This window comes from Pantherophis guttatus, chromosome 1 (assembly GCF_059756535.1).
Source record: "Pantherophis guttatus breed Tessera chromosome 1, ASM5975653v1, whole genome shotgun sequence".
NCBI lineage: Eukaryota > Metazoa > Chordata > Lepidosauria > Squamata > Colubridae > Pantherophis > Pantherophis guttatus.
The window spans coordinates 179,706,199-180,820,424 of record NC_142063.1 but is presented as its reverse complement, the minus strand read 5'-3'; the positions used below and the strand labels follow the sequence as shown (position 1 = coordinate 180,820,424).

General features: G+C 42.7%; 7 protein-coding genes, 1 long non-coding RNA gene and 1 pseudogene across 49 annotated transcripts in view; 4 read left to right on the top strand and 5 right to left on the bottom strand.

Annotated features, from left to right (window-relative positions):
- Positions 1-7,352: 7,352 nt before the first annotated feature.
- On the top strand, positions 7,353-126,073 carry RBM44 (RNA binding motif protein 44). 3 transcript variants are annotated; one of them, XR_015732081.1, is made up of 7 exons: positions 7,353-7,410; positions 71,609-71,707; positions 79,446-79,531; positions 79,616-79,689; positions 98,883-99,354; positions 125,418-125,552; positions 125,631-125,714. XR_015732081.1 is itself a non-coding variant. In XM_087885692.1 (6 exons), the coding sequence occupies exons 1-6, from the start codon at positions 7,395-7,397 to the stop codon at positions 125,481-125,483; spliced, it is 813 nt and encodes a 270-aa protein (XP_087741818.1). In that variant the 5' UTR covers positions 7,353-7,394; the 3' UTR covers positions 125,484-126,073. The 3 variants fall into 3 exon arrangements, 1 of the variants encoding a protein (XP_087741818.1); XM_087885692.1 differs by having other exon boundaries at positions 125,418-126,073; XR_009620281.2 differs by lacking the exons at positions 7,353-7,410; positions 79,446-79,531; positions 79,616-79,689; positions 125,418-125,552; positions 125,631-125,714 and having other exon boundaries at positions 71,668-71,707; positions 98,883-98,963.
- A 17,485-nt stretch (positions 126,074-143,558) lies between these two features.
- On the top strand, positions 143,559-250,922 carry RAMP1 (receptor activity modifying protein 1). The gene is made up of 3 exons (XM_034426202.3): positions 143,559-144,066; positions 188,390-188,525; positions 249,308-250,922. The coding sequence occupies exons 1-3, from the start codon at positions 144,015-144,017 to the stop codon at positions 249,561-249,563; spliced, it is 444 nt and encodes a 147-aa protein (XP_034282093.1). The 5' UTR covers positions 143,559-144,014; the 3' UTR covers positions 249,564-250,922.
- Positions 149,937-157,336, bottom strand: LOC148116647 (uncharacterized). Its single transcript, XR_015732050.1, has 2 exons — positions 157,231-157,336; positions 149,937-153,808 (listed from the first exon to the last, which is right to left on the bottom strand). It is a non-coding gene; the product is annotated as an uncharacterized LOC148116647 (long non-coding RNA).
- A 113,418-nt stretch (positions 250,923-364,340) lies between the features above and the next one.
- HDAC4 (histone deacetylase 4) lies at positions 364,341-919,765 on the top strand. 35 transcript variants are annotated; one of them, XR_015732046.1, is made up of 29 exons: positions 364,593-364,769; positions 367,250-367,296; positions 442,921-443,155; positions 470,259-470,330; positions 536,904-537,136; positions 590,122-590,272; positions 592,315-592,435; positions 612,719-612,840; positions 624,898-625,029; positions 629,306-629,415; positions 673,408-673,524; positions 673,616-673,814; positions 674,789-675,012; positions 744,195-744,446; positions 748,484-748,670; positions 766,915-767,048; positions 771,229-771,349; positions 794,365-794,411; positions 801,054-801,161; positions 803,771-803,826; positions 804,478-804,565; positions 832,308-832,427; positions 836,299-836,372; positions 842,701-842,798; positions 849,199-849,317; positions 853,037-853,170; positions 861,607-861,691; positions 863,541-863,685; positions 870,594-871,033. XR_015732046.1 is itself a non-coding variant. In XM_087885420.1 (29 exons), exons 3-29 carry the CDS (start codon positions 443,134-443,136, stop codon positions 919,475-919,477), a joined length of 3,432 nt encoding a protein of 1,143 aa, XP_087741546.1. In that variant the 5' UTR covers positions 364,593-364,769; positions 367,250-367,296; positions 442,921-443,133; the 3' UTR covers positions 919,478-919,765. The 35 variants fall into 35 exon arrangements, 26 of the variants coding, with proteins under 26 accessions (XP_087741613.1, XP_087741525.1, XP_034282095.1 ...); XM_087885420.1 differs by lacking the exons at positions 836,299-836,372; positions 870,594-871,033 and adding exons at positions 689,751-689,903; positions 919,396-919,765; XM_087885427.1 differs by lacking the exons at positions 836,299-836,372; positions 870,594-871,033 and adding exons at positions 689,751-689,903; positions 919,396-919,765 and having other exon boundaries at positions 364,595-364,769; positions 592,315-592,429.
- LOC148116646 (uncharacterized) lies at positions 422,762-432,697 on the bottom strand. The gene is made up of 7 exons (XM_087894935.1): positions 432,159-432,697; positions 431,717-431,987; positions 430,361-430,493; positions 429,063-429,271; positions 427,883-428,003; positions 425,790-426,263; positions 422,762-422,767 (listed from the first exon to the last, which is right to left on the bottom strand). The coding sequence occupies exons 1-7, from the start codon at positions 432,679-432,681 to the stop codon at positions 422,762-422,764; spliced, it is 1,737 nt and encodes a 578-aa protein (XP_087751061.1). The 5' UTR covers positions 432,682-432,697.
- On the bottom strand, positions 505,335-531,586 carry LOC148116645 (uncharacterized; annotated as a pseudogene).
- LOC117670782 (uncharacterized) lies at positions 880,442-882,043 on the bottom strand. Its single transcript, XM_087885542.1, has one exon. The coding sequence runs from the start codon at positions 881,139-881,141 to the stop codon at positions 880,473-880,475; it is 669 nt and encodes a 222-aa protein (XP_087741668.1). The 5' UTR covers positions 881,142-882,043; the 3' UTR covers positions 880,442-880,472.
- Positions 919,766-925,510: 5,745 nt separating the features above from the next.
- Positions 925,511-965,370, bottom strand: UGT1A1 (UDP glucuronosyltransferase family 1 member A1). 3 transcript variants are annotated; one of them, XM_034426211.3, is made up of 5 exons: positions 962,995-965,370; positions 962,057-962,188; positions 958,159-958,246; positions 954,706-954,925; positions 925,511-929,594 (listed from the first exon to the last, which is right to left on the bottom strand). In XM_034426211.3, the coding sequence occupies exons 1-5, from the start codon at positions 963,901-963,903 to the stop codon at positions 929,297-929,299; spliced, it is 1,647 nt and encodes a 548-aa protein (XP_034282102.2). In that variant the 5' UTR covers positions 963,904-965,370; the 3' UTR covers positions 925,511-929,296. The 3 variants fall into 3 exon arrangements, with proteins under 3 accessions (XP_034282102.2, XP_034282103.2, XP_034282104.2); XM_034426212.3 differs by having other exon boundaries at positions 925,511-929,549; positions 962,995-965,359; XM_034426213.2 differs by lacking the exon at positions 925,511-929,594 and adding an exon at positions 942,674-943,430 and having other exon boundaries at positions 962,995-965,364.
- A 16,680-nt stretch (positions 965,371-982,050) lies between these two features.
- IFT54 (intraflagellar transport 54) overlaps positions 982,051-1,114,226 on the top strand; it is a 277,257-nt gene continuing 145,081 nt past the window's right edge. For 2 of the 4 annotated variants that reach the window (XM_060682392.2, XM_034426210.3), the window contains exons 1-3: positions 982,051-982,281; positions 1,049,229-1,049,294; positions 1,049,490-1,049,651. In XM_060682392.2, the coding sequence (XP_060538375.1) occupies positions 982,159-982,281; positions 1,049,229-1,049,294; positions 1,049,490-1,049,651 (351 nt within the window). In that variant the 5' untranslated portion in view covers positions 982,051-982,158. The remainder of the gene's footprint in view (positions 982,282-1,049,228; positions 1,049,295-1,049,489; positions 1,049,652-1,114,226) is intronic. The other 2 variants (XM_060682393.2, XM_087885372.1) reach the window with 2 other exon arrangements.

Genomic DNA, 1,114,226 nt, shown 5'->3' with positions numbered 1-1,114,226 from the left:
CTGTGTTACTAATACCAACGTTGCCCAGACTAGCGGGAAATACAGTAACAGAACATGCGAGGACACGCCCACAAGCCGGATCTCAAACCCGTCACGCTTGATGAATATTTTAATTCCAATAGAGCACGAGCTCCTTCTGCACCAATCCACGAGGGAGAAGGAATCGGCCAATAACATTTTGACTGAAGAGGAACGTCCTTTGTAAAATGAACAGGTGGGGCACGTGGGAGGTTTCAGCCGTTGGGCTGTTTTTGTTCGGAGTTAGAACGTTTCAGTTAAGATTATTTCTGCTGGGTCTTTCTTTTGCTCTTGGAGTATGCTAGCGCATGAGAGGACATTTATAGGAAGTTGTTATTGGAAGTTGAAGTTGTTATCGGAAGGTGAATAACGTGCAGAGAAAGAAAACACATCACGAATTTTAGTAAGCTCTTTCCGGAAGGTAACTGGTTAAATTGCTTCGCTTTGGTATATCATGGTTCGCCATGGCTGAAAAAAAACGTTAATTTGTCTGGTCTAGACTAAAGGGTTCACCTGTATTTTCAACCATTTGCTTAATTTAGAAAGGGCAAACCGTGCCCTGTATGTAATAATTAAAAGTGAGCCATGTTAAGGTTTAGGTCGGAGAAATGTTATCTTTTAGAAACTTTTGAGAGGACCTTAAATTGCTATGTAGGCCTTGATTATAGCGCAAAGGCAAATTGATACTAATAAAAATTGCCTGCTATTACAGTACTTTTGCCTTGGAAGATTTACAGTCTGTCTTTTGTTTCACTGGGGTAAAAGTTTAAATTGTTGGGTATAACTGATTTTACTACTTGAATAGTGTATATTGGAGTCATCTCAAAACAACTTTACTGATAAGTATCACAATATTTATTACCAAGAAATAATTTAAAGTAAGTAAAACATGTTTTAAAACCACTTAAGAGCAGCATGATCCTGAATAGTCTGAATCAGACTATTTTACGCTAACAGAAATATGCTGAAAGTTGCTGGAATACAGAAAAACGAATTGAATGGGCTCTTGGGCTCTTCTACACCAACCCTCTCCTCCAGCAAGCCTCTATATCATTCTGGACAAATGGCTGTCCAATCTTTTCTGGAAAGCTCCATTGATGGAGCACACACATCTTCTGGAGGCAAGCCGGTCCACTGATTAATTGTTCTCACAGGAAATTTCTCCTTATTCTTAAGAAAATGTAATCCCAATCCATAACATCATTGAATTACACATGTTATGTGGAAAATGTATAATATAGAATAAATCTAAATTCCCATGGGGAGTATGGTTTGATATTGAATATGAAATCTTTAAGTATTGACAGTTTAGTCTAGCAATTAAGGAATCAGTCTAGAAACCAGTAGACCAGGGGCCAGATGCCTCACATGCAGCAGGCCACGCCCACCCCAGCTCTGCAAAGGCAAAAAAGTCACGAAACGTCATGTGACAGCAATGTGATGCTGCGAGTTTGACATCCGTGCAGTAGACCATGAATTCCTTCTTTAGACATGAAAGCCAGCTGTGTAACTTTAGGTCAGCTCTCAAGGTTGTTGTAGAAATAGGAGAAAGTAGTATTAACTATGCTTGCTGCCTTGGTTATTTTTAAAAATTATAACTCTGGGATATATATAAATAAAGTATGATATGGTTGACTGTGTTCCTTTTAAAGTGTGTGTGTAAGAATACTGGAATTTGGTTGACCATGGCAAAGATCCAAAGTTGCATGCCTTAGCATTCAGCTTTCCTTAACTTGATCTCTGGATATAAAGTGAAATTTAATCCAAGATACTTGGAGGACATCAACTTGACTAAATTGTATTAGCAAATCTCTCCTCAAATTGAAGGAATTCCCTTCCCTCCATTTTAATTTATGCTGATGGTGCAAATTGGTCAAGGAGGGGGACGTTAAATTTCTTTAGTTAGGCACACTCAAGGCTTTGTGTGTGTACATAGCCTAAATTGATTTGCATACAGAAAGTAGGATGAAATTATGTCTATACACAATATTCTACTTAGTATAAATTTTAAGATTGAACATTTCTTTGCTTTCCAAGAAATATAGATTAGCATATTCTTGCCCTGTCATAGGTATATACCTAGCGTGACTGTGAAATGGGTGCCGTATAAATTTAATGAATGAAATAATTATATTTGAAATATGCAATGTATTTGTGTGCGATTAGCTTTAAATCAGTGTTGACTAATGGCAACTGCCTAGACAAGTCCCTGCAGTTTTCATGGCAAGTTTTTTGCTAACGGTTTGCCCTTGCCTGCTTCCTAGGGCTGAGAAAGAGTGACTGCTGCAAGGTTACCAATTGGCTTTAAAGCTAAGGCAGGACTAATTGCTGCTAGTCTTCCAGTTTCTAGTTTTTTGCCTTAACCTATACACCAAACTGGCTCTGTCTATGTCAGTGATGGCGAACCTTTTTGGCATTAAGCGCTGAAAAGGGAGCGCAGGCGTGCACGTCTGGGCTGCAACTCCAAAGAGAAGCTTCCCAGAGCGCATGTGCACCCCGGAAAATAAACTTCCAGTTTCAGCTACTGAACTTCCGGTTTCAGCCAGCTACTCTTCCAAGTCTCTGGCATGCATGTGCACGCAATGATCGCTGACCAGCACGCATTTTCATGCAGGAAAACAGAAGATCAGCTAGAAGATCTAGTTTCTGGCACTGCCACATGCAAAAAGGACAGCTGATTGTCGCACACACATGTGCGCCAGAAACCTGGAAGAGGAATGGGTGACACCGCACATGCCAGGCGACATGGCTCCACATGCCACTTTGAGCATGCATGCCATAAGTTCGCCACCATGGGTCTATGTGATGTCTATCATATAAACATACATAAATTTTCTTTTTTTTTAATACATGTCCATTTGTCCAATGTCTGGGAGATTTTTGTCTTTATGAGAGACTTTTTTTTGCTTAGTTTCCTATTGACCACACTGATATGAGCCATGGTGGTTCAGTGGTTAGAATGCAGTATTGCAGGCTGACTCTGCTCATGGCCAGGTGTTCAATCCTGATTGGCTCAAGGTTGACTCAGCCTTCCTTCCAAGATCGATAAAATGAGGACCCAGATTGCTGGGGGCAATATGTTGACTCTGTAAACTGCTTAGAGAGTGCTGTAAAGTACTATGAAGTGGCATATATCGTGTTTCCCTGAAAATAAGACCCGGTCTTATTTTCTTTTGGGCTCGAAAATAAGCACTAGGGTTTATTTTTGGGGATGTTTTTTTTTTACGTACAGGAGGCAGCGAGCGTGGGGGCTGACGGGAGTGGGAGTGCTGCTACCGCCAGCCCAGCCCTCTCTGTCCCACCATCTGCTTGCCTGCAGCTGCAACGGGCCAAGCTCTTGGCCCCTGCCTGCTGCTGCTGGGACACTGGAGCTTGAGTCTTGCTCAAGCTGCTGCTATGATGAAGTAGAAGACCGTGCAGGATGTCAGGATCGCTTGCTCCTCCCCCTGTGCCTCTGGCTGGTTGCTGGGCCTGCCACACATGCTGCTGCTGGCCTCATTGTGGCTCTTCGCCCGGCTGACCGCACTGCTCTCAGCCACCCTGCAGCTTTGGGGGCAAGAACTGCATGTTGGCCCTGTAGTGGGAGGGAAGGGGAGATCACCCCTCTTTTGCACCCCCAAACCCCATCTACCCTGGCCGCCAAACCCCTGGCCTGCAACCTTGTGTTGGAAAGGCGAGCAAGATGCGCAACTCAATGCTACTGGTATGACATGCAAAGCAACCCGCCCCAACCCTCTTGGCTCCAGGGTCGATCCCAGACTGGGGAGGCATGCGGGATCCCCAGCGTGGAGGCCTCCCAGTGCAATGCTGTTCCACAGCTCCGGAGCAAACCTCCTCCTTCCCTGCACAGGATTGCAAGGCTGGAGGCCTCTGCAGCTTCCATTGACCAACCCCCATCCAGTACCTGCTGCTGCTAGCCTCGCACTGCTTTTGGCTGGGCTGCTTCTGCTTGGCTGCCAGGGCCCCTTTGCCAGTGATCACCAGGGGAGCCACGCCGCCTCGCCTGTGATCGCCTTCGGGCTGTGCCCCTCCCCTTCATGGCTTCGGTGGGGAAGAACTCTGTTGGTTGCCCAGAGAACTCTGTTGGTTGCGGGATAGACAGAAGCCTTGGAGGCCCGCACCAGGCAGGAGCAGCCCAACTGAGAGCAGCATGCCCACCCCTTCACTAGGGCTTTTTTTGGGGTAGGGCTTATATTAGGTCCATGCTTAAAAATCACGCTAGGGCTTATTTTGGGGGGAAAGGTCTTATTTTCGGGAAAACATGGTAAGTCTAAGTGCTATTGCTATTTAACTCATTTTATTTATATTTACATTGGATATTTATATATCCACACTTTCATTTTTCTTTTCATCTTAATCCTTTTATTTCATCTTATAACTTTTAAAATGAAGTTTACTACTGGTCAATGTTCACAATAAAAATTTTCAATTTTATGAAAGATTTACTTACTTTAAACCACTTTCGTATTCTCAACAAAGACTGCTTATCTGAAATCTATAGTCCCATGACTGTAGATAACTAGCAGTAGCCTCTTCCTTCTTACCTGTTTTAGGAAAGCAGTTACTAAGGCAATGCTGATTCTGAAATGTATGACGACAGATTGATTTTTTTTAATTCCTTCAGTTGAGTTAAATCTTTATCTTTAGAGGATTTGTGACCTTTTGTTACAATTTTGCAAGTATAAATTTAGTTATATAGAATGTTATAAAATTAACCTTAGTTATATTTAGTTTGCTGTAGGTACATTCTGAAAAAAAAAGTTTCAAACTGATATATATATGTATATATATTAATATATACATATATATATTCTATATGTATTTGTATTTATTATGGCTGTTCACCGCCCTGAGTCCTTCGGGAGTAGGGCGGTATACAAATATGAAAAATAAATAAATAAGTAAATAAATAAATAAATAAATATGAAATTATAAAATAATTCTAAAACAAGAACTCGTTAAACATGCTTAAGGCTTCAGGAACTATATATTAAAATCCTAAATTATGCTTAGAAGCTTAGAAAGAAACACCTCTGATTAATTAGTCTTGCCCTATACCTGATCTCCTGGCTATTCTGATTGTTTCTGTATATGAGCTTAACTAACAAAATTGAGTAATTAACAAAATACTAATCAATTTAATAATAATTTATGTATCTTGCCTTTAAACAGGTGAAAAAGCAATAGTTAAATCCCATCATCTCTGAAGCAGTTTTAAGAAAAATACATTTAATAAAGTTGCCATTTGGGTAATTGTTTCAAATAACTACCCTAAGACTGGGATCATGGAATGTAGAAAATGCAGAGTGAAAAAAGATGCAGATATATCATCCATCTTGAATGTATCACAAGAAGAAACATGTTTCCAAAAATATGAGGTTGATAATACCTGTAGTGATCTTCAAATGGGAGCTGAGTATTCCATTTCAAGCCAGTCATATTACTTAGATGCCCCACTTTTAAATTTATCAAAAGAAAACCTAATTTCATCAGTCAAAGAAGAATTTATGTATGTCCATAAGCAGCAACACAGTATTTCAAGTGCAGTAGAAACTACAAATGAAATAAATATTAATACAGATTTCTCCTATTTTAAGAATGAGAGTGCATACAAATGCAATTATTTTGACGATGACTCTCAATTAGAATATCACAGTGCTGAAGAACAGGATTATGTTGATTGTGTCTGTTCATATAGGCAGAAAACAGATTCAGAAAGTTTTCAAAAAAAGGAAATGGTAAATGAAAATAATATTACAGATCAGCCACTGGACAAACCTGAAGATACATTTTCTACATCAAGTTGTGTTGTTAAGGACCATTACAATGGCAATGAAATATCAACATTCCCCCAGATGTTTCAAGATGTCAGTTGTACACAGAACCAGCATATAGCCTTAGGTGAAAAAAGAAATGAGAGTCTTAACATGTCTTATAGTGTTATTAAAGATTCATCTCATATTGAAGTTAATAAAAAAAACAATAATTCAAAATTATTTTTAGCTAGCAAAGCTGAGATAGAAGAAAAGATTAAAGTAAAATTTCTTAGTGATACCACACTGAAATCTATTACTGCTACTAGTAAAGAAATACTTAAAACAAATGGTTATCTAAATAAAACTGGAAATCCAAATATATTATGTCAGGAGAGACGGTTACTATCTTTTTCTCAGGTTTCTCATAATACAGAAGATTTGAATACATATGCCTACAAACCATCAGTTATAATTAATAATGATATAAAAACCTCTATCTACAGTTCCTGTGAACATCATGAAAATTGCATTGAGAATTTTTCTAGTACAGAACTGAAATGTACCACAAATACTGGTACATACCATGAATCTCGTAAAAACCTTCAAAGTGCAATTAGCCAAGCTATTGATGCAACTGCTGACTTTAGAGCTAATTTTACAACAAGTCGTGCCATTAATGTTAAAAGTCCAGTGGTATCTAAGGCACAAAACACTGTGATAACGATGAGTAAATGTAGACCCAGGGAATGGTTGGCACATGATTCAGAAATAATGCCTGTAATAGCTGACTATAGAAGTGTTGCCTGCAATACAGACTGGTCATGTATCCCTGGCAATGTGAAGATGATTGACTCACAAGTAACAATATGTGATATATTGGAAGATTGCATTACTAGTGATGCTACAAAACATGGATGGAAATCAAACTCTGAGGTAATTGAAAAATGCTGCGGATCTTTATTTAATTACCAAATTATTTCCTTGCACTTCTAGTAATTCTTGGTAAAACGTTGCATAAGCTGGTGTGATTGTATAAAGAAACTTTTGCTCTCAACAGTTTTGGAATAATGTTTTAATGCAAAATCCTCCCTTTCTCCCCCTCCCCCATTTTGATGGAGAAGCATTAGGGGTCTGATTGATTTTTAAGAGGAAGACCTTGCTCATATTCATTTTATAGATGTTAATTATATTTGTTTTAACTATAAGTAGTATAAATTATTATCTATTGTATAAGTAGTAATTATTATACATTAAAATACATTTCAACAGTCTTTCCTTTCTCCTCTTCATGTGGTATGCCTCCCAAATCGAAGTATGGTAAGGAATCTGTTTCTCTAGTAATTTTAATTCTGGCAAACAATATTAAATGCATATCCTGGTTTCATTTCGTAGATTTAAGTATCTTCCTCAGAACTTTCTGAAGAAATCCAGTGAAAACTTTCATGGCAACAATTGTAAGGCTATCTTAGAACATAATGGTCAAAAACTTAATATACGATTGATTGAAAATTAATAATGGTGGGAATACTTTAATGTTAGGACTTGCAGATACATAATTTTTTATATATTGATCTTTTCAGAATCCTTTGGAATGGAGTAATATCACTAGCAAAGATTTGAATGAAATTCCATACAGGTATGATCTAAAAAAGATGTTTTTCTTTAAAATAACAGATAGTCAATCTACAATCATAATTGAGACTACATTGGTCATAGCAGTTGTTATGCAAGAAATTATATGTCTGCTAAAGAACCATAATCCTGGCATTTTCAGTTGACGTTGTTGTTAAGTGAACTTGCAAGTTGTCATGCAGATGGAATAAAAGCTGTTTGCCAGAAAGACTCCTCATGTGGGACTGAATCCCTCTGAAAGGCAGCCCTTTTTCTCTCAAAGAGGGTTAAGAAGGCCATCCCCAAATCAAAGTAGGATTTTGCACGGAGTGTTTACAGTATAGGGCATTTGCAGCCAATCCCTAGAGAAAAGATTCCTCTAGTTTCTGGAGACTGGCTGCAAATCCTGCTTGAATTTTGGGATGGACCTTTTTCAATCAGTCGCCAAAAACTAGAGGGAGGTCTTTTGGCATCAGCTTGCATTCTTCAACATCATCTATTCCATTCATAGAAGACCTGTGAACTTATCCTCTTCAAAATTAACAAGATTACAGTTAGATCTGAATTAGTGAATAGTTATATTTGAAACCAAATCGAGTACACACAAGTAATTTCTTAAAAGCATTAAAATATTACTACATTCATTAAGGGATTTTATTTTATTTTATTTTATTTGGTCCTTTCAAATTAGTGTTGACTCTTGATGATTACCTGGACTAAACCTGCAGTTTTTTTGGTAAGGTTTTTTGGAAGTAGTTTGGCCTTACCAGCTTCTAGAGCTGAGGAGAATGACTGGCCCAGGGTCACCCAGCTGGCTTTGTATCCAAGCCCAAAACTAGAACTCACTGTTTTTCAAATTCTAGCCTGGTGCCTGAAACCACTACACCAAACTGGTTCCCATCATAGAAGGGATAGTTGACAGAAACAAAAGAAAACACTTTTTCTTAAAGTTTAAAAATAATTTAGTCCATATTTCTTGGTATTAATATTAATTAATATTTCTACTGAAAGGATGATTCAACTATCAAAAGAAATAATTTGTTTGCCAAACTGTTGTAAAGAAACACTACAGAGAGCCGTCAAAGCTGAAATGCAGCTTTTAAAACTTCGTTATCAGATGTTTTATCAGCACTGCTGGCAGACTTGTAGACTTTTTATGAAAGAAAAGGAAAATATAAGGTTTGTAAGAAATGATGTTTAAAATAAATAGGTTCTATATAGAAGACCCAAGATTCGGGTATAAAAATAATACTCATTGTATTATTCCAGAAAAGAGCTGCAGTATAGGTTTGCACCGTTAGTTTTGTAATTTTCTCAGGTTGTGGGTATGCTTGATATTTAAAAGTGTCCCATTGCCACAAAATAAACCTCTTCCTGACTTTCACTTCTTTGTTTTTTCCCCACATCAGCTATACAGATTTTTCCCATTTTTGTTTCCTTCTCCATGTCTCTGCAAGTTTTATATTTTCACCCTGCCACCTCTTATTGTTGGTGTTATTCCTATATATATATATATCTCTGGGTACTAGAAACAATGTGAGAAAATAAAAACGTTCAGAAACCAGAGTTTTCTATGAGGTTATTTCAGTCATCCCTCATTTTTTTCCTAGCATTCCATTCCGATGTGCTTTCCAGGAAGCTAAGGAAGTTATCTAACATGATACAGAAAAGATTGTATGATTCTTTTTTTTTTAAATAATCTTTATTTACATTTTTCATTAAAAAAAGGAAGACAACACACCATATAAATAACATACAGAACAACACAACAAAAAACAAGCATACCTATAAGTAGTACCTTAATACCCTAGTATTCGGTACAGTATATCTATATTATATTCCGGGAGAGACAGAACAACTTGTATACCTTTATAAATCAATTAGGTCTATCCGACCTCACTTTACTTTATAGTATAAGTTTCTCAATAGATACAATTTCTCATCTAGTTTGGGTTATAATTTCCTCTTCTCTAGCCAAATATATAATTTTCCCCAGGATAAACATGTTTGTGCTTGGTCTCTATCTTTTAGTTTTTTTAGTCAATTTATCTGCTTCCGCACATTCTAAAATCTTCTTTATAATTGCCTCCTCTGATGGGATATTTTGATTTTTCCAAAGTTGAGCGTATGTCAATCTCGCCGCTGTGATAATGTGTAATGCAAGATACCATGAGTCTTTTTTAATATTTTCTGGTTTGGAGCCGAGCAGGCATGTCTCTGGTCGCCATTCAATCCTTTGATTTAAAATCTCATTAAGCCATTTTTTTTTATTTTTCCCCAGAATTTTACTGCTTTTGGGCACATTCACCACTGATGGTAGTAGGTGCCACACTCAAACCCACACTTCCAGCATTCAGCAGACTGTCCAGTGAACATTTTAGCTAGTCTATCAGGAGGGAGATGCCACCTGTATAACATCTTGTAGATGTTTTCTTTGTATGCCGTAGAAACTACTAATTTCATATTCCCCCATCAGATCTCTTGCCATTTTTCTAAATGGATTGAATACCCAAAGTTTTTCCCCCAGGCAATCATTGTATCCTTAATTATCTCGTCACCTATCTATTCTCATCAACAATTTATAAGTTTTCGAAATCATGCCTTTTTCTTGGCCCATCAGGATTTTGTCTAATTCTTGCAAGTCAATGTTTATACCTTTCCTATCTCTGTCTTCTTTATATTTAGATTGAATCTGTAGATAGGTCCACCAATCCACTTACAGTCCTTAGAAGATTTACAGATTGTATGATTCTTGAAGGATACTCTCACGATCCCTTTCACTCTTCTGTTCCAAGATTAAATATAGCTATTTCTCAGCATCTCCTCATAGAAATACCACATTTTTCAGACTATAAGCGCACCGGACTATAAGACACACCTTAATTTTTGAGGAGGAAAAGAGGAAAAAAAGCTGTCTCTGCCTAGCAGCATCAGGATCAGCAGCATACTCACTTCCACTCGGATTTTTATAATGAGCAGCACAGATCTTTTTATCCGTTTAAAACAAACCCTATCACTCTATGCACATTTAACTGGAGTAGGTGGGGGATGATTTTCATGCGGGCAGAAGAGGGCACCGAAGGCTCCACTCTCGAGATGCCCCTGTCTTCCTATCTATAGCCGTAGGCGTTGAAAGTCTGGCTTTCTCACAGCAAGGCCCCATAGAGATGCAGAACTTCAGTCCTCCTGGATGCTTCTAACAGGGTGCCAGACTTCCCAGCAAGCCCCTTGCGCCTTTGCTACCTCTGTCAGAACTGATTCCGGATGCGGCCCGGGGAAGTGCGGAGGTCGGGACTCAGTTAGCAAAACAGGCGCTGCGCAGGGGGCGTTAAGGCAAGGCGCTGACACCCAAAAACACTGTTGCCACTATCTCAGCTGCCTCCCCGATTCCAAAAATGGGGCGTGTGGAGGCAAAAAAAGAGCATCAAGTTTTTGGGCGGTTTCAGGCAGCGGAGATTGCAGCAGCAGTGTTTTTGGGTGGCAGTGCTTGCCTTACGCCTCCTGCACAGCGCCCAGCAAGACACCAGTTCCTTGAAGATGCAAGCCCACTCAGCACACTGAAGCCTGCAGGTAGTCTGCACGGACCACCTTCTGATCTGTCCCCGTCCCCACACACACACACACAGCCAGCCGAGGGTTAAGGAAACACTTTGGAACGCACCCAGTTCTTATCTCCCTCTTGGCAGCGATAGACACACCGTCTGCCAAGGGACTTTATTTTCACAAACAGACAGATAAGATACGAACGTTCAAGAAAGTCCAAACAGAAATAATATTCCTCCCAGCAGTTCCGGACGAGGCTTTAGTGACTGTCCAAGGTTTTGCTTTGTTCGTCACAAGGATCCTTTGACCACTACCCTCTATTATATAGTCTCTGGGGTGTGGTCCAGTGACTCAGTGCTAATCCCTAGCACGCCTCCCAAGCTGCTGCAAACGTTTATCACGCCTTCGGAGGCGTGCGTCCAGGAATGATGTTTCATTATCACTTTGACTCGAATCAGCTGTCTCCTCTCCCTCGACCGGCACTTGAGACAATGCCAGAGGGGAGGGGCCTGGAGAGGGAGGCCTGGCTGACTCCTCTTCCTCATGCTCGGAGCTTTCTTCCTCCGATGGGACAGGCTCAGAGGGCGGGGCCACAACACTATCCCCCACCGCAGGGCCCTTCCCCCGGGTCTGACGGTCGGGATGGGGTCGGGACGGGAACTGTTCGTGGAAAGCCCGCACCAGGTCAGGGGCCTGAACGGCAGACGCGTCCACCCAGGTGAAATCCTCGGGCCCGTACCCCTTCCAGGCGATGAGGTATTGGAAGCGCCCCTTCAGCCAACGGGAGTCCCGGATACTGTCCACCTCGTACATCGAGGCGTCGTCCTCGTCGGCTGCGGCTGGGGGGACAGGCGTCGGCGGGCGGCGGAGATGGCTCGCGGGGGCCTCAGGGACCAAGAGGGACCGATGAAAAACAGGGTGGAGCCGCATGGAGCGGGGTAGAGTCAACCGGTAGGCCACCGGATTGATGACCGCCTCGATAGGGAAGGGACCGATAAAGCGTTGGGCCAGTTTCCTCACCGGCCGGTCCGTGGGGAGGTGTTTCGTGGACAACCACACCCGATCTCCTACTTCCAGCGGTGGCGTCGCCCGGCGGGCGCGATCGGCGAACCGTTTATAATCCTCTTTCGCCCGGATCAGCTGCCGCCGCACCAGTTGCTGCACCGCCTGCAGCTCCGAGAGGAAGTCCCGGGTCTCGGGAACAGGGGAGTCCATGATGGTCAACGGGAAAAGCCGTGGATGGTATCCGACGTTGGCATGGAACGGGGTCATCTGGGTGGAGGTGTGTTGGGAGTTATTAAAGGCGAACTCCGCCAGGGGAAGGTACTCAGCCCAGTTGTCCTGCTGCTGGTTGACAAAACAGCGGAGGTACTGCTCCAGTATGCCGATGACCTTCTCCGTGCCCCCGTCAGTCTCCGGATGGTGCGACGACGACAGGCACACCTGCACCTCCAGTGCGGCCATCAGGCTTTTCCAGAAGCGGGCCGTGAACTGGGCCCCGCGGTCCGAAACCACCCGGTCCGGCAGGCCGTGGAGGCGGAAGATATGTTGCAGGAACAGGCGAGCCGTGGTGCGGGCCGAGGGCAGGCCGCGGCACGGGATGAAATGTGCCATCTTCGTGAGCGCATCCACCACCACGAGGACGGTCGTGTACGTAGCGGACAGGGGCAGGTCTGTCAGGAAGTCCATGGAGATGGCTCCCCACGGTCTCTCCGGTGTCGGCAGCGGCTGGAGGAGTCCGGGAGGGGGACCGGACGCGGCTTTGGCCTGTCGGCACGTCACACAGGACGTCACGTAGGCGTGCACGTCGTGCCGTACCCGAGGCCACCAAAAAGTCCGCGTCACCAGGTTCAAAGTCTTAAAGAAGCCGAAGTGCCCCGCCGCGGGGTTGTCATGGCACTGGTTCATGACGAGGGCTCGGAGCGGACTCGTGGGCACGTACAGCCGACCCCGGTGTCTGAGCAAGCCCTCCTCCACGGTCCATGGGGACGCGGGACCGACGTCCGCTCTCCGCTGCTGCGACCAGTCAACCTGTCGCTGCGCTTCCAGCACCTGAGCCCGCAGGTCCACCGGTTCCTGGACCGCGGCCAAGGAGTCCGCTGGCAGCACCGTCCGGGGGGGAAGGGAGTCCTTGGGGCAAAAGTATTCCGGCTTACGGGATAGCGCGTCCGCCCTCTGGTTGAGGTTGCTCGGAATGTATGTGACGTGGAAGTTGAACCGGGCGAAAAACAACGACCACCGGATCTGCCGCTGGTTCAACTTCCTGGCCGTGGTGAGGTGCTCCAGGTTCCGATGGTCCGTCCGCACCTCCACCTGGTGTCGGGCCCCCTCGAGGTGATGTCGCCAAGCCTCGAACGCGGCCTTGATGGCCAGCAACTCCTTTTCCCAGATGGTGTAGTTGCGCTCGGAAGGGTTGAGTTTCCGGGAGTAGTATGCGCAGGGAAAAAGAGTGCCGCCATCCACCGGAGCCTGTAGCAGCACCGCCCCAATCGCCACGTTGGACGCGTCCGTCTCCACCACGAACGGACGGTGTGGATTGGGGTGCCTCAGGACTGGCTCCGTGAGGAAGGCCTGCTTGAGGACCTCGAAGGCCTGCTGCTGCGGGGGCCCCCACTGGAACGGGACCTTCTTCCGAAGGAGCTGGGTCAACGGCAAGGTCAGGGTGGCGAAGCCCGGAATGAAGGTCCGATAGTAGTTGGCGAATCCCAACAGACGCTGGACGTCCTTCACCCGACGCGGGGGTTCCCAACTGCACAAGGCCTCCACCTTGCGCGGGTCCATCGCGATGCCCTCGGGGGTGATGATGTGCCCGAGGAACTCTATGGAAGTCTGGAAGAAGTAGCATTTCTCCAACTTCGCATAGAGCTGGTGCTCCCGCAGGCGCTGCAGGACCTGGCGGACATGCTGGAGGTGACTTTCCGGGGTCCGGGAATAGATCAAAATGTCATCCAAGTAGATCACCACGAACCGATCCAGCATGTCCCGGAACACATCGTTCATCAAGTGCTGGAAGACCGCGGGGGCGTTGGTCAATCCGAACGGCATGACGGTATACTCGAAGTGTCCGTACCGAGTGCCGAACGCTGTCTTCCACTCGTCCCCCTCTCTCACGCGCACCAGGTTGTAGGCCCCTCGGAGATCGAGCTTAGTGAAGATCGAGGCCTCCCGCAACCTCTCCATAAGCTCCGGGATCAGCGGCAGGGGGTAGCGATTTCGCACTGTGATGGCGTTCAAGCGCCGGTAGTCGCAACACAGGCGCAAGTCCCCCGTCTTCTTTTTAACGAAGAGGACCGGGGCCGAGAGCGGGGAGGTCGAAGGCCGGATGAACCCACGGGCCAGGTTCTTTTCCAGAAAGTCCCGTAAGGCGGCCAGCTCGGGCTCCGACATGGAGTACAGGCGTCCCGAGGGCAGGGGTGCGTTGGGCATTAGGTCCACCGCACAGTCGTAGGGTCGGTGCGGGGGCAAGCGGTCCGCCTCCTTCTCGCTGAACACGTCGGCGAAGGGCGTCAGCTCCGGAGGCAAGGAGGCGTTTGGGGCAGAGACGTCCTGGCCGGCGCAGGTGTGGCGAAGGTGGTCGACACACTGCAGGCTCGGGAACGAGATGGCGTTTCTCGACCACGCCACCTGAGGGTCGTGCGCCCGAAGCCAGGCCATCCCCAGGACCAAGGGAAAGTGCAGATCCGCCGTTACGTAAAACTGGATCGCCTCCTCGTGGTTTCCAATGGCGAGGCGCAAGGGCTGGGTAGCGGTTTTGATGGGCCCCGCCACGAGTTCCCGCCCATCTATAGTTTCGACCCTCAACGGAGGGTCCACTGGAACCAAGGGGACTTTGTAATGGGCCACAAAGGCCTGGTCCATAAAGTTCGTGGTGGCCCCCGAGTCCACCAGCGCGTGCACCTGGAGCCCCTCCGACCGGTTAGCCAACAACACCCGGGTGTTCAAAATCAGGTGCCGAGGGGGCTCACAGTCCACAGCCGCCGACTCCGGCGGGGCATGGTCACGTGCCTGACCCAGAGTTTCCCCTAGGCCAGGCCTGGCCCGTTTCCCGGCTGATCACGCCGAGACTCCGGAACAGGCTTGAGCGGTCCACTCCGCTTCCGGGGACACGAGGCGGCAAAATGTCCCGCCTCGCCGCAATAGAGGCACAACCCCCCTTGACGTCTCCGCATCCGCTCCTGGGCCGTCAGTTGAGGTCTGGCTGCTCCGAGCTCCATGGGCTCCTCAGCCGTCGCCACAAAACGCTGTACGGTCCGGAGCGCTGTCGGTGCGAAACGCGGGGGTGCCGACGCTGTCGATGGTTCCGGAAGAGCCCGACGGGGCCGTCGCCGTTGCAGGCGGGCGTCGATGCGCAGGCATTGGGTCACCAGCGCGTCGAGAGTCGGTGGCGCCTCCACACGAACCAGCTCGTCCTGCATCTCATCGGAAAGGCCGTCCTGGAAGGCGTCCATCAGCGCCACCTCATTCCAAGCCGAATCCTGGCCTAGCAGTCGGAACTCTGCAATATAGTCCTGCAGGGGGCGCTTGCCTTGGCGGAGGTCCTTGATGCGCCTTGCTGCCGTCTGCACCCTGAGGGGATCCTCAAACATGGTGCGCAGGTGTTGTAAAAAGCCCTGAAAGTCCAGAAGCAAGGGGCTATCTTGCAACAACAGGGGCGTGGCCCATCGGGCGGCAGTGCCAGAGAGGGAGCTGATAACAAATGCCACCCGAGCCCGGTCATCCGGAAAATCCTCCGGCCTCATCGCCATAAACAGTTGGCATTGTCCCAAGAAGGCCGGAAACATCTCCTGCTGCCCAGAAAACCTATCTGGCACGTTCACTGGGCATCTCGGACGGGGAGGGGGAGGAGGTGGAGCTGCAGGAGCATTTCCCAAAGCAAGTTGGGCAGTTAGCTGTGCTACTTGCTGTTGCAGAAGCTGATTGGCCTGCAGTATCTGCTGTAACTGCTGCTGCAGCTGTTGGTCCATCGTGGGTTAACGATGGAGTATGGGGTGACGAACAAGATGATCTGTCCCCGTCCCCACACACACACACACAGCCAGCCGAGGGTTAAGGAAACACTTTGGAACGCACCCAGTTCTTATCTCCCTCTTGGCAGCGATAGACACACCGTCTGCCAAGGGACTTTATTTTCACAAACAGACAGATAAGATACGAACGTTCAAGAAAGTCCAAACAGAAATAATATTCCTCCCAGCAGTTCCGGACGAGGCTTTAGTGACTGTCCAAGGTTTTGCTTTGTTCGTCACAAGGATCCTTTGATCACTACCCTCTATTATATAGTCTCTGGGGTGTGGTCCAGTGACTCAGTGCTAATCCCTAGCATGCCTCCCAAGCTGCTGCAAACGTTTATCACGCCTTCGGAGGCGTGCGTCCAGGAATGATGTTTCATTATCACTTTGACTCGAATCAGCTGTCTCCTCTCCCTCGACTGGCACTTGAGACAATGCCAGAGGGGAGGGGCCTGGAGAGGGAGGCCTGGCTGACTCCTCTTCCTCATGCTCGGAGCTTTCTTCCTCCGATGGGACAGGCTCAGAGGGCGGGGCCACAACACCTTCACCCTATGCCGCGCAGCAGCATAAGGGGAGAAATCTCGGGAAGTTAAGGAGAAGTCTGCTGTTGTAGGGAGTGGGGAGCTCCAGTCCTTGCACAAGCTGTGAAGGCAGCTGTCAGAATTGCTGGAACCGCTTCCAGATTCGGAGAAGATGGCTAAAGGGGAAAAAGAAAACTCGGCACGTTGAGAAGACACACACTTGGGCAGGGCCAGCTGTCAAGAGGGAAAGCTGTGCAGAACGGCTCTTCGTTTAAGAGAGTCAAATACACAGCTTTTTCCATCCGATCGGCAGATTCTTCGGAGTCCCAGATTCCTTGGAGGGGAATAGGAAGAAAGGGGTGCCCTGTAGAGTACCTCTCAGTGGCAGTTGAGAGTGCGAATGGTAGGAAAGCCTCGGAGAAGTCAAACGGGGGAAGAATGGCGGCCCATGATGGTGGCCGTGAAGAAACAACAACAGGCAGCTGGACAACATTAAACATAGTTCTAAAGACTATGTCGATTATCCATCCCTGGTTCTTGGGGGGGAGAAATTGTCCCCCTCAGAACGGGTTTGCAATTTGGGTGTCCTCCTAGACTCACAGCTAAGATTAGAGCAACATTTAGCAGCTGTGGCTAGGGAGACCTTTGCACAGGTTTGCCTGGTGCACCAATTGCGACCCTACTTGGATCAGGAGGCTCTCCTCACAGTCACTCATGCCCTTGTCACCTCACGGTTAGATTATTGCAACGCGCTCTACATGGGGCTACCCTTGATGAGTGTTCAGAGACTACAGTTGGTCCAGAATGCAGTTGCGTGAGCTATCGTGGGTGCACCTAGATATACCCACATTATACCAATTCTCTGCGAACTGCACTGGCTCCCTATTGGTCTCCGGCCACAATTCAAGGTGTTGGTTGTTACTGTTAAAGCCCTACATGGCTCAGGGCCAGGGTATCTTCAAGACCGCCTTCTACCGCATAGCTCCCAGCGACCAGTAAGATCCTACAGAGTTGGTCTCCTCCAGGTCCCGTCAGCTAAACAATGCCGGCTGGCGGGCCTGGGGGGGGAGGGCCTTCTCTGTGGCTGCCCCAGCTCTCTGGAACCAGTTACCTCCTGAGGCCTTGGACTACCCCCACCCTATTGGCCTTCCGGAAAGCGGTGAGGACCTGGGTTTTCCAGCAGGCCTGGGGCCGTTGATCTCGCTGTTCAATCTTGTGAGATCCGGCCATGGATGGTGTACATGTGTTTTTTAATGTTTTTAAAATGCTTTTATAAAGTTTTCTTTAAAAAAAATTATGTCACTGTTAGTATTATTTCTGTTGTAAGCCGCCCAGAGTCCCTTGGGAGTTGGGCGGCATAGAAATATGATAATTAAATTAATTAAATTAAATTAAATTAAATTAAATTAAATTAAATTAAATTAAATTAAATTATAAATTAAATTAATTATTAAACTAAACTAAACTAAACTAAACTAAACTAAACAACTAAACTAAACTAAACTAAACTAAACTAAACTAAACTAAACTAAACATTAGCAGTGGACTAGCTGGACAACAGAGAGACGGATCTGGGCAAAAGTGATCTTGCCAGCCTCTGTGAGTGACCGGGGGTGAAGATCTTCTCAGGGGATTGCAAAGAGGGAAGAGTCAGAAGGAGGCCCAAGGAAGGACAAAATTTCCTCTGTAGTAAAGTGGCGAACAGCAAGTGGGGGCCAAAAAAAGAGACCATTTCAATGCAATAGATATCACTGGCAGCGTGAGGGAAAAGAGAAAGAGGAAACGTACCATTATTGCTGATTTAAGTAGACAATTTAGTTTGGGAGCGAAAGTGCTGACTAATCAGAAAATGCAGGCATTTTGAAGTAAGACTGACTGTTTTTTTTTTTAATTGAAAAAGTTTTTCAAATACAAATTTTCCCCCTTCCCCCCCCTCTCCCTAACCCCCCTCACCCCCCCTTCCCCTTTGACTTCTTCATAATAAACCCAAATTCATAACAGATTATATCATACTTTGCTATCCACTTACTCCATCTCCATATACTGACCCTTTCTTTCTAATAAAATTATCATACCCCCCTTATACTATGCTGTAATATGCATTTCAAAGTGACATTCTATTATAACAATATCTAGTAACTCCTGATTTAACATAATGATATTATTATATCTCCCAATTTAACAATTTCCGCTCGTGATCTACCCTTTTACTACCCCCCATACGATATAACATTTCAAAGCATACTTCCGCTCTAAAACTATTCAATAAATCCTAATTTAACACTTATTCAATTCAACTAATTTCCTTCCCCCTTCATTACATACATTCAGATCTAAACATAATATCCCTTTTCTTTAAACTAAACAATCCGTAACCTATCCTATCTCCACCCACTTTCCTACAAAATTGCCATAATTATTCTTAATATCTTTATTCTTCTGCCCACTCCCCTAGAAAAATATTCCCTCAATTTCCGGCGGCTCCGTAGGACGTTGAGGACGCTCCCTGGGTGAGCGCTAGCCCCGCGACTTTGTTAGCCGCTAGAACAGCAAAAAATCAGCTGTCTAGCGGCGAAGAACCTTCCCCCCTGGGAGAAGAGGGGGAAGTGAGCAGCCAGGTGCAGGGTAGAGCTCCATAAGAGCCCTAGAATTAATTCTGGGGCTCGAAAAGTGCGAGCTCCCCAAGAACCTGGGAAAAGCTCCAAAGCCTCTGCCAGAAGGCAGAGCAAAACGCCACGTCCGCCCCTGCTTTTAATTGATACAAAGAGAAAATTGAAGCAGGCAGAACAAAAACAGGAGACTACATAATTGCAACTACTTACACTTTAATTCCTTTGAACATCGTTTCTTTTCGAGCCTATAAGAGCGGAGCTGGAGTGGAAAGGGAGGGGAAGATGGCGCTGGCTCATTAAGACAAAGAGACGAAAGTGAAACTTAAGAAGAAAGTTGTTACAGGCTTGTTAACTCATTAATGCCTATCAGTTAACAACTCCGCTTAAAAATTTTTTGGATTTAATCTTATATCCTGGACTTTGGGAATTAAAATTTAAAGATCTTAAAGATTTTCTGATTTTTTCTCGCTGGCTATAAGAACTGTTCCTGAGACTGTGTAATTTTAAAATGGCTTCAAAGCAGACAAAATTGGTGTTGCCTAAAGCAGCGAGTGCGGGAAGTTCCCCAGCTCAAATTAGCAGGTTGCAAACCTTCTTGCCTCCGGCAGATACACAAGCTCAATTACAACCACAGTTACAACCACAAGCACAAATGTTAACACTTGAGATGTTTCAGGAAGCCATGAAAGAAATCAAAGAAGGTTTTAAAGAGGACATTGCATTTGCATTGAAAGGAGTCTCAGATCAAATGGAAGAAATGAAGGACATAATCAAGACAAGAAATCAACATATAAGGGAAGATATAGCCTTTGCACTCCAGGGACTGGCAAAACATGTTAGTTATGTAGAAGATAGAATTGATGAGGTTGCTCAAGCTAATGAGATTTTAGATGGTAAAGTTGAGGAATCACAAACTAAGATTGACAAAGCAGAAGCTGAAATGTTGTTGACACAATATAAGATGATGGAATTTGCCGTGAGAATAAGAGGCTTGAAAGAAAATCCGAAGGAAAATCTGAAAGAGATCTTTGAAGATGCTCTGGCACAATTTATAGGAGTGTCCAGAGGTGAACTCGAATGGCAAATGGATCGGATCTATCGTGTTAATTCATGGGTAGCTAGACAAAGGAAACTACCAAGAGATGTTGTGATTTATTTTGTCACTAGAAGGATTAGAAATGAGATTTTACAAGCTGCCTATAAAAACAAGTTGCAAGTGGCAGGACAAGAAGTTGCAGTATTTAAAGAAATACCACCCAAAATGCTGAAATCCAAGAAAGAGTATGCTTTTCTGGTAGATGAGCTGAGGAACCGACAGGTAATCTTATTTTATAAGTTGATACTTAAATTTTATAAGTTGATACATACAAAATTATTACATTGGGATTATAATTCATGTATACTGATGGGAGATTGGAACGGAGTGTTAGACCCTAGTATTGATAAGAAAAGAATAGTACAATCTACCAAATTGCGATCTAGACTGCCTAAGACTTTTTTTGATATGATGGAGGATATGGAATTAAGAGACATCTGGCGTGAAAGGAATTATAGAGAACAAGATTTTACATTTTTTTCAGATAGACATCAATCCTTTTCAAGAATTGATTTTATATTAATTACAAATGATTTTTTTTCCAGGGTAAAGAAGATAAAGATTTGTCCCAGAATTTTAACTGATCACAGCCCAGTTTGGATGGAACTGGAGTGTGGGGAAAGAGTTAGGAGATCTTGGCGGTTAAATGAAAACCTTTTCAGATATGAGAAAAATGTAATAGAATGTAAAAAACTAATGAAGGAATTTTTTGTTTTTAATATGAACAAGGGAACATCTATGGATATGGTATGGGATGCTAGTAAAGCATATATGAGAGGAGTTCTGATAAATATGAATAATGCTTATAGGCGTAAACAAGTGGAGAAAAGGAGGGAATTAGAAGAAGAGATTAAGAAAAAAGAAAGGGTGTTAATTGATAACCCAGGGGATAAGAAAATTAAAGAAGAGATCAGTTTATTACGTGGGCAATTTAATATGATGCTTTCAGACCAAGTGGCAACCAATCTACAATATGCTAAACATAATACTTTTTGTAATGCAAATAAACCAGGTAGATGGTTGGCATACATGCTGAGGAAAAAACAAAAATCTCGTACCATAGAGAAAATAGAGTATAAAGGTAAAGAGCTGTATCATCAAAATATGATTAAAAAGGCATTTTTAGAATTTTATGCAAGATTGTATACTGCAGACAAAATACAAGGTGCAGAGGTAGAGACATACCTGGATAGACAGAATATTCCAATAGTTACAGAGGAACAAAGAGAACGGTTAAACCAATTAATAACAGAGGAGGAGATCCTCTCAACAATTAAACAGTTAAAAACTGGTAAGGCTCCTGGTACGGATGGATTAACAGCTGTGTACTATAAATATTTACAATTGGAGATGGTTTTACCTCTTAAAGAATTATTCAATAGAATTCAGCTGGGTGAAGGGGTACCACCTTCATGGAAAACAGCTTTTATTTCGTTAATTCCAAAAGAAGATCAAGATTTGACACAACCCAAAAATTATAGACCTATATCCTTATTGAATACAGATTATAAAATATTTGCTAAGATATTGGCAAATAGGTTAATGCTAGTAATGCAGAAGACGATTCATGCTGACCAAACTGGTTTTATACAAGGTAGACAAATGAAAAATAATGTAAGACAAATTGTTGACATATTGGAACATTTGGAAAGGAATAACCAAATCCCTGCGGTGCTTATATTTCTGGATGCGGAAAAAGCTTTTGATCGATTAGATTGGCAATTTTTATTGAGAGTGGTCAATAGGATGCAATTTGGGAATTGCTTTATGCAGTCCATAAAAGCAATATATCAGGAACAGACAGCTCAGATAATTATTAATGGCAGTTTGACAGAAACTTTTAAAATTGAAAAAGGCACGAGGCAGGGATGTCCCTTATCGCCATTATTATTTATATTAACTTTGGAGTTGCTGTTAAATAAAATACGTAATGCAGATGGGATAAAGGGAATCAAAGTTAGAGATTATGAATATAAGATACGGGCATTTGCAGATGATTTGGTTATGACCTTAACTCATCCAGTGGAATCAACAAAGGTTTTGATTGATATAATAAAACAGTATGGTCAAGTATCTGGGTTTAAGATAAACATTGGAAAAACAAAGATGATAGTTAAAAATATGACAGCTAATCAAAAAGAGGAGTTACAAAGGGTAACAGGATGTGAAATAGTTAAAAAAGTCAAGTATTTAGGAGTTTATATTGCATCTTCTAATGGTAAATTGTATAAGTATAATTATGAATTGATATGGCATAAAATACAAGTTGAAATGGATAAATGGAAAAAACTACAATTGTCCTTGCTGGGTAGAATAGCAGTTATAAAAATGAATGTGTTGCCTAGGTTTTTGTTCCTCTTTCAAATGATACCAATACTAAAAAAGGATGCCAACCTGGAAGAGTGGCAGAAAGGTATTAATAAGTTCGTATGGCAAGGTAAGAAACCAAGGATAAAATTGAAAATAATGCAGGACATACGAGAAAGAGGAGGACTGAAAATGCCAAATTTAAAATTGTACTATGAAGCAGCTGTTTTATCAGCAATTAGTGATTGGATTAATTTAACAAATGGAAGGATATTGAATATTGAAGGGTATGATCTGGTCTATGGTTGGCATGCTTATTTAGTGTATGGAAAAAGGGTGGATAGAGCATTTAAGAGTCATATACTGAGAAATGCTTTATTGCGTGTCTGGAAGAAATATCAATATAAGTTAAATGAAAAAATACCTATATGGACAGCACCCAGGCACGCAATAGAGAATACGAGTATAGAATGTAGACAGGATGTAATTACGTATAAAGATATTCTCATTATGGAGGGAGGTATATTAAAATTAAAATCTGTGAATGTGTTGAAAGAGGAGAAAATAATTCAAACATGGTTTCAATATGTACAATTACAAGCCAGATGGAGAAAAGACCAGAAAACTGGTGTTATACAAAGTGATGAAAATTTAATTAAACAAATTAGAGATCAAAGCCCAATGCATATAAAAAGATTGTATAATATACTGATAGAGATGGACTCGGAAACAGAGCTAGTTAAGGACTGTATGATAAAATGGGCGCAGAATTTTGAACAGCCAATAATGATGGAAACGTGGGAGAAAATATGGGTAACAAATGTGAAATTTACCAAAGCGCAAAATTTAAGGGAGAACTTTTATAAAATGTTTTATAGATGGCATCTAGATCCAAAAAAGTTATCTCGTATGTATCCGAATGTACAACCAAAATGTTGGAGATGTAATTGTGAGGATGCTACTTATTTTCACATTTGGTGGACATGTAAAAAGGTTAAAGCGTTTTGGATTAAAATCTGGTGGATTTTACAAAATATTCTTAAAAAGAGGTTGAAATTTACACCACAGCTGTTTCTTTTGGGTATAGTTACGGATTGTACAGTTATAGAGACTAAATTGATTTTGAATTTAATAACTGCAGCAAGACTGTTGGTGGCACAATATTGGAAGAAGCAAGATTTACCTACAATCCAAGAGTGGACAATGAAAGTTATAAATCTAGCGGAAATGGCAAAAATCTCGGCGTACCTGAAGGATCATTCAAATGAAAGATATTTAAGAGATTGGAGAAGGTGGATAGATTATATTCAAAATAAATATCGGAATAAGAAATTGCAGATAGGTTATGAATGATTATATAGATATTTAGTGTGTCTTTAAGTAATAAAGCTAGGCGGGTAATTAGGGAATTGAAGAAACAAGAGATGTGAAATGTCATAATTGTTTAGATTAGGATTGATTATGATTGTTGAAGTTTATACCCTGTAATTTGTTCTGGGAAGGGGAGGGGGGAGGGGGGAGGTTGAGGTAGGGAAGGGGGGGGGTATATGTAAACTTTTTGTAAAACTTTTCAATAAAAAAAAAAAAAGAAAAATATTCCCTTATGTAAATAAAATCCTAAAAGAAAAAAAAAACTTTTTGCTTGTAATCCATATAACATCTTCTGTAATATCCTTCAACTGGATGATAAATTCCATCACCCATGTTAGGGTAACATCGCATCCTTATTCCAACAGTATTTTCAGAATCTTCAATTACCATCTGCCCCCATCAGTAACGAATATCTTCATATTGGAAGAAAGAAACAAAAAAAGCCCCCAACAACCACCCGAGTGACTTTATAATTATATTCCGTATAATGTTTATGGAGGTATCTTTTATCCAGATTATTAATTCCAACCATCGTAATAGGGTAACAACCAGATCTTCTGCGTGCCCCAATCCAGTAAATCTCTTGCCATATAACTCGACATACACGTAATATATTTATCCGGAAATCCAAAAATCAAACAAGATGTTTCCAACCATTCAATTTAAGGCCTTTTTCACACCCCAAAATAATTCAGCACTGCAGAGATCTGCCCTTTCCTCAGGATAAAATAAACCAATGCTTTGCCAATTATCTTTTCATATATTCAGTCCTCTCATAAGTAACTGGCATTACTGTTGTTTAGTTTAAAAGTTTTTATGTTTGTGAGACCTACTTCTTCTTTTCTTGACTTTTTGTGGGTTGGATCTCCATCCTAAATTCCTTTCTGTAGATTGTATATCAACTATTTGGTTTTGCTGGTGTATAACTTGATCCTGTTGGGTTTGCTTTTGTGGCTGAGATCTTTCTGGTTCTGTAAATTGTATATCAACTAATTGACTTCCATGCTGGTTTGTGGTTTGACAAATCATTGCAATAGGATCCGGAACCGCCTCTCTTATATTAAATAATCCAGCTGAGACCTCTGAAAGAGAATCCAAAAGCGGCTCATCTGTGGAGACCTCTTTAACTTGTTGTTTCTTCATTGTCTCCATCTCCTTCTGCTTTTCTTGAATTTCTGTCTCTTGTTGATTTTGCTTTTTAAGTACTTTATGATAAAATTCTTCCGCTTTTTCAACAGTATTTATCTGATATCTTATTCCTTGATATCTCAGTATTATACCCACTGGGACATCCCACCTGAATAGAATATTTTGTCTTCTTAACTCAGTCACCAAAAAACCAAATTTCTTTCTATCTCTTACCATCTTAGGCGGCAATTCCTTAAATATCCAGATTTTTCTCCCATTCAGTTGTAAAGTAGAATTAAAAGATTTTTGCACAATATCATTCCTTATCTCTTTATCTGTAAAGTAAATCACCACATCTCTAGGCAGTTGCCTTTGTTTTGCAATCCAGGAATTCACTCTATAAGCCTTATTAATTTTACTGAATACCTCCTCAGGATGAACCTTTAAGATCCCAGCCAAAACTTGAGCAGATGTTTTTCTTAAATCATCACTATAATTTTCCTGTAAGCCTCTAATTCTGATCGCAAATTCTGTGATTCTGTATTGCAGCATTACAACCTCTCTTTCAATTCCTTGCTTTATATCTTCTGCATTATAAGTCTCGTGGCCAGCTTCCTTTTTAGACTTTAGTTCTGAGCTATTATCTCGAATATTTATTAAGTCCTTTTCAATTCTTAGTATTTTATTGTCCAAATTATCAATTTTCTCCATTTTAGACTCTAACAATTTAATATTTGTATCCAGCTTTATAACAATTTCTGAAAAACCATTAGTCACTGTTACAATCTTTTGTTGCAAATTGTCATACTTTTGTTGTATCATTTCTTTAATTTCCTGCCTTAAATTTTCGAATTTCTGGTTCACAGTCTCATAACATTTTGCCATTTCCTCCTGAATAAATTCTTTTAAATTAAAACCATTCTGCAAAGTCTGTAGGCTCAGAGCTTGCTCAAGCAGTTGCGAGTGGGGGAGCACCCCCCCCTTCTTGTCTATCAGATTTCATTAGTAACGCCATCCTTCCAGCAGGCTGTTCTTTTTTACCCCCCAAACAAGATCAAGTACAAATCTCCAAGAAGAGAGGAACTTAAAATAACTTTTTCTTTCAAATTGTAGCTAACAGTATATATTCCACTACTTTGTATCTGTTATGGAAGGACTCTTAGTTTCAGCTTTCTTCTACTTCTCAAGCCTCAGTGGCCATTTTAAAGCTTTTTTTTTTTCTTCTTTCACTTTAAAATGCTTGTAAATTCATTAAGGATACTTGCGATTTAGGGTCCAAAATCCAAGTCTCATCTTTTTTAATAAGTCCATCTGTTAGTTTCGTTAGTTAATCCGGTTCCAGCGCCTAGCTCTGCAAAAAAAAGCAGATTGCACTCGATGCCCGGAGCGGCGGCAAGGGACAATAGGGAGCTCCAATCCGCCCGTCCCCAAGAGTTAAAAAAAGACTCTGGGGACTTCGCAGAGGGCTCTACCCACCCCCGCCCGCTCAGACTCACATTTCCATCAGGAAATGGAGTTTTTCGAGCCGCCTTTCAGATGTAAAGGCGGCTCTTTTACAGGCAACGGGGCGGCGGTCACAGAGGACCGTCTGGCGGCGCCAGAAGCCAGACAGGAAGTCAAGACTGACTGTTAACTAGGATAATAGGGAGCAAGAGACACCTACTGGCCGAGGAAAAAACTGGAGACAATTTAAGTAAGGAGAGGCAATTTAAAGAGGAACAACATATTTTGGAGGGCCTGCCAATAACTGACATAAATTGAGGAAACTTAAGGAGTAAATTTGGATGTGAAAATTTAATGAAATAATCGTAGCGGAACTTTTTCAAGAGGAAATCATCTCTCTAATTATTATTGTTCCTTCTATGCAATCTTTGGACTACTATTTTATTAACTCCACCACCTACTGCATTAATTATTGATATTATTAAGTGATTTAATTATAGATTTTTTTATTAATTAATTGTTGACTAAGGGGAAGGTTTGCAGACTGTAGTTGGGGTAGGAAAGATCAAGAAAGGAAGTTAAAGAATACATAAGAGACATTTAAAAACAAAATAGTGAAAGCTGCAAAGCATTGAGAATTAACTAGTTGAAAGAGTGATAGTTGAAGGGTGCTGGAGGAAACTAAGAGAAATATAAGGAAGTGGGGAAGTCAATTTAAAGTAGTATTAAAAATGACAAGTATCCCCAATTTGACAAGAATTGGTGCAGGAAGGAGGCAAGGAGCTTAAACTACAACAATGGATCTAAATCCAGCAGGGCAAAGATCTATTGAAGGAATGCTACAGAGAGATAGATCAAACTCATTTAAGGATCTACAACAGATGCTACAAACACTGCAGGAGGTTATGTTAAAGAACCATGAGGATTTGAAACGAGAGATAGGAGAAGTAAGGAATGACATGGGAGAAATGAAAGAAAAGATGAGATCAATGGATGATAAATTTGAATGCTTCCAGCAACAAATTCTAAAAAATGAACAAAAATTACAGGAGATGGAATGGGAAGGGAAGAAAAAAAAGCGAAGGAGATGGAAGAAAGATTAATTCAAGCCACTAGAGATCTCGAACAGACAATAATCCAATTGGAAATAGATAAGGCTGCCCATTTTCTACGATTTCAGAATGTGTGGGAAGAAAAGAATGAGGACCTTCTGGAGATGATGGTGGAGCTATTGGCAGGAGCATTAGGAATTGGGAAGGAAGAAACGATTAATGAAATGGATGAAATTTATGCACATGGACATAATCTACCTAGAGAAGTACATATTAGATTCGTTAAAAAATCGATCCGCCATGAGATTCTCCATAAAACCAGAAAAGATTCACTAGAGTTACAAGGAAGACAGCTTGTGGTGCTCAAACAAGTCCCAAGAAGGGTAAGAGACTTAAGACGACCCTACCAAACACTTACAGCAAAACTAACAAGGAAAACATAAAATTTTTGGTGGCTGACTCCGGAAGGGATTATGATATCTTGGGGAGAAAGAAGGTTGAGATTGGACATGGTGGACAAAGTAGAAGAGCTTTATAGACAAAATTTTGGCAGTGAGATTGAATTGGAGGAAAGAGAAAGAAGGGAAGAAGGAGAACTAGGAGGACAGTCACCAAATAGGGGGGACTCCCAAATCAAGAAAAAAGAGAATGGGAAAGGAGAGAATGTGGATAACAGAAAAGACAATGATGGTGGACGTAAGGAATATAAAGAAGTCAAGACAAACAAGGGCAACAAGAGCTAAGTATAAGTAGAGGTTTTCAAGAAGCGTTAGCAATTCTATCATTAAATGTTAATGGGTTAAATTCTCCAGAGAAAAGGAAAAACTTCTTTAGTAAATTGTATAAGACAAATGTGGATATAATAGTGCTGCAAGAGACGCACATAAAAAAGCAGCATCAGTAACTATTAAAATGCTCTTAAGTTCGGAAAGATGTTCATATCTTCATCGCAGCAGAAGAAAGGGGGAATTGTAATGTATGTAAAAGAGGGTATTTTGGCCAAACAGATGTATAAAGATGAAGAGGACAGAATATTGATAATAGAATTAACTGTGGAGGGGAAAAAACTGATGTTAGTTGGAATATAGGCGCCAAATGAGGGCCAAAAACTATTTTATAAGAAACTGTATAACATGATTAGAGACTTAGAATGCAATAATTTGTGTATAATTAGTGATTTCAATGCGATTGTAGATAGAGAACTAGACTATAGAAATGACAGATGAAAAAGAAAGGTGTTAGAAAGATATTACCTAATTCAATTTCCGAGATGGTGGAAGAATTTTTTTTTTTAATTTGATTTATATGCCGCCCTTCTCCGGAGACTCAGGGTGGCTTACAATGTGCTCAGCAATAGCCTTCATCCTTTTGTATATTTATACAAAGTCAGCTTATTGCCCCCACAACTGGGTCCTCAATTTACCTACCTTAGAAAGGATGGAAGGCTGAGTCAACCTTGAGCCTGGCGAGATTCGAACCTGCAGTAATTGCAGGCAGCTGGTCTTAATAACAGGGTGCTTTAGACTACTGTACTACCAAGGCTCCTTGGTAGTTGGAGGGAAAGAAATGGGGATAAGAAACAATATACTTATTAGTCAGGTAGACATCAATCTTGGTCTCAAATTGATATGGTTTGGGCATCGACAGACTTGAATCTGGGAATTGAGGAAGTTAATATTGACATAAATTCGTAGGCAGACCACAATCCCATTAAAATTAAATGGAAAGGCAAAAAAAGACTAGGTGGATCCTAAAAAAACAATCTTGAATCAAAATGAATTTAAATTAAAGATGGATGATCAAATGAGTTTGTCGAGCCTCGGTTGGGTCTTGCTATCACTGGGGAGGACGACGAGGAGGGGGCGAGCTGCTGGACTCTCCGGGGGTGTGTCATCAGCTGTTTGAGAAGTTTTTACCACTCGCACACAAAACGAAGCAAACACTTTCATCGGAGATCGGGGGGGCATGGAGTATGCAGATGATGATGCCTTGTGATGTAACAGAGGTGCGCTCCTCCTACAGGCCAGCTAGGGGAAGGAGGGATGATGTTGACTGCTTGATTGCCAATTGATTTATTGCGCTCCTCCTACAGGCCAGCTAGGGGAAGGAGGGGTGATGTTAACTGATTGCCAATTGATTTATTGCTGCGTATATAAAAGGCGCTACACTGCAATTGCGTGTAGCGCTAACTTTAACCCTTGTTTCCGGCTTGTGCCTTTCTCCTGCCTGTGTTTGCTGTGCTGAACCTAATTAAAGAAAAAATGCAACTGCTTTATTCCGTTCTGGTGGTGGCTTGTTTCCAGTGCAGTTGGGTGGACTGGCCGAGAGAAAGTTAGCGCTCCCCCACCCACCAATTTCAACTGCCTACGTTCCCTAGCTGCGGTCCGGCGAGAAAGGCTGTCAGTGATGGCAGAAGGGACGGCGCTAGGTGATTCGGAGTTGGAGGTCCCTCTAGAGGCTGATGAGGAGGAGATGGTTGTGGAAGAGGAGAAGCTACAAACCGCAAACCCCCACCAACCGGTGGTCAGACCCAAGCTGCGCCAGCTACGTGAGGAGGACTGTGTGGAGACAGCTGGTGCGCAGAGTCAAGGGCTAGACCTTTCGGGACAGGTTTCCGGTGGGGGCTGGTGGCCTAGTTCTACTCATACCGGGTCCCCCCCGGTTGGGTCTGTCATTTAGAGGTTGGCGGGAGAGACGTTGGACAGACGAAGAGGCGGACTGGGGCTATGATACTACAGGACCTGAACCCAGTGCTATGGATGCCATAAGAGACCGGTTTGGAGAAGGGAGTTTCTGGGACACCCCGTCTTGGCAACCCTGGGCCACTGGGGCGGAGCCATTACAAGGCAAGTCTTGGCAGGATGAGGGCCTTTCCAGGTCAGAGGTTCGGTTTCGCATTGCTAGCCCCAAATTCCGAAGGGAACAGGAAAAGGAAAGGGCCAAATCGAAGACCGGGACTACCACCTGCCTAAGAGGGAGGATAGCACCAGGGGTTCCGAACAACCATTGAACAGAAGAGAGGTAGGAGCTGGAAGGAGGGCACAACGTCCTGTGGGGGAACGGAGGCCCGTTGGAGACCTGAGGAGAGATTGGGAGAACAGACCGCCTGTACCACCCCCAGCATGGATCCCGGTTCCTGGGATGTGGGCACCACCTCCAATCTGGGGCCCTCCTGCACTGCAAGCCACCTTTGACGGGAGCCCAGACCGTGTGGCGTTGTTCTTAAGCCAGGTGGTTAGTCATCCAGACCAGTATGGTTGCTGGTATCCATCACAATGGGCCATAATGGTAGCCATTACGGCTGTGTTAACCGGCGATGCAGCAGATTGGGTGGTGGGATTACATCGCAACCATGCTAGAGAACTGGTGGACGTGGGTAGGTTCTTGGAAGCTCTCCGGTCTGCTTTTGAGGATGACTCCAGTGTACAAATCGCGGAAGGAGATCTTGTAGCCCTCAAACAGCGGGGTGTTCCTGCAAAAGACTATGTACGTGATTTCCGGAAAATTGCTAGTCGCTTAAGGGACTGGCCCAAACGGATGCTAGTCCAGCAATTTCGGATGGGGTTGGACTGTGAGTTACGTCAAGCCTGTGCATTCTGAGGCCTGGCTCCGCGCCTAGCTGTTTGGTTTAAAGCCGCTATTGAACTGGACATTACCCTCCGGGAGTTTAGGCCTCGGTCGGAAGTTAATGTGGGACAGAGATGGGTTCCCATGGAGAGGGCCTCAGAAAAGCCGCCAACCACGCGGGTTCAAGTACCTCTGCCCAACATCGTCCCACCTGAAAGGTCTCAGCGACTGGCGTTTCGTTGTTTTCGCTGCAATCAGGTAGGACACAGAGCGGCTGAATGCCCTAATCCTCCGTTACGAGTACAGGCCCAAAAGCCGGCTACGGGGGGAAGCGACCAGAGGCCAACCACGGCAGCCACAAGAACGTACACAAGCACTTCAAGGACCAAAGTCCGTAGTAGACCATCAGGCTCGTGATATTATACCAACCACTGTGGCGGGGAAATTCCTGGTGGTATCGGGCGACAGTGATGACGAGCCGGAGGACCCTATGGTGAGCAAAACTGGGTTCCCTTTTGTCATACCTGGGGTGCTGAGGAATCTCCGAAGCACAACGGGTTTTCAGTATGGTGCTTTAATAGACACTGGATGTACCCGTTGTCTGGTGCGGAGAAGTGTGGTGGATGCTCTGGGCTTACAGATAAAAAAGCTAAAAGTTCCTGTGAAGTTCGAACAGATGGACGGGTCGTTATTGGGGGGGGGCGCCTGCTAACCACATAACCGAACATTTGTTGTTGGTGATAGGTGAACATCAAGAGTCCATCCAGTTTATTGTGGTTGAAAAAATGATAGAACCAGTTATTCTGGGTCTCACATGGTTAGATAAATGGCAACCTCACATCTGGTGGGAGGGGGGTTATTGTAAGCTTAGAATCCCTTTGGGACCTGCTGTCCCATCCCCTGCTTCTTCAGTGGGACAGTCGAGTGAGGGACAGGATAATAGCTGTACCTCCACAGAGGTGTCGCTTACACCGGACTGTCCCACGGTTTACCAAGACATTTCAGCCGTATTCAGTGAAGAGGAATGTGAAGTACTACCCCCCCCCATTGGACTACGGATTGCGCTATCGAGTTGGTGCCTGGGGCTAAGTTACCGAAACCTTGAATGTATTCCATGACCCAACAAGAATTAACTGAGTTACGACAATATATCGAAAAAAATTTAGCTAGAGGTTTCATCATCCCTAGTAGATCTAGGATGGCCGCCCCAGTCTTCTTCAGGGAGAAGGACAGCGGGGTTCGGTTATGTGTTGACTTCCGAGGTTTGAACAGAGTATGTATAGAACATCTATACCCCCTTCCGCTTATGAAGGATTTGTTAGCTGCGCTATCTACAGGACGGGTATTTACAAAACTCGATTTAAGGGAAGCGTACTACCGAGTACGTATCAAACAGGGCGATGAATGGAAGACCACTTTCAACTGCCCTCTTGGTAGCTACCAATATCGAGTTATGCCGTTTGGACTTCAAGGCGCTCCAGCGGTGTTCATGCAGCTTATCAACGAAGTTTTGCATGAATATTTGTATAGAGGAGTTCTTGTTTATTTAGACGACATTCTAATATATACGCGCACCTTGGAAGAACACGTCGTGTTAGTCCGTCAGGTCTTAGAGAATTTGTTAGCTGCTAAACTGTTTATAAAACTCTCGAAATGTGAGTTCCATAAATCAAAAATAGATTACCTCGGGTATAGGATCTCAAGCGACGGGATAGAAATGGATCCACGTAAAGTCCAAGGTATAGTTGAGTGGCAAGCGCCGAAAACCAGGAAACAACTCCAAAGTTTCCTTGGTTTCGTGAATTTCTATCGCCAATTCGTCCCCGCATTTGCCGCTATAGCACTACCGTTAACAGACCTGTTACGCACTAAATCCACTGTGATAAAACCAAGACCAAACCAGTTATTGCAATGGACAGCTCAATGTCAAAGTGCGTTTGAACAGTTGAAATATCTTTTCACCAGAGAACCGGTACTTAAAACACCCTGATCTGTCTCGTGAATTCATCGTTCAAGCCGATGCTAGTGACGTTGCTGTGGGAGCGGTGTTGCTGCAAAAAGATGAACAGGATAGGATACGCCCTTGTGCTTATACCTCACGCAAATTAAACACCACAGAGCGAGGGTGGGCGATCTGGGAAAAGGAGGCCTTCGCTGTCCGTTGGGCTCTACTTACGTGGCGTCACATCCTGGAAGGGGCTACTATCCCGTTTGAAGTATGGACAGACCATAAAAATCTAGAGGCATTACAAACGCCTAGACGTCTGTCTCCAAAGCAACTACGCTGGGCACAATATTTCCAAAGATTCAATTTCAGACTCAAATATGTGCCAGCAGGAAAGAACTTCCTCGCCAATGCACTTTCTCGTATGCCACAATATAACAGTAAGTGCGAGGAAGTAGTGGAATCTCTTATACCACATATTGAGAGTGGGCATGCGGTTGCAGCAGTGTTACGGAAAGAAGCGTCCTTCTTTTTTTTTTATTGAAAAAGTTTTTCAAATACAAATTTTTCCCCCCTTTTCCCCCCCTCCTCCCTAACCCCCCTCACCCCCCCTTCCCCTTTGACTTCTTCATAATAAAACCCAAATTCATAACAGATTATATCATACTTTGCTATCCACTTACTCCATCTCCATATACTGACCCTTTCTTTCTAATAAAATTATCATACCCCCCTTATACTATGCTGTAATATGCATTTCAAAGTGACATTCTATTATAACAATATCTAGTAACTCCTGATTTAACATAATGATATTATTATATCTCCCAATTTAACAATTTCCGCTCGTGATCTACCCTTTTACTACCCCCCATACGATATAACATTTCAAAGCATACTTCCGCTCTAAAACTATTCAATAAATCCTAATTTAACACTTATTCAATTCAACTAATTTCCTTCCCCCTCTTCATTACATACATTCAGATCTAAACATAATATCCCTTTTCTTTAAACTAAACAATCCGTAACCTATCCTATCTCCACCCACTTTCCTACAAAATTACCATAATTATTCTTAATATCTTTATTCTTCTGCCCACTCCCCTAGAAAAATATTCCCTTATGTAAATAAAATCCTAAAAGAAAAAAAAAACTTTTTGCTTGTAATCCATATAACATCTTCTGTAATATCCTTCAACTGGATGATAAATTCCATCACCCATGTTAGGGTAACATCGCATCCTTATTCCAACAGTATTTTCAGAATCTTCAATTACCATCTGCCCCCATCAGTAACGAATATCTTCATATTGGAAGAAAGAAACGAAAAAAGCCCCCAACAACCACCCGAGTGACTTTATAATTATATTCCGTATAATGTTTATGGAGGTATCTTTTATCCAGATTATTAATTCCAACCATCGTAATAGGGTAACAACCAGATCTTCTGCGTGCCCCAATCCAGTAAATCTCTTGCCATATAACTCGACATACACGTAATATATTTATCCGGAAATCCAAAAATCAAACAAGATGTTTCCAACCATTCAATTTAAGGCCTTTTTCACACCCCAAAATAATTCAGCACTGCAGAGATCTGCCCTTTCCTCAGGATAAAATAAACCAATGCTTTGCCAATTATCTTTTCATATATTCAGTCCTCTCATAAGTAACTGGCATTACTGTTGTTTAGTTTAAAAGTTTTTATGTTTGTGAGACCTACTTCTTCTTTTCTTGACTTTTTGTGGGTTGGATCTCCATCCTAAATTCCTTTCTGTAGATTGTATATCAACTATTTGGTTTTGCTGGTGTATAACTTGATCCTGTTGGGTTTGCTTTTGTGGCTGAGATCTTTCTGGTTCTGTAAATTGTATATCAACTAATTGACTTCCATGCTGGTTTGTGGTTTGACAAATCATTGCAATAGGATCCGGAACCGCCTCTCTTATATTAAATAATCCAGCTGAGACCTCTGAAAGAGAATCCAAAAGCGGCTCATCTGTGGAGACCTCTTTAACTTGTTGTTTCTTCATTGTCTCCATCTCCTTCTGCTTTTCTTGAATTTCTGTCTCTTGTTGATTTTGCTTTTTAAGTACTTTATGATAAAATTCTTCCGCTTTTTCAACAGTATTTATCTGATATCTTATTCCTTGATATCTCAGTATTATACCCACTGGGACATCCCACCTGAATAGAATATTTTGTCTTCTTAACTCAGTCACCAAAAAACCAAATTTCTTTCTATCTCTTACCATCTTAGGCGGCAATTCCTTAAATATCCAGATTTTTCTCCCATTCAGTTGTAAAGTAGAATTAAAAGATTTTTGCACAATATCATTCCTTATCTCTTTATCTGTAAAGTAAATCACCACATCTCTAGGCAGTTGCCTTTGTTTTGCAATCCAGGAATTCACTCTATAAGCCTTATTAATTTTACTGAATACCTCCTCAGGATGAACCTTTAAGATCCCAGCCAAAACTTGAGCAGATGTTTTTCTTAAATCATCACTATAATTTTCCTGTAAGCCTCTAATTCTGATCGCAAATTCTGTGATTCTGTATTGCAGCATTACAACCTCTCTTTCAATTCCTTGCTTTATATCTTCTGCATTATAAGTCTCGTGACCAGCTTCCTTTTTAGACTTTAGTTCTGAACTATTATCTCGAATATTTATTAAGTCCTTTTCAATTCTTAGTATTTTATTGTCCAAATTATCAATTTTCTCCATTTTAGACTCTAACAATTTAATATTTGTATCCAACTTTATAACAATTTCTGAAAAACCATTAGTCACTGTTACAATCTTTTGTTGCAAATTGTCATACTTTTGTTGTATCATTTCTTTAATTTCCTGCCTTAAATTTTCAAATTTCTGGTTCACAGTCTCATAACATTTTGCCATTTCCTCCTGAATAAATTCTTTTAAATTAAAACCATTCTGCAAAGTCTGTAAGCTCAGAGCTTGCTCAAACAGTTGCGAGTGGGGGAGCACCCCCCCTTCTTGTCTATCAGATTTCATTAGTAACGCCATCCTTCCAGCAGGCTGTTCTTTTTTACCCCCCAAACAAGATCAAGTACAAATCTCCAAGAAGAGAGGAACTTAAAATAACTCTTTTTCTTTCAAATTGTAGCCAGCAGTATATATTCCGCTACTTTGTATCTGTTATGGAAGGACTCTTAGTTTCAGCTTTCTTCTACTTCTCAAGCCTCAGCAGCCATTTTAAAACTTTTTTTTTCCTCTTTCACTTTAAAATGCTTGTAAATTCATTAAGGATACTTGCGATTTAGGGTCCAAAATCCAAGTCTCATCTTTTTTAATAAGTCCATCTGTTAGTTTCGTTAGTTAATCCGGTTCCAGCGCCTAGCTCTGCAAAAAAAGCAGATTGCACTCGATGCCCGGAGCGGCAGCAAGGGACAATAGGGAGCTCCAACCCGCCCATCCCCAAGAGTTAAAAAAAGACTCTGGGGACTTCGCAGAGGGCTCTACCCACCCCCGCCCGCTCAGACTCACATTTCCATCAGGAAATGGAGTTTTTCGAGCCGCCTTTCAGATGTAAAGGCAGCTCTTTTACAGGCAACGGGGCGGCGGTCACAGAGGACCGTCTGGCGGCGCCGGAAGCCAGACAGGAAGTCCCAAGAAGCGTCCTTCTTAACGAATCTTCGGATAGCTATCAGCCAGGATACGTGGTTAAATCAAAACCAAATGTCAATAATCCTACGAGATGGATTAGGGTGGAATGGGGATTGTTTATACATTCCAGAACCGCTTCGAGCTACAGTTTTACGACGGTGCCATGATGCCAAACCAGCAGGTCACTATGGTTTCCTTAAAACACTTCACCTGATTAGACGTCAATTTTGGTGGCCACGAATGTATGGTGAAATTGAACGTTATGTAAAAACATGCCCAACATGCGTGGCAGCAAAACCATGGTCAGGGAAACCACTCGGTCGATTACAATCGGCTGATCCTAGTCGTCCGTGGGAGGAGGTGGCGATGGATTTTATAGTGGACCTTCCGCCCAGCAATGGACATATCGTTATTTGGACAGTAGTAGACCTATTTTCAAAGCAGGCGCATTTTATACCCTGTCGGAGTTTACCATCTGCCCGACGATTGACAGACATGTTTATACAACATATCTACCGCCTTCGCGGGGTCCCGAAGCGTATTATATCAGATCAGGGTGTCCAGTTCACCGCCCAGTTTTGGAGCCGACCCAAAACCGTTTTCTGTAGGGGATCACGTGTATCTATCAACAAAATTCTTGAAATTACGATTACCTAGTAGGAAACTAGGTCCCAAATACATAGGTCCTTTTTCTATAACACGTGTGATCAACCCTGTCACTGTCATGCTTAAGCTACCTTCACTTTTAGGAAAAATATATCCTGTTTTTCATAGCAGCCTCCTTAAACCTGTCAAGGAGGAAAGACCCATACATCAGCCTGTTTCCCCGGGACCGAGTCATTCAGATCAATATGAGATAGATAAAGTATTGGATTCACATCTACGTAGAGGCAGGTTACAGTACTTAGTACGGTGGAAGGGTTATCCACTAGCACAAGCATCTTGGGTGGCAGCTCCAGACATTCATGCCGACCAGTTGCTCCGTCGGTATCATCGTAAATATCCAAATAAACCAGGTCCCAGTGGGTAGAACGGTTGCTATACTAACATCTTTATTTTGTTTCCGGCAGGTGGACTCCTGGTAGAGAGGAGCCACCTGTCGAGCCTCGGTTGGGTCTCGCCATCACTGGGGAGGACGACGAGGAGGGGGCGAGCTGCTGGACTCTCCGGGGGCGTGTCATCAGCTGTTTGAGAAGTCTTTACCACTCGCACACAAAACGAAGCAAACACTTTCATCGGAGATCGGGGGGGCATGGAGTATGCAGATGATGCTGCCTTGTGATGTAACAGAGGCGCGCTCCTACAGGCCAGCTAGGGGAAGGAGGGATGATGTTGACTGTTTGATTGCCAATTGATTTATTGCGCTCCTCCTACAGGCCAGCTAGGAGAAGGAGGGGTGATGTTAACTGTTTGATTGCCAATTGATTTATTGCTGCATATATAAAAGGCGCTACACTGCGATTGCGTGTAGCGCTAACTTTAACCCTTGTTTCCGGCTTGTGCCTTTCTCCTGCCTGTGTTTGCTGTGCTGAACCTAATTAAAGAAATTGCAACTGCTTTATTCCGTTCTGGTGGTGGCTTGTTTCCAGTGCAGTTGGGTGGACTGGCCAAGATTGTTTTTTCAAAGTAATAAAAAAGATGATACGAACCATCAGAACTTGTGGGACATGGCAAAAACTTTTATGAGGGGTATCGCAATATCATACATGGCCAAAGACAACAAATAAAAAAGACAACGGCAAAAAAAATTAGAGGAAGATCTTAGCAAACTGGAAAAAGAGCTGCAGAAAGAACCCATAAAACGGGAATTGAAACAACAAATAAACACAAACATAAATATTGAAAAGGAAAATATGGCACAACAAATTAGAAGCATTAAACAATTTTTTTTTGAGAATGCAAATAAGACGGGAAGATGGCTGGCTTATAGACTAAGAAAATGGAAAGAAAAGAACCAGATTAGTAAATTACATAATGAAGGAGAGTTCATTTATCAAAATGAGGAAAAGAGGAAGGTAGCATATGAGTTTTAAAAAAACTTTTACAAGGATAAGGAGAAGATTGAAGAAGAAGAATTGCCCAGAGTCTCGGAGGAAGGTAAAAAATTATTAAATAATGAGATAACAGCATGGGAGATATCTGAGGCAATCAAAAAACAAAAAAGTAACAAAGCACCAGGCCCAGATGGTCTACCTTCAGAAATTTATAAAATTCACCAGGAAATAGTAAGCCCACTGTTATTAGATGTGTATAATGATGTACTTAATGAAGCTAAGATACCTGAATCGTGGAAAGAAGCAACAATCACATTGATTCCCAAAGAAAATTCCGATTTGACTTATATTAAAAATTATAGGCCAATATCCCTTCTAAATTCGGATTATAAAATCTTCATGACAATTATGGCAGACAGACTAAAGAAAATTTTAGAAAATTTCATTCATACTGATCAAAATGGTTTTCTTCCCGGATGGTATATAAGGAACAACAATATTAGGATTATTTTGGATATGATAGAATACTATGAAGTCCACAATGAAAAACAGATGGCATTGATGTTCATCGATGGACAAAAAGCATTCGATAACGTCACATGGTACTTCATACTAGAACAATTAAAATGTATGGATTTTGGGGGAAAATTTATAAAGATATTCAAAACAATCTACTCCAGACAAGAAGCCAGAGTGGTGATAAATGGGGAAACAACAAAGAACTTTTTAATCCAAAAAGGCACAAGGCAAGGTTGTCCGCTATCACCACTGTTTTTTATTTTATCACTAGAGGCTTTAATTAGAACAATTCGAGAAGACAAACAAATCAAAGGTTTAAAAGTAAGAAAAGAAAGTTTTAAGGTATTTGCAGACGACCTTGTATTTATTATTGAAGAGCCTGTACAAACTGGTCTTAGGCTGATGGAAGTGCTTGGAGGACTAAGGGGAAGTAGCAGGCCTGAAAATAAACAGGGATAAAACAAAAATGATAGTTAAAAACATGACTGAAGAGCAAAAAAAAATATTGGAGGGAAAGATAAGTATTCAGACTACGAATTCAATTGACAGCGAGATGCATTACACTTAAAGAAAATAACTATGACAAATTAATGGCGCAAATTAGGTCTGATTTGGAAAAATGGGGAAAATTACAGCTATCTCTAATGGGCAGGATAGCCACCATCAAAATGAATATTCTTCTGAAAATGTTTTTATTTCAATGCATACGAATTTGGCTCAAAAAAGACTTTTTTACAAATTTGGACAGACTCATTTCAAAATTCATATGGCAAGGGAAACAACCGAGAATCAGATTCAAATTATTACATGATGCTATAGAAAGAGGGGGATTTGGCTTACCAGACTGGACAAAGTATTATCAGGCAGCGGCGTTGGTTTGGCTAAGTGAGTGGATGCATCTTAAAAACACAAGACTATTGGCACTAGAAAGTCATGACCTACAGACAGGGTGGCACGCTATTCTATGGGAGGAAAAACATTTAGCCCATCAGTACTTCTGGAGGCATTGTATTAGGAGAGAACTATTGGATATTTGGAAAAAAATAAAAATAAATAATTATATGGAAATTCCTAATTGGGTGTCAACCTTAGAAATATACACACATCCAAATTTGACAAAATGAGGGGGAGCTGTCCCCTATAAAGAAATTTTGAATGAGAAAGGAGAATTAAAAGCGAAAAATACTTTAAAGGAAGAAGGTATCGAATTGGAATGGGGGGCCTATCTCCAAATTCAATCTAAATTTAGCAAAGATAAAAAGGAATGGGGCATAAAACAAGAATCATCAGAATTAGATAAAATTTTATTTAGCAGGGAAGGCAAGACCATAAGTAAACTATATCGATATTTATTAGAACAAGATATGATTGAGGAACAGGTGAAACAAACGATAATTTGGTGTAAATATTTTGGGCACAATATCGATTTGGACAATTGGCAAAGTTTATGGGGAAAAAAATTAAAAATCACACTAGCAACTTCCTACAAGGAAAATCTCTATAAGATGTTCTACAGGTGGCACCTCCCCCCCCACAAGATTAGCACGAATAAATAAGGGGAAATCCTCGATATGCTGGAAATGTGGAGAGACCGTTGGGAATTACTACCACATGTGGGAATGCCCAAAGGCCCAAAAATTTTGGAATTTGCTAAAGAACGAATAAATTTTGCTAACAGATATAGAGGTCAAACCGGAATTTTTCTTATTGGGAATTATAGAAAGAAAATATAAGAAAGATACAAATTATTTATTACTGCATATAGTCACAGCGGCACGAATAGCCTTCGCTCAAAAATGGAAAGAAAGATATTCCAACTGAAGAGGAAATATTGAAAATCTTTAACTGCGCAGAAATGGACATACTCACTTTGGAACTCAAGGATAAAAGCGAAACTAAGTACTACAAAATCTGGGAACAATTTTATGATTGGATAGATAACAAGGGTAGCCAAGACAAATGTATAGTGTTAGAACAAAAATATAGATGTTATTATAGATAAATGTGTGTTCAAGAGATAAATATACAGAAATAAGGGAAAAAGTATTAATACCATATCGTATTATGCTTAAATAATGAACAAAGCTTAAGAAGTATATGTTTATATGAGTACTAATATTATTGTAAAGTGACGGAAGATGTATGGAACCAGTGATGTCATATCTGTGTCCAATGTTTTTTTAATTTTGTATTATTAATAAAAAACTTTTTATAAAAAAATAGAGAAGACACGCACTCCTGTTGCTGGAAGAAGGGGAGAAGGACTGCTTCTCCTGCAGTTCCCCCCCCCCCAATCCCTGCGCCTTCCCTTGCACCTACACTTCTCCTTCCTCAGCCAAACGGTCTTCGTGCCCAGAGGAGCTCCATCTGCGAGCGAGCTTGGTTCCCCCTCCCCCTTTGCTCTCTTAAACTGAACTGCACTGTGCTTTTCTGACTTGTTGATAAATGATCCTGGGAGAAAGCAGCAGCCGGCCACTGCGGAGTCATCGCTGATCTGGTCAAAAGGCCAAGCGGCTGAATACACTGTTGGAAGCAGGACTTGATGTTACCCTAACATGGTTGATGGAATTAACAATCTAGTTGAAAGACATTACAGAAGATACTATATGGAATACAAACTTAAAGTCATTTGAGGGTTTTATGGAAATATCTTTTAGTGATATGGGCAGAAGAATAAAGATATTAAATATATTATGTATGGTAGACCTGAAGGAAAGTGGGTGATATAAAATTGATATGGTACAAGGGGATAGGTTAAGTTACTGATTGCTTAGTTTAGGAAAAGGGATGTTATGTTTAGATATTAATATAAGTATTCAGGTGGAGGAAATGGGTAGATTATGAGTAGAATAAATGCCAAATTAGGATCTATTATATAGTTTTTAGCCAAATGCTGTTAAATGTATAGTATACAGGGGATATAATAATAATGTTAGGAAGAAATGTATAGCACATAGGGGGTGGTGTATAAGGGTGGTAAAGTATTATATAATGTGATATTAATTTGGATTTCATCTTGGAGAAGCCATGGGGGGAGGGGGGAAGGGGGGGAATTTGTATTTGAAAAACTTTTTCAATTAAAAAAAAAAAAAGGCCAAGCGGCTGTGGGGAGCTGAGACATTTCTCATTCATGCTGCCCCCCAGCTGCTCATTGCAGTTCAGTTTAAGAGAGCAAGGGGGGGAAACCAACCTCGACTGGTGTCTTCATGGGCGCTGTGCAGGGGGCATAAGGCAAGGCGCTGCCACCCAAAAACGCTGCTGCGATCTCCGCTGCCTGGAACCACCCAAAAATGCGATGCTCTTATTTTGCCTCCACACACCCCGTTTTTGGAATCGGGGAGGCAGCGGAGATCGCAGCAACAGTGTTTTCGGGTGGCAGCGCCTTCCCTTGCAAGCCCATTTTGCCAACCAAGTCCCGATCTCCGCGGTTCCCCAGGCTGCATCCGGAATCAGGTTCCGACCGAGGTAGCAAAGGTGCAGGGGGCATGCCGGGAAGCCCAGCACCCTGTTTACAAGCGTCCAGGAGGACTGAAGTGCTGCATCTCTATGGGGCCTTGCTGTGAGAAAGCCAGGCTTTCAACGCCTATGGCTATAGGTAGGAAGACGGACATCTCAAGAGTGGAGCCTTCGGTGCCCTCTTCTGCCCCCATGAAAATCATCCCCCACTTCACCCAACCCACTCCAGTTAAATGTGCGTAGAGTTATAGGGCTTGTTTTAAACAGGTAAAAAGATCTCTGCTGCTCGTTATCCAAGTGGAAGTGAGGATCCCCGCTGCCTGGAACCGCCAGAAAATGCGATGCGCGGAGGCCAACAACCTCTGAAGGGTGGGGGCCAGCAGGTGGATAGGGCTATGTTCAGTGTATAAGATGCACCCACATTTTCACCCTCTTATACTCCGAAAAATACAATACTTTCCAGTTCTTTGAGTATTCAGTATGCAAAATGCTGCCAATGTAGACCTTGGCTGCATCAACAGAGAGATGGCATCAAGATGACAAGAAGTGATAGTAGTGTTGTATACTGCACTAGTGAGACCACATTTGGAATACTGTATCCAGTTGTCACCACAATACAAAAAAATACTGTGACTCTAGAAAGAGTGCAAAGAAGAGCAATAAACGTGACAAGGGTCTGGAGGCCAAACCATATGATGTATGGTTAAGACAACTAGGTATGTCTAGTCTTAACAAAGACAAGGATTATGGGTGACATACAAATGCCTTCTAGTAGTTGAGTGAGCAATCAGAGATGAGGGGGAGATTTATTTTCCAATGCACTTCTGCGAATAGGACAAGAAGAAATAGAGGTCCAGCCAGAAACTAAGACATTTCCTGACAATAAGAATAATTAATCAATGAAACAGTTTGCCTCCAGGAGTTAGAAGTTTTCAAGAAAAGACTAGACATCCATTTTTCAGAATGGTATAAGGTTTCCTGGCTTGGGCAGCAGGTTGAACTAGAAGACCTCCAAGGTTCCTTCCAGCCTTATGAGTCTGTTTCTATTTTTCTGCCTAAAGAAGACTTTTTAAAAGTCTGCTCAAAACCAGATGCATTTCTTTAGGTAGTCTGACCAAAGCAGTATAAAGTGTGTGCTCGCTCACAACCAGCGAACTAATGTGCTGAAGCTGACCAGGCTAAGGCTAGCAAGATGAATATCTGATAGGCAGAGGCAGATTTTTTTTTTCACATAAATTTTAAAATATATTTTATATACTTGAAAGAATGGATGCAACTTATGCCTGAAAGGAAAGGTTTCTAATAAAAATGTAATTTAAGGCAAGATTAGTTAGAAAATTGGTTGGAAAATATTTTGTCTACCTATGGAAATACTGCATTTATTTAATATTCTGTCTTAATTTTTAGTTCACCACTTGGAACCAGAAAGTCTTTGTCAGAAATGTTATTGTCACAAGATAATGAAGTATCTTTACTGCACTTAGTGAGTTGGGGCTTGGGTTTTTTGCATATTTATTTCATTACTTTGAGTTTGTCGTCTTATGAAGTGAAGTATTTTGAAAGTAAATTCTAAAATAAAATACTAAAACACATTACTAGTATCCGTATCTCAAAGCATATCTGTATTATGTAATATATATTGTTATATTTTGAACTTGAATATAATAAATTTGACTAATATATACTAATTCATTTTTTGTTTCTAAAGTAATATTCAAGGGATGAAACTTAATTAGTAAAAGCAATTCAAGTTTCTATTGTGATAATTCTGAGGAAAATTCTCAGAAAAATATGTAAGCCAAAAAACCACAGTATAATTGAAAACAAAATTCATCATAGACTTTTTAATAGATTACATCTCAAAAGAATGAAAACAGTGATTCTCATCAGTGCCTTTCCAAGACAGAGGAGAAAGAAAACAGTCTTGAAGAGAAAAGTAAGTTCAACTTCTTTCTTTAAATTGTACTTTGAGTTAAATCAATATTCAGTGCATGTCCTACAATGTAGATATAATATGTGCTCAAACATTAAGAGCCAGTTAAAACATAGGTTTCTGCCTTCTGGAGCAATTGTAATTTTAGAATGCTCTTTACATGTATCCCTATGTAAAGTGTTTTATAGTATTACAGTAATCTTAAGTAGTGGTAGAGTACATATTACTGTCACCAGGTCTTCTGTGCAGGTTAGGAAACAGCCAGGATACACCCCTCTGGCCACTGCCTACTGCTATTGCTAAAGCAGGAGTCATGAGTCATAAACCTGATTTTGAATAGGTAGTGTCTCTCCAGAATCATAGTGGTGCTGAAGGAAACTCTCATTGTACCAATCTGTGTTGCTTGAGTGCAGTTTGAGCCATTTATACCTTAACATCCTCCAGGCACCAATATATCAACAGCATTCCCTGCACAACAACCAAGGATAGCAATATATAGCTGTGTGTCATTAACATATAAATATGTTCTGATAGTTGCCCAGAATTGTTTCAATAGTGAAATGAGAGGCATATGAATTTAATAAATAAATAAGCAAAGCAAATGGAGGCGCGGCTGGCATCACGGCGATAAGATGCATCTACATGGGGTTTTTTTTTGGAGCTATGACAAATTGGATGAGTTCTCGGTGGCGCCATCTCTAGTCTAATGAGTTCTGTGACCAGTGTGGCTGGGGTTCCGCCTATTACCATCCCATCGACTTGTTCAAAACGGATGGGGCGCATTAGGGGTCTCATGCCTATACCTAGCTGTTGGACTATGGGGAGGCTGATCAGGGATCTGCTGCAGCCAATGTCTGTGATGGCCTCTACCTCCCCCTGGACCCCCGTTTCCAGCACTACAATCTGGGTTTTGATAGTGAAGGGGTGGATGGCTTCACTTACCATCAGGTCGTCATCACTGCTGCTCACTTCAGCGAAAATCTGGAGGGGTTTCTCTAGCTTGAATTTCCTTGTCCCCAGTTGAAAGGAGAGGAACCTCAACAGCTTGTTTGGCAATTTTTCCCTTGTCCGGTGGCTTCCTCAGTGTTCTTCCCCGGGGTGCAGAGGGGGTCTAGGACTGGGGCCTGGCATTTGGATGTCCTGTGCCTATGCTGACCGCATCGGTAGCACTTGATCTTTCTGGACTGTGAGGATTATGGCATGTCAGTTGGTTTGACTGGAGTTCAGAGGCCCAGAGGTCGTCTTGCTGGTTTTTCTGCAGTTGGCTTCCGATGGGGGTGGATTTCCAGGTCCATGGCCACTGCTGTGTTAGACCATGCTTATATACGCTCCAGAACCCCTGATACCGCAGGCTTGTCTGAGGACTGTTATGAGGAGGTTTTGCTATGTTGCTCATGCTGAGCTGGTCGAACCGCTACTGTAGACCCGCCAACGACTGGCCTCGTGTCGGCAGCAGGAAATCCCACTCTTGGGAATCACTGAGATTGGCCGGTCCTGGTGCTCTCCATTCAACGGCTTGGGTCTGCTCCGCTCTGCTCACTCCCATCTGCTGTTCCCCCAACATTGCCCCAGTCAGCATCTCTTGGGGTGACATGGCTCCCGCAGCCTCGCCCACAGAGAAGGATCTGGTTGAGCAGCTTGCCAGGGTGCCAGCTCTTTGGGCCAGGCACCCTGTCAGCATTCCGCTTCAGCAGCCTCCACTGCCTTTACCACAGCTTCGGAAGGGGAATAAGAGGGTCTCAACATGGACCATCAAACCAGTCCCAGTGGTGCCCTCTGTGGTTGCCGTGCTCTCCTCTATCTTCCATGAGTCTTCACACTGCCTGGTGTTGGGTCGGCGCTCGGAGCTCAGGACCCCAGACAGCACCCCGGAGATCGGGGAGCTGGTTGGAAGTTTTAATGGAAATTTGGGTTAATGTCAGGATTCCAAGTAACACCTCCAACAAAAGAAGACTCTGAGGCTAGAAGTTCCTCAAAGTTCCATTTTATTAGAGATGTCATTGGCGCATCTGGGAAAACCTAAGTCTGAAGCTTCCAGGTTTTCCCCACCTAAAAGAAAGTCCAAGTCCCTTCCTCTGCAGCCACATGTCCATCACATGTTCCAATCAATGCACCGTCTCAACTGGAGATGCCTCCCAGTCACGTAGAGAAAAGAATGTTGTTATGGCTAGATATCTCCCCACTCCATACAACCCCCCCTCCTAGTTTCCCACAGCACTAAATATGGCAGCCCTGAAGATCCAAAGAAAAAGATGACTTCCAGGGCTGACAGTTAAAATTAAGATTTTGTCTTTAAGAGTTTCACATTCAAAAACAACACAATAAATTATTGGAATATCCTAAAATTGGGAAACTATATTCCTCATTAGCACAACAAAAGAAAAGAGGCATCATTTTATATATTAAAGAAACAACAAAAGCAAGACATTTTTGCAGATGAAGAGGAGAGTATTGATGGTGGAGGTAACAATGAACTATAAATCAATACTTTTGGTAGGAATATATGCACCAAATTATAAACAAGAAAATTTTTATGAAAAATTGCATAAGAAAATTACTGCATTGAAATATGAAAATATCTGTGTGGTAGGAGATTTTAATGTGATTGTAGACGCAGAATTGGACTACAAAAGCAGTAAAATAAGTAAAGCTAGAAAAACGTTTCCAAAAACATTTTTTAAAATGGCGGAAGAAATAGGTATTCAAGATGAATGGAGAGAAATAAATCCTAAAATAAATCAATACTCATTTTATTCAAATAGGCATGTCCTGGTCAAGAATAGATATCCTATGGATGTCATCAGAATTAAAGTCAAATATGCAAGTAATAGAAATCGAAGCAAGCACTTGGGCAGATCATAATCCAATTGGAGTTAAGTGGAAAGGACAAAAGAGAAAATGGAGCTGGACATTGAATCAATCAATATTAAAAGACAAGGAATTTATACAAAGTATGGAAAAAGAAATGGACTTTTTTTTCAAAGAGAACAGAAAAAAAGAAACTTCATTACAAAATGTATGGGACACTGCTAAGGCATACATTTGGGGACTAGCTTAACATACACGGGGGGGGGGGGAGAAAAAACAAAAACCAAAAGATGTTAGCAGAAGAACACAAGAGATTGGAATTAGAACTACAGAAAGAACCAAACAAGAAGAGTCTAAAAAAATCAAATGGAACTAATAAAACATATAATAAATCTACTCAAGAAAAATTGGCACAAAAAATGAAAAATGGTAAACATAACTTTTTTGAAAATGCAAATAAATCAGGAATATAGTTGGCATATAAATTGAAAACTGAGAAACAGAAGAAATTGATACATAGGCTGGTAGATGAGAAAGGAACTTTATATTACCAAAATGAGGATAAAAAATAATAATTAAAGATTATTATGAAAAGTTGTATGAGCAAGAAAAAGTTTTAGAAGAGAAAATTAAAGAATATTTGGAAAAAGTGGAACTACCTAAAGTACCAGAAAAAGTAAAAGCTATGTTAAATGAATCAGTGATGGAATTATCAGAAGTGATTAAGAGACAAAAGAGCAATAAAACACAAGGACCAGATGGACTGCCAGCAGAATTTTACAAATGTTTACAAGATAACTCTACGCCAGTGTTGGTGAACCTTTTTGGCACTCCTGTTACTGAGTGCCGTAACGGGAGCACGCACGCGTGCTGAAGCTGGAAGAGCAGCTGACTGGTGCGCATGCGCACGCTGGGAAGGTGCTCTTCCAGTTTCCAGCACACGCATGTGCACGGACCACCTGGTCTTCCAGTTTCTGGGGTGCATGCACGTGCAAAGACCAGCTGGCCAGTGCACATGCATGCATTGGAAACCGGAAGAGCAGCCACCTGGTGCGCATGATCTTCTGTTTTCCACTGCACGCATGCGCACCGGCCAGCTGGTCTTCGCACCAGAAACAGAAGACCAGGCACGCACATGCGCACTGGGCAGCTGCTCTTCCGGTTTCTGGTGCCCCCACGCACGTGAAGACCAGCTAGCTGGCACACCAGAACCTGGAAGAGCAACAGGTGATGGCTTGCATCCCTGGAGAGATGGCTCTGTGTGCCACTTCCAGCACTCTATCACAGCTCTAGGCCCATCAATGTTGGAAGTATAGGATTCGATACTTACTTGGGTCAGGGACGGGTTTCAAAACCCGTTGCTACAGGTTCGCTCATGGGCACGCTCGTGCACGCAACACTTCTGCGCATGCACAGAACCATCCGGGTGGGTGGGTGGAGCCTCCTGCTGCTGCCGCCGCTACCAGTTCACCTGATCAGGGGCGAACCGGTAGCAACCCGCCACTGACTTGGGTGAATGAATGGATTGGCTTGAGGAATAAAAGACTATTGACCTTGGAGGGTTGTTCTTGATCTTGAACTAGGTTGACATGCTTTTTTTATGGTATGGAAAAAGCAAATACATAGCTATTTCCAAAGGCACTATATTAGGAATGCATTATTATTAGTATGGGAGAAAATTAAATAACAACACAATTTGAAAATACTGATGTGGCTTTCCACAATGGAGGTACTGATTTAGCCAAATGTTATTGATATAGAGAACGTTACCAGATATAAAGATATTTTAAATGAAAAGAGGGAATTTAAAACTAAATAGGAATTGAGATAACTTGGTAGTCATACGTGCAGATAAAATCTAGATACGAGAAGGATGTTAAAGTGTATGGTTTAAATAAAAAATTAACAGAAGTAGATCAGATATTAATATGGACAGATGAAAAATTAATAAAGAAAATATATAGCTATTTGTTAAGTATTAAGATAGAAGATGAACAAGTAAAAGAGTAAATGATAGCATGGACTAAAAGTTTTGGCTATTCGATTGAGTTAGATCAATGGCAGAAATTATGGGATAGAAATTATAAATTAACAATATCTACTGCATACAAAGAAAATCTTTATAAAATGTCTCAAGGTTAGCAAAGATGTTTAAGGATAAATCTGCAAAATGTTGGAAATGTCACCAAATACCTGGTTCATACGTGGTGGACATGTCAAAAAGCGAAAAAATATTGGACAAAAATACATACATGGCTTGAAAAAATGATAAAGCAACACATAGATTTGAAACCAGAGGCATTTTGTTGGGCACTTTACCAGACAAATATAACAAGGGGATTTTACATATATTGACTGCAGTAGTATTTGCACAACAATGGAAAAGTGAAGAGATCCCAATAGATGGATGTGATTAGAAAAATATTACAATGTGTAGAAATGGATAAGCTAACACTTACAATTAAGGAAAAGAAAGAAACTGAATATTTTTTGACTTGGGACTTACTTTATCAATGGCTAGCTGACAAAAACAGGAGCTAGAAACAGGGAAATATATGAAAGGATTCACTAATACAAGGAAGAAACATTAACTTGGTTAAACAAATAGTATTACTATTACTGTTATTAATATTAATATCATTGATATTAATATAATGAATATTGTTGTAAATACTGTGATTATTATTTCCTAAAATGATTTGTACCCGACAACACAGTTTAACTGAAATTGGAATTTTTGTACACTATAAAATAAAAGAACTTATTACAAAAAAAATAAATAAAGCAAATAAATATATTCTCACAAATTCACGTGTTCAGTCCTTCATTCAGTGCAGTAGCCACGAAGGGCAGATACCCAGTGAGAAAGGTGAACTACTTAATACCTTCTTTGCCTCTGTATAAATGCAAAGAGAAAAAATACTCTGACCTACCGAAAGCAGCACAGTGGAAAACAGAACAGGAATGTAGGTCAAAATAGACAGGAAAATGGTAAAAAAAAAAAACCTATCCACTCTACATGAGTTCAAATCACCAAGACCAGAAGGTTTACATCCCAGGATTCCGAAGAACTTGGCAGATGTGATCTCAGAAGCACTGAGCAAAATCTTTCACAGCTCCTGGTGCACAGCTAGATGACTGAAAAAGCTGATGTGGTTCCTGTGTACAAAAAAGGGGATCAAGGAGTCTACAGACCAATTAGCTTGACCTTAATACTTACAGAAATCCTGGAAAAGATGAGCAGGTTTGTGAACATCTAGAAATGAACAAAGAAATTAAAAGAAAGCAACACGGATTTGTTAAAACATACCATGCCAGATAAACCTTATTATACTATAGTATATCCATAGCACTCCTTTGATAGACTAATTTAGTCACTTTATCAAAGGAGGCAATAACAGAATAATGGAAGGGACTTTGGAGATCTTCTAGTTCAACCCCCTGCTCAAGCAGGAGACCCTATACTATTTCAGACAAACGGCTGTTCAATCTCTTCTTAAAAACCTCCAGTTTTAATATTGTCTCCCCAGCTTTGCATCATCTGCAAATATGATGAGCATTCTTTTAAACCCTTCATCTAGGTCAGTGATGGCTAACCTTTTTGCCATCGCATGCCAGGACGGGGGGGCGGGGGAGGGTTGCACGCGCACATGCCCACACACATGCGTGCGTAACCTCCTCCCCCCCTCCCGCTCCTGGCACATGATGGCCTGGTAGGCCCGTTTTTCTTTCTTACCTGGCTCCAGATCCTCTCTGTGTATCTAGGAAGGGCGAAAACAGCCTTTCCCACTCCCTTGGAGGCCCTACGGAGGCTGAAAGGGCCCATTTCCCCACTCCCGGTGGGACAGGAAGTGATGTTTTTTGCTGTCCCCAGCCTCCAGAACCTCTCTAGGAGTCTCTAGGAGCCTCTCTAGGAGTCTCTGGAGGCTGGGGACAGGAAAAAACATCACTTCCTGTCCCACCGGCAGTGGGGAAATGGGCCCTTTCAGCCTCCGTAGGGCCTCCAAGGGAGTGGGAAAGGCTGTTTTCTCCCTTCCTAGATACACAGAGTGGATCTGGAGCCAGGTAAGAAAGAAAAACGGACCTTCCCCACCCCCCCAGGCCCTCCAGAGGCAGGAAACAGCCTGTTTCCCTACTTCTGGTGGGCCCAGAAGGCCCGAAAATCAGCTGGCCGGTGCGCGCATTCGCCCCAGAGCTGAGCTGGCATGCCCACTAATATGGCTCCGCATGTCACCTGTGGCATGCGTGCCATAGGTTCGCCATCACAGATTTTTTTTTTTTAATTTGATTTATATGCCGCCCTTCTCCGGAGACTCAGGGCGGCTTACAATGCGTTAAGCAATAGCCTTCATTCTTTTGTATATTTTATACAAAGTCAGCTTATTGCCCCCACAAACTGGGTCCTCATTTCACCTACCTTAGAAAGGATGGAAGGCTGAGTCAACCTTGAGCCTTGGAGAGATTCGAACCAGCAGAAATTGCAGGCAGCTGTGTTAATGACAGGGTGCACTAAACCACTGTACTATCAAGGATCTAGGTTGTTTATGAAGATGTTCAAGAGCGCTGGGCCCAAGGAGATCCTTAAGGTACCCACCTGCACCCTTCCCTCCATATAGTTGTAGTTCGATTGAGGGCCACACTCTAATTGTGATTGTTCAGCTAATTGCAGAGCTATTAGTAATGATACTGTCTATCTGGCATTGTTTTATCTTACTACACTGTGGTCTACTTTATCAAATACCTTACCAAAATTTATATTCACAGCATTTCCTTGATCCTAATCTTTTTATCAAAGGACGCAATAAAGTTGGTTTTGCATGGTCTGTTCTTAACAAACCCACACTTGCTTCTGTTAATCACCTTGATCATTTGTAGATGCTCACAAATCTGCTGCTTGATTACATTTTACAGAATTTTCCCAGGTATCTATGTCAAGCTGGCTGGTCTGTAGTTTCCTGGATCCACCACCATCCCCCTCCTTTTTTTTAAGATTGGAAGCACATCAGCTCTTTTCCAGTCCTCTGGCAGTTTCCCTGTGCTATGGGAGGTCTCAGAGATTTCATTCAGTAGTTCTGAGATCACAACTACCATTTCTTCAGTATCTTGGGGTGTAAACCATCCAATCCTACATCCTACAACATCTTGAATCTCCAAAGTCCTATGCAAGGGTCCACTTTGTAGACTTTAGTTCAGCATTCAGTACCATCATACTGGACATTCTACTAACTAAACTAAATCAGCTAGCGGTACCTGAACACACTTGTAAGTCGATCACAAGCTTCCTAACAGACGGAAAGCAGCAGGTGAAGCTAGGCAAAATTACATCAGATACCTGCACAATTAGCACAGGAACCCCCCAGAGCTGTGTGCTCTCTCCACTTCTCTCTATATACCAAAGACTGCATCTCAAACAATCCATCCGTTAAACTACTGAAGTTTGCAGATGATACAACAGTGGTTGGTCTCATTCGAGACAATGATGAATCTGCATTCAGATGGGAGGTTGAACAACTAGCCTTGTGGTGCGACCAGAACAACGTTGAAGTGAACACACACAAAACCATAGAAATAGTGGTGGACTTTAGGAGAAACCCATACTACCCCCTCTTACAATACTAGACAACACAGTATCAACAGTAGAGACCTTCAAATTTCTAGGTTCTATCATATCGCAAGACCTAAAAGGGTCCCCCTCGTTGAAATGTGCCCACCTGGTTTTCGCGCATTTCATCAGCCAAGGTCATGGGAGGGGTGGCGGGGGTGGTGGTTGTCATTAAAGAAGGTCTTGGTCCGAGGGAGGCCACTGTTCCTTAGACGGCCGGATGTGATTCCCTCCTTGTGAAGTGGGGTCATGGGGTGCAGATGGGCTTGCTGGTTACGTACCTGGCTCCCTGCCATGTGGCGGCGGCCCTGCCCAAGCTGCTCAGCGTTATAGCCGCTGTGGTGGTTGATACCCCCAGGCTTATGGTCATGGGGGATTTTAACCTGCCATCCGTCAGTGAGGCATCTGAGGTGGCTCGGGAGTTCATGGCTTCCATGACAGCCATGGACCTGACCCAGTTAGTTCATGGCCCTACTCACACGGGAGGAAACACGCTGGACTTGGTTTTTGTCTCTGGTCAGTGGCTGAGTGATCTTGAGATAGGGGATATAGCGATCGAGCCCTTGTCATGGTCGGATCACTCCCTCCTTTGCTTTTTTTTTTAATTTATTTATATGCCGCCCTTCTCCGGAGACTGAGGGTGGTTTACAATGTGTTAAGCAATAGCCTTCATACTTTTGTATATTTATACAAAGTCAGTTTATTGCCCCCATAATCTGGGTCCTCATTTTACCTACCTTAGAAAGGATGGAAGGCTGAGTCAACCTTGAGCCTGGTGAGATTTGAACTTGCAGTAATTGCAAGCAGCAGATGTAAGTGGATGTTAATAACAGTGCTTTAGTCTGCTGAGCCACCAGAGCTCCTCCTCCTTTGACCTTCAAACCACCACACCCCGCCACAGGGAGGCAGAACCGATGAGGTGGTTCCGCCCCAGACGCCTGATGGATCCAGATAGGTTCCAGATGGAGCTTGGGCCATTCCCTGAGGCTGTGGCTCATGGCTCAACTGAAGACCTACTGGCCACCTGGGATAGGGCGGCCGCTGGAGCTTTGGACCAGGTCGTGCCTTTGCAGCCTCCGACCTGGCACCAGTCTCACCTGGCTCCTTGGTTCACCGCTGAGGGAGATGAAGCGCCGGAAAAGACACCTGGAGAGCAGTTGGAGGGCCAGCCGTTCTGAATCCGACCGAACACTGGTGTGGTCTCATATTAAGACCTACCTAGTGGTGATAAAAGCGGCAAAATGCAATTATTTTGCTGCTCTTATTGCGTCATCCGATAATCGCCCGGCCGCCCTGTTTAGGGTGACCCGCTCCCTGCTCCACCAGGGAGCGCGGGAGGACCCCTTGGAGGGTAGAGCCCAGGACTTTGTACAGTATCTGTATGACAAAATCGCTCAGATTCGGGAACACCTGGACTCTGACTGGGTAGATTCAGGAGCGATGATGGAGGCAGGTCTTGAGAATATTATCTGGGAAGGGTTTGATCCTGTGACTCCCGAAGATGTGGACAGGATACTGGGCAGACTGAGCGCGGCCACATGTTTATTGGACCTGTGTTCCTCCTGGTTGGTGCTGGCCTCCCGGGAGGTTACATGAGGCTGGCTCCAGGGGATTATTAATGTTTCCTTGAGTGAGGGTGTCTTCCCCGCCACCTTGAAGGAGGCGGTGGTGAAGCCTCTCCTCAAGAAGCCTTCCCTGGACCCGGCAATGTTGGCTAATTATCATCCAGTCTCCAACCTTCGCTTTGTTGCAAAGGTTGTTGAGAGTGTGGTAATGCAACAGCTTCCTCAGTACCTGGATGAATCGGCTTATCTAGATCCATTCCAGTCGGGCTTCAGGCCTGGATACAGCATGGAAATGGCATTGGTCGCATTGGTTGATACTCTTAAGAACTTAATGATCCAGAACGATAGAAAAGTAGATGGGATCTCTAGAAAGTGGTTTGATGATGATTGCCATAACTTGAGGTCAAATCTAAGAGCCACAGTTAAGAAAGTTAACCTATCTAGACAGGATGGTGATTATTCAAATATGGTTCAACTCAGGAGAGCATACAAATCCCTACTGAAAAACAAGAAAAGTAGCTATAACACCAGGATGTGGAAAGAGGTAGAAATGGCAGCGAAATCCCAATTCCCTACAATCTTTTGGCATAAGATAGCCGGTATATTAAAACAACGTTCCCCATTTATGGACAGTGATATATCAGCAGTAAAATGGGAGAAGCACTATCTTGCTTTATTTGATGGTAACAATACAACAAATGTCTTGCAATTGGATATCCTCCAGCAAGAATTAAGGAAATGTCCGGAATGGACACCAGTTACCCCTACCGAAGTTAAGCATATAATTCAATCCTTAAAGGCCGGGAAGGCCCCTGGAGAGGACTTGTTGCCTCCTGAACTCTTTAGGTCCAACATTGACTTTTGGGTACCGGTGCTGGTAGCACTGTTTACTTATATTGATAAAGTAGGGATAATCCCTGAAGGGTGGAGGTTAGCTATAGTTTTTCCAATTTTTAAGAAAGGTGACAGAGCTGCCCCATCCAACTACCGACCCATCAGTCTTCTTAATATAATTTCAAAAATGTATACAAAACATCTCCTAAATAAAATAGAGGACTGGTGCTTGGATAAGGAAATTCTGGCAAATGAGCAGGCAGGTTTTAGATCAGGTAGGTCTACCATAGACAATTGTTTTGTCCTTTCCCACTTAATTAATAAATACAAGACCCAGGGGGAAAAAGCTGTATACCGCCTTTATTGACCTTACTGCTGCTTTTTTTTTTTTATTGCAAAAGTTTTACAATTACATTTTCACCCCTTTTTCCCCCCCCACCCCCCCAAACTTCCCAACCTCCCTAACCCTCCCTAACCCTCCCCTCCCCCCAGACTTCCCTATAATATACTCATAACTCGTAAAAAAAACCACAAAAAAAACCCTTAATATGACACTTATGTGTAAACTTGAACCCCTCCCTCCCCTGTATAATTTTTCTTTTTACCTCATTACATTAAAATATTTCTAAAACATTATTTTCAAATAAAAGCTATTTGATACTTTCTAGTTTGATATTTGTTCTGAACATATTCTATCCATCTTTTCCATTCCCATTCATAAGTCTCTTGTGAGCAATCTTTTAAGTATGCTGAAATCTTCGCCATCTCTGCAAAACTGGCCATCTTCAAAGTCCATTCCTCAATAGTGGGCAAAGCTTCATTTTTCCAATATTTACCTATCAACAATCTTGCTGCTGTTATCATATACAATATCAGTTTTGTTTCACCCGATGTAAAACCCTTAACTATACCCAATAAAAACAATTGTGGAGAGAATTGAATTTTTTTCTTCAAAACATTCTGCATGACCCACCAAATTTTTATCCAAAAAGCCTTAACTTTCCTACAGGTCCACCAAACATGATAATACGTAGCATCCAAACATTCACATCTCCAACATTTTGGCTGAACATTAGGGTACATACATGACAACTTTTTGGGATCTAAATGCCATCTATAAAACATTTTATAGAAATTTTCCCTCAGGTTCTGCGACTGTGTAAATTTAACATTCTGAACCCAAATTTTTTCCCATGTTTCCAACATCACTGGTTCTTCAAAATTTTGTGCCCACTTAATCATACAATCTTTAACTAATTCGGTTTCTGAATCCCTTTCTAGCAAAACATTATAAAGCCTTTTGATATGCATTGGACCTTTCTCTTTTATATGTCTAACCAATTCTTCTTCGTGCAACATAATACCAGTTTTTTGGTCCTCTTTCCATCTCAATTGTAATTGATTATATTGTAACCATGTTAGATTAATCCCTTCGTCCAACAGTGTCTGCAATGTCTTCAGCTGCCATCTGCCCGCATCTGTAAAAAGAACCTCTTTGAATAAAAACCCCCCGAGTGACATTATATTTGTATTCCACAAAGTATGATCAAGATCCAGCCATAGCGGTATTTTATAATCCCATTTGAGTCGGTGCTTCTTCCAAACTCTCATCAAAGAGTCTCTAAGTATATGACTTTTAAATACTTTATCAACTTTGTCATCATAAAATAAGTAAGCATGCCATCCAAATTCAAGATCAAAACTTTCTACATTCAATATTCCAGCCTTTTTACTTCCAAACCAATCACTTGTTAAAGTTAAAGCTGCTGCATCATAATATAACTGTAGGTTTGGAAGTTTAAGACCTCCTCTTTCTGGAACATCTTGCATAATTTTCAATTTCACTCTCGGCTTTTTCTCGTTCCAGACAAACTTATTGAGTCCAGTTTGCCAGACTTTCAATTGTTTATCACTTTTAAGCACCGGAATCATTTGAAACAAAAAAAGAAATCTTGGCAAAATGTTCATCTTAACTGCTGCTATTCTTCCAAGTAGAGACAGCTGCAGTTTTTTCCAAGTCTCCATGTCTTTCTGCACCTCTCGCCACAACACCTCATAGTTATTTTGAAACAATTTCATGTTTGATTCTGCAACCTGAACTCCTAGATATTTTACCTTAGGTACAGTCTCAAAACCTGCCCTCCTTTCAAGCTCATGTTTACGATCTTGTGTCATGTTTTTAGCTATCATTTTAGTCTTTTTTGGATTCAGTCTAAAACCTGAAACTTTACCATAGTCTTGTATAATGTCCTTCATCAAGATTATTGATTCCATTGGTTGTGATAGGGTAACAACCAGATCATCTGCAAATGCCTTTATTCTGTAATCCTCTTGCCTAATCATTATACCTTTCAAGATATTAGAGTCCCGTATTGTATTTAGCAAGACTTCTAGTGTTAGAATAAATAAAAGTGGGGACAACGGACATCCCTGTCTTGTTCCTTTTTCAATTTTAAACTCTGTTGTCAAACTTCCATTAATAATGATCTATGCCTTTTGCTCTTGGTAAATTGCTGAAATCGCCTGTATAAATTGATCCCCAAAATCCATCTTTTTTAAAGTCTTTAGTAGAAAATTCCAATCCACTCTATCAAAGGCCTTCTCTGCATCCAAAAAGACCAGCACTGCAGGAATCTGTTTATTCTTCTCAAGATATTCCAATAAATCTATTACTTGCCTTACATTATCCTTCATGTGTCTGCCCTCGATAAATCCCGCTTGATCATCATGAATCACCTTTTGGATTACTGGCATCAACCTGTTGGCTAATACTTTCGCATAGATTTTATAATCTGTATTCAAAAGAGATATTGGTCTATAGTTCTCTGGTTTTTTAGGACCGACTTGTTCTTTTGGTATCAAAGATATATAAGCAGTTGTCCATGATGGGGGTATTTTACCCCCTTGTTGAATATTGCAAAATAAATCTCTGAGTTGTTCCACCATTTCAGCTTGCAAAGTTTTGTAATACACTGCAGTCAAACCATCCGTGCCAGGAGCTTTGGCTGTTTTTAACTGTTTAATTGCTACTATTATCTCCTCCTCTGTTATAGGATAATTCATTCTTTCCTTTTGTTGATCAGTAATTTTTGTAACTCTTTTATTGTTTAAATATTTTTCTATAAGTCCATTCTGCACCTCCTCTTTGGCATATAGTTTGGTATAATAGTCCACAAAAGCTTCTTTAATTAATTTTTGTTGAAAGATTTCTTTCCCTCCAATATCAATACTATCAATAGTCCGTATACTTTGTTTTTTCCTCAATGTGTAAGCCAACCATCTGCCCGGTTTATTAGCGTTACAAAATGTATTATGCTTCGCATATTGTAAGTTTGTTGCAACTTGTTCCGCCATAAGCATTTGAAATTGGTCTTTCAAAAGTTTTATAGCACTGCATATTCTTTCATCTGTTGGATTTTTAATAAGTAACTGTTCTTTATTCTTTATTTCTATTTCCAATTCAGATCTTTTCTTTTGTCGAAACAGTCTATGTTTAGAGTTCATGTAGATAAGTACCCCTCTCATATAAGCTTTACTTGCGTCCCACACAATTTCAATTGGGGTACCTTTATTCAAATTTATTTCAAAAAATTCTTTCAAATGCTTTTTAAGTTCTGTTGTATTTTTTTCGTATCTAAACAAGTTCTCATTTAATCTCCAAGAACGTCTCTCAACCTTATCCATCTCAATTTCTATCCATACTGGGCTATGGTCAGTCAAAGTTCTTGGAAAAATCTTTGTTCTTTTTGTCTTGACAAGTAAATCATCTGACAACAAAATGAAGTCAATCCTAGAGAAGGATCTGTGTCTGTCAGAAAAAAAAGTGTAGTCCAATTCTTTTGGATTATGTATTCTCCAAACATCTTTTAGTTCCATATCTTCTTTCATGTCAAAAAAGGTCTGTGGTAATCTGATCCTAGACTTTGCCAAACTCTTTTTATCTAATTTAGAATCAATTACTCCATTCCAGTCTCCCATAATTAAAATAGATCTGTAGTCCCATTGCAGTATTTTAGTATGTAACATCTTATAGAAATGGTCCTGTTGTTGATTGGGAGCATAAATTCCAATCAGAAAAATTTGGCCATTTGCTGTAAGCAATTCAATTGCTACAAACCTACCATCTTCATCTGCTTCTATAACTTTAGCTGTTAACTTTTTATTTACATAAATAACCACACCATTCTTTTTTTGCGAAGTTGAAGATATAAAATGTGTTCCTAGTTTGGAGTTTGTCAAATATTTTTGATCTTGAGTTGTGATATGCGTTTCTTGTAAACAAATTATATCATTATTAAATTGTTTCAAATATGTAAATAATTTCTTCCTTTTCTGTGCTGAATTCAACCCGTTAACATTCCAAGATAAACACTTAAACGTCATCTTCATCTTTCTGGAGCAAAGAGCAGAATAATCGAAGGTCATCCGAAAGCTTCGATTTCGCTCCCCCCATGGCTCCAGTCTCTTGTGCAGTACTCTTAACTGCCTTCTTGTCTTGTCTTTCCTGTTGTTGTTGTTGCTTTTGTTTAAGTAACTTAGATTGAGCTCGAGTTATACGTTGATCCTTAACTTCAATCATCCGAACCGGGTCCAAGATTGGAGAAGATTCCAGCAAAGGCTCATCCAGAAAACCTCCTTCTGCGCCTTGCATTTCCTCTAATTCCTGCTTAGACTGTTCTTGCAGTTCTCGTTGAGGTTGCTTCTCTTCACTCTCCTTAATCTCCAAAACTGTAGATGTACGTGGAGATGGTGTTCTTTCCTTAAGAATAGTAGTGTAAAAGTGCTCTGCCTTCTCCACGGTATTCAAGCGATATCTTTCTCCCTTGTATCTGAAAATTATACCAACTGGGGCGTCCCACCGAAATGGTATCTGTAAATTTTGCAATTCCTTAACGAGAAAGCCAAATTCTTTTCTAGTTTTCAGCATTTTAGGAGGTAATTCTTTATAAATTCCAATTCGTGAGCCCCCCACTTGCACAGAAGTGTAAAAGGATTTTTGCAGGATGTCATTTCTTATTTCTCTATCTGTAAAATATATGACCACATCTCTGGGCAATTGTCTTTGTCTGGCCACCCAAGAATTCACTCTGTAAATTTTATCTATTTTGTGAAAAACCACATCAGGATTAACTTGTAGAATCTTGGCCAGGGCCTCAGAACAAACCTGTCTCAAATCCTGTCTTTCCTCTTCTCGAATTCCTCGAAGCCGTATGGCAAACTCCATTGCCCTGAATTGTACCATCACAATCTCATTTTCAACTCTTTGCATTTTATTGTCAACATCAGCAATTTTATAATCATTGTCTTTCATCTTAACATTAACTTCTGATTTAAGTTCTTCAACTTTAGAATCAACTTTCACAATAAATTCTGCCAGGCCAGACGCCACTTCTGATATTTTTTTGGTCACCTTGTTTTGATTCTGTTTCACCATATCTTTAACTTCATTAATTTCCTGCATAAATTCCTGATGTGATTTTTGAAGTTTATCATCTATCTCCTGTTGAGATTTTTGAAATTTATCATCCAAAGTTTTAGAAATAAATTCTTTTAAATCTCCCACATCAAAATCTTTTTTCTGAGTCTGTATCTGTTGTACTGGGGGAGGCTGTGCTTTATGTGTGGGAGATCCACCTCCTGTTGCCTTCGCTTCCTGCTTCTTTGAGGCCATCCTGCCACGTAGGCTGGTTTTACTAAAAAGGGAAGTTCTTCTTCCTCTCCCACCTCCACAAAGACTTCTGAAAAAGTCCCCCAGATTTAATCAAATAAGAACCAAAGTAAAGCAAAGTCCAGTATTGAAAAAGGAGAAATTTCTCTGTTATTCTCTTGTTACAAGCGAAGCAACTTTGTAACAACTTGGTAACTTTGTAACAAAGCAAGATAACTTCACCAATCCACACTTGCTGGCTCGTTAACTCTAATGCTGAGCGCCATATTTTTTCAAGTCACTTTCACTCATTCGCATTTTTTCTTAAATTGAAAAGTCAACAAAGCGCTAATACTTGCGATTCCAAGTTTCAGGGTTCAAGTGTATATCCGCTGCTTGTTAAAGTTGGTTCCTTTCGCTTTAAATGTTTACTGCAGCCGGCTTGTTCTGCAGAAGCAGAATCGTCCCATGCCGCCCGGAGTCTAAGCAGGTTGAGAGGGAGCCGCACCTGTTTCCTCCCCAGAAACAATTCCCTGGGGGGTTACAGGGGCTCGACCTGTGCCCTGCTATCTCTCCTCCAACAATCCTCAGGATTTTGAAGTTTTCGAGCCGCTTCTCGATCGCGAAGCGGCTCTACAGGCGGCGGGGCTGGCGGTCCTTAAAAAGGCACCGTCGTCGCCGAAGGCTAGCAAACCGGAAGTCGACCTTACTGCTGCTTTTGATTCTATAGATAGGAACCACTTGTGGAGGAAACTACAAGTTATGGGGATTGACCCCAGACTTATTTTGTTGATCAGGATTCTCTATACTAATATGGCAATTAGAGTCAGATATGCAGCAAATGGGGCCTCAACAAACAGCATACCGACAACTAGAGGAGTGAGGCAGGGCTGCCTGCTGGGCCCTACTCTTTTTAACCTTTATATAAATGATATCCCAGCGCCGCTGGATGATCTTCTGACGCACAGCCCCCAAATAGGCTCTAGATTTATTAATGTATTAATGTATGCCGATGACTTAGTGTTGTTTTCTAGAACCCAAATAGGAATGAGGAGACTTCTTCACAAGCTCACACGTTACTGTACTGCAAACCACTTGACTATAAATGTAGCTAAATCAAAAGTTTTAGTCTTTGGCAATAAGAATAAAAAGCACAATTGGCAGATTAATGACATCAAAATTGAGCAAGTTACCCAATATACTTATCTCGGAATTGTTTTTTCCAGTGCAGGAGGTTGGACTCCGCAGCATCAATACCTTTCTCAAAAGGTCAGAGCAGGAGCAAGCCTTGTATCCAAATTAAGTAAACGAATCCAACCAACCTCCATTTTACCTCTTCGTAAAGTCTTTCAGGCTAAACTTGTTCCGATCATGCTCTATGGTGCTGAAATTTGGGGTCTTACAGAGGCCCCCATATTAGAGAGAACTCAAAATAATTTGTTAAGGAGGATGCTTGGGGTAAACAATTCCACTTCAGCTGCAGCCGTCAGAGCTGAATTGGGACATTTCTCACTGTACACCTACACAATCACTAGGGCGGTAGCCTACTGGCTAAAAATGACCCAGATGAATGCCAGCAGACTCCCTAAATTATGTCTAGAGGAACAGCAGATTTCAAATCTTCAAAGGTATTCCTGGCTAACCCGGCTGTCAGAAATATTGAACCGATATGGCGTAGGGTTCCCGTTGTGTGACACACTGAACCAAGTTAAACAATGGATTAAAGATATACATGGGCAAATGGACATGGCAACCCTTTCAACTAATCATTCCCTTAAACTGCTGACAGCAGTTAAAACAACTTTCAGTCTGGAAAAGTATTTACATTTAGAAATGCCATCAGTGGAGAGACATTTATTTGTTAAGTTTAGATTCGAACTTCTAGATACTAACGTTAGATTCGGCCGCTATCGGAAAATCCCGTATGACAAAAGAATATGCATATGTGGGGTAAACATCGTGGAGGACACGGCACATATAATATTCGAATGTAGTCTCTATCAAGAAGTAAGAAAACAATATCTGTCCCCAATTATAAATAAATTTCCCCACTGGAATATAAGCCAAAAATTAGCATTTCTGTTGAGGGCTGACTCTCCTCCCCTGGTAAGAGCGATCACTCGATACCTTAAAAGAATGACGGCAATACGAGCCAGTTATATCAAAAAACATTTTATCGATTGTAAGGAAGATGAGCTCAGTTAGAGAGGAGCTATCCTATTTGGGTTATCTAGTCTTGGCAACTTAGCTATTGAAATTTGATACTGTAAAATTTTAATGTCATCTATCATATATTTTTAGATTGCTATTTTTGTAACTGTTTTATCTTTTTCCCTTTTTCTTTTCTGTTTTGTTTGAAAAGGCCTTCGGGCTATTCAATAAACTATACTATACTGTTAGAACTTTTTTTACATTGGTTGATGATCTCTGGAGGGCCCGGGACAGGGGTTGCTCCTCTGTCCTGGTCCTATTAGACCTCTCAGCGGCTTTTGATACCATCGATCATGTTATCATGCTGCACCGGTTGGAAGAATTAGGGGTGGGGGGCACCGTGTTGCGGTGGTTCTCCTCCTTTCCGACCGGTCGCAGTCTGTGTTGACAGGGGGGCAGAGGTCGACCCCGAGGCCCCTTGTATGTGGGGTGCCACAGAGGTCGGTCCTCTCGCCCCTTCTGTTCAACATTTATGTGAAGCCGCTGGGTGAGATAGTCCGTGGTTTCGGGGTAAAGTACCATCAGTACACTGATGACACTCAGCTGTACATCTCCACCCCAGATCACCCCAATAATGCCCTTGAAGTGATGTCCCGGTGCCTGGAGGCTGTACGGATCTGGATGGGGAGAAACAGGCTCAGGCTCAACCCATCCAAGACTTCTTTGAGTGAGGGTGTCTTGCCGTCCACCTTGAAAGAGGCGGTGTTGAGGCCCCTCCTCAAGAAGCCCTCTCTGGGTCTTCCGGCGGCTCCGTAGGACGTTGAGGATGCTCCCTGGGGGAGCGCTAGCCCCGCGACTTTGTTAGCCTCTAGAACAGCAAAAAATCAGCTGTCTAGCGGCGAAGAACCTTCCCCCCCGGGAGAAGAGGGGGAAGTGAGCAGCCAGGTGCAGGGTAGAGCTCCATAAGAGCCCTAGAATTAATTCTGGGGCTCGAAAAGTGCGAGCTCCCAAAGAACCTGGGAAAAGCTCCAAAGCCGGGACGCCTCTGCCAGAAGGCAGAGCAAAACGCCACGTCCGCCCCTGCTTCTAATTGATACAAAGAGAAAATTGAAGCAGGCAGAACAAAAACAGGAGACTACATAATTGCAAGTACTTACATTTTAATTCCTTTGAACATCGTTTCTTTTCGAGCCTATAAGAGCGGAGCTGGAGTGGAAAGGGAGGGGAAGATGGCGCTGGCTCGTTAAGACAAAGAGACGAAAGTGAAACTTAAGAAGAAAGTTGTTACAGGCTTGTTAACTCATTAATGCCTATCAGTTAACAACTCCGCTTAAAATTTTTTGGATTTAATCTTATATCCTGGACTTTGGGAATTAAAATTTAAAGATCTTAAAGACTTTCTGATTTTTTCTCGCTGGCTATAAGAACTGTTTCTGAGACTGTGTAATTTTAAAATGGCTTCAAAGCAGACAAAATTGGTGTTGCCTAAAGCAGCGAGTGCGGGAAGTTCCCCAGCTCAAACTAGCAGGTTGCAAACTTTCTTGCCTCCGGCAGATACACAAGCTCAATTACAACCACAGTTACAACCACAAGCACAAATGTTAACACTTGAGATGTTTCAGGAAGCCATGAAAGAAATCAAAGAAGGTTTTAAAGAGGACATTGCATTTGCATTTAAAGGAGTTTCAGATCAAATGGAAGAAATGAAGGACATAATTAAGACAAGAAATCAACATATAAGGGAAGATATAGTCTTTGCACTCCAGGGACTGGCAAAACATGTTAGTCATGTAGAAGATAGAATTGATGAGGTTGCTCAAGCTAATGAGATTTTAGATGGTAAAGTTGAGGAATCACAAATTAAGATTGACAAAGCAGAAGCTGAAATGTTGTTGACACAATATAAGATGATGGAATTTGCCGTGAGAATAAGAGGCTTGAAAGAAAATCCGAAGGAAAATTTGAAAGAGATCTTTGAAGATGCTCTGGTACAATTTATAGGAGTGTCCAGAGGTGAACTCGAATGGCAAATGGATCGGATCTATCGTGTTAATTCATGGGTAGCTAGACAAAGGAAACTACCAAGAGATGTTGTGATTTATTTTGTCACTAGAAGGATTAGAAATGAGATTTTACAAGCTGCCTATAAAAATAAGTTGCAAGTGGCAGGACAAGAAGTTGCAGTATTTAAAGAAATACCACCCAAAATGCTGAAATCCAAGAAAGAGTATGCTTTTCTGGCAGATGAGCTGAGGAACCGACAGGTACAATACAGATGGGAAGTCCCAGTCGGATTATCAGTGGATTATGCAGGAGAGCGATATCGCCTTAATACAATTTACAAAGCAAGAGATTTTTATAGTAATATATTAAAGGCTGGACAACCACCAGTGCCAGGAGGCAAAAAAGCAAGAGAGGCGACAGAGGGAAGAAAAGAGGATCTGCAGAAGCAATCGGAAGGCGGAGCTATGAGTATGCAGGAGGAGGTACTGCAACTTTCAAGTGCTGTCCAAGCATGGGATATAGTTGAAAAACAAGAAGAAGGCAAAGATCAAAGACAAACCAGAGCAGCTACTAAACGTAAAGTTGAAGAGTTAAAAAGGTTACAAGAGCAGGCTTTATCACAAGAAGTGAATACTGGTGTAGAAGCTGTGGGAGGGGCGAGACCTAAAAGAAAATTCCAAGAGGATTATCAAGCGGTTCTCGCCAAGCTTCGAGATTCTGAGGATGGCTTCTAGGTTCTTAACCTGGAATGTTAACGGTTTAAACTCACCACAAAAAAGGAAGAAAATATTTCACCATTTGAGACAATTTAAAAATGAAATAATATGCCTGCAGGAAACACATATAAGGACAATTGATCAAAAATATTTAATAAATACAAAATTGGGAACACATTTTGCTGCATCAGCCCGGAAAAAAAGAAGGAATAGTGATTTACTTGAAAAGAGATTTGATGGCTAAATTAGCTGAGGCAGATCAACAAGGAAGATTTCTGGCAATTGAGATAATGATAGAAGGAAAGAAAACACTCTTATTGGGGATATATGCTCCCAATCAACAGCAAGAGAAATTTTATAAGTTGATACATACAAAATTATTACATTGGGATTATAATTCATGTGTATTGATGGGAGATTGGAACGGAGTGTTAGACCCTAGTATTGATAAGAAAAGAATAGTACAATCTACCAAATTGCGATCTAGACTGCCTAAGACTTTTTTTGATATGATGGAGGATATGGAATTAAGAGACATCTGGCGTGAAAGGAATTATAGAGAACAAGATTTTACATTTTTTTCAGATAGACATCAATCCTTTTCAAGAATTGATTTTATATTAATTACAAATGATTTTTTTTCCAGGGTAAAGAAGATAAAGATTTGTCCCAGAATTGTAACTGATCACAGCCCAGTTTGGATGGAACTGGAGTGTGGGGAAAGAGTTAGGAGATCTTGGCGGTTAAATGAAAACCTTTTCAGATACGAGAAAAATGTAATAGAATGTAAAAAACTAATGAAGGAATTTTTTGTTTTTAATATGAACAAGGGAACATCTATGGATATGGTATGGGATGCTAGTAAAGCATATATGAGAGGAGTTCTGATAAATATGAATAATGCTTATAGGCGTAAACAAGTGGAGAAAAGGAGGGAATTAGAAGAAGAGATTAAGAAAAAAGAATGGGTGTTAATTGATAACCCAGGGGATAAGAAAATTAAAGAAGAGATCAGTTTATTACGTGGGCAATTTAATATGATGCTTTCAGACCAAGTGGCAACCAATCTACAATATGCTAAACATAATACTTTTTGTAATGCAAATAAACCAGGTAGATGGTTGGCATACATGCTGAGGAAAAAACAAAAATCTCGTACCATAGAGAAAATAGAGTATAAAGGTAAAGAGCTGTATCATCAAAATATGATTAAAAAGGCATTTTTAGAATTTTATGCAAGATTGTATACTGCAGACAAAATACAAGGTGCAGAGGTAGAGACATACCTGGATAGACAGAATATTCCAATAGTTACAGAGGAACAAAGAGAACGGTTAAACCAATTAATAACAGAGGAGGAGATCCTCTCAACAATTAAACAGTTAAAAACTAGTAAGGCTCCTGGTACGGATGGATTAACAGCTGTGTACTATAAATATTTACAATTGGAGATGGTTTTACCTCTTAAAGAATTATTCAATAGAATTCAGCTGGGTGAAGGGGTACCACCTTCATGGAAAACAGCTTTTATTTCGTTAATTCCAAAAGAAGATCAAGATTTGACACAACCCAAAAATTATAGACCTATATCCTTATTGAATACAGATTATAAAATATTTGCTAAGATATTGGCAAATAGGTTAATGCTAGTAATGCAGAAGACGATTCATGCTGACCAAACTGGTTTTATACAAGGTAGACAAATGAAAAATAATGTAAGACAAATTGTTGACATATTGGAACATTTGGAAAGGAATAACCAAATCCCTGCGGTGCTTATATTTCTGGATGCGGAAAAAGCTTTTGATCGATTAGATTGGCAATTTTTATTGAGAGTGGTTAATAGGATGCAATTTGGGAATTGCTTTATGCAGTCCATAAAAGCAATATATCAGGAACAGACAGCTCAGATAATTATTAATGGCAGTTTGACAGAAACTTTTAAAATTGAAAAAGGCACGAGGCAGGGATGTCCCTTATCGCCATTATTATTTATATTAACTTTGGAGTTGCTGTTAAATAAAATACGTAATGCAGATGGGATAAAGGGAATCAAAGTTAGAGATTATGAATATAAGATACGGGCATTTGCAGATGATTTGGTTATGACCTTAACTCATCCAGTGGAATCAGCAAAGGTTTTGATTGATATAATAAAACAGTATGGTCAAGTATCTGGGTTTAAGATAAACATTGGAAAAACAAAGATGATAGTTAAAAATATGATAGCTAATCAAAAAGAGGAGTTACAAAGGGTAACGGGATGTGAAATAGTTAAAAAAGTCAAGTATTTAGGAGTTTATATTGCATCTTCTAATGGTAAATTGTATAAGTATAATTATGAATTGATATGGCATAAAATACAAGTTGAAATGGATAAATGGAAAAAACTACAATTGTCCTTGTTGGGTAGAATAGCAGTTATAAAAATGAATGTGTTGCCTAGGTTTTTGTTCCTCTTTCAAATGATACCAATACTAAAAAAGGATGCCAACCTGGAAGAGTGGCAGAAAGGTATTAATAAGTTCGTATGGCAAGGTAAGAAACCAAGGATAAAATTGAAAATAATGCAGGACATACGAGAAAGAGGAGGATTGAAAATGCCAAATTTAAAATTGTACTATGAAGCAGCTGTTCTATCAGCAATTAGTGATTGGATTAATTTAACAAATGGAAGGATATTGAATATTGAAGGGTATGATCTGGTTTATGGTTGGCATGCTTATTTAGTGTATGGAAAAAGGGTGGATAGAGCATTTAAGAGTCATATACTGAGAAATGCTTTATTGCGTGTCTGGAAGAAATATCAATATAAGTTAAATGAAAAAATACCTATATGGACAGCACCCAGGCACACAATAGAGAATACGAGTATAGAATGTAGACAGGATGTAATTACGTATAAAGATATTCTCATTATGGAGGGAGGTATATTAAAATTAAAATCTGTGAATGTGTTGAAAGAGGAGAAAATAATTCAAACATGGTTTCAATATGTACAGTTACAAGCCAGATGGAGAAAAGACCAGAAAACTGGTGTTATACAAAGTGATGAAAATTTAATTAAACAAATTAGAGATCAAAGCCCAATGCATATAAAAATATTGTATAATATATTGATAGAGATGGACTCGGAAACAGAGCTAGTTAAGGACTGTATGATAAAATGGGCGCAGAATTCTGAACAGCCAATAATGATGGAAACGTGGGAGAAAATATGGGTAACAAATGTGAAATTTACCAAAGCGCAAAATTTAAGGGAGAACTTCTATAAAATGTTTTATAGATGGCATCTAGATCCAAAAAAGTTATCTCGTATGTATCCGAATGTACAACCAAAATGTTGGAGATGTAATTGTGAGGATGCTACTTATTTTCACATTTGGTGGACATGTAAAAAGGTTAAAGCGTTTTGGATTAAAATCTGGTGGATTTTACAAAATATTCTTAAAAAGAGGTTGAAATTTACACCACAGCTGTTTCTTTTGGGTATAGCTACGGATTGTACAGTTATAGAGACCAAATTGATTTTGAATTTAATAACTGCAGCAAGACTGTTGGTGGCACAATATTGGAAGAAGCAAGATTTACCTACAATCCAAGAGTGGACAATGAAAGTTACAAATCTAGCGGAAATGGCAAAAATCTCGGCGTACCTGAAGGATCATTCAAATGAAAGATATTTAAGAGACTGGAGAAGATGGATAGATTATATTCAAAATAAATATCGGAATAAGAAATTGCAGATAGGTTATGAATGATTATATAGATATTTAGTGTGTCTTTAAGTAATAAAGCTAGGCGGGTAATTAGGGAATTGAAGAAACAAGAGATGTGGAATGTCATAATTGTTTAGACTAGGATTGATTATGATTGTTGAAGTTTATACCCTGTAATTTGTTCTGGGAAGGGGAGGGGGGAGGGGGGAGGTTGAGGTAGGGAAGGGGGGGGAAATATGTAAACTTTTTGTAAAACTTTTCAATAAAAAAAAAAAAAAAGAAGCCCTCTCTGGATCCAGCTGTTTTGGCTAACTATCGTCCGGTCTCCAATCTTCGCTTTGTGGTGAAGATTGTTGAGAGTGTGGTGGCGCGACAGCTTCCTCGGTACCTGGAGGAAGCTGTCTATCTAGATCCGCTCCAGTCCGGCTTCAGGCCTGGGCACAGCACGGAAACGGCATTGGTCGTGTTGGTGGATGATCTCTGGAGGGCTCGGGATAGGGGTTGTTCCTCTATCCTAGTCCTGTTAGATCTCTCAGCGGCTTTTGATACCATCGACCATGGTATCATGCGCCAGTTAGAGGGGTTGGGGTGGGGGGCACCATCCTACGGTGGTTCTCCTCCTATCTCTCTGACCAGTCGCAGTCGGTGTTGGCAGAGGGGCAGAGGTCGACCCCGAGGAGCCTTATATGTGGGGTGCCGCAGGGGTCGGTCCTCTCACCCCTTCTGTTCTACATTTATGTGAAGCTGCTGGGTGAGATCATCCGTGGTTTTGGGGTGGAGTTCCATCAGTACGCTGATGATACTCAGCTGTACATCTCCACCCCAGGCCATCCCAACGATGCCCTTGAAGTGATGTCCCGGTGCCTGGAGGCCGTGCGGGTCTGGATGGGGAGAAACAGGCTTCGACTCAACCCTTCCAAGACTGAGTGGCTGTGGCTTCCGGTGTCCCGATATGGCCAGATGGTGCCATTGCTGGCTATTGGGGGTGAGTTACTGGCCCCCTCGGAGAGGGCTCACAACTTGGGCGTCCTTCTGGATGCACGGCTGTCTTTAGAAGAGCATATGACGGCCGTGGCCAGGGAGGCTTTTTATCAGGTTCGCCTGATTCGCCAGTTGCATCCTTTTCTGAATTGGGACTCCTTACGCACAGTCACTCAGGCTCTCGTCACTTCCCGCCTGGACTACTGCAATGCTCTCTACATGGGGCTCCCCTTGAGGAGCACCCGGAGACTCCAACTGGTGCAGAATGCGGCCATGCGGGGGATTATGGGAGCGATGGGCCGCTCCCATGTGACACTCCTCCTGCGCGAGCTGCATTGGTTCCTGGTGGTCGTCCGGGTGCGCTTCAAGGTGTTGGTTACCACCTTTAAAGTGCTCCATGGCACAGGGCCTGGGTACTTACAGGACTGCCTTCTGCCACCGATAGCCTCCCACCGGCCAGTTCGCTCCCACAGAGAGGGACTCCTCAGGGTGCCGTCAGCCAGGCAATGTCGGCTGGCGACCCCCAGAGGGAGGGCCTTCTCTGTGGCAGCACCTGCCCTCTGGAACGACTTGCCCCCGGAGATATGTAGGATACCAGATCTCCGTGCTTTTCGCCGTGCCCTCAAAACTTTTCTATTTCACCAAGCTGGGGTGGTGTAACACCCCCCCCTTAGATATTTTAATTGTAACGGATTTTAGTTGGGATGTTTTAAATCTGGGCCAAAATTTGTTTAATTCTTTTAATAATTTTAAATTTTGTATTGGATGTTTTTTATTCTTGGCTGTTCACCGCTCTGAGTCCAGCAGGAGAAGGGCGGTATAAGAATTTAATAAAATAAATAATAAATAAATAAATAATGTTCTGTTCTATTTCAGGATACTTGAACTCATTCAGATAAGCTAGGTGTTCTCTTACCAATTCCTCACCTATTTAGTTAGGATCAACACCCAGAAAGAGGTTGCATGGGAGCAATAAAAATAACAGATTTCTTTGCAATCTATTCTGGTATGCTTTGCAATCTCTGAGAGTATACTCAATTGTTTATTTTTAATTATTATTGTAAGGTGAAGAAATCAGTGAAGAGTGGTTTGATGCTACAGAGAACCCAACAACACTTGAGTCATCAGTTTTGTGTGCCAACCCTCTAGAGAGGTCTCCAACAGGTCAGTACTGATTTTGCATTAGTTTGAATAATGCAGATAATGCTGCAACTTTGGATTGCTTTTTTCCTGGAAGTATAGTCTTTGGGCAGTCCTGTGTGTAGATCTGTCCCTGTAATAAGTATTTCTAAAGATTTTATTCTAGAGTTAATGCCTATGTCTTCCCTCAAGGGAAAAAGTGTATATTAATTTATACATTGAGAAATATTGTATTCTCCTATAAGAGGAACTAAAAAGGAAAGTAAAAGTAAGTACAAAATCTATCCATTCATTGTTTCTTTTTTATTTGTTAGCTTACTGCACCATTCTCGATTTATATTTCTTTAGGTGTAAAAACTGCCATCATACACTAAGCTTTGCATTTGCTATCCACCAGTCAGCCAGGGACATGGGAGGAGAGAGCTGAATGAGAGGGGGGGGGAAGTAACTACTCATTATGCCTTGCAGAAACACTGTCTCAAGGTCAAAACTATGGGAATGGAATGCAATGGCTAACCATCCAGCCCGCTGTTGAAGTAACAGTTACCAAAATAATCTATTCAAATATAATTGGACAATAAGGGACTATCAAGGGGCAGGATAGAGAACGTTAACTGAGAAAATTTGGCACACAAATCTTTAGTTCTGGCTTTGCTATGCTGTAATCCACGTGGCTTTTAGTAAAAGTATACCTTTCACTACAAATGTAATCGAGGATCTTTCTTTCTTAAGGGACCAGGTTGGGACAAGCCTGACATGAGGTTAATTTCTCATTTCATTATATAAATCATTTTTTTCATATAAATGTGCTCAAACAGCGTTCAAAACAAGAATAAGAAAATGTATAAAAGTTAACATTGTTTACTTCATTTGTAGTGTTAATTTTCCAAAATGTTCAGTTTTGTTGTGTTAATATTATTTTAAAACTTCGTTTCACAACTGATGGTATGGGTTACCAATACAAACTGACAATTAGTATTATTAATTTGTAAAATAAATAGTTTCATGTTATCTTTGTCAATTAACCTTTCTCATTTGTTCTTATGTTTGGATATAGCAATAGCACCTTAGACTTATGTACTGCTTTACAGTACTTTACAGCCTTCTCTAAACTGTTTACAGAGTCAGCATATTGCCCCCAAAATTTGGGTTCTCATTTTACCTACCTTGGAAGGATGGAAGGCTGAGTCAACCTTGAGCCTGGTGAGATTTGAACTGCCAAATTGCAGTCAGCCGGCAGTCAGCAAAAGTAGCCTGCAGTACTGCACTTTAACCACTGCGCCACCATGGCTCATCTATCATTATTGTTATAGGTATTTGCAATTTCAGAAGATTTGAAGAGTGGAATTGGGTCCTTAAACATTGAAAAATTGTATGTCCTAAATTCTGCCAAAGCCCTCCAAAATACAAAACACAATTTCTTTGGTCCTACCTAGAAGGATACAAACTATTCAAAAGAAACAGACCCTAACCCTAACAAAAGAGGAGGTGAAGTTGTATTATAGGTTTGGGACGGGTGAAATGCTACTGGTTCAAACCAGTTCGGGTGAACCGGTAATAATAAAAGCTACTGGTTCGGGAGAACTGGGAGTAAAAAAAAGCTACCGGTTCGTCTGAATCCTGCTTTCTAGCGAATCTAAATCGCGTGGCACATCTGTTCCCTCCCTCGCTGTTCTGCTTACCTTCAAAAAGCTTCTTTTTCCTCACGAAGCATGTTTTTGGTGCGCACTGCACATACGCTGCACGCACCATGTGTTTGGGTCGCCTTGAATTTTAAAAGCCTCTCTAGCAACTAAATGAATTGAGAGTTCAATTAATGATTAATTAAGGTTTAGTTATTGTTAAAAATATTTGAATATTGAGCACAAAAGCAGGAGGAATAGCCAAATGATTAAGTATGTATTATCTACTAGTGTTTGTTATTGGTTTTTTTAAAAAATTCTTAGGGCTAAAGGATTATATGTTATTTTGTGTTTAAAGGGAGGTTGATGAATAATCTGTAGAAGAGGAGTTAAGGGGACTAGGGAGTTTTAATGTCTTGCATTAACTTAGCATATTTTAGCGTATGTTTGGTAAAATCTATACCCTGTTTTTCTTCTGGGAAGTCGGGGGAGGGGGGAGGGAAGGGGGGGTTGCACAAATGTTTAAATAGATAAGTGATTTGTTTGATTTGTTTGAATTTTTAAAAACAATAAAAAAAATTTGTTCAAAAAAAAAAAAGCCTCTCTAGCTTTAAAGCTTTAAAGCTAATTAACTATTGGCAATGTGTTTTCTAAAGTATCCATCCACTCCTTAAGTGAGGGGATAGTGGGTTCTTCTGTGGGTAGTTCAGGCATGGTCTGAAATCCTGGCCTGTTATTACTCTAAACTGGGTAAAACCAGTACTTGAGTGTACAGAGTTATTAAATGCAACTTCAGCAAAAGGCAAAAGTTCAGTCCAGTAATCCTGTTGACAATTAATAAAACATCTTAAATATTGTTCTAGCACTGAGTTCATCCTCTCACAATTTCCATTAGTACACACGTGATGCGATGAGCTCAACCCCTGGGAGGTGCCAAGTAAGCTCAAAAATGCCCTCCAAAATTTGGAGGTGAATTGAACCCCTCTGTTGGAGATTATTCTTTGTGGAGCTCCATGAAACCGATAAATGTGTATTAGGAATAATTTGGCTAAACTTTTAGCAGTTGGGATCTTTTGGCAAGGTATAAAATGTGCCTATTTTGAAAACAGGTCTGTCACTGCCCAAATGACAGTATTCCCTGCACTTTCTGGCAGTTCTACAATAAAATCTCCAGGGCGCTGAAGGTTCGGCTACTTTCTGTAAGAGTCCTGGGGTTTTCCCCTGACATCTTTTTGCTGCTGCACAAATGGGGCAGCTAGCTACATAGCTTTCTATGTCCTTTTTTAGTGATGGCCATCAAAATTGTCTTTTAATTAGGTGTAAAGTTTTCACAAAATCTAATGTGGTGTCATAACACCTTGCCATTAAATGCACTCTTTGGCTGGCTGGAACATACAACTTCCCTCCCACCCAAGCTAAATCATCTTTCATCAGACAGCTGGATTTGTGGTTCAAAAACTATTTATTGGTGGCCAATGCTTGTTTAAATGTTTGGGTGGTGTCACTGTCCCTCAATGTTTCTTGTTTTGCCTGGGATATGGTGATTACTTTAGCGGCCAGTTGATTGTTTTGTACTATGGGTATGATTACGTCTGATTTTGCACTATCGTATTGCGGTTTTCTGGATAGTGCATCTGCCAGAAATTTTTTTCCCGGGGAGGTATTTGAGAGTAAAATCAAATCATTTAAAGTACTGAGCCCATCATACTTGTTTTGGGGAGAGTTTCCTTGGGGACTTTAGGGCTTCTAAATTTTTGTGATCAATCCAGACTTCAAAAGGGATTTTACTCTCTTCTAGGAAATGCCCCTAGGTTAAAAGTGCCCAACGAACTGCATAAGTCTCTTTCTCCCAAATAGTCCACCTTTGCTCAGTCTCATTCAACTTTTTGAATGTGTAAGCACATGGTTGTAATTGGTCTTGCTCATTTTTCTGAAGCAGGATCGCTCCTATTGCCACATCGCTGGCATCTGCTTGTATGATGAATGTGTCCGGGTGTTTTAGAATTGGTTCTGCCGAGAACAGCCGTTTAAGTTTTTCAAATGCCGCTTGGCATTCCATAGTCCAGTTCAAAGGCTGCTTTGGTTTAGAGTTGCCCTCCCCCTTTGTTTTTAAGAGCTTGGTAATGGGGAGGGCAATCTGAGCAAAAGCGGGGATAAACTGGCGGTAAAATTTTGGAAAACCCAGGAAGCTTTGTAACTGTTTACGTGTGCGGGGTGATTCCCAATCAAGTACAGCCTGCACTTTTTGAGGGTCCATTTCTATACCCTGGTGTGAAATACGGTACCCCAAATAGTCAATTTTTTTGTGGTGGAATTCACATTTAGAGAGTTTAGCATAAAGTTTGGCAGAACGGAATTTGTTTAAAACCACCCTGACTAGTTTTACATGTTCTGCTTTGGTCTCGATATATATTAAAATGTCGTCCAAGTAGACCAGAATTCCCTTATATTCCCTCATGTAGCACTTCATTTATTAATTGCATAAACACTGCAGGGGCCCCTTGTAACCCAAAGGGGAGCACTTTGAATTGGTAGCACCCAAGGGGGGGGGTATTAAATGCTGTTTTCCACTCGTCCCCCTCCTTAATTCTGACACGGTAGTAAGCCTCCCCTAAATCCAGCTTTGAAAAAATTCTCCCTTTAATGAGGTGTGCTAGCTTATCTTTCATAAGGGGGAGGGGGTACATGTTCTCCACACTGATTGTATTTAAATTTCTAAAATCCACACAGAGACGTTTTGAGCTAGCTTTCTTTTCTCTAAATAACACTGAGGCTGCAATTTTTGGTCGGGTTGGCTCAATGAAACCCCTTACTAGGTTTTTCTCAATAAAAGCTCTCAGTTCTTCCAATGTTGTGGCCCGTCAGTGGCCTGTGCAGCTAGTAGCTGATTCCGACAGCGAGGAGGCTGGTGTGGTGCTGCGCGAGCAGCCTGTGCAGCTGGCACTCGAGTCAGACAATGTGGAGGCTGGAGAAGATGTGGTGCCAGAGGCAGGGATTCAGCCAGGGTCTTCAGAACCTCTAGAAGCTCCTATAAGTGAAGAAGAAGAAGAGGAGGAGCCTCTTCTCGATGCACGGGTGCGCAGAGCTGCCAAAAGGCAGGAATGGCTCTTTAGGAGAAGGTCTCCTTGAGAGTAAGGCTTGGGGCTAATTGACCACTCCCTTAGCCTATTTAAGGAAGGACGATGACTGAGGCAATTTACAGGGAACAACTTCGTTCACGTTCCTTCGTCTTGATTTTAGTTCTCTTATCATCTTCCTGCAAATTGCTTCTGGGCTTTCTGCCAACCATAGTAAGATTATGATTATTTATTCTTTGGATTCTTGTAGGCTGTTAAGAAAGTTAATTAACAGCCTTTGTTTGAAAAAGACTGATTTAATTTAATAAACTAAGGTTTGTACAGACTTTGTGTGTGCTGCGTTCTTTGGGGTCCGTAGCTGGGGCAGAACTTCCAGCTCCCTCACGGATATGCTGTACATCTTGGATTTAGGGAATTTGGCGCTGTGTAAAATTTCTATTGCGCAGTGGGGGGGGAACTCGTCTGAGTTTTTTTCGCTAAAAACTTAAGCCAAATCTTTGTATTCTATGGGTATGTCCTCAGTTGGCATGGTGTGACCAGGCATGGCTATTTCTCGGTGCTCTGCCCCTCAGTGTCTTTATGTGGATTCTCGGCAAAAGTCACATGCATCTGAAATTGTATGATGCCTTGCTTCCAATTTTGGGGTTCCATTTTTTCAGCCATGCAAGGCCCAAGACTAATGGCCATTCCATGCCAGGTGCCACTATAAATGTATTTCCTCGTGGCTCCCGATGCCTATTTGTAGAGGCTCGGTGGCAAAAGACTCTGGCCCCCACTCTGCTATTGACCGATCTAGTTGGCAAAAAGCGATGGGGGTTTTCAGTTTTCTTAACATTAATCCTCAACTTCCCTACTAGGGTTGGGTTGATCAAGCAGCGGGTGCACCCTGAGTCCACTAACACAGAGATATTTGTCTCCCTGTCCTGGTTCGGGATAAATAGTCTTAAGGGGTGGGTAAGCGGTTTAATTGGTTTGCTTACCAGTGGTTCATCCTCTGGATTGCTTCCGAATGAGTGTGATTCCTCCTGCTGTGATGCCGGAGTTTCCTCTCCAAAGGGGAAGGAATGGAAACTACGATCTCCCTGCTCCTCAGGGCAGTCTCCTTCCCGCACTGACCAGGTTTCACAAGTTTCCCCCCACGGTGTGCGTTCTGGTTTCTGGGTGGGTGTTTGAGAACAACACTCTGCAGCTCGGTGTCCCTCCTTTCCACACTTGAAACAGGCTGAGGATTTCAGAGAAAATGCAGTTTGTGGTTTGAGGGGCTCTTGCTTCCATTGAGGTGGGGATTTCTTCCACACTCACCCCGCTCGGTACTGTTTTTTTGCCATATCAATCTCGGCTTCTTCTGCGGTGAGGTACCACTCATGTAGGTGATTCGGTGAGCTTCAGGCCACACAGGCATTGTATAGATCATCACTCAGCCCATCCTTGAAACAGCTTACCAAAATGTCCTCTGGCCAGTTCACTCAACACACGAGATCCAGGAATTCTTTAGTATACTCTGCCACTGGCCGTTGCCCCTGCTTCACCAACGTAATGTGGTCGCGTCCTTTGCGATCTGCGAGGGGGTCCTCGAAATGTCATCGCAGGCCCATCATGAAACGGTCGAAGTCCCGCAGTTCTGGTGCGTTGGCGTTATGCAGAGTCACCATGGGTTTGGAAATCATGCCCGTTCTCTTGCATGTAGGTGAGCACGTGTGCCGCAAAGAATCCTAATTGTTGTGGATCCCCATCAAACTTCACCCCAAGGGAGGGAGTTTTTCTTTCCAGTTGTGGGGCTCAGGGCTGGTTGGGAATGGGTGCCAGTGCGCATGCTGCTCAGGGGAGGGTTTGCTGGGTCCTCTGCTGCTGCTGCTGCACCATCTGCTTGATAGGCGGGCTCCAGAGGGGGGGTCCCCCCCCGGTATCATCTGCGCCTGCTGCCCTTTCAGTGCTCCTTGGCTGTTGTTCTGGCTCCCCTCGGATGTTGAGATTTTCCAAAGTTTCCATCACCAATTGGTTATATGCCTCTTCAACCGATCCTCTCAGCAGTGCTTCAGTTAGTTCCCCCTGATCAGAGAGGGCTTCTAGCTCCAGTTTCCACCCCGGTTTTCGATTACCGCGTCTGAGGGTGACTCCTCTGGTTCTCCCATCCCAGCTGTCTTTCTTCCCAATGCCAATTGACCAGTGGGGCTTTTCGGGATCCTCCAGGGTTACTTCGTCCTCTCCGATGGGATGCAAGAAGCAGGCATCGGGCTGGGTGATGGTTGATGTCTCCCCTCAACATTCGGCTTCTCCCTGATCCCTGTTTTATTTGGACGTGGTTTGCAGGATCCCCTCATTAGAGCGAAGATTGCTTCTCTGGGTTTATCATTTTTCAGTCGTTGCTTTCTGTAAGAACTGCCTCTCCCTCTAGCTTAAGAAAGTGAAAACTCTTGAAACGGAGTATTTCAAAAGGAACCTTTTATTAAGCAGAAGTGACAGCAATGGATTCAAAGCAACATCAGGCAAGACAAGTAGGATTAAAGCAGTAGAGACTCCTCCCATTAGCCAGAATACGGATTTTAGCCAATATACAAGTGTGAAGATGTTTTCTTTACCAGCTGCCCTGAGAACCGGATAAGCATTCCTTCCCATTGCTATCCTCCATTATTCTTTAAAGTGAAACAACCCATGTGGCCATCATAAACATTAATATAATAATAATATATAATATATTAAATATAATAAAATATAATAAATAAACAAACAAACAAACAAACAAACAAACAAACAAACATTCCCCAAAGGTAAGGAATTCTCGGGGTGCTTCGGCACCAGGATATAGGTTGTAAAATATCTGTTGACACAGGCAATGCTAATAAATCAAATCCAGCCCTCCCCCCTCCCAATTGAATGGCAGTATCACTTTTAGGGATCTGACAGTACCTCTCAAATCAGTAAGAACTATCAGGGGAAAAAATCCACAGGAATTTGTTTTTCTGAATACTTTTCCCTGCATTGAAAACACTGTTTATCTATGTGACATTCGTTTTCATTTAAGAGTAAATAAATATCTGAATTATATGCTTTGTATATTTTTAGAAACACAGACAATAGAAGGGAGGAAAAAAGACTTGAAAAACAATTATTTTGTCCATGTTGATGGTCTGAATCCTTCAGTATCAGAAGTAAGTTAAGATTACAATATAATGTTTGTTTCACTTGATGCTATTCTGAAAGTACCGGTACATTTATCTTCTTGATTATTTCAGGTTGACCTTTGGCTTCATTTCCAGAAGTATAATGTTTCTGAGATTTTGGTTTGTGAGTATTCTGAAAATTACAGGTATGTGTATTGTACTGTCACGTCTGTGGCTGCTGCTATTGGGATGTCTGAACCAAGCATTTAGGGATATACATTATATACATTATGAATTAACATCTTTTAGAAGTGAGTTAGTAATTTATTGAAATAGTAAGTTCTGCCATAGTCCTTATGTTACCGGTAGTACTATGTCTGTTGGTAGTTTATGGCAGTAACTATCCTTTAATCAATTCAGTAGAAATGTATATACTGTGTGCACAATTATTAGGAAAGTTGTATTTTGGATGATTAATTTTATTATTGAACAACTACAGTGTGCTTGGTCAATCCAAAATGTTTTTTTTTATAGTCTTTATTCAACCTTTTTTAGTTTTAAAAACACATTTCCATTTTTACAGCTTTCAATTATCGGTATCAATTTAAATTTCATAATTCCAATTTATGGCCTATTATTCTATACATTATGTACACCTTTAAATACATAATATATTTTACTATACTCTACATTTGTTCTTCTTTAACATCAATTTAGTAATATATATATATATATATATATATATATATATATATATATATATATATATATATATATATATATATTCCATTTACCCTTTAACATGTTTTATCGTATTCATAAATATATACAATTTTCTATTTAACATACTTTCTATATAGTCTTTATGCATTAATTTTACATCTAGTTTCTAGCCAGTGATATCACATATACCAACTTTCGTAATACTCTGTTTCCTTTCTATCTTTTAACTCCATAGTTAATTTATCCATTTCTGCACAATCGAGCACCTTTTTTATTATTATTGCGTTTGATGGCATGTTTTCCTGTATCCAATTCTGGGCAAATGTAATTCTTGCTACTGTTATAATATGAAGTATAATATACTGAATCTTTTTGCTTATATTTCCTTTTATAATACCCAATAAAAATAACTCTGGCTTCATCTCAATTTTTTGTTCTGTAATTTCTTCTAACCATTTTTTGATTTTCATCCAATAGTTCTGGGCTTTCGGGCAAGTCCACCACACGTGATAGAATGTCCCTTGCTCATGGTTCAACAATTTGGCAATCTATTGGGGTACATTTTGGCCAGCCTTGCCGGTGGTAAATGCCAACGATAAAACATTTTATAGATGTTTTTCTTATATGATGCAGACATCATTAATTTATAGTTTTTCTCCCGTATTTTTTCCCAATGTTCCAAATCAATATTATATCCGAAATTTTTGGCCCAGGTTATCATAGTCTCTTTTACTGTTTCCTGCTCCATTTTAAATTTTAAAAGACAATTGTAAGTTTTAGTTATCATTTTTTCCTCTGTCCCTAATAATATTTTGTCCAGTTCTTCTTGTTCTCTTAGGAAGCCATAGTTTTGTAAATCTTTTTTATACCTTGTTTGAATTTGTAAATATGGCCACCAATCTATTTCTAGTCCTTGGGATTTTAAGTCTTGATTAGATTTTAATATTCCTTGTCCATCCAATAGCTCATTATATGTCACCACCTTATTTCAATCTAAGACGTTGGGGTATATCATGGCTTCCATGGTTGATAACCACCTTGGGATTTTTGTATAATGATTTCTCTTTATTTTCCCCCAGACGTCTAGTAATGCATCTCTTACCTCATGTCTCTGAAAATACATATGGGATTTATTTTTCCCCTCCCAGATGAATGCATGCCAGCCAAGCTGTAGATTGTGGTCTTCTATTATTAGTATCCTCTTATTTTTAAGAGTTATCCACTCCTTAAGCTATGTTACAACTGCTGCTTGATGATAGAGTTCCCAATCTGGGAGTCCAAAACCTCTCTTACTTCTACTATCTTGTAAGAGTTTCATTCGCGCTTTCTTCCCTAATCAAATCAATTTTAAGATTGTTTTATTTAATTCTACAAAAAAAAATTCCCAGGTTTTATTGGTACTGTTTGAAATAAAAATAAGATTTTAGGTAAAATATTCATCTTTATTGTCGCAATTCTTCCAATTAATGATAACTGTAGTTTCGCCCAATTTTCCAAATCCTTTTGTATTTGTTGTAACAATTTTGTGTAATTGTCCTCTTTTATCAAAGAGCATTTCGCTGTCAACCAAATTCTAAGATATTTTACTTTCTTTACTATTTGAATTCCCAATTTCCCTTCCAATTTCTAGTTTTGATTATCTGTAAGATTTTTAGTTAATATCTTTGTTTTCTCTTTGTTTATTCTTAGTCCTGCTACTTTACCAAAATCCTCTATTTCCTGCATTAATCCAGTTCCTGTTTCTAACAGTTCTTCTATGAAAAAGACCATGTCATCTGCAAACACCTGTGTTTTATATTCTTTTTAAATTTTTAGTCCTTTTATTTCCTGTTTCTGTCTACTTGTGTTAGCAACACTTCTAACGATAAGATAAAAAGTAGGGGGGATAGTGGACATCCTTGTCTAACCCCTTTATATTAATTTTCTCTGTTAGGTCCCCATTTACTATTATTTTAGCAGTTTGATCAGAATATATCGCCTTAATCATCCCTACACATTTTTCTCCAGAGTTCATACTAATGAATAATGGGTAATGAGGATCTTCCAATTTAGATTGTCAAAAGCTTTTTGTGCATCCACAAAAATTAACACTATCTGTTTTTCAGGATGAGTGTCATAATATTCTAATATGTTCATGACCATTCTTGTGTTATTTCTTAATTGTCTTTTTGGGAGGAACCCATTTTGGTCAGGGTGGATAATTTCATTCAATATTTTTTAAAATCTTTCCACTATGATCATAGCAAATATTTTATAGTCGGCATTTAACAATGAAATTGGTCTATAATTTTTAATCTGTTTGGTATCAGTATCTTCTTTGGGTATTAGTGTTATAAATGCCTCAGTCCATGAATTTGGTAATTTAGATCGTTCTAAAACTTCATTATACAATTCTAGCATTATTCCCTCCAATGACTCCTGAAATTTTTTGTATATCTCTGCCGGAATCCCATCTGGTCCTGGTGTTTTATTATTTTTTTGTTTCTTGATCACCTCCTTCATCTTCATTAGAGTTATCTTACTGTTTAGCATTTTCCTAGTTTCCTCCGGTATTGTTGGTAGGTCCCTCATTTCTAAATATTGTTTAATGCTTTCTTCTGGAATATTCTCCTGACTATATAAATTATTAAAGAAATTTTGAATAATACTTTTTCCCCCCTCTGATTGGTAATGGAGATTCCCGTCCTCATCCTGTAATTGTTGTATTAATTTTTTCGTTCTTTCTTTCTTAAATTTATTTGACAACCATATCCCTGGTTTGTTTGCATATTCAAAAAAGTTTTGTTTTATTGTTTTAAGGTTGCGTATCATTTCTTCTTGTAATGCTAAATTAAGTTTATGTTTCACTAAAACTCTTTCTTCTTTGATTTTATTATTCTGTGGTTCTTTTTCCAATGCATATTCCAATTCTTTTAACTTTTTCCTGAAGCATCTTTTGTTGTTTTTTCTTTTCCTTATTTCTTCTTGCCATATAGGCTATTGTTAAACCTTGAATATGCACTTTTGTTGTGTCCCATAAATTTTGTAGTTTTGTTCTTTCCAGTTTTCTGTAAAGAAAAATCCAAGTTCTTTTTCCATCATTTGCATGAATGTTTTCTCTTTTAGTATCCTCTGATTTAACGTCCATCTCGCTTTTTTCCTTTGTCCCTTCCATTCTATTGTTAATGGATTGTGATCAGCCCATGTATTTGGTAGTATCTCTATGTCTTTAATATCACTAACCAATTCCGCATTTATCCATGCCATATCAATTCTCGACCAAGAGTTGTGTGGATTAGAGAAAAAAGTATATTGTTTCTTCCTTGGATTTAATTCTCTCCATATGTCTCGGAGGTTTAGCTCTTGTATCATTTCTGAGAATGTGTTTGGTAATTGTCTTCTTTTCTTCTTGCTTGTTTTTTTGCTCATATAGTCTCTCTTATTGTCCACTACCACGTTGAAATCACCTATTACGGATAAATTATCCCATTCTAATTCTATTATTTTCTGATATAGTTTGTGATAAAATTTCTTCTGGTTTCTGTTTGGTCCGTATATTACCGTTAAGAGCATTCGTTTTTGAGTTGTTGTTATTTCTATTACTAAAATTCTTTCATCTTCATCCGCATAAATTTGTTTCGGGTTTAACCATTCTTTTATGTATTCTGCTATTCCTCTTTTCTTTTTTGATGCCAGTGCCAGATGAAGTTTTCCTAATTTAGGGGATCCTAGAATACTGCCGTGTTTTTTCTTAATATGGACCTCCTGCAAACAAATATCCATATTTTGTCTTTGAAATTTTGACATTGTTTATTTTTGTTTAGCCGGAGAATTCATGCCATTGATGTTAAGTGATAATATCTGAATTCCTTCTTCCATCTTACTGTTTGTCAGTAGATTTTGGTCCTTTCTTTGATCTTGTCTCCCTTTGTGTTCTTGTCCTGGCTCCTTCCCTTTCATAACACTCTGTTTCCATCCTTTCTCTTATGTCTTGTTTGGTTATTTTCTCTTCTGATACCTGATCATCTTGACTTTTATTTTCTAATTCCTCTCTACTATCTTGTTCTTCTTCTCCAATTATATAGTGGTCGTAGAACTCTTGTGCCTTGTCCAAGGTATCTATTTGGAGTTTCTTGTCTTGCCACGTAATTAAAATACCCTCAGATATGAGCCATCTGAATACTACTTTGTATTTAACTAGTTGTGAAGATAGAAAGTGATAGTTCCTTCTTTGTTCCCTTACTCTTCTTGGTACTTGCTTCAAAGTTAGCATTTTTTTCCCCTTATAGATTAATGGTTCATCTCTTGTCTTATTGTAAACCTCATCTCTAATTGTTTTCCGTAAATCTTATATGGACTTCCGTAGGCAGTTTGTGGCGCTGTGCGTAATTGGTATGATTCCTGTATGCTTCATCTATATAGTTTTGAATTTCTTGCACACTTTTCTGCAATGGATCGGCTAGTAGTTCTGCCATCAGTTTTGGGAGATCTTCCTCTTTGCTTTCAACTATATTTTGAAATCTTAGGAAAAATGCTGATTTCTCCAATTCCAAGTATACTATTGCCTCCTCCAGATTTCTATTTACCACCATCAATTTAGCTTCTGTCTCCTCCAATTTCTTCTCCGTTTGTTCTGTTCTAGCTTCCACTGTCTTTATCTTCTGTTAATTTCATATATCGTCTCCTGCATTGTACCAATTTTGTCATCTAATTTGTGGATGTCTCCTTTCACGTCTCCCATTTCGTTCTTTATTCATGGTTTCTCGTGATTGTCTCTTGCGCTTTCATCATTGTTTCTTGAGTCATCAGCAATGTTGACTGCACACTTTGTAGATTCAATAAAGAACCTGATTTCTCACCGCCCAGCATGCTTTCCACTGAGTGCTGTCCCGATGGGGAGGCTGTCATCAAAGTTGTTTTTTTCCCTATTTTTGTGACCGTTATCATAGTCATCATTTTTAATGTTTTTAAAAATTGTTTTCCACAATACCATATTGTCAGGTATGCCTCCTTTCAGTACTCAAGAAAGAAAAACCCCGACTCAATTTTCATAAAGAAAGGTACTTTTACTGAGTATGAACTGAATGCAACCAAAGAAAAGCAAGGTCTGAGGAAATAGGCATGAAAATCACATATAGAAAGCATCCTAAAAACCTTCTCCCCAATGGTCCAGTCAGAATTATCCAATCCACATCCCCCCAAGGGGTCATGTGGGGTGCAGCTTCCGATGGCTCCATCCTCCTGGTATGCCATGACGGTTGACCTTGACTGATTATCAGCACGCCTCCCAGCTGCAGAGAAACGCTGAGGAAACCTTTCTCCAATTTACTCCACCAGCTCACTTTCCCCCCCTCCCAAATTTCCAGACAGCTCCCCCCTCCCCCCGTTACAATGGCAGCCGAGCAAGCAAGTAATATAAAGGCGGAGGCTGACATTCAGTCCGCCTGCAGAAGAGACGTTAATACTAGAAGAAGAACAGAATAAGGGAAAATAGAAAATTACATAAACAGGTAACATATGTACAGGTCCAGAACTAAGGTTTATCAGGATATTTGGAATAAAACAATTGCAGTTGCTTTGAAGCCCTAACATCTCACTCATTTACCCATTCAGACTGAGCTAAAGGGAAATGTTTCCAGGCCACCAAGTACTGCACCTTTCCATGATGTTTCCTCGAATCCAATATTTCTTTGACCTCAAAATGCTGTTCCCTTTCAATGAGTATGGGGACAGGAGGAGGTTCTTGGTCTGGACGCAAGGGGGACGTATGCTCAGGTTTCAGCAAACTAACATGAAACACCGGATGAATCCTCTGCAAGGTTTTAGGCAGCTCTAATTGCACCGTAACTGGGTTAACTATGCGTACAAAAGGGAAAGGACCCACGTATTTGGGCCCAAGTTTTTTCTACTTCTGGGTAGTTTGCAAGTACTTGGTGGAAAGGAAAACCCTATCTCCTACCTTATAATCCCTACCCTGAATTCTTTTCTTATCAGCTTGGGTTTTATAAGCTTGATGAGCCTCGTCCAGGACCTTACGTGTTACAGACCAGGTACCGCGTAGCTGTTCAATCCAGTCAGCCAAAGAAGGTATCTGTGGGTTTTCCTGAAGCAATTCTGGGATGGACACAAAGTCTTCGCCGGAGGCTACCTTAAATGGGGTAAAACCAGTACTGCTGTGTATAGAGTTATTATAGGCGACTTCCGCAAACGGCAACAAGTCCACCCAGTTATCTTGCTGATAATTTATGTGTCAGGGCATTTATTAATCCCATGTTTGGCTCTGGGACTAATTACCCTGGTTTAGATTAGAGGAGATGAATCGAGGCTTATTCCTTGTTGCAATATTCCGAAAAAGAAACGCGAGGAAGGTTTCTAATAAAACTCATTTATTTGTTATAAAGAAAATAAAACACCTCACTAACTAAGAAAAGTAATTGTTACATTTTTGAAGTAATTTGGGCCAGCTGCCTTTCAGCAACCGGCACCCGTGGCAAGAGAACAAAGGAAAGAGTGTGAAGGAATGTGGGTGGATACGGAAACACGTAGCTTACTGATAAAAAGTTGGCAAAGCTACGGAGAGTCTGACAGTCCAGAAATAATGAGCTCAGCTGGTAAATAAAATAACGCAGTGACATTATGTAACATCTAAGGTATTGTTCCAACACCGAGTTAGTTCTTTCACAAGCCCCATTGGTCTGAGGGTGGTGGGTGGAGCTTAACCCCAGGGCGGAGCCTAACAACCCCAGGAACTCCTTTCAAAAGTGGGAGGTGAACTGGACCCCTCTGTCCGAGATTATTCGCTCTGGATCCCCGTGTAATCTATACACATGTTGGACAAACAATTTAGCCAGAGTTTTAGCTGAAGGGATCTTGGAACATGGGACAAAATGCACTTGTTTAGAAAACAAATCAGTGACCACCCAAATGACTGTATTTCCTCCACTTTCGGGCAACTCAACAATAAAATCTATGGAGATCTTCCATGGGGCTCCCGTCTTGGCTACACTCAGAAGTAACCCAGGGGTTTTCCCAGGAGGCTTCTTTGCTGAAGCACATACGGGGCAGCTCACCACGTAGGCTTCTATGTCTTTCTTCAGCGCTGACCACCAGAATTGTCATTTAACTAAATGTAATGTCTTCACAAAACCAAAATGCCCAGCGATTTTAGCATAATGGGGGTATTGTAATACTGCCCCCCTCAGGCTGGCGGGGACATACAGTTTCGCTCCCACCCAGGTGAGACCCTCCCAAAGCGTACACTCATTGGAGTGGGCTAAAAAACACTCATCAGTTTTTAGTGCTTCTTTTAACTGCTTACTCAAGTCGCCGGACAAGGTTAGGTCCCCTTTTACCTGGGCTCGGGTAATCACTGGTGCCGCCAGCTGTTTCGAGGGGATAACCGGATGAATCACTTCCTCTTGAACACTATTGTATTGAGGCAGTCTCGAAAGGGCATCTATTATAAAGTTCTTCCCTCCAGGAAGGTAGCGCAGAGAGAAATTAAATCGGTTAAAGTGTTGGGCCCAGCAGACTTGCTTAGGTGACAATTTTCGTGGCGTTTTTAAGGCCTCTTAAGTTTTTGTGATCAGGTGTGGCCTCAAAGGGGTGTTTCACCCCTTCCAGGACGTTAACAGTGCCCAACGAACAGCAAAAGCCTCCTTCTCCCAGATGGTCCATCTCCTCTTTGTCTCAGATAATTTTTGAGAGGTATTAGGCACAGGGTTGCAAATTCCCCTCAGCATTGGCTTGAAGTAACACTGCCCTGATGGCCACATCGCTGGCGTCGGCCTGAACAACAAACAAGGCCTCCATGTCAGGATGTTTATGGACCGGTTCGGCGGCAAACAGTCATTTCAGTTTCTCAAAAGCCGCCTGACATTCCCAAAAGCTGGAGACATTCCGGCTTGAGAGGCCGGGAAGGTTTTGGCCTTGCCTCTCCTTTTGTTTTCAGGTTAGTAATTGGTAAGGCAATTTTTGTGAACGAGGGGATCAACTGTTGATAGAAGTTAGCAAAACCCAGGAAGTTTTGTAGTCGTTTGCGGGTACGTGGGGGAGCCCATTCCAACACTGCCCTGACCTTTTCTGGATCCATTTCTATCCTCATGCAAAATGCGGTACCCCAGATAGTCAATTTTAGTCTGGTGGAATTCGCATTTTGACAGCATAGCATACAACTCAGCAGCTCTAAGTTTTTTCAGGACGGCTCTCCCAGTTTTACGTGGTCGTCCATGGTCTCGGTGTAAATAAGGATGTCATCAAGGTAGACCAGAACCCCCTTGTAAAGGTGTTCATGCAGTACTTCATTGATCAGCTGCATGAACACTGCAGGTACTCCTTGCAGTCCAAAAGGGAGCACCCTAAACTGGAAACATCCCAGCGGGCAGTTGAAAGCAGTTTTCCATTCATCACCTTCCTTAATTCGAACTCTATAATACGCCTCCCGCAAATCCAGCTTAGTAAAAATCTTTCCTTTGGCCAGGTGGGCTAGCATGTCCTTCATGAGGGGCAGTGGGTAGATGTTTTCCACGCAAATAGCGTTCAAGTTCTTATAATCAACCACCAGGCGGTAAGGCCCATCCTTCTTCTCCCAGAATAGCACCGGGGCGGCTACACGCGGCCTAGCCGGTTGGATGAAGCCGCATTTTAGGTTTTTATCAATAAAGTCTCGTAGTTCCCCCAACTCCTGGTGGGTCATGGGGTAGATGTTTGGTTTAGGGAGCTTTACCCCAGGAAGGATTTCTATACTACAGTCTGTAGGCCAGTGAGGGGGCAGCACATCTGACGCCTTCTCACTAAACACCTCCCGGAGGTCCCGGGACTCTTGGGATCTTTTCTTCCCCCACAATGTGTTCCGTTGCAGTTGCCGCCCCCTCGCTCGCCACTTTGGCCACGCAATAGGGGTTCTCCCCTTTCTTCCCTTGCTGGTTAGAGCAGATGCGCAACACATCCGTCTTCCAATTTATGTGCGGGTTCCATTTTCGGAGCTAGGGCAGCCCAAGTACGAGGGGTCATTCCATGCCAGGGGCCACAATAAAGCTCAGAGTTTCTAGGTGATCCCCCATCCTCATCTCAATCGGTTCAATTACAAAATGGGCTAGCCCCCCCCCCAGCTCCCGACCTGTCTAGCTGACAGAATGCAATAGGCCTTTTCATCGTTTTTAGTCTTAGACCCATCTCTTCCACAATCTCAGGGCTGATGACACACCTGGTGCATCCCAAATCTAGAAGGGCTAACATCTTCCTGTGGGCCCTGGTGGATGGTACTTTTAGTTCTACTGGGATGGTCATAGATTCCCCATTCTGACTTACTAGGAGGTCCTCATCGGAATCGGTTTCAGTTTCGCTGTCATTGGCGAGGGTTGGAGTTCCCAACTCACCCTGTTTCAGGGGAGCGAACTCAACGACTTCTACCCCTTTTAGGGCAGTTTTGCGGGGTTTTGTGGGCGTTTTGTCGGCTCTCTTCCCTCCATTAAGGTCACCTTGGGTCCAGGCTTAGAGAAACACTCAGCCTCTCAGTGCCCCTCCTTTCCACATCTGAAGCACACGGTGGACTTCGGCTTGGAGCCTGCAGGTCCCACTGCGGCCTTTGGAGCCCCCTTGTGGGATGAGAAGGGTGGTTGGCTCCAGGTACGCCCACCGTGGAACCGATCTCTGGCCAAGTTGATCTTCACATCAGCAGACAGCACGTACCAACTTTGCAGATCCCTAGGGGCCCCTCAGGAGCAGCAATCCTTGTAGACATCCTCATTAAGGCCATCCTTATAGCTTTCCAGCAGGGCTACTTCTGACCACCCTCTCATGTAGGGCACCAGCTCGCGGAACTCCTGGGTGTACTCTGCCACCATTCTCCGCCCCTGATGTATGGACTTCATTCTGATTCTCGCCCTTCGCTCAGCTAACGGGTCCTCAAAGTGTGTTCTGAGGGCTGCCATGAACGGGTCATAATTTCTCATCAGAGGGGAATCTTCATTATGGAGTTCCATCATCCACTCAGCTGCCACCCCCTTCAGGGCCCTGGTAATGCACCTCACACGTGCTGCATCTGAGGAGAAAATGGAATCAGCAGCCCCCATATCCTCCTGGTTGCTGTCTTGGTTAGACATTCTTTGCTCAGCCCCCACAGTAGTTTTCCAGGATGGGTGTTAATTGGAGACCTTGCTTAATGTCAGGTATGCCTCCTTTCAGTACTCAAGAAAGAAAAACCCTGACTCCATTTTCAGAGATAAAGGTACTTTTACTGAGTATGAACTGAATGCAACCAAAGAAAAGCAAGGTCTGAGGCAATAGGCGCGAAAATCACATATAGAAAGCATCCTTAAAACCCTCCCCCCAATGGTCCAATTAGAATTATCCAATCCACATCCCCCCAAGGGGTCATGTGGAGTGCAGTTTCTGATGGCCATCCTCCTGGTATGCCAGGACGGTTGATCTTGACTGATTATCAGCATGCCTCCCAGCTGCAGAGAAACGCTGAGGAAACCTTTCTCCAATTTACTCCACCAGCTCACTTCCCCCCTCCCAAATATCCAGACAGTTCCCCCCTCCCCCGTTACAATTGCAGCCGAGCAAGCAAGTAATATAAAGGCGGAGGTTGACACATATAGTAGTTTAATTTGTTTCCATTCCTTTTATCTCCATCACTAATCTACCTTCTCATTCTAAATCTATTTATTCTAATTTATTGTAAAGGAATAAATAGCGATAATTTAAATATAGAGGTATTCTACAAACAAAGATATTTACTTTGAATCTTATAAATTATAGGATTTTAAATGACATAAAGAATCAAAACTTAGATATAACTGGAATTTATCTATAGTTCTATGACTGAGTTATTAGTCTCTAAACATTTAATTAATTAATAGTTTGTAACTAAATTCATATATTTCTACACAATCTGTTATGGATATTTATCAAATATATTTAGAATTTCCTTAAGTTGCTTCTCTATATTGCATATATAAAACTATAAATATATCAAGATCTTCATCTAATTCTATTTATACTATTGAATATACATAAATATAACAATACAATAGAGTAAAAATAGATCCAATAATATAACATTTGTATCAGTTAATATATGGATGGATATAAATATGTAGATATAAATATAAGCATAAATATCAAGTATATATAACCACTGTTCACTGATCTTCCTTCTAGGTTTACTGTTAATAAATATAGTCCGCTTTCAGTTTATGTCTTATTTGTAAGCAAGTTCTCTTCTAGAGTTCCTGGTGTGTACAGTCACCACTGAAAAAGTCCATCTTTGTTAATGCCAAATTTACTAACTGTCTCTTTAAATCCAAGATGTCTCCCTTCTATTTAGCCCAGTCACTGTTATTTCTCCAGCCAGCTTTCTCTTTCCAAACCTCGTATTTTATCTCAATCCTGGTCCAAGCTTGTTGTCTATTAAAACTCTTCAGAAGATGCCCCTTCAAAGCTTTTCCTTCACACCTTCCAAGCAATCTGTCTTTTTCGATATCGTTCACCGCCTTGTCTTCGCTCCCACCACTAAATTGCCGCTTTTCCACCTTCTCAGAGACTCACTCAGCAGCTGATGTAATACATTTACTGAAAGTCACTGAGAGTCTTCCCAGTTTCAGTCTCTTTTTCGTCCCTCCTCACCGATATTTCAGGCTGCTTTATCTCTTTTTTCTTCCTACTCCATTCGAACAGTATTTTGGCTTCTCAGCTAAAAAGACTGGTAGTCTGTTAGGATATGGTTTGAGCCTAATTATGTTGTCCAGGCAATATAAGTGTACTGTAACTTTAATCTGTAAATGTATTATGTTACTTTAAAGGTATTCATTGTAATGCTGAGTCATGCTGTAATTAGGTAATGACTGGTTGTGAGAGTATTTAAGCAAGGTATTATAACGTATTCAGTTTGATGATGAAGCTGCTATGATAAGCTACCATTGAGAGGAGTTGCTATCTGCTAATCATTGTTTGATGGATCTGCTACCATTGTGGTTTGTGAACCAGAGTGAGTTTGTTATTCTAACCAACTACTGTTTGTTTGGTAAGAAGATATCTGTAACTACTGGACTGATTTACTGGCAAAGACTTGGAATTTGTTTAAAGACTATGAGACTGTTTTTTCTACTATAAAGTAAACTTTTCATAAACCAGTTTGCATATCTCTTATTCATTGCTCTCAGCAACGTTTCCTTGTGCATTTACTCTGCTGGTTGGTAACACAACACCAATATCCTTAACATTGGTTATGGGCCCAGAGACAACCAGAACTAACTAGGATTGTTAAAAGCCAAACTCAGAGTTAATGTGAATAGAACAAACTGTGTTTGTGATATACAATCCAAGTGAAGATGGCACTAGAACAAGCAGCAAATTTTTCCATGATAACCCGGCTGGATGGAACAAACTATGTATTCTGGTCTGCAAAATGTAGTCTACTTTTGCGTAGAGAAGGACTGTGGGACATAGTTAATAATCCACCGGATGTAACAGCATGGAATCCTGCTGATGAGGAAGATGCGAAGAAAATAACCAGGTTTAACAGAGACAATGAACGAGCTCTTTGTATTATTGGACTAACACTTGGTGACCAGCAGCTTGTCCATAGTCGTGGCGAAGAGTCTGCTGCTAGGAGTTGGACCAAGTTGAAGAGACTATATGTTCATGACTCTGTGGGTGTTCATATTTATCTCACACGGAGATTATTTCAACAACATCTTCTTAAAAGTGGAGATATGATGGCTCATTTGGAATCCATGACCAGAATTTTCCAGGAGCTGCATGAAAAGGAACTTATTTTCTCAGAACTACAGCAAGTTTATATAATTCTTTCTTCATTGAACGAGAGTTATGACGACTATGTTTCTTCGTTAGAGGTTTTGTCCAGAGATGAACTGACATTGGCTGGTATAACCGGTAGGTTATTGGAAGAATCCAAAAGAAGACAAGAAAGGGATCAGTTAAGAGTGCAACAACCAAAAGAAGAAAAAATGTACTCAACTGCCTATTTTGTAAAACATTGTTTTGCTTGTGGGGCTAAAGGGCATATAGCTAAGTATTGTAACAATAAGAAAATGTCTGTTAGGAACAATACTGGACCCAAGAAGGGTTGTAATTTAGCTATATCTAGTTCAACTACTGATGTTAAGCAGGATTGTTGGGTTGTTGACAGTGGTGCTTGTCAATCTATTTCTAGAAATAGAAATTTTTTTGTTAAAATGGAGAAGAGTAACCAACATGTTAAACTAGCAAATGGCTGGAAGGTTAAGGTAGCTGGAGAGGGTGTTGCTCGTTGGTCATTTAGTAATGAACCATTGCCTATGTTATATATTCCTGGGTTAAAATTCAATTTATTATCTGTTAAATCATTATTGCAATTTGGGTTTACAGTAGCATTTAAAAATGATAAGTGTTTTATTGAGAAAGATGGCAAGGTTGTTACTGCAAGTTTAGAAAATGATTAATTTTTTTAAGGTATAACCCAGTATTGATGGCTAAATCTAAGTCTGTTTATAAGAATGTTAAAGCACATGATGAATGTGTTCATCTGTTACACCGGAGACTTGGGCATTTAAATTTCAGGATGTTAAAGAAAACAGTTCAGTTATCTGAAGGGATAAAACTACAAGCATGTAGTAAATATCTAAATTGCAATGCCTGTAGTCAGCAAAAGAGTAGGGTTACACTAGCAAGCCGTGTTAATGGTTTTAAAACCAAAAATCCATTAGAGGTAGTGTTCATAGCCAGCATAGGAGGTGCCTGCTATATTCTAAGCATAGTAGATCATTATTCAAGATATGGATTCTGTTATCTAATGAAAACAAAAAGTGAAACATTCCAGCATATTAACAACTGGCTACGTTTTGTGGAAAGGAAACAGAAATTTAAGATTAAATGCTTAGTGACTGATAATGGTACAGAATTTACCAACCAAAGATTGGAAAAGTTTTTGCAGGATGCAGGGATCCAGCATAAATGGTCGGCTCCGTACAGACCACAGCACAATTCGTATATTGAGAGACGAGGTCAAACATTACAAGCCATGACTAGAACAATGTTGGCAGATTCTGGTTTGCCTGAAAATTTATGGGGTAAGGCTGTTATGTGTGCTAACCATGTGTTAAACAACGTGGTTAATTCCTCTACAGGTGAAATACCATTCACCTTATGGCATGGGAGGAAACCAAATCTTAGTTACTTACACACATTTGGAACCCCAGCTTGGGTACATATTCCATCTAGTTTAAGGAGAAAGGATCAACAGAGAGCCAGAAAAATGTTTTTCGTTGACTATGAATCAAATCATAGGTCTTTTAGATTTTGGGCACAGGGAACTACTAGTGTTTATTGTAGTGCAAGTGCTAAATTTCTAGAGCACGATGGATGGGATAAACTAGAACGTGCAGGTTATAGACATGATAATAATACTGTTAGTATAAAGCATCATATTCCTGATGATATTCCTGAGGATTTAGATGATGTAAAATCCTCTATCAAGGAGGAAGAACAGGAAGTAGGTTTAGAGGAGGTAGTTTTAGGGGAGGAGTCAGATGAACCATCTGCTGTAAGTCCTGTATTACCTAGGAGATCTACTAGGGAAAGGCATCCACCTGATCGATATAAAGCAACCGTAGTTTGCCAAGTTAACATTGAACCTTCAAGTTATGAGGATATCAAGCTTTATCCTGAAAAGGAGCAGAATGCTTGGAAGGAGGCAATGAGTAAGGAAATTAATTCTTTAACCAAATTAGGTCTTTATGAAACTGTGAAATTGCCACCTGGTGAAAAATTAATAGGTTGTAGATGGGTTTACAAAATTAAGAAAAGCATAGATGGGACAGTAACCCATAAAGCTCGCCTTGTAGCTCAAGGTTTTTTTCAGACCGAAAAGGATTTTGATGAGGTTTTTGCTCCTAGTTTACGTGCGAGTACTTTAAGTACAATGCTAGTGTGGGCGGCTAAGTATAAATATAGTATTAACCATATAGATGTAGAGACAGCATACTTGCATGCTCCATTGAGACACACCATCTATATGAGGAAGCCTTTAGGAGTTGAAACACAAAACCACACTGATTGTTGGAAGTTAAATAAAAGCCTTTATGGTTTGAGACAATCAGGGTTTGAGTGGAACCAATGTATAGTTAAAGAGCTAAATAAGATCGGTTTTCATGAAGGTGTAGCGGATAAGGTTCTCTTTAAAAGAGAGAATAATGGGTTAGTATCACTTTTGTTATTGTTTACAGATGACATCGCCATAATAACTAAAACTGACGAGGAAGCCATAGATATTGTTAAACAGTTACAAACCAAATTTAAGATCAGAAATTTAGGAAATATTAGGCATTATTTGGGTTTAGATATCAATCAAACAGCTAGAGGTTATAAAATATCTCAATCTTGCAAAATAAGCCAAATGTTAAAACGTTATGGCATGGAGCTATGTAAGCCAGCTAAAACGCCTATGGCACAGGATTTTCAACAAGGTGAAATCCAAAGTCCTAAATTTAGTAAAGAGATCTACCAGTCTCTTATAGGTAGTCTATCTTATATAAGCAATTGGTCGAGACCTGATATTTCATTTGGAGTAAACCAATTAGCGAGGTATAATGCAGAGCCAACTGATAGGCATTGGCAGGCCACAAAGCGTATATTAAGATATCTGAAAATGATGATGCATTATGCATTGTATCTAGAACCTAACAATGATTTAGTATTGAGTCCATATGCTGATGCCAGTTTTGCTACTGATGTGACCACCAGAAAGTCCACATCGGGTATAGCTATCATGTTAGACAATTGTTTGATTGGCTGGAAATCAATTCTTCAAAAACATATGAGTCTTTCGACTATGGAGGCGGAATTCTCATGTTTGTTGCTAGTTTGTACTGATTTGATTTATTACAAACAATTAATGATGGATATTGATTTAAAGATGGATTATCCAATTGTAATACATGAGGACAACCAAGCTGCTATAAAAATAGCAACAAATTTAGCAGTTAAAACTAGATCTAAGTATACTGACATTAGGTATCTGAATGTTCATCAGTGTATTCAAAGCAACATGGTTAAGTTGGAATATTGTATGTCGGAAGACAATATTGCTGATAATTTTACCAAAGCGCAAGGTGCTATAAAACATAAAACGTGTTGTGAAAGCTATGGATTAAGAATCTAAATTGTATATATTGACCTGTCCAAAGGGGAGAATGTTAGGATATGGTTTGAGCCTAATTATGTTGTCCAGGCAATATAAGTGTACTGTAACTTTAATCTGTAAATGTATTATGTTACTTTAAAGGTATTCATTGTAATGCTGAGTCATGCTGTAATTAGGTAATGACTGGTTGTGCAAGTATTTAAGCAAGGTATTGTAACGTATTCAGTTTGATGATGAAGCTGCTATGATAAACTACCATTGAGAGGAGTTGCTATCTGCTAATCATCGTTTGATGGATCTGCTACCATTGTGGTTTGTGAACCAGAGTGAGTTTGTTATTCTAACCAACTACTGTTTGTTTGGTAAGAAGATATCTGTAACTACTGGACTGATTTACTGGCAAAGACTTGGAATTTGTTTAAAGACTATGAGACTGTTTTTTCTACTATAAAGTAAACTTTTCATAAACCAGTTTGCATATCTCTTATTCATTGCTCTCAGCAACGTTTCCTTGTGCATTTACTCTGCTGGTTGGTAACACAACACCAATATCCTTAACATAGTCTATAGCGGGATTTCAAAAGAATTAAGAATTCATGATAAGGATATTCTCATTTGCTTAAATGTTCATTGTTTTAAGTTTTTCAAAACTTTAGGTTTTGACATTAATATCTTGGAAAATCCTAGAAAAGAATCAAGCAGAGGATTTATGAGCACCTAGAAATTAACAAGGTGATTACTAGAAGCCAGCATGAGTTTGTTAAAAACAGATCATGCCAAACAAACTTTACCCTCTTCTTTGATAAAGTGATTAAATTATTGGATCAAGAAAATCCTGCGGCTATAGCATACTTAGACAGTGAGGCATTTGACAAAGCAGACCTCAGTCTACTTCTTAGTAACAGAACAATGTGATAGATAGTACCATCACCAGATAGATTTGCAGTTGTCTGATCAACCTCATTCAGCAAACAGCCCTCATTGGAATTACATCTATAAGGAGAGAAGCATGTAGTAGAGTACTTCATGGTTCTGTCTTGATCCCAGTGCTCTTCCACATCTTCATAAATGATTTAGATAAGGGGATAGAAAGGGAGCTCATCAAATTTGTAGACAACACCATGCTAGGGGGAATTGTTAACACTTTGGAAGAGAAGTTTAAAATTCAGAAGGATCTTGACTGACTAAAGGAATTGGCCTTATCCAGTAAGATGTAGTACAGGGGTGGGAAAAGTATGGTCCTGCACTTAGGGAGGAACAATCAAATGCACAGATATAGAATAGGCAGCATGTGGATCAACAGTTATAACTGAGAGGGATCTAGGTGTCCTGGTGGACTATTGTTTAAGTATGAGTCAGCGATGTGCTGCAGCTACCAAAAAGCCAATGTCATCCTAGGCTGCATTAACAGGGATAGCATCAAGCTGATGAGAAGTGATAGTACTGCTCTGTATTGCACTAGTGAGGCCAACTTGGAGTACTGCATACAGTTCTGGTCACTACAATACATAAAAGATGCTATGTAGTAAAGAGTGCAGAGAACAGCAAACAGCAACCAAGATGACAAGAGGTCTGGAGGCCAAACTATCATATTTTTCGGAGTATAAGATGCACTCCCCCCCCCCACCAAAAGAGGCTGAAAATTTGGGTGCATCTTATACTCTGAATGTAGCTTTTTCGAAGCTTTTTTTCAGCCCTAATGAGGCGCTAGTGAGTGAAGTGATTTTTCGGGCAATCTCTGACAATCAGCTGTGTAGAAGCTGTTTTTCAGCCCTAACAAGGCGATAGCGAGTGAAGCGATCTTACGTGTTTCACCTACTTTTCTCATTGCTTCTCTCTCCGACGATCAGCTATGCTTTAGAAGCTAGTTTTTATCCCCTACCATGCGTCTGTGAGTGTAGTGAGCTCATGCACGCTCAAAACCAGCAAACTAATGTGCTGAAGCTGACCAGACTAAGGATGCTAGCCAGATGAATACCTTGTAGGCAGATTTTGTTCCCCTAATTTCCTCCCCAAAAACTAAGGTGCATCTTACACTCCGATGCGTATTATACTCTGAAAAATACGGTATATGATGAACAGTTAAGGGAACTAGATACAGTACATCTTGCTAACAAAGAGAAGAATTAGGGGTGACACAATAGCTATCTTCTAGTACTTGAGGAGCAGTCACAGAAAAGAGAGGGTTGCTTATTCTCCAAAGCACCTGAGGGCAGGACAAGAAGTGATGGGTGAAATCTCATTAAAGAGACATCCAACCTGGAACTAAGGGGGATTAGAATTAGAATTAGGGCAGGGGTTTGGATTAGTATATCTCCAAGGTCCCTTGCAGCCCTATGATTCTAAGTTTATTTTTAAAGTTTTTCTTCTTCCAAGGAAGAAAGACTTAATCTTTACTTGGCAGCATCCATCTTTACTAGCCAAAAAAAAATTTCTAAAAGGCCAAATAAATGTAATGAATATAACTCAATGTATTAGTCATCTCCTATATTTAATTAATGAAATGTACATAAAGTTTTTTTTTAATTCTGCATATATTTTACATTTTAGGTATGCATCTCTTACTTTTAAAACAGCCTGTGATGCAAAGCTGGCTGTACAAGAAATGAATGGGAGAGAAATAAAAGGAAAAGCAATGAAAGTTCATCTTAAAAGGACAATTAAGGAAAAAGGAATCCAAGAGAATAAAAACTCCATGAAACAAAAGTGTGAAAATCAAGGGCCACTTTCTAAAATGAGAAACAAATATCAGAAAAACTCTGAACTGATTTTGAGAGTTCCTGCTCTAATCTCAGCTACATTCATACTGCCTCCAGATGATCCTTTCACTTTAAAAATGTCTGATGTCTCCAAAGATGATTTGAAGTCACCGTTGCCTGCTTTGCCATTGGCAAATGTTTTCAGACCTGCATCAGGTTCTTCAGAAGTGCTCCTTTGTGCTTCAGGCTCTTCCAAAGTGCCCAATTCTGACATATTTTCTAAATCTTCACCAAAAAACCCATCCTTTGAAGTAGATCAAGAGGTAACTTTTATGGGATTACATATCAGAACATAAAGGTATATCTGTCTATCTATTTGTAAGGTTTAATACAGATAAGCTTGCTTAACTGATAAGTGCTGGTCTTCCGAGGTCATCATTTCTCTTAATGCATTAAACAATGATTGGCTTCAACATTAATTTTTATTAACACTTAAGTCATCTATATATGACTTAAACTCTTGAGTCTGTCTGCTGGTAACCTTCAATTGGACAGAACGGTGCATTGTAGGGCAATAATTTTTGAACCAAGGTATCTCAAATGGGTTAATTTACAGAATGTGTCAAAATCCATTAATCCTATGGATTTTAAATTTGGTAAAGTTGTGGCTACTTCAGCAATGCCCTGTTCAGTCTTGCTCACGTGATCATCATTTTCAACATTCCCTGGCAGCTTTCCACAAGTCAGTGGGGAAGCCAGCCGGAAGTCTAAACTTGATTGGGACTGCTATTGCTCTCTGCCATTTTCTCACAAGCAAATAGAAACTAGATAACCGAGCAAAGTCAGTGAGGAAGTCAGCAAGAAGTTGCAAGTACAAGGTCAACAGGCAGGTAAGTAGTTGCTGCCAGGTGGGAGCGGAAACAAAGGTGAGAGGTGCAGCAAGGGTTAGGGAGGATGTGGGATTATGAGAGCCACAGGGAGGGGATATAAGAGTGCAGTGTGGATCAGGGAGGGTGTATAGGGTGTCAGGGTTCCGAGAAACACCCCCAACAAAATAAAGCTCTGAGGCCTGAGGTTCCTCAAAGTTCCAATTTATTAGAGATGTCATGTTGGCACATCTGGGAAAACCCAAATCTGAAACTTCCAGGTTTTCCCCACCCAGCGAAGAGTTCACAGCCCTGCCCCACACCCACAAGTTCATCACATTGTCCAATCAACTCTTCACACTCCACCGGATACAATCTTCAGTCAGTCTCCATTAGATGCAGGCAAAAGTCCTTGAGTACGGAATGTTGTTATGACTAACTTTCTCCCCCCTCCCAACTTCCCCAGCTAAAATATGTGGCAGTTTAGAAGCAAAAAGAAAATTGTCTTCCAAAACTGACAGGCTTCCTCCCCTCAGGAAGGGAACGCATCCTGGGACAAGACTGAAGTCAGGGTTTTACACAATTAGCACATTAACCACCTCTCCTCCCCCCCCAGGAAAACCCTTAGGCTTATCAGGGAATTTATCATGAAATTGCCTAACTAAGGTGACTGCCTGAACATCCCAACTCTTCACCCACGTGGCTTCAGACAAGGGGTACCCCTTCCAATGAACCAAATATTGCAAACGCCCCTCTGCAATCTAGAGTCCAAAATCATCTTCACCTCATAATGAGTCTCACCCTGCACCACAATCGGCTTTGGGGGAGCAGCAGGTTGAGTCTCAATTTAGATCCCACAGCAGGCTTTAACAGGCTGCAATGGAAAACAGGATGAATTTTTCCCAGTATGTGGGGGAGATTTAACTATACAGTCACTGGGTTAATCACTTTCACTATGGGGAAGGGACCTAAATATTTCGGTCCTAACTTCTTACTCTTCAACCTCAAACGTAAGTATTTGGTGGAAAGATACATGTGATCTCCCACCCAAAAGGGGGTTTGGAGAGATCGGTGTTTGTCTGCTTGCTTTTTGTATGCTTCAGCTGCTTCATTCAGGGCTTTTTTGGTATTCTCCCAGCCTTTCTTTAATGACTCCATCCATCCATTCATTCAGAGTCATGGAAGAAGGCTGTTCTCTTGGCAGTTCTGGCATAGGGACGAATTCCATGCCGCTTGTAATCTGAAAAGGCATCAGTCCCATACTACTATGCACCGCATTATTGTAAGCCTCTTCTGTGAAAGGAAGCAAGTCAGCCCAATTATCTTGCTGGTAATCCACATAACATCTGATGTACTGTTCCACCATGGCATTAGTATGTTCCACGGCTCCGTTCGTACTCAGATGGAAAGCCGAGCTAAGCCCCTGAGATGACCTAGTGGACCTCAGGAACTCCCTCCAGAACTTAGCGGTGAACTGAACTCCTCGATCAGAGATCACCCGTCGCAGAACTCCATGCAGCCGGTAGATCTGTTTGACAAACATCTTGGCTAATCTCTTAGCTGAGGGAAGTCCAGAACAAGGAATAAAATGGGCCTGTTTGGAGAACAGGTCTATCACAATCCATATTATAGTATTCCCGCCACTTTCCAGGAGCTCTACTATAAAGTCCACAGCTATTTCTTCCCATGGGCAGCTGGACTCTGCTACCTGTTGAAGCAAACTGGGAGGCTTCCCCAGTCTTGTCTTATTGCTGGCACATGTGGCATAACTTTTTACATAGTCCTCCACATCAGCTTTCATCTTTGGCCACCAAAACTGCAGTCTAATCAGATGAAAGATCTTTAGAAATCCAAAGTGACCAGCCAATTGAGAATCATGGCTACGTTGGAGCACCAGGAGTCTCATGCTGTTGGGGATGTAAATTTTTGAACCTTTCCAAGCTAGTCCATCACGGATCGTCAAAGTGTCTCAATTGTCAGCTAGCTGTGGATCAATAGATAGTGCTGCCTTCAAGTCAGCAGTTAGCTTCCCATTGATGGGATCAGTTCGCCTGCTGGCCTGACTCTGGGTAGTGACTTGTGCCGCACTCTGTGTGTCTGGGATGATGGCATGGATGACGTCCTCCCTCTGGCTGTTGTATTGGGGTTGCCTTGAGAGGGTGTCTGCAAGCAAGTTCTTCCCCCCTGGGATGTATTTCAGCTTGAAATCAAACGGTTTGAAATACTGTGCCCAGTGGACTGGTTTGGGGGGAAAGCCTTCATGGGGTCTTTAAGGCTTCGAGGTTTTTATGGTCTGACCATACCTCAAAGGGGATCTTGGCTCCCTCTAGGAAGTGCCGCCATGATAGAAGAGCCCAACGAATAGCAAAGGCTTCCTTCTCCCATACTGCCCATCTCCATTCGGTGTCTGTGAATTTTTTGGACACATATGCACAAGGAAGCAGCCGTCCTTGGGGGGGTCTTCCTGGAGGAGCACTGTTGCCACTGCAACGTTGGCGTCAGCCTGGACAATGAACTGCCTATCTGGGTCCGGGTGCTGAAGGATGGGCTCCTCTGCAAACAGCCGTTTCAAGCTTTCAAACACTTTTTGACAGCTTAGCGTCCAGGCTAACGGCTGCATTGGCCGTGGCTTTGAAGGAGAGGGTCCTGTCTTTAGCAGTTCGGTAAGCGGCAGTGCCGCTTCCGCGAAGGCTGGGATGAATTGCCGGTAGAAGTTAGCAAACACCAGGAAATTTTGCAGCTGTTTCCTGGTGTGAGGGGGCTGCCAGTCAAGTATGGCTCGCACTTTCCCGGGATCTATCTCTATGCCTTCATTCGACACTCAGTAGCCCTGGTAGTCCAGAGAAGTTTTGTGAAACTCACATTTGGATAACTTTGCATAAAGTTTTGCGGCTAACAGTTTCTTTAGTACTTGTCTCGCATGTTCTTCTAATGTCTCACTGAATATGAGAATGTTGTCCAAGTAGACTAGAAGCCCCTTGTATAAGTGTTCTTGCAGCACTTCATTAATCAATTCTATGAATACAGCAGGGGCTCCTTGGAGACCAAAGGGCATGACTTTGAAATGGGCAGTTGAAAACAGTCTTCCATTCATCCCCTTCCTTTATGCGTACTCTGTAGTAGGCTTCTCTCAAGTCAAGTTTAGTAAGCACTTTGCCTTTTGAAAGATAGTTCAGTAGGTCTTTCATCAGGGGAAAGGGGTAGGTGTTTTCCACACATACCGCATTTATTCCACGAAAATCCAGCACAGTCTCATCCCCCCATCTTTCTTTTCCTTAAACAGCACCAGGGCAGCTACTCTGGATTTTGCAGATTGGATGAACCCTCGGGCTAGATTAGTATTGATGTACTTCCTCAGCTCAGCCATCTCTTTTGGAGTCATTTTGTTTTTTGAAAAAAATTATTTTTTAAACAAAACATAAAACAAATCCATCATCCATTACAAATACAAACAGTGTGTCAGTCGGTTACAGATCTTTTGTGCATCATCTTCCTATTCAAAATTTACTAATTATCTAGTTTCTCATATTGTCAAACAAATCAACATCCTCATTTATCATTTATTTAATTATTGCATTGTTGCTTCAAAAAGTTTATTTTCAAATATTATATTTATAACATTCATGCTTCATATTTCATTTCCATGTTTTATTATCTAACCATTGATAAAATAAGTCCCATATCTTGTAATATTGTTTATCTTCTTGTTCTCTAATTTCAAATGTCAATTTACTCATTTCAGCACATTCCATGATTTTCTTAATAATTTCATCTTGCGTTGGTATTTTCTCATTTTTCCATTTTTTAGCAAATACAATTCTAGCAGCTGTTAAAACATTCACAATCAAATATCTCGATTCTCTATTGTATGTTTCTGGCACAATCCCTAATAAAAATATCTCTGGCTTAAAGTCTATGTGTTTTTTTTGTCATTTTTTCCAACCATGTGTGGATTTTAGTCCAATACCTTTTCGGTTCCACACATGTCCACCACATATGGTAATATGAGCCCGGTATCTGATGACATTTCCAACACTTCTCAGATTTGTTCTTGAACATTCTCGCTATTCTTGTTGGGGGTAGATGCCACCTGTAAAACATCTTATACAAATTCTCCTTATATGCTGTTGACATTGTCATTTTATAATTTTGCATCCACAATTTTTGCCATTTCTCTAAATCAATACCATAACCAAAAAATTTTCCCTCATGCAATCATTGTTTCCTTAACTTGTTCTTCCAATTTTACCTCTAACAAGTAACCATACAATTTTTTAATTATATAGTCATCCGAGCCTATTAAAATTTTATCTAAATTAGTCAAATTACTGTAAAAACTCTCTGTCTTAGAATCTTTATCATATCTAGAATGTATTTGTATATACAAAAACCAGTCCATTTTTATATCCTGTTCTAATTCTTGCTTCGATTTAAGTTCACCCTTTTCATTCAATAATTCACTATATCTAACAATTTGTTCCTTTCTAAATGTTATTGAATATGATAATGCTTCAATAGTAGATAACCAGACTGGAATTTTTAAATAATGTTGTCTTTTAATCTTCTCCCAATTTAATATTAAAGACTCTCAAATAACTTCAAATATCTTCTAAAATACCCCTGTGTTTTTGTGCCCTTGTACCATAAGAAAGCCTGCCAGCCCAACAACAAGTCATGTCCTTCTAAAGTCAACAACCGAGTATTTCTTAAGGTTATCCATTCTTTAATCCACATCAGATTTGTTGCTTGATAATATAATTCCCAATTGGGGCTTCCGGTTCTGGTCGCTGTTGTCGCCAGACGGTCTTTTATGACCGCCAGCCCCGCCGCCTGTAAAGAGCCGCCCTCACAGCTGAGAGGCAGCTCGAAAAAACTCCGCTTCTTTGAAGAAGCGTGAGGAGAGCTGGCGAGAGCAGGTAGAGCCCCTGTGAAGTCCCCAGAGTGTTTTTTTTTGCCTCTGGGGAGGAAGCAGGATGAGGCTCCCTATCCAACTCACCGAGGCTCCGGACGACGGGGGAACTCTGCTTATTGCAGAGCAAGACAGCACGACCAGCGTAATTAGTGAAAGTTAAAGGAAAATAAACAGCGTGAAATCCGGATTTGGAATCTAAAACTGCAAGTATATATATTACCCCTGTGATTGGATTTAAGATTGAAGAAAGAATGAAGGTTTAAAATGGCGTCCGGCTTTAGCCGCTTGAAAGGAAAAAAAAATAAAAAAGCTGAAAGCGAAAGTGGATTTGCCTGAATGCTTCAGTATGCTATAAAGTATCTAAAATAACAGCGCTGGTTAGAGGAGAAGGAAAAAGTTTTTTTTTTCCAAACTGTTTTTATGCTCTATCTCCCTTAGAGGCTTGATTAATTCTGAGAGGATTTTGTGCTGGTGAGAAGGGAGAAAAGATTTCCTCCTTAAAAAAGAGTCTGTCTGTGTGGCAGAATGGCTTTAATGCCAGAAAACAAAGCTGTATGGGGGGGGGTTTCCCCTACTTATAAGTTACAAGAGCAGTTTCTAAGCACTGATTTTAAAGACTTCAAGGAATTTATTATTGTGCTTATGGACCAGAAGTTTGAGAAATTTCAACAGGAAACTAAGAAACTGGTGCAAGAAAGGTATGATAAGATGAGGCGAGATTTTTTGACAGTTCTGACTGGCTTCTCAGAAATAATTCTTCAGATTGATAAAAGAATCGAAGAAACCAACTTAGAAGTAGAGTCTAAAATGAAGGAAGCTGATTATAAGATCTATAATGTGGATAATAAAATGCAAAGGATTGAAAATGAAGTTACAATGATGCAATTCAAATTTATGGAATTTGCTGTAAGACTGAGGGGGATAAAGGAAAATAACAGAGATTTGAGAAGGATCTGTGCTGATGCTTTGGCTGTGATGTTATAGGTCAGCTCTGAAGAGATTTTATCCAAAATTGATAAGATTCACAGAGTGAATTCTTGGGTAGCAAGACAAAGGCAATTGCCCAGAGATGTAGTGATATATTTTACAGATAAAAGAATAAGAAATGACATCTTGCAAAAGTCTTTTGTTTCTACCCTACAAGTGGATGGAAGGCAGATTGGGATTTACAAAGAGTTGCCGCCTAAGATGTTAAAAGACAGAAAAGATTTTGGATTTTTGGTGATTGAACTAAAGAAACAACAGATTCCATACAGATGTCCCAGTTGGCATAAGATTGACGTATCAAGGAGAAAGATTAAACACTGTTGAAAAAGCGGAAGAATTTTATCGCAATGTTTTTAAAATTGGCCCAACATCTCCACGTATATTGTCAGTGCCAGGAATACAGGAGGGAGGTAAAGAAAAGCAAATTGAACAAAAGACCAAAGTCCAGTAGAAGCAGATGGAGGTGGAGCCAATGGAAAAACAAGGAAATACAGGGGGCTCTTTGGATGACTCGCGCTTGGATTATCCTTTGAAGGTTCTAGCTGGACCACTTAAAAACATAAGAGAAGCGGCTGTGGATCTTGATCTAATGTCCTGCACAGTTAAAGATCAGCATACAACTCGAACAGCATATAAACAAATTCCAGAAAAGCAACGACAGCAGAGCTTCAAGCCACCACAAGGCAAGAAAAAAAGCAGGTTCCACAAAACTAGAAAGTTTTAGACCAATATTTTTTTTGAATATGGATTATAAAATTTTTGTAAATCTATTATCCAACATATCAATGCCAATTATCTAAGAACCGATTTACGTTTATGTAGGACTTATAGAAGGCAGATATATGAAAGATAATGTGAGGCAAATTATAGGCTTAGTGGACTATCTTGAGAAGAATAAACAGATCCCTGCAGTGCTGGTGTTTAAGCATGTGGAGAAGGCCTGTAATTGAGTGAATTGGAACTTTCTATCATAGATTTTAAGAAAGATGGATTATGTGTACATTGAAGGGAATAATTATGAGGCAAGAGGACTACGGAATAAGAGCATTTGCAGTTGATCTGGTTGTTACCCTAACACGACTGATGGAATTAATAATCTAGATGGAAGACTTTGCGAAGATATTATATGGAATATAAATATAAAGTCACTCGGGGGGGGGGTTATACATAAAAGTATTTTTTAATGATGTGGGCAGATGGACTATCTTGAGAAGAATAAACAGATCCCTGCAGTGCTGGTGTTTAAGCATGTGGAGAAGGCCTGTAATTGAGTGAATTGGAACTTTCTATTATAGATCTTAAGAAAGATGGATTATGTGTATGTTGAAGGGAATAATTATGAGGCAAGAGGACTACGGAATAAGGGCATTTGCAGTTGATCTGGTTGTTACCCTAACATGACTGATGGAATTAATAATCTAGATGGAAGACTTTGCGAAGATATTATATGGAATATAAATATAAAGTCACTCGGGGGGGGGTTATACATAAAAGTATTTTTTAATGATGTGGGCAGATGGCAACTAAAGACACTAAATACTTTGTTGGAAAAAGGATCTGATGTGATTGTTTAGATTTTATAAATAATTATATATTGCGGACCTGCGGGAAAGTGGGTGAAACAAAACTGATAGGGTATATGGTGATAGATTAGGTTATATTGCAAAAGGGATGTTATTGAAGATTGGACTCTGAAGCTGGCTAGTTTTGTAGAAATGGTGAAGTTATTAACATATATAAAAGACCGGACACAAGAGATTTATGTAAGGGAGTGGAGGATAGGGATAGATTATGTATAGAATAAATACTAAACTAAGAAGTATTAGATAATTTTTAGATAAATGTTGTCTAGAAATGTATAGTTTACAGGGGATAGTATACTAGAATGTCAGGAAGAAATGTATAATTGGATTTCATTCTGGGGAAGCCATGGGGGGAGGGTAGGGCAAGGGGGGGTTAGGGAGGGAAGGGGGGGGAAAGGGGGAAAAATTTGTATTTGTAAAAAATATATTTTTTTATTTATTGTAAAAAAATATATATAATTCCCAATCCAGCAATCCAAAACCTCCTCTTATTCTAGCATCTTGCAACAATTTTAATTTTATCCTCGCCTTTTTACCCTGCCAAATATACTTTAACACTATTTTATTTAATTCTTCAAAATAATCTTTTCCCAACCTAATTGGAATTGTCTGGAACAGATATAAAATTCTAGGCAATATATTCATCTTAATAATTGATATCCTTCCTATCAATGATAATTGCAAATTCTCCCATTTAGCCAAATCTGTCACTATCTGTTGTTTAAGCTTGTAATTATTTTCCTTGAGTGTACGACATCTTGCTGTCAAATATATCCCCAAATACTTGACCTTGTTCGTGACCTGCATCTTTAATACTTCCGCCAGTTCTTCTTTTTGTTTTTATAATATTTTTTTGTCAAAATCTTCGTTTTATTTTTATTTATTTTCAAACCTGCTACCTTTCCAAATTCTCCTATTTTGTTTATTTCAGTTTATTTATTGATTCAAATGGATCTTCCAGAATAAACACCAGGTCATCTGTGAATGCTTGCAATTTATATTCTTCATTTTGAATTTTCATTCCTTTTATTTCTTTTTCATCTCTAATATTTCTGTTTAATACTTCTAATGTTAGCACGAACAACAGTGGTGATAGTGGGCAGCCTTGTCTCATTCCTTTTTGTATTTTAATAGATTCTGTCAATTCTCCATTTATCATTACTTTTGCTGTTTGTTTATGATATATGGCTTCTATGGCTTGGATAAATTTCCTCCCAAAGCCCATCTGTTTCAGCTGTAATAACATAAATCGCCAATTCACATTGTCAAAGGCTTTCTGTGAATCTAAAAACATCAAAGCCATTTGCTTTTCAGGATGTGCCTCATAGTATTCCAAAATGTCCATAATTATCCTCAAATTGTCTCTGATCTGCCTTTTTGGCAGAAATCCATTTTGATCTGAATGTATAAAATTATTTAAATATCTTTTAAGTCTTTCTGCCAATATTGTAGCGAAGATTTTATAATCTGAATTTAGCAGGGATATAGGCCTATAATTCTTGACTTGTTGTGGGTCAGCATCCTCCTTTGGGATAAGTGTAATATATGCTTCCAACCATGATTTGGGTATTTTCATCTTTAACATTACTTCATTCATAACTTCTAACAATGGAAGACTCAATGATTCCTGTAAAGTCTTATAATATTCTGCAGGCAATCCATCTGGGCCTGGTGCCTTCCCAATCTTTTGTTTTTTAAGTGCTTCAGTCAATTCCATCATTGTTATATTTCCTTCTAGCATCATCTCAGTATCTTTTGAAATCTGCGGTAGATTCGCCTTATATAAATATTGTTTAACAGTTTTCTCCTCTATATTTTCTTTTTCATATAATGTTTTGTAGTAATCTTGTATAATATTTTTTTTCTCTTCATTCCCAAATCTAATTTGTCCTTGTTCATCTACTAATTGTGTTATTTTCCTTGATTCTCTCTCTTTTTTCAATTTATATGCTAGCCATCTACCTGGTTTATTAGCATCTTCAAAATAGTTCTGTTTAGCAGTTCTAATTTTTTGTGCTAGATCTTCTTTTTCTATTAATCCTATTTTATGTTTAGTTGTATCCATTTTCATTTTAATATCATTTTTTGTGGGAATTTCTGTAGTTCTTTTTCAAGTTCATCCTCTAATTTATTTATTTATTTATTTTATTCTTAATTTGATTTATATGCCGCCCTTCTCCGGAGACTCAGGGCGGCTTACAGTGTGTTAAGCAATAGCCTTCATACTTTTGTATATTTTATACAAAGTCAGCTTATTGCCCCCACAAACTGGTCCTCAATTTACCTACCTTAGAAAGGATGGAAGGCTGAGTCAACCGTGAGCCTGGCAAGATTCGAACTTACTTTAATTGCAGACAGCTGGTGTTAAATTACAGTGCTTTAGTCTGCAGAGCTATCCAGGCTCCTGTTTTGTAAACTTGCCTTTTCCTTGTATAGTCAATTATCAGGCCTCTGGCATAAACTTTCAAAGTATCCCACAGATTTTGCATTGATGTATCCTCTTTTCTATTTTCTTTGAAGAAAAAAGCCAATTCTTTCTCCATTTTCTGTACAAAATCCTTTTCTTTTAATACTGTAGTGTTTAAAGTCCATCTAGACCTTTTCCTTTGTCCTTTCCATCTCACTGTCATTGGATTATGGTCTGCCCAGGTATTAGCTTCTATATCAATTTCTTCTATATTAGAAGTCAATTCCATTGTCATCCATATCATATCTATTCTAGACCATGATAAATGTCTGTTAGAATAAAAAGTATATTGTCTATTTTTTATGTTTCTCCATACATCTTTTAAATTTATTTCCTCTATCATCTTAAAAAAAGATTTCAGCAAAATTCTTCTACTTTGTTTTGTTGCCTTCTGTGTGTTATAGTCCAGTTTCCCACTATGCCATTAAAATCTCCCATCATACAAATATTTTCATAGTCCAGTTCAATTAGTTTCATATGTAATTTTCTATAGAAATCTTCTTGATTGTCATTTGGAGCATATATTGCTATTAATAGTATTTTCCTGTTATTATCTATCATTTCCACCATCAAAATTCTTCCCTCTTCATCTGCATAATTTTTTCCCGCTGATATTGTATCTCTAATATATAAAACCACTCCTCTTTTCTTACATTGCAGCAATGAAGCAAATAATTTCCCTAATTTTGGCTGTTCCAAAAGTTGTTCATTTTGTTTTTTAATATGCATTTCTTGTAGACAAATTATATCCAACTTTAATTTCTCTAATTTATGAAATACCTTTCTTATTCTAGTTGCTATATTAAGTCCATTTATGTTCATTTTAATCAATTTTTTCTCTTCCATATTCATACTTTATATGAAGGGTTTGTTGCGTTAGTAGATCTCAGTTCACATTATTCTTTATATTCTACAAAGCCCCCTACTGCACCTTCTTCCTTTTCAATCATTGCTAGATCTTCCTCTTGTAATTGGAATTGGAGTGATAACTCTACTTCTTAACTCTACTTCCTTCTCTCTTTATCAATTGAATCTATTTTAAATCTTTGTAGCTGCCATGTAAACACCATACCTTCTGGTATCAGCCATCTATAGTTCACACCTTTCTGGAGCAATATTTTCATCAGGAATTGATATTCTCTTCTCATCTCTCTCACTCTTCTCGGTATTTGCTTCAGAACCATAATTTCCTTGCCCTTGTATTTCAGTGTTTTCTCTTTTGTAATCTGCATTATTTGCGTTTTAATTGATTTCTTAGTAAATCTTATATGAATTTCTCTTAGTAATTTATTTCTCATTGCATATCTTGTATATACTTGAAATATCTCATCTATGCCATCCATCATCTTTTCTTTAGTGATTTCTAATGCTTCTGCTAAAATTTCTATCATTTTTTCTGCCAAATTTTCTCCCTTTTCTTCTTCAATATTTTGAAATCTTAAATAAAATTCTGATTTTCCATCTCCCATCCTATTCCACTCTTTTTTTAAAATATACTTTATTGAATGTTTCCATTATAAAAGTAAATATATACAATCTCTATCTCCTTCAGAGGTACAGTGTTTATACAATTTGGTGAATCATATGTTAAATAAAGTTCATCCTTAGCTATGCAATATTCTATGCAATATAACTCAATTTCGAGTACAAAACAAGTCATATCCTAGAATCATGTTTTTATCTTGTTCTTCAACCAATTGTACCAATTTCCCCATACTTCATAATATTTAGATTTCTCCTCATTATTTATCTCACTCGTCAATTTTGCCATTTCTGCGCACTCTAAGATTTTGTTTATTAGTATTTCTTCTGAAGGTGTGGATTTATTTTTCCAGTATTTCGCAAAGGCTAGTCTAGCCGCGGTTGTAATCTGGATTATGAGTTGCGTTTTGTTGTTATTAAGGCCATCTCCGATTATACCCAGGAGGAAAATTTCTGGGGCTAAGACTATCTCCTGTCCCGTTATTTCACAAAGCCAGTATCTGATTTTTGACCAGAACTTTTTGGTCTCAGGACAGGTCCACCATAGATGATAGAAGGTGCCGACCATTTTTCCACATTTTCAACACGTGGCTGAGAGATTTGGAAACATTTTCGCTAACCTAGCCAGTGCTAGGTACCACCTGTGTAGCATTTTATAGTGGTTTTCTCTAAATGTAGCCAATTTCGTTATTTTGTAGTTCCTATTCCAGGCCATCTCCCAGTCGTTAAAATTTAATCTGTATCCCAGGTTTTTTCCCCAAATCTTTAGCTGATTTTTTGCTATAATCTCTGCCCTATCCTCATCTAATAAGAAGTTATTTATTTTTGTTAGCATTTTCTTGTCTGTTCCCCAAATAATTTTATCAAAATTTCCATATTTAGCTTCTATACCAAATTTGTCTCTATCTTTTTGGAATCTTGAGTTGATCTGCAGATAGTTCCACCAATCCAAGTTGAAACCCTGGTCCCTCAATAAATCCAAAGGTTTGAGCTTCCCTTCTTAATCAAGAATATCCTTATATGTGCCCAATTTATAATCGTCTCTCCTGTTTGGGGCCGCTAACGCTTCCATAATAGAAAGCCAGTTGGGTACCTTAGTATAAATCCTCTGTCTAATTTCCTCCCACGTGCGAATAAGAGTCTCCCTAATTTTGTGTTTATGAAAGTAGGATTTTTTCTTGTTCTTTGTATCCCACAGGTGAGCATGCCATCCTTCTAATAAGTCATGTCCCTCTAATGTCAAGATTCTCCTATTTTGTAACTTAATCCACTCCTTGATCCAAATTATTTTCGCCGCCTTTTGATATATTTCCCAATCGGGGAGCCCGAATCCTCCCAAATTTCTTTTCCCTTGGAGTATCTTAAAGGAGATCCTCGATTTCTTACCCTCCCATAGGAGATTTCTAATGTGTTTGTTCAGATCCAGAAAGAATTTTTTATCTAAGGTTATCGGGATATTTTGAAATAGGAACAGAATTTTAGGTAAGATGTTCATTTTAATCGCTGCTATTTTACCAATCAGAGACAATTTTAGCCTTTTCCATCTTTCAAGGTCTTGATATATTTTCTGCCGTAGGGGGATATAATTGTCTTCTTTTAATGAGGAGAATCTCGCAGTAATCCATATTCCCAAATATTTTATTTTCTTAACTGCCTGGAGGCCTAATAAGTCTTCCAATTCCTTCTTTTGTGGATCTGTCATGTTTTTCACTATTATTTTAGTTTTTTTCCTATTGAGTTTAAGGCCCGCCACTTCTCCATAATCCTGTATTTCCTGCATTTCCTGGTAGAAAACCATTTTGATCTTTGTGAATCCACCGATTTAAAATTTTTTTGAGCCTCTCCGCAATTATGTTCATAAACAGTTTGTAATCCGCATTCAGCAATGAGATGGGTCTATAATTTGATATCTGCTTCGGGTTGGCACCTTCTTTCAGTATGAGCGTCAAATACGCTTCCCTCCAGGTATCTGGTATTATTATATTCCACTCTTATCACGTTCAACCTCATCTAATTTGCTATCCATATCTCTATTGTTTTCTCTCTTTGTTCTTCTTTTTCTTCAATTTTTTAAAGCCTGTCCTTGTATTTCTTCATCATTTGTTGTATGTTCTCCATTTTTTCATCTGTTTTTCCTGTTCTTTGTTCAATCTTTTCTGCTCTCTGTTCAATGCTCACTATTTTTGATTGTATGTCTTGTATTCCTTGCAAAATCATCTGCATTGTCGCATCCTTTTCCTTCTCACGTTCCCTCTCTTTTTCTTTTCCTGTTGCAACATCGCCTGTATTGATCATTGTCCTCCTGATGGTGAAGAGGAGGGAGTCGATGCAGAAGAACTAATAGCTGCTGCCTTTTTACTCATGTCTATAGAATAGTTACAAACTATTCAAACAGTCAAAAAATCTTCAGGTTCTTCTATACCGTAATCCGTTTTTATACAAGACAGATATTATCCCAAATAACAATAAGCAGAAGGAAGATCCAAAGAAAACAAAATCTTCAGGCTCTTGTGTGCCCTAATCCAATTGAATAGAAAGATAAAAACCAAATTAGCCCTCTCCAATCAAAAAAAGAAAAGGTAAAATAAAAAAACAAAAAGTAATTTCTTCAGGCTCTTGTATGCCTTAATCCAATTAAATAAAAGGGTATTGAACACATTAATAATCTCCCATCAAAGAGGAAGAAAAATATATATCAAAAATTTAAAAATATTAAAGATCTTCTAAAAGCAAAACACAATCCAATTAAAAATAATTAAAAGAGAGAGAAGTGGAATAATAAAAAAAATAATACCCAGAAAAGGGAAATTAAAAAAAAGATTTTCTATCTAGAAGAAGAATCCACAACTGTGTAGTATCCAAAAGCTCTTTTATAAGTCTCACCAAGTTTTGCAGCTCTCTTTCCAGAGTCACTGCAATCTTCTTCTTTCAAGTCTCAGCCGCCTGTTAATAATGGTTTCCCAGAAGAGCACCTGAATAAACAATCCTGTAACCAGTCTTTGATGCTCTTCTAACTAACTTATCTATGAGCAGGCTCAAAGTCTTCGGAATGTAACACAGTTGCTACTTTCTTTTCAATAATAATAAAAAAGATACATTGTTTCAATCCACTAGATGGCAGTGTTTCTTGTTCCTTCCACTTCCCCTCTATGTCCAATAGACAATAAAACAAAAGTAAAAATGTAGAGAAAAGAAAAAATAGCAAGACTTAAAAATAATATAGAACTAAAAAGGCACAAGAAATTTAATAATTAAGCAGATAAAAAAGAAATCACCAATCCAATCCAGTCCAGTCAAATTTAAAAATAAAATCCTCCATAGGCATCCACAAATAAAAATAAATTGCAATGTAGGAAAAGCTAACTTAAACTCAGGCTCAATTCCGCCACTTAACTTCTTCTTTCTTCAATTTTAATTATCTTTTCACCCCAGGGTGTTCTTAATTAATCTACTTTAAAAGTCTCTCACCAAGCCGACACACTTTCACTCATTCTCTTCTGTTCCGGAGCTGTCCCAACTTCAGCAGCTTAATGGCTGCCTCTTCACCGCCTGAAAAGAGGGCTGCTCCTGGATCAACCAGGGACTTTGCTGTGTCCCTGGGATCGGCAGGATGTGCCCTCCTCTATCACTGTCTCTACGGGACAGTGAGGTCCAGTTTGGACCATCCAGCGGCGGAGATATCGACGACAGTCTCGGAGTACCGAAAACTTCCGTCATCTCATTGTGACATCAGCTCCGCCCCCTCTTTTGGGGTCATTGAGTACATCTTTTGTTTAGGGAGTTTGGCTCTGGGCTCGATCTCAATCGCACAGTCAGTGTGGCGATGGGGGGGGGGAAGAATGTTGCATTCCTCCTCACTGAATGCTTCAGCCAGGTCCCTGTATTCCTTGGGGACCTGGGGAGTCCCAGATAGGACTTCGATGGCCGTTGTGGCCGCCTCTTGTTGGTGGGACCCCTGAGGGCTTGTCTCAGTGAGTTCGGCTTCAGGAGGGATGGGCAGCAAGGGCCCCACCCCTATCATGACTTTTTTGTAGCCATCCTCCCATTTGATTGTAGGGGCCCATTTGTCTTGCCAGGCGAGTCCCAGGATGATTGACTCTGCCATTTTTGGGGCTACTACAAATCGAATGAGTTCTGCGTGGATCCCTAGTTCCAATCTGACAAGCTCAGTGACCTGTGTAGCAGGGGTGCCACCTATTAAGGTCCCGTCTACTTGCTGAAAGCGTATGGGGTAGCTTAAGAGGTGTGTCTATGCCTAGTTGCTCAACAATGGAGAAGCTAATTAAGCAATGGGTGCAGCCTGTGTCTATTATTGCTGCTACCTCTCCATGCACCCCTGTCTCTGGCACTGTCAGCTTGACGTTGACCGCAAATGGGTGGATGGTCCCACTTACCATCGGGTCATCTTCGCTGTTGCTACTGTTGGCCAGCCTGGGCAGCAGGTCTCTTTGGTCGAGGGGGAGGGGAAGCCTTGACTACCTGCCGGGCAATTCTGCTGGCATCCGGGTTCTTTCATGGGTCCCTTCTGCCTCGGGCTGACGTGGCGGGGCACAATTGTGGAACCAGCACAGGTGCCAGACACTCCGCAGCTTGATGACCCACTTGTCTGCAATGGTAGCATTTGATTACCCCATAGATTGAGCAGGAGGGGTTTCAGTAGGGTTTGTCGGAGGATGTCTAGACAAAGTTCTCCCTGGGGGCCTCTCAGCTGAGGGGTTGTGGCATGGGTGAACTTCTCTATCAAGAGCTGTTGACATGGTATACCAGTCTTGCAGTCACTCTGGCACCCCCTGGATTCCACAGGCGGTTCTGACTTCTTGGTCAATGGCTTCTTTAAAATAATGCAGAAGTATTCTGTCCGGCCAATGTCCAAGGTTCCCTGCGACCCGTCTAAAGTCCCATACAAAGTCCTTTATGGGTCGATTTCCTTGACTCATCACCTTTATCTCGGCTTCACTCTCGTTGATTCGGTCTCAGTCTTCGAATCTGGCCCAGAGCAGCTCAACAAAACCTTCCGCATCATTTAATTCACCAACCCCCTCATTATGCAGCTGACAGCATCTCCCTCATTCATCCCCTCTGCAAATACCAAGTCACGATCTGTTTCGTATTGCTTTCCATACTGATCTATATGAGCCCATACTCGGCTGAGGAAATAGGCCAGTTTGGTAGGTTTACGGTCAAACGTTGCTCTAAACTGTGGTGGCAGGGCCCTTGCTGGCGGAATCGCCAAAGCGACTGGTGGTGGGGTGAATGCCGGCGGCTGAATTGGAACCTGCGGCAGCAGCGCTGCTGGCTGCTGGATTTGACCCCATGGCAGTGCTGGGATCGTTGGGGCAAATTGGGCCCATGGTGATCCCATAAAAGGGGGAACAACAGGCGCTGGCATCCACTGGCACTGGACCCACCCCTGGCTGGGATAGAATCCCCAGCCTGGGGTGATAAATTCTGCAGGGGGTAGCATGAAGGCAGGTTGACGATACAGGACGACATCCAGGCGATCGTTCTTTCTGTCCCATCTCTGGAGTTGGATCATGCTGGCAACTTTTTCCAGAATCCATCTCCCTGGACCGAGCTCCTAGGCATTGCAGCTGCAGCTGCAGCTTCAAGGGCTCATATCACGCCTTCAGAAGGAGAATACCGGGCCTCGATAAACCTTCCCGTATGTGCTCCCATGGCTCCCTCTACAATCTTCTCTCTCCCTTCCATCTTCACTGAGTCTTTGCACCACCCAAGCTTTAGGTTGGTGCTGGGGCTCAGCACCCCATTCAGCCCCCTTTTGGGGTACTGCTTAGTTATTTAGGAGATTCGGGTTAATGTCAGGGTTCCAAGGAACACCCCCAACAAAATAAAGCTCTGAGGCCTGAGGTTCCTCAAAGTTCCAATTTATTAGAGATGTCATGTTGGCACATCTGGGAAAACCCAAATCTGAAGCTTCCAGGTTTTCCCCACCCAGCGAAGAGTTCACAGCCCTACCCCACACCCACAAGTTCATCACATTGTCCAATCAACTCTTCACACTCCACTGGATACAATCTTCAGTCAGTCTCCATCAGACGCAGGCAAAAGTCCTTGAGTACGGAATGTTGTTATGACTAACTTTCTCCCCCCTCCCAACTTCCCCAACTAAAATATGTGGCATGGGGGCATGATATGTCCTGGCAAGTGTTTTGTAGGTCAAAGAGGGTGTGTGCGGGTGTACAAGTGGTCAGTGCAAGCATAGAGGGATTAGAGAAGGAAACTTACTCAAGCAACTTGCAACCTTCCTTGCTGACTTCCCAATTGACTTTTTTTTTTTTTTTTTGCAATCTTCCTACAAGCAAAATCAGTGGAGAAGCCAGCAGGAAGTTGGAAATCGCTTCTATTCCAAGTGCTTTTTTGCTCACCCATGGTCATTCTGTGACACAACTGAAATGATGGCCCAATGGGTCTCGGTTATCTAGCTTCTATTAAAGTTGGTAACAGAGGTCCAGTGATAAAACAATATTGTTAATTTTAACTGCAGGCAAGGACCTACCCCAGCTGGTCCCTCAGGAAAGCAAAAACTCTTTTGACTCCTTTAGGTTGAATCAAAAGAACTTTTACTGAGAGAAAGTTATTGCAAACCTCCTGACCAGTACACCAGCAGCCAATGTGATCCCGCAAGGTTGTTTTGGGAACACTGAGGTGCTAGGCAGATAACAGTTCACTCTTGGGGCACAACGGCCTTGGAATCAGGCTGGAACCGGCTGGGAGGGAGTCTGCTCCAGCTCCGAAAACAATCTGCCTCCCTAATTCCCAAGCAGTTACAGCAAAAGCAAAAGCATTCAAAAAATGCCAGCAAACTGTCCCCACCGCCAACAGAATGACAAGTCACAATAGTAGAGCTGACATGCTGCCCCTCCCTGAACAGAGAAGCTAGTCCTATAGAACAAAACAAATGGAGAGAAGAATTTGGGTTTGTCAGGATACTGATTATGGAAGTGTTTTAAAAGTTTAGGGGCCCTAACATGGTAATGGTCAACCCATTCATTCTGAGGTGATGGGAATTTTTTCCAGGCCACTAAGTACTGAAGGGTCCCCCATGCTTACAGGAATCTAGGATTTCTTGGATTTCAAAATGCTGCTCCCCTTCTATCATTAATGGCTCTGGTTGGTGGAAGTTTAGGTCAAAGGGAAGAAGCAGATAATAACAGATTAACAGAAGGGATTTTATAGGTCATCTAGTCCAATCCCCCACTCAAGCAGGAGACCTTACACCATTTCTGACAAATGGCAGTCCAATCTTTTCTTGAAAGTCTCAAGTGATGAAGCTCCCACAACTTCCGAAGGCAAGCTGTTCCATCAGTTGATTGTTCTCACTGTCAGACAGTTCCTCCTCATTTCTAAGTTGAATCTCCCCTTGGTCAGTTTCCATCCATTATTCCTTTATAGAGTGGTATTAGTACCTCACTTGATCTTGATTGTATCCTTCCAGTAATGCAATTTAGGGTTGGGTTGGCTTTTTTAGCTGCCGCTGCACACTGCTGGCTCATATTTAGCTAATTGTCCACTAAGACTCCAAGATCCCTCTCACAGTCACTGCTATTAAGCCTGGTTTCCCCCAGTTTATATGTTTTTCTTGCCTAAGTGTAAGACTTTACTTTTCTCTACATTGAATTTCATTTTGTTAGATAGGGCCCATTGTTCAAGTCTGTCAAGATCCATCTGGACCTTGAGCCTATATTCTAGGGTGTTAGCTATTCCTTCCATCTTATTATCATCTGCAAATTTAGTGAGTTCCCCTTCTACTCCCTCATCTAGGTCGTTTATGAAGATATTGAAGAGTACTGGGCCTAAGACGGAACCTTGTGGCACCCCACTGCTTACTTCTCTCCATGTAGGCTTAGACCCATTAAGGACTACTTGTTGAATATGGTTTGTCAGCCAGTTGTGAATCCATCTGGTGGTGAAGCTATCTATCCCACTTTTCTCTAGCTTACAAAGAAGTAGGTTGTGGTCTACTTTGTCAAATGCCTTGCTGAAGTCTAAGTATATTATGTCCACAGTATTTCGCTGGTCTACTAATTTATTCACTGTTGAAGAATGAAATAAGATTGGTTTGGCATGATCTGTTTTTAACAAACCCGTGCTGACTGCTAGTTATTACTTTACTCGTTTCTAGGTGTTGGCAGATCTGTTTTTTTATTATCTTTTCCAGTATCTTCCCAGGTATTGATGTTAGACTGATTGGTCTGTAGTTTCCTGGGTCTGTTTATTTTCCTTTTTTGAAGATGGGAAGCGACTTCAAATTTCAATAAACTGCAGTGAAACACAGGATGAACCCGCCAAAGGGACTTGGGCGAGCTCTACAGTTACTGGGTTGATGATGCGTTTGATTGGGAAGGGCACCAGAAACTTGGGTCCTAGTTTCTTTGAAGGCTGTAGAGAGTGGAGAAATAAACTCAGTCACTAATCGTGAGTGGTTTGGGTTCCTCATACTTCTTGTCAGCCTGCTTATAAGCCTCATGTGTGTCCACCAGAGTCTTTCTTACCACCGCCCTCATATTTCACAGTTAGGCAATCTATTCTTTCAATGACAATATTGGAAGAACATTGAGGAGTTGTTCAAGAATTGGGTCCTGTAGCCTCTGTGCATAGCCTCTACTATGCACAGAATTATTATACGCTACTTTAGCAAAAGGCAACAAATCAGTCCAGTTATCTTGCTGATAATTGATATAACACCTGAGATACCGTTCCAATATAGAGTTTGTACATTCACACACACCCCATTAGTTTGGGGGTGGTGACTTGAACTAAGTCCCTGATCAATCCCAAACAGATTAAGAAAAGGCCTCCAAAACGTAAAGGTGAATTACACCCCTCTGTCTGAAATAATACATTGGGGTGGTTCGTGTAACCTGTACACATGGTGCAGAAATAGTTTGGCTAAACCTCGTGCTGAAGGAATCTTCTGATGGGACAAAATGCACTTGCTTGAAAATAAATCAGTTATCACCCATATAACTATTTCTTGAGCTTTCTGGAAGTTCCACAATAAAATCCATGAAGATTTCTCTCCAGGCTGCTGAAGGCTCTGCCACAGGTTGGAGGAGTCCTGGGGTTTTTCTTGCTGTCACTTGGCAGAAGCGCAGACAGGGCAACTTGCCACATAGCTTTCAATATGTTTTTTCAGAGACGGCTACCAAAACTGCCTTTTGATTAAATACAAAGTTTTACAAAACCAAAATGTCCAGCAGACTTGGAATCTTCCCCAAGACCATCAGCCTCTGGCTCTCTGGCACATATATCTTATCCCCCACCCAGGCTAATTCATCTTGGAGTGAGCAAATATTGCCATGATTTTGAAACCATTTGTCAGCTTTCAGAGTGGCTTTTAAGTATGGCTGTCACCTCGTCAATTTGTCATTTCTCTTTCGCTTGAGCTCAGTGGTAACTTGGCCAGCCAGTTGACTGGATGGGAGCAGAAGTTTTACTACTTCTCCCTTAGGGTAATTTTAAGAAATTCTTACCCCTCCCCCCCCCGGAGGTAGCACAACATGAAGTTAAAGCGGTTAAAATATTACCCCTGCATTGCAGCTGCTTACGAGATAGCCTCCATAGAGTTTTTAATGTCTCTAGGTTCTTGTGGTCAGTCCACACTTGAAATGGCACTTTGTTCCCTTCAAGGAAATGCCTCCAGGTTAGAAGTGCCCAGCGCACCATGTAAGCTTCCTTCTCCCATATTGCCCATCTTTGCTCAGTCCCTGATAGTTTTCTAGAAGTGTAAGTGCAAGGCTGCTAATTCAGATGCACAGATTGCTGAAAAAAATGATGTTAAAATCTGTAGGGAGTTCTGCAGCTGAACCCAAAACACGTCCTCATCAGTGTTCCTTATATTTCTGGGAATTTTAAGATCCTCAATTATTACTGTTGCTTGAAGACCTTTTTGTTTTTTTAGTAAACTTTCAAAGGAGATCACCACTCCACTCTAACATGCTGTAAAGATTGCCTCTCCTTCCAACTTAAGAAAGTAAAAATTCTTGAAACGTGGTTTTTCAAAAGAGACCTTTTATTAAGCAGAAGTGATAGCCACCCAGTTAAAGCAAGATCTGGATATCCTTAGGCAAGACACGTAGGATTAAAGCAGTAGAGACCCCTCCCTTTAAGTCAGAATGCAGATTTTAACCAATACACAAGTGTGAAGATGCTTTCTTTACTAGTTTCCCTGAGAACACGAACAACCATGCATTCACACCATTATCCTTTAAAGTGAAACAACCCACATGGCTATCATAAAAATTCCTCCATGTAAAGAGGATCTCAGGGCTCTTTGGCGCTAGGATATAGGTTGTAAAATATCTGTTGACACAGGCAATGCTAGTAAATCGAATCCAAGTCTCCCCCTTCTTCCAATTGAATGGCAGTATCACTTTTAGGGATCTGACACATGCTTTACTACAGAACTTCAGTGTCACTATTTTATTCTGTGCATTTTTTTCTTCTTGCTTCTTGAAGACTGCGGTGACAACATGAATAGCTTTTACATATTTGATAACTTCTTTAGCTCTTCTATAAATCCTTTGAAAGGTGTCCAGTTTCATGAAGTCACTAAGTTAAATTCATGAGTTGCACATCCTATTGCAGTAATCTTGGATACTTGTCCATTATGATTTCCCATGCAGCTTTCATAGTACTTACTTGTCAGTCAGCAAAGCAAATCCTTTAACCACTCTCAATTTTCTCTAAAACTGAACATATTTCACTGCTGATATTCTTGCAGTATGTCTGTTCTCCCTTCTGTTATAGAAGTTTCAATGCTTCTATAAAAGACTGAGGTTGAGGTGTTATCAGAAAGTTGATGATTCCTTCTCCAACTGCAAGTACTGCAAGACATAGTGCTTCATTGATTTTTCCTTGTACAGATTCCATCACAGGCTCATACTCTGACTCCAAAAGAGGCTTGCTCAAGGAATGTCTGCTTGGCAAATGGTATAATGATAGTAATAATTTAAAAGCTTCCTGCCAATATGCATTTTCAGTTATTGACAATGCTGATCCAGAAGCATATATTGCTCTTGCAAGAGAATGATCAATTTTCTCCTGATTTTCAGGTGTCGTTTTATCTATAAATGAAAGTATTGTGTATTTTTGTGAGGCAGTAGTTTGCAACACTTCCTTACTTGAAGATGCTGCTGGTTAAGAAACACTTTGAGATGATCCAGAAGCAGCAGAAAAAGTGTTTCTGGAATTAGAAGTAGTAGAAAGCTGTTTGCACTTTCATTGTGCTCCTTATCATTTAATTCCGTAAAATATTTTTTAAAGTCTTTAGGGCACTTCTGGCATGCAAGAATGTGTTTTGTCATCCTTGTAGCATTTGGAAAAGAATTCTCACAATATTTGCAACTTGCAGCTTTGCTCTCAGCAGAAATTGTACTGTGGAAATGTTTCCAAACTCTAGATGTTGGTCTCACCATTTTACTGAGAGGAGGAAAAGAAAAACCAAAACCAATTTACTGACCAGGCTATAGATAAACATTATGCTGTGATGATGGAGAACATTAATAGGAATCATTTAAGGCTTACAAAAGAGAAATTTGTCAGACAAATGTACCCTCTTACCTGTCAGTTAAGGCCTGAGAGGAAGACAGAAACTATAATCTACTGTATACCAACAGTTACTCAACTGTAGGAGGTCCCAGGTACACAAGCAAACTAAACTGGAGCCTTTTCCCTGCAGTGCCCCCTAGTGGCATAAATCCATATCTCCTGTTTGAGAACTGCATTGAGCAAGTACAGTGTTACGTGAATTGTATTCCAGGATTTGTTTGTCTTCAGCTGAGAGAACTTGCAATAATTTAAGATTTTACAAAAAAAAAATATCTCAGAAATCTTTCATTAAGGTCTTCATTTTACATAGTTTGAATATTATGTCATAAATATATTATTTATCATTGGAAAAGAACATATTCCACAGTCCTTCCCCCTCTCCCAAAAACAAAACTTTTTTCCCCAATTTTTCAGGGTTTTTTTTTCTAGGCCTTCCTATTTCTAGTCTTCACGCAAAGAAGAAACTGTAGCCAACCTACCAAAAACCTAAATGTAAAAGACAGACAAGAAATAAAAATTAAAATAAGAAAATGTTAGATAACACCTATCTGATCTTGATGAATATAAATCACCGGGATCTGATGGTTTACATCCCAGAGTTCTGAAAGAGTTGGCAGATGTTATCTCAGAACCATTGTACCATATCTTTCAAAAATTCTGGAACACCGCAGAATTACTTGAGGATTAGAATTAAAGTTGAAATGGTTCCAATCTTCATAAAAGGAAAAAAAAAACAGACCCAGGAAACTACAATCAGCCTAACATCAATACCTGGGAAAATACTGGAAAAGATAATCAAAAAGCAGATCTGCGAACATCTAGAAACCAAGTTATAACTAAAAGCCAGCATGGTTTTGTTAAAAACATAATGCCAAACTAACCTTATTTCATTCTTTGACAAAATGACTAAATTAGTAGATCAGCGAAATGCCGTGGACATAGTATATGTAGACTTCAGCAAGGCATTTGACGAAGTAGACTACAACCTACTTCTAAGTTAGAAAACTGTGGGATAGATAGCATCAGTGGTGGGTTGCTCCCGGTTTTGTCCGGTTCTTCCGAACTGGTAGTAAAAGCGGCGGGAGGCTCTGCCCACCTGCCCTGGACATCATAATGGACGATCTGTGCATGCGCAGAAGCATCTGCGCGCGCGCTCTCCCATTGCGAACCGGTAGTAAAGGTAAGTAGAACCCACCCCTGGATAGCATCACCACCAGATGGATTCGTAACTGTCTGACAAACCGTACTCAACAAGTAGTCCTTAATAGTACTACATCTGCATGGAAAGAAGTAAGCAGTGGGGTACCACAAGGTTCCATTTTAGGACCAGTATTCTTCAATATCTTTATAAATGACTTGGATGAGGGAATAGAAGGGGAACTCATCAAATTTGCAGATGACACTAAGCTGGCAGGAATAGCCAACACCCCAGAAGACCAGCTCAGGATCCAAACAGATCTTGACAAACTTGAACAATAAGCTCTATACAACAACATGAAATTTAATGTGGAGAAAAGCAAGGTTTTACACCTAGGCAGGAAAAACAAAAGGTACAAGTACAGATTAGGTGAACCCTGGTTCAAAAACTAACTATAAGAGGGAGTCCTAGTGGACAATCACTTAAATATGAGCCAGCAGTGTGTGGCAGCAGGCAGAAAAGGTAATACAATGCCTGATTGTATAAACAGGCATAGAAGCAAAACCATGTGAAGTATTAGTACAACTTTATAAAAACTTAGTAGGCCATACCTGGAATCTAGTTGTGGTCACCACATTAGAAAAAATATGTTGAGACTTTGGGAAAAAGTACAAAGAAGAGCAACTGATATGATTAAAGGCCTGGAAACTAAAACAAATGGTTGCAGGATTTGGGTTTGGCTAGTCTAGAAAAAAGAAGGACTGGGGTGACATGATAGCAGTATTCCAGTATTTCCAACGTTGTCAGAAAATGAAGAGGGTCAATTTATTTACCAAAGCACCTGTAGGCAGGACAAGAAACAATAGATGGAAACTAAAGCAACCTGGATATAATGAGAAACTTCTTAATATTGAGGACAATGAACCAGTGGAATGGCTTGCCTTCAGAAGTTGTAGGTGCTTCATCAATGGAGGTTTTTAAGAAGAGACTGGACAGTCACTTGTCTGAAATGGTATAAGGTCTCCTGCTTGAGAGGGTTGGACTAGAAGGTCCAAGGTCCTTTCCAACTCAGATTAGCTGATTCTACTGTAACAATTGTTATGGTTATGCTATTGAAGTAATTTCTAGATTGAATGGAATTTAATTGAAAGGGGACATTTTAGATAATTCAATTAACCTTTTAAAACTGCCATGTCTGTAAAGCACGCGAAAAACAATCAGTTTGGTTGTATTGAATACATAAGAGAAGGTCTTATTTCTGAAAACGTCAATTATGTTCTTTCTAATGCTACAGCATTGTTTAAATGTTAGTTTCCATAATGAGAGCATTAATATTGTAATCTTGAGTGAAACTACAGTTTTTGTTTATTTTGTATCTAGGATACAGCAGACAGCTTCTTGCCATTTGGCTCAGTACAGTTTACTCCAAATCCATCATCTACTTAATACATTAAACTTAAGGAGTTTTCGCAAAGTAGTAAAGAAACTTGAAGAGTTACATCCACAGATTACTAGGTAAGTGTGTTATTCAGAGGTGATATTTGTAAGAATATATTAAGCTGATCTTGGAAGTTCTCATTTATTTTATTTTAGAGAGAATATTTTGGCTGCTTTGGTAGAGATTAAAAAAAGCAAGAGTCGACTTAGCGGTTTGCCCTTAAGCACAATTGTTCAAATGACATCATCTCTCCTGAATAAAAAAATTGCATCTCAATCAGAAAAAAAGTAATCTGAGAAATAAACAAGTGAGTACCTTGAAAATGCATTGAAATGTATGTTTTAGAAATCTGAGTTGTAATGAATTTCTTCCTCTGCTGCATTTTACATTTATATCTTAATACTAAGCATTTTTGGAAATAAATGTCTAATTAATTCAAGTGTTTTTATTACTTAGCATCAGGGCATAAAACTATAGTTTTTCTATATGCTGCTGTTTTTTTGGAATTTTTAATTAAAAGCCAAAGATCTTGAAATTCAAAGATGTGAAATTCATACTAAGTAGCCACCATGCTATGGGAAAATGAGAAGAAAAGAAATAGGAAAAATCAAGCGACAAAACTATTTCAGGCAACAGTAGATATGAAAAGATGTGGGTGTCTTGGTGGATCAAAAACTGAACATGACCCAACTGGGTGGTACAGCTGTAGAAAAAAAACCAATCCTAGTCTGCATCAGGATCAAGAGAAGTCACCTAGACAATTACATCTAGTTCTGGAATATGTATTCTTTAATTAAAATAAATGGAGACAACTAATAAAATATTGTTATTAGTGTCTACTAGGATTAATAGGAAACTTTAATTAGTCACAACATTCCAGAGAGGCACTCAGCCAAGCATGGTCTTCCTAAGAGATGTTTCATTTTTAGTGCTGACAACTTTCTCCTTCGGATGATAGAGAAAGGTATCAGCAATTTATTTGCTATTACTGATAGTGAACATTAGTCACTTAAGTGACTTAAGAAACTGGGCAATGTATATCTTAAAAATAGCAGGGTAAGAGGAATATTGGGAAAAGTGACTATGTAATGTTGAAGTGCCTAATCAAGGAATCTAAAGCTAGATAAAAAGCTCAGAAAAGTTTTAATACAATAAAGGAATATAGTGTAAGAAATGGAAAGATAAAGTAGTTCACCAAGGAAGACTATAGGTCAGAGTTGGCGAAACTTTTTGTTGTTGTGTGCCAAAAGTATGTATGTGTGCGCGTGACAGCATGTGCGCGTGCTGGCACCCATAATGAAATGCGCGCCTGCTTCCGCGCACGACCCTCCCATGCTCCCCTGCGCATGTGCACATCCCTGTGCAAGCGCACATGCACAACCTCTTGCGCCCCGTTTTGGGCCTGGAAATCCTCCTGCACCAAACTTTGCCAGCACCGAGCCTCTGCCAGGGAGGGAGGGAGGGAAGCCTCAGCCTGCTGCTCCTGCTGCCACCAGGGAAGCAGCAGTGCGAGAATCGCTGGAGCGAGGGGGCACGCTTCCCTCCCTCCCCACCCAAGCGGGCTCCTTCTGTGGCCCCAAGCCTCTGCTGGGGAGGGAAGCCCTAGCCCGCTGCTCCTGCCGCTGCTGGGGAAGCAGCAGTGCGAGAATTGCCGGGGTGAGGGGGCATGTTTTCCTCCCTCCCTGCCCGAGCGGGCTTCTTGCGGAGCCATAAGCCTCTCCCGGGGAGGGAGGGAAGTCCCAGCCCGCATGTCCTTGCCACCCCCTCGTCCCTGGTGGTGGCGGTTCTCGCACTGCCACTTCCCTGGCAGTGGCATGATCAGCCGGCGGGGCAGAGAGGGCAGTGGGAGGGTTTCCTTTTGAAATAATGTGTCAAGCCTGAATTTGATTGGGGTGTGGGATTGTTTATATCCTTGGTTACTCTAACATGAATTCAGTTTGACACAGTTTGGAGCTGAAGGGGGGAGAGCTGAGGAGGATGGAGTCTTCAGCCAAAACAACATAGCTAGTCGATGAGTCGGGTACATTCCAACAGCTAGCTAGCCAGAGGAGGAGAGAAGTCACCAAGCAACCAGCTCTCATCCCGGTTGGACAATGTGACAGATTGTTTTGAAAAATTGAGAAACTCTTACTTATACTGAGGTGGAAAGTGTGGGTACTTTCAGTACTGGCTTTCTATCAGTTCATGCCAAGATGATGTATCTAAATAAATTTGTTCTTTGAGGAAATGAAATGCCTTGGAGTTCGATTTGTGATAGGTGCATTACTTGGAACCTGACATAATGCTTGTTTCAAGAGGTCTGCTTTCTTGAGGAGAGAGGAAAGGCAAGCCTCACAGTTACTCTTGACACTTGGCTGGATTCACATGAAGCAGAGAATTCTCTTGCATTGTAACCATGGAGTGAGATTGGATTTACTGGTCTATTTTTTTACTAGTATTTCACATGACAGAATGTTGTGCTCTGTAAGATCAGTGACCAACTAGGCTTTAGGTTAACTCCTAATTTGTTCTGGACAAGGTGTAATCTTTCTGTATTTGTGGTTCTACATTCACTGTTTAAATTTAGTAAAATGGATATAAAAATTATATTAGTGTTTTAGAAGTAAACTATGATATTTAAAATATTTCCCAATAAACGATTATTCAATTTCTTGCAGACATTTGTGAATTTCTGATACATCTTCACAGTTTATAGTCATTTTACTTTATCTCTAAAGAAGCCACATTTGCAGAATTGAAACTATCACTTGAAGAGTATTGAAAACCATGAGCTTTCTGCAGCATTTGAATTTAAATAAGAATAAAACCTAAAAAAAAATTTTTTTTCTTCCTAAAAAAAATTTAGGAAGACCATGAGTTGATAAAAATACTTCTGTTTTCACTGTTTATATTGTAGTTTATAAGAACTAGGAACTGTAAGAAATGACCTAATGTTTAATCCTTGCTTCAAACTCAAAATATTAACTCATTCTTTTTTATCATATGTTATTAACTAAATATTCATAAATACGAATGTTTGATTAAAATGTTTAATTGCAATTTAAATAGTTCTATTGTATATGGTTTATTAATTGAATTAAAACATTTCTTACTGAAGTGATGAATTCCACTTTTTAAAAAATGTATTCATATGAAATAAACTGGTTATTTTCAACAAGTATATGATTTTTTCCCTAACTCATTGGACAAAAGCAGTCAAAATGTAGCATATTTAAATGTATTTCATAGAAGAAGTATTCAGTGTATTTTAGATTTTCAGTTCACAAGTTTAAAAGTTCATTTTGATAAGATCATTTCCAGCTGCTGCTTTTAAGGTAGATCTGTAATAGGGCCTTGTTCAGTTGGGAACTCTGTCAATGAGGGAGCCAAAATAGCATGTATCACTGAGATCTGGCAGGGTCCAAAAGGTGGGTATGCATGGTCATTTCAGAGATAAGCCCAGCTGGTTTCCAGGTATGCATTGCTAGAGATCACAGGACGGGATGATGGTGTAGCAGTTGCCATCTAGGAATCCCTTATGGATTTCAGGTGTGCTGCTCTACAGATCACTGGATGTAAGACCTTTTTCATTAAATTGGGCTTTAGGGAGCAGTTTGGATTGTTGATGTTGAATTCATTTTTCGGTTGATAGTAGAGTTCCCCAGACTTATGGTCTTGGGGGATCTCAAGCTATCTACTTTAGGAATGGAGCTGAGGAGAGTTTATGGCCACAGATCTATCGCAGATCATCCAGAGCCCAACATAGGACAGTGATCATACTCCTAATTGGGTGGCATTATCAAGCATTGGGTATGTGAGCCAATATTGGGGAAACTGAGTATCTCAGCATGGCCAGATCATGCCCTGATTACTATGGAATTCTCTAGCACTGCTGTCCACTGTGGGTATGTTGGACCAATTTGATTGGTCCACCATCCATTGATGGACCCAAATGGGTTTCAGAGGCAACTGGGGTCTGTTCCTGATGGTCTGCTGCATAGTCCATCTGAAGTCCTGGTTGTTGCTTGGAATAGGGTGGCAGTGGAAGCTTTCTCAACCACATCCTCGATTTTTGCTCCAGGGGAGCCAACATACCTCCCTAGTTTGTATGTCTGGTCTGCAGATGGCTGGTTCTGTTCCTTTGAGAATAGAATCTCCTATCACCAACACTCATCTGTCACTTTCCTTTTTTAGAGCGTGCAATCTGGGGTGCTTTTCTGTTTATCCCAGGTGAGTTTGTTGAAGTGACTTTTTTAGGGATATTGGATGATGTCTCTTTTCTAAGTGTTTGCATGTTTTCTTTGAGGGGGAGGTTGTGGGTATTTTCACCTGGGGGAGAAATGGTTGCTCAGTTTTAATGGGGCTGCTTCTGATTGGGTTAGATTGAGCAGCCGGGGTTTGTTAGATGTGTGCTGCTTCTTTCTTTGATTATTGTGTTTCCTTTTATGTGTGACATACCTTCATTTGTCTTCCTCCAAGGGTTTATCAGCAGGGTCAAATCCTCTGGGAGTTATTTGTTCATTATTTGGTTCAATTTGGCCATAGCTTTCTTGCGTAGCTTGGAGTTTGGCTAAGGCTGCCTCTAGATCCCTTGGTTTTTCCTCTAGTAGTTCACATAACTTACATTTAATACATGTGTAATTTGGATGTTCTTTGGGCATAAGCACATACATGGAACATATATTGCATACCGCAATAGTATCAGTCACCTGTTCCATGAGTTTGTTTCTTTTTGCTGGTTCTTTTAAGGATATAAAGTTTTGTATCTTTTTTTTCTTTTTTCCTTTTTTCCTTTTTGTACTTGTTTTTATACCTTGTTATTTATTTTACTTGCTTACTATTATGTTATCTCTTTCTTCCCTATATTTTTTTAAAAAAATTGAGCTCCAGTTCCCTCCTATCTTAATTATTTAAGATTTGCCTTATTTGATTGATCTTTATTAATCCTATTCTTCCTTTATTTCTAATTTTCCACTCTTGTCCTTATTATTTGCCTATTTATTTATCTTTCATTTTCTGTCCTGTATTTATTTTTATTCTCTACCGGGCTCTTCCCTCCCTGCCTATTGAAACTTCAGGCTTAATTTGTTGCCTTCACTTCCCTCCTTTGCTGGTCCGGCCTTTTGTTGTTTTCTCTGCCAGCTCCCTTCTGTCCTTCAGTGCTCTGGTCTTTTCAGCCTCGTCCCCTGTTCTGGTCAGCTCTCTCGGCCGACCATGCAGCTTTCCAGTCAGCTCAGCTCTGCTGTTTGGTCTGCTCCACTCAGCCTTCCACTCAGCTCCACCATCACTTTCCCAGTTGCTCTCTGCGGTACTCTCAGGCTCTAGCTCACACACTGCCCTGTGCTGCTGCTGGCACTCTCTCCTCCCTGGTGCTCTGCTGCTGCTTTTTGCTCTGGAGCCATGTGGCTCCTGTTTGCTGTCTGTCATGCTGGGGATGCTACTTCCACCAGCAAACATGACTGCCTGGATGGTCCTCATTAAGTTTTGTCTCTCTTCCCTTCCCTTCCTCCCTGCTCTGTTCTCTCATTGATAATCCACAGCAAGTTCTCCTCTCCTCTTTTCTCCTCTTCCCTGCTTTGCTCTCTCACCAGCTCGCCTTTTTGTTCTTTGCCCTCTGTCGTCTGGCCTCTCCACCCCACAGCTGATTTTCCTTCCTGCTTCACAGCTGGTCCCACTTGCTCATTGGCTCACCTCTTTATTCTTGGTTGGCTTTGCTGCCTGCAGTCAGTTTGCCTCTCTGCTCACCTCATTCTGATAGGCCTCTGGTCTCTTGGGTTGGCCTTGGGTGCAGTTGGGCTTCTCTCAGGCCTCTCGGGTGCAGCTGGGCTGCTCTCTCTTTTAATTTTTCCAATCTTCCTCTCCTTTTCCTTTCCCCAGTCTTTTTTTCTTTTTCTATGACTTATCTTTCCATCTCCACCTCTCCTCCTACCATTTTATTTTATTTTAGTAGCAAGCAGGTATATACAAAAGTATGAAGGCTATTGCTTAATGCATTGTAAGCCGCCCTGAGTCTCCGGAGAAGGGCAGCATATAAATCAATCAAACAAACAAACAAACAAATAAATAAATTTTTCTGCCCTTGATTTTAGTCCAGTATCTAATCTCTTTCTGTGAAAGGTAGTTGAGAAGATGGCCATGCAGTAGCTTCTGAGAACCTTGGATGAAGTAGATTATCTAGATCCCTTTTAGTTGGATATGAGACAGAAACTTTCTCATCACACTTTTGGATGATCTCTGGCAAGGGCAGGATGAGGGTTGTGCATCCATCCTTGTCCTACTTGATCTACTGTGTCATCTCACCTCATTCCTTCCTAGGAAACTGCAACTTCACTGCAGACTGGCTTTGAATACCATCAGACCATGGCTTCCTTCTGGATTGCCTATAGGGATTGGGATTGAGTGGCACTGTATCGTGGGAGTTCATCTCCCAGGGTCAGTTTCAGTTGGTGATGATTGGGGAGGAGCTCCCTTACCCAGCCTCTACTATGTGAGGTGCCATGGAATTTGTTGCTCTCTATGTTTCTATTCAACATCTATGTGAGGCTCCTGGGTAAGATCACCATGGGGTACGATATTGTCTGCCTTCCTAGGTAGACCACAGGAAATGGACCAGATGAACTGTTTCTACATTACCTTATTATAAAAGTATATTAGCAGAAACTTTAAAGTCTGAAAGTTCAGATCTCCTTTTACAGCCTAATAAACTAGGGCAGATCCTTTTTAAGTTTCTTTCTCTGTCTGTTAAGCAGTTGTGGGATCTCCATCCCTCAACAATTTTATCTGATTATTCCCTAGACAACATCTCTTCTCATGTCTCAAAGTCATTCCCACATATCATTCCAATTATTCCTAATTATTCATTCCTAATTATACATTTCTGTCCAGGTTAATTAAGTGATGCTGTGGGCATCTTATCCCAGTGTCTGGAGTTTCTGAGCCAGGGGTGAAATGCTCCCGGCTCAGACCGGATCGCCCAATCCGGTAGCGATAGCAGCGGGTGGTTCGGAGAGCCGGTAGCAAAAATCCCTGCGCCCACCCCCCACCATGCCCAGCTGAGCCGCACGATCATCAGAGGCTTTTTTTTTTACTTTTAAAAGCATTTTTTTCTACAACTTCTTCTGCAGAAAAAATGCTTTGAAATCCTTCCTTTTTTTTCCTGTTTGCGTCTATATTTATTATTCAAATATATCAGAATGCCTTTCATATATGCTTTGCTTCCATCCCAAACCATTTCCATAGATGTACCCTTATGCATATTTATAATAAAAAATTCTTTCATAAATTTTTTACATTCTTTTACATTTTCCTCATATATAAACAGATTTTCATTTAACCTCCAAGACCTCTTAGATCCCCTTCCATACTCTAATTCCATACAGACTGGACTATGATCTGTTAAAACTCTTGGACAAATCTTCGTCTTCTTCACTCTGGAAAAGAAATCATTTGTAATTAATATAAAATCAATCCTTGAGAAAGATTGATGTCTATCAGAAAAAAAGGTAAAGTCTTTTTCTTTGGGGTTTCTCTCTCGCCAGATATCTCTCAGTTCCATATCCTCCATCATTTCAAAAACCGATTTTGGCAATCTGGCACGCGTTGAAATGTTCTGCAAGAGCCCCTTTTTATCTATTTTAGTGTCCAAAACTCCATTCCAATCACCCAATAAAATACATGATTTATAGTCCCATTTTAATAACTTGGAATGTAAAAGCTTATAAAATTTTTCCTGTTGTTGGTTCGGTGCGTAGACTCCAATTAAAAGTATTTTTTCTCCTTTTATTAAAAGTTCAATTGCTATAAATCTTCCTTGATCATCTGCTTTGATTAATTTGGCAATTAAATCTTTTTTTAGGTATATAACTATACCATTCTCCTTCTCAGGAGCAGATGCAACAAAATATATACCTAACCTTGCATTTATTAAGTATTTTTGATCTTTACTTCTAATATGAGTCTCTTGTAAACAAATTACATCATTTTAAAACTGTTTCAAATAATGAAATATTTTTCTCCTCTTTTGTGGTGAATTTAGGCCGTTAACATTCCAGGTCAAAAATCTAGTTGCCATTCTTGGCCCTCTGAAACACTTGGAGCATCTGCTGGAAATCTCCATGCATTTTACTTTTTGGCCTTGCTCCTCCCACTGCTTCTGTTTTTGTAGTATCTTGAATCATTTGAAGTTGCTGCACTCTTAATTCTTCTTGACCCTTAGCTGCCGCTCGAGTCTGTCTTTGATCCTTAGGTTCTTCTATCTCCAGAGCTTGAACAGTAGTCAAAAATTGTATTAATTCTTTTTGAATAATCAAATCACCCTTTTGGGCCTATGCCAACAATTCTTCTTTCTCCCCCTTTCTTGCCCCCTCTATTTCCGTCTTCCTTCTAGCTTCCTGGGGCTGAGGGCATCCAGCCTTTAATACATTGGTATAGAAATCTCTTGCCTTCCATACTGAATTGAGATGGTATCTTTCTCCTGAATAATTCACCACTAGACCAGTTGGAACTGGTCTAGTGGACCTGGACTTTGGGAGCCCGCCCCCGCTATCTTCGAGCGGTGGTGCGCTCCGACCCTCCAAGTTCTATCCGACCTCCTGGGGGTTTGAGGGATTGGGCCCCTGGGCTTAGGCTGGTTTATTTTAATGCTAGGTCTGTGGTCAATAAAGCTCCCCTCATTCGTGATTTGATTGAGGAGGAAACCGCAGACCTGGCATGCATTACGGAAACCTGGTTGGGCTCAGAGGGGGGTGTCCCACCAGGTTTCCGGGTGCTGCACCAGCCAAGAGCCCAGGGTAGGGGAACGGGGGTGGCGGTGGTTATTAGGGAGGTCCTTAGTCTGCGGGAGGTCACTGCTCCTAAGATTGATGGATGTGAGGCCCTCCTCATGAGGTGGGGCCAGTATGGTCAGTTGGGCTTGTTGATTGCATACCTGTCTCCCAGCTGCATATCAACAGCCCTGCCCGGGCTGCTTGATGCCCTCTCGGGGCTGGTGGTGGAGTTTCCCAGATTTATTGTTCTGGGGGACTTCAATCTGCCGTCCCTGGGTGTGGCATCGGGTGTGGCTCAGGAGTTAATGGCTTCCATGGCAGCTATGGACCTGACTCAGATTATCCAGGGCCCGACTCATGGGGGGGGCACACACCCGATCTGGTTTTTGTCTCGGAGCAGTGGCGAGATGAGTTCGGTGGGGGATCCCCTACTATTTATCCCCTGTCATGGACCGACCATTATCTCCTTCGGCTAGGCTTCCATTACGCCGCCCCTCCTCGCTGGGAGGCGGAACCGACCATCTGGTTCTGCCCCAGGCGCCTGATGGACCCTGAGAGGTTCCAGAAGGAGTTTGGGATGATCCCTCTCTCTCTCTCCCACCCCCCGGCCACAACCTTGGTGGAGGCCTGGGAAGAGGCTGCTACCGGGGCTCTGGACCAGGTCGTTCCTTTGCGGCCTCTGACTCGTCGCAGATCCCGGCCAGCTCCCTGGTTTACCGCGGAGCTCCGGGAGATGAAGCGGCGTAGACGAGGCCTAGAGAGCTGTTGGAGAGCAAGCCGTTCCGAATCCGACCGATTTCAATTAAGGTTGGCTACACGGGCCTACCTGGTGGAGTTGGTGGCGGCAAAGCACCGCTACTTCACCGATGTCATCGCGTCAGCAGAGAATTGCTCGGCTGCCCTGTTCAGGGTGTCCCGCTCCCTCTTAAATCAGAGGGTGAGGAAAGATCCTTTACAGGGACGAGCCGAGGAGTTTGGTCAGCACCTGTCGGACAAAATCGCTCGGATTCAGTACGGCTTGGACTCTGACTGGACACAGTCAGACGGGGGTGAGACAGCGGGTCCTGTGTTTTGGGAAGAGTTCGATTCTGTTACCCCAGAGGAAGTGGATAGGATCATGGGGAAGCTGAGTGCGACCACCTGTGTGTTGGACCCGTGTCCCTCCTGGCTGGTTTATTCGGCCCGGGAGGAGACACGAGGCTGGATCCAGGCGGTGATAGCGGCTTCTTTGAAGAAGGGAAACTTCCCGACCGCCTTGAAGGAGGTGGTGGTGAGGCCCCTCCTCAAGAAGCCGGCCTTGGACCCAGCTGTATTAAATCATTTTCATCCAGTCTCCAACCTTCGCTTTTTAGCGAAGGTTGTTGAGAATGTGGTTGCACGTCAGCTCCCGCTGGTCCTGGATGAAGCGGATTACCTCAACCCGTACCAATCGGGTTTCAGGCCCGGGTACAGCACGGAGACGGCATTGGTCGCACTGGTGGATGATCTCTGGAGGGCCCAGGATAAAGGTCATTCCTCTGTTCTGGTCCTTCTGGATCTTTCGGCGGCATTTGATACCGTCGACCACAGTATCTTGCTGTGTCGCCTCGAGGGGTTGGGAGTGGGAGGCACTGTTTTACGGTGGTTCTCCTCCTACCTCTCGGGTTGAACGCAAGCAGTGTTGGCGGGGGGGCAGAGATCAACCTTGAGGCCCCTCACCTGTGGGGTGCCTCAGGGGTCGGTTCTCTCGCCTCTCCTGTTCAACATCTATATGAAACCGCTAAGGGAGATCATCCGTGGTTTTGGGGTGAGGTATCATCAGTACGCTGATGATACTCAGCTTTATATTTCCACCCCGAACCAACCCAGTGATGCCCTCGATGTGATGGCCCGGTGCCTGGAAGCGGTACAGGTCTGGATGGGTAGAAACAAATTGCAACTCAACCCGGCCAAGACCGAGTGGCTGTGGGTACCGGCATCTCGGTTCAGGGGAGAGGTGCCATCGCTGACTATAGGGGGTGAAGTTTTGCCTCCTGTAGACAGGGTGCGCAACTTGGGCGTCCTTCTGGATTCACGGTTGAGCTTAGAAGACCAGATAACGACCATGACCAGGGGGGCATTCGCCCAGATATGTCTGGTGCGCCAGTTGTGTCCCTACTTGGACCGAGATGCCCTATGCACAGTTACACATGCGCTGGTCACCTCACGGATTGACTACTGCAATGCTCTCTACATGGGGCTGCCCTTGAGGACCACTCGGAGGCTTCAGCTGGTGCAGAATGCAGCCGCGTGGGTTGTGATGGGAGAATCCCGATACTCCCATGTTACACCCCTCCTGCGCGGTTTGCATTGGCTACCGGTTGCCCTCCGGGTGAGATTCAAGGTACTGGTGTTGACCTATAAAGCCCTACATGGCTTAGGACCAGGATATTTGGCGGATCACCTACAGCCAGCAACAACATCCCATCGCCCGGTTCGCGCCCATAGAGAGGGCCTACTCAGGGTGCCGTCGGCTAGACAGTGGCAGCTGGCGGCCCCCTGGGGTAGAGCCTTCTCGGTTGGGGCGCCCACCCTCTGGAATCAACTCCCCTTGGAGCTCCAACTAGGGCCTGACCTTCGCACCTTCCGCTGGGAATTAAAAACTTGGCTTTTCAAATCCCTTGACCTGGTCTGATGATGGGGTTTTAAGGGTTTTAATGGGTTAATTTTAAATTTTTTAGATTTTAGTCTTTATTTTTATTGTGGCTTGTGTTTTATTGTTGTGAGCTGCCCTGAGTCCATTGTGAGATAGGGCGGCATATAAGCCGAATAAAATAAATAAATAAATAAATAACTTCGCATCTATACTGTATCTGACGGTATCTCAGTTCTTCCACCAGAAAGGCATAATCCTTTCTGTCTCTCAACAGTTTGGGGGGAATTTCTTTCAGTGCCCCTGCACTTGAAGTTTATTTTTAAAAGTGACTTGTAGGATTTCATTGCGTAATCTCCTTGTTGTAAAATAAACTACAATGTCTCTTGGTAGATGTTTCTGTCTGGCCACCCATGAATTGACATGATAAATTTTGTCAATCTGCCATTCAAAATTTGCTTTTTGATCTTCCATTATCTGTGCAAATGCTTCTGAAAAGATCTCTCTCAAATTCTCTTGCTTATTTTCCTTGTGGCCTTTTATTCTCAGAGCAAATTCCATGTCTCTATATTGTATCATTATCACATCCGCCTCTGCTCTTTCCATCTTGTCCTGGACCTCCCCCATTTTATTTTCCAAGTTCTCATTAGACTGCTTAATTTCTTCCACTTTATCATCTATTGCTTCAATGTGTCCTGCCAATCCTTGTACTGCCATAATAATATATTCTCTAATTTCTTGGTTTCGTTTTTGAATAGTCTCTTTGATCTGAGCTATTTCTTCAGCAACTTCTCGAGTTTGCTCCTGAAACATTGAAGCAATTTTTTTTTCTGTAACAGAGGCTTCTGTTTTGAGGGCTTCCTGCAACATTTAAAATGTTAATATTGTTGGTTCCGTTGGAACAGAGAGAGATTGCAATCTGGACGTTTGAGCTGGCGAAGTCCCAGCACTTTTGGGGACAATAGCCTTAATTTGTTTTGAAGCCATTTTTAGTTTCCAATTTAAATTTAATCAGCTGCCAGAACAATAGATCCACCAAATCCAGAAATCAGTCTTTAAATAATATCAATCCTTTTTTAAAAAATCTCTGCTGTAATGTTTGATCTTCTCTTTTTTTTAAAAAAACACAAATCTCTAATTTTGAACAGGGGTTGCCAACACTAAAAGAAACTTTCCTTTTTAACTTTCACTTTCACGCCCCATTAAAGCTCAATCGCCATCTTGGTTTCACTTTCTCCCCTTAATAAGTCAGAAGGAAGTAATACACATTTGGAGTTAAAGTTCAGTACTTGCAGATCTGATCTCTCCTGAGTTTGCTCAGCCTGCTTCCGAATGATGTTTATTCCAAGCATTGTTTGGAGGGGTGGCGCGGTGTCTTCTTCTGCTTGAAGCAGAAACGTCCCGGATCCGGAGCTCTGTTGGGCTTCCAGGGAGCTCTCACCCTTCGAGCCCCAGAATTGTTCCTGGGGCTCCTTGGGGAGCTCTACCTATGCCCGTCTGCTCTCTTCCTCCCCTTTTCCCGGGGAGAAAGTTTTCAAGCCGCTAGATAGCTGATTTGCACTGTTCTAGCGGCTTTACGAGATCGCGGGGCTGATGCTCAAGAAAAGAGCGTCCTCGGCACCTGCGGTGCCACCGGAAGTTCGATTTAGAAGAGGAAATCAGAAAAAAAGAACAAGCTTTGATATTGAATCCAGCAGATAAGAAAATAAAAGAGGCAATTAATTTATTGCGAGGGCAATATAATATGTTAATGGCAGATCAGGTCGCAACTAATTTGCAATAAGCTAAACATAATACTTTTTGTAATGCTAATAAACCAGGGAGGTGGTTAGCATATTTGTTAAGGAAAAAACAAAAGTCACGGACCATAGAGAAAATAGAATATAAAGGTAAAGAGGTTTATCAGCAAAATATGATTAAAAAAGCATTTTTAGAATTTTATACGAGGTTGTATGCTGGTGATAAAATTCAAGGTACAGATATAGATAGATATCTACAGAAAGAGTATATTTCTACAATTACAAAAGAGCAAAGGGAGGGTTTAAATCAACCAATAACCACTGAGGAGATTATGTCTGCAATTAAGCAGTTGAAAGTGGGTAAAGCTCCTGGGACGGATGGCTTGACAGCTGCTTATTATAAACATTTGCAGTTAGAAATGGTGGGACCACTTAAAGAATTATTTACTAATATACAATCTGGAGGAGATGTACCCCCATCTTGGAGGACAGTTTATATTTCTCTGATTCCAAAGGAGGAGCAAGACCACACCCAGCCAAAAAATTATAGGCCCATATCACTCTTAAATACAGATTACAAGATTTTTGCTAAAATATTAGCAAATAGGTTAATGACAGTCATGCAACAAATGATTCATAATGATCAAACTGGTTTTATAAATGGTAGACAAATGAAGAGTAATGTAAGGCAAGTTGTTAATCTATTGGAGAATTTGGGGAAGAACAACCAAATCCCTGCGGTGCTGATATTTCTTGATGCAGAGAAAACATTTGATTGATTGAATTGGCAATTTTTATTGAAAATAATAGAAAAGATGCAGTTTGGGGAACATTTCACAAAATCTATTAAGGCAATATATCAGAAACAAACAGCGCAAATAATAATTAATGGTAATTTAACAGATACTTTTAATATAGAAAAAGGAACAAGACAAGGATGTCCTTTGTCTCCATTATTGTTTATTTTGATTTTGGAATTTTTGTTAAGTAAGATACGTGAGTCGGACAAAATAAGTGGAATTAAGATTAGGCAGTATGACTATAGATTACGAGCATTCACAGACGACTTGGTTGTTACTTTAACCCAACCATTACAGTCGGTTGTAGGTCTAATGGATATAATTAATCAATATGGACAAGTATCTGGATTTAAAATAAATGCAGGGAAAACTAAGATAATAACTAAAAATATGACTATAAATCAAAAAGAAGAATTAGAAATACTAACAGGATTTGAAATTGTAAAAAAAGTTAAGTATTTAGGGGTCTATATTATGATATCAAATGCGAAATTATTTAAGTATAATTATGATCCGTTGTGGCAAAAAATACAGAAAGAGATGGAAAACTGGAAAAAATTACAATTATCCTTGGTAGGAAGAATAGCAGCAGTAAAAATGAATGTTTTGCCTAAGTTTTTGTTTCTTTTTCAAGTGATACCAATACTTAAAAAAGATGAGAATTTGAAGATATGGCAGAAGGGTATTAATAATTTTGTTTGGGCAGGGAAGAGACCGAGAATAAAACAAAAAATAATGCAGGATACACATGAAAGAGGAGGTCTCAAAATGCCTAACTTAAGACTTTATTATGAGGCAGCTGTTCTATCAGCAATGAGTGATTGGATGAATTTAACAGAAGAAAGAATATTGAATATTGAGGGATATGATTTGGTTTACGGGTGGCATGCTTATTTATTATATGATAAGAAAGTGGACAAGACTTTTAAAAGTCATATATTAAGGAATGCTCTATTGCGTGTCTGGAAAAAGTACAAGTATAAACTAAACGAGAAGTTACCATTGTGGGCAATACCCAGACACTCGATAGAGAATATAAGTGTGGAGCAAAGGCAGGATGTGATTACATATAAAGAGCTTCTTAACAAGGAAAGAGGTATACTACAATTAAAATCTTTGAATCAACTAAGAGAAGAAAGGACAATTCGAACATGGTTTCAATATGTACAGTTGCAAGCTAAATGGAGAGAAGATCAGAAAATTGGTTTTCTCCAAAATGAGGAGACCTTGGTAAAACAGATTAGAGATCAAAGTCAAATGCATATAAAAAAGTTGTATAATGCGTTGCTAGAAATAAATTCAGAAACGGAGTTAGTTAAGGACTGTATGATAAAGTGGGCACAAAATATTGAAGAACCAATAATGATGGAAACATGGGAAAAAATATGGGTTAGAAATGTGAAGTTCACGCAAGCCCAAAATTTAAGAGAGAATTTTTATAAAATGTTTTATAGATGACATCTAGATCCTAAAAAGCTAGCCTGTATGTATCAAGTGTGCAACCTAAGTGTTGGAGATGTGAATGTGATGATGCCACATATTATCATATATGGTGGACATGTAAAAAAATTAAGGCATTTTGGATAAAAATATGGTGGATTATTCAAAATATTCTCAAAAAGAAGATAAAATTTACTCCACAGTTCTTTCTGTTAGGCATAATTACAGATTGTACTGTTATAGAGACTAAGTTGATTTTAAATTTAATAACAGCAGCCAGACTCTTGGTGGCACAGTACTGGAAGAAGGAAGACTTGCCTACTATTGAAGAATGGACACTAAAAGTAGTGAATTTAGCAGAGATGGCTAAAATTTCAGCGTATTTGAAGGACCATTCAAATGAAAGATATATATTGGAATGGAGAAGATGGATTGACTGTAGGAAGTTAGCACCCACCCCTTTCCTGGAAGAGTGAAATATTTTAGGAAATATGAAAAAGGCAGAATATTATATTTCCCTGGATGAGAAATATGAGAAGCATATTTTACAGACAAAGCAGCTCCCACCTTCCTGCCCCCCACCCTTTGTCAATGGGCCATTAAGGCCTGGGCCAGTCTACTCTACATAACAAAGATCTACCTCCTTCAGGCAGAGCCATAGTAGGAATTGCCAAAGATAGGATTAGCCCTCTACACCAGTGGTCCCCAACCCCCGGTCCGCGGACCGGTGCCGGGCCGTGGAGTACCTGGCACGGGGCCGCACAGCGGCCGGGGGACATGAACGCTGCAGCGCACGGCCCAGGAGCCTTTGCGCTGCAGCGTTCATGTCCCCCGGCCGCTTTTGCGCACTGGGCCGTGCGCAAAAGCTCCTGGGCCGTGCCGCCACCCCTGCGCGCGCTCAGCGGGCCGCGGCGATAAAAAGGTTGGGGACCACTGCTCTACACAATAGCAGCAGAAACTCACCACATGTGACCTGGGAAGCACATGTGACCATCAGCCAGCAATGCCCCCACTCCCTGGGAGTCTGACAACCAATCAGGATACTCTTTTGGGGCCCCAAGAAATGCAGAGCCAGGGAGAGCATAAAAACCCGAGGATTTTCTGTATCTGCCCCCTTTTCTGTTCAGGAACTCAAGCCATGTGATCCTGTCCACCATTAAACCATCTTTCCAAGCAGTCTCCATGTTTCCAGTGTCTGTTTTCCCCACTTGGAGTAGAACCTAGAAGGATGTTTCTTCCAACAGACTATATTCAAAACAAATATTGGACTAAAAAGTTTCAAATAGCTTATGAATGAAATCTATATTTCCTTTTTGAATATGTTTAGTTAGTTGAAAGGGGAGTTAAAGAGCAAGGGGGAGTTTGGAGACCACAGAAAGTTAGCTTATTTTAGCTTATGTTTGTTATGCTATACCCTGTTTTTGCTCTGGGAAGTCCGGGGGGGTGGGTGTCAGAGGGGGGATGGGGGGATGGGAGGGGGGAAAATTGTTTTAATGATTGTTAAAACTTTTTAAATAAAAAAAAAGGAAAAATGCTTTTAAAAGTAAAAAAAAAGCCTCTGATGATCGCGCGGCTCAGCTGGCATCTCAGAGGCTTTTCAAAGCATTTTTTTCTGCAAACTCTTCCGGGGAAGAGGTGGTTTAAAAAATGCTTTGAAAAGGCTCTGACCATCAGGCAACCCAGCTGGGATCATCAGAGAGACTTTTAAAGCATTGTTTTCTGCAACCTCTTCAGCAGAAGAGGTGGTAAAAAAAATGCTTTGAAAAGGCTCTGATGATCCCAGCTGTGTTCCTGATCGGCAGAGGCTTTTCAAAGCATTTTTTTGCATTTGCAGAAAAAATGCTTTGAAAAGTTAAAAAAAAAAAGTTGGCCACGACCACCCAGTCACATTAACCCCCCCCCACCAAGCCACGCCCACAGAACCGGTAGTAACAAATTTTACCTTTCACCCCTGTTCTGAGCATTTCAATGGGAATAACAAATTTCAGGTGAACCCAGGTCAGGTAATGGAGAAGATGGCAAGGAAGTGATGGGCAGCAGAGAGAAGGCAGAGCTGCTTAATTCTTTCCTTGCATCTGTCTTCATACAAAAAAAGAAAAGAAAAAAAGCCCAACCTAACAAAAGCATAGCTGTAAAACAGACTAGAAATTCAAATTAAAATAGGCGAGAAAATAGTAAGAGAACACCTATCCATTCTAGACTAGTTCAAATCACTAGGACCTGATCGATTACATCCCAGAGGCTGGAAAGCCATTTATTTAGAGATGCTCAAGTAGATATGCTTCTAGCATTAATCAGGACACTTAGAAATCTTGGATAGCGTATTTTCAAAGGTATACAATTTTGTCTGAATGGGTAGAATATATTTTTTTAACTGCACAATGTTGCGTGTTTTATTAAAGGGTTTTATTAAACCAAGAATAGTTTAAAAACCTTATTTGCCTTCAGAAAAATAAGAAACTGCTCTTTTCTCCATCGCGCGGGGGGGGGGGCGGAGTACTGTATCAGAGATAAAGACACAAAACTGTCAAGGTGGCTTTCCCGTTCCTCGCCGAGAAACGGCCCGTCATACTATCCCCGGTCATACAACACTGGCGGCTGGATAACATTAGAGTTTATTGTCTTTTGCTTTCGACTCTTGGCGACTCTCCGCACTCCCCTCTTTCAACTTTGATCTTTTGAATGAATAATAAAACACGGAAGTCGTGAGCCTTGGTTAATCCATCTTCAGGCAGTCTCAGAAGTAGAACCCACAGGACAAAAAAACTACGGTTCCTCCAGCACAACTCAGTTTATTTTAAATATTCCTGTTACGCATGTTGCTTACGCTTGCGACGGAGTCTGGTACAAGCTCCCCCTCGTAGCAACAGCACGGCACTGGAGGAAGAAGGAAAACAAACATTATTCCTTCGCTCTTCCTCTGCCCTCCCCGAAACGATCCAATCAGAGCTCCCTCCCTTTCCACGTGCCCTTCGTGACAGTTAGCGATCCTTCCTCGAAGAAGAGCGAAGGGACGGCTCGTGGGCTCGTTTGCTACAGTTCGTATCTTAGTGGAGACTTTTCATGAGGTTGAATTGATTGCATTTGGTCCTCCCCTTGACGTCTGCAGCGCCGTCTTTCTTTGGAATGATTTGTTCGTCAAAGATTCCTGTTGCTTAAAATAAAGTCCCTTGGCGTCGACAGTCTTCATTCCTCTACTGGAGCCATGGCTTTGGGAATGGTCCCCCTACTGAAACGTTGCTTGTTGCTTGGCCTTGGTGAGTGTTGCTTCGTGCCACTTTAGAATATGGCTATTTAGAGGCGAGAACAGAGAGGTGGGCAGGCCAAACACGACCGAGGTCATCCACACGTTGAGATGATTTAGGCTAAAATCTGAATGGGAAATTTAGTACGTCTGTGTTTCTGTGTACATATTTTGTGTGTGTTGACACCCAGGTATACATATGCTCTCTCTATGTGTCCATGTATTATTGTCAATCTGCCTTTTGATAATGATACTTATGATGGTAACTGGTGATGATGATTAATGGCAATACAAAACAATTTACCAAATTCCCACAAAATAACTTTTGCTTTGAATCAACAGACAAACCTAATTTTCTAACAATATCAATTTTCAGCTGCAGTGGAATTGTACAGTGCTTTCTGCATTTACAAATACAATTTGCACAAATTACTTTTGAGTTTGTATTCTGCTTCTGTTTTATCAACTTATGTTTTGCCAATCAGTGTATGAGATGCTTTGAGGTCAATAAGAACTCAATTCTACCTTCATTCTACAGATGTATTGCATTTCAAGTCTTGTCATCTTTGCTAACCATTTGGTAAACACCATGCAGGGCATTCACTGTCTTAGCCTTCAAGTTGATAGACTTAAAATCTGTCATATTCTAAATCAGGATAGGATGGAAATAGATATGATCCAGCTATAAGATTGAATTTCAAAGAAAGAAATGACAAAATCACGTGAGGTATTAATACCACTATAAATCCTTAGTAAGACCACAACTAGAATACTGCATCCAGGTTTGGTCACCACACTATAAAAAAGATGTTGAGACACTAGAGCAGGGGTGTCAAACTGACCACCCACAGGCCGGATGCAGGCCACACCCACTCCAGCCCTCCAGAGGCTGGAAACAGCCCGTTTGGCAACTTCCGGTGGGGCCTGTTTTTTTTTTGCTCTCCCCAGGCTCCAGAGCCTTTCTGGAGTTTAGCATTAGATCCCAGAATGGATTTTGGAGCCTAAAATGGATCCTACGTTGGCAGGAAAAGTAAGCAAGCATTCATAAAATCATAATCTTCTAATTAAGAAAATCAAAATTACCCAACTCAAGAAATAAAAACTCATGTAAAAAAGATAACATCATATGTGAAAAACTAAGTATACTTTATCATTAAATAGCTTATAGAATCAGTTTAGCAGCATTAACATGAAGTAATCATTTTCTGTATGACTTCATCAGACTCTCACATCATTGTGGAGACTTTTGGCCCACTTTTGTTTACAACATTCAATTCATTGAGGTTTGTGGGCGTTTATACACACTTCTCTTGAGGTCCCGTCACAGCACATCATTCAATCTGGATGATGTCTGGATTTTGACTTTGCAACTCCTTGATTCTTTTTTCAACCATTCTGTTTCAGATTTGCTAGTATCATTGTCCTGTTGCAATGCATGATCCAATGTTGTCTAAGCTTTAGCTGTCAGACAGATGGCCTCACATTTGTCTCTAGAATACTTTGATATACAGAGGAGTTCATGGTTGACTCAACGACCACAAGATGCCCAGGTCCTGTGGCTGCAAAACAAGCCCAAATCATCACCCCCTCCATCATTGTGCTTGATGGTTGATGTGAGATGTTTCTGCTGATATGTTGTGTTTGGTTTTTGCCAAACGTAGCACTGTGCATTATGGCTAAACATCTCCAGTTTGGTCTCATCTGTCCAAAGGACAGTATTCCAGAAGTCTTGATTTGTTCAGCTGCAACTTTGCAAACCTGACCCATACTGCCATGTTCTTTTTACAGAGAAAAGGCTTTTTCCTGGCAACCCTTCCAAACAAACCATACTTGTTTAGTTTTTTCTTTTTATATATATATAATTATTATTTTTTAAATATACATCCATATTGTGTGTGGACAGAGTTGGTTCTGGGTATCATTCATATTAATCCAATTCGCAGTAACAATATTAATAAACTCTATCACATTCATCAAATTTAAGTAATCCTCATTATATTGTTTAAACATACATAAACAAAAAATGCCTAATTCCTCATCTTTACCTCTACTTTCATCTATATGTTTCTTGTTCAATCTAAACACTTCTCTATTATGTATAGGCAAAGTTGTTTCTGTGTATCATTCATATTAATCCAATTCACACTAACAATGTTAGTAATCTCTATCACATTTATCAAATTTAAGTAATCCTTATAATATTTAAACCAGTGGTGAAATATAAAATTTGTTACTACCAGTTATGTGGGCGTGGCTTGGTGGTGGGGGTAATGTGACTGGGTGGGCATGGCCATTTTTTTTTTTTTTACTTTTAAAACCATTTTTTCTACAACCTCTTTAGCGAAGAGGTTGTAAAAAAATGTTTTCAAAAGGTTCTGACGATCCCAGCTGAGTTGCCTGATCGGCAGAGACTTTTTTTCTTTTAAATGCTTCTGCCAATCAAGCAACTCAGCTTGGATCGTCAGAGGCATTTAAAAGAAAAAAAATCTCTGCCGATCAAACAACTCCACTTGGATCGTCAGAGGCATTTAAAAGAAAAAAAGGTTTTTTTCTTTTAAAAGTCTTTGACGATCCCAGCTGAGCCGCGCGATCATCGGAGGCTTTTTTTTTTTTTTACTTTTAAAAGCATTTTTTCGGCTGAAGAGGTTGTAGAAAAAATGCTTTTAAAAGTAAAAAAAAAGCCTCTGATGATTGTGCGGCTCAGCTGGGCATGGGGGGGCAGGGATTTTTGCTACCGGTTCTCCGAACCACCCGCCTCCATCGCTACCGGATCGGGCGATCCGGTCCAAACCGGGAGCATTTCACCCCTGATTTAAACATACATTAAAAAATGCCTAAAGTGTAAATTTCTAATCTTTCTATTATTTTTATTCATTCTATAAAAATTTATATTCTAATATTTTCCCTATCTAATTTTATTTCTGCCTCTTTCAGCTTACAATCAGGCTACTTTAATATTTAAAGGACAATTCTTCGTATCCATCATCTCTTCTCCTCTTTAGTACTTCAACTCTTATCCATTTTTTAATTCGCCACCCACACTCCTCATCTTCATCTCTAGCTTCATCTATATCTTTCTTGTTTGATCTAAAACTTTCTCCCAGTACAACCTTACACTGCCAATTCTCCCAGATGTCTGCCCGTGTCCTAATCTCCTTATCAAAAAGGTATCTTCCTGTCTCTCCAGTTGTCTATTTGTCTGTTTTATTTTCTTCGGTCTTTCTCCCTTCATCAGCTGGTTTGTCAGACTTATTTTTTGCTTTAGTCCTTGATTTATTTGTTGATGTGACCAATCCATCTGTTCTCTTCGCTCCTTTTGCTTGCCATTTATCTTCCTCTTTGTCAAGCTGTTGCTTCATTTGCTAGTTTTTCTGATCCATATTTTTCCCTGTTCCTGTTCAGTTTGCTGGCTTGAGTAATCCATTTCATCTAGACTTTCTGTTGCTTTCACCAGTTCATGGGCAGTTTGATCTTTGTTCATTGTTCTTTGCAGAATGTTTTCCATTTTCTCACCTATATCATCAATTGAATCAGTGGTGAAATTCAAATTTTTTTACTACTGGTTCTGTGGGCGTGGCTTGGTGGGTGTGGCTTGATGGGCATGGCAGGGGAAGGATACTGCAAAATCTCCATTCCCTCCCCACTCCTGGGGGAAGGATATTGCAAAATCTCCACTCCCACCCTACTCTGGGACTGGCCAGAGGTGGTATTTGCCAGTTCTCTGAACTACTCAAAATTTCTACTACTGGTTCTCCAGAACCTGCTGGATTTCACCCCTGAATTGAATCCATAATATTTTGGAACAACGAAGTCATCTCATTAAAAAGTCCTCTCAGGACTTCTGGCGGTGACGTCACTGTGGAGTGGAGCAAGGGAATGGGGCTCTGTTCCCATTGCCTAAATTTTTCTGTTGGGAGGCCCTAAAAAGGGCACAGTTAATCCCAGTGGGATCAACAGGACAGAGGGGAAACTTGGAGGATGTCGGAGAGAAGAGCGATCTTCCAAATGGACAGGAGAACCCCTTTGAGACTGGCAGAAAAGAAATCAGCCATCTTGGCCGATTCAGAATTGTGACAGCTGCAGAGCAGGAAGAGAATATAGAAAGGCAACACAACGTAATTGATGAGAGAAGATATCTCTAAAGTGCAGTAAAAATTTATTGTCTAACAGTGTAGCTGTAGAATTGAGACTCTAAAGAATCAGGCAGGATTTCCGCCCCAAAGACAGTGGTGACTAAGAGATCGGAGCAGCTGAATTTATCTAATAACCAGTGACAGTGCAGGGAGGAGAAGACAGACAGATGGGAAAAAAGAAAAAGAAACTCCGGATTTATACTTAAATGGACATTGACTGTGATATATGATATGTTTTGCGATGGATTGGATACGTGACTATACTAAACTGGTGATTATAAAAACCCTACAACTTTATAAACTTTACGAACTTTAAAAATGGAAAAAAACCTGTAAACTACAAGGAGAACAAGAGTGCCATATAGGGATTAGAGGAACTATAGAACAAATTCAAACGGTTTCATTAAGAAATTTAAAGAAAGTTGGAAAATATAAAGATATAGAAGATAATAGGCATCAGGTGATTGAGACTGAATGAATTACCAATGAGGACGATTTGGTATTCATTCTAGAAGAACCACTAGAAACAGGACCCAAATTAGTTCAAAAAATAGAAGAATTCGGCAAAGTAGTAGGACTTAAAATTAATAAGAACAAAACAAAGATAATAACAAAAAATCTTATTAAAAAATAGGAAAGAGAATTGGAAGAAAGAATGGGCATGCAAGTGACCAAGAAGGTAAAATATCTGGGAATTTGGTTATCAGCAAAATGTTTATCATTTAAAGAAGACAACTATAGCAAAATAATATAACAAATAAAAAAGGATCTGGAAAACTGGAAAAAATTACAACTGTCACTTATCGGAAGGATAGCTTCCATTAAAATGAATATACTATCAAGAATACTGTTTCTATTTCAAGTAGTACCAATAAATATAGGGAATTTTTTTTTTGAAGACTTAAATAAATAAACAACAAAATACATTTGGCTGGGGAAAAAACCACGGATTAAATTAAAATTATTACAAAAAGTATTTGTTTAGTCTGTATTTATAAATAAAAAAACTTTTGAAAAATAAATAAATAAAATTATTACAGGAGAAGCAGAGAGAAAGGAGACTTCAGGTTCCCAGATTGGGAGATGTATTACCAGGCAACACCGCTTACATGGATTAAGGATTAGATAGACAAAAACAAAAGGATTTTGACATTAGAAGAACACAATTTACTAATTGGCTCGCATGCATTCATATGGGATGGGAAAAACAAATCACACAGTTATTTTCAGAGACATTATTACAAATATGGCAAAAAACCAAAAAGAATCACTACAACAAAACATCAAATTGGTTATCAACAATGGAAGCGTTAATCTACCCAAATGCATTAGATATAGACAAAATAATACAATATAAAGACCTGTTAAATGATCAGGGGAAACTAAAAACAAAACAAGAACTAAAATATCAGGGTATAGACACTGATTGGTGGCCATTTATGCAGATTCAAATCAGATACAAGAAAGACTCAGAACTATGCGGATTCTACAAAGAGCCACAAGAATTGGATAAGATTTTACAAGGCACAGAAGAAAAATTGATCATGAAAATATACAATTACTTATTGCAATATAGAATGGAGGAGGAGGTAGTCAAAGAAACTATGATAACCTGGCCAAAAATTTTGAATTAGAGAAATTCAAGAATTCAAGAATAGAATTAGAGAAATGGGAGAAATCCTGGGGGAAAAAATTACAAATTGACCATGTCAACAGCTTATAAGGAAAACCTGTATAAAATGTTTTACAGATGGCACCTTCCACCAGCAAGATTGACCAAAATGTCCCTGAACACAGCACCAGATTGCTGGAAATGCAGACAAACTCAGGGAACGTATTACCATATGTGGTGGAAGTATGCCATAGCAAAAAAATATTGGATTAGAATAAGAAAGTGGCTCGAGGAGATAATTAAACAGCAAATAGAACTGAAACCGGAATTATTCCTATTAGGCATACTTACAGGAAATTATGATAAAAAAACACAATACTTAATATTACATGTAATAACCACAGCCAGAATTGTGTATGCACAAAACTGGAAAAATAATATTATACCATCAGAGGAAAGTGTGATAAGAAAAGTGCTGGAATGGATAGACTGACAAAAGAAATAAAAGATAAAGAAGAAACGGAATACTATTTGGTATGGAATGTATGGTACAAATGGTTAGAGGATAGATGTAAAAGTTAAGAAAATATCAAAGAAGATTTAGGAGTCAGAAAATAGTAATAAATCTTATAAATATATACGACATAAAATGTATGTTTATAAATCAGTAAATTTAGTATGTATAAAGGACAATGGACCCATATGTACAAAAACAGAAACATAGCGGATGTATAACGATGTTGCAAAGAGGAAAATTGTTAAAAACTTTTTAAAACTGTTTAATAATTTTTTTTTAAAAAAAGTCCTCTTATTTCCACAGCTGTTCGTTCAACTCCAGCCATAATAGCAATAAAGGTGAAATAAACAATAAAGCCACAATCTAATTCAGAAAGAGTCCACGTTTCAAATCATTAGTAAATGGGGCTCTTCTCTCAAATTTCCATGCTGCCTTTTTTCCAGCAGGTATTTATTTCACTCAAAATCCATTTCTTTCAAACAAACTCAATTATTTAAATGAGCCAGTTCCAGCATTTACTCAATACTCTGATAGTCCAACGTATTTTCCAAGTTCTTTAAGTCTGCTCTGTGGTTTTAGTCTTTTATTCTAGCTTCCCAGAGTCTCTTTTATAAAATGTCTTATTTCCACCTTTGATAAGCATAAGGCAATATTGTTTAGTTTTTTTCTAATTGCACTGTCATGACCTTTAACATTTAACTGAGGCCTGTAGAGTCTGAAATGTAACTCCTGGATTTTTTGCAATTTCTCTGAGCATTGCACAGTCTGACGTTAGGGTGAATTTGCTAGGACGTCCACTCCTGGGACGACTGGCAACTGTCTTGAATGTTTTCTACTTGTGAATAATCTTCCTCACTGTAGAATGATGGACTTCAAATTGTTTGGAAATGGCCTTATAAGCCTTCCCAGATTGATGGGCAGCAACAATTGCTTCTCTAAGATTATCGCTGATATCTTTCCTCTTTGACATTGTGTTAACACACACCTCAGTGCTGGAGACAATTAAATTCCTAAAACGTTGGTTTTTCTAAAAGTAGTCACATTTGCTGAGGATCAATTGATCAAGGGCACCTTATTAGCAGAACCTAGCTGCTACTTAGCTTCTTCATACCTATGGAAGTATTAAGGGTATACTTAGCTTTTCATACATGGTGTCAACTTCAAACTGAACCTGGCAGAAGCCATTTTGTTGGTTCTCAGTTGCCACACAATGAAACATATTTACCGATTGCATGGAATCCCGAAGAGAATCATATCAGATCAAGGAGTTCAATTTACGGCCAAGTTCTGGAGGGAATTTATTAAGCTAATGAGTCTTCCCAGGGTTTAATTCAGTTTTGCATCCAAGTACAAATAGGGCAGAGGAACATGCAAATGCAATGGTAGAGCAGTACTTGAGGTGCTATGTCAATTACCAGCAAATTAACTGGCACAACCTACTGCCATTTGCTGAGGAGACGTACAGCAATGCTGTGCACAGCAGCACAGGGCTCACTCTATTTAAGGTAGCTACAGGGGTAGAATTTGTTCCCATGCCTGAATACCCACAGGAACCCACTTCATCAGTGAGTCTGACAGAATGGGTAGATTCACTGCAGTGTGTGTTGGGAAATGTGAAATGAGCATAAACTAAGGCCGCAGAAACACAAAAAGAGCAAGCAGACAAAAAATGAGCCCCCCAGAGACTGTTTTATATAGAAGAGAAAGTCTACCTCTCCCCCAAATACCTGAAACTGAAGTTACCTTGCAAAAAACTGGGACCTAAATTTATACGACTTTCCCCATCGTAAAAATCATCCACCCGGTCAAAGTAGTGCTGAAACTCCCATGTTTGCTAGGGAAAGTGCATCTGGTTTTTCACAGTTGCTTATTGAAGCCGGTAATAGGATCGGAGTTGAGTCTAGTAGCTCAGGTAGCCCCAGGTCCTATCATAGTGGAAAGGGAAAATCATTACGAAGTACAAAGCTACAATACCCAGTGCAGTGGAAGGCTTACCCTCTGTCAGAAGCTACATGAGTAAAGAGTAAGGACATAAAAGCAAATAAGTTAATCAAGAAGTTCCATGATTAAAAAAAAAAAAAGGAATAACCTGGTGATGGGAGGGGTGGCAAATGTCAATATATAAGAATTCATAAACCGGAATAGCCATAACAACAAGTCAGCCAATGGGAACTGTTTGGTGACTGAGAGCCATGTCAAGACAGCTTGGAGCCTGGGCATGGCTTAGTTTAACTGTTCTGTGTATATAAGCTTGCTTCTAGTTCTTGTCCTTGCTTTTACTTCTACTTCTACTTCTTGTCCTTGTACTTACTACCATGTTGCAAGAGCTGCATGGGTATTATATACATGTGTCATGTTATATATTATTGTATATAAAGAAGCTTCTTCTATAAATGAATCCTGCTGAATTATTTACTTGTGTGCTCGCTGGCTAGCTACAGACTCTAACAGCTAATAGGGACTTAATCTGTCTGTACTTGATGTTTTCCAGGTACTTCTAACTCACTAGGGGAGATCTGATTGTCAACTTCAAACCGAACCTGGCAAAAGCCATTTTGTTGGTTCTCAGTTGCCACACAGTATGGGAGGGGGGAAGGAGGTTGGAATGCACTTCCACAACACCCCTCTATCTTGTGAGAACCAAGGTCATATCAACAAGTGTCAGATGAGAATGGAGAGTAGTGCCTAGAGAGCCCACCAATGAACCTAATTGGACAATGTGACCTGTGACACTTGGAGAGGGGACTATTTACTATTATAACTATAATGAAACCACGGAAAATATTCAGACTTGGTTTTACATTTAATCATGCTGATATGATGTGCCCAATTAAGAAGTTCTTTGAGAGAGATCTGAATCTCGGAGTTCTGATTTGCTTGGGCTCATTAGTTAGGAACCTTGACATATGTCTTCTCCATTTTGGCTTTCTTTCTCTAAAATAAATGATGATGGGGTGTATCATGTGTTGTTGTTCATCTGAGTTTGTATTTACATACTTTTAAGAGCTCCTAAGTGTAAGGATCACCTCTCCTTCCAACTTAAGAAAGTACGAACTCTTGAAACGTAGTTGTTCAAAAAGATTCTTTTATTAAGCAGAAGTGAAAACCATCCAGCTAAAGCACAATCTGAATGCCCTTAGGCAAAGCAGTAGGATTAAAGTGGTAGAGACCCCTCCCTTTAAGTCAGAATGTAGATTTCAGCCAATACACAAGTGTGAAGATATTTTCTTTACTATTTCCTTTGAGAACCCGAACAAACATGCATTCCCACCACTACCCTTTAAAGTGAGACAACCCACATGGCTATCATAAAAATCCCTGCAGGTAAAGGGAATCTCAGGCTTCCTTGGCACCAGGATATAGGTTGTAAAATATCTGATGACACAGGCCATGCTAGTAAATCGAATCCAAGTCCCCCCTTCCTCCACTTGAATGGCAGTATCACTTTTAGGGATCTGACATGCTACCCTCCTTAGAAAACAAAAGGGTCCACCTGTAAAAAAACAAACAAACCCAAATATACACAAGATTTCATGATAGTAGATCAACAAGGTTTGTTAGGGTATTGGGAGTGAAATTTTCTCAGTAAGATTGGAGCCCTAATGGGGTGTTTAGCGACCCATTCATTGTGTGCTGATGGTAAATGTTTCCAAGCAACTAAGTATTGGACTTTCCCTCTGTGGATCCTAGAATCAAGGATTTCCTTGATTTCAAAGTGTTGTTCACCTTCAATCATGATGGGAACAGGTGGTGTAGATGCAGGTAGTCTGAGGGATGAGATTACTTCTTGTTTGAGTAAACTGATATGGAATACTGGGTGGATCTGCCTGAGTGTCTTTGGAAGAAGTAATTCAACTGCTACTGGATTGATGATTCTAGTGATAGGGAAAGGTCCAATGAACTTTGGCCCTAGTTTCTTTGTTGGTTGTAATGATTTCAAGAATTTTGTAGATAAATATACTCAGTCTCCAATATGAAAAGGTTTGGGTTCCATCCTTTTCTTGTCAGCTTGAATCTTAAAAGCTTCTCTAGCTTCCTGTAAGGCTAATCTAACCACTGCCCACGTGTTTTGCAAATTATCCATCCACTCTTTAAGTGAGGGGATGGTGGGTTGTTCTGTGGGTAGTTCAGGCATGGGGCTGAAATCCTGGCCTGTTGCTACTCTAAAAGGGGTAAAACCAGTGCTTGAATGTACAGCATTATTAAACGCAATTTCAGCAAAAGGCAAAAGTTCGGTCCAGTTATCCTGTTGAAAATTAATGAAACATCTTAAATATTGTTCTAGTACCGAGTTCAAAATTTCAGAATTACCATTAGTACAAGGATGAAAAGATGTGCTCAACCCCTGGCCAGTACCAAGTAAGCCCAAAAACGCCATCCAAAAGTTGGAGGTGAATTGAGCCCCTCTGTCGGAGATGATCCTTTGTGGAGCACCATGAAGTCGATAAATGTGTATTAGGAATAATTTAGCTAAACTTTAAGCAGTTGGGATCTTTTGGCAGGGTATAAAATGTGCCTGTTTTGAAAATAGGTCTGTCACAACCCAAATAACAGTATTTCCCTCACTGTTTGGCAATTCCACGGTGAAATCCATAGCGATCTCTCTCCAAGGTGCTGAAGGTTCAGCTACTTTCTGCAATAGACCTGGGGATTTCCCCGGCGTCTTTTTGCTGCTGCACAAATGGGGCAGCTAGCTACATAGCTTTCTATGTCCTTTTTTAGTGATGGCCACCAAAATTGTCTTTTAATCAGGTGTAAAGTTTTCACAAACCCAAAATGTCCAGCTAATTTGGAGTCATGGCACCGTACCATTAAGCATAGTCTTTGGCTTGCAGGGACATACAACTCCCCCCCCCCAAGCCAAGTCTTCTTTCAGCTGGATTTGTTGTTCAAAAACCATTCATCAGTGGCCAATGCTTGTTTAAAATTTTGGGTGATGTCATTGTCCGTCACTGTTTCTTGTTTTTCCTGGGATCTGGTGACTACTTTAGCAGCTAGTTGATAGTTTGTACTATAGGTTTGATTACGTCTGACTTTGCACTAATGTATTGCGGTTTTCTGGATAGCGCATCGCCAGAAAGTTTTCCCCCCCCCGGGAGGTATTTTACAGTAAAATCAAACCGTTTAAAGTACTGAGCCCATCGCACTTGTTTTGGGGAGAGTTTCCTTGGGGTCTTTAGGGCTTCTAGATTTTTATGATCAGTCCAGACTTCAAAAGGGGTCTTACTGCCTTCTAGGAAGTGCCGCCAGGTTAACAATGCCCAACGAACTGCATACGCCTTTCTCCCAAATAGCCCACCTTTGCTCAGTCTCATTCAGCTTTTTGGATGTGTAAGCGCAGGGTTGTAGTTGGTCTTGCTCATTCTTCTGAAGCAGGACCGCTCCTATTGCCACATCGCTGGCATCTGCTTGTATGACAAATGGTTTCTCCGTGTCCGGGTGTTGTAGAATTGGTTCTGCCGAGAACAGCAGTTTAAGTTTTTCAAATGCTGCCTGGCACTCCATAGTCCAGTTCAATGGTTGCTTTGGTTTAGGGTTGTCCTCCCCCTTCGTTTTTAAGAGCTTGGTGATGGGGAGGGCAATCTGAGCGAACGCAGGGATAAACTGGCGGTAAAAGTTGGCAAAACCCTGGAAGCTCTGTAACTGTTTACACGTGCGTGGAGGGTTTCAATCAAGTACAGCCTGCACTTTTAGAGGGTCTATCTCAACCCCCCAGTGTGAAATGTGGTATCCCAAATAGTCAATCTTCTCTTGATGGAATTCACATTTGGAAAGTTTGGCATAAAGTTTGGCAGCGCGGAGTTTGTTTAAAACTGCCCTGACTAGTTTTATATGTTCTGCTTTGGTCTCGGTATAGATTAAAATGTCGTCCAAATAGACCAGAACCCCCTTATATAAATGCTGATGCAGTACTTCATTTATTAACTGCATAAACACTGGAGGAGCTCCTTGCAACCCAAAGGGGAGCACCTTGAATTGGTAGCAGCCGAGGGGGGTGTTAAATGCCGTTTTCCACTCATCCCCTTCCTTAATTCTGACACGGTAGTAAGCCTCCCTTAAGTCCAGCTTTGAAAAATTTTTCCCTTTAGTGAGGTGTGCTAACATATCTTTCATAAGGGGGAGAGGATACATGTTCTGCACACTGATAGTATTCAGGTTTCAAAAGTCAACACATAGGCGTTTTGAGCCATCTTTTTTCTCTCTAAACACTGGAGCTGCAATTTTTGGTCAGGCTGGCTCAATGAAACCCCTTGCTAGGTTTTTCTCAATGAATGTTCTCAGCTCTTCCAACTCCCTTGGTGACATGCTGTACATCTTGGGTTTAGGGAGTTTCGCGCCGGGTAAGATTTCTATTGCACAGTCAGTGGCGCGGTGGGGGGGGAGCTCATCTGAAGCTTTTTCGCTAAAAACCTCAGCTAAATCCTTGTATTCTATGGGTATGCCCTCAGTTGGTGTGGCGTGACCAGGCATGGCTGTTTCTCAATTCTCTGCCCCCTCAAGTCCTTTATGTGGATACTCAGCAAAAGTCACCTTCCTCTGAAATTTTATGATGCCTTGTTTCCAATTGATTTGTGGGTTCCATCTTTTTAGCCACGCAAGGCCCAGAACCAACTGCCATTCCATGCCAGGTGCCACTATAAATGTAAGCCTTTCCTCGTGGCTTCCGATGCCTATATGTAGAGGCACGGTGGCCAGAGAAGCTGGCTCCCCTCCTGCTATTGACCCATCTAGTTGGCAGAAAGCAATGGGGGTTTTCAGCTTTTTTACGTTAATCCCTAACTTCCCTACTAAGGTTGGGCTGATCAAACAACGGGTGCACCCTGAATCCACTAGGGTGGGGATACTTATCTCCCTGTCCTGGTTTGGGATAAATAGTCTTAAGGGGAGGGTAAGCGGTTTAATTGGTTTGCTTACCAGTGGCTCATCATCTGGATCGCTTCCGAACGAGTGTGATTCCTCCTGTTCAGATGCCAGGGTTTCTTCCCCAAAGAGGGGAGGGGATGGGACTTCTACGGTCTCCCTGCTCCTCAGAGCAGTCTCCTTCCCACGCCGACCCGGTTTTTCAGGACCCTCCCCCGGTGGGTGGTTCCGGGTGGGTGTTTGCGAACGACACTCTGCAGCTCGGTGCCCTTCTTTTCCACACTTGAAACAGGCTGAAGATCTCGGGGAGAATGCGGTTTGTGGTTTGTGGGGCTCCTGCTTCCATTGGGGTGAGGATTTCTTCCATGCTCGCCCCACTCGATACTGGTTTCTGGCCATATCGATCTCAGCTCCTTTGGCGGTGACATACCATTCATGTAGGTCATTCGGTGCCCCTCAGGCCACGCAGGCATTGTATAGGTCATCACTCAGTCCGTCCTTGAAACAGCTCACCAAAATATCTTCCGGCCAGTGCACACGACACGCGAGGTCCCGGAATTCTTCAGTATACTCTGTACTGGCCGTCGCCCCTGCCTCACCACCTTAATGCAGTCGCGTGCTTTGCGATCTGCCAGTGGGTCCTCAAACCGACGTCGCAGGGCCATCATGAAACGGTCAAAATTCTGCAGTTCTGGTGCGTTGGCGTTATGTAGGGTCACCATCTATTTGGCTGCGGCACCCTCTAGGGCTAGGGTCACAACTTGCACTCTGGAGCCTTGGGTTTGGAAATCACGCCCATACTCTTGCATGTAGGTGAGCACATGTGCCACAAAGAATCCTAATTGTTGCGGATTCCCATCAAACTTCACCCCAAGGGGGGGAGTTTCTCTTTTCAGTTGAGGAGCCCGGGATTGGTTGGGAATGGGCACCAGTGTGCATGCTGCCTGGGGGGGAGGGTTTGCTGGGTCTTCTCCCGCTGCTGCTTGCACCATCTGCTCGATAGGCGGGCTCCAGGAGGGGGGTGCCTCTCCTGGCATCATCCACGACTGCTGCCCTTTCAGTGCTCTTTGGTTGTTGTCCTGGCTCCCTTCGGATGTTAAGATTTTCCGAAGTCTCCATCACCAATTGGGTTATATGCTTCTTCAGATAGTCCTCCCTCAGGGGTGCTTCGGTCAGTCCCCCCTGGTCTCGGCCAGTCCACCCAACTGCACTGGAAACAAGCCAACACCAGAACGGAATAAAGCAGTTGCAATCCTTTAATTAGGTTCAGCACAGCAAACACAGGCAGGAGAAAGGCACAAGCCGGAAACAAGGTTTAAAGTTAGCGCTACACGCAATGGAACTCACATTTCGAAAGCTTTATAAACAGTTTAGCCGCTAACAACTTCTCTAAAACCTGACGGACTAACACAACGTGTTCTTCCAAGGTGCGCGTATATATTAGAATGTCGTCTAAATAAACAAGAACTCCTCTATACAAATGTTCATGCAAAACTTCGTTGATAAGCTGCATGAACACCGCTGGAGCGCCTTGAAGTCCAAACGGCATAACTCTATATTGGTAGCTACCAAGAGGGCAGTTAAAAGTGGTCTTCCATTCATCGCCCTGTTTGATACGTACTCGGTAGTACGCTTCCCGTAAATCGAGTTTTGTAAATACCCGTCCTGTAGATAGCGCAGCTAACAAATCCTTCATAAGCGGAAGGGGGTATAGATGTTCTATACATACTCCATTCAAACGTCGGAAGTCAACACATAACCGAACCCCACCGTCCTTCTTCTTCCTGAAGAAGACTGGGGCAGCCATCCTAGATCTACTAGGGACGATGAAACCTCGAGCTAAATTTTTGTCGATATATTGTCGTAACTCGGATAATTCTTGTTGGGTCATGGAATACATCCGAGGTTTCGGTAACGTAGCCCCAGGCACCAACTCGATAGCGCAATCCGTAGTCCGATGGGGGGGTAGTACTTCGTATTCCTCTTCACTAAACACGGCTGAAAGGTCTTGGTAAACAATAGGAAAGTCCGGTGTAAGCAACACCTCTGTGGAGGCACAGCTATTGTCCTGTCCCTCATTCGACTGTCCCACTGAAGAAGCAGGGGACGGGACAGCAGGTCCCAAAGGGATTCTAAGCTTACGATAACCTCCCTCCCACCAGATGTGAGGTTGCCATTTATCTAACCATGTGAGACCCAGAATAACTGGCTCTATCATTTGGGGCTAGCGATGCGAAACCGAGCCTCTGGCCGGGAAAGGCCCTCATCCTGCCAAGACTTGCCTTGTAACGGTTCCGCCCCAGCGGCCCAGGGTTGCCAAGACGGGGCGTCCCGGAAACTCCCTTCTCCAAACCGATCTCTTATGGCATCCATAGCACTGGATTCAGGCCCTGTATTATCATAGCCCCAATCCGCCTCTTCCTCGTCTGTCCAACGTCTCTCCCGCCAACCTCTAAATGACGGACCCAATGGGGGGGTAGATGGCCATTGGGGCCCGGTATGAGTAGAACTAGGCCACCAGCCCCCACTGGAAATCTGTCCCGAAGGGTCTAGCCCTTGACTCTGCGCACCAGCCGTCTCCACACAGTCCTCCTCACGTGGCTGGCACAGCTTGAATCTGACTACCGGTTGATGAGGGGTTGCAGTTTGTAGCTTCTCCTCTTCCACAACCACCTCCTCCATGTCAGCCTCTAGAGGGACCTCCAACTCCGAATCACCCAGTGCCGTCCCTTCTGCCATCACCGACAGCCTTTCTCACCGGACTGCAGCTAGGGAACGTAGGCAGTTGAAATTGGTGAGTGGGGGAGCGCTAACTTTCTCTCGGCCAGTCCACCCAACTGCACTGGAAACAAGCCAACACCAGAACGGAATAAAGCAGTTGCAATCCTTTAATTAGGTTCAGCACAGCAAACACAGGCAGGAGAAAGGCACAAGCCGGAAACAAGGTTTAAAGTTAGCGCTACACGCAATCGCAGTGTAGCGCCTTTTATCTACACAGCAATAAATCAAGTGGCAATTAAACAGTTAACATCACCCCTCCTTCCCCTAGCTGGCCTGAAGGAGGAGCACAATAAATCAATTAACAATCAAACAGTCAACATCATCCCTCCTTCCTCAAGCTGGCCTGTAGGAGGAGCGCGCCTCTGTTACAGCACAAGGCAGCGTCATCTGCAAACACCATGCCCCCCCCATCTCCGATGAAAGAGTTTGCTTCGTTTTGTGTGCGGGTGGTAAAGACTTCTCAAACAGCTGATGACACGCCCCCGGAGAGTCCAACAGCTTGCCCCCTCCTCGTCGTCCTCCCTAGTGATGGCGAGACCCAACCGAGGCTCGACACCTGGTCAGTAAGAGCTTCTAGTTCCAGTTTCCACCCCGGTTTTCAGTTGCCACGGTTGAGGGTGACTCCTCTGGTTCTCTCATCTCAGCCATCTTTCTTCCCAATGCCAATCGACCAGCGGGGTTTTTCCAGATTCCCCAGGGTTACCTCATCCTCTCCGATGGGTTGCATGAGACAGGCATCCAACTGGTTGGCGGTTGCTGTCTCTCCCCAGCAATCGGTTTCTCCCAGCTCTCTGCTTTGTTCAGACATGGTTTGCAAGGTCCCCTCAGTAGAGCGAAGATTGCTTCTCTGGGTTGACCGTTTTGCAGATTGTGCTTTCTGTAAGGATCGCCTCTCCTTCCAACTTAAGAAAGTACGAACTCTAGAGCTTCCGGTTGGCACCGCCGGCGTCGTGGACGGTCTTCTTGGACTGCCAGCCCCGCGATTCCGTTGGAGCCGTTCTGACAGCGCTAATCAGCTGTCAGATGGCTTAAAAACCTCTCCTTCGGGAGAAGAAGGAGAGGAGAGCCAGTGGGCGAGGGTAGAGCTCCCTGGGAGCCCCTGGATTAATTCCAGGGGCTTGGAGGGTGAGAGCTCCCCATTCAGCCCACTGAAGCTCCGGATCCGTGGCGACTCCGTCTAAACGGAGCCAGACGCCGGCGACCAACTCTGCTTTCAAGAAGAAGATTAATTGATTTCAAAAAGCAGACAGAACGGAAGCAGGAGAACAAGCTTTTGCAAGTATGCTTAACTCCTGGGATACATTGTTTCTATTTGATTTTGCTGAGCTGGAGCTGGAAATGGCGTCTTCGTTGTGGGTGTGAAAGTGAAAGCAGGAAATGAAAGTGCTTGTTAATAGACTTGTGCTTAGAGACTGGATTTAAACTGTTGGATTTGAGAGCTGGATCTAGAAAAAACTATCTTGCTTGATAAACTACAAATAAATCTGAGAAAGCTGCTTGAGAGACTTTATGGCTGTGAAAAGAAAAATTCTTTTAAAATAATATGGCTTCCAAGGAAGGAGTTTCTGAAAATGGAGGCTCTTTAATGGCATTAGAAATGACACAGAGAACTGAAACACAGAGCCAGGAGGTTTTTTTTTTAGAGACCTTGCAGAATTTATAAAGGAAGCCATGAATAACCAAATTGAAATTATTAATAACTTTACAGCAATCATGGAACAAAAATTTACAGAATTGGTGGAGGATAAAAAAGCAACTGAGGATGTTTTTGAAGGAAAGCATAATGACAATGTAGGAGACATTTTGATCAAGACAGAGAAGCTGGAACTGGCTGATCCTCAAGAATCTTCAAACCCTCTTCCTGCCCTTTTGGAATTAACTGACAGAACTTTTCAAAAATATAATTTGGAGCAGAAAGAAGAAGGAACTGATCAGCTCTACAAGGTTTCAGATAAAGATGATTTGGCAGAGGCTTTCACACAATTAATTGAAATGCAGCAACTGGATTTATTTTTGCAAACTGATCGAGTTCATTCTTTGTTCTATGAACTGACTGTCTATACAAGCAAGAAGAGTTGATATGGGGGCTCTAAATCAGAGGAAATGGTTCCGAGAAAGGGACAAGTCTTAAAGATACATCAACCCCCACTTAAAATTCAAAACCTCCTCAAAATAAAAGAAGGAGGGAGGAAGAAAGATTGGAAAAAATACAGAAAGAAAGGAAGAAGGGAAGATTAATTTTTTCTGGTCTAACTATTGATGTATTAATGATTAACTACAGTGATTAACTAAATGAATTGAGAGTTCAATTAATTATTAATTAAGGTTTAGTTATTGTTAAAAATATTTGAATATTGAGCACAAAAGCAGGAGGAATAGCCAAATGATTAAGTATGTATTATCTACTAGTGTTTGTTATTGGTTTTTAAAAAATTCTTAGGGCTAAAGGATTATATGTTATTTTGTGTTTAAAGGGAGGTTGATGAATAATCTGTAGAAGGGGAGTTAAGGGGACTAGGGAGTTTTAATGTCTTGCATTAACTTAGCATATTTTAGCGTATGTTTGGTAAAATCTATACCTTGTTTTTCTTCTGGGAAGTCGGGGGAGGGGGGAGGGAAGGGGGGGTTGCACAAATGTTTAAATAGGTAAGTGATTTGTTTGATTTGTTTGAATTTTAAAAAACAATAAAAAAATTTGTTGTAAAGAAAGTACGAACTCTTGAAACGTAGTTGTTCAAAAGGATTCTTTTATTAAGCAGAAGTGAAAACCATCCAGCTAAAGCACAATCTGAATGCCTTTAGGCAAAGCAGTAGGATTAAAGTGGTAGAGACCCCTCCCTTTAAGTCAGAATGCAGATTTCAGCCAATACACAAGTGTGAAGATGTTTTCTTTACTATTTCCTTTGAGAACCCAAACAAACATGCATTCCCACCACTACCCTTTAAAGTGAGACAACCCACATGGCTATCATAAAAATTCCTGCAGGTAAAGGGAATCTCAGGCTTCCTTGGCACCAGGATATAGGTTGTAAAATATCTGATGACACAGGCCATGCTAGTAAATCGAATCCAAGTCCCCCCTTCCTCCACTTGAATGGCAGTATCACTTTTAGGGATCTGACATGCTACCCTCCTTAGAAAACAAAAGGGTCCACCTGTAAAAAAACAAACAAACCCAGATATACATAAGATTTCAAGATTCAAGTCCAACCCCCCCCGCCCAAGCAGAAAACTGTACACCATTTCTGAGAGATGGCAGTCCAAACTTTTCTTGAAAGCCTCCAGTGATGAAGCTTCCACAACTTCTGAAGGCAAGCTGTTCCACTGGTTGATTGTTCTCACTGTCAGAAAATTCTCCTTATTTCTAGGTTGTGTCTCTCCTTGGTCAGTTTTCATCCATTATTCCTTGTCTGCCCTTCAGGTGCTTTGGAAAACAACTTGACCACCCTCCTCTCTGTGGCAGCCCCTCAAATATTGGAAGATGGCTATCATGTCTCCCCTGGTCCTTCTGTTCACTAGACTAGCCATGCCCAGTTCATGTAACCGTTCTTCGTATGTTTTAGCCTCCAGTCCCCTAATCATCCTGGTTGGCTCTCCTCTGCACATTTTCTAGAGTCTCAACATCTTTTTTATAGTGTGGTGACCAAAACTGGCTGCAGTATTCTAGGTGTGGTCTTACTAAGGCTTTATAGAGTGATTTTGAGGCTAAGTGAATGATACTAAGGCTCTTAATTGGGATTTTAAATTTTATAGACTTGGGGGTTTTAAATTGGGAAGCCAATGATTTAATTCTTTTTAATTATCTTAACTTTTGTATTGTATGTTTTTTAATTTTGGCTGTTCACCGCCCTGAGTCCCTTCTGGGAGAAGGGCGGTATACAAAATAAATAAATAAATAAATAAATAATAAATAATAAATATTAGTACCTCCCTTGATATTGGTTGTATTCCTCTGTTAATGTAATTTTGAATTGCATTGGCTTTTTTAGCTCCTGCTGCACACTGCTGGCTAATATTTAATTGATTGCCCACTTAGACTCCAAGATCCCTCTCACAGTTACTGCTATTAAAGCCTGGTTTCACCCAGTCTATATGTGTACTTTTGGTTTTTCTTGCCTTAGTGTAAGACTTTACTTTTCTTTACATTGAATTTCACTTTGTTAGATAGGGCCCAGTGTCTGTCAAGATCCATCTGGATATTGAGTCTATCATCTAGGGTGTTAGCTATTCCTGCCATCTTAGTATCATCTGCAAATTTGATAAATTCCCTTTCTATTCCCTCATCTAAGTCATTTATGAAGATATTGAAGAGTACTGGGCCTAAGGCAGAATCTTGTGATACCCCATTGCTTACTTCCCTCCATGTAGACGTAGTGTCTGGTTCTAAACAGAAGAAAATAAAAGACAAACCTGGATGGCTGCTACCTTAGTTTAATCACTTCTTGGCACTCACTGACAATCACAGATGAAAATCTTGTTAGGGCTACTGCCCTGTACTTCCCACTACCATTTATCCATTAGTTATCACCATCCACCCAATCACGCACGCTGCTCCCTCCCATGCGACCCGGAAGTTGGCTTATGTTTCATTCTTGAATATTTACAACCAGCATCTAAACAGTTAATCCATTTGTTATTTCTGGCTGGCCATGATGATGTCAGCCCCCAGCTATTACCTCTCGTCAATCCTATCAATTTCTGGGAGGCTCAACAAAGCAGATGCTGGGCTGAAATGAGGTTTGTGCGTTCCTTCCCCCAAGAATGGCAGCTCCATGCTGACAGCGCGCTGAGCTGACATACGGCCCCTCTACCATGGAGACGGCTTCTGAAATGGAAATGCACATTAAGTAATACGTTGTGGATCCCCAGGTCCACCCGGCTTCCCTGGGTATTTCCTGTGAAACCTATCAATCAATCGGGGACCTTGTATATCGTGTTTAGGTACCCAGGAGGCCTCTGACAGAGGATATCCCTTCCATAAGAGAAGGTATTGGAGCTTACCCCTATGCCATCGGGTATCCAGCACCTTCTTTACTTCATACTGCTGTTCCCTATCCACCATCAGTGGTGGAGGTGGTTGCAACAGAGTCTCCCTGAGTGTAGATCCCGCGTCAATTCAGTGATGCGGTGGATGTGATGTGCCGGTGCCTGGAGGCTGTGAGGGTCTGGATGGGAGTCAACAGGCTCGGACTTAACCCAGACAAGACCGAATGGCTGTGGGTATTGCCTCCTAAAGACTATATTGACTGTCCATCCTTGGTTCTTGGGGGGGGGGAGAAATTGTCCCCCTCAGAACGGGCTTGCAATTTGGGTGTCCTCCTAGACTCACAGCTAAGATTAGAGCAACATCTGACAGCTGGGCTAGGGGGACCTTTGCACAGGTTTGCCTAGTGCACCAATTGCGACCCTACTTGGATCAAGAGGCTCTCCTCACTGTCACTTATGCCCTTGTCACCTCATGGTTAGATTATTGCAACGCGCTCTACATGGGGCTACCCTTGAAAAATGTTCGGAGACTACAGTTGGTCCAGAACGCAGCTGCGCGAGCTGTCATGGGTGCACCTAGGTACACCCACATTACACCAATTCTCCGTGAGCTGCACTGGCTCCCTATTGGTCTCCGGTCACAATTCAAGGTGTTGGTTATTACCTTTAAAGCCCTACATGGCTCAGGGCCAGGTTATCTTTGAGACCGCCTTCTACCGCATAACTCCCAGCGACCGGTAAGATCCCACAGAGTTGGTCTCCTCCGGGTCCCGTCAGCTAAACAATGCTGGCTGGCGGGCCCATGGGGGAGGGCCTTCTCTGTGGCTGCCTCAGCTCTCTGGAACCAGTTACCTCCTGAGGTCCGGACTATCCCCACCCTATTGGCCTTCCGAAAAGCAGTGAAAATCTGGCTTTTCTGGCAGGCCTGGGGCCGTTGATCTCACTCTTGCGATCCGGCGAGATCCCGCCATGAATGGTATGAATGAGTTTTAATGTTTTTAATGTTTTTAATTTTTAAATGTTTTTTATTAGGATTTTAAATGTATTGTGAGCCGCCCTGAGTCTTCGGAGAGGGGCGGCATATAAATTTTATTTATTTATTTATTTATTTTTCATATTTGTATACCGCCCTACTCCCGAAGGACTCAGGGCGGTGAACAGCCATAAATAAATACAAAGACATATAAAAGTTAAAAACTATTAAAAACAGATTAAATAATTTAGCCTTAAAGATTAAAACATCCAGATTTATCTAAAAGAGATCTAAAACCCGATTTAAAAGCCAATTTAAAAGCCAATTTAAAAGGGAGAGTTAGGCCAGACCAGCCTATTGGAATAGAAATGTTTTCAGGGCACGGCGGAAGATGCGTAAGTCTTGGATCCTTCGTAACTCCGGGGGGAGCCCGTTCCAGATGGCAGGTGCCCCCACAGAGAAGGCTCTCCCCCTGGGGGCCGCCAGTCGACATTGTTTGGCCAACGGCACCCCGAGGAGCCCCTCTCTATGGGAGCGAACTGGTCGGTGAGAGGCTATTGGTGGCAGGAGGCGGTCTCGTAAGTACCCTGGTCCTGAGCCATGGAGCGCTCTAAAGATAGTAACAAAAACCTTGAAGCGCACCCGGAAGACCACCGGGAGCCAGTGTAGCTCGCGCAGGAGGGGGGTCACATGAGAGCGCCACATTGCTCCCGTCACCACCCGCGCGGCCGCATTCTGGACCAGTTGGAGCCTCCGGGTGCTTCTCAAGGAGAGCCCCATGTAGAGAGCATTACAATAATCCAGGCGTGAGGTGACAAGGGCGTGAGTGACTGTGCGTAACGAGTCCCGATCCAGAAAGGGACGCAACTGGCGAATCAGGCGAACCTGATAAAAAGTCCTCCTGGCCACGGCCATCATATGCTCTTCTAAAGACAGCCGCGAGTCTAGGAGGACGCCCAAGTTGCGAACCCCATCTGTGGGGGCCAACGACTCGCCCCCAATAGTCAGAGATGGCGCCAACTGACTATATCGGGACGACGGAAACCACAGCCACTCGGTCTTGGATGGGTTGAGTCTGAGTTTGTTCCTCCCCATCCAGATCTGTACGGCCTCCAGGCACCGGGACATCACCTTGAGGGCATCATTGGGGTGGTCTGTGGTGGAGATGTATAGCTGGGTGTCATCAGCGTACTGATGGTACTTCACCCCAAAACCACGGATGATCTCACCCAGCGGCTTCACATAAATGTTGAATAGAAGGGGCGAGAGGACCGATCCTTGCGGCATCCCACATATAAGGGGCCTCGGGGTCGACCTCTGCCCCCCTGTCAACACAGACTGCGACCGGTCAGAGAGAAAGGAGGAGAACCACTGTAAAACAGTGCCCCCCACCCCCAACCCTTCCAACCGGTGCAGCATGATATCATGATCGATAGTATCAAAAGCCGCTGAGAGGTCTAATAGGACCAGGACAGAGGAGCAACCCCTGTCCCGAGCCCTCCAGAGATCATCAACCAATGCGACCAATGCTGTCTCTGTGCTGTACCCAGGCCTGAAGCCCGACTGGAACGGATCTAGATAATTCGATTCATCCAAGTACTGAGGCAGTTGTCGTGCAACCATACTCTCAACAACCTTCGCAACAAAGCGAAGGTTGGAGACAGGACGATAATTTGCTAACACAGCTGGGTCCAGGGAGGGCTTCTTGAGGAGGGGCCTCACCACCACCTCTTTCAAGACGGTGGGAAAGACACTCTCACTCAAAGAAGCATTTATAATCTCCTGGAGCCAGCCTCGCGTCACCTCCCGGGAGGCCAGTACCAACCAGGAGGGACACAGGTCCAATAAACATGTGGTCGCATTTAGTCTGTTCAGTATCCTGTCCACACTTTCGGGAGTCACAGGATCAAACTCTTACCAAATAATATTCTCAGGACCTGCCCTTGTCATCTCCCCTGGATCAATCCAGTCAGAGTCTAGCTGATTCCGAATCTGAGCGATTTTGTCATACAGATATTGTACAAAATCCTCAGCTCTACCCTCCAAGGGGTCTTCCCGCGTCCGTTGGTGGAGCAGGGAGCGGGTCACCCTAAACAGGGTGGCTGGGCGATTATCTGATGACGCAATAAGAGCAGAAAAGTAGTTACTCTTCTCTACTCTTATCGCCACTAGGTAATTCTTAATATGAGATCTTACCAGTGTCCGGTCGGATTCAGAACGACTAGCCCTCCAACTGCTCTCTAGGCGTCTTTTCCGGCGCTTCATCTCCCTCAGCTCCTCAGTATACCAAGGAGCCAGGTGAGACCGGCGCCGGGTCAGAGGCCGCAAAGGCACGACTCGGTCTAAAGCCTCAGCCGCCGCCCTATCCCAGGCGGCCACTAAGTCCTCAGCCGAGTCGTGTGCCAGAACCTCAGGAAATGGCCCAAGCTCCATCTGGAATCTCTCAGGATCCATCAGGCGCCTGGGGCGGAACCACCTGGTCGGTTCCGCCTCCCTGCGGCGGGGTGTGGCGGTTCGGAGGTCCAGGCGAAGGAGGGAGTGATCTGACCATGACAAGGGTTCAATCGCTATATCCCCTATCTCGAGATCACTCAACCACTGTCCAGAGACAAAAACCAGGTCCAGTGTGTGTCCCCCCATGTGAGTAGAGCCATAAATTAACTGAGTCAGGTCCATAGCCGTCATGGAAGCCATGAACTCCCGAGCCACTTCAGACGTCTCGCCAACTGATGACAGGTTAAAATCCCCCATGACCATAAGCCTGGGGGTGTCAACCGCCACCGCGGCTATAACATGAAGCAGCTCAGGCAGGGCTGCTGCCACGTGGCAGGGAGCCAGGTACGTGACTAGCAAGCCCAACTGCACCCTATGACCCCACTTCACAAGGAGGGACTCACATCCAGCTGTCTGAGGAACAGTGGCCTCCCTCGGTCCAAGACCTTCGTTAATAACAACCGCCACCCCTCCGCCCCTCCCCTGAGACCTTGGCTGATGGAAAGCACGGAAACCTGGTGGGCACATATCAACAAGGGGGGCTCCCCCTTCCTGGCCCAACCAGGTCTCCGTAATACCCGCCAGGTCCGCACCCCCTCCTGAATAAGATCACAAATGAGGGGGGGTTTATTTACCACGGACCTGGCGTTGCACAGCATCAGCCGAAGGCCTGGGGCCCGAGGTTCCGTACAACCTGGGGAATGAGAAGAGCTTTGAGGGCCGGAGCGTGCCACCGCTTGCAACCAGCGAGGACGCACTCCCGCAAGATGATGTGGCCGCCTGCTCCCGCCATATCTGCCCTTCCCACCTATGGTATCGATGTTATGGCCATCTGTATCGTAAGCTCTAATCATCTCCTTGACCCCCGAGTCCGCACCTCCCATGCCACGCCCTTCGGCTGGCCCAGATACCCTCCCCCGCGGGTCTTCCCCCGAACCCACGCAACCTACCCCCCTCCCAGAATCCCTTAAAATCTTATTAAGAAATTTCCCAAAAAACCCCATAACCCTCTTTTTGCTGTATGCCATCTCTCCGGACTCCAAAGTCCGTCATCGAGATAGGCCCTCGATAAAGAAGAGGGCCAGACCTGCGAGAGGGGGGCATCTCGCAGTTTGAGGAGTTCTCCCAATGAGTACATTTTGTAGATAGATAGTCCATAGCTGGTAGGCATGTCCTAGTTATCCAGGGTCCTGTGGAGAGAGTATCAATCAGAGGTACAAGTCATTTTAGTCTCACTGATCTCTCACATCAGCGGTAGAAAAAAGCCATTTTGAACTCAGATGTAAACATCGATCACCCTCTCACGGCAACCAGATATAAGGGAGAAAAACAGCAGCTATAGACCTGTTCTTTCAATGTTGTACCTAGGCACAGATGGAATAGCCAATCCTTGAGTTCAGAGACACGGATAGTCTGTAGGAAATATATAGTAGGCGAAAATCCAGGGAGACTCAGATGACATAAAAGTAGGGAAATTCTCATCCTGACATACAGGAAACAACAAACCTGGATAGCAAATGATCACAAAAAGCTGAATATCCGGCCACAAAAGGGGCAACAGGAGATAAAAATACAGGAGGGGGAGATGGAATAAGGCAGTCACTTTGTAGAAGCAAAGCCCCCCATGATAGACACAACAATCCTTTCTAATCTCCTTAGCCTTCTTCCGGTCTTTTATGCATAAAGGTTTAACCCCCCCCCCCCATAGAAAGAGAGGGGGGAGGCCTATGGGAGGCAATCCAGGGTTGGCCCGACAATGAAAGGGTCGGCATCCCTCTGTCTCCCAGGAGTTCAGTTGAAAATAGATAAGCAAGGTCCCTACTCTCCTGTTTGTGGCCTCTTTGGTCTCTAATTGCTCCGATTTCTGCCGCCTGTAACCGCCACCTGTAACTGCCATTTCGGGTGCCATTTTGGCCGCCGTCATCACCACCGCCATCACCATCGGCCTCCTCCGCGCCGACTCCGCCCACCGTCGGCCTCCGCAGGCAACCTCCGATCTCGCCAAGGGTCCAACGGAGTCTAGCCCAGGGTGCCAGACGGCCACAGCAGCCGCACACCACCATCCCTCCGGCAGCCTCCGTTGAATGCAGGGCCGGCTGTCACGGAGCTCTCGGCCCAACTCGCCGTCTCATATCCCGCCAGCACCGCCCGTCTCAGCATAAGCTGTTCCGGAGAGTGAAGCCACAAACCGCTCTCCCAGAAGGTCTTCTGGAGCCGAAAACGCTCCCATCGGATCGGCGAATCAGCCTTCTCATCACACCATGGGCCATAGGTGGGTAGTTGGCCCTAAGGACCCCTCAACCACCAGGACATTACCCCCGCAAAACCAGAGCTCCATCGGGAGTTGCCATCTTGGGCATGCGCGAGGGGATTTTTTTTTATTTAAAAAAAAATTAAATTGAATTAAATTGAAAATTGAAAAAATAGATAAGTGGGCTGGGCACAGCAGACTGCAGTGGAGCACTGGGTGCGTTTTTCCCAACAGCCTGGGCAATTGGAGTTGTACAGTTACGGTGTTAATCACCCACACCACTAGGAAGGGCCCAATATATTTGGGACCTAACTTCCTATTCAGGAGGCGTAGGTTCAGATACTTTGTAGACAGGAATACTTGCTGGCCTACATGAAAGGGTGGCAATGGCCATCTGGCTTTATTGGCCTGATGTTTGTAATTATCCGATTCCTTCTGTAAGGCTTTTTTGGTGATTTGCCACACTTGTTCTACTTGGGCTAACCACTCTTGTACATCGGTATCCACTGTGGTATTTGATGGACATTCAGATATGGGCATAAACTCTCTGCCTGTAGCTATTTTGAATGGGGTGAAACCTGTACTATTGTGTACTGTGTTGTTGTATGCAACCTCCACGAATGGAAGGAGTTCAGTCCAATTAGTCTGCTGGTGATTCACGTAACAATGCAGATATCTTTCTATCATCGCATTTGCCCATTCAGCTGCCCCACTGGTAGTGGGATGAAATGCTGACCTCAATCCTTGCTTGCTACCCACCCTTTCTAGAAATTTCCGCCAAAGCTTGGCAGTGAATTGTACGCCCCTGTCCAATATTATTCGCTGAGGAATGCCATGCAGCCTATATACATGTGTAATAAATAATTTCGCCAGTCTCCTAGCTGACGGTAGGCCGGGGAAGGTGATGAAATGTGTCTGCTTAGTGAAGAAGTCGATAACCATCCATATTACGGTGTTTCCCTGACTCTCCAGCAACTGGACTATGAAATCCATGCCATGTTGGCATGGCATGCCATGTTGCCAGGGTTGGGTTGGATTAGCCACTGGCTGTAACAGCCCCGGTAGTTTCCCAGGTCTGGCCTTCATAGTATTACACATGACGCAACTACGGACATATTCCTCGATATCCTTCCACATCTTCGGCCACCAGAACTGTCTATTCACTAAATGGAAGGTTTTTAGGAATCCGAAGTATCCAGCTCTCCGGACATCATGCACCGTTTTAATATGGTCAGGCGTACTCTTTAGGGACATATATCTTGGACCCTTTCCAAGCCAATCCCTCTCGTTTCGTTAGCTACGATTGGTTATCCTTAAACCATGTATCCGTGTGTAGTGCTTCCCGTATGGTTTGCGATACGTCCCCTCCGGCACAACTCAGCACAGATGTGGTGGTTGGCTGGAGTGCTCATACCAGGAGTATCGCTTGTACTACTGCTTCCTTGTTGCTCTCGTACTGTGGCTTCCTAGATAACGCATCTGCCAAAAAATTATTTCCACCTGGAATGTACTTCAAGGTGAAATTAAACCTACGGAAATACAAGGGCCACCAAACTTGTTTGGGGGATAGTCTTTGTGGGGACTGTAGAGCCTCTAGATTTTTATGGTCCGTCCAGACCTCGAAAGGGATACTACGCCCTTCCAACAGGTGCCTCCACATTAAGAGAGCCCACCGAACCATGAACGCCTCCTTTTCCCAAATGGGCCAATTGCATTTGGTGTCGTTCAACTTTCAAGATGTATATGCACACGGTTGGAGTGCCCCTTCCTCATTGGCCTGGAGGAGCACTGCCCCAACCGCCACATCGCTAGCATCCGCCTGGACCACAAAAGGTTTGGAAAGATTCGGATATTTTAGAACTGGCTCTCTTGCAAACAATGATTTTAAATGTTTGAAAGCCTCCTGACACTTGATCGTCCATATAAGCAGATAGTTTGGGCGTGGGGTTTTATTCAGATGTTTTGTCCATAGTAAATCAGTAAGTGGGAGGGCTACCTGTGCAAACGAAGGTATAAATTGGCGATAAAAATTAGTAATCCCCAGAAAAAACTGCAACTGTTTCCTGGTTTTCGGGGTTTGCCAATCTAAGACCGCTTTGACCTTATTGGGGTCCATCTCTACTCCTTGTGATGATATCCTAAATCCCAGATAGTCAAGGGTCGTCCGGTGAAAGTCACACTTGGAGAGCTTGACATATAAATGGGCGTTTAACAATTTCCTGAGCACTTGGCGAACTAACTTGGCGTGTTCTTCCATTGTCTAAGTATATATAAGGATGTCGTCCAAATAGACAAGCACGCCCTTATATAAGTGTTCATGCAGCACCTCGTTTATGAGCTGCATGAACACTGCCGGTGCCCCTTGAAGCCCAAACGGCATTACACAGAACTGGTAACTGCCCAGGGGACAGTTGAATGCTGTTTTCCATTCATTCCCTGCTTTAATCCTGACCCTATAATAAACCTCGCAGAGGTCTAATTTCGTGAAGTAATGACTCTCCGAAAGCCTGGCCATCATGTCTTTTATCAGGGGGAGAGGATATAAATGCTCCACACAAACTGCGTTGATATCCCTGAAGTTATACACAAGCGCAACCCACCATCCTTCTTTTCCCAGAATAGGACAGGGGCTGCTATCTGGGACCTAGCAGGCTGAATAAATCCCCTCTTTAGGTTGTTTTCGATGTAGGATTTCATTTCTGCCAACTCCTTTGGGGTCATAGAGTACATTTTAGGTTTTGGTAAAGATGACCTCGGGATAATCTCAATACTACAATCAGTGGGGCGATGAGGTGGTAGAACATCACACTCCTTTTCACTGAAAATGTCTTTTAAGTCAGTGTACTCCAAAGGGAAAGCCAACCCCTCTCCCCCCTTACACAAGGTCCTATGCTCCTCACTACCACCTGGGCCCCCGGTGTGTGGGTGGTTTTCATGTGGGGGTGGATCAGGACCTAGCCCTATCTGTAGATGCCAACAACCACCTCCCCACCATATGGTGGGGCCCCACTTATCCAATCAAGCCAAACTGAGGACTATCTCCTCGGTGATTCTGGGTACTACAATGAAGCATATTTCCTCCCTATGTTGACCTACAGTGGGGCAAAAAAGTATTTAGTCAGCCACCAATTGTGCAAGTTCTCCCACTTAAAAAGATGAGAGAGGCCTGTAATTGTCATCATAGGTAGACCTCAACTATGAGAGACAAAATGAGAAAACAGGAGCCTGGATAGCTCTGCAGACAAGGCACTGTAATTTAACACCAGCTGTCTGCAATTAAAGTAAGTTCGAATCTTGCCAGGCTCAAGGTTGACTCAGCCTTCCATCCTTTCTAAGGTAGGTAAATTGAGGACCCAGTTTGTGGGAGCAATAAGCTGACTTTGTATAAAATATACAAAAGTATGAAGGCTATTGCTTAACGCACTGTAAGCCGCCCTGAGTCTCCGGAGAAGGGCGGCATATAAATCAAATAAAAAAAAAAAAAACCCAAATCCAGACAATCACATTGTCTGATTTGGAAAGTATTTATTTGCAAATTATGGTGGAAAATAAGTATTTGGTCAATATCAAAAGTTCATCTCAATACTTTGTTATATATCCTTTGTTGGCAATGACAGAGGTCAAACGTTTTCTGTAAGTCTTCACAAGGTTGGCACACACTGTTGATGGTATGTTGGCCCATTCCTCCATGCAGATCTCCTCTAGAGCAGTAATGTTTTGGGGCTGTCGCTGGGCAACACGGACTTTCAACTCCCTCCAAAGGTTTTCTATGGGGTTGAGATCTGGAGACTGGCTAGGCCACTCCGGGACCTTGAAATGCTTCTTACGAAGCCACTCCTTCGTTGCCCGGGCGGTGTGTTTGGGATCATTGTCATGCTGAAAGACCCAGCCACGTTTCATCTTCAATGCCCTTGCTGAGGGAAGGAGGTTTGCACTCAAAATCTCATGATACATGGCCCCATTCATTCTTTCCTGTACACAAATCAGTCGTCCTGGTCCCTTTGCAGAGAAACAGCCCCAAAGCATGATGTTGCCACCCCCATGCTTCACAGTAGGTATGGTGTTCTTTGGATGCAACGCAGCATTCTCTCTCCTCCAAACACGACGAGTTGTGTTTCTACCAAACAGTTCTACTTTGGTTTCATCTGGCCATATGACATTCTCCCAATCCTCTTCTGGTTCATCCAAATGCTCTCTAGCAAACTTCAGACAGGCCCGGACATGTACTGGCTTAAGCAGGGGGACACGTCTGGCACTGCAGGATCTGAGTCCCTGGCGGCGTAGTGTGTTACTGATGGTAGCCTTTGTTACGTTGGTCCCAGCTCTCTGCAGGTCATTCACTAGGTCCCCCGTGTGGTTCTGGGATTTTTGCTCACCATTCTCGTGATCATTTTGACCCCACGGGGTGAGATCTCGCGTGGAGCCCCAGATCGAGGGAGATTATCAGCGGTCTTATGTCTTCTATTTTCTAATTATTGCTCCCACAGTTGATTTCTTCACACCAAGCTGCTTGCCTATTGCAGATTCAGTCTTCCCAGCCTGGTGCAGGTCTACAATTTTGTTTCTGGTGTCCTTCGACAGCTCTTTGGTCTTCACTATAGTGGAGTTTGGAGTGTGACTGTTTGAGGTTGTGGACAGGTGTCTTATATACTGATAACAAGTTCAAACAGGTGCCATTAATACAGATAATGAGTGGAGGACAGAGGAGCCTCTTAAAGAAGAAGTTACAAGTGAGAGCCAGAAATCTTGCTTGTTTGTAGGTGACCAAATACTTATTTTCCACCATAATTTGCAAATAAATTCTTTCCAAATCAGACAATGTGATTGTCTGGATTTGTTTTCTCATTTTGTCTCTCATAGTTGAGGTCTACCTATGATGACAATTACAGGCCTCTCTCATCTTTTTAAGTGGGAGAACTTGCACAATTGGTGGCTGACTAAATACTTTTTTGCCCCACTGTATTTCCATTATCATTTTGCTGGTGACATGCGTTGCTGGTTGATCCCCCAACAAAGACCCATTCATCTGTTCAAAATGGATGGGCTGACCTAATCGATGTAATCTGACTCCTAGATCAGCAGCCACCCCCATGCTTATTAGACACAATGTGCAACCTGAGTCAATGAGGGCTGCACACCTTCTACGTCACTCAGCCTCTAAGACGACAGGCACCACAAATGGTTTTATGGCCATACGCACCATTGGATCGATGTCACCCTCACTATCACTAGTCTCCAAGTCCTCGGTGGGAGGGGACCTCTCCTCCAACAGGGTTACTGGGATCTTCAGTACCTGTTGTGTTCCTCGGGACCGTTATGGTGTGGGTTGGATAGTTTTCAGTTCATACTCTGTAAAAGTCCCTTTCTCTATGAAAATGGAATTGGAGGTTTTCTTTCTTGAGTACTGAAAGGAGGCATACCTGACAGTGAGAGGAATCTTGGAGTCCTAGTGGACAATCACTTAAATATGAGCCAGCAGATTGCTGCAGCTACCAAAAAAGCTAACGCGGTCCTAGGCTGCATTAATAGAAAGATAGAATCAGGATCACGTGAAGTGTTAATACCACTTTCTTATGCCTTGGTATGATCACACTTGGAATACTGCATCCAGTTTTGGTTGCCGCAATGTAAAAAAAAGATGTTGAGACTCCAGAAAGCATGCAGAGAACAACAAAGTTGATTAGGTTACTGGAGGCTAAAACATATAAAGAATGCTTGCTGGAATTGGGTGTATCTAGTTTAATGAAAAGAAGGACTAGGGGTGACATAATAGCAGTATTCCAATATCTAAGGGGTTGCCATAAAGAAGAGAGAGTCAACCTATTCTTCAAAGCACGTGAAGGTAGGACAAGAAGCAATGGATGGAAACTGATCAAGGGGAGAAGCAACCTAGAACTAAGGAGAAATTTCCTGACAGAACTGACAAAATCAGTGGAACAACTTGCTTCCAGAAGTTGTGAATGCTGCAACACTGGAAGTTTTTAAGAAGAGATTGGAGAACCATTTGTCTGAAGTGGCATAGGGCAGGGGTGTCAAACTCAAGGCCCATGGGCCGCATCTGGCCCGCAATGTCAGATCTGGCCTGTGGGGCCATCCTGCAAAATGTAAGGGTCCAGCCTACGTCGCTTCAGCCTGGTCTACCCATTGTGAAGAGGAAACATGCCATCAGATGGGGGAGTGGCATCAAGATGGCCACACCCACCCAGCTGGCCGTGCCCACCCAGTTGGCCACGCCTGCTCGGCGCCCCAAGGTCAACCACAGCCCTGATGTGGCCCTCAATGAAATTGAGTTTGACACCCCTGGTGTAGGGGGTTCCTGCCTAAGCAGGTTGTTGGACTAAAAGACCTCCAAGGTCCCTTCCAATTCTGTTATTCATAGCCCTGTCTATATTTAGTGCCATGATTAAACTTACTGTTTCCATATGGGGTCCAATTTTCATCTCCATGGGTTCTGTTACAAATCTAGCAAGAGCCCCTCCCAACAAGGAGTTGTCTAACTGTATGAATGCCACTGGCACTTTTAGCCTATGGAGTTGCATTCCAAACCCCTGTGGGGCTTATAAAACAACAGGTACACCCAGAGTCTAGCAAGACCTCTGCTTTCCGACCCAAAGAGGCTACTCTTAGTTGCACCCTCACTGGCATCAGTTTCTAGTCACCACTCACCAGTGGATTGTCGTCATTGCTGCTTTCTGGCTTCTTGTTGATATCTCTTCCTCCTCGCTGGAAGGAAAGGAGAACTCTTTGACTTCTTGGGAAGTGGTCTTGGGTTGGGCAGTTGCTTTCTCTCATTTCAGTGGGGGATGCTGGGTTCAATGGGGGGTGCTGGGTCCCCAGTTGTGGACTTGAGCAATCAGCTATCAGATGACCTCTGCCGCATCAGACAGACCCTTAGGGGCTGGTTGGGATTGGATTTTCCCTTGCCTGTGTTTGCAGAGCCCTTCCTCTCGGGTGCTCTAGCTGCTCGCAGTCCTCTCTCTGTGGTCTCATGAATGATGGCAAAGTCAATCTGCACTTCACCAGCCAGGACGTACCATTCCCGCAGGAAAAATGGGCCAAGAGTTCCACAAACATTTCATCAAGGAATTCAAGCCTCCAGTCAATGGTCACGTTGTGAGCCTCCTTCTGGCCTTGCCACAGATCATGCCATTCCCTTGGGTGATGTCTGGTTCCGGATCCTCTGGTGATGGTTGTCCCTGATGCAGGCTCTTCTGTCTTCCAAGGCCAAGAGACCACTGAGGCCAATCCCTTGCATCCATCTCTTGGGGGACCAGGGCAGCAGTGTCTGCTTCCACACAGTTGTCTTAGGGCAGTGCTGTGTTCAGCCGCAATTCACTGAGTTCTCCAGGTCAGTAGAATCTCTGGCTCCTCTTCCAGGTTGGGGCTTTCACAGCTGCCTTCAAGCCATGCCTTGAATTCCTCCCTGCTTTCCAGCTCCATTTATTTTCTACCAGATCCAGCCATAGTTCTAACAGTTGCAAAATCCCCATGGCAGGTGGATTAAAAACTGCAATTCTGGCTGTCAGGCTGCCCACAACTTCTGAATAGAAACGATCCTTGCCTCCATTTGTTGAGAAAGGTATAGTTTTATTCAGTTGAATTACAGTATTGCATAGCAAGAACCAAGAACTGTGTGCCAAAATCCCTCAGTACTACTTCCCCCTCTCCCTTAACTTTTCCTCACTGCCCACCCACTGTAACCAATCAAATCCATGCAAGATGTTTTCATAATCCAAGCGCAGCTTGTTATGTGGCTCCCTTCTTCTAGATCAGGGGTGTCAAACTGAGGGCCACATCAGGATTGGGTTTGATCTTGGAGGGCCGGTTGGGGGTGGGGGTGGGCATAGTGGGGGTGGCCATGGTTGGTGTGACACAGAACCGCACCTCCACAGACATGGTTTTATAAATTTATAAAAATAGGGAGGCATACATTTCTATGATTTTGTTTTTTTAATACTTACTTGAACTACTTGATCACCTTATGAAAGAGAGACCAGATCAAGAAAATGACTCCATAGGAAAACTAGAGTTATAAATTATTGACATAACTAGTAGCAGAATCCTGCAAGCCTGAAAGGTAAAATATTTTACTTTTCCCTCCCTCTCCGCCATAGGCCTGGGGCTGTGCAAGAAGCCCGCTCGGGCGAGGAGACAGGGAAGCCCCGGCCTGCCTGTCCTTGCCGCTGCCACCCCCTCACCCCCAGCAGTGGCAGTTCTTGCACTGCTGCTTCCCCGCTGGCGGCAGGAGCAGCGGGCCAGGGCTTCCCTCCCTCCCCACCAGAGTCCTGGGGCCGCACAAGAAGGCCGCTTGGATGGGGAGACAGGGAAGCCCTGGCTTGCCCGGCCTTGCCACAACCACCCCCTTGCCCCTGGCAGTGGTGGTTCTCACATTGCCGCTTCCCTGGCGGTGGCAGGAGCAGCTGGCGTGGCAGAGAAGGCTGTGGTAGGCTGCTGTGGCAGGCCGTTCACACTGGCTAAGAGGCAGCAGCGGCTCCTCCTCCTGTCAGCCTCATACTCCAGGCAGCATCCAGCCAGCCATGCCTGGCTTCCCCCTGCAGCAGCCCACATGGATCCCGGGCAGCACAGCTTTGTGGCCTTTCCTGGTGGCAGTGACCAGGCAGGCGAGCACATGGGAGCGACTGGCAGCGGTGCTCCTGGCTGGCAAGGTCGTGGATGTCCCGGGGTTGCATGCAGGCGTCGACGGCATGGCCGGTGTGCATGCGTGCTAAGAGGAGCTGCCCAGTGGGCATGCATGCACTGGAAAGTGAACTTCTGGTTTCCGGCACATGCATATTCACTAGCCAGTTAGTCTTCTGGTTACTGGCATGCATGCTTGCGCAACGATCTGCTCACCGGCTGATCTTCCAGTTTTTGATACTGCTGCACGTGTGAAGGCCAGGTAATGTCGCATGTGCATGCACATCAGTAACCAGAAGACTAGCTGGCTATGCGCATGTGTGCATCAGAAGGTACTTAAGACTTGGTTCTGGTAGCTGGCCTATCTTTACAGCCATTTGCAACATTCCACAGTTACATTACTGTATTTTATGATTTTTTGCTGAAAAGCACCATTTACTTACAGTTTTCAGCAAAATCAGCCTTAAACACTTAAATATTCATTTAATTTGGCATTTGCTTAACTACCATCTCAAAAAAAAGGCAATAAATTGCCCTCTATCCTGAGGGTGACCCATTTTATGATTCATGATTTATGATTGTAATGGGTATCATGGTCATAAGTCAAGGACTATATGTGTCAGGCTCCAAGTAATACACCCATTACAAATTGAACTCTGAGGCATTGCTTTTCCTCAAAGAACAAATTTAGCCAGTACTGAAGTTCTTGGGCTTTTCACCCCAATATGAGTTTCAGTTTCTCAAGTTCCCAAAACAAACTGTCACATTGTCCAACCAAGATGGGAGCTGATCGCTTGGCAACTTCTCTCCTCCTCCGGTCAAACAGCTGTTGGAATGTGGTTGACTCGTCGGCTAGGAATTATGTTTATCCTCCTTCAGCTCAAACTGTGTCAAACTGAATTCGTGTCAGAATACACAATGATACAAACAATCCAACCCGCCAATCAAATTCAGGCTTGACAATATGTAGGCAGTCTAGTATTTAGAGTGGCTGGATGAAACATACAGAATAGACCAAAACAAAAGAGAAAGTAAAAACAAAAAACAAATGGAAAAAGCAAAGGTGGCATCAGCAACTAAGTTGAAATTCTGCTCCTTCAGAGCAGAATTCAATCAGCTATTATCTGCTATTGAAAACACACTGTTTCTAGGGACATAAGTGAGTAAACATTACAGTTGACAGGCAATTCACACCAAGTCAGATCCAGCTCTAGGTATCAGACATTTGGAGAATAAATCACAGAAATTATGTCTGTTTAGTGATAAATAACTAGCCAAGATTCAGCCACAGTCTTTAAAAAATGAACATTGAAAAATGAACAACAGGGCTAGCCCTATCTACTTAGATGTTTGCATAGAGTATTATGGTGGGAGTCAGTGTGGCAGACATTCTCAGAGGACAGCAAAAAGTTAGAGAAATCTCTTAGTTTTTCCCTACAATTTAGTGGCCATCTAGATTTTTGCAATCCAGATTTGATTGCATGACTGCTCTACTTCTGAGAGAATGCAATTTATCTTGATATTTTCACTGATGAGAAATTATTTTGACTTTGTTGCTAAAACATATGAACAATAAGTTTCTTGCTTTGTACATATTTATTCCTTTCTTTGATATGTACTAAACTATATGCAGCTAGTCCTCAACTTACAACCACAATTGAGCCCAAAGTTTATGTTGCTAAGTGAGACATTTGTTAAGTGAGTTTTGCCCCATTTTACAACTTTTCTTGCTACAGTTGTTAAGTGAATTATTGCAGTTATTAAGTTAGTAATCTGGTCGTTAAGTGAATCCGGCTTCTCCATTGACTTCGCTTGTCAAAAGGTCACCAAAACTGATCAAATGACCCTGGGACACTGTGATCATCCTAAATATGAAGCCGTTGCCAAGCATCTGAATTTTGATCAGATGATATGAGGATGTTGCAATGGTCATAAGTGTGAAAAATAGTCATAAATCACTTTTTTCAGTGCTACTGTAACTTTGAATGGTCACTAAATGAACCGTTGTAAGTCGAGGACTACCTGTATACTAAACCTGAATTTGGTAGGAATTCAGTTCTTTATTTAGATACTGCTATTATTTTGTAAAATACCTCCCTTCAAAATTTGATACTTTTTTATTCTATTGAATATGGAAGAAAGTTTCTTTTTGACTAAAAGAAACTTATAAAGAAGCTATGTATTATATGTGAGGTTCTTTTAGGATTATATACCAGTTCTGTAAAATCTTAGATTAAGACCAAATAATTGAAGACAGTAGGAATATCTATCAAAACCTGTACATGTTAATATACTTTACATAAATGACCTTTGTGATTATATTAAAAGCAACTGTGTTCTCTTCGCTGATGATGTTAAACTATTCAACACCACTGACAATGCAACTACCCTTCAAAAAGACCTTGACTATGTGTCAGATTGCTCTAACAAGTGGCAACTTCAAATCTCAACCAACAAATGCTCTGTCTTACACATTGGCAAAAAAAATCAAAACGTAAAATACAAATTAGATGGACATGACCTTGTAGATGACCCTCACTCTGTCAAGGACCTTGGAGTACTCATTTCTAAAGATCTAAGTGCCCGAGCCCACTGTAACAACATTGCCAAAAAGGCATTAAGAGTTGTTAACCTAATCTTGCGTAGCTTCTTCTCTGATAATGTTGTACTACTAACTAGAGCATACAAAACATTTGCTAGACCAATTCTTGAATACAGTTCATCTGTGTGGAATCCGCACTGCATATCGGACATAAATACAATCGAGAGAGTCCAGAGATATTTTACGAGAAGAGTCCTCCATCCCTCTAGCCGCAATAAAATACCTTATGCCACCAAACTCCAAATTTTGGGCTTAGACAACTTAGAACTACACCGACTTCAGTCTGACCTAAGCATAGTATATAAAATTATCTGCCACAGTGTCCTTCCTATCAATGACTACTTCAGCTTCAACCACAACAATACATGAGCAAATAATAGATACAAACTCAAGGTAAACCGTTCCAAACTCGATTGCAGAAAATATGACTTCAGTAACAGAATGGTCAATGCCTGGAATGCACTACCTGACTCTGTAGTTTCTTCCCCAAACCCCCAAAATGTTAACCTTAAACTGTCTACTGTTGACCTCACCCCATTCCTAAGAGGTCTATAAGGGGCGTGCATAAGTGCATTAGCGTGCCTACTAATATTCCTTTTTACTTACTATTTTCATGTATTCAAATTATGATTATAGTTTTACCTGTTATCTTATATATGCTTGACAAATAAACTTATGATTATGATTATGAAAAAAAATGTCTCCACATTTCCCCAATTATTTCCTTTGTCTCATCCAATTGCTTGCCTAAATCTCCTTTCCAAATCTATTTAAAGCCTAGCCAGCTCTAGTTCCACAAGGATTATTACAGATATTACAGTATTATGTCAATATATTTTGATTGTAGAAAAAAAAGGAAGCATTAATTTCTCAAAATTGGGCATTTTACAGGTAAAACTTACTCATCTAGCTTGATTGCTGGTGACTTCATCAATCTGTCCATGCTGTTTTCTTGGCAGCAGTATAAATGTGCCTTTTTATGGGAAAACCTCCTTTTTATGGGATGTTTTTCAATTTATCAGTGCAACCTACAGACTAGGTGTTTTCTGATTAACTTCCAGTCAGCTTATCTTAAAGTCAGCTAGGGCTACATACAAATTTAAAATAAAGTGATCTTCAGATATCAAATGTGGCTGTATAATGGCCCTGCAACCTGAATTAGTTTATCATAAAAAAGCAGATGCTGTCTCTAAAATTGTTATATTGCCTCTCTTCATAAAACACTGCTGTGAGTTTTCAGAGGCTTCCCAGGCAAAGACCCTGAAGAATTTGATCACAACAAATGGTAAAACATGGTAAATGCTCATTGCAATGTTAAAGGGCAAAGTCACTGTAATATTAAAATACAAATTTTAATTCAATTAAGAGATTTGCTATATGAAAAGATTAGTTGCTTTTAGGAAGTATCCCCTGATTTAAAGTACTTTTTTACACAAAGCCCAGCAAACAACAAAACCTCACACCTTCCATTGACATACTGGAAGACTGGAGAAGAGCAAACCCATTTCCAATACAGTATTCAAAATGGGAACAGGCAGAGCTAGGAAGCTGTACACCTATTGGTATCTGTACTTGAGTTTATTTCCTTATGTATATTTACATTTATACTTTATTGTATGCAATATTTATTGCATATTATATCTGTGAGCAATAATAAAAAAAATGCTATTGTTACCAAGAACCACCCTGTGTTTGTCAGGAACAAGTCATTTCAATTTAATTCATATATTTTTATGGCAGTTTAATAGAATAAGAAAATGTTGTGTAGTGTCCCTTACTTCAATAAAGTACTGGATATAACAAAATATTTCATGATACTTTGTAAACAAGTTGGATAAATATGGGCTAGAGAGCTAGTGAGCTAGTACTGTGTTGTGACCATACTGGTTAAACAAATGCATCTAAAAGGTGATTTTTAATGGTTTTGTATGTAATCCTTTCAACCCAGAAGTGCCTTAAAAGGGTGCCTCTGAATTGAACGGGAACCTGGGAGAAATTAATAAGTGGAATCCCAGAGATTCCATCTTCACCAGTTCTCTCTGTCTCATTTCTCTTTTTCCTCTCTTTCTCTCCCTCCATTTCCCTCTTTTCTCTCTCTCATCTCTCTATCTCTCTTCCCACCATCTCTTCCCCCCCCTCATGTGTGTGTGTGTGTGTGTTCCTCTTGAACTATTTCCAAAAACAGGCAAGAGTTGGGTTTTGTTTTGCTTTTTTGCTGATGTTCTTTCTTCTTCTTTGGGTGCTTTTTACCATATTATTTAAATCAGTCATTTCATGTTCCCAGATAAATGAAGCTCTGTCGCCCCCCTGCTGTGGCTCTTTGCCGGCTGGCTGGCCCTGCCCCTTGCCCTCCCCTCCCAGTCACTCCTTGCGTGGCCTGAGAAGGTAAGGGTGACGGCGGGCATGGAGACTTGCTCCATATTCCAGAGTGGAAAGGCCCCTGTACTTGCCTCTCATCTCGTGGACACTTCTTCCAGTGCTTCTTGGTGCTGCACACACCTTGGTCACTCAGGGAGCTGTGCGACTTTCTCTCCACCCCGGGACACTGGCCCAGCCGATGCTTTGCATCGTAATGGGCTCCAGGAGGAGGAGGGAACGCCGTCTCCCCCATTGTGAAGCACGCTAAATTTAACTGTGCTGCACAAGGTGCTGCAAGAGCAGCGAGCAGGCCATGGAGGCGGTGAGAGCAGCGGCGTCAGCCGCAGCCTGGCTGGGCCAGTGCTCTCAACTTGCAACTTGCTCTTGCTGCCTCCATGGCCAGTGAAAATGGAGCTCCATTTTCAGTGGCAGAGGGCTGCAGGAAGCCGTCATGGCTGAAAACAGCCTGGGACAGCCGCACACAACCCTCCCAAGCTCCATTTTAACTGGCACAGCCACCGTGGACCAGTCATTTGCTTCACTGTTTTGACAAGAATTCCTAAAACTTTTGGGGACTACTCAGAGGCTTAGCTCCTTGCATCACCCATAAATGAATGCGGTGTGCAAATGTGCAAGTTGGATCCTGGAACAGGTGCTACATAAATGATTAATGAGATAATTGAGCAGACCTCCTTTTGCGGAAGTTGCATACAACAATTCAGTGCACAGTGCAAAGCCTCTTCTTTTAAAGTGGCCATCTGGCAGGCCTTTGTATCTATTCCTGAATTGCCTCAGGCCATCCCGTTGACCACCTTTCTAAAGGAGTTCCAACCACAAAATACTGTCCGGTAGTAAGAAAAACTTTGGAGGAGGCAAGAGAAGCATACAAGAAACAAGCTGACAAAAAGCGCACAAAGCCAAAATACTTCAAAGTTGAGGACAAGGTCTATTTGTCTACCACATACTTGCAGTCCAGATAACCCTCTCAAGAAATTGGGGCTGAAATACTTTGGCTCTTTCTCATAAAAAGAATTATTACCCAGTTGACTGTCGAACTCTAACTTCTAAAGACACTTAGATCAGAGGTGGGATTCAACTGGTTCTGTCCGGTTCAGGTGAACCGGTAGTGGCGACTGTGGGAGGTTCCGCCCACCTGCCAGGACGTAATGCGTGAGACTTTTATAAGATACCCTACTGTTGACTATATCCCCCTGGTTTATGAGATATGTACAGCATATTAGTAGAGATAGGAAACTTACAAATAATTTTTATTTTGTTTTGTTTTATGAAATTTAGAGGCTGCCCAATTGCAGAATACTAAAATTAGAAAATAAACCACTTATACCATTTATTCCAGATTATATAATATTCCGTATCTTCCTTTTTTTTGAGCTCTTTTGTTAATTTGTCCATCTCAGCACATTCTAGGATTTTTTTTATCAATTTTTCTTCTGTTGGTATGTTTTCCCTTTTCCAATTTTGTGCGTATGATATGCGTGCAGCTGTTATAATATGTAAAATCAAATATTTTATTTCTTTGGTGTATTTTTCAGTAAATATTCCTAATAAGAATGTCTCTGGTTTTCCATCCATAGGTTGCTTTATTATTTTTTCTAACCATTTCTTAATCTTAGCCCAGAATTTTTTTGCAGCCGGACATGTCCACCAAAGATGGTAATATGTTCCGTAGCTCTTATTATATTTCCAACATACTGGAAATTTATTCAGAAACATCTTCGCAAGTCTAGCTGGAGTCTATGCCATCTATAAAACATCTTCAACTGGTTTTCCTTGTTTGCCACGGATATGATGAATTTATTTGCCACATTGTTTCCCATCTCTCCAAACCTATTGTATGATTAAAATTTTTTGCCCATTTGATCATTGTATTTTTAACTATTTCCTCTTCCATCTTAGTATCGCAGTAAAAATTTGTATATCCTACTAATTAATTTCTCCTCTGTCCCTTGTATAATTTTATCCAATTCATGTTGTTCGTTGTGTACTTCATATAATTTTGTATCTTCTTTATATTTCGACTGAATTTGCATGTATGTCCACCAATCAATTGCTTTATTTAGATCATGTTCCAATTCCTGTTTTGTTTTCAAATTTCCTTGTTCTTTTAGTATATCTCTATATCTTATTATCTTATCCCATTCAGTTAAATTTGGATGTTTTAATGCTTCTATAGGTGAGATCTAAATTGGTATTTTTGTGTAGTGCTGTTTTTTTATTTTTAACCAAATTAGTAGTAATGCATTCCTTAGTATATGTCTTCTAATATAGTTGTGTGTTTTATATTTTTCATCCCAAAGGAATGCATGCCATCCCGCTTGTAAATCATGTCCTTCAATTGCTAATGTTCTTTTATCCTTAACTCAATCCACTCTTTTAGCTAAATCACGCAAGAGGCTTGATAATATATTTCCCATTCTGGGAGTGCTACTCCTCCTTTATCTTTTGTATCTTGTAGAAATTTAAGTCTAATTCTCGGTCTTTTTCCCTGCCATATAAATTTGGTAATTATTTTATTTAAGGCTTCAAAATAAATTTCTCTAATTTTACTGGTATAACTTGGAATAGAAATAGCATTTTGGGCTAAATATTCATTTTAATCATGGCGATCCTCCCCATTAGTGAGATCTGTAAGTTTTTCCAATTTTCTAAATCTTTTTTGATTTGCTGTAGCAATTTATCATATTTATCGTAGAAATAATGGATAATAAAAATAGGGGTGAATTTGAAAATGGAAAGAACGAATATGATAATGTATAGAATGCATAAAATCAATATGATTGTTAAGAAGTATAATGTAATTAAAAGAGAAAGGGACAAAAAGAAAATGAAATAGTATAAAGGGAATCAGGGGAGAATGTAAATATTAGAAGATGACCATCACGAAATAACTGTAAAAAGAGAGAGTATATATATATATATTGTGTTTGGTGTTTGTCATATTGTGTTATAATAAAAATTAAGAAAAATTAAATAAAATAATATAATTAGAAAATAAGAATAAAGAAAAATCTATGCATCGAGACCAATTTACACTCTATAAAAGAAAATTCTACCCCAAGGCCTGAGAAAACAGCCTGGTTTTTAAAGATTTCCAGAAAATCAATGGGGTGGGAAAGAAACATATCTCTAGTACTAAAACTCAATAGCTACAAATCAGCATTTATTTCAATATAAACCAAAAGTTATCTAGATTTTAATCATGTGCATTACATGCAATCCTAACATTCTTTAGGAAGAAATCTCTGAAGTTGTTAATACTGATAAGGCATTATTGTTCTGTAGGGAGACACAAAACTTCTAAGGAATTAACGTACACGTCTGTAATTAACTATGTCAGATTGGGTATGTGTCAAGAGTGATTTGGTCTTTCACTTAGTTACTTCTTCACTCTCAGCTTGACAACAATCGGGAGGGGGGTGGTTGGAATGTCTGGGATGCGAATGAAATGCCAAGACTCCATGTGCAGTGAGACCCTGCTGCCACCCCCAAGGTCATGCTGCACACGTGTTTGAACGATCCGGGCCGTTCTCATAACAAAAGAAGCAGATGTAATTGAACAATGCAATGAACTGAGGGGGATGGCCAAAGGGAAAACAAGTTTAACTATATGGGCATTTGCACAGGAAACCCAGAGCTGGTTTCCCTTCTTCTGTGCCAATGTAGTGTATTCAATAAAGCTTTACTTTTGGGAAGCACAATGTCCCCTGAGTTCTCTTTTTGGATTTGCTAACTGGACAGCTGACAGCTGTTTCTAGCCTTTCCAAAAATGCCCTTTATAGGAATGTTCCTTGTACTAGATTTTTGAACAATTCTAAGATTTGTTTACTGATTTATTACATTCTTCAGCCTCAGACTAACTACTATATTTCCATACAGTGGAAAAATTGTGATGATGTTTTCAGCTGCCACGTTATAACTTACATTTATTAAAACTGTTTGATGGCTGAAGAGGTCTACCTGTAATGTTTCATTTCTCTGAAATGATTATTTACTCAAGAATAAACAACAATGTTTAGATGACAGAAAGAGATTTATTTGGGATTATTCTTCCACTGGTAATTTCTATACTGACATGAATCAAGCAATTTCATTCTAACTCTTTCTATTTTAGCCCATCATTTTATTATGGTCTCTGCATGCCATGAATCTTATGGAGAATTAATTGAGGATTTTTGTCTCAGCAAATTTAAATCTGACATGGAAACTCTCAGGAAGACGCTATGGTGTGATTGGGATAAGACTTTGGAGTAAGTATCAAATAATCAAAAGTATTTTTTTACTTATTTCTTCAAGGGAGGCCAGATGTAGTCAAGATAAGTAACTGGGGCCAGACAGGGCATAGAAGGATCTTCTTCACCTCACTGTGAAGAAACATTGCCAGCTGCTGACCTACTATTTTTTCCCCTGTCTACAACTCCACCTCGTTTTCCACCAATTTGCTCCATTGAGAAAGTGATCCTTCCCCAGATACCAGAATCCCAGGAAAGAATTATCGCAAAGGGGGGGGGGTGACTGGATGGGTGGGAGGGAAGGGAGAGGAGAAAAATGACCTAAGTCTTAAGGGGTACAAAATGGAAAATGAAAGAGAGTGGTATGAGAGTGTTGTGGGGGGGGGGGACGACTTATAGTGTTCTGCCCCAGCTATAGACCTCAAAGAACGCAGCACACCCAAAGTCTGTACAAAGCTTAGTTTACTAAAATAAAATCAGTTTTTTCTTCAAACAAAGGCTGTTAATTAACTTTCTTAAGAGCCTGCAAGAATCCAAAGAATAAATAATCTTACTCTTACTATGGTTGGCAGAAAGCCCAGAAGCAATTTGCAAAGAACTAAGATCAAGGCACGAAGGGATGTGAACTAAATTATTCTGCAAATTGCTTCAGTTAGCTTTCTTCCTTAAATAGGCTAAGGGAGTGGCCAATTAGCCCCAAGCCTTACTCTCGAGGAGACCTCCTCCTGAGGAGCCACTCCTGCCTTTTGGCAGCTCTGCATGCCCGTGCATCGAGAAGAGGCTCCTCCTCTTTTTCCTCTTCACTTAAGAGAGCTTCTGGAGGTTCTGAAGACCCTGGCTGAATCCCCGCCTCTGGCAACAGATCTTCTCCAGTCTCCTCATTGTCCGACTCGAGTGCCAGCTGCACAGGCTGCTGGCGCAGCACCACACCAGCCTCCTCGCTGTCTGAATCAGCTACTAGCTGCACAGGCCGCGTATGGGCCACAACATATAGGAAGACTTTTGGCCAGGAAGAGAAGTAGCTACAACCTGAACTCGGATCCCTCGCTCCCTCCGCTGAAGTGTCAAGAAATGGGAATGTAAGGCATAATTTCAAAGGTGCGAAGAAATGGGAGAAACAGGAAATCTGTGGAATCATTCCCTCCAAAAGCCCTTCCAGGACTTTAAGGCACACCGGAGGAATGCAGGCAGACCATTGACCTGCCTGTCTACTATTGGTTGGAGCCACTGATTGGCAGTGGACTTTTGGGCAGGAATTTTCTTCTCCTCTTTCCCTCGTGCCGGCAGCTCCATTTCCCATTTTTCCATTGCAGCACAGCACCATGCTGTGGAGCTTGCCCCACCCACCATTGCCCAGATGCCCTCACTTCCGCCAAGCATTTCTTTACTAACCTAATTTCCAGCTCTGTCATGTTACTTCATTGCATTTCTTGCCGTCATGTGCAGGGAAAGTTTGTGGGACTAAAAAAAAAGTTCAATCAATCAATTCCAACCTTGTGACATTTTTTTATTGTGGGAAGTTGGAATTGATTGATTGAACTTTTTTTTTTAGTCCTACAAATTTTTGTTTCCCTGCACACGATGGCGAGAAACATGACAGAGAAATGTGACGGAGCTGGAAATCAGGTTAGCAAAGAAATGCTTGGCGGAAGCGAGGGCATCTGGCACCAGGCACTGAAATGGGCCCATCTCTCTCCAGCAGCTGCCCAGGCCCACTGGAGGGAAGGCCAGCATCTACCGGCACTTAAACATATCAGCATTCCAGCTCTGGCCGGGAAGGGGCAGCCAGCATAGGCACTTCAGGCAGGATGTTTATTTCAGCACCCTCCCCAACCAAAAGGTGCTCCTCCGGCACTTATGCACAGGCTTCCTGCCCCCGCTGCCTCCTGTAAAGTAAGACAGTTTTCGCCTGGGTGACATAATCAAATGTGCCCCATCTCCATTTGGTTTCCGTCGCTCGTCTCTTGGACTTTTGGGGAGGGTTGTTTTCTCCCTGCCTGGAAGTTGAACGAAAACCAGACATTTTCCAGAAAACATATTTATCATAACCGGTTCACCAAACTCAACAAAAAATTAGGTATTGGTTCTGCCGAACAGGTGCGAACCAGCTGAATCCCACTTATGCCTAATTTCAAGAACTTTCTCCAGTAGATATTCTTTGAGCTCACTCGAAATTATTATTTTTCTTTTTGAGTTGTGGTCCTTGGAATGGGACATAGTATCTTAAGTAGGATTTGACCAAGACAAAATAAAGTAGAATAATTACTTCTCATGATCTAGACTCTATGTTCTGGTTAATGTGAGCCAAGAGAGTGTTTTTCTTTTTAGCATTTGCCTCTTTAAGTTGTATTCAAAAAGACTATTCAAATCCTTTTCACAAAGGAAGATCTCTAATATCTTACAGTTGTGTTCTTCATTTTACTACCCTGATGGAAAATTTTACACTTCTTCCTGTCAAATTCCAATTTGCTCAATATGTAGGCATTTTATTGAATCCTGCCTATATCTTTTTGCATCTTCTCTTTCATTTATAGTATAAATCACTCCTCCCAGTTCTGTTTTCTGTAGATGCGCTTGGTAGCATAAGGCCTACAATACAGCCTATGGCACTTCACATGATCTTTTTTTCATTTGTTGTTCTATGTTTAATGAGTCAGTGATAAATCATATAATGCTTAAGATTAAGTTTCAATTTTTATTTTTTTACATTTTAAAAATTAAATCAAATTAAATTTAAATGATATTACTTCAGCTACATATATTGAATATGGAATGTTCTCTAAAACATATGAAACACATATACAGTGCTGAGAGCAGGATAGAGAAAATCTGGAAATTATCAGTCTCTCAAACGAAACACTGAAAATAAAGTACAGTAATACCATACCCATAATAAGAGGTTCTATGTAGATAATTTATGATGATTCCAATTAAATTAATTTTCAGGTTTTGAATTTTACCAAGATTTACACTCTGGAAATACTGATAGTGAGTAATGACCAAATGATTATTGTTTTTAAGTGAAATAAATCTAAAAATCTTGGTTGCATAGTTGAGAGGTTAAGCTGTATCCCTAACATAACAGCAAATTTATCATACTGTTAACATAATGAAATCTGGAAAGCCTTCAGGGCCAGATGAAGTAACTGTACATGATAAAAAAAAAATTGAGATAGCAGCTTTATATTGTTGGAAATATATTAGGAGTCACATGACAAAAAGGCCCTTTCAGCCTCCCACAGGTAGTCCTCGACTTGCAAAAGTTCACTAAGTGCAGGTGTATCAAACTTGATTTCATTGAGGGCTTCATCAGGCTTATGGTTGACCTTGGGGTGGGGGGGCGTGGCCGTGTGTGTGTGTGTGGGCATGACCAGCTCGACATTGCTCATGGCCAGGGGCACCTGTGATGGCCCTGGGGGGAGGGGCTGTTGGGATCCATTGTCTACAGCAGAGGAAGATGAGACCAGGGTGAACGCCAAACCCTTGTCCACCAGAGGAGCCTTGCCATCCCACTCAGGCCAAGCGCAGGACGCCCAGACAGCGGCACAGGCTACCTGGAGCCCTGGCCAGTGGAGGGCAAGTGCCCAGCCCTCTCCAGTCGCCTGGCTGAGCTTAACTCCTCCTCGAGGCTGCTGCTGTTGTGCTCACTGTCCTTGGCCAGGTTGCTCATGGTGTGCGGGGGGCAAAGTGTGTGGAGCAGAGGAATACCCATTCCCTCTCCATGCGAGGAGACCCGGCTTTGTAACCGAAGTATCCTCAACAATAGGATGGGAGACCACAAGCAGGACTGCTGATGGCCAAGTGCTAAGGAAGGACTTTCCTCAGACGCTCCCTCCCTCTCATAATTTCCTTCCCTCCTTCCTTCCTTGTTCCCTCCCTTCCTCCCTTTTCTTCTTTTCCTTTCCTCTTCATTCTCCTTTCTTTCTTCTTCCTTTCCTCTTTCCTTCTTTTACCTTCCTTGCTTGCTTTTCCTCTTTCCTTCTTTTTTCTTTGTCTTTCCTCTTTCCCTTTCTCCTTTCCTGTCCCTTCTTGATGCTCAAATGCAAAAGGGGAAACATTTGTTGATGCCTCCTTGCTGTGATCAAATGCCACTTTTGCTAGTCATTTGTGGCCATTTAAAAGACAAAGAACAAGGTAGGGTCAATTTATCCCATGCTTGCATTTAGTGGAGGTGTCCACAGACAACAGTACAGCAAAACTGTCAAAATGGTGGCTGTGATAGTTAATCAGAGCTCTTCTGTTTTTTATGTGCAACAGCTTTAGCATTTAGGAACAGAGCTAAGTTACCTGCTTTTCTATTAATAAATAATTCTTAAAATGACTCTCCTGTAGGGACCCTGCAGCATTATTATTATTATTATTATTATTATTATTATTATTATTATTATTATTATTATTATTCAGAGGTCAGAGAGAGAGAGAGAGAGAGAAAGAGAGAGAGAGAGAGAGAGAGCGCCTGGGAAAGAGGCACAGAAGAAGTGGTAAATTAAATAGTGGGTGAGCCATGCAAGAACTGAAATAAGTGTGGGATTCTGATTTAAGGATTGCCACCAGATGATCTTGCTCCAGAGGAAAATCAGAATAAACACACAGAGAAGACTTCACTAGAAAGGGCTTTCTTTTGCTCCAGGAAAAAATCAGAATAAAGGCATGGAAAAGCCTTCACAGGAAGAGGCTTTTTTGTTCTGCCTTGGAAGAAAATTAGAAGACACAGAGAAATCTTCACTGGAAGAGGCTCTCTGCTTTTGCTCCAGAGGAAACCCCCAATCAAAGACCAGGGGAAGCAGAAAGAGGCTGAATTATCACCACTTGCACTTTTTAATGACAGTGAATCCCTTCCAGATTAGACCTGTGACTTTCTGCTTCTAAGAAAGTGGGAAGGAAGGTGGGGGAGAAGAGATAATTCTAACTCACTCTTCCAGCAAAACAAACCAAAAATCCAGCACCTTGAGGAAGTTCAAAAGAGAGGGGGAGGGAGAGAAGGGAGAGGGAGAGACAGAGAGAAATAGAGAGACAGACTGACAGAGAAAGAGACAGACCAAACCAACTCGGCCAGCAGTCTTGGAAAAGGTGCAAACGAGAATTATTCCCTTGGAGACACTGTTTAAGAGAGGAAAGGTAGTTTCTCCCTTCCCCCATTCCAAGCCTGATTGCAGCAGGCTTGCAAACTTGGAAAGCTGCACGAAGAAAGGAGCTGCATGAAGAAAGGAGCATGGGACAACAGGGTCCCATTCCTCCCCTGGCACAGCAAGCTTGGGCAAGCTGGATGTGGGTGCGAGGGCTTCATTTAGTGGAAGGTTTGTTCCTGCCCTTAAACAGTAAGGGCGCACATGTGAAGCCCTCTTGCCCAGTGCAAAGGTCCTCCGGTGGCTGTGCTTGCAACACCTGAGTTCCATGTCCTTCCTCCTCTTGCTCCTTCTGCTATGCCTGCTTCTGCCTCCTCCTCCTCCTCTTCCTGGTACTGCTTCCTCTTCCTCCTGCAACCTCTTCTTCCTGGCACTACAATTGGGCTCGTGTTCCCTTCACGCACCTCTCTAAGTTTGCAAGACAAACATGCAGCAGCCCAACTTCCAACCAGGAGCCTGCCTGGGTGCAAGTGGGGCGTCTGCATGCAGATGAGGTACTTTGAAAAGGAGTGATCTTTGAGGGCAATCCCGCTGCTGTGCCTCCGCTTTCTTCAGCTCAGATAGAGCCAGGCACCCAAGCTGCTGGTGACAGAAACCATGAGCAGCCATGATCCCCGCCTAACCTAGTCCCCTCCTGGCTAGCTGGCTGTTACAAACCATCACTGATCTTCTCCCCTGCTCAAGCGACAGTGGACTCCGTGGAACAATGGCTCTCATTCGTCCCCTGACATGGTGAACTCTGGTGGGCTGGATATGGGTGCGAGGGCTTCGCTCAGTTGAAGGCTTTGTTCCTGCCCTCAAATGGTAAGGCCGGCGCACGCGGGCAAACAGCCCACCTGGGCCACAGATGGCATTGGTTTCTGCCCCTGGGCCTTAGCTCCAGCCTGTGAGGCTGCCTGTGGGGCAACATGGTCCCTGGGGACGCCAGGCCCCTCTTGGGCATTCACACAAGGAGTGGGGCGAAGGTGGCCCCCTGCTGGCTCCAGGGCGGTGCCATGAATCTAAAGCTGGACGTGTATTGGCCTGGATGGTCACCACCACATTGCGGATTGGTGCCCGGTCGGCTTCTGCTGGGCTGAGGCGCCATGGGCCAGTCCTTCACTTTCCAGGGCAGCCTTGCAGGCCAGATCAAACCATCTTGTGGGCCAAATCTGGCCCGCGGGCCTTGAGTTTGACATTCCTGACTTAGTGACTGTTCAAAATTACAATGGCACTGAAAAAAGTGACTTATGACCATTTTTCACACTTATGACCATTGCAGCATCCCCATGGTCATGTGATCAAAATTCAGATGTTTGGCAACTGATTCATATTTATGACAGTTGCAGTAACCTGGGTTCATGTAATCACCTTTTATAACCTTTTGACAAGCAAAGTCAATGGGGAAACCAGATTCACTTAGCAACTGTGTTATTAACTTAGCAATTGCAATGATTCGCTTAACAAAAGAGCCTGAGTGGCGTAGGAGGCTAATGCCTCCTACTAAGGCAGCATTTAACATCCAGCTGCCTGCAATTAGTGCGAGTTCAATTCTCACCAGGCTCAAGGTCGACTCAGCCTTCCATCCTTTCTAAGGTGGGTAAATTCAGGACCCAGTTTGTGGGGGCAATAAGCTGACTTTGTATAAATATACAAAAGTATGAAGGCTATTGCTTAACGCATTGTAAGCCGCTCTTGAGTCTCCGGAGAAGGGCGGCATATAAATCAAATTAAAAAAACAAAAACAAAAACAAATGTGGCAAGAAAAGTTGTAAAATGGGGCAAAACTCATTGAACAAATTTCTCACTTAGCAACATAAATTTTGGGCTCAATTGTGGTCATAAGTTGAGGACTACCTGTATTCTGAAGTTTATGTAACTATAATTGAAAGTTGTTTAGGACCCAATAAATTATACACGCTATTGCTTAATATTTTAGTAAATGCTGAAAGTAAGATTTTAACATTCACCTAAGATTACAGGAAGTGTGTGTGTGTATACATACACATACACATACATACACACACACACACACACATATATCTTGTGTTTCCCTGAAAATAAGACCCGGTCTTATTTTTTTAAAACCCCGAAATAAGCACTTGGGGCGTCTTTATTTTTTTCACGTACAGGAGGCAGCAAGCCCACCGGCCCCACCCTCTCTGTCCCACCATATGCTTGCCTGCAGCCACAATGGACCAAGCTCTCGGCGCGCACTGGCCTCCGCCTGCCCTGCTTGCTGGCCCTGCTCCTGCCAATGTAATTTTGATAACTGAATAGTTTGCTAATATAATTTCTCTTACACTGGTTTTCATTATTTTTCCTTTTTCTCTTTTTCCTTAATTTTATTTATTTCTTTTGAATGTTTCTTTTTTATCTTTTTTCTTAGCTTTTTCAATTAGCTTAATTTAGACTTTTTTCTTGTTTTTAAGCTTTATTTAACTAATAGTTTTATGATTCTTCATAAATATTATTGAGATAGTTATTAAATATATAGTTATTAATTTGCTTTTAAAAGAAAATGAAAGTTTAAAATTTAAACAAATGAAAATGTATATTTTATTAATTTATAATTTTGAAAGTTTGCCCATGCAGATCACAAGATTTTGAAAAGGAGAATTCATCATGCACATAGTTGTCATCTTGAATTTAATACCAACTCTATGATATCCTTGAATTTCACTTTTAATAATAGGTTTATTTTTATTTTTTCTATTTTTAAAATGTCTAAACCAGCCATCAAGTTCGCAATAAAATTTCATAATATTGGTCTTGCATTGAGGTCCCTGATTTTTTACTAAATATATTTAAAAATAATTTCATTTATGACCACATTTATATCCCACCCTTCTCCAAGATGTCAATATATATGAGGTTAAGAAGAATCACACAAATCCTTTTTCTGACTGCAGAATGAAGAAAATTTCAAAGGACTGGGCCACAATTTGGCTGATGAGGAGAAATGAGAAAGTAGATTCTGTAGCAGAAAGAGACAATAACCAGAATCAATTGTTGTTGAAGATACGCTACACTACTCCAAATCAAATTCATTTTCATGCCCTTGTTCGCACTGAGCAAAGGAAGGAAAAAAGACATGGCGCAATAGCTTGAAGAGAACTCCAACTATCCATTGAATTAGAAAGGTGTGAGAAAATTCCCTACGGCACTCATCTCTTAAAGACTGGATTGCTGTTTATTGCTACCATGTTTCCCTGAAAATAAGATCCAACACGAAAATAAGATCTAGCCTGATTTTTTTGGGGTGGGCCCAATATAAGTCTTACACCAAAAATAAGCCCAAGGGGATGGGTTTGGCCAGCACAAGAGGCAAGGAGCGTGCGGGGGCCAACGGTGTCCAGCAGCTGTTGCAGGCCGCCAGTCCCTTGGCGCAGTGCAGATTGAGGGCAAAGGGGGGAGACAGGCAATCAAGACATGCTGCATGGCTGCCTGGTTCATGGGAGGCTTGCGTGGCGGCACCAGCAGCAGGAGGAGGCAGAGGCACGGGGAGGAGGTAGGAGATCCCAATGCCCTGTGTGGGGGCCTGACTTGGCATGGCCGCAGGCAAACTGAGAGACGATAGGACAGAGCAGGTGGCGTATTGGGATTGGCTGTCTTCCCCCCTGTGCCTCTGCCTCTTCCTGGCTCCACCATGCACTTTTCACCCAGAGGGAGATGAAGCTTCGTCTGCTTGCAAATGGGGCACTTTGAAACAGAGCTAATCGCTCCGTTTCAAAGCACCCTGTTTGCAAGTAAACATGTCATTTCTCCATCTGGGCGGAAGGCCTAGGAAGCTCTGTAAGCCATTGTGGCCATGGGCAAGCAGATGGTGGAAGGGAGCAGGCGGGCAGCCACAAAATAAGACATCCCCCCAAAATAAGACTTAATGGGACTTTTGGTCCCAAAAAACCTATAAGACCCAGTATTATTTTCGGGGAAACACAGTATCTGCTGTGTAAATATGGCTTTATTTTTGTTGATAATATAGAAGCTAATGTAGCCATGTAGTATGGGTGAGCCTTCTGTCAAAAAGCCAGATCATGAATATGGGTGTAACGGCTTGGTGAGCTGAGATTTACTGCTGAGGGTCAGAATCCCTGATGGAGAAAAATAATACAATTGTGTGTCTACAACAATACAAGAAAAGCCATTGTCAGCACTGGAGGCTATCTTTTACTTTAGATCTTCAGGGCTGCCACACTTAGTGGGTAGATGGAGTTGGAGGGAGATATATAGCCATAACAACATCCTTTTCTCTGGGAGTCAAGGACACTCAGCCTGTACCTGGAGAGGCGTGACTAGGAGACATCTGTTGGGACAGTGATTTGATCGGATGATGTGATAGACATGTAGGTGCAGGGGAAGGGGCTCTGACTTTCCTTTGGATGGGGAAAACCCAGGGGACTTCCAAATTTGGGTTTTCCCAGATGTGCCAATATGATATATCTAATAAAATGGAACTTTGAAGAAAATGCATGCCTCAGAGTTTTACTTCTATTGGGGATATACTTGGAACCCTGAGAGCCATGGGACTCAGGGATTCACTACTACTAGGAACTGAAATTATCTCTTCCTGCTGAAATGTGGGGACATGAAATGATGCTACAAATAATAGTTGGAAATGTCTACAGCCGTGATGGTGAACCTATGGCATGGGTGCCACAGGTGGCACATGGAGTCATTTTAGTGGGCACGCAAGTATTGCCCTAGCTCAGCTCCAGTGCGCATGCACACACCGGCCAACTGATTTTCAGGCCTTCCAGTCCCACTGGAGGTTGGGAAACTGGCTGTTTCCAGCCTCCGGAAGACCTCTGGGGGGATGGGAAAGTCTGCTTTTGCCCTCCCCAGGCACCTAGAAAGCCTCTGGAGCCTGGGCAGGGGGAAAAACGGGCCTACTGGGCCCACCGTGCCATCACGTGCCAAAAGCAGGGGGAAATGTGGGGGAGGTCACGTGTGCATCCGTGGGAGGGCGGGGCGCATTGAATTATGGATGTGGGCACACGCACCCGTGACTCCCCCCACTTTTGGCACGCGACAGCAAAAAAGTTAGCCATCACTGGTCTACAGGCTTTGTAAATTGCAAAAGGAAGTTTAAAACCAAATTTTCTCATCCAATCTTCCAGAATCTATTTTCCATTTCCTTTATATGATCTTGTTTTCAGCTCTTTATCAAATGTTCTATTTAGCCATATTAGCCGCTTCTGCTGTCCTCTTTAATTGTATGTTTGGGAGTATCAGGGTTTTTTTTAAATGCCCTTTTTCAATTCTCATCCTTCTTGAGCTCTTTTCCAACCAACTTTTTCTGCTTATTGCTCTGAGTTTATTAACATTTGTTTTTTTGAAGAAAATATATAAACTTTTTTTATTTCTATATTGGATGATTTATTGGCTTTTACTTCTTTTAATAAAGGTCAATGGGTAAAGGGATCCCTGCAAATTTTAGTCCACTAGTTATTGCTGACTATAGGAGGCAGTGCTCATCTTCATTTCAAAGCCATTGAAGTGAGGCAAGGCAAACAACAGGCACAAGTCAAAGCCGGGGGAGTTTAAGCCGAAACAATTGTTCCTGGCAAAGACTAATTTACCACAGCTTCTCCCCTCCAGGTGTTCTTTATGAGGAAGGGGTGACCTTTTCCCAAATAGCCCTGCAGCCCTTCTCTGGACTTCCCTATGTTCCACTCTCCTGGCCCTTGGATTGAGTGGAATAGACAGCTGTTCCTCATCAGAGGAGATTGGCTGCCTATCACAGCAGGTCAGCAGCCGATCTTCCCCTGTGTCTGTGCAGGCAGGCACCTCTCCATCTGGTTGACCACCTCCCCTAATGCCTGAGGGACTCAGGACAGCACCATCCTAAGCCACTGGCATGCCTTCCCTGTTGGACAGTCCCAGTTCCAACTCTTCTTCCTCCTCTGAACCAGGCTCTGAGGGGGCCATTACAGAACTTTTTTATTCTATTATATCTTAATTTTTTTCTCTCTTAAGTTAGAGGGAAAATGCAAATGAGAAGATTATTTCTATTCACAGCTATTTAAAAGTTAATGGTCTATTGACCTTTGAGAGCTACATAGTGGCTCAGCAGTTAGGAAGCTGGCCTTGTCGGCTGGAAAACCAGCAGCCCAAGTTCAAGACCCAAGCACCACACTATGGGGCAAGTTATCTGTCCTCCCCTCAGCTCCTGCCAATGTAACAGTTTGAAAGCTGCAAATGCGAATAGATAAATAGGTACCACTTCGGTTTGAAGGTAACAGCGATTTGAGACATCATGCTGGCCACATGACCACAGAAATGTTTTTGGATAGCGTTGGCTCAATGGCCTTGAAATGAAGATGAGCACTGGCTCCCTATAGTCAGCAGTGACTAGTTGGCAATAACAAACATCTTTAGCAATATAACAATGGGTTGGGTGAATTGTTAAATTGGATCTTGTTGGAAATTTATAACGAGGCATTAAAAGAGGCAAGGCTACCAGACTCATGGAGGGAAGCATATATCTCCCTAATCCCGAAAGAAGGAGCAGATACAACACAGATAAAAAACTACAGACCAATTTCCTTACTAAATTCTGACTATAAAATCTTCATGAACATTATGGCAAATAGAGTTAAAAAAATACTGAACTGCAGAATACACTTAGACCAAAACTGATTCCTACCAACAAGAGAAATAAAAACAACATAAGAACTGTAATTAACATAATTGAATATTATGAGGTGCATCCAGAGAAACAGGTAGCCCTGATATTTCTGGATGCACAAAAAGCTTTCGATCGGGTTAATTGGCGATTTATGATATAACAAAAAATATGAAATTTGGGGAGAAATTTGAAAAAATGATAGCCTCAATATGCACAAAACAAAGAGCGAGCATATTAGTTAACGGGGATCTTACAAATTCCTTTGAAATAAATAGAGTATGGCAATAGAGTATTTTAACACTGGAAAACTTATTCATAAGAATTAGATCAAATAAACACATAAAAGGATTAAAGGTAAAAGGAGAAGAATACAAGGTCCAAGCATTTGCGGACGACCTTGTATTCTTCATAGAAGGCCCATTAGAAACAGAATCAGTACTAATAAAGGAGATAGAGAAATTCAGCAAAGTAGCAGGTTTAAAAATTAACAAAGATAAGACTAAAATGTTAATCAAAAATTTAACAGATAAACAAATAGGAGAATTAGAAAATCAATCAGGACTACAGGCAGTTAAAAAGGTGAAATATTTAGGTATCGACAGTTAGAAATGTGGCTATAAAGGATAACAATTACGGAGTTTTAGTACAACAAGTTAAAAAAGACCTAGAAAAATGGGGGAAATTAAAATTATCACTGTTGGGAAGAATTGCGGCGATAAAGATGAACGTGCTGCCGAGACTCCTCTATTTGTTTCAAACCATTCCAGTAAAATTAGAGAAGGATTTTTTTACAAACTTGAATAAAACAATCTCAAAATTTGTATGGGAGGGGAAAAAGCCAAGGATAAAATTAAGTATTTTACAACGATAAAACCAGAGGAGGATTCGGATTACCAATGTGGGAAAAATATTACAAAGCGGCGAGCTTAACATGGTTCAGAGAATGGGTTAGGTTGGAAAACCAAAGATTATTAAAATTAGAAGGACACGATCTATTGAAGGGGTGGCACGCCTTCATATGGAAAGCGGGAAATATAACATATAAACATTTTAAAAATCATATAAGAGACTCACTAATTGGCACTTGGCAAGAAATCAAAAACAAACACTATATGAAAATTCCCAGTTGGATATCTACATTGGAGGCGACAGTGCACCCCAACACATTGACAGTACAGAAAATAATAAGATATAAGGAATTATTAGACCCCCAGGGTCTAATAAAGGGATTATTAAAAACCCAACAAGAGCTTAGAGATCAAGGTATTGAAATGGACTGGTGGCCTTACTTGCAAATACAAACAAGGTATAAAAAAGACCAAGAAGATTAGATAAACTAAATTAATTTCAAAAATTTATAAATATCTATTAGAATTCGATTTGGCAGAAGATATAGTAAAAGGGCAAATGATAGCCTGGGCGAGAAATATTGGAAATAATATACAATTAGAAGATTGGGAAAGGGTGTGAGAAACCAACCAGAGCATGACAAGGTCTGTAGTTTATAAAGAAAATCAGTATAAAATGTGGTACAGGTGGTATCTGGCCCCGTCGAGTTGGCGAAGATGTATCCCAACCTCAGCCCAATCTGCTGGAAATGTAAACAGGTACATGGGACTTTCTTCCACGTCTGGTGGCTTTGCCCAAAAACCAAAAAATAGTGGGGAAAAATTAAAATTTGGTTAATGGAAATAACGGCAGAAGAAATAGAACTTAAGCCAGAAATTTTTTTATTGGGTATGATTAGAGAAAATATTAAGAAAGAATTAGAGCCTTGATAGTACAGTGGTCTAAGGCACCCTGTTATTAAGCTGGTTATTAAGACCAGCTGCCTGCAATTACTGCAGATTCGAATCTCGCCAAGGCTCAAGGTTGACTCAGCCTTCCATCCTTTCTAAGGTAGGTAAATTGAGGACCCATACTGTGGGGGAAATAAGCTGACTTTGTATAAATATACAAAAGGATGAAGGCTATTGCTGAGCACATTGTAAGCCGCCCTGAGTCTCCGGAGAAGGGCGGCATATAAATCAAATTTAAAAAAAAATTAAAATATTTAATATTGCATATAATTACGGCAGCCAGGCTGGCATTCGCTCAGCTTTGGAAAACGGACCAAATTCCAACAGAACAATTAGTAATTCAAAAAATTTACAATTGCGTTGAAATGAACAGGCTAACACTGGAATTAAAGGATTTATTTATTATTTATTAATTTAATTTGTATACTGCCCTTCTCCCAGAAGGGACTCAGGACGGTGAACAGCCAAAATTAAAAAACATACAAATGCAAAAGTTAAGATAATTAAAAGAATTAAATCATTGGCTACCCAAATTTAAAACCCCAAATCCATAAAATTTAAAATCCCAATTAAAAACCATTTAGGCTAGGCCGGCTTGATGAAATAAAAACGTCTTCAGGGCTTTACGGAAGGTCCGGAGGTCCGGGATCAATCGTATTCCAGGAGGCAGCTCATTCCACAGGGCGGGTGCCCCCACAGAGAAGGCTCGCCCCCTGGGGGCCGCCAGCCGACATTGCCTGACCGACGGCACCCCGAGGAGGCCCTCTCTGTGAGAGCGTATTGGCCAGTGGGAGGTTATCGGTAGCAGCAGGCGGTCTCGCAAATACCCTGGCCCTAAGCCATGGAGCGCTTTAAAGATGAGAACCAACACCTTAAAGCGCACCCGGAAGACCACCGGGAGCCAATGCAGCTCGCGCAGGAGAGGTGTTACGTGGGAGCGCCACGTCGCTCCCATAATCACCCACGCGGCCGCATTCTGCACCAGCTGGAGCCTCCGGGTGCTCCTCAGGGGGAGCCCCATGTAGAGAGCGTTACAGTAGTCCAGGCGTGACGTAACCAAGGCATGAGTGACTGTGCACAAGGAGTCCCGATCCAGAAAGGGGCGCAACTGGCGTATCAGGCGAACCTGATAAAAAGCCCCCCTGGCCACGGCCGTCATATGCTCTTCTAAAGACAGCTGTGTGTCCAGGAGGACGCCCAAGTTGCGAGCCCCCTTTGTGGGGGTCAGTGACTCGCCCCCAATAGCCAGCGATGGCACCAGCTGGCTATACCGGGACACCGGCATCCACAGCCACTCGGTCTTGGAAGGGTTGAGCCGAAGCCTGTTCCTCCCCATCCAGACCCGCACGGCCTCCAGACACTGGGACATCACTTCGAGGGCATCATTGGGGTGGTCTGGGGTGGAAATGTACAGCTGAGTGTCATCAGCGTACAGATGGCATCGCACCCCAAAACCACGGATGATCTCACCCAGCGGCTTCACATAAATGTTGAACAGGAGCGGCGAGAGGACCGACCCTTGCGGCACCCCGCAAGCAAGGCGCCTCGAGGTCGACCTCTGCCCCCCTGCCAACACAGACTGCGACCGGTCAGAGAGATAGGAGGAGAACCACCGCAACACGGTGCCTCCCACCCCCGTCCCTCCAGCCGGCGCAGCATGATACCATGGTCGATAGTATCAAAAGCCGCTGAGAGGTCTAACAGGACCAGAACAGAGGAACAACCCCTGTCCCGAGCCCTCCAGAGATCATCCACCAATGCGACCAATGCCGTCTCCGTGCTGTACCCAGGCCTGAAGCCGGACTGGCACGGATCTAGATAGACGGTTTCATCCAGGAACTGTGGGAGCTGTCGCGCAACCACACTCTCCACAACCTTCGCAACAAAGCGAAGGTTGGAGACCGGACGATAGTTTGCCAAAACGGCCGGGTCCAGAGAAGGCTTCTTGAGGAGGGGCCTCACCACCGCCTCTTTCAAGGCGGGAGGCAAGAAACCCTCTCTCAGAGAAGCATTTATGATCCTCTGGAGCCAGCCTCGTGTTACCTCCCGGGTGGCCAGTACCAGCCAGGAGGGGCACGGGTCCAATAAACATGTGGTTGCGTTTAATCTCCCCAGGATCCTGGGGAGGGTTAGGTAGACTTAAAATATTATATGGTATGGAACAAATGGCATGAATGGATAAATCAAAAACAAAGTTCGTAAAATAACAAAATTAACAACTAGACACGTATAACGTATACATACACACACACACACACACACACACATATATATATATATTTGTATTATATTGTGTGTATTTTCTATTTTTCTATTTTCTCTCTCTTTTTTGCTTTTCTTTTGTGTGTGTCTCCCTTTTTTATGTCTTTCTTTTTCTTTTCTGTTCTTATTGTTCTTTTATCTTTCTTTATTTCATATTTTATAATATATGTAGTTAATGTGATATTTTATCTTTTTATACTTAATAAAGATTGTTTTTTAATATATATATATATTAAAAATATATTGTATAATATAATATATATATATATATATATATATATATATATATATATATATATATATATATATATATATATATATATATATAAATATATTGAAGGTCTGACATTCACAGCTGGCCTGTATACATACATTCCTTCTGGAGGCTACAGACATTCCCAGGAGACTTTATCTCAAGAGAAAAATGGCTCTTACAGAAACAATTGCCCCAGGCCTCCCAAAACCAGTTGTTTTAAAAACAATTCAGTAATTAATTTAGATTTATCCTTTTTTTAAAAACTACAAACAAACATACAAACGACAATAAAACATACAAAACAAATAAACATAAATCAAATCTTTACATCTTCTTTTTAGACTTATCGCATCGGTAGTCTGTATTTATATTTCTACCTTTTTTCTATCTTTTTCTAATATAGCTTTTGTATCTATGTTCCTAATACATCGTCTCTTTGCGTTTTCTTAATCTACATATTTAATTTACTATGTTCCTTAATTGGTACTTAATTTTTTATCTGTAATTTTTATCTTCTCATTTGTATCCCTATCCTTGTTTTCCTTTCTTCTTCTCCAACCAGTTATACCATTTCTGCCATACTATGCCATCCATTCCTGGATTTCCTTTGTAAGTTTGTCCATTTCTGCACATTCCATAATTTTACTAATTATTTTATCTTCTATTGATATATCCTCATTCTTCCAATTCGGGGCAAAAACTATTCGTGCTGCCGTTAATATATGAATAATTAGGTATTTTATTTCTTTTTCGTATTGTCCTGTAATTATTCCTAATAAAAAGGTTTCTGGCCTCATTTCTATTTTCTGGTGTATAATTTCCTCTATTTGTATCTTGATTGCTTGCCAAAATTGTTTTGCTTTCTGACAGGACCACCACATGTGGTAGTAGGTTCCTTTTTGAAGTTTGCATTTCCAACATATTGGGGAGGTGTTCGGAAACATTCTTGCCAGTCGGGCGGGTGGGAGGTGCCACCTATAGAACATTTTGTACATATTCTCTTTGTAGGATACAGACATTGTTAGTTTATAATTTACATTCCATAATTTTTCCCATTTTTCCAATTCAATGTTATATCCTCATTTGTGATCTTATTTTGGAGGGGGGTGCAGACCTGGCAGGTATTACGGAGACCTGGTTGGGCCAGGAGGGGGGGTCCCCCTCGTTGAGATGTGCCCGCCAGGTTTCCGTGCATTTCATCAGCCAAGGGCCCAGGGGAGGGGTGGGGGAGTGGCGGTGATTATTAGGGAAAGTCTTTGTCCGAGGGAGACCACTGTTCCTCAGATAGCCGGATGTGAGTCCCTTTGTGTGAAGTGGGGCCGTGGGGTGCAGATGGGTTTGCTGACTACGTACCTGGCTCCCTGCCACGTGGCAGCGACCCTGCCCGAGCTACTCGACGTCATTGCCGGGGTGGCGGTTGTTACCCCCAGACTTATTGTCATGGGGGATTTCAACCTTCCATCCGCGGGTGAGGCGTCAGAGGCGGTTCGGGAGTTCATGGCTTCCATGACGGCCATGGACCTGACCCAGTTAGTTCAAGGCCCAACTCACATAGGGGGACACACTCTGGACCTGATTTTTGTCTCTGGTCAGTGGTTGAATGATCTTGGTATAGGGGACCTAGATATTAAACCCTTGTCATGGACTGATCATTCGCTCCTCCAACTAGACTTTCCTACCGCCTTCCCCCGCCGCAGGGAGACGGAGCCAACTAGATGGTTCCGTCCCAGGCGCCTGATGGACCCCGAAAGGTTCCTGACGGAGCTTGGGCCATTCCCTGAGACCCTGACACACAACTCGACTGAAGAGCTGGTGGCCGCCTGGGAAAGGGCGGCCGCCGGAGCTTTGGACCGCGTCGTGCCTTTGCGGCCTCTGACCCGATGCCGATCTCAACTGGCTCCTTGGTTTTCTGAGGAGCTGAGAGAGACGAAGCGTCGGAAAAGACGCCTAGAGAGCATTTGGAGGACTAGTCAATCCGATTCCAACCGGACACAGGTGAGGTCTTATATCAAGACCTACCTAGTGGCGATAAAAGCGGCAAAGTCTAACCACTTTTCCGCTCTTATCGCATCTGCAGAGAACCGCCCAGCCGCCTTGTTTAGGGTGACCCACTCCCTTCTTCGGGGGGGAGTGCGGGAAGATCCCTTGCAGGGTCGTGCTGAGGATTTTGTGCAATTCCTGCATGATAAAGTCCCTCGGATTCGGGATGGCCTGGACTCCGACTGGATGAGTCCACGGGAGGAGACGAGGGCAGGTCTTGAGAATGTTATCTGGGAGGAGTTTGATCCTGTGACTCCCGAGGATGTGGACAGGGTCCTGGGTAAGACTAGTGCCGCCACGTGTTTATTGGACCCGTGTCCCTCCTGGTTGGTGCTGGCCTCCTGGGAGGTTACACGAGGCTGGCTCCAGGGGATCATAAGTGCTTCTTTGAGTGAGGGTGCCTTTCCTGCCGCCTTGAAAGAGGCGGTAGTGAGGCCCCTCCTCAAGAAGCCTTCCCTGGACCCGGCTGAATTAGCCAACTATCGTCCAGTCTCCAACCTTCATTTTGTGGCGAAGGTTGTTGAGAGCGTGGTGGCACGACAACTTCCCCGGCACCTGGATGAAGCTATCTATCTGGACCCGTACCAGTCGGGCTTCAGGCAGGGGTACAGCACAGAAACGGCATTGGTCGCGTTGGTGGATGATCTCTGGAGGGCTCGGGACAGGGGTTGCTCCTCTGTCCTAGTCCTATTAGACCTCTCAGCGGCTTTTGATACCATCGACCATGGTATCATGCTGCAGCGGTTGGGGGGGTTAGGAATAGGGGGCACCGTTTTGCGGTGGTTCTCCTCCTTCCTCTCCGACCGCTCGCAGTTTGTGTTGGCAGGAGGACAGAGGTCGACCTCGAGGCATCTCGCATGGGGAGTGCCGCAAGGGTCGGTCCTCTCGCCTCTCCTGTTCAACATTTATGTGAAGCCGCTGGGTGAGATCATCCGTGGTTTTGGGGTGAAGTGTCATCTGTACGCTGACGATACGCAGCTGTACATCTCCACTCCAGACCACCCCAACGATGCCCTTGATGTGATGTCCCGCTGCCTGGAGGCCGTGCGGGCCTGGATGGGGAGGAACAGGCTCAGACTCAACCCCTCCAAGACCGAGTGGCTGTGGCTTCTGGCGCCCCAATATAGTCAGCAGGTGCCATCGCTGACTATTGGGGGTGAATCTTTGCCCCCCACAGAGAGGGCTCGCAATCTGGGTGTCCTCCTGGACGCACGGCTGTCTTTAGAAGAGCACATGACGGCCATGGCCAGGGGGGCCTTTTATCAGGTTCGCCTGATTCGCCAGTTGCAGCTCTTTCTGGATCGGGACGCCTTGCGCACGGTCACTCATGCCCTTGTCACCTCCCGGTTGGACTACTGTAATGCTCTCTACATGGGGATCCCCTTGAAGAGCATTCAGAGGCTCCAACTGGTCCAGAATGCGGCCGCGCGGGTGGTTATGGGTGCAACTCGTTGCGCCCACGTGACACCCCTCCTGCGCGAGCTGCATTGGCTCCCAGTGGTCTTCCGGGTGCGATTCAAGGTGTTGGTTACCACCTTTAAAGCGCTCCATGGCATAGGACCCGGGTACTTTCGAGACCGACTTCTGCCACCAATAGCCTCCCACCGACCAGTCCGCTCCCACAGAGAGGGTCTCCTCAGGGTTCCATCGGCCAAGTTATGTCGGCTGGCGACACCCAGGGGGAGGGCCTTCTCTGTGGGAGCCCCAGCCCTGTGGAATGAACTGTCCCCGGAAATACGTAAGATCTCTGACCTCCGGGTGTTTCGCTGCGCTCTGAAGACCCTGTTGTTCCGCCAGGCCGGGCTATTAACATAACGTTTTAAATTGGGGTATTTTTAAATTCCTGGGATTTTAATTGGAGCCTAATTATTTAATGATTTTAAATTTTAACTGTTGTTTTTGTTTTTGTGTTTTTAAATAGGCTGTACACCGCCCTGAGTCCTTCGGGAGAAGGGCGGTATAGAAATAGAAATAATAAATAAATAAATAATAAATCCGAAATTTTTCGCCCAAATTATCATATTTTCTTTGACCACTTCTTCTAATTTATATCTTAATAAATAATTATAAGTTTTGGTTATCAATTTATCATCTGTCCCTTGTAAAATTTTATCTAATTCATATGGCTCTTTTTGGAATCCAAATTGTACCGAATCTGTTTTATACCTAGATTTTATTTGTAAGTATGGCCACCAATCAATCTGTACCCTGTTCTTTCAGTTCTTGTCTTGATCTTAATTCCCCTTGGCTGTTTAACAAATCTTTATAGGTTTTAATTTTATCAATATCCATAGCATTGGGGTAGATCTGTGCCTCCATGGTCGATACCCATTCTGGAATTTTTATTTATTTATTTTATTTTATTTCAAATTTATATACCGCACCTTCTCCCAAAGGACTCAGGGCCGTGTACAGCCAGATAAAAACATACAATACAAACATTAAGAACAATTAAAAGAATATATATTAATTTTATCATAATGTACTTTTTTTTATCTCCTGCCAGGTTTGCTTCTCTAATAATATGTTGTTGGAAATATCCGTGTTGTTTCTGTTTTCCCACCCACAGAAATGCATGCCAGCCTCTTTGTAAATCAAAATCTTCTAATGTCAGTATTCTTTTATTTTTGAGTTCTATCCAGTCCTTAATCCAAATCAGGGATGCTGCTTTGTAGTACGTTTCCCAATCCGGTAATCCTAATCCTCCTCTCTCTCTTGTATCTTGTAAGTGTTTTATTATGATCCTTGCTTTCTTCCCCTGCCAGATGTAATTTGCAATCATTTTGTTAAAATCTTTAAAGAAATCCTTCTGCGGTTTTATCGGAATTACTTGAAACAAATAAAGGATTCTGGGTAATACGTTCATTTTAATCGAGGCGATCTTTCCCAGGAATGATAATTGTAACTTACGCCACATTTCTAAATCCTTTTTTATCTGTCTTGTCAATTTATTATAATTGTCCTCTCTAATTGATGAGCCTTTGTTAGTAAGCCAGATTCCTAAATATTTTATCTTTTTTGACATTTGTATTCCCAATTTATCTTCTAATTCTTTCTCTTGTTGGTTTGTAAGGTTTTTTGTTAATACCTTTGTTTTTTGTTTGTTAATTTTAAGTCCAGCTACCCTTCCATACTTTTCTATTCTTGCTAATAATTTAGTTCCTGTTGATATTGGCTGTTTTCCTGACTCGCTGCTCAGATATTCCTACGACTGGGGACAGCTTGTCTGTGATTTGCTTGACTGAGTGCCAATCAACCCCTCTGAAGCTGGTCTCGGCACTCCCTCTCGGTAGTCCCCAGTCTTTTCGCTCAGTCTAAGGATTCAGACTCGAGTGCCTTTCTCTAGCGAAAAATTGTTGTTTTTTCTTTTTTCTTGGATAGTTAGATTGCTGTTTGAGGGCTGTGCGACCAGGGATTTCCTTCCACCAGCGGCTTGGCGTGAGCGGGCGATCTGGGGCTCCGGACACCGCTCCGCTTAATTTTTTTGTGCTGCGTTTGCTGCCGCCGCCATTTTGCCACCAATTGCCTTAATTAGATCGCAATTGTCATTGAGTTAACTTTAACTGCCACAGCCCTTTTCTATCGGCATTTTGAGTCCCTGCCGGCTGGCATACTCCTAATTTGGAAGCGCCTCGCTGAGGCTGAAATTCCCACCTCCGCTACCTGTAGCCGGCCGTTTGGACTATTGGAGGCTTGCCGATTTTCCTCACAGTCTGGATTACGGCGTTAGACTCCTTGCCGGCTAACAAACACTGTGCATAGGGACGCGCCTTGCTGAGGCTGCGTTTTCTCTATTTAACTATTTCTTTCTATTTTGTCTGTCAAATTTGTGTCTTTCACCTCCTTTCAAGACATTTTACTACTGGGTGGCTTCTGTCAGTTGCGGAGGTCTCTGGCCGCCATTTTGCCGCATTTGTAAAACACCCACCATTTCCTCTGCATTGGCATGGCATGTCAGGGGCGCCCTGGGCTTTGGTTCTCAGCGGCGCTGAAGAGGCTGCAGGATTTGGACGCTGTCCATTCACTCCTGCTTCTGATTTATTCTGCTCATCGGTCTACTTACATCCAGACAGGAAAGTATATCATTCCTTACCTTGATTGACAAGTTCATTGCTGTTATTTAAAAAAAAATAAAATACGAAATTTAAAATTGTACACAATATAATTCAAGGGGTTCTCAAACATTGCTGTATATACGTTTCGTTCACCCCTCTTGTATATAGTTCCTGATCTTTCTACATTAAAAAAAAAAAAAAAAAGATAACCAGCAAGGCCAAATTCATCTGTTTTTTACCCAACTGTCAAGACTGTAATTATGTCTGATGTTGAGCTATCATCTGATCTGGAGCAGGTTCCCTCACCGTTGCCTGCGCCCCCACCCAAAATGCCCAAAGGAAAAAAGTCTAAGGCTTCTAGAGCCACCAAAACACTGTCAGCCTCTGATAAGGATGAGCAAAGGTGGCACAATGCTTTAGAGTGGCAGTTTTCCAAGGCGCAAAGTCAGGCGCAGCTGGCTATGTCCACTGAGGTTCTGGAGATGTCTCCTACTCCACAAATGCATCTCACGTCTGTTTCTTCAAATGTTGTTGACCAGGGTGCTGATTACCATGATGATTTGGTGGAGGTTCCCCAACAAGCTGCTCCTGCTCACTTAGCAGCCCCAAGGCCTGGCTCCTCAGGTGCTGCCAGTCAAGTTTCTCAGAGGTCCCGCCCCGCTCCGGAGGCCACTTTCATCCCCACGGTGGCCGGGCTCCGTCCCGAGGGATGTCATGGTTCTGGTCTGGCTCTGGACTTTAATTCCCTAGTGTCACAGGCTATTTCACGTATCTTTCAGGTGGGGTTGCAGCAAACTGGCTATATGTTCCCTCCTGATTATGGGACCCAGGCACCTTCTCAAATGCAGGCTGTTCCATTGCAGACTCCTCCATCGGCCTATGGGCATTTAGCTGAGCCAGTCCGTGAGGAGGAATTTCTGGAAGATTTCGAAATGTCGGGTGATGAGGATGACATACCAGAAAAACCAGCCTTTCTGGGATTGTTTAAGCCTTCTTTGTTCAAATCGCTTTTGCGGAAGGCAAAAGCTGCTACCAATATGGGGCAGGGGCCGGAACAGCCCTCTACGTCCCATTCTCAACCGAATCTAACTGACAATTTGTTTTTATTGCCTAAACCTGAGAGTGAATTTGTACCTTACCCAGATCTATTCTCACAGGTCATACAGAAGCCTTGGGAACATCCTGCTTCTCTCAGGTCCGAATTCCTTTGATAGACGCCTATATTGTTCTGCACCGGAATTTGATGCCCTGCTTCAGCTGCCTGTTGTAGATGAACCTGTGGCCGGTCTTACCTCATCTTCTATCCTGGTTGGAGAGGTTGGTGATGGTTTAAAATTTGAAGATAAGAGAGCGGAGATGGCCTTTCGAAAGACCCACCAGGCTGCGGCCTGGTCCATTCGAGCGGTGACCTCGGCCTCTTTTTTCAACAGGGCTTCCCTAGTCTGGCTCCGTCAGCTTCGTGACCGTCTACCCCCAGAGGACGCACGGTTGCAACAAGACGTGGCTAAGTTGGTGGCGGCGGCCGAATATTCGGCGGATGCTTCTTTGGATGCGGCTAAGTTGGCATCAAGAGCGTTGGCTTCCATGGTGTCCTCTCGTCGCCTCTTGTGGTTGCGCAACTGGAGGGATGACATTAAATCGAAATGGCGTCTTATTGCTGCTCCCTATAAGGGTACCTCTCTCTTTGGTGATTCCTTGGACTCGGTTCTAGTAGAGAACAGGGGTAAGAAAAAAGTCCTGCCCTCGGCCTTTCAACGTCCAGATAGACGGTACTCCCTGTACCTGAGGCAGTCCTTTCGTCATGACCAAGGAACCAGCGGTTCCTCTTTTCATCGATCAATGTCTTCCATCTACCAGCCAGCCTCCGACCGGGCTTCTTTTCGGGACCGAGGCAGACGTCAATCCAATTTCCGCTGTCTGTTCAGGGCTTCCTCCGGCCGCTATTCCCGTCGGGAAAAGTGACTCCTGGCTCCCGACTTCCATTGGGGGCAAGTTGCAGGCCTTTTACCATCAGTGGGAGACTACCACTTTGGATGCATGGATACTTCGCACAGTTACCAGTGGCCTGCTATTAGAGTTCACCTCCACCCCCCCCCCGACCCACTTCGTCCAGTGCCCCTGGCCTTCCCAACCGGCCAAACACCGACTTTTGTCTCTAGAAATACAACATCTTCTTCAAATAGAGGCTATAGAGCCGGTCCCAACGCATCAGGAGCAGACGGGGTTTTATTCCACCTTATTCCTGGTCCTGAAGAGTTCCGGGAGTTAGAGAGGAATTCTAAATTTAAAGCGACTGAACAATCATATTCTATACCGTCGCTTCAAGATGCACTCGCTCAAGTCTCTGCTGGGATACATCCGCCAGGGAGACCTGCTGCAGTTGATCAATCTAAAGGAAGCTTACCTTCATGTGCCCGTTCATCCGGGCCACTGACAATTCCTGCGTTTTGCCTTTTCCAACGACCACTTCCAGTACAAGGCGATGCCGTTTGGCCTCTTGTCGGCGCTGCGCACATTCACAAAGATCTTGGTGGCTCTTGCGGCATTTCTCAGGGAGGTCCCTGTATGGCTAGTTTGCTACCTGGACGACATTCTGATTCTTTCGTCTTCGATCAGGCAGACAAGGACAGACAACTTGTGATCCAGGTTCTGCAATGCCACGGCTTCACCCTGAATCTTGACAAGAGCCACCTTTGTCCCACCATGAGACTTTTACATCTCGGAGCGGTGATCGACTCCGCTCAGGGCCTGGTCTACCTCTCGCCCGATCGACAGTCCAGCATTCGGGACCTGGTGGCACAGGTGTTGGCACACAAGAAATCGCCCCTGCTTCTGCTGTCTCAACTTCTGGGGAAGCTCATCTCGTGCATTGCTGTCGTTCCGTGGGCATGTTACCATTTACATCATCTTCAGTGGTTTCTACTCCCGTTCCAACGACAAGGGTGGGGGGAGTCTCTTTCCAAGGTCACTGTACCTGCACGAGTACGGCTTTCTCTCCGTTGATGGCTGTCTCCGGCCCTACTTCAGGGGTCTCTCTTCCTGGAACTGGAGCGTGTCGTCTTGACCACAGATGCCAGTCTGCACGGATGGGGTGCCCATCTACAATGTCAACTTGCGCAAGGCACCTGGTCTACCGTGGAAAAACTCCACAGTATCAACTGGCTGGATCTACGGGCCGTGCGGCTAGTGCTGGCACACTTCCATCACCAAATGCTACACAAACACGTTCTGATACTCATTGACAACATGGCAACGAAGGCACACGTCAACCATCAAGGGGGCACGCGTTCCTTGTCGTTGATGTAGGAGATGGAGAGGTTGATGTCATGGGCAGAGCGTCATCTCATTTCTCTGAAGGCGGAGCATATCTCCGGCAAACTCAACCGAGAGGCAGACTGGCTCAGTCGGGACCAGTTAGATCACTCGGAATGGAGACTGGATCCTCGACTGTTTCAGGATCTGTCTCTCTGGTTCGGGACTCCAGTTCTAGATCTATTTGCGACCCAGCACTACACACAGCTGCCAAGGTTCTTCTCCCGCTTCCCAACACCAGGTGCAGAAGGACACGACGCTCTTTGATCTCCGTGACCTCACGGGCTTCTCTACGCCTTCCCCCCAATCCCGGTCATTCCCAAGGTGATCCAGAAAGTGATCAGGGAGTGGGCAGATCTACTTCTTGTGGCGCCACATTGGCCTCGTCGGGCGTGGTTCGACGATATTCTGTCCCTGTCCGTCGGGGAACCGTGGCAAATTCCACCGGATCAGATTTCTCTCACTCAAGGCGCCGTACACCATCCAGAACCAGAATGGCTTTGTTTGACCGTCTGGCGCTTGAAAGGATACGTCTGACTAAGAGTCATCTGTCAAGCGAAGTTATCTCGATCATCCAAACTGCCAGACGGCCGTCGACGGTCCACATATATAATGCGTCTTGGAAGGCCTTTGCCAGGTGTTGCGCTCTTCACCATGTAGATCCAACCTCGGCCACAGTCCCAGATGTCTTGCAATTCCTACATTCGGGCTTCGCAGACGGTCTAGCCCCTTCCACACTCAAGGTAGCCGCCTTGGCGACAGTTCTCATTGGAGACAACCAACAGTCCTTGTCTCATGATTCTCGAATCAAATCCTTTCTCCAAGGTGCGTCGCATTTCCGTCCTCCGGCGATACACCGCTATCCGACATGGGACTTGACACTGGTTCTGCAGGATTTGACATCAGCTCCATTTGAACCTATTTGTACGGCCAGTCTTCGATTTCTCACCTTGAAGATGGCTTTCTTGTTGGCTATAACATCTGCTCGACGAGTCTCTGAGATTGCTGCCTTTTCTATTAGAAGTGACCTTTGTGTATTTTATCAAGACCGTGTGGTTCTTCGATTAGACCCGGCGTTTATTCCTAAAATTAATACTCCTTTCCATCGAGTGCAGGATATTGTGCTTCCTAATTTCTGCCCGGACCCACGTCACCCTTCAGAAAAACGTTGGCACACGTTGGACGTGCGGAAGGCCTTGAAACGTTATATTAGTCGTACTGCTTCCTTCCGGAAGACTGAAGCATTGCTAGTGTCATTTCTGCCCTCCTCTCTAGGCTAGAAGGTTTCATCTGCAACGATAGGCCGATGGCTTAAGGCCTGTATTTCTAAGGCTTATGAACTGCGAGGGGATCCTGTTCCAGCTCGGATCTTGCTTCATTCCATGCGCAGTGCTGCTACTTCAGTGGCCTGGGCCACCCAGGCGTCTATCGACGACATTTGTCGTGCGGCCGCTTGGTCCTCGATTTCCTCCTTTGTCAGGCATTACCATTTAGATGTTTATGCTTCGGCTGATGCCGCCTTCGGCAGGAGGGTTTTACAATCAGTAATTTCTCCCCTCGGCCAGGAAGGGGCTTCAATCCCTGCCCAACGGACTTAAACTTGGGTATATCCCAGACGTAGGAATGTCTGAGCAGCGAGTCAGGAAAATGGACATTGCTTACCTGAACGTCCCTTTTATGCTCGCTGCGAAGACATTCCGGCCTGCCCGTCATCTCGCCTTCTCCTGGCCTTGGTGGGCTTCTTTCTTTGTTTCCCTCTGCAGCTGTGGACTCCCGAGATTCGATCTGTTGCTACACACTCTTGTCTGTGCACGTTGTCTTTGCGAAAAGACTGGGGACTACCGAGAGGGAGTGCCGAGACCAGCTTCAGAGGGGTTGATTGGCACTCAGTCAAGCGAATCACAGACAAGCTGTCCCCAGACATAGGAATGTCTTCACAGCGAGCATAAAAGGGACGTTCAGATAAGCAACGTCCATTCTATAATAAAAACGACGTCGTCAGCAAAGGCTTGGAGTTTATACTCCTCTTTTTTGTCTTTCAATCCTTTTATTTCTTTGTCTTTTCTAATTTCATTTACTAATGTTTCTAAAGATAATATGAACAGTAGTGGGGATAGGGGGCATCCCTGTCTCACTCCTTTTGATATTGTAAATTGTTCTGTCATGTCTCTGTTTATCATTATTTTTGCAGTTTGGGAGGAGTAAATCTTCTTAATCATATTTAAAAATTTGTCACCGAATTTCATGTTTTCCAATTGTAATATGAAGAATTTCCAATTTAAGTTGTCAAAAGCCTTCTGCGCGCCCAAAAACATTAATGCCAATTGTTTATCTGAGTTTTTTTCATAGTATTCCAAGACATCGATTATTAAACTCATATTGTTTTTTATTTGCCTTTTTGGAAGGAAGCTGTTCTGATCTGGGTGAATATGCTCATTAATTACTCTTTTTAGTCTCTCTGTGATAATCAGTGTAAATAATTTGTAATCTACGTTTAATAGCGATATCGGCCTGTAGTTTTTGATTTGTGTTTGATCTATTTCTTCTTTTGGAATAAATGTAATGATAGCTTCAGTCCAAGATTTGGGGATTGTGGCTTTCAAGAGTGCATCATTAAAGGTTTCAAGTAAGATTTCATCTATTGGGTGTTGACATGTTTTGTAAAATTCTGCCGGTATGCCATCTGGTCCTGGAGTTTTATTGTTTTTTTGTTTTTTCTTTGTCTCTATTAATTCCATCATGGTAATTGGTCTATTCAGTAACTCTCTATGTGTTTCTTCTAATCCTTGGGTGTTTGTTTTATTTAAATATTCTTTAATATCTTCTTCCAAGATCTCTTCTTGTTCATATAAATTTTGGAAAAAAGTTTTTGCTATTTTCTTTTTATCTTCGTTTCTATAGTATATCTCTCCTGTGTCGTCTTGCAGTTGGTGTATTGTTCCCTTCTCTTTTTCTTTTTTCAATTTGTACACCATCCAACGTCCTGTTTCGTTTGCGTGTTCAAAGTGGTTCTGTTTTGCTAATTTGATTTTCCTTGCTATTTCTGTTTGTGTGATCAGATTAATTTTATGTTTTGTCAAATTTATTTTTCCTTTAACTGTTTTATTTTGAGGTTCTTTCTGTAACTCAGATTCATATTTTTTAAGTTCTTTTAAAAAATTATCTCTTATTTGTTGTTTATCTTTATTTTTCTTCGCTGTGTATGCAATTGTCAAGCCTCTTATATAGGCCTTTGCCATATCCCATAAGTTTTGGAGTGAGATTTACTCTTTTGTATTTATCTTGAAGAATATATTCATTTCTTTTTCAATCATCTGTGAATAATCTTTATCTTTTAATATTTCCTTGTTCATCATCCATCTTCTCTTTCTTTGGTATCCTTTCCATATTACTTTTACCGGATTATGGTCTGCCCAAGTATTTGTCAATATTTCTACTTCCTCTAAGTCTTTTCTGAGTTCTGTCATCATCCAAACCATGTCTATTCTAGACCACGATTGGTGTGGGCTAGAATAGAATGTATACTGTTTTTTTTCTTTAATCACCTCCCTCCATACGTCTTGCAGCTGTAGTTCCTGTGTCATGTCTTTGAAGGTATCTGGAAGTGTCTTTTTCTTAGTTTTATTTTTCTTATTACTCTGGTAATCTTTTCCATGTCCGTAATTGCATTAAAATCACCTATAATACAAATATTCTCATATTCCAATTCTTTTACTAGATCATGTATTTTTTTTTTGAATAATACATTTTGGTTTCCATTTGGTGCATAGATCGAGATCAGTAGTATTGTTTTTAACTCTACTTGTATCTCAATCATCAATACCCTTCTATCTTCGTCTGTGTATATTTGTTTTGTTTTCAGGTGTTTTTTAATATAAACTGCGATTCCTTTCTTTTTTTGTTCGCTAATGAAGTGATTCATTGATTCTCTAATATTTTTGGTGTTGTTTCTTGATATGGACTTCCTGTAAATTTATAATATCCATCTCCAGTTATTGTAATTTTGTAAATGTCTGGGTTCTCGTGGCTGGTGCGTTTAATCCATTTATATTGATTGAGATCATTTTTATTTCCTGTTTCGTTTTTATTCTTATCTATTCGTTGTCCATAGTCTTCTTGTGTTTCTTGTTGTTATTTGTGTTTTTTCCCTCGTTCCCTCTCTTTCCATTCTTTCTCTTTCCAATCTTCTCTTTTCCTCTTGTTCTCCTTCCATTTCTTCTGTGGATTGTTCATCTTGGCTTTTATTCTCCGGTTCTTCTCTGCTTTCCTGGTCTTCTTCTAGCACAAAATGATGGTCGAAGAACTCCTGGGCTTTTTCCAAACTGTCAATCCTAAATTTCTTCTCTTGCCAAGAGATTAAGATGCCTTCCAGTATCAGCCAACGGAACATCACTTTGTATTTATTTAATTGTACTGTTAGGAAATCGTAATTTTTCCTCTGGTCCCTTACTCTTCTTGGAATTTGTTTGAGTGTTATTATCTCCTTCTCCTTGTCTCATCTCATCTTTTTGTAGATATCTTCTTTTATAGTTTTTTTTAGTGAATCTGATGTGCACCTCTTTTGGCAATTTATGCCTGCGGGCATAATTTGTATGAACTCTATAAACCTCATCGATGTCCCTTTGGATATCTTCCTTGTCTCTCTCTGTTGCTTCTGCTAGGATTCCTGCCATTGTCTCTCCTAGGTCTTCGTCTTTACTTTCCGCTACGTTCTGGAATTTATCCTTATTAATTTTGAGTCCCGCTACCTCACCAAATTCTTCTATCTTTTGTATCAATTTAGAACCCGTTTCTAATGGATCTTCCAAAATAAATACCATGTCATCGGCAAATGCTTGAATCTTATATTCTTCCTTCCTAATTTTTAAGCCCCTTATTTCCTGGTCTTCTCTAATTTTTGTTAGAAGGGTTTCAAGTGATAGAATAAATAGAAGAGGAGAAAGAGGACACCCTTGCCTTACCCCTTTTGATATATCAATTTTTTCAGCCAGGATAGTTTCCATAACTACCCTGGCTGTTTGTCTGGAGTATATTTTTCCAATCATTCTTTCAAATTTCCCCCCCCCAATTCCATATAATTTAATTGTGTTGTAATAAAGTTCCAATTCAAATTATCAAAAGCCTTTTCGGCATCAAGGAAAACCAGTGCTGCTTGCTTTTCCGGATGACTTTCATAATATTCAAGAACGCTCATTACTATCCTCATGTTATTTTTAATTTGCTGCCCAGTCAGAAAACCGTTTTGGTCCGAATGTATATAATTATTCAAAAAAAAATTATACTATACTTTAACAGCAATATTTTCCTATTTTCTATCCCACACATATATGCTGTATTTTATAATATTCTTGTCACTTTTATAACTCTAATCGCAATACTTATAAATATACAATTTTCTAAATATCTATTATCATTCTTACAGTATTTAAATAAGTATATTTCTTTACAATACAATAATATTATTCTCCAATCAGTTCACTTATTCAGTTATATATCTATACCTTAATTCAATTCATTCAAACCATTCCATTTAAATCTATATCTATAATCAATTTTCTTCTTGTCACTTATTGTCCACTCATGTCTGTCTGCTGCAATCTTACATCAGCCTTCTCTCCAGATTTTCCTTGCCTTCAGCTCCACCAAATGGCACCTCTTCTTGTCTTCTTTGCAATATATTCAATGTCTCCACAATAATCAATCAACATCGTCCCCTTCTTTGTATCAGTAATTTATTAATTGTAGTTATCTTTTCCTTCCTCGAAATTCAGTTCAGTTGCTTGACGCTAAATTCTCCACTGTCCAATTATCCCTTCAAGTTTTTATAATCCTCCACATCAGTTTCTCAACATCCCTCAGTCACCATTTTTCATTCAGTCATTTTCCAATGCGCTGCTCCTCCAATCCATGGACGGGTAGTATCTCCTAGTTGTTGGGCAGAAACTGAGTGCTAATCACTTCCCATTGCTAGGCCACGCCCACCTCAACCAATCAGCTTCAGTCTTTCTCACTCAGTTGCCGTGAGAACTTGGCAATTTGAGTGCTCTCTAATTGGATTTAATCCTTCCCTTCTTATTATTTTATTATTTTATTTTATTATTTTTGCCATCTTTATTCTTCTGTTGAGGAGCTGCTTCGTGGAAAATTTCTTTATTGCTGTGTGCCTTGGGCGAGCTTGGGGCTCCAAGCTGTCTGGCCTATCTCCCCACCAATCGGGGCTACAGCACGCCGGATTCCGACCCGGCTGGGCGGATCCGTGCTTCTCTTGCCGCTGGCGACATGCTAGCCTACCGGTGAGCCGGTATAGCTGCTGTCGCCTCAGCTCCAACCATCGAGCGGCTCCGGAGTGCCTGCCTTGTCCTCGGGCGGCCTCCGATGATTCCAAAGTCAGCTGTAAAGCGCTGAGAGCGTGCGGCGCTTACGGAGGCAAGCGCTGACCGAGAGGCAGACTTCTGCGCCGTTTTCAGGCTGAGTCGAAGCGCCATCGACTGGATCGCTGTGGTGTGGCAACAGAGGTGCCGTTCCTTTGACGATCAAGCTCGGCACCTCAGGAGGTACTCTGGCTGAGTGACGGCCGCCATTTTGTTTCGGGACTTTGATGGCGTGGCAGCCGCCATTTTGGAGGGACTATTTAAAAAAAAAAAAAAGGACAGTTTGCCTGCTAGCAGCGGAGTGACATTGGGCCCTATTAGCCACCCTTACTGGCTTGTGTCCCTGACTTTTGACCAGGGCGGATCATCCTTATCCCTTCCTGCCTGGTTGGGTTGGCTGCCTTGCATTGGGGTTTGAGCTCAGCAGCTTCTGAGCCTAATTTACCCCTACTCAGCTGAGTCTTCACTGTGGGCATTTTTCCTTGGGAGGAGCCTCGGTGCTGAACTTTGGTGGCCTTGGCCTGCTGCTTGCCCTGTACTCTCATTCAGCATGGCAGACATAGCCTTATCTTCAGACTCGGAGGGCCCTTGTAATTACCCTGCCACCCAACACAAGTCAGGGAGTAAGAAAGCGAAATCCAAGTCTCGCAAATCCAATTTGGCTTCTAAATCTTCCGCCACGAATAAGGCAGAGCAGAGGCGCCATGAAGCCTTAGAAAAACATTTTGAGAGGGCCCAACAACAACAACAGCAGGCGGCTTTGTCAAGGCAGTTTTCCGCTTCTGAGGACTGCGCAGATCCTTCTGGGAATTTGCAAGCCGGATCCTCCTCTGGATCATCAACCAGACTCACTGCTTCCAATTTACAACGCTCCAAAGGAGTATCGATGTCATTGCCAGATGTTTCGAGCCAGTCTGATGTTTCATTGGGCCGTAGGCGTCTTCCAGAAGCTACCTTTACCCCTACTGCGGCGGGGCTCCGTCCAGAGGTGCCTGACACTCCTGTGAGTTTTCAATCTATGTTGTCAGATGCGCTGGCAAGGATCTTAGCGGCTGGCATACAGCAGGATGTGGCTCAGCCGGTTAATGCCTGTCAGCCTTCTCAGGCTCCGGCCCCTGTCAATGACGCAGTTCCTAGTACCAGTAGGCACCGTCCTGTCGAATCTTCTTCAGAGGAGTCTGAAGAGGGGGAAATTTGTCTGGAGGATGTTGAATTCTCAGAGGATGAGGATCTCCCCCCCGAGAAGCCCGCTTTCACGAATTTGTTCTGGCCTTTTGTCTTCAAATCTTTACTACATAAAGCCAAGGTTGCTACTAAGTTTGGTATCGCAGAAGGGACTGCTGAGAAATCTTCTGACTCTCAGCACCCGCACGATGCTCTATTCCAAGTATCTCAACAAGACCAGGACGTGATTCCTTGTCCTCCCTTGTTTTCCAATATCATTAAATCTGCCTTTGGCCAACCAGGTTCCCTGACAGCTCTGAGTGGCCTCGACAAGCGTCTTTATTCTGCCGAGTCGCAGTTGGAGGAGCTTCTTGCCATACCTTCAGTTGACACCCCAGTCACTGCCTTATCAACTTCTTCGATGCTGACCTCAGACGTGGTGGATGGCCTCAAGGCGGAGGATCGCAAGATGGAAATGGGGTTCCGCAAGGCGCACCAAGCTGTGGCTTGGGCTATCAAGGCAGCCACGGCCACATCATTTTTCAATAGGGCTTCTCTGATCTGGCTCCGCCAGCTTCAGGAGAGGTTGCCCCCCACTGATACCAGGCTGCACCAGGACATTAATAAACTTGTGGCAGCAACAGAATATTCCGCGGATGCCTCTTTGACGGCGACAAAATTTGCTTCACAAGCTATGGCAGCAACCGTAACCAACAGGCGTCTCTTCTGGTTTCGCAATTGGCGCGTGGACAACAAAGCTAAATGGAAATTGGCATCAGCGCCATTTACTGCCCCATCACTATTCGGTCCTTGTCTGGAGCCAATCTTGATAGAAGATAAAGACAAGCGCAAGGTGCTGCCGTCCTCCTTCCGCCGTTCTGAGCAGAGATATGCACCTTATACACAGCGACAGTCCTTTCACTCCTCCTCGGGGTCGGGCGGCCCATACTACCAGCGCTCTTATTCCCAGGTGTCTGACAGACAGACAGACAGCCATTTCGAGATAGAGGGAAGTGACTTGTTGCTCCCAGGTCCTATCGGAGGTCGACTCCAGCAATTCTCCCTCCGGTGGGGCCTCTCAACAACCGACGCTTGGATCCACGCGACCGTTCAACAGGGACTACGCCTCGAGTTCCACACTCTACCGCCCACCAGTTTTCGTCGCTGCCCCATCCCTCGGTGCAGGGTTCAGAGGGAGCTCATGGAAGCAGAGATCTCACACCTCCTCTCCATCAACGCCATGGAACCTGTGCCCAAGGGCCAGGAGAGAACTGGATTCTACGCTGTCTTATTTCTGGTGCCCAAATCATCGGGGGGGCCACAGGGGCATCTTGAACCTGAAACGTCTCAATCAGTATATACTGTATCGCAGGTTCAAGATGCACTCCCTCAGGTCAATTCTGGCATCCATCAGGCAAGGGGACTATCTTCAATCTGTAGATCTGCGTGAAGCATACCTGCATGTTCCGATCCACCCATTGCATCGTCGCTATCTCCGCTTCGAATACAACAACATGCATTTTCAATATCGTGCGATGCCTTTCGGGCTGTCCTCGGCCCCCAGGACATTCACGAAACTGGTGACAGTGGTCGTGGCTTCCATCCGGTCTCGCTCTATACGCCTCAGCTGTTACCTCGATGATTTGCTGGTGATGTCAACGTCACCGTCGCAGGCACGGAAAGACATGGAGTTGGTCCTCCAGGAGTTCCAGAACCACGGTTTCTCCATCAACTGGCAAAAGAGCCATCTGACGCCCACGACGTGGCTCCAACACCTGGGTGCAGTGATTGATTCCCAGCGGGGTCAAGTGTTTCTCTCCCCAGATCGCATTCGCGACATCAGGACTATGGTGCGGCAAATTCAGTCCCAGAAGAAGGTGTCTCTCTTCCTGTTGAATCAATTGTTGGGGAAGTTAATATCCTGCATCCACGTCGTTCCGTGGGCAGACATTCCCACCCACTTCAGTGGCTGTTGCTTCCTTTCCAGAGAGCGAAACGCAGCACATCAACTCATCAAACTGTCTTACCTCCACAAACTCAACTGTCACTCACGTGGTGGAGGTTCCCCGCTCTGCAAAGGGGATGTGTTTTCCTCGAACCAGACCGGGTGGTTCTGATTACCGACGCCAGCCTTTCGGGCTGGGGTGCCCATCTGCAGAACGCCGTGATTCAAGGTCAGTGGTCTCCGGCGGAGCGGACGAACAGCATCAATTGGCTAGAGTTGAGGGCTGTTCGTCTCGCCTTACGCCATTTCGTTCACACCTTGGAGGGACAACATGTGTTAGTCCGGACGGACAACGTCACCACCAAGGCGCACATAAATCGGGAGGGAGGCACATGCTCCAGGTCCCTGATGATGGAGTCGGAGAGCTTGTTAGCTTGGGCGGAACGACACACTGCATCTCTAGTGGGCAGGACAACATCATGGCGGACTGGCTCAGCAGGGAGCACATAGACCCTGCAGAGTGGTCTCTCAAGCCTGCCCTCTTCGAACAGATAGTGAGCCGGTTTGGTCGTCCTCAGGTGGACCTCTTCGCCACGCCCCAGAACGCCCAGCTACCAAGGTTCTACACGCGTTACCCGACCGTCGGAGCAGAAGGTTACGATCCTCTGCGCTGTCAGTGGCCTCCCGGGCTTCTCTACGCCTTCCCTCCCTTGCCGTTGATTCCAAAACTGATTCGGAAAATGTTGTTGGAGGGAGCTGAGTTGCTTCTGATTGCACCTCAGTGGCCTCGCCGGCCATGGTATGCAGACCAAGTGGGCCTGTCCACCTCTCCATCATGGACAATACCATTGGAAGAGAATATGCTCAGCCAGGGGGTCATCTTCCACCCCGATCCAGGGTGGCTCCGATTGACCGCCTGGCGCTTGAGCGGCTCCAGCTGCAGAAGGACAGATTGTCTTCTGACGTCATAAAGGTGATTCAAGCGGCCAGACGCCCTTCCACCACTAGAATTTATGAAGCTTCCTGGCGTTCATTTTCTTCCTGGTGTGTGGCCCATCACGTGGACCCAACCTCTGCGGATGTCCCGGATGTATTGGACTTCTTACATGGTGGTTTAGCCAAAGGTCTTGCTCCAGCCACGCTTCGTCGCCAGGTGGCCGCCTTATCCACTGTCATCACGTGCGAGAAACACCGTATTCTTTCGCATAATCCTAGGATTAAGAGTTTCCTTCATGAGGCCTCCAACATCTCACCTCCGGTGATACATAGGTACCCATCCTGGGATCTTCCGTTAGTGCTTCAAGCGCTTACCACCTCGCCATTTGAACCCTTGGCTTCAGTGTCTCTAAAATTTCTGACGCTTAAGGTCACTTTTCTCCTGGCCATTATGTCAGCTAGACGTGTATCTGAACTCACTGCTCTATCCGTCCTCAAGCACCTTTGTATTTTTCATAGTGACAGGGTGATCCTACGTTTGGACCCATCTTTCTTACCAAAGATAAACTCACAATTCCACCGCGCCCAAGAGTTAGTTCTGCCTAACTTTTGTCCGAATCCTCGTCATCAGACTGAATCCTTATGGCATACCTTGGACGTTAGGCATGCCCTCCGGAGTTATATCAAACGTACTGAGTTTTTTCGACAGACTGAATCCTTGCTTGTGTCTTTCACCCCTTCCTCGATGGGGAAGAAGGTGTCGTCTACTACAATTGCCAGGTGGATTAAGGCTTGCATCACAAAGGCCTACAATGTACGAGCACGCCCTCGTCCAGCTAAGATTTACACACATTCAACACGCAGTGTGGCTGCATCGGCAGCTTGGTCTACAAATGCCTCAGTGTCTGAAATCTGTAGAGCAGCCTCTTGGGCTTCTGACACTTCCTTTATCCGACACTACAAAATTGATCAGTATGCCTCGTCTGATGCATCCTTTGGACGTAGAGTGTTTCAACAAGTGGCCACGCCTCAGAGTGCGGATTCCAGTCAGCCTCCCGCCCTGGGCACTTGAACTTGGGTACATCCTGTCCATGGATTGGAGGAGCAGCGCATTGGAAAACGGACATTGTGTCCCTGAACGTCCATTTTCGGGGCGCTGCGATTCCAATCCATACCCACCCATTCGGCTTTCTGTTCTGTTACTTGCCTTGGTTACTGTTTGTTGGGGTTTTCATAGTTGGCCTTGTTCCTGCGCCTTCGTGAGGAAAGACTGAAGCTGATTGGTTGAGGTGGGCTTGGCCTAGCAATGGGAAGTGATTAGCACTCAGTTTCTGCCCAGCAACTAGGAGATACTACCCGTCCATGGATTGGAGTTGCAGCGCCCCGAAAATGGACGTTCAGGGACACAACGTTCGTTCCATCCCCAGTGCCATCTTCCGTCTCCTTTCCTGTTCACAATCTCTTTAATCTGTTCTTAGTCTTTTCTATTTTATCAACTCCTCTATTTGGACTCTCCCCTTCTTCGCGTTTTTCTTAATCCAATCTATTTCTCAATTCTCGGCTTTACTCTCTTTTAGTTGCCGCCTTCTCGACACTGTGTGTCTTTCCTCATTTTCGCCTTACTAATTTCGCGCCGTCTCTCGCCAACACCTCCTCACCTCTTTCTGGGATTCCTCACATCTACGGAACGAAGCTGTCACTTTTAACTTTTCGCTTTCCACTCTCATGGCCGACAGCACTCCAGGCCGATCTTGAAGACCAGCTCTTTCTTCACTAGGTTTTAAGAGTGCCGCTCCAGTCTATTCGGGGGTTTGCCTTCCACCCGATTTCTCTAGAGCTTCCTCTTTGATTTGCCGTTCTCTACGTAATGCCCAAAATGGGCTCTTAGTGAAGATATTTCGAGCTACAAGAACAGAGCCCCATCCCCTCGCCCGCTCCACGCTGTCATCACCGCCGGAATTAGAGGATAAAATAAAAATGAAGATAACTAAGAAAATAAAATATCTTGGAATTTGGCTCACAGCGAAATGTTCCTCAATCAAGGAAGACAACTACAATAAATTGATACATCAAATTTAAAAAGACTTAGGAAATTGGGAAAAGTTACAAATTTCATTTCTAGGGAGGACCGCAACAGTGAAAATGAATATACTGCCGAGAATTCTATTTCTGTTCCAAGTGATACTGTTAAAACTAGGGAAAACATTCTTTTAAGAATTAAATAAATTAATTTCTAAATGTATATGGCATGGGAAAAAGCCCAGGATTAAATTAAAACTTTTGCAAGACACAAAGGACAGAGGGGGATTGGCGTTACCAGAATGGGAAATTTATCACCAAGCGGCAAGTCTAGCCTGGTTAAAAGATTGGATGGAGTTGAAAAATAACAGAGTGTTAACAATAGAAGGGCATGACTTGCAAGCAGGGTGGCATGCATTTCTGTGGGATGAGAAATATAAAACGCATAAATATTTTCAAGTACACTTGATTAGGAATGCACTGCTACAGATTTAGAAAAGAATAAAACAAAAACACTACACTATTCCAATGTGGTTATACCCAAATTTACTGGAGAAAAATAGTGATATTAAACAGGGATATTAAACAGAAGCTACAGTAAAGAAACCCGATATTTGATTTTGCATATAATTACAGCTGCAAGGATAGTCTATGCACAATCCTGGAAAAACAAAAATGTACCAACAGAGGAAGAAGTAATTAAGAAAATTCTGGACTGTGCAGAGATGGATAAATTAACGAAAGAAATAAAAGGAAGATACAGAATATTATCAAGTATGGTACGATTGGCTCGAGACTAGGGAAAGTAAATGTGAATAAATGATGGAGAAAATATGACAAAAGTGTAAAATATTGTAAATGAATAAAATTAGAAATAAAGGGACGACAAAGATAATGATAATAAAGGATGGGAAAATGGGGAATGTATAAAGTAGAAAGTAAGATGAATGAAACTGATATGTAAAAAGAAACATAATATTTGTGTTCTGTATGTTGTGTTGTGTTGTTTTTGTAAAATTAATAAAAAAAAATTTAAAAAACAATTCAGGGAGTAATTTTGCTTCAAGAAAATAGAATGGGGCCGTGATCATTTGCTACCTTCAATCTTTATATTTCCAAGAAGCTAATGTAGCTCAGGAATAAATGATTCAGGGACTGCTGTTTCACTAGAAATAGCAAAAAATCTAGATAGAACATTGCATTAGGTCCATGTTGGCGAACCTATGGAATGCGTGGCCTCACTGGCTTCTCTTCCGCATTCCTGTGCACACACACACATGCTGGTCAGATGTCCGTTGCATGCGCGGGAGCAGCAAACCCAGAAGCGCATGCACAGGCCGGAACCTGAACTTCCAGGTTTACGTCGCGCACATGCATGATGGCCAGCTGTTCGTCAGGCACGCATCCATGCCGGAAACCGGAAGTTTGGGTGCCGGCTCACCAATGCACGATGGACTGGCACTCTTCACGGTATCGGCGTTCCCACATGCACGAAGGCCTGTGGGGCCGCACATTCCTTGCAGGATGGTTTCATGTGACATTTCTGGCACGCAGGCCAGCACATGGTGACATAAAAGGTTAGCCATCAGTGCATTAGGTTCTCACTTTTCCCCCCTATGTTTTTAATTTTCTGTATAAATTGTAAAATGGAGTGAGTAACAGCCACTTATCAATACATGTTATGTAGCAAGATATCAGGCATTGTTTAGAATTTTCTTGTAATATGCATTGCTAATTTGAAAAATTTAATAGTTCTTTTAAAAAAATAAGATTTCAGGGCAAAGAATGAGACATTTGCTCCAAACCAATGCCATATGATGGTGCTTGCAACATTGCATTTTCTTTTGCCCACTGTTTAAATTATCCTATTGCAATCAGAACAGTTTTGGAATAGAAATGTATTTTGTTTATCCCTGATGATATTGGACAGGGTGGAAGAAAAGAAATCTCTAGTTATTTGCCTCTATGCCAGCCCTACTAGATCCCACAATTTCTGCCATTTATCCAGTTCTATTGTATAGCCAAAATTTTTAGGCTATCATACCGTACTATCATTATCTCCTTTACTTGCTCACTTTCCATTTTAATACTTAATAGATAACTATACGTTTTCTTTATTAATTGTTCATTTGTCCCTGTTAATATCTGGTCTAATTCTGTTAATTATTTGTAAAAAACTATAGAGTTTGGCATCTTTCTCATAGCCGCCCTGAGTCTTCGGAGAGGGGCGGCATATAAATTTAATTAATTAAATTTAATTAATTAAATATCAAGATTCTTGCTTAGTTTTGAGTTCCCCCTTTTCGTTCAAAATATCTTTATATCTTGTAATTTTTTCCACGTTAATCACATTTGGATGTATCAGTGCCTCCATTGTGGAAAGCCAAACTGATATTTGCAAATAGTATTGTTCTTTAATTTTTACCCAAACTAATAATAGTGCGTTTCTAATATAATATCTTTGGAAGTAGCTATGTATTTTATTTTTCCCTTACCATAAAAAGCATGCCAACCCAGTTGGAGATTATGTCCCTCCAAAGTTAATAATATTTTATGCCTCAAATTAATCAGGGGTGCTATTCAGCAGGTCCTGACAGGTTCTGGAGAACCGGTAGCAGAAATTTTGAGTAGTTCGGAGAACCGGCAAATACCACCTCTGGCTGGCCCCAGAGTGGGGTGGGAATGGAGATTTTGCAATATCCTTCCCCCAGGAGTGGGGAGGGAATGGGGATTTTTGCAGTATCCTTCCCCTGGAGTGGAGATATTGCAGTATCCTTCCCCAGCCATGCCCACCAAGCCACGCCTACCAAGCCACACCATGCCCACCAAGCCATGCCCACAGAACTGATAGTAAAAAAAATTGAATTCCACCACTGAAATTAATCCATTCTTTCACCCATGTACCGTATTTTTCGGAGTATAAAACGCACTGGATTATAAGACACACCTACCTTTTTTGTTTTGTTTTTTTTTTATAAAAAGTTTTTTTTTATTTTTTAGACAAACACATACATACAATGTATTTTCTTTGAACAGAGTATTTGGCCAGTTCACAAATTTAAACAGTGTTTAGTCATTTCAATTACATTTAGAATTTCTATATTTCCTTTTTGCCATATTTATTTATTTGTTTGTTTGTTTGTTTGTTCAATTTATATGCCGCCCTCCTCCGAAGACTCAGGGCGGCTTACAATGCACTTATAGCAATAGCCTTCATTCTTTTGTATATACCTGCTTATTAGGGCTTTTGGCCCCCCATAAGCGGTGTTTCTACAAAGTCAGTTTATTGCCCTCACAATCCGGGTCCTCAATTTACCTACCTCGGAAGGATGGAAGGCTGAGTCAACCTTGAGCCTGGTGAGATTTGAACTCGCACTAATTGCAGGCAGCTGGCAGCTAAGTGCTACATAACAGCACTTAGTACGCTGCACCACCAATTCCTCATCTATTTTTTTTAAAACCAATATTATCCTTCATCCTCATCTCTAATCTTAATCAAATTCAATTTTTCCCTTCTATTCTATATTATACCCCTTCCCATTGTCATCTATTTTTATATCCATCCTCACATTGATTAATTATGTAATATTACAATTGTTTAATACAAATTCAACATTTTAATATAAATCAATTAGTTATATAACTATCTTTTTTGTATATTAATCAATATGAACATGAATATTCCAATTATTTCCATGCAATCCAATTTCTTACAAATCAATTAATTATATTTACCAATAATAATAAACCAAATAATTTCCCCCATATATTCCTCCAAACCACAACTTAACCATTTCTACTTTCAACACACTATTCAATTAATAGTATCTCAATTATTACAATTCCCTGGTTAAATAGAGCTTTCCCCTTATGTTACTCATTTTCACATCTTAAACTCTCCCAATAACCCAAATAGTTATTTGCCTCTATGCCAGCCCTACTAGATCCCACAATTTCTGCCATTTATCCAGCTCTATTGTATAGCCAAAATTTTTAGGCTATCATACCGTACTATCATTGCTCCAAATCACAATAATTTCTACTTTCACCACAATATATAATTAAAAATATTTCAATCGTTACAATTTCCCTAATTAAATTTAAAAATGTTCTAGCTGTTATCTAAGCTACAACTTAATCCTTTTTACTTTCACCACCATATACCATTAAAGGTATTTCAATTGTTACAGTTTATACTTATTCATATTTCTAAAAAAAATAAAAAAAACTTTAAAAATAAAAAAACTTATCTAGACATTGTCTAGATTTCAAAAATACAAAGACAAATATTCCAATTATTATTCATTTCATTTTTACAATCATGATTTCCCATTTATTTCTTACTACTATTCATATTTCAATTCTAAATATGTATAAAATCTTTCTCTTTTATTTCTTTTTCTCCCTTCCCATTTTTATTTTTGCCTTTTTCTTTCTCCTTTTTTTCTTTTGTGTTTTAAAATCTTGAACTCTCCTCTTTTGCCCTAAGTTTCCCATTGTTTGCACCTACCTTTTTTGGTGAGGAAAAAGAAGAAAAAGAAATCTCCCTCTGCCTCTGCCTGATTTTGCGACATTGCAGCAAACAGCAAACAGCCTGCTTTACTTTCATTTTCATTTTCAGCATAGCTTGATTAGCACAAGGAAAAAAAATCTGCTCCAGCAATTTACCTCTTTGCAGCAAGCAGCAGAGCCCTGCACAAAAAAATCAGCTGAGAGTTGGGAGGCCGATCTAATCAACTTGTGGTAATTAGGTTGTGCTGAAGCTGAAAGGAACTGTTTTTTCTTGCTGTTTGCTTGCAAGGAGGTAACTGCTGCAAGGCACAGGCCAAAGGGTGGGGACCAGTGGGTGGGCAGGGCTACATTCGGTGTATAAGACGCACCTAAATTTTCACCCTCTTTTAGGGGGGAAAAAGGTGCATCTTATACTCCGAAAAATACAATAAGTACTGAGGCCTGATAGCACAACTCCCAGTCTGGCAACCCAAAAACGCCTCTCTTTTTAGAATCTTGCAACATTTTCAAACTTATTCTTGGTTTTTTCCCTTGCCAAATATATCTTAGTATTATGTTGTTATGAAATAAACTTTATTAAATATTTACAATAAAATTAACACACAATAATGATTGAAAAGCAATATAGGAAGCGAAATATAGAAACACATAAACACAGGGCTAAAACTAAACAACAAACATGACTAACCGAGAGTTAAGCTCACTCTCCAATTAATATTAACTAATATCATCCTAGCCAAACATTTCAATGCAATCAAGTTCTTTTTACTAACTACAAAACAAATGGTCTGTTTTTATCAAAATTATAAAGAGTTATAAAGCCTAGTAAATATCTAGTTAATCTAATTAGGCAATCTTATCACCCTTCTCCTAAATTTAACCTTCTTTTGAGCCAAACAAAGCATCTGTCCCAACTTCTATTATATACTGAATCTTTCTTGTCTTTTAAGATATATATTAGCCTGTCCATCTCAGCACATTGAAGAATCTTGTTTATTATCAGATGGTCAGGGGGCGTGTCTGCATCTTTCCACAGTTGAGCAAATGCCATTCTCGCCGCTGTTGAGACATGGACAAATATATACCAATCCTTCTTATCGATGTAGTCCGGTCTTACTCCGAGTAAGTAGAGGTCCGGGTGAAGGGGAAAGCTCACATCTGTTATTTCCAGCAGCCACTGCTGTATTTTCCCCCAATAGCGTCTAGCTGACGGACAAATCCACCACTGATGGAAGAAAGTACCCTTGGCCAACCCACATTTCCAATATCTATCGGAAGATCCTGGGAATATCTTAGCGATTCTGGCAGGGGGAAGATACCAACAGTAGATCATTTTATAAAAGTTTTATTTGAACGGGGAAGAAAGGGTCAGTTTCATAGTTTTGTTCCATACATTTTGCCATGCATCAAGCTGAATTGTTGTTCCAATATTTCTCCCCCAGGCAATCATTGTGTCCTTTACAATCTCCTCCGCCATAAAATTGGACAGAAGAAGATTGTAAACGTTGGAAATAAATTTCCTTCGGCCACCTAGGAGAAGCTTGTCAAACGTTTGTAAATGAAGGGAAATACCATGTTCCTGTTTATCCCAATTCTAGTTTGAATTTTCACATAAGACCACCAGTCTATGTCTAATCCTCTAGTTTGGAGATCGGCTCTAGGTCTAAGTCTCCCGATTTCATCCAACAAGTCACCATAAGCCCAGTTCCTCTTTATATTGTGCACAGTCGGAAGGGTCACTGCCTCTAATGTTTGGATTGTTTGTCTTTCTGAGACCACAAGAAGGAATGCCATCCCCGCTGCAAATTGTATCCTTCAATTGCCAAAATGCGCTTTCTTGAGAGGATCACCCAATCTTTTATCCAAACCAGAGATGAAGCTTGGTAATAAAGTTCCCACATAGGGAGTCCCAAGCCACCCCTTGTTTTGTGCTCTTACAGCATTTTTCTTTTTTTTCAGGTTTTTTTACTCTGCCAAATAAATTTACTTAGAATTTGGTCTAATTTCCTAAAAAAGTTTTTATCCAATCTTGCAGGAGCCGTTTGGAATAAAAAGATCCATTTCGGTAAAACATGGGCTTTTATCGCGGCAATTCTACCCAAAAATGAGATCTGAATATGCCGCCATCTCTCCACTTCATTCGCTGTGTCTATTAATAATTTGGAATAATTGAGCTCTTTGATAGAAGAACATCTATTTGTAAGCCAAATACCTAAGTATTTAAGTTTTTTGACACAATTAATCCCCATAATACTTTGGATCTGTTCCTTTTGGGCACCTGACAAATTTTTTGTTAACATTTTGGTTTTATCCTTATTGATTTTTAATCCCGCTACCTCCCCGTATTCATCTAATTTAGTAAGTAATTTTGGTCCCGTAATAAGGGGATCTTCTAATATGAGAACCAAATTGTCGGCGAATGCTTGGAGTTTGTATTCTTCCCCTTTAACTTTTAAGCCCTTAATTTCCGAATCCTGCCTGATCGTCTTAAGAAGTGGTTCAAGTGTTAAAATAAAAAGCGGTGAAAGAGGGCATCCTTGTCTGGTACCTTTGTATCTCATCTGATAGTGATCCATTAAACAGTAACCTTGCCGACTGTTTAGAATAGATGGCTTGAACTGCCCTTGTAAATTGAGACCCAAAACCCATCAATTCCAATTGTTGTATTATAAAATTCCAGTTGACTCTGTCAAAAGCCTTTTGGGCATCCAGAAAAATCATTACCATTGATTTATCAGGGTGTGTCTCATAGTATTCTAAGGCGTTCAATACTACCCTTACATTATCTCTTAGGTGCCTATGAGGCAGGAAACCATTCTGATCTTGGTGGATAAATCGGGACAGGAACACCCGGAGTCTCTCAACTAGTATTGTCGCAAAAATCTTGTAATCCACATTCAGGAGCAAGATTGGCCTATAGTTCTGGATCAGAGTTTTATCTGTATCGGGTTTCGGGATTAGGGAAATGTAGGCTTCCGTCCAGGACCGGGGTATCCTAAAGTGTAATAAAACCTCATTAAATAGATCTTTGATGTACAAACTAAGTGAGTCAAAGACTCCTTTATAAAATTCACTAGGAATCCCATCCGGTCCCGGAGTCTTGCCATTGGCTTGTTTCTTGATAGCTGCTGCTATTTCCCCAACTGTAATTTCTGCATTTAAAATTTCTTTACAGTAATCCGGAATCATCTCCAATTGTAGATTCTGGAGATAACTCTTGAGTTTATCTTCCTGATGAATTTCTATAATGAGGTATAAAAATCTTTGCTTTTTGCTCTGTAGTACCTACCAAATTTCCCATAGAGTCCTGTAAAAATTCAATCTTTCTAGATTCTGCCTCTTTTCTTAATCTATATGACAACCACCGGCCTGGCTTATTAGCATGTTCAAATTGGTTTTGTCGACATTTCCGAATTTATTCGCCAAATCGTTTTGATCTAGGATAGATAACTCATGCCTAATCAAGTCAATTTTCTCCTTAATAAAATTATTATGCGGATCTAAACACAGCTCTCCTTCAGCTTTCTTTCCAATTCAGCCATTAACTCAATCCGTTTGGCCTTCTCCTTTCTCCATTTGGTAGCTGTATATTTTATTACCAATCCCCTAACTACTGCTTTGACAGTATCCCAAATATTTTGAAGGGAAGTATCTTCTCTCTTGTTTTCGGTAAAAAAATGATCTAATTCTTTTTTAATCATATTTATAAATCCCTCATTTTTCATGATCTCAGTCGTCATAGACCATCTCGCTCTTCTAGTGGACCCCTTCCATTTTATTACCAGGGGATGGTGGTCTGCCCATATATTCGTCCCTATTTCAACCGAATTTATGCCTTCTTTCAAATCTGATGTTGACCAGACCATATCTATCCTAGACCACTGTTAAGGATATTGGTGTTGTGTTACCAACCAGCAGAGTAAATGCACAAGGAAATGTTGCTGAGAGCAATGAATAAGAGATATGCAAACTGGTTTATCAAAAGCTTACTTTATAGTAGAAAAACAGTCTCATAGTCTTTAAACAAATTCCAAGTCTTTGCCATTTAAATCAGTCCAGTAGTTACAGAATCTTCTTACCCAACAAACAGTAGTTGGTTAGAATAACAAACTCATCTGGTTCACAAACCACGATGGTAGCAGATAGCAACTCCTCTCAATGGCAGCATATCATACTCTGGTAGCATATCACATCAGCTTCATACACAATGGCAGCATATCATAGCAGCAACTGAACACGTTACAATACCTTGCTTAAATACTCTCACAACCAGTGATTACCTAATTACAGCATGACTCAGCATTATAATGATTCAGCAGTAAAGCCTTAAAGTCACACAATACATATTCATATTAAAGTTACAGTACACATATATTGCCTGCACAACTTGTTAAGCTCAAACCATATCCTAACAACCACGATCTATGCCTGGGGGAGAAATATGTAAAGTGCTTTTGCATAGGATGGAAGTCTCGCCAGACGTCTCTTAACCCTATTTCTGTTCTTAGGTTATCCCATGTTTTGGAGAGTACCTTCCTATGCCCTTTTTTGTATTTAGGAGAACCGCTTCCTGGATCATAATCAATTGAAGTATCAGCAATCGCGTTGAAGTCACCTACTATGCATACATGCTCATAATTTAATTCATTAATTTTCTTATGCAAATCTTTAAAGAAACCCATTTGGTTAACATTAGGGGTGTATATATTTACTAACAATACTATTTTTTGGCCAATGCTAATCTCTAACATCAGTATCCTACCCTCCGTATCTGCATATACTTGACGTTTCAACAGGCCTCTCCGATCGTAAACAACTCCCCTTTTCTTCTGGTCGGCCAAGGATACATACAACTTCCCCAGTTTGGGATAAATTAAAATCTTAGAATGGTCTTTCCTTATATGGGCCTCCTGTAAACATATAATATCATAATTATCTTTTTGAAGTTTAGCCCAGACCTTTTTCCTCTTAGTGGGAGAGTTCAGGCCATTGATGTTAACGGAAAACAGGTGGAGCACCTCATGCCTCTACTTACCTGCGTTCTTGAGTTTCTGGGATCTGGTCTCGATTTGGAAATTAGTTCCTCTTTCTTCTCCAGATTGGGCTATGTCTTTGTCATGTCCAATATGCTCTGTGGCTGTTGTTTCCTGGGTTACTTCTTCTTGGCTCTTACCTAGGTTATCACCTTCACTCTCTTGGTCACTAAAATTAATATAGGCCTCCGCGAAGTCCTGCGCTTCCTGTACGGTTTCCAGTCGTAACCTCTGCTCTTGCCAGATAAACGTCAGGCCTTCCGGTAGAAGCCAACGATAACGTATCCCTTGTTTCTTCAGCCATGTTGTCAAAAAATCATATTTCCTCTGAATGTCTCGTACTTGTCTCGGGAACTGGGGCAATACTGTTAGTCGGTTACCTTTGTAGGTAAAAGCTTCGTCCCTCGTTTTCCGAAACATTTCATCCCTTAGTGCTGTTCTGGTAAATCGAACATGGATCTCTTTAGGGAGTTTGTTGTGCCGAGCATAACTTGTATATACTCGGAGCACTTCGTCAATATCTCTTGAAACTTCTGCAAAATCTCTTCCAGTAATTCCTGCAACGATCTCTCCCATTAGTACATCCAAGCGCTCACCTTTCTCTTCAGGGACATTCTGAAATCGTAGGAAGTAGCCAGATCTATTTCGAGGAAGATAATCTCTTCCTTGATTTTTTTATTAGCCAAGGCTTGCCGGAGTTCAAGACGCTCCATCCTACAGGTCACCTTTTCAGTCTTTATCTCGGAAGCTTGAATCCATTCCTTGTAATTAGTCAAAGTATTTTGGACCTCCTCAAACTTTGCATGAAACAACCTTGTCTCAGTAGTTAACGTTTCGACGTTCCTCTTCAGCTCTTCCAAGGTCTTTGATGTTGAATCTTGATTTTTAATCAACGTCTCCTGTATAGACTGGAGAATATCTTGCGTCGATGCTTTTCCCGGAATAGCCACGTCTTCAAATGATCTTCGTAGCATCACAGAGGTGATGGCTGGAGATGAGGCTGAAGAGGTCGTGATTGCCTTCTTCTTCAAGGTAATAGTCGTGGTAGCCATTTTGGATATTCCTAAAAAGTCTTTCCAGGCAATCATACAACACCAAATGGTTTCACCGCCTAGTATCAAAATTCACTCTTGCTTCGCTATGTCCAAACCACACTAGGGGTAAATTTACTCACTAATTCCTACTGGCTATCTAATTCCTACTGGCTATCTAAAAGGAAATAGGAAAGGGAAAGGGAAAAAAGGGGGGGGGGGAAGGTCCAACTATAATGAATCTAGGTGCAGTTAGCAATTTTGGTCACTAGATGGCAGCAAACACCAATTTCTCCAGTTCTCCAGATCTTCTTGCAGTGGAAGCAAATTCAAAAATGACGACTCATGCAAATGGCATTCTTCAAAACAGAAAATGTTAATGCTAAGTCAAAGATAGGAAAATCAAAGGAAGCATAGCACTCTTTCATTCAAGGTCCGTGGAGAATCACATTCCCAAACAGTAAGTCAAAATTCAAAATTCACCAGTTGTAAAAACAGGATGAAATCAGATCGCAATAATCAGTTATAATCCAAGGTTGATAATCTTCTCAAACTGCCAAAAACTTCACTGCCACCTCACTCAGTTTAGGCTCTGGGAGTAGGAAAGATTTTAAACTCCACTACTTTGGGGCTTCCAATCGAATCACAGTCTCAAATTACCGAATCAGTCTTTTAGTTTGGCTGGGATGAATAGACTTCCTCAAGCAGTATAGCCACAGCCTCGGGGTGCCATAGCAGGCATCCTCTCACTGTGCTGACATCGGGGAGGTACTTCAGTCTCTTCGTGCAGCCTGCACTTTCCACACGGAGCTGGCAAGCTCCCCTCTTTCCCACCAAGCTTTTCCGCTCAGTAGTGGCTTCAAAGAAGCTTCAATGAAGCCGCCGGGTACAGCGAACGGAGAATCGGCTCGGGAGAAGAGTCCCTTGCCTCCTCCAGCTGCTGTGACGTCACAGGAAGTCTATTTTAGTATTATTTTGCTTAATTCTTCAAAATATTTTTTCCCAGCTTTATCGGGATTGTTTGAAATAAATATAATAATCTCAGCAAAATGTTCATTTTTATAGTAGCTATTCTTCCTGTGAACAACAGTTGCAGGCTTTTCCACTTCTCCAGATTGTATTTAATTTTTTGCATCAGCAAATAATTGTCCTTTTTAATAGTTGCACATCTTGCTGTTAGTTGAATTCCTAAGTATTTTACTTTCTCAACTATCTGTATATATGTTCTCTTCGTTAACTCTTTTTTCTGTGTATCTGTAAGTTTTTTAACTAATACTTTAGTTTTTTTTTAAATTTATTTTCAGTCCTGCAACTGAAAGAATATTCTTCTATTTTTTTAATTAGTTTGGGTCCAGTTTCTTGTGGATCTTTTAAGATAAAAAACAAATCATCTGCAAACGTCTGTAACTTGTATTTTTCCTTTTTTATTTCCATACCTTTATTTCTATATCTTGTCTAATGTTTCTATTTAACACCTCCAGTGTCAATATAAATAGTAAAGGGGATAACGGACATTGTGCTTTTTTATATATTAAAGTTCTCTGTCATATCCCCATTTACCATCACCTTTCCTGTTTGTTTATAATATATTGCCTTGATCATATTAATAAATCTCTCACCAAAGTCCATCAATTTTAGTTGTATTAACATAAATTGCCAATTTACATTATCAAATGTTTTCTGTGCGTCTAAGAAAATCAACACTGTTTGTTTTCCGGGATGTGCTTCATAGTACTCCAGTGTGTTTAAAATCATTCTCATATTGTTTTTAATCTGTCTCAGGTAAAAATCCATTCTGGTCTGAATGTATAAATTCATTCAAAACCCTTTTTAGTCTCTCTGCTATTATTGAAGCATATACTTTATAATCAGCATTCTATAAAGATATTGGCCTATAGTTTTTTATTTGCATTAAATCTGAATCTTCTTTCGATGTAAGAGTAATGTTTGCTTCCATCCACAAATTTGGTACCTTCGCTTCTGACAGAACTTCATTTTAAACTTCCAACATTGCTGAACCTAAAGTATCTTTTAAATCAGAGGTGGTATTCAGTCGGTTCGCACTGGTTCGAGTGAACCGGTAGCAGCAATTTGGCCTGGGTCGCCAAATCAATAGCAACTTCTGGCTGGCCATGCCTGTCGCCCAGTCGCCACTCGCCCCACCCCTTCCAGCCGCTTGCCACTCACCCCACCTACCCCGCCCTATATATCTTGCCTTTGTCACGCGGCCCAGCTAATCACCTCGCCAGTCACCTTGCCGATGCCCGCTCATCTCAGCTCACCAAAGGTAAGCAATGTATGCCACCCACTCACCCTTTGCTTTGGGTCGGGGGCTGGGGCCCCAGGGGTGAGCGGCCTGGAGCCACCACCCGCGTCAGCAGGGTCAGAGAATGCACGATTCCCTTGCTCCGGCCTTGCCCTGGAGCCGCTGCCCGCTTGTCACCCACCTCGGCCGAGTCTGGGAATGCATGATTCTTTGGCTCCGGCCTTGCCCCGGAGCTGGCGCCCGCTCACCTCCCGCTCTCCCTTAAGCGAGGTGCATCACTCCATTTCCCCTCCTTCAGAGGCCCCAGCCCTTAATCTCCCCACTTCCTCCCCCATGACCTCTTTTGTCATCACGTGGCCGCGACCTTACCTTCCTCTCACAGCTGGCTGCCAGGGAAGGACTCCAGCTGCACTGAAAAAAAGACATGGTGGTTGCAGGCTTCTTGCCCGGGCAAGTCCGACCGGAGCAGCGCAGCAGGCAATGGGGTGGACTTGCGCAGCTGGCGCATAGAACAGGGTGGCAGCAGCGGTGACACATTGGAGAAGCGGAGCCGGAGGTTGGTAATTTTCACTGCAAGAAGCCTGCAGCTGCAGTGTCTTTTTTTCAGTGCAGCTGCAGGCATCTCGCAACAAGGGCTGACTGGAGGCTTCTTGTGCAGAAAACTACCGGAGGTCTCGAAGTGCCGAAAAAGCCACTGCCGTCACAACCCTGTTGTTCGACTGGATGGCAAAGCCACTGCAGTGGCTTTTTCGGCACATTTGAGACCTCTGGTAGTTTTCGGCAGCCTCCAGCCAGCCACCACAGCCACTTAGCTGCTCTCAAATTTTTTTCTACTGGGTTCTATGGGCGTGGCTTGGTGGGGGGTCATGTGACTGAGTGGGTATGGCCATGAGTGATGTCAAGTTGGCCACACCCACTCAGTCACATGACACTGACCACCACCAGACCACATCCACAAGAACTGGTAGTGGAAAAATTTGAATCCTACCACTGTTGTAAATGCTTATAAAGTTCTGCCGGTAGCCTATCTGGTCCTGGCATTTTGTTATTCATTTCTCTCTTAATCGTTTCTGTTAATTCCATCATAATTATTCATTTGTTTAACGTGGCTTTCACTGTTTCAGGTACTTTAGGAAGTTCAGCTTTTTCCAAATATTGTTTTATTCTATCTTCTGGAATTTTCTCCTGATCATACAACTTTTCATAGTAATCTTGAATTATTATTTTTTATCATCATTTTGATAATAAAGAATTTCTTTCTCATCTACTAGTCAATGTATCAGTTTCTTTTCTTTCTCCTTTTTCAATTTATATGCCATCTTCCTGGTTTATTCGCATTTTCAAATAAATTCTGTTTAGCACTTTTGATTTTTTTTCTGCCAGTTCTTCTTTTTCTAGTAAATTCATATGTATTCTGAATATTTCATCCATCCCAGCAAGCATTTCCAGTTTATTCACCTCCAGAGCATCCACCAGCAACTCTGCCATTTTCTCAGGAAGATCTTCCTCTTTTACTTCCTCAATGTTTTGGAATCTCAGAAAATAATCTGCTTTAGCCATCTCCAACATAATTACAGTTCTCTCTAGATCTTTGTCTGCCTATGTCCATCTCTTCCACTTTTTTTTCTGTTTGTTCTGATTTCTCTTCTATTTTCTGAATTCGTTGTTCATTTTTAGTTCTTATTTGCTGGATGTTCTCCATTTTATCATCCATCTTTTGCATTCTTTCCTTCATGTTGTCATGGTTCTTTGCTATAGCTTCTTGTAGCAATTGGAACATTGATTTCATTTCTGTTTGAAGAGTGTTCATTTTTTCTTGTTGTAACATGCTATCTAGTGATTGTTGACTTGCTGGACTGGATGCTTCTGCTGATGTTGCTGATGATGGTGTGGATGTATTTTTTCTCCCTATTTTGCTTAAATTTGTATTACTTATCATTTTGGGTTATCTTAGAGAATTTAAAGTACTTAAGAGAAATAATCAACAGCCAATCAAATAATACACCACAATCTTCAATCAGCTCATCCCCCCCTTTTAAAGAATAAACAAAAGCAATCCACCACAAAATCCCCTTTTCTCCCCCCCCCATGTTATCTGGTTGTTTTGATTTAAAAATGCTTTAGCCCCTTTGACTAGACAACAATTCCTACATATCACTATCATCCTTTTACTCTCTACATTCTATGTCTACATGGTGTATTTAAAGAGAAGCTTTCCTATTGTGCTATTGAAATTATTTTGCTCTTTTACTTTTAAGTTGCCAGAAAGGCAGTACAGAGCCTTGCCTTTCATACACCCATATTATTAGGTGAGAGTAGCAGGTTATGTACCCTGTGGAAGATAACTGATGACAGCAGGAACTACCAAGCCATTACCTCAAAACAGTAAGTGAGATCAGAAGACCCAGAACACTTCTGGGAGATAGTGTTTGAGTCTTTCAGCTTCCCATCTTATGATTCCACTTTTCAATAACAATTATTATAAACCAAAGATGTTTCTAGATTCCTTCCTATAGAATAGACATAGTACAGGCTCTGTGGAGAAGCAGAAGGGGAAAAAAATCCAGCCAAGCTCTCTTCAGAACTAACAACAACAAGAAAATTTATCTGGGATAGGAATAGGATAAAGCAATGGTGAAGGAAATGTGAATTGAATCTCCCCTTGAATCTTGAATCTTCAACAAAGAAAAATGGTTGGGGGAGAGACAGGACAGTGATGGAGAGCTATAATAGAGATGCGAGGAAAAAAGTTCTTTATTTGGGACACCAAATAACATCTGCAGGAGGTAATAGAGGTATAATATAGAGAAGTATGGAGATCACTTTGAAGAAAATATGCATCGGCTTTTAGGAAAACATGAAGTTTGCTTGGGAAAACAAAAAAATATGAGAAGGACACTCAAAACTGTCTCACTTGATCTCTTGTTTATAAAGAGGGAAGGTGAAATACTGTCAAGATTTGCTATTATAACCTAAATTAACTCTAAACCTTCAGTATTTCTTATAATGATTGTTTCCTTACCTGGCGAACTTTGAAGATGAGCAAATTGATAGCAGGAATTCCCTTCTAACACACATGTTACAATCCCAAATACCTTAAATAATTTAATAAGTCAATTTGTACATATTAACTTTTTATGTTAATATTTTTTGACAATCCAATTCTAATTAATTTATATCATTAGCAGATTAAAACTGCTTTATTGCTTTGAAAGAAAACTGTTTTGCCATCAAGGCTCTGTTGGTTCATAACTTCAAGGAACATTTACAGTATCCTTCTGTAAAAGAGGTTGCATATATGCTGTCTTTCTCTCCCCATATATATATGCCCTGCCCAAGAACCAACACATACATATAGCCATGAAAGAATACATTCTGTTTACAACTTATTCTGGAACACATATCACACACTGTCATTGCCTATCTCAATAGCCTATCTCAACTTTCTGCTTTCTATTTCTGTATGCTCAGTGGAAATATAAATGCATCAAAAAATTTAATGAAAAATTATTTCATATTGCATGTATTAGTCCTGTGCACATATATAGCAGTAAGGCTGAGTGTTTCTCCTGATAAGTTTTTCACTTCAGTATTGTAATTTTAATAACCATTCTTATTATTGATATGTTATATTTTATTACATTTTATTTGTTTCAGTTACTATTAAATCAACTCCCAGGATTTTCTTCAACTAATACCTATGTACTGGATGGAGAAGCCAATGCATTTCCCTTGTTTTTCTGTTACTATGAATTCTTTACATGATAAAAGAGCAAAGGTTCTGCTCAGGGATGGGTTCTACTTACCTTTACTACCGGTTCGCAACAGGGTCGCATGTGCAGAAGCGTTTTGATGACGTTGGGGTTGGTGGGCGGAGCCTCCTGCCAGTTTTACTACCGGTTCTATGGAACTGGTGCGAACCGGGGACAACCCACCACTGGTTCTGCTGGATGCAGAGCTGCCAACCCTCAATTATTTACTAGGCAAAAATCCTTGAGTATGAAGCTGTTTTGAAAAGCACTCCCATCCCATTTTTAATGAGAAGAAATTAACAAATTCAAGAACTCAACAAGCAGTGTGAGAGCCAGGCTTGCAGTTAAATCTTCTGGCTACTAGAACTGCTGCCTGAGATTTTTAAGCAATTGTCCACATCAGTGGTGAAATGTAAAATTTGTTACTACCAGTTCTGTGGGTATGGCTTGGTGGGGGGTAATGTGACTGGGTGGGCGTGGCCAACTTTTTTTTTAAGCATTTTTTCTACAACCTCTTCAGCCGAAGAGGTTGTAGAAAAAAATGCTTTTAAAAGGCTCTGATGATCCCAGCTGAGCTGCGCGATCATCAGAGGCTTTTTTTTTTTTACTTTTAAAAGCATTTGTAGAAAAAATGCTTTTAAAAGTTTTTTAAAAAGCCTCTGATGATCGCGCTGCTCAGCTGGGCATGGGGAGGGGGCAGGGATTTCTGCTACCAGTTCTCTGAACCACCCACCGCCATCGCTACCAGATCAGGCGATCCGGTCCGAACCAGGAGCATTTTACCCCTGGTCGACATGCCTAGCAGTAAGGCTGAGTCCATGGAGTGAAAGATTGAGATCTAAAACATCATCTCCCAGAAGACTTGTGTCCTAGAAGATCTTTAGCTCTACATCCTACCTTGGTTCAGTAGTTCCTGCTGCCATCACCCATCTTCCAATGGGAACTTCACATGGTATCTTCCCTCTAAAGTTCTGAGGGCTGTCATGACCTTGTTGCTTTTCTGGCCAATGAAAAAGGAAAAATGTGGAGAAAATGCCTATAATAGCAGCCTCTGGCCCTGTGGTGCTCTTGTGTGTGACTAGCTGAATTTCTCCCTGTTCCTTGTAGGGAGAAAGATCAATTTTATTCCAATTCAAAAAAAGCAAAAGAATATAAAAATCTCATTGACAAAAACTCTCAGTAGCAAAGGAGATTAAAAAACATGTTTTTAATCAAAAACAGGATCTTAAAAAAACTCTAATGGAAAAATATATAATTCTGGTAACCCATAAGATGATGCTGGTCTGTTCCATTCATAAAGACTAGACTGCAGTAAAGATCCAAAACACAGCTACATATTAAGCTTGTATAAAGACAAAGAATACTAGAGACAAAATATTAGACTTAAGCATGCAAAAACAAAATAAAAATGTCTTTAGTATTCTTACTTCCTCTAGAATATATTGTCCTTTAATCAAATTCTTTTTTTGGATTCAGTTGTTACCAGAAATCACTTCCTACACACACACACACACACACACACACCAAAAAAACCCACCATCCTTAAATCAGAAGCTGGAAGAGAATGCTCTCCTTTCCTTATTTTATCTATTTATTTATTTGATTTATAAGGCTATCAACTCTGGACAGTGTACAACAGCAATCCTCAACCTTTTTGGCACTAGGGGCTGGTTTTGTGGAAGACAATTTTTCCATGGATGGGGGGCATGGGTGCACCACTCGCTCACCTCCAACTGTGCAGCCCAGTTCGTAATAGGCCACCAGTCTGTGGCCTGAGGTTGGGGACCCCTGGTGTACAACATAAACATATATAGATAAAAGTACATACACAACATAAAAAAGAAAACCATATACTGTAACACCTTACCCCTAACACACAGCTTCTTGCTCCATAGTCCACAGAAGTTGGTGTGCAGTCCCCAAAGAACAAAGGTTTCCCAGAATGGGAAGGGCTGGGGAAAAATCTCCTTTTGGCTTACATGCCAAGTCCCTGGTGGAGAGAAACTTGTGGTTTGCATATGCCTTTGCCCATACAGTATGCAGGCTGGGAAAGGGCTACTATTACAATCTGTTTAATAAACATAAAGATGGAACAGTTTGGGCCATTAGGTCCAACACAGATCCATCCCCAGCATATGAATCCAAATTAGCACATCCCAGACAAAGTGATACATGGCCTTCACTTGAGCAGATTCTTACTATTAGCATAATTTCAAAGCAGTAGTATTTGACCTCATTCTTTTCCTTGCTCTTTATTCTTGAATCATTCTTCAAATGCAGAAAACTGAATTATTACTTCCTAACTCATTCCATTTTGGGAGTAATAATAAGATACAAATAATAAGTATCCTTCTATTGTTGCATCTGTAATGGCATGTGCCTTTTTAGCAGTCAGTGTAACGTTGGATGAATCCCAGTGCCAAGACTCTTTTCATGCATGATTTTTCTTTCCTAAATGAAGAATTTTTCACTTGCTCTACTAAATTTGATTTGTTTTCTTAAATGTGCATAAGTGTATGTATGTGATTTTTCTGATGTACAGATACTAAGGATCAAGTGCAGGGGTGGATTCCAAAACCTTTTACTACTGGTTCTGTGGGCGTGGCTTGCTTGGTGGCCGTGGCTTGGTGGTCATGTGACTGGGTGGGCGTGGCCAACTCAATGTCACTCAGGGCAAGGAGTGCCTCGCCTGGCCCCTCCCCTCCCAGCCATTCTTTGTCACACTCAGCCTCAACGTATCTATAGTTCTGTAAAAATATTGTTCACCTTTTTTCAAGTTTATTATCTACATACTATAGATGCACTATCATGGACCACTGAAAGGAGGAAATGGCTTTGTAGTATGCAGCTACTGCGAAGCTTACCAGGCTGCTCCCATCCCATCCCATCTCCACTGCTGCTGCAAAAGGGGCAGCTTCAGGAGCCACTGGCCAGCAAAAAGGGGGCTGCCCAGGCCGGCAAGCTTTGTAGCATGCAGCTGCTGCGAAGCTTACTGGGCTGCCCCCATCCCATCCCACCTCCACCGCTGCTGCAAAAGGGGCGGCTTTGGGAGTCTCTGGTCGGCGTGAAAGGGGTTGCCTGGCCCAGCAAGCTTTGTAGCCACATGATGTCCCACGAGGCCGAGCACCCCAGGCCCAAAAGGCAAGTGAGCCTCACTGTGTGTCCCCCCCCCCCGGAGGCAGCTCTTCGGCTGAGCACAGTGGGTCTCCCTCCCCCCGCTGCCAGCATCAACTTTACCTTCTAGATCTTCCACATGCCTCTGGAGGAAAGGTGGTAGTGCAGGCCTTGGCAGGAGAGGACAGTGGTGACAGGGAGGGTGAAGTCGACAGCCCAGCAAGCTGAAACCCCCCCCCCATCCCCACCGCAGCTGCAATGGCAGTGGATTTGGGAACTGCTGGCAGGCGGGGAGGGGGCCACCCAGCCCAGCAAGCTTTGTAGCTATGGAAAAAGCTGCTGTCATTGCCACCATGTTCTTCGCACATGCGCATCCCATTGGACTTGCAAGGCAATGGGATGCGCATGTGTGAAGAACATGGCGGCAATGAACATGGTGGCCGGGGTGAGTGAGCAGCAACCGGGTGACCGGTTCAGGGGCGTGGCCAGCCAGCCATTACTACCAATTCTGCGACCAATGAAAATTTTTTACTACCAGTTCTCCTGAACCGGTGCGAACCGGGAGCAACCCACCACTGATCAAGTGTTTATTTGTTGTTCGGATATTGTGGTTAACAGTTGGCAGAACAAAGAAGAGAGAGAGAACATGTTTCTGCTATAGTCATGATTTAATCCATTTCCATTTTCAGAAATATTTCTGCCCTTGATTTTTGTCTTTAAAATGTGCGTTTCGGATCCTAATTCTTAGTCCTAGATTACAACCTAAAACATTCGGCCTCCATTCTAAAACATTCCACCCAGTTCAGTAAGTATCTTTGTAGCTATATCTTGCAATTGTCACTTTTGAGAGATCCTAATGGTAAAGTAGTATTATTTATTATTTATTTTCATCAAGCATGTATTAGATAACAGATATAAGTATAAACATAACTATGAATACATGAAATGGATACGAATAAAAGGGAACGTTAGGGCAGGGACGGTAGGCACACTGGTGCGCTTATGCATACCCCTTAAAAACCTCTTAGGAATGGGGTGAGGTTGACAGTAGGTAGTCTAAGGGTAAAGTTTTGGGGGTTTGGGGAAGAAACTACAGAGTCAGCTTGTGCATTCCAGGCATTAACAACTCTGTTACTGAAGTCATATTTTCTGCAATTAAGTTTGGCATGCTTTACCATAAGTTTATATCTATTATGTGCTCGTGTATTGTTGTGATTGAAGCTGAAGCATTCATTGATAGGTAGGACATTGTAGCAGATAATTTTATGTACTACGCTTAGGTCAGACCGAAGACAGCAAAGTTCTAAGTTGTCTATCCCCTAAATTTCAAGTCTGGTGGCATAAGGTATTCTGTTACAAGCAGAGGAGTAGAGGACTCTTCTCGTGAAGTATCTCTGGACTCATTCAATTAATGTCCGATATGCAGTGCGGGTTCCAGACAGATGAGCTGTATACAAGAATTGGTCTAGCAAAAATTTTGTATGCCTAGTTTGCAGTTCAATATTACCGGAGAAGAAGCTACGCAAGATTAGGTTAACAACTTTTAATGCTTTTTTGGCAATGCTGTTACAGTGAGCTCTGGCACTTAGATCGTTTGAGATGAGTACTCCAAGGTCCTTGACAGAGTGAGGGTCGTCTACAAGGTTGTATCTACCCAGCTTATATTTTGTGTTTTGGGGTTTTTTTGCCAATATGTAGGACAGAACATTTGTTGGTTGAGATTTGGAGTTGCCAATTGTTTGACCATTCTGACAGATAGTCAAGGTCTTTTTGTAGGGTAGCAGCATTGTTGGTGGTGTTGAATAGTTTTACATCATCAGTGAAGAGAACGCAGTTGCTTATAATATGATTTCAAAGGTTGTTTATGTAAAGTATAAAGAGTGTGCATCCTAAAATGCTTCCTTGGGGAACACCGCTGTTAACTGGTGCAGGGTTTGATAGGGCATTTCCTATTTTGACTACGTTGCCTGTTTCATTGGAATGCAGCTATCCACTTATGCAGGGATATGGAAATGCCATAAGATTTTAGTTTTAGAATTAGTTTGTCGTGTACTACTGAATCAAAGGCTTTACAGAAGTCTATATAAATTGCATCTATTGCTTTACCCTAGTTGAGTTGTGAAGTCCATATGTTTTTGCAGTGTAAGAGTTGCATATTGCAGGACAATTTTTTTCTGAAGCCAAACTGCTTGTTAGAGAGTAGGTTGTTTGTCTCTAAGTAGAGGGTAATGGATTGGTTTATGATTGATTCCATGACTTTGCATGTGACGCAATATAATGAGATTGGTCTGTAATTATCAACTGGGGTCACTCTTTTTGAAGATGGGGATGACCGTGGCTAGTGACCATAAGTTAGGTAAGGAGCTGGTTCTGAAAGGTATTTCGTAGATTATGCTAAGTGGTTCTGCTATGGTGGTTGAGAGCTTCTTTAGGAAGTAGGCACATAATCCATCAGGGCCAATCGATAGAGATGGTTTTAGGTTGCGTAGTGCCTTTTCAACAGCATTTTCTGTGAAATTGACATGTAGTAGATTGTTGTGATTAATTGTGGTACGATTGGGAAATGTGGGGTATGATCTGTTGCTGTTTACAAAGATTGAACCGAAGAATGTGTTGAAGAGGTTGGCCTTAACAGTTTCATCATTAAAGTCTTTCCCATTTGGCCCTTTTAGTGGTGGGATGGATCTTGAGTCTTTAACTTCGTTGTTTACAACATTATAGAAGACCCGGGTGGATTTTGTGCATAATAGGTTTTCCTCTTGTTTGCTGTGATAATTGATGCATTCTGCCTATCTGTCGGAATAAGGATTTGTTAGTTAGTTAGAATTTAGGACTTAGTTGAAATACTCAGTATTATATTTTAACTCCCCAGTAGAAATGATACCCAAAGAGAAAAAGAGGGAGAGAGGAGGCAAGGACTAGAAGTTTACTCTATTGAGCTGCCATCTCCTCTCCCTTGTGGTCAGTGTCCACTGGTTTTCTGGTGGGAAGGATTCTAGAAATATACAATTGTTTGTACTGCTTGTAAGGCACTTTGTGAGAATTGTTACCTATTCTTCACTTTAGAAAAATACCTATGATATTTTGACCCTAAAACAATAACTGCTGGTAATTTAGGCTTTGCCTCTGTGTAATATATGTAATGTCCTTTAATGATTGAGTGACATTTTTAACAAATCTCCTTGTCTCTTTTGCAGCTGTTACAAGGAGCTTACCAATTGCACTATCCTGATAGCTGAGAAACTGGATTGTTACTGGCCAAACCAACTGGTGGATCAGTTCTTCATAACAATTCATAGTCACTACTTCAAAACCTGCCCTGTTTCAGGAAGAGCTGTAGGAGACCCCCCTAACATCATTTTATGTCCATTCATTGTTGTACCAATTTTTATCACCCTACTCATGATGGCATTGGTAGTGTGGCAAAGCAAATACAGTGAAGGCATTATTTAAACCCAAAGGTCCAAGATAAGATTGGTGAAGATGAACCCCAAAGTTTTCAACCTCCAAGCTGTACTGAAGTCTGTTTTGCTGTTTCTTTGGTAGAGTTCTGGATACCAGAACACAGTATTTTTAGAGACGGTGTATAATAGAAAACTTTCTGCTATCTAGAGAAAAAAAACTGTATGCATCTTCTTGAATTAACAAATATTTTGCTTAAATCAAGAGAATGCATTGAGAAATTGTTCTCACTGTCTGAACTGGTATTTATAATATTACAGACCTGTTTGCAGTATTGCTGCTTCAATCTTCAAATATAAGCTTCTCTTTCCTGGTTCTTTCAATATATTTTTATTGTCCTTGGTAATTACACCCTTCTCTTTGGCTTATGCACCATTTTTTTAGATAAGGTACTGTATTTTTTGGAGTATAAGACGCACTGGAGTATAAGACGCACCTTAGTTTTTGGGGAGGAAAATAGGGGGGGAAAATTCTGCCTACCAGGTATTCATCTGGCTAGCATCCTTAGCCTGGTCAGTTTCAGCACATTAATTCACTCGCTGGTTTTTAGGTTCGGGCTGGTTCAGGTTGGGATCGTCAGAGGGAGCAGCAATTAGAAAAGCAGGCAAAGCACAGAAGATCGCTTCGCTCGCATTGGGGCTGAAAAACAGCTTCAAAAGCACAGCTGATCGTCAGAGGGAGCTCCAGTGACTAAAGCAGGCAAAGCGCGGAAGGGGTAAGAAAAGGCAGCAGCTGTTCCATGTAGCCATTTTGGGCACCGTACATCATGTTTTCAGCCTCCTAACACGTCATATTTTCGGGCAGCGATTGGCAGCAATGTGCTTTGGCGATCGCCACAGCCTTCAAGGGCTCTCAAATGGAGTGTTTGGAGGCTGAAAACACAACATGCAGAGCCCAAAAACACAAGCCGTTGTCGGTGGCAATCTCTGCAGCCAGGAAGAGGACGCACAGAGGCCGAAGGGTATGGGCCAGCGGGTGGGTGGGGTTACATTCAGAGTATAAGATGCACCCAAATTTTCAGCTTCTTTTAGGAGGGAAAAAAGTGTGTCTTGTACTCCAAAAAATATGGTAATTTGGGGAAAAAAATGTTGGTGATGCATCAGCACCTGTGTACCATAGAAACAATGTCGATGATGAGATAATAAACTATTTCAATGTATTTTGTTGGTTAAAATCATTGAAAACTAATATAGTTCGTTGCATTAATTTTTCTGGCTGAAAAATTAACATAGCAACAATATTTTTAGCAAATCCTAATTCATTCAAATATAATTATTTCTTAGGCATGTTAATTTTTTATCGTACCTTTTGTATGAACAAATGTTCACTATAAATATTTTTATATGGACATTAATTAGTGTAGACATTTATTCACAGGACAAATCTTCAGCAGATTATTGGCAAAATATTAAAGTTTGCAATATACCATTCTGAAGAAATGCTTTCTAATAAAAATTGTAATAAAATAAAATAAATAGTATAAATATTAAAACAAAAAATCTAGGTTTCTAATAAAACCTATGGCACTAAGAAATTTAATAGTAAAGTAGTAAATTTATTAATAAAGAAATGCTTGGATTTGCGATACAACTTTGGTGGCAAAAGCTAATTTCTGATTACGTTTAGTGAAATTCCCTACTCTTAGGACAAGAACATCTACATATTGGCTCACAGCTGTTGGCTATTCCATGTGTGCATGTGAGAGACTATGAGATAGAGACTGAAAATATGCCATAGGCTACAATTATAAATAATGTTGTTTTGAACAATTAAACCCAAAGAAAACATGTAAGCTTTGGATTGGTCTGGACTTGGTTTGGATATGATTTATTTTTCATATTTTGCTCTTTCAAATCCTCCTCCCTAAGCATTGCACTTTCATAGGAAATGCAGTGTATAAATGAGAGAGTAACAGTTATAATCAGCAGAAATTGTTTGTTTTCAGGAATCCGGTCTCTCAGAAAAATGTATATTCAGATGAGAAAAAGAAGTCAGGCTGATGAGGGGAAGGAAGAAGCAAATACTGACTGGCTCCATACCTGTGGTTTATTCAATCAACAGTTACTCAGCAAACTATGAGTTAGTTAAAAGAATGAACTACCTACTTTTCCCCATCAAATCCTGTTGTATTGTTTAAAATTCTACGACTTTAAATATAATTATGCAATTTAGTGATGTTATTATTCTGCCTGGTATCGACTGCTGGTGGCAGCCTGTGAAGTCTCTGCAGTTTTCTTGGCAAGGTTTTTCAGAAGTGGTTTGCCCTTGCCTGCTGAGAAAGAGTGACTGGCCAAAGATGGCTTTGTCCCTCAGGTGGGACTAAAACTCACAGTCTCCTGGTTTCTAGTCTGTTGCCGCAGCCACAACTCTTGTGTTTCCCAACATTTCCGGCTTTATGGACCAGCGGGGGGGGGGGGGGATGGTTCTGCATGAGCAGCCAGTGCGCATGCACACAGCTCCGTTTGCGTAAGCAGCCAGCAAGTGCACATGTGTGCAGCTCCATTTGTGCATCCAATCTCCCATTGGATGTTATGGCAATTCAAAGCATAATAACAAATGGAGCATTGTTATGGAACATCCAGCCTATAAGAGAAATAAAAGGAAAGGAAAATATAATTATACTACTTTGGACACATTATGTGAAGACCTTGATCTATGGAGAAGGCTCTAATGTTGAAAAGATGGAGGGAAAGAGAAGAAGATGGCTAGCAACAAAGTGGATAGATCCAGTTAAGCGGCAGTTGCTGTACTTTTGGAAGACCTAAAGAACCTAATTAAGGAAAGAGTCTTCCTGAGAGGTTTGCAGTGTCCCAGAGTCATGTGATCACCTTTTGTGATCTTCTGACAAGCAAAGTCAATGAGGAAGCCAGATTCACTTAGCAACCACTTAACTGCAGTGATTCACTTAACAACTACTGCAAGAAAGGTTGTAAAATGGGACAAAACTGACTTAACAACTTTTGCTTAGCCACAGAAATTTTGGGTGCAATTATGATCATAAATTGACGTGGACAGGATTATGGGTTGGCTGGGGTCCTCCACGTGTTTATTGGACCCTTGTCCCTCCTGGCTTGTGTCTGCAGCCAGAGAGGTGACTGGAGACTGGATCCAGGCTGTTGCCAACGCTTCGTTAAGGGAAGGGGTCTTCCCCGCTGCACTCAAAGAGGCGGTGGTTCGGCCCCTCCTTAAAAAGTCTAGCCTGGACCCTGACGTTCTTAACAACTACCGTCCAGTCTCCAACCTTCGCTTTTTAGCGAAGGTTGTTGAGTCCGTGATGGCACATCAATTCCCTCAATCCCTTGGGGCCTTTGCACAGGTGCATCTTGTGCGCCAGTTGCGCCCTTTTCTAGACCGGGATGCCCTCGTCACAGTCACTCATGCCCTCGTTACCTCTAGGTTGGACTACTGTAACACCCTCTACATGGGGCTGCCCTTGGGATGCATCCGGAAGCTCCAGCTAGTCCAGAAGGCGGCCACGCGGGTAATTACAGGGGCCTCTCGATACTCCCATGTAACACCTCTCCTGCGCGAGCTGCACTGGCTGCCGGTGGCGTTCCGGATTCGTTTCAAGGTGCTGGTGCTTACCTATAAAGCCCTTCATGGCTTAGGCCTGGGATACTTGCAGGACCACCTCCAGCCACTCTCCCACTGTCCCGTGCGCTCTCACAGAGTGGGCCTCCTCAGGGTGCCTTCAGCCAAACAATGTCGGCTGACGGCTCCCAGGAGGAGAGCGTTCTCTGTGGGAGCCCCGACCCTCTGGAATGATTTGCCCGCCGAGCTCAGGAGAGTCCCCGACCTCCTTTCCTTCTGTCGTAAGTTGAAGACGTGGCTCTTTCGTCAACTTAGCTGATCCGCCCTGGATCATTGCTATAATTTTAAACTGTTTTAATTGGGTTGTTGATTTTAATTTCATTGTGATTTGTATTGAATATTGTTTTTGTAAGCCGCCCTGAGTCCCTCAGGAGAATGGCGGCATATAAATCGCAATAATAAATAAATAAATAAATAAATAAATAAATAAATAAATAAATAAATAAATAAATAAATAAATAAATAATAAACAAACAAACAAACAATAGAGAATCTGTACCTTAGACAGCAGTTTCTACAAATTCAAAAGATTGGTAAGTATGGGGAAATGTTCCTTAAGAAGAAAATACCGAAAGCACAATTGCTAACAACTCCAAGAAAAGAGGATAAATGGAAGACAGCAGAAAAGTTAATGTTCTTAAGGACTGAGAAGAGAAAGAGTACTTATTCTCTATTAGATTTATATGTAACATAACTATCAGCCTTCCAAGGTAGACCTGAACTTGGAAGCCAAAGATACACAAGCTAATACTTTTATTATAGAGTTATACTAACAGAAACTAGCAAATCTGAATGCACTTCTCCCCTCCCTTTATCTTCATGAGAACTAAGGAGGGTCTTGTCTGAGATGCTTTTTCAAATTATATTTTGCCCTGGATTCAGATTTCTTATATCCTACCATTTTCTTGATTGTGGTTCTTCCTCCTGTTCCTCAAAGTTATTCCTTCTTCCCATTACAATAGAATATTATTTCTTTCAAAATATCAGGAAAAATGATTTACTGGTTCTTTTGAGGGGTGATACTAACAGAAACATGGCAATAGGAGCCAGGGAGCTCTTGGATAGAACTTCTCAATATCACTGAATACAGAAATGGTGCAAATTTTTCTCTAAGGAGGAAGAGTTGCAAAAATGGCATTGCACAAAATTTTCAGATTTTTTCCAAGTATCCTTTCAACAACTTTTCTGGTTTCAAGGTTATGTTCCTGGTTCTGCATGGTCACAAAAAGATGGAGAATTCAGATCCAAAATACAAAAATGCCGTACATTATAGCTATGAGGAATGCCAGCAAAATAATAATTACATCACTGAACTAACAAATTATTACATAAAAATATGTAATAATTGTAAATTATAATATGTAAATCACAGAGGTGACTGTGATTTTTGACAGGTTGTAAAAATCATGAGATTCCGTAAATATCCATAATCTTGTGCATTGGTTCATGATGCTAAATTTATAATTTTGCAGATGTGTAATAAAGTATTCCAAATTTAATTAATTTTTTTTATGTCAATGTGTTCTTTCATATTGAAGGTTTTCATTTTTTCATTGTCTCTGTTTTAGCATCTTGCTTGAGACATAAAGCTATCACATATTTACCACATAATATCCCCATTAGTGCCAGGCTTCTTCTAACAAATTGTCAATGCAGAGTGTGTGTGTGTGTATTTATGTGTGTATGTGTGTGTGTTAAATCTAGATTAGATCCACACACCCCAGTATGAAGAATACTGCTTTTCTTAACCCTCTGCTTTTGAAGGCAGGTTTCCAATTAGTATTTTAAAATATTTTTAATTAAAAATAAATGTGCAGTAAAATGGGTCATATAGACTCAGAGTACTAGAAAGATTGCATTTTCTTTCTAATCTTTACTGGTGTAGTCAAAAGATAAATTCTATCTTTCTGTAAAGTATCTAATACACAATGCAGATCTCTTCAAAGAATAAAGGCATCCTTTCATTTATTTCTAGAATGGGAATGTGGTCTTCATCTCTTTTCTCTCACAATGGTTCCAATCAAGCTATGACCCATTGCAATAATAATCTTTGTTGTGAAGTGGGAGCTTTTTCTCAATACTTGTACAGGGCCATGATACAGATCTTGGATTTCAATTCTTTGTCTTGGTTTATTTACATTGAAATATGTCAAAAACAGATCATGGCAGACAAATATCATTTCATTCTTTGACAAAGTGACTAAATTAGTACACCAGCAAAATGTTTGGACAATACATTTGGACATCAGTAAGGCATTTGACAAAATAAACCACAACCTACTTGGCAAGATATAAAAATGTAGGTTAGACAGCATCACCACCAGTTGGATTCATAACTGGCTGACCAACCACTTTCAACATGTAGCCCTTAATGGAACTACATTTACATCGAGGGAAGCATACAGTGGGATACTCCAAAGTTCTACCTTAGCCCCAGTAGTCTTCAGCATCTTCATAAATGATTTAAATGAGGGGATAGGAAAACTCATCAAATTTTCAGATGACACCAAGCTTGGAATAACCAACACTTCAAAGATAGATTTGAAACCCAGAACAATCTTGACAGACTTGAACATTGGGCCCCTATTTAACAAAATGCAATTCAGGGATGAGAAAAATAAGATGCATGTAAAACCAAACATATACGTACAGAACAGTGGTATTTCGCTCAATAATAGTAACTGCGTGGGATCTAGGACTCCTAGTAGAAAATCACTTAAATATGAGCCAGCAATGTGCTGCAGATGTCAAAAAATCCAACACAGTCTTAGACTGCATCAACAGAGGGATAATATCAAGACTACATGAAGTACTGCTTTATATTATCTTTGGTAAGACAACACATGGAATAATATGTCCAGTTTTGATCACTAAGATACAAAAAAGATGTTGAGACTCTAGAAAGTGCAGAGAAGAGCAACAAAGATGTTTAGGATATTGGACGATAAAACATGAACGATTGCAGGAACTGGGTATGTCTAGTGTAATGAGAAGAATTAGGGGTGACACCCAATATTTAAAGGGCTGTTACAAAGAAGAGGGAATCAATTATTCTCCAAAGCAGTAATGGATGGAAACTAAACTAATCAAAGGGATGATCCAACCTAGAACTAAGAAGAAAATCCCTGACAGTGGAAAAGATTGCTTCCAGAAATTGTGGTGCTCCATCAATGATGTTTTTTAAGAAGAGATTGGATAACCATTTGTCCAGAGTGATATAGAGTCTCCTGCTTCAATAGAGGGTTGGATTAGAAGGGTCCTTCCAACTCTGTTATTTTGTTATAGATTTTCCTGCTGGTAGTTTGTGAAAAAAACAAACAGAAAAACAATGTTAGCCTGGAGTCATCCCTCACTCTATTCCATTGCCTGCTGAAATTTGCCTGCAGGGCCTGAATGTCTGGCATGGGGATTGGAAGAGAGGCAAGTTTATAAATATTCCAATATGCACCATTTTTCCTTTACTCATAATCCATGAGACTTGTCACTTGAAACATTATTTGAAGAGAGATTGGTTCAATCCTTTTTTAAAAGGATTCTGCTACTCTTAAGTAGGAATGGAAATTTAGGCTATTGAATGCAGTAATCCAAATGGCAGTCTTAGATTAAATTCCATCTCTCTAGGTAAAACTCCTTTTTACCATTATTAATTTTTTTCCTCCAACATTCATTCAACCTCTGCCTTCTTGTGATACAAACCTCTTATTTGCTTTCTTGCACTTTGAGTCAACAGAGAACATATTCCACCTTCATCTTGAGTTACTTGATCTATTGTTAGCTTCATTTGTTGTTATCCCTGATGTCAATTACTATTTATTCCCTTGCCCTCTGTTGCAGCAGTCACCACTGGCGGCATAGCAGGCTCTGTCAGCCACATACCATTCAAATTCCACTGCATCTGGACTTCTTGATAGCTTTCTTTATGTGTGAGTGTGTGCATATATTTTAAAACAATTTGAATAATATTTGTAAACCATAATGGATATTATTTCTACTTCACAATGTTATTTCTTTTTAGGAGAAGAAAAAAAAAACATTCACTATTCATCCTTCACCCCCACTAATTTACTTGCATAGGACTGCTTCCAACAAAGGTTTTACAGCTCTGCGATCTATAAATAGGGTTGGACAAAAAGTCTCAGATTTCAGCTGGACTGTATATTTGCTATAGATATGCATGTGGCTTCTTTAGAGAGGATGTGCAGCTTACACAGCTATGTTGGCTTCTCCAGTTCCTTAAGAAAGGAACAGCTGCTAGTGTTGAAGTCTTACTTGTGCAGTGAGCGTTGCTATGGGCACTGTTGTCAGGGTGCATAAAATTTTGAATAAAAAGAGGTTGTTCCCAAACCTCTTAAAGTTACTTCTTATACTATGTATTTTGTTTCAAATAACATCTTGTCATGAAAGAGTCAGTGCTATTTCTATTCCAAACATTGTTAACAGGTGCATATTTAAAAGATGTTTAGTAAATAGAAGGGAAATACTGCTAAACATTTTGTTTAACTTAAGAATTATTTCTGTTATCATTAAAACAACTTCTGTTGCGCTGCCTTATAAGTTTTCCTAAGATTTGATCAACCATTCAAAGAGATATACATGTTTTAATGCCTGGAGGCTGGTTGACTTCTTGCCAAAATAAAAATTAAAAAATTAAAATTAAACTTATTTTTTTTTTAATAAAAAGAAGGATTAGGGGCTGCCACAAAGAAGGGGAGTCAGCCTATTCTCCAAAGCACCTGAAGGCAGAACAAGAAGCAATGGATGGAAACTAATAAAGGAGAAAAACAACCTAGAACTAAGTGAAAGTTTCCTGACAATTAAAGCAATTAATCAGTGGAAGGACCTGCCTTCAGAAGTTGCTGGTGTTACACAGTGGTGAAATCCAATTTTTTTTACTACCAGTTCTGTGGGCGTGGCTTGGTGGGCGTGGTGTGGCTTGGTGGGTATGGCAGGGGAAGGATACTGTAAGATCTCCGTTCCCACCCCACTCCAGGGGAATAATACTGCAAAATCCCCAGTCCCACCCCACTCTTGAGGCCAGCCAGAGGTGGTATTTGCCGGTTCTCAGAACTATTCAAAATTTCCGCTACCGGTTCTCTAGAACCTGTCAGAACCTGCTGGATTTCACCCCTGGTGTTACAACACCAGAGGTTTTAAAGAAGAGATTGGACAAAATTTGTCTGAAATGATATAATGTTTTCTGCTTAGGGAAGGGGTTGGACCAGAAATCCTCCAAGGTGTCTTCCAACTCTATTATTCTGTTCTATTATTTTTTAAAGAGTTAAATAAAACCAGAGCTAAGCTAAAGACATTTAGCAGATGATATTGAAACTTTGGCATATTTCGAGTATCATAGTGCAGTGATGGCTAACCTTTTCTGGACTGAGTGCCCAAAGAGCAAGCATGCGCACGCATACGCACGTATGCATGCCCAAACCCCCAAAATGCAATGCGTGCACAGCCCTCCCCCATGTGCCCCACTCCCCCGCACATGCGTGTGCACCCCCGGATGCCCCCGTGCATGCGCACTTTGGGCCCCTGCATGCACTCCCCCACGTATGCGTGGCAGAGACCCGATGACCGGTTGGTCAGTGGGAGGTGGGTATGCATGTGCGGCAGAGCTGAACTGGGGTGACGGCTCGCATGCCCACAGAGAGGGCGCTGTATGCCACCTGTGGCAAGTGTGCCATAGGTTTTCCATCAAAGTCATAGTGTGTTAATGACTTAAGCTGGTAAACAGGCATTGTGTTCTAAATGCATATTGTCCTATGAGCAAGTCTCCATCCAAAGAAGCATTTCAGTTATGAGAAGCACACTTTTAAACACTTAATTCCTAGTAAATTCCTAGTAAAGAAAAGATGAAAGGAAAATGGAAGCAGGAAGGCGTTGATTACAATATCCTGGTCAACTACATGTTGCAAATGCAATGTAATATGTAGTTTTGTCTTGTGTTGTGTCTTGTGTAAACAAACATTTACTTTTCAGAATGATTTCTCTTAACTTATTTTCCATTTCCTATTAAATAAATTATAAGTCACCAAATCATTATATTGTTCACTAATTGCTTAGCCTTCTTTCAGGAAATCTGAGAACTGATGGGTTGGAAACCATACAACTATTTGGGGACTTTGACATTCTCTGATTGCTTTAATTCAATTGTCACTTGTGCCATTAAACTTCCACTGTTTCTTTCTTCCATGGTAAAAGGTTTACGACAGGAAAAAGGAGGCTGCAAACTGCTTTAACCGAATTGTTAAAGGAGACTGTCCTTTAACGATTCGGTTGCACTTTTTCCTATTTCTCTTTGTTTATCATATTCCTTATGTTTCCAGCCTGTATATTATACCGTTTCCAGTGAAAATGCAAAAATATTCATAGCAGCAACTAAATCAAAACATACCACAATATAAATACAAGCAACGAACACAAAGTATGAATAATTTTTTTAAATCCCACTTCAAATAATTTTTGAAGAAATGAGAACACTCACCATCACATTTTTTCAACGAATTTTGCACAGGTTTAGTATCTATATTGTTTAACATGTATAAACTGAGTTGGACTGGTCCATTGAGTTCAACTCTCCACTCTGTGTTTCCTTCTTGATCTATTTCATTTTTATGTTGCATTGTCTTGTTTGTTGAATAAAAAAACATGAACTCATAGCATTCTAAACCACATAGACTTCAGCTCTACATCTTGTCTGAATCTCTAGTGAGATGCTTTTTAATTTGAACTCGTGTCAGAAATCTGATATTCTTCAGGCTTCCTTACTTCTTCACTTTTTAACAGATGTATTTCATTTTATATTTTATTAATATAAAAATAATTGCAGCAGTAATTGAAAATCCCACTCTAAATTTCAAGACTGTGCTGCTAAAGAAAATAGAGGTGAAAATTCCAAGTTCCAAGATGGCTGCAAAGGAGGAAGCATTGTTACGTCATGGGGAGAACAGTTGCAATTAAACCAAGAGAAAACCATAGGAGGAGAGGTGGAAAGGTAAGTCATAGAAAAATAAAAAAGACTAGAGAAAGGAAAAGGAGAGGAAGATTGGAGAAATTAAGAGAGAGAGAGAAGCCCAGCTGCACCTGAGAGGCCTGAGAGAAGCCCAACTGCGGACAAGAGGCTACTCGAGACCGGAGGCCCATTGAAGTGAGGTGAGCAGAGAGACAAATCGACTGTGGGCAGCAAAACCAACCGGTGGAGAATAAAGAGGCGAGCCAGTGAGCGAGGGGTCAGCTGCAGAGCAGGGAGGAAAATCAGCTGTGCAGCGGAGAGGCCAGCAGACCAAGGGCAACACAATGACTGGCAGAGAACAAAGTGGCGATCCAGTGAGAGTGGAACAGGGAGGAGGAGAAGAAAGGAGAGGCGAAGTTGCTGTGGACCATTGAGCTGGTGAGAGAGCAGAGCAGGGAGGAAGAGAAGAGAAGAGAGGAGAAATAAGTTTGCTGGGGACCATCCAGGGGGTGGTTTGCTGGTGGAAGCAGCTTCCCAGTCAGGGGTGGATTCCAAATTTTTTTACTACTGGTTCTGTGGGCGTGGCTTGTTTGGTGGGTGTGGCTTGGTGGTCATGTGACTGCGAGCATGGCTTGGTGGTCATGTGACTGCGAGCATGGCTTGGTGGTCATGTGACTCGGTGGGCATGGCTTGGTGGTCATGTGACTCGGTGGGCATGGCTAACTTGACGTCACTCACATTAAGGGTTAGGGTGCCTGGCCTCTCCTCACCTCAAAGGCCTCAACAAGATACAATTTCACTGTCTATTTACTACTACTGAACATCCAAAATATACTATTTAATCCTATCTATATATGCGATATGTGTACATACATATTACATAGTATAGAGTGTGTATAGGCACAAAAAAAGATACATTATCTACTGTATGTGTGTACACACACACACACACACACACACAGCTCTTCTAAAACTATACACATTCAACCTCACTTACTACATTTGGAAAAACACACCCGGAGTCCACTTTCTGCCACACATTTAACTATAACTTCTGTACATTTAGAACATTACACACACCTTCAGATGTTCTTCTCTAGCTTGTACATGACTGTTAGAGCCAGGAGAGATCATGGATTGAGTAAAATGTGGTGAAACTCACTTAACAACGCTTAGCAACCAAAATTTTGGGCTCAATTGTGGCCATAAATCAAGGACTATCTCTGCCTTCCTCTGCATGGCAGCCTTGTCCTAGTAAACTCCTTCTCCTTTCTGGCAATTTTCCTCTCTGTTCAAGGCACCAAAATAATCCAGACAATATAAAGTTTCCTGCTGGAGCAGGGGGTTGGACTAGATGGCCTCCAAGGTCCCTTCCAGCCCTAGATTGCTGTCCTGTTTCAATGCATCTTCTGAAGCCACATCTGGTGACAGGGTTTGTGGTCCTTCCTTTCTTCCTCTTCTTTCTCTCTCTCTCTCTCTCTCTCTCTCTCTCTCTCTCTCTCTCTCTCTCTCTTAAGATTTGGCAAGAAGTCAACCAGCCTCCCTTCCTCTTTCTTTCTTTCTTTCTTTCTTTCTTTCTTTCTTTCTTTCTTTCTTTCTTTCTTTCTTTCTTTCTTTCTTTCTTTCTTTCTTTCTTTCTTTCTTGTCTCTCCTTTCTTTCTTTCTCTTTTTCTTTCTTTGTCTTTTTCTCTTTCTTTCTTTTCTCTCTCCCTTCCTCTATAGCCTTATTAAATACTTTGTTCGTTACATACAGTAGTTTTGTGTTCCCTTTAGTTGTTTGAGCAGTGTATAAACTACTGTATGTAAAGAACAAAGTATTTAATAAGGCTATTCCATTCATTCAGATCTCGGATGTCTTCTGCTTGTGTTCCCTTTATTTTTTTGAGCAGTATATGTTCCATGTATGTTCCCAAAGAATACCCAAATTATACATGTATTAAATGTAAATTATGTGAACTACTAGAGCAGGGGTGTCAAACTCAGGGCAGCCTGCGCAGTGCTTAGATCTGGCCCGCAGGGCTGCCCTGGAAATAGTGAAGGACTGGCCCATGGTGCCTCTGCCAGCAAAAACGGAGCTCAGGAGGGCTGCACACAGCCCTCCCAGACTCATTTTTGGCCGCAGTGGTCTCCTGCAGACCTCTGGCAATGAAAACGGAGTTTTATTTTTGTTTTGTTTTGTTTTGTTGTTTTGTTTTTAGTTTGTTTTGCTAACCATCTGCCAGAGAAAACAGACCTCGGGGGGGCTTCGTGTAAAAGGAGCAGGCAGACAAAAGGCTATCTCCCCAGAAGCCGATTCACATACCTCTCCACCATTCCTTATTTCACACATAATATTATATCTATATATTATTTTACAAACATCCGTTTTGTGACATTTTCCCATTCGTTCTTATGTACTATTTCTTTTTTTTTGCAAAAAGTTTTTTTCCCCCCCAACACACAAATTACATCTTTTCGGAACAGAGCCCTGATCCAGTCATCAATTTATAGTTTTTTTTCCCCATCTTTAACAAAATTTTGTATATTCTATTTTGCCATAACACTTATTTCTTAATCTTAACTCACCTATCTCAACTAATACCATCTTTTTTAAAAATTAAATCAAATTTACTTAATCAAAACAATTAAGCCTGGTGAGATTCGAACTTACAGTAATTGCAGACAGCTGGTGTTAATCACAATGCTTTTTTAGTCTGCTGAGCCACCAGGCCTTTTTCCTTGCCCTTGTATATTATCGGTTCTTCTCTGGTTTTTTTTATATATTTCATCCCTTATTATCTTTAGTAAACGTATGTGAACTTCTCTTGCCAATCTATGCCTTCGTGCATAATTCATATGCACTTGGTAAATTTCATCTATATCTCTTCTTATTTCTTGTTTATCCTTTTGCAACATCTCAGCAAGTATCTCCGCCACTTTTTCACCCAAATCCTCTTCTTTTTCCTCCGTAATATTTTGAAATCATAAACAACAAGACGCTTTTTCCATCTCAAGGAAGGCTATTGATTTGGCCAATTCTCTGTGCACTTGCATAGGTTTGCATCATTTCCATCTTACAGTCAACCTGGTCCATTTTTGTTTTGACTTTTTTAATTCTCTGCTCGTTTTCTATCATAGCTTGCTGAATAATCCCTATTTTGTCATTCATGTTTTTAATATCACCTTTCATTTCTCCGATTTCATTCTTGATTGCTTTATGATGTGTTTTCATTTCCTCATGGTTGTCTGCTATTGCCTCTTGCGTCTTCATCATTGTTTCTTGAATCATTTGCAGGGTGACCTGCATAATCTGAACATTCAATGCCGACTCTGACTTTTTCTTTTCACGACATGGTCTCTATTGTTCTTTGACTTGAAGGTGATGCTGTCCTAGGTATGGGGTTTGTAGCTGTTTTTTTCCCTACCTTAGATATGGTCATTGTGCTCATCATTTTAATCACCTGGCTGATATTTCTCCACAGTAACATATAATGATTAATAACAAATTATTTTTATAGTTTGAGTTAATTTTCACTCAATACACTACACTTATTATATGTATGTATGTATGTATGTATGTATGTATGTATGTATGTATGTATTTCTCTTTAGCCAGGTTCTTCCTACGTAAACCAAGATTTTTCTGCAGCCCTAGTTCAGTGAAATCCCAATCCACTAGTTTCTAGGCTTTTTTTCTCCAGCAGCCAGCAAACTCCCTGCTGCCCATTGGGAGACTAAGGAGACTAAGATAGATCTTAGTATAGATATAGATATAGATATAGATATAGATATAGATATAGATATAGATATAGATATAGATATAGATATAGATATAGATATAGATATAATTATCCAGCAATGTATAAACCTATAACCCTAATATTATATTATATAGTTAATAATACACTTAGTATATTTAATATAAAATACTATAGCTCTAGCCACAATGCATATAAATAGATTATTCTAGAATCCCAGTATTTTATCACCACTCTAGATTTCAGACAATATCAGTCCTATATACGTTTATAAGTAAATTTAAATAATAAACTTTATCTATATTTCATTACTATATTACAATTATTGTCTTAATTAAATTACTTACTATTGTAATTATTCAGTTGCATTAATTCATTTCTTTCTATCTCTCCAGTATTTGTATTTATAAAAGCTCTTGTTTTATTCTCACACCTTTTCTTCTTATCGTTCAATTTCTGCTTATGTCCATATGCTGCAATATTGCATCAGTCTTACTTTCTGTTTTCACACACAGTTTATTGATCAAATCCACAAGATGGCACCACTTCTTTTTTTCTTTGCCTCTGCATATCCAATATTCCAGTAATCTCAATTATAATAGTTTATAGTTATATATCCATAATAGTTATATTAATGTTCTCTCTCCCAAAGAAAGTTTCAATACCAGGTATTAACTTTCTCCATTTTTCTAAAGTCCCTTTTTAGTCATATAGTCAATTTTTCCAAGTCTCTTAATCACCGCTTATCTCCTCCAATTGTCTATCTTCCTGTTCTCCACTCTCCAATTCTTATAGTCTTTTTACTCCTTTATAATCCTGTCACAATTAATTTTGATCTTTCACGTTTTGTACAATCCACTGTTTGGGCTCTTCACTTCTTCACTCTCATTCCACTCTGTCACTCTGCTCTCTGCTTTACTTCATTTTAGTCGCCACTGTTTCCGGAAACACTCTGCCCGTCTCCTTAGAGCCTAAGTCTTTCCATGCCTTCAATCCACAAAACAGTCCTCACCTCCTTTCTGGGGTTTTCTCATTGACCGAATGAAGCTGTCGTTTTCCACTTTTTGCTTCCTGCTCATGCAGCTGTCATTGCTCCAGATCTGTCTTGAAGGCCAATTCCTGTAAGAGGGTTGCCCCTATCCTCACAGAGGATCGCTTTTCACTCGGCATCTTCAGAGTTTCCTCTTTATTTTATTGATCTCTCCAGGATCAGTAAAGCCTTAAAGGGCTCCTGGCATAGAATTTTCAGGTTTTGGGTATGGAACTCTGTTCCCTCACCCGCTCCACAATGACATCACCACCAGAAGTCCGGTTAGAAAATATTTTAACCTGTCTGCGTAATTTCCAGATACTTTTCACTAACTAGGGGGGAGAGCTGACTGTCAACTTCGAACTGAACCTGGCAGTAGCCATCTTTCTGTTTATCAGTTGCCACACAGAGGGGGAAGAGGGGAAGGAGGTTGGAATGCATTAATAGACACAACAAAGAGCTTTCTCATCAGAACCAAGGTCATCTCTAGTGCAACTGCTAAGGTTGGGGAAGGAGTGCCTGAAGAGCTCTCCCATTAACCCAATTGGCCAACTTGACTTGTGACACTTGGGGATAGGGTTATTTCCTATTTTAATATACTGTAACTGGGAAAGATCTAGATTTGGTTTTTCTTTGAAGCTATGATGTACAATATGATGTACTCATTAAAGAAGAACTTTGAGAAGGAGCCAAATCCCAGAGTTTTTACTTGCTTGGATTCATTAGTCAGAGCCATGACACTTACCTTGATCCATACATCTTACATTCCAAGTTTCTTTGCAGTATTGTTCTTTACAGCACTGGACTTTCACCACCAGACACATCCAAAGCTGAGTGTCCTTTTGGCTTTGGCTCAGCCACTTCACTCTTTTTGGAGTGACTTGTAATTGCACTCCACTCTTCCCCAGTAGCATATTGGATACTTTCTGACCTGAGGGGCTCATCTTCTGGCATCTTTTAGCCTTTTGGTACTGTACACAAAGTTTTCTTGATAAGGATACTGCAGTGTGTTGCCATTTCCTTCTCCAGTAGATCACGTTTTGTCTGAACTCTCCATTATGACCTGTGCATCTTTGGTGGTCCTACAGAACATAGCTCATAGCTTTTTTGAGTTATGCAAGCCCTTTTGCCATGACCAGGCAGTGATCCATGAAGGGATATTGTTATGACCCAGGTGGTCATGGTTAGACAGGTCTCCAGAGAGTTCTCTATTTCTCTTGATTAAACAAATGGCCCTCCACCAACCAGTAAGGCTCCATACTCAATCCCTCAAACAACAGCCCATAAATTACCCAGCAAGTCCACAAGCCAAAAGTCCAGGCATAAGACAAGAGCAGTCTGTCAACTTGCAAAGCTTTCAAGTTGCCATGAGTAGGAGGGAGGGAGAACTGAAGTGAATTCCATACATTCTTTCTCACCGCAATCAGAAGGAGGGTGTTAGGTTTCACAGCCAGCCAAAGTGGTTTATTGGAGAATGTGATTTATGACATGGCCAGAGAGGAGGGGAGAGACAGGGTCATAGGGGAACGTAAATCTACGTAGGATCAGTCCTAACTGCATCCGAGTATTGCCGGAATGGTGCTCCCAATAAATGAATATATTTCCTTTGAAGTTTGGATCATGGCTCATGAATTAATTAGGGCATCTTTTGGAAACTTGACACAGTCCTCAGTGCACACAAGGCAAAAGTCCAAGCATAAGACAAAGGTAGTTTCAAAGGCAAAGTCTTCAGGGTAGGGCAAGACAACAACAGGCCATAAAACAAGGGGGTGTCCAACGCAAAAGCAGTTCCAAAGGCAGAGGATTTCCAGTTGATGTCATGGTGAGAACGACTTGGAAAATAGCAGGCTCCACTGAGCCCTGTGAAATCCAGCCGGTAACCGCTGTTGGGAGACCCTATGGGGTCAAAGCCACCTTGTAGGGGCAGCAAAGAAAAGAGAAGTGCTTTGTGGACTACGAGGAACTCGCAATTTCCTCGTTAGGTCAGAAGCAAGCTCTCCCGAAAGGCAGCAGGGACAACAGCCATTTTTGGCAGTCACAAGCTGGGAAAACTCGGACCATAAGATTTCTGCTGGAGTCGTCCATGGACAGAGCATTGAAATATGGTGAGATAACTTCCAGCTCTTACTCCAAAGATCTAATTTAAGTACAAGAATTTTAAAAGATAATCTCCAAGCGTTAAGGAAGTGGCAATTAAATACACGGAGAAGATTAAAGTCTGAAAATTAAGAGGCAAAAGAAATGCCCAAGGGAAGCTTTAAAATAGAAAGCCTGGAAAAAAGCTTAAACAATTTGCAAGGTGATTTTTGGGAGAAACTGTCTTGCTTATTTGTATTTTTAAACCCTGGACTTATTGGATAATCAGCTGTTTTTGATATACCATTTAATGTTGGACTTGGGAGCAGGAGAGCCATCTACTGGAAGAAGAGAAGCACTACACCACTACAGCATCAGTACTCTTAGTGAAAGTGAGGTCCAATACACATAAAGTCTAATACACAAAATAGAAGAAAGTAAATAACACCTGGAAGGCAGTCTGACCTTGACTCTATTCTAGAAGACGATTTGGATATTTTTAAAATAGCTAATGAGTTTCTTTTTCCACTTGAAGATTTCTAAGATGAATTAAATTGCAAATAACGAAATTTTATTGAAACTGGCTATTGGATTATGGATTTGAAAGACTGGAGGAACCTAGTGGATTAATTTGGATTTGGATTATTAAGGCTATTTGACGGTACATTCTACGAGGCAAAAGAAGAAAGGTGATAGAAGAAAAGAGAAAAAAAGAAAAGTTAAATAAGTCTTTAAAATTTGGACAATTGGGAACATATGTAATTGGAAAAACACATGGCTGTAAAATACTAAAGAATTTTAAAGATTATAAATTTAGGGGATTTGGAGGTATAACTAGGGGATTGATTGAATTTTATTAAGTTGGAGTTTTTAAATATTGAGACATTGGAACCAAAGAGGTATATTGAGTAATCTTTATTAAATTGTTACAAAGTGGATGTCAGCTTTGGAAGCCATTGGAGGCCGGAAGCTCCAATTCTGCCACCTTCTCATGTGTGGGAAAGTAGGAAAGGGGGTTAGTAGACATAATAGCATTCTTCCTGTTGGTCAAGGTCAGGGCGATCCCACATCTGGAGAAGGAGTGGTCAGGGGGATGGATCGGGATGGAACGGACGTTGATTGGAGCATGTGAGCGACTGGGTGGAAAAGGGGATGGTTTTGGGAGCTTTGACTTACTGAAGGAAAACCCAGGCTTTTCAGATTCGGGTTTCCCCAGATGTGCCAGTTTGCCTATTCTAGTAAAAAGGACTTTGGAAAATGCTTGCTTCCGCATCTTTACTTGGAGTGGGGTTTTTTCTGGAACACTGACATTAACCCGAATCTCTCTAAAACCTAACAGCACCCCGTAAGGGGTACTGAGCCCCAGCATCTTCCTAAACTCCGGGTGATGCGAAGACTCAGTGAAGATGGAGGAGAAAGGAGAAATCGGAGGGAGGCCCACCAGGGCCCTGGATGCTCAAGGAATTGACGATCCCTTACTTTCTTTTTTTGAAGAAATGGGACGAGCCATGGAGGCTGCAGAGGAAGCTGTCAGACTTCGATGCTATCTCAAAATAAATGAATTTCCAAACTGCCAATCTTTAAGGAAATCTTTTCTTTAATTGAGCACAGCCACCGGATCATGACTCGATGCGGACAAGACTGACCTTTTGCCCCCCCAATCCCTCCCTTTCTGATCCCCAAATCTCTGCTTCTCATTGGCTAACTTCCAAGTCATTCTCCAGACTTCTTGTTTCGTCATTTCCCAGGAATGTCTCCCCCTCCTCATTTCCATGATAACCCGACTTCAAAGGGATTTAGCAGGCAAAAGTTCAGAGCTTATCTCTCTCTCCTCTGCTCTCTATGCCAGCGTTGAAATGCTGACAGAAGCCCTTTGGCTTGGGGCTTGGCCCGAGGCATCAGATTCCTGGAAGAGTTGCCAGTCTGACCCAGTTCCAGAGGGGAAATGAAGTCGCCTCCTGAGCCAGACTGGAGGATGGGGGCTGCTGTGGAATCCAGGAACTCCCAGGACTGGGACCAGCTGCACCCAATGCAGAGCTAGTCCTTAACTGGGCTCCCTGAGAGTTTTGAGCAGATGGAAGTGGGGAGCTTTGCCCTCCCCCTTCCCAACCCCTGGAGGTGAGCTGCAGGCTAGTGAAACCAACATTCACCCTTCCTGATCTGGGACATGGAGGGGGATTAGTAGGACGCAGACCTCCCCTTACCCACCCAGAGGCCAAACAACAGGATTAGCACAGCATTCCAATCCTGCAGCAGTGGGGCATCAGGCTCAGCCAGCATATGGAATGCAAAACCCCCCTTTCAGGGCTCCTCGCCAGCCTGCCTTCGTGCTACCTCCTGCTGAGAATATACAGCCCGGATGGGGTTTCTGTCCCGGCCAGGGATAGATCCAGTGCCAGTGGTATCCTGCGTAGTCTGTTCCAAGTTTCCAGGGTTCCCTCTGGCCCCTCTCCTATGGCCAAACAATCCTGGCACCGCAGGGGGAACTAATCCAGCAGCCGGCTAGAATACCCCCCCTCCAACACAGCAAACAGCTCAGCAGCCAGGCCCCCTCCCTCAGCAGCCGATGACGTTGCCCCCCTCCTTTCCAGCCCAACAACTCTCACATCAGCCTGTTGGAATGCAGCAACCAAGAGCAGCCCCATGGCAAGTTCTATCTCAGCCAGCCGCGGCCGCAGCCCTCCACCCATGAGGCCAACGCCCCCCCCGTTTCAGAGCAACCTTTGACGGGATGCCAGGCAAGTTAGCTTATTTCCTCAGCAGGGTCTGGGCTCACGTGGATCAGTATGGGGACCAATATGAATCAGAATGGGACTAAGTGTCGGCAATCTCAGATGGGATGAATGAGGGGGAGGTTTCTGAATGGATAGCCCAGCTGCACAATGAGGGCGATGCAGAACTGGATGATGCTCCGGTCCCGATTTGAGGACCCTGACCACGTAAATAAAAGCGAAGCCACGCTAAAAGTCATGAAGCAAGGTAGGTCTTTTATAGGTCGATTGACCTATAAAAGACTTTGTATGGGACTTTAGACGAGTAGCAGGAAATCTAGGCCATTGGCCTGACTGCATATTCCTACACTATTTTAAAGAAGCTATTGACCCAGAAGTCAGAAAAGCCTGTGGGATCCGGGGGGTGCCTGAACGTCTCCACGATTGGTATACCATGTTCATTGCTCTAGACAGAGAAGTCCACCCCGACGACCCAAACCCCAGCAGAGCAGCCACCTCAAAGAGTGTTATCTAGAAGGCCCATTTCAAAGGCTACAAATTTCACCCCCCTTAACCGGGGGGGCTATTAATTGCTATCGGTGTGGACAAACAAAACATCGAGCTGAGTGCCTGGCCCCTGCCCCACAACAACGCCCCGCCCCAGCTACATGAGGCAGGAGGGCTCTAAGGAAAGCCCCAGACACCAGCTGATTTGCCAGACAACCCATGGAAATTCCCCTCCCCACTGAAGAGAGGGATGACCCTCCAGTTAAAGAAGTCCCTCCCGGCGTGGCTAACAGGGACGAAGACCCATCTCCCCCTTCTCAATTAAAGTAAAACTGGTGCTGCCAGACACAGGGAAACAAGCAGAACTGCCAGCAATAATAGATACTGGCTGCACCAGATGTTTAATCGGTCTTAAAGTGGTGGAACAATTGGGGATCAAGACAACATCCTTGAAGCACCCAATTAAATTTCACCAGGTGAATAGAACGTTAATTGGGGGAGTCCCTGCCACCCATATTACTGAACTGATTAAATTAGAGATGGGGAAACATCATGAATTTATACAATTTATAGTAACCCCAAAAATGTCAGAATCTATCATACTGGGCCTGGCTTGGCTGGACAAATGGGGCCCCACAATCACATGGGACGATGGATACCGGAAAATCAGAATAGCAGTTGGCCCATCACCCCCTACCCCTCCTCCCAAACAGCAACCTACCCATAATGGCCAGCGGCCAGAGACAGCAGCAGCTTGTTCAGACGGGCCTCCAGGATAACACCAGATCCCTAAAGTGTATGCAGACTTAGCTGAAGCTTTCGGTGAGGAAGAATGTAACCTCCTCCCCCCTCATCGGCCCACAGACTGAGCCATCGAATTACAACTTGCCAAAACCTAGAATGTACTCTATGACACCTGCTGAGATGAGCGAGTTGAGGAAGTACATTGGCACCAACATAGCCAGAGAGTTCATCGAGCCTGCAAAATCCAGTATGGCTTCCCCAGTACTGTTTAAAGAAAAAAAAGATGGTATTTTAAGATTATGCATAGATTTTAGGTCCATGAATGCCATTTACATACAAAATACCTCCCCCCACCCACTGATGAAGGACTTGCTGAACCACCTATCGAAAGGAAAAAATTTCACCAAGCTAGATCTAAGAGAAGCCTACTACTGAGTTTGCATAAAGGAGAGAGACGAATGGAAGACTGCTTTTAACTGCCCCTTGGGCAGCTTCCAATTCCGGGTCATGCCTTTTGGACTCCAGGGGGCCCCCGCGGTCTTCATGCAACTGATCAATGAAATTTTGCATGAGCATTTATATCAGGAGGTTCTTGTTTATCTTGATGACATTCTTATATTCAGCGAAAATATAGAAGACCACGTCAAATTGGTCAGACAAGTGCTGAAAAAGCTCCTAGCAGCCAAACTTTATGCAAAGTTGTCCAAATGTGAGTTCCATAAGGAGGCCTTGGACTACCTGGGATACAGGGTGTCGAGTCAGGGGATCGAAATGGACCCAGGGAAGGTGAGGGAAGTGCTGGACTGGCAGCCCTCATGCACCCGTAAGCAACTTCAGAGCTTCCTGGGGTTTGCAAACTTTTATAGACAATTCATCCCTTCCTTCACTGAGGTTGCACTCCCTTTGACAGAATTGCTAAAAACCGGCCCGTCTCCCACCAAGCCAAAACCTAGCCAGCCCTTAGCTTGGACAATGGACTGCCAAAAATCCTTTGAACGGTTAAAACGCCTATTTGCGGTGGAGCCAATCCTACAGCATCCTGACCCAAATAAGCCCTTCGTGGTTCAGGTGGACGCAAGTGATTGAATTGAATTGAATTGAATTTATTAAACTTCTATACCGCCCTTCTCCCAAACGACTCAGGGCGGTGTACAGCCATATTAAAACACATATAAAGTCACAAAATTTAAAAACAATTTAAAACGAATATATAAAATTTGGCCTACAAAGTTAAAAGCTAACAAACACCCGATTTAAAATTCATATTAAGCCAGCCCGGCCTGTTGGAACAAAAGAGTCTTAAGGGCGTGGCGGAAGGTACGCAGGTCAGGGATCATACAAACCTCTAGGGACAGCTCATTCCAGAGGGCAGGTGCCCCCACAGAGAAGGCTCTCCCCCTGGGTGTCGCCAGTCGACATTGTTTGGCTGACGGCACCCTGAGGAGCCCCTCTCTGTGAGAGCGTATTGGCCGGTGGGAGGCTACTCTGGCTGCTGTTCTACTGCAAAGGGATTCCCAAAACAATCCCGAAACAATCTAATGAAACAATCTAATGCCATGTGCTTATGTATCAAGGAAGTTAACAGACACTGACCGCAGATGGGTGGTATGGGAGAAAGAGGCATTTGCGGTGCTATGGGCTCTCCTATCCTGGAGACACTTCCTGGAGGGGGTGGATGAGCCTTTTGAGGTTTGGACTGACCACAAGAATCTCGAGGTGCTGAAGACCCCGAGGAAACTTTCTCCCAAGCAGGTTTGTTGGGCTCAATATTTCAAACGCTTTAACTTTAACCTGAAATACATCCTGGGGGGTAAAAACCTTCTGGCTGACGCTCTCTCCTGTAAGCCCCAGTTTGACAGCTGATGGGAAGAAATAGTTCACGCCATGATCTCTGAGGCTTAGCCAGCCGCCCAAGCCTGCACCAGAGCGCAAACGCGCCATTGTTCCAACCTCCCCAAAGACAAGTTGACAACAGAGCTAAAAGCGGCGCTCTCCACTGATTCCTGGTTCAAAGAAAACCAGGCGGACCTAACCCTAAGGGACGGGTTGGCATGGAAGCGGAGTAAACTTTACATGCCCTGCAGCCTGCGGCTAAAGAGAAGTCATGATTCTCGACTAGGGGGCCTCTTTGGGTTTTTAAAAACCTTCCATTTGACTAGGAGACAATTCTGGTGGCCAAAGATGAAAGCTGATGTAGAAGACTATGTGAGGAGCTGCACCACCTGTGCCACCATGAAATTCCGACCAGGGAAGCCCCTGGACTTCTCCAGGCTGTGGCCGAACCCACCAAGCCCTGGGAGGAAATTGTGATGGACTTCATAGTTGAGCTCCCTGACAGCGGGGGTAACCGGGTTATTTGGACTGTCATTGATTTATTCTCCAAGCAAGCACACTTCATGGCCTGCAGCGGACTACCCTTAGCCAAGAAACTGGCAAAGCCGTTTGTGAAACACATCTACAGGCTAAATGGAGTCCCAAGGAGAATAATATTGGACTGCAGGGTCCAGTTTACCGCTAAGTTCTGGAGGGAGTTTCTGCGATCCATTGGGTCATCCCAGGGACTTAGCTCAGCTTTTCACCCGTTAACTAATGGATCGGCTGAAAAATTGAACTCAATGGTGGAGCAATACATTAGGTGTTATGTAAATTATCAACAGGAGAACTGGGCAGACTTGCTACTGTTCGCAGAAGTGGCTTATAATAATGCAGTACACACCAGTACTGGGTTGACTCCTTTTCAGATAACTACGGGCATGGATTTTGTGCCAATGCCTGAGTTGCCTAGAGAGCCGCCTACTTCTATGTCCCTAACGGAGTGGATGACCTCATTGAAAAAGGGTTGGGAGAACACAAAAAAAGCTTTAGCGGAGTCAGCGGAACGATATAAGGCCCAGGCCAACAAACACCGGTCCATCCAACCACCGTTCTGAATAGACGATAAAGTGTATTTGTCAACCAAGTACCTAAGATTGAGGGTACCCAGCAAGACGTTTGGACCCAAATTCATAGGTCCCTTCCCTATAGTGAAAGTTATTAATCCAGTGACTGTCCAACTTAGATTCCCTCGCATATTAGGGAAAGTACACCCCGTTTTCCACAGTTGCTTATTGAGACCTGTCAGAGAATCTAACCTAAGACCCTTGCTCCACCCCCTCCTTTGCTAGTGCAAGGGGAGACTCATTATGAGGTGAAGAAAATCCTGGACTCTAGACTCTACAGAGGTCGCTTACAATATTTGGTGCATTGGAAAGGCTACCCTTTGGCTGAAGCTACTTGGGTTAAGAGTTTATTATTTATTTATTTATTTATTTATTTATTTATTTATTTATTTATTTATTTATTTATTCAATTTATATATGCGCCCTTCTCCGGAGACTCAGGGAGGCTTACAGTGCATTAAGCAATAGCCTTCATACTTTTGTATATACCTGCTTAGTAGGGCTTTTTGGCCCCCCCAAGCCATGTTCTATTTTATACAAAGTCAGCTTATTGTCCCCACAAACCGGGTCCTCATTTTACCTACCTCGAAAGGATGGAAGGCTGAGTCAACCTTGAGCCTGGTAAGAATTGAACTTGCAGTAATTGCAGGCAGCTGGCAGCTAAGTACTACTTTAACAGCAGTAGTTTAGTCCACTGCACCACCAAGGCTCTTGGGTTGAGTTGGGATGTAAATGCTGATGCGCTCGTGAAACAGTTTCACGACAAATTTCCTGACAAACCGAAAGGTCCTCTGGGGGGGGAAGTGGGGGTTAAAGGGAATTGTGCTAGGCATTAACATCTTCTTTTATGTTTTGTCGGGAGGAGGTGGTTCTTTTTGCAAGGGGGGGACGCCTGTCAGCTTTGGAAGCCATATTAGGCCGGAAGCTCCAATGCTGCCACCTTCTCATGTGTGGGAAAGTAGGAGAGGGGGTTAGTAGACATAATAGCATTCTTCCTGTCGGTCAAGGTCAGAGTGATCCCGCAGCTGGAGAAGGAGTGGTCAGGGGGCTGGATCGGGATGGAACGGACATTGATTGGAGCATGTGACCGACTGGGTGGAAAAGGGGATGGTTTGGGGAGCTTTGATTTACTGAAGGAAAACCCGGGCTTTTCAGATTTGGGTTTCCCCAGATGTGCCAGTTTGCCTATTCTAGTAAAGAAGATTTTGGAAAATGCTTGCTTCTGCGGCTTTACTTGGAGTGGGGGTTTTTCTGGAATGCTGACATTGGATCTACAGGGGATAATAGAGGCAAATGAAGAAATAATTTTGATGCTCAAAAACATGCATGAAACTATTAAGTACAATAAGGAGACAAGGGGATTGTCTAAAGATGAAAAAATGAGTGTAGAAGCCACTCAACAATTGTGGGCAAAAGATGAACATGATATTCAGGAAATAGATGAGAAATTAGAAGAAGCACTGGAAGGAAAAAATCAAAACAAGATGCGAGAAGAGAAAGATAACGAAGAGAAAGGATTAATAAGTAGGAATCAATCAGATAATTCCTTAAACGCTTATAATAGAACAGAGGAAAAAAAGAAAAATATCTTTTAAAAAAAGAAAATATTATTGGTGGGTATTCAAATAATATAGCAGAAAGAGACAAAGGGCAACCCGAAGGAAATATTCAGTAGGTATAAAAATATAAAAATGAGTTATAAGACTCCAAGAAAGAGAAATAAAAGGGTGATTAAAAAATCAATAAATGATGGAACTCCAAAAAGGTTAAGAGATGATGGATAATGATAAAATATATTAATAAAAAGAAAAAATAGAAAATACAAATAGGGAAAATAGTTGCATACATATTAACAGATAATAGACTCTATTATAATTAAAAATAAGCTAAGCTTAGTAGGTGGAAGTTTAGGATTAGGTAATCTAATTGTATTATTAATATTAATTGTGTGTTAAAGTATATTGTGAACTTAAACTTTTAAGGATTAGACAGATTGTTGTAAAATAAGGGAGATGGAATGGTCAGCAACCCTGAGTATACTCAATTTTTTTAGGATGAAGAATGAACTAATATGAAAGTTAAAAGAGAATATGTATGATTAACAATGGATAAGAGACTGTACATTTAAGACATGTTTATGAGAAATAAAAATTTAAAAATAATTCCAAAAAAAGGGATTAGATTTTGAGATCTATTCCTGGGATTGATTAAATTTTCTTAATATTTGGCCTTATTATTAGTCCTAGACCTGTTATAGGAGAAATGACGGAACTAGGCCAAGCTCTTCAATGCAGGAAAGAGTTTATTGCACAAGGTTCAAACAGTCCAAAGACAGCGAAGGGTCTGAACAAAGATGGCTGATTTTGACCAGATATTTATACAGTATAAAGGCAAAGTTATTACGAAGAGTGCGACATTTCACACGTAGAAGTTACCCTTTAATCTATCTCTAGGAAAGACATAACAGCCCTTTTCCCACAGGCTCAATGTCAGGTATGCTTCCTTCAATATCCAGGAAAGAAAAACCCAAACTCAATCATTTTAAAGAGATTAGTACTTTTACTGAATACTTAGGGCCCAGCTTTTTGGACTTCTGGGTGGTCTGTAAGTATTTAGTAGATAAATAGACTTTATCACCCACTTTATAAATGTGAGCTGGGGACCTTTTCTTATCGGCTTGCACCTTATGGGCCCGGTGTGCCTCATCTAATGCCTTCCGAGTCACTGCCCATGTGCTCCTTAATTGTTCAATCCAATCCATCAAGGAGGGATTCTGGGGATCATCTTGTGGTAGCTCGGGAATGGGTACGAAATCCTGGCCCGACGCAACCTTAAAAGGAGTGAATCCGGTGCTACTGTGTACGGAATTATTATATGCCACTTCTGCAAATGGCAACAAGTCTACCCAATTGTCTTGCTGGTAATTTACGTAACACCTCAGGTATTGTTCTAGAACCCCATTGGTTCTTTCACAGGCCCCATTTGTCTGAGGGTGGTGACTGGAACTCAGCCCCTGGGCGGAGCCTATCAACTTCAAAAACTCTTTCCAGAAACTGGAAGTAAATTGCACACCCCTGTCAGAAATTATTCTTTTCGGAGATCCATGTAGTCGGTAAATCTGCCGAATAAACAGTTTTGCAAGGGTTTTTGCTGAAGGGATCTTTGAGCAAGGGATGAAATGTACTTGTTTGGAAAACAAATCAGTTACTACCCAAATAACAGTGCAGCCTTCACTCTCTGGTAAGTCCACAATAAAATCCATAGATATTTCCTTCCACGGGGCATTCGGTCTAGCCACACTTTGCAGTAATCCAGGGGGTTTTCCTGGAGGTCTTTTAGCCGAGGCACATACTGGACAGCTAGCCACATATGCCTCTATGTCCTTTTTTAGTGCAGGCCACCAAAATTGTCTCTTAACAAGATGTAGAGTCTTGACAAACGCAAAATGTCCTGCGGCCTTGGCATCATGAGCATATTTCAATACGGTTGTTCTTAATGTGGTCAGAACATACAATTTCGATCCAACCCAAGCTAGTCCGTCACGAAGTGTGCATTCATTCGAGTGGTTCTTAAACCACTCGTCAGTTTTTAGCGCTTCTCGCAATTTTTCGAGTAAATCCCCTGAGAGTTCTGGTTCGGGTTTTCCCTGTGCTCTGGTAGTGACAGGTGTTGCCAATTGTGTCGAGGGGATCATTGGTTGAACCACCTCCTTCTTGATGCTGTTGTACTGCGGCAATCTGGAAAGTGCATCCGCCATGAAGTTTTTTCCACCAGGAAGGTAACGTAGGGTGAAATTGAAACGATTGAAATGTTGGGCCCAACGAGCCTGTTTTGGTGATAGTTTGCGTGGTGTTTTTAATGCTTCTAAATTCTTGTGATCAGTCCACACTTCAAAAGGGTGTTTCGCCCCTTCTAAAAATTGTCTCCATGTTAACAGCGCCCATCTAACTGCAAACGCCTCTTTCTCCCATATGGCCCATCTCCTTTCCGTTTCTGATAGTTTACGGGACATGTAAGCACAGGGTTGTAATATCCCGTTTTCATTCTTTTGCAAGAGTACTGCTCCTACAGTTACGTCACTGGCGTCAGCTTGTACTACAAAAGGTTGTTCCATGTCAGGGTGTTTGAGCACTGGTTCAGCCGCAAACAGCCGTTTCAATTTTTCGAAAGCAGCTTGACAGTCCATAGTCCATTCTAGTGGTTTCGAGGGTTTGGGCTTTACTTCCCCTTTCATTTTTAGCAAGTCTGTAATTGGTAGTGCGATTTTCACGAAAGAGGGGATAAATTGTCTATAAAAGTTAGCAAACCCTAAGAAGCTCTGTAACTGTTTACGGGTGCATGGTGCGGCCCATTCCAGCACTGCCCGGACCTTTTCAGGGTCCATCTCTATTCCCTCATGCGATATACGATATCCAAGATAGTCGATTTTTTCTTGGTGAAATTCACATTTAGAAAGTTTGGCATAGAGTTCAGCCACTCTGAGTTTCTTCAAGACCGTCCGTACCAACTTTACATGGTCGGCCATGTTGTCAGAATAGATCAGAATGTCATCCAAATAGACCAACACCCCCTTATACAGGTGCTCATGCAATACTTCGTTGATCAACTGCATGAATACAGCAGGGGCTCCCTGTAGTCCAAAAGGGAGTACTCTAAACTGGAAACATCCCAGTGGGCAATTAAATGCTGTCTTCCATTCATCCCCCTCTTTTATTCTCACTCGGTAGTATGCCTCTCTTAAATCAAGTTTGGTGAAAATTTTTCCCTTCCCTAAATGGGCTAACATGTCCTTCATGAGTGGGAGGGGGTAGACATTTTCTACGCAAATGGCGTTTATATTTCTATAATCGACTACTAAACGAAAGGATCCATCTTTCTTTTTGCGGAACATTACTGGCGCCGCCACCTTGTGTTTGGCTCATTCGATGAATCCCCGTTCTAGGTTTTTGTCAATAAAATTTTGCAATTCCCCCAATTCTCGAGGTGTCATGGGGTAAATTTTTGCTTTGGGAAGCTTCACCCCAGGGAGTATTTCAATGGTGCAGTCAGTGGCCCTGTGGGGAGGCAGAGCATCCGATGCCTTTTCTCTAAAGACTTCCTTGAGATCCCAATATTCCTTTGGAATCTTCTCTTCTCCCTCAATATAGTCAATGGCTACTGCTGCCCATTCTGGTTTTATGTCGTCCCTTGGGGGGGGGCTTCCTTTTCTGGAGTCGGTTCTGCCGTGTGGATGCGCAGGACCCCCGTCTTCCAATTTACCCGTGGGTTCCATTTTCGAAGCCAGGGCAGTCCTAGAATGAGGGGTCTCTCCATACCAGGGGCTACAATAAATCTGAGATTCTCTACATGATTCCCCAACTGCAATTCAAGGGGTTCGGTCATAAAGCTAGCTGGGCCCCCTCCTGCAATCGACCCGTCTAATTGACAGAATGCAATGGGTCTTTTTAAAGTTTTTAGTCTCAGTCCCATTTCCTCCACTACCTTGGGGCTAATTATGCACCTAGTGCACCCCGAGTCCAATAGGGCTAACATTTGCACGTGAGCCCCTGTGGAGGGCACCCTTACTTCTACGGGGATGAGTAAGGGTTCTTCCGTGTGACTCACCTGATCGTCGGTGTCGGAGTCCGTCTCGCTGTCGTCATCGTTGGTCGGAGTTCCCAACTCACCCTGGTTTCGGGGAGCGAACTCAATGACTTCTCCTTTCAGGGCGGTGCCGCGGGTTTTGGCGGGTATTTTGTCGCCTTTCTTCGGGCCGGCCCCGGCAGCTTTTGGCAGTGGCTTGGAGAAGCATTCGGCAGCCCGGTGACCTTCTTTCCCACATTTGAAGCAGGTGAAGGGCTTTGACTTGGGTTTGAATTCGGTCTTCCCCCCAGCCATCTTTCGTGTCCTTTTACGGTGGAAGGAAGATGACTGGTCCCCCATACGCCTTCCTCGGAGTTCGCTCCGTCTCAGCTCGATCTCCACATCCTCAGCTACTATGTACCATCTCTGCAAATCTTCGGGGACCCCCATGCTTCTACAGTCTCGATATATCTCTTCATTCAACCCATCTTTGAAGCTCTCCAAAAGAGCCATTTCTGACCAGCCTGTCATATAGGGTGCCAGTTCACGAAACTCTTGGATATACTCTGCCACTGGCCTCCAGCCCTGCTGAATGCTCTTCATTCTGAGTCTCGCCTTTCGTTCAGCTAAATGGTCTTCAAAACGCCTCCTAAGGGCCCCCATGAACTGGTTGTAATTTCCCAGCAAGAGGGAGTTGTTATTGTGGAGAACCACCATCCACTCAGCTGCTACTCCCTCTAAGGCATTCGTGACACTTGTCACTTTAGCAGCCTCTGATACGTAGTCCTCCCCCCAATCCTGCATGTGGTTCCACACTTGGGTCAGGAAAAATCCCAAGGTTTTAGGATTTCCATCATACTTCCCAGGAAGGGGGGGGATTTTTGGCTTTTTACGTCTGCGAGGGGGCCCCTGCAAGGCTGGGGTTCTCTGGCCGGCTGCATCTCTCCCTTGAGCTGCCGAAGCCTGGGATGTTTCTTCCTCAAACTCTTCCTCTCCCCCACAGGCCGTCTCTTCTGGCTCCCCCCTGGGGCCTTCTCCCCCCTTCTCCACAGGAATTCCAAGACTCACGGTTTTTTCTGCTCTCTTCCACATCACAGATAAGCTGCAAGGCTTGTTCCATCATGAGACGTTCCTTTTGCTCTTGCATCCACACTGCCTCTTTTTTACGGGGTCTGGAAGTCGTCACTCCCCGGGGGTCCTCCCCCCAGTCCAGTAGCCTCCCCACTCCTTTCGACCATTTGGCTTCCTCCGGCTCTAAATGGAGTCTTTCCAACCATTCTGCATTCTCTTTCTCCGCTTGGAGGGTGGCTGCAGTCGAACTCGCTGCCCCCATTTGCTCTCCTCCATCACTCTCTCGATCTGACATAATTTGGATTTACAGTCCCCTCGGTTTTTGTCTGGGATGACTGGATGTGACTTCCAGCTTAATGTCAGGTATGCTTCCTTCAATATCCAGGAAAGAAAAACCCAAACTCAATCATTTTAAAGAGATTAGTACTTTTACTGAATATGAAATGATCGCAACCCAGGTAAAGCTGGAAGTGAGCAAAACGCGTGAAATAGCATCTACTAAGCTTCTCCCCCCCCCCCGTGTCCATTGACCATCATCCAATCCAAAGGTCTCCCAAAGGTCAGGTGGCATCACGTCTGGCAACGTCATTCATCAGGAATGTAGGGCAGTTGGTCAGCCGGCCCCTTTGGAGATTCACTTTCGTTTCTTGGGAAGACACGTCCTACAATGGAAAAAACACCTCCTGTACCTTCCCCTCCTTCGCACCCTTAACTAGTCCCTCCCCCAGTTTCTTATGGCAGCTGAAGCAGGCAAAGCTGAGGCTGACACTCAGGTTCTCAGCTCCGGAGCTCAAGACATAATAAAAGGAGATAAGGGGCTCAAAGGCGCCTCACGAGCAGTAAAGAGGACAGTAAGGGAAGCAGTATTTCTTCTCTAGAATCTACATGACATTTGGGGTGTAATAAACATTAAACAACAGGATGTATCTGTTTAGGGTCAGTTTGCCCTTTTACAATTCTGTACCTACGTCAAATACCGTTTGTCATCTCAGCACCTTGGCACGGAAGAGGCACTTCTGTCTTGACCAAAGATTTGGATTTCTAATATTATCCCAATATCGAACCTTAGCCTGGCTCATACCCCCCTTTGTGACTCATCTGTCTTATCCAGACAAGTCACACCTCCAGGTCCTCTTCCTGCTGGAGCCGTTTGTAATCCCACATAGCCATCACCTGAGCGGTTGTCTTACGTTCCACCAGCAAGGATAGACTTTTAGAAATAGTCTTAACAAACAGAGGTAAAATACATGGGAGAAAAATACACCCTGCAGCTATTAATCCCACCAGGCCAAAAATGGCCTGCAGGCCAGGTAACTTTGGCCACCATCCTGAAAACATATCCTGTAAATTAAGGCCTTTCCAAGTCTGGATTGGCACATGAGCTATTTTAACCATTTTGTCTGTTATTTCCTTAATAACCTTTCCGCTTTCATCAACTTCTATGTAGCAGTTAGTCAAATTAAACTTTCCACATACCCCTCCTTGGCTAACAAATAGTCTAAGGCTAATCTATTCTGCATAATATATGTCCTTAATTTGACACTCTCCCTAGCTAATTGAGTAAGACCTTTTACAGTTTCGTTGGTGATGATTTCAACCACAGCTTGCAGATGAATTAAACGGTTCAGAATGTATATAGGGGTCCGATAACCATACATGCCATCTTCCGCCCATGTAGCTGGTCCATAAACCTCAATAATTCGCTCTGCAGGCCACTCTTCAGTTCCCCAACTACGTTGGTTACCTCCGACCCTAACTTTTCCTATTGCAGACGTGTCTACATGTCTTCTTTGTCTTAAGTTTCCCACCTCATCATATACCGGGACACTAAAACCTGTCGGGTTTTAAGGGGAAGCAAAAAGAATCCGGGCCTAATTAGTCCCAGGACACAGGCTCCGCACCAGGATTTAGGTAGAACCCCATATGCCATCTTACCACATATCCAGTATAGCCCATCAGGAGCCAGCCATTCAAGGGTCTGATTATCTGGATCCTTTAAAAAAAATAACCCGTTTACCTTAAACAGGGCCATTTCATCAGTTCCCTCTGTGGCATTACCTCCTGACCACCATACCTTACTTTCCCATTTTCCTGTACATATGAGGTTTCCTACCTGATGACAGCCTGCCACAATTTTTCTCTGGAAACAGACATTCCCTACCAGACTAGTAGTCAAAGTCCAGTCTCCATCCTTACCCTTATTATATGACAGGTTACCCTTATGGTCCATTTCTAAGACTTTGGAATAATTTAGTTCCTCGGCTTCCCATGGCCATTTTTCTCCCATGTTAGTTCCTCCACAAACAAAACAATTCGATACATTCAGGGTATGGGCTATGTCTTCGGCCAATTTGACAAAGGTATTTGTTACATGACTAGGAATTTCGGGTACATTCAACTTCTCCATCTCCAAATAATATGACCAGAACAACCCTTTCGTATCCTGCGTTGCTCTGGTAACTTTAGTGACATACCATCGAAGGGTTACAAGAGGATCCTTTCCCTTCGCATAGATTCCTAATCCATAGTCCTCCTTCCATAATTTTGTCGGGGTACATGTAATCTTTATAGGATTACATTGGTTCCGTTGACAGTTACTACTAGCTACCCCATTTTCCAGCTTGTATCTTTGGGAACCCCCTGGCTGATCTCCTGTCCACATAACTGCACAAGCCCAGTATGGACAATAACTATATGTGTCCCGATCACTGCATTCTCCCTGCTTTCGGCACATATACTTTTTGTCCAACATATAACTTCTTTCCCATTCTAATGTCCCACATGTTGACTTCCACACATCACAGTTACGATTAATAGCTAAACAGGCATCAAATGTTATCTCTACTGGATTTCCTAATTTTCTAAACTCTGTCTTATTCAAAAGTTCTTCTCTCCCACATTCTGTTGTATATATTGACATTTCATAAGTAGTAATCTGCTTGGCTTCTGCAGGGTTGTAACATTGTACCTTATCCTTCAGTATACACATGGGATATATGGTATTGTTTACCTGACAGGTTCGGGGTGTGTATTCCCTACACCCGTCAGGTTTTTGAGTGTGATAAATCAAAGTATTGGAAACCGTGTTCCCTGCAATGTTGTGCATATGCATGGGTCACAGTTCTCCTTTCTTACTGCTTCTGTCATGGGAATGTCTAGCTCACTTCGTAGTCTCACTACCCATCCGCTCATCCATAATCCCAGTCCAATGATCACCATATTCTGCATCCTCCCAGTCCATCTTGTTCCGATCCCTCAATGCTGTCTCAATGGTGGGGCTAGTCTTAAGTGTATAATAAGATGTCTCTAACCCTATCACCAAATAGTGCTCTAGCACGTCTTCTATGATCTTTATGTCACACTCAATCAAACACCCTGTACATAAGACACAGTCTATACAATGAGCGCAACAACAGCACTCACATCCACAATTACAGAACCAACACATTGGAAAGGAAAAAAATCTTAATACATTCAGGAATCGCCTTTCACCTATTACAATCAATACTTCTTTGGTAAACAAACAATTTATACTATGTGGGTGTTCAGGAGAAGATCCGGGCAGTTAGGAATTGGAGTAGCTGGTGCCGTGATGCTCCTCGGTTGTCCACAAAACCACTGTTTATACCTGTAAAACACAATAATCGACAGAACCAATACCCCCAATCCTCCCACATGGATCCTTTGTCTTCAGTCACTTGTCTTTAATCAGCTTCCAAAATAATGCAACAACCCGGGTATGCGGTCCACTCTTATGATCTGTTACGGGTCCCCACAATCGATCACACCTCCAAGTATCCTATATATAAAATAGAAAAAGCTATTTTTGAGCACGCTTGAATGTTAGCTTAGTGGGATTTTGTTTATCCATGATCACTTTCCAGCCTGTTTCTGCTGCCGCCTTGACTCGTGTCCAGTGAATCCACGACTTTGATTCTGCAATCTTTATTGAAAAAGTTTTACAACAAATACAATTTCCCCACAACCCCCACCCCCCCTCCCCTTCCCCGACTTCCCAGAGCAGAACACAAGGTATTTCTATTAAGCTTTAACAGTAAACTAAATTGCATAACCAATTAAGCTAACACCCCTAAAAGAAAAATTCCCTTAACCCCCCATATATGAAATCCTATTTCTTAAACATAATATTTCTAATATCACTTATATAGCACTTGTACAAATAATAAGAAAAAAAATCATTCGTAAGCTATTTGATATTTTTTGGTCTGATACTTATTTTGTATATAATCAATCCATCTTCTCCAGTCCTGTATATATCTTTCTTGTGTGTGATCCTTCAAAAATGCTGAAATTTTAGCCATTTCAGCTAAATTAGTTACTTTCAATATCCAAACATCAATAGTAGGCAAAAAATCCTTCTTCCAATGTTGTGCAACCAACAATCTTGCTGCTGTTATCAAGTTCAAAATCAATTTAGTCTCTACAACTGTACAATCTGTGGTTATACCCAATAAAAACAACTGTGGAGTAAATTTCAGTTTCTTTTTAAGAATATTCTGCATCACCCACCAAATCTTTATCCAAAATGCTTTGATTTTTCTACAAGTCCACCATATATGATAATAAGTTGCGTCATCACAGTCACATCTCCAACATTTAGCTTAAATTCTTTAAGGTCTTGTGACTGTGCATCAGCCGGAAGTTGTTGTTTTGGAGTCACTACAGGAGAACCTCCTCCCCCTTTAGAAGTTGGTGGCTTTAGTTGTTTAGCAGCCATTTTTATTTTAAAAAGAATTTTTCCTTTTTGCAGCCAGAAAATCTTATAAGCAGTCTTACAAAGTGTCTTTCAAAGTTTTTCCAAAATAAACAGTCCTCTCTTCCAACTGTAATCAATCCCCAGCAGTTTATTCTTCAGGCAAAGGGTTCTTAACAAGCAATTTCCTTTTAACTTTCACTTTCCCTTCCGCCCTTAACAAAGGCTTCCTCTCCAGCCTCCAGCTCAAGAGAGCTCCGTTTGCAACAATGTATTCACGGGGTTAAGCTCAGTTTATTATTTAAAGAGGCTTGCACTCTTGCTTCCGCTCTGTCTGCCTTAAGAAATCATTAGAACTCACTGTTTGCCGGCAGAATTGGACGCAGACGTCTTGCTCTGTGAAACAGAGGCACCAGCGATCCGGAGCAAAGGGAGGGGTGAACTGGGGAGCTCTCGCCCTCCGAGTCCCTGGAATTAATCCAGTGACAATCGGGGAGCTCTACCCACCCCCTCCGACTCTCCTCTCCTTCTTTGCCCGAAGGAGAGTTTTTTCAAACCGCCAGACAGCTGTTCAGCGCTGTCAGGGCGGTTTTTTACAGATCGGGTGGCTGGCGGTCTATGGAGACCGTCTTCGAACGTCTGCGGAGCCACCGGAAGTCCCTTTGATTCTGCAATCTTAATAGCAAGGGGAGAAGTCATAATAACGGTAAAAGGTCCTTTCCACCGTCCTTCCAGTGGCTCCTTCTTCCAATGTTTGACCCATACTTGATCCCCTGGTTTGAATGGGTGACAATGGGTTATTAACCGGGGGGGGGGGCACTTGTTCCATCACATATCTCTGGAGCCTCTCAACTTGCTTATTAAGTTCTTGTACCATTTCCATATTCCAAACTCTAGGTTTCGCCAGCATCGAAACTGCCTGTTTCCGCTCTGGTCCTAAAGCTCTGTGTCCTTTCTCAATATCATAACCCAAATTCCTCACCCTCTCTTTCACTAGTTGAGCTTTCTTCCTTGATACCCGATACCCACACTCGAGTAACAAGTCTAACAACATTTTAGTATTGTCCCAGCATAGATCCTCTGTCTGTCCTGTCACTAAAACATCATCAACATATTGTAAAATTGTATCTCCCGGTTGCTGAGGCATGTAATACTGCAGGCCCCTAGCCAGCGCTGTTCCAAATAATGTCGGGGAATTTTTAAACCCCTGTGGCAACCTAGTCCATGTGTATTGCATTTTTGTGCCCGTATGAGGGTTCTCCCACTCAAAGGCAAACAGCGGCTGGCTTGATGGATGAATAGGAATTGTAAAGAAGGCGTCCTTCAAATCAATTACAGAAAACCACCCCGCCTGGGGTGGGATTAAACTTAACAAAGTGTATGGATTGGACACAGCTGGGTGTAAGGTAACTGTTAGGCGGTTAACAAATCTCAAATCCTGAGCGGGGCGATAAGACTCATCTGCCTTCTTAATTGGAATAATTGGGGTATTCCATGGGGATTGAGTAGGCACCAAAACACCCGCTTCCAAATATTTCTGTATACTCTCATAGATAGCATATATCGCTTCCCATGAAACGGGATGTTGCCTTATTCTTACTGGCATTGCTCCCGGCTTTAGCTCAACCAGCACTGGAGGGTGGTGTGCTGCAAAACCTGGTGGATTATCCTCTGCCCACAAACCTGGCACATCAAACATCCTCCACTTTTCCTCCTTTTCTTTCTCACCGACCTGTCTCCCTATCATCAACCTCCAAATCTCCTCTGGGGAATGCCTTACAGTCATTTTCTGACTGCCTTCATCAAAAGAAATTGTTGCCCCTAATTTGCTCAGTTGATCCCTGCCTAGCAACAGAATAGGGCACTCAGGGATGTACAAAAATTCATGCTGGATTTCAGCTCCTTTGAAATCACACATCACAGGCTTTAGGACCTACCATCCCATAATCTGTCCTGATACCCCCTGAACCTGGATTTTACGTGATCCAGGGGCTGCAATTTGCTTATTTACAACTGATCTACCCGCTCCTGTATCCACTAAAAATGTTGTCTGCTGGCCCCCTATCCTCATTGTAACCAACGGCTCAGGCGGGGGTTCTTCCAAGCCTGGTCCCCGTCAATCCGACCACACCATGTCTGCCAATCCAATACTCTCCGCTTCTCTTGGTCCGGCACCCCCTCTAGCTCCTCTACCAAAACCTCGTCTCAAGCCTCTTTGTCCAAATCCTCTATTCAAGCCCCCTCTCATTCCTCGTTCCCCCCTTCTCCCTGCAAACTGCCCCCTTCTCCCTGATCCAAACTCCGGTCTTCTCATCATCCCTCTACCTCTCATCATCCGTCTGGGGCATTCTCTTTGCCAATGGCCCTCTCCTTTACAATAGGCACATTGGTTAGGGCCCAGGGGAGTCCCAGGGTTAGGGTCCAAACTCATTCCTCCCTGTAGTGCTACTGCCAATAATTCAGCCTTCTTTTGCATTCTAGCATCTCTCTCCTTCTTTTCCACCTTATCCCTATTTACATACACCTTCCGTGCCAATTCCAGCAATTCCGTCGTGTTCTTCCCAAGGGCTCCTTCTACTCTCTGCAATTTTCGCCGTATATCTTCATAACTTTCATTCAACATCCGCACATTATCCCCCTGCCTTGGATCCACCTGTGTATATAACTCATACGCTTCAATCAATCTCTGCAGGAAACTCTCCGGACTTTCATCCGCACCCTGCATCACTAAAGATGGCTTAGACATATTCACTGGGGGCTTCCCTGCTCTTCTAAGGCTTTGCACCACCAAATTCTGATATTCCCTCAAACGTGTCCGGTCCTGTTCCTCCTTAGGGTCCCAGCCCGGATCTATTTCGGGCGCCCGGACCAACACCTCCGGCTGCACATCCGCATCATTTGGCAACATCTCTTTCACACACTGCCTAACTGCAGCTTTCCACTTCTCTCATTCTTCCGGAGTTAACAGAGTGCGTAACAACTGTTGTATATCCTGCCACGTTGGATTATGTGTTAACATGATAGTTTGAAACAGGTCCGCCATCTCAGTGGGCTTAGTGGTCAGCGGCCCATAGTGTTGCTTCCAGTTTAAAAGATCAGTAGTAGTAAATGGCACGTATTGAAAAAGGGGCTGACATTCCACCTGCCCCTGCTGGTTTACTATTATCTGATCCACCTGGTGCAAAGATGCTGTAACTTCTTGCTTGCTAGCCTTCAATTTAGCTGTCACCGTGCGAGTTTGCACCCCCACCTGCTCTTCTCCTGTTGCTTCCTTTAACCCCTTATCATCCCGATCTTCTCCTTCACTCCAACTGCCTTCTTCCAGTGGGGGACTTTTCCTGACTTTCAGTCTAGCCCCAGGATCGCTCATGCGTCTCTGATTTCCACCTCCCTCTCCTCCTACAGCTCCCTGCAACTGCTGCTGTTGGTCTAGGGGCTGCGGTGGGGGCGGCTGCTGTGCCGGGGGCGGCTGCTGCGCTGGGGACTGCTGCTGCGCTGGGGGCTGCCACAATGGAGCATACGGGGGGGTCTAACTACCTCCTTCACATCCTCTGTCAATACTTTTCTCCTTCTTGGATATTCCTCTCCTCTTTCTGCCTGAGTTTTTCCTTGCTCACTTCTCCCCACTTTAATCTTTCCGCCAGATCTGGATACACATAGCCTGACCATTTCAGCCTGACACTGCAGCAAATTTTCAGCTTTTTCTGTTAGGGCTCTCGCCCATTGATCAATGTATTGAAATTGATTAAGATATTTATCCTGATTCACTACAATCACCCCCCACAACTTATCCACCGTTTCCTCCCTTAGTGATCCCTGAGGGGGCCACTCTGTCCCCAATAATGGCCACACATGCTTACATAAAAATTTTAATCGCTCCTTTGATCCTTTCGGATAGGAAGGGTTGCTAAAATACCTGTCAAAACTTTTTAACATGCATGCCAATGGAGTATTTGGCACGCTCTGAGCCCCTCCCATTCTATCACACTGCCGTCAACTCGTAGCCCCGGAAACTCACAGCCACTAGCGAGAAATGCGACGGCTTAACCACCCACACAACCTGACACGGACTTCGTTATGGTAACCACCCCGAGTCCAAGGGAGTGATCAGGTCCCTTCTTCTGCCTTCAAATGAGGCAGGTACAATTCTTTTACAATATACTCACTTAAAACGCTCCCACTCCGTAGATTCCTAGCCAGGAATTTGTTCAGACCACCTTTCCTGCACCGCAGGGTTCTTGGACTCGATCAGAGCTCCGTCGGTCCCATAAGGCTATCACTGCTGTCTCCCGGAGACGTATCTCCGCGGCGCCTGGAGAATGTTCAGGAGTGACTTCCCGATGGTCCCGAGGGGTCGAAACGGCCCGCAGCGAAATATCGCCTTGCACCTAGTCCTGCCGCGGTCGCCAGCTGTTATAGGAGAAATGACGGAACCAGGCCAAGCTCTTCAATGCAGGAAAGAGTTTATTGCGCAAGGTTCAAACAGTCCAAAGACAGCGAAGGATCTGAACAAAGATGGCTGATTTTGACCAGATATTTATACAGTATAAAGGCAAAGTTATTACGAAGAGTGCGACATTTCACACGTAGAAGTTACCCTTTAATCTATCTCTAGGAAAGACATAACAGCCCTTTCCCCACAGGCTCAGGTTCTCAGCTCTGGAGCTCAAGATATAATAAAAGGAGATAAGAGGCTCAAAGGCGCCTCACGAACAGTAAAGCGGACAGTAAGGGAAGCAGTATTTCTTCTCTAGAATTTACATGACATTTGGGGTGTAATAAACATTAAACAACAGGATGTATCTGTTTAGGGTCAGTTTGCCCTTTTACAATTCTGTACCTACGTCAAATACCGTTTGTCATCTCAGCACCTTGGCACGGAAGAGGCACTTCTGTCTTGACCAAAGATTTGGATTTCTAATATTTGAGTTTTATCCCAATATCGAATCTTACCCTGGCTCAGACCTGTGATGGCGAACCTATGGCATGCATGCCACAGGTGGCACACAGAGCCATATCTGTGGGCACACAAGCATTGCCCTAGCTCAGCTCCAGCATGCATGCGCGCACTGGCCAGCTGATTTTCGGGCCTTCTGGGCCCACTGGAAGTCGGGAAACGGGCCGTTTCCGGCCTCTGGAGGGCCTCCGAGGGGGTGGGAAGGCCGTTTTTGCCCTCCCCAGGTTCCAAGAAAGCCTATGGAGCCTGAGGAGGGTGAAAAACAGGCCTACCAGGCCCACTGGTAACCTTTGTGCCGTCGTGTGCCAAAAGTGAGGGGAGCATGGAGGGGGTCGCGCGTGCATTTGGGGGGGCAGGGCACAGGGGGGCATTGAATCATGGGTGTGGGCACACATGCGCATGACCCCCCCATGCTCCCCCCGTTTATGGCACATGACGGCAAAAAGGTTAGCCATCACTGTCCTAGACATTTGGGATATTGAAATTACAGTGGAATAATGAGTAATTTTCCAAATATTAAATATTAGTAACTTAGTAGGGGATAACAAATACATCCCACAAAGAAATGTTATTGATGTTTAAATGAATTAATGGGAAAAATGATAAAGAATTACAAAGAGAGAATGGTACTTTTGAAGTTGGAAGATCAGGTTTATGCATACTTATTTTTTACTTTTTTATTATTATTACTCTTAGCATTGTTTTAAAAAGATTTGACCCAGTCGATACACTGCCCACAAAATATGTATGGTGTGTATTATATTAAAAAATAAAAAAGTATATATATATTTTAAAAAAGGCTAGGGCAAGACAAGAATATCCTCAAACCAAGGTAAAGCAGTCCTCGAAGCAAGGCAAAAGGTCTGAGCCAAAGCCGTGGGAGTGTAATCTGAAAACAAACAATTTTTCCTGGCAAAAGCCCCTCCTCACAGTGTCTCCTTAAATTCTACTCTCTAAGTGAACCTCTTGAGGAGGAGCAGGGCACCCTCCTCCCAAGTAGTTGGTTCACCCTGCACTGATTCTGCCTCCTCTCCATTTTCTGCACTCGGGGATTGAGAGGGAGAAGCATTTGCTCATCTCTGGAGCTCCGCCAGTCTCTGCTTCATTGTCTGGCCTTTCCATCTGCTCCCCCTTCCTCGGTCAGCCTGCATCCTCCCTTCCTCCCTGCCTATTCTTCAAGGCCCGAGGGACCCAGGTCTGCCTTGTCCTTGTCCCCAGGTTGTTCCTCATGGGCCATAGGAACTGTGCCATCCCCCTCCATTGGCCCAGGTTCCCACTCCTCCTCTGCCTTGGACCCTGGCTCCAATGGGGCCATGACAGGTATGTATCAGCCAGTCTGATAATACAGGACATAAGTAGTCCTCCAAGTAACAAGGTGCTATGCCATGTGGGGCTTTATAAGACATAATAAACATCCTTGAATCATATCTGGGAGGAAACCAGCAACCAGTCCTGTTGAGTACAGTTCATAAAACATATCACATGGATGATTAATGCATGCCCATCACTACGTGTGCTAATTTTACATGATCTACAGTAATTTCTGCATGATCACTTCAGCATATAGATTGGAAAAAAAGGTGACAAAAGACATCTCTGTCTAACTCCTTTATTGATCCTGAATTACCATAAAGAGTTCTCACTGTTGCCTCCTGATCAGTGTAGAGCAGGGGTGTCAAACTCACAGCATCACACTGTCATCACATGACATATTGCAACTTCTCCCCCTTCGCTAAAGTGGGAGTGGGCGTGGCCAAAATGTGACGCATTGGCTCACGGGCCACAAGTTTGACACCCCTGGTTTAGAGTGACCTGATGAGTCTGATCAGGTGACTTGAGATACCAAGAACATGCAAAGCTGCCCATAGCAGTCACAAGTTTTTCTCTAATCAATAAAATACATATAAAGATCCTTTTGGTATTCACATGCCTTTTCCACAATCCAACTAAATGTCAGGGTTCCAAGTAACACCCCCCAACGAAATCAAACTCAGAGGCTTGAAGTTTCTCAAAGCTAACTTTTATTAGAGATATCGGCACATCTGGGAAAACCTGAATCTGAGAGCTTCCGGGTTTTCCACACACAAAAGAAAGTTCAAGACCTTGCCCTTCTCCCACATGTCCACCACACATCCAATCAGGTACCGTCCAGAACAGAAGATACTTCCTCATTCTTCTCAACACAGTTGCAGGGCACCATGGCCTTGACTTCCCATAAAGAATTTTATTTTGACTACATATCTTCTTCCTTCTATGCAATCCCCCCTCCCAATTTTCCACAGTAGGATTTGTGGCAGGCCTGAAGGCACAAAGGTAGAAAGATGGCAATGTATAATGTACATTCTGTCAATGTACTTCCTGTCAATGACTACTTCAGCTTCAACCAAAACAATACACGAGCAAATAATAGATACAAATTCAAGGTAAACTGTTCCAAACTTGACTGCAGAAAATATGACTTCAGTAACAGAGTGATCAATGCCTGGAATGCACTACCTGACTCTGTAGTTTCTTCCCCAAACCCCCAAAACTTTATTTACAATTTCCTCCTTACAATGTGCTATTGCTTAGCACATTGTAAGCTGCCCTGAGTCTCCAGAGAAGGGCAGCATATAAATCAAATTAAAAAAAAAACAAACTTTAACCTTAAATTGTCTACTGTTGACCTCACCCCATTCCTAAGAGGTCTGTAAGGGGCATGCACCAGCGTGCCTACCATCCCTGTCCTAATATTCCTTTTTACTTACTCTTTTTATGTATTCAAATTATGTTTATACTTTTACCTGTTATCTTATGTATGCTTGACAAATAAACTTATGATTATGATGATGATTATGATTCCAGGTCTGACAGGCTGCCCCCCCCTCAGAAAAGACATGTGTCCTGGAAAAGAATAATACAGGGGGGTTAATCATATCACTAACCACCCCTCCCCCCCAGGGGGACCCTTTGGCTTGTCAAGGTACTTGTCATGGAATTGTTTGACTACTCTGACCCAACACTTGACCCAGGTAGCTTCAGACAAAGGGTACCCTTTCCAGTATACTAAGTATTGCAATTGACCCCTATGTAGCCTAGAAGAGACAGAGCGTATTCATGATAATTTTAACTTACATAAAAAAGTGAAAGAATCAGCAGGTGTCTACAAAAAGAAAATCAACAACTTAGTTGACAAGGAGGGGAAAATCATCTTGGATGAGGATGAAAAACTAAAAAGATGGAAGGAATATATTGAAGAACTTTTTGAGGACACTAGGGATGATATTGATATGGGAAGTATAACAATTGGACCAAGCATCACTATGGAGGAGGTTGAACACGCAATAAAAAATAGCAAAAATAAGAAAAGCCACAGGACCTGATGATATCCCAGTAGAAATTTTAAAATTGCTGGAAGACAATGGGAATAAATTTTTACTGCAGCTCTTCAATCGGATATATGAAATAGGAAAGATACCAAATGATTAGCTAAAGTCAATCTTTGTGACAATCCCCCCAAAAATAAATGCAAAGAAGTGTACGAAATACAGAACAATAAGCTTAATGAGTCATGTCCTGAAAATATTAATGAGAATAATTCACACAAGAATATACAACAAAATTGAGGAGTGTCTAAGTAACACACAATTTAGTTTCAGAAACAATCTTGGTACACGAGATGCACTATTCAGCATTCAAGTTCTTGTACAGCACTGTAGAGATTTCAGTCACAGTGTTTACATGTGCTTCATTGATTTTGAAAAAGTATTTGATAAAATAAGACACAGCAAACTATTACAAATCCTGAAACAAGTGAGACTAGATGACAAAGACATCCGAATCATAAAGAATTTATATTGGCATCAGGTAGCAAATGTGAGACTAGGCCAAAAATACTCAGATGATGCAGAGGGGGTCAGACAGGGCTGTATTCTGTCTCCGCTGTTATGTAACTGTTATGTAAACTGTCTCCGCTGTTATGTAAAATTGACTCTGAGTCAATTTTCAACGAAGTACTGGAAAACATTGATGCTGACCTCAAAGTAGATGGTGTTCAGATCAACAATTTAAGATATGCTGATGATACAGTTCTGCTTGCCAATAAGCATGAAGATCTTCAGCTCCTCATCAACAGAGTCTCAGAAATATCTGAAAAATATGGCTTGAAGCTTAACATCTCAAAAACCAAGATCATGGTCATCAGCAAACAACCCATTAATTTACCACTGATAAATTTGGAAGGAATGCCATTAGAAAAAGTTGAAAGGATCATGTATCTCAGTTTTAATTTACATGAAAACTGGAACATGATCAGTGAAGTAAAGACAAGGATAAAGCTCGAACAGCATTCTTCAAAATGAAAAAGGCCTTCTGCAGTCACGACATAAGCCTAAAACTGAAAATCAGGCTTGTCAGATGTTACATCTCTTCTATACTGCTCTACAGAGTAGAGAGTTGGTCTCTGACAGAAAACCACTTGAAGAAACTAGAAGCATTTGAAATGTGGATTTACAGACGACTGTTACATATAAAATGGATTAACAAAATCACAAATAAGGACGTGACAAGCCACCTGGGAAAGCAAAGGGAAATAATCAAAGCCATTAAAAAGCGAAAGTTAGAATATTTTGGACATGTGATGCAACACCCAGAAAAATATGGCATCCTTCACTTAATCCTCCAGGGAAAGATTGAAGGCAAACGAGGCAGAATAAGAACATCATGGCTTCAAAACCTAAGGGACTGGTTTGGACAAAACTCAGCAGCACTTTTTCATATGGCTGTTGACAAAAATTTCATATGGCTGTTGACAAAAATAGGATTGCCAACATGATCACCAATATCTGATGATGGATATGGCACAAGAAGAAGAAGAAGAAGTAGCCTAGAATCTAATATTCTTTAGGGCCTCGAGGTTTTTGTGATCAGTCCAGACCTCAAAGGCACCTTACTCCCCCCTAGGAAAAGTCTCCAAGGGAGTAAAGCCCACCAAACTGCATAAGCTTCTTTTTCCCAGATGAGCCATTGCCTCTCTGTGTCATTGAGGTTTTTTGGACATGTACGCACAGAGCAGCAATTGTCCTCTGGTGTTCCTTTGTAGGAGTACTGCAGCCACTGCTACATTGCTGGCCTCGGCTTGTATGATGAATTGCTGCTCTGGATCTGGATGCTGCAGGATCAGTTCTTGGTCAAACAGTCTCTTTAGGTTCTCAAAGGCTCTTTGGCAATCCATTGTCCAAGTGATTGGCTGGGTCGGCTGTTGCTTCGTTGGCGGGGACCTTGTTTTTAAAAGTTTGGTTAGGGGTAGAGCCACCTCCACGAAAGCCGGGATGAATTACCTATAGAAGTTAGCAAACCCCAGGAAGCTCTGAAGTTGCCTGCGAGTGCGTGGGGGTTGCCAATCAAGAACTGCTTTCACTTTCCCTGGGTCCATCTCTATGCCTCCGCTGGAAATTTGCCCAAGTAGTCTAGGGAGGTTTTGCGAAACTTGTACTTCGACAGCTTCGCGTAAAGTTTGGTGGCAAGGAGTTTTTTCAGCACTTGCCAGACCAGTTTCATGTGCTCATCAAGGTTCTCACTGAATATGAGAATGTCATCTATGCAAACGAGGACCCCCTTATAAAGGTGCTCATGTAGCACTTTGTTAATGAATTGCATGTACACCGCAGGGGCTCCTTGCAGTCTGAATGGCATTACTTTAAATTGGAAACTGCCAAGTGGGCAGTTGAAAGCTGTGGGAGACTTTCCATTCATCCCCCTCCCTGATCCTTATGTGGAAGTAGGCTTCCCTTAAGTTCAGTTTGGTAAATACCATGCCCTTTGACAGATGGTTAAGCATGTCTTTCATGAGGGGGAGGGGGTAGGTGTTTTCCACGCACACAGTGTTGATTCCATGAAAATCAATGCAGAGCCTCATCCCATCTTTTTTCTCTTTGAAGAGCACTGGGGCCGCCATTTTAGATTTTGTGGCTGGATGAATCCTCACTTCAGATTGGTATCTATGTACTCCCTCAATTCCTCCATCTCTTTTGGAGTCATGGAGTACATTTTCGGCTTGGGTAATTTAGCCTCTGGCACAAACTCTATTGCACAGTTGGTTGAGCGATGAGGAGGGAGGAACTTGCAGTCCTCTTCGCTAAAACCCCCTCATAAGTCTTGACACTCCTTGGGCACTTGTTGTCTGCCAGGTAGGGCGTCTCAGGTTGGGGCTGCAGGTTCCGGTGCAGTGGTCTCCTTTGGGGTGGTGACTTCTAGGGGATGGTCTTGCCTTGCAGGTGGCAATGGGCCAATGCCAATGACTGGCCTCCTATAGCTGCCATCCCAGGAGATTGTGGGATCTCACTTATCGAGCCGTACGAGTCCCAGTATGACTGAGTTGGTCATCTTTGGGCTGACCACAAACCGGAGGAATTCCTGATGGTGCCTATCTCTAGTCTGACGAGCTCAGTGACCAAGGTGGCAGGGGCCCCACCAATTAGCATTGTGTCGACTTGCTCAAAGCTGGTGGGGTGCACCTGGGCCTCATGTGTATGCTCAACTGTTCAACTATGGGGAGACTGATTAGGCATCACATGCACCCAGTGTCTATGACAGCTTCTACTTTCCCTTGGACCCCTGTCTCTAGGACTGCTAATATATTTATTTTATTTATTTAAATTTTTATACCGCCCTTCTCCCGAGGGACTCAGGGCGGTGCACAGCCAACAATAAAACACATATATCCATAAAATTAAAAAAAACAATTTAAAAACATATTAAATAATTTGGCCCCAAAATTATTTGGCCCCAAAACTAAACAAACCATTAAAATTCATGTGTAAGCCAGCCCAACTTGTTGAAACAATAATGTCTTGAGGGCACAGCGAAAGGTACGTAGGTCAGGGATCATACGTATTTCCGGGGGCAGTTCATTCCAGAGGGCAGGTGCCCCCACAGAGAAGGCTCTCCCCCTGGGGGTCACCAGCCGACATTGTTTGGCCGACCCTGAGGAATCCCTCTCTGTGGGAGCGTATTGGCCGGTGGGAGGCTATCGGTGGCAGAAGGCGATCTCATAAGTACCCAGGTCCTAAGCCATGGAGCGCTTTAAAGGTGGTAACCAGCACCTTGAATCGCACCCGGAAGACCACCAGGAGCCAGTGAAGCTCGCGCAGGAGAGATGTTACATGGGTGCACCGTGTCGCTCCCATAATCACCCGCGCGGCAGCAACCTCCGAGTGCTCTTCAAGGGGAGCCCCATGTAGAGAGCATTACAGTAATCCAGACGGGAAGTGATGAGGGCATGAGTGACCATGCGCAAGGAGTCCCAGTCCTGAAAGGGATGCAACTGGTGAATCAGGCCCCCCTTGGCCACAGCCGTCACATGATCTTCTAGAGACAGCCGTGCATCCAGGATGACACCCAATTTGCGAGCCCTCTCTGAGGGGGCCAAAATCTCACCCCCAATAGTCAGCGATGGAACCAGCTGGGTATAATGGGACGCTGGAAACCACAGCCACTCGGTCTTGGAGGGGTTGAGTCTGAGCTTGTTTCTCCCCATCCAGATCCACATGGCCTCCAGGCACCGGGACATCATGTCAAGGGCATCATTGGGGTGGTCCGGTGTGGAGATGTACAGCTGAGTATCATCAGCGTACTGATGGAACTTCACCCCAAAACCACGGATGATCTCACCCAGTAGCTTCACATAAATATTGAACAGGAGGGGCGAGAGGACCGACCCTTGCAGCACCCCACAAACAAGGCGCCTCAAGGTTGACCTCTGTCCCCCTGCCAACACAGACTGCATACGGTCAGAGAAGAATGAGGAGAACCACCGCAACACGGTGCCCCCCACTCCTAACCACTCCAACCGGTGCAGCATGATACCATGGTCGATGGTATCAAAAGCCACTGAGAGATCTAATAGGACCAGGACAGAGGAACAACCCCTGTCCTGAGCCCTCCAGAGATCATCAACCAATGCAACCGATGCCGTTTCTGTGCTGTGACCCGGCCTGAAGCCCGATTGGTACGGATCTAGATAGACAGCTTCATCCAGGTACTGGGGAAGTTGTCACACACCACACTCTCAACAACCTTCGCCACAAAGCGAAAGTTGGAGACTGGACGATAGTTCGCTAATACAGCCGGGTCCAGGGCAGGCTTCTTGAGGAGGGGCCTCACCACCGCCTCTTTCAAGGCAGAGGGTGTCACAAGTGTTTTCAGGATTGCTGTGGCTACTTGATCAGTCACAAACAGTATGGTTTCAATCAAGCCATCTCCTGTCTGCAATTACCTGCAAGCCTTCCCCGCCCTAGTTAACTGCAGGTTAACTCCCCATATAAGCAAGGACCTTTTCGCTTGCTACTCGGGCCTAAATGCTGTTTAGGCCTAGATGCAGAGCTCCTGCTGGAAGCCAGATGCAGAGCTCAGTGCAACGTTACAGAAGGGAGGAGAACACAGATAAGGACTCCAGATGCTGTTGCAGAGATACTCCTATGGATGCTTGCCTTTTGCTGTTTTGAAGCACGCAAGCCATCGTCAGAACTGCTGCTGCTGGACATTCTTCCTCCCACAAACTTCAAGTTACGTTTACTGATTGAAATTGTTTTTTCTTCAGGTGACTTTTTAGCTGTGAAGTTTATGCTGCCCCCCCTTCTACTACCTCGATGATGTATCGGCACCGAAGCTGCTTATTGTCATGTTAGCTTTCTTTTTCTCTTGTGAACTGTTTCGGTATTGTGGAGAGGAATCTAGGGAGATAGCCTGGCTTCACATAACCAAGATAAGACTTTGTTACTAATGTGCTTTTTTAAAGACATAGTGCCTTTTAAATGTTTTAAAGTAAATTATATTTTTACACAAGACGCCTCTGTCAGGTTTATTTCAGTCCTAGTGTGTTTGCTCATGAGCTGGTTCCTGGTCCGGGGTACCCCTCAACCCCACTTCATAACAGAGGGGAAGAAACCCTCACTTAAAGAAGTGTTAATAATCACCTGGAGCCAGCCTGGTGTGACCGCCCAGGAGGCCAGCACCAACCAGGAGGGACACGGTCCAATAAACATGTGGCAGCGCTAAGTCTACCCAGAATCCTGTCCACGTCCTCGGGAGTCACATGGTCAAACTCCTCCCAGATAACACTCTTAAGACCCACCTCCATCACCCCATCTGAACCTACCCAATCGGAGTCCAAGCCTTCCCGAATCTGAGCGATTTTATCATGCAGGTATTGCACAAAATCCTCAGCCCTACCCTGCAAGGGGTCTTCCCACGCTCCCAGATGAAGTAGGGAGCGGATCACCCTAAACAGGGCGGCTGGGCGATTATCTGCAGATGCAAAAAGAGTGGAAAAATAATTAGATTTTGCTGCTCTTATTGCCACTAGGTGGGTCTTAATATGAGACCTCATCAGTGTTCGGTCAGATTCGGAACGGCTGGCCCTCCAATTGCTCTCCAGGTGTCTTTTCCGGCGTGTCATCTCCCTCAGCTCCTCGGAAAACCAAGGAGCCAATTGGGATCGGCACTGGGTCAGAGGCCGCAAAGGCACAATGCGGTTTAAAGCTCCAGTGCCACCCTATCCCAGGCGGCCACCAGTTCTTCAGTCGAGTCGTGAGCCAGAGCCTCAGGGAATGGCCCAAGCTCCATCAGGAACCTATCAGGCACCTGGGACGGAACCACTTAGTTGGTTCTGTCTCCCTGCGGCAGAGGGTAGCGGCTCGAAAGTCTAGTCGAAGGAGTGAATGATCTGACTATGAAGGGCTTGATGGCTATATCCCCTGTTTCTAGATCATTCAGCCACTGACCAGAGACAAAAATCACGCCCAGAGTGTGTCCCCCCCATGTGAGTAGGGCCTTGAACTAACTGGGTCAGGTCCATGGCCGTCATGGAAGCCATGAACTCCCGAGCTGCCTCTGACGTTTCACCGACAGATGGCAGGTTGAAATCCCCCATGACCATAACTCTGGGGGTATCCACCGCCACCCTGGCTATTACATTGAGCAGCTCGGGCAGGGCCGCCGCTATGTGGCAGGGAGCCAGGTATGTAATCAGCAAGCCCATCTGCACCCCACGACCCCACCTCACAAGGAGGGACTCACATCCGGCAATTTGAGGTACAGTGGCCTCCCTCGGACAAAGACTTTCCTTTATAATAGCCGCCACCCCCCCGCCCCTACCCTGAGCCCTCGGCTGATGGAATGCGCGGAAGCCTGGTGGGCACATTTCAACGAGGGGAACCCCTCCCGGCCCAACCAGGTCTCCGTAATACCCGCCAGGTCAACTCCCCCCTCTTGAACAAGGTCGTAAATGAGGGGGGCTTTGTTTATCACGGACCTGGCGTTGCATCAGCCGAAGGCCCAGGCCCTGAGGATCTGCAATATAATTTTGAGGGCAAAGGAGTGGATGGCTCCACTTAAAGAGTGAAAGAGGCGGTTGTGAAGCCCCTCCTCAAGAAGCCTTCCCTGGACCCGGCTATATTATCAAATTATCGTCCAGTCTCCAATCTTCACTTTGTTGCGAAGGTTGTTGAGAGTGTGGTGGCGCGACAACTACCCCGATACCTGGATGAAGTTGTCTATCTGGATCCGTTCCAGTCACGCTTCAGGTCACGATACAGCACGGAAACGGCATTGGTCGCATTGGTGGATGATCTCTGGAGGGCTCGGGACAGAGGTTGCTCCTCTATCCTGGTCCTATTAGATCTCTCAGCGGCTTTTGATACCATCGATCATGGTATCTTACTGCACCGGCTGGAGGGATTAGGAATAGGGGGCACCGTGCTTCGGTGGTTCTCCTCCTTCCTCTCTGACCGTTCGCAGTTTGTGTTGGCAGGGGGGCAGAGGTCGACCTCGAGGCACCTTATTTGTGGGGTGCCGCAAGGGTCAGTCCTCTCACCCCTTCTGTTCAACATTTATGTAAAACCGCTAGGTGAGATCATCCGTGGTTTTGGGGTGAGTGTTCATCAGTATGCTGATGACACACAGCTATACATCTCCACCCCAGACCACCCCAATGATGCCCTTGCTGTGATGTCCCGTTGCCTGGAGGCCATGCGGATCTGGATGGGGAGAAACAAGCTCAGACTCAACCCCTCCAAGACCGAGTCGCTGTGGCTTCCGGCGTCCCGGTATAGTCAGCTGGTACCATCACTGACAATAGGGGATGAGATCTTGCTCCCCACAGAGAGGGCCCGCAACTTGGGTGTCCTCCTGGATTCACGGTTATCTTTAGAAGATCATTTGACGGCCGTGGCCAGGGGTGCCTTTTATCAGGTTCGCCTGATCCGCCAGTTGCGTCCCTTTCTGGATCGGGATGCCTTGCGCACGGTCACTCATGTCCTAGTTACCTCCCGTATGGACTACTTGAATGCTCTCTACATGGGGCTCCCCTTGAAAAGCACCCGGAGGCTCCAACTGGTCCAGAACGTAGCCGCGCGGGTGATTATGGGTGCAGCTCGTTACGCCCATGTAACACCTCTCCTACGCGAGCTGCACTGGCTCCCGGTGGTCTTCCGGGTGCGATTCAAGGTGTTAGTTATCACCTTTAAAGCGCTCCATGGCTTAGGACCTGGGTACCTATGAGACCGTCTTTTGCCACCAATAGCCTCCCACCGACCAGTTCGTTCTCACAGGGAGGGACTACCAGGGTACCGTCAGTCAAATTATGTCGACTGGCGACTCCCAGGGGGAGGGCCTTCTCTGTGGGGGCTCCAACCCTTTGGAATGAACAGCCCCCAGAGATACGGAATATCCCTGATCTCCGTGCTTTCTGCCGTGCCCTCAAGACCCTGATGTTCCAACAGGCGTGGCTAAACATACGAACATGTGAATGATTTTTTAAATGTTATCTAATTCTGGGTTTTATTTAATTGACCAAACTAAGTAATAATTTTAATTAGCAATTTTATGATGTTTGTGTGTCTATATTTTTCTTGACTGTACACCGCCTTGAGTCCTTCGGGAGAAAGGCGGTATAGAAATATAATAAATAAATAAATAAATAAATAAATAAATAAATAAATAAATAAATAAATAAATAAATACCATCAGGTCATTGTTGCCACTGCTGTCCCCTGGGGAGACTGGAGGAGATCTGCTGGCCAGAATTCCCTCTGCTTCAATGGGCAGGAGTGGGACTTCTGCAGCCTGTTTGATGCTCTGTCCCTTGTCTGGCAATTTCCATGGGGTTTTCCTTGCTCCAGCTCAAGCAGGCAACCTGTTTGAGGGATGCCTCATCAGCATCTTCTAGCTCAAGAGCCTCCTCATCGTCAAGCTCAGCTCTCCAGTCTGCCACCTCTCCTTCATTCATGCCATCCATGATGGCGGAAATCAATTCCCGGTCAGATGGATATTGAGTTCCATATTGGTTGATGTGGGCCCAGATGTGGTTGAGGAAGTATGCCAACTTCCCAGGGGTCCCATCAAAAGTCAAAATAGGTTGAAAATGAATTTAACGTCTTCAGATATAATACAGGATAAGCAGAAGGAGCTGGAACTAAAGACAGAGACTGTACCAGATAAATTGCCTTTGGATTTATTGGATACCCCAGCTGGATTATCTACAAATTTGAGAGAAGTGCCATCTGATTTTAATGTGATGACTTATCAAGGCAAGGACAAGCATGGAAACCAATTAGAGGATATACAAGGGATAAAAAAGAAACGCGAGACACAAAAAATTAGGATGGAAGACAAACCCACAAAAAGAAAACAAAAAAAGAAATAGGTTGTACAAAAATAGAAATTTCTAACCCAAGCAACAGTGAAGCCAGTGATTTTAAAATATGAATGATTATGTGAAAACATAGAGGAGGCGACATATTGGTCAATATCATCCTGAGGATAGTGGCAGATCTCTGCATTGCCGTAATTTTGGGACATGGAAAGAGCCTCAAATTGATGGTTTTGAATTATCTACTTTGAAACTTCTTTTTGTGTTGATAAATATATTATAATTATTTTGAATTATAAGGCAAGAGAATCACATTGGGACATGCAGAAGATCGGGTTGTTACCCAATACGATGATGGAAATTAATAATCCTGATGAAACCCACAATTATTATTATATGGAATATAATTATAATGTCACTCGGGTGGTTGTTTTTACTTTTATATATATAAGAAGATGTTTACTACTGATGGGGGCAGATATGATTGGAGATCTTGAATAAACTGTTGCATCAGCAAGCTATGTTACCCTATTATGGATGTTGGTTTTAACAATCCAGTGGAAAGACTTCAAGAAGATATTATATGGACTATAAATTTAAAGTTATTGTCTTTTCTTTTTTTATTTAGATATAATGGAATATATATATATATATATTTTTAAGTAGTGTGGGCAGTGAATTAAAGATATCAAGAATTGTTGTGTATGGTAAATTTGTAAGACAGTGGGTGAATAAGCTAGCTACAGACTGATTAGTTTAAGAAAAGGGATTTTTAAGTGATACATTTAGGGGAGTGGAGGAAATGGATAGAGTGGAATAAATGTTAAATTAGATTTTATGGGGAGCCCGCTTTGAAATGTTATTAAAGTAGGACTTATCGTATAGTTTTAAAGTGGAAGGTGGTTTTGAATTGTTGCAATAATGTATAGATATAAAACACTATTATGCTAAATTAGAAGTTATTTTATAATAGTTATAGTATAATGTGTTTGTTTTTTTTTGTTTTTTTCTCTTCTTCTTCTCTGAAATGTATGGATAAAGGGGGATTTATAATACTTTTAGTAAGTAAAGGTCAGTATTTTGAGGAGGGAGTAAGTAATCTGTTATGAATTAGGGTTTTTTTTTGTTACGAAGAAGTCACAGGGGGGGAAGGGTGGGGAGGGGGGGTTAGGGAGGGGGGGGAGGGGGGGGAAAAAGGGGGAAAAATTTGTATTTGAAAACTTTTTCAATAAAAAAAAAAAAAAAGTCACCCGAAAAGGTGGGGAGGAGTGGCTGGTGGGACCAGCGGCTGGGCTTGCACAGGTGGCTGGCCAAGTGCTTGCTACTGGACTGGGACCTGCTGCGGAGCTGCTGGCACCTGTTGTTGAGCCCGGACTTGTTGAGGGATCGCGGCTTGAGGTTGCAGTGTTGTTGCGGCTGGACTGGTGCTGGCTGTGGCACAACAGCTGGCTGCTGAAAGGGACCAGGCTGTTGTAATGGCATTGGCTGCTGGATCGGGACCGGTGTTCACTGGCATTGCACCCATCCTTGCCCCAGGTAGAAAGCCCACCCAGGAGGGATTTGGCTTGCTGGTGGCAACCCGAACCCAAGTTGGTGCTGTGGGGCAGGCAGACTCCAGAATCCCTGTGGTGGGCCCTGCATTCCGTGGCTGGGCTGGCTCAGCAGGGTTGGTTGCTGGGTTGCTTGTGCCCCTGGGTGGAGGGAGCCCACCACCGGGCTGGGCTGAAGTGTAAGGCTGGGAGTCAAGCCACTTGGGGTTGAATGGAAAGAGGCTGATGCTCCAGTCTATTGTGCTGCAACTCCCTGGCTCAGAAAGGTGAATGTTGGCTGTGCCAATGTACACCTAAGCTGCATGGTGCTGGGGGGCTGGGTCGTTGCGCTCATGCTTAGTTGGCTCATCTGCTTTGGAAGACTACCCAGTGACTAGCTATGTGACAGTGGTTGGAAGCCCCATTCTCCGAAGCGCCCGCGGCGTGGCTACTGTTGCACTCCCTGGACGAGGATCGAGGCTTGTCCTGCACCCACTTGTGGTTCCAACAGCAATTCCTGGATCAGAGCAACTCCTGCAGCTTTGCTCTGCAGAGTCAGGTCTGACTGCAATCTCCATTCTGGCATCAGCTCCTTTCGTCGGGTGCCCAGCTGGTATTTGGTTTCTGCAGTTTAAATGGCTTCCTCCATAGCTGGGGAAGGAGAGTAGAGGGTCTCAGAAGAAGTTGCTGAGCCCATGCCAGCTGCTCCCTCCATGGACTTCTTTCCCTCCTCCATCTTCCCTGAGTATTCGCGCTGCCCGGTATCGGGTCAACGCTTGGGGCTCAGGACTCCGGACAGCACCCCGTAGCTCGGGGGAGCTGCCTTAGATTGAAAGGGGTTTTGGGTTAATGTCAAGGTTCCAAGTAACACCCCCAATGAATTCAAACTCTGAGGCTTGAAGTTCCTCAAAGCTAACTTTTATTAGAGATGTCATATTGGCACATCTGGGAAAACCCGAATCTGAGAGCTTCCGGGTTTTCCACACACAAAAGAAAGTTCAAGACCTTGCCCCTCTCCCACATGTCCACCACACATCCAATCAGGCACCGTCCGGAACAGAAGATACTTCCTCATTCTTCTCAACACAGCTGCAGGGCACCATGGCCTTGACTTCGCATTAATAATTTTATTTTGACTACATATCTTCCTCCCTCTATGCAATCCTCCCTCCCAATTTCCCACAGTAGGATTTGTGGCAGGCCTAAAGTCTGAAGGCACAAAGGTAGAAAGATGGCTTCCAGGTCTGACACTAATATTGACAATGTAATCTTGAGCTCTACGCCCCTTTCTAAAGCCAGCTTGTAGATTGGGTAACTTCTGATCAATGATATTATAATTTCAGAATAAAGGGATACAATAAACCACATTGAATGCTGCATTGGGTTAGCTAAGGAGTGTTTAACAGTGGTGGGTTGCTACTGGTTCACCCTGGATTGGGCAAACTGGTAGCAGTGGCGGCAGGAGGCAGAAGCGTTGCGCATGCATGCAAGCGCACATGCACCCATGAGCAAACCGGTAGCAACGGGTTTGGAAATCCGCCTCTGGTGTTTAAGTAGATGAAGCCTTGGCCCAGGAAGTTAAAGAAGCTGTGTCATTGATGGCTGCATGGGTGCCTGTGGCAGGATAAAAACAGTTAAAATGGTGATTACAAGTGCAAAATTGAATCCCCAGTTCTTTTGTGCATGCATTAACATAACATACAATACAAAGGAGCAGGAATTTGGTTGCAACTACCATCTTAACTTTTTTGATCCTAATTCAGAGTTTGCTAGAAAAGGCTGTGTGTAAATGAGAGTTTGGCGGATGGCTTGTGACTATGGCTCCAAACTATATTTTTATGGAAAGCATTGTTTTTTTCTATTAATCAAGTAGAGGGTGCTAGTCAGGTATAAGTATTTATGCTACTTACTTTATTTAAACTTCTAGAACAATTAGTGCTGGTCTACAAGGATTAAAGGTAAAAGGCATGTCAAAGTAATCAAATCATAATAGAAGATCACAGGCATGCTTAATGAATCAATAATATTAATAACCCAATATATTATACTCATTTCAGACCCTTTTTTATTTACAAATTTAGGCACTGTGATGGCTTTTATACACTAATGGATAATTTTTATCAACACAAATAGGAACATGTAGTGTGTGCTTTTTCTTCAGTTAGGTTTGAGAAAATCTGACCCTGACTGTAACATATAACCGATGAATATTGTTGGTGTTTATGTCAGCTTTGGAAGCCATATTAGCACCAGATACTTCCCCACTGCCAACTTCGTGTGCTTCGGAAAGTGGGAGGGGGGATTTAGAGGAGTGATTGTAGTTAGACATAATAACATTCTTCCCTTCAGTCAAGGTCATGGGGTTTATGCATCTAGAGGAGAAGTGGTTGCAGGAATGGCTCTAGTTGGGACAGATGGTGATTGGGCCATGTGACAGACCAATGACTGCAGGGGCTGGATTGGGGGTTTTGATTTACTGAGGGAAAACTGGAACTCAGATTTGGGTTTTCCCAGATGTGCCAGTTTACCTTCTCTAATAAATGGAAGGCATTTCTCAAATCCCTGCCTCAGAGTTTTTACTTGGAGTTGGGGACTTTCTGGAACTCTGACATTAACTCGAATCCCTAAAATGAGTAACAGCAACCTGAAAGGGGGCTGTCCGGGATGCTGAGCTCTAGCATCAACTTAAACCTTGGGTAGTGCGAAGACCTATCAAAGATGGAGTCGATCGCAGAGGGAGCCATGAGGACTGATACCGGAGGATTTATCAAGACCCAGTATTCTCCTTCTGAAGAAATGGTGTGAGTCATTGAAGCTGCAGAGATGACACAAAGGCTAGGCCCAAGGAGTCAGATTCCTGGAAAAATTGCCAGTCTGATCCAACTTCAGAAAGGGGACAGGAGGAGAGACTGCCTGAATATCGTGCTACGTCCTGCTCAATGAAGTCGCCCCACAAAGTGACAACTTTGGGATCAGGGGTTTCCCAAGACTGGAACCTGTTGCCTCTGTCATGAAGCCATCATTAACTGGACTGCTGGAATGTTTTGAACGGATGGAAGTGGGAAGTTATGCCCCCCCCCCCACATAACCTCCTCAAATGAGATGGAGCTTAATGCAACCCACTTTCACTTTTCCTGATCGAGGACTGGGCAGAGGAATTAGCAGCCAGCAGACATATTGCTAGCCAGCCGGAGATGACAGGAGGAGCAGCTCCACACAGCCGGGCAAAGCAACATTTGGGAGACAGCAGACACAGCAGGCATGGGGACAACCACCACCCCTGCTGCCCGCCCCCCAGCCTGCTTTTGCGCTACCCCCTGCAGAATATATCCCCCCAAACTGGGGATTTTATCCCGGCCAGGGGTGGGTCCAGTGCCAGTGGTTGCTGGCACCTTCTGCTCCAATTTTCCAGGGAAGCCCAGGGGCCCAATTTAGCCCTTAAAACTTTCTTATTTCATCAAGCCGGGCTGGCTTAACCCCCCCCGCTTTAGATATTTTTAATTGTAAATGGATTTTAGTTGGGGTGTTTTAAACATTGGGCCAAAATTTTGTTTAATTCTTTTTAAAATTTTAAATTTTGTATGTGATGTTTTTATTCTTGGCTGTTCACCGCCCTGAGTCCTGTGGGAGAAGGGTGGTATAAAAATTTAATAAAATAAATAAAAAATAAATAAAATAAAATATCCCAATGATCCCGATACATCAGTGGGGGATAAACTAGCAGCTGACTGAAGTTCCTCCCCTCTCTGCAGCCCAACAAACAGCGCAATGGCCAGCCCTTGTCCTGCCTGCAGCCGCAATCCAACAACCAGTTGGAGCTCTGCCGCAGATTCCAGCTAATCCGCCCCACCTTCCACTGGGGTGCACCAGCAGCTCCCAGCCCTACTGCCTGTTACCGGGGCCAATTCACCTGCAAGACCACATTTACCCCATTTTAGGGCCACCTTCAGCTGCTTTGGGCCCGATTCGATGACCCTGACCGGATCCATGAGAACAAAGCCACAATAAAGGAGATGAAGCAAGGTAACCGACCCATAAAAGACTTTGTATGGAACTTTAGACGGATTGCAGGGAGCCTTGTCCATTGGCCGGACTGCATACTATTTTAAAGAAGCGATTGACCAAGAAGTCAAGAAAGCATGTGGATCCAAGGGGTGCCAGAGTGACTGCAGGACTGGTATACCATGTCCATAGCTCTGGATAGAGAAATTCACCCCCTCCGCAAAGCTCCAGCAGAAAAGCCGCCTCAGAGAACTCTGGCTAGACGTCCACTTTCAAAGCCTGCTGAAGTCCCTCCCACTCAGCCTGCAGGGGTGATTAAATGCTATTGTTGTGGACAAATGGGTCATCCAGCTTCTGAGTGCCTGACCCCTGCACCAGTTCCACAACAACGCCTGGCCATGACCACCTGAGGCAGAAGGGCTCCAAGAAAGCCCCCGGATACCAGCTGATTTGCCAGACAAACTGTAGAGGTTCCCCTCCCCATTGAAGACAGCGAGGAACCTCTGGCCAAGGAAGGCCCTCCCGACGAGGCTAGCAGAATAGACGATCCGATGGTGAGTTCACCCATCCCCTCTTTTTCAATTAAAGTGAAACTGGTGGTGCCAGAGACTGGGGAGCAAAGAAAACGTACCAGCAATAATAGATATAGGCTGTACCAGATGTTTAATTGGACTTCCAATTTTGAACAATTGGGAATAAAAACAAAAGCCTTAAAGCACCCAATTAAGTTTGAACAGGTGGATGGGACATTAATTGGGGGAGTCCCAGCCACCCAAATCACCGAACTGGTTAGATTGGAATTTGGGAGACATCGTGAGCTTATACGATTTATAGTAGCACCAAAGATGTCAGGATCTGTCATATTGGACCTTGCTTGGCTTGACACCATCAAATGGGAGGATGGATACCGGAAAATCATAATTAGCGTCAGCCCACTGCCCCCCATCCCTCCTCCCAAGAGACTGCCAAACTATGGAAACCAATTGCCAGAAGCCGCAACAGCTGCTTCAGACTGCCCTCCAGGCGAGCCCCAGATTCCCAAGGAATATAAAGACCTGGTTGAGGCATTTAGTGATGAGGAATGTAACATCTTTCCCCCTCATCGAACCACTGACTGTGCCATCGAATTAGAACCTGGGGCCAAGTTAGCAAAACCCAAGTTACTCCATGACACCTGCGGAAATGACCGAGTTGAGGAAGTACATCGTGTTGTGACCCAGGCCCAAGTAGGTAGTATTAGAGGCAAACAGTTCCAAAACAAACATACTTTATTAGAACAGCTGAGAATTAACTCATTCTCAGTGTAGTCCAAACTAAATTAAAACAAATTCTTCATAACACAAATTCTTCAGTCTAACTGCCAAAGGCTTCTCTTGGCAAAAGTTCAGAAGCAGAAGATGCCAATAAGTGCAGCAAGACAAGAACAAGTCTATTAACGTTGTTTTCCACCAAAGAGCCCAAGAGCCGTTGCTGGTCTTTTAAGCCTTATGGGAGGGGCCAATCATCTCTTGGCCTACTCCTGAGTTGTCCTCTTTGCTGTAGCTGCTCTTGCCTTCTGGCAGCTCTTTTCACACGTGCACTAGGAACAGGCTCCTCCTGTTCCTCTGCCTATCTACTGTCAGCCTCTGGAGGCTCCGGAGGCCGCACATCACTTCCCAATGGACCTGGCCCCATCTCTGCCTTCGACGCAGAGCCCTCATCTGGGCCTCCCTCAGCCTCCAGGACTGGCCCATGTTCCTCAGCCTCATCATTGTCCGACTCTGCTGCCAGCTCCACAGGCTGCTGGTGGACCACAACGCAACCTTGCCAGAGGATTCATTGAGACTGCAAAATCTAAAGTGGCAGCCCCTGTCTTGTTTAAAGAGAAGAAAGATGGGGGACTGAGATTATGTGTTGATTTTTGCAATGTCAATGCAATTTGCATACAAAACACCTATGCCTTACCCCTAATGAAAGACTTGTTGAACCACTTATCTAAAGGCAAAATCTTCAGCAAGCTAGATCTAAGGGAAGCCTACTCCTGAGTCCACACAAAGGAGGGGGACAAATGGAAAACGACGTTTAACTGCCTGCTGGACAGCTTCCAATTCCGAGTCATGCCTTTTGCACTTCAAGGGGCCCTTGCAGTGTTCATGCAGCTGATCAATGAGGTTCTGCATGAGCACCTATATAAGGGGATCCTGGTTTACCTTAATGACATTCTTATATTCAGTGAGAACATGGAAGAACACATCAAACTAGTCAGACAGGTGCTGAAAAAACTCCTAGCAGTCAAACTTTATGCGAAGCTGTCAAAATGTGAGTTCCATAAGGAATTCTTCGACTACTTGGGTTACTGGGTTCAAGGAATCGAAATGGACCTGGGAAAGGTGAAGGCTGTGCTAGACTGGCAACCCCCACGAACATGTAAGCAACTTCAGAGCTTCCTGGGGTTTGCAAATTTTTACAGACAGTTCATCCTTTCCTTTGCTGAGGTTCATCCCTTTGATGGTCCATCTCCGACCAAGCCAAGACCTAGCTAGCCCCTAGCTTGAACAATGAACTGTCAGAAATCCTTTAACAGCTAAAAGGTCAGTTTGTGGTGGAGCCAATCCTCCAACACCCTGACCCAGACAAACCCTTCATAGTCCAAGCCGGTACCAGTGACGTAGAGGTCACAGCCATCCTACTGCATATGCCTAAACAATGCCTTGTGCATATGTGTCCAAAAAATTAACAGACATGGAACGCATGTGGGTGGTGTGGGAGAAGGAAGCTTTTGCAGTGCGAAGGGCTCTCCTATCCTGGAGACACTTCCTTGAGGGGGGTAAGGAGCCTTTCGAAGCATGGACTGATCATAAAAACCGCGAGGCACTAAAGACCCCTCGGAAACTCCCCCAAACAAATTTGCTGGGCTCAGTATTTTAAATGCTTTAACTTCAAGCTAAAATACATCCCAGGGTGGAGAAACCTATTGGCTGATGCGCTGTCCAAGAAACCCCAATTTGACAGCTGATGAGAAGAGGTAGTACATGCCATGATCTCCAAAGCTCAGCCAGCTGCACAAGCGCACACTAGGACACAAACCAGACTCCACTTCGACCTCCCTGAAGACAAGTTGATGGCGGAGTTAAAAGCTGCGCTATCCAATGATGCCTGGTTCAAAGAAAACCAACCGGACTTAACGTTGCGGGAGGGACTGGCTTGGAAAGGAAGTAGGATTTATGTGTCCCGCTCCATGAGACTGCATGTGCTGAAACATAGCCACAACTCCCAACTAGGGCCCACTTTGGGTTCTTAAAAACCCTCCATTTGGTTAGAAGGCAATTCTGGTGGCCATGGATGAAAACCGATGTAGAGGACTATGTTAGAAGCTGCGCTACTTGTGCCACCATAAAATCCCAACCGGGGAAACCACCTGGTCTTCTCCAGCAAGTGGTGAAACCTACGCAAACATGGGAGGAGATTGCCATGGATTTCATTGTCAAACTGCCGGAGAGCGGAGGAAACAATGTGATTTGGATTGTCATTGATTTATTCTCCAAACAAGCACACTTCACTGCCTGTAATGGGCTACCTTCTGACAAAAACTGATAAAACTTTTCATGAAGCACATCTTCAGGCTACATGGGGTCCCTCGGAGAATATAATATCAGATCGAGGGGTCCAATTTACTGCTAAGTTCTGGAAGGAGTTACTAAAGTCCATTGGGTCATCACAGGGGCTTAGTTCAGCATTCCATCCTTCTACTAACGGATCCGCTGAAAAAGCGAACGCCATGGTGGAACAATACATTAGATGTTCTGTAAATTAAGAACAAGAAAAGTGGGCAGATTTATTACCATTCGCAGAAGTGGCTTACAATAATGCAGTACACAGTAGCACAGGGTTGACTCCTTTTCGAATAACTACTGGCATGGATTTTGTGCCTATGCCTAAATTGCCTAGACCCACTTCCATGTCCCTAACAGAATGGATGACCTCCTTGAAAAAGGGTTGTGAGGATACTAGCAGAAGCAGCTGAGAAATATAAAACCCAGGCAGACAAACACAGGTCTCTTCAGCTGCCTTTTCGAATAGGAGATAAAGTGTGTTTGTCAACTAAGTACCTAAGATTGAGGTTACCTAGCAAGAAATTCAGACCAAAATTCATCGGTTCCTTCCCTATAGTGAAGGTGAAGGTATAACAGTCCAGGTTAACCTTCCTCGAATCCTTGGAAAAATCCATCCCGTATTTCACAGCAGCCTTTTAAAACCAGCAGTGGGCTCTACCTTGAGACCCTTACCAGCTGCCCCCCCCGCCTTTGAAAGTACAAGGTGAAACCGATTACAAAGTCAAGAAGATTCTTGACTCTAGGTTGCAACGAGGTCGGTTACAATATTTAGAACACTGGAAAATGTTAGATAGAGCAAATGAGGAGCCAGGAGCCAGATCGAAATGAACAACAACTCTTTAATATACAGTGAGAATCCAGCAACTTTTCAGTCTAACAGCTCTCCTTATATAGCTACTTGTCAAGTGTGTTAGCCAATGATCCTCGAGCTTTTTCCCACTCTAATTTTCTTTCCAAAATTAGAAACATAACACTCCTCCCCTCCCAGAAGGCATTTTACCAACTATTTACATACGTAATCGTGCAAATGACTAGGGCGTTCCCTGATTCTAGTTGACCTGTACAATTCAGTTTGAGGTGGAGATTTGGGCTGGTCAGAGGGACCCTTTGTCTCTCCCAGCCCAACCAATGGAACCTCCTGGAATTTCTCATGGGCGGTACACATTTCGGATGGGCCTGGCTTCTTGTGGAGGTAGCACTGGACACCGAAGTCATCAGGTAAGGCTTCTGGCCCTTTCAGGTTTGAGTTAGCTGTTGGAGTAATGATTGGTGAGTCAGGGACTGGATTGTATTTATTGTACCCTGGTTCGTCGAGCTCTGCCTGGGCAATACGCTTCCTTAACTGATCAATATGCCTCTGCCATACCTTCCCATTGCTAATTTCCACAATATATGACTGGGGGGGCGGTAATTTCGTGAATATGCTCAGCTACCCAGAGGGGACCCTCCACATAATTCCTTGCGAATACAGAGGACCCTATGGGGAAACTCCTGGTCCTATTTTCGGCCTCCATATACCCCTCAGGGGAGTAATTGGGATGGAGCCTATCTAGAGTGCAGTGGAGTCGTCGACCCATTAGGAGCTCCACTGGGCTTCTTCCCGTTGTCATGCATGGGGTTACATGTTGTGCCGCTAGAAAAGTGTCAATCCTGGCCTCCCAATCCCCTGGACCAAGTCTGGCCAAAGCCTCTTTGGCTGATCTGACCATCCTTTCAGCTTGACTGGCCAGATGAAAAGGAGCCATGAGGGCGTGTTGGACCCCAATTTTGGCCAGATACCCCTCAAATTGTGTGGCCGTGAGTTGAGGCCCATTGTCTGAGACCAGGGTATCCAGTAAGCCCTGCATGGCGAATAACCTTCAGAGTGCCTTAACTACAGCCTCTGCAGTGATGGAGTGCATCAGGATGACCTCCAGCCACTTAGAATAAGCATCCACTACGATCAGAAATGTTTGGCCATGGAATGGTCCCGCAAAGTCGATGTGAATGCATGATCAGGGTGCTTGGGGCCTTTCCGACTCTTTGGTCTGGGCTACCGTGGGAGCTGGGCAAGACTCTTGACAGGGGTATACTTAGCCACCCCCTGTGTCCATATTAGGCCACCATACATAGCTTCTTGCCAATCCCTTCATTCTAACAATTCCCAGATGACCGATATGTAATGTAGCCAATACTGTTTCCCTTAGGCAAGGCAGGATTACAACCCAGTCCCCCCATAGCAAACAGCCCCCTTGCATAGACAGTTCATGTTGTTTACAGACAAACGGTTTGAATTCCCCGCCAAAAGAGCCGTTCGGCCATCCGCTGTGCACCCAGCTAATAACAGTTCGCAACACAGAGTCTTTACCAGAGGCCCTTGCAACTTCAGCAGAAGTGATAGGGCCAGAGTCCATAGAGCCAATAAGCAGAACAGGGATGCCTGGAGTTGAGTCCTCCAGCAGTGGGCACCTGCTGAGGGCATCGGCATGCCCAAGGCTCCAACCCAGTCGATGGACGAGTCGGTATGAGTAGGCAGCCAGAAAAATAGCCCACCTAGTCAGACGGGGGGACATGGCTGCTGGGGTGGGGCGATCCCCAGCCAAAAGTCCTAGCAGGGGTTGGTGATCAGTAACAAGTTCAAAAATCCTTCCAAATAGATACTCATGAAACTTTTTAACTCCGGCGACAGCCGCCAGGTCCTCCTTGTCCAGCTGCTGTAATTTCTCTCAGCGCTGGACAGGGTGTGGGAGAAATAGGCAATGGGGGCTTTTCGTCCATTCAGCAGTCTGTGACTCAAAACAGTCCCAACGCCAAAAGGGGAGGCGTTGCAGACAAGGACAAGGGGAAGCAGTTCATTGTGTTGGATTAGGAGGCTGTCGGCTGAGAGGAGTCTTTTTTTTTTTTATTGAAAAAGTTTTCAAATACAAATTTCCCCCCCCCTTTTTTTTTCCCCTCTCCCTCCCCCTCCCTAACCCCCCCTCCCCACCCATCCCCCCCTGTGACTTCTTCATAACAAAAAAAAAACCTAGTTCATAACAGCTTACTTACTCCCTCCTCTAGATATTGACCTTTACTTACTAAAAATATTATTAATATTATAATTATAACATCCCCCTTTATCCATACATTTCAGAAAAGAGAAAAGAAAGGGAAAAAAAAGACATTATACTATGACATTATAGAATAACTTCTCCACTTTAAAACTATATGATAAGTCCTACTTTAACATTTAATCTTCTATATATATTACTATAACATTTCAAAGCGGCCTTCCCCATAAAATCTAGTTTAACATTTATTCCACTCTATCCATTTCCTCCACTCCCCTAAATATATCACTTAAAAATCCCTTTTCTTAGACTAATCAATCTACTAACTAGCTTATTCACCCACTATCATGCAAAATTACCATACACAACATTTCTTAATATCTTTGATTCACTGCCCACACTACTTAAAAATATATGTCTATATTTTCCATAATATCTAAATAAAAAAAAAGAAAAGACAATGACTTTAAATTTATAATCCATATAGTATCTTCTTTGAGGTCTTTCCACTGGATTGGTAGAACCAACATCCATAATCGGGTAACATAGCTTGCTGGTGCAACAGTTTATTCAGGATCTTCAATCATATCTGCCCCCATCAGTAGTAAATATCTTCTTATATGTATAAAAGTAAAAACAACCACCCGAGTGACATTATAATTATATTCCATATAGTAATAATTGTGGGTTTCATCAGGATTATTAATTCCCATCATCGTAGTGGGTAACAACCCAATCTTCTGCATGCCCCAGCATAATTCTCTTGCCTTGTGATTCAAGATAATATAATATGTTTATCAACACAAAAAGAAATTCCAAAATGGATAATTCAAATCCATCAGTTTAAGGCTCATTTCACGTCCCCAGATTACGGCCATGCAGAGATCTGCCACAATCCTCAGGATGATATTAATCAATACGTCGCCTCTTGTGTGTTTACACATAATCATTCATATTTTAAAGTCACTGGCTTCACTGTTGCCTGATTTAGAAATTTCTATTTTTATGCCACCTATTTCTTTTTTTCTTTTCTTTTTGTGGGTTTGGTTTCCATCCTGGTTTCCTTTCTACAAATTGTGTATCATCTGGTCGGTTTTTATTCTGCTTTGTAGATTGGTCTTGTTGGTTTTGTTTTTGTATCTCATGTTTCTTTTTTATCCCTTGTATATCCCCTAATTGGTTTCCATGCTTATCCTTGCCTTGATAAGTCATCACATTAAGGTTAGATGCCACTTCTCTCAAATTTGTAGATAGTCCAGCTGGGGTATCCAATAAATCCAAAGGCAATTCATCTGGTACAGTCTCTGTAATTCGATATTTTACCTTTATTTCCGGCTCCTTCTGCTTATCCTGTATTATATCTGAAGATGTTAAGTTCATTTTCAACCTATTTTGATAAAATTCTTCCGCTCTTTCAACAGTATTTAGCTGATATCTTTCTCCTTGGTATCTAAATATAATACCAACTGGGGCGTCCCCCCTGAATGGGATATTTCTCTTTTTTAACTCATTCACCAGAAAACCAAATTTCTTCCTTTCCATCAATATCTTAGGTGGGAGTTCCTTGTAAATCCAAATCTTTCTTCCATACAATTGCAAATTAGAATTGAAGGAATTTTGCACGATATTATTCCTAATTTCCTTATCTGTAAAATAAATCACCACATCTCTAGGCAATTGCCTTTGCTTGGCAATCCAGGAGTTAATTCGATAAACTCTGTCAATCCTACAAAACACTTCGTCAGGTTGAACCTTTAGAATCCCAGCTAGAAATTCAGAAGATATTTTCCTTAAATCATCTCTATTATTTTCCTGCAAACCTCTTAATCTTATCGCATATTCTGTGAAATTATATTGTACCATTAAAATCTCTTTTTCAATCTTCTGTTGCAGATTTTCTGCATTACCATACTTTTGATCAGCATCCATTTTAGGTTTTTCTTCTAAGCTATTATCCTGAGTGTTTGTCAGCTCATTTTCAATTTTTTGAATTCTATTGTCCAATTTATCTTGAATTTCTTCCATTTTAGACTCTAGTACATTAGTATTTGTGTCCAACTGTATCATAAATTCTGTAAAACCATTAGCCACTTTTGAGAATTTTTTGTCCAAAGAATCAAACTTGGATTTCACCAATTCTTTAATTTCCTGCTTAAATTTTTCAAGTTGCTGATTCACAATCTTCTCCCTTCTTTCAATCTCCTCTATAAAAAATTCTATTATATTAAAATCAGGTTTCTGAGACTGAAGAATTAAGACTTGTTCCTTTAAGTTATTGGTGGGGGAATCCCCCCCCCTTCTTGTTTATCTGACTTTATGAGTCTCAGTGCCATGTTTCCGCCCAGGCAGGCTTTGTTAAAAAAAAGCAAGAAAGAAAAAAAAAGGACTTCTTTCCAATCAACAACAATATCAAGTCTCCAAGGGAAGAAAAAGAGAAAAAGACACAGGAGCGAAGTTTTGTCTACAAATGTAGCCAGTGGTATTTATTCCGCTACATTGTGGTAATAGAAAACGAAAGGACTTTCCCTTTCAGCCTCTCCTCCAGCCGACGCCATTTTAAAAGGCTTTTTTTCCTCTTTCTTTTCCTCCTCTCTCTTAAGTAATTTTTTAAAAAATTCAGTAAAATACTTGCGATTCAGTATTACAGGTCCAGTTCACATTTTCTTTGAGTAGTCTGTTAAATTTTCAGGCTTGCTTTTGACGCCTGGCTCTGCATCAGCAGAGGTCTCCCAAAGCCCGGAGCAGCGGCTGGGGATACGGGGCATCTCATCCGCTCCGTCCCAAAAGTAAAGGAAAAACTTTTGGGACTCCGCAGAGAGTTCTACCCACCCCTGCCGGCTCTATCTCCGTTTCCTCATGGAAACGGAGTTTTTTCGAGCCGCCATTCCGTTGTGAAGGCGGCTCTGACAGGGGATGGAAGCTGATGATCCCAAAGGAACGTCTGGCAGCGACAAACAGCAAACTGGAAGTCATCGGCTGAGAGGAGTCTTTTGACGGCTTCCACCCTACCCCAAACCCACAAAGACTTTTTTGCCAATAGTTTGTGTTGCTTCAATGAAGAAAGACGCGTAGGCAGGATGATGGTTCACGGGAAGGCCCCTCGGTGGAAGGGCACCTTGATCAAGGTACCTCAGTGTGAAAGTACCTTGGGGAAGGCACCCCGACTCCATCCAGAAGGCTTCCTTTTATTGTCATTTTACAACTATCATGGCAAAACATTAATCAACGTTTACGGATGCTGATTGGCTAAAGAAAGCTCGTGAAGTCCACATGGATCCCTCGTGTTACCCTCATGTTGTTTCCTGTGACAAACAACGCTACGTGCTGAGTTGCATATCTTGATATAGGGTCTCTTGCCAGACATCCTGTCTTTACATTTTTTTTTTAATTTGATTTATATGCCGCCCTTCTCCGGAGACTCAGGGCGGCTTACAATGTGTTAAGCAATAGCCTTCATACTTTTGTATATTTTTATACAAAGTCAGCTTATTGCCCCCACAAACTGGGTCCTCATTTCACCTACCTTAGAAAGGATGGAAGGCTGAGTCAACCTTGAGCCTTGGAGAAATTCGAACCAGCAGTGATTGCAGGCAGCTTGTAAAGACATTTCTGTCTTTACATCTCTGATAAGATTAGGACTATGTGCTGACGTTGTTTACTCAATACGGTTTGCCGACAACTGAGGTCATACCATCCCCACATATCTTCCTTTTTTATTTTATTTTTTATTTTTTAATATTTTGCAAGCATATATAATTTCAGATTTGGAGGGCCGAATTCTTGGACAAAATATAGCTAATAAACCAGGTAAACATTGTATGCAACAGCAACAACAAATTAAAGTAATGATGACTATTATAATGATGGATACTATTTGTCGCACCCATCCAAAATCTGGGAGCCAAGACCATAACCATTCCCATGGGGATTGTGGAATAGTGGAGCCAATTGGATTATCTGTAATCATGTTTTCCATGTGCTCAATTGTAGCTGAAATATTTGCTTTATAATCAGTAATATACATACAACAATGAGAATGAATCAAAGCACATACACCACCCTTGACTGCTAGAATAATATCTAAAGCATAACTAAATAGGATAATTAACATTTTCATTTTGTAGCATTCCAGGGATCCAAGGATGTTGATTCCATTCGGTTTCATGAAAAGGAATAGCATGTATTAAAAGTCCTCCTCTGGCATGTGTGGAAACGTGCATGCAAATCCAACTATCTGTCCTGTTTACTAATCAAGAGACATTTTGCACATCCCATATATAGGAATTTTGATCCCAAAGTCCTTGCTCTGGAATTCCATGTTGCAAAGTCATTGTAGCCACACAAGAAGGGAAAATACACATAAAAAGAATACACATTATAATGGTTACAGAATTAGCATTTAAACAAGCAAAAGCTGCTACTAAAAGGTTCTCTGGTGTTTGCAATATGTCCTTTTTCTGTAGCAGTTTTGTAGATTGAGCAGAGAGAGCTTTAATCTGTCCCCAGGTCACTTGATGAGCCTGGAGAGGTGCTCGATCCCGATCCTGCTGAAGGTTCTGCAGGCTGGGTGAGAAGTTTGGGATCGGGTTCTTCAGTCCTTGGTTCCACGCCATCCTTCCACGGTTTCACACACCGAGCAGGGATCCACACCGGACCTGTAGGCGTAAGCACAGCAGCATATCCCCTTCCCCATGTCAATAAGGGAACAGGTCCATGCCATTCAGGGTTAGGCAATAACCTATACATTACCTGTGGCTGGGGATGACTTATTCTACTTCCAAAATTATCATCTACTGGAGTTGATAAATTTGTGATATTAAGATGATTCAGTAAACAGAACTTTATTTAACCATTCCTGTTTACCAGGGAGACCTATAGGAATTCCCCCTGTTTGTTTATGTTTCATCCAAAGCAGACTTTAATGTAAAATTCACGCGTTCCATTTGTGGCTTGTCTTGTAGAGTTAAAAAATATGCCAAAAAGATGTTTAATTTGCCATGTGCCACAAAATTCATCAAAGGAGCGACTACAATATGCAAGACCATTGTCTGTTTCTAATGTAGAAGGTAGGCCTATGACAGCAAATGTTCAAATACAATGATTAACAACATGTTTAGTAGCTTTCCCTTTCTAAGGAGTAGCCCATATAAAATAAGAAAAAAAAAATAGCCAAAGTTGTTTGCTTTAAGCCGTCTTGGATTCACCTCAATAGAAGGAGATGGGGTAATTTGAGAACATTGAGGACATTGTTGTATGATGGCTCTAGCATGATCTAGAGCAGTGATGGCTAACCTTTTTGCCATTGCATGCCAAAAATGGGGGGAGCGTGGTGGGGTCACATGCAAGCGTGCCCACATCCATAATTCTATGCACCCTGCCCCCCTGTGCTCCCCCCGCTTTTGGCACGTGATGGCACGGTGGGCCCGGTAGGCCCGTTTTTTGATCTCCCCAGGTTCCAGAGCCTTTCTAGGAGCCTGGGAAGGGCAAAAACGACCTTCCCCACCCCCCAGAGGCCCTCCGGAGGCCGGAAACAGTGTGTTTCCTGACTTCTGGTGGGCCCAGAAGGCCCGAAAATCAGCTGGCTGGTGCACACATGTGTGCCGGAGCTGAGCTCGCGTGCCCACCGATATGGCTCCACGTGCCACCTGTGGCACCTGTGCCATAGGTTCGCCATCACGGATCTAGAGGAATGTGAAATTGTTTTGCTAAGGCCTTGGCATTTCGATGAAACATAGAATTACTTTCCCATGGAGTAACAGATAAAACATGCTGCTTCGTTGTCTGCAACAGCATTTCCTTCTGATAACATACCTGGGAAAGACTGATGACTCCTAATATGTGCAATATAAATTTAATTCTTTCTAATTTGTAAAACTTGCTGTAATGTCAAAAACAGAGACAGAAGATCATCATCCAAAGATAGTGTAACATATGCACTAGGGAAATTAAAAATCAGTTGACACACATACTGATAGTCAGAGATTAGAATAAAAAGCTGTTAAGAAAAAATGTGGAAAGCTAAAATAACAACAGACAATTTTGAATGTTGAGAGGAAACTTTCCAGATGTCCTCATGAGGATCTTTTTAAGCAATCATTCCTCTCGTTCCTCCCCCATCAGAAAAACAAAGAGCTTGCGATAGTGGAGAAGGAAAACAATAAATGAATCATTAAGCAAATAAACCTAGGATCTGTAGACAGATATGAAATACATCCTACATAGTCAATTAAAACACACTGAATAAATAAATTCTGAAAATAAAATTTAAAGTCAGATTTTAAGATAGAAAGAACAATATTTATTAAGTCAGTTCCATTTCTTTGACAGGCTCAAGTACGCCCCAAGGTTATAATTTCAGCAGTAGCTTAGATAAAAGATGTTGAAATGAAAAAGAAGCCTTTCCCTTTAAGGATTGCTGAGAGGCAGAGCTTTCCCTTCTTGAATTTAAAACTCCCGGCTGAGAGATTGCTTCAAAATGATTGGAAGTCAGCTGCTTGAGACTGCAACATCAAATCTCTCCCCCACAGATTTAAATGAATGGGGAGAATAACAGGCTTTAATTGGGCTGTGCGTTTGCCGTCAAGAGCTGTTACCGTAAGCCATTTGGTGGTGGGTCGAGCTGCTTGAGAGTAGAATCAATCCATTGTTTATAGGAAGGCAGACAAGAAATAAATCAAGCACAGCGTTTTGAGGCTAGCCTGTTTAAACTATAAGAGTAACCCTTTTTTATATCCTAAAACGTCTTTCGATTTTCTATGTGACCGTTTAAAGTCTTTTGAAATTCTTAATAAATAATTGTTTTATAGTCTACTCTCTGTTTTTCCTAGCTGTTTGTAGTTGTTCGTTCCCTATAATTATTCAGCTTGCTATTTCTGTGTTTTTCTCCTTTCCTCATGTGTTAAAAATTCTAGTTACTTTAACTTGATTACTTTCCTTCTTTGGTGCTTGCTTTTCTTTCCTGTGTCCCATATCTGCTTTAATGTTGCTGGCCCCTGTAATTTCGTCCTTCCTTTGTTGTGTAAAATAAGGTGGCTTCAGCTTCTTAATGACCCATTGATAAAAGTTGGGGCTGAAACTCTGCCTAAGTTTCTGCTTTCCTCATATCTTTCAACAAGGGTAAAACATTTTTTAATGGTAATGAGGCAAATAAAGCCATTCAATACAATATACTTTTTGCTGTTCTAAAACTCCCAACATTTTTATGTAGTTTACTAGTAGAAAATATTAAGAGATAACTGACAATCTCTATGAGATATTTAATCCACAAATTAAATACTCAAGATGTTATTAATTTTCTCAACTGTAGCACATACTACAGATGAAACTATAATTAAATCTCCTGGCTTTTTTCTTTAGTCAATAATTCAAATAATGGATTAAGTAAATGCATAGGTAACAAAAAATATGAGCAGACCCAATTAATAGTACCGAGCAATTGTTACAAATTTACTAAAGAAATTAACTTTTAGTAACTTTAAATGAGGAAAAGCCGGCGTAGAAAAAGAACTGCAACAGTTTATGTCCTTAAGTACAGATAAGGAACGTGCAGATGTATTTATTCTGGGCAATTTACAATCCATATATTTCAGAAAGCCAATTAAGTTATATTTTTTAAACTCCAATTAAAATATCATCCATACGATGATATACCAAATAAAATTTAGCAATAGATCAAGGTAAGATAAGACCCACTAAACCAGAGCCTCCAAAGTAAATTTAAATTCCACATACTCCTGAGTGATTAAATCAAGCCCAGCATTATCTGCTTTGACTCTGGAACTGCAGATAAAAGACTGGAGGCGGAGACATGACTATAGGAAAAACACTCTTTTTAGCTCTGTCCCAAACAACATATTGCATTGAAGTCAAAATCATTAGAAAAACTTGCTTCCAATCTTCAGGAAACAAAATATATTCATGGTTTATTCCTTCCACCATCCCGGTATTATAGGTGAAACACAAACCTGTCTCTGTGATTCCTTTCCTTAGCTCTCTCAAAACTTTATATGGCAAAGGATTCCACTGATATTGATCTTGTCCCTGGGGATTAACCTTCTGTATGACAAGAAAAGCTTGGAGACTCTCTGCTATTTCTACCCCAGTGAGAGTTCCTTTTTGTTGCTCTTCCTGAAACCCTGCTCTGACAGCTGAAAAAATCTCCTGTAAAGAAGAAACCTCCTGTAAAGGAGAAATCGTTAAGGGAGCTGTCGGGGAACTAATTTCTACTGGCTGTGGAGCCAGCAAAGTTAGCTGAAAATAAGAAGGGGGAGCAGACCCCTGATCAGAAGACAGAGAGAGAGATGGAGACGGTGCCTTGAGTTTATGAGTCCCCATAACCTCTACTTCTTCCTTACATTTTTGCCACAGCAATAAATGCTTTATTTCTGCTCGTGGCGGTGAGTCTAACTCACTTAACTTAATTCCTGCCATTCCATTATCTCTAAGTATTGTCTGCAGCTTTTTTGCATGAAGCCTCTGCTGAGCTGAGAGTTCCCCCTCCATACTCATGAATTTTTGGGAGCGAAGTTCGCTGAGGTGCACCTGGGCTCATCCGGCCGAGTAAGCATAGGAGGAATTACGTCGGGGTCACCAGATTTTGTTTCGATGAAGAAAGACGCGTAGGCAGGATGATGGTTCACGGGAAGGCCCCTCGGTGGGAGGGCACCTTGATCAAGGTACCTCAGTGTGAAAGTACCTTGGGGAAGGCACCCCGACTCCATCCAGAAGGCTTCCTTTTATTGTCATTTTACAACTATCATGGCAAAACATTAATCAACGTTTACGGATGCTGATTGGCTAAAGAAAGCTCGTGAAGTCCACATGGATCCCTCGTGTTACCCTCATGTTGTTTCCTGTGACAAACAACGCTACGTGCTGAGTTGCATATCTTGATATAGGGTCTCTTGCCAGACATCCTGTCTTTACATTTCTGTTTTTACATCTCTGATAAGATTAGGACTATGTGCTGACGTTGTTTACTCAGTGCGGTTTGCCGACAACTGAGGTCACACCATCCCCACAAGTTTGTGGTGTGGTTTGGCCACTGTGGCCTTGTCTTTTAAAAAGTTAGAATAAAAGTTTAAAAATCCCAGGAACGCCTGCAGTTCCACCCGGTTCGTTGGGGTAGATGTGTTGCGAGTAGCCCGGACTTTGCTCTCTGTGGGGTGGATACCAGTCCTGTCGGTTTTGTACCCTAGAAACTCAACTGTGGGTACAGCAATCTGGCATTTGTCCCTTTTAACTTCTAGCCCTGTGTTCCTAAATATAGTTAGCACTCCCCTCAATTGATCCTGCAGGTGTTGCAAATCTGCTGCATTGACTGCTGTGTTGACATCATTGAAATAGGGTACAACCTCCTGCAGTCCTTGCAACAGGCGTTCCATAACACTTTGAAACAGTCCAGGGGTATAGATGAGATATTTCGAGTCTATACAAGATATGCAATGAGGAATAAGTTACCAAGAGAAGTCCATATAAGATTCACTAAGAAATCGATTAAAATGCAAATACTGCAGATTACTAGACAGAAAACATTGAAATATAAGGGAAAGGAGATTGTGGTTCTGAAGCAAATACCGAGAAGAGTGAGGGAGATGAGAAGAGAATATCATTTTTTGACCAAAATACAACTTCAGAAAGGTGTGAACTACAGATGGTTGATACCAGAAGGCTTGGTGTTTACTTGGCAACAACAAAAATACAGTATAGATTAAATTGATAAAGCAAAAGCCTTTTACGTAGAATACTTTAGAGAAAAAGAAGGGGAGATAAGAAGAGAAAAATCATTGACTGAATTACAAGAGGAATGCCTAGCAACGATAGAAAAAGAAGAAGGTGTAGTGGGTGGCAAAGTGGAATACAAAGAGCAACGTGAACCTAGATCTACTAGAGCAATAAACCCTTCTTATAAAATATAAACATGGAAGAGAAAAAATTGATTACAATAAATATAAATGGACTCAATTTAGCTACCAAAAGAAGAAAGATATTTCATAAACTAGCAAAATTAAAGTTTGATATAATTTGTTTACAAGAAGTGCATATTAAAAAGCAACATGAACAAATATTGGTGCAGCCAAAATTAGGGAAAATATTTACCTCATTGCCACAATGTAAGAAAAGAGGAGTTGTTTTATACATTAAAGACACAATCCCAGTGGAGCAAATTTATACAGATGAAGATGGAAGAATTTTGATGGTGGAAATAATAGACAATAATATGAAAATACTTTTAATAGCAATATATGCACCTAATGATAAGCAAGAAGATTTATATAGAAAATTACATATGAAAATAATTGAATTGGACTATGATAACATTTGCTTGATGGGAGACTTCAATGGAATAGTAGATGATAAATTAGACTACAACACACAGAAGATGATAAAGCAAAGTAGAAAGACACTTCCGAAATCTTTTTTTTAAATGATAGAGGAAATAAATTTAAAGGATATATGGAGAAAAAGAAATGTAAAAAATAGACAATACACTTTTTATTCAAATAGACATTCATCATGGTCCAGAATAGATATGATATGGATGACAAGGGAATTGACTTTTAATATAGAAGAAATTGACATAGAAGCAAATACCTGGGCAGACCATAATCCAATGACAATGAAATGGAAAGGACAAAGGAGAAGATCTAGATGGACTTTAAATAATACAATATTAAAAGAAAAGGATTTTGTACTGAAAATGGAGAAAGAGTTAGCCTTTTTCTTTAAAGAAAATAGAAAAGAAGACACATCAATGCAAAACCTTTGGGATACAATGAAAGCCTATGCTAGAGGCCTGATTATAGACTGTACAAGGAAAAGAAATATTAAGAAGAGACAAACTTACAAAACATTAGAGGATGAATACAAGAAACTTGAAAAAGAATTCCAGAAATTTCCACAAAAAATGATATTAAAATGAAAATGGATACAACTAAACACAAAATGGGATTAATAGAAAAAGAGGATTTAGCACAAAAAATTAGAAGTGCCAAACAGAACTATTTTGAAGATGCAAATAAACCAGGTAGATGTTAGCGTATAAACTGAAAAAAGAGAGAGAATCAAGAAAAATAATACAACTAATTGATGACCAAGGACAGATTAGATATGGAAATAAAGAGAAGAAAAAAAATTATACAAGACTATTATAGAAAACTGTATGAGCAAGAGAACATAGAAGAGGAAAGTGTTATACAATACTTGCAAAAGGTGCAACTACCCCAGATTTCTAAAGACACTGAAGCGATGTTAGAAGGAAATATAACGATGATGGAATTGACTGAAGCACTTAAAAAACAAAAGAATGGGAAGGTACTGGGCCCAGATGGGTTACCAGCAGAATACTACAAGACATTACAGGAATCGCTGAATCTCCCATTGTTAGAAGTTATGAATGAAGTCATGTCCAAGAAGAAATTACCCAAATCATGGTCAGAAGCATATATTACACTTGTTCCAAAGGAGGATACTGACCCACAACAAATTAAGAATTATAGGCCTATTTCCCTGCTAAATTTAGACTATAAAATCTTCGCTTCAATATTGGCAGAAAGACTTAAAAGATATTTAAATAATTTCATACATTCTGACCAAAATGGGTTTCTGCCAAAAAGACAGATTAAAGACAATATGAGAATAATTCTGGATACATTGGAATATTATGAGGCACATCTTGAGAAGCAAATGGCTTTGATATTTTTAGATGCTCAGAAAGCCTTTGATAATGTGAACTGGCAATTTATGTTATCACAGCTGGAACAGATGGGCTTTGGTAGAAAATTTATTCAAGCCATAGAAGCCATATACTATAAGCAAACAGCAAAAGTAATAATAAATGGAGAATTCACAGAGTCTATTGAAATAAAAAAAGGTACGAGACAAGGTTGTCCACTGTCACTTTTATTGTTTGTATTAACATTAGAAGTGCTAAATAGAAATATTAGAGAAGATAAAGATATAAAGGGAATGAAGATTCAAAAGGAAGAATACAAATTGCAAGCATTTGCTGATGACTTGGTTTTTATTCTTGAAGATCCACTAGAATCAATAACTGCATTGATAGATAAAATAGGGGAATATGGAAAAGTTGCTGGTTTGAAAGTAAATAAAGACAAAACAAAGATCTTGACAAAAAATATGTTAATAAAACAAAAAGAAGAATTGGCGGAAACATCGAAGATGCAGATCACAAATAAAGTCAAATTTATTGACTTTACATGGGGCTCCCCTTGAGGAGCACCTGGAGGCTCCAGCTGGTCCAGAATGCGGCTGCGCGGGTGGTTATGGGAGCGACGTGGCGCTCCCATGTGACCCCCCTCCTGCGCGAGCTGCACTGGCTCCCGGTGGTCTTCCGGGTGCACTTCAAGGTTTTGGTTACCACCTTTAGAGCCCTCCATGGCCTAGGACCGGGGTATCTACGAGACCGCCTTCTGCCACAAGTAGCCTCTCACCGACCAGTACGCTCCCATAGAGAGAGGCTTCTTAGGGTGCCATCGGTCAAACAGTGTCGACTGCTGGCCCCCAGGGGAAGAGCCTTCTCTGTGGGAGCACCTACCATCTGGAACGAAATCCCCCCGGAGATACGGAGGATTACAGACCTGCGCGCTTTCTGCCGTGCCCTCAAAACATTCCTATTTCAGCAGGCCGGCCTGGCCTAACCTCTTTTTTAAACTGTTTTTAATTTTTTTTAAATTTTAAATTTGTTCTTATAAATTTGGGGTATTTTAAATTTGGTTTTCTGGGCCAAATTATTTAATTATATTTTAATGGTTTTTTAACATTTGTATTATATGTATTTTATCTTTTGGCTGTTCACCACCCTGAGTCCTTCAGGAGTAGGGTGGTATACAAATTTAATAAATAAAATAAAAATAATAAAATAAAATAAATACTTGGGGATACGTTTGACAGCAAGATGCAGTGCACTCAAAGAGAATAACTATAATAAACTTAAGCAACAGATAGATATTGACTTGGCAAAGTGGGGAAATCTACAACTATCACTGATAGGGAGAATATCAACGATTAAGATGAATATTCTGCCTAGAATTCTATACTTGTTCCAGACAATTCCAATCAGATTGGGGAAAGATTATTTTGAAGATTTGAATAAAATAGTCCCCAGGTCATGGATGGAAGCTTATATTATATTGCTTCCCAAACCTGATTCTGATCGAACACAGATTAAAAATTATAGACCTATCTCCCTCCTTAATTCAGACTACAAAATATTCACATCAATATTAGCGGAAAGGTTGAAGATTTTTTTAAACGAATACATCCATCAAGATCAAAATGGCTTTTTGCCATATAGATACTTACGAGACAATGTTAGAAAAATCATGGATACATTGGAATATTATGAAACACATACAGACAAAGAAATGGCTCTAATGTTCCTCGACGTGCAAAAGGTATTTGATAGGGTTAATTGGGACTTTATTTTATTACAAATTGAGGAGATGGATTTCGGATTTAGTTTTACGCAAGCGATCCGGGCACTTTATACGGCGCAATATGCAAAAGTATTAATTGAAGGTGAAACAACAGAGGAGATACAAATACGTAGGGGAACTAGGCAGGGATGCCCACTATCCCCGCTGTTATTTATTTTGACTCTGGAACCTTTACTAAATCAAATCAGACAAAACAAAGAAATAAAAGGACTTAATGTCAGGAAGGAGGAGTTTAAAATACAAGCCTTTGCAGATGATCTTGTTTTTATATTAGAGGAGCCAATGACTTTGGGGCCAAATTTGTTGAGAAGTATTGAGGAATTCGGCACAATAGTGGGTCTACAAATTAACAGGGACAAAACCAAATTACTTGTTAAAAATCTTAAGGGGACACGGAAATTGGAGATAGAGAATGTAATGGGAATACAAATAGCTAAAAAGGTAAAATATTTGGGCATATGGCTGACCCCAAAATGCTCCTTGATAAAAAAGAACAACTATGATAAACTCATCATGCAAATGGAACAGGATTTAGATTGGTGGAGGAAAGTACAGCTATCCCTGCTAGGAAGAGTGGCAGTGATAAAGGCATACATGCTACCAAAATGGATATATCTTTTCCAAAGGGCTCCTGCAAGATTAGAGAAAAGCTTTTTTAGAAAAATGGATCAGATAATCGGAAAATTCATATGGCAAGGGAAAAAGCCACGTATTAAAAGGAAAATGATGCAGGAGCATAAAACAAGGGGAGGCTTGGGGCTCCCCAACTGGAAGTGGTATTATCAAGCCTCTTGCCTGGTTTGGGTAAAAGATTGGATAATATTGAAGAGGAAGCGTATATTAAAAATTGAAGGGTATAATTTACAGCAGGGGTGGCATTATTTTCTTTGGCTAACCAACGCAGGACAGCATAAATACTTTACAAATCACTAAGTAAGGGGATGTCTGATTAAGGTATGGAATAAGATCAAAGGAATGATGTGTAGTAAGGTTCCATATTGGTTTGTGACCCTTGAAGCAACTACATATCCACCTCTATACAACTTGAATAAACTTGTGATGTACAAGGAATTGTTGGATGGCGGGGGTAACCTTAGATCTAAAGTGGACCTACAAATACAAGGAATCAATTTGGACTGGTGGGCATACGCACAAATCCAAGCAAGATATCAAAAAGATAAAGCCAATGGGGGGATTTTTACTTCACCACAAGAGTTCGATAAGGCCCTCCTGGAAGGTGATAAAAAATGTATCACCAAGGTATATAACCTCCTCCTGTCCTGATCTGTAGCTGATGAAATAGTTAAAGACTTGATGATAGCCTGGGGGAGGAACTTCGGATATTCATTAGATTTGGAAAAATGGCAACAAATATGGAACAGAAATAGAAATGCAAAAATGACAATGGCACAGTCCTTCAAAGAAAATATATTTAAAATGTTATATAGATGGCATATACCACCAGCAAGAATTGCAAAGATGGGCTTCCGGTCTGGCTTCCGCCGCCGCCAGACGGTCCTCTGAGACCGCCAGCCCCGATGCTTGTAAAGAGCCGCCTTTACATCTGAAAGGCGGCTTGAAAAACTCCATTTCCTGAAGGAAATGTGAGTCAGAGCAGGCGAGGGCAGGTAGAGCCCTCTGCGAAGTCCCCAGAGTTTTTTTTTTACTCTTGGGGACGAGCAGGTTGTGGCTCTCTATTCCCGCTCGCCGCTGCTCCGGGCTTCGGGATAACTCTGCCTTTTTGCAGAGCTAGGCGCTGGAACCGGACCAATCAACGAATCTAACAGATGGATTAATTAAAAAAGACGAGATTTGGATTTGGGACCCTAAATCGCAAGTATTCTTAATGATTTTACAAGCATTTTAGAGTGAAGGAAAAAAAAACTTTAAAATGGCGACTGCTGAGGCTTGGGAAGAAGAAGAAAGCCGAAAGTGAAAGTCCTTCCGTAACAAGCTACAAAGTAGCAGAATAAACAGTGCTGGCTAGAATCTGGAAGAAAAATATTTATTTTAAGTTTCTTTTTTCTTGGAGATTTGTACTTGATCTTGTTTGGGGAAGTTTTCTTTCTTTAAAAAGAGTTTGAGTGGCAGGATGGCATTAAAACTAATAAAGCCTGATAAACAAGCAGCCGGGGGGGGTGTTCCCCCATTTGCAGTTATGTGAACAAGCTCTGAGCTTACAGACTCAGCAGAATGGCTTTAATTTAAAAGAATTTCTCCAGGAGGAAATGGCAAGATATCACGAGACTGTGAACCAGAAACTTGAAAAATTTAGGCAAGAAATTAAAGAAATGATACAACTAAAGTATGATAATTTGCAATGAAAGATTGTAACAGTGACTAATGCTTTTTCAGAAATTGTTATAAAGATGGATACAAATATCAAGTTATTAGAGTCTAAAATGGAGGAAGTTGATAATAAGATTTATACTTTGGACAATAAAATACAAATAATTGAAAATGATTTGATAAATATTCAAGACAATAGTTTAGAAGTAAAGTCTAAAAAGGAAGCTGGTCACGAGACTTACAATGCAGAAGATATAAAGCAAGGGATTGAAAAAGAAATTACAATGATGCAATACAGGCTCATGGAATTTGCAGTCAGAATGAGAGGGTTACAGGAAAATAATAGAGATGATTTAAGAAAAATATCTGCTCAAGTTCTGGCCGGGATTTTAAAGGTTCATCCTGAGGAGGTATCTTGTAAGATTGACAAGGTTTATAGAGTAAATTCTTGGATTGCAAAGCAAAGGCAATTGCCTAGAGATGTGGTGATTTATTTCACAGATAAAGAAATAAGAAATGATATTGTGCAAAAATCTTTTAATTCTACTCTACAACTGTATGGAAGAAAGATCTGGATATATAAAGAGTTGCCACCTAAGATTCTAAAAGATAGAAAGAAATTTGGATTTTTGGTGACTGAGCTAAAGAAACAAAATATCTCATTCAGGTGGGACGTTCCAGTTGGTATAATATTGAGATATCAAGGAGAAAGATATCAGTTAAACACTGTTGAAAAAGCGGAAGAATTTTACTACAAGGTTCTCCAAAAGCAAAACCAACAAGAGATAGAAACTCAAGATAAGCAAAAGGAGGTGGAAGTAATGGAAAAACAACAAGTTACAGAGGTTTTTGTAGATGAGCCGCTTCTGGATTCTCCTTCAGAGGTCTCAGCTGGACCATTTATAAATACAAGAGAGGCGGCTCTGGATTCTAAAGTGATGACTTACCAAGTTACAGACCAGCATGGAAATCAATCAGTTGATTTAAAATCACAGAACCAGAATGGAGATTTAAGCCATAAAAGCAAAACCAACAAGATCAAGTTATAGATCAGCATGAAAATCAAACAGTTGATATACAATTTATAGAAAGGAAATTAGGATGGAGATCTAACCCACAAAAAGTCAAGAAAAGAAGAAGCAGGTCTCACAAAAGCAAAAACTTTTAAACTAAACAACAGTGTAATGCCAGTTATTTAAGAGATGATTGAATACATGAAAAGATAGCTGAGGCAAAGTATTGGTTTATATTATCCTGAGGAGAGTGACAGACTTCTGCAGTGCTGTACTTTTGGGATGTGAAAAGGGCCTTAAAGTGAAATGATTGGAACTATCTTTCTTTTTTTTTTCTTTTTGGATAAATATACTACGTTTATGCTGAGCTACAAGGCGAGAGAGTTATGGAATTGGGGCACGCAGATGATCTGGCCGTTACCCTATTACGGTGGTTGGAATTAATTATTTGGATAAAAGACATCTCTATAGACACTATATGGAATACAAATATAAAGTCACTCGGGTGGTTGTTGTTTTTTTTTTTTTTGAAGATATTTGCTATTGATGGGGGCAGATGGTAATTGAAGATACCGAACATACTGTTGGAATTAGGATGTGATGTTACCCTAACACGGGTGATGGAGTTAACAATCCAGCTGAAAGACATTACAGAAGATATCATATGGATTACAAGCTTAAAGTCTTTCTTAGGATTTTATTTACATAAGGGAATATTTTTTAGTGGTGTGGGCAGAAGAATAAAGATATTATGAATTATTAAGTATGGTAGTCTTGTAGGAAAGTGGGTGGAGACAGGTTAGTTTATTGATTGTTTAGTTTAAGAAAAGGGATATTACGTTTAGATATGAATATATGTAAAAGATTTGAGTTAAGAGATATATTGATGGGGGTGAAGGAAATGGGTAGACTGTGAATTGAATAAATGTTAAATTAGGATTTATTATATAGTTTGATAGCGGAAGGTTGCTTTGAAATGTTATATTAATATACATAAAAGATTTGATTTAAGAGATATATGTATGGGGGGGGTAGAAAAAGGGTAGATCATGAGTAGAAATCGCTAAACTGGGAGATATAATAATATTATTATGCTAAATTAGGAGTTATTATATAATGTTATAGTAGAATGTCATTTTGAAATGTATAGTATAAGGGGGATATAATAATATTATTAGAAAGAAAGGGTCAGTATATGGGGATGGAGTAAGGGGATGGTAAAGTATTATATAATCTGTTATGAATTTGGGTTTTATTATGAAGAAGCCACAGGGGGGAGGGGAGGGTGAGGGGGGGTTAGGGAGGAGGGGGGGGAAAAGGGGGAAAAATTTGTATTTGAAAAACTTTTTCAATTAAAAAAAAAAGAATTGCAAAGATGTTCCCTGGAACTTCAGCAGAATGTTGGAAATGTGGGTCAGCCAGGGGTACATTTTACCACCAATGGTGGACATGTCTACAAGCCCAAAACTATTGGAGCAAGATAAAAGATTGGCTCATGGAGGTTACAGGAGTCAGCTTTCAATTGAGACCAGAGGTCTACTTATTAGGAATAAATCCTGGGGGCATAAGGAACATAGACTGCTACCTTTTCATACATATTACCACTGTGGCTAGAATTGCATATGCGCAACTTTGGAAAGGGAAAGAAGTACCATCGGATCAGATGATTATTAACAAAATTTTGTGGTGTGCAGAATGTGATAGATTAACATATATTCTTAAAGATAGACAAGAATCAACTTTCAACCAAAGCTGGCATAAATGGTACCAATGGCTAGAAGTAAAAATGTCATGAGATAGATGTCACAAGTAAATGCCTTATTCTCTTATAGGTGAATTGTATATACACGGGGTATTAGGGGTTAATTTATTCTTTCTCTCTTAATATATTCATATGTAACCACTCCCCTCCTTTGCTCCGCCTTGTAAATATATAAGGGGCTGTATGCACCTCCTCTTTGCTTCTATCTACAATACTTCAGAGAATATAGAATGCCTACTGTAAATAAAAAGTGTTATATTTGAATACTTCACTCTTGAATCATTTATTGAGTCAGATCCTCAAAATTTCGCAACAATCTGGTAGCAGAGGATGGTTGAATTGACTCAATAAAAATCAGATATGCCTAAAAGAGAAAACTTCAGGAACAAAAAGGAAAGACCCAACACCAGGGCACACAGTAAAGAGATGGAAACGGATCAAGAAATGATCGATGAATCCACAACTATAATATTAAAAGAATCTGAAGACTGCACTACAGACAACGAGGAAATAACTGATGAAGCTGATGACCAAGAAGAAGAAGAGATAGAAAACAACGAACTCAGATCAGAGATACTGAGACTTTTGAAAAGTCAAAAGGATGACGAAAATCTCATCGCGAACCTCCAAGACATTATAAAAAACAGTGGAGCAGCGAGAGAGAAACACATCGTAACAGATGAATCTAAAGAATCAAGAATGGTGAGCGAATTGCCTGTAGATAAGAATATAACAAAAAAGAAGACTAACGGTCCCACACAAAATTTTGAATGGCAGCCATCTTGGTTTCAACAGACCACTAAGATGAGTGAAGCAGAGCCAATCAGAAAACAGAATTTAAAATGTCTGGCGCGAAAAGCCCTGCATAGTGAAAAAGGCGAAAAAGAAAAAATCTACTCTTCAGAAGAATCTGACACAGACATCGAAGAAACTTCAATCGAAATGCAAATAAAATCAGCAATGAAAACTCTTTTTACAACATTCGGCCCAAAATTAAGAATTACTAAAGAATCAACAAAAGCTAGCAATCAAGAAATGAAGAAAAGACAAGCAAGCAAGCAAACACCCCAGAATCAACCCGCTTCTATCCGAACGACGAGAGCACCGGCACCTGAACCCAGAGAATTCTGCAAATACTCCCCCACGCCACAGACGATTCCAGGAACCAGAAATCTCAACAAGAACTATTTCAACGAAAAGAAACAAACGTCTGCCGTCACCTGGACACCCAAGATCGAACCGGAGACCGAATCATCGGAAGAAGAGAACTACGAGGGAGCTGCAGCAGCGAGAACCTCTCCCGACAGCTTCAGAAGCGAAATGAGCAACGCGCATGGGCAAACACACGCAGACAACTACGGACGACATGAAGAACAGAAAGAGCCATTCAGACTCATTGCAAGCATACCCACACCATTCTGCAACTACCAACATCTGCAAGATCACGGACTGCCTCCAGTTGTAAGTAATGGAACTAATAGTGTTGGGAACTTGCCCAATGATTTCCCAAAACTGAGAATAGATGGTATTAATTTGCAGGAATGGTGTCAACAACTTCAGGTTGTTTTTCTAAAAGAGAACTTATTATTCTTTATAACTAACCCCCCCAAGAGACCTTGGACTCTAAAATTGGACTGCCTGCACCACAGAGCATTCTTCCTATTAATATCTAGTATATCTCCTGCTATGTACCACAGTATTAAGCATAATTTGACTGTCTCAGAAATTATTCAATGCATGTTTAAATTATTCCATAGCGAAAGTGTAGCAACTACTACAAGAATGTCTAAAGATTTCTTTTCAGCTAGGATAAAGCCAGGGGTTACCATAAGTGAACATTTGATATCTCTAAACAAAATCAGAGCAGAGCTGCATTTAAGGGGAGAGATAATTTCAGATCAAACAATGAAAAGTGTTATCATTAACTCATTAGACCCTTCGTGGGATAACTATATATCACACTTAGACACAATTAATTTAGGATACTTATCCATAGAGACCTTATCAAATAAGCTAATAGATGAAGATAATTCAAGAAGGAGTCGTTGTAATAATTACACAGAACACAGACAGAGTAAGAGAGTAATATTTCAAGAAAAATTTAGAGAATCAATAGAATGCCACAACTGTGGATCCAAGGAACATTGTAGAAGAGATTGTCCCAAATTCCTTAGAGAAAGACAAAAACATGAATATAGAAGTAGATACCATAACAGACAATCATCCATTGATAGACATAGATATAGAAGCCCACCTAAATACAGAGAGCATAGAGGGGGCAGAGATAATTCAAGAGATAGAAAGTCTGGATCACTAAATGGACTAAATAAACACAATACAACTAACATACAACATTCAGATGACAATGATTGGCTCATTGATTCTGGAGCAACTAATCATACAACACATAACAAAAATATACTATCTTCATTTATAGAAGATAACTTTGTAATTAAGGTAGCCAATCAAGAAAAAGTACAAGTTGTTGGTAGAGGAAATATAAACTTACCCGGTCTAAGAAAAATAGAGGGGGTATTGTTAATACCAGAAATACCTCATAACATACTTAGTGTAATAAAACTAAGTAGGGATTCTGACATAAATATAGTTTTTTCAAAAGGAAAAGCAACACTAGAGAAAAATAAAACAAGCTTGGGTAATGTGATTACCAAAGGAGGCTTACCATATTTGGTTATAAAAGAGAAATGGTTACACAATATTGATGCCAACATAGAAAATGAGGATAATAGCAACAGTGATAATGAGGAACATGAAACAATTCATAGTCACAAAGACACATCTATTAATGACACATCCAATGACAAAAAACCTACAATTGGAAAGCCAATTCACGATGAGTGTGCGCATATTTTGCATAGGAAATTGGGACATGCTAGTTTTCCTGTAGTACAAAAAATGATTGAACATGCTGAAGGTGTTAAAATAAAAAATTGTAAAAACTATTTGGAATGCTCAGTATGTAAGTCTACAAAACTCAGGACTAGTCCTAGACCAAAAAAGGCAACAAGATCAACTAATCAAATTTTTGATTTGGTACATATGGATCTGGTTGGCCCATTAACACCATCAATCACATATAGAAAACGTTACTTTCTGACTATTGTAGATGACTATAGTCGTTATGGATTTGTCTACACCTTGAAACACAAAGATGAAACATTTCAAAAATTTAAAGAGTTTTACAAACGTGTAGAAACACAACATAATATTAAAATAAAACAAATCATGACAGATAGGGGATCTGAATTCATGTCTAAAGAATTCTCCCAATGGCTAAAAGACAAAGGGATGCTACATTTCACGTCTAGCCCTTTCTCAGCATTTCAAAATGGAGTAGCAGAGAGAAAGAACTTGACATTACAAACCATGATTAGATGCACATTAGAAGATGCTGGCTTAGGAAAACAATTCTGGTCAGAAGCATTACAATATTCCAATTATACACAAAATAGAACTTGGTCCAGCATTATAAACATGACACCTTACGAATTAATGTACAAGAGAAAAGCCAAAATAACACACATGCACATATTTGGAGTCACAGCGGATGTACACATACTAAAACAATTGAGGCGTAAAGGAGAGAACGTATCCAGAAGACTTAGGTTCATGGGATACGAAACAGGCACAAAAGGGTACAGATTTATTGATAATAACAACAAATTTATAATTTCTAGGACAGCTGTATTTCATGAGCAGGCCAATTGGTCTAGAATACATCTTAATGAAATATTCCCAACTACAAATTTAGATACTAAGCATCAAGACAAAATAGATAAAGAGGAACACAGTCACAACACACATAGAAACAAAAATAAAACCTGGACAAATAGTCAACACAGAATAAAGACAGATTCATTAACAAAAAAGGAGGCAAGATACCTACACTATAACGATAGCAAGCCAGAAAAAACAATCAGAAGTAACAGAAATCAAATGCCAAACAAGTATAAGGATTACGTAATGTACATGGATAGTGAAGCATCAACACCAAACACGTACGAGGAAGTATTAAAACTCCCCACTGAGGAAAGAAAAAAATGGGAACTAGCCATGACTAAGGAGATGGATAGTTTACGAGAATTAAATGTATTTACACCTACTCCTGCACCTAAGGATAAAACTATTATAGGTACCAGATGGATATACAAAATTAAAAATCTGGAAGAAGGTAACACATTATATAAAGCTAGATTAGTTGCACAAGGTTATGCTCAAAAATATCCTGAGGATTACACAGACACATACTCTCCCACAGTAAGAACTGAGAGTGTCAAGGCAGCTTTAGTTATAGCATCTGCACTTAACCTTGATGTATTTCAATATGACATACAGATTGCGTATCTACACGCAAAACTTGATAAAGAGATATATGTAAGAGCACCTCATAGTCAATACACAAACAAAAATGAAACTTGGTTATTGAATAAAAGTTTGTACGGATTAAAACAATCTGGCAAACGATGGTATGAATGTCTAGTCAAAGTACTCAAAACTATGAATTTCAATGCCACCACTGCAGACAACTGTTTTTTTGTCAAAAAGGAAAATGATTCCTTAGAATTTGTATTAATTTATGTGGATGATATTTTGTACATAGGTAAACACAAAGAAAAAAGAGATACATTCGTAACAAAACTAAATGAACATTTCTCTTTAAAATCATTGGGAAAGGTAAATAAATACCTTGGAGTTCAAATTAGTAAAACCAAAAAAGGATTTAAACTTTCTCAAAAGGATAAAATTATAGAACTCCTAAACAAGTGTAATTTGAATGATGCTAAAACTTGTGACACTCCTATGCAAACAGATTTCCTAAGAAACATAGATGAGTCATCCCCTGAATTTAAAGATAATACACTCTACAGATCAGTTATTGGTTCCCTCTTATATATCTCCAATTGGACTAGACCTGATATTGCTTTGCCCCTCAATCTGTTATCCAGGTACGTTAGCAAACCTTTAATGTACCATTGGGAAGCCGTCAAAAGAATATTAAGGTACCTAAAGCACAGCTTAGACTTCTGTTTACTATTGGAACCTAACAATGTCAAAGAGCCCATCCTCACTTGTTACGCTGATGCGGATTGGGCAGGTGATACCATATGTAGAAAAAGCACATCAGGTTATATATTCTTCCTTAACGATTGTCCAGTTTACTGGTACACTGGAAAACAGGATTTAGTAGCTACATCAACAACCGAGGCCGAATATGTTTGTTTGTCTAAAGCCTCCAATAATCTTGTATGGTTTAATGATTTATTATCAAATATCTGGAAAAATCCCTCATTACCATTTATCATACATGAAGATAATAAAGCTGCTATTGAAATATCTAGATCTGATGCTATCGGTCAAAGATCTAGACATATAGATATAAAATTCAAGCACGTGAGACAATTATCCCAGGATGGATTTATTAAAGCAGTTCATTGCGAAACTTCAGAGCAAATAGCTGATATTTTGACTAAGCCTTTGCCATCTAAACAACACAAATATTTAACTTCTAAATTACAAGTTCTGTACTGTTCTGAATCTGAATGTAATTATTGTTATATATCGAATCGGCATTTAGAGGGGGATTTGTCACAAGTAAATGCCTTATTCTCTTATAGGTGAATTGTATATACACGGGGTATTAGGGGTTAATTTATTCTTTCTCTCTTAATATATTCATATGTAACCACTCCCCTCCTTTGCTCCGCCTTGTAAATATATAAGGGGCTGTATGCACCTCCTCTTTGCTTCTATCTACAATACTTCAGAGAATATAGAATGCCTACTGTAAATAAAAAGTGTTATATTTGAATACTTCACTCTTGAATCATTTATTGAGTCAGATCCTCAAAATTTCGCAACAATAGATGTTAGGAAAGCATGTGGCATAGATATGTAAATAGCAAACTAAATATAAATAAGGTAATATTAGATATAAGAAGATATAAGAAGATTAACAAGTGCAAGATGCAATATCATAAACCTAATTGAATCTGTAGTATGATGATATGTAATATTTAGAAACTGTATATATATGGGGGTTGACTCAACCTCAGTTGTATGTATGTGATTTTGTCTTGTTATAGTCTTTTTTCTGTTTTTTGTTTTTAATTTATAATAAAAATTATTAAAATAAAAAAAAAAGTAAATTTGAATAAAATAGTGCTGAAATATATTTGGCAGGGTAAGAAATCGAGGATAAAACTAAAGTTGTTGCAAGTTGCCAGAATACGAGGAGGTTTTGGCTTGCCTAATTGGGAACTATATTATCAAGCGACAAGTTTGATGTGGGTTAAGGAATGGATAAAGCTAAGAAGTGCCAGATTATTGACTTTAGAAGGGCATGATTTGTTACTGGGTTGGCATGCCTTTTTATAGTACAAGGAAACAAAAACACAGGGGTATTTTAGAAGATATTTCATATGAGAGGCTTTGTATTAAACTGGGAGAAGGTAAAAAAACAACATTATTTAAAGATTCCGGTCTGGTTATCAACTATTGAAGCATTCTCACATTCAATAACATTTAGAAAGGAACAAATTGTTAGATATAGTGAATTACTGAATGAAAAGGGTGAACTTAAATCTTTGCAAAAATTAGAAGTACAAAGTATACAGATGAATTGGTTTTCTTATTTGCAAACACAGTCTAGACATCATAAAGATTATAAGACAGAAGGTTTTTATAATAATTTGACTAGATAAAATCTTAACAGGTACTGATGAAAACATAATTTAAAAATTGTATGGATACCTATTAGAGGTTAAATTGGAGGATGAACAAGTTAAAGAAACAATGATTGCTTGGGGGAAAAATTTTGGACATGGAATTGATTTAGAGAAATGGCAAAAATTGTGGTCACAAAATTATAAAATGACAATGTCAGCTGCATATAAAGAAAATTTGTATGAGATGTTTTACAGGTGGCACTTACCCCGGATGAAAATTGCTAGAATGTTCAAGAATAAATTGGAAAAATGTTGGAAATGTCATCAGATACCGGGCTCATATTACCATATGTGGTGGACGTGTGCAGAAGCTAAAAGATACTGGACTAAAATCCACACATCGGTGGAAAAAGTGACACAAAAACACAGACTTTAAACCAGAGATTTTTTTATTGGGGATTGTACCTGAAACATATAATAGAGAATTGAGATATTTGATTGTGAATGTATTAACAGCGGCTAGAAGCAGGGGTGAAATGCTGCCGGTTCGGACCGGATCGCCCAATCCAGTAACGATGGCGGCAGGTGGTTCGGCGGGTGGTTCGGCAGGTCGTTTCGGTAGCAAAAATCCCTGCCCCCCCCACCATGCCCAGCTGAGCCGCACGATCATCAGAGGCTTTTTTTTTTTTACTTTTAAAAGCATTTTTTCTACAACTTCTTCCATGGAAAAAATGCAACCTCCCCGGAAGAGGTTGCAGAAAAAAATGCTTTAAAAGTCTCTCTGACGATCCCAGCTGAGTTGCCTGATCGTCAGAGAGACTTTTCAAAGTATTTTTTAAAATGATCAGGCAACTCAGCTGGGATCATCAGACAGACTTTTAAAGCATTTTTTTCTGCAACCTCTTCAGCGGAAGAGGTGGTTTAAAAAATGCTTTGAAAAGGCTCTGACGATCCCAGCTGTGTTCCTGATCGGCAGAGGCTTTTCAAAGCATTTTTTTGCATTTGCAGAAAAAATGCTTTGAAAAGTTAAAATAAAAAAAAAAGTTGGCCATGCCCACCCAGTCACATTACCCCACCACCACCAAGCCATGCCCACAGAACCAGTAGTAACAAATTTTACATTTCACCCTTGGCTAGAAGTGTGTTTGCCAAAAATTAGAAAAATGAGAAAATATCAACACAAGACAAAGTTATTAAGAAAATAATGGAATGTGCAGAAATGAGTAAATTGACATTTGAAATTAGAGAACAAGAAGATAAACAATATTACAAGATATGGGATTTATTTTACCAGTTAGATAAAAAGACATGGAAATAAAATATGATTGAGATTTTTTTAATGTAAGAAATGTAGAATCATATAAAATACAATATAAACATGTACTATTATTGGAATTAAATCACCATAAATGTATAGTGTAATATAAATTAACTCAAATCCTAGACTGTATGAAATGAGGGAAGAAATAGCCATAGTTAAATATATGATTAATGAAGATAATAATATAAGGATATATATTATACACTGTTTGTATTTGCATTGAAGATTTTTTTAATTTGGTTTTTATATTTATTTAAAAAATAATTTTTTTGTCAAAAAAAAAGAAACAGTCCAGGGGCAACGCTAATCCCAAATTGTAGTCTGGTGCACTAGAAGGCACCTCTATGCGTTACTATAGTCTGTGTTTCCGCGGTAGCGTCATCTACCGGTAGTTGTTGGTACTCCTGCACAAGGTCTAATTTAGCGAAAACCTTGCCGGGACCCAGGGAATGGAGTAGGTGTTGCACAATAGGGACAGGATAGGCGCTCTGCTGGAGGGCTTTATTGAGGGTGCACTTATAGACCATTTTGCATGGTCAACCGGCAGTAGTATATTCTGGCTTATGAGCTTGTCCAGCTCCTGGTTTAAGGAGCTCTATTTTAGGTTTAAGCGCAAATGGCACCTCCTCACTTTCAGTCTAATGGGGGCTATCTGGGGATCTAGATTAAAAGAAATAGGAGTCCCCACATACTTGCCTAGGCGGTTGTTGAAAACGTCCTGGAATTCGCGGAGCAGGTCGTCCGTCAGGCTGTTGGTGATGGAATGGATACCGGTCACTTCCATGCCCAGGGTCTTGAACCAATCGAGTCCGAGGAGACTTGACAGGCATCCGCTGACCACGGTGATTGGCAACAGCTCATTGAACTTGCCGAATTTCACCTGGAATGTCCCATAGCCTTCGACAGGGATGCCGTTACCCTGGTAATTGTTCCGTCTTAGACGCTGACATTTCAGCTGGTGTTTCTGCAGTTTCAGAATTGGCCGCCTTTAATTCGACCCAGGACATGATGGTGATAGGCGAGCCAGTGTCTATCTCCATTTGGCATGGCAATCCCTCAATTTCGACTGTCACATGCAGCTTCTGCTCCGGGGATGTGGTAGCCTGGCCGATGCGAGTCTGGAATGTCTCAGTGGTTTTAGCATAGGCTCTTCTCCTCTGGAGGTTGTCCCCATCCCTCTTGGGGGGTCACGGTTGGCCAGCCTGGCTGGTAGACATTCGCTGCCTGCGGTTGGACAGTTGAGTCACCCTGCAGACTCACGTCAAATGCCCTTTCTTATTACAGCACCTGCAAATGGCATGTCTGTCTCTGGTGAAAACCCCCACAGCTAGCATAGCTCTGCTTCCAGTCATCATTATCGTTCTGCCTCTTGCTCTCTGTTTTGAAAACTTCTTCCTCGCTTTCTTCAGCACTGTCGGGTTGAGCTGATTCATTATGGATGGGGGGTAGATTTTTGTGCTGCCTGGGGTGGCGCTTGCCGCTGCAGCGACTCTGCCACTTTATTTGACGATTCATGTGCCTGGCTTTGTCTAGGGCAGTGATGGCTAACCTTTTTGCCATTGCATGCCAAAAATGGGGGAGCGTAGTGGGGTCACATGCAAGCGTGCCCACATCCATAATTCTATGCACCCTGCCCCCCTGTGCTCCCCCCGCTTTTGGCACATGATGGCACAGTGGGCCCGGTAGGCCCGTTTTTTGATCTCCCCAGGTTCCAGAGCCTTTCTAGGAGCCTGGGAAGGGCAAAAACGACCTTCCCCACCCCCCCAGAGGCCCTCCGGAGGCCGGAAACAGTGTGTTTCCTGACTTCTGGTGGGCCCAGAAGGCCCGAAAATCAGCTGGCTGGCGCACACATGTGTGCCGGAGCTGAGCTCGCGTGCCCACCGATATGGCTCCACGTGCCACCTGTGGCACCTGTGCCATAGGTTCGCCATCACGGGTCTAGGCAATGTGGAGAATGAGGGTCATATTGGCCAGCAGTCGCCTCTGGAGGCAAATGTCCTTGACCCCACAGATTAGTTGCTCTAGGAGCACATCATCTAGATCACAGTACTCACAATGCGTGGTGGCCTTGCGTAGCGCTGCCATGTATGTATTTATTGACTCGCCGTCCCTCTGGAATCTTTGCTGGAACTCGTAGCGCTGAACGAATTTGGATGGCACAGGGACATAGTGTGTCCTCAACGTGATCTGCAGGACCTGCCATGGTACGGACTGCACCGGTGTTGGCTCTGACAGCGATTCAGCTGTGTCAAACACTTCGGGGCCGCAGTGGCTCAAGAAGAGGGCTCACTTCCAATTGTCGGACAGCCCTTGGAGGTCATTTGCTTTGAGGAAGCATTCAAACCGCGTCATGAACTATCCCCATTTCTCTTTTCCGGGATCGAACGGCATTGGCGGTGCGAAGGCGGATATTTCTCTTCTGTGTTTGGCTTGTGCAGATTTTCTCGCCTAGCTGGATTCAGTTGTCAGCTCTTATTTGCGCAACCTGTCTACCTCAATTCCACCTTTGTCGCCAGTGTTAGATAGGGCGAATGAGGAGACAGGAGCAGGTCGAAGTGAACAACAACTCTTTATTTTTATTTTTTAAAAATTTGATTTTTATTATAACATATAGTTATACATTCAATACATTTTTGGTTCATTGGTGCAAATATATACATATCTACATCTACGTGCATTATTACTTGTCTTTTATTTGATATTGTTTCTTAAAGCTAGATTTAATTTTAAGACATTTAAAGATAATAATGCTCAAATCTCTAAGACTAAATATAATACTGTTCATTTCTCCATGGATTTTGTTGATTAATTAATACTTAATCTCTATACTCTATTTCCTTCTTTATTTCTTTTCCCCATCCATTCGTACCACATGTCCCACACGCTATAAAATTCCGAATCTTCTCTGTCATTAATTTCTGAAGTCAATTTGTTCATTTCGGCGCACTCCAGTATTTTCCCTATAACATGTTCTTGAAGTGGTATTTGTTTTTCTTTCCAATACTGGGCAAAGGAAATTCTAGCGGCTGTCAGAATATGTATAATTAAGTACTTTTTCTTTTTTGCATATTCAATTTTCAAAATTCCCAGGAGAAAGGCTTTTGGTTCGAAATCAAAAATTTCTTTTATTATTTCTCTAATCCACATCCATATCATCCTCCAGAATTTTTGTGCCTGATTACAAGTCCACCAGCAGTGATAGAAAGTACCCTGCTGATGGTCACATTTCCAACATTTAGGGCTCAAATTGGGGTAGATCTTCGCTATCCTAGCTGGGGCCATATGCCATCTATAAAACAACTTGTATTGGTTTTCCTTGTAAGCCGTCGCCTTTGTCATTTTAAGATTATTATTCCATATTGAATCCCATTCATTCAGATTTATATTCTGTCCGATATTTTTGGCCCATGCTAACATCGGTTCTTTAACTACTTCCTCTGCCATATCGTACTCCAATAAGTAATTATATAATTTAGCTAGAATTTTGTCATCTGTGCCCATCCATATCTTGTCAAATCCATTTATGCTCGTCTCTATGCCAAATTCCTCCTTATCTTTTTTATATCTGGATTTAATTTGGTTATATGGCCACCAGTCTATAAAGGTACCTTGTTCCATCAATTCTTCCCTTGTTTTAAGATTCCTTCCCCCATCTAATAACTCATTGTATCTGACCGTTTTACCCATTTCTAATACATTTGGATATATTATAGCCTCCATGGTGGAAAGCAATCTCGGAATTTTCCTATAGTGCTTCTGTCTCATCTCTCCCCATATTTGTATCAAGATCTCCCTTATTTTATGCCTATGGAAATAAGTTTTCATCTTCTTCCCAGCATCCCAGAGATATGCATGCCAGCCCTTCTGGAGATCATGCCCTTCTAAAGTTAACAGTCTTTTATTTCTCAGGGTTGCCCAATCTTTCAACCATACTAGGTTTCCAGCTTTTTGATACAACTCCCATTTAGGTAATCCGAAACCCCCTCTTTCCTTCTTGTCCTGTAAATTCCTAATTGCTATTCTTGGTTTCTTTCCCTCCCAAATAAATTTTCTGATGATGATATTGAGCTCCAAAAAATTTTTTTAATCTAATTTAACAGGGACCGTTTGGAATAAATACAATAATTTGGGTAATATGCTCATTTTTATTGCCGCAATTCTACCTAATAATGATAATGAATTCCCCACTTTTCTAGATCCTGTTTAATATTTCTAATCAATGGTAAATAATTATCCTCTCTGAGGGCCGAGCACCTTGATGAAATCCACACCCCCAGGTATTTTACCTTCTTGGTGGTTTGGATCGCCATTGATTCTTCCAGTGCTTTTTTTCTTACCTCCGTCATATTTTTTGTTAATAATTTAGTTTTGGATTTATTTAATTTAAGGCCTGCTACCTCTCCGCAATTGCCCAATTCTTCCAAAATTTTAGTGCCTGATTCTAATGGTTTTTCCATAATTAATATCACATCATCTGCGAATGCCTGTGTCTTATATATCTCTTTTCTGATTGTTAAACCCTTTATTTCATTGTTATTCCTAATCTTTCTCAAAAGTACTTCTAGTGCTAAAATAAATAAAAGTGGGGATAGAGGGCACCCTTGTCGGACTCCTTTTTTAAATTTGAAAAGCCTTAGTTAATTCTCCATTCAGTAATATGTTAGCCTTTTGTTTTTGATAGATTGTGGATATCGTATTGACAAAATTTGATCCGAATTCCATTTGGATAATTTGTTGTTTCATAAATTGCCAATTAAGATTGTCGAATGCCTTTTGGGCGTCGACAAAGACCAATGCCATTTCTTTGTTCGGGTGTTCCTCATAGTATTCCAATATGTCTATTATCATCCTTGTATTATTCCTGATTTGCCTCCCAGGGAGGAATCCATTTTGATCACTGTGTATTAATTTATTCAGAATTATTTTTAGCCTTCCTGCTAAGATGCCCTCTGGAACAACCTCCCCCCAGAGTTACGTACAATAACAGACCTCCGGATTTTTCGTCGGGCCCTAAAAACCCATTTATTTCAACTAGCTGGGCTGGCTTGAGTCAAATTTTAAACGGATTTTAAATTGGAATGTTTTAATTACGGCCAAAATTATTTAATTATTTTAAACAGTTTCTAGATTTTGTATGTTTTGTATGTATGTCTTGTTTTTACTTTGGCTGTTCACCGCCCTGAGTCCTACATTGGAGAAGGGCGGTATAGAAATTTAAACAAATAAATAAATAAATAAATATAAATTTTGTAGTCCGTATTCAGGAGGGAGATCAGTCTATAATTTTTAATTAATTTTGGATCCTCTCCTTCTTTTTGGAGGAGAGTAATATCTCTCCATGATTCTGGAATTTTGGATTCTGTTAGGGCCTCATTATAAATTTCTAACAGCTTTGGTAATAAAATTTCCTCCAAATCCGAATTTTTATAGAATTCCCCTGGGAGTCCATCTGGGCCTGGGGATTTGTTCTTTTTAAGTTTAGATATTACCGTCCTTAATTCTGTCATCGTTATTTCTTTATTAAGTATTTCTTTATCCTCTTCCCCAATCTTTGGGAGATTTTCTTTTGACAAGTATTGGACCACCTTTTCATTGGGAATTTGTTCTTCCGCATACAGAGCCGCATAATATTCTCGGGCAATCTCCAATTTATCTTCCTGTTTATTGTTAAGATGGCCTTCCGGGTCTTCCAATTGATGAATTATGCCATTCTCTTTTTCTTTTTTTAACCTGTAGAACAGCCACCTGCCCGGTTTGTTTGCATTTTCAAAATAATATTGTTTGGTTTGTTTCATTTTGTACGCCAATTCCTCCTGGTCGATAATATTTAATTTGTGCCATATAACCATCCAATTTTCTTTAATAACCTTATTATCTTGTTTTTGTTGTAGTTCCCTCTCAGCTTTCCCTAATTCTTCTATCAGTGCCTTCTGCCTCTCTCTTCTTTCCTTATTCCTATGTGCACTATACGATATTGCTAGTCCTCTTATGTACGCTTTCATTGTATCCCATATGATACCTCAAGATGTTACTTCCTTTTCATTTACTTCAAAAAATAGATTTAATTCTTTTTTTACTTTCTCAACATTTTGCTTGTCCTTTAGAAATTGATTATTTAATCTCCATCTTGTATTTCTTCTCTTGTGTGTAGATTCCCATTTAACCTCTAATGGATTATGGTCTGCCCAAATGTTGGGCATAATTTCCGTTGACTTAATATCTAACCCTATATCTCTGCTTACCCACATCATATCAATCCTGGACCAAGATTTTTTAGGGTTAGAGTAATATGTATACTGCCTCTTATGTGGGTGCAGAACCCGCCAATCTATCCACTAGATTAAGTTCTTCTACCATATCAAAGAATGGTTTGGATAGATTTTTCCTCTTTTTCTTTTTACCTTTGGTCCCCTTACAGTCTCTATTCGAATCTATTACCCCATTAAAATCCCCAATTATGCAAATCTTGCTCTTATCCATCATGCTTAATCTCTCTCCTAATTTTTTATAGAAGTCTCCTAAGTTTTCATTCGGAGCATAAATTGCTGTTAATAAAATTGGATAATTGCCTCTTTTAACTTCCACCATTAATATCCTTCCCTTCGGGTCTGCATATTTTAGTTCGGCTTTTATTTCCTTCTGGATGTACAATGCTACTCCCCTCTTCTTTTTGTCAGCTAAAGAGGCATAAAGATTCCCCAATTTCTTATATTCCAAATATTTTTGATTTTCCTTTTTAATATGAACCTCTTGAAGACACACTATATCCATATTTTGTTTAGCTAATTTTGTAAAAATTTTTTTTATCTTTTTGTTATCATTCAGGCCATTTACATTGATCAATATCAATTTCCAATCATCCATCTCTTAATTCTTGTATACTATCCTAATATTTGTTGGCGCGTGTAACTCTTTGTGGTCTTCGGTCTTTCTTTGTCTCTTTACTACCCTTATCTTCCTCCTCCTTCTCCTTCGATGTCTCTTCTTTCTCTCTTTTCTGCTGGGTTGCTTCTTCTTCAGATGTTATCGCCTCTAACTCCTCTTTACTGCTTTGGTCCTCTTCAGACGCTCGTAATTGATCCAAGAACTCTTGAGCTGCTACTAAGCTATCTATCTTAACTTTATTTCCTTGCCATGTGATCAACATGCTTTCCGGTAAAATCCACCTGAAGAGGATATTCCTTTTGTTTAGTTGAGTAGCCAAAAACCTATAATCTCTCCTTATTTCCCTTACCCTCCTTGGAATTTGTTTCAATATAATCACCTCCTTTCCCTTGTACATGACTGGTTCGTCTCTTGCCATACTATAGAAGATATCCTTTACCTTCTTCCTTGCGAATCTTATATGCACCTCCTTTGGCAATTTATTTCTTCGTGCATAATTTGTCTGGACCCTATATACCTCATCTATTTCCTTTATAATATCTAATTTATCTTGTTGCAACACCTCAGCAATTAATTCCGCCATCACCTGGCCCAGATCTTCTTCCTTATCTTCCGCAATGTTTTGGAAATGGAGATAGAAGGAGGCGCGATCCATTTCCAATTGGGTAATTGAGTCTGCCAATTCCCTGTTCTGTGCCAGGGAAGTTTTTGGTCAAAATAGTGAATAGTGGAACCGGGGGGAACGATTTAATATAAATACACTTGATAGAGGCAGTTAAATATTGGTGGATGACAATCTGGAAAAACATTGAAAAGATAATAAGAAAACAGAAAAAGGTGTTAAAGGAGATGACGAGCCTCTCACCCACGGTGACAAAAACAGGAAAGAAAACACCCTCAAATCCCACGATCACAACGACATCACCTGCTATGCAGAAATCGACTGAAGGTCTCTCTAAAATGGAGAAATCAGGAATGATACCCACAATGCAAGCAATGCAATCAACACTGACAGCAATACAGGACAAGATGATTATGATGCAAGAAAAAATGTCTAGTAATCATACTGAACTGAAGACAGATATTAGGGCATTAGATCAAAAAATGATTGGTATACAGGAATCGATACAAACCAATACACAGAAGATTAAAAAGATGGAAGTTAAAATGGAACAACAGGAAAAAAAATTAGATACGGTGAACAACAACTCTTTAATATACAGTGAGAATCCAGCAACTTTTCAGTCGAATAGCTCTCCTTATATAGCTACTTGTCAAGTGTGTTAGCCAATGATCCTCGAACTTTTTCCCGCTCTAATTTTCCCTCCAAAATTAGATACATAATAGAAAGGATACCCTTTGTCAGAAGCTACATGGGTCAAAAGTTGGGATCTGAAGGCTGATAGACTAGTGAAACAATTTCATGATAAATTCCCTGACAAACCAAAGGGTCCTCTGGGAGGGGTAGAAGAGGTTAAGTGGTTTTATGAACAATATGCTAACCCTCTTCTTTTGTATTTTGTCCATTTTATTTTCCATAGCATGGTCTTTCCAGCAGGAGGGGATGCCTGTCAGCTTTGGAAGCCATATTAGCACCAGATGCATCCCCACTGCCAACTTCTTGTGCTTGGGAAAGTGAGAGGGGGGATTTAGAAGAGTGATTGTAGTTAGATATAATAGCATTCTTCTCTTTAGTCAAGGTCATGGTGTTTATGCATCTAGAGGAGGAGTGGTTGAAGGGATAGCTCTAGTTGGGACAGATGGTGATTGGGCCATGTGACAGACTGATGGGTGCAGGGGCTGGATTTGTGGTTTCCCTCAGTAGAGGGAAATCCGGAACTCTCAGATTTGGGTTTTCCCAGATGTACCAATTTACCTTCACTAATAAATGGAAGGCATTTCTCAAATGCCTACTTCAGAGTTTTTACTTGGAGTTGGGGACTTTCTGGAATGCTGACAGTTTAACTTTTTTATGTATATATTTTTTATGTGTATTGTGATATGCAAATAATTTTTTTTCAAGTGTTAGATTTTCTTGAAGTTGCGTGCAAAACATTTTTGAACATCTGAACAAATCTTTTAACCACTTTTTCAAAGCTGGGTGATATTGAAGGGACATAATAATAGTAGAATAGGTAGAATTACTGGGACATAATAATAACTTGCTATTTCACTTCTGTAAGAATTGCTTTGATCCTGTAAGAATTAGAATTGCTTCTACCATTTGCTTTTACCAATGATCTAACTCCTGTTTTTGTATACAACTCAGTGCCTGGTGCGGGGTATGTCATGGCCTGGCAGGGTTACATTGGGCAAATACGTATGTTGCTAAGCACTGAGCCCCCCTGTTGCTAAGCACTCAGCCCCTTGTTCTTTGCTGCACTGCCAATGCAGGGCTACAAGGAAGGCATGGGCCAGGAGGCCAGAATTGGGTACTAAGCTGATGTCTCTGAAGGTATAAAAGGATGCCATACCTTCTCCAAGATGTGGCCTTTCACTACATGCTCTTTGTCTGTATGTTGTGGTATGGTCTACCCAGCTCTTCTTTGTACAAATAAAAGCTGATATTTTTTCCAAGCCTCTTCTTGGGTCTCTCTCTCTTTGGCATTCTGGTGACTCAAGTACATTTTGGGACCTTACATTTTTCTGGCACCCAACGTGGGGCTCGAAGGCATCTTTTCTTTGAGGTGTCTGCATTCAGCTCCTCACAAGCTGAATTCCTTTGAAGTTCAGGGGCCTTCACTATGGCAGATGGAAGAAACCAGCTGGGATCAGTAGCGAAGTCAAGCGCACTCCCAGCAAATTTGATCCGGTGATTGCGATCTAGTCATTTGCTGTCAGATTCTGATTCCAGCCAAACCTGAAATCCTTAATCAAAGAGGCTTGTACCGGGAGTTGTGGAACTGAGCTCTTCTATGTGAGTAGAAATTTTTGGGGGGGAAGGGGAGGGGAGTATTGCCTTGTGTGTGTGAGTGACTGAGACGTGGGAAATACCTACTAGAGGTTTGCCTACACTTTGAAAGGCGTGTGACTTTTGGAATAAGAATTTTTAGATTCAGAGGAGGGTTCTGACCAACTTCGAGCCAACGGAAAGGTCCAAGAAATCCCCTTAGGAAATATGGGCAACAATATTAGTAGCATGTATGGAACAAATAACCTAGTAAAGGAATAGGGCTGTGTTCTCCATTGGGCTGTGTGTTAGCCCACTGGAACAGGTTAAAAAATGTTGTGAAAAAAAAGTATAAATAAAAAAATGTATAAATAAAATTAAAATCAAACAAACTTGTTATGGCAGTAAAAGTTGCTTTAAAAAATGTATTTTAAAAAGAAAAAATAATGAAAATTTGAAGGGACAAAACCTCCACAGGTCTGGACATGTTTTTTTTAAATATTTTTTTACACAAACAAACACATAATACATCAATCCTTCCATGTGTCATCTCAGTGTTTCTTCAGTAACTTCTTTTTAATTACTCCTCCTATCTTCATTTCTTCCCTTATAATTTCCATTTCTCTATTACAATATTTCCCCCAAATACAATACATTTAATATAATATTTTCCTATTTCATTATCAAACTCTTTATCTATTTATCTTTATCTATTTCTCTTTTCTATCCAATCATAAATTTCCCCCCATATCTTAAAATATTCCGTATCTTCTCTCTCTTTAATCATCAAGGTTAATCTATTCATTTCTGCACAGTCTAAATTTGTTTTAATTACTTCCCCTTCCAATGGGATTTTTTCTACTTTCCATCTTTGCACAAATACTATCCTCACTGCAGTTATTATATGAATAACCAAATATACATTTTTTTTTACTAATTTTTTCTGGTAGGATACCCAGTAGGAACAGCTCCGGTTTTAAATCAATATGTTGTGAGTCATTTCCTCTAACCAAATCTTAATTCTGTTCCAATATACTCTAGCTTCTGAACATGTCCACAATACATTACACAATACATTACATTCAGTCCAAATATACAAATGAGAAGTAAAAACTAAGCTAACATTGTCCTCTTTTTATTCTATTATTTAACCAAACATACCATAGGTCCCAACATTGGAAATATGCGGAATCTTTTTGATCTCTTAAAATTTTTGTTAGCCTATCAGCTTCTGCACATTCCATAATTTTCCCTAAAATCATATCTTCAGACGGTAGGTCTTTACCCTTCCAATTTTGGGCGAGACATATTCTTGCTGCAGTTGTAATATAGACAATCAGATACCATTTGTTAGTGCCTATTTTATCTGGCCTAATGTTTAATAAGTAAAATTCAGGTTTCAGATGTAATTTGTATCCAGTAATTTCTAACAACCACCTCTGAATAAGTTTCCAAAATTCAATTACCCTGGGACAGGTCCACCATACATGGAAATAAGTACCTAGCTCCCCACACTTCCAACAGTTTGGAGAGAATCCAGGAAACATTTTGGATAATCGGGCAGGAGGAAGGTGCCACCTGTATACCATCTTGTACAAATTTTCTTTATAGGTGGTTGCCATCAAAAATTTCAATTGTTTTTGATTATAAATTTCATATATTTTTATATGCTCTCTATATTTGGATTGTATTTGAGTGTAAGTCCACCAGTCTATTCCTCTGTGTAAATCTATCTCCAATTGTTGTTTTGTCTTTAGTTTGCCTTGATAGTCAATTATATCTTTATATCTAATTATTTTTGTCTTATCTGTTAAATTTGGGTGTCTGATTGATTCAGCCGGTGCTAGCCAATTTGGTATCTTCATATAATGTTGTTTTTTAATTTTAAGCCAAATTTGTAATAATGAGTTCCTTATTGTATGTGTTTTAAAATATGAATGTGTTTTGTATTTCTCATCCCACATAAAGGAGTGCCATCCAGTTTGAAGTTCGTGTCCCTCAATTGTTAAAGTTCTAGAGTCCTTTAATTCTATCCAATCTTTGACCCACGATAGTACTGCTGCTTGGTAGTATATCTCCCAGTCAGGGAGTGCAGCTCCTCCTCTATCTTTTGTATCCTGAAGCAGTTTAAATTTTATTCGTGGACTTTTCCCTTGCCAAATAAATTTAGATGTTATTTTATTCAGCTTTTCAAAAAACGGTTTATCTATTTTAATTGGGGTGACCTGAAACAAATATAAAAATTTAGGTAATATAATCATTTTGATGGCCGAAATTCTTCCTAGGAATGAAATGTGTAAATTTTCCCATTTTTCTAAGTCTTTCTTTGTTTGTTCTAGTAATTTATCATAATTGTTTTCTTTAATTGCTGATGTTCTTGTAGATAAGCAGATTCCTAGATATTTTATTTTTTTTGTTGTTTGGATTTGTATATTATCTATCAAATCTTTTGTTTGGATTTCCGTAAGGTTTTTAACAATTAGCTTCGATTTACTTTTATTAATTTTTAGTCCAGCCACTTCTCCAAATTCTTCTATTTTTTGGAACAAATTAGGTATAGATTCCATAGGATTTTCTGTCAAAAACACTAAGTCATCAGCAAAGGCTTGAACTTTGTATTTTTCTCTATTAATCCTTAAACCTTCAATTCCTTGATCTTCTCTAAGTTTTTTCAACAGGGTTTCCAATGATAGAATATATAGTAAGGGGGAAAGTGGACAGCCTTGTCTGACTCCTTTTGTTATATTAAATTTGTCTGTTATGTCATCATTCATAATTATCCTTGCTGATTGCTTGGTATAGATTTCTGCTATAATTTTCCCAAATTTTTCCCCAATTTGCATATTTTGTAGTTGTTCAATCATAAATTTCCAATTTTGGTTATCGAAGGCCTTTTGGGCGTCAAGAAAAACCAACACTGCCTGCTTCTCCGGGTGTGATTCATAGTATTCTAAAGCATTAAGTATTATTCTCATGTTGTTCTTTATTTGGCGTCCCGGCAGAAATCCATTTTGGTCTGGGTGTATATATGTATTTAATACTAATTTAATTCTTTCTGCCAAGATTGCTGCAAATATTTTGTAATCGGCATTCAATAATGAAATAGGTCTATAGTTTTGTATTAACTGGGGATCTGTGTCTTCTTTTGGAATGAGTGTTATTATGGCTTCTGTCCATGAATTTGGTATCTTGGCTTTCTCCATAGCTTCATTATATAATCGCAACATATTCTCTCCCAATACTTCTTGCATTGTTTTATATATTTCTACCGGTAGCCCGTCGGGACCCGGTGTTTTATTGTTTTTTTGCTTTTTCAGTACTTTATCTAGTTCTAATCTGGTTATTGGCCTATTGAGAGTAATTCTTTGTTCTTCTGTGATTTTCGGCATTCCTGATTTCTCTATGTACTGTTTTATTTTATCTTCGTCTATTTTCCCCTGATTATATAGATTCGCATAAAATTTCTTAATAATATCTTTTTTGGCCTCTTTACTATGTTGAATTTCTCCTTTATCATCCTTCAATTGGTATATCATTCTTTTTTTCTGTTCTTTTTTCAGTTTATAGGCTAGCCATCTGCCCGTTTTATTTGCGTGCTCGAAATAGTTTTGTTTCGCCATTTTTATTTTTTGGGCTAGTTCTATTTGGTTTATCAAATTCAATTTATGCTTAATCATTTCCCATTCTTCTCTTATTGTTTTGTTCTGGGGCTTTTCCTGGAGTTTTTGTTCTATTTGTTTTAGGTCTTTCTCTAATTTATCTAATTGTTTTTTCTTCTCTTTATTCTTTTTCCTCGTATATGCTATTACTAGGCCCCTTATATATGCTTTTAAAGTATCCCATGTGTTTTGTAAAGAGGTTTCCTCTATTTTATTTATCTGAAAGAATATTTTTACTTCCTTTTCTAACATCAAATTAAATTCTTTTTCTTTACATAATCTTTGGTTCATTGTCCATCTCTTACGTCTTCTTTCCCCTTTCCAGTTTATGAATAGTGGATTGTGGTCTGCCCATTGGTTTGTGCCTATCTCAATTTTTTCTACTTCTGTTTTGATACTTGGGGTCATCCATGCCATGTCCAGTCTTGACCAGGAGTTATGCGGATGGGAGTAAAAGGTGTATTGGGCCTCTTCTTCATGTGTTTCCCTCCATACGTCTGCCAAGTTTAGTTCTTCAGCCATAGTAAAGAATTCTTTTGGAAGTATTTCTTTTTTCTTTTGTTTTTTTTCCCCAGTTTTGTAGTCTTTCTTTGCATCTACTATTGCATTATAATCCCCTATTACACAAATATCATCATATTCTAATTCTGCTAATTTTATATGTAGGTCTTTAAAAAAAACATGTAGTTTTTGGTTAGGTGCATAAATCCCTACAATTAACATTTTCCTTTTTCCTATTTCTAATTCAACCATCACCACTCTACCTTGCTCATCGGTATAAACTAGTTTAGATTGTATTTTTTCTTTTACGTAAATCACTACTCCTTTTTTCTTTTTTGGGGCCAGAGATAAATATAATTTTCCTAATTTGGGGTTTTCTAGGATTTTTTGATAATCTTTTTGAATGTGTACTTCTTGCAGACATATCACATCTGCTTCTAATTTTCGTAATTTTGTGAAAATTTGATTCCTTTTCTTTGGGGCATTTAAGCCATTAATGTTTACTGAAAAGAGTTTGATCTGTTCATCCATGGCCTATTGTATCTGTTTTTTGGTGTTTCTTGTTTCCATCCATTCTCTAGGTTTTGCACCTTCTCTCTGTTCTCTCTCTTTTTCTTGCCTCTGTCTTATTTCTTTTTCTTCCTTTGTTTCTATTGGTTCTTCTTCTTGACTTTTACTATCTGTTTCCTCCTTACTTTCCTGTTCTACTTCTAGTCTAAAATGTGTGTTATGAAATTCTCTTGCCTTTTCTAGAGTGTCTATTTTATATCTTTTGTCTTCCCACGTAATTAAGATCCCCTCTATTGGCAGCCATCTATACATTATCTTGTATTTGATCAATAGTTGTGTTAAAAACTGATATTGTTGTCGTAGATTTCTTACTCTTCGGGGTATCTGTTTTAAAATTATAATTTCTTTTCCATTATAGATCACCGTTTCTTCTCTAGATTTCTTATAGACTTCATCTCGGATTGATTTTTTTAAAAATTTAACATGGACTTCTCTCGCCAATCTGTGTCTTCTTATATAATTTGTTTGTACACGATAAGTTTCTTCCAATTGTCCTTTTATTTCTTCTGGCTCTTTTTGTATCATTCCTGCAATAATCTCCACCATCTTTCCTTCTAAATCCTCATTTTTTTCTTCTGGAACGTTTTGAAAACGCAGGAAGTATGAGGCCTTTTCCATTTCAAACAAGAAATAGATAAAATTATATTAGATTCAGAAAATAAATTAATTAGTAGAATTTATAAATTTCTCCTACGCTATAAATTGGAAGAAGAGACAGTCAAAGAAACGATGATTAAGTGGGCTCAAAATATCAAACACACAATACCTTTGGAAAAATGGGAAAAGTTCTGGCAGGTAAACCTAAAGTTAACGAAAGCAACGGCGTACAAGGAAAATCAACTGAAAATGTTTTATCGGTGGCATATGTCTCCAACCAGATTGGCAAAAATACAACCTAAAAATAGCCCAATTTGTTGGAAGTGCAAAAAGGCACAAGGGACTTTCTATCATTTATGGTGGACGTGCCCAGCAGCAAAGAAATTTTGGTCTAACATCAAAAAATGGTTGGAACAAATAACAAAAACACAGATTGAAAAAGAACCAGAAACATTTTTATTAGGAATATTTAACAAATCATACCCTAAGGATATCAAATATCTTACAATTCATATATTAACTGCTGCAAGAATAACCTACGCAAGAAATTGGAAACAAGAAAAAATACCAAGTGAAACAGAAGTAATAGGGAAAATTTTAGAATGCGCTGAAATGGATAGGTTAACCAAAGAATTACAAGAAAAAGAAGAATCAGACTATTATAAAATATGGAATAATTGGTATAATTGGTTAAAAATTAGAAACATACAAAAAATATAGGGGATATATTACTGATTGATACATATATATGTAATAAAAATATTATTAGATTACAGAAAGGTGAAGGAATATATTATAAGTAGAAGTGTAGAACGTCACTCTGAAAAAATGCTTAAGAAGAAATTATATTCTTTTTGTGTATATGTTGTATAAATGTTAGTTGTGTATATGTTATGTATGTCTTTTTTAATATTTATATTCAATAAAAACTATTTTAATAAAAAAAAATTTCAATTGTCTAGACCAAATTTCTTTCCATTTCATCAAATCAATTGAGCGGCCAATATTCCTCCCCCAGGCAATCATCGAGTCTTTAACAATCTCGTCTCCTATCGAATGACTGATTAAAAGTTTGTAGATCTTAGCTAACATTTTTTCCTCCTTCCCTAATACGAACTTATCTAACTCCTGTAGGGTCATATCTATACCTCCTTGCTCTTTATCCTATTTTTATTTGGAGTTAATCTGAGCATAAGACCACCAATCCAATTCCATTCCCTGCAGAGCTAATTCAGTTCTTGTTTTTAAGCAGCCTTGGTTATCAAGCAGCTCACGATAAGGTAGATGTTTTTCTTTATTATATAGTGAAGTATATGTTATGGCTTCTAGCGGGACCAGCCAGGAGGGGGTCAAAGAGTAAAATTTATCTTTAATTTTCTTCCATGTTTCAATTAAAATAATCCTTAAATAATGACCTGCAAAGCTCGTATGTTTTTTTACCCTATCTTGCCAAAGGAAATAATGCCAACCCTGTTGCAACCCCGAACCTTCCAGAACCAACAGCCGTCTCCTTCTCAGCTGAATCCAATCCTTTACCCAAACTAAATTTGCGGCCTGATAATAATACTCCCATTTAGGCAAACCAAATCCCCATCTATCCTTCACCTCTTGGAGCATTTTAAGTTTAATTCTAGGCTTTTTATTCTGCCAAATAAATTTAAGAACAGATTGATTTAGTTTTTTTAAAAAAATATTGTCCAATCTAACTGGGGCTGTGTAAAATAAATATGTCCATTTTGGGAGAATATAAGATTTTATGGTCGCGATCCTACCTAACAAAGAGACCTGCAAATTCTTCCATTTCTCTAAATCTTGCTCCGTTCGTTGGAGAAGATTCAAATAATTATCTTCCTTAATTGTTGAACATTTAGCAGATAATAACATTTATTTATTTATTTATTTATTTATGTATTTATTTTTATTAGATTTATATGCCGCCCTTCTCTGGAGACTCAGGGCGACTTACAATGCGTTAAGCAATAGCCTTCATACTTTTGTATATTTTATACAAAGTCAGCTTATTGCCCCCACAACTGGGTCCTCAATTTACCTACCTTAGAAAGGATGGACGGCTGAGTCAACCTTGAGCCTGGGGAGATTCGAATCATTGCAGACAGCTGACTGTTAATAACAGGCTAAATGCCTAAATACTGTACTTTATTAACAATTTGAAATCCCAAATTCAGTCCTATTTCCTTCCCTTGCTTTGTTGTCAAATTTTTAATCAAGACCTTAGTTTTTTCCTAATTTACTTTAAGGCCCGCCACAGTTCCATATCTTTCTAATTCATAAATTAAGTTTGGGCCCGATGCAAAAGGGTCTTCCAATACAAACACAAGATCATCAGCGTTCGCTTGTAACTTATACTGCTGGTTCTTAATATGCAGTCCTTTTATTCCCGAATTTCGCCTGATTTCCCTCAATAACGGTTCCAGTGTTAATATAAATAGGAGCGGAGAAAGCGGGCACCCCTGTCTAGTTCCTTTCTCAATACGAATTTTTTCCGATACATCTCCATTAATCAGAATTTTGGCAGACTGTTTCGAGTAAATTGCACGGATTGCCCGAGTGAAATTCTCCCCAAATTGCATATGATGTAACAGGCCAAATAAAAAGCGCCAGCTCACTCGATCAAAAGTCTTTTGCGCGTCCACGAAGACCAAGGCCAGCTGTTTATCAAAATGGGTTTCATAATATTCTAGAATATTCATAATTATTCTCATATTGTCTCTAATTTGCCTACGAGGTAAAAAGCCATTTTGGTCTTTGTGGATAAATTGGCTCAGAAAGCTTTTAATCTGTCTGCCAATACCACCGCAAATAACTCATAGTCTGCATAGAGAAGTGAGATCGGTCTGTAGTTCTGGATCAGGGATAAATCATTACCTTCCTTCGGCAAGAAGGTAATTAGTGCTTCTGTCCAGGAATCCGGAATCAATCCCTCCCGAATTACCCCATTAAATAATTCTACCATGTGAGGACCTAGAACTTCCCATAGTGCCTTATAACATTCCATCGGAAGGCCATCCATACCGGTGGTCTTCCCTGTTTTTTGTTTCCCTAAGACCCTTTCAATTTCCCCTTCCGTTATTTCTCTATCCAATATTTCCCTGGACAAATCCGGAATTTTCAGTAGATCAGAGTCTTCTAGGTATTTCCTTATTTCATCCTCGGATTTGTCTTCTTCTCTATATAAATCAGTAAAACATTCTTGCACATTCAAATTATGAATTCTACTCCTTTCCTTCTCTTTTTTTAATTGGTAGGTAAGCCACTTTCCCGGTTTATTTGCACTTTCGAACTGTCGCTGTTTCATCCATCTGATTTTCTTTTCTAGGTCCTCCTGGTCTAAGAGATTAATTTGATGACGCACCAATTTCAAATTCATACCTAATTCTCTACTGTTTGGATCCTGTTGTAACACAGCCTCACTTCTTGCCAAGTCGCTTAATAGCTTATCTTGTTTAGCCTTGTCCTTCTTCCATTTCCCAGCTATATAATTTATCACTAGTCCCCGAAACACTGCTTTAGCTGTATCCCATACATTCAAAAAATTTGTATCCTCGTTATTATTTTCCTGGAAGAAAAATTCCATCTCCTTCTTTGCATAGATTAAAAATTGCTCATCTTTAAGAACCCTCACATCCATTCTCTATCTGGGCCTTGTTTTCAAACCTCCCCATATGATCCAAAGCGGATTGTGGTCTGCCCACTCATTAACACCTATCTCTACTTTCTGGATCCCCTGCCGCAGCTCCCCCGACATCCAGGCCGCATCTATCCGCGACCAAGATGAATGCCTAGGGGAGAAATATGTATACTACCATCCTTCCAGATGTTTTTCCCTCCATATATTAAGTTCAAATTCCTCCTGTATTTGATGGCAAACAGGTGGCAGTCTTTTCTTTACTGTTCTCTTTCCTCCTTCCTATTTCCTGTTTCCAGGTATGTAGTCTTTATCTTTATCGTCAATTGCATTAAAATCCCCCAGTAAACAGATATGTGGATAATCAAATCAGCTAAATGTTGGAAATGCCATAAAAAACCAGGATCTTATTACCATATGTGGTGGACTTGTTCAGAAGCTAGAGTATATTGGAACAGAATTAAGATTTGGTTAGAGGAAATGACCCACAACATATTGATTTATCAAATATGATAAATCAATTAATTTAATTTAAATAAATAAATTTAATTTAATTTAAATAAATTAAAGAAGAAATTAAAGATTTAAAGAAGCTGTATGGTTATAGTTGAAAGAGATATTAATTGGAAAATACACCCTATTCTATAGGTATTGGGCAGGGGTGAAATGCTCCCGGTTCGGACCGGCTCGTGCGAGTAGGTAGCGATGACGGCGGGCAGTTCGGAGAACCGGTAGCAAAAATCCCTGCCCCCGCCCCCCATGCCCAGCTGAGCCGCGCGATCATCAGAGCCTTTTTTTTTCTTTAAAATGGCTTTGACGATCCCAGCTGAGTTGCCTGCTAATCAGGCAACTCAGCTTGGATCGCCAGTGCCATGTAAAAAACAAAAAACTTTTTTCCTTTTAAATGGCTCTGACGATTGCTTACCTTAGCTGCTGGTCGCAACGCCTTGCTGTAATTCCTGCAATCCATTGCATCAGCAAGCAACTGAATCTCCCTGCCTGCAATCAAGCAGGCAGGGAGTTGTGGACTTCAACTCCCAGAATTCCTCAGCCAGCAAAACAAAGCTGGCTGAGGAATTCTGGGAGTTGAAGTCTACAAGTCTTAAAGTTGCCAAGGTTGGAGACCCCTGTTCTATTGGGTAAGTTTTTTTCCCCTTTGGGAGCTTTAAAAAAATAGTTAATTGAGGTTTTTTTTAGTTGTTCTTTTTTTAGACCTAGCCATTTAAAGTTTAGGAAGTTTTAAATTTAGCTGTTTTTATATAAAAATAAAAATAAAATAAAATAAAATAATATTTCTGCAGCTTTCTGAGATTTAGTGTGTTTCTGTAGTGTTTCACTCTAACTACCCAAACACACAAAATCTCACAAAGCTGTATGTGGAATTTTGTGTGTGTAAAGTGTGAACGTTGTTTTTTTGGGCTTTTTGTGGCTGTGTAAGGTTCCTGCTTGTTGCAGGGGCCATTTTGGGTCTAGCACAGCTGCTTTTACATTGTGGGTGAGCCAGTTGTGTTGTGTTGTGTTGTGTGCGTGTAAAGTGTGAAAGTTGGTTTTTTGGGCTTTTTGTGGCTGTGTGAGGTTCCTGCTTGTTGCAGGGGCCATTTTGGGTCTAGCACAGCTGCTTTTATATTGTGGGTGAGCCAGTTGTGTTGTGTTGTGTTTTGTAGGTTAAAAAAGGGCAAAGAAGTGACACTGACTTGGCCACATCCACCTGACCAACAAGCCACGCCCCCCAGTCACCTTACCACCAAGCCCTGCCCACTAATTAAGCCACGCCCACAGAACCGGTAGCAAAATTTTTAGATTTCACCCCTGGTATTGGGAATATTATATACAACAACGAAAAGAGAGAGGGAAATGGAGCAGAGTGGAAGGGAATAGGAGAAGAGGGGAGAAAGAGTAAGGGTAGAGAGGGGAAAGGAGAGAGGGGAGTGGAGGGGAGGAGAAGAGTAGAAAGGGAAGGAGATAGAAGTGGAGAAGAAGAGAGAGGGGAAATAGAGAGGGGACAAGAAAAGGAGGAAGGAGAAAGGGAAGGAGAGAGAAGGAGAGGAGAAGGAAGGAGGGAAGTAGAGAGAAGGAGAGAGGAGTAGAGAAGAGAGGAAGGAGAAAGAAGAGGAAAGGAGAGGGATTGTTGTAAAAATGGATGAAATATGGTGTACAGGAGAAAAGAAAACAGATGGGCAATTTCGTATTTTTTTTTTCCTTGAGGGTTATACTATTGAAACTATAATTGAAGATAATACGGATGCTAAAGCACATCGGTTTAGATGTTATTGCATACTAGTAAATATTTATATGAAAATTAAAATTTTGTGTAAAAGGTAGGAGTAAATAATATGGAATAAGTAAAATGGAATGTAATAATTAGGAATATGTTTATATGTATTGAAATGTATGATACCCAAACATTACACCATTCACACAATGATATGTATAAATTTTTAAAAAATAATAAAAAACTTGATTTAAAAAAAAAAAGCTACAGCCCCTGGGCTGGATACTTGGAATGAATGTTTGTGTTGCTGCAAAGAGTCTTTTTTTGTGGGTTGGAGGGGGACAGAAATTCTGACTTGGCCGCTTCAGCCTCCTGGTGCAGGGCTTTGGGCAAAGGCTGGAGGGAAGTGCTGCTGGTGGCAGAGAGTCAGAGGGGGACTGCATCATGGCCTGGAACTGGGTGACCATCTCAGCCCGCTGAGCTTCCAAGTGCTGCTACCTGGCCTTGCACTTCCGCAGGTCTTCCTCTACTTGGAAATCCTATGCTCGTAGTCCTCAGTGAGGTGCTTCTACTGAGCCACCTTCTTGGTCAGATCCAATTTGAACTGAGCTGTTTTGCCAACTCTTTCTTGTGGTAGCTTGCTTATCTTCAACAACTGCCTCCTGTTGGGGCCCTAAGGAGCCCGGGTGGGGAGGCCAGGAGTGGCTGGGAGGGGAGGGACGAGTAGAGGCTGGCAAGGAACCCATCAATGTGAGTGACATCGAGTTGGCCATACCTACCTAGTCACATGCCCACCTAGCCACGCCCATCCAGCCCCTCATTAGGCAGATTGGATTAGTGGTCCACAGGATTTAAAATTATGAATTTAGTGGTCCCTGAGGTCTGAAAGGTCATTGACCCCTGCTCCAGACCATCCCCATTAAATATACACCCCTAGTCCACCATTGATAGAACGCATCCTGTCCTAAAAGAAAAAGGAGGAATGAAGGGACATAATAATAGTAGAATAGGTAGAATTACTGGGACATAATAATAACTTGCTATTTTGCTTCTATAAGAATTGTTTTGTTCCTGTAAGAATTAGAATTGCCACTGCCATTTGCTTCTACCAATGATCTGTTATCTTGTTTTTGTGTACAACTCAGTGCCTGGTGTGGGGGTATGTCATGGCCTGGCACGGTTACATCGGGTAAATACCTATGTTGCTAAGCAGTCAGCCCCCCTGTTCCTCGCTGCACTGCCAATGCAGGGCTACAAGGAAGGCATGGGCCAGGGGCCAGAATTGGGAACTAAGCTGATATCTCTGAAGGTATAAAAGGATGCTGTACCTTCCCTAAGATGTGGCTGTTCACTGCATGCTCTGTCTGAATGTTGTGGTATGGTTTACCCAGCTCTTTGTACAAATAAAAGCTGATTTTTTTCCAAGCCTCTTCTTGGGTCTCTCTCTCTTTGGCATTCTGGTGACTCAAGTACATTTTGGGACCTTACAATATGATCATGATTTTATATTTATATATTGTATTCATTTCAGGAATGCTTGAGACTCTTCAGCTATAAATTGTTATCTTGTCATTCACCCATTGTCTTAAAGAAAGATTTCTCAATATATCTATATATGTATACTTGTTGAAGAAATTGAATACACTTCTGGCTACTTTGACAATATTTACTACAGCTAAAACGGTTATGCCAAAAATGCCCCCAAAATGTAAGGAATTATTTCACGTCTACAGAAATATACAACACTGTTTTAAGAGTGCACTGGTCACTTCAGCAGTTTTTTTTTATTCAATGTTTTTTAAACCAATGAGAATACAAGATTCCAGAGCAGTGTTATATCACAGGAATTCAGTCAAGTTTGAAATGTTTAGCATATGCGTAGGACAGCAGACTGCTGCTTCCCCCGAATCGTGTGAAAAGACCCCAGAAATGCGAAGAATTTATATCGATTCAGAGAAGGACGTCCTACTTCCGAAATCTTCCAAATATTGTGCAATCCCAAGGCTACAAAACTTGTCTCCCTTTCCCTTCTAAAGGTGCGGGGGGGGAAGCGAGCCGCGACGGACGTCGAAGAGGAAAAATCGGAGTGCGCCTATTAATAGTTTCGTTCTCCCATTGGCTTAAAGGGAGCAAGAAAAAAAAATTGGTCTGTACCACGTGGGTTACTATGTGAAAATTCCAAGATGGCGCGTTCCGTCATGAGCTGACTGTTGGTGGCGCGCGCACCATAGCGGTAGCGCCGAGGGCTGTTCTAGTTCTCTTCGACCCTAACGGCAACTTCCGTGGGGTCATTCGTTCCTGATTCTTGTTTTTTTCTTCTGTTTTCAAACACAGGTCAGTATCTGGCGGACAGGTTTCCTGGAATATCGCGGTATGCCAGTTATTGCCCAATCGTGACGGCACCTTTCCTTTAAACCACGGGGAGAGGTTGCGTCTGAAGGGTCTCTTCCTGCGCCTTTAGGGCAGGGAATGGATCCCCTCGGAGACATCTGGGAAGGATTGGGGCAGGGAGAGGGGAACAGAATATTCAGGGCCATGGGGTGACTGACGCTTTAGACCACTAATTGGGGCCTCGTTCGAAGGCTGGCGGGTGGTTTTGAGCCATCATCCTAGTCGTCCCCATTTCGGACCATCGGTTCCGTGGGGGCCGTTGAAACCAGGGTGGGGTTGGGCTTTTTTAGCAGCTCGTGTCTAACGAAGGGTGGAAGGCGGGACTTAGAGCCTTGATCGACACTGGTCCCATCTTGTCCCCCTCTCCCCCCCCCTTTTGCCGTGAGTGGCGGATGTCACCTCGGAAGCTTGTGCTTTAAGCGCCGTCTGTTTATTTGCATTTTTTTTGTGAATGATGCGGATGAATCCAAGAACCGCACCCGTCTAGCGCTCCAAGAACCCCATTCCCTCCTGCTTAACCGGGGCTGAATGAGTAACGGCTGGACGGGTGAGTGCAAGGTGGGCATGGAAACGCCCCCTGGGGTGAGGCTGGGCGGTGTTCCTCCCAACAATCCCGGCGGCAAAGGCGAAGCTGGTGGAGGAAGGAAAGGCCGAGACGCTAGGAAGGACATTCTGCCGGCTGGCCGGTCGGGAAGAGGTCTTCAGTTTTTCAGTCCCCAACTCACTGGAGGATAGCTCGTAAATCTATCTCGCATCTTCTCGTAGACCGGAGATTTTGGGATTAACCGTTTTCATTTATATACAGTATTGCCACACTAGTAAGATTAAAAAGTGATATTGCCAAGGAATGGACATTAAATCTACCGCAGCGAGGACAGCAGTTGCAAAGAAAAATGGACCTTTTTACACAGTAAGACTTAGGATCGCATTAAATGTTTGCTTCATTCACTCAGATGCATAATTGTATAATTGGAAATACGTGAGAGAATATTTATTGTTTATATTTATATTGGACTGGAAAGGTTGAAATCTCCGGGCATGGGAGATGGGAGCTCATTTGCCTAATCCTTGTATGTTGGCAAAAATTTACCCATTGAAAGAATGGGGGAGTTAGATTTTTGGATGTGAGATAACAGTTTAATCGTTTTCATAATAATCTATTATATATAATATAATCGCCTCTATGAAGGTATTACAGTTGATAGCCAGCTTATTGCGCTACTTGCAGTATTTTTCTATACTATGTGGCAGACACATCTAAAACATGTTGGCAACCCGCGGCTCCGGAGCCTCTTTGGATCCTCTGCTGCTGCTCCTTGTCCCATCACTGCCTGCCCCTTACCCTCCCCTCCTAATCACTCCTCCTCTGGCCTGAGAAGGTAAGGACAATGGCAGGGGGTGGAGAAGCCCCCGGGGCTGATTCTCTGGCGCCTCACTCTTGCTGGAGCTTCTTCTGGCCCTTGTTGGTGCTGGACGTGTCTTGGTCACTTGGGGAGATGCGTAACTTGCTCTCTGCCCCGAGACAGTGGCTCGACCGGGCTGCCTGCCCTGTGCACACCTTTGCTGTGCTTTGGCTGAGCCCGCCGGCTCACTTGAGCCACGGCTTTAAAAAGCCCAGGGCAGCGGGAAAAGGCTGGTCCTGCCAAATCTTGCATGCACGCCCACCCCCAGGGTCAGAAAAGCCGAGGCTGGACCAAGCCGCAAGATCTTCTTGGGGCTCCTTTTCCTTCTTCTTTTTGGAAATCCGGGCTGGCTGAGGAATGAGCGCGAACCGCAGCGGAGGCTTCCCTTTGGGCACCCCTCCTCCTGTCACAACCCCCGGCTGTGGTGGGGCCAGGAGGGTGCGCACGAGCAGGGAGACCCTCCTCAAGCGAGCACCTGCCCGCCCCATGCACACCTTTGCTGCGTTTTGGCTGAGTCCTGGCTAGCGAAGAGCCCCAATGAGAGCTCGCTGGGCTTTCCAAGAGAGTGAGAAGAGACACAGGCACACACAGAGAGAGATACAGAGATATACACCCCACCCCACACACACAGGGATAAGAGAGATACAGAGAGAGAGAGAGATACAGAAAGGAGAGGGGGAGAGTCATAGATACAGAGAGGGGGGAAGAGAAGGGGAGAGAAATACAGAGAGAGATACAGAGAAGGGGAATAGAGGGGAAGATAGGGAGAGGAGGAGAGAGATACAGAGAGGTGGGAGATAGAGACATAGCTCCCGATATTTTTTTTTTCTATGGGAAACGGGTCCAAATGGCTCTTTGAGTGTTTAAGGTTGCAGGCCCCTGATTTAAAATAATCTGATATTTGAGAGCATACTATAACAAGCTTCTTTGACAGCAATAGTGCTAAGAGGTTATTTGCAACTTAACAGGACTCACATATAGATCTTAGCTACAGTGATATCTTTCTATTTTCTTGTCCAGTATAGGTAATCCTCGATTTACAACAGGACGTTTAGTGACCTTTCAAAGTAAGAAGAACACTGAAAAAAGTGACTTATTTTTCACATGACCGTTGCAGCATCCCCATGGTCAAGTAATCAAAATTCAGACTCATGTATGATGGTTGCAGTATCCTCAGGTCATGTGATCATCTTTTGCAATCTTCTAACAAGCAAAGTCAATGGGGAAGCCAGATTCACTTAAATGTTTTACTAATTTAACAACTGCAGTGATTCATGTAACAACTGGCAAGAAAGGTCATGAAATGGGCAAAATTCATTTAACAAATGTCTTATTTAGCAACATAAATTTTGGGCTCAATTGTTGTAAGTTGACGACTACCTGAATTTTTTACTAGCTATATCTGTGATAGTGTGAATCCTTCACGTACATAAAGTCCTATGTTCCAACTGATACTTCTGAATTTGGAGGACTTGAAACGGGTGAAATGCTCCCAGTTCAGACCGGATTGCCCGATCCGGTAGTGATGGAAATGGATGGTTCGGAGAACTGGTAGCAAAAATCCCTGCCCCCCCCCCATGCCCAGCTGAGCTGCACAATCATCAGAGGCTTTTTTTAAACTTTTAAAAGCATTTTTTCTACAACCTCTTCGGCTGAAAAAATGCTTTTAAAAGTAAAAAAAAAAGCCTCTGATGATCATGCGGCTCAGCTGGGATCATCAAAGGCTTTTAAAAGAAAAGAACCCTTTTTTTCTTTTAAATGCCTCTGACAATCCCAGCTGAGTTGCCTGATCATCAAAGTCATTTAAAAGAAAAAACATCAGGCAACTCAGCTGGGATCGTCAGAGCCTTTTGAAAGCATTTTTTTACAACCTCTTCACTAAAGAGGTTGTAGAAAAAATGGTTTTAAAAGTAAAAAAAAAAATTGGTCATGCCCACCCAGTCACATTACCACACCCCCCCAATCAAGTCACGTCCACAGAACCAGTAGTAACAAATTTTAGATTGCACCACTGCCTTGAAAGCATTACTGGAACTACCTCTTGGGCATAGAGTTTGTTGCCTGTTACATAGCAGCGGGTAAGGTAAAACATTCTGATGTAATATAAGACAATTTTGTATGTATTAATATATCTTTATATATTCCCATGCTCTTTTTCTCTTTGACAAATGCTATCATATGTGTTTGCATGTGGAAATAATTGCATTCCTTCTGCTTTTTCTTGAATCAGTGCAATTATTAGATATGATAATTCATTTAAACCTATTGCTGATACAAATGGGTATATCTGTCTGCATGTGTTATATGTATGAATGTTTATGGAACACTGAGGTACAAGCAAGTTTAGCAGTGAACATAAAAATGATAATGATATGTTTGATAATGGTAACATTTGCCAGTGATATTTTTGTATATGGTACACTTTTCACTTGAAAATTTAACAAAATACTATGTATTTCTATTACCTGTTTTTATTCTCTACTCTAAATTTTGTTGTTGGCTGCAAAAACTCATGCCACAGTAGTTTGGATATTGCTCAGGGTATTGAATGGTTTTCTGTTTTGCCAAATTAATTTCATTAGGTTCTTTTGTTGTGTTTAAAGATGTCCTACTTGCATTTAGAATTTCTTTGAACTTTTATCCTTTCAGTGATTCTACCCAGATGTTTTTCACAACTTCACATTAACTTTTTCTTATATATAGGTAATCTTAATTCTTCTCTTCCTTCAAGTTTCCCCCACAGTTCACCTTCCATGTAGTCTGTGGCACGCCTAAAGACGATAAAATATTGGAAGGTTAAAAGCAATGAAAAACTAAGCCAGCTTTTTGAAAAAATGATTTTGTTGTGGGAAATAAATTATATAAAATTCGTAGCATTCTTGGCAATTTCAGCATTGCAGCTGCAGTGTAGTCCATATTCAGTGCTCTGTGCATCTAATGAGAGGAAATAAAAAATGTAAATAATTGGAAATAAGCATGTATTTAAAAAGTGTACTTTTGTGCAAATCAGTGTTGGTTTCCTTAGAAGAAGAATTGCATTATTGCCCTTGGATTTGAGACTGGTACTATTTAGTTATTTTATATATAGCAATTTTAGGGATTTGATACCATACATACTTTAACACAAGTCTCCCTGTTAAAGAAATTGTAATAGTAAACACTGTACTATTTTACTTATAATTAAAAAAAAAACATTAGGCTGTATTGCATCCATTTTCACTTTTTCAAAATCCAAACTAACAATTCCTAAGAAAATATTTTTTTCAGCTTTCAGATTTCTAATCTTACTCCTTTATAACTACAATTATAGTTTAATATCTGAATTATCATTTGTCTTCCTTCATGATTTATAGGCCCTGGCTTCCTTGTTATTTACCTTGGATAGTAAAGTCTTTGAATAAACCAGAAATGTGTGATTAAAAAAAATATTACACATGTTTAGATACTTCTTCTGAAAGCAGGTGGAAGATACAGAAATTAAGGCAAGCAAATGAAATTGTTAAAATTGTGATAGAAATGTTAGTATAAATTTAATGATAAATTATTTATTTATATGAACAACTTGAAGTTGATAGGTATTGGCTTGATTCAGGGAAGCTGTTCCTTCTATTGTCTGGCCTGGGCTAGAGTCTTAAGTTACAATGGCCTCAGAGAAAGTCACTACGTGTTCTCAAAGCTACACGTATCTCACCACTTCCATGGTTATGTGTAGTAATTTGGGTGCTTGGCAACCAGCTAACATTTATGACTGTTGCCGTGTCTTGGATTCAAATGGGGGTGGTTATGTGATGATTCACTTTATGACCACACAAACTATTTTTATATATAACTCAAAATAAGGAATATACCTAATATTATTTCTTCCTCCTGTTTCCCCAGAACAACAACCCTGTGAGATGAATTTGGCCCAAAATCACCTAGCCAGCTTTCATGGGTATATGTTCTTAACAAAAGGCGGTCCTGCAGATAATCTTGCCCTGTGCCACATGTAAGCAACCCTTTTTCCATAACGCTGCTCCTCCAATCCATAGTGCGGGAATTGTCTCCTCGTACTGGGGAATACTGAGATGAGATTCTTTCCAATTTCTGCTGACCACGCCCATGTTGCCTCTCCCACGTCAGTCTTTCTCACTCAGTTCTGGGGAACTAGTGTTTTTTTGTGGCTATTAAATCTTAGCTATTTTCGACCTATTTCTTGAGATAATTTGTGGCTGCAAAGGGTTGGTAACGTGTCTGGGGCTCCAGACCGTTCCTTCCCTTCTCAAGCCTGTGTAAGGCTTTTACAGCCGTTCCGATCTGACCCGGCTGGGCGGATCGGCCTAATTCGGCCCTTGCGCCAAATTGCTTTTAAGGAGCTGCTACGAGGGATCTTACAGCTGCTGGGGACCGGACGCGTGTCAGGGGCTCCTGATTGCTGTGTCCCGACCTTCTTTAGCGCCAGCGCAGCTTTGCGGATCTGTCCCGGCTGGGCGGATCCGCCTACAATTTGCCGCCGGCGTTCGATAGTGCCTGGGTGGGCCGTTTCACACTCAACGCCACAGCTCCACTCCCAGGGCGGCTCCAGAGTCGAGACTGAGATGACAGCTTACTCTGGGATACACACGAGGTATTTAGAAAGCGGGGACGGTGTTTAGCGTGGCGGACCCTGTTTCATCGTGATGCCTTGTTGCGGCTGCCATTTTGGACATAAAACAGGGCAGCCGCCATTTTGTTTTTCGGCAAAGGACGGCTTAGGCCGCCATTTTGGCGGTGTTTAGCGTGGCGGACCCTGTTTCATCGTGGTGCCTTGTTGTGGCCGCCATTTTGGACATAAAACAGGGCGGCAGCCATTTCGTTTTTTGGCAAAGAGCTGCCTGGGTTATTGCCATTTTGGTAGTAAGAAGGAGGCAGCCGCCGTCTTAGCAAGGACAGGTGGCCCAGTTCCAGCTTGCTGACAGGCCACCGTTTTGGGTGGCGTAACTGGCCAGTCACTGAGGCATTCTAATCTCAAGCCTCTACGTTTTAAGATTACTGGTTGTTCCTCTTAAAGGGGCGGCCAGGATTGGAAGTCACTGTTTGCTTTTCCCTGCTGGCTGGCTTTACCATTGCCACTGTCTGGCTCATTAATCACAGGATTTATTATCTTGTCTGCAGCCTTTTATCTGGGGCTTTGTAATTGACAACCTCTCGCTTTGCCTTTGATTTCAGTTTCCTGGCTGGGCCCTCATCCTACCTGATATGGCAGACTTGGATCTGTCTTCGGATTCTGAGCAGGGAACAAGTGACATTGCTGTGCAGAGCCAGCACTTAGCAAGGACAGGTGGCCCAGTTCCAGCTTGCTGACAGGCCACCGTTTTGGGTGGCGTAACTGGCCAGTCACTGAGGCATTCTAATCTCAAGCCTCTACGTTTTAAGATTACTGGTTGTTCCTCTTAAAGGGGCGGCCAGGATTGGAAGTCACTGTTTGCTTTTCCCTGCTGGCTGGCTTTACCATTGCCACTGTCTGGCTCATTAATCACAGGATTTATTATCTTGTCTGCAGCCTTTTATCTGGGGCTTTGTAATTGACAACCTCTCGCTTTGCCTTTGATTTCAGTTTCCTGGCTGGGCCCTCATCCTACCTGATATGGCAGACTTGGATCTGTCTTCGGATTCTGAGCAGGGAACAAGTGACATTGCTGTGCAGAGCCAGCACAGAGACAGATCAAAAAAAGCCAAAGACAAGTCCGCTCGCTCCAAACGCAAGTCTCCTCAGGTGTCTTGCAGCAAAAGCGAGTTGAGACTGCACAATGTGCTGGAAAAGCAATTTGAAAAGGCGAAAAAATCCAAGCGCTCCAAGCTTCCATCTGAACCACCAGGCTCCTCTGCACAGCTTGTCGAATCTGATGCTGACTCACTGCAACAGGAGGTCATGGCAGACACAATGGCCCACCAGGCTTCTCAGGGGCCCTTGCCTACTGTGCAACCCCTTCAGGCCTCGACCTCTACCACTGAGCCAGCTACAGCCTTCACACCGACTGCGGTAGGCCTCAGATCTGAAGACTCTTCAGGACAAATGGACCTGCAGTCTATTTTATCTGATACCTTTGCAAAGATTTTAGCTGCGAGTCTTCAACAGACTGTTAATACGGTACAGCAGCGCGCCTCAGCTGTGGCGGATCCGACTGTCGCCAAGAGACAGACCACGGTGGTCACCTCATCTCGGACTCAGGACGTGACTTCATCTGAGGAGTTGGACCAAGAAGCGGAATGTCCTGAGGACATTGAGTTTTCTGAGGATGAGGGGTTACCACCGGAGAAGCCGATTTTCACTGGCTTATTCAGGCCTTCTGTGTTCAATTCTCTCTTGCACAATTGTTACTACCCAATTTGGCATGGCTCCTACATCACAAACTAGCAACCAACAATCATCAACCCCCCATGAGGCCCTTTTTCAGGTTGCTAAACCAGAGAAGGACGCAATACCGTGTCCCCCTTTATTTGCTGACGTAATTCAAAACACGTTTGTGCAGCCGGGGTCGTTGACGGCCCCTACTAGTTTAGACAAGAGATTGTGACTTGAGATTTAGACTGTATTGTGCTTCCACTGAATTGGACGATATTTTGGCTCTTCCATCGGTGGATGCTCTGGTGGCTAATCTTGCCTCTACTTCTACTGTGACGACTGATGCCTTGGACTCCCTCAAGTCGGACGACAAGAAAGTCGAGCTTGGTTTTCGAAAGGCTCATCAAGCGGCCGCTTGGGCCATCAAAGCGGCCACTGCTACATCCTTTTTTAACAGAGCCTCACTGATATGGCTTAGGCAACTTCAGGAGCGCCTTCCGCCCAACGAAAAGCGTATGCATCAGGACATTAACAAGTTGGTGGCGGCTACCGAGTACTCGGCTGATGCGTCTTTAAATGCAGCGAAATTTGCTTCCCGCGCGCTAGCTTCCACCGTCACCAATCGCAGGATGTTCTGGTTGAAAAATTGGAAAGCTGATTCCAAGGCGAAGTGGAAGTTGGCGTCTTCCTCTTTCAAGGCTCCGTCCTTGTTCGGCACGGCTCTGGACCCTCTCCTAGTGGAGGACAAGGAGAAGCGTAAAGTTCTGCCGTCTATGTATCATCGTCAAGACCGTAGATATGTTCCTTATAGCCAAAGGCAGCCCTTTCGGCCTTCTTCTGGACCCAGAGGGTCCTACTTCCAACGTCCCTCCTCCGCTGCTGCTGAGCGAGGTTCAGACAGGCAGTCATTTCGGGACCGTCAACGCTACCAGAAGACAACCAAACGACCATTCCAAGGTGGAGGCTTCCGCGCAGGTAAAAGAGGCAAATGACTCAACCTTCCCAGGTCCCGTTGGTGGTCGCTTCCAACAATTTCACCACCAATGGGCTCTGTCGACACAGGACGAGTGGATCCGACGCACAGTGCGTCACGGACTATGCCTGGAATTCATCGACTCCCCCCCAAGTCGCTTTCTCCGTTGTCCAGTCCCTCACATTCCACAACAACGTCAATTGATGGAGGCGGAGATTGCCCACTTACTGACAGTCAAGGCAATAGAACCTGTACCCATGGGTCAAGAGGGGGCCGGGTATTATTCATCCCTGTTCCTGGTGCCCAAGTCTTCGGGGGGTCACAGAGGCATCTTGAACCTGAAACATCTCAACAAATACATCTTGTATCGCAGGTTCAAGATGCAATCCCTGGGATCAATTCTGGCATGTGTTCGTCGCAACGACCTGATGCAGTCGGTAGACCTCCAAGAGGCCTATCTACACGTCCTGATACATCCATCTTACCGACAGTATCTGAGGTTCGAATTCAACTCCCGACATTTCCAGTATTGCGCAATGCCATTCGGGCTCTCTTCCGCGCCAAGAACGTTCACCAAGTTGGTCTCTGTAGTAGCAGCGACGTTGCGGGCTCGGCCAGTTTGTCTGCTTTGCTACATAGACGACATTTTGGTTCTGGCATCGTCCCTTCCTCAGGCCAAGACAGACATGGAGGCAGTGCTTCGTGTGTTTCAAATACACGGATTTACCATCAATTACAAAAAGAGCCACCTCATACCGACAACACGCCTCCTTCACTTGGGAACGGTGATAGACACGGCCAAGGGTCAAGTCTTCCTTTCACCAGATCGGATTCTCAGTCTCCAGTCTTTGACTGCTCAGATACGCACACAGCGAAAGACTTCCCTGTTTCACCTGTCCCAGTTGTTGGGAAAGATGGTGTCCTGCATTACCATAGTCCCGTGGGCCCGCAGGCATCTAAGGCCACTACAGTGGTTTCTGCTGCCATTTCAGAGGTCAGGTCGCAGCACGTTTCAGTCGCTGGTTCCAGTTCCTCCTCAGATTCGTCTGTCCCTCAAGTGGTGGGTCTCCAGCCATTCGGAAAGGGTGCGTTTTTCTGGAAGTAGACCGCTTCGTTCTGACATCGGACGCCAGTCTCCTGGGCTAGGGGGCCCACCTTCTGGACCAGATGGTTCAAGGTCGGTGGTCGCCAGTGGAGGCTGCGAACAGCATCAACTGGCTAGAACTGCGGGCGGCGCGCCTGGCTCTACGACACTTCCAACCCATCCTGGAAGGCCAACATGTCTTGATAAGAACCGACAACATGACGACCAAAGCCCACGTCAATCGCGAGGGGGGCACGCGATCCAGGGCGCTGATGCTGGAGGCAGAAAAATTACTAGCCTGGGCGGAAAGACACACCGCGTCCATAAAGGCGGACCACATTTCCGGACTGTCGAATGTCCAGGCGGACTGGCTCAGCTGGAAGGAGCTAGACCCTGCGGAGTGGAGACTACACCCCGACAATTTCAGGGAAATCATCAGGAGGTTCGGCCAGCCTCTAGTAGATCTATTTGCAACTCCACAAAACACCCACCTGCCATGGTTTTTCACACGTTACCAGTGTGCAGCAGCGGAGGGTTGCAATGCGCTGAGATGTTGCTGGTCGCCGGGCCTTCTGTACGGCTTTCCTCCCATCCCATTGCTTCACCAAGTAATAAGGAAGATATTGGCAGAAAAGGCAGACATTCTTGTGGCTCCTCTCTGGCCTCGCAGGCCATGGTATTCGGACTTGGTGAGTCTATCGGTGTCACAGCCATGGACCATTCCACCTCAGCAGATTTCCCTCAGCCAGGGGGCCATCGATCATCCGGATCCTCAATGGCTCAGATTGACCCCAATCTATTGCTGCCTCCTGAGTCCCAGCTGATGGCTAGAGGAAAAAAAACTGTTTAAATTCTTGCTGCGGGGCTTCAAAGGGCCGCCCTATAGCCAGTGGTGGGATTCTGCCGGTTCTGCCCCGCCCCTTGCCCCGCCCCTCCGCACCACTATTTATTGCCAATAAATAGTGGTGGGCGAGGGGCGGGCGAGCCAGCAATTTAACAAACGGTTCAGTGTTTTTTTGTAATTTTATTGTCCCGCGGAGCTTCAGCATAGGCTAATTAGCCCTTGATTAGATCGACTCCCGACTCTCAGCTGATTTGCTCTCAGCTGTTTTGCTCAGGGCTCTGCTGCTTGCTTGCAAAGAGTGCAGATTTTTTCCCCCCTATCTATGCTGAAAAACGAAACTGAAAGTAAAGCAGGCTGCTTGCTTTGCTGTAATGTTGAAAAATTAGGCAGGCAGATTTCTTTTTCCTCACCAAAAAAGGTAGGTGCAAACAATGGGAAATTTAGGGCAAAAGAGGAGAGTTCAAGATTTTAAAACACAAAAGAAAAAAAGCTCTATTTAACTAGGGAATTGTAATAATTGAGATACTATTAATTGTATATTGTGTTGAAAGCAGAAATGGTTAAGTTGTGGTTTGGAGGAATATATGGGGGAAATTATTTGGTTTATTATTGGTACATATAATTAATTGATTTGTAAGAAATTGGATTGCATGGAAATAATTGGAATATTCATGTTCATATTGATTAATATACAAAAAAGGTAGTTATATAACTAATTGATTTATATTAAAATGTTGAATTTATATTAAACAACTAATATTACATAATTAATCAATGTGAGGATGGATATAAAAATAGATGACAATGGGAAGGGGTATAATATAGAATAGAAGAGAAAAATTGAATTTGATTAAGATTAGAGATGAGGATGAAGGGTAATATTGGTTTTTTACAAAAATAGATGAGGAATAAATATGGCAAAAAGGAAATATAGAAATTGTAAATTTAATTGAAATGACTAAACACTGTTTAAATTTGTGAACCGGCCAAATATTCTGTTCAAAGAAAATACATTGTATATTTGTATGTGTGTTTCTAATTATTGTTATTTATTCATATTTGTTCTCTTTTATTCTTTAAAGTTTAACAATTCATTCTTTATCTTAATATCTTTATATTTGTTTGGGGTTGGCTTTTTTCCCTTTCATCTTTTTTATTGTACAGCAATCTTTCTCCTCAAACCTACTACCTCTCTCTTTTCTTTCCTTCTTACTTTCTCTTCCTCCCCCTCTTCTTCTCCTCCCTACTTCCTCTTCCTTTCTCCTTCTCCTCCTCTCTTCCTCCCTCTCTTACCCTCACTCCTACTCTAATTTCCCTTCCCTTCCTTCATCCCTCTCTATTGCTGTATCCTTTTATGCATATGGACTACTCAGAGGGCTGAAAAAATTATTTTTGACTGGTCCTCGCACTTTTGACCAGTCCTCGAACTTACGACTGTCCTCACATTTTACGTTTTTGCCCTATCTTGTCACCATGGTGAAGAGAAGCAGTTGTGAAATGAGTGACATGGTTGTTAAGAATGCTACAATGGGCATAAATGATGACCAGTCATAAGTGCGAAGACCGGTCAAAAGTGCGAGGACCTGTCAGAAATCACTTTTTTTAGCCCTCTGATAGTTCTTTTGTGCACAGGGACTACTCAGAGGGCTGAAAAAGTTATTTTTGACTGGTCCTCGCACTTTTGACCAGATCTCGAATTTATGACTATCCTCACATTTTACGTCTTTTGCCCTATCTTATCACCATGATGAAGAGAAGCAGTTGTGAAATGAGTGACATAGTTGTTAAGAATGCTGCACGGGCATAAATGTGAGGATGGTCATAAGTGTGAGGACCAGTCAAAAGTGCGAGGACCTGTCAGAAATGACTTTTTTCAGCCCTCTGAGTAGTCCCTATACACATAGCCATGGCCACCCGGTCACATGACCAGCTAGCCATGCCCACCCAGTCACATGACCTCCAAGCCATGCCCACAAAATAAGCCACCCCCACAGAACCGGTAGTAAAAAAACTTAGAACCCACCCCTGGTTGGGGGTCACCACAACATGAGGAACTGTATTAATGGGTCGCGGCATTAGGAAGGTTGAGAACCACTGCTATAGAGAGAAGGGGAGGAGAGAGAAAGGGAGAAGAATCCAATAGGGAAAGAAAAGTTATTTTTAACAATTTTAGAAATTTTTGTTTTGTTCCTCCCTTTTTCTGATTTATTTTCTATAATCATTCATGTCAACCCAGTGACTGGGGAACAAACCATTATTAAAATAGGCCTAGAACTCCCAGTCTGCCAGATTCTAGCCAGGTGCCCTTAACTACTAATATTTTCAGTGTTAAATCTGTGTTACATATATAGTTGGGGAGGTTTCTGGCCTGACTATATCTGGTATCCCAGTTACATTTTGGGCTCAGTCCTAGATTATCTGTAGAATTTATTCAGATAATGGAACTCTGGTAAATGTCTATTGTAAAATCCACAGGAATTAGTGAGAGAAAGTTATTAATATGTGGTGCATTCAGGCTTTTAGCTCCTTGATATAAACTTTAGTATAATGCTTATCTCAGAGATGATAAACTTTCCTATAAGTTGGTACAATAATTTAAATTATTATTCTGTTAAAGAGGCATAAAGAAGTCACAATTTCACCGGGGGGAACAGGCTTTCTTGATAATGAAATGGTGGGATTATGTATAAGAGCAAAATGGGTGTGTTAAAATATTTTGTGATAAAGATTAGTGCATTGTGTAAAATCCTTTTGGAATGAGTTGTGGTTTTAATGGAAATATGTATGTTTATATTAATTCTGTTGATGTTTTATTCTGTGTCTTGTCTAATGCTTGAAAACTACAGTTGTGCTCATAAGTTTACATACCCTGACAGAATTTATGATTTCCTGGCCATTTTTCAGAGAATATGAATGATAACACAAAAACCTTTCTTGCACTCATAGTTAGTATTTGGCTGAAGCCATTTATTATCAATCAACTGTGTTTACTCTTTTTCAATCAGAACAACAGAAATGACCCAAATGACCCTGATCAAAAGTTTACATACCCTGGTGATTGTGGCCTGATAACGTGCACACAGGTTGACACAAAGGGGTGTGAATGGCTATTAAAGGTATCCATCCTCACCTGTGATCTGTTTGCATGTAATTAGTGTGTATAAAAGGTCAATGAGTTTCTGGCCTCCTGACAGACCCTTGCATCCTTCATCCAGTGCTGCACTGACATTTCTGGATTCTGAGTCATGGGGAAAGCAAAAAAATTGTCAAAAGATCTGCGGAAAAAGGTAGTTGAACTGTATAAAACAGGAAAGGGATATAAAAAGATACCCAAGGAACTGAGAATGCCAATCAGCAGTGTTCAAACTCTAATCAAGAAGTGGAAAATGGGGGTTCTGTTGAAACAAAATCACGGTCAGGTAGACCAACTAAACTTTCAGCCACAACTGCCAGGAAAATTGTTCGGGATGCAAAGAAAAACCCACAAATAACTTCAGGTGAAATACAGGACTTTCTGAAAACGTGGTGTGGCTGTTGCAAGATGCACAATAAGGAGGCACTTGAAGAAAGATGAGCTGCATGGTCGAGTCACCAGAAGAAAGCCATTATGATGCAAATGCCACAAAGTATCCTGCTTACAATACGCCAAACAGCACAAAGACAAGCCTCAAACCTTCTGGCACAAAGTCTTTTGGATTGATGAGACCAAAATCGAGCTTTTCAGCCACAATCATAAATACTACATTTGGAAAGGAGTCAACAAGGCCTATGATGAAAAGTACACCATTCCTACTGTGAAACACGGAGCTGGATCGCTGATGTTTTGGGGTTGTGTGAGCTACAAAGGCATAGGAAATTTGGTCAGAATTGATGGCACGATGAATGCAGTATGTTATCAAAAGATATTGAAGGACAATTTGCATTCATCAGCCCGGAAGCTGTGCATGGGACATTCCAACATGGCAATGATCCTAAACACAAGGCCAAGTCGACCTGTCATTGGCTACAGCAGAATAAAGTGAAGGTTCTGGAGTGGCCATCTCAGTCTCCTGACTTCAATATCATTGAGCCACTCTGAGGAGATCTCAAACGTGCAGTTCATGCAAGACAGAATTTACAGGACCTGGAGGCTTTTTGCCAGGAAGAATGGGCAGCTTTACCATCTGAGTAGATAAAGAGCCTCATCCACACATACCACAAAAGACTTCAAGCTGTCATTGATGTTAAAGGGGGCAATACACCGTATTAAAAACTGGGATATGTAAATTTGTGATCAGTGTCATTTGGGTAGTTTCTGTTGTCATTATGATTGAAAAAGAGTAAACACAGTTGATTGATAATAAATGGCTTCAGCCAAACACTAACCATGAGTGAAAGAAAAGTTTTTGTGTTATCATTCATATTCTCTGAAAAGTGGCCAAGAAATCATAAATTCTGCCAGGGTATGTAAACTTATGAGCACAACTGTATGTTATTTTAATTTAGAGGGCAGTAATATAAAAATATACCAAATACATGAAACTGGGAAAAGTAGATCTGAGTGAGGGCGAAGGCTCATTTTCCGAGCTTGTGGGTTGGTTTCCAAAAACCTGGGGGACTTTCAGATTCGGGTTTTCCCAGATGTGCCAATATGACATCTCTAATAAAATGGGACTTTGAGGAAAATGCCTGCCTTGAAGTTTTATTGGGGGTGTTACTTGGAACCCTGACATAGTATTTATTATTTCATCCATAATATTGGTGTAATTATTTATTCTTTTCATCATTTCCCATTACCATCCTGTAAATGAGGGAGCTAAGGTCCACCATCCACAGCTCCAAATAAGTCATCCTTTTTTCTTCTATTTAACAAATATCTGGGGTGTCAGTAACCTCCATTACTGGCACCAACTTGGCAAGGTAACACCACCCGACTCTCCTCATGTTCATATATTGGAAACATTTGTTTTCACAACAGTAATAAATATTATTTCCAGCACTAGGCATTATTAACACCATTGTGCCTTTATGATCCTGCATCATGGCATTATTCAACATTTCTAAAGTATAGAACCATTGATATTGCGAATCATCACTAGTCCAATTCTTATAGGTCTTATACAGAGAATCATGTAAACATGTGGAATGAGCTTCTGATGCCGCTATTTATATTAGTTCTATTATATGATTCAGGAGTCATGGTAACATTGACCAAAGTATTTCCACATCAGCCATCTCCAGTAGTTAAATTTCCTTGGATACACCAGTCAGGAACATATAGGCTTCCTGCTATTTCTTGTATCCGTATTTGCTCTTAACAGTTTCTCCCTTACAATAAAATCTCCATAATGAATGTTTGAAGTATTCATTAGAATCTGTGAGACATTAATAGGAACTGCTACCATTGGAATCTTCATAGTTTTCTCATTCAAATGAGAGCATATCTAACAACTAGAAAACCCTGATTTTCTAGCATAAAGATATTTCAAAGCCAACCAGGCATTAGTTGGTCTGGTGTCCATAACTTTCATATCTACATCATAAAAGGATTCTTTGTCCTCCATGACAGATATGGTAGTACTAGATATGGTAGAAGGAGCAGGAATGTCTTGCAAAGCGTTCTTTATTTATTGCCACCTCCTTAATCCGAATTCATATCTTCACCTGCTGTTTCAATTTGTTACTGGAAATAACAATCACTTCATCCCATGCACACAGTCTAGTACCAGTATATATACTGAGGGGGCCATTGTTTTCTTAACTGATTAACTAATTGTTAATTAAAACCTTGAGAAATTACTACTTTACCTTTAACTTCTGAGCTGCACTCACATCGTGTTTGGGAATCTGTTGGAAGTCCCAGGATTGTGCTGAAAAGTATACACAATAATAACAGTAATATTTTCATCTTCACAATTTTCTAAGCAAGGAATATTACAATAACTATGGTAAGGGCCGCAGTGCAATGATAACAATAACAATCAGTAATACAATTGCAATTATAATTATTTCAGGGAGCTTTTCACAAGCCAATGAGCTCCATTTTCCAAATCTTTTTGAATAACTTTTTGTGTACTGTTTTTAGAAGGTCTCATCCTCCCTTCAGGTTTGGAAATGACTTCACACAGACACATACCATTAAACAACATTTCCAGACCTGTGGCAATTGTCCCTTTAAATCTCCACTTTTTATTTACTTGGGCAACCTGTGGCTTGTTCTTCAAGCAGTGGGAAAACTCAAGGCGTGATTCCAATCAAAAATGTGATTGCTGGCCCTAACTACTGCCTACCTGTTTCCCACAGCTTTAACCTCAAGATGAGAAGCTCACTTAATTCTCTGGTGGCCAAACATGTCACAATTTTGTTTTGTTTTGAGCTGCAGCTGCCCAATTGGGTTATACACAGGTAAATGATCCCCCCCCCTCAATCCCATTCAATTCTGCCTGCAATTATATCAAATAATTTTGAACAGAAATATCAAATTGTCAAGTCAAATTATCTGAGTCTTCCCATTTAGACAGGCTTTACTCTTTTTTAATTACCTGCTAAACCCCAGGTAGAAAGAACAATAAACTTTTTCTTCTTTACTCTTAGTCCTGGTTTTACTGGTATACTTCCAGAACTTCAGCATTGCGCCCCATGTCTGGTGAATGTTCAGAGAGGATCCCATCCTCCCCCCACGAGAAGATCCCATTTTCTCACCATGGCACATTTTACCCGCCCTGTTTCCCATGCTAGAGACCACTACCTTTCCAATGTTTAACCAAACTACCTGCTTCGCCCTTTGGACTCTGCACCCACTTTGTACTCCAAGTACGTCCCACATGTCCCGTCAACCTGATCTCAAAATAACACAGAGCCTAACCCAACTGCCACGCAAAGTATTAGTGCCTCTTTACAAAACCTTAGTAAGAACACACCTGGAATACTGCAACCAATTTTGGTCACCATGGTGCAAAAAAGATGTTGGAAAAACTTCAGAGAAGAGCAACTAAGATGATCAAAGGCCTGGAGACAAAAACATATTTATTTATTTATTTATTAAATTTATATACCGCCCTATTCCTAAGGGACTCAGGGCGGTGAACAGCGAACGATAAAAATACATGTAATACAAACGTTAATAATAATAAATAAATAAAAAAAAAAACCAATTAATATACTAAACACTCTGGTCCTAGATAATTCAAGACATCCCAGTTTAAAATAAAATCAAAAGCAATATAAAGGGAAAGTTAGGCCAGGCCGGCCTGCTGAAACAGGAATGTTTTGAGGGCACGGCGGAAAGTGCGCAGATCCGGAATCTTCTGTATCTCTGGGGGGAGCTCGTTCCAGATGGTGGGTGCCCTCACAGAAAAGGCTCTCCCCCTGGGGGCCGCCAGTTGACACTGTTTGGCTGACGGCACCCTGAGAAGCCCCTCTCTATGGGAGCGTACTGGGCGGTGAGAGGCTATTGGTGGCAGAAGGCGGTCTCGTAAGTACCCCGGTCCTAAGCCATGGAGCGCTCTAAAGGTGGTAACTAAGACCTTGAAGCGCACCCGGAAGACCACAGGGAGCCAGTGCAGCTTGCACAGGAGGGGAGCCACATGGGAGCGCCATGCTGCTCCCATAACTACCCGCGCGGCCGCATTCTGGACCAGCTGGAGCCTCCGGGTGCTCCTCAAGGGGAGCCCCATGTAGAGAGCATTACAGTAGTCCAGGCATGAAGTGACGAGGGCATGAGTGACCGTATTTAACGAGTCCCGATCCAGAAAGGGACTCAACTGGCGAATCAGGCAAACCTGATAAAAAGACTTCCCGGCCACAGCCGTCAAGTGTTCTTCTAAAGACAGCCGTGAGTCCAAGAGGACGCCTAAGTTGCAAACCCTCTCCGTGGGGGGCAATGACTCATCCCCAATAGTCAGTGATGGCACCAATTGACTATATCGGGACGTCGGAAACCACAGCCACTCGGTCTTGGATGGGTTGAGCCTGAGTCTGTTCCTCCCCATCCAGATCCGTACAGCCTCCAGGCACTGGGACATCACTTTAAGGGCATCATTGGGGTGGTCCGGGGTGGAGATGTATAGCTGAGTATCATCAGCATACTGATGATACTTCACCCCAAAACCACGGATGATCTCACCCAGCGGCTTCACATAAATGTTGAACAGAAGGGGTGAGAGAACCGACCCCTGTGGCACCCCACATACAAGGGGCCTCGGGGTCGACCTCTGCCCCCCTGTCAACACAGACTGCGACCAATCAGAGAGAAAGGAGGAGAACCACCACAACACGGTGCCCCCCACCCCTAACCCTTCCAACCGGTGCAGCATGATACCATGGTCGATGGTATCAAAAGCTGCTGAGAGGTCTAATAGGACCAGGACAGAGGAACAACCCCTGTCCTGGGCCCTCCAGAGATCATCTACCAATGCGACCAATGCCGTTTCCGTGCTGTATCCAGGCCTGAAGCCCGACTGGAACGGATCTAGATAAGCTGATTCATCCAAGTACTGAGGAAGCTGTCGCGCTACCACACTCTCAACAACCTTCGCAACGAAGCGAAGGTTGGAGACTGGACGGTAATTAGCCAACACTGCTGGGTCCAGGGAAGGCTTCTTGAGGAGAGGCCTCACCACCGCCTCCTTCAAGGCGGCAGGGAAGACACCCTCTCTCAAGGAAGCATTTATAATCCCCTGGAGCCAACCTCGTGTAACCTCCCGAGAGGCCAGCACCAGCCAGGAGGGACACGGGTCCAATAAACATGTGGCCGCGCTCAGTCTGCCCAGTATCTTGTCCACGTTTTCCGGAGTCACAGAATCAAACTCTTCCCAGGTAATATTCTCAAGACTTGCCTCCATCCTCCCTCCCGAATCTACCCAGTCAGAGTCCAAATTTTCCCGAATCTGAGCGATTTTGTCATACAGATATTGTACAAAGTCCTCGGCTCTACCCTCCAAGGGGTCCTCCCGCACTTCCTGGTGGAGCAGGGAGCGGGTCACCCTAAACAGGGCGGCTGGGCGATTATCTGATGACGCAATAAGAGCGGAAAAATAGTTAGACTTTGCCGCTTTTATTGCCACCAGGTAGGTCTTAATATGAGACCTTACCAGTGTTCGGTCAGATTCAGAACGGCTGGCCCTCCAACTGCTCTCCAGGCGTCTTTTCCGGCGTTTCATCTCCCTCAGCTCCTCGGTGAACCAGGGAGCCAGGTGAGATCGACGCCGGGTCAGAGGCCGCAAAGGCACGACCTGGTCCAAAGCTCCAGCGGCCGCCCTATCCCAGGCAGCCACTAGATCTTCAGTCGAGCCGTGTGCCAGAGCCTCAGGAAATGGCCCAAGCTCCGTCTGGAACCTATCCGGGTCCATCAGGCGCCTGGGGCGGAACCACCTCATTGGTTCATGAAGATCGGCTGTAGGATTTGGGTTTGGCTAGTATAAAGAAAAGAATTAAGGATGACATGATAGCAGTATTCAGTATTTGAGGGGCTGCCACAAAGAAGAGGGGGTCAAATTATTTTACAAAGCACTAGAGGGCAGGACAAGAAACAATGATTGGAAACTAATCAAATAGAGAAGCAACCTGGAATTAAGGAGAAGCTTCCTAATAGTGAAGACAATTAACCAGTGAAACAGTTTGCCTTCAGAAATTGTGGGCGCTCCATCACTGGAGGTTTTTAAGAAGAGACTAGACAGTCACTTGTCTGACTTAATATAGGTTCTCCTGCTTAAGTAGGGCACTGGACTTGAAGACCTTATGCTATGCTATCAAGCAATGATTTGAGTCTTTTTTTTTTTAATTGAAAAGACAGTGCCATGTCAGGATAACAATGCAAATAAAGCACAACCAGAGAGAGATCAATGATAAATAACATACATACTAATAACTATAACTGTACTATGTTAACAGTAATTGCAACAATACATCACCAACAACAAAAAGGAAATAAAAGAAAACATCAACTAAGTTTCTACTTACATTAGCTTATTTACAAATTTTTCCATATTATATCCATAGTTTTATATATCTTTGTTGTACTGACATTCATAAACTTCCCTCTCTTTTCTACCTCTTGCCTCTATCCATTTGTAAAATTTATTCCATGTCCTGTAATATTTTGAGTCTTCTTTATCTTTAATTTTTAAAGTTAATCTGTCCATTCTCCCTCCAGGTGGAGACAGCATCGAGGAATGGGTTGTTCTTGTCTGTTCAGTTGAAGGACTGAATCTGTCAAAGTGTTAAGCTCTGCCTCTGTTGCTAGGGCTTTCCCACTTTTGATTCAGTCCTTCAGCCTGGACAAACGTGTCGAAGACTTTCTCCAGATCCTTTCCTGGATGCTTTCTTGCCATATAGCTGTGGATTTGAATTTATTCTTGTGTATTGGACTTGTGAGTTAGACTTCAATCAGACCCTTTCATTTGTGGATTCCCAACAGAGTGAGCTTCAGCTCCACCGTTGGAAGGGCTTCCTGCTGCCATGAGGTGACAAGCCTGTCACTTTCCACTGTACGTCAGCCAGTGCCACCTTCTGTTGAGCTGCAGGCACTCCAGAAGGCAGCAGAGTGTTAGCGCTCCCTCATCGGCCGCAGGGAAAGCTGGATTGTGGAGTTTAGCACTCCTAGCCACCATGAGTGGAGTTTTCTTGCCAGGCTTCGCGCTTCGGCTTTGAGGTGAGTTGGGCGGCCATTTGGATCACTTAGCAAGCCGCCCAACGTTTGGATCATTTGCAGTGCAGCTTTATGCTCCAAGCTGTCAGCCTGCTCGCCAGACAGCCACCTCTCATTCTCTGCTTACACAGGGCTGATAATGAAGACAGCCTGTATTATTTGCCCTGAAAGGAGCTGTGTGCTCCAGGGCAGAGGACTGTAACACTCCTCTTATTGCCACACTGCCTGTTATTTTGCCGCCTTTGACAGGAGCTCTGCATTCCGAAGCTCTGCTGATCAGTGGGGAAGCAGAGATGCTTGGAAGCCTCCGTTAATTCCTGCAACCGCTTCTGCCCTCTTAACGTTTGGGAGATCCCCCCCCTCTCTTTGAATAGGAGCCTTCAAAAAAAAAAAGCTTGCTGTGGAGTTTTTAAAAAAGGGTCAAAAAGAAAAGAAACAGCCTCCTTAGATTTAAAGCAGCTGAAAAGGCGATTGGGGATTAACCCCTTAATATCATCTGCCAGTTCCTCTCAGCTAAAAGGCCTAAGGCACTGCAGAAAACAAAAAAAGGGCAGGAAATTAGTGCAAGCCAATATGGCTGACACTGAAGCTGTTCTGCACAGCCCTGGAGCTCTTCAGCCTGGATCCCCTTCTTACTTATTTATTTATTTATTAGATTTTTATACCGCCCCCTCTCCCGAAGGACTCGGGGCGGTGAACAGCCAAAATTAAACATACAATATAAACAATTAAAATGCTTTTAAAACAGAATTAAATCCAAAATGGCTCCCTAATTTAAAACGCCTTACCCATACCCCTATAAATAAGACGAATTTAAAATTTAAAAATTTAAAATTTCCACATTTAAAAAGGGGGAAGATTTAGGCCAGGCCAGCTTGACAGGCTCTTGGCTCCCTCAACTAAAGAGCCAGGCTTCTGCCCATCCTCATGCCTCTAAAGCATCCCAGAGGTGCAGAGACCAAGTTTTGCAGAAGCTCTGTGACAGAGCTAGCAAAGATAGAATTTCTCCTCAGACTGCCATTCTAAAACTGGTGATGCTGACAGATTGCAATACAGGCAACTGTCACCAGAGGGAGCTCCAGATCAACTATCTGTCAGGAGCATCCCTCCTAATGCTGAACTCTGGGGAGTCACTGATGACAGGCCTTCTTCCAAGACCAAAAGGAAGGCCTCACAAAATTCCAGACTGCCTTCTTCTGCCACGCTTCAGGCCACATACATACACCCTGAACCATGATATTGTGGCAACAGCTATTTCTGAAGGCATTTCTCTCAGTTTTTGTCTGCCCCGTGGAGCATATTCTGATGCCTCAGTATATTCTGACATTGACTCTTCACCTGATCAGGAGGCCATCTCTCCCATTCACGAACTGGCCTCCTGCTCCTTCCCAGGACACACCGCAATCTCTGGGGAAGTTGAGCAGAGAGAATTGGATTTTTCTGATGACAAAGGGCTGTTGCCTGAGCAGCCGCGTTTACGGGACTATTTTCACCTGTGGTGTTTAAGTCCTGCTATTTAAGGCTATCAAAGTGTCTCACCTGGAGTCCCCGTCTCAAGGAGCAGATGCCCCAGCACCTCAGGACGAGGCTGATTCTCTCTTTTTGGTGCCGGGCAAGGTGGTTGAGGTCATCCCTTCGCCTCGTTTGTTTGTGGACGTCGTCCAGCAACAGTGGGTGTCTCCTGGGGTGGCCCCTATGCCGTCCACATCTGACAAGCGTTATTTCAATGTTGGCCCTGAGTTGGTGAAAGTGCTCCACATAACATCTGTGGATGCACCAGTGGCCACCTTGTTGTCATCCTCCAACATACCGGGGGAACCAGAGGACGGGCTCCGGCCCGACGACAGACGGGCAGACCATTTACTGCAGAGATCTCATTAAAGGGATGCCTGGGCCATCCACTCACCTACGTCCGTGTCATTTTTTAAAAGAACCACTCTCATCTGGCTGCGCCATCTTCAAGAGAACGTCCCAGCATCTGATATCCAACTGCACCAGGACCTCAATAAAATTGTGGCTGCAGTGCAGTTCTCTGCTGACGCTACCCTGCACTCAGCCCATTTCGTGGCCAAGGCCATGGCCTCTTCTGTGGCGGCCTGGGGTCTCATCTGGCTGAGACATTAGCAGGCTGATGCCTGTCACAAATGGCATCTGGCTTATGCTCCCTTTATGGGGGAGAGATAGTTTGGGGAGGCCTTAGATCCCTTATGAAGGACAAGTGTGAGGTCCTTCCGTCGGCTCAACGGCGAGGTGAATTTCAATCCTCACCCTTTCTCCGCAGGCCTACCTTCCGAGGGTCCGACCTAGGTGCAGGTTCCTCCCGATTGCAGAGGTTTTTCAACTCACGACAGCAAGGCTCTCAGGATAGACCGGCGAGAGGTAGACCCTTTCAGGCCAAGCAGCCCTTTCGAGGGGGAGGAAGCCGTCCTTTCAACCGCTGCAAGTAACTGCTCATCCGACCCTGCCATTGGCGGCCATCTGACCATCTTTGCTGACCGATGGGAGGATATTACATCGGACGCTTGGGTGAGAGAAACTTTAAGATCTGGTCTCTCTCTAGAGTTCCTCCCCACTCCCCTGTGGTTTTTTCTTCCCTGCCCGGTGTCAAAAGACACATGTAGATGGGCCCTCATGGAATCGGCCATTAACCATCGATTGTCTAGACCACCATGCGGGCCATCTAGACCTCTCCCTCTTTCTCTTTTTCTCTCTCTTTCTCTCTCTCTCATTCACACACACACATCCCACTACTGTAAAATAACCAATTTTTTTGCCCCTCGCTCTATCTTGTCAAAAAGAACCCCTCCTCCCTCCCTCCCTCCCTCCCTTCCTTCCATCCATCCTTCTAAGCTCTTCGCTCAACAAATCATAGCGGTTTGCAAAAAAACAGTGAAACCCTCTTTTCTGGCCCTCCAATCAAGGCGGGTTCGAAACACGCTTCAAACCCCCCAAAACTCTGGGCATCTTTCCACATTTTGAGCAATAGAAACCGATGGAGCCCAATTCAATGCCTTCTACCAGAGGGGGGGGGGTTCAATAAAGCAGAATATTTGTGGGTCCTTGATGCTCTCAGTGCTTGGAGTGGGAGGGGAAGGTTTCTTGCAAGAAGTCTCCTGACCCAAAATAGGGAAGAGCATCAGTGGTCTCTCCCCCCCACATTGTCTAGACCACCATGCGGGCCATCCAGAGGGTGCCCTAGGACCAACCTCAGGTAGGTGGAGACCAATTCTGGACCTAAAGAATCTGAATCGCTATGTTATCTATAAGTGATTCAAAATGCAGTCGCGACTTCCTCACTTCTATTGATTTAACGGAGGCCTACCTGCATATTCCTATTGTTCCATCTCAGGAAGTACCTTAGATTTTGTTATGGAGGAGTGCACTATCAATACAGGGCATTGCCCTTCGGCCTTTCCTCAGCGCTTTGGGCGTTCACTAAGGTCTTGGCCTCCTTGGCAGCCCACCTCAGGGCTCTACCCATGCTTGTCCAATGTTAACTGGATGATATTTTAATCCAGTTGTTTTCTCTCCAACAGTCTAGGGAGGATCTCTAGGAGGATCCAGACACTTAATCACCACGGGTTCTCTATCTAGAGAAGAGTCATTTGACTCCTTCGACCCGACTGCTCCATCTTGGAGCAATTATAGACTCCATTGAAGGTAGGGTGTATTTGTCCCAGGAGCGACAGGACAGTATTAGGACCCTTGTATGTAGGGTCCAAAGAGAGCGTAAGGTGCCCCTAGTATTGCTCTCGCAGCTCCTGGGCAAGATGGTGTCTAGCATAGCCATCACGCTATGGGCATGCCTACATGTCAAGGATCTTTAATGGTTTCTCTTACCTTTCCAGAGGGCAGGCAAGAGCAGCTCGCCTATTCTGTCCCCCTTCCCCACACAGGCAAACAGTGTGAGCAACTTCTCCCCGAGGGTCATCAACACTATACAGGCATTGCGCCGCACCTCCACCAACCACATATATAATTCCACATGGGCCACCTTCGCCGGTTGGTGTGACAAGAAGGACCTGGTCCCCACGGAGGCTTCCACAGTGCTCATACTGGAGTTCCTACAGGACAGTTTTGAGGCTGGATTATTGCCTAACACTCTTCGGAGACAGGTAGCAGCCCTCTCCTCTATCTTATCATGTGCCACGGGCTCCCTCTCCAAACTCCCCCTGATTAGGCAATTCCTTAGAGGGGCGATGAACCTGCGCCCCTCCACGCTTAATCGTTACCCGACCTGGGACCTCACGAGGGTTCTCACTGCTCTCACCCGAGGCCATTAGAACCCTACAGGAAGTCAGTCTTTGATTCTTGTCTTACAAGGTGGCCTTCCTGGTGGCCATTACATCGGCCTGCCGGATTTCTGAGCTGGCGGCCCTTTCCATCAGGAGCAACCTCTCTATTTTCCATTCGGACAGGGTTGTCCTTCGATTAGACCCTATCTTCATACCTAAGATCAATACACCTTTCCATAGGGCCCAAGAATTAGTGTTGCCTAATTTCTATCCTAATCCTTCTCACCGATTAGAACAGTCATGGCACACCTTATATGTCCGGAGAGCTCTCCGTATCTATCTTAAGAGGACCCCCTTGCTTCGGAGGTTGGAGAGTCTCTTCATGTTCTTCCAACCGGCAACCCTGGCCCACAAGGTGACTTCTTCCACAATAGGATGCTGGGTTCGGGCAACTATTGCCAAGGCCTATGAGTCTCAGGCCTTGTCCGCTCCTTGTCATATGGGATGGTTTACTGCCCATTCGATAAAGAGCGCTGCTACTTCAGCTTCTTGGGCTACTCAGGCTTCCTTAGAGGAGATCTGCAGGGCCACCACCTGGTCATCCCCATCATCCATTCATCCGCTATTATAAATCGGACATCTATGCATCAGTGGATGCGGCATTTTGTCACAGGGTCCAAAGCAGCAGGGACTGCTGCTTTGGCATGTCCCATTCCTGACTGCTGGCCCCGCGCTCATGGCGAAAGGGTGTTGCCTTACCTGAACGCCCGTTCTGTTGAGTGTGGGGCCAGCAGTCAGCTCCATCCTAGTTTCTCCCAGTCCTTACCCTGGGGTGGGCACTAATTATGTTGTTTCAGCTCAGCACGTCAGTCTGCCACATCTCCCTCATCAGAAAGCTGGGAAGCAAGAGGAAGAGGAGGAGCTTAACAGCTTGCAGACTCAGTCCTAGGATATCGGACAGAGTTAACCCATTCCTGACTGCTGGCCCCACGCTCAACAGAATGGGCATTCAGGTAAGGCAAAGCCCTTTTTCCACCAAATTCCATAAAATTTAATTGTTGCAATATAAATTACCAATTTATATTGTCGAATGCTTTCTGTGCGTCCAGGTATATTAATGTTAGTTGTTTTTCATAATGAATTTCGTAATATTCTAGTACATCCATGATTATTCTAACATTATTTTTTATTTGTCTTTTTGGTAAAAACCCGTTCTGATCTGGATGAATGAATTTATTTAAAAGGCTTTTTAATCTTTCCGCAATTATTGATGTGAAGATTTTATAGTCTGTGTTTAGTAACCAAATCGATCTATAGTTTTTAATACATCCGAATCTTCTTTGGGGATCAGGGTAATATAAGCCTCTTTCCATGTGTTCAGCATTTTAGCTTCCGTTAACACTTCATTGTATTCGTCTAGCATTGACAGACTCAAGGTGTCTTCTAATTCTTTCTATATTTCTACTGGTAGACCATCTGGTCCCGGGGTTTTATTATTTTTCGTTTTTTGATTGCGTTCATTAACTCTGCCATTGTTATTCTTTCCTCCAGCCTATTCTTAACCGGTTCTGAAATTTTGGGCAAATTGGCTTTCTCCAGATATTGTATTAGTCTCTCTTCTTCTATTTTATCAGCTTTGTATAATTTCTCATTAAAATCATGAACTATATCTCTTTTCTTTTCAAGTTGGCTATGTAATATGCCTTCCTCGGCCTGTAATTTTATTATCCAATTTTTCTTCTTTTCTTTCTTCGATCTATAGGCTAACCACCTTCCCGGTTTGTTTGTTTGTTTGCTTGTTTGTTTGTTTATTTTTTTAATTAGATTTATATACCGCCCTACTCCCGCAGGACTCAGGGTGGCGAACAGCCAGATAAAACACATAAATTACAAAATTTAAAAACAGTATAAAATCTGATTAAATAATTTGGCCCGTGACAATTTAAACAACCCTCATGTTTTTAAGACAAATTTAAAATTTATCATTTGAATTAAAAAGGGAAAAGAAAAAGTTAGGCCAGGCCGGCCTGTTGAAATAGGAAAGTCTTGAGAGCGTGGCGAAAGGTGCGTAGATCCGGGATCCTCCGTATCTCCGGGGGGAGCTCGTTCCAGATAGCAGGTGCTCCCACAGAGAAGGCTCTCCCCCTAGGGGCCGCCAGACGACACTGTTTGGCCGACGGCACCCAGAGGAGCCCCTCTCTATGAGAGCGTACTGGCCGGTGGGAGGCTATTGGTGGCAGTAGGCGGTCCCGTAAATAACCAGGTCCTAAGCCATGGAGCACTCTAAAGCTGGTGACCAAAACCTTGAAGCACACCCGGAAGACCACCGGGAGCCAGTGCAGCTCGCGCAGTAGAGGTGTTACATGGGAACGCCACGTCGCTCCCATAACCACCCGCACGGCTGCACTCTGCACCAGTTGGAGCCTCCGGATGCTCCTCAAGGGGAGCCCCATGTAGAGAGCATTACACTAGTCCAGGCGGGAAGTGATGAGGGCATGAGTGACCGTGCGTAGGGAGTCCCGATCCAGAAAGGGACGCAACTGGCGAATCAGGCCAACCTGATGAAAAGTCCTTCCGGTCACGGCCGTCAAATGCTCTTCTAAAGACAGCTGTGAATCCAGGAGGACGCCCAAGTTGCGAACCCTCTTCGTGGGGGCCAACGACTCACCCCAATAGTCAGTGATGGCTCCAACTGACTATATCGGGACGCCGGAAACCACAGCCTGAGTCTGTTTCTCCCCATCCAGATCCGCACAGCCTCCAGGCACTGGGATATCACTTCAAGGGCAAATGCATATTGGCATTTTCAAAGAAATTTTGTTTTGTTCTTTTTATTTGTTGTCCCAGTTCCTCCTTTCCTATAAGATTTAATTTATGTTTAATCAGCTCCATTCTATTTCTTAAATTTATTCTTTGTGGCTCTTTTTGTGATTTTAATTCAAGTTCTTTATATTCTTCTTCCACGGCCTTTGATATTGTTTCTTTTTCTTATTTTTCTGTGCCATATAGTTTATAGCTAATCCTCTTAATAACTGCTTTGGCAGTATCCCACACATTCTGTAAAGTAGTCTCTATTTTCTTTAAAAAAAGAACCCCAATTCTCTTTCCATCATCTGAATGAATTCCTTCTCTTTTATTATCGATTTATTATCGATTGGTTTAAAGTCCACGTTGTTCTCTTCCTTTGACCCTTCCAATAATTTTTATTGGATTATGGTCTACCCATAAATTTGGTTCAATTTCAATCTCTTGTACATTTCCACATAATTCCAAATTCATCCAAATCATATCTATTCTGGACCATGATTTATTGGAATAGAATGTATATTGTTTTTCCCCCGGATTTATTTCTCTCCATGTGTCCAGAATAGATAATTCTTCTCATTTTAATCAACGTTCCTGGTAAAGTCCTTCTATTTTTTTTTTATTAATTTTACTACTTCTGTAGTCCTACTACTTCTGTAGACAGAATTGTCATTATTGACAATTGTGTTGAAATTTCCCAAGATACAAATATTTTCATATTTTATTTCTAGAATCTTTTTGTTTTGTTTTATATTTTATTTCTAGAATCTTTCTGGACAAAATGCGGCCGCGCGGGTAATTACGGGAGCGACTTGACGCTCTCATGTAACACCGCTTCTGCGCGAGCTGCACTGGCTCCCAGTGGTCTTCCGGGTGCGATTCAAGGTGTTGGTTGCCACCTTTAAAGCGCTCCATGGCTTGGGACCTGGCTATTTACGAGACCGCCTTCTGCCACCGATAGCTTCCCATCGACCGGTACGCTCCCACAGAGAGGGGCTCCTCTGGGTGCCGTCGGCTAGGCAATGTCGGCTGATGACCCCCAGGGGGAGAGCATTCTCTGTGGGGGCCCCTACCCTCTGGAATGAGCTGCCCCCGGAGATTCGTAGGATTCACAACCTTCATACCTTTCGTCGCGCCCTCAAAACATTATTATTCCAACAAGCAGGGCTGGCCTAAATAATAATAATATTTTACTATTTTAATGGGTTGTTTTAGTAGAGTTTTTTGGCCAATTTATTTAATTGTTTTAAATTGCTTTTACTTTTTATATTGTCATGGTTTTATTTTTGGCTGTACACCGCCCTGAGTCCTTCGGGAGAAGGGCGGTATAGAAATTCAATAAAGTAAATAAATAAATAAATAAAATACTTTTGTCCAGTATTTTGTGCATAAATAACAACTGTAAGGGTTCGCTTTTGATAAGAGTCTCCTTCAACATCAGAATTCTCCCTTCTTCATCATTAACATTTTGTTTGGCATTTGTTTATTTCACATAAAATACCACCCCTCTTTTTTTGCTGTGGTAATGAATAGAATAATTTTCCCAATTTAGAATATTCCAATAATTTATATTGTTGTCACTTAATGTGCACATCTTGAAGTGCTATTATATCTAATTTTAGTTTCATTAATTTAGAGAATGTCTTCTTCTTTTTTATTGGTGAATTCATCCCATTAATATTGACTGATAACACCTTTATTTCTTCTTGCATTCAATTATTTATATCTCGGCTTTATAGTCCTAGTGGCTCTTACTTCTCTAGGTTCTTTCGCTATTGCTCCTTCTCGTTCTAAACATTCTTTTTTCTCCTTTTCATCCTGTATTTGTTTTGGGTATCTTCCTCCTGTTATTAGTGCTTCTTGGCTTTTATATACTCGCTCTCTTGTTTCTTGTTTCTCATCTACAGCTAAGTAATTCTCATAAAAATCCGTTGCCTTATCCAGTGAGTCCAACCGGTACCTTTTTTCTTGCCAGGTGACCAAAATCCCTTCAGGAATCAGCCACCTGAAGTTTACATTGTGTCTAACCAAGACTGAAGTGAGGAAGTGATACTGTTTTCTTAGATCTCTTACTCTCCTGGGGATTTGCTTCAGAACCACCAGCTGTTTACCTTTATATACTAGTGGTTCCTCTCTCGCTTTATGCAGTATCTCATCCCTTAATGATTTTTTTACTAGTCTTATATGTATCTCCCTAGGAAGATTGTGTCTCCTCGCATAATTTGTATAAATCCTATATGTTTCGTCCAATTCCATATCCATCTCTTGTTTGTCTGTGAATTGCTAACAATTCTTTCATTAATTCTGGTAAATCTTCTCCCTTTTCCTCTTCTATGTTTTGAAACCTTAAATAATGGTCAGCTTTTTCTGTCTCTAACATTATTAATTCTTTATTAGCCTGTGTCAGTTGCTGAATTAAATCATCTACCTTCTTTTCCATATGTTCTGTTTTCTCCATTTTTTGAATCATTTGCTCACTTTCTAGTATCCTTTGTTGAAAGGTCTCTAGTTTTTCATCCATATTCTGTATTTTTTCTTTCAACTCTTCCATATCATTTCTCACTTCTCCTATATCTTTCCTTATCTCATTATGGCCTTGGGTCATAGATTTTTATAATGCCTGTAATAACGTTAATACCTCCTTTTGTGATGAGTTAGCTTTCTCTGGCTGCAAGACGCTTTCAACCACCTCTTGAGTTTTGATAGAATTGCTCCCAAGGGTAATGTATTTGTCCTCACCTCCATGATATCTTAGCAGTTTTTGATACTATTGATAACAGTACTCTTCTGGATTGGCTTGGGTGTTAGGAATGGGGATCATGGTATAGTGATTCCCCTTCAACTCTGGTTCCATTTTTGGGAAAAGAAAAAAACCCAAATGGTGTTGTTTTTCAGTTCATCCAATAGGATGATTTCTACTTTCTAAATTAAATTTGCTAAAATAGCTGCTGTGAAATCGCATTTGTGGAGAGAAATCCCACTGGACTAAGCTGTTAGAAGAATTAAAGTAGACTCCTACCAATATCTGTTGCATTTTTAAATATTTATTTTCAGAACAGTGGACTTACGAACAAGCATCTCTTACATAATCCACTTTCTTATTTATTCAGTATATAAGTGTACTAGATGAAATTCTGTGCTGCTTTAAGTGATTGTTCTTGGAGGCTAATGAGAACACCCATTGGTATACCTTGTACATCACATTCACCAGATCTGTATTTGTTAGATCTATTATATCCCTTATTATATCCCTTTACTGATTTACATTGTCATGAAAATACTAACATAAAGGTCAAGCTCTTTGGTTCAGTGAAGCTCCCAGAAAAGTAGGCCTAGAATTGCAGTCTTTATAATTTGTTGTATATCAATCAATGCCATGTTTCATCCCTTACTTATTATATTAGATTACACAGATCTACGTTTTAGTAAACTCTCAGTGCAACATGGGAACAGTGGTAACCTGCACTGGGAATTCCAAGGTCAAAGATTAGTTACTGCTTCTGAGCCTAATGTTTTAAAACATTACATAAGTTTGGTTGTACAAACTTATATAATGTATATTATTATATACAGGCTTCAAGTTATTTCAGGTCAGTGCTGTATCACAGTTGCTATGGCAACATTTGCTGTTTTACATTTGGAAATCTACATTACCTCACCAAGCAGAAGAGATTTTAAGTTTTAGCATACCTTTGGTAAAGGTAAGCATAGGTAGCATACCAAGTAAAGCAGCCCAAAACTATATACTTCTAGATACATTTTGAGTTTTCAGACTAAAGAGAGAAAGGAAGATGACTTTTATGAGATATACAAGGTCTGTTACAAAAGCAGTGAGGGGTGACTTAAGTACACATCAGATTGATAATATTCAAAAGAGACTCAGGTAGACACTTGCCTAATCCACAGGAGGTGCAGCACAATTTCTGTTTTTATATTAAATCTCAGTAAAATTAGTTGAAGGTATCCTCTGTCTAGTCTTCATTTCCTGCTTACGGGGCTGATATAGATTTTATTAATTTGATAAGATAGGCTGGGCTGAGTGAAGTTACCTAGAGAATCTCCCTGGCAAAGAATGGATTTGAAACTATAGCTCTGGTGCTATTTTCTTCAATCCAGTAGACATTCCCCTTCCAACAAATTTGCTTTGGTTTTTACATATTTATTTCCCAGAATACAATAAATAATTGTTTGAGTTAGATTGCCTTATAACATTTGATTTATAAATATAAGAATAAATGTGTCAAATTTTAGATAGTTACATAACATTTCTATGAGAATTGAGGATTCTCATAGTTTAAAATTGGGTAGGTAAATATATTGAGGGAGATATTTTTCAGCTTTTATATAAGGCTGCAGGTCATAATTCTTATATTTAGCATGTTCATTATATATGCAGAAGAAGAATCTGTAAACTGGAAATATTAATGTAGTACAAAAGCAGACTAAGGATTGCCTCTTCTCCCAACTTAAGAAAGTAAAAACTCTTGAAACGTAATATTTCAAAAGGACCCTTTTATTAAGCAGAAGTGACAGCAATGGATTCAAAGCAAGGTCTGAATACCCTAAAACAAGACAAGTAGGATTAAAGCATTAGAGACCACTCCCTTAAACCAGAATGCAGATTTTAGCCAATACACAAGTGTGAAGATGTTTTCTTTACCAGCTACCCTGAGAACCGGAAAAGTATGTATTCACATCGTTTCTCCTTTATTCTTTAAAGTGAAACAGCCCACATGGCTGTCATAAACATTCCTCAACGTTAAGGGGATCTCAGGGCTCTTAGGCGCTAGGATATAGGTTGTAAAATATCTGCTGAAACAGGCAATGTTTGTAAATCGAATCCAAGTCTCCCCCTTCTCCCAATTAAATGCCAGTATCACTTTTAGGGATCTGACATGCTACCTTCCTTAGAAAACGAAAGGGTCTACCTGTAAAAACAAATATAAACAAAATTTCATACTAGTATATTAATAAGGTTTGTTAGGGTATTGGGAGTGAAATTTTCTCAGTAAGGTTGGAGCCCTAACATGGTGTTTAGCGATCCATTCATTGTAGGCTGAAGGTAAATGTTTCCAAGCAACTAAGTATTGGATTTTCCCTCTGTGGATCCTAGAGTCAAGGATTTTCTTGATTTCAAACTGTTGTTCACTTTCAATCATGATGGGAACAGGTAGTGTAGATGCAGGTGGTCTGAGGGATGAGAATACTTCTTTCTTGAGTAAACTAATGGGGAATACTGGGTGGACTTGCCTGAGTGTCTTTGGAAGGAATACTTCAACTGCTACTGGATTGATGACTCTAGTGATGGGGAAAGGTCCAATGAACTTTGGCCCTAGTTTCTTCGATGGTTGTAATGATTTCAGGAATTTTGTAGATAAATATACTCTGTCACCAATATGAAAAGGTTTGGGTTCCATCCTTTTCTTGTCAGCTTGAATTTTAAAAGCCTCTCTAGCTTCCTTTAAGGCTAATCTAAACACTGGCCATGTGTTTTGCAAACTATCCATCCACTCCTTAAGTGAGGGGATGGTGGGTTCTTTTGTGGGTAGTTCAGGCATGGGACTGAAATCCTGGTCTGTCGCTACTCTAAAAGGGGTAAAACCAGTGCTTGAGTGTACAGCATTATTAAATGCAACTTCAGCAAAAGGTAAAAGTTCGGTCCAGTTATCCTGTTGAAAATTAATAAAACATCTTAAATATTGTTCTAGCACTGAGTTCAGTCTTTCAGAATTACCGTTAGTACACGTGTGGTGCGAGGAGCAATGAAAAGATGAAAAGATGAAAAGAGGTGCTCAACCCCTGGCCAGTACCAAGTAAGCCCAAAAACGCCCTCCAAAATTTGGAGGTGAATTGAACCCTTCTGTCGGAGATGATCCTTTGTGGAGCTCCATGAAATCGATAAATGTGTATTAGGAATAATTTGGCTATACTTTTAGCAGTTGGGATCTTTTGGCAAGGTATAAAATAGGTCTGTCACGACCCAAATAACAGTATTTCCCGCACTGTTTGGCAATTCTACAATGAAATCCATAGCAATTTCTCTCCATGGCGCTGAAGGCTGAGCTACTTTCTGCAAAAGACCTGGGGTTTTCCCCTGATGTCTTTTAGCTGCTGCACAAATGGGGCAGCTAGCTACATAGCTTTCTATGTCCTTTTTTAGTGATGGCCACCAAAATTGTCTTTTAATTAGGTGTAAAGTTTTCACAAAACCAAAATGTCCAGCTAATTTGGAGTCATGGCACCTTGCCATTAAGCATAGTCTTTGGCTGGCTGGAATATACAAGTTCCCTCCCTCCCATCCAAGCCAAGTCTTCTTTCATCAGACAGCTGGATTTGTTGTTCAAAAACCATTCATCAGTGGCCAATGCTTGTTTAAAAGTTTGGGTGGTGTCATTGTCCGTCAATGTTTCTTGTTTTGCCTGGGATCTGGTGATTAGCGGCTAGTTGATTGTTTTGTACTATGGGTTTGATTACGTCTGACTTCACACTATTGTTTTGCGGTTTTCTGGATAGCGCATCTGCCAGAAAGTTTTTTCCTCCAGGGAGGTATTTTAGAGTAAAATCAAACCGTTTAAAGTACTGAGCCCATCGTACTTGTTTTGGGGAGAGTTTCCTTGGGGTCTTTAGGGCTTCTAAATTTTTATTGTCAGTCCAGACTTCAAAAGGGGTCTTACTTCCTTCTAGGAAATGCCTCCAGGTTAACAGTATCCAACGAACTGCATAAGCCTCTTTTTCCCAAATGGCTCACCTTTGCTCAATCTCATTCAACTTTTTGGATGTGTAAGCGCATGGTTGTAGCTGGTCTTGCTCATTTTTCTGGAGCAGGACCGCTCCTATTGCCACATCGCTGGCATCTGCTTGTATGACAAATGGTTTCTCTGTGTCCGGGTGTTTTAGAATTGGTTCTGCCGAGAACAGCTGTTTAAGTTTTTCAAATGCTGCTTGGCATTCCATAGTCCAGTTCAAAGGCTGTTTTGGTTTAGGGTTGCCCTCCCCCTTTGTTTTTAAGAGCTTGGTAATGGAGTGGGCAATCTGAGCGAAAGCAGGGATAAACTAGCGGTAAAAGTTGGCAAAACCCAGGAAGCTTTGTAACTGTTTATGCGTGCATGGTAGTTCCCAATCAAGTACAGCCTGCACTTTTTGAGGGTCCATTTCTATGCCCTGGTGTGAAATGCAGTACCCCAAATAGTCAAATAGTCTTCTCTTGGTGGAACTCACATTTAGAAAGTTTAGCATAAAGTTTGGCAGAGTGGAGTTTGTTTAAAACCGCCCTGACTAGTTTTACATGTTCTGCTTTGATCTTGGTATATATTAAAATGTCATCAAAGTAGACCAGGACCCCCTTATACAAATGCTGATGTAGCACTTCATTTATTAACTGCATAAACACTGCAGGGGCTCCTTGTAACCCAAAGGGGAGTACCTTGAATTGGTAGCACCCGAGGGGGGTGTTAAATGTCGTTTTCCACTCGTCCCCCTCCTTAATTCTGACATGGTAGTAAGCCTCCCTTAAGTCCAGCTTTGAAAAAAAAATTCTTTTAGTGAGATGTGCTAGCATATCTTTCATAAGGGGGAGGGGATACATGTTCTCCACACTGATCGTATTCAGATTTCTAAAATCAACACAGAGACATTTTGAGTCATCTTTTTTTTCTCTAAATAACACTGGAGCTGTGATTTTTGGTCAGGCTGACTCGATGAAACCTCTTGCTAGGTTTTTCTCAATAAATGTTCTCAGCTCCTCCAACTCCCTCAGTGACATGCTGTACATTTTGGATTTAGGGAGTTTAGCGCCGGGTAAGATTTCTATTGCACAGTTGGTGGCGCGGTGGGGAGGGAGCTCGTCTGAGGCTTTTTTGCTAAAAACTTAAGCCAAATCCTTGTATTTTATGGGTATGCCCTCAGTTGGCATCACGTGACCAGGCATGGCTATTTTTTGGTTCTCTGCCCCCTCTGTTCCTTTATGTGGATTCTTGGCAAAAGTCATGTGCACCTGAAATTTTATGATGCCTTGTTTCCAATTGATTTTGGGGTTCCATTTTTTCAGCCATGCAAGGCCCAAGACTAACGGCCATTCCATGCCAGGTGCCACTATTAATGTAAGTATTTCCTCGTGGCTTCCGATGCCTATATGTAGAGACTCGGTGGCCAAAGAAGCTGGCTCCCCCCCTGCTATTGACCCATCTAGTTGGCAGAAAGTGATGGGGCTTTTCAGCTTTCTTACGTAATCCCCAACTTCCCTACTAGAGTTGGGCTGATCAAACAACGGGTGCACCCTGAATCCACTAGAGCGAAGATATTTATCTCCCTGTCCCAGTTTGGGATAAATAGTCTTAAGGGGAGGATAAGTGGTTTAATTGATTTGCTTACCAGTGGTTCATCTTCTGGGTCGCTTCCGAATGAGTGTGATTCCTCGTGCTGAGACACCAGGGTTTCCTCCCCAAAGAGGTGGGGGGGATGGAAATTCTACCATCTCCCTGCTCCTCAGGGCAGTCTCCTTCCTGCGCTGGCCAGCTTTTGCAAGTTTCCCCCTGGCGGATGGTTCCGGGCAGGTGTTTGCGAACGACACTCTGCACTCGGTGCCCCTCTTTTCCACACTTGAAACAGGCTGAGGATTTCGGAGAAAATGCGGTTTGTGGTTTGAGGGGCTCTTGCTTTCATTGGGGTGGGGATTTCTTTCATGCTCAACTGCTTGGTACTGGTTTCTGGCCATATCGATCTCAGCTTCTTTGGCAGTGATGTACCACTCATGTAGGTGATTTGGTGCACCTCGGGCCACACAGGCATTGTATAGATTGCAATGAATCCTTGAAACAGCTCACCAAAATATCCTCTGGCCAGGTCACATGACACACGAGGTCCCGGAATTCTTCAGTATACTCTGCTACTGGCCATTGCCCCTGCCTCCCCACCTTAATGTGGTCGCGTGCTTTGCGATCTGCTAGTGGGTCCTCAAACCGTTATCGCAGGGCCATCATGAAACGGTCGAAATCCCGCAGTTCTGCATTGGCGTTATGCAGGGTCACCATCCATCTGGCAGTGGCACCCTCTAGGGCTAGGGTCACAACTCGCATTCAGGATCCTTGGGTTTGGAAATCACGCCTGTACTTTTGCATGTAGGTGAGCATGTGTGCCACAAAGAATCCTAATTGTTGTGGATTCCCATCAAACAGGCCTGGTAGCTCAGCAGACTAAAAGCATTGTGATTAACACCAGCTGTCTGCAATTACTGTAAGTTCGAATCTCACCAGGCTCAAGGTTGACTCAGCCTTCCATCCTTTCTAAGGTAGGTTAAATGAGGACCCAGTTTGTGGGGGCAATAAGCTGACTTTGTATAAATATACAAAAGTATGAAGGCTATTGCTTAACGCATTGTAAGCCGCCCTGAGTCTCCGGAGAAGGGCGGCATATAAATCAAATTAAAAAAAAAAACTTCACCCCAAGGGAGGGAGTTTCACTTTCCAGTTGCGGGACTCAGACCTGGTTGGGAATGGGCGCTGGTGTGCGTGCTGCTTGGAGGGGAGGGTTTGCTGGGTCTTCTCCCACTGCTGCTGTGCCATCTGCTTGATAGGCGGGCTCCAGAAGGGGGGTGCCTCCCCTGGCATCATCCGCGACTGCTGCCCTTTTAGCGCTTTTTGGTTGTCATCCTGGCTCCCCTCGGATGTTGAGATTTTCCAAAGTTTCCATCACCAATTGGGTTATATGCCTTTTCAGACGATCCTCCCTCAGTGGTGCTTCAGTTAGTTCCCCCTGGTCAGTAAGGGCTTCTAGTTCCAGTTTCCACCCGGTTTTCGGTTGCTGCGGCTGAGGGTGACTCCTCTGGTTCTCTCATCCCAGCTATCTTTCTTCCCGATGCCAATTGACCAGCGGGGTTTTTCAGGATTCTCTAGGGTTACCTCATCCTCTCTGATGGGGTGTACGAAACAGGCATCCGACTGGGTGGTGGTTGATATCTCCCCCCAGCATTCGGCTTCTCCCAGTTCTCTGCTTCGTTCAGACATGGTTTGCAAGGTCCCCTCAGTAGAGCAAAGATTGCTTCTCTGGGTTGACCGTTTTGCAGACCTTGCTTTCTGTAAGGGTTACCTCTCCTCCCAACTTAAGAAAGTAAAAACTCTTGAAACGTAATATTTCAAAAGGACCTTTTTATTAAGCAGAAGTGACAGCAATGGATTCAAAGCAAGTTCTGAATACCCTTAGGCAAGACAAGTAGGATTAAAGCATTAGAGACCCCTCCCTTAAGCCAGAATGCAGATTTTAGCCAATACACAAGTGTGAAGATGTTTTTCCTGACTCGCTGCTTTGACAATCCCCGCATGGGTATTCTTCACTCCTATTGGTTTGACTGAGTGCCAATAATTTCCCTCTGTAGCTCAGGTCACGCCCACTTTACCTCCGTCCAACCAGTCTTTTAACTCAGTCGATTGGATTCAGACCTGAGTTGCCTTTCTCTACGTTTCTTTTAACGTCGCTTAATCAATTTCTTTCTTGGACTTTTACCTATTTGGTGCTTGAATTGGGAGAGCTGCACATCGTAGGATTGGCAGAGGCCTCCGCCTGGGCTGCCATCAGTGAGTTTGCATTCCTGGGGCTCCTGGACGCTGGCCGCTGACAAATAATTTGAATCCAGCAGCCATCTGGAGGTTTGTCTTCAGACGTCTCCGAGGATACTTTGCCGTGGGTGCAAGAACTGATTTCCCGGCTTGCTGGTATAATCACCTTCACCTTCGCAGCTCTCCGCACCACAGGTGGCATCGGGGTCCCTGCCAAAGGTATGGCATACTCCGTTAGTTGGGAGGACGCTTCGCGGCGGTTGACGTTTTCTGCCATTTTGCTTGTGGGTTTGGCGGTGGCGGCGCTGAGGGGAAAAGACCCTGCTTGTGCCTGCCATTGTGGTGCTGCATTTGGCAACCAACTTTTCCAAAGCCGTTGATTGGTTCGGTTTCTGCATCGGCTGAGACGGCGCTGAGGAGAAATTACTGATTGCGCCCACCATTTTGGGTCACCTTTATTTATTTATTTATTTGATTTGATTTCTATACCGCCCTACTCCCGAAGGACTCAGGGCGGTGCACAGCCAAATAATAAAACACATACATACAAAATTTAAAAGTAGAATTAAAATCAAATTAAATAGTTTTGGCCCAGACAAATTAAAACCCCGAACTATTTAAAACCAATTTAAAATTTGAATATATAAAATACTAAAAGATATTAAAAATTAAAAATCTTTTATAAAAGAGGGAGAAAATTAGGCCAGGCCCGCCTGGTGAAATAATAAGGTCGTTAGAGCGCGGTGGAAGGTGCGCAGATCCGGGATCCTCCATATCTCCGGGGATAGCTCGTTCCAGATAGTAGGTGCCCCCACAGAGAAGGCTCTCCCCCTGGGGGCCGCCAGTTGGCATTGTTTGGCTGACGCCAATTTCTGAAGCCATCGAGCTTTGGCGACTTGTGTAAGCTCTGGACTTTGATCAAGCCAAGCTTTAAGCAAAGCGAGGGATTGGGGACACGGCTCCTTCACTGCCCTCCCTCCTGACTGCGTCGCCAACATCAAGACAATGCTATGTTCATAAGGGATGTTTGCTTTCATAATAATCGTCCCTGCAGTGTCATCCTTGCTGGGGCAGGTTGTTAGTGTTTAATACTAATTATTACCCTTCGGCCAAAACAACCTTTCTCAGGGCAATGGCAGACTCTGCTCTGTCTTCCGACATAGAGCAGGACACCTCGCCACCTAGGGCTCCGTCACCCAAACCTTCAGGGAAGAAGAAGGCCAAAACGCACGCAGTAGTGCAGTCATGCACATCTAAGTCGACCAAGTCCGTCAAAGTGGTCATTGGGACTGATAAAGATGCCAGGCAATGGCACAATGCCTTAGAGCACCAATTTAATAAGGCAAAACTCCAGACACAACCTGATTCTCTACCTGTTTTGGCTCCAGACGCTGCAGTGAGCCAGCAGACTGCAATGCCCGGCTTAACCCCTCAGGGGGTTGACAATATGGGATGGCCACAGGGTGACCTCGTATTGGATCAACAGGGGCACAATTTTGCCTGTGTTCAGGGGGGACCTGACCCACCTCTGCCAATCCTTTCAGGGCCCATGTCTATTTCCCCTCAGATAACACATAACGTTCCTGAGGCAACGTTCACCGCTACTTCAGCGGGCCTCCGTGCAGGGGAGGGGCAAGGCTATGGCCCTGTCCTTGGATTTTCAATCCCTAGTTTCACAAGCGATTACACGCATATTCCAAGCAGGCCTACAGCAGGGCAGCTTCTTAAACCCATTAGAAGGCAGCGCCAGTACACACTGTGCTGCTTCTATTGCCCCGACAGCACCATCTATGGCCACCTGGAGGAATCTGTTCGAGACGATGATTATCTAGAAGAATTTGAATTCTCGGACAACGAAGGAATGATACCGGATAAACCGGCTTTTCCGGGGTTATTTAGACCTTCCTTGTTTAAGTCACTTCTACATAAGGCAAAGGTAGCCACTAACATGGGGAAGGTGCTTGACTCAGCTTCTCTTTCCCAGGAACCGGCCAATCTGAATGAAAATTTGTTCATGTTGCCTAAGCCTGACCATGACTTTGTGCCTTGCCCAGATCTCTTTTCACAGGTGATTCAAAGGCCGTGGGAGCACCCTGGGTCTCTCTCCAGACCTAATTGTCATGACAAGAAGCTCTACTGCTCAGCCCCGAGCTTGATGCCTTGCTGCAATTGCCATCTGTGGACGAGCCTGTGGCTAGTCTCACTTCCTCATCGGTTCTTGCTAGTCATGTAGGAGAAGGTCTTAAGATGGAGGACAAAAGAGCTGAGATGTCATTTCATAAAACGCACCAGGCGGCTGCCTGGGCCATTCGTGCAGCAACCTCAGCCTTTTTTTTTAACAGGGCATCCCTAATCTGGCTTCGCCAGTTACGGGACAGGTTACCTCCAGAAGAAGCCAGACTCCATCAGGACATGACTAAATTAGTGGCTGCAGCCAAATATTTGGCAGACGCTTCCTTGGACGTGGTGAAGTTCGCCTCCCACACTCTCGCATCCACTGTGACATCTCATCGACTATTGTGGCTCCGACATTGGAGAGCCGACATGAAGTCAAAATGGAGGCTCACGGCGGCTCCCTATAAGGGATCCTTTCTATTTGGTGCGGCCCTAGATCCTGTATTAGTTGAAGGCCGAGATAGGAAGAAGGTGCTGCCTTCATCGTATAGAAGACCAGATCGCAGATACTCACCTTACGCATGACAGCCTTTTCGGGCTGACCCAAGACCCGGTGGGTCCTATTTTCAACGATCCGTGCCCCAAGGATATTTCCCTTCAGAACGGGCTGCCTTTTGTGACTGTGGCAGACGTCAGGCCCAATTCAAGAGACCATTTTGAGGCACAGGATCCCGTTCCTTCCGTTGGGGCAAGTGACTCACCGCCACACCTTCCTATTGGCGGCAGGCTCCAACCATATTACCACCAGTGGGAACTTTCTATGACGGGCGCATGGATACTCTGCACAGTCACCTGCGGACTCACCTTGGAATTCACCTCCACCCCTCCAAACCATTATGTACAGTGCCCGTTGTCCGCACAACCTCAGAAGTGGCACCTCATGGATCTCGAAATCAACACCTGTTGGACATAGAGGCCATCGAGCCGGTCCCGGTAGATCAGGAACGGAACGGATTTTATTCAATATTGTTTCTGGTACCCAAGAGTTTGGGGGGCTGGAGGGGAATTCTAAATTTGAAACAGCTCAACCTCCATGTGTTGTATCGATGCTTCAAGATGCATTCTCTCAGATCCATCCTGGGATGCATTCAGCAGGGAGATCTGATGCAATCGGTGGATCTCAAGGAGGCATATTTATATGTGCCAATTCATCTTGCACACAGTCAATTTCTCCGGTTTGCCTACACAGGCCGCCATTTTCAATACAGGGCCATGCCCTTTGGCCTCTTGTCGGCACTGCGGATGTTCACCAAAATCTTAGCAGCCTTGGCGGCATCAGTTCAAGAAGTTCCTGTCCGTATGGTCTGTTACCTGGACGATGTTTTGATCCTCTCGTCCTCTATGACCCAAGTGGAACGAGACAGAGGGACAGTGATTCACTCCTTGCAGAGTCACGGGTTCACACTCAATATGGACAAAAGTCACCTAATTCCAACAACACGCATTTTGCACCTTGGTGCGGTAATAGATTCTGTGCAGGGACTAGTTTACCTGTCTCCAGACCGTCAGACCAGCATAAGGGACCTTGTGACACACGTGCTGTCCCAAAAGAAACTTCCCTTTCTTCTGCTGTCCCAATTATTGGGAAAACTCATCTCTTGCATAGCGATAGTGCTGTGGGCACGTCGCCACTCACGTCAACTACACTGGTTCCAATAGCATTCCAGAGACAGGGACGCGGCAACACTCTAACTAAGGTAGCAATGCCACCTTGGGTGAGATTGTCCCTTCAATGGTGGATATCATCAGCCATTCAAACCGGATCAGTCTTTCTGGAGCCCAAACGTGTCACGCTGACCACGGATGCCAGCCTTTACGGATGGGGTGCCCATCTCTAATCTCAACTAGCACAGGGCACTTGGTCACATTTAGAGAACACACACAGTATCAATTGGCTGGAGTTGCGAGCAGTGCTCTTGGCATTACTTCATTTCCGCCTCCAGGTCCTCAACAAACATGTACTCATTTTAACAGACAACATGAAGGCTATTGCTTAGCGCGTTGTAAACCGCCCTGAGTCTCCGGAGAAGGGCGGCATATAAATAAAATAAAATAAAATAAAATAAAATAAAATAAAATAAAATAAAATAAAATAATAAAATAAAATTAAAATAAAATAAAATAAAATAAAATAAAATAAATAAAATAAAATAAAATAAAATAAAATAAAATAAAATAAAATAAAATAAAATAAATAAAATAATAAAATAAATAAAATAATAAAATAAAATAAAATAAAATAAAATAAAATAAAATAAAATAATAAAATAATAAAATAATAAAATAATAAAATAAAATAAAATAAAATAAAATAAAATAATAAAATAAATAAAATAAAATAAAATAAAATAATAAAATAATAAAATAAAATAAATAAAATAAAATAAAATAAAATAAAATAATAAAATAAAATAATAAAATAAAATAAAATAATAAAATAAAATAATAAAATAAAATAAAATAATAAAATAAAATAAAATAAAATAAAATAAAATAAAATAATAAAATAAAATAAAATAAAATAAAATAAAATAATAAAATAAAATAAAATAAAATAAAATAAAATAAAATAATAAATAAAATAAAATAAAATAAAATAAAATAAAATAATAAAATAATAAAATAAAATAAAATAATAAAATAATAAATAATAAATAATAAATAAAATAATAAAATAATAAAATAATAAAATAATAAAATAATAAAATAATAAAATAAAATAAAATAATAAAATAATAAAATAAAATAAAATAAAATAAAATAAAATACAGAGGGAAATTATTGGCACTCACTCAAACCAATAGGAGTGAAGAATACCCATGCGGGGATTGTCGTCGCAGCGAGCAGAAAAGGGATGTTCATGTAGGCCAACATCCGTTTTCTTTACCAGCTCCCCTGAGAACCGGAAAAGTATGTATTCACATCGTTTCTCCTTTATTCCTCAACGTTAAGGGAATCTCAGGGCTCTTTAGCATCAGGATATAGATTGTAAAATATCTGCTGACACAGGCAATGTTTGTAAATCGAATCCAAGTCTCCCCCTTCTCCCAATTGAATGGCAGTATCACTTTTAGGGATATGACAAAGACACTGAACGTGTTTTAGTACTTAATCCCAAAATAGTTAATCAAACAATGAGGTAGGGAGTGATGGGAAGGAACAAAAACTCAAATATAAAGTAGGAGATACAAGAAGGCCTAAAAGGGTCAGGATCAGCCATAAAGAACTCAAATGCTGATATACAACACTCAAAATATGGGGAACAAACAAGGTGAACTTGAAGTACTAGAACAAGTATGATATAGTTGCTAATACTGAAACTTGGTGGGACGAAATTAATGCCTGGAATGTACTGATGGAAGGATACAAACTGTTCAAAAGAAACCCTCCTAGAATATATATGGGTCAATATAAAAGGAAAAAGGAACGACAATTGCCATAGGTGTATACTACAGGCCAACCAACCAAGCAGAAGAAATAGATGAACTTTTTGCTAATCAGTTAACTAATGTATGTAGAAACACACGACAGTAGTAATAGGGGACTTTAATTACCTTGACATCAACGGGGGAACAAACTTTGCATCAAGTGGGAGATTGAAGACATTCCTGACCAACCTAGCTGACAAATTTGCCATCCGAAAGGTAGAGGAGAGAACTAGAGAAACAGCTATACTAGACCTAATTCTTACTAACAGAGAACAAGTTATAGAGGGGATTGAAGCTGCTGGAACTTTGAGGGAGAGTGATCATGTCATATTGGAATTCAATATAATGCAAACACAAACAATAGAATATAATCAAATCAGCGTGTTAGACTTTAAAAGAGCTGACTTTTAACAAGCTTAGAGCTTGGGAAGGATTCCATGGATGAAAACTCAAAACTCCTGGGTATACATAGTCACTGACTGTCATCCTTGGGTGATAGTCTTTATCGGGATCCTAGTCTTGCTCTCAGCCAGTGGATCCTTGAACCATTGGCGAAGGGTTACCATAGTAACCCTGGTCATAGTGGTTATAGTTCTGTAGCTGGGGGGCATTGTCATTGTAGAGGGAGACCATCCACTCCACCGCTGCCCCCTCCAGGGCCATGGTTATTCATCCGGGCTTCTGCCGTGTCTAGTTCGGCCCCATACTTCTGCATGTAGTTCCAGACTTGCACCAGGAAGAACCCCAATTGTTCAGGGTCTCCCCCATACTTAACACCCAAGGCTGGGACCTTTGGGGCCTGGTACCTTTGAGGAACAGTCCCTGCAGGTGGAGTGGCTTGCGCAGCTGGGTTACCCAGCAACCGTGAGCAGCTGTCTGTGCAAGAGTCTCTTGGGGTCTTTGACTCCCCCTAACCTGTTGTATCAGGGACAGGATCTGGTTCAGCATGGCTTCCTCTGGGCTTCTCTCTGGGGGTGGTGGGATTCCCTTTGCCCCTCTTGCCATTCTGCCTCACTTTGAGCCCGGTGATGTCTAGTGGGGGAGCCAGCTGTAGCTCCAATTTCCTCCAGCTCACTCCCATGGTTGGACATTGGATGCTTGGTCCCCATGGTAGACTGCTGTCTCCTGGTTGACCATTAAAGGATAGCTTGCTTAATGTCAGGGCTGCTGCTGCTCATTTCCTAAGAAAGAAAAATCCTTGGCTCCATAGATTTAGAGAAAAGTACTTTTACTAGGAACAAACCGAAAGCAAATTGTTTCAAGCAAGCTACTGTGTTTCCCTGAAAATAAGACAGGGTCTTATTTTCTTTTGACCCTCAAAATTTGGCCTTATTATCAGGGGGTCTTATCCCTAAACTCAGCCCCGGAGGCTGACCAGCTGCTTCACCGGTGCCACTCAGGCCGCTGCCTCCAGCAATCGTGGCAGCTTTTTCATTGCTTTCCATGCAAACAGCACGACGTGAGGAGGCGAGGTGGGGGGTAAGGAGGGGAACATGCCCCACATGCACCTGCCATCCACGTGGACGTTCTTTTCTTCCTGGGCGGCGGCAGCGAGTTCAGCTCTCCAAATCTGGCTTGCTGATCTCGGCCGGTGAGGGGGAGTGGCAGGTGGGGAAGGAAGGAAATGGAATGTTGTGTTTTGGCACTCCTCTTTCTGCCTACAGTCTGATGAAGTGTGCGAGCAGGTTAGTGTATCTTCAGTAGGATTCTACTTTTTTCTTTTTTTTCATATAAAGTGCACTGTGAACAGAACATGGTCAGACTGCTCTCCCCTGTCTTAACTTTGGCTGCCTCTGCCACACGCGGAGGAACATGTTTTTTTTTTTTAATTTGATTTATATGCCGACCTTCTCCGGAGACTCAGGGCGGCTTACAATGCGTTAAACAATAGCCTTCATAATTTTTGTATATTTAATACAAAGTCAGCTTATCGCCCCCATAATCTGGGTCCTCATTTTTTTTTTTAATTGAAAAGTTTTATGAAAAATACAAACATTTTCACCCCCCCACCCTTCCCCCCTCAACCCCCCCTCCCCTTCCCACCCTCCCTTCCCCTCCCTCCCCCCACCCCCCTCCCTAGACTTCCCAGAACGAGCACAGGGTATAGCATTCACAAACCAAGAACTAAAATGTGCTAACAAATTATTACATTTCATATTCTCCCTAGGTCCTTAACTCCTTGTAACTCAGAAAAAAACAAACATAAACTACTTAATATTATTTCATTCATAAGCTATATGAATCTTCTTATTCGGATATTTCTTCTGTATGTAATCAATCCATTTTCTCCATTCCGATATATATCTCTCATTTGAATGGTCTTTAAGGTATGATGAAATTTTTGCCATTTCCGCCAGATGTACAACTTTTAATGTCCATTCCTCAATAGTAGGTGGATCTTCCTTCTTCCAGTACTGTGCCACCAGTAATCTGGCAGCTGTTATTAAGTTCAAAACCAGCTTAGTCTCTATTACAGTACAATCCGTAACTATTCCCAACAGAAAAAACTGTGGTGTAAATTTAATTTTTTTCTTCAAAATATTTTGAATAATCCACCATATTTTTATCCAAAAAGCCTTAATCTTTTTACATGTCCACCATATATGAAAATATGTAGCATCTTCACACTCACATCGCCAACACTTGGGTTGTAAATTTGGATACATACAAGCTAGTTTTTTTGGGTCTAAATGCCATCTATAAAACATTTTGTAAAAATTCTCCCTTAAATTTTGTGTTTGTGTAAATCTTACATTTCTAACCCATATCTTTTCCCATGTTTCCATCATTATTGGTTCACCTACATTTTGTGCCCATTTTATCATACAATCCTTGACTAAGTCTGTTTCTGAATCTATTTCCAATAATGCATTGTACAGCCTTTTTATGTGCATTTGACCTTCATCTCTTATTTGCTTTATCAAATTCTCATCCTGCTGCAAAATACCAATTTTTTGATCTTCTCTCCATCTGGCCAGCAGCTGTCCATATTGAAACCAAGTCTTAATAATCCCTTCTTCTTTTAATTGTTCCATGGATTTTAACTGTAGTCTGACTCCTTCCTTATAAAGGAGTTCCTTATATGTAATCTTATCTTGCTTTTGCTCTAAATTTATGTTCTCTATCGCGTGTCTGGGTACTGTCCATATTGGTAACCTATCATTTAGTTTATATTTATACTTTTTCCAGACACGCAATAGAGCATTTCTTAATATATGACTTTTAAAAGTCTTATCTACTTTCTTATCATACACTAAGTAAGCATGCCAGCCATAAACCAAACCATATCCTTCAATATTCAATATCTTTTCCTCCGTTAAGTTTATCCAATCTGTAATTGCTGAGAGGGCAGCAGCTTCATAATACAATCTTAAATTGGGCATCTTAAGACCACCTCTTTCTCTAGTATCTTGCAATATCTTTTGTTTGACTCGTGGTTTCTTCCCTGCCCACACAAACTTATTTATGCCCTTCTGCCATTCCTTCAAATTCTCATCTTTTTTAAGTATTGGTATCATTTGAAAAAGAAATAGAAATTTTGGTAAAATATTCATTTTTACAGCAGCTATCCTTCCCAGCAAAGACAGTTGTAGTTTTTTCCAGTTGTCCAACTCTTTCTGTATTTTGTGCCATAATGGTTCATAGTTATACTGATATAATTTCGTATTTGCAGTCATAATATAGACCCCCAGATATTTAACCTTCTTAACTACTTCAAATCCTGTTAACCTTTCTATCTCTTCTTTTTGGCTCCTAACCATATTTTTAGCTATTATTTTGGTTTTAGCTGCATTTATTTTAAAACCAGATACTTGTCCGTATAAGCAGGTTATATCCATCAAGGCTGTAATCGATTGTACCGGTTGGGTTAAGGTAACAACCAGGTCATCCGCAAATGCTCGTACCTTGTATTCATGCTGTCTAATTTTAATTCCCTTAATTGTATTCATCTCGCGTATCTTGTTTAATAAAATTTCCAGCGTCAAAATAAACAATAACGGGGACAAGGGACAGCCTTGCCTTGTTCCTTTTTCTATATTAAAAACATCTGTTAAACCACCATTAACTATTATTTGCGCTGTTTGTTTTTGATATATTGCCTTAATAGATTGTACAAATTGTTCTCCAAATTGCATCCTTTCTATTAGTTTAAGTAAAAATTGCCAATTCAATCTATCAAAGGCTTTCTCAGCATCCAAGAACACAAGCACTGCGGGGACCTGGTTGTTCCTTCCCAAATACTCTAATAAGTTAACAATTTGCCTTACATTACCCTTCATTTGTCTACCATTTATAAAACCAGTTTGATCATGGTGAATCATTTGCTGCATGACTGTCATTAATCTATTTGCCAAAATTTTTGCAAATATCTTATAGTCTGTATTTAATAATGAAATTGGCCTATAATTTTTAGGATCTGTATCGTCATGCCCTTCTTTTGGGATCAACGAAATAAATGCTGTCTTCCAAGTTGGAGGTACCTCTCCTCCCTGTTGTATATTGTTAAATAATTCTTTCAGCGGTTCTATCATTTCCTCCTGTAAGGTTTTATAGTAAATAGCCGTCAGACCGTCCGTCCCAGGGGCTTTACCCACTTTCAACTGCTTAATTGCTAACGCAATTTCCTCAGAAGTTATCGATTGATTTAAACTATCCCTCTGCTCATTTGAAATTGTATAAATATTCTCTTTCTGCAAATATCTATCTATATCTATATCTTTAATTTTATCACCAGTATACAGCCTCGAATAAAACTCTAAAAAAGATTTTTTAATCAATTGTTGCTCATAAACCTCTTTACCCTTGTATTTTATTCTCTCTGTTGTCCTTGATTTTTGCTTTTTCCTTAACAAATATGCTAACCACCTGCCTGGTTTATTGGCATTGTAAAAAGTATTATGTTTTGCATATCTTAAATTAGTTGCCACTTGATCTGCTATTAACATATTAAATTGACCTTTCAATAAATTGATTGCCTCTTTAATTTTCTTATCTGTTGGATTAGCTACTAAAGCCCGTTCCTGTTTACTAATCTCATCTTCTAATTCTTTTCTTTTTGTCCCCTGTTTCTTTCTATATTTATTATTCAAATATATCAAAATTCCTCGCATATATGCCTTACTTGCATCCCATACCATTTCCATCAATGTGCCCTTTTGCATATTCATAACAAAAAATTCTTTCATAAATTTTTTACACTCTTTTACATTTTCTTCATACCTAAACAAATTATCATTTAACCTCCAGGACCTCCTAGGCCCTTTCTCATACTCCAATTCCAGCCAAACTGGACTATGGTCTGTCAATGTTCTTGAGCAAATCTTCGTATTTTTCACCCTGGATAAAAGATCGCTAGTAATTAATATAAAATCAATCCTTGAAAAGGATTGATGTCTATCTGAAAAAAAAGTAAAATCTTTTTCTTCCAGGTTTCTTTCACACCAGATATCTCTCAACTCCCAGTCATCCATCATTTCCCAAAACGCTTTGGGCAATTTTGCTCTTGTTGACACATTTTGTTTAGGTCCCATCTTGTCTTTTTTAACATCCAAAACACCATTCCAGTCGCCTAACAGGATACAAGTTTTATATGCCCAGTGTGTCAATTTTGAATGTAGTAAATTATAAAAGTTTTCTTGTTGTTGATTCGGGGCATAAACTCCGATTACAAGTATTTTTTCTCCTTTTACTAAAAGTTCTATCGCTAAAAATCTGCCTTGATCGTCTGCTTCAATTAATTTAGCAACTAAGTCTCTTTTCAAATATATAACTATACCATTTTTCTTTTCTGGTGCTGCTGCTATGTAAGATGTACCAAGTCTTGCATTAATCAGATATTTTTGATCTTGTATTCTTATATGAGTCTCTTGTAAACAAATTACTTCATTCTTAAATTGCTTAAGATAGTGAAATATTTTTCTTCTTTTCTGTGGAGAATTCAAGCCATTAACGTTCCAAGTCAAAAATCTAGTTCCCATCTCTGGGCCTTTGGAGCCTCTGAAGCAAGTCCTGATGCTCTGATCTCATTTGAGTTTTAGGTCTTGCTCCCCCCACTGCTCCTGTTCTAGTAGTATCTTGAATCATTTCTTGAGTTGCCATCTGGGATTGTTGCTGTCTTAATTCTTCCTTGAGTCTAGCTGTCACCGATCTGGTCTGTCTTTGATCCTTTGGTAACTGCGAGAAATCAATCAGCGCCAACTCTTGAGTAGCCATTTGAATTTGTATTTCTTCTTGATCAGCCAAAGCTCCCCCCTGAACTACTGTCAAGAGCTCTTCTGTCTCAGCTTCCATTACTTCTTTCTTTCTTTTGCCTTCTGGTGATTTAGTTGATTTGGGTGTGCCAGCCTTTAATACATTAGTATGAAAGTCTCTTGCTTTCCAAATTGTGTTAAGCCGATATCTCTCTCCTGAATAAGTCACCACTAGTCCAGTTGGCACCTCCCATCTGTACTGTATCTGACGTTTTCTCAGTTCATCCACCAGAAAGGCATACTCCCTTCTAGCTCTCAAGATCTTAGGGGGGATTTCTTTCATTGTCATTACTTCCTGGCCTTCCACCCGAAGCTTGTTTTTAAAAGTAGCCTGTAAAATTTCGTTGCGTACTCTCCTTGTAGTAAAATATATCACAATGTCTCTTGGTAGATGTTTCTGTCTAGCAATCCAGGAGTTAACACGGTACAGCTTGTCCATCTGCCAGCCCAGATCATTTTTGGACTCCCCCACCAGCGGTGCCAATGCCTCAGACATCATTTCTCTCAAATTCTCTTGTTTATTCTCCTTCACCCCTCTAAATCTTAAAGCAAATTCCATATCTCTGTATTGTACCATTATTACGTCGTCTTCAGCCCTTTGAATTCTGTTTTGAGCTTCTCCTATTTTGCTATCCAAAATTTCAGAAGATTGTTTAATTTCCTCAACTCTGTCATCCACCATCTCAATATTGCTTGCCAGACACTTAAATGCCATTAATATATCATCCCTAATCCCCTGATTGCGAATTGCAATCTCATCTGACACAGCCTGTATCTTTTCATTAGTTTCCTTAATTTTTTCATTAGTTTCCTTAATTTTTTCATCAATCACATCAACAATTTTATTTTGGGTGATTTGGAGAGCTTGTTGCAACATCTCCAACGTTAAAGTCTGTGGATCCGCTGGAGGAGCAGAAACTTGTGATCTAGGAATATGAGCTGGGGAGCTACCAGCACTCCCAGTTCCTTTAGTAGGAACAGTTTTTACAGACTTTGAGGCCATTTCCAGTTTGAAATTAGTCTTTATATTTAATCAGAGTCAAAAAGAAGAGTTTCTCAAAAGGTTTCCCAATGTTAATTAACGTTTAAAATCCTCCTTCTGTCAGCACAAAAGCTTTTTTTTTTCCCCAAGCGAAGGGCTGCCAGCAAAACGAAACTTTTCCTGTAACTTTCCGTTTCCCCCGCCCTTTCAAGCTTCAATCGCCATATTGTTGCAAAGTACTAAGTGATTACTTCCGAAGGAGGCTCTAGGCATTGGAGTTAGGTAAAAAATACTTGCAGTCTGATTTCTCCTTGCTCGTTCCGCCTGCTGTTAGTTCAAGATGTTAATTCCCTCATTTCCATTCAGCAAGATTGGTCGCGGCTTCTAATTCCGCTAATTAGCTAATTAGCGGAGACATCCCTGGTCTGGAGCGGCTTGACAGGCTTTTAGGGAACGCGCGCCCTTCGCGCCCCAGGATTTTTCCTAGGGCGTTCGGGGGGGTTCTACCTCCACCTGCCTGCTCTTCTCTCTCCCCTTTGCCCAGGGGGAGAATTTCAAGCCTCCAGACAGCGTTTGTCGGCTGTTCTGGGGCTTTAACGGAGCCAGGGAGCAGACGCTCTCAAAAGAACGTCTTTCAAAGCTCGCGGAGCCAGCGGAAGTCTGGTCCTCATTTTACCTACCTTAGAAAGGATGGAAGGCTGAGTCAACCTTGTACAAAGACAAATGTTGAATTTGTCTTCTCACTGAAAGACCCAGATTTTTCTTTCTACAAGGGGAACTGTTCTTGCAAAGGTGCCATCACTTTAACTCTCGAAGCCCCTCACTGGAAGTGTTTTCTTGGATGGTGTGAGCCCTTGCCTTTGCGGCGGGCTTTCACCGCGGCCCTTGGACCTGGAACTCTGATTGGGAGCGCCTGGCCCATCTCTCTTTCACATTGCCTTTCCAGGAAACAGGCCTCCATCCCAGATTGCTGTGCCTGCCAAGTGGGCCCTTTGTCCCCACGCAGGCTGCGAGCTGCTTGGGGGCTGTGTTTAGATGTGTGAGGGGGGCCTCTTCTTTTCTTGCAAAGCCGTACTACTCCAGATGATACCGAAAGAAAGATGCTGGGTCCTTGAAATTGGGCCTGCACGTGGCGGAGGCAGCCAAAGTTAAGACAGGGGAGAGCAGTCTGATCCCCCCCCACGCGTCTCCATGCAGCCCCCCAGCAGCTCGCAGCCTCTGTGGGGATGAAGGGCCTGCTTGGCAGGCATGCACTAACCTGTTCGCACACTTCTTCGGACTGTAGGCTGAAATAGGAATGCCAAAACACACCATTCCATTTCTTTCCTTCCCCATCTCTCCCCACCTGCCACTCTCCCTCGCTGGCCGAGATTGGCAAACCAGATTTGGGGAGTTGAACATGCTGCTGCTGCCCGGAAGGAGCAGAACGTCAGAAATGGGCTCTCTCCCAGCGCCTCTTTTCTCTCTTCTTCTCCTGGGTGGCAGCAGTGCATCCAGCTCACTGAAAAGGCCGTTCTGAATGAATAGCAGGTGTTTGTGGGGCATGGGCATGTTTCCCCTCCCTTTCCCCCCCCTCCAGCCTCGCCTCCTCATGTCGTGTTGTTTGCGCAGCAGCTGCGCATGCGTCTAAGTATTGGGGCTTATATTTTGGGGGGGCTTATTTTACCGCATGCACTCGAAAGCCCAATTGGGTTTATTATCCGGACATGTTAGTTTCAGGGAAACACAGTATGAGGGAAAACGCCCGAGCACATCAACTTCAAACACAGTATACAGCCCAACCCCCTTGTAGTTAGGCAACCGCATATGAGAGCAAACTGACTCAGCCTTGGAGATAACAGCAGTTGCAAAGCTGCAGTGTAATCTTCCCCCTATACCCTCCTTCCATTCTATGGCAGCAAGCAACAGACTGGCTGAAAGGGACTTTCAGATCCAAATAAACATTTGGCCCATAACATGTCTGATACCATTAGGCCTATATTCTCAGGAACTATCTTAATAGCTCTTACTGTAGGTCCTTGGTTAGGACTGTTAAGTTTTTACCAGTTCCAGACTGTGAATCGAATTGAAGATTAACCATAATAATATAATGATAACAATTGTCAATAAAGACAAAAAAATCAGGATAGTGGATGTGGCAGTACCTGGAGACAGCAGAATAGAAGCGAAAGAATTGGAGTGCATATCACAAAATACAAACCTGCAAACAGAAATAGAACAACTGTGGCAAAAGCAAGCAAAGGTAGTCACAATAGTAATAGATGCCTTAGGTGCAATCCCAAACAATTGGAGCACCACTTGAACACCATTGGCATTGAAAAACCCACCATCAAGTCAATTGCAAAAGGCAGCTTTATTTGAAACAGCTTCTATTGTTTGACAATATCTGTAACACCATCAAATATCAAATAAAATAAAAATAAATAAAAATGAGCTGTGGTGGCTCAGCAGACTAATTAACATCCACTTACATCTGCTGCCTGCAATTACTGCGAGTTCAATTCTCACCAGGCTTAAGGTCGACTCAGCCTTCCATCCTTTCTAAGGTAGGTAAATTGAGGACCCAGTTGTGGGGACAATAAGCTGACTTTGTATAAATATACAAAAGTATGAAGGCTATTGCTTAGCACATTGTAAGCCGCCCTGAGTCTCCGGAGAAGGGCGGCATATAAATCAAATTAAAAAAAAAAAAATATCCACATCTGCCTATTCCACGGTATCCCAGATCCTTAGAAAGGACTTGATAGGTAGACAAAAATGCCAAACCCAATCTGAACATCTTGTTGACTGTGACGAACCATAATTATAATGGCAGAAACAAGCAAAGGTAGTCCCAATAGTAATGCACCAGTTGATAACCATCAACATCAACAAAGTCAGCATCAGTCAACTTTCAAAAAGGAGGGTTTACTAGGAACAGCTTACTGTATTTTTCGGAGTGTAAGACACACTTTTTTCCCTCCTAAAAGAGGCTGAAAATTTGGGTGTATCTTACTCCGAATGTAGCTTTTTTGAAGCTTTTTTTCAGCCCTAACGTGCTAGCGAGTGAAGCATCTACCTCCGACTCTCAGCTGTGCTTTAGAAGCTTTTTTTCAGTGAAGTGATTTTCCCCTGCTCCCTCTGACTCTCAGCGGTGAAGGTTTTTTTTCAGCCCTAATGATGCGCTAGCGAGTAAAGCGATGTCCGTGATTTGCCTGCTTTTCTCAATGCTTCTCTCTCCAAAGATCAGTTGTGCTTTAGAAGCTGTTTTTTATCCCCAGGCATGGGATAAAAACCAGCAAACGAATGTCCTGAAGCTGACCAGACTAAGGACGCTAACCAGATGAATACCTGGTAGGCAGATTTCCCCCCCCCATTTTCCTCCCCAAAAACTAAGCTGTGTCTTATACTCCAGTGCGTCTTATACTCCGAAAAATGCGGTACATCCTGCAATGATATCTGTAATACTATCAAACATTCACATCTGCCTAATCCAGATCCCTGGAAAAGACTTGCTTGGTAGACAAAAATGCCAAACCCAATCTGAACATCTGGCTAACTATGCAACGAATATCATCATCATCATCATCATCCCCTGCGTCTTCACTTCCACCACCACATATCTACAATGTTCTTCTGTCAATAAGAGATGTGTCTTCAGTTTTGATTTTATGTATAAAACAACTCCATTTAACTTTTCCATTTGCCGATATAAATTCATCTCCCAACGTTGTAGTTATCAAATGTTTTAAATCTTTTTTTCCTGATATTTTTTGCAAACGTATCACATCTTGATTCAATTTTTTTTCAAATAGTGAAAGATCTTCCTCTTGTGAAGGGCATTAGCCCCATTTATATTCCATGTTACATATTTTAAATTCTATTTAGGCAAAGAAACTATCAAAACCTTTATCTGTGGTTCCCATCTCCACAGCTTGTTATGTATCTTGGAGTTGAATATCTGTTGCTTTTTGAACCAATTTCATTGACTCCTATTCCAGTTGTGTCCCACATATAGTAATGAAGCTTTCTGAAACAAATTCAGTCTAAATCTTTGTTGGTGCAAAGTAGAGATCACTCTCCAATTTATCCTAAAGAAATGGGACCTTTGTTTTTAAAAGTTCTGTAAAAACTGAGTAATCCTTTCTTTTTTTCAAAACGCTTATATCTTTACCATCAATCCTCAACTTTTATTCAAAGTGATTAATATCTCTTCTTTTATGCTTCTCCTCAAGAAGTAAACCAAAACATCTTTTGTCAGACCTGCCTCAGATTGATCCTTTAAATTTAGAATTCTCGATCCTTTTTGGCTTTCTGGACTGGCAAGGAGGGAAGGGTATATGATTCCATGTGAGTAGCTGGCAAGGTTGCATGCAACTTCATTTGCATATGCTGCTTGCACAATGGAGCACCTGTGCTCACCCGCTTATGTGAGCGGGGATGCATGCATGCACTCACCTTCCACTTTCATGGCCCAGTTACAAAAGGCTTAAGGCCCAGTAGTGGGCCTCAGCCCTGGGGTTGGGGACCCATGCTTGCTTGCTTGCTTTTCCTTTGCTTTTTTTAATTTATATGCCGCTCTTCTCCGGAGACTCAGGGCGGCTTACAATGCATTAAGCAAAGCCTTCATACTTTTGTATATTTATACAAAGTCAGCTTATTGCCCCCACAATCTGGATCCTCATTTCACCTATCTTTGAAAGGGTGGAAGGCTGAGTCAACCTTGAGCCTGGTGAGATTTGAACTTGCAGTAATTGCAAGCAGCAGATGTTAATAACAGTTAATAACAGTGTTTTAGTCCACTGTACTACAGGCTCTAAGTAAGAATCATTATTAGCTCCATTTGTTGAGAAATAGATAGTTTAATAGAGATCAAGTGAACTACAGTAATGCAAAGCCAGAACATGTGCTGTGATATGCACGCCAAATCCCTAAATTCTACTCCCCCCACATGTCTGCCTCTTGCCCACCAATCAAGTTTTTACAAGATGTTTCTATTATAATTGGTGAATCCAGGTTGGTATGTAGCTTTCCCTTTTTGTAGATGGGTGACCTAGGAGCAGCATCTCAACATTTATGTAAAGCCGCTGGGTGAGATCATCCGTGGCTTTGGGGTGGAGTTTCATCAGTACGCTGATGACACCCAGCTGTACATCTCCACCCCAGGCCACCCCAACGATGCCCTTGAAGTGATGTCCCAGTGTCTGGAGGCCGTGCGGGCCTGGATGGGGAGAAACAGGCTCCGACTCAACCCCTCCAAGACCGAGTGGCTGTGGCTTCCAGCGTCCCGATATAGCCAGCTGACGCCATCGCTGGCTATTGGGGGCGAATCACTCGCCCCCACGGAGAGGGCTCGCAACTTGGGCATCCTCCTGGACGCACGGCTGTCTTTAGAAGATCATTTGATGGCCGTGGCCAGGGGGGCTTTTTATCAGGTTCGCCTGATACGCCAGCTGCGCCCCTTTCTAGATCGGGACTCTCTACGCACAGTCACTCAGGCACTAGTCATTTCCCGCCTGGACTACTGCAACGCTCTCTACATGGGGCTCCCCCTGGGGTGCACCCGGAGGCTCCAGCTGGTCCAGAACGCGGCCGCGCGGGGGATTATGGGGGCGACGAGGCGCTCCCATGTGACACCTCTCCTGCGCGAGCTGCACTGGCTCCCAGTGGTCTTCTGGGTGCGCTTCAAGGTGTTGGTGACCACCTTTAAAGCGCTCCATGGCTTAGGGCCGGGGTATTTACGAGACCACCTTCTGCCACCAATAGCCTCCCACCGGCCAGTACGCTCGCACAGAGTGGGCCTCCTCAGGGTGCCGTCCGCCAGACAATGTCGGCTGGCGACCCCCAGGGGGAGAGCCTTCTCTGTGACGGCGCCCACCCTCTGGAACAACCTTCCCCCAGAGTTACGTATAATAACAGACCTCCGGATTTTTCGTCGGGCCCTGAAAACCTATTTATTTCAACAAGCTGGGCTGGCCTGAGTTAAATTTTAAATTGATTTTAAATTGGGTTATCTTAATTTCGGCCAAAATATTTAATTATTTTAATACTGTTCTTAAATTTTGTATGCTTTGTTTTTATCTTGGCTGTGCACCGCCCTGAGTCCTATTGGAGAAGGGCGGTATAGAAATTTAATTACTAAATAATAAATAAATAAATAAAATGGCTTCTACTTTTGGTGTCCCCCACCCCACCCCCAAGCATCCACCTCCCTTCATTCCCCCACAGTTCATGGCAATCTGTCACCACATAATAGGGGTGACAAGGTGGCAGCTGACATTCTGTCCTCCTTGTGTTAGTCCTGGAAACGGAAAGGAACAGAAAAATTAATATTTAGCATGGCTTATCAGGATCCTGGGCATGGGACCTCTGCAAGATATTAGGTGCCTGCATCCGTTGGGTGGCCACCCATTTGGCTTCCGATGAGGAGAAATGTTTCCAAGAAATCAGGTATTGGAGTTTGCCCCTATGTAGACATGAGTCTAAAATTTCCTTCACTTTGTAATGTTGCTCTCCCTGAATGATGAGGGGTCTTTGTAGTAAGGAGGTTTTGGCCACGTTAAATAGACTACAGTGGAAGATGGGGTGAATCCTCCTAAGGTTTTTTAGTAATTTTAGTTCAACAGTTAACAAGGTTAATAATTTTTATAATGGAGAAAGAGCCACAAATTTAGAACCAAGCTTTCTCGAAGATTGCAGATATTTGGTAGACTTATAAACTTCACCCCCACACGAAAGTCCTTTTGCGGGGCTCTCTTTGTCAGCATATTTTTAAAAACTTTCTGTAGCCTCATGTAACACCTGGTGGACCAGTGACCAAGTAGTTTGCAATTGCTTTATCCACTCAGGGAAAGGCATTTAGGCATTTCTTGGTTCCAGCATACAAAGTCTCTACCAGTTGCAACCTGGAAATGCTGCTATGTGCTATGTTGTAATACACCAGGGGTGTCAAAGTGGCAGCCCGCGGGCTAGGTGTGTCACATGCAGGCCATGCCCACCCTTGCTCCGTGAATGGAAAAACATTGTGAAACGTTACATGACGACAATGTGATGAGGCGAGTTTGACACCCATGTTATACACTAATTCTGCAAATGGGAGTAATTCTGTCCAATTGTCTTGCTGGTAATTGACAAAACATCAAAAAATATTGGTCCAATACACCATTGTTACATTCATAGACACCCATAGTTTGAGGATGATGTGAGGAACTTAGACGCTGGGTAGTTTTCTAATAATTTCAAAAAATGCCTATCAAAAATGAGAATTGAACCTGCACTCCATGATCACTTATGATCCTCTTGTGATCCCCATGATAAATGTGTTGGATGAAAAATTTTGCCAGGGTTCATGCAGAGGGGATCATTGGCATGCTACAAAGTATACTTCTTTGGAAAAAGGATTGGTGGTAACTCAAATTAGAGTGTTTCCAGAGCTTTCCTGTCATCCAACAATGAAACCCATGGAGACCTCTTTCCAGGGTGCTGAGGAATTAGCCACCTGCTACAATAGCTTTTGCTTTTTGCCCACTAGCCCTTTTACAGCAGCACAGATAGGATAACAAGCTATGTAGTTGGCTGGCATGTAGAATTTACAAGGCATCTCCTAGAAAATTCTTCCCCCCGGGTAAGTACTTTAACATAAAATTAAATCGATTGAAGTATTGTGTCCACCTCACTTGTTTAGGGGACAGCTTTCGGGTTTTTCTCAGTGCTTCAAGGTTTTAATGATCTGTCCAGACCTCGAAAGGAGGCAACGGGAGCCCCACCAGGTCTGCTCCAGCCATTGCCGATGCCCGAGAGACCCTTGGGAGAAATTTCCATGGATTTCTTTTTTTTTATTGAAAAAGTTTTTCAAATACAAATTTTTTCCCCCTTCTTTTTCCCCCCTCCTCCCTAACCCCCCCTCCCCTCCCTCTGTGGCTTCTTCAAAATAAAACCCAAATTATATAGATTATATAATTATATAATACTTTACCATCCCCTTACTCCATCCCCCATATGCTAACCCTTTCTTTCTAATAATATTATTATATCCCCCTTATACTATACATTTCAAAATAACATTCTACTATAACATTATATAATAACTCCTAATTTAGCATAATAATATTATATCTCCCAGTTTGGCAATTTCTACTCATAATCTACCCTTTTTCTGCCCCCCCATACATATATCTCTTAAATCAAATCTTTTATGTATATTAATATAACATTTCAAAGCAACCTTCCACTATAAGACTATATAATAAATCCTAATTTAACATTTATTCAATTCATAGTCTACCCATTTCCTCTACCCCCATCGATATATCTCTTAACTCAAATCTTTTACATATATTCATATCTAAACATAATATCCCTTTTCTTAAACTAAACAATCAATAAGCTAACCTGTCTCCACCCACTTTCCTACAAAACTACCATACTTAATAATTCTTAATATCTTTATTCTTCTGCCCACACCTAAAAAATATTCCCTTATGTAAATAAAATCCTCTTAAAAAAGACTTTAAGCTTATAATCCATATGATATCTTCTGTAATGTCTTTCAGCTGGATTGTTAACTCCATCACCCATGTTAGAGTAACATCACATCCTAATTCCAACAGTATGTTCAGTATCTTCAATTACCATTTGCCCCCATCAATAACAAATATCTTCTAAAAAAAACCAAAAAAAAAAAAACAACTACCCGAGTGACTTTATATTTATATTCCATATAGTGTCTATAGTGGTGTCTTTCATCCAAATTATTAATTCCAACCACCGTAATAGGGTAACAGCCAGATCATCTGTGTGCCCCAATTCCATATCTCTCTAGCCTTGTAGCTCAGCATAAACGTAGTACATTTATCAAAGAATCCAAAAAAAAGATAGTTCCAATCCATTCAGTTTAAGGCCCTTTTCACATCCCAAAAATACAGCACTGCAGAGGTCTGTCACTCTCCTCAGGATAATATAAACCAATACTTTGCCTCAACTATCTTTTCATATATTCAATCATCTCTTAAATAACTGGCATTACACTGTTGTTTAGTTTAAAAGTTTTTGTTTTTGTGAGACCTGCTTCTTCTTTTCTTGACTTTTTGTGGGTTAGATCTCCATCCTGATTTCCTTTCTATAAATTGTATATCAACTGTTTGGTTTTCATGCTGATCTATAACTTGATCTTGTTGGTTTTGCTTTTGTGGCTTAAATCTCCATTCTGGTTCTATGAGTTGTATATCAACTGATTGATTTCCATGCTGGTCTGTAACTTGATAAGTCATCACATTAGAATCCAGAGCCGCCTCTCTTGTATTTATAAGTAGTCCAGCTGAGACCTCTGAAGGAGAATCCAGAAGTGGCTCATCTACAAAGACCTCTGTAACTTGTTGTTTTTCCATTACTTCCACCTCCTTCTGCTTATCTTGAATTTCTATCTCTTGTTGATTTTGCTTTTGGAGAACCTTGTAGTAAAATTCTTCCGCTTTTTCAACAGTATTTAGCTGATATCTTTCTCCTTGATATCTCAATATTATACCAACTGGAATGTCCCACCTGAATGAGATGTTTTGTTTCTTTAGCTCAGTCACCAAAAATCCAAACTTCTTTCTATCTTTTAGCATCTTAGGCGGCAACTCTTTATATATCCAGATCTTTCTTCCATACAATTGTAGAGTAGAATTAAAGGATTTTTGCACAATATCATTTCTTATTTCTTTATCTGTGAAGTAAATCACCACATCTCTAGGCAATTGCCTTTGCTTTGCAATCCAAGAATTTATTCTATAGGCCTTGTCAATCTTACAAGATACTTCCTCAGGATGAACCTTTAAAATCCCGGCCAGAACTTGAGCAGATATTTTTCTTAAATCATCTCTATTATTTTCCTGTAACCCTCTCATTCTCCTGTAGTCGGGCACGGGAGTCAGGATGGGTGGAGACTTGGTTGAGTTTGATTGGACCGGGTCTGCAGAATGAAAGAAGTCCCTCCTCCTGATGTAGCTGTCAGTTTTTCGACTCGGTCGAGTTTGGACCAGTCGTGTCTAGTGACAGCTCTTCAGTTTAAAAAAAAAAAAAAGAAAGAAAGGGGAGAAAACCTCGTTAAATTGCGTCTGCTGGCAGCCTATTCCAGCGTGTGAGCTTGTTTCGCTCCGCTGACGACAGATCGGAGGTCTGATAGCCGGCTGGTAATCTTCGGCCATGCGCACGAGTTCGCTCCGCCGCGTTCGGCCTTGCTAGCTCTGGCGGCGCTGAGAGAGCGATCGGACGGCAATTTGATTGACAGCGGCTGCTGCGCACCCCGAGCGCTCCGTTCTGTAAGTGACATGGCCGGCTGGCAGGCGCTTCTTTAGAGCAGCCCGCATGGTTCGTCTGGGTCCTTTCTTCCCGTGCGGAACACGGACGACTTTGCCGGCTCTGAAGGGCGATCGGACTGCGTTTAGATTGACAGCGGCTGCTGCGCGCCCGAGCATTCCCTTTCTGAAAGCATCCTTGCCGGCTGGCAGGCGCTTCTCCACAGCGGCCCATGTGGTTTAGCTGGGCCTATTTCTTCCCGTGCGGAACACGGACATCAGCTAGCGGCCCCTCAGCATGCGGGATTCTACGCCTGCCTTTATAGTGCTTCGACCGGCTGGCAAGCACTCACGAGCCCCATTTGGCCAGTTTCAGGCTCCTACTCTACCACAGTGAGTTACGGCCTCGCAGGCCATCGGTGGGTCCTTATCTGATTTATTCTCGGATTATTCTCCTCAGCGGCCATTTTATAGCCCTTCTAAAATGGCGGACGCCAGGGCTCATGGTGATCCCAAGACAGGGAAACGCTCCCACAAACGAAAGGGTTTGCCAGGGGAATCCTCCTTAGCCTCTATTCCCAAAAAGCCTAGAGCCCAAATATCTCAGGAGGCCCAAATGTCTAAGGATGAAGAGAGGCGGCACAAGGCCATAGAGAAGGCCTGTAACAAAGCGGCATCCTCATCCAAGGTGCAGTCTGACACATTAACTGTCCAGGCCCCTTCAGCGGAATCCATTCCTGTGGAAGCTAACCCTTCATCCATCCTGGAGCCTAATCTGTCTCCTGATATTTCTGTCACGGATGATTTTATTGCTCCTGATACAGCAGTACTTTTCTTCTCCGGGAGAAAGCAGCTACAAAGTCGTATTTCTCCTTCTGATGTTCAGGCACATCAGGATATAAACAAGATTTGGGGGGCAATGGAGTTTTCGGTGGACGCCACCTTAAATGCCGCTAGGTTTTCCGCCAAGGCCATTGGTTCGGCAGTTACAGCTCGTCGGCTACTCTGGTTAAGATCCTGGCAGGCGGATGTTCGCAGTAAGTGGCGCCTAGCTTCATCTCCCTTTGCGGGCGATAAGTTATTTGGAGCCTCCCTTGAGCCTCTTCTTATCGAGACTAGGGACCACCGGAAGATTTTACCGGCCATGACTCGTCGATCGGACAATCGTTCATCCGGTTCCTTTCGTAATCAGTCCTTTTGAGGTTCCGACTCAAGCTTTTACCAGCAGAGATCCCACCATTCCGACCAACAGAGGGGATCCTTCAATCGAGATAACCAGGTCAGACAGGGGTCCAGATTTCCCCCCAGGAGGGCTGCCCGTGGGGGTAGAGGACGTCCCTTCCGGAGGACCTGTTAAGAGTCACGGGCCTTCATGGCTCGGGGGCCGTTTGGCTCTTTTCTTCCCTTCATGGGAAGCATCGGTGTCTGATGCTTGGGTAAAGAATACTGTTAAATTTGGTCTTTCTCTAGAATTTGTTTCCATTCCCCCTAGTAGGTTTTTACGTTGCCCAGTTTCCCTTAATCCCCTTAAGAGGGCCCAGGTGGAAGCTGCCATCCGTCACTTATTATCTATTCGGGCCATTCAGCCAGTCCCTTCTAGCGAACTGGGCGAAGGTTTTTACTCTCGCCTCTTTCTGGTCCCTAAAACTTCAGGAGGATGGCGCCCGATCCTTGATTTGAAATCATTGAACCGGCACATAACATACCGCCGGTTCAAGATGCATTCCCTGCAAACTATATTACTCGGGATTCGGGAAGGAGATTTTTTATCATCTATAGACTTAACAGAAGCTTACCTCCATGTTCCCATCCTGTCCGACCATCATCGGTTTCTCCGCTTCTGTTATAATAACAAACATTATCAATACAGGGCTCTACCCTTTGGTTTGTCCTCGGCCCCTAGAGCCTTTACTAAGATAATGGCAGCTCTCATGGGCTACATCTCGTCCGTCCCCATCAGAATCTCCTTTTATTTAGATGATGTTCTCATATTATCCCGATCACGGCAGCAAGCACAGTCAGATATTAAGGTCACCCTGCAGGTCCTCCAGGACCATGGGTTCTCTATTAATTGGGATAAGAGCCACTTAACCCCTACTACCCGCATTCAGCACCTGGGGGCGGTAATTGATACCCTTACATCAGAGGTCTTTCTATCACCTGACCGAATTGCCAGCCTGCGGAAGCTAGTTTCCAGTATACGCGGACAGAGGTCATCTTCGATCCTTTCCTTGTCTCGTCTTCTTGGCAAAATGGTTTTAACCTTTGGTATAGTCCCTTGGGCACATTTGCACTGTCGGGATTTACAATGGCTCCTACTTCTCTTTCAACGCGCACATAGGGACACGTCGGCCACAAGATTGGTTCTGCCTCGGCCGGTACTCCGCTCTCTCTCCTGGTGGACATCGGAAGTACTGCTCAAAGGCATCAGATTTCGGGAACCTCAGCCCCTCCTCCTCACGACAGACGCCAGTTTGTCCGGCTGGGGTGCTCATTTGGGTACGAACCTGACTCAAGGTCTTTGGTCTCTTCGAGAACAACAAATGAATATCAATGTGCTCGAACTTCAGGCTATCTTCCTTGCTCTAAAGGCCTTCAGGGCTCATGTCCGCCACCGAGATGTCCTTGTTCTAACGGACAATGTTACTGCCAAAGCGCATGTGAACAGACTCGGGGGGACCCGTTCCAAGGCCCTGATGCGGGAGGCTCAGCACCTGGGATACTGGGCAGAGAGACACTTGACTTCATTACGGGCAGCTCACATCTCAGGGACCCAGAACCGAATGGCCGACGCTCTCAGTCGGTCAGCCATGGACAACACGGAGTGGTCTCTCACTCCTCAGCTATTTCAGGAGATAATCCACTGCTTTGGCCGACCAACGGTAGATCTCTTTGCCAGCGCGTCCAATCACCAACTCCCGCGCTTCTTCGCCAGGTTCCCTTGTCCGGGAGCGGAGGCGGTGGATGCTCTGCTGACCCCTTGGCCACCCAATCAACTGCTGTACGCATTTCCTCCGGTCAACCTTATCCCCAGGGTGTTACGGAAGCTACTACAGGAACGGGCAGAGGTGATACTGATTGCTCCCTTTTGGAATCGACGTCCCTGGTTCGCCGATCTCAAATCTCTGTCGGTGTAGGATCCGTGGCGAATTCCGGACGACCTCATCGTCCTCGTTCAAGGACAACTGGAACACCTGGACCCGCACTGGTTCCAGCTCGCCGTATGGAGGTTGAGCGGAGCCTCCTAACCAAGCTCCCTCTCTCCGCAGGGGCCATATCCACGATTCAGGCATCTCGGCGGGCTTCAACTACCCGTATTTATGAGGCTACCTGGAGGGCCTTTTCTCTGTGATGTGACAGGCATCACCATCACCGTCTTCAGCCTCGGTCATGCTGGTTATTAAATTCCTCCAAGATGGCTTTGTCTCAGGTCTATCGCCCAACACGTTACGGCGCCAGGTAGCAGCTATTTCTACCATTTTGTCGAACCCCTCTACGGGTCCGGTATCCAAAGATCCACTGATACGCCAATTTCTTCGCGGAGCCTCCAACATTAGGCCACCTACTATTCACAGATACCCTTCCTAGGATTTGCCAACGGTCTTAGCGACGCTCACCGGTCCTCCTTTCGAGCCTCTGCGGGATGTTTCCCTGAGGCATCTCTCCTTTAAAGTGGCATTCCTGGTGGCGGTCACCTCCGCCCAGCGGATTTCAGAGATGGCGGCCCTGTCCATTCGTAAGGAACTCTGCCTGTTCCACCAGGATAGAGTGGTGCTGAGACTGGACCCCTCCTTCGTCCCAAAGATTAATTCCATTTTTCACCGGACCCAGGAGGTGGTTCTTCCTAATTTCTGCCCTTCCCCGGGCCACCCCCAGGAGAGACGTTGGCACACCCTCGATGTCCATCGGGCCCTTAAGGTGTATATCTCTCGTACAGCTTCCTTTTGTCGTTCCGACGCATTGTTTGTTTCGTTCCTGCCAGCGTTTTTGGGCTCAAAGATTTCTTCTACCACACTGGGTCGCTGGATTAGGGCCTGTATCTCTACTGCTTACGAGGTTCGTTCTCTTCCAGTCCCGCGCAACGTCACCGCTCATTCTACACGGAGTGCGGCCACATCCGTGGCTTGGTCCACCCGGGCTTCCATCGATGAGATCTGTCGAGCGGCGACTTGGGCCTCTCCGACACCGTTCATTCGCCACTACCGTTTGGACAAATACGCTTCGGCAGATGCAGCGTTTGGTTGACGGGTGCTGCAACAGGTCCGGTCTGTCTCCTAGTCCCGGGCCGGCCGGCTCCCTCCCGACTGGACACATGGCTTTGGTATGTCCCATCCTGACTGCCGTGCCCGACTACAGGAGAATGGGCGTTGGTTCTTACCTGATACGCCTCTTCTCTGACTGTCGGGCACGGCAGTCAGCCCCACCCTGCTTGGGGGCCGGCCCGTGGCGTAATCGATCTCAGGGAGGGGCGGGAATTCTAATTTTCTTCCTTATCGTCCTAGACACGTCTTCTGCAGCAACTTCCTCCTTTATTGTCCTAGACACGTCTTCTGAAGCTACTCCCTTGTCTCAAAACTGACAGCTACATCAGGAGGAGGGACTTCTTTCATTCTGCAGACCCGGTCCAATCAAACTCAACCAAGTCTCCACCCATCCTGTTTCGAGCATGAGAACCCGGCCTTCCTGGTCAGCAAAAACCTGTTGGGATTTCATACATATGTCATACATATACCACTATCCCTCTTTTTTTTTGACCTGCTAATGAGGTATAAGTTTTACCCAACGCCCGGCATTCTAACAAATGGTTTTGATCTTTTTTTATATGAGTCTCCTGCATGCAGACAATATCATACTTAGCCTTTCTTAATTTATTCAAAATCCTACTACGTTTATTAGGAGCATTTAAACCATTAATATTTACAGATATCAAACGCACTAATTCCCCCATTTCCTTTTTTCACCTAAGTTTTTACTTTCCCGCTGTTATAGCCTTCTTAACTGTTTGTCTTGTCTCCCTCTGAGGTGCTGTTAATTCCTCGACTTTTCGTATTCCCCCGCCCTTCTTTCCCGCCTTTCCTTCTCTCCTCTCCTCTATCTCTTCTTCCTCTTGCGATTCCTCCAAACTTCTACTTTCCCCTTCTCCTTCAACATCTAATTCTGACAAATTAAATTGTTCCATGAATTCTTTTGCTTCTTGAAGACTCCGAATCCTCACCTTCTTATCCCTCCATGTCATCAATAAACCTTCAGGCAATAACCAACGATACGAAATTGCATTTTTCCTCAGGAAAGTCGTCAAAAATTGATATCTGCGTCTCTGTTCCCTTACCCGACGTGGGATTTGTTTCAAAACTATCATCGGTTGGCCTTTATATGTAATAGTTTGATCCCTTGTTCATTTATAAAATTCCTCACACAAAGCTTTCTTGTTAAAACGAACATGAATTTCCCGAGGAAGATTGTTCCTTTTTGCGTAACTAGTGAATACTCTAAAGGCCTCATCAATATCCCGTTGGATCATGAGTCTATCTGCCTCCAAAGTTTCTGCAACTATTTCTCCTACAATGTCATCCAGTTTTTCCCCTTTCTCTTCCGCCACATTCTGTATTCTAAGGAAAAAAGAAGATCTCTCCATTTCCAGAAAAATTATTTCTTCTTCTAAGTCTCTATTTATGGTTATTTGTCTCTTCTCCCAACTGTCCATCCGTCCTTCGCATTTCTCCGTCTTCTTCTCTATCTCCTTCATTTTTTCCTCTTGTTGTATTAATGTCTGTCGTATATCTCCCAGTTCACTTCGCATCTGTTTAATTTCTTCTTTAACCCCTCTCATTTCCGCTTTCACATCTGCTCCCAAGTCCTCAAAGTTCTTAGATGTCGACTCCTGGTTTTTAGCCATTGATTCCTGGATGGCTTGTAACATATTTTGAAGAGCCTGCATAGAGGGCGTCTTCCCCGTCGCCGACGTATCTTCCGATGTTCTTCTAGAAGCTAAATACGTTGAATTTGGGGTTACAGCGGTAGGCAGAGAGATAATTTTCTTATTTGTTGTAGTAATAGTTGAAGATGTAGACATAACTGAAAACAACCACTGTTCCTCTACTCTTTGTTGAATAAATATATCAATCAAGTCTTTTAAATCAAATAAGTTAATCCATCAGCTCTTGATATATCCAAATTAGTCTATTTTCAATGTTTAGTATGAGGCAGTGTATATATATCTTTTTCCCGCCTCCTTTCCTTTCCTTTCTTTTCCTTTCCTTTAGTTGTAATATCCCAATCCACCACTAGGTGGCAGTACAAGACCAACCAAGGGCAGTCTCCGTCTTCAGCAGTGGGGAAAGAAGAAAAAAAATATCAAATCAAGTCAAGATGTGGCAAAAGGCTCGCCTCTTCTGATAATGTGACAAAGAGAGAAGTAAAAGAGAAAATCTCACTATGTCTTCAACAAGATCAGTCAATTATTCCTCATCCAACAGACAATATATTCAAATAAAAAAGGGAGAAGATGAAGTTTTGATAATATAAAAGTTCAAAGGGAGATCAATAACTGCTTCTGAGGGGGAAATAACAGCTAGCAGCAAGAAGTTTACAAGACAGCCGTTTCTCCGTTTCAGCCGCTCCCCCAGTAAATGGCAAATCTTATATGTTTCTTAGGCAGGAGGTTCAGTCAGCTCTGAGCTAACTTAGTAAAGTAGAATTCTTACACCACGCTGGCGGGCTCCCCTCCAGTTGGTATAGTCACGATTTCGGGGCGATCCCACGCCGCCCTCTTTCTGCGCTGGTATCCTGAGAAGAAATCTGCCGGCATGCGGGAAGGCCACCTCCTCGCATGCCCTGATGCCTCCCCTTCTTCGCAAGCCTCTCCACGGCTCACGATGGCGCAGGAACAACCGCCAGACACAGAAAAGGGAGAACTAGGATAAGCAGCTACACAATTCCTAGTCCTCCATTTAGCATGACGCAACTGGAAGCCCTCGTCTCCACCCATCCTGACTGCCGTGCCCGACAGTCAGAAAAGAGGCGTATCAGGTAAGAACGAACGCCCATTCTAACCGCAAATTCTGTGAGCCTGTATTGCATCATTGTAACTTCTTTTTCAATCCCTTGCTTTATATCTTCTGCATTGTAAGTCTCGTGACCAGCTTCCTTTTTAGACTTTACTTCTAAACTATTGTCTTGAACATTTATCAAATCATTTTCAATTCTTTGTATTTTATTGTCCAGATTATAAATCTTATCATCAACTTCCTCCATTTTAGACTCTAATAACTTGATATTTGTATCCATCTTTATAACAATTTCTGAAAAAGCATTAGTCACTGTCACAATCTTTCGTTGCAGATTATCATACTTTAGTTGTATCATTTCTTTAATTTCCTGCCTAAATTTTTCAAGATTCTGGTTCACAGTCTCGTGGTATCTTGCCATTTCCTCCAGGACAAATTCTTTTAAATTAAAGCCATTCTGCTGAGTCTGTAAACTCAGTGTCAGGTTTCGGGGCTATCTTAAATAAACTTCATTCTCAAGCGCAAAGTCTCTAATGAATCACTTTTATTTTAAGAATAGCAGAATCCGACATTCCTGATTCAAGTTGCAGCCAAACTGGCCCCTCCTTCCAACCCCCTCCTCTTCCGCTCTCCAACCCCAATGTCCCATTGACCATCATGCAGATCCATCTCTACATTCCGGCACGTTCTTTTCACAGGAATGTGGCCCCCACCCTCGACACCCAGGAAACACTATCTGTAACATACAAAAAACTAGGTAAAAGTTCATCTCAGCAATAAATCAAGCTTCTGCTCTATGCTTCATCTTGTTCATGTCAGCGCTGGAAGAGAGCCTAATTTGGAACGCTGACATCCGGCCCCTCTCCCTTCACTTCTGCGACATCACCTATCCCATAGGGAAAACACAACAAGATTAGTCTCATCAGCCCCTCCTTGGCTGTGCACCCCCCCGGCTTTCCCGGGTGGTCTGCATGGAATTTTGCTATAAGGCGATCAGCTTGAATGTTTGCGCTCTTCACCCAGGAAGCCTCTGACAATGGGTAACCCTTCCATTTAATTAAGTACTGAAGGCGCCCCCTGTGCCATCTTGAATCAAGAATCCGCTGCACTTCGTAGTGCGTTTGGCCCCCAACAACCAGGGGCCCAGGGGGTTCACGTGGCGTTGGCCTTAAAGTAGACCCCACTACAGGTTTTAGAAGGCTACTGTGAAAAACGGGGTGAATTTTCCCCAGAAGCCGTGGCAACTGCAATTGCACTGTAACAGGGTTGATTATTTTTATTATAGGAAATGGTCCTTTAAATTTTGGGCCCAATTTCCTGCTCGGGAGTCTAAGTCTCAAGTACTTGGTGGAGAGGTAAACTTTCTCTCCCAGCTGAAATGGTCTTTGGGGAGTTCGGTGCTTGTCTGCTTGTTCCTTATAAGATTGAGCCGCCTTTGCCAGCGCCCTCTTAACATTCTCCCAAGTTTCTCTCAACATTGCCATCCAGTCGGTCAAACTGACTGAGGAAGGGGGCAATCGCTCTGGTAGGGGAGGCAGTGTCCCAATGACTCTCCTGAATTCACGGATATGCTCTTTGATGGGCTTCCCCTTCTGCATTAGGTTTCTGAGCTCGTCTTCCACATAGGGGTCATCCTCCTCCTCCTCATAACGGGCTCTCAATAGTTGCAAGAACCCATCCGCATCTTGCAGCTGGGGGGGCCTGTTTTTATAGAGGGATGCTGACCATCTCTTTGCTTCTCCCTCCAGCCCTTCCGAAATGGCATTCACTAGGGCTCTGGGGAAAGGGTAAAGGTGTCCAAAACGCTCTATGTATATCTCAGCTGAATCGAGGAATTGGGCGAGGTTGTCTGGGTCACTGTCGAACTTCCCTCTGAACTGGAGTGGCTCCTCCCTCTCTGCCCTCTCCTCTCTGTGCTGAGCTCTGGAGGGCCGGCCTTGGTGTTGATAGTCCTCTGCCTCGTCTCTCATCCTGGGGTAGGGAGGTGCTGCCTTGTCTGGGCTTCGCTGCCATTCCCATCCCCAGCTCGCCCTTCCCAATTCACTTAGGGGTTTTTCTTTATCTTTTACATTTGCAAAAGAAAATTCCACCTCTAAGGCTTTTGGCACAGTCCCCGGGTACTTATCTGGCTCACGTTTCTTTGCTTGAAGTTCTGCGGGGAGGGAAGGCGGAGAAAGTTGAACCTTTGTATTTTCCAAGTTGGCTGGGATCACGACCGCTTCTGCTCCTCCCGTTTCTTGAAGCAGGCTTTCCTCCGAGAGCTTGGCTTCAGCCATAGTCCGTCCGACCAGATGTCTGGGAGGGAATGGGATGATTTAAACTCAGCCAGCCTGGATTTGGAGGAGAGTTTGGCTGTCTGTCAGGTTTCGGGGCTATCTTAAATAAACTTCATTCTCAAGCGCAAAGTCTCTAATGAATCACTTTTATTTTAAGAATAGCAGAATCCGACATTCCTGATTCAAGTTGCAGCCAAACTGGCCCCTCCTTCCAACCCCCTCCTTTTCCGCTCTCCAACCCCAATGTCCCATTGGCCATCATGCAGATCCATCTCTACATCCCGGCACGTTCTTTTCACAGGAATGTGGCCCCCACCCTCGACATCCAGGAAACACTATCTGTAACATACAAAAAACTAGGTAAAAGTTCATCTCAGCAATAAACCAAGCTTCTGCTCTATGCTTCATCTTGTTCATGTCAGCGCTGGAAGAGAGCCTAATTTGGAACGCTGACACTCAGAACTTGTTCACATAATTGTAAATGGGGGAACACCCCCCCCCCGCTGCTTGTTTGTCAGGCTTTATTAGTTTTAACGCCATCCTGCCACACAAACTCTTTTTAAAGAAAGAAAACTTTTCCCCAAGCAAGATCAAGTACAAATCTCCAAGAAAAAAGAAACTTAAAATAGATATTTTTCTTCCAGATTCTAGCCAGCACTGTTTATTCCGCTACTTTGTAGCTTGTTACAGAAGGACTTTCGCTTTTGGCTTTCTTCTTCTCAAGCCTCAGCAGTCGCCATTTTAAACTTTTTTTTTCGTTCACTTAAAAACGCTTGTAAAATCATTAAAAATACTTGCGATTTAGGGTCCCAAGTCCAAATCTCGTCCTCTTTAATTAAACCATCTGTTAATTTCGTTGATTGGTCTGGTCCCAGTGCCTGACTCTGCAAAAAGGCAGAGTTCTCCCGAGCAGCCCGGAGCAGCGGCGAACGGAAATAGGGAGCCACAACCTGCTCGTCCCCAAGAGTAAAAAAAGAACTCTGGGGACTTCGCAGAGGGCTCTACCTGCCCTCGCCTGCTCTGTCTCACATTTCCTTCAGGAAATGGAGTTTTTCGAGCCGCCTTTCAGATGTAAAGGCGGCTCTTTACAGGCAACGGGCCTGGCGGTCTCAGAGGACCGTCTGGCGGCGACGGAAGCCAGACCGGAAGCCTCGATTTCTTAATTGATTTGTCTCCATCTTCTGGGTTCATGACAGTGTTTGTGATAGTAGACCTGCTTACAGAGATTGCATGTTTCATCCCTTGTGGTTTGCCGACAGCCCGTGCCACAACTTGCATGTTCATTTAACATGTCTTCTGGCTGCACAGCCTACCTGACAGGTCATTTCGGATACGGGGGCTCAATTTATGGCAGAGTTCTGGAAAGGGCTGCTGAAGGCAGTATGTCACAGAAGTGAGTACATCCCCTCACATTTTGTAAATATTTAAGTATATCTTTTCATGTGACAACACTGAAGAAATGACACTTGGCTACAATGTAAAGTAGTGAGTATACAGCTTGTATAACAGTGTAAATGTGCTGTCCCCTCAAAATAATGCAGCACACAGCCATTAATGTCTGAACTGCTGGCAACAAAAGTGAGTACTCCCCTAAGTGATAATGTCCAAATGGGGCCCAAGTAGCCATTTTCCCCTCCCATGTGATGCATTAGTGTTACAATGAGCAGGTGTATTAAATTTGGTGTTATCGCTCTCAATCTCTCATACTGGTCACTGGAAGTTCAACATGGCACCTCATGGCAATGAACTCTCTGAGGATCTGAAAAAATGAATTGTTGCTCTACATAAAAATGCCCTAGGCTATAAGAAGATTGCCAAGACTCCGAAACTGAGCTGCAGTTGGGTGGACAAGACCATATAGCGGTTTAACAGGACAGGTTCCACTCATAAGAGGCCTCGCCATGGTCCACCAAAGAAGTTGAGTGCCCATGCTCAGCATCAAATCCAGAGGTTGGCTTTGGGAAATAGACGTATGAGTTCTGCCAGCATTGCTGCAGAGGTTGAAGGGGTGGGAGGATCAGCCTGTCAGTGCTCAGACCATACACCGCATGCTGCATTAAATTGGTCTGCAGGGCTGTTGTCCCAGAAGGAAGCCTCTTCTAAAGATGATGCACAAGAAAGCCCACAAATGATTTGCTGCAGACAAGCAGACTTTGGACATGGATTCCTGGAACCATGTCCTGTAGTCTCATGAGACTAAGAAAAACTTATTTGGTTCAGATGGTATCAAGCATGTGTGGCGGCAACCAGGTGAGGAGTACAAAGACAAGTTTGTCTTGTCTATAGTCAAGCTTGGTGGTGGGAATGTCATGGTCTGAGGCTGCATGAATGCTTCCAGCACTGTGGAGCTACAGTTCACTGAGGGAACTATGAATGCCAACATGTACTGTGACATACTGAAGCAGAGCATGATCCCCTCCATTCGGAGATTGGGCTACAGGGCAGTATTCCAACATGATAACAACCCCAAACACACCTCCAAAATGACCACTGCCTTGCTAAAGAAGCTGAGGGTAAAGGTGATGGACTGACCAAGCATGTCTCCAGACCTAAACCCTATTGAGCATCTGTGGGGCATTCTGAAATGGAAGGTGGAGGTGTGCAAGGTCTCTTAACATCCATAAGCTCCGTGACATCATCATGGAGGAGGGGAAGAGGACTCCAGTAGCAACCTGTGAAGCTCTGGTGAGCTCTATGGCTCAAGAGGGTTAAGGCAGTGGTGGAAAATAATGGTGGCCACACACAATATTGACACTTCAGGCTCCATTTGGACATTACCACTTAGGGTGAAATCACTTTTGTTGCCAGTAGTTTAGACCTTAGTGGCTGTGTGTTGCGTTATTTTGAGGAGACAGCACATTTACACTGTTATACAAGCTGTATAGTCACTACTTTATATTGTAACTCAGTGTCATTTCTTCAGTGTTGTCACATGAAAAGATATACTTAAATATTTACAAAATGTGAGGGGGTGTACTCCTGTGACATACTGTATGTCTGTCGGCGCATCATCCGGAAACAGATGGTGGAACCGAGAAAGTGATCAGAATTCTGGAACAATATCTGTGCTGCTTTGTGAATCAGAAATGGGAAATTGGGTAGACTATCTTGCATTAGCCGAGTTTGCTCTCAACAACTTGCAACACTGCAGATGACACCTTTCCTGGCCAGTGTTGGATAACATCCTAATTTTTTCCCCCTCATGCAACTCGACTCGCCAGTTCCTGCAGCTAATGACTATCTTGCTGAATTACAGGCTGTCCATCGATCGATGCAACAGCAAGTGGATAAAGCCAAGGCAGATTATAAGAAAGACGCTGATTGGTCTCAGTGTGATATGCTGGCATTGGCTATGGGAGATCAGGTATGGCTGTGAACCCGGCACCTTCCATCCGACCAGCATGTCAAGTAATTGGATCACCGATACCTAGGCCCTTCCCCCATTGAAGCATTTGTTAACCCAGTTGCTTATCGCCTGGCATTGCCATGCACGCTCAGAGTACATCCGATCTTTCACTGGTCCCTCCTGGTTCCAGAATGACTGGCCTGTCCACTCCGCTGACCAGAATGTCCCCCATCTGAACGTGTGATGGAGACAGCTCTCTCGAGTACAAGGTTGCCAGCATCCAAAATTCCCAGTGGCTAAAGGCAGTACTTGATTGAGTGAAAGGGCTATGGACAGAGGAGTTCACATGGGAGGATGTGGCCACTGTGCATGCTCCTGTTTTGGTGCAGGCATTCCACAAGAAGTTCTCTTCACGGCCGCATTCAGACTGTCAGAACCAGGCAGAGGTCGGCGTCACATAATGTAACAACTGCTTTGTCCAGAACTGAAAATGTGAGTGTATGCTCACATTTGTGGAGCTGGCAGTCGAATCAGATGAATCAGAGGAGGTGGAGGGTTTACATCGGAGCCTGTGGAAGGCTCTGAGGAGCAAGAAGACTCAGAGACAGATGCAGAGCAGGGCCCCTCTACTCACGCTCAGGCAGAGACAGCTGTTTTCAAGGCTTGAGCTGAGTGAAGGGAAGGAACAGCTGGGGCTTGTCCCAGATGTGCGTATGCACAGAGAGGAGAGCAATGGAGGGCTCTCCAGAAGGAGATGTTAACAAGCCCCTCCCTGGCTGGAACATAAAGAGGAGGGATGTGGTTGCCATCGCTAGTTGCCATTGGCAACCATTTGTGCTACAGGAGATTTACCTCTCGTTGAATTTCCTTGCCAGGATTTCTTTGCCAATACCCAAGTTAGTCAGGACTCTGTGTTGGGATTGAAATGCTAATTGAACCTCCCTGTGGGGAACTCAGAGAATTGCAATTAGCTCAGCCGGTGTGAGCAGAAACTGCTATTGCTTGTTGAAACATCTAAGGCAGTGGTTCTCAACCTGTGGGTCGGGACCCCTTTGGGGGTCGAATGACCCTTTCACAGGGGTCGCCTAAGATCATCGGAAAACACATATTTTCAATGGTTTTAGGAATAATTTTATGGTTGGGGGTCACCACAACATGAGGAACTGTATTAAAGGGTCACAGCATTAGGAAGGTTGAGAACCACTGATCTAAGGACTTGTTACCTGGAGTTTTTTCTGTGAATGCAGCTTATTCCCGCCTTGTAAAGGGGTTTTCCTCACAAGTCAGAAGTTGAGTAGTACTTGCAAAGGCTGGGTCAGAACACTCAAGTGTGAATTGTTTGTCTGAGGTCTGCCAGTAGAATTTCCTCCAGATTGCACCAAGGTGATTTTTCATCTTTTGCCCCTCATTGAGGGCAATGACCCATTGTTGGTTAATTAGTTTAACATCATACCAAGATTTAGCCCATTTTTGACAATTTGGCTAGGAGAGCAACACATATGTGATGTGATTCTCTGCCATTGTCCTTAATATAAGTGTTGGACCTGGCTTCATGTATGGGATGAGGGGTTGATTCTGACAAAAGCATGTGTTTAAAGGCTTATGAAGTTAACTTTGGGGAAGTCATAATAATGCTGTTAAGAGTGAAGGGAGAATGAGTCCTTAAGGAGAGACTTTGAAAAAAGATTATACAGTCCTGAGATAAAGGGAAAGTTTGAGAAAAACTATCTCCATCTTGATATTGTTTAAGCATTGGGAAACTTGGACAGGCTTTGAAGATTTTGCTAGTCTTCCTTACTGCAATAAAGAACATTCATGGAAGCCCTGATATGCCTTGAAGGGCTGATAGGGGAGCATTAAACTAGAACAAAAGAAGGCTGGCAAAAGCCCAGAAAGAAATATATATTAGAGAATGAGCCCCCCCCCCCCCCCCAAAAAAAAAAAAAGCAAAATGCAAAGGAAAAATTAGCAGACCAGGATGGGAACAAAGATTTGCAGATTTACACAACGATGTTGATTATTGTAAGGAGAATGAAGGAGTATAATGGTAATTTATTTGATTTCTTTCCTGCCTTTCTTTCAGGAACTGAAAACAGTATTTTATTCCTTCCCTATAAAGTTTTGTACATAGGACTGAAATAAAATGAGTAGCCCAGAATAAACAGGGAATTTCTATATTTGCATTTGCACTGGATTTCTCTGGCCTAGTCTAGCACTTTAAACCACTATACTACACTGAATAATTTTAGAGGTAATGAAAGATGGAAGAAAAGATGAAAATATAAAAAATGCCGAATAATTGGTTACAAAAGTTATGGTAGTTTTTAAATGAGAAAATAATTAAAACTGTGTACTGCAAGACATCAAATGAACACAGGTGATCTTCATGAAACTTCCTTTTTAAAATTTTAATAAAGCAAATAAAGAAGAGGCACCTATTTCTATTCTGATAAAATATACTTAATAACAAAGAACATATTATTCCAGTAATTCTCACAATTATTATTTGAAAAATATAATATAATACAAAACAATACAATACAATACTCCATGAACTGTTTGTATATGTTAATACTGTTGTAGAGCAATATGCTTTCCCCCTTTTTCATAAAAATAATGTTTATACCATGAATGACATGAAGCAATAAAACAATTTTCTCACTTTTTGGTGTTGACTGCTCAGCTTAGTAGTGGTGTCAAGAATTTACCTTGTAAAAACAATACATTCAGATTTCTTTTAATTGCTGATTGCCTGTCTTAAGGTGGTAGTGTGATCTTGGAGACATTAGACTAAACTGAGAAAAACTAAAATAATTTTTGAACAAGATGGTGATTAATCACTTTTGTATTGTTGCCAAGAAAAAAAACAAGGATGAGACTATGAAATCTGAAGGTACGAACTAGAAGAATACTTTTTAAAGTATTCTTCCAGTTAAGTATGTGTATTGCTCTTCCACAAAGTACATATTAGTTACCACACAAACATCCCTGTCTGTATCACACAGTGGCACAGTGTAACTAATGTGTGAAGCCATTATCTAGTTGATGTGTATATACTACCATATCATTGTGCCAATAATTAATGTTAAATAAAACCTAAAATACCTTTTTTTCCAGGACAAATCGTTTTCTTCAAAATATTATTTTAGAAAAACCATTTTCTTCAATTCGGCATCTTGGTGGCTAATGATAATAGTAATCTGAAGGTCACAGATTAAGGAAGGCTAGGCACTTAACTATAATTTGTTTTGTTTTGAACAGGAAGAAATATAATAAGAGATACAAAAAATACTGTATTGAAAGAAAGTACTGGCTAGTGGCAGGCCCTTCCAATGCTGCTCTTCCTTATTGAGGGAGAGTACTTAAAGCATGGCATATTATGAAAGAGCAGGAGCAAAAGAAAAGTAGAATGTATAGGGAGGGAGGGATACAGGTACTTTCTATTTGATTACAGGTATTATCTTTATACTTTGTCTATGGTGGCATACCTTCTTAAATACAAATTTTCTTTGTGTAAGCATTCAAATTTATAAGACTTTTTTTTACAGGTATACATTTTGAAAACAACTTGAACAATCTACTATTCTTCTGGATTGCGTTGCTTTACAGAATAAAATGTTTTTCTGACTGAGAGTTTATCTAATGGCTATGAATCTGCTTACTGGATATACTTTCTATGTTCTGGAATACTGAAGCTCTTCAAGTCTATGTGGAAGCCAGCCTTTGTCATACTTAATTAAAGAGATTAGATTCTGCTAGCAATGAGTTCTCAAAACCATTCAGGTAAGATTAAAAAAAAATCAAGTCTTTTTTTGTAAAACCAAAAAATTGTGGAAAAATTACATGTCCTGAGAACAAATTAGGTGTTATCTATTCTCTGGATATTAAATATCTGGAATGAAATAAGGGACAAAGGCTTACAGCAGCCAGAATGTTTTATTAGAATAAATATATAGAGAAGTGCTACAGGATAGTATGAACAGTGACAAACGGATGTAAGGAATTCTGATTACCTGCAGGTCTAAGATGGGCATTTGCCAATTGACAAGGCAAGTTTCTTAGCTAAAGAAAGGCACTAATACTTTATGTGCTAAAGCAAACATTTATTACAAACATGCAATATTAATTGTTAAAATAAAAAGTGAAACATTCTTTTCCAATATTTTGATAGAATAGGGAGTTTGGATATCAAAATTGTTTTGAACTTTTACACATTTAAAAGTTTGGGTGGTAAGTTATACACTTAAGAAACATCAGAACAGAGGCTTTTGGATCTTGAGCAGAATTATCCAGTACATCTAAAACACACACTATAGGTCAGAGCAGAGTCATTACACTTGGCACCCAATTAGATTTATTCAGCAGGTTCTCTTTTGAGAGATCAGAAAAAAATTAACAGAATCTGTAAAGCCACTTTTATAAGTTCTTTACTGAAAGGTGGTTGAAAAATTCATTGAAACATACTATGTTTTTCAGTCGAAGTTCCTCTAGTGGAAATCTATTTGATTATGTACATTGCTTTGAAGAAGGGTTATCTTGTATGTTAGCTATAATTAAATATCTTGGGGGTTGGCCCAATTTAATGACATGCTGTGCAGGTCTCCTTCAAGGTGTTGGGAACAATTTCTTTTCAAACAGAAATATAGGTAGTTTTTGATTTATGATAACAATTGGGACTGGAATTTCCATTGGTAAGCAATGGAATTAAAAACATTACCACATACTAAGTGACAACATTCCCTGCAGTCCCTGTTGCCACCATAAATAATCCCACTGTTAGGCAAGGCAATTTCTTATCAGTTTCCTAGAACCAAAGTCAGTGCAAATGTATTGCTTAGCTTTCCCACAACAAGTGGAAAAGTAAAAAAAGTGAGTAGGAAGTTGCAAATTCCAGGGATGGTGGTGGTTCTGCTGGGTTGGGGAGTGAAGAGGCATGGTGAGGGTCTGGGAGAATGGATGAGAGGGATGGTGTAAATCTTGCTGCATGGAAGTGAAGCAGAGGTGTAAGGAGGGTGCACAAGAGGTGCAGGAAGGGTGCATGAGGGTACAGCATGGGTTGGGAAGTGTGTGGTGCAGTTTTGTCAGAATTTGCAATGGTTCAAGTGGGTACAAAAGAAACATTGTCGTGGAGTGCGTGGAGTGTGGCACAGGTTGAGGAGTGTGGCACAGATCGAGGAGTGTGCATGGAGATGCAAGTGTAGGGGTGGGAATGGCCAGTATGATCTTAGCATAAAGGGCCTGAGGGAGGTTGTGCAGATGGGAGAGACTTACCACAGTGACTCCCTGCTGGCTTCCCCACTGACTTTCTTGGGGAAGCAGCAGGGAAAATTTCAAATGGCAGTTATGTGATAGGGGGACACTGCAATAAGTTATAAGTGTGAATTGGTTGCCAAGTATCCAGATTGTGATCACATGACCACAGAGGTGCTGCGATCGTGGGAACTCTGAGGATATTGTAACTTTGGACAAATGGTTGTAGATGGAAGATTATCTGTGTACTTATATATACAGAAGTATATATTTCTTTTTATTACATTATTTTTCTCTTCACTCTTGTTTTTTTTCTTGCGTTTTTAACTTCTTTACACTCTTTAGTTTATATTTGATTTTACTATTATAATCAAAATATTTAATAAAATTATAAAAATTGGGAGGAAGTTGTGCGTTCCAACTATAGATAGTCCTAATTTAGTGATTGCAATTGAGACCAACAGCTCAATCATTAAGCGAAGTTAAAGTAAGAAGGTTAAGAATATGGTAATAGGAAGAGCAAAAGAATAAGAAGTAGTATTCATTTCATCTCTCTGACTAATTCATTATTTATCATGAGTTGGAATAATTAGAAAACATGTTTGGAGAAAGCAAAACTAAGTAAATATTGTGTAAGACTTTTTTTTTACATATAACAAAAGAAACTCTGTCAAGGGAAAAGAAGAAGAGGAATGGTGATGAAGAATCAGACTCACATCTCAATGAAATATATAAGAAATTGTCAGCTCAAATGATAGGAGTGAATAGTAAACTAGAAGACAATAAATGATGATTCAGATTCGGAAAGCAATGACCCAAATAAAATCAACTAGGCAAGGGAAGAGATCCGTTGCAGCCTACATTCAAGAGTTTCGGAGCCTAGCTGATTGACTAGTAGACTGGTCTCAGGCAATGCTGATCAAGTACTTCTGAGATAATTAAACCATGAGATAATCTTCACCTGTCTATCATGAGCACAACCTCCACCAGTGGTGCATGTTGGCTGGTGAGGTCGAGATTGACTTGGTGGCATTTCACAAGTGCACTAGCCAGGGCCTATGAAAATCTTACACCTCAGAGAGGAAGGATTCATCCCGGATGAGAAAAGGGAAGCCCAGCCCTAGGCATCATTTGTTTCCAATTTGGCAAAGATGGCCACTGAGAGGCCGATTGTTCTTCCCAGTCCCAAACTGTAAGGATCGCCTCTCCTTCCAACTTAAGAAAGTACGAACTCTTGAAACGTAGTTGTTCAAAAGGATTCTTTTATTAAGCAGAAGTGAAAACCATCCAGCTAAAGCACAATCTGAATGCCCTTAGACAAAGCAGTAGGATTAAAGTGGTAGAGACCCCTCCCTTTAGGTCAGAATGCAGATTTCAGCCAATACACAAGTGTGAAGATGTTTTCTTTACTATTTCCTTTGAGAACCCGAACAAACATGCATTCCCACCACTTCCCTTTAAAGTGAGACAACCCACATGGCTATCATATAAATTCCTGCAGGTAAAGGGAATCTCAGGCTTCCTTGGCGCCAGGATATAGGTTGTAAAATATCTGATGACACAGGCCATGCTAGTAAATCGAATCCAAGTCCCCCCTTCCTCCACTTGAATGGCAGTATCACTTTTAGGGATCTAAAAAGTCCTCACTCATGAAGCTCCCAAGAAGACAAGCAACCTTTAAACCCCAAGAGGGAGTGCTAAAAGGGATTGAGATTGTAGAGTTCACCTCATCCTCCAGTGATGGTGCGGGAACTCCGATCAAGGTAACAAAGTTGAATGAAGATAGCGACAGTGGAGGAGAAGATGACCCTATGGTAAGTAGCCCCCTAATCCCAGTGATGATTAGTGTAGAATTAATAGTGGCTTCTTTGGGGTGCAGTAGCATGATGACAGCTTTATTGGACTTGGTTTTATCCATTGCCTAGTTAGCCCAATGTAGTGGAGAGGCTTGGTCTGTGACTTCGGGTGTTCTTCTTTCCCTTACTTGTTTTTAATGATGCCTTTACAAGCAATAGTGTTCGGATCTTTTTGACTTGCCAAAATGCATTCCAGGTGTAACCCTTCACACCAGGAATATATTCCGCTTCAAGCTGTTTACATAGTGGGGTGGGGAGGGAATGGGGATTTTGCAGTAACCTTCCCCTGTCATGCCACGCCCACCAAGCCACACCCACAGAAACAGTAGTAAAAAAATTTGAAATCCACCACTGCATAACTCCATCTTAATATGCCATTCCTGGTATGTGATGTTTTGCATATATACAGAGAAAGAAGCACTCTTGTAATCTTTTACTTTTAGGCTTGCTGTCAAACATCAGCCATAATACTAATGACTGTTCTGAACAATAGGCAGGTTGTATTACACGAATGGCTATTTTATATGTGAAATTATGACTGAAATATTTCTGCACCTAAATTGGTTCACACTTTCAGGAAGTTTCTCCTTAGTTTTAGGTTGCTTCTCTCTTTGTTCAGTTTCCATCCATTGCTTCTTGTTTTGCCTTCTGGTACTTTGGAAAATACATTGCCCCCCCTTCTTTCTGGCAGCCCCTTAAAAGCCTGTTGCCTATCACACTTTTGGGCAAAGTATGTGAGCCATTTCCTCCTTTCAATGGTCCATGAAAGTGCATCTGCAGTATGTAGATAATAAAGTTGAAAAAAGGTGAACAACATTTTTACAGAATTATAGATATGTTGAGGCTGGGTGTGACAAGGAATGGCTGGAAGGGGAGGGGCCAGGCGAGGCACTGTTTGATGTGAGTGACATTGAGTTGGCCACGCCTACCCAGTCACATGACCAAGCCATGCCCACTATTACATGACCACCAAGCCACACAGCCACAAAATAAGCCACACCCACAGAACCGGTAGTAAAAAAATTTAGAACCCACCCCTGGTATGTTTTCAGTGAAATGATAATTCAGACACTCTTGTGTTCAGATGACATTCAAGAGAGAGCTGGTGTGCAAAATATCATTGATTTGAGGGGTGCAGATGATGACGTGCTGGGAGATTTTTCTGTGTGTGCAAGAAAAAAAGCCTTTAATCAGTGCCAGAGCATCCACTCTGCTGGAGCTGATTGACTGGTCTGAAGGTGTATATGAGCCACCTGTGACGTGCAAACTGACTATAGTGGAAATAAAGAAGTTCATTGACAAAACAATGCAAGTACCTCAGTGTCCCTGTCATGCCCAATCAATAGAGAGATGTGTCACAGGTCACAGAGGCAGCAAGCAGAGTATATACACATAAGAAACATGACAGTTATATCAGAGGCTAAGAAACAAATCGGTGGCTGATGTCGAACAACGAATCAAAACAAGACTTGAAAGTCGCTTAAATATTTTTGTAACTCAGATAATTGTTTTCTGGTGTTAGTTTCTGATTGCATGGATTATTTTTTGCTTAGATTCATGCAGAAAAAATTATAATTTTTGTAGCACAAGATGTAATTTTGAGAAGATAAAGTTAACAGTATTACAAGAGACTTTTATGGGGTTACAAGAGACTTTTATGGGTATATAATCAGACGTGGATTTACCATACCAAGCTAAACATTATGCAATTACAAAAATAACAGCAGATTTGAATTCTTGATGTAAAAACACATATTTTTAAAACCCCTAACTAAAAAAATGTGCAAAAATTAATTTTTGCCTGATTAAGTAACACGCCATTGAGCTATGTCAGATGCTTGGAGGCTAAAAATCCAGATTAGGAGACTACCTATATTTTTCAGCCAGAGACAAAATAAAATAATTTATGTTCTGGGTCTCGAAAACTGTTTATAATCTATTGAGAAAGTGCAAATTTGTCCAGAGACCTATGTACCATATTTTGCGGAGTATAAGATGCACTTTTTTCTCTCCTAAAAGAGGCTGAAAATTTGGGTGCGTCTTATACTCCAAATGTAGCTTTTTCAAAGCTTTTTTTCAGCCCTAACGAGGCGCTAGCGAGTGAAGTGATCTTTGTTGTTTGCCTGCTTTTCTCATTGCTTCTCTTTCCAAAGATCAGTTGTGCTTTAGAAGCTGTTTTTTATCCCCAAGCAGAGGATAAAAACCAGCAAACTAATGTGCTGAAGCTGACCAGACTAAGGACGCCAGCCAGATGAATACCTGGTAGGCAGATTTTTCCCCCTATTTTCCTCCCCAAAAACTAAGCTGCATCGTATACTCCGGTGCGTCTTATACTCTGAAAAATATGGTAGATCATAATCCAATCTAATCTAATGGTTTCAAGGAGAAAAATTACCTTTTAGATATATTTAATTGTTATTGACATCAAAATACATTGAAATTTACCAGATTATTAATTTAACAACTTAAATTTTTATATTTTTCTATATAAAAGAACACGTTAAATTTAACATGTATTTTAAAATACATACTTTGTCAGCTGTTTCTTTTTTTCTTTTTAGCATATAACTGAATATATATTTTTAGGATTATATTCTTATTCAAAGTTACATTGTTCGTGTGTGTGGGAGAAAGAACAGGAGATATATTATAATTATTTTTCTTAGTTGCAACACCTAATCAATTTTGGCAATTACAAACTGGTAAACTGGATTGGATTTGTTTAGCAGTTGGATGGGAGACCATTGACTTGTAGGCAAGGACTAGGAAGTTAAAAAACAAAACCCAAATGAGACTACTCATTTAAAAGAAGCTCTGTGGTTAATATCTGAATGCATGGCAACCACTAAGCAGCTAGTTTCTGTGCCTCCACCTGAGGTAGGGCATACTTAGATGTGTATTTGGATTGATTGGAATTCATTATCTGAAGGTGGAAGACCTCTTTCTAATGCCTATAATGGTTTGGTAATATTTTGCCTGATGCTTGAACACTAAAGGCTTGAGAACAGAGGGAGACAATCTTGAAGTGAAGAGGATTGAGCCAGTTTGGAAAATAGTTCCATGGCACTATAGAACTATAGCAGGGGAGGGATGTGCTGAATAGTTTTTTGCTTTTTCATATTGCGCAAAGAACTACATTGGCTGCAAATGTTTTACAGGATAAAATGTTCTACCCACATACCTGGTGGATTTTTGCAATGTAGAGAAGGTCTGCTAATGCAGGTGTCAGGTATGCCTCCTTTCAACACTCAAGAAAGAAAACCCCCGACTCCATTTTCATAGAGAAAGATACTTTTACTGAGTATGAACTGAATGCAACCAAAGAAAAGCAAGGTCTGAGGCAATAGGCGCGAAAATCACATATAGAAAGCATCCTTAAAACCCTCCCCCCAATCGTCCAGTCAGGATTATCCAATCCACATCCCCCCAAGGGGTCTTGTGGGGTGCAGCTTCCAATGGCTCCATCCTCCTGGTATGCCACGACAGCTGACCTTGAGTGGTTATCAGTGCGCCTTCCAGCTGCAGAGAAATGCTGAGGAAAACTTTCTCCCATTTACTCCACCAGCTCACTTCCCCCCCACCAGACATCCAGACAGCTCCCCCTCCCCCATTACAATGGCAGCCGAGCAAGCAAGCAATATAAAGGCAGAGGCTGACATTTGGCCCTCCTGCAGAAGAGACATTATTCCTAGAAGAAAAACAGAATAAGGGAAAATAGAAAATTACATAAACAGGAACATAAGTACAACTCCAGGATTAAGGTTTATCAGGATATTTGGAATAAAACAATTGCAGCTGCTTCGGAACCTTAACATCTCGCTCATTTACCCATTCAGACTGAGCTAAAGGGATATGTTTCCAGGCCACCAAGTACTGCACGATGTTTCCTTGAATCCAATATTTCTTTGACCTCAAAATGCTGTTCCCCTTCAATGAGTATGGGAACAGGAGGAGGTTCTTGGTCTGGACGCAAAGGGGACGTATGTTCGGGTTTCAGCAAACTAACATGAAACACTGGATGAATCCTCCGCAAGGTTTTAGGTAGCTCTAGTTGCACTGTAACTGGTTAACTATGCGATAGGGAAAGGATCCACGTATTTGGGCCCAAGTTTTTTCAAGTTTTGGGTAGTTTGCAAGTACTTGGTGGAAAGGAAAACCCTATCTCCTACTTTATATTCCCTATCCTTAATTCTTTTCTTATCACTTGGGTTTTATGAGCTTGGTGAGCCTTGTCCAGGGCCTTACGTGTTACAGACCAGGTTCTACATAGCTGTTCAATCCATTCAGCCAAAGAAGGTATCTGTGGCTTTTCCTGAGGCAACTCTGGGATGGGCACAAAGTCTTGGCCGGAGGCTACCTTAAACAGGGTAAACCCTCTACTACTGTGTATAAAGTTATTATACGCGACCTCTGCAAACGATAAGTCCACCCAGTTATCTTGCTGATAATTTATGTAACATCTAAGATATTGTTTCAACACCGAGTTAGTTCTTTCACAAGCCCCATTGGTCTGAGTGTGGTGGGTGGAGCTTAACCCCTGGGTAGAGCCTAACAACCCCAGGAACTCCTTCCAAAAGTGGGAGGTGAACTTGACCCCTCTGTCCAAGATTATTCGCTCTGGAGCCCCATGTAATCTATACACATTGATAAACAATTTAGCCAGAGTTTTAGCCGAAGGGATCTTGGGACATGGGACAAAATGCACTTGTTTAGAAAACAAATCAGTAACCACCTAAATGACTGTATTCCCTCCACTTTCGGGCAACTCAACAATAAAATCCATGGATATCACCTTCCATGGGTGTAGTGACCACACACACACAAAGGTTGAGGATGTATGTGAGGGTGGTAACTTTATTGTCTTACATAGTGACATTATATAGTTTGTTACTTTCAAGTTACAGTGTACTTGGCAGCATCTCATTGGCTACAGAATCTTCCAGGTAGCTAGAGTCATAGATTAATCATTACTGCTTTGCTTAAGCACTTATAATGTTATCTAGGGTTAACACACATCCCACTTCCTTTCCTCCTGTTCCTCTTGTTTATAGAGTTAGGGTCTTAATGCCATTTCCTGGCGCCTACATGTGAGTAACCTTCCTTATCTGAGGTTTGCCATCCAAGATAAGGAAACAGTCCTACACATAGCAGACTACAGGCTCCTACACATGGGGCTTCCGGCCTGGCTACACTCTGAAGTAACCCAGGGGTTTTCGCCAGAGACTTCTTTGCTGAAGCACATACGGGGCAGCTCACCACATAGGCTTCAATGTCTTTCTTCAGCGCCGGCCACCAGAATTGTCGTTTAACTAAATGTAATGTCTTAATGAAACCAAAATGGCCAGCGATTTTAGCATCATGGGCGTATTGTAATACTGCCCCCCTCAGGCTGGCGGGGACATACAGTTTCGCTCCCACCCAGGTGAGACCCCCCCAAAGTGTACACTCATTGGAGTGGGCTGAAACCCACTCATCAGTTTTTAGTGCTTCTTTTAACTGCTTGCTCAAGTCGCCGGACAAGGTTAGGTCCCCTTTCTCCTGGGCTCTGGTAACCACTGGTGCAGCCAGCTGTTTCGAGGGGATAACCGGAAGAATCACTTCCTCTCAAACACTATTGTATTGAGGCAATCTCGAGAGGGCATCTGCCATAAAGTTCTTCCCTCCAGGAAGGTAGCGCAGAGAGAAATTAAATCGTTTAAAGTGTTGGGCCCAGCGGACTTGCTTAGGCGACAGTTTTCGTGGCATTTTTAAGGCCTCTTAAGTTTTTGTGATCAGTCCACACCTCAAAGGGGTGTTTCGCCCCTTCTAGGAAATGCCTTCACGTTAACAGCACACAACGAACAGCAAAAGCCTCCTTCTCCCAGATGGCCCATCTCCTCTTAGTCTCAAATAATTTCCGAGAGGTATAGGCACATGGTTGCAAATTCCCTTCAGCATTTACTTGGAGTAACACCGCCCCGACGGCCACATCGGTGGCGTCGGCCTAAACAACAAACAGGGCCTCCATGTCAGGATATTTAAGGACCGGTTTGGCAGCAAACAGTCGTTTCAGTTTCTCAAAAGCTGCCTGACATTCCATAGTCCACTCGAGAGGCCGGGAGGGCTTTGGCCTCCCCTCTCCTTTTGTTTTCAGAAGGTTAGTAATTGGTAAGGCAATTTTTGTGAACGAGGGGATGAACTGTCGATAGAAGTTAGCAAAACCCAGGAAGCTTTGTAGTTGTTTGCGGGTACGTGGGGGAGGCCATTTCAACACGGCCCGGACCTTTTCTGGATCCATTTCTATCCCCTCATGCAATATGCGGTATCCCAGAGAGTCAATTTTAGTCTGGTGGAATTCGCATTTTGACAGCTTAGCATACAGCTCAGCAGCTCTAAGTTTTTTCAGGACGGCTCTCACCAGTTTTACGTGGTCGTCCATGGTCTCGGTGTAAATAAGAATGTCATCAAGGTAGACCAGAACACCCTTGTAAAGGTGTTCATGCAGTACTTCGTTGATCAGTTGCATGAACACTGTAGGGACTCCTTGTACTCCGAAAGGGAGTATCCTAAACTGGAAACATCCCAACGGGCAGTTGAAGGCAGTTTTCCATTCATCACGTTCCTTAATTCGAACTCTATAATACGCCTCCCGCAAGTCCAGCTTAGTAAAAATCTTTCTTTTGGCCATGTGGGCTAGCATGTCCTTCATGAGGGGCAGTGGGTAGACGTTTTCTATGCAAATAGCGTTCAGGTTCTTATAGTCAAACACTAGCAGTAAGACCCATCCTCCTTCTCCTGGAATAGCACTGGGGCGGCTACATACGGCCTAGCCGGTTGGATGAAGCCGCATTTTAGGTTTTTATCAATAAAGTCTCGTAGTTCCCCCAACTCCCGGGGGTGTGTGTGTGTCATGGGGTAGATCTTTGGTTTAGGGAGCTTTACCCCAAGAAGGATTTCTATACTACAATCTGTAGGCCAGTGGGGGGGGGGGCAGCACATCTGACTCCTCACTAAATACTTCTCAGAGGTCCCCGTACTCTTTTGGGATCTTTTACTCCCCCACAATGTGTTCTGTTGCAGTTGCTGCCCCCTCGCTCGCCACTTTGGCCATGCAATAGGGGTTCTCCCCTCTCTTCCCTTGCTGGTTAGAGCGGATGCGCAACATGCCCATCTTCCAATTTATGCGCAGGTTCCATTTTCGGAGCCAGGGCAGCCCAAGTAGGAGGGGTCGTTCCATGCCAGGGGCCACAATAAAGCTCAGAGTTTCTAGGTGATTCCCCATCCTCATCTCAATCGGTTCGGTTACAAAATGGGCTCCCCCCCCCAGCTACCCACCCGTCTAGCTGACAGAATGCAATGGGCCTTTTCATCATTTTTAGTCTTAGTCCCATCTCTTCCACAATCTCAGGGCTGATGACATACCTGGTGCATCCCGAATCTAGAAGGGCTAGCATCTTCCTGTGGGCCCTGGTGGATGGTACCTTTAGTTCTACTGGGATGGTCATTGGTCCCCCATTCTGACTTACCAGGAGATCCTCGTCTGAATCAGTTTTGGTTTTGCTGTCATCTGCTAGGGTCGGAGTTCCCAACTCACCCTGTTTCAGGGGAGCAAACTCAACGACTTCTACCCCTTTTAGGGCAGTTTTGTGGGGTTTTGCGAGCGTTTTGTCGGCTGTCTTCCCTCCACTAGAGGTCGCCTTGGGTCCAGGCTTAGAGAAACACTCAGCCGCTCGATGTCCCTTCTTTCCACATCTGAAGCACGTGGTGGACTTTGGCTTGGAGACTGCAGGTCCCACTGCAGCCTTTGGAGCCCCCTTGTGGGATGAGGAGGGTGGTTGGCTCCAGGTGTGCCCGCCATGGAAATTATCTCTGGCCAAGTCAATCTCCACGTCAGCGGCCAGCACATACCAACTTTGCATATCCCGAGGGCCCCTCGGGAGCAGCAATCCTTGTAGACATCCTCATTAAGGCCATCCTTATAGCTTTCCAGCAGGGCTACTTCTGACCACTCTCTCATGTAGGGCACCAGCTCGCGGAACTCCTGGGTGTACTCCGCCACTGATCTCCGCCCCTGATGTATGGACTTCATTCTAATTCTCGCCCTTTGCTCAGCTAACGAGTCCTCAAAGTGTGTTCTGAGGGCTGCCATGAACTGGCCTAATTTCTCATCAGAGGGGAATGTTCATTATGGAGTCCCACCATCCACTCAGCTGCCACCCCCTCCAGGGCCCTGGTAACGCACCTCACGCGTGCGGCATCTGAGGGGAAATCCTCCCCCAGCCTTGCACGTGGGTTAAAAAGAATCCCAGTCCTTTTGGATCTCCCCCGTATCTTACTGCTAGCAAGGGAATTTGGGGCTTTTTCTCCTGGTATGCCATGACGGTTGACCTTGAGTGGTTATCAGCGCACCTCCCAGCTGCAGAGAAACGCTGAAGATAACTTTGTCCCATTTACTCCACCAGCTCACTTTCCCCCCCAGACATCCAGACAGCTCCCCCTCCCCCCGTTACAATGGCAGCTGAGCATGCAAGCAATATAAAGGCGGAGGCTGACAGCAGGTGTTATCAGCCTAAAGGTAAAGGTTCCCCTCGCACATATGTGCTAGTCGTTCCCCACTCTAGGGGATGGTGCTTATCTCCGTTTCAAAGCCGAAGAGCCAGCGCTGTCTGAAGACTTCTCCGTGGTCATGTGGCTGGCATGACTAAACGCCAAAGGTGCATGGAACGCTGTTACCTTCCCACCAAAGGAGGTCCCTATTTTTCTACTTGCATTTTTTACTGACTTTCAAACTAGCAGAGGCTGGGACAGATAACGGGAGCTGTAGCATTTATTGGGACAAGGACAATATATTTTTATTACCCCTTTTTTGCATTTTGCATAATGTTGCTTATTTCCACGAGGAATAGCATGCTGAGTTGGTAGATGTGTTGATCGTTTTGATATTCAAACGACTATATGATTGCTGCCTGCTTATCTGAAAAACTGAAAAACTTTGGAATCAGCAAAAATATTTGCACATTTTTGAAAGCAAATATGCAAAAATGGTAACATTTCTAACAACAAATGGGGAGAACATTGGTGAAGTCAACATCAGACGAGGAATCTTCCAAGGGGACTCACTTTCGCCATTACTGTTCAACATTGCATTAATTCCACTGATAATAATCCTATGAAATACAAATTCCACTGACAATAATCCTATGAAATACAAAACTGGGCTACCAAATCTCAAGCCAGCATGGCAAGATAAACCATCTACTATACATGGATGACTTAAAACTGTATGCAAAAAGCCCCACTGAACTTGAATCAATACTCAACACAGTTCAACTGTTCAGCAGCGACATCAGAATGAACTGTACCAGGAGATACCAGAGTCAAAGAAAAAGAACTGGAAAAAATCATGAAATATTGCCATCAACTGGCCATCAAAACTACATGGTTATGGGTGAAACATGTAACAATGATACCCATTGTCATCGGGGCACTTGATATCATGTCCAAGAATTTTATAAAACACATCAAGAAATTGCAGCTTCCTGCAATAACACCGGTGGAACTGCAAAAAACTGCGCTACTCGGAACATCATATATTTTAAGAAGATACTTGGTGGATACCTAGGACGTTGGCAGCAACCCATATCAGCCATTAGCATCAGTCAATGGTATTTGTGACACATTTTAAAATGTCCAGTTAACTGAGTTTCATGTTTAATGAATAAAAGAGATAATAATAATAATAGTAATAGAAAATGAAGAAGCTAAAGTGTTCTGGGTGTCAGACCTGCCCCAGTCAGATCCTTTAGGAAAGAAAGACCTTCAAACTCCATTTGGGTGAAGTGATAGGTTCTTTTACTAAACGTTGCTGGCTGCCGTAAAGCTGTCTAGAACTAAGATTCCCGTGGAAAAGGATACAAATTTTTCCCAGCTCTTATCCCAGCTCTTCCCCCCTTGAGAGTTTATCACTTCAGCCAATGGAAAGCTGCATAGGTGTTTGAGAACCTTTCAATCCACATTCCATTCTCAGGATGCTTGGTCTTGATGATTGGCACAAATTGGTTCTGGGCCTCTCTGGTCTTTGTCAAGGTGTCATCCACACTCCCTAGTCCCATCATATTTCCCTACAATCATATTTATTACCCATTTTTCCCTCTTGTTCCCTTCCCCAATATTTTGATGGCAGGATGCCAGCAAGGGACCATGCTGAAGATGGCAGAACTGACACTGGGACTTTAGAATTCAAACAGACACACACCAGCCGCATAATATACCAAAGTTAGCAATTGTTGATAAAAAAGACAAAAGTGTCTGGATAGTGGAGATGGCAGTATTTGGAGACAACAGAATAGAAGAGAGAGAATTGGAGAAGATAAAAAAATACAAAGACCTGCAAATAGAAATGACTGGCAAAAGAAAGCAAAGGTAGTACCAATAGTAATAGGCACCTTGGGTGCAATCCCAAAACAACTGGAGCATCACTTGAACATCATCAGCATTGCAAATTCACCGTCAGTTGCAAAAGACAAGTTTACATGGAACAGATTACATCCTGTGATGTTACTTTTAACATCATAAAAAATCAACATCTACCTATCCCAGGACCTTGGGAAAGATGCCATAGGTGGATAAAAATGCCAAATCCAATCTGAATATCTGGCTGACTGTGTGACAAACCAATAATACAATGTGACTACAGGTAGTCCTCGACTTACAACAGTTCATTTTGTCAGGGTTCCAAGTAACACCCTCAACCAAGTAAGACTCCGAGGCTGGCATTTTTTCAAAGTTCCTTTTTATTAGAGATGTCATATTGGCACATCTGGGAAAACCCGAATCTGAAAGCTCCCAGGTTTTCCCCACCCAAAGGAAAGTTTGATTTACGATTGATCCAGTATCCACATAGTCAGGTGATCAAAATTTGGACACTTGGCAACTGATTCATATTTCAGATGGTTGCAGTGTGCTGGAGTCATGTGATCACCTTTTTGCAACCTTCTGGTTGCTGGTATCCTTAAGATTTATATTGACTGTTTCCCTATGACTATCATTAAGTGTTGTACCTTATAATTCTTGGCGAATGTATCTTTTATGTACTCCGAGAGAGTATGCATCAAGACAAATTCCTTGTGTGTCCAATCACACTTGGCCAATAAAGAATTCTATTCTAGGGGACTTCCGGTTTGCAAGCTTCGGTGACGGCGGCGTGTTTTTAAAGACCGCCAGCCCCGCCGCCTGTAGAGCCGCCCCGCGAACGAGGAGCGGCTCGAAAACTCCGAAATCTTGAGGATTGTAGGAGAAGAGACAGCAGGGCACAGGTTGAGCCCCTGTAACCCCCCAGGGAATTGCTTCTGGAGAGAAAACAGGCGCGGCTCCCTCCCAACCTGCGGAGACTCCGGGCGGCGTGGGACGATTCTGCCTTCAGCAGAACAAGCCAGCAGCAGCAAACTTTTAAAGTGAAAGGAACCAACCTTAACAAGCAGCGGAAATACTAACTTGAATCCAGAAACTTGAAAATTGCAAGTATTAGTGCTTTGTTGACTTTTTAATTCAAGAGAGAGAGCGAGTGAGTGAAAGTGATTTGAAAAAATATGGCGCCCAGCATTTGAGTTAATGAGCTAGTGAAAGTGGATTTGTGAAGTCATCCTGCTTTGCTACAAAGTTACAAAGCTGCTACAAAGTTGCTCTATTTAAAGAAAAAATTCCTTTTTTTAAAACTTGACTTTGCTTTACTTCAGTTTCCATTTGACTAAATCTGGGGGACTTTTTTAGAAGTCTCTGTGGAGGAGGGAAAGGAAAAGGAACTTCCCTCTTCAGAAAAACTAGCCTACGTGGCAGCATGGCTTCAAAGAAGCAGGAAGGGAAGGCAACGGGGGGGATCCTCCACACATAAACATGAAACGCAGCTTCCCCCTGCTCAACAGCTACAGACTCAGAAAAAAGAGTTTGATGTGGGAGATTTAAAAGAATTTATTTCTAAAATTTTGGATGATAAATTTCAAAAATTCCAACAGGAAATAGATGACAAAATTCAAAAGTCTCATCAGGAAATTATGCAGGAAATTAATGAAGTTAAAGATATGGTGAAACAGAATCAAAATAAGGTGACCAAAAAAATATCAGAAGTTGCGTCTGGCCTGGCAGAATTTATTATCAAAGTTGATTCTAAAGTGGAAGAATTTAAATCAGAAGTTAATGTCAAGATGAAAGATAATGACTATAAGATCTCTGATGTGGATGATAAAATGCAGAAAGTCGAGAACGAAATTGTTATGATGCAATTCAGGGCAATGGAATTCGCTATACGGCTTCGAGGAATCCGAGAAATGACAGACAGGATTTGAGACAGGTCTGCTCTGAGGCCTTGGCTGTGATTTTAAAAATTAATCCTGATGTGGTTTTTTACAAAATAGATAAAATTTACAGAGTGAATTCTTGGGTGGCCAGACAAAGACAACTGCCTAGAGATGGGGCCATATATTTTACAGATAGAGCAATAAGGAATGACATCCTGCAAAAATCCTTTCATACTTCTGTACAAGTGGGGGGCTCACAAATTGGAGTCTATAAAGAGTTACCACCTAAAATGTTGAAAACCAGAAAGGACTTTGGCTTTCTTGTTAAAGAATTGCAAAACCAACAGATACCATTTCGATGGGACGCCCCAACTGGTATAATTTTGAGATACAAGGGAGAAAGACATCGCTTGAACACTGTGGAGAAGGCGGAGCATTTTTACACTACTATTTTTAAAGAAAGAACACCATCTCCGCGTACATCCACAGTTCTGGAGATTAAGGAGAGTGATAAGAAGCAACTTCAACAAGAACTTCAAGAACAGTCTAAGCAGGAACCAGAGGAAACGCAGGGCGCTGAAGGAGGTTTTCTGGATGAGCCTTTGCTGGAATCTTCTCCAATTTTGGACCCGGTTCAGATGGTTGAATTTAAGGATCAGCGTATAACTCGAGCTAAGTCTAAGCAACTCAAAGAAAAGCAACAACAGGAAAGACAAGATAAAAAGGGAGCTAAGAGACAAGAGACTGGAGTCATGGGGGGAGCAAGACCGAAGATTCTGGAAGACATTCGGTTATTCTGCTCTTTGCTCCAGAAAGATAAAGATGACGATTAAGTGTTTATCTTGGAATGTGAATGGGTTGAATTCAGCACAGAAAAGGAAGAAATTATTTGCATATTTGAAACAATTTAATAATGATATAATTTGTCTACAAGAAACGCATATTACAGTTCAAGATCAAAAATATTTGATAAACTCCAAATTAGGAACGCATTTTATATCTTCAACTTTGCAAAAAAAAGAATGGTGTGGTTATTTATGTAAATAAAAAATTCTCGGCTAAAGTTATAGAAGCAGATGAAGATGGTAGGTTTGTAGCAATTGAATTATTTACAACAAATGGCCAAATTCTTCTGATTGGAATTTATGCTCCCAATCAACAACAGGATCACTTCTACAAAATGTTACATACTAAAATACTGCAATGGGATTATAGATCTATTTTAATCATGGGAGACTGGAATGGAGTAATTGACTCCAAATTAGATAAAAAGAGTTTGGCGAAGTCTAGGATTAGGCTACCACAGACCTTTTTTGATATGAAAGAAGATTTGGAATTAAAAGATATTTGGAGAATACACAATCCAAAAGAATTGGACTATAGTTTTTTTTCAGATAGACATAGATCCTTCTCTAGGATCGATTTCATTTTGTTGTCAGATGATTTACTTGTTAAGACAAAAAGAACAAAGATTTTTCCAAGAACTTTGACTGACCATAGCCCAGTACGGATAGAAATTGAGACAGGCAAGACTGAGAGACCTCTTGGAGATTAAATGAGAACTTGTTCAGATATGAAAAAAATATAATAGAACTTAAAAAGCACTTGAAAGAATTTTTTGAAATAAATTTGAATAAAGGCACCCCAATAGAAATTGTGTGGGACGCAAGCAAAGCTTATATGAGAGGGGTGCTTATCTATATGAACTCTAAACATAGACTGATTCGACAAAAGAAAAGATCTGAATTGGAAGTAGAAATAAAGAATAAAGAACAGTTACTTATTAAAAATCCAACAGATGAAAGAATATGTGGTGCTATAAAACTTCTGAAAGACCAATTTCAAATGCTTATGGCGGAACAAGTTGCAACAAACTTACAATATGCGAAGCATAATACATTTTGTAACGCTAATAAACCGGGCAGATGGTTGGCCTATACATTGAGGAAAAAACAGAGTATACGGACTATTGATAGTATTGATATTGGAGGGAAAGAAATTTTTCAACAAAAATTAATTAAAGAAGCTTTTGTGGATTATTATACTAAATTATATGCTAAAGAGGATGTGCAGAATGGACTTATAGAAAAATATCTAGATGATAAAAGAGTTATAAAAATTACTGACCAACAAAAGGAAAGAATGAATTATCCTATAACAGAGGAGGAGATAATAGTAGCAATTAAACAATTAAAAACAGCTAAAGCTCCTGGTACGGATGGCTTGACTGCAGTCTATTATAAAACTTTGCAAGTCGAAATGGTGGAACAACTTAGAGATCTATTTTGCAATATTCAACAAGGGGGTAAAATACCCCCATCATGGACAACAGCTTACATATCTTTGATACCAAAAGAGCAAGCCGGTCTTAAAAAACCAGAGAATTATAGACCAATATCTCTTCTGAATTCTGATTATAAAATTTATGCGAAAGTATTAGCCAACAGATTGATGCCAGTAATTCAAAAGGTGATTCATGATGATCAAGCGGGATTTATCGAGGGTAGATACATGAAGGACAATGTAAGGCAAGTAATAGATCTATTGGAATATCTTGAGAAGAATAAACAGATCCCTGCAGTGCTGGTTTTCTTGGATGCAGAGAAGGCCTTTGATAGAGTGGATTGGAATTTTCTATTAAAGACTTTAAAAAATATGAACTTTGGGGATCAATTTGTACAGGCGATTTCAGCAATTTATCAAGAGCAAAAGGCACAGATTATTATTAACGGAAGCTTGACAACAGAGTTTAAAATTGAAAAAGGAACAAGACAGGGATGTCCGCTGTCCCCACTTTTATTTATTTTAACACTAGAAGTCTTGTTAAATACAATACGGGACTCTAATATCTTGAAAGGTATAACGATAAGGCAAGAGGATTACAGAATAAAGGCATTTGCAGACGATCTAGTTGTTACCCTAACACAGCCAATGGAATCAATAATCCTGATGAAGGACATTATACAAGATTATGGTAAAGTTTCAGGTTGCAGACTGAATCACAAAAAGACTAAGATGATAGTTAAAAATATGACACAAGATCGTAAACACGAGCTTGAAAGGAGGGCAGGTTTTGAGGTTGTACCAAGGGTAAAATATCTAGGAGTCCAGGTTGCAGAATCAAATATGAAATTGTTTCAAAATAATTATGAGGTGTTGTGGCAAGAGGTGCAGAAAGATATGGAGACTTGGAAAAAACTGCAACTGTCTATACTTGGAAGAATAGCAGCAGTTAAGATGAACATTTTGCCAAGATTCCTTTTTTTGTTTCAAATGATTCCGGTGCTTAAAAGTGATAAACAATTGAAAGTGTGGCAAGCTGGAGTGAATAAGTTTGTCTGGAACGAGAAAAAGCCGAGAGTGAAATTGAAAATTATGCAAGATGTTCCAGAAAGGGGAGGTCTTAAACTACCAAACCTACAGTTATATTATGATGCAGCAGCTTTGACTCTAACAAGTGATTGGTTTGGAAGGAAAAAGACTGGAATATTGAATGTAGAAAGTTTTGATCTTGAATTTGGATGGCATGCCTACTTATTTTATGATAACAAAGTCGACAAAGTATTTAAAAGCCATATACTTAGAGATTCTTTGATGAGAGTTTGGAAGAAGCACCGATTCAAATGGGATTATAAAATACCGCTATGGCTGGATCTTGGTCATACTTTGTGGAATACAAATATAATGTCACTCGGGGGGTTTTTATATAAAGAGGTTCTTTTTACAGATGCGGGCAGATGGCAGCTGAAGACACTACAGACACTGTTGGCTGAAGGGATTAATATAACCTGGCTACAATATAATCAATTGCAATTGAGATGGAAAGAGGACCAAAAAACTGGTATTATGTTGCATGAGGAAGAATTGGTTAGACACATAAAAGAGAAAGGTCCAATGCATATTAAAAGGCTTTATAATGTTTTGTTAGAAAGGGATTCAGAAACCGAACTAGTTAAAGATTGTATGATTAAGTGGGCTCAAAATTTTGAAGAACCAGTGATGTTGGAAACATGGGAAAAAATTTGGGTTCAGAACGTTAAATTTACACAGTCGCAGAATTTGAGGGAAAATTTCTATAAAATGTTTTATAGATGGCACTTAGACCCCCAAAAGTTATCATGTATGTACCCTATTGTTCAGCCAAAATGTTGGAGATGTGAATGCTTGGATGCTACATATTATCATGTTTGGTGGACCTGTAGGAAAGTTAAGGCTTTTTGGATAAAAATTTGGTGGGTCATGCAGAATGTTTTGAAGAAAAAAATTCAATTCTCTCCACAATTGTTTTTATTGGGTATAGTTAAGGGTTTTACATCGGGTGAAACAAAATTGATATTGTATATGATAACAGCAGCAAGATTGTTGATAGGTAAATACTGGAAGAACGAAGCTTTGCCCACTATTGAGGAATGGACTTTGAAGATGGCCAGTTTTGCAGAGATGGAGAAGATTTCAGCATACTTAAAAGATTGTTCACAAGAGACTTATGAATGGGAATGGAAAAAGTGGATAGAATATGTTCAGAACAAATATCAAACTAGGAAGTATCAAATAGCTTTTACTTGAAAATAATGTATTAGAAATATTTTAATGTAATGAAGATAAAAAGAGAAATTATAAGGGGGAGGGAGGGGTTCAAGTTTTATACAAGTTTTATACTAAGGGGGGTTTTGTATCGGATATGAGTATATTGTGTGGAAGTCTGGGGGGAGGGGAGGGTTAGGGAGGGTTAGGGAGGTTGGGAAGTTTGGGGTGGGTGGTGGTGGGGGGAAAGGGGTGAAAATGTAATTGTAAAACTTTTGCAATAAAAAAAAAGAATTCTATTCTACTTTCTGCGCATGTGCAAAGATGGCGGTATCCAGCTAGCTCCCGTCAGGCGATGGGACTGTTTCGGCCTTTTTCGGGGGCGTAGGGGCCGTTAATACTTTTTACGGCCCCAGCCCCGGCGAGGAGAACCCCTACCCAACCTGGGGAGGGCTTTATGCCCCCTGGAACATCTTGGCTGGAGCTGGGGAGCCGGCGGTCGATGGGGCCCTGCAGAGCGCTGCGGCGGAGCGCCGTGGAGATAATAGTGGTGGCGGTGAGGGAGGCGACGGCTTAACTCGGCTGCAGCGATTTTCCTGGCTGCAGCTTTTGATGACAACAGAGATGAGGGGTTTGGAGGGGGATGGCGAATCTGGCGGCAATGCGAGCAGTCGAGGGGCGATCTCCCGCTCCCCCTCCCCCCACTCAAAGCGGCAGAGCCGAGGCGGCGATGGCGGCAGGGGCCAGCTGACGATGCTGGCATTGGACACCCCCCCAGACCCCCAGACGTGGTTATCCTGGAGTATGCCGGGATCACTAGGACTGTTGGGTTATGGGGGTGTGGTGGGGCGGTGCTGGTGCCGTCGATGACGCCTGTCGCAGGATGCTGCAAAGGTGGACGTTAGCTGAGGTGTGAGGGAAGAATGAGGAGGTGAGGGTGGCCAGGACTTATAAATTGGCGGAGGAGGAGATGTTATCCTCCTCTGGGGATATTATTCCCCCCCGCCATCTCCCCGCCTTACCCTCCCCCCCTCCCTTAGCGGGATGGGTTTACGAACTATTATGCAGGACCTCTTCCCATGTTCCAACTTACACCTCTCGCTGGAAGGAGAGACCGAGCACTATTATGGGGGAGCTGAGGGACTTTTTATACCCCAACGGAGGAGACGGAACATCATCCCTGGTGTAGCCATCTTTAGGGAGACTAACCATTGTGAGAGGATGGTTTGGATATGGCCCTCTGTTGGGTGAAAAAACAAAGGACATTGGACCTTCTCCCTGTCGTGAGAGGACAGTGGAGTACAGCTCTACGATGGACATTTTGTGATCTTCTGCACGGTTATCTCTCTGGACTAGGGAGGAACCCCGAACTGGCCCTCCTTTCCCGTCCTTGGTTCGGATGATGCTTTTAAAAGCCGACCTTCTAGCGTTGCGAGACTCTCCCCTCTCGCAGGCCTGGCCCTCCACGTTATAGAGGGCCTATCTTGATGATGGGCTTTGGAACCCCGAGAGATGGCATGCAGCGAAGAGGGGGTTGAGGGGTTTTTTAGAAAAATTTTTAATGAAAATTTTAAGGGGACCCGGGAGGAGGGGAGGGGGTTGTAAAGGTGGACCTGGGGGGATCCATATAGCCACTGAGCAGGGTGATGGGTCGATTGGATGCAGCGGAGGGGTCGTGGAAGGAAATTTGACCAGGGAGCAGGGGGGTGATAGGGAAGGGCAGTGCAATTGAAATAATGAGTGGGAGGGACAGATATGACGGGCGCAGGGGGCCATATCATGTTCCGGGGTGCGCACACGCTGTTTACAAACAATTGCGCACTCCGGCCTCCAATGCGCAATTCATGTCCGGGGTTGCACAGAGCCTCAGGCCCTGGGTCTGCGGCTGATGTTATGTAATGCCAGGTTGGTTGTTAATAAAGCCCCCCTCATTTGTGATCTTATTTTGGAGGGGGGTGCAGACCTGGCAGGTATTACGGAGACCTGGTTGGGCCAGGAGGGGGGGTCCCCTCGTTGAAATGTGCCCACCAGGTTTCCATGCATTTCATCGGCCAAGGGCTCGGGAGGGGTGGGGGAGTGGCGGCGATTATTAGGGAAAGTCTTTGTCCGAGGGAGACCACTGTTCCTCAGATAGCCGGATGTGAATCCCTTTTTGTAAAGTGGGGCCGTGGGGTGCAGATGGGTTTGCTGACTACGTACTTGGCTCCCTGCCAGGTGGCGGCGACCCTGCCCGAGCTGCTTGACGTTATTGCTGGGGTGGCGGTTGATACCCCCAGACTTATTGTCATGGGGGATTTCAACCTACCATCCTCAGGTGAGGCATCAGAGGAGGCTCAGGAGTTCATGGCTTCCATGGCGGCCATGGACCTGACCCAGTTAGTTCAAGGCCCCACTCACATAGGGGGATACACTCTGGACTTGATTTTTGTCTCTGGTCAGTGGTTGAATGATCTTGGTAGAGGGGACCTAGACATTAAACCCTTGTCATGGACAGATCATTCGCTCCTTCACTTGGACTTTCAAGCCGCTTCCCCCCGCCGCAGGGAGACGGAACCGACCAGATGGTTCCATCCGAGGCACCTGATGGATCCCGAAAGGTTCCTGACGGAGCTTGGGCCATTTCCTGAGACTCTGGCACATGACTCAACCGAAGACCTGATGGCCGCCTGGGAGAGTGCGGCCGCCAGAGCTTTGGACCGCATCGTGCCGTGGCGGCTTCTGACCCGATGCCGATCTCAATTGGCTCCTTGGTTCTCCGAGGAGCTGAGAGAGATGAAGCGTCGGAAAAGATGCCTAAAGAGCATCTGGAGGACTAGTCAATCCGATTCTGACCGGACACAGGTGAGGTCTTATATCAAGACCTACCTAGTGGCGATAAAAGTGGCGAAATCTAACCATTTTTCCACTCTTATCGCATCTGCAGAGAACCGCCCAGCCGCTCTATTTAGGGTGACTCACTCCCTTCTTCGGGGGGGGGGAGTGCGGGAAGATCCCTTGCAGGGTCGAGCTGAGGATTTTGTGCAATTCCTGCATGATAAAGTCGCTCGGATACGGGAAGGCTTGGACTCCGACTGGATGAGTCCAGGGGAGGAGACAAGGGTAGGTCTTGAGAATATTACCTGGGAGGAGTTTGATCCTGTGGCTCCCGAGGATGTGGACAGGGTTCTGGGTAAGATTAGTGCCGCCACGTCTTTATTGGACCCGTGTCCCTCCTGGTTGGTACTGGCCTCCCGGGAGGTTACACGAGGCTGGCTCCAGGGATTATAAGTGCTTCTTTGAGTGAGGGTGCCTTTCCCTCCGCCTTGAAAGAGGCGTGGTGAGGCCTCTCCTCAAGAAGCCTTCCCTGGACCCGGGTGAATTAGCTAACTACCGTCCGGTCTCCAAACCTTCGTTTTGTGGCGAAGGTTGTTGAGAGTGTGGTGGCACGACAGCTTCCCTGGCACCTGGATGAAGCTATCTATCTGGACCTGTACCAGTCGGGCTTCAGGCAGGGGTACAGCACAGAAACGGCATTGGTCGCGTTGGTGGATGATCTCTGGAGGGCTCGGGACAGGGGTTGCTCCTCTGTCCTGGTCCTATTAGATCTCTCAGTGGCTTTTGATACCATCAACCATGGTATCATGCTGCAGCGATTGAGGGGTTTAGGAATAGGGGGCGCTGTACTGCGGTGGTTCTCTTCCTTCCTCTCCAACCGTTCGCATTTTGTGTTGGCAGGGGGTCAGAGGTCGACCTCAAGGCGCCTCGTATGGGGAATGCCACAAGGGTCGGTTCTCTCGCCCCTTCTGTTCAACATTTATGTGAAGCCACTGGGTGAGATCATAAGTGGTTTTCAGATGAGAGTCCATCAGTACGCTGATGACACTCAGCTGTACATCTCCACCCCAGACCACCCCAATGATGCCCTTGATGTGATGTCTCATTGCCTGGAGGCTGTGCGAGTCTGGATGGGGAGAAATAGGCTCAGACTCAACCTGTCCAAGACCGAGTGGCTGTGGCTTCCGGCGTCCCGATATAGTCAGCAGGTGCCATCGCTGACTATTGGGGGTGAATCTCTGCTCCCCACAGAGAGGGCTCACAATCTGGGCGTCCTCCTGGACGCACGGCTATCTTTAGAAGAGCATATGACGGCCGTGGCCAGGGGGGCTTTTTATCAGGTTCGCCTGATTCGCCAGTTGCAGCCCTTTCTGGACCGGGACGCCTTGCGCACGGTCACTCACACCCTTGTCACCTCCCGGCTGGACTATTGTAATGCTCTCTACATGGGGCTCCCCTTGAAGAGCATTCAGAAGCTCCAACTGGTCCAGAATGCGGCCGCGCGGGTGGTTATGGGCGCAACCCGTTGTGCCCACGTGACACCCCTCCTGCACGAGCTGCACTGGCTCCCAGTGGTCTTCCGGGTGCGATTCAAGGTGCTGGTTACCACCTTTAAAGCTCTCCATGGCATAGGACTCGGGTACCTTCGAGACCGACTTCTGCAACCAATAGCCTCCCACCGGCCAGTCCGCTCCCACAAAGAGGGTCTCCTCAGGGTGCCATCGGCCAAGTTACGTCGGCTGGCGACACCCAGAGGGAGGGCCTTCTATGTGGGATTCCCTGCCCTGTGGAATGAACTGCCCCCGGAAATGCGTAAGATCTCCGACCTCCGTGTATTTCGCTGTGCCCTCAAGACCCTGCTGTTCCGCCAGGCCGGGTTATCAATGTAATGATTTTAAATTAGGTGTTTTAAATTTTGGGGGTTTTAAATTTGAGCCGAAACTATTTAATAATTTTAATTATTTTTAATTGATGTTTGTCTTTGTGCTTTTAATAGGCTGTACACCACCCTGAGTCCTCCGGGAGAAGGGCGGTATAGAAATATGATGATGATGATGATGATGATGATGATGATGATGATGATGATGATAATATAAGTACATGGATGATTTGAAGCTGTTTGGTAAAAAAAAAGCTGAACTGAATTTATTAATTGAAAACACAAAAGAATTCAGCCAAGACATTGGTATGCAGTTTGGAATTGACAAATGTGCAACAATAGCAACCAAAGCAGGCAAGATCATAGAAGAGGATGGAATAGAACTAGAGAATGAAGAAATGATAAAGGCAGTAAAATCAGAAGAAGGCTACAAGTACTTGGGGATTTTAGAAGCCTCTGACTTAATGCATAATAAAGTCAAGGAATTAACTTCAGCCAAGTACATTCGGCGAATTCGTAAGATATTAATGTCCAAATTGAGTGGAGGAAACATCATAAAAGCCATAAATACCTGGGCTATACCTGTGATTAGATACTCTGCAGGAATAATTGACTGGACCCAGATGGAGTTAGACAATTTGGACAGAAAAACAAGGAAGCTTATGACAATGAATCATGCCTTGCACCCTAAAAGTGATGTTGACCGATTATATTTACCAAGAGCAGAGGGTGGTCGAGGACTCCTACAAGTAAAGCAGACTGTGAAGAAGAAAAATGCAGCTTGAATGATTACATCCAGAAAAGTGAAGAACCAATGATTAAGGAAGTAAATAAAGGAGGCCTTTTAAAGACAACTAAAACAAAAGCAGAATATAAAAAAGAAGTAATTGAGCAGCGAGCTGAAAATTGGAAACACAAAGCTCTGCATGGCCAATACTTGAAAAATATTGAAGGCAAAGCTGACCAGAAACTAACTTGGAACTGGTTAAGATCAGGAGTACTGAAAAAAGAAACAGAAAGCTTTATTTTGGCAGCTCAAGAACAAGCTCTAGCCACAAACTGCATGAAGGCAAAAATTCAACATGTTACCACCAACAGCAAATGCCGCCTATGCAATGAGAAAGATGAGACAGTCGACCACCTGATCAGTGGGTGCAGCAAAATTTCACAAACTGACTACCTACAACGCCATGACCGTGTTGCTAAGATCATTCACTGGAAATTGTGCCAGAAGTTTGGATTTGAGTACAGCAAAAACCACTGGGAACATCAGATTGAGAAAGTTTTAGAGAATGAGAAACTCAAGATCTTGTGGGACTTTAGGATTTAGACTGACAGGCACTTGGTCCACAACACACCTGACATAACAATAGTTGAAAAGAAAAAAGTATGGTTCATTGACATTGCAATACCTGGTGATGCACGAATTGAAGATAAGCAGCAAGAAAAAATCACAAAGTACCGGGACTTACAAATTGAAGTTGAGCGACTGTGGAAAAAGAAATTGTGTGTTGTCCCGATTGTAATTGGAGCCCTTGAAGCAATACCCAAAGGGCTACCCCGTTGTTTAGAAATTCTAAAATTGCCGGACTTGAACATTTTGACTCTACAAAAAACCACCTTACTCGGAACAGCTTACATCTTCCGACGATACATTAACAGTTCCTAGGTCCTTGGTTAGGACTCGAGCTGCTGAGCTATTAACCAGCCTCAAAGGCTGTGAATCTCACTAAAGATTAACCAATAATATATTATTATTATTATTATTATTATTATTATTATTATTATTATTATTATTATTATTATTATTATTATTATTATTATTATTCTATTTTGACAAAGTCAATGGGAAGCCAGATTCACTTAACAACCATGTTACTAACTTAATATCTGCAGTGATTCACTTAACAAGTGTGAAAAGGAAGGTTGTAAAATGGGTAAAGTTCGCTTAACAAATGTTTCACTTAGGAACAGAAATTTTGGGTTCAATTGTGGTCATAAATTGAGGACGACCTGAATTACTATCTTTATTTTAAAATTTTCAATCTATTTTTCTCTTGTCAGCATCATAGTTTTTCAGAGATAAAATGCAAATTATAAGTTGCAAATAAAACATACCATATAAAAACTAATTTAAACATAGTCAAAGATTAAAGTACAATGTAAGAGACACAATTGTTTGCTTTTGTTTTTGCTCTTTTTTAATTGTTTAGTCAGTTGATACATCAAACCTCTAAGTAACTTTATCATACTTGACTGCAGACATTATCTGGATTATTTTCTTTTTTCAGGTGGACTTTCTACCAGAGATCAGCCTGTAGAATTACTAAACACATCCAGAGCAAATCATATTACAAGTTCTGGTAAGAGGGAAAGCATTGTTTTGTTTGTTTGTTTGTTTTATTTGTTTGTTTGTAGCGAGTTAACAAAATTGGAAGAAAGTTTATTTTCTTTCACAATATTCTCACTGCAAATAGTTATAGATTCTCGTTTGTCCAAATATATTTTCCTTTTGACTATTTCCATCATTTTGTATGATCCTATTTTGCAAAAGAAATAAATACATGGAATAGTAACTGCTTGGAAGAAGTAGATCAGACATGGGTGTCTTTAACTTGGTACTAAAAAACAGGAACATTCCAGTTTGCGCACCTACCTATACATGCTTTGTTTGTTGTTCTTGAGTTAGGCTTAATAGTAACTGATAACAATTTTTAAAAATTGTTGACTGTTCTGTGATTGAGATACTTGTTTCTTCAAGAAAATCCTCAAAATAGTATCTAGTGATCAGCTTTGCAGTAGCTTTCATTTATATTTCTTGCTGATTTTTTTTCATATTGTATAATTAGTTTTATTTAAATGATAATCACAATACATATATTACTATTACTAGTAGTTTTTACAGTTAACATAGAACTTCATTGTAATATATCTCATAACAATTAAAGGTGCTACAGATGAAAGAATACTGTCTGAAAGAAATACAGGCCTGGTTAACATAGAAGCAGACGCTCTGGAACCGTGGAATCAGGGTTTATTCAGGGCAGAGCCTTGGCCCAAATTGAGTTCTTCAAAAGTAGCAGTCCATTGTAAAGATAGCACTGGGAGCTACTGCCTCCCAGTGCTTTTTGTAGGCGGGACAACGTCCACTGTGCCTGGACCTGCCCCACTCACTCAACCACCATCTGGCACTGGCAAACAGTTCCTCTGGAGCAAGCAAATCGGTCAATCAGCTCCCAGCATCCAGTGTCCCGGTTTGTCATGGCCTTCGGACCCCACCCCATGGGCCACCGCCACTCTGTTGCAGCCAGCACCAGCCAGCTGGGTTCCGTGAATCCGCCAGTCAGCCGGGCATTCATAAATGGCGCTGTTGCCACCAATAGCTGCTGTCGTCACCTGGTAGGAGCCGGAGCTGTCCCTGCCGACAAGCTAGTCGCTTCCCAGGCTACTGCCCTAGCACCCCCGTGCCCGGCTGTTCCTGAAGGCCAAGGCTTGTCGCTGCCATTCCTGCCGCCATGCTCTCAGATCCCCCCTCCCCGCAGATATGGAAAACCCCGAATTGGGGTTTAACATACTGTTTATGTCAAGAATAGCCATATTTTTTGAATTCTGAGTTTGAGTATGTGCTCAAAAATTGTTTCTGGAGAGCTTGCCTTTTTATAATATGATCATTCTGATGCATATACTGCACCATTTTCTGCAAGGCAAATTGATGTGCTCCCTACCATTTCATGTAGTACTCAATATTTCTTCCCCAGATGGACTCATTTTGAGATATAGCATTGTACTGCTATTATTTTGACAAGCTCTTAAAAATGGTTTGGATAGCACTACAGTAAGGTGGGTGCACAGTTGACTAGCCAGCTTTAATAAGATTCAGATTAGTAGCTCAAAATTAGATGGAAAGCAGGAACTAGTGGGATTTTGCAGGAATTTGTCATAGGACCAATAATCTTCAACTATAATGATTTGGATAATGGGACTGATTCTTTATTAAATTTGTGGATGATAAGAAATCAGGGAGGTCTGGCGAAAACCTAGGATAATGATGGCTAACCTTTTTAACGTTGCGTGCCAAAAGTGGGGGTCGCACGGGGGGTCGTGTGCTTGCGTACCCACATCCATAATTCAATGCGCCCCACCCCACGCATATGCGACTCCCCCACGCTCCCCCTGCTTTTGGCATGTGATGGCATGGTAGGCCTGTTTCTCACCCTCCCCAGGCTCCAGAGGCTTTCTTGGAGCCTGGGAAGGGTGAAAACAGCCCATTTCTCAACTTCTGGTGGGACCAGAAGGCCCATTTTTCGCCCTCCCCAGGCTCCAGAGGCTTACAAGGAGCACATGCGTGCTGGAGCTCAGCTAGGGCAATGCTCGCGTGCCCACCGATATGGCTCTGCGTGCCCACCTAGATTGATATACCGCTTCATAATGCTTTACAATCACAACCCCCAACAATCTGGGTGCTCATTTTACTGACCTCAGAAGGATGGAAGGCTGAGTCAACCTTGATCCATTCAGAATCGAACTCCTGACAGTGAACAGTGAGTTAGCCTGCAATACTGCATTCTAATCGCTGTTCCACCAGAACAAGTACACAGTCTAAGCTGGGCAGCTTGGAAGACTAGATTGAGGGGAAAAAAAGATATTCTTTAACAAGACATATTTATTTATTTATTTTTATTTATTTATTATTCGAATTTCTATACCACCCTTCTCCTTTTGGACTCAGGGCGGTGAACAGCCAAAATAAAAAACATTTATACATAAGTACGATTAAAAATAGATTTAAAATAATTAAATTTGGCCCATAGTTTAAAATTTATCAATTTAAAATCCATATCAAAATTTAAAACCAACCATAAAATCATAAAATCAAGAGAGACCGGCTAACTGAAAGAGATGAGTTTTTAGGGCCCGACGAAAGGTCCGGAGGTCGGAGATCACTCGTATCTCTGGGGGTAGATTGTTCCAAAGGGTAGGTGCCACCACAGAGAAGGCTCTCCTCCTGGGAGTCGCCAGCCGGCATTGTCTAGCCGACGGCACCCTGAGGAGGTCCTCTCTGTGGGAGCGAACTGGCCGGTGGGAGGCTATTGGTGGCAGAAGGCGGTCCTGTAAGTACCCTGGCCCTAAGCCATGGAGCGCTTTAAAGGTGATCACCAACATATATTGTACTATGTGTAGGGAGAAAAACATAGACATTGGAGATTCATGTTTTGGAACTATATTTGAGAAAAATGTGGGTGTGATCACTGGTAACAAGCTGAATCTAAATCAACAGTGTAAGACTAGTACTAGAATGTTTTCAAGAAGCAGCTAGACAGCCAAATATAGTTTCTATATTTCTGTGTATGGAGATTCTCAATCATCCAGATCATGGTTGTCCAAAATGTGCTTTTCAAAAGGCAACTGGACCTTGAAAACATTTTGCTTATCATCCAAGAAGCTTTTTCAGTTCTTCCATTTCTATATTTCTAGATTCTTTTAATATATTATGTATATTCTCAAATATAATTTGTTTATATGATTAAAAAACTCTATTTATAGGGTAAGGATGGTTTGATGCATTTTTCTTTAACTGAGATATATTGTTCTCTGATGCATCACATCCATATAAATCGAATATAAATAGAACCAATAAATAAACAAACAAATCCTTTGAATTCTTGGTCTTAAGGGCCATTCAGTATCTAGAATTTTGCTCAGTTCTTTGTCCATAATTAAACTAGTTTCTATTGAGAAAATGTGACTTAGGGTGAAGCCAAGTCTAAAAACGCTAGGGAATTTCTAGTATGGCACTCTAATGAATTAGCCATCAATAGACATATAGACATTAACAATATCTATAGACTATGCAAAAGAAACAATCAAAGGGAACAAAATGGGAACAGCCAAAAAGGAAACAAAAAGACACAAGCACCTCTCCACCAGCAATCAGCACTCAGTTCAGCATAGATTAACTCCAAGATTAATATCAGACCAACAAATAAACAATACCCCAATAAAGAAAGTGCCAGAGAAGCCAACAGTAAACAGCCCAATCAAAGAATCTTTAAGACCACCCCCCCAAACACTGACAGGGCAAGACACTAGAACCATGATGGCGAACCTATGGCATGCATGCCACAGGTGGCATGCGTAGCCATATCAGTGGGCACGCCAGTTCAGCTCTGGCGTGCATGCGCGCACCGGCCAGCTGGGCCCACCAGAAGTAGGGAAACAGGCTGTTTCCTGCCTCTGGAGGGCCTGGGGAAGGGGGGTGGGGAAGGCCCATTTTTCTTTCTTACCTGGCTCCAGATCCTCTCTATGCATCTGTGGAGGGCGAAAACAGCCTTTCCCACTCCCTCGGAGGCCCTCCGGAGGCCTGAAAGGGCCCATTTCCCGATTCCCGGTGGGACAGGAAGTGACGTTTTTTGCTGTCCCCAGCCTCCAGAGACTCCTAGAGAGACTAGAATATAAACTGAGAGCAAACTCCTCTCCTTACTAGCACTGATGATGTTACCTAGTTTGGGTAATGGAATGTCTGCAAGAAAACAAGCAAGCCCAGAGAGTATCAAGGACCCCTCATTTCAACCCTAGGTATAAATATTCTCCTTTATTAGTAGGGTTTTTTTCCTGTTCAGCCCTGATATGTCTCCTGAGCATAAATATCAAGAGATTTCCTCCCTCCTTTTTGTACAGTGTCAAAGACTCCTTGCACTGATAAACACAATCATATTACTCCAATGTAACAACTGCTGTCTTCCAAGAGATGGGCTCCCTTGAGGAGCACCCGGAGGCTCCAACTGGCGCAGAGTGCGGCCGTGCGGGTGGTAATGGGAGCGACATGGCGTTCCCATGTGACACCCCTCCTGCGCGAGCTGCACTGGCTCCCGGTGGTCTTCCGGGTGTGCTTCAAGGTTTTGGTCATCACCTTTAAAGCGCTCCATGGCTTAGGACCTGGGTACTTGCGGGACCGCCTACTACCACCAATAGCCTCCCACCGGCTGGTATGCTCTCATAGAGAGGGGCTCCTCCGGGTGCCATCAGCCAAACAATGTTGACTGGCGGCCCCCAGGGGGAGAGCCTTCTCTGTGGGGGCACCTTCTATCTGGAACGAGCTCCCCCCGGAGATACGGAGGATCCCGGATCTGCGCACCTTCCGCCGCGCTCTTAAGACCTTTTTATTCCACCAGGCAGGCCTGACCTAACTTTCTCCCTCTTTTTAAATAATTTTTAAATATTTTTAAATATTTTTAATATTTAAAGTTTGATTTGTTTTAAATTGATTGGGGTTTTTTAATCTGTCTGGGCCAAACTATTTAATTCGATTTTATTTCTGCTTTTTAAATTTTGTATGTATGTATTTTATTGTTGGCTGTTCACCGCCCTGAGTCCTTCGGGAGTAGGGCGGTATATAAATCAAATAAAAGTAAAGTAAAGTAAAGTATGAACCACATTCATTGTAAATACAGCAACCAAGATCAGATTATTTAATGCCATTGTCATATCTACTGCCATTTATATCATTAAGATCTGGAAATTTACAAGAATTATTCTTAAGATTGACGTCTTCCAACATTACCTCAGATTATTTGGGATCATGTCACAAATGCAGAAATTCTACAAAGAATTAATTCCCAAAGACACTCTGAGATAATGACAGAACAAAGAATGTGCTTTGCTGGACATGTGCTCCGCATAAGTAAGAAATGTCTGGCAAAGACCCACAATCAATTGGATACCACCAGATGGAGAAAAAGAAAAAGAGGAAGGCCAGAGAAAACCTGGTGCCAAACATTTCAGGAAGACCCAAAAATCCTCAATCTTAAAAGGAAGGATGTGGAGAATGTAGCTGCAGATCCTGAATTGTGGAGTACTGTAGCCCAATGTGCTTTGTACATGATGTGAATAATAAATAATATAGTAGTACCTCAGTACTCATCGTTAATTGGTTCTGGGAGGCACAATTTCCCTATAAGGAAAAATGTTGTGAGTCACAAGGCAGTTGACACTGACAAGTTCTAGCTTGTGTGCTGAGTACCAAACATGATGAATACTGGTACAAAATTTTCGTATCAAAATATATTGAATACCAAATTCAATAAGTTTCAAAGCAGTTGGAACAAATAATTAACATTTCTTTCTGCCAATGGTCCACGTGGCTGACGGAGGACAACATTTTAATTGATAGCTGAGTAGCATGTAAGTTAGAACTCACTATTGGAAATTGCACCTGATATCAGAAACTTTCCTCTGATACTTTACATTGCTCCATTAGTCAGTTTGTTTATATTCAAGGACAACAGTCAGCTGAATCTCTTAAATCTTCCCCATCCATCCATCCATCCAGTTTATTTGCACCTATCTCATTTAGAAGCAACTTGGGATGGTGAACCTCCATTTATGTTTTCCTAGATAGAACTGCTACTTTATCTTTTACTGTCTATTTCACTCATAATCAGGATCGTGGCTAAAATCTATTTGGATATAATGATTTCCTTATTACACGCTGACCTTAGTCAAGATATTTTGTACCTTACCTGTTTATCTATCAAGACAACAGCCATCTTATATGCCTGCTAGAGCTGCTATTCCAGGGGTGTCAAACTTGATTTCACTAAGGGCCACATCAGGGTTGTGTTTGACCTCAGGGGACGGGGTGAACATGGGCAGGGTGTGCATGGCCAGCTCGACATCACTCGTGTTGGGGGTGCCTGTGGCGGCCCGAGCATTTTGTCAGCAAAAACAGGCTCCCAAGCTCCATTTTTGGTTGCGATGGCCTCCTGCAACCCTCTGAAAATGGAGCTCTGGAAGGCCACCCGCGGCCCTCCCGAGCTCTGTTTTCAGCTGTGACGGCCTCCTGCAACCCTCTGCCAGCAAAAACAAAGCTCTGTTTTTGCTGGCAGAGGCACTGCAGGCTGGTCCTTTCCAGGGCAGCCCCACTGGCCAGATCTAAGCACCCCATGGGCCGGATCTGGCCCCTGGGCCTTGAGTTTGACACCCCTGTGCTATTCTCTATCTATGCCAGATTTATCACTTGTTTAATGTTTATGTGAAACGTATTATTGCTGTTTTTCTAAACCTCTCTTCTTCGAAGACTGCATTCTTGCTAAGTATAATGTAGGCACTATGAACTTAATGGCAACTGTACCTTATGTGTAAATGTGCCTTTCTTTACTATGTATCAGGAAAAGATTGAACGTTAGCCATTAATTTTATTTCCCCAGAGGGTACAGGTGACCCTTATGACCATTTACCATTTAAAGTTACAATGGAGCTAAAAAAAGCGACTTATGATTGATCCTTGTACTCGCAACTGTCGCACATCCCTGCAGTCATGTGATAAAATTCAGATATTTGGCAACTGGCATTTATTTATGATGGTTGAAATATCTCAGGGTCACATGATCACCATTTGTAACTTCCCAGTGGGCTTCTGACAAAATCAGTTGGGAAGCTGGATTCGCTTAACAACCTCTGCAGAAAAGGTTGTAATATTGGGCGCAACTCAATGACTGCATTGTTTAGTGATGGAATTTTCAATCTGAATTGTAGTTGTGAGTCGAGGACTACCTGTATGTGGTTTTGATATGAGACAGAATATTGTCTTAATACCCATTTTCCTGGATTCCTGAGCACATTCATGCAAACATCTCAGTGTTTGAAGGGCTTTTTATCTGTATATATTTGTTGATTTTTCAGAAAGAGTTTCAAGGATTTCATAAGAAGCTCAACCTATCACTTTTTCAAAGAGTTTGTTGCCACTCTGAGGCATGAATTAGTCTTGTTTGTGAATTAGTGTCAAGCTGGTTTCCACCTTACAGTTATTTTAGAAGAGTCATGATGGCTTCAGTAGATTTTTTCTCTCATGTCTTAGTGCCATTTTGTTTAGAGTTGCTTGGTGCAGTAGCTTTTAATATATATTCAGCACTATTATCTTGACCTTCAGTTAGGCAGTAAAATGGAATTGTGATTATTCCTTGTGGTAGTCTCAGAAACTTAGGAGATCAGCAGAAGCTCTGTTTATATATAGGTGTATTCATAGAATTCAGAGGTCCAAAGATATATTTACAGGTTTTTCTTTTGACTGCAACAGTCACTTGCCCAAACTTTTTAAATGGGATTTCTAATGCATCCTTTCAATTCTTTGTATTCTCAATTCTTTTGACATGCTACTAATGTTCTGTACTGTCCAATCAGTGCCTAAAGGGAACTATTCAATGAGTGTTGATTCTAGTAGCAATGGGTGTAAATGTAATCTATTAATAAATGTAATCTATTGTAGTGTAAATGTGTAATCTATTAATAACACTTACCATAGAAGCTTGTGATACTGTCCCAGAAGCAGAGGCCATTTTGAAAGTGGCTGCAATGAATTGTGGCCACTCTGAAATGGCTCCTGCTCCCAGAATGGTGCCACACAGTTTTGTAACATATAGGATGTATTTTTGCAGAGGTTGTTAAACAAGCAGCTTTGTAATGTATAGGAGATATCTCTGGAGATCTCGTTCAGGAGGGAGAGCCAACCGTTTTACCCCTCAGATTCCCTATATGTTACAGAGGCCACATGCGACTGTCCTGTAAGCAGGAACCATTGCAGGCTACTCCCAAAATGGCGCCTTCTTCATCAATGGCGTCTCACAGCTTCCATGTAGTAAAGTGACATGGTGGAGCAGATGATTCCTGAAGCAGATCTATGGAAAATAAGTTATGATGGGGAGGGCCCAGTGGTGGGATTCAAACGGTTCGCACTGAATCGGCCGAACCTGTTGTTAATTTTTTGTGTAGTTCAGCAAACTGGTTGTTCCCACTGCTGGCTGGTCCCACCCCCTGCCCCCCCCTCCCGGGTTGCCATTCAGGGTGGGGAAGCTGCAGGGGCATGACTGGGAGCCGCGCTGATCGGCTGGGAGGCTGATCAGTCAGTTCATTCAGAACTTCCAACTTTGCGAGATCTTTTTTCCCCGAGAAGTTGGAAGGTCTGACTGAACTTTTTTTAAACTGGTAATCACATGGTCTTCTTTTGTTGCCCTGCACGCAGGAGAATGGAGCTGGAAAGCAGGTTAGTGAGGGAATGCTGGTTATTTTGGAATGGGGTGGAAGTAAGGATTTGGCATTATCTTTGCTCTGGGATGCGGTGGAAGTGAGGATTTTGCATTATGATTGCTTATAAGTAAGTAAGAACCAGTAAAAGAGGAATGGAAAAATCCCTATCTGTAGATGAATGTTTTTCAGTCTTGGCAAGTTTAAGATGGGCAAACTTCATGCTGCCTTGGGAATTCTGGGAATTGAAGTCCATGCACCTTAAAGTTGCCAAAGTTGAGAAGCATGGGTCTACACTACTGTAGATCTTAGGATTTTTCATTCCTGTTTTATTTAGAGTTTGGTGCAATTAAATAATCAGTTGTGGTTTTCTTAACAAATAGTGATAAAAGCAGTATGAACCATTACTGGACTTTTTGTGAGAAACTGAAATTAAAAGTTGATCTGGGCTTTGATGATTAGATCTGGGATTATGGAAACCAGGTAGACAAATGTTAATTTTAGAGTAAGAGTTTGATATATCTTTTACTTATATATATATACCAAAGAAAGTTGGGAGTCATTATTTTTCGGTTTTCCTTCTTCTCCTCTTTCTTACACTTTCACTCTTTTTCTTTCCTGAGCCTTTTCTTTTTTCAAATCTTTTTATTTGTTTATACCTTAGCTTTATATTTTTTTGACGTATGAAGAATCAAATACTCAGCCATTACAATTCTACATTCCTTATTTACAGAAATCATATCAAAATTTAGAATGAAATCCACTGGGAGCCATCTCATATAAGGCAGGTGCTGAGTCCCTCTAACCAAAAAGTGTTTATCGATAGAAGAGAATATTTGTAGCTCAGGGTTGAACTGTGGGGTATAGCATAGCTGGCTGGGGAATTCTGGGAGTTGAAGTCTGCCAGGCTTAAAGTTGCCAAGGTTGGAGATCTCTGTACTAGAAGATAAATGATGGCATAAATGATGACCGGTCAAAAGTGCAAGGACCTGTCAGAAATCACTTTTTTCAGCTCTCTGGGTAGTCCTTTTGTGCACATGGACTACTCAGAGGGCTGAAAAAGTTATTTTTGACTGGTCCTCGCACTTTTGACCAGTCCTCGAATTTACGACTGTCCTCACATTTTACGTTTTTTGCCCTATCTTATCACATGGTGAAGAGAAGCAGTTGTGAAATGAGTGACATGGTTGTTAAGAATGCTGCACGGGCATAAATGTGAGGATCTGTCAGAAATCACTTTTTTCAGCCCTCTGAGTAGTCCCTATACACATAGCCATGGCCACCCGGTCACATGACCAGCTAGCCACGCCCACCCAGTCACATGACCTCCGAGCCACACCCACAAAATAAGCCACGCCCACAGAACCGATAGTAAAAAAATTTAGAACCCACCCCTGGTTGGGGGTCACCACAACATGAGGAACTGTATTAATGGGTCGTGGCATTAGGAAGGTTGAGAACCACTGCTCTATATAAAAGAAGAAAGAGCTTTATTTTATATACATGGGAGTATGTATCTAGCAAGCTTCTTAGTGCTTTTGCTATCAGCTACATGGAAGATTTTCCAAAATAAACAAGCTGATCTTATTCAGGGGTTGAGGATATTCTTATGCTGTAAATTTTGCAGAACATTTGTGACAAAATCTCTATCATTTTGCCACCTCTCCTATTGTACTTAAAGAACAAGCAACTAGATTTATATACCACAAGAAGCAATGGAAACAGTGGAAGTGAGTAACAGTTCACTTTGTTTAATCTCCACAATGAACTTGTTATTAACTTTAGATTTTACATCAAGAGCAGCTAGATCCAAAATGGTCTGCTTTAATATCTGCTACTGCAAGAGAAGAGTAGGTAGAGCTGGGGGGAGCTGAGGTAAACGCATCATCAGTTTAGAGTCCTTGTGTTGCCACAAAAGATCCAAGTTCAGCTTCCCTTGAATTCTGTTGATCCTTATCCAGCATCAATTTAATGCTGACTGTTAGTTGACTAGATTCTTTTTTTTTTATTAAAAAGTTTTAACAAGTATTACAACAATTTTTCCCATCCCTCTTCCCCACCCTTCCCTTCTCCACCCACCCCTCCAACCCCCCTCCCCCCATCCACCCATCCCGGACTTCCCAGAGCAAAAACAGGATATAGCATAACAAACATAAAATAATCTAACTTTCTGTAGTCTCCAAACTCCCTCTTGCTCTTTAACTCCCCTTTCAACTAACAAAACATAATTCAAAAAGAAAATATTGGTTTCATTCATAAGCTATTTGAAACTTTTTAGTCCGATATTTGTTTTGAATATAGTCAATCCATCTTCTCCATTCCGATATATATCTTTCATTTGTATGGTCCTTCAAATACGCTGAAATTTTGGCCATCTCTGCTAAATTCACTACTTTTAGTGTCCATTCTTCAATAGTAGGCAAGTCTTCCTTCTTCCAATACTGCGCCACCAAGAGTCTGGCTGCTGTTATTAAATTTAAAATCAACTTAGTCTCTATAACAGTACAATCTGTAATTATACTTAACAAAAAGAACTGTGGAATAAATTTTATCTTTTTTTTGAGAATATTTTGAATAATCCACCATATTTTTATCCAAAATGCCTTAATTTTTTTACATGTCCACCATATATGATAATACGTAGCATCATCACATTCACATCTCCAACACTTAGGTTGCACACTTGGATACATACAGGCTAGCTTTTTAGGATCTAGATGCCATCTATAAAACATTTTATAAAAATTCTCTCTTAAATTTTGGGCTTGCGTAAACTTCACATTTCTAACCCATATTTTTTCCTACGTTTCCATCATTATTGGTTCTTCAATATTTTGTGCCCACTTTATCATACAGTCCTTAACTAACTCCGTTTCTGAATCTATTTCTACCAATGCATTATACAATCTTTTTATATGCATTTGACTTTGATCTCTAATCTGTTTTACCAAGGTCTCCTCATTTTGGAGAAAACCAATTTTCTGATCTTCTCTCCATCTAGCTTGCAACTGTACATATTGAAACCATGTTTGAATTATCCTTCCTTCTCTTAGTTGATTCAAAGATTTTAATTGTAGTATACCTCTTTCCTTGTTAAGAAGCTCTTTATATGTAATCACATCTTGTTTTTGCACTACACTTATATTCTCTATCGCGTCTGGGTATTGCCCACATTGGTAACTTCTCGTTTAATTTATACTTATACTTTTTCCAGACACGCAATAAAGCATTCCTTAATATGTGACATTTAAAAGTCTTATCCACTTTCTTATCATATAATAAATAAGCATGCCACCCGTAAACCAAATCATATCCCTCAATATTCAATATTCTTTCTTCTGTTGAGTTCATCCAATCACTCATTGCTGATAGGGTAGCTGCCTCATAATATAGTCTTAAGTTGGGCATTTTGAGACCTCCTCTTTTCCAGAGTGCTGCTCCCACTGTCCATAGCTGGGATCTTCCCTCAGATCTTGACAGTAACTGTGTCAGATCCCTAAAAGTGATACTGCCATTCAAGTGAAGGAAGGGGGGACTGGATGGCCTGTGTCATCAGATATTTTACAACCTATATCCTGGCGCCAAGGAAGCCTGAGATCCCCTTTACCTGCAGGAATTTATATGATAGCCATGTGGGTTGTCTCACTTTAAAGGGAAGTGGTGGGAATGCATGTGTGTTCGGGTTCTCAAAGGAAATAGTAAAGAAAACATCTTCACACTTGTGTATTGGCTGAAATCCGCATTTTGACCTAAAGGGAGGGGTCTCTACCACTTTAATCCTACTGCTTTGCCTAAGGGCATTCAGATTGTGCTTTAACTGGATGGTTTTCACTTCTGCTTAATAAAAGAATCCTTTTGAACAACTACGTTTCAAGAGTTCGTACTTTCTTAAGTTGGAAGGAGAGGCGATCCTTACAGAAAGCACAATCTGCAAAACGGTCAACCCAGAGAAGCAATCTTTGCTCTACTGAGGGGACCTTGCAAACCATGTCTGAACAAAGCAGAGAGCTGGGAGAAACCGATTGCTGGGGAGAGACAGCAACCGCCACCCAGTCGGATGCCTGTCTCGTGCAACCCATCGGAGAGGATGAGGTAACCCTGGGGAATCCGGAAAAGCCCCGCTGGTCAATTGGCATTGGGAAGAAAGATGGCTGGGATGAGAGAACCAGAGGAGTCACCCTCAACCGTGGCAACCGAAAACCGGGGTGGAAACTGGAACTAGAAGCCCTTACTGACCAGGGGGGGCTGACCGAAGCACCCCTGAGGGAGGACTATCTGAAGAGGCATGTAACCCAATTGGTGATGGAGACTTTGGAAAATCTTAACATCCGAAGGGAGCCAGGACAACAACCAAAGAGCACTGAAAGGACAGCAGTCATGGATGATGCCAGGGGAGGCACCCCCCTCCTGGAGGCCGCCTATCGAGCGGATGGTGCAGCAGCTACGGGAGAAGACCCAGCAAACCCTCCCCCCCAGGCAGCACGCACACGGGCGCCCATTCCCAACCAACCCCGGGCTCCTCAGCTGGAAAGAGAAACTCCCCCTCTTGGGGTGAAGTTTGATGGGAATCCGCAACAATTAGGATTCTTTGTGGCACATGTGCTCACCTACATGCAAGAGTATGGGCGTGATTTCCAAACCCAAGGCTCCCGAGTGCGAGTTGTGACCCTAGCCCTAGAGGGTGCCGCAGCCAGATGGATGGTGACCCTACATAATGCCAACGCACCAGAACTGCGGAATTTCGACCATTTCATGATGGCCCTGCGACGTCGGTTCGAGGACCCACTGGCAGATCGCAAAGCACGTGACCGCATTAAGGTGGTGAGGCAGGGGCGACGGCCAGTAGCAGAGTATACCGAAGAATTCCGGGACCTCGCGTGTCGTGTGCACTGGCCGGAAGATATTTTGGTGAGCTGTTTCAAGGATGGACTGAGTGATGATCTATACAATGCCTGCGTGGCCCGAGGGGCACCGAATGACCTACATGAATGGTATGTCACCGCCGAAGAAGCTGAGATCGATATGGCCAGAAACCAGTATCGAGCGGGGCGAGCATGGAAGAAATCCTTACCCCAATGAAAGCAAGAGCCCCACAAACCACAAACCGCATTCTCCCCGAGATCTTCAGCCTGTTTCAAGTGTGGAAAAGAAGGGCACCGAGCTGCAGAGTGTCGTTCGCAAACACCCGCCCGGAACCACCCACCAGGGGAGGGTCCTGGAAAACCGGGCCGGCATGGGAAGGAGACTGCCCTGAGGAGCAGGGAGACCATAGAAGTCCCATCCTCTCCCCTCTTTGGGGAAGAAACCCTGGCATCTGAACAGGAGGAATCACACTCGTTCGGAAGCGATCCAGATGATGAGCCACTGGTAAGCAAACCAATTAAACCGCTTACCCTCCCCTTAAGACTATTTATCCCAAACCAGGACAGGGAGATAAGTATCCCCACCCTAGTGGATTCGGGGTGCACCCGTTGTTTGATCAGCCCAACCTTAGTAGGGAAGTTAGGGATTAACGTAAGAAAGCTGAAAACCCCCATTGCTTTCTGCCAACTAGATGGGTCAATAGCAGGAGGGGAGCCAGCTTCTCTGGCCACCGTGCCTCTACATATAGGCATTGGAAGCCACAAGGAAAGGCTTACCTTTATAGTGGCACCTGGCATGGAATGGCCATTGGTTCTGGGCCTTTGCGTGGCTAAAAAGATGGAACCCACAAATCAATTGGAAACAAGGCATCATAAAATTTCAGAGGAAGGTGACTTTTGCTGAGTATCCACATAAAGGACTTGAGGGGGCAGAGAATCGAGAAACAGCCATGCCTGGTCATGCCACACCAACTGAGGGCATACCCATAGAATACAAGGATTTAGCTGAGGTTTTTAGCGAAAAAGCCTCAGATGAACTCCCCCCCCACCATGCCACTGACTGTGCAATAGAAATCTTACCCGGCGCGAAACTCCCTAAACCCAAGATGTACAGCATGTCACCGAGGGAGTTGGAAGAGCTGAGAACGTTCATTGAGAAAAACCTAGCAAGGGGTTTCATCGAGCCAGCCCGACCAAAAATTGCAGCCCCAGTGTTGTTTAGAGAGAAAAAAGATGGTTCAAAACGCTTATGCGTTGACTACCGGAACATTAATACTATCAGTGTGCAGAACGTGTATCCTCTCCCCCTTATGAAAGATATGTTAGCACACCTCGCTAAAGGGAAAATTTTTTCAAAGCTGGACTTAAGGGAGGCTTACTACCGTGTCAGAATTAAGGAAGGGGATGAGTGGAAAACGGCATTTAACACCCCCCTCGGCTGCTACCAATTCAAGGTGCTCCCCTTTGGGTTACAAGGAGCCCCTGCAGTGTTTATGCAGTTAATAAATGAAGTGCTGCATCAGCATTTATATAAGGGGGTTCTGGTCTATTTGGACGACATTTTAATCTATACCGAGACCAAAGCAGAACATGTAAAACTAGTCAGGGCAGTTTTAAACAAACTCCGTGCTGCCAAACTTTATGCCAAACTTTCCAAATGTGAATTTCATCAAGAGAAAATTGACTATTTGGGATACCGCATTTCACACCAGGGGGTTGAGATGGATCCTCTAAAAGTGCAGGCTGTACTTGATTGGGACCCTCCACGCACACGTAAACAGTTACAGAGCTTCCTGGGGTTTGCTAACTTTTACCGCCAGTTTATCCCTGCATTCGCTCAGATTGCTCTCCCCATCACCAAGCTCTTAAAAACAAAGGGGGAGGACAACCCTAAACCAAAGCAACCATTGAACTGGACTATGGAATGCCAGGCAGCATTTGAAAAACTTAAACGGCTGTTCTCAGCAGAACCAATTCTAAAACACCCGGACACGGAGAAACCATTTGTCATACAAGCAGATGCCAGCGATGTGGCAATAGGAGCGGTCCTGCTTCAGAAGAATGAGCAAGACCAACTACAACCCTGCGCTTACACATCCAAAAAGTTGAATGAGACTGAGCAAAGGTGGGCTATTTGGGAGAAAGAGGCATATGCAGTTCGTTGGGCATTGTTAACCTGGCGGCACTTCCTAGAAGGCAGTAAGACCCCTTTTGAAGTCTGGACTGATCATAAAAATCTAGAAGCCCTAAAGACCCCAAGGAAACTCTCCCCAAAACAAGTACGATGGGCTCAGTACTTTAAACGGTTTGATTTTACTCTAAAATACCTCCCGGGGGGAAAAACTTTCTGGCGGATGCGCTATCCAGAAAACCGCAATACATTCGTGCAAGGTCAGACGTAATCAAACCTATAGTACAAAACAGTCAACTAGCCGCTAAAGTAGTCACCAGATCCCAGAAAAAACAAGAAACAGTGACAGACAATGACATCACCCAAAATTTTAAACAAGCATTGGCTACTGATGAATGGTTTTTGAACAACAAATCCAGCTGTCTGATGAAAGAAGACTTGGCTTGGGTGGGGGGGAAGTTGTATGTCCCTGCAAGCCAAAGACTATGCTTAATGGTACGGTGCCATGACTCCAAATTAGCTGGACATTTTGGGTTTGTGAAAACTTTACACCTGATTAAAAGACAATTTTGGTGGCCATCACTAAAAAAGGACATAGAAAGCTATGTAGCTAGCTGCCCCATTTGTGCAGCAGCAAAAAGACGCCAGGGGAAATCCCCAGGTCTATTGCAGAAGGTAGCTGAACCTGCAGCGCCTTGGAGAGAGATTGCTATGGATTTCATCGTGGAATTGCCAAACAGTGAGGGAAATACTGTTATTTGGGTTGTGACAGACCTATTTTCAAAACAGGCACATTTTATACCCTGCCAAAAGATCCCAACTGCTAAAAGTTTAGCCAAATTATTCCTAATACACATTTATCGACTTCATGGTGCTCCACAAAGGATCATATCCGACAGAGGGGCTCAATTCACCTCCAACTTTTGGAGGGCGTTTTTGGGCTTACTTGGTACTGGCCAGGGGTTGAGCACCTCTTTTCATCCGTGTACTAATGGAAATTCTGAAATTTTGAACTCGGTACTAGAACAATATTTAAGATGTTTCATTAATTTTCAACAGGATAACTGGACCGAACCTTTTGCTGAAGTTGCGTTTAATAATGCTGTACATTCAAGCACTGGTTTTACCCCTTTTAGAGTAGCAACAGGCCAGGATTTCAGCCCCATGCCTGAACTACCCACAGAAGAACCCACCATCCCCTCACTTAAGGAGTGGATGGATAATTTGCGAAACACGTGGCCAGTGGTTAGATTAGCCTTACAGGAAGCTAGAGAAGCTTTTAAGATTCAAGCTGACAAGAAAAGGATGGAACCCAAACCTTTTCATATTGGAGACAGAGTATACTTATCTACAAAATTCTTGAAATCATTACAACCATCAAAGAAACTAGGGCCAAAGTTCGTTGGACCTTTCCCCATCACTAGAATCATAAATCCAGTAGCAGTTGAACTACTTCTTCCAAAGACACTCAGGCAGATCCACCCAGTATTCCATATCAGTTTACTCAAACGAGAAGTAACCTCATCCCTCAGACCACCTGCATCTACACCACCTGTTCCCATCATGATTGAAGGTGAACAACACTTTGAAATCAAGGAAATCCTTGATTCTAGGATCCACAGAGGGAAAGTCCAATACTTAGTTGCTTGGAAACATTTACCATCAGCACACAATGAATGGGTCGCTAAACACCACGTTAGGGCTCCAATCTTACTGAGAAAATTTCACTCCCAATACCCTAACAAACCTTGTTGATCTACTATCATGAAATCTTGAAATCTTGTGTATATTTGTTTTTGTTTTTTTTTACAGGTGGACCCTTTTGTTTTCTAAGGAGGGTAGCATGTCAGATCCCTAAAAGTGATACTGCCATTCAAGTGAAGGAAGGGGGGACTTGGATGGCCTGTGTCATCAGATATTTTACAACCTATATCCTGGCGCCAAGGAAGCCTGAGATTCCCTTTACCTGCAGGAATTTATATGATAGCCATGTGGGTTGTCTCACTTTAAAGGGAAGTGGTGGGAATGCATGTGTGTTCGGGTTCTCAAAGGAAATAGTAAAGAAAACATCTTCACACTTGTGTATTGGCTGAAATCCGCATTCTGACCTAAAGGGAGGGGTCTCTACCACTTTAATCCTACTGCTTTGCCTAAGGGCATTCAGATTGTGCTTTAACTGGATGGTTTTCACTTCTGCTTAATAAAAGAATCCTTTTGAACAACTACGTTTCAAGAGTTCGTACTTTCTTAAGTTGGAAGGAGAGGCGATCCTTACAAACTGAGTGAGAGCCGATCAAACTCTCCCTGTTAAGGCACGCCTCCAATCCCATAATCCTCCAGTCTATCACTCAGTTACTGACAAGAGCTGAAGTGAATTTCAGAGCTGTGGTATTTTGGATTTAATTTTCCTTTATATTTCTGATTCTGCTCCTCTCCCTTTCATTTGTTTAGGCCTTTTGTTATTTTTGATTACTCTTTTTGTGCGCATGCATATTGGATTACTGACAGGGCTGCTGGACGCGTGTGGTGTGTCTGGGCCTCCGGGCCGCCCGCGCTTTAAGGATTGCAGCTGCCGGATTCCGACTCTTCGGGGCGGATCCGGCTCGTTGACTTTGGCCGTGAGAGTGGGACGGGCGCGCAGGCTTGCCGCTATCCCCGCTTCTCTCCCTTCGCTTTCAGCGGCGGCTTCGGGGCAGCGTCACGTTGACGGTGCACTCCCCGCGCTCTTCGATTCCTGGGCGGCGGTGCTGGAGACGGTGAATTTGGCACTCAGGCTTGCCGCCAATTTGATCTGCTATGGTAGTAGCTGGCTTTGGAGGAGCGTCATCCTTGTGGTGCGCTCTCCGCTTCGGGCTCAGCCTCCAGCCTACCGGCGAGAACACAGCATCAATCCAGCAGATCCCTAGAGGCGTGAGTTGCTTGTTTCTGCTATCGGGGTCTGGCGGTGGCAGCGGGCGCCATTTTGTTGACTGTGTTGGAGCGCCCGCCATTTTACCAGAACAACTAGAGCCCGACATTTTCTACAAGGCCAGGGGCGGAGTTTGGCGATTGCAGCAGGACGCTGCTGCCTCTGGACTGTGACAGGGTCCTTTTACTGCAATTGTTGGCCACGACTGCCTTTTCGCCTAAGAGACCTTTCAAGCACTGGTTGCTGGACATTTCTGTATATAGTTACCTTGTTTAAAAAAAAAACATAAAAATAATAAATAATACTTAAAAAAAATATTTTAAAAGGAAAGCGACTTATTATACGACTAAGGACTACATCTGGTGGGCGAGTGCTGTCTCTGATATTGCCTGCTCTGTGCCTTTGTTGGTCGGGCTTGGCGCTTCCCTAGTGTCATGGCAGACCCTGCTCTCTCGTCTGACATTGAGCCAGACCATAGCCCAGCTCACAGTCCATCCAAGCGGGCTAAAAAGTCTTAGAGGAAGCGGTCTGCGTCTTCAAGCCGCAAATCCCATAAGACTAAAGTTTCCAAGGGCTTGGACAGAGATGCCCAGCGCCACCATAACGCCCTTGAGAGACAGTGGGACAAGGCACGGCTGGCGGCTGTGGCAGAAGTGGGCCTTGACACATGCGCCACTCAACGCACCACCTCGGTATCCGCAGCAGGGATCTCCTCGTCTTCCAGATCACCAGCCTCATCACCAGAGCGGAATGTCCATCAGGCAGCTCAACAGGATCAGAGTTTAAGTCTGTCCAAGGTGTGTCCCAGTCTCTGGTGGATGTCTCTAGAGCGGGGGTGGCCTCTTCGCAGAGGCCTTCCCGCCATCTACCTGAGGCCACGTTTACCCCAATGGCGGCTGGCCTTCGTGGTCCTGATGGGGCGATTCCTCCGGTGCCTCCAGATCTACAAGCCTTTTTTTCATCAGCCTTTTCCTCGTTCCTGGCTGCTGGGCTCCATCAAGCATCTCAGCTTCCGCTCCTTCCTTCGGCAGGGCATTCTGTTCAGCAGCTTCATCAAGCTGCTTTGCCCCAGGTCGCCAGGAAGCCGTCTTCCTCTTCCTCCCGGGCTGACTCTGACCATGGTGAGGAATGCCCTGAGGACATTGAATTTTCGGACGATGAGGCCTTACCACTGGACTCCCCAGCCTTTACGGGGTTGTTTCGCCCGTCCATGTTTAAATCGTTATTGCACAAGGCCCGGCTTACCACCAATTTGAGCTCCCCGGGGCTTGACCCGTCTGGCGCTTCCACTTCCACGGGGCCCCATGATGCCTTGTTCCAGTCGGCTAAGCCAGACAAAGAGGTGATCCCATGCCCCCGCCTGTTCCTGGATGTGCTACAGTCTCCTTGGGGGCAACCTGGGTCTTTGACATCGCCCAGCACCCTTGACAGGAAGCTGTACTGCGCTGCACCGGACCTCGAAGATCTCTTGGTCCTTCCCACTGGGATCCTCCGGTGGCTTCCTTGGCCTCCAATTCTGTAGTTTCTACTGACTCTCTAGATGGCCTAAAGTCGGAGGATCGCAGAGCTGAACTGGCCTTTCGTAGGTCACATCAGGCGGTCGCCTGGGCGATCAGGACGGCGACTGCAACTTCTTTCTTTAATAGGGCCTCGCTAATATGGTTGAAACAACTCCAGCAGAGGTTGCCTCCGGAAGAGACTAGATTACACCAGGATATAAATAAGGTTGTGGCTGCCACCGAGTACTCGGCGGATGCCTCCTTGAATTCGGTGAAGTTCGCATCCTGGGCCTTGGCATCCACCGTCTCCTCCAGGCATTTATTCTGGCTTCGCCATTGGAAGGCCGACCTTAAGGCTAAATGGAGGCTGGCATCCGCCTCCTATAAAGCGCCAAACCTGTTTGGCCCCGCCTTGGAACCGCTCCTTATAGAGGATCGTGACAAACGGAAAGTACTTCCGACTTCGTACCACCGCACCGATAGGAGATACACACCGTACAGCCAGCGACCGTCCTTTCGTTCCTTTCAAGGCTCGGGCGGCTCCTTTCCCGCAGATCCTCATTCTCGGTCCCCGACTGGTCACAAGGACGGGATACCTTTCGCGACCGTGGCAGGTTCCAACCACAATCTAAACGCCCCTTTCATGGCTCCAACTACAGACAGTCCCGCAGAGGCAAATGACTCGCTACTGACGGGTTCCATCGGTGGGAGGCTTCAACTTTTCCATCACCAATGGGCCCGTTCAACCATGGACTCTTGGGTGCTGTGCACCATTTCTTCAGGTCTCTCTATCGAATTTGTGGGACCACCGCCGAGTCGCTTCGTTCCCTGCCCAGTACCATCATCCGTGGATCGTCACCGCTTGATGCTGCAGGAAATTGCCCATCTGCTACACATCGAAGCGATAGAACTGGTCCCCTCTACCCAACGGGGATCAGGTTTTTATTTGACCTTCTTTCTGGTCCCCAAAAGTTCGGGGGGCTGGCGGGGTATCCTGAATTTAAAGCTCTTGAACCTGTCGGTATTGTATCGCAGGTTCAAAATGCACTCCCTTCGATCGATCCTGGCGGGTGTGCGACGAGGGGACTTACTTCAATCGGTGGATTTAAGAGAAGCCTACTTGCATGTTCCAGTACGCCCTGCTCACAGACAATTTCTGAGGTTCGAGTACGACGGACGGCATTTCCAGTACCGGGCGATGCCGTTTGGCCTGTCCTCCGCACCTCGCACATTCACGAAGCTCGTGGCAGTGGTAGCAGCCTCACTCCGTCAACATCCGATACGAGTGATGTTGTCAGCGTTCCAAATTAGGCTCTTTTCCAGTGCTAACATGATTGAAATGAATGAAAGAGAAGAAGCGTTGATTTATTGCTGAGATGAACTTTTACCTAGTTTTCTGCAGACAGCAGATAGGGTTACCTGGGTGATAGAGGGAGGGGGGCAAATTCCTGTGAAAGAACGTGCTGGGACGAAGAGATGGATCTGCATGATAGCCAATGGGACATTGGGGTTGGAGAGCGGAAGGGGAGGGTGTTGGAAGGAGGGGCCAGTTTGGCTGCAAAAGAGTTCAGAAATGTCGTTCTCTATCCTTAAATAAAAAAAAAGATTCATTAGAGACTTTGCGTTTGAAAATGAAGTTTATTTAACATAGCAACGAAACCTGACAGACAGCCAAACTCCTCCAAACCCAGGCTGGCTGAGTTTAAATCATCCTGTTTCCTCCCAGACGTCTGGTCGGACGGACTATGGCTGAAGCCAAGCTCTCGGAGGAAAGCCTGCTTCAAGCAACGGGAGGAGCAGAAGCGGACGTGATCCCAGCCAACTTGGAAAATACAAAGGTTCAACTTTCTCCGCCTTCCCCCCCGGCAGAACTTCAAGCAAAGAAACGTGAGCCAGATAAGTACCCGGGGACTATGCCAAAAGCCTCAGAGGCGGGATTTCCCTTTCCAAATGTAAAAGATAAAGAAAAACCCCTAAGTGAATTGGGAAGGGCGAACTGGGGATGGGAATGGCAGCGAAGCCCAGACAAGGCAGCACCTCCCTACCCCAGGATGAGAGACGAGGCAGAGGACTATCAACACCAAGGCCGGCCCTCCAGAGCTCAGCACAGAGAGGAGAGGGCAGAGAGGGAGGAGCCACCCCAGTTCAGAGGGAAGTTCGACGGTGACCCAGACAACCTCGCCCAATTCCTCGATTCAGCTGAGATATACATAGAGCGGTTCGGACACCTCTATCCTTTCCCCAGAGCCCTAGTGAATGCTATCTCGGAAAGGCTGGAGGGAGAAGCAAAGAGGTGGTCAGCATCACTCTACGAAAACAGGGCCCCCCAGCTACAAGATGCGGATGGCTTCTTGCAACTATTGAGAGCCCGTTATGAGGAGGAGGAGGAGGACCCCTATGCGGAAGACGAGCTCAGAAACCTAATGCAGAGGGGGAAGCCTATCAGAGAGCGTATCCGTGAATTCAGGAGAGTCATTGGGAGACTGCCTCCCCTACCAGAGCGATTGCTGGTGTATTTTTTTAGAACAAGCCTAGATAAAAGAATTTCCCAAGTGACTGCCTATCGTGACATCCCAAACCGTCTCGCTGAATGGTTCCGGGTAGCGATAAAAATCGACAGAGGGCTGCGGGCGAGTGACACGTCAAAACCACCAGAGGGAAAGGAGAGAGGCCGACCAGACCAGGGGCCACTCAACAGACGAGAAACCCTAACATCACAGCCCTCCTACAGACCAACTGCCCCACGGAGCCCACTGAAATGCTACAGATGTGGAGGAAGCGGCCACATAGCAGCAAGATGTGGAACGCCTAGACCGGGACCAGCTCCACCGCCCAAAGCACGACCGGAACGAGGGCCCAAGCGCGTCACCCACGTACCGCGGGAAGGTCCCCAAATCCCTGAGTTTTTCGCTCATCTGACCAAAACCAGAGGAATCCCAGATGAGGGAGATCAGTCCCCCGAACCCTATGACACAGAGGACGAAGGCGAGGATGACCCGATGGTGAGTGGACCCGTCCATCCTTTTCTTTTCCCCATACGCCTAACAGCCCCCAAAACAGGGGCCCAAGAGACTTTCCAAGCCCTAATAGACTCGGGTAACACACGGTGCCTAATCAACCTACCCACAGTTCTAAAATTGGGAATCCGAGCTAAACAGCTCAAACAACCAATTCGCTTCGAGCAAGTTGATGGGTCCCTAGTGGGAGGAGCGTACGCCACACACTTGACTGAACCCGTGAGACTAGAACTTGCAGATCACTGGGAGACGATCCGCTTCATAATAGCCCCCAAGATGACAGAACCAGTCATATTGGGACTCTCGTGGCTGGATAAATGGGGCCCAATCATTTGGTGGCAAGAGGGGACCCGCAGGCTGAGAATAGCAAAGGGGCCCCAACCCCTGCCGCCCCTCCACTACAGAAGAAAACACCACCAACACAAGGGTCCCTCCCAGAAGGTACAGCAAAGCAATTGGCAGCCGCACCCACCACCACTTGTAATGCAAACCAGTTCCCAGGGGAGTACCAAGACCTTGCAGAGGTATTCAGCGAGGCCGAGTTTGACATTCTGCCCGCCCACCGCGAGACCGATTGTGCCATAGAGATTATCCCGGGAGCGAAACTATCCAAACCTAAAATGTATGCCATGACGCCCCGAGAAATGCAGGAAATGCGGGACTACATAGACAAAAACTTACAAAGGGGATTTATTGAGCCAGTAAAACCAAGGGTAGCGGCGCCGGTCATGTTTAAAGAGAAAAAGGACGGCTCCATGAGACTGGTGGTCGACTTTCGAAGTATCAAAGCCGTTTGCGTACACAACTTGTACCCCCTCCCCCTCATGAAGGACATGCTAACCCACCTAGCTAAAGGGAAGGTTTTTACCAAACCAGACCATCGAGAAGCTTATTACCGAGTACGCATAAAGGCAGGAGATGAATGGAAAACAGTATTCAACTGCCCCCTGGGTAGTTTCCAGTTCAAAGTAATGCCTTTTGGATTGCAAGGAGCCCCGGCAGTGTTCATGCAGTTAATAAATGAAGTCTTACATGAACACCTTTACAAAGGGGTCCTCGTCTACTTGGACGATATTCTCATCTACACGGAGACCATAGACGAACATATACCTCTCGTCCGCCAAGTACTGAAAAAACTGCTAAGGGCAAACCTATATGTCAAACGATCAAAATGTGATTTCCACCAATCACGGCTAGACTACCTGGGCTACCGAGTATCAAACGAGGGGATAGAGATGGACCCAGCCAAGGTCCAATCAGTTCTACAATGGCAGCCCCCTCGCACCCGCAGACAACTGCAAAGTTTCCTAGGTTTTGCGATCTTCTACAGACAATTCATCCCCTCATTCGCAAAGATTGCCAAACCTTTGACGGACCTCCTAAAGACAGGAGGCCCAACGACGAAACCTCGCCCGGGACAACCCCTACAATGGGACCTGACCTGCCAACAGGCATTCGAGACGCTGAAAGGAATGTTTGCAAAAGAACCTGTTTTAAAACACCCGGATCCGGAACAGCCTTTTGTCATCCAAGCAGACGCAAGTGATGTGGCAGTAGGAGCCGTGTTACTCCAAAAGAGCAACCAAGGTGATCTACAACCCTGCGCCTACACCTTTCGCAAACTCACCAATACAGAGAGACGATGGGCGGCGTGGGAGAAGGAAACGTTCGCAGTAAGATGGGCCTTGTTGACCTGGCGGCACCTACTAGAGGGAGGCCAGAAACTGTTTGAAGTCTGGACTGATCATAAAAACCTAGAGGCCCTAAAAACCCCACGGAAACTGTCGCCCAGGCAAGTACGGTGGGCACTATACTTCAATCGCTTCAATTTCGAGCTTAAGCACATCCCAGGAGGGAGAAATTTCCTGGCTGACGCCCTCTCCCGGATGCCCCAATACAACAGTGAGCGGGAGCAGGTAGTGAATGCCATCATCTCCTCCACCCAAGCTGCGGCTCAAGTGATCACCAGATGGCAACAACGTGACCAACAGGGCCAACTTGCAAGTGACTTAACTGCAAAATTAAAAAATGAAATGCTGACAGACCCCTGGTATCGGGACAATCAACATCTCTTGACAAAAAGAGATGACCTAGCATGGAGGGGGACAAAGCTCTATGTCCCACAGACTACGCATCCTGATTCTCAAGAGGAGCCACGACGTTAAACCAGCGGGACACTTCGGGTTCCTAAAGACTCTGCACCTAGTACGAAGGTAGTTCTGGTGGCCACACATGAGAAGGGATGTAGACAGTTATGTAAAAAGCTGCACCATTTGTGCCACGATGAAGACAAGACCAGGGTGCCCGCCTGGGCTGTTGCAACCAGTAGCTGAACCGACAAGACCATGGGAGGAGATTGCAATGGACTTTATAGTAGACCTACCGAGGAGCAGTGGAAATACAGTGATCTGGACTGTAATAGACTTATTCTCCAAACAGGCACACTTCATTCCTTGTAGCGGACTGCCTTCAGCCCGCCAGTTATCCAAACTGTTCCTGAAACACATGTACCGCCTGCATGGAGTTCCCAGGAGAATAATCTCCGACCGAGGGGTCCAGTTCACAGCAAAGTTCTGGAGGGAGTTTCTCCGATCCATAGGGTTATCCCAAGGGCTCAGCTCAGCATTTCACCCGAGCACCAATGGGGGGGCAGAAAGACTGAACGCTATGATAGAACAGAATTTAAGATGTTATGTCGACTACCAGCAGTCCAATTGGGCAGACCTCCTATCTTTTGCGGAGGTCGCCTATAATAATGCTGTCCACAGCAGCACGGGGCTAACCCCGTTCAAAGTAGTGAGTGGCATGGATTTTGTCCCCATGCCAGAGTACCCGAGGGAGCCCCCTTCCTCAGTCAGTTTGACCGACTGGATGGCAATGTTGAGAGAAACTTGGGAGAATGTTAAGATGGCGCTGGCAAAGGCGGCTCAATCTTATAAGGAACAAGCAGACAAGCACCGAACTCCCCAAAGACCATTTCAGTTGGGAGAGAAAGTTTCCTCTCCACCAAGTACTTGAGACTGAGACTCCCGAGCAAGAAATTGGGCCCGAAATTTATAGGACCATTTCCTATAATAAAAATAATTAACCCCGTTACAGTGCAATTGCAGTTGCCACGGCTTTTGGGGAAAATTCACCCCGTTTTTCACAGTAGCCTTCTAAAACCTGTAGTGGGGTCTACTTTAAGGCCAACGCCACGTGAACCCCCTGGGCCCCTGGTTGTTGGGGGCCAAACGCACTACGAAGTGCAGCAAATTCTTGATTCAAGATGGCACAGGGGGCGCCTCCAATACTTAATTAAATGGAAGGGCTACCCATTGTCAGAGGCTTCCTGGGTGAAGAGCTCAAACATCCAAGCTGACCGCTTTATAGCAAAATTCCATGCAAACCACCCGGGAAAGCCGGGAGGGGGGGTTTGCAGCCAAGGAGGGGCTAATGATGCTTATCTTGTTGTGGTTTTTCCTATGGGGCAGGTTACATCGCAGAAGTAAAGGGAGAGGGGCCGGATGTCAGCGTTCCAAATTAGGCTCTTTTCCAGGGCTGACATGATTGGAATGAATGAAAGAGAAGAAGCGTTGATTTATTGCTGAGATGAACTTTTACCTAGTTTTCTGCAGACAGCAGATGGGGTTACCTGGGTGATAGAGGGAGGGGGGCAAATTCCTGTGAAAGAACGTGCTGGGACAAAGAGATGGATCTGCATGATGGCCAATGGGACATTGGGGTTGGAGAGCGGAAGGGGAGGGTGTTGGAAGGAGGGGCCAGTTTGGCTGCAAAAGAGTTCAGAAATGTCGTTCTCTATTCTTAAATAAAAAAAAGATTCATTAGAGACTTTGCGTTTGAAAATGAAGTTTATTTAAGATAGCAATGAAACCTGACAGATGTGCTATCTCGACGATGTCCTGATCCTCTCATCATCTCCAGATCAGGCATCGCGCGACCGGAGTGTCGTTCTGGACACTTTCCAACGCCAAGGGTTCTCGATAAACCTCGAGAAGAGCCACCTGGTCCCAACTACGAGGCTGATTCATCTCAGAGCCTTGATAGACTCGGTGAGGGGACAGGTTTTCCCCTCCCCAGACAGAGCTCAAAGTATCACCGACCTGATTCTTCGAATTCAAGTCCTGGAGAAGGTGCCACTGTCGTTTCTTGCCCAACTGCTCGGGAAAATGGTGTCCTGTTACAACATCGTTCCGTGGGCACGCAGACACTCCCGAGCATTGCAGTGGTTCCTTCCTCCCTTCCAATGGTCGGGCCGCGCCTCTTCGAGTCACCAGGTGTACTTACCTCCTCAGACCTGTCTGTCGCTGGCCTGGTGGATGTCACCGGCAATTCTAGAGGGCTGCGACTTTCTGGAACCGGAGAGGCTGACCTTAACGTCGGACGCCAGTCTAAGGGGTTGGGGGGCACACCTCAGCAACCTTGTGGCGCAAGGTCAGTGGTCACCGACGGAACGCCTCTGCAGCATAAATCTGCTCGAGCTGCGGGCGGTCCGGTTGGCGCTTTGGCATTTCAGGACCTCGGTGGAAGGGCGCCACATCCTGGTCCTTACGGACAATACGGCGGCCAAAGTGCACATAAACAAGGAAGGCGGCACAAGGTCCAGGTCGCTAATGTTCGAAGCGGAACATCTCTTCAACTGGGCGGAGCGTCACCTGCGATCGATAAATGCAGACCACATTTCGGGGGTGGACAACGTACGGGCCGACTGGCTCAGCCGGGAACAGATCGACCCGGCGGAGTGGCAGCTCCACCCTCGTCTGTTTCAAGAGATTTGCCGCAGGTTCGGGACACCGGTGATAGACTTGTTCGCCTCCCGGAAGAATTCTGAACTGCCTCGATTTGTGTTCCTGTATCCGGATCCGTCGGCAGAGGATCGCGATGCCCTGAGGTGTCAGTGGCCGAGGGGCCTTCTCTATGCATTCCCTCCCATCCCTCTGCTGTCCCGGGTCGTCCGGAAATTGCTGTTGGAAAAGGCGGATCTAATCCTAGTTGCTCCCAACTGGCATCGCAGGGTCTGGTATGCAGACCTCGTCGCCCTCTCACCAGGTATCGCTTCACCAAGGGGCCGTTTGTCATCCGGAGCCTCAGTGGCTCCACTTGGCCGTTTGGCACTTGAACGCGTCATCCTGAAGAAGGCACATTTGTCAGACGGCGTTGTCGAGATTATACAAGCAGCCAGACATCCTTCCACATGCCAGATTTATGAGGCCTCCTGGAGGGCCTTCTGTGCTTGGGGGGCTTCGGGGCATGTGGACCCCATCTCAGCGAAAGTGGAAGAAGTCTTGCAGTTTCTACATACGGGACTTAGGAAGGGTCCGGCTCCCGTGACGTTGCGGTGTCGGGCAGCGGCCTTATCCACCGTCTTGAAGTGTCCTCCCTACAACTCCCTTTCACACCATCCCCTTATCAGAGGACTTCTTCATGGCGCTACGAACTTGTGCCCACCTCAGGTCCACAGGTACCCTACCTGGGACCTGCCTCTCGTCCTCCAGGCTCTGACATCCCTTCCCTTTGAGCCTCTGGTGTTAATTACTCTGAAACATTTGCCGTGTAAGGTGGCGTTCCTTTTAGCTATCACCTCCACCCGGAGGGTGTCAGAGCTCTCGGCCCTTTCGATTCGACAGGACCTTTGTATTTTCCGAGATAGCGTGGTGATTCTGAGACTTGATCCTACGTTTGTCCCAAAGGTGAATTCTCTCTTTCACCGGGCACAGGAACTCTCCTTGCCGGACTTCTGCCCATCTCCACGGAACTCTACCGAACGACGCTGGCATAAGTTAGAAGTTAAACGGGCACTTCTTATATACATCCGCCGGACTGCCACCTTTCGTTGGACAGAGGCTCTGCTGGTCTCATTCCATCCGGCCTCCATGGGCCAGAAGATATCCGTGGCCACGGTCGGCAGGTGGATCAAGGTGTGTATTTCCTTGGCGTATGAGTTGTCGGCAAACCCTGTTCCGGGATGCATTCTGCCACACTCCACCCGCAGCGCGGCCACATCTGCTGCGTGGGCGACACAGGCCTCGGTGGAGGACATCTGCCGCGCTGCCACCTGGTCCTCAGTGTCGCAGTTCATTCGTCACTATAGGATTGATTCCTATGCTTCGTCGGACGCTTCTTTTGGTCGACGTGTCCTGCAGAGCGTCATTTTGGATAAGGGTTCGGAGGCAGCCAGTCTCCCGCCCTAGTGTTTGGAGCTTGGGTATGTCCCAGCTATGGACAGTGGGAGCAGCACTCTGGAAAACGGACGTTGACTTACCTGAACGTCCCTTTTGGGAGTGCTGCGACCACTGTCCATTTCCCCCCCTGTTTCTGTTTCTGTTATGGTGTTACAGTTTCTTTCAGACTGTCTGCCTTCTTCATATCTGGAGAACTGTCTCTTGTGGCCTTACCGTTGGACTTCACTGTTGAGTCTTGCTGTGTCTTCGTGATAGACTGGAGGATTATGGGATTGGAGGCGTGCTTTAACAGGGAGAGTTTGATCAGCTCTCACTCAGTTACTGTCAAGATCTGAGGGAAGATCCCAGCTATGGACAGTGGTCGCAGCACTCATAAAAGGGACGTTCAGGTAAGTCAACATCTGTTTCACTTATATCCTGCATTATTTTTTGTTTTATTCTTGGTCTCTTCCCTGCCCAGACAAAATTATTAATACCCTTCTGCCATATCTTCAAATTCTCATCTTTTTTAAGTATTGGTATCATTTGAAAAAGAAACAAAAACTTAGGCAGAACATTCATTTTTACAGCTGCTATTCTTCCTAACAAGGATAATTGTAATTTTTTCCAATTTTCCATCTCTCTCTGTATTTTTTGCCACAACGGATCATAATTATGCTTAAATAATTTCGCATTTGATGTCATAATGTAGACCCCTAAATACTTAACTTTTTTTATAATTTCAAATCCTGTTAGTCTTTCTAATTCATCTTTTTGATTTATAGTCATATTTTTAGTTATTATCTTCGTTTTCCCTGCATTTATTTTAAATCCAGATACTTGTCCATATTGATTAATTATATCCATTAAACCTACAACCGACTGTAATGGTTGGGTTAAAGTAACAACCAAGTCGTCTGTGAATGCTCGTAATCTGTAGTCATACTGCCTAATTTTAATTCCATTTATTTTGTCCAACCCACGTATCTTACTTAACAAAAATTCCAAGGTCAAGATAAACAATAATGGAGACAAAGGACATCCTTGTCTTATTCCTTTTTCTATATTAAAAGTATCTGTTAAACTACCATTAATTATTATTTGCACTGTTTGTTTCTGATATATTGTCTTAATAGATTGTGTAAAATATTCTCCAAACTGCATCTTTTCTATTATTTTCAATAAGAATTGCCAATTCAATCGATCAAATGTTTTCTCTGCATCAAGACATATCAGCACCGCAGGGATTTGATTGTTCTTCCCCAAATTGTTCTTCATTCCGTTGGGCAGCAAACCAAAATGGCGGCTCTGCAGTGAACCCCGAGCTTAGGGAGGCGATGTTTGACATTTTCAGGGGTGTCGGGGATCAGTTAACCATCTTTTGACCCCCTCCCAGCGAGCCGAGGTGTTGCTGGCTCGATAGAGCCATGGATGGAGCCCGAGGAAGAGCTGACTTTCGGGGAGGAGGTTAGAGGATGGCGGCAGTACCTGGAGACTTGGCTGCAAAGACGCCCCCCCGTTGTTGGTGGAGAAGAGGGCAGCATTAGAAACGTTAGGATCTCTCAGTTTTTGAGGGATCTGGACACTCCCCCCCCCTTTTTTCTCTGAAGCATGGAAGGGGCTTAATGGGCTGAATGGCCTGAAGATCAAGTTTATGGGGAAGGAACTGAGAATTTATTATTATTTATTTATTATTTATTAATCAAATTTCTATACCGCCCTACTCCCGAAGGACTCAGGGCGGTGAACAGCCAAGATAAAATACAGATAATACAAATATTAAAAAAATCCCTTAAAATTATTAAATATTTCGGCCGAAACACAGATTAAAACACCCAATTTGTAAAATCACGAATTAAAAATTTAAAAATTTAAAAGATGGGAGTTAGGCCAGGCCAGCTTGCTGAAATAGAAAAGTTTTGAGAGCACGGCGAAACGTGCGCAGGTCCGGGATCTTCCGTATCTCTGGGGGGAGCTCGTTCCAGATGGTAGGTGCCCCCACAGAGAAGGCTCTCCCCCTGGGGGCCACCAGTCGACACTGTTTGGCCGACGGCACCCTGAGGAGCCCCTCTCTATGGGAGCGTACTGGTCGGTGAGAGGCTATTGGTAGCAGAAGGCGGTCTCGTAGATACCCCGGTCCGATGCCATGGAGCGCTCTAAAGGTGGTAACCAAAACCTTGAAGCGCACCCGGAAGACCACCGGGAGCCAGTGCAGCTCGCGCAGGAGGGGGGTCACATGGGAGCGCCACGTCGCTCCCATAACCACCCGCGCGGCCGCATTCTGGACCAGCTGGAGCCTCCGGGTGCTCCTCAAGGGGAGCCCCATGTAGAGAGCATTGCAGTAGTCCAAGCGGGAAGTAACGAGAGCATGAGTGACCGTATTTAACGAGTCCCGATCCAGAAAGGGACACAACTGGCGAATCAGGCGGACCTGATAAAAAGTCCCCCTGGCCACGGCCGTCATGTGCTCTTCTAAAGACAGCCGTGAGTCCAGGAGGACACCCAAGTTGCGAGCCCTCTCCGTGGGGGCCAGTGACTCGCCCCCAATAGTCAGTGATGGCACCAACTGACTATATCGGGATGTCGGAAACCACAGCCACTCGGTCTTGGATGGGTTGAGCCTGAGTCTGTTTCTCCCCATCCAGATCCGCACGGCCTCCAGGCACCGGGACATCACTTCAAGGGCATCATTGGGGTGGCCCGGGGTGGAGATGTACAGCTGAGTATCATCAGCGTACTAGTGGTACTTCACCCCGAAACCACGGATGATCTCACCCAGCGGCTTCACATAAATGTTGAACAGAAGGGGCGAGAGGACCGACCCTTGTGGCACCCCACATACAAGGGGCCTCGGGGTCGACCTCTGCCCCCCTGTCAACACAGACTGTGACCGGTCAGAGAGAAAGGAGGAGAACCACCGTAGGACGGTGCCCCCCACCCCTAACTCCTCTAGCCGGTGCAGCATGATACCATGGTCGATGGTATCAAAAGCCGCTGAGAGGTCTAATAGGACCAGGACAGAGGAACAACCCCTGTCCCGAGCCCTCCAGAGATCATCAACCAACGCGACCAATGCCGTTTCCGTGCTGTACCCAGGCCTGAAGCCCGACTGGAACGGATCCAGATACGACGATTCATCCAGGTACTGGGGGAGCTGTCGCGCTACCACACTCTCAACAACCTTCGCAACGAAGCGAAGGTTGGAGACTGGACGATAATTTGCCAACACTGCCGGGTCCAGGGAAGGTTTCTTGAGGAGAGGCCTCACCACCGCCTCTTTCAAGGCGGCAGGGAAGACACCCTCACTCAAGGAAGCATTTATAATCCCCTGGAGCCAGCCTCGTGTAACCTCCCGAGAGGCCAGCACCAACCAGGAGGGACACGGGTCTAGTAAACATGTGGCTGCGCTCAGTCTGCCCAGTATCCTGTCCACGTCTTCGGGCGTCACAGAATCAAACTCTTCCCAAATAATACTCACAAGACCTGCCTCTGTCCTCCCCGCTGAATCTACCCAGTCAGAGTCCAGATGTTCCCGAATCTGAGCGATTTTGTCATACAGATACTGTACAAAATCCTCGGCTCTACCCTCCAAGGGGTCCTCCCGCGCTTCCTGGTGGAGCAGGGAGCGGGTCACCCTAAACAGGGCAGCCGGGCGATTATCTGATGACGCAATAAGAGTGGCAAAATAGTTATACTTCGCCACTTTTATCGCCACCAGGTAGGTCTTAATATGAGACCTTACCAGTGTTCGGTCAGATTCAGAATGGCTCGCCCTCCAACCACTCTCCAGGCGTCTTTTCCGGCGCTTCATCTCCCTCAGCTCCTCGGTGAACCAAGGAGCCAGGCGAGATCGACGCCGGGTCACAGGCTGCAAAGGCACGACCCGATCCAAAGCTCCAGCGGCCGCCCTATCCCAGGCGGCCACCAGCTCCTCAGTCGAGCCGTGTGCCAGAGCCTCAGGAAATGGCCCAAGCTCCGTCTGGAACCTATCAGGATCCATCAGGCGCCTGGGGCGGTACCACCTCAATGGTTCCGCCTCCCTGCGGCGGGGTGCGGCGGTTCGAAGGTCAAAGCGAAGGAGGGAGTGATCTGACCATGACAAGGGCTCGATCACTATATCCCCTATCTCAAGATCACTCAACCACTGACCAGAGACAAAAACCAGGTCTAGCGTGTTTCCCCCCGTGTGAGTAGGGCCATGAACTAACTGGGTCAGGTCCATAGCCGTCATGGAAGCCATGAACTCCCGAGCCGCCTCAGACGCCTCACCGACGGATGGCAGGTTAAAATCCCCCATGACCATAAGCCTGGGGGTGTCAACCGCCACCGCGGCTATAACGTTGAGCAGCTCGGGCAGGGCTGCCGTCACGTGGCAGGGAGCCAGGTACGTAACCAGCACACCCATCTGCACCCCATGACCCCACTTCACAAGGAGGGACTCACAACCAGCCGTCTGAGGAACAGTGACCTCCCTCGGGCCAAGACCTTCTCTAATGACAACCGCCACCCCCCCGCCCCTTCCCTGTGTCCTCGGCTGATGGAATGCGCGGAAACCGGGTGGGCACATCTCAACGAGGGACCCCCCCCTCCTGGCCCAACCAGGTCTCCGTAATACCCGCCAGGTCTGCTCCCCCCTCCTGAACAAGATCACAAATGAGGGGGGCTTTATTTACCACGGACCGGGCGTTGCACAGCATCAGCCGAAGGCCCAGGGCCTGAGGGTCTGTGCAACCTGGGGAACGAGGGGAGCATTGGAGGCCAGAGCGCGCCACCGCTTGGAGCCAGCGGGCGCGCGCTCCCACAACCTGATGTGGCCCCCTGCTCCCGCCATATCTGCCCCTCCCACCCACAGTACTGATGTAATGACCATCCATAACACAAGCTCTAGCCCCCTCCTTGACCCCGGTTCCCGCATCTCTAGTGCCGTGCTCTTCAGCCGGCTCTGGCCTCCTCCCCGACAGGTTCTCCCCCAAACCCACCGAACCCACCCCCCTCCCAGAAACCTTTAAAACCTTATCTAAAAATTTCCCCAAAAAACCCCACAACCCCCTCCTCGCCGCATGCCACCTCTCGGGATTCCAAAATCCGTCATCAAGGTAGGCCCTCGATAGTGAGGAGGGCCAAACCTGCGAGAGGGGGGAGTCTCGCAGCGCAAGCAGGTCAGCAGCCGTAAACATCGCACAAAACAGAGATGGAGAGTCAACTGGTCAGGGCTTCACCAGATCGTCCAATAATACTGGGTCAAAGTAGATCTTCATATCAGGAGCTGGTTCACTGCCCTCTCACGACAGTGAAAGGGGCCAGTGACATCCCCCCACGTCTGGAGGATAATTATCCCAGTCACCCTCTCACAGTGACTGGGGCAGATGACACCGACAATAGAGTCACAATAGTCCATCCTTTCATCTGGCGGATGACAAACAGCCCCCTCAGCACCTGCACACCATTTTGCCCAGTTCTCCTCCAGTTTGGGGTCGCACAAGAAGCCAGCAATTTGTAAAGTTATTAAAGACAATGATGATAATCCCACAGGCACAAGTTCTTCCCTGGGGCGAAAGTAGGGATAGCAGACAAAAAACCCAGTCCAAGTCCAAGGGTGGGTGGCCATCAAAGGCCAACACCCACACATACCTGGGGAAAGAAAGGGGGGGAGGAGAAGCCACCCGAGGCGACCGATAGAGCCCTGGTCAGCCTCCCGCCTCTCCTGTCCCAAGACTCCCCAAATCCCCAGTCTCAGCTCTGATGACAAACAAACCCCGGATGACAGGGGTCAAGGCTCAAAAAAAAGAGCAGATGGTAATCCTGAGGGCAAGGCAAGGCTGTCTGTATTCTCCCATCCACCTGCTGCAAGTTCTTTCCTCAGCCGGATGATCCGTGGCTGCCATTGCCTTCCGCCGCCGCCGCCGCCACTACCGCCGCCGCCGCCGGCTCGCAACCAGCACCCTGGGCTCCTCATGGTGCCTCCAGGACCCCCAAAAAACATCAGGAGAGCGTCCCAGAGATCCGTGAGGGGCGAGGGGATGAAGGGCACCTCCAAGCCGCCGCCGCATAGCAACGCCGACCGCCGCCGAACGCTCCGGCTTCCATTCCTCCCGGCTCTGACAAGCCGGAAACAGCTGTTTTTAACAGGCCGCCGCCCCATCTCCCGCGGCGGCTTCAAACAGCGCGTCCCGCCCTGCCCTGATATTCCGGAGGGCGAAAAAGCCCTCAGCAGGCAGGGCGGGCATTCCCCTCATTGGGACTGGAGCCAGAGATAGTTAAAGCGGCTCCCGAAGACCCCTGACACCAGCGACCTCTCCATCTCCTCAACGGAGCTCAGCCGACCGCCGCCATCTTGGGACACGCTGGAACCGGAACCCGGTTGTCAGTTGGGGATGACGGTTGGTCTCCCCCTTAACTGTTCCCCCCCCCTTATTAGGCTTAGACCTAATAGGGCCACTCAGCATAAATTTACAACTTTTGATTGATCTGCAGCCTTATTTGACCATTATTTGACCATCTTGTCCTCCTTGGGTTACCCGGATTATTCGATTATTCAGTCATTTATTCCATCCTATGACTACACCTTGCTTTTTTCTGAACTAAGCCTCGGCTATCGCTGGTATGAGAATGGGAGGAGGCACAGACACCGAGAGTTTTGGACTATGGTGGGACGGACCATCTCTCATTTGACCTTATGACTCTGGTTTGTGTCACCTTGAAAGGGCGGCCTTTGAGACATTTTTCCCACCATTGAATAGACTTATAATCAGAAGACTTACCATCGTCATGATAGGACGATGATGTCCCGATGTTCTGATGTTTTTAGCATATTGTCTTCTCTTTAACATCTTTTTCTCCCTTATTTAATCTATCTGTTTTTACCATCTCTAACACCCTTTAATAGAAAATGATCCTTCATTACTCTCAGCTCATTACTATTCTTTAATGTATGAAACTGCGGAGCTCATTGCACTGCGAGACTCCCCCCTCTCGCAGGTTTGGCCCTCTCAACTATTGAGGGCTGCCCTTGATGACGGGTTTTGGAACCCCGAGAGGTGGTACGCTAAAAAACAGAAACTCTGGGGGTTTTTAAATAGATTTTTAGATCCAATTTTAAGGGGATCCAGGAGGAGGGTGGTTTTCAATAATAAAAATGAGACTGGGGGGTCTCTTAAGGATCAGCAGCCATGCCATTTTGACAGTCCCAGCGGGTTGGGGAGGTTGGGAGTCATAGGAGATGCTCGGAGGAGGGTGGGACAAGCTATACCTGTGATGGTGGGAAGGGGCAGAAGAAATCGAAGTAAGGGTGGGGAGCATCACACCAGATGCATTCGGATGGTGACTTGCTCCCATACCTCCTGCTCACCCTGCTTTCCTGGGGATATGAGAGCGAAGGATCCTGGTTTCCGTCTGATATATGTGAATGCCAGGTCCGTGATGAATAAGGCTCTCCTCATACGAGATCTTATTGATGAGGAGGGTGCGGACCTGGCCTGTATCACGGAGACCTGGTTGGGGCAAGAGGGGGGAATCCCTCTCTCTGATTTATGCCCCTCAGGCTTTCGTGTCCTGCACCAGCTGCGACACTAGGGTAGGGGCAGGGGGTGGCAGTAGTTGTTAGAGAAAGTCTGAGTCCTAGGGAGGTCACTGTCCCTCAGATAGGTGGGTGTGAGTCTCTTCTATTGAAGTGGGACCCTGGAGTTCAGTTGGGCTTGTTGGTCACATACCTGTCTCCCAGCTATGTTGCCACAGCCCTGCCCGCACTGCTTGATGTCTTGTCTGAGGTGCCACTTGAACTCCCCAACCTTTTAGTTGTGGGACATTTTAATCTGCCTTCGATTGGTGAGTCATCTGAGACAGTCTGGGAGTTCATGGCCTCCATGGCAGCCATGGACCTGACTCAGGTTATTCAGGGCCCAACTCATAGGGGAGGACACACATTCGACCTGGTTTTTCTCTCTGGGCAGTGGATAAATAGTCATGGTAAGGGGGAACTTTCCATCACTCCCCTGTCATGGACTGACCATTCCCTCCTTAGACTAGACTTTCAAACTGCCAACCCCTGCCGCTGGGAGAAGGGACCCATAAAATGGTTCCGCCCTAGGCGCCTGATGGACCCAGAAAGGTTCTTGAAGGAGCTTGGGACATTCCCCACCTCTCAATCCTGCGATTCAGCTGAGGCTCTGGTGGCATCCTGGGAACGGGTGGCTACCGACGCCTTGGACAGAATCGCACCTTTGCGGCCTCTAACCCGACGCAGATCCCGGATTGCTCCTTGGTTTTCCATGGAGCTCCAGGAAATGAAACTTCGGAAAAGACGCTTAGAGGAGAGTTGGAGGTCCTCCCGATCTGAATCTGACCGAACACAGTTAAGAACCCATATTAGGTCTTATCTAGTGGCGATGGAAGCGGCGAAACGTCACTACTTCGCCGCCCTCATTGCATCTGCAGAAAACCGCCCAGCAGCCCTGTTTCGTGTGACCCGCTCCCTCCTCAATCAGGGAGCAAGGGAAGACCCTTTGCAGGGCAGAGCTGAGGATTTTGTACAGTTTCTGCATGATAAAATCGCTCAGATCCGGATCGGATTGGACTCTGACTGGGCAGAATCCAATCAGGAGACTAGGGTGGGTCTTGAGAATAATATCTGGATTGAGTTTGACCCTGTTTCTGTCAAGGAAGTGGACAGGATTGTGGGCAAACGTAGTTCCTCCACTTGCTTATTGGACCCTTGTTCCTCCTGATTGGTTTCGGCTGCCAGAGAGGTGACTAGAGACTGGATCCAGGCAATTGTCAACGCTTCGTTGAGAGAGGGGAACTTCCCCGCCTCTCTTAAGGAGGCGGTGGTTTGACCTCTCCTCAAGAAGCCTTCCCTGGATCCAGACTCACTTAATAACTATCGTCCCGTCTCCAACCTTCGCTTCATTGCGAAGGTTGCTGAGACTGTAGTGGCTCAACAGCTCCCACAATTCCTGGAGGAAACGGAATACCTTGACCCGTACCAATCAGGCTTCCGACACAGTCACAGCACGGAAACGGCATTGGTCGCTCTGGTGAATGATCTCTGGCGGGCTCAGGATGGGGGTTGTTCCTCCATCCTGGTCCTACTTGACCTCTCAGCGGCTTTTGATACCATCGACCATGGTATCCTACGGCAGCAACTTGTGGGGTTAGGGGTGGGAGGCACTGTCTTATGGTGGTTTTCCTCTTACCTCTCGGGTCGCTTTCAGTTTGTATAGGCGGGAGGGCAGAGATCCACCCCGAGGCCCCTTAATTGTGGGGTGCCTCAGGGGTTGGTTCTCTCCCCCCTGCTCTTTAACATCTATATGAAGCCACTGGGTGAGATCATTCGTGGCTTTGGGGTGAGATATCATCAATATGCTGATGATACCCAATTATACACCTCCAACCCAGACCACCCCAGAGATGCCATTTCCGTGATGTCCCGTTGCCTGGAGGAGGTACGAGCCTGGATGGGCAGAAACAGACTCAAACTCAATCCCTCTAAGACTGAGTGGCTGTGGATGCCGGCATCTCGGGTTTCAGAGGCTCCATCACTTTTGATAGATGGGGAAAAACTTGCACCCGTTGATAGGGCTCGCAACTTGGGTGTCCTCCTGGATGCTTGGCTATCCCTAGAAGACCATCTAATGGCCGTGACCAGGGGGGCCTTCGCACAGGTTTGCCTGGTGCGCCAGTTGCGCCCTTTACTGGACCGAGATGACCTTTGCACAGTCACTCATGCCCTGGTTACTTCCCGCTTGGATTACTGCAATTCCCTCTACATGGGCCTGCCCCTGAGATGCATCCGGAGACTCCAGCTGATCCAGAATGCAGCTGCACGGGTTGTTATGGGAGCCCCTCGTTACTCCCATATAACACCCCCTCGTTACTCCCATATAATACCCCTCCTGCGTGAGCTGCACTGATTACCAGTGGTTCTCCGGGTCCGCTTCAAGGTGCTAGTCCTCACCTATAAGGCCCTTCATGACTTAGGTCTGGGATATTTGCATGACCTTCTCCTGCCTGCCTCTCACTGTCCTGTTTGTTCACATAGGGCCTCTCTCCTCAGGGTTCCGATGGCGAGCCAATGTCACCTTGCTGTGCCCAGGGGTAGGGCGTTCTCTGTGGGTGCTCCCACCCTCTGGAATGAATTACCTACTGAGCTCCGGACGACTCCTGATCTCCGCTCCTTCCGTCGGGACTTGAAGACTTGGCTTTTCAAACAAATAGGCTGAGACTGATTCCGGCTTTATTATTTACTACTAATTAATTATTTGGATTAAATTATGATTTTATTGTACTTGTTTCTTAACTTGTGTTCGCCGCCCTGAGTCCTTCAGGAGAATGGCGGCATATAAATACATGTAATAAATAAATAAATAAATAAATATTCCAATAGGTTAACAACTTGCCTTACATTACTCTTCATTTGTCTACCATTTATAAAACCAGTTTGATCATTATTAATCATTTGTTGCATGACTGGCATTAACCCATTTGCTAGTATTTTAGCAACAATCTTGTAATCTGTATTTAAAAGTGATATAGGCCTATAATTTTTTGGCTGGGTGTGGTCTTGCTCCTCCTTTGGAATCAGAGAGATATAAGCTGTCTTTCAGGATGGGGGTACATCTCCTCCAGATTGTATGTTAGTAAATAATTCTTTGAGTGGTCCCACCATTTCTAACTGCAAGTGTTTATAATAAGCAGCTGTCAAACCATCCGTCCCAGGAGCTTTACCCACTTTCAACTGCTTAATTGCAAACATAATCTCCTCGGAAGTTATTGGTTGATTTAAACCCTCCCTTTGCTCTTTTGTAATTGTAGGAATATTCTCTTCCTATAAGTATCTATCTATATCTATACTTCGAATGTTATCACTAGCATACAACCTCGTATAAAATTCTAAAAATGCTTTTTTAATCATATTTTGCTGATAAACCTATTTACCTTTATATTCTATTTTCTCTATGGTCCTTGATTTTTGTTTTTTCCTTAACAAATATGCTAACCATCTCCCTGGTTTATTAGCATTGCAAAAAGTATTATGTTTAGCATATTGCAAATTAGTTGCGACCTGATCTGCCATTAACATATTAAATTGCCCTCACAATAAGTTAATTGCCTCTTTTATTTTCTCATCTGCTGGGTTCAATATCAAAGCTTGTTCTTTTTTTTAAATTTCCTCTTCTAAGTCCTTCCTTTTTTTTTCCTGTTTACGTCTATGTTTATTATTCAAATATATAAAAATACCTCTCATATATGCTTTACTTGCATCCCAAACCATTTCCATAGATGTACCCTTATGCATATTTATAATGAAAAATTCTTTCATAAATTTTTTACATTTTTTTACATTTTCCTCATATCTAAACAGATTTTCATTTAACCTCCAAGACCTCTTAGATCCCATTCCATACTCTAATTCCATCCAAACTGGACTATGATCCGTTAAAACTCTTGGGCATATCTTCGTCTTCTTCACCTTAGAAAAAAGATCATTTGTAATTAATATAAAATCAATCCTAGAGAAAGATTGATGTTTATCAGAAAAAAAGGTAAAGTCTTTTTCTTCAGGGTTCCTCTCTCGCCAGATATCTCTCAACTCCATATCATCCATCATTTCAAAAAACGATTTTGGCAATCTGACACGCGTTGAAATATTCTGCAAGAGCCCCTTCTTATCTTTTTTAGTGTCCAAAACTCCATTCCAATCACCCAGTAAAATACATGATTTATAATCCCATTGTAGTAACTTGGAATGTAAAAGCTTATAAAATTTTTCCTGTTGTTGGTTCAGTGCATAAACTCCAATTAAAAATATTTTTTCTCCTTTTATTAAAAGTTCAATTGCTATAAATCTTCCTTGATCATCTGCTTCTACCCTTGCCAGGTATCCACTATTTGAGCGGACAGTCCGCTTTTTTCACATTATGTTCACTATTTTTTTTCACAAAATAGTGGACATTTTTTTTATTCAAAAGCTTTATGATGAAATGGTACGTAATCTAAAGCTGTACAATCTAAGGCAGTGTTTCCCAAACTTGGGAACTTCAAGATGTATGGACTTCAACTCCCAAAATCTCACAGCCAGCCATGCTGGATGGGGAATTCTGGGAGTTGAAGTCCACACTTCTTAAGGTTCCCAAGTTTGGGAAACACTGATCTAAGAGAATAAGGATAGGAGAATCGCGTTTTGTCTTTTTTTTCATAAGTTAGAATGAGACAAAGATCGAATATCCATTGAACTCGATTCTCCGAAAAAAAATTAATGATGAGATTAAAATAAAAATATATTATAAAATTATGTATAGTTCACATTTTTAAAATGTATTGTAGCTTGTATCGACTGACCTAAAATGGCTTTGAGTGATGAGAGTGACAGCGGCGAGATTTCAAATTCTTTAAAACAAAAGAGAGGAGTGTGCAAATACACCAAAGACTGGGAAGCTACTTTTGCATGGATTACCAACAACGAAACCGACAGAACAAATACAACGGCCTACTGTAAATTGTGTCAGAAATCGTTCACAGTTGAATATAATGGTATAAAAGCTGTCACACAGCATGCAAGCGCAAAAAATCATTTAGATAAGGAGAAAATAGCTTCCAGCAACAAGCGAATCAATTCGTTTTTCATTTTTAAAGACTCCTCTTTCAGTGAGAAAGTGACTGTAGCTGAAATGGCTGAAATTTACCATGGGATCAAACACCATATTTCTTTCCTGGCTCAAGATTGCGGTATTAAGTTAATGAAGCAAATTTTTGATGATTCAGAAATTGTAAAAAAGATGTCTTGTGGAAGAACCAAATCATCAGCTATTGTCAATGAGGTTTTGTATCCTTTTTCTCAATAGTTGGTTCTCAATGATCTTAAAACTGGAATTCCATTTTCTCTCTCCACTGACGCATCAAACAAGCGAAATCGCAAAATGTATCCCATTGTTGCACAATATTTTACTTGTGAAGAAGGATTGTGTGTGAAAATTTTAGACTTTTATGAGGATTCTTTAGAAGATTCTACATCAATAAAAAATCAGCTGTGTCGAGTTCTTAGTGATAACGAATTGGAAATAAATAATGTTTCAGCTTACTCAGCAGATAATGCATCGGTCAATTATGGAGTGAACAAATCTGTTTACCAGAAATCTTTGCTGGAAAATGACAATATTGTAGCTGCTCATTGCAATAATCACATTTTACACAACAGCGCAAAAAATGCATTAAAGCAGTTATCTTTTGATATTGAAAATGTAGTGCTGCAGGTTTTTGCCGAATTTTTGAATTCTGCGAAGAAACGAGAAGAGTTGAAATCATTTTTTGAGTTTTGTGAGTCAGAATTCCAAGTTTTGCGCCATGTTCCAACACGTTGGTTAAGTTTGTTTAAAGAGGTCGAAAGACTTCTTTTAAACTGGATACCCCTAAAATCGTATTTTATTTCTGTTGGATCTGATGAGTGCCATAAGGTTATCTGGAACCTTATTTCGGATCAGGAAAATGAACTCGCAAAGGACGATGAACCAACAATTTCAGAATTGTATTTATATTTCACGCACTTCTTCATGTCAATAATGCAAGACACCCTACTGAAGCTGGAAAGCAAGAAAATTCTTGCATGTGATCTTCACATTATCATGTGTAAGCTGCGTGATTCTTTGCAAAAAAAATACGATGAGCAGTTTTTTGGAATGAAAGTTTTATTTGCCTTACGTAAAAAACATTTGCCTGAGAATGCCGTGCAAAAGTTCAAGAAAGAAGCCATCAACGTACCTATCAAAGAGCCATTGCGTACCTGGAAAAGTGGTATAATTTCACCGATTCAGTATATGAGACGCTAAGTTGTTTCAATCTAATTGATCGCAATAATCCTCCAACTTTAGAAGAAATGACGAACATCTGGTTATTATCACCATGGCGAGAAGAACTTCCACCCAACACTCTCTTCAATGAAATTTCTGCCTTAGAAGAAGTTTATGTTCATCTGCAGGACAATTCATCCCTTAATAAGTGGACATACTTTTTCAAGAAAGAGCCAGCTCCGAGTTTACTGAAACTGTTCCAGTATTGTTCATCAATTCCGGTATCAAATGCAAACGTTGAACAAATTTTCAGCATCATGGGAAATTTGTGGACTGACGAACGTAACCAACTGCTTATATCATCAGTTCGAAGTGAATTTTGTATATTTTTTAATATTTCTCAACATTGTACTGAAATTAAAGAATTATTCCTTAAACACAAAGAATTGATCAAAGCTGCGCAGTCAAATAAAAAATACACACGATAGCGGACTTCCGGTCGGCACCGCAGGCTCTGTGGACGGTCTTTTAAGACCGCCAGCCCTGTTTCTTCGTAAAAGCCACTTTGACAGCGCAAACCGGCTGTCTGGCGGCTGATAAACCTCCCCTTCGGGAAAAGAAGGAGAGGAAAGCTGGTGGGCGAGAGTAGAGCTCCCCGAAAGCCCTCTGGAATATTTCCAGAGGCTTGGAGGGTGAGAGGTCCCCAGCCAGCCCGCCAAGAAGCTCCGAAGCCAGGACGACTCTGCAAAAGCAGAGTGAGAAGCCGCGATCCGATCCTGCTTTCAAAAGTGAGTTTGACTGATTACAAGCGCAGGCAGAGTGGAAACAGGAGAACAAGCTTTAAAAAGTACAGAGCTTAACTCCGAAGTTACTTTGTTTCAAACTGAATTTCATTGAGCTGGAGGCTGAAGATGGCATCTTTGTTATGGTTTTGAAAGTGAAAGCCAGAAACGAAAGTGCTTATTGAGAACTTTGCGCTGGGAGAGTGGATTAGCTGCTTATTAACTGCTGGGAAGTGAGAGCTTGTGGAGAAAAAAAAATATCCTGCCTGATAAATTAGAGACTATAAATTACAAACATTTTAAAGTTGTTTAAGGAACTTTGTGGCTTTGGGGAAAAAAAAGATCTCTTTAGAAGGGGAAAAAATGGCTTCTAAACAAGTGAAACCAGGAGTTGTTAAAGGAGGGGGAGGTTCTCCAGTTGTGTCAGTGGTGACACAGAAAGCACAACTTCCGGCTGATTCACAGAGTGAGAGTCAGAGTCAGGAGGCAGCACTTAATGATTTTAAAGAATTTATGAAAGAAGCCATGAATAATCAAGCAACAGCAATGAAAGAAGCTATGAATAACTTAACATTACTTGTGGAAGAGAAATTAAAGAAAGTTGAGGAGGATATAAGTTCAATTAAGGAAGTGGTTGCAGAGAAACACGATGAAATAAGAGATGATATTGTTTATGCTGTATCAGGATTGTCAAACCTTGTTATCCAGGTTGATGGGAAAGTTGAAGAAATTAATTAAGCCAATTTAAATTTGGAAAGCAAAATGGGAGATGTTATGACCAGAACGGAGAAAGTGGATGATGAATTGGTAATGTTACAATACAGGTCCATGGAGTTTGCTTTGAGATTGAGAGGCCTGAAAGAAAATAGTAAAGAAAATTTAAAAGATATTTGTGCTGATGCTATTGCAGAGATAATTAAAGAAAGACCAGAAGATGTGGCAAGCCAAATTGATAAAATTTATAGGGTTAATTCCTGGCTGGAAAAACAAAGACAGCTGCCAAGAGATGTGGTGATCTATTTCACAACCAGGAGGATCAGAAACGATATTTTACAAGCTTCCTACAAGAATAAAGTTCAGGTGGCTGGGCAAGAGGTGGTGGTTTTGAAAGAGATTCCTCCAAAGATGCTGAGAAGTAGAAAAGACTTTGGCTTTTTGGTAAATGAGCTGAGAAATCAACAAGTGGCATACAGATGGGACGTTCCAATTGGTCTAATAGTGACATAATGGAGAAAGATACCGATTAAACACAGTCTGGAAGGCAAAAGACTTCTATGTAAATGTTTTAAAGGCTGGATACCCACCCTCACCAGGGGGGTGGGGGTGGGGAGGAAGAAAATGGAGATGTTACAACAAGAAAAAGATGGAAAACAGATACAAACCTATGCTGAAGTTGCAGCTGGAGGAATTATCATGGAAGAAGATTTGGATCTTGGGGGCTTACCTCCAACTTTGGAACCACCTAAGAAGGAAGAGCCGAAAGTACAACGACTGACCCGATCATCTTATAAACTTCAAGAACAACAATCAAAAAGGCAACAATCTCAAAATTTATCTCAAGAAGTTCAAAAAACAGAAGCAGTGGGGGGGGGCTAGGCCGAAGAGTAAGGTGGAGAAGGAGCTTCAGCTGATGCTCATACGACTTCAAAAGGCTAAAGATGCAATTAAATTCCTATCTTGGAATGTCAATGGCCTAAATTCATCACAAAAAAGAAAGAAAGTATTTCACTACTTGAAACAATTTAACAATGACGTTATTTGCTTGCAAGAAACACATATTAGATTATTAGATCAAAAATATTTGATAAATTCAAGATTACATACACATTTTGTGGCATCAGCGCCAGAGAAGAAAAATGGGCTAGTCATATATGTAAGGAAAGGACTATCAGCTAATCTAATTGAGGCAGATGATCAAGGAAGATATATTGCAATTGAATTATCAACACAGACTGGAAAAATGCTTTTTATTGGAATATATGCCCCTAATCAGCAACAAGACAAGTTTTATAAATTTCTACATACTAAAATAATACAATGGGATTATAAATCTTTTATATTAATGGGTGACTGGAATGGAGTTGATCTGTCCCCGTACCCACACACACACACACACAGCCAGTCGAGGGTTAAGGAAACACTTTGGAACGCACCCAGTTCTTATCTCCCACTTGGCAGCGATAGACACACCGTCTGCCAAGTGACTTTATTTTCAAAGTAAACCAGAAAGACAAAATACTCAAGAGTCCAAATGTCCGACACTTTAAATCTTTCTCTCAGCAGCTCCGGACGAGGCTTTAGTGACTATTCAAGGTTTGCTTTGTTCGTTACAAAAGATCCTTGACCACCACCCTCTATTATATAGTCTCTGGGGTGTGGTCCAGTGACTCAGTTCTAATCCCTAGCACGCCTCCCAAGCTGCTGCAAACGTTTATCACGCCTTCGGAGGCGTGCGTCCAGGAATGATGTTTCATTATCACTTTGATTCGAATCAGCTGTCTCCTCTCCCTCGACCGGCACTTGAGACAATGCCAGAGGGGAGGGGCCTGGAGAGGGAGGCCTGGCTGACTCCTCTTCCTCATGCTCGGAGCTTTCTTCCTCCGATGGGACAGGCTCAGAGGGCGGGGCCAAAACACTATCCCCCACCGCAGGCCCCTTCCCCCGGGTCTGATGGTCGGGATGGGGTCGGGACGGGAACTGTTCGTGGAAAGCCCGCACCAGGTCAGGGGCCTGAATGGCAGACGCGTCCACCCAGGTGAAATCCTCGGGCCCGTACCCCTTCCAGGCGATGAGGTATTGGAAGCGCCCCTTCAGCCAACGGGAGTCCCGGATACTGTCCACCTCGTACGTCGAGGCGTCGTCCTCGTCGGCTGCGGCTGGGGGGGCAGGCATCGGCGGGCGGCGGAGATGGCTCGCGGGGGCCTCAGGGACCAGGAGGGACCGATGAAAAACAGGGTGGAGCCGCATGGAGCGGGGTAGAGTCAACCGGTAGGCCACCGGATTGATGACCGCCTCGATAGGGAAGGGACCGATAAAGCGTTGGGCCAGTTTCCTCACCGGCTGGTCCGTGGGGAGGTGTTTCGTGGACAACCACACCCGATCTCCTACTTCCAGCGGTGGCGTCGCCCGGCGGGCGCGATCGGCAAACTGTTTATAATCCTCTTTCGCCCGGATCAGCTGCCGCCGCACCAGTTGCTGCACCGCCTGCATCTCCGAGAGGAAGTCCCGGGTCTCGGGAACAGGGGAGTCCATGATGGTCAACGGGAAAAGCCGTGGATGGTATCCGACGTTGGCATGGAACGGGGTCATCTGGGTGGAGGTGTGTTGGGAGTTATTGAAAGCGAACTCCGCCAGGGGAAGGTACTCAGCCCAGTTGTCCTGCTGCTGGTTGACAAAACAGCGGAGGTACTGCTCCAGTATGCCGATGACCTTCTCCGTGCCCCCGTCAGTCTCCGGATGGTGCGACGACGACAGGCACACCTGCACCTCCAGCGCGGCCATCAGGCTTTTCCAGAAGCGGGCCGTGAACTGGGCCCCCCGGTCCGAAACCACCCGGTCCGGCAGGCCGTGGAGGCGGAAGATATGTTGCAGGAACAAGCGAGCCGTGGTGCGGGCCGAGGGCAGGCCGCGGCACGGGATGAAATGTGCCATCTTCGTGAGCGCATCCACCACCACGAGGACGGTCCTGTACGTAGCGGACAGGGGCAGGTCTGTCAGGAAGTCCATGGAGATGGCTCCCCACGGTCTCTCCAGTGTCGACAGCGGCTGGAGGAGTCCAGGAGGGGGGCCGGATGCGGCTTTGGCCTGTCGGCACGTCACACAGGACGTCACGTAGGCATGCACGTCGTGCCATACCCGAGGCCACCAAAAAGTCCGTGTCACCAAGTTCAAAGTCTTAAAGAAGCCGAAGTGCCCCGCCGCGGGGTTGTCATGGCACTGGTTCATGACGAGGGCTCGGAGCGGACTCGTGGGCACGTACAACCGACCCCGGTGTCTGAGCAAGCCCTCCTCCACGGTCCATGGGGACGCGGGGCCGACGTCCGCTCTCCGCTGCTGCGACCAGTCGTCCCGTCGCTGCGCTTCCAGCACCTGAGCCCGCAGGTCCACCGGTTCCTGGACCGCAGCCAAGGAGTCCACTGGCAGCACCGTCCGGGGGGAAGGGAGTCCTTGGGGCAAAAGTATTCCGGATTACGGGATAGCGCGTCCGCTCTCTGGTTGACGTTACTCGGAATGTATGTGACGTGGAAGTTGAACCGGGCGAAAAACAACGACCACCGGATCTGCCGCTGGTTCAACTTCCTGGCCGTGGTGAGGTGCTCCAGGTTCCAATGGTCCGTCCGCACCTCCACCTGGTGTCGGGCCCCCTCGAGGTGATGTCGCCAAGCCTCGAACGCGGCCTTGATGGCCAGCAACTCCTTTTCCCAGATGGTGTAGTTGCGCTCGGAAGGGTTGAGTTTCTGGGAGTAGTATGCGCAGGGAAAAAGAGTGCCGCCATCCACCGGAGCCTGTAGCAGCACCGCCCCAATCGCCATGTTGGACGCGTCCGTTTCCACTACGAACGGACGGTGTGGATTGGGGTGCCTCAGGACTGGCTCCGTGAGGAAGGCCTGCTTGAGGACCTCGAAGGCCTGCTGCTGCGGGGGCCCCCACTGGAACGGGACCTTCTTCCGAAGGAGCTGGGTCAACGGCAAGGTCAGGGTGGCGAAGCCCGGGATGAAGGTCCGATAGTAGTTGGCGAATCCCAACAGACGCTGGACGTCCTTCACCCGACGCGGGGGTTCCCAACTGCGCAAGGCCTCCACCTTGCGCGGGTCCATCGCGATGCCCTCTGGGGTGATGATGTGCCCGAGGAACTCTATGGAAGTCTGGAAGAAGTAGCATTTCTCCAACTTCGCATAGAGCTGGTGCTCCCGCAGGCGCTGCAGGACCTGGCGGACATGCTGGAGGTGACTTTCCGGGGTCCGGGAATAGATCAAAATGTCATCCAAGTAGATCACCACGAACCGATCCAGCATGTCCCGGAACACATCGTTCATCAAGTGCTGGAAGACCGCGGGAGTGTTGGTCAATCCGAACATCATGACGGTATACTCGAAGTGTCCGTACCGAGTGTCGAACGCCGTCTTCCACTCGTCCCCCTCTCTCACGCTCACCAGGTTGTAGGCCCCTCGGAGATCGAGCTTAGTGAAGATCGAGGCCTCCCGCAACCTCTCCATGAGCTCCGGGATCAGCGGCAGGGGGTAGCGATTTCGCACTGTGATGGCGTTCAAGCGCCGGTAGTCGCAACACAGGCGCAAATCCCCCGTCTTCTTTTTAACAAAGAGGACCGGGGCCAAGAGCGGGGAGGTCGAAGGCCGGATGAACCCACGGGCCAGGTTCTTTTCCAGAAAGTCCCGTAAGGCGGCCAGCTCGGGCTCCGACATGGAGTACAGGCGTCCCGAGGGCAGGGGCGCGTTGGGCATTAGGTCCACCGCACAGTCGTAGGGTCGGTGCGGGGGCAAGCGGTCCGCCTCCTTCTCGCTGAACACGTCAGCGAAGGGCGTCAGCTCCGGAGGCAAGGAGACGTTTGGGGCAGAGACCTCCTGGCCGGCGCAGGTGTGGCGAAGGTGGTCGACACACTGCAGGCTTGGGAACGAGATGGCATTTCTCGACCACGCCACCTGAGGGTCGTGCGCCCGAAGCCAGGCCATCCCCAGGACCAAGGGAAAGTGCAGATCCGCCGTTACGTAAAACTGGATCGCCTCCTCGTGGTTCCCAATGGCGAGGCGCAAGGGCTGGGTAGCGGTTTTGATGGGCCCCGCCACGAGTTCCCGCCCATCTATAGTTTCGACCCTCAACAGAGGGTCCACTGGAACCAAGGGGACTTTGTAATGGGCCACAAAGGCCTGGTCCATAAAGTTCGTGGTGGCCCCCGAGTCCACCAGCGCGTGCGCCTGGAGCCCCTCCGACTGGTTAGCCAACAACACCCGGGTGTTCAAAATCAGGTGCCGAGGGGGCTCACAGTCCACAGCCGCCGACTCCGGCGGGGCATGGTCACGTGCCTGACCCAGAGTTTCCCCTAGGCCAGGCCTGGCCCGTTTCCCGGCTGGTCACGCCGAGACTCCGGAACAGGCTTGAGCGGTCCACTCCGCTTCCGGGGACACGAGGCGGCAAAATGTCCCGCCTCGCCGCAATAGAGGCACAACCCCCCTTGACGTCTCCGCATCCGCTCCTGGGCCGTCAGTTGAGGTCTGGCTGCTCCGAGCTCCATGGGCTCCTCAGCCGTCGCCACAAAACGCTGTGCGGTCCGGAGCGCTGTCGGTGCGAAACGCGGGGGTGCCGACGCTGTCAATGGTTCCGGAAGAGCCCGATGGGGCCGTCGCTGTTGCAGGCGGGCGTCGATGCGCAGGCATTGGGTCACCAGCGCGTCGAGGGTCGGTGGCGCCTCCACACGAACCAGCTCGTCCTGCATCTCGTCGGAAAGGCCGTCCTGGAAGGCGATCATCAGCGCCACCTCATTCCAAGCTGAATCGTGGCCTAGCAGTCGGAACTCTGCAATATAGTTCTGCAGGGGGCGCTTGCCTTGGCGGAGGTCCTTGATGCGCCTCGCTGCCGTCTGCACCCGGAGGGGGTCCTCAAACATGGTGCGCAGGTGTTGTAAAAAGCCCTGAAAGTCCAGGAGCAAGGGGCTATCTTGCAACAACAGGGGCGTGGCCCATCGGGCGGCAGTGCCAGAGAGGGAGGTGATAACAAAAGCCACCCGAGCCCGGTCATCCGGAAAATCCTCCGGCCTCATCGCCATAAACAGTTGGCATTGTCCCAAGAAGGCCGGAAACATCTCTTGCTGCCCAGAAAACCTATCTGGCACGTTCACTGGGCATCTCGGACGGGGAGGGGGAGGAGGGGGAGCTGCAGGAGCATTTCCCAAAGCAAGTTGGGCAGTTAGCTATGCTACTTGCTGTTGCAGAAGCTGATTGGCCTCCAGCATCTGCTGTATCTGCTGCTGCAGCTGTTGGTCCATCGTGGGTTAACGATGGAGTATGGGGTGACGAACAAGATGATCTGTCCCCGTACCCACACACACACACACACAGCCAGTCGAGGGTTAAGGAAACACTTTGGAATGCACCCAGTTCTTATCTCCCACTTGGCAGCGATAGACACACCGTCTGCCAAGTGACTTTATTTTCAAAGTAAACCAGAAAGACAAAATACTCAAGAGTCCAAATGTCCGACACTTTAAATCTTTCTCTCAGCAGCTCCGGACGAGGCTTTAGTGATTATTCAAGGTTTGCTTTGTTCGTTACAAAAGATCCTTGACCACCACCCTCTATTATATAGTCTCTGGGGTGTGGTCCAGTGACTCAGTTCTAATCCCTAGCACGCCTCCCAAGCTGCTGCAAACGTTTATCACGCCTTCGGAGGCGTGCGTCCAGGAATGATGTCTCATTATCACTTTGATTCGAATCAGCTGTCTCCTCTCCCTCGACCGGCACTTGAGACAATGCCAGAGGGGAGGGGCCTGGAGAGGGAGGCCTGGCTGACTCCTCTTCCTCATGCTCGGAGCTTTCTTCCTCCGATGGGACAGGCTCAGAGGGCGGGGCCACAACAGGAGTAATAGACACACAGAAAGATAAAAAAAGCTTATCAAAGATCTCAACACGTGCAAAATTACCTAAATCTTTTTTTGATATGATGGAAGATATAGAACTGAGAGATATTTGGAGAGAACGTAATGTGGAGGAAAGAGACTTTACTTTTTTTTCTGATAGACATCAATCCTTCTCCAGGATTGATTTTATACTAACCACAAATGATTTTATTTCCAGGGTGAAGAAGACGAAGATATGTCCAAGAACTTTAACTGATCACAGTCCGGTTTGGGTGCAATTTGAACAGGAGAGGGGAGAAAGGAGGTCTTGGAGGTTAAATGAAAATTTATTTAGATATGAAGAAAATGTGAAAGAGCTTAAAAAACAAATGAAAGAATTTTTTGTAATTAATATGAATAAGGGTACTTCCATGGAAATGGTCTGGGATGCTAGTCAGGCTCATATGAGGGGTATGTTAATACACATGAATAATAAACATAGACTAAAAGAAGCGGAACAAAAGAAGCGGAAAGAGATAGAGGAAGAAATAAAAAAGAAAGAACAATTACTTATATTTAATCCAGGAGACAAGAAAGTAAAAGAAACAATAAATATACTATGAGGGCAATTTAGTATGTTAATGGCTGATCAGGTGGCAACTAGCTTACAATATGCTAAACATTATACATTTTGTAATGCCAATAACCCAGGTAGGTGGTTGGCCTACATGCTGAGGAAAAAACAGAAATCACGAGTCATTGGTAAGATAGAATTTAGAGGTAAGCAAGTTTACCAACAGAATATGATCAAAAAGGCTTTTTTAGAATTTTATACAAAGTTATATGCTAGTGACTCAATACAAGGTATAGATATAGATAGATACTTAAAGGAAGGGAATATTCCTGAATTAACGTTGGAACAGAGGGAAGGATTGAATCAACCAATAACTTCTGATGAGATTACTGATGCAATTAAGCAATTAAAAATAGGGAAAGCTCCGGGAACAGATGGATTAACAGCTGTTTATTATAAGAATTTACAGCTTGAAATGGTAGAACCGCTTAGAGTTCTATTTTGTAAAATTCAATTAGGGGGAGGAGTTCCACCCTCTTGGCGAACAGCTTTTGTTTCACTGATCCCGAAGGAAGATCAAAATTGTACTAAACCTGAAAATTTTAGGCCAATTTCACTTTTGAACACGGATTATAAAATTTTTGCTAAGATATTAGCGAATAGACTAATGCCAGTTATGCAACAAACAATTCATAATGATCAATCAGGCTTTATAAAAGGGAGGCAAATAAAATATAATGTTAGACAAATTATAAACTTATTGGAATATCTGGAAAAAAACAACCAGGTCTCTGCAGCGTTCATATTTTTGGATGCAGAGAAAGCATTTGATCGATTAAACTGGCAATTCCTGTTTAAGATAATAGAAAAAATGCATTTTGGGGAGTATTTTATACATTCAATTAGAGCAATATATCAGGAACGAACAGCACAAATAATAGTTAATGGAGGTTTAACAGATGCGTTTAAAATTGAGAAAGGTACTAGGCAGGGTTGTCCCTTGTCACCATTGTTGTTTATTTTAACTTTAGAAGTTTTGTTGAATAAGTTACGTGACTCTGATAAAATAAAAGGAATTGTAATTAGACAGCAGGATTATAGATTAAGAGCGTTTGCAGATGACCTGGTTGTTACTTTATCTCAACCTATAGAAGCGGCTCCCTATATGTTGGACATAGTAGCTCAATATGGCAAAGTATCTGGATTTAAAGTAAATCTTCATAAGACAAAGATGATAACTAAAAATATGTCCATAACTCAAAGAGAAGACTTAGGGAGAATAACGGGGTTTGAAGTAGTTAAAAAGGTTAAGTATCTAGGAGTATATATTGCAGCCTCAAACACGAAATTGTTTAAAAATAATTATGAAATTCTTTGGCAAAAAGTACAGAAAGAAATGGAAAATTGGAAAAAGTTACAACTATCATTACTGGGAAGGATAGCAGCAATAAAAATGAATGTACTACCTAGGTTTTTATTTTTGTTTCAAATGATACCAGTGCTTAAGAAAGATGGAAATTTGATGGAATGGCAGAAAGGGGTTAATACTTTCATCTGGGCTGGGAAGAAACCAAGAGTGAAACTGAAAATTATACAGGATATACGTGAGAGAGGAGGTCTTAAAATGCCTAATTTAAGATTGTATTAAGAAGCAGCTGCTTTATCACAAATTAGTGATTGGTTTAACTTAACTGAAGAAAGAATGTTAAACATAGAAGGTTATGATTTGTTATATGGATGGCATGCTTATTTGTTATATGAAAAAAAAGTGGATAAAGTGTTTAAGGGTCATATACTTAGAAATGCGTTGTTGAGGGTTTGGAAAAAGTACCAATATAAGCTAAATTATAAGATACCCATATGGGCAAATCCCAGACATGCAATAGAAAATATAAGTATAGAGCAAAAAACAGAGGTGATTACTTATAAAGAGCTTCTTTTTTTGGAAAGGGGTAAGTTGCAACTGAAATCTTTAGATGAATTAAAAGAAGAAGGGATAATTTATACTTGGTTTCAGTATGGTCAGCTTCAAGCTAGATGGAGGGAAGATCAAAAATTTGGTGTTATGCAAAATGAGGAAAATCTGGTGAAACAGATTAGAGATCAAAGTCAGATGTATATTAAAAGGTTGTATAATGCATTATTGGAAATAGATTCAGAAACGGAATTGGTTAAGGATTGTATGATAAAATGGGCACAAAACTTTCAGGAACCAGTGATGATGGAAACGTGAGGAAAGATTTGGGTCAGAAATGTTAAATTTACGCAAGCACAAAATTTGAGAGAGAATTTTTATAAAATGTTTTATAGATGGCACTTAGATCCTAAAAAATTATCATGTATGTACTCGAATTTGCAAGCTAAATGTTGGAGATGTGAATGTAATGATGCAACCTATTATCATATATGGTGGACCTGTAAGAAAATCAAGGCATTTTGGATAAAAATTTGGTGGGTGATGCAGAATATTCTGAAAAGAAGGTTGAAATTTACTCCTCAATTGTTCCTATTGGGTATAACTACGGACTGTACAGTATCAGAGACTAAATTGATTTTGAATTTAATATCAGCAGCTAGGCTGTTGGTAGTGCAATATTGGAAGAAGGACTCTTTGCCTACTATTGAAGAGTGGATACTGAAAGTAACGAACCTAGCAGAAATAGTGAAAATCTCAGCGTACTTGAAGGACTATACACAAGAAAGATATGTATCGGAATGGAGAAGATGGATTGATTATATTCAAAATAAGTATCAGACAAGAAAATATCAAATAGCTTATGAGTGAACATTAAGTATTAGAAGTATTATGTTATCTATAGTGGAGTTAAGGTTTCAGGGGGGGAGTTAGTAGTCTGAGGATAAGTAGGTTAATCTAGTTTATGATTGTTAAATGAAATACCTTGTATTTTGCGGGATGAGGGGAGGGAAAGGGTGGGGGGGGAAATGGGGGGAAGAAAATTCTTGTTTTTTTGTAAAACTTCAATAAAAAAAACACACATGACAGCAAAGTAAAATGTAATTTAATATTTTACATATTATTATAATATATTTGATGTTTTGAATTTTAAGTAAAGTTTTGAAGTGATTATTTTAATACGTGTTAAAATGTTTGTAAGAAAATATATAATTTAATTGTAATTTTTTTAAATTTTTTTTACTACTTAACCTCCCCCCCCCCCCACTTGTCCGCTATTTTTTGGAAGCAGACCTGGCAACCCTATCTGCTTCAGTTAATTTGGCAATTAAGTCTTTTTTTAGGTATATAACTATACCATTCTTCTTCTCGGGAGCAGATGCAACAAAATGTACCGTATTTTCCGGTGTATAAGACGACTTTTTAACAGAAGAAAATCATCTCAAAAGTCGGGGGTCGTCTTATACGCCGGGTACCCGAATCCGAGTTGCTGGCGCTGACCGATGACGCTACGGGAGCGCCCAAAACATTGAGGGGAAGCTATGCCAATCTCGTCAAGGCTGCATGCCGCTGAGTGCTGGACCCAGCTGGTTGCTACGCGGAGCTTCCCCCGCAGTCCCAGGCATCCAGGGGGATATTACCGATGCTCCGACTTCCCCAGCTGACCCACAGTGATGGCGAGCCCCAGCTGGGACTGGGTGAAGCTCCGCGCAGCAACCAGCTGGTTCCAGCATTGAGCGGCATGCAGCCTTGACGAGATCGGCACAGCTTCCTGTCAATGTTGTTGGTGCTCCTGTAGCGTCATCAGTCAGCGCCAGCAACTCAGATTCGGGAAGCAGTGCCAATCTCGTCAAGGCTGCATGCCACTCAATGCTGGACCCAGCTGGTTGCTGCTCGGAGCTTCACAGCAGAGAGAAGAAGCTGGATTTTGCTTTCCATTGCAGACACCAGATCGGCCCCCTGCAAGCTCTTGTCTCTGGAGGAGCCCGACCAAAGTTTCAACAGTGCCACTTCAGGGAGCGCTCCTCGAAAGATGAGATCTTGCAGGGGGCTGATCTGGCATCTGCAATGGAGAGCAAAATCCAGCTGCTCCCTGGACCAGTCACCATTTACAGCTCCGAGTCCCAAGCATCAGGAGATGAGGGCTGCCTTGTGCCGCAAATATACCAAGGCAGAATCCTGATGCTGCACTTTCAGCAGAGAGATGAGGGCTGCCTTGGCCATCGGCTGACGCAAATATACCAAGGCGAATGCTCATGCCGCACAAGTTCAAGTAGTGCTTCGCTCCCACACTTCTTCCGGCCCTCAGTCTCTCAGGGAGATGCTTGATTTCCTCTCAGCCCCAAGACACTGGCTGGCTCATGAGATGAGAGAGAGAGAGAAAGAGAGAGAAAGAGAGAGAATCAGAATGAGACAGAGAGAGAAAGAGACAAAGAATGAAAGAGAGAGAAAGACAGAATGAAAGAGAATGAGAGAAAGAGACAGAGAGAATCAGAGAGAGAGTGAGAGAGAGAGAATGAGAGACAGAAAGAGACAGAATCAAAGAGAATCAAAGAGAATCAAAGAATCAGAATGAGAGAGACAAAATGAAAGAGAATCAGAATGAGAGAATCAGAATGAGAGAGAGAAAGTGGGGGGACAGAGAAAAAGAGAATGAGAGAGTGGGGGTAGAGAAGGGGAGAGAAAGTGGGAGAAAGAAAGAGAAAGAGGGTGGAGAAAGAATGAGAAAGAGTGGGAGAGAGAAAGAGAGAATGAGAGGGGGGAGAGAGGGAGGAGAGAGAAAGAGAATGAGAAAGAGTGGGAGAGAAAGAAAGAGAGGGAGAGAGAGAGAGAAAGCGAAAATGAGAGAGAGAAAGAGAGAGTGGGAGACAGAGAGAGACAGAGAGGAGGGAGAGTGCCTGAAGGACCCCATCCCATACTGGGAGTCCAGGTGCTTCAGCAAGCGGCGCACTGGATTCGTATTAGTGGTCCGCGAAATTTAAAATTATGAAGTTGGTGGTCCCTGAGGTCCAAAAGGTTGGGGACCCCTGGCCTAAGAACATCGGAAAACACATATTTTTGATGGTTTTAGGAATAACTTTATCGTTGGTCACCACAACATGAGGAACTGTATTAAAGGGTTGCGGCATTAGGAAGGTTGAGAACCACTGCCTTAGCTGCTTGCCTTGCTTCGCTTGCCTTGCTTCGCTTGCCTGAATCCATTCCATCAGCAAGCAACTCCCTGCCTGCAATCAAGCAGGCAGGGAGTTGTGGACTTCAACTCCAAGAATTCCTCAGCCAGCAAAACAAAGCTGGCTGAGGAATTCTGGGAGTTGAAGTCTACCAGTCTTAAAGTTGCCAAGGTTGGAGACCCCTGTTCTATTGGGTAAGTTTTTTTCCCCTTTGGGATCTTTAAAAAAAAATAGTTAATTGGGGTTTTTTTTAGTTGTTCTTTTTTAGACCTAGCCATTTAAAGTTTAGGAAGTTTTAAATTTAGCTTTCATATAAAAATAAAATAATATTTGTGCAGCTTTCTGAGATTTAGTGTGTTTTTGTAGTGTTTCACTCTAACTACACAAACACACAAAATCTCACAAAGCTGTATGTGGAATTTTGTGTGTGTAAAGTGTGAAGGTTGGGTTTTTGGGCTTTTTGTGGCTGTGTGAGGTTCCTGCTTGTTTCAGGGGCCATTTTGGGTCTAGCACAGCTGCTTTTACATTGTGGGTGAGCCAGTTGTGTTGTGCTGTGTTGTTTGTGTGTAAAGTGTGAAAGTTGGTTTTTTTGGGCTTTTTGTGGCTATGTGCGGTTTCTGCTTGTTTCAGGGGCCATTTTGGGTCTAGCACAGCTGCTTTTACATTGTGGGTGAGCCAGTTGTGTTGTGTTTTGTGTGTGTAAAGTGTGAAAGTTGTTTTTTTGGGCTTTTTGTGGCTGTGTGAGGTTCCTGCTTGTTTCAGGGTCCATTTTGGGTCTAGCACAGCTGCTTTTACATTGTGGGTGAGCCAGTTGATGTTTTTTTAATTTTTATTTGGTGTTCGTTGGAAGAGGGGTAGTCTTATACCGTGAGTATAGCCCAAACCCTATATTTTAACAGGAAAATTCGGGGATCGTCTTATACGCCCAGTCGTTTTATACACCAGAAAATACGGTATACCTAACCTTGCATTTATTAAATATTTTTGATCTGTCGTTCTAATATGAGTCTCTTGTAGACAGATTACATCATTTTTAAACTGTTTCAAATAATGAAATATTTTTCTCCTCTTTTGTGGTGAATTTAGGCCATTAACATTCCAAGTCAACAATCTAGTTGCCATTCTTGGGCCCCTGAAGCTTTTGGAGCATCTGCTGGAAGTCTCCATGCATTTTACCTTTTGGCCTTGCTTCTCCCACTGCTTCTGTTTTTCTAGTTTCTTGAATCATCTGGAGTTGCTGCACTCTTAATTCTTGACGCTTGGCTGCCGCTCAGGTCTGTCTTTGATCCTTAGGTTCTTCTATTTTTTCGAATATCTCCAAAGCCTGAGCAATAGTCAAAAGTTGTATTAAGTCTTCTTGAGTAATCAAAGCTCCCCCTTGAGCCTGTGCCAACAATTCTTCCTTCTCCCCCTTTCTTGCCCCCTTTTCTGCTTCCGTCTTCCTTCTAGCTTCTGGGGACTGTGGGCGTCCAGCCTTTAGTACATTGGTGTAGAAATCTCTTGCCTTCTACACTGAGTTAAGATGATGTCTTTCTCCTTAATAATTCACCACTAGTCCAGCTGGAACCTCCCATCTGTATTGTATCTGACGGTTTCTCAGTTCTTCCACCAGAAAGCCATAATACCTCTGGCTCTCAACATTTTGACTAGCTTGCTCCCAGCTGCTGATGAGAGTCAGGGAGTAATGGCTGCCTCCAAAGCGATCTTATCCCTGCCTTGCAGAGCACGCAGCGCTGACTCACAGCTCACTCTCACTGCCTCAGCCACCCAAGCCTATTTTAAAGAGGCTCGGTTTTTTAAAAAATTAATTTATTTATTTTTAAATTTGGCCAATTTTGTATTGAATTTTAAGCAAAAATGAAGAGCCAACTCTAATAAGTCTTTCCTCTGGCTGAGTTGGAAAAAAACTGAGGCTCGGCCGGAAGGACGAAGGCGTGGCCAAAGAAATTCCAACTCAATGATGTCATAACTGGCTGATAAACACCCATGCTTGGACACTCCAAGCAGTGCACAGGAGATTATCTTATTTTTTAACTCCAGACGGATTTTTCACAAATTTTGAGATTGTTTCAAACGACAATACTGATGATCTTTTTAATGATCTTTCATTTTTTATCTAGAAAAGTGCTGATAGGATTTAAAAAGCAAATTCAACCATGCTCCTTTTTCTGTTAAATCAATTTTGCCAAACATCTCCCCAACTCACAATAAAATAGTGCTTACAACTCACAATAAAATAGCACTATTCCAATATTAGAGGGGCTCCTACAAAAATGAGGGGTCAATCCAGGGGTGAAATCTACTTACCTTCCCTACCGGTTCGGAAGTGCACGCGCCACGGCACTTGCAGGGATGTGACCTGTTGAGCCCTTGGAGAAGTGCCTGTCTCTGGGGAAAAATGGGTCTCCCCATTGGGGAAGCAGGCAAGGCCCCCCCCCACTCACGAAGGGGATATACGCCATGGCCTCGGTGAAGGTGGCTGTCAGAGTTAGGCCCATAAATCACAGGTGTGTGTGTGAGAGAGCCCCTTCTGTCCTCCCCCAAGCTCCACAGATTCAGTTGGTTCGCCGAACTGCACAAAAAGTTAGCTACTAGTTCTAGTGAACCGGTGTGAACTGGCTATATCCCACCACAGATCTTAGCTATTGCTCCACCATTGAGTTCTGCCACTCCATTAGTAGTAGGATGAAAGGTGGAGCTAAGCCCTTGGAATGAACCTATCAAGTTCAAAAACTCCCGCCAGAACATTGCAGTAAATTGCAGTACTGCCCCCGGAAATTCGTAAGATCTCCGACCTCCGGGTGTTTCGCTGCGCATTGAAGACCCTGTTGTTCCGCCAGGCCGGACTATCAACACAATAGTTTTAAATTGGGGTATTTAAATTCATTGGGGTTTTAAATTTGAGCCACTTATTTAATTATTTTAAATTTTATATCATTGTTTTGTCTGTGTTTTTAAATAGGCTGTACACCGCCCTGAGTCCTTCGGGAGAAGGGCGGTATAGAAATAAAATTATTATTATTATTATTATTATTATTATTATTATTATTATTATTATTATTATTATTATTATTATTATTATCCCCAGGTTTGAGATAGCAATAGCACTTAGACTTATATACTACCTCGCAGTAGAGAACTTCGCAGTAGAGAGCAAGAATCTGGGTCCTCATTTTACTGACCTCAGAAGGATGGAAGGCTGAATCAACCTAATGAGATTTGAACTGCCAAACTGCAGTCAGCAGAAGTAGCCTGCAGCACTGCATTTGAACCACTGTGCCACCTCAGTTCTTATAACTCATCTTGGGACCTCATGCAGCCTGTAGATGTGTTGCATAAACATTTTTGTTAAGACCTGGGCTGAAGGGAGCTTTGGGCACAGTATAAAATGTGCCTTTGAGAACAGGTCTATAACAGTCCATATTACAGTGTTCCTGCCATTCTCAGGAACCACTCTAAAGTGGAGCTGCCCTCCCATGGTGTAGTCAGGTTGGCTACCAGCTGTAGTAACCCAGAGGTTTTTCCCAATGGGTGGGATTCAATTTTTTTTACTACCAGTTCTGTGGGTGTGGCTTGGTGTTTGTGTGACTGGGTGGGCGTGCCGGAGGGTCCTTGCTCTCTTCAGTGGGGAGGGGAACTTCCACAGCTTGTCTGGCGAATCGGCTGGTGTCTGGGGTTTTCCTTCGAGCCCTCCTGCCTCGTGCAGCTGTGGCAGGACGTTGTTGTGGAACTGGGGCAGAGACCAGGCACTCAGAAGCTCAGTGTCCTGTTTGTCCACACCGATAGCACTTAATAGTAGCCTTTGAGATAACGTAGCCTTCTAGATAATGCTCTCCAAGGCGGCTGCTCTGCTGGGGTTTTGCTGTTGGGGTGGACTTCTCTGTCTAGAACTATGGACATGGTATACCAGTCATGGAGACTCTCAGGCACCCCCCGGATCCCACAGGCTTTTCTGACTTCTGGGTCAATAGCTTCTTTAAAGTAGTGTAGGAGTATGCGGTCAGGCCAATGCCACAGATTCCCTACGACTCGTCTAAAGTCCCATACAAAGTTTTTTATAGGTTGATTACCTTGCTTCATGACCTTTAGCGTGGCTTTGCTTTTATTTATTCGGTCTGGGTCCTTAAATTGGGAACGGAGCAGTGTAATAAACCCATCGGCATCATTCAGTTCTGCAGCGCCCTCATTGTGCAGTTGGGCTATCCATTCAGAAGCCTCTCCCTCATTCATCCCATCTGAGATTGCAGACACCAAGTCCCATTCTGATTCATATTGGTCCCGTATTGAAGCGGGGTGACGTTGGCCTCGTGGGTGGAGGGGGCCCGACCGCGGCTGGCTGGGATAGAACTTGCTGCAGGGCTGCTCCTGGTTGCTGCACTCCAACCGGCTGCTGGGAGAGTTGCTGGGCTGGAGGGAGGGGGGGGCAACCTTGTCGGCTGCTGGGGGAGGGGGCCCGGCTGTTGAGCTGCTTGCTGTGCTGAAGGGAGGGGGGCACTCCAGCCGGCTGCTGGATCAATCCCCCCCCCCCGTGGTGCCAGGATCGTTGGGCCATAGGGGGACCATGGGGATCCCTGGAAGCTTGGAACAGACAGCGTGGGATACCACTGGCACTGGACCCATTCCTGGTTGGGATTAAACCCCCATCCTGGCGGTATACTCTCAGCAGGACGTAACGCGAAGGCAGGCTGGCGAGGGGCCCCAAAAGGGGGATTTTGCATTCCGTATGCCAGCTGCGCCTGGTGTCCCACTGCTGCAGGATGGCCATGCTGCGCTAATCCTCTTGTTTCGCTCCTGGCTGGGTAGGGGGGGCTGCGCCCTACTAATCCCCCCTCCATGTCCCGGATCAGAGAAGGTGAATGTAGGTTGCGCTAGCCTCCATCTCACCTCAAGAGGTTGGGAAAAGGGTGCGTAACTCCCCACTTCCATCCACTGAAAACACTCAGGGAGCCCAGTTAAGGACTGGCTTCACATTGGGTGCAGCCGGTCCCAGTCCCGGGAGTCTCTGGATCCCACAGCAGTCCCCATCCTCCAGTCTGGCTCACGGGCTGACTTCATTTCCCTTCCTGGAGCTGGGTTGGACTGGCAACTCTTCCAGGAATCTAACGCCTTGGGACGAGCCCCCAGCCGAAGGGCTTCCTCTGCAGCCTCCATGGCTCACCCCATTTCTTCAGAAGGAGAAAGCAAGGGGTCGGTAATTCCTTGAGCATCCGCCCCCCCAGCCCCCTCTCCGATTTCTCCTTTCTCCTCCATCTTCATTGAGTCTTCGCACCACCCGGGGTTTAGGTAGATGCTGGGGCTCAGCACGCCCAACAGCCCCCTTACCGGGTACCGTTAGGCTTTAAAGCAGATTCGGGTTATTGTCAGCATTCCAGAAAAACCCCAGCTCCAAGTAAAGATGCGGAAGCAAGTATTTTCCAAAGTTCTCTTTACTAGAATAGGCAAACTGGCACATCTGGGAAAACCCGAATCTGAAAAGCCCGGGTTTTCCCTCAGACCCCCAAAACCATTCCCTTTCTCCCTAGTCAATCACATGCTCCAATCAACGTCCGTTCCATCTCGACCCATCCCCCTGACCACTCCTCCTTCAGATGCTGGATTGCCCTGACCTTCACCGACAGGAAGAATGCTATTATGTCTACTAACAACTTCTCTCCTTAATCCCCCCTCCTATTCCCACACATGAGAAGGTGGCAGCATTGAAGCTTCAGGCCTAATATGGCTTCCAAAGCTGACAGGAAGATCACATGACCCCCAGAAAGGCAGTAAAAAAATCAGTGCCAAACTTGCATCCTGCCTCTTGGAAGTACACCCCAAAAGGACAGTGCCAAGAACCACTAAACCAGTGAAGGAAGACCCTCTCCCCAGATAGAAAAAGCACTTGAGATAAGCCTAACTAAAAAGAAAGCAATTAGCTCAGGGGTGAAATGCTCTCGGTTCAGACCGGATTGCCCGATCTGGTAGCGATGGCAGCGGGTGGTTCGGAGAACCGGTAGCAAAAATCCCTGTGCCCCCCCCCCACCATGCCCAGCTGAGCTGCACGATCATCAGGGGCTTTTTTTTTTTACTTTTAAAAGCATTTTTTCTACAACTTTTTCCGCCAAAAAAATGCTTTTAAAAGTTAAAAAAAAGCCTCTGATGATCGCGCGGCTCAGCTGGGATCGTCAGAGGCTTTTCAAAGCATTTTTTTCTGCAACCTCTTCCGCCAAAGAGGTGGTTAAAAAATGCTTTGAAAAGCCTCTGCCGATCAGGCAACACAGCTGGGATCGTCAGAGCCTTTTCAAAGCATTTTTTTAACCCCCTCTTTCGCTGAAGAGGTTGCAGGAAAAAATGTTTTAAAAGTCTCTCTGACAATCCCAGCTGAGTTGCCTGATCGTCAGATAGGCTTTTAAAATAATATCTGACGATCAGACAACTCAGCTGGGATCATCAGAGAGGCTTTTTAAAAAATGCTTTGAAAAGCCTCTCTGATGATCAGGCAACTCACCTGGGATCATCAGAGAGACTTTTAAAGCATTTTTTTTGCAACCTCTTCAGAGGAAGAGGTGGTTTTAAAAATGCTTTGAAAAGGCTCTGATGATCCCAGCTGTGTTGCCTGATCGGCAGAGGTTTTTCAAAGCGTTTTTTTGCATTTGCAGAAAAAATGCTTTGAAAAGTTTTTAAAAAAAAGTTGGCCAGGCCCACCCAGTCACATTACCCCCCAAGCCACACCCACAGAACCGGTAGTAACAAATTTTACATTTCACCCCTGAATTAACTGTAAGGATTGCCTCTCCCTCTAGATTAAGAAAGTGAAGACTCTTGAAACAGAGTGTTTCAAAAGGAACCTTTTATTAAGCAAAAGTGACAGCAATGGATTCAAAGCAACATCTGAATACCCTTAGGGACGACAAGTAGGATTAAAGCAGTAAAGATCCCCCCCATTAGCCAGAATGCAGATTTTAGCCAATACACAAGTGTGAAGATGTTTTTTTTTACCATCTGCCCTGAGAACTGGATAAGCATGCATTCCCATTGCTATTCTCCGTTATCCTTTAAAGTGAAACAACCCACATGGCTGTCAAAAAATTCCCCAAAGGTAAGAAGATCTCCAGATGAGAAAGGTGCTTCAACGCGAGGATATAGGTTGTAAAATATCTGTTGACACAGGCAATGCTAATAAATTGAATCCAGGGTCCCCCCTTCTCCCAATTGAATGGTAGTATCACTTTTAGGTTTAAACCAATTACCGGAACAAATAGACACAGGAACTAGCCAGATTTCTGAAGCTGCTTCTTTTCAGGAAATGCAATGAAAATTATCCCATCAATAAACACAGGATTAAACATCACCAAGCACAGAATTAAACTTCACCAAAAACCAGTTTTAGACCAAAAGTCAGAAAAGATACGTAAATTCATATTTGAATGTCAATCATTCTAGCTAGCCAAGTAGCCTTGCTGAATGTTACTCATCTTGGTTCCTTGTCATTAAAAGCTTCTTTCTGGCAGCTCTGCTTCCTTATTTAATTATTTCTTCAAAGTGCTGATTGTTGCATCCCGGCTAGAAGAACTCCAACAAGGGAGTATTTCCTCCTACCAGCAGTGTAAAAAGCTTAAAACAACCCTTCCCCTTTAAGAAAGTCAAGCAAAGGGGGAAAAAAAGTACCAGCAAAGCAAAGAAAAAAAACTCCGGAGAAGTTCAGGTGACAGGAAGTCTAAGTGTACTGTCAAGAATGTAATAAGGGTTGATGGAGAGGCAGTTTCTGTAAGCAGGGCAATAAAGATTAGGTTAGAAACAACACCAGAATGTTGTGATTCCTTACAGGATTAACTGTGTAAAGTGGAAAAAAAACAAAAGGAGATTTCTTCTAACAACCCGTTCTCTGAACTGCTTAGAAAATTAACTACTGGTTCTAGCGAATAGGTGCGAACCGGTAGAATCCCACCTCTAGTTTTCCCTGGAAAGCACTTCATAGATGCGCATACAGGGCAACTCACCACATAGGCTTCTATGTCCTTCTTCATCCTCACCCACCAAAACTGCCTCTTTACAAGATTCAAGGTTTTAAAAACCCAGAGTGCCCTGCTAGCTTCACATCATGACTCCTTTGTAGGATCATAGTTCTTTGATTGGCTGTGACATATACTTTACTCCCCTTCTATGCTAAGCCTTGCTTTAGCATCAAATCCCTCGTGCTTTTGAAACCACTCATCCCCATCCAGGGTTTATTTCAGTCGCAGGGTCAGTGAGTCTCCTCCTGATCAAGGGGGCTCTTCTGGGGCTGGCTCACATGTTCAGGCACAACTTGGTTTGGATGGGAATTAGAATTAACAATCTCTTCTCTAGTGCTTTTATACTGAGGCAGGCGCAAGAGAGCGTCTGCTAGAAAATCCTCCCCCCCCCCCGGCAAATAGCACAGGGTGAAATTGAACCAGTTAAAGTACTGGGCCCACCGGACCTGCTTAGGGGACAATTTCCTTGGAGCCCTAAGTTCTATCAGATTTTTGTGGTCAGTCCAATACTTCGAATGGGATTTGCTACTTTCTAAGAACTGCCTCCAGGTGAGGAGGACCCAGCAGATGGCACAAACCTCCTTTCCCCAGATTGCCCACTACCTCTGAGGGTCAGACAGTTTCTGAGATGTATAGGCACAAGGCTGCAGTTCTTCCATTTCATTTCTCTGCAATAATATCGTCCCCATGGCCACGTCTGCCTGGATCATGAACAGCTTCTCTGGGTTCAGTGTTTCAAACCTGGCTCAACGGCAAAAAGTCTCTTTAGCTTTTCAAAAGCTGCTTGGCATTTGGCAGTCCAATTCAAGGGTTGACTCGATCTCGGCTTTACCCCACTACCACCCCTTTTTAACAGGTTTCTGATAGGCCATGCTATCTATGCAAATGTGGGAATGAATTATCTATAAAAGTTGTCTACATTCAAAACACCTGCACAGCGTGTTCTTGAGGATGGTAGCAGGATCTCACGATCTGCAGATGGAGTCTTGCATTCTATGGAGTCTTCCATTCCCACCCCTGACATTCCAACTACCCCCTTCTCGATTGTTGTCAAGCTGAGAGTAAAGAAGTAACTAGATGAAAGAGCAGATAACTCTTGACAAAAACTTAGTATTAGATCAAAGATTCTATCAACGTATCTACTACTGTTATGGGAAATACAGCAGCTTTTTTTCCTGCTACATTCAATTTTAGATAAAGAGTTAAATAATTTTATGCTTGTAATATTGATATTTTAAAATGTGATTAATATTAATATAATTGTTTTCAATACTTTTAGCTTTATAAATAATACAATGTTAATAATTTATGACTGCATTACATAAATATTTCATTGAAGTTAAATTAAAATAAAATTAAAATAGAATATCAAGATTTATAACAATAAAAGGGAAAAAAAGACAGAAAACAGGCTTTAGTCTGAAATTTATACACTATTATACACTGTTAGGTTTTCAAACTCCAGACTTAATACTATTTAATATAAGTCATAAGGCAAATATTTTGTAGCTTACTGAATAATAATTGCAGGTGAATGGACTTTTTCTTTTTTGTAGTTGATGTGTCTGCAACAGTACCTTTGCAAGTTTCACCTATGGATTTTCACTTGGATCATCAATTCTCCATATCAGTGACTGAACCTACATTACGTGAACAGCAGCTCCAACAGGAATTATTAGCCCTCAAACAAAAACAACAAATCCAGAGACAGATCCTCATAGCAGAATTCCAGAGACAACATGAACAACTTTCTCGTCAACATGAAGCTCAACTACATGAACACATAAAGGTGTGTGATGCAGCTTGAAGGGCAGGGATGTGGGGTATGTGTGCAAGCCTGTGGTTCCTATATATTGTATTTTTTAAAATTCAATTTGTGTGTGTGTGTGCCTGCTTGCCTCCCTGAATGACTGATGGATTGACTGGAGTATTACTGTTGCTGATGTGCAAGAAATTCAGTTTCCATAATGTCTCAGTGAGTAAGTGAACAACGAGAATAAACAGGGCTTTACCAAGGGAGTTTTGTGTGGGAGGAAACGGGAGAGGATTTCTTTCCTCCCTCCTCCTCCTCTTTTTATTATTTTTTGTTCTAGTTCAAAAATATGGTTTCTGAAAACTTAGAATCAGAGCAAGTTACATGGGAAAAAAACATTGTGAATTTGGCTAGAATTGTAAGGACCAGCTTCTCCCCCCCTTCCAAGAATGTACAAACTCTTGAGAACTTTGTATTTCAAAAGGAATCTTTTATTGAAATGGATGAAAGCAAGTCAAAACTCAAAGCAGGCTCTGGGGTCCCTCTGGGCATGCAGTTCAGGATAAAGGAAATTAGGAACCCCTGCCCACCTTCTGATGTGGATTCCAACCAATCCACAGGTGTGAATACGAATTGCATCAGGCTCTCTGAGAAACAGATCTGAAGAGTTTCTTAGGGTTATTTTACAATTCGCTCATTCCCCCTGTCAGGCATGCCTCCTTTCAATACTCAAGAAAGAAAAACCCCGACTCCATTTTCATAGAGAAAGGTACTTTTACTGAGTGAGAATTGAATGCAACCAAAGAAAAGCAAGGTCTGAAGCAAAGGTGTGAAAATCACATATAGAAAGCATCCCCCTCAACTGTCCAGCATAAATCATCCAATCCACAGGTTCTCCAGGGGTCATGTGGGTGCAAACGTCTGGCAGTATCATCCTCTTGCTATGCCACGACAATTGACCTTGAGACGTTATCAGCTTCAAAGAAAATGCTGCAGCAAAGTTTTTTCTTCTCCTCCAGCTCACTTCCCCCCTCCCAATTCCAATAACTCCCCCCTCGCCCCCTTTCATGGCAGCCGAGCAAGTAAGCAATGAAAGATCGGAGGCTGACATTCGGCCATCCTGCAGAAGACACATTATTCCTACAAGAAACCAAAATGACATAAAACAAATGATCACAGAAATAAAGCATGACATAAAACCAGATTAAGGTTTATCAGGATATTTGGAGTGAAACAATTGTACTTTCCTTGGAGCTCTAACATCTTGTTTATTGACCCATTCAGCTTTAGATAATGGGAAATGTTTCCAGGCCACCAAATATTGCACCTTACCACGATGCTTTCTAGAGTCTAAGATTTCCTTGATCTCAAAATGCTGTACCCCCTCAATTAGTATGGGGACAGGAGGAGGTTCTTGGTCTGGACGTAAAGGGGACGAATGCTCCGGTTTCAGCAAACTGACATGAAACACCAGATGAATTCGCTGCAAACTTTTTGGTAACTCCAATTGTACTGTGACTGAGTTAATAATCCAAACTATCGGAAAAGGACCCACATACTTGGGTCCAAGCTTTTTTGACTTTTGGGTAGTTTGCAGGTATTTGGTGGAAAGGTAAACCATATCACCAACCTTATAAGACCGCCCTTGAACCCTCTTCTTATCGGCCTGGGCTTTATGAGCCTGGTGTGCTTCATCCAGTGCCTTGCGCGTTACTGACCAAGTGCCATGTAACTGTTCGATCCAATCAACCAAGGAGGGGATTTGTGGGTTTTCCTGAGGCAACTCTGGAATGGGCACAAAATCTCGGCCAGAGGCCACCTTGAAAGGGGTAAACCCCGTGCTGCTATGTATGGAGTTCTTATAGGTCACCTCTGCAAACGGCAGTAAATCTGCCCAGTTATCTTGTTGATAATTTATGTAACATCTTAGATATTGTTCTAATACGGAATTGGTTCTCTCACAAGCCCCATTAGTCTGGGGGTGGTGGGCAGAGCTTAACCATTGGGCGGAGCCTAACAACCCTAGGAACTCTTTCCAAAAATGGGAGGTAAATTGAACTCTCCTATCTGAAATTATCCGCTCTGGAGCTCCATGTAACCTGTATACATGTTGGACAAACAATTTTGCCAGCGTTTTTGCAGAAGGGATCTTGGGATATGGGATGAAATGCACTTGTTTAGAAAACAAATCAGTTTTCCAAATAACTCTGTTCCCCCCACTTTCGGGCAATTCTACAATATTTCCTTCCATGGAGCACTCAGTCTGGCAACACTCTGACGCAGTCCAGGTGGCTCCCTAGGAGGTCTCTTGGCCGAAGCACACACGGGACAGCTGGCCACATATGCCTCTATGTCCTTTTTTAGTGCGGGCCACCAGAACTGCCGTTTAACTAGATGTAATGTCTTCACGAACCCAAAATGTCCAGCAACCTTGGCATCATGGGGGTGCTGTAAAACTGTTGCTCTCAGACTGGCGGGAACATACAGCTTGGCTCCCACCCAAGCAAGTTTTTCCCGAAGTGTATACTCAATTGAATGGGCCAGAAACCACTCGTTGGTCTTTAGAGCTTCTCATAGCTGCTTAGTCAAGCTGCTTAGTCAAGTCCAACAAAGTTGGATCTGTTTTTGCCAGGGCTCTGGTAACTACTGGTGCCGCCAGTTGTTTTGAGGGGATAATTGGCTGAATCACCTCCTCTCTCACACTATTGTATTGCGGCAGTCTTGAAAGGGCATCTGCCATGAAGTCCTTCCCTCCAGGAAGGTAGTGCAGAGAGAAATTAAATTGTTTGAAGTGTTGAGCCCAGCGGACTTGTTTTGGGGACAGTTTTCATGGCGTTTTCAAAGCTTCTAAGTTTTTGTGGTCAGTCCACACCTCAAATGGGTGCTTAGCTCCTTCAAGGAATTGTCTCCACGTTAACAGTGCCCAATGAATCGCAGAAGCCTCCTTCTCCCATATGGCCCATCTCCTCTCAGTCTCTGACAACTTACTAGACGTATAGGCACAGGGATGCAGCTTTCCTTCTGCGTTCACTTGTTGTAACACGGCCCCGATGGCTATGTCGCTGGCATCAGCCTGTACAACAAAAGGGGCTTCCATGTCTGGATGTTGAAGGACCGGTTTGGCACCAAACAGCCGTTTTAGTTTCTCAAACGCCGCCTGACAGTCCATAGTCCATTCGAGAAGCTGGGAGGGCTTTGGCCTCTCTTCTCCTTTCGTTTTCAGAAGATTTGTAATTGGTAATGCAATTTTGGCGAACGAGGGGATGAACTGTCTATAGAAGTTAGCAAATCCCAGGAAGCTCTGTAGTTGTTTGCGGGTACAACACTCCCCGGACCTTTTCCGGATCCATCTCTATTCCCTCATGTGAGATGCGGTACCCCAGATATTCAATTTTGGTTTGGTGGAATTCGCACTTTGATAGTTTGGCATACAGTTCCGCAGCCCTAAGTTTTTTCAGGACGGTCCTCACCAACTTTGCATGGTTGTCCATGGTCTCAGTGTAGATAAGAATGTCATGCAAGTAGACCAGCACCCCCTTGTACAGGTGTTCATGCAGCACTTTGTTAATTGCATGAACATAGCAGGGGCTCCTTGCAGTCCGAAAGGGAGCACCCGAAACTGGAAACATCCTAGCAGGCAGTTAAAAGCCATTTTCCATTCATCCCCTTCCTTAATCCGAACTCTATAATAGGCCTCCCATAAATCCAGTTTGGTGAAAATTTTCCCCTTGCCTAGGTGGGCTAGCATGTCCTTCATGAGCAGCAGGGGGTAAACATTTTGTACGCAAATGGCGTTAAAGTTTCTGTAGTCGACCACCAAGCGAAAGGACCCATCCTCCTTCTCCTGAAAAAGTACCGGTGCTGCCACCTGCGGCCTAGCCGGTTGGATAAAACCCCGTTTTAAGTTTTTGTCAATAAAGTCTCATAGTTCCCCCAGCTCCTGCGGGGTCATGGAGTAGATTTTTGGCTTAGGGAGTTTTACTCCAGGAAGTATTTCAATGATACAGTCAGTTGGCCGGTGGGGGCAGCACGTCTAATGCCTTCTCACTGAACACCTCCCAGAGGTCCCAGCACTCCTTTGAGATCTTTTCCTCCCCCACAATGTGGTCTGTTGCCATTGCCGCCCCCTCGTTTCCCACTCCGTCCACAGAGTGGGGTTCCTCCCCTTTCTTCCCTGCTTTTTTGGAGAGGATGCGAAAAACTCCTGTTTTCCAGTTTATGTGCGGGTTTCATTTATGGAGCCAAGGCAGTCCAAGTATGAGGGGCCGTTCCATGCCCGGGGCCACAATAAAACTAAGAGTCTCCAGGTGATCCCCCATTTGCATCTCGATTGGCTCGGTCACAAAATGGGCTGGGCCCCCTCCTGCCACCGATCCGTCTAGCTGACAGAATGCGATGGGCCTTTTCATCATTTTTAGTCTTAGGCCCATCTGTTCAACCACATCTGGGCTGATTATGTACCTGGTGCATCCAGAATCTAGGAGGGCTGGCATCTGGCCATGGGCCCCGGTGGATGGTACCCTAAATTCTACTGGGATGGTCATGGGGCCCCCTTTCTGACTCACCAGGTTGTCGTCGTCGGAATCAGTGTCAGTCTCGCTGTCGTCAGCGTTGGTCGGAGTTCCCAACTCACCCTGTTCAGGGGAGCAAACTCAACGACTTCTCTTTTCAGGGTGGTCTCGCAGGCTTTAGTGGGCATTCTATCAGCCTTCTTTCCTCCGGTAGAGGTCGCCTTGGGCGCTGGCTTGGAGAAACACTCAGCGGCTCAGTGCCCCTCCTTTCCACATTTGAAACACGCGGAGGATTTTGGCTTGGGCCCTGCCTTCCCCACCACTGCCTTTGGTGCCCCCTTGTGGAATGAGGAGGGTGGCTGATCCCAAGTGCGCCTACCACAGAGACTGCTCCAGGCCAGGTCGATCTCCACGTCCGCTGCCAACAGGTACCAGCTCTGCAGGTCATCTGGGGCCCCCCATGAACGGCAATCTTTGTAGACGTTCACATTCAACCCATCTTTATAATTCTCTAGTGGGGTCACTTCTGACCACCCTCTCATGTAGGGTGCCAACTTGTGGAACTCCTGGGCATACGCCGCCACCAATCTCCGTCCCTGGTGAATGCCCTTCATTCTGATTCTTGCTTTTCGCTCAGCTAAGGGGTTCTCAAAATGCGTTCTGAGGGCTGTCATGAATTGATCATAATTTCTCAGCAAGGGGGAGTTGTTATTGTGGAGACCCACCATCCATTCACCTGCTACCCCCTCTAGAGCTTTGGTAATGCACCTCACGCGTGCGGTATCTGAGAGGAAGTCCTCTCCCCAGTCCTGCATATGGTTCCACACCTGGGTCAGGAAAAATCCCAATTTCTTCGGGTCTCCTCCGAATGTTTCTGATATTGGGGGAAATTTTGGCTTTCTTTGCCTCTGGGGTGGTGCCTGTCTTGCTGGGGGCCTCTGGACAGCTGCATCACCCGCTTGAGTTCCGGAGGCTTGAGCTGTTCCTTCCCCATCTTGCTCTCTCTCTCCCCCACAAGCAGCAGCCTCCGGTTCATCCCTGGGACGTTCCCCCCCCTTCTCAGCAGGGTAGACAAATCTTTCCCGGCTTCTACGGCTCTCCTCAGCTTCTCTCAAAAGTTGCAGGGCCTGTGTGACCAGGAAGTTTTCTTTCTACTCCTGCATCCAAGCAGATTCTCCCTTTCGGGGTCTGGTGCTTGTTACTCCGTGGGGGGTCTTCTCCAGCTCCGGTACGGTAGCCTCCCCACTCCCAGCGACCATCTGGCTTTGCTCCGATTCTTCTTCCAGCCGTAAATTACTGTATTTTCCGGCGTATAAGATGACTTTTTAACACAGGAAAATCACCTCAAAAGTCGGGGGTCGTCTTATACACCGGGTACCCGAATCTGAGTTGCTGGCGCTGACCGATGACACTATGGGAGTGCCGACAACATTGAGGGGAAGCTGTGCCGATCTCATCAAGGCTGCATGCCGCTCAATGCTGGATCCAGCTGGTTGCTGAGGGGAGCTTCCCCCAGGCATCCAGGGGGATATTACTGACGCTCCGACTTCCCCAGACAGGTGGGGCTCGCCATCACTGTGGGTCAGCTGGGGAAGTCGGAGCGTCGGTAATATCCCCCTGGATGCCTGGGACGGCGGGGCAAGCTCCGCGTAGCAACCAGCTGGGTCCAGCATTCAGCGGCATGCAGCCTTGACGAGATCGGCACAGCTTCCCCTCAATGTTGTCGGCGCTCCCGTAGCGTCAGCGGTCAGCGCCAGCAACTCAGATTCGGGAAGCTGTGCCAATCTCGTCAAGGCTGCATGCCGCTCAATGCTGGACCCAGCTGGTTTCTGCGTGGAGTTTCACAGCAGAGAGAAGAAGCTGGATTTTGCTTTCCATTGCAGACACCAGATCGGCCCCCTGCAAGCTCTCGTCTCTGGAGGAGCCCGACCAAAGTTTCCAGTGCCACTTCAGGGAGCGCTCCTCGAAAGATGAGATCTTGCAGGGGGCTGATCTGGCATCCGCAATGGAGAGCAAAATCCAGCTGCTCCCTGGACCAGTCACCATTTACCACTCCGAGTCCCAAGCATCAGGAGATGAGGGGTGCTTTGTGCCGCAAATATACCAAGGCAGAATCCTGATGCTGCACTTTCAGCAGAGAGATGAGGGCTGCCTTGGCCATCGGCTGGCGCAAATATACCAAGGCGAATGCTCATGCCGCACAAGTTCAAGTAGTGCTTCGCTCCCACACTTCTTCCGGCCCTCAGTCTCTCAGGGAGATGTTTGACTTCCTCTCAGCCCCAAGACACTGGCTGGCCATTGAGATGAGAGAGAGAGAGAGAAAGAGAGAGAAAGAGAGAGAATCAGAATGAGACAGAGAGAGAAAGAAAAAGAATGAAAGAGAGAATGAGAGAGAGAGAATCAGAATGAGACAGAGAGAGAAAGAGACAAAGAATGAAAGAGAGAGAAAGACAGAATGAAAGAGAATGAGAGAAAGAGACAGAGAATCAGAGAGAGAGAGTGAGAGAGAGAGAATGAGAGACAGAGAAAGAGACAGAGAATGAAAGAGAGAGAATCAAAGAATCAGAATGAGAGAGAGAGACAAAATGAAAGAGAATCAGAATGAGAGAGAGAAAGGGGGGAGAGAGAGAAAGGGGGACAGAGAGAAAGAGAGAATGAGAGAGTGGGGGGAGAGAGAAGGGGAGAGAGAAAGAGAGAAAGAGTGGGAGAAAGAGAGAAAGAGGGTGGAGAAAGAATGAGAGAAAGAGTGGAAGAGAGAAAGAGAATGAGAGAGGGGGGAGAGAGAAAGAGAGAATGAGAAAGAATGGGAGAGAAAGAAAGAGGGAGAGAGAGAGAGAAAGCGAAAATGAGAGAGAAAGAGTGGGAGACAGAGAGAGAGAGACAGAGAGGAGGGAGAGTGCCTGAAGGACCCCATTCTGTACTGGGAGTCCAGATGATTACATTAACAGTAACAATATTTAATCTTCCTGTATTTTTAAAGCTTTTATATGTTTCCGTCCCCTATTGCAGTGCAGGCTCCAACATGTTGTACTTACTATAGCCTTCAGCACCCATACAAAAAAAAATTCATATCCCTGGTTTATGGTTAAGATGCCCAATTTATGGTATTTCAGCCAGAAGAAATCTGCATTATACCGGATAATGCACTTAAGTTCAATTTAAACCTTAAGCAGAATGGCTTGCCTCAAATCCTTACGACTAAGCATGTTTGCTTTAACCAGGCTTTATGCCAATACTATGTAATTGGAAACTTTTTAGTAAAACCTTAAAAGTGTTTTTTCCTCCTCTTTTTTAAGAAAATGGATGAGGAAGGATATAAGTACAGTGTGCTTTGTTGGCTGGGTAAAATCATTATTGTCTGAACCGCGAAATTTAAAATTATGAAGTTGGTGGTCCCTGAGGTCCAAAAGGTTGGGGACCCCTGGCCTAAGACCATCGGAAAACACATATTTTTGATGGTTTTAGGAATAACTTTATCGTTGGGGGTCACCACAACATGAGGAACTGTATTAAACGGTCGCGGCATTAGGAAGGTTGAGAACCACTGCCTTAGCTGCTTGCCTTGCTTCGCTTGCCTTGCTTCGCTTGCCTGAATCCATTCCATCAGCAATCAAGCAGGCAGGGAGTTGTGGACTTCAACTCCCAGAATTCCTCAGCCAGCAAAACAAAGCTGGCTGAGGAATTCTGGGAGTTGAAGTCTACAAGTCTTAAAGTTGCCAAGGTTGGAGACCCCTGTTCTATTGGGTAAGTTTTTTTCCCCTTTGGGATCTTTAAAAAAAATAGTTAATTGGGATTTTTTTTTAGTTGTTCTTTTTTAGACCTAAAGTTTTAGGTTTAAAGTTTAGGAAGTCTTAAATTTAGCTTTCGTATAAAAATAAAATAAAATAATATTTGTGCAGCTTTCTGAGATTTAGTGTGTTTTTGTAGTGTTTCACTCTAACTACACAAACACACAAAATCTCACAAAGCTGTATGTGGAATTTTGTGTGTGTAAAGTGTGAAGGTTGGGTTTTTGGGCTTTTTGTGGCTGTGTGAGGTTCCTGCTTGTTTCAGGGGCCATTTTGGGTCTAGCACAGCTGCTTTTACATTGTGGGTGAGCCAGTTGTGTTGTGTTGTGTTGTGTGTGTGTAAAGTATGAAAGTTGTTTTTTTGGGCTTTTTGTGGCTGTATGAGGTTCCTGCTTGTTTCAGGGGCCATTTTGGGTCTAGCACAGCTGCTTTTACATTGTGGGTGAGCCAGTTGATGTTTTTTTAATTTTTATTTGGTGTTCGTTGGAAGAGGGGTAGTCTTATACGGTGAGTATAGCCCAAACCCTATATTTTAATAGGAAAATTTGGGGGTCGTCTTATACGCCCAGTCGTCTTATACACCGGAAAATACGGTAGCCATCCAGTCCGATGCTTCCCCACCCGGGTGGGAGAACGAAACTGTTGAGCCAGCAGCTCCATCTGGTCCTGGTCGCTGTCTTGGTCGCTGTCTTGGTCAGACATTGTTTGTTCAGCCCCCTTGGTAGTTTTCTGGGATGGCTGTTAAAACAGACCTTGCTTATTGTCAGGCATGCCTCCTTTCAACACTCAAGAAAGAAAAACCCTGACTCCATTTTCATAGAGAAAGGTACTTTTACTGAGTGAGAACTGAATGCAATCAAAGAAAAGCAAGGTCTGAAGCAAAGGTGCGAAAATCACTTATAGAAAGCATCCCCCAACTGTCGAACGTAAATCATCTAATTCACAGGTTCTCCAGGGGTCATGTGGGTGCAACGTCTGGCAGTGTCATCCTCTTGCTATGCCACGACAATTGACCTTGAGACGTTATCAGCTTCAAAGAAAACGCAGCAAAGTTTTTTCTTCTCCTCCAGCTCACTTCCCCCCCTCTCAATTCCAATAGCTCCCTCTTCCCCCCGTTTCATGGCAGCCAAGCAAGTAAGCAATGAAAGATCGGAGGCTGACACCCCCCTTTTTCCAAGGTGTGAGATTTCTTCAGGGATTCCTGGCACCAGGCAACAGTTATAAATCAGGGTAAAGTTTATACAAAGAGGATCAGGCAAGAAATTGGATACTTAGATTACATAGGAAAAGAACTAAATGTAACACTCCAAATCCCACCCCCCCACCCCGTTCTTCTGAAGAATGGCAGATACACAGATCTGACATATTGCCCTCTTCAGAAAAAAGGAAGAGATAAAACATAATACAGTAAAATTTATGATGGTTTGTGTGGGTATTTCAGGTGGAACTTCCGAGGATGGTAGGTGTTTCCATGCCACTAAATATTGTGTGGAGCCGTGGTGAGTGCGAGAGTCAAGGATGTCTTTGTTCTTCTGGTCTGCTGTGGAGTGGTTCAGGAATGGGTTGATACAATCTAATCTGCCTGGAGACTGAGTCATCATTTTGTGGCTATGCCTCCACGTCTCTCCGTCAGGCCCCAGTTTTCAACTCAGTCGTCTGACAGACATCTTTGGCAGTTGCTCTTCATCAATCCATTTCTGAACCGTCAAACAGGTTTCTATTTTTCAAAATTTAGGTTTGTGTGCTGGCCAGATCAGTCTAGGCTGATAACACCGACGCTGCCTCTGAAGGGGGGGATTCCCTTGGGGCCCCTGGTTTCGCCAGTCCCTAGCATTTGCCTCATAGGCAAATACCCCCCCTAGCCCCCATCCCCCCCAACCTATAAGGCAAGGCCTTTACCACCACCGCAGCCGCTCCCACCACCACAGCCACTGTCCTATTGAGCCCCGTGGCGAAGCCTCAGCTGTGTGACGGCTTCCTTAATTCCACCGCCACACCGCCCATTCTTGGCCTTGTTAGAGGCTCCACAGCTGGGAAGTGGCTTGCCATTGCTGCCGCCACTGCTGCTGCCGCTTAGCTAAGCGTGGCTTCCAAGGATTCGACGGTGCCTCTGTGTTGTCGCCTTGCCGGGTCTGGGAGGCTCTTAGCTGAGAGGCAGCCTGCCGCCACTGCTGCCACTGCCACCACCACTTCTGCAAGCCACACGGCGTGCCCAAAGTCCGGTGGCCATTTTGACAACATCTCGGTGGCTGCCATTTTGAAAGCAGCATGATCATCTCAAGAGGAATACGGCTGAGACATGGAAGCGGGGGAGGGGGGGCTTCCTTCAGCCGCAGCTGCTCAGGCCTACAGAAGGGCTTCAGCTTAAAGAGGCTTCTAATAGCCTCTGCAACCTCCAGGGCGGCCATTTTATTCCTCCACGAGAGCGGTCTTCTCTTGAGAGCACCAATTAGCATCTGGCTGCAACTTGGCAAGTATTGCCATTTTACAAGGGCCCTTACAAGGGGGGGGGTGCAGGAGCTGGCACCACCCTGGTTCGCCCTGGGTAAGCCGCCCAGTGACAGACCTTGCCTCTGTGTGGTGTGAGTTGGTTAATTTGGGGCTCCAAATCGACCGCCACCCTGCCTGCCTTCAAGGTATCTTCCAACTGCTGAGCATTTGTGGCAGACAACTCTCAAGACACTGTGGAAGCATCCACGCATAGGAAAGCCTCATGCAAATCTAAGCATGGCCATAAGGCCTCTCAGCACTCCAGTGCTGAGTTAAAAGACATGGAGCACAGACAGAGGGCCCTGGAAAAGCAATTTTCTCTTGCAGAAAAAAGGCAAGCTCAATTGGAAACCTGTCAAGGTCTAGTGACCAGTCTGTTTCCCATCCAACTCATCAGGAATTAAGCCAACCCTCACCCCAGACTTCTCTACAGGAAGCTTCTGGAGGTCTTTCTACAGGCCCTATTATTTCAACTCCACAGGAGCAAGCCCCTGACCGGAACCAATCCAAAACGCGCCACCCCTTTGCATGTTCTTCCCAACATGAGAAACCCAGGGCTGGCATGGTTCCAGAGTCTGAGGATGTTCATCTGGCTGATTTACCAGAGAACCTCCAATTACTAATTTCCAGAGCAATTTCTACAGGCATTTGTAGCCACCGCTCTACCTCCCTGGTTTCAGACTACCTTAGCAGACAGGCTCACACATCACCTCAGGCTAGTTTAACAGAACCCTCTCATCACTCACCCGCTCCCTCGGAGGGCAGTGTGGAACTAGTGTCAGGGGAGGAGACTCAGAGAGATCCTGACCTCTCTGAAGATGAGGAGGATGTTCTTCCGGATATCCGACCTTTACAGGACTTTTTCCATCTGGGCTCTTCAAGTCCTTGCTACACAAGGTGACAGTCACAGCCGGCCTACAAGAGGAGGAAACCACTGAGCAGGCTCCCACCCCTGGAAAGGGACATGGGATATTTTCATAGCCGGTATCAAAACAATTGTTTATTCCAGCCCCCAAACTCTTTGCGGACGTTGCCCAGAATCAGTGGACCACTCCTGCCTCCCTCCCTACTCCCAGTAGTTCTGACAAAATTTTTTACAACATGGCACCTACCTTCGGCCAACTTCTACAGGTCCCTCCAGTGGACGTTCCTGTTGCGGCCTTGTTATCCCCTTCGCCATTCACAGCAGGGGCCCCCTCTGAAAACCTAAGACCAGAGGATGAAAAAATTGAATTAGCCTTCAGGAAGACTCAACAAGCAGCCGCCTGTGCCATTAATGCAGCCACTGTGGCATCCTTCTTCAATCGCTCCACCATTTTATGGCTGCAACAGTTTCAATCCCGATTGCCTCCTTCCAAGGCCCGAATCCACCAGGACCTTAATAAGATCCTTGCTGCCACTCAGTTTTCTGTGGACGCTACTCTCAATGCCGCAAAATACAGCTATAGGTTCCTTAGCTAACTCCATTACCTCTTGTGGCTAAAATCCTGGTCAGCACATCTCAGGGCCAAGTGGCGGCTGGCCTCAGCCCCCTACATGGGGACTAAGCTATTTGGAGCAGCCCTTGATCCTCTCCTAGTAGAGGACAAGGACAGCTGCAAGGTCTTACCTTCTGTAACCAGAAGGGCAGACAGATGGGCCACTCCATATTCCCGCAGGCAACCTGTCTGTTTTAATTTGCAAGACAGACAGTCTCAACAGCATTCATATCAGCAAGGGCAATTCCGACAGCAAGACAGGCAGCCATTTCGTTACAAGGGTCGCCAGAGCAGACCCCAGAGATGGCCCTTTCGCGGAGCTGGCAGCCGCCAGTTCTGCAAACAGAAATGACTCTTCCGTTCGCCCCATAGGAGGTCGCTTGAGCCTCTTTGCAGACCAGTGGACGATAACAACCACAGACTCCTGGGTCCTTAGTACCATCAAATTCAGTCTCTGTCTGGAGTTCCTGTCCAGCCCTCTGAATCACTTCATGCCATGCCCTGTCTCCCGCAACTTTGCCAAGCGAGCACTCATGGAGGATGCCATCCGGCATCTCCTGACCATCAGGGCCATAGAGGCTGTTCCATCAGATCAAAGGAGACAGGATACTATTCCATCCTCTTCGTAGTACCAAAGCATTCGGGGGGGGGGCGAAGAGCAATCCTCGACCTAAAGAACCTCAATGCCCACTTGGTGTACAGGAGGTTCAAGATGTGTTCCCTCAAGTCCATCCTCGAGGGAATCCGCCTGGGGGACTTCTTGGACTCAATCGACCTCTCTGAGGCCTATCTCCAAATTCCGATCGCCCACGTGCATCGGAGGTATCTCAGATTCAGTTATGCGGGTCACCATCTGCAATACCGTGCCTTGCCGTTCGGGCTGGTAAACTGGTAAACTGGTCCGTAAGGCAGCTTCAGGATGAGCTTCCCAAAACCTTTCCCTATGTCAGGTATGCTTCCTTCAAAATCCAGGAAAGAATGACCCAAACTCCATTTTTATAGAGATTAGTACTTTTACTGAAAATGAAGCGATCGCAACCCAGGTAAAGCTGGAACTAAGCAAAACGCACGAAATAGCATCTAGAAAGCATCTCCCCCCCCCCTTGTCCATCGTCCATCATCCAATCCAAAGGTCTCCCAAAGGTCAGGTGGAATCACGTCTGGCAATGTCATCCATCAGGAATGCAATGACAGTTGGTCTGACGGCCCTTTTGGAGAATCGGTTTCGTTTCTTGGAAAGACTCCTCCTGCGCCCTTCCCCCCCTTCGCCCCCCTAACTGTTTCCCACCCATTTCTTATGGCAGCTGAAGCAGTAAAAGCAGAGGCTGACACCCTAGCTTAATCTCCTTCCTCCTCCTTCAAGCCACATTTCTTCAATAAAAAAATCAAAAAGCTGGGAGGGACAGATTTGTAAAACTCCCCCCCCTTCCCAATTAGGTGCTAAAACTAAACTCTCCCTCTCCCCTCTAACCAATATCCCTTTTAAAAAAACTTACCTGACTGATTGACTGTCTATAGTGGGCAGTCTACAGTTTAGTCTTTAAATCCTAGCTTTAAATAACCTATCCTTAACAACTTTTAAGTTTTTGGGTTTTTTTTTTACTTCAGGGGAAAAAGCTGCAGAACGATTTTCTCTGAGGGAACATTCCCACAAACTTTACATCACATTGCAATGGAATGCTCTTCTCAGAAGATTCCCTGGATCCCTGCAAGAACTACATTATCTTGTGGGCACTGTTGTCCAATAGTTAAATGATCCAGATATCCAGCCATAGGCTTAGCCATTCTAGTAACTACTCATACATAATTTAATTTTATTCATAATTTTATTCATCATTAATGTTGGGTATTTTTTAAATAATTAACAGAATAACAGAGTTGGAAGGGACCTTGGAGGTCTTCATGTCCTCTGCTATACCATTTCAGACAAATGGTTGTCCAATCTCCTTTTAAAAATATCCAGTGTTGGAACACCCACAACTTCTGGATGCATGTTGTTAATTGTTCTCAGAAAATTTCTCCTTAGTGTTAGGTTGATTTTCTCCTTGATTAGTTTCCATTCATTACTTCTTATCCTGCCTTCAGGTGGTTTGGGGGGAGGGTTAGGGTTAGGGTTTAGCTCTCAGATATGTTCAAACACTTTTATCTGTTATATCAAAGGAAAGAAAAGTGTGCTAGAACAGCAAATGGGGGTGGGGAAGAGAAACCAGGACATGGAATGTTTGATGGGTACAGAGATGAGACTGGCTCCTGGGGCATCTTCTGCAGGATCCCCTTCAACCCTGGCAGTGCCCTGGGATACCTCACTGAATTAACAAGAGGACAGCAGAGAAATATATTTCTCTGAAATTTAAATCATAGGGCACAGAACAAGAAACTGCATCAGGGAGAATGCACACCTGTTATGACCTATCACCACTTAGTTTCAATGTGAGGAATTTCAATGACTCTTTCACAATTTGACTTTTCCCTAGTGGCACTGGATTTCTTTAACAGCACAACTCAGGAATGATGGGAGTGTACTGCAGTAGCCTCTGGAGGGCAATCACATCCTTATTCCTTCCTTCCTTCTTTTTCCTTCCTTCCTTCCTTCCTTCCTTCCTTCCTTCCTTCCTTCCTTCCTTCCTTCCTTCCTTCCTTCTCCCCTCCTCTGATTTCAACTTCCTTCCTTCCTTATCCCCTCCTGATTTCTCCTCCCTCCCTCCCTCCCTCCCTCCCTCCAATTCCTGCCGGGAGCCAAGCTGCCCAAGCCAAAGATGTACTCAATGACTTCCAAAGAAATGGAGGAGCTGAGGAAATACATCAATGCAAACCTGGTGCAGGGCTTCATCCATCCTGCAAAATCCAGAGTGGCAGCCCCAGTACTATTTAAAGAAAAAAAAGATGGGGGGGATGAGGCTTTGCATGGATTTTTGTGGAATTAATGCAATGACAGGTGAGAGGGGTGATCCCATGGGTGCTCCTTCTGTTTGTATTTCTGTCCATTATAGATGAAGTATGTGTTGGATAGGCAGTGGTTGGTCAGATCTAAGATGTGCTTGGGGGGGTTATATTTGTTTTGGATAACTGTCAAGGCTTCTTTGATTGGTACTTGGATCACCCCTCTCACCTGTCATTGCCAACCTCTATATGGAATACTTCGAAACCCAAGCTCTAGAAAAATCCGATCACAAACCCAAACTCTGGCTCAGATATGTGGACGACACCTTCATAATCTGGCCACATGGGAAAGAAAAACTGGACAACTTCCTCACACACCTCAACAGCCTACACCCCAAAATACAGTTCACCATGGAAACAGAAGTGAACAACCAACTTCCCTTCCTGGATGTCTTAGTCTACAGAAAATCCAATGGCTCCCTAGGACACACTATATACCAGAAGAAAACACACACAAACCGCTATCTGCACGCACTCTCACACCACCACCCTGCCCAGATCAACTCTGTAGCCAAGACACTCATTTCCAGAACAAAACGCTTAGCTGACGAACAACACCTAAAAACCGAACTACACACCCTCACTAACGTACTCACATCCAATGGATTCCAAAGAAATAAGATCACCAACCTAATCCAAAAAGAAACCCCCACTAAAATCCAAGACAGAGAACAAGAAAATGGCAAGGCCCTCCTCCCATACATAAAAGGCACCACAGACAGAATAAGCAAAATCCTCCACAAACATAACATCAAGACAGCATTCTGCACAAACCGAAAAATATCCACCATCCTAAGGAACCCCAAAGACAAAATTGAGTTAGAAAATCAAGGAGTATATGAAATCCCATGCACCGCCTGCCCCACCACATACATCGGACAAACCAACAGACGAATAAGTGCACGCATAGAAGAACACAAGAACTCAGTCAGAAAAGAGGAACCAACTTCTTCCCTGGTCCAACACCTTAAAGCCACAGGACATGATATTGACTTTAAAAAGACCAGAACTATCGCCAAAACTGAACACTTTAACAACAGAATAATCAGAGAAGCCATTGAGATAGAAAAACGCCCACACAGCATGAACAAACGAGACGATACCTCCCGCCTACCAGCCATTTGGAAACCCGCCCTTATTGACAAACGAGTCCCTAACACGACGAATGACACCAGACCCACACTCACGAGTGCCACACCTGATGTCACCACCACACATCCACGCAGAAAGCAGACTCAAACCCACACTGATAATGAGCCACGACCAAGGACCAGAAGCCAGACCGCAGCTGCATCATTAGCCACTTTAAACCCCTCCAATCCATACATGAAGCAGACTGACACCCACCATGAAGAGCTCGCACGGCCACAAACACGAAGCCAAACAACAACAACGCAGCTCACCAGCTCAAATCCCCCTGCAACTCAGACTAAGCTGAGCACAACCAAGCCCCCACCCAAACAGAACACAACCCCAGCCAATCAGAGCACAGCCAAGCCCCTAACCAATCAGAACACACCTCCACCCAATCAGAACACAGCCAAGTTCCCACCCAATCAGCTCACACCTCCACTAGCAGTTAAAAGGAAGAGACAGCTGCGATCTCACATTGCTCCTGGAAGCACGAAGCCGAGAACACCAGCCTGAAGATGACGAATGAGACTTCGTCGAAACGTCGCCAAGACACTTCCAATTTTACGTGGGAGAAGACCCGAATAACCAAAGACCTACATACAAACACCCGCGAAAACCTGAGAAAACATATATATATATATATATATATATATATTCAGATCAAAACGGTTTCCTGCCAGGCCGACAAATTAAAAACAATATGAGAACAATAATAAATACCTTAGAGTTTTATGAAACACATCCGGAAAAACAAGCTTCACTGGTTTTCCTTGATGCCCAAAAGGCATTTGATAATTTGAACTGGAAATTTATGTTAAATCAATTGAAATTTATGGAATTTGGGAATAAATTTGAAAACATGATTGGAAAAATTTATACAAAACAAATGGCAAGGGTAATTATGAATGAAGATACGACAGAAAAATTTGATATAACAAAAGGGGTGAGACAAGGATGCCCACTTTCTCCACTTCTATTTATATTAACTTTAGAAACATTTCTGAAGAGAATTAGAGAGGATCGAGAAATAAAAGGATTAAAGATAAAGAAAGAAGAATATAAACTTCAGGCTTTTGCTAATGATAATGATGTTTATAGTAGAGGAACCATTAGAATCAGGCCCAAAATTGATTTAAAAAATAGAAGAATTTGGTGAAGTAGCGAGACTTAAAATTAACAAAAATAAATCCAAATTATTAACCAAATATCTTACAAGGAAACAAGAGAAAGAATTAGAATGTAGTACAAACATTCAAATAACCAAGAAAATAAAATACTTAGGGATTTGTCTTACTGCAAGATGCTCCTCAATTAAGGAAGACAAATTACTACAGCAAATTAAAAAAAGATTTAGATAATTGGAAAAATTTACAAATCTCATTTATGGGAAGGATTGCTATGATCAAAATGAATATTTTGCCCAAAATACTATTTATCTTCCAAGTTATACTAGTAAAATTAGAAAAAACTTTTTTTGAAACATTAAATAAAACTATTTATATGGCAAAGAAAAAGACCGAGAATTAGACTAAAAACATTGCAAGACACAAAAGATAGAGGAGGAGTAGCACTCCCAGAATGGGAAATATATTACCAAGCATCTTGTATAACCTGGCTGAAAGAGTGGATGGAGTTAAGCGATAAAAGAACATTAGTGATTGAAGGGTACGATTTGCAAGTGGGATGGCATGCATTCCTTTGGGACGAAAAATATGAAACACATGGTTACTTTAGAAGACACATACTAAGGAATGCATTGCTACTAATTTGGATTAAGATAAAAAAACAACATTACACAAAAATACCAATTTGGATCTCACCTACAGAAACATTAAAACACCCAAATTTAACTGAGTGAGACAAGATAATAAGATATAGAGATATATTAAAAGAACAAGGAAATTTGAAATCAAAACAGGAATTGGAACAAGATCTAAATGGAGAAATCAATTGGTGGACATATATACAAATTCGGTCAAAATATAAAGAAGACATAAAATTAAATGCTGTACAGACTGAATAAAATGAATTGGATAAAATTATACAAGGGACGGAGGAGAAATTAATTAGTAAAATATACAAATTTTTGCTGCAATATAAAATGGAAGAAGAAATAGTTAAAGATACAATGATTAAATGGGCAAAAAACTTTAACCACACAATAGAATTGGAGAAATGGGAAAAAATGTGGCAAATAAATACAAAATTAACCATGTCCACGGCATACAAAGAAAACCAATTGAAGATGTTTCATAGATTGCATCTACCTCCGGCGAGACTTGCGAAGAGTAAATCTCCAGTATGTTGGAAATGTAACAAGAGCTACGGAACATATTACCATCTCTGGTGGACATGTCCAGCTGCAAAGAAGTTCTGGGCTAAGATTAAAAAATGGTTAGAGAAAATGATAGAACAATCTATGAGTGGAAAACCAGAGACATTTTTATTAGGGATATTTACTGAAAAATACACTAAGAAAATAAAATATTTGATTTTACATATTATAACAGCTGCCCGTATAGTATATGCACAAAATTGGAAAAAAGAAAATATATCAACAGAAGAAGAGTTGATAAAAAAAATCTTAGAGTGTGCCGAGATGGATTAATTAACAATAGAATTTAAAGAAAAGGAGGATACGGAATATTATATAATCTGGCACAAATGGTATAAGTGGCTGGAGAATAGGAATAATGGAGAAGAAAAATAGGGGTGAAATGTAAAAAAGGAAAGAATGAATATGTCAGTGTATAGAAAATATAAAACCAATATGAATGTTAAGAAATACATCGTAATTAAAAGAGAAGGGGACAAGAAGAAAATGGAATAATATAAAGGGAAAAGGGGGAAAATGTGAATATTATAAGAAGATCGTCACGAAATAGTTGTTAAGAGAGTATATATGTAAATGTTGCATGTTTTGTAATGTCATATTATGTTATAATAATAAAAAATAAATTTTTAGAAAAAAAAAGAGGAGAAAGGAAAAGGAGAGGAAAGACTGGAGAAATAGGAGGAAAACGATCCACAGCGAACTTGGCCTGCTGAGAGAAGCCCAGCTGCACCCAAGAGGCCTTCCCAAGAGCACGGAGGCCCATTGAAGTGAGGTGAGCAGAGAGGCAAGACACTGGCAGAGAACAACGAGGCGAGCCGGTGAGCGAGTGGGGCCCAGCTGTGGAGCAGGGAGGAAAACCATCCGTGGGGCAGAGAGGCAAAGCACCAATGGCAGAGAAGGAAAAGGCGAGCCAATGAGAGAGAGAGAGAAGCAGGGAAGAGGAAGAGTATAACTGGCTGTGGAGAGGAGACGAGAGGCGAGCTTGCCTTGGGCCATCCGGGCGGTCCTGTTGCTGGGAGAAGCAGTACAAACAGGAGCCATGTGGCTGTGGAGCCAGGAGCAATGGCAGCGCAACAGACGGGAGAGCTGGCAGCGAGAGGCAGCACAATGAAGCAGATCCTGAGAGTAGCATGAAAAGCAAGGGGAGAGCATCGGTGCAACCGGAGGCTGCTGGTGTTGGTGGAGCATTTCAGGAAAGGGGATCAGCGAACTGGTGATCGAGAATGACAACAGACTAGTGTGGGAGACCAACAGGTGTGGGGGGGGGACTGAGAAAAGCAGGGAGAGCTGAATACCTGATAGTAGCAGGAGAAAAACAAGTAGGAAGGGTGGATAAAAAGACAATACAGGATACAAGGCAAAAGAAAATCAAAGACAAGTAGGCAATAGGAAGTATAGAACATATAAAGGCAGAGAAGTAAGAGATAATGCAAGCCCACAAGAAAGCAGGGAGGGAAAGGATCACAAGAAGGAAGAGACAATCAAAGAACATTCCAGTACAGGCTAAGAACGAATCTCACGCTTAAGCCCACTCAACACTAAAAAAATTTAAATTGGACAATCTAAAAGAATATGCCCAAATTGAACATAATAATGACCAAACAACTTCTAAAAGAATTGACTCCTTAGAGGAAAAAGACAGATGGAAACATGTCACTCATAGAAAAAAACACAAACCTAGTACAAAACCCCTGTCCAAACCAACCTACTCTGAAGCAGCCCCACTGGTGCTAAGCAATCAATATCATGGACTCTGACTAGAAGAAAACATGCAGACACATAGAGAAGAAGCACCATCAAATGTCCCTAAGAAAGTAGCACCACCAAACACCACAAACCTCCCTAGGAAAAAAAAGGCGAGTATTGGTGATAGGAGATTCAATTCTCAAGGGAACAGAACCTGCCGTCTGTAGACCAGGCAGTCAATCTAGAGAGGTATGTTGTCTCCCTGGAGCTAAAATCAAAGATGTGGTTGAGAACCTAACCAAAATAATAAAACCAACAGACTATTACCCCTTTCTACTACTACATGTAGGGACGAATGACACAAAGAAGGACTTGAAAACAATATTGAATGATTATGAGCAGCTAGGCAAGAAAGTCAAGGACTTAGGTGCACAAGTAGTTTTTTCATCTGTACTGCCAACGAAAGGACAACATCCGGCAAGAAAACAAAGAATTCTAGAAGTGAACCACTGGCTAAAGCGTTGGTGTCGCCAACAAAACTTTGGATTCCTGGACCATGGTCTGTACTACCTCCAAGATGGGCTTTTGGAAGGATAGGTTGCACTCCACAAAGACTGGGGAAGAATGTTTTTGGAAAACGACTGGCTCAACTTATCAGGAGGGCTTTAAACTAAAATTGAGGGGGGAGGGTGACCAGTCTTTAGGATATCCAGGACCTAATTCCAAACAAAAACCCCTAGAAAGCAAAGCAAATAACAAAGTAAGGAGGGATGGGAAGGAAGACAAACTCAAATACCAAATAGGAGACATAGGAAGTATACCCAGAGTCAGGCATAAAGACCTCAAGTGCCTATATACAAATGCAGAAAGTCTGGGGAACAAACAGGGTGAACTTGAACTATTAATACACAAAGGTAGATATGACATAGTAGGAATAACAGAAACTTGGTGGGACGAAATCCATGACTGGAACATTCTGATAGAAGGATCAAACTTTTTAAAAAAACCAGGCCCCATAAAAGAGGAGGTGGAGTTGCACTGTATGTAAAGGACCACTATATTGCTATAGAATTGCATGAAACCAAAGACAAAAACCTCCTAGAATGCATATGGGTCAACATAAAAGACATGGCCATAGGTGTATACTAGAGGACACCCAATGAAGCAGAAAAAATAGATATCCTTTTTGCCAACCAACTAACAAACATGTAGGAATCACACTACAATAGTAATGGGGGACTTCAATTACTCTGATATCAATTGGAAAACTAATTCTGCACCAAGTGAAAAATCAAATAGGTTCCTAACCAACCTAACTGACAACTGTTGTCCAAAAGGTAGAGGAGGGAACTAGAGGGACAGCCATACTGGACTTAATACTTACAAACAGAGAAGAAGTGATAGAGGGAGTTGAAACTGCAGAAACCTTGGGTGAGAGTGACCATGTCATACTAGAATTCAACATAACGCAAACACAAGCAGTAGAACAAAATGATACCAGAGTCTTAGATTTTAAAAGAGCTGATTTTAATAAACTCAGAGAGAACTTGGGAAAGATTTCTTGGATGAAAATCCTAAAGGGGAAAACAACTCAAGAATCTTGGAAAACTCTGAAAAATATGATTATAAAAGCCCAGACCAGTGCTATACCGCTGAGAAAGAAAACCAAGAAGTCCAAGAAGAAACCAGCATGGCTGCACAAAGATCTCTCTGACAAATTGAGACAAAAAGGACAAGTACAAAAAATTGAAAGAAGGATACATAACTAAGGCAGGATATCAGCAGACAGCCAGAATCTGCAAAGACGAAATCAGGAAAGCAAAGGCTCAGAATGAACAAAGACTTGCAACAAAAGTCAAAGATAACAAAAAAAGTTTCTTCCAACATATAAATAACAAGAAAAAAATCAAGGAAACTGTCGGTCCTCTAAAGAGAGAAGACAGCAAGGAAGTAACAGGCAGCAGAGAGAAAGCAGAGCTGCTTAACTCATTCTTTGCATCAGTCTTCACGCAAAAAGAAACTATAGCCCAACCTACCAGAAACAGAATTGTAAAAAAGACTGGAAATAAAAGTTAAAATAAGCAAAAAAATAGTAAGAGAACACCTGTCTGATCTTGATGAATACAAATCACCAGGACCTGATGGATTACATCCCAGAGTTCTAAAGGAGCTGGCAAATCTCAGAACCATTGCATCACATCTTTCAAAAATCCTGGAACACCAGGGAACTACCAGAGGACTAGAAAATAGCCGATGTGGTTCCCATCTTCAAAAAAGGAAAAAAACCAGACCCAGGCAACTACAGACCAATCAGCCTAACATCAATACCTGGGAAGATATTGGAAAAAGATAATAATAAAAAAAACAGATCTGCCAACACCTAGAAATGAGTAAAGTAATAACTAGCAGTCAGCACGGGTTTGTTAAAAACAGATCATGCCAAATCAAACTTTTTTAAAAAAAATAATATTTATTAAATTTTCAAACATTAATATATGCAATACAAAAAATAGAAAAGCAAAAAATAGAAAACTATAACACACAACAAAAACGAACAGACAAAAACAATCACATCAAACCTTAAACACTTATAACAGCTTTTCTACATCGTTATCTCTATCCTAATTAACTTCCATACACAAATTCTACTTCTATCTATCACTATCTTAGTTTACATCCTTATCTAAGTTGTACTAACTTCTATTCATAATTCGGTTTTGTAACATAATATTGCTTACATTTTAGCTTTACTCTCCAGCCAGGAATACCATCTATTCCAAATTAAATAATACTCAATGTCTTGCCTTTGCTTAATTTCCATGGATAATCCATCCATTTCTGCGCATTCATATATTTTTTAAATTATGATTTGGTCTGGGGGGCTATCTGGTTGTTTCCAATTTTGTGCTATGACGATCCTACTTGCAGTTAGTATGTGTAATATGATATATTGTAACTTCTTTTCCATTTTCCCTTCCAAAATACCCAGGAGGAATAGTTCCGGTTTTCTTTCTATCTTCCGCCCAGTTATTTCTTCCAGCCATTCTTTTATCTTCCACCAAAATTTCCTAATCTTAGAGCAGGTCCACCACATGTGGTAGAATGTTCCTTGGTTATGGCCACACCTCCAACATTCCGGGGACCTGTTTGGGAACATCCTAGCCAATCTCGCTGGTGGCAGGTGCCATTGATAAAACATCTTGTAAATATTCTACTTGTAAGCAGCTGACATTGTTAGCCTGTAGTTTCTTTCCCATAATTTATTCCATTGATCCAAATGAATGTTGTATCCAAAATTTCTTGCCCAACTAATCATTGCTTCCTTCACAGTTTCTTCTTCCCTTTTAAATTTTAACAGGAAATATACATTTTTGTAATCATTTTTTGCCCTGGTCCTAATAATATCTTATCCAATTCCAGTTGTTCTCTGTATATACCATATTGTTCTCTGTCTTTTTTATATTTTTTATATATAGACCAATGGCTGAATGGTCTAGATATAGGGGATATAGTCATCGAACCCTTGTCATGGTCAGACCATTCTCTCCTTAAGCTTGACCTTCTGACCACTGCAGCCCACCGCAGGGAGGCGGAATCAATTAAATGGTTCCGCCCCAGGCGCCTGATGGATCCTGATAGGTTCCGGATGGAGCTTGGGCCATTTCCTGAGACCTTGGCTCATGACTCAGCTGAAGACCTAGTGGCGTCCTGGGATAGGATGGCCGCTGGTGCTTTAGACCGGGTCGTGCCTTTGTGGCCTCTGACCCGGCGTCGAACCTACCCAGCTCCTTGGTTCTCTGATGAGCTGAGAGGGATGAAACGCCGGAAAAGATGCCTAGAGAGCAGTTGGAGGAGCAGCCGTTCCGAATCCGACCGAACACTAGTGAGATCTTATATTAAGACCTACTTAGTGGCGATAAAAGCGGCAAAATGTAACTATTTTTCCGCTCTTATTTCATCGGCAGATAATCGCCCAGCCACCTTGTTTAGAGTTACCCGCTCTCTACTCCAGCTGAGAGCCCGGGAAGACCCTCTGCAAGGACAAGCTGAGGATTTTGCACAATATCTGCACGATAAAATCGCTCAGATTCGGGAAGGCTTGGACTCTAACTGGGTTAATTTGGATGAAATGAAGAGGGCAAATCTTGAGGACATTATCTGGGATGAGTTTGATACTGTGACTCCTGAGGACGTGACAGGTTACTGGGGAAGCTGAATGCGACCACATGTTTATTGGACCCGTGCCCTTCCTGGCTAGTGCTGGCTACCCGGGAGGTTACACGTAGCTGGCTCCAGAGAATTATTAACGCTTCTCTGAGCGAGGGATTCTTACCTCCCGCCTTGAAAGAGGCAGTGATGACTCCTCCTTAAGAAGCCCTCTCTGGATCCGGCTGTTTTAGCAAACTACCGTCCAGTCTCCAACCTTCGCTTTTTAGTGAAGGTTGTCGAAAGTGTGGTGGCACGACAGCTCCCACAGTACCTGGATGAAGCTGTCTATCTAGACTCATTCCAGTCCGGCTTCAGGCCTGGATACAGCACAGAAACAGCATTGGTCGCATTGGTTGATGATCTCTGGAGGGCTCGGGATAAGGGATGTTCCTCTATCCTGGTCCTATTAGATTTCTCAGCGGCTTTTGATACCATTGATCATGGTATCATGCTGCACCGGTTGGAGGGGCTGGGAGTGGGAGGCACAGTATTACGGTGTTCTCGTCCTGCCTCTCTGACAGGTCGCAGTCAGTGTTGACAGGTGGACAGAGATCGACCTCGAGGCCCCTTACTTGCGGGGTGCCACAGGGGTCGGTCCTCTCGCCTCTCCTGTTCAACATTTATGTGAAGCCGTTGGGGGAGATCATCCGTGGTTTTGGGGTGCGATGTCATCTGTACGCTGATGACACTCAGCTGTACATCTCCACCACAAACCACCCCAATGATGCCCTTGAAGTGATGTCCCGGTGCCTTGAGGCCATACGAGTCTGGATGGGGGAGAAACAGGCTTCGACTCAACCCTTCCAAGACCGAGTGGCTGTGGCTGCCGGCGTCCCGGTACAGCCAGTTAGTCCCATCACTAACTATTGGGGACGTGTCATTGACCCCCGCAGAGAAAGCTCGCAATTTAGGCATCCTCCTGGATGCACGACTGTCTTTAGAAGATCACATAACAGCCGTGGCCAGAGGAGCTTTCTATCAGGTTCGCCTGATTCGCCAATTGTGTCCCTTTCTAGACCGGGACTCATGCACAGTCACTCAAGCCCTCGTCATTTCCCGACTTGATTACTGCAATGCTCTCTACGTGGGGCTCCCCTTGAAGTGCACCCGGAAGCTCCAACTGGTCCAGAATGCGGCCGCGCGAGTAATTATGGGAGCAACATGGCGCTCACATGTAACATCTCTTCTACGTGAGCTGCACTGGCTTCCGGTGGCCTTTCGAGTACGCTTCAAGGTGTTGGTTCTTACCTTTAAAGTGTTCCATGGTTTAGGACCTGAGTACTTACGAGACCACCTGCTGCAATCGATAACCTCCCACCAACCAATACGCTCTCACAGAGTAGGCCTACTCATAGTACCATCATTAAAACAATGTCATCTAGTAGTTCCAAGGGAGAGAGCCTTCTCTGTGGGGGCACCTACTCTTTGGAACAAAATACCCCCTGGAATACGAATAATCCCAGATCTTCGCACTTTCCGACGTGCCCTGAAGACCTTTCTGTTTCAACAAGCAGGGCTAGCATAAACATCTAAATTGTATGCCAAGGTCTTAGCAGATACACGAAGTTGACTCAATTTATTATTTACTGTTTATAATATATATATATATATATATATGTATGTATGTATGTATGTATGTATGTATGTATGTATGTATATGAAATCTTAATCTGTTCACTGCCCTGAGTCCTTCGGGAGAAGGGCGGTATAGAAATTAAATAAATAAATAAATAAATAAATAATAAATAAATAAATAAATAAATAAATAAATAAATAAATAAATAAATAAATATTTTGTCCTAATTCGCAGGTATGGCCACCAGTCAATTTTTACTCCTTGTTTTTTTAGATCCTGTTCTGTTTTTAAATTTCCAAGTTTATCTAATAGTTCCAAATACCTTACAATTTTATTTAGGTCCAGGACATTGGGATAAATTATGGCCTCCATCATCGATATCCAAACTGGAACTTTCATATAATGATTTTTTCTTATAGTATCCCAAATCTTTATCAGAGCATTTCGCACCAGATATCTCTGGAAATATGTATGCGTCTTGATTTTCCCTTCCCAAAGAAACGCATGCCATCCCAATTGAAAGTCATGGCCTTCCAGTATTATTGTATTTGTATTTGTTTATTGAATAGCCCGAAGGCCTTTTCAAACAAAACAGAAAAGAAAAAGGGAAAAGACAAAACAGTTACAGAAATAACAATCTAAAAATATATGATATATGACATTAAAATTTTACAATATCAAATTTCAATAGCTAAGTTGCCAAGACTAGATAACCCAAATAAGATAGCTCCTCTCTAACTCAGCTCGTCTTTCTTACAATCAATGAAGTTCTTTTCGATATAACTGGCTCGTATTGCTGTCATCCTTTTAAGATAGCAGGTGATGGCCCTTACCAGGGGAAGAGAGTCTGCCTTCAACAGAAATGATAATTTATGCCTTATATTCCAATGGGGAAATTTATTTATAACAATTTATATTGTTTCCTTACTTCCTCATACAGCCTACATTCAAATATTATATGCGTCGTGTCCTCCACGGCGTTTACCCCTCATATGCATGTTCTTTTGTCATACGGGATTTTCCGGTAACGGCTGAATTTAACGTTGGTATCAAGAAGTTCGAATCTAAACTTAACAAATAACTGTCTCTCCACTGATGGCATTTCTAGATGTAAATACTTTTCCAGAATGAAAGTTGTTTTAACTGCTGTCAGCAGTTTAAGGGAGTGATTTGTTGAAAGAGTTGCCATATCCATTTGCCCATGTATATCTTTAATCCGTTGTTTGACTTGCTTCAGTGTGTCACACAACGGGAACCCTACGCCATATCGGTTCAATATTTCTGACAGCCGGGTTAGCCAGGAATACCTTTGAGGATTTGAATTCCTCTAGGCAGATTTTGGGGAGTCTGCTGGCTTCCATCTGAGTCATTTTTAGCCAGTAGGCTACCGCCCTAGTGATTGTATAGGTGTACAGTGATAAATGTCCCAATTCAGCTCTGACGGCTGCAGCTGAAGTGGAATTGTTTACTTCGAGCATCCTCCTTAACAAATTATTTTGAGTTCTCTCCAATATGGGGGCCTCTGTAAGACCCCAAATTTCGGCACCATAGAGCATGATCTGAACAAGTTTAGCCTGAAAGACTTTACGAAGAGGTAAAATGGAGGTTGGTTGGATACGTTTACTTAATTTGGATACAAGGCTTGCTTCTGCTCTGACCTTTTGAGAAAGGTATTGATGGTGCAGAGTCCAACCTCCTGCACTGGAAAAAACAATTCCAAGATAAGTATATTGGGTAACTTGCTCAATCTTTGTGTCATTAATCTGCCAGTTATGCTTTTTATTCTTATTGCCAAAGACTAAAACTTTTGATTTAGCTACATTTATAGTCAAATGGTTTGTAGTACAATAACGTGTGAGCTTGGCAAGAAGTCTCCTCATTCCTATTTGGGTTCTAGAAAACAGCACTAAGTCATCGGCGTACATTAATACGTTAATAAATCTAGAGCCTATTTGGGGGCTGTGCATCAAAAGATCTTCCAGCTGCGCTGGGATATCATTTATATAAAGGTTAAAAAGAGTAGGGCCCAACAGGCAGCCCTGCCTCACTCCTCTAGTTGTCGGTATGCTGTTTGTTGAGGCCCCATTTGCTGCATATCTGACTCTAATTGCCGTATTAGTATAGAGAATCCTGATCAACAAAATAAGTCTGGGGTCCATCCCCATGACTTGTAGTTTCCTCCACAAATGGTTCCTATCTATAGAATCAAAAGCAGCGGTAAGGTCAATAAAGGCGGTATACAGCTTTTTCCCCTGGGTCTTGTATTTATTAATTAAGTGGGAAAGGACAAAACAATTGTCAATGGTAGACCTACCTGATCTAAAACCTGCCTGCTCATTTGCCAGAATTTCCTTATCCAAGCACCAGTCCTCTATTTTATTTAGCAGATGTTTCGTATACATTTTTGAAATTATATTAAGAAGACTGATGGGTCGGTAGTTGTCTGTCACCTTTCTTAAAAATTGGAAAAACTATAGCTAACCTCCACCCTTCAGGGATTATCCCTACTTTATCGATATAAGTAAACAGTGCTACCAGCACCGGTACCCAAAAGTCAATGTTGGACCTAAAGAGTTCCGGAGGCAGCAAGTCCTCTCCAGGGGCCTTCCCGGTCTTTAAGGATTGGATTATATGTTTAACTTCGGTAGAGGTAATTGGTGTCCATTCCGGACATTTCCTTAATTCCTGTTGGAGAATATCCAGTTGCAAGACATTTGTTGTATTATTACCATCAAATAAAGCAAGATAGTGTTTCTCCCATTTTACTGCTGATATATCAGTGTCCATTAACGGGGAACGTTTTTTTAATATACCGGCTATCTTATGCCAAAAGATCATAGGGAATTGAGATTTCGCTGCCATTTCTACCTCTTTCCACATCCTGGAATTATAGCTGCTTTTCTTGTTTTTCAGGAGGGAATTGTATGCTCTCCTGAGTTGAATCATATTTGAATAATCACCATCCTGTCTGGACCGGTTAACTTTCCTAACTGCGGCTCTTAGATTTGACCTCAAGCTATGGCAATCGTCATCAAACCACTTTCTAGAAATCCCATCTACTTTTCTATCAGTCTGGATCATTAAGTTCTTAAGAGTAGAAGTTAGCTCTATATAAGCTGGCATTGGGGTGTTGTCTCCGGGCTTAGATTGGGAGATTTCCCTTGCTAGCTGCCTGGCTTCGTCTGAGTCCAAATAAGTGGTCACAGATTTGACATCAAGTCTGTGCCAATATAACCTTTTGTAGTTATAAACCCAGGCGTTTACTAAGGTGTCAATTTCCTCTCTTGAATGAGGCCTAACTTCTGAAGAGAGTGAAACCAGAGCTGTGATGGGAAAGTGGTCACTTTCCTCTCTAAATATAGCTCTTACATCTGAAAAATGGTGTACTAAACTAGAGGAAGTGCAGATATAATCGACAGAGGTTGATGTTTTGTTGGACGAGAAAGTATAGGGCCTTCCAGTATTAATATTCTCTTGTTTCTTAGTTGTACCCAATCTTTTAACCAAGTTGTTGCCGCCGCCTGATAATATAATTCCCAATCAGGTTGGCCAAAGCCTCCTTTGGTTCTGGAGTCTTGCAGACGTTTATGTTTTATCTGGCCAAATGAATTTACCTATCATTCTATTTAAATGTTCAAAAAATGGTTTCCCTAATCTAATTGGTATCGATTGGAACAAATATAGCAATTTGGGTAATACATTCATCTTTATTACAGCTATTCTCCATACTAAAGATAGCTATAGTTTGGCCCATATATCCAAATCTTTTTGTAATTGTTGAATTAATTTATCATAATTATCCTCCTTTACAGTAGAGCATTTTGCCGTAAGCCAAATTCCTAAGTATTTCACCTTTTTAGCAATTTGAATTCCCAATTTCCTTTCCAATTCTTGCCCCTGCCTTTTAGTACAATTTTTCATTAACAATTTAGTTTTTTCCTTATTTATTTTAAGCCCTGCTACCTTACCAAATTCTTCAACTTTGTGCATTAAGATGGTTCCCATCTCCAAAGGATCTTCCATAATAAATACCAGATCATCTGCGAATACTTGAACCTTATATTCTTCCTGTTTGATTTTCAATTCTTTAATTATTTAATTTTTCCTAATTTAATAGTATTAGGTATTAAATGATACTAGGTAATAGTATTGTATTAATAGTGTCTCTGGGGATAATATGAATAAGAGCGGTGACAAGGGACATCCCTGTCTTACCCCCTTAGCTATATCAATCTTCTCTGTCGTTTCCCCATTCATTATTATGCTGGCCAATTGTTTCGAATAAATTGCTCTAATTAAATCCGTAAATTTCTCCCCAAATTTCATAATTTCCAATTGGTTAATCAGAAAGTTCTAGTTTAAATTATCGAATGCTTTCTGGGCATCTACAAACATCAGTGCCAGCTGCTTATCCGGATGGCCTCATAGTATTTTAATGTATCCAGAATCATCTGTATATTATCTTTTATATATCTATTTGGAAGAAATCCGTTTTGATCCAAATCAATAATTTCACTTAAAAATTTCTGGCCCTTTCAGCTATTATTGTTGTGAAAATTTTATAGTCCACATTAAGCAGTGAGATTGGCCGGTAGTTCTTGACCTGCTATGTGTTCATGGATTCCTTTGGGATGAGTGATATCAAAGCCTCTCTTCATGTCTGTGGTAATTTTGATTGCCCTAAGGCTTCATTATATAAGTTCAACAATAATACTTCTAGAGATCCTTGTATCTTTTTATAAAACTCAGAGGGGATACCATCAGGCCCTGGTGTTTTATTATTTTCCTGTTTTTGAATAGCCGCCTTCATTTCCATCATAGTAATCCTGCTGTTTAACATTTCTTTCATTTCCTCTGATATTATCGGAAGATTCCTATCTTTTAAATATTTATTTATATCTTCCTCCTCCACCTTCTACTGGGTATAAAGTGTTTCAAAGTAATTTTGGGCTGTTCTCTTTTTTTCTTCTAACCAATGGTGAATATTCCCCTCCTCGTCGTGTAATTGTGTTATTAGCCTTTTCTCCTTGTCCTTTTTTAGTTTATAGGCCAACCATTTACCCGTCTTATTAGCATGTTCAAAGTATATCTGCTTTGTTGCCTTATGTTTTTGCGCCATTTTCTCCTGGGAACGTAGATTTATTTTATGTTTAATCAGATCACTTTCCTCTCTAATTTTTTTATCCGGGGACTCCTGCATCTTATATTCCAATTCCTCCAATTTCTCTTGTAATTCCAATTGTTGTTTCCATTTTTCTCTATTTCTCTACTAACAATAGTATTTCTCTACTAACGATAGTATGCTATCGTTAGACCTCTGATATAAGCCTTGGTTGTATCACAAAGGTTCTGAAGTGTTGTCTCTTCATTTGTATTTTCTTTCAAGAAGAAATCCAGCTCTCTTTCCATCCATTCTATATACTTTTTTCCTTTTATTACTCCTTGATTCATGGTCCATCTCCTTCTCGATTTAGGTCTTCCTTTCCATTTTATTATCAATGGGCTATGATCCGCCCATATGTTAATTGCTATTTCTATTTCATCTATATTTTTACTTAGTTCCAAATCATATTTATTCTGGACCATGATCTATTCTGGACCATGAATCATGTGGGTTAGAATAAAAAATATATTATTTTTTTGTGTGGATTTCATTCTCTCCAGATATCTTTTAGATTCAGCTCTTGCACCATATCAAAAAAAGTGGTTGGCAGTATTCTCTGTTTTTTATTTTTCTTTCCCGATCTATAATCTTGTTTTGTATCTAGGACCGCATTAAAGTCCCCCAATAAACAAATATTTTCAATTTCCAATTCCACTATTCTTTTATGTAATTTATAATAAAATTCCCCGTCTAATATTCGTTGTGTAGATAGCTGCCAATAACATTTTTTTCTGTCTTATTATTATCTCAATTTATAAAATACTGCCTTCCTCATCTGCATAAATTTGTTATAGCCAATCTTTAATATATAAAACTACTCTCTTTTTTTGTGGTGCAAGAGCTGAATATAATTTTCCTAATTTAGGGGCTTCTAGTAAATGTCCTTGTTGCTTTTTAATATGAGTTTCTTGTAGACATGTGATATCTGAATTGTGTTTTTGTAATCTATATAGAATCTGTCTCCTTTTGGCTGGGGAGTTTAAACTATTTATATTAATCGAAATTAATTTCTTCTTCCATTTTACCTTCCACTAACTGCCCTGGTTCCTTTCCTTAGTCTTGTTTCCGTGTGTGTCCTCGACCTTGTCCCTGTTCTTTTCCTCTGTTCTCTTTCTCTTTCTCTGTTCTCTTTCAATCCTCTCCTGTCTCCTGTCCAACTCTGACTCCTTCCCTTCTTCCTGACTCTTATCTTCTTTCTCCTCTCCACTCTCCTTCTCTTCATCTATTGCTATACACTGATCGTAAAATTCCTGGGCCTTCTCTAGTGTATCCAACTGAATCTTTTTGTCTTGCCGGGTCACTAATAGGCCTTCTGGGATAAGCCACTGGAACATTATTTTATATTTGATAAGTTGGGAGGAGAGGAAGTGGTAGCTCTGCCTTTGTTCCCTTACCCTTCTGGGTACTTATTTAAGAGTCAGAATCTCTTTCCTTTTGTATGTCATCGTTGTATCTCTCGTTCTCCTATAGATTTCATCCTTAATTGTTTTTTTAGTAAATTGAATGTATACCTCATGTGGCAATTTATTTCGCCGTGCATAATTAGTATGCACCCTATACAGTTCGTCAATACCATTTTGCAGCTCACTCTTGTTCATCTTCAGATTGTCTGCCAAAAACATAGGGAAAGTCTAGAGATATACTATGGTATTTGTTTCTAAATATAAATCTATAATATACAGTTTCCTACTAATTTCTTCCAGTCTCCTTATTCTTTGCACTGTCCCAACCTCTTCCGTTCGCTACTTTCCGAGTCCTTTCTCCAAGAGGTGTGCTCCTATTAATCTACACTGTCACTGTAGCTGTCAATCCACACTCCAATCCTCATCGTTAAAATTGTTACATCTGCACTCTCCGATCTTTCACTTCCAGTCCCAGTATATTCAATCACAGTCCTTACTGCAGTTTCCAACTTTCTTTCTCTCTTTTCCTTTCAACTCCTCTAAACTCCTTCTTTTCTCTTTTCCATCTCCTTCTCGCTACTTCGCTCCACCGTCACCGCACCACTTTTCCTCTCTTCGGAGACTTCCTTGTCACACCTTTTAGTTTCCACCGAATTAGGGAATTAACCCGATAACTCTCTTTGTCTCGTCTCTGTTCACTGATGTATCAAGCTGTTTTCTCACTTCTTGCTTCCTTCACTATTCACATGGGCCGTCACGCCTCTGGATCTGACCATTGCAGCCGGTCTCTTCCGTGCCAAAGTTTAAGGGGTTCTACTGTAACGGGGGATTGCACAACTCCCTGTTACCCTGAGAATTTCCCCTCTACCAAGCCGACCTCTCTAGGGTCTGCTCTCACCGGTACCAGCTTCCAGGCGCAAAAATTCGGTCTGAGGTAGCGGAGCTCTGTTTCTCAGACCGCAACACTGACGTCATCCTGGAAGTCCCCCATGCCAAACCAATCTTATTTCATTCTTCAACATAATGACTAAATTTGTAGACTAGCGAAATACTGTGGACATAATATACTTAGACTTCAGCAAGGTATTCAACAAAGTAGACCACAACCTACTTCTTTGTAAGCTAGAAAAAAGTGGGATAGATAGCTTCACCACCAGATGGATTTGCAAGTGGGTGACAAACCGTACTCAAATAAGTACTCCTTAATGGGTCTAGGTCTACATGGAGAGAAGTAAGCAGTGGGGTGCCAAAAGGTTCCGTCTTAGGCCCAGTACTCTTCAATATCTTCATAAACGACTTAGATGAGGGAATAGTAGGGGAACTCACCAAATTTGCAGATGGTACTAAGCTGGCAGGAATAGCTAACATCCTAGAAGATAGGTTCAAGATCCAGATGGATCTTGACAGATTTGAACAGTTTTAGTGGACAATCAGCTAAATATGAACCAGCAATGTGCAGTGGCAGCTAAAAAATCCAACACAATCCTAAATTGCATTAACAAAGGCATGCACTCAAGATCAAAGGAGGTACTAATACCACTCTATAAAACCCTAGTAAGGCCACACCTAGAGTACTGCATCCAGTTTTGGTCACCACACTATAAAAAAGATGTTGAAACTCTAGAAAAAGTGCAGAGGAGAGCAGCCAGGATGATTAGGGGACTGGAGACTAGAACATATGAAGAATGGTTATATGAAACTGGACATGGCTAGTCTAGTGAAGAGAAGGACCAGGGGAGACATGATAGCCGTCATCCAATACTTGAGGGGCTGCCACAGAGAGGAGGGAGTCAAGCTATTTTCCAAAGCACCTGAAGGCCAGACAAGGAATAATGAATGGAAACTGACCAAGGAGAGATTCAACCTAGAAATGAGGAGGAACTTTCTGACAGTGAGAATAATCAACCAATGGAACAGCTTGCCTTCGGAAGTTGTCGGAGCTTCATCACTTGAGAATTTTGTCAGAAATGGTGTAGGGTCTCCTGCTTGGGGGGGTGGACTAGATGACCTATAACAGTGATGGTGAACCTTTTTCTCGTGGCGTGCCGGAAGTGTGTATGTACGCGCGCAACAGCTCGTGTGCGTGCCAGCACCCATAATGCAATGCGAACCCTCCCACATGTGCATGCGCACATGACCCCTGCGCATGCGCTCCACATTGCACATGCGTGCCCTGCACATGCACTTCGGGCACCCCTCCGCCCCATATTGGGCCTGGAAAGTCGTTATTTTGAGGGCAGTCCGGGGCTTCCCTGTCTCCCCGCCCGATAAGACTTCTGGCATAGCCCCAGGCCTCCGGAGGGAAGCCCCAGCCTGCTCCTGCCACCGCCAGCCCCTTGCCCCCAGCAAGAGCGGTTCTCGTACTGCCCCAGGAGGACTGGAGGAGAGCGCAGCTCCTCACTCATGGAGATCCACCAGTGGGGAAATGGTCACGGAAAGCGGTAAGAAATGTGTGAGCCAGGAAGCGGTCATGCTCCCTGGCAGGAGAGGGTTGCACGTTCACTCCAGCAAAGGTTTGTGCAACCTTCTCTGGCCAAGGAGCATGACCACTTCCTGGTCAGCGCACCTCTTACTGCACCCACTTCCCAACCGGTAGATCTCCATGAGTGAGAAGCTGCGCTCTCCTCCGTTCCTCCTGGGGCGGCTCGCCTCCCCACTGGCAGCTTCTGAGGGAGCTTTTTTTTTTCTAACTTTTAATTGGAATTTTTCTAAATTGTTTCCTGCCTTCCTGCCTGTTTACCCCCCGGAGGGGGGGGGAACGTTTCCAGCGAGCAAGGTTTTGTCCCAAGGCCGCTGAAGACCGCTTGCGGTGGGATAGGCTCCCATTAGGTAGAGCCTTCCCTGACAGCGAGAAGGGCCCCCTCCCTATGCCGCTGTAGCAGCCCTTCGGCAGGAATTAAATTGGTTGTTTTCCCCGCCGCATCGGCTTCAGAAGGGGCGGGGAAAGTCGGAGCCTCTCTGCTCCGCTGGGCTGCATCGCGCCGGAAGGCGCAGGAGCTGTGAGCCTTCCTTAAGGGGCAGGATCGCCTCTGCTTCCACCGGCTCGTCCTTTCAGCTCCTTTGGGACCGCGGGCAGGGCGGTTCGGCTGCCCAGCGCAGCAACGTTTCGGCGCCTCCTGGGCTTTCACCCATGCACCTGGAGAGATTTAAAGGAGAAGCAGCAGAGCTTCGGAGGTTTGGAGCTCAACGCAGGCGGCTGTAAGTTTCTCCCTGGGGGGGGGTAGTTTAAAGGATCTGAACCCCCCTCCTTGCCCTAATTGCTCTTTCTTTGGCAGACGGCTGTGGCAGCCATTGCTAGGCCACTCCAGGGATCCTTCCTCTCCTCGTGGCGGCCGCCATTTTGACTCTCCTGCTCCCTCCGCCATTTGCAATTCTGCATGGTTTGGGCCCTTCTTCACGATGGCATCCACCAGGCAGTCCAAGCCCAAAAGACAGGGCACTTCCTTTGACCAGCCTGGAACTTCAGCTGAGGTTCCTACAAAAAAGACTAAGAAATCCTCCTCCAAATCTTCAGAGTCTAGATCAAGGGAGGAGGTGAGGCTGCACCAGGCCATTGAACGCTCAATACAAAAGGCCCTCAAGGAGGCCTCCATTAAGGAAGCTGATGTTTCAACCTCTATCCCTGCTCGGGCCTCCTCCCCTGTGAGACCTGAATCCATTCCTCAGGCCCAGCTTCCAGCCTTGTCCCCGGATGGGGATGGGATTGGTGTGCAGCCACAGCAACAAGTTAATGAATCCCTTTTTGGAAATCAGGAAGAAAGGTCCCCTAGGGCACAATCTCCTGTGGCGCCCAGGGCTTCTCCTTCTCCAGCCCTGCAGAGTACGGGTGACCAAGTTCAAGAGGGGCCTGTAATTTCCCCAGATTTGGTGGCTTACATACACCAGGCCATACAGCAGGGCATTCAAGCTGACAGGCAGAGAAGAACAGCCTCATGGGTTTCTGACTCACCTTCTCACATAGATGTGGAAGGTTCCTGCCTCATGTCTGATAGGGCTCAACCCTCTGCCAGAACTCATTCATCAGCTTCTTCTGTCCAAGGTTCTCTCGCTGGTGAAGATGTGAAGGATGCTGAGTTGTCTGACGATGATTACTTATCCCCAGACCAACCTTCTTTCATAGGTCTATTCAAACCACAAATGTTCAGATCTTTCTTGCATAAAGCTAAGCTAACGACTGGTTTAGGGACACCCCGTCCTAATCCGACGGGGGAGGGGACTTCTTCTTCTTCTGTACCTCTCTTTGAGGAACCTCTCATTGAGACCGAAGAGATCCCAGGGCCCAAGTTGTTCAGGGATGTTCTCACTAAGCAATGGCTCGCTCCTGCATCGGGGCCTAGACCCAATACACTGGACAAGCACATATATAACATGGCCCCGGAGTTTTCTTCCCTTCTACAGGTGCCCTTGGTTGATGCTCCTGTTGCAGCCCTTTCGGCCTCATTGTATACTGCGGGCCCTCCAGAGGAGAACCTCCGGCCGGAGGAACTCCGTCTGGAGCACGTATTGGTCAAGTCTCACCAAGCGTCTGCATGGGCAGTCAGATCTACAATGGCAGTTTCTTTCTTCAACCGGGCCTCCATTCTTTGGCTCAAGCAGCTACAAAAACATCTTCCAGTGTCTGACTCTCGCTCCCATCAGGACATTAACAAGGTACTGGCGGTATTAGAGTTTTCGGCCGATGCCACTTTGAATTCATCCAGGTTCACGGCTAAGGCCATGGGGGTGACTATCACGGCCCGTAGACTTTCCTGGCTCAGGCAATGGCAGGCAGACGCCAAATCTAAGTGGCGCCTGGCGTCATCCCCAAACACGTTCTGGTTCGGACGGACAATGTAGCTGCCAAGGCTCATGTAAACCGCCTGGGGGGGACCCGGTCTCGCCACCTTATGGAGGAGGCCGAGAGTCTGGGAGCCTGGGCGGAGTCTCACCTGAGGTCCCTCCGGGCATCTCACATATCGGGCGTGACAAACACCCAGGCGGACTGGCTCAGCCGGGAGTCGGTGGACCAGGGGGAGTGGGCACTCGACCCGGACCTGTTTCGGATGATCACCGACCGCCTGGGCCTCCCTGTGGTGGACCTCTTCGCCACTCGGACCAATCGCCAGACAGAGAGGTTCTTCTCTCGCTACCCGGAACCAGGGACAGAGGCCGTGGACGCAATACACAGCGACTGGCCGGCCGGCCTCCTCTATGCCTTTCCGCCTCTGCCCCTCATTCCCAAAGTCATCAGAAAGATGCTGTTCCTCCGGGCGGAGCTCCTGCTGATTGCTCCGTTCTGGCCCCGTCGGCCATGGTTCGCGGACCTCCAAGCCCTGTCCGTCTGGCATCCCTGGCGTCTTCCTCGTGACAAAGTGATTCTTCGTCAAGGGCCACTGCTCCACCTGGATCCGGCATGGCTTCAGCTAACCGCCTGGCGGTTGAGCGGAGCTTGCTGACAGCGGCCAGGGTTCCTTCTCGTGTCGCCAGCACCATCCAAGCGGCTCGACGCCCTTCAATGACACGAATTTACGACTCCACCTGGCGCTCCTTTGTGTCATGGTGCAACCGTCGCTCCATCGTCCCTACGGCGGCCTCCACGGTGCAGGTACTGGTGTTCTTACAGGACGGCTTTGAAGCGGGCCTGGCCCCTAACACGCTCCGCCGACAGGTCTCCGCCCTGTCCACCATTTTGTGTTGTGGTTCTAAACACCCCCTCTCGAGCCGTTCCCTTATCCGCCTCTTCTAACCTTCGCCCGGGGTCTATCCACAGATACCCTTCCTGGGATTTGCCCTTAGTGCTAGACGCCCTCACTAGGGCCCCCTTCGAGCCCCTAAGGTCAGTGGGCCTACGTTTCCTGTCTTATAAGGTCGCCTTTCTGCTGGCCATAACTTCGGCCAGGTGAATTTCAGAGTTGGCAGCCCTCTCCATCAGGGCTGATCTCTGTGTTTTTCATCCTGACCGGGTGGTACTTAGGTTAGACCCCACGTTCCTCCCTAAGGTGAATTCCCCTTACCACAGAGCACAGGAACTAGTCCTTCCGAATTTTTGTCCACGTCCCAGCCGGCCCTTAGAACGGGCCTGGCACTCCCTGGACGTGAGGAGGGCCCTTCGGATCTATATCCGTCGGACATCTGACTTCAGGAGATCGGAATCCCTTCTGGTCTCCTTCCAGCCATCCAGTATGGGCCAAAAAGTCTCGTCCATTACGGTGGGGCGTTGGATCAGGGCCACCATAGCCACAGCATATGGGTCCCAGGCATTGCCAGTTCCACCCCGGATCACGGCCCACTCCACCCGCAGTGCGGCCACCTCGGCTGCCTGGGCCACCCAAGCTTCCTTGGAGGAAATCTGCCAGGTTGCGGCCTGGTCGTCCCGACCCCTTTCATTAGACATTATCAACTAGACCAGTTTGCATCTGCGGATGCGGCATTTGGGCGTAGGGTTCTCCAACAGGTCCTCCAGTGGACCTCCTCATCGGCCAGGGCAAGTCCCTCCCTATAGTTCCAGGCTTTGGTATGTCCCATGGAAGATGACTACCAGACCCACGATCAATGAGAATGGGCTTTGTCTTACCTGAAAGCCCTTAATGATTGTGGTGGGTCCGGTGGTCAGCCCCGCCCTGTTTATGCCCTGGGCCGATTCGGTGGGGTCCTGGTGTCCTGTTTCCTTTCTTGCAGCTCACCGTGTAGGTCTGCTACAAATCATATCTCATCAGAAAGCTGGGAAGCTACAGGAAGGGAGGAGCTTCTCAGCTAGCAGACCCGATCCGACGTCATCGGATGAGCATACCCATGGAAGATGACCACCGGACCCACCACAATCAGAAAGGGCTTTCAGGTAAGACAAAGCCCATTTAGACTTCCCTCGCCCCCCTCTTCCTCCGTCTTCTCCTTGAGTTGGAGCCTCGCGGCGTGACCAAGGCTGAGGAGGGGTGGGATAGTAGCTGCACGGATCCCCTGGTGCCGCCCGTGTCACCTGCCCTGCAATAATGAAGCACTTTGCCAAGGAAAGCAGAGCAGCAGTGGATCTCCATGAGTGAGGAGCTGCGCTCTCCTCCAGTCCTCCTGGGGCAGCTTGCCTCCCCACTGGTGGCTTCTCCTTCTCCTGCCTGCCCCAGGAGCAGCCAGTCTGTTACCCAGTGAGAACGGCCTGCCACTACAGCCTGCCCCCGCCCTCTCTGCCCCGGCAGTTGCTCCTGGTGCTGCCGGAGAAGCGGCAGCATGACAACTGCTCTTGCTGGGGGCAAGGGGGTGGCGGTGGCAGGAGCAGCAGGCGGGGGCTTCCCTCCCTCCCTCCCTCTGGAGGCCTGGGGCTATGCTAGAAGTCTGCTCGGGCGGGGAGACAGGGAAGACCTGGACCGCCCATCCTTGCCACCACTGCCCCCTCGCCCTTGGCAGCGGTTCTCGCACAGCCGCTTCCCTGGCAGTGGCAGGAGCAGCTGGCAGGGGAGAGGGGATGGCGGCAGGCTGCAGCAGCAGACAGTTCGAGCCGGCTAAGAGGCAACGTTCTTCCTCCTGCCAGCCTCGAGCTCAGCTCCAGGCAGCATCCAGCCAGCCATACCTGGCCTCCCCCTGCGGCAGACCACGTGGATTCCAGGCAGCGCAACTTCGGGGCCTTTCCTCATGGTGGTGGTGACGAGGCAGGCAGGCAGCCAGGTGCACGGGAGCGACTGGCGGCAGCGCTCCTGGCTGGCAAAGGGCGGAGTCCCGGGGCTGCATGTGGGCAATGACGGCATGGCCGGTGCGCACGCGCACTAAGACATTAAGGCCAGCTGATCATTGCATGCGCACCAGTAACCAGCAGACTAGCTGGCTGGTGTGCATGCGTGCCCTGGAAGCCCGGAAGAAGAATGGGCGATGCCACGTGTGCCGGACGACATGGCTCTGCATGCCACTTTCGGCACGCGTGCCATAGGTTCGCCAACATGGACCTATAAGGTCCCTTCCGACTCTGTTAATTTGAATCAGAGAAGGAGATGAGTGGAAGACAGCCTTTAATTGCCGGCTTGGCAGCTTCCAATTAAAAGTCATGTCGTTTGGCCTGCAAGGGGCCTTGCAATCTTCATGCAGCTGATAAATGAGGTGCTACACGAGCACCTATATAAAGGGGTCCTAGTTTACCTGGGTTACATCCTCATATTCAGCGAAACTTTCAAGGAGCATATAAAGCTAGTGCTGAAAAACTCCTCACTGCAAAACTCTATGCGAAACTGTCAAAATGTGAATTCCATCAAACCACCCTAGATTACTTAGGCTATCAAATATCTAGTGGAGCGGTGGAAATGGACCCAGGAAAAGTGAAAGCGGTGCTAGATTGGCAGCCCCCATGCACCCGAAACAGCTTCAAAGCTTCCTGGGGTTCACAAATTTCTACAAAGAATTTATCCCAGTCTTCGCAGAAGTCGCCCTCCCCTTACAAAACTGTTAAAAACAGGACCTCCTTCCATAGCACCACAGCCGAACCAACCTCTCGCCTAGTCAATGGACTGTCAAAGAGTCTTTGAAAAATTAAAATGGCTCTTTGCCTATCCTCCAACACGAACGACCCAGAACCCGGAACGACAGTTCATCATCCAAGTGAATGCCAGCATCGTAGCCATGGGTGCTTCTACAGAAAGACAGCTCCTACCCTGTGCCTATGTGTCCAAGAAGCTCACCAAGACCAAAAGGAGGTGGGCCATTTGGGAGAAAGAAGCCTATACAGTCCGCTAGGCTATCCTCTCCTGGAGGAATTTTCTAGAAGGGGATAAAGTGCGTTTATGATTAGTCTGGACTAATCATAAAAACCTCAAAGCTCTAAAAAAACCCAGGAAATTATCTCCTAAACAAGTCTGCTGGGCACAGTACTTCAGGCAGTTTAAATTCGAGCTGAAGTACATCCCAGTGGGAAAGAATCTACTAGCTGATGCCCTATTGAGAAAACCCTGATTCAATAACCGCAGGGAAGATGTCCACGCTATCATTCCCCCCTTGCAATCAGTTGCACAAGTCACCACTAGTGGTCAAACCAGACAATAACCCGACCCTGGCCGTGACAAGCTGATAGCTGCACTGAAAACCATGCTTCCAGCTGACCCATGGTTTATAGATAATAAAGATACCTTGACCATGAGAGATGGACTGGCTTGGAAGGGATCTAAACTAAATGACCCACCAATCAGAGACTGGAAGTACTACAGCGCAGCCATGACTACTGATTGGCCGGCCTTTTTAGATTTTTAAAAACCCTGCACCTGGCTAGGAGGCAATTTTGGTGGCCGAAAATGAAAACTGATGTAGAGGATTACGTGAAAAGCTGTGCCACCTGTGCTGCCATAAACATGAGACCAGGGAAACCTCCTGGGCTCCTCCAGCAAGTAGCCAGCCCCAGCCGACCTTGGGAGAAGATTGCAATGGACTTTATAGTTGAACTCCCAGAGAGTGGGGGGGGAGGAATACAGTCATTTGGACAGTAATCAAGTTATTTTCAAAGCAAGCCCACTTCACAGCCTGTTTGGGGTTGCTGTCAGCGAAAAAGCTGGTGAAAATGTTCATCAAACAGATTTACCGACTGCACGGAATACCCTGCCGGGTCATCTCAGACCGAGGAGTCCAATTCACGGCTAGGTTTTGAAGGCAGTTCCTGAGTTCGGTCAGATCCACACAAGGACTTAGCTTGGCTTTCCATCTGAGTATGAACAGAGCTGCAGAATGAGCAAACGCAATGGTAGAACAATATATAAGATGTTATGTGGATTACCAACTGGGTAATCCACATAACTGGACGGACCTGCTGCCATTTGTTGAAGTGGCTTACAACAACAGCGTGCACAGTAGCACCAGATTAACCCCCTTCCAAATCACCAGCGGCATGGACTTTGAACCAATGCCCGAACTGCCCAGAGAACCTCCCTCCTCCATGACCCTGACAGAATGTATGGAATCGCTGAGGAAGGACTGGGGAAACACAAAAAAGGTGCTAGCAGAAGCTGCTGAGACATAAAAATCAGGCAGACAAACACTGATCTCTTTAACCTCCTTTCCATGTGGGAGATCGGGTTTATCTATCGACCAAATACATAAGACTAAAGATACCTAGAAAAAGTTAGATTTTTAAGTCCATTCTCAGTGGTGAAAGTGATTAATTCAATGACAGTTCAGCTTAACCTCCCCCACATTCTAGAGAAAGTGCATCCTGTTTTCCATTGTAGTCTGCTGAAACCAGCAGTTGGGTCTAGATTAAGACCTCAGACCAGGGTGGATTTGATTTAAATCAAATTGATTTAAATCACGATTTAAATCACGATTTAAATCACTATTCAGTAAGGCTTGATTTAAATCATAGTTTTCTACATAAAGACTAATTCTTGCTGGTATAACTTTAATATGCAAGTAGATGAAGATTTTTAGAATAACAACTTTTCATATTAGTTTTTTTATCCCCAGTTTAATAGGTTAATCATTCATATTTGAACAACTTTTCTGTTGTACTTAGGAAGGAGAAAAATAATCATTACCTTAATAATAACAATTTAAATAGATTTATTCAACTGAAACAATAACATTACAGCATATGTTATTTGCTTAAACAAACATCCATGTTTGTTAACTAATTTGGCTAAACAAAATATATATATATTTTAAGAAACTTAGACTGTCAGCCCAGCCTACACATGAAAAGCTTAAATACTGTCCTCTGTAGCTCACTCGTCATCTTCATCTTCTTCTTTGTTCATAATCTGGAAAAGAAAAACAAGCTTTCCTGCTTTATCGGGTCCCAAATGATTTCTCAATTTAGAATGAATGAGTCCAAAGGAAGAGAATATTCTTTCAACGCCTGCAGAAGAAGCTACTGCTGTTAAAAGTGAAATCATTACTTGAACAGTCTCTAAATCCAAGTGCTTAAGTGCTTCCACCAGTTCACTGGTGTGACTTTCTTTAAAATATCTTCAGCAAACATATATTTTATTTATTTATTTTATTTATTTGTTTTAATTTGTATACCGCCCTTCTCCAACAGGACTCAGGGCGGTGAACAGCCAGAATAAAACAGAACATACAAAATTTAAAAAACAATTTAAAAATAATTAAATATTTTTGGCCGCAATTTAAAACAAACCCAATTAAAATCAATTTAAAATTAACCAAAAACGATGGGGTCAAGCCAACCATTTCTTGAATGGTTCCCCCTTAGCTTTGAAGTTTATTATAGTTGGCATTACAGATGGATGATTGCTGGATACCCATTTCATAGCTAACTCCTCTTCCTCAGCACTTAAGTTTTGACCCTGATACTGGATATTGACAATATTTGCCAAAAAATGAGCTGGAGACAGTACTTGTCCCATTTGTTTTTTTAATGCTTGTAATTTAATTCTGTCCATGTGTAGTTCTGTTTTTAAGTGTTCACTCAGTTCCTTCCAAATTTCAACAGGATCAGCAATAAAACAGCTATTTTTCTGTATTTTGTTTAAAGCTTCAGAGATGGGTTTCATCATATGTTCAACATTTCTCTTAAACCCAATGTTGAGGATTTTGGCCGTGACAGTGCCATCTATTTTATCTCGATTTTCTTCACAAACTGTCATCAGAATAGGCCAGTTCTTGATATACTGCTCAAAACAGTCCACCACAGAGTTCCATATAACATCTTGGTTAGCTTGGTTCCACCCATCCTTTTCAGAGCTGCTGCAGCAAAATGATTGTTACGGAAGTATTTAGCAATTTCAACAACATTAGTCTTTATTTCTGGAACACTTAAGTCTTTGGCTAAGAGGTTCAGCAAATGAGCACTGCAACCATATGTTATTAGCTTTGTATTCCCTTCCTGCTCTTCTAAATTTCTTCTCATCTTGGATACATTTGCAGCATTGTCTGTGACCAAACTGCATACTAGACATTTGAATTTTTGTTCACATTATTATAGCTTTTACTGCCACTTCTTGTAAGTATTCTGCTGTGTGTGCATTTCCTGATGTATCAATTGTTTGTGCAAGGAAGACTTTCCCTTCTTCTGTTGTTATACAAGCACATACAATAGGATCATTGTGGACATTACTCCACCCATCAATACTTAGGTTAACAATTCTACCCTCCAGAGCTGTTGCACATTGCTCCATTTCTCTGTCATACACTTTATCCAGCAGTTTCCCTGCAACATCTGCTCTGCTGGGTGGACTGTATCCTGGTCTCAGTGACTGAACCATATTAATGAAATGTGGGTTCTCAGTCAGACGGAAAGAAGAGTTCATTGCATAAACAAACTGGGCAATTTTTTCATCAATTAACTCTTTTTCTAATCTGCTAGTTTTTATCACAAATTTATCTATGGTGGTTCCAGGAGGGAAGGGTTTTTTCTTTCTTTTAGGTGATAGTGATATGTGGCTGTGGGCATCTGATGATGATGATGCTAATGAAGCACTATCCTGGATGGATAACTCTGAAACTGTAGAACAGGAGGATGGTGATCTTGAAAGTGGATAGTTTCCAGAATCCATGAATTCCCCTAAAGAAAAAAGTCAATGCTGTTATATTATTGTTTATACAATTTCTGCTTATTGTACACAGCACTGCCCCAAAAGGAATATTTGCTTTTCTTCATAACTGTACCAAATGACAGTAACATGCAGTAATAAGAAATATAATTTTGCTCAAACATGACAGTTCAAGGCAGTCTTTAGAAATATGATTCAATAAAAATGTTTACCAACCTGAAGATCCTGCCTGTTCAAATGTGTTTCTTTGGTCATCTTCATCACAGCACTTCTCATGATGTTGCCTCATTCGGGCCACCAGGCCTTGCATTTCTTTGTTGCAGTGTTTGCAGTTTGCACGCATGCCTGCCTTACCGATAGGTAAAGGAACTTCATTAAAATATTGCCAAACTGAGTCTCTTTTACGGCCTGCTGCCATTATAGGTTTTTTCCTCCAAGGAAAGAATGTGATAAACCTCAGGTCATACACACAAAAAGATCCAAAGACTTGTCTGTCTGTAGCTGTGCAGTATTGTGCTCAGAAAGTTTCACTTTCATTTTGTACTGCTTGTCTGCTTGCCCCTTCCTCCTCACACTTAGTTTCACTTTCTTCTTGTGCAGATCTATTCCACTCCAAACAATCAGAAAAATATTGTTTCTATTCTATTCACTGAACTTCTTGAAACTTAGCACTGAAGGGGTTGATTCTGTATTCATAGGTTTGTAGAACAATAGGATTAAGGTCTTTTTCTCAACTCTGTTCATGTTATAACATTTTTGCTGTGAAGAAGAGGCATGTGATCTCTGCTGAGTCAAATTCAGTTTTGAGAACTGCAACAGTAAACCAAGCATCTGTGATAATATCTTGTAGGCAGAGAAACTGTCCAATAATCTTACAAAAACCTCTGGAAGAGCATTGTGAATGGATTAATGGAATTTATTTACCAAAAAAATTAAACATATCTTTCTTCTTTCTTTTCTTTTCTTTGATTTGTATACCGCCCTACTCCCGAAGGAATATACAGCCTTATTCTACATAATTAAAAAACTAATCTTTATTTCATGATGGAATAACCTTTGGATGGTAATATATTTTCCTCAAAAAGCATTTTATTTAAAAAAATCCGATTTAAATAAAAAAAAATCTGATTTTTTTGATTTTTTTAAAAAAATCATTGATTTTTATCCACCCTGCCTCAGACTAGACTACCTCCCAAACCTATGGTGGTGCAAGGAGAAACCCATTATGGAATAAAGAAGATTTTAGGCTCTAGATTATATAGAGGTCGACTGCAATATTTAGTTCATTGGAAAGGGTACCCTTTGTCTGAAGCTACTTGAGTTAAAAGCTGGGATTTAAAAACAGATTAGTAAAACAATTCCATGATAAATACCTTGATAAGCCAAAGGGTCCCCCTGTGGGGGGGGGAGAGGTGGTTAGTTTATTGAATTGACCCCCTGTGTTACTCTCGTTGCAGGACACAATCTTCTGATGGGAGCGGGGCTGTCAGGCCTGGAAGCCATATTTTGCATTGGGCCTTCTGGCTTGCCATATTTAGTACTGTGGGAAACTGGGAGGGGGGATTGCATGCAGCAAGGGAGATATATAGTCATAATAACATTCCTTTCTCAGAGAGTCAACAACAACTTGCCCTGCACCTGGGGGAGTGTGATTGGGAGGCATCTCCAGATGGGATAGTGCTTTGATTGGACCATGTGATGGACATGTGGGTGCTGGGCAGGGCCTGGACTTTCCTTTGGGTGGGTAAAATCTGGAAACTTTCAGATTCGGATTTTCCTAGATATGCCAATATGACATTTCAAATAAAATGGAACTTTGAGGAACTTCATGCCTCAGAGTCTTTTTTCGTTGTGGGTGTTACTTGGAACCCTGACACGCGAATTTGGTAAGTTCCCCTTCTATTCCCTCATCTAAGTCGTTTATGAAGATATTGAAGAGTACTGGAACCTTGTGCTTACTTTCCTCCATGTAGACGTAGACCCATTAAGGATTACTCATTGAGTATGGTTTGTCAGCCAGTTACAAATCCATCTGGTGGTGATGCTATCTATCAGGTCGGGTGTCAAACTTGATTTCATTGAGGGTTGCATCAGGGTTGTGTTTGACCTCAGAGGGTTGGGGTGATGGTGGTGGTCATGGTGGCAGTGGCTGGGGTGGCTGTGGCCATGGTAGGCGTTTGACACAGGTTCAAGATGCATTTTTCCCCTTCTTTCTTTCCACAGTTCTTTATTATAACTATTTTCCTATCCCTTCTACCAGATATTACTGGTATTTATTACTTATTTTTCATACTCCACTAAACTTTTTATTTCTAAAATTATACCCTATTATTTAATAGTAAATTGCTTTTCCAGGCAGAAAAGCTATTTATACTATTGCATTTTTATTACTCCACTAATAATAAAAATACAATAGCATAAATAACATGATAATACAAGATCTAACAGCAGGGGTAAATTTCCAGGAGAGTAAATAGAACTGGCTGTCAATTATAGGTTGTTGATTGTAGATTAAATGGATCTATAGTATGTAAAATCTGGCATTAAACTGTAATATTAACATAGGATATTGCTTGTTTTCTATCCAGATCAGGTACTTACTTGAGGCCACATAATTGTAATCCAGTCCAGTCCTCCTGCAGCACTCTGCTGGCTAAAAATGGGCTGCAGGAGGCCACCACATGGCCCATTTTCAGTATCCCGGCCTCCTGTAGCACTCTGCCAGCTGAAAACAGCAGAGTGCTGCTGGAGGCCAGGGAGGCTGAAAACACGTCATGCAGAGACCGCATGGGGCCTCCATACCACCCATCTTTGGCCGGCAAAATGCTTCTTGAGGCCGGGGAGGCTGAAAACGGGCTATGCGGAGGCTGCGTTTTTGGCCAACAGAGTGCTGCTGGAGGCTGGGGAGGCCAAAAACAGGCTGATATTTCCAGGCTGGCCTTGTGGGCTGGATTTTAGCACCAGATCCGACCTGCGGGCCTTGAGTTTGACACCGCTAATCTATCCCACTTTTTTCTAGCTTACCAAGAAGTAGATTGTGGTCTACTTTGTCGAATGTCTTTGTGAAGTCTAAGTATATTATGTCCACAGAATTTTGCTGATCTAATTTAGTCACTATGTTGAAAAATGAAATAAGATTGGTTTGGCATGATCTGTTTTTAACAAACCCATGCTGACTATAATTATTACTTTACTTGTTTCTAGATGTTGGCAGATCTGTTTTTTTTTTTTTTATTATTGAAAAAGTTTTCAAATACAAGTTTTTCCCCCTTTTCCCCCCCCTCCTCCCTAACCCCCCCTCACCACCACCCCCTCCCTGTGACGACTTCTTCACAACAATAACCTAATTCATAACTAATTTCATAATATTTTACCATTCCCTTACTCCCTCCTCTAAATACTGACCCTTAGCATAATATTATTATAACTCCCATTTTAGCAATAATCTGCCCTTTTTCTCCTCCGCCAAACCTATATCTATATATTATTACAACAACATTTCCTACTTTAACATTTAATCTTTTATATATATTAATATAACATTTCAAAGCAGCCTTATCCCTACATCCAAATTTAACATTTATTCAATTCTATCCATTTCCTCCACTCCCCTAAATATATCACTTAAAAATCCCTTTGCTTAAACTAATCAGTCAATAAACTAACCTATTTCCACCCAGTTTCCTACAAAGTTACCATGCACTACAATTCTAAATATAATCCACTGCCCACTCTACTAAAATATATATATATCTATGTATACATTCCATTATATAAAAAGAAAAAAGACAATGACTTTAAGTTTATAATCCATATAATATCTTCTGTAATATCTTTCCACTGGATTGTTAAATCCTTCGTCCATAATAGGGTAACATAGCATCCTGGTGCAACAGTTTGTTCAAAATCCTCAATCATCTTCTGCCCCCATCAGTAATGAATATCCTCATATATATATAAAAGTAAAAACAACCACCCGAGTGACATTATAATTATATTCCATATAGTTGTAATTGTGGCTTTCATCAGGATTATTAATTCCCATCATCCTAGTGGGTAACAACCAGATCTTCTGCATGCCCCAGCGTGACTCTCTTGCCTTGTAACTCGAAATAGTTATAATATATTTATCGGTAAAAGAAATCCAAAGTAGATGATTCAAATCCAACAATGTAAGGCTCTTTTCACATCCCAAAATCACGGCATTGCAGAGGTCTGCCACTATCCTCAAGATGATATTAAGCAATAGTTCGCCTCCACTATCTTTTCACATATTCATTCTTTTTTTAAAGTCCCTGGCTTCACTGTTGCTTGATTTAGAAACTACTATTTCTATGGGATCTGTTTCTTTTTCCCTTTTTCTTTTGTGGGTTTAATTTCCATCCTGGTTTCCTTCCTACAAGTTGTGTATCAACTGTTCGATTTTCATTCTGTTTTATAAATTGATCTTGTTGGTTTTGTTTTGATATCTCATATTTCTTTTCTATCACTTGTATGTCAACTGGTTGGTTTACGTACTTGTCTGTGACTTGATAATTCATCACGTTGGAATCGGATGACACTGCTCTCATATTTATAGACAATCCAGCTGGGGTATCCAGGGAATCCAAAGACAATTTATCTACCACAGCCTCTGTAATTTGATATTTTCCCTTTGTTTCCAACTCCTTTTGCTTGTCCTGTATTATGCCTAAAGATGTTAAATTCATTTTCAAAATTTTTTGATAAAATTCTCCCGCTTTTTCAACAGTATTCAGTTGGTATCTTTCTCCTTGATATCTCAATATTAAACCAATTGGAACATCCCACCTAAATAGGATATTTCTTTTTTTTAACTCAGTCACTAGAAAACCAAATTTCTTCCTCTCCGTTAACATCTTAGGCGGGAGCTCTTTAAAAATCCAAATCTTTCTTCCACAAAATTGCAAAGTAGAGTTAAAGGAATTCTGCACAATATTATTCCTAATTTCTTTATCCGTAAAATAAATCACCACATCTCTAGGCAATTGCCTTTGCTTTGCAAACCAGGAGTTTATTCTATAAATTCTGTCAATCCTGCAAAACACTTCATCAGGTTGAAGCTTTAAAATCCCAGCCAGAATCTCAGAAGATATTTTCCTTAAGTCATCTCTGTTATTTTCCTGCAGACCTCTCAGTCTAATTGCATATTCTGTAAAATTATGTTGGATCATTAAAACTTCTCTTTCAATCCTCTGTTGTACATTTTCTTCATTACCAGTCTTTTGATCAGCCTCCATTTTGGGTTTGTCTTCTAAACTATTATCCTGAATGTTTATCAAATCCTTTTTAATTTTTTGGATCTTATCATCCAAATTATCCTCAGTTTCTTTCATTTTAGACTCTAATAATTTAGTATTTGCATCCAACTGAATCATAAAGTCTGCTAAACCATTAGCTGTTTTTAAAATCTTTCGATCCAAAAAGTCAAACTTAGATTTCACCAATTCACCAATTTCTTTAATTTCCTGCTTAAATTTTTCAAGTTGCTGATTCACAATCTCATCCCTTCTTACAATCTCCTCTAGGAAAAATTCTATTATATTAAAATCAGGTTTCTGAGACTGGAGAGTTAGAACTTGTTCATGTAATTTGTTAATGGGGGAATCCCCCCCCCACTGCCTGTTTGTCTAACTTTATAAGTCTCAGTGCCATTTTTCCACCCAGACAAGATTTACTGGAAAAGAAAAAAAAAACTTTTTTTTCCCAACCAAGATCAATATCAGATCTCCAGGAGAAGAAGAAAAAAAAAAAAAAAGGGAACACGAGAGTGAGGTTTTGCCTTCAGTTGCAACCAGAAGTATTCATTCCGCTACTTTGTAATAGAAAACGGAAGGACTTTCCCTTTCAGCCTCTCTTCAAGCCGCGGCAGTCGCCATTTTAAAAATCTTTTTTCCTTTCCTTCTTAAGTAGCTTCAGTAACTTTTATAAAATAAGTAAAATACTTGCGCTTCAGGATCAGAGGTCCAGCTCACGTCTTCTTTAATTAATTTATCAAGTTAGCAGGCTTGCTTTTGCCACCTAGTTCCGCATGTAGCAGAGATCTCCCAAAGCCCGGAGCATCGGCTGGGGATATGGGGAGTCTCTTCCGCTCCGTCCCAAAAGTAAATAAAAAACTTTTGGGATTAGGCAGAGAGCTCTACCCACCCCAGCCGGCTCTATCTCCGTTTCCTCATGGAAACGGAGTTTTTTCGAGCCGCCATTCCGCTGTAAAGGCGGCTCTTACAGGCAGTGGGTTTGACGATCCCGAAGGAGCGTCTGGCGGCGACAAACAGCAAACCGGAAGTCCCCGGCAGATCTGTTTTTTAATTATCTTTTCCAGTATCTTCCCGTGTATTGAGGTTAGGCTGATTGATCAGTAGTTTTCTGGGTCTGTTTTTTCCCCTTTTTTGAAGATGGGAACCATATCAGCTCTTTTCCAGTCCTCTGGTAGTTCCCCGCTGCTCCAATGTGTCTGTTGATGGAATTGCTTGTGGAGTGTCAGGCTTTGATGAACTCATGAGCATGGTAAATGGTAGCATGGCCAACAACAAACAGCACCAGTTCGTTTGGAGCAACACAAATATCATCGGCCACGCTACCATCCGCTATGCTCTTGATCAGTGTTTCCCAAACTTGACCCTTTGAAGATGTATGGACTTCAACTCCCAGAATTCCTCAACCAGGCATATTGGTTGAGGAATTCTGGGAATTGAAGTCCATACATCTTCAAAGGGTCAAGTTTGGGAAACACTGCTCTTGATGTACAATCAGCCTATGAACCCCACAGAATCCAAATAAACCACACAGCCAACCAGAGATAGCACTGATTCTCAATCAACCCTTGCAAACCCTCTACCAGCAGTTCACTTCCCAATGACCTTGACCCAGGAGTGAAATGCTCCTGGTTTGGATCGGATCGCCCGATCCAGTAGCGATGGAGGCGGGTGGTTCAGAGAACCGGCAGCAAAAATCCCTGAACCCCCATGCCCAGCTGAGCCACGCAATCAGAGGCTTTTTTTTTTTTTTAAAGCATTTTTTCTACAACTTCTTCGGCCAAAAAAATGCTTTTAAAAGTAAAAAAAAAGCCTCTGATGATCGTGTGGCTCAGCTGGGATCGTCAGAGGCTTTTAAAAACATTTTTTTACAACCTCTTCAGCTGAAAAGGTTGTAGAAAAAATGTTTTTAAAAGAAAAAAAACCTCTGCTGATCAGGCAACTCAGCTGGGATCGTCAGAGGCTTTTAAAAACATTTTTTTAACCCCCTCTTTCGCTTTTACATTTCACCACTGCCTTAAACTGATGTAGTCTCCTTATCACAAGACCCATCACAAGTCTCACTGATGACTCACAGCTGACCCATCAGAAGACTCTCACTTGATGCACTCACACCTGAAGCCCTTATAAACAGAAGAAGACTGACACTGATATCCCCCAAACTCTGCTGAAGATGATACCTAGCATGGTAACATTCGGAAACTAACCCACAACCTCGGAGAAGGAACCTTCACCCTCATTATACACCTGAGCTACAGATATTTGCCCTTATTGCAAAGTTGAATACTATAATTCTGCTTCTGTTTTGTAGAAGTTATGGAATTTTTAAATTATGGTGATTTTTTAAAAAACAATTTATGATACAGAATTATGTTGCAAAATACTGTTTAGTATGCTTGCCAGAATCTATGGTGTGATATTATCTTTTCTTCATTTTCTCCCTTGGTTTCTTATTTAGAAGGTAATTTTGTCCTTGATTTAAAATGCTTTATTTTTACAGGTAGTAAGATGACATTTTAAGTACTTGAGTGGTTAAGGATCGTGTTCATTTTTACCTTCCCTCTATTTTCTTGGCTTAACAGCAGCAGCAGGAGATTTTAGCAATGAAACATCAACAGGAACTATTGGAACACCAGAGAAAATTAGAACAGCATCGGCAGGAGCAAGAGTTGGAGAAACAACACAGGGAACAGAAGCTCCAGCAGCTTAAAAACAAAGAGAAAGGAAAAGAAAGTAAGTAAAAGCATGCTAGGTATTATGGTTATGTAATAGACATATTTCTCTACAACAAAAATATCAAAAAAAAACCTTGTATTTCATTGACTGCTTAAAGTTCATTGAGAACTTAAAATGGAACTTAGAACTAAGAAGAAATTTCCTGACAGAACAATTAATCAGTGGAACAACTTGCCTCCAGAAGTTGTAAATGCTCCAACACTGGAAGTTTTTAAGAAGAGATTGGATAACCATTTGTCTGAAGTGGTGTAGGGTTTCATGTCTAAGCAGGGGGTTGGACTAGAAGATCTCTAACGTCCCTTCCAACTATGTTATTCTAGTTCTATTTCTATTGAGAAGAACTTAAAAAGTTTTCTGCTGTGAATGGAGATTCTGCTGATTTCTTGGTTGCAACAAATAAATATAAATAAAAAAATATATTTGCAACTTAGATATTTGTAATCTTCCTATTAAGATTTCAGATTTTATATTCTATGTTTTGTATTTTACTCTGTTCTTTTTTGTTAAAATATGATGTGAATAGTCCATACAATAAATAATAAATCACAGTGAAAACATTGCGAGGATTATGATACTTTATCGGATTTCCTTCATTACTTTCAATATTTTATCATTTTTGTTTAGCTTTGTTCCCATACTTTATAGGTCCCTTTTACCTATTGCTGTAAGACACCAGCCCTGAGGGGATATTGTTCTTGCCTTTTCTAGTTTGATAAGGGCAGTTGGACTGAATGCTGTGCATATTGACAGAACCTCACACCTTAAATGTGTTGCAGATGATCAACCATGTTTTCAATTTCATTCATGTATTTAAAAGCCACCACTTTGTGTTACCAAGTCAATCAAAGAGCCTTGGTAGTACAGTGGTCTAAAGCACCCTGTTATTAAGAACAGCTGCCTGCAATTACTGCAGGTTCGAATCTCGCCAGGCTCAAGGTTGACTCAGCCTTCCATCCTTTCTAAGGTAGGTAAATTGAGGACCCAGTTTGTGGGGGCAATAAGCTGACTTTGTATAACTATACAAAAGTATGAAGGCTATTGCTTAGCCCATTGTAAGCTGCCCTGAGTCTCCGGAGAAGGGCGGCATATAAATCAAATTAAAAAAAAATAAAAAAATCAAACTTTGCAGTTTCAACTGTCATTCCAATATTATGGATATTTGTAAGAAATATAGGAACAGACCTTCTAACTTTTGCATTCTGCAACATTGAATGTTCATAATTGACAAACATTCTGCTACTAACTTAATTTTTATGTAGGCATTACAGAATCATATGCATGGTAGATTTCTGGGACTCTGGTGATTGAGAAAGGCTGGAAATTGCACATTTTGGATAGATGATTAAAATTCTTAGAGATATTTACATATAGTCTTCTATATACAATCGGTCACTTAATGGCCTTTCAAAGATGCAACAGACCCATCCCCTTCCAAAAGCTACATATGAACCTCTTCAAACATGGAGTGGCTGCAGCTCCCCCATGGTTGTTTACCTTTCCGACCGATCACAGGGACGCTTACAGGAATACAGAAAATTATGTTTCTAAATCAGAAATATAGCAAAAGAGAGAACTCAAAATTCATTCCTGCTTTACATGCCATGTTTTCTATTTAATAAACCAAATTATTTATATAATAATAATTATATAGAATTGCTCAAATAAAATGAAGGAAAATGAACTATTTTTAAGACAGATTTTTTTCTGTACATAAGCTGATGTGACAAAAAAATCAATATGTAGAAATCCTCCATTTTATGAATGCTTACTTAAACAAAAGCTAAATAACTTCTGTAAGTGCTGAATAATTTTATTCCTGAAATCTTACTTAACTGATCTTCTGCTTATAGGAAGAAGATAAACATAATTATCTATTTTCAAGTACTGGTTCTAATTCTGTACCCATTTCACATTATAAAAATATTGTTGATATTGTTGATATTAATATTGGAAAGGTTAAAAATTTCAGATAACTCTTTGAGACTTAATTCATCAATTTTATGTAGTTATATCTATTTTCTTTCGGTTTGGTATTTTAGGTGCAGTGGCAAGTACAGAAGTAAAAATGAAATTGCAAGAGTTTGTTTTAAATAAAAAAAAGGCTTTGGCTCAGCGAAATCTCAACCACTGCATTTCCAATGATCCTCGTTTCTGGTATGGGTAAGCATTACCACTATCCTAGGCTTCCCATCATTCTTGTAAATGGATAATAGATGACAAATGAGGGTTTTACTTTATGAACACTGCAACTTTAAAAGCCAATTGAACTCACAGGTAGCATGTAGTTTAAATAAAATATATCCTTAGTTTTTTGAGGAAAGGGGATGATAATATGATACTGACTTGATGAAAGTACTGTGTTTCCCTGAAAATAAGACCCACCCCGAAAACAAGCCCTAGCTTGATTTTTTTGGGGTGGGCCTAATATAAGCCCAACCCCGAAAATAAGCCTGGGGGATGGGCGTGGACAGCATGAGAGTCAATGAGAGTGCGGGGCCAATGGTGTTCATCATACTGTGTGGCTGCCTGACTCACTGGAGGCTTGCGGGAGGCTTGTGCATTAGCACCGGCAGCAGGCAGAGGCATGGGGGATGGGAGAGGCTGGTGATCCTGAAGCCCTGCACATGTGCCTGCTTGGTGCAGCCGTAGGCAAGCCAAGAGATTGTGGGATGGAGTGGGCAGCACATTGGGATCTCCTCTGCCTGGCTCTGCTGCGCACTTTTCACCCAGAGGGAGACAAAGCTTTGTGTGCTTCCAAAGGGAACATTTTGAAATGGAGCTCCGTTTCAAACCATTCCCTTTGCAAGCATACAAAGCTTTGAGTCTCCATCATTTTTCCATCCAAGCAAAAAGTGTTTGTTCACCTATGGGTTGCTTGCGAACAGAGCAAATTTGCTTCATTCCCAAGCACCACATAGATGACCAAGCACTTTTCGCCCGGACGGAGAAATGAGCTAATCGCTCCATTTCAAAGTGTCCCCTTTGCAACTCTTTCTCAGCCCTAGGAAAAGGACAGTGGCAACTTCTGAAAATGTTGCCAAAAAAAACTTGCATGGATCTGCCAAGAATTGCAAGGAATCAAGACTGATTGAAAGTAACAGCAGCAAGAATGGCAACAAAATAAAAAGGGTTTATTATCTAATGGTACTTTGCAACTCTTATGTGCTACTGCACAAAATTTTACAATACTGTATTTTATAGAAGAATTGCTGTCACAAAATAAGAAAAGCAAATACCATTTACTTGAGCAGCCTGTATTCAGAATTGAAAAAATAAAAGCAGTGCAAGTATCTCTGTAGAAGTGTCACTACAGCACAGCTCAGTTGCCTCAACTTCTTCATCACCATGGCATAGAGGCATCAGCATTCCAAGCGGCGAAGTTATTTTAACAATAAGAAGGAAAACACTACAGTGAGCCCAAAGTAAAGACTCTTCTGTGAGCAAAGACGAAAACTTTTGTAGCACATTTGACTATCAATCTGTACTTCCTGCTTTTTGATAAGGAAAGATTGGAGAATCTTTTAATTTATTGTTTTACGTTATGCTCTGCTATTCCCAAGAGTACTCAGTATTTATAGTACTTTTTAATTAGTTCTGGAGTGATTTAGTTATCTCTAAAGTCTTCTCTAATTTTAGATGAAAGATCAAATCCATAATCTTCCTTTCATGGATGACCATTGAAAGAGGACTTCCATATTACAATAGACAAGTTAGTTAGACATATCTCCATTAAAATGTCATTCCTTGTGTTCTGGGGATAACACTCTCCCACTGAGATGCATTACTGCTAATGGCAGTACTATGCCAAAAACCAGAATTTTTAAATTATTCTTAACTGCCTGAATAAATGGATTCCAGCCTTTTCCCATGGGAATTTTTTTTACTTTACTAGTTTTTTGTGCTGCCTGTTTTGGTTTAAGAGCTCTTGAACTGTGATTGCACTATTGGCATTATATCCAGCAATTAGCTGATCAGACTAGGATCTTGACTGTCAGAATTGTTCGTTATGAAATGTTGGATATTATTGGCTCAGATATTTTTGTAACTCCTATATTAAAATCCTATCCACTTTAGTAAACAGTGCATCCAAGGGAGTTTTCAGCTATCAGTGAAAGACAAATATGCTGGAAAATAAATGACTTATCAGACTGAACAGATCTCTGCATGATTTTCCAGCTGATAATATGATGGGTTGGAATAAGTCCTCATTTAATTGTGAAGGAAATAATTTAAACATGTAGTGACTATTAGATAAAAAATAACTTCAAAAGAGTACACGAAATACAGACTTCATAAAAGCTCTTTTACATATTTTATCAAAGAATATGCTTAGATACGTACCCATAACATTATTACCTTTCAGGGAAAGTGCTGTGTGCAAAATGCAGAAAAGACTAAAAAGCAGTAAACAGATTTAAAGAGATTAAAGGCAGACAATGACTGAAAAGAAATATCTACTCTTATTTCATCTAGTTTATCTCAGCACATTCACAGTGTATCTTTATACCTTTCTATCTTTGCAAATAATCTTTTTCCTATGTCCACATTCTGACATCTTTTTATTTTTTAATTTATTTTATTTTTTATCCCATCTTTATTATTGTTTATAAATAACTCAAAGTGGTGAATGTACCTAATACTCCTTCCTATTTTCCCCACCATCATCAACCCTGTGAAGTGGGTTAGAGAGAGAATGATACGAGACCGCCTTCTGCCACCAATAGCCTCCCACCGGCCAGTTCGCTCGCACAGAGAGGGCCTCCTCAGGGTGCCGTCGGCCAGACATTGTCGGCTGGCGACCCTCAGGGGGAGGGCCTTCTCTGTGGTGGCACCTGCCCTCTGGAACGACCTACCCCCAGAGATACGCACGATACCAGACCTCCGGACTTTTCGTCGGACCCTGAAAACACATCTATTTCATCTAGCCGGGCTGGCTTGATCCCATCCTTGTGGTTTTAATTTGTAATTGGTTTTAACTGGGTTGTTTTAAATTGATGGCCAAAATTATTTAATGTCTTTTAAACTGCTTTTAAATTTTTTTTTTTTTTTTTTAATACAATTTTTATTGATTTTTTTTTTTTACACAAATAAAATATAATAACAATTCTGTTTAACATCGGATTCGCAGTGTTTATACATATATACATGAATAAGTGTCTGGTGTCATTTATACTATACATTTCTAATTGATATCTGCACCTTTTATTTCTTCCTTAATTCTATCATTTATCCATTCGTACCATCTTCCCCACACAGTATCATAGTCAGAATTTTCATCATCATTTATCTCGTGAGTTAATTTACTTATCTCTGCACACTCTAATATTTTATTAATTATAAGGTCATCTGGTGGTAGGTCTTTCTTTTTCCAGTATTGGGCGTATGCTAGTCTGGCAGCTGTAGTTATATGTATTAGGAGGTGGACCTTTTCCTTTCCGTACCCTTTCTTTACCATTCCCAGGAGAAATATTTCTGGGTTCAGATCAATGTCTTCTTTAAGTATGTCTTTCAACCATCTCCAAATTTTGCTCCAGTACTTTTTTGCTTCGGGGCATGTCCACCATGTATGAAAGAAGGTGCCATGACCATGGCCACATTTCCAACAATTTGGCTGCGCATTGGGGAACATCTTTGCTAGTCTTGCAGGTGCCAAATGCCACCTATGAAGCATTTTGTAGTGATTTTCCTTATATGTGGCTGCTCTAGTTAATTTATAATTTTTATTCCAGGCTTCTTCCCATTCATTAAAGTTCAAACTGTGTCCAATATTTCTCTCCCATGCTCTCAATTGATTTCTAATTATATCCTCGTCTCTGTCTTCCTCTAATAAATAGTTATACAGCTTGGCCAACGCTTTTTTCCCTGGTCCCATCAAAATTTTGTCTAGTCCCTTATATCCTAATTCTAAGCCATACTCTTCTTTATCTTTCTGGTATCTTGATTTTATTTGCAGATAAGTCCACCAATCTAAGATTATACCTTGATCTCTCAGGGCTTCATTTGATTTAATATTTCCCCCTCCATCGATAATATCTTTGTATCTGCACAATTTCTCCATTCCCCACCTGTTGGGGTAAATCATTGCCTCTACCGTGGAAAGCCAGTTTGGGACTTTTGAATAATATCTCTGCCTAATTCCCACCCACGTTTGTATTAGGGAGTCTCTAATTTTATGCCTGTGGAAGTAGGTTTTCTTTTTATTGTCTTTGTCCCATAGATATGCATGCCACCCTTTCTGTAGGTCATGTCCTTCTATCACTAAGATTCTCTTATTCTCCAAGGTGATCCAATCCTTTATCCATATCAGCTTTGCTGCTCTGTAATACATTTCCCAATTTGGGAGTCCGAATCCTCCCACATTCCTTTTTTCTTGTAAAATTTTGAGTGAGATCCTTGATTTTTTTCCCTCCCAAATAAATTCCCTAACGGTCTTGTTTAATTCTGAAAAGAAATTTTTCTTTAAAATTACTGGTAAATTTTGATATAAAAACAGGATCTTGGGGAGGATGCTCATCTTAATTGCCGCAATTTTGCCAATAAGTGATAATTTGATCTTTTTCCATCTATCCAGATCTTGTTTTAATTTATTAATTAATGGAGTATAATTATCTTCTTTTAGAGATGAGCACCTTTTGGTTAGCCAAATTCCTAAGTATTTTATTTTTGGAACAACTTGTAAGCCCAAGGTTTCTTCTATCTCTTTCTTCTGCATCTCAGTTACATTCTTAGTAAGTATTTTGGTTTTAGATTTGTTCAGTTTAAAGCCTGCCACCTCTCCATATTTACCCAATTCCTCTAGTACTTTTTGTCCAGATATTAATGGATCTTCTAATATTAACGCCACGTCATCCGCAAAGGCTTGCGTTTTATAAATCTCTTTTCTAATTTTTAGGCCTTTGATTTCCTCGTTGTTTCTAATGTTTCGTAGCAAAACTTCCAGAGCCAAAATAAATAATAGCGGTGACAAAGGGCAGCCTTGCCTTACACCTTTCTTAATTTGGAAAATTCTTGTCCTGTCACCATTTACTAAAATGCTCGCCCTCTGATTTTCATAGATAGTTTTAATCATTTTTTCGAAGTTTTGCCCGAATCCCATTATTTTAATTTGCTTGGTCATAAAATTCCAGTTTAGATTATCGAATGCCTTTTGGGCATCCAAAAAAATTAAGGCCAGCTGCTTTTCTGGATGTTCTTCGTAGTATTCTAGAGTATCTAATACAATTCTCAAATTGTCCCTAATTTGTCGTCCCGGGAGGAATCCATTTTGATCTTTATGAATCCAATTATTTAATATTTTTTTGGTTCTTTCTGCCATTATACACATAAATAGTTTGTAATCAGTGTTTAGAAGTGAGATCGGTCTATAATTTTGAATTTTTTTTGGGTCGGCACCTTCTTTCGGCAGTAGTGTAACATGGGCTTCCCTCCACGAGTCAGGAATTTTTGAGCCTGTCAAAACCTCATTGAAAATTTCCATTAATTTGGGTTGTAGAATTTCTTCCAATTTTTTATATATTTCTCCTGGGAATCCATCTGGGCCAGGTGATTTATTGTTCTTGAGTTTGGAGAGGGCTTTTTTAAACTCTTCAGTTGTTATCTTAGTATTTAACATCTCCTTCTCTTCCTCCGTTATTTGCGGGAGCTCCGCCTTTGCCAAATATTGATCTATTTTTTCCTCCGAGGTCTCCTCTTCTTTGTATAGGGATTCATAGTACTCTCTCGCTCTTTCTAGTTTATCTTCTTCTTTGTTTAAGAGATTTCCCTCAGCGTCTTCTAATATCTGGATTGTCCCTTTTTCATTTTCCTTTTTTAATTTATAGGCCAGCCACCTGCCCGATTTGTTTGCGTTCTCGAAATAGTGCTGTTTTGTTCTTTTTATTTTTAGGGCTAGCTCTTCTTGATCTAGAATATTTAATTTATGTCTCCACACCAACCAATTTTCTTTTGCCACAGTATCTCCAGGCATTTTCTGGAGTTTCCTTTCTGCTTCATCTAGCTGTTTGATAAGATCTTCCCTGGATTTTCTTTTTAGTTTGTTTTTATATGCGGTGTAGGATATTATTACCCCCCTCAAGTAAGCCTTCATTGTGTCCCATACTATTTCACGGGGTGTCCCTTGGTTCTCATTTTCTCCAAAAAAAGTCTTTATTTCTCCTTTCAGTTTTTCTACGCACTCTTTGTCACATAATAGTTTTGTATTGAACCTCCATCTCTGTTGTTTCTTTCTCTTTACATTTCTCCATTTTATTTCCAGGGGGTTATGGTCTGCCCAGATGTTTGGGCTAATTTCTGCCATCTCTATTTCTAACCCCAACGTCCTGGTAACCCAAGCCATATCTAATCTCGACCATGACTGTTGCGAGTTGGAATAGAATGTAAATTGTCTTTCGCTTGGGTGCAGAGTTCGCCATATATCGATTAAATTCATTTCCTCCACCAAATCGAAAAAGGTTTTTGGTAAAGTCACTCTTTTATTTTTATTCATTTTATTACTTTTATGGTCATTATCTGGATCTACAATTCCATTGAAATCACCTATCATGCAAATTTCATTATGTTCCATATTCCCTAATTGTTCACGTAACTTTTGAAAAAATTCTCCTTGTTTTTTATTTGGAGCATAAATGCCCACTAATAACATTTTAGAGTTTTCTATTGTAACTTCAACCATAAGTATTCTGCCCTTTGTATCGTTATATTTCAATTCTGCTTCAATTCCTTTTTTAACATAAATTGCTACCCCTCTCTTTCTTTTTTCTGCTAATGAAGTAAATAGTTTACCATATTTTTTATACTCCAAACATTTGCCCTCATCCTTTTTTATATGGACCTCCTGTAAGCAAATTATATCCATATTTTGTTTTGCTAGCTTTGTAAGTGTTAATTTCCTTTTTTTACTATCATTTAAACCATTGACATTTACTGAGATTAATTTCAAATCCTTCATTCCTATTTTCCTTGCTCGGTTTTAGTTCTTATTTAGTCTTACGGCTCTTACTGGTCTTGTTTTTTTCTCCTTGGCTTCTTCTTCGGTCTTCTTCTCCTCCGCGGTTTCTTCCTCTCCTAGATTTGTCGCCTCTATTTCCTCCTTACTACTTTGTTCTTCTTCTGCACCTCTTAACTGATCGAGAAAGTCTTGTGCTATGCTCAAACTGTCTATTTTTATTTTTCTCCCCTGCCAGGTGATTAGCATCCCCTCTGGCAGGAGCCATCTGAATAATATATTTCTTTTATTCAATTGCACAGCCAAGAATCTGTATCCTTTTCTCACCTCCCTCACTCTTCTCGGGATCTGTTTTAGTATTATCACTTCTTTTCCTCTGTATGTTATTTGTCCATCCCTCGCCATGCTGTATAAGGTGTCTTTTACTTTTTTTCTTGCGAATCTAATGTGGACTTCTCTGGGGAGCCTATTCCTCCTCGCATAGTTAAACTGCTTTTAAATTTTATATGTTGTGTTTTACCGTGGTTGTTCACCGCCCTGAGTCCTGTTGGAGAAGGGCGGTATACAAAATAAATAAATAAATAAATAAAATTAAATTAAATAAAATAAAATTAAATTAAATTAAATTAAATTAAATTAAATTAAATAATTAAATTAAATTAAATTAAATTAAATTAAATTAAATTAAATTAAATTAAATTAAATTAAATTAAATTAAATTAATAAAATAAAATAAAATAAAATAAAATAAAATAAAATAAAATAATAAAATAAATAAAATAAAATAAAATAAAATAAATAATAAAATAAAATAAAATAAAATAAAATAAAATAATAAAATAAATAAAATAATAAAATAAATAAAATAATAATAATAATAATAATAATAATAATAATAATAAGACACCTAGATAGTTTTTCATTTCTGAGGCAGAACTAGAACTCCGTCTTCTGGCACCTTAATCACTAGATCAAACTGCCTCTCTTTTGCTTTTGTTTTTTAAAATCTCATCTCTTTTCCTGGTGATTACCTCCATTCAATTATAACTTTCTCAGTCTTTTCTTTCTTTGCAATTCATTTACTGTTCCTATATTTATTTTATAATTTAGTATTTATTCACACACTCCATATGATAAAACAATTGAATATATTTTTGTCTATTTGAATATTCATTCACTTTTGCATTATATTCGGATTCATTTATCACGTTGAAATCTTTCTTGACTTTATGTCTTCTTGTTTAACACAGTATCTTATACATAAATTTTCCCAGAGCATTTGACTTTGTTCTGTGGTTGTTGATATACTGAATTCTCGGTTCCATTATGGTTTTATGCATAGCTATTTTCATTTTTACACTCATTCCTCTTAACTAGCTACGACCTCTTAGTTTTCTACTACTATTTGCACATTGTATTTTTTCCCCCATTTTCACAGCTTCAATAAACGTTCTACTGGTACACAGCTTCAAATTCCTACTCAGTTTTTTTTCACTATTTATGCAATTGCTAATTTCATTTTCCTTGTTAAACACAATCATTTTGCTCCCTGATACGTTATTTTCTTTTTCTTTTTTAACATTTTTTAAATTTTCTTTTAATACAAACATTTCATCTTTCATTAAACAGTGTGTCATCTGAGTACAAATGTTTTGTGCAATAACCATTAAAATTTACAACCACATTCATCATTTTTATCTATTCTTGGATTAATACTAATACATAACATATCTACTATTGTAACATTTCTGTTCTTAGCTTACTGTATTTGCCTTTGTAATACCTTTTCAATATTTCACTCCTCTGCTTTTATTTCTAATTTTCATATTTATTCTCTAACCATTGATAAAATAACTCCCATATACTATTATTGCATGAAGAGCTTGGCTAGTGTACTTGCTCTGGGGATCTTCAGGCAAGGCATGAAGTGCACCTGTTTGAAGAAGAGGTTGGTTATCATCATGTTTCCTGAGCTCTCTGGTAGTTCCACTATAAAGTCAATGGAACTCTTTTTCCAGCGTGCTTGGGGTTTTGCTACTGGTTGTAGGAGATCTGGGGTTTTCCCTGGACACCTCTTTGCTGATGAACAGAGAGGGAGCTAGCCACATAGTTCTCAATATCCTTTTTCAGAGATGACCACCAGAATTGACATTTTGTTAGGTGGAAAGTTTTTACAAAATGTCCTGCTGTCTTTGAGTCGTGGCTTCTTTGGAGGAGTCTCTGCACTGATTCTCTGGTATTTACAATTTGGCCCTCATCCAGGTTAAGCCACCCCGTATGTTGCATTCTGCCTTGTGGTTTTGAACAAATCATCTTTTTCTAAAGCCCCTTTCAGCATTACCAGTAAGTCATCTGGCATTTGCGGGGTGAGTTTTATCTGTGCTCTGGTAATGGTGGGGGTTGCCAGCTGTTGGGAGAAGATAACTGGGCTAACGACTTCAGCTTTGGAACTATTATATTGAGGCAGTCATGAGAGGGCATCGGACAAAAGTTTTTAAAGCTTCTAGATTTTTGTGGTCAATAAAAAATGAATGTTTTTTCCCTTTCCAGAAAAAGTGCCTCCACATTAAGAGCGCCCACCACGCTGCATATGCCTGCTTTTCCGAAACCACCCATCTCCACTCAGAGTCAGACAATTTCTTAGAAGTGTGAGCTCAAGATTGACTCCTTGGTCATTTTTCTGGAGTATGACAGCTCTGACTGCTATGTCACTGGCATCAGCTTGAATGACAAGAGGGTGTTTGAGTCCAAATATTTTAGCATAGGCTCACTGCGAACAGATGTTTGAGCGTCTTGAATGCTGCTTGGCATTCCATTGTCTACTTTAGGGGTTGGTTTGTGTTTTCTGTCCCCCTTTGTTTTTAAGAGATTGGTGAGGAGCAGAGCTATCTGTGTGAAAGACTGGATGAATTGCTGATAAAAGTTGGCAAACCCTAGGAAGCTCTGAAGTTGTTTTTGGGTGCATGGTGGTGCCCATTCTAAAATGGCTCATACTTTTTCGGGATCCATCTCCACATCTTGGTGGGAGATGCAATAGCCCAAGTAGTCTATTTTCCATTTGTAGAATTCATACTTGGAAAGTTTGGTGTATAACTTGTGTGGCACAAAGCTTCTTCAGCACAGCCCTGACCAATTGAAAACCATTTTCCATTCATCTCCCTCTAATACACACTCTGTTTGAAGTTTAAAGTTTATTAGATTTCTATACCGCCCTTCTCCCGAAGGACTCAGGGCGGTGTACAGCCATATTAAAACACATAGATTTATAAAATTTAAAACCAATTAAAATCGAATATATAAAATTTGGCCAGCGAAATTTGGCCATACACCCATTAGGCCAGTCCGGCTTGCTGGAACAAAAGGGTCTTAAGGGCGCGGCGAAAAGTACGCAGGTCGGGGCTAAAACGAAGCTCTAGGGGCAGCTCATTCCAGAGGGCTGGTGCCCCCACAGAGAAGGCTCTCCCCCTGGGTGTCGCCAGTCGGCATTGTTTGGCTGACGGCACCCTGAGGAGCCCCTCTCTGTGGGAGCGTATTGGCCGTTGGGAGGTTGTTGATGGCAGAAGGCGGTCTCGTATATACCCCGGTCCTAAGCCATGGAGCGCTTTAAAGGTGGTAACCAACACCTTGAATCGCACCCGGAAGACCACCAGGAGCCAGTGCAGCTTGTACTGTAGGCTCTATACGTTCTCAGATGTCTAACTTGGTAAAGATCCTCGTGTCAGGGTTCCAAATAACACCCCCAATGAAAGAAGACTCCAAGGCTAAAAGTTCCTCAAAATTCCATTTTATTAGAGATGTCATATTGGCACATCTGGGAAAACCTGAATCTGAAAGCTTCCAGGTTTTCTCCACCCAAAGGAAAGTCCAAGTCCTTGCCCCAGCACCCATATGTCCATCACGTGGTCCAATCAATGCACCGTCCCAACTGGAGATGCCTTCCAGTCATGCCACTCCATGTCCTGGCTGATTGTCCTTGACTCTCAGAGAAAAGAATGTTATTATAGCTATATATCCCTGGAACTCCATGCAATCCCCCCTCCCAGTTCCCAACAGCACTAAGTGTGGCAGCCCTGAAGATCCAAAGAAAAAGATGGCCTCCAGGGATGACACCTCATTTGGCTAAACAAGTCAGCATATCTTTCATTAGTAGCAGGAGGTAGATGTTCTCGATACAAATCACATTTAGCCAATGATAATCAGTACACTGGCATAGGGACTCATCTTTCTTCCCACAAAATAGTGAGGGGCTACAATAGGGGCTACATGCCATGATTTGGAACTATTACTTTGGGGCAGTCATGAGAGGGCATGGATAAAACCCCATGTTTTGGTCCTTACTTATGAATGTCCGGAGCTCACTAAGCTCCCTTGGGGTCATGGAATATAGCTTTGGCTTGGGGAGTTTGGCTCCGGGCAATATTTCTATGGAACAATTTGTAGAGCAGTGAGGAAGAAGTATGACTGAATCATTTTAACTAAAAACCTTCTGTAAATTCTAGTATTCTTCAGGGATCCAGGAATCCTCTTTTGTTTGTTCTTGTGCCACTGTGCCATTTTCTCCTTTCAGTTTTTGCTAGGTGGCTAGGAGCAGTATGCAGTTTCTTCCCTTTTGACTCCCTCTCAAGCACTCTCCACCAAATTTTTAGTATCCACTTCCTCCAATTTATAGAAGGATTCCATTTCAACATCCATGCCAAACCTAGCAGTATGGGTCTATCCATGCCCAGTGCTATGATGAAACTTAGGGCCTCCTCATGTGGCCCCATTTTCATATTTATTGGCTTGGTAACAAATGTTGTGAGACTGCCCCTGCTACTGATCCATCTAGCTGGCAAAAGACTACTGGTACCTTCATTTCCCTAAGTTGCATCGCAGTTTTTCCACTACGCTGTGGCTGACCAGGCATCATCTTGTGCAACCCAAGTCCAATAAGGCAGTCAAGTTCTCCTTACAACCCAAGGAAGGCATGACTAGTTCTATTGGGATTGTCACCAAAGCTACGGATTGACTTACTAAGGGATCATCATCCATTGCACTGTTGTTTTCTGCTGGGGTCTTGGCTGGCATGGTTGGAGTTCCCTCTCCATTCCTGGATGATAGTGTGAATTTGAGGACCTCCACTCCTCTTAGGGCTGTTTTCTCAAGCCTTCGTGGAGCTTTTGCCTTCCTTTTTGTGAGACTGAGTGTTCACTTTGGATTTGGGTGTGGTGTTCAGCAGTCAGCTGCTCTGTACCCTTCCTTTCCACATTTTAAATAGCTGGTGGAGCGGCAACATGGGCTGGAGTCCTGTTCTCCTTGCTTCGGGATTTCTTTCCTATCTTTGGGGAATGATCTCCGCCATTCACAGTTGGGGCGGTTGCGCTATCTGGTTAAGTCGATCTCCACCTCATCAGTCAGAACGTACCAGCCCTGGAGGGTTTGTGGTGTGCCCCTGGAGATGCAGGTGTTAAAGATGTCATCATTCAGGCCATCTTGAAAGCATTCAATTAGCATGTCGTATGTCCAGTTGGCTAGTCTGCATGCCAAACTGCAAAATTCTTGAATGTAAGCGGTCATGGGTCATCTGCCTTGTCTTATGGTCTTAATTTTCTTCCTGGCTTTTCTGTCAGCTAGAGATATCCTCAAACATCTTCTGGAGGGCCCCCATAAATTGGTTGAAGTTGTGCAGCTCTGCTGCATTGTTGTTGTAGAGCGTCACCATTCATTCTTCCATTTCCTCCTCCAGCACCAAACTCATGATCTGCATCTTGGCTCCTTCTGTTGACAGGTCAGCTCCATACTCCTGCATATAAGTCCACATCTGGGTTAGGAAAATGCCAATTGCTTTGGTTTGCTGCTGAATTTCACTCCCAGGGCAGGTGGCCTGCACTCCTTTCTCCATGGAGGGGTGACCATGCCAATAGTGGTGACTGAGCCGGTGCTGGTGTCTGGGGAGGTGGAGCGAGAGGTGCTTCAGCTGCAGCAATGGGTACTGTTGCTTGCCTCCATTTGGGCAGGCGGTGGTGTCAGCCACTCTTGGGTACCGTAAGTTTGGAAAGTCTCAAAAGCATCCCTCAGGAAGTCAATGGTCTGCTCGAAGATGACATTGTACAAGTCCAGTTCACCTCTCATCACTCTACCTTTTTCTTCACCTTTGGAGCTCTTGGTCAGCTTCCTCGGTGATTAGTGAGATTTTAGGTTTTTGTGATATTCTTTTCACTCTGTTGCAAAGAACCTTTATATTCTCTTTCTATATACATACTTTCCATTCATTCTGTTGGAAGCTATTTGCTTCTTACAGGACTTAAATTTTCTTTTTCTGTTCTACTTTCAGTCTCATTTATTTCATGTGAAGTATTAGTGCTGCTTTACAAAATCTTAGTAAGATACTGCAACCAATTTTGGTCACCATACTACTTAAAAGATGTTGAGACTTTGGAAAAAGTTCAGAGAAGAGCAACTAAGATGATCAAAGGCCTGGAGACTAAACCATATGAAGAACAGCTGCAGGTTTTCGGTCTGGTTAGTCTAAAGAAAAGAAGAATTAGGGATGACATTGTTTCTCTTCAGAATATCAGTAAGGAAAATATAGGCTTTCCTTTTTCTCAAAATTATAACAAGAATTTTCTTCAGAACAATTATATCTACGTTTTCCATTCTTAGTTTGGATTTGAAGTGGTAACCCAGAAAATAATTTCTCATTGTTCTTTTTACAAAGTGAATTAAGACATCCCTTGATAATTTTCTCATACTAGGACCGTGATGGCGAACAGGTGGCACGTGTAGCCATATCAGTGGGCACGTCAGCTCAGCTCTGGCGTGCATGCGCGCACCAGAAGTAGGGAAACAGGCTGTTTCCTGCCTCTGGAGGGCCTGGGGGGTGTGTGTGGGGAAGGCCCATTTTTCTTTCTTACCTGGCTTCAGATCCTCTCTATGCATCTGCGGAGGGCGAAAACAGCCTTTCCCTCGGAGGCCCTCCAAAGACCTGAAACAGCCCATTTCCCAACTCCCGGTGGGACAGGAAGTGACTTTTTTGCTGTCCCCAGCCTCCAGAGCCTCCCAGTCTCTGGAGGCTGGGGACAGCAAAAAAGTCACTTCCTGTCCCACCGGGAGTTGGGAAATGGACCGTTTCAGGCCTCCGGACGGCCTCCAAGGGAGTGGGAAAGGCTGTTTTCACCCTTCGCAGATGCATAGAGAGGATTTGGAGCCAGGTAAGAAAGAAAAATGGGAAAGGCTGTTTTTGCTCTTCCCAAATAAATAGAGAGGATCTGGAACCAGGTAAGAAAGAAAAACGGGCCTACTGGGCCATTGTGTGCCAGGAGCGGGGGGGAGGGGGGTTGCGTGCGCAGGGCAGGGCACATAGAATTATCGGTGTGGGCATGCGCACACGCGAACCTTCCCCGCCCCCCCTCTCCTGGCACGCGATGACAAAAAGGTTAGCCATCACTGTACTAGGAATTCTAGAGTTTACTCTGTATACTTTATCTATTTCCAGGTCAAGGATCTTATCTTCCCAATTCATTAACTGAACCAAAGCTTTAATCATCTTCAATCTGATATACTCTCCAGACCAGGTGTCAAACTCATTTTTATTGAGGGCCACATCAGAGTTGTGTTTCAGCTCGGAGGGCCGGGGAAGCATGGGGCATGGCCGGGGTGGGCATGGCCATGGTGGGCGTGACGGGACTCATGTTGGAGGGGGCACCTGTGGTGGCAAGTGCTAATGCAGGACTTCCCTCAGACTCTCCCTCACTCTCATTATACTCTCCTCCCTCCCTTTTCTTCTTTTTCCTTTCCTCTTCATTCTAATTTCTTCTTCCTTCCCCTCTTTCCTTTTTTCTTCCTTGCTCTCTTCCCATCTTTTCTTTTTTTTCTCTTTGTCTTTCCTCTTTCCCTTTCTCCTTTCCTGCCCCTTCTTGCATGCTCAAATGCAAAAGGGGAAACATTTCTCCTTTTGTTTTCTTTTTAGTTTTGATAGCCCTCTGCCAGCCAAAACATTTTTGGCCTGGATGGCCTCTTGCAGCGCACTGGCAGCCAAAATGGGGCGTGAGGGGGATCGATGCTAGTTGATTTGAAATAAGAATGAAACCATCAGGAAAAGTCAGCTTGCTCACAGTTTGGCTCTTTCCTCAAGAAAAGAGTTAGTAGAAGTCAACTTCATTAACGAGCAGGGAAATAGAAAGCAAGTGTGGCAATTTGACTTTAGTTGAATTATGTGTGTAAAAGCTGGGGGGGGGAGATAATGAGCTCAGTAATATGACAAACAGCTTCAAGGATGAGGATGCAAGTTCAGAAAATAGTCATAAAGACTTCAAGGGAGAAAAAGAGAAAGAGAGGCAGAATCCAAATCAACATAGGACTCCAGAAACCTCAGCCAAGTCACCAGTCCTTTTTCTGTGACAAGTAGAATCTGTTAAAAAGAAGGACATGTTTAATTACCTCTCTGGGAAATATAAACCAGAAAGAGGGTGGGGGGTGGGGATATGATTTTCTGAATAGTCTCAGAAAGAAGAGAAAAAGTGAGTTGAGAAGCAAAAGTCACAACAGGAGGATGCAGGAGAAACCCCAGAGGAAGAAAGAAAAGGAGACTCAGCCCAGAAAAGACAGCCAAGGGAACTGCCCAAATAAGGAAAGAAATCCTTCTGGCTATAGGAAAAAATGACAATGGGCCCAAACTAGAAAGTGCAGTGAAAAGTTGGGGTTAGGAAAAGGCTGAATGAGAGAAAGGAAAGAAATGCTGCTAAGGAGAAGATCATCTTGCCTTGTAGGCAAATTGTAGGCAAAATTCAGATATATTAAAGCTGCCTAAAGTTGAATCTGTGTAGCTTCAAGGATCCCTTTTCTTGTCCTCTGTGACCCCAAATCAAAAGTCTTCCAATCCTCTCAACGACTGTCAGTGAAGCAAAATTAGGTGTCAAAATTTCCCAACTCAGAAACCTCTTGAACCTGCCAGTGCAAAGAATATCGTGCCCAATTTCAATGCCTTAAGAAATAGACCCTGGAAGAGGGATTTCCTTGCAACTGGAATTTGTTATCCAGTCCACAGTTTGCTTTTTTAAAACTGCTTTTCTCATTCCTAAACCATCCATATTTCTTCTGTGACAATGTGTCTCCCTGCACCTTATATTTGGACTTTGCTCTCTTTGGACATCTCCTCTTTTTTTTTTTTGGAAAAAAATGCTTTCCTGACCAATTCTGATTGCTGCCTGTGTTCCCAACTATTTTCTTTCCCAACTATTTTCCTGCAGCACTCTGGCAGCCAAAACAGGGTGTGATGCCCCCCGTGTCCTGTTTTGGGCCTGGACTGCCTCCACCACCCTGACAGCTGAAATGAGACATGGGGGGCCTACACGATGCCCCCCATGCCCCATTTTGGGCCTGGATGGCCTCCACCACCCTGGCAGCCAAATCGGGGCATGGGGGGATGTGCAATGCCCCACCCCATGTCCCGTTTTGGGCCTGGATGGCCTCCACCACCCTGGCAGCCAAAATGGGGCTTGGGGGGCCACGCGATGCCCCTCTCTGCACCGTTTTGGCTAGTAGAGGCACAGCAGGCTGGTCCTTTGCAATTTCTAAGCCAGCCCCGCAGGCCAGATCTAAGCACTCTGCGGGCTGGATCCAGTCCCACGGGCTTTAAGTTTGATACTCCTGCTCCAGACTGTTCAGGAATTGCTTGAAATCTTAATTGGAGCTCTTTAATCTGAGATTCCAAAATAACTCTTTCATCCAGGTCAGCTTGATACAAAATATCTTTCTTCTTCAGTTTGTGCTCCATAAGATCCACTCTATTCTTCACCTGTTAGATATCTCCAGTCAAATGTTGGATCTCCTCACGGAGTTCCTTTGAAAGTGGATTCAAGCTTTGTTCCCATTGCCTGAATTAGTTCATGTGTTTAAGTTTATATTCATCCAAAAAGGATCTTAAAATTCTGTATCTCCTGATACTCTTTTTTTTTTAAATTTGATTTATATGCCGCCGTTCTCCGGAGACTCAGGGTGGCTTACAATGTGTTAAGCAATAGCCTTCATACTTTTGTATATATTTATACAGAGTCAGTTTATTGCCCCCACAATCTGGGTCCTCATTTTACCTACCTTTGAAAGGATGGAAGGCTGAGTCAACCTTGAGCCTGGTGAGATTTGAACTTGCAGTAATTGCAGGCAGTTGATGTTAATAACAGTGCTTTAGTCTGCTGCGCCACCAGGGCTCTTTTCATTTTCTGCATCCTCTTACACTGATCTGTCCCTGTCCACACACTCACACAAACACAGCCAGCCGAGGGTTAAGGAAACACTTTGGAACACACCCAGTTTCTTTATCTCCAACTTGGCAGCAATAGACACACCGTCTGCCAAGTGCCTTTATTTTCACAGAAAAACAGAAAGATAAATACTCAGCTTCCAAATGTCCGACAACAATAAATATTTCTCTCAGCAGTTCCGAACGAGGCTTTAGTGACTATCCAAGGTTAGTTTTGTTCGTCACAAGGATCACTGACCACCACCCTCTATTATATAGTCTCTGGGGTGTGGTCCAGTGACTCAGTTCTAATCCCTAGCACGCCTCCTGAGCTGCTGCAATCGTTTATCACGCCTTCGGAGGCGTGCGTCCAGGAATGATGTTTCTCCGTCACTCTGATCCGAGCCACCTGTCTCCCTGCTAATCTCCTCTCCCTCGGCCGGCACCTGAGACAATGCCAGAGGGGAGGGGCCTGGAGAGGGAGGCCTGGCTGACTCCTCTTCCTCATGCTCGGAGCTTTCTTCCTCTGATGGGACAGGCTCAGAGGGCGGGGCCACAACATACACATAACCATCCCATCAGAGTATAGGTAAAGCTTAGATTTTAAAGTTAAGAGTTTTAGACTTGTAGATTTATAACATAAAATCCAATGGATTAAATGATGCTGTTGGCGAATTAAAAAAGATTGGCAATACTACAGTCTTTTGGCTCCCTCTTGAGGTCAAACAATACCACTGTATTATAAGCTGCAAAAAAGAACTTGGTGTCTGCCTCTTTGTTTAACAGCCCACACAACTAGTCCAATCAAAAGCAAGTAAAATCGGAAGTTTCTTCCCCTCCTCACAACAAGATCAAAACACCATTCAGGCAATCCTTGTTTTAAAAAACATGCAGAGTCAATTAAAAATATAACATCCTCTAGAAAATTTTAAGTCCAAAAGTTTCAAATGTAATTTCTAGCTTCTGTATTTTGGTTCAGATACACCAACTCCTTCCCTCCTCACCATCTTAAAATCACAGAGCTTTGTAAATGACAACAAAAAGGAAAAAGCAGGCTACAGCCAGAGGATGCCTCTTTTAACACAAAAGATAAATATATAAAAAGTTAGCGTCTAAGAAGGGGTGGCACACTTTATTGTCCATTTTAAAATGTTGGTTCTTCCACAATGAACTTGCTTCTTGGTTGCCCCTCCCCTAACCAGAGACTCACCTTCTTCTTCAGAGACTAATTACTTCTTCAAAAGCACTCTGAGAATGTCTAGCTATTTGGGGGAGCGAGAGGGTTGATTTTCAGAGTTTCCCCTTTCCCAGGGAAGTTTCTTCTGACTTAGAAAGCATTGTAAGTATAAAACTGTGCAGAATCTGTAGTAGACCAAAAGAAAAAGTACAAGCAAGGGGCTATCTTCTGCCAGAAGTGCTATTGCTATATTGAAGGAAATAACAAAACATGGGAAGAACGAGCCACAGACATTTGGGCTCTTGTCATTTTATGTTTGGTTTTCCCTTGAAGATCACCCACAAACTACAACTGATGCAAAATGCAGCTGCTTATTTGTTGCCCATAAAAACTACCTCATATAGTCATATAACTCCAGGATCCCAAGCACTACTTTCTAGTACATTTTATGGTGCTGGTTATCAGGTTTACTACGTTTAAATTCTTTCATGGCTATGGACCTGGTAAGTTACAGAATTTGCCCATCCAAGTAAGAGAATATCTGCTACATGAGGTGTAGTAGGACGTATATGAAGATGGGCCCTTTCTTTAGGGTTTTTCCTCTTGTGGGAGACTACTACCAGATACAAGTTTTGCATGTTAGAATAGAATGAATGAGCTGGAAGGAACCTTGGAGGTCTATTAGTCCAGCCCCCTGTTTAAGCAGGAGAACCTATACTATTTCAGATAAGTGACTGTCTAGATTCTTCTTAAAAAACTCCAGTGATGGAGCTCCCACAATTTCTGAAGGCAAGCTGTTCCAATGGTTAATTGTCCTCACTGTTAGGAAGTTTCTCCTTAATTTCAGGTTGCTGGAATTTAGTTGATATTTAGGAAATTATCAATATCTTCTAAAGAACATTTGGACTGTGAAATGAAGACTGGATAACTGAAATGAATGGTGGTACTGTTTCAACATTGCATGTCATTTTGAGTTGATGAGTATAACGTGGAATTGTGTTATTAAGATGTGGCTATGTGATTTTTTTTTCCAAATAATTTTATGAATAATTACAAACAGAAAAAATAAAAGGATGTGTAAGACAGACTACAAAAATGCAAAAATAAAATTACAAAAAGGTAAGTATAAAAAAGAAAAAAACTGAAAAAAGGAGGATAACTTCCCCCTTCATCCCAGTAGGTAGAAACAATTTTAATAGCTTATCATCATCTCTAAATCTAACAAACTCTCTTTACCCCATAACTTATCCCTTGACTAAAAATCAAAATGCTCTATCATTTGTTCTTTGACAGGAAAAGTCCAGTAAAGGAAACCATATATTGCAAATTTTCTATTTTAACCTTTATCAAACAAGCCAAATCCTTGATTTCTCACATGTATTATGTCAACAATCTCTCCTTCGTCCAAAGAGATTTTGGCAATTCAGATCCAACATCCAGCTGTGATTCTCCTTGCAATCCAGCAATCCCAATATCAGCAGGATGTCAGTTCACCATGATTTTTCACTGGAAATTGAAAAAAGTTCAAGATATTACTGTGTTTTGACATTTACATTGTAACTTTTATATTTTAATGCTTTTATTATGTCATACTCCTTGAGGTGTCAAAAAAGCAGATTTAGAAACAGAAATACAGGCATAAGCTGTTTCAGACTTTAAAAATCAAAGCCAATATCCAATATCAAAGCCAAAACCCTGAATGCTGCCTTGAAAACTATAGAAAATGTAAAAGCCATATAAATGCTACTATAACAAACATGTAATCATATGGTTTGAAGGAGTGAGAAATACATTAGTGTACTGGGGCAAAAAAAAACAGGTTAGAAATATGTTAAAATGAAATGAAATAATAACTGAATAAGTATTAGTTCTAAAATGCTATAAAATGTTAGCTGTAAAATGCTGAAAGTTTCAATTAATTAAATTAAAAAATGATGTTCATTGTCAGTTGTAAAATGTATTTCTAACAATGTGTACAGAATTGGAGACATATTAATTGTATGTTAGTGGAGCACAAAAGAACAGAAATGTGATTTGGAGACATCAGTATGGAGATATTATTGGAGATATTATTCTTAACCTGTATACACTTTATTTTTTTAGGAAAACACAACATAGTTCTCTTGATCAGAGCTCTCCACCACAGAGTGGAATGTCAGGCGGTTACAATCACCCTGTATTAGGAATGTATGATTCCAAAGATGATTTTCCACTCAGAAAAACAGGTAAATCTTATTTTTCACAGTTCACATACAAAACTTTTATTTTAAATAGCTAGACAACCTGTGATCTTCGAAGAGGTTGTGAAAAAAATGCTTTTAAAAGCTTCTGACGATCCCAGCTGAGCCGCGCGATCATCAGAGGCTTATTTTTTTACTTTTAAAAGCATTTTTTCGGCCAAAGAGGTTGCAGAAAAAAATGCTTTGAAAAGGCTCTGATGATCAGGCAACTCAGCTGGGATCGCCAGAGGCTTTTAAAGGCATTTTTTTTCTACAACCTCTTCAGTTGAAGAGGTTGCAGAAAAAAATGTTTTTAAAAGCCTCTGACAATCAGGCAACTCAGCTGGGATCGTCAGAGGCTTTTAAAAGCATTTTTTTCTGCAACCTCTTAAGGTTGTAGAAAAAATGCTTTTAAAAGTAAAAAAAAAAAAAAAAGTTGGCCATGCCCACCCAGTCACATTACCCCCACCCCACCAAGCTACACTCACAGAACCAATAGTAACAAATTTTACATTTCACCACTGAGTTAATGCATGACTTAAGGCTCCACCTGGATTTGTGGCTATTACTTAAACTGGGGGGTGGGGGGGAGAATAACAGGGAGTAGCCCTTTGATCAACTTTGACTACCATAAAGATATTCTGGCACTCACTCATACCTTCATCTTCACTGACCTCTATTATTGTAACAACTTAATTAATTACTTTAATCTGAAGTTCACCCAAAAGTTTCAACTGGAATATGGTGTGATGACAAGATTATTGTTAGTTCAGGCCTGCCATTGCAGGCAGGGTTAGATCTCTTGAAAGTTAATGCACTGGATATCAATAGATTTCTTGGCCCATTTCAAACTGCTAGTACAGGTAGTCTTGATTTACAACAATTCATTTAGTGATGGTTCAAAGTTACGACAGAATTGAAAAAAGTAACTTATGACCATTTTTCACACAACTGTTGAAGCATCCCCAAGGTCACTTGATCAAAATTCAGATGCTTGTTAACTGACTCTTATTTACAACAGTTGCAGTGTCCTGGTGACATGTGATCACCTTTTGTGATATTCTAACAAGCAAAGTCAGTGGGGAAGCCAGATTCACTTAACAATCATGTTATTAAACAACTGCAGTGATTAACTTAACAACTGTGGCAAGAAAGGTCGCAAAATGGGGCAAAACTCACTTAACAAATGTCTTACTTAACAACAGAAATTTTGGGCTCAATTGTGGTTGTAAATCAAGGACTACCTGTAATGCCCTATATAGCAACCTCAGATTATATCAGGCAGTATCTTGCCAGACTGAAATAATTTCATTTGAAACTTCAACCCTATCTAAATTTTATTTTATCTCCGGAAAGTGTTGATTTGTTGGTTTTTATACTTTGATTCATTCCTATGAAATAATGATAATTTTAATGTGTTATACACCCACCCAAAGTCTTTTTGAGATAGTGGATTTAAGTTCCTCCCCAAAATGACTGTTCAAGGGTGAGGGCTTTTTTTTTCTCTTACCCACAATCTACTGTGTTGACTGCCAGAACTGGTTCTTTGGTGGCCCTGCCCCCTGGATTTGAATGGGGGCACTGAAGAATGACCCAAGATATGGGTGACATCACGGTGTTGAGGTTTAGGAAAACTGAGCCCCATTTTCTTGGAGTGAATTTTCGCGCCTGGAAGCCGGTAGAGGCAAGACCCAACCTTGGAGGGGTCAGTTCTGTAGAGGGGACACTTTTGGGGTAATGGGGAGAAGCGTGATCTCCCGTTACGGAAAGAGGAACCCCTTGAATTTCGGCACGAAAGAGACTGGCTGTAATGGTCAGATCCGGAGACGTGGCAGCTTACCAAGGAGTGAAAGCAAGGAGTGAAAAGCAGCGAGAAGTATCAGTGGCTAGAGACAGGACAGAGTGAGTTACTGAACTGCTTCCCTAATCTACTGGAATTTACAAATTGATTGATAAGTGAGCCTCCAAAGAGAGAAAATACGGCGCTTTGGCGGTGGAGCAAAAGTCTGGGAAGAAGGTTGACAAGAGAAAAGAGGGTGATCAGAAGAGTTGATAGGAAAAGAAAGAACATTGTAACTGGTGAGAAAGAAAGATTGTGTTTGAACCTGTGGTGATTGGGAGTGAATGACTAGAGATTGTGGACACTAAAACTGAAAAGACAAGGTTTGGAGAGTGAAGAGACAGTGACAGTGCATATTAGCAAGAGCGGACATATTGGACTTAGGACCTAGAAAGTAAAAAACGGAAGAGCTGTGGACAGTGTAACGAAGTAGGAGAGTGAAAGAATTGCTTAAAACCAGCAGAAGATTTTGGACTGGGAAGATCAGTGGCCAGATGTGTATATTATTTATATTGATTATCTAATAGCAAATATCAAAGTATATACTTAGACTTTTTTATTATATTTATTGTTATTATTCAACATCTAATTGATATAAAATTAATTTATAAATCTATTAAATTTATAAAATTTACAGATTAAATTTATTGTATTGAATTTGATTGATAAAAATTAGTTTTAAATAGTGCTAATTAATTTATACTTTGATTTTTTTCTCTTCTTGTCTTTGAGGTATTATATTTTAGTCTATTTAGGTATTGTTAAATTAGAGTGAAAGTTGGTGGAATAGAATGGTAGAATTAATTATATAATTAATTATATTATCTAACGAGTTGATTATCTTACTTAACTAACTGTAAAATCTAGTTGATGGTAAACTAGGTGAGTAAGATTATAGAAGCAAGAAATACTTAAGAATTGTTACTGGAAAGATAGCTTCTGGAGGAGAAAGGAATTAGATATTTTATGGTATTGTGAAAGAAATTTTTTGGGAAACTGGATATGACAAGTACAGTAACAACTACAAAAACTGCAAAGAAAATTACACAAATGACTGCCTCTCCAGCAGGACAGAAATTGATAGGAGATATGCTGAGAGGCGAGAAGACAGGGTCGGCAGTGAATTTACAAAGTATGCAGACAACTCTAAATATGATTCAGGAGGTGATGCTGAAAACCCAAGAATCGATTGGAAAAAAACATGAGGAACTAAAGAACGACATGGGTGAAGTAAAAGAGGATGTTAGAAAACTAGATGATAGAATGAGAGAAATACGAGAGACAATTGCCAAAAATGAGCAAAGAATAAAAACTGTGGAAGTAAGAATGGAACAGACATAGAAAAAACTAGAGGAGACAAAAAAAAACTGATGGCAACGAACCGAGAGCTTGAAGAGGCGATAACATATCTGGAAATGAACAAATCTGCATTCTACCTAAGATTCCAAAATATATTAGAAAATAAAGAAAAGACCTCCTGAATCTTATGATTGAGTTGTTGGCTGATAATTTGAGAATGAATAGGATTGATTTGCAAAATGCTATTGAGTGTACAGAGTGCATACGAACTATGCACGGCGATGTAAGTTGCCATGTGAGGGACGAAATTTATAGAAGAACACAGGACTCATCGCTGATATGTAAAGGGAAAGAGATACTGACACTCAAACAAATACCTAGGAGAGTAAGGAAGCAAAGGCGAAACTACAACTTTCTCTCCTCTCAACTTGTGAAATATAAAATAATGTTCCGCTGGCTTATCCCAGAAGGCTTGCTAGTGACGTGGCAAGGCAAAAAACATAGGCTGTGTTGTGGTCCACCAGCAGCCTGCGGAGCTGGCAGCGGAGTTGGACAGCGATGAGGCTGAGGAAGAACATGGGCCAGTCCTGGAGGCTGGGGAAGGCCCAGATGAGGGCTCTGCATCAGAGGCAGAGATAGGGCCAGGGCCATCGGGAAGTGATGTGCGGACTTTGGAGCCTCCAGAGACTGACAGTAGAGAGCCAGAGGAACAGGAGGAGCCTGTTCCTAGTGCACGTAGGAGAAGAGCTGCCAGAAGGCAGGAGCAGATAAAGCAGAGAAGACAACTTGGGAGTAGGGCTAAGAGATTATTGGCCCCTCCCAGAAGGCTTAAAAAACCAGCAACGGTTCTTGGCCTCTTTGCCGGAAAACAACATTGAGAGAATTGGTTCTTGTTTCATTGTATTCATTTCTTGTCAACGTTTTCTGCTTCTGAACTTTTGCCAAGAAAAGCCTTTGGCAGTTTGCCTAATCATCCCAAGGTCAGGTGATAAACTGTGGAATGGTGTTTTGAAGAATTTGCTTTAATTTAGTTTGGACTATGCTGAGAATGAATTAATTCTCAGATGTTCTAATAAAGTCTGTTTGTTTTCGAACTGTTTGTATTTAATACTAACTACTTGGGCCTGGGTCACAACAGTTTGTTTTCCGGCCCAACAAGGATAATTATTAACAAACCTCTATCATAATGGAGCAGCTCCATGCCGAGAACACACAGCTTCAGCAGCAAGTAACTTTGTTAGCTACACAGATGGCTCAGCTCCAAGCTCCAGCTTCTCCCCTTCCCCATAGAAGATGTCATGTTGCCGTGCCAGACAAGTTTGACGGCACTCAATCCATGTTTCCTGCTTTTATGGGACAATGCCAGCTTTTTATCAGCCTGAGAACGGAGGACTTCCCCACTGACTGGGATAAAGTAGGGTTTGTACTCAGCCTGCTCTCCAGCTCTGCAGCTCACTGGGCCACGCCCCTGCTGGTCCAGGCTAGTTCTCTGTTGGATGATTTCAGGGGGTTCCCTGCTGGTCCAGGCTAGTCCTCTGTTGGACGATTTCAGGAGGTTGTATGAGCATCTCAGACTTATGTACAAAGACCCCATCAAAATGCAGACTGCCACCAGATGACTGAAGACCCTGAAGCAGGGCCGGAAACCGCTGCAGGAATATATCAGTGAGTTTCGGCTGCTTAGCCAGGATTCAGCCTGGAATGAGGCGGCCCTCATGGATGCATTCCAGGATGGCTTATCGGAGGAGTTGCAGGATGAGCTGGTCTGGGTTGATATCCCTCCGACCCTCAACGCACTGGTACATCTGTGTCTTAGGATCTACGCCCGGTTGCAGATACGGACCAGTCACTGTGCCTGCCAGGAGACCCGTGTGGTTCCGGTCCGCCGTGAGACCCGGGCTCCATGGGAGGAGCCCATGGAAATAGGCACAGTGGCCGAGAAAAATAGACCATCAAGGGGGTTGTGTTTGTATTGCAGGGAACCTGAGCACATGACCGCCTCTTGCCCAAAGAAGCAACGAGGGGAGTCGGCTCCTGGTCCTGCCCCAAAGCCACAGAAACCCTGTTGGGAAACGCCCTGAGCCCGATCTAAGGGAGACCCTGGGTCGGGCGCGCACCAACACCAAGGCACGCCCAGCAGACGTGGAGCCCGGAACCTCCCCCCCCCCCGGCATTTGATTTTGGTGGGAAAAGTCTTCCTGTCCAATAGTCCTCAGGGGATTCCGGCTCACGCTTTGGTGGACTCTGGAGGCTCCGAAGTCCGCACATCACTCTCCGATGGCCCTGGCCCCATCTCTGCCTCTGATGCAGAGCCCTCATCCAGGCCTTCCCCAGCCGTATCTGCAACCGGGCGTAGATCCTAAGACACAGATGTACCAGTGCGTTGAGGGTCGGAGGGATATCAACCCAGACCAGCTCATCCTGCAACTCCTCCGATAAGCCATGTTCTTCCTCAGCCTCATTGCTGTCCGACTCCGCTGCCAGCTCTGCAGGCTACTGGCGGACCACAACAGGCTGGATACACCAGATAAGGCTCAGGAATTCTATGATCAATGTATAGCAACAGATGAGGAGAGGGAGAGTAGGGAGGAGATAGAAGAGAAGAGTCGGGAAGAAGAAAAGGAATTGGAAACTGAATCACAGGAGAGGGCTGAAAGAGAACAACAGGAAAGAACAGGGGCGAAGTCGAAAACGCAAAGAGAAACAAGACTAAGGAAAGATACTAGAAGATAAAATGGAAGAAGAAATCAAATTAATTTCAATTAACATAAATGGTTTAAACTCCCCAGACAAAAGGAGGCAGGTTCTATCCGGTTCAAAAATATAAGATGGACATTGCATGTTTGCAAGAAGTCCATATTAAAAGAGAACAAGGATACTTATTAGAAGCCCCCAAACTAGGAAAATTTTATTCAGCTTTTTGCATCACAAAAAGAGAGAGTAGTAGTACTTTATATTAAAGATTGGTTACAACCAAGACAAATTTTGGCTGATGAAGAAGGAAGAATTTTATTAATTGAAATAAGAATAAGTCAAAAAAAGATTTTATTGGCAGCTATCTACTCACCAAATACCAAAAAAGAGGAATTTTATTATAATTTAAATAAAAAATTAATAGAATTGGAGAGTGAAAATGTGTGTTTAATGGGGGATTTTAATGCGGTCGTAGACTCAAAACAAGATTATCTATCGGGGGGAAAAATAAGAAGAAGAGGAAAACACTACCGACTATTTTTTTTGACATGATGCAAGAGTTGAATATAAAAGATATCTTGGAGAGAACAAAATCCACCCAAAAAGCAGTATATTTTTATTCTAACCCACATGATTCATGGCCCAGAATAGATATGATTTGGATGGATTCGGAACTAAGCAAAAATATAGAAGAGATAGAAATAGCATCAAATTCATGGGCAGATCATAGCCCACTGATATTAAAATGGAAAGGGAGAGTAAAAACAAGGGGAAGATGGACGATGAATCAAGGATGATAAAAAAGAAAAAGTATATACAATGGATGGAAAAAGAACTGGACTGAAGGAAAACTCAAATGAAGATACAAATCTTTGGGATATAACTAAGGCCTATATTAGAGGTCTAACAATAGTGTATGGGGTGAGGAGAAACAAAGAAAAAAAGGAAACAGCAATTGGAATTACAAGAGAAACTGGTAGAATTAGAGCGTAAGATGCAAGATTCCCCAGATATGAAAATTAGAGAGGAAACAGATTTGATCAAACATAAAATAAATTTGCTCGCCCAGGAGGAAATGGCCCAAAAGCTTAGAGCAACGAAACAGGTACATTTGAACATGCCAATAAGCCAGGGAGATGGCTGGCAAAGGACAAAGAAGTCCTTTCCAAAGATGGAAAAGGACAAAGAAAAAAGATTAATAACACAACTGCAGGACGAAGAGGGGAATATCCATCATCGAATGGACAAAAAAAAGAGAATAGTCCAAAATTATTTTGGAAAACTTTATAGCCAGGAGAAAACAGAAGAGGAAGAAATAAAGAACTACTTAAAGGATAGAAATCTCCCTATAATAACATATGAAATGAATGAGATGTTAAATAACAAAATTACGATGAAGGAGATGAAGGTGGCTATTCAAAAGCAAAAAAATAACAAAACTCCAGGACCTGATGGTATCCCCTCTGAGTTCTATAAAGAGATACAGGGACCTGTAGAAATATTACTGTTGAACATATACAATGAAGCTTTAGGGCAATCCAAACTACCAAAGACATGGATGGAGGTGTTCTTTGGGGTCCGTAGCTAGGGCAGAACAGGAGGCGCTGATATCACTTATCCCAAAAGATCCCACAAATACACAGTAAATCAAGAACTATAGGCCAATCTCGCTACTTAATGTGGACTACAAAATATTCATAACCATAATCGCTGAAAGAATCAAAAAAATATTAAATAAAATTATTGATTCAAACCAAAATGGATTTTTGCCAAATAGACATATAAGGAGCAATACAAGAATGATTATGAATTTATTATAATACTATGAGGCCCACCCGGATAAGCAGCTGGCATTAATGTTTGTAGATGCTCAAAAAGCGTTTGACAATCTAAACTGGAATTTTCTTTTTAACCAATTGGAAATTATGAATTTTGGGGAGAAATTTACAGACATGATCAGAGCAATCTATTTGAAACAATCGGCTAAAATAATAATAAATGGGGAAAAAATGGAGAGGATTAGTATAACTAAGGGGGTAAGATAGGGATGTCCCTTGTCACCCCTCTTATTTATACTATCATTGGAAATATTATTAACACAAATTAGACAAAATCAAATGATAAAAGGGTTGAAAATTAAACAGGAGGAATATAAAGTTCAAGCTTTCGCAGATGATCTGGTTTTTATCATAGAAGATCCTTTGGAGACGGGAACCATCTTGATTCATGAAGTGGAAGAATTTGGTAAAGTGGCTGGATAAACAAGGAAAAAACTAAGATATTAACCAAGAATTGTACCAAAAGGCAAGATGAGGAATTGGAAGAGAAACTGGGGATTCAAATTGTCAAAAAGATAAAATATCTAGGAATTTGGTTAACGGCAAAATGTTCTACATTAAAAGAGGATAATTATGATAAATTGGTACAACAAATACAAAAAGATTTAGACATTTGGGCAAAATTACAGATATCTTTAGTCGGTAGAATTGCCGTAATAAAAATGAATATACTACCAAAATTGTTATATTTATTTCAAACGATTCCAATAAGATTAGGGAAAGTATTTTTTGGTCAATTGAATAGAATAATAGGTAAATTTATTTGGTTGGGGAAAAAAGCCTGAATAAAACGCAAACTTCTTCAGGACTCCAAAACCAAAGAAGGCTTTAGCCTACTTGATTAGGAACTATATTATCAAGCAGCGGCAATAACGTGGCTAAAGGATTGGGTTCAATTAAGAAATAAGAGAGTATTAACATTGGAAGGCCATGATCTGGCACGCATTTCTATGGGAAGGAAAAAAACAAAACCTACACATATTTCCAGAGACATCTAGTGCGAAATGCTTTGTTAAATATTTGGGATAATATAAGGAAAAATCACTATATGAAAGTTCCAGTTTGGATTTCAACAATGGAAGCCATAATCTATCCCATCGTATTAGACATAAACAAAGTAATAAGATACTCGGAACTTTTAGATGAATTTGGAAACTTAAAATCAGAGCAGGATTTAAGAAATCAGGGGATAAAAATTTATTGGTGGCCATACCTGCAAATTAGAACAAAATACAAAAAAGACCAGGAACAACATGGTATATATACAGAACAATTGGAACTTGACAAGATATTATTAGAAACGGGAAAAAATGATTACAAAAATGTATAATTTTTTGTTAAAATTCAAAATGGAAGAAGAAACTGTGAAAGAGACAATGATTAGTTGGGTGAGAAATTTCGGTCATAATATTCAATTAGATCAGTGAGGTAGATTGTGGGAGAGAAACTACAAACTAACAATGTCAGCTGCTTACAAGGAGAACCTCTACAAAATGTTTAATCGATGGCATCTGCCATCAGTGAGATTGGCCAAGATGTTCTTGAACAGGTCCCCGGAATGTTGGAGGTGTGGTCATAAACAAGGAACATTCTACCACATGTGGTGGACCTGCCCTAAAATTAGAAAATACTAGTGTAAGGTAAGAAAGTGGCTGGAGGGAATAACAGAACAGAAAATAGAGATGAAGCTGGAACTTTTTCTCTTGGGCATTCTTGAAGAGAAAATGGAGGAAAAATTACAATATATAACAATACACATATTAACTGCAAGTAGAATTGTCTTAGCACAGAACTGGAAACAACCAAATATTCCTCCAGACCAAATTATAATAAAAAAAAATTATGACTGTGCAGAAATGGACAGACTGCCCATGAAAATGAAGGAGAGGGAGGAAACCAAGTACTATCAAATTTGGAACAGATGGTATTCCTGGCTTGAGAGGAGACGAAAAAAATAAAGGATAAACTGTTAAATATCATATGTAGAAGGTAAAATTGTTGAAGAAATATAGGATATGAAATTGAACTACGAATAGAGGTAATTATAATATAAATAAGGTTGTAATTTAAGATAGAGATATAGAGAATTAGAACTTTTGTAAATATGACAGAGATACCGATATAGAAAAGCTGTTATTAGTGGAAAAATTTTGTTATGTTGTTTTTCTATGGGTTTTTTTCTGTGTTGTACTTTTGTACTGTGTTTTAAATGTTGGAACTTCAATTAATACTATTTAAAAAAAAAAAAAGAATGACCCAAGATGACTTTTGGGTGGCTATGGACTCACCTGGGAAGAGGAATCTTGAAGATTACAGCTCCTTGTGAGACTAGCCAGAAAGTCAGTGGCCTTTTTTTTTTTTTTTTACATCTCTTCCTACTGGCAGAATGTTTTTGTAAGTATGCCTGGAACTTGCAATAGCAATAGCAGACTTATATACCACTCCACAGTGCCCTCTCTAAGGGGTTTACAAGATCAGCATATTGCCCCCAACAATCTGGGTCCTCATTTTACTGACCTCGGAAGGACCGAGTCAACCATGAACCGGTGGGAATCAAACTGCCAAACTCACTGTGCCACCACTGGCTCTTAACTTCACTTTTTTTTTTCTTTCAATTTATATACCGCCCTTCTCCCTAAGGACTCAGGGCGGTGCACAGCCAGAATTAAGAACATGAACTACAAATATTAAGAACAATTAAAATATATATAAATTTGGCCCAAAAATTTAAATTTTTGAACTTTTGGTTTTGTTTTTTATCTTTAAATGTTAATTGGCTCGCTAAATGCTGATTTATTTCAACCCCCAACTGGACTCTTTCTGCTATTTCTGCTTTGTCTTTGATTTATTTGATTGTTTACACCAGTTTCTGCTTTCTCGTATGGAAGCACAGCTCGTGTCTTTACATGGTGAAAGTGTTTATATTTGGATTACATTTTGTTGAATATTCACTACAGGGAATCTGTTGAATATTTGTTGAATATTCACCACAGGGAAACCTTGAAAAAAAGGTTTTGGATCAAAATAGTTCCTTTGATTTGTTTGGTGTTCTAGTTCTGCTTATTTACTTCATCAAGCAACAACATATTGGATTACAGAGAGGAAGCTGACACATGGGGTGCGGGAGAGACTGCTTAGCATCATGCAACCTCTAGCTGAATTTTTTTTCAAAAGGTTTGATGAACTCATACAGATCATGGAAAATATTCTGAAGAAACCAATCCTAAATACTTTACATCCACAAAAGAAATTTGTTTTTAAAGCAGCAGATTCATTGGCAAGAATTATACACTCAAAAACAATACAAACAACATAAATTGTAGAAGGCACTCAGAGCCAAGAGTGTGATTCTGTGGCAGTAAATTGGCTGGGAAGAAACATGAATCCAGGAACAGGGCGTCTCCATATGCATTCTTGAAATGAAGCTTAATCCTGTGGTTTTATGTATTAGTAGAGAACCCTCTGGGTGGATAAGGGGTAAATGGGTCTTTTTAAGGTATTTGAAGGAGAATGGGAATTATTACATTTAATTGGGAACAATCTCATTTGGCTTTTTGGGGAGAAGATAAATTGGTTTTGGAAATTGGTCTTAACTGTATTTAATCAATCAGCAACTGATAAGAGATGGCATTAAGCATCAAAGAATGCTTTGATCCGGGACCAATTAGGATTAATTTTTGAGATGATCTCTGATTGAAGTGGTAGTAAATTTTCTACAAGTTGATTACAATAACAGTTTTTTAAAAAGAGAGTTTTTGAATTTCAACCTTCTTTCTTTTTTTATTATTATTAATAATCTTTACTGCTTTTATACATTTCTATAATATTTCTATAATTTTTTGTTAACTATTTTGTTATTAATATAGTATATAGATGACAGGCTAACAATCTGCAAACAGATTTAGTAGTTTAAAACACTTTTGGCCTGGTTTGCAAGGAATCGGAAATTAACGTTGTATTATATTAATCAGCATTCAACTAAGGAGGCTGTTATGTGTTAGTCTATTTTTATAAGACACATTGTTTTGTTAGTTGTTTTATGTCTTTTGGGCTTTTTAAAAAAATATTTTGGTGTTTTGTATTTAACCTTCTTTGAATAAACTAAATATTATGGAGGGTGGATTTAAAAATAATAGAATGAATGAATATTATTTTTAACTATTATTGCATTTAAATTGTTCCAGAGGCATAGGTTTTATTTGCTTTTGTGCTTGTTTTGGATCAGCTACCCTTTACCTATATCTTAATATATTATTAATCATATTTCTTATGTATTTTTTCTGTTATATTGATCTTATAACAATGTGTTTTCTTATTTTCTGTCAGTGAGGCATTGTTACTAGAAATTCTATTTTGATGAAATACATTTAATTTCACTTTTGTCAATTTCAGCATCTGAACCCAATCTCAAATTGCGATCTAGATTAAAGCAGAAGGTTGCTGAAAGGCGCAGCAGTCCATTGTTAAGACGAAAAGATAGTCCTGTAGCTACAGCTCTTAAAAAACGTCCATTAGATGTCACAGGTAAGTTGGAATGGCACCATTTTACTACATTTTAATTTCAAAACAATCAGATAGATTGGGAAGTAATTATGAAGATTAAGACAATTGCAATGATCTTAATTGTTGTTATAATGTTCCAGAAATAATAGTACAGTAGGAGGTAAGGAGATAATAAAAAAGGATAGAGCTGCTGCTTGGAGAAGATAATAAGATGATAGCAGGTGATGATGGTTAGAGGGCAGACCGTTTCAGCTCTCATTTTTTTCACTTTCATTCTCAAATGGACCTAAACGTATTAACACAGGGAGGGAAAAGCTATACAAATTAAGGGAAGAATTAGTTAAGGAGCATCTGCCTTCAAGTTTAAATCTTCAGGATGGGAACAGCTATATTCAGGAAGAAGGTTGCAAAAATTATATCAGAACTTATGATCCCTATGATCTTTGAGAAATCACAGAAGACTGAAAAAGATCAGGTACTGTTCCTCTTTGGTCTCTAAAAATATTTTCATTGCTTTTTTTAATATTGTAAAGAATTTTGAAAACCAGATTAAATAATTATCCAGTTCAATTTACACTTTTAACAAAGTTATTTTAAGGCAGTTTCTCACATTCCATCCTCTCCCAGGCTCAAGTATCTCTGTTGCAGTGGTCCTGTTTTTTCCCCTGTATTCCAAGGTCATCTAGAAATTATTTCACAAAAGCATCAGTATAGGCACAATACTAGGAAGCATAAGAGGTCTTGAGAGGAACCAACATTGTAATAGAGCAGCAAATAAAGCAAATGCAATCTTAGGCTTTATCACAAAAATCTAGTGAGGATTCAAATAAGTCCTTATTGTTCTGTTCTGCATTGGTCATGCCATACAGGTAGTCCTTAACTTACGACCACAATTGAGCCCAAAATTTTTGTTGCTAAGGATGACATTTGTAAGTGAGTTTTGCCCCATATTATGATCTTTCTTGCCACAATTGTTAAGTGAATCATTGCAGTTATTTATTTTATTTTATTTATTTATTTATTTAATTTGTATACCGCCCTTCTCCCAGAGGGGACTCAGGGCGGTGAACAGCCAAAATTAAAAAACATACAAATACAAAAGTTAAGATAATTAAAAAAGAATTAAATCATTAGCTTCCCAATTTAAAACCCCCAAATCCATAAAATTTAAAATCCCAATTAAAAACCATTTAGGCTAGGCTGGCTTGGTGGAATAAAAACGTCTTCAGGGCTTTATGGAAGGTCCGGAGGTCCAGGATCAATCATATTCCAGGAGGCAGCTCGTTCCACAGGGCGGGTGCCCCCACAGAGAAGGCTCTCCCCCTGGGGGCCGCCAGCCGACATTGCCTGACCGACGGCACCCTGAGGAGGCCCTCTCTGTATTGGCCGGTGGGAGGTTATCGGTAGCAGCAGGCGGTCTCGCAGATATCCTGGCCCTAAGCCATGGAGTTCTTTAAAGATGAGAACCAGCACCTTAAAGCGCACCCGGAAGACCACTGGGAGCCAATGCAGCTCGCGCAGGAGAGGTGTTACGTGGGAGCGCCATGTCGCTCCCATAATCACCCGCGCGGCTGCATTCTGCACCAGCTGGAGCCTCCGGGTGCTCCTCAAGGGGAGCCCCATGTAGAGAGCGTTGCAGTAGTCCAGGCGTAATTATTAAATTAGTAACACAGTCATTAAGTGAATCTGGCTTCCCCATTGACTTTGCTTGTCAGAAGACTGCAACACTACAACTGTCATAAATATGAGTCAGTTGCCAAGTGTCTGAATTTGGATCACATGACCATGGGAATGTTGCAACTCTAGTAAGTGTGAAGAATAGTCATAAGTCACTTTTTTTATTGCTGTTATAACTTTGAATGGTCACTAAATGAACTGTTGCAAGTCAAGGACTACCTGTAGCTAGAATGTTGCATCCAATTGTGGCACAAATTTTAGGAAGGATATTGTGAAGTGTAAGTAACCCGGAAGAGGAATTGAGTTCAAAGCACTAAAAGTTTATTACATGCTACCTATTTACAAGAATCTGATCTACTAATGGTCAAGCCAAGTTGGTGCTAGATAATTCCCTTGTGAGAATGTAGCAACCTCAAACTGATGGTGCATTTAACCCTGCCCTTGGACTCAGCCTGCTCAGCTCCTACAGACATAGACTAACTGAAGCATGTCCACAGGGGAGCATCCAAAGTGATAATAAGAAATTTGGAAGAAAAAAATTATGAGGGACAGTTGGAGACATTACATGTCTTTAGTTTGGACAAGACTGTGGGAATAGCTGTCTTCAACTATCAACAGGGCTGTGATGTAGAAGATGGGATAGATCTGTCCAGTGTTGTTCCAGAAGACAAACAGTAAGTTTAAGTTACACGAAAACAAATTTCAATGGCATCAGGAATAATGTCTGCAAAAGCTAAGTCAGCAAAAGAAAGATAATGGATCCTTTCATTGGAAGTGTTTAAATAGTCACTTGGATGACCACATGCCAGGGAAGCTGTAACGATGGGATTCATATGGTATCATATACAACCATAGAGATGGAAAGGGCCATTCAGATGAAACTCCTTGATCAGTGTAAGAATCTAAAGTGTCTTTATCATTGCATTGAACATATTCAGTGAAAAAATGTCACCAACTCTTCCCTTGGAATCAGCTCTTTAAATTTTAAAACTGGGGAAGGGATATTTGCTGTCAGGATATTGTTCCTAAACATTCAACCAGAATTTGTCTCCCTGTGAGCAAAGTCAGTGTCTCTTCCCTGCACTCTTATAGAGAACAGCCAAAATAACTTCTATGTGACATTCCTTCATATCCTTGAAGAGTACTATTATATTCCATTTAATCAGTTGATTTATTTTTATTTATATATTATTATTATTATGGTTCATAGCACAGTCAGCCAGATATTCAGATTGGATTTGGCATTTTTATCCACCTTTTGAGTCCTTCTCCAGAACCTGGGATAGGCAGATGTTGGTGTTTGATTGTGTTAGAAGTATCGTCTCAGGATGTAAATTGTTCTAAGTAAAGCTATTATTATCAAATTTAGAGACTGCCCATCTTATTCACAGCACAATTCTGGATAATCTACAATTAAAACCATAAAAACCTATATAAAAGCATATTTCAATAAAAGACAGTTAAAACAAGAATAGAATAATTAAAAAGGAAAATGGAGAGCCTTCAAAGCACTAACCCAACCCCAAGGTTGCATACTCTTTAGTGAGTCCCATGCAAATCAGCAGAGCCAGGTCTTCAAATTCTTCCAAAAACCAGGAGAATGAGGACCTACCTCACCTCTGGGGGTATTCAGAAGGGGGGGGCAATGGCAGAGAAGCCTCCCTTCCTGGACTCTGCCAGTCAAAATACTTCAGCTGACAGAATCCATAATATATCTTCTCTACCTTACCAGATGTGATGGTCTGAATTAATAAGGAGAAGATGATTCCGCAGTAACCTGGCTCTGTGTAATGTAGGGCTTTAAAGATCATAACCAATATCTTGAATTGGACCCAGAAGCAAACCAACACTCAATGGTTTGGGTGCGCTCAAAATTGGTCACACAGTCGAATTCTGTATCAGGGGAAACTTCCAGATACTCTTCAAAGGTAGCCTCATGCAATGCAGGTAATCCTACAACCATTTGTATAGAGACTGTTCAAAGTTACAATGGTACTGAAAAAAGTGATTCAGGATTGTTTCTTGTGCTTATGGCTGTCACAGATTCCCCACAATCACACGATCAAAATTTAAGTGTTTGCTAAATGGCATATATTTTGATGGTTGTAAGTCCGAGGCTCATATGATCATCATCTGCAACCTTCCCAGCTGGTTTTGATAAGCAAATAAGGGAAGATGGGTTCACTTAATATGATTCACTTAACAATTATAGTGATTAGCTTAACTGTGGCAAAAAAGGTCATAAAATCAGGCATGACTCACTTAACAACTGCCTTGCTTAGCAGTAAAATTCTGGTCCCAATTGTAGTTGTAAATTGACAACTTCCTGTAATCCAAGTGAGAGATGACTAGAACATGAGTGACTAAGAGAAGGGCCTCCCTATTCAGGAAGGAGAGTAACTGGTGCACAACATGAAGTTGAACTTCTCACCATGACTGCCTGCTGGTTCTTTGAGCAGAGGTCCAGGACTGAGAATCAATGTGTTTCAGAAAAGATTATTAATCTATACAAAGTCAGCAGCTACATAACGATCTGGTAGTACATGATCTAGTTTCCATAGACCTCACAAATATTTAATACTTGTTAAGGATATTAATAAACATTTTTAACATATTTCAGAATCTGCATGCAATAGTGCTCCTGGATCTGGCCCTAGTTCTCCAAACAATAGTTCCAGTAATATAAACACTGAAAATGGAGTTGGATCAGTTATAAATATACAAACAGAGGTAAGATACATTCCTTTGCTTAATTCTAATAAATTTCTATAGTATACCATGTGACATTTTTTATTGTGGAAGAAGGTACTTCATTGAGGATGTTAACAATTTTTAAGTATATAAATGGACTTCTTGAAAATGCTTCCTCTTTTCTAATTACAGTAGATCTGTAATATTTGGGCTCTCTATCATGTTAAAAAAACCTACTTTTTAAAAGGGTTTAGTATGAAAGCTGATAATATTTTACTATTTGGAAGTATTGATATTACATTAAGGCAATGGATGTATTTAGTTGCAGGGTTTTTAAAATTTCATCTTATGCTCAGGGAAGGTAGGATCCATGGAATCTATTCTATAAGCTTAATTCTCCTTCTGTGAGCAGAAGTTTTTTCATTAATATAACAAAACTTTTTTTATAGTCCCATATATAGAAGAACAACAAATATGAAAACAAGCTCATGAGAACATCTAGAAGATAAAGGAGCAAATGAAACTTGTAGCAATGACAGAAACTATTAAAGATTGATAATTGCATGTATTGAAAAATGTTAAAGTTGTTACCACTAACAATATGGAGAAAAACTCTGTAAACGTCATGTCACTAATTGAGAAGCCTCTAAGGTATTTATTTGCTTCACATCTGAGAGAGTATCTTTGAGGTCTTGGATTGCTGTGGTGCACAGTTATCTTAAAAGCAGTCTTTCAGCTATTATCTTCTAACTCACAGAGGGCTTTAATAACAAAGCAGGTCACTGATTTTAGGAAGTTTTTAACACACCTGATCCAGATTTTTAAAAAATTAGAAATAGGCCTTATGCTATATTATATACCTCATCCCCCACTTGTTCCATGTTAATGTTAAAAGAAATGGAAGTCTTATATTAAAAGCCAAAGGCTCTTCCATTTCTTTTTAGAAGTTCCAGGTAGCAACTGCAGTAGTATTGTACTTGAATCAGGAGATTCACCAGTGTGCTGAGCAGAGAATCCAAGGAATGGGTTAACTCTGCTCTTCTCTTGGAGGCTGAGTCAGTCAAACTTTTCGTCTCTCCTCCTTTGCCTGCGCATGCCCAGTTTTGATTCAGTCTTTGATCAGAGGAGACATGCAGAAGAGTGCTCTTAGAACAAAGAACAGAGTTATTCCTTGGATTATGGAAATTTAAAGTAAGGTCCGCGTAAGCCTTCACAGGACAGCGAACGGCTGGCTAACTCCCTTGGTCTGTCCGACATAGCAGCTTCACCTTTTTTAATCGGCTGGCTTCCCGGTCTGTCCAGCACAGCCGCCCTCATCACGGCTGGCTCCCCGGCTAGTCTGGCAAAGCCGCCTCGCCCTGTCCATTGGTTGGCTCCCCAGTCTGTCTGGCATAGCCACCTTTACCATGTTTGGCTTCCCCTGCCCATCCAACAAAGCCATCTTCTCCCCGGTCTGTCCGGCATAGCTGCTATTGTTACGGCTCCTGAATAGAGCAGAGGCTCCTACCCAGGCCCAACAGGCATCGGAGAGGGCTGGAGTCACTGCCCGGTTGAATACCGGGGCATACTCAGAAGCGGCAAAGAGGGGAAAAAAAGCCGTGGCATCAAGGTTCTGCATAGGAACAAGCCTGCCTTGTCTGGAGGGACAGAAAGCAAAATGGAAGATTTCACGACCCCAGGAGTGCCAAGGGGGAGTGAACAGGATCAGGGATTGCCGATCCAGACCCAGAGCCATCCGAAAAGCTCCTCAGGGCCGAAGTTGGCCACTAAAGAAGCAGCGGCTAAATTAAAGGCTAAAGCGGAGGAGAAGGACGCCTGGAAGCGCCAGAAAGCCATTGACAAAAGAATTGCCATGGCGAAGAGGGAAGCGGAGAAAAGGAGGGGGTAAAGTTCCCCTAGAGAGGGAAAGGTTGAAATTACTCATGCTTTACCAGCACAGCACCTAAACCAGCCAATCGAGGTAAAGAAACAGATTCCACTATGTTCTTAGGTCAGGTCACCAGATGGCGCCAGAGAGCAATTTTCTCAGCCATCCCTTTTAACAGATAGCAATGAGGTTTTTATAGAGCCATCTCCAAAGAGGATGAAAGCTGCAGCAGAGGCCACCTTTATACCCACGGCTGTGGGACTTTGCCCAAGGGAAAGTCAAGGTCCAGAAATTGTTGACCAGATGAAAATTATGATTTCAGAAGCCATAGCACAGGGCATTGCTACAGGCCTACAGCAGGGATGTCAGGTTGTTCCTGTAGCTCCTGAAACTCCCCTGCACCAAGACCAATATATAGCATCCCAGCATCAAAGAGATCTAGCAAACTTCCAAAGGGCTCACTCATCCCCTGCCTCCATGCAGAGCGGGGTATCGCTCTGAAGAAATGAAGACTTAAAAGAAGATGGAGCTATCTGAGAATGACGAGATGGCTCCAGACCCCCCCGGCCTTTGCAGGGCTCTTTCGTCCAGTGCTCTTTAAATTATTATTTAAGGCCAAAGCAGAAATGCACCTAGGGGCTGACCCTGCTACAATGGAGTCAGCATTAGACCTAATGAACTCAAGTGAGTTGTTCTTTTCAGAGCCAACCTGGGAGAGTGCGGAAATTCCACCACCTAAACTATTCAGGGACATGATCCTAAGACAATGCACCCAACCAGAGATATACCCTCCCCCAAACGGTAGCGACAAGAGATTTTATAATGTGGCTCCAGACTTCTCCGAGACACTGCAACCACCAACTATAGATGGCCCTGTAGTGGCCTTAACATCCTCTATCATCTTGTCTAACGACACAGAGGATATTCTGAAAATAGAGGATAAAAAGGCAGAACTCGGGTGAAATGCTCCCAGTTTGGACTGGATCGCCCAATCCGGTAGCGATGATGGCGGGTGGTTCAGAGAACCGGTAGCAAAAATCCCGCCCCTCCCCCCCGCCCAGCTGAGCCGCGCGATCATCAACCTCTTCGGCCAAAAAAAAAATGCTTTTAAAAATTAAAAAAAAAGCCCCTGATGATCGCGCGGCTCAGCTAGGATCGTCAGAGGCTTTTAAAAGCATTTTTTTAAACAACCTCTTCAGCCGAACAGATTGTAGAAAAAATGCTTTTAAAAGTAAAAAAAAAAAAGTTGGCCATGCCCACCCAGTCACATTGCCCTCACCAAACCACGCCCACAGAACCAGTAGTAACAAATTTTACATTTCACCACTGGCGGAACTGACCCTCTACAAGATGCATTAGGTGGCTGCCTGGGCAGTCAAAGCAGCGACAGCTGCCTCATTCTTCAACAGGGCCTCATTGCTCTGGCTCCGTCAAATGCTGGAGAGAGCTTCCCCTCGTGACCTCCGCTTCCACCAGGACATTAACAAACTGATAGTGGCTACAGAATTCTTGGTGGATGCCACCTTGAATGCTGCCAAATTTGCTTCAAGGGCCATTGGTTTTTCGGTGGCAGCCCATCGCCTACTGTGGCTTCGCCATTGGCAGGCGGACATGAAGTATAAGTGGAAACTAGCCTCTGCTCCTTTCAAGGGTAGCAAGCTGTTTGGAGAGGCTCTAGAGCCCATTCTAGTGGAGACCAAGGACAGAAGAAAAGTCCTGCCTTCACTTTAGAAACGAGCTGACTGTCGCGCTTCACTGTATTTCTGTAGGCATTCCTTTTGGCCCACAGACACGGGGTTTGACTCAACTCAATCCCAGAGGACATACACCCACAGACAAGACTGACAACCAGACAGATCTGGGTCCAGGGACAGAAATAGACAACATTTCCAAGGCATGCGACCATTTCGTGGCACAGGCAGTCACCCCTTTCATCACTCCAAGTGACAGCAGACCCAACCCTCCAATTGGCAGGCGCTTAAGCCTATTCACCAGTCAATGGGAAACAACTACAACAGATACCTGGGTCCTGAATACGGTAAGACTAGGTCTGACCCTCAAATTTCTCTCCACACCCCCAATTTCTTCATAAGTTGCCCCATAGCAAGGGACAAGACAAAAAGGAGTCTCATGGAGACAGCAGTCCAACATTTGCTGGACATTCAAGCCATTCAACCAGTCCCAAAGGACCGGCAGGGGTTCTACTCTATCCTATTTGTAGTCCCAAAAACCTTGTGGGGGGGAGGAGAGCAATTCTGGACCTGAAAAGATTGAACAAGCATCTAATTTACCAAAGATTTAAGATGCAGTCTCTCCAGTCAATCTTGGAGAGCATTCGAGAGGGCGACTTCCTAACATCCATAGACGTGATGGAGGCGTACCTCCACGTACCTATCCTGCCATCCCACCGGCGGTTCCTGCGGTTCCGCTATGCGGGTTGACATTATCAGTACAAGGCCCTACCATTCGGCTGCTCTTCAGCGCCCAGGACTTTCACCAAATTTCTGGTGGCTCTGGCGGCACACTTCAGGGCGATTCCAGTATGCATCCAGTGTTTCCTGGATGATATATTAATACAGTCCTCATCTCACCTCCGGGCGACAGAGGACCTGCGACTCACAATCCGGGTTCTACAGGATTATGGATTCACAGTCAATTTCAACAAAAGCCACCTGGCTCCTTCCAACCGATTGTTACACCTAGGGCAGTAATAGATACCAGGTCGTGTGAGGTCTCCCTATGGTATTCTGCATAGCAATCGTCCCCTGGGCACGCCTGCACAGCAGAATCTTACAGTAATTCCTCCTGCCCTACCAAAGATCCGGCAGGAGCAACTCAAATACTAGGGTTCAGGTCCCACGAAAGGTACTTCAATACTTCCAATGGTGGATGTCCTAGGCCAGTGATGGCAAACCTTTTTGCCATTGCATGCCAGGAAGGGGGGGGGAGGTTCGCGCGCATGTGTGCCCACACCCATAATTCTATGCGCCCTGCCCTGCACATGTGCACGCAACTCCCCTCCCCTCGCTCCTGGCACGTGATGGCCTGGTAGGCCCGTTTTTCTTTCTTACCTCTCTCCAGATCCTTTCTATGCATCTGGAAAGGGCAAAACAGCCTTTCCCACTCCCTCAGAGGCCCTCAGGATGCCTGAAACGGCCCATTTCCCAACTCCCGGTGGGACAGGAAGTGATGTTTTTTGCTGTCCCCAGCCTCCATAGCCTCTCTAGGAGTCTCTGGAGGCTAAAAAATGTCCCTTCCTGTCCCACCCGGAGTTTGGAAATGGGCCCTTTCAGGCCTCCAGAGGGCCTTCGAGGGGGTGGGAAAGGCTGTTTTCACCCTCCGCAGATACACAGAGAGGATCTGGAGCCAGGTAAGAAAGAAAAACGGGCTTCCCCCCCCCCAAGGCCCTCTGGAGGCAGGAAACAGCCTGTTTCCCTACTTCTGGTGGGCCCAGAAGGCCCAAAAATCAGCTGGCCGGCGCGTGCATAAGCGCCAGAGCTGAGCTGGCGTGCCCACTGATATGGCTACGCATGCCACCTTTGGCACGTGTGCTATAGGTTTGCCATCATGGTCTTAGGCCATAGCCAAGGGATGTGTTTTCAAGGAACCCAGTCACATGACCATCACCACAGATGCCAGCCTCTTTGGCTGGGATGCCCATTTCCAATCCCAGATGGCACAAGGACAGTGGTCCCAGGCAGACCTGAGGAACAATATCAACTGGCTGGAACTCAAGGCAGCCCACTTGGCCCTTAGTCAGTTCCAGCACACAATCTCTGGACACCATGTGCTCATTCTGATGTACAATGTGGCCACCAAGGCTCATATCAACTGCCAAGGGGGCACTCACTCCAGATCTCTCATATAATTGGGTCTCTAGGCAGAGAGGCATCAGAGCGGAAGACATCTCTGGGACATTGAGTGTACATGCAGACTGGCTCAGCAGAATCACAGTCGACCACTCAGAGTGGTGCCTACACCCTGACCCGTTCAGGGAACTATCAGAAAGGTTCAGCCCTCTGATCCTGGACCTGTTCACTTCCCCGTCAAATGCCCAGTTACCCAGATCTTACACCAGGTTTGCAGCACCGGAGGCGGAGGGAGTCAATGCACTCCACAATCCATTGCCCCAAGGGCTACTATACGCCTTTCCTCCTCTCCCCCTAATTCCAGGGGTAATCAAGAAGGTGCTGGCAGAGAGGGCAGAGATCCTGCTCCTGGCTCCCCACTGGCCCAGATGCCCATGGTACGCAGATCTGGTCAGCCTGTCGGTATCCAGACCCTGGAGGATCCCTCAGGACAGAATCTTTCTCAGTCAGGGGGCCTTAGTTCATCCAGAACCACAATGGCTCCAATTGACAGTTTGGCATTTGAGCGGAGAAGTCTGAAGCAGAGCAATTTCTCCAAGAAAGTCATAGAGACGATCCAGGCCTCTAGGAGGCCTTCAACTAACAGAATCTACAATTCAACATGGAGGGCCTTCTGTGACTGGTGCTCCAAAGCTCACCTTGATCCCACCTCTGTTTCAGTGGCCCAGATTCTGGAATTCCTTCAGGACTGGCTAGACAAAGGCCTGTCCCCTAATACCATACTCAGACAAGTAGCAACTCTGGCCTTATTTTATCCTGTGGGAACCTGGAGTCCCTGGCTTAACACCCAAGTGTGCGCAGTTTCATTAGAGGCACCGCTAACCTAATGCCTCCTGTAGTGCACAGGTACCCCACATGGGACCTGCCTAAAGTACCACAAGCTCTCACCTCGGCACCCTTTGAGCTATTACAATCAGCCAGCTTACGCTTCTTCACTTTCAAGGTGATCTTTCTCTTGGCCATCACCTCAGCCAGATGAATATCGGAACTGGTGGCCCTCTCTACAAGGGAGGACTTTTGCATATTTCATCCAAACAGGGTGATTCTAGGTTTGGACCCTTCCTTCCCTCCCAAGGTGAATTCCTTGTTCTACAGGGCACAGGAAATAATCCTGTGCCCTGTGGATAATCTTGCACAGACTTCTGTCCGGGACTGACCACTTCTTGGAGAAGAAATGGCACACTTTGGACATTAGGAGGACCCTCCACACCTACATCAAGAGAACAGCCTCTCTTAGAAAGATAGAATCACTGCTGGTGTCTTTTCAGCCCTCTATGCTGGGTAACAAGGTTACTCCATCGACCATAGGCTGGTGGATACGAGCATTGCCAAAGTCTACAAGCTTCAGGCTCTCCCAGTGCCTAGGCGAGTGACAGCCCATTCAACCAGAAGTGCAGCTATGACGGCGGTGTGGGCGACACAGGCCTCTATTGAGGACATCTGTAGGGCACCGACATGAACTTCTCTGTCCTCATTCATAAACCACTATAAACTTCGCTTTAGTGGAGGTAGCCTTTGGCAGATGGGTGCTCCAGAAGGTGCATATAACCTTGGGGACTCGGAACCAGACTGCTACCCACCCTTAGGACAGCCGGCTTTGTTATGTCCCATTCATTGAATTTTCTGCTCAGCACACTGGAGAAGGGGCATTGATCTTACCTGATATGCTCATTCTTGGTGTGCTGAGAGAGAATCCAACCCCACCCTGGTGACCGTCTGGTCCGAAGTCCAGAAGTCGACAGATTCAGCACTGAAAATATGTCAAGTCAATCACGACGCCTTCATCAAAACTGGGCATGTGCAGGCAAAGGAGGCATGACCAAAAATTTGATTGACTCAGTCTCCGAGAGAAGAGCAGAGTTAACCCATTCCTTGGATTCTCTCTCAGCTCACCGAGAAGGAGCGTATCAGGTAAGACCAATGCCCCATCTGTCCAACACTCAATTGTAAGAAAGACTTCTGAAATTCATAACAGAATGAGCAGTGTAAGAATTTATCTGTTTCTCTTCTAATAACTGCTTTTTATGTAGATCAATACAATGATTTTTTGGGCCTAAACAGCCTAAATTCATAGTTAGATCTAAATAAATTCCCTGCATATAAATAGTATTTATATTTTTATGTAAAATATGTCAATCAGTGGAATGGCTTGCCTCCAGAAGTTTTGGATGCTTCATCACTGGATGTTTTTAAGAAGAGACTGGATAGCCATTTGCCTGGAATGGTATAGGGCCATGATGGCGAACCTATGGCACGGGTGCCACAGGTGGCACGCAGAGCCATATCGGTGGGCACGCGAGCTCAGCTCCGGCACGCATGCGTGCGACAGCCAGCTGATTTTCGGGCCTTTTGGGCCCACCAGAAGTCAGGAAACACACTGTTTCCGTCCTCCGGAGGGCCTCTGGGGGGGTGGGGAAGGCCGTTTTTGCCCTCCCTAGGCTCCTAGAAAGGCTCTGGAGCCTGGGGAGAGCAAAAAACGGGCCTACCGGGCTCATCGTGCCATCACGTGCCAAAAGTGGGGGGAGCACGGGGGCGGGGCGCATAGAATTATGGATGTGGGCACGCATGCGTGTGACCCCACCGCACTCCCCCCACTTTTGGCACACGATGGCAAAAAGGTTAGCCGTCATTGGTATAGGGTCTCCTGTTTAAACAGGAGGTTGGACTAGAGGACCTCCAATGTCCCTTTCAACTTTGTTATTTTGTATGTGCTTCCCATTTGCTTCCCATTTGCATTTTATGTCTGAGTTACAAACTATTAAAAATCAGCACCAGAAATAGACAATGAATAGAAGTCCTCATAAAATTACTGAGTTGAAAGGGGCTATTTAGGCTGCTAAATCAAATTCTCATGGAATTAAAATAAGAGATCATTCTAATTGGTTTCCCTCCTCTGGCAATGATCTTTCCAATATTTGACCATATAGTTTGATTCATGGATGGTCACTGAAGCTATGAAACATTTAGCTGCTCTCAAGGCAACTTTAGCATATTCATGTTTGAATATGCTTGAAGTCATCTAAAACCAAAGGCCTTGTGGTCTCAAGCACCATTTCTGGTTGTCTGTTTAATTCAGTCTGGAATTATCTTCATCCAATATTCTAGAGATATAGAAGAATAAGATTTTAAGGAAAGAATACAGTAGTTATTAAGTAAGGGTCAATTTAGCCCAAGGAATGAAAGGGAGGGGATCAAGAAAGAAGCTCAAGATAATCCTGCTTTAATTCTGTTTAGAATATGAGAGAGGTAGTAGAAAACTCTGACAAGCTTTCAAGATTATATTGATTGATTATATACCATCACATTGATGTCAATTCTTGGCAACCATATGGAGAGATTTTCATAACGTGTTTAAGTTATGATAATTTGAGTTTGGTCATTTGTATTTCAAGAGAGAACTTCAGGTTGATTTTGAGGATTCATTTTCTTTGTTTCATAGCCTATCTGTGATGACATTCTCAGGAGTCTTCTTCAAAGACCAAATTTCAACAGAGTCAATACTTTTTCTATCCTGCTTCTTCAGAATCCAGCTTTGGTTTTATATTGTTTCATAGGGAAAATAATTGCACAAATCTTCTCTCCTCTCCAGTTTTATACTTCAAGAAATCAAACAAGCAAACTAATACTATGTTTTCCCGAAAATAAGACATCCCCTGATAATAAGTTCAATCGGGCTTTTGAGCGCATGCACTGAAATAAGCTTCCCCCTGAAAATAAGCCCTCCCCGAAAATATTTAAATGCAGAGCTGGAAATCAGGTAAGACGGCAAGAGGAGCCCCATCTTGCTCCATGCGCCCCAAAATAATAAGACCTCCCTGAAAATAAGGCCAAGCACTTATATAAAACAGGGTCTTATTTTGGGGAAAACACGGTATATAGTTGAGACAAGTCTCTTTCTCAGGCTGTGTATTTTACAATAAAAGAGACAAGTATGTGTTAGATAATAAGACTATGCAAAGCATTTGAAAGTGATGCTTCCCCAAATAATTATTAACATAACCAAAATATCTCTCTTCTCAGGATTAAAACAGTTGCATGCTTTGGAGGGCAGTTGTAGATGCCTCAAAGAATGTTCCTGACTATTTGTCCAAGTTTATATATGTAGGAGAAATTTTGTCTGTATATGCACACACAAAGAACTGGGCACAGCCCTTGCAGCACTGTGTGAACCCTTCAAAATCACAGCAGATAGGGATAGGATAGAATAAGATTGGATTGGGTTGGGTTGAATTCTTTATTGGCCAAGTGTGATTGCACACACTTGTTGTTAAAGATAACTACTTAATAGTTGAAGATAAGTACAGGTAGTCCTCAGTTCATTTAGTGACCATTCGAAGTTACAGCGACACTGAAAAAAGTGACTTACCACCGTTTTTCACACTTATGATTGTGGCAGAATCCCCATGATCAAACAATCAAAATTCAGATGCTTGGCAAGTGGCTCATATTTATGATGGTTGAAGTGTCCTGGGGCACCTTCTGCAACCTTCAGACAAGCAAAGTCTATGAGGAAGCCAGGTTCACTTAACCGTGTTACTCCCTTAACAACTGCAGTGATTCACTTAACAATTGGGGCAAGAAAGGCTGTAAAAATGGAGCAAAATTCACTTAACAAATGTCTCACTCAGAAACAAATTTTGGGCTCATTTGTGGTCATAAGTCAAGGGCTACTTGTACTTTCTTTTTCTTTTTTTTTTTTTTTTGCTCCTTGTGCAAATCCTTTGTAAAATTTCATGTAGCTGTAAGAATAATGAAAGAAAACTGCAATTTAACCAAGCAATAGGGTACAAACATTTAAAGATTTATTCAGTGGCAATGAATAATAATTCTTCTCTGCCATCATCATTTTTGCACAAAGCTTTTTATATAGTCACAAGAAGGAAAATGGAATACTGTGGTTTATTATTTTTTATGAATAGCTTACACAGTTCTCCAGATAAAATCATTTGTGCTCTCACTGATTGCATGGTATATTTAATACAGAACTGTTACATTATAGTTTATCCTCTGTTTGTCCAATTATATATGGGTATGTTTTAAATCCCCTTCATGGATTAATGTCTTGTCGTGGCGAAGAGGGTTGCATAGCTCAGTGAAGCTATGAGCAATGCCATGCAGAGCCACCCAAGATGGGCAGGTCATAGCAGAGAGTTCTGACAAAACATGATCCACTGGAGAAGGAAATGGCAACACACTCCAGTATCTTTGCCATGAAAACCCCATGGACAGTACCAAAAGAAAAAAAGATATGATGCCAGAAGATGAGCCCCTCAGGTCGGAAGGTGTCCAATATGCTACTGGGGAAGACCCAGAGGGCTGATTGTTGTTTCAATGAAGAAACAACTGATACTAGTAGCACCAGAAAGAGTGAAGCGACTGGGCCAAAGCCGAAAGGATGCTCAGCTGTGGATGCATCTGGTGGGGAAAGGAAAGTCCGATGCTGTAAAGATTTTTTCTCCATAGGAACCTGGAATGTAAGATCCATGAATCAAAGCAAGCTGGACGTGGTCAAACAAGAGATGACAAGACTGAACATCAACATCTTAGGAATCAGCAAACTAAAATAGACAAGAATGGGTGAATTTAATTCAGAATACCATCAGGTATTCTACTGCAGGCAAGAATCCCTCAGAAGAAATGGAGTAGATTTCATAATCAATAAAAGAGTAGGAAAAGCAATACTGGGATACAGTCCCAAAATGACAGAATGATCTCAGTTCGAATCCAAGGCAAACCATTCAATATCACAGAAATCCAAGTCTATGCCCTAACCACTGGTGCTGAAGAGGATGAAATTGACCGGTTCTATGAAGCCCTATAGCACCTTATAGAATTAACACCAAAAAACCAAAACACCTTATCATCATGGGGGATTGGAATGCTAAAGTAGGAAGCCAAAAGATAACCAGAATAACAGGCAGGTTTGGCCTTGGAGTACAAAATGAAGGGCACAGGCTGATAGAATTCTGTCAAGATAATACGATGGTCATAGCAAACACTTTTTTCCAACAACCCAAGAGACGACTCTACACATGGACATCACCAGACGGTCAACACAGAAATCAGATTGACTATGTGCTCTGCAGCCAAAGATGGAGAGGCTCTATACAGTCAGTAAAAACAAGACCAGGAGCTGACTGTGGCTCAGATCATGAGTTTCTTGTTGCAAAATTTAGGCTTCAATTGAAGAAAGTAGGGAAAAGCACTAGGCCACTCAGGTATGAACTAAATCATATCCCTGATGAATATACGGTAGAGGTGACAAATAGTTTTAAGGAATTAGATCTGATAGATAGAGTGCCTGAAGCAACATTGTACAAGAGGTGGCAACTAAAACCATCCCAAAGAAAGGCAAGAAAGCAAAATGGTTGTCTGAGGAAGCTTTGCAAATAGCTGAGGAAAGAAGGAAAGCAAAAGGCAAGGGAGAAAGAGAAAGATACACCCAGTTGAATGCAGAATTCCAGAGAATAGCTAGAAGAGATAGGAATGCATTCTTAAATGAACAGTGCAAAGAAGAAAACAGTAGAATAGGAAGGACCAGAAATCTCTTCAAGAAAATTGGAGATATGAAGGGAACATTTCATGCCAATATGAGCATGATAAAGGACCTAACAGAGGCAGAAGAGATTAAGAATAGGTGGCAAAATTACATGGAAGAATGAGCTTAACATCCCTGATAACCATGATGGGGTGATCACTGACCTCGAGCCAGACATCCTAGAATGTGAAGTGAAATGGGCCTTAGGAAATCTGAGCAAGAACAAAGCTAGCGGAGGAGACAATATTCCAGCTGAGCTATTCAAAATCTTAAAAGACGCTGCAGTAAAAGTGCTACACTCAATTTGCCAGCAAATTTGGAAAATTCAACAGTGGTCACAGGATTGGAAAAGGTCAGTTTACATTCCAATTCCAAAGAAAGGCAATGCCAAAGAATGTTCAAACTATCGCACCATTGCACCCATTTCACATGCTAGTAAGGTTATGCTTAAAATCCTACAAGCTAGGCTCCAGCAGTATGTGGATCGAGAATTACCAGAAGTATAGGCAGGATTTTGAAGAGGCAGAGGAGCTAGAGATCAAATTTCCAACATACGCTGGATCATGGAGAAAGCTAGGGAGTTCCAGAAAAACATCTGCTTCATTGACTATGCTAAAGCCTTTGATTGTGTGGATCACAACAAATTGTGGCAAGTTCTTAAAGAGATGGGAGTATCAGACCATCTTATTTGTCTCTTGAGAAATCTATATGTGGGTCAAGAAGCAATGGTGAGAACTGGACTCGGAACCACTGATTGGTTCAAAATTGCAAAATGAGTCCGGCAAGGCTGTATACTGTTGCCCTGCCTATTTAACTTATATGCAGAGCACATCATGAGAAAGGCGGGGCTAGATGAATCAAAAGTTGTAATTAAGATTGCCGGAAGAAATATCAACAACCTCAGATATGCAGATGTGCATACCATTCTAATGGCAGAAAGCGAAGAGGAACTAAAGAGCCTCTTGATGTGGGTGAAGGAGGAGAATGCAAAAGTTGGCTTGAAACTCAACATTAAGAAAACTAAGATCATGGCATCCGGCCCTCTCAATTCCTGGCAAACAGATGAGGAAGAAATGGAGGTAGTGACAGATTTTATTTTCCTGGACTCCAAGATCACCACAGATGGGGACTGCAGCCAAGAAATGAAAAGATGCTTACTCCTGGGGAGGAAAGTTGTGGCAAATCTAGACAGCATACTAAAAAGCAGAGACATCACCCTGCCAACAAAATTGCGTATAGTCAAGGCTATGGTTTTCCCAGTGGCAATGTCTGGCTGTGGAAGTTGGACCATAAGAAAGGCTGAGCACCAAAGAATTGAGTCCTTTGAACTATGGTGCTGGAGAAGACTCCTGCGAGCCCTTTAGACTGCAAGGCAATCAAACCAGTCAGTCCTAGAGGAGATCAACCCTGACTGCTCTTTAGCAGGCCATCTAATGAGAAGGAAGGACTCACTGAAGAGGAGCCTAATGCTGGGAAAGATTGAGGGCAAAAGAAGAAGGGGACAACAGGTGGCTGGATGGAGTCACTGAAGCAGTAAGCATGAGCTTAAATGGACTGTAGAGGATGGTAGAGGACAGGAAGGCCTGGAGGAATATTGTCCATGGGGTTGCAATGGGTTGGACACGACTTCACAGCTAACAACAACAACAACAACAACAATGTTTTAAATAGCAAACAAGATGACGAATGGGAGTGGACACCCAATGCTGTCTTCTGGTGGTCTCTGTTTCAAGTAGTTTAATAAAAATGCAGTTAAAACGCTATACAAGCCTATATATATGTGTGTGTGTATATATATGTATATGTATGTGTGTATGTATGTATGTATGTATGTATCAGTGGTGGTATTCAAAATTTTTTACTACCGGTTCTGTGGGTGTGGCTTGTTTGGTAGGCATGGCTTGGTGGTTGTGTGACTGGGTGGGTGTGGCTTGGTGGTCATGTGACTATGGGTGTGGCTTGGTGGCTATGTGACTGAGTAGTGTGGCTAGGTGGTCATCTGCCTGGTTGGGCATGGCTAGGTGGTCACAATCCTAGTTCCCCCTATGAGGATTCCTGCATCCAGATCTTTTGCAATCCCCCAAAGAGTCAAAGGAAACCAGATTCCATACAGCTCTGAACCTTTAAGGCAAACCAAATACAAGTGGCCCTCGCTTAATGGTCCATTGCTTAGCAAGTGTTCAAATTTACAACTGACCTCCCCAGAGCTACTTAACCTGTTTTTGGAGTTTTGACAGCCATGCGCGCACACACACACACACACTGTCAGGCATGCCTCCTTTCAACACTCAAGAAAGAAACCCCCCGACTCCATTTTCATAGAGAAAGGTACTTTTACTGAGTGAGAACTGAATGCAACCAAAGAAAAGCAAGGCCTGAAGCAAAGGCATGAAAATCACATATAGAAAACACGCTCCCCAACTTTCCAGCGTAAATCTTCCAATCCACAGGTTTTCCAGGGGTCATGTGGGTGCAAACGTCTGGCAGTGTCATCCTCTTGCTATGCCACGACTGTTGACCTTGAGACGTTATCAGCTTCAAAGAAAATGCTGCAGCAAAGTTTTTTCTTCTCCAGCTCACTTCCCCCCTCCCAATTCCAATAGCTTCCCCCTCCCCCCGTTTCATGGCAGCCGAGCAAGTAAACAATGAAAGAGCGGAGGCTGACATTTGGCCCTCCTGCAGAAGAGACATTATTCCTACAAGAAATCAAAATAACATAAAACAGATGATCACAGAAATAAAGCATGACATAAAACCAGATTAAGGTTTATCAAGATATTTGGAGTGAAACAATTGTACTTTCCTTGGAGCTCTAACATCTTGTTTATTGACCCATTCAGCTTTAGATAATGGGAAATGTTTCCAGGCCACCAAATATTGCACCTTACCACGATGCTTTCTAGAGTCTAAGATTTCCTTGACCTCAAAATGCTGTACCCCCTCAATTAGTATGGGGACAGGAGGAGGTTCTTGGTCTGGACGTAAAGGGGACGAATGCTCCAGTTTCAGCAAACTGACATGAAACACCAGATGAATTCGCCGCAAACTTTTTGGTAACTCCAATTGTACTGTGACTGAGTTAATAATCCGAACTATTGGAAAAGGACCCACATACTTGGGTCCAAGCTTTTTTGACTTTTGGGTAGTTTGCAGGTATTTGGTAGAAAGGTAAACCATATCACCAACCTTATAAGACCGTTCTTGAACCCTCTTCTTATCAGCCTAGGCTTTATGAGCATGATATGCTTCATCCAGTGCCTTACGCGTTACTGACCAAGTGCCACGTAACTGTTCGATCCAATCAACCAAGGAGGGGATTTGTGGGTTTTCCTGAGGCAACTCTGGAATGGGCACAAAATCTTGGCCAGAGGCCACCTTGAAAAGGGTAAACCCCATGCTGCTATGTATGGAGTTCTTATAGGTCACCTCTGCAAACGGCAGTAAATCTGCCCAGTTATCTTGTTGATAATTTATGTAACATCTTAGATATTGTTCTAATACGGAATTGGTTCTCTCACAAGCCCCATTAGTCTGGGGGTGGTGGGCAGAGCTTAACCATTGGGCGGAGCCTAACAACCCTAGGAACTCTTTCCAAAAATGGGAGGTAAATTGAACTCTCCTATCTGAAATTATCCGCTCTGGAGCTCCATGTAACCTGTATACATGTTGGACAAACAATTTTGCCAGCGTTTTTGCAGAAGGGATCTTGGGATATGGGATGAAATGCACTTGTTTAGAAAACAAATCAGTTTTCCAAATAACTCTGTTCCCCCCACTTTCGGGCAATTCTACAATATTTCCTTCCATGAGGCACCCGGTCTGGCAACACTCTGACGCAATCCAGGTGGCTCCCCAGGAGGTCTCTTGGCCGAAGCACACACGGGACAGCTGGCCACATATGCCTCTATGTCCTTTTTTAGTGCGGGCCACCAGAACTGCCGTTTAACTAGATGTAATGTCTTAACGAACCCAAAATGTCCAGCAACCTTGACATCATGGGCGTGCTGTAAAGCTGTCACTCTCAGACTGGCAGGAACATACAACTTGGCTCCCACCCAAGCAAGTCCTTCCCGAAGTGTACACTCATTTGAATGGGCCAGAAATTACTTGTCGGTCTTTAGAGCTTCTCACAGCTGCTTAGTCAAGTCGCCCGACAAGGTTGGATCTGTTTTTGCCTGGGCTCTAGTAACTACTGGTGCCGCCAGTTGTTTTGAGGGGTAATTGGCTGAATCACCTCCTCTCTCACACTATTGTATTGCGGCAGTCTTGAAAGGGCATCTGCCATGAAGTTCTTCCCCCCAGGAAGGTAGTGCAGAGAGAAATTAAATAGTTTGAAGTGTTGAGCCCAGCGGACTTGTTTTGGGGACAATTTTCGTGGTGTTTTCAAAGCTTCTAAGTTTTTGTGGTCAGTCCACACCTCAAAAGGGTGCTTAGCTCCTTCAAGGAATTATCTCCAATTTAACAGTGCCCAACGAACCACAAAGGCCTCCTTCTCCCATATGGCCCATCTCCTCTCGGTCTCCAACAACTTACGAGAGGTATAGGCACAGGGTTGCAGCTTTCCTTCTACGTTTGCTTGTAGTAGCATGGCCCCGATGGGTACGTTGCTGGCGTCAGCCTGTACAACAAAAGGAGCTTCCATGTCTGGATGTTTAAGGACCGGTTCGGCAGCAAACAGCCGTTTTAGTTTCTCAAACGCCGCCTGACAGTCCATAGTCCATTTGAGAGGCTGGGAGGGCTTTGGCCTCTCTTCTCCTTTCGTTTTCAGAAGATTTGTAATTGGTAATGCAATTTTGGCGAAAGAGGGGATGAACTGTCTGTAGAAGTTAGCAAATCCCAGGAAGCTCTGTAGTTGTTTGCGGGTACGTGGTGGGGCCCATTCCAACACTGCCCGAACTTTTCCGGATCCATCTCTATTCCCTCATGTGAGATGCAGTACCCCAAATAGTCAATTTTGGTTTGGTGGAATTCGCACTTCGATAGTTTGGCATACAGTTCCGCAGCTCTAAGTTTTTTCAGGACGGTCCTCACCAACTTTACATAGTCGTTCCATGGTCTCGGTGTAGATAAGAATGTCATCCAAGTAGACCAATACCCCCTTGTACAAGTGTTCATGCAGCACTTCATTAATTAATTGCATGAACACAGCAAGGGCTCCTTGCAGTCCGAAAGGGAGCACCCAAAACTGGAAACATCTTAGCGGGCAGTTAAAAGCCATTTTCCATTCATCCCCTTCCTTAATCGAACTCTATAATATGCCTCCCGTAAGTCCAGTTTGGTGAAAATTTTCCCCTTGCATAGGTGGGCTAGCATGTCCTTCATGAGTGTCAGGGGGTAGACATTTTCTACGCAAATGGCATTAAGGTTTCTGTAGTCGACCACCAAGCGAAAGGGCCCATCCTTCTTCTCCCGAAAAAGTACCGGTGCTGCCACCCGCAGCCTAGCCGGTTGGATAAAACCCTGTCTTAAGTTTTTGTCAATAAAGTCTCGTGGTTCCCCCAGCTCCCGGGGGGGGGTGTCATGGGGTAGATTTTTGGCTTAGGGAGTTTTACTCCAGGAAGTATTTCAATGGTACAGTCAGTTGGCCGGTGGGGGGCAGCACGTCTAATGCCTTCTCGCTGAACACCTCCCGGAGGTCCCAATACTCCTTTGGGATCTTTTCCTCCCCCACAATGTGTTCTGTTGCCGTTGCCACCCCCTCGGCAGTGAGGTTCTTCCCCTTTCTTCCCTGCTTTTTTGGAGCGGATGCGCAAAACTCCTGTTTTCCAGTTTATGCACGGGTTCCATTTACGGAGCCAAGGCAGTCCAAGTATGAGGGGCCGTTCCATGCCCGGGGCCATAATAAAACTAAGAGTCTCCAGGTAATCCCCCATTTGCATCTCGATTGGCTTGGTCACAAAATGGGCTGGGCTTCCTCCTGCCACCGATCCGTCTAGCTGACAGAATGCGATGGGCCTTTTCATTGTTTTTAGTCTTAGGCCCATCTGTTCAACCACATCTGGTCTGATTACGGACCTGGTGCATCCAGAATCTAGGAGGGCTGGCATCTGGCCATGGGCCCCAGTGGATGGTACCCTCAGTTCTACTGGGATGGTCATGGGGCCCCCTTTCTGACTCACCAGGTCGTCGTCATCGGAATCGGTGTCGGTCTCGCTGTCGTCAGCGATGGTCGGAGTTCCCAACTCACCCTGTTTCAGGGGAGTGGACTCAATGACTTCTCCTTTCAGGGCGGTCTCGCAGGCTTTAGCGGACGTTCTATCAGCCTTCTTTCCTCTGGTAGAGGTCGCCTTGGGCGCTGGCTTAGAGAAACACTCAGCGGCTCAGTGCCCCTCCTTTCCACATTTGAAACACGCGGAGGATTTTGGCTTGGGCCCTGCCTTCCCCACCGCTGCCTTTGGCACCCCCTTGTGGAATGAGGAGGGTGGCTGATCCTAAGTGCGCCCACCATGGAGACGGCTTCAGGCCAGGTCGATCTCCACATCCGCTGCCAACATGTACCGCAGATAGTCTGGGGCCATTGCAGATCGTCCGGGGCCCTGCATGAACAGCAATCTTTGTAGATGTCCTCATTCAACCCATCTTTATAATTCTCTAGTAGGGCCACTTCTGACCACCCTCTCATGTAGGGTGCCAACTCGCAGAACTCCTGGGTGTACTCCGCCACCAATCTCCGTCCCTGGTGAATGCCCTTCATTCTGATTCTCACTTTTCGCTCAGCTAAGGGGTCCTCAAAACGCGTTCTGAGGGATGTCGTGAATTGATCATAATTTCTCAGCAAGGGGGAGTTGTTATTGTGGAGACCCACCATCCATTCAGCTGCTACCCCCTCTAGGGCTTTGGTAACGCACCTCATGCGTGCGGCATCTGAGAGGAAGTCCTCTCCCCTCTTCCCTGCATATGGTTCCACACCTGGGTCAGGAAAAATCCCAATTTCTTTGGGTCCCCTCCGAATTTTTCTGATATTGGGGGAATTTTTGGCTTTCTTTGCCTCTGGGGTGGTGCCTGTCTTGCCGGGAGGCCCTGGGTGGCTGCATCATCCGCTTGCGTTCCGGAGGCTTGAGCTGTTCCTTCCCCAGCTTGCGCTCTCTCTCCCCCACAAGCAGCAGCCTCCGGTTCATCCCTGGGGCATTTCCCCCCCCTTCTTAGCAGGGTAGACAAACCTTTCCCGGCTTCTACGGCTCTCCTCAGCTTCCGAGGCTTCCCCGGCCGGGTGGGAGGACGAAGCTGTTGTGCCGGCAGCTCCATCTGGTCCTGGTTGCTGTCTTGATCAGACATTATTTGTTCAGCCCCCTCGGTAGTTTTCCAGGATGGCTGTTAAAATAGACCTTGCTTATTGTCATACATGCCTCCTTTCAACACTCAAGAAACAAAAACCCCGACTCCATTTTCATAGAGAAAGGTAAGTGAGTTCTCACTTTACTAAGTGAGAACAGAATGCAACCAAAGAAAAGCAAGGTCTGAAGCAAAGGCGCGAAAATCACATATAGAAAGCATCCCTCCCAACTGTCCAGCGTAAATCATCCAATCCACAGGTTCTCCAGGGGTCATGTGGGTGCAAACGTCTGGCAGTGTCATCCTCTTGCTATGCTACGACCGTTGACCTTGAGACGTTATCAGCTTCAAAGAAAACACTGCAGCAAAGTTTTTTCTTCTCCTCCAGCTCACTTCCCCCCTCCCAATTCCAATAGCTCCCCCCTCCCCCCGTTTCATGGCAGCCGAGCAAGTAAGCAATGAAAGAGCGGAGGCTGACTCACACACACACACACATTTATGACCAGTTCCAACATCCCACACAGTCATGTGACTGAGGTTTTCTATGTTTTTTGACAGTTTCCAATAATTCCTTCTGGTTTCCATTTAAAAATGCCAATTGGGGAAAATACACTTATTTAACAACCACAGTGTTCGCTTAATGACCACTAGGTTCACTTAACAACCATGGTGTTTGCCTAACTCAGGGGTCTGCAACCTTAAACACTCAGAGCCATTGTTCCATTTTCTTTTAAACAGGTATCTCTCTCTCTCTCTCTCTCTCTCTCTCTCTCTCTTTTCCCCCTCTCTCCCTCTCTCTTTCTCTTTCTCCTTCTCCCTCTCATCTCTTTCTCCCTCTCTCTCTGTCATCTGTCTGTCTTTTTCTCTCCCATCTCTTTCTCTTTCTTTCTCCCTCTCTGTTTCTCATCTCTCTTCTCTCCCTCATCTCCTCTGTCTCTCATCTCTTTCTCTCTGTGTGTGTCTTGTCTCTCTCTTTCCCCCTCTCTCTGTGTCTCTTCTCTCTCTCTCTTTTTCCCTCCCTCTCTCCCTTGTCTTTGTTTCCCTTCCCCCTCTCTCTGTGTCTGTCTCTTTACCTTCCCTCCTCTCTTGTCTCTCTCTTTACCTCCCCCTCTCTGTGTGTCTCTTGTCTCTCTCTCTCTTTCCCTCTCTCCCTCTCTCTCTCTCCGTCCCTGGGGAAGGTGAAAGGAACCTCTGAACTGGTGCTGGGTGGTGGGAATTTGACGTCCGGAGGCCAATGAGCCAGGTACTGAAGACCAGATGGGGCAATCCTGCAGTCTCCCCCAAAATAAGAGATGTCTTGTCAATTGTGAGCACTTCTGGTGAGGAAGAAGAGAAGCACGGTAGGAGGAGGCTTGGCGGGTGTCAGAGGGATGGCAACTGCTTCGCCACTCCTAAGGGGGATCGAGCCTTCCTGCTCACATCTTCACCTGAGGGCATCGCTGACAACCGCTTCCTCTGTCAGGAGGTCCATGCTCTTCTCTCTGCTGCTCGTCCTCGATGCGTGGAGGCAGGAGGCGACGGTTTCTTTTGCTGCCTGCAAGCAGCAGAGCAAGTAAGCTGGCAATTTGCCATTTGCCTCAAATCTGTAGTTTACTCATGAGCATATTTACTCACGGTTCTCACAAGTAAACTGCAGATTAGAGGCAGCTGGCAGATCGGTGGCTTACTCGCTCTGCTGCTCGCAGGCAGCAAAAGAAACCGCTGCCTCCTGCCTCCGCGCATCAAGGAGGCCAAGCAGCAGTGAGAAGAGCATGGACCTCCAGACTCAGGAAGCGGCTGCCAGTGATGCCCTCGGGTGAAGATATTTTAAGCGGGGAGCTCGACCCCGCTTGGGAGCCTCAGTTTACTCATGAGCACCATCGGCCTTTCTCCCTGCCTTTCCCGCCAATGTTGTTCACTAGTAAACTGCAGCTAAAATCTCCTTCGTGCTTTCCTAGCAGGCCAGGCTGGTTTGGGAAGGGCTCCAATGTAGCGATCTCCTGCATGCTTCCCTCGCAGACTAGGCCGGCTTGGAAAACCCATGGGAAGAGTTCCGGTGCCCTGATCTCCCACATACTTTCCTCGCAGGCCAGGCTGGCTTGGGGAAACACGGGAAGAGCTCCAGTGCCGCAATCTCCTGCATGCTCCTCTCCCTCCTCGTGTGCATCAGTTCACCTGTCACTGTATCACCCGTCCGCCAGCTCTCCCTCCCCCGCCCACCCGCCGGCCTGTGCCCTTCAGCTTTATCTTTGCCAGCAGCAGTGAGCAGAAGTATGCGGCTAGATTCTGCAATTAGTGGTGGGGCAGGGCGGGCAGGCAGGACGAGCGTTGAGCGGGTGGGCGAGAGGAGCAAGCTGGGACCAAGAGACCGGTTCAGGGGCGTGGCCAGCCAGAGGTCGCTACCCATTCGGCAAACCATGCTAAATTTCCGCTAACTGTTCGGCCAAACTGGTGCGAACCGGCTGAATATCACCTCTGCTCTGTGTGTGTGTGTGTGTGTGTGTGTATGTGTATGTATGTATGTATGTATGTATGTATGTATGTATGTATATATATATATATATTTGTTTTCTCAGGTTTTCGCGGGTGTTTGTATGTAGGTCTTTGGTTATTCGGGTCTTCTCCCACGTAAAATTGGAAGTGTCTTGGCGACGTTTCGACGAAGTCTCATTCGTCATCTTCAGGCTGGTGTTCTCGGCTTCGTGCTTCCAGGAGCAATGTGAAATCGCAGCTGTCTCTAACACGACAAATGACACCAGACCCACACTCACGAGTGCCACACCTGATGTCACCACCACACATCCACGCAGAAAGCAGACTCAAACCCACACTGATAATGAGCCACGACCAAGGACCAGAAGCCAGACCGCAGCTGCATCATTAGCCACTTTAAACCCCTCCAATCCATACATGAAGCAGACTGACACCCACCATGAAGAGCTCGCACGGCCACAAACACGAAGCCAAACAACAACAACGCAGCTCACCAGCTCAAATCCCCCTGCAACTCAGACTAAGCTGAGCACAACCAAGCCCCCACCCAAACAGAAAACACCCCCATCCAATCAGAGCACAGCCAAGCCCCTAACCAATCAGAACACACCTCCACCCAATCAGAACACAGCCAAGTTCCCACCCAATCAGCTCACACCCCCACTAGCAGTTAAAAGGAAGAGACAGCTGCGATCTCACATTGCTCCTGGAAGCACGAAGCCGAGAACACCAGCCTGAAGATGACGAATGAGACTTCGTCGAAACGTCGCCAAGACACTTCCAATTTTACGTGGGAGAAGACCCGAATAACCAAAGACCTACATATATATATATATATATATATATATATATATATACACATATATATACTGGCCCTCTTGTGCAGACTGGCTCTCTTTGTAGTAAGAGCTTCTCCAACCTTACTGAGGCCACTGGGGTCTTCTCGCCACTTACTGGGATGTCCAGCGTTTGCTGTCAGGTATACCGGCTCTCTCAGAACTGACATTAACATAGGTCTGAGGCATCATCTCTGTGCATTCCTTATTCTCAGTGGGTAAGTATGGTGTGGTATTACCAGGTGTATCTGGCCTGTCCACTGGATATGGAAAAATCTGGCTGCTCAGCCACACAATTGCAACGATAAAGAGTTCCCTCAACGTCCTCTAAATAGGAGCATGGTGCCACCTGTTGTAAACAGCTACCCATTTTCCAGCAGCCTGTTTGATCTCCAGGCAGCCTGTTCGATCTCTTATGAATTCGTTCCCCAATCTTCAATTCTGGCAAATCTCTGGTTGATTTGTCATATCTTGCCTTGACCACTTATCTCTTCAGCCATAACTTTTTTGGGACCCCTTGTATCACAGAGGGCTCAAACAGCTTATTTGCCACTGGTAAGATTGTCTTTAGTCTCCTTGACATCAGTCTCTGTGCCGGACTACTGTCCATGCACTCAGTTGGGGTATTTCTCCAATGTAGAATGGCTTTCCATGGGTTGTCACTGTGAGCTTTCCTGCATAGATTCTTAGCAATTTTCACAGCTGATTCAGCTTTGCCGTTAGCTTGTGGATGACATGGTGAAGAATTCAGATGCTGAAACTCCCACTCAGCGACAAATTTCCAAAATTGTAGGCTTGTAAACGGAGGACCATTATCCGAGATCACTTTATCTGGTTGGCCATGACATGCAAACTGAGCCTTGCATCTCTTTTTTTAATTATTTTAATTATAAATTTTTATTAAAATTACATAAAAGCTCAATATCTACATGATACTATACTAATTCTTAATAAAACAACTCCTGTATTAGGAAGTATTCTGTATTCTCCCTCATATCTTCTCTGTTTTCGTATTTCAGGTCTTATTGACTTTTTGGTTATGCTCCTCCCTTGGGATCTTGTATCTTCTTACATCGCTCATGTTTGATCTAAGTATTTCATCTATCTCTACAGCTGCTTCACTCTGTTGAGCTTTCAACACACCCTTCAATGGTTATTTCCTCACTTCAAGAATGTCTTTCTGTGTATCCTCTTTTATATTTTGATCTCTTAAGGTGTAATTTCATAAGCTTTTACAGTCTCTTCCTTTGTATCTTTTTGTATCATTTGTCATTTTTCTTTCCCTGTCCTTTCCTCTGTTCTTTCCTATTTTCTCTATTTCCTGAATTTCTTGTTCATTATTCAGTGTCATTTGCTCATAGTTTTCTAGTTTCACAAGTATATCACGTATCAATTCCTTTATCTCCCTATGGTTCCTTGTCATCGCTTCTTGCATACCTTGGAGCATCAATAATATTTATTTTAGTAGTACACTTATTTTTCCTTGTTGTAACATTTTGCCTTATTTTAATGAATTAAAAAATTACTCAGTAATGTATCAATATCCCAATGTTCCAATTATCTGTCACACCAAAAAAGCCTATATTAGAGCAGTTCACAAAGTCACTCCATTAAATAATCCATTAGCAACCTCCACTTAGTTTCAAAACAAATCCAAACTGTTTCACACTCTCACACTGTCCAGCATATTTGTAATCCTCAAAGATTCAGAAGCCTTGGTAGTACAGTGGTTTAAAGCACCCTGTTATTAAGAACAGCTGCCTGCAATTACTGCAGGTTCGAATCTCGCCAGGCTCAAGGTTGACTCAGCCTTCCATCCTTTCTAAGGTAGGTAAATTGAGAACCCAGTTGTGGGGGCAATAAGATGACTTTGAATAAATATACAAAAGGATGAAGGCTATTGCTTAGCACATTGTAAGCCGCCCTGAGTCTCCGGAGAAGGGCGACATATAAATTAAATTTAAAAAAAAAATTCTAAAAGTTGAATGTTTTCAGTCTGTCTCCAAACACCAAGTATAATCAATTTGCAGGTCTTATTTTGTGTATTCCAGTTTATCCCAGTCAAAACAACTTTCACTTCTTTCACTTTTTTCAGCTCTATAGTGTCTTCCCCGACCAGTAGGTGTCACTCTTACTCTTTTTCTTTGCTTTTGCTGCGAGTATAATGTCTCCAAAAGTATTTTTCAATAATTTTTCAAAGTCCTCCAAATCAAGGTGACAACAAAAGTATAATCCAATATTTTAAAACAATTTAAATTGCTGAAAACTAGCCAATCCAGGCTATTCTTTATCTTTAAGGTTCTTTCTACAATTTCTTTTCTTTCTTTTGCGGATCTGACAGTAGCTCCAGGTCTTGGTTGCTGCTATTCTTTGGGGTGCAGGGAAACACCCTACCACTACCTCAGTTCCACTTTCCATAGCAGGCATTTTGGGGGAAATTCCACAGCAAAAATTAGAAGATTCGCACCCAGATCAACCACACTGTTACAGGATCTTTTCTTCCTTCTCTTCCGCTTCAGCTGTCACAGCTTCAGTACAGCCATAATGCCTGTCCTCTCTTCTGCCGGTTAAAGGGTCTTTCTTCGGGTCAAACAGGGAGACTGCACTCTCCTTGCAACTACTGAAGCCTCCCCTCTGTCCTCATCACCCCTACAGGGTGACTTTGGCCCCCTAGAGCAGTGGTGGTAAACCTTTTACTCACTGAGTGCCAGCTACGTGCTTTGTTTACAAGTGGCTCTGCTGTGCGCACAATTGCACCAACTGTGTATGTGCACACTATGCACAGGTACTCGCATACACATGCGCAAACACACACGCATGCATAGGAGAGCTCCAAAGACCAGCTGGGTCTCCGGAATTGCGCGCATGCTCACCGGAGGCCCAAATACCAGCTGGGGCACACGTGCATGCACAGCTTCAGGTGAGATGGGTGACAGCTTGAGGGCCCTGCCACCTCGGGCACTGTGCCATAGGTTCACCATCACTGCCCTAGAGCCTCCTGGCTTGCAGATATTGGCAGGACTTCGCGGAGCTCCGCTTGTCCGCAACGTTTTGCCGCGATGTCAGCTGCCCTCTCTGAGCCTTGCATCTCTTAATGGTAGTCTCAGTTGAACAGTCAGGAAGGAGTTCGACTTCCCAAAAGTCAAAGTAATGATCAACTAATATCAGATACTCTTTTTCCTGTATAGTTGAACAAGTCCCTACTGACTATCTGTCAAGGATGTGATGATATCTCATAATTTCTTTTTGTTGTGAATGTGCATATTCATTGCAGGTGGAACAATTGCTAACAAAGTCCTTGATTTCGCTTTGCATGTTAGGCCAGTAAAGAGTGTCACTGGTTTGTCCATAGCATGCCTCACCACCAATGTGGCTTGAGTGTAATATATAATGTGCAATGGCATCTCTTTTCTCGGTGACTTTGGCACTATGATTCTTGGACCTTTGTACAAGATACTATTTGTATGCTGATCTCATCTCTAAAGGACCAATATTCCCTCACTATTGCAGGACTGCCTCCTTCTCATCTGGCCTCCCAATCAGAACAATAGCCTCTGTGCCTGTAAAACTGCATCAGTGTCTGTGTGCTGCCTAAGCTGACGTTGCCGCTGATTTGTGACATTAAGAGATACTGATATACATTTCACATCCTGGCTTGTAGACAACATTGAGGTTGTAATACTGTAAGCTAAGCATCATGTTCTGCAAATGCTTTGGAGCACACAAAAGGGGCTTCTTGAATATGGCTATTAGTGGCTTGTGATCAGTTTCAGCTGTAATTGTATCCTGGCCATAAAGATAATGAGGGAAACGCTGGCAGGCAAATACAATACTTAAGCATTCCTTTTCAATTTGAGCATATTTTAACTCAGCAGATGAGAGAGCAGGGGTGAAATGCTCCCAGTTTGGACCAGATCGCCTGATCTGGCAGCAATGGTGGCGGATGGTTCGGAGAACCGGTAGCAAAAATCCCTGCCCCCCAACCCATGCCCAGCTGAGCTGCACAATCATCAGAGGCTTTTTTTTTCTTTTACTTTTAAAAGCATTTTTTCTACAATCTCTTCCAACGAAAAAATGCTTTTAAAGTAAAAAAAAAAGCCTCTGATGATCGCGCGGCTAAGCTGGGATCATCAGAGGCTTTTCAAAGCATTTTTTTCTGAAACCTCTTGGCCGAAGAGGTGGTAAAAAAATGCTTTGCTAAGTCTCTGACAATCCCAGCTGAGTTGCCTGATCAGCAGAGGCTTTTCAAAGCATTAGAAAAAATGCTTTGAAAAGTTAAAAAAAAAAGTTGGCCACGCCCACCCAGTCATATTACCTCCCCCCCTCCCACCAAGCCATGCCCCCAGAACCGGTAGTAACAAATTTTACATTTCACCCCTGCAAGAGAGCCCTGGACGCATATGCAACTGGCTGACCTTTTTGCAATAGGCAACATGGGTGTCCTCCTGGATTCACGGCTGAGTTTAGAAGATCATATAACAGCCGTGACCAGGGGGGCATATGCCCAGATTCGTCTGGTCCGCCAGTTGCGCCCCTATTTGGACCGAGATGCCCTACACACAGTTACTCATGCACTAGTTACCTCCCGTGTTGACTACTGTAATGCTCTCTACATGGGGCTGCCTTTGAGGACCACTCAGAGGCTTCAACTGGTACAGAATGTGGCCACGCGGGTTGTGATGGGAGAGTCCCGATACTCCCATGTTACACCCCTCCTGCTCGACTTGCATTGGTTGCCGGTTGCCCTCCGGGTGAGATTCAAGGTGCTGGTGATGACCTATAAAGCCCTACATGGCTTAGGCCCAGGATATTTGGCGGACCATCTGCTGCTAACAACAGCTGCCCATCGCCCGGTGCGTTCTCACAGGGAGGGCCTGCTCCGGGTGCCGTCGGCTAGACAGTGTCGGCTGGCGACCCCTAGGGGTAGAGCTTTCTCTGTGGGCGTGCCCACCCTCTCGAATCAACTCCCCTGGGGCTCCGGTTGGCCCCTGACTTTCGCACCTTCCGCCACGAATTAAAAACATGGTTGTTTACATCGCCCAGCCTGGACTGAGAGGGTTTTTAGAGTTTGGGGGGTTTTAATATAACTTATATATGTACATTATGTATTTTATAATTTTAACTGATTGTTTTATTGTTGTGAGCCGCCCTGAGTCTTCGGAGATAGGGCGGCATATAAATTTTATTAATAAATAAACAAACAAACAAATAAATAAATAAATAAATAAACAAACATCCTAGGCCAGCGGTGGCGAACCTTTTTGGCTCCAAGTACCCAAACCAGAACGTGTGTGCATGTGCACATGCCAGAGTGCCGGAAACCTGAGGACCAGCTGGCTAGCACACACATGCTGTTTTTTGGGGTGTTTTTCGGGCCATTTTCAGGCTGTTTTCCAGGCCATTTTTCGGGCTGTTTTCAGGCCGTTTTTTGGGCAGTTTTCAGGCTGGTTTTGTCCCAAAAACCAGACTGGTTTTTTTTTTTTTTTGCCATTTTTCGAGGCTTTTTCAGACAATTTTTGGGGCCTTTTTTGGGACGTTTTCTGGCTGTTTTGGGGGCCATTTTCTGGTCATTTTTCAGAAACCATAAGAGCAACTGGCAACGGCGCGCATGCCCACAGAGAGGGCTATTATCAGAGGTATGTTATTATCAGCTGCCATAATGCTGATTTTCTTGCTTCAAATGCTTGGCTTTCAGGACAGGACTGACTGGTATGCATCAAATATGTAGAGAAAGAACAGATTCAGATGCTTCTGTTTCAAGTAGTTTAATAAAAATGCAGTTAAAACGCTATACAAGCCATCACTGAGAATGTATGTATGTGTTTAGATAGATAGATAGATAAATAGATAGATTGCCAGATATGATTTTCTTTTCTTTTTTTCTTAAGCTGTTTATTTTTAAATATATATAAGTATTAAATACATGAACAGTGTGGCTTCTGGGTATTAATTCTGGCAATTAATTTAATTGCCAAATAATAAAAATAAAATTGACAATTTTGATAATCTTACATTAATCATACTCACATCATTCTAGTAACAATGTATATAATACAGTCATCTTTCAATTTCTTATTCTTTCATCTACCTGCTGACTTTGACATGTTATATAACAATATTCATAGTAGTATTTTTTTATTTATACTTCTATTTCATATCTTGATAACACCAATCTTGTTAGTAAGTATTCTATTTCTATCCTTCATCTCTTATCGATTTTAATTGTATTAATTACATTAGTCATACTCATATCATTATCATAATATTATAAATACGCAGTTAAAGTTGTTAACATTGTAATATTTGCTCCACCTTGTATATAATCCTTCATCATTTAGTTACTCAATGCTAATAGCCATGGTAACCTTAATAATGTTATTTAAAAGTATATAATACAAAAGGACTTCCGGCGGTGACGTAGGGTCGTGGCGGCACAGGAGAGAAACGCTCTCTCTCTGGTGTCGGATTTCTGAGCTTTTGGTGCCTTTTTTGGCAGAGACCGATCTTGGAGAGATCGGGAATAAAGAGGGGAAACTTCGGGGGAAGCGAGGAGAGGTGCGATCTCTCGCCGCACCGCGAGGATCCCTCATTCCAGACTCGGGAGAAGCCAGCGGGTGCGACGAGCGCAGCTGGCCCAGAGGCCCGACGAGCCGATTGAGACCATCGGGAGCGGAGGAGTGAGTACAGTGCAAGATCGTGGAGGGTGAGCAGAAAGCAAGAATCAATAATTTGGAATAATTTGGTGCAAATCGAGGAGAGAGTATTTTTCTGGAGGGGTAGCATGAAAAGAGAAGACCTCAGAGCGTGAACGGGCGGCAACTGTAGAGGCGAGAAGAAAGGAAGAGGACGGAACATAGATCAGCAGAGAAAGAATAAAAAAACACCAAAACATTAAAACAGCGAAAACAAAGGTGAGAAGAAGTGGATTTAAACTGCGGAGATTTGAAGAAGAATAGACATTCTTTGTAACCTCCCCTTTTGGCTGCCCTAACGGAAGGAGAGAGATAGTTTGGCAAAGTAAAAACTGCAAATTGTGACTGTGCAGATTAGAGGTCACCATATTGAAATAGGAAAAGACTCCAGTGTAAAAAAAACGAGAGAGAGAGACTTGCTTTTTCCTTCGTTGAAGATATAACAAACGAGGCTCATAGAACATTTGAAATATACTGCTCATATATAGTCCTATTTTATTTAGACATAGATAATTGTTACTGATTGTTATAGATAACATAGATAATTGCTACTGATATTTATTGAATATTTATTTATTTATTTACTTATTTATTGGAATTAATTACGAATTATAGCGTAATTTGCTCTTAACTTAAGTACTATAAGTATTTTTATTAATTGATTATTAATTATTGAATACTAAATATTAAGTATTAAGAATTGATTGATTGAATATCTAAGTTGCATATTTATATATATTTATACATATATTAATATTTATATTGCTATTTTATACTATATTTATATTTACATTTTTGCCACATTTTTACGGAGTATTTTATAGAGGTAATTAATTATTTAATTATTTAAAGATTATTTAAAGAAATCTGCTTAAAGGAGAGAGATTAAGTGAGTGAGAGATTATTGTATTGAATTTTTTACGAGAGAAAAGAAAAGAGAGAGAAAGAAAGTATACAAAATTTGGATGGTGATTTGGGAGAAAGTTGATAAAATATTGCTGGCGCAACATAGAATTTTGAAAGAGATGACGAGCACTACTACAACAACGTTGAAGACAGGAAAGAAGATAACATCAATCTTAGCAGGAACAACAGCCTCCCCAGTGTCACAGAAAACCTTGGAAGGAATGTTTGCGTCAGAGAAGCAACCCAGCACACCCAATATGCCAACAATGCAAGCCACATTAATAACAATCCAAGAAACCATGGCCAAAATGCAAGAATGTATGACCAGGAACCACGAGCAATCCAGAAAGGATATGGACGAGGTAAAGAGAGAAGTAAAGAACGATATCCAAAAAATTGACGAAAAAATGGATCTGATACAAGAAATTATTCAAAGAAATGACCAAAGGATAAAAGAAATAGAACAAAAAACGGAATTGACAGAAGAAAAACTGGAAGCACTGGATACAAAAATGACAGGATTAAACAAGGAACTTGAGAACACAGTGGCGCAGCTGGAAATGGAAAAAGCGGCATTTTACCTGCGTTTCCAAAATGTGGCGGAAGAGAGGGACGAAGATTTGATGATGATAATGGCAGAGATGATTGCTGAGGCGCTTCAAAGAGAAAAGGACGAAATAATAAATGAACTTGATGAAGTGTACTGGGTCCATACAAATTACGCCCGACAAAATAAACTTCCCCGGGAGGTACACATAAGATTTGTAAGAAGAAAGGTGAGGGATATCGTATACAAAATAACAAAGGACGAACCTATGTTCTACAGAAATAAAGAAATAATTACGCTAAAACAAATTCCCAAAAGGATAAGAGACCTGCGAAAGGACTATTGGTTCCTGGCCACATTGCTAAATAGGAGATATATACCCTTTAGATGGACGACGCCGGAAGGGATGTTAGTAACGTGGCAGGGAAAGAAAATAAAGGTGGACTCGCAGAGTAAGGCAAGGGAATTATATGACCAAATGACGGGCAGCGAGGCAACAAATGGTAGTAAAGAAGAGGGAGGAAGGAATATTAAAGGAAAACAGAGGCGGGAATGTGAAAAAAAAAACCCACAAGGAGGAAAAGAAGATGAAGGAGAGACGCAAGAGGAAGGAGGAATGCAAACGAGAGGCAAAAAGAAGGAACAGGAAGAAACAACGGGAAAGTCAGTAAAAAATGGAAAGAACTCTAAAAATTCTATCAGTAAATGTAAATGGACTCAACTCGCCATCCAAACGAAACCAAATTTTTTTTAAAATTGTGAAATAAAAATCAGATATAGTGTGCCTCCAGGAGGTACACATAAGAAAACAAGATATAAAATATATACAATATAAGAAATTAGGTACAGTGTACTCATCATTGGCAGAAGAAAAAAAAAGAGGAGTAGTGGTATATGTTAAGGAAGGAATAGATAGCAATATAAGATATGTGGATACCGAAGGTAGAATAGTGATGATAGAGCTAAAACTTGATTTTAAAAATATATTGTTAGTAGTAATATATGCCCCAAATAGTAAACAATTAGAATTCTATAAAAAAGTGCACGAGAAAATTATGGATCAAAAAATGGAAAATGTATGTCTGATTGGAGACTTCAATGCTATTTTAGATGCAAGAAAAGATTATAAATGTGTCCAGCAAAATAAAAATAAGAAAAATGTACTGCCCAGAACCTTCACAGATATGGTGGAAGAATTAAATATGATAGATGGCTGGAGATTTTATAACCCCGAAATTAGAAACTTTACATATTATTCGAATCCACATAAGTCCTGGTCTAGGTTGGATATGGCATGGGTACCCAGTATATTAATGACAGAAATAGAAGCGGTAGAAATTCTATCAAATGATTGGGCGGATCACAACCCAATAATGATGACGTGGAAGGGGCAACAGAAAAGGAAAAATAGATGGACAATGAATATACAGTTGATGAAAGAAAAAGAATATAAGAATTATATGGAAAAGGAGTTAGAATTGTTTTACAAGGAAAACACAAAACAACACACCTCCCTACAAAACTTATGGGACACAACTAAGGCGTATGTAAGAGGCCTTACAATAGCATATAATGCAAAACGGAGAAAAGAGAGAGAAAAAGAATATAATAAAATACGAGAAGAAATTAAAAATTGGGAAAGTAAATTGCAAGGAAATCCAGGGGATGAACAAATAAGGGTAAAATGGATATCGGCAAAACACAAGCTGAACATATTGGAACAAGGGAAATATGCAATTACTTTAAGATATATAAGGCAGAACTACTTCCAACACGCAAACAAACCAGGGAGGTGGTTGGCATATAGACTGAGGAAGGAAAAGGGGAAAAAAACAATTCAGAAGTTACAAGATGAAGAGGGAAAGATCCATCAGAGCCTAGAGAAAAAAAAGGAGATAGTAGTCCAATATTATCAAAAACTCTATGAGAAGGACATAGTAACAACGGAGGAAATTGAACATTATTTAAAAGGAGAGGGAGTGCAAATACTAACAGAGGAAGAAAAAGAACTATTAGATAAGGAGATTACAATAGGGGAATTAAAAGAATTGCTGAAGAGACAGAAAAATAATAAAACTCCGGGGACCGATGGTCTACCAATGAAGTTTTACAAAACATTTGGGGAATCATTAAATGGAATGTTATTAGAAATATACAATGAAGCGCTGATGGAGGCAAAATTACCAAACACATGGAAAGAAGCGTATATATCCCTAATACCAAAAGAGGGGGCAGATACCACATTAACAAAAAACTATAGGCCGATTTCTTTGTTGACTACCGATTACAAAATTTTCATGAGTATAATTGCCAATAGGTTGAAAAAAATATTACACAACAAAATACATCAGGACCAAAATGGTTTCCTGCCCACAAGACAGATAAGAAATAACTTAAGGACGGTAATGGATGTTTTGGAATATTACGAGGTGTATCCAGAGAGACAGGTGGCTCTGATCTTTCTGGATGCACAAAAAGCGTTCGACCAAGTAAATTGGCAATTTATGAAACAACAAATCAAACCTATGAATTTTGGAGAGAAATTTACTAAAATGATAACATCAATATACCAGAACCAAAAAGCATGTATTTTGATAAACGGAGATCCAACAAAAAATTTTTGGAATAAATAAAGGAGTAAGGCAGGGATGCCCGCTATCACCCCTACTTTTTATTTTAACCTTGGAAAACCTGCTAATTAGAATTAGGGCAAACAAAGAAATACAAGGATTAAAGATTAAGAGAGAGGAGTACAAGCTCCAAGCTTTTGCCGATGACCTTGTCTTCTTTATAGAAAATCCAACAGAAACAACCCCGAAATTATTAAAAGAGATTGGAGAATTTGGAAAAGTAGCAGGTCTAAAAGTTAATAAGGAAAAGACAAATATGATAACAAAAAATATGACAACAAAACAAGTAGAGAAATTAGTAAAAGATTCAGGATTACAGGCAGTTAAAAAAGTGAAATATCTGGGGATACATTTGACGGCTAGAACTATAACAATAAAACAAGATAATTATGAACCTTTAGTCCAGAAAATAAAAGAGGATTTAGAGAAATGGGGGAAATTAAGACTATCTTTGTTGGGGAGGATAGCAGCAATAAAATCAAATATACTGCCAAGACTCCTTTATTTATTCCAAACAATTCCGATAAAATTGGACAAGAAATTCTTCGATAATTTGGATAAAATAACCACAAAATTTGTGTGGGAAGGGAAAAAATCAAGAATAAAACTAAATATATTGCAAGATGATAAAATTAGAGGCGGATTTGGTTTCCCGGCATGGCAAAAATACTACAAGGCTGCAAGCTTACTTTGGATCAAAGAATGGATAACCTTGGATAATCAAAGGTTGTTAAACTTGGAGGGACATGACCTGATGAAGGGTTGGCATGCCTTTATTTGAAACACCGGGAATAAAATATATAAACACTTCAATAACCACACTATTAGGAAATCTTTAATTAATACATGGCAACAAATCCAACACAAACATTACATGAAAATTCCTGGCTGGCTATCGACAATAGAAGCAATAACCCATCCCAATATACTATCAAAACAAAAAATATTAAGATATAGAGAAATACTAGATAGACAGGGGAATCTGAAAACTAGAGAAGAATTAAAGGAACAAGGAATAGCAATAGACTGGTGGCCATACTCACAAATAAAGATAAGATATAGGAAGGATCAGGAGGAGGGAGGAATAGATTTAAAACAAAACCGATTAGACAAATTATTAGAATCCAAAGAAGGGAAATTAATTTCGAAAATTTATAAATATTTACTCGAATATGATCTGGCAGAAGAATTGGTTAAAGGGCAGATGATAGCCTGGGCGAGGAACATCGGACACAGTATACAACTAGAAGAATGGGAAAAAGCGTGGGAAAATAACTATACCATGACAAAATCGGTGGCCTACAAAGAAAATCACTATAAAATGTGGTATCGATGGTATCTGGCCCCCGCACGGTTAGCAAAAATGTACCCAAATGTAAATCCGACCTGTTGGAAGTGTAAAAAAGCACAGGGAACTTTTTATCACGCTTGGTGGCTCTGCCCAGAAATTAAGAAATATTGGAACAAGATTAAAACATGGATAGCAGAAATAACAGATTATGAAATTGAATTAGAACCTGAAATTTTTTTATTAGGTATGATCAAAAAGAACATTAGGAATGACATAAAATATTTAATACTTCACATAATAACGGCGGCTAGACTAGCAGTAGCACAACTTTGGAAAACAAATAGATTGCCAACTGATCAGGAGCTAATACAAAAGATATACACATGCGCAGAAATGGACAAATTAACCTTAGAGTTACAGGATAAGGAGGACTCAACATATTTTATAATATGGAATAGATGGTACCAGTGGATAAATCAGAGGAGGCCAAATGGGTTGAGATGAAATTTAGAGGAAATTATCATAATTAAAAAAATGCACTGTCAGATAGATAGAAAATGAAATATGTCACTGTAGGTTTGTATATATGTATATATAATAATAGAAATTAGTTAGTAGTTGAAGTCGTTTATTGTATATGTATATGCAAATTTGTTTCTTGATTAAGTTAACTTTTAACTTAAACAAGCTTTTGTATGTTTTAAATGTTTTTTTAAGAATGAATAAAGTTTTGCTTTTTAAAATAAAAAAAAGTATATAATACAATAATCTTTCAGCTTCTGGTCCTTCCCTCTAGATACTGATGATACCCAGCTGTATATCTCCACCCCTCATCAGTTCAGTGAGGTGGTAGATGTGATGTGCTGGTGCCTGGAGGCTGTGAGGATCTGGATGGGAGTCAACAGGCTCAGACTTAACCCAGACAAGACCGAATGGCTCTGGGTATTGCCCCCTAAAGACTATGTCAATTGTCTATCCTTGGTCAATTGTCCTTGGGGGAGAGAAAGTGCCCCTCTCAGAACGGGCTCGCAATTTGGGTGTCATTCTAGACTCACAGCTGAGATTGAAACAACATCTGACAGCTGTATCTAGGGGGACCTTTGCACAGGTTCGTCTGGTGCACCAATTGCGACCCTACTTGGATCAGGAGGCTCTCCTCACAGTCACTCATGCCCTTGTCACCTCACGGTTGGACTATTGCAACGCGCTCTACATGGGGCTACCCTTGAAAAGTGTTCGGAGACTACAGTTGGTCCAGAATGCAGCTGCGCGAGTTATAGTGGGTGCACCTAGATACACCCACATTACACCAATTCTCCGCAAGCTGCACTGGCTCCCTATTGATCTCCGGGCGCAATTCAAGGTGTTGGTTATTACCTTTAAAGCCCTACATGGCTCAGGACCAGGCTATCTTCGAGACCGCCTTCTACCACATAGCTCCCAGCGACCGGTAAGATCCCACAGAGTCGTTCTCCTCCGGGTCCCATCAGCTAAACAATGTCGGCTGGTGGGCCCACGGGGGAGGGCCTTCTCTGTGGCTGCCCCGGCTCTCTGGAACCAATTATCTCCTGACATCTGAACTGCCCCCACCCTATTGGCCTTCTGGAAAGCGGTGAAGACCTGGCTCTTCCGGCAGGCCTGGGGCTGTTGATCTAGTTATAGTGATCTTGCGAGACCCGGCCACAAATTGGAGTGTATGTGTTTTAATGTTTTAATATCTTCTTTTAACTTTTGTATGGGATATTGTTGCATTGTTTTATTCTCTGTTGTAAGCCGCCCAGAGTCCCTTGGGAGTTGGGCGGCATAGAAATGCGACAAAATAAATAAATAAATAAATAAATAAATAAATACTAATTTTAAAACATTATATAGGAGTATACATAACAATATTTCCCTCTTTCTAATGCCTACCTCTATTCTAACTCTTGATAGCACATATCTTACATTGGTGGATATTCTGTTTCTACCCATCATCTGTCATTCGTTTTAGTATGTCAATTCTTATTGATTTTTTGGCATGCTTTCCATACTCCTCCTTTGAAGTTTTATGTCTCCATGTATCATTCTTTCTTGGTCTAAGTGTTCCCTCTTCTACTGCCAGATTTTCACTATGCCTGTGAGTGTCTCTGTCCTCGCTTCAAGAATGTCTTTCTGCTTATCCAATTCTATTTTTAATTCTCTAAATATATAGTCATCTTGATCTATTTCATCCGTTTTGATTATCTCTTCCTTCTCCTTATCTTTTGGGTTCATTTGTTGTTTTATCTGCTCTTCCCCTTCCTCTATTTTTTCTATTCTCTCCTCTATTTCCTAGATTTCCTGTTCATTTTTCATTGTTATTAGCTGAATATTTTCTAGTCTCATGTCTATATCATACATCAGATCCTTTATCTCCCTGTGGTTCTTTGTTATAGTTTCATAGATACTTTGAAACATCGATATTTCTTTTTGAAATATGCTTGTTATTTCCTGTTGAAGCATTTTATCTGTTTTTAATAAATTCAAAAATTACTCACAAATCTATCAAAATCTTAGTTGTCTGTGACATCAAAAAGCCAATATTAAAACTATTCACGCAGTCCCAGTCATTCCTCAAGGTACGCAATATTTATAGTTCTTTATAGTCCTCCACCAATCAGTTTACTCCTTCCAGATTTTCCCTTGTCTTCATCAGCCACCTAACCAACTCTTTGCTTTCAATAATAGTTCCAAGTGTTTGTGAACCAATCTATTTAGCAGTCTTCAGAAGTCTCGGAAATTTTTCCTCCTTAGTCATGAAACAAATAGGTATCAGACAGTGTACAGCAAAAAAACACAGCCTTCCAGATGTATTTACCTCCACTCAGTATTAGAGATTATTTCAAGGACTTCCCAACCTTGTAAAAATATAGTGTATTTCCTTTCTTTCACCAGTAAATGGCATCATCGCCTAAAATTGCAACGTGACACCCAATCTGACAGCATTCTGATTTCTTCAAATAATTTTCTTTCACTTTTTCCAAATAATCAGCCCAATGTCTCCAGCATTTTAAAATGCCTTTTCAAGATGTTGCCAATAAGATATTCAAATCCAGTCATTCTATATTTTAAAAATTATATACTCTCTTAGGTTTCATTTTCTTTTGAGTCCGTAATCTTTCTCTAAGTAATTATTCGCCGCTTTTAACATTTTAGAGAATTATCTTTTCAGAGTTTCTTTTCTTTGGGATTTAATCTCTAGTAAAGAAGTTGAAGATCATCTCACCCAGCTCCAGTCCATTGTTCAAACACCGCTCCAGCACATTTCTTTCTTCGGTTGTCCCAGCTTCCTGGTGGTCATAATGGCCGCCTCTCCTTCCTCGTTGTTGGATAGGAAAGTGAGCCTCGGATCAAGTAGGAGAGTTGCCACTTTTCGCGATCTGGAAGGCATCCCTCCTTTCTTTGTCACCCCTACGAGGTGACTTTAGTCCTTTAAGGGTCCCCCAACAAGGAGAGTTCAGTCTAGGTATGCAGAGCCCCACTCCCCATGACTGTCCCGCAGTGAAACCAAACCGGAAGTCCCAGATATAATTTTCTTGTTGAAGTTATGGTGACATAATCTGGTGGGGAATCTATCTTTATCCCCCCTGTCATGGTTAGCTCATGCCCTGATATCCTTGAGATTCTCTTATGCCCCTCCTTTCTGCAGGGAAATTGTACTCTTTTTGTAATAAGATTTAGTTTATTCAAGGAAAGTTAAAATACAAAACTCCAAAACATTTTAAAAAACAAAGAAAAAAACACAACAAACAAGACATTAAAAAGAAAAAGAGTCTTAAATGGATTAACATTTATTTATTTATTGGTTCGATTTATATGCCGCCCTTTTCCAGAGACTCAGGGCGGCTTACAATGCGTTAAGCAATAGCCTTCATACTTTTGTATATACCTGCTTAGTAGAGCTTCCCCCCCCCAAGCGGTGTTCTTTTTTATACAAATTCAGTTTATTGCCCCCACAAACCGGGCCCTCATTTTACCTACCTCGAAAGGATGGAAGGCTGAGTCAACCTTGATTTATTTTCCATCAATAAATCAATAAACAGACACATTGACATCGATCCAGCCTACCAATTGCTGAAAATGAAAAAACAAAATCAAGCACGATCCCAAAGGTAGCATTTAAAATGAACAAACAGGCACCCTACTATGCAGCAACAAAATTATAACCCATCGGCTCACAAGAAATCGGACCATGTCTCAGTAACAACAGCCACTTATCCACCCAGAGAGTTTTCTACTATTATATTAAAACACCGGATTGAACTTCAGAAAGACATATGAAGTCATCTCTGTTATTTCTAGATTCATGTTTCTTCCTGGCTGCTTTACTGCTGGAAAGTCACATTCCTCTTGACTTCGATTTTCCACAATCTGTGTTGTTTCTGAGTACATATTGTTTTCCAACTCATCTGCTACTTTGAAAACAGATTTCTTTTGTGAGTTTAAAATATTTAGAGTTGCTTTCTTCAGAATGTTTTCCATAGACTTTATGAGTTCATCAAATCTTTGAAAAATAAATTTGACTAGAGATTGCCTGTTGCTAAGCAGTCTCTTCCCATCCCCCACCCCCAGTGCCACCCTTCTTTTCTTTGTAATCCAATATTTTGTACTCAGGGAAGCAGATAAGCAGAGCATAGGGGATTAAAAAAACAGGATTTTTTCTGACTGTTTTGATCCAAGCTAATAAAATGCAGATTCCGTACAGTGAATATTCAGTAAAATATAGTCCAAATATAAATATTTTCACCATCCAGAAAAGTGTTTTGTGTTTCTCTATGGAAATACAGAAATTGGTAAGAGCAACCAAATAAATCAAAGAGAAAGCAGAAAGATAAAGTCCAGTAGTGGGTTGAAATAAATCAACAAGCCAATTAACATTTAGAGATAAAAAACAAAAGTTCAAAAAGTGAAGTTAAAAGTCTCAGGCTTGATTAAAAAATGCTCTGCCCATAGGAAGAGATGTAAAAGTCCCTTGACTTTCTAGCTACTCCCACAAGGAGTAGTAATTTTCAAGGTTCCCCCTCCAAGGTGGATCCATGGCCATCCAGAAGTCATCTTGGGTCATTCCTAAGTGCCCCCATTCAAATCCAGTGGACATGGCTGCCAAAGAGCCAGCTCTGGAACAAAGATAGCAGATCATGGGTAAGAGAAAGAAAAAATCTCACCCTACAGCAGCCATCTTGGGGAGGAGTCCAGAAGCTGGGAACAGTTTGATTGTATTGGACCTGATGAAGTGGGCAGGGTCCTCGATTCTATCAGTACAATTACTTGCCAATTAGATCCCTGTCTTTCCTGGCCAGTGAAAGCTTGATAAAAGATGGTGATTGCCAGGTAGGTTCAATCAGTGATACATTCTCGATTGGATCCAGGTTACCTGAGGAATCATCTCACCTCAAATGACTTGCCCATCTGCTGTGGCAGAAAGGGCATGCTGCAGATTCCGTCAGCCAAGAAATTCTGGTTGGTGGGATGCAGAAGACTCTTTTCTGTCATGGCTCCTACCCTCTGGAAGATTGTGTCACCTAAGATGCGATCTGGACCCACCCTTTTGGCCTTCTGAAAGGGCTTGAAAATCTGGCTCTGCCAATTGCCTGCAGCTTTAATTGAAGCATGTCATATTGGAGATTGTTAATAGACTGAGATAAGACTCTATCTCATATGCATCTTGCTTCCTTCCTTGCCATTTTTGTTAATCTTTGCGCTTCAAGGTTTTGGTTACCACCTTTAGAGCGCTCCATGGCTTAGGACCGGGGTATCTACGAGACCGCCTTCTGCCACCAGTAACCTCTCACTGACCAGTACGCTCCCATAGAGAGGGGCTCCTCAGGGTGCCATCAGCCAAACAATGTCGACTGGCGGCCCCCAGGGGGAGAGCCTTCTCTGTGGGGCACCCGCCATCTGGAACGAACTCCCCCCGGAGATACAGAGGATCCCGGACCTGCGCACTTTCTGCCGTGCCATCAAAACATTTCTTTTCCAGCAGGCCGGCCTGGCCTAACCTCTCTTTTAAACTGTTTTTTAAAAATTTTTAAATTTTTAAATTTTAAATTTGTCTTATGAATTTGGGGTGTTTTAAATTTCGTTTTCCAGGCCAATTATTTAATTGTATTTTAATGGGTTTTTTTAACATTTGTATTATATGTATTTTATTTGGCTGTTCACCGCCCTGAGTCCTTCAGGAGTAGGGCGGTAAACAAATTCAAATAAATAAATAAAATAAATTGTATGCCAATTTAATGTTAATATTTATTCGGTTAATATTTTAAGACTTGTTGCTTTTACTTGGTTGTAAGCCACCTAGAGTCACCTCATGACGAATGGGTGGCATTTAAATGGGTGGAGGAGTATCTAGATTTATTTCCATTTGACTTTTAAACCTGGTTATCAGATAGAGTATATTTGTGCCCATTGGTGATGAGTTATGCTAAGAGAGCGTTCCTTGCATATCTGCTAGGCTTCTTAGCAACTTTTAGTACATCAACTAAATAATTTGAATAAGTGTGTGTGTGTGAGGGGGGGTTTCATAAGAGCCTGAAAGCCTGAGAAAATATTTCTGTTGCATTTAAAAAATAATAATGGATGTACCAACTAAACTTTTCTGGAGTCAGAATTGTATAAATAAAATAGGTTATTCTAAATATTCTCTTTCCCATAGTGTCTTGTCTCATTTAAATAGTAGCATTTAAAGAAGAGTATCTGAGAAAGATTTTCATATACATACTGTACAGATTTAAACTTGGAGATAGTTTAAAGCCTTATACCAGTTCCTTGAACTGTGTTCCTTTGTATCATTTAATTGGCAACTATCTCCAGTACTACAATAGCACCACATATAATTCTTTGTAAAATCCTGATATGAAAATTTCCAAGCTATGAAATAATTGCTCCAATTCTATATTCTGCCTGCTACTTATCTTCTGGTTTCTGACTGAGATCCTGGGATTGAATCAATGAGCAGCATTCATCTGTAGCCTAAACAGTGTGGCTATCAACAGTGAACACTTCATTTCAAGTCTCTCAGTGAACAATTTGATTCTGAAGATATTTTCTTCAACAATATTATGCTCTCTCTACATCACTGTATCTCATGGGCTTATTGTGTGTTGGGGATCAGCTGTTGTACTAAGACCATACAGGTATCACATTTGAAGGGAAAAAGTGTTTCAGAACATGTGCCTGTGCAAAGCACCTATTGATAAGTCTTTGAAGCAACTGTGGCTTTTCCCAGGACCAAGTGGCTGTTCTCTTCAACTGCAGCTCAGTCCTTGGAAAAAGCATATTTGGGTTCAGGAATTAAGGGCTGGTGCTGTTTTCTCCAAAGCAATGACCTCCAACCTTTTGGGGACCAGGGACCAGTTCCACAGAGAGGTTTTTCTGCAGACCGGAGGGGACATGGTTTTGCATGCTGCCTGCATCCCGCGGATGATGCTTCACTTGTTTGCATGGACCGGTTGCTGGCATGCCATGGACTGGTGCCAGTCCACGGACTGGGGGTTGGGGATCCCTGCTCCAACGGACCATTTCCTCTTTAGATTTGATTTTCTACAGAGTCCCTCTTAGTTTTTGAGAGGAAGATGGAATATAATATAGTCATGTTCAATTGAGCTTAATGGATTTTTCCAGTAGAAGGAAAATGTTCACATCTTTTTTAAATGGTGAAATTAAATTACAATGCTGCAGTCAGTTTGATAACCAGGAATTCCATTTGTTGTTTCCATTGTTCATTTCCTTTAACTTCCCTTTATACATTGATAATAATTGATAGAATAAGGCTTACATTTTCAATATCCTTCTTTCATTGAGCCTTGTGTCAGGTGTGCTTCCTTCAAAGTCCAGGAAAGAATGACCCAAACTCCATTGTTTATAGAGAAAGGTACTTTTACTAGAAGATGAAGTGAACGCAACCAAAGGAAAGCAGAATCTAAAGCAATACGCGCGAAAATTGCATATAGAAAGCATCCCCTCCCACTGTCCACCGTAAATCATCCAATCCATAGGTCTCCCAGGGGTCAGGTGGAAGCACACGTCTGGCAGCATCATCAATCAGGAATGCCACGACCGTTGGCCCGACGGCAGCTTCAAAGATACAGTCCGGTGGCTTAACTATTGGTTTTGTTTTCCTCCAGCACGCTTCCCCCCCCCCCATTCTACCTAGCTCACCCCCTCCTGTTATTATGGCAGCCAAAGCAGAAAAGGCAGAGGCTGACATTTGTCCTTCTGTAAAAGTGGGAGGTTTCTGTTATTCCCCCATTGATTTAACATTCCAATTAGATAGTCAGAGTAATAAATTTAATCCCATAATAAAATCAATATCTGTGCTCTTAAATAATAGCAGAGCAGCCTGGTATGCTCTTCATTTTTAGTAAGATCTCCTACTTGAGTTAACTTTGTTGTCACTAAGACCTTCTTGTAGTAGTGCAGGAGTGTCAAACTCATGGCGTCCCAGCGGCGTCACGTTTAGGTTTGGTTTAGGTTTTATTAAATTTGTATACCGCCCTACTCCTGAAGGACTCAGGGCGGTGAACAGGCACAGGATAAAATACAGAAATACAAAAGTTAAAAACAATTTAAAACCAAATTAAATAGTATTGGCCCACGACAATTAAAATCCCAATAAATTTAAAACAAATTAAAATTGCAATTTAAAATTTAAAAGAAAGGGGAGAAAAATTAGGCCAGGCCGGTTTGCTGGAATAAAAATAAAACGTGACGTATCGGGACTATTTTCCCCTTTGCTAAACCAAGTGTGGACATGGCCAGTGCATGACGCATCTGGCCTATGGGCCAGGAATTTGACAGCCCTGTAGCAGTGGAAGAAAATGTTTCATTTCCCATTTTCCTGTTGTTACTTACAATTTATATTGAGCAGAGTTCACATCTGCTTCAGTACTTGATGAATAAAAGAAACTCTTGACTCTGATTAATACTGTATACTATATTAATTGATACCATTGATAGACCTCCTCTAAATTTTTTTGACTCTCCTCTCCCAAAGAATATACCTTAAGCTTCTACAAATAATGATTACACGTGATGTATTTGTTTTTTATATAATCTTATTATTCTGAGGCAGGATTTTTGGCTCTTTTTCAGACCACCTTGGCTCATAGACTGGTTAATCATGAAAGTTCAATAACACAGCTTCCATTGTACACTTCTCCCTCATTGCCTAATATAACCTTAGGACTACCGGCAGCAGCCCCATGCACTGTAAGTGGTATTGTATAATTTAAAACGGAGTCATTACCTTAACTTCATTCATAGATCACTTTTTAAATTCAGTAATACTATATGCTTGCAGGGTGGATCAGGACAGCAAGATTCTGAAAGACTTACTATTCCATCATTACAACAACGAATCTCCATATTTCCTGGCACCCATATCACTCCTTATTTGAACAGTACAGCAGTGGATAGAGAAGGGGGATCAACACACAGCCCTCTTCTTCAACACATGGTTTTACTGGAACAGTCAACTGCACAAAATCCATTGGTCTCAGGTAAAGGTGCTTCTTCCAACAACTAGTTGACTTAATACTAAGTAAGAAACAGCATTGGTGGTTTTATTAGAGCTTGGCATTGTCTGAGCTTCCTGCCTACCTATGCTCTAGTGCTATAAGGATGGCTATTCTTTCCAGTTTCTAATTACTCCATTCCTTGAATCATTTTATGAAATAATTTACATATCTAAAATTTTGAGTTTTGGCAATGAGGAATAAATTTGCTCAGTCAAGTTACTTAAAAATTATTATTTTAATAATGTTTATGATCAAATTAGTAACTTCCCATGTGTTTTTCTTTATTTTATATAGGGTAGGTCACAAATTGGAATATAGACAGTGGTGAAATCCGGCCGGTTCTATTCGGCTCACGCAAACCAGCACTGGCGGTGGGAGGCTCCGCCCACCTGCCAGGACGTCATTATGTCCCATTTTTTACCCTCTGTGCATGCGCAGAAGGCTCTGCGCATGCACAGAAGAAGCACAAGCATAGCGAGTGCATGCGCATGCTCACACTCCCGAACTGGTAGCCAAGGTGCATTTCACCGCTGAATATAGACATGTATAGAATTCTTTATCTTAGGTTAATTTTGTTTAAAAACTGGTAAATTAGAAAAAGGACACAGAGACTAGCTTAATCCTCCCTCATTTTTACAACCACAAGGTCTGATTTTTAAAGAGCCAGTTAGAGATTAAGAATGGCATCGTGGATTGTTTTTAATACTTGTATATTTTCATCATTTCTTGTTTTTATTGTAATAATTATATTTATATTTTCATGTTTATTTTATAAGTTTTAACTTATATTAGCTACTTGGAGTCTGGAATTGCTTGGGATATAAATGTTAGCAAGTAAATGAAAAAATCATGTTGCTATGATGGAAATAATTATTTACAAGATTCTCCTTCCTCTTCTGTTCTTTTTTCTTCTCCTCTGGTTTTCTACCTATTACCTTCTAACTGGCATCTTTCAGGACTAGGGACACTCCCTCTCCATGCACAATCTCTTGTGGGTGCTGATAGACTGTCTCCCTCAATACACAAACTGCGGCAGCACCGTCCTCTGGGGCGCACCCAGTCTGCTCCCCTTCCCCAGAATGCACAGGCCCTCCAACAATTGGTGATCCAACAACAACATCAGCAGTTCTTGGAAAAACACAAACAACAATTTCAACAGCAGCAGTTACATATTAACAAGGTATGTATTTCAGCTCCTGGTTCTTGCTTATTCAGTTTTAATCCACTGGTTTTGGAAGTGTCTTTAATATGCTCAGCATATAATTATATTATGCAATGTATTCATCCATTAGAATGTTCATAGGAGGGCCTTGGAAAGTTTAAGTTTAAGTTTTATTAAATTTCTATACCGCCCTTCTCCCAAGGGACTCAGGGCGGTGTACAGCCATGTTAAAACACATGAATTTATAAAATATAAAACCAATTAAAATCAGATATATAAAATTTGGCCATTAATTTAAAACACACATACACCCATTTAAAATTCATATTAGGCCAGTCTGGCTTGCTGAAACAGAAGGGTCTTAAGGGCGCGGCGAAAAGTGCGCAGGTCGGGGCTAAGATGAAGCTCTAGTGGCAGCTCATTCCAAAGGGCTGGTGCCCCCACAGAGAAGGCTCTCCACCTGGGTGTCGCCAGTCGGCATTGTTTGGCTGATGGCACCCTGAGGAGCCCCTCTCTGTGGGAGGGTATTGGCCGGTGGGGGATTGTTGCTGGCAGAAGGCGGTCTCATATATACCCCGGTCCTAAGCCATGGAGCGCTTTAAAGGTGGTAACCAACACCTTGAATCGCACTCGGAAGACCAACGGAAGCCAGTGCAGCTCACGCAGGAGGGGTGTTACATGGGTACGCCGAGTTGCACCCATAATCACCCGCGCGGCCGCATTCTGGACCAGCTGGAGCCTCCGAGTGTTCTTCAAGGTTTAGGTTTAGGTTTAGGTTTATTTGATTTGTATACCGCCCTACTCCCGAAGGACTCAGGGCGGTGAACAGCCAACAATAAAATAGATAAATACACAAAATTTAAAAACCCGATAAAATCAAATTAAATTATTTGGCCCAGACAAATTAAAATGCCCCAATAATTTAAAAACAGATTAAAATTTACGTATTTAAAAAGGGAAGAGATCAGGCCAAGCCCGCTTGATGGAATAAAAAGGTCTTCACAGCACGGCGGAAGGAGCGCAGATCTGGGATCCTCCGTATCTCCGGGGGGAGCTCATTCCAGATGGTAGGTGCCCCCACAGAGAAGGCTCTCCCCCAGGGGCCGCCAGTCGACACTGTTTGGCTGACGGCACCCGGAGGAGTCCCTCTCTATGAGAGCGTACTGGCCGGTGGGAGGCTATTGGTGGTAGTAGGCGGTCCCGTAAATAACCAGGCCCTAAGCCATGGAGCGCTTTAAAGGTGGTAACCAAAACCTTGAAGCGCACCCGGAAGACCACCGGGAGCCAGTGCAGCTCGCGCAGGAGAGGTGTTACATGGGAGCGCCATGTCGCTCCCATTACCACCCGCGCGGCCGCACTCTGCGCCAGTTGGAGCCTCCGGGTGCTCCTCAAGGGGAGCCCCATGTAGAGAGCATTACAATAGTCCAGGCGGGAGGTGACGAGGGCATGAGTGACCGTGCGTAATGAGTCCCGATCCAGAAAGGGACGCAACTGGCGAATCAGGCGGACCTGATAAAAAATCCTCCCGGTCACGGCCGTCAAGTGCTCTTCTAAAGACAGCCGTGAATCCAGGAGGACGCCCAAGTTGCGAGCCCTCTCCGTGGGGGCCAGTGATTCGCCCCCAATAGTCAGTGATGGCGTCAACTGGCTATATCGGGACGTCGGAAACCACAGCCACTCGGTCTTGGATGGGTTGAGCCTGAGCCTGTTCCTCCCCATCCAGATCCGTACGGCCTCCAGGCACCGGGACATCACTTCAAGGGCATCGTTGGGGTGATCCGGGGTGGAGATGTACAGCTGGGTGTCGTCAGCGTACTGATGGTACTCCACCCCGAAACCACGGATGATCTCGCCCAGCGGCTTCACATAAATGTTGAACAGGAGAGGTGAGAGGACCGACCCTTGCGGTACCCCACATATGAGGGGCCTCGGGGTCGACCTCTGTCCCCCTGTCAACACAGACTGCGACCGGTCAGAGAGAAAGGAGGAGAACCACCGCAACACAGTGCCTCCCACCCCTAACTCTTCCAACCGGTGCAGCATGATACCATGGTCGATGGTATCAAAAGCCGCTGAGAGATCTAACAGGACCAGGACAGAGGAGCACCCCCTGTCCCGAGCCCTCCAGAGATCATCAACCAACGCGACCGATGCCGTTTCCGCGCTGTACCCGGGCCTGAAGCCCGACTGGAACGGATCCAGATACGTCGTTTCATCCAGGTGCTGGGGGAGCTGTTGCGCAACCACACTCTCAACAACCTTCGCCACAAAACGAAGGTTGGAGACCGGACGATAATTTATCAACATTGCCGGGTCCAGGGAAGGCTTCTTGAGGAGAGGCCTCACCACCGCCTCTTTCAAGGCGGCAGGAAAGACACCCTCACCCAGCGAAGCATTTATAATCCCCTGGAACCAGCCTCGTGTCACCTCCCGAGAAGCCAGCACTAACCAGGAGGGACACGGGTCCAATAAACAAGTGGTCGCGTTCAGTCTACCCAGAATCCTGTCCACGTCCTCAGGGGTCACAGGATCAAACTCATCCCAGATAACATTCTCAAGACCTGCCCCAGTCCCTCCCCCTGAGACTATCCAGTCGGAGTCCAGATCTTCCCGAATCTGAGCGATTTTGTCATACAGATATTGAACAAAATCCTCGGCTCTACCTTCTAAGGGGTCCTCCCGCGCTTCCTGGTGGAGCAGGGAGCGGGTCACCCTAAACAGGGCGGCCGGGCGATTATCTGATGACGTAATAAGAGCAGCAAAATAGCTACATTTCGCTGCTTTTATCGCCACTAGGTAATTCCTAATATGGGCTCTTACCAGTGTCCGGTCAGATTCAGAAAGACTGGCCCTCCAACTACTCTCTAGGCGTCTTTTCCGGCGCTTCAACTCCCTCAGCTCCTCAGTGAACCAAGGAGCTAAATGAGATCGGCGCCGGGTCAGAGGCCGCAAAGGCACGACCCGATCCAGAGCTCCAGCGGCCGCCCTATCCCAGGCGGCCACTAGGTCTCCAGTCGAGGCGTGTGCCAGATCCTCAGGGAATGGCCCAAGCTCCATCTGGAACCTATCCGGTTCCATCAGGCGCCTGGGGCGGAACCATCTTACCGGCTCCGCCTCCCTGCGGCGGGGTGTAGCGGTTCGAAGGTCGAGACGAAGGAGAGAGTGATCAGACCATGACAAGGGCTCGGTGACTATATCCCCTATCTCGAGATCACTCAACCACTGTCCAGAGACAAAAACAAGATCCAGCGTGTTTCCCCCCGTGTGGGTAGGGCCATGAATTAACTGGGTCAGGTCCATGGCTGTCATGGAAGCCATGAACTCCCGAGCCACTTCAGATGCCTCACCAACGGACGGCAAGTTGAAATCCCCCATGACCATAAGTGGCGATGACACTGAGTAGCTCGGGCAGGGCTGCTGCCACATGGCAGGGAGCCAGGTATGTGATCAGCACACCCAACTGAACCCCGTGGCCCCATTTCACAAGGAGGGATTCACAGCCGGCCGTCTGAGGAACAGTGGCCTCCCTCGGTCTCAGACCTTTGTTAATAATAACCGCTACCCCCCCGCCCCTACCCTGCAACCTCGGCTGATGGAATGCGCGGAAACCTGGTGGGCACATTTCAACAAGAGGGACCCCCCCCTCCTGGCCCAACCAGGTTTCCGTAATACCTGCCAGGTCCGCTCCCCCCTCCTGAACAAGATCACAAATGAGGGGGGCTTTATTTACTACAGACCTGGCATTGCATAACATCAGACGGAGGCCAGGGCCCTGAGGATCTGCGCCACCTGGAAAACGAGTGGAGCTTTGGGGGCCGGAGCGCGCCACCGCTCGAAGACAGCGGGCGTGCGCTCCCCTAACACGATATGGCCCCCTGCTCCCGCCATATCTACCCCTCCCACCCACAGTACTGATGGTAAAAACCTTATCTGGATGAACTTTATCCCCCCTCTTGACCCCGGGCCCCCCACCCCCCATGCCGTGCTCCACAGCCTTACCTGGCCCTCCCCTTAGTGGGTTATCCCCCATACCCACGGCCTTACTTCTGATCCAACCCTCCCCCCCCCGGAACCCCTTAAGACATTTGCTAAAACTTTATATAAAAAACCCCTCAATCCCCTCTTCGCGACATGCCACCTCTCTGGGTTCCAAAGCCCTTCATCGAGGTAGGCCTTCGATAACATGGAAGGCCAGGCTTGCGAGAGGGGGGAGTCTCGCAAGGCAAAGAGCTCAGCCGGTGAATACATTCCTGCAAGTTCGCCTGGGGAAATAGAGGGAGCCCCATGTAGAGTGTGTTGCAGTAGTCCAGACGGGACGTGACAAGGGCATGAGTGACTGTGCGCAAGGCATCCCAGTCCAGAAAGGGACGCAACTGGTGTACCAGGTGAACCCGATAAAAAGCTCCCCTGGCCACGGCCGTCATATGATCTTCCAAAGACAGCTGTGCATCCAGGAGAACACCCAAGTTGCGAGCCCTCTTTGTGGGGGCCAAGGTTTCACCCCCAATAGTCAGCGATGGTGCCAGCTGACTATACCAGGCCGCTGGAAGCCACAGCCACTCAGTCTTGGAGAGGTTGAGTTTGAGCCTGTTTCTCCCCATCCAGATCCGCACGGCCTCCAGGCACCGGGACATCACATCAAGGGCATCATTGGGGTGGTTCGGGGTGGAGATGTACAGCTGAGTATCATCAGCATACTGATGGAATCTCACCCCGAAACCACGGATGATCTCGCCCAGCGGCTTCACATAAATGTTGAACAGAAGGGGCAAGAGGACTGACCCTTGCGGCACCCTGCATACAAGGCGCCTCGGGGTCAACCTCTGCCCCCCTGCCAACACAAACTGTACATGGTCGGAGAGGAAGGAGGAGAACCACCGCAATATGGTGCCCCCCACTCCCAACCCCTCCAATCGTCGTAGCATGATACCATGGTCGATGATATCAAAAGCCGCTGAGAGATCTAATAGAACCAGGACAGAGGAGCAACCCCTGTCCCGAGCCCTCCAGAGATCATCGACCAATGCGACCAATGCCGTTTCAGTGCTGTGCCCTGGCCTGAAGCCCGACTGGAACGGGTCTAGATAATTGGCTTCATCCAGGTACTGGGGAAGTTGTCGCACCACCACACTCTCAACAACCTTCGCAACGAAGCGAAGGTTGGAGACTGGGCGATAATTAGGTAATACAGCCAGGTCCAGGGCAGGCTTCTTGAGGAGAGGCCTCACCACCGCCTCTTTCAAAGAGGGGGGGAAGTAACCCTCACTCAAAGAAGCGTTAATAATCCCCTGGAGCCAGCCTAGTGTTACCTCCCAGGAGGCCAGCACCAACCAGGAGGGACACAGATCCAATAAACATGTGGCAGCGCTAAGCCTCCCCAGAATCCTGTCCACGTCCTCAGGAGTCACAGGGTCAAACCCCTCCCATATAACATTCTCAAGATTCCCCTCCATCAGTCCATCCGGATCTACCCAATCAGAGTCCAGACCTTCCTGAATCTGAGTGACTTCGTCATGCAGGAATTGCACAAAATCCTCAGCCCTGCCCTGCAAGGGGTCTTCCCTCGCTCCCAGATGAAGGAGGGAGCGGGTCACCCTAAACAGGGCAGCTGGGTGGTTCTCTGCAGACCCGATAAGAGCGGAAAAATAATTAAATTTTGCCGCTTTTATCGCCACTAGGTAGGTCTTAATATGAGACCTCACCAGTGTTCGGTCAGATTCGGAGCGACTGGCCCTCCAATCACTCTCCAGTGGTTATAGTGGGGTATAACAGTGGTCCTCAATCTTGGTGGTCCTCAACCTTGGTATGGGGAGAGGGGATGATTCTATGGGCATACAACTCCATTTGCACAAGCGGTGCACAGTGGCCTGCCGCTTGCGCAACCTGGTTTCCAACGTGCCATGGCCCGGTAGTGTGATGCGGCCCAGGAGGTTGGGAACTCCTGGTGTATAGGAAGTATGTTCCAAATATAACCTTGTAACTTGAGTAGGTAAAAATCAGGATTCCTCTGAAAATTGGCTCTCTGAGGAGTTATGTTTACTTAATTATTTATCAGAAGTTCTGTTAGAATTGAATAGATTGGCTGGACAACTGAAAATGTTGACTTCTCTTTTAAAAATGAAATGCTTGCAGATTTCTGAAAATACAGGTACTCCTCAAGTTACAAATGTAAGGGAGCCTTCCCATTCCAACCTGAAGATTCGTGAGAGTGAATCTCATACCTTGAACACAATCACTCCCTCCTTTCACCATGGGGGGGTAGTCATGGAACGGGCACCTGATTCAGACCACCCAAAGCCTCCCCTGACCCACTGAAATACCTCATGCTCCCCACAATTGCTTCTTCCCCCACAACCTGCTGCATTGGGTCACTTACCTTGTGAAGATCTGTCTCCTCTCCAGCATCTCTGTTTCTCTGCCTGCAATGGAAAACGGCGAGAGCAGAGGGGCAGCAGGAAGAGCACACCTTGATCGGCTTCTCTGATCACTGAGCCTGCCTGCCACTTCTGGAGCGGTGGGCAGCCTCAGTGAGTCTCCTCCAAAGGTTTCAAGGCTCCATGCGGAAAAGCGTTTGCACGAAGTGAGGCTTTGAGGCAGCAAACTCACATTGCTCCAAGCCCCTCATTAGTGTGCAACCACTTTTCCCGCAGAGACTGGAACCTTCTGGGTGCCCTGATCCCACGGGATATCTGGCACCCATTCTCTGCAAAAGCGGATGGGTGCCTGAACTCACATGAGACCATGCACCCCAGAAGTTTCCAGTTTCCAAACCTTTGTTATCCTGACAGAGACTGCAAACTTCCTCTGCGTGGAAATGGGGCTCTTGAAAACAGAGGTTTTCACTCCATTTCCAACCGCCCCATTTCTATGCAGATGAATTTCCAGTCTCCGTTAGGGCTACAAGTGTTTCAGTGGCCCTGGGGCAGTTGGAAATGGCAATTAGAAACAGAGCGAATTGCTCCATTTCCAACTGCCCTAGGGTAGCTCAAACACTTGTAGCCCTAACGGAGACTGGAAACTTCGTCTGCATGGAAATGGGGCACTTGAAAACAGAGCTTCTCTTCAGCAGAGGCCTTGAGGAAAGGCCTTTCCTGGTGAAAACAGAGTCCCAGAGTGACACACACTCCCTCCAGGGGCTCCGTTCTTGGCAGCAAAGGCTTTTTGCAAAGATGGTAAAAGGCTTTGCAAACAGAGAGAAAGCTTTGATGTTTCAGGCCTTCCCTCCATTTGCAAAGCCTTTTGCTGCAGCTCTCATTCAGGCCTCCGTTTGCAGAGAATAGAGGTCTAAAGTACCGTAAGATCACATGAGATCAATAGCGTGAGTTCTCGTGCTACTGATCTAGTGTGAACTTGTGATACTTCTCCATTCTCTGCATACACACCAAAGGCCTGAAGCACCAAAACAGGCCAAGAAAGCAAAGGCTCTCTAGATCTTTGCAAGGTGAGTATCCACAGGCCTAGTGCCTATGGAGACCCGACGCAGGAGGAGGGAGGGCGGGAATAGGCAGGCCAAATGTTGCAGAGCCTCTGCAGTTGGTCATAAGAGTGAACAACTGCCATGGTGCTGCAACATTTGTAATTTCGGGACTTGTTCGTAAATGCTAGGGGGCAGTTATCGCGTAACTTCAAACATTCGCTAAGGGAATGCTCATAATCTGGGGATTACCTGTATTTTGTTATTAATTTTTCCTGATTCTCCTTCTCAAATTATTCTCTATATTGTTAATATTTATGAACTGTATCAATGTCAAAGGATTAAATGATTAATACCTGATTTTACGAAAATTGTTTGAAATTATAGTGAGATGTTTGTTTTAAATCAGTTTGTTTACTTCTTACATTGGGACAATCAGATGGTAGTCTGAGTGTGGACCTTGGTTATTAAAAATGCAACTAGAATGTGATCAACTGACTAACTGGGAACTGCTGTTTCCATATACTGTAATTATTTCTTTGTGAAAATGAGGATAGGAAGCCAGCTATCTACAGTGGGTCATTGGAAAGAAACTATATATTTCCTTCCTTCCTTCCTTCCTTCCTTCCTTCCTTCCTTCCTTCCTTCCTTCCTTCCTTCCTTCCTTCCTTCCTTCCTTCCTTCTTGTTCAAGCAGGGTACAAAATCTTGCGAAATCTTCAGCTCCATCTCAGTGACTACAATCTTGTTCAGACTCACTGGGAGACAGGGGAGCACAGGCAACGTCTATGTGTTGCATGGTACCTGCACCCTACCAACTAGAATAGCCTCATGACTGAAATGTTAACTTACTCTTGCTTTACAAAATTACATGTAATAGTTTTACTAAAATTAAGGTGGAATTCTGTGATAGTGTTACAAGGGATGTTTTTATTGTTACTTTAATCACCAAAAAGTTCTAATGTAATCCAGTTTTTATTTAAATGTAGGATACACTTAAACTGACAAAATTTTTGAATGTTTCTGTTAAATTATATCATTTGTTCACATCTTCATCCTGCATCCTTCTCTATATACTTTACAACAGACTTCATAGAGTTTATAGAAAAATGCTACAATCAAATTTAGGCTTAAGAGTGCTGCTGAATCAATGTGTCGTGAATATTATTAACTCTCTTATTAAATCAATGATCACAATTCAAGTTATACAGTGTTGCCTTAAAATTTTAGCTGCTGGCATAGATACTTCTTCCAGTGAAAAAAGAGAGACAATTGAAGAAGGAACTTTTTACTTATACAACAGAATGAAGTCACAAGTCACTGACATCATTTTTCTATTTCTGAAAATACATCATTGTTATGCATGTATTAGATTTGGACTTCATTCAATTTAGCAAACTAGTTTTAGATCTGCTTTTCAATGAAGATTTTACTTACTGTTCTCCAAACATATTTTCTGGATTTAAAATTAGAGTTACCAAATGCTTCAAATGCTCAGCTTCCAGGACAGGACCGCATGTGCTTTGAAGGTAAAAATATATTGCAGTTCATTTGTGCTGTTTTAATTTTAAATATATTTCTTCATTATTAAATGCAGATCCCCCCCACCTCTTTTAGTACATTTTTATAAATAATTTAGAACAAGAAATTGCTGCCACAAAAGTACATTAATGATGATACAATATAAAAATCTAAATATTCTCCCAGAAGGCTGCGGAGTGGGTCAGGAGTGGGTCAGGAGTGGGATGATCCAGTTAGTCTGGCCAGTCATTGAGTCGAATTGTTTTGGCCATGCCTCCTCGTGCCTCCGTCACCTCCAGTTTTATTCGACTCCGTGGATCTGACCAGATGTTTTTTTCTTAGTCCTCTCACTCCTGACCATTACTCAGGGTTATTTTCTACAATTTCTCCTCAATTTCTACAATTTCAAGCAATTCTGCGCTGTGTCAGCTGGCCACTTCAGGCTGCCGCAGCCACCCGTTCAACAGCTGATCGGCGCTAGCACTCCCAGCGCTTCGCTGCTTGCGGAACAAGCGCTGGCTGTTCCCTTAGCCACTGGCTGCAGGATCGCTTTGTCAGCCGTTCCCTCAGCTGCTAGCCGCAGAATCGCTTCGCTAGCAGCCGCCATTGTCGCGCCATTACCACCATTTTAAAACTGGCGCTCCTCCAAAGCGTGAGCGAGAAGACAGTGGCACTCCTCACATCGAGTGAGCTCAACCCCAGGTAACAATTTATTGGGGTTTTTCTCTTACAGTTGCGGGCGGCCATTGCTGCATTGTGAAACTGGGCGGCCAATTATTGCATTTGGAGCAGCCATTTTGATGCCATTGCGAGTACGATCCTCATGGGCGGCCATTTTGATTCATTTGAGATGGCCATTTTGATTGCACCTCTCCACATCCAGTGGCCATTTTAACTGGGACAAAAAAAAAGTTGCTCCAGAGCTCAGCGAAGGCCAAATATCTGCTCTGCAATACAAGCCTCAACGCTGTTATCTTCACGCCCCTTTCTTTAGCCGCCTCTGGTGCTGGCATACCCCAGATTCCTGGGAAAGCCGCCCATTACTCATCAAGGAGTGCAGGCTATTGCCCATGTCCTTCATATGCTCAGCTCCACTATGGCGGAACGGTCATCTGACAACAAGGCCGAGACTGGCTGCAAGGCCACCTCTAAGTCTGCTTCAGGCAGAAAGTCTAATCAACCACAGAATGAGCTCAAAGACCTCCAACGACGCCAAAGGGCATTGGAACAACAATTTTTACAAGCCGAGAAGGAGAGAGCTGAACATGAGGTCAACACCGCAACGGCCCGATCTGGCTCCCAAGACCAGGATACCAATGATGACCTTGACCTCTTCAGGCTTTGTCCCCTGAGAGAACTGATCAGCAATGTACTAATTCTCCACCTTCCAAAGACCAGCAAAAAGGGGACCCCTTTGCTTGTGCAATTACCCCTCAGAACCCATCACCTGCACAGAGTTCTAACCCCTTGGACCTGCAGGATCTACCTGAGGCGGTTCAACATTTAATTGCCAGGGCCATCTCGCATGGCATTGCAACGGGCATACGATAACACCGCTCAGCATTTGTGGTCTCGGAAAGCCTTCATTCACGGCGCACCCGAGTTTCACCTTCCGCCAGCCTCACTGGATCCCCTGAAAGGTCCCCAACGAGATCTAGGGGCAGCGCTGATCTCAGCCTGGAGGATGAGCCACAGAGAGACACTGACCTCTCAGATGACGAAGGTGCCCCTCCGGATGTTCCGGCCTTCACGGGCCTATTTCCTCAAGGGCTCTTCAAGTCGCTATTACACAATATGGATCCTGCTGCTGATCCTGCCTCAACCTCAACCGGCCATGGTATCTTCTCAGAACCAGTTGCCGAACAACTTTTCGTCCCGGCACCCAAATTATTCACAGACATGGTCCGAAAACAATGGTCCAATCCGGCATCTCTTCCAACGCCCAGCAGCACTGACCGTCGCAATTACAATATGGAACCTACGGTAGCTACCATTCTACAGGTACCTTCAGTGGATGGCCCTGTGGCTGCCCTTTCTTCCCCTTCCCCCTATCTCTCAGGAGACACATCTGAGGGCCTTATGCCTGAGGACAGGAAATTTGACCTGTCCTTCAAGAAAGCACACTAGGCCTCAGCCTGGGCAATACAGGCCGCTACTGCGGCCTCTTCACCCGTTCCTCCCTATTATGGCTCCAACAGCTGCAATCACATTTACCCACCCAGGAGGTCCGGGTCCATCAGGACCTTAACAAAATCATTGCAGCCACCCAATTTGCCTCCGATGCCACGCTCAACGCAGCCAAGTACGCCTCTCGAGCGATGGCATCATCAGTCACCTCGCGACGCCTATTATGGCTGCGCCAATGGCCAGCCGATCTAAAAGCCAAATGGCATCTCGCTTCAGCCCCGTACACGGGGTCTAAATTGTTTGGTGATTCTCTCGAGCCTTTATTGGTTGAGGACAAGGATAGGAAGAAAGTTTTGCCTTCCGCCACTAGAAGGGCGGGTCACCGGGCAACCCCCTACTACCGTAGGCAGCTTTCCCGCTTCTTCCCTCAGGAGAGCACTAGCCAACGCCCTTACTCTCAGGGCTCCTTTCGCCAACAGGACAGGGGTTCCTTTCGGGACAAGCCAAAGTCATACGGCTCTATTAAACGGTCATTTCGTGGAACTGGCAACTGCCAGTTCCGTCGTCAGAAATGACTTACTCCTCAATGCCCCCATAGGAGGCAGGCTGAGCCTCTTTGTAGACAGGTGGGCCCATATTACCACCGACCAATGGGTCCTCCACACCATCGAATTCGGACTTCCGTTGGAATTCCTTTCCAGCCCCCCAAACCACTTCGTACCATGCTCTGTCTCCAACTCCCATCGCAAGTGCAGGCTCATGGAGCTTGCCATTCAACATTTCCTAGAGATCAAGGCTGTGGAGGAGGTTCCTCCCGACCAATGGAGACAGGGATTTTACTCAATCCTATTCGTGGTACCGAAACGCTCTGGGGGCTGGAGAGCAATACTCAACTTAAAATCATTGAATACCCACCTTGTCTACAGGAGGTTCAAAATGAACACTCTGAAGTCCATCCTAGAGGGGATCAGGCCCGGAGACTTCCTAGCCTCCATAGACCTTTCCAATGCCTACCTACACATCCCTATCTCGCCGGCCCACCGGCGTTATCTCAGGTTCAGCTACGTGGGGCGACTCTTTCAATATCATGCCCTACCATTCGGCCTGGCATCGGCCCCGCGCAGCTTCACAAACGTCATAGCGGCTCTGGTGGTGCATCTACGGTCCGTCCCGGTACGGCTCCAAGCCTACCTGAACGATATCATAGTTCAGGCCCCCACCCTCCCAAGGGCGCAGGCCGACCTACAACTGACCTTACAGGTCCTACGAGAACACGGGTTCTTAGTCAACTTACCCAAGAGCCAATTAGAACCCCGAACCTGCTTAACACACCTCGGGGCAATAATAGACACCCAGGCGGGACAGGTGTTCCTCTCTCATGAGAGGAGAGACAATCTCAGGCTACTCATCCGTCAAATCCTCCTGGAGCCGATGGTGACCAAACTCACCCTCTCGAAACTATTAGGGAAACTGGCATCATGCATAAACATCGTGCCTTGGGCCTGACTCCATGCGCGCAGCCTCCAATGGTTTCTGCTACCGCACCAACGAGCCAAGACTGCTGCTTCCCAAACCAAGGTCAGGGTTCCTCTGTCAGTTTGCTGGTCATTGCACTGGTGGCTCTCCCCAGCCCTGGAAAAGGGATGCGTATTCACAGACAATCAACCAATCGTCATTACGACAGATGCCAGCCTACTAGGATGGGGAGCACACTTGGGTGGGCAAGTAGCTCAGGGTCGTTGGTCCTCCAAGGAAACGCAGTCCAGCATCAATCTGCTGGAGCTTCGAGCAATCCACATGGCCCTTCTGACCTTCCAACAGACAATACAGGGACACCATATTTTAATACTTACCGACAACGTTGCAGCGAAAGCCCATGTAAATCGCCAAGGAGGGACAAGGTCCAGGACACTGATGCAGGAAGCTCTCCAGGTCAGGAGATGGGCGGAGGCTCACCTCATCTCTCTACGGGCAGACCACATCACCGGCAAAGACAAACTCCAGGCGGACTTCCTCAGTCGGACCATGGTAGAACCGTCAGAGTGGCGTCTCCACCCCGATCTCTTCCAAGACATTTGTCTCCGATTCGGACAGCCTCAAGTGGATCTGTTCACCTTGTCAGCGAACGCTCATCTTCCATGCTTCATCACTCACTACCCATCTCCGGGAGCGGAGAACACGGATGCTCTCCGTTGCCCCTGGCCACCGGAGCTCCTTTTTGCGTTTCCACCCCTGGCATTAATCCCACGAGTGATACGCAAGATAATAACGGAGGAAGCGGAAGTCATTCTCGTTGCCCCTCATTGGCCAAGGAGACCTTGGTTCTCGGACCTAGTGGCCCTCTCAATAGCACATCCTTGGCGGTTTCCTCCAGAGAGGGTGTCTCTCAGCCAGGGGGCAGTCAACCACCCAGAGCCCCAGTGGCTCAACCTGACTGCCTGGCTCTTGAGGGGCTCCTCCTGAGGGAGGCGCTCTACTCCGAGGACGTCATCCGAATCATGCAGGCGGGCAAAAAGCAGTCCACCATCAGACTCTACAACATCACCTGGAAGGTATTTATCTCTTGGTACTCTGCGCGCAAGATTAATTCCCTTTCAGCTTCTGTCCCGCAGGTCCTGGAGTTCCTCCACGATGGTTTCCGTAAAGGACTGGCATTCAACACACTCAAATGCCATGTTGCTGCACTCTCCACAGTATTGTGACCTAGGGATGGAGTGCTGCTGTCTCGTCATCCTTCCATTCACAGGTTTTTACGTGGAGTCCGAAATCTCTGTCCCGCTGTAGTCCATCGGTATCCCACCTGGGACTTGCCATGGGTACTAAAGGCCCTCACCAAACCACCATTCGAGCCTTTACGTACATCGAGCCTCAGGTACCTTTCTCTAAAGGTTGCCTTCTTGGTGGCCATTACTTCAGCCCGCCACATTTCGGAACTGGCAGCCCTCTCCATCTGGCCTGACCTATGTGTCATACACACAGACAGAGTTATCCTCCGCTTGGAGCCGTCCTTTGTTCCAAAAATTAACTCCCGATTCCATCGGGAACAGGAGGTTATTCTTCCCAATTTCTGTCCCAGAACAGCTCATCCACTGGAACACAAAGGCACACTCTGGATGTCCGCAGAGCTATTAAGTTCTACATCTCGCGGACTGCCCCTTCCAGGCGTTCTGAGGCTGTATTCGTATCATTTCAACCCACCTCGTTGGGATCTAAGGTATCCTCGGCCACCATTGGCCGCTGGATCCGGGCTTGTATTGCCTGGGCGTATGAAACACATATTCCTCCACCGAGGCATGTCATTGCTCACTCAACTCGCAGTGCAGCTATCACCGCTGCTTGGGCCACGCAGGCCTCCCTCGAGGAAATTTGCCGGGCAGCTACCTGGATTACTCCTGTCCCCTTTATTAAACACTATCATTTGGATGTCTTCGCTTCTGCAGAGGCTTCTTTCGGCAGGAGAGTCCTCCAACAGGTACACCTGGCCTCGAGGCCTCCTAGTTCACAGGCTTCCCACCCATAGGGCTGACGAGCTTGGGTATGTCCCACTCCTGACCCACTCCACAGCCTTCTGGGAGAAGAGGCGTTGGACTTACCGTGAACGCCGTTTCTCCGGGGGCTGCGGAGTGGGTCAGCCCCTCCTGCCTGCAATTTTTTCCACGGCTTCTTGCTAACTGTTGGCAGATGCTGTCTTTTAGATCTGGATTTGTCGAACAAAACTGGAGGCGACAGAGGCACGAGGAGGTGTGGCCACAACAATTCGACTCAATGACTGGCCAGACCAACTGGATCATCCCACTCCTGACCCACTCCTGACCCACTCCACAGCCCCTGGAGAAACGGCGTTCACAGTAAGTCCAATGCCTCTTTTATAGTGATTTAAAATAAAATAAACATAAAGGAATATATATATATATATATATATATGCGCAAAAATTTAAAATCTCGGGTGTTTTCCCGCGTCATGTTAACATGACATGGGAAAACACTTGAGATTTTAATTTTTTGCATATACACACCCGCGAAAACTTAAGAAGACAGATGTGTGTGTGTGTGTGTGTGTGTGTGTGTGTGTGTGTGTGTGTATGCAAAAAATTAAAATCTCGGGTGTTTTCCCGCATCATTGTAAATACGTTGGTTAAAATATTTAAAATTCTGCTTAAAATCCCAGCTTAAAATCTTCTAAAAATCCTTACAGAGCACTCTGCAAGGTCTTTAAAACCTCAGCTAAAATCCTACCAGTGACTTTAAAAGTTTTTCTTATAGCAACGTTTCGACAGGCTCACAACCCTGTCATCTTCAGGCTCTTGTTTCATTTAGAAGCGAAGGGATCTCTGTTGCGAGGTCGGAGCTGTCGCTTATCTATATTTGCTGCTGCTGACGTATGCTGGTTAGCCTGTAACTCTGGGTTGTGATTGGAGGACAGCAGTTTTTCTTCCTGCTTCCTCATCCTGGCTGTTTGGCTGCGTGTTACCGGCCCAGCTTTCTCAGATTCTCTATTATTATCTGTCTGCTGTAGAGGGGAAAGGATTCTGGTAGGCATCACAGCACCCTTGATTGTTAGTTGAGATCTCAGCCTGTCTTCTGGTTTGATCCTCTCTCTCTCCTTATTGCTAGCCACCCTCTGCAGAGCGGGAAGAGCAAACTTCTTCTTTCGTACAACACATGAAGGCCACAGGACACAATATTGATTTTAATAAAACCAGAACAGTGGCGAAAGAGGAACATCTCAACAAAAGAATAATCAGGGAGGCCATCGAAATTGAAAAGAGGCCACAGAATATGAACAGACGGGACGACGCCTCTAGGTTATCAAGTATTTGGGGACCTGCACTGAGAGAAACTCGAGTGTTAACATCAGAAGAGAGGCAGAGATTCCAACAAGCAACCAGTGGTGTTGCAAGGCCTGTCAGAATTCTTCCCGCTCTGCAGAGGTGGCTAGCAATAAGGAGAGAGAGAGAGGATCGAGCCAGAAGACAGGCTGAGATCTCAATTAACAATCAAAGGTGCTGTGATGCCTACCAGAATCCTTTCCCCTCTACAGCAGACAGATAATAATAGAGAATCTGAGAAAGCTGGGCCGGTAACACGCAGCCAAACAGCCAGGATGAGGAAGCAGGAAGAAAAACTGCTGTCCTCCAATCACAACCCAGAGTTACAGGCTAACCAGCATATGTCAGCAGCAGCAAATATAGATAAGCGACAGCTCCGATCTCGCAACAGAGATCCCTTCGCTTCTAAATAAAACAAGAGCCTGAAGATGACAGGGTTGTGAGCCTGTCGAAACGTTGCTATAAGAAAAACTTTTAAAGTCACTGGTAGGATTTTAGCTGAGGTTTTAAAGACCTTGCAGAGTGCTCTGTAAGGATTTTTAGAAGATTTTAAGCTGGGATTTTGACCAGAATTTTAAATATTTTAACCAACTTATTTACAATGATGCGGGAAAACACCCGAGATTTTAATTTTTTGCATATGCACACCCGCAAAAACTTAAGAAGACACACACACACACACACACACACACACACACACACATATATATATAAATATATATATATATTTGTTTTCTGAGGTTTTCGCGGGTGTTTGTATGTAGGTCTTTGGTTACTCGGGTTTTCTCCCACGTAAAATTGGAAGTGTCTTGGCGACGTTTCGACGAAGTCTCGTTCGTCATCTTCAGGCTGGTGTTTTTGGCTTCGTGCTTCTAGGAGCAATGTGTGATCGCAACTGTTTCTTCCTTTTAACTGCCAGTGGGGGTGTGAACTGATTGGGTGGAGGTGTGTTCTGATTGGTTGGGGGTTTGGCTGTGCTCTGATTGGATGGGGGTGTGTTCTGTTTAGAACATACATACAGTGTTTTCCATTGAAGCACCTGGTCTACCCCAATATGGGAGGGAGCATACTGCTTCCCTTTCTCCTTTCAGCTCCAATCCAGGAGCCCTCAAGCAGTCGCATTCACAACAAACCATTTTATACCAAATTTATATTTCCTGATAAAAAAATAAAGGGAGACTAGTATAGGCTCAGAGGTTAATACAACTGCCTAATATGCAGTCAGCCCAAGTTCGAATCCGAGTAAGGGTATGGCTAGCTGATGAGAGCTAAATAGCTTGAAATAGATCTATACTAGTCTCCCTTTATTTCTTTATCAGCAAATATAAATGTTGGTTATATATAACCAAATACGGTATATAAAAATCATATATCATAATTCTAGTATAAATATGGGATTGATTCAATCCTTAAACATAATTACATCTAGACTACATAGAATACATTGCTCTGACTTGTCATTTTTTGAAATATAAGAACATACAGTATTTGTCCCTTATTTGGCCCATGCTTTTCAATAAAGTGCTCATCTCTGTTTCAAAGCTGAAGAGCCAGTGCTGTTCGAAAACGTCTCCGTCATGTGGCTGGCATGACTAAACAGCAAAGGTATACGGAACGCTGTTACCTTCCCACCAAAGGTGGTCCCTATTTTTCTACTTGCATTTTTAATGTGCTTTCGAACTGCTAGGTTGGCAGAAGCTGGGACAAGTAATGGGGGCTCACTCCGTTATGCAGCACTAGGGATTTGAACCACTGAACTGCCGACCTTTCCATCGACAGGCTCAGCGTCTTAGCCCCTGAGCCACTGTGTCCCTCTATGTATTGTTATCTCCTATTAAATTACTAATATTTCATATTTAAAAATTATTCATTATTCCACCATAACTGAAATATTCCAAATGTGTAGGATTACTAATAAAGCGAAATATTAACAATATTTAATCAATCCCAGGAGAATATATCAAAATCCCCACAATTTCTAATTCTTAATATTTTAAATTCATAATATACTTTAACACACTATTAATGTTGATAATACAATTAGATTACCTAATCCTAAATTTCCATTTTATAAGCTTAACTTATTTTTAGTTATAATAAACTAAAAATGTATTATCTGTTGTATTATCTGTTAATATATATACTACTATTTTCCCTATTTATATTTTCCATTTTATTAATATATTTTCTCATTATCCATGATCTCTTAATCTTTTTGAAATTCCATCATTTATTGACTTTTTAGTCAGCCTTTTCTCTCTCTCTCTTGGAATCTTGTAGCTCTTTTTGATATATTTGTGCCTACTGAACATTCCCTTCTGGGTGCCCTTTGCTCTTTCTGCTGTATTATTTGAACACCCATCCATACGATTTCTTTTTTTAAAAAAGAGATTTTTCTTTCCCCCCCCTCTCTGTTCTATTATGAACTTTTAAGGAGTTATCTAATTGATTCCTACTTTTTGAAATTCCATCATTTATTGACTTTTTAGTCAGCCTTTTCTCTCTCTCTCTTGGAATCTTGTAGCTCTTTTTGATATATTTGTGCCTACTGAACATTCCCTTCTGGGTGCCCTTTGTCTCTTTCTGCTGTATTATTTGAACACCCATCCATACGATTTCTTTTTTTTAAAAAGAGATTTTTCTTTTCCCCCCCTCTCTGTTCTATTATGAACTTTTAAGGAGTTATCTAATTGATTCCTACTTATTAATCCTTTCTCTTTTTTATTTTTAGCTTCTTGCATCTCCTTCTAATTTCTCATCTATTTCCTGAATATCGTCTTGCTCTCCCCCCCCATTGTTGAGTGACTTCTACATTCATTTCTGTGTCTTTAAACAATCCCCTTGTCTCCTTATTGTTCTTTATAGTTTCAAGCACACTTTTTAACATCAAGAATATTTTTTCATATGCCTCTATTATCCCCTGTAAATCCATTTTATAACAATTTAATAAAATTACTCAGTATATTTCTATAGTTCCAATGTCTCAATATTTAAAAACTCCTGCTTAATAAGATTTCATCAATCCCATAATTATACCTCCAAAACCTCTAAAGTTATGATCTTTAAAAATCTTTATAGCCTTATAGTTTTCCAATTATGTATCTTCCCAATTGTCCAAATTTTAAAGTCTTATTTAACTTTCCTTCTTTTCTCTTTTCTTCTGTCACCTTTCTTCTTTTGTCTCGTAGAATGTTCTGTCAAATAACATTAATAATCCAAATCCAAATTAATCCACTAGATTCCTCCAAACTTTCAGATCCATAATCCAATAGCCCAGCGGTTCTCAACCTGGGGGTCGCAACCCCTTTGGGGGTCGAACGGCCATTTCACAGGGGTCGCCAAAGCCCTCTCTCGCCCCCCCATGCCTTCACTCACCCTCCCTCTCTGCTCTGTGGGATCGCCGGCCGTTCGCTTACCCCACCCACCCCCAATCTATTGCTGTTTCCTGAGTCCCAGCTGATGGCTAGAGAAAAAAAAAACGGTTTAAATTCTTGCCACGGGGCTTCAAAGGGCCGCCCTATAGCCAGTGGTGCAGCCGAACCGTTTGTTAAATTGCTGGCTTGCCCCGCCCCTCCGCACCACTATTTATTGCCAATAAATAGTGGTGGGCAAGGGGTGGGGGAGCCAGCAATTTAACAAATGGTTTGGTGTTTTTTTGTAATTTTATTGGCCCGTGGAGCTTCAGCATAGGCTAATTAGCCCTTGATTAGATCGGCTCCCAACTCTCAGCTGAGTTGCTCTCAGCTGTTTTGCTCAGGCTCTGCTGCTTGCTGGAGCAGATTTTTTTCCCCCTAGCTATGCTGAAAAACAAAACTGAAAGTAAAGAGGCTGTTGGCTTTGCTGTTGCTGCAAGTTGGAAAATTAGGCAGGTAGATTTCTTTTCTTTTTCCTCACCAAAAAAGGTAGGTGCAAACAATGGGAAATTTAGGGCAAAAGAGGAGAGTTCAAGATTTTAAAACACAAAAGAAAAAAAGCTCTATTTAACTAGGGAATTATAATAATTGAGAAACTATTAATTGTATATTGTGTTGAAAGCAGAAATGGTTAAGTTGTGGTTTGGAGGAATATATGGGGAAATTATTTGGTTTATTATTATTGGTAAATATAATTAATTGATTTGTAAGAAATTGGATTGCTTGGAAATAATTGGAATATTCATGTTCATATTGCTTAATATACAAAAAAGGTAGTTATATAACTAATTGATTTATATTAAAATGTTGAATTTATATTAAACAACTGTAATATTACATAATTAACCAATGTGAGGATGGATATAAAAATAGATGACAATGGGAAGGGGCATAATATAGAATAGAAGGGAAAAATTGAATTTGATTAAGATTAGAGATGAGGATGAAGGGTAATACTGGTTTTTTTAAAAAATAGATGAGGAATAAATATGGCAAAAAGGAAATATAGAAATTGTAAATTTAATTGAAATGACTAAACACTGTGTTGGAAGAAATATCCTTCTGGGTTCTGCTCCAAGTGGAGAAAAATACACTGGAAACATGGAGACTGCTTGGAAAGATGGTTTAATGGTGGACAGGATCACATGGCTTGAGTTCCTGAACAGAAAAGGGCAGATACAGTAAATCCTCGGGTTTTTATGCTCTCTCTGGTTCTGCATTTCTTGGGGCCACGAAAGAGTATCCTGATTGGTTGTCAGACTCCCAGGGGGTGGAGATCTTAGCTAGCCTTGCTGGCTGATGGTCACATGTGCTTCCCAGGTCACATGTGGTAAGTTTCTGTTGCTAGATGGGTAGAGAGCTAATCCTATCTTTATTGGATCTTGGGCAATTCCTACTATGGCTCTGCCTGAAGGAGGTAGATCTTTGTTATGTAGAATAGACTGGCCCAGGCCTTAATGGCCCATTGACAAAGGGTGGGGGCAGGAAGATGGGAGCTGCTTCAAAACATGCTTATCCCAGGGAAATATAATATTCTGCCTTTTTCATATTTCCTAAAATATTTCACTCTTCCAGGAAAGGGGTGGGTGCTAACTTCCTACAAAAGAAAATACATTGTATGTTTGTATGTGTGTTTCTAATTATTGTTGTTTATTGTTATTTATTCTCTTTTATTCCTTAAAGTTTAACAATTCATTCTTTATCTTAATATCTTTATATTTGTTTGGGGTTGGCTTTCTTCCCTTTCATCTTTTTTATTGTACAGCAATCTTTCTCCTCAAACCTACCACCTCTCTCTTTTCTTTCCTTCTTACTTTCTCTTCCTCCCCCTCTTCTCCTCCTCCCTACTTCCTCTTCCTTTCTTCTTCTGCTCCTCTCTTCCTCCCTCTCTTACCCTCACTCCTACTCTAATTTCCCTTCCCTTCCTTCATCCCTCTCTATTGCTGTATCCTTTTATGCATATGGACTACTCAGAGGGCTGAAAAAGTTATTTCTGACTGGTCCTCGCACTTTTGACCAGTCCTCGAACTTACGACTGTCCTCACATTTTATGTTTTTGCCCTATCTTGTCACCATGGTGAAGAGAAGCAGTTGTGAAATGAGTGACACGGTTGTTAAGAATGCTACAATGGGCATAAATGATGACCAGTCATAAGTGCGAAGACCGGTCAAAAGTGCGAGGACCTGTCAGAAATCACATTTTTCAGCCCTCTGGGTAGTCCTTTTGTGCACATGGACTACTCAGAAGGCTGAAAAAGTTATTTTTGACTGGTCCTCGCACTTTTGACCAATCCTTGAATTTACGACTATCCTCACATTTTACGTTTTTTGCCCTATCTTATCACCATGGTGAAAAGAAGCGGTTGTGAAATGAGTGACATGGTTGTTAAGAAAGCTGCACGGGCATAAATGTGAGGATGGTCACAAGTGTGAGGACCAGTCAAAAGTGCGAGGACCTGTCAGAAATGACTTTTTTCAGCCCTCTGAGTAGTCGCTATACACATAGCCATGGCTACCCAATCACATGACCAGCTAGCCACGCCCACCCAGTCATATGACCTCCAAGTCACGCCCACAAAATAAGCCACGTCCACAGAACCGGTAGTTAAAAAATTTAGAACCCACCCCTGGTTGGGGGTCACCACAACATGAGGAACTGTATTAAAGGGTCGCGGCATTAGGAAGGTTGAGAACCACTGCAATAGCCAATTTTAATAAAACTTACTTATTTGCAAGTTAGTTCCTTTTAGAAATCTTCAAAAGGGAAAAAAAACTTATTAAGTATTCTCAAAATATCCAAGTCGTCTTCGAACATAAGGTCAAGGTCAGGCCGCTTCCAGATGTTGTTACTTCTATTAGACTGTGTATTAGACTTTTTGTGTATGGAGTTCAGTTTCACTGAGTATACTGTGGCTATAGTGCTGTAGTACTTCTCTTCTTCCAGTAGATGGCTCTCTTGTTCCCAAATCCAATGTTAAACAATCTGTCAAAAACAACTGATTATCCGATAAATCCAGGGGGTTTAGAAATACAAATAAACAGTTTCTCCTGAAAATCACCTTTCAAATTGTTTAAGCTTTTTTCAGGCTTTCTGTGTTTTAAAGCTTCCCTTGGGCTTCTTTTGCCTCTTGATTTTCAGGGTTTTTTTTCCCTCCATGTATTTAATCACAACTTTCTTAGGCTTGGAAGTTCTCTTTTGAAATTCTTGTACTTAAATCAGGTCTTTAGAGTAAAAGTTGGTAATTATCTCACCCAGTTTCAGTGCTCTGTCCATGATCCACTACAGCACAAAACTTACAGTCCCGGTTGTCCCAACTTTGTGACTACCAAAAATGGCTGTCATCCCTGCTGCCATTCAGGAGAGCTTGATTCAGACCTAACGAGGAAATTGCGAATTCCTCATGGTCAGCGAAGCGTCTCTCCTTCCTTTACCTACCTTACAAGGTGTCTATGACCCCATAGGGTCTCCTAACAGCGGTTACCAGCTGGATTTTGCAAGGCTCCGCGGGTCCTGCTATTTTCCAGCCGTTCTCACCACAACATCAACCAGAAGTCTTCTTATCAGTTACAGTGTTAACTGGCCAATTTACCAATTTCAGTCTATTGATAATAATATCATTCAATAAGTAATCTTGCAATTTTATCAAATAAGAGAATATTTTAAATGGTTTACTTGATATATGCACTTGCTAAGTATATAGAGTTTTAGCAAGACCCTAAATTAACAACTGCTAACCATAATTAACATACGTTAATTTAAATTTAAGGAGAGGGGAGCGGAACTGGCGGGTATTACGGAGACCTGGTTGGACCTGGAATGGGGGGGTCCCCTCGTTGAAATGTGCCCATCAGGTTTCCGTGCATTCCATCAGCCGAGGTCACAAGGGAGGGGCAGGGGTGGTGGCGGTTGTCATTAAAGAAGGTCTTAGGCCAAGGGAGGCCACTGTCCCTCAGACTGCCGGATGTGAGTCCCTCCTTGTGAAGTGGGGTCATGGGGTACAGATGGGTTTGCTGATCACGTACCTGGCTCCCTGCCATGTGGCAGCAGCCCTGCCTGAGCTACTCAATGTTATAGCCGCGGTGGCAGTTGATACTCCCAGGCTTATGGTCATGGGGGATTTTAACTTGCCACCCGTGGGTGAGACATCTGAGGTGGCTCAGGAGTTCATGGCTTCCATGACAGCTATGGACCTGACCCAACTAATTCATGGCCCTACCCACAGGGGGGGAAACACGCTGGACTTGGTTTTTGTCTCTGGACAGTGGTTGAGTGATCTCGAGATAGGGGATATAGTCCCCGAGCCCTTGTCATGGTCGGATCACTCTCTCCTTCGCCTTGACCTTTGAACCGCTGCACCTCGCCACAGGGAGGCGGAGCCAGTAAGATGGTTCCGCCCCAGGCGCCTGATGGAACCTGACAGGTTCCAGATGGAGCTTGGGCCATTACCTGAGGCTCTGGCTCATGCCCCGACTGGAGACCTAGTGGCCGCCTGGGATAGGGTGGCCGCTGGAGCTCTGGATCGGGTCGTGCCTTTGCGGCCTCTGACCCGGCGCCGGTCTCATTTGGCCCCTTGGTTTACTGAGGAGCTGAGGGAGATGAAGCGCTGGAAAAGACGCCTGGAGAGCAGTTGGAGGGCCAGTCTTTCTGAATCCGACTGAACACTGGTAAGATCTCATATTAAGAATTACCTAGTGGCGATAAAAGCAGCAAAGTGTAATTATTTTGCTGCTCTTATTGCATCATCAGAGAACCGCCCGGCCGCCCTGTTTAGGGTGACCCACTCCTTGCTCCACCAGGTTGTGCGGGAGGACCCCTTGGAGGGTTGAGCCGAGGACTTTGTACAGTATCTGCATGACAAAGTCACTCAGATTCGGGAAGGTCTGGACTCCGACTGGGTAGTTTCACGGGGAATGACTGAGGCAGGTCTTGAGAATGTTATCTGGGATGAGTTTGATCCTGTGACTCCTGACGACGTGGAGAGGATTCTGGGTAGACTGAACGCGACCACATGTTTGTTGGACCCGTGTCCCTCCTGGTTAGTGCTGGCTTCTCAGGAGGTGACGCGAGACTGGCTCCAGGGGATTATAAATGCTTCATTGAGTGAGGGTGACTTCCCCGCCGCCCTGAAAGAGGCGGTGGTGAGGCCTCTCCTCAAGAAGCCTTCCCTGGACCCGGCTGTGTTGTCTAATTATCGTCCGGTCTCCAACCTTCGCTTTGTGGCGAAGATTGTTGAGAGTGTGGTTGTGCGACAGCTCCCCCAGCACCTGGATGAAACGGTGTATCTGGATCCATTCCAGTCGGGTTTCAGGCCGGGGTACAGCACGGAAACAGCATTGGTCACGTTGGTTGATGATCTCTGGAGGGCTCGGGACAGAGGTTACTCCTCTGTCCTGGTCCTATTAGATCTCTCAGCGGCTTTTGATACCATTGACCATGGTATCATGCTGCACCGGTTGAAAGAGTTAGGGGTGGGGGGCACTGTGTTGCAGTGGTTCTCCTCCTTTCTCTCCGACCGGTTGCAGTCTGTGTTGGCAGGGGGGCAGAGGTCAACCCCGCGGCACCTCATATGTGGGGTGCCACAAGGGTCGGTCCTCTCGCCCCTTCTGTTCAACATTTATGTAAAGCCGCTGGGTGAGATCATCCGTGGTTTTGGGGTGAAGTACCATCAGTACGCTGATGATACTCAGCTGTACATCTCCACCCCGGACCACCCCAATGATGCCCTTGAAGTGATGTCCCGGTGCCTGGAGGCCGTGCGGATCTGGATGGGGAGAAACAGGCTCAGGCTCAACCCATCCAAGACCGAGTGGCTGTGGTTTCTGACGTCCTGATATAGTCAGTTGGTGCCATCACTGACTATTGGGGGCAAATTGCTGGCCCCCACGAAGAGGGCTCGCAACTTGGGCGTCCTCCTGGATTCACGACTGTCTTTAGAAGAGCATTTGACGGCTGTGACTGGGAGGATTTTTCATCAGGTTCGCCTGATTCGCCAGTTGCGTCCCTTTCTGGATTGGGACTCCTTACGCACGGTCACTCATGCCCTTGTCACTTCTCGCCTGGACTACTGCAATGCTCTCTACATGGGGCTCCCCTTGAGGACCACCCAGAGGCTCCAACTGGCACAGAGTGCGGCCATGCGGGTGGTTATGGGAGCGACATGGCGTTCCCATGTAACACCTCTCCTGTGCGAGCGCACTGGCTCCCGGTGGTCTTCCGTTTGTGCTTCAAGGTCTTGGTTACCACCTTTAGAGCATTCCATGGCTTAGGACCTGGTTATCTACGGGACCGCCTGCTGCCATCAGTAGCCTCCCACCGGCCGGTACGCTCTCATAGAGAGGGGCTTCTCCGGGTGCCGTCGGCCAAACAATATCAACTGGCGGCCCCCAGGGGGAGAGCCTTCTCTGTGGGGGCACCTACTATTTGGAATGAGCTCCCCCCGGAGATACGGAGGATCCCGGATTTACGCATCTTCTGCCGCGCTCTCAAGACCTTCTTATTCCATCAAGCTGGCCTGGCCTAATTCCCTTTTTAAAACGTAAATTTTAATTTGTTCTTAATTTATTGGGGTGTTTTAAATTTGTCTTCGGCCAAATTGTTTAATTCGGTTTTATTCAGTTTTAAATTTTGTATTTATGTGTTTTTATCCTGTGGCTGTTCACCGCCCTGAGTCCTGAGTAGGGCGGTATACAAATCAAATAAACTAAACTAAACTAAACTAAACTAAATTTAGTAGAAAAATATACATTAAGCAAACAACTAATTGACCTTTTAAGAAATTGGGGATTGGGGCAGAGGGATAATAAGGAAACACTTAATATGCTAGAGCAGGGGTGTCAAATTTCATTGAGGGCCACATCAGGGTTGTGGTGGACAACCCTGGGGCAGGGCAGGGCTGTTGTGGATGGGGCTGTTGTGGGTGGGGCCATTGTGGGAGTCAATGTCACTCATGTCGGGGGATGCCTGTGTTGGCCTGGGTGGGGCTGAGGGGAACTTTTCCTTCCTTCCTTCCTTCCTTCCTTCCTTCCTTCCTTCCTTCCTTCCTTCCTTCCTTCCTTCTTTCTCCCTTTTTTTCTTTTTCTTTTTCCTTCCCTCTTCCCTCTCCTTTTTTTCTTCTTCCTTCCCCCTTTCCTAAATTTCTTTCTTGTTCTCTTCCTCTCTTTCCTTCTTTTTCTTTGTCTTTCCTCTTTACCTTTTGTTACTTTCCCTTTCTCCTTTCCTGTCCCTTCTTGGATGCTCAAATGCAAAAGGGGAAACATTTCTTGATGCCTCCTTGCCTTGTGATCAAATGCCACTTTTGCTAATAGTTTGTGGCCACTTAAAAGACTAAAAACAAACCAGGCTCAGTTTATCTCATGCTTGCATTTAGTGGGGGTGTCCACAGACAACACTACAGCAAAATTGTCAAAATGGTGGCTGTGATAGTTGATCAGAGCTCCTCTTGTTTTTTATGTGCAACATCTTTAGTGTTTAGGAACAGAGCTAAGTTAGTTGCTTTTCTATTAATACATAATCTTTAAAAGGGCTTTCCTGTAGGGACCCTGCATGGTCTAATTCAGAGGTCCCCAACCTTTTTGGCACTAGGGACTGGTTTCATGGAAGAGTTTTTCAATGGACCCATGTGTGTGTGTCAGTGGTGAAATCTAAAATTTGTTACTACTGGTTCTATGGGCGTGGCTTGGTGGGGTGGGGGTAATGTGACTGGGTGGGTGTGGCCAATTTTTTTTAAACTTTTAAAACCATTTTTTCTACAACCCTTCGGCGAAGAGGTTGTTAAAAAATGCTTTTAAAAGTAAAAAAAAAAGCCTCTGATGATTGTGCGGCTCAGCTGGGCATGTGGGGGGGCAGAGATTTTTGCTACCGGTTCTCCGAACCACCCGCCTCCTACATCATATAACCTGAAGTACTTTTACGTGATTTCTTATCACTTGCCCAATCAGAATCAGCATAACAACATAATTCTGCATAATCAGTATGTGTTGGTTCTAACAATAATTTCATATGTTTAGTGTGTTTTAGGTATTTCAATAATTTCTTAACACATGTCCAATGAAACTGTTTTGCCTTACCTATGTGTCGAGACAAGAGATTAACACTAAGTGCAATGTCGGGTCTGGTCCAACTACTAATGTATAACGGTGACCCAATAACTGAACAATAAAGTGTTTGATCCTCGAACTCAGGACTTGCTTCATGTGTTGAGTTGTGAAAATCTGTGCATGGGTGTCTTTGTTGTGTTAGCATCCTTCATGTTGCAATGATGCAAAATTTGTTCAATTTTATTTTCTTGTGAAAGACTAAACCCCTTCTGTGTTTTTTTAATCTGAACACCTAAATAAGTGCTAATATGACCCAATGATTTCAATGTGAAATATCTCTGCAAAGCTTTGGCAAAAATTTCACTCATTTGCTTATTTGGACCAATATAAACAATATCATCAACATAAACAAGAACTATCTCATATGCATTGTTAGATCTTTTTGTGAACACGCACTCATCAGTTTCGGACTTAATAAATCCCATTGAATTTAGTTTGCCAGTAAGACATAAGTACCACATTAAACCAGACTGTTTCAGACCATAAAGACTTTTGTTTAGAAATCAGGTATCCCCTTCCTGCTGTCGGAACCCTGGAGGACCTCTCACGTAGATCTCTTCATCTAGGTCTGCATGTAGATAAGCCGTGTCAACATCGAACTGGAAAACTTCTAAACCAAGGATAGTTGCAGTTGCTAAAGCAATTTTTACACTCTCAGTTCTGACTGTCGGTGAATAGGTATTTGTGTAGTCCTCAGGATAACGTTGAGCAAAACCCTGAGCTACAAGTCTGGCCTTGTACAGTGACTCATCATTTGGCTTCTTTTTGATTCTGTAGACCCATCAAGTGCCAATGACCTTTTTGTTTGCTGGAGGTTTTGCAGGTGTAAACACTTTAAGTTTCTTTAGACTGTCCATTTCAATCTGCATTGCTTCATACCATTTGTCTTGCTCTGAATCAGGAAGATGTTTGATTTGCGTGAAATTATCAGGTGGAAGTGTAACATTGCAAATCAAAGGCAAGGGTGTTTTTGTCAGTTGCCACGAATATTGCTGTGGAGGGATTCCTTTTGTGTCCCTCTTGGAACGCCTCGGAACAGTCATCTATTCTTCTTCCGTTTCGTCCTCGTCCTCACATTCGTCACTAGCGTCAGCATCTGCGGCTTGCGAAGACGGAACATCAGGTTGAGAAGAACTAGTGGATCATCAATCTGCACAGCATCAGCAGTATCATCTCTAGGAAAATAAACTCCAGGATCATTGGAATGAATCCTGGACCAGTCAACATCTTCCTCAAAATTAGCAGATTGGGAAATCACAATTACATGTTTAGAGTCAATAAATTTGCTCCATTTTGAGTTATCATCAATACCCATAAATCTCAGTCTCTTTGCTGCTGGACCTTTTCTTCTTTGAGTTAAGGGAATGTTCACCATAGCATATGAACCAAAAATATGGATGTTTTTAAGATCAGGCTTGTAGCCATACATCATGAAGAAAGGAGTCTGATTTATTACACTGCTCCAAGTACAGTTGACAATGTAATTTGCATATTTAAGAGCTTCACCCCAGTATGGGTTGCTAAGGTTGGCGTCTTCTAGGAGACAACACATCATGGTTTGCAGGACCCCTTGTCATCTCTCTGCGACCCCGTTATGAGCCGATGTGTAAGGAGCCGACGTCTGATGAAGAATTCCATTCTTACGCATCCAGTCCTGGAAACGCTGAGACATGAATTCAGCACCACGATCACTGTGGATTTTGGCGATGCGAACTTGGTGTTGGGTAGAAACAAGAGCAGCAAAGTCTTTAAAGATCTGAAAAGTCTCAGATTTTTCTTTCATAGGAAATACATATCCATATCTAGAATAATTAACAATAATTGTTAGAAAATATTTTCTACCACCAAGTGTTGGCGGAAATGGACCAACTATGTCAGTGTGAACCAAATCAAAAATGCGTGTTGACAGGCATGTAGCGCGTTTGGGAATGGCTGCTGCTTTGGATTTGGCCTTTTTGCATACAGCACAATCCAAAAACATCTTACACCCCTTTAGACCCAAACCTTTTGCGAACTCCGGCATCTTCCTAAGACCACGGAAACTGGCATGCCCCAATCTTCTATGCCATTTGTGGATACACCTGGAATGCAAAGGTTTACCAGTTAGTGAATTCTCAACATTAACATTTTTATGAGGAACCTCAGGCTTGCTCTGAGCAACCTGTTTCCTAATTTTCTTTTTGTTGGCTTTAGGAGCCTTTGGAGTAGCAACAAGATCTCTCACTGGAGCATCTCTCTCTGGGCCTGTGCTCTCCTTTTTTGGTATACTTGCCTGTGTTTGCGATTTAGGCTTTGGCTTTAAGTAATAAACACCACCAATTAACATGGTTTCAGCAACAATATCTCCATCTTTAATTATGTAACTTGCTTTCTCGAGGTGGTGAACCTGGAACTTTAATGCTCTAGACAAGTGACTCTGACTAAGCAAATTACTAGTTGCTGTTGGTATATAATAAACATCAGGAATGAATGCATCGAGCTCTTCAACATAAACAGTTCCTTTTCCTTTGACCTGACAAGGATGATTTGAAAAAGAATAAAGTTCACGTAGTTCAGGTTCAGGTTTGTGCATCTCTATGAAAAGTTCCTTTCTGTAGGTAACATGCAACACTGCACCACTGTCCAAAGTCCACAGGAGTCGTCTGTTGTACTCTGGTTGAGGTTGTGGATCATTGGTTAAAGCCAATGTGGCGAGTGGAGCTTGCGAATCATGTCGGGGACCACGACGACCTTGTCTACCACCTCTGCCTCTGCCTCTGGAGTCTGTTCCTCTGGGCTGGTATGTGACGGGAGCTGGAACTCGTTGGGGACAATCCTGGGTGGCATGTCCCACACAATTACAGATGTAGCATCTTGGCATCCTTGGAGCGTAGGGCCTTCCTTGGAAGGGACGCCTAGCTGGAGCTCTTGATGCAGGTGGTCCTCTCAAGTGTGGCGTGGCTAACATGAGTGCTTCTTCTTCAATTAAAAGTCTGCATACATTGTCCACTGTGCGTTGAGCAATAGGCACTAGATTAATCTTTGTAATGGCATCTTTCCATTCATAATTCAGTGAGTTAATAATAATGTTGATCGTTTGAATATCATCAATATTATAGCCTCTTTCTCTCAATTCTCTTCTGATTCCTTTCATTTTGGTCAAATGTCCTCCAATTTGTTCACCAGGTTTCAATCTCGAACCATGGAATTCAGACATGAGCAAATATGAAGATTCAATTGAAACAGGCCTGTAGCAATTTTCCAATTGGGCCCAAATTTGTTGGGCTATTGCATCAGGCGGAAAGGTAACCTGCAGTTCAGTATCCATGGACATCAATAATGTTGTGCAAGCTTTAGTCTCTAAGTCTCTTATTGCAGGAGTCCATGGCTGAGCAGGAGGATTAAAAACCATACAGTGAGTACCTTCTCTGCGAAGTAACAATCCAATCTCACTGACCCAGGCCTTATAATTCTGCCCTGACATCTTTAATTTTGACTCACCAGCTAGTGGAGCAACAGAAAATGCCTGGTGAGGAACATGCATTTGGTATGCTGGCTGTGCCGGTAAAAATACCTGTGGTATTTGCTGTGCTTGTTGTGGACCAACAAATGGTCCTGGTTGCACGGCTGGAGGCACGTGTGCATGCATTTGTGGTTGGAGCTGTGGCATTTGAGCTTCAATATTAACATGGCCTGCTGGAGATGCAGTCATTTGCCTTTGCTGCATTAAGATTTGTTGTGTTCCATCTAAAAGGACACCAGCACCACCAGGGGGTGCTGGAGATTGAGCCTGTGGAGACACTTGTGGCATTGCAGACTGAATATCTGAATGAGTTAAGGACATCTCTGATAAAGTCTTCCGCAACAATTGTAAACGCTCTCTCAAATTGCGATGCATTTCAGCTTTCTCTAGTAAATTACTTTCGCCAGCAGATGGTGCTGCAACTTCAGTTTTAGGCAGCTCAGGTAATCTTTCTGCTTTCGTGGCATGATATGTAATTTGAGAAGACACCAGATCACGAGGCAAATGTGACGTGTGCACAGCTCTCTGTTCTGATTGGCCTGATACAAAATCCACCAGGGGGTGTGTCTTTGGCTCCGAAGGAGAAGGCAAAATGGCGTTTTCAGAGATTTTAAAAACACGAGACTCTCTCTTATCTTGCTCAAGCATAGATAAAGCCATTTTTGCCTGGGATAGCTCCTATTCAAAAAATTTTATTAGATCACTATAGCTTTTTTCACTATAGCTCCGAGAGATCGGAGCTGCGAGGAGAATAATGAATTATTTCTCTCTCTGCGTGGGAGGAAAAATCCAGTCATAATCTTTGACTTCAGAACTCAAACAGTTCCAAATTTAATGGCTGGTTGGCCTGTATTTGGGAAGATTACTTTCAAGAGATGAATCCTCATAATTGCTGTATGTGATACTATGCTCAATTCACACTTTATTATTTGAAGGCAGCCTTATTGGACATCAGCTGCTTCTATCCTGTTTCAAGAGGTAAGTTCTGAAAAGAGGCAGTTAAATCTACATTGCTAGTTGATGTGCATCACGTGAAACTTCCAGTCAGAGTCTACTAGATACCTTTACATCCATACACTTGTTTTCTTCAAAGCTGCCTCATCCTTAAGTTCCAGTTTCAGAATAATGTAAAAATTACCTAAGGTAACACAAATAATTTAGTTTATGTGCATCAAATCAGAGGAACAAAATAAGATGAACTTCACACCACAAAGTTTAAAGAAATGATCCAAAGTTTGGGGGATCCTCCTAAGAAACATCCACTGGACTAACAAACTGCATAAGCCACTCATATGAACCATTCAATGAGCAGGAACTGAAGAGTAGTGAACTGTCCTGACATCAGCAGAGTTGGATATAGAATAATAAAACTGAGTTGGAAAGGACCTTGGAGGTCTTCTAGTCAACCCCCTGCTCAAGCAAGAGACCTAATACCATTCCAGCAAGTGGCAGTCCAGTCTCTTCTTAAAAGCCTCCAGTGATAAAGTACCCACAACTTCTAAAGACAAGCTGTTTCACTTGTTACTTTTTGCCACTGCTGGGAAATGTCTTAGTTGTATGTTGCTATGCTCCTTGCTTCGTTTCCATCCATTGTTTCTTGTCTTGCCTTTTGGTATTTTAGAAAATGCATTGGTCCCCTTTTCTTTGTGGAAGTCCCTCAAATATTGAAACACTGCTATCATGTCACCTCTAGTCCTTCTTTTCCCTACATTAGACATATTCAATTCCTTCAATCATTCTTCATTTAGTCTCCATCCCCCTAATCATATCTGTTGCTCTTTTCTGCACTCTTTCCAGGATCTCAACATCTTTTTTATATTATGGTGACCAAAATTGGGGACAGTAGTCTACGTGTGATCTTACTAAGGCTTTATAAACTGGTACTAATACTTCACGTGATCTTTTTTTTTTTGATAAAAAAAATTTTATTTTCAAAAACACAAACAAAACAAAACATAAAAACATTATCATTCCATACAGTTATAGACAGTATATCAGTCAGTGGCATTTTTGTGCTTCTCTTCAATTTATCACTAAACTTATTTCCAAAAGTTTTAACATCCATTTATATCATAATTATTTCCAATTCTTATTCTCTATCCATTGATAAAATAAATCTCATATCAAATAATATTGTCTATCTTCCTGCTCTCTTATTTCAAATGTCAGTTTACTCATTTCAGCACATTCCATTATTTTCTTTTTAATTTCTTCATCATTAGGTAACTTTTCTCCTTTCCAATTTTTAGCAAATACAATTCTAGCTGCTGTCAAAAGATTCACAATTAAATATTGCAGTTCTTTATTATATGTCTCCGGTATAATCCCTAATAAAAATATCTCTGGTTTAAAGTCAATATGTCTCTTTATCATTTTTTCCAACCACGTGTGTATCTTAGTCCAATATCTTCTTGCTTCTACACATGTCCACCACATGTGGTAGTAGGATCCTGGGGTCTGATGACATTTCCAACATTTCTCCGATTTATTCTGGAATATTCTAGCTATTCTCGATGGGGATAGATGCCACCTGTAAAACATCTTATACAAATTCTCCTTATATGCTGTAGACATTGTCATTTTACAATTATGTGACCACAATTTTTGCCATTTCTCTAAATCAATACCATAACCAAAATTCTTCCCCCATGCTATCATTGATTCTTTAATTTGTTCTTCTTCCAATTTAATCTCTAGTAAATAACCAATAGCTTTTTAATTACATGATCATCAGAACCCATCAAAATCTTATCTAAATTAGTCAATACATTATAGTAAGTAAGTAAGTAAGCTTTTTATTGCGGTCAGAGACCAAATTAAAATAGACAAAGAAAGGGAGCATATTTTACAAATATGGATAGATCATGGGACAGTACATCATCTACTGCCTCAAATACAATCTGTACTGTCAATACTAGTGATCCTCTGCCATCGGGCTTACCCACTAGTGATCCTCTGCCATCCGGCTTACCCGTCTCTTTTTCCATTTTTTTTTTCCAGCAACGACTGCAGCAAAAAAATTTGCCACTTTTAGAGTTATATTGGGGTTTGCGTCCTGGAGTAGGAAATAAAGGCTGAACATATCAGGTGAACCAGGGAATCTCTGGGAAATAGGAGGAATGAGTCTTGATCTTATATCCTGATAGTGGGAACATACAAATGTAATATGGAACAGGGATTCCGGGGATCGGCTGTCACATGGACAATGGATGGATTTTACCCCCCCCCCCCGAAAGCCTACTGTCGAGGACATTCGAGGGGATCACATTAAATCGTGCCTTCATAAATGCGAGCCTGTGTTTGATAGAGTGTAACACGGAGAGGTAAGGCGGAGGGTGAGACGAGGGAACAATACCAAGGGAAAACGGTGAGCATGTTCCCGATCCGTGTGCCAGATTTAGTTGTCTATCAATGTCGTCCAGCCGTTGAAAGATCAACGATTTGGCAGCATCAGGGCCTAGAATAAAAGCTTCAATGGGGGAAATTCCGATCTTCAAAAGTTTTGTATGGATATTACAGGCCCAGGGACTATGAAAAGGGTCCCGCCATAGGCATTGGCCTAGGTAATAGCTTGGGAGTCTGGTCCACAGGGACAACCAATAGCCAATTGCACGTTTCCACAAGATTGTTGCAAGTGAGGATATGCCCAGTTCCAAACGAATTGCGGCATTACTTATGCAGGGGGGGGACTCCCATCAGACGGCGTAGGAACTGGCTGTGAATAGACTTAAGAGAAGAAATGTTGGATTGGACCCAGAGGGAGGCACCATAAGTGATAGCAGCTATCGCCTTTGCTCTGTAGACTTTTAATGCTGAGGGGATGTGATGAGCTCCTCAGTATGAAAAAAGTGCAGGAGGGCATGGGTGGAGATCTTAGCCTTATTACAGAGGGACTTAACCTGCGCAGGCCACTTGGTATTGGATTGAAAGAGGATACCTAGATATTGGAATCTGTGGACCTATTCCACTGGGATGCCATCAAGGTTCCATTGATAGATTTTCCTGCTTCCTGCAAAAATCATGATTTTAGATTTAGAATGGTTTATATGCAGTTGGTTAGCAGAGCAATAGACAGAAAGGATTTTTAAGGCTCTAAGTAGGCCCACCCGGGAAAATGAAAGTATTGCGGCATCGTCAGCGTAGAGCAGGAGCGGACATCTATAATCAGCTAATCTAGGGGCATGGATGTAGACCATGTGATCCGAAAATGACTTTCTCCAGTCACTGATATATAAGTTGATATATAAGAGAAAGGGTGCCAGAATACATCCCTGCCTAACCCCCTTGTTAACGGGGATAGCGTTAGAGAGATCCCCCTGTGGGGTAAGGCACACTTTTGCTTCTGTTCCGTCATGCAGTTGGGAGATAAGCCAAAGTAATCTTTTGTCAATACCCCAGGCGGAAAGTTTGGCCCACAGCTTAGCTCTAAGGATGCTGTCGAAGGCAGCCTTTAGGTCTATAAAGGCAACGCAGAGACGACCCTTCCTGGGGGTGGAATATTTTACGGCAAGATGATGAAGGATCAGGGCATGGTCAATTGTAGAATGGTCTGGACGGAACCCCTCCTGCTCATATCTGAGCAGGTCGGCCTCTTCAGCCCAGCACTCCAGTTTGGACAGGAGATAAGGGGCATAGAGTTTCCCCAAAATTGAAAGAAGACTGATGTTACGGAAGTTGCCGGGATCAGAATGGGCGCCTTTCTTATGTATTGGGATAATTATGGCATCCTTCCAGAGCTTGGGGATGAGGCCCGTCTGGTTGATTGCATTAAATACCTCGGTGAGAACCAGGGTCCACCAGTCCTTATGGGCTAGAATGGCTTCGGCTGGGATGAGATCCAGGCCGGGAGCTGTTCGAAGTTTGAGTTGTCCAATTAGTTTGGCAATCGTGGATGGTTCCACAGGAGGCCATCTGGGAAGGTGGTTAGGGAAAGAAACTGAGGTCAAAGAAATTGGCACGTCGGTGTCGTAAAAGACTTGGCGTAGAAAGAGTTCCCATGTGGTGGCAGAGATGGAGTGAGTGAGCCTACTAGTTGGCCTCCTGTTTAACAGACTCCAGAAATCTCGAGGGTTGTTGGATTTCGCGGCCTCTAGTAGTGCATTCCACCTTAGCCGGTGCCAGTCTTGCTTGGCTCTTGAAAGGGCTAGCTTGTATGCCTTCTTGGCCTCAAAATAAGCGGGGGGGGGCATCGATGAACCTGTTCGTTTGTGAGCAGAATATATAAATCGCATATGGTTCCTGGCTTGTTTGCACTGTGAGTTAAACCAAGGGGCTCCCTTCCTCCGGGAATCTCTACCAGGGGTAAGAGTGGGGGCCTGAAAGGAGGCTATAAGACTGCTTAAACACTCAGTGAAGGCGGTCAGTAACACACCAGGTGTAGCCTTGGTGCCGATTAAGGCTGACAAAGTATTGGCTGCTTCTTGATGATAAAAGCGTGCATGAAAAAGGGCCAGAGACTTTGACCATTTCGGCAACATCGGGGAGCCTCTGGGATTAGAGTCTATTGAGACAGCGTGAGCAGAATGGTCTTGAGGTCTATATAGCCATGCAACCGTAATGAGAGGAAGGTGATCACTGAAAATCCTATCGTCTACTTTGAAGGAGGAAATGTATGGCAAAAAGGCTCTCGAAAGCAAGGTATAGTCTATTGTGCTGTTGCCATTTTTGGCCAAATGGGTAAATTCCCCGGGGACATCCGGGGCACATCTGCCATTAAGGGGGAAGAGGTCTAGTTTGACGGTAAGAAGAGCTAGACAAGTCCCCGCTTTGTCAACTTTCCGATCCTTGGAGACTCTCCCTTTCAAGGTATCCAGGGGGTGGTCATCCCTAGTTGGGCCTGTCCACCAACGAGAGGCAACCAGGGTTTCCCAAGTCCCCGCAGTGCGGGCGTTTAGATCCCCCGCCAGAAGAACCAGAGAATGAGGGAATCTAAGTGTGATGGTAGCGAGAAAGTCTTCCAGACTGCCCCACAGCTCATCCAAGTCCCGGTGAGAGCCCCCAGGAGGAAGATAGACATTAAACACCAGGAGCGAGAGCTTCCCGACAGATATCAAATTTGCCTGGGCATAAGGGGGAAGGGAGTCCACAGGAATCACGTTTGCATGCAAATGCAGGGAGATACCTGTTGCAAGGCCGCCCTTCGAACAACCACCAAGCAGTGAGGGATGGGCTGGCAGGGATATGATTTCAAAACCACATAGCGAAATATCGTTAACCTCCCACGTTTCCTGAAATATGAAAATTTGAAAGTTTTTGAGGTAATTCAAAAAGTCTGGGTCGGCTTTTTTGGACGCCCACCTTGCAATGTTCCAACTCATGATGGACCAAGGAAGAGTTGGAGAGTAGATCTTTGACTGTCATTTGGAAGCAACAGGGGGCTGGTGGAAGGACCGGGGGACAGTTAGACCAAAGAAATCTGTTATCTTGCCTTGTTTATGTTGCTTAGTTTTGGGATCATTGTTAGATCTTGGAGAATTCTGGTGGGAAGCCAGATTTGGACTGAGGTTATTGTCCTGGTCTCGGTAGTGGCTTGAATGTCGTACAGATGGAACTGTCAGGGGAGACAACTGTATGGTATTGTTGTCATCAAAAGAAATACAGCCGTTATGTGATTTGGTGATAATGATACACGGCAAAAGAGCCCAAGGAGTCTGAAAGGTCAAACCAGCCAGTTGTGGGGACTGAGAGTGTGGCATTTCGGGAGGCGAGATTCTCGGAGCAGAAGGGGAACAAGTGATCAGGGGTCCTGATAAGTCTTCAGCATCAGAGGTAGAGAGGGGTTGATTTGGGAGCGCAACATTTCTAATCCGGAGGTCGTCCTCCCGTTGTTGCTGGGTCACCAGCGAGTTTGTGGGACTGGTAGTTGAAGCTCTCAGAGGGCTACCAGGTTCCGTGTGAAGGTCCTTGCACTCCAGCCCCGTCCGACGGCAAGTTCCACGTTGATCGGCTTCCTCCCAAGAGAGGATAGGTGAGTATTTATAAAGCATCTCTGAGGAAAGACTCCAAAGTGGGTCAGATGGTTGCGAAGACCACATAAAAGCGAGGGGGTCTTAGATGAGCTGAACTTGAGAATCAAACGTTTGTGGTGGGATGTGCTAAGAAGCCATTCCACGGAGAGCAGCTCATTGTTCAGGATGTGAGAATTGGATAGAAGCCTTAATGTGTCTAAAATGGTTTTACGGTCGGTCCAGTCGTACTTGTTAAAGTGAGAATGGGCCAGGTTCAGACATAAGTTGGCTGTGAGCAATTGGAGATTCACTAACGGCGTTGGTCGTGGAGGAAGATGGCTATCTATTCGGGACGGACCCAGTGCATGTCTGGCGATTCTACAAGAATGTGATGCTGAGACCGACTTACTGAGGGATTCCACTTTGCCCTCCAGCATTCCAACAGAGGATGTCAAAAGGGTAATAGAGTCGGCCAGACGGAGACAGAACTGTTGCAAAAGCCGGATATCCGAGGGCTGAACTGAGTCGATAGGGGACGGCAATGCAGTGAGACAGGGCAAGACAGAACTAGCATCTGATGGTATCGGGCAATCCAGCAAAGAAGATGTGTTGCAAAGTGAGGCAGCCAGGGATTCCGATTCTTCCAAAGGAGAGCTGGGCAGAGTCTCCAGAGATGTTAAGTTTTGGAAGAATTCTTCCAAAGAAGTAATTGATAAGTTTGGATCTTGGTTCAATTTCATGGTGTCAGTCTTTTTGATCTTAGGCAAGGGGCCCATTATGTTTTCGAGGGAGGTCTCCAGACTAAGGTCCCTTGGGGACAAGGAACGACGACATTTGTGTGGACTCATATCAGGGCAGCAGGTTGATCTCTTGGTGGAGGATGCTGGGTAATAATAAGGCCCAATGCTGGTTAACGTTCTGATAGTAAATCAGTCCCCCGGTTAAAAACAAATTGTATGAGTAAAGCTTCAACAGAGGTCAGCCCATATACATCAAAGCAGTCAGAGCAGTCAAGGCAGCTCATAGGGAACATTTGCCGAGTTGTTAGTAAGCAGTATGAGTAATGAAGGCAGGACGCTGGGCCAGGCAATTAGGCCTAACAAATAAAAATATCAGAAGAATTGCAAAACCGGGCTCGTTGCCAGAGTAAAATGGGAGTTGCCGGGAGAGAGTTGGAAAATTAACTGGTATGCAATTTTGCATTAAAACTCCCCTGCAAAAATCGAGGGGTAAAGGCTAAAAGAACAGTTAAAACCACAATAAAAGACGAAGTAAAAACTTAAAAGCCGAGCAGGAGAAGCATATGTTTATCCTCCCAGTCCTCCATCTTGGCTCCGCCTCCATCAGGCTCTGACCCACACCTAGGTCTGACCTTGACATAAAAGGATCAAGCTAATCCTCAATACATTATAAAAGCCTTCTTGTTTAAGGTCTTCTCGATATCTAGAGAGTATTTGCATTTATGAAAACCAATCCATTTTATGCCCTTGATCTTCCATGTCTTGCTTTGATTTAAGTTCACCTTTTTCATCCAATAATTCCTTATATCTTATAATTTGTTTCCCTTTAGACACCACTGGATACGAAAATGCTTCAATTGTAGATACCCAGACTGGTATCTTCAAGTAGTGATTTTTTTTAACCTTCTCCCAATTCAACCATAATGCTTCACATATTTTATGTCTTCTAAAATACCCTTGTATTTTAGTTCCTTTATACCACAAAAAAGCATGCCATCCCAACAACAAATCATGTCCCTCCAAATTTAACAATCTAGTATTTTTTAATGATATCCATTCTTTAGTCCACATTAAGCTTGCTGCTTGATAGTAAAGATCAAAGTTAGGTAAACCAAAACCACCCCTCATTTTAGCATCTTTGTAACAACTTCATTTTTATTCTTGTCTTTTTCCCCTGCCAAACATATTTCAGTATCATTTTATTCAAATCTGTGAAAAATTCCTTATCCAACTTTATCGGGATTGTTTGGAATAAATATAAAATTCTAGGCAAGATATTCATCTTAATAGTTGCAATTCTCCCAATTAAAGATAATTGCAAATTTCCCCATTTTTCCAAATCTTGTCCTATCTGTCGCTTAACCTTATTGTAATTATTTTCCTTGAGAGAACTACACTTTGCTGTCAATTGTATCCCCAAATATTTTACCTTATTCGGAACCTGCATATTTGAAATCTCCATCAATTCTTCTTTTCGCTTTTTCAACATATTTTTAGTCATTATTTTTGTCTTTTCTTTATTAATTTTTAAGCCAGCTACTTCTCCAAACTCTCCAATGCTTTCTAACAGTTTGTTTATTGATGTTAATGGTTCTTCCATAATAAAAACCAGGTCGTCTGCAAAGGCTTGTAGCTTGTATTCTTCTTTTTGAATTTTCATACCTTTTATCTCCTTTTCTTCTCTAATATTTCTATTTAAGACTTCCAATGTCAATATAAACAATAGTAGGGACAGTGGACATCCTTGTCTAGTGCCTTTTTCTATTTCAATAAATTCGGACAATTCTCCATTTATCATTACCTTGGCCTTTTGTTTTGTATATATAGCTTCAATTGCCTGAAGAAATTTTTCCCCAAAACCCATCTCCTCCATTTGTAACATCATAAACCGCCAATTGACATTATCAAAGGCTTTTTGTGCATCTAGAAATATCAAAGCAATCTGTTTTTCAGGATGCACTTCATAGTATTCTAAAGTATCTAAAATTATTCTTATATTATCTCGAATTTGTCTTTTTGGCAGAAATCCATTTTGGTCAGAATGTATAAAGTTATTCAAATATCTCTTAAGTCTTTCTGCCAATATCGTTGCAAAGATTTTATAGTCTGCATTTAACAAAGATATAGGCCTATAGTTTTTGATTTGTTGTGGGTCTGTTTCTTCTTTATGAATCAAAGTGATATATGTCTCAGTCCATGTTTTGGGTATTTATTTTTTTATCATTACTTCATTCAAAATCTTCAGCATTGGGATCGATAACGATTCTTGTAGCGTCCTGTAGTATTCAGCTGGCAGTCCATCCGGACCTGGTGCCTTACCATTCTTCTGTTTCTTAATTGCCTCAATTAATTCCATCATCGTTATGTTTCCGTCCAATAACTCCTCGACCTCTTTGGGGATTTGTGGTAGTTTAGCTTTTTGTAGATACCTTGCCACTTTATCCTCTTCTATCACATCTTTCTTATACAATTGTGTATAGTATTCCTGTATTATTTTCCCCATCTCTTTATTTCCAAATCTACTTTTTCCTTGATGATCAATTACTGTAGTTGCGTTATTTGTCTTGATTCTCTTTCTTTTTTCAATTTATATGCTAACCATCTATCTAGTTTATTTGCATTTTCAAAATAATTCTGTTTAGCAGTTCTTATTTTTTGAGCTAATTCTTCCTTCTCTTGTAGATCCATTTTGTGCTTTATAATATCCATTTTAATTTTTACATCTTTCTTATATGGATCTTTCTGGAATTCTTTTTCAAGTCTTTTATGATCATCTCTCAGTACTTTGAGGGTTTGTCTTTTCTTCACATTTCTTTTCCGTGTATTATCAATAATTAATCCTCTGGCAAAAGCTTTTATTGTATCCCAACGATTTTGTGTCGATGTTTCTTTCTTATTCTCCTTTTTAAAAAAGTCCAATTCTCATTTCATTTTCTGTACAAAGTCTTTCTCTTTTAATATTGTATTGTTCAATGTCCATCTAGATCTGCCTTTTCGACCTTTCCAAATAGCAATCACCAGATTATGATCTGCCCATGTGTTGGTATCTATATTCACTTGTTCAATATTTAACGTCAATTCCATTGTTGTCCATATCATATCTAATCTGGACCAAGATAAGTGTCTATCGGAGTAGAAGGTATATTGTCTATTTTTTCCGTTTCTCTCTCTCCAAATATTTTTCAAATTTATTTCCTCTATCATTTTAAAAAAGGTTCTCGGCAATATCTTTCTGCTATATCTTGTTGTTCTACTTGTTTTATAGTCCAGTTTTTCATCTACAATTCCATTAAAGTTCCCCATCATACAAACATTTTCATACTCCATTTCAATTATCTCATTATGTAATTTCCTGTAGAAGTCACTCTGATTATTGTTAGGGCCATATATTGCTACTAAAAGCAATTTTGTATTGTTGTCAATTAATTCCACCATCAAAATTCTGCCTTCTGAGTCCGCATATTTCTGCTCAGCCGTTAATGTATTATAATATACAAAGCAACACCTCTTTTTTTACTTTGCTCCAATGATACAAAAGTTTTGCCAAGTTTTGGTTGAATCAATAGTTGTTCACATTGTTTTTTAATATGCACTTCCTGTAAGCAAATTATATCAAATTTTAATTTTTCTAATTTATGAAAAACTGTTTTCTTTTATTGACCGAATTATTGGCGGAAGTTGGTATTGGACTGGAAGTTGGAGTCGCGGTGAGACGTGCAGGGTTTTTGGTAGCTCCTGAAACCCCGCCGAAAACTCCGCTGCTGGACGGTCCGAATCGGACCCCACAGTCTCGTTTTGACTGTGGTAGTGGAGGGCACATCCTGAGGACCCCAGAGACATCGCTAAGTCCCTGGTTGAGTCAGGAAAGCCCTCTTTCCAGCAGCAGAGCAGCAGCCTTTAGGCTGCGGAGGCTGTGACAACTTCAGGGAGGAAGATCAGAACGACAGTGATCAGAGCGGTGAGAACTTTTACTTTTTTAAATATCATTAAGAGCACCCTTATTAATGTATGAAACTGGGATGAAGAGTAAATGAAGAAGAACGGCGAACTTATTTGGATTAATTTTTTCCCCCCAAGTATACATTTTAAAAGACTTGAAACTGCTTAATTGTTTTACTTCCTTTGTGTAAAGCTGGACTGGACCGAAAGTAAGAAAAACAAAGCTTTTGAAACCTTTGGAATTTGTTGTTATTGGATTGTTTGATCTGCTGTGTTGGCACATCTGGACTTTTCTTTTATTTTTTATTTTTATTTTTGAATTCTGGACTATTTAAAAGAAAGAATTTCTTTTCTCTCTTTTTTTTTTCTTTCCCCTCTAAAAAAATAAGAGAGCTAGGGGAGTGTGCAGTGCTGCCACCCACTGGAAGAGAAACTTTGTTGCTATGTTTATTTAAGTAGCAGAAGAAAAGAAATACTGTAGCCAAAACAAAGATAGAGAACCTGTTTGGAATGAGAAGGCTGAAGAGCTACTGAATGTTGCTTACACAGGTGCTCTTCTGTTTAAACTGATAAAGCCTGGGAACATATTGGAAAGCTTTGGTTTTCTTTTCTTTGTGTAACTATATTAACTCTAGTGAGATGTGTGGTCTGGAAAGAGGCAAAAGGAAAAATTACTACCTGTAGGCTCTCTGGACATAAAGGATTTGAAGGACTATTCAATTTCTTCGTTGCTCGCCTTTTTTTTCCTTTTTTTTTTTAATACTCTTATTTTTGTTGCTTCTTTACCTGCTTCTTTTTCTATTTTGGAATTGGATCTTCTATATAAATTGGATTAAGGCATTCAAGAGCCCGAAGAATTACAGTTACTTTTTTTTTTTTTTAATTATTATTATTTTTTTGGCTTTGTATTTGGAGGGAGATTTTTCTTTTTCTTCTTTTTGTGTTTTTTCCCTTTGGATTAGGGTTTTTGGAAGAACCTGAAGAATTTGAGGAACTGTTTTCTTTTTTTCCTTCTTTTGTCCTTTTTCCCCTTTTTTCTCCCCTTTTCCCCCCTACTTTTTCCCTTCCCTTTGCCCTATTGCTCAACTGGACCCCTTGAACATCTTTTGATTTGAAAGTGAATCTGGCTAGCTACAAAATGAGCAAAAAAGTAGCAATGGTGGGATCTGCAGCGACTACACCATCCTCATCACCGTCAGTTTTGAGACAAATTCCAAGGAAAGTGAGAGAGATAAGAAGAAAATACCAATTCTTGACCAAAGTTTTGCTGCAAAAAGGGATCAACTACAGATGGCTGTTTCCAGAAGGAGTAGGCTTAACATGGCAATTCCAGAAATACAGGCTTAATACAATTGATAAGGCAAGAGCCTTCTATGAGGAAGTTCTTAAAAAGACAGATGTAGATATGGAAGTTGAAACTCAAGCAACACTAGCTCCAATAAAACCTGCTGAAGAGGAACTGATAATGCTGGAAGAAACAGAAAGAGCTGTGGGCGGAGTTATGGAATACAAGGAGCAACGTGAAGCCAGATTGACTAGAGCAACAAAACCTAATTATAAAGTATGAATATGGAAGAAAGGAAATTAATTTCAATAAATATGAATGTGATCTTGATTCTATCCCTCTGTTATTGCAGCCTAGGATTGTACAGCTAGTTCTTGATTTATGACCACAATTAAGTCCAAAATTTCTGTTGTTGAGACATTTGTTAAGTGAGTTTTGCCACATTTTAGGACTTTTCTTGCCACAGTTAAGTAAATAACTGCAGTTGATAAATTAGTAACCCACCTGTTAAGTGAATCTGGCTTCCCCATTGTCAGAAGGTTGCAAAAGATGATCACTGACATTGGGATACAGCAATGGTTGTAAATATGAATGTTGCCAAGCATCTGAATTTTGACCATATGATCATGGGGGTGCTACAAAGGTTGTAACTATGAAAAACAATCATCAGTCACATTTTTTCAGTGCCATTTATACTTTGGTAACTAAACAAATTCTTGTAAGTCAAGGACCACCTGTATTGGCTTTTTTGGCTGTTGCTGCACACTGCTGGTTCATATTTTAGTGATTGTCCACTAGGACTCCAAGATCTCTCTCATAGTTACTGTTATTGAGCCAGTTCAAATTAGTATAAAGATTTATTGCAAGCTTAGCTCTCTACAAGAATCTGGCCAAATGATCATTAAGGGAATGTGCAGTAGTTAAGAAAGGAATTCAAGGTGGTCTGGACTTAAATCTCTTGCAGATATGCAGGGACTCATGACCCCTCCCTTGGGTTCAACCTGGTCATCTATATCACCCATCCCTCCATACTGGGCCCCCTTCTCTTCCATGGGTTCTTCTATGCTGCTTTCTCTTCCAGCATTATGTCTTCAAAGTCTGAGTTCTCATAGGAACTTGTCTCAAAGGAATTCTCCTCCCACTCTTCTGCTGCAGCTGGTGAGCCATCCGATGTTTGCTGTAACACACAAATATTATTAGAGGTTTTCTCTCCTTCCAGGAATTGAAGGCCAGATGTGGAACCTGTATTCCTTGACAGGTTCCTCAGGCAAAACATGGTGGGGTAGTGATAGCTTGGTCAGCCTTGGCTTGTCAGGGAAGTGCTCGTGGAACTGACAAACCAAATTGTGCGCATCATTCTAGGAGCAATCCGAAACCAGGTAGCCCTTCCAATGAATCAAGTACTGGATGCCCTTGCCTTTTTTCCTAGAGTCTAAAATTTCTTCCACCTTGTATTCTCCCTCAACTATAACTGGTAGTGGAGGGTGTCACTGGGATCTTATTGTGCTGGGTGGGGCGGCATCTTTGGCAAATATTGCTCAGTTAAAGACTGGATGCACCTTCATTGAAGAGGGCAATTGTAGGTAGAAGGCCACAGGGTTGATTTGACGGAGAACTTCAAACAGGCCTACAAACTTAGCATCTACTGTAACTTCTTGGAAGGTCTTGAAATGACTAAGAACCTAGTAAAAAGCCAAACCTTGTCACCTACTGCTATGGGTGGACCCTCCTACCAATGTGCATCTGCTGCCTTTTTGTAAGCCTATTTCGCTTTGTCAAGTTGCTGTTTCAACAGGTCTTGTGCAGCAAGTTGCTCTTGTAAGAAGTCAACCACCCCTGGAACCATGGAGTCCAGTGCAGGATGGTCTGGCAATACTTTAGGGATGTGTGCCGTACATGGCTTGAAATGGTGTCATTGAAGTCAATGAGTGTAGTGAGTTATAAGAAAATTCTGTGAATAGCAGTAATGATGGCTAATTGTCTTAGTTGTGGGTACAGTAGCACCTCAGATACTGTCAGAGGAGCTGGTTTGTTTTTTCAGCCTCCCCATTTGTAGACAAATGATAAGCTGAAACTCTGCTGCCCCCCCCCCCCGATTTACAGCAAGAGTGTTGTATAAGTGTTTATACAACCCCCCCAAACAGGTCCTCATAAAGCACCCCCATTGCACAGGTTGGGATTTTGAGTTCAGTGCGACAAAAGTCACTGGGTAACCAAGTCCAGCAGGCACACACAAAGTTCAGGAAAACAGTCCACAAGTTGAACAGATCAGGATACAAGGCACAAGCACACAAGGCACAGAACTGGGCACAGTGCTCCAGCAACACTCTAGTCTTCAGGGTGGGATTAGATAATGCCAGTGCAGCCCTTCATGAGAGATGAGATTGCCTTCTCACAAGTAGTCTTAACTGACCAGTGTTGTGCTTGTCTCTTCTGCTCTGTGTCCTTGGATCATTGCTAACAGGCGACAGGGGCTTCCGGTCCTCACCTGGAGCCCCTGGCCAACTTGCTGATGCTGTGGCTTGCCTCCTCAGCCTCCAACTGTTGCTTGTCTGATCAACCCAATTGAAGCTGCTCTGTCAGGCTAGCATTCTCCAAGCACTGATCGAGATACACTCAGCCCTGTATTTTCCTCTGCCAACTCAAAACTCCCCCTCCTCCTCTGAACTTGCATCCGGAGAATGGTTTGGGGGCAGATCCATGACAATAACATGAAAAAGTGCTTTCCAAAATCTAGATTGTAATTTGCACCCCTATATCTGATATGAGTACTGAGACCATGCCATGTCGTCTAGAAAAAGTTGGACTGTGTCTTTGGAATTGGGCAATTCTTTAAAGGGTATGAAATAGGCCATATTGGTGAAAAGACCTACTAATATGAAGGCTTGGATAGAGGGTAAATCAGTAATGAAATCCAGAGAGATCATATTCCAGGAGGGGGGTATAAGGAGTGGTTGCAAAGTCCTGCAGGCTTCTGATAGGCACTCTTGCACATGTAGCAAGACGCCACATATTCTCTGAGGTCTGCAGCCATCGTAGGCCACCAAAGGTCTCTTAAGGTTCTGTGCAGGGTTTTGAACATATCACCGTGCCCTGCTGTTTGGTTATCATGGCAAAGTTGCAGTACCTCTTTCCTGCATGGGGGGAACTACTGTTCTGCCTCTGTGTTTCAGGACACCTCCCTCCATCGCAAATGGAGTGACAGTAGCTGCTGGGGTCTCCATGAGGTCATCTATCCTGGACTGTGATAAGTGATCGCATTGTTGCTGTTTCTTTATCTTGGTGATTAAGTCCTGGTGCAGTTGGACAGCTCCCAACCTCTCAGTGGCTTATGAAGTTGGTGTTGGTGCTGGAATCTGTTGAATAAGGGAATATTCTGGTTTACGAGAATATTAAATTCTTGGAGCCTGGGACCTACTTAATGTAAAAATCAAAACATAAAAAGAATTGGTTCCATCTGACTTGTTTGGATGAAAGCGGCTTGGTTTATTGCAAGGTATATAGTTTCCTGTCAGTGTTGACCTCCATAGGAAAGTGTGCACCTTCTAGGAAGTGTCTCTAGTGCTGGAATGCTGATTTAACAGCAAGGAATTCTTTATTAAAAATGTCATAATTACATTCTGGAGCCGTCAGGGCTCTGGAAAAGAAGGTGCATGGAAGAAGGCTATTATCTCCCCCTCTCTTTTGTAAGAGATCAACTCCAATGGCTACATCTGAAGTGTCTGTCTGGACAATAAATCTCTTAGATGTGTCTGGGTGCTAAACGAGGGGCTGGCAAGCAAAAAGCTGATTGGTGTGTAGGAGTCTAAACAAATTTAATTCCTTTCTTAGTCAGTTGGGTCAGTGGTTTGACTTCCCTAACTTCTCTACTATTTACTTTTGCATTTTCTTTATATGCTATATTCTAAATTAATAAAATTGTTTTTTAAAAAGGGAAAGTGGTTTCATGACTAGAAAGTGTCAAGAGTGGAATCAAATTTTATTAAACTACCTGAAATGGAAGTAATTCAGATCCATTCAGTACTTGGATGACACACACCCCTCGCAGCGTCACGGTGGTACGGTGTGGATTCCGGTGCTCCAGGAGAACACTGATATCCCAGCTGATTTTGGGAATCCCCTGGGATCATAGCTGTCCTGTAGGGACAGCGAAGAACGGAGACACAGGCTGGCACAGAGAGGGAAGGCGCAAGTCCCTTGAAATGCCGGTATTAGTCTTCGACCCAGCAGCAAGGGAAGGCAGCCATCAGAGCTGTCAAAAGCCAGGGCAGCCCCAAACCAGAAGAGGAAGAAAGTGAGGATCATCTGGATGAGAGAGTGATGTCCTGGAAACAAGATTACTTTTAAAAAAAAATTCTCTCTTGAACTTTAAAAGTATTTAAATAAAAAAGAATTGGCAAGAGGAGAGGGGAGAGAGCGGAACAAAGCTACCTCCCCTCTTCCGGAACAGCAGCAAAAAAGTGGAAGCCATTAATAATGACAAATTAACAAAAGCGGAAAAAGCAATTTAACAAATTTAATAAATTGGAAGCAGATTGGGAAAAGAAGCTCTTCTGGCAAATGAACTGTATTTTGAAAACTTAATTTTGCTGTAGCTGGGAGTTTAAATCTGAAGAAAAAAAAGTAAATTGATATTTTAAGACTATTTTAAGTGAATATGGTGCCATCTAGTGGTGACAGAAGAAATTTAAGAGAATAAAGGAATAGACCAGAGTGAAACGACCTTGGACACTGTTTTGGAAACTGGCAAGAAAGCGTTGATAAGAAGTAGTCTTGTGATTTTGTAACAGAAAGGGAAAGACATAGAAAGGAAAAAAAAGATTGAAAGTTGTTTCTCTTTTGTTTTGTCTAATTCTTCTTTATTATTTTGTATTTTCATTTTACCCCTTCACTTGATGGATCTATAGACTTTGGAAGATTTTGGAAGAGTGATATTTTGGAACATTATTTTTTTCCTTTTCTATACTCCTGGTTGTTCTTTTTCCATTTTTCTATTTACTTGTCTTTTTCTTTTTTTATTGCAGAAGTACTTTCTTGCTGGATTTAATATTTTAATGATTGGCATGGTTTTTATTTGTTTTTTCTTTTGATTTTTAAAATTCTTTTTGGGAGATTATAAATATTTTTTCCACCTTTTTACTGCAGATTGGATATTTTGAGCAAGTACTGGGGCTTTGAATTGGCATTTTTGGCTGCAACTTTTTTTTTTTTTTTGTATAGTCTAGAGTCAAGGATCTTCTTAACTTCATAATGAGTCTTCCCTTGTACTACCAAAGGAGCGGGGGGAGCAGCTGGTAAGGGCCTTAAGTTAGACTCTCTTGCTGGTTTCAATAAGCTACTGTGAAAATCTGGGTGTACCTAATATGCGAGGGAGGCTAAGTACGACAGTCACTGGGTTAATCACTTTCACTATAGGGAGGAGACCTATGAATTTGGGTCCAAACGTCTTGCTAGGTAACCTCAATCTTACGTATTTGGTTGACAAATATACCTTATTTCCTATTTGGAAAGGTGGTTGGAGAGACCGGCGTTTGTCGGCCTGGGCCTTATATTTTTCCGCTGATTCAACTAAAGCTTTTTTAGTATTCTCCCAACCCTTTTTTAATGAGGTCATCCATTCTTTAGGGACATGGAAGTGGGCGGCTCTCTAGGCAACTCAGGCATCAGCACAAAATCCATGGCTGTAGTTATCTGAAAAGGAGTCAACCCAATTCTTTTATTCCTTGTACACACATGACTGCACCTCATTGTATAACACCAATGCAATTATTAAATTTGCAGATGACACAACAGTGGTGGGGCTCATTAATAAGAACAATGAGTCTGCTTACAGGAAGGAAGTACAAGGGCTGACATTGTGGTGTAATGAAAATAATCTCACACTTAACACCACAAAAACTAAAGAATTTATAATTGACTTCAGGAGGAAGAGAGATGTACATCTACCATTGTACATAAATGGTGAGGAGGTGGAGAGGGGGGTAGTTTTAAATTTCTGGGCATTTATATCTTGGAGGACCATGGACTATGAATGCTAACATGCTTGTGAAGAAGGCACAGAAGAGACTGTACTTCCTGAGAATGCTCAGAAAGATAAATCTATCTCGGCATCTACTTCTGTCCTACAATCGCAGCACCATTGACGTATGGCATTCTTGCATGGTATGGGAGCAGCTCTGTAGTGGACAAAAAAGCTCTACAGAGAATCATTAAAACTGCCCAGAATATCATTGGACTCCACCTACCAGCCCTGGACGACATCTTCGAATCTCGTTGTTGAGAAAGTTGCATAACATTCTCAGAGACTCTTCCCATCCTGCTTACAATCTTTTTGGACTGTTGCCTTTTGGCAGAAGATACAGAACAATTAAAACTCAGACCACACGTTTTCTGAATAGTTTTTATCCCAGAGCTATAATTGCACTCAACAATGAACTAAAGGGCCACCATCAGTGAGATGTTGGACAGTATTACTTTGTTTGTTGTGTGGATGCTTGGGTGGGTTAGGGGTGGGGAATTGTGGTGGGTGGGAGTGTGTTTGGGGATTGTTATGTGTGTTGGACCTGGTCTTTGGGTGTTAAGTGAATTTCGTTGTATGGGTATACTATGTATACATGTACAATGACAATAAAGTTATTTATTTATACTGCTGTGTACTGCATTATTATAAGCTACTTCTGCGAATGGTAATAACTCCTCCCAGTTTTCTTGTTGATAATTTACATAACATGTAATGTATTGTTTCACCTTTACGTTCAATTTTTCAGCATATCCATTAGTCAATGGGTGGAAAGCTGAGCTAAACCCCTGGGACGACCCAATGGACTGCAGGAACTCCTTCCAGAACTTAGCAGTAAACTGGACCCCGCGATCTGATATTATTCTCCTTGGAACCTGTAGAGTCTGTAGATATGCTTCACAAAAAGCTTTGCCAGCTTCTTGGCTGAGGGTAGTCTGTTGCAGGCAGTGAAGTGTGCTTGTTCCCTCCGCTGTCAGGGAGTTCGACTATGAAGTCCATTGCAATCTCCTTCCAGGGTTTGGTGGGTTCAGCCACGGTTTGGAGAAGCCCAGGGGGCTTCCCTGGTCTAGACTTCATGGTGGCGCAGGTGGTGCAGCTTTTAACATAGTCCTCTACATCAGCTTTCATTCTTGGCCACCAGAATTGTCTCCTAGTCAAATGGAGGGTTTTTAAAAATCCAAAGTGGCCCCCTAGTCAAGAATCATGACTCCTCTTTAGCACCAGGAGTCGCATGCTGCTGGGCGCATAAATCTTACTCCCCTTCCAAGCCAATCCCTCTCTTAGGGTTAGGTCCATCTGGTTTTCCTCAAACCAGGAATCGGTTGAAAGTGCCACTTTTAGCTCTGCTGTCAACTTGTCTTTGGAACCACAGCGCGTTTCCACTCTAGTGCAGGCTTGGGCTGCTGGCTGAGTCTCAGAGATCGTGGCATGAACTATCTCTTCTCGTTGGCTGTCAAACTGGGGCTTATGGGAGAGAACATCAGCTAATAGGTTTTCCACCCCCAGAATGTATTTCAGGTTGAAGTTAAAGCGTTTGAAATATTGACCCCAGCGAACCTGCTTGGGGGAAAGCTTCTGTGGGGTTTTCAGCGCCTCGAGATTTTTGTGATCAGTCCACAATTCAAAAGTCTCCTCAACCCCCTCTAGGAAGTGCCTCCAGGATAGGAGAGCCCATCGCACCGCAAAAGCCTCCTTCTCCCATACCGCCTATCTGCGCTCAGTGTCCGTTAATTTTCTCGATATGTAAGCACATTAGTAGGCATTAGTTCGTTTTGGCCGTTCCTTTGCAGTAGAATAGCAGCCACCGCCATATCACTTGCGTCAGCCTGGACCATAAATGGTTTATTTGGGTCAGGGTGCTGGAGGATCAGCTCCACTGCGAATAGGCGTTTTAATTGTTCAAAGGATTTTTGACAGTCCATTGTCCAAGCTAGGGGTTGGCTAGGTTTTGGCTTGGTGGGAGATGGACCGGTTTTTAGTAATTCTGTCAAGGGGAGAGCAATCTCAGCGAAGGAAGGGATGAATTTTCTCTAAAAATTTGCAAACCCCAGGAAGCTTTGAAGTTGTTTACAGGTTTGTGGGGGTTGCCAGTCTAGCACCTCCTTCACCTTCCCCAGGTCCATTTTGATTCCTTGATTCGACACCCTGTATCCCAGGTAGTCCAAGGACTCCTTATGGAACTCGCATTTTGACAGCTTTGCGTAAAGTTTGGCCGCTATGAATTTTTTCAGCACTTGTCTGACTAATTTGACATGTTCTTCCATATTTTCGCTGAATATAAGAATGTCATCCAGGTAAACAAGGACCCCTTTATACAGGTGCTCATGCAGAACTTCATTGATCGGTTGCATGAAGACTGTGGGGGCCCCTTGGAGTCCAAAAGGCATGACACGGAATTGGAAGCTGCCCAGGGGGCAGTTAAAAGCAGTCTTCCATTCGTTTCCCTCCTTTATGTGAACCCAGTAGTAGGCTTCCCTTAGATCTAACTTGGTGAAAATTTTGCCTTTTGATAAGTGGTTCAGCAAGTCTTTCATTAGTGTAGGGGGTAGGTATTTTGTTTGCAAATGCAGTTTACACCTCTAAAGTTCACACATAATCTCAGCTTCCCCCCATCTTTCTTCTCTTTAAACAATACGGGGGTGGCCACCCTGGATTTCGCAGACTCAATGAGCCCTCTGGCTAGGTTGGTGTCAATATACTTCCTCAGCTTGGTTATTTTAGCAGGCGTCATGGAGTACATCCTGGGTTTTGGCAACTTGGCTCCCGGTTCTAATTCAATGGCACAATCCGTGATCCGATGAGGGAGGAGGATGTTACATTCCTCCTTGCTAAACGCTTCAGCTAAGTCTATATATACCTTAGGAATCTGGGGTTCACCTGTCTGAACCAGCGGCTGCTGTTTCTGGCAGGTGGCCTTTATGGGTAGGCTGTTCCTTGGGAGGAGGGACAGGGGGCAAGGGGCCGACACCCATTATGATTTTCTGGTATCCATCTTCCCATTTAATGGTGGGGGCCCATTTGTCCAGCCAAGCCAGGCCCAGTATGACAGATTCTGACATCTTTGGGGTTACTATAAATCGTATAAGTTCATGATGTCTTCCAATTTCTAATCTAACCAGTTCTATAATTTGGGTGGCTGAGACTCCTCCAATTAATGTCCCATCCACTTGGTGAAATTTAATTGGGCGTTTTAAGGCTCTTGTTTTGATCCCCAATTGTTCAACAATTGGAAGTCCAATTAAACATCTGGTGCAGCCTGTATCTATTATTGCTGGCAGTTCTCCTTGCTTCCTTGTCTCTGGCACCACCAGTTTTACTTTAATTGAAAGGGGAGTGCCTTCATCTCTGCTAGCCTCATCGGGAGAGGCTTCTTTGGCCGGAGGTTCCTCGCTCTGTTCAGTGGGGAGGGGAACCTCTGTGGCTTGTCTGGTGAATCGACTGGTGTCTGGGGCCTTCCTTGGAGCCCTTCTGCCTTGAGCAGCTGTGGCAGGATGTTGTTGTGGAACTGGGGCAGGGGTCAGGTACTTAGAAGCTCGGTGTCCCAGTTATCCACACTGATAGCATTTAATCGCCCCTGCCGGTTGAGGGGGAAGAGGTGACTTCAGCTGGCTTTGAAAGGAGCTGTCTAGCTAAAGCTCTCTGAGAAGGCTTCTCTGCTGGGGTTTTGTGAATTTCTCTGTCTAGAGCTATGGACATGGTATACCAGTCGTGCAGTCGCTCAGGCATCCCCTGGTCCCCACAGGCTTTTTTGACTTCTTGATCAATGGCCTCTTCAAAATAGTGTAGGAGTATGCAGTCCAGCCAATGCCCCAGGTTCCCTGCGACCCGTCTAAAGTCAATTACCTTGCTTCATCACCTTTAGTGTGGCTTCGTTTTCATTTATTTGAACTGGGTCTTCAAATCTGGCCCGGAGCAGTGTAACAAATCCATCGGCATCATTTAGTTCCGCAGCGACCTCATTGTGCAGCTGGGCTATCCATTCAGAAGCCTCCCCCCTCATTCATCCCGTCAGAAATTGCCAATATCAAGTCCCGGTCTGACTTGTATTGGTCTCCATACTGATCTACATGAGCCCAGACCCTGCTGAGGAAGTAAGCCAGTTTGGCAAGTGTACCATCAAAGATTGCTCTGAAGCTGGGTGGCGTTGGCCTCGCAAGTTGATTGGGCCCGGCAATGGGCAGCTGAGCTGGAACCTGTGGCGGAGCTGCTGCTGGGTGCTGGACTCAAGCCGACTCCTGAGGGAGGGGGGCCAGCTGCTGAGTTGCTTGCTGGGCTGCAGAGAGGGGGGACTCCAGTCGGCTGCTCAATTAGCCCCCCCCTGTGGTGCCGGGGTCGTTGGGCCATATTGGGGCCATGGGGATCCCTGGAAAATTGGAGCCGATGAGCTGGATACCACTGGCACTGGACCCACCCCTGGCCGGGATAGAATCCCCAGCCTGGGTTCTTCTTCTGTCTTCTCCTCTACAATTGCTTCGTTCGTGTTCTGTTGGTGTAGGGCTTCCTCCTCCACTGCTACTGTCTCTAGTTCTTCCTTGCTACCCTGCTCTTCTTCCACACCCCTCAACTGGTCAAGGAAATCTTGTGCTGTACTCAGACTTTCTATTTTAATTTTTCTTCCTTGCCAGGTTATTAGCATCCCTTCTGGGAGAAGCCACCTAAATAGTATCTTTCTTTTGTTCAACTGTATGGCCAAGAATCTATATCCCTTTCTCATCTCCCGAACTCTTCTTGGTATCTGTTTTAGAATTATTATTTCTTTTCCTCGATATGTTATCTGTTCGTCTCTTGCCATGTTGTATAGAATGTCTTTAACTTTTTTCCTTGCAAAGCGGATATGTACTTCCCTAGGGAGCTTATTCCTTCTTGCATAGTTAGTCTGGACCCTGTATACGTCGTCCAACTCTCTAATTATCGCCTGTTTATCTTGTTGAAGTGCATCTGCTATCAACTCCGCCATCTTCTCGCCTAGGTCTTCCTCTTTATCCTCAACAACGTTCTGAAATCGCAAGTAGAAGGAAGCCCGGTCCATCTCTAATTGAGTTAATGAATCTTCTAACTCTTTATTTTGACTTGTTAATGTTTGGTCCACAATATCCAGTTTCTTTTTGGTTTGGTCGATTCTTGTTTCGGCTTTTTGAATTCGTTGCTCATTATTAAATATTGATGTTTGAATTTCATTCATTTTCTGGTCCAATGCATATATGTCTGATTTTAATTCGACATGGTTATTTAACAATTTTTCTTGCATTGCCATCATCGTTTCTTGAATCAAGGTTAGCGACGCTTGTAGAGTTTGCATTGCCAGGCCTTCTGTTGATTTCTGTGTTGCCGGAGAGGTTGTTGCTATAGTAGGATTAGAGGGAGTCTTTTTTCCTGTTTTCGCTACTGTTGATGACATGCTTGTCATTTCTTTCAGGATTTTTTTTTTTGCTCTCTAACTATCCTTTCGATATTACTCCAAATTCTCATTCGCCAGTTAATGCCTCTGTTATCTTTCCTTAGTTTTTTTTTTCTATATATATATATTTCTATGCCTAATTATTTCTTCAGAATCTTTAAATAAAGCTAATTTTCCAATGAACAATCAATATCAATATCTATAAAGGGATCTAAATCTCTTCCCAACAATACCTTATACTCAATGTATCGTTAATACGTATTAAGTTGGCTTAGCAGTTATAAGTTAGACAATTCAATACTAGACAATCAATAAATCAGTTAATCAACAGTTCACAATCAATATATCAATTAATTTAACTAAGTGTTGTGCTTTTAAATGCTTAAAATATTATAAATACTGTAAATAGGAATTTTAAGTATTTGATTATAGACAGAATTATAATTTTAAATACTATAAAAACTAGACAGCGGAATAGATATAAAAGGATTTAAAATACCATAGCTTGAAAATATACTATATATATCTAGACCACGAAAAAAAAATTATTTACAATTCTTGCTGGTGATAATAGATTTGACAATCAGGATACTGAGAAAGAAATATCTGGAAGTTCAAGCGCTGTTGTTGGTTATTATTATAATTTTTCCTCCTTCTTGGGAAATACACTGGTCTTTTTTTTTTTGCTCAGTCTCTATTCTTCTGCGAGCTTAGGGCCATTCATCAGAGTTCAGCACTCTATCGTATTTCTTGCTGCTAGACTGTCCACAGCTATGCAGTTTATTCCTCAGTCGAATCAGTCAAGTCACTCTAATGGCTGAGCTTCCTGTTCGTTAAAGAGAAAAGCCAAGCTCGATCCACCCAGTTTCAGCCTCCGCTGGATCTACTTTTATTCACGGTAAAAAGGAAAGAAATGCTGATCTTAAATTTTCTCACCGATCCTCTCTTAGCGCGCACACTGTCAATACAGATTTTACTTTCTTATTTCAATGCCGGCTTGTCAGGCTCTCTCTCTGTCAAACTGCTCAGGAACTTTCAATCGCCGCTTTTCTCCTCTGTGAGACTCTTCCACCCGACTTCACCGACCCCTCTTCCTGATGTCCTCTTTCCTCAATGCAGGGAAGGTGTATATCTATCAGCACTGCAGCATCCGATCTCCCTTGCTTCCAATCTGGTTGCTGGCTACCGCAGCTTCGCGTCGGCCATTAATTCGGCCGACTCACGCGTGCTGGGTTGACAGAGCCGCCCGGTCTTGCGATCAGCGTTTTGCGCTCCGCTTTCATGCTCACCCGTCTCGCTCTCTCGTCCGTGGGGCTCTCCGGGCTCCACGCCCCCGAGGGGTCCCCAAAACACGGTGACTGATGGTATTGAGGAGCAGCAGTCACTCGCTCAACGCCATGTCGCCGCGGGTCACCAACCGGAAGACAGAAGAAGAAGAAGAAGAAGAAGCCAAAGGGAAAAAAGCAAGACCAGTAAGGGCCATAAGAACAAACAAGAACTAACAACCAGACAGGGGTATAGAGATGAATGACTTGAAATTAATATCTGTAAATGTTAACAGTCTAAATGACTACAAAAAGAGGAAAAGAATATTAACAAAACTAGGTAAACAAAATGTTGATATAATGTGTCTACAAGAGGTGCACATAAAAAAAGAAGAGGGTAAATGTCTAGAATATAATAAATTTGGTCAAACATTTGTTTCGCTGGCAGAGAAAAAGAAGAGGGGGGTGGTAATCTATGTAAAAAAAGAAATTGAAGCAGAGCAAAAGTTTAAAGATACAAAGGGTAGAATTCTCATGATTGAAATTAAGAGAGGGGATTTCAAGGTATTATTAGTGGGCATATATGCCCCAAATAAAAAACAGGGAGAATTTTTCAAGAAACTTCATGAACAATTAGTAAAAATGGCATATAATGAAATTTGTATAATAGGGGATTTTAATGGCATTATGGATTCGGAGAAGGACCACAAGAGTAATAAAGTAAAAAAAAAATAAAAGGACAAATTTACCGAGAGCTTTTTTCGATTTAGTTGATGAATTAGACCTAATTGATATCTGGCGTACCCTGCACCCAAACGATAGGCAATATACCTTCTTTTCAAATGCACAAAAGTCGTGGTCTAGAATTGACATGGCATGGGTTAGCAGGAATTTGGGGCTAGAAATTGGAACGGCTGTAATCAACCCGAACGATTGAGCAGACCATAACCCAATAGAAATTAGATCGAAGTCTGTACAGAGAAAGTACCAACGGAGGTGGAGGTTTAATGCTAAACTACTGGGTGATAGAGACTGTATACAAAAACTCAAAGAAGAAGTAAACTTCTTTTTCAAGGAAAATGAAAACAAGGGCACATCCCGCGCAATAGTATGGGATACAATGAAGGCCTATCTGAAAGGAGTCGTGATTTCATATACCGTACATAAAAACAAAGAAGAAAGGAAGACCCTGGAAGATTATTTAAATCATATAGGAGAATCAGAAAGAAAACTTCAAGATAACCCAGAAGATGAAGCAGCCAAAGAAAATTGGATGATGTGGAAGCACAAAGTAAATATCATGGAGCAAGAAGAGCTGGCAGAAAGAATGAAAAGAACAAAACAACATCTTTTTGAGAATACTAATAAATCGGGCAGGTGGCTGGCCTATAAATTAAAAAAGGAAAATGAAAAGGGAATAATTCACACCTTAGAAGACTCTAAGGGTAAGCTATTGACTAAAGAGGAAGAAAAATTGGATAGAGCGAGAGAATACTATGAATCCTTATATAAAGAAGAGGAGGTACCGGATGACAAAATAGAACAATATTTGATAAATGCAGAGCTCCCACAAATAACAGATGAAGAGAAAGAAATGCTTAATAGAAAGATCACAATTGAAGAATTAAAAATAGCCCTTTCCAAATTGAAAAACAACAAAGCGCCAGGACCCGATGGATTCCCAGGGGAAATATAAAAAAAATTAGAAGAAATACTCCAACCGAAATTGGTAGAAATCTTTAATGATGCATTGATAGACCATAAAATTCCAGAGTCATGGAAGGAGGTGCATGTCACACTTGTGCCAAAAGAAGGTGCCGATCTAAAACAAATTCAAAATTACAGACCAATTTCGCTCCTAAATACTGACTATAAATTATTCATGGGCATAATGGCAGAAAGAATGAAAAAGATACTAAATAATTGGATATATAAAGACCAGAACGGATTCCTTCCGGGGAGGCAAATTAAAGATAATTTGAGAATTGTGCTAGACACCCTAGAGTACTATGAAGAACACCCCGGAAAACAGATGGCCCTAATCTTTGTTGATGCCCAAAAGGCATTCAACAATCTAAACTGGAAATTTATGACTAAACAAATTGAGATTATGAAATTCGGAACAAATTTTGAAATGATGATTAAATCTATCTATGATAGTCAAAAGGCGAGTATTCTGGTGAATGGAGATAGGACTAAAACATTCCAAATTAGTAAGGGAGTAAGGCAAGGTTGCCTCCTATCCCCATTATTGTTTATTTTGGCCTTAGAAGTTCTTTTGCGGAAAATTAGAACTAATGAGGAAATAAAAGGACTGAAGATCAGGAAGGAGATTTACAAGACGCAAGCATTTGCAGACGACGTAGCTCTAATCCTCGAAGACCCCATAGAATCGGGACCAAAAGTGCTAGAGGAATTAAGTAAATATGGAGAGGTGGCAGGCTTCATATTGAATAAAACTAAAACCAAAGTATTGATTAAGAATACAACTGAGAGCCAGAAAAACGAGATAGAAGAAGTATTAGGACTACAGGTTGCCAAAAAAATTAAATACCTAGGAATTTGGATTACATCTAGATGTTCGACCCTGAAAGACGACAATTATACTCCCCTAATTAGAAAGATGAAACAAGACCTTGACAGATGGAAGAAAATAAGACTATCACTTTTGGGCAAGATAGCCACAATTAAGATGAACATTCTCCCCAGAATATTATTCTTATTCCAAAACATACCGGTAAATTTAGATAAAAAGTTTTTTTTAGAACTAGACAAAATCATCAGAGAATTTATATGGGAGGGGAAAAAACCGAGGTTTTCCGTTAAAATTTTAAGGGGCAAAAGAGATATAGGTGGATTTGGACTCCCTGACTGGGAAATATATTACAGGGCAGCTAAGTTAGTCTGGATAAGAGATTGGATCACTCTGGAAAATGAGAGGATTCTTACCCTAGAAGGCCACGATCTGCAAAAAGGGTGGCACGCCCACATTTGGGATGCAGAGAAGAAAAGGAAGACATACTTCCATAGACACAAAATTAGAGACTCATTGATACAAACATGGACCCCGATTAGGCAAAGATATTACAAAAAAATTCCAAGTTGGCTCTCAACAATGGAGGCCCTGATCCACCCCAATAGATGGGGGATGGAGAAAATGAGCAGATATAAAGATATCTTAGATGAAGGAGGGAATCTTAAATCAAATGATACCTTACGAGAGCAAGGAATAACCTTAGATTGGTGGACTTATTCACAAATAAAATCTAGATATCAGAAAGACAAAGAAAAATTTGGTTTAGAACTTGGATCAAATGGATTGGATAAAGTCTTGATGGGAACAAATAAAAAGATTTTGGCCAAACTATACAACTATTTATTAGGTGATGATAAGTCCGAAGAGATTACAAAGAATCAAATAAATGCATGGGAAAAAAATATAGGGCGTGATATAAATTTTGGGGAATGGGAGGAGGCATGGAATAGGAATCTTAAACTGACTAGAGCGGCAGCATACAAGGAAAACCATTATAAAATGCTCCATAGATGGTATTTAGCCCCGGCCAGACTAGCAAAGATATATCCTAATATACACCCCAAATTGGAAATGTGGCCACGGTCAAGGCACCTTCTTTCACATGTGGTGGACATGCCCGGAAGCGAAAGGATATTGGAACAAGATCAGGAGGTGGTTATATGAAATAATTGGCGAAGATATTGAACTAATACCAGAGATATTTCTCCTGGGAATAGTAAAGAAGCCATATGGAAAGGAAAAGATACATTTAATGATCCACATAATTACAGCCGCCAGATTGGCATACGCACAGTACTGGAAAGAGAAAACCCAACCACCAGAAGAGCTCACAATTAGGAAAATATTGGAGAGATGACTAAATTAACTCATGAATTAAATGATGATGACAAGTCAGTTTACTATATTATGTGGGAAAGGTGGTACAAGTGGATGCATGATAAAATGAATGAAAGTCCTAAAGGTGTTAAATAATGGTTAAAAGTGATTTGAAATATCACCAAGTATTATTTATGTAAATAGTTAAAACACTGCACATCCGATACTAACTGAAAATGCCATTACACCTATGTCTTTTATGTTTCTGTTTGTATGTTTTTCTTTTTTGTTTGTTTGTAAAAAATCTCAATAAAGTTTCTCAAAAAAAAAAAAAAAAAGAATCCCCAGCCTGGGGATATACATTCAGCAGGAGGTAGCACAAAGGCAGGCTGGTGAGGGGCACCCGCAGGGGGTTTCGCATTCCCCATGCTGGCTGCATCTGATGTCTCCCAGCTGCAGATAGCCATGCTGCGCTGATCTGCTTGTTTCGCCCCTGGCCGGGTAGAGAGGTGCCTGCGCCCTGCTAATTCCTCCGCCAGGTCCTGGATCGGGGAAGGTGAATGTAGGTTATGCTAAGCTCCATCTTACTTGAGGAGGTTGGGAGGGGCGTGCGTAACTTCTCACTTCCATCCGTTCAAAATGCTCAGGGAGCCCAGTTAATGATTGGCTTCTCGTTGCGGGCAACATATTCTAATCCCGGGAGTCTCCGGATCCCATAGCTGTCCCTCCTCTACACTCATGCTCATGGGGTGACTTCATTGGACTTGGAGCAGCAGTATATCCAGGCGGTCCTCCTCTGGTCTCCTTCTGGAGTTGGGTCAGACTGGCAATTTTTCCAGGAATCCAACTCCGTCAAGTGCCTAGCCTTCGGGCCTCCTCTGCAGCCTCAATGGCTCACACCATCTTCAGAAGGAGAAAACAGGGTGTCGGTAAATCCTTGAGTATCCATCCCCATAGCTCCCTCTGCAATCTCTCCTTTCTCCTCCATTTTCACTGAGTCTTCACACCACCTGAGGTTTAGGTAGATGCTGGGGCTCAGCACTCCCAACAGCCCCCTTTCGGGGTGCCATTATGCTTTAAGGGAGATTTGAGTTAATGTCAGTGTTCCGGAAAAAAAATCCAACTCCAAGTAAAGACTCTGAAGCAAGCATTTTTCAAAGTTCTATTTACTAGAATAGGTAAACTGGCACATCTGGGAAAACCCGAATCTGAGAGGTCCGGGTTTTCCCTCAGTAAATCAAAACTCCCAAAACCATCCCCTCACTCCTCAGTTGATCACATGCTCCAATTAACCGCCGTCCCATCTTGAGACATCACTCCGGCCACTCCTTCTCCAGATGCAGGATCGCTTTGACCTTGACCGACAGGAAGAATGCTATTATGTCTACAGACTAAATCCCCCTCTACTAAATTCCCCCCTCCTACTTTCCCACATATGAGACGGGGGCAGCATGGAAGCTTCTGCTCTAATATGGCTTCCAAAGCTGACACTCAGTATCTTTCTCTCTCAATATCTCTCTCTCTCTTTCTCTTTCTCTCTCTCAGTATCTCTTTTTCTCTCTCATCTCTCTCTCTCCCTCTCCTCTCTCTCCCCCCTCTCTCTCTGTCTCTCTCCTCTCTCTCTCTCTCTCATCTCTCCTGTCTCTCCCCTCTCTGTGTCTCTCTCATCTATCTCTCTGTCTCTCTCATCTCTCCTCTAGCTCTCTGTCTCTCCTCTCTCCTCTCTCTCATATTCTGATTCTCCAGAACGACCAAGGTGCCCGCAGCACCAACAAGGTCCGGAAGAAACACCTGTGAGACCCAGCAAAAGATGAAGCTTCACTCCCGCTCTGGAATATGGAGCGAATCTCCATCCCCCGTCTTTCCCTTCTCTGGCCAGGCCAGGTGTGACTGGGAGGGGAGGGCGAGGGGCAGGGACAGCCAGTGGTAGGATCATCCAACAGGAAGCCACAGCAGGGGGACGAAAGCCACGGGTTGCTGACACCTGTTGCTTTGGCTTGCCTGCGCTGCCACACACCCCTTGCTGCAACAGCACCATTACCTCGTTCCGACCAGTGAGGGCTGCCCTACTCCTTGCACGTTTATCACCTGCAAAGTTGCAAGTTACACATACCTCCCTCTACGGTGGAGATTTCCAGCCCCATTATGAGCTGCCTGGCCGGTCCCATATTCCAGAGCTCTAGTCACAGGACTGGCTCATTGGACATCCTGGAGTAGCTCCTCCACCTGGGTGCGCTGCAGACCACCAAAATTTTCTCGCAGACCACCAGTGGTCCGTGGACCACCAGTTGGTGACCTCTGGCATAGGAACTCCTTGTTGAGTCATGATCTGCATCATCTGTTGAAAATTGACTGCAAGATTTCTGATTTCATCTTCAATGCCATCTTGGTGTCTGCTGATTGAGTGGAAGTCTGGCTCTGCTGCTGCTGCTGTAGCTCTGGGATCAGAAGTCATGACTAAAGAATTCTGGAGTCCAGAAAATTTTTTGGTGAAGGCATTTGGCCAGATTAATGTCATGCCCCAGAAAATCAGCAGATTCATGCAGTTCAAATGAGTATAATTATTGCAAGCTTAGTTCTCTACAAGACTCTGGCCAAGTGACCGTTAAGAGAATGCGCGGAAGTTAAGAAAGGTATTCAAGCTGCTCTGGATGTGGATCTCTTATGGGTGCACATCCTGATTTATGACACATTTGACCCCTCCCTCAGGCTCAGCATGGTCATCTCCTACAATTATGTTCTATTGTTGGTCTCTGCATTATATTGAATTCTATTACGACATGGTCACTCTCCTCCCATGTTCTAGCAACTTCGACCATCATTTCTTCTCTGTTAGTAAGAAATAGGTCCAGTATAACTGTCCCTCTAGTTCAGTGGTGAAATCTAAAATTTGTTACTACCGGTTCTATGTGCGTGGCTTGGTGGGGAGGGGTTATGTGAATGGGTGGGTATGGTCATTTTTTTTTTTTACTTTTAAAACCATTTTTTCTACAACCCCTTCGGCGAAGATGTTGTAAAAAAATGCTTTCAAAAGCCTCTAACGATCCCAGCTGAGTTGCCTGATCATCAGAGCATTTTTTAAAAACCCTCTGCCAATCAGGCAACTCAGCTTGGATCGTCAGAGCTTGGATCATCAGAGGCATTTAAAAGAAAAAATCTTTTAAATGGCTCTGATGATCCAAGCTGAGTTGCCTGATTGCCGTTTAAAAGAAAAAAAGCCTCTGGTGATCGTGCGGCTCAGCTGGGCATGGGGGGGGGCAGAGATTTTTGCTACCGGTTCTCCAAACCACCCGCCTCCATCGCTACCGGATCGGGCAATTCGGTCCGAACCGGGAGCATTTCACCCCTCCTCTAGTTCCCTCATCTGCTTTTTGGATGACAAAGTTGTCAGCTAGGTTGGTCAAGAACCTATTTGATCTCCCTTTTGACACAGAGTTTGTCTCCTAGTTGATGTTAGGGTAGTTAAAATTCCCCATTACTATTGTAGTGTGTTTCCTACATACATTTGTTAACTGGGTAGCATTAAGTTCATCTATTTCTTCTGCTTGGTTGGATGGCCTGTAGTATGGCAATGTCATTCTTGTTTTCCTTTTATATTGACCCATATGCATTCTAGGAGGCTTTCATTCTTGATTTTGTGTAGAAATGTAGTGATTTCTTAAATATAATGTAACTCCACCTCTTTTATTAGGTCTGTTTCTTTTGAATAGTTTGTATCCTTCCATCAGTACATTCCAATCATGAGTTTCATCCCACCAAGTTTCAGTAATGGCAACTATATCATACTTGCCCTTGTGTACTAGTTGTCAAGTTTCCGAAAGATGCCCTAATTAATTCATGAGCCATGATCCAAACTTCAAAGGAAAGATAGTGATTTATTTGGAGCACCATTCCGGCAATACTTGGATGCAGTCAGGACTGACCCCACGTAGATTTACGTTCCCCTGTGACCCTGTCTCTCCCCTCTCCCCTCCCCCTGGCCATGTCATAAATCACATTCTCCAATTAACCACTTTGGCTGGCAGTGAAACCTAACACCCTTCTGATTGCGATCAGAAAAATGTATGGAATTCACTTCAGTTCTCCCTCCCTCCTGCTCATGGTAACTTGAAAGCTTTGCAAGTTGACACTAGTATTTCAATATCACCTTGTTTATTCCATCCGATAGCACTCCTGGATCCAGTCAGGGACTCCCTGTTATACGCTTGCATGAAGCTCCCAGTCTAAGCTTTCCTTGAAAAAGTACACCAGCAGCCTCTCAGACCAGTGCCACAGCTTGCTGGCTACTCTCCGGAACTCCTGGACATATTCCTTGGCCAGTTTGCCCTTTTGCTTCAGTCGCAGATTTCCATCTCTGCCTGCAGGGCCTGGGATTCATCTTCAAATCTGGTCCTCAGTTCCTGTAGGAAAATGTCAATGTTCCCCAGCTCATCCTCATCATAGAGCTGGTCACCCATTCCACTTCTTCTCCTTTCATTTTCATGGCCACCGCATGGACAATTGCCCGGTCATGGGCAATTGCCAGGGCATGGTCATCTAGATGGGCCCACAGGAAGTGGGCAAGTTTTTCTGGGTCCCTGTTGAACATAGCCCTCATCTTGGGAGGAGCGACCAGCTGAGCAGGAGAAGGTTGTGGCAGGGCCCAGACCGGTACCCATTGCCCTGAGGCCCAGCCAGCCCCAAGAAAGTACTGCCAGGGTGGAGGGCCTGCCAACTGGGCATAATTACGAGGGTGTCCTGGTGGACCTGCCATCCGTCAGTGATGTGGAGGGCTCCAATGCAGCCCCGGGATGGATCTCACCACACCGGGATGGAAACAATTAGATGGTTTGGCTCAGGAATCCTCCATGCGGCTCAAACCCATGTGCCTGTCCCTCGAGGCTCATCCGGTTGAACTTCTCACTCAGCTGCTCTACCATTTGGCCAGGAAGAGTGGTCTGGTATGCATCCAGCTCTATCAATCTCCTCACCCTCTACTGTGGCGTTGGGGTAGCCGAATTGTGTGTGGACATCAAGGGGAACTCCAACCCAGTCCTCTGACTGGGGCCGTGACCCCTGAGGTCCTCCTCAGCCTGATACAGGTCCCCAATGACTGGGATCTCCTTTCAGACCTTCAGAGTGGTCATTGCTGGTTGGGCTACCCTGGCTGGTGTTCCCACAGGCCAGCTGGTCATCAGCTGGGGCCATGCTGGTGCTGGCCCTGGTCCCGGCCAGCCCTTCTATCTTCTCCATCTCCCCTGAGTCTTCTCTGCCTCCCCAAGCATATCAGGTGGGCAGCTGAGACTCAGGACCCTGGAGAGCAGTTCCACACGGAGCTGAAAGTTTTCAGAGTTGATTTAATGTCAACATTCTGAGTAACCCATCAGCTAAAATCAGCACTCTGATGCCTGTAGATTCCTCAAAGAACATGTTTATTGGATATATCAGCACAGCTAGTGAAAACCAACTCTAAAAGTTCCTATGGTTTTTCCCCTAGTTAAAAAAGTAAATATTTTCCTCTCCAGATGTCACCGGTCACATTGTCCAATATGAATAGCTGACAGGGTGCCTGGTCACACTTCTCCCTCAACTGCTGCCTGTTGGGATGACCTTGGTTCTCACAATAAAACTTTGTTCTGACTATTAGCAAGTCTATCTATTTCCCCCCTCCCTTCCCCCTCTCAGAGTTTGGCAACTATGAGGAAAGCACAAGTTGGCTTCAGCCAGGTTCTCTTCAGAGTTGACAGAGGTGGTTTTTCAAGAGGCAACTGGACTTTCTTTTTTCTTTGAAGATGTTTAGCTTCTCATCCAAAAGCTTCTTCACCTCTGATTGGATGGTGGGAAATGGAATCCCCCACCATCCAGTCAGAGCTGAAGAAGCTTCTTGGATGAGAAGTGAAATGTCTTCAAAGAAAAACTAGAAAGTCTAGTTACCTCTTCAAAAAGCACATTTGGGACTGGAATGCAAAGCAATTTGAGATTCCATAGCCCTTCATGAAGACACAATAGCTTGGTTTTTTGACCATTTTGTGTATCATTCAAAGTACTAATCATACCTGGAGATTATGCGTCTTCCATGCAAAGTTCTTTCTGTCTGACCTAATGCTAATCCCTAACCCTAACCATCATTCCAGACATTCTTCTAACTAAACTAAATCAGCTAGTGGTACCTGAACACACTTGTAAGTGGATCATAAACTTCTTAACAGACAGGAAGCAGCAGGTGAAGCTAAGCAGAATCACATCAGATACCTGTACAATTAGCCAAGGGGCCCCCCAAGGTTGTCTGCTCTCTCCACTTCTCTCTATATACCAATGACTGCATCTCAAACAATCCATCTGTTAAACTACTGAAGTTTGCAGATGATACAACAATGATTGGTCTCATTTGAGACAATGATGAATCCACATACAGACAGGTGGTTGATTGACGGGTATACTAGTTGGTTGAACAACTAGCCTCGTGGTGGGACCGGAACAATCTGGAACTGAACACACTCAAAACCGTAGAAATAGTGGTAGACTTTAGGAGAAACCCTCCCATACTACCACCTCTTACAATACTAGACAACACAGTATCAACAGTAGAGATCTTCACATTTCTAGGTTCTATCATATGTCAAGACCTAAAATGGACACCTAACATCAAAAATGTCATCAAAAAAGCACAACAAAGAATGTTCTTTCTGCGCCAACTTAGGAAGCTCAAACTGCCCAAGGAGCTGCTGATACAGTTCTACAGAGGAATTATTGAGTCTGTCATCTGCATCTCTATAACTGTCTGGTTTGGTTCTGCAACCCAATAAGACAGACACAGATTTCAGAGGATAATTAGAACTGCAGAAAAAACAATTATTACTAACCTGCCTTCCATTGAGGACCTGTATACTGTATGAGTCAAAAAGAGGGCTATGAAAATATTTACAGACCCCTCGCATCCTAGACATAAATTGTTTCAACTTCTACCCTCAAAATGACGCTATAGAGCATTGTACACCATAACAACTAGAAACAAGAAGAGTTTTTTCCCGAACGCCATCACTCTGCTAAACAAGTAATTTCTCAACACTGTCAAATTATTCACTAAGTCTGCATTACTATTACTATTAATCTTCTCATCGTTCCTATCACCCATCTCCCCCCACTTATGACTGCATGACTGTAACTTTGCTGCTTGTATCCTTACAATTTATATTGATTGTTTCCTAATATGATTTGATTGCTTATTTGTACCCTATGACTGTCATTAAGTGTTGTACCTTATGATCCTTGACGAATGTATCTTGTCTTTTTATGTACACTGAGAGCATATGCACCAAAGACAAATTCCTTGTGCATCCAATCACATTTGGTCAATAAAGAATTCTATCTACGCTTAAGACAAAGGGAAAGGGGCATTTTAGGATGTAATTAAAAGTTTGAGAATCCTTGCTTAAGATAATTTATTCATTACTCTGTCCTCAAACTTTGAGACTACCACAGCAACCTTGAGGTTTTTAAGGGAAGTAGCATGTTTTAAATAAGTGAATAAATAACAAACATTACTACTGCCAAAATCTAGGAAAATATAGGTAGTCATCCAATTACGAATGTAATGGAACCTGCCCATTCCACTCGTAACCTAAGGATTTGTGGGAGTGAATCTCATACCTTGAACGGACTCACTCTCTCACCCACGCATTCGCTAATCAAATGTGTGGTTCATTAAGTACAAATGAGTATTTCAGACTGGTAAAGGCATTGGGGAGGGCATAGTGATGGAATAGGCTACCTGCTTAAGACCACTCAAGGTCTCCCCAACCCTCTGAAATACTCATGCTCCCCACAATTGCTTCCTCCCCCACACCCAACCTGCCCCACCGAGTCACCGTGCAAAGATCTAGCAAGCTGTCTCCTCTCCAGCCTCTCAGCTGCATGCACCTCTCTATAGCTTCGTTTTGGTGTGCGCAGGCCTTGCCCAGTACTTTGCATGTCAAAATAGAGGGGCGGAGGGGCAGGCCCATCTCTCTGACACTCCATTTTGGCCTGCTCAGGCCTTGCCTGGCATTTTGCAAGCCAAAATGTAGTTTTGGAAAGGTGGGCTTGCCCCAACGCTCCGTTTAGGTCTGTATAGGCCTCACCCAGCACTTTGCCTGCCAAAATATAGTTTTGGAGGGGTGGGCTCACCCCAAAGCTCTGTTTAGGTTTGTGCAGGCCTCACCCAGCACTTTGCCAGCCAAAATGGAACTTCAGAATAGCAGGCCCACCCCTCTACTTCCCACTGGAGCCCACCGCTCCGATGCTCTGTTTTGTCTGGCAAAGTGCAGGACAAATGTTGCAGAGCCTCTGCAATTGTTCATAAGGTCGAACAACTGCCATGGTGCTGCATGATTCGTAGTTTTTGGACTTATTCGTAAACAGTAGGGGGCATTTATCGTGTAACATCGAACATTCGCTAAAGGAATGCTTGTAATCTGGGGGTTTCCTGTATTTAGATTTGGCTTGAGTTTTGTTCTGAGGGCTACTGAAAATTATTTTGAAACTTAAAATGATCATCAAGTTTTTGTTATCATCAGAAGTGAAAAATATTTTAGATTATAATGACTAAACAAGTGTTTTTTCATATTTAGTATTTACTTTTATTAAGCATTTGTTAACTTGGCTTTATTTCATAAATACATTGTTAATCTAATACAAAATTAATATATTAGCTGTGTTTCTGTCTTTAAAAATAACCTATCATGTATATGGCTTAGAAATTTTAAATTTCCAAATTAAATCAAGCAAACCATAAAATTTAAATCGTTATATTTTATAAAAAAGGATTTCATTCATTCATAGTTTTCATACTCTTTTCAATGGAGCTATGTTCTGACTCTCTGAGTTTCATTCAGATGTTGCCAAAATCAAATGAAGCTTCTCGTCAGCATGAAAGCCACCCAGAAGAGACTGAAGAAGAATTAAGAGAACATCAGACATTTGTGGAAGACCAATACATTGACAGCACAGCAGATCAAAAGGAAATTCAAGAATTGACACAAATGGTCCGTGTGAAGCAAGAACCTGCTGAAAATGATGAAGATGGAGAACAACAAGAATTGGAACCAGGACAAAGTCAAGCAGAGCAGGAATTGCTCTTCAGACAGGTAGAATACACTAAATAACAGCATTTATTAGTTACCGTATACTAACTAATTTAGTATTTCCAGAGGCTTGTATATTTATTATTCTGTCATTTTATATAGAAAGAACATCTGGGTTGACATAATATAGTATATCAGAATGTGACTCTTTTATTCTGACATTGAATTTTGTGCAAACCCAACCTATTTGCTTTGTCTCAAATTCCTGAGTATCAAGTGACTTAACTTAACTTAACTTAACTTAACTTAACTTAACTTAACTTAACTCTAGAACATTTATTTATTTGTTTATTTGTTTATTTATTTATTTATTTATTTATTATTTAAATTTGTATACCGCCCTTCTCCCGAAGGACTCAGGGTGGTGAACAGCCAAAATTAAAATACATACAATATAAAATTTAAAATAATTTAAAAGCAAAATTAAATCGAATTGGCTTCCCAAAAATTAAAACCCATTACCCTTAAAATAACCCATTAAAATTTTAAGCCAGCCCAGCTTGCTGAAATAGAAAGGTCTTCAAAGCTCGACGGAAGGTCCGGAGGTCCGGGATTAGTCGTATTCCTGGGGATAGCTCGTTCCAGAGGGCGGGTGCCCCCACAGAGAAGGCTCTCCCCCTGGGGGTCATCAGTCGACATTGCTTGACCGACGGCACCCTAAGGAGGCCCTCTCTGTGGGACCGAGTTGGCCGGTGGGAGGTTATCGGTGGCAGAAGGTGGTCTCATAAATAACCGGGCCCTAAGCCATGGAGTGCTTTAAAGGTGAGAACCAATACCTTGCAGCGCACCCGGAAGATCACCGGAAGCCAGTGCAGCTCGCGCAGGCAAGGTGTCACATGGGAGTGCCATGTCGCCCCCATAATTATCCCCACAGCTGCATTCTGGACCAGCTGGAGCTTCCGAGTGCTCCTCAAGGGGAGCCCCATGTAGAGAGCATTGCAGTAGTCCAGGCGAGAGGTGACGAGGGCATGAGTGACCGTGCATAGGGAGTCCCGATCCAGAAAGGGACGCAACTGGCATATCAGGCAAACCTGATAGAAAGCCCCCCTGGCCACGGCCATCATATGCTCTTCTAAAGACAGCCGTGCATCCAGGATGCCAAGAATTAGGGTTCAAGAATACAGAATCCTTAGAACTATGATAAGACTAATGCAAGGTTATGCCAATTCTTGATAATTTCAGTTCAAAATATATGTATTTAATTTGCTGTTTCTATTATAGATGTGAGAATGTTGATCATGTTTGGCTACCATTCAAATGTTTCATTTTATATTCTTCATTGTCTTTTTCATGTCTGAAGTAGAAATTTGATTTCTTTTCCAAAAGGAATACATGATAGTTGTCCCTGTATATAGAAGTATAACAGTTTATTTTTCATTGCAAAATGCAATAATATAAATTGCAAGTTTGTTCTTTTTCATAATGTGCATTATATTCAAAACCATTCTTAATGTATATTAAGGCAGAGTGACTTCTTATACTTTGTTGTACTGTTCATTCTTTGAAACAGTTAACATGGATTTTTTTTCTCTGAATATATTAAGACTGAGCAAATTTTAAGGAAAAATAAAAGATGTGTGTGAATTAAATTTATATTTACCAACAAAGAAATAAGTATAGATCTATTTCAAGCTATTTAGCTCTCATCAGCTAGCCATGCCCTTCTGGGAGTCGAACCCGGGTTGCTTACATACTAGGTAAAGCGAAAGCAGTATGCTCTGTCCCATATTTGGGTGGACCAGGTTGCCCTGATAAAAAACACTTAATGTATGTGAATTATTAATAATTCCATTTTGGCTGAGAAAAAACTTTGTCATGATATAAAAACTTCATACCTAATTAGACTTAGCACTACTGAATTACTTTGAATCTCTTCAGTATCAAATTTGTGTCACAAGAAAAATATATAGGTGATGGTCAATATTGGACAATATTCTTTCTACACTACAAGTAGTACTTGACAACCATTCCAGGGGTGGGATCTACTTACCTTTACTAGCGGTTCGAAATGGGATCGCGCGCGCGTGCGCTTTGTTCACACACACACCTTGCTTCTGTGCATGCGTAGATCACTCCTCATGATGTCAGGGACAATGGGTGTAGCCTCCCACCGGTTTTACTACCAGTTCTATAGAACCGGTCCGAACCGGAGGCAACCCACCACTGAACCATTCATTTAGTGACCATTCAAAATTAGAATAGCGCTGAAAAAAGTGACTTATGACATTTTTCACAGTTAACTGTTACAGCATCCCTACAGTTATGTGATCAAAATTCAGACACTTGACAGCTGGCATTTATTTGTGATGTGGTCCTGGGGTCATGTGGTTACCCTTTGCAATCTTCTGGCAAACAAAGTCAATGGGGAAGCCAGATTCACTTAACAACCATGTTACCATGTCTCACCCAACCCTTATTTTTTGGGGGTGGGCCTAATATTACCCCTACCCCAAAAATAAGCCCAGGGGGAATGAGTGTGGCCAGCACGAATGATGGTGCAGGCACAGGGGGCGGTCAACTGTCTGGCTGCAGCCTGCTGGCCCCTTGGAGCAGCACAAATACCACTTTTGCCCTTCTCTTTCTGGCCACAATGCTTCTGTTTGTTGGGACGCTTCCCCGAAGCTAGCAGCTCCGCGGCCAGCTGCTTTGCTTTTTCCCTCTTTTTGGGAAGCTCATGGGAGGCTTTTTGGCGAATGGGAGGAAAATGAGGAGGAGGATTTTCCTGTCTGCCATCCTTCCCTCAGTCTATGCTGAGCTTGAGGAATGGATGACACGCAAGAAAATCCCCCTCCCCATTTTCCTCCCATTCGCCAAAAAGCCTCCATTCCGAATCCTGAAGGTTCGGAATGGAGGCGATGGTGCATCCACGGCACATCCAGCTCACCGAGTCTGGCCTGCTGCACCTCAAAAAAAGTAAGACCGCCTTGAAAATAAGCCCACGTGCTTATTTTCAAGTCTAAAAGAAAATAAGACTGAGTCTTATCTTCTAAGAAACACGGTACTAACTTAACAACTGCAGTGATTCACTTAACAACTGTGGCAAGATAGATTGTAAAATAGAGCAAAGCACACTTAACTGTCTTGCTTAGTACCGGAAATTTTGGGCTCAATTGAGATTGTAAGTCTCAATTGAGGACTACCTGTATTTTCTTCAACCCAATATACCACGCTGGATTCATTTTATTTATTTATTCATTCATTCATTCATTCATTTTCTGTATTTAACTCTTTAAATCTAGAACTCTTTCGGTCTTTCACCCATTTTTTCTTTGCCATTTTTGCTTTCTTTGTTACCCTAAAGATGGCTAAAATATTGCTAATTCATTCCAGTTATGGTCCATCATTTGAAGGTGATTCTTGGAGTTGGCTATTTCATAGTTTAGAATTCAATGATGTACCCAATTTGCTTTTAGAAAAGTTGAGGACAAACAATCAACTTTTACAATGAAAACTTTATTTGAGGGGTCATTGGTGCTCTCTAACCTTGCTTGTTTTCTTACAGACATTTTATTACTCAAAGTAGGTAACATCAACATGATAAACATGATGATGTTATCTAGTTTGAGTAAATGAAATGTCTGCAAGAAAACAAGCAAGTTCAAAGAGCAGTAACAATCCATCATTTCAATCCTAAACTACAAATATTCTCTTTTATTAAAACTTCATGTTTTTAATTTTTTTAATCATGTTCAATTTTCAAAGAGTTCCTGGACAAGTCATTGCACTTTTCTTGGCAAGATTTTTCAGAAGTGGTTTGCCTCCTTCCTAGGGCTGGGAGAAAGTCACTGGCCGAAGCTTTGTTGATCTCACTGTCTCCTGGTTTCTAGCCTGATGCCTTAATTGTATATCAAACTGGCTCTCTCAAAAAACTATTAAATGGTTTTAAAATATATACTAATGAGTACTTTTATGTATGAAGGTATATTAACTAATAAAGCAAATAACTAGTAGACTATTATGAAGTAATTGTTCACAAACAAAAAATATGAGATTTGTAAAACAAGCCTTCAAACAATGACACATTTTATGCTCCCTTATAGCAAACTCTTTTACTGGAACAGCAGCGCATTCATCAGCTCAGAAACTACCAGGCATCCATGGAAGCTGCTGGCATTCCAGTATCCTTTAGTGGACATCGGCCACTTTCTCGAGCTCAGTCATCACCTGCTTCTGCAAATTTTCCATTATCTACACAGGAGACACCGTGTAAGCCACAGTTCACCACAGGTAATATGTGAAAAAAAAATCTCTTGGAATAATGGCAACCCAGCTCTCTTATATCATTTTGCTGGAGTTCCCTGGGGAAGGAAAATCACAAATGCTGCAGATGCTTTGCTAAGGATTCTAGCAAAACTAAATACATTGGTCCAGAAGTGGATTGCCTTGCTATATATTGTGTGATTTGGATGTTCTTGGCAAGTGTCCATTGATTGATAGTGAAATGTCTTAATTTTGTTTCAGTTAGTACTTGTAGGGGCAGAATAGTTTTTCTTGAGACCAAAATTGTTATAAATAGTTTTGGCGCTGCTCACAACCAGACACCTGAGGTGCCTGGCAAAGATCAGTTGGGGGGAAAAAAGAAGGAGTAACAGAAACGAAATCCTCTAAGTCTGTATACCTGGAACTATCAAGTCCCTTGGAGAAATGATAATATAAGGAAAAATCCAAAAGTATTTTGGCCTAGAACAGTGATGGCGAACCTTTTCGGCACCGAGTACCCAAACTGGAACGCATGCGCATGCATGTGCACACACCGCAGCACCGTAAACCCAAAGACCAGCTGGCTGGCGCATGCATGCCTGTTTTTTGGCCTGTTTTGGCCATTTTGGGGGTCGTTTTTCTGGCCAAAAATGGCCTAAAAAATAGCCTGAAAATGGCCCAAAAAACAGCTCAGAACAGCCCGGAAAACGACCTGAAAAATGACCTGGGTTTTTTGCCATTTTTTGGGCTGTTTTCCAGCACTCCGGCGCCCGCGAAGACCAGCTGGCCTGAGTGCATGTGCGCGCTAGAAATCAGAAGAGCAGCTGGTGAAGGCGCACGTGCTCTGTGTGCCACCTCTGGCATGTGTGCCAAAGGTTCGCCATCACGGGCCTAGAATATAAAGTGAAGGGTCTAGGATAAAAACTTGTGTTCAAAAATTACATTCAAATAATTGTTTTTTATTTCATGAGTTGAAGCTAACTTTTGAAAACTGTATAGGAATCACTTTTGTTTCTTCTTCCAAGTGTTTTCCTGCAAGTGCAAGGTCTACTTTTTTTGGATCAAATGAGTGTTGATCTATTGGTGGAGACAGGAATTGACAACCATCTTGTCACCTGAGCCTGATGTCATAGGTTGAGAAAGATCCAAAGTCATCCAGCCAGCAATCAAGTGGAATTAGAATTCAGGTTTAACCACCAAGCCAAACTGGTTCTCTCTGTTTAAAGAATTATGTTTAGAGCATTTAAGCCTAGATCCCCAGTCAGTATTTCGGTTTTTGAAATTATTTTATACTTGTAATTACAAGTTGTCCGTGACTTAACAAATGTTTGCTAAACAATGATTCAAATTAACAACAACCTCTGAAAGTCAGTTATGACCTACTACAGGGGTGAAATGCTCCTAGTTCGGACCGGATTACCCGATCCGGTAGCGATGGCAGCGGGTGGTTTGGAGAACCTGTAGCAAAAATCCCTGCCTGCCCACACCCCCCATGTCCAACTGAGCCGTGCGATCATCAGAGGCTTTTTTTTTTTTACTTTTAAAAGCATTTTTTCTACAACCTCTTCGGCCGAAAAAAAAATTTTTTTTTTTTTTTTAATTTGATTTATATGCCGCCCTTCTCCGGAGACTCAGGGCGGCTTACAGTGCGTTAAGCAATAGCCTTCATCCTTTTGTATATTTATACAAAGTCAGCTTATTGCCCCCACAAACTGGGTCCTCATTTAACCTACCTTAGAAAGGATGGAAGGCTGAGTCAACCTTGAGCCTTGGAGAGATTCGAACCAGCAGTAAATTGCAGGCAGCTGTGTTAATAACAGGGTGCTTTAAACCACTGTAGTACCAAGGCTCTAATGCTTTTAAAAGTAAAAAAAAAGCCTCTGATGATCGTGCAGCTCAGCTGGGATTGTCACAGCCTTTTAAAAGCATTTTTTCAGCTGAAGAGGTTGTAAAAAAAATGCTTTTAAAAGTTAAAAAAAAAAAAGTTGGCCACGCCCACCCCCCACCCCCCACCAAGCCATGCCCACAGAACCAATAGTAATAAATTTTACATTTCACCACTGACCTACTATCATTCCACTCCAATGGTCACATGATTTCAATTTGGGCACGTGGCAGTCGACCCACATTTATGACCAGTTGCAGCATCACATTGTCATATGATCACAATTTGCAATTTTCCTGCCAAACAACAGCAAACTTACGATCAGTTAAACTAGATTTTCCCTTACAATTGTGTGAGTCAACTTACGACTGCAGTAAAATGGTTGCAAAATTGGGTCCTGTAATGTGATAACTCAATTTACCACTGCAACAACTTACAACAGAAATCTGTTCACGATTGTGATCCAAAGTCAAGGATTATCTTTAGTCAAAAAGTTTAGTTTATGTGAATATTTGTATTACTTGCAAAATCCAGAGTATTGGTGTAAATCTCTCTATCCTGCTATTATGTTTGTTTTTATAAACATTTGCACACTGCCTATTGCATATGTGTTGGGTAGTTTATAAGAATATAGTAAAATGTATGTGCACACCTTCAGAATCTCTTCCCAAGAAGAGCACATGAGGAAGATTGATTGAAATTTTCTGAAGGTTACAGTTTTAGAGGATCACCAAAATTTCATCACCAAAAAGTTCATCACCAAAATTTTGAATTGGACCTGAAAAATCAGTAACCAATGCTAAGTCTTTTACCACCAGTTAGCAGAAAGACCATTATATTCTTGACCAGCTGCAGCTTCTGTGTCATTTTCAAAGGCAACCCCATGTTGCAGTTTCTTAACAATGATGTAATTAGTTATTGTCCTCCCAGCCTCCTGGGATGTACTTGGCATGCAGTTGGCATATCAGTCAAAGCTGGTCTGGAGCTGTGAAGCCAAAATAAATTCTAACGAATTAAAATATCTATTCCATAATCAATATTCTTGTTTCAACAGATAACTGCAACATCAGCAGTTTTACCAATATCCAGATGATAAAAGTGCATTTCTCTTGCAAAATGTTAGTTAACAATGAGGTGGGCTTGAATAAGAATAAAGTCCTGATAAAGTAGTCATGTAAAAAAGAGTTCTATAGTTTTATGTATCAAGACATAATAAAAAATGATCTGTTCATTAGCAGTTTTAAAAGTATGCAAATACAAACTTGGATGAACATCTGTCATCATTTATTTTACAAAAAGAACATCATTACACTGTCATTAATTATTTTACAAAAAGAAAGCCGAAATGGAGAAGCCATGTGTGAAAAACTAAGTACATCTTATGATTCAGTAGCTTGCAGAGTGATCTGTAGCAGCAATAACTTGAAGTAATCATTTTCTGTATGTCTCTTACATTGTTGTGGAGGAATTTTGGCCCACTCTTCTTTACAGCATTGCTTCAGTTCATTTGAACTCCCTTGAGGTCCCGCCACAGCATTTCAATCGAATTGAGGTCTGGACTTTGACTGGGCCATTGCAACACCTTGGTTCTTTTCTTTTTTAGCTATTATGTTATAGATTTGCTGGTGTGCTTGGGATTGTTGTCCTGTTGCATGATCCAGTGTCGACCAAGTTTTAGCTGTTGGACAGATCGCCTCACATTTGACTCTAGAATACTTTGATATACAGTTGATGGTCCACTCAATGACTGCAAGATGTCCAAAGTATGGCTGCAAAATAAGCCCAAATCTCCCCACCACCATGTTTGACAGTTGGTTTGAGATGTTTGTGCAGATATGCTGTGTTTGGTTTTCACCAAAACATGGCATCATGCATTATGGCCAGACATCTCTATTTTGATCAATCCTAAGGACAGTGTTCCAGAAGTCTTGTGATTTGTTCAGATGCAAACCAGAGCCGTGTTGCCATGTTCTTTTTAGCGAGAAGAGACTTTTTCCTGACAACTCTTCCAAACAAACTATACTTGTTTAGACTAATCTTTTTGTAATTGCGCTGTCAAGACCTTTAACATTTAACAGGCTAACTGAGGCCTGTGGAGTCTGAGTTGTAACTCTTGGATTTTTTGCAGCTTCTCTGAGCATTGCACAGTCTGACCTTGGAGAGAATTTGCTGAGACGAATGGTACATCCAATCCTGGGAAGATTGGCAACTGTCTTGAATGTTTTCCACTTGCGAATAGTCTTCCTCATTGTAGAATGATGGATTTTAAATTGATGGGAAATGGTCTTATAATGGAATAACAGACCTTGGAGATCTTCAGGTGGGACGGAGCTGGGACACCCAAGCTGCTGGCGGCGGTGGCAGGAGCCACTGAGCAGCCATGATCTCCCCTCCCCAGCCAGCCAACCTTGCCTGACCTAGCCAGCCTGCCCGTGCAAAGCCTCGCCACTCTTCTCGTCCTCATCCTCCCTGCTCAAGCAGCGGCAGGGTCTGTGGGACAATGAAATTTCACATTTCTTCTCTGGCGCAGCAAGCTCCAGCGGCCTGGATGTGGGTGTGAGGGGCCTGGACCCCCATGAAATTGAAGGCTTCATTCCTGCCTCCACACAGTAAGGCCGCTGTGGAATCAGCTGCACGCAGGAACCAACGGAGTCCATGGCCCGGGTGCGCTGCTCGCTTGCATGCGCTGGCCTTACTGTTTGAGGGCAGGAATTAAGCATTCAACTGAATGAGGAGGCACCGTGGGGCCAGGCCCCTTGCACCTGCATCCAGCCCACCAGTGCTCGCCGCGCCAGGGGAGAAGAGGAGGAAGAGGACAAAAGCCGTGAGGCTTTGCGCCAGGCAGGCAGGCAGGCAGGAAATAGGTCAGCGAAGCTGGCTGGCTGGCTGGGGAGGGGGGATCATGACTGCTCAGGTGCCTCCCGCCGCCACCACCAGCAGCTTGGGTGCCCCAGCAGCGTCTGAGCTGAAGAAAGCAGAGGAGCAGCAGCAGGATTGTCCTAAAAGATAGCTCTGTTTCCAAGGACCCCATTTGCATGCAGATGCGCATTTGCATGCAGGTGGGGTCCACGGGACAATGGGGTCTCATTCCTCCCCTGGCAAAGCAAATTCTGGCAGGCTGGATGTGGGTGTGAGGAGCCTGACCACACAGTGCCTTCACTCAGTTGAAGGCTTCATTCCTGCACTCAAACAGTCAGGCCTGCTCACGCGATCAAGCAGTGCACCTGGGACAGCATTGGTTCCTGCTCCCTTCCTATTCCAGTGACCCTCCTGGCTCTGGCCATGGGGTTGTTGAAGGAGCTCTATCCACAGCAGATTTTAGCAGGCAAGGAGCGTCCCTGCCACAGCTGTGGTGGAAAGGAGTTCGGGGAGAGGAGCAGGAAACTGGCACTGCAACACTTTTCACGCTGAGAATGAAAGTTTCTGGGTCTCTGATTCTCTGCGAAAGAGGATGGGTGCCTAAACCTGCGCCATATTATGGCAACCAGGAGCATCCATTCTTGGCATGAAAAGCATTTCTAAGCCAACTCTTCTCTTCCTCCCTCAAAGTCAAAGAAACAGCAGCAGGGAGGAGACAGATCTTGGCAAGGTAAGTGAGTCTGGTGTGGCAGGAAGGGAGGGAGAAGCATGAGGTATTTTAGTGGGTTGGGGAGGCCTGTTCCATAACTAGCCCCCCCCCATGGCCTTCCCCACCCTGAGATACAGTATTTCATGTGCACTTAACAAAAGGTGCATTAGATTATCATTAGCGAATGTGTGTACTTTGGTATTCATGAATTGTGAGCTCTTAGGAAAGTATCCCCTCCTTTTGTGTTGCAAACAGCCATTTCCAGTGGGGAAAACAGGACAAAGCAAGTGGGGAAAAATATTTCCCTTTGCTATATTTCCAGTCTGAATAAGACCATGGCAGTGCCCCTTTTAAGGATTATGTATTAATAGAAAATAAACTAACTTACCTCTGTTCCTAAACGCTAAAGCTGTTGCACATAAAAAACAGAGGAGCTGTGATCAACTATCATAGACACCATTTTGACAATTTTGCTGTACTGTGGTCTGTGGACACCCTCACTAAATGCAAGCATGGGATAAACTGAGCCTGGTTTGTTCTCAGTCTTTTAAGTGACCACAAACTACTAACAAAAGTGGCATTTGATCCCAAGGCAAGGAGGCATTGAGAAATGTTTCCCGTTTTGCATTTGAGCATCTAAGAAGGGACAGGAAAGGAGAAAGGGAAAGAGGAAAGACAAAGAAAAAGAAAAAAAGAGGGGAAGAGCACAAGGAAGGAAAAAGAAGGAAAGAGGGGAAGGAAGAAGAAAGAAAGGAGAATGAAGAGGGAAGGAAAAAGAAAAGGGGAAAGGGAAGGAAGGAAGGAAGGATCCTGCAGCCCCACCCAGGCCAGCATAGGTGTTCCCTGACACGAGTGATGTCAATCTGGCCACAGCCACCCCAGCCCCCCACAACTCTGATGCGACCCTCAACGAAATTAAATTTGACACTCCTGGTCTATATCATTCTGGACAAATGACTGTCTAATCTCTTCTTAAAAACCTCTAGTGACGAAGCACCAACAATTTCTGAAGGCAAGCTGTTCTACTGGTTAATTGTTCTCACTGTATGAAAATTTCTAATTCGTTCTAGGTTGGTTCTGTCCTTGATTAGTTTCCATCCATTGCTTTTTGTCCTGTCTTCTGGTGCTTTGGAAAATAGGTTGACCCCCGCTCCCCTTTTCTTTATGGCAGTCCCTCAAATATTGGAACACTACTGTCATCTCACTCCTTCTTTTCACTAGATTCATACCTAATTCCCACAACCGTTCCTGATATGTTTTAGCATCCAGGCTCCTAATCATTTTGTTGATCTTCTCTGCACTCTTTCCAGAGTCTGAACATCTATTTTATATTGTGGCAACCAAAACAGGATGCAGCACACTGTTGGCTTATTATTATTATTATTATTATTATTATTATTATTATTATTATTATTATTATTATTATTATTATTATTATTATTATTATTATTAAAATTTCTATACCGCCCTTCTCCTTTCGGACTCAGGGCGGTGAACAGCCAAGATAAAAACATCTATACATAACATCACAGTTAAAAATAAAGTTAAAATAATTTATAAATTTGGCCCATAATTTAAAACTTGTCAATTAAAATCAATATTAAAATTTTAAAACTAACCCTAAAATCAAGACAGACCGGCTAACTGAAAAAAATAAGTTTTTAGGGCCCGACGAAAAATCCGGAGGTCGGAGATCACTCGTATCTCTGGGGGTAGATTGTTCCATATGATAGGTGCCACCACAGAAAAGGCTCTCCTCCTGGGGGTCGTCAGCCGGCATTGTCTGGCCGACGGCACCCTGAGGAGGCCCTCTCTGTGGGAGCGAACCGGCCGGTGGGAGGCTATTGGTAGCAGAAGGCGGTCCCGTAAGTACCCTGGCCCTAAGCCATGGAGCGTTTTAAAGGTGATCACCAACACCTTGAAGCGCACCTGGAAGTCCACCGGAAGCCAATGCAGCTCGCGCAGGAGAGGAGTCACATGGGAGCGTCCCGTCGCTCCCATAATCCCCCGCGCAGCCGCATTCTGCACCAGTTGGAGCCTCCGGGTATACCCCAAGGGGAGCCCCATGTAGAGAGCGTTACAATAGTCCAGACGAGAAGTGATGAGTGCTTGAGTGACCGTGCGTAGGGAGTCCCGGTCCAGAAAGGGGCGCAACTGGCGTATCAGGCGAACCTGACAAAAAGCCCCCCTGGCCACGGCTGTCATATGCCCTTCTAAAGACAGCCGCGCATCCAGGAGGACACCCAAGTTGCGGGCCCTCTCCATGGGGGCCAATGATTCGCCCCCAATAACCAGCGATGGCGTCAGCTGGCTATACCGGGACGCCGGCAGCCACAGCCACTCGGTCTTGGAAGGGTTGAGTCGAAGCCTGTTTCTCCCCATCCAGACCCGCATGGCCTCCAGGCACTGGGACATCACTTCCAAGGCATCATTGGGATGGTCTGGGGTGGAAATGTACAGCTGAGTATCATCAGCGTACTGATGGAACTCCACCCCAAAACCACGGATGATCTCACCCAGCGGCTTCACATAAATGTTGAACAGGAGGGGCGAGAGGACCGACCCTTGCGGCACCCCACAAACAAGGCGCCTTGGGGTCGACCGCTGCCCCCCTGTCAACACGGATTGCGACCGGTCGGAGAGATAGGAGGAGAATCACCGCAAAACGGTGCCCCCCACTCCCAGTCCCTCCAGCCGGCGCAACATGATACCATGGTCGATGGTATCAAAAGCCGCTGAGAGGTCTAATAGGACCAGGATAGAGGAATAACCCCTATCCCGGGCCCTCCAGAGATCATCCACCAATGCGACCAATGCCGTTTCCGTGCTGTACCCAGGTCTGAAGCCGGACTGGAGCGGATCCAGATAGACAGCTTCATCCAGGTACTGGGGAAGCTGTCGCGCCACCACACTCTCAACAACCTTCGCAATAAAGCGAAGGTTGGAGACTGGACGATAGTTAGCCAAAACAGCCGGATCCAGGGATGGCTTCTTGAGGAGAGGCCTCACCACCGCCTCTTTCAAGGCGGCTGGCAGGACACCCTCGCTCAAAGAAGCGTTAATAATCCCCTGGAGCCAGCCTCGTGTAACCTCGCGGGAAGCCAGCACCAACCAGGAGGGACACGGGTCCAATAAACATGTGGTTGCATTCAGCCGTCCCAAGTTCCTGTCCACGTCCTCGGGAGCCACAGGATCGAACTCCTCCCAGATAACACTCTCAAGGCCTGCCTCCGTCACCTCGTCTGAACTAACCCAGTCGGCGGCCAAGTCTTCCCGAATCTGAGTTATTTTATCATCCAGATACTGTACAAAATCCTCAGCTCAGCCCTGCAAGGGGTCCTCCCGCGCTCCCAGATGGAGGAGGGAGCGGGTCACCCTAAACAGGGCGGCTGGGCGGTTATCTGATGACGCGATAAGAGCGGCAAAATAGCTAGATTTTGCCGCTTTTATCACCACTAGGTAGGTCTTAATATGAGACCTTACCAGTGTCAAGTCAGACTCGGAACAACTGGCCCTCCAACCACTCTCTAGGCGTCTTTTCCGGCGCTTCATCTCCCTCAGCTCCTCGGAAAACCAAGGAGCTAAGTGAGTTCGGTGCTGGGTCAGAGGCCGCAAAGGCACGACCCAGTCCAAAGCCCCGGCAGCCGCCCTATCCCAGGCAGCCACCAGGTCATCAGCCGAGTCGTGAGCTAGAGTCTCAGGAAATGGCCCAAGCTCCATCTGGAACCTATCAGGGTCCATCAGGCGCCTGGGGCGGAACCACCTGGTCGGTTCCGCCTCCCTGCGACGGGGTAAGGCGGTCAGAAAGTCAAGTCGAAGGAGCGAGTGATCAGACCATGACAAGGGTTCAATATCTACATCCCCTATATCAAGGCCACTCAACCACTGACCAGAGATAAAAACTAAGTCCAGAGTGTGTCCCCCCATATGAGTAGGGCCGTGAATTACTTGGGTCAGGTCCATGGCCGTCATGGAAGCCATGAACTCCCGAGCTACCTCAGATGTTTCACTGATGGATGGCAGGTTGAAATCCCCCATGACCACAAGTCTGGGGGTATCAGCCGCCACCTCGGCTATAACATTGAGGAGTTCGGGCAGGGTCGTTGCCACGTGGCAGGGAGCCAGGTACGTGATCAACAGACCCATCTGCACCCCACGACCCCACTTCACAAAAAGGGACTCACATCCGGCTATCTGAGGTACAGTGGTCTCCCTCGGATCAAGACCTTCTCTTAGAATGACCGCCACCCCCCCGCCCCTGCCCTGAGCTCTCGGCTGATGAAATGCACGGAAGCCTGATGGGCACATCTCCACGAGGGGAACTCCCCCCTCATGGCCCAACCAGGTCTCCGTGATACCTGCCAGGTCCGCTCCCCCCTCCTGAATAAGATCACAAATGAGGGGGGCTTTATTTACTACGGACCTGGCATTACATAACATCAGCCGGAGACTCGGGCGCTGAGACTCTAAGCAGCCTGGGGAACGGGAAGACCTAAGGGGACCGGGGCACGCAATCGCTCGAAGATAGCGAGCACGTGCCCCCACCACATGATATGGCCCCCTGCTCCCGCCATACCTGCCCCTCCCACTCAGCGTATTAATAGAGAAGCCCTCACTAGAGGGCATTCTAACAGTCCCCTTTCCCCCAGAGTCTGCACCCCCTACGGCACCATTAATAGCAGCCGGACTGGTCTCCAACCTCCGTGGGTTTTCCCCCAAACCCACATAACCTTCCCCCCCTCAGAACCCCTTAAAAGTCTATTTAAAAAAGTCTTTAAAAAACCCCTCAATCCCCTTTTTGCGACAACCATTTAAGTGGTTGTCTACTAGGACTCCTAGATCTTTCTTGCAGTTGCTGCTATTGAGCCAGGTTCCATCTATTCTATACCTGTACATTTGGTTTTTCTTGCCTAAGTGTAAAACCTTACTTTTCAATGGTTTACAAACCATTGAATTTCATTTTGTTGTCATGTTTCCCCGAAAATGACCTAAGTGCTTGGCTTTATTTCTGGGTAGGTCTTGTTTTTTTTGAGGTGCAGGAGGCACAAGCTCACCATACCTGGGGGTGTCTGTGTGCATGTGAGTGAGAAAGAGAGAGAGAGAGAGAGAGAGAGAGAGAGAGAGAGGGAGAGATCTGATCTAACCCTAGCCCCCACCCCCACCCCTCTGAAGGCAACCACATCCCTCCACTAACCAGGGGGCGGCTGGGGACGTCCGTGGGGGGGCCGATGGCGACGATGGCGATGGGGACTGCGGAGGCCGCGGCGGTGGTCGTGACGGGGGCGCCTAAGGTTGGGGCGGCTCCCAAGGGCCTAAAGACTTCCAAACAGACGGCCCAGGACTCTTCAGCAGCGGTTTTAGGTCTGATTTTGGGGTGACTGGAGAGTATATGACCCTTGAGGGAAGGGTTACCCCCAGGGAGACCCAGAGACCCCCCCCAGGGTGAGCTGGATGGGGGGGGACGAAATTGGGGAGCTTTACCCTCTAGAATGGAAGGTTGAGGGTTATTGGGGCTGGAAAATGACTACAAACTTATGCGGTTTGAATCCCCCCCCCTCCTTCCTTCAGACTGAGTTTTGGCCTATTGGCCTACTACGATCATAGCTTCCCATCCATCTTGGCCTGCTGAACTACTCCTAATTTTTTCCCATTTCCATCTGACCTGTCTGGATTCCCTACCATGTAGAACTTTTCTGACGAACATTTACGAACTTAAACCTCCTTTGAGCTGGATATTGGATTCCCTGATGCTGCTAATCCCAGGAGGGATACTGGTTCTATGGACATGGGGCCGAGGAGGCGGAATATGGCTATCCTCACCCTTGAGCTTTCTATCAAAGTCTCCATGGATTGGCCTGGTGAGAGACGGCCACCCTGGAAACTTTCGGGGTCGAATGATATGCACCTCCTTAGCCACTGTCGTGAGAGGACAGTGGAGCTTGGCAGCCTGACCATGGACTGGAATTTTCCCTACGCTTATAACATCAGTGGTCCCCCACCCTTGGACTGTTTCCCCTTGATAGCTATATGTATTCGGTGTCGGAACTCCTCGCCCTGCGAGATTCTCCCCTCTCGCAGATTTGGCCCCCCACATTATCGAGGGCCTATCTCGATGACGGACTTTGGAGTCCGGAGAGATGGCATGGAGCAAGGAAGAATTTATGGGGCTTTTTAGGGAAATTTTTAAAGATTTTAAGGGGTTCTGGGGGAGGGGGTTGTAATTATTCTTTTAAAGATATTGGGAAGACGACTAAGGCGGATTGGGGGGGAAATCCACCAGGGTCAGAGCCGTGCCCGGCACAGGGTAACGATCCGGGGGGCACCGGACGAGGGATTGGGAAAGGGATGGGGGACGATATCTATGAGGGCTGTACCATCGGCACGGTGAATGGGAGGGGCAGATATGGCGGGAGCAGGGGACCACATCAGGTGCTGGGGGCTCGCACTTGCTGTCTGAGAGCAATTGCTTGCCCCGGTCCCCAAGGCTCTGCTCGGATACTAGGTGGCTTAGATACTCAGGAGCTGGGCCTTCGGCTGATGCTGTGCAATGCCAGGTCCGTGGTCAATAAGGCCCCCCTCATTCACGATCTTATACAAGAGGGAGGAGCGGACCTGGCGGGTATTACGGAGACCTGGTTGGGCCCGGAGGGTGGCATCCCTCTGGTTGAAATGTGCCCACCAGGCTTCAGAGCATTCCATCAGCCGAGGGCTCAGGGGAGGGGCGGGGGGGTGGCGGTTATTATTAACGATGATCTGGGTCCGAGGGAGACCACTGTGCCTCAGATAGCCGGATGTGAGTCCCTCCTTGTGAGGTGGGGCCGTGGGGTTCAGATGGGCTTGTTGCTTACGTACCTGGCTCCCTGCCGCGTGGCAACAGCCCTACCTGAGCTACTCGACGTGATAGCCACGGTGGCAGTAGATACACCCAGGCTTTTAGTCATGGGTGATTTCAACTTGCCATCCGTTGGTGAAACGTCTGAGGTGGCTCGGGAGTTCATGGCTTCCATGACGGCCATGGACCTGACCCAGTTAGTTCATGGCCCTACTCACAGGGGAGGTCACACTCTGGATCTGATTTTTGTCTCTGGCCAGTGGTTGAGTGGTCTTGTTATAGGGGATATAGACATGGAACCCTTGTCATGGTCTGACCACTCACTCCTTCGCCTAGATCTTCGAACCGCGACCCCTCGCCGCAGGGAGGTGGATCCAATTAGATGGATCCGCCCCAGGCGCCTGATGGATCCTGATAGGTTCCAGACGGAGCTTGGGCCATTTCCTGAGGATCTAGCACATGACTCGGCCGAGGACCTGGTAGCCGCCTGGGATCGGGCGGCTGGTGGGGCCTTGGACCGAGTTGTGCCTTTGCGGCCTCTGACCCGATGCCGATCCCGTGCGGCTCCTTGGTTTACTGAGGAGCTGAGGGAAATGAAGCGCCGGAAAAGACGCCTGGAGAGCGGTTGGAGGGCCAGTCTCGCTGAATCTGATCGAACACTGGTAAGGTCGCATATTAAGGCCTACCTAGTGGCGATAGAGACGGCAAAGTCTAACTACTTTTCCGCCTCTATTGCGTCATCAGGGAATCGTCCGGCCGCCCTGTTTAGGGTGACCCGCGCCCTGCTCCATCCGGGAGTGCGGGAGGATCCCTTAGAAGGCAGGGCGGAGGATTTCGGACAATACCTGTATGACAAAATCGCCCAGATCCGGGGGGATTTGGACTCTGACTGGGTAGATCAGGGCAGGGTGACGAGGAATAGTCTTGAGAATGTTATCTGGGAGGAGTTTGATGCTGTGACTCCTGATGATGTGGACAGGATTTTGGGGAGACTTAGTGCGGCCACATGTTTACTGGACCCGTGTCCCTCCTGGTTGGTACTGGCTTCCCGGGAGGTTACACGAGGCTGGCTCCAGGGTGTTATCAACGCTTCGTTGAGTGAGGGTTACTTCCCCACCGCCTTGAAAGAGGCGGTGGTGAGGCCTCTCCTCAAGAAGCCGTCCCTGGATCCGGCAATATTGGCCAACTATCGTCCTGTCTCCAACCTTCGCTTTATGGCGAAGGTTGTTGAGAGTGTGGTCGCACGACAGTTTCCGCAATTCCTGGAGGAAACATCTTATCTAGATCCGTTCCAGTCGGGTTTCAGGTCTGGGCACAGCACAGAAACGGCATTGGTCGCGTTGGTTGATGATCTCTGGAGGGCTCGGGACAGGGGTTGTTCCTCTGTTCTGGTCCTGTTAGACCTCTCAGCGGCTTTTGATACCATCGACCATGGTATCATGCTGCACCGGCTGGAAGAGTTGGGGGTGGGAGGCACCGTGTTGCGGTGGTTCTCCTCCTTTCTCTCCGACCGGTCGCAGTTTGTGTTGGCAGGGGGGCAGAGGTCGACCTCGAGGCCTCTCATTTGTGGAGTGCCGCAGGGATCGGTCCTCTCGCCCCTTCTGTTCAACATTTATGTGAAGCCGCTGGGTGAGATCATCCGTGGCTTTGGGGTGAGATACCACCAGTATGCTGATGACACCCAGCTGTACATCTCCACCCCCAGGCCACCCCAACGATGCCCTTGAAGTGATGTCCCAGTGCCTGGAGGCTGTACGGGTCTGGATGGGGAGGAACAGGCTCAAGCTCAACCCTTCCAAGACTGAGTGGCTGTGGCTCCCGGCATCCCGATATAGTCAGTTGACTCCATCACTGACTATTGGGGGCGAGTCATTGGCCCCCACAGAGAGGGCTCGCAATCTGGGAGTCCTCCTGGATATGCAGCTGTCCTTGGAGGAACATCTGACGGCTGTAACCAGGGGGACCTTTTGTCAGGTTCGCCTGATTCGCCAGTTGCGGCCCTTTCTTGATCGGGATTCCCTGTGCACAGTCACTCACGCCCTCGTCACCTCTCGCCTTGACTATTGCAACGCTCTCTACATGGGGCTCCCCTTGAGGAGCACCCGGAGGCTCCAGCTGGTCCAGAACGCAGCAGCGCGGGTAGTGACGGGAGCAGCATGGCGCTCCCATGTAACACCGCTCCTGCGCGAGCTGCACTGGCTCCCAGTTGTCTTCCGGGTGCGCTTCAAGGTGTTGGTTATCACCTTTAAAGCGCTCCATGGCATAGGGCCTAGCTATCTTCGAGACCGCCTGCTGCTACCAACGACCTCCCATCGACCCGTGCGCTCCCACAGAGAGGGCCTCCTCGGGGTGCCATCAGCCAGACAATGTAGGCTGGTGACCCCCAGGGGGAGAGCCTTCTCTGTGGGGGCACCTACCCTCTGGAATCAGCTCCCCCCAGAGATAAGGAGAATCCAAGACCTCAGTGCCTTCCGTCGCGCCCTTAAAACCCATTTATTTAAACAAGCCGGGCTGGCTTAAGATGAAATTTTTAACTGTTTTTAAATGTTTTAAACGTTTTTAATTGGTAAATGAGTTTTAATTGGGCCAAATTTATATATCTTTTAATTGTTTTTAATATTTGTTCTGCATGTTTTTTTAATCTGGCTGTACACCGCCCTGAGTCCTCAGGGAGAAGGGCGGTATAGAAATCCAATATAAAATAAAATAAAATAAACCTGCTTTCCAGCTCTGTTCTCTGTCTGTGCGACTATCGTAAAAAAAAAATACCAGAAATTCAGATTTTCCAACTTCTCACACACAAAAAAAAGATCTCGCGGTGGGAAGGTTTTTTTTTACTGTACTGATAGTCCCACAGACTACTTTTCTTCCCCTTCATGTGGCAGTGGAGAGTGAAGCTGGAAAGCAGGTTAGTGGAGCGATATGGCTATCTTGGGAGGGGTAGGGGGGTTAGGGATCTTTCTCTCTCTCTGTCTCTCTCTTTCACACACCCACACACATACACACCCACACACACAAACACACACCATCCTTTCCTTGGGAGCTCTGCACAGATGTACATCCCAGGATTGCAAAGTTGAAGGCTTCGGATAGAGCATTTGGGGGATATGGGTCTGCGCTGTGATCCCAAGTAAAGAACGGTCACCAGGAAAACGGGGAGGATTTTGCCTCTTATCCTGTTCTCAATCTGTGCTGAGCAGAACAGGGTGAGAGGCAGGAAAATCCCCCCTCCCATTTTCAAGCTGTTCGCAAAAATGCCCCATTCCGAGCCTTCAGAATATTCCAGGATTGCAACATTGAAGGCTCGGAATGGGGCGTTTTTGTGAATGGCGTGAAAATGGGGAGGGGGGATTTTCCTGTCTCTTACCCTGTTCTGAAGCTCAGCACAGAGTGAGAACAGGATAAGAGGCAGGAAAATCCCCCCTCCTGATTTTCAAGCCATTCGCAAAAATGCCCCATTCCGAGCCTTCAGCATATTCTAGGATTGCAACAAGGTGGTGGCAGTGGCAGCGGGACACATCAGGACAGCACCAGCCAACCGCTCATCAGTAGGCCACTCTCCTGGCTGGGTCTGGCAGCGAGCAGCACTGGCAGGCAACGAGATGCGCGACGGAACAGAACAGGGCGGCAGCGGCAACGGAACTTCCGGCGGCAGACCAACACAGCCACTCGTCAGCTGTGGCTGTGCACGCACTTCCAGCCATTCTTTCCAGGACTCTGCACCATGCTATCAGCCTGACCACACTGCTAGGTTTTCTAGGGTTTGCAGAAGAAGCCTCCACAAGGCCATTCCGTGTGGATGGTAGGTGCGTATGGGGCACATGGGGCATGTTCCTTCCTTTCACCTCCCCCCCCGAGAAAATGGCGGGGACCGGCTGTGCAGGCACTTCAAAGGCCTTATTTTGGGGGGAAGGCTTATTTTAGTGCATGCGCTCAAAAGCCCGTTTGGGCTTATTATCCGGAGAGGTCTTAGTTTCAGGGAAACACGGTAGATAGGGCCCAGTGTTAAATGTGTCTGGAGCTTGACCCTATTTTCTGGGGTGTTTGCTATTCTTGCCAGCTTAGTGTCATCTGCAAATTTGATGTTCTCCTTTCTATTCCCTCATGTAAATTGTTTATAAAGATATTGAAGGGTACTGGGCCTAAGACAGAACCCTGGGGTATCCCACTAGATGTAATATCATTAAGGACTACATGTTGTGTACGGTTTGTCAGCCAGTTATAAATCCATCTGGTGGTGGTATTGTCTAGGCCACATTCTTCTAACTTACTGTCGGATCTCAGTTCACTCTGAGCCTTAATTTTTCTGACTTTGCAGATTCAGGCTATTTGTTGGTGTTTTGCCTTAGATATGTGTCCATCTTTCCATTTAAAAAAAAATATTTATCCTTATAATCCTTCCCAGCGACAATTGCTTCTCTAAGATCTTTGCTGAAGTCTTTCCTCTTCGGCATTGTGTTAGAGACTCAGTGTTAGAGACCAAGAAATTCTTAAAACTTTGGCTTTTATAGAGGTAGTCATACTTGCTAATGATCAATTGGTTAACAGCACTTGATTAACAGCACCTCGCTTCTATTTAGCCTTTTCATACCTATGAAAGCAGTAAAGGTGTACTTAGTTTGTTACAGATGGATTTTTGATTTCTTTTTGTAAAATAAATGATGATATGGTGTAACATGTTGTGTCTGATGTTGTATTTACCTGCTTTTAAGACCTGCTAAGGACCAGATGATTTTAGTATGTTCTGATACATAAAACCATAGAACTCAAAGAGGGTTTACTTTCTTTTTCACATTATTGTAGTAGCTTGCCTTGTATTACTGCGTAAAAAATTAAGAGATTTTTTTCCAGTTTTAAACTCTGTTCTTTTTTTAAACTAACAGCAATAGTAAGCAAATTCTAGAATACAATAGGCCTGTGAAATAGATCTGGAAAATGAGTGTTTCACTCCTCAAATTTAGAAAACTTAAATTTCTAAATTTAAGAAATGTAAAAAGGTTTGCATAATATAGAGCTAAAGAAAACAGTTTTTGTTGTTTTAGAAATGCTTTCTTCATATGTCATCAGGATAGTTCTCCAAATAAAAATGGATCTATGTAGTCTCCACCTCAGGCAAATGGGCACAACAATCCAACATATGCATGCCTCCTGATATTTATATACAGCTGTTATGTTCTTATATTTGTTCACCACCTGAAATCACTGTATGTGAGAAATGAGCAGTTTCTAAATTTAATCAATAAATAAATATCACAAATGATGTACCTATTCCTTCAAAGAAAATGCAGCACTATCCAGGTATATTTTCTGCTCTTGGCAAGAAAAAGGTGGAAAATAAGTGGCATTTTTCATCATGCTAAATCATGATTTAACATATCTCAGCCAGCCCAAAATATTATCTTAAAACAATATTTTGTATATCTTCAACAACAATAATAATGGTTGTGCCCTATTTTCTATTAACATTGTAAGAACTGCGGTGGTGCAATGGTTAGAATGCAGCTGACTAATTCTGCTGACTGCCAGCAGTTCAATTCTAATTGGCTCAAGGTTGATTCAGCTTTCCATCCTTCCGAGGTCAGTAAAATGACAACCCAGATTGTTGGGGGCCATATGCTAGATCCATAAACCATTTAGAAAGGGCTGTAAAGCACTATATAAGTATAAAGTAATACGAATATATAGTATTGCTATTGTTATTGCTACTTTCTTGTTTAAATATCAGAAGTTCTGGAATTGATGGAAATAAAATAAATTGGACTCCAAAAAGTTAGAACTTTTTATTTTCTTATTGTTAATAAAAATGTGTTTACATTTTTATTTTGAAATTTGCTATTTCAAATTATACTTTTCCATATGCATATATAAATTATAAATAACATATCTTTATGCAACTTTATAGAGAAATAAGATCATTGGGGAATTTGTTCACCTTGTCAGTAGAAGTAAGATTGTAGCCTGAATTAATGCATATCCTTTGATGCAGGCCTTGTATATGACACCTTGATGCTGAAACACCAGTGCGTTTGTGGAAACACAAACAGTCATCCAGAACATGCAGGGAGAATCCAAAGCATTTGGTCACGGCTTCAGGAAACAGGTCTTCGTAGCAAGTGTGAGGTAATAGATAAACTAATAGAATGGAGGGACAGTGGCTTTGGCATCTTAATCTCTAGATGTTACAGCAGAAATTTCTGAACTACATCACTACTGACCATAGTTGTTTTACATGTAAATTATCAAAGAAAGAGAAGTAGTGTTTTCTGTTTTTCCAGGTATATTTTTAAATGTTTTATTCTATGATTCAAATCCTAGACTTGAAAGAAACAATTTAGGTTAGGGGTTGGCAACCTTCTTCAACTTATGGTGCAGAAGCTATACTGCCACTTTTCTGGGAGACTTATTGCTCTTCCCACACTGAGATGGCTGATTAAGCCATTGACAAAATGACTGCTGAGAAGACAATGGTCCCAATGCCTTGCACGGACTAGGTGAATATATTTCTTTTGGGACCATGGATGATACTGGGTGTCAGGCCACAGGTTGCCAACTCCTACTCATGCGTATGAGATTAAAGCATCTGTGTCAATTGATTCATCTCACCCTCCATATGAATACAGGTAGTGAAAAGAAAATCCATACCTCTCCCAATTACTAGTTCCATGGTTGAATTCGTCTTATATTTCAATAATTCAATTATTGAATTTCTGCCGTTTGAAAATTCCATTTTCAAGAAGTCACTGCCAGTAAATTCGTTGACAGTGAGGAAATGCATTAGAGATTTTAGTTTCATGCCAATTTGAAGACTTCTTTTGATGTAATATTTGCGAGTTATTCGGTAAGTGTTGTGATTCAATTAGATAAAATCACTTTCAGTTTATGAGGCCTGAATATATAGACAAGATGGTTATGGTTGTCTACCCTATGATATGCTCCCTTGAACCAGGGATGAAATGCTACCAGTTCGGGCTGGTTCGTAAAAAAAAAAAAATGGAAAAAAAAAGTTCCGACAATCAGCTGAGTGACACGTGATCGTTGGAACTGTTTTTTTTTACTTTTTAAGCATTTTTTTACTTCCAGTTTGGATGAATAGGTAGTAAAAAAATGCTTTAAAAAAGTAAAAAAAAGCTCGGACGATTACGTGGCACGGCTGTGATCGTCTCAGCCTTTTTTTTTTTTACTTTTTTACCTATTTGCCCAAACTGGTAGTAAAAAAATGCTTTAAATAGATAAAAAAATGGTTCCTGGGAACCTTTTTCTTACTTTTTAAAGCATTTTTTACTACCTGTTAGGTAGTAAAAAATGCTTTAAAAAAGTAAAAAAAAAAAAAAAAGGTTCCGACGATCGTGCGGCACAGCTGTGATCGTCGGGACCTTTTTTTGTTTATGTTTTGTTTAGCATTTTTTACTACCTATTCGCCCGAACCAGTAGTAAAAAGTGCTTTAAAAAGTTTTTAAAAAGGTTCCCAAGATCTTGCGGCACAGCTGATTACCCTCCCCGCTGTTCTACTTACCTTCCCAAGCCTCCTTTTGGCACATACTACACACGCCCATGCAGCACGCATGCGAACTGTGTCTGCTCATGTGCTTGGTGTGCAATGCTCATGCACTTGGCAAGCAGCATGCATGTGCAGCCAGCAAACAGGTAGCAAACTGATTGAGATTTCACCACTGCCTTGACCCCTCCCTAATTTGGCTCATTGGAACCAGCTGGGGGAGGCTTGAGGGGGGGTCTTCCCTAGATACAGAGGACTTTGTCAATTATTGTCCAGTTACTGGGGAGTTTATTTGGGACGGGTGCTTGAGAGGGTGATAATTATGCAGCTTTATATATATTTGGAAGACACTATTTATGTCAGCCCTTTCAATCTGCTCAGCCTGATCTGGGTACAGAATCAGCTATGGTGTAGATCAGGGGTGTCAAACTCAAGGCCTGGGGGTTGGATTCAGACCGCCAGGTGCTTAGATCTGGCCCGTGGGACTGCCCTGGAAAGAGCAAAGGACTGGCTCGTGGTGCTTCTGCCAGTGAAAACAGAGCTCGCAAGGGCCATGCATGCCCCCCCCACCACCAAATTTTATTTTCGTTGGCAGAGGGTTGCAGGATGCCGTCGCAGCTGAAAACGGAGCTTGGGAGCCCGTTTTTGCTGGCAGAGTGCTCAGGCCACCACAGGTGCCTCCAACACGAGTGACTTCGAGCTGGCCATGCCCACCCTGGCCCCTTGAGGTCAAACACAACCCTGATGCAGCCCTTAATGAAATTGAGTTTGAGATGAACTCTTGCAGAACAGAGAGGAGTATATGACTGTTGAACCTGCTTGATTTCACAATAGATTTTAATCATGGTATTTTGTAGACCATCTCTGTGAGGGAGGTAAGGATTGGGAGCACTTGTTTAAAATGTTTCCAATTCTACTTCAAGGATAGTCTAAGAAGTCTTAGTCTTGATGGCTGTAGTGTACAACCTGGCAGCTACGCTATGGTGTCCCACAACATATCATTTTGTCCCCTATGCTATTTAACATACATTTGTATGTAGTTTTTGCCACTGTAGGATCACATGATGGCTAGGAGTGTCTGTTGTCATCTTTAGCTGATATAGTAACTACACTGTTTCCTACAGAAAAAGTTAACAGCCTCTCTGTTACTGTGAACAGCCTTCATATTTAGATTATTTTTAAGTGGGGCTATTTTTAACATTTGTTCTGGAAGTTGTAGCCGCTTATAGAATATAACTAATAGATTGCTGTGGGGCAACTGGCTACTCACATGCAAATGCACTGGCTGTCAGTGAGTGGCCAAACCAGGTTTATGACTTATAATTCATAAATAACTTGGGACCAGAATGCTGGTCAAATTGTCCCTTCCTTCCATTTCCAATAAACAGATTTCTTTATTTCAGCTCCTTATCAAGCTCCCTATTCAGTGACTTTGGGTCCCTTATATTTCTTTCTAACATTGTTTGTGACTGCACTATGATTTCTATTCCCCTTCAAGAAGTTCCAGCTGGCTATTACACCTTTAAGGTTTTAATGGGATCTTCCTTATTGATTTTATTTAATCAATCTTGATTGATTAAAATTGGGCCTTCTAACATTCATGGTTTGACTTTGACTGTTTTTATCAAACATTTTTGTTAAAAATTAAGAAGCTTAACAAATGCACCAAAGGTAGTGCCACTGGATACATGTTCAGGTAAGTTCAATCCTAATGGTGGTGCTATTTCACTCCTATCTTATGTCTTTCACTTTGAAACAAGGTGCACCCATTTAAACCTAATGTTACACTGGTGAAATTCTGAATTGTGTATTTTATATGATAAACATATAAAATAGTATTTCATAAAGGCTAAGAAACTCCCTTTTCTCTTAATTGCAATTAAGTACAAGGTGGCAGTACAATGCCACCTCCTTCCTTCCCCAGTGTACCCTTGGTGAAGTTTATTTCAGATAATACAATTGGCATAAACATTTCTGCCAATTTCTAAATAGAGCAGCTGTATGAAAACATCAGAGGTGGTATAAATGTCCTTGGTCTTTCATCTACATTTGGGTTAAGGATTGTTTTTCCTTGGAATATTAGATGATAGGAAATAGCTTTCATTCATTCCTTTATGGAGAGTGGGAACCTTGGCTTTTAAAGGGGATTTTTCTATTCTAGACATCTGTAAGGTGTCTTCCATTTATGCATTCAGCAAATTTTATAAAACTGACCATGCATTTTCTTCTTACAGCTTTTGTCCAGAAGATTTTTTAGAAATTCTGGGATTAAAGTCCCTGATCTTGTTCTGCCACTCTTAATTTTTCTATTATGTCTGTAATGTCTTTTTTGGAAACTTTGGAAAAAATGTACACTTTCTATAATTTCTCTTCTAGAAACCTCTAGAAGGGATTAGGATGGCATGGAGGTTAATAGCCATTTGTTTGTGTAATTCTGATGTGGGTAATATGGGCATTTCCTCCTCCTGACAGAGGTGGTCTTGCCTTATAAGTACCAGAAGGAAGTACCATCTAAGTCAAAGAATGTCCACCTCACTCCATGAGGTTCCTAGAACAAAAATTTGTGGTAAGAATATTCTTGTTTTTCTGTCTCTGAAACAGCAAGCATCCTAAAATTCTTTCTTTTGCATACAATTGTTCAAAATTTCAGAATTAAAATAGAGAAGTTTTGTGAAGTCAGTGCATTTCTAATGTAATCTCTTTGGTCAGTGACATTTGTGTACACCTTTATTTATATTTTTCTATTTGGGATGCTGCTTTTTCATCAAGGGAAATGGAATTTCACTGCTTCCTTTTCTCCTGTAGTGTATCCGTGGAAGAAAAGCAACTCTAGAAGAATTACAGACTGTGCATTCAGAAGCACACACATTGATTTATGGTACTAACCCTCTGAACAGACAGAAATTGGACACCAGGAAACTGTTAGGTACAGAAAATGTTACCTGCTTTCCAGTTGTTCATTTTGATTTGGGAATCTATAGATATAAAGCTCACTTAATCTAAGAATCCAGATCTTGTATGTTTTGGTACATTCTACTTGACAAGCTTTCCCATAAAGGCATGCTTTTTGCAATTTATTTTTCCTTTTAGGGACGTTTTATTTATACATGGTACTCGTCATTGAATTGAAAATCATACACAGTATGCAGGTATATTTTTCTCCTGTTAAAACAAGAGTCGTATGTCACATCAAATGACTTTTAGTATTGAGCTGGACTGGGCTTTTATAGTCATATGTTTCAGAGTTTCCCAAGCTTCTTGAGTTGAGCTCCCCTTTAAGATTTTCATCCATGGGATCCTTCCCAAGCTTTCTCGGAGTTTGTCAAAATCCACTCTTTCAAAGTCTAAGACACTGGTTTGATTATGTTCTGTTGCTTGAATCTTTATTGTATTGACTTCTAATATAACATGGTCACTCTCCCCCAAAATTCTTGCAACTTCAATCCCCTCTATCACTTCTTTTCTATTAATGAGCCTCTCCGTCACACTTTTGATTTTTGCAGTCAACACACTTCCCTTAAAAAATTGTCTGATCTACAAATTGTTGGTTTTGTTCCTCTAAGTCAGGGGTGTCAAATTTCATTGAAGGCCGGATCAGCATTATGGTCTCCCTCAAAGGGCCAAGTGGGTGTGGCAAGGTGGTCACGTGATTGGGTGGCCATGGCCCACTCAACATCGCTCACATCAAGGGGCATCTGTGATGGGCCAGTCAAGGCTGGAAGGGGTGATCCAGGGTGAACACCAAAGCTTGGGAGGCCAGCAGAGCATCGGTGCTTGCGCACAGCTGGGGAGGGTCCTGGGGAGGTCAAATGGTGCTGGGGCATTGTGGGGTGGCAGCCGAACTGCCTGTTTGGTTTTAGGCTGGAGTCCAGTAGCAGAGGCAACAGCAGTGGGGAGAGGTCAAAATGGGAAGCTCGCTCAACCCAGCATGCTTGCCCTAAGCTCTCAAGGCTCATCCTGTCAAACCTCTCCAGTAAACCCTCTAAGGCCGGGGCCCCCAACCTTTTGGACCTCAGGGACCACCAAGTTCATAATTTTAAATCCTGCGGACCACTAATACGAATCCAGTACATCGCTTGCTGAAGCGCCTGGACTCCCAGTGATAGGATGGGGTCCTTCAGGCACTCTCCTTCCTCTCCCCCCCTCTCTCTCCCCTCTCTCCCCCACACATTCTCTCTTATTCTCTCTTTCTCTCTCCCCTCTCTCTCTCTCTCCCCCACTCTCTCTCTCTCATTCTTATTCTCTCTCTCTCTGATTCTCTCTATCATTCTCTCTCTTTCTTTCTCTCTCATTTCTTTTCCCCCTCTTTCTCTCTCTCATCTCTCTTTCTCTCTCCCCCTCTTTCTCTCTCTCTCTCTCTCTCTATCCCACCCCCCCCTTGCACCATTACCTCATTCCGGCCAGCGAGGGCTGTGCTGCAAAATTGCAAGTTGCACGAACCTCCCTCTACGGCGGAGATTTACAGCTCCACTATGAGCTGCCTGGCCAGAGCTCTAGTCACAGGACTGGCCATTGCTCATCCTGGAGCAGCTCCTCCACCCGGGTGTGCCTGCAGACCATCAAAATTTTCTCGCAGACCATCAGTGGTCTGCGGACCACCAGTTGGTGACCACTGCTCTAAGGTCTGGCTGTGGAATACCATCTGAAATCTCCAGTTCCCAGATTCATCCAGCTCCAGAGATCCCTTCTCCCTCCATTGGAGAACAGTGGCCATCGGCTCTCGCATCGAGGTCACTGGGAAGTTTCTCGCCAGTTCCGGGACCGAGCCTCGGTGTCTGAAGTCCTCCTCCACCTAGTACAGGTCCCCGGTGGTTGACCATTTTGCTCAAACTTTCAGCCGGGTCACCATTTGAAAGGTGATCTCTGCCACCAGCACCACCACCTGCTGGCTTTCCATGGGGGTCTGCAAGCCCTCAAGGGGGGGCGCACTGGGGCCCGAGACTTCCTCTTCCCGCTGTCAGCATTGGAAGCCATATTAGACTGGAAGCTTCCATGCTGCCACCTTCTCATGTGTGGGAAAGTAGGAGGGGGGATTTAGTAGAGGGGTTGTTTGTAGACATAATAACATTTTTCCTGTTGGTCAAGGTCAGAGCGATCCGGCATCTGGAGAAGGAGTGGTCGGGGTGCTGAGTCGAGATGGGACAGACATTGATTGGAGCATGTGATCGACTGAGGAGTGAGGGGATGGTTTGGGGGGTTTTGATTTACTGAGGGAGAACCCGGACCTTTCAGATTCGGGTTTTCCCAGATTTGCCAGTTTACCTATTCTAGTAAAGAGAACTTTGGAAAATGCTTGCTTCCGTGTCTGTACTCGGAGTTGGGGTTTTCTGGAATGCTGACATTAACCCGAATCCCTCTTAAAGCCTAACAGCATCCCAAAAGGGGGCTGTCGGGGGTACTGAGCCCCAGCATCTACCTAAACCTCAGGTAGTGTGAAGACTCAGTGGAGGAAAAAGGAGAAATTGTAGAGGGGGCTGTGGGGACGGATGCTCAAGGATTTACCGACTCCTTTCTTTCTCCTTCCGAAGAAATGGTGCAAGCCATAGAGGCTGCAGAGGAAGCCCAAAGGCTGGGGACTCGGCCCAAGGCGTCAGATTCCTGGAAGAGTTGCCAGTCTGACAAGAATTTCCTCCCAACGAGGCTAGCAGAGATGAAGCCCCCCCCCCCTTTCAATTAAAGTGAAACTGGTGGTGCCAGAGACAGGGAAGCAAGCAGAACTGCCAGCAATAATAGATACTGGCTGCACCAGATGTCTAATTGGACTTCCACTTGTTGAACAACTGGGGGATCAGAACATCAGCCTTAAAGCACCTAATTAAATTTCACCAGGTAGATGGAATGTTAATTGGAGAGATCCATTGGCCCATTCCCCCCTGCACCTCATCCTAAGGTGCAGCCTACCCATAAAGGCCAGTTGCCTGAACCAGCTGCGACCAGCTGCAACAAGCCTGGAGGCTTGTTCAGACAAGCCTCCAGGTGAACCCCAGATTCCTATAGACTTAGCTGAAGCGTTCAGTGAGGAGGAATGTAACTTCCTCCCCCCGTCATCGGCCCACAGATTGCGCCATCAAATTAGAACCGAGAGCCAGATTGCCAAAACCCAGGATGTATTCCATGACATCGGCTGAAATGACTGAGTTGAGGAAGTATATTGACACAAACCTAGCCAGAGGATTCATCAAGCTTGCGAAATCCAGGGTGGCCGCCCCCGTATTGTTCAAAGAAAAGAAAGATGGGGGGCTGAGATTGTGTGTTGATTTTCATAATATCAATGCAGTTTGCATACAACACACCTACCTCCTACCATTAATGAAAGACTTGCTGAACCACTTGTCAAAGGGCAAGATTTTCACCAAGCTAGATCTAAGGGAAACCTACTACCCGGTTCACATAAAAGAGGGAGACAAATGGAAGACTGCTTTTAACTGCCCCCTGGGCAGCTTCCAATTCCGGGTCATGCCTTTTGGACTCCAAGGGGCTCCCGCAGTCTTCATGCAACTGATCAACGAAGTTTTGCATGAGCACTTGTATAAGTGGGTCCTTGTTTACCTCGACATTCTTATATTCAGCGAAAATATGGAAGAACATGTCAAATTAGTCAGACAAGTGCTCAAAAATATCCTAGCAGCAAAACTTTATACAAAGCTGTCAAAATGCGAGTTCCATAAGGAGTCCTTGGACTACCTGGGATACAGGGTGTCAAATCAAGGAATCGAAATGGACCCGGGGAAGGTGAAGGCAGTTCTCAACTGGCAACCCCCACGAACCCGTAAGCAACTTCAAAGCTTCCTAGGGTTTACAAACTTTTACAGACAATTCATCCCTTCCTTCGCTGAAGTTGCTCTCCCCTTGATAGAATTGCTAAAAACCGGTCCGTGTCCCACCAAGCCAACCCTTAGCTTGGACAATGGACTGTCAAAAATCCTTTGAACAATTAAAACGCCTATTCGCAGTGGAGCCAATCCTACAGCACCCTGACCCAAATAAACCATTTGTGGTTCAGGCGGACGTGAGTGATGTGGCGGTGGCTGCTGTTCTACTGCAAAGGAATGGCCAAAACGAACTAATGCCGTGTGCTTACGTATTGAGAAAGTTAACAGACCTTGAGCGCAGATGGATGGTATGGGAGAAAGAAGCTTTTGCAGTGCGATGGGCTCTCCTATCCTGGAGACACTTCCTAGAGGGGGTTAAGGAGCCTTTTGAAGTGTGGACTGACCACAAAAACCTCGAGGTGCTGAAGACCCCAAGAAAGCTTTCCCCCAAACAGGTTCGCTGGGGTCAGTATTTCAAATGCTTTAACTTTAACCTGAAATACATTCCGGGGGGGGGAGGGGGCGAAGAACCTGTTAGCTGATGCTCTCTCCCATAAGCCCCAGTTTGACAGCTGACGTGAAGAGATAGTTTAAGCCATGATCTCGGAAACTCAGCCAGCTGCCCAAGCCTGCACCAGAGTGCCATGGTTCCAACCTCCCCGAAGACAAGTTGACAGCAGGGCTAAAAGCGGCGCTCTCAAATGATTCCTGGTTCAAGGAAAACCAGATGGACCTAACCCTAAGGTTGGCATGGAAGGGGAGTAAGATTTATGTGCCCCACAGCGTGCGACTCCTGGTGCTAAAGAGGAGTCATGATTCTCAACTAGGGGGCCACTTTGGATTTTTAAAAACCCTTCATTTGACTAGGAGATAATTCTGGTGGCCAGAGATGAAAGCTGATGTGGAAGACTATGTGAAAAGCTGCGCCACCTGCGCCACCATGAAGTCCAAACAAGGGAAGCCCCCTGGGCTTCTCCAGACTGTGGCCGAACCCACCAAGCCCTGGGAGGAGATTGCAATGGACTTCATAGTTGAGCTCCCTGGCAGTGGAGGAACGAGGTGATTTGGACTGTCATTGATTTATTCTCCTAGCAAGCACACTTCACTGTCTGCAACGGACTACCATCGGCCAGGAAACTGGCAAAGCTTTTTGTGAAACATATCTACAGACTCCATGGGGTTCCAAGGAGAATAATATCAGATCAAGGGTTCCAGTTTACCGCTAAATTCTGGAAAGAGTTTCTACAGTCCATTGGGTCGTCCCAGGGGTTTAGCTCAGCTTTCCATCCATCGACTAACGGATCGGCTGAAAAATTGAACTCAATGGTGGGACAATACATTAGATGTTATGTAAATTATCAACAAGAAAACTGGGTGGACTTACTACCGTTCGCAGAAGTGGCTTATAATGCAGTATACAGCAGTACTGGGTTGACTCTTTTTCAGATAACTATGGGCATGGATTTTGTGCTGATGCCTGAGTTGCCTAGAGAGCCACCCACTTCCATGTCCCTAACAGAATGGATGACCTCATTGAAAAGGGGTTGGGAGAATACTAAGAAAGCTTTAGCTAAATCAGCGGAAAAATATAAGGCCCAGACCGAGAAACGCCGGTCTCTCCAACCACCTTTCCGAATAGGAGATAAGGTGTATTTGTCAACCAAGTACTTAAAATTGAGGTTACCTAGCAAGACGTTTGGACCCAAATTCATAGGTCCCTTCCCTTAGTGAAAGTGATTAACCCAGTGACTGTCCAACTTGGCTTCCCTCACCTATTAGGGAAAATACATCCAGTTTTCCACAATAGCTTATTGAAACCAACAAGAGAATCTAACTTAAGGCCCATGCCAGCTGCTCCCCCCCCCCATTTGGTAGTGCAAGTACCAAAGTCACTCATTATGAAGTGAAGAAGATCCTTGACTCTAGACTCTACAGGGGTCACTTACAATATTTGGCACACTGGAAAGGGTACCATTATCTGAAGCTACTTCGGTGAAAAGTTGGGATGTGAATGCTGATACTCTAGTGAAACAATTTCATGATAAGTTTCCTGAGAAACCAAAAGGTCCACCGGGGGGAGGGGGGAAGGGAGAGGAGGTTAAGGGGTCCTGTACAAGGTGTTAACCCCTTCTTTTGTATTTGTCTGTTTTATTTTCAGGATGTGTTTTTTTCTGCGGGGGGGGGACCCCTGTCAGCGTTGGAAGTCATATTATGTCGGAAGCTTCCATGCTGCCACCTTCTCATGTGTGGGAAAGTAGGAGGGGGATATAGTAGAGGGGTTGTTTGTAGACATAATAGCATTCTTCCTGTTGGTCAAGGTCAGGGCGATCCGGCATCTGGAGAAGGAGTGGTCAGGGTGCTGAGTCGAGATGGGACGGAGGTTGATTGGAGCATGTGATCAATGAGGAGTGAGGGGATGGTTTGGGGGTTTTTTATTTACTGAGGGAGAACCCGGACCTTTCAGATTCAGGTTTTCCCAGATGTGCCAGTTTACCTATTCTAGTAAAGAGAACTTTGAAAAATACTTGCTTCTGCGTCTTTACTCGGAGTTGGGGTTTTCTGGAACGTTGACACCCGCTTCTCCATCTCTGCAATAATCCATGAGTCTTTTGTGCTCCCTTGGTAGATCGGGTGAGCAGCCGGGGCTCAGGACCCTGGAGAGCTGCTCTGGTTAGCCTGGAGCGTTAAGGGGGAGTCAGTTTAATGTCAGCGTTCCAAGTAATGCACCCATAGAAAGCAGAATTCTGAGGCAGGTTCTCAAAGAACAATTTATTGGATACATCGTATTGGCACAACTGGTGAAAACTGACTCTGAAAGTTCCTACGGTTTTCACCTAATTAAAAAATGAAAGTTCCCCTTCCCCTTCCTTCATCAGTCACATTGTCCAATAGAGGTGCTGGCTGGTTGCTTGGTTACTCCACTCCTTCTCTCCCCAGCACTTGTTGGAATGTCTTTGGTTCCCACAAGAAAACTTTTTGTTTTGACTACAAACCCCAGCTACCTATTTTCCCCCTCCCTGTCTCTTCTTCTGTCTTGTGGCAACCCTGAAGCCTCAAAAATGGCCTCAGCTAGATTCGCTTCAGGGGCAGGCACTGGGCACAAGCTTTCCAATGGGGACAGGGGCTGTCCCAGTAAAAGGGAAGCGTTGCCAGTCTCTCCCCCTCCTCTCGTCCCTTTCTGAGCCTGGCCTTGCAGCCTGGCTTCCCTTTCACTGGGACCGCCCCCTCCCCCACGTGGGAAAGCCACGGCCATCAGCACTGCTGCCAAACTCTCTCCCTGGCCCATGGGGCCACCCTGGAAACAGCAAAGGGTTGGCGTCACCTTGGCCCAGTCCAGGCCAATTGTGCACTGATCTACAACTTGTGGCTGTCATCTGGGCCTGAATGCAGTTGGCCTTAGAGCTAACCCATTCAGCTGCCCTGGAGCCTGTGAGAGACCATCTCTCGCTCTTGCCCTCTGGGGGTGCGCACAGGAGATGGCAAGTGCTGGCATCCTGGGTGAAAGGGAAGCACTCAGAACACAGTCAGCCTGTGAGGCAAGATGATCCCCAGGGATGCCAGGCCCTGTACGCGCTCTCTGTCTCCTGTGTATGTGCCTAGGGGAGGAGCGGGGGTGGCACCTCGCTGGCTCCAGGCCGGCCTCACAGATCTAAGGCTGAATGCGTTCCAGCCCGGATGGCCACCGCCATGCCCGGTTGGCCTGGGATGGACTGAGGTGCTGCAGGCCAGTCCTTCGCTGTTTCCAGGGTGGCTCCATGGGCCAGATATAACTACATCGCAGGTTAGATCTGGCCCATGGGCCTTGGATTTGACACCTCTGCTCTAAGTAGTGAATCACCAACACAGTCCTTTTTTCTTTGGGGAAATTTGAGCTACTTTACTTATCACTGGAACATTTAACAAAATATTTTATTTTCAAGTGTGTTTGCATATTTCTTTCCTAGGAGAGGATATAAAATCAATTACTCAGTTCCAGAGAGAGCAAGAGGCTTCCTTCTCAGGTTTTTTGTTTTTAGCGTGATATGCTGCCCGTCCTCTTCAGCTTCCATGATTGGCTCGGTTTAGATAGAGATTTTTTATTCATCTTTCTTGCTGTGCTGTGTCTGGATAGAGACCCCAGAATTGAATAAGAGTTTGCCATGTTCAACATGTTCATCATTGGAATTCAGTGTCTAATGCAAGAGTGTCTGGAATTTAAGCAGTTTCTCTGAGATTTTTTTTTTTTAAAAAGAGTCAGGCCCAATATCATGTGTATTGACTGACTATAATAGAGAATCCATGCATGAAAGATGCTGCAAAGGTCATAAATGCATGCCTTAGTCAGCACCCCTATAACTTTCAACAGTTGCTGCACAAGGAAGTTGTAAGCTAGGTCTACCTGAACAGGCAATTTAATGACAATCCATCTCTAATTTCACCATAACATTTTCTTATATATTCATTGTCTAATACATTAAATAATGAAGGGGACATTACTCATTCTTGTCTCATTCCCTGCTCAGGGCTGAACTATTTATTAAGTACAGATTGTGTTATGATGTAATGGGGATGAACTCCACCCCTTAAAAGGCATAAAGCCCATGCTGCTATATACAGTGTTGTATGCCACCTCAGAGAAAGGTAAGAAGTCAGCCCAATTGATTTGTTGGTAATTGACAAACACCTCAAGTACTGCTCTATCATTGCGTTAGCTCAGGAGTGTCCAAACTTGGCAACTTTAAGACTTGTGGACTTCAACTCCCAGAATTCTTCAGCCAGCAAAGCTTTGGAGACTCCTGCGTTAGCTCATTCTGCCATCCCATTAGTACTTGGATGAAAAGCTGAACTAAACCCCTGGGAAGACCCAAGTACAAACTCCCTCCAGAATTTGGCTGTGAAGTGGACCCCTCAATCAGATATGATTCTCTTTGGGATTCCATGCAGTCAGTAGACATGCTTCAGGAACAGCTTTGACAGTTTGTGGGCTGAAGGGAGGCCAGAACAGGCAATGAAATGAGACTGTTTGAAAAAAGATCAATCACTGTCCAAATTATGGTGTTTCCCCCGCTTTCTGGGAGTTCCATGATAAAGTCCATTGCTATTTCCTCCCAGTGTCGTAACAGCTCGGCTACTTGTAACAGTCCCGGGGGCTTTCCAGGCCTTTTTTTCATTGCTGCACATATTGCGCAGCTTTTTACAAAGCTTTCAATGTCCTTTTTCATTGCTGGCCACCAAAATTGTCTTCATATCAGATGCCATGTTTTTAGAAATCCAAAGTGACCAGCTTGCTTGGCGTCGTGGTTTCTTTGCAGAACCTGGACACAGAGGGTGCTGGGGATGTATAATTTGGGACCTTTCCATGCCAACTCATCCTGGGAGATTAGGATTTGTTTGTTGTTGTTGTTGTTTTTTAAAAAAAAACAAATTTTATTTCATAGTCAGCATACATCATATACACTTAAACAAAAAATCAATCATATATATATATATATATATATATATATATATATATATATATATATATATATATATATATATATATATGTTTTTCTTCTAGCCAGGTTTTCCCTACGTAGCCAAGGTTTTTTTGTAGCTCCAGCTCAGTAGAATCTCATTTACTCGGTTCTGGGCTTTTTTCTTTTCTAACACCTAGCAAGCTCTCACTGCTAGGTGGGAGACCTAAATAGATAGATTTCTAGCTCGTTAGCTGTCATCAGTAGGCCACACCCATATCCTCCCTGTAAAGGCATAGTATCAATTTTCTTACTTCTTCGTAGGGTTTAGGTGTGTTTTTCTTCTAGCCAGGTTTTCCCTACGTAGCCAAGGTTTTTTTGTAGCTCCAGCTCAGTAGAATCTCATTAGAATCTCATTAGAATCTCAGTAGAATCTCATTAGAATCTCAGTAGAATCTCAGTAGAATCTCAGTAGAATCTCAAAAAAACCTTGGCTACGTAGGGAAAACCTGGCTAGAAGAAAAACACACATAAACCCTACGAAGAAGTAAGAAAATTGATACTGTGCCTTTACAGGGAGGATATGGGTGTGGCCTACTGATGACAGCTAACGAGCTAGAAATGGATCTATTTAGGTCTCCCACCTAGCAGTGAGAGCTTGCTAGGTGTTAGAAAAGAAAAAAGCCCAGAACCGAGTAGATGAGATTCTACTGAGCTGGAGCTACAAAAAAACCTTGGCTACGTAGGGAAAACCTGGCTAGAAGAAAAACACACATAAACCCTACGAAGAAGTAAGAAAATTGATACTATGCCTTTACAGGGAGGATATGGGTGTGGCCTACTGATGACAGCTAACGAGCTAGAAATGGATCTATTTAGGTCTCCCACCTAGCAGTGAGAGCTTGCTAGGTGTTAGAAAAGAAAAAAGCCCAGAACCGAGTAGATGAGATTCTACTGAGCTGGAGCTACAAAAAAACCTTGGCTACGTAGGGAAAACCTGGCTAGAAGAAAAACACACATAAACCCTACGAAGAAGTAAGAAAATTGATATATATATATATATATATATATATATATATATATATATATATATATATATATATATATATATATATATATATATAAAATATATATTTCCCCCCCCTCCCTTTCCCTCTCCTATCCCAACCCCCACCCCACTCCCCGGACTTCCCAGAACAAATACAAGGTAAAAACATTTAACAAACCTTAATAAAAGATCCCACAAACTAACTATCTATAGATTTATCTATCACTTGTACTTTAACTCTCCTTGTTCAAAACAAAATATAACTTTTCTTGCTTAAAGGTAGTTAATCCCAATTAATTCAACAATAAACAAAACCAACTTGTTCCTCCACAGAATAACATTAATGTAAAACAAAATATACAATTTAAAGCCCTTGAAAATATATTGAGAAATCTATAACCTTAAATTCAACATCCAAAAGAAAGTTTCTTTTTTAATCCATTACTTGAAGTAATTTTTAAATATAATCCATCCAATCATAACCATACAGATCATATCCTTAATAAAAATTAATCATGTCTTGAATACCAATACAATCATAAATAAAAAAAATTTCAAAACCAAAAAAATCATATCCTTAATAAAAAATTAATCATGTCTTGAATACCAATACAATCACCTCCACAGAATAACATTAATGTATATAACCTTAAATTTAACGTAATCCATCTAATCATAAGTAAAAAAATTTCAAAACCATACAGATCATATCCTTAATAAAAATTAATCATGTCTTGAATACCAATACAATTATAAAAATTCACGTTTATATAACAGTTGAAACATCCAGTCATAAATAAAAAAAAATTTCAAAACCAAACAAATCATATCCTTAATAAAAATCTTGAATACCAATATAATCATTCACCATGTTATCCTGCCTAACAAAGAGGAATAAAATTCTTCCACTTCCATTTCCCCCTGGTTTTTTTCCGAGCCTTCTTCTTCCGCTTTATTCCACCATCTTTTATTTTTATAAGCTTTTGTGTATTCAACTGTAATTTTATCTTCCAATCCTGTGCAGCTCGCAAAGTAATTCCTTTTAAGAAACACACCTCTTTAATTAGGATTAAAAATCCATTTTTATAAAGAAATTGTAATGTTCCGTTTCTAATCCTTCTTGATATCTTGAAAATCCAAGCTTCTCCCGGCACTTTTCCTCTCATCTGCATCAAAACCTCTGGATAGATCTCTCTCCATATCTCCGGATTAACCTCCTTCAAGCCCATCAGATTATTCATAATTTGGGAAACATCCTTTCCATGTTCCTCAGGCGCTTTTACTTGAATTACTTCTTCCTCCTCCTCTTTCAACATTGCAACTTTATTATCAATTTGAGTAATAAACTTCTCAAAGATCTCATCCAGTCTTTCCGTAAATGATTTTTGCCATGCTCCCAAAAAATCCACTGTCAGTGTTTGTACATTTGCTGAATTGCTGTGCTGAGAAACCTCCATTCTCTTCAATAATCTTTGCCTCTGCCATCTTTTCTTATGCTGCAAACTTAAATTCCCACTTCATTCAGCAAAGCTTCAAAGTACTGACAGCTATAACGACCTTAACAAACGCAAACAAGCTTTAACAATCACTTTCTTCTTAGACTTCCGTTCTCTATCAGCGCCATTTTGGATCTCTTTAAAACTTTTACTCGAATCTGAAAGGACTCATTATTCATCAGAGTTAAAGGAAAGAAAAATACTTGCGAGAAGCTCTCCTGTTTTGTTCTGCCTGTGTAAAAATCAATCCTTGAAATCACTTGTTTCGCAGGGATGGTCGTGGCGCCTTGTTCCTGGAGCTGCTTTCCAGGTGTTTGGGGAGCCCTCACCCTCTGCACCTCCAGGATTAATCCTGGAGGTTTTGGGGGGCTCTACCCTATACACCTGAGTACTCACCTCCCCCTCTTTGCCCGAGGGAGAAGTTCCAGCCGCCAAAACGGCTGATTTACACTGTTTTGGCGGTTTTACAGATCCCGGGGTTAGGAGCTCACAAAGGAGCTGCAGCGGCACCGGCGCTGCCAGCAGAAGTCCAGGATTTGTTTGTTGTTGAATAACCGCTTGAGTTTCTCAAATGCTTCCTGGCACTCCACAGTGCACTCTAGCAGTTGGCTGGGCCATGGTTCCCCCCTCCCCCGGCTTTTCCTGTCTTTAGCACTTCAGTGATTGGCAGGACTGCTTTGGTGAAGGAGGGGATGAACTGCCGGTAGAAGTTTGCAAACCCCAAAAAGCTTCTGGGTTCAAGGGGGTTGCCACTCCAGGATGGCCTTTACTTTTCCTGGATCCATTTCTACCCTCTCGCTTGATACTCAATAGCCTAGGTAGTCAAGGGAAGTCTTATGGAACTCACATTTTGACAATTTAGCATATAGGTTTGCAGCCAGGAGCTTTTTCAGTACCTGGCGGATCAGTTTGATGTGCTCCTGCATCGTTTCAGTGAAGATGAGGATGTCATCTAAGTATACTAAGACCCCCTCATGTAGCACCTTGTTGATGAGTTGCATGAAAACCGCAGAGGCTCCTTGGAGCCCAAATGGCATTACTTTGAATTGGAAGCTCCCCAGTAGGCAGTTAAATGCAGTTTTCCATCCATCTCTTTGATCCTCATTCTGTAATATGCTCCCTCAGGTCTAGCTTGGTGAAGATCTTCCTCTTTGCTAGATTTATTTATTTATTTATTTATTTTATTATATTTCTATACTGCCCTTCTCCTGCGGGACTCAGGGTGGTGCAAAGCCGAGATAAAACATAACATATAAAATTTAAAAAACAGGTTAAAAACAATTAAATAATTTCGGCCCAGTAATTAAAATAACCCAATTAAAACCAAATTCAATTAAAACTGAGAGGATGGGATCAAGCCAGCCCAGCTAGATGGAACAAGTGTGTCTTCAGGGCCCGACGAAAAGTCCGGAAGTCTGATATCGTGCGTATCTCAGGGGGCAGGTCATTCCAGAGGGCAGGTGCTGCCACAGAGAAGGCTCTCCCCCTGGGGGTCGCCAGCCGGCACTGCCTGGCCGACGGCACCCTGAGGAGGCCCTCTCTGTGTGAGCGAACCGGTCGGTGGGAGGCTATCGGCGGCAGAAGGCGGTCTCGCAAATACTCCGGCCCTAAGCCATGGAGCGCTTTAACCAACACCTTGAAGCGCACCCGGAAGACCACAGGAAGCCAGTGCAGCTCGCGCAGGAGAGGTGTTATATGTGAGCGCCCCGTTGCTCCCATAATCCCCCGCACAGCCGCGTTCTGGACCAACTGCAGCCTCCGGGTGCACTCCAAAGGGAGCCCCATGTAGAGAGCATTGCAGTAGTCCAGGAGGGAAGTGATGAGTGCTTGAGTGACCGTGCGTAGGGAGTCCCGATCCAGAAAGGGACGCAACTGGCGTATCAGGCGAACCTGATAAAAAGCCCCCCTGGCCACGGCCGTCATATGCTCTTCTAAAGACAGCCGTGCGTCCAGGAGGACGCCTAAGTTGCGAGCCCTCTCCGTGGGGGCCAGTGATTCGCCCCTAATAGCCAGCGATGGCACCAGCTGGCTATATTGGGACGCCGGAAGCCACAGCCACTCGGTCTTGGAAGGGTTGAGTCGGAGCCTGTCTCTCCCCATCCAGGCCCGCACAGCCTCCAGGAACTGGGACATCACTTCAAGGGCATCGTTGGGGTGGCCTGGGGTGGAGATGTACAGCTGAGTGACGTCAGCGTACTGATGGAACTCCACCCCAAAGCCACGGATGATCTCACCCAGCGGCTTTACATAAATGTTGAACAGAAGGGGCGAGAGGACCGACCCTTGTGGCACCCCACAAACAAGGCGCCTCAGGGTTGACCGCTGCCCCCCTGTCAACACGGATTGCGACCGGTCCGAGAGGTAGGAGGAGAACCACCGCAGGACGGTGCCCCCCACCCCCAGCCCCTTCAACCGGTGCAACATGATACCATGGTCGATGGTATCAAAAGCCACTGAGAGGTCTAACAGGACCAGGATAGAGGAACAACCCCTATCCCGAGCCCTCCAGAGATCATCCACCAACGCGACCAATGCTGTTTCCGTGCTGCGCCCAGGCCGGAAACCGGACTGGAGCGGGTCCAGATAGACAGCTTCATCCAGGTACCGGGGAAGTTGCCGCGCTACCACACTCTCAACAACCTTCGCAACGAAGCGAAGGTTGGAGATTGGACGATAGTTAGCCAAAATAGCCGGATCCAGGGAGGGCTTCTTGAGGAGGGGCCTCACCACCGCTTCTTTCAAAGCGGTCGGCAGGACCCCCTCACTCAGAGAAGCATTAACAATCCCCTGGAGCCAGCCTCGTGTGACCTCCCGGGAAGCCAGTACCAACCAGGAGGGACACGGGTCCAATAAAAATGTGGTCGCGTTCAGCCGTCCCAGGATCCTGTCCACATCCTCGGGAGCAACAGGATCAAACTCCTCCCAGATAACACTCTCAAGACCTGCCTCAGTCATCCCGTCTGGACTTACCCAGTCAGAGGCCAGGCCTTCCCGAATCTGAGCGATCTTGTCATACAGATACTGCACAAAGTCCTCAGCTCGACCCTGCAAGGGATCATCCCACGCTTCCAGATGAAGGAGGGAGCGGGTCACCCTAAACAGGGTGGCTGGGCGATTATCTGATGACGCGATAAGAGCGGCAAAATAGCTAGATTTCGCTGCTTTTATCGCCACTAGGTAGGTCTTAATATGAGACCTCACCAGTGTTCGGTCGGATTCGGAGCGGCTGGTCTTCCAACTACTCTCTAGGCGTCTTTTCCGGCGCTTCATCTCCCTCAGCTCCTCAGAGAACCAAGGAGCTAGGTGAGTTCGGTGCCAGGTCAGAGGCCGCAAAGGCACGACCCGGTCCAAAGCCCCGGCGGCCGCACTATCCCAGGCGGCCACCAGGTCTTCAGCCGAGTCATGAGCCAGAGTCTCAGGAAATGGCCCAAGCTCCGTCTGGAACCTATCAGGATCCATCAGGCACCTGGGGCGGAACCACCTGGTCGGTCCCGCCTCCCTGCAGCGAGGTGCAGCAGTTAGAAAGTCCAGTCGAAGGAGCGAGTGGTCAGACCATGACAAGGGTTTGATGACTATATCCCCTATATCAAGGCCACTCAACCACTGACCAGAGACAAAAATCAAGTCCAGAGTGTGTCCACCTATGTGAGTAGGGTCATGAATTAACTGAGTAAGGTCCATGGCCATCATGGAAGCCATGAACTCTCGAGCCACCTCAGACGTTTCACCGATAGATGGCAGGTTGAAATCCGCCATGACTAAAAGTCTGGGGGTACCAACCGCCACCTCGGCTATGACGTTGAGCAGCTCGGGCAGGGCCGTTGCCACGTGGCAGGGAGCCAGGTACGCGATCAACAAGCCCATCTGTACTCCATGGCCCCACTTCACAAAAAGGGACTCACATCCGGCTATCTGTGGAACAGTGGTCTCCCTCGGATCAAGACCTTCATTTATAATAACCGCCACACCCCCGCCCCTGCCCTGGGCTCTTGGCTGATGGAATGCACGGAAGCCTGATGGGCACATATCTACGAGGGGGACTCCCCCCTCTTGGCCCAACCAGGTCTCCGTAATACCTGCCAGGTCCGCTCCCCCCTCTTGAATAAGATCACAAATGAGGGGGGCTTTATTTACCACGGACCTGGCATTGCACAACAGCAGCCGAAGGCTCAGGCCCTGAGAGACTGAACAGCCTGGGGCGCGAGAAGAGCTATGGGGACCGGGGCATGCCACCGCTCAAAGATAGCGAGTGCACACCCCCACCACATGATACGGCCCCCTGCTCCCGCCATATCTGCCCCTCCCACTCAATGCGTTGATGGAAAAGCCCTCAACAGAATGGACTCTAATGTCCCCCTTACCCCCGGAATCCGCACCCTCCATGGCCCCATTGACAGCTGGGCCGGACCCCTCCCCCCGCGGGTTAACCCCCAAACCCACACAACCCTCCCGCCCCTTAAAATCCCTTAAAAATCTATCAAAAAGTTTCCCTAAAAAACCCCTCAGCCAACATGTCCTTCATTAGGGGGAGGAGGTACATGTTCTACACACACACACACACACACACACACACACACACACACACACCGTTTATTCCCCTAAAATCAACACATTATCCCTATGGGAGTAGCCACATGGGATTTTGCCGGTTGGATGAAACTCTTTGTCCTAGGTTTTTGTCGATGTAGTCCCTCAGCTTCTTCATTTCCTTTGGGGTCATGGAGTATATTTTTTTGTTTGGGGAGTTTCACGCTTGGCAGGATCTCAGTTGCATAGTTAGTGGGGTGGTGGAGGTTTAGCATGTCACATTCTTTCTCACTGAACATCTGCTAGTTCCCAGTACATTTTGGGGATTAGCTGGGTCCCTGGCGGTTGCTCAGATGTGGCTATCAGGAACTTGTTTCCTTTAGGAGCTGTCCAGTGCTGGACAGCTCCTCCCTCCTGGCTGCTTTGAGGAGGGAGAAAGACTATTCCTAACCTCATTTTCCTCTCTCCCGCTTCCCACCAAATCGTTGGGCTCCATTTGTCAAGCTAGGATAGTCCCAGAATTACTGTCTCAGTTATCTTTGGGACCATCACGAATTGGATAATCTCCCAATGTTGGCCCATCTCTAGCCACACTAGCTCAGTGAGGTGCATTGTGGAAGAACCTATCAGTGATCCATCGACCTGCTTGAACCTCAGGGCTTGGGACAATCTCCTCGCTTCAGCACCGTTGGTAGGCTAATTAGGCACTAGGTGCAACCTGAGTCTATTAGGGCATCCACCTCTCCCTGAACTCCTGACTTTGGCCCCATGATTTTAGTGGCAAAGGAGCAGATGGCTTCACTTACCATCAGGTCGCCTTCACCCTCATCTTTACCGTCATAGGAAGCGGGCTGCTGGTCTCTCTCAGCCAGAGTTCCCTCTCCCTCACTTGAGGGAGAGGAGACCTCAATGCAGTGGTGAAATCCAAATTTTTTTACTACCGGTTCTGTGGGTGTGGCTTGGTGGGCATGGTGTGGCTTGGTGGGCATGGAAGGATACTGCAAAGGAATCCTGCAAAATCAAACATTCCCCAGTTTGGCGCATCTTCATCATGGAATTTTATCACCCACTCTGCAGCTTCCCCCTCTAGGTTAGCGGCCACGGCATTCACCATCACCAATGGTGATGCCACCAATCACTGGCCTACCCACTTCCAATGGGTAGGCTGGGGCATAGCAGTCTAGATGAGCCCACACCTGGTTGAGGAAAAATGCCAATTTCTCCAGGTCTCTGTCAAACATGGCCTTTATTTTTGGCGGGTCTACTGGTGGCAGAGGAGGAGTGGGTGCCCATGGACTAGGGAACCAGCCAGGGCCTGGGTAGTAGGCCCACAGAGAGCACCCAGCCCAGCCAGGAGGAACCCAAGGCTGCCGAGTCAGGCTTGCTACTTATTGCTGTTGCAGGGGGCTCGGGCTTGCCACTTGTCACAGGGGCTTTGTCTCAGTCCCTGGCTTGCTACTGCTGCGGTCTGAGGGGGTAGACTGGCCACCTGGGATGCCATGGTCAGGCTCAGGTTCCAGCGCATTAGGAGTGGCTGGGCAGCCCTAGCCACTATCACTAAAAGTGGCCCAAGTCGGTGCATCGGTTCTGTTCTCCGGATCTCCATGTGCTCGAATCTGCCCCTCAGCTGCTCAACCAACGGGCTGTGGAGAGCGGTCAGGTAGCCTCATTCTCTGTGCTCATCCCACTCAGCTGTTCTCTTTGCCTTTCATCTCGGGAATAGGGCAGCGGGCGATTGAAGGGACATCAGTGGGAATTCTGCTTCTGTGCCTTGGGAGCTCTCCTGCGCCAGGCTTCTCCCTCTGCTCGATAGAGGTCCTTGGTCTCTAGGGCAGCTTCTCATGCCGTTGGCGTTTCGGTCTTTTCTGCATGGATCTTCAGCCTGACTGCTGTGGGGGAGGGCCTCTTCCGCAGCTTAACCTGTCGGCTACGCTACCCCTGCTGGGGCTGCACTAGGATTGGCAGCTGCTTCCCCTGGCTTCTCCATCTCCAAACCTTCCCTGAGTCTTCCACATCCACGCGATGCTGTTGGGTGGGCGCCCTGGGCTCAGGACCCTGGAATGGGTGCCCTAACTTCAGGGCAAGGTTAGGAGAGTTGGTTTAATGTCAAGGTTCCAACTAACAAACCCAAGCAAATCAGAACTCTGAGACTAGGATCCTCCTCAAAGCTCTTCTTTATTGAGTACATCATATTGGCACAGCTTCAAAGGAAAACCAACTCTAAATCTTTCCCACAGTTTCAGTATAATTAAAATAGGAAATAACCCCATCCCCCAAGTGTCACAAGTCACATTGGCCAATTAGGTTAATTGGTGGGTCCTCCAGACACTCCTTCCACAATCTTATCCATTGCCAGTAGAGATGACCTTGGTTCTCATCAGAAAGCTCTCTGTTGTGTCTAATAAGGTATTCCAAACTCCCTTCCCCTCTGTGTGGCAACTGAGGAACAGAAAAATGGCTGCTGCCAGGTTCGGTTCAAAGTTGACACCTAGTTGACAAGCACCCAAAGTGCAGTCATGTGACGGGGAGGGAGTTGACTGTTGGAGCTTCAAATTCTAATTGTAGGTCTGTCAGAACTTTGAATGGTCACTTAGCATTTGGGTAGTAAGTTGAGGACTAGTGTGTATTCCATTTTTTAATGTATTTATTTCCATTATATGCTTTCTTTACTGCATTCAGCATCCAACTTTCAATTCCATATTGCAAATCATGCTATAATTCAATTATTCCCTTAATTATATGCTTTAAATAAACAATATATATTAAATTTAGTTTCACACATTTATGCATTTCCTAGCAACCTGCTAAAGATCAAAAATCTTGTTTGAACATCTTGTTCCAGTATAAAACCTCACTTAGACTACCCAATTTTCACTCATTGTCATCTCTCAGACATTTTTAATATTCAGTCAGAATTTTATCAAAAATCATCCTTGGTATGCTTAACAAATTACTTCTGTAGAGAAGACCATCGTATTTCATCTTCCATCAGCAAAAGTTAAAAATAGCCCAATGATTCTATTCCAACAGAAAAAGTGGCCTCCCACACTCGTTGGCTATTAGTTCCATACAGAAAACCAGATCCAAAGTCTATGTAGCTGCATGTGTTAGACCAAATGTTGTCTGATATAGGTTTTTTTATTTATTTATCAAACTTTTATGCTACTCATCTCATTGAAGGCAACTCTAGGGAGGTTACAGAAAGTACAGAATAAAACATTAAAACAAAATATTAAAGTTAAAATTCAATTGAAATAAAACTAAGCAGGGTGGAGAGGGCAGGAGCAAAATGTGTACAGGGAGGAGATGGGGTATCCTCTACTCTAGTAGCTACCTCCAACATGCCATTGGGATACCAGATTTGTTGACATAGCCATGTCTTCAAGGCCTTTTGGAAGACCAAAAGGGTGGGAGTGGATCTGATTTTAGGGGAAAGAGGTTCCAAAGGGCTGGAGCCATAGCAGAAAAGGCTCTTCTTCTGGACCCACCAGCCAAAATTCCTTGGCTGAAGGGGTCCATAGCATGCCTGTTCAGCAAGCATAGATGGGGTGAGCTAATCCCATTAGGGTGACTTGGTTTCTCAGGTGTCAAATGTTTAAAAGGACAGAGTACTGAGCTTTGCATGCCACAAATGACTGTTAATAGACCTCTCAATCCCTATTCACATCAATTGGGATCGGCCTTAGAGAAAGGAACTGAACTGCAAGTGCAAGACTGCTGCCCAGTCCCAAACTAAGCAGCTGGCCTAAATGAGTATTGTATCGAAACCTGCTGAGAGACCATGGAGAACAGAATAGATGCACTCTCCCCATCTCACTCTCACCAGAGATCATCCACAAGTGCAAGTGCAACCAATGCTGTTTCTATCCTATAATCAGACCTGAAACCTGTCTGGAAGAGGTCTAGATAATCTGTTTCATCCAGGACCCTCTGAAACTGCCAAACAGCAATCTTCTCTACCATTTTCCCTAGAAAGGGAAGGTAGGAGACTGGATGGAAGTTGTCCAGACAGGTGGGATCAAGAGATGGTTATTTAAAGGGAGGGGGGACCAAAGGTTCTGATAATATCCCTTCTGCAGTGAAGAATGTATCACTACCTGAACCCACCTGACTGTCATCATTTTGGAGGTTTTCACCAACCAGGAGGGACAGAGATCTAATTGATATGTGGTTCACTGACAGCATTGAAGACCCTGTCCACTTCATCATGTCCAACAAAATCAAATTGTTCCCAGTTAATCTGAAATGCACTATACATGGGCTCCAACTGGGACAAATTTGAGTGACTTTATCCATCAGGTATTTCACAAATTCCTCTTCAGGGCCCTGAAAATTATCACCTGAGCCCTCCTGTCCCTAGAGGGACTGCAATTCTGAACAGGGCCACTGGGCAACACTGTGCAGACACAATAAGGGCAGAGAAATCAGGGTCTTTCACTACTTAAACCACAAGATAGGCCTAACTGCTGCTCTAAATTGTGTCCAGTTGGATTCATCCCTCATTTTACTCCAGTGGCCCTCTAAACATCTCTTGACTCTTTTCAGAACTCACAGTTCCTTCCTCCATGAACCAGGGGGGAGTGTCAGAAGTGATGGGTCAAGACAGGCCACACAGGCATGATCCTGTCCAAAGCCTTGGCTGCCCTTTGGTTCCAGGACATAACCAGAACTTCAGCAGGACCATGTGGTAATCCCCCAGGATATTTCCCAATTCCCTGTGGAGCTCATTTGGGTCCATCAGTTGCTGGGGACAGACTACTCAAATGGGTCCAACCTCCTACATAATAGAATCTCAAGAACATCAGGGCATGATCCCACCATGGTGGGATATAACATTAGATTCCCCATCTAATCATGTTGCCCTTCTTCTGACTAGATCATATCTGGTGTGTGACCACTGTCCTGGGTTGAATCCAGGATGATTTAGGGTAGGCCCATGGCCAACATGGTGACCATAAATTTCTGGGCCCATGGCCAACATGGTGACCATAAACTTCTAGGCCCAACCCAGGGATAGTAAGTTCAAGTCTCCCAGGACCATAAGTTTGGGGAACACCACCACCAACTCTGAGATGGCCTCCAGCAGCTCAGGCAGGGAGGTTGCTATGCAGCAGGTAGGCTAGTGCACTAGCAGCAATCCCAACTGATCCCATGAGCTCACAATCAAAAGACCTGAGAAGCAAGGCCCCTAAAAGCCAAGAGGGATTCTTGGACCTCTGCTGCCCCCCTTCATTCCCTGCTTTGGGATCTTGGTTTGTGCCAAACCCTAAACTTAGGGTCCCCGGCTTCTGAGTCAGCCAAGTCTCAGTGAGGCATGCCAATTTGATTCGCTCCCCTTCTCAGTGAGGGATAAGGGGACCCTCATTATTGACTGATCTGACAAACCCCCAGGCTCCCATGGATATGTTGTCCAATGGCTGAGAGTGAGCTCAGGGTTGGAACATGCTACCAATACTACACATTCGGAGCATCTTCTCCTGTAACGGCCTGCCTTCTAGTCTTGTAACATCCCATGCCCATCACCATGTTAATATGATGTCCTGCCCCACAGCCTCATCAGGCGATCATCCTCCAACCTTACGGTTGACAGGTAGTTATGAAGTGCTGAAAACAACTAATCTTGACTATGTAAATATTCTTCAAAATGACACATCTTGAGTCGTCAGTCATTTCTGTCATCTAAGACTCTTATATGGTGTTAAAGAGTTTATCTACTGAATTATGTTCCTGTCTGCTAATTCCTGTTCTAAATAGGAATAAATAAAGTTGATGGGATACTCAATCAAAGAGAAACAATTCTTCTAGACTACTGTTATTTTCTTCCTCCGTCCAATCACAGTTACAACATTGCAAGCATATAATATTTGGGAGAGTATTTTTTCAAGAAAAAGTCACCAAGTTGAAAAAGTCAGTTTAGATAATCTGGTAGTTATAATATCCATATACTGAAGTGATCCCAATATTACTGAAGCATAAGGGAATACAAAAGATGTTTAAACTGGCACTTTTGAGAGCAAATCTTTATCACATTTACTGCTGTACACTTCACTGTACTTATAGAGTGGTCCCAACTTCTAGAGAAGTTTCTCCTGACATTCCTTGAATCTCACTGAAAGTCTAAGCTCTTGCCACTTGCCACTGAAGAAATATTCAAAAGGGATTGTTCCCTTTTGCAGGCAGGTTGGTACCTTCTTCAGGCAATATTCTATATCCTTTCCCTAGGAATATGATATTCTTAACTACATCAATTTCAGCCTGTTTAAAACTTAAAACTTTCTGGCCAACTGAGTTTTTAAGCTGATTTATTCATGAGGAGAAGATTGTAGGTAAAAGAGCAAGTTGATTTTAAAATATCAATATCAAATATTTTTCTTTTCTTAAGAGTTTAAAACTTTTGATCTCTACTTTAGGTGTTTGACATTAAAGACCCAATCCAAATTCTCTATAGACTTGCTCCAGAAAGGATGCAACTGAGTCAAGTTTAGAGACTGAGATAATCAGTGTCACATTCAGCAACTAATATTACTGTAGGAATGGATAGTTTTGATGACAAATTTTTATATTACTTCCAAATCACATGTATTTTGTAATTTTAACAATGTTTTACTCTACTCTGATTCCTCCAGGCTCTCTAACATCACTGTTTGTCAGGCTTCCATGTGGTGGCATTGGGGTAAGCATTTTTTCTTATTTGATCAAGTAATGCAGCAAGTCTTGATTAAACATATTGATTAAACTGACTAAATATACAATTCTCATTTTTATTATAGAACTATACTATAGAACTCATACACTAGTGACCAAAATTGTGGAAACTTTTTGGGAAAAGTGTATTTTTGAGGTTTGATGGCTAACAACACCACTTTTTTTTTTTTTTTTTGAGTTTCAAGATAATCATATTCCACTGCTGGAATGGCCTGGGAATAGCCCAGACCTTAACCCAATTGAAAATCTATGGAGCCGACTAAAGAAACTTGCTAGTCAGAAGCAACCCAGCAATAAAACCCAGCTAATAGAAGCAATCATTCAATCTTGGTTTCACATTATAACAGCTGCAGAACTAAAAGACTTGGTTTACTCCATGGGAAGACATTGTAAAGCCGTAAGTCATGCTAAAGGTTACCCAACTAAGTATTAACTAAGGTGATAATTTTTGTATATCTCATTTTTTCTATGTGTTTCACTTTTCTTCTTTATACTGTAACTGCTATTCTAATAGCAAATCCTTCATAAAAGTTATTGCATTACATTCTTGATTAAATTATCTTTCCATTGATATATAATTTTAAGGTACTACTCCAAAAAAAAAAAGTGGTGTTATTTGCTAGTTTAGAAAAAACACTTTTCCCAAAAGGTTTCGACAATTTTGCCACTACTATATGTGTAGAACCCCAAAGTTCTATAAATTTTGGGGTAAACACTCTATTCAATAAATATTATACATAACTGAAATATTTCCATCTCTATTGAGGCTCCCTATTTCACAAAGACTTGTTCATATCAGAGGAAGCACATAATTTTGTTCCAAGTAATGTTTCATATTGTTTCATTATTTCATATCAACATGCTGTTTTGAAATTTTGCTTTTTTTTTTCAATAAAGAAGCTTTATTGTAATTAGAAGTGTGAAGAGACTCCATGCATTTTGTTTTTAAATATACATCTGGTACTTTGGCTTCTCTGATGATTCTTACATTTAAGATTCACACTACCTATATAATTTATCTCAAATCTTAAAAACAACATCAACATAGTAATTACAAATTATGTAAATTGTTCAGGCCTCAAAATAGATTTTGACTCAGAATGAACTAAGACTTGCAACAAATGTAAAAAACAATAAAAAATGTTTCTTTCAACATGGAAAAAACAAGAAAAAAGTCAAGGAAACAATTTGTCCACTAATGGGAGGAGAAGCCAAGGAAATAATGAGCATTAGAGAGAAAGCAGAGCTTCTTAATTCATTCTTTGCATCTGTCTTCACACAAAAAGAAAAAAATACCCCAACCTACCAAAAACAGAACCATAAAAGACAGACTAGGAACAGAAATTAAAGTAGGCAAGAAAATAGTAAGAGATTAGGTTTCAAATCACTAGGACCTGATGGATTACATCTCAGAATTCTGAAGCAGCTGGCAGTCATGATCTCGGAACCATTGAAACCATATCTTGACCAAGATCCTGGTGCACCAGGGAATTACCAGAGAACTGGAAAAGTAGTGACGTGGTTCCCATATTCAAAAAAGGGAGAAAAATTGATCCAGAAAATCACAGACCAATCAGCCTGACATCAGTATCTGGGAAGATACTGGAAAAGATATCAAGCAACAGAGGGAAAGGGATCTTGGAGTCCTAGTGGACAATCACTTAAATATAAGCCAGCAGTGTGCTGCAGTCACCAAAAAAGTCAATGCAATCCTAGGCTGCATTAACAGAGGAATAGAATCAAGATCATGTGAAGTGTTAGTATTGCTTTATAATGCCTTGGTGAGACCACACTTTGAGTATTGCATCCAGTATTCGTTGCCACAATTTTAAAAAGATGTTGAGACTCTGGAAAGAGCGCAGAGAAGAGCAACAAAGATGATTAGGGGGCTGGAGGCTAAAACATGAAGAACAGTTGCAGGAATTGGGTATGTGTGGTCTACTCTACTGAAAAGAATGGCTAGGCGTAATATGATAAAAGTGTTCCAATATTTGAGGGACTGCCACAAAGAAGAGGGCATCAATCTATTTACAGCACTAGAAGGCAATGGATGGAAAGTAATCAAGGCGAGAACCAACTTAGAACTAAGGAGAAATTTCCTGATAGTGAAACAATTAACCAGTGGAATGGCTTGCTTTCAGAAGTTCTGTGTGCTCCATCACTGGAGGTTTTTAAGAAGAGATTAGATAGCCATTTCACTGAAATCGTATAGGGTCTCTTGCTTGTGCAAGGAGTTGGATTAGAAAACCTCCAAGATCCCTTCCAACTCTGTTATTCTGTTAAAGTTCAGCTCCAGCCCCTTCAGCACAGCTCTGCTTTGACCACCACATCAGTAGCATCTGAAGATGAAGCCTCACTCTTACATTTTCAGTTTTCTAAATAACAGAACATTGGAGAATTTATCTACTCCATTTAAGAATCACCCAATCTGCTTCTTCCAGTGTGAATGTAAATTATTTCATGTGGGTGAATGTTGTTTATTATCTCTTACGACTATAAAACCTGCGTTTCTACAGTTAGTCTGTGAAATAATCTAACTCTCATAGGTAAATTTTTTTTAAAATAAATGGGGAAATAGATAATTCCCACTTATCTTTTGTGATTTTTAATGGCACTCAGACACCAACTAGGATACAGCTTCCTGTCCCAAGTCAGATCTGATCCTGTTCAACATCTGGTTTTACAAATCAGTTTCATTTTTGCCCAGTATAATACTTCTTGGTGCGTATAGTACGTCAAATGTAATAGTAACTCTGTCTCCCTTTGTATGCAGTGGCTTCTGCCTTAATACTTAACAGGTTTTCCTGGTTCCAGCCTATTGTGAAGCACATAGCTGGCAATCCCATTATTTATCGATACATGTTTGTTAGGAATAAAATTTTAATGAACATACACTTGTACAACATCCAGTGCTACTAATATTCTAATAGGAGGGTCTAAGGCAGGGGTGAAATCTACTTACCTTCCTTACCGGTTCAGAAGTGCACATGCCGCACGCACGCGCTCGCTTTGCTCACGCACACGCATCACATGCGTGCGTGCACCCTCTGCGCATGCACAAAAGCTGTGCATGCACAGAGGTAAAAACACATTACTTCCTGGTTAAAACCAGGAAATAATGACACCCTGGCAGGTGGGCGGAACCTCGCACCACCATCACTATCAGTTCTCCGAATCACCTGCCACAATCTCTACCGGATCGCCTGATCCGGTCTAAACCAGGAGGATTTCACCCCTGATCTAAGGCTTTTTTATTAGATACATTGCAGTTCAAGAGCCTTGGTTTAAAAGAGCCAGTGGTTTAAAAGCACCCTGTTATTAACACAGCTGCCTGCAATTACTGCAGGTTCGAATCTTACCAGGCTCAAGGTTGACTCAGCCTTCCATCCTTTCTAAGGTAGGTTAAATGAGGACCCAGTTTGTGGGGGCAATAAGCTGACTTTGTATAAATATACAAAAAGTATGAAGGCTATTGCTTAACGCATTGTAAGCCGCCCTGAGTCTCCGGAGAAGGGCGGCATATAAATCAAATTAAAGAAAGAAAAAAAAAAGTACATGCTGTACATATTTCCCTGCTGCCCTTGTGAGGGTCATGTGTGACACAAGCCACTGCACACTAATAGCTTGATGAACATACAGGTGAAACTCGAAAAATTAGAATATCGTGCAAAAGTTCATTTATTTCAGTAATGCAACTTAAAAGGTGAAACTAATATATGAGATAGACTCATTACATGCAAAGCGAGATACTTCAAGCCTTGATTTGTCATAATTTTGATGATTATGGCTTACAGCTCATGAAAACCCCAAATTCACTATCTCAGAAAATTGGAATATTACATGAAATCAATAAAACAAGGATTGTACCTAGAACAATATCGGACCTCTGAAAAGTATAAGCATGCATATGTACTCAGTACTTGGTTTGGGCCCCTTTTGCATCAGTTACTGCCTCCATTACTGCCGCATGGATGCTATCGGCCTGTGCTATCGGCCTGTGCTATCGGCCTGTGGCACTGCTGAGGTGTTATGGAAGACCAGGATGCTTCAATAGCAGCCTTCAGCTCTTCTGCATTGTTCGGTCTCATGTCTCTCATCTTTCTCTTGGCAATGCCCCATAGATTCTCTATGGGATTCAGGTCAGGCGAGTTTGCTGGCCAATCAAGCACAGTAATCCCATGGTCATTGAACCAGGTTTTGGTACTTTTGGCAGTGTGGGCAGGTGCCAAGTCCTGCTGGAAAATGAAGTCAGCATCCCCATAAAGCTCGTCTGTGGAAGGAAGCATGAAGTGCTCCAAAATCTCCCGGTAGACGGCTGCGTTGACCCTGGACTTAATGAAGCACAGTGGACCAACACCAGCAGATGACATGGCTCCCCAAATCAACACAGACTGTGGAAACTTCACACTGGACTTCCAGCATCTTGCAGTGTATGCCTCTCCATTCTTCCTCCAGACTCTGGGTCCTTGGTTTCCAAATGAGATGCAAAAGTTGCTCTCATCAGAAAAGAGGACTTTGGACCACTGAGCAACAAACCAGTTCTTTTTTTCTTTAGCCCAGGTAAGACGCTTCTGATGTTGTTTGTTGTTCAGGAGTGGCTTGATGAAGAATACGACATTTGAAGCCCATGTCCAGGATCCATCTGTGTGTGGTGGCTCTTGATGCACTGACTCCAGCCTCTGTTCACTCCTTGTGAAAGTCCCCAACACTTTTGAATGGCCTTCTCCTGACAATCCTCTCCAGGCTGCGGTCATCCCTGCTGCTTGTGCACCTTTTTCTTCCACACTTTTCCCTTCCACATAACTCCACATAACTTTGATACAGTGCTTTGATACAGCACTTTGGGAACATCCAACTTTTTTTGCAGTTACCTTTTGAGGCTTTCCCTCCTTATGGAGGGTGTCAATGATGGTTTTCTGCACAACTGTCAGGTCAGCAGTCTTTCCCATGATTGTGATTCCTACTGAACCAGATTGAGAGACCATTTAAAGGCTCAGGAACCCTTTGCAGGTGTTATGGCTTAATTATCTGATTAGAGTGGGACACTTTGAGCCTAGAATATTGAACCTTTTCACAATATTCTAATTTTCTGAGATTGTAAATTTGGGGTTTTCATGAGCTATAAGCCATAATCAGCTTTCGAGCCTCACCAGCTCAAGATTGACTCAGCCTTCCATCCTTTCCAAGGTCATTAAAATGAGGACCCAGATAGTTGGGGGCAATAGGCCGACACTGTAAAACGCTTAGAGAAGACTGTAAAACACTGTGAAGCAGTATATAAATCTAAGTGCTATAGCAATCTATTGGCAAGAAAAAATACCAATTAGTACAAAATATATATACAAAACTTACTCAGAAATTTTGATTCCAAATGCGTTTCATATTTTATCTCTGTCTTTATTTTGTATTGAGCAATCATTTTTACATAGGTGACTGTCTTGTCATCTCTTATCCACATGATAAAGTTTGGTCAAGCTATGTTTGAGGATGTCTATTAATCTTTTAAAATACAAAAATGATTGCTTTATTTGCTCTAGTTATAAGATATAAGCTCTACCTTAGTTCTAAGAAAAATAGATGATATACAAAATGGTAGCGCTTAAATAATTTAGAAGCCAATTCTCCCAATTTTCTTAGATTGTCCCAGTTTTCTTTTCTAATTTCTCTTTTTTGCACTCTTAATGTCTAATGATGTTGTTATGCCTGCATAGGACAATTGGTTTTTGTACAGATCAAACTTTTGTTGTTGTTGTTGTCAGGTTCTGAAAAAGCAAGATAATTGTTTCCTCCTAAGAACTTCCTAAATGTCTTATATTAATAAGCATATTCTATAGACAGTTAGCCAAATACTCATAATCAAGAGGATCTTCTTCCAAAGGATTTTCTCCTACCAATATATGCAGGATTGCCACCTTGTCAGAGCCATTTGTCTACATTTAGCAGTTTAATTTTGATATCAAAAATGAAAGTGAAATATTGGGAGCTGTGTTTTAGAAGATGTATTATATGATACAGACAAGATATGTTTCTTGTCAAGAATCTTATATCTGAACATGTCTCAAATGAATTCATGAGTATAATCACATGGTGTCTGCCAGGACTCATTGTTTAAGTGGGGTCTTGTCTCTACCCCTCAGTGTGGCTATGGTGCTCCTCGACAAAATATCCATTACATTGTGTCTGAATGTCCATCAAGAGCTTACACAGGCCCAATGTCTGATTTTTTCAACATAGACCACCCTGTTTTTGAATGGTTGGACGGACTAGACATTAACATTTGAACCACTATAAGTCCATGTATTTCCCATACACTAAATAAATAAATAAACCATTTAAAGAACTCCACTTATAGTGTATAATCAGTTTATCTGTAGTTAAAGATAGTTTTAAAGAAAAGTAAAAGGATATAAATTTGTGATGGCAGTGCTATCAATTTTAGCTTGGGGAGTAATTCACTTTCGGTATTTATCATTAATTGCATTTATAATTATAACACTTAAGTTATGATTTAACAGTTCCAGTAATCAGCATGCAGTCCTCTGTGTAGACTAAATTGTTTCAGAATTTATAACAGTATTTTTACAATATTTCTGAATCCATCTTTATTCAGGTGGACAATGATACAATTTGGAATGAAGTGCATTCATTCAGTGCTGCTCGTCTTGCTGTTGGCTGTGTCATAGAGCTTGTATTTAAAGTAGCTGCAGGAGAACTAAAGGTTGGTCTGGTATTAATAATATTTTGGCTTTCATTTTTACATGTGAGAGTAAACTGGGTTAAAAATGTCAAAAACTGAAATCACTTCTTCCAACAGAAGTATTGGAGGAGGTCACAGAATTTATAAAGAAGGCACAACTAGCACAGGATAATAAGGGGGGGTGGAGAGAGAGGGAGAATGATAGAAAGAAAGAAAGAAAGAAAGAAAGAAAGAAAGAAAGAAAGAAAGAAAGAAAGAAAGAAAGAAAGAAAGAAAGAAAGAAAGACAACTTTTCTACCCTACAATTTTGACAAGAAAAAGCACACAAAACAGAAGAATCAATCCAGATGAGAGAGGACAATGACATGTCTCAAAGAGCTGACTGATAGATGAGAAATCTGTCTGGCAGAGTATTTACTCCAACAGAAAAGAATGTTTTATCCAAAGGATTAAATTTTGCAGTACATCAGGACAGCTACCAATTGTAGATCCCATCACAGCCACACTGCCAGCCATCAGAACAGTTAAGAATGAAGGTATTTGCAGCAATGGTGAAATCTGAACCGGTTTGCTACAGTTATCTGACTGCGCATGCGTGTGGCGTGCTAAGTGTGTGCGCATGGCACCAAAGATACACTGTGTGCATGCACACCAAATGCGTGCTGCGCGTTTAAAAAGCTTAGTAACCGGTTCAGTTAAAAAGCTACTGGTTCAGTCGAATCGGTAGTTAAAAAAAGCTCTGATCCAACGATCACCTGTGCTGCGCAGTTTAGCTTTGCTAGAAAACAGGATTTCCTGCTTTCTAGCGAAGCTAAACTGCGTGCCACAACTGATTCCCCCCTCGCTGTTCTACTTACCTTCCCAAGCCTCCTTTTGGTGCATGTTGCGTGCATGCGCATGTGCAGTACGCGCCAAAAGGAGGCTTGGGAAGGTAAGTAGAACAACGAGGGGGGGGATAAGCTGTGGCGCGTGGTTTAGCTTTGCTAGAAAGCAGGAAATCCTGCTTTTTAGCAAAGCTAAACCGCACAGCACAGGTGATCGTTGGATCATAGCTTTTTTTAACTACTGGTTCCCCTGAACCGGAGCGAACCAGTAGCATTTCACCCCTAATTTGCAGCCCTCGCCAGTGCCAAAACACTCCTGTCCTACCTCACAATTCAAGAAAGAGCAGTGACATTTCTAGGAAACAACAAACGTAGCAACATCGTCATTCCATATGTAGCAAGAATATCTGAAAAAGCTCAAGGGGATTTTCAACCACCACAACATATATATGTACTTTAAACCCAAGAATACACTAAGTCAGAAGCGTGTCCAGCCCAAGACTAAAACACCCAGACACAAACAGCAATGTAATATACGCAATACAATGCAGTGAAACATGTGCAGATCTGTACATCGATGAAACAAAACAACCATTTCACAAGCACATGGCACAACATAGGAGATCAAACCCATCAGGACAAGATTCAGCAGTCCATCTGCATTTGAACAACAAAGGTTACTCTTTTGAAGATAGCAAAGGCCACATTTTGGATAGAGAGGATCATTGGTTTGAAAAAGGGGTAGAAGAATAATCTATGTTAGAATTGAACACTCCCCCCTCAACAGAGGGAAAGGAATTAGACACCACCTATTTCCAGTTTACAATGCAGCCCTTGCAGCAGTTCCAAAAAGATTCCACAATCAATTGCACCCTGAGGGCAAGCCTGAGAGCCTGAGCCATCCCAAGTGACCTCAACAGTTCTCAGAGAGAGTGTTAACGACCAGACGAAGGCAAAGAAATACAATCCTTCCATCCCACTCCCCACCATCCTATCAGAATCTGTTCTTCCATTTCCCCACCATCCAGTCTCAAGGGTCAGTACCTATCCTTCCATCCCCCCCACCATCAGAACTGATAAAGATTCTTGGATGAGAAGTGAAAGGTTTTATTCTCCTTCCTCAAAGAAAAAATAGCCCAGTTGCTTTTGAAGAAAAAAGCACCTTTGAGACAATTGTGGCAGCTTATTTCATGATTTGATGTGAATACCTGTATGGGTTCCTCCTCTGAACCAATACAACTTAGAACTAGTCACCTAACCACAGTTTAAAAAGTTACAATGGCTTTAGAAAAATTTACTTAATCTGTCCTCTAAGTTAAGGCTGTTGCACCAACCCTCATGGTCAGGTCATAGCATTTCAGGCACTTGGCAATTGCCTCACATTTACAACTGGTTGCAGTGTCACGGGGCACAAAGAATGCCCTTTGGATAAGCTGGATTCAGGTTTATAACTCTGTGATTCACTTAACAACAACTGTGACTTGCTTAACAACCATAATAAAAATGGTTATAAAATCAAGTCTGGTCACATGATGACTCAGCTTACGACCACAGTGACTTAATGACCAGAGTTCTGCGCTCATAAATTGTCATAAATTGTCATAAAGACTATCTGTATCTGACTAATATGAAAACAGAATACTTCAGAAACAATCCAGTAATTTTGCTACAGAAATTTTACATGCTTGAAAAATATGTGGGCTTTTAGCATCTAATCTTTCAAATTGGGTAGGTTTTTTTAAAATTAATTAATTAATTTATTTAATATTTGTTTGTTTGTTTGTTTATTTGGCTTCCATTTAATAGAATGGATTTGCTGTAGTTCGACCTCCTGGTCACCATGCAGAAGAAAGTACCCCTATGTGAGTATGTGACTGTGTTTGGACTGGGAATTTTCACTTAGATGTATTGCAATGTATTGGCTGCTTGTAATCTTCCAGAAAAGCCTTTGAAGGGGGGGAGTCTTTTGTTTTAGCAGTTGGAGAACTTAGGGTGGGGTTAAGGACAAAATGGATGCCATAAGATGTGCAGAAAGTTAAAGCATCCCTTCAGAAATGCCAAATATTTAATATGTTTTTCCAGTTGGTTTGGGAAATAAAGATATAAATAAAACACCATGAAAATTTAGCTTTGTCTTTCTGGCAGCATTTCTGTGTTGACTACTTAACGCCTGTGGTTTTTGGTTACTGAAAATAATATTTTGTAAATTGTAGCTTCCACCAAAAAGTTGTGGATGAAAACAGGATTCTGAAAAGATTCTTTTGGTCAATTAAGTGTTGTTGGGATTTAAAACAATAATTTGTCATATTGACCAAAAGTGGTTTGATTGTTGGTATTTTTAATATATAAAATATAATTGTATAATTTAATTAAAAGGCCTATACAGGAAATAAGCCTGTCTACATGTTGAATAGCAATAGACAAAATTGTAAAACTATTGTTACCATTGGAAGATTTTTGAAGCTTATATTCAGAATTTCATACATTCATTTATAAATTCCATTTCCTTTTAGGGGTTTTTGCTATTTTAACTCTGTAGCCATTTCCGCCAAACTTCTCCAGCAGAGACTGAATGTGAACAAAATCCTTATAGTGGATTGGGTGAGTGAACAAAAATTTGTTTTAAATACATTACCTTTAGGTTAAACAGGATCAGCCACCTGAGTATCCTTTTTTGTAGCTGCCAGGCCCATTTTCACAGACTCCATTTCCAATTTTTTTCCTACCGTGTTCTGTGGCTTGGGGGGGGTCAAGTGACTGAGTAGGTGTGGGCATGAGTTATGTCAAGTTGGTCATGCCCACTCAGTCACATGACCCCACCACCACCACCAAGCCGCGCCCACAGAACAGGTAGTTAAAAAATTTGAATACCACCACTGATCCAAAGTCTATCTACCTTGGTGCTATCTAAAATAGATAGCACCAATTTCAATGATGCAGAGGATATCCTCTCCCACGATCTTCAGAAGATGAATGACTACTTCAAAAAAATGGCCACTCCAACCTAGCCTAACAAAAACAGAGGTAGCCAAATTCCACCACACTAATAGGTATGCAAATTACCAGCCTTCAGTAAAGTTCTGGAACTGTATTTTACAATGTAATAATTCTCTGAAGTATCTGGGGGTAACATTGGACAGATCACTAACCTTCCAATAACACTAGGAAATATAACAGCTGCAAAATTGAAAAGCCCCAACAACCTGGGGTACTGATGCTAACACCCTATGGACAACAGCCTTGGCTTTAGTTTATTCCACAGTTGGCGTATGACTTTCATTTCATTTTCATTTTTTCATTTTATTAAATTTGTATACCGCCCTACTCCCGAAGGACTCAGGGCAGTGAACAGGCACAAAATAAATACAAAAGTTAAAAAACATAATTAAAACCAAATTAAATAATTTTGCCCGAGACAATTAAAATTCCCAATAATTTAAAACAAATTAAAATTTCAATTTAAAAATTTAAAAGAAGGGGAGAAAATTAGGCCAGGCCGGCCTGCTGGAATAGGAGTGTCTTCAAAGCACGGCGGAAGGTGCGCAGATCCGGGATCCTCCGTATCTCCGGGGGGAGCTCGTTCCAGATAGTAGGTGCCCCCACAGAGAAGGCCCTCCCCCTAGGGGCCACCAGTCGACATTATTTGGCTGACGGCACCTGGAGGAGCCCCTCTCTATGAGAGCGTACCGGCCAGTGGGAGGCTGTTTGTGGTAGTAGGCAGTCCCGTAAGTAGCCAGGTCCTAAGCCATGGAGCGCTCTAAAGGTGGTAACCAAAACCTTGAAGCGCACCCGGAAGACCACCGGGAGCCAGTGCAGCTCGCGCAGGAGAGGTGTCACACAGGAGCGCCATGTTGCTCCCATAACCACCTGCGTGGCCGCACTCTGCGCCAGTTGGAGCCTCCGGGTGCTCCTCAAGGGGAGCCTGATGTAGAGAGCGTTACAATAGTCCAGGTGGGAGGTGACGAGGGCATGAGTGACTGTGTGTAGGGAGTCCCGATCCAGAAAGGGACGCAACTGGTGAATCAGGCGAACCTGATGAAAGATCCTCCCGGTCACGGCCGTCAAGTGCTCTTCTAAAGACAGCCGTGAATCCAGGACGACACCCAAGTTGCGAGCCCTCTCCGTGGGGGCCAGCGATTCGCCCCCAATAGTCAGCGATGGCGTCAACTGACTATATCGGGATGTCGGAAACCACAGCCACTCGGTCTTGGATGGGTTGAGCCTGAGCCTGTTCCTCCCCATCCAGATCCGCACGGCCTCCAGACATCGAGACATCACTTCAAGGGCATCGTTGGGGTGGTCCGGGGTGGAGATGTACAGCTGGGTGTCATCAGCGTACTGGTGGTACTTCACCCTGAAACCACAGATGATCTCGCCCAGCGGCTTTACATAAATGTTGAACAAAAGGGGCAAGAGGACCGACCCTTGTGGCACCCCACATATGAGGGGCCTCGGGGTCGACCTCTGCCCCCCTGCCAACACAGACTGCAACCGGCCGGAGAGAAAGGAGGAGAACCACTGTAGTACAGTGCCTGCCACCCCTAACTCTTCCAACCGGTGCAGCATGATACCATGGTTGATGGTATCAAAAGCCGCTGAGAGGTCTAACAGGACCAGGACAGAGGAGCACCCCCTGTCCCGAGCCCTCCAGAGATCATCAACCAACGCGACCAATGCCTTTTCCGTGCTGTACCCGGGCCTGAAACCCGACTGGAACGGATCCAGATATGTCGTCTCATCCAGGTGCTGGGGAAGCTGTTGCGCAACCACACTCTCGACAACCTTCGCCACAAAACGAAGGTTGGAGACCGGACGATAATTAACCAACATTGCCGGGTCCAAAGAAGGCTTCTTGAGGACAGGCCTCACCACCGCCTCTTTCAAGGCGGCGGGGAAGTCACCCTCACCCAACGAAGCATTTATAATCCCCTGGAGCCAGCCTCGCGTCACCTCCTGGGAAGCCAGCACTAACCAGGAGGGACACAGGTCCAATAAACAAGTGGTCACGTTCAGTCTGCCCAGAATCCTGTCCACGTCCTCAGGGATCACAGGATCAAACTCATCCCAGATAACATTCTCAAGACCTGCCCCAGTCCCTCCCCCTGACTGGACACCCAGTCGGAGTCCAGATCTTCCCAGAACTGAGTGATTTTGTCATACAGATATTGAACAAAATCCTCGGCTCTACCCTCCAAGGGGTCCTCCCGCACTTCCTGGTGGAGCAGGGAACGGGTCACCCTAAACAGACTTAACAGTGCCCACACCAAAATGATAGATATCAAACTCAGCCAGACATCTCTGGTACATTGCATCCCACTCCTGTGTACTGGTTACCAGTACTTAGCAATATCATACACCCCACAAGACAACAAGCTCTCATTTACTTATGGTCAAGGATGTTGAACAACAAGGCCCTCTCTATTCACCAGGACAATGTGCAGCCCATCACAAGATTGAAATTGTAGGTAAACTTGGAAAACAGCTATTCAATTAACATCTACCCAGTTTAATCCCGAGAATGCCTGGAGAGAGGAATGGTCCAAAGTACATTCTTGTGATCCCTTTTACCAAATCACCTGGTTTTTACCTGCCTTGCTTTGTATGGTCAAAATTGAAGAGAATTAGGTGTGATACTGGAAGAAGTGCCTCTGCCCTATATCAGTGGGAATGGAAAAATTCTCCTTGTTATGATTGTGGTGCTGATATGCAAACTATTAAGCATATTATGTAAGATTGCCCATGACTGCATTCTCTGGTTCCCTAGAAGATCTGCATGAAGCAACTCCAGAGGCAATCACCTGGATAGCTGAATTGGACATCCAGTTATGAGGCCACTGCAATTTCTCCATAGAAGGGTTTTTTTTTACATAGACTGTGTATATGTGTTTACTTCTGTCATGTTTACATCGTACGCTAAATAGTAAAAACAATAATTTTGCTACTTCTTTAGATTGTCATTGACTAACAGATTACAGATTAACAGAGTTGGAAAGGACCTTGTAGGTCATCTAGTCCAACCCCCCCACCTAAGCAGGAGACCCTACACCATTTCTGACAAATGGCAGTCCAATCTCTTCTTGAAAGCCTTCAGTGATGAAGGCACAACTTCTGAAGGCAAGCTGTTCCAATATTTGATTATTCTCACTGTCAGAAAATTTCTCCTTATTTCTAGGTTGAATCTCTTCTTGATCAGTTTTCATCCATTATTCCTTGTCTGGCCTTCAGGTGCCTTGGAAAATAGCTTGACCCCTTCCTTTCTGTGGCAGCCCCTCAAATATTGGAAGACTGCTATCATGTCTTCCCTAGTCCTTCTCTTTTTTTTTTTTTATTGCAAAAGTTTTACAATTAAATTTTCTCCCCATTTCCCCCCCCCCAACCCTCCCTAACCTCCCTAACCACCCTAACCCTCCCTAACCCCCCCTAACCCTCCCCATCCCCCCCTAACCCCCCCTCCCCCCCGGACTTCCACAGAATATAATCCAATCAAAATCCCCTTTTTATAAAACTTGAACCCCTCCATCCCCGATATAATTTTCCATCTTCACAAAAATCAAATCTTTCTATCTTTATATAACATTTTCAGTTAAAAGCTATCTGATACTTCCTAGTTTGATATTTATTCTGTACATAGTCTATCCACTTTTTCCACTCCCATTCATAAGTCTCTTGTGAGTGATCTTTTAGATATGCTGAAATCTTCGCCATCTCTGCAAAACTGGCCATCTTCAAAATCCATTCCTCAATAGTGGGCACAGCTTCATTTTTCCAATAATGACCTATCAATAATCTTGCTGCTGTTATCATATACAATATCAACTTTGTTTCACCCAATGTAAAACCCTTAACTATACCCAATAAAAACAATTGTGGAGAAAACTGAATTTTTTTCTTTAAAACATTCTGCATAAACCACCAAATTTTTATCCAAAAAGCCTTCACTTTCTTACAAGTCCACCAGATATGATAATATGTAGCATCTAAGCAATCACATCTCCAACACTTTGGTTGAACATTAGGGTACATGCATGACAATTTCTTAGGGTCTAAATGCCATCTATAAAACATTTTATAAAAATTTTCCCTCAGATTCTGCGACTGTGTGAATTTAACATTCTGAACCCAAATTTTTTCCCATGTTTCCAACATCACTGGTTCTGCAAAATTTTGTGCCCACTTAATCATGCAATCTTTAACCAGCTCAGTTTCCGAATCCCTTTCTAACAAAACATTATAAAGCCTTTTAATATGCATTGGACCTTTCTCTTTTATATGTCTAACCAATTCCTCCTCATGCAACATAATACCAATTTTTTGGTCCTCTTTCCATCTCAGTTGAAGTTGGTTATACTGTAACCAAGTTAGATTAATCCCTTCGTCCAACAGTGTCTCTAATGTCTTCAGTTGCCATCTGCCCGCATCTGTAAAAAGAACTTCTTTATATAAAAACCCCCCGAGTGACATTATATTTGTATTCCACATGATATGACCAAGATCCAGCCGTAGCGGTATTTTGTAATCCCATTTGAATTGGTGCTTCTTCCAAACTCTCATCAAGGAGTCTCTAAGTATATGGCTTTTAAATACTTTATCCACTTTGTTTTCATAAAATAAGTAAGCATGCCAACCAAATTCAAGATCAAAACTTTCTATATTCAATATTCCAGTCTTTTTCCTTCCAAACCAATCACTTGCTTGAGTCAGAGCTGCTGCTTCATAATATAATTGTAGGTTTGGAAGTTTAAGACCTCCCCTTTCTGGAACATCTTGCATAATTTTCAATTTCACTCTCGGTTTTTTCTCGTTCCAGACAAACTTATTCAATCCAGTTTGCCATTCTTTCAAGCGTTTATCACTTTTAAGCACCGGAATCATTTGAAACAAAAAAAGAAATCTTGGCAAAATGTTCATCTTAACTGCTGCTATTCTTCCAAGTAAAGACAGCTGCAGTTTTTTCCAAGTCTCCATATCTTTCTGTATATTTTGCCACAACACCTCATAATTATTTTGAAACAATTTCATATTTGATTCTGCAACCTGAACTCCTAGATATTTAACCTTTGGTACAATCTCAAAACCTGCCCTCCTTTCAAGTTCGTGTTTTCGATCTTGTGTCATATTTTTAGCTATCATCTTAGTTTTTTTCTGGTTCAATCTAAATCCTGATACTGTACCATAGTCTTTTATAATGTCTTTCATCTGGATTATTGATTCCATCGGCTGTGTTAGGGTAACAACCATATCATCTGCAAATGCCCTTATTCTGTAATCCTCTTGCCTTATCACTATACCTTTCAAGATATTCAAGTCCCGTATTGTATTCAACAAGACTTCTAGTGTTAAAATAAATAACAATGGGGATAACGGACAACCTTGTCTTGTTCCTTTTTCAATATTAAAGTCTGTTGTCAAACTTCCATTAATAATAATCTGTGCCTTTTGCTCTTGATAAATTGCTGAAACCGCCTGTATAAATTGATCCCCAAAGTCCATCTTTTTTAAAGTCTTTAATAGAAAATTCCAGTCCACTCTATCAAAGGCCTTCTCCGCATCCAAGAAAACCAGCACTGCAGGGATCTGTTTGTTCTTCTCAAGATATTCCAATAAATCTATAACTTGCCTTACATTGTCCTTCATGTATCTGCCCTCTATAAATCCCGCTTGGTCATCATGAATCACCTCTTGGATAACTGGCATCAACCTGTTGGCTAGTACTTTTGCATATATTTTATAATCATTATTCAGAAGAGATATTGGTCTGTAATTCTCAGGTTTTTTAGGACCTGCTTGCTCTTTTGGTATCAAAGAAATGTAAGCTGTTTTCCATGACGGGGGTATTTTACCCCCTTGTTGTATATTACAAAATAAGTCTCTAAGATGCTCAACCATTTCTGCTTGCAAAATTTTATAATACACCGCAGTTAAGCCATCCATTCCAGGAGCTTTAGCTGTTTTCAGTTGTTTAATTACTGCAATAATCTCCTCAACTGTTATAGGATAATTCATTCTTTCCTTTTGTTGGTTGGTAATTTTTGTGACTCTTTTATTTTCTAAATATTTTTCTATAAGTCCATTCTGCATATCATCTTTAGCATATAGTTTAGTGTAATAATCTACGAAGACTTCTTTAATTAATTTTTGTTGAAAAATTTCTTTCCCTCCAATATCGATGCTATCAATAGTCCGTATACTCTGCTTCTTCCTTAAAGTGTAACCCAACCATCTGCCCGGTTTATTAGTGTTACAAAATGTATTATGCTTCGCATATTGTAAATTTGTTGCAGTTTGTTCAGCCATAAGCATTTGAAATTGATCTTTCAGAAGTTTTATAGCACCACGTATTCTTTCATCTGTTGGATTTTTAATAAGTAACTGTTCTTTATTCTTTATTTCTGCTTCCATTTCAGATCTTTTCTTTTGTCGATTCAGTTTGTGTTTAGAATTCATATGAATGAGTACCCCTCTCATATACGCTTTACTCGCATCCCACACTATTTCAATTGGGGTACCCTTATTCAAATTCATTTCAAAAAATTCTTTCAACTGCTTTTTAAGTTCTGTTATATTTTTTTCATATCTAAACAAATTTTCATTTAATCTCCATGATCTTCTCTCAATCTTTCGCTAAAAACTTCCTTGAGATCCCAATATTCCTTTGGGATTTTCTCTTCTCCCTCAATATGGTTAATGGCTACTGCCGCCCTTTCTGATTTTATGTCGTCTCTCAGTGGGGGGGCTTTCCTTTTCCGGAGTTGGTTCTGCCGTGCGGATGCGCAGGACCCCCATCTTCCAATTTACCCGTGGGTTCCATTTTCGAAGCCAGGGCAGTCCTAGAATGAGGGGTCTCTCCATACCAGGGGCTACAATAAATCTGAGATTTTCTACATGATTCCCCAGCTGCAGTTCAAGGGGTTCGGTCATAAAGCTAGCTGGGCCCCCTCCTGCAATCAACCCGTCTAATTGACAGAATGCAATGGGTCTTTTTAAAGTTTTTAGTCTCAGTCCCATTTCCTCCACTACTTTGGGGTTAATTATGCACCTAATGCACCCCGAGTCCAACAGGGCTAACAATTGTGCGTGAGCCCCTGTGGAGGGCACCCTTATTTCTACAGGGATGACTAAGGGTTCTTCTGTGTGACTCACCCGATCGTCGGTGTCGGAGTCTGAGTCCGTCTCGCTGTCGTCATCGTTGGTCGGAGTTTCCAACTCACCCTAGTTTTGGGGAGTGAACTCAATGACTTCTCCTTTCAGGGCAGTGCCACGGGTTTTGGCGGGTATTTTGTCGCCTTTCTTTTGGCCGGTCCCGGTAGCTTTTGGCGGTGGCTTGGAGAAACATTCGGCAGCCCGGTGACCCTCCTTCCCACATTTGAAACAGGTGAAGGGCTTTGACTTGGGTTTGAATTCGGTCTTCCCCCCAGTCATCTTTGGTGCCCCCTTACGTTGGAAAGAGGATGAGTGGTCCCCCATGCGCCTTCCTCGGAGTTCGCTCCGTCTCAGCTCGATCTCTACATCCTCAGCTACTATGTACCATCTATCCAAATCATCGAGGACCCCCATGCTTCTGCAGTCTCGATATATCTCTTCATTCAACCCATCCTTGAAACTCTCCAAAAGAGCCATTTCTGACCAGCCTGTCATATAGGGTGCCAGTTCACGAAACTCTTGGATATACTCTGCCACCGGCCTCCGGCCCTGCTGAATGCTCTTCATTCTGAGTCTCGCTTTTCGTTCAGCTAAATGGTCTTCAAAACGCCTCCTAAGGGCCCTCATGAACTGGTTGTAATTTCTCAGCAAGAGGGAGTTGTTATTGTGGAGAACCACCATCCACTCAGCAGCTACTCCCTCTAGGGCATTCGCGACGCTTCTGACTTTAGCCACCTCTGTTTCGTAGTCCTCCCCCCAATCCTGCATGTGATTCCACACTTGGGTCAGGAAAAATCCCAAGGCTTTAGGATTCCCATCAAAATTCCCAGGAAGGGGGGGGATTTTTGGCTTTTTACGTCTGCGGGGGGGGGGGCTGCAAGGCTGGGGTTCTCTGGCCGGCTGCATCTCTCCCTTGAGCTGCTGAAGCCTGGGATGTTTCTTCCTCAAAATCTTCTTCTCCCCCACAGGCTGTCTCTTCTGGCTCCCCCCTGGGGTCTACTCTCCCCTTCTGTACAGAAATTCCAAAAGACTCACAGTTTTTTCTGTTTTCTTCTACATCACGGATAAGCTGCAAGGCCTGTTCCATCATGAGACGTTCCTTTTGTTCCTGCATCCACACTGCCTCTTTTTTACGGGGTCTGGAAGTCGTCACTCCCCGGGGGTCTTCCCTCCAGTCCGGCAGTCTCCCCACTCCCTTCGACCATCTGGTTTCCTCCGGCTCTAAACGGAGTCTTTCCAACCACTCTGCATTCTCTTTTTCCGCTTGGAGGGCGGCGGCAGTCGAACTCGCTGCTCCCATCTTCTCTCCTCCATCACTGTCTCGATCTGACATATTTTGGATTTACAGTCCCCTCGGTTTTTGTCCGGGATGACTGGATGTGACTTCCAGCTTAATGTCAGGTATGCTTCCTTCAATATCCAGGAAAGGAAAACCCAAACTCAAACATTTTGAAGAGATTAGTACTTTTACTGAATATGAAAAGATCGCAACCCAGGTAAAGCTGGAAGTGAGCAAAATAGCATCTACTAAGCTTCCCCGCCCCCCCCCCCCCCGTGTCCATTGATCATCAGCCAATCCAAAGGTCTCCCAAAGATCAGGTGGCATCACATCTGGCAGCGTCATTCATCAGGAATGAAGAATCACTTTCGTTTCTTGGGAAGACACGTCCTACAATGGAAAAAAAACACCTCCTGCATCTTCCCCCCCCTTTCCCCCCTTAACTAATCCCTCCCCCGTTTCTTATGGCAGCTGAAGCAGGCAAAGCTGAGGCTGACACAGTCTCTATTTCTATCCATACTGGGCTATGGTGGGTTAGAGTTCTTGGAAAAATCTTTGTTCTTTTTGTCTTAACAAGTAAATCATCTGATAATAAAATAAAGTCAATCCTAGAAAAAGATCTATGTCTATCAGAGAAAAAAGTAAAGTCCAATTCTTTTGGGTTATGTATCCTCCAAATATCTTTTAATTCCAGATCTTCTTTCATGTCAAAAAAAGTCTGTGGTAGTCTAATCCTTGATTTCGCCAAATTCTTTTTATCTACTTTGGAATCAATTACTCCATTCCAATCTCCCATGATTAAAATAGATCTATAATCCCATTGCAATATTTTGGTGTGCAAAGTTTTATAGAAATGATCCTGTTGTTGATTAGGAGCGTAAATTCCAATCACTAGAATTTGGCCATTTACTGTGTGCAGTTCAATTGCTATGAACCTGCCGTCTTCATCTGCTTCTATAATTTTAGCTGACAGTCTTTTATTTATATAAATAACCACACCATTCTTTTTTTCCAAATTTGAAGCTATAAAATGTGTTCCTAGTTTTGAGTTTATCAAGTATTTTTGATCTTGTGTTCTGACATGAGTTTCTTGCAAACAAATTATGTGATTATTAAATTGTCTCAAATATGTAAATAATTTCTTCCTTTTCTGTGGTGAATTCAATCCATTCACATTCCAGGATAGAAACTTAATCGTCATGTAGACTTTTTTGAAGCGACGAGCAGAATTGCCGAATATCTTCCGAAGTCTTCGGCTTTGCTCCCCTCATGGCTTCACTTTCTTGTGTAGTACTTTTAACTCCCTTCTTGTACCTTGGGTCTTTCCTGTTGTTGCTTTTCTTTAAGTTGCTTGGAAATTGCTCGGGTTACACGCTGGTCTTTAGCTTCAGCCATCCGGACTAGGTCCAAAGCCACTTCTCTTGTAGTCAAAATTGGAGAAGATTCTAACAGGGGCTCCTCCAGAAAACCTCCTGTAGCACCCTGCATTTCCACTACCTCTGGTTCCACCTGCTTAAGCTGCTCTTCCATCTCTTGCTGAAGTTGCTTCTCTTTGTCGCTCTCCTTTATCTCCAGTGGATGTACGTACATCTACAGTGGATGTACGTGGGAATGGTGATCTCTCTTTAAGAACAGTAGAGTAGAAGTGTTCCGCTTTCTCAACAGTGTTTAATCGATGTCTTTCTCCATTATACCTCAAAATTATACCAGTTGGGGCATCCCACCGGAATGGAATTTGTTGTTTTTTTAATTCATTCACTAAAAAACCAAAATATTTTCTGTCTTTTAACATCTTGGGTGGTAATTCTTTATAAATTCCGATCTGAGCTCCCTCCACTTGCACAGCAGAGAGAAAAGACTTTTGCAAAATATCATTTCTCATTCTTCTGTCTGTAAAATATATCACCACATCTCTAGGCAGTTGTCTTTGTCTGGCCACCCATGAATTCACTCTGTAAATTTTGTCTATTTTGTAAAAAATCTCTTCAGGATTGATTTTTAACAGCACAGCCAGAGCATCAGCACAAATCTGTCTCAGGTCTTGTCGATCATTCTCTTTAATACCTCTAAGCCTTATGGCAAACTCCATGGACCTGAACTGCATCATCATAATTTTGTTTTCAACTCTCTGCATTTTATCATCAACATCAGAAATTTTGCAGAAATTTCATTTTAACATTCATTTCAGATTTAAATTCTTCCAACTTGGAATCCGTTCTAATAATAACTTCTGACAGGCCAGACACCACATTCATTAATTTATTAGTCACCTTGTCATATTTCTCTTGCACCACCTTCTTAATTTCATTAATTTCCTGCTTAATTTCCTGTTGTGATTTTTGAAATTTATCATCCAGAACCTGAGTAATAAAATCTTTTAAACTTTCAACATCAAAATCTTTTTTCTGACTCTGCTGACTGGGAGGAAGCTGCTGCTCAGGTTTACGTGTGGGGGATTCCCCCCCTGCTGCCTTTCCTTCCTGTTTCTTAGAAGCCATTCTGCCACGTAGACTAGCTTTTCTGAAAAAGGAGATCCTTTTTCCTTTTCCACCACCACAAAGTCCTCTAAAAAAATCCCCCAGGTTTAATCAAGTTGGGGATAGAATTAAACTGAAGCAAGCTCAGGCTTATTTTAAAAGTATTTTTCCTCTTCTCTTTTTCCTCCTTGTTACAAACAGCGCAACTTTGTAGCTAGTTAAAATAACATTACAAGTCCACTCTCATTCTCAGCTTGTTAACGCTGAAGCTGGGCGCCATTTTTCAAGCCGCTTTCACCCACTCGCACTTTTACTTGAATCAAAAAGTCACAAAAGCAATAATACTTGCAGTTTCTAGGTTTGAAGGTTCAAGTTGTTGTTTCCACTAATTATTGAAATTAATTTCATTTAAATTGAGAGGTTACTGCAGCTGACTTGCTCTGCGCAAGGCAGAGTCGTCCCACGCCGTCCGGAGTCTCAGCAAGTTGAAAGGGAGCCGCGCCTGTTTCCTCCCCAGTAGCGATTTTCTGGGGGCTCACAGGGGCTCAACCTGCTCCTTGCCTACTCTTCTCCTCCAATCCTTCAGATTTGGGAGTTTTCAAGCCGCTTCTTTGAGTCGAAGTGGCTCTACAGGCAGCGGGGCTGGCGGTCCAAAAAGAGGGACCGTCTTTCGTCGGTAGCAGACAAACCGGAAGTCCCCTAGTCCTTCTCTTCATTATAGACTAGCCATGTCCACTTCCTGTAACTGTCATATGTTTTAATCTCCAGTCCCTTAATCGTTCCGGTTGCCCTCCCTCCCTCCCTCTGAGAGATAAAAAACAGAAAAGGAAAAATTGGGGAGAGGGGATCAAAAAGAGGAAAAAGTTAAAAATTGAGAAGAAAAAAACTAAAGAAAATAGTTCATACAAATATAAAGTAAAATAACTTCTTATTCGGTTCAAACAAAAACATAAAACATATATAAAAATTTCAAATTAAGCAATTAGCATAAAATTATATAACAAAATAATCTCTTACTCTAAGTTTTAACATATAAAGAATATACAATGTAGATTTCTAGTAATAAGAAACAATATTTCTGTAATTGTAGATTTTTAGTAGTAAGAAACAATATTTCTGCAATTGTAGAATCAATTTCTAATCATTGAAGCCTAAGAGCAAAACCTTTTTGTCAAGGAGGAAGTCTGAAAGTGTTCTCTAAGCTAGATAAGCTTTCATCAAAGCATTTAGTTTTTCAAATCTACAAATTCCATTAATTTCACAATCCACTCTTCAATTGTGGAAATTTGTGTATTTTTCCACCTCTGTGCAAGTCTCTCCATTATTTTCATATGTATAAACAGAATCCCATGTTTTCCTTCAATTCAATTAATTGATACCTAAATGATACCTAAAAGAAAAGATTCTGGTTTCAATTTTACATCCATTTTTACTATTTTTGCAATCAAACATATCATACGCCAGCATTTCTTGGCAGTCTTACATGTCCACTAAAGATGATAAAAAGTATTTTCATATTGATTACATTTCAGCACATACACAAAGTTGAATAAAGGAAGATCAGATATCTTCACTTATACATCTTTGACAATTTCTCAGGAATTAAATACCAAGAATACATCATTTTCTAAAAAAACAGTTCTGTCAAATTATTTTTCAATGAAAATTTCAATCCATTAATCCAGATTTTTTTCCATTGATCGAGCATGATATAGACTTTTTTTTGCCCATTCTTTAACATATAGATCTTCCTGGTTCATTTTCAAGAACAGTTTATATACCTTGGCAATAAAATGTTCGTCATTAGTCGTACATAAGTGCCTTTCAAAGTCTATTTTTTCATCTACAAAAAACCCCCCTCTTTTTATTCAATTTCAATCTTTCTGCCAATTATGTATGGAAAGATCATTGACAAATACAACACTAGATTTTCTATGCCCAATCCATTAAATTGTCTGTCTTGTTCCTTCTCCAGTGAAAACAGCATCAAGCATTTACTGAATGCAAAAGCAAGAATGCAGCTTTTTTAACTATTGATTTTCTTTATTTACTCTATGTACAACAGCCTATCAGAATTACTTAAAATTAATAGCTTATCTTTCCCCTATTCATCTCTTAGGAAAAAATAAACTTGTTCAAAGGTGCAGGTTACAGAACCAAGACAAGCAGGCTTCTATTTGGTATCTTCAGAGAAAAAGGATGTTAGAAGGGAATTATATCCCTCCACAGATCATGTGGAATTCCTGAGCAATAATTATAGTCTTTGTCCACATATATTCATCTAAAAGTCTTGGAAATAAATTATTCCAGTTTAAATTCCATGTAAATGAACTCGGTAAAGAATATCTAGAAATAATAAGTGGAGAAATAAGTAACAACAATAGTATCTGCTATTTGTTTGTTTGTTTCCAACCTCAATTATTTTTACAAGTAACTTAAGGAAGTGAATGTATTGCGCACACATTCCTCTTCCTATTTTCCTATTTTTTTCCTATCGTATGAGATGAGTTGGGCTGAGAGAGAATGACTAGTTCAAGGTCACTCACCTGGCTTTCATGCCTAAGGCGGGACTTAAACTTGTTCATACAACCAATGTGTTGATGTGGAGTATCAGACCTGCCCCAGTCGGATTTCTTAGAAAAAAAAGACTCTCAAGTGATAGATTATTTTACTAAAGGTTGCTGGCTGCACTAAAGTCAGGCTAGAACTTATGTTCCTGCGCAAAAGGTTACAAATTTTCCCCCCTCAACCAAGTGCTCCCTCCAACCAGTTCATTTTTGGTCAATGGAGAGCTGCATAGGTGTTGTGAAAATCGCTTAGATCAGGGGTGTCAAACTCGATTTCATTGAGGGCCACATCAGGTTTGTGGTTGACCTTGGGGAGCCAGGTGGGTATGGCCAAGGTGAGTGTGGCTGGGATGGGCAGCTCGATATCGCTCATGGCTGGGGCGGCTGTGGTAGCCCGCATGGGGCTGGGGGGTTTCCATTGTATCCAGCAGAGGAAGGAGAGACCAGAGCAAGCCCCAAACCCTTGTCCACCAGAGGAGCCTTGCCATCCCTTTCAGGCCACGCGGAGGACCCCCAGACGACAGCACAGGCTGCCTGGAGCCCTGGGCAGTGGAGGGCAAGTGCCCAGCCTTCGCCAGGGGGCTGCGCAGCTGCACTTACCTCCTCCTTCAAGCTGCTGCTGATGTGCTCACTGTCCTTGGTCAGGTTGCTCATGGGGTGTGCAGGAGGGCAAAGTGTGTGGGTCAGAGGGAGGCCGTCTCCCTCTCCTTGTGAGGAGATCTAGCTTTGTAACCAAAGCATCCTGAGCAACAGGATGGAAGACCACCAGGAGAGGTCAGGAAGAGGGGACAAGGGGATGGCGAAAAAGTAGCAGGGCTGCTGATGGCCAAGTGCTAAGACAGGACTTCCCTCAGACACTCCCTCCCTCTCAGTATAACTTACTTACTTACTGTATTTTTCAGAGTATAAGATGCATTTCCCCCCCATAAAAGAGGGTGAAAATTTGGGTGTGTCTTATACACCAAATGTAGCCCCGCCCACCCACCAGCCCCCGGAAAATGGTCACATTGAGGCAGCAATAGGCTATGGCAATCCCTGCAGCCTGAAACAGCTGATCATTGGGAGGCTGATCCAACCGACAATCAGCTGCTTGTGCTAATCAGGCTGTGCTGAAGCTGAAGCTGTTTGCTGCAAGGAGGCAAATTGCTGGGAGGCAGAGACAAAAAAAAATTTCTGGTGCTAATCAGGCTGTGCTGAAAAAGAAACTGAAACAGGCTGTTTGCTATTTGCTGCAAGGAGGCAAATTGCTGGGAGGCAGAGGCAGGTTTTTTTTTCTTGTTTTCCTCCTCAAAAAAGGTAGGTGCGTCTTATACTCCGAAAAATACGGTACTTACTTATTTACTTACTTTTCTTCTTTTTTTTCTCTCTCTTCATTCTCCTTTCTTTCTTCCTTCCCCTTTTGAGGGAAAAAGAAGTTTTTCCTCTTTCTCTTTCTCCTTTCCTGTCTCTTCTTGATGCTCAAATGCAAAAGGGGAAGCATTTCTTGATGCCTCTTTGCTGTGATCAAATGCCACTTTTGCTAGTAGTTTGTGGCCACTTAAAAGACTGAGAACAAACCAGGCTAAGTTTATCCTGTGCTGTGGCTGTACTGTGATAGTTGATCAGAACTCCTCTGTTTTTTATGTGCAACAACTTTAGCACTTAGGAATGAGGTAAGTTATTTGCTTTTCTATATTCTATATATATTGCTTAAAAGGTCTGTCCTGTAGGGACCCTGCCATGGTCTAATTCAAACTGGAAATATAGCAAAGGAAAATATTTTTCCCCACTCTGCTTTGTCTTGTTTTTCCCACTGGAAATGGCTGTTTGCAACACACAAGGAGGGAATATTTTGTTAAGAGCTCACAATTCAAGAATACCAATGTTAACTTGGATTGCCAACAAAGTTCTGTCTGTGACAAAAGAGAACACAAAATTGCTGTCTCCTTTGAACTGGGGCATCTCCAACCAAGTTGCCTTTCCTTCCTTCCTTCCTTCCTTCCTTCCTTCCTTCCTTCCTTCCTTCCTTCCTTCCTTCCTTCCTTCCTCTTTCCCTCCCTCCCTCCCTTCCCTGTTTTCTTTTTTTTTTTTTTTAAGCTGCCAGAGGCTCTGGACAAAGACTTCCCATTTTGACCTCTTTCCCATCGTTCCCTCTGCACCTGATGGACCTCTGTGTGATGGACCATGCAGAGACAGCAATGGGGGAGGGATCAAAATGGGAAACCTCTGTCCGGAGCCTCTGGCAGGTTAAAAAAAATTACCTGCGGAGCAGTGGCTTCCCTTTTTGTCTACCCTCCCCTCCGTTGCCTTTGTTCTGCTTCTGAGTTCTGCTTCTGCCTCCTCCCACAATGCCAGAAGCCACACGCCATAGCTGCTCATCTGCCGCGTCCCCCCCATAACCCTGGTGATCGCACCTGGCAGGCAGAGCCCCATGATCTAAAGGTCCCATTCCATCTCATTCCCATCTCCTTCCTTCCTCTGTGCTCAGGAAGGGACGAGGGGAGGGGGAGAGATTGGCAGCATGACTTTCCCACATGGGAACAGAGTGGTTCCAGTGAAAGGCCTGCAAGCAGGGCATGAGATACTGGTGCGGCCACGGGGTTGATCTGCAACTTAGTTCCATCCATCCAGGCTGGACTGCAGCCAGCTTTAGATCTGTGGCGCTACCTCGGCCCTGCCCCCTGGGCATGTGCACAGGAGGCGGCAAGCGCGTGAAGGTAGGCATCCTGGTGAAAGGGAAGCGCTCAGAATGGAGTCCCCAGGGATGCTGGGCCCCTCATGCACGCTCACCACCTCCTATGCATATGCCCACGGGTTGGGGCCAAGGCAGAGCTGCGGATCTAAGTCTGGCCTGGATGGACGCCACCAGGTTGCAGATCAGCATCTGGTCACTTTCAGTGATGTTAGTCCTATATAGGAAACGAGGAGAGGGAGAAACAAATACAAACACATAATTAATCGATGATCACCAAGGTTTGTCCAGGTATTGTTTGTGGAACTTTTTAAGCAGTTCTAATATGTTTGGAGTCCATCCATTCAGTTTCGGAGAGAGGGAAATCCTCCCAAGCCACTAAATACTGGGATCTCCCTTGGTATGTGCGGGAGTCCAAAATGTCCTTCTTTAATATGCTGTTCCCCTTCAATCATGATGGGATCAGTAGCAGGTTTTGTTGCTGGACTTAGGAAAGAAGTGATTTCCGGTTTTAGGACACTGCAGTGGAACACTGGATGAATGCACCTAAGGGTTTTTGGTAATTCAAAGTCAACTGTCATAGGGTTAAATAACCCTCTTTATAAGAAAGGCCCAACATACTTTGGACCCAAGTTTTTGGAGGGCTGTCTAGATTGCAGATATTTCATGGACATGTAGACTCTGTCCCCAATTTTTAAGTCTCTTGGTTTTGAACGCTTCTTGTCAGCTTGGTTTTAAATGCTTCCCTCACCTCTTCCAAAGCTTTTTTGTCATTGCTCCCTCCATTCAATCCCTAGAAAAGAACAACCCTTGACGCCATAGATTTGGAGAAAAGGTACTTTTACTTAGGAATGAACTGAATACAATCGTCAGGCAAGACCTGAAGCAAAATTTGCATGAAGAAACAAATTGAAGCAAACCCCCCCAGTATCCAGGCAACTAGAGTTCAATCATCGGCCAAGAAGATGTTTTGGGGAAGCTTCTGGTCCAGGTGTACTGTTCCTCCTTCATGCATTCTGAAGCCAGGACACTTGGCATTGAAAATTTTAAAGAACCCAAGTTGTCCTCTTTGAGACTTGGCTTCCTCATCACTTTTCAGAAATTCTACTTCCCCCTCCTGCACACTTCCCCTCCCAAATGCCCACTGCTTCTTCCCCCCCCCGGTTTCCATGGCAGCTGACAGCAAGCTTGAAAGAAAGCAAAAATGCAGGCTGACATTCAGCCACCTGTAACAGAGACTTTAGTTCTAAAATAAGAAAACAAAATACAAATGGATAAAACACAGCAATATAACCCAACTAAAACTGCTAATCCATTCGGATTTCTCAGGGTATTTTCTATGAAAGGTTTGGAGAAGTTTAGGTGCCCAGACATTTGGATTGCGAGGGGGGGATGCTTCCATAAAACAAGGTACTGGATCTTCCCTTTATGTTTCCTAGAATCTAAAATCTCCTTAATTTCAAAATGATGCTCTCCTTCAATTAAAATGGGCACAGGCAGGTGTCAGGTGTAGGGAGAAGGGGAGATTTCCCTTCACTTCCCCCCACCACCACATCACTAATATCTGCTTGAAGAACCAAAGGAGCATTTGGGTCAGGGTTGTGATGACCCAGAGCACGGCACAGAGATAACACAAATAGCTGGCAGTTCAAATAGCCCCTTTATTGCTCCAAATCTCCCCAAACGTTCCCACGTTACTGACAAGTTTTAAAGCAGAGTGAGAACACACCTCCACACAAACCAAAACAGCCTCTGGCTGCAATTAGTTCAACCCTGCAGCTGTTTGCACCCAGGCTGCATGGCAATAAATCCCAAACATATTTGACAAAACAAGAGCCAAGCAAGGAGTTCAGGGAGCAGAAGATCCAGATAATTAGTCCAGAATGCCAACAAGGAATGCAAGGACTCTTGGCAAGTTCTTTTTTTTTTTTTTTATTGAAAAGTTTTATAAGAAATACAAACATTTTCACCCCCCCACCCCTCCTTCCCCTCCCTCCCCCCACCCCCCTCCCTAGACTTCCCAGAACAAGCACAGGGTATAGCATTCACAAATCAAAAACTAAAATATGCTAACAAATTATTACATTTCGTATTCTCCCTAGGTCCTTAACTCCTTATAACTCCAAAAAAAAAAACCCCCAGATATAAACTACTTAAAATTATTTCATTCATAAGCTATATGAATCTTCTTATTCGGATATTTCTTCTGTATATAATCAATCCATCTTCTCCATTCCGATATATATCTCTCATTTGAATGGTCTTTAAGGTATGATGAAATTTTTGTCATTTCTGCCAAATGCACAACTTTTAATGTCCATTCCTCAATGGTGGGTGGATCTTCCTTCTTCCAGTACTGTGCCACCAGTAACCTGGCAGCCGTTATTAAATTCAAAACCAACTTAGTCTCTATTACAGTACAATCCGTAACTATTCCCAACAGAAAGAACTGTGGTGTGAATTTAATTTTTTTCTTCAAAATGTTTTGAATAATCCACCATATTTTTATCCAAAAAGCCTTAATTTTTTTACATGTCCACCATATATGAAAATATGTAGCATCTTCACACTCACATCGCCAACACTTGGGTTGTAAGTTTGGATACATACAAGCTAGTTTTTTTGGATCTAAATGCCATCTATAAAACATCTTGTAAAAATTCTCCCTTAGATTTTGTGCTTGTGTAAATCTTACATTTCTAACCCATATCTTTTCCCATGTTTCCATCGTTATTGGTTCACCTACATTTTGTGCCCATTTTATCATACAGTCTTTAACTAAATCTGTTTCTGAATCTATTTCCACTAATGCATTATACAACCTTTTTATATGCATTTGACCTTTATCTCTTATTTGCTTTATCAAATTCTCATCCTGCTGCAAAATAACAGTTTTTTGATCTTCTCTCCATCTGGCCAGCAACTGTCCATACTGAAACTAAGTCTTAATAATCCCTTCTTCTTTTAATTGCTCCATATATTTTAATTGTAATCTAACTCCTTCCTTATAGAGGAGTTCCTTATATGTAATCTTATCTTGCTTTTGCTCTAAATTTATGTTCTCTATCGCGTGTCTGGGTGCTGTCCATATTGGTAACCTATCATTTAATTTATATTTATACTTTTTCCAGACACGCAATAGAGCATTTCTTAATATATGACTTTTAAAAGTCTTATCTACTTTCTTATCATATACTAAGTAAGCATGCCAGCCATATACCAAACCATATCCTTCAATATTCAATATCTCTTCCTCCGTTAGGTTTATCCAGTCTGTGATTGCTGAGAGGGCAGCGGCTTCATAGTACAGTCTTAAATTGGGCATCTTAAAGCCACCTCTTTCACGAGTATCTTGCAATATCTTTTGTTTAACTCGTGGTTTCTTCCCTGCCCACACAAATTTATTTATGCCCTTCTGCCATTCCTTCAAGTTTTCATCTTTTTTAAGTATAGGTATCATTTGAAAAAGAAATAAAAATTTTGGTAAAATATTCATTTTTACAGCAGCTATCCTTCCCAGCAAAGACAGTTGTAGTTTTTTCCAGTTGTCCATCTCTTTCTGTATTTTGTGCCATAATGGTTCATAGTTGTACTGATATAATTTCATATTTGCAGTCATAATATAAACCCCCAGATATTTAACCTTCTTAACTACTTCAAATCCTGTTAACCTTTCTATCTCTTCTTTTTGGCTCCTAACCATATTTTTAGCTATTATTTTTGTTTTAACTGCATTTATTTTAAAACCAGATACTTGTCCATATAAGCAGGTTATATCCATCAAGGCTGTAATCGATTGTACCGGTTGGGTTAAGGTAACAACCAGGTCATCCACAAATGCTCGTAACTTGTACTCATGCTGTCTAATTTTAATTCCCTTTATTGTATTCATCTCACGTATCTTGTTTAATAAAATTTCCAGCGTCAAAACAAACAATAACGGAGACAAGGGACAACCTTGCCTTGTTCCTTTTTCTATGTTAAAAGCATCTGTTAAACCACCATTAACTATTATTTGCGCTGTTTTTTTTATATATATATATATTTTTATTGAAAAAGTTTTTCAAATACAAATTTTTCCCCCTTCCCCCCCCCCTCCACCCTAACCCCCCCTCCCCCTCCCCTCCCCCTATGGCTTCTCCAAAATAAAACCCAAATTAATAACAGATTATATAATACTTTACCATCCTTTTGTACCACCCCCCATATACTAACCCTTTCTTTCTAACAATATTATTATATCCCCCTTATACTATACATTTCAAAAACAACATTCAACTGTAAAATTATATAATAAATTCTAATTGCGCTGTTTGTTTTTGATATATTGCCTTAATAGATTGTACAAATTGTTCTCCAAATTGCATCCTTTCTATTAATTTTAGTAAAAATTGCCAATTCAATCTATCAAAGGCTTTCTCAGCATCCAAAAACACTAGCACTGCGGGGACCTGGTTGTTCCTTCCCAGATACTCTAATAAATTAACAATTTGCCTTACATTACTCTTCATTTGTCTACCATTTATAAAACCAGTTTGATCATGGTGAATCATTTGCTGCATGACTATCATTAATCTATTTGCCAAAATTTTAGCAAATATCTTATAGTCTGTATTTAATAATGAAATCGGCCTATAATTTTTAGGATCTGTATCATCATGCCCTTCTTTTGGGATCAACGAGATAAATGCTATCTTCCAAGTTGGAGGTACCTCTCCTCCCTGTTGTATATTGTTAAATAATTCTTTCAATGGTTCTACCATTTCCTCCTGTAGAGTTTTATAATAAATAGCTGTCAAACCGTCCGTCCCAGGAGCTTTGCCCACTTTCAACTGCTTAATTGCTAACACAATTTCCTCGGAAGTTATCAATTGATTTAAACTATCCCTCTGCTCATTTGAAATTGTATAAATATTCTCTTTCTGCAAATATCTATCTATATCTATATCTTTAATTTTATCACCAGTATACAGCCTCGAATAAAACTCTAAAAAAGATTTTTTAATCAGTTGTTGCTCATAAACCTCTTTACCCTTATATTTTATTTTCTCTATTGTCCTTGATTTTTGCTTTTTCCTTAACAAATATGCTAACTACCTGCCTGGTTTATTGGCATTGTAAAAAGTATTATGTTTTGCATATCGTAAATTAGTTGCCACTTGATCTGCTATTAACATTAAATTGACCTTTCAATAAATTGATTGCCTCTTTGATTTTCTTATGTGTTGGATTAGCTATTAAAGCCCGTTCCTGTTTACTAATCTCATCTTCTAATTCTTTTCTTTTTGCCCCCTGTTTCTTTCTGTATTTATTATTCAAATATATCAGAATTCCTTGCATATATGCTTTACTTGCATCCCATACCATTTCCATAGATGTGCCCTTTTGCATATTCATAACAAAAAATTCTTTCATAAATTTTTTACACTGTTTTACATTTTCTTCATACCTAAACAAATTATCATTTAACCTCCAGGACCTCCTGGGCCCTTTCCCATACTCCAATTCCAGCCAAACTGGACTATGGTCTGTCAATGTTCTTGAGCAAATCTTCGTATTCTTCACCCTAGATAAAAGATCATTAGTAATTAATATAAAATCAATCCTTGAAAAGGAATGATGTCTGTCTGAAAAAAAAGTAAAATCTTTTTCTTCCGGGTTTCTTTCACGCCAAATATCTTTCAACTCCCAATCATCCATCATTTCCCAAAACACTTTGGGCAATTTTACTCTTGTTAACACGTTTTGTTTAGGTCCCTTTTGTCTTTTTTAACGTCCAAAACACCATTCCAGTCCCCTAACAGGATACAAGTTTTATATGCCCACTATGTCAATTTCGAGTGTAGTAAATTATAAAAATTTTCTTGTTGTTGATTCGGGGCATAAACTCTGATTACAAGTATTTTTTCTCCTTTTATTAAAAGTTCTATCGCTAAAAATCTTCCTTGGTCATCTGCTTCAATTAATTTAGCAACTAAGTCTCTTTTCAGATATATAACTATTCCATTTTTCTTTTCTGGTGCTGCTGCTACATAATGTGTACCAAGTCTTGCATTTATCAAATATTTTTGATCTTGTATTCTTATATGAGTCTCTTGTAAGCAAATTACTTCGTTCTTAAATTGCTTAAGATAGTGAAATATTTTTCTTCTTTTCTGTGGAGAATTCAAGCCGTTAACGTTCCAGGTCAAAAATCTAGTTCCCATCTCTGGGCCTTTGGAGCCTCTGGAGCAAATCCTGATGATCTGATCTCATTTGACTTTTAGTTCTTGCTCCCCCCACTGCTCCTGTTTTAGTAGTATCTTGGATCATTTCTTGAGTTACCATCTGGGATTGTTGCTGTCTTAATTCTTCCTTGAGTCTAGCTGTCACCGATCTGGTCTGTCTTTGATCCTTTGGTTCCTGCAATAAATCAATTAGCGCCAACTCTTGGGCAGCCATTTGAATTTGTAATATTTCTTCTTGACCAGCCAAAGCTCCCCCCTGAACTACTGTCAGTAAGTCTTCTGTCTCACCTTCCATTACTTCCTTCTTTCTTTTGCCTTCTAGTGATTTAGTTGATTTGGGTGTACCAGCCTTTAATACATTAATATAAAAATATCTTGCTTTCCAAATTGTATTAAGCCGATGCCTCTCTCCTGAGTAAGTCACCACTAGTCCAGTTGGCACCTCCCATCTGTACTGTATCTGGCATTTTCTCAGTTCATCCACCAGAAAAGCATACTCCCTTCTAGCTCTCAAGATCTTAGGGGGGATTTCTTTCATTGTCATCACTTCCTGGCCTTCCACCCGAAGCTTGTTTTTAAAAGTAGCCTGTAAGATTTCATTACGTACTCTCCTTGTAGTAAAGTATATCACAATGTCTCTTGGTAAATGTTTCTGTCTAGCAACCCAGGAATTAACGCAGTACAGTTTGTCAATCTGCCAGCCCAGATCATTTTTTGACTCCCCCACCAGCGGTGCTAATGCCTCTGACATCATTTCCTTCAAATTCTCTTGTTTATTCTCCTTCACCTCTCTAAATCTTAAAGCAAATTCCATATCTCTGTATTGTATCATTGTTACATCATCTTCAGCCCTTTGAATTCTGTTTTGGGCTTCTCCTAATTTACTATCCAAAATTTCCGAAGATTGTTTAATTTCCTCAACTCTATCATCCACCATTTCAATATTGCCTGCCAAACACTTAAATGCCATTAATACATCATCCCTAATCTTCTGATTGCGAGTTGCAATCTCATCTGACACAGCCTGTATTTTTTCATTAGTTTCCTTAATTTTTTCATTAGTTTCCTTAATTTTTTCATCAATCACATCAACAATTTTATTTTGGGTGACTTGGAGGGCTTGTTGTAACATTTCCAACGTTAAAATCTGTGGATCCGCTGGAGGAGCAAGAACTTGTAATCTAGGAATATGAGCTGGGGAGCTGCCAGCACTCCCCGTTCCTTTAGTGGGAACAGTTCTTACAGACTTTGAGGCCATTTCCAGTTTAAAATTAGTCTTTGTATTTAATCAGAGCCAAAAAGAAAAGTTCCTCAAAAGATTTCCCAATATTAATTAACGTTTAAAGTCCTCCTCCTGTCAGCACAAAAGCTTTTTTAGGCGAAGGGCGGCCAACAAAACGAAACTTTTCCTGTAGCTTTCCGTTTCCCCCACTCTTTCAAGCTTCAATCACCATTTTGTTGCAAAATGCTAAGTAGTTACTTCCGAAGGAGGCTCAAGACTTTGGAGTTAGGTAAAAAAATACTTGCAGTCTGATTTCTCCTTGCTCATTCCGCCTGCTGTTAGTTCAAGATGTTGATTCCCTCATTTCCATTCAGCAAAATTGGTCGCGGCTTCTAAATCCACTAATTAGCGGAGACGTCCCTGGTCTGGAGCGGCTTGACAGGCTTTTAGGGAGCGCATACCCTTCGCACCCCAGGATCTTTCCTAGGGCATTCGGGGGGGCTCTACCTCCACCTGCCTGCTCTTCTCTCTCCCCTTTGCCCGGGGAGAGAATTCCAAGCCTCCAGACAATGTTTGTCGGCTGTTCTGGGGCTTTAACGGAGCCAGGGAACGGACGCTCTCAAAAGAACGTCTTTGAGGCTCGCGGAGCCAACAGGAAGTCCACTCTTGGCAAGTTCTAATGTCGACACACAACACTTCAGGAACTCAGTGTTTGTTCCCAACAAATGCCCCTCCCCACGGGGTCTCCTTAAGTCTCATTCCCTAGATGTTCCTGGTAAAGCTGAGCGTGGCACTCTCCTTGCACATGGCCTTCTCTGCCTACACTGATCCCACCTTCTCTGCACTCTCTTAGCCCTTACATCAGGAGGGGGTGGTTCTTGCTCCTCGTCTGAGCTCTGTCTCTCCTCCCTGCCTGCAGGTCTTGCTAAGCCTTGCGAACAGCCTTGCCTGGACTGACTCTGCCCTTCCTCAGTTTCCTCCAAGGCCAATGGAGCTGCCCTCTCACTCGCTGTCAGTTCTTGTTCCAGCTTATCTTCCGCTGCACATTCAGACAAGGGCATGACAGGGTATTTTAGACATGGTGTTTAGGCTCTGCTGCAAACAGGCATTTGAGTTTTTTGAATGCCACTTGGCATTCCGTTGTCCATTTCAGTAGTTTGGGCTTTCCCTCCCCCTTTATCTTCAAATTGGTGATGGGGAGGCTACCTGGGAAATATATAGGATGAATTGGCAGTAAAAGTTCGCAAATCCCAGGAAGCTTTGAAGTTCCTTCTGGGTGCAGGAGGTGTCCACTCCAAAACTGCCTGCACTTTTTCAGGATCCATTTCTATCCCTTCATGGGAAATGCAGCACCCAAATAGTCAATTTTGCTATGGTGAAATTCACACTTGGACAGCTTAGCATACAATTGAGCATCCCGGAGTTTTTTGAGCAGAGCCCTGACCTCACATGTTCCACCATGGTCTTGAATAAATCAAAATGTCATCTAAATAGACCAGGACTCCCTTATGGGTTCATGCTGTACTTCATTTATCAGCTGCATAAATATATCCAGGGATCCCTGCAGCCAAAGGGGAAAAGTCAGAATTGGAAGCACCACAAGGGACAATTGAAAGCTGTCTTCCACTCATCTCTCTCCTTGATCCTAACCTGGTAATATGCTTCTCACAAGTCCAATTTGGTAAAAATCCTCCCCTTTGCCAAATAGGCTAGCATATCCTTCATTAGGGGCAATGGATAGACATTTTCCACCCAAACAGTGTTTAGCCTATGATAGACAAAGGAACCCATCCTTCTCCCTAAACAGCACCAGGGCAGCCATTCGTGAACTGGTGGGTTGTATGAAACCATGCTCTAGGTTTTTGTCTATGAATGTCCACAGTTCCTCTAATTCTCAGGGGGTCATAGAATACAGTTTGGGCTTGGGCAATTTAGCCCCCAAAAAGATTTCAATGGAGCAATCAGTCGGGCAATGGGGTGGGAGTGTGTCTGAGCCCTTTTCACTAAAAACATCTGGTAAGTCCCAATATTCTTTAGGAATTTGGGGACCACCCTTGAAGCAGTCCTTCATCACATTCCCACCTCTCTTCTTGGCTTCGCCCTCAGTGTTTTAGTGGTAGGGACCTCAAGTTCTCCTTTATTTTCCCGACTCACTGAATCTTTAACATCTTCTTTCTCTAGTTTATATAAGGATCCATCCAATACGAGGGGGCTCTCCATCAGTGGTGAAATCTAAAATTTGTTACTACCAGTTCTGTGGGCGTGGCTTAATGGGGGGAGTAATGTGACTGGGTGGGCATGGCCAATTTTTTTTTTCTTTTAAAACCATTTTTTCTACAACCACTTTGGCGAAGAGATTGCAAAAAAATGCTTTCAAAAGGCTCTGACGATCCCAGCTGAATTGCCTGATCGGCAGAGGCTTTTTTTTTTAAATGCCTCTGACGAAGCATTTAAAGAGGTTGTAGAAAAATGCTTTTAAAAGCTTTTGATGATCCCAGCTGAGCCGCACGATCATCAGGAGCTTTTTTTTTTTTCTTTTAAAAGCATTTTTCGGCCGAAGAGGTTGTAGAAAAAATGCTTTTAAAAACTAAAAAAAAAAAAGGCCTCTGATGATTGTGCGGCTCAGCTGGGCATGGGGGGGGGCAGGGATTTTTGCTACCGGTTCTCCGAACCACCCGCCTCCATTGCTACCGGATCGGGCGATCTGGTCCAAACCGGGAGCATTTCACCCCTGCTCTCCATGCCTGACAGCACAATAAAGTTCAAGGTTTCTATATGAGTTCCTACTCCAATTTCTATTGATTCGGTGACAATAGAAGGCTACCCCTGCTACCGAGCCATCAAGCTGGCAAAAAGCCACCTGCACTTACGTTGTTTGACTCTTAGACCTAGTTTCTGAACTAGGGCAGGGCTGACTAAGCATCTGGTTCAGCCTGAGTCCAGGCAGGCTACCAAACTCTCTTTGGGCCCTGAGGATGGCACCAGTTCTATAGGAATGGTTACTTAAGAGACCCTCTCATTCCACTGGGATTAGCCTGCCCCACCTGTGCCAGCAGAGGAGGCATGCTCCTCTGCATGCATGCCCTAACCCCATTGGCCCCAGTATTCCAGCCAGGGGGGTCCAGGAGCAGGGCCTTCTCTTCTGTTGCATCTGCCCTGTGGAACATTTTGCCCCTTCCCCTGAGTAAGGTTGGCTACAATCCTCCCCACCTTCTATAAGAGCCTAAAGACTTGGGTCTGCCAGTTGGCTTGGTGCTCCAATGGGAGAATATCACAGTGGAGGTGGTTGATTGATTAACAACAGAGCCTATCTTCCCCTTATTCTCCTCCTATGTTCCCTATCTTTTAATTGGGCCACTGTATTTGTGTGTGCTTTTATCTTTGTACAGTTTTTATTTTTAAGATTGTAAGCCTCCCAGAGTTAACCTAAGATAAGATGGGCAGCAAATAAATGTTATAAATAAACAAACACAAAGTTATGAGCTTTACTCTTATGAGATATTCAACTCCAAAATGTACATTACAGTTTGTGGGATGCGACTAACGCATCCATTTATGACAATTTTAAAACTGTACCTTTGTTTTAGGAAAAGCATGGTTGATTTAAAATCACAACATATTCTGAGATGTGATCCAAAGCATACCATGCTACATATAGTTGGACTATTTACTTCCATAATTGATCCATTTTAAGAGGTTTTCATATACAGAGCCACTTGTAAGTAACACTTCTGATGTACTGCAATGTCTGTCATTTAAGGATGTACATCATGGAAATGGTACGCAGCAAGCTTTCTACAATGATCCCAATGTCCTTTATATTTCACTACATCGCTATGATGATGGAAACTTCTTTCCAGGCAGTGGAGCCCCTGATGAGGTAATAATATGATAAATATGTATTTTCAGATTTTTTTCTAATACAGTCCTACAACCTGGAATTTCAAGTGATAAAATGCTGGGTCTTACAATGCAAGTGAGAGAATCTGATTTCTTCCATTTTCAGAAGTAAATGTTTTAGCTTTTAATTCTCTAAAATTGCTTAGTCCCACCCCTCAAATCCATGGCAGCTAATTTAACTGTGACAACATAAATTCTTCATATTTTGGATTTTATCTATCTCTATATAAAATTTAGATATAGCAATAGCATTTAGATTTATATAGCACTCCATAGTGCTTTACAACACTCTCTGAGCAGTTTACAGAGTCAGCATATTGCCCCCAACAGTCTGGGTCCTCATTTTACTGATCTCAGAAGGATGGAAGGCTGAGTCAACCTCCAACCCTGTCAGGATCGAACTTCAGACTGTGAGTAGAGTTAGCCTGTAACCACTGCACCATCAGGGCTCTTGATGATATATAGCTAGTCCTTATGACCACAAGTGAGGCCAGAATTATGTTGCTAAATGAGAAATTTAAGTGAATTTTACGATTTTTCTTACCACAGTTTTAAAATGAATCACTGCTGTTTTTAAATTAGTAACACGATTAAGTGAATCTGGCTTCCCTATTGACTTTTGCTTGTCAGAATGTCACAAAAGGGTATCACAAGACCCTAGGACACTGCAACTGTCATAAACAACAGTTGTCAAGCATATGAATGTAAATCACGTGACTGTGGGGATGCTGCAAAAGTCATAAATGTGAATAATGGTCATAAATCACTTTTTTCAGTGCTGTTGTAACTTTGAACAATCACTAAACAAACTGTTGTAAGTCAAGAACTACCTGTATACTGTATATATGAGAAAGAGAGAGGTCTGCAAGGTACAGACTACACATACCTCAGAGACAGTCTAACACATAGTGGTAGGATGTACAGGCAGGAATAGCATATACTGAACAACACAACCACATACCTGGCATAATGTACAGGAACATCTGCACAGAGTATGGGTTAGACTGTTCCAGGTCCAGATGAGAAATTCTACAGAACATTGTGGAGAATAATAGGACTAAGATCCTGTCAGGTTTTCAGATCCAGATGGACAGGCAGGTACTAGCCAATCAATAAAACATTGTGGTAGTAGACAAGGACCAAAAAACAGCAGTAGTGATAGATGTAGGGATACTAAATGACAACAACATCAGGAAGGAGTATGAAAGACTATAGGAAGTATCAGGGCCTGAAGGGGGAACTAGAGAACATGTGACAAATAAAGGCCAAAATGGTGATAAGAGCACTCAGGGCTATAACAGGAGTTAAGCTGGGAGAATGAGCAGATCCCAGGAAGAACATCAGAGCTTTCTTTCCAGAAGAGTTGTCAGCCACTGTCTCTCAGACCTAGGAAGCAGACAATGGCAAATCTCTTCCAAAACGTTGCAAGAAAGCTGCAGGGATTAGTCCAGGCAATTACCAGGAAAAGCATTAATAATGAATAAATTAATTAAATCTAATTAATTGTATTATTAATCCCTGCTTGGAAAGTTATTGTTTATCAGATAGGAAGTCCTCAACTTACCACCATTCATTTAATGACAGTGCAATTATGATGGCCTTGGAAAAAGTGATTTACAATCTGTATTGCACTTATGACCATTGCAGTCACATAATCACAATTCGGACATTTGGTAACCAGCTCACATTTGCAGTTGGTTGTCACATCTTGCCGTCACATGATATGACCTTTATTTGCCAATTTCCTACAATAAAAAATGCCCACTGGGAAAGGTGGTTTCACTTAACCACCTTAAAAATTGTTGTAAAATCAGATCTGTCACAACTTACAACAGAAACGCCAATTGCAATTGAAAATTGAGGACTACCTCAATTTTGGGGTAGCTGGTCCACTGGTACCTATTGAGGTACCAGTGGAGGATATTCCCATCATTGACGCAAAGGCAGAAATAAATAAATAATCATGCTTAAATCTCTGCTTCTTGTGTTGTTGTTTATCACGCTATCAGAGGATTCTCTCAGATCAAATAATATTCTTATGCTTAGAAGAAAAAGTTCTCACAGTAATACTTGTAATTTAGGTATTGTTTCTATCAATGTGAGGAATTGATTGCCCAGTCTGCGTGAAGTTGATTTTGTAATTTAAAAATAGAAAGAATGTATATTCCTTTGACCTATTCCAACTTTCTTCAAATCTGTACCATTGTGATGCTTTGATCTGAAACTTTCTAGTCAGCATGGGTATACCTAATTGGTAAATGCTGTCCCATATTGCCCCTACTCATTTATTGAGCATACATTTATTGAGCATACACAATAGTTAATGAAAAGTTCAGCCATAGAATTTATTGTCCTTCTGGGCCCATATTTGGATTTTTGTAAACAAATTCTAGGTTCTAGTTTGAGGGCATCTATTTTCCCTGTAATTAAAAGCCTATTATCTTAGATGCCAAAGATCAGAGATTATTGTCCTGCTTTGTAAATTTCCCAGATGTCCCTGATTGGGGACACAATGTTGGATTAAGAGGGACTTGACAATACTGCATCTGTTGTCAATTATATAATATAAACTATAATTTAATATTACACTGCCCTCCTACTAGGATAACTAACTGTATTGTAATATATAGAATAATTCTTTAAAATAAACTTAAATATTTTCAAATAAATTTGATGATTAAGTAGAAGTACAATTTCAACAGCCTTTTTCTTGCTACATAGCCCTGGTTGCTTGCTTTTTTATTCTAATAATAGAATTTTGCAGAAATTGTCACTCAAATACTAAAAGTAATAAATGTAGCAAAGTGGGGATCTTTAAAAATGTATGCGTTGGGAAAAATATATTCTTTGAAGACAACAGGTAAGAGTTGTTGCTAATTGTGAAGCATTTCATCTGAGCAGATTATAAAGATATAACATTGCAAATCTTTTCCTTCTATCCTTGAGTACATATGTTCACTGAACAAGGTCACAATGAAAAATTACAGATAAAAGTGGAAGTACCTTGAGTAACCTATAGTGACCACTCCCTCTATAATTCTAAATAACTTACAAGAATATACAGATAGGCTTTGACTTATGACCAAAATTCTAACAGATTTACCTGGGAGATACTTATGGCCCAGATTCAAAGTTCCAAATCCCCCTTTGAGGTCATGTGATTGTGATCTGGGCTTTTGAAAACCCATTTGCATGTATAACGTGCAAGGTCCATATTCATGTGATTGTTATTTGCATTCTTCCAATCTTCCATGTAGACTTCCTCAGAAAGAGAACATTACTTTAAAATGATTATTCAAAAATATAATGAATAAAACAGAAAAGGTAAAATAAAAGAATTTAAAAGGCCTCAATAAGTAAGTATCCTTCAGATCTTAGTTTAGTTTTTGTCATGTCACCCACCCATGTTGTCCTGGTCCTACTTTTTGGCCCCAGCATTTTTGACATTTCTGCTTTAAAACTACTATATGAAAAGAATATTTTAATTACTATATTATAAACAACTTGAAAAAAACTAAAATCATTATGTCTTCTTAAATCATGCTTAAGATTTTAAGGCCTGGGCGGGGCCACAGCAGCCTCAGGACAGCTTCAGGTTTTGAGGCAGCAGCAGCAGCCAATCAACAAGGAACTTGCTTCCTTTGTCTCAAGGAACTGCAAGCCCCTTGTTGATTGGCTGCCATGCCCCAATCCCTAAAGCTCATTTGAACTAGCCAGTCAGCAGCAAGCAGGAGGCAGCTCGTCGCCGGCCAGATTGGGCCCAAACTAAGCCTGCAGGCCCTCATGGCAGAGAAGCTGTTCATTTATTCTGATGGGGAAAGCTGTTTTCCTTACATCTCACGTTCTTACAGCTTCACGGGCTTCTGAATAAAAGACTTTGGCTTCTCTGCCACGTGGGTCAGCCTCTTCTGGAGCTCTTCAAAAAGTAAGTACAGTACAGCCATGGGAAATGGGGTGGGGAGGAGTAAGTGGAATCCAGGATTCTAGCAAAGCAGGCACAGTCTGTGGAGAGGGCTGAACGGAGCCTCGGAGGGCCGGATCTGGCCCATGGAGGAACCATTTTGGCCTGTAACAGGCCGGGGGAAGCCTTTGGAGGCCCCCACACCCTATTTAGCTGGCAGAGTGCTGTAGGAGACCGTGCAGGCTGAAAACAGGGCACAGGGCACCCTTGCACCCCGTTTTCACTAGCAGAGGCACCGCAGGACAGTCATTTGCTATTTCCAGGTCAGCTCCACAGGCCAAACTAAGTACCACCATGGGCCAGATCTGGCCCACGGGCCTTGAGTTTGACACCCCTGCAAACTCCTTTATGGACCTCCTTAATAGAGGAGGTGGACCTCCTTAATAAAGGAGACTCATAACATTCTCCGTCTCCCCATTCTGGTGATTTGGCTAGATATAACTGAGAAAAGAGAATCCTTCAAATAACATGGCCCCAAACTATGTAGAGCTTCATCACTTTGAATTGGACCTCCTACAAGAGATCTAATGTGTAACTTATATAAAACCATGTGATCTACGACATTTTGGACTAATTGAATTTTTTTGATATTTTTCAATATGTAGAGCACATTGCAATAGTTAAAACAGGAGATGATTAGGGAATGGGTGACTGTGAACAAGTTGGTCCAGGAAAAGACATAACTGACACACAATTCACAGTTGTGCAGAGGCCCTCCTCATCATGACTGCAATTTACACCTTGTCTAGGACAACCTTAGATTATGCATTGGGTCCATCTGGGGCAGGGCAACTTCATTCAAAATAAAAGTTGGCAATTTTTCATGGACCAAAGAGCCAGTTTTATCTCAGGGTTCAGTCTGTTACCCTTAACAGCTTCCATGCACTGTAAGAGGGAGGTCATGGCATGGGCTGAGAAATGCAACTAGGTATGATCAGCATACTGATTATATCTTACTTCTTACTGATGGCTGATCTCATCCGATAGCTACTTGTAGATGTTAAATAGAAGCACTGTTTATTGAACCCTGTGTGACCGCACAAAGCAGGGGTAAGGGCCGGACCCCTCACTTCCTGATAACAGCTACAGAGGAGGGAAGAGAATCAGGACAACAAAGTACCCCCCCCCAGTCTCATCCCCCAGGGCATTCCAGAAGGATAATATAGTCAATGGTATGGACAGCTGCAGAGAGTCTTCATCAGCTGTTCTAATCACAGGAAGAAAAGTAACACAGACTGTCACAAAGTAGAGGAATCCTCTGGGTTCCCCAAAGAGAAAAAGGTGTGTGGTGGTGATTGGTGACTCAGACAAGGGATGGTGCCATTGAGAGAACTTTGGATTTCTGGACCATCATTTACATTATCTAAGTGATGGGCTTCTAACTGGACATGGGCTCTCACAAGGATTGGAAAGAATATGTTTGGAATCATCTGGGTCATCCAAAGGGCTTTAAATTAAACCTGTGGCCAATTTTTAGGACCAAACCCAAAGCATAAGCCACAAGACAACAAATCAGACCAAAAGGAGAAAAGGGCACCAGAGTATAAAATAGGAAACACAACACGTAAATGCAAGGTTCAGATGTCTATACACTAATGCTGAGAGTATGAATAAACAGGGAGAACTTGAAGTCCTGGTATGTGAGGGTAGCTATATTGTTGCTATTAGTGAAACTTGGTGGGATGGAGCTATGATTGGAATATATTACTAGAAGGATATCATTTGTTTAAAAGAAAAGAAAAAAGGAGAAGTTGCATTGTATGTAAAGAATTCTTACAGCTGCACAGAAATGCATGATGCCAAAAGCAAAAGCCTTTGTGAAAATATTTGGGTGAATACTACAGAAAAATATGACATACTACAAGTCAGCCAAACAAGCAAAGAAAATAGATGAACTTTTTGCAAATCAGTTACCTGAGATATGCAGAAAAAATATCACTGTAGTAATGGGAACTTTTAACTATATGAATACAAATCACTGGGACCTGATGGATCCTAGAGTTCTAAAGGAGCTGGCAGATATCATCTCAGAACCACTATACCACATATTTCAAAAATCCTGGAGTACCAGTGAACTACCAGAGGACTGGAAAAGATCTGATGTGGTTCTCATCTTCAAAAAAAAGGAGAAAAACCAGACCCAGGAAACTACAGACCAATCAGCCTAACATCAATACCCGGAAAGATACTGGAAAAAATGATAACAAACCCAGATCTGCCAACATCTAGAAAGGAGAAAAGTAATAACTGGAAGTCAGTATGGATTTGTTAAAAACAGATCATTCCAAACCAATCTTATTTCATTCTTCAACATAGCGACTAAATTAGTAGACCAGCAAAATACTGTGGACATAATATACTTATTATATTATACTGTGGACATAATATACTTAGACTTCAGCAAGGCATTCAACAAAGTAGACCACAACCTACTTCTTGGTAAGTTAAAAAAAAGTGAGATAGATAGCATCACCATCAACTGGCTGACAAACTGTACTCAATGAGTAGTCCTTAATGGTACTACATCTACAGGGAGGGAATTAAGCAGTGGGGTACCACAATGTTCCGTCTTAGACCCAGTACTTTTCAATATCTTCATAAACGACTTAGATGAGGGAATAGAAGGGGACTTAACAAATTTGCAGATGATGCTAAACTGGCAGGAATAGCCAACACCCTAGAAGATAGGCTCAAGATCCAGATGAATCTTGACAGACTTGAACACTGGCCCTATCTAACCAAATGAAATTCAATGTAGAGAAAAGTAAAGTCTTAGGCAAGAAAAACCAAAACTATACATATAGACTGGGTGAAACCAGGCTTAATAGCAGTAACTGAGAGGAATCTTGGAGTCTTATAGTGGTCAACCAATTAAATATGAACCAAAAGTGTTCGGTGGCAGCCAAAAAAGCCAATGCAATCCTAAATTGCATTAACAGAGAGAGACGATCAAGATCAAGTGAGGTACTAATAGCACTCTATAAAGTCTGAGTAAGACCACACCTAGAATACTGCATCCAGTTTTGGTCACCATACTATAAAAAAGATGTTGAGACTCTAGAAAGAGTGCAGAGAAGAGCAATCAAGATGATTAGGGAACTGGAGGCTAAAACATACAATGAACGGTTGCAGGAACTGGTCATGGCTAGTCTAGTGAAGAGGAGGAGGAGGAGAACCAGGGGAGACATGATAGCAGTGTTTCAATATTTGAGGGACTGCCACAGAGAGGAGGGGAACAAGCTATTTTCCAAAGCACCTGAAGACCAGACAAGGAACAATAGATGGAAAATGAACAAGGAGAAATTCAATCTAGAAATAAGGAGAAATTTTTCTGACAGTGAGAGCAATCAACCAACAGAACAGCTTGCCTTCAGAAGTTGTGGGAGCTTCATTACTGGAAGTTTTCAAGAAGAGACTGGACTGCCATCTATTAGAAGGGTCTGCTACTTGGGTGAGAGGTTGGACCTACAAGGTCCCTTCCAACTCTATTAATCTGTTAAACTATCCTGATATCAACTGGAAGACAAACTGCATCAAGTGGAAGATTGAACAGGTTCTAGGCATGCCTACTTGTCAGCTTTATCATCCAAAAGATTGAGGAGGAAACTAGAGCAGTGGTCCCCAACCTTTGTGGCTTAGTGGCCCAGCTGGGAAGGGGAGAGGAGAACACAACTCCACGCAAGAGAGAAGAGAAGCCTTTGGGGTGCAGTTGTGCACTTCTTCAGGCTTCTACACACCAAAAGCTTTTGCAAAGGGACTGAAGAGTGCAAGATTGCTCCCCCAAAGCCTTTCTTTTGTTTGCAAAAGCTTTTGGTGTGGAGAAGAGAAGCCTTTGGGGCCATGGTTTCGTCCTCCTTCAGAATAACTGTGGCTGCCCAACTATCCAAAAGCAGATAGGGTGTCCTGTGCAGGCAGCCTGGGCAGCAGGCAGCAAAGCTTTTGGAGCATCAGGAGCAAGCAGCTTGGTGGCCAGGCTTGGGTGGGGTGGGGTGCAGAAGGGAACCAGGCCACATGATTGGAGAACTGGCATGCACAGCTCTCCTCATGCAAGAGAGGAAAAGCCTTTGCGGTGCCACACACGTGGCCCGATAATGGGCCACTGCCCGGGGGTTGGGGATCACTGAACTAGAAGGTCAGCTATCCTGGACTTAATAATAGGGATGAAATGGCTGAAGGAGTGGAAGTTGTAGGAATTTGGGGGAGAATGACTATGTCATACTAGAATTCATCATAATATAGGCACAGGTAACTAAAGAAAGTTAGACTGGTGTTCTAGACCTTAAAAGAGCTGACTTCATCAAACGAAGAGAGAGATTAGGAAAGATTCCATGAATGGAAATCTTAGAGGGAAAAACAGTTCAAGATGGAAAAACAAGAAAATAAAACAAAAAAGAAAAATACCACAGAGAAAGAAAAATGAGATGCCGGACAAAACGAGCATGATTGCACAAAGAGCTCTCTGATAAACGGAGGGATAAAAAGGACAATGATAAAAGGTGAAAAGTGGGGCGGGGGGGTATATCTAGAATAGAATACCAGTAAATAGCTCAAATTTGCAAGGCTGCCCTTGCAGAATCATGAAGACTAAGGGTCAGAATGAACTAACGACTGGCAACAAAAGCTAAAAATAACTAAAAATTTGTTTTCTTTGCAATTTGCAAAAAAAAAATTGCAATTAGAAAGTCTGTTCACTACAGATAGTGTTCAACTTACAACCACAATTGAGCCCAAAATTTCTCTTGCAAAGCAAGACATTTGTTAAGTGAGTTTTGCTCCATTTAATGACCTTTCTTGTCACAGTTGTTAAGTGAATCACTGTAGTAACATGGTTGTTAAGTGAATCTGCTTCCCCATTCTTGCTTGTCAGAAGGTACAAAAGGTGATCATATACCTCAGGACACTGCAACTATCATAAATATGAACTAGTTGCCAAGCATCTGAATTTTGATCATGTGACCATGGGGATGCTGCAACAGTCTTGTGAAAAACAATTATAAGTCACTTTTTTCAGTGCCATTGTAACTTCAAACACTCACTAAATGAATGGTTGTAAGCAGTAGTGGGATTCAAGTAATTTAACAACCGGTTCTCTGCCCTAATGATTTCTTCCAACAACCAATTTGCCAAACTGCTCAGAAAGTTAACAACCGGTTCTCCCGAAGTGGTGCAAACTGGCTGAATCCCACCACTGGTTGTAAGTCAAGGACTACCTATAGTAGGAGAAGATGGCAATAATATGGTGGGCAGCAAGGAGAAAGCAGAACTACTTAATTCCTTCTTTGCATCTGTCTTCACAAAAAGAAAAATAGTCCAGTCTACCAAAAGCATCATCGTGGAAGATAGCACAGGAATGCAAGTCAAAATAGGTAAGGATTTGGTAGGAGAATACCTATCTGCATTCAAATCTCTTGGATCAGATCTCCTGATTTATATCGCAGAGTACTGAAGGAGCTGGAAGAGGTGATCTCAGAACCACGAATGAAATCTTTCATAGTTCCTGGAGGATGAGGGAACTGACAGAGGACCAGAAAAGAACTGATGTGGTTTCAATCTTCAAAAAACTGCCAAAAAAAGCCAATGGAGTTCTAAGTACATCAACAGATGAATAACATCAAGATTACAGGAAGTAATATTACCTCATGGTAGGCCGATTTATTCTCTAATACCATCTAAGGGCAGAACAGGAAGCTGGAAGCTTGTCAGACAGAGATCCAACCAGGAAGTAGGGAGGAATTTCTTGATAGTCAGAATGATTAAATAGTGGATTAATTGGCCCTGCAGGTAGACCTCTATACTCTCCTTCCCAGGAGGAAACAGGTCACCCTAAAGAGGGTCATTGGGTGATCATCTGCAGACATTTAGACTTCACTACCCAAATTGCAATATGGTAGGCTTTAATAGCAGCTCTTACCTGCGTTCGGTAAAATTTGCTCAACTTCTACCAGCAGCATTCTAGATATTTCTATTCCATTTTATCCTTTTCAATTCCTCCTCTTGAGGGACCAAGCGATCCACAGGTTGCATGGAGCAATCCTGTTCAAAGCCCCAGTCAAGACAGTGACTAGGAACCTGGCAGGCAGATAGTGTCATGAAAGTATTTAAAAGTTAAGATCGCACTATCGTAATAGTGAAGGAAGGGTATTCAAATTTCTACATCGGTTTGTATTTTCTCATATTAAATTGCATAAGAACTATTAAATGATTTGAAGTGCTGTTAAACAATCTTATAGATATTAATATTTTCTAGATACATAACCTGTTTCATTCTTTTTCTTCATTTTCTATTTCTTAGGTTGGCATAGGATTGGGTGTTGGTTTTAATGTAAATATAGCATTTACTGGTGGTCTTAATCCACCAATAGGAGATCCAGAATACTTGACTGCTTTCAGGTAATTCTTAATTTACAAATTTTTCCTAGCTTGGTGGGTGATTAGGAGTATCTGTATGTTAATATTCAAATTTGTACACTTTTATAAGCCTTATGCTTATAAAAAAAGAAATACATTACATAAAGGCAATGCAAGTTTTAATGTATGAAATTTATTTTTTTTTATTATTTTTTGTTTATGATATCTTTCTCATGTGATATTTTTCATGCTATTTATGTTAATAGTAAGGTGACCAGACGTCCCGCTTTTGGCGGGACAGTCCCACTTTTGAGCAATTTGTCCCGCGTCCCGCGGCGTTTTAAAAAAGTCCCGATTTTTCATTCTGCCTCCTGAGTCCCGGCTGCCTCCTGAGTCCCAGCTGATGGCTAGAGGGAAAAAACCTGTTTAAACTCTTGCCGCGGGGCTTCAAAGGGCCGCCCTACGTTGATTAGCTCGGCTTCCCCCTCTCAGCTGATTTGCGCAGGGCTCTGCTCTTGCTAAATTGCTCAGCAGTTTTTTTTTTCTCTTTGTGCAAACCAAGTTCAAAACGAAACTGAAAGTAAAACAGGCTGTTGGCTTTGCTGTTTGCTTGCAACTGTTGGAAAATTAGGCAGCAGATTTATTTTCCTTTTCCTCACCAAAAAAGGTAGGTGTAAACAATGGGAAATTATTTAGGGCAAAAGAGGAGAGTTCAAGATTTTAAAACACAAAAGAAAAAAAACTCTTTTTAACTAGGGAATTGTAATAATTGAGATACTATTAATTGTATACTGTGTTGAAAGCAGAAATGGTTAAATTGTGGTTTGGAGGAATATATGGGGGAAATTATTTGGTTTATTATTATTGGTAAATATAATTAATTGATTTGTAAGAAATTGGATTGCATGGAAATAATTGGAATATTCATGTTCATATTGATTAATATACAAAAAAGATAGTTATATAACTAATTGATTTATATTAAAATGTTGAATTTGTATTAAACAACTGTATTACATAATTACATAATTAACCAATGTGAGGATGGATATAAAAATAGATGACAATGGGAAGGGGTATAATATAGAATAGAAGGGAAAAATTGAATTTGATTAAGATTAGAGATGAGGATGAAGGGTAATATTGTTTTTTTAAAAAAATAGATGAGGAATAAATATGGCAAAAAGGAAATATAGAAATTGTAAATTTAATTGAAATGACTATAAACACTGTTTAAATTTGTGAACCAGCCAAATATTCTGTTCAAAGAAAATACATGGTATGTTTGTATGTGTGTTTCTAATTATTGCTATTTATTCATATTTGTTTTCTTTTATTCTTTAAAGTTTAACAATTCATTCTTTATCTTAATATCTTTATATTTGTTTGGGGTTGGCTTTCTTCCCTTTCATCTTTTTTATTGTACAGCAATCTTTCTCCTCAAACCTACCACCTCTCTTTTCTTTTCTTCTTACTTTCTCTTCCCCCCACCCTCTTCTTCTCCTCCCTATTTCCTCAGGAAATATTCTCCTCCTCACTTCCTCCCTCTCTTACCGTCACTCCTACTCTCTTCCTCCCTCTCTTAACCGTCACTCCTACTCTAATTTCCCTTCCCTTCCTTCATCCCTCTCTATTACTGTATCCTTTTATGCATATGGACTACTCAGAGGGCTGAAAAAGTTATTTCTGACTGGTCCTCACACTTTTGACCAGTCCTCGAACTTACGACTGTCCTCACATTTTACATTTTTGCCCTATCTTGTCATCATGGTGAAGAGAAGCAGTTGTGAAATGAGTGACATGGTTGTTAAGAATGCTGCACGGGCATAAATGTGAGGATGGTCATAAGTGTGAGGACCAGTCAAAAGTGCGAGGACCTGTCAGAAATGACTTTTTTCAGCCCTCTGGTTAGTCCTTTTGTGCATATGGACTACTCAGAGGGCTGAAAAAGTTATTTCTGACTAGTCCTCACACTTTTGACCAGTCCTCGAACTTACGACTGTCCTCACATTTTACGTTTTTGCCCTATCTTGTCACCATGGTGAAGAGAAGCAGTTTTGAAATGAGTGACATGGTTGTTAAGAATGCTGCACGGGCATAAATGTGAGGATGGTCATAAGTGTGAGGACCAGTCAAAAGTGTGAGAACCTGTCAGAAGTGACTTTTCAGCCCTCTGAGTAGTCCCTATACACATAGCCATGGCCACCCGGTCACATGACCAGCTAGCCACGCCCACCCAGTCACATGGCCTCCAAGCCACACCCACACAATAAGCCACGCCCACAATGGTGTCCTTCTTACCAATGTTAAAATCTGTTCACCTTACCCTATACACATAGCCATGGCCACCCAGTCACATGACCAGCTAGCCACGCCCACCCAGTCACATGACCAGCTAGCCACGCCCACAAAATAAGCCACACCCACAATGTCCCTCTTTACCAATGTTAAAATCTGGTCACCTTAGTTAATAGTGGTTCTTTTCAACATATACCGTATTTTCCGGCGTATAAGACGACTTTTTAACACATGAAAATCTTCTCAAAAGTCGGGGGTCGTCTTATACGCCGGGTGTAGTTCTCCTGTAACCAGGCAGACCAGCCCGAAAGGCTCTGACGAGCCTTAAATGGCTCTGGCGATCCCAGCTCTGGCGATCCCAGCTCTGACGATCCCAGCTGAGTTCCCTGCAACTCAGTTGGGATCGCCAGAAACCACGTAAAAGGGAAAAAGTTTTTTCCCTTTTACTCTGACGATCCCAGCTCTGACGATCCCAGCTGAGTTCCCTGCAACTCAGTTGGGATCGCCAGAAACCACGTAAAAGGGAAAAAGTTTTCCCCCTCCAGCTTGCTTACCTCAGCTGCTAATCGCAACGCTTGCCTTGCTTTGCTTGCTTGAATCTATTCAGGCAAGCAAGCAACTCCCTGCCTGCAATCAAGCAAGGAGTTAGTTGTGGACTTCAACTCCCAGAATTCCTCAGCCAGCAAAGCAAAGCTGGCTGAGGAATTCTGGGAGTTGAAGTCTACAAGTCTTAAAGTTGCCAAGGTTGGAGACCCCTGTTCTATTGGGTAAGATTTTTCCCCTTTGGGAGCTTTAAAAAAAATAGTCAATTGGGGGTTTTTTAGTTGTTCTTTTTTAGACCTAGCCATTTAGGAAGCCGTTTAGGAAGTTTTAAATTTAGCTTTCATATAAAAATAAAAATAAAATAAAATAAAATAATATTTGTGCAGCTTTCTGAGATTTAGTGTGTTTCTGTAGTGTTTCACTCCAACTACACAAACACACAAAATCTCACAAAGCTGTATGTGGAATTTTGTGTGTGTAAAGTGTGAAAGTTGGTTTTTTGGACTTTTTGTGGCTGTGTGAGGTTCCTGCTTGTTGCAGGGGCCATTTTGGGTCTAGCACAGCTGCTTTTACATTGTGGGTGAGCCAGTTGTGTTGTGTTGTGTGTGTTTAGAGTGTGAAAGTTTTTTGGGGGGGCTTTTTGTGGCTGTGTGAGGTTCCTGCTTGTTACAGGGGCCATTTTGGGTCTAGCACAGCTGCTTTTACATTGTAGGTGAGCCAGTTGATGTTTTTTAATTTTTATTTGGTGTGCATTGGAAGAGGGGCAGTCTTATATGGCAAGTATAGCCCAAACCCTATATTTTAACAGGAAAAGTTGGGGGTCGTCTTATATGCCCAGTCGTCTTATACGCCGGAAAATACGGTATTCCTTATATGACATTTCCTCTTGTAGTTTTTGATGAGTAAGTCTCATTTTAATAAATGAAAGGCACTGGGACAGCCTTTATTTATAGAATCAGATTAAGGAAAGTAATTGTTGGAACTACTGTTCATGGTAAAATTATCCTAAAATCCATTTTAGATAAATTCCAAGGGAAAATGTAAGCCAAGAACTTAAGAAACTTAAGTGTTTCTTAAACATTTTTTTTGGAGGACCCCTTCCCACTTTTAAAAATTGTGGAGGACCCCAAAAGAGCTTTTGTTTATGTGGGTTATATTTATTGATGTTTACTGCTTTAAAAAATTAAAGTTGATGCATTTGCTACTGCTACTGCTTCTCATGATTGTTTGATGGGGTTTAAATATTGTATTGTTTTTTTAGCGTAGGCTGGCAAAAAAATTACAAGGCCCCTTGAGAGGATCTTGAGGCACCCTCCAAAAATTTTGGGACCACACTTTTAAAAAACACTGGCCTAAAAGAAAGCATATGTCACAATTTAAAAAATTAGCAGTAATTCTAAACAAAAAGCTCCATGAGTCAGGTAGCAATAGCAATAGCAATTAGACTTATATACCGCTTCATAGTGCTTTTACATTCCTCTCTAAGCGGTTTACAGAGTCAGCATATTGCCCCCAACAATCTGGGTCCCCGTTTTACCCACCTTGGAAGGATGGAAGGCTGAGTCAACCTTGAGTAGGTGAGATTTGAACTGCCGAACTTCAGTTACCAGTCAGCTGAAGTAGCCTGCAGTGCTGCACTCTAACCACTGTGCCACCTCAGCTCATAGATAACACAGTCCGGATGTTTTTCACATAGAGATTTATTTTCCAAAAAAATCTACCCTTAATAGAGGGTATGTTCAAATGTACATAGATTAGAAGTCTCTCCATTATAGTAATGCATTCATTTGATTGAGCACAGAAAACCAGCTGCAATAGCAATAGCACTTATATACCACTTCATAGTGCTCTCTAAGAGGTTTACAGAGTCAGCATATTGCCCCCAACAACCTGAGTTCTTATTTTACTGACCTCAGAAGGATGGAAGGCCAAGTCAACCTTGAGCCGGTGAGACTCAAACTGCCAAACTGCAGGCAGCCAGCAGTCAGCAGAAGTAGCCTGCAGTACTGCACTCTAACCCCTGTTGGTTAGAACGCAATGAGGAATAAAAACTAGTATATTTGTTCTCTTTCTCACAACATTCATTATATTCTAAAGCAAAACATTTGAATTAGGCTAGACAGCTATGCCTAAATATCTTTTTGTCCAAAATAGTGTAATACTAATACTAATAGTGTAATAGTAAGAATAAAAATCCACCACAAAGCCAAGAATAGTTATCTACCATGTTTTCCCAAAAATCAGACCTGGTCTTATATTTTTTTTTTGCCCCTCAAAAAAGGCACCTATTTTCAGGGGGGAATGTCGTCCATTGACTCACCTCACTTGCATGAGTCATCCCCAGCCTCCTTTTCCCTGTCAGAGGCCTTCAGGAACTTCTTCTGTGGCTGGCAAGGCAATCTGGAGCTCTGTTATTAACTGCAGATGCCTTCAGGAAAACCTTGCTGGCTGCAGAAGAAATGGGCCAGGGTGTGCGAGGCCTGGCTGCAACTATCCGAAGGTAAGTAGTAGGGCAGCTCTACCCACTATTTCCACCCTAGCATTTGTCTGTGCATCCTGGAGTGGGTGGGGTCTTTTTTTTTTTTATTAAAAAAGTTTTTCAAACACAAATTTTCCCTCCTTTTCCCCCCCACTCCCTAACCCCCCTCCCCCTCCCCTCCCCCCATGGCTTCTACAAGATGAAATCCAAATTAATATCACAATATATAATACTTTACCACCCTTTTACACCATATAGGGATATGCTAAACATTTCTTTCTAACATTATTATTATGTCCCCCATATACTATACGTTTCAAAACAACATTCGGCTATGAAACTATATAATAAATCCTAATTTGGCATTTATTCTACTCATAATCTACCCATTTCCTCTTAATTAGGGCTTATTTTGGGGATAGGGCTTACATTGGGCAAATCAAGCTAGGACTTACTTTCGGGGTAGGTTGTATTTTCGGGGAAACACGGTACTTGGTTGCAGCCAGAGCACTTCCAAAACAATAGTAAACGCAACCAACAGGAACTAGACTACTTGAATAGAGTGCTCCACATCCTTGAATTCACCATTAATACTTTAGGCCCTGCATTCTCAGTGCACAATTTCATTTATTAATCATGCATCCTAATTATATGCAGATGAAGCATGCATTTTAAACTTAATATTAATATTATGAAATTAAAATAATTGACACTCAGCTGTACAGTTTAATTTCTTAAGTGCCAATCATTTCAGTCAGGACTAAGCAAATTTAGTTGTACCTGGTTAGCGTTATATGTGATCCATAGAATTTCACATGTATGATGTAGTAATTCATTGTTTTCTGTGCAACTATTCATAAATTTGTAGATCAATGTACATTTTTTCTATAGCTATAAAAGAAAATGGTAAACTTCAGAAGTTCTGCTTTACAGTATAAGCTACAGTGTTCGTTTGTAGCTTTAGCATCTTCTCTAGTTCTTTTCTCATTCTTTGTTTGTTTTTTATTTGTGTTGAAAATGCCAGTGAAGAAGAAAACCGAATTGTTCAGTATCTTGGTGAGGTACAGTAATCTGCTTTCTGCCTTTTTTTTTTCTTTTGGGGATTGGCTATTCATGATGCAGAACAATAGTAATGCCTATTGCTCATGAATTTGCTCCAGATGTTGTACTGGTGTCATCAGGTTTTGATGCCGTAGAAGGTCATCCTGCACCCCTTGGGGGATATAATCTATCGGCAAAATGTAAGTTCTTTCGGGCTGTTAAATTTCACATATATTTGTTTCTATATTTACATTTAGGATCTTTCAGCTTCAAATTTAGCAATCACTGTTCTCATTTCACTGTATGGAATTTGGGTAATATCAGGAAAGACAAAAATGGTACTCTTAGTTCTTATTTTGCAACCACAATTGAGATAGGCAGCCCTTTTGTTAAGTGAAGTGGTTGGTAAATGGGACTGTGACTGTACTTTCCATTTCTCCATTCCCCCACTCTTTGGAATGCTCACCTCAGCTCTAGGATAATTCTTTTTTTAAAAAAAAATTTTTTTTTTCCAACATAAACATAAAAAAGAAAATTTTTTTCAAGAACGAAGTCTTGGTCCGGTCACAAATGGGTACACTAATTTAACAAATGAAAAACAAACAATTTTAACATAATTTCCAACATCTTAATAAATTTTTCTATTATCTCATCATACATTCTAATCTCCTACTAAGGCAAAGCTCCTTTTTATATTCAATTATAAATTCAATTATAAGTCAGAATTCAATACCGCTTTATCTAAATTTTTTATCCCTTGCTCCTTTTAGCATCAACATTAAACACAAAAACAATCTAGTCTATTAGTCTATTTACCTTACAATTTTATCACCACAAATCTTAATTTCCAAATGTATACAACTCAATTTTTATTTCAATTTATTAATCAAAATTTCTATTTTTCTCGTTTTCTAAACCCAATCTATCCTATCATATTCTTAAACTTTTACACAGAGATCTCAAAATTTACCATTTCATTTTAATTATCACCCAACATTTTTTTCACCCCTTATTAATAATTATTTTCAGCATATTATCCACCTCAACTTCCCCTTTTATTCTACTAACTTATTAAAAATTTCTTTTTCCATATGTTATCTATTAATCCATTATTTCCAACTGTACTCTTCCAGGGTATATCCCAGGGGTGCAATGCTCCCGGTTTGGACCGGCTCAGGCGAGTAGGTAGTGATGATGGCCGGTGGTTCGGAGAACTGGGAGCAATGGAAGCTGGAGGCTCCGCCCACCCGCCCACCTGCCCCATTCCCTGGAGTCAGGGAATGCATCATTCCCCAGCTCCTACTGCCCATATTTCTCCTGCAGCTGGCTGTCAGGGAAGGCAAGTGCCCAAAAGGCACCGGAGTCGCTCACTCTCCTTCTTGAATGAGCCGCTCTGGTCCACACGCCGGCTGCGCAAGCGCACACTGTTTATTTAATTTAGCGGCAGGTTGGATGTGCGCTTGCGCAGCCGGCGCGTGGACCAGAGCGGCTCATTCAAGAAGGAAAGTGAGCGACTCCGGTGCCTTTCGGGCGCTTCCCTTCCCTGACAGCCAGCTGCGGGAGAAAGGTGGGCAGTAGGAGTCAGGGAATGGTGCATTCCCCGACTCCGGGGAATGGGCAGGTGGGCAGAGCCGTGAGAGAAAGGTAAGGACACGCCGGCAGAATAGAAACTTAAAAAGTTTTCCTACTGGGTTTTGTGGGCGTGGCTTGGTGGGAGGGGGTCTTGTGACTGAGTGGGTGTGGCTGAATGACTTTGAGTTGGCCATGCCCACTCAGTCACAGGACACCCCCCCCACCAAGCCACGCCCATAGAACCGGTAGGGAAAAATTTTAGATTTCACCCCTGGTGTATCCCCATTATTTCTTAATATTAATCATTCCCAACATATATTAAGTGCAATCACAATTATAACTTCCATCTGTGTACCTTAATACATCATCTAAAATCATTAACAATTAAACATAATTATCATCCACCACTTTGTTATCAAATTAAAAACTAAAGCATGTTACAAGTTATGCTTTTATAAACATCACTTTTAATCACCTTTACTTCCCATTTCTATTTTTAATATTTCTATCTTTGTTTACCATGAACACTTATTTTTATTTAAAGCTCATTTAAATTTTGAGCCATTTAAACAATTAAACATTCAAATATTGCTATCCAATTTATCTATTTTGCTTCTTCTTTTCCTTGTCTGTCCATATACGTTTCAATTCAAAGTCAATACTTCCATGCTTAAAACTCTACATATCCTTTTTAATTCTATTATAAAGTTTGTTTCCAGTAAAACATCAGCTTCTCCACTTCTGGTCCTGTGCCAAGTCTTTGGTTGCTGCGCTAGTTAGTTAAAAGTTTATTAGACATTGTATTTTTTTTTCTTTATAAAGCCATCAAACAACAGAATAGGAATCTCCAAAGTTCAAAAAGGCATAGTTCTTTTCAAGGCAATCCACAATATGTAACAAGTCAAATCAGTTCTTTTCAGGAAAGAACAAGTTACCGCAATCAACACTTTCACTTAGTCACAGCTTCAATTGCCATTTTGAAACATTTATGTAGCAATCCGTTTGATCTCTTTGTCTGTCTTTTAAAGGTGGCAAATCCTTAATTTCGCTTTTCTCTTTTCAAGTTCATTTCGGTTTTAGCAAGAAAGTTCAAATATCCACCTCTATTTAATTAATAAGCAATTCCCTCCAATCAATCAGTGGTGAAATAAGGTTCTTAAAGGGTTTAAAACTTCTCTCCCCCTTTTTTCCCCCCAAAATCATCAAGCCCCTCAGATCTTCAGCCACTAAGTAAGGCTGGGGTCTTATTTATAAATATCCTCATTAATGCGTTGTTCTCGCCTGGGCTGGTGTCACTCACCCAGCTCCAAAGCACTTTGTCCTTTCTTCCTTCCTCCTGCACTTTGCTTGTCCTGATTTGTTGCAGTCTCCAGGCAGCCGCCATGGCTGCCGTCCCCCACCACTGACTTAGAAGGTTGCCTCCAGCCTCCGAGGAATTTGCCCGTTCCTCTCGGCCGCCCAAGGGGTCCCTCTCTTTTCCCCTGTCCCTTCAGGGCAGGGTAGGGCTGCAGACCTGTCAGCGGCGGTTAGTTGGTTAGTTAGTTGGTTTCCCCAACTGCATCGCCGCGACACCAAACCGGAAGCCAGGTTTTCTTCAGTTCTAGGATAATTCTTAAAAAGGGAATTAAAGTTTGTATTTACATTCTTGGAGAGGAAGGGATTATAAGAGAGTAAGCAGACATACAGTGGAGAAAAACACATTGAAAACAATGAATCACCAGACCACTCTGTGAAGGGAGAGGGAGAAAAAGGTGATTTCTGTGGGAAGTTTTTCCTATGCCTAACCCACAGATTAGAGAGTCAGAGATAGGACAGAAATAGCATATTGGATTAACTCATAAAAGATTATTTGCCACAAATTTATCAAATATCTCAGGCTACATATTTACAGAATTTCAGTACTATGACGGAGAAAACAACTTTCAATAGTGCTCAGTTTCTCATTTTTCTAAATGTTCCTTCTTTGTGGAACATTTGTTATTTTATATCTTTGTGGTTGTAAGAAACAGGGTTGATATCATTTTTATTTACATTTTTCCCAAATATGGATTATTTTAGTGCATGCATTTTGTGATGTAAACTGCACATCTTTTTTAAAAATATTTTTATTATATAGGAGCACTCTGATTTTCATATAGATTCAAAAAATGAATTGATTACATCTGCATTAAAATTCAAATTAAATTCAAATTAATTCTAGTCAACTATAAACAGACTATGTATATTATCATCATGGGAATAGGTTTGAAAGTGGAGACAATGATTTGAAATATTTCTGATTTTTCAGATGACTTATTTTTGGTGCTTATTCTTATTCTGCACCTTATTCTTCTTTGCTTTTTCTCAGGCTTTGGATACCTCACCAAACAGCTTATGGGGCTGGCTGGAGGACGAATCATTCTGGCTCTTGAAGGAGGTCATGATCTAACAGCCATTTGTGATGCATCTGAAGCATGTGTTTCTGCTTTGCTAGGAAATGAGGTAGAAGTAAAAATGCAATTTATGTCATTAATTGACATTTATTTTTAAATATATCATGTTGTAGGTATATTTCTTCATTATGGTCTCTTTGAAATTACAAGAATATTGCACCAAATCACAGTTCCAAAGCAAATCATTGTGATGAGAGCCCTCTTGATAAAGTACTTCCAGCTTCAGTTTTTCCCTTAGTTCATTTTCCTTCATCATACTAGGAGTATATTGGCATTTCTTTTTCAGAATCTGACAGTCCAGGTTCTATGGCTTATTTACATTTTTCCATTTAGCATTCCTTCTTTCATCCTGGTTTCCGCTGCTTCAGTCCTCCTATACTGTGAGAAACACTATGGGCCCCAAATGCTTCATTTAGGAAGTACCAGAGAAAAAGTATGAAAATATCACTACTGGATACAACTATTTGTAACACTGATCAAAAGAGGTATTTTTGATATTCATTACCACTTAAATTTTAACAAATAAGACAAGAGAAACTAGTCTTCCAGATTTTGCTGTCTTGGAAATAAATAGAGAATGTTCGGTCCATACCTCAAATGGCACCTTGCTCCCTTTAAGGAAGTGCCTTCATGTAGAGAGCTCCCAGCACACAGCATAAGCCTCCTTCTCCCAAACCACTCATCTACATTCAGTCGTCTAGAGTTATTTAGAGAGGTGTAGGTGCATAGCTGAAAATTCCCTTGCTTGTTCCGCTGTAAGAATACAGCCTCCACTGCCACATCAGTAGCATCTGCTTGGAAGACAAATGGGACGGTCAGATTTGGATATTTTAGGACAGGTTAGGCTGCAAACAAGCATTTAAACTTATATATATTTAAACTTATATATATATATATATATATATATATATATATATATATATATATATATATATATATATATATATATATATATATATATATATAGTTTAACATTTTTATTGGGTTATATAGTAAAATAAGATACAAAATACAAAAGTAAATAGGAAAAAAGTGTGGAGGAGGAGGGGAAAGAGAAGTGAGGGAGGATAAGAAAGAAAGAAAAAGAAACATTGACTTCCAACTCTCTGTTGCAGTAAAATAAGGCATTAACATCAAATCACAACTTTTTGTTTTTTCATAATATGAACAAGCCATTTCTATAAAGATTTATCGATCTAATCGGTAAAATCCAAGATCAATGTTTCATTCTTTTCCACTTCAAGCATTAAGTTCTGAAGTGGTCTCCATGTGGAAATAAAAGTACTTGTTTCTTTTCTTTAATCAAAATAGTCAATTTTGCCATCTCAGCCAACTCCATCAACTTCTGCAGCCATTTTGTCCATGTTAGGAATCAAAGTGTCCTTCCATTTTTGTGCATACAATAGTCTTACTGCTATCAACATATATAGTAACAAAGTTCTGAATTTTTTCGCCGGGTCTTTTTCCATTAGACCCAAAAGGAAAAGTTCTGCTTTCATCTTTATCTCCATCTTCAAATTTTTCTGTATTAAAATATGAATCACATTCCAATTTTTTTTTGTTTTATATTGAATATTTTAAGTATTCAATAATATTTAAGACAGTCCTCACATTATCTCTTAGATATCTTTTCAGCAGAAAGCCTGCCTGGTCTTCATGTATATGTGCCTGTAAAATCTTCTTTAGTCTTTCTGCCAGAATGGCAGCAAAAAGTTTGCTTTTTGTTATTTAATAGTGAAATTGGTCTGTAATTCTTTGTCTTTGTAACATCTTGACCAGGGGTGAAATTCATTTACCTTCCCTACCGGTTCTCAAATGTGCACGTGCCAAGTCCACGCATGCGCAGAGCCTTCTGCCTTTCGCAGCGGGAAAAGGAAGAAAGTGAACGGTGGCACCACAGCACATGCAACACGCTCCCCTTCTTAAATGCACACCATTGCCTGCTGTAGCTGATGAAAGTGAACGGTAGCACCGCAGCAGTGCTCCAGGAGAGCAGGCTGGCTGCGGACATCCCGGGGCTGCTGCACATGCAAACGTGCATGTGCTGCGCCGCCGCAATTCATTTTCTTTCTTCTCTGTGAAATGAAAGCAAACGGCGGAGGGGTTGCTACAGGGGGGCAGGCGGACGTGTGCACACTGTGCAGCCAGGTGGAGAGGGAGGGTGGCAGCCCCTTCCAAGCACAGCGCATGAAGGCGCAGGCAAAGCGGCTTGGGCGCGCCAGTTGCTGCAGCGGTACTACAATCCCTCAGCCAGGGTAGCCTCGGCAGGGGCTGCATTGTTCTCTCTGCCTGCGCCATGTCCCGCTATAAGTGCAGCAACCTGGTCTTCAGCAAGATGAAGGGCTACCCGCACTGGCCCCACTGGGTAAGTGCCGCTGCCCAGGCCGAAGGGAAAGCGCCGCAGGCTCCACAATGGCACGGTAGGGCCTGGCCCTCTCCCCATTCAGGGGGCTGCCGCCCTGCCGGCCGCCGGAGGCTTCCACGCCTCTTGCTCCGGTTCTTCACTGGCAGGAAGCGGCGCCGTGGCTGAACCTCCTTCCCCCGGAGTGCCGGACTTTGTGGGCTGAGTTCCCAGAGTGGCGTCAGCAGTCAAAGAGAGCAGGCAGGTGGCCAGGTGGGAAGCCAGTGGGCTGCTTCGGAGCCCCAAGCCCTGCAGAGCCGGCACGGGAGGCCTGGATGGAAGGCAGCCTTTTCTGCAGCATCCCCCTCCCCTCTTTGGATTGCCCTGCAGGGGGGGGCTCTGCCTTTGCAGAAATGGGCCGGGCACATGTACAGCAGCCCAGGGATGTCCACTTGCCCTCCTGGAGCACCGCTGCTGCCCCTCTCAGCCCCAGCTCAGCGTCTGTGTTTCCACCAAGGGCCGGCCACCCACCCACTGGCCGGACCAGGCTGGACGCCGACCTTGGAAGGTAAGCGGGCTTGGGGGACTGCCAGGAAGGCAGCATGGAATGCAGGCAAGCATGGCAGGGCTGCGGGGAAGGGAGTAGGCTGCTAGCTCCTTTTCCCGCAGCCCTGCCATGCTTGCCTGCCTTCCACGTGGCCTTCCGCTTGTCTGCCTTGGCAAGCTGGCCATGGGGATGCCGGGAAGACTGTGTGGAAGGCAGGGAAGCATGGTAGGACTGCGGGCTGCTGACCGTTTGGGGGCATGGCCAGCCATCGTTTGCTACTGGTTTGGTGAACCAGCCCCAATCTCTGCTATCGATTCGTCCAAACCAGTAGCATTTCACCCCTGCCCCAGAGCAACACAATGTTGGCTTCTTTCCACATCTGGGCTATATTTTCCCCCCTGTAGTATATCATTCATTGTATCCTTTAGTGGTTGGAGAAGTTCCAAAGCACTTATAATATTGGCTGCAAACAAGTTTTTAAGCTTTTCGAATGCTGCTTGGCACTCCATAGTCCACTTTAAAAGGGTGGCTGAGTTTAGGCTTGCCTTCTCCTTTTGTCACACTGGGGGTGTGATCTGGGCAAAGGATGGGATAAATTAGCAGTAGAATTTGGTGAAACTCAGGAAACTTTGTAGTTGCTTTCTGGTGCGGGGTGGAGCTCAATCCAGTACTGCCTGGACTTTTTGGGGATCCATTTTGACTCCTTCATGTGAGATGTGGTAGCCTAAATAGTCTATTTTACTCTGGTGGAACTCACACTTGGAGAGTTTAGCATACAGGTTTTAGTTTTTTGAGTACAGTTCTCACCAATTTCACATGCTCAGTTTTCATTTCAGTGTAAATCAATGTCATTTAAGTATACCAGCACCCAATTATATAGGTGCTCGTGCAGCACTTCATTAATTAGTTGCATGAACACAGCGGGAGTGCCTTATTTATTTATTTTATTAGTCCAATTTATATGCCGCCCTTCTCCGTAGACTCAGGGCGGCTTACAATGCATTATAGCAATAGCCTGCATACTTTTATGTATATACCTGTTTATTAGGGCTTTTGGCCCCCCCTAAGCGATGTTGTTCTATACAAAGCTGGCTTATTGACCCCACAATCCGGGTCCTCAATTTACCTACCTCAAAAGGATGGAAGGCTGAGTCAACCTTGAGCCTGGTGAAATTTGAACTTGCACTAATTGCAGGCAGCTGGCAGCTAAGTGCTAGCACTTAACAGCACTTAGTCCGCTGCACCACCAAGGCTCTTGGAGGCCAAAAGGGAGGACTTTGAACTGGAAACACTGCAGAAGACAATTAAAAGTAGTTCTCCACTTATACCCCTCTTTGATTCTCACACAATAGTACGCCTCCTGCAAGTTCAACTTAGTAAAAATCTTCCCCTTTGCCAAATGAGCTAACATGTCCTTCATTAGAGGCAAGGGGTAAACATTTTCCACGCATACTCTACTTAACCCTCTATAGTCCACACCTAGGCAAAGCAAGCGATCTTTTTTCTCCTGAAACAGAATGGGGGCAGCCACCCGGTATCGCACCAGCTGGATAAATCTACATTTGAGGTTCTTGTCAATAAAAGAATGCAATTCCTTCAGTTCTCTTAGGGTCATCAAGTATTGGCTTAGACAGCTTGCCATAGATCCGTCTAGCTAGCAGAACTCCACTGGGTCTTCAACTGTTTTAATCGTTTTCCCAACATTTCTACTAGGGCTGGGTTAACCAGGCACCTTGTGTAGTCTGTGTTCAGGAGGGCTGATAGATTGGCTTTCAGCCCTACCGATTGGATAATTAACTCTATGGGGACTGTTACCAGCGTAATTAGGCCACTTAGCAAGTGGTTGTCGTCTCTCAGTCCCTGAGATGGCGGTATCAGAGTTTCTTCACCACTTTTGGGAGACGGGGTGAACTCCACCCTGTTCAGCATTGTTTCTCAGGTCCACTGAGATGGGGGACTGGGGGAAGCAGGACCAGTAACCGCTGCAGGAATATATCAGCGAGTTTAGGCTGCTTCGCCAGGATTTGGCCTGCAATAAAGTTGCCCTCATGGACATGTTCCAAGATGGGGTGTCAGAGGAAGTGCAGGATGAACTGGTCCGGGTTGATATTCCTCTGACCCTCAACATGCTGGTCCATCTGTGCTTTCGGATTGATGCGCGGTTGCAGAGACAAGGAAGTCGCCATGCCTCCCAGAAGACCTGGGTGGTCCCAGTTGTGCGTGAGACCCCGGCTCTGCGGGAGGAGCCCATGGAATTAGGCGCAGCCAGACCCCATCTGTCAGTGGCTGAGAAAAACAGATGGCGCTCAGCGGGGTTGTGTTTGTATTGTGGGGAACTTGGGCACATGGTTGCGTCTTGCCCTAAGAAGTGATGAGGGGCGTCAGCCCCTGGGCCTACCCCATAGCCACAGAATACCCTATTGGGAAACGCCCTGAGCCCGATCTAAGGGAGCCTCTGGGTCGGGCGTGCACCAACACCAAGTCATGCCCAGTGGACGTGGATCCTGGACCCACCCAGCACTTGATCCTGGCGGCCCAAGTATTCTTGTCCAGTAGTCCACAGGGGATTCCGGCACATGCCTTGGTCAACTCTGGAGCCACAATGAACTATATGGACGTGACGTTTGCAGCCAAATATGCAGTCCCTCATTGTCCAGTGGATCATCCTCTGCTCGTGGAGACCATTGATGGCCGAGAGCTTCTGTCTGGGCCGATGAAGGCCGCCATGTAACCCTTGAGCCTGACCATTGGCTCTCATGTTTTATATTACCTCCAGCCTACATTTCCCCGTGGTCTTGGGCATGGCTTGGCTCCAGACACACAATCTGCAAATCTACTGGTCCCAGAACCTCTTCACTTTCCCGAGCTTGCAATGCGTGGACCACATCCACCAAGTCTGCACAGGCCAGTTGGTGAGCCCACTGGGGTGTCCTTGCCGTCTGACCTAGAAGATTTTGCAAATGTCTTCAGCGAGCAGGAGGCAGACCAATTGCCCCCGCACTGGCCATACGATTGTCCCATTGATTTGATTCCAGACACGCCGCTCCCAGTGGGGCATTTGTACTCGATGTCAGATCCAGAGTTGGCTGCATTGTGGGACTTCATGGACAAAAACCTGGCTTGGTGTTTTATCCGGCCCTTTTTGTTGCCACTGTCTGCCCTGGTTTTGTTCGTGAAAAAGAAGATCGGAGACATGAGGCTTTGTTGCAACTACCACAAGTTAAATGCCATCACGGTGCACAACTGGCATCCTCTGTCCCTTATTCCCGAATTGTTGGAACAGCTCTGGGAGGCTACCATGTTCACCAAATTGGACCTGCGCGGAGTTTATAATCTTGTTCAGATCTGGCCCAGGAATGAATGGAAGATGGCATTTGGCATCAGATACGGACATTTCAAGTATACGGTCATGAGATTTGGGCTGACCAATACTCCCGCCATCTTCCAACATTTTATGAATGACATTTTCCAGGATCTCTTGGACCAGTTTGCCGTGATTTACTTGGACAACATTTTGATCTACTCTCCCTCCCGGGAGAGCCACCTATGCCTGGGCTTGCAACAGTTACGGGAGAATCGCTTGTATGCAAAACTGGAAAAATGCCAGTTTTGCCAGTCCACCATCAAGTTCCTGGGGCATCACATCTCTCCCGAGGGCATTGCCATGGAGCCGAGCAAGGTCAAGTCTTTGCGTGGTTGGCAACCTCCTTGGCAAGTGAAGAATGTCCAACGACTCCTTGGGTTTGCCAACTATCGGACCTTTATCCCCAGCTTCGCTTCCCTGATCGCGCCCCTCCCTCGGCTCTTTTAGAAAAAGGTTCTGTTCCAGGCCTTGAAGCAGGCATTCATGAAGGAGCCCATCTTGAAACATCCTGATCCCCACCATCTGTTTGTAGTGGAAGCAGATGCGTTGGATGTTGCTGTAGGAGCGGTGTTACTCCAGGCTCACACGTCCAGCAGTACCCTCTTCCCTTGCGTATATTACTTGCCGAAGCTCAACTCTTCTCTTTTTTCTTTTTTTTTTTCAAACTCGGTTCAAACTCTGAGAAGCTCTGTTTGACGCTGTGCTCCATTTGGCCTTGCAAAACTAATTGGCAATTAGGTCTCTGGCAGCGTTTTAAGGGAGATAAAGGTGGGTGCTTATCAGCATTACCTTGAAAGACTGTGGCAGACATCTGTCAGACTGTTCGCAGAATATTTCTGAATTATTATTACGGGCTGTGAATGACCATAATTCACAGCCGTTTAAATAAAAGAGGGTTTTTTGGGACTAAGCATGTGATTTAAGCTTTCTCGGGGAGCCTAGGTCAGAACAGTACCTGCACCTGTTAAGGCAATGCTGCCGTCGGTACTGCCGCCTAATGAGCCAATGCAATTGAGGGCTGCATGACCTCACCTGATCCAAGCCAAAAAGAATCGCCACCGCCGTAAAGGTGGTGTATTGTGGCGGCCAAGGCCAGATGGAAGCCAAGTGTGGCACCCAAAGCAGTGGCGGGAAATGGGCATGGCCCAGCCTAGAGGTAGGTCAAGCTCAAGGGGCAATGGACCAACCATTTCCACTATAGACAGCTTTTAGTGAAGCACCTCGTGCTAGCAGCGAGTGTATTCGTGCCAGGTCAGGAAGCTGTGGAAATTCAGGCCCTGGTGGACTCGGGGACCACGGCCAACTTCACAGACTCAGCATTTGCCATGCAGTGGTCCATCCCCCAGCAGCAGGTGTCACCGCGGGTCTTGGTGGAAACGATTGATGGTCAGCCCCTTCATTCAGGCCCTGTGGTTGCTGCGACCAGACCCCTTCCCATGCGCATTGGACCACATATGGAAGACACCGTGTTCTATGTCGCCGCAGTGCCTCACTCGGTGGTCTTGGGCTGGAGTGGTTACAGGCTCATGATCCACAGATTGTCTGGTCACCTGGGGCAGTGGGGCAGTGCGGCAAGAAGTGTGGCACCCAGTGATGGATTTCTACTGGTTCGCTCTGGATTGGGCAAATTTGTAGTTGTGGCAGCAGGAGGGCGGACACATTCTGCGTGTCAGAAGCGCCGCACACACTCACAGTTCCCAACAGTAGCGAAGGTAAGAGAAACCCCACTATTGGTGCCAACTCATGCGCAGTACACGCCAAAAGGAGGCTAGGGAAGGTAAGTAGGACAGCGAGGGGGGGATCAGCTGTGGTGCACAATTTAGCTTTGCTAGAAAGCAGGAAATCCTGCTTTCTAGCAAAGCTAAACCGCACGGCACAGGTGATCATTGGATCATAGCTTTTTTTAAACTACCAGTTCAACCAAACCGGTAGCTTTCTAAACTACCAGTTCGCCTGAACCGGTAGCTTTTTAAACGCGCATGCGCGGCCAGCGAACCAGTAGCAAACCGATTCAGATTTCACCCCTGCTTAGGTCCTATTCATTTCATTGGTCTGCCTTGCATTACAGTGTTGAAAATGTCTTTATAACAGAAAGAGAGGAGAATGGCAGTTGGATATAATTTCAAAGGATGTCAAATCACATATTTTTTACTTAAATCTAAACTATTCAAATCATATGTTCATTATTTATTTTAAAAAGTGATGTTCTAAATTGTATTTTTTATTATCTCAGCTTGATCCTATTCCTGAAAAAATATTACAGCAGACAGCAAATGTTAATGCAGTGCATTCCATTGAGAAGGTCATTGAAATACACAGTGAGTACTTACAAACAATAGTTTTCCTTCTACAGTTAGATTCAAAATGCTGCAGAATATTCATATAACCCTTTGTCCCCCCCACCCAATTTTGTCCAACCTCTGCTTGAATACATCCAGCAAAAATGTGAGTACACCACTCTGTAGCCACTCTGCCAATCTATTTTTACTTTTAATCTTTCCTTAACCTCAGATGGAATATGCCTTTGTCTTTGAATAGTGTCCACTCTCTGAGATGATAAAGAATAGATCTTGGCCTCTGCGGTTGCAGAGGTACAAATTCAAATATCTGAAAATTGAAATCAGTTTTTTTCTTTCAAGTCTACATTGATTTCATACACAGCTTGTGATGCAACTGAAAAATCCATTTAATTTATATTTTTGCCAAGCCAGTAATTTCTCATAGCATATTTCTCATTTGTTTTCTCTTTCCTTTTTTTGTTTCTTTGTTCTGGTTTGATTCTGTTATTCATTCTATTGGGCAGAGTGGTGGCTTAGTGGTTAAGATGTCGGCTGGAAAGCTGGCAGCCCAGGTTTGAGACCCGAGGATCACACGATGGGGTGAGCTGAGTCCTTAACCCAGCTCCTGCCAATCTAGCAGTTTGAACGCATGCAAATGCAAGTAGATAAAAAGGTATCACTTCAGTAGCAGGTAACAGTGGTCAATGATATCATGATATCATGATTGCGGAAATGTTTTTGAACAGTGCTGGCTCAATTGCCTTGAAATGGAAATGAGTACCACCCCCTATAGTTGGCAATGACTAGCAGAGTAAATCCACAGGGACTCCTTACTTTCATTCTATTATTTTGTCAACATTTGTGAAACTTAACAAGTTCATCTTGAATTTTAGCTAATGGCTTCTAGGTATCTTCTGCCCTGGGAAGCCTAATCTTTAATGAAATGTTGCAGAGGACCAAACCCTGTGGTTTGTGGTTTGTGTCTATCTGATAAAGAACTAAGAATTTCCTTTGAGTATGATTTTCAGGACAGTTATGTTTCTATTTAATTACTCACTTTTTACTATTCTTAATCAGGCTGCCACAGGGCACTTTATTCAATGCTTTGTTGGAAACAAGTTATAATACAGGTAGTCCTCAACCTATATTTAGTGACTCTTTGAAGTTATGGCACTGAAAAAAATGATTTATGATTGTTTTTCACACTTGCAACTGTTGCAATATCCCCATGGTCACATGATCAAAATTTGGATGCTTAGCAACTAGTATAAGCATCCAAAATTTGGATGCTTATACTAGTTATGTATTTATGATGGTTGCAGTGTTCCAGGATCAAACAATTATCTGTTGTGACTTCTGACAAGCAAAGGCAACAACCTAACAACCATGTTACTAGCTTAATAGCTACAGTGACTCACTTAATATTTGTTTATTCAGTTCTGAATTTCTGTTGATCAGTTATTCCCTGACTCCTCCTTTCGAATGTTACATCTTACATTGTCTGATAGAATATTTTTGTATAATCTGTATACAAAACATTTCTTTATTTTTTCAGGAAGTCCTTGGAACATTTCTCTAGTTCCAGTAAATTAGACAAAAATAAATCTCCCTATTTTAGAGCAGCTCTGTTGGCCCTCTTCTCTGTTATTTCCTTGTATCCCATTTATTCATTTATAAAAGGAATGCAAGAAAATAAAAGAGTAGAGGGCAAATGGAGCTGCAGTAAAATAGGGAAATAGATTCTTACTTCATTTACATATATTTTGTAAAGCCTCTTAGAAGTAAGAATCTCCCAGATCTGTTTCATTTTGCAGCTTGATGATGCTTTTCTTTGTTTAATAGAAAAATGATAGTAATGGATTCCATAATGGTTTTAATTTTCCTTTAGGTAAATATTGGCATTCACTCCAACATTATTCTTCAACAGTCAGTTATTCTTTGATAGATGCACAGACGTGTGATAATGAAGAAGCAGAAACTGTAACAGCAATGGCATCTTTGTCAGTTGGAGTTAAATCACTTCCTGAAAAAAAGTAAGTTTTATTCTTTATCTTTTTGGAGGAGGGGGATTCTTTGAGTCAGTGCTGACTGCACATGGACATGATCTGTACAGTTTTCTTGGCAAGATTTTTCACAAGTGATTTATCGCTGTCTTTTTCCTAGGGCTGAGCGAGTGATTGGCTCAAGTTCACCCTACTGGCTTTGTATCTAAGGTGAAACTAGAACTCCCATCCCTAGCCTGATGCCTATCAAACTAGATCTCAGTTTTAATTCTCACTCTATTCTTTACCATGTCTAAAAGGCAGCATCAGATCCCTATCGTGATACTGCCATTTGAGTGGGGAGGGGACCCTGGATTCTTTTACTCACTTATTGCTCTCATCCTGTTTTCATATGTATCCTGTAATTCCCTAGTTTATAACTTTGACCCTGTCACCTATTCTGCCCTGTGCTTTGATTTACCTTGGGTGATGTACAAGGGGGGAGGTCCATCTGTTGTCTTTCAGTTTGGAAGCCTCACAGAAGAAATGCATGGGAACAAATCCTTATCTCTTTCTCAGGATGACCGTTTCCACAACATCTTTGCACCTGTGGATTGGCTCATTCAATATCAAACTGAGAGGAGGGATTTCTTTAGCTTTAGCCTAACGGAATTGCCTGGGGGGAACTCAGACCCTGCTTTGCATTGTCTTACATTCACTTCCTTTCAATAAATATTTCCTTATGTTTCGAGAGTCCATGCTTTCTTCAACAGGAAGAAAGGACCTTACATAAGCAGCCTTACATAAGCAGGACCTTACATAAGCAGCCTCTAATAGCATTATAAATGAATATACATATATACAAACTTTTTTTCTTCTAAATCATTTTGAGCACATATTTGATCAGAACAGAACAGATTAACAGAGTTGGAAGGGACCTTGTAGGACCCTACACAATTTCTGACAAATGGCAGTCCAATCTCTTCTTGTAAGTCTCAATTGATGAAGCTCCCAAAACTTCCGAAGGCAAGCTGTTCCACTGGTTGATTGTTCTCACTGTCATTTCTCCTTATTTCCAAGTTAAATCTCTCGTTCAGTTTCTATCATTATTCCTAAAGCCTACAGGTGCTTTAGAAAATAGCTTGACCCCTTCCTCTCTGTGGCAGCCCCTCAAATATTGGAAGACTGCTATCATGTCTCCCCTGATCCTTCTCTTCACTAGATTAGCCATGCCCAGTTCCTGTAACCGTTCTTCATATGTTTTAGTCTTCAGTCCCCTAATCATCCTGGTTGGTCTTTTCTGCATTTTTTCTAAAGCCTCAACATCTTTTTATAGTGTGGTGACCAAAACTGGATGCAGTACTCTAGGTGTGGTCCTACTAAGACTTTATAGAGTAGTTTTAGTACATCACTTGATCTTGATTGTATCCCTCTGTTAATGTAATTTAGGATTGCATTGGCTTTTTTGGCTGCTGCTGCACACTGTTGGCTCATATTTAGCTGGTTGTCCACTAAGACTCCAAGATCCCTCTCACAGTTACTGCTATTAATGCCGGTTTCACCCAGTGTACTTTTGGTTTTTCTTGCCCTAAGTGTAGGACTACTTTTCTCTATATTGAATTTCATTTTGTTAGATAGGGCTCAGTGTTCAAGTCTGTCAAGATCCATCTGGATCTTGAGCCTATCTTCTAGGGTGTTAGCTATTTCTGCCAGCTTAGTATCATCTGCAAATTTGGTAAGTTCCCCTTCTATTCCCTCATCGAAGTCATTTATGAAGATATTAAAGAGTACTGGGCCCAAGATGGAACTTTGTGGCACCCCACTGCTTACTTCTCTCCATGTAGACTTAGACCCATTAAGGACGTTGAGTACGGTTTGTCAGCCAGTTGCGAATCCATCTGTCCCACTTTTTTGTAGCTTGCCAAAAAGTAGGTTGTGGTCTACTTTGTCGAATGCCTTGCTAAAGTCTATTATGTCCACAGTATTTTGCTTGTCTACTAATTTAGTCACTATATTGAAGAAAGAAATAAGATTGGTTTGGCATGATCTGTTTTTAACAAACCCATGCTGACTGCTAGAGTTGTTACTTTACTTGTTTCTAGATGTTGGCAGATCTGTTTTTTTTATTATCTTTTCCAGTATCTTCCCTGGTAGTGATGTTAGTCTGTAGTTTCCTGGGTCAGTTCCCCCCCCCTTTTTTTTTTGAAGATGGGAACCACATATTTTCATAAAACATTCCATTTCAGGTGTAAAACTCCAGATATGAAATGGGCTGCTTTGGGTATTTGGGAAGTGTTGTGTGCACAAAATACTTCTAGAATGTTCAAAACAGCTAAATGTGTTAAGATGAACTTGAAACAATAGCAATAGCACTTAAACTGGTAGCTAAAGTCTAAGTAAAGTAGACTTTAGTAAAGTGGTAGCTTTACAGCCCTTTTTAAGCGGTTTATAGAGTCAGCATATTGCCCCCAACAATCTGGGTCCTCATATTACTGATCTCGGAAGGGTAGAAGACTGAGTCAACCTTGAGCCAATGAGATTCGAACTGCCAAACTGCTGGCAGATCGGCAGCCTGCAGTGGCCTGCAAAAACACTGAAAAATTTTCACAGTTCACCCTGTGAGAGTTTGGAGATATTTGGAGAGTTTGAGATAAATCGGTGGTAACAGCAATATCTTGAACTTCCAGTTTGCTAAATCAAAGAGTATTCCCTTATTAAAAAGTACACCAAATTAATAAAATGCAGTGTTAATGGCACTAATTGGGCCTCAGATTTAATTCATTAGCTTGAAGAAGGACAATTTTAGGGCTGCAAATAACAGAACACAAACTGATAAAAGTTTACAATTAAAAATCTAAGAAGAGAAATAAAAAACAAATGAAAAATCTAGGGAAAGGATTGGAAAAAGAAGTAAACCATTTGTTTAGTGACCATTCAAAGTTACCAAGGCACTGAAAAAAGTGACATGACTGTTTTTCACAAGACAAATATTTGTGGTCCCATGGTCAAAATTCAGAGGCATGGCAACTGGCATATATTTATTATGGTTGCAGTGTCCTGGAGTCATGTGATAACCTTTTGCAACCTTCCTACAAGCAAAGTCAAGGGGGGAACCACATTCACTTAACAACCATTCTGAGGGCCAGTTTAGTCTAGAAAGTGGGAAACCATGAGTTCTAGTCCCACCTTAGCCATGAAAACCAGCTGAGTGACCTTGAGCCAATCATTCTGCCTCAGCCCAACCTACCAGGGGCAAATAGAAGGAGGATTCTAGTGTTCAACCACAACCCTCTACAAATGCCTGGCTTGGTCTGATGTTCCTGTTGACCATTATGTGTTCTTAGGAAACTGAGGGGAAAGGGCAGGAGTTGTACTTTCTACTCAAACTGTTCAGCTCCAAAAGATTCTTAAAAGGAGCTGAAGGCACAGATGACCAAGTATAAGAACTTGTAAAGTGAATGAACCAGGGGTCCTCAAACTGGCCGGATACAGCCCACCAAAGCCATTAATCCGACCCGTGCAGGATGACAATGTTGCCCCACCCACATCACTCTGCCCACCCACGGCCCCTACCCTCCGGCAGAGTGCAGGCCTTACCTTCACGAGCCCCATGGACTGAAACATTTTGCCAGCAGAGTGCTTCTGGGGGACAGGGAGGCCAAAAACGGGATGTGTGGAGGCCCCGGGAAGGGAAAATGGCGCCCTCCACCTCAGTTTTTTAGCTCGGGCTTCCTCCATCCACTCATCCACCCGGCGCGGATCAAGCAGGCAATCACCCACGGTGGTCCTTGTGGAGGCCTGGGTAATAGGTAATAGAAAACCGCTGCTGCGGTTTCCAGTGGGCAGGGGGAGTGATGTGGGCAGTGCAGCCTCACAGTCCCTGGCAGCCACAGCAGGCGAGGATGCAAAAGGAACAGCAAAAGGAGTGGCATCCACCAAGGTGCAGGTGTCCGGCAGCAGGGACTCTGCAGCTGGCCCATCAAGAAACAGGCATGGCGGCAGCAGCACTGGCACTGGCAGCAGGCAGAGGGAGGCACGTGATGTGGACCACCAGACATGCCTACTCCATTCCATGTGGCTGGGACAGGGCAGGTGGCTGCCCGATGCATCCAGCAGACCGGACCACATGCCTTTCCACTGTGCTTCTGCCTTCGGCTACTGCTGCCTACTCTGTTCCATCTCTTTTGGCTTGCAGTTGGAGAGTAGGTCACCACTGGCCATCTCCTTGGCCCTCTCGCAGGTCACAAAGGCCGCCAGCAGCTCGTGCAAGTCCATTAGGCCTCTGCCGTCACCGCCCAGAGCACCAGGTCCAGGAAAAGCTTGATCCTCATCGGCACTATGACCACCTAAGCCCAGCCAGGATTGTGTGCCTTCCCCCTCATCTCTGCTGGGCCTGGGCAGCCAGAGCTCTGATGGGAATCTGGCTTTCCCCACTGCAGTGGCCATTTTTTGCCTGCTGGGCCTAGTTGTGCTTTACCACCTCTGCTCAGCCTTTCTAGCTTTGCCTCCTTTGGGCTGGGCGGGTCCGCCAAGGGGTAGAGCTGCCAGGGGTAGAGACCCCCGATGACATGCCTCCTTCACCGGGGCTGCTCGGCAGGGAGAGCTGAGCCCTGCCCTGCCCTGCCCTACGAGGCAGCAGCTCCAGAGCACTTTTGGGGCACTGCCCAACCAACACAGCTCCTTCAGACAGAGCTTGCTGGACTGAAGGCAGCCTTCTGTCTTGCAGTCATCGTTCCCCCCCCCCCACAGCATCTCCATTCCAAGCTGAGGGTTGCAGCCAAATTCCCTATTTGGCCGGTGTTCCGGGAAGGCACGACTTGGGGGTAGTGGGGCTTCCCTCTGCATGAGCAGGCAAGTTGGCAAGGTGCTGCCCAAACTGGTGCCTAGGGCTCAAAGGTCCTCTTTCTCCAGCCTTGGGACGGGCGCCGCTTCCTACTCCACCCCCACCACGCTTCAGCAAAGTCCGGACAGGAACCATGTGTTGGGTCTGGTAGCAGCTGCGCCCTCCCTCACTTCCTGCAGGGTGTGCTGGTGAAGCACTCCTCTTGTGCACCCACTGCTGCAGTCATAGCTGCGCAAGAAGAACATGCTCCACGTGGGGGGCGGGAGACACGCACCCATTGCGCTTGGTCGAAGGGCATGGCAGTAGCTGTGGCCGGCTGGCGGAGGGGTGATGCTGGTGGGTGGACTGACACGCAGAGGAAGGAGAGCACATGGATGATGGCGGACCCTCCTTGACTGGAATCCCCTGCCCTGCTACCACTCCCTGCCTTGCTTGGGATGCCCGCAGCAGCACTTCGGACTGGGCAGTGGTGGCAGTGGGGGGGGACTAGCGAGACTTCCTGGAACACTCTCTGGCTTTTCCCTGAAGTGCCTCACATGACCCAAATGCCCTGCCCGCTTCCCGCTTAACTCAGGATGCTCGCCCTTCGCTGCCCAGTTCCAGTGCAGCAGGCATAGTTTAATATCTGCCCCCAGAGCGCGCGCCAAGGTGGAGCTGGTGTGGAGGCCCTCGCAATAAAGAGGGCCCGTTGCCCCTACTTCGCCTGTCAGGTGGCAGTGAGGCAACATCACCAAAACCCCCCCCAACCTCTGGCCCTGTGAATGTTGCCTTTGCTGTGGACGGGCTTCCATGGCGGCAGCGGGAGCAGGAGTTCTGCACTACGGGTAGTTTCCTCCTCCCCGCTCAAGAAAAGGGTTTTGGCACAGCATTCTAAAAAAGCAACATTTTAAGTTTTCTTAATTGGAATTTGTGAGCGCGTCTCCCGTGCTCCCCTATCCCTCTTCATAGGTTTCAGATTGAGGCTATGGGCTCCCGATCGGGGCTGAGGGGAAGCCAGCCTTAATTTCAATAGCTAAATTGGGGGCGGGGAGGGGTAGAGAGAGGCAGCCCTTTCTGGCCAGTCTAGTAATTCCTCATTTTCCATTCCCCCACCAATTAAGGGGGCAGGCAGGCTACTATACTTGGTAGTCTAGCTCAGCCCTGGGAGGCAGAGAAGGCCCTTGTGCCAGAAGGGGCTTGCCTGGGTCTCATGGTTGCTGTTTCAATCACAATGAAACATGTTATCTTGGCAAGGGGGGGGAGAGGGGAGGGGGCAGAGGAATCCAGCCCAGAAGAGAAGCACCCCTTTTCCTTCTTGTCTGTTCTGGCACTGAGCAGCAATGGAGGGAGAGCAAAAGGAGCCTGTGCTGGCCAGGGAACAGTCCCAAGTATGCAGGAGGTTGCTGCTGAGAGGTGCCTGTTTCCAGGTTCTCGACTGTTCATAAACCTGCTCCTTTGCCCAGGAGCAGGAAGCCTCCTGCTCCCAAGGAGGCCCAGCTCTTGGGCTGAGTCCCTTGCCTCCCACCGACCCAAAATAAGGAGAGGCAATGCCTCTCTGGTTTCTTCTATTTGTTGATTGTAAACTCCTTGGGTCTGAGAAGAATTACTGCAAAACTGAGTTTCCTGAAGTGGACCACTAGACTCCTAAACAAATTTAAAAAATGATCCAATAAAAAGAAAAGTCAACCAAAAGAGCAACATGCAAACAAAAGCAAATAAAACACCCCCAGGAGCAAAAAAATTAAAGTTTAATTTGTGTGCATTGTTTAATGGACTGCTAAATTGGCATGCCCTCCCAACACATGACCACCTAGCCACACACACCAGCCGGTCCAGCCCCCCAATAGTCTGAGGGACTGTGAATTTAAAAAGTTTGAGGACCCCTGGTGTAAACAACCCATTCTTTCAAAGCAATTGTTCAGAATTTGGAATTCCAAATATGAAGCAATTTGTCTTAACAAAGTTCTGAGATCCAGACTCTAGATACTATTAATGACCATTAAGATTATGTGGTAGGGTATTAAGTAGCCCATCAAAATAATATTCCTTTGCCTGCTTATTAATTAATAAACATATTTATCTAATTCTGGGCCATGCAGTTCTATTATTCTGACTCCTCTTAATGAATTACTTACAGGCTAGATGAGGAACCTATGGAAGAGGATCCTCTTCTGTAGCATACTCCTGGTTTGAAGCACTCCAGTGAAATTCATCTTGTCTTTGAAGGCCTGCCAAGAAGCTTTCTCTTGTTATACCTGCATCCTGCCCTGATTTTCTTCCAGAAAGGCAGCCATGTTGAAAAACAGCTTAATTTCTCCATATTGTAATTGTATGGATTACACTCATGGAAAACAAAACAAAAGAATGCAGGTGAAGAACAGCAATATGAATTACAGACACACTTCCTTTTTTCCTCAATGGAAGCTATAAGAGGCAAGATGCCAGGAAGTATTTAGTTGTCAGCTTTTGCTGTTGTTTCAAAATCAAAGACTTAACATGTATGTGACAATTTTCATTTAAAACTGGTGCTTAATTACATTCAGACTACTCAAAGTAAATTCTACTTTTGTTTCGGTATTTTTGTGATTCTTGCGTATTTGTGAATAAGAGTTCTTCAAAACTCAGACCCTGAGGAGGGTTATTTTTCTTCTTGTGAAGGGTAAAAAGAAAACTTTTATATATTCATTCAAATTATATAAATGCGAAGAGGGAGAGTGTAAAAAAAAAAAAGATAGCCAGAAAAGGGATTGGCTTTAACATTGCCAAAGCCATAGGAAGAGTTTGTGCCTTTTAAAATAATAGACTGATTTGGGCAGCTGTTTTTTCCTGACATTTTTGAGGAACTATGCCTTAAAGAAAAGAACTTTGCAGCAGTTCCTCTGGCAGAGAAAGCCAGGAACTCCATCCTGTAAGAAAGATTCTAGGATTTCTGCTAGCATGATTATTTAAAGCAAGCAACGGCCAGAGCTTCTCCCAAACAGTCTACAACCTTATTTTGATTTCCTTGTAGTTTAATTTTTTTAAAAAAATTAAGGTAATTGCCAGTAATATGGCAAATGCTGTTGGGTTTCTTAAGTTCATTGATTTTTTAAAAATCCAACATCATCTTCTATACATTATGTATAACAAATTATCAATTTGGTTGTAAAGGCATGCACAAATACAATTGCATTTTTTTAAAAAAATGGAATGCTTTTTATTAAAAGCAGATTGCATGGGATATTGCTTAATTTTTTAGGTATAAATATTTATGTATGCTGTATAATGAATAATATAAATATATTCTAAGCTTAGGAAAATGACTCTTACAAATTATTAATTAAATATTTATAATGCATTTATATTACCTATATGAATGGTGGCAACCATCGCAAACTCCTTCCAAAGGATTTGTGGATTGAAAGGTTAAGATGTAGTTAAAATGCCCATTTTCAAAGTGCAGTTTGGAACATTAAAATGCCCAACATTTTAGTCACAGAGCAACTACATATTGTTCTTTAACTTTTAAGTTCTTCAGTGTTGACCCTCTTTTAACAAACGAAGTATTTCTGGTAAATATTTGTTTGCTATTGCTTAGTTTTCAAATAAAGCCAATTATTTGCATTGATTTTCATGCTTGGTTTGGTTTGAGAACTGTTTCCAAACATTATTTTCTGGACATACATAATTTCTCCTTGGACACTGAAGTTTGCTTATTTCCAGATTTTTGTACAGAAAACACTTTTCCTAATCTTGTGCATGTTACAAACTGATACGTATTATTTTCAGAATATTCTTTTCTCAAAAGGAAGGATTCCACAGTCATTTTTAAGATCAAAAATTGATTGTATAATTTCTCAGTTCTTCAGTTGTAGTTGTTATGCTACCTAAAGAAAATGATAAACTTTCCTCTCTTGAAAGTTGATTAGTATTATAAAGAGTAATGTATATTCTCGATGGCAAGGATTATTAAAAGCATTAATAATTTAAATAAATAAATTGAAAGATTGCAATATTCTGTTGGTACAGTTAATACTGAGCAAACACACATTACTGTGCTTGAATAATCCCTTTAAAGATTACTTCAAAATAAATAACAATAATAATTACATTTGGTTTTTGAGAGTGTGTTAATAATCTTCATCATAATCTCTCTTCTTCCAGATATTTTTTAAAATGAGAGAAGTTGACCCTCTTGTGTAACTGCTTAAATTTTTAGCAGAGAAATTAGAAGAGATTAATTTTTTTCTAAAGAAACTTTTTTGGTTATATTAACTGACAGAGTCCATTTATAATTATGTAGTTTTGAAAAGCTTTTTTCTTTCATTCCATTATGACTGGAGTTGTGAGAATATAAACATAAATTTCAATGAGTACAGACGAGGTTTAGGTGTTTATTTAATGAAAAAGTTAATATGCAATTTTTAAAACAGACACTACAATATTAACGTTCATGCTAACTCAAATATATTCAAAATGATGGATTCTTTTTGGTATTAGAACTGCCAGGAGTATACTCTAAAGTGTAAAGTTGATGGTAAAGAAAAAATGTATATTTTATAAAATGCTTTGCTGCTGTGCTCTAAAAAGATTTTTGTGTGAAATTATTTGGTTTTGTCTTTTGTTAATTTACTATGTTTTATTACAATTGATAAAAAGTGTTGAATTCTGTGATCACTGCAATTTCAAATCTATTTTATATTTGAACATCAAAATTGTCAAGAATTTTTTTTGTCACAAAAAATATTAGTATGTATCAATTGTGTTAATATGATTGCTTTTAATGTTACTTTTAAGAGTATTCATTTGTTTCAAATTGGTAAATCTTTGGGTGTGAAAAGCTTTTCTGAAGTCAGAAAGAATTTTGGTATATGTAATTTGCCCCATAATTTATTAATTTCTATTTAAAATAGATATGCCATAATCTCATGTAAGCCTGAAGCTGGATTTCTTCTGCAGTTTCTCTTCTAGGAGAGAAAAGATGTGCATGTTGGGAGGATGGAAATAATTTTATTTAATAAAAGCATAGATAAAGAAGGCTTCTGGGCTCTGTGAATAAACAAAAAGCTCAGTCTGAGTAATCTCCAATTACAGTTTTTTTAAAATTCTGTAAGGAAGAGGTACCTAAGTTCCACAAGCAGGATTCTGTATGTTTTTTGATTAACCCAGTTTTGAAGGTAAAGAATGATTTCCTACAATTCTGCTACAACATGTTAAAACGGAATTATCTAAAAATGAGTTCCACAATATAATAGAATAGATCATAATTATTTTACTTTTTACTTTCAGTACAGACAAACATTCCTTTTTATTAATCATGTACTCATTTCAGTTTTCTTTTTCTAAAATTTTGGGTTCACATTTTATGGGCATTGATAAATATATAAATATATTTTTTTAAGTTTCCTATACTTAAAAAAATATGATCTATTAGGTTTGCATGCCTTTATAACGTAAACAGATTTTGCACGCCACACTTGGCAGCTGTGGGAAAAAGCTTTCTGATGGCATTAGCAAGTTACAAGTTGGGTAGCTTTGTGTCACACAAAAATAAGAGGCATGGAAAAAGGAAGTTTAATTGACTCATCTGATTAAGGACTATGCTTTTAATGTAAAATTTAAAAATGACAAAGGACTACTTAAATATTTGTCATTTTAAAGAAAATAATTGCATTTGTGACAAACCAATAATAAAATATATTGTATTTATGTGGAAATGTTCTAGGAAAACTATGCCGAACACACAAATAAACTGCCTGTGTCAGGTTTTTTAAGGGAGGGAGGAAAAAAGAATTATGTTTTTATTTGTCCTTACAAATAAGGAAGGTGCAAACCTATGCTAATTTCTGTTTATATGAAATCTCATATAAAATTAGAAATAACTTTAAGAGGTAACTCTTCAGCTCAACTGTACTACTTTTTAAATTACTAGGAATTATATATAGAGATTTTCCCATTTAAGCAAATATACCATGCAAACACTATGGATTCGAACAAAACTTTGCATCACCACGAAATGAGGTTTCTTCACAGCTTCATATTGTATTTGAGATAATTAAAAAGAATGGGCCAGGGAAAATAATTTAACACTTGTGGTGCTTTATATTGCTGGCAACTCATATGTCTGGGTTGAAAAACTATTAACCCAAGAATTTATTGCAAATATGTAGTATGAAAAGTTGTAACATTATTATATTCTGCTTTATGCCTAAACATGCTCAATATATCATCGATAACAGCTACCAGTTTACTCTGTAATTTATACAGTTTCATTCTTAATTGTATGAATCCTTTAAATTATAGTAGCATATTCTTTGTATTTAAATTTTATTATGACTTTTTTCTTAGTAGATTTGAAATTTGGGTTATTTTTCTTATGTGTCTCTCATTCCTGTTTTTTGTTATATTGTCTTACTTTTTTTAACCAGTGGTGTTTTTCTCTAACCTATTCCAACATCAATCTCAACTTTAATACAAGTTCAGTATTTTGTACCACATTATGACATCTTGTTAGTATTGTGGTGTAAATAAAAAGATAAAATGAATTTTAAAAAATATCTGTATTGCAGTTAATAACAATTGTCTTTTCTTTTCCTTTGTCAATTCATTTTTGTATGTTTATGCTAAAATGTATTTTGGAAAACTGCCAAATTTTGAGTATGTCTTGCAAACAGATGGCTCCTGGAAGCAATTTCAGTTGAAGACATTATAAAGTAGGTTCCATCTTTCTCTCCATCGTGGATATTTTTTCCTGATAAAAGGATGAAAGAAATGACAGCAAAATATAGAAAGCTGATAGTGTATAAAATCACAATTGAAGAAGTACAGTGGAAAAATGCTCACTCACAGAAATGAAATGTCTTCAGAAAAATGTTTAGGTAGGCTAAGTTAGAGAGGCTAAGTCTCTCTAAGAGGCTCCATTTGGTTGAAATGATAGGGTCTTTTACTAAGAGTTAGTGGTTAGTGATTGCAAGGCAAAGTCTGAATATTCCCACCCAAAAGTATAAAATTTTCATCTCATTTGTGGCCCTACCCCTGATCAGTGCCTGGTTTGATGTTTTGGGAACTACTTTGAATCTAGGTGTGTCTCCTTGAGGTTGTGGAATCTGGCTGCTTAGCACCTCTGGTTCCTGTCATTATCCACCCTTACGACCTTCTCACCACCTGCATAACTTCCCTAACTTTCTCTGCCCCCCTCCCTTTGTTTATGGTAGGATGCCAGCAAGCTTAGCGATGCGTAGTAAAGATGGCAGAGCTGATACCTTATGGGAAACTTGCTTTCAGGCTTCATGCTACCTGAAATCTCAGCACACATGTGGGGTGTGTGTTAGGTTCACCCCTAACTTAACAAACAATATTGTTTTTTTATTATACTTACAGCCTGAAAACCTGAATAGCATTCAGTTGTTGAATGTGCATAGTGCATAGCACAACCTATTGCATATGCCTTTTATATAGCAACATGTAAAAATAACTTCGTAGCAAAGATTAAAAACAATAAACTAGATGAGCAGTTGATGAATACTATTTTTAATATTTGCCAGATCCTGCTTTGGGTTGCTTCAGAAGTTAATCTGGATGCATCTGCTGTGTAATGCCCCCACAAATGACCCTACAGAACAATGTTACATTCCTTATTTTATCCTCCCACCTTCCTTCATGTTGCTGATTCAAAACAGATTAAAATCATACAGCTCCTGATTTGAAATTGTTTATGCAAAGACTCATAGTTTGAATGTGATGGGGCTGAAATATTACCCCAAAATATTTTAAAGGGCGGGCCATGCAGGTGGCAGAAGTGGCTGGGCCATGCAGGTGGCAGAAGTGGCTGGGGTGCAGGAACAGGAGCAGGTGTCCACTGGTAGTATGCGTATCGAGGTAGTAAGCACATCCACCTGTCCTGCCGGCGGCATTTGGGGCTGCCCCCCCCAGGCTGGCGGGCCTCTTAACGCCTGGGAGGGGCTCCTCAGTGGCCTGGGATTCAACTGAGCCAATGGAGACGGTGGACCTGCCAGGCTGCCAGGGAAGTAGCTCAGGCCCTCCTGGGGAGACTTGGCTGCATGCTGCATTGCAGTAGTGGGAGCAGCACGGGGGTTGCTCCCTGGGTAGATCAGTCTCTCTGGGTGGGAAACATGGAAGTTGGCTGACCGAAGAGCACCATTACCTGTCTGGATTTCTGATGCCATCCCATGCTTTGTGAGTTGATACTGAGGCTTGGCTTGCCAAGCTGCTCTGGCAATCCCTCAAGGGTCTGCCTGCGGGTCTGGTACATCCACTCCCCCAACTCACTGAAATCCAGAGGTCCCATCATTTCTGTTCACTGGATCCACTGGAGGATCACAGTCCCCTCTCCTCTCATTGAGGCGACCGTGCACTTTCTCACCGGCTCCTGGAATGCAGACTGGTAGATGGTGTCTTCCTCCACCTGGTAAAATACCTATGTGGCCGACCACTTGGCGTGAGCTTTGAGCCAGACACCCAGCTGGCACTCAATGTCCGATGTTAATGTCTGCTGCCACCCACTAGGGTGAGGAGCGGAATGGTAGGCTTTCAGCGATTCCTCCATAAGCCCCGTCGGCAGCTGCCATCTCCTCCATCTTCTTCTCCATCTTCCCTGAGTCTTCCCACTGCCCGGTAGATTGGGTAAGCAGCCGGGGTTCAGGACCCCAGATAGCGGCTCCAGATGGAGCAGGAAGTTTCCTTATGGTTTAGTGGAGAGTTGGCTTAATATCAGGATTCCAAGTAATAGATCCATTGCAAGCAAGAACTCTGAGGCAGGTGGATTCCTCAAAGAATAACTTTATTGGAAATATCATATTGGCACATATCTGGTGAAAATCAACTCTGAGGGCCCCCTTGGTTTTCACCTAATTAAAATTAAAAGTTTTCCCCTGAATTTATGAATTCATTTAAGAATCTTTTTAGTCTTTCTGAGATTATGGAGGCAATTTTTTTTCTTTATTTAATTTGATTTATATGCCGCCCTTCTCCGGAGACTCAGGGCGGCTTACAATGCGTTAAGCAATAGCCTTCATACTTTTGTATATTTTATACAAAGTCAGCTTATTGCCCCCACAAACTGGGTCCTCATTTCACCTACCTTAGAAAGGATGGAAGGCTGAGTCAACCTTGAACCTTCAACCTATTACAAAATACAAATATTTTGTAATCAACATTTAATAATGATATTGGTCTATAATTTTTTATTTGTTTGTGATCTGTGTCTTCTTTTGGTATTAGTGTAATATATGCTTGTGTCCAGGTTTTGGGTAATTTGGTCCTTAATAATGCATCCTTATAGACCTCCAGCAGTGAAGGTCCTAGTGTTTCTTGTAAGTTTTTGTACAGTTCTGCAGGAAGCCCATCTGGGCCAGGAGTTTTATTGTTTTTTCATCTCTTAATTGCCTCTGTTATTTTCATTGTTGTTATTTTTTGGTTTAACATTATTCTTGTTGTGTCAGTTATTTTAGTTAGACCAGCTTTTTCCAAATATTGTTTAGTAATATCTTCTGGTATATTTTCCTGGCTATACAATTTCCTGAAAATTTTCTGGGTTATTTTCTTTTTATCTTTGTTCTGATGATAAAGAGTTCCCTTTTCATCCTGCAATTGGTTTATCATTTTCTTCTCTTTTTCCTTTTTTAATTTATATGCTAGCCATCTACCTGGCTTATTTGCATATTCAAAGAAGTTTTGTTTTGTCATTTTTACCTTTTGTGCCATTTCCTCTTGCACTATTAAGTTCAATCTGTTTTTTATTAAGTCCCTTTTCTCCTTTTTAATGTTTTTTGTGGGTCCTTCTGTAGGTCTAACTGTAGTTTTTTGAGCTCGTCTTGTAGTGTATTTTGCTGTTGTTTCTTTTTCTTATTTCTTCTTGCTATATATATTACTACTAGTCCTTGGATGTATGCCACACGTTTTGCAATGATGTTTCTTCTTTTCTATTTTCTTTAAAAAAGAGTTTCATTTCTTTTTCCATAATTGGTATGAACTCGTCTTTTAAAATATTTTGGTTCATTGTCCATCTCGGTTTCTTTTTTTGTCCCCTCCATGTCACTTTTATGGGGTTGTGATCTGCCCATATATTTGTTATTATGTCTACTTCTTGGATGTCTGTTCTCATTCCAGATGTCCTCCATACCATATCTATTCTTGACCATGCTCTCTCCATGCATCGTGTAGAACTAGTTCCTGTCTAATCTCAAAGATTCTTGTTAAGGACATACCGTCCTCCAGCTACAAGAAGCCTACCAAAACTCATTCAGGAAGAATTGGGCTATAGCTATAAACATTTTAAATCCTTTGTTAGTAGTTACAAGTTTTTACTGCAATTTTTCAAGCAATTAGTACAATTTGCCTCATGTACTTCAAATGGTAATTCCTGCAATTTTTATGCTAAAAGTATTTTAAAACACTAAGATTATTTTACAGGTATATGTTATATACTGCTAACTATTTGGAAGCTCAGAAAAATAAGTATGGGATATATTATTCTCCCATTAGTCCCTCAAGTATTATATTTACTACAGTAAGTTGTTTTCATCTTCTAATTGAAAATTAGAAGAGGAAAATCACATTACTTAAATGTGATTGTAATAAAATTAGTATAAATATAAATAACTACATTTATGAGAATTTAACAGCTGATATCAAGCAGTCAGATCCTTTGAAGAATCCTCTTTTCTGTTACGTATTTTAATCCCATTTCATCCAAGACAACCGGGCTGTCAGATCTGCTGAGAGAAAGGAGAAAACAATGAAGCTAAAAAAAACCAAAACACAATTACTTAAATGTGTTTCAGGCAAAATTAACAAATAATTGTTTTCTTCCTCAAAAGCCAGTTCATTAATCTCATTGCTCTTGAGCTAACTAGTGCAAAAAGCTCAACAAAATGAGCTCCTCATTTGAGGAAATATAGCATTTAATTTTCAAATCATTAACATGCAGTTGCAATCCCATCTGTTGATTTATGCTTGATAGATCTAATAATGAAAGAAATTAATAACACAAAACATTGTTTCCTATTAAATAACTGATTTGTCTCTATTTTAAAGAGATTTCAGGCAGTAATATCTATTCTGATTGGCACTGAAATTGACTACTCAAAGGCTGTGTCTCTATTTTCAATACCGTAGGAGAATATTTTCACTTGAACCTGCCTTTGACATAGTCTGAGATTTTAAAATTTCCTCAAGGATATTTATTTTATAACTTTTTTGAATGATACTTATTTGAATTCAGTCAAGGTGAAACTTTATATGTACTTTACCAAAAGAATTTCATTACCACCCTCTTGCCACCCTAGTCCCACTTTATTTAGTACCAATAGTATGTTCTTCATGCACAACAAAAGAAATTCCTGGGATACTTTTATTACCAAGAGTAAAACTTGACTGATAGATCTATTCAGGCACAGAAGGAAAAGCCAGTTCTGAGGTTTTGCCATGAAGTGCAGTATAATGAACTTTTCCTTTCCCCCTGGCTGCCCAGTGTTCATTGTCCGCCAATCTAGATCAGAGTTTTCTAACAGTTATTGAACTATCTCTTTCACAAATGCAAATACATGCTTTAATATATTACGTTTTAAAAGGATTTTTCATAAAATCATTTTAATGTGCAGCACTAGTAAATCTTTAAAAGATCCAGTTTGCTGTTGCGGGTAAAGCACCACTGGAAGATGTTGAGTTCTAATGCAGCCTTAGGCACAAAACCAACTGGGTGACCTTGGGCCAGTCATTTTATCTCAGCCCAAGGAAGAGGCAAGGTCAATCCACTTCCAAAATGTTCCTAGAAAAAATGCAGAGACTTGTCCAGACAATCACTAGGAGGAAACGAAGGGAAAGGGAAAAAGAAAGAGAGAAAAGGGAAGGAAGGAAGGAAAAGAAAGAAAGAGAAAGAAAGAAAGAAAGAAAGAAAGAAAGAAAGAAAGAAAGAAAGAAAGAAAGAAAGAAAGAAAGAAAGAAAGAAAGAAAAAGGAAAGGAAATTTACAAATATTTTCCCTTATTTCTCCAGTGCTGGAACACTGATTAGATAAACTAATCAAATAAGCTAAACACGAATATACATATTCTTTTCAATGGAAACAAATTAATACTGCTCTCTAAAAAAATAATCTTTTTGCACTTACCACTTGTGTTCCATATTGCATCTTGATGATCCTTATATTCATTTTTCATGCATTCTTGCACATAGATTTTAGGATCAGAGCCTGATTTTAAGATATTACTAAGCAATGCAATGTATGCTATAGAAAGCCTGAGGGTGTCAATTTTGGAAAGACGTTTTTCATAAGGGAAAGTTGGTACATGGCCTCTGAGTTCTTCAAAAGCAGAGTTAATACTAAGCATCCTCTTTCGTTCTCTAATGTTGGCAGCATGCCTTTCTGTTTTGTGAGATCGATCTGGAATAATTTTATGGGAGTTATATTGCCAATCACTTTCATCACACCGAATAAGTGAGGAACTGTCCAATTCAGCATTATCTTCAAATTGCAGAATATGATTACTAAAGTCTGAAACTGGTGTTGGCATATCAGGAGAAAATGTTTGAAAAGGAGCAGGTAAGCAGGCAAAAACTTCATTTGCAGTAGAATAATCAAATAGGAAATGATCTAGGTGAGAGAACTGGCTGAAAGAATTACCATTCACTCCAAATGGGCAATTGAATATTGAATCTTCTTCAAAATTAAAACAAGGTAATTCCATTGTTGGATCTTTTAACAGCTTTAACAACTGAAAATATATAGTCTTCAAGTGCACAGAAAAAATACGATAATCAAACTACACTTTTAAATAAAAGCTCCAGAAAGAACTCCAAATTATGGCTCCAGCCAAGCACTGTACAGTTATAATCCAGTTTGATAAAGTAAGTTGATGTGAAGCTTTAAATATCTGGAAGCTTCATAAGAAGCTGCTTTATTATTTCTTTGATATGGAATAATAAGTAACTGATTTTCATCTGACCCCTAGATTAAACATCTATTGATGTCATTACTTGGCATTTATGTAAGATTCTACACTGAGTTGTTTTGCACAAAAAAGGAGAATAAAATGCTGTCTTTTATAAGATGTTAGCAAAATGCTACACAGCTGACTTTTTTTTAAAAAAAGATTTATCCCATTATAATAGTGTCAGGAACATATGACTGCCTTCTTTGATCAACCAAGAACACTCAGGTTTCCTTTATTTTATAGGAAAAATATAAAAAGGAGCATGATCAAGGCAAATCTCTATGCTGAACAGGAGCATGATCAAGGCAAATCTCTATGCTGAACAGCTGTATATACACTATCTCTCTTGTAATAACTAGTGGAAAAATACTCTTATATTTTAGGGACTTTTACATTACTATTTTTTCTGAACGTCTGACATTTCAAAAAAATGATTTGCCCAAAATGGTCACTAATTTATTATATTCAGGGTAAAATACCAAGAAATGTGCAGTCAAGTTAGTGAAAAGGGAAGATTGTTAGGAGTTTATCATAGAAACATTAGAAGGTAAGGATTGGAAAGACCATAGAACTCATGTAGTGCAATTCCAACCTTTGTAGGAATCCACCACTGAATCCACTCCTCCCATTCTCCATGGGTTCTCCATGAAAACAACCCCAACAAAATAAAACTCCAAGTTCCTCAGTGTTACACTTTATTAGAGATGTCATGTTGGCACAGGACCTATTTTGTGGTCCTTTGGAATCCCGATTCCTTCTCAAATCACACATGTTATTAAATGTAAGCTATGTGAACTACTAGAGGAAAAAGTAAGGGATCTAGAAGCTGCTCTAGCCAAACTTCAATCTACACAAGAAAGCTATGCCTAAATGGAACCAAATAATGAACAAATAACTTCCAGTGTCAGGATTCCAAAAAACACCCCCAACGAAATAAAACTCCAAGGCAATAAGTTCCTCAGAGTTACACTTTATTAGAGATATTATGTTGGCACATCTGGGAAAACCCAAATCTGAAAGCTTCCAGGTTTTCCCCACCCAGTTGAAAGTTCACAACCCTGCTCTACACCCACAAGTTCATCACATGGTCCAATCCATTCTTCATACTCAGCTGGAGACAATCCCCAGTCACTCCCATCCAGGTGCAGGCAAATGTCCTTGACTCCCAGAGTAAGGAATGTTGTTATGGCTAATCTTCCACGCTCCAGCAAAGAAACCCTTCCAATTTCCCAGGCTAAATATGTGGCAGTTAGGAAGCTAAAAAGAAAAAATGGCTTCCAAAACTGACAGGCTTCCACCCCTCAGGAAAGGAACGCATCCTGGAACAAGATAGAAGTCAGGGGTTAATACAATTAGCACATTAATCACCTCCCCCCCCAGAGGACCCTTGGTCTTATCAAGGAATTTTTCATGAAATTGCTTGACTAAGACATCTGCACGAATATCCCAACTTTTCACCCAAGTAGCTTCAGACAATGGATACCCCTTCCAATGCACTAGATACTGCAATCTTCCTCTCTGCAACCTAGAGTCCAAAATTCTTTTCACTTCATAATGAGTTTCACCCTGGACCACGATTGGCTTTGGAGGTCTCAATCTAGAACCCACAGCAGGTTTTAAGAGACTGTAATGGAAAACGGGATGTATTTTCCCCAGTATGGGAGGGAAGTCTAGCTGAACTGTTACTGGGTTAATCACTTTCACTATGGGGAAGGGACCTAGGTGTTTCGGTTCTAACTTTTTACTTTTCAGACTCAAGCATATGTACTTGGTAGAGAGATAAATATGATCTCCCACCCGGAAGGGGGGTTGGAGAGTTCGATGTCTATCGGTTTGTTTTTTGTATGCTTCAGTTAGCTTAGGTTAGTTAGCTTAGGTTAGTTAGTTAGCTTAGCTGAGGGAAGTCCCAAACAAGGAACATAATGTGCTAGTTTGGAAAACAGTCTATCACAGTCCAGATTACTGTGTTGCCACTACTCTCCTATAAAGTCCATAGCTATTTCTTCCCATGGGCAGCTTGGTTCAGCTACCTGTTGAAGCAAGCCGGGAGGCTTCCCAGGTCTTTGTCTTATTGCTAGCACACGTAGCACAACTTTTTACATAATCCTCCACATCAGCTTTCATTTTTGGCCACCAAAACTGCCATTTAACCAAATGGACAGAAACCCAAAGTGACCAGCCAGTCAAGAATCACGGCTCTGCTTGAGCACCAGTATTTTCATGCTGTTGGGGACGTAAATTTTTGAACCTTTCCATGCTAGTCTGTCCCGGGTTGTCAAAGTATCTCAATTGTCGGCCAGCCACGGGTTTGTATATAATGCTGTCTTCAAATCAGCAGTTAGATTTCCATCTATGGGGTCAGCTGGCTTGGCCCTTGGTAGTGATTTCTGCCATGCTCTGTGTGTCCGGCATGGATGACTTCCTCCCTCTGTCATATTGGGGTTTCCTTGACAGGGTGTCTGCAAGCAGGTTCTTCCCCCCTGGGATGTATTTTAGCTTGAAGTCAAACTGCTTGAAGTACTGTGCCCAGTGGACCTGTTTGGGGGAGAGTTTTTATGGGGTCTTCAAGGCTTTGAGGTTCTTGTGGTCTGACCAGACCTCGAAAGGGACTTTAGCTCACTCTAGAAAGTGCCACCACGATAGGAGAGCCTAATGAACTGCAAAGGCTTCCTTCTCCCATACTGCCCATCTCCACTCGGTGTCTGTGAGCTTTTTGGACACATAAGCGCAAGGCAGCAGCTGTCCCTGAGGGTCTCTCTGGAGGAGCACTGCCGCCACTGCCACATTGCTTGCGTCGGCTTGGATGATGAACTGCCTCTCTGGATCTGGGTGCTGAAGAATTGGTTCTTCCGCAAACAGTCGCTTTAAGTTTTTGAACGCTTTTTGGCAGTTTAGTATCCAGGCTAGAGGCTGCATTGGCTGCAGCTTTGCGGGGGAGGGACCTGTCTTTAGAAGTTCAGTGAGAGGCAGAGCCACTTATGTGAAAGCTGGGATGAATTGCCAATAGACCCCAGGAAACTTTGCAGCTGTTTCCGTGTGTGAGGGGGTTGCCAGTCAAATACAGCTCACACTTTCCCAGGATCCACTGCCACGTCTTCGTTTGACACTTGGTAGCCCAGGTAGTCCAGGGAAGTCTTGTGAAATTCGCACTTGGACAGCTTCGCATAAAGTTTTGCAGCTAGCAGTTTTTTCAGCACTTGTCGGACTAGTTTCACATGTTTCTCTAAGGTCTCACTGAATATGAGAATGTCATACAAGTAGACTAGAACCCCCTTATACAAGTGCTCATGTAGCACTTTGTTAATCAAAAGACAGCAGGGGCTTCTTGGGGACCAAAAGGCATAACTTTGAATTGCAAGCTACCCAATAGGGTAGCTTCAATTGAAGGCAGTTTTCCATTTCTCTCCCTCCTTTATGCGCACCTGGTAATAGGCCAGTCCAGTAATAGGCCCTCAAGTCCAGTTTTGTGAACACCTTGCTTTTTGAAAGGTAGTTCAGTAGATCTTTCATGGGGGGGGGGAGGTGTTTTCAACCCACACAGCATTTATTTCACGAAAATCAATGCAAAACCTCATTCCGCATCTTTCCTTTGAAGAATACCGGGGCGGCTACTCTGGATTTCACAGGTTGGATGAAGCCTCGGGCCAAGTTGGCATCGATGTACTTTCTCAACTCAGCCATTTCCTTTGGGGTCATTGAGTACATCTTTGGTTTGGGAAGTTTAGCCTCGGGTTCAATTTCAATCGCACAGACAGTCTGGTGATGGGGGGGAGGGGAAGAATGTTGCAGTCCTCCTTACTAAAGGCTCCAGCCAGGTCTTTGGGGACCTAGGAAGGGTTTCTATGGCCATCGTGGTTGTTTCTTTTGTTGGTGGAGCCCGTGGGGGTCTGCCTCCGTGTATTTTCATTCAGGTGGGACAAGAGGCAGGAGCCAATGCCTATCCTGATTTTTCGGTAGCCGTCCTCCCATTTAATTGTAGGGGCCCATTTGTCTAGTCAGGCAAGCCCCAAGATGACTGCCATCTTGGGGGCTATTATGAATTGAATGAGTTCGGTGTGGATCCCCAGTTCCAATCTGACAAACTCAGTGACACGTGTAGCAGCCGTGCCACCTATTAAAGTCCATTTGACTTGCTCAAAGTGTATTGGGTGGTTTAAAACGTGTGTTCTTATGCCTAGGTATTCAACCAACTGGGTGCAGCTGGTATCTATTACCTTGCACCCATGTCCCTGGCACTATCAGTTTGACTTTGACAGCAAATGGGTGGATGGTTCCACTTACCATTGGGTTGTCTTCGCCACTGCTTGTGCTGGACGGCCCGGGCAGAAGGTCCTTGGTCAAGGTTTCCTCACTCTCTCCTGGAGGAGGGGGATCTCAACTGCCTGCTGGACAAATCTTCCAGCTCCTGGTGGCTTTCTCAGCGTCCATCTCCCTCACGTGGCTGGAGCTGCCTGGGCGAGGGACTGGTGCCGGTGCCAGGCACTCGGGTGCCCAGTTGCCCACTTGGCCACATCGATAGCACTTAACAGCGTGCAATCGTTAGCACTTAACATCTATAGCACTATGCGGTTTGGCAGGCAGTGGCTCGGCAGCCTTTCTTAGGACCCTGCAACCCAGGGCTTTGCAAACTAGTTTATCTGGCGTGGGCTTACGATGGCGATTTCTCTGTCCAATGCCACAGACATAGTATTCCAGTCCTGAAGCCGTTCAGGCACTCCTCGAATGCCACATGCCTGGTGAAGTTCTGGGTCCAGGGCTTCTTTAAAGTAGTGGAGAAGGATAGACTCTGGCCAGTGTCTCAGGTTTCCTGCCACTCTGTGAAACTCCCAGATGAACTCTTTGTGTGGGGGGTGTCCCTTGCTTCAGTCCCTTGATTATGGCTTGGTTCTCATTTTTCTGGTCAGTGTCCTTGAATCTGCCTCAGAGCAATTGGACGAACTCATCAGCATCGTGTAGTTCCACAGCGTCCTTGTTGTGTAACTGAGCTATCCAGTCCGCTGCTTCTCCCTTGTTCATTCCTTCTCCGATGGCTAAAATCAGTTCATGGTCACTGCAGTATTGGTCCCCATAGAGTTCAATGTGTGTCCAAATTCAGTTAAGGAAGTACGCCAACTTCCCTGGAGTCCCATCTAGGTCGCCTGGAATCTGGGTGGCTGGACTGCTGGGGCTGCTGGAGCTGGAGCCGGCGGTGACACTGTGGCAGTGGCACTGCGGCCAAGATCGGTGGTTGTGCTGTGACCAGAGCCACTGGGGCTGGTAGTGGGGTGGTGGCTGGAGCAGGCAGCGGTGCTACGGGAGGTGGCCCCAGTGGAGGAGGCGGCACTGTGGTGGGATATGACTGGCGGTAGCATGGCAGAAGGTGCTGGCAGTGCTGGCGCTGGTTGCTGGAGCAGCGCAGCGGTGGATATTCTGCTGGCATCCATTGGCATTGCACCCAGCCTTGACCTGGATAGAACACCCAGCCAGGGGGCATGCATTCAGCTAATGGCAACAATTAGACTGGTTGGTGATGGGGGGGTGATCACCCTCTGCACCGGGGATCAAGTTGGTGCTGCAGCCCTGCTCCCACAATGGCCGGGCCCCCTATGGATTGAATGAACTGCGTGAGGTAGGGGCTTCTCTCATCCCAGGCTGAGTGAAAGGACGCCGTAGCAGCACCTTGGGCACTCGCTGACCCCAAGTCCGGAAAGGTGAATGTGGGCGGTGCCAGTATCCACCTCTGCTGGCTGGCTTGGGGTGGCGGGACGTAGCTGCCAATCGTAAGATGCTCAAAATGATCCGGGAGCCCCGTCAGCGAACTGGCTTCACGAGGGGGGGGGGCAGGATCCACTCTTGGGAATGGTCGGATCCCAGCGGCCTGACCTCTCTCCATTCTGAGGTCTGGTCCGGTCCCATCTGATACTCTGGTTCCTTCTCCAGGCGGCTGCAGTTGCTTCCCCCAGGGAGGCATCCGGCTGAGTGGCTTGCCGAGCCTCTGGCACTTTGAGCCAGGCTTCTAGCAAGCATTCTGCTTTGGTGGCTTCTGCTGCTCGCACCACATCTTCTGAAGGGAAATAGCCAGTCCCCACATGGATTGCCTAGTCACTTGTGGCTGCTCCTTCTTCGATTGTAGGTTTCTCTCCATCTTCCCTGAGTCTTCGCGCTGCTCGAGTTGCAGGTAGGCCCTCGGGCTCAGGAACCAGAACAGCACCCCGAGGTATGGGGAGCTGCTTGTAGTTTTAAAGGGGATTCGGGTTAATGTCAGGGTTCCAAAAACACCCCCAACAAAATAAAGCTCCAAGGCAATAAGTTCCTCAGAGTTACACTTTATTAGAGATGTCATGTTGGCACATTTGGGAAAACCCAAATCTGAAAGCTTCCAGGTTTTCCCCACCCAGTTGAAAATTCACAACCCTGCTCCACACCCACAAATTCATCACATGGTCCAATCCATTCTTCATACTCAACTGGAGATAATCCCCAGTCACTCCCATCCAGGTGCAGACAAATGTCCTTGACTCCCAGAGTAAGGAATGTTGTTTATTTATTTTTTATTTATTTATTTTATTTTGAATTTGTATACCGCCCTTCTCCCTGAGGACTCAGGGCGGTGAACAGCCAAGTAAAAACATCAAATACAAATATTAAAATACAGTTAAAAGATATATATAAATTTGGCCCCATTAATTAAAACGATAAACAAAACAATTAAAAACACTTAAAAAAAATTAGGCCAGCCCGGCTTGCTGGAAAAAGAAGGTTTTAAGGGCACGGCGGAAGGCACTGAGGTCATGAATTCTCCTTATCTCTGGGGGCAACTGATTCCAGAGGGTAGGTGCCCCCACAGAGAAGGCCCTCCCCCTGGGGGTCACCAGCCTGCACTGTTTAGCTGATGGCACCCCGAGGAGGCCCTCTCTGTGGGAGCGCACGGGTCGATGGGAGGTCGTCGATGGCAGCAGGCGGTCTCGAAGATAGCTAGGCCCTATGCCATGGAGCGCTTTAAAGGTGATAACCAACACCTTGAAGCGCACCCAGAAGACCACCGGGAGCCAGTGCAGCTCACGCAGGAGCGGTGTTACATGGGAGCGCCATGCTGCTCCCGTCACTACCCGCGCTGCTGCGTTCTGGACCAGTTGGAGCCTCCGGGTGCTCTTCAAGGGGAGCCCCATGTAGAAAGCGTTGCAGTAGTCAAGGCGAGAGGTGACGAGGGCATGAGTGACTGTGCACAGGGAATCTCGATCAAGAAAGGGCCGCAACTGGCGAATCAGGCGAACCTGACAAAAGGTCCCCCTGGTTACAGCCATCAGATGTTCCTCCAAGGACAGCTGCGTATCCAGGAGGACTCCCAGATTGCGAGCCCTCTCTGTGGGGGCCAAAGACTTGCCCCCAATAGTCAGTGATGGAGTCAACTGACTATATTGGGATGCCGGGAACCACAGCCACTCAGTCTTGGAAGGGTTGAGCTTGAGCTAATCTTCCACCGCTCCAGCAAAAAAAAACCCTCACAATTTCCCAGGCTTTCCCATATGTGGCAGTTAGGAAGCTAAAAAGAAAAAATGGCTTCCAAAACTGACACCCAGAGGATTTGACCCTGCTGATAAACCCTTGGAGGAAGACAAATGGAGGTATGTCACATATAGAAGGAAACACAATAATCAAAGAAAGGAGTAGCACACATCTAACAAACACCTGCTCAGTCGAACCCAATCAGAAGCAGCCCCATTAAAGCTGAGCAACCAATTTCTCCCCCTAGTTGAAAATAGACCCACAACCTCCCCCTCAAAGAAAACATGTCGAAAAGAGACATCATCCAATATCCCTAAAAAAATCACTTCAACAAATACCTGGAATAAACAGAAAAGCACTCCAGACTGCACCCTCTAAAAAAAGGAAGGCGAGTGTTGGTGATAGGAGATTCTATTCCAGCCATCTGCAGACCGGACATACAATCTAGGGAGGTATGTTGGCCCCCTGGAGCAAAAATCAAGGATGTGGCTGAGAAACTAACCAAAAACTTAACCAACAAAAGTTACCAGAGCCACTCTCCTTCTTAAACATGCCACTGCCATCGCCGCCCTGTTCCATGTGCCAGCCATGCGCACACACCATTTATTTATTCATTCGCCATTCATCAGCAGCAGCAGGCAACAGTGTGCATATGTGTGGCTGGCACATGGAACAGGGCAGCGATGGCAGTGGTATGTTTAAGAAGGGGAGCGGCTCCGGTAACTTTTGCTACAAGAAGCCTGCAGCCGCTGCATCTTTTGGCACAAGAAGTGCCTCCAGGCGTACCGAAAAAAAGAGGCTGCGGCTGCAGGCATCTCGGGACAGGGGAAAATAGGCAGAATAGAAATTAAAAAAATTTTCCTACCGGGTTCTGTGGGTGTGGCTTGGTGGTGGTGGGTCCATGTGACTGAGTGGGCATGGCTGTGAGTGATATCAAGTTGGCCACACAGGAAACCCCCACCACCAAGCCATGCCCACAGAACCAGTAAGGGAAATTTTTAGATTTCACCACTGCTATAAAGCCTTAGTAAGACCACACCTAGAGTACTGCATCCAGTTTTGGTCACCACACTATAAAAAAGACGATGAGACGGTAGAAAGAGTGCAGAGAAGAGTAACCAAGATGATTAGGGGACTGGAGGCTAAAACATAAAATGAATGGTTGCAGGAATTGGACATGGCTAGTCTAGTGAAGAGAAGGACCAGGAGAGACACGATAGCAGTGTTTCAATATTTGAGGGGCTGCTACAGAGAGGAGGGGGTCAAGCTATTTTCCAAAGCACCTGAAAGCCAGACAAGGAATAATGGATGGAAACGGAACAAGGAGAGATTCAACCTGGAAATAAGGAGAAATTTTCTGACAGTGAGAACAATCAACCAATGGAACACCTTGCCTTCAGAAGTTGTGGGAGCTTCATCACTGGAGACTTTCAAGAAGAGACTGGACTGCCATCTGTCAAAAATGGTGTAGGGCAGTGTTGGTGAACCTTTTTGGTACCACGTGCCAAAACGGGAGTGCGCATGTGCATGCGTGGGAATGCCAGAGACCGGTTTCTGTCGTACATGCATGTGCAAAAACCAGTTTTCTGGTGCATGTGCTGGAAACCAAAAGCTCAGCTTCCTGGCACATGCATGCGTGCCAGGGAGCTGCTCTTCCAGTTTTCTGCGCTCTCACGCACACGAAGAAAAGCAACGGGTGATGGAACCCGGAAGAACAAAGGGCGAGAGCTGGCTTGCCTGGAGAGATGGCTCTGTGTGCCACTTCTGGCATGTATGCCATAGGTGTGCCATCACAGGTGTAGGGTCTGCTGGGCGGGGGTTGGACTAGATGACCTACAAGGTCCCTTCCAACTCTGTTAATCTGTCATCTGTAAATCCAGCATTGCTGCCAAAAAGTGCTGTTCTGCAGGGCAACCAAAAAGACATGGATTGGGTGGAGATAGGTGCATGGGAGGAGTTGCAGTGCCCCTGCAATAGTTAAGCACTCCTGGGCTGGGTGGGCAACTGAGTTGCAGAGTCTGTGTCAGAAATGCAGATAAAGTGCCAAGCAAACAAATTTTGATCATGTATGTGGGGGTGCTGCAACTGCCATAACTTCAAGCATGGGTCATTAAGTCTTTTTTTTCCCAGCAGTGTTGTAATTTGGAATGGTTACTAAATGAATGGCTGTAGGTCAAGGATTACCTGTATTACAACATTCCCAACATTCCAGCCTCTGTTTAAATATCTCAGCCATCTCAGATGGTCTCCTAGGATTTTTTTTTTATTGCTAGTATTTTTTTTCCAATATTCTACAAAAATTGAGTTCCTTATAATTTACACTGACTGCTTCTTGTCCAAGGGGGCATGATGGGAGCAGTTAAAGTCTCTGAGCTTGTCAGTTGGAGAGTTGACAGCTGGGGTTCGAGACCTGAGCTCTATGCAACAGGGTGAGATCCCGTTACTTGCTCCAGCTCCTGCCCACCTAGCAATCTGAAAGCATGTAAATGCAAGTAGATTAATAGGTACCACTTCGGTGGGAATGTAACAGCGTTCTGTGCACCTTTGTCATGTAGCCATGCTGGCCACATGACCACAAAAATTGTCTTTGGACAATGCTGGCTCCCTCAGCCTAGAAAGAGAGATGAGCACTGTGGCCTAGAATCAGACACGACTGACAGTGAAACCTTTACATTTTACCTTTTGCTTCTTGTCCTGGAACAATTCTAAATAATTCTGCCCTGTATGACATTCCCTTGAAGTGAACTATCAAGACTCTCCATAGAGGGAGACTTCTGGTGGCTCTGCTGGCGCCGAAAGACGCTCCTTTGTGAGCGCCAGCCCCGGGATTCTGTTAGAGCCGCTAGAACAGCGAAAATCGGCTGTCTAGCGGCTTGAAAACTTTCCCCCTGGTAGAAGGGGAGAAAGAGAGACGGGTGTGGGTAGAGCTCTCCAAGAGTCCTAGGTTTCTTTTTAAATCTGGGGCTTAAAGGGTGAGAGCTCCCCGAAAGCCCGTCATTGCTCCGGACCCGGGATGTTTCTGCTTCAAGCAGAACTAGATGCCACGACCACCCCAGCAACTTAATTAAAAAAAAAAGATTTTGGACTTGAAAGCGGACAGAGCAAATACAGGAGAAACTAAAACTGTAAGTACTAAACTTTAACTCCGAAAAGTCTATCACTTCCCTCTGAATTTCTATGGGAGAAAGGGAAACTAAGATGGCATTTGACTCTAACGGGGTGTGAAGAAGTGAAAGTTAGATACAAAGTATTATGTTGTGTTGAAAGCCCCTGTTTAAAAGAAGAGGATTTTATCTTAAAAGGAGAAGGATTTAAAAACTATTTCTAAAAAAAAGACTTGTACCACTTAAGGATTGGAATAATTGATTTAGTTGCTGGAAAAGTATAAAGTGAAAGTTTTATTTGGAAGAAAAAAATGGTTGGCTTTTTTGAAAGTGACATTATATACATCAGTAAATACACAAATACTGACTGTGGATCTCCTTAAAGAAATTTTAGAATCATATACCTCCTCATTAGTGGAAAGAATGGAAGGGTTTTTCAAGAAGGATTTTACTCAGATTTGCAACAAAGATACAAGTGAAGATACTGTATCGGTATTTCAGATGCCAAATAATAGTGAGCTGCTGAATGAAGAGGTGGGAGAAACAACCCAGTTTAATGTGCCTTTGGAAAACGGAATGGATGTTTTTCAAATTAAGAAGGAAAAGCTGAGAGGTTTGAAGGAGCGTAACCAGGAAATACTGAGAGAGATTTCTCTAGAGAAATCTCTAGAGAATACAGTCAACTGGAAAATTGTCAGGAGGCGTTGGGATTTTTAATATAAGAAGGAGGATTCGAAGTGGAACTCTACAACTTTTTTACAAAAATGGACTCTCAATCGTAGTTAAAAAGATGTGTTTACTGAAAGGAATTATTTTGCAAAGAGAACAAGATTGTAAGGTACAGCAACTTCATTGAAAATTCAAGAACTTATAAAAATAAAAGAAGGCGGAGGAATAAGACTGAAGAAGAAGGTTCGCAAAAAAGTCAGGAAAAAATGGAGATGGAAAAATTATAACCCTCCTTGTTGGGGAGGATAGTAATAGTGAAAATGAATGACTATACCTGTACTTAGGGACATGATTTGTTTTGAGAAGTTATATTATAGTGAAAATGAATGATTTACTTATATTTAGGGACATGATTTGTTTTGAAAAGTTATATTAAGTAATGTTATGTTTGAATTGTTATGGGCCACTGATAACTGGGTGGGCGTGGCTAGCTGGTCATGTGACCGGGTGGCCATGGCTATGTGTATAGGGACTACTCAGAGGGCTGAAAAGTCATTTCTGACAGGTCCTCGCACTTTTGACTGGTCCTCACATTTATGACCATCCTCACATTTATGCCCGTGCAGCATTCTTAACAACCATGTCACTCATTTCACAACTGCTTCTCTTCACCATGATGATAAGATAGGGCAAAAAACGTAAAATGTGAGGACAGTCGTAAGTTTGAGGACTGATCAAAAGTGCGAGGACCAGTCAAAAATAACTTTTTCAGTCCTCTGAGTAGTCCATATGCACAATATTCAACCCCAGAGGGCTGAAAAAAGTGATTTCTGACAGGTCCTTGCACTTTTGACCGGTCTTCACACTTATTTATTTATTATTTATTTATTAATTATATTTATATACCGCCCTTCTCTCGAAGGACTCAGGGCGGTGAACAGCCAAGATCAAATACATAAATATAAAAATTCAAAACAATTTAAAACCAGATTAAATACTTTGGCCCATAATTAAAAACATCCCATTAAAATCCAATTTAAAATTTAAAATCGTTAAAATTAGGGTAGCCTGGCTTGCTGGAATAACAAAGTCTTCAGGGCATGGCGGAAGGTGCGCAAGTCTGGGATCCCCCGTACCTCCGGGGGCAGCTCGTTCCAGAGGGCAGGAGCCCCCACTGAGAAGGCTCTCCCCTGGGGGGTCGCCAGTCGACATTGTCTGACCGACGGCATCCCGAGGAGCCCCTGTGGGAGCATACTGGCCAGTGGGAGGCTGTCGGTAGCAGAAGGCGGTCCCCTAAGTACCCAGGTCCTAAGCCATGGAGTGCTTTAAAAATGTTAATCAACACCTTGAATCGCACCCGGAAGACCACTGGGAGCCAATGCAGCTTGCACAGGAGAGGAGTTACATGGGAGTGCCCCGCCGCCCCCATAATCACCCGCGCAGCCACATTTTGGACCAGCTGGAGCCTCTGAATGCTCTTCAAGGGGAGCCCCATGTAGAGCATTGCAGTAGTCCAGTAGGGAAGTGACGAGGGCATGAGTGACCGTGCGCAGGGAGTCCCGATCCAGAAAGGGACGCAACTGGCGGATCAGGCGAACCTGATAAAAAGCCCCCCTGGCCACGGCCGTCATATGCTCTTCTAAAGGCAGCCGTGCATCCAGGAGGACACCCAAGCTGCGAGCCCTCTCCATGGGGGTCAATGACTCGCCCCCAATAGCCAGAGATGGCACCAGCTGGCTATATCGGGACGCCGGAAGCCACAGCCAATCAGACTTGGAGGGGTTGAGTTGGAGTCTGTTTCTTCCCATCCGGACCCACACGGCCTCCAGGTCACTGGTCATCATTTATGCCCATTGTAGCATTCTCTGAGTAGTCCATATGCACAAAAGGACTATCCAGAGGGCTGAAAAAAGTGATTTCTGACAGGTCCTCGCACTTTTGACCTGTCTTCACACTTATGACTGGTCATCATTTATGCCCATTGTAGCATTCTTAATAACTGTGTCACTCATTTTACAACTGCTTCTCTTCACCATGGTGACAAGATACGGCAAAAACGTAAAATGTGAGGACAGTTGTAAGTTCGAGGACTGGTCAAAAGTGCGAGGACCAGTCAAAAATAACTTTTTCAGCCCTCTGAGTAGTCCATATGCATAAAAGGATACAGCAATAGAGAGGGATGAAGGAAGGGAAGGGAAATTAGAGTAGGAGTGAGGGTAAGAGAGGGAGGAAGAGAGGAGGAGAAGGAGAAAGGAAGAGGAAGTAGGGAGGAGAAGAAGAGGGGGGGAAGAGAAAGTAAGAAGAAAAGAAAAGAGGTAGGTTTGAGGAGAAAGATTGCTGTACAATAAAAAAGATGAAAGGGAAGAAAGCCAACCCCAAACAAATATAAAGATATTAAGATAAAGAATGAATTGTTAAACTTTAAAGAATAAAAGAGAACAAATATGAATAAATAGCAATAATTAGAAACACACATACAAACATACAATGTATTTTCTTTGAACAGAGTATTTGGCCAGTTCACAAATTTAAACAGTGTTTAGTCATTTCAATTAAATTTACAATTTCTATATTTTCTTTTTGCCATATTTATTCCCCATCTATTTTTTTAAAAAACCAATATTACCCTTCATCCTCATCTCTAATCTTAATCAAATTCAATTTTTCCCTTCTATTCTATATTATACCCCTTCCCATTGTCATCTATTTTTATATCCATCCTCACATTGGTTAATTATGTAATATTACAGTTGTTTAATACAAATTCAACATTTTAATATAAATCAATTAGTTATATAACTATCTTTTTTGTATATTAATCAATATGAACATGATTATTCCAATTATTTCCATGCAATCCAATTTCTTACAAATCAATTAATTATATTTACCAATAATAATAAACCAAATAATTTCCCCCATATATTCCTCCAAACCACAACTTAACCATTTCTGCTTTCAACACAATATACAATTAATAGTATCTCAATTATTACAATTCCCTAGTTAAATAGAGCTTTTTTTCTTTTGTGTTTTAAAATCTTGAACTCTCCTCTTTTGCCCTAAATTTCCCATTGTTTGCACCTACCTTTTTTGGTGAGGAAAAAGGAAAGAAAAAGAAATCTCTCTGCCTCATTTTGTCACGTTGCAGCAGAGCCTGCTTTACTTTCAGTTTTGTTTTTTTAGCATAGCTAGGGGAAAAAAAATCTGCTCCAGCACTCTTTGCAGCTAGCAACAGAGCCCAGCGCAAAACAGCTGAGAGCAAATCAGCTGAGAGTCGGGAGGCCAATCTAATCAACTTGTGCTAATTAACCCATGCTGAAGCTGAAAGGGGCTGTTTTTTCTATTTTTGTAGGCACCGGTCTACTCATTTGTTTTCTTTTAACACTGATCAGCTGTAGGGTGGCCCTTTGAAACCCCGCGTCAAGAGTTTAAACAGTTTTTTTCCCTCTAGCCATTAGCTGGGAGTTAGAAGGCAGCAATAGATTGGGGTAAATGAACGGCGACCAGGCCGGGAACCGGTGCGAACCAAGAGCAACCCACTACTGGAATCTATGCAGATTCTTAGGGGCACTGCCACTGTTGTGTATTCTCTCTTACCTTATGGGTTCAATTTGCAGGGCACAATAAATTGGGGATATTTTGAATCCTTTTGTAAGAAGAGCAGCAGATGTAGGCTCTTCTTGGCTGAGGCTTCCTGCCCCAGTTAGTTTTTGCAGAAGGCTTGGTGATATAACCTGATGCTAGCTTCTTTTTAAACAACAAATGAGAGTTAAATCCAGCATGATAAATGGATGACTTGCATAAATTTGGGGATTTACACACATATTTCATATCCATGCTTCTGAGAAAAAGGAAGCTCCTTCTGATAATGGGATGGGTACTGATTGTAGTTGCAATCTGACTTAGGAAGAATCTGAAAGTATGAAAAGCAAATTATTTCTCTTCTTTGAGCTTCAGAAGCAGGTCCCCCATTTCATTCCAGAAAATAAGCTGGTATTTTTCTCTGATTCTGCAAGGGAGAAATGTTCTGGAATGACTCTTTATTTAAAGTGGTAATAAATGAGGGATGTAAACCATAACTGGCAACTCAAAAAAAAATAAAAAATCTAGGGAGAAATGAATGATGAGAAAGGAGGTCAGCGGGCAAGGGGAACACCTTTTGATTTTCCTCTCTATATGTTATCACATAGTTACGCATAAAACCACTCATGCTTCCTAGTGACAAACAGTGACTGGGAAATTTATAAATATGCCGTTTCTCTGCTCAGCTTCTGCCCTTTGCTCCCCATCTGGCAAGTGTCTTTCTCAAAGTGTAACATAAAATCCTTTTCAAATAAGGCCTACATTTGCCATGTTGCCATGTTGTTCCTCCTTCTCTTCCTCCTCCTTCTCCTCCCTTATTTAATATCAGGGGCATGACTTGAGCTTCCATAAAAAGAAACTTAACTTTTATTTCTGTGTTTCTAACACCATATTTCTACCCTAAGGCAGCCATCTACTTGCATTGCATTAACTCTAAGAAAGTGGTAGTGTGGGAATCAATAAGGGGTAGAAGAATGGGGCCTGGGGAGATGGGAGAATGAAGGTAAACAGAATGGAGACAAGGTGGAGGTCCATCCGGATGGTGGGCAATCTCATCGTAAACCTGAACCACTAGGCACTAGGAGGAGAAAATAAATGATGGTAGAGTGATTTGTGTGACAATCTCAAATTATCTCAGATACTTGGAGTCTATCTATAGGGAGCAGAGGCAATGGCTTTCAGAAACGGGAGGAAGAGTTGCCACCAAGGCAAAAGTCAGATAAAAGGGGGCCTGAGTCTGTGTGTGAAGCGTATTAATGTCAAGTGTGAAGTGTATTAATGTACCAATAAAGGAGAGTATTTGTAACTCAGGTTTAAAATTAAGGAGCTTTGGTGCTCTCTGAGCTTCATTGTTTTCTTGCAGACATTTCATTACTCAAACTGTAACATCATCAATGGGCACCACATTTCAAAAAGGACATGAGCAAACTGGAATCTCTTCAATGAACAGCAATCAAAATGTTACAAGGCCTTGAAGAAAAACTTAATTAGAATATTTGAAGGCATTGAGTATGTGTAGTCTTGAAAAGAAAAGATTATGGAGAGTCTTTTTTTTTTAATTGAAAAGTTTTAAAAAATTTTACACATATTTTCCCCTCCCTCCCCCCCCCCTGCCCCAACCCTCCCCCCCCCCGGATTTCCCAGAACCAATACAGGGTATAGCATTTAACAAACATAAAAAAAAACATACGCTAACTATCTATAGATTTATCTCCCTCTTACACTTTAACTCCCCTTGTTCATATCTAAATATAACTATTTAAACCAATTATTGCTTGAAAGTAATCAATTCACCTTCGTTCTTTGTCAGGGCATCGATTAATCCCATCTTTGGCTCTGGGAAAAATCACCCTGGTTTAGAGGATGGATCGTGGCTTATTCCTTGTTGCAATATTCTGAAAAAGAAATCCCGAAGAAAAGTTCTCTAATAAAATTCATTTATTTGTTATAAAGAAAATAAAACACTTCACTAACTAAGAAAAGTAATTACTACATTTTGAAATAGCTTTTGCCGGCTATTTCTCAGCCGGACCTTTCTGGCAAGAGAACAAAGGAAGGAGTGTGAATGAAGGAATGTGGGTGGATGGACATGCGTAGTAGCTTTTGATAACAATTCTTGGCAAGGTACGGAAAGTCTGATAGTCCAGAAATAATTAGCTCAGCTGGTAAATAAAAGAACGCAGTGACAATCCCCTTCTTTGCCAGTTGAGCGAACATCAGTACATCATCAAATAAGGCACATCTTCTTTCACAGATACTCGTGTTGAGCTGCTGGAAGTGGTTTGTTGAGCATATCAGCAATTTGATCATGTGTAGATACATATTGCATTTTGACAAAACCTTTTTTCACTAAATGTTTTATGTTTTGGTAACGGATGTCAATGTGTCTGGACCTAGAACCTGTGAAATGAGATTCAGAAATATAAACCACCGATTCATTGTCTTCCATCATGGTGATTGGTCGGATCGGGTGTGTCCAGATATCTGTGACTAAAGCATCAAACCAAGTTAGAGAATTACATGCATCTGAAACACAAGCATATTCAGCTTCAGTAGATGAACAAGAAACAAAATTCTGTTTACGTACTTGCCAATAAACAGGACATCCATTTAAGAACATCATATAACCTGAAGTACTTTTACGTGATTTCTTATCACTTGCCCAATCAGAATCTGCATAACAACATAATTCTGCATAATCAGTATGTGTTGGTTCTAACAATAACTTCATGGGTTTAGTGTATTTTAGGTATCTCAATAATTTCTTAATACATGTCCAATGAAACTGTTTTGCCTTACTTACGTGTCGAGATAAGAGATTAACACTAAGTGCAATGTCGGGTCTGGTCCAACTACTAATGTATAACAGTGACCCAAGGACTGAACAATAAAATGTTTGATCCTCGAACTCAGGACTTGCTTCTTGTGTCAAGTTGTGAAAATCTGTTTGCATGGGTGTCTTTGTTGTGTTAGTATCATTCATGTTGCAATGATGCAAAACTTGTTCAATTTTATCTTCTTGTGAAAGACTAAACCCCTTCTATGTCTTTTCAATCTGAACACCTAAATAAGTGCTAATATGACCTAATGATTTCAATGTGAAGTATCTCTGCAAAGCTTTGGCAAAAATTTCACTCATTTGCTTATTTGGACCAATATAAACAATATCATCAACATAAACAAGAACTACCTCATATGCATTGTTAGATCTTTTTGTGAACATGCACTCATCAGTTTCGGACTTAATAAAGCCCATTGAATTTAGTTTGTCAGTAAGACATAAATACCACATTAAACCAGATTGTTTCAGACCATAAAGACTTTTGTTTAGGAACCAGGTATCCCCTTCTTGTTGTCGGAATCCTGGAGGATTTTTCATGTAGATCTCTTCATCTAGGTCTGCATGTAGATAAGCCGTGTCAACATCAAACTGGAAAACTTCTAAACCAAGGATAGTTGCAGTTGCTAAAGCAATTTTTACACTCTCAGTTCTGACTGTCGGTGAGTAAGTATTTGTGTAGTCCTCAGGAGAACGTTGAGCGAAACCCTGAGCTACAAGTCTGGCCTTGTACAATGACTCACCATTTGGTTTCTTTTTGATTCTGTAGACCCATCGAGTGCCAATGACCTTTTTGTTTGCTGGAGGTTTTTTTGCAGGTGTAAATACTTTAAGTTTCTTTAGACTGTCCATTTCAACCTGCATTGCTTCATACCATTTGTCTTGCTCTGAATCAGGGAGCTGCTTGATTTGCGTGAAATTATCAGGTGGAAGTGTAACATTGCAAATCAAAGGCAAGGGTGCTTTTGTCAGTTGCCAAGAATATCATTGTGGACACAAATTCCTTTTGTGTCCCTCTTGGAACGTCTCAGAACAACAGTCCAGTCTTCTTCTGCTTCATCCTCATCCTCACTTTCGTTGCTAGTGTCAGCATCCGTGGCTTGCGAAGACAGAACATCGGGTTGAGAAGAACCAGTGGAATCTTGATCATCAATCTGCGTGGCATCAGCAGTATCATCTCTGGGAAAATAAACTCCAGGATCATTGGAATGAATCCTGGACCAGTCAATATCTTCTTCAAAATTAGCAGATTGGGAAATCACAATTACATGTTTAGAGTCAATAAATCTGCTCCATTTTGAGTTATCATCAATACCCATAAATCTCAGTCTCTTTGCCACTGGATTTCCTTTTCTTCTTTGAGCTAAGGGAATGTTCACCATAGCGTATGAACCAAAAATATGAATGTTTTTAAGATCGGGCTTGTAGCCATACAACATGAAGAAAGGAGTCTGATTTATTACACTGCTCCAAGTACGGTTGACAAAGTAATTTGCGTATTTTATAGCTTCACCCCAGTATATCATATCAAGGTTGGCATCTTCTAGGAGACAACGCATCATGGTTTGCAGTACCCCTCCGTTGTGAGCCAGTGTGTCAGGGGCCGAAGTCTGATGAATAATTCCATTCTTACGCATCCAGTCCTGGAAACGCTGAGACATGAACTCGGCACCACGATCACTCTGGATTCTGGCGATGCGAACTTGGTGTTGGGTAGAAACAAGGGCTGCAAAGTCTTTAAAGATCTGAAAAGTCTCTGATTTTTCTTTCACAGGATATACATATCCATATCTAGAGTAATTATCAACAATTGTTAGAAAATATTTTCTACCACAAAATGATGGCGGGAAAGGACCAACTATGTCAGTGTGAACCAAATCAAAAATGCGTGTTGACAGGCGTGTAGCATGTTTGGGAATGGCTGCTGCTTTGGATTTGGCCTTTTTGCAGACAGCACAATCCAAAAACACCTTACACCCCTTTAGATCCAAACCTTTTGCGAACTCCGGCATCTTCCTAAGAACACGGAAACTGGCATGCCCCAATCTTCTATGCCATTTATGGATACACCTGGAATGCAAAGGTTTACCTGTTAGTGAATTCTCAACATTAACATTTTTATGCGGAACCTCAGGCTTGCTCTGAGCAACCTGTTTACCAACTCTCTTTTTGTTGGCTTTAGGAGCCTTTGGAATAGCAACAGGATCTCTCTCTGGAGCATCTCTGTGCTTTCCCTTTTTGGAGTTTGTACACTTGCCTGTGTTTGGGTTTTAGGCTTTGGCTTTAAGTAATAAACACCACCAATTAATATGGTTCCAGCAACAATATCTCCATCTTTAACTATGTAACTTGCATTTTCAAGGTGGTGAACCTGGAATTTTAACATTCTAGACAAGTGACTCTGACTAAGCAAGTTACTGGTTGCTGTTGGTATGTAATAAACATCAGGAATGAATGCATCGAGCTCTTCAACATAAACAGTTCCTTTTCCTTTGACCTGACAAGGATGATTTGAAAAAGAATAAAGAATAAGGTTCACGTAGCTCTGGTTCAGGCTCGTGCATTTCTGTGAAAAGTTCCTTTCTGTAGGTAACATGCAATGCTGCACCACTGTCCAAAGTCCACAGTTGTCTGTCGTACTCTGGTTGAGGTTGTGGATCATTGGTTAAAGCCAATGTGGCGAGTGGAGTTTGTGGATCATGCCGGGGACCACGACGACCTTGTCTTCCGCCTCTGCCTCTGCCTCTGGAATCTGTTCCTCTGGGCTGGTATGTCACAGGAGCTGGAACTTGTTGGGGACAATCCCGGGTGGCATGTCCCACACAATTGCAGGTGTAGCATCTTGGCATCCTTGGAGCATAGGTCCTTCCTCAGAAGGGGCGCCTAGCTGGAGCTCTTGATGCGGGTGGTCCTCTCAAATGTGGCGTGGCCAACATGAATGCCTCTTCTTCAATTAAAAGTCTACAGACATTGTCCACTGTGCGTTGAGCAATTGGGACTTGGTTAATTTTTGTAGCAGCATCTTTCCATTCATAATCCAAAGAGTTAATGATGATGCTGATCATTTGAATATCTTCAATGTTATGGCCTCTTTCTCTCAATTCTGTTCTCAGACCTTTCAGTTTGGTCAAATGTCCTCCAATTTGTTCACCGGGTTTCAATCTCGAACCGTGGAGTTCAGACATGAGTAAACATGAAGATTCAATTGAGACAGGCCTGTAGCAATTTTCCAATTGAGCTCAAATTTGTCAGGCTGTTGTGTTTGGTGGAAAAGTGACCTGCAGTTCAGTATCCATGGACATCAATAATGTTGTGCGAGCCCTTATCTCTAAATCTCTTATTGCAAAATCCCATGGTTGTGCAGGAGGATTAAAACCATGCAGTGAGTGCCTTCTCTAAGAAGCAATAGTGTAATCTCACTGACCCAGGCTTTGTATTTGTGTCCTGGCATTTTTAGTTTTGACTCACCAGTTAGTGGAGAGACAGAAAATGCCTGGTAAGGAGCCTGCATTGATATGCTGGCTGTGCTGGCAGAAATACCTGTGGTATTTGCTGTGCCTGTTGTGGACCTAAAAATGGTCTTGGTTGTGCCATTGGAGGTGGGCCAAGATGTGGCCCTATTTGCACTTGTGGCTGGGGCACATATGCAGGCATTTGTGCTTGTGCTGCAATATTGGCATGACCTGCTGGGGATGCAGTCATTTGCCTTTGCTGCACTAAGCATGGCTGTGTTCCATCTAAAAAGACACCAACACCACCAGGGGGTGTTTGAGTTCGGGCCTGTGGAAACACTTGTGGCATTTCAGCTTCCTGTAGTAAATTACTTTTGCCAGCAGATGGTGCTGCACCTTTAGCTTCGGGCAGCCCAGTTACAAGAAATGACTGCGTGGCAGGTTTACATGTAACTTGATCAGGGAGACTGTCATGTGACGTATGCAGTGCTCTCTGCCTTAATTGGCCTGACACAAAATCTACCAGGGGGAGTGTCTTTGGCTCTGAGGAAGAAGACAAGATGGCCCCTTTTTAAAATCTTAAGTCTTCTTCTGCCTTTTCTTGTTCCAGCATAAACAAATCTCTTTTAAATCGAGACAGTTCATTTTCATAATATTTTACATGCTCACGATAGGATTTGATGGCCATCTCACGCTGGGTGAGCTCAGGGCTTTGAGAAGAATAATGAATTACTTCTCTCTCTGCGTGGGGGTGAAAAAGCTTTGCCGTTTGTGGAAACTTTCTTGGTCTAGCACCAAGCACATCGTAATCTGTGGGCTCTGGAAGGATAGATTCATAGCATGCAAATTGAGAAGAAAAAGCTACCGACCTCAGTCGCAGTTCATTATCTTCAAAAGCAGCTGTTCTGATATCTGTCCTTTGATGTGTTTCGCAAAGCATTTTCAGATCTTCTTCACCCACGGCACGTTCTTGTTCTAATTGCGTAGCCGTAGCAAGAGGCTGGAATCTTGAGGGCGTTACTATCTCCTGTTCTTCTTCCAAATAGGATAAAGCTCTGTGCTTCATTTTTTCTTTTTTCTTCTATTTTGGCATTTTAGCAAAATAATTAGCTTACCTCAGTAGCTAAGAACTAATTGCCTATGCACTCTTATCAGAAATAACAAAACAAGGAAAAAAGCCATAAATCAACCATCCTCTGCTACCAGATGTCAGGGCATCGATTAATTCTTGGCAAGGTACTGAAAGTCTGATAGTCCAGAAATAATTAGCTCAGCTGGTAAATAAAAGAACGCAGTGACATTCTTGTCCATTCTTCAATAATAAGCAAGTCTTCTTTCTTCCAGTATTACACAATCAGAGCCCAGTTACAATTAACCCATCGCATCTCCAACCCTTACATATATTAACACATTAACAAAATATTTTAACCAATCTCAAATAAAGTATATTGTAAAAACCTTATTTTTACTTTTTACCCCATAAACTTATATTAATTCTTCCTGGAAACATTCCTTACTTAATAGCTTTGCATAAACTTATTCATCTTATTCTCTACAAATCCACTACGTATAATCAAATACCATCTTCACTATTTAATATCTATAAAAAATATTGTAAAAACCTTCCCTCAACCCTTGCACCACTTATATTTTCCTTATAACCCACAAGTTTATATTTATTCTTCAACAAAACATTCTTTAATATAACATTAATGTAATTTAAAACAAAGTATAAAGGTTTAAGTAATATCCTTCTTCTGACCCATAAACTTATTTTAAATGATCTACACTGTCCATAACTTTTACATCCACAATATTTTTCTTTTAACCCATCATCTTATATAAATTCTTCAACAAAGCATTCCTTGAAATATACTTCAAGACATCCAAGCTACGCCCACAAAATAAGCCATGCCCACAGAACCGGTAGTAAAAAAATTTAGAACCCACCCCTGCCACATCATCTGCTTTTAATTTCCCACATACCTTGCCTTTCTCTCCTTATGTATCACATTGGAGACACATAATGTATGACTGTTCATATAATTAAGCAAAGGCCTTGGCTTCTGGCCCATTCTATATCAACATTATAATAGTCCTCTTCTATTTAACCAAAAAGGCATCATTATAAGAGGCCATGAACAGAGTTCAAGAAGGCAGATTGGATTTTACCAGAAGTATAATAAATTAATATGTTTAATTAGAGCTGGATTCTTCTCAAATTTTATATAGGTACTAAAGTTTAACTTTGAAATATACTTAATCTTGTGTGTGTGTGTGCATATAATGCCTCAGAGATAAACCTACCAAGCTCATGGAAAAGGAAAATAACCAGTGGTGGGATTCAGCCGGTTCGCACCACTTCGGGAGAACCGGTTGTTAACTTTCTGAGCAGTTTGGCAAACTGGTGGTTGGAAGAAATCATTATGGCAGAGAACCGGTTGTTAAAATACTTGAATCCCACCACTGAAAATAACATATTTATACAGTCAAATTACAAATACAATGTGAAGGAAATAGTGATTTGTAACATAACCCTCTAGAGAAACTTACAGAGAATGCTAACATTATCTTTTTTAGAATCTAGCAGGTCCAAATATTTACAGATTAAATAAAATTATTCTTAATTTCAAATTCTATATTAATTTCAAATTCTATATAGTGATACTAAAATGAATGATTAAGGGTTCTTGTAATTTCATGATATACGAAGAATGCAAAAAAACCTAAATTCCTAGGTTGTGAATGGCTGTACCTTCTGCTTTACAATGACAACCTCCATCTATAGCAATGTTATATATGCTAGTATATGTAATATTTATTATATTATATAATCACTCTAACCACTGAGCCGTGGTGGCGGAGTGGTTAGAGTGCAGTACTTCAGGCTACTTCTGCTATCACCAGCTGCCAGCAGTTTGGCAGATCGAATCGCACCAGGCTCAAGGTTGACTCAGCCTTCCATCCTTCCGAGGTCAGTAAAATAAGGACCCAGATTGTTGGGGGCAATATGCTGACTCTGTAAACCGCTTAGAGAGGTCTGTAAAGCACTATGATGAAATATAGATTACACCAAATCTATATTTCACCTCTTCTTGATCACAACTGATATCCAAATCTTATCAAAAATTTATTTCCTTTTTCTCTTCGTAGTTTATATAACTCCAATCTGATTATTTAACTGGTTCACAGTTATATTATTATTCTCCTGTAAAGTATCTTCCACTTCCTCCTAATTTTATTTTTTAGCTGGTTCACATCTTGATCTGCTGCTTTCCAGCAAGGCTTATCTCCTGACCTTGAATTATTTTGGCTGGTTCACAGTATGATTTTAACTACACACCAACCTTATCTCCTTTACTCCTCCTGTATTTATTTTATAACTGGTTTACAACTTAAATAGTTGTTTTCCAGCAGTGCTTTCCTCCGCTCCCACCTTTATTTTTAACTGGTTCACAACTATATTTCAATTGTTCCCCAGGTATAGTCTCCTCCACTCCTAACTTTATATTTTTTTGGCTAGTTCACAGTTTAGCTTTAGCTGTTACCCAGTGGAGCTTTCCTCCACTCCTAATCTATATATTAATTGGTTCGCAGCTTTACTTTAACTGTCTTCTAGCGCATATTTTCCTCTGCTCCTACCCCTATTTTTAACTGGTTCACAATTATATTTCAATTGATCCCCAGGTATAGTCTCCTCCACTCCTACCTTTTTATTTTTAACTGGTTCACAGTTCATATAAACTGTTACCCAGTGTATGCTTTCCTCCACTCCTAACTCTGTTTATTGGCTGGTCCAATAAAGCGTTGCTTTAACTGTTTTCCAGGCCATGCTTTTCTCCACTCTTAACTCTTATTTTAATTTTTAACTAATTCCAAGCTTTGTTTCAACTGTTTTCTAATATAATACCTTCCTCCACTCCTATTCTCTTATTCAATCTGTTAGCTTCAAATTACTTCACAATGTATTACCCATATTGTTTTACCATTTATTCTCCCCCATATTTCTAATTTAAAATAAAAAATATATTTTAACAAATATCTTTCAATGTCTTAAAAAACCTTTTCTTCTAAGTTGTTGAGTCTACGAAAAATTCAAAGTTTAAGAAAAAGTTAAAGCCTCCAGAGATCATATTTTTCTTAAATCATTTGTGCTCTTATTTCTTAATCAAATTATTTGTGTATTTATATATATATTAAAACAAGGTGGTGATAGTAGTAACAAGGAAAATAATAACAATAGTAATTACAATAAAAAAATAAGGAAGTAATAGAGACATCAATAAAAGGGAAAAGGGAGTTTAAAAATAACAAAAAAAAAGAATTAAACAATTATAATAGAGAGAAAAAAGAAAGAAAATAGAGAGGGAAGAAAAAAAGCAAATGAAAAAACAATAAAACAAAGAGAAAAAAGAAAGTTAAGAAATAAAAAGAAAGCATAGAAAAGAAAGGAAAGTATCTCCTAACATTAATCATTCACCCAATAACCATTACATCCATTTGAATCAAAATGTGATATTTTGTTATCTTGTTACTTGATTTATTCCATTGTTTGTTTGTTTTTTTTCTCCAATCTGTCCAAATGTATTTCTTTTCCCTTTCAGTGTCATCAAAGTTATAAGTTCTGCAAAGTTAATTCTGGAACTATTCCATATATGGTATCATCATGTCTTCCTTTTGTTGCCACACCTTTCTCTTATAATCATTTTTATTTAGTTCAGTTTCCATTATTCCATTTATTTTCTTCTTTCAAATCTTCCATAAGTCCTCCAGTGAACAGATTGTGTATCAGAAACCAAGGTCTCTAAGTCTTTTCTCAGTATCAATTCAGTACAAGTAACAAGCAACATAGTTTCTCTTTTCAATTAACAAATAGTCTGGGGTTCATACTTTCCCTTCAGAGCTAGCAGCCATTTTATCCATCACCGTTTGTCTTTTGTCTTTACTTTTAAAACATAGTTGTTCCCTCTTCTCCTTCCTCTCTCCCAGATATAATCCAGTCTCACTCCGCAAAATCAGCCTAGCCTCATTTATCCACAGGAAAAAAAAATAAAAATAGTTTAAAAAATTGTAATTAAGCCATTTCCACACAGTCATAATAAGTGCTTTCTATCAAACAGGTCCTTTGTCGTTTAGCCCCTGTAGATGTTAGCTGCTAATAAAACAGGGGCTCACTTGTTGCAATCCACATCTGAGGGCAGCTCCCGCCTGGGTAATTGTTAAACTCACCCGGCATACAAGCTCCCTGTTCTTCTCCGCCTCTCCTCCTCTCCTCCAGCACGAGCTTTGTTCCCAGTTGCTGCAGTTTTGGGACAGCCGCCATGGCTGTCATTCCACTGCCACCGACATGAAGGGAAAGCCTCCGGCCCCGAGGAATCTGCCCGTTCCTCTCGGCTGCCCAAGGGGTCCCTTCTTGTTCCCCTGTCCCTTCAAGACAGGGAAGGTCCGAAGACCTGTCGGCGGCAGCTTGGCAGACAGGGTTTTGGCAGAGCTCCGCGGAGCTCGCCATTTCCCTGTCTGTGTCCCCGCGACGCCAACCGGAAGTCTATAGTGTTGCATCTTTGAAGCTGCTATCGGTTCAATGGCCATGGCATTCCTGATTGATGACACTGCCAGACGTGTGCTTCCACCTGATCCCTGGGAGACCTTTTGATTGGATGATTTACGTTGGACAGTGGGAGGGGATGCTTTCTATCCGTAATTTTTGCACTTTTGGCTCAGATTCTGCTTTTCCTTGGTTGTGATCACCATTTTTCAGTAAAAGTACCTTTCTCTATAAACAATGGAGTTGGGGTCATTCTTTCTTGGACTTTGAAGGAAGCATACCTGACATTAAGCAGAATCTTTTTCCCAGCCATCCCGAATAACTACCGAGGGGGCTGAAACCACAAGATGTCTGATCAAGAGAGTGATCAATATCAGATGGGTGCTTCTGGCTCTACGATGACTTCACTTCAGGCGGGGAGAGAAGCCACGGAGTGGATGGAAAAATTACAGCTGAGAGAGGAGTCAGAGGAAGCCAGATGGTCGAGGGGAGTAGGGAGGTTGCCGGACCTGGAGAGAACCCCCCAAGGAGTAACCAGCTCCAGATCCCGCAAGGGATAGGCAGTGTGGTTGCAAGAGCAAAAGGAGAGCCCCATGATTGCTCAAGCTATGCAACTCCTCCGCGATGCCGAAGAAAGCTGTAAAAGCCGTGAATCGTATGTATTCCCTGTGGGGAAGGGAGGAGACTACCCCAGGGTGGATCCAGAGGAGGCTGCTTGTGGGGGAGAGGAAGGAGAAGCCGGGGAAGGAACATCTCAGGCTTCTGGTACCCAAGCGAGGGATACAGCAGCCCAGGGACCCCCAGTATTGCAGGCCCCACCCCAGAGACCAAAAATTCCCCCCCATAACAAGTATGGAGGGAATCTGAAGACCTTGGGGCTTTTCCTGACCCAAGTGTGGAACCATATGCAGGACTGGGGGGAGGACTACTTATCAGATGCGGTGCGAGTGAGATGCGTCACAAATGCCCTAGAGGAAGTGGCAGCTGAATGGATGGTGGTCCTCCACAATAACAACTCCCCCTTGCTGAGAAACTACAACCTATTCATGGGGGCTCTTAGGAGGTGGTTTGAGGACCACCTAGCTGAGCGGAAGGCGAGACTCCGAATGAAGGGCATCCAGCAGAGCCGGAGATCAGTGGCAGAATATACCCAAGAGTTTCGCGAGCTGGCATCTTTTATGACAGGGTGGTCAGAAGTAGCCCTACTGGATGGACTAAATGAAGACGTCTACAAAGACTGTAGATCACGGGGGGGGGGTATCCCCAAAGATCTGCAGAGTTGGTATGTAATAGCTGAAGACGTGGAGATCGATCTGGCCCGAAGCCGACTCTGAGGGGGCCGCGCAGGGGATCCGTTATCCTCCCACTATCGCAAAGGAGCGCCAAACACAGTCGCAGGGAGAGTGGAATTCAAACCCAAGTCGAAGCCCTTCACGTGTTGCAAGTGTGGAAAGGAAGGTCACCGGGCCGCAGAATGTTTCTCCAAGCCAGTGCCAAAACCTACTGGCTCAGGGCCAAAGAAGGCTGTCAAAGCACCCGCAAAAGCCCGCAAAACCTGAAAGGGAAAGTCGTTGAGTTCGCTCCCCGAAACCAGGGTGAGTTGGGAACTCCGACCACCACAGATAACAGCGAGATGGACTCTGACTCAGGCTCCAATGACATGGTGAGTCACACTGAGGGCCCCATGCTCATTCCCGTAGAAATAAGTGTGCCGTCCACAGGGGCACACATGCAGATGCTAGCCCTATTAGACTCTGGGTGCACCAGGTGCATAATAAGCCCGAAAGTGGTGGAGAAGATGGGCCTGAGGCTAAAAACGTTAAAAAGGCCCATTGCGTTCTGTCAGCTAGACGGATCGATAGCAGGCGGGGGCCCAGCCAGTTTTGTGACCGAACCCATTGAGGTGCAATTGGGGAATCACTTAGAGACTCTCAGTTTTATAGTGGCCCCTAGCATGGAACGACCCCTCATACTTGGACTGCCCTGGCTCCGTAGATGGAACCCACGTGTTAACTGGAAGATGGGGGATTTGCGCATTCGCGCTAGAAACCCAAGACTAGAGAGGGAAGAACCCCCCCTTGAGGACGGAGTGGAACACGAAGTGGTGGAGATGGCAATAGACCACATTGAGAGGAAGGAGAAGATTCCAAAGGAGTATTGGGATCTCCAAGAAGTTTTTAGTGAAAGGGCCTCAGATATGCTGCCCCCCCCCACAGAGCTACAGACTGTACCAATGAAATACTCCCTGGGGTAAAGCTCCCTAAACCAAAAATCTACCCCATGACCCCTCGAGAACTGGGGGAATTACCAAAGTTCATTGACAAAAATCTAGAACGAGGGTTTATCCAACCAGCCAGGCCAAGGGTGGCGCTGCCGGTACTGTTCTGGGAAAAGAAAGATGGCTCCTTTCGTTTGATAGTTGACTATAGGAATCTGAACGCCATTTGCGTAGAAAATGTCTACCCCCTGCTGCTAATGAAGGACATGCTAGCCCACCTAGGCAAGGGGAAAATCTTCACCAAACTCGATTTACAAGAGGCATACTACAGAGTGCGAATCAAGGAAGGGGATGAATGGAAAACGGCATTTAACTGTCCACTGGGATGTTTCTAGTTTCGAGTGCTCCCTTTTGGACTACAAGGAGCCCCTGCCGTGTTCATGCACTTGATCAACGAAGTGCTGCATGAGTATAAGGGGGTGCTAGTCTACTTGGATGACATTCTTATCTACTCTGAGAACATGGACCATGTGAAATTGGTGCGGACTGTCCTGAAAAAACTCAGGGCTGCTGAACTGTATGCCAAGCTCTCCAAGTGCAAATTCCACCAAAGCAAAATTGACTATCTTGGATACTGCAAATCACATGAGGGAATAGAGATGGATCCTGGAAAAGTCCGGGCTGTATTGGAATGGGCCGCGCCACGCACCCGCAAACAACTACAGAGCTTCCTGGGATTTGCTAACTTCTATAGACAGTTCATCCCCTCGTTCGCTTAAATCGCACTATCGATAACAAATCTTCTGAAAACAAAAGGCGAAGTAAAACCGAAGCCCTCCCAGGCCCTTGAATGGACTATGGACTGTCAGGCAGCATTCGAAAAGCTGAAACGGTTGTTTGCTGCTGAACCAGTCCTAAAACATCCGGACATGGAAGAGCCTTTTGTTGTACAGGCTGACGCTAGCGACATAGCAGTAGGAGCAGTACTTCTGCAAAAGAATGCAGAAGGAAAATTACAGCCCTGCGCCTATACCTCCCGTAAATTGTTGGAGACTGAAAGGAGATGGGCCGTATGAGAAAAGGAAGCTTTTGCAGTACGCTGGGCACTGTTAACGTGGAGACAATTTCTTGAAGGAGCTAAGCACCCTTTTGAAGTGTGGACTGACCATAAAAACTTGGAGGCTTTGAAAACACCGCGTAAGCTGTCACCAAAACAAGTCTGCTGGGCTCAGCACTTCAACCGCTTTGATTTCACTCTACGCTACCTTCCTGGTGGGAAGAACTTCATGGCGGATGCACTTTCCAGACTGCCTCAATACAACAGTACTAAGGAGGAAGTGGTTCACCCAATCATCCCTTCGACCCAACTGGCGGCACCAGTGACTACCAGAGCACAGGCGAGAGGCGATCCAGCCCTATCAGGCGATTTGCTTCAGAAACTACAAGAAGCTCTGAAAACTGACGAGTGGTTTGAAACCCACTCAAATGAATGTACACTTCGTGATGGACTAGCTTGGGTGGGAGCAAAATTGTATGTTCCTGCCAGTTTGAGAGCAACAGTGTTGCAGTACGCTCATGACACCAAGGTGGCAGGACACTTTGGATTCATCAAAACCCTACATCTTGTGAAAAGACAATTCTGGTGGCCCGCATTCAAAAAGGACATAGAGGCATATGTAGCCAGCTGCCCAGTGTGTGCCTCAGCTAAGAGGCCTCCGAGGAAGGCACCTGGCCTACTTCAGAGTGTAGCAAGGCCGAATGCCCCATGGGAAGAGATATCCATGGATTTTATTGTAGATCTGCCGGATAGTGGGGGGTGCACAGTCATATGGGCAGTAACTGATTTGTTTTCCAAACAAGTGCAATTCATCCCATGTCCTAAGATCCCTTCAGCTAAAACTCTTGCAAAAATATTTATTCAACATGTGTATAGGTTACATGGTGCTCCGAAACGTATAATCTCGGACAGGGGTGTACAATTTACTTCCAAATTTTGGAAAGAGTTCCTGATGTTGATAGGCTCCGCCCAAGGATTAAGCTCCACCCACCATCCCCAGACAAATGGGGCCTGTGAGAGAACCAATTCCGTGTTAGAACAGTACCTGAGATGTTATATAAACTATCAGCAAGATAACTGGGTGGACTTGTTGCCATTTGCGGAGGTTGCATATAATAACTCCATACATAGCAGCACAGGCTTCACTCTGTTCAAGGTGGCTTCGGGCCAAGAGTTTGTGCCAATCCCAGAGCTACCTCAAAATAACCCACAGAACCCCTCTTTGATTGATTGGATCGAACAGTTATGAGGCACTTGGGCAGTAACTCGAAAAGCTCTAGATGAAGCACATCGAGCACATAAAGCCCAAGCCGACAAAAAGAGGTGCCCGGCACATGCTTATAAAATGGGTGACATGGTTTACCTTTCCACCAAATATTTACAAACTTCCCAAAAATCAAAAAATCTTGGACCCTGTCACTGCGTTATTTTATTTACCAGCTGAGCTCATTATTTCTGGACTGTCAGACTCTCCGTAGCTTTGCCAACTTCTTATCAGTAAGCTACGTGTTTCCGTATCCACCCACATTCCTTCACTTGCTTCTCACTCTCTTCCTTTGTTCTCTTTCCAGCAAGGTCCGGCTGAAAAATAGCCGGCAAGAATTACCTTCAAAAATGTAACAATTAACTTTTCTTAGTTAGTGAGGTGTTTTATTTTCTTTATAACAAATAAATGAGTTTTATTAGAAACCTTCCTTCGCGTTTTCTTTATCAGAATAGTGCAACTTGGAATAAGCCTCGATTCATCTCCTCCTTTAAACCAGGGTAATTAGTCCCAGAGCCAAACATGGGATTAATAAATGCCCTGACATTCTGGTAGCAGAGGATGGTTTGATTTATGGCTTTTTCCTTGTTTTTGTTACTTCTGATAAGAGCGCATAGGCAATTAGTTTTTAGCTACTGAGGTACGCTAATTATTTTGCTAAGATGCCGAAACAGAAGAAGAAAAAAGGAAAAATGAAGCATAGAGCTTTATCCTCTTTGGAAGAAGAACAGGAGATAGTAACGCCCTCAAGATTCCAGCCTCTTGCTACGGCTACGCAATTGGAACAAGAAGGTGCCATGGGTGAAGAAGATCTGAAAATGCTTTCGGAAACACATCAAAGGACAGATATCAGAACAGCTGCTTTTGAAGATAATGAACTGCGACTGAGGTCGGTAGCTTTTTCTTCTCAATTTGCATGCTATGAATCTATTCTACCAGAGCCCACAGATTACGATGTGCTTGGTGCCAGGCCAAGAAAGTTTCCACAAACGGCAAAGTTTTTTCACCCCCACGCAGAGAGAGAAGTAATTCATTATTCTTCTTAAAGCCCTGAGCTCACCCAGCGTGAGATGGCCATCAAATCCTATCGTGAGCATGTAAAATATTATGAAAATGAACTGTCTCGATTTAAGAGAGATTTGTTTATGCTTGAGCATGATAAGGAAGAATCCCGTGACTTAAGATTTTCAAAAGAGGCCATCTTGTCTTCTTGCTCAGAGCCAAAGACACTCCCCCTGGTGGATTCTGTGTCAGGCCAATTAAGACAGAGGGCACTGCATACGTCACATGAAAGTCTCCCTGATCAAGTTACATATAAACCTGCCACGCAATCATTTCTTGAAACTGAGCTGCCCGAAGGTGCAGCACCATCTGCTGGCGAAAGTAATTTACTACAGGAAGCTGAAAGAGAAAGGAGCTTAGATGAACATTTTAAATTACTACAGCAGACCCTGGCAAACCTGTCTCTAACTCACTCAGAGATTCAAGCTGAAACGCCACAAGTGTCTCCACGGGCTCAAACTCCAACACCCCCTGGTGGTGTTGGTGTCCTTTTAGATGGAACAAAGCAAAGGCAAATGATTGCATCTCCAGCAGGTCATGCCAATATTGCAGATCAAGCACAAATGGCAACTGGAATACAGCAGATTCCAGTGCATCAGCCACAGCAGCTACAAATGCCTGCATATGTGCCCCAGCCACAAGTGCAAATAGGGCCACCTCCTGGCCCACCTCCAATGGCACAACCAAGACCTTTTTTAGGTCCACAACAGGCACAGCAAATACCTCTGCCAGCACAGCCAGCATACCAAGTACAGGCTCCTCACCAGGCATTTTCTGTCTCTCCACTAACTGGTGAGTCAAAACTAAAAATGTCAGGACATAATTACAAAGCCTGGGTCAGTGAGATTACACTATTGCTTCTTAGAGAAGGCACTCATTTTATGGTTTTTGATCCTCCTGCTCAACCTTGGACTTATGCAATAAGAGATTTAGAGATAAGGGCTCGCACAACATTATTGATGTCCATGGATACTGAACTGCAGGTCACTTTTCCACCAAATACAACAGCCCGACAAATTTGGGCTGAATTGGAAAATTGCTACAGGCCTATCTCAATTGAATCTTCATGTTTACTCATGTCTGAACTCCACGGTTCGAGATTGAAACCTGGTGAACAAATTGGAGGACATTTGACCAAACTGAAAGGTCTGAGAACAGAATTGAGAGAAAGAGGCCATAACATTGAAGATATTCAAATGATCAGCATCATTATTAACTCTTTGAATTATGAATGGAAAGATGCTGTTACAAAAATTAACCAAGTCCCTATTGCTCAACGCACAGTGGACAATGTCTGTAGACTTTTAATTGAAGAAGAGGCATTCATGTTGGCCACACCACACTTGAGAGGACCACCCGCATCAAGAGCTCCAGCTAGTGCCCCCTTCCGAGGAAGGACCTACGCTCCAAGGATGCCAAGATGCAACACCTGTGATCGTGTGGGACATGCCACCCGGGATTGTCCCCAACGAGTTCCAGCTCCTGTCACATACCTGCCCAGAGGAACAGATTCCAGAGGCAGAGGCAGAGGCGGTAGACAAGGTCGTCGTGGTCCCCGGCGTGATCCACAAACTCCACTCGCCACATTGGCTTTAACCAATGATCCACAACCTCAACCAGAGTACGACAGACGACTCCTGTGGACTTTGGACAGTGGTGCAGCATTGCATGTTACCTACAGAAAGGAACTTTTCACAGAGATGCACGAGCCTGAACCAGAACTACGTGAACTTTATTCTTTTTCAAATCATTCTTGCCAGGTCAAAGGAAAAGGAACTGTTTATGTTGAAGAGCTCGATGCATTCATTCCTGATGTTTATTACATACCAACAGCAACCAGTAATTTGCTTAGTCAGTGTCACTTGTCTAGAATGTTAAAGTTCCAAGTTCACCACCTTGAAAAAGCAAGTTACATAGTTAAAGATGGAGATATTGTTGCTGAAACCATATTAATTGGTGGTGTTTATTACTTAAAGCCAAAGCCTAAACCACAGACACAGGCAAGTATGCAAACTCCAAAAAGGCAGAGCACAGGCCCAGAGAGAGATGCTCCAGAGAGAGATCCTGTTGCTATTCCTAAGGCTCCTAAAGCCAACAAAAATAGAACTGGTAAACAGGTTGCTCAGAGCAAGCCTGAGGTTCCGCATAAAAATGTTAATGTTGAGAATTCACTAACAGGTAAACCTTTGCATTCCAGGTGTATCCACAAATGGCATAGAAGATTGGGGCATGCCAGTTTCCGTGTTCTTAGGAAGATGCCGGAGTTCGCAAAAGGTTTGGATCTAAAGGGGTGTAAGGTGTTTTTGGATTGTGCTGTATGCAAAAAGGCCAAATCCAAAGCAGCAGCCATTCCCAAACGCGCTACACGCCTGTCAACACGCATTTTTGATTTGGTTCACATTGACATAGTTGGTCCATTCCCGCCATCATTTGGTGGTAGAAAATATTTTCTAACAATTGTTGATAATTACTCTAGATATGGATATGTATATCCTATGAAAGAAAAATCAGAGACTTTTCAGATCTTTAAAGACTTTGCAACCCTTGTTTCTACCCAACACCAAGTTCGCATCGCCAGAATCCAGAGTGATCGTGGTGCCGAGTTCATGTCTCAGCGTTTCCAGGACTGGATGCATAAGAATAGAATTATTCATCAGACTTCACCCCCTGACACATTGGCTCACAATGGAGAGGTACTGCAAACCATGATGCGTTGTCTCCTAGAAGACGCCAACCTTGATATGATATACTGGGGTGAAGCTATCAAGTATGCAAATTACATTGTAAATCGTACTTGGAGCAGTGTAACAAATCAGACTCCTTTCTTCATGTTGTATGGCTACAAGCCCGATCTTAAAAACATTCATATTTTTGGTTCATACGCTATGGTGAACATTCCCTTAGCTCAAAGAAGAAAAGGAAGTCCAGCAGCAAAAAGACTGAGATTTATGGGTATTGATGATAACTCAAAGTGGAGCAAATTTATTGACTCTAAACATGTAATTGTGATTTCCCAATCTGCTAATTTTGAAGAAGATATTGACTGGTCCAGGATTCATTCCAATGATCCTGGAGTCTATTTTCCCAGAGATGATACTGCTGATACCACACAGATTGATGATCAAGATTCCACTGATTCTTCTCAACCCGATGTTCCGTCTTCGCAAGCCGCGGATGCTGATGCTAGCGACGAAAGTGAGGATGAAGACGAAGCAGAAGAAGACTGGACAGTTGTCCCGAGACGTTCCAAGAGGGTCACAAAAGGAATCCCTCCACAACGATATTCTTGGCAACTGACAAAAGCACCCTTGCCTTTGATTTGCAATGTTACACTTCCACCTGATAATTTCACACAAATCAAGCAGCTCCCTGATTCAGAGCAAGACAAATGGTATGATGCAATGCAGGTTGAAATGGACAGTCTAAAGAAACTTAAGGTATTTACACCTGCAAAACCTCCAGCAAACAAAAAGGTCATTGGCACTCGATGGGTCTATAGAATCAAAAAGAAACCAAATGGTGAGTCACTGTACAAGGCCAGACTTGTAGCTCAGGGTTTCGCTCAACGTTATCCTGAGGACTACACAAATACTTACTCACCGACAGTCAGAACTGAGAGTGTAAAAATTGCTTTAGCAACTGCAACTATCCTTGGTTTAGAAGTTTTCCAGTTTGATGTTGACACGGCTTATCTACATGCAGACCTAGATGAAGAGATCTACGTGAGAAGTCCTCCAGGATTCCGACAGCAAGAAGGGGATACCTGGTTCCTAAACAAAAGTCTCTATGGTCTGAAACAATCTGGTTTAATGTGGTATTTATGTCTTACTGACAAACTAAATTCAATGGGCTTTATTAAGTCCGAAACTGATGAGTGCGTGTTCACAAAAAGATCTAACAATGCATATGAGATAGTTCTTGTTTATGTTGATGATATTGTTTATATTGGTCCAAATAAGCAAATGAGTGAGATTTTTGCCAAAGCTTTGCAGAGATACTTCACATTGAAATCATTAGGTCACATTAGCACTTATTTAGGTGTTCAGATTGAAAAAACACAGAAGGGGTTTAGTCTTTCACAAGAAGATAAAATTGAACAAGTTTTGCATCATTGCAACATGAAAGATGCTAACACAACAAAGACACCCATGCAAACAGATTTTCACAACTTGACACAAGAAGAAAGTCCTGAGTTCGAGGATCAAACACTTTATCGTTCAGTCATTGGGTCACTGTTATACATTAGTAGTTGGACCAGACCCGACATTGCACTTAGTGTTAATCTCTTATCACGACACGTAGGTAAGGCAAAACAGTTTCATTGGACATGTATTAAGAAATTATTGAGATACCTAAAATACACTAAACACTTGAAATTATTGTTAGAACCAACACATACTGATTATGCAGAATTATGTTGTTATGCAGATTCTGATTGGGCAAGTGATAAGAAATCACGCAAAAGTACTTCAGGTTATATGATGTTCTTAAATGGATGTCCTGTTTATTGGCAAGTACGTAAACAGAATTTTGTTTCTTGTTCATCTACTGAAGCTGAATATGCTTGTGTTTCAGATGCATGTAATTCCCTAACTTGGTTTGATGCTTTAGTCACAGATATCTGGACACACCCGATCCGACCGATCACAGTGATGGAAGACAATGAATCGGTGGTTTATATTTCTGAATCTCATTTTACAGGTTCTAGGTCCAGACACATTGACATTCGTTACCAAAACATAAAACATTTAGTGAAAAAAGGTTTTGTTAAAATGCAATATGTATCTACACATGATCAAATTGCTGATATGCTCAACAAACCACTTCCAGCAGCTCAACACGAGTATCTGCGTGAGAAGATGTGCCTTATTTGATGATGTACTGATATTCGCTCAACTGGCAAAAGAAGGGGAATGTCACTGCGTTATTTTATTTACCAGCTGAGCTCATTATTTCTGGACTGTCAGACTCTCCGTAGCTTTGCCAACTTCTTATCAGTAAGCTACGTGTTTCCGTATCCACCCACATTCCTTCACTTGCTTCTCACTCTCTTCCTTTGTTCTCTTTCCAGCAAGGTCCGGCTGAAAGATAGCCGGCAAGAATTACCTTCAAAAATGTAACAATTAACTTTTCTTAGTTAGTGAGGTGTTTTATTTTCTTTATAACAAATAAATGAGTTTTATTAGAAACCTTCCTTCGCGTTTTCTTTATCAGAATAGTGCAACTTGGAATAAGCCTCGATTCATCTCCTCCTTTAAACCAGGGTAATTAGTCCCAGAGCCAAACATGGGATTAATAAATGCCCTGACAGACCCAAGTATGTGGGCCCTTTCCCAATTACTTGAGTCATTAATCCAGTCACAGTTGAATTGGAATTGCCAAAAAAATTGCGACAAATCCACCCCGTGTTTCATGTCAGCTTGCTGAAACCGGAACATTCGTCCTCTTTACGTCAGGACCAAGAACCTCCTCCTGTCCCCATACTGATTCAAGGAGAACAACATTTTGAGGTTAAGGAGATCTTGGATTCCAGGAAGCATCATGGTAAAGTGCAGTATTTGGTGGACTGGAAACATTTCCCATTATCTAAAGCTGAATGGGTGAACAAACGTGATGTCCGGGCACCAAAGAAAGTACAGTTGTTTCACACCAAATATCCTGATAAACCTTAATGTCTGTACATATGTGCTATGTATTGTGTTGTTATCTCCTTTTTCCTCTCTTCCAGGAATAAAGTCTCTTCTGAAGGGGGGGGCGAATGTCAGCCTCCGCCTTTTGCTGCTTTGGCTGCCATGGTAACGGGGAGCTAGCATTGAGGGGCAAGTGTGCTGGAGAGAGAAACGAAAGTGATTCCTAAGCTATAGTGCTGCATCTTTGAAGCTGCTATCGGGTCAACAGCCATGGCATTCCTGATTGATGACACTGCCAGACGTGTGCTTCCACCTGACCCCTGGGAGACCTTTTGATTGGATGATTTACATTGGACAGTGGGAGGGGATGCTTTCTATCTGTAATTTTTGCACTTTTGCCTCAGATTCTGCTTTTCCTTGGTTGCGATCACTTCATTTTTCAGTAAAAGTACCTTTCTCTATAAACAATGGAGTTGGGGTCATTCTTTCTTGGATTTTGAAGGAAGCATACCTGACAACATGAGAGTGGCGCTTTGCCAGCAGGAAGAGGAGGAGGGTGCAGCGCTTCTCTGCCCGCTACCAGACCCAACATGCGGCAGTTGGCTGGGCTTCCCCGAAGTGCAATGGGGTGGCAGGGTAGGAAGTGGCACCCATCCCAAGGCTGAAGGAAAAGGGCCTTTCCTCAGGAAGTGGGCCTTTGATCCCTGCCAGTGTTGCCTCTGCACACCCCCATGATTGACAAGGTGGCAGACAACGTGCGGGAGCCAGGATTGATCCGGAGTTCTGTTATTGGCTCCAGAGGCCTTCAGGAAAGCCTTGCCAGCTGCAGAAGTGAGTGTGCAAGGCCTGGCTGCAACTGTCCGAAGGTAAGAAGTAGGGCAGCTCCACGCCCCTATCCCCACCCTAGCTTAATTTTAACCTGTGTGCATCGCTTATTTTGTGGGTAATGTTCAGACCTAGTCTTCCTTAGAAATTGAACAGCACAAACTTAGTCCCAGCAAACCTCTTTAATTCATAAACTGTAAATTACTTTCATTTATAGTCCGCAAGGCTTGATAAACAGTCTTTCAGGGGAAGGTTATCAACATCTACCTATCTCACATGGAACGCTGCCAAAGAGCTAATTTCCAGACACAGGGCAAGGCCAAACTTGGCACAGAGTCACCAACAGAATTTGCAAATCTTGAATCGGCCAGATGAACTAATTGCTTCCTGTAAAAGCTCACGTCCTGTTTGCTTCTCTTTTATGTCTTATGGGAGGGGCCAATCATCTCCAAGCTTTACTCACAAGTCGACCCTGTTTCCTTAATTGTTCCTGTCAGCTCTGCACATGTGCACATTGGGAACAGGCTCACGTTGTTCTTCTGCCTCGCTGATGTCAGGCTCCAAAGACTCTGGAGGCAGCAAAGAACTATCAGATGGCCAAGACTCCGACTCAGAACCATCATCCAAGCCTTCCCCAGACTCCAGGATGGCCCACGTTCCTCCCCAACCTCCTCACTGTCCGAATCTACTGCCAGCTCTGCTGGCAGGCCACAACAGGTAGGGTTTATATTAGGCACACGTTGAAAATCAATTTAGGGCTTATTTTTGGGATAGGTCTTTTTTTTTTTGGAAACACGGTAGATGGGGGGTTAAAAACATTATGAAGTCAAATGGATCCTGATTCTAGACAATATAAGGGTAAACTTCAGTACTTAATACAATGGAGGGGTTACCCAATTTCAGAAGTGAGATGGGTAAAAGCACATAACATGAAGGCAGAGCAATTAATAAACAGATTTCATGAAAAGTATTCAGGCTGCTTTCACTTTTACTACTTCACCGCTTGCCAACAGACGGGGGGAAGGGGGAGGGAGGGAAAGATTGGAATGTGTATTCCAGATGATAACAAGAAACTGTCTCATGGGAACCAAGGACATTCCAGCCGGTGTTCACCATCTCAAACACCACCTGGACACCTAATGTGACTTACACTAATGGGGGAGGAAGGATTCTATACTTTAATTATATTGAATTGCCCGGGAATTACCCAAAGCTGGTTTTGCTTTCATTCTGTGCTGAAATGATGTACTCAATAAATTTTTGCATTTACAGATTGGATTGTTCACTTGGTTGGGTTCATCAGTCGGAACCTTGACAGCATTCTGCTTTTATCAATGGATAAAAGTTTTTCATTCACAGGCGCTTTGGCTTATTGCAAAAACTATTCTGGGCAATTTCCAATTAGTCGAAGAATGCAAGTCAGCTCTTGTCAAGGACGAACTTTCTCCTTACTTTTGGGAAGGGGGTTTCATTGACTATTTTAGAAGGAAGAAGCAGGGGGCTCATTTCCTACAATTTCCTGAACTCTTCCAGCTTCAGCTTTTTAACCTATTAGATAAACCAGACTAAGAAACCAAAGCTTTATAGGCCAGGATATTTATTTATTTATTTAGAATTAAAGTTATTTAATTGAAAACAAATTAGACCACAAATACAGGGTATGGGACATATTATTTGGCAATAGATAAAGTATAGAGTAAAATCAATAACAGAGAGTAGAAGACAGCAGTTAACATTTAAAAATACCACAACAGAATTAACAAACTTATTAAAAAAATCTAAGAAAAATCAAGACTCCCATAACAATTTTATATATACAAACATTAACAAAAGAATTTGACATGTTATGTTTTGCAGACAGGATATATCTTTCCCAAATGTATTTAAATGTAACTTTTCTAGTACATTCCACTATTTTCTATCTTTTATACCTTAAATTTTCCATTCCAACAATCTTTCCAATTTTTCATACCAGAGATCTAATAATGAAGGCTCTGTATTTTTCCAAAATACGTAGTCCTCAACTTACAACAGTTGTTTAGTACTATTCGAAGTACTTATGACAGATGGACTTATGACACTTTCAACCATTTTCACACTTACAACCATTGCAGCATCTCCATGGTTATGTGATCAAATTTCAGATGCTTGGCAACTGGCTCATATTTTTGAATGTTGCAGTGTCCCAGGGTCACGTGATCACCTTTTGTGATCGTCTGACAAGCAAAGACAATGGCGAAGCCCGATTCACTTAACAGCCATGTTATTAACTTAACAATTGCAGTGACTCACTTAACAACTTTTGCAAGAAAGATTGTAAAATGGGGAAAACTCACTTAACAACTGTCTCACTTAGCAACAGAAATTTTGTGCTCAATTGTGGTTGTAAGCTGAGGACTACTTGTATCAATTTATAGCTAACCATGCAGCAACCATCATATATTGAACAGTTGTTTTTTTACTTCCACAAGTTATCCCACTAAATGACAATAAACATACCTTGGAACTGTAGCTAAAGTTTCCAATATTGACAGTTAGTCTTTCTAATTACTTCTCTCCAGAATCTTTGTACAACCTTGCAGAATCACCATGCATGTACATACTGTAAGTACATTATGCTTTATCATATTTTCAAATTTTATTTGGGACTCTCCCAGTAATTATAGCAACTTGTATGAGTAAACCATCTGTGAATACCTTTTAAATATTTTTTTCTGATCTTTGTTATTTAATAGCAAAGAATTATATTAAATATAATATAAAGAATATTGTGGTATTCTTCCAAAGTATAACCCATTGTGTAACTGAGATACTTATTCTTAAATCTGATTCCCATTTTTCTTTTGAGAGATGTTGATCCCACTTCAAATTTCTAACAGGGCTTATATATTTTGGAGATTAGACTCTGAAGATACTAACAAGATTTTCAAAATCTGTTAACAATCGCAATCCTATCTTCTTACATATTTTATTTTTTAAAAAAACAACCACATTTCATTAATTATCAGTCAATTAAAGCTCACACATGCCAATTTCTGCTTTAAAATATCTCCTGGAATTACTTATGAAATAATCCCTTAGCTTAAAGGGTAATTGCTGTGAAATTATGATGTTCCAGCATTATATTGCATTCACTATTACATGTATAAAATTATAATGGCCTTTCTCCATTTAGATCTAACCATGTCCCAAATATATCCTGACATATTTAATTTGTTATGTCCCTACAATGTCACCTTTACCTCATCTTGGACACATGAATGTGGCAGTCTTAAGTCATCTTGAAATATGAAAGTGGGGTATACACTTCAGTGTGCAAGGGCGATCTCCATTTGTTAGCCTTGGAGGGAAATTGGAAGACTGCAGTGACTTGAAACAGAGGCCACAGAAGCAGCATAGAGACTGGAAATAGGGAAAACAAAATTTTATAACAATGTTTTTTCTACAGGCAGAAAATGCCATGGGGAAGGTTCTTTTTCTTTTTCAAGTAAAATGGTTCATCTTTCATGTCCTGGATCTAATAAATGAAAACCTGATGAAAAACTGTATTCCATCTAATCAGGCAGCATGGAGTCCACTTAAGGGGATATTGGTTTATGACATGGTGCCGAGAGCTGTGTTACTATATGGGCTTAGAGCTTGCCTATATTTTTATTCAATATTAACCAATTTATTTTTGTTTATTTGTTTGTTTGGTTGATTGGATTATTGATTTGTGTGCTATGTTGCCCTGGATCAGACTCCCCCTTAGTCAACTGGGGCATAGGACCAGACAGGAAGCTACTCATCAGTTCTTGCCTGCTCCCACATTGCCCTATTTACTTACTCACCATACCCCCATTATTTGATTTGGGCAACAGAGCTGATGGCTTCAAGGATGTCTTTTGCTTGGGAGATTGGCCTATGCCTTGTTACAGCTTTCAGTTCCTGGGTTCCCTCTCTCAGACCAGGGATCTGGACTTTCAACTTTCTACTTGGGATTTTAAAGTCTTTGTTCACCTGCATAGAGAAGAGTAGAAATGTGAGGCTTCCACAGGTCCAGTCATCTTTTACTGCTGAAAAGCAACTGTGTTGTGATCCCATGAATGGCTAAAGGGACTTTGGGTTCCAGGATATATGTAGCATAGGCTCTGTGTATATATGTGACTCTGCCTAGGAGGTAGGACCTACTAGTGGGAAGTGATGGTAGACAGTAACACTGAGACTGTGACAGGCAGAGATAGATAATGATATTAGGCAGGTTGAACATCAAGATGTCAGTGAGACTGCTTGAAGGGTTACCCTGATATCTGGCCTTCAGCACTCTCCCTCTTTAACAAATAATTTGATCCTCAATGGTCCTGGGCTCTGGCTGAAGTTTTTTTAATGTGAGGTCTGTTTATAATAAATCTGCCCTCACCCATGATCTTATTATCAAGGATGTGTGGAATAGCTGTTGTAATCCACAAATCACCAAGGGCTCTTAGAGGTACAGATGTGAGACAAATTTTTCACTACAGAAGAATTAATAGCAATAGAAGAGAAAGCAATTAATGGTCTGAGTACAACAACAAAGAAGAGTAACATAAAGAATGATTTCCAGACTCAAAAGCAAATTGAGGAAGAAAGGGAAGAAGAGGATACTGAAATGGATGAAGATAAAGAACAAGGAAGCACCAAAGAACAAACACCAACAGATAGTGCTCAATTAGCTGGAAAAATAAAGCACCAAATGAAAGATGCTGAAAGAACACGTTTGCCAAAGCTGAACCAAGTGAATAATAAGTTAATAATATTAACTTATATATATATATATTAATATAATATAATAATAATAATAAGTTAATCTTTAGTGAGATTCACAGCCTTTGAGGCTGGTTAATAGCTCAGTAGCTTGAGTCCTAACCAAGGACCTAGGAACTGTTAAGGTATCGTCGGAGGATGTAAGCTGTTCCGAGTAAGGTGGTTTTTTGTACAGTCAAAATGTTCAAGTCTGGCAGATTTAGAATTTCTAAATAGTGGGGTAGCCCTTTGGGTATTGCTCCAAGGGCTCCAATTACAATCGGGACAAACACGATTTCTTTTTCCACAGTCACTCAACTTCAATTTGCAAGTCCCGGTACTTTGTGATTTTTTTCTTGCTGCTTATCTTCAATCCGTGCATCACCAGGTATTGCAATGTCAATGAACCATACTTTTTTCTTTTCAACTATTGTTATGTCAGGTGTGTTGTGGACCAAGTGCCAGTCAGTCTGAATCCTAAAGTCGTACAAGATCTTGAGTTTCTCATTCTCTAAAACTTTCTCAACCTGATGTTCCAGGGTTATTTATTTATTTTTTATTATTATTATTATTATTATTATTATTATTATTATTATTATTATTATTATTATTATTATTATTATTCTCTATGGATTTCATCATCACAAGACCATCTGCTAAGAATTAAGCAATGTTTCTTTAAGGAGCAGCTTTCTGTAACTTCACCACCACCATCTTTACTAAACGCAAAGGAGATTCTAACACAGGAAGAAGCAAATTGCCCGGAGCTATGGATCACCAAAAGCAAATGCAGGAGACGCCATAAAAGAGGTAAAAGAGCGGGAATTTTCAATAAACTAAGGAAGAGGGGGAGCAAAAAAACCCCGCTCCCTTCAATCTTCCTTACTAATTTACGTTCACTTGCTAATAAGATGGATGAAATACTCCTTTTAAACAGATGCAATTCTGATTTTTACAATGCAGCAGCCCTATGCTTCATTGAATCCTGGCTAAATGAGGAAGATGATGACAACAGCATGCATATACCAAGGTTTCAGATAATAAGAGCAGACAGAATTGCAGAATCATCAGGTAAAAAGAAGGGAGGAGGCTTGTGTATATATATCAACAACAGCTGGTCTCAGGATATAACTATAATACATAAATTCTGTGATGAAAACTTAGAGTCTTTACTTATCAACTGTAAATCATTTTACTCTCCACATGAGTTCTCCTCATTTCTCCTAATTGCTGTTTATGTTCCTCCACAAGCCTGTGTAAACAAGGCATTATGAACTCTAACTGACCAGATTATGAAGGCTGAAGCCAAATACCCAGATTCACTGGCCATTATTTTAGGTGATTTCAACAAAGGAAAGAGCTTCCAAAATATTTTCAGCATGTCAATTGTCCCACTAGAGCAAGAATACTTTAGACCATTGCTACACAACACTAAAAGATGCTTATCGGTCTTTACCACAAGCAGCTGTGGGACACTCTGATCTTTGCATGATTCACCTTGTACCTGCCTACAGACAAAGACTTAAAACCACAAAACCAACAGTCAGTGAGGACCTGGATTGAGGAGGCAAAGTTAAGGACTGCCTTGACTGCACTGATTGGAATGTTTTTGAAAATATCTCTGCAGACATAGATGAACTTACAGATACTGTAACATCACATGTCAGCTTCTGTGAAGACCTATGTCTACAGACCAGGAACTTGTGAATACACAGTAAGAATAAACCTTGGTTCACAGCTAAACTTAAGCAGCTATATTGTACCAAAGAGGAAGCCTACAGAAAAGGTGATAGAATGCTGTACAATCAGGCCAGAAACGTATTAACAAGGGAGATCAGAGCAGCAAAAAGAAGCTACTCTGAAAAGCTAAGAAATCAGTTCTCAACAAGTGAACCAGCAAACAGGTGGAAAATTCTTAAAAATATCACCGGTTATGGCAAACCTCCTTCCCAGGCTGAAGGAAATCAACAACTGGCAGATGACCTGAACGTGTTTTACTGCAGGTTTGAAAGGAAACTACAGCCACCTATCTCCATAACCCCCATCCCAGACATACCAACAACAGCCAATCCTCCTGCAACTCCTCCTCCCATTGGGTTCACAACCCCTGGTGATCACAGAAAAGGAAGTGCAAGATCTATTTCACAGACAAAAGCCAGGAAAAGCACCAGGTCCAGACAAGATAACTCCTTGCTTAAAAGTCTGGGCTGACCAGTTGCCCCCACCCTTCACCCAAATCTTCAATAAATCACTAGAGATGTGCCATGTTCCTTCTTGCTTCAAATGCTTGAGGACCTGTATACTGCACGAGTCAAAAAGGGGGCTGTGAAAATATTTACAGAGCCCTCGCATCCTGGACATAAATTGTTTCAACTCCTACCCTCAAAACGACATTATAGAGCACTGCACACCAAGACAACTAGATACAAGAACAGTTTTTCCCCAATCACCATCACTCTGCTAAACAAATAATTCCCTCAACACTGTCAAACTATTCATATTAGGCTGCATTACTATTGCTATTGGTCTTCACATCGTTCCTGTCGCCCATCTCCTCCCATTTGTGACTGCATGACTGTAACTTTGTTATTTGTATCCTTGCAATTCATATTGTTTCCTAGTATGATTTGATTGCTTATTGTACCGTATGACTGTCACTGGGTATTGTGCCTTGTGATTCTTTGAGTGCATCTTGTCTTTTTATGTGCACTGAGGGCATACGCACCAAAGACAAATTCCTTGTGTGTCCAATCACACTTGGCCAATAAAGAATTCTATTGTATTCTAAAAAGAATAAAAAAGTACAGGCAGATAAGAGATTTTCACCTCAGGGTAGGAGAGAAGATATATTTATCTACCAAGTATTTGAAGTTACAGCTACCCTGCAAGAAACTGGGTCCCAAGTACAAAGGGCCATTCCCCATTGTGAAAGCAATTAATTCAGTTACAGTGGACCTCAAGCTTCCCCTATTGCTAAGGGAAATGCATCCAGTGTTTCATTGCAATTTGCTTAAACCAGTAGTAGGATTTGGGCTGAGGCTGGCTAGAAGGGAGGACTCCCAGACTAGTATTAGTGGAAGAGGAGGAGCATTATGAAATTAAGAGAATCTTAGATTCTAGGCCTTACAAAGGAAAATTACAATACCTAGTGCAATGGAGAGGTTACCCAATGTCAGAGGCACGGTGGGTGAAGGCTCAAAATATAAGAGCCAATAGACTAGTGAGGAGATTCATAAAAAATATCCACAGAAGCCTGGGACCCTTACTGGGAGGGGGAGGGAGTATAAAACCTAAAAGGGGTTAATGTATGTGCTTAATATCTTCCAAGTACCTTCCACTCGTTAGAGGGGGTCCGACTGTCAACTTCAAAGATAAATTGTGCTGATTTCAACCATTGCTGCTTCTCAGTTGCCACAGAGACTAAGGGGAGGGGAGCCACCTGTGGAATGCCGGCTCCAGACAGCAGACATCAACAAGAAGCCAGTTCTGTGAGAAATAAGGTCTTTCAGCCACCTGGGTTACTAAGGCCTGGGCCATTGCCAAAACAATATTCGGACTGCTGATTGGGCAATGTAATTTGAACTAATGAGGGGAGGAAAATTTAAGTGTTTTAACTATATAGCTATTGTGTGTGTGGGGGGGAGTTAATCAGAGTTGATTTTGCTTCAGTCTGTGCCGGTATGATATATTCAACAAAGCTTAGTAGAAAGAGACCAGAAAGATTCATGTCTGCTTGCTTGGATGGGTTCGTCAGTCAGGATCTTGACAGAAGACAAAGCTGATTTCTCAAGAGTTCCACAAACTACAGGATTGCAAAACATATTTATAGGCTAGCATGTTTTCCCGAAAATAAGACATTGTCTTATATTTTTTTGAACCCTGAAATAAGCGCTTGGCCTTATTGCCATGCGTTCAAAAGCCAGATTGGGTTTATTATCAGGGGATGTCTTATTTTGGGGAAAACAGGATATTAACTCCCTCAAATATGTTAATGTAGGCTTTAAATGATTCAAATGTTTTCTGCTTGATTTAAAAGATCACCTGAAGATTCTGATTCAGGTTCTGTTCAAGAGGTGCTTCACTTTAATCAAACCATTGACAAAACACCCTTTAAACTAGTTTTAAAAAGGACAGTTGTGTCCAATTTTATGAAAATCAAAACAGCCTTTATGCTGGCTTTTCATGGCATTTTGCATGAGAGCACATTTCCATTAAAGTAAGGTTGCCAGATAGAGCAAAGTGATACTTTTGACTGGATGCATCAAAGGAGAACACCTTACTTTTCTATGCTTCATTGCCACTTACAAACAAAAACAAGAACCCTTTCTTTATAATTGTGTGTGGATTGGTATAAATCTGTTTAAAAAATAATAGAATATCCTACCTCATTTTGATTTGACTCCCCCACCCCAATTATTGGGATTTTGACTTGCTTTTTTTGCTTAGTCTTGCACTTTTGCAGAAACACTTCTTGCAGCAAAACAGACAACCCTTCAGTGAGATAAACAGGAAAAGGAATGTTGCAGCCAAAAGGAGAGCAATGACATCAATAGAATAGTACTGGATCCAGTTGAGGTCATGAGCTGCTGGCCGCAAATGGGGAGCTCCCTTGTGCTTCATAACAAACTCCACCCAATGAACTGCCAGATCAAGAGGTTCAACAGGTCTGTCAAAGTGAAGAGATGAAAGACGCTGAATGTTCTCTTTATACCTAAAAGCATTATTAAATAGTAAGAGTTTAATTAAAATCCTCTCCAATAAAAAGATACCTAGGGAAATAAAGTACAAAAAAGCATGGTTGATGACTGAGTCATCTTCATATACATGATAGGGGATTAAGTGTGTGTTTATATCTATGCACATATAAAATCTCAAAGTTCAATTTATGGACACATCAGTGTAGTGGAACCCTGACAGTTATCACATTTTCCTTCAATGTTTTTCAAGTGCTATCCATGCAAAGCTTTGGTTTTCCATCCATTTAATCTGTCATCCAGCTGCTTTTCCTTATATTCTGCCTTTGTTTCTGTTGTTTTTATAATGTTCTCCGTTTTCACAGCCTGCAGCAATTTTTCTGTACTTTGGTTCACATAGTTATTCAAACTTCGTTTTTCTTCTTCTACAGTTTGATGGATTTGCAATAGCCCTCTGCCCCCTATTCTTCTTGGCAGATACAACCTGTCGATGTCACTTCATGGATGTAAAGTATGGTACATATTCAAAAGTTTACACTTTTCCAGTCCAAGTTTTCCAGTTCAGCCACAGTCCAGTTGATGATTCCAGATGGGTAGCATATCACTGGAACTGCCCATGTATTAATGGCTTTAATTATGTTTCCAGTGTTCAGTTTTGAATTTAATATTTTGCGGACCCTCCTGATATATTCCTTTTGCATTGACTCTTTGACTTTTCCATTCAAGATATTATATGCTTCCAATATGCCTAGGTATTTGTAGCCATTATCCTTTGCTAATGTTTTCATGATGCTTCCATTTCCCAGTTCTATTCCTTCTATCTTTTCCATTTTTCCTTACTGCATGAAAAGTATAATACAGGGGTGTCAAATTCAAGGCCCACGGGCCAGATCCGGCCTGCAGGGTTCTTAGACCCTGGGGCTGGCCTGGAAATAGCAAAGGACCAGCCTGCGGTGCCTCTGCTAGCGAAAATGGGACATCCTCCCCCCGCAACTCATTTTTGGTCTGGACAGCCTCCTGCAAAATTCTGCAGCAAACATAATTCCCTCACTATCCTGCTTTCCAGCTGTTCTCCGGCATGCAGGTGTAGGAAGTTAGCACCCACCCCTTTCCTGGAAGAGTGAAATATTTTAGGAAATATGAAAAAGGCAGAATATTATATTTCCCTGGATGAGAAATGGAGAAGCATATTTTACAGACAAAGCAGCTCCCACCTTCCTGCCCCCCACCCTTTGTCAATGGGCCATTAAGGCCTGGGCCAGTCTATTCTACATAACAAAGATCTGCCTCCTTCAGGCAGAGCCATAGTAGGAATTGCCAAAGATCCAACAAAGATAGGATTAGCCCTCTACACAATAGCAGCAGAAACTCACCACATGTGACCTGGGAAGCACATGTGACCATCAGCCAGCAAGGCCCCCACCCCTTGGGAGTCTGACAACCAATCAGGATACTCTTTCGGGGCCCCAAGAAATGCAGAGCCAGAGAGAGCATAAAAACCCGAGGATTTACTGTATCTGCCCCCTTTTCTGTTCAGGAACTCAAGCCATGTGATCCTGTCCACCATTAAACCATCTTTCCAAGCAGTCTCCATGTTTCCAGTGTCTTTTTCCCCACTTGGAGCAGAACCTAGAAGGATGTTTCTTCCAACAATGGGCAATAAAAGAGCATGTGACTACCAGTAAAAAAAAAAGTTCAGTCAGACCTTCTAACTTTGAGAGATCTTTTTCCCCTGAGAAGTTGGAAGGTCTGATTGCATTTTTAAAAAACTGGTAGTTACATAGTCTTCTTTTCTTGCCCTGCACGCAGGAGAACAGAGCTGGAAAGCAGGATAGTGAGGGAATTCAGGTTGCTCTGGAATGGGATGGAAGTGAGGATTTTGCATTATGATTCCTCTGGAATGGGGTGGAAGTGAGGATTTTGCATTATGATTGCTCATAAGTAAGTAAAAACCAGTAAAAGAGGAATGGAAAAATCCCTATCTATAGATCAGCATTTTTCAGTCTTGGCAAGTTTAAGACAGGTGAACTTCATGCTGCCTGGGGAATTCTGGGAATTGAAGTCCATGTACCTTAAAGTTGCCAAAGTTGAGAAGCATGGGTCTACACTAGAGTTTAGGATTTCCATTCCTGTTTTATTTAGAGTTTGGTGCAATTAAATAAATCAGTTGTGGTTTCGTTAACAAGTAGTGATTAAAGCGATATGAACCATTACTGGACTTTTTGTGAGAAACTGAAATTAAAAGTTGATCTGGGCGAAGTCCCCAGAGTTTTTGTTTTACTCGTGGGGACGAAGCAGGATGAGGCTCCCTATTCTGCTCGCCGCTGCTCCGGGCTTCGGGAGAACTCTGCTTTTTGCAGAGCCAGGCGACGGGACCAAGCCACTCAATGAAAATTAACAGATTGTTTAAACAAATAGGATGAGATCCGGACTCTGGACCCTAAATCGCAAGTATTTCTAACAATTTTATAAGTGATCTTAAAAGCGAAGGAAAAAAGTTTAAAATGGCAACTGGCTGAGGCTTGAGAAGAAGAAAGCTGAAAGCGAAAGTCCTTCCGCCTGAATAGTTTAACAAGCTACAAAGTAGCAGAAATAATAGTGCTGGCTAGAATTGAAAAGAAAATTTTCTACTTTATGTTTCTTTCTTCTTGGAGATTTGATATTGATATTGTTTGGAGAGAAGTCTTTTTCTTTAAAAAGAGTCTGTCTGTGTGGCAGGATGGCGTTAAAACTGACAAAGCCAGACAAACAAGCCGCGGGGGGGGGGTTCCCCCATTTACAAATCACATGAACAAGTTTTGAATTTGCAGACTCAGAAGAATGGTTTTAACTTAAAAGAATTTGTCTTGGAGGAGATGGCAAGACATGATGAGATTGTGAACCAGAATCTTGAAAAATTCAGGCAGGAAATTAAAGAGTTGGTACAACAAAGATATGCCAATTTGAAACAAGAGTTTGTAACAGCTTTGAAAACTTTTTCAGAAATAGTTATAAAGATGGATAAAGATACTAACTTAGAACTAGAGTCTAAAATGGAGGAAGTTGATCATAAAATTTATAATTTGGACAATAAAATACAAAGAATTGAAAATGATTTGATAAATATTCAAGACAATAGCTCAGAAGTAAAGTCTAAAAAGGAAGCTGATCACGAGACTTACAATGCAGATAATATAAAACAAAGGATTGAAAAAGAAGTTACAATGATGCAATACAGGTCCATGGAATTTGCGGTCAGAATGAGGGGATTACAGGAAAATAATAGAGATGATTTGAGAAAGATGTCTGCTGAAGTTCTGGCTGTAATTTTAAAGGTTCGTCCTGAAGAGGTATCCTGTAAGATTGATAAGGCCTACAGAATAAATTCTTGGATTGCAAAGCAAAGGTAGTTGCCTAGAGATGTGGTGATTTACTTTACAGATAAAGGAACAAGAAATGATATTGTGCAAAAATCTTTTAACTCTACTTTAGAACTGAATGGAAGAAAGATTTGGATATATAAAGAGCTGCCGTCCAAGATGTTAAAAGATAGAAAGCAATTTGGATTTTTGGTGACTGAGCTAAAGAAACAAAACATCCCATTTAGGTGGGATGCTCCAGTTGGTATAATATTGAAATACCAAGGAGAAAGATATCAATTAAATACTGTTGAAAAAGCGGAAGAATTTTACTACAAGGTTCTTAAAATGGATTTAACATCTCCATGTATGCCATCAGTGTTAGGAACACAGGAGGGGAATAAAGAAATGTAAAATGAACAAGAGACTGAAACCCAGGCTAAGCAGATGGAGATGGAGATAATGGAAAAACAACAAGTCACAGAGGCTCCTTTGGACGAGCCGCTTTTGGATTCTCCTTTAAAGGTTATAGCTGGATTACTTACAAATACAAGAGAGGCGGCTTTGCATTTTAATGCGATGTTACATCAAGTTACAGACCAGCATGGAAATCAATCAGCTGATATACAAGTTCTAGAAAGGCATCCAGGATGGAGATCTAAACCACAAAAAGTTAAGAAAAGAAGAAGCAGGTCCTACAAAACTAAAAAATTTTAGACTAAACAACAGTCTAATGCCAGTTACTTAAGATGATTAAAATGAAAATATAGCTGAGGTAAATTATTGACTTGTACTATTTTGAGAAGAATGACAGATCTCTGCAGTGCTGTGCTTTAGGGATGTGGAAGAAGGCCTCTAACTGAGTGGATTGGAACTTTCTATTTTGTACTCTTTGTAAAACGGATTACGTATATGTTGAGCTATAAGGCACGAGAATTATGGTGGGGCATGCAGAAGATCTGGTTGTTACCCTAACACGGTGGTTGGAATTAATAATCTAGATGAAAGACACTACAGAAGATATCATATGGAATATAAATATAAAGTCACTCGGGTGGTTTTTTATATATGACAACATTTATTACTGATGGGGGCAGATGGTAATTGAAGATACTGAATATACTGTTGGAAACAGAACTTGATGTTATCCTAACATGGGCGATGGAATTAATAATCTAGCTGAAAGACATTACAGAAGATATTATATGGATTGCAAACTTAAAGTCATTTGAGGTTTCTGTTTATATATGGAAATATTTTTAAGTGGTGTGGTGTGGGCAGAAGAACGAAGATATTAAAATATTATATATGTTAGACCTGTAGCAAAATGGGTGGAGATAGGTTAGGTTACTGATTGTTTAGCTTAGTAAAAGGGATGTTATGTTTAGATATAAAAATATGTAAAAGATTTGAATTAAGAGATATATGTATGGGGGTGGAGGAAATGCGTAGATTATGAGTTGAATAAATGCTAAATTAGGAATTGTTATAAAGTTTTATAGCTGAAGGTTGCTTTGAAATGTATAGTATAAGGGGGATATAATAACAATGTTAGAAAGAAAAGGTTAGCATGTGGGGGTGCTGTAAAAGGATGGTAAAGTATTATTTAACGTGATATCAATGATTTTATCTTGAAGAAGCCATGGGGGGAGGGAAGGGGGAGGGGGGAGAGGGAGGAGGGGGGGAGAGGGGGAAAGGGGGGAAAAACTTGTATTTGAAAAACTTTTTCAATAAAAAAAAAGTTGATCTGGAGCTTTGATGATTAGATATGGGATTATGGAAATAATGTAGACAAATGTTAATCTTAGAGTAAGAGTACTGATGTATTTTTTACTTATATCTGTACCAAAGATCTTTTTTTTCCAGTTTTCCTTCTTTCCCCTTTTTTTCTTATACTTTCACTCGTTTTCTTTCCTGAGCCTTTTCTTTTTTCAAATCTTTTTATTTGTTTATCTCTTAGCTTTGTATTTCTTTGATGTATGAAGGATCAAAGACTCAGTCATTATATTTCTGCATTCCTTATTTACAGAAATCATATCAAAATTTAGAATAAAAACCAATGGGAGCTATCTCATATAAGGCAGGCTCTGAGTAACCAAAAAGTATTTATCGATAGAAGAGAATATTTGTAGCTCAGGGTTGAAATGAGGGGTCTTTGGTGCTCTATGAGCTTGCTTGTTTTCTCGCAGAAGTTTCATTACTGTAACTAAGTAACTTCAACAGTGCTAGTAAGGAGTGCTGTTTGCTGTCAGTTTATATTCTGGTGACTTGCTTGTCTATGTGGGTGGGGATGATCTTAGAGATTCTTTGGTTGGGCTGTTTACTGATGGCTCTTTGGCAGTTTCTTGATTGGGGTATTGTTTACTTCACTGTTGATCTGAAGTTAACCTTGGAGTTAATCTATGCTGATCTGGGTGCTGATTACTAATGGAGTCTCATTGTTCTGTTTTGGGCTGGTTGATTATCTCTTTTGCATAGACTATAGATGTTGTTGATATCTATTGATGGCTGATTTGCCAGGCTTCTAGAAATTTCCTGGCATTTTTGGACTTGGCCTGGTCTAGAATTGTCACATTTTCCCAATTGAAAGTATGGTTAAATCTGTCTATATGTTGTGAAATTAAAGAATTTTCGTCGTGCCTTCTGACTGCCAGTTGGTGTTCATGCATGCATTCTGCCAGTCTTCTGTCTGTTTGTCGTACATAGTGGTTGTTATAGTTCTTACATTGTATGTTGTAGATGACTCCTGTTTTTTATTCTGGGGTTGCTGGGTCTTTTGGTTTGCGTCATCTCATACAGTACTGTTTCATTGAGAAGTCATGTATTTCTTTCTATTCTTTGTTTTCTTTTTAGGGTTCTTTCCAGTTTTTATAAAAATGTAGACAAATAAAGAAGAAGAAATATGAACAAAATACTATAGCATCACAGAAAATGTAATATAATTCATATTAACATGTTTAGGATAGAGGTACCAGGAGAATGATGAAAGATCTGGTAAGATTTTCGCTAATAGTTCAAAGCAAAAGAAAGATAGGATAATTATTCCAATTATTAGAGGTGAAAGAGATAAAATATATAAAACTTCAAGAAATAAAAATTGTCAATGTATTAAATTCTGTTCAGGATATATAGTATACCCAGGAATGTATCAAATGAAGATATAGAGGCCTTTGTAAACAATGCACAAAAATGACATTTATTTGCCCCACTAACTGAGGCAGAGATTAAACAAATAATTTTAAAAATCACAATTGTTATAAACATTTATAAATCTATGGGTGCCAAAATGTTGTCAATTGTATGATGACATATTTGATAAGGGAATATTATCATAGAGATTTAATCAGGCTTATATCACGATAGTATTAAAATCTGGTAAAGATCATACCCAATGTGCCAATTTATTGTCCAAACTCATTGATTAATGCCGAAACAAATATCTTAATAGCAGCACTAGGAAATAGATTATAGCAAGTGTTACCATTCATTATTAAGAAAGATCAAGCAGGTTATATAAATATTAGGCAAAGAGCAAGCTATATTAGGTTAGTTTTAAATTTAATAGACTTGAATAAAAATGAAGGTGTAATCCTGTCATTAGATACTGAAAAATTATTTGATAAAATATATAAACAGTACATGTTTGCAGTTTTAAACAAGCTTAGACAGCCACTTGTCTGGAATGGTATAAGGTCTCCTGCTTGAGCAGGGGTTTGGGCTAGAAGACCTCCAAAGTCCAACTATTATTCTATAATTCTGTAAAGACATTATATTAGTTGTGCACATCTAAAGTAAAGGTTTATGGTTAGTTTAGTGCTACTTTCCCATTATTTAGAAGAATGTCCACTGTCACCTTTGCATTTAGATATTTGTGTGGAACCCTTGGCTTGTGCTATTACACAACATCGGGAGATTAATGGAGTTGTACATAATTCAGTACAACAAAAACTGTGCAGGTAACAGTCTTCTACCCTGTTTCCCCCAAAATAAGACATCCTCTGATAATAAGCCCAATCAGGCTTTTGAGCGCATGGCAATAAGGTCATTTCAGGGTTCAAAAAAATATAAGACAGGGTCTTATTTTCGGGGAAACACACTATTTCTAAACCTTACACTGCTATGCATATGTTGATGCATTTAGTAACATAACTGGATATTCTGTTAACTGGTCCAAATTGGAGTTGATGCTAATAATGAAAATCTGTTTACCCATCCATTTAAGAAATATCAGTTCTGAATGTGCTTGTCAGCCAGATCTCCAGCCTAGGTGTCAATTTGCAAAGCTTTCCTGATCTGCTCCCGAGTTGCCATAGGCAGGGGGATAGGAAATCGCGCCTCACAGTTGCACTGAGGAATTCACACCTCAGTCAAAACAAAACACATCCTAGCTGCCCAAAGTCAAGGCCATCTCCATGGAGACCCGCAATGGCCAGAAGGAGTGACTTCTACCACCCACAAAATTGCTTCGTTGCGGAATGTGACTGGTGACCCACCTTGGGGGGAGGGGGCAACAGCGTCAGAGGAAAGGCGTGAACTGGGCAAAGTCAGAGTTGGCTTCATTTAATTCGTGCCAACATGGCACTCCTAATAAACAACCGGATTTTTCTTGCTAAATGGCTTGGGGCTCCTGCTTTTGCTAGGGCATTGGTCGGAACCTTGACATCAAGCCAACTCTCCAAAAACTAACAAAAAATGACCGGGATTCCTGAGCCCCGGACTCTCCACTTGCTCTCTGATACCTGGGGTGCGAGGAGAGAAACTCAGGCCACCATGGCAAAGGGTGGAATCTCTGAAGAAAGCCTGCTCCTGGCAACCCAGGAGGAAGGTTCTTACTCCAAGACAGGGAACTCCAGTAATCAGCAGCCCAATCGGAACCCAAGTGCAGCCATCTCTGACCATGGAAACCGAGACGTCCAGGATGCCCACCTCAGTGACCGAAGCAGAAAGGGTGTCAACTCGCAAAGCATTCCTGACCTGCTCTCGAGTTGCCATAGGCGGGGGATGGGGAATCAAGCCTTGCAGCTTCATCGAGGAACTTGCATTTTAGTCAGAACAAAGCACATTCCAGCCAGCAATGTCAAGGTCATCTCCATGGAGATCCACAGTGGCGGAGGGAGTGACTTCTACAACCCACAAAATTGCTTTGTTGGAGAATGTGACTGAGGACACACTTTGGGGGGAGGGGGAAACAGGGTCAGAGCCAAGGCATGAATTAAGTGAGGTCAGAATTGGCTTTACTTGGTCCGTGCCAAAATGAAGCTCCTAATAAATAACTGGATTTCTTTTGGAGTTTGGCTTGAGGCTCATGATTTAATTAGGGCATTGGTCGGAACCCTAACAGCAAGCCAACTCTCCCAAAACTAATCAAAACAACTGGGATTCCTGAGGCTGGGCTCTCCATTCGCTCCCCAACACCTGTGGTACATGGAGAGAAACTCAGGCTACCAAGGCAGAGGGCAGACTACCTGAAGAGAGCCTACTCCAGGCGACCCAGAGCGGGGCAGAACATGGCTCTACCCAGGGAACTCCAGGAACCAGCAGACCAATTGGAACCAAATTGCAGCTCTCTCTGGACATCAAAGCTGAGACAGCCGAGATGCCTGCCTCAGCGACCGAAACAAAAAGGGATGAGTATTGGTAGAAAAAAGTTCCTAAAGTGGCTGAGGTTGAGCTCCTTCACCCTAGCACCCGAGAAACCCGAGCGAGCTAGGAAGACTGGAATGGATGAGGGATTGGGAAGAGGCCAGACTCCCAAAAACTCTGATGGAACCTTTGGGAGGATCCTTAGAACAACTGAGGGAGAACTTTGACCAAACCACCCTTTGTGATGAGAGGCTGTCATGCTGCCCAAAAGAAGAGGGGGATTGCAACTGAGCCCTTTGAAGTGAGGAGAAGCAGACAGAAATTCAACCCCCCTTCTCCACCCATCAGAATGAGACTGAGACTGCTACTGGTGGCTCCTCCGCACAAAAGGCAAGCTGCCCAAGGCAGGCGCCCCCCCCTCTACAAAATAGAGCCAAGGGAGACCACCAATCACACCAAGCACAGGAATATGGGGGCCAACATGATGAGGGAGGAGCAGTGCTAAACAAACTGCCCCAATTCAGGAGGAAATTCGATGGGGACTCAGATCAACTGGCTCTATTCCTTGACTCTGCTAGAGTCCACCTAGAGCGCTATGGACACCTTTATCCTTCACACAGAGCCATGGTGAATACCATCACTGGGGGACTAGAGGGAGAAGCAAAGGAATGGCTAACAGCCCTCATAAGAGGAGAGCCCTCCAGCTGCAAGACATTGACAACTTTCTACAAGAACTAGAAGCCAGATTTGAGGAGGTGGGGGAGGATCAGTACATGGAGGATGAGCTTCGAAACCTAAAGAAAGAGGGTGACCCATTAAGGAACACCTCCGTGAATTCAGAAGAGTTGTGGGGAAGCTACCCGCTTTGCCAGAGTGACTATTAGTTCACTTTTTCAGAACATACCTGGACAAGCAAATAGCCCAAGTTACTGCCTATTGGGACATTTCAAACCGACTCTCTGAGTGGTTCCAAGTAGCCACAAAAGTTGACTGCGGATTGCACACCAACAACATGTGGAAGCAACCGGATACAAGGAGAGAGGACAACCAGACGGAGACCATCCGGTTGACGGGAGGCCATAGCAGCACAGCTGGTCCCAAGACCAACCTTCCCATGAAGCCAGTTGAAATGCTACAGATACAGAGGGATGGGCCACATTTCATCAGCATGTGTGACCCCAGCTCTGAAACCCAAGCCAGAGCCATTACCCAACCGGAATGAGGCCCCAGGTGTGCCACCGACACATCCCAAAAAGCCCTCCAGGCTGTAGATGTCCCTCCCCACCCAGCTGAAGGGGAGGGGACTCCAGCCAATTAACGAACAATTGCCGGATCCCTATGACAGTGAGGACGAAGGTGAAAATGACCTGATGGTGAGTGAACCAATCCACCCCTTTGTCCTCCCAACATGCCTCACAACCCCATAAACAGGGACTGAGAGTACTTTGCAATCCCTAAAAGACTCAGGCTGCACTAGATGCTTGATTAACCTAACCATGGTCCTGAAACTGGGGATTAGAGTGAAGAAACTGGCCCACCTGATCAGTTTCGAACAGGTCAATGGGTCCCTAATGGGGGGGACTATATGCCACCCACCTGTGAGGCTAGAGCTAGCGGACCACTGGGAAGCAATTCGATTCATAATAGCCCCCAAAATGACAGATGCGGTCATACTGGGGCTCTCTTGGCTAGACAAGTGGGGTCTGACAATCTGGTGGCAAGGGGGCAGCCGAAGGCTGAGGATAGCAAGAGGACCCCAACCCAATCCACACCAGCAAATAGAAGCATCTCCCACCCAGGAAACCCCCCCCCCAAAGGCCCCACCAGAACAATTGGCAGCCACCTCTGACAAAACCCCAGAGGTCGAACAGATCCCCAAAGAACATTAGGATCTTCAGCGAGGCCGAGTACAACGTCCTACCCCCCCACGAGACGGATTGTGCCATCAAAATCATCCCCAAGGCAAAACTACCCAAACCCAAATTGTATACCATGACGCCCTGGGAAATGCAAAAAACGCACAAATACACAGACAAAAACCTAGCAAGGGGGTTCATCGAATCAGCCAAGCCATGGGTTGCAGCCCCAGTCCTATTTAAAGAAAAAAAAGATGGAACTATGAGATTATGTTTGGATTTTAGGGGTATAAACTGCATTAGTGTATACAACCTATACCCCTTCCCTCTTATGAAGGACATACTGTCTCACCTAGCCAAGGGCCTTTGCTAAATTAGACCTCGGAGAAGCATACTACCAAGTCTGCAACAGGGAGGGAGATGAATGGAAAACAGCATTCAACTGCCCCCTAGGGAGCTTCCAATTCAAAGTAATGCCTTTCGGACTGCAGGGCTCCCCAGTGGTGTTTATGCAATTAATAAATGAGATGCTGCATGAGCACCTCTATAAGGGAGTCCTTGTCTACCTGGATGGCATCCTCATCTACACTGAGACCATCGAGGACTCCTAGTCTGCCAGGTACTAGAAAAACTTCTGGTGGCAAACTTGTCGACAAGCTGTCAAAATGGGAATTTCAACACACACAGCTAGACTACCTGGGCTACCAAGGGTCAAATGAGGGCATAGAGATGGACCCAGCCAAAGTACAAGCCGCCTAGGCTGGCAGCCCCCTCACACCCTACAGACAGCTACAAAGCTTCCTAGGATTCGCAAACTTTTACAGGCAATTCATCCCCTCCTTCGCAAAGACTGGCAAACCCATAACAGACCTCCTAAAGACAGGGGGCCAGGGATAAAGCCCCACCCGGAACAACCCATACAGTGGGACCTAACCTGCCAAAAGGCATTCAAAACACTAAAAAAACTTTTTGTAAAGGAACTGGTGCTGAAGCATCCTGACCCAGAACAACCCTTCGTCATTCAAGCAGACGCCAGTGACATGGCAGTGGGAGCAGTGCTACTCCAAAGGAATAGCTAAGGAAAATTACAGCCCTGCGCCTACACCTCCTGCAAACTCTCAGACACAGAGAGGTGATGGGCTGCATGGGAAAAAGAGGCTTTTGTGGTAAGATGGGCACTGCTAACCTGGTGCCACCTGCTGGAAGGGGGGGAGAAACCGTTTGAAGTCTGGACTGACCACAAACATCTGGAGACCCTTAGGACCCTGTGGAAACTATTGCCCAAACAAGTCCACTGGGCTCAATACTTCAACTGATTCAATTTCATGCTAAAATACATCCTGGGGGCAGGGGGAAGGATTTTCCTAGCTGATGCCCTCTTCTGCATGCCCCAGTAGAAGTGCGAACAGGAGGAGGTAGTAGACGCCATCATTCCCCCTACCCAAACAGCAGCCCAAGTGACCACCAGACGACAATGCCACGACTGGCAAGTCCGACCCGCAAGCGATCTAACTACAAAACTCAAAACCAAACTGCTAGCAGACTCCTGGTTCCGTGACAACCAACATCTTGAAAATAAGGGAGGACCTAGTGTGGAAGGAAACAAAACTCTGAGTCCCCAAATCCCTCCGTACCTCAATTCTCCAAAGAAGTCATGATGTCAAATTGGCGTGCCACTTTGGATTCCTAAAAACTTTACACTTAGTGAGGAGACAATTTTGGTGGCCTGGCATTTAGAAAGATGTGGACAGTTATGTAAAAAGCTGCACCATCTGTGCCACCAGGAAACCCCCCAGGTTGCTGCAACAGGTGACAGAGCCAAAGAGACCATGGGAGGAAATTGCAATGGACTTTATAGTGGAGTTGCCAAAGAGCAGGGAGAACATTGTGATCTGGACTGTGATTGACTTATTCTCCAAGCAGACACACTTCATACCCTGTAGCAGACTACCCTTTAGCTAGCCAAGCTGTTCCTGAAGCACATCTACCACCTGCACAGAATCATTTTGGACAGAAGGGTCCAGTTCACAGCTAAGTTCTGGAGGGAGTTCTTGCGATCCATTGGGTCGGCCCAGGGCCTTAGCTCGTCTTTCCATCCAAGTTCCAATAACGGTGTGGAGAGACTTAACACCATGACAGTACCTGAGGTACTACGTGAACTACCAACAGTCCAATTGGGTGGACTTCCTGCCATTTGCAGAGGTGCTTACAATAATGCTGTTCACAGTAGCATGGGAATAGCCCCTTTCAAAGTAGTAAGTGGTATGGACTTTGTCCCAATGCTAGAATATCCAAGGGAAACCCGCCCACCCCCGTCCTCAGTCAGTTTGACTGATTGGCTGTCAACGCTAAAAGTGGCATGGGAAAACATCAAGAAAGTGCTAGCTAAAGCGGCGCAGACCTACAAGCAACAGGGAGACAAAAACCAAGCCCCACAATGGCCATTCCAGTTGGGGGAGAAAGTTTACCTCTCTACCAAATACTTAAGGTTAAAGCTCCCCAGCAAGAAGCTGGGACCTAAATTCATGGGCCCATTCCCCATAGTAAAGATTATCAACCCGGTCACGGTGCAATTGAAACTGCCCTGACTGCTGGGGAGAATACATCCAGTATTCCACACAGCAGCCTCTTAAAACCTGTGGTTGGGTTGACCCTGAGACCATCACCCCATGAGCTCCTGGATCCAGTGGTAATAGGGGACCAAACCCATTACAAGATGCAATGCATTCTCGACTCTGGGTGGCACAGGGGGAAACTCCAATATTTAATCAAGTGGAGGGGCTACCCTCTATCAGAGGTGTTCTAGGTAAAGAGCAGAAACATCCAAGCTGATCGCCTCATAGGCACATTCCACGAAAAGAACCCCACCAAGCCTGGGATGGGATCACACACTTAAAAAGAACGTTGTCTTACCTGAACATTCCTTTTCAGCTCTCTGCGACTGCAATCCACATCTGGGTTGCTTTCCTCATTGCTTCTCTTTGACTGGGTGATATTTTTCAACTGTCTGTCTCCATGCTGTGGCCACGCCCCACTTTCCCATGATGCACCAGTCTTTGAACGAAGGCGTGACCACCTAAATGAAAAAAATAATACTGTTCAGAATAAACAGTAAAGCACACAAAGTTGCACTCCGGAACCAGTGCGAAGCCAAAACAGTGAAAAAAACCCAACAGGGTGGGAGTGGATTGCAGTCACAGAGAGCTGAAAAGGAACGTTCAGGTAAGACAACGTTCTTTTTCCAGCGCTCTGCTCCTGCAATCCACATCTGGGATATACCAAAGTTCAGATCCCGAGGGTGGGAAACTAATTGGGCCCAGAGCCCTGGACCTCAAGGACGCTTTGCAGGACACGTCGGCCAAAGGAAGCTTCGGCAGAAGCATAAGCATCAATCCGATAGTGCCTGATGAAAGGTGTCACAGAAGACCAAGTAGCGGCCCGACATATGTCGGAAACTGAAGCCTGCGTAGCCCAGGCGGCCGACGATGCCGCACTACGTGTAGAGTGAGGTAAGATTCGACCCGGCACAGGTCCAGAGTGTTGTTTGTAAGCTGTAGCTATGCACGTCTTAATCCACCTGCCCACTGTGGATGGAGAAATCTTCTGGCCCAAGGACGGTGGATGAAAGGAAACCAGAAGAGCTTCAGTTTTCCGGATGGATTCAGTTCTGCGAATATAGCGACGTAGTGCTCTACGCACATCGAGGGTATGCCAGTCCTTTTCGCGTTGATGTTTCGGCAACGGGCAGAAGTCCGGGAGGATGAGTTCCTGAGCACGATGAAAATATGAGTTCACTTTGGGTAAGAATGCAGGATCCAGACGCAGTATCACTGTATTAGGCTGGAAAATACAGAGATCCTTCCTAATTGACAGAGCTGAGAATTCAGATACGCATCTGGCCAAGGTGACTGCCAAAAGAAGTTACCTTGAACGACAAAAATTTGAGAGGAATTGATCCCAGAGGTTCAAAAGGGGGAGACATCAGGGCCTGAAGGACGAAGGACAAGTCCCAGGTCAGATATCGATGCACAGGAGGAGGGCACAGATTCATAGCCCCGTGAAGGAACCCCTTAAGTAGGGGATGTAGAGATAAAGAGGAGTATGGAGGACACCTTATGACTGTAGAGAGTGCCGCCGTTTGACGACGAAGAGTAGACGGCGACAAGCCCTTGTCTAAACCAGCTTGCAAGAAACACAAGACGTCCTCTATCCGAGCTGAAGAAGGGTCCACCAGGTTGGCCGCACACCAGGTACAGAAGGACCTCCATGAAGACTCGTATATGCGCGATGTCGATGGCCTTTGCGAAGCTTGGATCGTACCTATGACGGAGTCGGGGAGCCGGTCCTTTCGCAAGATAACCCGCTCAAACGCCAAACGGCCAATCGTAGCCACCCTGGCTCTGGATGATCGATGGCTCCTTGATGGAGGGAGACACGTTCTGGTGGAATCAGCCAAGGCGGGCGGATCGATAGGGCCACAAGGTCCGCGTACCACTGCCGACGAGGCCAGTCGGGAGCCACCAAGATCAGCTCGGCCCGTTCCTCCAACAGCTTCCGAACCACCTGAGGAATCAAGGGAATCGGGGGAAAGGCGTACAAGAGCCCTGGAGGCCAACGGCACCGGAGCGCGTCGTGATCCACCGCTGTGTGGCATGGGTAATGAGTCACATACTGCGGTAGCTGTGTGTTCGACGGGCTGGCGAACAAGTCTATGACCGGCATGCCGAAGATGAGAGTGGCTTCGTGAAAAAGGTTTGGATCCAGCTGCCATTCCGATTGATCGAGGTTTTGCCTGCTGAGCCAATCTGCCCGCACGTTGTCCGCACCGGAAATGTGATCGGCTCTCAACGAGAGAACATGGCGTTCCGCCCAGTGGAATAGAGTTTCCGCTTCCAACATCAGAGCCCTCGAATGTGTCCCTCCTTCTTTGTTTACATGGGCCTTGGCTGTAATGTTGTCCGTGAGGACAAGAATGTGGTGACCCTCCAACTGAGGCTGAAAATGACGGAGGGCTAGCCGGATGGCCCTCAGTTCCAAGAGATTGATGTTGTGGTCTCTTTCTGAGACGGACCAGCGGCCCTGCACTACCTGATTTTGAAGGAGGGCTCCCCAGCCCCGAAGACTGGCATCCGAGGTCAGAGTCAGTCGGTTCCGTATTAGAAAATTGTACATTGTCTTTTTAAAAATTGGAAAATTCAATAAAGTATTTATAAAAAAAAAAGAAAAGAAAAGAAAATGCGAGCCCTTGTGGATGGCTGGACCCATCCACCACTGGAACGACAGACGAAGTTGAGGTGGAAGTGACACTTTGTGGAGGGAGTAGCTGCGGCCCGAATGTTGGAAAGGGAGCAGGAACCATTGCAACGGCCTCGCGTGACGTCGAGCCCATGGCACGATCGAGAAACACGAGATCATCCTCCCCAGTAGTTGTGAGAGCTGGAGAAGAGGAGTGGACCGATGAGATAGAATTTGACGTATCAGATCTCGAATGTTCAGGATTCTGTCTGGGGATAAGAAGACCTGACCTTGAATAGAATCGATCACTGCCCCCAAGTGTAGTAGCGACGTGGACGGGTGAAGGTGACTCTTTGGAAAATTTATGGAAAATCCGTGGTTCTGGAATACCGTGATGACGAGTCGAAGGTCTCGAGCTGCCTGACTCCTGGAAGATGACAAAACCAGGATATTGTCGAGATAACAGAGTACCCGTACCGGGATCTTCCTGAGGGAAGCCGCCACGACTGCTACTAATTTGGTGAAGGTCCTTGGGGCAGAGGATAAGCCAAAGGGCATTGCGCAATATTGATAATGGTCTTCCCCAATTTGAAAGCGTAGAAATTTCCTGTGTGCCAGCAATACTGGGACATGCAGATATGCCTCCCTGAGGTCGACTGATTGAAGGAGGTCTCCACGACGAATCCCCCCTAGGATGGACCCCAGGGAGTGCATCTTGAATCTGCGATAACAAACGGAGAGGTTGAGATGTTTTAAGTTCAAGATGGCCCTCCAACCTCCGGAGTTTTTCGGGACAAGGAAGAGAGTTGAGTAGAAGCCCAAGCCATGTTGTTCCGGCGGGACCTTCTCTATTGCTCTGATGTGGAGTAGATGTAAGATCTGCTCCTGTAGAAGGCGACCCATTTCGGGCAAGCGCGGCACAGGACAACGAACGTGGTGAGAAGGAGGACGTCCCAGGAATTCGATCGACAAGCCGGCGGACACCGTACGGAGAATCCATGCATCCGTGGTCGACTGCTCCCATTGATGATAAAAGAGTTGCAGGCGACCGCCGATGGGATCCTGCGACCTGCAGTCATTTCCCCCTGCGAAATTGACGGTATCCGGACCCCCGGAAGGGACGCTTGGAGGCAGCAGGGTTTCTGGACCTGTCGCGAAACTGCTGGCGATCGGAAGAGCGGTCGGAACCGAAGAATTGAGGGCGTTGCGAGTAGGTACCACCCGGTCCGGACGCCGCACGAAAGGACTGTCGTTGATAGTAAGGCGTATAACGCCGTTCCGGTCTGCGGTAAGAAGATGTTGGCATAATCTTCCGTTTGTCCTTATCCTCGATAAGAACAGGATCAAGAGCTGAGCCAAAAAGATTCGGAGCCTTGTATGGAGCCGCAGCCAATTGCCATTTGGCCTTGGAGTCGGCCCTCCAGTTCCTAAGCCAGAACAAGCGACGTGATGTTATTGACGAAGCCAAAGCCCTGGAGGCGAACTTCACGGAATTCAAAGAGGCGTCGGCCGAATACTCCGTAGCAGCCACAATTTTGTTTATGTCTTGATGTACGCGAGTATCTTCCGGTGGTAGTGTATCCTGAAGTTGCCTCAGCCAAAGCAGAGTTACTCGATTAAAAAATGACGTAGCGGTCGCGGTCTTGATCGCCCATGCCAAGGCTTGATGTTCTTTGCGAAAAGATAACTCAGACTTCCTGTCCTCCGATTTCAGACCGTCTAACGAGTCGGTAGACAGTAGTGAAGAAGAGGACAGATTGGCAATAGGTGTGTGTACGGCGGGCAAACTCAGCATTGCATCCAAGTCCGGTGCCGCGCAATACAGTTTTTTATCAATACTATTGGGGCCTGTAGACGAAGCTGGTTGAGACCAAGGAGACTGCAGGACGTCAGAAAAAAGCTGAGGACAGGGAATGAAGTCCCTGCCCGGTTTGGAGGATGAAAATAAAGCCTCGTGGGGAGCCGACGTGGATGCGGACTCAGACGCTGCCAGCGTTGAAACAGACATGTTCGTGATCTGACGCGCCTTATGCAGGAGGGATTTGAACAAGGAAGGCCTGAAAAGGCCAGCAAAGGCAGGGACATCAGGTGCAAGGCCCTTGTCTTCCGAAAACTCCAAGTCTTCCACTGTATCATCCCCTTGATCAGAGTCCTCTGAAGACTCGGGTGCCAGGTGGAGAGACGGTTTCGAAGGAGGCAAAGGAGTTGGTTGAGGCACCTGAAAGGAAGCCGATGGAGCTTGTAGAATGGACGGCTGTTGTATCCCTGCGGCCAACAGGGAGGATAAAGCATTAGACAGCAAGAGTTGCAAATCCACCTGGGAAGACAATAACTGGCCATCAGGTCCGCGAAGACCAGCTGCGGTTGGTGTGAAAGTCGCCTCAGGACGAGAAGTAGCAGGAGGGGTGGGAGCAATCAAACCCACCGACGAAACATCTGGCAGTGAAACAGAAGCTCTCTTGGATAGCAGACCAGAAAAACCAGGCTGAGCTGGAGCAGCAGCAGAGTCTCGATTGGGAGAAGGAGACGACGGATGTGGCGTCTGGTCGGTGGCAAAAACAGAGGCCAAGGTGGCCTGTCTGGCCTTGTCATATTGGCGCTCGAGAGCTCTGTGGCGTCGTTGAGCGTCCTTGTCCGCCGCTAACATAGACCTAGACTGGCGGGAGCTCTCAGAAATAGAAGCCGATTTGCCACGTGATTTGGACTTGTGTTTGGCCGGAGCCCTAGGTGGGCTAGGCTCATGTTCCATGTCAGACGACAGGTAAGCATCTGCCATATGTAAATAAAAATTATTTTTATTATTATTATTATTATTATTATTTTTAATTTGTTATTGTTTGTTATTGTATTTTGTTATTTTTATATATTCTTTTTTCTCCTTTTTTTTTTTTTAAAGAGAACAAAACAACTGGAACAATCTGACTTATATACACCCAGCCAGCAAGGAAAGGCTAAAGGGTAACTGCTGCAGCGTAGCCAAGCTGGTGAATAACAAGGAAAAGGCTGGCTAAAGAGTCTGATTTCGCTAAGGACCCAAAGTCAGAGGGCCAACATGCGATTGCCACAAACAATTGAAAAGTATTCACAGCAGAGCGCACACCAAGGTTAATCCTAAAGTAAGGAAATAGGGCAATAGGACAATGACGGTCCGTCAAAAAAGCGGATAGCTTCAATTCTGCCGTCAGGAATGTGTCCCTCTCGTAGAAAAAAAATTACCGCCAAAACAACAAACCAAAATGGCGGCCGCGTCGCAGTAAAATGGCCGACAGCGCAGGGAGGCAAGCGATGGTAAGGGGATAAATGTGCGGCAGGAAACAGATAATAAAACTGTCCCAGGCGCCGCCCGAGGGCCGGTCACCAGCAAACCTCAACACCGTTGGAAGCGCAGTGCTTCTGGGCGATCTGGCAGTAGATCGTAGCCTCCGACGCTGCTCAGATGTTGTAAACTCGAGTGGCAAATTCAAATTGCTGACGTGCTGCAAGCTCGCTCAAACACAATAACGGTGGAGGAAAACCAACATCAGAGCCTGCAGGGCAAACCTTGCAGAGAGCTCTGGAGCCGCCCTAAGACAGCCAGGAAAATTGAAAGAAACGGCGTGGGGGGGGGGAGATGCGGCAATCGCAAAAACCCCGCAGCACACGCCGGCGGCTAGAAGAGGATAGGGAACCGCCCCGAAGGGTCGGAATCCCGAGCTGCGATCGGCAGATAACAAGAATCCCGGGCGGAGGGCGGGTCGGATCCCCGAACACCTCTCTCACGCCCTGCAGCTCACAGCGAAAAGGCTCTCACCGAGTAAAAACAAAAGACTAAGAAAAATAAAGAAAAAAAGCCTAACTCAATGAAGCTAAAGTCCAAAAAATCAGCACGAAGAGAAAAGCACACCAGTCAGTCAGCGACTGAGTGAAAAGACTGGTGAATCATGGGAAAGTGGGGCGTGGCCACAGCACGGAGAGAGACAGTTGAAAAATATCACCCAGTCAAAGAGAAGCAATGAGGAAAGCAACCCAGATGTGGATTGCAGGAGCAGAGCGCTGGAAAAGATAGACTTATACTCAAATTATTTTTGTTTTGAACAGGCTGCCTTCCAGAAGAGAGGGAAGCCGAATGTCAACTCGTGAAGCTTTCCTGATCGGCTCCCGAATTGCCATAGGCAGGGGAATAGGAAATTGCACCTCGCAGTTGCACTGAGGAATTCACACATCAGTCAAAACAAAACACATCCTAGCCGCCCAAAGTCAAGGCTATCTTCACGGAGACCTGCCAGAAGGAGTGACTTCTACAACCCACAAAATTGCTACATTGGGGAATGTGACTGGTGACACATTTTGTGGGGAGGGGGCAACAGGGTCAGGGGCAAGGCACGAACTGGGGGAAGTCAGAGTTGGCTTTACTTAGTTCATGTCAACATGGCGCTCTTAATAAAACCAGATTTTTCTTGCTAAATGGTTGGGGCTCCTGCTTTTGTTACAGCATTGGTTGGAACCTTGACAATAGGTTTCTGCAGTGTGCTTGCTATTGGCTGACATAGAAACAGGGAGTGGGGCATGGGCACTTGGGATGGGGAAGCGAGCTAGTGTGTAGTAGTCCCATGAGAACTGGAAGGGAGGTTTGCACTCATGAATTATGGCACTGTTGAGTGGAGCTGTTTATACTCCGTCAAGGCCAAAAGTCCTGAGACTCCAGATGCGAGAAACACCTGAAGAGGAGCTTTCCCATAACATCATACTGGATGTTGATTGGACTCTCAGTGCTGGACCATGAGGGGATGGATTTGAGATGATTTTCAATGTGTAATTTTTGCACATTTTGAATGAGATCTTGCCTTGTTTCGCTACTATCATTTCAAACTTAGTAAAAGTACCTCTTCTCTAATTCATTGGATTTGGGGGTTTTCTTTTTTGAGTTTTGAATGGAGGCAGGCCTGACCGTCCTCCAAGGTGGCATACATAAGTGGTGGGTGAAGGGATTTGCTTCTCCTGCCAATGAAGTGCTGATTTTGCTGACAATTTGGCAGCCGGCTCCCTTGATCAAATGGGAGCAGCTAGGAATGATGCAAAACAGCTCTCGGACAACCATGGACACTCCTAGGAAGAGGAATCCTGGAGGTTGCAATTCCTTTTTTTAAAAAAAATAATCTTTATTTACATTTCAGTTAAAAAGAAAAGACAACACAACATAAAGTGACACACAAAAAACAATACAACAATAAACATATGTACTTCCATATAGTACCTTAATGAACAAATATTCGGTACTATAACTCTAAATTATATTCCGGAGAAGACAGAACAGCTTATATACCTTAATACATCAATTAGGTCTATCCGACCTCACTTATCCTATATAATATAAATTTCTCATTAAATACCATTCCTCATCTAATGTGGATTATAGTTTCCTCTTTTCTAACCATTTATAGAATTTGTCCCAAGCTAAACCTACTTGTGTTTGCTCTCTATCCTGTAATTTTTTAGTTAGCATATCTGCTTCCGCACATTCTAATTTTTTTTTTTATAATAGCCTCCTCTGTTGGGATATTTTGATTTTTCCAGAGTTGAGCATACATCAGTCTCGCCGCTGTAATGATATGTAGTGCCAAATAGCATAAGTCCCTTTTTATATTTTCCAGTTTAGCACCGAGCAGGCCAATCGATTTTTAACATTAAGATCTCATTGAGCCATTTTTTAATTTTCCCCCAAAATATCACTGCTTTCGGACACGTCCACCACTGGTGGTAATAGGTGCCATGTTCCCATCCACATTTCCAACAATCCGCCGACTGCCCAGAGAACATTTTAGCTAGTCTATCGGGAGGCAGGTGCCACCTGTATATCATTTTATAGATATTTTCTTTATTGGCCGTGGATACTACTAATTTCATATTATCCCACCAAATCTCTTGCCATTTATCTAAGTGTATTGGATACCCAAAATTTTTCCCCCAAGCGATCATGGAATCTTTGACTATTTCCTCACCTATCTCTATTTTCATGAGCAGTTTATAAGTTTTTGAAATCATGCCTTTTTCTTGGCCCATCAAGATTTTATCTAACTCTTGTAGGTCGCCATCAATACCTCTTCCATCTCTATCCTTTTGGTATTTAGACTGAATCTGCAGGTAACTCCACCAATCCATTTGCACTCCTTGAGAGGTTAATTCCTGTTTAGACTTTAATCTCCCTTGTACGTTCAACAAGTCTTTATATGTTAATTTTTTAGCCACGTTGTAAAGATTGGGATATGTCACTGCTTCTAAAGGTGTTAACCAACAAGGCGTTTTAAAGTAATATTTTTTACTGACTTTTTCCCAATTTCGGATTAAGATCTTTCTTATATAATGTCGGATAAACCATTTACTCTGTGGGTAAACCTACGGCCATACTACCCTGAAAGCGCCCGATCCCGTCTGATCTCGGAAGCTAAGCAGGGTCAGGTCTGGTTAGTAATTGGATGGGAGAGGTTGCAATTCCTAGTAGCAGCAATTGGAGAGTTCAGTATCCATCTTTCCTCTCAGCTGTTCGGATTTTTAAGCATGGCTTAACCTTGGCTTTTAACTGCACATTTTAAGCTTGTTTCTTTTAATTTGATTCTTATTTTTAAAAGTTAATTGACTGGTTGCAGGCTGATTTACTCTAACCTCATGATGTATTTTAATGTCAACTTTTTTTCTTTTCTTCACTGTATATTTTTTGGGCTGTGAGCTACTTTCACTTTCTCTATGGAAGTTGAAGGCAACTTGTTGAATAGTGAAACTAACCAGATTGGATTTGCATCTATATCAGAGCCTTGATGGAGCAGTGGACTAAAGCGCTATTAAGTAGCACTTAGCTGTCAGCTGCCTGCAATTACTGCGAGTTCAAATCTTGGGCCTGGTGGCTCAGCAGACTGATAGCATTGTGATTAACACCAGCTGTCTGCAATTACTGTAAGTTCGAATCTCATCAGGCTCAAGGTTGACTCAGCCTTCCATCCTTTCTAAGGTAGGTAAATTGAGGACCCAGTTTGTGGGGGCAATAAGCTGACTTTGTATAAATATACAAAAGTATGAAGGCTATTGCTTAATGCATTGTAAGCCACCCTGAGTCTCCGGAGAAGGGCGGCATATAAATCAAATTTTTTTAAATTTTTAAAAAAATTTAAAAAAAAAATCTTACCAGGCTCAAGGTTGACTCAGCCTTCCATCCTTCCGAGATAGGTAAAATGAGGACCCAGATTGTGGGGGGAAATAAACTGACTTTGTATAAAAATGAACACCGCTTAGGGGGGCCCAAAAGCCCTACTAAGCAGGTATATACAAAAATATGAAGGCTATTCCTTAACGCACTGTAAGCTGCCCTGAGTCTCCGGAGAAGGGCAGCATATAAATCGAACCAATAAATAAATACATAAATAAATATATCAGATTTCACTACACGGTTTAACTCTTACAAAGCTGGATTTTTAAAAAAGTTTTGATGGAACTTTTTCCTTTTTTTCTTACCACCTTCATTGTGAGAAATATTGTTTTAATGTTTTGTGTGACCATTTTGTTACAGTACATTTAACTGTTTTGTCTTTGAAAGGAATTGTTTTCATTGGCTGTGTAAACTCAAATACAGAAAAGAGTGCTCTATATTAAAAATGCAAACAATACATCAGCTTAAAGATAAAGCCCGATGGGTTGCCTTTAGAAAAAAATGCTTTTTAATCTACAAGCTCAAATTGAAAACTCTGGTAAAAAGCTTGATAAAATTACCAAGTTTTCCAATCAATTGAAGAGGATACCCAGTTGCAAACAATTCTAGCCAAACCAGAGTTACAATTGGACCGACTATATTTGAAGAGGTAGCAATTTGGCTGGAAAATAGAAGGCCCATAGCAGAAATTTGAAAGTTTTAGGGAAAAGAAAAAACAAAGAAAAAACAAAGGCAAAATACTAATATAGTTATAATCTCAACTTTTTATATTACCAATTAGTGCAAGCCAATTCTATAACTTATACAATTATTATATCTTCAAACTCTAAATTTCATATTTTTCTATATTGAGCATAAAAACCAGAAACAATATCCCAATAAAAAATACTACCAGGTAAAATCTCTTTGTTTAAAACAATTTACATCGCAATCTCAAACAAATCCATTTTTTCTTTTTTTTTCTTTGCTGTGGAAAGTTATACTCAGTATATTTCTATTTACACTTATTAATCTTTGTAGACTATGATCATTTATATTAAAAAAAGTTCACTGTACTCTTTCAAATTCTTTAACCTTAAAGAGAAACTTTAAAAAAAATCATTTTAAAAGGCTAAACTTTTCTTTAAAAAAATTCTAAAGTCAATAAATTCTAATACATTTAAAAAAATGTTAACGTATCGTGTTTCCCCGGGGATAAGACCCAACCAGAAAATAAGCCCTAGCATGATTTGTTAGAATGTGCCTACCCCAAAAATAAGCCTTAGTTAAGAGCGCCAGCTCTGGGGGTAGGGGGTAGGTGTGGCCAGCACAGGAGGTGGTGCGTGTGCGGGGGCCATGGCGTGGCACCCCCGCCCCACTCCCTGTCTCACCTGATCTGTTTGGTGGTAGTGCTGCACAACTTCATCAACAAGATTGCCAACAGAGATATCGAGAAGAAGGAGGGGCAGGAGAAGGAGAAGGAGGAGAATAAGAAGGAGAAGAAAGATGACAAGGAAAAGGAGAAAGAAAAAAGCGAGGCCAGCAAAGAAGAGAAGAAGGAGAAGAAGTACCATAGTAACCAGGTTTTCTATTTGTAAAATAAAAGCATTAGATTGCACCAGGCTGCTCTGGCTGAAAGTTCTTCCCTGTCGCTGGCTTGGGAGGGACCAAGAGTTAGATGAGTTCATGGCTGCCTGAAATGTGCTTGAAGCGGCTGCTGGACACGGAGTGGGCGGCCCCATTCCTCTGCCTCCGCTTGTTGTCGGTGCTGCCCACAGTGATCCCAGTTGCTGCAAGCGAGCGGTGAGTGGATTGAAAGCGAAAAGCGGGACTCACCCGTCATCCTTTGCACTGCGGAAGGTGGCAAAACATACAGAGGGCTCTTCTCTCAGCTAAGTAATCTGTATCTGCAAGTGGGAATGTCTATGAGAAACCCTACCACATCTCTTCTATTACTTACCTTTTATCATAAATAACAGTCCTCAGTGCGTTTGACAAGTCCTTTGATGTCATTTTAACTGCATCCAGCTTTACTCCTGCTCCTCGAGACTCTATCCGCACTGCGTTGTCTGCTTGATCTCCAAAAAGTGGTATTAATACCATTGGTACACCATGGCAAATCCCCTCATAGATCCCATGGGAGCCCGCATGTGTGATAAAAGCTCTGGTTTTTGAATGAGCTGTTCAAGATGAGAAGGTGGAAAAAGACAAGCATGCTTATTTTTCTGCTAGCTATAAAGCTAGGTAATCATATATGATGAATTTGCATTGTTATAAATAGAGCCATATAAATCAAAGAGTAATTGTTAAAATATTAATATGCGATTAACAACTATTGAAGAATTATGAGAGGAAACTTCTTTCCTCTTCATAATCCCCAACAGTGGATATTGTGGTATAGCTATAGACTGTCAGTTCATATATATGTGTCCTTTGTCTGGTGGGATATCTCCAGAGCAGAATATAAATGCCCTCTATCTATCACTATCCCTGTTTATTTCAGATCTCAACTCTCCTCAAGGGTAGAAAGCAATCTTTCGATCACAATCTCTATTTCTTGTATTACAGCATAAAAAGAATAACCCAGGCTGTTTTTGCGTAATTAATTTAGGGATCTACATGAATGAACAGAAGAGTTTTAAACCTTGGAACTTCTTGAAAAAAATCTAGCATAGCCTATCAAAACCTATGCATTTTTAAATGAATTTTTAACAATCACTGAAAATAAAAGAAAAATAATAATGAAATGCCAAACTACAGACACCACCTACCCATTCATCCATTCTTTTTCCCTGAAAAAGCATTGAGAAGAAATACTAATTATTGTACCCAGGAACAGGCATTTTATGCTAGGTCAGCGGTTCTCAACCTGGGGGTCGCGACCCCTTTGGGGGTCGAACAGCCATTTCACAGGGGTCGCCAAAGCCCTCTCTCGCCCCCCCCACGCCTTCACTCACCCTCACTCTCTGCTCTGTTGGATCGCCGGCCATTCGCTTATCCCGCCCACTCCCAATCTATTGCTGCCTCCTGAGTCCCAGCTGATGGCTAGAGGGAAAAAAACTGTTTAAATTCTTGCCGTGGGGCTTCAAAGGGCCGCCCTATAGCCAGTGGTGGGATTCTGCCAGTTCCGTCCCGCCCCTTGCCCTGCCCCTCCGCACCTCTATTTATTGCCAATAAATAGTGGTGGGCGAGGGGCGGGCGAGCCAGCAATTTAACAAATGGTTCGGTGTTTTTTTGTAATTTTATTGGCCCCCGGAGCTTCAGCATAGGCTAATTAGCCCTTGATTAGATCGGCTCCCGACTCTCAGCTGATTTGCTCTCAGCTGTTTTGCTCAGGGCTCTGCTGCTTGCTCGCTTGCTGGAGCAGATTTTTTTCCCCTAGCTATGCTGAAAAACGAAACTGAAAGTAAAGCAGGCTGTTGGCTTTGCTGTTGCTGCAACATTGGAAAATTAGGCAGGCAGATTTCTTTTTTTTCCTCACCAAAAAAGGTAGGTGCAAACAATGGGAAATTTAGGGAAAAAGAGGAGAGTTCAAGATTTTAAAACACAAAAGAAAAAAACCTCTATTTAACTAGGAAATTGTAATAATTCAGATACTATTAATTGTATATTGTGTTGAAAGCAGAAATGGTTAAGTTGTGGTTTGGAGGAATATATGGGGGAAATTATTTGGTTTATTATTATTGGTAAATATAATTAATTTTATTTGTAAGAAATTGGATTGCATGGAAATAATTGGAATATTCATGTTCATATTGATTAATATAGAAAAAAGGTAGTTATATAACTAATTGATTTATATTAAAATGTTGAATTTATATTAAACAACTGTAATATTACATAATTAATCAATGTGAGGATGGATATAAAAATAGATGACAATGGGAAGGGGTATAATATAGAAGAGAAGAGAAAAATTGAATTTGATTAAGATTAGAGATGAGGATGAAGGGTAATATTGGTTTTTTACAAAAATAGATGAGGAATAATGGCAAATATGGTATGGCATAAAGGAAATATAGCAAAAAGGAATATGGCAAAAAGGAAATATAGAAATTGTAAATTTAATTGAAATGACTAAACACTGTTTAAATTTGTGAACCGGCCAAATACTCTATTCAAAGAAAATACATTGTATGTTTGTATGTGTGTTTCTAATTATTGTTATTTATTCATATTTGTTCTCTTTTATTCTTTAAAGTTTAACGTTTTATTTTGTGGCTGTTCACCGCCCTGAGTCCTTCGGGAGTAGGGCGGTATAGAAATCCAATAATAAATAAATAAATAAATAAATTCATTCTTTTTCTTAATATCTTTATATTTGTTTGGGGTTGGCTTTCTTCCCTTTCATCTTTTTTATTGTACAGCAATCTTTCTCCTCAAACCTACCACCTCTCTCTTTTCTTTCCTTCTTACTTTCTCTTCCTCCCCCTCTTCTTCTCCTCTCTACTTCCTCTTCCTTTCTCCTTCTCCTCCTCTCTTCCTCCCTCTCTTACCCTCACTCCTACTCTAATTTCCCTTCCCTTCCTTCATCCCTCTCTATTGCTGTATCCTTTTATGCATATGGACTACTCAGAGGGCTGAAGAAGTTATTTCTGACTGGTCCTCGCACTTTTGACCAGTCCTCGAACTTACGACTGTCCTCACATTTTACGTTTTTGCCCTATCTTGTCACCATGGTGAAGAGAAGCAGTTGTGAAATGGGTGACACGGTTGTTAAGAATGCTACAATGGGATTAAATGATGACCAGTCATAAGTGCGAAGACCGATCAAAAGTGCGAGGACCTGTTAGAAATCACTTTTTTCAGCCCTCTGAGTAGTCCTATACACATAGCCATGGCCACTTGGTCACATGACCAGCTAGCCACACCCACCCAGTCACATGACCTCCAAGCCACGCCCACAAAATAAGCCACGCCCACAGAACCGGTAGTAAAAAATTTTAGAACCCACCCCTGGTTGGGGGTCACCACAACATGAGGAACTGTATTAAAGGGTCGCGGCATTAGGAAGGTTGAGAACCACTGTGCTAGGTGGAAGGTGAACTCTCCAAATCATCTGAGGAAAACAGTGTTCACAGGAAAAAATGGGTCATTTGATCAGTTTTTGCTCTGATTATATTTGTATCCTTGCAGGAGCAACATGATAAACAGCCAGATTAGGTCTGATTCAACACTTTCCTTAGGTTTTAAAAGATAATATTGGTACAATGTTTCATGAGGAATGATTTCGCTTTTCCCAAAAAGATTTTGGGAATAGATACATCCAAGTTTGCATTACTTCATAGCATTTGGTATTAGCTGATGTAGGGTAATACATATTAAGTTACTCATATTTAGCACCATAACAGATTGGAAGCAGAGTCAAACCTTCATTAAAAACAAGGCCCCTTAATTTCTGACCCAAACATACCAAGTAGATCATTCTGTGGAAGCCAATTAAACAGCTTTGTATTGTTGGCAAGATTGATTGGAGCTTCACCGGTATATCTCCACAACACCTTCATAGATTAAAATATATAGCAAGTGATAAAGATAGATAGATAGATAGATAGATAGATAGATAATTCATATTTATATAAATCTGAACTAGTTAATTTATTAACATTTTAATCTACAAGAAAGATACTCAAAACAAGTACCATTTTAATAGATATTGTCAACTGAAATACTCATAATGACTTCAGTTGACAAGCATACATTTAGAACAGCAGAATATATATAAACTGAAATGGGTTTTATACTAATCCAATCTACGCTGTACTTCAGTCTTCCATGACTCTTTGAGGGGAAAGAGCCACAGTGAAAAATTAAAAACCCATGTAGACAAGAAATATTGGAAATGTCAAACGGCTGTTCCATTGCTTGCAGAGTGGCAGAAGCACTTCCTTTAAATTTACAACTGTTTAAAAAATGTTGGGCAGCAACTTCTAAGGAATAAATAGTGAACTGAAGATGGCTCTGCCATAAATAGAGCTGATAACCACAACAGAACTAGTGAATAATCAATGAGTAGACTGGCCATCTCTGGCAGGTTTTGAATTCCAGGAAAGGAAGGATTGGCCATCATGCTCAAACCATGGTCAGTGCCATAGAAAGGATATTAGGTTTACATACTTCCTTTTCTAATCACTTTCAGAAATTGGTTGTTACTGTAACTGCTTTTCAGCTATTAAGAACCTTTGGATCAACAAGTTACAGCACCAGATAAGCTTCCTTCATATTTCTATTTAAGAAGTTTTAAATACAAGTACAAGAACTTAATTTTTTAAAATGAACAGCAGAAGGATTATTAGAATCTTGATTTTGGAAAATTAAAAATGGACTAAGGCTTCAGATGGATTTGAAATAAATTTTTGAAATAAATTATAAAAATCCTTCCTGTGGTAAAATGCTTTTGAATTTTTTTCTTAAAAATCATGAATAGCATGTGACTTTGAAGGTTGAACACTATAGGAAACTAGAAGGGACTAAAGATTACAATTAAAAGAGAAGAACATTTACATTTTGCTTACTAATACAGAATGGAATGAAATATTTTAACATTGGGCATACTGAAGGATATTTGGAATAATGGACCCAGAAATTAAACACTATAGATACTGTTTAAAAGATGTTATAGGAGAGGAACAAGTTTTGCCAGCAACACTTAGACTAAGGTGACCAGACGTCCCGCTTTTGGCGGGACAGTCCCGATTTTTAGCAATTTGTCCCGCGTCCCGCAGCGTTTTAAAAAAGTCCCGATTTTTCATTCTGCCTCCTGAGTCCTGGCTGCCTCCTGAGTCCCAGATGATGGCTAGAGGAAAAAAAACTGTTTAAACTCTTGCCGCGGAGCTTCAAAGGGCCGACCTACAGCTGATCAGTGTTAAAAGAAAACAAATGAGTGCAAAAATAGAAAAAACAGCCTGCAAAAATAGAAAAAACAGCCCCCTACAGCTTCCGCATAGGTTAATTGGCTGCAAAGAGTTCCTGGAACAGATTTTTTTCCCCTTAGCTATGCTGAAAAAGCGAAAGCGAAAGTAAAGCTGCAACGTGACAAAATGAGGCAGAGAGAGATTTCTTTTTCTTTTTCTTTTTCCTCACCAAAAAAGGTAGGTACAAAACTGCAAACAATGGGAAATGTAGGGCAAAAGAGGAGAGAGAATTTTAAAACACAAAAGAAAAAAACCTCTATTTAACTAGGGAATTGTAATAATTGAGATACTATTAATAATTGTATATTGTGTTGAAAGCAGAAATGGTTAAGTTGTGGTTTGGAGGAATATATGGGGGAAATTATTTGGTTTATTATTATTGGTAAATATAATTAATTGATTTGTAAGAAATTGGATTGCATGGAAATAATTTGAATATTCATGTTCATATTGATTAATATACAAAAAAGATAGTTATCTAACTTAACGATTTATATTAAAATGTTGAATTTGTATTAAACAACTGTATTACATAATTACATAATTAACCAATGTGAGGATGGATATAAAAATAGATGACAATGGGAAAGGGTATAATATAGAATAGAAGGGAAAATTGAATTTGATTAAGATTAGAGATGAGGATGAAGGGTAATATTGGTTTTTTAAAAAAATAGATGAGGAATAAATATGGCAAAAAGGAAATATAGAAATTGTAAATTTAATTGAAATGACTAAACACTGTTTAAATTTGTGAACCAGCCAAATATTCTGTTCAAAGAAAATACATTGTATGTTTGTATGTGTGTTTCTAATTATTGCTATTTATCTATATTTGTTCTCTTTTATTCTTTAAAGTTTAACAATTCATTCTTTATCTTAATATCTTTATATTTGCTTGGGGTTGGCTTTCTTCCCTTTCATCTTTTTTATTGTACAGCAATCTTTCTCCTCAAACCTACCACCTCTCTCTTTTCTTTCCTTCTTACTTTCTCTTCCCTCCACCCTCTTTTTCTCCTCCCTACTTCCTCTTCCTTTCTCCTTCTCCTCCTCTCTTCCTCCCTCTCTTACCCTCACTCCTACTCTAATTTCCCTTCCTTCATCCCTCTCTATTGCTGTATCCTTTAATGCATATGGACTACTCAGAGGGCTGAAAAAGTTATTTTTGACTGGTCCTCGCACGTTTGACCAGTCCTCAAACTTACGACTGTCCTCACATTTTACGTTTTTTGCCCTATCTTATCACCATGGTGAAGAGAAGCAGTTGTGAAATGAGTGACATGGTTGTTAAGAATGCTGCACGGGCATAAATGTGAGGATGGTCATAAGTGTGAGGACCAGTCAAAAGTGTGAGGACCTGTCAGAAATGACTTTTTTCAGCCCTCTGGTTAGTCCTTTTGTGACTGGTCCTCGCACTTTTGACCAGTCCTCAAACTTACGACTGTCCTCACATTTTATGTTTTTTGCCCTATCTTATCACCATGGTGAAGAGAAGCAGTTGTGAAATGAGTGACATGGTTGTTAAGAATGCTGCACGGGCATAAATGTGAGGATGGTCATAAGTGTGAGGACCAGTCAAAAGTGCGAGGACCTGTCAGAAATGACTTTTTTCAGCCCTCTGAGTAGTCCCTATACACATAGCCATGGCCACCTGGTCACATGACCAGCTAGCCACGCCCACCAGTCACATGACCTCCAAGCCACACCCACAAAATAAGCCACGCCCACAATGGTGTCCCTCTTTACCAATGTTAAAATCTGGTCACCTTAACTTAGACTGATCTTAACATGGATTTAAAAATAATAGGCTACAAAATGATGTGGAAAAAGATACAATGCTGGACAGAGAAAAGAAAAAATCAAGAGAGTAATCAGAATAATTTTCTTATATTGGATTTACAAAAGAAGCTTGTTAAAGCTTTGAGGAATTTTTTGAGAAGGAATAAAGAAAATAGGAAAAGAAATCAAGTTTTAGAACATTATTTGAAGAGGACTAAATATTAAGATTGTTAAAAGTAAAGAAGAAGGAATATGAAATTTATTTGATCAATGTTTAAAAAGTATGTTATTTCTGGTAACCCTTAATGGATTTTTGTTGATCAAGACTGAAATGACAAGGTTTTAAGGCACTGTTTGTAAGTAACTAGGATATGGATAAGCAAATACTGTACGGTATGGAAAGAAGAGATAATTTGTTGTATTTTAAAGGTTTTAATATTTTACTTCACACTTGTTGTGATGAAGGGGGAAGTAATTTCTGTCAAGAAATTTCTGCCCAGTAATATTTATCCAGACTTTCTTTTCCTTAAATTTCATCCCATTATCCTTGTTTCTCACTTGGTTTAACAGAGAATATATCTTCATATACACAATAAATTTTAGATTTGCTTTTCTTACTGTCTGTGGTATTGTTCCCAATCCTTCAGCAATTTCCATGGCTTTTTTCATTTGAATTTCAGAAAGCATTGATCCCAGAGAAAACACCACAACTCCATCTTCACCAGATTTCTCCAATATGCTTTCAAACTCCTATCAAAATAAAATTTCAAAGATAAGTTATTTGAAAGTTTGAATAGAATCTCCCATCTTAATAGATGACTAAACAAAAACATTTCACTTGCAAATAATTTAGCAAAGAGTGAAACACAATAATTCAATTGAAAGGTAAAAATTTAAAAAATTACAATAACTTATTTGGGTTATAAATCACAACACACCAAGTTATAATTTATAATAACCAAATTATGTTTCAGTCTAGTCAATGTTCAAGTGCCAAATAGTCATCTTGAATTCATTAAAATACATTATTTTCTATACCAACTACATAATTTAATATTATAAAAGGCTAATATTTAAAATCTATAGTTGACATTTTAATAATCCATGTTGCCAGCATCAGTTGGCTTAACTATATTTTACAGTTCAGAAACATACTGTATATTTCTAGATATAATTTTTGTCTGATTTTCCCAATTATTGGAAAGAGCCTTTTCCAGAATTCTTAAGCAGCTAATCATTAGTAATCTAGTCCTTAATTCCCCAAACATTTCACATATCTATTTGTCTTCCATTCACTTATTTTTTTTTTTTTGCTTCTGAACAAAGCTGCATAAATTAAATGAATATGATTTTAAAAGTATTTATTAGAATAATATTGCTTTTGTAAGTAAAGCATGCTTAACCAGGCCAGTTTACACAATTTTCATACTCTTTCATTCTCTGGCAAATAGCACTTGATAGTTTAGCATTGACTGTCCCAATTTTGTCAAAATATTTCAATCCTAATTTAACACTTTGAAAAATATATATGACTATAAAAAAATAAAAAAACCAACCTGTGTTAATGGATTCTCCTTTGCACAGTTTATACCCCCAATGAAAATCATATTTGGCATGATAGGCCTTGGATATTCAAATACAAAGTCATAGCGAAGAAGCCAAATGGAAGCTTGGCTATATAGCTCTAGTACTGTCATATCTCGATGCAGGAATTCCTTGATCAAAATTTCAAATGGTGAGTAAACAAAGTAACACACCATGAACTGAAATGAGCCAAATAAAAAATTATTTACTCGTTGATTAAATGTCATATGATCAGTACTGCCTGTATAGAATTTGGGGATATAGGAAAGTGGGTTTGGACACTTAGTCGCCTCAGAATCTAAACCACATGGAATTCCACGTAAGAAGAAAAGAGAAGGGATGGATAAATATTCAGCCACAATTTGACCACATGGAGACACTGGATCCATAACTACAACACTGAATTTGTTATCTTGAAGGTAAGTAATCAAATCTTTGTTGTACAAAAGCTGTTTACAGTTATTTAAGTAAAACATTGTAATATTCCTTATTCTTCCAAATGTCTCAGTAATTCTTGCCAGGAAAGGCTGATGTACAAAAATCTTATAACCCAATTTCTGAAGTTCTGTTTTCAAATATTCCGTTGAATAGGGCACAGCAAATGTTTTCACTATGTAATGATCAGATGGTTTCATCAGCAAATTAACATCAGGAACCACAGCTACTACTTGATGTCCTCTGTGCTGAAGGCGTTCCATAACTGGTTGAATACTGAGCCAGTGACTGCCATCCATAGGTATTACCAACACCTTCCCTCCATATGAAAGTCTCCAGAAAAAAAAGGTAAGTAAAAACCATATAGATTGCTGGCAAATATAATGAAGCATAGAATTATTCTTGTCAATTATGTTGAATTTTAATCCAAAGGTGAAAGAACCCATTGTTCTTTACATGAACATATCAAACAAAGCTTACTTGAGCCTTCAGCTTTTTCTTTTCTGTAAATATTTAATTTCTTCTGCAAGGAGAAGTGTAATGGAACTTTAAAACCTGGTCAAAGGTTGATTCAGTAATGAAACCTTAAGAAATTTGCAAAATAACTGACTTGCTGGAAATGCAGCAATACATTTTGAAATAAAGTTCTGAAGGAGCTGGCAGAACTATTGTACCATATCTTTCAAAAATCCTGGAACACTGGGGAATTACCTAGTGACTGGAAAACAGCAGATGTGGTTCCCATCTTCAAAAAAGGAGAAAAAAACAGACCCAGGAAACTACAGACCAATCAGTTTTACATCAATACCTGGGAAGATACTGCAAAATATAATTAAAAAACAGATGTGCGAACATCGAGAAACAAATAAAGTTATAAATAAAAGCCAGCATGAGTTTGTTAAAAAGAGATCATGCCAAACCAATCTTATTTCATTCTTTGACAAAGTGACCAAATTAGTAGACCAGCAAAATGCTGTGGACATAAACTTCAGCAAGGCATTTGACAAAGTAGACCGCAACCTACTTGTTGGTAAGCTAGGAAAATGTGGGATAGACAGCATCACCATCTGATGAATTTGTAACTGGATGACAACATACTCAATGAGTAGTCCTTAATGATACTACATCTATATGGATGTAAATAAGCAGAAGGGTTATTTATAATTATATTTATTTATAATAAACAGAAGTTCTGTTTTAGGCCCAGTACACTTCAATATCTTCATAAATGACTTAGATGAGGGAATAGAAGGGGAAACTCATCAAATTTGCAGATGACACTAAGTGTTCTGTCCCCGTCTCACACACGCACACAAACAGACAGCCGGGGGTTAAATAAACTGGCAGACAACCAATTCTTCCGATAAGAAGCTTGGCAGCAACCCAGTAGTTGCTTGCCAAGAACTTTACTCACAAACAAAATACACAGAGTCAAGAATTGTCCAGTTCGTAAAATAAATCCAAGGCCGATAATGTTGTTTCCAAAGATGCAATGTGACTCGATAGTAGTTAGTTTTGTCCGTCACAGAGTCTGAATGGCCACCTCACCCCCTTTTATACCCTGTGGGGTGTGGTCCAGTGACTCAGCTTAATCTCTGGCACGCCTTTTCTTCTGTTGCGCGCGCTTATCTCTGCGACGCTGCCGAGGATCCAGCCAAGACTCATTTCCCTCATCACTGTCCACCTGTGGCTGCGTGGACGTGCTTGGCCCCGGCCCTATCTCTTGCCCTTCGGCAGACACCGAAGGCATTGCCAGAGAGGAGGGTCCTGGAGAGGGAGGCCTTGCCAACTCCTCTCCTTCACTCTCGGAGTCCTCTCCTGCCGATGACACAGGCTCAGGTAACGGAGCCACAACACTAAGCTGGTAGGAATAGCCAACACCCCAGAAGACAAGCTGAAAAAGATCTTGACAGACTTGAACAATGGGCCCTATCCAAAAAAATGAAATTTAGTGTGGAAAAAAGTAAGGTTTTACATGGATTAAAATTACACGCAAGAAAAACCAAAGGTACAAGTACAGATTAGGCAAAACCTGGCTCAAAAACAGTAACTGTGAGAGGGACCTTGGAGTCCTAGTGGATGATAACTTAAATAAACCAGCAGTGTGTGGCAGCAGCTAAAAAAGCTATCTTTGGTTGTATAAACAGGCATAGAATCAAAATCATGTGAAGCTTTAGTAAATAAAAATATTTATAAAGCCTTAGTAAAGCCACACATATTGCATCTAATTTTGATCACCACATTATGAAAAGGATTAGAGGGGACACAATGGCAGTATTCCAGTATTTGCGAAGTTGCCACAAAGAGGAGGGGATAAATTATTTTTCAAAGCACCCGGCAGGACGAGAAACAATGGATGGAACCTAATCAAGGAGAGAAGAAATCCGGTGGCACCGCAGGCATCGGCAGCAGCTCCTTTGGGGGCGGTAACCCCCAGCAAAATTCAGCTGTTCTAGCGGCTCGGAACTTTCCCCTCAGGAGAAGAGAGGAAGGCGAGCAGACAGGTGTGGGTAGAGCTCCCCAGGACCCCCAAGATTAATCCTGGGGCGCAGAGGGTGAGAGCTCCCCAAGCACCTGAAGAAGCTCCGGATCAGAGACGTGTCTGTTTTTTTAACAGAACAAGGTGCCGCGACCACCCCTGCGAACTAAATGATCTTACAGCTATTGGTTTTAAAGCAGGCAGAGCAAGACAGGAGAAATCACAACTGCAAGTATTAAACTTTAACTCTAATAAATTACTACTTCCTTCGGAGCTTGAGATGGGAGAAAGCTTAAAAAAGATGGCGCTGAGTTGCTTAAGGGCATGAAATCAAAAGTTAAAAGAGAAAGTGCTTGTTAACGCTCATTAACGCTCGTTAACGCTGTCAGTACCTCTTAAAAGACTTTGTTGGGGAATTTTGAGGATTGGAAACTAAAGAATACAATATCGACTTATCAATAAGCCATAATAATTATTAAGGACTGAGATTAAGAAGATTCTGCTTCTTCTTCTGCTTCTGCTTGGTTCTGCTGAGTGGTTGGTGGGAAAGTGTTGGAGATGGCTGCGAAGCAAATAAAAACTGTTGTGACTAAAAGTGCGGGGACTTCTCCAGCTCAAACATCAAAAATGTAGTCTTTGTTAGCCCCACCAGATACACAAACATTGACACTAGAAGTTCTTCAGGGAGCTTTAAAGAAATTGTCTACTGAATTGTCTAATGATTTGGAAGAAAAAATCACACTCCGTTTTGAGGAAAAAATTAAAGAGTGTCTGAGGAATTACTTGAAATTAAAGAAACAATTCAAACCCAGAATGGTGCAATAAGAGAAGATATTGTGGAAGCATTTAAGGGACTGGTGGGTCATGTTACATCATTGGAAGAAAGGGTGGATGAAATTGATCAGTTTAATTTGAATGTGGAAGCTAAATTGGGAGAGGCTCAAAACAAGATGGAAAAGGCAGAAGCAGAACTTATAATGCCACAATACAGAGCGATGGCATGGGCAGTGAGGGTCAGAGGCTTGAAAGAAAATAACCAGGAAAATCTCAGAGAAATCTTTGCAGAAGCCCTTGCTCAGTTTACTGGAGAGTCTAAAGCAGAGTGTGACTAGCAGATAGACAAAATTTATCGTGTTAATTGGATTGCCAGACAGAGAAAATTACCAAGAGATATTGTGATTTACTTTGTCATAAGGAGAACAAGAAATGGAATTTTACAAGTCTCTTATAAGAAGAAACTTCAAGTGGCAGGACAGGAGGTTTCAGTAATGAAGGAGATTCCCCCCAAAATGTTGAGATCTCGAAAGGACTATGCATTCTTAATTGATGAACTTAGAAGGCGTCAGTTACAGTACAGATGGGAAGCTCCAGCCAGATTAGTGGTGAATTATTTGGGTGAGAGACATCGTCTCAACTCAGTTTGGAAAGCAAGAGATTTTTACACTACCATACTAAAGGCTGGAAACCTACCATCTCCAGATGCCAGAAGAAGGAAAGAACCAGGAGAGGTCAGAAAGGGGGAAAAGGAAATTATGCAGGCACAAGTTCAAGGAGGTGTTTTGACTACTCAACAAGAACTATTGCAACTCTCAGAGGATGTTCAACTCCTGGATTTATTTGAAAAAACGGAAGACCCCAAGGATCAAAGACAAACTCGAGCAGCAACCAAACGCAAAGAACAAGAACTAAAGAAGCAACAAAGCCAGATAACAGCCCAAGAAATTGTAACTACAAATATGGAAGCTGTGGGAGGAGCTAGACCGAAGAGGAAATTCCAGGAGGACTTCCAGTCGATGCTCCATAAGCTTTCAGGGGCCAAGGATGGCAAATAAATTTTTGACCTGGAATGTTAATGGCCTAAACTCACCACAAAAGAGAAAGAAAATATTTCACTATTTGAAACAGTTTAAAAATGATGTAATCTGCTTGCAAGAAACACATATTAGAATAAGTGATCAGAAATACCTAATAAATGCTAGATTGGGCAAACACTTTGTTGCATCAGCTCCTGAGAAAAAAAATGGTATAGTTATATACCTAAGAACAGATCTAATGGCTAAATTAATTGAAGCAGATCCACAAGGAAGATATATAATGATTGAACTATTAATAGAAGGGAAGAAAATACTTTTACTGGAAGTATATGCACCTAATCAGCAACAAGAGAAATTTTATAAACTTTTGCATAAAAAATTAATACAAATGGATTACAAATCATGCATAATGATGGGCGATTGGAATGGTGTATTGGACACCAAAAAAGACAAAAAGACTCTTTTGCCAAATGTTCAAACACGGGCTAAATTGCCTAAATCTTTTTTTGACATGATGGATGATATGGACTTGAGAGATATGAAATTTTGAAGAACAGGATTTTACTTTTTTTTCTGATAGGCACCAATCTCTTTCTAGAATTGATTTTATACTAATTACAAATGATTTTCTTTCCAGGGTAAAAAAGACGAAGATATGTCCAAGAACCTTAACAGACCATAATCCGGTGTGGATGGAACTAGAGTCTGGGGAGGGGTCCAGGAGATCTTGGAGACTGAATGAAAACTTGTTTCGATATGAGGCAAATGTGATAGAATGTAAAAAGTTAATGAAATAATTTTTTGTTTTAAATATGTATAAGGGTACACCTGTGGAAATGGTATGGGATGCAAGTAAAGCATATATGAGAAGAGTTTTAATAAATTTGAATAATTCCTATAGACATAGACAGGGGAAAAAATGGAGGGAATTGGAAGAGGAAATAAAAAAGAAAGAACAGGCGTTAGTGGATAAACCAGATGACAAGAATATAAAAGAAGCCATTACAATATTGCGAGGACAGTTTAATATGTTGATGTCAGATCAAGTTGCAACGAACTTGCAATATGCTAAACATAATACTTTTTGTAACGCAAATAAACCAGGCAGGTGGTTAGCATATATGGAAAAAACAAAAATCTCGTACAATAGAAAAAATAGAGTATAAAGATAAAGAGGTATATCAACAGAATATGATTAAGAAAGCATTTTTAGATTTTTATACGAGGTTATATGCTGGTGATAATATACAAGGTAATGATATAGAGAGATATTTGCAGAAGGAAAATATTCTTGCAATTACTGATGAACAAAGAGAAAGATTGAATGTATTAATAACCACTGAGGAAATTCTTTTGGCAATTAAACAGTTAAAAAGTGGAAAGGCTCCTGGTACAGATGGTTTGACAGCAGTGTACTATAAAAAATTTCAATTAGAAATGGTAGAACCTTTTTTTTAAACAAAAGTTTTTATTTTTTTTATATTCAAACAACCAAACACTACACAATCAATTATCATACTTCATTTTATCCCCACCCAAACCCCCCTCCCCCATTCCCCCCCCGACTTCCCAGAGCAAAAACAGGATATAGCATTTAACAAACATAAGCTAAAATATGCTAACTATTACAGAATTCAAATCTCTCTCACGCTTCTTAACTCCCCTTTTAAAACTTATACTTCAACCTTCCTTTTATAAATTCTCTTATCACATTTCACATTTATAAAAAAAAGAGAAAAAAAAACCAAAACCATAATCTTATTTTAAACATTTTAAAATCTCTTAATACATTAGCAGAACGTTCTCTAAAATATAAGTTTCAAAACTTTCAAAAAGCTATCCATTAAATTTTAAGTTATCCACCTTTAAACTTCAATACTTTAAAACTACAATAAAATTCAGAAAGTTATCCAACTTTAATTAAATCTTTTAACATCATGAGACAATCTCCAAAATATGACCAGTCTTTCTTTCTTTCTATATTTTTTCCAGTCCTTCTTCAATAATACTTTCTTCTTCAGCATTGCTCCTCCCCCTGCTTTTATTTTCAAAAAATTTTTGGTTTGAAATTGTAGTTGATGTGTCTTTGGAATTCGTTCTCTTCTTGGGGTTGTTTCCTTTAATTTGAAGCCCCCATTTCGACTCTTCCTGCATTTGTAGTCCATCAATTCGTTCCTTATATATTGATTCTGTCTGTAGAGCCAAAACTTGTCAAAATATTTATCAACCTGCAGTAAAGAGTCTTCTTGCTGTTTCTCAGTTAATTGAATGGAAGCCTCTTCCAGAACCTGTGTTTTTGGTATAATAACCTCTATTTTAGCCCCAACAATGTCTCTTTTATCCTCCAAAGGCACATTGTCCTGATTAATTTCTTCCTCTTTTCCAGCCACCAAGTCATTATTATTCCCCAATTTAAAATCTTGAATAGTTCTTTTAATTATCTGTCTTATCTCAGCAGTAAAAGATTTTAAAAAGTCTTTTAAGTCCTTCGCAGTCACTACTTGTAAGTTTGCTGACTCATATAATCCATCTTTAATTTCAGCCATTTTTCAATTGTCTCTTTATGTTTGTATTAATTCAGCTATCAGGTCATTAACTCCAATTATTTCCACGCAAATTAAGGATGTAAATTAGTTAAAATCAATACCACAGTCTTTTCCATTCCACTTCCACTTTAAATCTTTTTCTTGAATAACCCGATAGCTTTAACAATGTTACTGATGTTAACAAGGACTTTCACTTATAAGTTTCATTTTCACACCCTAAGGCGCCATCTTTCCCTTTTTAAACGGAGTTAACATACAATACTTGCATTTTTAGTCTCCTGAATTAACTCTGCCAGCATCCAAAATCCAAAATCCAAATTCTTTATAATCTTTCTAGTTGCATTGCTGGTGTGGTCGCAACGCTTCGGTCTGCTTATTTTTAAGCAGACTCGTCCCGGCTCCGGAGCTCTGAAGGGCTTTCAGGGAGCTCTCACCCTGCAAACCCCAGGCTTAAAAAAAAAAAGCCTGGGGGTCTAGGGGAGCTCTACCCAGACCCTTCTGCTCTTCTCTCCCCCTTTTCCCTGGGGGAGAGTTTTTAAGCCACTAGACAGCTGATTTTCGCTGTTCTAGCGGCTATATGGAGTCACGGGGCTGGAGCTCCTAAAAGGAGCTCTGTCAGCATTTCGCGGAGCCACCAGAAATGATAACTTAAGGAGTTATTTGTTAAAATACAACAGGGAGGAGAAGTGCCACCATCCTGGAGAACAGCTTTTATTTCCCTGATCCCGAAAGAAGATCAAGATCATAGTCAACCCAAAAATTACAGACCCATATCATTGCTTAATAGCAAATAGACTAATGTCAATTATGCAACAAGTGATTCATAAAGATCAAACTGGATTTATACAAGGGAGACAAATGAAAAGCAATGTAAGACAAATAGTTAATATACTGGAGTATTTGGGAAAGAACAACCAAGTCCCTGCAGTGCTTATGTTTTTGGATGCAGAGAAAGCGTTTGATCGATTGAATTGGCAGTTTTTAGTGAAAGTAGCACAAAAGATGCAGTTGGGAGAGCACTTCATACAATCTATTAAGGCAATATATCAGAAACAGACAGCACAAATAATAGTTAATGGTAGTCTCACATAAATGTTTCAAATTGAGAAAGGAACAAGACAGGGATGTCCCTTGTCTCCTCTACTGTTTATTCTAACTTTGGAAGTATTGCTGAACAAAATACGGGACTCGGATAATATACAGGGTATCAAGATCAGGCAACATGATTATAGATTACGAGCATTTGCAGATGATTTGGTTGTAACTTTAACCCAACCAGTAAGTTTAGTTACAGGTTTGATGGAGATAATTAGGCAATATGGTCAAGTGTCAGGGTTTAAAATAAATATAGGGAAAACAAAGATGATAGCTAAGAATATGAATACAAATCAAGAAGAAGAAATGGAAAGAGTAACAGGATGCGAGATAGTGAAAAAGGTTAAGTACTTAGGAATTGTTATTACGTCAAATGGGAAGTTATACAAGCATAATTATGAATTGTTATGGCATAAAATACAGACAGAGATGGATAAATGGAAAAAATTACAACTGTCTGTTGGGAAGAATAGCAGTAGTTAAAATGAATGTTCTGCCCAAGTTTCTATTTCTTTTTCAAATGATACCAATACTTAAAAAGGATGAAAATTTGGAGGAATGGCAGAGAGGCATTAACAACGTTGTTTGGGTAGGGAAGAGACTGAGAGTTAAATTAAAAATAATGCAGGATACACGTGAAAGAGGAGGTTTGAAATTGCCCAATCTAAAATTGTACTATGAAGCAGCTGTTTTGTCAGCAATTAGTGATTGGATTAATTTAACAGATGAAAGAATACTGAAAATTGAAGGGTATGATTTGCTATATGGTTGGCATGCCTACTTAGTTTATGAGAAGAAAGTGGATAGGATTTTTAAAAGTCATATATTAAGGAATGCCCTCCTGCGTGTTTGGAAAAAATACCAATATAAATTGAATGGCAAGATACCCATGTGGGTAGTACCCAGACATGCGATAGAAAATATAAGTATAGAACAAAGACAGGATGTAATTACTTATAAAGAACTTCTGTTTACAGAAAGAAATGTACTACAGTTAAAGCCTCTGAATGTACGAAGAGAGGAAAGGGCAATTCAAACCTGGTTTCAGTATGTACAGCTGCAGAATAGATGGAAAAAAGATCAGAGAATTGGTATTACACAAAGTGAAGAAAATTTGATGAAACAAATTAGGGACCAGAGTAGAATGCACATAAAAAGGTTGTATAATATTTTGATAGAAATAGACTCGGAGACAGAGTTAGTTAAAGATTGTATGATAAAATGGGCACAAAATTTTGAGGAACCAATAATGATGGAAACATGGGAAAGGATCTGGGTAAGAAATGTAAAATTTACACAAGCTCAAAACTTGAGAGAAAATTTTTATAAAATGTTTTATAGATGGCATTTGGATCCTAAAAAGTTAGCTTGTATGTACCCAAACTTACAACCTAAATGTTGGAGATGTAATTGTGTTGATGCTACCTATTTTCATGTTTGGTGGACCTGTAAAAAAGTTAAAGCATTTTGGATAAAAATATGGTGGATTATTCAAAATATTCTAAAAAAAAGGATAAAGTTTACTCCACAGTTGTTTTTGTTAGGTATAATTACAGATTGTACGGCTATAGAGACTAATTTGATTTTGAACTTAATAACTGCAGCAAGACTCTTGGTGGCGCAGTACTGGAAGAAGGAAGATTTACCTACTATTCAAGAATGGACATTAAAAGTAGTAAATTTAGCAGAAATGGCGAAAATTTCAGCATATCTAAAGGACCACTCAAATGAGAAATATATGTTAGAATGGAAAAGATGGATTGATTATATTCAAGGCAAATATCGGACTAAAAAATTTCAAATAGCTTATGAATGATTAGAGAGATTTTATAAAGTACTTAAATTTAGTTTAGTAAATGGGGAGTTAAAAGTTCAAGAGGGGGATAGGAGGCTATAGATAATTAGCTTATGTTAACTTATGATTGTCAAATGTTATACCCTATATTTTGCTCTGGGAAGTGGGGGGGAGGAGGGGAGAAGGGGAGGGCTGGAAGGGGAGGAGGGAGGGGGAAGGGGAAATGTCTGTAAAACTTTTTAAAACTTTTCAATAAAAAAAAAGGAGAGAAGAAATCTGGAATTAAGGAGAAACTTCCTATCAACCAATGGAACAGCAATGGAACAGCAGTTGTGGGTGCTTCATCACTGAAGGGTTTTAGAAGAAACTAGACAGAATATATATTTTCTAGAAACTAGAAAATATAGGGTCTCCTTCTTAAGCAGGGGGTTGGATTAGAAGACCTCGAAAGTACCTTCCAGCTTTATTTTCCTCCTCGCTGTTCAGACACTCCTCATTCTGGGTAATCATCACTCCTATTTGCATGGCTGAGTGTCAATCAAATCCCTCTGGAGCTGGAACCTCCTCACTTCCTGCTCCTTCCTCAGACTTTTTCACTCAGCCATTGCAAGAGCTGTGAGTGTCTGTTTCTCAATTTCAATTTGATTATTAACTCTGATCCTTTTTAGTTTTTTGACTTAAAATTAATTTGTTCTTGTTTAGTTGTGCTGCGCTTCGCCTGCCTTCACCTTGGTGAAGTGTTCAGGCATATATCGGCGGTTCGGGGCTCCGGCCGCCGTTAGCGGCTTGGCTTGGCTGGCGGTTTCTTTGAAAGTTCTTTTTGCCGCCATTTGCCGCTTGTCATTGCGCGAGGCTGCCGACCTGTTTTTCGGCCACAGAACTCTTCGGCTTGAGTCCCTGCCGGCTGGCAAACTCATTAGCCGTTTCGGTGGAGTTTTTACTGCCTTGTCCATCGCAGCTTCAGTCTGGCCGTAGGCGCCTTGTTTCGCCTGGCTCAGGACTCGTTGGAATTCGTCTTGCGGGCCGCCATTTTGGACTGGACCATCGCCCGCTTATTTGGCTGCTCCGTAGGCACAGCGACCTGGGCTTTGGTTCCCAGGGTTGCTAGGTTGCCGGCAGGTGTGGACGCTGTCCTGATCATACCTGCGTTTCCTGCTGTCTGGAGAGGTGTGCCTGAAGGTCTCAGGAAAGTATTTACCATTTTTTTCTATTAAAAAATAAAAACATTAAAAAAAAAAAAGAGGACCTTAACTGTTACCTCCTTATATTGGAAGCCCCTTTCTTGTAAATAGTTATTTGAATCTTTATCCTTAAAAAAAAAAAAATTACTTAATTATACTTATAATAAGGATTATTCTAATCAAGTGTATATAGATATTTACAATTTACTGCTACTTTTCATGGGGCTGTTGGCAGTGAGGTATCATGGAGGACAGGGAGGCACTTGCTCTTTCTTCTGATCTAGATAGGAGCCCTTCTCCCTCCCCAGTGCCTTCCCCTAAACAGCTCAGGGGGAAGAAATCTAAGAGCTCTAAGCAGGCGAAGACCTCTAAATCTACCAAAATAGATAAGGATGCCCAACGTAGGCACAATGCATTAGAGAAACAATTTGCCAAAGCAAGGCAACAGGTTCAAGTCCCTTGTCAGGAGCCAATTGAGGAGGAGTTAGGCCATGAGGTGGCTTGTGACCCCTCGGCCTCCCATAATGTGTCTTCTCTGGCTAGTGGGCTGGGAGAGGATTGTCCATCTACTTCCCATGGGTTCCCACTGCCATTGACTAATCAGCCCTGTGTTAGACCTAGATCACGATCGTCTAGTGCTGCTAGCCACATTTCTCAGGCTTCTAGATCGGTTCCTGAAGCTACATTTACACCCACTGCAGCCGGCCTCCGCCCTGAGGCGGGTCCTTCTTTTGGTCAACCTATGGATTTTCAGTCCTTTTTTACTCAGGCCATGTCCCATATGGGATTACAACAGAACATGGGTGCCAACCCTGCTCCAGTTTGCGCTCCTACCTCCGCTTTTCATATGCATCCTCCTTCTGGACAACAACAGCAATCTGCTCCCTATGGTCAGGTCTCTGATTCTGCCAGGGAGGACGATTTCCTGGAGGACTTTGAGATGTCTGAGGATGAGGACGAGATTCAAGACAAGCCGGCTTTCCCAGGTCTTTTTAAGCCTTCTTTGTTTCGCTCTTTGCTTCGCAAAGCGAAAGCTGCCACCAATATGGATACCACTCCTCATCAGAGCTCTTCCTCTGCTCCACCTGGCCCTAACAGTAATCTGTTCAATCTGCCTCAACCTGATGATGACTTTGTGCCCTGTCCTGACCTCTTCTGCCAGGTCATTCAAAAGCCTTGGGACCGCCCCGCCTCGTTATCGGGCCTGAATTCGTTTGATCGAAAACTTTATGCTTCGGCTCCTGCACTGGACGCCCTTCTGCAATTACCTACAATTGATGATCCGGTGGCTAGCCTTACATCTTCTTCCATCCTGGTAGGTGAAGCTGGGGATGGCCTCAAGTTTGAGGATAAACGGGCCGAGATGGCCTTTCGTAAAACGCACCAAGCGGCGGCTTGGGCCATTCGTGCCGCTACCTCCTCATCATTCTTCAATCGGGCATCACTGGTGTGGTTGCGTCAATTGAGGGACAGGCTACCACCTGAGGACGCTCGCTTGCAACAAGACCTGGCCAAACTTGTCGCAGCGGCTGAATATTCGGCTGACGCGTCCCTGGACGCAGCTAAGTTCTCTTCCCGTGCCTTGGCTTCGATGGTGTCTTCAAGACGTCTCTTGTGGCTCCGTAACTGGAGAGCTGACGCTAAGTCCAAGTGGCACTTGACTGCTGCTCCTTACAAAGGGCCTGCTTTGTTTGGATCTTCCCTGGATTCCGTGCTGGTCGAGAACAGGGATAAGAAGAAGGTGTTACCCACGTCCTTTCGTCGCCAGGATAGGCGCTATGTACCGTATGGCAGACAGCCCTTTCGGCAGGACCAAGGCGCTGGTGGCGCCTCTTATTACAGATCCCCGCAGTTCCAGTACCAGCCAACCTCAGATAGGGCATCCTTTCGTGACCGTGGTCGCCGACAATCCAACTTCAGACGACCCTTCAAGCAGTCAGCTGGCTGCTTCGCCAGGCGCGGTAAGTGACTCACCGTCCCTGGTCCCGATCGGTGGCAAGCTCCAGGCCTTCTCCCACCTGTGGCCGACTACCACCTCGGATGCCTGGATTGTCCAAACTGTCACCGAAGGTTTACGTTTGGAATTCATCACCATGCCACAGGACTTTTATGTTCACTGCCCTTGGCCGACTCAGCCGGACAAGCGGTCCCTCCTGTCTCTCGAAATTCATCATCTGTTGCAGATCCAGGCTATTGAACGTGTTCCATCAAACCAACTCAGAACCGGCTTTTATTCAACGCTATTCCTGGTGCCGAAGAGCTCGGGCGATTGGAGAGGCATTTTGAATCTACGACGTCTCAATCAACACATCTTATACCGTCGGTTCAAAATGCATTCCCTCAAGCCATTGCTCGTCTGCATCCGGCGGGGAGATCTGATGCAATCGGTAGATCTACACGTCCCCATTTACCAGTTGCACAGACAGTACCTCAGGTTTGCGTTCGGAAACCACCACTTTCAATATCGGGCTATGCCATTCGGCCTTTCGTCCGCTCCGAGGACCTTTACAAAGTTGCTGGTGGCAGTGGCGTCGTCGCTCAGAGAGGTTCCTGTTCGTCTGGCATGCTACCTCGACGACATTTTGATCCTGTCGTCTTCCCCCGAGCAGGCGTTTCAAGACCGGGAACTAGTAGTTCACACCCTTCAAGACCACGGGTTCACTTTGAACTTTGCCAAAAGTCATCTGTCTCCCACGACTCGTATTCTACATCTCGGAGCAACGATAGATTCGAACCTGTGTGCGGTCTTCCTCTTCTCCGACAGACAGGTCAGCATACGGACAGTGGTGTCTCAAGTCTTACTACGCAGGACTGTAACTTTACTGACTCTCTCCCAGCTTCTGGGGAAATTAATATCGTGCATCGACATTGTCCCTTGGGCGCGTTTCCATCTTCGTCGCCTTCAATGGTTCTTGCTTCCTTACCAGAGACAAGGTCGAGCAGAGTCTCTTCTCAAAGTAGCAGTTCCGGCTCCAGTTCGCCTTTCCCTGAGGTGGTGGCTGTCTCCGGCCCTCAGCAAGGGCTCCCCCTTCCTAGAACCAGAACGGATGGTGTTGACCATGGACGCAAGTCTGCGGGGCTGGGGGGCCCACCTCAACCTTCAGTTAGCCCAAGGTGTATGGTCGTCGACGGAAAAGCTGCACAATATAAATTGGCTAGAGCTCAGAGCGGTTCGACTCGCTCTGATACACTTCAAACACCTTGTATATCGCCACGACCTTCTGATTCTAACGGACAATGTGGCCACCAAGGCCCATATCAACAAACAAGGGGGGACCCGCTCCTGGACACTTATGCAGGAGGCGGAGCGTCTTCTGTCGTGGGCGGAGCTCCACCTCTCGTCGATAAAAGCCGAACACATTTCGGGGACTCTAAATCGAGAAGCAGATTGGCTCAGCAGAGACCAGATAGATCATGCCGAGTGGAGGTTGGACCCTGGCCTGTTCCAGGACCTATCCAGGAGGTTCGGTCTGCCCCTAGTGGACCTGTTTGCGACGGCTCAGAACACCCAGTTGCCGAGGTTTTTTTCCTGCTACCCGTCTCCAGCAGTGGAGGGTCTGGACGCTCTTTGGAGTCAGTGGCCCCGGGGGCTTCTTTACACCTTTCCCCCCCTTCCTGTCATCTCCAAAGTCATTCGGAAGGTTATTCAGGAGCGGGCAAACCTTCTGCTGGTAGCGCCGTATTGGCCTCGTCGGGAGTGGTTCGCCGACCTCAAGAACCTATCTGTCGAACCACCGTGGAGGCTTCCACCCGACAAGGTTGTGTTGACTCAAGGGGCCGTCCGTCATCCGGAACCAGAATGGCTTCGATTAGCCGTGTGGCATTTGAGCGCATAAAGCTCTTCAAGGACAATTTGTCTGAGGACGTAATCTCCATTATTCAAGCAGCTCGAAGACCATCGACCATTCGTATTTATGACGCCTCATGGACCGCCTTCACGAGATGGTATGGAGATCACCATGTTGACCCCACGTCTGCGGCTGTTCCGGACATTCTACGATTCCTGCATGCGGGGTTCTCAAAAGGATTGGCTCCTGCGACCCTACGCCGGCAGGTGGCTGCTCTGGCCACTGTCTTGTCAGGGGATGCTCGACTTCCTTTGTCCCAGGATCCCAGGATTCGTTCCTTTCTCCAAGGGGTCTCCAACTTGCGGCCGCCACCAATTCACCGCTACCCCACTTGGGACCTTACCTTAGTGTTGCAGGCTTTGACGGTTCCTCCGTTCGAACCCATTGCTTCGTCCAGACTCCGCTACTTGTCCTTCAAGATGGCTTTTTTGTTGGCAATTACTTCGGCTCGCAGAGTATCCGAAATTGCAGCTTTGTCCATGAGGAGTGACCTCTGCGTCTTCTATCCTGACCGGGTGGTTTTACGCTTAGACCCAGCCTTTGTCCCCAAAGTAAACACTCGATTTCATCGGGCCCAAGAACTCGTATTGCCTAATTTCTGTCCGAACCCTCGTCATCCTGATGAGAGGCGCTGGCATACCTTGGATGTGCGAAGGGCATTAAGACGATATCTTAAGAGGACGGCCTCATTCCGCAAGACTGAGGCGCTGTTGGTGTCTTTCCTCCCCTCTTCCTTGGGTCAGAAGGTATCCTCAGCAACAGTCGGCAGGTGGCTTAAGGCCTGTATCTCTAAGGCATATGAATTGCGGGAGGCTCCTGTCCCGGGCGGTATACTGCCCCATTCTACCCGTAGTGCTGCAACATCAGCGGCTTGGGCTACCCAGGCATCGGTAGATGATATTTGCCGGGCGGCCACCTGGTCTTCCCTTTCTTCCTTTGTAAGTCACTATAGGCTAGATAAGTTTGCCTCTGCAGATGCTGCCTTTGGCAGACGAGTGTTACAGTCTGTAATCTCCCCTCAAGGCCAGTCTTCGGCTTAGTTCCCGCCCTTTCTCCTCCAACTTGGGTATGTCCCAGAATGAGGAGTGTCTGAACAGCGAGGAGGAAAATGGTCGTTGCTTACCTGAACGACCCTTTTATCCTCGCTGTGAAGACATTCCGTCCCTCCCTGATCTTCGCCAGGTCTGGCCTTGGTGGGGGTCTGCTTTCTTTCCCTCTGTAGCTGTCTGCTTCCTGTGTGGCAATCTGGTGGTGTTTCTGCATGTCAGTCCTAATGCTCTTGGACCAAGTTGTCTTCGTGAAAAGTCTGAGGAAGGAGCAGGAAGTGAGGAGGTTCCAGCTCCAGAGGGATTTGATTGACACTCAGCCATGCAAATAGGAGTGATGATTACCCAGAATGAGGAGTGTCTTCACAGCGAGGATAAAAGGGTTGTTCAGGTAAGCAACGACCATTCTGTTTGATTGATTGAAAAAAAGACAGAATCAGTCTTTTATGATGCCAAGGGAAAAAAATAACCTTCCAACATTTATTTACATAATTTTTGCAATCATGAGATAAAATGATTAACTATGAGGTTATAATTTGTCCAAATGATTAACTATGAGGTTATAATTTCTTAAACAGGGGGTTGGATTAGAAGACCTCAAAAGTACCTTCCAACTCTATTCTGTTTGATTGATTGAAAAAAAAAGACAGAATCAGTCTTTTATGATGCCAAGGGAAAAAAATAACCTTCCAACATTTATTTACATAATTTTTGCAATCATGAGATAAAATGATTAACTATGAGGTTATAATTTGTCCAGAGAGGTTTGATGAATAACAGGGACTACTTATTTGTCAAAATCCTTCATTATATCAAACCATCATTTCTTTAAGAATTCATAGGTTAATCATATGTACCAGGTTTATTGTGCGCAGCTTTCACATCAATCAGGAGGCTCTCCATCTTTACATGGAGTTACCTTTGAAGAAAATCTGGAAGCTACAGCTTGTATAAAACAATAGAGTAACAGAATTGAAGGGAGCTAGGAGATCTTCTAGTCCAACATCCTGCACAAGCAGGAGACTCTATACCATTTCAGACAAAGGTTGACAACTCCTCCAAAGATGGAGCACCCACCACTTCTGAAGGCAACTAACTAGGAGTCTCCTAGAGAGGCTCTGGAGGCTGGGGACAGCAAAAAATGTCACTTCCTGTCCAACTGGAAGTTGGGAAACAGGCCTTTTGGGGCCTCCGGAGGGCCTCCGAGGGAGTGGGGAAGGCTGTTTCGCCTTCCCCAGACGCATAGAGAGGATCTGGAGCCAGGTGAGAGAGAAAAATGGGCCTACTGGGCCATCGTGTGCCAGGAGTGGGGGGGAGAGGGGGAGTCACCCACGCGCGGGGCGCATAGAATTATGGGCATGGGCATGTGTGCGTGCGAACCTCCCCTGCCCCCCCTCCTGGCACGCAATGGCAAAAAGTTTAGCCATCACTGCCCTAGTCCTTCTTTTGAATAAAGAAGTCACTTAGTCACTTTGTCAAAGAATAAAATAAGATTTATATGGCATGATCTGTTTTTGACAAGCCTGTGTTGGCTTCTGATTATAACATTGTTTGTTTCCAGGTGTTTGAAGATCTCTTTTTTGATTTTTTCCCCCAGGATCTTCCCAGGTATTGATGTCAGGTAATCTGATCAGAATGTATCATTTTGATTAGGAAAGCCATTTTGAGAGGTCTGGGTTTTCATTCAGTAAATCAAAACCCCCCAAACCATCCCCTCACTCCTCAGTCGATCACATGCTCCAATCAACCGCCGTCCCATCTTGAGACATCACTCCGACCACTCCTTCTCCAGATGCAGGATCGCCCTGACCTTGACTGACAGGAAGAATGCTATTATGTCTACAGACAACCTCTCTACTAAATCCCCCCTCCTACTTTCCCACACAGGAGAAGGTGGCAGCATGGAAGCTTCCGGCCTAATATGGCTTCCAAAGCTGACAGCTGCTGTTCCCAATCTTATAAATTAAAAACAAGACATAACAAAAGGGAGGAAATAAAAATAGAACATATAGATATTTTTTAATTTATTATTAGATTTTTAACCTACCTTTATTAATTATATAACTCAAGCAAACAAACCTAATATTCCTTCTTCCTCCTATTTTCCCCAGAACAACTCTGCAAGTTGGATTGGCCAGAGTGATTGACCCAAAGTCACCCAGCCAGCTTTCATGCCAAAGGCAGGACTAGAACTCAAGTCTGTTGATTCTAGGTCAGTACAGTACTTTAACCACTAGATTAAACAGATTTTACGGGTATTGTGACCTGTAAAGTTAACATTAAATGCTGCAACATCTCATCATTTTAAATAATTAATTGAACATATTTGATTGATGAGCAAAAATGCCACAATAAATGTTAGGATTTTTTTTAACTATTAGAAAAAGTAATTTTAATTCAAATAATTATAAAAGCAGCATTTGGAACAAGTACATAGAAAATACCTCTTCTAAATTTGGATCATATCATTTTCTAAACTGTAAACCTGTGCAAAGATAATTATTTTATCTGATATAACTTAGTGACACAAACTCAATTGACAGCCTGTTTCTTAATATCTACTATGGGAAGCCACCACCCCCTTCCTAGAAGAATGAAATATTTTGAGGAATATTTAAAAAGGCAGGATAAAATATTTCCCCTAAAAGAGAAATTTTAAAAAATCTTAAGGGAGAAAGAAATTAAGAGCCCCAGCTCTTTTCGGTGGCTTACGTCATCGTCTCCGCTCGTTCGGCCCAATAGGAGGAAAGGAAGGAGGCGGCTGAGACTACATGCGCGTTACCATGGTCACAAAGTTGGGTAGCAACGACGGTGGAGGCGGAGTGCGCATGTGTGGTCTGCGCACTACCGGGAGTTTGTCTGGGCCTGGGTAGAGACGAATCTTACCGAAGGCTGAGATGCAGGGCTCCGTGATCCGGCGTACACAAGAGTTGCTGGGGCGCGTGATTCGAAAACCACCTCTTACAGAGCGCCTTCTCAGCAAGCCGCCTTTCCGCTACCTGCACGACGTGATCAGGGAGGTCAGGCGAAGCGAAAGAGGCGGGAAAGAGGGGGAGGAGAGGAAGCGGTCGGTCGTGTTTCCAGTTGCCTGGCAACTCGAGGAGGAAGTCGCAAAAGAGACGCGTGCAACTTTGAAGGAAGGATTGTGTGAAGAGGTTCCCCAAGGCATTAGACAGGCTTAGAAAGAGGGTTGGAATATTTTCCCCATCCCGTTTGGTCCAACAGTTGTATGGTCCAATGGTTGTATGTATGTCAATCCCTTAAATGGCTGTTGTAGGTAGAGAAACATGCCTTGAATTGGATCGCAGCCCATCACGTGAATATAAGGCTAGAAAGAAAAGTTGCGGCAGTCTTTGTTGATTAAAAACAGTAGTTGCATGGACAAAGCACGGCAAATTTAGCAATCCTTACCTTTGGCTCTTGTTTGTAAAAGACATTTTTTAAATAGGTTTGACCTATTAACATGAGTGAGGCTTTGTCTTTCATCTTTTCATGTGTTGAATACGTTTGGTTTGTTTTTGCTAAAGGCATAGGCCTAAATAGATGTAAGGGAGAATTGTGTTCTCTACTGTACTAGAGGGGATGTGAGGATTTAATTCTATCTAGAAACGTAACTATACTGTAATGGAACATTATGGAACATTATGGAATGTGGAATGGAACATTATGGAACATTTTGTATCCTATCCTATCAAGTGTATCATTTTCTATTATAGATTTAGGCACAGGGGAAAGAAATTATCATTTAAGCAAGTATGAAATGCAAAAGATTATCTGGTTTTACTCTATGAATGTAAGGATCGCCTCTCCTTCCAACTTAAGAAAGTACGAACTCTTGAAACGTGGTTGTTCAAAAGGATTCTTTTATTAAGCAGAAGTGACAGCCATCCAGCTAAAGCAAGATCTGAATACCCTTAGGCAAAGCAGTAGGATTAAAGTGGTAGAGACCCCTCCCTTTAGGTCAGAATGCAGATTTTAGCCAATACACAAGTGTGAAGATGTTTTCTTTACTATTTCCTATGAGAACCCAAACAAACATGCATTCTCACCATTTACTTTAAAGTGAGACAACCCCATGGCTATCATAAAAATTCCTGCAGGTAAAGGAGATCTCAGGGTTCTTTGGTGCCAGGATATAGGTTGTAAAGTATATGTTGACACAGGCGATGCTAGGGAATCGAATTCAAGTGTCCCCCCTCCTCCAACTGAATGGCAGTATCACTTTTAGGGATCTGACATGCTACCCTCCTTAGAAAGCGAAAGAGTCCACCTGAAAATATATATATATATATATATATATATATATATATATATATATATATATATATATATATATATATATACATATATATATATATACACACACACAAGATTTCATGATAGTATATTAACAAAGTTTGTTAGGATATTGGGAGTGAAATTTTCTCAGTAAGATTGGAGCCCTAACATGGTGTTTAGAGACCCATTCATTGTGTGCTGATGGTAAATGTTTCCAAGCAACTAAGTATTGGATTTTCCCTCTGTGGATCCTAGAATCAAGGATTTCCTTGATTTCAAAGTGTTGTTCACCTTCAATCATGATGGGAACGGGTGGTGTAGATGCAGGTGGTCTGAGGGATGAGATTACTTCTCGCTTGAGTAAACTAATATGGAATACTGGGTGGATTTGCCTGAGCGTCTTTGAAAGGAGTAGTTCAACTGCTACTGGATTGATGATTCTAGTGATGGGGAAAGGTCCAATGAACTTTGGCCCTAGTTTTTTCGATGGTTGTAATGATTTCAGGAATTTTATAGATAAGTATACTCTGTCTCCAACATGAAAAGGTTTGGGTTCCATCCTTTTCTTGTCAGCTTGAATTTTAAAAGCTTCTCTAGCTTCCTTTAAAGCTAGTCTAACCACTGGCCACATGTTTTGCAAATTATCCATCCACTCCTTAAGTGAGGGGATGGTGGGTTCTTCTGTGGGTAGTTCAGGCATGGGGCTGAAATCCTGGCCTGTTGCTACTTTAAAAGGGGTAAAACCAGTGCTTGAATGTACAGCATTATTAAATACAACTTCAGCAAAAGGCAAAAGTTCAGTCCAGTTATCCTGTTGAAAATTAATGAAACATCTTAAATAATGTTCTAACACCGAGTTCAAAATTTCAGAATTACCATTAGTACAAGGATGAAAGGATGTGCTCAACCCCTGGCCAGTACCAAGTAAGCCCAAAAATGCCCTCCAAAAGTTGGAGGTGAATTGAGCCCATCTGTCGGAGATGATCCTTTGTAGAGCCCCATGAAGTCGATAAATATGTATTAGGAATAATTTGGCTAAACTTTTAGCAGTTGGGATCTTTTGGCAGGGTATAAAATGTGCCTGTTTTGAAAATAGGTCTGTCACGACCCAAATATTTATTTATTTATTTATCAAATTTTTATACCACCCTTCCCCCAAAAGGCGGTGTACAGCCAAGATAAAAACCCGCAATATAAAAGTTAAAAACAATTTAAAATTATTAAATAGTTTGGCCAATCATCTAAAACACAATAACCCATTAAAATAATATTTGAGGCCAGTCCTGCTTGATGGAATAATAGCGTTTTAAGGGCGTGGCGGAAGGTACGGAGGTCGGAAATCTGACGAATCTCCAGGGGCAGCTCGTTCCAGAGGGCAGGTGCTCCCACAGGGAAGGCTCTCCCCCTGGGGGTCGCCAGTCGACACTGTCTAACCGACGGCACCCTGAGGAGACCCTCTCTGTGAGAGCGTACTGGTCGGTGGGAGGCTATCAGAGGCAGAAGGCGGTCTCGTAAATATCCAGGTCCTATGCCATGGAGCGGTTTAAAGGTGGCAACCAACACCTTGAATCGCACCCGGAAGACCACTGGGAGCCAGTGCAGCTCGCGCAGGAACGGTGTTACATGGAGCACCGAGTCGCCCCCATAATCACCTGCGTGGCCGCATTCTGGACCAGCTGGAGCCTCTGGGTGCTCTTCAAGGGGATCCCCATGTAGACAGTGTTACAGTAGTCCAGACGGGAAGTGAGGAGGGCGTGAGTGACCGTGCGCAAGGCGTACCGGTCCAGAAAGGGGCACAACTGGTGGATCAGGCGAACCTGATAAAAAGTCCCCCTGGCCACAGCCGTCAGATGATCTTCTAAAGACAGCTGAGAGTCCAGGAGGACACCCAAGTTGCGAACCCTCTCTGAGGGGGCCAAGGTCTCACCCCCTATAGTCAGTGATGGAACCAACTGACTATGACAGGACGCCGGAAACCACAGCCACTCGGTCTTGGAGGGGTTGAGCCTGAGCTTGTTTCTCCCCATCCAGATCCGTCCGGCCTCCAGGCACCGGGTCATCACTTCAAGGGCATCATTGGGATGGCCCGGGGTGGAAATGTACAGCTGAGTGTCATCAGCGTACTGATGGAAATCCACCCTGAAGCCACGGATGATCTCACCCAGCGGCTTCACATAAATGTTGAACAGGAGAGGTGAGAGGACCGACCCCAGCGGCACCCCACAAACTAGGCGCCTCGGGGTCGACCTCTGCCCCCCTGTCAACACAGACTACGTACGGTCAGAAAGGAAGGAGGAGAACCACCATAACACGGTGCCCCCCACCCCTAACCCCTCCAACTGACGCAGCATCATACCATGGTCGATGGTGTCAAAAGCCGCTGAGAGATCTAATAGGACCAGGACAGAGGAACAACCCCTGTCCCAAGCCCTCCAGAGATCATCAACCAATGCGGCCAATGCCGTTTCCGTGCTATACTCAGGCCTGAAGCCCGACTGGAATGGATCTAGATAGTCCGCTTCATCCAGGTACTGGGGAAGCTGTCGCGCCACCACACTCTCCACAACCTTTGCCACTGAAGCGAAGGTTGGAGACTGGACGATAATTTGATAAAAGAGCCGGGTCCAGAGAAGGCTTCTTGAGGAGGGGCCTCACCACTGCCTCTTTCAAGGTGACGGGAAAGAAACCCTCACTCAGAGAAGCGTTGACAATCCCCTGGAGCCAGCCTCGTGTAACCTCCCGGGAAGGCAGCACCAACCAGGAGGGGCACGGGTCCAATAAACATGTGGCCACGTTCAATCTACCCAGAACCCTGTCCACGTCCTCGAGAGTCACAAGGTCAAACTCAGCTAACATTCTCAAGACCCACCTCCATCATCCCATCCGGATCTACCCCGTCGGAGTCCAGACCCTCCTGAATCTGAGCGATTTTGTCATGCAGATATTGCACAAAATCCTCAGCCCTGCCCTGCAAGGGGTCTTCCCACACTCCCAGGTGGAGGAGGGAGCGGGTCACCCTAAACAGGGCAGCCGGGCGATTATCTGATGACGCAATAAGAGAGGAAAAATAGTTACATTTTGCCACTTTTTTTAATGTTTTTTTATTGTTAAAATGTAAACAAAAATACAAAGACAATACAAAACAAACAAAACTCCCACCACCCACAGCACCCACACAACATTCTACATATATACTTTTTGTCATCAACATTATATATAATATTTTTCTTTGCATAATAATAAGAAAATAATAAAAGGCGAAAGATTTATACGATCTGAAGAGAAACCAGAGTATTGGTACCATTGATGCCACACACGGTAATAGTCACTTTCTTCCTTGTCCTGGAGTTCCAGCGTCAGTCTATCCATCTCGGCACATTCTGTTATCTTTGAGATAATTTTATCTTTGGTTGGGAGTTGGTCTAATTTCCAATTTTGAGCAAATAGTAGTCGTGCTGCTGTCAGGATATGTATAATAAGGTATTTCATCTCTTTGGAGAATTGTGCTGTTGTCATGCCAAATAGAAAAAAATCTGGACTATCTTCGACTTGTAGATTCGTTATTTCCTCAATAATTTTTTTGATGTCTTGCCAATATTGTTGGGCCTTTTTGCATTTCCACCAAGCATGAAAATACGTCCCTTTTTTGGTTTTGCACTTCCAACAAAATGAGGGGGCGTTTGGGTAGATTTTAGCTAATCGAGCGGTGGTAAGTGCCATCTATAAAACATTTTGATGAGATTCTCTTTATACGTTGTGGCCCTTGTCATTTTAATATTTTGTTTCCATAATTTCTCCCAATTTGCCAATTGAATGTTATGGCCTATATCCCTGGCCCACGTTATCATGTTTTCTTTTACAGTTTCTTCTAATAGTTTGTATCTAAGAAGGTAATTGTATGTTTTGGTTATCATCTTTTGCTCCGCGCCTTGTAAGATCTTATCCACTTCATTTAAGTTGTTCGAGATTCCAAATTGTTTTTTGTCTGCTGTATATCTTGAGTGCATTTGGGTATAGGGCCACCAATCAATATTTATGCCACCGTTTTGGAGTTGGTGTCTTGGGATAAATTTGCCTTTCTGGTTTAATAGATCTTGGTATCGCATCATCTTTCCTATCTCGAGGGTATTTGGGTGTATCAATGCCTCCATCAGGGACCACCATTTTGGAATTCTGGTGTAATGATTTTTCTTGATTTCCCGCCAAATCTTAAATAGTGAAGCCCTAATTATATGTCGTTGGAAATACATATGTCGTTTGTCCGGTCCGTTCCATAGAAAAGCGTGCCATCCTCACATTAGATCAAAACCTTCTAAATATAGCATTCTTTTATCGTCCAATTTCATCCATTACTTGATCCAGGTCAGGGCTGCGGCCTTGTAATAGAGTCCCCAGTCTGGTAGTGCCAGGCCTCCTTTATCTCGTGAGTCTTGTAATGCTTTGATCTTAATTCTAGCCTTCTTTCCCTGCCATAAGTACGTCATTGTTAACTTGTTGAGGTTCTTAAAAAAGTCTCTTCCCGGCTGTATTGGTATTACCTGGTATAGGTATAATACTCTTGGCAGTATATTCATTTTTATAGAGGCGATTCTACCCATCAGTGACAGTTGTAGTCTATTCCAAATTTCCAAATCCTTTTTAATTTCTTTTAATAATTTAGTATAATTGTCTTCTTTAATCGTGGTAGCCTTTGCCATCAACCAGATACCTAAGTATTTTATCTTCTTTATTATTTGAATTCCTAATTCTTCTTCTAATTTCAACCTTTGTGTCTGAATCATATTTTTCGTCAGTACTTTCGTTTTTTGTTTGTTTATTTTGAGGCCCGCAACTTCTCCGTATTCCTCTATCATTGCCATCAGCCTGGGTCCAGATAGTGTTGGCTTTTCCAGAATAAAGATTACATCATCTGCAAAGGCAAGCAGTTTGTACTCTTCTCCCCGGATCTTAAGACCTTTGATATCTTCCTCCTTCCTAATTTCATTTAATAGCACTTCAAGTGCTATTATGAATAGTAAGGGTGACATGGGACATCCTTGTCATACTCCTTTCTGGATATCAAAAATTTGCGTCATATCACTGTTTATTGAGATTTTTGCTGTTTGATGGGAATAATTTTTTTTTTATCAAATTAAGAAATTTCTCTCCACAATTCATTGACTCCAATTGTATTATAAAAAAGGACCAATTTAGGTTATCGAAGGCCTTCTGGGCATCAAGTGAGATTAGGGCTACTTCTTTATCTATCTTCTGGTCATACTATTCCAAAATATTTATGATCGTTCTCAGATTGTTTTTGATCTGCCTCCTGGGTATAAAGCCATTTTGGTCTGGATGTATATATTTGTGAATTATTGCTTTGAGCTCTTTGCTAGAATTGACATAAATAATTTGTAATCCACATTGAGTAATGAAATTGGTCTATAGTTTCTAACTTGGTTCGGGTCTGTGTCTTCTTTATGTATTAATGTGATGATAGTTTCTGTCCAGGATTTTGGGATTTTAGCTGTCAGTAGTGCTGCATTGAATACTTGTAACAATGTTTCATCTATTGATTGTTGGCAAAGTTTATAGAATTCCGTAGGGATTCCATCTAGTCCTGGGGTTTTATTGTTCTTTTGTTGTTTGCGAGTTTCAATCAATTCAAACATTGTTATGGGTCGGTTCAAGATCTCTCTGTGTTCTTCTTCAAGGTATGTGATATTGGTTTTATGGAGATATTTTCTGATTTGATCTTCTGGGAGATCTTCCTGTTGGTAAAGTTTTTGAAAAAATGTTTTAACTATGTTTTTCTTCTCTAAATGTGTATGGTATAAAGTTCCTGATTCGTCCTGGAGTTGGTGAATAATTCTTTTTTCTGTTTGCTTTTTTTATTTGTAAGCTAACCAGCATCCGGTTTTATTTGCGTATTCAAAATTAGTCTGCTTTGCCATTCTTATTTTCTGTGCCAGTTCAGTTTTTGTAGTTAAATTCAATTTGTGTTTGGCCAAATTAAGTCTTTGTTGCACTGTCTTATATTGGGATACTGTTGTAATTTAGCTTCCTCTGTCTTGATTTCTTCCAATAGGTCATTCCTAATTCTCTGTTTTTCTTTTTTCCTTTTTGCCACATATGCAATAGTTAGGCCTCTAATGTACGCTTTCGTCGTATCCCATAGATTTTGTAACGACGTTTGGTCCTTTGTATTGATTTGGAAAAATATCTTCATTTCCTTTTCTATCATTTGTAAGTACTCTTTTTCCTTTATTATACTTGTTTCCATTTTCCATCTTTTCTGTTTTTGGAAATCTTTCCAAACTATTTTGATAGGGTTATGATCAGCCCATGTACCAGGCATAATTTCTACATCGTATGTTTCTTTGCTTAATTGAGGTGTCATCCAGGCCATGTCCAGTCTGGACCACGATTGATGTGGACCAGAAAAATATGTGTATTGTTTTACTTTAGTGTTTAAGTAAAGTGTCATGTAGACTCATTTCCTGTGCCAAATCCTTGAATGTTTGTGGTAATGTCTTCCTTTTGATTTTGTTTTTCCTATTGCTATGATAATCTTCTCGTTGATTTACAATCAAATTAAAATCGCCGACAATACAGACGTTTTCATAATCCAACTCTTTTAATTTGTCATGTAATTTTTTGCAGAAATCTATTTGGTTTCCATTTGGAGCATAAATAGCCACTAACAATATTATTTTCATTTCCAATTTTACTTCTATCATTAACACTCGGCCCTCTTAACCGTATGAATTAGTTTGGTTCTTATATGGTCTCTGACATATATCACCACTCCCCTTTTTTTGGAATCGCCTAAGGATGTATATATTGTTCCTAATTTTTTATTTTCAAGTAATTTTTTCTGTTGTTTTCTTATGTGTACTTCTTGTAATGTAATTATGTCCACCCCTAGTTTTTGCAGTTTGGTAAATATTTGATGTCTTTTGCTTGGTGAGTTTAGTCCGTTTATATTTATAGAAACAAGTCTTAATTCTTCTTCCATTTCTACTGATGTTTATTTGTCCTTACTTTTAAGTTTTGTAGTGTTTCTTGTAACTCTTTGTGTGATCCCCGTCGTCTCCTCCTTCTCCTGCCTTCCCCTCCTCTGTTCCCCATCCTCCTTGTTTGATGTTTGTACCTCTTGGTCACTGGAATTTAGTTCCTCTCTATTCTCTTTGCTTTCCTGTTTTCCTTCATATCCTAGGTGTTGGTCAACAAAGTCTTGAGCTTTTTCTATGGTGTCTATTCGGAATTTTCTTCCTTCCCATGAGATAAGTACCCCTTCCGGTATGAGCCATCTAAATTTTATCTTGAGCTTGTTTAATTGTCTTGTTAAGAAATTGTAATCTCTTCTCCTATCCCTGGTCCTTCTTGGTACTTGTTTTAATGTCAGAACTTCCCTCCCTTTGTACATAACTGTCTCCTCTCTCATTTTTTTGTATATTTCTTCTTTCATTTTTTCCCCCATAAATCTAATATGTACTTCTTTGGGGAGTTTGTTTCTTCTTGCATAGTTTGTGAAGGCTCTATAAATTTCATCGATTCCATTTCTTATTTCATCTTTATCTTTATGTGTCACCTTTGCCAATATTTCGACCATGGTTTCGCCCAAGTCTTCATCTCTCTGTTCTTCTATATTTTGAAACCTAAGGTAGAAGGATGCCTTCTCCATTTCAAGAAATGTCAGTGCGTCTTCAGTATCTCGGCTCCTTGTCGCTTGTTGATTTTCCATTCTTTCCAGCCTTGCGGCTGTGGCTTCCGTTTTTTCCTCCACTTTATAAATTCTCTGTTCATTCTCCGTAATGTTTTGTTGGATTTTTACTATCTTCTCATCTATATTTCTAATATCCTCTTTGATTTCCCCTACATCTAATCGCATTTGTTCATGATTCCTCTTGGTTTCATCATGGTTAAGGGTCATCTTATCTTCCATTCTTTTCATTCCCTCTTGAATCATTGCAAGGGCCACCTGTATATTTTGCATACCTATAATGGTATTAGTATTCTCTTTATCGATTCCCCTGTCTTCTGCTGTGTGGGGGAGGCCACCAATAATGTTTGGGTTGGGGATATCTTCTTAGTTGTTTTGATAGTGGTTGATGTGCTTGAGGTTGCCATGTCTATTATGTTTAGTATTCTTGTCCACAATTTCATAAAATTATCAATCACCTAGTTAATCTTTATAGGTTAAATATATAGTTATTATTGTGATATTATTTTAGAATACTTCTAATCAACAACATGATAGTATAAATAAGGTAGGTAGGAAGGAAAACGGGGGGGGGGAGGCAAAAGAGAAGGAAAGGACAAACTTTTAGCAATTCATTGATTATCTTATTCTTCAATTAATTACAAAGTAAAATATATTCCTCTAACAGTTTTATACTAATTCTAGTATCAGGTGAATATCAATTTCTATATTCTATATATACCCCTTTACCAATCAAGTTCTAATTGTCTTAATTATTATATTTCTATCAAGTTACTTAAATTAATTAACTTCAAATAAATAAACTTATCAACTATAATACGCTACAGTTATCTGGTTAAGTTTAAAAAAGCAAGTTATTCTGTTATCAATACTTAAGAAGAAAGGCTAATAAGTTGTTAAATATTATTTTACAATTCTATTACGTTGTGTGTATTGTAGTAAATTTAGTCCAAACCAGCAATGACCACTATTGTCCGTTGGTTTCTCTTTGCGGATTTATTTTATAGTCTTTTATCTTTTTTATTATTATATAGTCTTATTCTTCTTCCAATCAATCAATCACCGTTCTAGAGTCTGGATCGCCCTTTTCACGTTGCATTTGTTTCACTGTCCAATTTGGTCTGTATAATCCACTACGTTTCAACTTGTAAAATCAAAGTCCAAATCCAAATCCAAAGATATAATATAACTCCTCGTATGTTTGTGTTCACCGAATGTCCAAACTTAAAGGGAAATTACCGAATGTCCAAACTTTCGTCCAGTTGATCTACTGCTTTTTCTCTGTCCTGATTATGTCCAAAGCTATATCCAAATTGTTCGATATTTAAGAGTCATATAGTCCAGTTGATCTACTGCTTTTTCTCTGTCCTGATTATGTCCACAGCTATATCAAAATTCTTCGATATTTAAGAGTTGAATAGTCAAAAGCTCTGCCGCTTTATATCCTGATCTTCGAAAGAAATGTCACCATAAATGTCGGAAATGATGATAAATTGTAAAAATCCACACAAATAGGTTATTCCGTAGTTTGTCCCACCTCTCTCCACACTATCGCACAATCTGTTTCCTTCTCTAGTTGCCCGATTCAGCCCAATCACTCCAATCGACTCGAATAAGATCTGGTGCACTCAGTTTATACGGATCTGTCCAGAATCCTTCCTCCAGTCTCCAGCACACCACACTCCTCACTCTCTCTCTGTTCACTTCAATGTTACACGATCTATTCTTGCTCTATGTTTACCCAATTCAATCCATTCGATCCACTCGATCTTATCCACGTTAAAAGAATCCGATAGTATCGAGGTTTAGATCGTGCATGAGTCTAGTTCTATTTTTCGTAATTAACAAGTACCATCCTCACACTCTCTCCATACACTTCGGCTGCTCAAGTTTTCTTGCGCTGTCACCTTTCTGTTCAAAATGGCTCCGTTCCGATCAATCCTTCCATTGCCGCTTCTCTTGTCTCTTTTTCCGCAATTCTCTACCACCAGCGTCTTCTTCTTACTATGAAATGATTTTTGGGTTTTCTTAAGTTTTTTAGTCTCTTGTTGATGACTTCTTATCGTTATTGATCTTCGCTTCCCACTCATGCAGTTGTCAGCGCCTCCAGCCAGCCCCGGAAGGCTGGTTTTTCCTCACACTGGATTAAGGGATTTATCTTGTACCTTCGAAGGAGTTGCGATCTCCTCCGAGGTCCTAAGATGTTCTCCTTTAAACTATTGATCTCTATGTGATCAATAGCACCTGTTTCGGCTCCGAGTGTGGGATTGTTAGGAACCCAGGAACGGAGCCCCGTCCCTTTCGTTCCTAACGCGCTGAGGTCGCCGCCGGAAGTCTACATTTGCCACTTTTATTGCCACTAGGTAGGTCTTAATATAGGACCTTACCAGGGTTCGGTCGGATTCGGAACGGCTGGCCCTCCAACCGCTCTCCAGGTGTCTTTTCCAGTGCTTCATCTCTCTCAGCTCCTCAGAGAACCAAGACGCCAATTGAGAAAGGCGCCGGGTCAGAGACTGCAAAGGCACGATGCGATCCAAAGCCCCAGCGGCCGCCCTTTCCCAGGCCACCACTAGTTCTTTTTTTTTTTATAAATTGAAAAAGTTTTTCAAATACAAATTTTCCCCCTTTCCCCCCCGCTCCCTAACCCCCCCTCCCCCTCCCCTCCCCCCATGGCTTCTACAAGATGAAATCCAAATTAATATCACATTATATAATACTTTACCACCCTTTTACACCACCGCCTATGTGCTTAGCATTTCTTTCTAACATTATTATTATGTCCCCCATATACTATACAATTCAAACAGCCTTCGGCTATAAAACTATATAATAGATCCTAATTTGGCATTTATTCTGCTCATAGTCTACCCATTTCCTCCACCCCCATACATATATCTCTTAATTCAAATCTTTTAAGTATATTAATATCTAAGCATAACATCCCTTTTCCTAAACTAAGCAATCAGTAACGTTACCTATCACCTTGTACCATATCAATTTTATTTCACCCACTTTCCTACAGGTCTACCATACATAATATATATTTAATATCTTTATTTTTCTGCCCATATCACTAAAAGATAGTTCCATATATAAGTAAAACCCTCAAATGACTTTAAATTTGTATTCCATATAGTATCTTCTGTAATGTCTTTCAACTAGATTGTTAATTCCATCGACCATGTTAGGGTAACATCAAGTCCTGCTTCCAACAGTGTATTTAATATCTTCAATTACCATCTGCCCCCATCATTGATAAGTATTTCTGTATATAACCCCCCCCCCCGGAGTGACTTTATATTTATATTTATATTCCATATGGTATCTTCTGTGATGTCTTTTGTCTAGATTATTAATTCCGACAACCACATTAGGGTAACAGCCAGATCATCTGCATGCCCCAATTCCATAGTTCTCTTGCCTTGTAGCTCAACATATACGTAATCCATTTTTCAGAGAGTCCAAAATAGAAAGTTCCAATCCGGTCAATCACAGGCCATCTTCCACATCCCAAAAACACCAGCACTGCAGAGATCTGTTATTCTTGTCAAAATAGTATAAGTCTGTAATTTGCCTCAGCTGTATTTTCATGTATCAGCCTTCTATAAATCCCGCTTATTTTATTTAATCGTCTCTTAAATAACTGGCATTAATCTGTTGGCTAAAAAAGAATTGTAGTTTAAATTTTTTTAGTTTTGTAGAACCTGCTTCTTCTTTTCTTAACTTGTTGTGGTTTAGATCTCCACCCTGGTTGCCTTTCTTGGACTTGTATATCAGCTGATTGAATTACATGCTGGTCTTTAACTTGATAAGACATCAAATCGAGATCCAAAGCCGCCTCTCTTGTATTTATAGGTGATCCAGCTATAGCCTCTGAAGGAGAATCCAAAAGCGGCTCATCCAAAAAGCCCTCTATAACTTGTTGTTTTTCCATTACCTCCATCTCCATCTGCTTAGCCTGGGTTTCAATCTCTTGTTCATTTTGCTTTTCTTTATCCCCCTCCTGTATTCCTGACACTGATAACATATGTGGAGATGTTGGGCCCATTTTAAAAACCTTGTAGTAAAATTCTTCCGCTTTTTCAACAGTGTTTGATATCTTCTCCAGCGCGCTGCTTGGAGAATCCAAATAATGGGAAGTCCTTCAGTCTGTTTGCTTGACTGGGTGAATGTTTCTTTAAGAAACGTCCTTGGCCACTCCTCCCCTGCTTGGCTAAGCTCCAGTTCATTCACTCAGTCAAGCAAGAGACTGGGTTTTTCCTTGGCTCTAGCAATTTACTGAGGATTTTTCCTATTATTTGGATTTTCCAATTATTCTTCTTGATTCTGAGCGGTGTGGATTCACTGTCTATCATCTGCTGTCTATCTGACTGTCTGGTCTCTGTATTGCGGCGGAGGGTGAGTTAGACCTGGGTCTCCTTCCAGGGGGGCTCCCCTCCGTTTGCTAGACCTGCTTTATTCCTCGGAGTACTACCATCCAGGCAACTCTGAGTGATTTAAAATCGCCGCTGGCGCTGCGTTGGGATCCGGATTGCCAGAATTCCCGCCTCCGCCTTCCACACCGCTCCAACGATTTAAAGTGGCGGCAGGGGGTCCCTACATCGCTTCCGCAAACCCCTACAGCATTGCTTCGCCCCTTTTTCGGTCAAATCTACGGGCTGGGAGGCTAGTTCAGGCGATCATTCTCCTCGCCTTCGGTTGCTGTCATCGGCCTCAATTTAACGGCGCTCGGCGGCTAATCCGAGCCGCGCGCCCTTTTGCCTTGATTGACAGCTTCCCTCAGCAATTGTTTCAACGGCGCTCGGCAGCTGCATTCGGGCTGCGCGCCATTTTTGAATTGCCTGCTGATTCCCGCCATTAAGCGGTCCGGAGACAACGGCTTCAGCGACGATCCTGTCAGCCTTCTCTAATTATTTAGCCTCATATTCAATGACTGTGGTTGTTTAGGCGGCTAATTTAAAATGCACGCCAATTGCTGTTGAGGTGCTGCCCGTCCCTCATCTAGGGCAACGTTTCTGCATAATCTGAAGCAGCCCTTCTTTTTTCTGATCTACTGCGAAGCGGCATTGGGTGTTTTGACACCTACTTGGCCAATTACATTACCTGGCTGTCTCCTGTTGTTTGTTCCTGTTTAAAAAAAAAAAAAGAGAGAGAAGGAAATCAATCTCATCAGCCAGGCGCGCATCAACAAATCGTATTTACGACGCCACTTGGCGTGCCTTTTGCGCCTGGTGTGCCAAGTCTCTTCTGGATCCTACCACGGCATCTCCTTCGGATGTCCTTGTATTCCTTCAAGCGGGTTTGGACCGGGGTCTTGCCCCTAATACCCTGAGGCGTCAGGTGGTGGCTCTCAGCACGGTTCTGTCTCCTGTGGACGATCGACCCTTGACCCGGAATCCTCATATACGGACATTCTTACGGGGGGTGTCAAATCTCCGACCACCTACTGTCCATCGGTACCCAACTTGGGACTTGCCATTGGTCTTTTTTTTTTTTTATTGCAAAAGTTTTACAATTACATTTTCACCCCTTTCCCCCCCCCACCCCCCCAAACTTCCCAACCTCCCTAACCCTCCCTAACCCTCCCCTCCCCCCAGACTTCCCTATAATATACTCATACTCATAATCATAAAGAACCCTAATATAACACTTATATATAAACTTGAACCCCTCCCTCCCCTGTATAATTTTTCTCTTTACCTCATTACATTAAGAAATTTCCAATACATTATTTTCAAATAAAAGCTATTTGATACTTTCTAGTTTGATATTTGTTCTGAATGTATTCTATCCACCTTTTCCATTCCCACTCATAAGTCTCTTGTGAACAGTCTTTTAAATATGCTGAAATCTTTGCCATCTCTGCAAAACTAGCCATCTTCAAGGTCCATTCCTCAATAGTGGGCAAGGCTTCATTCTTCCAATATTTACCTATCAACAGTCTTGCTGCTGTTATCATATACAATATCAATTTTGTTTCACCCAATGTAAAACCCTTAACTATACCCAATAAAAACAGTTGTGGAGAAAATTGAATTTTTTTCTTCAAAACATTCTGCATGACCCACCAAATTTTTATCCAAAAAGCCTTAACTTTCCTACAGGTCCACCAAACATGATAATACGTAGCATCCAAACATTCACATCTCCAACATTTTGGCTGAACATTAGGGTACATACATGACAACTTTTTGGGATCTAAATGCCATCTATAAAACATTTTGTAGAAATTTTCCCTCAGATTCTGCGACTGTGTAAATTTAACATTCTGAACCCAAATTTTTTCCCATGTTTCCAGCATCACTGGTTCTTCAAAATTCTGTGCCCACTTAATCATACAGTCTTTAACTAATTCGGTTTCTGAATCTCTTTCTAGCAAAACATTATAAAGCCTTTTGATATGCATTGGACCTTTCTCTCTTATATGTCTAACCAATTCTTCCTCATGCAACATAATACCAGTTTTTTGGTCCTCTTTCCATCTCAATTGTAATTGATTATATTGTAGCCAAGTTAAATCAATCCCTTCGTCCAACAGTGTCTGCAATGTCTTCAGCTGCCATCTGCCCGCATCTGTAAAAAGAACCTCTTTATATAAAACCCCCCCGAGTGACATTATATTTGTATTCCACAAAGTATGACCAAGATCCAGCCATAGCGGTATTTTATAATCCCATTTAAGTCGGTGCTTCTTCCAAACTCTCATCAAAGAATCTCTAAGTATATGACTTTTAAATACTTTATCTACTTTGTCGTCGTAAAATAAGTAAGCATGCCATCCAAATTCAAGATCAAAACTTTCTGCATTCAATATTCCAGTCTTTTTCCTTCCAAACCAATCACTTGTTAAAGTTAAAGCTGCTGCATCATAATATAGCTGTAGGTTTGGAAGTTTAAGACCTCCTCTTTCTGGAACATCTTGCATAATTTTCAATTTCACTCTCGGCTTCTTCTCGTTCCAGACAAACTTATTCACTCCAGATTGCCAAACTTTCAATTGTTTATCACTTTTAAGCACCGGAATCATTTGAAACAAAAAAAGAAATCTTGGCAAAATATTCATCTTAACTGCTGCTATTCTTCCAAGTAGAGACAGCTGCAGTTTTTTCCAAGTCTCCATATCTTTCTGCACCTCTTGCCACAACACCTCATAGTTATTTTGAAACAATTTCATATTTGATTCTGCAACCTGAACTCCTAGATATTTTACCTTAGGTACAGTCTCAAAACCTGCCCTCCTTTCAAGCTCATGTTTACGATCTTGTGTCATGTTTTTAGCTATCATTTTAGTCTTTTTTGGATTCAATCTAAAACCTGAAACTTTACCATAGTCTTGTATAATGTCCTTCATCAAGATTATTGATTCCATTGGTTGTGATAGGGTAACAACCAGATCATCTGCAAATGCCTTTATTCTGTAATCCTCTTGCCTAATCTTTATACCTTTCAAGATATTAGAGTCCCGTATTGTATTTAGCAAGACTTCTAGTGTTAAAATAAATAAAAGTGGGGACAACGGACATCCCTGTCTTGTTCCTTTTTCAATTTTAAACTCTGTTGTCAGACTTCCATTAATAATGATCTGTGCTTTTGCTCTTGATAAATTGCTGAAATCGCCTGTATAAATTGATCCCCAAAGTCCATCTTTTTCAAAGTCTTTAATAGAAAATTCCAATCCACTCTGTCAAAGGCCTTCTCTGCATCCAAGAAGACCAGCACTGCAGGGATCTGTTTATTCTTCTCAAGATATTCCAATAAATCTATTACTTGCCTTACATTGTCCTTCATATATCTGCCCTCGATAAATCCCGCTTGATCATCATGAATCACCTTCTGAATTACTGGCATCAACCTGTTGGCTAGTACTTTCGCAAAAATTTTATAATCTGTATTCAAAAGAGATATTGGTCTATAGTTCTCTGGTTTTTTAGGACCGATTTGTTCTTTTGGTATCAAAGATATGTAAGCTGTTGTCCATGATGGGGGTATTTTACCCCCTTGCTGAATATTGCAAAATAAATCTCTAAGTTTTCCACCATTTCAACTTGCAAAGTTTTATAATACACTGCAGTCAAGCCATCCGTGCCAGGAGCTTTGGCTGTTTTTAACTGTTTAATTGCTACTATTATCTCCTCCTCTGTTATAGGATAATTCATTCTTTCCTTTTGTTGATCAGTAATTTTTGTAACTCTTTTATCGTTTAAATATTTTTCTATAAGTCCATTCTGCACCTCCTCTTTAGCATATAATTTAGTATAATAGTCCACAAAAGCTTCTTTAATTAATTTTTGTTGAAAGATTTCTTTCCCTCCAATATCAATACTATCAATAGTCCGTATACTTTGTTTTTTCCTCAATGTGTAAGCCAACCATCTGCCCGGTTTATTAGCGTTACAAAATGTGTTATGCTTCGCATATTGTAAGTTTGTTGCAACTTGTTCTGCCATAAGCATTTGAAATTGGTCTTTCAAAAGTTTTATAGCACTACGTATTCTTTCATCTGTTGGATTTTTAATAAGTAACTGTTCTTTATTCTTTATTTCTATTTCCAGTTCAGATCTTTTCTTTTGTCGGAACAGTCTATGTTTAGAGTTCATGTAGATAAGTACCCCTCTCATATAAGCTTTACTTGCATCCCACACAATTTCAATTGGGGTACCTTTATTCAAATTTATTTCAAAAAATTCTTTCAAATGCTTTTTAAGTTCTGTTATATTTTTTTCATATCTAAACAAATTCTCATTTAATCTCCAAGAACGTCTCTCAACCTTGTCCATCTCAATTTCTATCCATACTGGGCTATGGTCAGTCAAAGTTCTTGGAAAAATCTTTGTTCTTTTTGTCTTAACAAGTAAATCATCTGTCAACAAAATAAAATCAATCCTAGAGAAGGATCTGTGTCTGTCAGAAAAAAAAGTATAGTCCAGTTCTTTTGGATTATGTATTCTCCAAACATCTTTTAGTTCCATATCTTCTTTCATATCAAAAAAGGTCTGTGGTAATCTGATTCTAGACTTTGCCAAACTCTTTTTATCTAATTTAGAATCGATTACTCCATTCCAGTCTCCCATAATTAAAATAGATCTGTAATCCCATTGCAATATTTTAGTATGTAACATCTTATAGAAATAGTCCTGTTGTTGATTGGGAGCATAAATCCCAATCAGAAGAATTTGGCCATTTGCGGTAGACAATTCAATTGCTACAAACCTACCATCTTCATCTGTTTCTATAACTTTAGCTGTTAACTTTTTATTTACATAAATTACCACACCATTCTTTTTTTGCGAAGTTGAAGATATAAAATGTGTTCCTAGTTTGGAGTTTATCAAATATTTTTGATCTTGAGTTGTGATATGCGTTTCTTGTAAACAAATTATATCATTATTAAATTGTTTCAAATATGTAAATAATTTCTTCCTTTTCTGTGCTGAATTCAACCCATTAACATTCCAGGATAAACACTTAAGCATCTTCAGCCTCTTTCTGGAGCAAAGAGCAAAATAATTGAAGATCATCCGAAAGCTTCGATCTCGCTCCTCCCATAGCTCCAATCTCTTGTGCAGTACTCTTATCTGCCTCCTTGTCTTGTCTTTCCTGTTGTTGTTGTTGCTTTTGTTTAAGTAACTTAGCTTGAGCTCAAGTTATACGTTGATCCTTAACTTCAATCATCCGAACCGGGTCCAAGATTGGAGAAGATTCCAGCAAGGGCTCATCCAGAAAACCTCCTTCTGCACCTTGCACTTCTTCTAATTCCTGCTTAGACTGTTCTTGCAGTTCTCGTTGAGGTTGCTTCTCTTCACTCTCTTTAATCTCCAAAACTGTAGATGTACGTGGAGATGGTGTTCTTTCCTTGAGAATAGTAGTGTAGAAGTGCTGTGCCTTCTCCACGGTATTCAAACGGTATCTTTCTCCCTTGTATCTGAAAATTATGCCAACTGGTGCGTCCCACCGGAAAGATATCTGTAAATTTTGCAATTCCTTAACGAGAAAACCAAATTCTTTTCTAGCTTTCAGCATTTTAGGAGGTAATTCTTTATAAATTCCAATTCGTGAGCCCCCCACTTGTATGGAAGTGTAAAAGGATTTTTGCAGGATATCATTTCTTATTTCTCTATCTGTAAAATATATGACTACATCTCTAGGTAATTGTCTTTGTCTGGCCACCCAAGAGTTCACTCTGTAAATTTTGTCTATTTTGTGAAAAACCACATCTGGATTAACTTGTAAAATCTTAGCCAGGGCCTCAGAACAGACTTGTCTCAAATCCTGTCTTTCCTCCTCTCGAATTCCTCGAAGCCGTATAGCAAACTCCATTGCCCTGAATTGTATCATGACAATCTCGTCTTCAACTCTCTGCATTTTATTGTCAACATCAGCAATTTTATAATCATTGTCTTTCATCTTAACATTAACTTGTGATTTAAATTCTTCAACTTTAAAATCAACTTTCCCAATAAATTCTGCCAGGCCAGATGCCACTTCTGATATTTTTTTGGTCACCTTGTTTTGATTCTGTTTCACCATATCTTTAACTTCATTAATTTCCTGCATAAATTCCTGGTGTGATTTTTGAAGTTTATCATCTATCCCCTGATGTGATTTTTGAAGTTTATCATCTATCTCCTGTTGAGATTTTTGAAATTTATCATCCAAAGTTTTAGAAATAAATTCTTTTAAATCTCCCACATCAAATTCTTTTTTCTGAGTCTGTAACTGCTGAGCAGGGGGAAGTTGCGTTTCATGTTTATGTGTGGGGGATCCCCCCCCTGTTGCCTTCCCTTCCTGCTTCTTTGAAGCCATCCTGCCACGTGATCTAGTTTTTCTAAAGAGGGAAGTTCCTTTTCCTTTCCCTCCTGCACAAAGACTTCTAAAAAAGTCCCCCAGATTTGATCAAATAAAGGTTGAAGTAAAGCAAAGTCAAATTTTGAAAGGGAGAAATTTTCCAATTGTTTCTCTTATAACAAGTAAAGCAACTTTGTAGCAACTTGGAAACTTTGTAACAAAGCAAGATAACTTCACCAATCCACACTCGCTGGCTCATTAACTCTGAGACTAAACGCCATGTTTTTTCTAAGCACTTTCACTCATTCGCGTTTTCTCAGATTGAAAAGTCAACAAAGCGCTGATACTTGCGTTTCCAAGATTCAGGATTCAAATAGTTTCACTGTTGATTAAAGCTGGTTCTTTCGCTTTAAGTTTCCTGCAGCCGGCTTGTTCTGCAAAGGCAGAATCGTCCCACGTCGCCCGGAGTTTCAGCAGGTTGGGAGGGAGCCACGCCTGTTCTCTCCCCAGAAACTTCCCTGGGGGGTTACAGGGGCTCGACCTGTGCCCTGCGATCTCTCCTTCTTCAATCCTACGGATTTAGAAGTTTTCGAGCCGCTTCCTCGTCTCGGAGCGGCTTTACGGGCGGCGGGGCTGGCGGAGCTTCAAAGGGCGCCGCCGTCGCCGAAGACAGGGAAACCGGAAGTCCGGGACTTGCCATTGGTCTTATCGGCCCTCATGTCACCACCCTTTGAGCCTCTGGCTTCTATATCTCTTCGATTTCTGACTCTGAAAGTTGCCTTCTTAGTGGCTATTACTTCTGCGAGGCGAGTGTCCGAGCTGGCTGCACTGTCGGTATGACCTGACCTTTGTGTTTTCCATCCCAACAAGGTGGTGCTTCGTACAGACCCTTTCTTCCTGCCAAAAGTAAATTCTCTATACCACCGTGCCCAAGAATTGGTTTTACCGGACTTTTGCCCGGCTCCTAGCCATAATCTCGAACAACAATGGCATACCTTGGACGTTAAACGAGCTCTCCGTCGATACATCAAGCGGACTGCGTCCTTCCGTAAATCCGAAGCATTGTTTCTGTCTTTCAATCCTTCTATCTTGGGCATGAAAGTTTCACCATCCACGATTGGTCGTTGGATCAAGGCCTGCATCGTCACAGCGTACCGCTCCAGGAGGGGTCCTCTACCAGGAAGGATCCTTCCTCACTCTACCCGTAGCGCTGCCACCTCAGCGGCTTGGGCTACTCAGGCATCCATCCTTGATATTTGTAGGGCCGCAACTTGGACTACCTTGACACCTTTTGTTAGGCATTACAAAATTGACTCCTTTGCTTCGGCTGAAGCTTCCTTTGGTCGTAGAGTGCTACAATCTGTTCTGGCTGTTCCTTCCCGGGATGAAGCAGCCTCCCACCCTAATTCGAACTAGCTTGGGTATATCCCATTATTTGGATTCTCCAAGCAGCACGCTGGAGAACGAACGTTGTCTTACCTGAACGTTCCTTCTCTGCGCGCTGATGGAGAATCCAACCCATCCCTTCGGCTGCTTATAGCCAGGACTACTTTACCTTGTGTCTATGATTGTTTGTTTCATAACAGCACCGTCTTCTGTTGACCTCGCGAATGAACTGGAGCTTAGCCAAGCAGGGGAGGAGTGGCCAAGGACGTTTCTTAAAGAAACATTCACCCAGTCAAGCAAACAGACTGAAGGACTTCCCATTATTTAGATTCTCCATCAGCGCGCAGAGAAGGAACGTTCAGGTAAGACAACGTTCGTTTCTCCTTGATATCTCACTATTATACCAACTGGAGCATCCCACCTAAATGGGATGTTTTGTTTCTTTAGCTCAATCACCAAAAATCCAAAGTCTTTTCTGTCTTTTAACATCTTGGACGGCAGCTCTTTATATATCCAGATCTTCATTCCATTCATTTCTAGAGTGGAGTTAAAAGACTTTTGCACAATATCATTTCTTATTCCTTTATCAGTAAAATAAATCACCACATCTCTAGGCAATTGTCTTTACTTTGCCACCCAAGTATTTACTCTGTAGGCCTTATCAATCTTACCGAGTACTTCTTCAACGCTGACCTTTAAGATCACAGCCAGAACTTCAGCAGACATCTTTCTCAAGTCTCTGTTATTTTCCTGTATTCCTCTCATTCTGATCGCAAATTCCATGGATCTAAATTGCATCATTGTAACTTCATTTTCAATCCTTTGCTTTATATTATCTGCATTGTAAGTCTTGTGATCAGCTTCCTTCATTTTAGATTCTACTTCTGAGCTATTTTCTTGAATCATTGTCAAATCATTTTCAATTCTTTGTATTTTATTATCCAGATTATGAATCTTATAAACAGCTTCCTTCATTTTAGACACTATTTCTAAATTGATATCTTTATTCATCTTTAGAATTGTTTCTGAGAAGCTTTTCAAAGCTGTTACAATATATCGCTTCAGGTTATCATACTTTTGTTGAACCAACTCTTTAATTTCCTGTCTAAATTTTTCAAGATTCTGGTTCATAATCTCATCATGTCTTGCCATCTCCTCCACAACAAATTCCTTTAAATTTTTAAAACCATTCTTCTGCATCTGCAAGCTCAAAAATTGCTCTTGTGGTTTATAAATGGGGGAGCCCCCCCCACAGCTTGGTTGTCTGGCTTTGTCAGTTTTAATGCCATCCTGCCACACAAACAGACTCTTTTAAAAGAAAAAGTCTTCTCTCCATTCAATATCAATATCAAGTCTCTAAGAAAGGAAGAAGCACAAAACAGAAATTTTTCTCTTCCCTTGTAGCCAGCGCTATCGCTTCAGATACTTTGTAGCAAGTTAAACCATTCAAACGGAAAGACTTTCACTTTCAGCTTTCTTCTCAAGCCTCAGCCAGCCGCCATTTTAAACTTTTTTTTTCTCCTTTTCACTCTTTCTTCATTCTTAAAATCAATCATAGGGTTGTTGCAAATACTTGCGATTTAGAGTCCCAAATCCGGATTTCATCCTGCTTATTCAAGCAATCTGTTAGTTTTCGCTGATTAGGTTGGTCACATCGTCTAGCTCTGCAAAGCGCAGAGTTCTCCCGAAGCCCGGAGCAGCGGTGAGCTGGATAGGAAGCCTCATCCTGCTTCCTCCCCAAGAGTAAAAAAAAAACTCTGGGGACTTTGCAGAGGGCTCTACCTGCTCTTGCTGGCTCACCTCACATTTCCTTAAGGAAACGGAGTTTTTCGAGCCGCCTCCCAGCTGTAAGGGCGGCTCTTTACGGGCGGCGGGGGTGGCGGTCCCAAAAGACCGTCTAGCGACAACGGAAGCCAAACCGGAAGCCGCCACCACTAGTTCTTCAGTCGAGTCGTGAGCCAGAGCCTCAGGGAATGGCCTAAACTCCATCAGGAACCTATCCGGGACCATCAGGTGCCTGGGACGGAACCATCTAACTGGTTCCGTCTCCCTGCGGCGAAGGTTAGCAGTTTGAAAGTCCAGTTGGAGGAGTGAATGACCCTGACAAGGGCTCCGTGACTAGGTCCCCTATTTCTAGATCATTCTGCCACTGACCAGAGACAAAAATCAGATCCAGAGTGTGTCCCCCCATGTGTGTGGGGCCATGAATTAACTGGGTCAGGTCCAAGGCCGTCATGGAAGCCATGAACTCCCAAGCCACCATAGACGTTTCACCAACTGATGGCAGGTTGAAATCCCCCATAACCATAAGCCTGGGGGTATCAACCGCCACCCCAGCTATCACGTCAGGCAGCTCGGGTAGGGCTGCTGTTGCGTAGCAAGGAGCCAGGTACGCAATCAGCAGGCCCACCTGCACCGCCTGGCCCCACTTCACAAGGAGGGACTCACATCCGGCTATCTGAGGAACAGTGGCCTCCCTCAGATATAGACTTTCATTAAGAATAACTGCCACCACCGCCCCGCCCCTTCCCTGAGCCCTCGGCTGATGGAATGCCCGGAAACCTGGCAGGCACATTTCAACAAGGGTCACCCCCCCTTCTGCGCCCAGCCAGGTCTCCGTAATACCCACCAGGTCCGCATCCCCCTCTTGGATAAGATCATAAATGAGGGGGGCTTTATTTACCACGGACCTGGCGTTGCACAACATCAGCCGGAGGCTCTGAACAACCTGGAGAACGAGAAAAGCATTGGGGACTGGAGTGCGCAATCGCTCGAAGATAGCGAGTGCGCACTCCCCGAACATGATATGGCCCCCTGCTTCCGCCATATCTGCCTCTCCCACTCACAGTACCGATAGAACAGCCCTCCCTAAGTCGAGCCCCGGCCCCCTCCCTAACATCCGACCCTGTGTCCCTAATGCCACAGCCCCTCGCAGGGCCTGGTCTTGACCCAGGTGGATTACCCCCCAAACCCACCCTGGTCCCCCCCGAACCCCTTAAAATTTAAATTAAAAACCCACTTTAAAAAAACCCTCAGTCTCTTCTTTGCCGCATGCCATCTCTCGGGGTTCCAAAACCCGTCATCAAGATAGGCCCTCGATAACGAGGGCCAAACCTGCGAGAGGGGGGAATCTCGCAGAACATGGAGGTCATTCGCCAAATACATCTGACATCGGGGGGGGGGGTAATGACCCATGGCCAATAACCAGGAGGGTCAATTTTGATGTTATAACAGTCCGAAGGAACGCGATGCCGGCCTTCGATGGAACTCACAGGACCTCATCGCCCTCTCACGCCAATGCCGGGAGTAAAGTGCTGTTTTGATCCGGTAAGAGGTGGCCCAGCCCCCCTCTCACAGTGGCTGGCCAACCTGGATTGTCCAAGGCTGGAATTGAGACAGCAGCTGTGAACCCACTCCACCAAGACTTGCAACCCAGATGTAACTCTCCGTTCAATAGAGGGAGAAAGTGTAGACAAGTCAGTCCTCAGAGTCCGGAACAAAGTTCAGTCCGCAGAGACTATCAACAGGCCTATATCCAGGGAGGTCAAGATGGAACCTGACCAGGAGATATTGTCCAGCAAGCAGGAGCAGTATGGGACAGCCTATAGGCTTAGTCCCTAATAGAGCCTTAAGCAGGCTCCAGGGAGGTGGGAGGTAAGAAGGAGAGCAGAGGCAGCAAGTGCCACGGGGAAAAAACCCCTCAGTCATGGTCCGGCTCTCCCCAACCCCTCCCAGGTCTTTCTAATGGCCATACTGCTCACCTCGCCCAACCTCCATAAATCATCATGGAGGTCTCTGGGATGACCGAGGGGCCAAGCAGCACCCCCCAATCGCCCAGGAGGTCCAGTATAGCAAGCGAGCAGCTGCCACCCAACATTTTCAGCACTCCCACACACCGACTCTGGCGACTCCTTCCTTGCCGCCGCCAGCCTCCTCGCCCTCACCCCGCCCACCCTCTGCCCCTATAATACATGTCCAGGGTGGTTTGGGTCGGCGAGGATCCTGACGAGGGTGCTGTCACCGCCGCAGCGCCGGCACCGTCATCCCGGCATAGCCACCGCCGCCGAGGAAAACCTGTCGCCGCCCTTCCTCCTCTCGGGCCACTCACGTCGTCCCGCGATCTCCGCGAACCTCGGGGGCGTCTCACGAAACCAGAGACCCCTCAAAAAAGAGCTCGAATGCTCCTCCAGCCGGGCCAGGGCTGCAGCAGTCAAATTCAGCCCTCCAAAAGCCCCCCGGAGCCATAATTATCCCCCCCAAGATCGCAGACTCAATGGGAAGTCACCATCTTGGGGCATGCGCAGTAGAGTAAATAATTCACAATAACCTCACAATTCCACGATGAAATCCATAGCGATCTCTCTCCAAGGCGCTGAAGGTTCAGCTACCTTCTGCAATAGACCTGGGGATTTCCCCTGATGTCTTTTTGCTGCTGCACAAATGGGGCAGCTAGCTATATAGCTTTCTATGTCCTTTTTAAGCGATGGCCACCAAAATTGTCTTTTAATCAGGTGTAAAGTTTTGAGAAACCCCAAATGTCCAGCTAATTTGGAGTTGTGGCACCTTACCATTAAGCATAGTCTTTGGCTGGCAGGAACATACAACTTCCCCCCCACCCAAGCCAAGTCTTCTTTCATCAGACAGCTGGATTTGTTGTTCAAAAACCATTCATCAGTGGCCAATGCTTGTTTAAAATTTTGGGTGGTGTCATTGCCCATCAATGTCTCTTGGTTTGCCTGGGATCTGGTGACTATTTTGGCAGCTAGTTGATTGTTTTGTACTATGGGTTTGATTATGTCTGGCTTTGCACTATTGTATTGCAGTTTTCTGTTTAGCGCATCCGCCAGAAAGTTTTTTCCCCCCAGAAGATATTTTAGAGTAAAATCAAACTGTTTAAAGTACTGAGCCCATCGTACTTGTTTTGGAGAGAGTTTCCTTGGGGTCTTTAGGGCTTCTAGCTTTTTATGATCAGTCCAGACTTCAAAAGGAGTCTTACTACCTTCTAGGAAGTGCCTCCAGGTTAACAACGCCCAACGAAGTGCATAAGCCTCTTTCTCCCAAATGGCCCACCTTTGCTCAGTCTCATTCAACTTTTTGGATGTGTAAGCGCAGGGTTGTGGTTGGTCTTGCTCATTCTTCTGAAGCAGGACCGCTCCTATTGCCACATCGCTGGCATCTGCTTGAATGACAAATGGTTTCTCCGTGTCTGGGTGTTTTAGAATTGGTTCTGCCGAGAACAGCCGTTTAAGTTTTTCAAATGCCGCCTGGCATTCCATAGTCCAGTCGAATGGCTGCTTTGATCTAGGGTTGTCCTCCCTCTTTGTTTTTAAGAGCTTGGTGATGGGGAGGGCAATCTGAGCGAACGCAGGGATAAACTGGCGGTAAAAGTTGGCAAAACCCTGGAAGCTCTGTAACTGTTTACACGTGCGTGGAGGGTTCCAATCAAGTACAGCCTGCACTTTTAGAGGGTCCATCTCAACCCCCTGGTGTGAAATGCGGTGCCCCAAATAGTCAATCTTCTCTTGGTAGAATTCACATTTGGAAAGTTTAGCATAAAGTTTGGCAGCGCGGAGTTTGTTTAAAACTGCCCTGACTAGTTTTACATGTTCTGCTTTGGTCTCGGTATAGATTAAAATGTCGTCCAAGTAGACCAGGACCCCCTTATATAAATGCTGATGCAGCACTTCATTTATTAACTGCATAAACACTGCAGGAGTTCCTTGTAACCCAAAGGGGAGCACCTTGAATTGGTAGCAGCCAAGGGGGGTGTTAAATGCCATTTTCCACTCATCCCCCTCCTTAATTCTGACACAATAGTAAGCCCCCTTTAAGTCCAGCTTTGAAAAATTTTTTCCTTTAATAAGATGTGTAAGCATATCTTTCATAAGGGGGAGGGGATACATGTTCTCCACACTGATTGTATTCAGATTTCTAAAATCAACACATAGGTGTTTTGAGCCATCTTTTTTCTCTCTAAACAACACTGGAGCTGCGATTTTTGGTTGGGCTGGCTCGATGAAATACCTTGCTAGGTTTTTCTCAATAAATGTTCTCAGCTCTTCCAACTCCCTCGGTGACATGCTGTACATCTTGGGTTTAGGGAGTTTTGCGCCGGGTAAGATTTCTATTACACAGTCAGTGGTACGGTGGGGTGGGGGGGAGCTCATCTGAGGCTTTTTCGCTAAAAACCTCAGCTAAATCCTTGTATTCTATGGGTATGCCCTCAGTTGGTATGGCGTGACCAGGCATGGCTGTTTCTCGATTCTCTGCCCCCTCAGTTCCTTTATTGGATTCTCAGCAAAAGTCACATTCCTCTGGAAATTTATGATGCCTTGTTTCCAATTGATTTTTGGGTTCCATTTTTTCAGCCATGCAAGGCCCAGAACTAACGGCCATTTCATGCCAGGTGCCACTATAAACGTAAGCCTTTCCTCGTGGCTTCTAATGCCTATATGTAGAGGCTCAGTGGCAAAAGAAGCTGGCTCCCCTCCTGCTATTGACCCATCTAGTTGGCAGAAAGCAATGGGGGTTTTCAGCTTTCTTATGTTAATCCCTAACTTCCCTACTAAGGTTGGGCTGATCAAACAACGGGTGCACCTTGAATCCACTAGGGTGGGGATACTTATCTTCCTGTCCTGGTTTGGGATAAATAGTCTTAAGGGGAGGGTAAGCGGTTTAATTGGTTTGCTTACCAGTGGTTCATCATCTGGATCGCTTCCGAATGAGTGTGATTCCTCCTGTTCAGATGCCAGGGTTTCCTCCTCAAAGAGGGGAGGGGATGGGACTTCTACGGTTTCCCTGCTCCTCAGAGCAGTCTCCTTCCCACGCCGACCTGGTTTTGCATGGCCCTCCCCCGGTGGGTGGTTTCGGGCGGGCGTTTGTGAACAACACTCTGCAGCTCAGTGCCCCTCTTTTCCACACTTGAAACAGGCTGAAGATCTTGGAGAGAATGTGGTTTGGGGGGCTCTTGCTTCCATTGGGGTGAGGATTTCTTCCATGCTCGCCCCACTCGATACTGGTTTCTGGCCATATCGATCTCAGCTTCTTCGGCGGTGACATACCATTCATGTAGGTGATTCGGTACACCTCGGCCACGCAGGCATTGTATAGATCATCACTCAGCCCGACCTTGAAACTGCTCATCAAAATATCTTCCGGCCAGTGCACACAACATGTGAGGTCCCGGAATTCTTCAGTATGCTCTGCTACTGGCCGTCGCCCCTGCTTCACCACCTTAATGCGGTCGCGTGCTTTGCGATCTGCCAGTGGGTCTTCGAACTGACGTCGCAGGGCCATCATGAAGCGGTCGAAATCCCGCAGTTCTGTTGCATTGGCGTTATGTAGGGTCACCATCCATCTGGCTGCGGCACCCTCTAGGGCTAGGGTCACAACTCACACTTGGGATCCTTGGGTTTGGAAATCCCGCCCATACTCTTGCATGTAGGTTAGCACATGTGCCACAAAGAATCCTAATTGTTGCGGATTCCCATCAAACTTTACCCCAAGGGGGGGAGTTTCTCTTTCCAGTTGCGGGACCCTGGGCTGATTCAGAATGGGCGCCGGTGTGTGTGCTGCCTGGGGGGGGAGGGTTTGCTGGGTCTTCTCCCACTGTTGCTGCACCCTCTGCTCGATAGGCAGGCTCCAGAAGGGGGGTGCCTCCCGTGGCCTCATCCACGACAGCTATCCTTTGGTTGTTGTCCTGGCTCCCTTCGGATGTTGAGTTTTTCCAAAGTTTCCATCACCAATTGGGTTATGTGCCTCTTCAGATAGTCCTCCCTCAAGGGTGCTTTGGTCAGTCCCCCCTGGTCAGTAAGGGCTTCTAGTTCCAGTTTCCATCCCGGTTTTCGGTTGCCACGGTTGAGGGTGACTCCTCTGGTTTTCTCATCCCAGCCATCTTTCTTCCCAATGCCAATTGACCAGCGGGGCTTTTCAGGATTCTCCAGGGTTACCTCATCCTCTCCGATGGGGTGCACAAAACAGGCATCCGACTGGGTGGCGGTTGCTGTCTCTCCCCAGCAATCAGTTTCTCCTAGTTCTCTGCTTCGTTCAGACATGATTTGCAAGGTCCCCTCAGTAGAGCGAAGATTGCTTCTGTGGGTTGACCGTGTTACAGATCTTGCTTTCTGTAAGGATCGCCTCTCCTTCCAACTTAAGAAAGTACGAACTCTTGAAACGTAGTTGTTCAAAAGGATTCTTTTATTAAGCAGAAGTGACAGCCATCCAGCTAAAGCAAGATCTGAATACCCTTAGGCAAAGCAGTAGGATTAAAGTGGTAGAGACCCCTCCCTTTAAGTCCGAATGCAGATTTTAGCCAATACACAAGTGTGAAGATGTTTTCTTTACTATTTCCTATGAGAACCCAAAAAAACATGCATTCCCACCATTTACTTTAAAGTGAGACAACCCACATGGCTATCATAAAAATTCCTGCAGGTAAAGGAGATCTCAGGGTTCTTTGGTGCCAGGATATAGGTTGTAAAGTATATGTTGACACAGGCGATGCTAGGGAATCGAATTCAAGTGTCCCCCCTCCTCCAACTGAATGGCAGTATCACTTTTAGGGATCTGACAATGAAGAACTGGGTGGGCTAGTGGCTGGGTTGGAAACCCAATCATATACTGTAACCTTGAGCTAATTGCCTAGAGTTTTTCTTATGAGTACCAAGCCATTATAGTTTTTAAATAGAACATAACTTGTTTTATGATTAATTCAGCCAACTGTGCCTTAACTAATACATTAAAACGAATACAGTAAACGAATACACTGTGATTGATATATGAATGTTGCACTTCTAATATTTTACAGCATGAGTATCCTCTGCAAGTCATCTCACTTTTTGATAAGATGTTAGGATGGATTAATCTATATTTATATATCCTTTATGTAATGGGAAAATATCTTTGGAACATTTATCTTTTCAGTCAACATTTTTTATTGAATTATAAATTATTGTAAAATACAAAATACAAAGTAAATAGAAAAGCAGTTGGGAAGGAAAAGAGAAGTGAAGAAAGATAAGAAAAATAAGCATTGACTTCTGACTATCTTTTACATTAAAATAAGGCATTAACATCAAATTATAACTTTTTACTTTTTCATAATATGAACAAGCCATTTCTATAAAGATCTATCAATCTAATCAGTAAAACCCAAAGTCAGGTTTTCATTCTTTTCCACATTAAGCGGTCATAAGCGGTCTCCATGTGGAAACAAAAGTACTTATGTTCTTTTCTTTAATCAAAGTAGTCAATTTTGCCATTTCAGCCAACTCCATCAACTTCTGCAACCATTCGTTCATAGTAGGAATCAAAGTGGCCTTCCATTTTTGTGCATACAATAGACTTGCTGCAGTCAACATATATAGTAACAAAGTTCCAATTTTTCCCCAATTATTTTCCATTAAATTCAAAAGAAAAAGTTTTGGTTCCATTTTTATCTCCATTTTCAAAATTTTCTGTAGTAAAATATGAATCGTACTCCTTTTTTTTTTTGCTTTATCACTTGTCTACCATAGATGGTAAAAAGTTCCCTCTTTATTTTTACATGTCCAACATTCATTTGACATACCTTTATACATCTTAGATAACTTATCTGGTCTTAAATACCAACGATCTATCACCTTATAGAAATTTTCTTTTAGATTATAATTTAGTGTAAGTTTTAAACCCTTTCGTCCATTTATTTTCCCATTGTTCAAGCATCACATTATATCCAAAGTTCCTTGCCCACTGAATCATATAATGTTTTACATCTTCATTTTCCAAATTCAATTTCAATAACATTTTATACATCTTAGCAGTAATATGTTCATTGTTACCACATAATGAAATTTCCAATTCATTTTTAACAAAGTCAAATCCATAACTCTTTTTATCCAATTTAAATCTTTCAGTTGTTGGTAAGGAAGCAAACATAACCTTTTGATTCAAGTTTTTCCCTTGTCTTTAGTATTGAGTTGAAAGATAAAATTTTACAGTACGTCAACTAATCTGGCTTTGCCACCTTTTCTTTTCTAAAAAAGGCGTCCCCTTGGTGACGCCCAAAGGGGTAACTTTGTAGAGAGCCTTGTTTTATATTTATTCCAAACTCTTAGTATGGCACATCTAACAAAATGGTTATTAAAATCCACATTAACTTTACTTTTATCATACCATAAGTAGCCGTGCCATCCAAATCTTAATTCATGGCCCTGTAGTTCAAGTAACTTCTTATTCCGGAAGCTCACCCATTCTTTTGCCCAGGTCAAACAGCATGGATCAAAATACAATTTCATATCTGGTAGACCCAAACTCTCTCTTTCCTTAGCATGTATTTGGAACATTTATTATAGGAATGTCCTTATTTGGGACTTCCAGTTGGCGATTCGTGGCGATACGGAGGTAGGAGAGTGATTCTACTTTCCAACCCCGGATTTCTTCGTGTTTTGAGGACCCTTAGGGCGCAAAAGCTTGGAGAGCGTTGCGAACTAGAGAGGGAGTCAGGCAAGCGGAAAAGTGCGGGGCGAGCGCTCACCGCTTGACCAGATGCCTGTGTTAATCCCAGCACGATTGTGTCTGTCAGTCAATGGCAGACCTGAGGCTGAGATAAACCAACAAAGAGGAGGACGATTTAATAAGCTGAGCTGACAGGACGGCATGGGAGAATAAGGAGATTGTTTTGCTACAGTGGAGGCACAAGGAGAAAGACCGGTGGGTTGCTGTGAGCAATAATAAAGTGGAAGAAGTGCTGCCACCACGGAGAGAACCGATGGAGAGACTGATAGATGAAGATCCAGATTGGGACCGAAAAGGAAGGAAACAGGAAACACGGCCATTACAAGGAACAGACAGCAGAAGAGGAGTGACTAACAGAATTGAGAAAGGCGCATCGAGAGTATACTTGAATAACTTGGATTAATCGGAGGAATTGTTGTATTAGAACGGAGAAACAGAACGAGGACAGGAGGATTTGAGAATACCCGAGTTTAAAAGGATTGGAACTAAATGGGATTAACAAAGGGAAATTGTGCTAAAAAGTTATCAAAGAATACCTGAAAACAAAAACAATAACGAATTCCAATCGAATAAAGTGAAAGAACTGTGGACTTGCCCCTTGGAACATAACTACAAAGATAAAGTACCTGACTCTTGTTTTTTCTATTTCTTCTTGTGATTTACCCCCCCTTTTCACTGTTGATAGAGCAATTAATTAAGCAATTAATTAAGTAAATTGGATAGGATTGTGATACAAATCAATAATTGAATATTAATTAATTAGTAATATATGGATAACGGTTATACATTTTAATAGGCAAATAACTGAATAGTAATCGAAATATAGACTCCATAGCTGATAACTTTTTATTTTTTATATATTTATAAATAAGTCTTATTGTATAGAAACCGAAGATTTTCGGTAAGGTTAATTGAATCAACTAATTATAACTACAATTAATTAATTATAAGCTAATTAGATAAACTGGATACCTAGATTTAAATATTGATTAATATATATTGACTAACTTGCTTTTTATATATTATTTATATAATTAATAGTTTTTATATATTTGAATATAGATATTATTGTACAGAAATTGAAGATTTCTTGTTAAAATTATAGGATATTTTCCAGAGTGCTGCTCCCACTGTCCATAGCTGAGATCTTCCCTCAGATCTTGACACTAACTGAGTGAGAGCTGAACAAACTCTCCCTGTCAAGGCACGCCTCCAATCCCATAGTCCTCCAGTCTATCACTCAGTTACTGACAAGAGCTGACGTGAATTTCAGAGCTGTGGTAATTTGTGGTTAATTTCTTATTTTCTTATCTTCAGCTACTCTCCCTATTTCTTCTCCGTTTAGGCTTTTCCTTTATTTTTGATTACTGTTTGCGCGTTTTATACATCTGTGACTGGGCTGCTGGTTGCGTGTGGTATGTCTGGGCTCCGGGCCGCCCGCGCCTCAGAAGATTGCAGCCGCCGGATTCCGACTCTTTGGGGCAGATCCGGCTTCTATTTAGTGGGCTGGGCGCGCAGGCTTGCCGCTATTGCCACTGCTCTTTAACTAGTTGTCGGCGGCTCCGGGGTTTGCGTCACATTGAGCTCCCCGTGCTTGATCCGTGGACCGGCGAAGTTGAAGGCTGCAGCTTGGCGCGCAGGCTTGCCGCCATTTTTCAATCGACCTGAGATCGTAGCTGCAAGAGATCGCCATTGCCGGCTTCGGAGGTGCGTCACTCCGGCGGTGCGCCCTCCGCTTCGGATCCAACCTCCTGCCAATCAGCGAGGAAGGTGGTGAGCAGATCAGCACTGCAAAGGATCGCCCTAGTTCATTCGGTGGCGTTAACCATTTCATCCCACCTCTGACTTTCGGCCGCTGCGGGCGCCATTTAGAGTGATTGGAGCGTCCGCCATTTTGAGTGCATCCATTACGTCACGCCCTCCATTTTCTTGTCGGCTGGGCGGAGTTTTATCTCTGGAGCTGTGGTTAATTGCGATCCTGCTCATTTGTGCTTGTTTCTGTTGGGAGTCTGGAAGTGTCACTCACTCCTTATCATCCATTTGGACAATTTCTGGCCGGGCATTATCATCCTCTGTCTAGAGGTGTACAGTTTCTGTAAATAGTTCCTTTTATTAAAAAAAAAAAAAAAAACTAATTACCTTATAAGCGCTTCCGTTGATCTCTATTGGAGTCTAGCATTTGGCATGGCTGACTCTTCACTTTCATCAGATATGGAACTTGAATTGAGTCCAGTCCACCGGCCATCTAAGCGGGCTAAAAAGTCTTCAGGGAAGCGGCCTGAATCTTCCAGCCTCAGTTCCCATAAGACCAAGGCGTCCAAGGGGCTTGATAAAGACGCCCAGCGCCGGCATAATGCCCTCAAGCGTCAGTGGGACAAGGCACGTCGGGCGGCCGTGGCTGAAGTGGGCCTTGACACCGGCGCACCTCAACGTGCTGCCTCAACTACTGTGGCAGGGGTCTCCCCTTCCTCAAGATCCCCAACCTCGTCACCAGACCGAGATATGCAAGAGTCTGCTCAACCGGTCCAACCATTACGGCTGTCTAAAGGTGTGTCCCAATCCTTGCCAGATGTGTCTGGAGTGGGGATGTCCTCCTCGTGGAGGCATTCTAGTAGATTACCCGAGGCTACGTTTACTCCGACGGCGGCTGGCCTTTGTGATCCGGATGGACCTCCTCCTCCAGTGCCAATGGATCTGCAAGCCTTCCTCTCTTCGGCCTTTTCATCCTTCCTAGCAGCCGGTCTTCATCAGGCTTCACAGGCTCCTCTGTTGCCTTTGACAGGGCAGTCTACCCAGCAACATCTCCAGGCTGCATTGCCCCAGTTTGCAAGGAAAACTTCTGCTTGCTCCCGGGCAGACTCTGACCAGGGAGAGGAATGCCCCGAGGACATTGAATTTTCGGACGATGAGGGCTTACCCCCGGACAATCCAGCCTTTATAGGGTTATTTCGCCCTTCCATGTTTAAATCACTGTTGCACAAGGCTCGGCTTACAACCAATTTGAGCACACCGGTTCCTGACTCGTCGGGTGCTTCGACTTCCACGGGACCTCACGACGCCTTGTTCCATTCTGCTAAGCCGGATAAAGATGACATCCCGTGCCCCCGACTGTTCCTGGACGTATTGCAGGCTCCTTGGGGTCAACCTGGGTCATTGACCTCACCCAGTACTCTTGACAGAAAGCTGTACTGCTCCGCACCGGACCTTGAGGAACTTTTGACGCTTCCAACAATAGATACCCCGGTGGCATCTTTGTCTTCCAACTCCATAGTCTCTACTGACTCTCTGGATGGGCTAAAGGCGGAGGACCATCGGGCGGAATTGGCTTTTCGCAAATCGCACCAGGCTGTTGCCTGGGCGATCAGAACTGCGACTGCAACTTCTTTCTTTAATAGAGCCTCGCTCATATGGCTGAAACAGCTTCAGCAGCGCCTTTCGCCGGAGGAGACTAGACTGCATCAAGATATAAATAAGATTGTCGCTGCCACCGAGTACTCAGCGGATGCTTCGTTGAATTCGGTGAAGTTTGCATCCTGTGCTCTTGCATCCACTGTCTCCTCCAGGCGCTTATTCTGGCTACGACACTGGAAGGCAGACCTCAAAGCGAAATGGAGACTGGCATCTGCGGCGTACAAGGCTCCCAATTTGTTTGGTGCTGCCCTGGAACCATTGCTGATTGAGGACAGAGATAAGCGGAAGGTGCTTCCATCTTCTTTCCGCCGCTCCGAGAGGCGTTACATGCCCTACAGCCAGCGTCAACCATTTCAGCCCTTTCCCAGCACTTGCGGTTCTTTCTCCCGCAGACCCTCGTTCTCTGGACCCAACTGCTCCCAGGGACGAGATTCCTTTCGCGACCGCGGCAGATTCCAACAACAAGCAAAGCGGCCCTTTCGCGATTCCAACTACGAACAGTCCCATAGAGGCAAATGACTCGCTATTACCGGGCCCCATCGGCAGACGTCTTCAATCCTTCCATCGCCAATGGGCCCTTTCAACTTCGGACTCTTTGGTGCTGCGCACCATTTCTTCCGGACTCTCTATCGAATTTGTGGGACCTCCACCGAGTCTCTTTGTGCCTGGTCAAGCTCCGACTTCTCCTGATTGTTATGCTACAGGAGATTGCCCACCTACTTCACATCAAAGCTGTAGAACCAGTCCCGACATCTCAGCTCAAGTCGGGGTTTTACTCGACACTTTTTCTGGTCCCCAAAAGTTCGGGAGGCTGGAGGGGAGTCCTGAATTTGAAACTCTTGAATCTGTTGGTTCGTTACCGCAGGTTCAAGATGCATTCTCTCTGGTCCATTCTGGCGGGGGTGCGACTGGGGGACTTGCTCCAGTCGGTGGACTTAAGAGAAGCCTACATGTCCCGGTGCACCCGGTTCACAGATGCTATCTGAGATTTGAATACGATGGATGGCATCTCCAGTACAGGGCTATGCCCTTTGGCCTGTCCTCCGCACCCCGCACCTTCACGAAATTGGTGGCGGTGGTGGCGGCCTCGCTGTGACCCCTTGCGGTGAGACTAATGTGTTATCTCGACGATGTGTTGATTCTTTTGTCATCTCGCGATCAGGCATCACGCGACAGGGACCTCGTTCTGGACGCTTTCCAACGTCATGGGTTCTCGATAAACGTTGAGAAGAGTCACCTGGTTCCTGACACAAGGCTCATACATCTTGAGGCACTAATAGACTCAATCAAAGGACGGGTGTTCCTGTCCCCGGACAGGGTTCAGAGCATCTGTGACTTGATTCAGAAGATCCGAGGCCTGGAACGGGTACCACTGATCCATCTAGCACAACTGCTCGGGAAAATGGTGTCCTGTTACAACATCGTTCCGTGGGCATGCAGACACTCCCGAGCATTGCAGTGGTTCTTTCTCCCATTCCAGTGGTCGGGCCGGTCATCGTCGAGACGCAGGGTGTACTTACCTCCTCAGGTCCGTCTATCACTGGATTGGTGGACGTCCCCGGCGCTCCTCAATGGCTGCGACTTTCTAGAGCCAGAGAGACTTACCCCGACATCAGACGCCAGCCTGCGCGGTTGGGGAGCCCACCTCGGCAATCTGGTAGCGCAGGGCCAGTGGTCACTCACAGAACGCCAGAGCAGCATAAATCTGCTCGAGTTGCGGGCAGTCAGGTTGGCCCTCTTGCACTTCAGGAGGTCGGTGGAGGGCCACCACATTTTAATCCTCACGGACAACACAGCGGCCAAAGCGCACATAAACGAGGGGGACACGAGGTCCAGAGCCCTCATGTTCGAAACGGAACATCTTTTCAATTGGGCGGAACACCACCTGAGATCGATCCGGGAGGATCACATTTTGGGGGTGGACAATGTACGGGCCGATTGGCTCAGCCAGGAACAGCTACACCCTCGGCTATTTCAAGAACTTTGCCAGCGGTTCGGGACCCCGGTTATTGACTTGTTCGCCACGCGGCAGAATTCGCAGCTCCCTCGCTTCGTGTCCCGGTATCATGATCCCTCGGCAGAGGATCGCGATGCTCTTCGGTGTCAGTGGCCCAGCGGACTACTCTACGCATTCCCACCCATTCCACTTCTGTCCCGGATCGTGAGGAAACTGCTGTCGGAGAGAGCAAAACTGATCCTGGTGGCTCCCAATTGGCCACGCAGGGCTTGGACCTCGTCTCCCTCTCCGTGGTCGAGCCTTGGGTGATCCCAGCTCACCAGATAGCTCTTCGCCAGGGGGCCGTTTGTCATCCGGAGCCCCAGTGGCTCCAGTTGGCCGTCTGGCATTTGAACACATCCTCCTAAAAAGGCCCGTTTGTCAGACGGCATCGTTGGAACCATTCAAGCGGCTAGACGTCCTTCCACGTGTCGAATTTATGAAGCTTCCTGGAGAGCCTTCTGTGCTTGGGGGGCTACGAGGCATGTGGATTCCACCTCTGCGACAGTTGAAGAGGTTTTGGAATTTCTGCAGGCGGGACTTGAAAAGGGATTAGCTCCCGCGACGTTATGGCGGCAGATGGTGGCATTGTCCACCATTTTGAAATGCCCTCCTTATGACTCTCTTTCTCATCACCCACTTATCAGAGGATTCCTTCATGGCGCTACGAACCTGTGTCCATTCCAGGTTCACAGATACCCGACCTGGGACCTCTCTCTTGTTTTACAGGCTCTGGTTTCTCCACCCTTCGAGCCTTTGGCTTCGGCTTCCCTGAAACACTTGTCACTCAAGGTGTCGTTTCTTCTGGCCATCACCTCCGCCCGGAGGGTGTCGGAGCTCTCGGCTCTATCGATTCGGGAGGACCTTTGTATGTTTCGAGATAGCATAGTGATTCTGAGACTCGATCCTACGTTTATTCCAAAGGTGAATTCCCTGTTCCACCGGGCGCAGGAACTCACTCTACCGGACTTCTGCCCGTCTCCCCGGAACTCTACTGAACGATGCTGGCATAAGCTAGATGTTAGACGGGCACTTCGCACCTATATTCGCCGGACCACCACCTTTCGTAAGACGGAGGCCCTTCTGGTCTCGTTCCACCCGGCCTCCATGGGCCAGAAGATATCATCGGCCACGGTGGGCAGGTGGCTCAAGGCGTGTATCTCTTTAGCGTATGAGTTGTCGACGAAACCACTCCCGGGTCGCATTCTACCGCACTTCACCCATAGTGTGGCCACTTCTGCAGCGTGGGCGACACAGGCTTCTGTGGAGGACATCTGCCATGCTACTACGTGGTCGTCGGTGTCGCAGTTCATACGTCACTATAAGATTGACTCATGCTTTGTCGGACGCCTCCTTTGGTCGGCGTGTCCTACAGAGTGTCGTTTTAGACAGGGGTTCGGAGGCAGCCAGTCTCCCGCCCTAAACCTTTGAGCTTGGGTACGTCCCAGCTATGGACAGTGGGAGCAGCACTCTGGAAAACGGACGTTGACTTACCTGAACGTCCCTTTTTGGAGTGCTGCGACCACTGTCCATTTCCCACCCAGTTGTGTTTTTTTGGCATTTACGTTTTTCTTTCAGACTGCCTGCCTATGTTCCAGCCTGGAGAACAGTTCCTTATTGACTTTCCTGTCGGATTTGTTGTGGTGCCTTGCTGTTCCTTCGTGATAGACTGGAGGACTATGGGATTGGAGGCGTGCCTTGACAGGGAGAGTTTGTTCAGCTCTCACTCAGTTAGTGTCAAGATCTGAGGGAAGATCCCAGCTATGGACAGTGGTCGCAGCACTCTGAAAAGGGACGTTCAGGTAAGTCAATGTCCAATTTTTGATGGTGAGCTCATCTCTTTGTAGAGAAAACAAAACATAAGAAATACAGGAAATATAAGGTATAGAATTATAGATACAAGCTTTCTTTGGGTACGATTAAAGCCACTCTTAATAACACTAGAGATTAAGATAGCGACAGATAAGGAGAATAAGAAAAAGTAAAATAGGTAACACCAGTGGATGATAGTTTGGAGGAACATTGAAAGGATAGTGAGAGATCAAAAAAGGATCCTGAAAGAGATGGCAAGCCTTTCCACAACAGTGCTAAGAACAGGAAAAAAAACTACGTCAAACCCTACAATTACTATGGCCTCACCTGCAACTCAAAGATTGACAGAAGGACTATCAAAAACCGAAAAATCTATGGTAATCCCAACAATGCAGGCCATGCAATCCACCCTTACACTGATACAAGAAATGATGGTGAAAATACCAGAGAAAATGTCCAGCAACCATGATGAACTAAAGATAGACATCCAATCTTTAGATTGTAAGATGAATGACATACAAGAGACAATCCATAAAAATGAACAAAAAATAAAGAAAGTAGCAATTAGGGTGGAACAAAATGAAAAAAAGCTTGAATCGGTAGACCAAAAATTGATGGCTCAAAACAGAGAACTTGAGGATTCAATCATTCAGTTGGAGATGGACCGGGCGGCTTTCTATTTGGATTCCAAAACGTAATGGAAGGTAGAGAAGAAGATTTGGGACAAATGATGGCGGAGTGGATTGCTGAGGCCCTACAACAGGATAAACAGGAAATAGTAAACCGCTTAGAGAGGGCTGTATAGCACTATGAAGCAGTATAGAAGTCTAAATAAAAAAAATAAAGGAGTTGGATGAAGTGTATTGGGTGCAAACAAACTACTCCAGAAGGCATAAGCTCCCAAGGGAGGTCCGCATTAGATTCGCTAGAAAAAAGTCCAAGACATATTGTACAATATAACAAGGGAAGAGCCGATGATCTACAAGGGGAAGGAAATGACAACGCTGAAGCAAGTTCCTAGGAGAGTGAGGGAACTACGAAGAGACTATCGATTCCTAGCCATGCAACTAAACAAAAGAAACATCTTGTTTAGATGGATCCTACCAGAAGGCATGCTAATTACGTGGCTCAGGAAAAAAATCAAGATAGATAGTCTGGTAACTGCACAAGACTTCCTAAACCAATTAGTAGGGATGGAAGAGGAACAGAGCAGCAAGGAAGAAACTGAAACGGCAGCCCAAGAAGAGGAAACCCCCCATCAACAAGACTCCGAAGAAGGGTCCCTGGAAAAGAAGGAAACAGAGGAAAAAGAAGGCAAGGACACAAAAGGAAAGAAACCAAGAACTCAAAGAGCCACAAGAGCAAACAAAAACCAACTCCGCCCAGGGAAACCAGAAATGGAAGAATGGAAATTAATATTGATAAATGTTAACGGACTGAATGAGAGCAGAAAGAGGAGACAGATACTCACAAAATTAGCCAAAAGAAATGTTGATATTATATCCAGGAAGTCCATATAAGAAAGCAAGATGAAAAATACCTAGAATTCAACAAATTAGGGAAAACCTTCACAGCGTTAGCGGGGGAAAAAAAGGGGGAATAGCAATATATATTAAGGGAGGGATTGTCGCGGAACAAAAATATGCCGATTCCAAAGGAAGAACGCTAATGATAGAGATAAAAAAAAAGGAAAATCATCAATACTATTGGTAGCCATATATGCCCCAAATAAAAATCAGGGAGAATATTACAAAAAACTGCATGAACGAATAAGTAAAATGGAATATAGTAATATCTGCATAGTGGGCGATTTCAATGGGATAACGGATATTGATAAAGCAGCAAAGATAATAAAAAAAAAGATAACAGCAGCAAAGATAATAAAAAAAAAAGAGAGAGAAGCTACCCAAAACCTTTTTTGATTTAATAGAGGAACTAAATTTAATAGATATCTGGAGGACCCTACATCCAAGCAAGAGAAAATACACCTTCTACTCAAACCCCCAAGCATCATAGCCTAGAATAGATATGATGTGGGTTAGCAAAAAATTGGGATTGGAAATTGATTCCGCAGAAATTACTCCAAATATATGGGCAGATCACAATCCCCTAGAAATAAAATGGAAGATCCCACAGAGAAAAAAGTTTAGGAGATGGAGACTAAATACACAAAGTCTAAGAGAAAAGGAATACATAGAAAAAATTATGGGAGAATTGAAACTATTTTTTAAAGAAAATGAAAACCAAGAAACATCCCGAACAAATTTATGGGACACAATAAAGGCATACTTAAGAGGGTTAACAATAACATACAATGCACATAAGAATAAAGAAAAACAGAAGATGCAAAATGCCCTTCAGGAAGGAATTGGGGATATGGAAAAGAATTTACAGGAAAACCCAGGAGATAAGGCAATAAAAGAGAACTTGAGAATGTTGAGTCATAAAATGAATATACTAGATCAGGAGGAATTGGCTAATAAAATTAAACAATCCAAACAATATTATTTTGAAAACGCCAATAAGCCAGGTAGGTGGCTGGCCTACAAGTTAAAGAAAGAAAATGAAAAACGGATTATCGAACAATTGGAAGATATGAGGGGGAATCTACAAAATAAAGAAGAAGATAAGCTTGAAATTGCCTGGGAATACTATAAAGAGCTCTACAAAGAGGAGGAGGTCCCAAGAGAAAAGATTGAGCAATATATATCAGAGGAAGAATTTGCACTGGTAGGAGAGGAGAGAAGAGGGAAGCGCTGAATAAAGAAATCGCGATAGAGGAACTAAAGGCGGCAATCGCAAAATTAAAAAATAATAAATCACCAGGCCCAGACGGTCTCCCAGGAGAAACATACAAAAAATTAGATGAAATATTATTACCAAAACTGCTGGAGATATGCAACAAGGCATTATTGGAAGCTAAAATACCTGATTCGTGGAGGGAAGCATACATTACATTGCTGCCAAAAGAAGGTACCGACCCAAAACAAATAAAAAACTATAGACCAATCTCCCTTTTAAATTCGGACTACAAAATTTTTATGAGTATAATGACTGAAAGAATGAAAAGAATATTAAATTTTATGGTACGCCCAGACCAGAATGGCTTTCTACCCGGCAGACAAATTAGGAATAATATAAGAATAGTTGTAGACAGTTTAGAATATTATGAAGCCCACCCAGAAAAGCAAATGGCCTTAGTTTTCTTGGACGCCCAAAAAGCATTCAACAACCTTAATTGGAAGTTTATGATAGAACAAATAAAAATAATGAAATTCGGAATGAACTTTGAGAGAATGATAAAAACAATTTATAATCAACAAAAGGCAAGAATAATAATAAATGGGGATATGACCAAAACATTCCAAATCAAGAAAGGAGTAAGACAAGGGTGCCCACTATCACCACTACTATTCATCATGGCCTTGGAAATTTTGTTAAACAGGATCAGAAATAATAGTGAAATAAAAGGTCTAAAGATCAAGAGAGAGGAATATAAAATGCAGGCCTTTGCTGACGATGTAGTGCTGATTATGGAGGAACCATTAGAAATGGGCCAAAAAATTCTGGAGGAATTAGGAAGATACAGTGAGGTGACCGGGTTTAAATTAAACAAAGCAAAAACTAAAATGTTGGTCAAAAATTTGACAGAAAGGCAAAAGGAAGAACTAGAAAAGACACTGGATTTACAAATTGTTTAAAAAATTAAATATTTAGGAATTTGGATAACATCAAGATGCTCGGCCCTGAAAGAGGATGATTATATATCATTGACAAAAAAAAATCAAACAGGATCTGGAAAGATGGGGGAATTTGCAACTATCACTTTTGGGCAGGATAGCATCAATAATGATGAATATCCTGCCCAAGCTATTATATTTATTCCAAACTGCACCGGTCACTTTAGATAATTTTTTTTTTGTAGAATTGAATAAGATCACCAGGAAATTTATATGGAGAGGGAAAAAACCCAGAATCTCACTTCGATCATTACAGGATAATAGAAGTAAGGGAGGCTTTGGACTCCCAGCTTGGGAAATCTATTATAAAGTGGCCAACTTAGTTGGGATAAGGGTATGGGTTACCCTAGAAAATAAAAGAATTTTAACCCTGGAAGGGCATGACCTACAAAGAGGTTGGCATGCCTACTTATGGGACAAGAAAAAGAAGAAAAAATCATATTTCCACAGACACAAGATAAGGGATACGTTAATACAAACCTGGGAGGAAATTAGACAAAAACAATATATGAAGGTTCCGAATTGGCTTTCAACAATGGAAGCCATGATATACCCCAACACGCTAGAAATCAACAAAATGTTTAGGTACAAAGAGCTCTTAGATAGCTGTGGAAATCTTAAAACCAATGAATTATTAGGAGAACAGGGCATCCATATCGACTGGTGGCCATATTTGTAGATTAAATCTAGGCATCAAAAAGACAAGGAGGAATTTGGAATAGAGATGGGAACAAATGGATTTGATAAAGTATTGATAGGCCCAGAAAAAAGAATATTAGCCAGACTATATAATTACCTATTAGAATAAAATAGGGTAGAAGAGGTGGTAAAAGAGCAAATGATCGCGTGGGCAAAAAATACAGGACACAATATAAATCTGGACAAGTGGGAAACAATTTGGAATAGAAATTATAAATTGACAAAAGCAGCATCGTTTAAAGAAAACCAATACAAAATGCTGTATAGATGGCACCTAACCCCTGCATGACTAGCTAAAATTTACCCAAATATAAGCCCTAAATGCTGGAAATGCGATCACCACCAGGGTGACCACCTTCTTCCACATGTGGTGGTCATGCCCCGAAACGATGAAGTATTGGAAAAAGATTCAAAATTGGATACAAGAAATAATTGAAGAAAAAATAGTCTTGGCGCCCGAAACCTTTCTCCTGGGAGTACTAAAAAGGAAGTATGAGAAAAAAAAGAGGTACTTAATTATACACATCACCACGGCAGCTAGATTAGCATACGCACAATAGTGGAAAGGAAAGGGAGCACCACTGGAAGAACACACAATTCAGAAAATCTTAGAATGTGCTGAGATGAGCAAACTAACGTATGAGATAAATGAGAAAGAGGATTCAGAATACTATATGGTATGGGGACTTTGGTATAATTGGATGGAAGATCGCACAAAGGAGGGATAAGAGATAGTGTAAATATTAGAACAAATGGGTAAATTAGGAGACACTATAATAAAAGAATGTATCCAATCTGTACATAAATTACCACTGTCTAACCGATTTCACTTGTATTGTATGAGTTACACTACAATGTAACTCAATAAAAATTTATATAAAAAAAGGAATGTCTTTATTTGATTGAAATTACTTATGAGTACTTGTTTAATGCAAGATGTCATTTAAGCTCAAATAAGCCCCAGGAATTAAGGAGGAAAGCAGTTATCTCTGATTGTCCCAGCTTAAATCTTTTTATTTGTTAGTCTTACAAGTTAGAATCAAATTTTCTCCCTTTGTTGACTGCAAAAGTCCAACATAATTGCTCTTACAGGAAGTCCTCTTTGCAACCATCTTCCCTGTTGACATTTTTCATATATGAAAGGAGTCTACAGATTATCCTTGATGTATAACCACAATTGGGACCAGAATTTCCAGTTGTCAAGCAACCAAATTTTGATCACATGACCATGTAAATGCTGTGACAGTTGTAAGGGCAAGGACTGGTTATAACTCACATTTTTCAGTGCCATTGTAACTTCAAACGGTGGCTAAATGAATGATTGTAAGTCAAGAACTACCTTTACTTATTTGTATTTAATCATTTTAGAAGATAAGTTTTATTTTTCTATTTAAATTGGCTAGTGTTTGGCTGGATTGTTTTATATGGCTGCTCTACAGAGCCACCCCATTCAAGAATGGCAATCAAAGATTTTTCTCAAAAATAACCGCTAGTTATTGGCTTAGGCCCAGGATATTTGGTGGACCATCTGCTGCCAGCAACGGCTGCCCATCACCCAGTGGGTTCTCACAGGGAGGGCCTGCTCCAAGTGCCGTCAGCTAGACAGTGTCGGCTGGCGACCCGCAGGGGTAGTGCTTTCTCTGTGGGAGCGCCCACCCTTCGGAATCAACTTCCCCTGGGGCTCCGGTTGGCTCCTGATCTTCGCACCTTAAATTAAAAACATGGTTGTTTACATCACCCAGCCTGGACTGAGAGGGTTTTTAGATTTTGGGGGTTTTAATATAAATTATATACGTACATTATGTATTTTATATTTTTAACTGGTTGTTTTATTGTTGTGAACCGCCCTGAGTCCTCGGAGATAGGGTGGCATATAAATTTTATTAAATAAATAAATAAATAGTCATCATTCTGTAATTATAAAGAGATGAAGCTTTAAAATTGCAGGGAATATTATTGGCCTAAGTTTACTTGTTTGTAATTTATTCTATAACAGAAGCATTCCCTGAATAGAATTGTGCCAAAGCGACAGTTTATTTTAGTTCTGTTGAAACTTCCAATAATTCGCTTCTGGCAGTGACGTCTTCGCGAAGTGGGAGAGGGAATGAAACGTCGTCCCTGAAATCCCAAATATTCTTCACTAGGAGCTCTTTATGGGCAGTTCCGATCCTGGAGAGATCGGGAAATAAAAGGGGAAGGTCTGAAGACCCCGGACAAAAAGCAGTTGACCAGGGGGATAAGGACAAACCTCTTAAATCCAGCAGAGAAAGAGTCGGTCTTCAAGGCAGACTGAGAGCGATGGTGACTGTATAGTGAGGAAGCGGATACCATACAGTTTTGTATGGTGGCTGAGTAGAATCCGGAAGGAGGAGAGATGAAGTTTTGCTGATTGGAGGCACAAGAGGAGAGAGAGGCGCTGAGGAGAAGGGCAAAAAAGGTCCAGGAAAGTGGCGACTAAAGGAATTAGAGCACAGAACAAAGAGACAGATTGGAAAAGAGATTAGTGTGAAAGAAGGAAGATCCCAAAAAGTGGATTTAATAGAACGAGATGAATAACAGGAACGGAGATAAGACGTCTAAGACAGAAAGAAATGGAGAGGGGTGAGCGAAGAAGAGAAGAGAGTGAAGATAATGAGGAAAGTAACTTGGAGAACATTCTAAGGGATTTATAATATTGGAAAATACATTAACAACGATTTGTGACTGGAAATATAATTGGAACTATGGAACTATAATATTGAAAATACAAAGATACACAAAGAAGAAGAGAAGTTAATAGATGGATTTGAGGGTAGAGCCAACAGATTTAAGGAGACTGATGCAATATTGCTGCATACATTTGCAACTAGAGACTAAGCGATAGAAGGAAACGACTGAGGAAAAACAAAACAATATATATATATACTGTGAAAGTAAGAAAAAGTAAATCAATATATTTAGTTATTGTTACTGAAAGAAAGAAAATGTAAAAGATGGTAAATGATTAATGAAGTAATGAATGGTTTAAGTGATTAATTAAAGTGATTTATAAACTTATATAAGGATAAATATAAATATAAATATAAGATAATTATTGATTAAGATTAAGTGAGATAAGAAGTATATAGAGAGTATTAATAATTATATTGTGTAATATATAAGCATAGAGTAAGTTGACATAGAAAATACAAATTAATATTATATTAGATAAAGATATTAAGAGAGATTTCTTCAGAAGAGTGTGGATATAATAAATAAGAATTATAGAGTACGTGTATAAAAAAAACCTAGAGATTACTGATTGCATGATATTGTGGAACAATTTTATTTGAGTGTTAAAAATGTCAAACAGCAACTATAATTAAAACAGGGAAAAAACCAGCTACAAATCCTCCACCAATAGCTGCTTCCCCATCAAACCAAAGAACAATAGAAAGTATGTTGGGAAAAGAAAAAGAAAAATCAGAATTGACAGTAAATAGTATGCAGAATATGTTGCAGGAAACATTAATGAAAACACAAGAGAAAATTGCTGATAATCATGAAGAGATGAAACTACACCATAAAGAAATTAAGAATGTTCTGAAGAAAAAACTCCAATTTTCTCCTCAATTGTTTTTATTGGGCATAGTTAAAGATTTTTCAAGGGGTGAAACAAAACTGATATTGTATATGGTGACAGCAGCTAGGTTACTGATTGGTCAATATTGGAAAAGGGATGTTATGCCTACTATTGAAGAATGGACTTTGAAGGCGGCCAGTTTTGCAGAAATGGCGAAGATATCAGCATACCTAAAAGACCGGACTCAAGAGACCTATGCATGGGAGTGGAAGAAATGGATAGATTATGTGCAGAACAAATATCAAACTAGGAAGTACCAGATAGCTTTTAGTTGAATGTTGTGTAGAAATGTATAGTATATAGGGGGTAGAATAGTTCAATGTCATGTAGAAAGGTATAGTACACAGGGGGCAGAATAGATGGGTGGTAAAGTATGATATAATATGATGTGGATTTGGATTTCACCTTGGGGAAGTCATGGGAGGAGGGGAGGTTTAGGGAGGGTTAGGGAGGGAAAGGGGGGGGGAATGGGAAAATTTGTACTTGTAAAACTTTTTCAATAAAAAAAAAGAAATTAAGAATGAAATAGGAGATATAAAAGAAGATATCAAAAATATGAATGATAAAATAGAGAATATACAACAAGCAATGTTGGAAAATGACCAAAGAATTTAAAAAATGGAAACAAAAATGGACCAAGTAGATGTAAAAATAGAAATGATGGAACAGAAGTCATTGCAACTAAATAAGGGAGTATCAGACTCAATTGCGTTTTTAGAAATGGAGAAAGCTTCATACTTCCTACGGTTCCAAAATATTGCCGAAGAGAAAGAGGAAGGCTTGGGAGAAAAAATGGCGGAAATCTTGTCAGAATTAATACAAAGATAAGACTGAAATAAGGGGACAGATAGACAAAATTTATCCTGTGCACACCAATTATATACGAAGACATCAGTTGGCGAGAGAGGTACACATAAGATTTACGAAACGAACAGTGAGAGCTGAAATATATAAAAAATCAAGAGAAGAAACGTTAACTTACAAAAGTAAAGCAATCATAATTTTGAAGCAGATACCACGAAGGATTCGGAATCAACGACAACAATATCTGTTCTTGACAACCCAACTAACAAAATACAAAGTGATGTTTAGATGGTTGACACCAGATGGTATATTCATTACATGGCAAGAGAGGAAATATAGAGTGGACACGGTAAAGAAAGCACAAGAATTTTACAAATGTTATTTTTCACAGGAAGAAGAACAAGAAAGTAAGGAAGAATTGGAGAGCAAAAGCCAGGACGAAGATCAAATAGAAGAAATGGAAAAAGAAAGAGAAATAAGAAAGATACAGGAAAAAGAATGAGAAGAAAGAGAGGGAGCAAAAGGGAGAGTAAGAAGAGAGACAAGAAACACAAAAAAGCAACTTCAGTAAGAAATGGAAAAGGCAATAAAACTCTTCTCTGTGAACATAAATGGCTTAAGCGCACCAAAAAAGAGAACACAAACATTTACTAAACTACAAAAGCTTGAAGCGGACATGATATGTCTCCAGGAAGTACACATTAAGAAATTATTAGAGAACCGAAAATTAGGAAAATTATACACATCATTAATACAAAAAAAGGGGAGGGAATTGCTATATAAGTAAAAGAAAGAATAAAATCAAAATTAATCAATTCGGACGAAGAAGGTAGAATATTAATTGTAGAATTAGAAGTTGAACAAAAACAATTGTTATTAATAATAATATATACCCCCAACAAAAATCAACATGATTTTTTAAAAAAAGTGCAGAAGAAAACAATAGAACTAGAATATGATAATAATTATTTAATTGGGGATTATAATGCAATAGCGGATATTTAAAAAGATTATAAGAGTAACAAGAAAAATAAAAAGAAGAAAGATATATTACCAAAAGAATTCTTTAATATGGCAGTAGAATTAAAATTGTGAGATGTATGGAGAGAAATGCACAGTGGAGAGAGCCAATATACATTCTACTTACAGCCACATCAATCCTGGTCCAGGATTCATATGATTTGGATGACAGCTGAAATTCAGACAGGACTGGAAGAAGGAGAAATAGGAGTAAATGAGTGGGCAGACCATAATCCAATAATTATAAAATGGAAAGGACAAAAAAGGTTCAAAAGATGGATAATGAATCAAAATATATGTAAAGACAAAGAATACAAACAGATGCTGGAAAAGGAGTTGAATATATTTTTTAGTGTAAATAAAAAAGAAGATACTTCAATACAAAACCTCTGGCACACGTAAAAGCATACATCCGAGGACTGACAATGGCTTATAACGCGAGGAAAAAGAAGGAAAGGAAATGTCAACAAGAAAAATTACAAGAACTTAAAAAGGCAGAAAGTAAATTACAGGAAGACCCCCAAAATAAAAAACAAAAACAAAAGAGGAATGGAATGTAATTAAACATAAAATAAATTTAACAATTCAAAAGGAAATAGCCCAGAAAATAAAGATGTCAAAACAAAGTTATTTTGAACATGCGAACAAAACTGGCAGATGGTTGGCCTACAAATTAAAAAAAAAAGATAAAATGATGATATATCAATTAAAAGATGAAAATGGGATAATGCAATACAGAAGGGACGATAAAAAGAAAATTATTCAAAAGTTTTTCTCAAATTTATATTGTCAGGAAGATATAGCAGAAGAAAAAGTCAAAAATTACATAGAGGGAACAAACTTGAGTAAAATTACGGAGGAACAACAAGAAATATTAAACAGGCCGATAACGCAACAGAATTCGAAATGACATTGAAAAAACAACAAAACAACAAAATACCTGGTCCAGATGGACTTCCAGTGGAGATATATAAAAACACCCAAGAAATGCTGGGAGGGATGATGTTGGAAATATTTAATGAGACTCTAGAACAGGCAAATATACCAAAAACATGGACAGAAGCAATAATTACTCTTATTCCCAAAGAAGACACAGACCATCAACAAATACAAAATTACAGACCAATCTCATTACTAAACACCGATTACAAGATATTTACATCAATCATAGCAGAGAAACTAAGAAATTTTTGAACAAATATATACATCTGGATCAAATTGGATTTTCGCCAGGCCAACAAATTAAAAATAATATGAGAACAATAATAAATACTTTAGAATTCTATGAAACACATTCAAAAAAACAATCTTCACTGGTTTTCCTTGATGCCCAAAGGCATTTGATAATTTGAACTGGAAATTTATGATAAATCAATCGAAATTTATGGAATTTGGGACCAAATTTGAAAAAAATGATTGAAAAAATTTATACAAAACAAACGGCAAGGGTAATTCTGAATGAGGACACTACAGAACAATTCGATATAACAAAAGGGGTGAGGCAAGGATGCCCACTCTCTTCACTTCTATTTATATTAACTTTAGAAATGCTTCTGAAGAGAGTTAAAGAGGATCAAGAAATAAAAGGGTTGGACTTCCGGTTTCCTTGTCTTCGGCGACGGCGGCGCTCTTTGAAGCTCCGCCAGCCCCGCCGCCTGTAGAGCCGCTTCGAGACGAAGAAGCGGCTCGAAAACTTCTAAATCCACAGGATTGAAGAAGGAGAGATCGCAGGGCACAGGTTGAGCCCCTGTAACCCCCCAGGGAAGTTTCTGGGGAGAGAACAGGCGTGGCTCCCTCCCAACCTGCTGGAACTCCGGGCGACGTGGGACGATTCTGCTTTTGCAGAACAAGCCGGCTGCAGGAAACTTAAAGCGAAAGAACCAGTTTTAATAAACAGCGAAACTACCTGAATCCTGAAATTTGGAAATGCAAGTATTAGCACTTTGTTGACTTTTCAATCTGAGAAAATGCGAATGAGTGAAAGTGCTTTGAAAAAACATGGCGCCTAGCTTCAGAGTTAACGAGCCAGCGAGTGTGGATTGGTGAAGTTACTTTGTTTTGCTACAAAGTTTCCAAGTTGCTACTAAGCTGCCTTGCTTGTTATAAGAGAAATAACTGGGAAATTTTTTCCCTTTTCAATATTGGACTTTGCTTTATTTTAACCCTTGTTTGATCAAATCTGGGGGACTTTTTTAGAAGTCTTTGTGCAGGAGGGAAAGGAAAAGGAACTTCCCTCTTTAGAAAAACTAGATCACGAGCCAGGATGGCTTCAAAGAAGCAGGAAGGGAAGGCATTAGGGGGGGGATCCCCCACACACAAACATCAAACGCAACTTCCCCCTGCTCAACAGCTACAAACCCAGAAAAAAGAATTTGATGTGGGAGATTTAAAAGAATTTATTTCTAAAACTCTGGATGACAAATTTCAAAAATCTCAACAGGGGATAGATGATAAACTTCAAAAATCACATCAGGAATTTATGCAGGAAATTAATGAAGTTAAAGACATGGTGAAACAGAATCAAAATAAGGTGACCAAAAAAATATCAGAAGTGGCGTCTGGCCTGGCAGAATTTATTGGGAAAGTTGATTTTAAAGTTGAAGAATTTAAATCAGAAGTTAATGTTAAGATGAAAGACAATGATTATAAAATTGATGAAGTTGACAATAAAATGCAGAGAATTGAAGATGAGATTGTTATGATACAATTCCGGGCGATGGAATTTGCCATACGGCTTCGAGGAATTCGAGAGGAGGAGAGACAGGACTTGAGACAGGTTTGCTCTGAAGCCTTGGCTAAGATTTTACAAGCTAATCCTGATTTGGTATTTCATAAAATAGATAAAATTTACAGAGTGAACTCTTGGGTGGCCAGACAAAGACAATTGCCTAGAGATGTGGTCATATACTTCACTGAGAGAGAAATTAGAAATGATATCCTGCAAAAATCTTTTCACACTTCTGTACAAGTGGGGGGCTCACGACTTGAAATTTTTAAAGAATTACCTCCTAAAATGCTGAAAGCTAGAAAAGAATTTGGTTTTCTTGTTAAGGAATTGAAAAATTTACAGATACCCTTCCGGTGGGACGCACCAGCTGGGATAATTTTTAGATATAAGGGAGAAGGATATCGGTTGAATACCGTGGAGAAGGCACAACACTTTTACAGTACTATTCTTAAGGAAAGAACACCATCTCCACGTACATCTACAGTTTTGGAGATTAAGGAGAGTGAAGAGAGGCAATTGAAAGAACAGTCTAAGCAGGAACTAGAAAACGTGCAAGGTGCAGAAGGAGGTTTTCTGAGTGAGCCCTTGTTGGATTCTTCTCCAATTTTGGATTTGATTCAGTTGACAGAAGTTAAAGATCAACGTATAACTAGAGCCCAATCCAAGCTACTTAAACAAAAGCAACAACAACAACAGGAAAGACAAGACAAGAAGGCAGTTAAGAGTACCGTACAAGAGAGTGGAGCTATGGGAGGAGCGAGATCGAAGCTCTCGGATGAACTTCAAATATTTTGCTCTGTGCTCCAGAAAGAGGCTGATGACCTTTAAGTGTCTATCTTGGAATGTCAATGGGTTGAATTCAGCACAGAAAAGGAAGAAATTATTTACATATTTGAAACAATTTAATAATGATATAATATGTTTACAAGAAACGCATATCACAACTCAAGATCAAAAATATTTGATAAACTCAAAACTAGGAGCACATTATATATCTTCAACTTCGCAGAAAAAGAATGGTGTGGTTATTTATGTAAATAAAAAATTAACAGCGAAAGTTATAGAAGCAGATCAAGATGGTAGGTTTGTTGCAATTGAATTGCTCACAGCAAATGGTCAAATTCTTTTGATTGGAATTTATGCTCCCAACCAACAACAGGATTATTTTTATAAGATGTTACATACTAAAATATTGCAATGGGACTATAGATCTATTTTAATTATGGGAGACTGGAATGGAGTAATTGATTCTAAACTAGATAAAAAGAGCTTGGCAAAGTCTAGAATTAGACTACCACAGACTTTTTTTGATATGAAAGAAGATATGGAATTAAAAGATGTTTGGAGAATACATAATCCAAATGAATTGGACTACACTTTTTTTTCGGATAGACATAGATCTTTTTCTAGGATTGATTTTATCCTGTTGTCAAATGATCTACTTGTTAAGACAAAAAGAACAAAGATTTTTCCAAGAACTCTGACTGACCATAATGTTCAGCCAAAATGTTGGAGATGCGAATGTTTGGATGCTACGTATTATCATGTTTGGTGGACCTGTAGGAAAGTTAAGGCTTTTTGGATAAAAATATGGTGGGTCATGCAGAATGTTTTGAAGAAAAAAATTCAATTTTCTCCACAATTGTTTTTATTGGGTATAGTTAAGGGTTTTACACGGGGTGAAATAAAATTAATATTGTATATGATAACAGCAGCAAGATTGTTGATAGGTAAATATTGGAAGAATGAAGCTTTGCCTACTATCGAGGAATGGACTTTGAAGATGGCCAGTTTTGCAGAGATGGCGAAGATTTCAGCATATTTAAAAGATTGTTCACAAGAGACTTATGAATGGGAATGGAAAAAGTGGATAGAATATGTTCAGAACAAATACCAAACTAGAAAGTATCAAATAGCTTTTATTTGAAAACAATGTATTAGAAATATCTTAATGTAAAGAGACAAAGAGGGAAAATTATATAGGGGGAGGGATGGGTTCAGGTATATATATCAGTGTTATTAGTTATGAGTACATAATAGGGAAGTCTGGGGGGGGAAGGTTAGGGAGGGTTAGGGAGGACGGGAAGCTTGGGGAGGGAGGTGGGGGGGTGAAAAAAGGGGTGAAAATGTAATTGTAAAACTTTTGCAATAAAAAAAAGAAAGAAATAAAAGGGTTAAAAATAAAGAAAGAAGAATATAAGGTCCAGGCTTTTGCCAATGAACTGGTATTTATAGTGGAAGAACCTTTAGAATCAGGACCAAAATTGATTAAAAAAATAGAAGAATTTGGTGAAGTAGCGGGACTCAAAATTAACGAAAATAAAACCAAATTATTAACCAAAAATCTCACAAAGAAACAAGAATGTAGTACAAAAATACAAATAACCGGATTTCCGGTGACGTCATCGTGTCAAGCAAGACGGGTATGGAGATCACTCCGGTCCCTTTCTTGTAAACTTTCCAACCTGGGCGGCTTTTCTTGGCCGGTGGCGGCCCCGGAGAGGCGGCCGTAAGTGGAGAGGAGCAGAGAGCGCGTGTGGAGTGGCAATCCAATGCACGAAGGCGAATCTCTCCTGTCACAGGCTGGGAAGACGGTGCCAGTAATGGCGGCCCCAAAGCGATGACTACCTATATTGGAAGGGAAACCCGATCGCAGACGGGCAAGGAGCCCTCTTCTAATTAAAATTAGTCTACATTGTGATGGACCTTTGATCTTTTTGATCTCCCTATTGTGAGTGCTGTGGTGGTGGAGGAATGTTCTGAGTGCCCTTTTACGATTGGAGCTAAGACGGGGAAAGCAGCTGCTAGTTTATCACACCATGAACTTCGAGCCGTTATTAAATTGTGCTGACTGAAAGAAATACTGGATTTGTATTCGATTGGTGGGTAGTATTGCTGGATGGTTTATTTCCTCCCTCCCTGCTGATAAATTAAGAATTAAATTAAGAACGGTGGTCGAACGGACAGATATATCCCTTGGTAGAGAAATATTCTCCTTTCTTCTTTTCTACCATTAGAAGGTGTGTGTGTGGAACAGTACTTTACCACCCTCTAGTGGTGAACTGTAGAATTATACTATATACTGTGCTTTTAGGAGAGAATAAATTTGAATCTATTTTGTACTTGATTGTACGTGTTTGAATGAATTACCCCCATTGATTATTATCTCTATTGACTAAACTTGACCTGAAGAAATATAATGGAATATAATATATTTGTTGAATTGATTAACTTAAAAGCTGATTAAGATATTTTGAAAGTGATTGGGAATATAAACAAGATGTTAAGTGCAACAATTGTAACAACCACAAAATCGGGGGGGAAAGTTTTGACACTCCCAACGGTTGCTACTCCAGCCACACCTACATCATCATCTTCATCATCATTTAAATCTTTGGAGGACCTAGCTGCTGCAGGGAAACCTCCATCGTTATTAAGTCTACAAAATATCCTGCAGGCAATGTATGAGGTGATGACAAAAAATCAAGAAGATATCTCCAAAAATTTAGAGAACCCAACATCAGACCTTAAAGGGGAGCTGGGAGCTGTTAGAAACGATATCAAAATGTTGAACGAGAGGTTGGAAGGTGTTCAGGGGGTGTTGACACAACAGGAGAGTAAAGTTCAAGACGTAGAGAAGAGAGTGGGACGATGTGAGGAGAGACTGGATGGAAATGAAAGAGAGCAGCTCTCGGTGAATAGGGCCCTGGAAGAAGAAATTATATTTCTTGAAATGGAAAGGTCAGCCTTTTACTTGAGGATACAAAATGTGGTGGAAGAACGGGGGGAGCCTTTAAGAGATATTGTGGCGGATATTTTGGCTGGGATTCTGGAGATAGCTAAGAAAGATGTCCTGAGAGATATAGATGACGTTTTTCGTGTATTTACAAGTTACGCCAGGAGGCAGAGACTTCCGACAGAGGTTCATGTTAGACTATCCAAAAAAGCTCTTAGGGAAGAAGTGATTTTGAAGTCCAGAGACAAAACGGTGACATATAAGGACAAACAATTGATAATACTGAAGCAACTCCCCAGACAGGTAGGGGAAATATGACGAAACTATCATTTCTTAACCACTCAATTAAGAAAACGTAAAGTATTATACAGGTGGCTATTACTGGAAGGGTTACAATTTACTTGGGCTGACAAAAAAGTGAGAATTGATAACCTTAGAGATGCCAGAGACTTTTTTATAAGACATTTGAACCCTTTAGAAGCGGATGTGGGAGAAGAGTCAGAGGGGAAGAATGGGGAAGAATTACTAGAGGAGGAAGAGAGAGGGGAACCAGAACAGCTAGGTGGGAGAAAGAAAGGAAGAGGACAGACGCAGATACAGGCAGAAATAGGAGCCGAGGGACTAAATCAGAGAGAAACAAGACAAACAAAAAAGAAACTCCAAGTAGAAGGCAAGTAAGGGCAACAGAAGGGAGAAGGGATGGGGGAGGAAATTCGTTTATTGTCAGTTAACATCAATGGGCTGAATAGCCCGAATAAGAGAAAAAAGATCTTTAATAAATTAAAAAAAGCACGTTTGAATATTATATGCCTTCAAGAAGTACATGTGAAAAGAGATCATATTTATTTACTGAATTATACCAAATTGGGTCAATTATATACATCTTTAGCGGAAACTAAAAAAAGAGGAGTAGCAATTTATGTTCAAAAGCATATAAACTCGAGACTAATTTTTGCAGAAGAAGAAGGGAGACTTTTGATGATTGAAGTAGCTGTCGAGTCCTACCGGAGCTCTGAACGAACGACAGGCCGAGAGTAGCAATTTGTGGTAAAAAATGCATATTGGTTTGTATTTATGCACCTAATGGGAATCAAAAAGTTTTTTTTCAGAATCTTTATAGTAAATTGGTAGAATTTGATTACTCACATATTTGTGTAGTGGGGGACTTCAACGCCATAGATGATAAGGATAAAGATTATATATCCGGAAATAAGAATCAGGAGGGAAAAAAGAGATCAGCAAAGAAAAGATTGCCTACTATCTGCCATCAAATACAAGAGGAATTTGAACTTAGAGACATTTGGAGGGAAAAACATCCGGAAGATAGACAGTACACACATTTCTCCGCCAGGCACTCATCTTGGTCGCGGATAGATGCGGTTTGGATGTCGGGGGAACTGAGGCAGGGAACACAGAAAGTAGAAATAGGTATCAATGAGTGGGCAGACCATAATCCACTATGGATAACATGGGGAGGCTTGAAAACAAGGCCTAGGTGGAGAATGGATGTAAGGGTCCTCAAAGATGAACAATTCTTAAGTTATTTAAAGAAGGAGATGGGCTTTTTCTTTCAGGAAAATAATAAGGAAGATGCGAACTTTTTAAATGTCTGGGAAACAGCTAAAGCAGTGTTTCGGGGTTTAGTGGTAAATTATATAGCTGGGAAACGGAAGAAAGAGAGGGCTAAACGAAATAAATTATTAGAAGACTTGACAAAAAGTGAGGCTATGTTGCAACAGGACCCAAACAATAGAGAACTCAACATCTACCTCCATCTAGACTTGTGAAGATGTTTCCGAATAAATCTCCAGTATGTTGGAAATGTAATAAGAGCTACGGAACATATTACCATATTTTTTTAAAAAAAATTTGATTTATATGCCGCCCTTCTCCGGAGACTCAGAGCGGCTTACAATGTGTTAAGCAATAGCCTTCATACTTTTGTATATTTATACAAAGTCAGCTTATTGCCCCCACAACTGGGTCCTCATTTAACCTACCTTAGAAAGGATGGAAGGCTGAGTCAACCTTGAGCCTGGTAAGATTCGAACCTGCAGAAATTGCAGGCAGCTGTGTTAATAACAGGGTGCATTAAACCACTGTACTACCAAGGCTCTATTACCATATTTGGTGGACATGTCTGGCTGCAAAAAAATTCTGGGCTAAGATTAAAAAGTGGTTAGAGAAAATAATAGAACAACCTATGAAAGGAAAACCAGAGACATTCATATTAGGGATATTTACTGAAAAATACACCAAAGAAATAAAATATTTGATTTTACATATTATACAGCTGCACGTATATCATACGCACAAAATTGGAAAAGGGAAAATATACCAACGGAAGAAGAATTGATAAAAAAAATTCTAGAATGTGCCAAGATGGACAAATTAACAAAAGAGCTCAAAGAAAAGGAAGAGACGGAATATTATATAATCTGGCACAAATGGTATAAGTGGTTAGAGACTAGAAATAGTGGATAATAAAAATAGAGGTGAAATTTGAAAATGGAAAGAATGAATAAGAAAATGTATAGAATGTATAAAATCAATATGATTGTTAAGAAGAACAAGGTAATTAAAAGAGAAAAGGACAAGAAGAAAATGGAATAGTATAAAGGGAAACGGGGGAGAATGTAAATATTAGAAGATGACCAGCACGAAATAGCTGTTAAAAGTGTGTGTTTGTGTTTGTGTTGTGTGTTTTGTATTTGTCATATTGTGTTATAATAATAATAAAATAAAGAAACTTACAATAATTCAGCAGGGAGTTGGATTAGAAGACCTGTGAAGTCCTTTCCAGCCCTATGAATCTGTATTCTATGTTCTGAAGTAGATTTGGGGAACATAGAGAACTACCCTTGAAATGGGAGAAAGTTGCTAATGGGACCCTTTCACTAGCTTGCAGATGGGAAAACCAGTCAACCCAAGTTTCAATCTATATAAGCTTAGACTGAAATTTGGGTTGACTGGTTTTCCAATCTGCTGGCAATTGTACATTTTTTACAGAACCTGGTAGACCTATGTACTGTGAGATAACACAAGCATAACAAATGATCCTCAATATTACTATAACCAATTGGTGATCCTTGCTCTAGTTAAGGCTACAAGTAGTCCTCACTTTACAACCACAATTGGGCCCAAAATTTCCATTGCTAAGCAAAACAGTTAAGTGAATTTTGCCCCATTTTACGATTTTTCCTGCCACAGTTGTTACGTGAATCACTGCAGTTAATGAATTTGGCTTCCCCATTGACTTTGCTCTTTAGAAGATTGCAAAAGGTGATCACATGACTGCAACCATCATAAATACATGCCAGTTGCCAAGTGGGAAAATTTCGATTCTGTGGCTAAGGGGATGCTGCAATAGTTTTAAGCGTGAAAAACAGTCATAAGTCAGTGGTTGCAAGTCAAAGACTACCTGTGTTTAATTATCCCATTTTACTGGATAAGAACCCTCTTAATCATGGCTATAATGTATTGCTCTGAATTCATTCATTTTTTAATGCAAGTTGAATGTATTGAAGAAAACTGTTTCTAAACTAGTTAGTATTCCAATATTAGCCATGGTTTTAGAAGTTTTATATCATTCATTGGTGACCTTCAGTTTCAAAAGACTATGGTATCATGCTTTGGAAAGAGATTCTAAAACAGCATGTGGTTTGACTAAAAAGGCCAATTCGAGAGTGGCAATCCCTTCCATACTGAGGGCAGATACATTCTGTCCCCTGCCCAGCCCGCAGATTTTGCTGGTTCCAGGACTGCCTCTTTGCCTCAGCCTGCTGAACAAATGTCTCTTCGAATTGGAGAAGGCCATGCTGTGTCTTTAGCCTCCAGGCTGAATGAACAGAGGTCAAGGTTTCCCAGTCATTAATGTCCATTCCCAAGGCCTTTAGATCCCTCTTGCAGATATCCTTATATTGCAGCTGTAGTCTCCCTCTAAGGCGCTTTGCCTGCACTAGCTCTCCAAACAGGAGATCTTTCAGAATCCGACCATAAGCCATTTTCATGACATGCCCAAGCCAGCGTAGACGTCGCTGTTTCAATAGTGTATACATGCTAGAAATTCCAGCACGTTCCAAGACTGCACTATTTGGAACGTTGTCATGCCAGGTAATGCCAAGGAAACGTCGGAGACAGCACATATGAAAGGTGTTCAACTTTCTCTCCTGCCGTGCGTAAAGTTTTACTGTATATGCTTAAAAATAAAATTTATAAATCCTCCCAGTTCTATGGAAACTACCATTGTCCATCAACGTATTGTCCCACATATATTCCTGGAGAACACTAGTTTCAATATTATAAGGAGAACTTTATTAAACTATTGATGCAAATTATATCCTAAATGTAATATAAGAATGCTAGAGAAAGTAGTATTTATTGTGGATTAATATTCTTTTTTTTTATTGAAAAAGTTTTCAAATACAAATTCCCCCCCCCTTTTTCCCCCTCTCCCTCCCCCTCCCTAACCCCCCTCCCCACCCATCCCCCCCTGTGACTTCTTCATAACAAAAAAAAAACCTAGTTCATAACAGCTTACTTACTCCCTCCTCTAGATATTGACCTTTACTTACTAAAAATATTATTAATATTATAATTATAACATCCCCCTTTATCCATACATTTCAGAAAAGAGAAAAGAAAGGAAAAAAAAAAAGACATTATACTATGACATTATAGAATAACTTCTCCACTTTAAAACTATACGATAAGTCCTACTTTAACATTTAATCTTCTATATATATTACTATAACATTTCAAAGCGGCCTTCCCCATAAAATCTAGTTTAACATTTATTCCACTCTATCCATTTCCTCCACTCCCCTAAATATATCACTTAAAAATCCCTTTTCTTAGACTAATCAATCTACTAACTAGCTTATTCACCCACTATCATGCAAAATTACCATACACAACATTTTTTAATATCTTTGATTCACTGCCCACACTACTTAAAAATATATGTCTATATTTTCCATTATATCTAAATAAAAAAAAAGAAAAGACAATGACTTTAAATTTATAATCCATATAGTATCTTCTTTGAGGTCTTTCCACTGGATTGGTACCAACATCCATAATCGGGTAACATAGCTTGCTGGTGCAACAGTTTATTCAGGATCTTCAATCATATCTGCCCCCATCAGTAGTAAATATCTTCTTATATGTATAAAAGTAAAAACAACCACCCGAGTGACATTATAATTATATTCCATATAGTAATAATTGTGGGTTTCATCAGGATTATTGATTCCCATCATCGTAGTGGGTAACAACCCGATCTTCTGCATGCCCCAGCATAATTCTCTTGCCTTGTGATTCAAGATAATATGTTTATCAACACAAAAAGAAATTCCAAAATGGATAATTCAAATCCATCAGTTTAAGGCTCGTTTCACGTCCCCAGATTACGGCCATGCAGAGATCTGCCACAATCCTCAGGATGATATTAACCAATACGTCGCCTCTTGTGTGTTTACACATAATCATTCATATTTTAAAGTCACTGGCTTCACTGTTGCCTGATTTAGAAATTTCTATTTTTATGCCACCTATTTCTTTTTTTCTTTTCTTTTGGTGGGTTTGGTTTCCATCCTGGTTTCCTTTCTACAAATTGTGTATCATCTGGTCGGTTTTTATTCTGCTTTGTAGATTGGTCTTGTTGGTATTGTTTTTGTATCTCATGTTTCTTTTTTATCCCTTGTATATCCCCTAATTGGTTTCCATGCTTATCTTTGCCTTGATAAGTCATCACATTAAGGTTAGATGCCACTTCTCTCAAATTTGTAGATAGTCCAGCTGGGGTATCCAATAAATCCAAAGGCAATTCATCTGGTACAGTCTCTGTAATTCGATATTTTACCTTTATTTCCGGCTCCTTCTGCTTATCCTGTATTATATCTGAAGATGTTAAGTTCATTTTCAACCTATTTTGATAAAATTCTTCCGCTCTTTCAACAGTATTTAGCTGATATCTTTCTCCTTGGTATCTAAATATAATACCAACTGGGGCGTCCCACCTGAATGGGATATTTCTCTTTTTTAACTCATTCACCAGAAAACCAAATTTCTTCCTTTCCATCAATATCTTAGGTGGGAGTTCCTTGTAAATCCAAATCTTTCTTCCATACAATTGCAAATTAGAATTGAAGGAATTTTGCACGATATTATTCCTAATTTCCTTATCTGTAAAATAAATCACCACATCTCTAGGCAATTGCCTTTGCTTGGCAATCCAGGAGTTAATTCGATAAACTCTGTCAATCCTACAAAACACTTCGTCAGGTTGAACCTTTAGAATCCCAGCTAGAAATTCAGAAGATATTTTCCTTAAATCATCTCTATTATTTTCCTGCAAACCTCTTAATCTTATCGCATATTCTGTGAAATTATATTGTACCATTAAAATCTCTTTTTCAATCTTCTGTTGCAGATTTTCTGCATTACCATACTTTTGATCAGCATCCATTTTAGGTTTTTCTTCTAAGCTATTATCCTGAGTGTTTGTCAGATCATTTTCAATTTTTTGAATTCTATTGTCCAATTTATCTTGAATTTCTTCCATTTTAGACTCTAGTACATTAGTATTTGTGTCCAACTGTATCATAAATTCTGTAAAACCATTAGCCACTTTTGAGAATTTTTTGTCCAAAGAATCAAACTTGGATTTCACCAATTCTTTAATTTCCTGCTTAAATTTTTCAAGTTGCTGATTCACAATCTCCTCCCTTCTTTCAATCTCCTCTATAAAAAATTCTATTATATTAAAATCAGGTTTCTGAGACTGAAGAATTAAGACTTGTTCCTTTAAGTTATTGGTGGGGGAATCCTCCCCCCCTTCTTGTTTATCTGACTTTATGAGTCTCAGTGCCATGTTTCCGCCCAGGCAGGCTTTGTTAAAAAAAAGCAAGAAAGAAAAAAAAAGGACTTCTTTCCAATCAACAACAATATCAAGTCTCCAAGGGAAGAAAAAGAGAAAAAGACACAGGAGCGAAGTTTTGTCTACAAATGTAGCCAGTGGTATTTATTCCGCTACATTGTGGTAATAGAAAACGAAAGGACTTTCCCTTTCAGCCTCTCCTCCAGCCGACGCCATTTTAAAAGGCTTTTTTTCCTCTTTCTTTTCCTCCTCTCTCTTAAGTAATTTTTTTTTAAAATTCAGTAAAATACTTGCGATTCAGTATTACAGGTCCAGCTCACATTTTCTTTGAGTAGTCTGTTAAATTTGCAGGCTTGCTTTTGACGCCTGGCTCTGCATCAGCAGAGGTCTCCCAAAGCCCGGAGCAGCGGCTGGGGATACAGGGCATCTCATCCGCTCCGTCCCAAAAGTAAAGGAAAAACTTTTGGGACTCCGCAGAGAGTTCTACCCACCCCTGCCGGCTCTATCTCCGTTTCCTCATGGAAACGGAGTTTTTTCGAGCCGCCATTCCGTTGTGAAGGCGGCTCTGACAGGCGATGGAAGCTGACGATCCCAAAGGAACGTCTGGCAGCGACAAACAGCAAACCGGAAGTCCGTGGATTAATATTCTTATCTCTAAAGTTATTTGAACCTGTGCAAATTATTTTTTATACTTTAGAAAGATCCCATTAAATGAAGTTGCACTGTGTAGCACTTACTGAAAGTAATCAGAATTATTTCAGAAAAAACAATATCATCAAACTTGTCTGCAAAAATGGAGGCAAGTAGCAGAGAACACCCAGGAGTTTCGCGAGTTGGCCTGCCACATGCATGGCTGGTCCCCAGAGGCCCTGATGGAGTGCTACAAAGACGGGCTTAACAATGATGTCTATCAGAGCTGTGTCTCCCAGGGAGCCCCCCAAGACCTTCAGTGCTGGTATGTGTTGGCAGCTGATGTGGAAATTGATCTGGCCAGAGACTGGCATCGTGGAAGCAGCAGCTGGAGCAACCATCTGCCCCAAAAGAGGCCCTGGAAGCTGCCATCAGCCAAACCGAGATCCACGGTGTGCTTCAGGTGTGGGAAGGAAGGGCACTGAGCAGCTGATTGCCTCACCAAGCCAGGCTCCAAGCCAACAAATGCTGAGGCAGGAAGCCCAAGAAGCAGCCAGCAAATCACCGCGAAACAGCACTGAAAGGAGTGGAGGTCCTTGAGTTTGCCCCTCCTGGCCAGGAGGAGCCAGGAACTCCGACCACCCCAGAAGAGAGCGAGACCGACTCCAACCCCCTGGTAAGTCACCATGTAGCCGCCTTGACCATCCCAGTGGAGCTGTGGGTGCCTTCATCTGGCGCCCAGGGGAAGAGGCTAGCCCTTTTGGACTCAGCCCTTTTGGACTCAGGGTGTCCAAGATGCATGATTAGCTCTGAGGTAGTAGAGAAACTGGGACTGAGACTGAGAACACTTGAGGGTGCCCATAGCATTTTGCCAGCTGGATAGGTCTGTAGCTGTGGGAGGCCCAGCTCACTTTGGAACTGAAACAGTGGAGATGTGGATGGGGGATCTCTGAGAGACACTGAGTTTCATTGTAGCCCCCAGAATAGAGCGGCCCCTCTTGCTTGGACTACCTTGGCTCCAAAAATGGAACCCCCCATGTGAATTGAAGGAAGGGGCTTTTACGAATCCATTCCACACAGCCGAGAAGAGGAGGAGGCAAAACCCCACCCAGATCCACGGAGCTAGGAGCTGCAGCGAGCGAGTGCCTAGATGGTGAGGAGAAAATCCCAAAAGAATACTGGAACCTCAGGGAGGCATTCAGCAAGAGGGGCTTGGATGTGCTCCTACCCCATCATCCCACAGACTGCAGCATAGAAATCCTCCCAGGGGTGAGACTCCCTAACCCAAAGATCTACTCAATGACCTTGCAAGAGCTGGAGGAACTGCGAGCCTTTATTGACAAAAATCTAAAGCGGGCTTCATCCAACCAGCTAGGCTGTGGGTGGCCATCCCAGTGTTGCTTCATGAGAAAAAGGATGGCTCTCTTCACTTATGTGTGGACTATAAAGGTCTCAACGCGGGATGTGTGGAGAATGTTTACCCGTTACCCCTAATGAAGGACGTGTTGGCTCATCTGGCCAAAGGAAAAATCTTTACTAAGCTGGACTTGAGAGAAGCTTATTACAGAGTCTGCGTTAAGGAGGGAGACGAGTGGAAAACCGCTTTCAGGTGCCCTTTGGGTTGCTTCCAGTTCAGGGTGCTCCCGTTTGGTTTATAAGGAGTACCTGCTGGGTTCATGTATTGATCAGTGAGGTGCTGCATGAGCGTTTGTACAAGTGGGGTCCTAGTTTACTTAGATGACATTCCTATCTACATCGAAACCATGGAAGAACATGTGAAATTAGTGCTCTCAGTCCTGAAAAAAACTCAGGGCTGCTGAACTGTACACCAAATTGTCAAAGTGCGAATTTCACCAGGATAAAATTTACTATTTGGGTTACCACATATCACATGAGGGGATAGAGATGTCCCCTTCGTAGTCCAGGCTGATGCCAGTGATGTAGCTATGGGGGCTGTGCTATTACAGGCAAATGCCACTGGGACCTTACAACCCTGCCCTTACGCCTCCAGGAAATTAACTGAAACCAAAAGGAGATGGGCAGTATGGGAGAAGGAAGCATTTGCTGTCTGATGGGCCCTATTAACTTGGAGGCATTTCCTCAAAGGGGCAAAACACCCTTTTGAGGTGTGGACTGACCATAAAAACCTGGAAGCCCTAAAAACGGCCCATAAACTGTCACCCAAGCAAATTCATTGGGCGCAACACTTTAACCGTTTTAATTTTTCCTTGCGCTATCTTCCTGGGGGGAAGAACTTTATGGCAGATGCTTTATCTAGATTGCCTCAGTACAATAGTGCTCAGCCAGAAGTAATCCGCCCAGTTATCCCCTCCAAGCAACTGGCTGCCCCAGTGGTCACCAGAGCCCAGGAAAAAGCAGACCTTGATCTTCCCAGTGAAGTGAGGACCTGAAAGGAGCGCTGAAAAGTGATGATTGGTTCCTGTCCTACTCAAACGAGCACACCATGTGAGATGGCCTAGCATGGATTGTGCTAAACTATACATCCCTGCCAGTCTTAAGGGGGGGACTGTGCTGCAATGGGCCCAATATTCGAAGGCTGCTGGACACTTGCTTCGTGCAAACTTTACAGCTAGTCAAATGGCAGTTCTGGTGGCCATTGTTGAAAAAAGACATAGAAATCTACGTGGCCAGCTGTCCTGTGTGTGCTTCTGCTAAGAGGCCCCCGGGAAGCCTGCTGGACTCCTTCAGAGTGTGGCCAGTGCTAATGCCCCATGGAAGGAAATATCCATGGACTTCATTGTTGAACTACCTGAGAGCGGGGAACACAGTCATTTGGGTGATCACGGACTTATTTTCTAAGCAGGTGCACTTTGTACCCTGCTCCAAGATCCTCAAAAACGCTCACCAAACTTTATCCAACAAGTATATAGGTTACACGGGATTCCTGACCGTATCATTTCGGATAAGGGGGTACAATTCACCTCCCACTTCTGGAGGGAGTTCCTGAAGTTGTTAAGCTCCACCCAGGGTCCAAGCTATGCCCACCACCCTCTAACGGGGCTTGGGAACATACAAACTCAGTTCTGGAACAGTACCTCAGGTGCTATGTAAACTACCAGCAGGACAATTGGGCCGACTTGCTGCCTTTTGCGGAGGTCGCTTACAATAACTCGATCCATAGTAGCACCTGCTTCATCCCATTTAAAGTTGCTTCTGTTCAGGATTTCCTATCCATTCCAGAAGTGCCCCAGGGGAAACCCCAGATCTCTTCCTTAGTGGAATGGATTGAACAGCTTCAATGTATTTGGCCCATCACCCATAAGGCACTAGATGAGGCACATCAAGTCCATAAAAGACAGGCTGACAAGAAAAGAGCTATACCGAAAGAGTTCCAAATAGGGGACAGGGTCTTCCTATCTACAAAGTACTTACAGACCATCCAGAAATCAAAGAAACTGGGACCCAAACATGTAGGCCTTTTCCCGATTGTTAGGATCGTAAATCCGGTCACGGTACAGTTAGAGCTACCCAAAACCCTTAGACAGATCCACCCTTTGTTTCATATTACTTTGTTGAAACCTGAGCATGTATCTCCTCTTCAACCAGGCCAACCTGCCCCTCTAATTCCCCTACTCATCGAAGGTGAACAACACTTTCAGGTCAAAGAGATCCTGGATTCCAGGAAACAGGGAGAAAGTACAGTATTTGGTAGCTTGGAAACATTTCCCTCTCTCACAGTTTGAATGGATGAATGCTCAGGATGTCTGGGCCCCTAAACTCCTATAACTTTTACACTAAATACCTGACAAGCCTTAATGTTGTTTTATTCCACTGTATGGTAGATTTCTTCTATCCTGTATTTTATCTTATGTTTTTTCCTTAGGGCTAACACCTCTATTGCAGGAGGGCCAAATGTCAGCTGGATCTCCAGCATGGGTTTTCCCTTTGATGCTTGCTTGCTTGCTATCAGCTGCCATAGTAACGGGGAGGGGAGGGCATGGCATTGGGGTTTGGGACGTGAGCTGGTGTGAAGAAGGCCCAAGTGAAAAAAAAGGGAGGTTTGCTCTCACAAATTACTGCAATGCTGAATGGGGTTGTTTACATCCGGTCAAGGCCAAACGTCCTGGAACTCCAGAGGGACGAAAACACTTGAAGATGTGCCCCACATGACACTATGTGGGACACTATGCCTGACAGTTATATTATGCAGCTGTATTTGCATTTTATATTGTTAAGTTGTACAAAAAGTATATGCATTTGAGAGCTAGTACCATAATAACATTAAAATTATTGTTTTAAAGGTAATTAGAGCCACTGGTTTCATGAAAGGATTGTATACAGAAGCAGAGATGAAATCTGATGTTAAAGTATGTATGCACTTATCATTTTTTAATTTATAAAATATTTTATAGATGCAATTCCATTAAGTATCATTTAATACAATGTCAGAATTGTGCCAGAATGCTATTTTATAAATTAAAATTTATAAATTTTAAAAAATTAGCATCATAATTTACATTGAAAACTGTAGATTTTATTTAACACTATATTGTTTTATTCAGGATAAAGATGCAAAAATCATCTTTCTTCAGAAAGCAATTGATGTGGTCATCATGGTGACAGGAGAATATTTGGCAGTGAAACCTGCACGTGTTGTTGCAGGACATGAGCCTGAAAGAACAAATGAATTTCTCCAAGCAATTGCTAAATGCTGTCTCAATAAGGTATGATGTTAGTATTAATTTGTGAAATATTATCTTAATTGAATTTTAAATACAATTTCAAAGACCAGTTTAAAGAGAGGTGGTTTCAGGGGAAAGATTGGACTTGGGAGAAAAGCTGGAATGAGTGTTGCGGGGGAAAATTAAGCTTCTCTTTATCCAATGTTTTTCCTTTGAAATTCACCACTTGATATACCAGCACGTAAGATCAATTGTCTACAATGCAATATGGAAATAATTCAATCAATAGAATGTGGACTTCATTTGAAGGATCAAAAATATATTATAATAAGATAACCTTTATTGTCACTTTTTTCAAAGGAAAAAAAGGATATATCCATACATAAACATATTTTGTGTGTGTGTACACACACACTATGTCTTATTTTCTTTAGGGTTCCAAAATAAGCACTAGGGCTTATTTTTGGGGGTTTCTTTATTCCCCCCCCCCATGTATTGGAGGCTCACTTTTTCTGATTGTTCATGGTGGGACAGGAGGGTGTGCAGTGTGCCACCGCTGCAAGGCAGGGGGGGATGGAGCTGGCCCATGTGCCCCACATCGGGTTAGCTCAGGGCCTCTGCAGCCAGGCCATCCATGCCCCGACACCTGCCTTGTCTTGTGGCTGCAGTACCAGTACACCGTTCGGCCTCCTACTGTCAGGGTTCCAAGTAACAGCCCATATGAAATCAAAACTCCTGTCAACCCTGGAGCCATCTTTGAGCATCTTCAGGGTTGCTCTGGCGTGGCAGTGAGCAAGCAGAAGTAGGCCAGTAGCCACTTAGACTCCTGCTGCACATGGCTGCTGGTGCTGCCGCCATGAGGCAGCTGTCGGTGCATGGATGGCTTGGATGCAAGGGCCCTGAAATAAGCTGGTGTGGGGCACATGGGACAGCTCATCACCACCCTGCCTCACCTCGTGGCCACGGCACCTCAAGCAACCAGATGGAATGGGTGGGCAACTGGCTGCGCAGGCTCTTAAGTAGGGCTTATTTCTGGGATAGGTCTTATTTTAAGGGAAACCATATGTGTGTGTGGTGTATGTATGTACACCATGTTTCCCTGAAAATAAGACCCACTCTGCAAATAAGCCCGAGCTTGATGGGGGGGGTTGTAGGCCTAATATAAGCCCTACCCCAAAAATAAGCCTGGGGGATGGGTGTGGCCAGCATGAGAGGGCGCGGAGGGGGGGTGATGGTGTCCGGCAGCCCGCCGGCCCCTTGGGACAGTGCAAATACAGCTAATTCCAAGGGTGGAGGCTTGGATTGTGTCTCCTTTGCAGAAGGGAGGGGGAGAGAAAGGCCTGTCCCAATCAGCGCATAGCAGCATAGCACAGGGGGTGGGAGAAGGGAGAAAGCCTCTTGATTCCTGTGAATGTGTCTTCACTAAGTGTAAATATATGCATGGGTGTGTGTATAGTGGAGCTCTTCCCGAGTCTTCTCGCTGCCCTGAAAATATGCAGCAATTGCCGTATCTTTCACTGGCTGGGTTGTGTGTGTATTTCCTGACAACCTTCAAATTGCACTCTTTTCCCTCAGGAAGAGCTCCTCTCCTCTCCTCTCCCCTCCACACACACACACACACGTTTAAACTTAGCGATGTCGGGGTTCCAAGTAATACCCCCAACAGAATTGAACTCCGAGGCAAGAATCTTCCTCAAAGCAAGAATTTATTAGAGATGTCATATTGGCACATCTGGGGAAAACCCGAATCTGAAGTCCCTACGTTTTCCCCACCCCAATTCAAAGTCAAAGATCCTTCCCCTTCCATTCCCATCTATCCCAATAAGGTCACTGTCCCAATTTCAGCCAGCTTCCAGTCACACTTCCCCAGGTGCTGGTGAGAGGTCCTTGAGTCCCAAGGGAAAGAATGTCATTATGATTACACACCCCACACTAATCTCACCTTCCCCCTCCTGTTTGCACAGCTTCCTCAACCATTGCTATGGCAGCCCTGAAGGCTCTCAACAAAGACGGCTCCAGGGCTGACAAGTGAAAAGTAAAAAGACATGCACAGGAATCAAGAGCTTTCTTTTTCTCTTCTCCCACACCTAGCGCTCTTAAGACGGTTGCCATGAAAAGGAAACTGGTGCACGTTCCTCCGCCTTCTATAAGCCCTCACTACCAGTAATAAGCTGTCTGTGCAGAAGAGGATGAAGATCCTTTGAATTCTGCCGTGTGCCAAAAATGCAGCTTCTGAGGAATTGAAACGTGCTGCTTCTGAGAGTTGGGGGGTCAGCTTGCCTTGCCACAAGCCTGGCTGGTAGGTGCTGCCTACGCCCCTCAAGCACAGCCTCCTTAAGATGGAGAGCACCATGCACTGAAAGTGAAGTGTGATCTCCTTTCCAGGGAGGTGGGAAAAGTTTCGCTGGCACTACATGTGGCTTCGCCCTCTGCCTTCCTGACCAGGTTCCACAGCTGAGGGGGGCGATGGAGAAAACTGCACACAGCTGGCAGCATGACTTCTGCCAATCTCTTTCTGGGCTTCTGCTTGTTGGGCCGCTTCCCTGAAGCTGGCAGCTCCATGGCCAGTCACTTTCCTTTTTCCCTCTTTTACCTCATGGGAGGCTCTCAGGAACCTTGTGCGGCAGCAGGCAGAGGCATGAGGGAGGCAGACAATCCAGACGCCCTGTGCTGTTGTTTGTTTGGCACAACCACAGGCAAACCGAGAGACAATGAGACGAAGTGGCCGGTGTGTTGGCATCGCCTCTGCCTCCCCTATGCCTCTGCCTCAATCTGCTACCGGTGCCGCCGAGCAAGCCTCCTATGAGCCTCCCATGAGAAAAAAGAGGGAAAAAGCAAAATGGCTGGCCATGGAGCTGCCGGCTTTGGGAGGTGGCTCAACAAGCAGAAGTGCCACACACTCAGAAAGAGACAGGGGTAAGTCATTCCGCGCTGAGGCAGAGGTGATCCAAACACACCGCCCATTCTGTCCCATTGTCTCTTGGCTTCCCTGTGGCCGCATTGAACAAACACCAGCACAAGGCATCTGGATCACCTGCCTCCCCCATGTCTCTTCCCACTGTCGGCGCCGATGCACAAGCCTCCAGCAAGCCTCCCATGAGTCTTGCTCCCGTGGTGGATTTTTAAAGGAGATTCAGGTTAATGTCAGGGTTCCAAGTAACACCCCCAACAAAAGAAAGCTCTGAGGCTTGAGTTTCCTCAAAGTTACATTTTATTAGAGATGTCATATTGGCACATCTGGAAAAATCCGAATCTGAAAGCTTCCAGGTTTTCCCCACCCAAAGGAAAGTTCAAGTTCCTGCCCAACACCCACATGCCAATCCCAGCACCGTCACATGATCCAATCCCAGCACCGTCCCAGCTGGAGATGCCTCCCAGTCCCAGCCACCCAGGTGCAGGGCAAGATGTCCTTGAGTTTCTGAGAAAGGAATGTTGTTATGACTATATATCAAGCTGCCTCCATACAATCTCCCCTCTATTTTCCCACAGTAGTAAATGTGGCAGGCCTGAAGGCCCAATGAAGAAAATGGCTTCCAGGCTTGATACCTGGAAGCCATTTTTTTATACCTACATTTAAAACCAGGCTGTTTTTATTACACCAGTTCATCAAACACTCTACCTCCTCTTGGTAATCACCCTCATTTACATCCTGAATAAGTCCCACTACTGTTGTATCATCCATTCAAAATATGATAGATAGCAAACCTTGTATAAGAGTCATGGGTCAGTAGGGTGAACAACAGTGGACTTGGGACACAGCCCTGAGGAGAACCTGTGCTCAAGGAGATGGTATTAGAAATATTAGTCCCAACTAGCATATACTGGGACCTATCACTGAGAAAATCAAGATTCCAGCTGCACAAATGAATATTGAAGTCTAAAACGGCCAGCTTATCTACTAAATGCTTGGGAATTGTCATATTAAATGCCAAACTAAAGTTGGCAAACAGTATTTGCACATGAGTATTTCTTTCCTCTAAGTATGCCAAGGCCAGATAGAAAACAGAGGAAATATGAACCTCTGTGGAACGTTTGCACAGAAAGCAAACGGAAGTGAGTCAAATGCTGTAAGGAGACTGGATACAATGAAGTCCTTTATCAGCTTTTCAAAACATTTCATAATGATCGACTTAAGTTCAACTGGACAATAATCATTAAGACCTGTGATTGAAGACTTCTTTTGCACTGGCAAAATAATGGCAATCTTAAAACACAATGGTACTACTGCATGCTGTAAGTATGCTGTAAAATATCTGTAAGATGTAAGCCAACTCATCTGTACGCTCCCTAAGAAGACACCCAGAGATGGTATGTGGGCTTGCTGCTTTCCGAATGTTAACTTTCCACAATGTTCTCCAAATAGAGGTGACATCAAAGCTAAGCACTTTCTTATCAGAATGGGGCACAGCTTTCCTCAAAGGGGTACTGTTTGATACCTCAAATCTTTAAAAAAAAATGTGTTCAGCTTGTTTAAAAAGTCCATGTTGCCCTTACAGCACGATGAAGCCACCTTATAGTCTGTAATGGCCTGGATTCCTTGTCACATACACCTGGTGTTTATAGGGTCCTAAAAAGAATTCTGAACTTTCTGACAATGGGCTTGCTTTGCTGTTTTTATGGCATATTAACTTTTTGTGCATGTCCAAGATGGCAGCGCCCGCTGGGATTGCGATCTGAGGACGGGGCGCCGACCTACCTTTTGGGTCTTTTGGGGTCGTTTCGAAGACCCATGACCCCAGGACTGGTTAGGGGAGCTCCCTGCCAGTACGGAGAGGGTTTTCTTTCCCTCCGTGACTGAGCAGAGAGGAAGGCGCGATGTCGGGAGCGGCGGGCTGTTCAGCTGGGTGGCGGCAGCGTTTTCCACAGCCGGAGGCCATCTGAGTGTCGGAGCGGCGTTGCGCTGGGGGCGCCTGCCGCGTGGTGAGATTCCAAGCCCAGGGGGAGTTGCCCAAAGAGTTGCAAGACGTGTCGGGCACCTCCAAAGACCTCTGGGACGCCGCCAGGCTCTTTCGTGGTGCTGGCGACGATGGCGCAGTGGCGGCGGCGATGGCGGTGGTGGCTGTCTGGCGGTCAAAGGGCGCTGGCGACCCCCCCCTTGGAGTTGGAGTTGGGGGGTGCAATGAAACAACAAGACCGGGAGACCTGCAACCATGGTTGGGGCTAGGACCTCGTGTGATATCTTTTCCCAGGCCTTGGGAGGCCTCAAATTGTGGCTGTGCGGGGGCTGGGGGCTTGAGACAACTGCCGCATTTCTCTCTCCTCCAGCATTCCCCTTTTAGGACTGGGCCCACCTGGACCAGCTGTTAGCCTGTGGGACTCACGTGTCGCTATGTTTATTGTTATCTGAACCCCCCTGACTGTGGAGAGGGCTATTTCCATCTGAATTGGAGGTTGGTACATGGCCGCATCCCATCGGCTGAGGGGGCTGGACATCAGTTCAACCACTGTGAGAGGTTGGCCTGGTGTCGGGGCCCCTAGGGGTTGAACCGGGATGATTTCATATATATGCACTTTTTCAACGGAGGGGACTTGACCATCGGACCAACCGCCGTGAGAGGGCGGTTTTTGGACCTGATCCCTGGACGCTGTCTGTCTGCATCAGTTTCATCGCTGCCATCTCACCACAAGAGGGGGCTGACCAGCTGACCTAACCACCATGAGAGGGTGGTTGGATCTACCTCCCCCTTGGATTGTGGTCGTCTTGGATCTGGACTTTGTCCTCTGTTGTGAGGGGACAGTGGACTTGGTCCTGTGAACATGTCTTTGAGACCCCCCATTTCATTGTCTTCTCCCCTGGTCCTTTTCTATGGACCCTCAGGATATGGTCGTTTACCCGTTATGGTCAAGATGTACTCAGCAGCGGAGCTTCTTGGTCTGCGAGACTCCTCCCTCTCGCAGGCTTGGCCCTCCACTCTATCGAGGGCCTACCTCGATGACGGGCTTTGGAACCCTGAGAGGTAGCATGCCGCAAAGAGGGGGCTGCGGGGTTTTTTAAAATCATCTTTATTTAATCTTTTAAGGGGTCTGTGGAGGGGGGAGGGGGGTTGGATTGGAACTAGGGTCATGGGTTTGGGGGATAACCCACCAAGGGGAGGGCCGGGCCTGGCCATGATGCACGGTGGGGGGGTGGGGGATCCGGGGGTAATGGGGGGGGTCGAGCTTGTCCAGATTGTGTTTTCACCATCGGTACTGTGAGTGGGAGGGGTAGATATGGCGGGAGCAGGGGGCCATATCATGTCAAGGTAGCATGCACCCGCTGTCTTCGAGCGGTAGGGCGCTCCAGCCCCCAAGGCTCCACTCATTCTCCAGGTTGCACAGACCCTCAGGCCCAGGCCTTCGACTGATGTTGTGCAACGCCAGGTCTGTAGTAAATAAAGCCCCCCTCATTTGTGACCTTGTTCAGGAGGGGGGAGCGGACCTGGCGGGTATTACGGAGACCTGGTTTGGCCCAGAGGGAGGGGTCCCTCTGGTAGAAATGTGCCCACCAGGCTTCCACACATTCCATCAGCCGAGGTCACAGGGGAGGGGCGGGGGAGTAGCAGTTATTATTGGAGAAGGCCTTAGGCCGAGGGAGACCATTGTTCCTCAGACGGCTGGCTGTGAGTCCCTCCTTGTGAAGTGGGGCCATGGGGTTCAGATGGGTTTGCTGATCACATACCTGGCTCCCTGCCACGTGGCAGCAGCCCTGCCCGAGCTACTCAACATTATCGCCGCGGTGGCGGTTGATACCCCCAGACTTATGGTCATGGGGGATTTTAACCTGCCGTCCGTGGGTGAGGCGTCTGAGGTGGCTCGGGAATTCATGGCTTCCATGACGGCCATGGACCTGACCCAGCTAATTCATGGCCCTATGCACACGGGGGGAAACACACTGGACTTGGTTTTTGTCTCTGGACAGTGGTTGAGTGATCTCGAGATAGGGGATATAGTCATCGAGCCCTTGTCATCGTCAGATCACTCTCTCCTTCACCTTGACCTTCGAACCGTGGCACCCTGCCACAGGGAGGGGGAACCAACAAGATGGTACCTGATGGCGCCTGATGGAACCTGACAGGTTCCAGATGGAGCTTGGGCCAATCCCTGAGGTTCTGGCTCATGCCTCGACTGGAGACCTAGTGGCCGCCTGGGACAGGGCGGCCACTGGAGCTCTGGATCGAGTCGTGCCTTTGCGGCCTCTGACCCGGCGCCGATCTCACCTGGCTCCTTGGTTCACCGAGGAGCTGAGGGGGATGAAGCGCCGGAAAAGACGCCTAGAGAGTAGTTGGAGGGCCAGTCTTTCTGAATCGGACCGGACTCTGGTAAGATCTCATATTAAGAATTACCTAGTGGCGATAAAAGCAGCAAAATGTACTCATTTTGCTGCTCTTATTGCATCATCAGATAATCGCCCGGCCGCCCTGTTTAGGGTGACCCACTCCCTGCTCCACCAGGAAGCGTGGGAGGACCCCTTGGGGGGAAGAGCTGAGAATTTTGTTCAGTATCTGTATGAAAAATTACTCAGATTCGGGAAGGTCTGGACTCCTACTGGGTAAATCCAGCGAGGGTGACGGAGGCAGGTCTTGAGAATGTTATCTGGGATGAGTTTGATCCTGTGACCCCAGATGACGTGGACAGGATTCTGGATAGATTGAATGCAACCACATGTTTGTTGGACCCGTGTCCCTCCTGGTTAGTGCTGGCTTCCCGGGAGGTGATGTGAGGCTGGCTCCAGGGGATTATAAATGGTTCATTGGGCGAGGGTATCTTCCCCGCCGCCCTGAAGGAGGCGGTGGTGAGGCCTCTCCTCAAGAAGCCTTCCCTGGACCCAGCAGTATTGGCTAATTATCGTCCAGTCTCCAACCATCGCTTTGTGGCGAAGGTTGTTGAGAGTGTGGTTGCGCGACAGCTTCTCCAGTACCTGGATGAAATGACGTATCTAGATCCGTTCCAGTCGGGCTTCAGGCCTGGGTACAGCATGGAAACGGCATTGGTCGTGTTGGTTGTTGATCTCTGGAGGGCTCGGGACAGGGGTTGCTCCTCTGTCCTGGTCCTGTTAGATCTCTCAGTGGCTTTTGATACCATCGACCATGGTATCATGCTGCACCGGTTGGAAGAGTTGGGGGTGGGAGGCACCGTACCATGGTGGTTCTCCTCCTTTCTCTCCGACCAGTCGCAGTCTGTGTTGACAGGGGCAGAGGTCGACCCCGAGGCCCTTCATATGTGGGGTGCCGCAAGGATCGGTCCTCTCGCCCCTTTTGTTCAACATTTATGTAAAGCTGCTGGGCGAGATCATCCGTGGTTTCGCGGTGAAGTACCATCAGTACGCTGATGACACCCAGCTGTACATCTCCACCCCGGACCACCCCAATGATGCCCTTGAAGTGATGTCCCGGTGCCTGGAGGCCATACGGATCTGGATGGGGAGAAACAGGCTCAGGCTTAACCCATCCAAGACCGAGTGGCTGTGGTTTCCGACGTCCCGATATAGTCAGCTGGTGCCATCGCTGACTGTTGGGGGCAAATCATTGGCCGACACGGAAAGGGCTCGCAACTTGGGCATCCTCCTGGATTCACGGCTGTCTTTAGAAGAGCATTTGACGGCCGTGACCGGGAGGATTTTTCATCAGGTTCGCCTGATCCACCAGTTGCATCCCTTTCTAGATCGGGACTCCCTACGCACAGTTACTCATGCCCTTGTCACCTCTCATCTGGACTATTGTAACGCTCTCTACATGGGGCTCCCCTTGAGGTGCACTCGGAGGCTCCAACTGGCGCAGAGTGCGGCCGCGCGGGTGGTTATGGGAGCGACGTGGAGTTCCCATGTAATACCTCTCCTGCATGAGCTGCACTGGCTCCCGGTGGTCTTCCAGGTGCCCTTCAAGGTTTTGGTTATCACCTTTAAAGCGCTCCATGGCTTAGGACCTAGTTATTTACGGAAACGCTTACTACCACCAATAGCCTCCCACCGGCCAGTACACTCCCATAGAGAAGGGCTCCTCCGGGTGCTGTCGGCCAACCAATGTCGACTGGCGGCCCCTAGGGGGAGAGCCTTCTCTGTGGGGGCACCTATGATCTGGAACGAGCTCCCCCCAACGATACGGAGGATCCCGGATATGCGCACCTTCCGTCGCGCGCTCAAGACTTTCTTATTTCATCAAGCTGGGCTGGCTTGTTTGTTTTTAAATTATTGGGTATTTTAAATTTGTCTCAGCCAAATTATTTAATTCGTTTTTATTTTATTTTAAATTTTTGTATTTATGCGTTTTATTTTGTGGCTGTTCACCGCCCTGAGTCCTTCGGGAGTAGGGCGGTATAGAAATCCAATAATAAATAAATAAATTAAAAAAAATATTTCAGATTGGCTCTGGCTGTTCCAAGCACTAGCATATCGCCAGATTTAAAAGCCACATTCCGTGTTTTCAACATCTTGTGAATCTCATGTGTCATCCATGGTTTTTTAACCCATACCACAATGTTTTTAAGGACACCGACATCCTCAATGCACTTCTGAATATATGCAGACATAGTGGTGGCATACTCCTCTACGTTAATATGTTGGTTAACTGTAGCAGCTTCTTTAAACATGCACCAATCCGTGCACTCAAAATAATCTTGTAATGTTTCTATAGCCTCTCCCCCCAAACTCTCACTTCTTCATGGTAAGTTTCTCTCTAAGTAATAGAGGCTTATATGCAGAGATGGGATTCAGCCAGTTCGCACCAGTTAACTTTTTGCCCAGTTCGGAGAACTGGCTAATCCCACCTCTGGCTGACCCTGCTCTGCCCTGCCCCTCCCAGGAGTCCCCCTGCATACCCTATTTTGGCTTCCAGGGTGGTGCAGGAGGCTTTCCAGGGCCAAAATGGGGAATGGGGATTTTGCATTATCATTACTGTGGGGGAGTTGGGAATGGGGATTTTGCATTATGATTGCTCATAAGTAAGTAGGAACCAGTAAAAGAGGAATGGAAAAATCCCTCTCTGTAGATCAGCGTTTTTTCAGTGTTGGCAAATTTAAGATGGGCAAATTTCATGCTGCCTGGGGAATTCTGGAAATTGAAGTCCATGCACTTAAAGTTGCCAAAGTTGAGAAGCATGGGTCTACACTAGAGTTTAGGATTTTCCATTCCTGTTTTATTTAGAGTTTGGTGCAATTAAATAAATCAGTTGTGGTTTCATTAACAAATAGTGATTAAAACAATATGAAACATTACTAGACTTTTCGTGAGAAACTGAAACTGAAATTAAAAGTTGATCTGGGCTTTGGTGATTAAATAAGGGATTATGGAAATAATGTTTATAATGACAATATGTTATTGTTAGAGTAAAAGTTTGATATATTTTTCTACTTATATCTGTACTAAAGAAAATCGGACGTCATTTTTTTTTCAGTTTTCCTTCTTTTCCTCTTTCTTTCTTACACTTTCACTCTTTTTCTTTCCTGAGCCTTTTCTTTTTTTCAAATCTGGTTTTTGTTTATCCCTTAGCTTTGTATTTTTTTGATGTATGAAAGATCAAAGACTCAGCCATTATAATTCTACATTCCTTATTTACAGAAATCATATCAAAATTTAGAATGAAATCCACTGGGAGCCATCTCATATAAGGCAGGCTCTGAGTAACCAAAAAGTATTTTATCGATAAATTCTCTCTTCGAGAGAAGAGAATATTTGTAGCTCGGGGTTGAACTGTGGGTTCCTCTGAGCTTGATGGTTTTCTTGCAGATGTTTCATTACCAAACTAGGTAACATCATCAGTACTAGAGGGGACTGGAGTTTGTTCTTATTTTCATATACCAGTGGCTTACCAGTGTAAGTGTTGTAGGAAAAGACGGGACTAGGCCAAGCTCTTCAATGCAGGAAAGATTTTATTATGCATAAAGGTTCAAACAGCAATAACACAGCAAAATGTTTGAACCCCGAAGGGTTTACAAAGGCATAGTTCTTATACTCTAAATTACGTATATATCATCTGGGTGGTACATTTAGACATATATGGTCTTAAGAGGAACTGAAAGACACCTAGTCCAGACGTTTGGTCACAGATAAAAGGGAAAAAGGGAGTCACATTAATATACAGGGAGTTGTATACACTATCATATGTTATACATGACATTTAGGGTGGAATGCAGAAGTGAACAACAGGATGCATCTGTCTGGGTCAGTCTGCTCTTTTACAGATAAAAATACCTTGTGTCATCTCAGCAACTCCTTCCTGGCAGAGGGAGGAACATTCAGCCTTGACCAAGGTTTTGGGCCTTTAATATCAAGACTTGGAGTCTGAACCAAGACTTTGGTCTGAACCCAAAGTTTGGTCCTCCTCACTCCCCTCTTTGTGACTCATCTGACATATCCAGAAGAGTCACATACTCAGGTTCCTCCCTTGGTTGGAGTTTCTGATATTCCCACATCGCCATTACCTGGGCTGTTGCCTTTCGTTCTACCAATAAAGATAAACTGTTAGAGATAGTTTTAACAAAAATGGGTAGAATATAGGGAAGTAATATACACCTGCAGCTATTAATCCAATAAGGCCTACAATTGCTTGCAAACCGGGTAACTTTGGCCACCATCCTGAAAACATATCCTTCAGATTCAGACCTCTCCATGTTTGTACTGGTACATGAGCTATTTTAACCATTTTATCAGTAATTTCTTTTATGACTCTACCACTCTCATCTATCTCAATGCAGCAATTAGTTAGATTAAATTTTCCACATACTCCTCCTTCCTTAGCAAGCAAATAATCTAAAGCCAATCTATTTTGCATGATATAAGTTCTTGATTTAACACTTTCTCTGGCTAATTGAGTAAGACCTTTTACTGTTTCATTGGTGATTATTTCAACCACAGCCTGCAGACGAATCAAACGGTTCAGGATATACACAGGAGTCCAATAGCCATACAAATCATCTTCCACCCATGTAGCTGGTCCATATACCTGTATAATTCGTTCCGCAGGCCATTCCTCCTCTCCCCACTTATGCTGATTACCACCAACATTAACTTTTCCTATAAGGGATGTATCTACATGTCTCTTTCGTTTGTTCTGATTTCCAACTTCATCATACATTGGAACACCCAGGATTTGCCTAGTCTTTAAAGGAAGTAGAAAGAACCCAGGTCTAATTATTCCTAATACACATGTTCCACACCAATTTTTAGGTAGGTATCCGTATGCCATCTTTCCACATACCCAATATACTCCATTGGGCGCCAGCCATTCAAGGGTTTGATTATCAGGATCATTCAAAAATGCCAGCCCTTTAATTTTAAATAGGGCCTGCTCACCAATACCCTCTGTGGCATTACTTCCCGACCACCATACCTTACTTTCCCACTTTCCGATGCACATTAAGTTTCCAACTTCTTTGCATCCCTTTATACTCTTCCTTTTGAAGCATACATTGCCTACCAAATTGGTGGTAAGTGTCCAATCTCCATCCTTTCCTTTATTATAAGATAAATTACCTTGTTGGTCCATTTCCAATACCTTAGAATAGTTTAATTCCTGGGCTTCCCATGGCCATTTCTCTCCCATGTTGGTCCCTCCACAAACAAAACAATTAGACACATTCAAAGTGTGAGCTATGTCTTCAGCTAATTTAACAAATGTATTAGTTACATATTTAGGGATTTCTGGTATGTTGAGTTTTTCCATCTCCAAATAAAATGACCAAAATAGTCCCTTGGTATCCTGTAACTTCCTGGTGACTTTAGTAACTTTCCAGCTAAGTGTTACATGAGGATCTGCTCCCTTAGCATAAATTCCTAATCTGTACCTTACATCCCATGTTCTAGTGGGAGTACAGGTAAGCTTAACAGGATTACATCTATTCTTTTGACAATTACTGGTTGCTACTCCTGTTTCTAGCTTACACTTCTGATTGCCTACAGGAGGGTCCCCGGACCACATAGTTACACAAGACCAATAGGGGCAATAACTATATGTATTTTGGTCATGACATTCACCTTGATTATAACACATATATTTTCAGTCCAGCATATAGCTTTTTTCCCATTCCAAAGTCCCACATGAGGCTTTCCAACAATTCCGATTGATGGCTAGGCAAGCATTGAAAGATAATTCTACTTGCCTATTCAAAGACCGGAACTCAATTTTATTTAACAATTCCTCCCTTCCACATTCAGTTGTATAAATTGACATTTCATATGTGGTTATTGACTTGGCTTCGGCAGGGTTATAGCATTGTACTTTACCATTTAGCATACACATATGATAAATTGTGGTGTTTACCTGACATGTGGACGGTGTATATGTTAAACATCCATCTGGTTTACTAGTGTGATATATCAAGGTATTAGAGATTAATGTACCCCATATCGTAGTCTGAATGCATGGACTGCATTCCTCTTTTCTTTCCAATTTAGGCTTCGCTTTGGGTTTTATTGTGGGTTTCATTATGAGGGATGCTATTACAGGAGCTACTATAGCTGTAGTAGGAGAGACTCTTTTAGTTCGTGATGCAGGAACCAGTGTAGTGGTTGTTCGTTTAGCACGGTTTCTAATCACTTCTTCTACTGTTAAACCTCCTCTCTTTGGGGTATAACAGAGCACTCCTTCCGTACCATTACACCTGTAAACTACCGTAGGGCATTTTGAGCCAAAAACACAAGTGGTCAAGTCAAACCACTCACAAGAATTAGATATTCCCGATCTCAGCCGGATGGCTATTCCATCCTTACTGACACAGGGAATACAGGGTCCAGATCCTAAGTGACTTTTAAGTTCTCTACTTTTTCTTACTTTCTTCTGACCCTGCACTGTTACTCTAAACTCAAAGGGTTCCACCTTTAAAATGCATGTCCCCTGCCACCCAGGTTTCAATTGGGCAGGGGAAGCAACACGTTCCCAACCCCAATACCGGGGTGTCACGCAGTTCAGGGTTAGAGAAAAACTCCCCCCTTTGTGCGAGGTGGTAGCACAGATTCCTCTTCTTAGAACATATCCCACATATTGCCACACTTTAGAATTGGAGTAACCTCGAGTCTGGCAGGTAAGCATTGCTATTTTGTCAAATATCCTTGGTGTTTTACAGGGATGTGGTAGAATACCATTCCAGCAGTCTGGGGTAAACACAATTGGCAGTGTACCATCACAGCTACCAGTTCCAATGTTATAGGATTTTACTATACGGGGTTGTTCCTCTGGATTGCTCCACATACCCAAATTACTAACACATACCGAGTTACTTTGCACTCCTATAAACAATACACTTACCCACAACCACTCAATACCATATTTCACAGACATACTTATCCGCTTCACGCTCCTTCTGTTCCTCTCTTCTGGCGTCTTGCAGTATAGCCTGTATGGTAGGGCTAGGCTTGAGAGTATAATAGGAGGGTTCACCTACACAGTTTACCAGATAATGTTGTAACACGTCCTCTATGATTATTATATCACACTCTACACTACAATGTATACAAATAACACAATCAATACAATGTGCACAGCAACAGCAACAGCACCCACACTTACATTTGCAAAACCAACACATACAAGCAGTAAAAGAAAATGTACAATAAGCATAGATAGAATCAAAAACCTCTTCATCCAATCTTCCCCCGTGCGTAGAAAGTCAGCTTCCGGAGTGATTTAGCAAGGGTTTCTTCCTTCCTCAAGGAACTCCAACCACGTGATCAACTCTGGAGGAGGGATTGACTGGGGTGGTTAAACCAAAATATTAAAGGGTTCAGGCTTTCCACAAAATCTCAGTCTGTGTTGATAGAATATAATTGGGGAAAGAGATAATATTGCTACTATCCAGAGTCCCCACATCCAATCTTCCCACATGAGTCCGTACCAATCTTCTGCCATGCGCTGGGAACCAGCTTCCGGTGGGGTTCAGCAGGGCAAACGTTCCTTCTTCGTACTGCCACTCGAATACATCAGCATACACTCTTAACAATAACCTATATACATATAGAGCACACTTTTATTTAGTTACGTTTGAAAGTAAGCTTAGTTGGATTTTTCGGGTCCATGGACACCTTCCAGCTCGTGTCTGCTGCTGCTTTGACCAGTGTCCAATGGATCCAAGACTTGGACTCTGCAATCTTAATAGCAAGTGGAGAAGACATAACAACAGTGAAAGGTCTTTTCCATCTCCCCTCTAGCTGTTCTTTCTTCCAATGCTTTACCCACACTTGATCTCCAGGTTTAAAGGGATGGCAGTAAGTCATTAGTCTAGGGGGTATCTGCTCCATTACATATCTCTGTAGTTTCTCAACTTGCTTATTTAATTCCTGCACCTTTTCCATATTCCAAACACCCCCCTTATGACCTAAGTCTGGCCACCCTGCCAAGTGTTTTCTCAGGAGGTTCGGAGGTTGCCCAAACATCAATTCATAAGGTGACAATTTATGCTGCCCTCTCAGAGAGCTTCTAACTGCATACAGGGCTAATGGCAACGCATCAGGCCACTTCAAATGACTTTCCGTACAAATTTTAGTTATTCTTTCTTTTAGAGTTCTGTTCATTCTCTCTATAGCGCTTCCTGATTGCGGGTGAAATGCACTGTGAAATCTCCACCTGATCCCCACTGCCTGAGTCACCGCCCGATTAATGTGATGAACAAATTCAGGACCGTTGTCAGAAGATATATTAGTAGGCATTCCAAACCTAGGGATGATTTCTTTTAACAACACTCTTGCCACTTCCCTTGCCTGTTTAGTCTTGGTAGGAAACGCTTCAGGCCACCCGGTATAGATATCCACTATGACCAACGTAGCTTTAAACAATCCACACTTTGGCATATCTGTGAAGTCAATCATGATATAATCCATGGGAATATATGCACGAGGTATTGCTCCAGGGGGCAGCAGGGGTCCCTGTCTAGAATTGACCTTTGCACAGGTAACGCACTTAGCTACCACCCCAGCAGCAATACCTGCTAGCCCATTGATGTAATAATCTCTCTTTAAAGCTGCTTCCAGGGCTGTCTTTCCCATGTGAGTAGTATCATGAGCTAATTGAGCCAGTGTCCAAGCTACAGACGACGGCACATACACTCTCTTATCTGGCAAAACATACCATCCACTTTCTACTCTAGCTTTTAAATCTGTTACAGCTTTTACACTTTCTTGTTGGGAATAGGTAGGTTTAATTTCAGGAGGTATCACCCCCATATCCATGGTTACACATATTGATAAATCAGAAGTTGGTTCTAGACGCTTGGCTGCCTCTCTTGCTTCCAGATCAGCTGCCCTATTTCCCAATGCCATCTTATCATCTCCTCTCTGGTGTTCCTTGCAATGCATCACCGCCACTTTCTTGGGTTGCTGTACTGCATCAATCAACCGACTTATCAAATGTCCATGCAAAATATACGTTCTGGCTGAATCTCTGAATCCCCTTTCTCTGTACACTGCCCCATTGGCATGCAAAGTTAGAAAAGCATATTTGCTGTCTGTCCATACATTCAAACTTTCACCTTTGGCTCTTTCCAATGCTCTTATTAGTGCCCACAATTCAGCTACCTGTGCACTATGTCCTTTTCCTAATGGACCACTTTCTACCACTCCTTCATCATCCACGATTGCATATCCAGACACTCTATTTCCTTCCACCATATAACTGGATCCATCCATATACCAATTAAGTTTGGCATCCGGCAAAGGTATATCTGTCAAATCCGGCCGGCTTGAATACACCTTATCAAGTACCTGTAAGCAATCATGTACTGGTTCTAACTCGGTTGGTAGCAGAGTAGCGGGATTCAATCTATTAGAAACAACCAATCGTACTTGCGGATTTTTAATCATGATAGCCTGATATTTTGCTAAACGCTGTCCACTAATCCACAAATGCCCTTTTGCATCTAGCACAGACTGCACTGCATGAGGAGTATGTACATTGATAAAACAGGAAAAAGTAAGCTTATTACAATCCTGAATTAGTTCCGCAATAGCAGCTAATACTTTGAGACAGTGAGGCCAGCCCTTTGCAACTCCGTCCAGCTGTTTGGAAAGATAAGCCACCAGCTGCTGCCAACTCCCAAGAGGCTGAGTCAACACCCCAAAGCAACATTTTTATTAGTATCCACATATAGATTGAAAGGCTTTTGTAAATTTGGCAAAGCTAATGCAGGGGCTTGTGTTAAAGCTTCCTTGATGTCACGAAATGCTTTCTTCTGCTCTCCTCCCCACTCAAGTGGTTCAATATTTGCCCCCCTCATTGCGACATACAACGGGGCTGCCATCAAAGCAAAATTTGGAATCCAAATACGACAAAAACTTGCCAGCCCCAAAAAGCTGCACAACTGTCTCTTTGTCCGAGGCTCAGCCAGAGCCAAAATGGCTTGCTTCCTCTCAGGTCCTAGCGCTCGACATCCCTGTTCAACATCATATCCTAAATACCTAACACGCTGTTTCACAAGCTGAGCCTTTCTCTGGGAAACTCTATATCCACATTCCAACAACAGATCTAACAGCGCCTTAATATTTTCCCAACAAGCATCTTCAGTTTGTCCTGTTACTAAAACATCATCTACATATTGTAACACAGTATCCCCCTGTTGGCATGGCACGTAGTATTGCAGATCTTTTGCCAACGCAGTCCCAAACAGGGTAGGGGAATTTTTAAACCCTTGGGGGAGCCTAGTCCAAGTATATTGTGATTTTGTTCCATTCCTGGGGTGCTCCCATTCAAATGCAAACAAAGGCTGACTAATTGGATGGATGGGTATTGTGAAGAAAGCATCTTTCAAATCTATAACGGAAAACTAAGCAGCTCGGGGCGGGATTAAACTAAGGAGAGTATAGGGATTTGACACAGCGGGGTGTAGGGTTACTGTTAGGGCGTTCACGGGGCGCAGATCCTGCACCGGGCGGTAAGAGCCGTCCGCCTTTTTTATTGGAATAATTGGAGTATTCCAGGGAGATTGAATAGGTACCAGGACTCCTGCCTCTAGGTATTTCTGAATGCTTTCATATAGAGCATAGATTGCTTCCCTGGAAACAGGTCGTTGGCCTGTGCGTATAGGAACAGCACCCGGCTTCATTTCTGCCACTACCGGCAGATGATGAGCTGCGAATCCCGGAGGATTATTCTCCGCCCATAGCCCTGGCACATTAAACTGAGTCCATAAAACACCCTTGGGTTCTTCATTAATTTGTCTTCCTACCATCAATCTCCAAATCTCTTCCGGGGGATGCCTCACCATCACTCTTTGTCGACCCTCATCAAAAGAAATAGTTGCCCCTAATTTACTAAGCAGATCCCTACCTAATAATGGAATAGGGCACTCTGGAATATACAGAAACTCATGCTCAATCTTTGCTCCTTTAAAGTCACAAGAGACAGGCCTCAAAACCTGATGTCCCAATACTTGTCCTGATACTCCTTGGACCTGAATTGTATATGGTCCAGGTGCTGCTATAGGCTTATTTACAACTGATCTCCCTGCTCCAGTATCCACTAAAAAAGTTGTTTGTTGACCCCCAACATCCACTGTAACCAATGGCTCGGATGGGGCCTCCTCCAAGCCTGGTCCCCGTCAGTCCGTCCAATCTGTTTCAGCCAACCCCACAGTCTCCGGTATCTCTCCGAGCCTATTGGGGTTTCCAAATCCTCTGTTAAAACCTCTGTTAAATCCCCTACCACCTCGCCTTCCACGAAATCCACCTCTTCCTATGAACTGACTAGTTCCTTGACCTCCTCTATTACTTCCATCTGGCTGCGGTCTTCCTTCTCCTCTCCAGGTCCCCCTACCTCTCATCATATGCCGTGGACCTGCCAGTGTCCCTCACCTTTACAATAAGCACACTGATTTGGTCCCAAGGACATTCCTCCTTGTAAAGCCACAGCCAACAATTCAGCCTTTCTATGCATCTTAGACTCTTTCTCTTTTCCAACTTTTCTCTATTTACGTACACCTTCCTCGCTATTTCCAACAGCTCACTCGTATTCTTTCCTAAAGCTCCTTCTTGCTTCTGCAATTTTCTTCTAATGTCTTCATAACTTTGAGCTATGAACCTCTCATTCAACATTCTCACATTTTCCGAAAGCCTTGGATCCACCTGCGTGTACAACTCATATGCCTCAATCAATCTTTGCAAGAAACCCTCAGGACTTTCATCTGCCCCTTGTGTTATTAATGAAGGCTTAGACATATTCACTGGGGGTTTTCCTGCCTTTCTCAGAGCTTTTACCACCGCATTCCTATATTCTGTTAGATGAGTCAAATCATCAGGCACCTGGGGATTCCATCCCGGATCAACTTCTGGCACTCGCAGCGGCAATTCTCTAGCAAAGTTAGCATCCTCTGGGAACACTTCCCTGACACCTTTCCTCATAGCTGATTTCCACTTTTCTCTCTCTTCAGGGGTTAGTAAAACATTCAGCAATTGTTGTATATCATTCCACGTAGGGTTATGGGTTTGCATAATAGTTTGAAAAAGATCTGGCATCTCTGTGGGCTTAGCAGAGAGAGGTCCATAATGTTGTTTCCAATTCAACAGATCAGTAGTAGAAAACGGAACATACTGAAACATGGGCTGTATTTCTGCTTGGCCTGCTGCATTAATTACTTGTTGATCCACTTGTCTCAATGGAGCACTCAACTCAACATTAGCTGCCTTAGCCTTAGCCGCAGCTACAGCCTTTGCCTTAGCTTCAGCTGCACGGGTCTGCACTCCTTCCACCACTCCCCCAACTGCTCCACGAGCCTCCTCATCTTCCACATCACTCTGACCACTTTCATCTGTAGATGGGCTAGTTTTGACTTTAGGATCCTTCCTGTCATCGTCCTTCCCTGCCTGGTCATCCGGCACTCTTCCACCAACAGCACCCCCAACAGCAGGCGGCTGATATGGCGGCAACCACAGAGCACTGGGAGGATGGTGAACGACCTCTTCCTCATCCCCAACCAAAACCTTTCGTGTCCTATACAGCGTCCTCACATATTTCCCTCCTTTCTCTCTCCCTTCCTTCACAGTATTCCTTCTACTATACTTATTTCTTGGTCTAGCAACACAAAGACGCACCATCTCAGCTTGACATTGCAACAAGTCATCAGCTTTTTCAGTTAATGCATTCACCCACTGATCTATGTATGGAAACTGATCTGGGTATTTCTCCTGGGCTACCGCTATCACCCCCCACAGCTCATCTGCCACTTCCTCCTTAAAAGAGCCCTCCGGCGGCCACCCAGTTCCCATATAGGGCCACACATTCTTGCATAAATACTTTAAACGTTCTTTTGTCACTTTGGGATATGAGGGATCCCCAAAATAACTATCAAATCCTTTCAACATAAATGCCAACGGAGTGTTGGGCACGCTCTGGGTATTCCCCCCCATCCTAACACACTGCCACCGACTCGCAGCCCTGGAACTCACGGCCACTGACGAGAAATGCGGCGACTTAACCTTCCCACACAATTACCTCACACGGACTGCTTTAGGACAGTCGTCCCGAGTCCAGGGGAGAGATCAGGTCCCCTCGTCTGTCTTCAAATGAGACAGGTAACAATCTCTTACATATACTCTCCTGAGATGTCTTCACTTCACACGTCCTGGCCAGGAGCCATTCACACTTCCTTTCCTACACCGCAGGGTTCTTGGACTCGCTCACAGCACCGTCGGCCTCACAGGAAAGTCACTGCCGCCTCCCGGAAGTTGGATACTCCCGTGCGCCCGGAGGATATTCAGGAGCGGCTGCCCCAAGGGCCCGAGGGGTTGAACGGCCCTCAGCAAAATATTGCCTCAGCCTCAGAGTCCCGGCGGAGTCGCCATCAACTGTTGTAGGAAAAGACGGGACTAGGCCAAGCTCTTCAATGCAGGAAAGTTTTTATTATGCATAAAGGTTCAAACAGCAATAACACAGCAAAATGTTTGAACCCTGAAGGGTTTACAAAGGCATAGTTCTTATACTCTAAATTACGTATACATCATCTGGGTGGTACATTTAGACATATATGGTCTTAAGAGGAACTGAAAGACGCCTAGTCCAGACGTTTGGTAACAGATAAAAGGGAAAAAGGGAGTCACATGAATATACAGGGAGTTGCATACACTATCATATGTTATACATGACATTTAGGGTGGAATGCAGAAGTGAACAACAGGATGCATCTGTCTGGGTCAGTCTGCTCTTTTACAGATAAAAATACCTTGTGTCATCTCAGCAACTCTTTCCTGGCAGAGGGAGGATCATTCAGCCTTGACCAAGGTTTTGGGCCTTTAATATCAAGACTTGGAGTCTGAACCAAGACTTTGGTCTGAACCCAAAGTTTGGTCCTCCTCATAAGTGTTGATAAAAAATAGTTTGATTGGTGCCGGGTCTTTACAGCCTCAGGTAGAGAAGGGCTATTCTGCATCCCTCCTTCAAATGTTCTTTAAAATACAGTTTCTCAGCAATCCTTTAGTAATGTCTAACATGCAAACTGTGGTTACTCATCCTAAAATGAATCCTCTTTACCTGGAGCTTCAAAATTTGCTGTTTTAGTGTGCATCTGACTTTGGGAATATTTTTTCATAACCGAACAAAAGTGTATTTTCTGTGCAGTTCACACACCTTGCTTGCTAGATCTGGATGTCACAAAGCAAAGCCCACATTTTGTAATTAACCCCCACACCCCGTTTTGTGCTGACTGCTGAGGAGGCTGAGTGATGTCATGCCCCTGGCCGTGCCCACCCAGCCGGTCATTAGGGCAGAGAATCAATTGTTAAATTATTTGAATCCCACTATTGCTTATATGCTGGGATAAGCAATACAGAGGGATGGTCAGAAGAACCAAGGTGAGGGTGGGGAATGCATTCTTGATGTTAGAATAAGCAAGATCCAATGTATTCCTACCTCTGATTGCAAGGTTCACATATTGATGGAAATGGGGGAGAGTGTTTCGGATAAGCTTTTATTAACAAAGTAAAACTAACAAACAACGCTTATAAAGCGTCTTCAAAAGCAACACCCAGGAACCGGAAACACCTCATAGAGGCACATAGAGATAAAGATTAAAAGCAACACAATCCCATAACATCTCCCCTTTTCTTTTTTTTTTTTTATTGAAAAAGTTTTCAAATACAAAATTTTTCCCCCCACATTTTTCTCCCCCCCTCCTCCCTAACCCCCCCTCACCACCCATCCCCCCATGACTTCCTCACAACAAAAACCTAATTCATAACAGATTATATAATATTTTACCATCCCCTTACTCCCTCCTCTAAATACTGACCCTTATTTACTAATAATATTATTAATATTATTACTTCCCCCTTTAACCATACATTTCAAAATATCATTTTACTATAGCATTGCATAATAAGTTCTAATTTAACATAATAATATTATTATAACTCCCGATTTAACAATAATCTGCCCTATTTCTCCTCCCCATACTTATATCTGTATATTAATACAACATTTCATAACAACCTTCCATTTTAAAACTATATAATAAATCCTGCTTTAACATTTAATCTTTTGTATATATTAATATAACATTTCAAAGCAGCCTTCCCCATAAATCCTAATTTAGCATTTATTCAGCTTCATCCATTTGCTCCAGTCCCATAAGTATATCACTTAAGCATCCCTTTTCTTAAACTAAACAATCTGTAAACTAACCTATCTCCACCCACGTTCCTACAAAATTGCCATACACAACAGTTCTTAATATCTTTAATCTACTACCCACCCTACTAAAAAAAAAGTATTCCATTATATAGAAAAAATCAATAACTTTAAGTTTATAATCCATATAATATCTTCTTTAGTGTCTTTCCAGATTGTTGAGTACATCATCCATATTAGGGTAACATAGCATCCTAGTTGCAACAGATTGTTCCAAATCCTCAGTTGTCTTCTGCCCCCATCAATAATAAATCTCCTCCTATATATATAAAAAAGAAAAACAACCACCCGAGTGACATTATAATTATATTCCATACAGTATCTGTAATTGTGGTTTTCTTCAGGATTATTCATTCCCATCATCATAATGGGTAACAACCAGATCTTCTGCATGCCCCAGCGTAATTCTCTTGCCTTATAGCTCGACATAAATATAATACATTTATCAATAAAAAGAACTCCAAGATAGATAATTCCAATCCAACCAGATTAAGGCTCTTTTCACATCCCAAAATTACGGCATTGCAGAGGTCTGTCACTCTCCTCAGGATATTGTTAACCAATACTTCGCCTCAACTGTCTTTTCATATATTCGTTCATTTTTTTTTTTTAAACTGGCTTCACTGTTGCTTAATTTAGAAATTTTTATTTTTGTGAGACCTATTTCTTTTTTTCTTTTCCTTTTGTGGGCTTGTTCTCCATCCTAATTTCCTTTCTGCAAGTTGTATATCGACTAAGCGATTTTCATTCTGGTTTATGACTTGATCTTGTTGGTTTTGCTGTAACTCATATTTCTTTTCTGACAGTTGTATATCAGCTAATTGATTTCCATGCTTGTCTGTGACTTGATGAATCATAATCACGTTAGAATCCGATGCCACTTCTCTTTTATTTGTAAATAATCCAGCTGGGGTGTCTAAAGAATCCGAAGGCAATTTGTCTACAGAAGCCTCTATAATTCGATGTTTTCCCTTTATTTCCAATTCCTTCTGCTTATCCTGTATTGTGCATAAAGATGTTGAATTCATTTTCAAAATTTTCTGATAAAATTCTTCCGCTTTTTCAACAGTATTTAATTGATATCTTTCTCCTTGATATCTCAATATAATACCCACTGGAGCGTCCCACCTGAATAGAATATTTCTTTTTTTAAGTTCAGTCAGCAGAAAACCAAATTTCTTTCTTTCCGATAACATCTTGGGCAGGAGCTCTTTGTATATCCAAATCTTTCTTCCAAATCATTGCAAAGTAGAATTGTAAGAATTTTGCACAATATTATTTGTTATCTCCTTATCTGTAAAATAAATCACCACATCTCTAGGCAGTTGCCTTTGCTTTGCAGTCCAGGAATTTATTCTATAAACTCTATCAATCCTACAAAATACTTCCTCAGGTTGAACCTTTAAAATCCCAGCCAGAATTTCAGAAGATATTTTCCTTAAATCATCTCTGTTGTTTTCCTGCAGTCCTCTCAGTCTAATTGCATATTCAGTAAAATTATATTGCATCATTAAAACTTCTCTTTCAATCCGTTGTTGTATGTTTTCTGCATTACAAGTCTTTTGATCAGCTTCCATTTTAGGTTTTTCTTCTGGGCTATTATCTTGAGTATTTGACAAGTCATTTTCAATTTTTTGTATTGTCCAAATTATCCTCAGTTTCTTCCATTTTGGACTCTAATAACTTAGTATTTGCATCCAACTGGATCATAAATTCTGAAAAACCATTAGCCATTTTTATAATCTTTCGTTCCAAAAAATCAAACTTTGATTGCACCAATTCTTTAATTTCCTGCTTAAATTTTTCAAGGTGCTGATTCACAATCTCATCCCTTCTTACAATCTCCTCTAAGAGAAATTCTGTTATGTAAAAATCAGGTTTCTGAGACTGGAGACTTAGAACTTGTTCATGTAATTTGTTAATGGGGGAATCCCCCCCGACTGCTTGTTTGTCTGACTTTATAAATCTCAATGCCATGTTTCCGCCCAAACAAACTTTTTTAGAAAAGAGAAGAAAAGCAGGGGGGAAAAAAAAAAACTTCTTTCCAATCAAGATCAATATCAAATCTCCAGGAGAAAAAAGACACAAAAGTGAAGTTTTATCTTCAATTGTAGCCAAAAGTATTTATTCCGCTACTTTGTAGTAATAGAAAACGGAAGGACTTTCCCTTTCAGCCCCTTCTCAAGCCGCGGCAGTTGCCATTTTAAAAAATCTTTTTTTCCTTCTTACTTTCTTGAATAACTTTTATAAAATAAATAAAATACTTGCGATTCAGGATCACAGGTCCAGCTCACGTCCTCTTTGATTAATCTGTTAAATTTGTGGGCTTGTTCTTGTCGCCTAGCTCTGCATAAGCAGAGGTCTCCCAAAGCCCGGAGCGGCGGCTAGGGATATGGGGAGTCTCATCTGCTCCGTCCCAAAAGTAAAAAAAAACTTTTGGGGCTACGCAGAGAGCTCTACCCACCCTAGCCTGCTCTATCTCCATTTCCTCGTAGAAACGGAGTTTTTTCGAGCCGCCATTCCGTTGTGAAGGCGGCTCTTTACAGGCAGTGGGGCTGGTGATCCCGAGTGATCGTCTGGCGGCGACAAGCAGCAAACCGGAAGTCTCATCTCCCCTTTTCTAATAACAGCAACACTTTCTACAACTTGAGTCTATCAGGGGGGCGTGAGCATCTACCACTCCGAGTAACGACTGGCTCTCTCACACCTGACTCTCTCACGCAGGCTGAATCTCTTTGCTCGCCATTTTCTGAAGCCTCGGATGTTTGGCTATCACCAGATGCACCAACTTGCTCAGGACTGTCATCAATGTGAGACGAACATTCATTATTATCCTTAAGTAGGTTTGGCTTGGCAACTGGCTCTGACCCACCCACTGGATATGAGGAGTCTGGTTGCTCAGCCACACGCAAGTCTGGTTGCTCAGCCACACGCAAGTCTGGTTACTCAGCCACACGCAAGTCTGGTTGCTCAGCCACACGCAAGTCCACACGGTTCCGCCGATATCGGGTTCCTCCAACCTCCACCAAATAGGAGCGAGGTGCCACTTGTTGTAAACAGGTATCCCTTTCCCAACGGCCAGTCCGATCTCCAGGCAGTGGTCTCATCCGAATTCGTTCTCCCACCTTTAACTCTGGCAAGTCTCTTGCAGATCTATCATATTTGGCCTTCGCCAAATAACCAAGTAACCAAGTGTTTTATCTCTTGCACTGCCTGGTCATGTTTAGGGAGCCAGTGCCAAACTGTGTCTTTATCCAACAGACATCTCAATGGCTGGCACACCTCAGATAAATGTGGCAAAAATTTTGCTAGATATGTAACAAAGCCAATGAATTTCTGCACTGCTTTAGCATCAGTAGGCGGTGGCATGTTCACAATAGCTCTGATCTTGTCTGGGTCCGTTTTTAACCCCTGTGATGTTAAAATATGTCCATGAAAGCGGACTTCTCGCACCTTAAACAGCAGCTTCTTTATACTGAACCTCAGCTTCACCTGCTTACACCGCTCCAATAGTGCCATCAATTTCCCGTCATGATCATGCTCCGCTTCATCATCAGTGTCGCCACACCCAACTATAAGGATATCGTCAGCTATAGGCTCAATTCCGCTGAGGCCACTCAATAATTCCTGCTACTTCATTTGATACGTCTCTGGTGCTATGGAGACACCAAAGGGCAGTTTAAGCCATCTCTTTCTGCCCCAAGGAGTCCAAAATGTAGTCATATAACTGCTCTCTTCGTCCAGTTTACACTGTAGGAAGGCATCCCTGGCATCAACAAGTGTAAAAACCCGTGCCTTAGGCAGCTTGTGCAAAACATCCTCTAATGTTGGCATTGGGTAATGCGATCGTTTCAAAGCCATATTCAAAAACTTGGGATCGATGCAAATTCGGACCTTTTCCAACTTCCTAATCACCACCATATTACTTATCCAGTCGGTTGGCTCGGCTACTGAAACAATATGTCCCTCTGCTTCATATTTATCCAACTGTGCTTTAACCTGTGCCTTAATGGCTATAGGGACATTGCGAGGGGCACTTTGTACTGGAGGGACAGCAGGATCAAGTTGAAAGTGAACCTCTCCTGGAACGGATGCAATAGGGCCCTCAAACACCTCCCTATAAACTTGGAGGACTTGATGCTTTATCAATGGTCTCCCCAAGGCTTTGGAGGAATAGGTTTCAACATTATGCAACTCCCTCGGAATGGTAAATCACATCAGTCCCAAACGCTCACACGTTGAGCCTGACAGTAATGGCTTTTGATCTACATCCACAATTTCAAATTTCAATTTGTGAGTAACCCCACGTATGTTACACTCTGTATAAAATAAGCCTAGTGACTCCATCAGTTCCCCCGAATATAACTTTAACGTGGCACTACTAGGCTGGAGGGGTGTCTCAGGTGCCAATTTCCTTTTGTCCTTAAGGCTCATCACATCGCATGTTGCCCCCGAGTCCAACTGACAAGATTGAGTTATATCATTAAATTGAAGATTAACAAACCACTTTTTGCCTTTTGAATGTACTGCACCAATGCATTCTTTCGTATAGATCGCATCTGTGGTAAACAGCGATACATCCTCTAAGTCCGGCGTTTGCTCGACCATATGCAACTTCCTTGCTGCCAGACACACCCCAGCAAAATGGTCCAGCCTCCCACACACCCTACAGATTTTACCATACGCTGGACACCGATTTTTCCCACGTGCATGCACATTGTCACAGTATTTACACGGTGTGTGGTTGTCTGCTGACAAATTGCGAGGCTTCTGTTTAAACTGCTGCTGTTGCTGATGATTCCTCACATTTGGCTGGTGCCTGGAAGCTACATTAACACAGTTGGTCTGTTTATCTTGCTCCAACGCCATCAGCCGTTTATCTGTAAGTTCAGTAGTCCGACATATTTCTATGGCTAATTGCAAAGTTAAACCATGTTCCCTTAATAAACGGCGGCGTGTACTTTCCTTGGCAACACCCAAAACTATTTTGTCTCGGATGAGTTCGTCTCTCAGGGAACCGTAATCACAGGTAGCCGCTCTTTCCTTTAAGCGTGTTACAAAGGCATCTATCGTCTCCCCTTCTTCCTGCGTGCAGCTGCCAAAAAGATATCTTTCATATATAACATTCTTATGCGGTCTGAAGAAAGCTTCCAAAGCATCCAAAATAGCCTTAGTATCACTCCTCTGCTCTTCTGTAAGAGTTAAACTATGCTTATAAACATGAAGACATTCTGCACACATCAATCTTCTTAATGTGGCAGCTTGTACTGCTGCCGGCTTATCATTTAAGCCTGTCGCCAAAGAGCAATCTTCAAACTCTGCCCTAAAGTTTTCCCAATTAGTGCTAGAATCCTCACTTACTCGCATGGGTTGCGGCAGTGGTATATTATCTGCCATGGTGCTATATTTCTTACTTCAAACGCTCCACTTTCAGGGCCGAACCACTTCTGACACCATGTTTCGGATAAGCTTTTATTAACAAAGTAAAACTAACAAACAACGCTTATAAAGCGTCTTCAAAGGCAACACCCAGGAACCGGAAACACCTCATAGAGGCACATAGAGATAAAGATTAAAAGCAACACAACCACATAACAGAGAGTTGCTTTCAAATCAACCCCCGCACTGCAATAAAAGCACTTTGAGTAAGTAGTTTGTAAGTCACTGATGATATGATAGAGAATATTCAGGACCTCATCTCTGTTTGCAGAAGGAGGGATATATGCAGCTGTAATAATAATAACATTAAATTCCCTAGGCAGATAGAAGGGACTACATTTGATAGTCAAAAGCTCCACATCAGAGGAGCATAGACTTGAGACCACTTTGGCATTACTAAATCATCTGTCATTTATATAAAAACAGACCTCCTCCTCAAGATTTGCCATTAAGAGCAAAACTCCGGTCCAGCTGAAATGTTAAAAATCCACCCAAACTAACAGCACTATCTGGGACAGAATGCTTTAACCAAGTTTCTTTCTTTCTTTTTTTTATTGAAAAAGTTTTATTAGTAAAACAAACACAATTTCCCCGCAACCCTCCCCCCAACCCCCCCTCCCCGACTTCCCAGAGCAGAACACAAGGTATTTCTATTAACTTTTAACAATAAACTAAATTGCTTAACCAACCATTAAACTAACACCCCCTAAAAAAAATTCTTAGCCCCCCATAGATTAAATCCTACTTCTTAGACATAATACTTCTAATATCACTTATATAGCGCTTATACAGTTAAAAGAAATCATTCATAAGCTATTTGATATTTTTTAGTCTGATACTTATTTTGAATATAATCAATCCATCTTCTCCAGTCCTGTATATACCTTTCTTGTGTGTGATCCTTCAAATATGCTGTCCAAGTTTCTGTTGCAATGATGACACAGCAGTTTCTCATTTCCTGGTTTGTTATTAAATCTAACTTCATGTAATCCATTTTAGACCCTAAGGAGTGAACATTAGCAAACAAAATAGATGGTAGTGATACTATGTAGATTAGCCTTTAACCTATTAGCCCACCATGTTTGCCTCTTTTCCTCTTTCAATCACACTGCCTCCTCCTTTGAAGATGGTCAGCGCTGGTGGGAGACTGCCTCTCCCTGCTGCCTCCACCACCCATAACGCCAAGCACAACACCAACTCCACCTCCAGCTACTTCCTCTTTTCATCCAGGCACCTCCAGAGATTGGAGCCGATCTCGCACCCTCCACACAACCCACCGACACTTCTGCTGCTGACACCTTTAATCAAAGCAGTCTGAAGCAACACAGACTCTCCAGAACAGCTTTACCAACAGTTCTCCTCTTGGTAATTGGCAGTCCACAATATGGACTGGCGGTCATATAATAGTTTAGTATTAAAATTCTGCTTTCTTATCACAATTCCCATAGAGTCACTCAAACCGGATGGCATTTTCATCTCAAAATCCCAACACTCTTGAGAGCTGAAGCAGCTGCAGCCAAACAAGTTGCCACCATTTTGGGGGTGGGGGGGAGTGAATCAATGCAGTTGTTAAGCAAATCTGGCTTCCCCCACTGACTTTGCTTGTCAGAAGCTGGCTGGGAATGTTGCAGATGGAGATCACATGACTCCAGGATGCTACAACCATTATAAATATATGCTAGTTGCCAAGTACCCAAATTTTGACCAAGTTGTCGTGGGGAATGCTGTGATAGTCATAAGTGCGAGGACAGATTATAATACTCTTTCAACCCCCTTGTAGCTTTGAATGCTTTTGCTATATGGCTATAAGTCAAGGACTACCTGTATTTGACTGACTCAGATTTATAAACTGCTTAGACAGAAGCAGTAGCCATATAGAAATATCAGGAATAAACAATGTATACGTACAATTTATCAGGTTATGTTAAATATACTAGAATGAGTATTGAAATAGCAATAGCACTTAGACTTATATACCATTTCACAGTGCTTTACAGCCCTCTCTAAGCGGTTTACAGAGTCAGCATATTGCCTCCAACAATCTGGATCCTCATTTTACTCATCTTGGAAGGATGGAAGGCTGAGTCAACCTTGATCCAGTGAGAATTGAACTGCCGATCTGCAGCCAGAAGTCAGCAGAAGTAGCTTGCAATATTGTTTTCTAACCACTGCCCCACCACAGCTCAATAATTAAAAAAGATAAACATTTTCCCTGTCCAGTCGTGTCTGACTCTAGGGAGCAGTGTTCATTCCTGTGTTGTCCGAAGATACTTGTCATGTGGGCAGCATGACCATATGCTGAGGTGCACGGAACGCGGTTACCTTCTCATCCAAGTGATACCTATTTATTTACTCATATTTGCATACTTTCGAACTACTAGGTTGGCAGGAGCTGGGGCAAGTAACAAGCTCATCCCATCACTTGAATCTGGGATGGTAGCTTTCCAGCTTACAAACTCGGCATCTTTAACTGGAACCATCACATCCTCTCATTGAAATAATTACTTATGCTATTTTAATTATATTCTACCTTTCTATAATAATCAAAAATTCCAAAATAACCCCTCCCCCCCAAAAAAACACTTTGTTTGGCTGTGGTTGCTTTGGTTTTCAAGAGTGTTGATTTTTTTGAGATGAAAGTGTCATCTGGTTTGAGTGATTCTATGGGAATTGTTTTAATATGATTAAAACAAAAGATAGACTAAAGGTTAGTGGTATGCAGTATTCAAGTCAGATGTGGGCAACCTTGTATCTGTTGACAGCTGCAGAAAGTAACTTGTATAGTATCTGTGCAAGTTAGAAAAATCCTCATTTGAGTTATTGAAATATGGAGGAAGCTACAGGGTGTGACCCAAGAAGAAAGTGCAGTTCCTTTAAGGAAGTGCCAATAGATTTAGTAGATACTGTTTTTGAAACACCTTTTATTGTATCCAAATATTGTATATCTTAGCAAAATATATAATTAATAATGGATCTTGAACCATTCTTTTCTGATGAACAAATGAATGTTAGTTTGTTATATTACATGAATGTTTTAACTTGTGAAATGTTTTCCACCAGAGAAGACTATTTCAGCTAAACCTTATTGCTTATGGAATAAATATAGAAATAAATAAAATTAATGCCCAAGGAGAGAAGTCCCATGTTTTCTGGAATATGGCTAAGAGACTATGAAATGTGGGCATTCATGTCTGTTACAATGCACTTAGTGAGGTCATCATTATGTAGGATTCTAAACTTATTTCCATAATCCATAATTTTGAGACATAATCTCAAAATGAGGTCCCACCAGAGGGGGGTCACATTTCCTCTCAACAGGTCAAGGGTTGGGGTAGAAGAGATTAAAGAAAAATAAAAACAAAATTGTTCCCATCTTCATATTCATTCAACTCTCTGGTGGGATTTAGAATCATCTAACATAGGTGTTATTACAGCAGGAATGAGGCATGGGATATTTGTCATCTATACCCACCCTGGTTTATCAGACCTTTATGAGGTCTCCATTCTCACATTCACTGTATCTTGAGTTCTAGATGTGTGGGTAGGCTTTTCTTCCTGGTGAAAGGGTTCTATTGGGCTAGGTAGTTATGATGACATTAATTCTTAAATAGGGAGACTGGAAACTGGATGGGGCAAAATAGAAAAATCACCTTCAGTGGAAGTTGTTGTTGTTAGTTGTGAAATCATGTCCAATCCATTGAGACCCCCATGGACAACGTTCCTCCAGGCCTTCCTATCCTCTACCATCCTCCAGAGTCCATTTAGGCTCGGGTGTACTGCTCCAGTGACTCCATCCAGCCACCTCATTCTCTGCCATCCCCTTCTTCTTTTGCCCTCAATCTTTCCCAGCATTAGGCTCTTCTCCTTCTCATTAGGTGTCCAAAGTATTTGAGTTTCATCTTCAGGATCTGGCCTTCTAAAGAGCAGTCAGGGTTGATCTCCTCTAGGACTGACCGGTTTGATCGCCTTGCAGTCCAAGGGACTTGCAGGAGTCTTCTCCAGCACCATAGTTCAAAGGCCTCAATTCTTTGGTACTCAGCCTTCCTTTCACAGCCATACATTGCAACTGGGAAAATCATAGCCTTGACTATACGCACTTTTGTTGGCAGGGTTTTTGCCTCTGTTTTTTAGTCTCTGTTTTTTAGTATGCTGTCTAGATTTGCCATAGCTTTCCTCCCCAGGAGCAAGCGTCTTTTAATTTCTTGGTTGTAGTTCCCATCTGCGGTGATCTTGGAGCCCAGGAAAATAAAATCTGTCACTATCTCCATTTCTTCCCCATCTATTTGCCAGGGCCGATGCCATGATCTTAGTTTTCTTAATATTGAGTTTCACGCCAACTTTTGCACTCTCCTCCTTCACCTGCATCAAGAGGCTTTTTGGTTCCTCTTCACTTTCTGCCATTAGAGTGGTATCATCTGCATATCTAAGATTGTTGATATTTCTCCCGGCAATCTTAATTCCAACTTTTGATTCATCTATCCCCTCCTTTCTCATGATCTGCTCTGCATATAAGTTAAATAGGCAGGCCGACAATATACAGCCTTGCCAAACTCCTTTCTCAATTTTGAACCAATCAGTGGGTCCATGTCCAGTTCTCCCTGTTGCTTCTTGACCCGCATACAGGTTTCTCAAATAAGATAGTCTGGTACTCCCATCTCTTTAAGAATTTGCCACAGTTTGTTGTGATCCACACAATCGAAGGCTTTAGCATAGTCAATGAAGCAGAAGTAGATGTTTTTCTGGAACTCCCTAGCATTCTCTATGAACCAGCATATGTTGGCAATTTGATCTCTAGTTCCTCTGCCTCTTCGAAACCCTGCCTGTACTTCTGGCAGTTCTCAGTCCATATACTGCTGGAGCCTAGCTTGTAGGGTTTTGAGCATAACTTTGCTAGCATGTGAAATGAGTGCAATGGTGCAGTAGTTTGAACATTCTTTGGCATTGCCCTTCTTTGGAATTTGAATGTAAACTGACCTTTTCCAATCCTGTGGCCACTCGCTATCTCAGAATTACAGGGTATGTGTGTCGCAACCATTTTTTGGGAAATGAGCCTTAAACATTTGAAAAATTACCCCATTGTAATTAGAAGGAAAAATTTTGGTATGTGAGCCTACCAACAAATAGTGCATGCAAGAGAAAAAAATGAGGCTGATGATGACTCATCTTGGGGGTCATACTGGAGGCTCTGAATATCAGACAGAACCTTGTCACAATTAGTTAAACCATAAAAATGAGAATTACAAAGTTTAATAAAAATTTTTTTGAAAAAAGCACTGAATTCAACTTGATATTAACTCGAATTTGTTTTTGTGGCCATAAAATGCTTGTAAATTACTATTTGAAGGTTCAGCATTAAATGTAACAATGTAAATGCATGTCTTAATACTGAAAATTATTATTTAACCCCAGTTTTGCATAACAGTTTCCTCAAAATGGTGCAGTAATAGTCATTATCGACTTTAGGCATCCATTTGAGCATACTTTCTATGTCATCTTGTTTTGCTTTGGATAGTATGTGTACCTGTAACTCTGTCTTAGACACAGACAATGTAACAGATGTGGCAGGCGGTGTTGGCAAAGCAGGTTTCCCACGAACACTCCTTGTCTTCTTTTCAAAGGCATGGATGGTGATTATGTTCCAATTTTCCACAGCGAAGGTTGTCTTGAAACTTACTGTTGAATGGGTCTGGGTGAATTTTAGTTGTGAAATTTTAGCATACGGCACATTACTGTACTGAAACTGCTTTCAACACATGGAGTAATTTTTAAAATGTGCTGGCTTCATCTGGATGATTTTGAACAGCTGGCATTGCTTGGCTTTTTTCAGCAATCTTAGAAAAGGAACTGGTGAAAAGAATTCTGCTGGTAGCATAGCATGTTGAATTATGCTATGCATATTATCCACTTCTTGAATGCAAGAATGGCCTGGTACAGAAAACTTCATTTCAATGCTTTCAATGTTTGGGTGATTCCGAAGAAAATCTATTATTGCAAAAGACATGTGTGAGTTTCTATTTTGTGGAATGCAGCTGTCACTCCATAATGTTGATCTTGCACTACGTTTTCCAAAATTTGTACCACGGCACTAGCTATATCGTTTCCAGCACGTCCTCCCATTAATTCCATCCAAATAGCACAGTACCCTTGTCCTGTATATGATATTGTACAAGTTAAGTTTACACTTGTAAAAAAACCTGCTTGTACCAGATTTTGGCAAAGTGATGACATTCTCCATGTTAAAACATATTGCCAGCCAAGTTTTGTCTCCCCTTTCTTCCTGTCTGTGATCTCTGCTTAAATTCTTCTGTTGGGTATGTGAATCTTATTTCTTTTGTAGCATCTCTTCTACCTGCCCAATTGAAGAAGCAATTTTATGTTCCACGCAATCTTTTTTGGTTACGTGGAATGCCAGGTTAAATTCATTGTTGAATACAGTTTGATAGTAAGAGTGTTTGACTGGTTCAGTTCCTGTTTCACTGCTTTTTTCTTTATACAGCTTGTACATGATGCTTACATTCAATGAAGATTCGAGGTACTCTTTTTTTTAGTTCTAGCATGACAATAATGTGATTCTACCTTTGGAAATGAATTAATACGGTCAATTATTGTATGGCTGGAACATACATACGGCCATTCTTATATATATAGATTACACAGTTCTAACTGCAATGCCCTGAAACATGTATATTTGAGTGTGACTCATAGCCACAATTATTACTAGGATCAAAATGCAGGGTTCCGGGCCTGCATTACAATAGCATTAGTGAATGATATAGACTTAAAGCACAGAACTTTAAGCCCTTGTTTTCAATTAAAAGTTCCATATCTGATTGGTCATCTTCAGTTTCTGGAACATACTTGGATCCACTCATTTCATATAAGTCTGAACTTGCTTCCATATCGTGGAAAAGAGACATTATTTCGGTATTCACATGTCCAGAAATGGAGGCAATGCTAGGCGCTGCAGGCTCCATCCTTGCTCCGTCACATGGAAGCAGCCAAGCATGACAATTGGCTGCTGCAAATAGAACCCTATAGTTCTGAGTTTTCGTGCGAAAACCTTGTAATTTTGCTATTTGTGGCAAATCTATTTAGAAATTTTATGAAATAAGTTGTTAAAAAATTAAGTCATGGTAGATACAACATTGTCACACTCTTAACTCATTTTTGACGAAAATGTCAGAACCTTGTAATTCTGAGGTAGCGCACTGTTGAGTTTTCCAAATTTGCTGGCAAATTGAGTGTAGCACTTTTACTGCATCATCTTTTAAGATTTTGAATAGCTCAGCTGGAATACTGTCACCTCCACCACCTTTGTTGTTGTTTAGACTTCCTAAGGCCCATTTGATTTCACATTCCAGGAAGTCTGGCTTGAGGTCAATAACCACCCCATTCTGGTTATCAGGGATGTTAAGCTCGTTCTTGTATAGTTCTTCTATGTAATTTTGCCATCTCTTCTTAATCTCTTCTGTCTCTGTTTTAATCCTTTTTGATCCTTTATCATGCCCATCTATGCATGAAACGCTCCCTTCATATCTCCAATTTCCTTGAAGAGATCTCTGGTCCTCCCTATTTTATTGTTTTCTTCTATTTCTTTGCACTGTTCATTTACGAAGGCATTCTGATCTCTTCTAGCTATTCTCTGGAATTCTGCATTCATTTGGGTGTATCTTTCTATTTCTCCCTTGCTTTTCGTTTCCCTTCTTTCCTCAGCTATTTGTAAAGCTTCATCAGACAGCCATTTTGCTTTCTTGCATTTCTTTTTCTTTGGGATCGTTTTAGTTGAAACTAAAAACTAAAAACTAAACTAAAGATAAACTAAAGATCACTGGGTGATTAAAAGGAATCTTTTAATATAATGGTGGGCTGACAGGCCTGTCTAAAAGTTAGAATAGAGGTAGAAATAAGAGATAGGGGGAATATTAGTATACACGTTTTTATATAACAATAAAAGTAATAACTAGATGGGAAGATTAGAGTTGGAAGAGGGTATTACTATGTAAGTTCAAATAATATTTTGATTGGCATTAGAATGGCACATTGAAGCAATAAACAACTAAATAATGAAGGATTATTTGTTGTTGTTAGTTGCGAAGTCCTGTCTGATTCATCACAACCCCATGTACAACATTCCTCCAGGTCACGGCCTTTCTGTTCTGGGTCTGTGCGATTCAAGATAAAGACCAGCAGACGAAGATAGTTGCAAAGCTTTAATTGCCAAACACAGCCAACAGGCAGGACAAAGCGAGTGATTGGGTCAAAGTCAGTGCTGAGAGCAACCGTCTCTCAGCACTATTTATACCTTTAGGTTTGGTTAACCAGCATCCGGCGTTGGAAGCCACCCCCCCGTCAGCTGTCCGTTGGGTCTTTTGCAATTCCTGCCCTTCCGTGGCTCTCCGGTGCTTTGATATGTCATCACAAGTTGCCAGACCATGCCGGGAGCCGGGAACCTTCCCGCAGTCGTCGGCCTCTTGCTGCTTTGCTAACAGCCGTTCAATGCCTGCCATCCACTTGCCGCCTGAATTGGCCTCCCACCACCGTCCCAGCTTCTTTAGAGGTAGCTGTAGCCTCTGCGTGTCTCACTCTCCTCCCCCCAAATGTGTCGAGTCCTAGCCAGGGCTCAACAGGTGGCTCCCCTCTACCAGGAGTCCACCTGTAAGGGAGAAAGCAGAAGGGTTAGTGTTGTTGGTCATGTGATTTGCTCCCCCTGGTTTGTTTGGATATTTACGGTGAAACCGCCTTGGCCGTGCGACATGGATGTCTGGCGCCACTACCCAAGTAGCATCGGTGAATGGGTACCCCTTCCATTGCACTAGATATTGGACCTTATCCTTATGCAGTCTGGAATCTAGTATTCTGTTGTTGTGGCCCCGCCCTCTGAGCCTATCTCATCGGAGGAAGAAGGCTCCGAACATGAAGAAGAGGAGTCGGCCAGGCCTCCCTCTCCAGGCCCCTCCCCTCTGGCACTGCCTCAAGTGCCGGCCGAGGAAGAGGAGATTAGCCAGGAGCCAGGTGTCTCCGATGAGAGCGAGGGAGGTGATCTGTCGTTCCTGGATCCACGCCAACGAAGGCGTGATAAACAGTTGCAGCAGTTAAGGAGGCGTGCCAGGGATTATAACTGAGTCACTGGACCACACCCCAGAGACTATATAAGAGAGTGTGGTGGCTGTTTAAGACTCTGTGACGAACAAAAACTAACTCTGGCTAGTCACTTGAACAATGCCTAAATCTGCCGAAGGTTCCTTGTTTTGAACTGGACTATTTGCAATTTGTATGTATTTTCTGTTTATCTGATGAAGTAAAGCCCTTGGCAGTCGATGCTCGTATAGCTGCCAAGTTTTAAATAACAACCTGTGTGCGTGCCACGTGCTTTCTTAACCCTCAGCTGGCTGTGTTTGTGTGTGTGTGGAGACGGGGACAGAACATCTGTCTATTTCATAGTAGTCCATGTGTACTGGACCCGGCGGAGTAAGAGGGTCCCTGATCCGTTCTGCTGCTACAGATTTCAGCAGCCTACTGTGGAAGACAGGATGGATCTTCCCCAGTAGTGGTGTTGTGGCCCGCCAATGGCCTGCGCGGATTGTGGCTGATCCTGATGAGGCTGGTGTGTCGCGCCAGCAGCCTGTGCAGCCGGCGCTCGAGTCGGACAGCGAGGCTGAAGCGGATGTGGTGCCAGGGGCAGAGACTCAGCCAGGGCCTTCAGAACCTCCAGAGGCTTCTTCAAGTGAAGAGAGTGAAGTGGAGAAGCCTCTTCTCAATGCTCGAGCACGCAGGGCTGTCAAAAGGCAGGAGTGGCTACTCAGGAGGAGGTCTCCTCGAGAATAAGGCTTGGGGCTAATTGGCCACTCCCTTAGCCTATTTAAGTTGCACACAGCTAGCACATATTGCTGGAAACAACGCTTGGTCCTACGCAGAGCATTTTGAGAGTGAGTTTTTTGTTACAACTTGGTTTCTGGGCTGATTGCCAACCCTTGTCGGACTTTGTTTAATCTCTGTAATTCACAGCAGACTGATAAGGACATTTGTGGTTAAAGCCTGCATTTTGAAAGGGGTCTGTTTGTATTAAACGGAGTTTGTGGAGCTGTGTGTGTGCTACACTTCTTGGACCCGTAGCTGGGGCAGAAGAAGTGATAGTTTTAGGGCAACTGTTACAGGGTTGATCATCTGGGTTATCGTGAATGGTCCCAGGTATTTCGGTCCCAATTTTCTACTTGCCATTCTGAGTTTCAGGTATTTTGTGGACAGGTAAACCCGATCCCCCACCAGGAAAGGTTTATGATCTGCCCTCTTCCTGTCTCCTTGTACCTTATATTCCTCTGCAGCCTTTCGTAAGTCTGCCTTCACCTGAGGCCACACCCTGTGAATCTTATCCCCCCACTCTGTTGGGGTTTTGTTCTAGTTCTGGGATAGTGGGAGTTCCATACCATACACCACCTGGAAAGGGGATAGGCCCATGCTGCGATGCACCATATTGTTGTATGCCACCTCCGCGAATGGTAGGAAGCTTGACCAGTCTGTTTGCTGGTACGACATGTAACATTGCAGGTAACATTCCACCATAGCATTGACTCGTTCAGACACCCCATGCTGGGATGGAATGCTGAACTTAGCCCTTGTATTGACCCTATCAGATGCATAAACTCCTTCCAAACTCCTTCCAAAACCTAGCGGTGAACTGCACGCCCCTGTCAGATACGACACGTCTTGGCACTTCATGGAGGCGGTAGATGTGTTGGAGAAACAGGCTCATTAGTCACTGTGTGGATGGTATTCTTTTGCATGGCATGAAATGAGCCTGTTTCGAGAACAGATCCACCACTGTCCATATTACCATAAAACTGTTGCTACTTGGGAGATCGACTATGAAATCCATGGTAATTTCATCCCATGGACCTGAGGATCAGCCACTGGTTGTAATAGACCGAGGGGCCTTCCCGTCCTTGGTTTGGCCAGCGCGCATGTTGGACATCCCTTCACATATTCTTCAATTTCCCCCCGCATCCAGGGCCACCAAAACTGTCTTCGTACTAGATGCATTGTCTTTAGAAAACCAAAATGGCCAGTCGGCTTGGCATCATGGCAGCGTTTCAATATAGCAGTCTTTAGACTGCTAGGGATATACAATTTGTCCCCGTTCCAAGCTAAATCCTCCTTGAAACTCATCAGATCTTGATTACTAGCTAGCCACGGATCAGTTATCAATGCCGTTCTTAGTTTATCTTGGAACGGATTGCCTGATGCGTCACCCACTGATATGCTATTCACCCACTGCCCGGGTGGTATGAGAGCTTCCACTATCTCCTCCCGTTTGCTATTATATTGGGGCATCCGGGATAATGGATGAAGGATGCAGGGGGATGAAGTGATGGGCATTAGTATAGTAAGTGGGAGGGGCAGATATGACGGCTGCAGGGGGCCATATTATGTTTCGGGAGTGCGCACTCGATGTTTACGAGCGATTGCCCACTCCGACCCCCAAAGCACTGCTCGTTTCCCGGGTTGTTCAGAGTCTCAGACCCTGGGTCTACGGCTGATGTTATGTAATGCCAGGTCAGTGGTAAATAAAGCCCCCCTCATTCATGATCTTATTTCAGAGGGGGGTGCTGACCTGGCAAGGATTATAGAGACCTGGTTAGGCCAGGAGGGAGGAGTTCCCCTTGTGGAAATGTGCCCGCCAGGTTTCCGTGCATTCCATCAGCCAAGGACTCAGGGAAGGGGTGGGGGAGTGGCAGCAATCATTAGAGAAAGTCTTTGCCCGAGGGAGGCCACTGTTCCTCAGATAGCCGGATGTGAGTCCCTCCTTGTGAAGTGGGGTCGGGGGATTCAGATGGGCCTACTGATTGCATACCTGGCTCCCTGCCACATAACAGCGGTCCTGCCTGAGCTGCTCGACATTATAGCCGGGGTGGCGGTGGAAACCCCCAGACTTATTGTTATGGGGGATTTTAACTCCGCTGGTGAGATGTCAGAGACGGCTCGGGAGTTCATGGCTTCCATGACAGCCATGGACCTGACCCAGGTAGTTCAAGGCCCCACCCACTTGGGGAATCACACTCTGGACTTGATTTTTGTCTCTTTTTTTTTTTATTGAAAAAGTTTTCAAATACAAGTTTTCCCCCCTTTCCCCCCTTCTTCCCTAACCCCCCCTCACCACCCATCCCCCCCTGTGACTTCTTCTTCACAACAATAAGCTAATTCATAATTAATTACATAATATTTTACCATGCCCTTACTCACTCCTCAAAGTACTGACCCTTAGCATAATATTCTTATAACTCCGCTTTTCTCCGCTTTTCGCAATAATCTACCCTTTTTCTCCTCCCCCAAACTTATAAAATATTATTATTATTACAACAACATAACCTTTAATCTTTTATATATATTAATATAACATTTCAAAGCAGCCTTCTCCAAATTTAACATTTATTCAGTTCTATCCAATTCTTCCACTCCCCAAAATATACACTTCATCAGGTTGAACCTTTAAAATCCCAGCCAGAATTTCAGAAGATATCTTCCTTAAATCATCTCTGTCATTTTCCTGCAGACCTCTCAGTCTAATTGCATATTCTGTAAAATTGTGTTGGATCATTAAAACTTCTCTTTCAAACCCCCAGACTTATTGTTATGGGGGATTTTAACTCCGCTGGTGAGATGTCAGAGACGGCTCGGGAGTTCATGGCTTCCATGACAGCCATGGACCTGACCCAGGTAGTTCAAGGCCCCACCCACTTGGGGAATCACACTCTGGACTTGATTTTTGTCTCTGATCAGTGGCTGAATGATCTAAGAATAGGGGATATAGACATCAAGCCCTTTTCATGGTCTGATCATTCTCTCCTTCACATGGACTTTCAAGTCACTTCCACCCACCGCAGGGAGACGGAACCAACCAAATGGTTCCGTCCCAGGCGCCTGATGGACCCCGAAAGGTTCCTGATGGAGCTTGGGCCATTTCCTGAGACTCTGGCTCACAACTCGACTGAGGACCTGGTGGTCGCCTGGGACAGGGCGGCTACTGGGGCCTTGGACCGCGTCGTGCCTTTGCGGCCTCTGACCCGATGCCGATCTCGTCTAGCTCCTTGGTTTTCCGAGGAGCTGAGAGAGATGAAGCGTCAGAAAAGACGCCTGGAGAGCGATTGGAGGACAAGCCGATCTGAATCTGACCGAACACAGGTGAGATCTTATATTAAGACCTACCTAGTGGCGATAAGAGCGGCGAAGTCTAGCTACTTCTCCGCTCTTATTGCATCTGCAGAGAACCGCCCAGCCACGCTGTTTAGGGTGACCCACTCCCTACTTCAGGTGGGGGTACGGGAAGATCCCTTAAAGGGTTGAGCTGAGGATTTTGTACAATTCCTGCATGATAAAGTCGCTCAGATTCGGGAAGGCCTGGACTCCTACTGGGTAGATCCAGGGGAGGAGACGGGGGCAGGTCTTGAGAGCGTTATCTGGGAAGAGTTTGACTCTGTGACTCCTGAGGACGTGGACAGGATTCTGGGCAAGCTTAACCCTGCCACATGTTTATTGGACCCGTGTCCCTCCTGGTTGGTACTGGCCTCCCGGGAGGTTACACGAGGCTGGCTCCAGGGGATTATAAATGCTTCTCTGAGTGAGGGTGTCTTTCCCGCCGCCTTGAAAGAGGCAGTTGTGAAGCCCCTCCTCAAGAAGGCTTCCCTGGACCCGGCTATATTATCAAATTATCGTCCAGTCTCCAATCTTCACTTTGTTGCGAAGGTTGTTGAGAGTGTGGTGGCGCGACAACTACCCCGATACCTGGATGAAGTTGTCTATCTGGATCCGTTCCAGTCGGGCTTCAGGTCACGATACAGCACGGAAACGGCATTGGTCGCGTTGGTGGATGATCTCTGGAGGGCTCGGGACAGAGGTTACTCCTCTATCCTGGTCCTATTAGATCTCTCAGCGGCTTTTGATACCATCGACCATGGTATCTTACTGGAGGGGTTAGGAATAGGGGGCACCGTGCTTTGATGGTTCTCCTCCTTCCTCTCTGACCGTTCGCAGTTTGTGTTGGCAGGGGGTCAGAGGTCGACCTCGAGGCACCTTATTTGTGGGGTGCCACAAGGGTCAGTCCTCTCACCCCTTCTGTTCAACATTTATGTAAAACCGCTAGGCGAGATCATCCGTAGTTTCGGGGTGAGTGTTCATCAGTATGCTGATGACACACAGCTATACATCTCCACCCCAGACCACCCCAATGATGCCCTTGCTGTGATGTCCCGTTGCCTGGAGGCCGTGCGGATCTGGATGGGGAGAAACAAGCTCAGACTCAACCCCTCAAAGACCGAGTGGCTGTGGCTTCTGGCGTCCCGGTATAGTCAGCTGGTACCATCACTGACAATAGATCTTGCTCCCCACAGAGAGGGCCCGCAACTTGGGTGTCCTCCTGGATTCACGGCTATCTTTAGAAGATCATTTGACGGCTGTGGCCAGGGGTGCCTTTTATCAGGTTCGCCTGATCCGCCAGTTGCGTCCCTTTCTGGATCGGGACGCCTTGCGCACGGTCACTCATGTCCTAGTTACCTCCCGTATGGACTACTGTACTGTACATGGGGCTCCCCTTGAAAAGCACCTGGAGGCTCCAACTGGTCCAGAATGTAGCCGCGCGGGTGATTATGGGCGCAGCTCGTTACGCCCATGTAACACCTCTCCTATGCGAGCTGCACTGGCTCCCGGTGGTCTTCCGGATGCGATTCAAGGTGTTAGTTATCACCTTTAAAGCGCTCCATGGCTTAGGACCTGGGTACCTACGAGACCGTCTTTTGCCACCAATAGCCTCCCACCCACCAGTTCGTTCTCACAGGGAGGGACTACTCAGGGTACCGTCAGTCAAATTATGCCGACTGGCGGCTCCCAGGGGGAGGGCCTTCTCTGTGGGGCCTCCAACCCTTTGGAATGAACTGCCCCCGGAGATACGGAATATCCCTGATCTCCGTGCTTTCCACCGTGACCTCAAGACCCTGATGTTCCAACAGGTGGGGCTAAACATATGAACATGTGAATGATTTTTTTTAATGTTATCTAATTCTGGGTTTTATGTAATTAACCAAACTAAGTAATAATTTTAATTAGCAATTTTATGATGTTTGTGTGTCTATATGTCAGCGTTCCAAATTAGGCTTTCTTCCAGCTCTGACATAACAAGATGAACTTTTACCTAGTTTTGTATGTTACAGATAGTGTTTCCTGGGAGACGAGGATGGGGGCTACATTCCTGTGAAAAGAACGTGCCGGGATGTAGAAATGGATCTGTATGATGGCCAATGGGACATTGGGGTTGGAGAGCGGAAGAGGAGGGGGTTGGAAGGAGGGGCCAGTTTGGCTGCAATTTGAATCAGAAATGTCGGATATTGCTATTCTTAAAATAAAAATGATTCATTAGACAGTTTGCACTTGAGAATGAAGTTTATTCAAGATAGCACCGAAACCTGACAAACAGCCAAACTCTCCTCCAAATCCAGGCTGGCTGAGTTTAAATCATCCCGTTCCCTCCCAGACATCTGGTCGGACGGACTATGGCTGAAGCCAAGCTCTCGGAGGAAAGCCTGCTTCAAGAAACGGGAGGAGCAGAAGCGGTTGTGATTCCAGCCAACTTGGAAAATACAAAGGTTCAATTTCTCCGCCTTCCCTCCCCACAGAACTTCAAGCAAAGAAACGTGAGGCAGATAAGTACCCGGGGACTGTGCCAAAAGCCTTAGAGGTGGAATTTTCTTTTGCAAATTTAAAAGATAAAGAAAAACTCCTAAGTGAATTGGGAAGGGCGAGCTGGGGATGGGAATGGCAGCGAAGCCCAGACAAGGCAGCACCTCCCCACCCCAGGATGAGAGACGAGGCAGAGGACTATCAACACCAAGGCCGGCCCTACAGAGCTCAGCACAGAGAGGAGAGGGCAGAGAGGGAGGAGCCACCCCAGTTCAGAGGGAAGTTCGACGGTGACCCAGACAACCTCGCCCAATTCCTCGATTCAGCTGAGATATACATAGAGCGGTTCGGACACCTCTACCCTTTCCCCAGAGCCCTAGTGAATGCTATCTCGGAAGGGCTGGAGGGAGAAGCAAAGAGGTGGTCAGCATCACTCTACAAAACAGGGCCCCCCAGCTACAAGATGCAGATGGGTTCTTGCAACTATTGAGAGCCCGTTATGAGGAGGAGGAGGAGGACCCCTATGTGGAAGACGAGCTCAGAAACCTAATGCAGAGGGGGAAGCCTATCAGAGAGCATATCCGTGAATTCAGGAGAGTCATTGGGACACTGCCTCCCCTACCAGAGCGATTGCTGGTGTATTTTTTCAGAACAAGCCTAGATAAAAGAATTTCCCAAGTGACTGCCTATCGTGACATCCCAAACCGACTCGCTGAATGGTTCCGGGTAGCGATAAAAGTCGACAGAGGGCTGCGGGCGAGTGACACGTCAAAACCACCAGAGGAAAAGGAGAGAGGCCGACCAGACCAGGGGCCACTCAACAGACGAGAAACCCCAACATCACAGCCCTCCTACAGACCAACTGCCCCACGGAGCCCACTGAAATGCTACAGATGTGGAGGAAGCGGCCACATAGCAGCAAGATGTGGAACGCCTAGACCGGGACCAGCTCCACCGCCCAAAGCACGACCGGAACGAGGGCCCAAGCGCGTCACCCACGTACCGCGGGAAGCTCCCCAAATCCCTGAGTTTTTCGCTCATCTGACCGAAACCAGAGGAATCCCAGAGGAGGGAGATCAGTCCCCCGAACCCTATGACACGGAAGACGAAGGCGAGGATGACCCGATGGTGAGTGGACCCGTCCAGGAACAGACTCAGGCTCAACCCATCCAAGACCGAGTGGCTGTGGTTTCCGACGTCCCGATATAGTCAATTGGTGCCATCACTGACTATTGGGGATGAGTCATTGCCCCCACGGAGCGGGTTCGCAACTTAGGCGTCCTCTTGGACTCACGGCTGTCTTTAGAAGAACACTTGACGGTACTTCCGCTGGTGACGTCAACGTGTTAGGGACGAAAGGAACGGTGCTCCATTTCCAAAGCCCCTAATATCCTCGCTGCGGGCGCTGATTTCGGCGCTACCGACCCCGTAGTGGTCGGTAGAAGAAGGGGAAATTTCTGAGGACCTCGGGGAGGACGGCAATCCCCCCGAAGGTTCAGGATAACTCCTCTAACTCGGAACGAGGAAGAACCAGCCACCCGGCTGGCCAGAAACGCTGACAGCTGTTAAGAGGGAAGCGAAGATTGAAAAAGAAAAGCATCGGTGAAAACAGAAGTGAGGATTAAAGATTAAAAAGGTATATCTGCATTTTCTAACGGTTGGGAGAAAGCGGGCGGAAGGAACCCTTGAGTAAAAGAGGAGAAAGAGAAGTGGCGACTGATAAGTGGAGTGAAGGGGAGGAATCCATATTGAAAGTGACAGCGCGTAATCTGGTAGTCAGTGGAATCCGAAAGAATCCTGAGGGAATACGGTTGAACGAAGTGTGTGATTGATAACCAGAGCTTCATAACAAAAAGCTGGGAGAGCGAAGGTCTCTGAAAACTTAAAAGACTTAACGGGAGGACTTTTAGAGCCCCGGATATCCATAGAAGAAAGGACGGTGAAGCCATATTGAGCAACGGCAGGGAGAACACAGTCAACTTAGAACTTATAACATTGTTGCCGATACTTACTGGACAATCCAGACAAAGGCTTCCTTAACAGGATCAAGTTGATTGATCGAGTTAATTGGATAATTGGATAATAAAGCAACGGGACTATTGGATTGTGTTATTTGGGGAAGCAGACGCTTGATACTTTTGGCGCACGATCGGTGTGTATTGGACAAAAAGTAAAGTAAAGGGAGGAAAAAGTACGATCGGACGTGAAATACATTGGATTTATAATTTTTGTTTCTGCCACGGCTTATCCCGGTGAGGACTTGAACTGAGGATTACGGAACAAGTGGATAATACATGGACATATTATATTGAAACTATTGACAGTTGAAAGGAAGTGGACTTGAACTATAATTGGATATTTGATATGAAGATTGCCAGAACATAAGATACTACCAAGACCAACTACTAATTACCAACAGTGACTAAGAAGTAATATTTGGTGTATATATACTCACTGCTTTGGAAATCTATACTTATATGACTGCATAACATTACCTTATACTTATCTTGTACCCATTAAGTGAATTATTGCCTTATTAATTTGTTTTTATATATTTATATACGTAGAATCAGAGATATAGATTTTATTATAGCTAAATATAATTTCTATTAACTTGTCTTTATATAGTTAGAATCTCAATGATTTGTCTTAATACAACTAGAATCAAAGATCCGGATTATATTATACTTATCATAGCTATATTATAATTACAAAAGTATATCCATATACGTATGTTATATAAATTAAAATAAATTGGATAAATTAGATAAGTAAGATAAATATTTAGACAATTGCTTAAGGAATCTACGTTTGACATTTGATTGCATAGTATGACCTTATTTATAAGAAGTGTATATTAATAGATTAAGTGATATATTAATTTGATCTATATATAGTTAGTATTAAAGATTTAGTCCATAGTATATTAGATACATTTATATTAACTACATCCCTTTACCTTCTGAGAGAAATCATATTGCACTTACTCCCTATTTACTAATATACCACTTACTCAAATACTTAATACCAGGGAGAATTAGCTGATGGATTGCTAGAATGTTACATTTTTCCCTCGACCCTCCCACTTAGCTTCCCATGCTGATTGATTTATAAGTACAAAGGAGCCTGGAAAAAAGCGAAAAATAAATTTGGGTGAAATTTTAAAACAGACCTAGAAATATTGACCAGTATATGAAAATCTGGGAAAGAATAAAAAAAGAGATAATAATGGCGACCACAAGTATAACGACAACAGCTAAAATAAGTAAGAAAACACCATCGGGCCAAATGATACTTATGACCTCACCAGCTCAACAGAAAGTAATTGAAACCACAGAAAAGGAGAAGATGAGTCCTGCCCTACAGAACATCCACTCCGCATTAGCAATGATCCAGGAAGGCATGAATAGAATGCAGGAAACCATGGCACATAATCATGAAGAGACCAAGAAAAATCATGAAGAATTGAGGTCAGATGTGAGTGAAATTAAAGATAACATCAAAAATATGGATGAGAAGATAGAACAAATTCAGCAAAACATAACAGAAAACGAGCAGAGGATCCAAAAGGTGGAAGAAAGAGTAGAATATGCGACCAACAGAATGGAAAGAATGGAACAAGATCAAGGGGCATTTAATAAGGAAACTGAGGACGCGTTAACCTATCTGGAAATGGAAAAAATCATTCTACTTACGGTTTCAAAATGTAGAAGAGCAGAAGGATGAGGATCTAAGTGAAATAATGATTGAGATACTGGCAAAGGCAACCCAGGTGGATAAGGATGAACTGCGAAACGGAATGGATGAAATATATAGGGTGTACACGAACTACGCAAGAAGAAACAAATTACCCAAAGAAATTCACATAAGATTCATGAAAAAATCTATTAAGGAAGAGATCTACAGGAAGATGAGGGAAGAGACAATCATGCATAAGGGAAGAGAAATCATAACTCTCAAACAAATACCAAGAAGAACGAGAGATCAAAGAAGAAATTATAATTTCCTGACCACCCAGCTAAATAAATTTAAAATAAAATTCTGCTGGCTACTACCGGAAAGCCTACTTCTCTCCTGGGATGAAAGAAAGTACAAGATTGATAATCTGGAAAAGGCTCAAGAATTCTTTGACCAGCACTTTACAATGGAAGAGGAACAGGAGACAAGGAGAGAAGCGGAACCCAGGACACGGCGGATGGAGAAGGAAGAAAAAGATCAGGAAGAGGCAAAAAGATTGGAGAGAGAAAGAATGGAGAGAGAGGGAGCGAGGGAAAAGACTCAAAGAGTTACCAGAAACACAACAAAGTTGAAAATCACAAATAGATAAACTCGATAGAGATGGAAGGAGAAATAAAAATTATATCAATTAATATAAACGGACTCAACTCCCCAAGGAAAAGGAAATATATATTTACGAAATTGCAAAAATTGGACTTAGATGTGATAACTTTACAAGAAGTACACATTAAAAGACAGCAACAAATATTGTTGGAGAATCAAAAATTAGGAAAATCATTCACATCCCTAGGAGATAATAAGAAGAGAGGAGTGGCAACTTATGTCAAAAACCATTTAAAAGCTAAACAGATATATACAGATTTGGAAGGACGTATTTTAATAACTGAAATACAAACAGAAACAAGGAAAATATTGCTAGCTTCTATCTATGCACCTAATGGAAACCAGAGAGAATTTTACAAGAAACTACATGATACAATTAAAGATTTGGAGTACGAAAATATTTGTGTTGTCGGAGACTTCAACGCAATCGTGAATATACAAGATGACTATCGAAGTAATAAACAAAGTAAGACTCGAAAAAGAATCTTACCGGATACATTTAAGGATATGACTGAAGAATTGCAATTACATGATGGATGGAGAGAGGCCAACAAACAAACCAAACAATATACCTTCTACTCAAACCCACACCAGTCATGGTCTCGGATTGACATGGCCTGGATGACGCCAGACCTCAGGAAGGATCTACAAGACATCGAAATTATACCAAATACATGGGCCAACCATAATCCTATAAAAATAACATGGAGAGGACAGCGAAAGCAGAAGAGATGGATGATGGACACCGGAATAATAAAAGATAGAGATTATGTGCAGATGATGGAGAACGAACTTAGAATATTTTATCAAATAAACACAAAGGAGCAGACTTCAGTACAGAATCTGTGGGACACTACTAAGGCCTATATAAGAGGCCTCACAATAGCATACACAGCAAAAAAAAATAAAGATAAACAACAAAAGAGGAAAAAATTAATGGAAGAACTCAACATATATGAGTCACAATTACAGAAACAGCCTGACGACAAAACAACAAGGGAAAAATTGAATCGTACTAAACATGAGTTGAACTTAATTTCACAAGCAGAAATCGCACAGAAAATGAAAATGGTCAAGCAGAAATACTTTGAATATGCAAACAAAACAGGTCGCTGGCTGGCATACAGACTGAAGAAAGAGAGGGAAAAAAGAATAATATACCAATTGCAGGATGAAACAGGACAACTATATAGTATGAATTTAGATAAAAAACGTATAGTAAGGGAATTCTATCAAAACCTCTACACACAAGAAGAAATTCAAGACCAAGATATTATGGAATACCTACAAAAAGCAAATATCCAGAAATTAGAGGAATCCCACAGAGAAATACTGAATAAACCAATAACAATGATGGAGTTGATGGAAGCCCGAAAGAAACAGAAGAACAACAAAGTCCCAGGTCCGGATGGAATTCCAACGGAATTTTATAAAAACTGCCAGTCTGCAATAGACGAACTACTACTACAAGTTCTCAATGAGGCACTGCTGGAAGCAGAAACACCTAAATCTTGGGCCGAAACAATTATCTCACTCATCCCCAAAGAAGATACGGATCCGACTAAAGTCCAAAATTATAGACCCATCTCGCTGTTAAATGTAGATTATAAACTATTCACGACAATTATAGCACAGAGGCTGAAAACAATTATACATAATTATATACACCCCGACCAAAATGGTTTTGTCCCAAGGAGACAAATAAAAAACAACATGAGGACAATAATAAACGTTCTCGAATACTACGAGCAAAACATCAATAATCAGGTAGCGCTAATCTTTCTCGACGCGCAAAAGGCGTTCGACAATTTGAACTGGAAATTCCTTATAGCACAACTGCAGATTATGAATTTCGGCGACAAATTCCTGAAAATGATTAAGAAAATATATTCTTCCCAGACAGTGAGAATTATAATTAATGGAGATATGACCGAAAAAATAAGCATCCAAAAGGGGGTAAGACAAGGATGCCTGATATCGCCTCTACTGTTTATAATCTCACTGGAAGTCCTTCTAAAGGAAGTAAGAAAGGAAGAAGAAATAAAAGGACTGAAGATAAGGAATGAGGAGTATAAACTACAGGCTTTCGCGGTTGATGTGGTCTTCATAGTGGAACAACCGGAAGTAGCGGGAGTCAAATTATTAGAGAAGATAGAGGAGTATGGCAAAGTGGCGGGGCTTAAGATCAATAAACAAAAAACCAAAGTCTTGACCAAAAATATGACAATGACACAAGAGGAAAAATTAGAAGAAGAATTAGGAATGCAAATTGCGAAGAAAGTAAAATATTTGGGAATTTGGCTTACTACAAAAGCAACAACTATTAGAGAGGACAATTACATTAAATTGATGAAGCAAATTAGAAAAGACTTGGAAAGATGGAATAAGGTACAACTATCATTTCTTGGCAGAATAGCGTCTGTAAAGATGAACATATTACCAAGACTCCTATATCTCTTCCAAGTGATACCAATTGGTCCGGGAAAAGATTTCTTTAAGGATCTCAATAAGACAATAATGAAATACATCTGGCAAGGAAAGAAAGCTAGAATTAAAATAAGATGCTTACAGGACACAAAGGAGAAGGGAGGCCTAGGTCTACCAGACTGGGAGTTATATTACAAGGCGGCGGCGTTGAATTGGATCAGAGAATGGATAGATTTATCAAATAGGAGAACGCTATACTTGGAGGGATTTGATCTGAGTCGAGGTTGGCATGCCTTTCTGTGGGAAGGCACAGACAAGCAACATCCGTACTTCCAGAGACATGTAATAAGAGGTGCACTATATAAAACATGGCAAGATATCAGAAGGCAACACTATAGTAAAATCCCACGATGGTTGTCGCCTATGGAGGCGCTAATTTATCCAAACACTATAGAAATAGGAAAGATGCGGAAATATCAAGAATTGTTGAGTAGTGAGGGAGACCTACTTACGAGACAAGAACTGGAAAGACGAGGCATTATGATTGATTGGTGGCCATATCTTCAAATTGAGTCAAAATATACAGCAGACTGGAGACATTATGATTTTCAAAGCCAACCAAGTGAACTAGATAAAATTTTAAAAGGCACAGATGAGAAAATAATATCTAAAATTTATGGATATTTAATAAGGTATAAATTAGAGGAGGAAACAGTGAAAGAAAACATGGTAAGCTGGGCAAGAAATATAGGTCACAATATAGAGTTGGATAGATGGGACAAGCTATGGGCAGAAAATTATAAGATGACACTGTCGATTCCATACAAAGAAAATTTATACAAGATATTTTATAGATGGCACCTTCCTCCGGCACGTTTGGCTAAAATGTTTCCAAACACATCACCAATGTGTTGGAAGTGCAAGACACAAATGGGGACATATTACCATCTCTGGTGGTCTTGCAGGAAGGCACAACGCTACTGGCAAGAGATTAAGAGAATAATCGAAGAAACAACGAGGCAAAGTGTAGAAATGAAACCAGAATTCTTTCTATTTGGAATGACTACACCACAGTGTACCAAGGAGATAAAATATCTTACCATCCACATATTGACAGCGGCACGTATAGTGTACGCTCAGAATTGGAAATCCGAGATAATACCAAGAGAAGAAAAAATAATAACAAAAATAAATGAATGCGCAGAGATGGATAGGCTCACAAAAGAGCTCCAAGATAAAGAGAACACTGACTTTTATTTAATTTGGCAAAAATGGTACACATGGTTAGAAAGAAGGATAGGGCCAACAACATAGGACATTAGGAGAACATAACTCAAGAATTGTAGAAATAGATACATGAGATGAGCCGTAGGATTGTATAAATAAATGGTTAATATGTTTGTAGAAAGATACTGCTGAACTTCAATGAATATATTAAGGTATAAGCAAGTGAATTTGTAAATAGTATGATTAAGGAAAATTGGTTAAATGGACATTAATCACCGATGCGAAGGTTTTCTAGAAGTTAGTCGATTGACTCTTTGTTAATGTATAAGTGTTTACATGTATTTGTGTTTTATGTTTGTTTATGTTAATAAAACTTAAAAAAAAAAAAAGAAGAAGAAGAACACTTGACGGCTGTGGCCGGGAGGTCTTTTTATCAGGTTTGCCTGATACGCCAGTTGCGTCCCTTTCTGGATCGGGACTCGTTAAATACGGTCACTCATGCCCTCGTCACTTCACGCCTGGACTACTGTAATGCTCTCTACATGGGGCTCCCCTTGAGGAGCACCCGGAGGCTCCAGCTGGTCCAGAATGCGGCCGCGCGGGTAGTTATGGGAGCAGCATGGCGCTCCCATGTGGCTCCCCTCCTGCGCGAGCTGCACTGGCTCCCTGTGGTCTTCCGGGTGCGCTTCAAGGTCTTAGTTACCACCTTTAGAGCGCTCCATGGCTTAGGACCGGGGTACTTACGAGACCGCCTTCTGCCACCAATAGCCTCTCACCGCCCAGTACGCTCCCATAGAGAGGGGCTTCTCAGGGTGCCGTCAGCCAAACAATGTCGACTGGCGGCCCCCAGGGGGAGAGCCTTTTCTGTGAGGGCACCCACCATCTGGAACGAGCTCCCCCCAGAAGATTCCGGATCTGCGCACTTTCCGCCGTGCCCTCAAAACATTCCTGTTTCAGCAGGCCGGCCTGGCCTAACTTTCCCTTTATATTGCTTTTTGATTTTATTTTAAACTGGGATGTCTTGAATTATCTAGGACCAGAGTGTTTAGTATATTTTAATTGGTTTTTTATTAACGTTTGTATTAAATGTATTTTTATCGTTCGCTGTTCACCGCCCTGAGTCCCTTAGGAATAGGGCGGTATATAAATTTAATAAATAAATAAATAAACCAATGGAACAACTTGTTTCCTGGAATGGTGAGTGTTGTCTGAAAAAGGGTTTCAAAAAAAGATTGGATAGCGAATTGGCATAAGGTTTCCTGTCTTGGGGAGGGGATTGGACTATATGACCTCTGTTTTGTCCCCACTACAGTCTGTGTGCCGCTCGATATGCAGCTAAATCCACCTATCCTTCAATAAAATAGACCGTGTGCGTAGATCTGAATGCTCTATTGGGAGAACAGGATATGGTGAAAATGAGGAAAATAAGGATACATACAGTGAGAATCAAATAAAAGATAGTTTTAAGTTACTGCTGAATATAACAATAAATACAAGCAGTTTGAATCTCACCAGTGATGCTCTGTGTGTGAGATGTGGGTTTGTCCTTGGATGACCATGTGCCACAGATTAAGATGGCTACTTTGGCTGCTTCTTTGTGCTTCTCCAAATGCTAAAGGAAATGGAGTCTAGCTTCCCAGCGTGCACTTAGTTTGAGAGTGCAGGCTGGTAGGTAAATGGGCGGAGTCAGCTTTAAACCATAGAGTTGGGGCATATTGTCTCTCCGGCCACTAGATGAGGCTAGAGAGCAGCAACAGCATATAAAGTTATATGTTGTGGCATGACAACCTCCAAGTCCCTTCCAGCCCTATGATTCTATATTTCTACTTTGTAGATTTAAATTTTGATTTAATATATTGCCTAAATTCAGCCAGTTGTGACATTCACTCAAATATGGTTATGTAAGTCATGTGTTAAGCCTAACCATGGCATCACATTATCTTTCTTCACTGTGTGAGATTGTTCTTAGTCACTGAAGATAAAATCAATAGGAAAAAAATAACTTTCAGCAAAAGGCAATGTTAAGATTTGGCCTGCCCTAAATACAGCTCTGCTTGCAGTCAAAAAGAAACCTTCCTCTCGATTCCATCTGGGCTGAGAAACAGTAGCCTGCATCCACCTATCATAGCTGAGAGAAACACCAAATTACAGTTAGAGTTTAGGATGGTCACTTAACAACCATTCAAAGTTACGACATACATGGAAAAAGATAGTAATGATCCAGTTCCAAAGTTCCAACAGTTGTCCCTCCCCTGAGGTCATGGGACCACATGTCTGGTATTTGGCAACATAGCCGCATTTAAGGAGTTGTACAAGAATTGCTCTAGCAATAGACAATTTCCACGCTTTGGATTCTTCAGTCAACATTATGAGGAGCTTTCAGTTCTATCCGTGGAAGAGATATTTTCCCTTTTCCTTTAATTGTGGACATTGATTGGGGTCTCTGGAGAATACTCGTTTCCTCCTCAGCTGCCTGTGGGTGATGAGTCACCCCTGGGGCGCCAGGTCGGCTCCCCCAGCCTGGATTGATTTTGAGGCAGTGTTTTGGAGCTCTGTCCCTTCAGGGACATCTCTGTCCTTTTCCAGTGCACTGCTCATGCAATCCAGAAACGGGTTGTTTTCCTCATCACTTGTCTTTGACTGGGTGATTTTTTTCCAATATCTCTCTTCGTGCTGTGGCCACGCCCCGCTTTCCCATGATGCACCAGTCTTTTCACTCAGTCGCTGTCAGACTGGTGTGGATTTCTCTTCGTGGTGATTTATTTAGCACTATTCAGCATTTCTGCGTTAGGCTTTTTTTTTAATTTTTATCTTAGCTTCTTTTTGTTTCGGTGAGAGCCTGTTTTTTTTTCGCTGCAGGGCGTTGGACTCGCGTCGGGGTGTCCTCTCCGCCCTCCACACGGGCTTCTGACAGCTATCAGCCGCAGCTCGGGATTCCGACCCTTCGGGGCAATCCCTTTTGTCTTTTCTAGCCGCCGGTGTGCGCGAGGGGTTGGCGGTTTGCCGCAGCTACCCCCCACACCATTCCTTTCTTATTTTGGTTTTTGTCTTCGGCTCTCGTAGTGGCGGCTCCGGAGCCCTCCGCATGGTTCGCCCTGCAGGCTATGATGTATTGACCTACTTTCCGAAGCTCTCCTGAGGCAATTTTCGTTGCCGGCTCTCAATTCCAACTTGGAGCCTTTCGAGATCGTCTGGAGGTGTGCCTTTTCGCCAGTGGTGAGCAAGGTTGGCGTCCGTCATTCAGGCGGCGCCTGTGTATTCCAAATTCCCCTGTCTGCAAAGAGTCTCTTCAGGGGATTACCTTAGCCGCGGCCTTCGCCCTGAACAACTGCTTCGTGAATACTAGCGGCCGCCATTTTAGGTCAGCCTTTTGGTGGCCATTTTATTGAGGGACTCTCCTTGCAATGGCCAGCGGAATTTAAAAACCTCCATTGCAGCAGCTTTTGGCTATTTGACAGTTCGCCACCAATTGGGGCGCAATTTTACTTGCCTTTACAAGATTGGACTCTGTTTGAGCTGCACTCCCTGTTAACTATACCTTTTCAGCTGTTATTGCTGCCCTTGCTGTCCCAATATTTTTGGGTCCTCAGGCGAGCGCCATTTTCTTATATGAATTCAATAGTTTGTTGGGCTCTTTATATCGCCCCTTCAGTTGCGGTTTCCTGCTAATTTTGCCTCATTTCCTTGAACTGTATATATCGTTGTTTCCAGAACATTTATATTAAAATAATAATAATAATAATAATAATAATAATAATAATAATAATAATAATAATAATAATAAAAATAAAGAAACACCAGCCTCAACGGGGCGTTGATTGTTGTGTCAAGATGGCGGATTCTTACCTCTCCTCTGACATGGAACATGAGCCCAGCCCACCTAGGGCTCATACCAAACATAGGTCGAAGTCACGTGGGAGGCCTGCTTCAGCTTCTGAGGATACCCGCCACCTTAGGTCATCATCGGCGGCAGACAAAGACGCTCAACGCCGCCACAAGGCTCTTGAGCATCAATATGATAAGGCCAGGCAGGCCTCTTTGGCCTCTGTCTTCCCAACTGATCCAGCTCTGATGTCTCACGGACCATCTTCTCTAGCATCACTCGCCTCAGTTTCTCAAGTGTTACCCTCCTCTCCGACTCGCCCTCCTGCTACCACTGAGGCACAGTCAGGTGCTTCTGGCAGACTGTCCAAGAGGGCTTCTGTGTCGCTGCCTGATGTCTCCACAGTAGGCCTTGGGGGACCAACTCATCTGCCTTCGAGTCGGCCAGAGGCGACCTTTACCCCGACCTCTGCCGGCCTTCGTGGTTTGGATGGTCAGTTGTTAGCGCCACAGGTGGACTTACAATCTTTACTTTCTAATGCTTTGTCTTCTCTGCTGGCAGCTGGGATTCATCAATCTTCCTTTCAGCAGGTTCCGATAGCTCCTCCTCCTATGCCTCACTCGTCTGCTCCAAATCGTTCCAAATCTCCGTTACGTTTGGCACCTGGTTCGTTGGATGAATCTGATCATGGGGACGAAGAAATGGAGGACTTAGAACTCTCTGAGGATGAGGGTCTTGCGCCTGATGCCCCTGCCTTTGCTAGCTTATTCAGGCCATCCTTGTTTAAGTCCCTTCTACACAAAGCACGTCAGACCACCAACATGACTGCATCTACTTCTTTATCTTCAGACATTGTTTCCTCGTTCGCTCCTCACGAGGCTCTGTTTTCGTCATCTAAGCTGGGCAGGGACTGCATTCCCTGTCCTCAACTCTTTTCTGATGTATTGCAGTCTCCCTGGTCTGAACCTGGCTCGTTGATGGGGCCCAATGCTCTGGATAAGAAACTGTACTGCGCTGCTCCAGAGTTGGACGCCTTGTTGTCTCTTCCAGTGGTTGACCCTCCGATTGCTAACCTGTCTTCATCTTCGCTAGTTTCTACCGACTCCTTGGATGCTCTCAAATCCGAGGACAGGAAGTCTGAGCTCTCCTTTCGTAAGGAACATCAAGCTCTTGCTTGGATGATTAAGACCGCTACTACTACGTCCTTTTTCAAACGGGCTACGCTGCTTTGGCTGAGGCAACTTCAGGATAGATTACCGCCGGAGGATACGCACCTTCACCAAGATATAAACAAAATCGTAGCTGCCACTGAGTACTCGGCGGATGCCTCCTTAAACTCCGTAAAATTCGCCTCAAGAGCTTTGGCTTCATCCGTAACATCACGGCATTTGTTTTGGCTTAGGAACTGGAGAGCTGACTCCAAAGCCAAATGGAAACTGGCAGCGGCTCCATATAAGGCACCGTCTCTCTTTGGTTCCGCCCTCGACCCAAACGTAAGGTTATGCCAACTTCCTCCTATCGCAGACCTGAACGGCGCTATATTCCCTACTATCAGCGCCAGCCCTTTCGTGCCTCGTCGGGATCCAGAGGTCCCTATTCGCAGCACTCCTACTTTCACAGAACTGACCATTCATCTGATCGCCAACGCTTTCGTGACAGGTCCAGAAACACCGTTACAGCCAAACGACCTTTCCGTCGTTCCGGTTTCCGTCAATTCCGCAGGGGAAAATGACTACACCTTGCTGGATCCCATTGGTGGTCGTCTTCGGCACTTTCGTCATCAATGGGAAAAGTCAACCATGGATGCTTGGATTCTTCGTACGGTGTCCTTTGGCCTGGCTATAGAATTCCTGGATCGCCCTCCATCCCGCCACATCTGTTGTCCTCCTCTCCAGTCGCTCAAATTGGAACGCCAGTTACGGAAGGAAGTTCTCCACCTCCTATATATCAAGGCAATAGAACCTGTTCCACCGGATCAACAGAGCAGGGGCTTCTATTCAACCCTATTTCTGGTTCCAAAACATTCCGGGGGCTGGAGGACCATCCTGAACTTAAAACATCTGAATCTGTCGGTCTCTTACCGCAGATTCAAATTGCACTCCCTGAGGTCCATTCTTGGAGGAATTCGTCGTGGGGACTTCCTCCAATCGGTCAACCTCCAGGAGGCATACCTACATGTTCCAGTTCTGCCGGCACACCGAAAATTCTTGCAGTTCCAGATTGGGGAGGACCATTATCAGTATTGCGTCATGCCCTTTGGCTTGTCCTCAGCTCCAAGGACTTTTACAAAGTTAGTGGCGGTTGTGGCGGCCTCCCTCAGAAAGATCCCAGTGAGGGTTTTATGTTATCTCGACGACATCCTGGTTCTGTCATCTTCCAGAAGTCAAGCGTCTCGAGATCTGCAACTCGTTATCGAGGTCTTTCAGAACCATGGGTTTTCCATAAATTTTCCAAAGTGTCACCTTTATCCGTCCACCTCTCTGCTACACCTGGGGGCGGTGATAGACACTATTCAAGGACAGGTTTTTTTTCCCAGGACAGAATCCAGAGCATCCACGAATTGATCCATCAAATTCTGTCACATCGGTCCATTCCTCTCCTTCATCTCTCTCAGCTGCTGGGGAAAATAGTCTCGAGTTTCTCAATTGTGCCATAGGCTCGTCGTCACACGAGACCGTTACAATAGTTTCTGCTTCCCTTCCAACGATCGGGCCACAGTGATTCCCTTCGCAAAGTGTCGCTTCCACCTCAAATTCATCTGTCCCTCCATTGGTGGATAGGTCCGGCGCTTCACAAAGGTTCACACTTCCTGATTCCGGACCGCTTGACCCTCACCTCAGATGCCAGCCTCCTGGGCTGGGGTGCCCACCTTCACAATCAAGTAGTGCAGGGTCACTGGTCAGATTTAGAAAGAGGACAAAACATCAACCTATTGGAACTGAGGGCCATTCGACTGGCTCTCCGTCACTTTCAGGCGCAGTTGGAAGGTCGTCACATCCTTGTCCTAACGGACAATATTGCAGCCAAGGCCCATATAAACAAGGAGGGGGGCACTCGGTCGAGACCCCTGATGTTGGAAACCGAACAGCTTCTACGTTGGGCGGAGACTCATGTCCTCTCGTTGAGGGCCGATCACATTTCAGGAGTGGAAAACATCCGGGCCGATTGGCTCAGCAGACAATGTATCGAGCAATCAGAATGGCAACTACACCCCAGTCTCTTTTGCAAGGCTTCTCTCATCTTCGGCATCCCCGTTGTGGACTTGTTCGCCAGCCCGTTGAACGCCCAGCTTCCACGATTTGTAACTCGTTACCCGTGCCAATCGGCGGAGGATCACAATGCCCTCAGGTGCCATTGGCCGCCCAGGCTCTTATATGCCTTCCCTCCGATTCCCCTGATCCCTCAGGTGATCCGCAAGCTGCTGGAGGAAAGGGCAGAACTGCTCCTGGTGGCCCCCAATTGGCTACGTCGACCATGGTATGCAGACCTTGTGGCATTGTCGGTCCATCCACCGTGGGTGATTCCGCCAGACCGTCTCTCGCTTCGTCAGAGGGCCATCAACCATCCAGACCCAGGATGGCTCAAATTGGCCATCTGGCGTTTGAGCCGGTCATTCTGCGAAAGGACTGTGTTCCAGACTCTGTCATAAATACTATCCAGGCCTCCCGGAGACCTTCGACTTCCCGGATATACGAGTCTTCCTGGAAGTACTTTTGTTCTTGGTGTGCTGCCAACTTAGTTGACCCTACCTCGGCTCAGATTGTGGATGTTTTGTGTTTCCTGCAATCAGGTCTGGACAAGGGCTTGTCGCCATCCATCCTTCGTCGTCAGGCTGCGGCTTTGTCCACGGTCATCAGATGTCCGCCTTACTCTTCTCTCTCTCTCTGCACCCGTTGCTTAAAGGCTTTCTCCATGGGGCTGTGAACCTCCGCCCACCCCCTGTTCATCGATACCCGACCTGGGACCTTTCTCTTGTCCTTCAGGCTCTTATGTCTCCTCCCTTTGAGCCCCTGGGTTCTGCATCTCTCAAGTATTTATCCTACAAGATGGCATTTCTTTTGGTGATCACCTCGGCGAGATGAGTCTCTGAATTTACGGCTTTATCGGTTAGGAAGGATCTCTGCATATTCCAACCTAATACCGTGATATTACGTCTGGATCCTGCTTTCTTACCTAAAGTAAACTCCTACTTCCATCGTGCCCAGGAGCTCGTACTTCCGGATTTCTGCCCCTCGCCCAGACACCAACGTGAGAAGGACTGGCATACCCTCAATGTTCGCAGGGCCCTACGTTGATACATTCGTAGGACTGAATCATTCCGAAGGTCTGAGGCCCTTTTGGTTTCATTTCATCCAACTTCCTTGGGCCAAAAGATATCTCCATCCACTGTGGGCAGATGGATTAAGGCGTGTATTTCTACGGCTTACGAACAACAGTCATGGCCTGTTCCTGCTCGGATTTTGCCCCACTCTACTTGTAGTGCGGCAACGTCAGCCGCCTGGGCTACACAGGCATCGGTCTCGGACATCTGCTGGGCCGCTACGTGGTCGTCAGTAACACCATTCATAAGACACTATAAGATTGATACATTTGCCTCCGCTGAGGCTTCTTTTGGCCGTCGAGTTCTGCAAAGTGTCCTTGTGGTCCAGGACTCTGGGAGCAATTTGTCTCCCGCCCTTGGGATCTGAACTTTGGTATATCCCGTTTCTGGATTGCATGAGCAGTGCACTGGAAAAAGAACGTTGTCTTACCTGAACGTTTCTTTTCAGGGCACTGCGAATGCAATCCATTCCCACCCTGTTCAATATTTTGTTCTAGTGTTCTACTGGTTCCAGTTTATGGTTCCTTTGCTACTCACCTTGTTTCGATTCCTTACCTAGGTGGTCGCGCCTTCGTTCAAAGACTGGTGCATCATGGGAAAGCAGGGTGTGGCCACAGCACGGAGAGAGATATTGGAAAAAAATCACCCAGTCAAAGACAAGCGATGAGGAAAACAACCCGTTTCTGGATTGCATGAGCAGTGCCCTGAAAAGGAACGTTCAGGTAAGACAACGTTCTTTTTAAGTGTGCCGCTGCATGTGTGCTGGTTCCCCGACTTGCCAGCAATACCGCCACCGCCACCCAGCTCCTCTCTTCCCTCAGGCGGCTCTGGAGTCACTGCCAGTCCCAAGGGCATACACTGTGCTATAATTGCCGGCTTCGCTGTGCTGGGAGCCCTTTTGAGTGTTTGCGCGCTTTGGCTCGACCGCGGAGGTGCTGGAAATTGGTTTCCTGCTCTCGCGCCATTTTGAATCATCAACAAACAGCCGGAGAGGCGCTGAGGGAATTCTCACCTTTCCCGCACAAAGACTTTAATGTTTATTCGAGCCACATTGTCATGGAGGCCATTTAAGGGGGCAATTAGTGAAATGGTGCCTTAGGGTAATCATTTACTCCTGCGCCTTGTCTGCCAGTAATTCAGCCAGGACTGTCTATCAACAGTTTTACTACTGCTTGACATCTCTGCCACAGTTCACTACTGCTTGACATCTCTGCCGTAGTCCACTACTGCCGGACATCTCTGCAGCAGTTTACAGCCATCGCTTGGGGTTTTTTTCTGGATGGTTGCGAGGAAGTCCTCTTCTCTTTGATTGCTCTCTCCCCCCACCCATCCTCTCTATTAAAAAAAAATAGACATTTTAAATATAAAAATATAAAATTAAATATATCAATCAATATTTTCGCCGGCCGTTTGGATTGTTCATTTCCTGACTGGACTTGCAGTTTGTCCAACCGGATTAGATCCATGGCTGATTCAGATCTCTCATCAGACCTTGAACAGGCCTACAGCCCCTCCCAAGGCCCATTCGCATGTGCAGCAGGCACCCAAAGGGACTAAAAAATGTGGCAAGCATGCCTCTGAGGCATCTCGGCCCTCAACCTCCCAGGCCTCAAATAAGTTGCCTGCCACCGACAAGGATGCCCAGAGAAGGCATTGCACCCTAGAAAGGCAATTTGCCTTGGCCCAGTAGAAGGCCCAGTCCTCTGCCAGTCAGGGATTGGCTCCATTTGACTCAACAGCCCAGCATCTACTACAGGGCCTCAGACCTTGCCAGAGGAATCCCAGAGTTGGGATTCAGCAGCAGGCATTCCGCAGCAAGCTGATGTTGCATGCTCTAACGCGGTACCACTTTCACTGCCAGTCCGCCCGGGGGTGGCCCCCACCACCCAATCATCCACATGACAATCTGCCCCGGAAGCCACATTTACGCCCACCGCTGCTGGGCTTCGCGTGGGGGAAGGGGTACAGCCGTGTCTCCCTTTCGACATACAAACACTGGTTACCGAAACTATCTCCAGATTTATAGTTGCTGGAGCTTCTCAGGGTGTTCCATTGGCTGGTTCACAGGCAGCTGCCAATTGGCGATCCATGATACACATGGATCGCCATCCAGACTACTCCTATCAACAGGATTCCATCCATAGCGAGGATTCCTTATTGGATGATGATGACAATAGGGAGATGGAATTTTCCGATGACGACGGAATCTTTCCCGACAGACCACCTGTTACATGGCTCTTCCGGCCATCTCTTTTTAAGTCCTTATTGCATAAGGCTAAGATGACAACTAATCTGGAGGGTTTGGCTGACCAGACCGCTGCGCAAGATGCTGCTCGGCACATGAGCTATTTACAGTTCCAAAAGCGGAGCAGGAGTTTATACCCTGTCCACAACTGTTCTCTGAGACTGTTCAACATCCGTGGGGCACTCCAGGTTCCTTAGCTGCGTCGAATGGTCTGGACAAGAAGCTTTACTGCTCAGCCCCAAACCTACAGACATTGCTTCAGCTTCCTACAGTGGACGCCCCGGTTGCCCATTTAACCTCCTCCACTGTGTTATCAAAGGACATCGCGGATGGCCTTCGGACGGAGGACAGGAAGGTGGAACTTGCCTTCCGCAAAACACACCAAGCAGCTGCATGGGCCATTAAAGCAGCTATATCAGCTTCATTTTTTAATTGCGCATCATTAATTTGGCTCTGTCGGGACTTCCGGTTGGTGAGCCGCGGCGAAATGGCGTTGGGTGAGTGACTGCTGCTCCTCAACCCCCTTACTCGCCGTGTTTTGGGGATCCCCTCGGGGGCGCGGTGCCCGGAGAGCCCCGCGGACTAGAGAGCGAGCTCGGCGAGTGAGAAAGCGGAGCGCAACGCTGATCGTGAGGCCGGGCAGCTCTGTCGGCTCAACACGCGCGAGTCAGCCTGTCAATGGCTGGCCTGAAGCTGCGGAGGCCAACAACCAAATAGGAAGCATCGGAGATCGGAGGTTACAGTGCGAGATAGATTTGGGCGTTTTGGCGATTTCCCCGCTGTGGTGCAATTGGCCTCTGAAGAGGAGCCGGTGGAGACAGGAGAGAGGTGCTCGGAGAGGGAGTGAGCGGCGATTGCTAGGAGAGAGCTGATCGGGAAGATAAAGTGCCTGACAAGCCGACGAGGAACTTTTTTTTTAAAAAAAACTGAGGTGGTGAAAACACGCGCACAGGGTGAAGATCGGAGAAAAGAATAAGGAACTCAAGGAATACTGTTTTCTTTTTTCTCGGTGAATTAGAGCTTTAGAACGATCGGAGGCTGCTGCTTGGAGTTTGTGGATTGCGGTTTGGAATTTGTGGATTGTGTTTGTTCAACCTAAAGACCGGAAGCACAGTCATTGCAGAGACTGGCCTGAAGAACTTTTGAAAGTGCTGATTCACTGACAGTCCAGATCTAAGAGACATTATTGAGCCTAGGCTGTGACAATCTGCCTTTGTGGAAGAAAAAAAAAATCTATATGCGCAGTTAACTTTTATATTCTCATATTTATATTAACGTGACTAACTTATAGTATATTATCATATTATTTAGCAACGATATTTCTGATATTTTTATATAGACACTGATCTCTTATAAATAATATATCAATTGTTTATGCATGCTTTTGATTATCTTCTTAGGAATTAATTAATTAATTAAGTTAATTTTCTACCTCACCTAAATATTTTCTTCGGTGAGTTTTTATAGTGATTATCCAATTATATTGATTCTATCGTATTTATCTAAGCTATTAATAGATTCAGGTTAAAGTCAAGTAAAACTTTTTAGATATAATATTTAAAGGTATAGGACTAGATTGCCAAAAGTGATTGTTGTTTGTTGGAAACGTTGAACTATCCTATTATATTAATTTAGAAATTAAGCATTAACTAAAATTTATTAAGAGTTAACTGGGAATCAATAAAGGAGGTTAACAAGGAATTAAGATAGTGCCCCTGAGCAAAAAGTGGCGAGTGCCACTGGATGATTATCTGGAGAAAGATAGAGAATATAATAAGTGACCAAAAACTGCTTTTGAAAGAAATGGCAAGTTTGACATCAACAATTGCAAAAACTGGTAAAAAAGTGCCATCCAATCCTACGTTAGCAATGTCATCCCCAGCCACCCAGAAATCAGTAGAAGGTCTCCAGAAAACAGACAAACCCCCAGTAACCCCAACGCTGCAAACGGTACAATCTTCTCTGCTATCAATACAAGAAACCATACTTGCGATGCAAGAGAAACTATTAAACAGTTATTCGAATTAAAATTAGACATACACGCACTAGATTCCAAAATGAATGAGATTCAAATCTCTATTGCCAGTAATGAAAATAGAATCCAAAAAGCAGAACAAAGGATTGAAAAAAACGAGAAGAAATTGGACATAGTTGACCAAACTCTGTTGGCGCAGAACAAAGAAACAAGATGCCCTGATACAACTCGAGATGGATAAGGCCTCATTTTACCTTCGATTCCAAAACATATTGGAAGACAAAGAAGAGGACCTAGGAGACAAGATGGCCGAGTTGATCGCGGAGACCCTCCAACAAGATAAGCAGGAAATAATCCAAGAGATTGACGAGGTGTACAGAGTTCAAACAAATTACGTGAGAAGAAATAGGCTCCCTAGAGAGATTCACGTTCGGTTCGCTAGAAAAAAGGTGAGAGACATTCTGTACAATATAGCCCGGGAGGAAAAAATTATCTATGGGGGAAAAGAAGTGAACCTTTTAAAACAAATCCCAAGGAGAGTGAGGGAAAGGAGAAAAAACTACAGATTTTTGACAAATCAAC

Coding starts and splice junctions, on each gene's coding strand:
- LOC117670782 (XM_087885542.1), bottom strand. CDS start 881,141: ATGGAATTACCTTGTTTTAATTTTGAAGAAGATTCAATATTCAATTGC.
- UGT1A1 (XM_034426211.3), bottom strand. CDS start 963,903: ATGGGTTCTTTCACCTTTGGATTAAAATTCAACATAATTGACAAGAAT. Junction 954,926..958,158: donor TCCACAGAATGATCTACTTG/GTATGTTTGGGT, acceptor CATCTTGAACAG/CTCATTCAAAAACCAGAGCT. Junction 929,595..954,705: donor ACTGTTATTTATGATAAAAG/GTAAGTAATAGA, acceptor TAATGCTTTTAG/GTATAAAGAGAACATTCAGC.
- HDAC4 (XM_087885399.1), top strand. CDS start 443,134: ATGAGTTCTCAAAACCATTCAG. Junction 612,841..624,897: donor TTTTCCACTCAGAAAAACAG/GTAAATCTTATT, acceptor TGTCAATTTCAG/CATCTGAACCCAATCTCAAA. Junction 794,412..801,053: donor TTCCATGTGGTGGCATTGGG/GTAAGCATTTTT, acceptor ATCTTTATTCAG/GTGGACAATGATACAATTTG.
- RBM44 (XM_087885692.1), top strand. Junction 71,708..79,445: donor TCTAGAGAGGTCTCCAACAG/GTCAGTACTGAT, acceptor GTATATTTTTAG/AAACACAGACAATAGAAGGG. Junction 99,355..125,417: donor CCTTTGAAGTAGATCAAGAG/GTAACTTTTATG, acceptor TTTTGTATCTAG/GATACAGCAGACAGCTTCTT.
- RAMP1 (XM_034426202.3), top strand. CDS start 144,015: ATGGCTTTGGGAATGGTCCCCCTACTGAAACGTTGCTTGTTGCTTGGC. Junction 144,067..188,389: donor TTGCTTGTTGCTTGGCCTTG/GTGAGTGTTGCT, acceptor TTTCTATTTTAG/CCCATCATTTTATTATGGTC. Junction 188,526..249,307: donor GATTGGGATAAGACTTTGGA/GTAAGTATCAAA, acceptor TCTCTTTTGCAG/CTGTTACAAGGAGCTTACCA.
- LOC148116646 (XM_087894935.1), bottom strand. CDS start 432,681: ATGCAGGCTCTTCAAAATATGTTACAAGCCATCCAGGAATCAATGGCT. Junction 430,494..431,716: donor AAGGCTATAACAGCGGGAAA/GTAAAAACTTAG, acceptor CTGGTGGAACAG/GCAGAGTTCCTTACGAATGG. Junction 429,272..430,360: donor GAGGCTCGAAAGGAGGACCG/GTGAGCGTCGCT, acceptor TTGTTCTCGAAG/AGACCAAAGACCTTGAGTCA.